Source organism: Macrotis lagotis, chromosome 1 (genome assembly GCF_037893015.1).
Source record: "Macrotis lagotis isolate mMagLag1 chromosome 1, bilby.v1.9.chrom.fasta, whole genome shotgun sequence".
Taxonomy (NCBI): domain Eukaryota; kingdom Metazoa; phylum Chordata; class Mammalia; order Peramelemorphia; family Peramelidae; genus Macrotis; species Macrotis lagotis.
The window spans coordinates 322970354-324050408 of NC_133658.1; the positions used below are offsets into that span (position 1 = coordinate 322970354).

Sequence of the window (1080055 nt, forward strand, 5' to 3'; positions counted from 1 at the left end):
TTTGACTATTTATGAAAACATTATTAGAAAGATGACCAATGACTAGCAAGAGAAGAAAGTAAGATAATCACATAGGACCAGAATGGTTTCATCAGGAATAGGACATGGCAATCCTTCAGGCTTCTCCTCATTTGTATCACTTATGCCACTTAATTCTCTAAAATGGATGACTATTGTTGGGAGTTCTGTCCTTGAGGAATTGTGAATGATTGTGGAAATAGTTCTTTCCAAGCAAAAATTTTGAGAATACTCCATTGGAGAGAGATAAAATGAAAGTGAGGGGGCATGACAGTTATCAATACCATATGATCCCATTTGGGGTTTTGTTTGAGAATCACCTCCACTCCAAACCACCAAACCTCCTTGTCATAATGAGTTTTAGCTGTGTAGGGAAAGGCAACACACATTTACTCAGCTTTTACTTTGTGCCACGTCCTGTGTTAGTGCTGTAAATGCAAACAAAAAGAAAGATGATTTCTACATTCAATTTAATGGGGGTAGAGACTATCAGACTCTGTACACTTCTTTTTTTTTAAAGTTTTTTTTGCAAGGCAAGGGGGTTAAGTGACTTGCCCAAGGTCATACAGCTAGGTAATTATACACTTCTGAAGGTAATGTAAGGGCTTTGTTTTGTCTTCTTTTCTTTTCTTTTTTTAAAAATTCATTGTTTTATTCTCATTTTGTACAAATGTTTTTTTACATTAATAAAATATTGTTGTTTACAAGTAAACAAAATACCCCTCCCCCCCTGAATATATATAGACTTGCTTGGGCGAAAAAAGTAAAGGGGAGAGAAAAAAATTAAAATTAAAAAAAATAATAGTAATAATTGTAGGTATGGCCAGGTGGCGCAATGGACGAAGCACCAGCCCTGGAGCCACGAGCACCCGAGTCCATATCCAGCCTCGTAAACCCAACAATCACCCAGCCGTGTGACATGCAAGCTACCCGATCCCCACTGCCCTGCAAAAACCAAAAAGAAGAAGAAAAAAAAAGACCCCAAATAAAATAAAATAGTAATAATAGTAGGGGTGGCTGGGTGGCAGACAGAGCATTGGCCCTTGAGCCAGGAGCACCTGGGTCCAAATCCGGCCCTAGACACCCAAAGATCACCCTGCTATGTGGCCCCAGGCAGGCCACCCAGCCCCACTTGCCCTGCACTCTCCCCAAAATAATAATAACAAAAAATGTGCTTCAGTCTTTGTTCCAACACCAACAACTCTGTCACGGGTGGATCACATTCTTTATGATAAGTCCATCACAAAAGTTACTTCCATATTTTTCCAACATTGCCATTGCTGATTGCAACTCCCTCCTTTCTTATTTCTCCACTACGATGTACTATATTTTCTCTCTCCTTTCACTCTGACTCTGCTGTAGGGTAGCTGAGTGGCGCAGCAGACAGATCTCTGGTCCTGGGGCCAAGAAGCCCTGAGCCCCCATACCACCCCTTAGGCCCAGAATCCACCTGGCCCTATGGTCCTGGACAGGCCTTCCAATCCCAGACCCTTGCAAGAAGTAAAAAAGAAAATGTGTTATATCTGACCACTCTCCCCCCATGGTCCATCCTCTCCTCTTTTATTCACATCCCCACCCCTTTCCCCTGCTCCCCGCTCCTTCTTACTCCAGATGTCTATACCCCATTGAGTATATCTGCTGTTTCCTCTCCTAGCCATCTCTGATGAGAGCAAAGGTTCCCTCATTCCCCCTTGCCTCCCCCCTTCCATATCATTGCAATAGCTCATTGTAATAAAAAAATCTTATTATGTGAAATATCTTGGACTATTCCCCCTCTCCTTTTTCTTTCTCCCATTCCATTTCCCTTTTTTCTATTGACTCCATTTTTACACCATATATTATTTTTGAATTCAGCTTTCTCCTGTGCTTCAACTATAAAAGCTCCCTCTACCTGCTCTATTAATTGAGAAGGTTAATATGAGTATTATCAGTGTCATTTTTCTATGCAGGAATACATGCAGTTCATCCTCATTAAGTCCCTCATATTTCCCCCCTCTCCTCCAATCTCCATGCTTCACCCTGAGTCCTGTATCTGAAGATCAAACCTTCTGTTCAGCTCTGGCCTTTCCACAAGGAACATTTGAAATTTCCCTGGTTCATTGAAAGTCCATCTTTTTCCCTGGAAGAGGACATTCAGCCTTGCTGGGTAGTTGATTTTTGGCTGCATTCTAAGCTCTCTTGGCTTCCGGTATATTGTATTCCAAGCCCTACGAGCTTCCAATGTAGTTGCTGCTAAGTCCTGTGTGATCCTGACCGCAGCTCCACGATATTTGAACTGTGTCCTTCTGGCTGCTTGTAATATTTTCTCTTTTGACTTGGGAGTTCTGGAACTTGGCTATAATATTCCTAGGGGTTGGTTTTTTTGGGATCTCTTTCTTGAGGGGATTGGTGGATTCTCTCCATTTCTATTTTGCCCTCTTCTTCTAGAATATCAGGGCAATTTTCCTGTAGTAATTCTTTGAAAATGATGTTAAGGCTCTTTTCCTGATCATGACTTTCAGGTATTCCAATAATTTTTAAATTATCTTTCCTAAGTCTGTTTTCCATATCAGTTGTTTTTTCAATGAGGTATTTCACATTTTCTTCTAATTTTTCATTTTTTTGGTTTTGAAGTATTGATTCCTGATTTCTGGTAAATTCATCAATTTCCCTGAATTCTATTCTTTGTCTGAAGGATTTGTTCTCCTCAGAGAGTTTTCTTATCTCTTTTTCCATCTGGCCAATTTTGCTTTTTAAAGCATTCTTCTCCTCAATAACTTTTTGAACTGTTTTATCCATTTGACCTAAGCTGGTTTTTAGCATGCTATTTTCTTCAGCATTTTTTTGGATTTCCTTGACTAAGCTGCTGACTTCATTTTCATGTTTTTCCTGCATCTCTCTCCTTTCTTTTCCCAGTTTTTCTTCCAACTCCCCTCATTTGATTTTCAAAGTCTTTTTTGAGCTCTGTCATAGCCTGAGTCCAATTTCTGTTTTTCTTGGAGTCTTTAGATGCAGGAGCTTGTGCTTCCTCATCTTCAGACTGAGTATTTTGATCCTTCTTGGGCTCATTTGCAAAATATTTCTCAATAGTCTTCCTCTTATTTCTCTGCTTGCTCATTTTCCCAGCCTGGGCCTGGTTTTGGGGTGCTTCCTGAGCTTTTGGGACACTCCCACAAGGGTTTCAGTGTATGAGGCTCTGTCCTCCCTCCTGGTCTGTGAATGACCATAAGCACCCCCCTCTGCCATGGGGCCAAGGTGGGGGGGGGCTGTTGTTCTATTGGGGGGCCTAGACTGCGATCAGGATCTGAATGTGTTCAGAGCCCCAGAGTCCTGTTCCAGGGGCAGAGGGCAGAGCTGGGCGGTCTCTTTCTCTCTTCACTCCCCTCCCTCAGCTCAATGGGCTCATGCCCTGGAGGCTCCTGCTTACCAGCTCAGCTTGCTTCTATTCCTGGATCTGGGTTGCAGAAAGACCAAGCTGCTAGCTGTGTGCCCTGAGGGCTGGGCTCCATGTGCTCACTCTGGCAGAGGTCCCCAGCTGTTCCCCCACTTTGCGCCTCTGGGAGGCTGAAGTTCTTTCCCTCTGGCCGGCCACCCCTCTGGCGGGCGCCCCTCTGACCCCGGGGAGCCGAGCCTTTCTGCTCTTTTCCAGGTTATCTTGAGTAGAAGAATTGCCTCACTGGGTCCTTTTGTGGGTTCTGTCTCTCGAAAGTTTAGTTAGAGTCCTTAGCTTATGAGTTTTATCAGAGAGCTCCTAAGACTTGATCCCTTCTTGTTGCCATCTTGGCTCCGCCCCCCTTATTTTATATTCTTTTGGGTTCTTTTGATGCTTATCTACTTAGTGAGGGCTGTGTTCTTCTAGGATATCAGGGGAAACTTAGGCAAGGGACCTATAAATCTTCATTGTACTCTAGGGTGAGGTCTAGACATCACCCTCCTGATCTAAGATTTGAAAACTCCTGATACCAATTTGGGTTTGGGTAACATAAATGCAGGCTTGTCTCTGGTTGGAGTTCCAATAGATTGATTCTTGTTTCTCTCCAACATACCTCCTTGTACTTTCTCCTACTTACACATTCAACTTTCTAGAAGGTTCTGCAGGTTCAGAGCAATAGAACTTACTGACTCCATCTTGGTCTGAATTCTCTGCCCCAATTATGCACTGTAGGCCTGACTCTATTGGGACCTGAATCTGTGACCTTTCTTAGGGTTCAGTGCTACACAACTTGCTCCTTGTCCAATCCATAGGTTCAGGCCAGGTCTCAATTGCATCTGTTGGAACCCAGATTCCTGCTTGTCTGGAAACACATGCACAGTTCAGCTCCTCCTCGGTCAAAGCAGGGTTAACAACCCAACTCTTAGGTGAGAGCAATATTCACTTTGGACTGCCTCTTGTTCTAACCTCTCTTACTGGTTAGATTCTACCCACCTCCTGGGCCTAGGAGACAGCTATAGCTCTCCTCCTAAATCCAAGTCCTGTTCCTGCTCCCTGAACTGAAAAGTTGTGCTTCTGTATTGAATGTCCCAATCATAACTCTGTTTGGAGATCTTCCTAGATTTTTCTTGTAGTAGTTGTGATGGTTGGAGAGTCCTGGGTTGTACTCTTTTCTCCAGTCTTTTCTTTCTGTTACTCTCAAAATATGAATGTTCCTGAAGGGTCTAGCCTTGGATTCTTTCTTTTCCCCCTTTTCTTCTTTTCTTTTTTTTTTTTAGATTTTCTTTCTCTTTTTCTTCTTTTCTCTCTTTCCTTTTTTCTTTCTTCCCTCCCTCTTTTTCCCCTTATCTTTTCTTTGTCACTTAAAGATCTTTGCAATTCAATCTTTTTTATCTTTTTTTCACATGACTCTCCATCTTGATGCATTTTAGGCTCCAGTTGTATTGTCCTACTTTTGGTTCCTCACATATACTACTACATCCCCCTTCTTTGTGCCTTTGAACTGAGTGGACCCCAAGCCTGAAATGCTCTTTCTCCTTATCTCCTATTAGAATTCCTGGGTTCCTTCAAGACTCAACTCAGAAGCCATCTTGGTAGGAAACCCTTCTTGGTGCCCACAAATCTACTAAAGACTTTCATTCTAAGGTTAACATTTTTTTACTTTGTCTGAATTATGTATATCCATATTTTTATGTCTGTATCTATGATTGTATTTATATCTATATGTATTTCTATAGCTATATATGTGTGACTCCTGTATTAGAATGTAAGTTTCTTGAAGGCAGGAACTGTTTTTGTTTTCCTTTGTGTTTCCAGAGTTTACCACAGTGCTTGGTTCATAGCAAGGACTTAAGAAATGTTTACTGATTTTTTTTATTTTTTAATTTTTTTGTAAGGCAAACAGGGTTAAGTGGCTTGCCTAAGGCCACACAGCTAGGTAATTATTAAGTGTCTGAGACTGGATTTGAACCCAGGTACTCCTGACTCCAGGGCCAGTGCTTTATCCACTGCGCCACCTAGCCGCCCCTACTGATTTTTTTTCTATTTTATTCCTTGGGGTTACCATCTGCCTCCATTGTTGTAACTATCACCTATATATAAATATATATATATATATATATATTTATATATATGCATATATATGTGTATATATATATGTGTATATATATATATGTATATATATATATATATATATGGAGAGAGAGAGAGAGAGAGAGAGAGAGAGAGAGAGAGAGAGAGAGAGAGAGAGAGAGAGATATTCTAAATCTATGTATCCAGCCCTCAACTCTCTCCTGAACTTCAGCCTTTCTCTTTGGACACCTCCATCGAGATCTCCTATAGGCATTTTAGTTCAACATGCCTAAAATAGAACATGTTATATTCCTGCTCAAACCTATCTTTTCTCCAACCTTTCCTACTCCTGCAACATCTCTGCTATCTATTTCTTTCTTTACACCCACACCCTATTCTGGTTCAGGTCTAATCTGGCAATTCTTGTCTAGATTAATGAAATAGCTTAATTAGTCTTCCAACTTTCAATTTCTCTGCTTTCCAAACAACTATCATACTGATATCTTAAAGTGTAGATTTCACTACTAGATTTCCTGATTACAAGGAGAAAATACAAAATCTTCAATCTGGCACTGAGCGTTCTCAACAATCTGGCTCCCATCTAACCTTCCAGCCTTATTATAATTTACTCTCTTTTACATGATCTACATTCCTGTGAAACTGGTGTACTTACATTTGACATTCCATTATATGTCTTGGTATTTTTCCATAACTGGTCCCCAGTATCTAGAATGTTCTTTCTCCTTAATTCCTTTTCAAAGAATGTTTAGCTTCTTTCAAAGCCTAGCTAGGATGTCACCTCCTACTTGAGATCTTTCCTTATATTCACACTATTACTAACACTCTCTTTCTTGGTTATAACTTATATACAAAATTATGCATGTGTTTTAGGTCCCCAGGAGAATGCCAGTTACTTGAAGGCAGTCTATTACTTTTGAACAATATTCCTTACACATAGAATTTTTTTGAATTGAATTGTTTTCTTATCTCTAGCCCAGACCACCTAAACTTCAATTCCTCATTTTAAATTGACTGCTGGACATTTCCATTTGACCATTACTTTGTATGTTGAAGTTAATATATGTCAAACTAATTACCCTTTCACCCTAAACCTCCTTTTCCTTTTGACTTTTCTTTTCCTGGTTCCCTTTAATGCCTGTGTATTTTCTCTGAGATCACCTATAAGTTGTACTATTTATATCTTGCTTGTAAGTCATTATTTTCATGTTGACTTCTCCATTAGAATTTGAGCTTCTTAAAGGGGGGGAACTGTTTTCATCTTTCACTGTATCCTATAATTTATCATAGTACACTGTAGTCACTCAGTATGCTTCTTGACTTATAATAGCTAGCATTTATATAGAGCCAACTTTGTGACAGTTACTGTGCTAAGTGCTTTTCAAATATTGTCTAGTCCCCACAACAACCATTTGAGGTAGGTGCTATAATTATTTACATTTTGTAGATAAGAAAACTGAGACAGACAAAATTTAAATGACTTCTTCAAGGTCACATAGCTAGTAAGTGTCTGAGACTAGATTTGAATTTAGGTCTTCCAGACTCCATCCACTATGCCTATTCCAGCATTATTTCATGCTGTTAAACTTTTTTTTTAAATCCTGAACTTTAATCAAATAAACCAATCAAATAAAATGGTCATTTCCACATATAAAACAGACCAGGAAAGGAGATTGTACAAGAAACTATGGAACTCTTTTATCTTAGATTGTTTTTTCTTTTAAAATGTAAAATATATTTAACATATAATCTTCAGAATTGTCCTGCTTGACTGTGAATCTTTCTGACCTCTCTGTGTTCTATTCTGTGCATTAAATTTTTTAAATGATTTTTTCCTCTTGCTTTTTTTTTGTCCCTACTATCACTAGTTCCTCTCTTCCTTTCACCCACTGAATCATACTATTATTTTTATCCCAAATGTTTTCTAGATACAATTATTGTTGGCTATTCCTTGAACATTTTTCAGACTTTTTGATCTCTCTGTACCTTTACCAATATGTTCCCTTAGTATCAAATATCCTTCTTCCAAACTAACCTATTAAAATTCTTTGCAAAAAAAGAAAAAAAAAAGAACGGAAAAAACCCTCCACATTCTCCAAAGCTTCTTAAATAAGACCTGTTCCTTAAAGCCATCACTGATGCCCTAGGCATAAATGATCTTTTCCTCTTCTCTTCATATTGGAAAAGAATTTTAGAGGTTATTTAATTCTCATAAATCAGCAGGGATCTTTTCTACAATATCCAGTGTATGTGCTCATTCAACTATTACTTGCTGTGTGCAACTCACTACCTCATGAGGCACATCATTCTACTGTTAGATATCTTTGATCTAATAATTGGCCAAAATCTCAGTCTCTGCATTTTCCACTTATGCAGAGGTACACTGGTAAATGTTTAACAACTGCCCCCCCCCCCGCCCCGCCGCCAAAGTACGGTATTCTGGACACACTTTTAAGTTTAATCTTTATTGTTCACATGTTCTCTAGCACTTTCTTAAGTTTAGACAATTAACCAAAAATATATATCAAGCCCTGATTTGTGGCTTGCTGATTTTAAAGTGTAAATGCTCACACTGAAAATTTAACAACTGTCAGTTGAAGCTGACTCTAGCAGTATCCCTGAATGCTCCCTTTTCTGCCCTCTGGGGCTAAGCAGAAAGACTCAATTCCTCTTCTCCAAGACAACCCTATGAATATTTGAGGTCAGTGACCAAGTCTTCCTTTAATCTTAATTTCTTCAATTAAACCTTCCCAGATCCTTCCCTGTAGTCCTTGAGTGATGTTTTGAATCTCTTGGAAAGCATTCATTTACATTTTGAGCTGTTGTAGTTATTTGAGTCTTTGTCCTACCTTTTCTACAAATCTAGAAACTTCCCAAGGGCAGGAACTGTATCTTACTCATCTTCTCAGCTAGAGGCAGTCAGGTGGCTCCATGGAATTGGGAAAACTTGATTCAGACAGTTGTTAAACTATGTGACTCTGAGTGAATCCCTTAACTTTGCCTCAGTTTCCTTAACTAAAATGAGGATAATAACAGTACCTATCTCATAGGATTGTTGTGATGATCAAAGGACATACTATTTTGTAAAGTATTTAACACTGTCCTTTACAAATCCTTGTCCTCTCTTCCCTCTGCATCACCCTAGTCTACACACATAATAATGCTATTGTTGAATGAATAATGTAGGGTCATGCTATGTTGAAGTATCATAGGAAAGTGGAGGGCAATGTTAATAAATTCAGTAACTCTCAGGAGAAAACATCAAATTCCAAGACAAAGGCTTTTTTTATACATTAAAGTATTTAATTAGTGGAACAATCATTATCAATGTAACAAGCTGAAAAAATACAGCAACTTGAATACAAGACTGAGGTAACAAAATACTTCACCAAAATCAAAAGATGTCTCCCACACAGGGTTAAAGTTCAGAGGTTATTATGGGTAAGACAGTTCACAAGGGTTGTAGAAAGGCATTCCACCAATGGCATGCAGTGATCTGCTGGAAAAGACAGTCCCAAACAGTGCAACCATTTTCACAAGAAACCAATTAAAATATAGAAACTAATTTACAACTTACTATAAGGAGTAGGTAGGAACATGAAAAATACCATCTACATGATGCTTGTAGGCTAAGTGGAAAACCATGCATTTTGGCACTAAATTCATAGAAGATTATGCAACATGAATACACATATAAACCATTTCTTCTCTGGTACAGTCATAAATCATTTGAAAAAAGTCATTTTTGAGAATGGATAACAAGGTGAGCCTTGACAAAACTGACCTAGAATACATTATGGTCATACTCCTAACTTAGCTGCGGAACACTTTTATTTTATCCATAGGCCTGATATGCAATACCATTTGCATAGAGGCTGTGAATTCACAGTAGAAGTGCCAGATGCTTGACACTGAAGAAAGCAGCCACTGCTACCATACTCCCTCGCATTTGACTTGTACTTAACAGTATGGGATTCTTTTAGAAATGATGAGATAAGTACTAATAATGTTCCTATCCTGCTAGGTCTTGGATTCCCTTCGCATTGCTGATACTGCTAGTCTTGGCAGATTTCACTACTGCAGAGAACTCCAATGTGCTGTTTCTCAAACTAATCTTAGCTTGGGTCAAGAAACAATTATTTAAGACCCTGATTCAAAAATTATTAAGGTACCAATACCTCATCCATTGAGGGGTGTGAATTGGAGTAGGCTACTAAAATTGGAATTGGGAAAATTTGGTTTATATCATGACTCTTACTTTCTAAATTTGTCCCTTTGGGTAAACTATGTAACCTCTATAAGTCTCAGTTTACTCATCTGTAAATATGTAATACAGAACAGACTAGAGGATCTCCAAGTTTCTTTCAAGGCTGGACATTCTATGCATCTAAGAGGATGCTTAGTTCTCTTGTGAGGACATGCACAGAATTTCTAACATTATTGGTAGGAAGGATACATGTTATTTGTCATGACAGATAAACAAACCCATGATAAATTATAGATGTCAGAGCTAGAAAGGGTCTTAGAATATAGTCTCAGAACAACGGGAGCTAGAAGGGAGATCAGAGATTATCTAACCAAAGCTCCATACTTTACAGATGAAGACACCTAGGCCAAGAGGGCTGAAATGAATTGTTCAAGATTCCATAAGAATTTAATGGGAGAGTCAGAACTGAATCTTATTGACTCCCAGTCTAGTTTTTTTTATTTTTGTAAGGCAATGGGATTAAGTGACTTGCCCAAGGTCACACAGTTAAATAAGTATTAAGTGTCTGAGGCTGGATCTTCCTGACTCCAGGGTCACTGCTCTATCCACTGTATCTACTAGCTGCCCCTAACCTAATTTTCTATATCAAAATCATTTGATTTCGGAACATTCTTTCAAAGGGAATCACACTGTATGTGAAGTCTTAGGAGTGGCTACAAGATTTTAAAGACCCAAAATAATGTTTCTGGTGTTTTTAATAGTCACCTACTGGTAACAGGGCTTCAGGAATTTGGAATACACTTTTAGTAGGCTTTTGTAAATCACTTTATTCTTTCATGTCCACTTTTTAACCCATCTGTAAAATGGTTCCATAATAGCCCCTCATGACTGTGAGAATTGGTAGAAATGGAAGGAAGCCGCAGAAATGTGGAAGGGAGATGATAAAATGCTTTGTAGCCCTACTATGAAAGTAGTTATACAAATGTAATTGGAGAAAATAATGGGCTTCTGGAAGCATAAAAAGACCATTTCCCAAACAAAATGCCTTCATGGATTGTGGATCCTTTGGTCCTTCAGTCTGCCAGTCCACACAGTTGGGAGTCCTGCCATCCAGACAGGTCCTGTGCTATTGACAATTTAGGACTTGGAATCCTTCAGAGTTGACTGGGGCAAACAGCTCAGCTAGATTCAGGACGACCAATATCAAATTACAGAATCTCTTTCTCATAAAGAGTTCAGACTTACTTTTCAGACATAAAAATCATGCAACGATTTCTCATCCTAGTGTTTATACTTGTGGCATCTACAGAATGTATTTGGGAGAATATACACATGTCTGTACATGGCAGGAATGCTAGCTTCAAGATTTTATAAGCACTGACAAACCAGAGATATGTTAAAATAGAAGAATATTCCACAATATGTTAGTTTTAGTACCTTTTTTCCCCAGTTACATACAGTCAAATTCTGATTATCTCATTGGTGTATTGTCCATGACCAATATTACATTTCCAGACTTGTTTTCTTCAATCCATCCAGCACACTCTGTTTTGCCTCCCCTAATGCTCAAGGGAAAGTAAATGGACAATACTGAGGTGAAGGACATAACAGAATCTTCAAGTTGGAAAGGACTTTAGAATACAGACTGTTAAAACATAGAGTGTTCAAGCTGGAAGGGTTCTTAGAACATAGAATGTTAGAACATAGAATGTTACAGTTGAAAGGGACCTTAGAGGTCATTTAGTTCATCTAATTATATTTGCCTAAGAAAATCATTTTTATTGTTGACCCAGACCTGTATATGGAAACTACCTCCACAATTACAGATCAGTAACTTTTCTGTAATTTATAATCTTAAGACAGTTTCCTGGGATACTGGGTAGTCACATGACTTGTTTAGGGTCACAAAGATTATATGTGTAAGGGACAATATTTGGACTTGGGTCTTCTTGACTCCAAGGCTGGTTGTCTACCCACTATCCTGTACTCTGTCCCAAGAAAATTATTAGGACTCATGTCCATGTCAACATTCCTTCCCTGTCACTGCTGAGAATGGAATGGGACATCATAATCATAACATACCAGCAAACTTTAGTTCACAACTATAGAATATTTTTTAAATTTTTGAAAGATTTTTCTTTCCCCACAATAACCCTTTCAGGTAGGCAGAATCTGACTTTTCTCTAGAGCTCTCCATGATAATGTTAATTAACATTTGTAGAAGGGTTTCTCAGTTGTAAAGCATTTCCATAGCCATTATTTCATTTGTTCCTCACAGCTACAGTGTGAGGTAGACAAAGCACATTTTTTTTTGTTCTCACTTTGTAGATGAGGAAAGTGAGGCAGAGAGGGGAAGCTAAATTGCTTATAGTCATTCAGCTAGTAAGTAGAACCCAGACCCTCAGAGTCTGCTGTCCCTCATGTTCCAGGTGAATTTATTCAAAATCTTACCCTTTCTAAAAGGTCATCTGTGAGTTTCACAGAATTTTTGAGCTAGAAGGAATCTTAGAACACAAAATGGTAGAGTAGAACATAGAATTTTAGGACTGCAAAAGGATCTTAGAACAAATAATGTTGGCACTCAGATTTTTAAGGTAGAAAAGGAAATGATCTTAAGGATCATTTGATCCAAACTGCTCATTTTATAGATGAAGATACTGCAACCTTGGAGGATCATTTGACTTGTCCAATGCCGAGTTAGTGGCTGAGTTGGAGTCACAATCCAGGTTTCCTGACTTTCAAGTCAATATTCTTGACACCACATTTTAGCTGCTTTTCTATTTGGATACAGAACAGTGGAGATTGAGACTTTCCCAAGTTTCCTTTTCTTAGAGAAAAGATGGAGTTTTATAAACTTTACAGATCATATAGTAATGCAAAGGAGGTTTTTAAAAAACTGCTAAGAAGGAGAGAGGACTAGAGAGGACTGATAAGAAAGATTTGTAATTAGCCTATTCCTGGTATGCAAATGGCCACTTCTAAAATGTTTGGGGATGTTAAAGGAGGTTTATTCCTTCAAATAGTTCAAGCTTTATTTCTGTAATCTTCATAAATTAAGAAAAGCTTTGCTTAGCATAGGAAATTTTTGGCACAACTCCCAGTGCTCATGGGAACTTTGATTAATTTGGAATGAGAGGAATCTGAATTTCTGAGCTTTGGCTGTCTTATCTTTTCAGATCAGTAGAAAGGAAGCTCTAGGAATTCATGAAAAAGTAACAAGATTTCCTCTCACAAAGGCATCAGAAGTACTAACTTTAGTTAGTTTTTCTTTTTTAAGAGCTGGAAGGGACTTTAGAAGTTATTGAGGCCAGACCCTCCAATTTACAGACCAGGAAACTAAATCATAGAGAAAATGATTTGTCCAAGGTCATACAAATAGCTAAAATCTGAGGAGAGACCTAAATATAGACCTCTCTGACTTCAAGTATGGTACCTTATCCTTTACAACTTGCTACCTCTCATGATATACCATTACTGTCATCAGGTATTCATCAATTGAGGCAGCTAGGTGGTATAGTCCACAGAGTACAAGGCTTGGAGTCAGGAAGATCTGAGATCTCAGTTTCTTAGTTGTGTGACCCTGGAAAAGTCACTTAACCCTATTTGTCTCAATTTCCTCATCTATAAAATGAGTTGGAGAAGAAGATGGCAAATTAATCCAAGAAGTTGCCAAGAAAACTTCAAATGTGGTCACAAAGAGTTGGATACAACTGAAAATGACTAAACAACAAATTCATAGTTGACTTTTCATGTAGGTATGTCTGACTTCCACAGAGTCTCCTCAGAGAGAGAGACTGCTAACTCTTAATGGGTATATTTTAATGCCTGTCACAGTACCTGGATAAATGAGGGAAGTAGAGATTCCAGGCCATTCAAAAACTGGTTGAAGGAATAAGAAGTAAAGTTTAGCTTGGAGAAGAGAAAATTTAGGGGAATATAATCACTGACATCAAACATTTAAAACTGTTGTCATGGGATCATAAATTTAGAGCTGGAAGGGACCTTATAAATCATTGATTCCAACCTTTTCCTTTAATAGCTGAGGTAACTGAGGCTCATGGTCCCATAGAGACAATGAGTTGAAGGTCCAGCATTGGGAGCCAGCATCTTTTAACTCCAGATCTTATGCTCTTCCCACTCTATCCCATTTCCTCCATGTTGAAAGGTAGGTTTAGGTTAGTTTGTCTTGACTTAAAAGTTCAGAAGTTAGAGCAATGGGTGGACAGTACAGAGAGGCAGATTTCAGTTCAATATAAAAAATTGAACAATTCAAGGGAAAACTTCTTAATAAATAGAACTGGTCAGAAGTGGACTGATTGCTCCTGAGGGTGGTAAGCCCTTGTTACTAGTATGCTTAAGCAGAGGCTAGATGACTACTGGCAGAGGTTGCTATCAGGTGCTTTCTGGTGAGCTGTCAATTGGAGCCAGATATCTCTAAATTCTCTTTTAATTCTGAGATTCCATTACTGTCTCAAAAAAAAATTTAGAAATGATATTTAGTAATAATTGGTTCACAAGTGTAGAGTGATTATTTCCTACATGCCAGCCCATGTTAGAACCCCAGGTTAGGGATTTCAATTAGCAAAATTAAATTCTTTTGTAAAAAAAATCTCTATTAGATCTAAGTATGATGCTTTTATTTGTTATTTATACATGTCTGGATGCTTTATTTTGTATTTATTTTATATGTATATATATATACGTATATATGTATACATATATATACATATATACGTATATATATATATATGTATATATATATATATATATATATAGGTTGTCATCCCAATATAATATAAACTCCTTAAGTACCAGGGTTGATTGATTTTTGTCTTTGTAGTTCTAGGGTCTAACAAACTGTGAAGTGAATAGTGGCATTTAAAAATATTTATTTATTGATTAACTGATTGATTCCTTTTGGAATTTTTATAACCATATCCCAATTCATTTACACTCATTGTTTTAAATAAAAAAGTAACTTGTCTAAAACACTGTAAATAGATTGAATAAATTGAAAATGTGTAGGGCATAATTTCTGTGAGTTCAGAAGTCTTTCTTCCTCTACTCATCTACTTCATGATTTCTTCTAGCCCTTTCTACTTCAAGCAGAGCTAATGAGCCCCTATATGGTCTCTAAGAACCTACAAACTAGGATGAAGCACTGAATTGAGACTTTCAAAGAGTAGATTGTGCTTGCATTTAAGGAGAAGTTGAGCTAAGAGGCTTGCCTAGGGTGGTTGACTACCAAGTAATGAAATGGCAACCCATGAAACCAACCCATGAAACCAAAAAAAAAATACAACCAATGGGTCTTTGGTTCTATATGATCTTCTTCCATTTCTGTAATGATGATGATAGAATAGTGCAAAAATATCAAGTTTAGACCATTTTGAAACATTAATTTGACTACTGGTATCCTAAGTAAGAGATACTTAATGTGAAATAACAAAAGTAAAGCCATTTACAAATTGTACAGTGCCATGTAAGTGCTAACTATTAAACAATATCAACATTTATACTCTTACTATAAATAAAAACTGAAGAGATATGAAATTAACTACTTAACAGGGGAAAGGCCCAGAGGCTGTCCTTGGATGAGCAAATAAAAAAGTTGGAAATGGTTTCATTATATGTCCAAAGGCAATGAACAGTGCCATTTCTCAGAACCTTGGTTATCTCATCTTGAAGTACTTGTGATGAGCAGAGGCAAAAAGACCATCATGAAGAAAATCTCAGGGTAACATCATTACCTGATGCAAATGATAAAATTGTAGAAAAGTTCCATGAAGAATACAACAAAATCCTTCAAATCAAGCTAACTGATATACTAGTACTTGGTGAATTCAGATGGTCACAGTGCAGGTCAATGAATAAATATTGGGCAATATGGTTTAGGATTGTTAAACAAATGGGGATAAAAGCATATAAAAGTCTTGCAACTGTGTAACATGAATTTTTTCCCTTAAGAGTCCCCAAAATGAAATATCTATATTTAAGACTATATCATAATAGACAGAAAAAATGGTTTCTTGTGGGATTGTTTTTGTGCCATTAACATCAAATTAGAGAAAAAGAAAAAGGTGAGAAGAGATATATTATGCAAATAACTCGACTTCAACTTGATCTATTAAAAAAAACTATTGAGGCTAAAGAAAAGGGAAAAAAGAAAAGATATTGCTAATTATCCTTTTTTATAAAAGTTTTTTCTTTTGCTTATGTTCCTTATGCTAAGTAATTTTCATAATGAGGAAGTCAAGAGAGTCTAGAAATATTAGTCAGCAAATGTGTTATCTCATTGCAAAGTAGACAGACATTGTGAACAAAGACAATATTAGAATATAAGATCATTTGTGCAAGTCTTTGGAGGAGGAGAATGGAAGAACATAAGCAGCAACTCCTTATAAAACAATATAGATAAATGGAGGGGAAAACCTGTCTAAAGAAAGTTTGGCATAAGATCTAGTGTAATGTAAGCTTCCTAATAGTAGGGCCATTTCATTTTTGTTTTTGTATTTCTAATGCCTAGCACACTGTTTTGCACATAATTCTTTGTAAATGTTTATTGAAGTAAGCTGAATTAAAAGGACTTTTAAAGATGAAATTACAAGGAAGAAAATGGATTAAAAAGTGAACCAGATCTGTTATAACAATCTAAAAAAAAGTTACTTTGGAGTCATTAGATTTTGACTCTATTATCCTAATCCCTGATAGGCTATATAAGGAAGAAGAATGGCCCTAAAGAAGATAAAGATGGAACAAACAACTATAGGAGACTAAACACACATTGAAGAAATCCATGCTGGAGGCAGCACAATTGTGTTGTAAACACTCAGTGGCTGATTTTAAAAATAACTGAGAAAAGAGACTTGCCAAATAATTGGGAAAAATTATGGACAGTGTTTTTACTGACAAAGACCACTAAACTACTGATCCTTATATATTCAATTTCAGAGTTCTTTCTAAAACTTCATGAAATTATCTTATACATGTATCAAAAATATCTTTGATGGGAAAATGAGAAGGTAAAAGGCAGGTTTTTTCAAATGATTTTCTATAGCAAATTTCATCTTCATGGCCACATAATTGAATGAAAATAGAGAGAATATAGGCTCACACTGTATTTATTGATGATAAAAACAACATTTGATTTGGTAGACTAAAATAGCCTTAAGAGTTCTTCTGCCAAAATATATCTCCATTGGATATATTAAAATCACACAAAATTCATTAATAGGTCTCACCTTCTGCAGGAAATCTTTTCCAATCTCTCTGAATTTTAGTCTTCCCTCTGTTAATTATTTCTTATTTATCCTGTATATAGTTTGTTCATTGTTTTACCCATCATATTGTAAGCTTAAGAGCAGGGACTGGATTGAAAGTGGATCTTTGAATGAGGAGAATATGTGCTTGAGTCCTGCATCTGGAACATCTAATTATGAGATCCTGAGCAAGTCACTTCTTAGCATTCTTGGTAGCTCTTTAAGACTATGAATGACTGGGGGGAAGGTATTTTTCTCCTAAGAAATTCTCCATGCCAGGCCATCCTTGTCCCCTGCGTGTGCCAGGTGCTATCCTAGTTGCTGGGGATTTAAAAACAAAACAAAAGTGGTCCCTGGGCTCAGGGAGTTTACAGGAGAAAGCACAACTGGATTTTAACCTGTACCATTAGAAGTATACCTGCACTGATGACATCACAGATTCAATTCAATAAATATTTATCAAATAAGGATTAAAGGAGATAGTTTTTGTAAATCACTTAGCATCACACCTGGCTTAATAAAAGCTTATTCCCTTCCCTTGTAAATGTCTTCTATCTACCAGGTCCTCAGCTAGAGAGAAGCAACATAAGACAAGAAATGGATCTACCAAAACTTTCAATATTTTCATGGATAACATTTCATTAATGTACACTTTCCCTTCATTGAATATGGATGTCAGCTCTTCAATTCTTAATAAAAACAATATCTAGCATTTATATGGGGCTTTAAGGTTTGTAAAGTCCTTTACATTGTAAACATATAATAAAGATCAGTTTTATCAAAGTGCGGTCCTTACACTAATTAGTTGGTATCCTAGTCTTTCTGCACATGGAATCATGGAAATCTCAAAACTAGAAGGTACTTCAGAGGTTATGCAGTCTAACCTAAACCTGAAGCAAGAACCTGATCAATAACATTTTCTGAAGGGGGCATCCTACCTCTGTATAAAGACCTCCAATGGTCTGGAATTCATAGCTTCCTGAGGTGACTTATTCCATTTCTAGAAAATTTTCATTTTGTGGGAAATATGTATCTCTCTGCAACTGACACTCATTGCTCTCAGCTCTGTCTTCTGGGTCTGAGAAAAAGTGTGTTACTTTTCTCATCCATACAGCAGCTCACATGAAGACAGTAATTGTGTATGTGCTATGGACCCCAAAGTCCTTCACCCAGTCCTTGCTTGGCCTGCATTCTATTCCCCTCTTTACTCTGGTCACTCTCCCCTGTGCACTCCAAGAGGATCACCAATGCTCACACTCTGTTGACAGTCTTATACTTCAAACCTTCTAAACTCTACCTCTTTATATTTTTAAAGCTGTTTAAGGTTTCATTAATAAGATTGACATAGACATTTAGAAAACTATCCTTTCAAAAACTCACCATAAAAACAATAAACTATTTAGATTTTAAATAAAATAATCATTTATCAAATTAAAGCATATTTCAACACACCTACTAAACTGTATGTTCCTGGTGGACAGGAAATATATCTCATTCAGTTTGCATGTTCCTAGAACTTTATAAAGGGCCTCTCATGTAGTAAGGTCAGCATATATTCAATGGATGAATAAAAAAATTAAATTGGATTAAAGGAGACATATAGAAAAAAAGGGCTGTCCTGTGAAGGGAATAGTTCCCCTAACAGAGGGCTTGTTTTATCATTCCATGACCTAGTGGAGGCTTCAGGGCCTCAGCTGTCTCCCTTCTGGGCTCACTGCCTCAAGGGTCCTCAGGATGGTAAGTCTGCTGATTTGTCAGAGCTGCTTGGACTATTTGGTAGGAAGGATTCCGGGAGATCCCAGTTAGGTCTCAGTGTCATTCAGCAGCCCTGACTAATCAAACCCCAAACACATCAACTTTGGCAGTGGAGATGGGTGAGCAAGATGTGCCTAAGATGGCCCTGCTGGAAAAAAAAAAGCTCACCACTGTTGTTACCCTGAAGGCCTCTGCTTTGACTCTCTCTTCTCAGCCTCTCCACAATTGCCTTTCATCACTCCAAAGCCTCAGCAAACCTGGACACTTGGAGAATAGCTTTTTTAATCTCCTTTTCTAGCACAAAGGGCAAAGTCAAGGTGAGTCCCAAAATGCTCCAGGACCCTTCACAGGAAGAAGAATGGGTCAAAAGACAGCTCATCTTCTGGGGTTGGGCCCTGACTTGGAAGACCTGACAATGATAAGGCTCCATGGACACCAAGTCAGAGGGCATTTGAGATGCCCCAGGGAGCAGGCTTTGCAGAGGAATAGCACCCATAGTCAAAGAAAACAATATGCGATTTAAGGCATTGATTGTGTATAGTTAGAGAACCCAAGGGGAATTTTAAACCAAAATAAATTTGAAACCTCAATGATCAAAGAATCACAGAACCTCAGAGTTGGAAGGGACCTCAGGGGGTATCTTGCCCAACTCAGTACCCGAATAAGAATCCCCTCTTTACAATGCAACAGCTTAAAGACCTCCAGTGGTGAACTCTTACCTTACCTGGACAGTGGTGTAATACAAGTCTAAAAAGCAGCTCCTTCCAAATAAATGAAGTGAGTTAGGTTGCAAATCTGGTGCCAAAATACATGTTTCCCAAATAGCTCACGTACGGTGGAAATGTCTGGGTAGTGTGTGTGTGTGTGTGTGTGTGTGTGTGTGTGTGTGTGTGTGTGGTGTTATACAAAATCAGAGGCAGCCACATTGCTAAGCAACTCAGTGCACTTAGGTTATAAAAATGTTGTTCCATGACGTCTACTCTAATGGACACTTTGCAGCAAGTGAACACTGCCTGTTATCTTTGTGCATTAGAAAGAATTGAAAACCCAACATGGGCTAAATGTTCTTCAGTCACAGAAAGCAGCTTCACCATAAAAAGGACTGTTTATAAAAGGACAGGCAAAGGATGGGATGCCCAGTTTATGGTCCAACAATTGTCCAGAGTTATTGGTGGCCACAAGTTAGCCCAGGATCTGTGGGTCCTGTAGCGGAGTTCAATGGTTTCTTTTAGCCAGTAGGAATGAGGAAGTTGCTGCATGGGACACTCATGCGCTCATCAGAATCATCTTGAAGTTGCACAGCTGAGTGTGGGTAGGATGCTATCTGGCAGCTGGAGTCCAAAGAATGATCTCATCTAACCGTGTATATGGGAAATTTTCCTCCATCCTTCAGTTTGGCACTTTAGTGTCACATCAAGCATTGTGCAGCTGCTTATTCAAATGACATAAGGTTAGTAGGTACCTGAAAAAAAAAGTATATCATTGTACAAGTCTTGGTCTATTGCAGAAAGGATGATGAGGCTTAAAATCTCAGAGCTAGAACGAGTCTCAGAAGACATTTCGTCAACCCTTGAATGAGCTAGAATCCCCTTTATATGCCAGAAGTGAAGTGGTCATTCATTTTTCAGTTCAAAATCTTCAAATGTAAGAGAATCACTATCTTACAGGCCATAAGTTTTAAAAAAGAACCAAAAAACCAAATTGATAAATGTATAACCATGTAATAGCTTTTGGTAATCTAATGTATTTTATTCTATTCATTTAAAACATTATTCTAAAAGGCTTCATCAGTTTGCCAAAGGGATATTTGTTTAAAAAATGAAAAAAATTAAGGACTCTTGCAGAGGCAGTGCATTTTCCTTTTGGAAAATACTGATTATTAGGGAAATGTTTTCCATATTAAGTCAAAATTTGTCTTTCTAAAACTTGAAAACTTGAAACTATTATAGATTTTCTGTCCTCCAAGGTCAAACAAATAAAATATTTCTTCCAAATGACAGTGCTTCAAATAGAATACATAAGCAGGGTAGCAGAGTAGCATTCTATATTAAGAAGATGTAGCCATGTGGGGAAACATAGAAGCTGAAGGAAGTAGGATGGATAATCTTTGGATGAAGATCTATTAGGGAAAGGATAGAAGTGATATTATCAAGAGAGTGTATACCACATATCATCTGTACAGAAGAAGGATATGGATAAATAATTCTGCCACAAACCTGGCATGGGGTTATGAAATAGTAGTGATGGGACTTTTACTAGTCAGTCAGTGAGTTTGCAGTAAGTGACAAAGAAAAGCAAAATCTTGAGTCTTATTTTTAAGAGGCCCATATTCCAATGAGGGAGACATCATGCAAATAAATGTATATAGAAGATGTATAGAATGTAAATGGAGATAATCTTAGAGAGAAAATACTGGGGGTGGGTGAAGGAGAAGGCTTCTTGCAGAAGGTGGAATTTCAGCTGAGTCTTGAAGGAAGCCAGGAGGAGGAGATGAGGAAGAATATAAAAAGCATGAGGATACAGTCAAGTGAAAGGTTCAGATTCTGGAGATAGAGTGCTATGTTAAAAAATTAGCAAGAAGATGGATCCTAGAAAATCACTTTGACACTTCTATGGATATGAATTGGAGTGGGGAAAGACTGGAGATAGGGGGAAAAAAACCAGAGGCTATGAGAGACTGAACAGGATGGCAGCTGAGTATGTGAAGATAAAGGGGCATATATGTAGATATTGCTATAAATACATACATAATATATTTATAGATGTGTATAAATATGTGTGTAACCACATTTATATATCTACATATGTGTATGTATGCATGCATTTATTAAATACCTATTATGTGTCAGATAAAAAAAAGACAAAAACCAGGCCCTGCCTTCAAAGAGCTTACAATCTAATGGGAGAGATTAACAGGCAAATATATACACCAAATAACATATATAGGAAAAACAGGAGTTAACAGAGGGAAGGCAGTGGAATTAAGAGGAGTTGAGGAAGGCATTTAGTAGAAGATGGAATTTTAATTAGAGCTGAAAGGAAGCCAAAGAAGTCAGTAAAGACAGCATTACAGGCATGAGGGGCAGCTAGAAACACACACACACACACTTATGTATATGTTGTGAAAATAGAAATAATAAGATGACAATAACTGGATATATGGAGTTAGTGTAAGAGAGTGAGCAAGAGTGACTGGGAAGATGGTAGGACCCAGTAATAGAAGAGTTCAGATTGGGAAAGGACAATCAGCACTATTCATAATCTTTTGTCAAAAGCAAAGAATTTATATTCACAAGTTGTCTTAATGATGACTTCATTCTTCAAAGTCGGACTGTATAACACAGAGAGTTATTCTGGGCATGATTTGACCAACAGGGATGGATGATCATTAGAGTATAAATAATAGGAAACTTGAAAGGAAGTGACTGCAAGAGATAGAGAGGGTCACAGAAGATAAAATGGACAATTCTAATTTCATGAAATTAAAAACTTTTTGCAAAAACAAATCCAATATAACTAAGATTAGTTAATTGGAGTTGAAAATTTTACATCAAGTTTCCCTCACAGAAGTCTCATTTCATATACATATATATGCATATATATATATATATATATATATATATATATCTGATTCCATTTTATGACTAAGAGTCATTCCTCAATTGGTAAATGGTTAAAGGATATGAACAAGAAGTTCTTAATGGAAGTAATCAAGACTACTTTTAAGCAATATGAAAAAGTGTTCTAAATCATCATTTTCTGGTTAAATAGGTACTATTGTCATCCTCATTATATAGGCGAAGAAACAGACTTGCCTGGGGTCACACAGTTAGTAAGGATTTAAGCAGGATTCAAATTCAGGTCTTCCCAAGTCCAAGTCCAGTAATCTATCAATATTCCACTCTCAATATTGGGAACCTTAAAAATCAACAAGTGGATGATACTACTAATAGAGTCAGAGGAAACCCTACCTGGCTTGGTAAGTAAAAAATTTTGAACATAGACTCTCAGACTTAGAAGGGACCTCAGACAGAGACTGGTGGTAATGGTAGAATAAACATTGTTTATTAGATGAATTTCTCAAATGAGAAAAAGCCAGGATGGAAACTCTATTTCTGGAGATCATTCAAAATAAGATTTAAAAAGAAAAAGATCTCTCTTGTTTTCTTAAGTCTTCTGATAGGAGTCTGAGGGCTGGGACCATCTCACTTCTGAATTCTTTTTCAACTGTTATTTTCTACATTATCTAAGAAACTGGATTGGGAAGATTTCAAAGTTGGCTGATAGGCAGAGTATGTAGTTGAGCATCTCTGAAGATAATTAGAAAGACTATTTTCTCTATCTCCACCCTAGCTGTGCCTAGTTGTATGACCTTGGACAAGTCATTTTACCCTATCGTCTTAAATAAATTAAATTTGAAAAAAAGATTCTTTGAAAGTCTTAGCTATAAATCCCATCAAAACTTTATATGCATTTGGGAAGAAGGAGGTTGTAGCTTCATCCCTATGCAGTATCACATCCTGCTAATCATCTATTTATTTAACCATAAAAGGACAGAGACATTGAGAGCCTTAGTTTGGCAAAGATAAGGATTCTGATTTTGACCTGCAACCAACCACTTCTCATCATAGGCCTTCCTTTTTTGGAAAGAGTAAATGATTGTTGTATCAAAGGATTTATAATTATTGGGGATTTCAACACCAATTAGCCCAATTATCTCATTTTAAGGAAGATAAAAGAGGACCAAGGACCCAGGAAATAAAATATTCTGTCATTGTTTAAGTGACAAATAGTACAGTTAGAATTCAAAGCCAGGTATGCAGATTCTATATTTAGACTTGTCTGGGCTTTAGCTTAGTTCTGTAAAGTGTTACATGGAAAGAGGCATTTACTATGACCAGGAAAGAATCCTGAATCTGGGTATAAATCCCTCCAATTTACTATTTCTGTGATCAGGAGTAAGTCTGCTTGAACTTCAATTTTCTCTTCTGTAAAATAATGGGGTTGAATTGTGTAGATGATCCCAAAAATTCCTTGCCTGTGTTCTACATTCTATCATCCTAAAGTCTAGAATTCTAAGTTCGATGGTTCCCTTCTTTAATTTTTTAAATTCCAATGTTCTAAACATCCTATGGGTTTTTTCCTTTTTTTGTAAGGCAATGGGGTTAAGTGACTTGCCCAAGGTCACACAGCTAGGTAATTAAGTGTCTGAGGCTGGATTTGAACTCAGGTCCTCCTGACTCCAGAGCCGGTGCTCCACTGTGGCACTTAGCTGCCCCCATCCTATGTTTTAAAGTTCTTTCTAGCTTTAAAATTCTTCGTTCTAAGGTACCTTTCAGTTTCCCATTCTGTGGAGAGCTCTCAGTATCATGGCAAGTGTGTTAGTGTGTTCAGGGAACATGATAATGACTGACTCCCAAAGCTTGTTCTCATCTACAATCTGAGGGAAGCCAAAGAGGTTCCAAAGAAAATCCTGTTGTCCTTACCGGAGGCCTGTTGCTTTTACATGCGTCGTCCAGGTGCTTGTGCCACAGTATTGCATGCAATCTGGAGCCAGTCTGAAACTTGTAAACATTGCCTATCATGTTAAAGAAGTCTTCAGGTTAGGAAAAGATCAAACATTAAGGTTTCAAAGTTAAAATTAATATAAAGTTACAGGTGGAACTAGATAACCTAAGGGACCAGAAAGAATAATGAAGTGATTTAATTTGGCAGACAATCAATAAATATTTAATTTATTAAGTACTTACTATATGTCAGTGCTGCTATGTATTAGTGCTAAGGATACAAAGAAAGCCAAAAGAACATCCTTGCTCTAAAGAAACTCATGGTCTAGTAAAGGAAATAATATGCAGACAACCATGTACTAACAAGCTATAGAATGGATAAATTGGGAGCAGAGGGAAGATAACTTTAGAACTAAGAGGAAAGGCTTCCTATAGAAGACAGGATTTTTGCTGGGACTTGAAAGAAATCAAAGAATCTAGTGATTATGTAAAAATAGAGGCAGGATCACAGACCTTCCTTGCCCACCCCCCCTTCTAGTTTGAGTATAAGAGTGATTCCTTCCTTCCAGGGTGTAGTACTGATGGGAGTCCTCAGAAACATTCTTTTTGACCTGAGTCAAACATGCCCCATTAGGGTCCAGTTTTCATTTACTGTGATTCTCCTTCCTAATCTCACTAAATGAGATCAGCTTTCAGTTCATGTTATCCACTGATATAAACAGTCTATCAGGGATTCCTGCTCTCTATGCATACACCTCTCTAGATCTTTCCCTGATTGGATCTGTTCTGTGGGAGACAGATACATAAGTAGGCAATAGGGGAAGACTGTAGGTGCTGCAGGCCAGAAGGTCCCTGGTTTCCATGGTCTCAATAGAGCATGCAGAGAGGCAGGTGACTGGGACAGATTTCTATCCTTAAGCTTTGTCTGCTATGAATATTCAGGGTACTACCATGATGAAAGAGGGGTGATTCGGCTGATAATAATGCTTTTCAGCTGCATAACTTTCACTGCTCATTTGCACTTTGTTCCAATCTGTTGACAACTCTTTCCCTGGTGTGCCCTTTGTGGCAAAGGACTCAGTTTCCTCCAGATGCAAGAAATGGCATATACTGCAGATATCTTTATGGACTCATCCAATTAATATGACCAACCAGGTGTAATGGATAGAGTGCTGGGCCTGGAAAACTTATTTTCCTGCATTCAAATTTAGTCCCAGACACTAACCTGCCATATGACCCTGAGAAAGTCACTGTTTGCCTCAGTTTCCTTATCTGTAAAGTAAGTTGGGAAAGGACATGGCAAACCACTCCAGTATGTCTGCCAAGATGGGGTTACAAAAAATCAGACACTAGTGAAAATAACTGAACTATAACTCCTTAACATAATCCTTTAGCTTCTGTTAGTTCCAACAGCAAACATTTCTTATAGCTAATCAGCCCCTTTGTAAAATTTTATTCCTCTATTCTGAGGCTACTCTATACTTGCCTTGATGGCTCCATGGCTCTGAATCTCTTTTCAGGAATCAACATTTCTAGAAACAGCAACACTAAACTTCAAAAGCCTAGTTAGGCTGGTTTTGACTGTATTATATAGTTGCTGCCAAAATGTCCCTGTGATATTCCTTCTACCCTTCCCAAAAGACCAAAGTTGTAGATGAAAATCAAGTCAACAAGACTCTGTTTTCATTGAGTTGCCATCATATATCCATATATGAAGAATAATAGCAGCATTATATAACAGGCACCATCCATGTTACATGTCCAGAAAAGAGATCTCAAATGTGAATATTTGTTTTAAATTCATAGTTTTCATATATTTGCATTATTATTAATGTTTTTGACTAATGAAGACTTTACATTTTTATTAATATTATAATATTACATATATTAATTTTATATATTAAAATATCTACTTAATTTGTTTATCATTCATCTGAACACTGACTCTCAGGCCTGCGTTCCTAGGGCTATGTAACAATTGCAAAAGACTGGAATTATGTAGCCAATTTTTCTTTGCACCAGCTTTTTTACAGGAAAGCAACTAAAATATGCAAGATGTACAATAATCCACTTGTATAAGAATGGGAAAATAACAGTGTTTTGGGGGTTTTTCATTTAATTTTCTGTAAAATAAGTAAATTGTATTAGGTGATCTTTAATGTTCCTTCTGGCTCAAACAGAACATTCCTGGTACCTCATTTTTCCCTTATGGAATAAAGTTTATGACCTTTCTGTTAATTAAGAAACAATCAACCTCCTTGCCCAGAGGAGAAGGTAGATTGAGACAGATATTGTGGAAAGAACATTGGTTCTGTAATGGGAGGAATTGGGTTCAATTCAAGTCTCCCAGGGCCTCCATTTCCTCATATGTATAATTAGACTAGATAGTTTCTGAGGCTCCTTCTAGCTCTATGATCCTATAAGTGATTTATATCTATAAATTTAGTTCCTGTATGACACTCGAGGAATTCTACTGATTGTTGTATTTAACCTTAACTAATCTATTCAGGATCAAAAAGCACACAAGTCTATGTGGTAATCAGGCTCTTGTCTAAATAGATCCAGGTTCATTTTCCAAGGCTAGAAAAGATGGGAATGGAGTAGTTGGCAATGAAGACATATACATGCATGTATTCTTAGCTTTTACCATATGAATATATCTAGAATTTTATATATCCTTTAATCAACCCTATAGTTAGATCAACTTTATCTATATCCTTTTTATTTAAACTTGACTACTTTATCTTATTGTTTTTTTTAATCCAATGCACCTTTTACATAGTAGGTTGACTGAATGCTTTTGGATGACAAAATATTGGCTGACCATCACTGTTGAACAAAATGGGGACCATTCACAGAAAAAAAGCATTTTTCAATATTCATACCTTTATCAGGGTTATTCAATTGGAAAATATCAGGATGCTCAGGATCATCAGGTAACTGTACCATCCATCCAACAATGGAGACTTTTTTCCCAGGTGTAGATTTATACTGGGGGATACAAAACACAGAATGGAACCAGAGTCAAACATACATCTCATTAATTGTCAAAGTCTACATAATTTATTTATAATTTATCCTCCCATCTTTGTTGCCATTATTTATCAATTGCTAGATCACTCTCCCAACTTCTTCAGTGACCTTTGAACCTAGTTCTTTATCAGGATGAATATACTATCAATAACTGCTGAGTTTCTCCTAGGTTCATGATGCCTTTGTGAGAAAGAGAGGTACCTAAGATATATCCTGTAATCTCACGGATCTAATTAGTGAGGAGGCATATACACAGGAAAAGAGATCCAACAATACTAGTAATTTATGGGAAAAGAGAGAGCACAGTATCGAGAGAATGAAAGGATGCATTTGGATAGAGGACTGGGTTCAAACCCTGCTCTGTGAGATCATTTAACTTTGACAGACCTCAGTTTTGTTTTCTTTAAAATGAAGGGATTAGACTAGATCACTTTAACAGTTTCCTTTAGCTCAAAATATATATTCCTAAAAGTATTCTCAGGAATTTTAAGATTCATGTTGCTAATTCTTTTAAAGTGTTATCCTTCTAACATTTCAGTTTCAGAGACTTGATTTTCAGCTTTATACTTCCATGGTTTTCTATATTACTACTGAGCTTCTGCCATGTTCAAGATGCTGTGAATGATATAGAGTTATTTAAGATGCATTCTGCACCCTCAGGGAGTTTAAAGATCAATTAGGGAGGCAACATATACATATGAAAAGAGAAGTAACAATACCAAGAAGCATTTGAGATGAAATTTATCTCTGAGACTAAAGCACTTGGGAGGTGTTCACTTTTGAAAGTTCTCACCATATCCTTCTATCCCTTCTACTCTCCCATGGCCTCATTCACACAGAACTGAAAGCATTTTAAATTTATATTTCATTGGTATTAATTATGACTAAAGGTCCTTTGATTCAATACCAATAATGTGTTTTCCTGGACCGCCATAGCTCCAGTCTGGTGTGCCACTTTAATAATTCATTAGTACCCTTAGAAACCTCAGTGTCTGAATCTTCAGACGTTCCCAGTTTTGGAATCTTTAGCTTTTAGACATCTTTAAAATGAATCTCATTGGTTACTTACATGTTTTCTGTCAGTACCCCGTAAGGACTTCGCTCCAAAGTATAGCAGAGTTGATCCTGATAGTGTTACCCAGTACCTGGACCACGAGGAAAGCTGGAAGGAGAAAATGAGCAAAGATGAAAAAATAATTCATCATTAGTAATTAATTTAGTTTACATAGTAACAGCAAGAATAACTCATATGCAAAAAGTGGTTTAAGTAGGCTTAGGTCAAATCCTATCTTCTATAGGAGATCTTTATTGGTCACTTCCACTACTAATGCCTTTCCTCTGAGATAGTTCCAAATATTCTTGTGTTTGCGTGTTGTCTCTATCATTAGTATGTGAGCTCCTTGGGGGCAGGGTATTGCCCTTCTTTGAATCTCCAGTAATCAGCAGTGCCATATATATATATATATATATATATATATATATATATATATATATATATATAGCAGGTATTTAATAAATATCATCTTGTAAGAAAACTGTATTTGACTGTGATAACTGGTAGAAACCCTTAATGCATTGTTCCTCACCCTGTGAGGTAGGGAAGCCAGGCCAATCCTACCTCCTATGGGGGGATGTGGATCACCTCTTTGTCTGATTTCAGGAAATTGTACCTGTTTATTCTGCCTCTCTCAACTCAGAAAATGACTAATCTTTCATCCAACTGGAAATTAGATTATGTAACAGGGCCTCTCTCAACTTAGTCTCATCTAACTTGGACCTACTGTCTACTTGACCTTCTTTCTTTCTTTTCCCTTCTATTCAATTTTGATCTGTTTTTAGCCCATTTTCTTCTTTTTGTGCCCATACTCATATTCATGCTAGTTCTCCAAAGATGCTTGACCACCTTTTTCTTTCTGAGATCACTTGATTATATTTATGTGTATATATTTATTTAAGCACACATCTACCTATATAAAATCATGTATAGATATGTACATACAGAATTATTCACATATATACTCATACATATATGTATGTGTATACATATATTTGTAAAAATATTTATGTATATTAATAACCCATACATATTAACACAAACATATGTGAAAATAAAAGAGAAGGAACACAACTATAGTAACACAATGGCAATAATATATCCCAAAATTATTCCTTATTTTGAAATCAGATTTATACAATTATACATATATGTATAAATTTAACTATAACATATACATTTAAATACATGTAAATATATGTATAAATGTATATCAGTACATATGTCTAAATAAATAGATATGTGTATTTTATACACTTTGTTCATATATGTGTAAATCTAATTGGAAAAATAGGGAATGATATTGGTTATATTACTATAATTATACACACATATGTATGTATACATGTATATATATATGAATATATATAGATATTTTTCTTTTCTCTTTGCTACTAGAAAGAGTTTTTCTATGTCTACACTTTTTTCTTTTAGGATTTTTAAAAAACAGGTTTGAATGGTTTGTTTTGATGAAAATTTTCTTGTTTATTGATATATTTCATCTTTGATGCATACTGTCACTGTATGAGTCTAGGCAAATGATTGAACTTCTCAGGGTCTCAGGCAACTAAGAAGATAAATTACAGAGCAGTTGCTGATCTGTACTGGTAGAGGGAATCCCTCAAATTAATAAAATTATTAACTTCCCAGTTGAATAACTATACTAATTGTTTTGCTGATGTTCCTTATATTCCAAGGATACTCTAATTTGAAAATAGGAAATAATCTTTTGGAGATATTACCGTAGCTGTTTAATTAAGATTTTATAGGAATGTTTTACATCAACAGAATAACCTTATTAATAAGATTGATCTGAAGTTTTCTTTCTGTTTTATCCTTCTTTGGTTTGGGTATCAGGATCATATTTATCTCTTTAAAAGGAGTTAAGTTGAATGCCTTCTCTTTCAGAATAATAATTATAAGCATAAATATTAAATGCTTATTAAGAATCTACTTTTATATCCTGGAGTTTAATCCTTTGATAGTGACCTTGTAAGATTATTTGATTTTTATATTCAATACTGATTCATTTAAAGTCTTTTCATTCTTTTGTTAATTTTATATTTTATCTGAGCCCAGTCTTTAAGAGCATTCCCAGATTGATACTGATATATTTCTCTATAAAGAAGCTTGAGACCATAGGGAAACTCATGATGGAATATAATACAAGTGACCCAGTGACATTCAGGAATAGATTCTAGTCTGTTAACCATGTGGTATTTTTTTGAGTGTCTTTGGGGAATGTTCAGAAAACACTGACTGTTTATTTCTCTTGGTTTGACCTTTTCTCTTCATGTGATTTCTCCCTGATTAATAATATCTGGTGAGATTTCAGGGAGAGGTCCAGGGAGAAGACTCAAGTCTTCCCTATGTAAGACTGATATTTGCTCCTATGAAAATGCACTTTGGTTGTTTGCCTTAGTGTTTGTTTTTTAATTTTAGCTAAAGAAGATTAATCTGAAAGATATGACCATGTGAATTTTGAAAACTCAAGTCTAGGAGTTCAGGGGTCAAGAATTGAATTTATGCTGGGTTCTGCAGACAGAATAACTTTGAAGCCCAAGGAGCAAGAGGTGGTTTTAGGGATGCAACTCAGTGTTAGCTGAGATGAGGACTCATTCAAAAGAAACCTTTTGTTTAGATATAAATTTGTTGGGAGCAATACTATCTGGATGCTACAATGAGTCTGAGCTCACTCTCTCAGGGACCATGACGATATAAGGGAAAATTTGCCACTCCAGCTGTTTTGGGGGGGTGAGATTTATATCTGCCATATCTTTGAAGGAAACATTAATTGATATTGATTAGTTAAATAGAATTGGGATCTTAATCATTGATAACTAACAGCGGTGCTGAGGAAAGGAACCAACATACTGGAATGGGAAGGGGGGTTCAAAAAGATACAGAAGAGGAGATATCCTAACTTCACAGGGATACCATGAAACATAGTATCCAAAAACACAGTACCTAGTACAGTCAGAAACAATTACCTCTAAGTAAAGACATTTATCAAGATAGCATGGGTATGAATAATAGCCAAACAACAAGACCTCCACAAAACTTGGGCTCACTCTTCCATAAACATAGAAAATTAGGGAGAAAAGTAAATACACAACTAGAATAACTTAGTAGTGAGACACACACAAAGGAAATACATGTGATCAAAACAACTCCTCTCCAGTACTACAGAGCCTTCATATCCTTCTTTCCTTATAAAGTCCTCATGCTGTTTCACTCTGATTAAAATGTCTCTGCTGGTTGAGTTACTCAGTGAGCTCCCTTGGAAGTGTTCTTTCCCACAGTTCAGTTCTCAGTTTGTCCAATCATTTTTCAGTTGTATCTGACTCTTCATGACCCTTTTGGGTCTTAGTAATGACACAATAGTACTTTGCCATTTCCTTCTCTAGCTCATATTAAAAATGAGGAAACCAAGGCAGAGTTAAATGTCTTGTTTGGGGTAACATGGTGTAAATGTCTGAGGCCAAATTTGAACTTAGGAAAATGAGTCTTCCTAACTCCAGACCTGGCACCTTACCTACCGCACTACCTAACTGGCCCAGTGAAATACCAGAGTTATTTTTTTCTGTTTATTTTTAAGGTTTTTTTTTGCAAGGGTTAAGTGGCTTGCCCAAGGCCACACAGCTAGGTAATTATTAAGTGTCTGAGGCCAGATTTGAACTCAGGCCCTCCTGATTCCAGGACCAGTGCTCTATCCACTGTGACATCTTAACTTCCCCATTATTTTTTTCTGAAAGCCATAGCTCTTTTCTTTGCTGTCAGAAGTCTTGCTGCTTGAAGCAGTTTCCTGCTTTGGATACTGCTTGCATCTATCTTTCTGAAGAGTGACTGCTTTAACTCTTGAATTCTATGACTCTATAAATTGCTCCCTGTTCAATGTGGGAATCACCCACTAGTTAGATAATTGTTATACAGCATGACTGATATCAAGGAGGAGAGAAAATCTGCTCCCCCACTGGCTTTTTGTAGTGTCATAGGGAGCACACTCTACATAAGTGATTCCCATTTTCAATAACTTGAAGTCGCTAACACTTAAACTATTTGACTACATCCAGAACTTACAAGAGTTAATTTTTTTTAGTTTTTTTTTTTTGCAAGGTAAATGGGGTTAAGTGGCTTGCCCAAGGCCACACAGCTAGGTAATTATTAAGTGTCTGAGATCGGATTTGAACCTAGGTACTCCTGACTCCAAGGCTGGTGCTTTATCCACTATGCTACCTAGCCGCCGCAAGAGTTAATTTTTTTAAAGGTCTCCAAGGGCATGGCCAATCTTCACATAGCTAATTAATCAGCTGCTCTTCCAATTCAATCAGAGTATCTTGTAAAGGAATGACTTAGAAATAATTGTTGTTCTTTGCTGTGTGTGTGTTTGTGTGTGTGTGTGTGTGTGTTTGTATGTATCTGCTATTTTGCTTTTTGCTTTTGTAATAATCTAAACTAGCTGGAGAGAAAAACCTCTCCTTTCTCCATTACAAGCTCCCATAACCAATTAATTTAATAAATGGGGTGGAATACTGATGGTTAATGTCTGTTGGTGGAAAGAAGTCCTTTAATATCTTCTTCCCTGACCCCTTGAAGCTGTGACTTCCTGAAAAGACAGTCTCTATCCCATCCTAATGAAGTTAGAAAGTTGAAACCTTGAAAAAGGGGAGATGTAAGCAAGTGTTAAAGATCTGTGATACTGCAATCAGAGTCAGCTTGAACAAAAATAGTGATGAATTCATAGCCACAAAAGAGTTTGACACACTATTTCCCCTCAAATTTTTCATTATTAACTTAAAAGCTGTATTTATATCCCTGGGCAGAGGGAAAAGTTACCTAGTTTGATGGGTAACCTGTTAGGTATTTGCCTTTCACAGATGCAAGTTCTGGGTTCCCAAGCTTCAGAGGGTAGCCAAGGGGATTAGCTTAGAGACAGATCTTGATAAAAACAAACTGGAGAGGAAATGAAAAATTCATTCAATTCATGTAATATGATCTTGATGGAGATTAAGGGAGATAGGGGAGGATATGTTCTGCTAGTCATCAGTGCCAGGAAGATAACATAAATGGAGAAAAGGAAATGGACTCAAAGATGAACAACTGCCTGGATAAGTTTAGGTAGTGTCTGTGTCACTGTGATTAAGAAGGACTTTGTTCTGTCCTGCTGGGGGATGGACAGGCCTTCAGGCAGGTTCTTTGTTATGGTCAGAGCAGGAAATAAGCAAGGCAGATTCTGAGATTTTAGATGAGCCTTCAGCTTGCCTGAAGGTTGGTGGGAAGAAGCTCATAGCCAGGTGAAAGAAATTGAAATCAAGCAAGTAACAAGTATGTGGCTGTTATGTGATAGGTTCTGGGGGTAGGATAAAAAGACAAAAATGGATCAGTTTTTTTTTTTAGGTTTTAGTAAGACAATGGGGTTAAGTGGCTTACCCAAGGCCATGCAGCTGGGTAATTATTAAGTGTCTGAGACTGGATTTGAACTCAGGTACTCTTGACTCCAGGGTTGGTGCTCTATCCATTGCACCATCTAGCTGCCCTGGATCAGGTCTTTACTCTGAAGTCTATATTCTATTGGTGGAAACAATGCACATGTAAGTAAATACCAAATATATACAAGGTAAAGTCAAAATTATATTCTAGTGGTACTAGTAGGTGGAGTGAAAGAACTAGAAAAGTCCTCATGGAGGAGGTAGCAATTCAGCTGAACATTAGGGATTCTAAGAGCCAGAGGTATGGCATGAGTGGGTGTACAAAGGCATGGCCATGGGAGATGGAATGTTAAGTAGAAGGAATGATGGTAGAATTGAATAAGATGAAATGGAATAAAGAGAAATTCAATTAACAAAGAAATTCAATGATCATGAATGATGAAAAGTAGCATGGGATAGTGGATAGAGAGAAGGGCTCAGAATCAAGACAAGCTAGTTTAAGTTCCACTTCAGACAGATCTGGCTATGTGACTCTGGGCAAGTCAACTTGTCTCAGACCTCTTTAAGACTGGGTGGGCATTTCGTTTTTTTTTTTTTTTTTTAGGATTTTGCAAGGCAATGGGGTTAAGTGACTTGCCCAAGGCCACACAGCAAGGTAATTATTAAGTGTTTGAGGCTAGATTTGAACTCAGGTACTCCTGACTCCAGGGCTGGTGCTCTATCCACTGTGTCACCTAGCTACCTATGGGTGGGCATTTCAAAGAAAGTGTGAATCTTTAATGCTAGAGGAAGTTACCGACATAAAATCATAGTAATAAAAAAACAATTAAACACTTCTATGTATAGGAACTGTTTTAGGTACTGGTGATGACACCCCTCACCCTCCAATAAGGAAAACTAATTTCTGCCCTGGAGAAACTAAATTGTACCAAGGGGAGTCAATAAGTACACATATTGTTGATATAGTTCTGTAGTTGTAGAAACTAATCCAGATAGGACTCCCAGGAATGGCTATACAGCCTACTCAGAGTGATCAGATGTATTGCTTATACTGACTGCTCTGCATTTTTATATTTGTTCCAGTCTCTGGGCAATGGTGGCCAGGGAGCAAGTGTTGTCAATATTCCCCTGGCATCTTATTATTTGAACGTGCTATGTTACTACCCCTGCACCTACCACTTTGGGAGTGATTTGTGGTGATTCCTGCCTCAAGTTCAATGAACTCCTTGTATAATTTGGGATTGCTTACTGCCCTGTCCCTAGGAGGTTGCCATCTGGGAATTTAGGGAATCTTGCTTATTTTCTTCCATAATTTTGGACAGGTTGTATGGAAACAAAAAAAAGTAAATGTAAGACTTATAAGTAGTTGTAGCTTGGAAGAAGAATAGCCTATAGAAGTCATGCTGTAATCTTCCACAATTCCCACTTCAACAGTCCTGAGTTTTACGTGACCTTTATAGTGCTAGTAATTGACATTTATGTAGCACTTTAATGTTTTCTATGTGCTTATCTGGCCTCCATAACAACTCTGTGATACAGGTCTAGACAGTATTATTTTCATTTTGCAAATTAGAAAACCAAGACACAAGAAGAGTATGACTTGCTTGGAGTTACACAGTAAATAATTTTCTGAGATAGGATTTTAATCCAAGTCTTCTGCTTTTAAGACTAATTCCCTATCTACTATACATGTCTCCCCATTATTATTTCAATCACCCCACTGATCTCACTAATGCTTGCAATACTATGGAAGTATTTAAGCACTAATGACTTATGGTGTAGATTTAGATCCTCTGAACTTCTGGGAAAGTCAGAAATTGAAGAAGGTAGATATTGTTTGGCAGTCACTGCTTTCAGCTTCTGATAATCTTTGAAGGGCCACAACTCGCCCTCTTTTTTTAGGAAATGGACAATAGCAATAACAACAACAAAAATAACAACAACAACAAAAGTCATGCTCCTGCCCATGCTCTATGCTTGTCCATGTAGGTTCTTTGTTACTATAGCAGTTAATGGAAGATGGGAGCAGCAGCTGAAGGAGCTGGAAGGGATAGAATAGCTACACACAGTTGGGCCTGAAATCCTTGTATATGCCTGGACATACAGTATGTTGGTATTCTCTATGTCCCTCTTAATAAAGCTCATTGACTATTGAACCCATGATCATTGAACCTCTGACCATGCCCAAGTTATGCAACTGAATGTGTGATCTTAGCTTTGATCAGGTCTCTCCTTTGGACATATTATTGTCTATAGTGTTATGGGAAGCATATAAAATAATCTGTGAATGGTTCTATAAGCCTTAATATGCTATAAAGTCTCAATTATCATCTTGTAATTATTTCCTTGAAATAAAGACTGAAACTTTATTATGACATGGTGGTGACTACAGGTTTTTTATGGCTAAAGCAGCAGAAAACAAATTCTGGCAGGCCTCACTGAGCTGGGGTCATCCAAGTAGGGTAATGGAAGGGATAAAAACCCTGATTCAGACGCTTTTCAGATGACTGGCCAGCAGGGGGTGTTTGTTTCTGTGCACATCTGCTCTACTGATTAAGGGAAGGGCCTTCATAGCTGGAGGGAGTGTTCTTGCCAATAAACTCATGGACCTTTGAATTATTCTTTTGAAAAGTCTTTTTCAGTGTTGCTGGTTTTTATTTCTTATTTTCATAATTTCAGGTCTATCAATGTTGGACTGACTGATCTATTTCCTAAATTTTTACTTTATCTTGCATTTCATTATAAGAGCACTAGACTTATCTTCATAATTACTAGTTGATATAAATTAGTTAGAAAGGAGTATTTATATATATAGTAACAGAAAGAGGGTGGCTGAAAAGAATCATTGATTTTAAAGATACAGGCAGTCAATCAAAGGAGGCTGCACCTATCCATGTGGTAGGGAACAAAGAGACCTATATTTTAGTTTATCTGCCTATACTACAAAGGCCTATCAAGGGTACTTCCATTTGTCAAATTAGATATGTCCACATAAGCCTGGATTATATACAAAATTCAGGGGAAAGTAGGTTCAAGATTAGAGAGCACATGGTGAAGGAGTAATTCATAGCTCCTGGTAGCTAGAAGTCCTTTTCTCCTCCTCCTCCTCCTAATAGATAATATTTATATAATACCTACTATGTGTTGGAAATTTTGCTAAGTAATTTACTATTATTGTCTCATTTGATCCTTACAACAACCCTGAGAGGTAGGTGATTCCTATTTTTCAGGTGAGAAAACTGAGGAAAATAGAGATGAAGTGACTTACGCAAGGTCACACAGCTAGTAAGTATCTGAAGTGAGATCAGAACTTAGGTCTTTCTGACTTTAAGCCCAGAATTCTATTTATCATGCCATGTATCCCCTTTCTGGTATACTCAGTAGTTTTCTTAAGACATGGCGAAAGTCAGTGCTTCTTAAACTTTCAGAACTCCTTTGTGATCTTAAAAATTATATTTAAGGCTTTCCCCTGGAGCTTTTGTTTATGTTGGTCATGTCAATAATTATTTAATATATTAGAAATTAAGATGTCTTAACATTATTATGAAAATAGTTTTGATTTTATGGATTCTCAAAAGGGTGTCAAGAACCCCCAGAAGTCCCTGGACCACACTTTCAGAAATTCTGGTATAGTTTTTTTCTACTCTCCTTTTAGAGCCTTGCAATGTCTAGTCTGTCCTTGTCTCTTGATGGAGATGGAGACACTGCCACAAATCACTGCAGTTCTGGATTGTTTTAATAAAATAATAATGACAAAGTCCAAATATTTTGACCTTCTATTGTTAACAAGGTTTTTCTCTAGTCAAGGGTGAGAGGGAAAGGAAACTAAGGCCAGAGACCTTCTTTCCCTTTATCCCATCCCTAGTGATTCTTTCTCAGGGTCTTGGCTGAAGTGGTTCCATCCTTTCTGCTACTAGACAAAGGATCCCTCAGTTCTGCACTAGTTCACTGGTTTTATTAAAGTTCCAGAAACTGGGACAAGTCCTTCAACCAATCTGAATTGATTTCCTGCTTCAGCTAGTTGAAGTTTTGATTGATTAATTGATCCAAAGGAGGAACCTATATCTTTCTTACAATTCTGATTGCCTCTTTTGAGATGTGTGTTCATTTGATAAGTTATCAGTGTTAGTGGAACAGAATGTAGTGAGAAGATTGATTTGATTACCCAATTAAATAATTCATGATTTTTTTCTCATGTTTATATAGTACTACAAAGTTTTCTAAACCATATCATTTAAACCTCACAATCATCCTGTGGAGGGTATTAAAGGTTTTATTTTACCTAATTTAAAGATAATTAAACTGAGGTTTGAAGGAGGGAGTTCATAGAGTTTGTATCAGAGATGTTCTTGACTTTGAGTTCAATATCCTATTTTCTTTTTCATTAATTTCACTATAGAAAGGAATATATCAAATGTCAATAGAAACTCAAAAGGATACAGTGTTGTTAATTGGTTAAATAAATATTCATGATCTTTTAAAAAAATTAATCAGGGGCAGGTAGGTGGCACAGGGTATAGAACAGTAGTCCTGGAATCAGGGGACCTGAGTTCAGATCCGACCTCAGATAATTAATAATTACTTAGCTGAGTGACCTTGGGCAAGCCACCTAGCCCCATTGCCTTGCAAACGAAAAACTAAAACCAAAACCAAAGCCAAAACCAAAACCAGAAAAACAAAAAATGAATCAGTAAATAGGAGAAGGATAGTTGTATGTATAACCATCCCTTCCACCCTCTTATGTAGTTTTGCTTAATGGTTTACAGGGTCTTGCTTGCTGTGTTTATTTAACTGGTCTTATTTGGAAGGTTGCTATTTTGTTGATGTTGTTTTTGGCCATGAATTTGCTTGTATCTTTCTTTAGCTTCTTATCCATATGATTGAATACATATATCTGTTGATAATTAAAACTAAATTCATCAATCCCCTCAGCTACTATATGCACACAAAATTAGATATATTAAAACATATAGTGGGTTGCCACGTGATACAATTTGTTCCCCATTCACTCAAGATCTAGCAAGGCTGGAAGAAAGCTTTCTAGTTATAGCTGTACTGGAAATTTTCATTCAGATATAGCTTGGAGAGGATCACTTTCAGATTCCCTTTCAAATATGAGGATCCATGATCCTGAATTTCATTCAGTAAAATATGGAATAAACAACAAACATAAATGTTATTATGGATATGATTCATAGGATCATAGATTTAGAGATGGGGTAAAGTAGCCTTTAAGATCATTTTATAATTGAAGAAACTTGAGATCTATAGAGGTTAAGTGACTTGCCAAGGGCACATGGGAAAATTTTGAACCCATATCTGAGGTCTTCAAAATCTACACTCTTTCCAATACTTTCTTCATTTCTACCAGCATCATAAATTCTATATTACTTTACAGTTTCATAAAATATTTTGACTTTTTTTTGTTTTTTGGTTGTTGTTGCTATGCTCAAATTTTCCTTATATTCTACTCTATAAGTTCTCTCTAGCCTCAAATCCTTCAGTCTTCCTTGCATTCTCTCTCTGATACTATCATAATCTGCATTTCTTCAGTAATTTTGTTCTTTGCTTTACTACAGAATTCTGTAACTTTCAAGTCAAACTTTTTCTTTAATTTATTCATTGTTATGTAAGTTTTAATTTTTCTTGCTATTGTGTTTGATATTTTGTTTTGTTTGATTTTATTCTTTTCTCTTAGCATTTCTGGAACTTTGTAATAGTGTACCTGAATCCCCTTTTCACTTGAACTTCTGCCCAAAAATATCTTGAGTTGGAAATTTCAGAAATGTTCCTTTCCTCCCTGGTGTAACTGTAAGGAAGGGGTTGGGACAAGGTTTTTTCCCTTTTTACCCTGCCAAATGAAGTGGCTTAACTTGGCTGAGTTACTACTGTTCTTCTTCAGTGATTGCTGCTTTTTGTGCCAGGGCAAGCCTTGTGTAGGGGTCTTTGTTGCTGCTCCAAGGCAAACCCAATGAAGAAGTCATCATTACTAGTTCTGGACAAACTTCACATGAATAAAAAAAGAGAATAGGGATTATAAGAGACTTCAAAAAATCAATTTCATGAGTGAAAGATGGGAAAGTTATGACTAGATAGTAAGTTCATCTCAAAAAGATCTGGGGTTTTTAAGGATCTACAAGTTCAACAAGAGCCAGAAATTTGAAATTGTAGTCAAAGAACTAATTCAATTTTAGATTGAATCGAGGGAGGCACAGAGTTCAAGAAAAATGAAATGTTCCCATTGCTCTCTAGTCTGGTCAGATCTCACTTGTAGACTTAGGAAGAGTTCTGGGTACATAAAGAGATTGATATTCTGGAAAGTATCCAGAGAAAGATAACCTCCTCCAGGATAGTAAAGGTCCTCAAGATCATGCAGTACGAAAATTGGCTTAAGGAATTAAGAAATATTGAACCTGAAGATGACAGAATTTATGGGGAACATGATAGCTATATTCAAGTATTTGATGAACTAGAAGATAGAAATAGAGGTATTAAGTAAAGTTTTCAGAGAGGGATAATGTAAGGAAAAACTCCTTAATGATTACTGCAATCCAAATAGAATGAGTCAGCTCAGGGAAGGTGGTAAGTTTCCTCTCACTAGTAGTCTTCCAGTAAAGACTGGATGACAATTTGTTGGAGATATTTAGAGGAGGTACTTGACTGAATGAGATGATATCTGAGTTTGTTTCTGCCTTTTAGAGACTGAAATTCTGAGGTGGTAAAGCAAATTCTTGTTGGTGGTAGTATGAGAAAGAGAATAATACAGTTAAAAATTGAATCACTTCTCCTTTTCCTTCCCCAGTCCCTAGAGGTTTAATAATAGTAATGGCTATTTCTGAGATCAAGGCATAAAAGGAGGGAGGAGTGAGCCATTAGAGAAAGATTTAGGCTATTTTCCAATCCCAATAGGGATTCCTGGAGAGTGGGCATTGAGGCTGAAGGAAGCATTCAGGCTTTGACAGGATGCCTTCCCAAAATGTATGAAATCAAGAATTCAGCAACCAAGCTCCATAATAGGGAGAACAGTGCAGCTACCTCTTCTTGGGTTCTTAGCCACTGCAACTGATCCACTGGTAAACTTATGAGTACCAGTCAACCTTCAAATTTCTTGATTATCTTGTGCTTTTTGATCTCAGGGAACTTTGTGGATTTAGCTCTACATCATAGGAAACAGATACTGGGGCAACACTGAACCATGGCAAAGGTGTTAGAAAGCTTTGATGAGTATCCCCTCTGGTCAGTTTTAATAACTCATGAACTGTGTCCCTTATAGGATCAGTGGACAGTCTTGTTCTTAGAATTTGAAAATTTATGTTGCATGATTTCAAGGTCTTATGGAATGTACAGGTAGCCATGTTTTGGCTGACTTTATCATGTCTAGGGCTGCCTAGAGATACTTCATATAGATACCTTTCCTGACTCCATAGGCAGATCATCTCCCTCTCCTCAAATTTTTCCTGGCCTTTGCCTACAGAGCCTTGCTCTGATTTCAGTCTTCTCTTTGAAGGGGAGCTAAGTGGTGCACTGGATAGAGTTCTGGGCCTAGTGTCAGAAAGACTCATCTTCTTGAGTTCAAATCTGGCCTCAGACAATTCCTTAGATGTTGGATGCTGGACAAATCACTTAACCTTGTTTGCCTTTGTTTCTTCATTTGAATTAGATTGTTAGCTTATAGAATCACTGAACCTCAGAGTAGGAAGAAGCCTTAATACTTACCTAATCCCACACAGCCCTTAGTATAGGAAGTGCCTCTATAAAACGCCTGCCAAGTGGTCATCCAAGCTCCACTTGAAGATTTCCTTTAGTGATTAGTAAATAATAACCTTCCAAGGGAGATGATTCTATTTTGGGGCAACTCTAATTCTTGAGAAGTATTTTTTCATATTGAACCAAAATCTATTTTGGAGATCATCTACTCCAAGCTCTTCATTTTATAGATTAAAAAAAAAACAACTGAATTCTAAAACTAGTAATAGTGGAACCAACACTAGAACTCAACTACTCTTGACTCCAAATTAACACTCCTTCCACTGAATGTCTGATGAGGACACATAGAAATCAGTTAAAGGCCGTTGGGATTTTATTTTTTTCCTTAGGAAATTTCACCTTGGATTAGCCTATATATCAAGTCTATCAAGATCTTTATGGAAATTCATTATGTAAAATGGTATATAAGTTACCACTCCCAACTTCTTTTTACTATATTATCTTCAAAGTTGCTGAATAAGCACAAAAACAGGGTCAATGACACAACCTTGCATTATGCCACTAGAGACCTCTTCCAGAGTTTTTATTAATCAACCCAATATCACTTTGACTCTGGTTATTCAATCAACCACTCATTCATCTAATTGTACTATTGTCTAACCCACCTTTCTTTGTCTTTTCCATAAGGTTTTTATGATAGACTTTGTACAATGCTTCAATGAAATCCAGGTATGCTATGCCTTCTACTAGTCTAAGAACCCTATCAGAAAAGGAAATGATGTTAATCTGACATAACCTGTTCTCAGGGGACATGTAATGATGACTCATAGTGATCACTACTTTCCTTTCTTAATACTGACAAACTATCCTCTTAAACAGTAATGCAGAGGGGGTGGCTAGGTGTCACAGTGGATAGAGAACCAGCCCTGGAGTCAGGAGTACCTGAGTTCAAATCTGGTCTCAGACACTTAATAATTACCCAGCTGTGTGGCCTTGGCCAAGCCACTTAATCCATTTGCCTTGCAAAAACCTTAAAAAAAAAGTAATGCAGAATCTACCCTTTTTAAATCAGAATTTTCTAGTCCTGTGAAACCTTTTCTGTTTTTAAATCAGTAACAGTGGTGACCATACTGACAAATTCTTTCAGGACTCCAAGTTAAATATTATCCAAATGTTAGCTAATTACTGTCAGAGAAGAGAGTAAAGAGAAATATTGGAAGCTACAAGGGTGCAGATTGCATCTCTATTCAGGAACTTTCCTAGTAGTCAGAAATTATGCAAGTTAAAAGAATCTACTTTAAGCTGTAGTGAATGCTGTAAAGTCACCAAAAAAAAAAAAAAGACTTTTTGATCAACAACTAGGAGGATATGGTAGAGAAAATTCCTTTACTGTATGGTTTGACCATGTGACCAATGAGACCCCTTCCAATTTTAGGACTTTAAGATGTCTTATATTCCTTATTCTGTTTTAACCTAGAAGATGGGCTTTACTTTAAAAATTGTTAATATATTTTATTTTAGATCATTTAAATTTAAATTTTTCTCTCCTACAAATGTGATTTCTATTAACAAGAATAAAAAAAGAAAGGAAAAACAAAACAGTTCAGCCACACATTGTCTGACAATATGCAGTTACATTAATCATCTCCCACTTCGTGGAAGAATGAAATTATACATTCTCTTCTCTTTTCTGAGGCCATGCTTAATTTTTATAATTAATTACACAAATCAGAGGAGTTTTATGTTTCTCTTTCCATTTATAATATTTTAGTCATGAGGTGCATTACTTTCCTGGTTCTATTCATTTTACTTTGTCTCAGTTCATATGACTTCCCACACTTCTTCAAATTCTTCATAACCATTATTTCTTAGAAAATAGTGATATTTCATTATAACAGACCACAATTTATTATCTATTCTTTAAATTATGGATATCCACTTTGTTTCTAGTTCTTTGCTTAAACAAAAAAAATAGTTTTATGAATATTTTGATGCCTTTCTTTTTGTCATTGACCTTCTTAGGGATATATTGGTCTTCACTTTTTATTGTTTATAGCTTTGATCTTTTACAATTTAACTATTTTGAAAGTTTATTTTAACTTACTAGATTTTATTTATTCAAATTTATTTAGACATATTTTCCTCATTTAAAGGCCTCCAGTGTTTCACTGTAGTGTGGAGGTTACTCCGGCTTCTCAAATGCCTGTTTAGAGTAAATGCTAATTGGTTCAGATAAATTGGAAATGTTTTGAGGACAGGTTTTTAGGACACTGTCATCTGGGGACTGGAAAAGATGACTTTAGAGGTAGTCATTACTAAAATGATGGTTACAAAGTCTTTGGCTTTAGCAGTTGATAAATACCAACTAATAAGAGGTGGCAGATTTGAGACCTGCATCAAAGGAGGGACCACACATAGTGATGAAATCATATAGCCTTGAGTATTGCAATTAGGTATTTATTTTTTATTGGGACATCCCAGTGTTCCAGTAGAAGACATATATGCCAAATACAACAACTGAAATGCTTCCCCCCCCCTCTAGTTAGAGCTCAGCACCCGCAAAGAAACTGCTATTTCCTGACTCTGATGATTCCTGTTTATTAAAAGGATATATGTGTGTGTGTGTGTGTGTATGTGTGTGTGTGTGTGTGTGTGTATGTATACCTGTATCTGTGAATACAGTGGGAATATAAGAGAGTAGAGAGGATATAGAAAGAAATAATGGAAAATTTGTCATTGTTAACATTAAAGGAGTTATAAATAATTGTAGCTATTGTTTCATATTGGTTTGACAAAATTGAGGGAAAAAGAAACAAGGCTAGGTTTGTAGTATAGTTCACTAAAGCATATTTGCCCCAGGGCATAACTAAAATACAGAACATCTGCAATAAATAATAGTAGCAAACACTGCAATACTAGTAATTAAGGAGGAAAAAAAGTAAAATTAAATTAAAGAAAAAAGGTCTATGGCAACTGACATACAGAAAATCTGATGGTCCTAGTCTAAAACACATGGCTCTTAGAAATCTTATAGAACTTCAGGATGAAGTTTACTCCAGATAAGGCTAAATATACACCTAAGTATAGTTGGACTTCTACTGTTTGTACATCCAGGCCTAGCCTATAACACCCAAGGATTAAAAACAATTTATATCTTCTGATATTATCAAAGACTCCACTGACAGGAGAGGGAGCAAGAGAGCCAGGTGACACCTTGTGGCAGAATCAACCATCCTGGCAGGGGATAATTACTTGAATGATTTTTTTCTTTCCTGTATTTTGCTCCTCTGGGCCATGTATCCCAGAATATCTTTTGCATTGAGCAAATTACCTGAAATCTTAGATACAAATTCTGGTAAAATATGACAACCTTTGCTCACCCCCCCCCCCTTATTTTGTTAAGAAACCAATGTTTATTTTCCATCCACATTTTTCCAACACTATTAGAGCATCTGGGTAAAACTTAGGACCACTCTGTCGTAGTTCCTACCCATTCAGTGGCCTGAGCAGTAGGAGCTGCAGACCAGTCCTCAGTAGCCGGCTGAGCATTCCAATCATCAGTAGGGAACTGCTGAATGGGCACAGATGGCACCTGGACACCCTCAGACCAATCAGCCACCTCTGGCTGAGCAGCAGTGAATTCTGGGGTAGGTGCAGTCCATTCACCCTGAAATTCCTCCTTTGTCACTGCCTTCTCAGCTGCGATCTGCTCTTCCTTTTCAATCTCCTCTGGATCTCTGTAGAAGTAAAGATCAGGCATGACCTCCCATGGGTGCTCGCGGGAGATGGTACCACGCATCCGCAGGACTTCTCGGGCCAGCATCCACCACATCAGACGCACTGAGTGAGCTCCCTTGTTGTTACATGGGATGGCAATGTCCACATAGTGAAGTGGGGAGTCTGTGTTGCACAGTGTAATGGTTGGAAGGTTAACATATGATGCTTCAGTCAAAGGCTGATGATCTGCACGAGGATCAGTGACCACCAAGAGGCGAGGCTCCCTGAAAGCTGCCTGGATCTGGTTAGTGAAGGTGCCCGGGGTGAAGCGTCCAGCAATAGGTGTGGCGCAAGTGGCAGCAGCAAATTTCAGAACAGCTCTCTGGCCAGTGTTCCTGGATGAGATGACACTAACATCAGCTGGATTTTCAATGGCAACAATGGCACGAGCTGCCAGCAGAAGCTTTTCCCAAGTTCTCTTCAAATTAATAATATAGATGCCATCACTCTTTCTTTTGTAGATATACTGTTCCATCTGGAAGTCCAAATTGGTGCCACCCAAATGGGTGCCTGCAGCGAGGAATTTGAGGACATCATCCTCCTTCATCTTCAAGACATCCAGGGCTCCGGACATTGTGAAAGTTTCCCTTGAAAGTTACGATGGAAACCGTGAACAACACTGTATGGACCCCTCTTCTGGGCAGCGTGGAAAGCTGCTCACTCCTTTTTACCCATCATTCATGTATACTTGGGATTGCAGAACTCTGATAGTGGTGGTCCTCCTAGACCATTATGCTCTAAGTACTGATTAGAATCAGGGCAGAATTTGGAAGGGATGCCTTGATGCCCATTTCTGAAAGAAGGTGATAAGGTAGGGTACTATCAAATCAGCTAAATCTGCACCCACCAAGTTTCAGAAGAAAAATGAAACACTGCCTGGACCCCAAAAGGTCATTCTATCCATTAATTAATATTTTATTTTTGTTGTTTAGTCATTTTTGACAGTTTGTGAAGCCATTAGGGGTTTTCTTGGCAATGATGCTGAAATGGTTTGCCATTTCCTTCTCAGATGAGGAAAATGAGACAAATGATTAGTCTAGGGTTACTCAGTTAGTAGTTGTTTGAGACTAGATTTGAACTTAGGAAGATGAGTCTTTCTGACTCCAGGCTTGATGCTCTATCTACTGCACCACCTAATTACTCTACTAATATACCTAGTTGTCTTGTATTTGTGGAATACAATAATATTACAGATATAAGTTCTCTACAAAGTAATTAAAGATGAAGTAAGCACTATCAATTGGTGATACCAAGGAACGCTTCATGGAAGATGTAGTACCTGGACTGAGAAAAGGAGGGAATGTATTCTAGCCAAGAGGAATGGCTTGATCAAATATTATCATTCTTTTGTTTAGTTATCCCTTCCCAAAAGGCAATTTTTCACAACCTACTGAAACAAGTCAATCAACAAACAATCAATAAGCATTTATGAAGCACCTACTATCTACACAAATACCATATTGAGCTTTGGAATAACAAAAGCCCAATTTGGATCCTATAAACACTTCACATGAGGAGTAGAAAACCCACAATGTTCTATGGCCACCAAACAGGTAAAAAATTCATAGAATTCACAGAACTGGAAGTGATCTTAGGGATAACCTAGAAAACCCCTCTATTTAAAGGCCCAGAGAGGGAAAATGATCTGCCCATTGTTATACAAAGAGGAAGGAACAGAGATAAGACTCAAACCTTGGGATCCAAGGTCTACCTATCATTCTTTCCACTTTGCCACATTTTCTCATTTGTATTTTTGTAATGATGATGATAATTACTAGCATCTAAATCAAGGGCAAGGAACCTCCAGCCTGTGGGCTGTTTTGGACAAACTGTCAAGGCAATTGCAAGTAGGGACTTGAAATTCAACAAATCTAGTAGCTTTTTAAGGGTGAATTGTTTAAATGTTTGATCAGATATAGCCTGTGAATGGTATTATAAATGTTCAAATGATCTTTGGCAGAAAAATGTTTCCCATCTTTTTTTGGGGGGTGGGGGTAAAGCAATGGGGTTAGGGCAACTTGCCCAAGGTCACACAACTAGGTAATTATTAAGTGTCTGAGGTCCGATTTGAACTCAAGTCCTGACTCCAGTGCTCTATCCACTGTGCCACCTAGTTGCCCCCTACTGGGCCACCTAGCTGTCTCAGTTTCCCACCTTTTTGGATATACGTTTTTGGGACAGCTAGGTGGTACAGTAACTAGATCTCTGGGACTGGAATCAGGAAGACCTGAGTTCAAAGACATTTGCTAACTCTTTGACCCTGGGCAAGCCACATGACCCTGTTTGCTTCAGTTTCCTCATGTATAAAATGAGCTGGAGAAGGAAATGGCAAACCACTCCAGTATCTTTGCCAAAAACCTCCCAAATGGGGTCATGAGGAGTCAGGCATGACCCAAACTACTTAGCAACAACAAATATAGTGCTATAAGATTTGCTTAATACTTTTTTATGTATGTTATCTCACTTTTTTCTCATAACAATTCAGAGAGATAAATGCTATTATTATTCTCATTTTACAGATGAAGAAATGGACACATTTTCCACACACATCTACAAACAAATAAGAGGCCATTCTGGCTAGTTTTGTCATATTTTAAATCAAACTGACCAGTTTGTATAGAGCCAGGCCCATAACACCCATCTTCTCCCTCTGGAGCCTTGGCAAATAACATTGCTGCCTTTCAAAAATCCAATTGATTAGTGACCCCATTGGGGGTTTACAGTTTTTTTTGGGTGACTTCTGGTCAAGTTGGCAGAGGCAAGCCAGGCACTGTTTTAAGCTCTCCAAGTTTTCCCTCAGAACTAACACGAACCAAGCCTCTTAACAGATTTTGGATCTGCAGAATCCAGTGAAGAACCTAGGAGAATATCACGTAGCAAGGTCTGTCACAGAGGAGCATTGGTGAACCAGAGGAGAGAGCAGAGACGAAGGGCAAAGGTGGCAGAAGCATTCGCTGTGTGTGTGTGGTTGGCAGAAGAGCTCCAGCTTGGAGGACCAGACATTGATCTGGTCAGCTCAGCTGGTCTGATAGCTGAGTCCCAGTGTTTCCAGCTGAATCCCCTCTCCCCATTCCTGTGAGAGAAGAGACTTTCTCCAGAGCAAACAACCCTCCTGGTGTTTACACCTTGCCCTGAGGTTCAGATGAGGCCACCATATCTCCCCCAATGCTGATTTCGGATTAAGTAGATTAATTACCAGTCCATATTGTTCAAGAACAGCCTAATAAACCCTGCTCTCCCTCCCCCAAGGACTAAGGAGGGGACCACTAATCATAGAGAAACCAGAGAAAGCTTCTGGCATCCCCTATAAGCCAACCCATTGAATAACCCCTGAAGTGGTCAAAGCCTCTAGGGATCTCAATACTAAAGATCTGTGAACCAGCCCCTTCCCCAGCACAAGTCCTGAGGGAAAGGACCCAAAATGAAGAAAGGCCAGCATAATAACTGAATGTTACCTTGAAGACAAGGATCCTAATTCAGAAAGGAATAAAGCTTCAAAGGAGAATATGGATTGGTCCAGCCCAGAAACACTTCTTAGAAGAGGTCAGAAAGAAGTTTAAAAATCAAATAGAAAAAGTTGGAAAAGAAATGCAAGAGAAAATTAACATCTTACAATAAGAAAAAAATCCTTTGAATTTGGATAAGTGTGAAAAGAAAATAATTCTTTCAAAAACACAATTGGGGAAATGGAAAACTCCTTCAAAAATAGAATTGACTAATTGGAAAAGAAGATACAAAAAGTAAATTAAGAAAACTCTTCTCAAAAAAAAGATTGAATCTGTGAAAATTAATGACTTCATGTGATATCAAGAATCTGTTAAACAATTAAAAAAAAGAAAAAATAGAAGAAAACGTAAAATACCTCATCAGCAAAACAGCAGACCTGGAAAATAGATCCAGAAGAGACAATTTAAGAATTATAAGACTTCCTTATAGGACTTCCTGAGAACTTGGAAGATAAAAAAAAGGCTAAATCCATACTTCAGGATATAGTGAAGAAGAACTGCCCTGATATCCTGGAACCAGAGGGCAAAATAATCATTGAAAGAATATATCGATTCTCTCCTGAAAGGGATCTCAAAATGAAAATACCAAGGAATATTGTGGCCACTTCCAGAACTAGCAGATCAAGGAGAAAATTTTACAAGCAGCCAAAAAGAAACAATTTAAATTCCAAGGAGCTACAGTCAGGATTACACAGGACCTGGCTGCATCAACATTAAGGGATTGAAGGGCCTGGAATATGATATTCCAGAGAGCAAGGGAGCTTGTAATGCAGCCAAGAATTCACAATCCAGCAAAACTGAGGCTTCTCATCTAGGCAAAAAGATGGACATTGAATGGAATATGAGACTTTCAACTTTTCCTGATAAAAAGACCAGAGCTAAACAGAAAATATGGTCTTCAAATGAGAGACTCAAGAGATACATGAAAAGGTAGAGGGGGGAAAAGAAAAAAATGTTATTCAATAAGATGAAACAAACTATATTCCCTCCTGGGAGAAAGATTCTCATAACTCTTGAGAATTGTAACTCTCTTAGAGAATATACTTAGCCAGAAGTAATGGACACTCACGACTTGTCTGTGACTCTGATGGAATGAGTGAAAAAGAATATGTCCTTAAAAAGGCGGGGGGGAGACAGTAAAGGGATGGGTGGAAGGAAGAGATTAAATGGTTTAAAAATTATGTTACATGAAGAGGTTTCAAAGGACATATTGCAATAGAGGGGAAGGAGGGAGGAGGTGAGAATTGTTTGAATCTTACATCAGATTTGACTCAAAGAGGACTAACACACACTCCTTTGAGTTTAGAAACTTGTCTTATCTTTTAAATATTAAGGGGGAAAGGTGGGACTGACAGAAAGAAAGGAAGGAATATGGGGCAAAGGGAAAGGGGAAAGAAAAGGAGGGAGTTGGATAGAGAGGGACAAACACACAGAAGGACATGGTATTCAGAAGCAAAATACTGGAGAATAGGGAAAAGGGGAAAATACAAATGGAGGGAAGATAGCATGGAAGTCAATACTCGGTAATAACTTTGAATGTGAATGGGATGAATTCTCCCATAAAATGGCAGCAGATAGCAGAGTAGATTGAAAAGCAGAATCCTACAATATGCTGCTTATAAGAAATGCATTTGGAGCAGAAAGAGATACCTACAGAGTAAAGATAAAAAGCCGGAGCAGAATATATTATGCTTTAGCTGAAGTGAAAAAGGCAGGGGTAGCAATCCTTATCTCAGACAAAGAAGCTACAAAAATAGATCTCATTAAAATAAATAAGGAAATTATATTCTCCTAAAAGGTACCATAAACAATGAAGCAATTTCAATACTAAATATATATACACCAAGTGATATAGCATCCAAATTCTTAAAGGAGAAGCTGATTGAGGTACAGGAAGACATAGGCAGCGAAGCTACTGGTGGGAGGCCTCAACCTCCCTTTCTCAGAATTAGATAAATCTAACCATAAAATAAATAAGAAGGAGGTTAAGGAGGTAAATAGAATGTTAGAAAACAGACATGATTAGACCATGGAGAAAACTGAATAGGGATAGAAAGGAATATACCTTTATCTGTAGTACATGGAACCTATACAAAAACTGACCATGTATTACAGGGCATAAAAACCTTACAATAAAATGCAGAAAGGCAGAAATATTGAATGTATCCTTTTCTGGCCATGATGGGATAAAAATCACTTGCAATAATGGACTATGGAGATATAAACCTAAAGCTAATTGGAAACCAAATAATCTCATTTTAAAGAATGAATGGATCAAACAACAAATTATAGAAAAATATAGTGATTTCATCCAAGACAATGACAATAATGAGACAATGTAACAAAACTAATGGGAGATAGCCAAAATAGTCTTTAGAGGATATATTATATCCCTAAATGGTTACATGAATAAATTAGAGAAAAAGGAAATCAATGAACTGAGCATGCACTTAAAAAAGTTAAAGAACAAATTAAAAATCCCCAATTAAATACCAAATTAGAAATTCTAAAAATTAAAGGAGAAATTAATAAAATCAAAATCAAGAAAAGTATTGAATTAATAAACAAAAGCAAGAGTTGGTTTATGAAAAAAACAATAAAATAGATAAACTTTTGGTTAATTTGATTTAAAAAAGGAAAGAAGAAAATGATATTACTAGTTTCAAAAATGAAAAAGGTGAACTCACCACCAATGAAGAGGAAATTAAAGTAATAATTCAGAACTATTTTGCCCACCATATGCCAATAAATTTGATAATCTAGGTGAAATGGATGAATATTTACAAAAATATAAATTGCCCAGGTTAAATGAAGAGGAAATTAAATACCTAAATAACCTTATGTCAGAAAAAGAAATTCAACAAACCCTCAATGAATTCCCTAAGAAAAAAATCTCCAGAGTCAGATGGATTCACTAGTGATTGCTATCAAACATTCAAGAAACAATTGATTCCAAATTTATATAAACTATTTGGAAAAATAGGTGAAGAGGGAACTCTCCATAATTCATTCTATGACACCAATATGGTGCTGATACCTAAACCAGGAAGACTCAAAAACAGAGAAAGAAAGTTAGAGACCAATTTCCCTAATGAATGAGGATGCAAAAATCTTACATAAAATATTAGCAAAGCTATTGCAACAAGTTATCACTAGGATAATACACTATAACTAAGCAGGATTTATTCCAAGAATGCAGGGCTGGTTCAATATTAGGAACATTGTCAGCATAATTGACTTTATTAATAACAAACCTAACAGAAATCATATGATTATCTCAATAGATGCCAAAAAAAGCCTTTGACAAAACACAACATCCATTCCTACTAAAAATACTAGAGAGAGTAGGAATAGAAGGACTGTTCCTTAAAATGGTTAGCAGTATCTATCTGAAACCATCAGCAAACATTATATGCATTAGGGATAAACTAGAAGCATTCCTAGTAAGATCAGAGATGAAATGAGGATGCCTGTTATCACTACTACTATTCAATATTCCACTAGAAATGTTAGCTTCAGCAACAAGAGAAGAAAAAGAAATTGAAGGAATTAGAGCTGGGAAGAAAGAAGCAAAACTTTCACCCTTTGCAGATGACATGATGGTATACCTAGAGAATTCTAAAAAAAATCATTTAAAAAAACCACTGGAAAAATTGGCAAATTTAGCAAAGTCACAGGATATAAAATAAACCCACATACATCCTCAGCATTTCTATACATTGGCAACAAGATACAGCAGCAAGAGGTAGAAAAAGAAATGCCATTTAAAATAACATCAGGGTGTATAAAATACTTGGGAGTCTACCTGCCAAGGCAGAATCAGAAACTCTATGAAAACAACTATAAAACACTTTTCACACAAAATCAAACATATAAAATATAAATAATTGGGCAAATTTCAATTGCTCATGGATTATCTGAACCAATATAATGAAAATGACAATTCTGCCTAAATCAAACTACTTATTTAGTGCCATACCAATCAAACTTCCAAAAAATTTCTTTAGTGAGCTAGAAAAAATTATAACTAAATTCATATGGAGAAAAAGTCAAGACTATTAAGGGATTTAATGACAAAATGCAAAAGAAGTAAACTTAGTCTTGCTAGATCTAAAATTATATTATAAAGCATTTAGTCATCAAAGCTGTCTGGTACTGGCTAAGAAATAGAGTGGTGTATCAGTGGAATAGACTAGGTGCAAAAGAGACGGCAAGAAATTATTTTAGTAATCTGCTGTTTGATAAACCCATAAAGTCCAGCTTCTTAAGAACTCACTTCAATTAAAAACTGCTGGGAAAACTGGAAGATAGTATGTCAGAAATTAGGATTAAACCAACATTTTATACTCCATATCAAGATAAGATCAGAATTTAGACATAAAAGATAATATAAGAAAATTAGGAGAACAAAGGAAAAGTTTACCTGTCAGATTTATGGAAAGGGGAGCAGTTTATGACCAAGGAAGAGATAGAGAACATTATAAAAAACAAATTGGATAATTTTGATTACATTAAATTAAAAAGATTTTGTATAAACAAAACCACTCTAACCAAGATCAAAAGAAATGTAGTAAATTGGAAAACAATTTTTACAACTAGTATTTCTGACTACATAAAATATATAGAGAACTGATTCAAATTTATAAAAAAAACAAGCCATTCTCCAATTGGCAGATGGTCAAAGGATATATACAAAGGCACTTTTCAGATGAGGAAATCAAAGCTATCCATAGTCATATGAAAAATTGCTCTAAATCATTACAGATTAAAGAAATACAAATTAAAGCATCTCTGAGGTACCACCTCATACCTCTCAGACTGGCCAATATGACCAGAAAGGACAATTATCAATGTTGGAAGGGATGTGGGAAATCTGGGATATTAATGCATTGATGGTGGAGTTACGAACTGATCCAAAGTTTCTGGAGAACAATTTGGAATTATGCCAAAAGGATCATAAAACTGTACATACCCTTTGGTCCAGCAATGCCATTACTGGATCTGTGTCCTGAAGAGGTCATGAAAAAGGGGGAAAGACCCACATGCACAAAAATATTCATGGCAGCTCTGTTTGTGGTGGCAAAGAACTGGAAATTGAGGGGATAATCAATAGGGGAATGACTGAACAAACTGTATATGTATGTGATAGAACACTATTGTTTTATTAGAAACTAGGAGGGATGGGCTTTCAGAGAAGCCTAGAAGGATTTGCATGAATTGATGCTGAGATGAGCAGAACCAGAAGAACATTATACATCAATGTGGGTTGATGATTAACCTTAAATGGACTTGCTCATTCCATCAGTGCAGTAATCAGGGACAATTTTAGGGGATCTGTGTTGGAGAATACCATCTGTATCCAGGGAAGGAGCTGTGGAGTTTAAATGAAGACCAAAGACTATTGTCTTCAATTCTTTAAAAAATGTCATTTTAAGGAAGAAAGTATCATGGAAACAAATGTAAAGATTATCAGATTGCCTTTCTGTTGGGGAAAGGGGGATGGGGAGGAAAGGAGGGGGGAAAATTGTAAAATTCAAAACCTTGCAAAAATAATTGGTAGAAATTACTATTGTATATAATTGAAAATCAAAATATTTACATTTAAAAAACAAAGATCCAATTGATTAGTGCCTTCATTTGGGGTTTCCTTTTTTTTTTTGCGAGGCAATGGGGTTAAGTGACTTGCTGAAGATCACAAAGCTATTAAGTATCAAATGTCTGAGGTCATATTTGAACTCTGGACTTCCTGACTCGATGCTCTATCCACTGTTCCACCTAGCTGTCCCTGCATTTGGGGTTTCCTTAGCAAACAGTGTTAAGTAATTTGCTCAGGGTCACACAACTAGGAAGTGTCTGAGGCTGGATTTGAATTAAGATCTTCCTGACTCCAGGGCCATCACTCTATCCACTGGACCACCTAGCTGCTCAATGGGTTAGTATATTTTCTCAACTCTAAATGGACTCAGATCTTGGCACTTATCAGACAATCATACTAATTATCCTTTACTTTTGAATAATTTCTCTGAAAGTTTCTCCCCAAGGAGTCGGTAAAAGATACTAGAGGAGATACAAATTTTAGGTCTTAGAAGAGGAATAAAATGCAGAATTGATGATGAAAATACACCAAAATCCACTAGAAGTTCTTCAGAGAGAGGCAAGCAAAAGTACAGGGTATGTATGTGAAGGCTAAGGGGGAAGGTTATGTTCACAGATGAGCAAGAAAAACTTCGAACTATGATTCAAAAACAATGAATAGAAAGTCAAAATCAAGGGTGAAGATAAGGAGGGTAGATATTTCAGATATAGTTAACAGTATGCAGAAGAACAAAGGCAGGAAAGAATTGGGTGTGGTTGGGGTAAGAGAGAACAGTTCATTGTGGCCACAATTCTGAATTCATGGAGAGAAAAAGTATAAAAATTTATTATCTTTATATAGTTATAGTCAGTAACCATTTTGTTATATTATTTGTCTAGAATTACTATCTGTAACTGAAACCAGCATAAGTGAGCAGAACAAGATAATTCCAAATGATGAATCATGCAAAAAACAGTTACAGTCATTAACCTATTTTAATAAATTGGCATTTCTTTCTGATATTTAGGGATTTTACTAAAAAAAAGATGGTATTACTTTGTGATGTTATAACTCAGGATGCTGGTCATTTTTGTCATACTAATTCTTGTTCAACACTCTCTACTTCATGTGGCTATTATAATGATATAAGAGTCGCTCCTGTATAAATCTACTCCTAAGTGATGTTAAGTGTCAGGGTTTCAGATTTTTTTCTTAGAGCAAGGAAAAAAAAAGGATTTCATTAAAGGTCATAGTCATTAATAATTGCTTAATTAGTATCTGCCATATGTAGAACAGAGACCTGAAAGTCCTTATAGTTTAATTGTGGAGTCAGGATAGATAAATACTAAGATTAATTATAATCTAATATAATGAATATTACATAATATACAGGGTGTCATAGTAAAGCTGTACTGTACATATATTTTGAACTTAAGAAGTTTGTTAGATAGTAAGTGCCAGAGGGTTTATAGAGGGTTGAAAGGATCAGGGAAGGCTTCATGGTGGACATCTGCATAGAGGGAATGGTAGGACAAGTAGAAATATTGATCACCAGGTTTTGTTTGGTTTGGTGTTTGCTCCAGCAATTTAGTTGTGAAGTCATGGTGAGATAGATATTTGTAGCTAACAAAATCACAGAGCTTTGTGAACTCCAAGTCAGGGATTCCTTCATATTTGTTCTCATATCCTTAGCAGCTAGTATAGTGTCTAGAACATAGTGTAGGCTTAAAAAGTACCTTAAAATTATATAATACATACATGTAAGTCTATTATATATGAGACATGTAGTAGTAGGCAGGCTTCTTAGCAAGAAAAATAGAAGGTGTGTGCAGTGACAATTAAGGTAATACACAACTGTGTATAGACACAAACCTAACTATACCTTCCTGAACTGGAGAAAACATTGGGAACTGCTCACTACATTAAAATAACCTTGCCCTCTTGCTTGGTAAAGCCTGTTATAGCTCATAATCCTTTGGCCTACTCTTAGAGATACTATTTCCTTGACATGTTGAGGACCTGGTGGATAGTTCTATTAAAGACAAGGAAGAACATAAGATAGGATTATAGATTTTGAGATTGAAGCAACTTTACCAACCATCAAGTCTAACTTCATTTTATAGCTGAAGAAATTGAGGCACAGTTTGGTTCAGTGACTTGATTAGTGTCACACAGCTAGGACATGTTTGAGATGGGGTTTGAATAACCAACTGAGAATGAGCTGTGCCTGCTGATGAATCTCCAGGCAGGGGAGAGGATAGAAGAGATATGCATGTTCTCCAGGTCTCTGCCTAAAGCTAAGAAGCCATTCCTTTATCTGATGCCCAAAGAAATGGTCACAGGTGTTTTTCCACTAGGGATACCCTGGTATTTCCACTAGGGTCACCACAGTGAAGAGAAAACCACAATCAAGCATTCTTTTGTACATCAACAGTTGTAGAAGTTCTTGAACTCTAGGCTGTGAATTCTCTCACTTTGTTTGAGCTTAATTACAACTAACTTTTTTAGATGAATACTTTCATCTGCCCATTAGCTTGTTTAATTCAGGGAACTATATTTATAGATAATCTCTGATGGTTCTAAGCACACAAGACTGAAGGGGCAGGTTCACCAAACTGGGAGAGAGCACTTGTATATGATCACATACATTTTATACTTTCTCAAATTTGTTCACCTTCAGTTGATATGAAGTTGTCTCCATTTCCTTCATAGTCAGTCCTCATTAGAGTAAAGAAACATTGACTGACTGGTCTCAGTGATTTAAGTAATGGTTATAGGTGGAAAAGAAAGTTCCCCTGAAGGCAAGAGACCCCTTGGTCATAAATACATGAGAATACTGGTGGAGTCTAAGCCAGAAGAGAACCCAGGACAAGAGAATATAGGGACCCTGAAGCAGATGGTAAATCAATGGTACTCATATTTTAGTGACTAACATTTATTCCCACAGTAGGTCTTCACTTACCGCAGGCTTTCGTCCTTCCTTGAGTAATGTTTTCCTTTTCAAAGGTCCCTCCATGGTAATGACCCCTGCTGAGTTTCCCCCCACTGCACAGCTGCATGGCCCTGTGGGACTGATGAGAGGAAATCATCATCAAGATTTCTCCACAGAGAGGATGAGAGACAGTCCAGTCTTGTAGGAATCTCTGGGCATCTCCCTGTCTGATAGATAGGCAGAGTCACTACCCTAACTCCCTTCTACAATATGAATGTCTTAAGAATTTAAGCAATTCCAGTCATATCTATGTAGACAATGATGTCCACCCTTGAACTTTTGTTAGCAAGAAGAAAAATAATAACTACCATTTATGTAGTCCTTTAAAGATTGCAAAACACTTTACATCTCTTCTCTCACTGGATCTTCACAACAACCCTGCGGGGTAGGTGCTTTTGTTCATGGGAAGATGTAACCCAAGCAAGGAGTTTTAGTGGGATTTTGTAAACCTGAAGCAATGGAGCAGTAACTCCTAGAAGGTGGTCTTTGGTTGATCTTCATGATATTTCCAGCTCAAGAGATGAGAAGTTTGGGGTTGACTTATCAGACTCTCTGGACTAGACTATTTGAAGCTCATAGTGCCCTGGGATAGTGATGTGACCACAGGGATGGTGAGACTATGAATTCTTAGCTCAAACTCAACCCTTTCTCCAACTGTAAACATTCACATCATCCTATCCCAATTGTTAGGCTGCCATCCCAGACCACTCTGGAAACTTCTGGGTTGCCTACTCTTGGATCCTTCTTAGTTAACCAGTCTGGAAAGAACAGAGGCTTCAGAGTTCATTTTGGAAAGCATGGAGGGGGGCAGGAAAAAAATCAAAGGTTAAAAAAAGTGGGGAAATGAGACCAGAGAGGAAGGGTCATACTATGGACTTCCAGGATGGGTTAACAATATTTTTCCTATGCAATAGCTCATCTGAAGTCTTACATTACCTCAATAGGTCCATTGAATCACAGGATTTGGAAGTTCAGGGATATGAATCCAGTCAAAAATTAAGTTGTGAAGTTCATTACTTTGTCCAATATCATCTAGATTATCATCAGGATCTCAATCTAAATCTTCTCATTCTAAATCTTGGGTTCTTTTCTCTACAACATGAAAACACTTTCATCTGTATCTCCCACTTAGTGCTGGACAGATGGGTTTCTGAGACTGTTAGCTCTAGAGACTGACCAGAGCACTGGGCTGTAAGCAAACAGGCATGGGACCTGAGGAGTCAAGGAGCTCTCACTGTTTCCCCTAAACACATCAGTACTTGTGCTCATGGTAAAATACTAAAGCCCAGAACAGGGGAGGCCTCAAGTGAATGATGGACACATAAGACAGAATGGCCATAAAGAGAATGTGCCATCCCCTTTACCTGTAGACACAGCTCCGGGTCCTGGGAGAATTCCGAACTGGAACCCGCCAATTGGGTCCCAAGGTAGCGTATAGTCGACCCCTGTTGACAAATGGAAATAGATTTGGTTTTAAAATCCTACTATTACAATTCTAAGGACAAAAATCAGGGGGAAAGACCCTGGACTGAATACATCAGAAAGTCACTAGCCTCCCCTTTCAACTACTTTGTGGTTCTGTTAAATAAGCCACACATTGGGGAAGCCAGTTTCCCTCTTAGGGCTCTAGGAGCAGCAAATTCAATTTAGTTTTATTTATTTATTTTAACTTTTTATCAATACTTTTCCCAATTATTTTCCCCACTTTCTGCTTCCATTCAGAAAACCACATTTTATAAGAAAAAGGAGGGAAAAAAGACCCTTTTTACAAAACTAACCAGCATCAACCAAATTAGAAACCAATTGTTTTCAGTATTGCACACCTACAGTCCTGCACAACAAAAAAAGAAAGGAATGTACCTTCTCATATCTCTTCTTTGAAGAGATCCATTACATTTTAAAATTTACCCATAGAAATTATCTCAGTTGAGCCTAATAATGATGGTGATGATGACAATGATGATGATAATAGCTGACATTCATATAAAGGCTATCTTTTGTACCTGATATTTAGTATCTATTTTGATCCTAATAGCCCTGTGAAGTATGATAATGTTCACCTTTTACAGATGAAGAAACTGAGGCTCAGAGGGGCTGTTGATTATGTAGGGTTATACAGGGATATTCTAATAAATGTTTAATAACCAATTTTCAGGAAAAAATGTACATCTAACACTCATTACATGTGAGGGAGCAGGAATTATCTTTTGCCTCTTTGTATTCCTACTGCTTACTGTAATGTCTGGTACTAATTTGTAATATGAATAGTTTCTCCAATACTATCTTAAATCAAACCCTGATTTGTATCATTTGCTGATTTTTGAGGTGTAAATATTTATATAGAAAATTTAATAGTTGGCTCTTGGGAGTTATTACAAGATGATTCCAGCATTCCTGACATCAGTAAATTAGAAGCCAGATTTGAGCATAGACCTTTCATGACTCCCAAACCAGAACCCTATCCACTATAGCAGAGGTTGGACCGGCAGTCTTTTATAGTAGTATACAATAAATTGCTAGACCATTTGGAGATACTTCCAATTCCCATGCTGGAATAGGATTAATTCTGTTGCTTTCAGTTTCATAGTATATTAGAACTGAAGAGGGCACAGGATCAATATCTAGTGCCATTAGCCCTGCTAGTTTTACAGAGGAAGACACTGAACCTTGTCTACAGTGCTAACACAAAGAATTCTTTCAATTAGTTTACATCTAATACCCTTTATATACTATGTCATATTAGTGCTTATCATTGAAACCTTTTGTCCTATCTTAAATATCTACCCTTCCATCTCAGGAGTAAAACTGAGATGTTATCTATCTAAGTTGACCTGTAGACCTGTATGGTACCTGAAATGTTTATGTCAGGGACTAGGGGTAATGTACATGTTCTAAAGTGTGAGGTTTTAAAAAGATTTTTATTATAATAATCTTATGAAATAGGAAGTAGTACAAATAGCATCATCCTCATTTTTCATATGAGGAAACTGAGACTCAGAGAAGGATACTGACTTCCTTATGGTTCACATACACCTAGCAAGTCATAGAGCCAGGACTTGAAATCTGATAAACTGCCTCAAGGTATAGGGTTCTTTCTACTGATCTTCAAAATAATCCCATGAGGTAGGGAGTATAAGTATGTTTATGCACAATTTATAGAGAAGAAAAACAGAGGTTTAGAGACGCTGTGACTTATCCAAAGTTATATAGCTAGCAATTTTTAAAACCATATTTGAACCACTCAGGAATCTTGACTCCAAGTCCAGATCCTTTTTCACTGTACTATTCTGATCCTAGATAAAATATCTTCATTTCAGAGAATTTTCTGCCCCTATTTTCTCTTTTTTATTTCTTCCCTTCCTCTTCTTTTCACTTTTCTTCTCTTTATTGCTTTCCTAGTTTCCCTCAAATCCCTCTCTTCCTTTTTTCTCTCCCCATATCTCTTCTTTCTGCCCCACTCTCCAGTGTTTACAAAAAAATAAAACACTTGAATCTTTCCTACATGCAAAAGACAGTGTTATGTGTTGAAAGGGATAAATTTTAGAAGACATTTTTTTCTGGTCTGGAGCTTTTAGTCAAGTAGGAAGCTAAGACACTAGCACAGATCACTGTTATGCATCAAATAGATGGAAAATCAAGTGCATTAGAGGATTACAAAAGAACAAATGGTAAGGGGAAAGGCTGCTAGGGAAGGAGGAGGCTGGAAATCAAGGAAAACCTCCTGGAAGACATATCATTTATTTTGTGATGGATGGAATTTATAATCCAATGGAAGGCTCCAGATATAAAGAATAATCTCTCTGGGGAGAAAATTTATTTCATGTCATGGGAAGGGGAAGCCTGGGAGGATGGGAAGACAGAAAGGAATCCAGTTTGTCTGGACCCCAGAATGTGTGGAGAAGACCACTCTGAGTCAAGACTTAAAATGTAGGTTATGAAAAATCTTAAAAACCAGTTAGAGGATTCTTTCCTTGGAGCCAGGAGCCCCTGGAGAATTTTAAGCAGGACAGGGACATGTCCATATTTCTACAGAGAAAAGATTATTCTTCTAGCAGTCTAGATTAGAAAAGAGGGAGTCAAGGCAGAATGACCTAAAAGAAGGCTATTACAATAATCCATATAAGTGGAATCAGGGTTAGTTTGGAATAGAGAATAAGAATTAGATTGGAGATATATTTCAGGGATGTTTCAACAGAACTGGGTAGGGAGAGAACAATTCAAGATTACAAATGTGAAGACTGGTCATGAACATGAACAGAATGGAGGTGCCATTAAGTAGAAAAAATAAAGGTGGAGAAAACCAATTTAGGGGAGAAGATAAAGAGTTTGGATTCTTATATATATCAACTTGATATTACTGATGGGACATCTAGGTAGAGCTGTCCCATAGACAGAATTGGAAATAGGAATTTGCAAGTCTTCTGCATAGAGGTAATAGTTGAGGTCAGTGGAATTGAATGAGATTACCAAGGGAGAGGATGAGATCAAGGGCAAATAACTAAGGAACACCAAGATTAAAGGTTTGGGAAGAGTATAAGAGGACAATGAAGCAGGGAAAGGAGGACTAGTCAGGAAGAAGAACTAGGAGAGTGCAAAATCTCTAGGGCCAAGAGAGAAGAGAGCATATAGAGAATGAGTTGGCAATAATGTAAAAAGCTAAAGAGAAGTCAATAACTGTTTATCTTTATAAAATGTTTTAAGGTTTGCAAAGTGTTTTTGAAAATATCTAATTTGATCCCCCAAACCCTGGGAAGTAGGTGTTATTATTATCACCATTTTACAGATGAGGCTGCGAGAGGTTAAGTGACTTGCCCAAGGTCACAAAGCTAGTACATGTCTGCAACCATAAACTCAGGTCTTCCTTACTCCAGGTCGAGTATTCTACCCACTGAGCCACAAAGAAGGATAAGAACTAAAAAGAGGTCATTGTATTTGGAAGTTGTTTGAGAGAGCAATTTGAATAATGGTACAGGCTAAAATTATTTTTCAAGGAGTTGAGTAGAAAGTTGGTAGTGAGGCAGTAGAGGCATTGTTAGAGATGTTTCCCCCACAGAATGTAAGCAGTGAAAGGGAGATTAGAAATGGGATGATTAGAGGGATGGGAGAGAGATTCATGTAATTTCTGAATTTAGAGTTGGAAGGACCTCAATGGTCATCTAGTCCACTCATAATTTGCCATTATGGCTCTGCTTGAGGACCTCTAGTGAGGGGAAACCCACCATTTCCCAGAGTAGTCCATTCTGTTTTGAGATAACTCTGATTATTAGGGCATTTTTTTCTTTACATCAAGCATAGACTTGTCTCTTTGTAACTCCCTCCCATTGCTCCTGGTTCTGCTTTCTGGAGCCAAAGAGAATATTCCCTCTTCCACATGAAAGTCCTTCAAGTTCTTGAACATACTTATCATATTCTCCTTTTACTTCTTCCACCTTCACAGCCTTTCTACTATAGATTAAACGTCCATAGTTCTTTAACTGATCTTAATATGACATCAAATGAAAGATTTTTGGTGGTCCTTTCTTAGGACACAATTTCCAACTTATCAATGTTCTCTTTAAACTCTGTTACCCAGAACTGAGCACAATATTCCCAAGAGTCTGTCCAGAGCAAACTAAAGAAGTAATAATGCATCCAATTATACTTCTTAATGTAAACCAAGATCACATTAGCTTTTTTGGCTGCCACATTACACTAATGATTCATAATGGGTTTGTAGTTCCTTAAAATTACCAGGCCTTTTTTATACAAACTGTTGTTTAACTATGCCTCCTCCATCTTATACTTATAAAGTTCATTAAAAGAAAATTTAAAAACCATTTATTATCCCTCTTTCATTGATTTCAAAGTAAATGGAAAATAATAAAAGCCCTTGAAAAAATAAAACCTTCAAAATAAATATGCATAGTCCAGCAAAAAAAAAATTTCCACATTGGCTATGTCTAAAAATTCATGTTACATTCTTCATTTAAGTAAATCACCCTTGGGCAGGAGGGTGTGTTTCATTATCAGTCTTTTGGACTCATTATTTAATCATTGTAGTGATGAGAGTTTTAAAGTCTTGCAAAGTGATTTTTCTCTAGAAAGTTGTAATTGTATGAATAGTTCTACTTTTGCTCACTTCATTCTGTATTAGTTCATAGTAGTTTTTCCAGTTTCCTCTGAAACTGTCCATGTTATGATTTCTTATAGTAGAATAATATTATATTACATTAATATACCATCTCTTGCTGTTCATTCCTCAATAGACTCCAGTTTTGTGTTACTATGAAGAGAGCAGCTATCTATCTATCTATCTATCTATCTATCTATCTATCTATCTATCTATCTATATTGTGCACAGATAGGTTCTTTTCCATTTTTTTGGAGCATAGGACAAATATAACTGGGTCAAAGGCTATAGTTCCAAATTGTTTTCTAGCCTGATTATTCATAGCCACCAACAATATATTAGTGTGCCTATTTTCCTATAGTCCCTTTGTCATGTGTCATTTTTTTTATTTGTCATCTTTGTCAGCCTACAGAATAGAAAATAGAATCTCAAAGATATTTAAATATTAAATTCTCTAAATATTAGTGATTTGAAGCATTCTCCTCCATAAGGTTATTAATAACTTGATTTCTTCCTTTGAAAATGACCTCTTTATAGCTTTTTTTTTTAGTTTTTTTCCAAGGCAATGGGGTTAAGTGGCTTGCCCAAGGCCACATAGCTAGGTAATTATTAAGTGTCTCAGGTCTGATTTGAACTCAGGTACTCCTGACTCCAGGGCCAGTGCTCTATCCATTGCACCACCTAGCCGTCCCCTCTTTATATGTTTTGATCACTTCTCTACTGTGAAATTTCTGCTCTTAATCTTATAAACTTATATCAATTTCTTATGTATTTCAACGTGAGATTTTTATCAGAGAAACCTGCTGTCAAGCTGCTTTTTTGAAGCAAGTGTGAAACTTGATATTTATTTCATTAAATTTTCTTTTTTTTAGCTGAATGCTCTAGCCAGTTTTTTAGCTATCCCGTTCAGATGTGTGTCATCTGAGAATTTGATGAGCATGCCATCTATATAAAACATTTCTCATCTGTTTCCTTTTCACTTTCTCATCTTAAAATTCCCAAGTTCCTTCAAGACTTAAAGAGTTCAACTAACCACCTTCCCTATGATCCTGCTAGCTATTGGTGTTTGTCCATCATCTTGCATCTATTATATAAACGTATATATTAATATATACATGTGAAAATATGCAATATGTATGTAAACACATTTATTGTATAGATGTGTGTATATCTTTCTTATACACATGGTGTCCCCTAATAGAATTTAAATTCCTTGAGCTCAACATCCATTTTACTTTGCATTCTCAGCATTTTGCATTATGGCCAGCAATATGAGTAGCATGTGCTTAATAAATGTTTGTTGATTGATCTATGATTCTACCCAAGTTATTGTTACAAATGTTAGTGTATACTCCTGGAGGGTTCCTATCAAGTTGACATAAAATCATTAAGCCTGAGCTCTCTTAGAATCTGGCCAACCAATCACTTCTGAATCTGTGTAATTGTATTGTTGCTTAGTCCATGTCTGCTCTTCTTTCCCCCAAGAAGAGTATAAAATGCTTTTCAAATGTGTCCCAAAAATCTAGCTAAACTATGTAATATCAACTATTTTTATGATGTTGTCAAAAAAAGGATATAAAATAAGACCCATTGACCTGTTGTTGGAAAAAGTCATTACAGATTTTTATACTCATCATTCTCATTTTAGGTGTTTACTAACCATTTCTTCTTATATTCTAAAAATTTTCCAGGAATCAGATGCAGCTGGCAGATTATGTATTCATCTCCCAATTAAAAAAAAATTGGGAGGATTTTGTTCAAGAAGAATCAGAGGAAGGCTTATTAGAACTGGAGTAATATGAACATAATTGTAGATAGATGGGAAGGAATAAACGACAAAGGAGAGGTTTAAGATGTGTGAGGAAAAGAGAATGACAGATGGAGCAAGATCTTGGAGGAAATGGAATGAAGGAGGGATTGATTTTCATCAGGAGTAGAGGAAGATTCTACCTCTTAACCTAGAAGGAAGAGGAGGAAGAAGGAATGGTGGGGAGGAGCTGAAGGGAGTCCATGTCACATAGCCACCACATCTTGGTGAAGTAGAAGCCTCAGGCATTTGATTTATGGATGTGTGAAGGGAAGAAGTATGAACCTCATACCTCTCAGAGGACAGAGTGGGCCTGCCTCACCCCAGTATTTGTCTATTTCTTAAATTTTTTACTGTCAAAGAGAACATTTTCAGGATTATGTATTGTTTCTCATAAACAACTGTGGTCAACCTTATCCTTATATTGCCAGATGACCTTAGTTTGTGGAATGAGGGTGTTTTAGAAATCACATAGGAAAGGGGTATTTTTTTCCCTAATGAGGGAAAATGGCAGCTCAACTTCCAGGTCATTCATTGTTAGAGAGTTTTGTTTTATAACTGGGGCTGTAAAGATAGGATGTTTCACAACTACCTTTGTAAGTGTTGAATCACTATCAATTTGAGCATATATTGACTTCACAGATATAAATCCAGATTACATTTCTCATTGTGCATAATTCTTGCCAATCTCTTTATATAATCTTCCATAGAATTTCTACCCTATATTCCTTCAATTAATATCTCAGAAGAACCAATATTCTACCTAAGTTATCAAAATTTCTTTTCCAGGAATATTCTTAATGATATCCTTTTGATTCCTGTACTATAAGTGGGAATCAACAAGAAAGCAACTGAGTTTTAGGGAGAGAGGCTCCTGAATGAAAGAGGTAACAGTTTGAGTTAATATCTTAGAAAATAACCTGGACTTTATTGGGTCCAGTCAATGATATCTAGAATATTAAATGCAGAGGGTATGAGGTAGGAGGTGAGAAACAGAGTTTAAGATCTCACTTCTAAAGCCAAGCACAATAGGATGAAAGGTGGTAATTACCTCTCATGAGATCCCCTGCATTATGTAATATTTTTACGGCTATAGATAGCCAGTCCCTTACACTACCATGTTGTCATTGACAGGGACAAACACATATCACTTGTCAAGGGCAAGTTTCATTGGTAACATGCTTCAGCCTGCTTCTACCCACCATGTATCCTCCCATTATCACTTGGGTTTTCATTTTGATTCATTGGTACTTCAAGATTTGAAGCCATGCATCAGCATCTGGAAAATACTGCTCAGGTATTAATGATGGTTTAGAGTTTTACTTATCTCTCATCAGATCTTTTGATAGTTAAAACCGGTTGCTACAATTTTTACCCATTTTTTAATTTCCGTCTTGTAAGACAGGAAGAACAAAAAGACTTTCTTTTTCATGTGAATGTCTTTCATAATAAAGACAATTTATGTGTTCTCCAACACTCCTCCTTAAATCTTCTTTCATCCAGGTGAACATCCTCAGTTCCTTCATCTGGTCCTGGTATGGCCTAGACTCTAGGTCTTTATGCTATTCTAATTTCTTTTCTCTGGATATTTTCCAGATAGAACAGGATCATAGATTTAGAGCAGAAAGGAACCTGGAGTTAATTGAATCCATCCCCATCATTTTACAGATGAATAAATTGAGGTTTGGTGAGATCCTCTGATTGCAGAGTCAGCATTCCCATCACCACCACCACATTGCCAGAGTTATTCCTAAAATGTAGCATCCAGAACTGAGCATGATATTGACGTAGGTTCTGACCAGAGCAGGGGTGAGTGGGACATTGAACTGAAGGAAACAGAATCACCAGAGAGTAATATAGTGGTTTTAGGAAAAATTTCCATTTTTTAGAAGCTTCTGTTATTAATGCAACCAAGACTTAGGCCAAGTTTTCTCCTGAAGTCTCCTCCTGGCTATGTTACCAGCATGCTGTATCTAACCTGCAAAGATTTCAATACTTATCTTGGGAGGCTTCTGCACTGGGAACTTTGTGTATTTTTGACACAGGAAGGAGAAACCATAAAGACTAAGCTGATAAAGTAGAACTGGGCTCCCCAGGGAAGGACAGGTGGCCTTTGAAGCCTAGGAGTTGTGATTAATTCCCTAGAGTAATCCAAGACACTCTGGGATATGCTGCTACCAACAGATCTGGGGATGCCAACTAAGCCTTAATCCAAAAGAGATGAAGTTTCTTGTTTTCATCTCCCCTTCCCTTGAACAGTCTTGGAAATCCTTTCCTCCATTTTCTCCCTCATTGACTTCCTAGAAATCTGGCTTCTGGAAGTTTACATAGGTAGTAAATGTTAGAAGCAGGAGGAAGCCCTCTGACTCCAGAATACATTCTCTGTTCACTGTACCAAATATCTCCTTTTCACTTCCCAAGAATATCATCTCTGGCCCCAAGAAAAGACTCCTGGGGAGAACACACTCATATAGACTAGACCCTGGATGATTTTCTGAAGTCCTTTTAATGGATCTTGCACCATTCTTCAATCACTGAGAGCTAATCCATAGTATACTTCACACCCACCAGCTGTTCCATGCTGGTCCTAAAGGCAGGTCAAGGAGAAAGGGAGGTCCCTGCTGCTGGGAACTGAGGGAAGCTCAGGGTGTTCAACCCACACTCACCTTTCCAGCCCTGAAGACAGCTCTTCACTAAACTCTGAGCTTTCACTACTGCCTAGAAAAGGAACATAGGTAAATGAACATTTCACATCATAGCGGGTGATAATGCTCTGACCCTGGGGATTCTAAAGGAAGGAGCTCCAGGCAGGCCAGAAAAAGCTTCAGAGTTCTAGATCCATTCTGTTAAATTCTAGAGAAGTGGTTTAAAAGTCCCATACTTTGGGGGGGGGGTCTGATAGTGAGGGTAGGAATGAGGAATGGTGGTTTTAATTTCTTTTTCTGTTTTTTCCTGTTGCCTTTCCCTCAAAATCTCCCTCTGTTCCTGCAAGGCAGATGGGGTGATGCCTAGGTCATACATTTTCATTTATTTCCCTTCAGTATTTACAATATTGGGGGCACTAGATTTGTCCAGAGATCTGCCAATGGTGACTACCAATACACTCTTGGCTCCTTCTTGGCATTCATCTGCCCATCAGTATGGTTTGGGGACATGTATTGGACTTTTTAATTTCCTGATGACCACAGAGCAGATAAAACTGAGGGCTGAATGTGAGGGAACCTTTGGATTGCCACAATCAAAGATATAGGGTATTTTTGTTATGGGAACAAAGGCAAAAGCTACTGGCAATAATTTTTCTGAGAATACTAACCTTTATTTTGCCTTGAGGTTGCCTATTGTAAACATATAAAAGTAGAGACTATCTCAGATCTTTGTGAATGTATTTAATGAACTAGATCTCATACTGTGGTTATAGAGTGATTTGACTGGAAAGGGAGACAGGATAGCAAGAGACCTTGGCAATTTCATATCAAAAAAGGTGGTTCTAAGAATAATATTTACCTCATAGAACCTAGGAAAAAGTCTTGGGCATTAGACTATGCACCGGACTGTCTGAGGTCTTATAGCAAAGGAATGGAAAACAATGACTTTGTCTGCAAAGTCAACAACATCTGTATCCTTGACAAAAATATTTGAATCCTTCCTCATTCTCTTAAACAAAGCTTAGTCAGAGGTTATAGGAAATTAATACTTCAGATGAAGAAGAGCCTCACCTGGATTGGTAAGGACAGAGTAAGGGCTTAAATACATCTGTGTCTCTGGACAATATGATATTTCCTTGACCTGGTCTAACCTGTTTGCTATGTAAGATAGTAGGTTCTAGCAGCCACAAAGGGAGATCATTAAGCTAAGACAATAGGGTTAGAGGAAACAGTACAGGGGAACATGAACATCATCTGTAGTGTTTGCAGTGGCAAATCTTCTGGGTAGAGGGCACTGTGACACAGGGTCTGACCTGGGACTTCATTTCCTGTACTAGGAGCTTAAGGCTTTTCAAGATGAAAATTGATCTTTGCCTTTTCAGCTCTTCGTCATGCCTTTATGATGAACACACTCCTCATTTTTGGCTGTGCCTCTTCTAGGGATTTTACCAATGCTGATGAGGAGTAGGAGTGGAGGGAGGCCTTTGGACACGATTCTTAGGGCAGACTGGTAAAGATGATGTCTCCAGAAAGGATTACAAGACATTGTTGTTTGGCTCAAAATTCTTGTCTTTTCTCTCATCCCATAGGACTGCTGGGGATCCTGGGCAGGTCTAAAGCTTAGGTGTTAGGGAGAGGGAAGAAAGGGAGGGGAAAAATAGCAGAAGAGGATAAGAAGAGGAGGGGAGAGAGAAATAAGACAGGGAAGGAGAGAGGGAGAGAAAGAGGGAGAAAGAGAGAGAAATAGATGGAGGGGAGGCAGAAGGGGAGAGAGAAGAAGAGGAAGGTCAGAGGGAGAGGGAGAAGAACACAGTGTAGAGATTGGAAGAGAGATTTCCACAATGGGTCTCAGAGGCATAGGTCCAAGGAATCAGAGACAGGCTAAAACACCATGTAACTTTTCTCTGGGTGGGGATATGGGGCGGGAGGATGATGGTATAAGCAGACTAGAAATAGCACTTAAGATAAATAGGATATTTTATCTTTACAATGAAAATCACTTAAAAGATTCCTTCAGAAAAATGGATAGGGGAAATAATGTAGTTAATGTAATGTACTCCATATCTTTTCCTTTAGACTTCTACTTTCTCTACTTTAATAGCAAGTCTAGGCCTTTGATTCAACTTAATTCCTTTTGGGAAAGTCTTATTTATTTCTAATTTAGAATCTACTGCCTTTTTTAGGATTTGCTCACCCACTTCTGAGGGTCCCCTGTGACAAAGTACCAACACTCACCCCCATTCTCTGTCTGTGCTTAGACTTTCCGAAACTCAAGTCTAGGTTTTGAATATTTTCTATTTCAATCATTCCAATATGATCATGGTCAACCAAAAGGGTCTGTTTCTAATCCTATTTAAAATCCTAAATCTTGTTTGAGAACAGGACTCAGAGGTAGAGGCACACAAGAGAAAAGCATGACCTCTAAATCTCATTCCTCTTCATACTCCCTTTGAGTATCTAGAAGGGAAAGGTTGTTAAAAAAAACATTTTGTCCTCCTTTGATGTCTGATGGCAGCATTATTAAATAATTTTTAGTTGGGTTCTCAAAGGATTAGGCTAGTTAGAACAAATTCTGGTAGGTCCTATTCCTATCAATCTAGAAAAATATCCCATGAGAGACTGTGTCTGCCATTTGAGGACCAGTCTTCCAAGGACTTATCAGAAGGTTTGACAGCTACTGAAGATAGTTCTCTATGGCAGGGTGGGTTGGGGTCTAAAAGCAATGAGGAGGTATTTATATCAAGTTAATCAAATCATAAATTGCAGAAATATTGAAGCAAAAAAGATAAAATATTTTATATCAATTAATTGGATTTTTTAAAAATGGCAACTCATTCTTTTTTCAGTTCAATACCAATATATAGAATACCTAAGTGGGGCTTTTTTGACTTAGATTAGAGAGCCTCACTGTGATGATATGCAGATCATAGAGCATATATTATGTTTGTAGCAGTGATATTTTAGCTCCCATGTGCCTGATTTTTTCTGTGAATAGACTTTTACCCCTTGGATATGACATAAGAGCACCTGCACCCTGCTAATGGGATGAATTTCTCTCTGTAAAGAAGTTTTTAGGGCAAACAAAATTATGTAATGTGGCAACTTGGGGTGCTCACAAATATGATTCCCACTACACAGTAAACAGTACTCCTTAAACTGTCATCCCTTGAGCTCCTGGGTCTGCTGCCAACCAAATTCAAATTGCCTGTCCTGGGGGAGAAGTTATTTAACAGAAGGCTGCATCACTGAGGGAGGGTAGCAGGCAGCACAGACAGATACAGACAGACAGGCGGGCATGTACACAGATTATAGAAGCAGCAAGGACAAGGAAGGAAAAAAACAGCTAAAAGATGGTCACTTGTTTAAAGCAAATGATGCTTCAGTTATGATCCATCTAATTCACATTCCTTTGGCAGGATATGAATGAAAGGTTCTGTCATCAGAATCAAAACACCTCTGCCTAGGCATCTGGCCCCTGGCCCGAATCTGGAACCCACACAGTCCTCATCCAGTTCTTAGGCCACAGACTCTAGTCAACTACCATCTAGACATCCTTTCCACTCTCAGGTTTGATCCCTACCCTCTCAATATGTAGCTGGGCACAGTGACCAGGAGTGGGTTCAGATAAAGTTCATTTGACTTGAAAACTTTCTCTAAATTAGATCATTGCATTATCAGCCCTGAGGACAGGGACAATTTTTGCTTTTCTTTGCATTCCCAATGTTTAGCACAATGTCTCTTACTTAATAAAAACTTGTTGACTTCATTGGGAAAACTCAAACAGAGAACCTCTAGGGACTTCGAAGTACCCAGGGATGTTTCCCTCCCTGTCTTTGCAGAGGACACATCTGAGATTTTTGCCAGCACAGATTTTGTACTCTGGGGTCTCAGATAGCTTCTTGAACTTAGAATTTTGAGTCTGGTAAGTAAGGTAGCCTCTGCTGTTGACACTTCTAAGAAGGATAACCATTGCCTGCATTCCTGGTGAGGGACAGGAGCTAGAATAAGGTGCCCAAAGAATGGGCCAAGGCTGGTCCGCTGGGCTTTACCAATGGCTGAGTCTGTGATCTGAACCTAGAGCTTTCTCCAGAGTCTGGCCATCTCCTCTCAGAGGTGGGTACTTCAAGACCATCAATGACTCCTGCTTAGGGTAACCAGCCCTCTGGCACCTGGGCAGTCGCTTGTTAACTAGGTGTTGGCTTATGGCCAGGACTTTAATAGTTTTGATTTTTGGCAATATAACTTTGGCTCCAATTAAATCACAGCTGTATCTAGCCTGGGTCCAGATGCACACACCTGGCAGGAGGAGAAAGATTGAGGAAGGAGGTCATAGTGCTATCCAGGGTAAGGGGAGAGAGGTGAAAGGGGTGCCAGAATGCTCCCTAAGGAAAACATCTTTGGGGTCAGGAGACTGAGCTGGCTGAAGGCATGGGCATCATTGTGCTTTCCACAGCGACACACAGAGACAGACACGGAGCAAACAGTTTGCGCCCGCCTGTCCCCAGGCCGGGGGAATCTTACCTAAGGAGAGTCCATTGGTGACAGCAGAGGAGGTGAGGGGCAGGCCCCGGCCCTGGCCCCTGCCTGGACTGTGGGGCTCTAGAACACTGTCATCCAGCAGGTGACGAAGTCTCTCCGATGGAAACGTTGCACTTTTACTCTCAACTACACTGAACTGACACATCATACTGGAAAGGGAGAAAAAAGGCAGAAGCCCTTAGCCATCTACATGATCATCATCCAGTCCTCTCTATGGTCTCCAATGCAGATTTGTCCAGGCGAACCTTTGAAAGAACCTGGTCAAAAGGCTTGGGTTTTAACCTCAAACTGTTCCTTACTACTTGTAGGATCTTGAGCAGGTCATATCTCTTCCTGGGCCTCGGTTTCCTTCTGCATAAAATGAGATCAGACTAGATCATCTCTAAGGTACCTATGATTTGGAGTGAGAAGTCATGGGGTTGAACCCTATCTTTGCTGTTTAACTCATATGTGATTTAAGGGAAATCAGTTCTTCTTGCTGGGCCTCAATCTACTGCTCTGTAAAATAAGGGATTTAAACTAGGTCACTTTTTTAGGTACCCTTCCTCTAGCTCCATAGATTTATGATTTGGGATTAGAGGGCAAAGGTTTGAATTCTGGAGATTAGATTAAACTACTCTTACAAAATAGCTAGGTTCCAATTAGTACTGATAAGAAATTTCCCCTGAAGTGGCCCTTTGGTCCCAAATTTGCATTATTTGAAGTTATGATTATGTGAAACATGGTAATTGGTTCCAGTCCAAAGGTAATATGAAATGTGGATTCTAATAGTACAACTACTTTAGAGGATTCTCTATTTGCATTAATTAGAACCTAGTTGCACCTTCTAGCTCTAATTGGTATGATTTGGAGTTAGAGGACATAGGCTTGCATCCTAGTTTTCACAGATGTGTGACTTTGTGTAAGTCAGAGGTAGCAAGGTGATACAGTGAAGGAGGCTGAATTTGAGATCGGAAAGACCTGAGTTCAAATCCTGCCTCAGACATAAGCTATGTAATCCTGGGCAAAACACCACACCTAATTTCTCTCAACCTCAGTTTCCTTATTTGTAAAATGGGAATAATAGCACTTACACTTTAAGTTTGTGAGGATCAGTTGAGATAAGATATGCAAAACACTTTGCAAACATTGAAGTGCCATATACATCCTAGCTATTAAGTCACATTTCACCTATCCAGGTTTTTGTTTTTTTCATTTTCAAAATGATGAAGTTGGATTAGAGATTTTTGCTAACTTGGACTTTGAGACAGTGGAAAGAGCACTGGATTTGAAACCAGAGGGCCTGGGTTCAAGTTTCAACATTATTAAAAAATTCTCCTACATTACTTGGACAGGTCACTGATCCTTTTGGGTCTCAGTTTCCTTATTTGTAAAATGAGGGGTGTGGATTAGATGATCCTTAAGGTTCCTTATATCCTATGATCATATGGATGAAGGAGTTTCCCATCACAGGATGATTAGCATCCTTCTGCTGATAAAGGTCTACTGAGAACATTTTCTGGTCTAGATAGTGGTTGTAGGTCCTACAGATGAAGGCCACTAGGACTTCTTAAATACTATTCCCTGGTCCCATAGTTTATGGCAGATTATTTAATATAAGAAAAGGCAAGTGGGCTGGCTTTGAGTTCTGGTCTTCAGTGATACTTTCCTAGCATGTTGTATTCTCCCTGGCAGTGAGTCAGCTCCCTAAGATCGAGGACTGTTTTTGCCTTTGTGCATCTCCAGTACAGAGTATAGGACCTTCCCCATGGTATTTAATCCAAGTTTATTAAATGAATGAATAAATGATCTGTTGAAGAATTCAGATAGGCTAAAATTTTGATGGATCTAATATGATGGTTTGGCAACAGGTAGACTAACTTCAGGTAACTCATATGGGTCATCAATGTTAATATTTTACAAGGTGTAGGGAGTCTAGGTGACCTGTTTCAAATTTCTGAACTAGATTATTTTTCCTAAGCCAGGAAGGGAGCTTGCTAATACCAGAAGTTACAGTTAAGCCTAGGAGTTACCCTTCTTTTATGGCTAAACATTCTCCAATTCCTCCTTGCAAGGAACTCATAGCAGGGAAAAGTGTGAGAGTGTCAGAGGAATTCTCAAGGGGAGACTCCAGGCTCCTCAGAATGGTTAATGAATATTAGTGTCATGGTATTCATTACAAACATATCCAAAACCAGAGATCTACATTCTGCACATGTCCAGGCTCTTGTTATAAAAAAGTCCAGGATGTAGGTAGATTCAGATAATCTTGATACAAATACCAGCTCAGTTTACTTAATACTTCTTCCTTTCTCTTTCTTGCCTCAGTTTCCTCATCTTTAAAATAAGGGAACAAGATGACTGCTGTGGTCCCTTATAGTTCTAAATCCTATGGTCGATTTTCCTGGCCTGTGTTGAGAACATATATGAGCCTCTGAGGAGTAAGGAACTGTCAGGAAATCCCAGAGTATGACTTCTTAGTCTGTGTCATGGACTCCTCTGGCAATCTTGCAAAATCTATGGACCCCTTCTCAGAATGATGCTTTTCAATGAATAAAAAAATACATATTGAAAAAATAAATAAAATATTAATCAAGAAATTTTAGAACATATGAGAATAAATATTAAATTACAAAAATAAAAAAATAAAATAAAGCACATTATAAACCTTAAAAAAACAAACATATTTACAGACCCCCAACTTAAGAACCTTTATAAAAATCACTAATAGTCAATGGGAAAAGAGTGGAAAAGGATAATATTCGACAGGTACAAGCTGTTTAATCCAAGGTGTACTGCAATTAACTTCAAGGACCAGTTTGAAGCAATCACCCACTTGTTTCCCAGGGCTGTGGCTCTTCCCTGTGACGTGGGACAGGGGGTGTGGGGAGGCTGGCAGCAATTGAAGTATCAGGACAGGTTGGTCTCCGGTTGAACCTCATGGCACCTGACACAGCTGAAGGACCTAAGGATAGAGTAGAGATGGTTAGCAATAACATCCTTATAGGCAGATAAGGCATCTTATAAGTTGGAGCAGATAAAAGGGAAATAATCCTGTGACTCTAAATAGTTTCTGCTTTCTAGGATATTCTTAGGGTCAGGGTGTTGTTACCTGAGCCCAGAGCATTCCAGATACTGAAACTCTTAGTGGGTAGAGGGACAGCTATGGAAATATTAATTTCTTTCCCATGCTGAATGAGAAATAGTGTGGCTAGAGGAGAGAAAGCAGAACCCTGGTGTCTGAATAGATTTAGATTTAAGTTCTATGACACAAAGTGATTATGCATTGTCTGGGAAAGTAATTTAACCTTCTAGGGTCCCAGGAAGTTTTCTAAGACTATATAACTGGTTGACTGGATAATGGTCTCTATTAGTGAAATATATTTCCTCAATATTCAGTATTCTCAAAAGTAAGGCAACTACAAGTCTTGACAGGAAAATCAAAACCAAAAACAATTTTTGACAGATCATAAGGTAGGCTCAGCCCTGATTGACACCAGGAAATATTTACTAAAATCCATTATTTCACAGAATAGGTGGTAAGGTATCAGTTCCCAACAATGCCCAAACTTCTTCCATATATTCTTTGAAAAATTCCCACAGGACTGGCTATTTAGAGTAGATGGATTTGCCAGAGTACAACACTGGAAGACATAATCAGCTTTTAGGACGGCTGACAGGGGTAGTATTCAAACAAACATATGTTCACAACTGGTTGGGCAAGTCCATTGCAATATAAACACTTTGCTAAATATTAATGTTGGTCCAAGAAAAACAAAATCTCTACATATGCATTAATGATACAAAAAACATTTTGTCATTAAATCTCTGGCCCCAGAAGTTGATTCAATTTCCCAATGGCTTCTCTGTTAGTAATATCTTCCAACTCTTGAGTAGCCTTAATCAAATACTCCTTCCTTTAGGGCAAGGCCTGTGTCTTATTTAAATTTTATATCTTTCTCAGGGCCAAATATATATGCTTAGTAAAGTTGGGTGCTACCTATCTGAGGTAGCAGATAGGCCATAATGATTCTCTTTGAAGATCTACTGTATTATGGGGAATGGAGAGAGATCAATTTGTTTTGTTTAGACTCAGAAGGTAGAACTAGGAACAGAGGATGGAAACTGCTGAGAAAGATTTTTTGACTCAAGGAAAATAGATGTACCTTGAAGTGGAATAGATTGCCTCAGGAAGTATTGAGTCCCCACTGTTCAGAGGAATTTAAGTAAAGGGTGTTTGAGCGTTCTGGGGATGGCATAGAAGAGATTCTTAGTGAGGCATGAATTGAACTAGATATCTTCTGAGATCCATTTTAACTCTGAGATTCTGAGAATGAATGAATGAATGAATGAATGAATGAATCTTCCTTCCTATCCTTGTCTCTGCTAGAAAGTCAGTTAGGGGTCAGCAATGCTGAAGAACAGAATGGATGCAATTCTCATTTAGCAGTTCCTTTTGCCCCCTAAATTAGAAAGTTATTTCATGGATTTTCTATAGTTTTTGTTCTTAGGGGTTAACTTGCAGGCATACTGTTGCCTGCCTTTTCTAGATTTTGTAGGGAATACTGTAGGAAAGGGAGTGCTTCTGGTAGCACAAAACCACATGGAACAAACTCTTCCCCTTTACTCTCCTTTCTCCTCCTACCCCCCCCCCCCCCGCCATCTACTGATCCTAAGAAGTGTGGTAATGGAAGGAGCATTGGCTCTGGAGTAGGGAATTTAGGCTCAAATCCTATTTCTGATTCTTACTACCTGTCTGGTCTTGATCAAATTACTTAATCTCTTGGTCCTCTGTATTTGTTTTCATCTGTAAAATGAAATGGCTGGACTAGATGGTTTCTTAGGTCCCTTCTAAATTTCAGTCTGTGATTTTGGAGAAGTAATCCCTCTTCAGGAAAAGATCTAGACTCGGATGCAAATTTTCTTCCTTGAAGAGAGAAAGTACTTTATACTCAGCCTGCAAATATCTATTAAAATTGGTTATTTTGTGGAGAAGGTAGTAGATCAGCAGGGTTAAAGAAGTCATTTCCCAATCTTCATCACAATTTTCTGACAAAATCCCACCCAAAACACTAATTCCATCACAATAGGGAGCATAGATGCTTAAAAAAATATGAGAACATAACTTGGGTGTACAATCTTGTAACAACCCAGCTCATTTATGCTCTCACAAAGTACCCTGTCCACAGATCACTATAGAGAGATCCTGTCTTTTTTCTGGCTCAATGAATAAAACACAAAGATGAGTTCTGGGTTAAGGTATGGATCTGGACAAAGGATTGTCAGCTTCATTTCAGATAACTTGAATGTTACTCATTTTTGGCACTCAAACTGGGAAGTGGAAAATGGCTCCAGGTCTTGTTCTTGGTTCTTGGGAAAATAGAAATTTATGAGAAGCTCAATGGATTTGGAGTTAGAGATTGTAGAATGGAATTCTAGCCCTGCTACTTTTCACTTGCAGAATCTTGGGTAAGTCAGGGCAGCCAGATGGTGCAACGGATAGAACACTGACCCTGGAATCAGGTGATCTGAGTTCATATCCAACCTCAGACACTTAATAATTGCCTATCTATGTGACTTTGGGCAAGTTATTTAACCCCATTGCCTTAAATAAATAAAATTAAAAAAAAGAATTTTGGGTAAGTCACTTCACGTTTCTAAGACTTAGTTTTCTCATCTGCAAAATGAGCAGGTTGAACTAGATTATCTCTAAAGTCTTTTCCATATCCAGATGCCATAGTCTTAAGGCAGAAATTCCTGTTTATTGACAGATTCTCAAAGGGCATATTACCTATTATAAAAGCACATAGGAAGTCCATGGGGTTTCCTGTGATTGCTGGTGAATCTGAATTCTGTGGACAAACTTGGTACATAGAGAGTGAGAACTGTGTGTGGGCTTCTCCATCTGCTTCAAGAATGTCATTCTCTGAACAAAGTTATAGAAGAGATGGACCTAGGATGAAGAGGAAGCAGGGAGAGAGAACACAGTGTTGTGATCCCTGCTATAAAGATGTTCACTATTAGGCAAACTGTTCCTATTATGAGGGATTGATCTTAGTGATAAAAGAGAAAACAGGTGACTCAGGCTCAATATTTCTAAGGTATCTTATTATCAAAGTTCATTTGTACACTGTTTTAACATTTACAAAGTGCTTTCCATCAAACAACTTTGTAAGGTAAATAGTTCAATTATTTATTTTGCCCATTTTTACAATGGAGAAAGTATGACTTATGATCATTCCCTTTTGTCCTTGCTCTTAAGGCAGCATAAGAGAACTTAGCTATGAAATATTTAAAAGACCATGAGATAGAGGCAGTGGGGTATAGTGGAATGAATGCTTTATATCAAGGACCCAAGTTCAAATCCTAGTTTTGACACATTGCTTATTTGATCTTGGATAAGTCATTTGATTTCTATGGGCTTCAGTTTCCTCATCAGCAAAATGAGTTGGTCAGACTAAAAAGACCTCTAAAGTCCCTTAGAGCTCCAAGTCTACAACATAGGATCATCATTGCCTTTCCTAATCGTATGGCAACTAGGGACAGATACAACACCAATAAAGATGGGGAAATAGAAATCACTATATTTGAGTGTAATCTATGTAATCTATGGTCCCCATGGCTAGAATATACTTTTGGTTATTCAGAAAGACTGTGAAGCATACTACACAGAGTGCTGGTTGTGCAATCTAGAAGTTCTGGGTTCAAATCTCAACTCAGACACTTACTTGTTGTGTGACTATGGATAAGCCACTTGATGTCTTTAGGCTTAAATGTGTTCAACTATAAAATAAGCATAATAATAATTGATAATAGTATCAATTTACATGGATGATGTGAAGACCAAATGAGCTGATGTCTGTAAAATACTTGACAAACCTTAAAGGACTATAGACATGCAAATTGTAATAATTCCTTTTTTTTCCATCTTTTTTATGGAGTTCAGATAGCAATAGTACTGCGATAAGTAGCTTTCCTGCTGTCATTGTTTTAGATTTAATGTTCCATATACTATTATTACAGAAGGATATAAAACAACTGATTTTTTGTCAGTGAATGAAAGTGTTGGGATGTAAGTTCATTTTCTGTAGGTTCAATGAAGACCTCTTAGGGACAACTCTAGGAGCAGCAGGACAATAGGGAGGATATCTACCTCATCCTGCTCCCACATGGTTTTGATTTCTTCCACTAGGTCTCTATATTTTGAAATCTTTTCATTCCACATAGATTAAAGATGATGAATATTTGGCACAATGACATCAAGTAAAAATGTTCTTAAATTCTTAAAGATTCATGTTATGTGCAGGCAATTGAGGATAACAGTTTGGCTGCAATCCTGCTATCATTCCAGTATGGTTTATTTGTTGAATCCTCAAAGATATCCTAAGGTCTGTATTTTTTATCCTCAGATTTATTGCATATAAGTTTATGAAAGATAGTAAACAGCTGATTCTAGTCACTTATATCTTACAAGTTTTTCACTAGGTTTCAAAATATTGCAATCTATTACTCTCCCACATACTGTACTTCCTGTGTAAGGGCTATACCTTACAAAAATTAGGCAAGTCTATTAGGAGTACACTAATACTAAACAATGTTTATAGGTCAGTCTAAATAGGGGGAGCCCCTGAACTTAACTTTCTTGTATGGCTCAGATGTGTTCCTCTATCTCCATATACATGGCTAACACTTACTTTGAAATTGCAACTTTCCAGTATTGGAGCATGGAGAATGAAGAAGTAACTCTTACTCTGTAATGGAAGCTGGGCACATACTTTTTCTTACCCTCTTACCCTATATCTTTGGGAGATTTAATTGTTCCACACTCCAGGAAGAATGAGGAGAATGAATAGAGGCTGCTAACATGGCTCCCAAACTGAGGTCTTAAAGGAAGGTCATTTATTAGCCCAAAGAAAAGTTATTGTAGGTCAGGAAGTCACATTCCTGCCATTTCCAAAATGAAAAAAAAAAGAACAGAATTTAAAAGGTTTGGAGTTTGTTTTTGTTTTCCACAAAGTTTTTAATAAGCGAACCAACCATATGGGCTGTGTTACTTGATTTGTTTATCACGTCTACAACAACGCGTGAGGCTGGCGCTTAGGACTCCTGCAGAATGAGTCACTCTGGCATGTTGGGCTCAGTGAAAGCCTTTTCTTAAAGGTCAACATGCATTTTTGCTCCCAGATGATCCTGAACTGAAACAGCTCACACTGAGAACAGATGCTTCCTCAGAGGTGTCAGGAACAAGGGAGGATTTTGTCTTTTTTAAATGTAAACAGAAGGGGGGAGCCCCTTCCACATTTTATGGCCTTTCTTGGTCAGTGATTCCTTCCTGTTACTGTGGGACCCATGGTAAAACTCTGAGAGTAGCAAATGCTTCCCCTTGGAGCAGGAAAACTTGGGTTTGAATCCTAGCTCGATCACTAGCTATCTGTATGACCCCCAGGCAATCACCCGACATTTCTGAGCCTCTGTTTCTTCATGTTTATAATGAAGGGAGTTGGACTGGTCTGATTTCTGAAATGGCATCAAACTCTAAATTCCATGACTTAAAATGAGTAATCCCAGAATCACTGAATGTTAGAGCTAGTAAGGTTCATTTGATTTGGAAATGGAACATCATCTAGTCAAATTCTGCTTTTTTACAAATAAGGAAACTGAGGCTCATAAAGAGATAAAATAATTTGCCCCAGGTCATGTAGGAAGTTAGTGGTATATCAGTGCCCAGATGCATATCTCCTTGACTGCCCTGGTCCAGTAGCTCTTTACTATTCCACATTGCCTAGAGAGAACAACTCTTGGCATGCCATTCAATCATTTGAGGGGTCATTTCTCAAGGGGAGAAGTGTGGCCACCAGCTACTTCAAAAGTCCTCTAAAAATAGGGAGTACACTTGAGAAGTATCACATCCTAGCAGGAATAACATTAGATATGGAAACAGATAATCTGAATTCTAACTCTAAATTCTACCTATGAATTCCCTGCTTGAACCTGATGATAGTCATTTAATTTCCCTCAGGCCTCTTTTGTAACAGGAAAGGGTTCACACACAACCTGTAAAGTTCTTTCCTCCTTTGGCTTTCCATGATTCCAAACTCAGCAAACATATTAATTTTAAGTCTGGTGCTTATTACAGTATATTGTTTAGGCATTTAATAAATGTTTGTTGAATGAATATTGAATGAAGGAGTTAATACCTTAAGATTTAATTGAAAGCCATTAGAAAGCAATAACGGAGGCATTAGGAATTGGAGTGGAGATGCTATAGAGTTTATCCCTTTTATAACTCCAGGGAGTGAAGAGAATTTTGGGTATTTTTGGGTCTCTCTGTCTCATCCAGAAAACAGGTCCTTGTACTTCTTTACCAATTAGGGAAAGACAATTAGGATGGGATTTAGAAGAGGATATGGGTGCTCCAAAAATACTTGTAAAGAACATATTACAGAGTAACAGCAATATTGTGATGATGATCAACTTGGATCAAGACAGTGATCCAAGACACAGTGATCAAAGGACCCATGATGAAAAATGCTATCCATATTTAAAAAGAGAATTAATTAACTCTGAATACAGATTAAAGCATACTTTAAAAAATCCCTTTATTTTTATGTGTTTTACAACATGGCTGATGTGGAAATATGATGTCACATTTGTAATTTATATCAAGTTGCTTGCCTTCTCAAGAAAGGGGAATGGCAAAGGGAGTAGAACCAAGAGAACAATGTACATGTCAACAACAACATTGTGAGATGAACAACCTTGATGGAAGCAGCTCCTCTCAGCAGGCCAGAGAGCTAGAACAACTGTATTAGACTGGCTATGGACTACATCATCCCCATCCAGAGGAAGAGAAACAAAACAAAGCAAAACTCACCAAAAAACCCAACCCTTCAGAATCTGATGAACATTTTATGAAAAGTATCTCTTATGCATCTCTTTCCCTTAATCCTAATTCCTCCTACCAAAACTGACTAATCTGTAAACATGTTTATAAAAAATATGTATGGACAGTGTTAACCTGAATGTTGTTGAGGGGAGGAGGTGAGGAAGGGAGGGTGGAGGGAAATTTTGTAACTTAAAAATATACATGTGCATAAAATAAATAATTAAATTTAAAAAATTTAAAGAAAGAAGGGAAATGGATATAAGAGAGAAAATATGGAACTCAAAGTTTTAAAAAAATGGTTATTAAAGCTTTTTTATACATAACAAAAGTATTTACTGAAATAAAAACAATTTAAAGGAAAAGTCTAGAAGGAAAATTGGGGAGAAGTGCAACATGATACAAGGGCAATATTGGTTTCTTCAAACAAATTCACAAAATTATCTCAGAGTTAGTCTTTCATTAATTAAGAATCTGTTCCTTCTATTAACATTATTTTTAATTCTATTCTCAATACCAGTGCTTCATTGTTCAGGTTTTTTTCCCTTGCATTGAATGTAGTTAATGCCTTCCTTACATTTTCTCAAGTTCTTGTCCATTGATTTACAGATTCATAAGTAATTCTTTGTTTTGTTTGTTTTTTACAAGGCAATGGGATTAAGTGACTTGCCTAAGGTCACACAGCTAGGTAATTATTAAGTGCCTCAGACTGGATTTGTTCTCAGAACCTCCTGACTCTAGGGTCAGTGCCACTTAGTTCCCTCAATTCATAAGTAATTCTATCAACAATCTAATCAACAATTTATATATTTTCTGAATCCAGTTTCTTTTATGGCTTTGTAATTTTTCTATGCTCTAGAAAATAAAAATAATTATATTTCTTTTTATATATCAGTCTAAAAAAAGGCTGTAAAGAAAATAATGGAATAGGGGCAGTTAGGTGGTACAGTGGATAGAGCACTGGCCTTGAAGTCAGGAGGACTTGAGTTCAAATCTGCTCTCAGATACATAATACTTATCTAATTGTGTGACCTTGGGCAAGTCACTTAACCCCATTGCCTTAAATAAATAACATTAAAAAGGGAAAATAATAGAATAAGTCTGTATTCCATTTTAAAAATTCTATTTTTAATATAATAAAGTAGTACATTTATAACATAAAAATGATGTAGTCATAAAGAGCACTGATCAGTTATTCCATCTCATTTCAAGTAAGTGATAAGATGCTATACCCTGACTTTTTAAGTTATTTTAGATTATGTTTAAAAAATCCTTGAAAGTCATTGGAAAAATTGAAATAATAAAAGAAGAAGTATTAAGTGAATGGTTAGACAGGCAGACATCTTCTGCCCAGTCCTAGAGAAGGAATTGCTTGGAATTGGGAGAATGCCTCGGTTTCCAACTTGGTGTCATGCCTCCCTTACCTCCATCCCTCTCAGTCAGAAGGGGACCTCATGTACTTTGGAGAACCAGAGTATTTAGACTTTTTAACCTATATTCTGGGAAGCATCCCTAGGAAAATAGTGGCAGTTAAGAACTTCATTAATATCCCATGAAGGAAAAGAAAGGACTTCCAGTAATCAGGACCTCTCTCTTTGCTACATGTGTTTCTGAGATTCAGCCTCCTTTTTCCCCCGTCTATATATTTACTTGTGGGAGAGCATTTCAGAGTCTTTCTGAAGGTTGTTTTTAACCCAACTATTTCATCATTGTAAATAACATAAAACAATTAGTTCTGGCTGATTGATCATATCACTGATAAACAGTGGGGAAAACACACCAATAGATTCTTGGGAGCTATGGCAAAAGAAAACCATCACCTCAAACTCTCTTAGACTCCTAAGAGATGAAGAAGCTGCCTCTTGGGACTCAACCTATCAATGTGCAGCTCCAGAGGTAGCTCCAGAGTTGCCCCAGAGTCTGTATCATGCTTTTAAAACAGTGATAATAACTTCTATCTATTAGATGTTTAGGGGCCAGGCAGAGAATGGCAACATGGCAGACTGGCTCTAAAACTGGCTAGGAAAGATCCCACCCATACTTATATATGACCATGGACAGATCACTTAAATCCTGTCTCTACCACCTTGGGCAAGGTCTATATGACTTGGGGAAATCACCTGACCTTCTTGAGTCTCTGTTTCTTCATGTATAAAATGAAGGGAATTGGACTAGAATATAACTGAAATGTCATCAAACTCCAAATCTCTTAACTTAATCACTTAATCATATGACTTAAATCACTGAATATTAAAGCTAGAAGAGATCACTGGAATTAGAATATCATCTAGTTAAACTCCTCTTTTTACAAATAAGGAAACTGAGGCTCACAGACAGGCAAAACAACTTGCCCTAGGTCATTTAGGAAATTAGTTTTAGGTATCCTGAGAACTTCAGTGTTTTAGGTAACTCTTAAAAACTAAGCTGTAGAGAAAGTGCTAAAATGCATTGGTAGAGCAGATTTATGGATTTGGAGTTATATATATCAATGAATCACAGATCAAGTACCTATCTCTATATTAAAAATGCACACATTTTAAAATAAATTCATGGTATCATCACTCTAAGAATCCCATAATATGACTCCCCTTATCTCCCAGTTCTCCAAATCTTGGTGTTCATGGTGGCTCCTGATAGTCTTGATATGATAGTGTAGTCAGGGAAAGTCTGATTGGAGGGGATAGAATTTGACTAGAATTTTGAAGGTAGAAAATAGACAGATCGTACAGTCTCTGGTTCCACAAGTTTCTTATGATCCTTTCCTCTTTTTCAAAAGGTCTTTTCATGATCAACTCCCCAAAGTCTCAGAGGAGTTAACCAATTAAGATAACTAAGCATCACCTTCCTTGGTCTAATTTCAAAATTGAGCTTTTGGTCCATATTCTTCACAGAACTAATGAGATTTATAATTGGAAAGAATCTTCATCTTTTCTGTTCTTCTATCTAGTACAATTCATTCATTCTTACAGTTGAGGAAACTGAGGTTCAGAAAGGGAAAGAATCTTAATCAAAGTTACATGGCAGGGGCAGTTAGGTGGTGCAATGGATAGAGCATCGACCCTGAGTCAGGAGGACCTTAGTTCAAATTTGACCTCAGACACTTAATAATTGCCTAGCTGTGTGACCTTGGGCAAGTAACTTAATCCTTTTGTCTTAAATGAATAAAATAAAAATAAAATAATATACAAAAGTTACATAGAGAGGAAGCAACAGAAACAGGATTTTTAGACATATTAGACAGTCTTCTAGTTTCAAATCCAGTGTTTTGTTTTGTTTTTTTTACTAAACTATTTAAATATCTTAGAGAACAACAGCTGGGGTTTGACCTTCTTTCTTCCCCTCCATCTTAAGAACCTCCATTTAACTGAGAGCCAAAGTGCCATTTACATTCCTGCCAGCAGGCTCTGCTCCAGAAAGTCATTGTCCCTCCCCTGTCCTCCCAGTGGATCCCCACTGGGACTCCAGGAGCTCTAAATTCTGTAGATTTTTCTCTTTTCTAGAAGACACACTCTCACTCATACCCATTTCAATTTAAATCATTTGGATAGCCTGGATTTTGTTATTTCTCAATGTGTGTTTGATAATAATGAGGTTCCAATGAGATACTGATGACACAGCCCACACTGCCCAGGGGCACAGGCCTTTGGAAAAATTGACCATGGATTAGGACCATCCCCAAGGAGTGTACTCATTTTTCCATGAATAATGGCTAAATGAATGCTACTTTAGCTGTTTTTATTGGATCACATGAGCTCCTCAGATCTCTGGAGGGGGAAAAGATATGCTGAGGAAAAGAGCTGGGTTCATTACATTTCTCTCTAGTAACCAGCACATGATACAGAACAAGAAAAGAGTATTGGCTCTCTAGAAAGTAAGAAAATGATTTTGGAGCCTCCAACAGTCTCTGCCCATGAATGATTAAAGATGAAAAGTTTCTGATGCAAAGGATTGCTGTCAAAACCATATTCCCTAAGGAAATAAAAATACATTTATTAATACCTTTTGTCTTTATGTCATAAGCATTTTTTGGAAGAAATATCAACTCTGAATTCCCATGTGACAAAGAAAAACAATTTAGCAAAACCACCTGATATAGTGATCACTTTATTCACTATATACTGAAAAGAAGTGTATTTTATTCTCTGGCCTCAAGAATCATTATTGGTTATTGTTGATGATGTTTGTCCTTCATTCTCAAAGAAGACTATGACATTAGGAGAGGTGATGCCATGACAAGCACATGAATTAGATTTCAGTGAAGGGGTGCTTTGCTAAGTCACCTTCAGAGTCTTCTGGGTCCAGTGACCAGATATGGATCAGGATGACTAGAGCTGGCCCTGGATGGGAGTAAGTCAGGGTTAGGTGACTTGCCCAAGGTCATACAGCTAGTAAATGTTAAAAGTCTGAGGCTAGATTTGAATGCCCATCATCCTGACTGCAAGGCTAGTGTTCCATCTACTAAACAACCTAGCTGCCCTATTGATTATTAAGTTTTTAAGAACTGGTTATTTGTTAAATGTCCATCTTTTTCCCTGGAAGAGGAGGCTCAGCTTTTGCGGGAAAGTAGATTCTTGGCTGCATTCCAAGCTCCTTTGCTCTTCGAAACATCTCATTCCAGGCCCTTCAATCCCTTAATGTTGATGCAGCCAGGTCCTGTGTGATCCTTACTGTGGCTCCTTGATATTTAAATTGTTTCTGTCTGGCTGCTTGCAGGATTTTCTCTTTTATCTGATAGTTCTGGAGTTTGGCCACAACATTACTTGGTGTTTTCATTTTAGGATCTTTTTCTGGTGGGGATCAATGTACTCTTTCAATAACTACTTTGTCCTCTGATTCCATGATATCAGGGCAGTTTTCCATCACTAGATCCTGTAATATTAAGTCTAGGCTTTTTTCTCTTCAATATTTTCATAAAGTCCTATAATTTTCAGGTTGCCCCTTCTTGATCTATTCCCAAGGTCAGTGGTTTTGTTGATGAGGTATTTTACATTTGCTTCTATTTTTTCTATTTTTTGATTTTGTTTAACTGACTCTTGCTGTCTCATGGAGTTATTAGTTTCTGTAGACTCCATTGTTTTTTTTGGGGGGGAGGAGTTTTCTTCATTAACCTTTTGCAACTCTTTTTCCAATTGGTCAGTTCTACTTTTGAAAGAGCTTTCCATTTCACAAATTGAGGTTTTGAAAGAATTAATTTCTTTTTGCATTTGCCCATTTGAAGATCTGAGAGATTTATTCTCATTTTGTATTTGTCCAATTGTACTTTCTAAGGTTTTGTTTTCTTGTTGCAAGCTATTGTCTCCCCAAATTTTACAGTTGATTTTTAAACTCCTTCCTTATTTCTTCAAGGAAGTCTTTCTGTGCTGAAGACCAGATTGTATTCTCCTCAGAGGTTCCAGGTCTCTCTGAGTTAGGGTCTTTCCCTTCCAAGAATTTTTCTATGGATCTACCTTTCCACTGACCCTTCTTCATTTTGCTAAGACCTGAGTTGGGGAGGGACTGGTTCACAGGGGCTTGGGATCTCTAAAGGCTTTACTCACTGAGTGCAGTTTCTCTGGCTGGCCAGTAGGAGGTGCTGGTTGCTTTCTCTGGAGTGTCTGTGACCTTGGCTGAGGCCTTCTCCCTTTCCTTGAAGGGAGGGGTTGGAGATATTGAATTATTTTGCCTTCAATCAATGGTGGGCTTTACCCTGTCTTGAGGTCATTCCTCAGCTGGGCTGGTTCTGCTCACACACCTGAGCCTGAGGCATAAGTAGTTTGCATTTGTTTGTTAGGGAAGAAGTCTGAGTTGTAATGGGACTCAGACCAGAGGAGCCCAGGGATGGTGTCCACAGCTCTCCTGCTCCAGAACTCTCTCCCCAGCCCTGTCCGGGATCTCCCGGGGGACAGCTCCAACACCAGCGCCCCCGATAGACTCATGCCCCTGAGGTCCAGCCCCACCTCTGATCCAGCAGGTCCGGCTCTCGGGCTCTCAGACTCCCGGTTCCAATTCAGCTGTTGATCTGGCTGATCTGGTGCTGATCCTCCCTCTGAGCCCAGACTCACCCGCCCGAATTCGGCCAAAGCTGCTGCCGGAGACAAATCCTGAGGTAGATGTTCTTTCTCCTGGCTTTTCTTTCTGGGTTTTGTGGGTTGGATTTCTTTTAAAAGGTCTGTTTCATGTGATAGATGGGGAAGAGATCAGGAGACTTTAGAACTGTGCCTGTCTTCTCTCCACCATCTTGGCTGGAAGTAAGAACTGGTTATTTGAAGCAAAGAGATACACACACAGTGTAAAGGTAAAAGGTTGGAGCAAAATATATTATGCCTCAGCTGAAGTAAAAAAAAAAATCTTGGGTAGTGATACTAAATTCAGATAAAGTAAAAGCAAAAATCAATCTCATTTAAAGGGATAAGGAAGGAAACTGCATCTTCTCAAAAGGCACCATTGGTAATGAAGCTAAATCCTTTCTAAACATGTATGCACCTAGTGGTAAAGCAAAAAAATTAAAAAACATAACTGGTTATATTTTTAGTGATCTATTCATTCACACAGTTATAGTCATTAAGCATATTATTCTCTTGATGCTAGCATATCATTCCACAAACTTCTTTCAATCCTTTATATTCACCATCCTTACTACATAATACTATTTCATTATATTTAAATTGGACAAGCATTTGAAAAATTCTCATCCTGTGTAGATGGTCAAAAGAAACAATGATGCCTTTGATTTTTTTATCCCAAAGGGAAAAGTCTGAGAATTGGATATTGACCTTATCACCCATCTGTCTTGATATAGCTTTCTTGACTCTATTCATTCTGCTACCCACTAGACTCACCTATTTTGGGGAAGAATTCAGCCTTAATGTGACTCTTTTCCAAGTAGCCAATTCTCACCTCCAAGAACAAGAACAAGATCAGTCTCCATATTCCATACAACAAGTCATATACTTTATCTTATTCAAATTCAGCTCCCAATTTCAGGGGCCAGGATTACATCCCCATCTTGGACATTAGTGTCAATCCAAGAGTATCATCTTTTTGTAAGTTCAGGTCCTAATCTGTTGTCCATTACAAGTCTTCTTGGGTTGTTCCTTTGCCTTTTCCTACCCATAAGTGTGATGGATATTAAGGGCCTACTATTAAAACACAGACCAGCATAACAGAGAAGATTCTTGAATTTAGTAAGCCAGAGATTAGAGACCATGAACGAAGCTACGAGGTTCAGTGGAAAGATTGCTAGACCCAAAGTCAGGAAGATTTGAATTAGAATCCAGAATAGATATTTACTAGTTGCTTGATCCTGGGCAAATCATTTAACCTCTCTCTGCCTCAGTTTCTTAATCTATAAAACAAGGAAAATGATGGTATCTATCTCACAGCCTTGTTATGTTATGAGATAATATTTGTAAAGTTCTGCACAGGACTTGGCAAACATCTAGGACTTCATAAATCCTTAGCCTCCGTGGGACTTAGTTCTCTCAAATGTAAAACAAGACTAAATAACCTCTGCAGTAAGTACTAATTGACAAATTTATATACCCAGGGTCCTAGATCTCCCTCTCCTTGTATATACAAGTAATACATAGTTGAATTAAAATAAAAAATACATAGTTGAATTAATTCTTCAATAACAAATTCTAAAAGGTGATACAATGGGTGCATTTTTGATATAATGGTTGTATTTTCTATGGAAGATTCATAGAGAGCTTGGACAAGAATGATGATGATGTTTGTCTTTCATCCTTGAAGAAGATCATGACATCAGGGACATGATGCCATGATGAGCACATGAATTGGATTTGAGTAAGGAGGAGCTGGGCTAAGGCACCAGTCTCACTTTCTCCTTCAGTGCCATCTGACTCCAAAGGCCATATAGGGATCAAGATGGCTGGAGATGGCCCTAGATGTTAGGTAATCAGGGTTATGTGATTCGCCCAAAGTCACATAGTAAGAGTTAAGTTTCTGAGGTTGGATTGGAATTCAGGTCCTCCTGACTCCAAGGTCAGTGTTATATCTGCTTTACACCTAGATGAGGAATATGGAAGGGCTAGAATCTGAATTTGTTAAGGGAGTATTCATGTGGAGGAAATCACTGATCTATCCATATACTATTAGTATCTGGTCAATGAATTCTCTTTTGTTTTTTTATCCCTCCAACCTATATACCAAAAGGACATGCTATGAATGGCCCCTCCTCAAAGCAATCCTCATTTATCTTAACTGGATGCTCTTTCTGTTTATCAACACTAAGACATAGGGTGTAGAAAAAACACACAAACATTGTATTGGGAGTTAAGAGCCTTGAGTTCAGGTTCTGGCTTTGTACTTAGCAGTCATGTAGCCCTGAACAAGTCATGCCCCTCTCTTAGTTTTCCCATCTGTTCAATGAGAAGGTTGGACAAGATGATCTTTAAGGTCTTCAAACTCAAGCATCCTATGATTCTGAATGCTGCTCATCAATCTTGTGCTGGAAATATTCTATTCCTCTTTACTTCAGAAACTTGAAGACTAATTCTGAGAGTAGTTCTGGTCTATTAGGATATTGATCTTGAAAACAGAGGCCAGACCTCTGAGGGGTCATCATATGACCCACAAAACTATATAAGCAACCAATTGGATAGTGGGAACATGGTTTGGGTTCATTGTATCTGCAAAAGTCAGTAATAGGGTTTTTCTTCAACATGGATTTATCTACTACTATCTAATACCTCCAATACATCTGCCTTCCACCCTCTCTGCTTCTAATTTTTTTCCTTCTGAGTCATGTATCTGTTCTTTAGTAAAATTATAACCTAACTCCATCTCTATGAAGGTAAAGGGAATGGGGGGTATTTCTCTTTTAGTCATTGCTGGTAAGATTCTTGCCAGTCCTTCTCAGTAGGCTGATCCTTTACTTGGAAGATGGTCACCTCCCTGAGAGCCAATGTGGCTTCAGAAAGGATTGAGGAACAGTTGTTATGGTGTTTGCTGCCTGACAACTCCAGGAAAAGTGCCAGGAACAGGACAGAGATCTGTATACAACATTTGTGGATCTGACCAAGGTCTTTGATACCGTCAGTTATGAGGGTTTATGGAAAAATATTTCAAAATTTTCATGATGGTGTGCATACCCAAGTTCTGGATAGTGGACAATGCTCTTGAGATTTCCCCGTTACTAATGAAATGAAACAAGGATATGTCCTTTTTCTCATACTTTTTTAGCATAATGTTCTCAGCCATGTTATCAAACACCTTCACTGAGGATGAAAATGGCCTCAAGGTCAGCTAGTTCTCTGATGGAAAATTCTTCAACTTGAAAACTAAGACCAAAATGGAAGGAGTGTTTATTCATGATCTTCTGTTTATAGATGATTGTGACCTCAATGTAGCCTCTGAAGCTGAGATGCAATGAAGAATGGATCGATTCTCTGCTTTTTGTACTAATTTTGTTCTAACAATCAACACCAAGAAAATACAGGTGTTCCATCAGCCAACACCACACCATCCAGATGTGGAACAACCATTGATTACAGTAAATGGAGAAGTTTTTAGTACTGTGGACAAGTTCACTTACCTTGGCAGTGTCCTTTTCACACATTGACAATGAGGTTGACACTCACATTGTCAGAGCTAGTTCAGTATATGACAGATTCCATAAGAAAGTGAGGGAGAGAAGAGGTATTAGACTAACTATCAAACTGAGGGTCTACAGAGCCATTGTTCTGACCTCATTGCTATATGCCTGTGAAACCTAGACAGTCTACCAGCACCATGCCAGGAAACTGAATCGCTTCCATTTAAATTGTCTTAGGAAGATTCTGAAGATGACCCTGGCAAGAGAAGATACCAGACACTGAGATCTTTTCTTGAGCTAAACTGTCTAGCATTCCAACATTACTACAGAGAGTGCAACTATGATGGGCTGGACATGTTGTTAGAATATCAGATGTATGCTTGCCCAAAAACCTATTTTATAGAGACCTCACACAGGGCAAGCACTCACAAGGGGCTCAGAAGAAGTGATACTGAGACACCCTGAAGTCTTGTTGCAGAACTTTAGAATTGATTGTATGTCATGGGAGACACTGGCACAGGACCACCCAGCATGGCATGCCCTTGTCATTGAGGGCGCTGAGCTCTATGACAAGGGAAGAATTGAAGCATGTCAGAAGAAACGAGATCTTCATAAGTTTAAAGTACCTACCCCCACATGTTCACATGGACTACTTGTGCCCAAACTATGGTAGAGATCCCGAGTTCATATTGGTCTAATCAGCTAGTCAAACACACTGAAATTCATCTCAAAATAATGATGTCACTTTGGTCTTCTTCGATAATGAAGGACAAGAATCAACCAATCCAACTCCCTGTTGGGCACCCAAAGTAGCAACAATTGTGCAGATATTGATGGGAAAATCCATTACCCCAGAAAATAAATTCTGATGGGGCGCATGATTTTAAAAGTTAGAAGAACATTATTCTACGGTAGGAAACTTAGATAAAAGGTATAGGTTTTTCACTTATCCTTGTCTGCTGGGGGCAGGGGAAGACTTTCTAGAAAGAATGCTGGTTATAGCTAAATGATGTGGACATAGCTTTTACACTATTTGGCTGTGGTTTCCATCATTCCAAAGCACCTTCATCATTGCTAATTGAGAGAAAATACTGATCTTGCTGGGGTCAATTTTCTTTATGCTATTTGCTCTCAAGGAAAATATGATTTCATTTGTATAAACTAAACATTACATACAGGGAAAAAACTAAACCAATGACATTCCTTAAGATGTTTTTTTTTTCTTCACACATGGTAACTGAGTTTTCTAGATTTCATGTCTTATGAGCTGTTCTCTGGTTTGTTTATTCTTACATAAAAGACATCCCCTGCTTAGACACAGTTACCCAGCTTAGGGGTTCCATCCATATTTTTTAGAATCATGAAAGCTCTTTCGGAAGGAGCTGTGAAGCTCAAGGCAGTCTCTGTTTCAGAATAGGAATCAGAACAGGAATATGGTGAATCAGGACTGGATCTAGAGTCTAAAGACCCTGATCAAATCTTAGCTCTGTCACCCAATATCTGTGTGACCTGGAACAAGTCACTTCTTTTTTGGGCATCAGTTTTCTTCATCAGTAAAATGAGGAAGGGTGTATTGGACTAGATGATCCTTAGTGCTTCAAGCTGTAAAATCCCTTGAGATCTATTTGACTCAAAAGGAAGACTGGATTTGTTGAAAGTAGACAAAACCTGTACAAAGTCCAATCACTCACACAGGCCAAATGATGAAGCTAATCGATTGAATATTTCTGACTTTTGAGGAGCCAGAGACAGGAAAATTGTATGTAACTTTTTGAATTTTCATGTTTTCCTCTTGTTGAGACGTTAGTAAAGTTAGATGTCAGGTGTAACTTTTTCTTTTTAGTGCTCCTTTTCCTTGGGCAGTGGAGAAGGTGAGAATGAACTTGCCACTTCAGTACTGTAGGTTGACTCATTAGAGCCAAGACAAAACAAAAAGAGCTGAAGAAACAGAGCAGGAAGTGTCTAAGCATGGGGAGGTAAAGGAAGAGATAGAAGAATGGTAGGCATGGTCCCTCTCCCTCACATATGAGCCTGCCCTTAAGCTCACACCACAGCTCTACCAGGGATGTCTGGGAAGTTACCAGTGAAATAGTCCTGGGAAGCTATTGGTGGACAAGCCCTTATCACCTCCAATGTGTGCTTTTAGGGAGATGCAATAGGGAAGGCAATAAGGAACAAGTGTGTATTAATCACTTATCTTGTATCAGGACCCTGTGCTAAGTGTTTTACAAATATTATCTATTATCTCCCTATTTCACTCTACTCTCTACTTAGCTGCCAAAGTGATCTACCTAAAGCCCTAGGCTGAGCATATCACCTTTCCCCTCCTCAATTTCTCACCTCCAGGATTAAATGTAAAATACTTCATTTGGCCTTCATAACTTGCTCTGACTTTTCTGGTTTTCTTTTTTTTTTTTTTTTGCAAGGCAAATGGGGTTAAGTGGCTTGCCCAAGGCCACACAGCTAAGTAATTATTAAATGTCTGAGACGGGATTTGAACCCAGGTACTCCTGACTCCAGGGCCAGTGCTTTATCCACTAGAGCACCTAGCCGCCCTTGATCTAGTTTCAATGGTTTCCTTGTTGTTCCTCAAAGGAGATACTCCATCTTTCCAGTGTAGGCCATTTTTCACAGACTATCCTCCAATCCTGGAACATGCCTCCTTTTTTCATCTCTGCCTCCTTCAAGTCCCAGCTAAAATTTCCAACCTCTATAGGAAATCTTCAATCTCTATATTGAGTATAAAAGCAGAAGGGAACTGTTGCTAGTTCCTGTGAAATACTTGTCCTGGAGGATTGATTCTTGCATCAAGGCTCTTGCAACTCCTTGCAATCTCCTGAGTTTAGGAGGTTGCCATCTGGGAATTTAGGGAATCTTGCTTATTTTCTTCCATAATTTTGGACAGGTTGTATGGAAACAAAAAAAAGTAAATGTAAGACTTATAAGTAGTTGTAGCTTGGAAGAAGAATAGCCTATAGAAGTCATGCTGTAATCTTCCACAATTCCCACTTCAACAGTCCTGAGTTTTACGTGACCTTTATAGTGCTAGTAATTGACATTTATGTAGCACTTTAATGTTTTCTATGTGCTTATCTGGCCTCCATAACAACTCTGTGATACAGGTCTAGACAGTATTATTTTCATTTTGCAAATTAGAAAACCAAGACACAAGAAGAGTATGACTTGCTTGGAGTTACACAGTAAATAATTTTCTGAGATAGGATTTTAATCCAAGTCTTCTGCTTTTAAGACTAATTCCCTATCTACTATACATGTCTCCCCATTATTATTTCAGTCACCCCACTGATCTCACTAATGCTTGCAATACTATGGAAGTATTTAAGCACTAATGACTTATGGTGTAGATTTAGATCCTCTGAACTTCTGGGAAAGTCAGAAATTGAAGAAGGTAGATATTGTTTGGCAGTCACTGCTTTCAGCTTCTGATAATCTTTGAAGGGCCACAACTCGCCCTCTTTTTTTAGGAAATGGACAATAGCAATAACAACAACAACAATAACAACAACAACAAAAGTCATGCTCCTGCCCATGCTCTATGCTTGTCCATGTAGGTTCTTTGTTACTATAGCAGTTAATGGAAGATGGGAGCAGCAGCTGAAGGAGCTGGAAGGGATAGAATAGCTACACACAGTTGGGCCTGAAATCCTTGTATATGCCTGGACATACAGTATGTTGGTATTCTCTATGTCCCTCTTAATAAAGCTCATTGACTATTGAACCCATGATCATTGAACCTCTGACCATGCCCAAGTTATGCAACTGAATGTGTGATCTTAGCTTTGATCAGGTCTCTCCTTTGGACATATTATTGTCTATAGTGTTATGGGAAGCATATAAAATAATCTGTGAATGGTTCTATAAGCCTTAATATGCTATAAAGTCTCAATTATCATCTTGTAATTATTTCCTTGAAATAAAGACTGAAACTTTATTATGACATGGTGGTGACTACAGGTTTTTTATGGCTAAAGCAGCAGAAAACAAATTCTGGCAGGCCTCACTGAGCTGGGGTCATCCAAGTAGGGTAATGGAAGGGATAAAAACCCTGATTCAGACGCTTTTCAGATGACTGGCCAGCAGGGGGTGTTTGTTTCTGTGCACATCTGCTCTACTGATTAAGGGAAGGGCCTTCATAGCTGGAGGGAGTGTTCTTGCCAATAAACTCATGGACCTTTGAATTATTCTTTTGAAAAGTCTTTTTCAGTGTTGCTGGTTTTTATTTCTTATTTTCATAATTTCAGGTCTATCAATGTTGGACTGACTGATCTATTTCCTAAATTTTTATTTTATCTTGCATTTCATTATAAGAGCACTAGACTTATCTTCATAATTACTAGTTGATATAAATTAGTTAGAAAGGAGTATTTATATATATAGTAACAGAAAGAGGGTGGCTGAAAAGAATCATTGATTTTAAAGATACAGGCAGTCAATCAAAGGAGGCTGCACCTATCCATGTGGTAGGGAACAAAGAGACCTATATTTTAGTTTATCTGCCTATACTACAAAGGCCTATCAAGGGTACTTCCATTTGTCAAATTAGATATGTCCACATAAGCCTGGATTATATACAAAATTCAGGGGAAAGTAGGTTCAAGATTAGAGAGCACATGGTGAAGGAGTAATTCATAGCTCCTGGTAGCTAGAAGTCCTTTTCTCCTCCTCCTCCTCCTAATAGATAATATTTATATAATACCTACTATGTGTTGGAAATTTTGCTAAGTAATTTACTATTATTGTCTCATTTGATCCTTACAACAACCCTGAGAGGTAGGTGATTCCTATTTTTCAGGTGAGAAAACTGAGGAAAATAGAGATGAAGTGACTTACGCAAGGTCACACAGCTAGTAAGTATCTGAAGTGAGATCAGAACTTAGGTCTTTCTGACTTTAAGCCCAGAATTCTATTTATCATGCCATGTATCCCCTTTCTGGTATACTCAGTAGTTTTCTTAAGACATGGCGAAAGTCAGTGCTTCTTAAACTTTCAGAACTCCTTTGTGATCTTAAAAATTATATTTAAGGCTTTCCCCTGGAGCTTTTGTTTATGTTGGTCATGTCAATAATTATTTAATATATTAGAAATTAAGATGTCTTAACATTATTATGAAAATAGTTTTGATTTTATGGATTCTCAAAAGGGTGTCAAGAACCCCCAGAAGTCCCTGGACCACACTTTCAGAAATTCTGGTATAGTTTTTTTCTACTCTCCTTTTAGAGCCTTGCAATGTCTAGTCTGTCCTTGTCTCTTGATGGAGATGGAGACACTGCCACAAATCACTGCAGTTCTGGATTGTTTTAATAAAATAATAATGACAAAGTCCAAATATTTTGACCTTCTATTGTTTACAAGGTTTTTCTCTAGTCAAGGGTGAGAGGGAAAGGAAACTGAGGCCAGAGACCTTCTTTCCCTTTATCCCATCCCTAGTGATTCTTTCTCAGGGTCTTGGCTGAAGTGGTTCCATCCTTTCTGCTACTAGACAAAGGATCCCTCAGTTCTGCACTAGTTCACTGGTTTTATTAAAGTTCCAGAAACTGGGACAAGTCCTTCAACCAATCTGAATTGATTTCCTGCTTCAGCTAGTTGAAGTTTTGATTGATTAATTGATCCAAAGGAGGAACCTATATCTTTCTTACAATTCTGATTGCCTCTTTTGAGATGTGTGTTCATTTGATAAGTTATCAGTGTTAGTGGAACAGAATGTAGTGAGAAGATTGATTTGATTACCCAATTAAATAATTCATGATTTTTTTCTCATGTTTATATAGTACTACAAAGTTTTCTAAACCATATCATTTAAACCTCACAATCATCCTGTGGAGGGTATTAAAGGTTTTATTTTACCTAATTTAAAGATAATTAAACTGAGGTTTGAAGGAGGGAGTTCATAGAGTTTGTATCAGAGATGTTCTTGACTTTGAGTTCAATATCCTATTTTCTTTTTCATTAATTTCACTATAGAAAGGAATATATCAAATGTCAATAGAAACTCAAAAGGATACAGTGTTGTTAATTGGTTAAATAAATATTCATGATCTTTTAAAAAAATTAATCAGGGGCAGGTAGGTGGCACAGGGTATAGAACAGTAGTCCTGGAATCAGGGGACCTGAGTTCAGATCCGACCTCAGATAATTAATAATTACTTAGCTGAGTGACCTTGGGCAAGCCACCTAGCCCCATTGCCTTGCAAACGAAAAACTAAAACCAAAACCAAAGCCAAAACCAAAACCAGAAAAACAAAAAATGAATCAGTAAATAGGAGAAGGATAGTTGTATGTATAACCATCCCTTCCACCCTCTTATGTAGTTTTGCTTAATGGTTTACAGGGTCTTGCTTGCTGTGTTTATTTAACTGGTCTTATTTGGAAGGTTGCTATTTTGTTGATGTTGTTTTTGGCCATGAATTTGCTTGTATCTTTCTTTAGCTTCTTATCCATATGATTGAATACATATATCTGTTGATAATTAAAACTAAATTCATCAATCCCCTCAGCTACTATATGCACACAAAATTAGATATATTAAAACATATAGTGGGTTGCCACGTGATACAATTTGTTCCCCATTCACTCAAGATCTAGCAAGGCTGGAAGAAAGCTTTCTAGTTATAGCTGTACTGGAAATTTTCATTCAGATATAGCTTGGAGAGGATCACTTTGAGATTCCCTTTCAAATATGAGGATCCATGATCCTGAATTTCATTCAGTAAAATATGGAATAAACAACAAACATAAATGTTATTATGGATATGATTCATAGGATCATAGATTTAGAGATGGGGTAAAGTAGCCTTTAAGATCATTTTATAATTGAAGAAACTTGAGATCTATAGAGGTTAAGTGACTTGCCAAGGGCACATGGGAAAATTTTGAACCCATATCTGAGGTCTTCAAAATCTACACTCTTTCCAATACTTTCTTCATTTCTACCAGCATCATAAATTCTATATTACTTTACAGTTTCATAAAATATTTTGACTTTTTTTTGTTTTTTGGTTGTTGTTGCTATGCTCAAATTTTCCTTATATTCTACTCTATAAGTTCTCTCTAGCCTCAAATCCTTCAGTCTTCCTTGCATTCTCTCTCTGATACTATCATAATCTGCATTTCTTCAGTAATTTTGTTCTTTGCTTTACTACAGAATTCTGTAACTTCCAAGTCAAACTTTTTCTTTAATTTATTCATTGTTATGTAAGTTTTAATTTTTCTTGCTATTGTGTTTGATATTTTGTTTTGTTTGATTTTATTCTTTTCTCTTAGCATTTCTGGAACTTTGTAATAGTGTACCTGAATCCCCCTTTTCACTTGAACTTCTGCCCAAAAATATCTTGAGTTGGAAATTTCAGAAATGTTCCTTTCCTCCCTGGTGTAACTGTAAGGAAGGGGTTGGGACAAGGTTTTTTCCCTTTTTACCCTGCCAAATGAAGTGGCTTAACTTGGCTGAGTTACTACTGTTCTTCTTCAGTGATTGCTGCTTTTTGTGCCAGGGCAAGCCTTGTGTAGGGGTCTTTGTTGCTGCTCCAAGGCAAACCCAATGAAGAAGTCATCATTACTAGTTCTGGACAAACTTCACATGAATAAAAAAAGAGAATAGGGATTATAAGAGACTTCAAAAAATCAATTTCATGAGTGAAAGATGGGAAAGTTATGACTAGATAGTAAGTTCATCTCAAAAAGATCTGGGGTTTTTAAGGATCTACAAGTTCAACAAGAGCCAGAAATTTGAAATTGTAGTCAAAGAACTAATTCAATTTTAGATTGAATCGAGGGAGGCACAGAGTTCAAGAAAAATGAAATGTTCCCATTGCTCTCTAGTCTGGTCAGATCTCACTTGTAGACTTAGGAAGAGTTCTGGGTACATAAAGAGATTGATATTCTGGAAAGTATCCAGAGAAAGATAACCTCCTCCAGGATAGTAAAGGTCCTCAAGATCATGCAGTACGAAAATTGGCTTAAGGAATTAAGAAATATTGAACCTGAAGATGACAGAATTTATGGGGAACATGATAGCTATATTCAAGTATTTGATGAACTAGAAGATAGAAATAGAGGTATTAAGTAAAGTTTTCAGAGAGGGATAATGTAAGGAAAAACTCCTTAATGATTACTGCAATCCAAATAGAATGAGTCAGCTCAGGGAAGGTGGTAAGTTTCCTCTCACTAGTAGTCTTCCAGTAAAGACTGGATGACAATTTGTTGGAGATATTTAGAGGAGGTACTTGACTGAATGAGATGATATCTGAGTTTGTTTCTGCCTTTTAGAGACTGAAATTCTGAGGTGGTAAAGCAAATTCTTGTTGGTGGTAGTATGAGAAAGAGAATAATACAGTTAAAAATTGAATCACTTCTCCTTTTCCTTCCCCAGTCCCTAGAGGTTTAATAATAGTAATGGCTATTTCTGAGATCAAGGCATAAAAGGAGGGAGGAGTGAGCCATTAGAGAAAGATTTAGGCTATTTTCCAATCCCAATAGGGATTCCTGGAGAGTGGGCATTGAGGCTGAAGGAAGCATTCAGGCTTTGACAGGATGCCTTCCCAAAATATATGAAATCAAGAATTCAGCAACCAAGCTCCATAATAGGGAGAACAGTGCAGCTACCTCTTCTTGGGTTCTTAGCCACTGCAACTGATCCACTGGTAAACTTATGAGTACCAGTCAACCTTCAAATTTCTTGATTATCTTGTGCTTTTTGATCTCAGGGAACTTTGTGGATTTAGCTCTACATCATAGGAAACAGATACTGGGGCAACACTGAACCATGGCAAAGGTGTTAGAAAGCTTTGATGAGTATCCCCTCTGGTCAGTTTTAATAACTCATGAACTGTGTCCCTTATAGGATCAGTGGACAGTCTTGTTCTTAGAATTTGAAAATTTATGTTGCATGATTTCAAGGTCTTATGGAATGTACAGGTAGCCATGTTTTGGCTGACTTTATCATGTCTAGGGCTGCCTAGAGATACTTCATATAGATACCTTTCCTGACTCCATAGGCAGATCATCTCCCTCTCCTCAAATTTTTCCTGGCCTTTGCCTACAGAGCCTTGCTCTGATTTCAGTCTTCTCTTTGAAGGGGAGCTAAGTGGTGCACTGGATAGAGTTCTGGGCCTAGTGTCAGAAAGACTCATCTTCTTGAGTTCAAATCTGGCCTCAGACAATTCCTTAGATGTTGGATGCTGGACAAATCACTTAACCTTGTTTGCCTTTGTTTCTTCATTTGAATTAGATTGTTAGCTTATAGAATCACTGGACCTCAGAGTAGGAAGAAGCCTTAATACTTACCTAATCCCACATAGCCCTTAGTATAGGAAGTGCCTCTATAAAACGCCTGCCAAGTGGTCATCCAAGCTCCACTTGAAGATTTCCTTTAGTGATTAGTAAATAATAACCTTCCAAGGGAGATGATTCTATTTTGGGGCAACTCTAATTCTTGAGAAGTATTTTTTCATATTGAACCAAAATCTATTTTGGAGATCATCTACTCCAAGCTCTTCATTTTATAGATTAAAAAAAAAACAACTGAATTCTAAAACTAGTAATAGTGGAACCAACACTAGAACTCAACTACTCTTGACTCCAAATTAACACTCCTTCCACTGAATGTCTGATGAGGACACATAGAAATCAGTTAAAGGCCGTTGGGATTTTATTTTTTTCCTTAGGAAATTTCACCTTGGATTAGCCTATATATCAAGTCTATCAAGATCTTTATGGAAATTCATTATGTAAAATGGTATATAAGTTACCACTCCCAACTTCTTTTTACTATATTATCTTCAAAGTTGCTGAATAAGCACAAAAACAGGGTCAATGACACAACCTTGCATTATGCCACTAGAGACCTCTTCCAGAGTTTTTATTAATCAACCCAATATCACTTTGACTCTGGTTATTCAATCAACCACTCATTCATCTAATTGTACTATTGTCTAACCCACCTTTCTTTGTCTTTTCCATAAGGTTTTTATGATAGACTTTGTACAATGCTTCAATGAAATCCAGGTATGCTATGCCTTCTACTAGTCTAAGAACCCTATCAGAAAAGGAAATGATGTTAATCTGACATAACCTGTTCTCAGGGGACATGTAATGATGACTCATAGTGATCACTACTTTCCTTTCTTAATACTGACAAACTATCCTCTTAAACAGTAATGCAGAGGGGGTGGCTAGGTGTCACAGTGGATAGAGAACCAGCCCTGGAGTCAGGAGTACCTGAGTTCAAATCTGGTCTCAGACACTTAATAATTACCCAGCTGTGTGGCCTTGGCCAAGCCACTTAATCCATTTGCCTTGCAAAAACCTTAAAAAAAAAGTAATGCAGAATCTACCCTTTTTAAATCAGAATTTTCTAGTCCTGTGAAACCTTTTCTGTTTTTAAATCAGTAACAGTGGTGACCATACTGACAAATTCTTTCAGGACTCCAAGTTAAATATTATCCAAATGTTAGCTAATTACTGTCAGAGAAGAGAGTAAAGAGAAATATTGGAAGCTACAAGGGTGCAGATTGCATCTCTATTCAGGAACTTTCCTAGTAGTCAGAAATTATGCAAGTTAAAAGAATCTACGTTAAGCTGTAGTGAATGCTGTAAAGTCACCAAAAAAAAAAAAAAAGACTTTTTGATCAACAACTAGGAGGATATGGTAGAGAAAATTCCTTTACTGTATGGTTTGACCATGTGACCAATGAGACCCCTTCCAATTTTAGGACTTTAAGATGTCTTATATTCCTTATTCTGTTTTAACCTAGAAGATGGGCTTTACTTTAAAAATTGTTAATATATTTTATTTTAGATCATTTAAATTTAAATTTTTCTCTCCTACAAATGTGATTTCTATTAACAAGAATAAAAAAAGAAAGGAAAAACAAAACAGTTCAGCCACACATTGTCTGACAATATGCAGTTACATTAATCATCTCCCACTTCGTGGAAGAATGAAATTATACATTCTCTTCTCTTTTCTGAGGCCATGCTTAATTTTTATAATTAATTACACAAATCAGAGGAGTTTTATGTTTCTCTTTCCATTTATAATATTTTAGTCATGAGGTGCATTACTTTCCTGGTTCTATTCATTTTACTTTGTCTCAGTTCATATGACTTCCCACACTTCTTCAAATTCTTCATAACCATTATTTCTTAGAAAATAGTGATATTTCATTATAACAGACCACAATTTATTATCTATTCTTTAAATTATGGATATCCACTTTGTTTCTAGTTCTTTGCTTAAACAAAAAAATAGTTTTATGAATATTTTGATGCCTTTCTTTTTGTCATTGACCTTCTTAGGGATATATTGGTCTTCACTTTTTATTGTTTATAGCTTTGATCTTTTACAATTTAACTATTTTGAAAGTTTATTTTAACTTACTAGATTTTATTTATTCAAATTTATTTAGACATATTTTCCTCATTTAAAGGCCTCCAGTGTTTCACTGTAGTGTGGAGGTTACTCCGGCTTCTCAAATGCCTGTTTAGAGTAAATGCTAATTGGTTCAGATAAATTGGAAATGTTTTGAGGACAGGTTTTTAGGACACTGTCATCTGGGGACTGGAAAAGATGACTTTAGAGGTAGTCATTACTAAAATGATGGTTACAAAGTCTTTGGCTTTAGCAATTGATAAATACCAACTAATAAGAGGTGGCAGATTTGAGACCTGCATCAAAGGAGGGACCACACATAGTGATGAAATCATATAGCCTTGAGTATTGCAATTAGGTATTTATTTTTTATTGGGACATCCCAGTGTTCCAGTAGAAGACATATATGCCAAATACAACAACTGAAATGCTTCCCCCCCCTCTAGTTAGAGCTCAGCACCCGCAAAGAAACTGCTATTTCCTGACTCTGATGACTCCTGTTTATTAAAAGGATATATGTGTGTGTATGTGTGTGTGTGTGTGTGTGTGTGTGTGTGTATGTATACCTGTATCTGTGAATACAGTGGGAATATAAGAGAGTAGAGAGGATATAGAAAGAAATAATGGAAAATTTGTCATTGTTAACATTAAAGGAGTTATAAATAATTGTAGCTATTGTTTCATATTGGTTTGACAAAATTGAGGGAAAAAGAAACAAGGCTAGGTTTGTAGTATAGTTCACTAAAGCATATTTGCCCCAGGGCATAACTAAAATACAGAACATCTGCAATAAATAATAGTAGCAAACACTGCAATACTAGTAATTAAGGAGGAAAAAAAGTAAAATTAAATTAAAGAAAAAAGGTCTATGGCAACTGACATACAGAAAATCTGATGGTCCTAGTCTAAAACACATGGCTCTTAGAAATCTTATAGAACTTCAGGATGAAGTTTACTCCAGATAAGGCTAAATATACACCTAAGTATAGTTGGACTTCTACTGTTTGTACATCCAGGCCTAGCCTATAACACCCAAGGATTAAAAACAATTTATATCCTCTGATATTATCAAAGACTCCACTGACAGGAGAGGGAGCAAGAGAGCCAGGTGACACCTTGTGGCAGAATCAACCATCCTGGCAGGGGATAATTACTTGAATGATTTTTTTCTTTCCTGTATTTTTGCTCCTCTGGGCCATGTATCCCAGAATATCTTTTGCATTGAGCAAATTACCTGAAATCTTAGATACAAATTCTGGTAAAATATGACAACCTTTGCTCACCCCCCCTCCCTTATTTTGTTAAGAAACCAATGTTTATTTTCCATCCACATTTTTCCAACACTATTAGAGCATCTGGGTAAAACTTAGGACCACTCTGTCGTAGTTCCTACCCATTCAGTGGCCTGAGCAGTAGGAGCTGCAGACCAGTCCTCAGTAGCCGGCTGAGCATTCCAATCATCAGTAGGGAACTGCTGAATGGGCACAGATGGCACCTGGACACCCTCAGACCAATCAGCCACCTCTGGCTGAGCAGCAGTGAATTCTGGGGTAGGTGCAGTCCATTCACCCTGAAATTCCTCCTTTGTCACTGCCTTCAGCTGCGATCTGCTCTTCCTTTTCAATCTCCTCTGGATCTCTGTAGAAGTAAAGATCAGGCATGACCTCCCATGGGTGCTCGCGGGAGATGGTACCACGCATCCGCAGGACTTCTCGGGCCAGCATCCACCACATCAGACGCACTGAGTGAGCTCCCTTGTTGTTACATGGGATGGCAATGTCCACATAGTGAAGTGGGGAGTCTGTGTTGCACAGTGTAATGGTTGGAAGGTTAACATATGATGCTTCAGTCAAAGGCTGATGATCTGCACGAGGATCAGTGACCACCAAGAGGCGAGGCTCCCTGAAAGCTGCCTGGATCTGGTTAGTGAAGGTGCCCGGGGTGAAGCGTCCAGCAATAGGTGTGGCGCAAGTGGCAGCAGCAAATTTCAGAACAGCTCTCTGGCCAGTGTTCCTGGATGAGATGACACTAACATCAGCTGGATTTTCAATGGCAACAATGGCACGAGCTGCCAGCAGAAGCTTTTCCCAAGTTCTCTTCAAATTAATAATATAGATGCCATCACTCTTTCTTTTGTAGATATACTGTTCCATCTGGAAGTCCAAATTGGTGCCACCCAAATGGGTGCCTGCAGCGAGGAATTTGAGGACATCATCCTCCTTCATCTTCAAGACATCCAGGGCTCCGGACATTGTGAAAGTTTCCCTTGAAAGTTACGATGGAAACCGTGAACAACACTGTATGGACCCCTCTTCTGGGCAGCGTGGAAAGCTGCTCACTCCTTTTTACCCATCATTCATGTATACTTGGGATTGCAGAACTCTGATAGTGGTGGTCCTCCTAGACCATTATGCTCTAAGTACTGATTAGAATCAGGGCAGAATTTGGAAGGGATGCCTTGATGCCCATTTCTGAAAGAAGGTGATAAGGTAGGGTACTATCAAATCAGCTAAATCTGCACCCACCAAGTTTCAGAAGAAAAATGAAACACTGCCTGGACCCCAAAAGGTCATTCTATCCATTAATTAATATTTTATTTTTGTTGTTTAGTCATTTTTGACAGTTTGTGAAGCCATTAGGGGTTTTCTTGGCAATGATGCTGAAATGGTTTGCCATTTCCTTCTCAGATGAGGAAAATGAGACAAATGATTAGTCTAGGGTTACTCAGTTAGTAGTTGTTTGAGACTAGATTTGAACTTAGGAAGATGAGTCTTTCTGACTCCAGGCTTGATGCTCTATCTACTGCACCACCTAATTACTCTACTAATATACCTAGTTGTCTTGTATTTGTGGAATACAATAATATTACAGATATAAGTTCTCTACAAAGTAATTAAAGATGAAGTAAGCACTATCAATTGGTGATACCAAGGAACGCTTCATGGAAGATGTAGTACCTGGACTGAGAAAAGGAGGGAATGTATTCTAGCCAAGAGGAATGGCTTGATCAAATATTATCATTCTTTTGTTTAGTTATCCCTTCCCAAAAGGCAATTTTTCACAACCTACTGAAACAAGTCAATCAACAAACAATCAATAAGCATTTATGAAGCACCTACTATCTACACAAATACCATATTGAGCTTTGGAATAACAAAAGCCCAATTTGGATCCTATAAACACTTCACATGAGGAGTAGAAAACCCACAATGTTCTATGGCCACCAAACAGGTAAAAAATTCATAGAATTCACAGAACTGGAAGTGATCTTAGGGATAACCTAGAAAACCCCTCTATTTAAAGGCCCAGAGAGGGAAAATGATCTGCCCATTGTTATACAAAGAGGAAGGAACAGAGATAAGACTCAAACCTTGGGATCCAAGGTCTACCTATCATTCTTTCCACTTTGCCACATTTTCTCATTTGTATTTTTGTAATGATGATGATAATTACTAGCATCTAAATCAAGGGCAAGGAACCTCCAGCCTGTGGGCTGTTTTGGACAAACTGTCAAGGCAATTGCAAGTAGGGACTTGAAATTCAACAAATCTAGTAGCTTTTTAAGGGTGAATTGTTTAAATGTTTGATCAGATATAGCCTGTGAATGGTATTATAAATGTTCAAATGATCTTTGGCAGAAAAATGTTTCCCATCTTTTTTGGGGGGGTGGGGGTAAAGCAATGGGGTTAGGGCAACTTGCCCAAGGTCACACAACTAGGTAATTATTAAGTGTCTGAGGTCCGATTTGAACTCAAGTCCTGACTCCAGTGCTCTATCCACTGTGCCACCTAGTTGCCCCCTACTGGGCCACCTAGCTGTCTCAGTTTCCCACCTTTTTGGATATACGTTTTTGGGACAGCTAGGTGGTACAGTAACTAGATCTCTGGGACTGGAATCAGGAAGACCTGAGTTCAAAGACATTTGCTAACTCTTTGACCCTGGGCAAGCCACATGACCCTGTTTGCTTCAGTTTCCTCATGTATAAAATGAGCTGGAGAAGGAAATGGCAAACCACTCCAGTATCTTTGCCAAAAACCTCCCAAATGGGGTCATGAGGAGTCAGGCATGACCCAAACTACTTAGCAACAACAAATATAGTGCTATAAGATTTGCTTAATACTTTTTTATGTATGTTATCTCACTTTTTTCTCATAACAATTCAGAGAGATAAATGCTATTATTATTCTCATTTTACAGATGAAGAAATGGACACATTTTCCACACACATCTACAAACAAATAAGAGGCCATTCTGGCTAGTTTTGTCATATTTTAAATCAAACTGACCAGTTTGTATAGAGCCAGGCCCATAACACCCATCTTCTCCCTCTGGAGCCTTGGCAAATAACATTGCTGCCTTTCAAAAATCCAATTGATTAGTGACCCCATTGGGGGTTTACAGTTTTTTTTGGGTGACTTCTGGTCAAGTTGGCAGAGGCAAGCCAGGCACTGTTTTAAGCTCTCCAAGTTTTCCCTCAGAACTAACACGAACCAAGCCTCTTAACAGATTTTGGATCTGCAGAATCCAGTGAAGAACCTAGGAGAATATCACGTAGCAAGGTCTGTCACAGAGGAGCATTGGTGAACCAGAGGAGAGAGCAGAGATGAAGGGCAAAGGTGGCAGAAGCATTCGCTGTGTGTGTGTGGTTGGCAGAAGAGCTCCAGCTTGGAGGACCAGACATTGATCTGGTCAGCTCAGCTGGTCTGATAGCTGAGTCCCAGTGTTTCCAGCTGAATCCCCTCTCCCCATTCCTGTGAGAGAAGAGACTTTCTCCAGAGCAAACAACCCTCCTGGTGTTTACACCTTGCCCTGAGGTTCAGATGAGGCCACCATATCTCCCCCAATGCTGATTTCGGATTAAGTAGATTAATTACCAGTCCATATTGTTCAAGAACAGCCTAATAAACCCTGCTCTCCCTCCCCCAAGGACTAAGGAGGGGACCACTAATCATAGAGAAACCAGAGAAAGCTTCTGGCATCCCCTATAAGCCAACCCATTGAATAACCCCTGAAGTGGTCAAAGCCTCTAGGGATCTCAATACTAAAGATCTGTGAACCAGCCCCTTCCCCAGCACAAGTCCTGAGGGAAAGGACCCAAAATGAAGAAAGGCCAGCATAATAACTGAATGTTACCTTGAAGACAAGGATCCTAATTCAGAAAGGAATAAAGCTTCAAAGGAGAATATGGATTGGTCCAGCCCAGAAACACTTCTTAGAAGAGGTCAGAAAGAAGTTTAAAAATCAAATAGAAAAAGTTGGAAAAGAAATGCAAGAGAAAATTAACATCTTACAATAAGAAAAAAATCCTTTGAATTTGGATAAGTGTGAAAAGAAAATAATTCTTTCAAAAACACAATTGGGGAAATGGAAAACTCCTTCAAAAATAGAATTGACTAATTGGAAAAGAAGATACAAAAAGTAAATTAAGAAAACTCTTCTCAAAAAAAAGATTGAATCTGTGAAAATTAATGACTTCATGTGATATCAAGAATCTGTTAAACAATTAAAAAAAAGAAAAAATAGAAGAAAACGTAAAATACCTCATCAGCAAAACAGCAGACCTGGAAAATAGATCCAGAAGAGACAATTTAAGAATTATAAGACTTCCTTATAGGACTTCCTGAGAACTTGGAAGATAAAAAAAAGGCTAAATCCATACTTCAGGATATAGTGAAGAAGAACTGCCCTGATATCCTGGAACCAGAGGGCAAAATAATCATTGAAAGAATATATCGATTCTCTCCTGAAAGGGATCTCAAAATGAAAATACCAAGGAATATTGTGGCCACTTCCAGAACTAGCAGATCAAGGAGAAAATTTTACAAGCAGCCAAAAAGAAACAATTTAAATTCCAAGGAGCTACAGTCAGGATTACACAGGACCTGGCTGCATCAACATTAAGGGATTGAAGGGCCTGGAATATGATATTCCAGAGAGCAAGGGAGCTTGTAATGCAGCCAAGAATTCACAATCCAGCAAAACTGAGGCTTCTCATCTAGGCAAAAAGATGGACATTGAATGGAATATGAGACTTTCAACTTTTCCTGATAAAAAGACCAGAGCTAAACAGAAAATATGGTCTTCAAATGAGAGACTCAAGAGATACATGAAAAGGTAGAGGGGGGAAAAGAAAAAAATGTTATTCAATAAGATGAAACAAACTATATTCCCTCCTGGGAGAAAGATTCTCATAACTCTTGAGAATTGTAACTCTCTTAGAGAATATACTTAGCCAGAAGTAATGGACACTCACGACTTGTCTGTGACTCTGATGGAATGAGTGAAAAAGAATATGTCCTTAAAAAGGCGGGGGGGAGACAGTAAAGGGATGGGTGGAAGGAAGAGATTAAATGGTTTAAAAATTATGTTACATGAAGAGGTTTCAAAGGACATATTGCAATAGAGGGGAAGGAGGGAGGAGGTGAGAATTGTTTGAATCTTACATCAGATTTGACTCAAAGAGGACTAACACACACTCCTTTGAGTTTAGAAACTTGTCTTATCTTTTAAATATTAAGGGGGAAAGGTGGGACTGACAGAAAGAAAGGAAGGAATATGGGGCAAAGGGAAAGGGGAAAGAAAAGGAGGGAGTTGGATAGAGAGGGACAAACACACAGAAGGACATGGTATTCAGAAGCAAAATACTGGAGAATAGGGAAAAGGGGAAAATACAAATGGAGGGAAGATAGCATGGAAGTCAATACTCGGTAATAACTTTGAATGTGAATGGGATGAATTCTCCCATAAAATGGCAGCAGATAGCAGAGTAGATTGAAAAGCAGAATCCTACAATATGCTGCTTATAAGAAATGCATTTGGAGCAGAAAGAGATACCTACAGAGTAAAGATAAAAAGCCGGAGCAGAATATATTATGCTTTAGCTGAAGTGAAAAAGGCAGGGGTAGCAATCCTTATCTCAGACAAAGAAGCTACAAAAATAGATCTCATTAAAATAAATAAGGAAATTATATTCTCCTAAAAGGTACCATAAACAATGAAGCAATTTCAATACTAAATATATATACACCAAGTGATATAGCATCCAAATTCTTAAAGGAGAAGCTGATTGAGGTACAGGAAGACATAGGCAGCGAAGCTACTGGTGGGAGGCCTCAACCTCCCTTTCTCAGAATTAGATAAATCTAACCATAAAATAAATAAGAAGGAGGTTAAGGAGGTAAATAGAATGTTAGAAAACAGACATGATTAGACCATGGAGAAAACTGAATAGGGATAGAAAGGAATATACCTTTTTCTGTAGTACATGGAACCTATACAAAAACTGACCATGTATTACAGGGCATAAAAACCTTACAATAAAATGCAGAAAGGCAGAAATATTGAATGTATCCTTTTCTGGCCATGATGGGATAAAAATCACTTGCAATAATGGACTATGGAGATATAAACCTAAAGCTAATTGGAAACCAAATAATCTCATTTTAAAGAATGAATGGATCAAACAACAAATTATAGAAAAATATAGTGATTTCATCCAAGACAATGACAATAATGAGACAATGTAACAAAACTAATGGGAGATAGCCAAAATAGTCTTTAGAGGATATATTATATCCCTAAATGGTTACATGAATAAATTAGAGAAAAAGGAAATCAATGAACTGAGCATGCACTTAAAAAAGTTAAAGAACAAATTAAAAATCCCCAATTAAATACCAAATTAGAAATTCTAAAAATTAAAGGAGAAATTAATAAAATCAAAATCAAGAAAAGTATTGAATTAATAAACAAAAGCAAGAGTTGGTTTATGAAAAAAACAATAAAATAGATAAACTTTTGGTTAATTTGATTTAAAAAAGGAAAGAAGAAAATGATATTACTAGTTTCAAAAATGAAAAAGGTGAACTCACCACCAATGAAGAGGAAATTAAAGTAATAATTCAGAACTATTTTGCCCACCATATGCCAATAAATTTGATAATCTAGGTGAAATGGATGAATATTTACAAAAATATAAATTGCCCAGGTTAAATGAAGAGGAAATTAAATACCTAAATAACCTTATGTCAGAAAAAGAAATTCAACAAACCCTCAATGAATTCCCTAAGAAAAAAATCTCCAGAGTCAGATGGATTCACTAGTGATTGCTATCAAACATTCAAGAAACAATTGATTCCAAATTTATATAAACTATTTGGAAAAATAGGTGAAGAGGGAACTCTCCATAATTCATTCTATGACACCAATATGGTGCTGATACCTAAACCAGGAAGACTCAAAAACAGAGAAAGAAAGTTAGAGACCAATTTCCCTAATGAATGAGGATGCAAAAATCTTACATAAAATATTAGCAAAGCTATTGCAACAAGTTATCACTAGGATAATACACTATAACTAAGCAGGATTTATTCCAAGAATGCAGGGCTGGTTCAATATTAGGAACATTGTCAGCATAATTGACTTTATTAATAACAAACCTAACAGAAATCATATGATTATCTCAATAGATGCCAAAAAAAGCCTTTGACAAAACACAACATCCATTCCTACTAAAAATACTAGAGAGAGTAGGAATAGAAGGACTGTTCCTTAAAATGGTTAGCAGTATCTATCTGAAACCATCAGCAAACATTATATGCATTAGGGATAAACTAGAAGCATTCCTAGTAAGATCAGAGATGAAATGAGGATGCCTGTTATCACTACTACTATTCAATATTCCACTAGAAATGTTAGCTTCAGCAACAAGAGAAGAAAAAGAAATTGAAGGAATTAGAGCTGGGAAGAAAGAAGCAAAACTTTCACCCTTTGCAGATGACATGATGGTATACCTAGAGAATTCTAAAAAAAATCATTTAAAAAAACCACTGGAAAAATTGGCAAATTTAGCAAAGTCACAGGATATAAAATAAACCCACATACATCCTCAGCATTTCTATACATTGGCAACAAGATACAGCAGCAAGAGGTAGAAAAAGAAATGCCATTTAAAATAACATCAGGGTGTATAAAATACTTGGGAGTCTACCTGCCAAGGCAGAATCAGAAACTCTATGAAAACAACTATAAAACACTTTTCACACAAAATCAAACATATAAAATATAAATAATTGGGCAAATTTCAATTGCTCATGGATTATCTGAACCAATATAATGAAAATGACAATTCTGCCTAAATCAAACTACTTATTTAGTGCCATACCAATCAAACTTCCAAAAAATTTCTTTAGTGAGCTAGAAAAAATTATAACTAAATTCATATGGAGAAAAAGTCAAGACTATTAAGGGATTTAATGACAAAATGCAAAAGAAGTAAACTTAGTCTTGCTAGATCTAAAATTATATTATAAAGCATTTAGTCATCAAAGCTGTCTGGTACTGGCTAAGAAATAGAGTGGTGTATCAGTGGAATAGACTAGGTGCAAAAGAGACGGCAAGAAATTATTTTAGTAATCTGCTGTTTGATAAACCCATAAAGTCCAGCTTCTTAAGAACTCACTTCAATTAAAAACTGCTGGGAAAACTGGAAGATAGTATGTCAGAAATTAGGATTAAACCAACATTTTATACTCCATATCAAGATAAGATCAGAATTTAGACATAAAAGATAATATAAGAAAATTAGGAGAACAAAGGAAAAGTTTACCTGTCAGATTTATGGAAAGGGGAGCAGTTTATGACCAAGGAAGAGATAGAGAACATTATAAAAAACAAATTGGATAATTTTGATTACATTAAATTAAAAAGATTTTGTATAAACAAAACCACTCTAACCAAGATCAAAAGAAATGTAGTAAATTGGAAAACAATTTTTACAACTAGTATTTCTGACTACATAAAATATATAGAGAACTGATTCAAATTTATAAAAAAAACAAGCCATTCTCCAATTGGCAGATGGTCAAAGGATATATACAAAGGCACTTTTCAGATGAGGAAATCAAAGCTATCCATAGTCATATGAAAAATTGCTCTAAATCATTACAGATTAAAGAAATACAAATTAAAGCATCTCTGAGGTACCACCTCATACCTCTCAGACTGGCCAATATGACCAGAAAGGACAATTATCAATGTTGGAAGGGATGTGGGAAATCTGGGATATTAATGCATTGATGGTGGAGTTACGAACTGATCCAAAGTTTCTGGAGAACAATTTGGAATTATGCCAAAAGGGTCATAAAACTGTACATACCCTTTGGTCCAGCAATGCCATTACTGGATCTGTGTCCTGAAGAGGTCATGAAAAAGGGGGAAAGACCCACATGCACAAAAATATTCATGGCAGCTCTGTTTGTGGTGGCAAAGAACTGGAAATTGAGGGGATAATCAATAGGGGAATGACTGAACAAACTGTATATGTATGTGATAGAACACTATTGTTTTATTAGAAACTAGGAGGGATGGGCTTTCAGAGAAGCCTAGAAGGATTTGCATGAATTGATGCTGAGATGAGCAGAACCAGAAGAACATTATACATCAATGTGGGTTGATGATTAACCTTAAATGGACTTGCTCATTCCATCAGTGCAGTAATCAGGGACAATTTTAGGGGATCTGTGTTGGAGAATACCATCTGTATCCAGGGAAGGAGCTGTGGAGTTTAAATGAAGACCAAAGACTATTGTCTTCAATTCTTTAAAAAATGTCATTTTAAGGAAGAAAGTATCATGGAAACAAATGTAAAGATTATCAGATTGCCTTTCTGTTGGGGAAAGGGGGATGGGGAGGAAAGGAGGGGGGAAAATTGTAAAATTCAAAACCTTGCAAAAATAATTGGTAGAAATTACTATTGTATATAATTGAAAATCAAAATATTTACATTTAAAAAACAAAGATCCAATTGATTAGTGCCTTCATTTGGGGTTTCCTTTTTTTTTTGCGAGGCAATGGGGTTAAGTGATTTGCTGAAGATCACAAAGCTATTAAGTATCAAATGTCTGAGGTCATATTTGAACTCTGGACTTCCTGACTCGATGCTCTATCCACTGTTCCACCTAGCTGTCCCTGCATTTGGGGTTTCCTTAGCAAACAGTGTTAAGTAATTTGCCCAGGGTCACACAACTAGGAAGTGTCTGAGGCTGGATTTGAATTAAGATCTTACTGACTCCAGGGCCATCACTCTATCCACTGGACCACCTAGCTGCTCAATGGGTTAGTATATTTTCTCAACTCTAAATGGACTCAGATCTTGGCACTTATCAGACAATCATACTAATTATCCTTTACTTTTGAATAATTTCTCTGAAAGTTTCTCCCCAAGGAGTCGGTAAAAGATACTAGAGGAGATACAAATTTTAGGTCTTAGAAGAGGAATAAAATGCAGAATTGATGATGAAAATACACCAAAATCCACTAGAAGTTCTTCAGAGAGAGGCAAGCAAAAGTACAGGGTATGTATGTGAAGGCTAAGGGGGAAGGTTATGTTCACAGATGAGCAAGAAAAACTTCGAACTATGATTCAAAAACAATGAATAGAAAGTCAAAATCAAGGGTGAAGATAAGGAGGGTAGATATTTCAGATATAGTTAACAGTATGCAGAAGAACAAAGGCAGGAAAGAATTGGGTGTGGTTGGGGTAAGAGAGAACAGTTCATTGTGGCCACAATTCTGAATTCATGGAGAGAAAAAGTATAAAAATTTATTATCTTTATATAGTTATAGTCAGTAACCATTTTGTTATATTATTTGTCTAGAATTACTATCTGTAACTGAAACCAGCATAAGTGAGCAGAACAAGATAATTCCAAATGATGAATCGTGCAAAAAACAGTTACAGTCATTAACCTATTTTAATAAATTGGCATTTCTTTCTGATATTTAGGGATTTTACTAAAAAAAAGATGGTATTACTTTGTGATGTTATAACTCAGGATGCTGGTCATTTTTGTCATACTAATTCTTGTTCAACACTCTCTACTTCATGTGGCTATTATAATGATATAAGAGTCGCTCTTGTATAAATCTACTCCTAAGTGATGTTAAGTGTCAGGGTTTCAGATTTTTTTCTTAGAGCAAGGAAAAAAAAGGATTTCATTAAAGGTCATAGTCATTAATAATTGCTTAATTAGTATCTGCCATATGTAGAACAGAGACCTGAAAGTCCTTATAGTTTAATTGTGGAGTCAGGATAGATAAATACTAAGATTAATTATAATCTAATATAATGAATATTACATAATATACAGGGTGTCATAGTAAAGCTGTACTGTACATATATTTTGAACTTAAGAAGTTTTTTAGATAGTAAGTGCCAGAGGGTTTATAGAGGGTTGAGAGGATCAGGGAAGGCTTCATGGTGGACATCTGCATAGAGGGAATGGTAGGACAAGTAGAAATATTGATCACCAGGTTTTGTTTGGTTTGGTGTTTGCTCCAGCAATTTAGTTGTGAAGTCATGGTGAGATAGATATTTGTAGCTAACAAAATCACAGAGCTTTGTGAACTCCAAGTCAGGGATTCCTTCATATTTGTTCTCATATCCTTAGCAGCTAGTATAGTGTCTAGAACATAGTGTAGGCTTAAAAAGTACCTTAAAATTATATAATACATACATGTAAGTCTATTATATATGAGACATGTAGTAGTAGGCAGGCTTCTTAGCAAGAAAAATAGAAGGTGTGTGCAGTGACAATTAAGGTAATACACAACTGTGTATAGACACAAACCTAACTATACCTTCCTGAACTGGAGAAAACATTGGGAACTGCTCACTACATTAAAATAACCTTGCCCTCTTGCTTGGTAAAGCCTGTTATAGCTCATAATCCTTTGGCCTACTCTTAGAGATACTATTTCCTTGACATGTTGAGGACCTGGTGGATAGTTCTATTAAAGACAAGGAAGAACATAAGATAGGATTATAGATTTTGAGATTGAAGCAACTTTACCAACCATCAAGTCTAACTTCATTTTATAGCTGAAGAAATGAGGCACAGTTTGGTTCAGTGACTTGATTAGTGTCACACAGCTAGGACATGTTTGAGATGGGGTTTGAATAACCAACTGAGAATGAGCTGTGCCTGCTGATGAATCTCCAGGCAGGGGAGAGGATAGAAGAGATATGCATGTTCTCCAAGTCTCTGCCTAAAGCTAAGAAGCCATTCCTTTATCTGATGCCCAAAGAAATGGTCACAGGTGTTTTTCCACTAGGGATACCCTGGTATTTCCACTAGGGTCACCACAGTGAAGAGAAAACCACAATCAAGCATTCTTTTGTACATCAACAGTTGTAGAAGTTCTTGAACTCTAGGCTGTGAATTCTCTCACTTTGTTTGAGCTTAATTACAACTAACTTTTTTAGATGAATACTTTCATCTGCCCATTAGCTTGTTTAATTCAGGGAACTATATTTATAGATAATCTCTGATGGTTCTAAGCACACAAGACTGAAGGGGCAGGTTCACCAAACTGGGAGAGAGCACTTGTATATGATCACATACATTTTATACTTTCTCAAATTTGTTCACCTTCAGTTGATATGAAGTTGTCTCCATTTCCTTCATAGTCAGTCCTCATTAGAGTAAAGAAACATTGACTGACTGGTCTCAGTGATTTAAGTAATGGTTATAGGTGGAAAAGAAAGTTCCCCTGAAGGCAAGAGACCCCTTGGTCATAAATACATGAGAATACTGGTGGAGTCTAAGCCAGAAGAGAACCCAGGACAAGAGAATACAGGGACCCTGAAGCAGATGGTAAATCAATGGTACTCATATTTTAGTGACTAACATTTATTCCCATAGTAGGTCTTCACTTACCGCAGGCTTTCGTCCTTCCTTGAGTAATGTTTTCCTTTTCAAAGGTCCCTCCATGGTAATGACCCCTGCTGAGTTTCCCCCCACTGCACAGCTGCATGGCCCTGTGGGACTGATGAGAGGAAATCATCATCAAGATTTCTCCACAGAGAGGATGAGAGACAGTCCAGTCTTGTAGGAATCTCTGGGCATCTCCCTGTCTGATAGATAGGTAGAGTCACTCACTACCCTAACTCCCTTCTACAATATGAATGTCTTAAGAATTTAAGCAATTCTAGTCATATCTATGTAGACAATGATGTCCACCCTTGAACTTTTGTTAGCAAGAAGAAAAATAATAACTACCATTTATGTAGTCCTTTAAAGACTGCAAAACACTTTACATCTCTTCTCTCACTGGATCTTCACAACAACCCTGCGGGGTAGGTGCTTTTGTTCATGGGAAGATGTAACCCAAGCAAGGAGTTTTAGTGGGATTTTGTAAACCTGAAGCAATGGAGCAGTAACTCCTAGAAGGTGGTCTTTGGTTGATCTTCATGATATTTCCAGCTCAAGAGATGAGAAGTTTGGGGTTGACTTATCAGACTCTCTGGACTAGACTATTTGAAGCTCATAGTGCCCTGGGATAGTGATGTGACCACAGGGATGGTGAGACTATGAATTCTTAGCTCAAACTCAACCCTTCCTCCAACTGTAAACATTCACATCATCCTATCCCAATTGTTAGGCTGCCATCCCAGACCACTCTGGAAACTTCTGGGTTGCCTACTCTTGGATCCTTCTTAGTTAACCAGTCTGGAAAGAACAGAGGCTTCAGAGTTCATTTTGGAAAGCATGGAGGGGGGCAGGAAAAAAATCAAAGGTTAAAAAAAGTGGGGAAATGAGACCAGAGAGGAAGGGTCATACTATGGACTTCCAGGATGGGTTAACAATATTTTTCCTATGCAATAGCTCATCTGAAGTCTTACATTACCTCAATAGGTCCATTGAATCACAGGATTTGGAAGTTCAGGGATATGAATCCAGTCAAAAATTAAGTTGTGAAGTTCATTACTTTGTCCAATATCATCTAGATTATCATCAGGATCTCAATCTAAATCTTCTCATTCTAAATCTTGGGTTCTTTTCTCTACAACATGAAAACACTTTCATCTGTATCTCCCACTTAGTGCTGGACAGATGGGTTTCTGAGACTGTTAGCTCTAGAGACTGACCAGAGCACTGGGCTGTAAGCAAACAGGCATGGGACCTGAGGAGTCAAGGAGCTCTCACTGTTTCCCCTAAACACATCAGTACTTGTGCTCATGGTAAAATACTAAAGCCCAGAACAGGGGAGGCCTCAAGTGAATGATGGACACATAAGACAGAATGGCCATAAAGAGAATGTGCCATCCCCTTTACCTGTAGACACAGCTCCGGGTCCTGGGAGAATTCCGAACTGGAACCCGCCAATTGGGTCCCAAGGTAGCGTATAGTCGACCCCTGTTGACAAATGGAAATAGATTTGGTTTTAAAATCCTACTATTACAATTCTAAGGACAAAAATCAGGGGGAAAGACCCTGGACTGAATACATCAGAAAGTCACTAACCTCCCCTTTCAACTACTTTGTGGTTCTGTTAAATAAGCCACACATTGGGGAAGCCAGTTTCCCTCTTAGGGCTCTAGGAGCAGCAAATTCAATTTAGTTTTATTTATTTATTTTAACTTTTTATCAATACTTTTCCCAATTATTTTCCCCACTTTCTGCTTCCATTCAGAAAACCACATTTTATAAGAAAAAGGAGGGAAAAAAGACCCTTTTTACAAAACTAACCAGCATCAACCAAATTAGAAACCAATTGTTTTCAGTATTGCACACCTACAGTCCTGCACAACAAAAAAAGAAAGGAATGTACCTTCTCATATCTCTTCTTTGAAGAGATCCATTACATTTTAAAATTTACCCATAGAAATTATCTCAGTTGAGCCTAATAATGATGGTGATGATGACAATGATGATGATAATAGCTGACATTCATATAAGGGCTATCTTTTGCACCTGATATTTAGTATCTACTTTGATCCTAATAGCCCTGTGAAGTATGATAATGTTCACCTTTTACGGATGAAGAAACTGAGGCTCAGAGGGGCTGTTGATTATGTAGGGTTATACAGGGATATTCTAATAAATGTTTAATAACCAATTTTCAGGAAAAAATGTACATCTAACACTCATTACATGTGAGGGAGCAGGAATTATCTTTTGCCTCTTTGTATTCCTACTGCTTAGTGTAATGTCTGGTACTAATTTGTAATATGAATAGTTTCTCCAATACTATCTTAAATCAAACCCTGATTTGTATCATTTGCTGATTTTTGAGGTGTAAATATTTATATAGAAAATTTAATAGTTGGCTCTTGGGAGTTATTACAAGATGATTCCAGCATTCCTGACATCAGTAAATTAGAAGCCAGATTTGAGCATAGACCTCTCATGACTCCCAAACCAGAACCCTATCCACTATAGCAGAGGTTGGACCGGCAGTCTTTTATAGTAGTATACAATAAATTGCTAGACCATTTGGAGATACTTCCAATTCCCATGCTGGAATAGGATTAATTCTGTTGCTTTCAGTTTCATAGTATATTAGAACTGAAGAGGGCACAGGATCAATATCTAGTGCCATTAGCCCTGCTAGTTTTACAGAGGAAGACACTGAACCTTGTCTACAGTGCTAACACAAAGAATTCTTTCAATTAGTTTACATCTAATTCCCTTTATATACTATGTCATATTAGTGCTTATCATTGAAACCTTTTGTCCTATCTTAAATATCTACCCTTCCATCTCAGGAGTAAAACTGAGATGTTATCTATCTAAGTTGACCTGTAGACCTGTATGGTACCTGAAATGTTTATGTCAGGGACTAGGGGTAATGTACATGTTCTAAAGTGTGAGGTTTTAAAAAGATTTTTATTATAATAATCTTATGAAATAGGAAGTAGTACAAGTAGCATCATCCTCATTTTTCATATGAGGAAACTGAGACTCAGAGAAGGATACTGACTTCCTTATGGTTCACATACACCTAGCAAGTCATAGAGCCAGGACTTGAAATCTGATAAACTGCCTCAAGGTATAGGGTTCTTTCTACTGATCTTCAAAATAATCCCATGAGGTAGGGAGTATAAGTATGTTTATGCACAATTTATAGAGAAGAAAAACAGAGGTTTAGAGACGCTGTGACTTATCCAAAGTTATATAGCTAGCAATTTTTAAAACCATATTTGAACCACTCAGGAATCTTGACTCCAAGTCCAGATCCTTTTTCACTGTACTATTCTGATCCTGGATAAAATATCTTCATTTCAGAGAATTTTCTGCCCCTATTTTCTCTTTTTTATTTCTCCCCTTCCTCTTCTTTTCACTTTTCTTCTCTTTATTGCTTTCCTAGTTTCCCTCAAATCCCTCTCTTCCTTTTTTCTCTCTCCATATCTCTTCTTTCTGCCCCACTCTCCAGTGTTTACAAAAAAATAAAACACTTGAATCTTTCCTACATGCAGAAGACAGTGTTATGTGTTGAAAGGGATAAATTTTAGAAGACATTTTTTTCTGGTCTGGAGCTTTTAGTCAAGTAGGAAGCTAAGACACTAGCACAGATCACTGTTATGCATCAAATAGATGGAAAATCAAGTGCATTAGAGGATTACAAAAGAAAGAACAAATGGTAAGGGGAAAGGCTGCTAGGGAAGGAGGAGGCTGGAAATCAAGGAAAACCTCCTGGAAGACATATCATTTATTTTGTGATGGATGGAATTTATAATCCAATGGAAGGCTCCAGATATAAAGAATAATCTCTCTGGGGAGAAAATTTATTTCATGTCATGGGAAGGGGAAGCCTGGGAGGATGGGAAGACAGAAAGGAATCCAGTTTGTCTGGACCCCAGAATGTGTGGAGAAGACCACTCTGAGTCAAGACTTAAAATGTAGGTTATGAAAAATCTTAAAAACCAGTTAGAGGATTCTTTCCTTGGAGCCAGGAGCCCCTGGAGAATTTTAAGCAGGACAGGGACATGTCCATATTTCTACAGAGAAAAGATTATTCTTCTAGCAGTCTAGATTAGAAAAGAGGGAGTCAAGGCAGAATGACCTAAAAGAAGGCTATTACAATAATCCATATAAGTGGAATCAGGGTTAGTTTGGAATAGAGAATAAGAATTAGATTGGAGATATATTTCAGGGATGTTTCAACAGAACTGGGTAGAGGGAGAACAATTCAAGATTACAAATGTGAAGACTGGTCATGAACATGAACAGAATGGAGGTGCCATTAAGTAGAAAAAATAAAGGTGGAGAAAACCAATTTAGGGGAGAAGATAAAGAGTTTGGATTCTTATATATATCAACTTGATATTACTGATGGGACATCTAGGTAGAGCTGTCCCATAGACAGAATTGGAAATAGGAATTTGCAAGTCTTCTGCATAGAGGTAATAGTTGAGGTCAGTGGAATTGAATGAGATTACCAAGGGAGAGGATGAGATCAAGGGCAAATAACTAAGGAACACCAAGATTAAAGGTTTGGGAAGAGTATAAGAGGACAATGAAGCAGGGAAAGGAGGACTAGTCAGGAAGAAGAACTAGGAGAGTGCAAAATCTCTAGGGCCAAGAGAGAAGAGAGCATATAGAGAATGAGTTGGCAATAATGTAAAAAGCTAAAGAGAAGTCAATAACTGTTTATCTTTATACAATGTTTTAAGGTTTGCAAAGTGTTTTTGAAAATATCTAATTTGATCCCCCAAACCCTGGGAAGTAGGTGTTATTATTATCACCATTTTACAGATGAGGCTGCGAGAGGTTAAGTGACTTGCCCAAGGTCACAAAGCTAGTACATGTCTGCAACCATAAACTCAGGTCTTCCTTACTCCAGGTCGAGTATTCTACCCACTGAGCCACAAAGAAGGATAAGAACTAAAAAGAGGTCATTGTATTTGGAAGTTGTTTGAGAGAGCAATTTGAATAATGGTACAGGGTAAAATTATTTTTCAAGGAGTTGAGTAGAAAGTTGGTAGTGAGGCAGTAGAGGCATTGTTAGAGATGTTTCCCCCACAGAATGTAAGCAGTGAAAGGGAGATTAGAAATGGGATGATTAGAGGGATGGGAGAGAGATTCATGTAATTTCTGAATTTAGAGTTGGAAGGACCTCAATGGTCATCTAGTCCACTCATAATTTGCCATTATGGCTCTGCTTGAGGACCTCTAGTGAGGGGAAACCCACCATTTCCCAGAGTAGTCCATTCTGTTTTGAGATAACTCTGATTATTAGGGCATTTTTTTCTTTACATCAAGCATAGACTTGTCTCTTTGTAACTCCCTCCCATTGCTCCTGGTTCTGCTTTCTGGAGCCAAAGAGAATATTCCCTCTTCCACATGAAAGTCCTTCAAGTTCTTGAACATACTTATCATATTCTCCTTTTACTTCTTCCACCTTCACAGCCTTTCTACTATAGATTAAACGTCCATAGTTCTTTAACTGATCTTAATATGACATCAAATGAAAGATTTTTGGTGGTCCTTTCTTAGGACACAATTTCCAACTTATCAATGTTCTCTTTAAACTCTGTTACCCAGAACTGAGCACAATATTCCCAAGAGTCTGTCCAGAGCAAACTAAAGAAGTAATAATGCATCCAATTATACTTCTTAATGTAAACCAAGATCACATTAGCTTTTTTGGCTGCCACATTACACTAATGATTCATAATGGGTTTGTAGTTCCTTAAAATTACCAGGCCTTTTTTATACAAACTGTTGTTTAACTATGCCTCCTCCATCTTATACTTATAAAGTTCATTAAAAGAAAATTTAAAAACCATTTATTATCCCTCTTTCATTGATTTCAAAGTAAATGGAAAATAATAAAAGCCCTTGAAAAAATAAAACCTTCAAAATAAATATGCATAGTCCAGCAAAAAAAAAATTTCCACATTGGCTATGTCTAAAAATTCATGTTACATTCTTCATTTAAGTAAATCACCCTTGGGCAGGAGGGTGTGTTTCATTATCAGTCTTTTGGACTCATTATTTAATCATTGTAGTGATGAGAGTTTTAAAGTCTTGCAAAGTGATTTTTCTCTAGAAAGTTGTAATTGTATGAATAGTTCTACTTTTGCTCACTTCATTCTGTATTAGTTCATAGTAGTTTTTCCAGTTTCCTCTGAAACTGTCCATGTTATGATTTCTTATAGTAGAATAATATTATATTACATTAATATACCATCTCTTGCTGTTCATTCCTCAATAGACTCCAGTTTTGTGTTACTATGAAGAGAGCAGCTATCTATCTATCTATCTATCTATCTATCTATCTATCTATCTATCTATATTGTGCACAGATAGGTTCTTTTCCATTTTTTTGGAGCATAGGACAAATATAACTGGGTCAAAGGCTATAGTTCCAAATTGTTTTCTAGCCTGATTATTCATAGCCACCAACAATATATTAGTGTGCCTATTTTCCTATAGTCCCTTTGTCATGTGTCATTTTTTTTATTTGTCATCTTTGTCAGCCTACAGAATAGAAAATAGAATCTCAAAGATATTTAAATATTAAATTCTCTAAATATTAGTGATTTGAAGCATTCTCCTCCATAAGGTTATTAATAACTTGATTTCTTCCTTTGAAAATGACCTCTTTATAGCTTTTTTTTTTAGTTTTTTTCCAAGGCAATGGGGGTTAAGTGGCTTGCCCAAGGCCACATAGCTAGGTAATTATTAAGTGTCTCAGGTCTGATTTGAACTCAGGTACTCCTGACTCCAGGGCCAGTGCTCTATCCATTGCACCACCTAGCCGTCCCCTCTTTATATGTTTTGATCACTTCTCTACTGTGAAATTTCTGCTCTTAATCTTATAAACTTATATCAATTTCTTATGTATTTCAACGTGAGATTTTTATCAGAGAAACCTGCTGTCAAGCTGCTTTTTTGAAGCAAGTGTGAAACTTGATATTTATTTCATTAAATTTTCTTTTTTTTAGCTGAATGCTCTAGCCAGTTTTTTAGCTATCCCATTCAGATGTGTGTCATCTGAGAATTTGATGAGCATGCCATCTATATAAAACATTTCTCATCTGTTTCCTTTTCACTTTCTCATCTTAAAATTCCCAAGTTCCTTCAAGACTTAAAGAGTTCAACTAACCACCTTCCCTATGATCCTGCTAGCTATTGGTGTTTGTCCATCATCTTGCATCTATTATATAAACGTATATATTAATATATACATGTGAAAATATGCAATATGTATGTAAACACATTTATTGTATAGATGTGTGTATATCTTTCTTATACACATGGTGTCTCCCCTAATAGAATTTAAATTCCTTGAGCTCAACATCCATTTTACTTTGCATTCTCAGCATTTTGCATTATGGCCAGCAATATGAGTAGCATGTGCTTAATAAATGTTTGTTGATTGATCTATGATTCTACCCAAGTTATTGTTACAAATGTTAGTGTATACTCCTGGAGGGTTCCTATCAAGTTGACATAAAATCATTAAGCCTGAGCTCTCTTAGAATCTGGCCAACCAATCACTTCTGAATCTGTGTAATTGTATTGTTGCTTAGTCCATGTCTGCTCTTCTTTCCCCCAAGAAGAGTATAAAATGCTTTTCAAATGTGTCCCAAAAATCTAGCTAAACTATGTAATATCAACTATTTTTATGATGTTGTCAAAAAAAGGATATAAAATAAGACCCATTGACCTGTTGTTGGAAAAAGTCATTACAGATTTTTATACTCATCATTCTCATTTTAGGTGTTTACTAACCATTTCTTCTTATATTCTAAAAATTTTCCAGGAATCAGATGCAGCTGGCAGATTATGTATTCATCTCCCAATTAAAAAAAAATTGGGAGGATTTTGTTCAAGAAGAATCAGAGGAAGGCTTATTAGAACTGGAGTAATATGAACATAATTGTAGATAGATGGGAAGGAATAAACGACAAAGGAGAGGTTTAAGATGTGTGAGGAAAAGAGAATGACAGATGGAGCAAGATCTTGGAGGAAATGGAATGAAGGAGGGATTGATTTTCATCAGGAGTAGAGGAAGATTCTACCTCTTAACCTAGAAGGAAGAGGAGGAAGAAGGAATGGTGGGGAGGAGCTGAAGGGAGTCCATGTCACATAGCCACCACATCTTGGTGAAGTAGAAGCCTCAGGCATTTGATTTATGGATGTGTGAAGGGAAGAAGTATGAACCTCATACCTCTCAGAGGACAGAGTGGGCCTGCCTCACCCCAGTATTTGTCTATTTCTTAAATTTTTTACTGTCAAAGAGAACATTTTCAGGATTATGTATTGTTTCTCATAAACAACTGTGGTCAACCTTATCCTTATATTGCCAGATGACCTTAGTTTGTGGAATGAGGGTGTTTTAGAAATCACATAGGAAAGGGGTATTTTTTTCCCTAATGAGGGAAAATGGCAGCTCAACTTCCAGGTCATTCATTGTTAGAGAGTTTTGTTTTATAACTGGGGCTGTAAAGATAGGATGTTTCACAACTACCTTTGTAAGTGTTGAATCACTATCAATTTGAGCATATATTGACTTCACAGATATAAATCCAGATTACATTTCTCATTGTGCATAATTCTTGCCAATCTCTTTATATAATCTTCCATAGAATTTCTACCCTATATTCCTTCAATTAATATCTCAGAAGAACCAATATTCTACCTAAGTTATCAAAATTTCTTTTCCAGGAATATTCTTAATGATATCCTTTTGATTCCTGTACTATAAGTGGGAATCAACAAGAAAGCAACTGAGTTTTAGGGAGAGAGGCTCCTGAATGAAAGAGGTAACAGTTTGAGTTAATATCTTAGAAAATAACCTGGACTTTATTGGGTCCAGTCAATGATATCTAGAATATTAAATGCAGAGGGTATGAGGTAGGAGGTGAGAAACAGAGTTTAAGATCTCACTTCTAAAGCCAAGCACAATAGGATGAAAGGTGGTAATTACCTCTCATGAGATCCCCTGCATTATGTAATATTTTTACGGCTATAGATAGCCAGTCCCTTACACTACCATGTTGTCATTGACAGGGACAAACACATATCACTTGTCAAGGGCAAGTTTCATTGGTAACATGCTTCAGCCTGCTTCTACCCACCATGTATCCTCCCATTATCACTTGGGTTTTCATTTTGATTCATTGGTACTTCAAGATTTGAAGCCATGCATCAGCATCTGGAAAATACTGCTCAGGTATTAATGATGGTTTAGAGTTTTACTTATCTCTCATCAGATCTTTTGATAGTTAAAACCGGTTGCTACAATTTTTACCCATTTTTTAATTTCCGTCTTGTAAGACAGGAAGAACAAAAAGACTTTCTTTTTCATGTGAATGTCTTTCATAATAAAGACAATTTATGTGTTCTCCAACACTCCTCCTTAAATCTTCTTTCATCCAGGTGAACATCCTCAGTTCCTTCATCTGGTCCTGGTATGGCCTAGACTCTAGGTCTTTATGCTATTCTAATTTCTTTTCTCTGGATATTTTCCAGATAGAACAGGATCATAGATTTAGAGCAGAAAGGAACCTGGAGTTAATTGAATCCATCCCCATCATTTTACAGATGAATAAATTGAGGTTTGGTGAGATCCTCTGATTGCAGAGTCAGCATTCCCATCACCACCACCACATTGCCAGAGTTATTCCTAAAATGTAGCATCCAGAACTGAGCATGATATTGACGTAGGTTCTGACCAGAGCAGGGGTGAGTGGGACATTGAACTGAAGGAAACAGAATCACCAGAGAGTAATATAGTGGTTTTAGGAAAAATTTCCATTTTTTAGAAGCTTCTGTTATTAATGCAACCAAGACTTAGGCCAAGTTTTCTCCTGAAGTCTCCTCCTGGCTATGTTACCAGCATGCTGTATCTAACCTGCAAAGATTTCAATACTTATCTTGGGAGGCTTCTGCACTGGGAACTTTGTGTATTTTTGACACAGGAAGGAGAAACCATAAAGACTAAGCTGATAAAGTAGAACTGGGCTCCCCAGGGAAGGACAGGTGGCCTTTGAAGCCTAGGAGTTGTGATTAATTCCCTAGAGTAATCCAAGACACTCTGGGATATGCTGCTACCAACAGATCTGGGGATGCCAACTAAGCCTTAATCCAAAAGAGATGAAGTTTCTTGTTTTCATCTCCCCTTCCCTTGAACAGTCTTGGAAATCCTTTCCTCCATTTTCTCCCTCATTGACTTCCTAGAAATCTGGCTTCTGGAAGTTTACATAGGTAGTAAATGTTAGAAGCAGGAGGAAGCCCTCTGACTCCAGAATACATTCTCTGTTCACTGTACCAAATATCTCCTTTTCACTTCCCAAGAATATCATCTCTGGCCCCAAGAAAAGACTCCTGGGGAGAACACACTCATATAGACTAGACCCTGGATGATTTTCTGAAGTCCTTTTAATGGATCTTGCACCATTCTTCAATCACTGAGAGCTAATCCATAGTATACTTCACACCCACCAGCTGTTCCATGCTGGTCCTAAAGGCAGGTCAAGGAGAAAGGGAGGTCCCTGCTGCTGGGAACTGAGGGAAGCTCAGGGTGTTCAACCCACACTCACCTTTCCAGCCCTGAAGACAGCTCTTCACTAAACTCTGAGCTTTCACTACTGCCTAGAAAAGGAACATAGGTAAATGAACATTTCACATCATAGCGGGTGATAATGCTCTGACCCTGGGGATTCTAAAGGAAGGAGCTCCAGGCAGGCCAGAAAAAGCTTCAGAGTTCTAGATCCATTCTGTTAAATTCTAGAGAAGTGGTTTAAAAGTCCCATACTTTGGGGGGGGGTCTGATAGTGAGGGTAGGAATGAGGAATGGTGGTTTTAATTTCTTTTTCTGTTTTTTCCTGTTGCCTTTCCCTCAAAATCTCCCTCTGTTCCTGCAAGGCAGATGGGGTGATGCCTAGGTCATACATTTTCATTTATTTCCCTTCAGTATTTACAATATTGGGGGCACTAGATTTGTCCAGAGATCTGCCAATGGTGACTACCAATACACTCTTGGCTCCTTCTTGGCATTCATCTGCCCATCAGTATGGTTTGGGGACATGTATTGGACTTTTTAATTTCCTGATGACCACAGAGCAGATAAAACTGAGGGCTGAATGTGAGGGAACCTTTGGATTGCCACAATCAAAGATATAGGGTATTTTTGTTATGGGAACAAAGGCAAAAGCTACTGGCAATAATTTTTCTGAGAATACTAACCTTTATTTTGCCTTGAGGTTGCCTATTGTAAACATATAAAAGTAGAGACTATCTCAGATCTTTGTGAATGTATTTAATGAACTAGATCTCATACTGTGGTTATAGAGTGATTTGACTGGAAAGGGAGACAGGATAGCAAGAGACCTTGGCAATTTCATATCAAAAAAGGTGGTTCTAAGAATAATATTTACCTCATAGAACCTAGGAAAAAGTCTTGGGCATTAGACTATGCACCGGACTGTCTGAGGTCTTATAGCAAAGGAATGGAAAACAATGACTTTGTCTGCAAAGTCAACAACATCTGTATCCTTGACAAAAATATTTGAATCCTTCCTCATTCTCTTAAACAAAGCTTAGTCAGAGGTTATAGGAAATTAATACTTCAGATGAAGAAGAGCCTCACCTGGATTGGTAAGGACAGAGTAAGGGCTTAAATACATCTGTGTCTCTGGACAATATGATATTTCCTTGACCTGGTCTAACCTGTTTGCTATGTAAGATAGTAGGTTCTAGCAGCCACAAAGGGAGATCATTAAGCTAAGACAATAGGGTTAGAGGAAACAGTACAGGGGAACATGAACATCATCTGTAGTGTTTGCAGTGGCAAATCTTCTGGGTAGAGGGCACTGTGACACAGGGTCTGACCTGGGACTTCATTTCCTGTACTAGGAGCTTAAGGCTTTTCAAGATGAAAATTGATCTTTGCCTTTTCAGCTCTTCGTCATGCCTTTATGATGAACACACTCCTCATTTTTGGCTGTGCCTCTTCTAGGGATTTTACCAATGCTGATGAGGAGTAGGAGTGGAGGGAGGCCTTTGGACACGATTCTTAGGGCAGACTGGTAAAGATGATGTCTCCAGAAAGGATTACAAGACATTGTTGTTTGGCTCAAAATTCTTGTCTTTTCTCTCATCCCATAGGACTGCTGGGGATCCTGGGCAGGTCTAAAGCTTAGGTGTTAGGGAGAGGGAAGAAAGGGAGGGGAAAAATAGCAGAAGAGGATAAGAAGAGGAGGGGAGAGAGAAATAAGACAGGGAAGGAGAGAGGGAGAGAAAGAGGGAGAAAGAGAGAGAAATAGATGGAGGGGAGGCAGAAGGGGAGAGAGAAGAAGAGGAAGGTCAGAGGGAGAGGGAGAAGAACACAGTGTAGAGATTGGAAGAGAGATTTCCACAATGGGTCTCAGAGGCATAGGTCCAAGGAATCAGAGACAGGCTAAAACACCATGTAACTTTTCTCTGGGTGGGAATATGGGGCGGGAGGATGATGGTATAAGCAGACTAGAAATAGCACTTAAGATAAATAGGATATTTTATCTTTACAATGAAAATCACTTAAAAGATTCCTTCAGAAAAATGGATAGGGGAAATAATGTAGTTAATGTAATGTACTCCATATCTTTTCCTTTAGACTTCTACTTTCTCTACTTTAATAGCAAGTCTAGGCCTTTGATTCAACTTAATTCCTTTTGGGAAAGTCTTATTTATTTCTAATTTAGAATCTACTGCCTTTTTTAGGATTTGCTCACCCACTTCTGAGGGTCCCCTGTGACAAAGTACCAACACTCACCCCCATTCTCTGTCTGTGCTTAGACTTTCCGAAACTCAAGTCTAGGTTTTGAATATTTTCTATTTCAATCATTCCAATATGATCATGGTCAACCAAAAGGGTCTGTTTCTAATCCTATTTAAAATCCTAAATCTTGTTTGAGAACAGGACTCAGAGGTAGAGGCACACAAGAGAAAAGCATGACCTCTAAATCTCATTCCTCTTCATACTCCCTTTGAGTATCTAGAAGGGAAAGGTTGTTAAAAAAAACATTTTGTCCTCCTTTGATGTCTGATGGCAGCATTATTAAATAATTTTTAGTTGGGTTCTCAAAGGATTAGGCTAGTTAGAACAAATTCTGGTAGGTCCTATTCCTATCAATCTAGAAAAATATCCCATGAGAGACTGTGTCTGCCATTTGAGGACCAGTCTTCCAAGGACTTATCAGAAGGTTTGACAGCTACTGAAGATAGTTCTCTATGGCAGGGTGGGTTGGGGTCTAAAAGCAATGAGGAGGTATTTATATCAAGTTAATCAAATCATAAATTGCAGAAATATTGAAGCAAAAAAGATAAAATATTTTATATCAATTAATTGGATTTTTTAAAAATGGCAACTCATTCTTTTTTCAGTTCAATACCAATATATAGAATACCTAAGTGGGGCTTTTTTGACTTAGATTAGAGAGCCTCACTGTGATGATATGCAGATCATAGAGCATATATTATGTTTGTAGCAGTGATATTTTAGCTCCCATGTGCCTGATTTTTTCTGTGAATAGACTTTTACCCCTTGGATATGACATAAGAGCACCTGCACCCTGCTAATGGGATGAATTTCTCTCTGTAAAGAAGTTTTTAGGGCAAACAAAATTATGTAATGTGGCAACTTGGGGTGCTCACAAATATGATTCCCACTACACAGTAAACAGTACTCCTTAAACTGTCATCCCTTGAGCTCCTGGGTCTGCTGCCAACCAAATTCAAATTGCCTGTCCTGGGGGAGAAGTTATTTAACAGAAGGCTGCATCACTGAGGGAGGGTAGCAGGCAGCACAGACAGATACAGACAGACAGGCGGGCATGTACACAGATTATAGAAGCAGCAAGGACAAGGAAGGAAAAAAACAGCTAAAAGATGGTCACTTGTTTAAAGCAAATGATGCTTCAGTTATGATCCATCTAATTCACATTCCTTTGGCAGGATATGAATGAAAGGTTCTGTCATCAGAATCAAAACACCTCTGCCTAGGCATCTGGCCCCTGGCCCGAATCTGGAACCCACACAGTCCTCATCCAGTTCTTAGGCCACAGACTCTAGTCAACTACCATCTAGACATCCTTTCCACTCTCAGGTTTGATCCCTACCCTCTCAATATGTAGCTGGGCACAGTGACCAGGAGTGGGTTCAGATAAAGTTCATTTGACTTGAAAACTTTCTCTAAATTAGATCATTGCATTATCAGCCCTGAGGACAGGGACAATTTTTGCTTTTCTTTGCATTCCCAATGTTTAGCACAATGTCTCTTACTTAATAAAAACTTGTTGACTTCATTGGGAAAACTCAAACAGAGAACCTCTAGGGACTTCGAAGTACCCAGGGATGTTTCCCTCCCTGTCTTTGCAGAGGACACATCTGAGATTTTTGCCAGCACAGATTTTGTACTCTGGGGTCTCAGATAGCTTCTTGAACTTAGAATTTTGAGTCTGGTAAGTAAGGTAGCCTCTGCTGTTGACACTTCTAAGAAGGATAACCATTGCCTGCATTCCTGGTGAGGGACAGGAGCTAGAATAAGGTGCCCAAAGAATGGGCCAAGGCTGGTCCGCTGGGCTTTACCAATGGCTGAGTCTGTGATCTGAACCTAGAGCTTTCTCCAGAGTCTGGCCATCTCCTCTCAGAGGTGGGTACTTCAAGACCATCAATGACTCCTGCTTAGGGTAACCAGCCCTCTGGCACCTGGGCAGTCGCTTGTTAACTAGGTGTTGGCTTATGGCCAGGACTTTAATAGTTTTGATTTTTGGCAATATAACTTTGGCTCCAATTAAATCACAGCTGTATCTAGCCTGGGTCCAGATGCACACACCTGGCAGGAGGAGAAAGATTGAGGAAGGAGGTCACAGTGCTATCCAGGGTAAGGGGAGAGAGGTGAAAGGGGTGCCAGAATGCTCCCTAAGGAAAACATCTTTGGGGTCAGGAGACTGAGCTGGCTGAAGGCATGGGCATCATTGTGCTTTCCACAGCGACACACAGAGACAGACACGGAGCAAACAGTTTGCGCCCGCCTGTCCCCAGGCCGGGGGAATCTTACCTAAGGAGAGTCCATTGGTGACAGCAGAGGAGGTGAGGGGCAGGCCCCGGCCCTGGCCCCTGCCTGGACTGTGGGGCTCTAGAACACTGTCATCCAGCAGGTGACGAAGTCTCTCCGATGGAAACGTTGCACTTTTACTCTCAACTACACTGAACTGACACATCATACTGGAAAGGGAGAAAAAAGGCAGAAGCCCTTAGCCATCTACATGATCATCATCCAGTCCTCTCTATGGTCTCCAATGCAGATTTGTCCAGGCGAACCTTTGAAAGAACCTGGTCAAAAGGCTTGGGTTTTAACCTCAAACTGTTCCTTACTACTTGTAGGATCTTGAGCAGGTCATATCTCTTCCTGGGCCTCGGTTTCCTTCTGCATAAAATGAGATCAGACTAGATCATCTCTAAGGTACCTATGATTTGGAGTGAGAAGTCATGGGGTTGAACCCTATCTTTGCTGTTTAACTCATATGTGATTTAAGGGAAATCAGTTCTTCTTGCTGGGCCTCAATCTACTGCTCTGTAAAATAAGGGATTTAAACTAGGTCACTTTTTTAGGTACCTCCTCTAGCTCCATAGATTTATGATTTGGGATTAGAGGGCAAAGGTTTGAATTCTGGAGATTAGATTAAACTACTCTTACAAAATAGCTAGGTTCCAATTAGTACTGATAAGAAATTTCCCCTGAAGTGGCCCTTTGGTCCCAAATTTGCATTATTTGAAGTTATGATTATGTGAAACATGGTAATTGGTTCCAGTCCAAAGGTAATATGAAATGTGGATTCTAATAGTACAACTACTTTAGAGGATTCTCTATTTGCATTAATTAGAACCTAGTTGCACCTTCTAGCTCTAATTGGTATGATTTGGAGTTAGAGGACATAGGCTTGCATCCTAGTTTTCACAGATGTGTGACTTTGTGTAAGTCAGAGGTAGCAAGGTGATACAGTGAAGGAGGCTGAATTTGAGAACGGAAAGACCTGAGTTCAAATCCTGCCTCAGACATAAGCTATGTAATCCTGGGCAAAACACCACACCTAATTTCTCTCAACCTCAGTTTCCTTATTTGTAAAATGGGAATAATAGCACTTACACTTTAAGTTTGTGAGGATCAGTTGAGATAAGATGTGCAAAACACTTTGCAAACATTAAAGTGCCATATACATCCTAGCTATTAAGTCACATTTCACCTATCCAGGTTTTTGTTTTTTTCATTTTCAAAATGATGAAGTTGGATTAGAGATTTTTGCTAACTTGGACTTTGAGACAGTGGAAAGAGCACTGGATTTGAAACCAGAGGGCCTGGGTTCAAGTTTCAACATTATTAAAAAATTCTCCTACATTACTTGGACAGGTCACTGATCCTTTTGGGTCTCAGTTTCCTTATTTGTAAAATGAGGGGTGTGGATTAGATGATCCTTAAGGTTCCTTATATCCTATGATCATATGGATGAAGGAGTTTCCCATCACAGGATGATTAGCATCCTTCTGCTGATAAAGGTCTACTGAGAACATTTTCTGGTCTAGATAGTGGTTGTAGGTCCTACAGATGAAGGCCACTAGGACTTCTTAAATACTATTCCCTGGTCCCATAGTTTATGGCAGATTATTTAATATAAGAAAAGGCAAGTGGGCTGGCTTTGAGTTCTGGTCTTCAGTGATACTTTCCTAGCATGTTGTATTCTCCCTGGCAGTGAGTCAGCTCCCTAAGATCGAGGACTGTTTTTGCCTTTGTGCATCTCCAGTACAGAGTATAGGACCTTCCCCATGGTATTTAATCCAAGTTTATTAAATGAATGAATAAATGATCTGTTGAAGAATTCAGATAGGCTAAAATTTTGATGGATCTAATATGATGGTTTGGCAACAGGTAGACTAACTTCAGGTAACTCATATGGGTCATCAATGTTAATATTTTACAAGGTGTAGGGAGTCTAGGTGACCTGTTTCAAATTTCTGAACTAGATTATTTTTCCTAAGCCAGGAAGGGAGCTTGCTAATACCAGAAGTTACAGTTAAGCCTAGGAGTTACCCTTCTTTTATGGCTAAACATTCTCCAATTCCTCCTTGCAAGGAACTCATAGCAGGGAAAAGTGTGAGAGTGTCAGAGGAATTCTCAAGGGGAGACTCCAGGCTCCTCAGAATGGTTAATGAATATTAGTGTCATGGTATTCATTACAAACATATCCAAACCAGAGATCTACATTCTGCACATGTCCAGGCTCTTGTTATAAAAAAGTCCAGGATGTAGGTAGATTCAGATAATCTTGATACAAATACCAGCTCAGTTACTTAATACTTCTTCCTTTCTCTTTCTTGCCTCAGTTTCCTCATCTTTAAAATAAGGGAACAAGATGACTGCTGTGGTCCCTTATAGTTCTAAATCCTATGGTCGATTTTCCTGGCCTGTGTTGAGAACATATATGAGCCTCTGAGGAGTAAGGAACTGTCAGGAAATCCCAGAGTATGACTTCTTAGTCTGTGTCATGGACTCCTCTGGCAATCTTGCAAAATCTATGGACCCCTTCTCAGAATGATGCTTTTCAATGAATAAAAAAATACATATTGAAAAAATAAATAAAATATTAATCAAGAAATTTTAGAACATATGAGAATAAATATTAAATTACAAAAATAAAAAAATAAAATAAAGCACATTATAAACCTTAAAAAAACAAACATATTTACAGACCCCAACTTAAGAACCTTTATAAAAATCACTAATAGTCAATGGGAAAAGAGTGGAAAAGGATAATATTCGACAGGTACAAGCTGTTTAATCCAAGGTGTACTGCAATTAACTTCAAGGACCAGTTTGAAGCAATCACCCACTTGTTTCCCAGGCTGTGGCTCTTCCTGTGACGTGGGACAGGGGGTGTGGGGAGGCTGGCAGCAATTGAAGTATCAGGACAGGTTGGTCTCCGGTTGAACCTCATGGCACCTGACACAGCTGAAGGACCTAAGGATAGAGTAGAGATGGTTAGCAATAACATCCTTATAGGCAGATAAGGCATCTTATAAGTTGGAGCAGATAAAAGGGAAATAATCCTGTGACTCTAAATAGTTTCTGCTTTCTAGGATATTCTTAGGGTCAGGGTGTTGTTACCTGAGCCCAGAGCATTCCAGATACTGAAACTCTTAGTGGGTAGAGGGACAGCTATGGAAATATTAATTTCTTTCCCATGCTGAATGAGAAATAGTGTGGCTAGAGGAGAGAAAGCAGACCCTGGTGTCTGAATAGATTTAGATTTAAGTTCTATGACACAAAGTGATTATGCATTGTCTGGGAAAGTAATTTAACCTTCTAGGGTCCCAGGAAGTTTTCTAAGACTATATAACTGGTTGACTGGATAATGGTCTCTATTAGTGAAATATATTTCCTCAATATTCAGTATTCTCAAAAGTAAGGCAACTACAAGTCTTGACAGGAAAATCAAAACCAAAAACAATTTTTGACAGATCATAAGGTAGGCTCAGCCCTGATTGACACCAGGAAATATTTACTAAAATCCATTATTTCACAGAATAGGTGGTAAGGTATCAGTTCCCAACAATGCCCAAACTTCTTCCATATATTCTTTGAAAAATTCCCACAGGACTGGCTATTTAGAGTAGATGGATTTGCCAGAGTACAACACTGGAAGACATAATCAGCTTTTAGGACGGCTGACAGGGGTAGTATTCAAACAAACATATGTTCACAACTGGTTGGGCAAGTCCATTGCAATATAAACACTTTGCTAAATATTAATGTTGGTCCAAGAAAAACAAAATCTCTACATATGCATTAATGATACAAAAAACATTTTGTCATTAAATCTCTGGCCCCAGAAGTTGATTCAATTTCCCAATGGCTTCTCTGTTAGTAATATCTTCCAACTCTTGAGTAGCCTTAATCAAATACTCCTTCCTTTAGGGCAAGGCCTGTGTCTTATTTAAATTTTATATCTTTCTCAGGGCCAAATATATATGCTTAGTAAAGTTGGGTGCTACCTATCTGAGGTAGCAGATAGGCCATAATGATTCTCTTTGAAGATCTACTGTATTATGGGGAATGGAGAGAGATCAATTTGTTTTGTTTAGACTCAGAAGGTAGAACTAGGAACAGAGGATGGAAACTGCTGAGAAAGATTTTTTGACTCAAGGAAAATAGATGTACCTTGAAGTGGAATAGATTGCCTCAGGAAGTATTGAGTCCCCACTGTTCAGAGGAATTTAAGTAAAGGGTGTTTGAGTGTTCTGGGGATGGCATAGAAGAGATTCTTAGTGAGGCATGAATTGAACTAGATATCTTCTGAGATCCATTTTAACTCTGAGATTCTGAGAATGAATGAATGAATGAATGAATCTTCCTTCCTATCCTTGTCTCTGCTAGAAAGTCAGTTAGGGGTCAGCAATGCTGAAGAACAGAATGGATGCAATTCTCATTTAGCAGTTCCTTTTGCCCCCTAAATTAGAAAGTTATTTCATGGATTTTCTATAGTTTTTGTTCTTAGGGGTTAACTTGCAGGCATACTGTTGCCTGCCTTTTCTAGATTTTGTAGGGAATACTGTAGGAAAGGGAGTGCTTCTGGTAGCACAAAACCACATGGAACAAACTCTTCCCCTTTACTCTCCTTTCTCCTCCTACCCCCCCCCCCCCCCCCCCCCCCCCGCCATCTACTGATCCTAAGAAGTGTGGTAATGGAAGGAGCATTGGCTCTGGAGTAGGGAATTTAGGCTCAAATCCTATTTCTGATTCTTACTACCTGTCTGGTCTTGATCAAATTACTTAATCTCTTGGTCCTCTGTATTTGTTTTCATCTGTAAAATGAAATGGCTGGACTAGATGGTTTCTTAGGTCCCTTCTAAATTTCAGTCTGTGATTTTGGAGAAGTAATCCCTCTTCAGGAAAAGATCTAGACTCGGATGCAAATTTTCTTCCTTGAAGAGAGAAAGTACTTTATACTCAGCCTGCAAATATCTATTAAAATTGGTTATTTTGTGGAGAAGGTAGTAGATCAGCAGGGTTAAAGAAGTCATTTCCCAATCTTCATCACAATTTTCTGACAAAATCCCACCCAAAACACTAATTCCATCACAATAGGGAGCATAGATGCTTAAAAAAATATGAGAACATAACTTGGGTGTACAATCTTGTAACAACCCAGCTCATTTATGCTCTCACAAAGTACCCTGTCCACAGATCACTATAGAGAGATCCTGTCTTTTTTTCTGGCTCAATGAATAAAACACAAAGATGAGTTCTGGGTTAAGGTATGGATCTGGACAAAGGATTGTCAGCTTCATTTCAGATAACTTGAATGTTACTCATTTTTGGCACTCAAACTGGGAAGTGGAAAATGGCTCCAGGTCTTGTTCTTGGTTCTTGGGAAAATAGAAATTTATGAGAAGCTCAATGGATTTGGAGTTAGAGATTGTAGAATGGAATTCTAGCCCTGCTACTTTTCACTTGCAGAATCTTGGGTAAGTCAGGGCAGCCAGATGGTGCAACGGATAGAACACTGACCCTGGAATCAGGTGATCTGAGTTCATATCCAACCTCAGACACTTAATAATTGCCTATCTATGTGACTTTGGGCAAGTTATTTAACCCCATTGCCTTAAATAAATAAAATTAAAAAAAAGAATTTTGGGTAAGTCACTTCACGTTTCTAAGACTTAGTTTTCTCATCTGCAAAATGAGCAGGTTGAACTAGATTATCTCTAAAGTCTTTTCCATATCCAGATGCCATAGTCTTAAGGCAGAAATTCCTGTTTATTGACAGATTCTCAAAGGGCATATTACCTATTATAAAAGCACATAGGAAGTCCATGGGGTTTCCTGTGATTGCTGGTGAATCTGAATTCTGTGGACAAACTTGGTACATAGAGAGTGAGAACTGTGTGTGGGCTTCTCCATCTGCTTCAAGAATGTCATTCTCTGAACAAAGTTATAGAAGAGATGGACCTAGGATGAAGAGGAAGCAGGGAGAGAGAACACAGTGTTGTGATCCCTGCTATAAAGATGCTCACTATTAGGCAAACTGTTCCTATTATGAGGGATTGATCTTAGTGATAAAAGAGAAAACAGGTGACTCAGGCTCAATATTTCTAAGGTATCTTATTATCAAAGTTCATTTGTACACTGTTTTAACATTTACAAAGTGCTTTCCATCAAACAACTTTGTAAGGTAAATAGTTCAATTATTTATTTTGCCCATTTTACAATGGAGAAAGTATGACTTATGATCATTCCCTTTTGTCCTTGCTCTTAAGGCAGCATAAGAGAACTTAGCTATGAAATATTTAAAAGACCATGAGATAGAGGCAGTGGGGTATAGTGGAATGAATGCTTTATATCAAGGACCCAAGTTCAAATCCTAGTTTTGACACATTGCTTATTTGATCTTGGATAAGTCATTTGATTTCTATGGGCTTCAGTTTCCTCATCAGCAAAATGAGTTGGTCAGACTAAAAAGACCTCTAAAGTCCCTTAGAGCTCCAAGTCTACAACATAGGATCATCATTGCCTTTCCTAATCGTATGGCAACTAGGGACAGATACAACACCAATAAAGATGGGGAAATAGAAATCACTATATTTGAGTGTAATCTATGTAATCTATGGTCCCCATGGCTAGAATATACTTTTGGTTATTCAGAAAGACTGTGAAGCATACTACACAGAGTGCTGGTTGTGCAATCTAGAAGTTCTGGGTTCAAATCTCAACTCAGACACTTACTTGTTGTGTGACTATGGATAAGCCACTTGATGTCTTTAGGCTTAAATGTGTTCAACTATAAAATAAGCATAATAATAATTGATAATAGTATCAATTTACATGGATGATGTGAAGACCAAATGAGATGATGTCTGTAAAATACTTGACAAACCTTAAAGGACTATAGACATGCAAATTGTAATAATTCCTTTTTTTTTTCCATCTTTTTTATGGAGTTCAGATAGCAATAGTACTGCAATAAGTAGCTTTCCTGCTGTCATTGTTTTAGATTTAATGTTCCATATACTATTATTACAGAAGGATATAAAACAACTGATTTTTTGTCAGTGAATGAAAGTGTTGGGATGTAAGTTCATTTTCTGTAGGTTCAATGAAGACCTCTTAGGGACAACTCTAGGAGCAGCAGGACAATAGGGAGGATATCTACCTCATCCTGCTCCCACATGGTTTTGATTTCTTCCACTAGGTCTCTATATTTTGAAATCTTTTCATTCCACATAGATTAAAGATGATGAATATTTGGCACAATGACATCAAGTAAAAATGTTCTTAAATTCTTAAAGATTCATGTTATGTGCAGGCAATTGAGGATAACAGTTTGGCTGCAATCCTGCTATCATTCCAGTATGGTTTATTTGTTGAATCCTCAAAGATATCCTAAGGTCTGTATTTTTTATCCTCAGATTTATTGCATATAAGTTTATGAAAGATAGTAAACAGCTGATTCTAGTCACTTATATCTTACAAGTTTTTCACTAGGTTTCAAAATATTGCAATCTATTACTCTCCCACATACTGTACTTCCTGTGTAAGGGCTATACCTTACAAAAATTAGGCAAGTCTATTAGGAGTACACTAATACTAAACAATGTTTATAGGTCAGTCTAAATAGGGGGAGCCCCTGAACTTAACTTTCTTGTATGGCTCAGATGTGTTCCTCTATCTCCATATACATGGCTAACACTTACTTTGAAATTGCAACTTTCCAGTATTGGAGCATGGAGAATGAAGAAGTAACTCTTACTCTGTAATGGAAGCTGGGCACATACTTTTTCTTACCCTCTCACCCTATATCTTTGGGAGATTTAATTGTTCCACACTCCAGGAAGAATGAGGAGAATGAATAGAGGCTGCTAACATGGCTCCCAAACTGAGGTCTTAAAGGAAGGTCATTTATTAGCCCAAAGAAAAGTTATTGTAGGTCAGGAAGTCACATTCCTGCCATTTCCAAAATGAAAAAAAAAAGAACAGAATTTAAAAGGTTTGGAGTTTGTTTTTGTTTTCCACAAAGTTTTTAATAAGCGAACCAACCATATGGGCTGTGTTACTTGATTTGTTTATCACGTCTACAACAACGCGTGAGGCTGGCGCTTAGGACTCCTGCAGAATGAGTCACTCTGGCATGTTGGGCTCAGTGAAAGCCTTTTCTTAAAGGTCAACATGCATTTTTGCTCCCAGATGATCCTGAACTGAAACAGCTCACACTGAGAACAGATGCTTCCTCAGAGGTGTCAGGAACAAGGGAGGATTTTGTCTTTTTTTAAATGTAAACAGAAGGGGGGAGCCCCTTCCACATTTTATGGCCTTTCTTGGTCAGTGATTCCTTCCTGTTACTGTGGGACCCATGGTAAAACTCTGAGAGTAGCAAATGCTTCCCCTTGGAGCAGGAAAACTTGGGTTTGAATCCTAGCTCGATCACTAGCTATCTGTATGACCCCCAGGCAATCACCCGACATTTCTGAGCCTCTGTTTCTTCATGTTTATAATGAAGGGAGTTGGACTGGTCTGATTTCTGAAATGGCATCAAACTCTAAATTCCATGACTTAAAATGAGTAATCCCAGAATCACTGAATGTTAGAGCTAGTAAGGTTCATTTGATTTGGAAATGGAACATCATCTAGTCAAATTCTGCTTTTTTACAAATAAGGAAACTGAGGCTCATAAAGAGATAAAATAATTTGCCCCAGGTCATGTAGGAAGTTAGTGGTATATCAGTGCCCAGATGCATATCTCCTTGACTGCCCTGGTCCAGTAGCTCTTTACTATTCCACATTGCCTAGAGAGAACAACTCTTGGCATGCCATTCAATCATTTGAGGGGTCATTTCTCAAGGGGAGAAGTGTGGCCACCAGCTACTTCAAAAGTCCTCTAAAAATAGGGAGTACACTTGAGAAGTATCACATCCTAGCAGGAATAACATTAGATATGGAAACAGATAATCTGAATTCTAACTCTAAATTCTACCTATGAATTCCCTGCTTGAACCTGATGATAGTCATTTAATTTCCCTCAGGCCTCTTTTGTAACAGGAAAGGGTTCACACACAACCTGTAAAGTTCTTTCCTCCTTTGGCTTTCCATGATTCCAAACTCAGCAAACATCTTAATTTTAAGTCTGGTGCTTATTACAGTATATTGTTTAGGCATTTAATAAATGTTTGTTGAATGAATATTGAATGAAGGAGTTAATACCTTAAGATTTAATTGAAAGCCATTAGAAAGCAATAACGGAGGCATTAGGAATTGGAGTGGAGATGCTATAGAGTTTATCCCTTTTATAACTCCAGGGAGTGAAGAGAATTTTGGGTATTTTTGGGTCTCTCTGTCTCATCCAGAAAACAGGTCCTTGTACTTCTTTACCAATTAGGGAAAGACAATTAGGATGGGATTTAGAAGAGGATATGGGTGCTCCAAAAATACTTGTAAAGAACATATTACAGAGTAACAGCAATATTGTGATGATGATCAACTTGGATCAAGACAGTGATCCAAGACACAGTGATCAAAGGACCCATGATGAAAAATGCTATCCATATTTAAAAAGAGAATTAATTAACTCTGAATACAGATTAAAGCATACTTTAAAAAATCCCTTTATTTTTATGTGTTTTACAACATGGCTGATGTGGAAATATGATGTCACATTTGTAATTTATATCAAGTTGCTTGCCTTCTCAAGAAAGGGGAATGGCAAAGGGAGTAGAACCAAGAGAACAATGTACATGTCAACAACAACATTGTGAGATGAACAACCTTGATGGAAGCAGCTCCTCTCAGCAGGCCAGAGAGCTAGAACAACTGTATTAGACTGGCTATGGACTACATCATCCCCATCCAGAGGAAGAGAAACAAAAACAAAGCAAAACTCACCAAAAAAACCCAACCCTTCAGAATCTGATGAACATTTTATGAAAAGTATCTCTTATGCATCTCTTTCCCTTAATCCTAATTCCTCCTACCAAAACTGACTAATCTGTAAACATGTTTATAAAAAATATGTATGGACAGTGTTAACCTGAATGTTGTTGAGGGGAGGAGGTGAGGAAGGGAGGGTGGAGGGAAATTTTGTAACTTAAAAATATACATGTGCATAAAATAAATAATTAAATTTAAAAAATTTAAAAAAAGAAGGGAAATGGATATAAGAGAGAAAATATGGAACTCAAAGTTTTAAAAAATGGTTATTAAAGCTTTTTTATACATAACAAAAGTATTTACTGAAATAAAAACAATTTAAAGGAAAAGTCTAGAAGGAAAATTGGGGAGAAGTGCAACATGATACAAGGGCAATATTGGTTTCTTCAAACAAATTCACAAAATTATCTCAGAGTTAGTCTTTCATTAATTAAGAATCTGTTCCTTCTATTAACATTATTTTTAATTCTATTCTCAATACCAGTGCTTCATTGTTCAGGTTTTTTTCCCTTGCATTGAATGTAGTTAATGCCTTCCTTACATTTTCTCAAGTTCTTGTCCATTGATTTACAGATTCATAAGTAATTCTTTGTTTTGTTTGTTTTTTACAAGGCAATGGGATTAAGTGACTTGCCTAAGGTCACACAGCTAGGTAATTATTAAGTGCCTCAGACTGGATTTGTTCTCAGAACCTCCTGACTCTAGGGTCAGTGCCACTTAGTTCCCTCAATTCATAAGTAATTCTATCAACAATCTAATCAACAATTTATATATTTTCTGAATCCAGTTTCTTTTATGGCTTTGTAATTTTTCTATGCTCTAGAAAATAAAAATAATTATATTTCTTTTTATATATCAGTCTAAAAAAAGGCTGTAAAGAAAATAATGGAATAGGGGCAGTTAGGTGGTACAGTGGATAGAGCACTGGCCTTGAAGTCAGGAGGACTTGAGTTCAAATCTGCTCTCAGATACATAATACTTATCTAATTGTGTGACCTTGGGCAAGTCACTTAACCCCATTGCCTTAAATAAATAACATTAAAAAGGGAAAATAATAGAATAAGTCTGTATTCCATTTTAAAAATTCTATTTTTAATATAATAAAGTAGTACATTTATAACATAAAAATGATGTAGTCATAAAGAGCACTGATCAGTTATTCCATCTCATTTCAAGTAAGTGATAAGATGCTATACCCTGACTTTTTAAGTTATTTTAGATTATGTTTAAAAAATCCTTGAAAGTCATTGGAAAAATTGAAATAATAAAAGAAGAAGTATTAAGTGAATGGTTAGACAGGCAGACATCTTCTGCCCAGTCCTAGAGAAGGAATTGCTTGGAATTGGGAGAATGCCTCGGTTTCCAACTTGGTGTCATGCCTCCCTTACCTCCATCCCTCTCAGTCAGAAGGGGACCTCATGTACTTTGGAGAACCAGAGTATTTAGACTTTTTAACCTATATTCTGGGAAGCATCCCTAGGAAAATAGTGGCAGTTAAGAACTTCATTAATATCCCATGAAGGAAAAGAAAGGACTTCCAGTAATCAGGACCTCTCTCTTTGCTACATGTGTTTCTGAGATTCAGCCTCCTTTTTCCCCGTCTATATATTTACTTGTGGGAGAGCATTTCAGAGTCTTTCTGAAGGTTGTTTTAACCCAACTATTTCATCATTGTAAATAACATAAAACAATTAGTTCTGGCTGATTGATCATATCACTGATAAACAGTGGGGAAAACACACCAATAGATTCTTGGGAGCTATGGCAAAAGAAAACCATCACCTCAAACTCTCTTAGACTCCTAAGAGATGAAGAAGCTGCCTCTTGGGACTCAACCTATCAATGTGCAGCTCCAGAGGTAGCTCCAGAGTTGCCCCAGAGTCTGTATCATGCTTTTAAAACAGTGATAATAACTTCTATCTATTAGATGTTTAGGGGCCAGGCAGAGAATGGCAACATGGCAGACTGGCTCTAAAACTGGCTAGGAAAGATCCCACCCATACTTATATATGACCATGGACAGATCACTTAAATCCTGTCTCTACCACCTTGGGCAAGGTCTATATGACTTGGGGAAATCACCTGACCTTCTTGAGTCTCTGTTTCTTCATGTATAAAATGAAGGGAATTGGACTAGAATATAACTGAAATGTCATCAAACTCCAAATCTCTTAACTTAATCACTTAATCATACGACTTAAATCACTGAATATTAAAGCTAGAAGAGATCACTGGAATTAGAATATCATCTAGTTAAACTCCTCTTTTTACAAATAAGGAAACTGAGGCTCACAGACAGGCAAAACAACTTGCCCTAGGTCATTTAGGAAATTAGTTTTAGGTATCCTGAGAACTTCAGTGTTTTAGGTAACTCTTAAAAACTAAGCTGTAGAGAAAGTGCTAAAATGCATTGGTAGAGCAGATTTATGGATTTGGAGTTATATATATCAATGAATCACAGATCAAGTACCTATCTCTATATTAAAAATGCACACATTTTAAAATAAATTCATGGTATCATCACTCTAAGAATCCCATAATATGACTCCCCTTATCTCCCAGTTCTCCAAATCTTGGTGTTCATGGTGGCTCCTGATAGTCTTGATATGATAGTGTAGTCAGGGAAAGTCTGATTGGAGGGGATAGAATTTGACTAGGATTTTGAAGGTAGAAAATAGACAGATCGTACAGTCTCTGGTTCCACAAGTTTCTTATGATCCTTTCCTCTTTTTCAAAAGGTCTTTTCATGATCAACTCCCCAAAGTCTCAGAGGAGTTAACCAATTAAGATAACTAAGCATCACCTTCCTTGGTCTAATTTCAAAATTGAGCTTTTGGTCCATATTCTTCACAGAACTAATGAGATTTATAATTGGAAAGAATCTTCATCTTTTCTGTTCTTCTATCTAGTACAATTCATTCATTCTTACAGTTGAGGAAACTGAGGTTCAGAAAGGGAAAGAATCTTAATCAAAGTTACATGGCAGGGGCAGTTAGGTGGTGCAATGGATAGAGCATCGACCCTGAGTCAGGAGGACCTTAGTTCAAATTTGACCTCAGACACTTAATAATTGCCTAGCTGTGTGACCTTGGGCAAGTCACTTAATCCTTTTGTCTTAAATGAATAAAATAAAAATAAAATAATATACAAAAGTTACATAGAGAGGAAGCAACAGAAACAGGATTTTTAGACATATTAGACAGTCTTCTAGTTTCAAATCCAGTGTTTTGTTTTGTTTTTTTTACTAAACTATTTAAATATCTTAGAGAACAACAGCTGGGGTTTGACCTTCTTTCTTCCCCTCCATCTTAAGAACCTCCATTTAACTGAGAGCCAAAGTGCCATTTACATTCCTGCCAGCAGGCTCTGCTCCAGAAAGTCATTGTCCCTCCCCTGTCCTCCCAGTGGATCCCCCCTGGGACTCCAGGAGCTCTAAATTCTGTAGATTTTTCTCTTTTCTAGAAGACACACTCTCACTCATACCCATTTCAATTTAAATCATTTGGATAGCCTGGCTTTTGTTATTTCTCAATGTGTGTTTGATAATAATGAGGTTCCAATGAGATACTGATGACACAGCCCACACTGCCCAGGGGCACAGGCCTTTGGAAAAATTGACCATGGATTAGGACCATCCCCAAGGAGTGTACTCATTTTTCCATGAATAATGGCTAAATGAATGCTACTTTAGCTGTTTTTATTGGATCACATGAGCTCCTCAGATCTCTGGAGGGGGAAAAGATATGCTGAGGAAAAGAGCTGGGTTCATTACATTTCTCTCTAGTAACCAGCACATGATACAGAACAAGAAAAGAGTATTGGCTCTCTAGAAAGTAAGAAAATGATTTTGGAGCCTCCAACAGTCTCTGCCCATGAATGATTAAAGATGAAAAGTTTCTGATGCAAAGGATTGCTGTCAAAACCATATTCCCTAAGGAAATAAAAATACATTTATTAATACCTTTTGTCTTTATGTCATAAGCATTTTTTGGAAGAAATATCAACTCTGAATTCCCATGTGACAAAGAAAAACAATTTAGCAAAACCACCTGATATAGTGATCACTTTATTCACTATATACTGAAAAGAAGTGTATTTTATTCTCTGGCCTCAAGAATCATTATTGGTTATTGTTGATGATGTTTGTCCTTCATTCTCAAAGAAGACTATGACATTAGGAGAGGTGATGCCATGACAAGCACATGAATTAGATTTCAGTGAAGGGGTGCTTTGCTAAGTCACCTTCAGAGTCTTCTGGGTCCAGTGACCAGATATGGATCAGGATGACTAGAGCTGGCCCTGGATGGGAGTAAGTCAGGGTTAGGTGACTTGCCCAAGGTCATACAGCTAGTAAATGTTAAAAGTCTGAGGCTAGATTTGAATGCCCATCATCCTGACTGCAAGGCTAGTGTTCCATCTACTAAACAACCTAGCTGCCCTATTGATTATTAAGTTTTTAAGAACTGGTTATTTGTTAAATGTCCATCTTTTTCCCTGGAAGAGGAGGCTCAGCTTTTGCGGGAAAGTAGATTCTTGGCTGCATTCCAAGCTCCTTTGCTCTTCGAAACATCTCATTCCAGGCCCTTCAATCCCTTAATGTTGATGCAGCCAGGTCCTGTGTGATCCTTACTGTGGCTCCTTGATATTTAAATTGTTTCTGTCTGGCTGCTTGCAGGATTTTCTCTTTTATCTGATAGTTCTGGAGTTTGGCCACAACATTACTTGGTGTTTTCATTTTAGGATCTTTTTCTGGTGGGGATCAATGTACTCTTTCAATAACTACTTTGCCCTCTGATTCCATGATATCAGGGCAGTTTTCCATCACTAGATCCTGTAATATTAAGTCTAGGCTTTTTTTCTCTTCAATATTTTCATAAAGTCCTATAATTTTCAGGTTGCCCCTTCTTGATCTATTCCCAAGGTCAGTGGTTTTGTTGATGAGGTATTTTACATTTGCTTCTATTTTTTCTATTTTTTGATTTTGTTTAACTGACTCTTGCTGTCTCATGGAGTTATTAGTTTCTGTAGACTCCATTGTTTTTTTGGGGGGAGGAGTTTTCTTCATTAACCTTTTGCAACTCTTTTTCCAATTGGTCAGTTCTACTTTTGAAAGAGCTTTCCATTTCACAAATTGAGGTTTTGAAAGAATTAATTTCTTTTTGCATTTGCCCATTTGAAGATCTGAGAGATTTATTCTCATTTTGTATTTGTCCAATTGTACTTTCTAAGGTTTTGTTTTCTTGTTGCAAGCTATTGTCTCCCCAAATTTTACAGTTGATTTTTAAACTCCTTCCTTATTTCTTCAAGGAAGTCTTTCTGTGCTGAAGACCAGATTGTATTCTCCTCAGAGGTTCCAGGTCTCTCTGAGTTAGGGTCTTTCCCTTCCAAGAATTTTTCTATGGATCTACCTTTCCACTGACCCTTCTTCATTTTGCTAAGACCTGAGTTGGGGAGGGACTGGTTCACAGGGGCTTGGGATCTCTAAAGGCTTTACTCACTGAGTGCAGTTTCTCTGGCTGGCCAGTAGGAGGTGCTGGTTGCTTTCTCTGGAGTGTCTGTGACCTTGGCTGAGGCCTTCTCCCTTTCCTTGAAGGGAGGGGTTGGAGATATTGAATTATTTTGCCTTCAATCAATGGTGGGCTTTACCCTGTCTTGAGGTCATTCCTCAGCTGGGCTGGTTCTGCTCACACACCTGAGCCTGAGGCATAAGTAGTTTGCATTTGTTTGTTAGGGAAGAAGTCTGAGTTGTAATGGGACTCAGACCAGAGGAGCCCAGGGATGGTGTCCACAGCTCTCCTGCTCCAGAACTCTCTCCCCAGCCCTGTCCGGGATCTCCCGGGGGACAGCTCCAACACCAGCGCCCCCGATAGACTCATGCCCCTGAGGTCCAGCCCCACCTCTGATCCAGCAGGTCCGGCTCTCGGGCTCTCAGACTCCCGGTTCCAATTCAGCTGTTGATCTGGCTGATCTGGTGCTGATCCTCCCTCTGAGCCCAGACTCACCCGCCCGAATTCGGCCAAAGCTGCTGCCGGAGACAAATCCTGAGGTAGATGTTCTTCTCCTGGCTTTTCTTTCTGGGTTTTGTGGGTTGGATTTCTTTTAAAAGGTCTGTTTCATGTGATAGATGGGGAAGAGATCAGGAGACTTTAGAACTGTGCCTGTCTTCTCTCCACCATCTTGGCTGGAAGTAAGAACTGGTTATTTGAAGCAAAGAGATACACACACAGTGTAAAGGTAAAAGGTTGGAGCAAAATATATTATGCCTCAGCTGAAGTAAAAAAAAAATCTTGGGTAGTGATACTAAATTCAGATAAAGTAAAAGCAAAAATCAATCTCATTTAAAGGGATAAGGAAGGAAACTGCATCTTCTCAAAAGGCACCATTGGTAATGAAGCTAAATCCTTTCTAAACATGTATGCACCTAGTGGTAAAGCAAAAAAATTAAAAAACATAACTGGTTATATTTTTAGTGATCTATTCATTCACACAGTTATAGTCATTAAGCATATTATTCTCTTGATGCTAGCATATCATTCCACAAACTTCTTTCAATCCTTTATATTCACCATCCTTACTACATAATACTATTTCATTATATTTAAATTGGACAAGCATTTGAAAAATTCTCATCCTGTGTAGATGGTCAAAAGAAACAATGATGCCTTTGATTTTTTTATCCCAAAGGGAAAAGTCTGAGAATTGGATATTGACCTTATCACCCATCTGTCTTGATATAGCTTTCTTGACTCTATTCATTCTGCTACCCACTAGACTCACCTATTTTGGGGAAGAATTCAGCCTTAATGTGACTCTTTTCCAAGTAGCCAATTCTCACCTCCAAGAACAAGAACAAGATCAGTCTCCATATTCCATACAACAAGTCATATACTTTATCTTATTCAAATTCAGCTCCCAATTTCAGGGGCCAGGATTACATCCCCATCTTGGACATTAGTGTCAATCCAAGAGTATCATCTTTTTGTAAGTTCAGGTCCTAATCTGTTGTCCATTACAAGTCTTCTTGGGTTGTTCCTTTGCCTTTTCCTACCCATAAGTGTGATGGATATTAAGGGCCTACTATTAAAACACAGACCAGCATAACAGAGAAGATTCTTGAATTTAGTAAGCCAGAGATTAGAGACCATGAACGAAGCTACGAGGTTCAGTGGAAAGATTGCTAGACCCAAAGTCAGGAAGATTTGAATTAGAATCCAGAATAGATATTTACTAGTTGCTTGATCCTGGGCAAATCATTTAACCTCTCTCTGCCTCAGTTTCTTAATCTATAAAACAAGGAAAATGATGGTATCTATCTCACAGCCTTGTTATGTTATGAGATAATATTTGTAAAGTTCTGCACAGGACTTGGCAAACATCTAGGACTTCATAAATCCTTAGCCTCCGTGGGACTTAGTTCTCTCAAATGTAAAACAAGACTAAATAACCTCTGCAGTAAGTACTAATTGACAAATTTATATACCCAGGGTCCTAGATCTCCCTCTCCTTGTATATACAAGTAATACATAGTTGAATTAAAATAAAAAATACATAGTTGAATTAATTCTTCAATAACAAATTCTAAAAGGTGATACAATGGGTGCATTTTTGATATAATGGTTGTATTTTCTATGGAAGATTCATAGAGAGCTTGGACAAGAATGATGATGATGTTTGTCTTTCATCCTTGAAGAAGATCATGACATCAGGGACATGATGCCATGATGAGCACATGAATTGGATTTGAGTAAGGAGGAGCTGGGCTAAGGCACCAGTCTCGCTTTCTCCTTCAGTGCCATCTGACTCCAAAGGCCATATAGGGATCAAGATGGCTGGAGATGGCCCTAGATGTTAGGTAATCAGGGTTATGTGATTCGCCCAAAGTCACATAGTAAGAGTTAAGTTTCTGAGGTTGGATTGGAATTCAGGTCCTCCTGACTCCAAGGTCAGTGTTATATCTGCTTTACACCTAGATGAGGAATATGGAAGGGCTAGAATCTGAATTTGTTAAGGGAGTATTCATGTGGAGGAAATCACTGATCTATCCATATACTATTAGTATCTGGTCAATGAATTCTCTTTTGTTTTTTTATCCCTCCAACCTATATACCAAAAGGACATGCTATGAATGGCCCCTCCTCAAAGCAATCCTCATTTATCTTAACTGGATGCTCTTTCTGTTTATCAACACTAAGACATAGGGTGTAGAAAAAACACACAAACATTGTATTGGGAGTTAAGAGCCTTGAGTTCAGGTTCTGGCTTTGTACTTAGCAGTCATGTAGCCCTGAACAAGTCATGCCCCTCTCTTAGTTTTCCCATCTGTTCAATGAGAAGGTTGGACAAGATGATCTTTAAGGTCTTCAAACTCAAGCATCCTATGATTCTGAATGCTGCTCATCAATCTTGTGCTGGAAATATTCTATTCCTCTTTACTTCAGAAACTTGAAGACTAATTCTGAGAGTAGTTCTGGTCTATTAGGATATTGATCTTGAAAACAGAGGCCAGACCTCTGAGGGGTCATCATATGACCCACAAAACTATATAAGCAACCAATTGGATAGTGGGAACATGGTTTGGGTTCATTGTATCTGCAAAAGTCAGTAATAGGGTTTTTCTTCAACATGGATTTATCTACTACTATCTAATACCTCCAATACATCTGCCTTCCACCCTCTCTGCTTCTAATTTTTTTCCTTCTGAGTCATGTATCTGTTCTTTAGTAAAATTATAACCTAACTCCATCTCTATGAAGGTAAAGGGAATGGGGGTATTTCTCTTTTAGTCATTGCTGGTAAGATTCTTGCCAGTCCTTCTCAGTAGGCTGATCCTTTACTTGGAAGATGGTCACCTCCCTGAGAGCCAATGTGGCTTCAGAAAGGATTGAGGAACAGTTGTTATGGTGTTTGCTGCCTGACAACTCCAGGAAAAGTGCCAGGAACGGGACAGAGATCTGTATACAACATTTGTGGATCTGACCAAGGTCTTTGATACCGTCAGTTATGAGGGTTTATGGAAAAATATTTCAAAATTTTCATGATGGTGTGCATACCCAAGTTCTGGATAGTGGACAATGCTCTTGAGATTTCCCCGTTACTAATGAAATGAAACAAGGATATGTCCTTTTTCTCATACTTTTTAGCATAATGTTCTCAGCCATGTTATCAAACACCTTCACTGAGGATGAAAATGGCCTCAAGGTCAGCTAGTTCTCTGATGGAAAATTCTTCAACTTGAAAACTAAGACCAAAATGGAAGGAGTGTTTATTCATGATCTTCTGTTTATAGATGATTGTGACCTCAATGTAGCCTCTGAAGCTGAGATGCAATGAAGAATGGATCGATTCTCTGTTTTTTGTACTAATTTTGTTCTAACAATCAACACCAAGAAAATACAGGTGTTCCATCAGCCAACACCACACCATCCAGATGTGGAACAACCATTGATTACAGTAAATGGAGAAGTTTTTAGTACTGTGGACAAGTTCACTTACCTTGGCAGTGTCCTTTTCACACATTGACAATGAGGTTGACACTCACATTGTCAGAGCTAGTTCAGTATATGACAGATTCCATAAGAAAGTGAGGGAGAGAAGAGGTATTAGACTAACTATCAAACTGAGGGTCTACAGAGCCATTGTTCTGACCTCATTGCTATATGCCTGTGAAACCTAGACAGTCTACCAGCACCATGCCAGGAAACTGAATCGCTTCCATTTAAATTGTCTTAGGAAGATTCTGAAGATGACCCTGGCAAGAGAAGATACCAGACACTGAGATCTTTTCTTGAGCTAAACTGTCTAGCATTCCAACATTACTACAGAGAGTGCAACTATGATGGGCTGGACATGTTGTTAGAATATCAGATGTATGCTTGCCCAAAAACCTATTTTATAGAGAACTCACACAGGGCAAGCACTCACAAGGGGCTCAGAAGAAGTGATACTGAGACACCCTGAAGTCTTGTTGCAGAACTTTAGAATTGATTGTATGTCATGGGAGACACTGGCACAGGACCACCCAGCATGGCATGCCCTTGTCATTGAGGGCGCTGAGCTCTATGACAAGGGAAGAATTGAAGCATGTCAGAAGAAACGAGATCTTCATAAGTTTAAAGTACCTACCCCCACATGTTCACATGGACTACTTGTGCCCAAACTATGGTAGAGATCCCGAGTTCATATTGGTCTAATCAGCTAGTCAAACACACTGAAATTCATCTCAAAATAATGATGTCACTTTGGTCTTCTTCGATAATGAAGGACAAGAATCAACCAATCCAACTCCCTGTTGGGCACCCAAAGTAGCAACAATTGTGCAGATATTGATGGGAAAATCCATTACCCCAGAAAATAAATTCTGATGGGGCGCATGATTTTAAAAGTTAGAAGAACATTATTCTACGGTAGGAAACTTAGATAAAAGGTATAGGTTTTTCACTTATCCTTGTCTTCTGGGGGCAGGGGAAGACTTTCTAGAAAGAATGCTGGTTATAGCTAAATGATGTGGACATAGCTTTTACACTATTTGGCTGTGGTTTCCATCATTCCAAAGCACCTTCATCATTGCTAATTGAGAGAAAATACTGATCTTGCTGGGGTCAATTTTCTTTATGCTATTTGCTCTCAAGGAAAATATGATTTCATTTGTATAAACTAAACATTACATACAGGGAAAAAATTAAACCAATGACATTCCTTAAGGTGTTTTTTTTTTTTCTTCACACATGGTAACTGAGTTTTCTAGATTTCATGTCTTATGAGCTGTTCTCTGGTTTGTTTATTCTTACATAAAAGACATCCCCCGCTTAGACACAGTTACCCAGCTTAGGGGTTCCATCCATATTTTTTAGAATCATGAAAGCTCTTTTGGAAGGAGCTGTGAAGCTCAAGGCAGTCTCTGTTTCAGAATAGGAATCAGAACAGGAATATGGTGAATCAGGACTGGATCTAGAGTCTAAAGACCCTGATCAAATCTTAGCTCTGTCACCCAATATCTGTGTGACCTGGAACAAGTCACTTCTTTTTTGGGCATCAGTTTTCTTCATCAGTAAAATGAGGAAGGGTGTATTGGACTAGATGATCCTTAGTGCTTCAAGCTGTAAAATCCCTTGAGATCTATTTGACTCAAAAGGAAGACTGGATTTGTTGAAAGTAGACAAAACCTGTACGAAGTCCAATCACTCACACAGGCCAAATGATGAAGCTAATCGATTGAATATTTCTGACTTTTGAGGAGCCAGAGACAGGAAAATTGTATGTAACTTTTTGAATTTTCATGTTTTCCTCTTGTTGAGACGTTAGTAAAGTTAGATGTCAGGTGTAACTTTTTCTTTTTAGTGCTCCTTTTCCTTGGGCAGTGGAGAAGGTGAGAATGAACTTGCCACTTCAGTACTGTAGGTTGACTCATTAGAGCCAAGACAAAACAAAAAGAGCTGAAGAAACAGAGCAGGAAGTGTCTAAGCATGGGGAGGTAAAGGAAGAGATAGAAGAATGGTAGGCATGGTCCCTCTCCCTCACATATGAGCCTGCCCTTAAGCTCACACCACAGCTCTACCAGGGATGTCTGGGAAGTTACCAGTGAAATAGTCCTGGGACAAGCCCTTATCACCTCCAATGTGTGCTTTTAGGGAGATGCAATAGGGAAGGCAATAAGGAACAAGTGTGTATTAATCACTTATCTTGTATCAGACCCTGTGCTAAGTGTTTTACAAATATTATCTATTATCTCCCTATTTCACTCTACTCTCTACTTAGCTGCCAAAGTGATCTACCTAAAGCCCTAGGCTGAGCATATCACCTTTCCCCTCCTCAATTTCTCACCTCCAGGATTAAATGTAAAATACTTCATTTGGCCTTCATAACTTGCTCTGACTTTTCTGGTTTTCTTTTTTTTTTTTTTGCAAGGCAAATGGGGTTAAGTGGCTTGCCCAAGGCCACACAGCTAAGTAATTATTAAATGTCTGAGACGGGATTTGAACCCAGGTACTCCTGACTCCAGGGCCAGTGCTTTATCCACTACAGCACCTAGCCGCCCTTGATCTAGTTTCAATGGTTTCCTTGTTGTTCCTCAAAGGAGATACTCCATCTTTCCAGTGTAGGCCATTTTCACAGACTATCCTCCAATCCTGGAACATGCTCCTTTTTTCATCTCTGCCTCCTTCAAGTCCCAGCTAAAATTTCCAACCTCTATAGGAAATCTTCAATCTCTATATTGAGTATAAAAGCAGAAGGGAACTGTTGCTAGTTCCTGTGAAACACTTGTCCTGGAGGATTGATTCTTGCATCAAGGCTCTTGCAACTCCTGAGTTTGTAGTATGTCTATAGATCAGTTTTGGAAAGACCTGTGAGTATGGTTATTTTAATATCTTGATTGTTTATCCAGTGGTGTGTAGGAGAAAATGCAAACAGCTTAGAAGAGCTGATTATTAAATTTCACTGTGAGTGTTCACAACTCAGAAATTGGTGAATGCCACAAATTAGGACTTGATTGATTATTTTGTATGTTGTCTAGACTTAAGGAAGTGATGGAGAAAATGATAATAAGGCAGATTAAACTTAAAAGTGTGTTGTGCAGATTTTTTAGGGTATTTTTTGGGGGGGGAAGAGCTGATAGTTAAGCATTTATCAGAACTTCACTAAGTTTATATTCCCCAAATTTGGCACAGTCTAAAAGGGTCATACTCTTACACTTAATTTTCTTTTCCTTCTATGTATTTAATAAGTGAAGAACTGTATGCAGTTGAACCATGCTTATATGATTGAATACATTATGCTATAATTCACGTGATTTCCTTGAAATTCAGTAGGTAGGGAAAAGGGTGGGGTTGTTTTTTCCCCTTGGGAAGGAGCCAAGAGGAGTTTCTTTTGGATAAAGTCACACAGAGCAAGCAATCCCTAGACTAACAAGATGAGCACTGCCAATCTCAAAAAGATCAGGGCTCAGGGCTAGTAGTAATCAATTCTGAAAATTTTATTTTTTTAAGGTTTTTTTTTTTTTTTAACAAGGCAGTGGAGTTATGGTTTGCACAAGGCCACACAGTTAAGTAATTATTAAGTGTCTGAGGTCTGATTTGAACTCAGGTACTCCTGACTCCAGGACCAGTGCACTATTCACTGTGCCACCTAGCCACTCCAAACTCTGAAAACTTTAAAGAAAGTACACATTGCCTGACCCATACATAGGCACCTAATAAAGACTGGTATTTCTGCCAAGCGTCTTCTAATGCTCTATGGAATGCAGGACCCTTGGGGAGAACATGAGGTTGCCATTGCCTGGTCCTTAGTGTTGCAAAGGACCAGGCAAGTAGCCAACCCCACATCCCCCTGCCTTGTTAAAGGTTTATGTCCTAATATGAGTGGCACATTCCAAACTCATTATATAATCTGAAGATGTCCTGATTGGTTGAAGGGAAACCTGGGATTATATAATTGACTAATAAGGACTCAGTTTCTATGGAAGTCTGTGAGGAATGTATGATGCTGGTTCCTTAAGAAATAGATGCTCTAAGATAAGTTGATATTTTAATAGACCAAACAAGTTAAGGGAGGCTAGCAAGCAGAATTTAGAAAGTTTAAATACTGTTCAATTTGGGATTATTAAAATTTCTTTTTGTGGTTGTTAAGTCATTTGTTAAGTCATGTCTAACTCTCTGTGACCTCATTTTTTTGGGTAAATATACTGGAGTGTTTTTTATTGTTTTTTTTTTTAATTTTACATTTATTCCCCCAATTTCACTTCCCTCTCCCCACCCCCCACAGAAGGCAGTCTGACAGTCTTTGCATTGTTTTCATGCTATACATTGATCAAAACTGAATGTGTTGAGAGAGAAATCATATTCTTAAGGAAAAAATTAAATATAAGAGATGGCAAAATTACATAATAAGATACCTTTTATTAAAAATTAAAGGTGGGGTGACTAGGTGGCACAATGGATAGAGTACCGGCCCTGTAGTCAGGAGTACCTGAGTTCAAATCCGGCCTCAGACACTTAATAATTACCTAGCTGTGTGGCTTTGGGCAAGACACTTAACCCCATTTGCCTTACAAAAACCTAATAAAAAAATTAAAGGTAATAGTCTTTGTTTAAACTCCACAAGTTCTCCACAAGTTGGTATTCTCCATCGCAGATACCCTAAAATTGTCTCTGATTGTTGCACTGATGAAATAAGCAAGTCTATTAAAGTTGATCATCACCCCCATGTTGTGGTTAGGGTGTACAATGTTCTTTTGGGTCTACTCATGTTGCTCAGCATCAGTTCATGCAAATCCTTCTAGCCTTCTCTGAATTTCCATACCTACTGGTTTCTAATAGAACAATAGTGTTCTGATACTGTAGTGTTTTGCCATTCCCTTCTCCTTATTTTACAGATGAGGAACTAAGGTAGTAGTAAATATCTGTGAACTCAGGAAGATGTTTTCCTCATTCTCTACCCATTATAACATGTAGCTGCTCCTAGATTTATTTAACATTCCATTACTCTAGTTTGTTAACTTTAAAAATTTATCTTTATTTTCCTTCTAAATGAATACTAAGACCCCACTGTGAATATCAGAAATAAAAAGGAAAGAGGTTGGACATGGGGACACTTACTAGTGGTCTTTGCTGCTGGAGAGGCTCAATCTTTGAGTTCAGGAATTCTAAGTTGCAGTAGAGTAAAAAAAAAGTAGATAAACCAACCAACCAATCAAATATCTGTATTATTGAGCACCAATATTATGAGTCCTGGGGAAATAGAAAGACCTACTGGGGGGTTGAACCCCCCAAGTCAGAAAAATGAAGCAGACTAAAGCTTCAATAGTGGGCATTGCACTTCCAAGTCTCAGACCCAGTCTCAAAAAAGGGGGGGGAAGAGGATGTGAGTGTCAAAATTTCATTTTCAATTATAATGGTAATATCAGAAGAAGTGGGGCAGGTAATTAAGAATCAAGGATGTCAGATTATCTGGGATATTATGGAGAAGATTTCTGTCTAAGTAGGTATAGTATTTCTAAGGTTTCATCTAATGTTTCAATTCTTTGTTCTTACTACCCAAGAAACAAAACTGACTGAAAGGAAAGAAACTCAGTCCCTGAGATAGAGGGCTTCAGTGATCAAGGAAGGCATAGAAAATAATGAAATGTTAAGTCCTTTTTTTTGAAAGGGCTCAAGCATCCCTTCCAAGGAGAAGCTACTTCCCTGGGTCTCTGATGATGCTCAGGAAGACCCAATATCCAGAACTGGATTCTTTATAAGGCATGGCTAAAAAGTATTATGCCTGATGATAATTTTTTTTAAAAATCACACCACACACACACACACACACACACACACACACCCTAGGATTTATACATCAAAAGGAGTGTTATTTCTCATAGTTTTCTGCTAAGGAAACCAGATGGCTTTCCCAATGAGGTTGTCTCAGAATAATTCAGTCTTTTGGGAGAGGGAGGCCCTTAGAGTCTGTTTATGAATTGTTCAAAGAAATAATTCTAATAGATTTGTAGTCCCACTTCATCTCTGACTCCAAATCATATGACTTGGGTTGATTACAATCCTGATCCCTCAAACTTGTCTCCAAATGATTTTTTTTAGGTTTTTGCGAGGCAAATGGGGTTAAGTGGCTTGCCCAAGGCCACACAGCTAGGTAATTATTAAGTGTCTGAGGTCAGATTTAAACTCAGGTACTCCTGACTCCAGGGCCGGTGCTCTATCTACTGCGCCACCTAGCTGCCCCCCAAATGATTTTTCACTGGTTTTCAAAATCAAATTCATTCATAAAGGAAAAAGATCTGCAATCACAGAGGATACTAAAGAGAATGCTCTGTAGATTCAGAAGGCCAGTTCCTAGAAATAGGAACAATGGTAAATGCAATGGAACAGGCATCCTTCTTCCCAATGTGATCATTTTAAAGGGGAAGTCTGTAATTTTGTTGAAGCACTTACTGCACTGAAAAACAATTTCCATATTCATTGTATTTTAAGAAGTAAATTTTGTTAGGAGAGCTAGGTTTGAATTTCTGGTTCTTCCAGTTACCACTTGTATGATTTCAAGTAAATCCACTTTTTCTCTCAGACTCAGGTTAATCTATAAGTATAATTACTGGAAAATTTTAGTTGAGGGCAGAGAGAGAGAGATAGAGATAGAGAGAGAGAGAGAGAGAGAGACAGACAGACAGACAGACAGACAGACTCTGAAGTTATTCATGAGGAGGCCAGATTGTGCTACCATTGCTGTCTTTTTTATAACTGTAATCATTGGTATCCATCATAAGCAAACCATATTATAATATATATTTCCTGGTATTGTAATGCAGGAATAAGCCCACTAAGAGAGGTCCCAGATAATAAGTATGACAATGTCAAGATCCTTGGTGGTACTTGGAATGGATTAGGGGACCAGAATCTAGACCAGAGGGAAAGACTATATTGGAAACTGCAGGGTCAGTAAAAAGTTTTCAGATGGAACAGCCTAAAGCTTTTGTGATGATCAATAATGGTCTTTGTACTTACAATTTAGGTGAAATAGGGGACAGATCCAGTCTCAAAAAAAAGAGGAAGAAGAAGTAGGCTTCAAAATTTCATGTTCAATTATAGTGGCAATTGGTGAAGAAGGGGGCAGGTAATTAAAAATCAAGGATGTCAGATTGTCTGAAATATTATAGTGGAGATTCCTGTCTAAATAAGTGTAATATTTCTGTGATCTCCATGGAATCAAACTGGCTCAAAGAAAAGAAAGGCCAGGGTAACTCAAGGCCTGAGATTCAGGGCTTCATTGATCAAATCACTTAGCTGCCAGTCTGCAGTGGTGGAGGGTGTTTCCTCATTTAGATATTTCCTCTCCCAGTAAAATCAAGTCACAATCCTTACTTCTTTCCCCAATTAGCATTTAAAGTCTTTTGCAACCTTATCCCAAACCTCCTTCCTTGCCTCATTGAATATTACATTCCTGCCTTCACTCTCAAGATCCAGTCACATATTCTTCTTTCTGTTGCTCATTATTTTTGTGCCTTTGCACTGGTCATCCCACATCTCTGGAATGCACCTTCTCCTCACCTCCACTTCAATCATCTAACGTACACAAAATTCTTCTCTTTATATTTATTTGGCATGCATTTTTTCCTTCACTAGAATGTAAGCTCCTTGAAAGTAGGAATGATTTTATTCTTCATCTTTGAATTTTCACCTCATAGCAAGGTACCTGACACATGACATAGCTTTAATAATTGATAGATTATGGAATAGAGATTTTCCAATTCAGTGACCCTCATTTTACAGATGGAAAAAACTGAGATTCAAAGAAAGGAAATTAATTTCTTAAAGATCCCATAGTTTGTAACTGGCAAAAGTCTCCTGTCTCCAAATACAAAAATCTTTCCAATTCCACTTTACCATATTCTTTACATGAGGCAGCTAGGTGGTGCAGTGAATAGAGCACTAGCCTTGGAGTCAGGAGGACCGAGTTCAAATGTAACCTCAGATACTTGACATTCACAAGCTGGGTCACCTTGGACAAGTCTTTTAATCCTAACTGCCTCACATCCAGGGCCATCTCCGATCACTGAATGTAGATGGCTCCAGAGGAAAAAGTGAGGTGGGAGACTTAACATAACATCCCTCACTCAAATCCATTTCCCTTGGCATCACTTACTTGATGTCATGGTATTCTTAGAGTGTGAAGGGGGAAAAACCCATCATCATCATCATCATCATCACATTAGGTAAGTCCCCCAAATGGACTAAGTAATCAGAGTTCCTACATCAGTTTAAGATGTACAGAATACTTTATTCACAACTCCTCTTTGAGGCTGGATAGAGTATGAATTGCAGTGTATGTATTATTCCCATTTTATCTATGGAACAACTGAGGCTCAGGGATACCAAATGAATGGTCCAGGAGCACTTGGCTCCTATGTGTCTGAAATCTCACAAGATGGTTTTAAGCTCCAGGTACATTTATAAAGAATAACAGAAAAAAAGAATAACAGAAAAAAGGTGAAAATAGCTGTCAGAATACCACAGAGCACAGTTGCCTGCTCCTGGGAAGCCTCAGAACCCTGACACAAAGAGCTTCTCACTATTGTCCTCCTCATAAGCCTGGCAGAAGCATCATCAGGATGGCAGGTTGAAACAAAATGAAGCTGCTCCTATTATTCCTCATCTCTGGGTCCACTGCTGCTGCTGCCCCAGGCTGTAAACATCTGCAGCAAGAGCTCTTTGCTTGTTGCCTAGACAACCTTAAAACAAACTGCACATCCGTCTGTCCACAGGGCAGGCCTAGTGTTTACATGGAAAATTTTCTTCTGAAAAAGTCAAAGAGCCATGAAGATGACATCACTCCATGGCAGAGAAACGATTCCCAGAGGGATCTAAACTTACCTATTCATTCTCCCTGACATCCTGCTGGTACAGAATGGGGTAGGGCAGACCCACACCCTTCCTCTCCTCACACAGTACCCTTCTTTTTCCTCTCCCTCATTCCAGTGCACTGGGGAGGGTTTGGCTACAATAATTAATGGGGGGGGATGGAGACAGCTCTTACCTGCTCCATCTGGAGCCAAACATAGCGTCTGCCCAGTAAAATGATCATAAATATGGAAAACAGTAAAAACTCACTTGGCACACAGTCTGGGGGAGGGAGAGGACCAGCTTTTCTTTTTGTCTACCTTTCTCCCATCTCCACTATTCCTTAGGCAGTGAAGGAGCTACATGGGGTGAATTTAGTCAGAGGGTCTCAGCATCACATTTTTGGGTGATGCAGACAAGTGGCAGGGGAGACAGATGTAGGTTAGTGAGAGGACTGGAGAACATATTAGGGAGGGATCTGTTGAAGGAGGTTGGGGATATTTAGCCTGGAGAAGAGAAGATTCAGGAGGAGACATGGTAGCTGTTTTCAGGAATTTGGATGACCTTAATATGGAACAGTAGATTTGTTCTGATTAATCTGAGAAAGGGAAGTTAAAACTTGAGTAGGGAAAAGAAGTAGTGGAAAGCCCAACTGAGGTTTAACATGAGGAAAGACTTCCTAACCATCAGCACCATCCCCAAGGTAGATCAGGTTGTAAGAAGGTGGCTCCTCTCCACTGGAAGGCTTCAAACAAGGGTTAGATAAACTTTAGTTGGTTATTGGTCAGATATGGGTTGTATGTACTAAGGGTCTCTTAAATCCCTTCCTGCTCTCCAATACTTAGAACCTAGAACCTGGATTTAAATTCTGGCTATGCAGCTTATTGTCTCTGGGACCTTGGTCATGTCACTGTCCTCAATCTATAAAACAAAGGAGTGTTAGATGATTTCTGAGGTCTTAATCTTATGATTCTATTGTGGTAGAAATGTTTCAACCCCTAAGCCACAGTGGTTCAAAGAATAACAAATTTTAGAAGAAATGAGGCCTCTAGAGGCAAAGTAACATGTCTGGAGTAATGAGGTTAATAAATTTAAGTTAGGATTGTAACCAAAGACTTCTGACTCCAAGTACAGTGGAGTCCTCCTCCTCCCAGCCTCTTTCCCTCCACTACTACACTGTCTAAAATGGCTAAACTGGAAAGGTGAGTTGTAAAAGTGAGAGTAGATTTAGATGGGATTTTCTTTACTTGCTCCCCATTCCAGACAGTCTGTTGAGAGGAACTATTTGGCAAACTCCTGATGAATACAACAATTACTCCTGCTAGGGGAAATAGGACCTGTGAACAAAAAGGCTAATTTGGACTTTTTGTAGAAAATAGTCTGTGCCCATCAATTGGGGAATGGCCAAACAAGTTATGGTACATGAATACTATGGAATACTATTGTTCTATAAGAAAGCAGAAATGGTGGGACTCTAGAGAAGCTTGGAATGATTAATGGGATCTGATGCTGAGCGAAGGGAGTAGAACCAAGAGAACAACATCCACATCCACAACAACATAGTGAGATGGACAACTTGACGGAAGCAACTCCTCTCAGCAGTTCAGAGAGCTAGGACAATTGTATTAGACTTGCTATGGACTATATTATCCCCATCCAGGGGAAGAAAAACAAAACCAAACAACACACACACACACACACACACACACACACACACACACACACACACACACACACAGAATCTGATGAACACTTTATAAAAATTATCTATTTCCCTTAATCCTAATTCCTCATACTGAAAATTACTAATCTGTAAACATGTTTATCAAAATATGTATGTACAGTGCTAACCTGACTATTCATTGCTGTGGCGAGGGGGAAGGGAGGGTGGAAGGAAATTTTGTAACTTAAAATATACATGTGCATATGGATGAAAATGAATTAAATAAATTTAAATTAAAAAAGAAGAAAATAGTCTGGATTAAGTCTACCAAAGAAATTTCAGGCTTCTTTTCTTAACATTCAAGGCCCTCTCCAACCTGGTTCCACTCTAACTTTTTTTGTCACATTTCATCCTTCTCCCTTATAAAGACACACACACATCCACACCCCCACACAACACACACAGTTCTTTAAATTTAAACAGCTTGCCACTCCTCCTGCCCCCCCATCCATGCCCTTTGCTGTTCCACTGTTTCCTTTACCTACTCCAGAGTTGAGAATTCCTGCTCTAAGATGTCAATATTTAGATAGATTTGTCAGTTTATCAATGGAGGTCCTCCCTAAATGAGAATTTTTCCATGCCCCATGATGCCCCATCCTTTGGGAAACTTGTCCACGATTTCCCCTAATCCTCAACAGGGATTCCCTTAATATACTAGGGGCTTTCTTAAGATTTTTTGAAATTATGTAATATCCTATGGAATACATTGGTTATGCAGTGATAAGCCCTAACCCTTGCTACACAGTTAACTACCGCTAACCATTTCCAGGTCCTATATTTCATTGATATTCCTTCACACTTTTAAAAACTCAATTCTAAAGCCACCTTTTCCAGGGAGCCTTCCCTGAACCTTCAGGCCAGTAATGATTTCCCCCTTCACCTCATATAACTCCTTGTACTTTGTTAATGCTTTTTATCATGCCTCATTGTGGATTACAGTTATCTTTATGTTTGACTTATCCTTCACTAGGCTATAATTAGGATGTTGGCAGGAATGAAAGCTTATCTAAAGGCTGTATCTATTTCCTCCAGGAACCTAGGATGGGCCTCGGCACATAGCAGGCACTAATTATCTGAACTGAATTATAAAAGCAGACTAAGCCAAGAGATCAATAGGTAGAAGAAAGTCAACTCCAGAGAAATGAAGAGGGGTCCACCAGTCCCTATATTGCATATTATTCAGGTAAGCAAAACCCAGGGCAGAGTAGCTCAGGTTTGGAAAGGTCAAAGCTAGACCCCCACTAATAATAGTTCCTGTTTCTATGTGTAATGGGGTTGGTGAGCAGATTTAAGGTTTGACTGATGCAAATTCCTACAAGGTAACTGGATCTGGTCTGCTAGTTATGTGGTGAAGTGGAGTCTCTTTGCCTGGCTGTGTGGCCAAAGCTGGAGTACATTTAGCAGTCATTAGCCGTGAGGGCCAGTCCTTTTCGCTCCATTTGACTTTCTGCTTGACTGCCTTCTAGTGAGGGAAGAGAGCAAAGGTCTGTAAGGGGAGAAACATTAGGCCCTCCCCATCCTGGGCCAACATATCATCTGCTGATACAAGCTCCCTGTTCTTTGCCTCCTTGTACTGTTCTTCCTAATTTTAGATAAAAGAGCATTGGGATTGCTTTCCTGGAGTCCATACTGAGTTTTGCCGCCAGCCAGTGCCCTAGGGAGTTAGGAGTAACCTTTAGGAAATAGTCCAATGAAAATTGAATCTTACTGGGTGATGTTGCATTTGAACATGAGGTTGGTGGGAGTGATACTATGTTGACTCTGCATTAAGCTCGAGCTGATTCTATCCAGGGACTGAGGTGGTATAGGGGAGTGTATGCCTCCTGGGCACTGGGAGAAATGTTTATATATATATTATTGCTATATCTTCATTTTAATAAGTTAATTGATTAATTGATTTATTCTTTTACTTTCTATATCTTCAAAGTAAATTCTCCTTTGTAAAGCTAATTGATATTCACAGGTTAAATAGATTTGGGAACCACTTAGCCTCTGTTAGCCAACAGAGGGTATTGGGGAGGAACTGGAGGCTCAAGTTAATACCACTAGAGAAAGATCCTTTAGCATCTCAGGGGTACCATTAGAACCCTAAAAGGGGAATATAACCGGTCTTGCTCTGGAAGAGTGACAGTGAGATCAGAGTCAGTCACTAGGTAGAGAACTTTATGGTTTAAAGTCTCTTTCCTTACAACAGAGAAGCATTCTCTCCTTTTGATATTATTTAACATTGTTAGCTGCTAGGTAGTGCAGTAGATAGAGTACTGGGCTTAAAGTTCATGAGAACTGATTTCAAATCTGTACTCAGACTAAATTTAGCTGTAAGATCCTGAGCAAGTCACTTTGCCTCAGTTTCCTTATCTTTGAAATGAAGATAAAAATAGGATCTCCCTCCTAGGATTATTGTAAGGATAAAATAATATTTGCAAAGCTCTTTGCAAATTTTAAAGTGCTACTTACATATATATTATATATGTGTGTGTGTGTATATGTATGCTAGCTATCGTTATAACTTTTTGCTTTTATGCACATTTTTCCTCCCCTGGCCTCCTCCCCCCATCCTCATGGGAAGTATGGTAGTGTTGTTAGTGTGGATAGAGAGAGCGGGCCTTAGAGTCAGGAAGGCCTGGGTTTGAGTCCAGCTCCTACCCTCTACTAGGTGATTGTCTAGGTGACCAGTCACTTCATCTCTCCAATGCTCTTACAACTCTCAGATTATAGGCTGAAGAGAAGACTCTGCTACCCTGCACTGGTAGAGGAGTTCCCTGTATGAATGAAGCCCATAGGTCCAGTGCCAGTTCTCATCTCTTCTCTATGTAGCAGGTGCAGAATTAGTATAAGGATCATGCTTCTGCTAGTGATAAAGAAACTGATGCCCAAATAGCTGGAGTATTTTTGCCTAGGGTCACATATCTAGTCACCAATTAGTCAACAAATGTTTATTAATAGACTAATACCTGAGGATCTGTGCTAAGCACTGGAGATAGACAAAAATAAAATAGTCCCTGCCCTAGAGAAGTTGGTATTTCAGTGGGGAAGACAATATGTACATATATGCTAATATATGCAAAATGAATATAAGGCGGGCAGCTAGGTGGCACAGTGGATAGAGGACTGGCCCTGGAGTCAGAAGTACCTGAGTTCAAATCCGACCTCAGACACTTAATAATTACCTAGCTGTGTGGCTTTGGGCAAGCCACTTAACCCCATTGCCTTGCAAAAACCTAAAAAAAAATAAAATAAAATGAATATAAGGTAAATCTGAAATCTGGCATCTAATTAAGGAGTGTGTGTGTGTGTGTGTGTGTGTGTGTGTGTGTGTGTGTGTTTTAAGGCTAATCTTGAAGGGGAACTAGGGATTTCAAGGCAGAGGAGAGGAGGAAGAACATCCCAGGTTTGAAGGATGCCAACAGAAAGACACAGAGAGACAAAGGAACAGCAAATAAGTTGCTAGGACCAGATCACAGAGGGTGTGAAGATCACAGTTGGGAATCAGATCCACATCTTCTGACACCAAGGCCAGCACTCTACAGCCTCTGCCTCTACTGGGTCCTATCTAGAGGGTAAAGAATGGTGACTGCCAGGGCTGGGCCTAAAGAAGGGACCTATTACCTGGGAGGAAAGTGATGATGACAAGGGTCAACTAAATGGATTTGTTTATTCTTGTAAGCCAGTGATAAATGATGGGAAAGTCAGCCTGAGGACTGGTAGTGACTCTCAACTACATATCTTTGTATAGTAGCGAGAACACTACTGGAGCACTGGTGGTGGTGGTGTCGGCGAGGCTGGGGTTTGTCACACAGCAGTGCATTGAGAGGTATGCTAGGGCAGTAAAATCAGGAAAAGTCTAGAACTGTAGGAGTATAGGGCATCTCTTATTTTCTTGATAAGTCAGAATATGTTAGAGTTTGAAAGCCCTGGAAGATAAAATAATGCAAGTTTCTCATTTTAAAATAGAAGAAACCAAGGCCTAAAGTTATATAGAGAATTAGTGTAAAAGAAAGTCCTCAATCAGATTTTTCTCTGGCCTGGTCTCCTTCCACTAGAGTGTTGGCAAAGGCATGGGAGCCTCTGTTTGGCAGCTACCTTGGGGATACAATAAAACAGAATTCCTGTCAAAAGCCTTTCCTATGTGTCTGATCCTTGAGAGTCCTATGCAGAGCACAGCAATGGGTGAGAGAAGCCTTCTCAAATTCTCCCTGGGAGGAGCTTCAAGGTTTTCTCTGTTTTAAGGCAGGGTGAACAAACTTTTAGCTCTTCTGGGTCTCATTGCCCAACAAAAACTTGTCAAGGGTCGCATATAGAATTTAATAATTTTGAATAACCCTGCTTTAACGATTCATTGGCCATTTTGCTCCTGCCACGTAGCATGTCCCGTGAGTCAAGGTCTTGGTGAAAATCTTTCCCAGAGCGCTCACCCTTTTCCCCTCTCCCCAGCTACAGCTGCTGGATACCTCAGAGCTGACCTGGCAAGAACACTGGGAAGGTCTGTCATTTGAAGTTCCTTGCTGGAAGCTGGGATGATGGGTTAATGTGTCTGAAACTGTCCAGACATATACTCATAGTCTCTCTCTAGTGATCAATGAAAAAAAAAGATCACATCCTGCTTCTAAGACAGAAATCAGGGATTTGGAACACTGGGGAAACACACAAGTGAGTTACTGGGCCAACAGATCCAGACTAATTTCCAAATAGGGGAGCTAAGTATGTGCTTAGGAGACATCCAGTTCCTTAAATACACACCACCTTAGGGCTTCCAATGTTAGCACTCAATATTTAGGGTTCCCAAAGTTTTGATCATATCTAGGGGTATCCAAGGAGAACAAGTAATAGAATGTAAGCTCCTCATGGACACAAATTATTTCACTTTTATATGTGTATCCCCCAGCACCTAGATCATAGTAGGCTAAGATTGACAGAAGCTTAGCAGTATGATGGGAAAAGGTTAGCAGTATGGATCTAGTAACACCAAAGGTAAGCAGTGGGACCTCTATGTAACTAGAAGCCCCTAAAGTTAGTATCTAAATGCCAAGCTAACCCAAGAGTAGCACATAACTAGATGTCCTGAAGTTAGCATGTATCTAATGGAGCAGCTCAGAAATGGCTATCAGGGGATGAGTATGTTTAAATCATTAAGACTCATCTCCTAAGGGGTAGAAGATTAATGAGCAAGGATATATAATATATATATATATATATATATATATATATATATAATAAATATATAAATATATAAATAAATATATAATAAACTCAAAAAATCCCTGAAAGTCTTTCCCAGTTTGAATAGTCTATAAGTCTATGAATCCACTACTGTGAGTCTGTCCTCTGGTTTCAACCAGGCTAGCAGGACTGAATCTATCCAGCTGTCAGCATTGACTAGAAAGCCTCAGCACTCATACTGATTCACAAGGAGGTGGTGTAGAATGAGCCAGAAGCTCCATCACAGTCTGATTTTGAGAGGCTCATTCCAGGAATAACACGATGTCTTCATGGGACATATGTTGGGGAGGATGGCTCCACACATATCTCTAAGACCAAATGACATGGACTCATGGGATTTAAAAGACCAATCCCTCTAGTAGTGAAGCTACTGCATGCCTTCCTTTACTGCCTTAGAGATTTCATTCATTGGGTCTTTCATGGATGTTTAATAAATGTTTATTCAATTGAAATTCATTCATTCACTCACTCACTCACTCATTCATTCATTCATTCATTCAAGAAATTCACTTAGTTTTTCCTATAAATTAAGTTTACATAGAGTAGTAACATTCCAAAGGGGAAAGAGTATAGGAATTGAGTCAGAAGACTGGAGTTTGAGTGTTAGAATCTTCAGTAATAATTAGTTGTATCACTTGGAGGAAGTGACCTTCAGGTTTCAGTTTCATCATCTAATGGAGATATCATTCCTTGTCCTACCTCCTCCACAAAGAAAGAGTTGTGTAAACTATATCTTTACAAGGAAAGAGCTGTGTAAACTATATCTTTAACAAGAGTAAATCTTTACAAGACACATACAGAACTCTGTAATGTTGGTGGGAGATTGTGTCTCCCACAGAGACAATGAAACATGGGAACATTGGTACACAGGTATTTTCTAGTTTCCTAATTTTTTTAGGTCTTGTTTATTTGTTGTTGTTTTGTTTTATCTTGAAAGTACTAGGTTAGGGGATATGATCCTTTTTTGATTCAGAGGTCTTTTTGGCAGTCAGCTGAGATCCATGAACCTTGTCTAGAATCAGCTAGATGGTCCAGAAGACCTGAGTTCAAATCCAGCCTCAGATACTTACTAGCTATGTGACCTTGAATGAATCATAATCTTTGTCTGTCTTGGTTTGTTCAACTGTAAAATTGAGATAATAATTAACTCTTAACTCCCATGGTTGTAGTAAGGATCAATTACAATAATATTTGAAAAATACTTAGTATAGTGCCTGAGACATAAATGCTTGTTCCCTCTTCTTTTGTTTCTTAGAACAAATTTTAAATGCATAAAATAAAAGTCAGCTAGGTAGAGCAAAGGATAGAGCACTAACCCTAGAATGAGATCCAGAAGATCTGAGGTCAAATCCCAGCTTTCAGATACTTGATACTTACTAGCTGTGTGATCTTGTGTAAGTTACTCAACCTCAATCACCTCGCCCAAAAATGCTTAAACGCAATATATAAAAAAAGATTACGAAGGAAACCAATTATAAAGAAATACTGTTATCAAAATAGTAAAAATAATGCATGAACTCCAAGTTAAGAATCCCTGTTCTAGGAAGAAGCCCTTTAGATAATTAGATAAGGATGAAGTGTGGCCATATCTGTGTGCATTCAGGCTCAGCAGGAAGACTAGGACAGGCATGTTGGCCCTGGTTCTCCTGCAAAGGGAAGATGAGAATAGCAGAGGAAAGACCGGAGTTGAAAAAGGTGATGACTAAAGTGCCAGAGGAGCAGAAGGCTAACCAGGAATCAGCAGCCCTGGCCATTGGTAAGAGTGAAGTCCAACTCCAGCCCATAGTTCGATTCTCTCTCTTGGTCTCACTGTACCCCTGGAGCCTTGCTTAGGGCAGCTCCTATTTGATCATTTTTCCCCTCATTTTTCTCACTGACTTGTGAGAAGGAAGGGTGGGGTTGGGATGAAGTGGGGAAGAGAGCATTGGCCTAATCCACTGGCTTCAAGTCATACTATAATCTGAAGGTCAAAGGAAAAGGGGATGGTAGAGGCTGAGAATGGATGGAAGCAAAGAACATGAGCTCTATGCTAGTTGCCACTAATACTAATGCCACTAAAGTAAATGAGCATTTATTGATTTCTATTCAAACCTGCAAATTCACAATTTTAGATTGCAAGAGCAAAAACTTACCCTGCCTCCCCAATCTCAAATTTAGAATGGGGGTGAGCAAATTGGAAAGGTTTCTATATTTTGGGTATATTCATATCCACTATGTTGCTTCTGACCATGGAAAGAAATTGAACAAAGAAACAAGCCTATAAAGAAGGAATTAGGAAGGCTGTACTCAGGCGTGACTTTGAACCTTGTCTGGTATTAGAGGACTCTTAGGACCATATAACCTATGCCCACCCACAATTTGCACTAGACACTGGGACCTCTGCTTCTAGCTTTAATAGAAGGAAGAGTATAACATCAGCCACCAGAGTAGCATAGAGAGAGGAATGGATACTTCTGGTTGAGGGAATTCTGACTTAATTGAGGAGACACCTTCATTTGAGATGGACATTGAAGTCTTAGAAGCAAATGGATAGGTGGAGATGTGGGGGTAGAGGGTGGGGAGGTAGGGCATTCTAGGCAGAGGGGAAAAGGTGACCAAAGACTTAGGAACTTAGTTTGTCTTATTTCAGAAGCAGCTAATAATATTTGACCTTCAGTATGGAAGAAGACTATGATATCAGGAAGGTGAAGTCATACTTACACAGATTATTGATTAAAGTGAGTGGACATTCTGCAAAGAGGCCATTCTCATTCTTCCATGTGAAATCAGCTGCCTGACATGGTTAGATCAGGATGGTTGGTGACCAGTGGGAGACTTGACCTTTAGAGTCAGATCTTTTCAGGCAGCTAGTGACTCAGTGAATAGAACACTGAACCTGGCGTCAGTAAGATGTGAGTTCAAATGTCTGCCTGTGAGATCGTGGACAAGTCATTAATCACTGTCTGCTTTTGCTTCCTCAACTGGAAAAGGGGGGTTTGTTGTGAGGCTCAAATAAGATACTATTTGCAAAAAGTACCTATCCCATAGTAGGGACTATGGAAGTATTTATTATCATTCTTCCTTTCTCTTTTCTTTCCCTTTCTGTACTGGGGTGCCTCCTCAAAATATGAAAATGACTGGTCCTCAAAGACTACATCAGCTCAGCAAGAAGTGGTTACTATTAAGCTGGCAAAGTTGTAAGAATGGGTCTGGCAATGACTAGGTTGTGCAGCTACATTGTTTAGGGACCATCTGTGAGGGTAGAGGTTCATTGCTTGCAAAGAATTGTTAGCATGACATCAATACACACTCAATCTTCTTGAGAGCTTATACAGAGGGCTAACATTGGCACCGACTCCCTAGGAGTTAGGTCCTGGGCCCTCTCTAGCTCACAGCCTCATTGAAACAAGCCACACAAAGACAGAACAGGGAGGTGATTTAAGCACCAATGGGAGGGATTATTAGGACTGGGCAATCACAAATGGGTAAGATTAATTCCAAGAACCAATTATGATGCTTAGTTGGATAAATTGGTTGAAAGAACTGGAGTCAGGTGAAGAGAGGGATAGATAGGGATAGATAAAATTTAAGCACCTATGATATATTCTAGGTAATGTATTATCTACTGGGGACACAAAGATAGAAATAAAACAAACCCTGCCATCAAAGAACCTGGTTTGTTGATAATTGCTTGCTGAACTTGTCTCAGGTCACAGTTGGATCTAAGAAGTGAACTTTAGATTTTCTGATCCTAAATTTAGGAGAATAGTATAGCTGCCTTTAAGTAGCCAAGGGACTAGAAGAAAGACTTGTTTGCCTTAATATCAGTAAAAAGAATTGGTACTGATGGATAAAATGTACATAGAGACAGACTTTTTAGTATAGAAAGAGCCTCTTCCCCATTACTGCTATCCAAGAGTAGAAGGAGATTTTTATGGAAATTTCCATGCAAAAGAAACATTTTTTCCCCATGAACCAGTACGATTAGATGCAAGACATAGAGATTTTGACCTAGAAGGGACCTTAGAACTCACTCATACAAATCCCTTTGTTTTGTGTAAAAGGAGGTGAGATGACCTTTTCCACTTCTGAGAGTTTAAGAATATGAATAAATCTGTGTGTTCTAGTCAACTGACAGCACTGAATTCTTTTGCCTGGCTCTCTGAGAAATCTGGAACATCCTTCGGCCTCCTGGGCTAAGATGAGTTTACTCCTCTGGCTACTCACACCCTCTTTAGAGTCCAAGTCACTTCTGTCCAGAATTCTTTCCAAATTTCCTCCTTCCCTTTCCCCCCGCCCTGGCTTAGACTTCAGCTCATATTGCATCTTGTTCTTCTCTAATGCCAGAGATCTTTAGTCACAGGATTATAAAATTTAGAACTAAGAGAAAAATGTTAAGAGAGATATCTTGCTTAACCTGCCCCTCTCATTTTACAGACTCAATGTCCTGAGGCCCAGAGAGACTAAGTGATTTGAGTACCAGTGGCAGGATTCAAACTCAGGATCTCTGAATTCAAACCTTGTGCTCTTTTCTGAGGGAAAGAACATTCAAACTCATATTCGCAAGTGGGGAAAGACAGAAAAGCCTGTGATTTACCTGTAGTTATTGCAACACTCATTAACCACAGATTCATGAAAGTAGGGGGAAAATGACTCTGCATTTCCCTACCCGTATCTTTAATCTAGAGGAATAACCATGATTTTGTTGTTGCTATGTTCTTTGAAGGCTACAGAAGTGTTACCTAAGTCCCTGGAAAGGTTTGAGCTGATTGCAATGGGTTTGGGGTGCAGGATAGGGCTAACAGAGGAAGCAGATTGGACCAGACCCCACCTCTAGCTCAAAGGTCTGACCAGGGTGAACTTATCTTGAGAAAGGTGACAAAGACAGCTGACTATGTGACTCACTGCACTGATGGCACAGAGATGCTTCCCTGGTATATGACAGACAGGTGTTGTGCTGTCATATTAGAAGGCCTGGGTCCAAGTTCTGATTTGGACACATTCACTGAATGACTATGAACAAGTCACAGTCTCGGAGTCTCAGTCTCCTCCTCATCTCATCTGTAAAATGAGGATAATAACTGTATTATTTCTCCCACGGGACTTTCATGCTTTGCATAAGTGCTTTAGAGAAATAAAAGCTTCCTCTGCTCTGAGGCCTATTTGGGGAGAGGAACAGAGTGGGGAATGACAGCTTCATAGAGAAGAAAAGATATTTTGAGGATACAAAATCAGGCCACAGCATCCTGAGAATTCTTCCAAGTTCCAATGAAAACTGATCTATTCCAAAGTCGTAATCCCAGGTTATGATGCTGGGCTGGGTTGGCCTGAAAGTTTGTTGGCAGCTATTATGGAACTGCTCTTCTGAAAGGGAAGGATATAGAGACCCAGAGATCAAATCATCATCCCTGTCACCAACATTCTTTTGTGTACCCTGGCAAAAAGGTCATCCATTAACTCTGGCTGGTCACATTCTCTACCCCTTTTGGCTAATATATACTTTCTAACATGAGTTTACTTTCTCATTTTAACCTGCTTCCTACCTAATATGACATTTTCTGAATTCCTCTCTTCTAGAATCAATACCTGATAATCTATGTCTCACTTTTTCTAATTTATTCTATCTTTTCTTCTTTATCCAATTACCCCAGTCTTTCTAGGTTCCAATTATCCTTTGAGCCCTAATACCCTATCTGAAGATTCCTTTAGTACCTTCTGCTTTTATAAACAAAATCTTAGGTCCCTGGCTTATTCCTTAAACAATCTCTTTTTATCTTTCAGCAATACTTATGCCCCAAAGTGAGGAGGGAGAGTGGTTTTGCATGCTGACACAATAGAAATATAACAGCTTCAACAGGAAGACAGCTGGCAAGTTCTTGTTCTGGCTGCCATATTGAATAACTTATCCTTTGAGGTTTGAAGTTCATGTTATCAGATTATGCCAACTCTCACCATCTTTCTCAGCCTAACCTATTGACGTTGAGGACACTCCTTCCTCAATGGTTTCAGTATCTGGCTCCCAGTTTTTGTCTCCATTCAGTTTCTGCTTGTCATTCAATTCCACAAGTGTTTGTTAAGTACATGCCATTCATTGTGCTACATGATGACTCTGAGGATGAATTCTACACAATTCCTGTTTTCAAGGAGCTTGAATGAAATTGGGAGGCAGGGGGATTCAACATGTAGAAAAATAAGTATGATACAAGGTAGAGTGTGAAGGGAGAAAGAAGAAATACAGACAAAGTGAGAAAATTTGAGGAAGGAACAAACACTTTCAGTTGAATGGGTAAGGCAAGGCTTCTTGCAGGAGGTGAAACCTGGAAGAAGATAGAGTTCAATAGGTAGAGATGAATGAATAAAAGTAAAAGCATTTCTTAAATACCAGGTGGCAAACACAGTGCTACATGCTGAGGATTATAAATAGAAACAATAACACAGTCCCTGTCCTATGACTGAGGAGATAATACATAGAAAGAACATACAGCTATAGTGGAATAGAAAGATGAGGAAGTCCTAAGAGTGGACAGATAGAAATACCCAGGGTTTTAGGATATATCAGTAGATCAGGTGACAGTGCTGAGGGTCTGGAGGGCATAATAGTAGATGTGAATAACTTAGAATGAAGTGATAGAGTATATGGTAAAGTTGATAGTTTTCTATCTTACCAGGAAGACTGTAATTAGTGACTCCTGGGTCTCATCTAATTGGTGAGAGCAAACATATATACTTTGAACAATTATTGGAAATAGGGGAATAGACTCAAGAGAACCAGAAGAGTAGAGATTCTGGAATACCTGCTGTATGGGGGAGATGGGAGTGTGTGGTGGAGATCAGTGTCCAGTCAGTAATGGGAAGGAGAGAGTGGCAGTATGGTTGGGGTAGTGCACTTGCCTGCTCTTTCTCCCCACTAGCCCCATGAGATCTGGGCAGCCTGTGGTGGAGAGAGAGAGATGAAGGGAAGAAGGAAGAGCCCCTGCCAGTGGCTTTTCCATCCTTAACAGGTAGATAGGAGTTGTGGGAGAGAGGGTAGGAAAGGAGCAAAGGAAGGAGTTTAGAATGTGCAATTGTAAGGAACCTGGAAAGAATAAGACAAAAATGAGAATTGGCTTGAATTGAGGATAAAACTGGTATGTTGGGTAAAGTCCAGATTGTGGAAGAATTTAAATAGCAGATTAAAGGACTTACATTTTAGATACTGAAGGTCTTTGAGCAAGGTAGTTGCTAGGGCAGATAGTGGACAGTCAGACCTGGTGTCAGAAAAACCTTAAAGGCCAAATCTGGCTTCAGACACTCACTACCTGTATGACTCTAGTTAGTCACTTAACCCTTTTTACCTCAGTTTCCTCATATGTATAATGAGCTGAAGGAGGAAACAGCCACTCCATTGTCTTTGTCAATAAAACCTCAACTGGGGTTACACAGAGTCTTAAATGACTGAACACAACAACAACAACAACAACAGCAACATTAATATGGCAATGTGTGGAGAAATAATCAGAGAAGTCAAGAACTAGGGGAAGAGAGATCTGTTAGGAGATTATTATAGTTGTCCAAGAGAGATGATAAAGACATGAACTAAAGTAGTGGCAGCATGGAAATGCAGGGAAGAATGGAGAAAATATCACAGAGGGAGATGATACAATTGAGCAATTGATTAGATGTTGGTGCTGAGACATCCTGACTACTTTAATTTCCATGCTGATGTCCTTTCTGTGGCCTCACAAACTGTCAGCTCCATTAACTTCAATTGCCATTCTATTTTATCCATCCAATGGCATATCCATGCCTTTGGTATCATCACTTGAAATGATTCCATGCCTAGGATTTTGAATTTTAAAATTCCTCTTTCAAATTACAACTTCAGTTTCTATGGATCCACAGTTCATCATGTATCATTCATCATTCACTGAAGGATAAAGTAACTACTTTATTCTTTGTCGGTTTGGCTATCTTCTCTTTGAAACTGAGAAGAGCCTCCTATCTGTTTAGAAGAAGGAAACCAGCCTGAAGTTTGAACATAGACAGCTGTTTTACTATGATAAAAAGACAAATGTCATATAATCTCTTTAGAGCACACCAAAATTCTCCAAGCTTGCCAGAGTATCTGGAAAACAAGATATTCAATCAATTGTCATTCTTATTAGCAGCTCTTGTGACCAAATTCCTGACCTCCCTTGTTTTCCCAGAATTACTGAACCTGTTCCCAATCATCATCGTTTTGTCTAGTCTATGGATCCTTTCATATTTTCTTGCTCCATTGCCCCTTCTCTGCTTTCTTGTGCCTTCCTGCCCAGCCAGGACCAATGGTTTGACATTTTATTTATGTGCTTCCCCTTATATCTTTTCTAGAATCCCTTTTATCTATAACCTTTCATAATTCTTGTCCTGCTAATCTTCAACCCCAGGTAGCCCATACCATATGTTCTCTTTGCTTTAGCCCCTTAATCACTGAACATTGTTGGAGAATGTCATGAAATCATAGTGATTTCATGCAACACAGATGCATCTTGCTTAACCTCATCTGGGTCCACGTTACTGCCATACCACAATTGTTTTATCTATCATTTATTCATTTATTTGTTTATTTATTTATTCAATTTGACAGGCAGAATGTCACAGTGGGTAGAAAGATAGCCTCAGAGTCATGAAGTACAAAAGTATATGAAGGTTCAAGTCCTGTCTTTGACATTCTGGATGAGTAAGCCTGGCCCAGTCATTTAACTTTTCAATGTCCCAGGCAGTTCTAGTAAGTTGGGGAAGAGCTGCCTATTTGCTTTGGTGGAGGTGGTTTTCTTTATCAGGAATTGTCATACCAATGAAATATAGGACCGAAAGAAAATTTGTTCCTTTCAGATCCTCTCTCCTCAGTCTCCCAACCTTTTACTCCAAACCAAGGTCCTCAAGATCTCTTAAGAGGACCTCACTCCCTACTAATGGCACCTAAGCCCCAGAGTTGTTGGGAAGATTAAACAAGATCATATTTGGAAGGCATTAGAACTATTACTGGACTTAATAGGTGCTGAATAAGTCCTTCCTCCCCTCCCTATCTTCCTTCCCTCTTCCCTCCCTCCCCTTCCTTCCCCTCCTCTCCTTTCGTTTCCTTCTTTCCTTTCCTCCTTCCTTCCTTCCTATTCCTTCTCACCTCTTCCCTTCCCTTCCTCCTTTTCTCCCTCCCTATTCCCTTTCTATCTCACTTCCTGATTACTTTCTTGTCTTCCTTCTTTTCTTCCTTCTTTACTAATGTGATCACAGGACCCTAGGTTATAGAACTAAAGGGACTTCAGAGATTATCTAGTTCTGTCTCCCCAAGGGAGACCATTCACAGAACCATGGAATAATAGAAGTTGAGAAGTGGAAAGGATCTCAGTGGCTATCTCATTCAACTCATGCACTGGAACATAAAATTCAAGCTTAACTCCCTTAACTACTCCTCTCCCAACATATCAAAATCACTTTGTGACTTCACCAGTTGGAGTCTGTAGTAGTTCCTGGGTAAGGATCCAAAGTCCACAGGGTCTGAGCCCAAATCCCTGCCAAAGGGTGTTAGGGTTTTGTCACCTCTCCTAAAAATATGTCCTAAAAGGGAGGGAATGACTCAGAGAGTATACACTATTGAGGACATAGCTATTACTGGATTTTTGAGACTGATTCATCACAGACAAGTTTGATGAGTATTTACTCAATCCTAAACCTTCAGATGTGGTAACTAAGTGGTTCAGTGGAGAGAATACCAACTCTGGAGTCAGAAATTTCAGAGTTCAAATCTGGACTCAGAAGCTTCCTTAATTGTATGACCCTGGACAAGTCACTTAAGTCTGTTTACCTCAGTTCCTCATCTGAAAATTAGCTTAAGAAGGAAATTGGCAAACCACTCCAGTATCTTTGCCAAGAAAACCCCCAAATGGGGTTATAAGAGGTAGAAATACAACTGAAAAGAACAACAATAAAATTTCAGATACCTTGACAATATAACCCATAACACAAAACCCACATGAGAGAAATACATCTACAAAATAAAAAGGTAGTCAGGAACTCATCACTCCTTTATTCTCATTATTTTGCTGCAACAAATGTTTTTACCAACTTTCTTTCTTCAAGAACTGTATGGTTCTACTGTTTCCCAAAGGAAGACCTCCAGAATAGAAGCTCAACTACTACTTTCCTAGTTAAACTCCAACTTCACTGCCCTTCTTGCTGTGCTAACAAAATGCTTCAAGTGACTCAAGCAAAAGTGACTCTAATACAAGTGCAATATAAACAACTGGTCAATGCAGGTGCTGTAAGGAGAGCAACCAAACATCAGTCTGAAAACCAACAAGAAACTCTGAAATGTGCCTTTTGAATCCAGGTCAATAAATAGGCCTGAGATTTCATGTAAATAGGATCATTCAACAGGGTTAAGGCAAGGATCAATGAAACTTCCATTGCAGAGTAGATGGAATTGATTTACTTGAGGATGCACTGTCATATAGTGGGAAGATCAATGCTTTTGGAATTGAAAGACCTGGATTCCACTCCTGGTTCTTTCTGTTTGCTTTGGGAGACCTAGATAAGCTACTCTGTTTATGAGTCACAGTTTTCTCAACGGTAAAATGAGTGATTTGAACTAGATGATTTCTAACACCTCTTCATCAATTCAACTTGACAAACACTTTATTAAGCAGCAGGTTTATTATATGTTGGGTACCGTGCTAGATACTGGGAATAAAAAAGACGAAACCAAAAGAGTCCTTTCTGTCTCAAAGAGTTTGTTTTACTAGTAGAGAATATGCACATAGATAAATAAGCACAAAATGAATACAAAATAATGTTGCTGTGCAGGAAGAACTAAGAACTGAAATATCAAGTAATAGTGGATGTTGATTTAAGCATTGTGGAAGCTAAGTCTCAAGTAGAGAGTCAGAGGGAGAGAGAGCACTCTATGTATGCAGATAGCTAGTCTTTTCAAAGATACCAAGGCAGGGGATAGAATGTTCAATCAGTTTGATTGAAATAGAGAAGAGAATAATATGAAATTTATCTGGAAAGATGTGTTGGAGTCAGACTGCAAAGGGTTTGAAATGCTAAACAGAGGAGTTTGTATTCATCCTTAGAAGCAACAAGGGATACAGAAGCTTTTTGATCAGGGAAGGTATTTGATAAGAAATGAACTTTAGGAATAATAATTTGGCAGCTGGAAAAAGAAAGACAGGGACTGAAGGGAGTCTGAGAAATGATAGCAATAGTCTAGTTGCCCCTAGCATGGTATATTTTTATCAGTGCCTTGGATGAAGACTTAGATGATGTACTCATCAAATTTGCAAATGATACCAAGGGAAGAGAAATAGTTAAACAATGGATCAGATTCAGGATCTAAAAGCAACTAAAAAGACTTTAATAGCAACAATAACAATAACAAGTCATATTATTTTAAGCTTAAGATTTACAAGATGAGATAGATGTGCTGGTATTTCTTCATCTTAAAAATGAGAACACTGAGTTTCAGATAGGTGATGTGAATTATGCACGATCACATAGTAAGTATCAGAGCTAAGACTGGAATTCAGAAGATCTAACTCCTAGGGCCAAGGCTGCTGTGTTTACATTAAGAAAAGTACCCAAATATAATAAGATAAGCTGACAGTTCTGTAAAAGGCTATTCATGTGAAAAAGATCTAGGGATTTTAATTGACCACAATCTCAATATAACCCAATTATGTGATGTGGTTGCTAAAGAAACTGAAGGTCAAAGTACTGAGACAGGGATCTAATGATAATTGGGAGTGTCAGTATAGTGAACAGAGGAAGCTAGTGGAGTGTAAATCAGAGGAGACAAGACAAAGGAAATCTGTTGCCAAGGTAGATATAGGCTGGTCACTTGTCCAAAGTAACCAAAAAGGAAGACAGGCAGGAAAATAGAATCATGGCAGAGATGGGGAAGGAGATGAAAGAAAGAAGGCAGTCTCAGGACTAACAAGGACTCTGTACGCAATGCTAAGATTAGGTAAACTCTCATAGATGTCAGAAGCATGTATAAATAATAGGTAGAAGACCATATAAATGTATTTGAGGCTCCACAAAAGTCCTAGTCTGATTTCTCATCACAGCATAGAGATGACTCTCTGGGTTCTTAAAAGCTATGCCACTATAGAACAATTTCTATCAAATTTTAGATGTTTGGAAATACTTTGAGCATGTTTCTAGTGACATGCTGCATTTGTTGACTGAGAATCAGGGAACACAGGAAGGTTCTTCATAAGGACATTGGTTGGTTACCGGATGATGAATTCTTTAACCATGGCAAATCATGGAACAAACTAAAATATAAAGTGGAACATATTTGGATGTGTTCTTTCCCTTGCCTCTACCTTCTGTTTGCAGAGTGACAAAATGGGGGATAGAGGGCACAAAGAAATATAGTTTTTACATGATTTAAAAATTTTAGCCATTGCATTATTTATGTGAGATCTCTGTTGTAGGACCAAGGAGTCAACATGTTACTAGAGGAATTGAAATGCATCAAAACTTTTTTTGCAGGTTAATGGGATTAAATGACCTACCCAAAGTCACATAGCTAAATATATCAAAACACTCTTGTAGCCAAAAAAAGGGGATTTCAGCTAAAAAAAGGATAGTTTCTTAGTCCTTCTTGGAAAGATTTAGGAGTTGATTTTATCATGCACTCAAAGGTAGTCAAGGAACTAATTTCCAGGGATATTTTTGATAAAGTAGTTAATACTATTCCTAGGAGAAGATGGAGAGAAGTGAACTAGACAGCAATATCATTAAATGGATTCAAAAACAACTAGATGGCCAGATCCAAAAACTGATTTAAAGTCAATATGGTAAGAAGTTATAGTGGTTATTCCAGGGATCTATGCTTGGCAATGCACTGGATGTGTTTATATGTGACTTAAATAAAGAAATAGATAATACAGTCATCAGATTTGCAGATGACACAAAGCTAGGAGTGATAATAACACACTGGAATGAGGATCCAAAGATGATGCTGTTCAGTCATTTTTCCAATCATGTCCAATTCCTTGTGACCCCATTAGGCAAAGATATTAGAGTGGTTTTCCATTTCCTTTTCAAGCTCATTTTACAAATGAGCTGAGGCAGACAGGATTAAGTAAGTTATCTAGAATCATACAGTTAGAAGCAACTGAGGATTGAATTGAAGTCAGGTCCTCCTAACTCCAGGCCTGGTGTTCTATCTACTGTGCCACCTAGCTGTCCATAAAAGGACATTGACAGGATAGCAAAGATTATTGGTTAATATTTGTCTTAAAAAAGATTTTGATATCTGTATTCTATTATAATCCTGGGTAACACTTACACTTACACACACACACACATACACACACATGCACATATACACATATACATATATGTACACTTTTTTTTGCAAAGCAGTAGGGTCAAGTGAGTTGCCCAAGGTTACACAGCTAGGTAATTATTAAATGTCTAAGGTTGGATTTGAACTCAGGTCCTCCTGACTCCAGGGTAGGTGCTTTATCCATTGTTCCACCTAGCTACCCGATATATGTACAATTTTATGTATTAAAAACATTACTCTAAGAAGGGATCCATATGCTTCAGAAGCCTGCCAAGGGATCAGTTGAAGGGACCGGGCAGGTTTATCCTGGAAAACAGAAGATTTAGGGAGAACATGATAATTGTCTTCAAGGATTTAAAGAGCTTTCCTATTTAGCTCCAAATGGCACAATCAAATACAATGAGTAGAACTGTGATGATGCAACTATAAACTTGATGCCTGGAAATACTAGTGAGAACTGTATAAAAGTGGAATGAGCTACTTTGAGAAAGAGATTAGTTTCTATTTCTTGGAGGTTTGGGTGACCACTTGTCAGGTATTTTATAAGAGAAATTCCTGTTGCACCTGAGATGGACTTAAATGACTGCCGAGATCACTTTCAATGCTCAGGTCTTGTGATTTTGTGACACTTTATTTTTTTCCTTTCAGTTCTTATGATATGCATAAGCAAAAAAAAAAAGTCACTATGGAGATAATTGTAGATTATGTGTCAACATCTGCCTCAGAACTGAAAAGAGATAGGGAAATTCCTTTTTTTTAATTTTTTTAAGGCAATTGGGTTAAGTGATTTGCCCAAAGTCACACAGCTAGGTAATTATTAAGTGTCTGAGGTTGGATTTGAACTCGGTCCTTATGACTCCAGGATAGTGTTCTATCCACTGCCCCACTTAGCTGCCCCCTAAGATAGAGAAATTCTATGAAGAATTTGACAGTATCCTACAAACCATATTAATGTATACAAGATATGAGCATTATGGAAAAAAATCAAGTGCTATGTGAGATTGATCAAAGACAACATAATCTCTAAAAAGGACACAGTAAGAGGAATTTGATCATATATTTAAAAATGAAAGGAAGACATGACCAACAAGATGGAAGACTAGACATTTTTTCCAGGTCTCATATACTCAAAATTCCAACAAATAAGAATTAGGTGCAACGGGATAAAGGAATTGTAGTTATTCTATAAGAAACCAAGAAGTCCAACAAGGTAACAGTAAGATAAATTAACACCAAGGAAGGCTCATACTTAATCCTAAACACACTCAACACCTCCTCCTCTACCAACTCCCACTATCTGGAAGGCAGCTTATTCCCACATCTGAGTCTGTGGAATTCTGGCATTGCCTTGTACTCTTGAATCCCCTCAGTAATTTCTTTCCTGTTTCTAGTTTCTGCCTGGATACTTTGCTTCTGCTCCCACCTCACAACCTGGGAGTTATCCCGCATTCCTCACTATCCTTCATCCCCCATATCCAAGCTATTGCCAACTCCTGATGATTTCATTTTTTGCAACATCTCTTGAATATGCTTTCTTCTGTACTGCCTCTGACACTGCCACCACTCTGGTAGAGGTCTTTATTACCTCACACTTGGATGATCACAATAACTTAATGGTGAGTCAGCCTGCCTCAAGATTTTCCCTACTCTAATCCATCCTCCAATCTGGTCTGATATATCACCCACCTACTCAATAGACTATAGTGGCTCCCTATTTCCTCCAGGAACAATTATAAATCTAGTTGGCATTTAAAGCCCTTCATATCCTATCTCCCTCCTTCCTTTCCAGTAATCTTATACCTTGCAACTCAATATATACTCTTCAAAAGTCTCCTGGCTGTTCCATGAGTAAGATATTCCATCTGTCCCCTATTCCAATAATGCTCTCTCCCCCTTCCTGCCCTCCTCACTTCCTTCATTTCATCCTTTGACCTCCCTCTCTTTCCTAAATCCCAACTAAAATCTCTTCTTTTACTGGAAGCCTTGTATGTTAGGAGGTTTGCTTTCAGATTCTGGAGTCAGACAGACCAAAGAAATGCTGGAAAACCTGGGAGAGGATATTGATACCCATTTATTGTATAGTATCCAGGATGGGAAAGCTACAGGGAGCAAGGGGACCTTGAGTCCACACCTACATATGCCCATTTATCAATCAACATATCTGGAAGTCAATCAGCTAATCCTCTAGGTATACCCTCAAGGCAGGGCTTTAATAGGGGCATAGAACAAAGCTGGCAAGATTTATCTGAGATCAATTATGGCAGTGACTAAAGGAAATTCACATCTGGACTCATATGGCTTGCTTTACACCCCCTCTTAATTCCAGTGTCTCCCCTCTGTTAATTGCTTCCTATTTTATCCTGTATATAACTTGCCTTGTGTGTGTGTGTGTGTGTGTGTGTGTGTGTGTGTGTGTGTATTAATGTTATCTACCCTATTAGATTGTGAATTCCTTGAAGACAGAGATTATCATTTTCTTTTTGTGTGTGTCCTCAGCACAGTACCTGATATATAGAAGATACTCAGTGTTTTTTTTTTAATTAAATCCATGGTAATAACATAAGATCTCAATTCTAATCCTCCCATCCCTTCCCAACCAGCAGAGGATGTAGGGTATAGGAAAACAAAAGAGTGTTCTGCTTGGGAGGTCAGTGTACTATGGCATTACTCACCAAAAGTACTAAAGAACAGAATTAAAGGGGGCAAGAAAGCAGCATGTGTGGGGACTAGCACAAGATCTGGAGAAAAATGGAACCAGCATCCATCTAAAGCTATTTCTAATAATCTAGAACTCACATGAAACAGAGATTAAGCCTGATGAAAAGTAAATTTCCCAGTGTTGGAGGTGACTGAGTTAGCTTTGAAGTTCAGCCCTTAGAGAATCCATCATTAAAGGGGAAGGAGTAAGAAGTGAATGATAGGAAGATCTAAGGGAAAAATACTGAAATGACCAAATACCTCAAAAATAAGAAAACTGTTAAAAACTTTGAGCAGACAAACCAACAAGGAATATATTAAAACAGAAGAAAGATAACTAATAGGATATATAAATAAATACTGCAAGGCAAAGGAAATTGAATCAATACTTGAGGAGATGGAAGACAGAATTTGCAAGAGAACATGAAAATATAATAAGAAGTAGCTGAATGGTTTAAAAGTGAATAAAGGTACAAGAGACCTCACAAGTCATCTAGTCTCCTTATTTCATTTTGAAAATGAGGAACTTGAGACTCAGAAAAATTGATTTACTCAAGATAATAAATGAATTTGAGTCCATGTCAGTCTGTAAACATTCATTAAAATGCCTACAATGTGCCAGACCTTGGGCTAGTAATACAAAAGAAAAAGAAAGACAGCCTTTGACCTTAAAGAGATTATAATCTAATAGAGAAAAACGATACACAAAAGAACTGAAAATGGAGGAGAGAATACTAGCATGGGGCATGATGATAAAGTCCAGAAGTGTGCAGCTGGATGGACAATGAAGAATTGGCTGACTTGGATCTCCTCCTTAAATGGAGGTTTAAGAGGAGATCCAAGTCAGCCAATCCTTCACTGTCTATCCAGTGGAGGTCTTCAATCAGAGGAAGGAGACATAGGGGTAAATATTACTAATGAGGTGTGAGTTCTAGGGTTGAGGTAATATTGAAGGAAATTAAAGTTTCTGGGACATGATGGCCAACTAGATAGGAAATAAAAAGATGACTGTTCTGGATGCCCTTCTTAAATAGAGGTTTGGGGAAAAATCCTCCAACTCCTCTCACCCAAATCCAGTAGTCCTTCCACTGTATCAAATTTCTTGAGGTTATGAGTTAAACTTTATGAAAGTTCTAAAAAACAACTAGGGGCAGCAAAGATCAATATTAAACATGGCCAAAACTTGAATCAGTAACCATGAAAATCAACTGGAACATTAAAACCCAAAGACAAATAGATAGATCTTAACTATGTATAATGCTCTGTAGAGAGAGGAACTTAGACAATGAATAATAATGATTATTAAACTCAATTCTTAATAAATGACTATTTAATAATAGATGGATTAGTTGATAAATGGATAGCTGGATAGTTAACTAGATTATCGATTTTAAGAGATAGATGATAATTCCCTCCTCTGAGATCTTTCTAAAAGGGTTCTACCACTATGGATATCCTGTATCCACATATCTTTATATCCATCCAAGCAAGTCATGCCATAACAAAATATATTCTGGCAGAACTCATCAAGCAAGTACAACTTTTGAGTACAGGCCTAGTTACAAATTATGCATTATACAAATTATGTCTGAGGACAGGCTTGAGGGGAAAAGCAGCATGGGGGGAAAAACTGAATTTGGAGTCAGAGGACCAGAGTTCCAATTCAAGATTTGCTATGGTATTTAGTTTCAACAATGGAAAATGAAGAGATCAGACAAGATGGCCTCTAAAGCTTCCTTCCTGATGGAAATCTATGACCCAATGAATAAGTTTATCAGTAAGTGATAAAGGTTTAAGTCAAAGTTACTCATGAAACATGGTAAGAGTTGCAATCTGTATAACCAGAGAGAATCCACATTAATAAAATCACAGGACTTTTGCATTATCAGAGCATTAGAACTGATTTTTTCATTAAAAGTGAGAAATAGTATCCTGCTACTTCTGCTTCTAGTTGGAAGAAAATTTATAATAGTTAGACTTGAATTTTGAATTAATAATTCTTGTCTAAGGATTGTTTTTTAGTGTTACTAATTGCTTTAGTAAATTGAGAGTTGAGTACATTCTATTGTTTCTCTTTCTTTCTTTTTTTTTGGCAAGGCAATGAGGTTAAGTGACTTGCCCAAGGTCACACAGCTAGGCAATTATTAAGTGTCTGAGGCCGGATTTGAACTAAGGTCCTCCTGACTCCAGGGTAGTGCTCTATCCACTGTGTCACCTAGCTGCTCCCATTCTATTGTTTCTCAACAAATTATGGTATTCTGCCAAATTCTTTCCATGAGGCAAATATAGCAATGATTTAAAAAAACTTGACAAGCACAATAATAAAAAAGAATATTATAGATTAACTTTACTTTTTAATATAGGTTCAAAAATAATAAATACAATTATAACCAATATATGACACCCATGGATCAAAGGAATTATTGGCAATATTGATTTATCCAGAGAAAACAAGGATTTAATAGAAGGAAAATGATTAATATAATTCATGATATTAACAGAAAACTAATACAAAATCACATGATCCTATCAATAGATGCCAACAAATTTTATAGCAATTAATTTTAGCAAATTGTAACCTATGGTGAGGATCATTTTTCAACTTTATATCACCAAAATTATAACATAGTGCTTTGGAAAGTGTAAAGACTTAACTATTCATTGAATTGAATTAGAGTCACATTCACAAAATATTTTCTTCACAATGATCCTTTGAGGTAAGAGGTTCAAGTATTATTATCCTTATTTTTACAGATTAAGAAACTAAGACAAAGGGAGAATATAAATGACTTACTCAGATATACAGTTAGTATACCTGAACCCAAGTATGTTTCCCTCATGAGAATGTAAACTCATCAAGATTAAGGATTGCTTCATTCTTTGTACTAATATTGCTAGTATCTAGAACAAAGCCTGATACATAGTAGGAATGTAATAGTTGTTTATGATCTTGATTCCCAGTCTGGCACTACTTCCACTAGGACATATCTTTAATTTAGGATTAAAATAAACACCTTAACAATTAAGAGCAGTCTTTTCCCTTACATAATAGAGAGTATTTACTCAAAACTAAGAACAAACATCATTCTCAATGATCAGACTCATTATAGATGTCTAGTGTATGGTGGACAAAAGGATTAAAAATGATTGGAGAGTTAAGAGTGAAAGGGCAGGTATGGATCAGAACAAATACAGGCTAAGGATATGCTTTTGGAGAAATGTCAGATTCTCAGGTTGCCCTGGGATTCCTTTTACTTCAACAAGACTGGCTGACAAAGGGCTAGACACTGGATAGATTGCCAGGATCTTTTCCTTGAAGGGAAAAAAGAACACTTTTATCTTCTAGTTAAAAGGGACCTTAGAATGCTTGTCTTTGAGCCACATTTTAATTAATAGGTAGAGAAAGTTTAAAGAGTGGGATAGAAGAAAGGGATAAACAGGAGCTAGATGGGAAGAGGTTTATGTACATCCTTGGGAAGAAAGGGTTAACGAGGAATTATAAATTCAGTGTTTGCTATTCAGCTGCTAATGCTTCAATAGGCTTGCTAGCCAAGTGAGGCCCACCAGTTGTGGCCCTGGATTGTTTGAGAATGACAAGTAAGAAATGAAACATATGACTTGAGTTTGCTAATCCATTCCGGATTCAAACAATGGCTGGCATAGTCCCACTCATATTACAGTCTGAGTAGATGTGTCTTATGAGTTGTAACATCCATCATCACTAGTTCTATTCAAATTAGTGTTGGGAATACTAATGTAAAGGGGAATCATATAAAGGAATTAGCAAGAAGAGGCATGGCAGAGGGGAAAGATTATTGTATTGGGGGGGGTCTGAATATTTTGAGTTCTAATCTTGGCTCTGTGATCTTGGGCAATTTATTTTACCTTTTTGGGCCTCAGCTTATTCTTCTGTAAAATAAAGGGCTAGATTACATTAATGATACCTAATCTTTTAAGTATGGAGACCTCTTTTAAAAAAACCAAACCAAACCAGAGATTCTCATGATTGTAGGTCAACTGATGAATCAACAAGCATTTATTAAAAGGTCTACCATGTATCAATCGCTGTGACATAAATGAAACAGTCTCTGGCTTTAGGGACTTATATTTTGTTGAGGGAGATAATATTTAATATGTACAAAGCATGTATAAAATGAGATTAAAATTTTTTGTTAGTTTTTTTTGTGGAAGGCACTAATAGTGGAAGGGCAGGATCAGGGACTTGTAATGGTTGTTATGATATGGGAAAATTCAGAATGACAAAAAGTTACCATGACTTCAGTAATATATTGAAATGAATTTATATGGGACCAATTACAATTGCATCCACACACATTTAAAATGAATGTTGTTTCTCTTCCCCCTTCTGGGGAGAATAAACTTCTTTAAGGTCTAAATACATATATGTGTGACATCAGTTATTTGGCTCAAAGATCTACTTCTTTAGACTTAGTCACATGGTATATTTTATTAGAGATAAAGAACAAAATGACTGTACTGGGTGTATATAAGAATTTATGTAATCTTCAGAATCATTATGAGGCATTTATCATGAACAATGTGATCAAATTTAAATTGGGAATGACTGGACTAGATAATCAATAAGGTGTCTTCTAGCTCTAACATGGTTCTATGATATTGTTATTTATTAGAAATAAATGAAGGGGGGCATCTAGGTGGCGTAGTGGATAAAGCACCGGCCCTGGAGTCAGGAGTACCTGGGTTCAAATCCAGTCTCAGACACTTAATGATTACCTAGCTGTGTGGCCTTGGGCAAGCCACTTAACCCTGTTTGCCTTGCAAAAAAAACCCTAAAAAAAAAACAACAAAAAAAAAAGAAATAAATGAAGGGCAGATATCAGAAATTACAGAATTACACTTTACTCCCAGAGACAGTGCCCTGGAGGATTTGACTCTTGAAACCTTGAAAATCCTGCACTACAGTTCTGCTACTCTGATCAGTGAGTGCCTCATGTAGTTTACTATATATAATATATATATATATATTATATATAGTCTTCATTCATCCTTCTTTTTATTTCCCAGTCATTTTTTTTAGCAGTGGCCTTGTTCTTCTCCTTTTACTCAGCCATTCTACTAACCTTTATCCTACCTCATTTTCCAATTTTGGAACAATTAAATTAAATCATTCATTACTACATGAAGTGTAGCTTGCCATCCCAGGAACTATGCAATCCAATATGCTACATACACCCTGACTACCACTCCTCAATGTATTGTTTCCCTCTATTAAAATGTAAGTTCTTTTAGGGCAAAGACTGATTTTTCTACTGTGTTTTTATTACCAGAACTAAACAAAATGCTTGAAACATAAGAAATGCTTAATGAATGCTTTTACCTTCACTCATCATGAACAAAATGATCAAATTATTTGAAAATTAAGAAGGAGGGTGGAGTCAAGATCACAGAGTAAATGATTCTACTGAGCTCTCCTCAAACCCCTCCAAATGCCTTTCTAGAGTGGCAGAACCCATCAAAAGATGGAGTAAAACAATTTTCCAACTCAAGATTACTTAGAAGGTTTGCAAGAAAGGTCTTTTGCACCATGGTGAAAGAGGAGCACTTAATTCTTGAAACCTTGAAAATCCTGCACTATGGTTCTGCTACTCTGATCAGTGAGAGCTTCATATAGTTTACTACATATGTGGGTCCAGGAGAGTCCTAGTCCCAGAAAGCAAGGTCAAGTCTTGAGAGTCCCTGAATCAGTAGAGGCAGTGTCAACTTCTAGAGCTTTCTATTCACAGATAGTAAGGAGCTCAAACAACTGGTCAAAAAGAGATTATAGGAGTCCCTTTGCTAGTACTAAGGCAGAACTGTGTTACCTTGCCCATACTTGGATCTGGGTCATAGTCCTGGGTGGTAGTCCACCTAGGAGGAGCACTAGCACATCTGAATTTGTAGCCACACTGGAACAGGGCAGAAAAGAGTGCTTGCAGTCACTCACAGACCAGACATAGGCCAAGAGAGTAGATCATACCATCTTGGAAGAACTGAAAATTTTCAGGTTTCTATGAGTATCTCTAAAAAGACCTGCATAAAAACTCTGAAGCTTTGGACAGTGTGCCCTCCACTCTGGAAGCAGAACCCTTTAATAGAGTTAAAAGTCAAGTAATAGACTGGGAAAATGAGCAAACAGAAAAAAAATCTGAACATAGAAAGTCATTGTGATGACAAGGAAGATCAAAACACATTCTCAGAACATAACAAAGTCAAAGTTCCTCTAGCCAAAGCCTCCAAGAAAAATATGAATTGGTCTCAGATCATGTATGATCTCAAAAACGATTGAGACAATGAAGTAAGAGAGGAAGAAGAAAATTTGAGAAGAGAAATGGCAATGATGCAAGAAAATCGTGAAAAATGAGTCATCATCTTACCAAAAAGTTTGAAAATAACACCTTAAAAAACAATCTAGGCCAAATGGTAAAAGAGACACAAAAAGTAAACAAGTAGAAAAATGTCCTAAAAAGAAGAATTGGTCAAATGAAAAAAGGTGGTACAAAAGCTCAGTTAAGAAAATAATTCCTTAAAAATTAGAATTGAAGAAATGGAAAGAAACTAATGACTTTATGAGAAAATAAGAAATCAAAGAATGAAAAAATTAGAAGATAATGTGAAATATCTCTTTGGAAAAATAACTGCCCTGGAAAATAGATCCTTAAGAGATAAATTAAAAATTAATGGATTACCTGAAAGCCATGATCAAACTCTGATAGTCTAGAAGTAGAGGGCAAAATAGAAATGGAATGAATCCATCAATCACTTCCTGAACGAGATCTCAAAATAGAATCCTCATGAATATTATAGCCAAATAAATTCTCGAGCTCCCAGGTCAAGGAGAAAATAATGTAGGCAGCTAAAAGAAACAATTCAAGTGCCATGGAGCCATGATGAAGATAACATAAGATTTAGCAACTTCTACAATGAAGGATCACAGGACTTGGGATATGATATTCCAGAGGTCAAAGGAATTATGATTACAATCAAGAATCACCAGTTCAGCAAAACTGAGTATAATGATTAAGGAAAAGTTGAATATTCAATGAAATAGAGGACTTTCAAGTATTCTCAATGAAAAGATCAGAGCTGAATAGAAAATCTGACTTTCAAATACAGGACTCAAGAGAAGCATAAAAAAGGTAAACAGAAAAGGGAAATCATAAATCATAAGGTGAAATTATTTAATTCCTACATAGTAAGATGATACTAGTAACTCATAAGAACTTTTTCATTATAAGGGTAGGTAGGAGGAGAATATATAGATAGAAGGCACAGGTGTGAGTTTAATATGAAGGGATGATATGGAAAGATAAAATTAAGGAGAGAGAGAAGAATGTACAGGGAGAAAAGGAAAGGGATAGATGGAAGTGGTAAATTATGTCATATAAAAGAGGCAAGTAAAAAACCTTTACAGTAAAAGATAATAGGGGTAGATGTGGGAGGGTGAGTGAAATGTACGCTCATCAGAATTGACTCAAAGAGAGAATAACATACATACTTAATTTGGCATAGAATTCTATCTTACTCTACAGAAAAGTAGAAGGGCATGGGAATAAGAGAAGAGAGGTGTGATAGAAGGGAGGGTAGATTCAGGAACGGGGGGAGGAAGGGGGTAGTTAGGCAGTAGTCAGAAACAAAACACTTAAGGAGGGACAGGTTAAAGGAGAGAGAGAGAGAAGAAGAAGCAGGGGGAAATAGGCTGGAGAAAAATGCAGTTAGCAACAATAACTGAAAAAACTTTGGGGGCAGATTTCTATGATAAAAACCTCATTTCTCAAACATAGAAAATTGAGTCAAATTTATTAAAAGTCATTCCCCAAATGACAAATGATCAAAAAGTATGAACAGTTTTTGAATGAAGTAATCAATACTATTAGTAATGAAACAATGCTTTCACTATTGATAGAAGAAATGCAAATTAAAACAATTCTGAGGTACTACCTCAAGCCTATTAGATTGGCTAATAGGACAGAAAAGGAAAATGACAAATGTTTAAGGTGATGTGGAAAAAAATGAGACATTGAGGAACTCTTAGTGGAGTTGTAAACTGATTTAACTATGCTATAGAACAGTTTAGAACTATGTTCAAAGGGCTGGGAGATCATGCAAATCCTTTTTGACCTAACAATGCCTAGGTCTGTATACCAAAAGAGATAAAAAAAACAAAAAGGATAAGGACATGTACAAAAATATTTATAGTTGTTTTCTGGTGTCAGGGAGTTGGAAATTGAAGGAATGCCTATCCATTGTGGAATGACTGAACAAACTGTCACATGTGATTGTGATAGAATACTGTTCTGCTGTGGGAAATGATGATCAGAATGTTCTCAGAAAAACCTGGAAAGACTTACATGAGCTAATGCAAAGTGAAATGTATTATGTACACAGTAACAGCAATATTGTATCAGTTTTGAATGTCTTAGCTATTCTCAGCAAAATAATGATCCAAGACAACTCTGAGGGATTTATGATGAAAAATGCTAGCCTTCCCTAGAGGAAGAATTGCTGGTGTCTAAATACTTTCTTTTTTTTACTTTCTTTCTTTTTCTTTTTTCCTAATCTATGTTTTCTTTCACAACATGACTATTATGGAAATGTTTTGCTTGACTCCACATATAGAGCCTGTATCAAATTGCTATCCTTCCCAATATGGGGTATGGGGGGGGTGGGGAGGAGATGAAGGGAGAGAATTTGGAACTCAAAGTTTTAAAAACAAATGTTAAAAATTGCTTATACATGTAACTGGGGAAAAATAAAATACTAAATAAAAGATGGAATGCAACAAAAAAAGAAAATTCAAGCAGAATACAAATAAATAATGAAAAAAGAACTCTCATTTGCAACAATAAGAGCTGGGTACTGATCTAATATGTAACACACAATGCTTATATATTTATTTAAATTATTAAAGATCTGGGATTTTATCTCTGTGCTCTCTCTATATAGATGAAGATGATCTCTGTCTGTCTTAGAGTCATCTTTGAAGGCTTTTGTGACACCCAAATTCATCCCCTGATAGAAAACATTCTAAAGTTGAACCTCTGAACTTGCTTCAGGCAAAAAACAACTCAATTGCAAACCTTATTATATACATTTTATGGATGAGGATACTGAGACTTCCTTTACCGTAAGGTAATGGAAAATCACTCAGTTAAGAAAAAACAATCAAAGAAAAAAATAATCACAAGACTCCTAGAAGAGTCACCTTCCAGTCAAATTCTTAGATTAAATCAAATAAGATAAAATTTAATAAAAATATATGGGCTAACACAGGCTCAAAACCTCACTTCAAAGGTGTAAGATTGGGATGGTATAGCTACGAGTTCTTTGAAAAAGTTCTTATGTTTTTAGAATATAAGATAATCAGTATGAGTCAACAAAAACTAATATGTGCTAATGTGATCTTTAATTACATAAAAAAGGTATAACAACTAGGACTAGGGAGGTAATGATCTTATTGTACTCCACTAGGTGGATGTTACAAAGATATTACAAAGAAGCAAATTTAGATATGATATTAAGAAAATATTCTTTTTTATTTTGTATTATATCCCTTCAAATTATTCTTTAAAATATTTTTGATTTATTTCATTTATTTCATTTATTTATTTATTTATTTTTTAGGTTTTTGCTAGGCAGTGGGGTTAAGTGGCTTGCCCAAGGCCACACAGCTAGGTAATTATTAAGTGTGTGAGACCGGATTTGAGCCCAGGTATTCCTGACTCCAGGGCTGGTGCTCTATCCACTGCACCACCTAACCGCCCTATTTTGTTTATTCTTAATAATTAGAGTTGCTCAGGTGATACAGGGAATAGAGCACTGGCCCGGAATCAGGATGTCCTGAGTTCAAATCCAGCTTCAGACACTTAATAATTACCTAGCTGTGTGACCTTGGGCAAATCATTTAACCCCATTGCCTTACAAAAAATACCTAAAAAAATAGAGTTGTTCAAAAGTAAAAATAAGTTGCCATGAGAAGTTGAGTGGCTCCCTTTGTCTGCCATATTATAAAGAGAATTCTAGTCAAAATCAATTTTGAATTTGAAGGCTTCTTTAATTCCTTACATCTCTGAGATTTTGTGATTCTACAAAAGCTACAAAATAGCAACAACTGTACATACTTTGTAGAAAGAATAAAACAGAAATTTTGCAATGTACAATCCTATTTTTTCAAATGCATATAGATTCTGTGAAAAATAAGGCAAATTTGTTTAAAATTACTGAATTTATAATATTTTCCCACCATGTACTAATTTAAAGGATAGCAATAATTCTATCAGGTGAACTTCTTTGATGTACTGCCTGTGAAAAAGTTTAATGTTGCCTCCACTTTCTCAGATCATAATCACTTCTCATCATCATAGACATTACCTCCTGTCCTCACCACTCAACAAGGGTTGCTTTGTGTCAGGGTCACCTTTTTTTTTTTCGGAATCCATTGACTATTTTCCCCTTCAAATGTTAAACATTTATTAAGCACCTCCCCTATTATTGTAGACACTGAATCCATTGACTTTTGACCTTACCACCTCTTCCTTCTGTCCTTTATGTGTGTACCTATGTTTGTGTATGTGTGACTCTGTGTGTGTTGTGTGTGTGTTGTGTGTGTGTGTTCTGTTGTAGTTCTTTCCAAGCTATAGGACTCATACTTCTTTTCAGTATTATTCAAGGTAGTATCATCCATGTTCTCCCAAACCTTCACCCTCCACAAGACAACCCCCAGATCTATCTATCCAGTCACCACCTATTTCCCAGGATCTGTTCTTGCATCTCTAACAGCCTACTGTCCATTTCTACCTGATATGCCCAAGGCATGCCAGAAGCAACATGTCCAATGCATAACACATTATCTTTCCTCCTAAACACATTTCTCTTCCTGGAAGTCACCCATAACTCTTCACTCTAATTTCCCACTCCCTATTTTATATCCATGTATGTATATCCAATCAATTTTCAAAAACTTTTAAGGAAGTTTTTGTCATGATGCCACCTTTATTTCCAAATAATTCCTTGCTCCACCTCTTCCTGGAAAGCCAGTCATTTCTTGTATCAAAAAATTAAAAAATAGCAATTCATCAAAACTAATCTACATATCAACTGAAAAAGTCACGATATACATTGTTCCACCTTCAAAGATACCTCTTCCCTCCCTCAATCTTTACATCCATTCTTTGAACATTTGCCTATTCAATTGTATCTTTTAGGAGGTACAGTGGATAGAAAGACAGACAGGAAGACCTGAATTCAAATTGTGTGACCCTGAATAAGTCACGCAATTGGGAGCTTGACTTTTGTTTACTTCCATTTTCTCAGATTTTTTTGAGGACCAAATGAGAAAATAATTTTAAAATGCTTAGCACAGAGTAAATGACATAAAAATGCTAGATATTATTTTCTCTACTAATAGGTGTGAATGTAAGACTTAGCATTTTAAGATCATAGATTCAAAGTTGGAAGGAATGTTACAGATTCTCGAGACAAACCCTTTCTTTTAACAAATGAAGAAATTGAAACTCAGAAAGGTTAAGTTCCTATAGTAAGATGACTATGAAATGACAGATCCTCATGTCCCAACTCTCCAAATTCAACATAAGTTCAGTGTTTTTATCACTTCTCACCTGCCTCTCTAACCAACTCTAGCTGAACTGGGTCTTGGTAATGACCTGGTCCTGTGCTATCCTCTCTTTTCTGATTTGGGTCTTGGCAGCTTAACCAGTTCAGATATATAGCTCCATCCCCACAATCTTTGACCTCTTCCTGATGACCCAGGTTGAGTTCCATGGCCTCCCATCTTGAATTTCTGGTTTCACAGTACATCCATGTCATTTTTCATTGTCCCCTGAATTCTAGAGCACCTGTCAGGTCTTTGATCCTCTCTATTCTTAATAGATAGAAAGGAAAAGTTCATAACCATAGGATCAAATATATTTGACTTTTAAATCCCTTCATAGCCTGACCTCAATTAACCTTTGCCAAAATATCTCTCTTACTACAAGGCAATCAAACTGGCTATCTTTCTGTTCCTCATGAACAAAGCTCCATTACCTGTCTCCAAGACTTTGCCCTCTTCACTTTGCCAGCTTAGTTTCCTTCAAAACTGATCAGGTGTTGCTTCTAAGTGAAGATGCTTTTGTCTTCCTTGCTGGTCACTTTCCTCACCCCCTGAGTTTACCTTATATATATTTATTTATATACATGCTTTCTCCTCTGAAAGAAAAAGGACAGGATTTGTCTCATATCTGTCTTTGTACCACGAGGGTTTGGCACAGTGACTGGAATATAATATCTGTTGGTTGACTGACATTTGTAGAAGTCATGTTCAAATCCTAGAATAATGATGTCATCATGAGTGGTTCGGTAAGGAAAAAAATATTCTGAGGGATCTTCCAGGACTTAAACTCACCTACATTTATAAAGGCATCATTTCATCCCTGATCTTCCACTAAATTAAGACTATAAATTCTGGTAGGGTTTTGAAATGAGGTGAGTCCAACACTTACTTACCTTATGACAAATGTATCACAATAGGGTGTGCCCTGCAGGTGAGATCAAAGTAATCTATAGTCATGAAAATTGTTCTAAATCATTACTTATTAGAGTAATGCAAATTAAAGCTTCTCTGAGGTACCACCTCACACCTCTCAGACTGGCCAATATGACCAGAAAGGATAATGATCATTGTTGGAAGGGTTGTGGGAAATCTGGGACACTGTTACACTGTTGGTGGATCTGTGAACTAATCTAACCCTTCTGGAGAGCTATTTGGAACTACACCCAAAGGGCAACAAAAAATGTGCATACCCTTTGACCCAGCAATACCACTACTGGGTCTATATCCTGAAGAGATCATGAAAAAGGGTAAAAACATCACTTGCACAAAAATATTCATAGCAGCCCTGTTTGTGGTGGCAAAGAATTGGAAATCAAATAAATGTCCTTCAATTGGGGAATGGTTTAGCAAACTGTGGGGTGTGTGTGTGTGTGTGTGTGTGTGTGTGTGTGTGTGTGTGTGTGTGTGTGTGTGTATGTCATGGAACATTATTGTTCTATTAGAAACCAGGAGAGATGGGAATTCAGGGAAGCCTGGAGGGATTTGCATGAACTGATGCTGAGTGAGATGAGCAGAATCAGAAAAACAGCAGCATGGGGGCGACGATTAACCTTGATGGACCCCCCCATTCCATCTGTACAACAATCAGGGACAATTTGGGACTGTCTGCAATGGAGAATACCATTTGTATCCAGAGAAAGAACTGTGGAGTTTGAAGAAAGACCAAGGACTATTACCTTTAATTTAGGAAAAAAACCTGATATCTTATTATCTGATCTTGCTATTTTTTTTTAGTTTTTTTTTTTTTTTGCAAGGCAAATGGGGTTAAGTGGCTTGCCCAAGGCCACAGAGCTAGGTAATTATTGTCTGAGACCAGATTTGAACCCCGGTACTCCTGACTCCAAGGCCGGTGCTTTATCACCATGCCACCTAGCCGTCCCCGGATCTTGCTATTTCTTATACTTTATGTTTCTTCCTTAAGAATATGATTTCTCTCTCATCACATTCAATTTGGATCAATGTATACCATGGAAACAATGTAAAGACTGGCAAATTGCCTTCTGTGGGGGGTGGGGGGCGGGAAGTAAGATTAGGGGAAAAATTGTAAAACTCAAAATAAATAAAATCTTAAAAAAAATAGGGTATCCGGTGGCTAGGTGGCGCAGTGGATAGAGCACCGACCCTGGAGTCAGGAGTACCTGAGTTCAAATCTGGCCTCAGACACTTAATAATTACCTAGCCATGTGGCCTTGGGCAAGCCACTTAACCCCATTGCCTTGCAAAAAAAAAATAGGGTATGCCCTGGATCACCTTTAAAAGATAGACCCATGTTGCCCTATAGGCACATCTATTCTCCTCTATATCTAGTCTTTTTTTGTTTTTTAGGTTTTTGCAAGGCAAATGGGGTTAAGTGGCTTGCCCAAGGCCACACTCCTAGGTAATTATTAAGTGTCTGAGGCCAGATTTGAACTCAGGTACTCCTGACTCCAGGGTCGGTGCTCTATCCACTGTGCCACCTAGCCGCCCCTCTAGATCTATTCTTGAGCCTCCCATTCTAGCCAGATTCTGGATTCCTTTGCTGCTTACCTTCCCTCTCAGGTCTCCAATGGCATTCTGTCTTCACTGGCAACTTTATTTATCTTCTCAATCTGGATTCTATTTAGGTAGCAACTCCTCACTTTCATCTTTGAGATTTGACTTCCTTCCAGCCCTGTCTCTGGACCTCCTTGCTACTCATTCATGGTGACTTTGACTCTGCCCTTGTCCAGATTAGTGTTCTTGGCCATAGTCCCTGTTGCCATAGAACAGGAAAAATGGGGACTATGGCCAATAACACTAATTAACATTTTCTGATTTATGTGATCATAGAATGGGGCAAGAAATTAACAGTGTTTCTTTAAAAGGCAAAGAGCGTTTTGAAAACTAGTTTTAAAAGTAGTGCAATTTGTAATTTTGGGATTTGTAATGATTTCATCCTGGGCATAGAAGTAGAATGATGGAACTAACTCTGGGTGCCTTGAAGTTGATTCCAGGGTTAGGGTTTTAAAGATCATACAGTCCTACCAATGAATTGCTATTTTTTTTAAAAGTTAATAATTTATTTTGAATTTTACAATTTTTCACCTAATCTTGTTTCCCCTCCCCCCACAGAAGGCAGTCTGTCAGTCTTTACATTTGTATACATTGATTTAAGTTGAATGTGATGAGAAATCATATCCTTAAGTAAAAAATAAAGAGATAGCAAAGCTACATAATAATATAGCAGCTTTTTTTGAAGTCAGAAGACCTGGGGGATGAATTCCAACACTTTTTAACCATGCAACCCTGGACCTTCCATTTTATGGTCCTTAGTTTTCTCATTTACAAAATAAAGAAGTTGGATGAAAAATGATCCCTAAGTTTCTTCTAGATCTAAATCTATTCTCCTGTATCTTATAGGATGAAGTCTGTGATCCAAGGCTTCAAATTTTGGTTATATGTGAACAAGTCCAATTTTGGGAATGACCTCTTCATCTTTGACTCATTTTTACACTTATTTTGAGTTCACTCTGAGATATCATAGAATTTTTCAAAATTGGAAGGGACTAATGTCTAGCATGTTTCAACCTATATCTAAAAGGAACAAACCTTACAAGCAGACATCCAGCCTTTGCTTAAAGACCTTTATCATGGGAGAACTTATTAGTTCTCAAGGCAATCTATTCCATTTTGGGCTAGATAAAATTGTTAGAATGCTGGAGAGCAATCTGGAATTATGCCCAAAAGGCAATAAAAATGTGCATACCCTTTGATCCAGCAACACCACTACTGGGTCTATACCCTGAAGAAATCATGCAAAAGGGTAAAAACATCACTTGTACAAAAAATATTCATAGCAGTTCTGTTTGTGGTAGCAAAGAATTGGAAATTAAGTGAATGTCCATCATTTGGGGAATGGCTGAACAAATTGTGGTATATGTATGTTATAGAACACTAGTGTTCTGTTAGAAAGTAGGAGGGATTGGAATTCAGGGAAGCTTGGAAGGATTTGCATGAACTGATGCTGAATGAGATGAGCAGAACCAGAAGAACACTGTACACCCTAACAGCAATATGGGGGTGATGATCAACCTTGATGCACTTGCTCATTCCATCAATGTAATAATCAGGGATAATTTTAGAGTACCGGCAACAGAGAATATTGTCTGTACCCAGAGTAAAAACTGGAGCTTAAACAAAGATCAAAGTCTATTACCCTCAGTTTTTAAACAAAAGTATCTTAAGTACTATATAATTTTACTATTTCTAATACTTTATTTTTTCCTCAAGGATATGATTTTTCTCTCTCAACACATTAAATTTTGATCAATGTATAGCATGGAAACAATGTAAAGATTATCAGACTGCCTTCTGTGTTGGGAAGGGAGGGTGAAGGAAAAATTGTAAACTTCAAAACCTTACAGAAAATGATAGGCAGAAAGTACTATTGTATATGATTGGAAAACAAATAAAATATTAATAAAAAAATTTTTAATTGTTAGAAAGCCTAAATTTTCTTTTTGTAGGCAAATTTCTGCTACTGAATTTGGTTCTGCCCTCTGAGGTTAAAAACAAAACAAAACAAAACTAATCCCTTTTCCACATGACAAGCCTTCAAAAAACCTGAGCTCAGCTATCATGTCCCTTTTAAGTCTTCTCTTCTTATTCTTATAACTGTCCTTAACCCCTTTTACTTATCATATGACAAAAACTCATGACCTGTTGCTATCCTGCTTTCTTCCTTTACAATTTCTAATTTATCAATGTCCTTCCTAAAGTATGGCAACCCAGAACTCAGTACTTTAGAAATTACCAGATCAGAGTACAACATCAGGATCTTTCACCTCTTTATTCCACTCTTAAGGCAGACCAAGATCAATTGGCTTTTTTGGTGGGTGCTACACCACACTGCTAAATAATATGGAGTTTGTAATTCTTTAAAATACCAAGATCTTGCTTACATAAATTGCTATCTAACCATGCTTCCCCATAAGCACAGTAGATTTTTTTGAACCCAAACTGTCCTTATTAAATTTCATTTTATTAGATTCAATGTAATGTAATACCCTGTCAAGATCCTTTTTTTATCCATCTGTCATCCATTGTATTAACATTATCCCCTCCCTGAGCCCAAGTTTTATACCATCTGCAGATCTGATAAGCTCAAGGCTTTCATCCCTGAAGCACTCCACTGGAAACTTCCTGACAAGTAGAAATTGAACCATTAACAACTACTCTTTGAATGTACTCATTCATCCAATTATGAATCCATCTAATTGTATTATTGTCTGATTCCCATGTCTCTCCATTTTTACACAAGAATAATATGAGATTTAAAAAAAAACTAGTCTTTTCTAAAATCTAAGTAAGTCATCTCTATAGTTAGCTCACCAGAACCACTAATTTATTAATCTGGGGGGGGGGAGTAGCAAGTTTAATCTCATAGGATTTATTCCTGTTGACATCATGATGTCTCCCTATATCACCACTTTTTTAGATGATCACTAACCACTTTGATGATCTACTCTGGAATGTTCCCAGAATAAAAGTTAAATTCACTGACCTATAACCCTATAGTTTTCTCTTCTTTGTTTTGAAAAGTGGGACATTTGCTTTTGTCCAGGTCTACGATATGATGCTCCATTCTCATTTATCTTTCATATAAGGCAGGCTGTGGGTCATAAATCATATCTACAAGTTTTCTCAAAAGCTCATCCAGGTGAGGGGATTTGAATTTATAAAGGACAACTAGATGCTATCTTAATATCTCTTGTTATCAACTCTGTGTTCCCATTCTATATTCCTTTTATCCCAACTTAAAGTGTCATTCTCCTTTGGCAGAGAAAATAAAAGTAAAATCATAAAAAAGTAGCTATGCATCCTCTGTTATCAATTCCATTGTCTTATACATTCTGGTTAATATTATCTCTTTTTTGATCTCTTTCACTTGATGTGTGTATGAGTGTGTTATAAATATACATATGTGTGTGTTTGTGCATCTATATACATGCATGACTAGGTCTAGCAGTCTCATCCATTGTAGAGGCTAGTCATAGGCCCAATCCTACTATGGATCCACACAAGAGCTTAATTCTACTCCATTTCCATTCTGGTTTGTTTATATAACCTTGTAGTTCCCTGAGTTCTTCAAAGATCACCATATTGATGATGAACCTCAGGTTGACACCCAATCTGCATAAGCCATTGTAGCTTAGAGATCCTGAGCTCAAGTTGTCTGCCAGCTTCAGGTAGTTGATATTTGGCAGGTGGATTTACAGGTATGTGTCACAATACTTGGATTTCAATTAACGTTAAAAAAAACCCCAACTTTTTTGTTATTGTTGCCCTTAGGTTTTGTGACTAGCCTGAACTTATTTTGAGTTTTAGGCTATGAGTTTCAATATAGTTCAGAGGTAGTTAGGATGCCCCTAATAGTACCCTGGAAACCAGGAGGACCAAAGTTAAAATTAAATCTCTGACATTTTCAAGTTGTGTGACTCTGGGCAACTCAATTTATTTGCCTTGGTTTCCTCACTTGTAAAATGAGGATATAAGAGCACCCACCTTGCAGGGTTGTTGGGAGGATCAAATGAGACGATTGCAAAGCAGTGAGCATGGTGTTTGAGCAGATTGTAAGTGCTAAATACATGTTAACTATTATTATTAATCAAATATAACTTTGAATATATTATTCAAATATATGTATGTAAATCCCCATTGATGAACAGGAAAAAAGGGAACTTAGTAGGCAAACATTCAAGGAAAAATCTATATCTACATACCTGTCATATACATATACATACACACATATGTGTATGTATGTATGTATATGTATATGTTCAGGTATATAATAGCTTTTATTTCATCTTGCAGGAAATATAGAAAATATATAAAGGACTCAGTGACCCATAAACAATTTTGCTTCTCAGAAAATAGTGGTTACATAAAAGACTCATAATAGCCCATAAACAATTCTTTTCTCTTCCTGATGATTCCCAGATTTTTCCAGGTCCCTATTTAATCACCAAGCTTCATAGTGCCACTGAGTTTTAGACTTTCCTTGGAGTGGAAATAAATTTGGGATTGACAGGCAGCATTATGACATCCTAGTGAGTCCCAGTTTCACTCTAGACATAGACTCTCCCCAGAAGGAAAATCAACCTGGGGGTTACTAGCAAGGTAACCCCTTTCCCATTAGACCTTCATTGCCCAATTAAATCAAGGCAGTAAGGGAGGGAAAGTCTTTTTGTTTCTCTATTTCATGATTATAGTCCCTTGATGGTCTTCTAGCTTTAGAGTCACATGTGAAAGCTTATGGCCAGAGATTTAGAGTTTTAAGTAACTGGGGACCATCAATCTAGAATGACACTGGACCTGAGAGGTCATCTAGACCAAATTGCTCATTTTACAGGTGAAGAAAGTGAGGCCCAGGAAAGTCAAGATACTTGATCAAGGTCACAGAGGTAGGAAGTATCCCCCTTTTTTACTAAATGTTGGATTTATTCAGAATTTTCCTCTTTCCTCATTAGAAGGCTCTGACTAGAATCCCATTCATGATATATGATGCACTCCCAGCTCTCTGGTTTGCATGATGATAACATTAGATTCCAAACAGAAAGGAAATGATAAAGTTGGGAATCATCCAGGATGGATCCTTTGAGGCCATGGAGGATCCTAAAAGAATACAATCTTGTATTCTCTACATCTTTTAGTCAACTGCTTAATGGTAAAGATATGGTTTATTGTGGAATACTGTTAGTAAAAGTATACTTACTTTCTTCAAATCAAAGATGCCCTCCATGTTTGTATAAGTTATTTCCATAAAAGTTTAATTTGCATGAGAATTGTAAGCATATGGCCTGATAGTTACTATGTTCTTTCAGTTACCTTTCCCCCATAATAATAAAGTTTAAGACTTTTCTACATTTTTTAGTCTCTTCTTTTGCTTTAGAAAGTTTGAGATTTGCATCCTTAATTTCTCAAAAAAAAAACTCAAATAAACAAAACCCAGATCCTTTCACTTCCATAATTGAAAACTTTTTATATATACTTGACCTAGTCCAGAAATGTTTCCCAATCCTTCAATATCATTTCCACTTACAAAAAACACATCTAGGATTGGGATTTTAGAGTCCAAATATGGTGGCTTCACTATCCTCAATGGTTTAAAGAATCTGTTATAAAAATTCTTACAGATCGTTTTCATCTTTTATCAGGTTTTTATTCCCCTTCCTGTTTCATCCTTAAATGCCCTCATTATGTCTTTATTTAATTATGTCTTTTGGAAAGCTTTCTTTAAACTTTTTTTCCTTCCACTAATTTCTTAATATTTTACAAGATAAAATTCCTCATAATCTCCCTCTATCCTTCATTTTAAGATTTTTACAAGTGAATTTATATTATAAACCTGTGTTGCCCTTGGATGAAATATCTCTTTTCTTGGCAAAAAGATCCAGTGTTTGCTACAAAAATGTAGTTTTTAGACTTTTTTTGGTCTTCTTGTTCTTGCAATTGACTTGGTTAAACTTCTGTATGGAATGCTAAAATCAGTTTAGGTATCCTTTCCTCAATCTATTTCTTATCTTTTTTTTTCAGATCATGGTTAACTATATATTATATTTCTTTTTCATTTTAATTTTGTGTTAAGCTTAATTTTTTGTCTTAGCAAGTTGTTGATCACACAGCTAATTCAAGAAATGAATTCTACATTCTAATCAAGAGACAGTTATAATCTAGGGGTGGGAATAGAGATAGATAGAAAACTATGAAATCCAAAAGCTTACAAAAAGACGAATGTTGAAAACTATCTTTACCTGTAATTGAAAAAAATACAATATATAACATTAAAAATGATGAGCAGGATGGTTTCAGAAAAAAGTGGGAAGACATATAAACATACAAATTTGAAGTATACAGAACCAGGAGTACATTGTACACAGTAATAGCAATAATATAAAGATGATCAGCTGAAAGTTTTAATTACTCTGTTCAAGAAATTATTACAAGACAATTTAAAAAGACCTATGATAAAAGATTCTGTGCACCTCCAAGAGACAGAAGTGATGAAAAATGAAATATCCTTTTAAAAAGCTTTATTTTTTTTGTTTGTGTTTCCTTTTACAACATGGCTAAAAGGAAATATATTTTGCATGATTTCACATGTATGATCAATATCAAATTGTTTGTCTTCTCATAGAGGAGGGAAGGGAAGGAGGAAGAAAAGAATTTTGGAATTCAATCTTTAAATGAGTATCAGTTTTATTTGTTATTGTGAAATATTTAATAAAGTAAATAAAAGTAATGAAAAAATGTAAGGTAAAAGTAAAAGAAATACATAAAAAGAGACATTTATTAAGTCTCTTTATATATACATATATACATACATATATGTGTGTGTATATATATATATATATATATATATATATATATATATTATATATATATGGTCCCTGGAGAAGGAAATGGCAAGCCACTCCAGGATTTCTGCCAAAAAAACCCCAAATGAATTCATGAAGAAATGAGCACAAATGAAATGACTGAACAACAATAAATTCTATGCTCTAGGCTCTGTTCTTTGCACTGAAGAAACAAAGAGAAAATGAAAATAGTCCTATCTTCAAAGAGTTTATATTCTGACATAATTCATGAGCAATGAGTAATTTCCTTTCTGTTTAAATGTAACCTATTTCATTGTTTGTCATATTTGGTGTTTGCCATATTCAGTGTCTCCTGATACTTGAAGAAAGCATTAATGATATAAGGACGTGAAGCTTTATTGGCTTCTACAAGTTTCTGATTTCTCTTATTCCTTATTCCTAAACCATATTTTCCTTCATGTTTTTAAGTAACTCTCAACCTAGTCTCAATTTTACACTGAAAGCATCAGTTATTGAAATAAAGGTTGTTTTAATTCTCCCTAGAATACTTTATCTCTTCATTCTCTAAAACAGATTTTTGGGGCATATGCTGTGATCATTTTAGGGATGCTCTTCCCCAAATATTTATCCTGGCCATTCCAGTGAATAAAAGTGAACAACTTGAGATGCACAGGTTGGATTGTCTTTGGGACACTGAAATGTTCTTTTGTTGAACCCCCATCTTCTCCCTGAATTAAAACCCCATATTTTAAAAAATAAAAAAAAATATGCTTCTAGTGCTACTGTATGTCTGCCAGTTGTGGAAAGTCTAGAGATTGGAGAGCTAAAATTGAGATTCATCTACAGAGGAATGGAGAGACATTAGCTGAAAGAAGAGGGCCACAAGACAGTACAATACAAAGGATTATGTAGGAGGAGTGGAATAAAGGATGCCATCAGAGAAAATATCAGCTAAATGATGGGTCTATCATGTAATAAGAATGAGGTTTAACTGATGGATAGTTCATGTGTTCCACTGGTATCTTCACGATGGCACTAAAATTCAAGGAAGATGGTTGAATGGATCTCTAGTGCCAAGCTTTTGGGAAACCTAGAGAATTTCATAGGATGGATATTATGAGTAGGTTTCAATCTGCACCACTGAAGAGAATACTTCCATCAGTAGATTCAAAGGTTCATTCCAGTATTGTTGTATTAGAGGGTATTGCCTCTGGCAGGTGGACTCCTATATTCAATATCCCCATTTTGACAAGGCCTCACTGTGAGTCCAATTTCTTGTAGGTTTTTTCTTGTAGGTTTTCATGTGTTGACTCATGACTCCACAACTCCCTACTCCTAGTCTTTTCAGATGTGCTTATTTGGAAAAGCTCCTCAATAGTTTCTCTCAGAAGAGATTTACCTTTACCCAGAGGTACTCTCTGTTGCCTTTTTCTTAGTCTTAGAATCTCTAGTCTCTTTCAAAACTGAACTTAAATGTTAATTGCAGATCCTACTGCCTTCTCCTGAATTCAGTTTATATTTATTTTGCCTAAACTTATATATTTTCATTTTCTCCACTGAAAGAATGCTAGTTCCTTGAGGGCAGAGACTATTTCCTTTTTGTTTTTAATCTCCTGCATTTGCCATAGTGCCTGATACTTAGTGGATATTCACTAGAAGAATCAGAATTTTAGGATATCTTGAAGGATCAACCAGATTTTTGTGTCAATAGATTGAGATAGTCCTCATGTTAAAGATCTGTTTTCTTGATATGTTACTTGTCTGGCCTAATAGTTTTTGTCAACCCCAACAACCTTTAGTTCCTTTAAATTATTACAGGCATGACTGCTCCTATAGGTGAAGATTTTGTTGCTACTTGGTACATCTTACACCCAGGATTATTTTTTTTCCTTCAATGAAGTTTCAGGGAATTTTTTAGAATATTGGAAAGAAAACTGGTTTCTTATCCTTCATTTATTACCAACTTACAATGAACATGCATGGCTGTTGACAAATCACTCAAACTCCCTAAGCCTCAATTTTCTTCTATAAAAGAGAGACATGATACTTGAACTAGATGCCTCAATGTAAGTAAATACTTTTTAAACTCTAGAGCTCTATGTCATTATGAACTAGTGATATTATTAATAGAGAGGTGGAGCAGCAATGTGGGTAGAAATATTGGAGTCTGGATAAACTGGGTTGAAGTCTTGCCTCTGACTTGTACTAGCCATAGGTGAATCATTTAACCTCTAATGGCCTAACCACTTCTCTAATACTTTTTAGATGAGTTGCTGATCTGCACAGTCCTAGAGAGTTTCCACACTTAGAATTTATGTCAGTTATGAAAGTGCAAGTCTACAACTCCCTTAACCCCACTCCAACTCAATCCAAAATATTTTTATTAATATTGTGGGTGTCATATTACTCCTTCCTTGTTTTTGGCTTTATCTCTTAGTTTGCAATATAGTGGGTTTTTTTTTTCCATTTCTTAGTTAAAAAAAACTGACACTCTTTTTCTCTTTTGTGAAATCATGGACTCCTCTTGATTCACTTCCCCAATTCCTGTTCTTATTTATCAACCATAAAAAGCTCCTACCTCAAGATCACCTAAGCTCAAGGCCAACTGACTGCTGAAAGAGTGGGGATGTCACTCCCAATTGAATTACGGCATTTTTACAAAATATTATCTTAAGACATGTTGAAATCAATACATAATTCATTTTCAGCAAAGGTAGAAGTTTTGTATCTTCTTTGAAATTTCTTATAGGTATTTGAATTTTAAAAGAGGACCATTGTTTGCCCAAATGAATCTCTAATTGGTACAAATTTATCCTAGTGGCTAAATGAAAACATTTAAACAATGTGAAGGAAATAGCAGTGGGTTAAGGGTAAATGTGGCAAATGTGAAGACTCAGTTAACTGGCAGCACTGTGGGCTTGAGGGCATTAAGAGGTCCCTGAGAAGTTCCTTGGCTTTCAATGTTCTTTCCCTCTGCCTAGAGTTCACCTCAGAAATGCTTCACACTGGGCTTCTACAGCCCTTTCCTCATCCCCTTCATAGAAACAGTCCTATTCTGTGCCTCTTTTCTCTAGGATACTGATCATGGACCCTCTGGATGATCTTAGGCCTTTGGTTCTTCCAGGTCTTTGTCCAAGAAAGCCATTCTGTCCACTTCCAATCAGGATGAGACCCATTTGATCATGGTGCTGCCTCCTGGAGTTGGCTTTTGATTGTGAGTGACTGTGTGTTTGTGTGTGTGTGTGTGTGTGTGTGTGTGTGTGTGTGAGTGACTCTGTGTGTGTGTGTGTGTGTGTGTGTGTGTGTGTGTGTGTGTGTACCAGGCTGTGATTTTGGGGAAACTGGGCTAATGGCCTTTTCTCCATTATTAAGGCTTTTGTTGTTGTTGTTGTTGTTGTCGTTGTTCTACTTTTGTGTTCAGGTTACTTGGTTGATTGCTTATTCAACTATCTAGTAAGTATAATTTTGTCATTTACTCATGGATTCAAGAGACCTCAGATCTGTCCACAACTTAACAATAAGTAACATTAAGATACCTGCAAGGTCCTCCTTTGAAGACACCAGTCGGGGAGAACAGCTTCCTGGTTCAATTCTCAGAGACAACCTGAAAAACAGGATTTTCGCTAGATCAATGTGGGCTCTACTAAGTTCAGAAAAGAACGTGAAGCTAAATTCAGAGTTGAAAAAAGTCCCTGGATAGAAAGACTTAGAACTGGTCACAGTTTTGAAGAGTATATAAACCAGCAGCAACTACTTGTACAATATCCCTGACAATAAGTCATTCACTTCCCCTTGAATACCTCCAGTGATGGATAACTCATTGCTTATGTGGCAGCTCACTCCAAATTGAGACAGCTGGTTCACTCACCTTTTCAGAAAGAAGCTTCATGTCTGTTCACAAGTAAAGGTGGGCAAATGAATGTGCCCAGAAGTCCTATTAGCTTTGAATGAGGGTCTTATTTAACATTTTTTGTTAAAGTTTGATTGATTTCTGTTATACAAACATCATTAAAGTCTTTTACTGAAGTTTATCAGTTGATGCACCATATCATAAGAAATTTTTGATCATAATTGCTCATGAAATTTAGCTGATAAGTAAAGGAGAGGTCAAGATCTCTATCAGTGGACTACACATGAAATTGCAAGTCCTTGAAGTATTGATATCTTAAACCTGAACATCCCTAGAAACCTTTTTCAAAAATTTATTTATTTTCATCGATATGGACATGCTTATTTTTATTTTATTTTGTTTTTTATTATTTATTTAAGGCAATAGGGTTAAGTGACTTGCCCAAGGCAAGTTATTAATTAATAATTGCTAGGCAATTATTAAGTGTTTGAGGTTGAATTTGAATTCAGGTCCTCCTGACTCCAGGGCTGGTGTTCTATCCACCTTGCCACCTAGCTGTCCCTACATGTTTATTTTTAAGTTACAAAATTTCCTTCCACCCTCCCTTCTCACCCCCTTGCCTTTCCTCAGTGATGAACAGTCAGGTTAGCATTGCACATACGTATTTTGATAAACATATTTACAAATTAGTAATTTTTGGCATGTGGAATTAGGATTAAGGGAAAGAGATACGTAAGAGATCATTTTTATAAAGTGCTCATCAGATTCTGAAAGGTTGTCTTTTTTGTGTTTGTATTTTGTTTTCTTTTGTTTTTCTTCCTCTGGATGGGAATAATATAGTCCATAGCCAGTTTATTATAGTTGTCCTAGCTCCCTAAACTGCTGAGAGGAGCTGCTTCCATCACGGTTGTTTATCTCACAATGTTGTTGATGTGTACATTGTTCTCTTGGTTCTACTCCTTTTGCTCAGCATCGGACCTGTAAGTCATTCCATGCTTCTCTAGAGTCCTACAATAGAACAATAATATTCCAAAATATCCATGTATAACTTGTTTAACCATTCTCCAATTGATGGGCATCCCCCTCAATTTCCAATTCTTTGCCACTACGAATATTTTGGAACACATAAGCCTTCCCCCCCTTTTTTTATAATTTCTTCTGGATATAGACCTAGAAGTGAAATTGCTGGGTCGAAGGGTATGAACAGTTTTATTGCTCTTTGGGCACAGTTCCATATTGCTCTCCAGAAAGGTTGGATCCATTTACAACTCCACCAGCAATGCATCAATGTCCCAATGCTCTCACAACCTCTTCCACATTGATCCTTTTCCCTTTTTCTCATCTTGAGCAATCTGATAGGTATGAGATAAAACCTTATTGTTTTAATTTTCATTTCTCTAATCAATAATGATTTTGAGCATTTTTCACATGATTATATATAGCTTTAATTTCTTCATTTGAAACTTTCTGTTCATATCCTTTGACTATTTATCAATTGAGGAATAACTTGTGACCTTATAAATTTGATGTAATTCTCTATATATTTTAGAAATGAGACCTTAATCAATACTCCCAGTTGTGAAGATTGTTTCCCAGCTTTCTGCTTTCCTTCTAATTTTGGCAGTATTGATTTTATTAGTATAAAACATTTTTAATTTAATATAGACAAAAAAGATTCATTTTGCAGTTTATAATGTGCTCTAATTCTTGTTTGGTCATAAATTTGTCCCCTTTCCACAGATCTGATAGATAATTTCTTGGTCTATAAATTTATCTATGATATTGCTCTTTATGTCTAAATCCGGTTCCCATTTTGATCTTATTTTGGTATAGGGTGTGAGATGTGGATCTATGCCTAGGTTTTGCCACTCTATTTTCTAGTTTTCCCAACAATTTTTATCAAATAGTTCTTATCCCAGAAGCTGATATCTTTAGGTTTGTCAAATAGTAGGTTGCTGTAGTCATTTACTGTGACTTCCTTTGAACCTCTCCTAATCCACTGATCTATAACTCTTTTTCTTAACCAGTACCAGGCAGTTTGAATGACTGCCACTTTAAAATATAGTTTTAGATCTGGTAGAGCTAGGCCACCTTTCTTTACATTTTTTTCATCACTTCCCTTGTTATTCTTGCCCTTTTGTTGCTCTAGATGAATTTTGTTTCTAAATTTTCTAGCTCAGTAAAGTAGTTATCTGGCAGTTTGAATAGTATGACAATGAATAAGTAATTTAATTTGGGTACAATTCTCTTTTTTAGTATATCAGCTTGACCTACATGAGCATTTGACATTTTTCCAATTATTTAGATCTAGCTTTATTTGGGTGAGAAGTGCCTTTTAATTGTGTTCATACAGTTCTGGGCTTTTCTTGGTGGTGGATTCCCAAGTAGAAACCTTTCAAACACCATAGGAACCTTCCAGAGGAACAGAGAAATGAAATACATACATATACATGCACATACATATATAATAACATACACACATGTATATATACAATAGATCCATGAATGTATGCACACATATAACATACATATGCATGTGTATTATTATTTGCATATTATAAAATATACTTCTTTATCTAACAGCGCTCTCTGTATTTTGTGTTTGTATTCTCGTAATACCTTGTATCTAATAGGCATTTAATAAATGTTGAACTACAACTATTAATGGGTAGCATTAATATAGCACTTGTAAGTCTACAAAGTTCTTTACCAATGGCATCCCATTTGATTCTCACAACCTTTGGAGGTAGGTGTTTAGATTATTTTTTTTATAATTTTTTTTACCCTTTTTACCATTGAGGAAACTGAATCAGATAAAGGTTAAGTCCACTTGCCTAGTTTAACCAGTAAGTATATGTAAGAATCTTCTAGTGAGTATCTGAGACTAGATTTGAACACAGGTCTTCTTGATTCTTGGTCTAGTGTTCTATCCACTGGACCAATTGGCTTCCTAAAGTGCAAATCTGACCAAGTCACTCCCTTATTCAATAAGTTCCAACAATTCCCTATTGCCTCTGTGATCAAATATAAACTTCCACATAATACCTTCAAAACCTGGGCCCAAATGACTTTTACAAACCATCCCATTACTGCCCTTCCAAATTCTATGGCTTGGGACAAACTGACTTCCATGTTGTTCCTCTATGATCCAGCTATCTTCATGACTTTGCACTGGGTGTACCCCGGACCTGGAATATCTCCTCCTCACCTGTGCTTCTCAGTCTTCCTGGCTTCCTCTAAAACCTAATACTTCATAGCTGTGTGACCTTGGGCAAGTCACTTAACCTTGATTGCCTCACATTCAGAGACAACTCCAGTCACCCTGATTCATGTATACCTGGCCACTGGATCCAGATGACTCTGGAGGAGAAAGTGATTTTGGTGTCTCAGCATAGCACCCTCCCCCCACCCCCACTCAAATCCAATTCATGTTCCTGACATCATAGTCTTCTTTGAGATCAAAGGACCAAAAAAAAAAATCAAATACATCCTCTAAGACTTAGCTCAAATCTATTCTTTCTGCAAGATGCTATCCCCAGTCCCTCCAGCTGCTGGCACTTTCCCCTCTGAGATTGCTTTCCAAGTTCTATACATATATATGAACCTAGTATCTATGCAAAATTCTCCATTAAAGTGTGAACTCCCCTCAAATGGGAATTGTTTTTTACCTTTTTTTGTACCTCCTCACTATTTGGCATAGTGATTGGCACAAAGTAAGTGCTTAAAAGATACTTGCTGACTGACTGATCACCTGGCCGCAAACAAATACATGATTCTCCTTCATGGACTCTAAGGTCAGGCTACATTGACCTTGTTGTTTCTCACCCACAACTTGCCATCCCCCATCTTTATACATCTGCCTGCCTTTTATATTTTATATTTTTATATTTCCAATATACTTCCAATGACTTCCAATGACTCCCTCCTTACTTCCACTTGCAAGAATCTTTAATTTTATTCATAATATTAAGCTCAAGCTACATCTGCTACACAAAGCTTCTTTTGATTACTATAACTGCTTGTGTTTTCCTTATGATCCAAATGATCTCACATTTAAAGTATTTTTTTGTGTGTATTTTCTCTCTTCCAATAGAATGAAATCTTCTTGAACACAGGAGCTGTTTTCTTTTTGTCTTTGTATTGCAAGAAGCCAGCCCAAAGGTTGGTACACAGTTGGCACTTAATATGTGTTGATTGATTAAAGGACTTTTAGTAAATATTTTGAGATAGACTGTGTCCATCCTGACAGGGTGGGTCACCATATGTTTACTTTTTCTGGCCAAACCAGAGCTTGTTTACTAATGTGTGGGAGGCCTCAGGGTCTGAATAGATAGAGAAAGCCTTCAAGTGAAGGAAACTGTGGAGTCTTTTTTTTTAGTCTTTTTTTTTAATTAAAGATTTTATTTATGTTGAATTTTACAATCCCCCACCCCGAAAGCAATTTGTCAGTCTTTACATTGTTTCTATGTTGTACATTGATCCAAATTGAGTGTGATGAGAGAGAAATCATATCCTTAAAGAAGAAACATAAAGTATAAGAGATAACAAGATCAGACAATAAGATAGCAGGTTTTTTTTCCTAAATTAAAGGGAATAGTCCTTGGTCTTTGTCCAAACTCCATGGTTCTTTCTCTGGATACAGATGGTTTTCTCCATTGCAAATAGCCCCAAATTGTTCCTGATTGTTGCACTGATGAAATAAGCATGTCCATCAAGGTTATTCATCACCCCCATGTTGCTGTTAGGGTGTACAGTGTTTTTCTGGTTCTGCTCATCTCACTCAGCATCAGTTCATGCAAATCTCTCCAAGCTTCCCTGAATTCCCCATCCCTCCTGGTTTCTAATAGAACAATAGTGTTCCATGGCATACATATACCAGTTTGCTAAGCCATTCCCCAATTGAAGGACATTTACTTGATTTCCAATTCTTTGCCACCACAAATAGGGCTGCTATGAATATTTTTGTACAAGTGATGTTTTTACCCTTTTTCATCATCTCTTCAGGGTATAGACCCAGTAGTGGTATTGCTGGGTCAAAGTGTATGCACATTTTTGTTGCCCTTTGGGCGTAGTTCTGAACAGCTCCACCAACAATGTAATAGTGTCCCAGATTTCCCACAACCCTTCCAACAATGATCATTATCCTTTCTGGTCATATTGGCCAGTCTGAGAGGTGTGAGGTGGTACCTCAAAGAAGCTTTAATTTGCATTTCTCTAATAAGTAATGATTTAGAGCAATTTTTCAGATGGCTATGGATTGCTTTGATCTCCTCATCTGTAAATTGCCTTTGCATGTCCTTTGACCATTTGTCAATTGGGGAATGGCTTTTTTTAAAATATGACTCAGTTCTCTGTATATTTTAGAAATGAGTCCTTTGTCAGAAACATTAGTTGTAAAGATTGTTTCCCAGTTTACTACATTTCTTTTGATCTTGGCTGTGTGTTTTTATCTGAGCAAAAGCTTTTTTAATTTAATGTAATCAAAATCATCTAGTTTGTTTTTAGTGATGTTCTCTATCTCTTCTTTAGTCATAAACTGCTCCCCTTTCCATAAATTCGACAGGTAAACTAGTCCTTGATCTTCTAATTTGCTTATAGTATTGCTTTTTATGCCTAAATTCTGTATCCATTTGGATCTTATCTTGCCAAAGGGTGTGAGGTGTTGGTCTAATCTAAGTTTCTTTCATACTAACTTCCAATTTTCCCAGCAGAAACTGTGGAGTCTTAAAATGCTAAAGTACACAAAATAATGAAGAATTCTATGAGAAGCATCAAGAGAAAGCTGTCTACATTAAAGGCAAGGTTATTTTAAGAATGACTTTGAATGACAATCATTTTGACTAATGTAAATACCCAAACTAACTACAAAGGACCTATGAAAGAAGATCTCATCTGCATTCAGAGAAGGAACTGATAAGTAGAAGTATGTATAGCATAGTTTTACCTGATATGCATATAGAAGTATATATACACATAAATGTGTGTATATTATGCATACATACCTAGTCATGTGTGTATATGTATGTATGTATATATACATATGTGTATACACACACACACACACACACACATATATATATATATACACACACACATGTTGTATCTAATTGTAGTCTTCCCTAGGGCAGGGGAGAATGGAGAAGAAGAGGGGGAAAAGGGAAAAAGGGTGGGGGAAGGAAAAAAAGAAATTTACATGATAACTTTATCAATATTTAACAGGAATAACAACTTATACTTATAGATTTGTAGTTTCATGTGCAACCATTTTTTCTATTCTACTATATTATGGAAATTTTTGTTTTATTTCACAAATTAAAAATCAAATAATTTTTTTTAAAGTAAGTAAAAGTAAGACTTAACTTACTGTGAATTCCCAAAGTGAAGAAATAAAGAAGATAATCCAGATGAACAACAGGGAAAGGAGGCTATCTATCAAGTCTGCTTTAGTTCAAAGGCAGTAACATGTTAGTTCCAAAAAGAACTAGCAGCTTGGATATGAAAACCAAGTTACCAGACTGGGACAAGAAATATGAAGGTCAAGATCAAAACAGGGAAGGTAAAACACTAGAGAAAGTCTTGTTGAATTGGAGAGAAAGAGGTTTAGCATACAGTCTCTAAATTTTTGAAAATTATATTTCTTTTTAATTGGTTTCATTTTTAATCCTATATATTTTATGTATTTAAAAATATTATTTTGAGAATGGATCCAGATTCCTCAAGGGGTCCATGAGACCAAAAATGCTAAGAATCTCAGAGGTAAAGACTGGGTTAAAATGCTGGGTTAAAATGAAAGAGCCAGTGCATTTAACCATGAAGCTGATGGTGAGAAAGGGAAAACAAGACATGGTGGGGATTCCCTGAGAGGGGAATTAATTTGCTCAAGATCAAATAGTCAGTAAATTGTGGAGCTGGGGTAATCTCCCTTTTCTAATGATGATTTTTTTTCTTCTCTAGCAATGTATAATATGTTGTCTTAGGGTGCTTTTAAGTTTTAATAGCCTAAAATTACATGGGGAAGGGTGTTAAAGTCACAGCTGCTAAAGAATTCCTATAGGTAACGTTTTTTCCTACTATTTAGAGTTTCTTCAATCTAAAAAAGGGACTTGGGCTGAGCAATGACATCCTGAAAGAAAGCTAATCTGTGAGATATCATAGTAATCTAAAAGAAATCAAGATGGGGACTCAATAACAAATGAACAAATCAAGTGTGTGAAAGATACATCAGAACACAAACTACTGGAGGAAGAACTCCCTATTAGGAAAACTAGATAGCAGATGAAAATGGAGATATTTTATATCAAATACCACAATAAATTCAGCAAACAAATACAAATCTTTTAACAAAAAGTTTTTCCCATGTGACAAAGTATAGTCAACAAGTGCCTCCTGAATGTTAGGCTGTAAGCTTACACTGTAGTGATTATACAAGGGATGCAATAATAATAGAGGGCAGGGATCATGATGAGAAAACAAAATATTTGTGCAGAACTCTCTGGAAAACCCCACAATACATAACTGAGTGCTCTAACTGGGGCCTAGATTATAAACATTCAGGAAGAGAAAAGTTGCGTGGAATTGTATCAGAGAGAGGGCAAAACTCAAATAAGGTTTCATAGAAATAGGACTTGACACTGTACTTAGAGTTAGACCTGAACTTGAATGTTGTCTTTACCATTTACCAGGAAGACCTTCAATAAGTCACTCCTTTTCATGATGCCTCAGTATTCTCACTATAAAAATGAGGGGATTAGATTAAATGATTTCTAAAGTCCTTTTTTCATGGGTAAAAGATGAGATGACTGAGAAGACAAAAGGTTTGAGCTTCCAACCATATGAATTTATTAAGCAATGCATACCAATTGCTCAACAAATTGGGATTGGGACCCTATGCTTTGTCACCAGACCCTGAATATGGTGGGAGACAGACTTTTATACATTAAAAACAGTTAATTAAATAAGTTCAATTAATGAAAAGAAAACTGGGATAAAAAATTAGGCAATCTGATTTCTAATTGGAGGAAAGATTGGGGACTTTTCAATTTGGGGACAGAGAAAACAGGCACAATTCCCTGAAATCAGAAAAAGAAGTGTCCTATTCCCTCCAAGTATATATATTTAATCAAAAGAACATGGGGACAATAATGGGTTCCCCAGTATGGAGTCAGTTCTCAGATAAGACATATGGGTTAATTGAGATGTGTAATTGTGAGAAAATTCTTTGTATGTCTTCAGATCTGATTGAATTTTAGGTCAGCATAACCTAGGTCCTTAGTTAAAGTACTGTAAGCAGAAAGTAGAGGTGGTTCAGATTCCTAACAATGTAGGGTTAGGTTCAAGAAATGCTAAAGGGTTTTCCCACAATTGATTCAAGTTTTCTCATAAGACAGAAATTGGACTAGGCCTATAATTGGATAGACAATGAACTAGCTCTGGAATTGAGTTACAAGATGGAGTCAGTGTAGTTTACTCAATTCTCAATATCTTTGCTATATTAATCCTCTCACTTTTCACCTTTGGCAATTCTATGAATGATTACAGAGCCATAGATGATTAGAGAGATATAGATTACTACAGCATTAATGTACTATAGGGATAGTGAGGAGAAAATCTGCTTGATGTAAGGAGTTCATGCTCAGAGGTAATAGAGCAGGCTAGGGAAGGTGGGAAAAGGCAAAAAAAAATTTTAAATGTCAGGCTGAGGAGTTTAGACTTGAATTTGGTTCTTGTCCTTCATTATTGAAGAAGACCAAAATGACATTACAATGTTTGAGGAAAAATTATAGTGTCCGACTGTGGTTGATCAGACTTTTATGAGCTCAGAATGCTCTACCACAGTTTGGGCACAAATTGTTCATGTGGACACCTGGGATGGGTACTCTGAACTTACAGATGTCATGTTTCCTCTGAGCTTCAATTCTGCCTTCCTCATAGAGAGAAGCACCCTCACTGATGAAGGCATGCCATGCTGGGCAGTCCTGTGCCAATGTCTCCCAAGCTGTATAATCAAATCTAAAGTTAAGAGAGACCTTTAGGATGTCCCAGTATTGCTTCTTCTGACCCTCTTGTGAGTGCTTTCCCTGTGTGAGTTCTCCATAAAATAGTTTTTTTTTGGTCAGCATACATTTGTCATTCTATCAATATATCCAGCCCATCATAGTTGCACACTTTGTAGTAACATTTGAATGTTTGACAGTTTAGCTCGAGAAAGAACCTCAGCATCTAGTATCTTCTCCTGACAGGTGGTCTTCAGAATCTCCCTAAGACAATTTAAATGGAAGTGATTCAGTTTCCTGACATTGCATTGGTAGACTGGTTTCACAGACATATAGCAATGTGGTCAGCACAACAGCTCTATAGACCTTCTGTTTGGTAGGCAGTCTAATATTTCTTTTCTCCCATACTTTCTTTCGGAGTCTCCCATACTGAACTAGCTCTAGCAATACATGTATCAACCTCATTATCAATGTGTACCTCCTTGGAAAGAACACCGCTAAGGTCAGTGAACTTGTCCATAGTATTCAAAACTTCTCCATTTTCTGTAATCAATGATTGTTCCACATCCGAATGGTGGGGTGCTGGCTGATGGAGCACTTGTGTTTTCTTGGTGTTAATTGCTAGATCAAATTTTGCACAAGCAGCAGAGAATTGATCCATACTTTGTTGCATCTCAGCTTCAGAGGCTGAGGTCTTAATCATCTGCACACAGAAGATCATGCACCAACACTACTTCCACTTTGGTCTTGACTTGTAGCTTTTCAAGTTGAAAAGTTTGCCAGCAGTGCGGTAGCTGATCTTGAGGTATGTTCATCCTCAGTGAAGGCATTTGATAAAATGGTTGAAAACATCATGCTAAAAAGCATGGGAGCAAGGACACATCATTGTTTCACTCCACTGGTGACTGGGAAATCTTGAGAGCATCATCCACTATGTAGAACCCAGGCATGCATGCTGTCATGAAGCTGATGTATAATTCTGATGAACTTCTCCAGGCAAGCAAATTTTGACATAATTTTTCATAAACCTCATGATTGATGGTATCAAAGGCCTAGGTCAGATCCACAAATGTTGCATATAGACCTCTGCTCTGTCCCAAAGTCATCTTGTGCAGTTAGGTGGTTCAGTAAGTAGATCATTTGGCTTGGAATTAGGAAGGCCTAAGTTCAAATTCTGATCCAGACACTTACTCGTTTATAACCCTAGGTAATTTGCTTAACCCTTTTGCCTCAGACTTGTGCCTACAAATGACATAAAACCAGTGTTGTTTCTTGTGCCTCAGAATGCAAGTAATGGGAGACAATAAGATCAATGTGGAAGCATATGTCAACTGGATTGGAGAGAAGACCAAAGGTGCTCTAGTCTTAGCTGAGAAATTGAGAAGGATGGCCACAAAGGCAAAAGTGGCTTTGCAGAGGTAAATAGAGACTGAGTAATGCTGAGCAGACCAAGGCCCCAAAGTCCAAGACAGAAGGTAGGCAGTAGGTAGCATATAGTCATATAGAAGACATCAACGAAGATCAAAACACTAAGGAAACAAGCAAACCAGTGTGTACTGGTGAAGGTCCAAGATCAGGAAATCACAAGCCCATTTGGATAGCTCTGTGTAACTCTGAAGGGCTTTTATTTGGGGGATTTTTTGTTTATTTTGTTGTTGTTTTACCTCTAGCAGTCAAGTATATGCCTTCAGGTAAATAAGATCATAGCTCATAGGATTTAAATCAGTAAGGAGACTTACTTAGCTTGGATATTCTTAGTCTTTTTTGAGTTATGGATCCCTTTGGTAATCTGATGAAGCTTTTAATCCTTTTTAGAATAATATTTTTAAATATATAGAATATATAGGATTGCAAAGGAAACCAAAAGGTTAGTAGAAATAAAGTTTTTGTTATTCAAGTTCACAACCCCTAAAAATAAGTGTTTCTGATCTAATCTAACCTCTTTTTTTAGTTGCTCTTAAAACAAAGTTTATTTGCTTTTAATAATTCTTTTCTTTTTAAATTTTGAGTTCCAGATCTTCTCTCTCATACTTTCACTCCTTATCCACTGGGAAGGCAAACAAAATGATAATAATTAAACTTATGAAATCATACAAACCATTTTCATATACATTATCATAAAAAAGCAGCAATAACCAAAAAAAAGAAAATGAGTAAGCTATACTTTAATTTTCATTCAGAGAAGGGCAGCTAGGTGGTGCAGTGGATAGAGCACTGGCCCTGGAGTCAAGAGGACCTGAGTTCAAATTTGACCTCAGAAACTTAATAATTACCTAGCTGTGTGACCATGGGCAAGTCACTTAACCCCATTGCCTTGCAAAAACAAAGAAAAACTTTTTCACTCAGAGTTCATCAATTCTCCCTTTGGATATGGATAACATTTTTTTTTAATCATGAGTCCTTTGGAATTGTCTTAAATCAATGTATTGATCAGAGTAGCCATGTCTTTTACAGTTGTTCATCATTACAGCATTGCTGATACCATGCACAATGACCTCCTGGTTCTTCTCACTTTGCATCAATTCACATAGGTTTTCCCATTATTTTTGAAACTACCCCCTTATCATTTCTTATAGCACAATAGTAATCCATCATAATCATAAACTACAACTTGTTTAGCCATTCTCCAACTGATGAGCATTCCTTCAATTCATAATTCTTTATCAACACAAAAAGAGCTGCTATAAATATTTCTGTTCATGTACGTCCTTTTCCTTTGATCTCTTTAACAGACTTAGTAGCGTTATTGCTAAGTCAAAGGGAATACGGTTTTACAGACTTTTGGGCCTAGTTCCAAATTGTTCCCCAGAATAATTGGACTACTTCATAGCTCTAGCAACAATTTTTTAGTATACCTATTTTACTTCAACTCTTTCAGTATCTGTCATTTCTGATAGGTGTAAGGTGTTGCTCCGGAGTTATAATTTGCATTTCTTCAATCAATAGTGATTTAGAGCATTTTTATATGACCATAGAGAGCTTCGATTCCTTCTTAAGGCTGCTTTTTATATCCCTTGATCATTTATCAACCTCATTTTTATAAATTTGACTCAGTTCCCTATATATGTGAGCAAAAAGGTGGTTATTATATTTCTAAGAGTTCTCATTTGGGGTTCTCTTTCAGGAAGTGACATATTTTAACTTCTTTTTTATTCTCTGGATCTAAGGTATCAAGGTAGTTTTTCCTTACAATTTCTTAAAATGTTATGTCTATGCTCTTTTAAAAAATTATGACTTTAAGGTAATAAAATGATTCTCTTGATCTATATTCCAAGTCAATTGTCTTTCTGATGATTTTATATATATATATATATATATATATATATATATATATTATATAATCCACTATTTTTTCATACTTTTGGTTTTATTTTATTGTTTATTGAAATCTCCTGGAGTCATTAGCTTCCACATAACAAATTATAATTTTTAAGAAATTATTTTCTTCAATGAGCTTTTATACCTTTTTCCATTTGGCCAATTCTACTCTTTAAGGAATTTTTTTTCTTTAATGAATTTTTTTGTTCCATTAGACCAATTATATTTTTTGAGATTTTTTCAGTATTTTCTTGTGCCTCTTTTACCAAAATTTTAATTCTCTTTTCATAATTTTCTTGCATTGTTGTCATTTCTTTCCCCAGTTTTTACTCTAACACTCTTAGCTCTTTAATTCTTCTAGAATTTTTTGTTGAGTTTGGATCTCTTTGAGGTTTTGGTTTGTGACTGTTTTCACACTGTTGTCTTCTGAGTTTGTTAGATTTCCCTACTATAGTAACTTTTAATAGTCAAGGTTTTTTTTGGTGGTTGTTCATTCATTTTCCCAGACTATTTCTTGATTTTGAACTTTATATTAAATTTGAACCTTTATCATCAGGGAAGAAAAAAAGCACTGTTTCAAACTTTAGACTTTTTCCTGTGGTTGTTTTCAGATGTAGTTCTGGGAGTATGCAAGTTTTTGGTGCTTCTAAGTGCTATGATGTGGGGAGAAGTGTAGCCACTATTCTCCTGGTCTTTACCAGGAAGGGTCCTTGCTCCCCTTTGCCTTGGAACTTCAACTAGTGTCCCTGCTCCTTAGTGATTGGCCATAATCACTCTTCTCAACCCTGGAAATGCAACCCTGAACTGCAAATGGGCAATAAAACTGCCAATTAGTGCCAGTTAGCCAGTTAAATTAGTACTAGCAGAAAGTCCCTTGTAGTATCTTTTTGACAGTTGTCTGACCCCTTATGGTCTTGGGTTGAGAGCTCCCAAACCTGCTGCTGCTACTGCTCTCTAACCCTTCATTTTATAGATGAGGAAACTTCATTCTACCAGGTCTTGGTTTTCTTATCCATAACAATAAAGTGGGGAAATGTTTGATCTGAATGCCTCCTAAGATCCCTTCCAGTTCTAAATCTAGGATCCTATAAGACCTAAGAAGGGAAAGTGACTTGTCCAAAGAGCAAGAAAGATCATTAGATCATATATTTAGAGAAGGAAGAGACCTTCAGGGAAATCTTTTCTAGGTCTCTCATAAAAATAGAGATCTAGGAATATTAAGAGATTTACCCAAGGTCACATAAGTAGTAGACAGTACAGGCAAATGTTGAATACACATTGAATCCAAATCTAGCATTTTCCTACTGCTTCATGATACTATCTCTCAGAGTTGGGATTTAAATCCTTATTTGTGGGACCCAATAAGAAGTCTCTCTTCCAGTGAGAGATGATTAAAGAGTATAAGATAATATGGGTTCAGGCTTAGATTTGCAGCAGAGGGAATGGAGAGGAAGGAGGTAAATTCAGGAGAGTCAAAGAAAGAAATGATAGCATTTATTGATTGGTTGTTTGGAGGTTTAAGACAGAGATTGTTATTATATAATTACAAATTCTCAGTTAGAAAGGACCTCAGAGATCATTTAGTTTGACCCATACCCTTACAGAATTCCCTTTTCTTGCAGGCCTCAAGGGAAGAGGAAGTCCACTATATCTTGAGGCTGTCTGTTCTACTTTAGGACAGTTGTAATCACTACAATAAGCATAAATATGTCCCTTCAACTTTCAACTTTCCCATTTTTTTAGGGTTTTTTTTTTTTTTTGCAAGGCAATGGAGTTGCCATAAATGGCTTGCCCAAGGCCACACAGATAGGTAATTATTAAGTGTCTGAGGCTGGATTTGAACTCAGGTACTCCTGACTCCAGGGCCGGTGCTCTATCCACTATGCAACCTAGCTGCCCCCATATTTTCCCATTGTTAATGAAGCAAAAAAAATCTAATCTCTCTTTTGTATGACAGCCTTTAAAATGTTTGAAGACAGCTACCATCTCCCCTCTTCTTCAGGCTAAATGTACCAAGTTCCTTCAAACGATGTTCACATGACATACTATGGCTTCCAGTCTTCTTGCTCTCCTAGACATCCTTTAGATCAAGAGTTCTTTTCCTTTCTTTTTTGATATATTTTTAAAATATTAAACAAATACAAAATAAGAAAAAAACATTGTCATGTGTTTAGCAGAACATAAGAGAGGATTCATAATATAAAGCAATGAATTTCCAATTCAAGAAAATCTATATAATAAATACTGAATATTTTGTTCAAAATTATCCATCTTTTCTTTCTTTGCTTCATTGTAGGTTTTCTTCTTAGAATGGAAAAGCCTTCTTAGAATATTTTAAATGTATAAAATATAATGCATAGAATTCTAAAAGGAAACCAATGATAATGCAATAGTTATATTATTTTTTAAAACAATTTTCTTGAGAATCAGGTTAATATATTCTAGTGTATCAGGGTCTTTCCTAAATACATTCTTTTTTTGAATATCAAAAATTTATTCTTTTTATAAAATCTTACCCTTTTTGTTCTTTTCTCTCCATAGAAAGTTAATTTAAGATATATATATATATATATATACACATATATATATATATATATATTTAAGAAGTATAAATCACAAAATGCCTGAAATGAAACTATTGTACTGTTTACAGTTGAGTTAAAGAATAACAGTTTTTGGCACATGCAAGAGATAAGTTTTTAGTTTTCAGGATATTAATTTGTATAATTAAATCCTTAAAATTTTAAATTTAATATTAATAAGTTACTAAATGCATTACCTGGACAGGACTTTAAAATATGGTAGAATTTGTAGGACATTTTTTGTATATTTATAATTGAGGAATATCACAGTTTTTTAAATTTAAGGAATAAAAAAATCTTGCTTTAGATTTGAAGACTTGTAAAAATTTTTTAAACTTTTGAAAATATTTTTTTAATTTTTAAACTTGTTTTTTAATTTATTTTTTATCATTTTGTACAAATGTTTTTTTACATTAATAAAATATTATTGTTTACAAGTAAACAATATTGTCTGTCATGTAACTCTCTTAACTTATTCCAAGTTTGCAGTCCACCAAAATTCCTGAACATCTTCAAACAATGATTTTTATTCATAATGAGATTCTAAACTACTTGTTATATGTATTCTTATTCAGGTTGACCTTGATGGCTTCTGAAATCCCTTCTGACTCTGAAATTCTATGATAAAATAGAAACTAAATGGGAAGGGATATGAGCAAGTAGGTGCAAACTCAGAGGAAGGTTTGTAACTACTGAAAAATGTTGACTAAAAACCAGCAGGAGTTCCCCATCTGTTACTGTCCATCCCTCCCTTCCTTAAGGCTCAACATAGGAGAGCGTTCTCCATGAAGCCTTCTTTTAACCGCACCCTTTCCCCAGGAGAAATTAGTCTCTTCCTCCAAAAACTTCTTATAGTAACCCTGTATGGTCTTCTTCATACTCTTATTATATTTGTTTTATTATATATACTTCTTTATACTTATTGTATAATTATTTGTGCAACTGAATTCCTTGACTGAGAGCAAAGTCTATATAGTATTTATTTCTATCTCCCTGGTTTTCTGCATAGCAGACAAATAGTAAATGCTCATTGGATTACTAAATTGAATCAAATGAAAAGTACGCCAAAGTCATAATGTTTCTTGATTTCATCAAACTATCTGACCAAGTCTTTGCCTGTGTTCTTTTGTATAAGATAATGAAACTCAAGAGGGATTATAATATATAGTTAGATTATAGGACTCAGGTCTGATTGAACAAGCTGATCTAAAGAGCATTGTTTAATAGAGTGCAGCAGGGTTCTGTATTTGGTCCTGTTCTCTTTACTATTGGTATGAATCCCTTGGAAACAAAATTTTAAGTACTGTTTCCTCACTCCATGGTCATTCCTCCAATCTGAGAAATGGAAGGGGTTCAGAAAATATTCTCAGGGATGTGTTAGTCATCAAAACCTGTAGGTACATATTATCATAGACAATTCCTTTAGTGAGTTAAATCAATCTTGGAATTACCTTGGTCATATGTTAAAGTCACTTTTACAATCCATAGCCTAGTGGAAATTCCTGGGAGATCTCTACTCTCTCAAAAGATTCACAGAGAGATCCAGGTACTAGTAGGTCAAACCCCATTGGGTAAATTCAGAATAAATTATACAAAACTCAAATGAAAAGCAAGAAAGAATATATGGAGCTGATACTATTGCCAATGTACTCTGAGACTTAAAATCCTAGTTTGGCATCTCTGAAATGTAACAAAAGTACTTTTGATTCTCTTTCAATAATGAAAGAACTGAGAGAGGAATGTGATTTCTGAACCTCTGTCAATGCTTTCAGAAAAGGAGAGGTGCTATAGGAAATGATAAGGGCTAATATCTCAGTATTCTCCCAAAGGGAAGAAAATAGAGCCTTTAAAACAATAGGTTTAATTAATGCTGATTTCTGGAAAAATTCTAGAATGAATTATTAAGGGAATGGCTAGTATTATTATCCTAAAAGATTGTGAAAAGAATTGCAAAATAAACAGCAGGGGGCCACTAGACCTTCTTGAGCAGGGAATATAGCAATATTAATTTAACAGTCTCATGAAAAATGAACTAGAGAAGGGGAAGACTTGGGGCAGGAAGCTCCATGAGGAGTGATGAGGTTCTGAGTGAATGTCGTATTCATGTGATTGGATAGAAAAGGATGAATGTAAAAGGTGGATGCAGAATTAATAAGATTTGGCAACTTACTGGATATGGATAGTGAGGGGAAACATAATAGTTAATGATGATTCATTAATTATGAACCTAGGTGGTGAGAATTCCCTTAAAAATAGGGAATTTAAGGAAAAGAGGTTCTGAAGGGAGTCTAATGAGTTATCTTTTAGATATTTTGAGATATCCGTGGTATGGTCAGAAGAACATATCTATTAGGCAGCTACTGATATGTAACTGGGATCAGTAGAGGCAATAGGACCATCTGTATAGAATTGGGAATCCTTTATATAAAGATGATCACTGATAAAGTTTAGAGAGAAGAAGAATCAGGAAAGAATCCTGAATACAATCATAAATAAGGGTCAAGATATGGATGATGATCCAGCAAAAATACTAGGAAGGAATGGACAAACAGAGAGGAGAACCAAGAGAGAACAACGTCATGAAAGCCCAGGGAGGAGAGAGTCATTGGGAAGAAAGGATGATCAATCAATAGGGTCAAATACTATAGAGAAGCCAAGAAGAAAAGGCTTTTGATATTTGATATTTGGCAATTAAAAATTCAGAGATTAAAATAATTAATTTTTAAAAATCAATGGGCAAAGACTATGTATAAGCAATTTTCAAAAGAAGAAATACAAACTATCAATAACTATATGAAAATACTCAAAATCATTAATAATAAGAGAAGTTAAAAATAAAGTAACTGCAAAGTTTTACCTTATACTCACTAGATTGTGCCAAAACATTAAATATATAAATATTGGAAGGATTTTCTATGGGAGGAGAACAAACTAATGTGCTATTGATGGGATTGTGAATTGATCCAATCATTGGTTTGAAAAAATCAATAAACTGTTCCAACCTTTTGTCCAGTGATACCACAATTAGGCAGTTAGTCCAAGGAAGTCTAATGATAATAATAATAATAATGATGATGATAGTAATAATAATAATAATAAAACAACTTTTATACAACACCTATTATGTGCACTGGACTGAGTGATTAACAAATATTATTTATTTGATTCTTATATCAACCTTGGGAGAGAGGTGATATTATTATACTTATTTTACAAGTGAGAAAGGTGAGGCAAACAGAAATTAAATGACTCACCCAAGGTCATACAGGAACATTTTGTTAGAGAGCACAAGACAGGAGGAAAGAATCAAGAAATATATCAAGAGGTTTATGAAATGTAGAATAAAGGGGAAGTAGGAATTGGTGCATTGTCTCTTTTTCTATGAGTAAATTAAGAGGCATAATTGTTTAAGTTAGGATATAGCATAGGAGGCTGGAAAAAAAAAGTTTTAGAATAGCCACTGTAGGAAATGTGACAGAAACAATTGTGGGAAAAGATTATCTTGTGGTATTAAGGATTCAGTTGAAATTAGATAGCATGAATTTCTAGTGGATTCAGTTAGCATAGTTGTATGTCTTTCTTCGGCACTGTTTAGTATTGTATGAGAATAATGGAGAAAATGGATAGTGGGGAATAATCCAGGGTTGGGATTTGGCAAGATATGCACTATGACAAGACAAGAAGTCAAGAAATTCAAGAGTAGAGGACAGAGCACAATTGAATCTAACTTCAGAGGCAAGATTGGGAAGGGAAGAAAGTTAAGCCAGGTAAAGGAAAGGGTCTGGCATAGATATCGTGCTTTTCATTTTGCTGATGACATGCTGCATATGAGAATCAAAATCTACAATGATTAGTTGAATTGAATAAAATGAAATTTAATAGGTATCTATACTTGGGTTCAAATAATCAACTCTATATATACGAAGTATGACATAAATTTATTTGAAAATAATCTGGAAGTTTTAGTGGATTACAAATTCAGTGAATTTGTATGATGAGGCAGTCAAAAATGTTGCCTCAGTAGAGGAAATGTATTCAGGCAGTTGGGGCAGCTAGGCGGCACAGTAGATAGAGCACCAGGCCTGAAGTCTGAAAGGCTCTTCTTCCAGAGTTCAAATTCCTCTGACACTTATTAGCTGGGCAACCTTTGTCACTTAACCTTCATCTGTAAAATGAGCTAGAGAAGGAAATGACAAACTACTCCATTACCCTGGCCAAAAAAACCCAAACAACCAAAACAGCCTCACATAGATTTGGACATAACTGAAACAAATGAAAAACATTCAGCAGCAAGTGAATTAGTATTTATTAAGTACTTACCATACATGCACAATACAAGTAGGGAAAAAAAAGAGTCCCTGCTAAACATGTAAGAGGAAATTGAAAAGCAAGTATTTAGTACATACAGGCATCATTCAAGGAGAAGGAAAAAAGTCCTGACTGAACCTATAAAAGGAAACTGAAAAGTAGGGGTCTGGTGTGAGAATGGGAGAATGCAGTGAGGACTATTGGAGATGATCTCATTCTACATTGCCCCAGGCAGACTACTTTAGGAATATCATCTTCAGTTTGAGGCACAATGTGTTCTGAAGAATATCAGTAATAAAATCTAGAGAAGATTGCCAAGATGGAGAAGAACATCAGGATTATACCATATGAGAATTACTTGAAGACATTTAGAGGAAAAGATTTGAGTAAAGGGGCATTCAGAGATATTATGAAGGTTGAATTGACAGAACTGGCAAAAAGAAAGAAGTACTCAGATATGTAGGAGGAAAAATCAAGAGGCAGTTAGGTAGCACAGTGGATATAGTATTGGAGTTGAGAAGACAGAGCTCAAATCTGATGTAGATGACCTTGGACAAGTCATTTAACCTCTGGTTGCATCAGTTTTCCCCATTTAAAAAATAGGAATCATAACAGCCATTTTTATTTTTAAAAGGGATTTTATGACAATCAAATATAAAAATATTTGTGAAGTGCTTAGCAAAGTTCCTGGCATGTAGAAGATACTTAATAAATATTTATTTCTTTTTCCTACCTAAAAGAAAACTCTGTTGTGGAAGACGGTGTTAAGTAAAAGTACCCCCACAAAATCTGTACTTATTTCAAATCCAGCTTGTCAGATCTGGACAAGTTATATCAGGAATGTTAAAAGAGCTGAAGTATGTGATTGCTGAACTACTGTTGCTGTTTTTTGTAAAATCATGGTAATGAGAGAAGTGTTACATGGCAGGAAATGGGCAAATGCTTCCCTGCTTTTGAAGACAAGGATGAAGTTTTTTTTTTAGGTTTTTTGCAAGGCAAATGGGGTTAAGTGGCTTGCCCAAGGCCACACAGCTAGGTAATTATTAAGTGTCTGACATCAGATTTGAACTCAGCCATGACTCCAGGGCTGGTGCTCTATCCACTGTGCCACCTAGTTGCCCTGAGGATGAATTTTCTAACTTACAGATTTTCATTTTTTCTTTTGGTGTTTGACAAAATTCTAGATTTTATTAATTAAATGGATAATTTGTAAGCATTTATAAAGTGAAGCACTGGTAACTAAGAAGCAGCATAGATTCATCAAGAATAGGTCTTACTGAATCAACTTCATTTCCTTTTTTGATAGGCTTACTAGAGAGTAAGGTCATAGAAAAGGTATAGGCATAGCACACTTTGATTTCAGGTAGGCATTTTGACAAAGGTATCATCATATCCATATGGACAAGTTGGAGAGATGTGGGATAAAAGGTGGTAGTATAATTTTATGGATTCATAATTGACTGAATTCCTGGGACAAAATTGAGGCTATTAAAGTATTATTGCCAATTGGGAGAGACATAGATGAACTCAGGACTTTGAGATTCTCAAAACTAATTTTACCCCTTTCTGTTTCTCTGTTACTGTCAAGGATCTGTATGGAATTGAGGCCCATTTTCTACTTTCATTTAATGGGGGGATAGGGTTCAAAAATGAATTATCTAATAGCCAATAGCCTGGCAATGGGTTACTTTCTAGTTAGTAGATACAACTCAATTGCTGAGATTATACATAAAGCTGCTCCTACTTTCAGAACCTTACAGGGTTTGGGGTGCACTGGCAAAGTCTTTAAGAATCCCAAGGGCACAAGATGGTAGAGGGAGAGTTAGCATTTTTATCCAGTTTACCCAAATACCTCCTTGATAGCAATCTAGAATGCATGTATATGAATTCAAATTGGGAAAAATCAAGAAAACCACACAGTGAGTCATTTTTCCAGCTCAGGGCAGCTTAAGAAGCTAAATAGAATGGTCTGTGGACCCTGGATTGTAGATTAACCAGGAACACAATATAGGAGCAATTAAAGGGGGGAACATTCTCACACCCAGGGAATATAAGGAGAAGAAAGACTGAACACCAGATTTAGAAGCACCGGGGTGGGGGGAAGGTTCCAGTAGACCACTAAACTAGCACTGGGAACAGAAATGGTACTATTTGGCACTCTGCTATCCATGACCCAGTTTTGGTTTACAATTCCAGGGTAGAATGGAGCAGTTGCAGTTAAAAAATGACAAAGTTTATAAGGTACCTTTTTGACCTAGATCTATGATCCTTGTAGCCTATAATTTTCTGGAAAAAAAAATGAAGCAGGTATGGCTAGATGATGAAAAAAATTCTGGATGTTTGAGCAGACTGTAAACTTGATGCAAATCAACAATCAGAAATATTAGCCAAGGAAGCTAATGCAATCTTCTATGTTAATAGAAACAATGTCTACAAAGATAATTCCACTATGTTCTATCCAGGTAAGAACATCTCTGGAATCTTGTGTTCAACTCCTGGTGCCCGATTTTAGGAGGAACAATGATAAACTCAAGTGAATCCAAAGGATGTCAGAGGAAGTCTTGACCCCATGAAGTTGATTTTAAGGCTAAAAACATCCATTTCAGGATCACTCTTCAATAACCTATACACAAAATAGGAAAAGAGAGCCCAGTCTGGGTCCTCTTCTAAGCATCTGTTGCCACCTTCATGTAGCCACCAACAACTGCCACCAGAAAGGGAAAGGAGAATTTTCTCACACCTTCTTCTGCCTCATAATTCCAAGAAAGAATGATTAGAGTCCTAAGTCACACATTTGAGAGAAGAAAAGAGAAAGATAAATATGGGGAGGAAAGAGTTACTCCAAAGATGATTGAATGGGAGTCTCTTCCTACCTCAGTGGGCACAGCTATTTGTCACTGCTCTCCATATATCATGGCAATCATGGATCAAGAGATCAAGGGGTCTTTGCCCTTCAGTAAGATGGTCACAGGCTCATCTCCCTATATGCTCTACCTACAGGATGAATCCCACAGACCCCATTCTATGCATGTTTCATGGAGTATGCCCCAATTCAATTCCTCACTTTACTTAGTTCCATTTTTATGGGTCCCAGAATACCAATTTTGAAATACTACTATTCTCTTACTTTAAGGTTCTGTACTTGGGAAGGGAAAGATGTTTGTGTTGATTATAGAAATGGTGAAGCCATTCAGAAGTTGGAGCCAACCTGTGGGAAATTATGAATTTTTGTTGTAAGAGTTTTATACAAGAATCCAGAGTCTGCTGTCTGCAGTCTGTCTGGATATGCTTCTGTGGGCAAATAGAAGTCAATACATCAGAAAACTCCAAGGTTACTCTGGAAGCACATTCTAAGCTTGTGCAGTTGTTAGTACTAGAAGTTAATTTGGGTTGGGGATATGATGATGTCTTTTGTCCTTCATCCTTGAAGAAGATCATGACATCAGGGCGGTGATGCCATGACAAGTCAGTGAATTGGACTTGGAGTGAGAGGGATGCTGTGCTAAGTGACCAGCCTCACTTTCTCCTCCAGTCATCTAGGTCTGGGGACCAAATATGAATCAGGATGACAGGAGATAGTCCTGGATGCAAAACAATCAGGGTTAAGTGACTTTCCCAAGGTCTCAAAGCTGGTAAATGTCAAGTGTCTGAGGCTGGATTTGAACTCCCAACTTTCTGAGACCAAGGCCAGTGCTTTATTCACTGTACCATCTAGATGCGCTTGGGTTGGTAGTAGAAGGTGGAGGAAGGGGAAGCAGGGAAGTTATTTCCAATGGTTCAATTCAACCTCAGATTATGTTCCAAGGAGTCAATAGGCCTTTCTTAGATAATTCTGTCAACTGTGTGGGGATGAGGCTGTCAACAACAACCTTGTAGGATTTCTCAAGCAGACACCGCAATCATTTCCCCTTAACACACTGAGCCAGAGGAGCAGAGGCAGCTATCCAAGGCTCCATAGGATGGAAGAAGAAATTTTCCTTTGGCCTGGGACACCAAACCACACCCTTCCCTCCAGTTGAGCTTTAACAGCTACAAGGGCTGTCAAGACCTTGCATGCACCTCACTTCTGTGTTTTCAGCTTACAGGATCAAGGTGACAGCATGTCCAGGTTTGGATCAAGCAACTTTAAATACAAATTATAGAGGACAGGGAGAAACAGGAGTCTGGAGAGCTCCCACACTGTAGTAAGCAAACTTTAGATCAGCTGTAGTATCTGTAGTATAGGAAAAGGTTGCCTGCCTGCCTTCCTTTATCTGGCTTTAACTTTCAGTTTTTATTTCACTTCCTTCCACTCCCTCCATGTGCCAGTCAAACAGTTCTATCTATTCCCTAAATTTTTTCCTGCTATTACCCAAACTTGTGCCCCTTGACCAGAATTCCCTTTCCTGGCAGACTCTCCCTCCTTCTTCATTTTTGCCTGTTGAGGTTCTATCTACTCCACCAAACAAGTTCCCTCCCTTGGTACATTTCCCTTGAGTAATCTGCATCTCTCCTTTTACTCCTCTCTTGAATTAAAACATATCTGAATAAATGTCATGTTTGCCTTTTAAAGTGAAGTTCCTTGTGGTCAGGGGTTAAATCATTTTTCACTTTTGTATTAGCTAACACCAAACCCAGGGTATAAAGTAGTGGCATAATAAATATATATTGAATTAAAGGTGGAAATCATGAGTAAAAAGGATTTGGAGGTAATTTTTATCTTAGGACACTAAAATTTAGAACTGAAAGGGACCTGAGGGATCATCTCCTCTACCTTCCCTTATTTTATATTTCTCTAAACCAGGTAAAGTAGTTGATAAAATTAGAAAATTTGACAGCATCACTTAGCCATTATTGGGAAGAAATAGGGTTGCAAAGGAAAGATACCTCACAATTTTTATTCTCAGGTGTTCCCCTATCTTCAGAGCCCTCCCGTCTGTGACTTTTTCTATGACAAGGCTAGGATGCATACACATGGTTTTTTTTGTGTGCAAAGGAGATACAACAACTACAGCTGAAACTACTGGAACTTTTTTCATACTCTGAGACTTGGCAGTATTGGTCCCATGCAAGCTTCTTACATTTCCCATCCTTTCTTAGTTGCAGTGATAATGCCAGAAGCAATACATGATCTTCAACTGCATTAACAAAATGAGGCACAGGGGTGAAAGGAATTCACAAGTCCATTTCTATTGCCTATTCTATAACCCTGAGGGACTAGGTCACAAAGTATTATCAGCCCCATTTTAAAAATAAGGAAACTGAGGCATAAAGTAGAAAGGAAGTATTTGGCCAGGATCATCTAGCAGTAAGAATTAGGAGCTGAGAGGAATTAAGATCCCTGTGGGTTGTCCCCAACCCCCCCCCCCCAAAGCCTTGGAAGTGCAATAAATCTGTCATAGGCTGAGGAAATGAGTAAACAACAGAAAAGGTAAAAAATTATTTTGGTTCCATGGAGGACCAAAATGTATACTCAGATGATGACAAAATCAAAGCTTCTGTATCTAAAACCTCCAAGAGAAATAGAAAATGAGCTCAGGCTATGGATGAGCTCAACAAAGACTTTGAAAAGCAATTAAAGAAGGTAGAGGAAAAATTGGGAGGAGAAATGAGAGAGATGCAGATAAATCATGAAAACCAAGTCAGCAACTTGGTGAAAGAAATACAAAAAGTACTGAAGAAAACATTAAAAACCAGTTTAAACCAAATGGAAAAAGCAACATAAAAGACAAATTAGGAGAAGAATGCCTTAAAAACCAGGAGGGATGGGAATTCCAGGAGGCATGGGAATTCAGGGAATCCTGAAAGGATTTGCAGGAACTGATGCTGAGTGAGATGAGCAGTACCAGTAAAACACTGTACACCCTAACAGCAACATCAGGGTGATGATCAATCTTTATGGACTTGCTCATTCCATCAGGGACAATTTTGGGCTATCTGCAATGTAAAATACCATCTGTATCCAGAGAAAGATTTGTGGAGTTTGAACAAAGACCAAAGATTATTACCTCTAATTTATAAAAAAAACTCTGTTATCTTATTATGTAATTTTGCTATCTCTAATACTTTATTTTTCTTCCTTAAGGATATTATTTCTCTCTCATCACATTCAGCTTAGATCAATGTATACCATGGAAATAAAGACTAACAGACTTCCTTCTGTGTGGGGTGCGGTGGGGAGGGAAGCAAGTTTAGAGGAAAATTGTAAAATTCAAAATAAATAAACTATATTTTTTTAGGTTTTTTTGTAAGGCAAACAGGGTTAAGTGGTTTGCCCAAGGCCACACAGCTAGGTAATTATTAAGTGTCTGAGACTGGATTTGAACCCAGGTACTCCTGACTCCAGGGCCGGAGCTTTATCCACTATGCCACCTAGCCGCCCAAACTATTTCTTTAAAAAAAAAAGAATGCCTTAAAAAGCAGAATTGGCTAGCTGGAAAAAGAGATAAAAAAGTTCTCTGAAGAAAATAATTCCGTCAAATGCAGAATGAAACTAAAGGAAGCCAATGATTTTGCAAGAAATCAGGAAGAAATAAAGCTATGCCAAAAAAAAAATTAGAAGAAAATGTGAAATGTCTCATTGGAAAAACAACTGACCTTGAAAACAGATCCAGAAGAGATAATTTGAAAATTATTGGGGTACCTGGAAGTCATGACCAGGAAAAGAGCCTAGGCTTCATTTTTCAAGAAATAATATAGCAAAATTGCCCAAGATCCTAGAAGCAGAGGACGAAATAGAAATAGAGGGAATTCACTGATCACCTCCTGAAGGAGATCCCAAAAGAAAAACTTCCAGGAATATTATAGCCAAACTCCCAAACTCCCAAGACAGAGAAAATACTAAGAAACTAAGAGAAAATACCAGAAACAAGCAATTAAACTACTGTGGCTCTATAGTCAGGATTACACAAGATCTGGCAGTATCTACTTTAAGGGCTTGTAGGGCTTGGAATATGATATTCTGGAAGGCAAAAGATCTTGGTTTACAACCGAGAATCAACTACCCAGCAAAACTAACCATCTTCTTTCAGGGGAAAAGATGGACTTCCAATGAAACAAGGGACTTTCAAAATTTCCTATTGAAATAACCAGAGCTGAATAGAAAGTTAGATCTCCAAGTACATGACTCAGGTGAACCATAGAGGGGGTGGACAAGAAGGACTCATTATGAGGAACTTAATGATATTGAACTGTGTGTATTCCTGCATGGGAAGAAGATAGTGATAACTCATATGAACTTTCTCATTCATAAGAACAGTTAGAAGGAGCATATATAGACAAGGCACATGGAGGAGTTGAATATAATGGCATAATATAGTAAAAAGATGGAGTCAGTGGGTGATAAAGGAAAGTACTGGGAGGAAGAGAAAGGAGAGGAAGAAGGGGCTAAGATATTTCACATAAGAGTCAAGAAAAAGATTTGACAATGGAGTGGAATGGGGAAGGCGAGGGGGAGTAAGTGAGCCTTCATTCTCATCAGAAATGGCTCAGAGAGGAATTAACATGCACAATTAATAGGACATAGAAATCTATTTTGTCCTAGAGAAAAATGAGAGGAAAGGGATGAGAGCAGGTGGAATGGGAGTAGGGAAGGGGGGAAATAGGTGATAGAAGAGAGGGAAGATTGTGGGAGAGGGCACTCAGATACAACACGCTTCTGAACAGGGACAGGATGAAAGGAGAAAGAGAATGGAATAGATAAGAGGGAGAGGAATAGAGTGGAGGGAAATACAATACAGCTAGAGATAGCAACTGTGGGGAAAAATACTGAAGCAACTTCTCTGGTGGCTATGATGGGGAAAGTAACTCATGCCAGAGACAGAACCATTGGAATCTGTCTGAAGTACAGTTTTCTTTTTCTTTCTCTCTCTCTATCTATTCTTGATTTTTCTCATCTTTTTTGGGGGGGAGGGGAGTTTATGATTACTTTCACAACAAGATAATTGTAATAATATAAAATAAATAACAAAATTGGGACTTTGATGGCACTTACCTCAGGATGTTGTGAAGTTCAAATGAGATAATAATTATAAAGTGCTTTACAAACTTTAAAGCACTAAGTAATAGCTATTATTGTGACTACCCTTATCATTTCTATCAGTTTCCTTGACTGACATGTCATACTATATACTCATTTGAATTTGTGGTTAACTAGAAATCTATATCTTTTTAAACATATTTCCATATTAGTCTTGTCTGAAAGAAGAATTAGAATAAAAAAGTAAAAAGTCATGAGAAAGAAAAAAATCTTAAAAAATGAAATAGTATGCTTTAGTCTGCATTCAGATTCCATATCTCTCTCTGGTTGTGGTTGTTTTTTTCCATCACAACTCTTTTAGAATTGTTTTTGATTCCTGAACTACTGAGAAGAGCCAGGTCTTCCATAGTTGATCATTACACAATATTGCTGTTAATGTGTATAATGTTCTCCTGGTTTTTCTCACTTTACTCAGCTTTAGTTCATGTGACTCTTTCTAGGTTTTTCTGAAATCCACCTGCTCATGATTTATTAAAGAATAATAGTATTCCATCATAAAAAAAAGAATTAGGAGCTGAGATTTGAAGCAAGGTCACCTGGCTTCACAACCAGGGATCTTTTTTACTACTTACATGGTCTTATGCTAGAGTGACCTTAAACTATAGATTCAAATCTAGACTCCTATGTATAATTTCTAGGGTTCTGAATAATCAGATCCTATGACAAACTCATCTCCCACTGTTCCTGGAGGTGGACCCTCCCCGCCTCTTCATTAAGTGTCCTCCTTATTGTCCTAAAGGGTAGGTGGTATAGTGGACAGAGCACCAGTCCTAGAGTCAAGAGGACCCAAGTTCGAATCCAGCCTCAGATACTAGATACTTACTAGCTGTGTGACCTTAGGTAAGTCATTTAACCTTGATTGTCTCACATCCAGTCCATCTCCAATAATCCTGATTCATGTCTGGTCACTGGATCCAGATGGCTCTGGAGGAGAAAGTGAGGCTGGTAATTTAGCACAGCACCCCCTCACTCAAATCCAATTCATGTGCTTGTCATGACATCACCTCCCTGATATGGTCTTCTTTGAAAATGAAGGACAAACATTATTGTCCCGAAAATCCACTGCACTCTTCTGGGTCCTCCTTCTCCTTCAGCCCATTTCTTAGAAGGCTAATAAAGCATATCTGTTTGAATGCCCTAAAGAAAAGTTCCTTGAACATAGCAGACCTAGTAGATGTTGAATGAATAAATGAACAGGAGTCAATGTCTTGCCCTTCTCTTTGTCATCTAGTAAAATCCTTCAAAGACCATCTCAAGTCACTTCTCCAGCCTATATCTTTCCTTTCTCTAAGTAATACTAACATTAATAATAGGTGGCCAGTCAGTAAACATATTATATCATCTACTATGTGCTAGGGACTGTGCTAAGCACTGGGGATACAAAGAGAGGTAAAAGGCAATTTTTTTTGCCCTTGTGGATCTTATAATCTAATGGGGAGGAAAGCAAGGAAATAGTAGATCAGCAGAAGGGAAGGCATTAGAATTAAGAGGAACTAATTGGGGAATGGCTGAACAAGTTGTGATATATGAACATGATGGCATACTTACTATTGTACTATAAGAAATGATGAGCTCAATTATTTTGGAAAAGCTTGGATGGATTTTTCCATGAAGTGATGAATAGAAAAATGAGCAGAACCAGTAACAGTGATATTGTTTTAAGATCAACTTTGAGCAACTAAGTAATTTTTGACTACTATAAATATCCAAATTAACTACAAAGGGTCTATGAAGAAAGATGATGATGTTCCTCAAACAAGATATTCTATCTTTCACCTCCAGAGAAGGATGATGATGATGATGATGATGATGATGATGTTTGCTCTTCATTGTCAAAGAAGGCCAGGATATCAGGGAGGTGATACCAAGATAAGCATGTGAATTGGAATTGAATGAGGGGTTGCTGTGCTAATCACCAGCCTCTCTTTCTTCTCTGGAGTCATCTGGGTTCAGTGGCCAGATATGAATTAGGATGATTGGAGATGGTCCAGGAGGCAAGGCAATAATAGGGGGTTAAGTGACTTGCTCAAGGTCACACAGCAAGTAAATGCCTGAGGGTAGATTTGAACTCAAGTCCTCCTGACTTCAGGATCTACACTCTACTCACTGAATCAGAGAAACAACTGGTAAGTAGAAGAATGTATAGAATGATTTTACATATATGTATGTAAGCACACACATAGATTTGTGTGTATATATGCACACACATATTTGTGTCTGATGATAGCCTCTTTAGGATGGGGGAAAAAGAAAGCTATGTGATAAATTTATTATATGCTTAAAAGTAACAGCAAGTTACACATAAAAGATTTGCAGTTTCATATACAATCTTTTTTTTCCCTATTCTACCATGTTATGGAAATTCCTGTTTTGTCTCAAGTTCAGAATAAAATAACTTTTAAAAAAGGATTGGGAAAGGCTCCTTGTAGAAGGAAGAGTAGTGATAGGGAGCAGTCAGTGAAAAGGCCTGCAGGTGGAAGATAGAATATCATGTTTGAGGAATAGCAAGGAGACCAATGTCTCTGGATTGCAGAGACATGGAAAGGAAGAAAAGAGTAAGAAAATGGGAAAGTGGGGAGGGCAGATGATAAAGGGCTTTGAAGACCAAACAGAACATTTTGTATTTGATCCTGAAGACAATAGAGAGCCACTGGAGTATGTTGAGTGTGTGCTTGTGTGTGTGTGTGTGAGAGAGAGAGAGAGAGAGAGAGAGAGAGAGAGAGAGAGAGAGAGAGAGAGACAGACAGACAGACAGACAGAGACAGAGAGACAGAGAGACAGACAGAGACAGAACAGAGAGACAGACAGACATAGTTAGATACTTACTTCAGGAAAATTATTTTGACAGCTAAATGGTAGATAGGTGGCAGTGGGGAGAAATTTGAGGTGGCGAAACCAATCAGCAGACTATTACAGGTTGGGTGTGAGGAGCTGAAGGCCTGCACAGGGTGGTAGCAGTATTAGAGGCCACTACAGTGGATCCATTTGGGATAGCTGCATGATTTTCTACTACTTCGTTCAGCTTCATGTGTGTAGGAGTAAAGGAACAGATGGTTGGAGTGATCCAAGACTTGGCAGAGCAAGACTGGCCATATGGTATGGGCACAAGTGACATGAGAGAAAGGAGACAACTCTATACTCAAGAGAAGAATAGAGTTGAACTAGTTTCCCCAAGGGGACAAGATAGGAAGGGGAAGAGAGTGTAGTGTAGCCAGTGCAGGGATGATGGTCTTTGAGACTGCCAAGGGGCTGAGGGTTTGGAGGTCATCAAATTGATAAAGAATTGGAGTTGGAGTTAACAGGCAAAGGTAGAGCTGGAATAATATTATATATAATATGCTACAATTTTCAAAGCACCTTTCCTGAAACAACTTTAGGTTAGGTGTTTGTTATTATATGTTATGCCCCATTTGCTAATGAAGCTCAGAGAGACTAAGAGATTTGCTGAAAACTATAAACTAAGTTGACAATTAGAAGAATTGAGATGGCACAGTGGAGAGCATGGGGGGCCTGGAGTCAGGAAGATCTGATTTCAAGTTCAGCTTTAAATACTTACTAGCTTTGTGACCCTGAATAAGCCATTTGATCTCTGACTGCCTCAGTTTCCTGAACTCTAAAATGGAGATGATAATAGTAATTACCTCCAAAAATTTGTGAGGATCAAATGAGTTCATATTTTAAAGTGCTTAGTACAGTGTCTGAGACATAGAAGGGGTTTAATAAATGCTTATTTCCTTCTCTTTACCTTCCCACCAGCCCTGAAGTCAAGAGGATCTGAGTTTAAAGCCACCCTCAGACACTTATTAGCTGTGTGACCTTGGGCAAGTCACTTAACCCTGATTGCCTGTCATCCAGGGCTATTTCCAGTCATGCTGATTCATATCTGGCCACTGGACCTAGGCCTCTGGAGGAGAATGTTAGGTTGTTGACTTTGCAGAGCACCCCCTCACTCAAATTGATTTCACATGCTTGTTATGGCATCACCTCCCTGAAGTCATGGTCTTCTTTGAGAATGAAGGGCAACCATCATCATCATTATCATTTACCATAAATGGTAAAAGGGTTTGGACTTAGTCCTTGTTCTGTCTACAATCCTGAATAAGGAATTCTTACAATTCTAACAACTGGTTGCTGCCCTTCATTATCAAAATGTCATCATTGGTGGTTTCTTTATCAGCATAGCTGCCCAGCCAACATAACTATAGCCTGACAACTTACAAAGTCCTTAGGATGACTTATACTGCTCATATTACCCCTTAGTCTTATGCTATTTTACATTGCTACTTGTATATATATCCTTCATGTATTCATCTTCCTTTTTCTTGTATGTCTTTAAGTATACTCCTTGTCCCTCACTTCCAAGTCCATACAGTTCTTTTGCCACCATCGCTCAGGAAGCCCTCCCCCCTTGAGGTTCATTCTATCAGCCTTTACAACTGATCCAAATTCTCATCCCAATCATCTACTAGCTTCATCTACTTCCCTCCAACATTCTTAATGAATTCAACATTGGTATGGCAATCTTCCTTTTTACCCCCCAAACAGTCCTCATACTTATAGATGCAAATATAAACATTGAAGTGCCCTTGAACATCTTGTCTCCCAGCTCATTAAACTCAATTTCCATGACCTCTATCTTTTTTGTATTTATTTTCTAATTACATGCAAAGATAATTTTTGTAAGCATTTGAGTTACCCATTTTTCCATCACCCTCCCTTCATACCCTCCTTCCCATGGCAGAAAGCAAAAGGTTGTACATGTAAAATTGCATTTAATGTATTTCCATATTAGTTAATTTATGAAAGAAGAACTAGAACTAAGAGGGAAAACATGAGAAAGAAGGAAAAAACATAAAAGAAGTTTTAAAAAGTGAAAGTATGCTTTCCTTCACATTCAGACTCCATAGTTTTTTCTCTGGATATGGGTGGCATTTTCCTTAACAGAACTCTCAGGATGGTTTGATCACTGAACCACTGAGAGGAGCTGTGGGCCATCATAGTTGATCATCTTACAGTGCTGATGTTAACGTATACAATGTTCTTTTGGTTCAGCACACTTCCTTCAGACTCAATTAAGACCAATATCCAAAATTTATACACAGGGTCATCATTCTTGTTCTAATCATTACCAGTAATAATACTAATAAACTAATATTTATATAGACCCTTAAGATTTGCAAAACATTTTTATTATCTCATTTTATCCTCACAGCAACTATGGATGTAGGTCCTACTATCATCCCTATTTTACAGATGAAGAAACTGATGAAAATAGAGGTTAAATGACTTGTTCAGGATCATACAACTAGTGATGTGTTGAAGATAGCATTTGAATCCAGATTTTCCTAATTCTATGGCCAGAGAGACAAACTATAAGATAGGAAAGAGAGATGGTATGAAAGTAGAATGAATAATTCAGGATATGAAAGTGGTGATGGAGGGGACAGGAAAGGAGGGGCCAGAAAGAGGGAAGATTCTCTGAGTATTTGAACGTTGTCATCTGGAAGAATTGGATTTAGTCTACCTGGCACCAGGAGAACAAATTTCTGCCATAGAGAGACAAATAGGAACTGAAAAATCAGAGCTATCCAAAAATGGAATGAGTTTTCTTGGAATATAGTAAGCTGCCTGTCACTGGTAGTCTTCAAAAAAGAAAGACTTTCTCTATTTGCTAAGTGTTTTACAAAGGGTTTTCCTTTTCATATATGATCAGACTATATGGTCACTGAGGTCCCTTTTTTCCAACTGTGAAATCTCATGATTCTGCCTCTTCCAACTATGAGATGCTATTGGTATTCATTCTGCTTTATCTTAACAGGTTCCACATGAAGGATACTCAGAGCCAGGGCAACTCCCAATTCTATAGCACTTTAGGGAATATTCAATGTTTTCTCACCATAGGTAAGGGAGCTAAACATGACATTATTCCCATTTGAAAGAAAACTGTAGTCCAGAAAAGTTGTGATTTACTTATTATAGTCACCCCTCTATAAAATATCAGTGGTAAGCCTAGACTGAAGGTCAGCAGATTTTTCACTTTACCTTTTATTGCCTAGAGATCTTCTAATATTCTATTGTGGTGACTCCTGATCTCCCCACCCCTCCCCACTCCTCCAACCCCCCCCCCCACAAGCTATCCCCATTCTGGGGAAGGAGCCAGGGACTAAGTCTGCTCTGTCATCTACATAAATGCCCCTTTGGAGGAAGCACTAGTACTTGGAGCAAAATATGAGGCCAGGGGCTTTCTTTGGGGCAAGCCACAAGAAGCTGCCTCTGTTCTGTTCACCAGAAAGCCCCACCCTGTTCTTTCCACATGGAGCTTTGATTTTTTTCCCCTTTCCTTGCAATCAAACTCCCCAAAACACAGACTCAGTAAGCTGTGGGGAAGAAAATTAATGTGTCCTCAGTGGGTGGGTTTCCCACATTAAACAAAACAAAAATCCTTCATGAAAATACAGGCAAACATTACAGTTCAGAATCAATGCTTGGGATTTTTAAACATCCTTCAAAATTTAAATACTAGTGACTCATGGTTTGCAATATATCCAAGGATTAGCTCATGGTAAAAAGTATTTATAGATCATTTTCCTTCTTTTCTTTGAAAGGATATTAGTGCTAATGAAAAACTACTGTCCGTGGAACCTTAACATTGTCACATGAACGGAATATCTTGTCCAAGAATGTAAGTGGGGAACATTTGCACAGTGGGGTGCCCTTTCCAGGAACAATAGATGCCTTTTTTTGTCAGACTGAATGGCAATTATGACTTCTGTAATAAACCAAGTCTGTCTAGGGTTTATTGTATGTGAAATTCTCTCTCTAAGGGGAAATAATCACCAGGTACACACCTGGCCAGTAGTTGTCCTCATATCAACTGCATGGAGTCCCAGAACATTAAAGAGTTGATTTAATGTAATCTATAATCACTCATGAGAAATTAACCTAGCTATTCCCTTATTGCCCATAGAGCAACTGTTTTCTGTTCTGGCTAAAATCTCTGAGAGACTTTTCCTCCCAGACTGATTCTCTTGTGATGGCAAACCAGGTCTTCTTTTGTCTCAATTCTTACCTCAATCACTGAATGATAATGACTTTTGACAAACTGAGACCTGGGAAAGATGTTAGGTTAAAAAGGCTAATGTCGCCTACTGCATCCTAGGTCATTGATAATAGTCATCTTGACTTTTGTCTTGCCACTAGACTGATGAGTCTGGAGTGGAGAGTGAGATGACTTTGTGCAGTTCTGCCTCACTTAAATCCAGCTCACAAGTGAGACAAAATATTTTCTTTGTGATGTTTTTGGTCCTCTTCAAGAGAGGAGGATGGACAACAATAATCACAAGTAGTACATTGTGTAACTAGAAGAACAATCCATTGAGTCAGTTCAGTGATGAAATGGTAGATGATAAACTGGTCTTAAAATCACAAATGACAACAACAACAACAACAATAAAAGCTGATGCTAATATAATGCAGCATTTTGTTTTGTCCTCATAAATACCATATATGATAGATATAATAGATATTGTACCCATTTTGCAGATAAGGAAAATAAAGTTCAGAGTTGTTAAATGACTCCTCCTCAGTAACACTGCATGTAACTGTCAGAATTGTGATTTGGACTCAGATCTCTTTGATTTTGAATGCAGCATTATACCACATGGCTTGGGTATCCTCTAGTTCTAAGTCCTATAGGATTCTTTGAAGAGAAATCAGGGGTTCAGGGAGGGGAGATAGAGAAAGCAGTTCATAAACATTTTCTATATTTGAACATTATAAGGGATTAGATTTGTTCTTCTTGGCCCCAGAAGACAGGAATAGGAGCAATGAAAAGAAATTACAGGGTTATAGATTTTGGCTCAGCAGAAGGAAAAAAAAAACCTCCCGATAAGAGATGTCTGCAAGTACAATGGGCCCCTTAAAAGAGTCCAGTAGAGGTTTTCAGGCAAAGGATGGAAGCTGTCAGGGATATTGTAAAGGGGATTTATGTTCAGGTTCATGTTAGACTCTATGAGCTCCAAGAGCTCTTCCAACCAATACTGAGGTTTCGCACCTTAGAGATCTAGTTTAATACCTCATTTTTATGGATGAAGACACAGAGCCCAAGAGGTGAATCCAAGGTCTTGGCCATTTATTATTTAGGTGTGTCTGACCTTGAGGAAGTCACTTTCCCATTTAAGATTTCAGTTTTAACATTTGTAAAATTAAAAAGTTGAACTTGATGATATTCAAGGCTCTTTCTAGCACCAACACACTACATGTGGCTCAGTTGCATTCCACTGGAAATCAAATTGGGCCCATGAACAACCCACTTACCCCAATGACCTGAACTGGAAACACAAAGGGAGTAATCCTGGATGTAAAATCACAGATTTAAAGCTATAAGGTACCCTGGAAGTCATCCAAGCTACCCTCCTAATTTTATAGATTAAGCAACTGAGACCCAGAGAGGTTAAGCAACTTGTTCAAGGTCATACCAATAATAAGTAGCAAAGCTGGGATTTGAACTCAGGCCCCTTGACTCCAAATCCAAATCTTTCCCCTTGCTCTCTTAGCTCAGAAACATGCAAACTTGAGCCTTCTTCTTCAGGATTCCCTCAGGCAAAATTCTTACCCAAAAGTATTTTTGCTTTAGAGGTGAGAATGTAGGAATTATCTATTAAGAAGAATTAATCTGGAGCCTCCTGTGATAATTTGGGCTCTTAAGTGTCTGCTCGCCTCAGATATCCAGTCTGAGACACTAGTACAGAGGAAGAAGGGTCTTCAGGGACATCAGTTTCATTTCCTAGACCTCAGTTTCCTTTTCTGGACTCTAAGCATATGGACTTGATTATCTTCTAGTGCCCTTTTATCTTTAATTTTCTTTGTTTTCAGATCTGCTGTAGCTCTAATGCCTTTTTAGTCTCCTTCCATGATTCTATCACAAAGAGCAAGAAGCAACCCTTGCCTATAATCAAACTGACCAAAGGCCATTTGGATTCCAACCAATCCAACTTGGGGCAAAGATCACACATGGAAAATTTCATGTGAAAAGGAAAGCTCTTATAAGAGTTCAGAGGACTAAAAATTGGGAGCTACCACAAAACTATTTTGCAAACCAATTTGCAACCTCAGTTTGTGACCACAAGTATCTCATATGCACTCTACACATGTTTATTCATGTGCATACACATATGCTTGCATGCTCTCACACATACATAATCCTCAATCTCTGACACATATGCCCCTTCACACTCTCACATGCATCCTCACATTCTCATAACACACATGTATATACTCTAATGTTTTCTGATACATATCCTCACATTCTGACTGTGAGGATACACATACTTATACATATACCCCACATAATTATAGACCTATACCTTAATACTCTCATACATATACAAACTCACAGTCATATATATATATATATATATATATATATATATATATATATATATATATATATATCTCCTCACACTAACACTACATGAATCCTGTTTTTTTTGTTACCATGTGGATTTTGTGCACAAAAATGTTCCAACAAGCTTCCCAACTCAAGTTCAGAAGCCAGGAAAATAGATTAACTAGGATTTGGAATGAAATAATGTCTCTATGGCCCTGTCAGATATGCCAGATAATGATTAAGGAGCAATTATAATTTAAGCCAACCAACATTTTTAAATACCTAAAATATATAATTCATTGAGTTAAGTACATAAATATAGTCCTAGTTTCCATAAATATATCTAATTTAAAAAATCTACAAGGGAAGAAGATCAAGTATGTATGCAAATGACTTTCACTTAAGAAAAATTGAGATAAGCACCAAGGAGAGGTCCAGGCAAAGTGCTGGTATAAGTTAGAGATTTCAATTACCTGAGGAAGTTGTAGTTGGAATTTTAGGGAAGGTTTCCTGAAGGGAGAGGCACTATGTGTAGCCATCCAGGAAGCAAAATAATTCAATGGATGGACATGTGTAGGAGTTCAGCTCAGACATGGGGGAGGTATATGGCTAGAACAAAGGTGTGGAGATAAGAGAAGGAAGAACAAGGGTGACAGTCAGAGTGACACAAAACTTGACAAAATACAGAATAGATGAAGGGAAAGTGTATGAGATAAGGCTGGATAGATAGATTGAGTTACATTGTGGAAGACCTTGAATGCCAGAGTCAGGAGTTTATGCTTGATTCAGTAGGCACTAGATATCTGTGCACTTAGAAGGAGGGAGTTAGACCAATGATAAAAGGTTAAATTGGGGATCTTCCTGTTCACAAATAAACTTTTCAGAAAATATTCTTGTCACTGATGTATTATAAAATGCAAAGTATGACAAAGTTTGTTTTTCTTTTTTGTGGTAGTTTGGAAATTAGTCTGATTAGTTTATAATCACATCTTGCAAAGAGATTGCAGACCCTGTATCAGGGCTATTTGAATGATACTTATTTTGATGGAATGAGGAAGAGGTTCCAATGGTCAGGAACTGTTTCTCTCCTGGAAGCAACCTTGTTAGGAAAGGTAGATTGAGGAATTTTTAAGTTGTAGTAGAAAGAACAGTTGTCCTAGAGTCAGAAAATGTGATTTCAAATTCTAGTTTTGGCACCATTTAGTTATATGATCTTGAGCAAATCACTTTATGAACTCTTAGCTTTTAAAAAAATCTATAAAATGGGTTAATGATACTTATGGAGGGGGTAAGACAATTTTGGTTACTAGGGAAAGTAGAGTAAAAGTGACCAGCGATTCTAACTATATCCAGTCTTGGTCCCCATATTGATTTCAACAGCAAATGGGAATATTATAAGGATTGAAAAGGATTTCCCAATTCTAGCCCCACTCAGCTCCTTTTTTAGTTTTGGTGAGTGAAATTCCTAAAGTGATGTGAAGGAGAGCTGCTCTATCAAATTATTGGGCATTTCTTGTTCTTATTCTCCCATAATCCTTTCCAGGGGATGTAACCTAAATGCCAATGGAATTGTATTATATTTAAGATTACATGGACTCCATTAGCACAAACAAATTGCTGTAATAAGATGGAAAGAGTACTGACTGAAAAGTCAGAGAATCCAGGGTCAAATCCCATCTTTGACATTTATTGCCTGTGTGACTTTTGACAAATCCATTAACCTCCCTGGGCTTTAGCTTCCTCTCTCTAAATGAGGGGATTGGAATAGATGATCTCCAAAGTCCCTTCCAGCTCTAGAGCTGAGATATAATCATCTTCTTCTCATGCTTTTGTTACATGACCAGCCCTCCTCCTGTTTCTTTTTGATCATATATCTTCTGGTACCCAGATTCTTTGCTGGTAATATGCTATCCCTCCCATGCATCTCTCCATTGCTTTGGAGTAATGATCTGCAGCTGTAACTCTTTGGAGACAGTAATTCCATGATTCACAGTCATACTGCATCATGGGAGGAGAAAAGTAGTATTAAGTAGCTGGTCCTTCCATTCAGGAAGAAGCTTGAGCTATTTAATAAAAGTGTGCATGATTTCTCAAATGCAATCTGGCATAATTTCTTCTTCCTATTCAATTCTAGGTGCAGTTCATCATCCATTTTCAATATCAACCAAGATATAGCAGCTTTATGGACTATCCATTCAACTGTGTACCATAGTTCATTACTATAGTTTTTTGAGACTTAATAGACTTTGGCAAAAAAGTCAGACGGGCCTGTGAATGTTGAAAGCATGAAACCTTTGTGGGGGGGGGAGTGGGGAGAGGGTGAGGAGAGTACATTTTAACTCCCACAAAGAAAGGCAATCATAGAGAGAGACAGATTCCTTATTAATAACTCATGTTTGCAAACCCCTGGCTTACAACTTTGTGAGACAGGATTACAAATAACATTATTCTCATTTAATATATAAGCAAACTGAGGCTCAGAAAGGGTAAGTGACTCAGCCTCACATGACATCAGCAAGAACTCTGAGTTTCTTTTCCTTTTATGAAGCTAAGCAAAATTTAATTTGAGAAGACCTACCTTTTTTTCTCCTTGTTTTTTAATCTGACTCCTTTTTCCTTTTTTTATTCCTCTTTTGCTCTCATTCCTGTTCTGCTTTGCTTTTCTTTCCCTCACTCTATCTCTTTGTTAACTTTAACATTTACTTTTCAACTTCAACTTCAACATTTACTTCCCCCAAAATACACTACTACTAATGCTTCATTAAAGCACATACAGTTCACTCGGTTAGCAATCCTATCATTGTAAACACTAGACAGCAGAGACTCCTTGAAATGTCATCCATTAAGACGTCTCAAAATATCTCAGCCAATGAGAAGACCATATATATATATATATATATATATACATATATATGTATATATACATATATATCATATATATGTATATATACATATATATCACAAAATGATAAAAATTAAGATTTGTTAGCAAATGAGACATCTTGTACTGTGTCAATCAATGTAGGGACTTGAGGTATGTCACACAATGAGACAGTCCAAGGTAGAGAATAGATGTATAGTTTCACAATATTAGATGATCTACTTGATGGCCTGCTAGTCAACAAAATATCTCAAACATATCACTCAATGAGAAATTACAAAGTGACATCCAAGGGGATATTCTGAAATTTAACAATATTCAAGATTTACATCTTAAGTCATATCACTCAATGAAACAAATCAAGATATGTCTGTCACCCAAGGAGCTATCCCAAGTTGTGTTACACAATTAGACATTTTGAAGTGGGTCTCTAAATCCTGAACATTATCACAGAGTGAGATCAGTATAGTAAATTCTCCCCCTACCTTAAATCTCAAGATCATGAAAAAAAAATTTTGATTAAAAAATCAACCAAATGGGGTGGTTCAGGGTATCTGTTCTCTGTCTTTTCAGACTTGCTAGACCATAAATATGGTTGCTTATTTGGGGGACCCTTGGCTTGATGCTACCCCAGTATAAGAACTGGGAGACAGATTTGGATTACAATCTTGGATAGCCATTACCCTGACACAAATATCCAGACTGGTCATCTCTTATCAGAGTCTGACTTACTTGTAATTGTCATCTTCAACAAACTTCTGAAGCTCCTCAATATAGCGAACAGACTTCAAATACTTTTGCACATGTGGTAATGTTATGAGGTGATCTGTAAAAATCAGAAAAATTAACTCATTCATTTCAAAGTCAAAAATTGACTCAATTACTCAACAGGTAGTGTCTCTTATTAACAAGGCTCTACGAAAGCTGCTGTAGAGACCCAAAGAAAAAGAATGACACAGACTCTGTTCTCAAGGAGATTACTAGCTAATTAAATAAAGAGACTATTTTCACATGGGAGGCAGGAGAATAAAGAGGAAGGTTGGTTTCATATAGAGGTAGTATCTGAGTAGGAACTTGAAGAAAGGGAAGGACCTGGAAAGGAAAAGATTTATAGTATAGGTGGGTATTGGAAGTAGTAATAATAGTGAAAGACATTATAGGTTAGAGAAGAAAAAGGACAGAATAATTATATAAGATGCCATGTAATCTATTTGTTTGACCCTAATTGGACTTTCTGCCTCTTGTCTATTCCCTCTATGGTCTATTATGGAGCAGATTGTGAATAGCATTGAAAACCAGTATCAGAATCTTAAACTTTATTTGGAAGAGAATAGGGAAACACTTAAAATTTCTTGTGAGAGGAAGGACATATACAATTACTCTGGAAGAAGTATGGAGAATAAACTATGGGGATAGACTGAAGAAATGAAATCCAATTAGGACGTTCTTATAATAGTCCAGGAAGAAGAGATGAGGACCTGAACTAGTGTGGTAGCAAAAGGAGTGGGAAATAGGTGAAGAATAAAGAGATGTAAACAATGGAATTTGGTAACTAATTTATTAGGGATGAGAAGAGGAAGAGGAAAGAGTAAAAGATGATAGAATGTCTGGAAGGTTGGAATGTCATCACCCAAACCAGAAAATATTGCAGATGGAATGGGGAGGGGGAAGATGAGAGATGAGGAGTTCATGTGCAGCAATGTTAAATCTCAGGGAGCAGCTTTAGGTATTTACCTGTCATCAATCCTTAGCTTTCTTCCCTTCCATTTTTTGGAACTTTTGGTACCAGAACTTTTGGTACCAGAAGGAGAGCTGTAAAAAATCCCCATTTTAGGGAAAAAGTATCTCTTATTAACCCAAGACTTCTCCCCTACAGGGTTGATTCCACTGGACACAGATACTCTATCTTCAGGCAATTAATATCACTTATCCCTACATTGCAGGTAGGTTACAGAACGTCATGTTCTGGATGAATTGAGCTCCATATTTTTCAACAGGATCAAGAGGTCAGGACTGGAGTATACACCAATGGGTCAACCACAGAAGAATCAGGAGATTTTTCTACCTATGACATCATCTTGATGTGGTGCTCCGGATACTGCCAGTGCATTTAAGACCAAGGCCCCTGCAGCAATCCACAGAATCTCGGGCTTAAAGTGTCCTCAGAGGATATGTAATCCAATTCACATCTAAACAGGGATCTCTGTTCTAATATCCCCAATAAGTACAGTCTGCTTGAAGATCCCCAGTGATGGGGAATCTGTTACTTCCTGAGTTAGTTAATGCCACTTTGGGATGGTTTTTATTGCTAAGAAATTTTTCCTTAATGAAATTAAAATCTGTATCTCTATATTTATTCACAATTCTGTTCTCTTTGGCCTAGAAGAGTAACTCTGATCATTCTTCCACATGACAAGATTCAAATACTTAAAAGATAGTGATTATATCAACTCTATGCTTTCCTTCAGTGAATAGTGACTGAATAGGCAATTTCATTGTTAAAGGGAACTCCTGGGCAAGGAAATTTCTTTTTCTAGTATAGGCCAATACCTTCTCTACAACTTAGTCTTAGAATATTTATTACAAGGACTTTCTTTTTGGTAGCAGAATTTGGGTGGATGAGAGAGAAAAGAAATAATTATGAATTTAAAAAATAAATTTAATTTTAGTGATTACCTTGTAATTTTAAAAAAAGATAAACTTAGAGAGAAGTCTGGAACATATAGAAGATAAGTGACTTGTTCTGAGAATCACACTGCCAGGAGGTGTCAGACAGAGCTGGGACTTGAACCCAGATCTTCCAGCTTTCGAGGTCAGTTCTTTATCCTCTAAACTAGGGGTGTTAAACTCAAGACCACACCCCTAAGACTGAAGTGGATTAAAATATGATTGGAAAATGTTTAACAAAATGTAACAAAATATACAAAAATGCAATATACCATAGATAATATTAACTTGTGGTTTTCTAAGTTACTGTGTGGCAGGCAAGGATCCATTTCTAATTGAGTTTGATACCATAATAATATACCATACTCATTTTCATTTTTTCTAACCTAAGTCAAAAATTCATAGGTTCACTGGATTTATCTGGAAGGTCTTTGAGAAGTCATTAGTATAGCCTCTAATTTCATAGTTGAGGAAATTGAAGCTCAAAAAGGGTGGGTGACTTGTGCTAGGTCCCACAGATGACAGAGCTCTTGAGTTTTCAGCCTGGTCCTCTAGGTCTTCCATATGTTTTGGACTCTAGTTCTCTCTTTAACCAGATTACCTCTTCTAGATGAGCTCTAGCTCATCCATGTTTTTCCAAAGACATGATACAGAGAGTTGACCATGATGTTCAGCAAGAAGATCAAAGGGGAAAAAGGCAATTGTCAGGGTAATTCTTTTAAATAGTAGCTATTAATATTAGTATTATCTTACAGCTCATTCAGATCTCCATCTCTCCTTAACATCACATGTTCCTTGTTTAGGCACATTTCTGTCATTCTGAACATGTGAACTGTATGCACAGATACCTCTTCTTTGGGGATATGCCCTTGAAAAGAGGTCTGAGGAGGGACTGAGGCCCAATGTCTCATGCATATTTGCATTTTGAGAAACAGGAAAGATAATTTAGGGTACACTGCTGATTCATTAAAATACTCTTTAATAAATTATTAAATGAAAAAGCCAATGCTGTATAACAAGTTATAATCATTTACTTTTAAAAATCCAACATATCAACTCAACAATGAAAAAATCTTTATGTTTATGCTATTTAATAGCAAGCAGAGAGACCTTTAGGGCAGCTAGGTGGTAGAGTGGATAGAGTACTGGGACTAGAGTCCTCTTTGTAAGTTCAAATCCAGTCTCACACACTTAACGATTGAATGACCTTGGATAAATCATTTAACCCTGTTTGTCCCAGTTCCTCTTGTATGAATTCAGCTGGAGAAGGAAATGGCAAACCATTCCAATATCTTTGCCAAGAAAACCTCAAATGGAGTCAGACTGAAATGACTCATCTGAGACACCTTAGCAATTAACACAAATACGTCACCAAAACTGCAGACTTGGATTAAGGGCAGTATATGGCATGGAAAGGATTTCATAAGTAAACCCCTCAAGGGCAGAGACTATCTTTGGTTTGTCTTGATAGCCCCAGAACTTATAGCAAGCCAGATACATAGTAGGCATAGAATAAACATTTATTAACTAACTCAGGAGACCTGTGTTCAGACCCACCAATGATTGGTTATAAGAAAATAGTCTTAGATCTGAATTTCACTTTGATATAGTGTCTTGAATGTTTGAGCCTAGAGTCAGGAAGACCTGAGTTCACATTTGACCTCAGATATTTAGTCCTTTTGTGACCTTGGGTAAATTATTTAATTTACATTTAATTAAAAAATTTCAAATTAAGTAAGTTTTAATTTTTATTATTGCAATTTTAATTTAAAATTTAAATCATTTAGTTTCATCATCTGCAAAATAGAAACAATAATAGTGCCACTCAGGATTTTTTTTTATTTTTGTAAAGTATTCAACACAGCACACAATAGGCTGTTTCTTTCCCTCTTCCCTAACTCTATCAAATGGGAGCAATGGGATTTGATATACTTATTTTACAGGATTGTCAAGAGAGAATCAAATAAGAAAATGGGTATAAATGTTTTGATATTTGATTAAAAAGTATTATTTTTAGAGATCTCAATAACAACTCCATTATTGGACAGCTTATTTAATTAAAAAAAAAAAAACAAAATAGAACTTGACCCCAAAGTCCCAGCATTGCAAATGCTGCTGTTTAGAATATTTGCCTCAAAGGATTAAGGGTTTTGTATTTGCTTGCTGGCACAGGTTGTGCTGAATCTATTTCTCAATGATCCTCTGAATTTAAGAGTAAACATGAGCTGCATAACTTAAGTTTAAGTGACCAATTTGATGACCTTCAGAGGGAAGGCACAACCATTCTTATGGACTCTACTTATTGTATAGTCTAGAACTTCCCCTCCTTGATACTTATTAATATATTGGATTTAAATATCATACACATTATATTTTTCTTTGGAATAGAACAGGTGTCAATCATCATTGGGGAAAGGGGTTTCCCCATCAGGAGCTCCTTCTGATAATGAAAGTACTGACTAGGGCCCCCTATTAGGAGTGTGTGTTACTTGAAAAAGGTCAAGAGACCTGATTGTTAAACTTTGGTGTGAGTATTGGAAACATTGGAGATGAACAAACTTTTCAAATCAGGGCATGATTTATTGTTTTATTGACTGACTAGACATAAGAAAGGGATGATAAAAAGATAAACAAAGATCAAACTTAAATAATCTAGTGTGTATATTTTTTGCAAAGAGCTACATACCATCATACCCCTGCCTCAGCTCAATCTTGATGCTTTCTCACATCCAATTTTAAAAGCTCACAACCTTAACTGATTTTTAAAATTAGAGATTCTTCCAAAAACCATTCTGGCACTAACTAAAAACAAATAACCAAATAAAGAGGTTATGAGGCTTAGCAGTAGGTGGTAAATAAAGTTATTATATAAATCCAAATTAATTACTATCATTATTCTTGGGTTTTGTTAGGAATATATAATGTTTTGCAGCAAAATGAAGTTATCAAGGAGATTTCTGTGCAGGGAGAGATTGGAATAGATGACTTTCAAAAACCATTTTGATTCAAAATTCTGGAATTCTGAAATCCTGTCCACTCTAGGGTTTTAAGGCCTTTTCTAATTCTCATCTTATATGTGTCATGTTTTAACCCTCTAATGTTCTAGGGTTCTCTCAACTCTCACATTCTATGATCCCATGAGGCAGAGCAGGTTCCATTTATCAAAAAAAAGGTAGGATTCTATTAATAAGTTTTAAAATAGGAAAGTTGCATGGGAAATGAAACTATGAGTAAGTTTCTTGAAGGAAAACAAATGCTGGGCTTCTACTGTACCAAAGTGATCATGGAATTATAGACTCTTAAAGGCATAAGGAATCTGAGAGGACAGAATCCAACCATTACTTTTATGGAAATCCCCTCAGTAAAATCCCTCAAAAGTATTCATCTGGCTTTCACTTGAAATCCTCCAGTAATAGGCAATTCTATCTTCCCCAGGGTATTTCAGTCTACTTTTGAGGATTCTAATTGTTAAGAAGACTTTTCTAATAATTATAATTAATGGAAATCTACCTTTCAAAAATTTCCACTCAAAGGTCTGTTCTCCTTTGAATTGAGCAAACCAAGTTCCAATTTCCATTAATGTTATTCAAATCTGAAGAAAGACATGTCTCTCCTAAGTCTTTTTTCCTCCAGACCAATCAATTGGATTAACCATCATTTTAACCAGTTTACCTATGGCAAGGTTTTTGGTCATTTTGCTACACTGAATTAATTCCAGTTTGTCAATACTCATTCTAAAATGTGGCACCCAGAGCTGACCACAATACTCTAGGTGAATGATTAGGGAGAAGGTCAGAAAAATTGGTGTCTTTCTTGCCAATTTCCCAAAGCAATGTTCCCAAGATGGGTCACTTTGGTTCCTAAATCTTAAATGATGTTTGGAGATCCCAGGATGGTTCTTAATATGGGTAAAAACAACTCTTTTCCTTCATTATTTACTTGTAGATACATAGTCTTAGATTATTTTGTGTTTAACTAAAATCTTCTAGAAGGGATATCAAGAATAACATCTGGGATGTTGGGGAAATAGATATGCTGGTTCACTCATTAAGCTTGGGTCTAAACACTTCCTAGTAGTTGCTATGGTGAGGTGAGAAGGGAGAGGCAAACCAAATTGTGCTATTTGTGAGATTATCACTTCCCACATACTTCACCTCTGGGTTAAACTTTAGTTTAGCTAACTCCTTCACTTTCATGTAGGGAAACAGAGGCCTAGAGAACAAAAGGTCATGTATCTAGTAAGTGGTGAGCCAAGATTCCAATCTGGGTTTTCTGTCTCCAAATCAAGTTCTCTTTCCATTAAACTGTAATGTCTTTATGTTCCATGATGTCATGGCCATAACCATGGAAGGAAGCAGAGGAGTAAAATTGGCAGCAGTAACTTCTTCTTGGCTTTACTATGAATTCGTACAGCATTTGTTTCCACTATTAAAATGAAGATTTATATTGGGTGGGGAAATGTGGAGAGATGTATATTTGACTTGGATTCAGGAGACCTGCCTGAGTTCAAATCCCAGCTGTGCTGTTTATGATGGATATGATGCTAGTGCCTCAGTTCTCTCACCTGTAAAATGGGGCTACTCCCTCCCTCAGAGAGTTGTTGTAGGGAAAGTGATTTGTAAACCTTAGAGCTCTATAGAAATATGAGTGGTGATGCTGTTGATGATGATGATGATGATGATGATGATGATGATGATGAAAGTAGTGATGGTAAAACCTAAAGATTTCTGGTGGAGAAGGCACTAAAAGTACACACTTTTTGCTGAACTGTTTTAGAGAAAAGAGGCTACTGTTTTGATATATGAAAATACTAACCATAGCTACAGGAGACTTGTAAATCAGCTATTATTCGCAGAATATTGTTCATCTGATTAGATCTTTGTTCATTTTCCATGATGCTCCCTGAAGCTGGGTATGCAGAATCAATGTAGATTAAATCCAGAAGATAAATTCCTGAAATAAAAGCCAATATAAGAACAGAAGTGAGCTACCTTCAATGCAAAAGAGTGACATCACAGGCAGAAATAGAGGCAAACAAATTTCCCTTGCCTGTCTTCCCCTCCCTCCTTCACCTCTCTATGACCCACCCTTCTACCCCCTTCTCCCCACTCTCTGTTCAACAGTTTTAAAAGGCATGAATAACATGGTTCAAATGTTATGGGAGGGTTGGGAATTAAGTTCTAATGACCAGTTCTCATTTTGTCCATAAACTACAAGAGAAGTATCTAGACAGCACTAAAAAATTACACCTGCTAAAATTTTAAATTCATTAAGTTTGAAGTGAAAAAAATTGAGGGAGCTGAACTCAACTGTGAAATATTAGGAAATTTCATCAACCTATGAAAATTGATATATTGCCTAGACTGCTAAATTTATATAAAAATACAGAATTTTTGTAGAGTTTGAATGTCAGAATTACTCATTGATTCATTCACTTGTTTGCTCATTCAGTAGGTATCTACTGAATACCTAAAATATGCAAAACTCTGTGTTGGATAGAGTGGAGCATATGTATAAATATGGACATGACAGCTCATTCCCTCAGGTTGCTGATAAACTGATACCATAAAAACTCCTTTGATAGTTCAATGGATTTGCAATTCCAGAAGTGTGTGAGTTCCTTCTCATACCTTTTAGTAGAATGTGATTCTTGTCTATGACATTCCATAAAATCTTCCATGGTGGAGCTATCCAACATGCTGGATATACCTTCAATTACATCCTTTATTTTATTTCATAGATACCAGTAAGACACTTATGACATCTATTTCTTATCCCTCATACTTGGTCCATGACCAGCTTATGTACTTTTTAAATCATACATGATACCTTGATGATAACTTTTTTATTGAATTATTGTATACTTATCATCCATAACAAATCCTGGCAATCAAATTAAACATAAGGCAAGTCTCCAAATAAAACAATAAAATGTGAAATATTGCCATTTTGGTTAAAAATAGCAGAGGCTTAAAATAAAAATAAATTTATGAATAAAATGAGACAATACATATAAAATGCTTTGTAAATGCTAAAACACTAAATAAATGTCAGCTATTACTACCATCATTCCTGTACCACCTATATCCTAATAAAACGCTACTGCCATTTATTTTACTTTTTTAAACAATATAGTGTATATTGTCCTTACTTAGCATCATTATATAAGATCATAGACTCATAAAGCCAGAAGCAATCTCTGAGGTCATTTGATCCAGTCCCTTCATCAGAGATGGTATTTGAACTGAAGTACTCTGACTCTTGACTCAGCACATTCTCTTCTGTATTATGCTGCCTCTCCTAAGGCACTGTTTCACATGATTCTTTTCATATATTTTTGGATTCTTCATATGTGTCTTTGTGTCATAATTCTCTATTATATTAATATATAATAATTTACTCAATACCCAATTATTACTTATTTCACCATTTTCATTTTTGTAAATAAAACAAACATGTATTTCAGAGGAATCTAGGTAGCACAGTGAATAGAATGTAAGTACGACTGGAGTCAGAAATTACTGAGTTCAAATCTTGTCTCAAATACTTACTAGCTGTGTGATGCAGACAAATCACTAAACTCTGTTTGCATCAGATTCCTCCTCTGTAAAATGAATTAGAGAAGGAAATGGCAAACTACTTTAGTATCTTTGCCAAGAAAATCCCAAATGAAGTAACAAAGAGTCAGATATTCCTGAACAACAAAAGTCATCATCAATCTCTCTGAGAGTAACCTACAGTAGATAAAAATACCAAGCCTGAAGTCAGGAGGACTCTTTTCTGAGTTCAAACTTTGTTTCAAGTCACTTTCTTGCTGTGTGACCCTGGACAAGTAAATTAACTCTGCTTGCCTCATTTTCTCATCCCTTAAAATGAGCTGAAGAAGGAAATGGCAAACCACTCCAGTATCTACCAAGCATATCTAATGCTAAAATGGGGTCACAAAGAATTCGACATGACTGAAATGACTGAATAAAAATGTATTTTGCAAAAGTAGACTCTCTAGGTTTTTTAAAATTATTTTTAAATGAACAAAACCTATATTTTCTTTCTTCCATTTCCCATCATTTAAAAAAAAAACTTTTGTAACAAATACACATAGCCAAGCAATACAAATTCCCATATTGGTCATGTCTAGAAAAATATGTCTCAGTTTGCACCAATTCCATCATCTCTCTGACAGGAGGTAAGTAGCATGTGTCATCCTGAGTTTTCTGGAATTGTGGTTGATTATTGCATATGTCAAAATGCTAAGGTCTTTTAAAATTGTTTATCTTTAAAATTTTATATTTGAATGGATTATTTTCCTTATTTAGCTCACTTGACTCTATGATATTTTATCCATGTTTTCCTAAGTTTCACTGAAATCATCTCCTTTATCATTTCTTACAACACAACTGTATTTCATTTTACTGAACAAAACTAATTTGATAAGCCATTCTCCACCTAATGGTCATCCCCTTATTTTCTAGTTCTTTGCTACCACAAAAAGAGCTGCTATAAATATATTTGTATAAATCTATCCTTTTCCTCTCTTTGATTATTTGGGATCCTTTTTTGTTTTAGCAAAATATTTAGAATATAGTCCAAGTAATAAGATCATCAGTTATACGACTCCTACTTATATATTACCAACTTGTTCTCCAAAAAATTATATTTGCTTAGAGTTCCATCAAGAATGTAGGAGAATACCTATATTTTTGTAGTTCTGTTAACACTGGATTTTTATTTTTTGTCATTTATGTCAATTTAAGGGGTGCAAGGAGGTACTTTAAATATTGTCTTGATGTATGTTTCATAGTTTATTAAGAAATTTGAATAGTTTCTTACACTGACAATAAAAATTCCAATTTTTTCCTTTGAGGTGTCATGCTACCATATTGTTTGAGTGATGCCACAATCTCAACAGAATCCTCACTATTGTATAGGGAAACTTCTTCTTTGACTGACTCTATTCCACTCTTAAGTACTATTATAAACTTTCTCTTCTTTAATTCTTCCTTCCTGCCACCCTCCTTGTAGAAGTCCTTGATTCCTATTTTACTTGGAAAATAGAGGCCACATGCCATCATTTCCATGCCATACTTCATAATTCATCTGTCTTATCATAAATCCATCAGAGAAGTTACTTCATATTTTTTCCACAGTTGCTGTTGCTGATTGTAATTTCCTCCATCCATTCCTCCCCACTACTATCTATTATATTTTTCTCTTTCCTTTTACTCTGTCCCTCTTCAAAAACATACTGTGGGGCAGCTGAGTGGCACAGAGAACAGAGAACCGGCCCTGGAGTCAAGAGGTCCCAAGCCCATCTAATCCTAAATGTTCAAAAAGAGAGACTAGTGATATAAGACTAGAGGTTAGGAGAGAGTTTAAGGCTAGATGTATAGTTTTATTATAGCCTTATCCCTATTTAAACCTGAACACATTCTGTAATATTTCTGAAAAGTGATTTTCTAGTGACTTTCTAGAGACCCAGCAACCACCTGGCCCCATGGTCCCAGACAGGCCACCCAATCCCACCACATTGCAAAAAGTAAAAAAGAAAATGTGCTATATCTGACTATCCTCTCCTATGATCTACCCTCTCCTCTATCACCCACATCCCCCCTCCCTCCCCCTTCTCTTCTTTTTCTTCTAGATGTCTTTATTGATAGTGTGTATGCTGTGCAAACACAATCTTTGCTTTCACATGAACACTCCTATCCTATTCTAATGAGATGGAAAATATGGAAATAGTTACAAGGAAATTACAGGCATGGGGTACAGCCAGTACAGAAGTCCAGAGATGGGAAATGGCATGTTGTATGAGAGAAATAGTAAGTAGCAGGACAGTTTAACTTAATGATGGAGTGTGTAGAAGTGGAATAAAACTGAATAAGTGGTTGTTTGAAGGCCTTTTTAATGCCAAACAGGGGGACTTTACATTTGATCATGGAGGTTACAGGAAGCCTATGGAGTTGTATTGAGTAGAAAAGAATGATATGATGCTAACTATGATTTATGAAAATCATTTTGGCAACTGAGTAGAGAATGATTTGGAGTAGAAAAGGAAGAAGGAAGAAAAGGAAGACAAATGAGAAGGTTATTGAATAATACTGGTGTGAACTCATGAGGGCCCAAATGAAGATAATAGTTATGTGAGGTGAGAGGATATGTATGTGGAATGTTGTACAGGTAAAAATGACAATATTTAGCAATGGGTTAGATACGTGGAGTGAGTAGAAATATACAATTGAGGATAACACCAAGATTGTGAGCCTAAGTTACTGAGAGAGTGGTTGAGTCTTTGATAGTAAAAGGGAAATTGGGAAGATGTAGATTGTTTGAAAGGAAGTTATATTTTGGACAGTTGAGTGTGAGGAGAGTAATGGAATCTAATCCTCAATGTTCAAAAAGAGTGACTAGTGATATAAGACTAGAGATTAGGAGAGAGTTTAAGGCTAGATGTATAGTTTTATTATAGTCTTATCCCTATTTGAACCTGAACACATTCTGTAATATTTCTGAAAAGTGATTTTCTAATGACTTTCTATTTTCTAGTTTCTATATATAAGCAATATGGGAACTTAGGACCCATCAATTCACCCATTTACACTTTAGGAAGTTTTCCCTTATATTGAAATGATATAGGGCCCATTGGCTATAATTCTGGGGCCAAGAAAAAGAAGATACCTGATTCTACATAATGCCTTTCAAGCATTTAAAGTCAGACATCGTTTATCTCTTTAAAGGTTTTTTCTTTTCCAAGCTACAATTCCTTCAGGTCTTCTTTGGATGGTATGGTCTTCAGCACCCATTCTATCCTGGTTCCCTTCTCTGGGATATGTTCAAACTTGTCAATGGTGCTGGCAATGTTGGGTCATGACTTTTTCCACAAGTCAGGTTGATTTGGGGTTCCCCTAGGGAAGGTGCAAGGACTCATTTCACTATAGGGAAAGACTGCTAGGACATAGTACAATCTGGGGGGTACTTTCTGTCTCTCAGAAAAACATCCAGAATTCCAGGTTACAAAACAAGAAGCTGAAAAGTTCCCAGCAGCTGAATCTAAAAGTGGATGGGAGTGAATGAGTCCACATTTTCCCTCCTTTTGCATTATTTTGCTTCTCATCAAATATTGAGGATTTCAACCGTTGAACCTCAAATTCCTGTCTCACTTCTCCCCTTCATAAAAAACACACAGATTCTCATGCATAACTGTAATTTCCCAAGGATATTTAAATTTCTGTGAATGATGAGGTTTCTCAGTTGAGATGCTACTAATCATTTTTGGTGGTACCCTGGGTTTCTTAAGGCTAGACCAAAAGAAACAACATAGACTGTTTGTTCCTACCAAGCTGGAAAGGATTTGAGTATAGGCCTGGCAACAGACTGCATCTGTCATCCAACAACCAGACAAACTAAATGGGGAGAGGATAAACACCAGAGGGTTGGCCATTGGATGATGAATTCTTTTGGCTGCGGTAACTCATGAAGACAGCCTACTAAGAGGCTGTGAGCTGCCTCTGTGAAGGGAGTACCTACCCAAACAGATCAAATCACAGATCTTCCAAGTATTGAAGTGAATACAAATAGGCTAACCCAAATTTTAGGTCTATTTCTCTGATAAGTAATCAAATACTCAAGAAGACCATCTAGGTTCTTAAATGACTGGAGTAATTCATTATTCTTTACTGCTCTGTTCCAAGGCTACAACCTAAATCCTCAAATATAATCTCTCCCCCAAATATGGACTTGAAGTTCTAAAGGTGTTTTCCCATAGAGTTGGGATTTATCAACATAAATGAATCACTATTGATAGAAAAATGAAAAGTATAGTCTCTATTGATGATCGGCCAGTAGCATGATTTTTAATGTAACTATTCATAGGATCATAATAATGGCAACTGACATTTTTATTGTACTTTAATTTTGTAAAGTTCTACATATACCTCATTGCAGCTGAAAAGGGATCTTTGAAAGGGAATTTGCCTTATATATTACATAAAGCAAATAAATTCATTAAGAGAGCACTGAGAGCTTAGAACCAGGACACTCTTAGATATGGCTTTACACTTGATTCCTTTTCAGTTTATGGTATAGATAGATTAGAAGTCTGACAAAAAAATTAGAATAATGATTATGACTTTCAGTTCAAGGATGCCATTGTATAAGGACAGGCTGTCTCTAATATATACACTCAATACATACATACATACAAGACATATATATATATATATATATATATATATATATATATATATATATTTCCCTTACATATAGCAGTCACCTAGGACCAGCTCATAACCACAGGACCATTTTTTACCTCACTGCTATTACTCCTTTGGATTTCCCTCCCTTCTGTTCTGTACCTTTTCTTTTCCCACTGATTGGATGATGTAGCCTTGAATCACCTCAAACTGGTTGTCTCATAGGCAACTCAAACTCAACATTTCCATAGAGATCATTATTCATTCTACCCTCTTTTCTACTTCCCTATTAGCAATGAAGGCATTATCATCCTCCCAGTTACCCAGCCTGACAACTGTCATTTTATTATACTTATCAAATATATACAATCCATTACTAAATTTCATAGTTTCTATCTTTACAACATCTCTCATTAATGTCCCCAACTCCCATTTTACTTAGCCACCATCCTAGTTTAGATCCTCATTTGATCCTCTCCTAATTTAGATCTCAACTGGACTATTGCAATAATCTTCTCATTCCCGCCCCCCCTTTTGCAAGTCTCTTCCTGCTGCAATTTATCTTCTGCTCAGCTGTCAAAGTGCTTTTCCTAAAGCATAGGTATAATCTAGTCACTTCTTTTCCCCCCACCTTAAGAAATATAAGTCATTCCCTATTGTCTCTAGTGTAAGTGAAAGTTCTCTTTTTAGCATGTAAAACTTCAAAACCTGGTTTCTTCCTATTTTTTCAGGATTCTTACACTTCACTCTCTTTCTCCCATGTTTAATTATCCAGCTGCAGTGTCCTAAATACTTACAAGGTCTTTACACGTGATACTCCATTTGTCATCTCTGACTCTTTGTACTAGCTGTTCCCTCATACTTGCAATGCTTTTCCCTTCTACCTTTTTCTCTCTGACTTCCTCTGCAACTCACCTTGAATGCTACTTTTTACAGGAGGCCTTTCCTTGTCCCCCACTATTGCTAATAATGCTCTGAGACTGCCTTTGTGACTTTTCTTTGTGTCTCATTTAGATCTAATAATTTGCATATTGTCTCTTCACATTAGGACTATTTTTGCCTTTCTTTTTATCTTCAATGTTTAGCAAATGTCTGGCATATAGTACTTATTTGCTTTTTTTGATGACTGAATGATCATATTTTTCCAACCTTACCTAATCCCTAGTTTCTGGTGCCCTGGGGAATTGTGCAGAGCTGGAGCTGTCTCTATGGTAGTAGGACAAGGTGGGTGACAAGGAGTGGGAGAAAAGAACAGAAAATTCATATGGCCACTCATCTTCATCCTCCTTTGGCTGAGGGTTTAAGTAGAGAAGCTTATGGGTTTTTCAAATTCCATCCATTTCCCGTGAGTTCTGATTTGCTCACTCCCTAGTCAAAAGCCCCCTCCTCTAACTTATGCCATGTCCCCTGCCCAGTTTCTGTGTATGTATTCCCAGGATAACCCAGTTCTTGTTTTTCTTTCAAATGTTAAGTATATGCTGTTCCTTTATCTTATTTTAAATGCAGATTAAATGACTTTTTGAATATCTGAAGAATCATTTGCCTATATTCACTTTATAGTTGAAGCGTATGGGTGGATAAGGAGAATTTTTGTTCTACTTATTTCTCCTTTAATATGAGTAGGAGAAAACTTCATAATCTTATGTTTGTTTCGGGGCAGAAGATTAAAGGAGAAGTTGGGAGATGGCATTCTCATCTGTAGCGGGTCATGGGAGGATAGAAACTCTGAGCAAAAAGCAACAGGTGGTGGCTACAAAAGGAAGGCAGCTGGCCTCCTCCAGGGGCCCCTGGGGAAATAGAAAATGGAGGTTTATGCAAAGAGGGGTCTCCAATTTGAGTCACCCCAGTGTTGTTTTTAGAAGACATGGGGTCTTAAGTTTGGAATCTTTTTAATTTGAAAACTATCAAATAAAAAATAAAAATAGGAAAGCAGTATATGCTGATTATCTGAGAACTGATTGTTTATAGAAACCTAATCTTAAGATTCCTAGGTAGGGAGTAGTTCCTGAATAGTTGAAAATACTACTTCATGAAGAACTGAATCTTAAGATTATACAGTGTGATCTGAATAGATATCCAATGGGGCCCAAGGTTTAAAAGGGAAAGGAGATGGGACCAATGCTCAGGGGGAAAGCTTTAGTACCATTCATTAAGTTTTCCACTATCAAAGATGAGGAAAATATGGGATAGTTGTATATGTGCAGAAGATAACAGACCATATAGAAATGGGAAAGATAGGTGAATAAGGGATGGATCATTGGAATAGAAAGAGACAAGTATCTGCATAGTGGTAGATTATGGGTGGTACTTAGTAGTATATGGCAATTTAGGTGGTATTATCATTCAGTTGGCTAGCATTTATTAAAGTACTTATTATGTTGCTAACATGTTCCCTATGGAAATTATGCCCTAATTACTTTGACTACATTTTGTATTTTCTAATATGAGTCCATGTCTTCCCTCAAATACAGTATATGACTTAAGGGTAGGTATTGTTTTGTTTTTTGTCATATGACAAGCATCCAGCAAAGTGTGTGGTACATAATATAAATGCTTAACAAAATCTAAGGTATGATCTTTAGTTTGGAAGTTCAATGAAAAAGATGTTTTAACAGGGAATTGAAAGTTAAAGGAAGTGAGGACCCAGTAAGCTATCTTCCCTTAATTCCTATCAGTTAACCTGAACTAATTATATCCTAGGGTGCTCAAAAAATTTATAAATGTAACTGTTGAACCATTGTCAGTGTTCTATGAGAAAGGAAGACTTTTGGGGGAGATCTTGTGAAACTGGACACAGGCAAACATTGTCATCTTTTGCAAAGAGGAGAAAGTGGCAAAAACTGTGAACCATTAGCTGGTGAGCTTAATGTCAATTCTTGGCAAGATTCTGGAATAGATTATTAAGCAGATGGTTTATGAGCACATGTAAAGAAAAGCTGTGATTGTTATGAGCCAGCATGGGTTCATTAAGAACAAAACACGCCAGACTAACCTAATTTCCTTATGTGATACAATTAATAGACTGATAGAACAGGGGGATGTTAACAACATGGTACATTTCTATTTCAGAAAGACTTTTTTCAGGGATTCTCATGATATCCCTGTGGAAAAGATGGAGAGATATAGTTGAAATGCAATAAATATAGTTAGGCAGATTCAAAACCAAATGAACGAACTCAGAGTGTTTTGGTTAATAATTAATATCGTATAATTACAATAATTCTATCCCAAATGGTTTTCTCCTAGCCTTGAACTGTTCAACATTTTTTATCAATCCTGAGTTAAGACTTATGTGGTTTCCCATGTCTGGAATATATTCCATCTTTTCATCCATCTCTTAGAATCTCTGGCTCCCTTTACAGTACAGCCTAGGTGCTACCTCCTACATGATGCCTTGCTTCATCTTCCCAGTTAGCATTCTTATCCTCTTGAAATTACTCTGAATGATTTTGCATAGGTTTTATATTTGCTTATCTTTGTATGTGCTGCATCTGACCAATATAACATAAGCTCTTTGAGGACATGGTTTGGTTTTTGTTTTTGGTCTTATGTCTCCAGAATTTAGTATAGTACGCATCAACTCCCAGAGTGGAAATTTCCTCCACCAATACAGATCAGAAACTCACCTGTAACTCAAGGGTCTAAGAGAATTGCTTGTAGCTTATAGAGGTTAAATGATCTGCCCATGCTCACCCAACTAGTTTGTATCATTCAGGACTTGAAACAAAGAACTCCTTATTCCAAAACTAGCCCTTTATCCACTATGCCATACTGTCTTTCATCAATATGATATGGTACTCAAAGAGATACAAATTTTATCCCTGGCTGAATAAGTAACAATTTGGAGAATAAGGGCAGTGACAATTCTCTTTACTCTTTCTCAAGCTTACTTAAAAAATTTGACTTACTCTTACTCAAAGCTTGACAGACCTATTTAAATTGTTGTTTGATTGAGGAAGAATATTGAAAAGCTTTAGCCCATCCAGGGAAAGTGACAAGGACGGTGAGAGAATGAAAAACATTGGGGTTAGAATGGTTAAAGGAACTAGAAGTGTACAGCCTAGAAAGTTGGAGACTTTAGAAGGAATGACATCTGCTTTCAAATTTCAAAGGTTGTCCTTAAAGTGATTAGATTTAATCTTTTGAGAATGGAAAAAAAAGCATAGGGCACATGGATTGAAAGTGTTGCTGAGGCAAATTCTGGTTTAATATAGGGAGAAACTTTATAACAATTAGGATTTTAAAATTGTAATGATCTACCTTGAAAGGTAGGCTTCCCTGACATTGAAGGTCTTTAAAGTCAAAATTAGCTGACTAGTTCTTTTTAATTTGTGAAGCATTGTGAGAAAGGCAGTCTGGTAGAAAATAAGTTGGATTTAGGTTCAGTAGACCCGGTCCTAAACCTGATTCTGATGTTGAATTGGGTGATTCTGGGCAAGTCAATTCATGTCTAAGTCTGTTTCCTCTTCAGTAAAAGAGGGATACTTGTGCTCCTTAGTCTGTGCTATGATATTACTAAAGAAGTCCAGGACTATTTTTATGAGTTGATAGGATAATGAAATTACTTTCTTTTGGTATTATATAGTTGAGAAGTATTGCCAACTGCCATTTTCCTAGTCTATAAAGGTCCATGCAAATGACATGTCATAATGGCACAAAGTCACAAATGTGCTTTTCTGTTGCTATCTATTTTTTTAAATTTATTTAGGTACTAGATAGGATACCTAGAAAATCCAAGAAAAATCATTCGTTCTGCCAGGACCTCTGTGCCCAGAAAACTCCAATGACCACACAACTTCTTGCCTAATTACATATGAAGATATCATGGTCAGAGCCCACATATGCCTTCCTTCTGCAGTAAAAAACAGTATAGGTGATGTTTTAATGACATCAATTAGGACAGAATACAAATAAAAGTAACAGACTTCAAAGAAATCAGATTCATCTAATGTGAACCAGACAGAAGAGACTGAAAACCGGTAACTACTTTTGGCAGAAATTAAAGCATAATCCAATTTGGAAACACTGAGTGGAAAGAATTCATTGTGCAGGGCTTTGGGGAATTTCAACATGGTCAGTTCTCATTATCTTACAAACTCTATATCCATGAATATACCAGAAAAGTACCCATGCTGGCCACCTCCTCTGTGACTCCATTGTAGCATGAAGATAAGCTTGTTTTGTGAAGCACTTTGGGAAGTAGAAGTTCTGGGCAGTTCCTATCAAGGGACTTCAAGATGATAGGTTGTGTCTGTCACCTGAAGACCAACCTAGTTTCATTTTGCCCTCTGGAGACACACAGTCCCTCATTCAGGCGATATTTTTGCTTTTGGCCCTCCCTCCTCACAATCAAAGTCTGCTGTGCTATCTGTGATACAGGGAAGGAATCACTAAACTCACACTAAGGAGTGAAGGACTGATAATGATTTAATAAGTTGTCCCTTTAGGAAGACCTGTGTTTAATAAGGAACAATAGTACAATTATATGGAGAAGATATATATACCTATATAATATATATATGGAGAAGATACACAAACACAGACACAGGCAGAATTGGAGATGGGATAAAGAAGCCCTTCAAAGACAGAATCTCTGTTAAAACATCCAAATCTGTACAGTAAAATAGCATTAGAGAGTAGAGATAACATTTGATTTCTAATTTGGAGATGGAGATTTTTATTTTGGTTCCACTACGTAATAACTGTTTGATCAGAGTCAAATCTCTCAGTTTCTCTGGGTTCCCTCAACTTTTTCATTTAATTTCTTTCTGTTGATGGGTATATCCCTTCATCTCTTGGAGTCCCAGTCCACACATCTATAAAGTGGGTTTAATAATACCTATAGCACTTACCTTATGGGGCTATTGGGAATATCCAATGAAATTAATTTATATATTTATATATAAATTTTAACATTATACATAAAATTTGTGTCTAAATACATAAACATATAATATTGATTTAGTATTTTAACATATGTAAAGCCATATATAAAGTGCTTTAAAGTATACGAAATCCAGCTATGTATACAGACACACATATGAATGTATATATCTACATCTATATAAAATGCTTTGTACGTTTTAAAGCACTAAATCAATGTGCTATCATATAATGAAGGTAACAATACCTGCATTCCCTATCTAATAAAGTTGTGAGAGAGCCTGCCTGAAAACATTAAGGGGCTGCAGAAATGTGACATCTTCTTAATAACTCTGACAAATGGTTGGTCATTCAGTCTACCCTTAATGGCTCCCAGAAGTGGTGAATTTATGGTCTACTAAGGCAGCCCATTCCATTTTTAGACAAATGAAATTGTTTGGATGTTTTTCCTCATTTTGAACTGAAAGCTGCTTGTCTGCAATTTCTACCCCTTGCTTCTAGTTCTGTCCTCCGGGGGCCAAGGAGAACAAGTTAAAGAATCCTTCTTCTACATAATAGCCTTAGGTTTTTCCTATAACTTTTCTTCAGGCTAGAACTGAAGATAAGTTTCTTGAACCAGTCCTCATATGATATATCACCCCTCTCATCATTCTGGCCTTCCTCGATACATTCCAACTTGTCAAGGTTGTGCCAAAAATGTGTTTCTCCAGAAGTGAATGAAATACTCCAGATGGGGCTGGACCACATCATAAGACAGTAGGATGATTACCTCCATTTTCCTGGACATTATCATTTTTTTTAATACAGTCTGGTAGGGCATTCATGTTTTTTTGACTGAAAGGTTATACTGCTGACTCCTGTTGAGTTTTTTTTAAATCTCTGGTGTAAGATGACATTTATTTCTTTAAAATTTGATCTTAGCATTCATTGAACACCCATTTTCTGAATAAAAACCTGTACTCAGCTGTCTGGTGTGGGGGTGCAGAGACAATTACACCACTCAGGAAATATATAGTGCAGAAGTCAGCCTCAGGGAGAGGAGGTGAGGAGAGAAACAGAGACTCAAAAAAAGAGCTCAGTGGGTGGTAGCAACTAGGAGTGGGCAGGGGAATAAATCCATGAGACTAAAGAGACAATCTGGCTGGAATTCTTTTCATCCAGATAATTTGAGTCCAGGTATTTTATCCTACTGGTCTTTAATGTTGCCATTTTGACATATGTCACCTATGGAATCTAGTGGCTCCTGGGAAGAAGGTAGTCATGGGAAATAGGTAGGAACTTAGGTCTGGAAGGTTTAAAAATATTTGCACAGGTAAAGGTTAGGGAAATATAATTGATTTAAAACACTGACAAATGACGATAGTAATTCTTTCAAAGATCTTCCCTTTCTATTCCTGCCTTTGCAGTTCTATCAATCTTCTAATTTGATGCCTCTCTAATCTCTCCTGTCAGAGTCATATTTCTGAATCAGAGATATGATCACATAAGCCTTCTAAGCAAAGATGTTGAATGGCTCCTACTGTCAGGTGAGTCTATGAGATAAAGTCCAAACTCCACCTATTATTCCAGGCTCTCTTCAATGTGATCCTAATCTAGCCTATCTTTTCTCACACTATGCCCCTTCATGTACATCTGTCTGATTCACTGTTCCTCATAATCCTTATTCTTACATAAATAAGGGTCTTTAATCATATTGTTCCCTGTGTCTTGGATGCCCTTGTTTTCATCTTCACTATTCAAACTTCTACTTATCTTTCAAGGCACAGATTAGATGTCCACGAAGAACTCTCTGGACCTTTCTTACTTTATATCTTCATAGCAAAGAGTAATTCTTCTTTCTTCTGAACTCCTGTAACATTTGGCTTATACCTCTCCCATAACAATTAACACAAACTACTTTGTATTGTGTTTCAGGTAAAGAACTCTGTACCTAAACAGATTCAATGAATATTTAATAAAATAGTGAACATTCAATGGTGAAAAGATGACTCTGGTTTACCCAATTGTTGGAATACAGTGTTGTCTTGGGGTTAAGGCTTCCAACACCAAAGTGACTGCCAAAAGGACTAGAACCAAACACCAGGTCTGACAGAGAGCCAAGTACATACCCTATCTATGTGATATTGGGATATATCTCATTCTCTATCATTGTGTGATATAGCTCTAAGACTAGAACCATGGGTACATGATCACTGGGGTCTTAGATCTCTGTTTAGAAATTCCTATCAGTATCATCTCCCAGATCCCACAGACACTGAGTGAGTCTTCCTTCTCTTCAGCCCATTTTTCTCAATTGCCAGAGAGGGTAATAAAAGAACATTATCTCATATGTTTATTGGGAAGATCACATGAGATGATATTTGTAAAAAAATAGCTATTAGCCTCGCACAATATAAACACTTGTTCTTTTCTCTTCCCTTGCCCCTATTTGGAAAAGGAACATCAGAATCAGTGCCCTTATCCAACAGCCTAACCATGGTCATGATATGACCTCAGTCCCTCAAGTCTGACTCACCCACAGAATTCACCTTCTCCCTTTAACCCCTGAGCAGCTGAAGGAAGTCATACCAACTTGCCAGCTGGTCCACTACAAATTTATATGATCAGGTTTCAACAGCTATGTGGCAATGCTTTTATTCCTTCCTAATTGACTCTATCACATTCCCCACTGCACCTGTGGTAAATCTTTTCTTTATCCTCAAGCTCCCAAAGCTAGCTTCCAATTTCTCTGTGAGGTGATTAAGCAGATGTGCTAATCTACTTTTCTGAGAGAACTGAGGCCATTGATTTCAAGTTCTCTTATCTCCTACATTTGGACCTCAAAATTCCTCTACATCTTCACACTTATTCTCTCTTCCTCCATTGCTGCCTTTGAGGAAGAGATGGTTCTTCTCTCTGGCTAAGTCATCTTGACTTCCTGAGCTTCAATCCTTCCCATTGTTGCCCACTTCATTCTCTGTTTATTGGTTCTTTCCTTATTGCCTATAAATAACATCAAACAGATTTTTCTACCCCATAAAATGAATGTCTTCATTTTATCTTCAAGCTAGGCTTATTTTGTTTGCCTAAACTCAGAAAAGATTCAAAGCTTTTTGGTTTAAATATGATTTAGAATTGCTTAGGGATTTTTTCAATCTCTTAATTTTATAAATTAGAAATTAAAGGCCATAAAGGGAAAATGACTTAGCTAAGGTCACAACAATCACATAGCAGAATTGAGATTTGAACCCATACCTCTAACTCAAAACTACATTGTGCTGCCTTCCTTATGAAACTTGCTGCCACTGTCATTTTTTTTTCAGAATATGACCAACTAACTACACGACCACCTTTTCTCCAGACAAGTATCAGACACCATTTGCTTCCACAAATGTTCATAGAGCACTTTGTCTGGATCTTTCTTTTACTCCTGTCACATTTTCCCATGTACCATTCTTATGAGGTCAAATCCTTTCTAACATACCACTCTTTTAGTTTAGTTTATGACAAATCTCCCCTATTAAACTAAAAGAGTGGTATGTTAGAAAGGATTTGACCTCAGGAGGCCTGGAATCAACTGTCACCTCTGACACTTAATTGATATATGACAATGGGGGAAACTATTCTCTTTGATCCTTATGGTTCTTATCTATAAAATGGAAATCATAATACTAATAACCATTCCTCTCATAGGTTCCTTGTGAGAAAGCACTTAGTGAAGCTTAGAATACTATAAAATGAGTATTATACAAGACTGGAGTCTTACAAATCTAAAAAAGTATTATCAACTGAAAAACAGACTGGGGAAGTCTGCCTATACATCTACCAATATTATGGTAGTTAAAATGTAGGAAGAAGAATAGCAATGTCAATAAGTTTACAAAAGTTTAATAACAAAAAAGGAGGCAGTTAAATCTCATTGCTTCAGATTTCTTTACACAAATACTCTAATTATGGATGACATGCAAGATGAGCTAGAGACACTAACTCTAGGAAGAGCTATATTTATGTGAAGTCATATAGGAATTAAGGGGGCAGGGAACAGGATGGAGAGCATTTGGGTGAAGGTCAATAGGCTTCTTTGGGGGGAACATTACTCATTAGAGATTTTCAAGCAAAGTTTGGCTACTGAATTTATTTCATCAAATATTTATTAAATATCAACTATATTCAAGGAATTAGATTTGCCAGAGCAAAATGAAATAGTCACTGCTCTCAAGAAGCTTATATCCTACTAAGGAATGCAACATACAGGTGAGTAAATACAAATAAATAAAAGTAAATAAAATAATAATAGTAAATAAATAAAGTAAATACAAAATACTTCTCAAGAAGTAGAGAGATTCAGCTGGGGATGGGAGAGAGGAATGCCTTTTGATCTGCGCTTTGAAGTAAACTATGACTTCTGTGAGAGTGAAATAAGGGATGAGTATATTTCAGATAAGGGAGACAATCTGGAAAAGTACAGAGGTGCGAAAATGCCATGTCTAGGGAACAGTTATTAGTCCAGTTTGACTGGAACACAGAATGTACAAAGGGAGCCAAAATGAAAAGAGACTGGGAAAGTGTGAGGGAGAACCAGGTGATAAGGTTTGAATGCTAGGTTAGGGATTTTGTACTTTATCCTAGAGATAAGAGGGAGTCATGGGAAGACTTTTCATTAGAGGAACGTGTAATCATTCTTGTGTTTTAGGAATTCACATTTGGTGCCTTTGTAGAGTGTTGATTGGTGAAGGAGAGAATGGAAGCTGGGAAAATAATTAGGAGGTTATTACAGCAATCCAATCAAGAGGTAATGAAGATTTGGATTAAGGAAGGGTATATGTAATGGGACAGAATTAATCAGATGCAAAAGATTGAGGGTGCCAGGAATGGAGTCAGGAAGATTCGGTTTCTTGAATTCAAATGTAGCCTCAAAGACTTACTATCTGTGTGACCCTAAATAAATCTCTTAACCCTGTTTGCCTCCATTTCTTCATCTGTAAAATGAGTGGGAGAAGAAAAGCAAGCAGGAGTCACACAATGGGATCATGAAAAGTGAAATAACTGAACAACTGAAATGATTGAACAAAAACAGCAACAACTGAGGGGGAATACTATCATGGTAGTAGAACAGAGAGGATCTGGGTTAAAATCCCAGTTTTACCACCGCTGCCTTTGTGACCATGGGCAAGTCATTTTTTTCTTGAGACCTTAGTTCTTCATCTGTAAAAATTTAACAACTGAATGAATATGGACTTCAAATGGTGAACCTCTATGACCAGAAAGGTGGTTGTATTAATGAAAAAGTTGTGGAACCCAGATGATTTGGGAGTTGCATTTTAGAAATGTGAAATTTGAGATGTTTATGGGAAATTCAAGTAAAGATGTCCAGGCAGGAGGAGCTAATGCAGGAAAGAACTGGAGATATATATTTGGAATCCATCTGTACAGAGATGATAATTGATAATATGATGAAAACTAATGAGATCATCAAGGGAACAAAGACTGAGAGGAAAAAGGTTATAGTACAGAACCTGGAAGATAGTACTCATTAGATAGAAGAAGAATGATGATCAAACAGAGGAGATTGAGAAGAAGCAGACATGTAAGAGGATAACATTGGTTAAATATGTGTTTAAAGGATATCAATTTGGTACCTGTAGGGAGGATAAAACAGGTGCAAGGAGAAACTTGAGACAAAGAGGCATATTATGTAGCCATTGAAATTATAATCTAGGAGAGAGAGTGATGAGGGCCTTCATTAGGCTATGAGATGGTGGCTTAAGAGATCAGGTATTATGACAGAAATGACAAAATTTTGACAACTGACTGGATATTTGGGTTGAAAAAGAATTAGAGTTGATTTCCTTTGTTATTCAGTCATTTCAGTCATGTCCAGCTTTTCATAAACCCATTTGGAGTTTCTTGGTAAAGTACTAGAATGGTTTGCCATTGCCTTCTCCAATTCATTTTATAGATGAGGAAACTGAGGCTTGTCCAGGGTCACACAGTCAGTAAGTGTCTGAGAATAGTTTTAAACTCATGAAAATGAATCTTCCTCATTCTAAGCTCAGATCTCTATCCATTTATCACTTACTTGTAGAGTTGAAGATACCATTAAGGTTATAAACCTGAGAATCTGGAAAAATTGTAATACATTTGAAAGAAATATAGCAGTTTGGTGGAAGAGTGGGTTTGGGAGTAAAGAATATGAATTCTATTTTGAACATACTAAGTTTGAGATGTCTTCAGGACATTGACTTTGAAATATCCAATAGGTGGTTGGTGATGGGAACTGAAGTTCAGATGGGGACAAGATAAATAGATCCATCAGTCACTGTATAGAGATAATAATTAAACTTTTTTTTTTCAGGAAGGTAGGAGTTGTGATAATTCATTGATAAGGAAATGGAGGAAGGAGGTGGTATAGTTCTTATGGAGAAGAGAAGTGATTTAAAAAACCCAATAAGTCCTTAGGGGGCTTTGAGGAGATGCCTAGTTGGACAAGCTAACTCTCTTTTGTCTCTTGTCTTTCTTCTCTTTTTCCCCTCTTTCCCACCTCTTTTTCTTTGTGTCTCTCCCTTATCCCCATCTCATTCTTCTCTTTATTTCTTTCTGTGCCCACCTTGTGTACAGATAAAGGTCAGGCTAGATGATATTGGAGATCCTTTTCTTTTTCTTCTCCTCCCTTCCTTTTCTTCCTCTTCCTCTTTCTCCTCCGCTTCCTCCTTTTTCATTTTCTTCACTTCTACCAACTTCTCTTTGTTTTCCTCCTCCTCATTCTCTTTTCCACCGTCTCTTTCTCTTCCTCCACTAATACCATCAACTTCTACTCCTCCTCTTCCTCTTCCTTCTCTTCCCTCTTTTCTTCCTCCTCCTTCTCCTCTACTACCATCACTTATTTCTCCTCCTCAATCCAACTCTCTTAGTCCTGCACAGGCTAGAATCAAATATCATTAAGATTTTTTAACTACCTCTAACAAGACTCCCCCTTCCCCGAATACTGTCCTCACTGTCTACCTCTAATTGGTGGGAAGATGATGATCCTACAAATCTATGAGTCATTCATCTGCTTTTAAATGAGCTGACCACAGTAATGGGAAACCGTTAAATTAGAGAAGCATATGTTAGCACTTGTCATCCAAGCAGCCCCAACTTCCTTTCCTTCTGGTGCTGCCAAACTTCTCCATTTTTCAGGATTAGAAATGTTTTCTCTAGAGTAGAAGCTCCATTTTTGAGACATTTAAGTTGAAAGATTTACACCTTCTCTTCGCTGTCTTTTCCTTTCATCTTGCAGCCAACAGCTCAACTACCTACTGGTGCCATCTGGAAAGGCTATCTTGCACATCCCACAGCTGGCAAAAAAAGGAGGCAGAGTGGTTCAGAGGAAAATGCAAAGTACTTGGATGCAGAAGATATGGGTTCAAATTCTGGCTCCCCCCCCCTCCCAAGCTGTATGATCCTGGGCAATTTGAAGCTACCATAATGGTAGTAGAACAGAGAAGATCTGGGTTAGAATTCCAGTTTTACCACTTGCTGCCTTTGTGACCATGGGCAAGTCATTTTTCTTGAGACCTTAGTTCTTCATCTACAAATGAGTGATTCTTCAATGTTGTCTTCCTAGAGAAATCTGACATGAAAAGCTGTCATTGTCATGAATGGCGACCCTCTTTTCTCTAGTATCTGAAGCCTTTAAACCTCATTGCCTTGGAATTCCCCCTTTCCAGGAAAGGTTACAGCAAACTGAGGCAACAAGATGAGTGGGGATGAGTGGGTACTCAATAGATGTTTCTAGAATTTTCTGTTTAAAAACTTGATCCTCCCAACCTCCTCCATATAGTTGCTTCAGTTTGATGTAACCTCCTAGTCTCATATCAAATTCTGAGGCAAAAAGGTCTAAAGTACTAGGTATATGCTAAATATTCAACTGAGCTGGGTGCTAGTCATTACAAAGATGAAAATGACTATTATGATCCAAAGGAGTATTACAGTTGAATATTTAGCATATTTTTGCTATAATTTTGCCTTAGAATATGATGTGAGATTAGAATGTGGCACAGTAGGTAGAATGCCAAGCCTGGAATTAGGAAGACTCATCTGTTAAAGTTCAAATCTGTGAGACCCTGGACAAGTCAATTAATGCTGTTTGCCTCAGTTCCACATCTATGAAATGAGCTGGAAAAGAAATGGCAAACCAGTTCAATGTCTTTGACAAAAAAAAACACCCAAATGGGGTCACATTGAGTTGAAAGTCAAGACTAGGATGAGGGCAAAAGAGAGATTCAGATGAAGATTTCAGAAAAAGTACTTTCACTGCTCAGGGAAGGCTTACTTGGATGAAAGTAATGATTGGAACAGGCAGAGATATGGACATAATATGTAGTAGGTCTATGCAAAAACATGCAGAAGTGGTCCATGAAAAAGCCCAGAAGTGGATGTGTATCTCATTTAGAAGCATAGAGATTAGCCATTGAGGATCTGCAATATTAATCTCTCAATGATCAGCTCATGAGCAAAAATCAGTAGAGATGCCAGATGCCAAGTTGTGATGTTGCTATATCCTCTATAGGCTTCAAATATGATACTCTAGAAAAGAGCTCTTGTATCAAATGGCTCTCAGTGTTTTAGAAAAATGTATGCTTTATCAATATAAAGACTCCACAATTTTTTAATTTTTTAAAAATTTTTTAGGTTTTTGCAATGGGGTTAAGTGGCTTGCCCAAGACCACACAACTAGATAATTATTAAGTGTCTGAGGTCAGATTTGAAATCAGGTACTTCTGACTCCAGGGCTGGTGCTCTATCCACTGAGCCACCTAGGCACTCCAAGACTCCATAATTTTGAACACAACCCTTCCCAAGCCCAAATTTTGTTAGATGGTCTCCTAAGTTATTGTAGGCAAAAATTTTCACCATTTTGAGTGTCTGGAGTTATGTTCCTTGACCTTGGCAAAACACAAACCTATCACACTTCCTTTGGATCAACTGGAAAACTTTGTTTTGACCTCCAGGCTTGCTTGAAGTGACATCCTCAGGACCTGGCATTCTTGTGCCACACTAACTGGCACAGCAAGCTCCTTGTTTGCCACAGTTTACCCTTCTAGGTGGTAATGGGCTTTGTCTCACTATAACTAGCTTGTTCAGCTGTCCTCAATTGTTGTCATTGGGACAGTCTTGAATAGAATTCTAATTTCCAGCCAATTCTTGCCATATCCTACTTAGTTCATGTTTTTGCCCATCAGATTACAGATACTTCTTGTCATATTGCCCTAATCTTTACTTCTAAGTTTCCTATTCCCTTTGACTGCCCTGAGAGTTTTTTTTTTTTAATCCTAGGCCTAAAATGATATCTCTTTTAAAGGAAAAACAGCTATAAGGGTACAATGAAACACAATATCCATACTACTCCAAGTTTGTTTTATATGAGTCAGGGTAATTTTGGTTCTATTTTTTGTTTGTTTGTTTGCTTAGAGAGGACAGTGGGGATATAATACAGTATTCAGTTCAATATGCATAGTCATACTGTCAGTAAAATTAATAGTATTAATAGGAAGAAAACCAAGTCAACCAAAGGGAAAAATCTATAAATTATCAGTCTTAAACAGTACTTCAAAGCTGGCAAAAAAGAGAGAGAACATAGAGGAAACTTTCTCTACAGATGAAATATAGATTTGCCATCTGTTAGTACAGACTTTAAAATGAAATTCAGCCCATGAATCACTGAGATGCTTGTTTGGTTTTTCGGCAGAAGTCCACATCTCTCTGGCAGTGGCAATTAGTAACCAGGGCAGACTAAAGTCAAGAACTGTACCATTTTGTTCACATGCAAAGGACAAAGTGAGGACAGAGTGATAGAACACATCTGGGGCTGGGAAATATGGCTGAGATTGGAGTCTCCATTTGCACCTGATTTAAAGAAAAGTATTTCTTTGACTTAGGTCTGGGCTACATTTGGTGATGATGTCCAGTTGTCAGAATGGCCTATTTTTTGTTAGGTTCATGGTGTCAGAGTAACAGAGGTTGGGATGCATGAGAAAGAAACATTTGGTTGCCCCTTATCCAGGATGATCTCTTTCCTTAATTTTTCTTCATGAAGAAGACAGGTGGTACATTGGATAGAGTGTTAAGTTTGCAGTCATTTAATTGGTACAGTGGATAGAGAGCCAATCTTGAGATCATAAAGACCTGAGTTCAAAAGTGACCTCAGATATCTGGTACTTCAAAACTGTGTGACCTTGGGCATATCCCTTAACTCTGACTGATTCAAATCCAGGGTTATCTCCAGTTATCCTGATTCATATCTGGTTACTGGACCCAGATGGCTCTGGAGGAGAAAGTGAGGCTGGGCACTTAACACAGCATCCTCTCACTCAAATCTAATTCACATGCTCATTAGGACACGGTCTTCATCAAAGAAGGACAAACATGATCAGGCTTGAAATCAAGGCTATCTGAATTAACATCTAGTTTTCAATATGTACTATATCTGTGACCCTGGGCAAATCATGGAACCTCCCTGCCTTGGTTTCCCCCAGCTATAAAATAGTGATCATAATAGCACCTACCTCACAATTGCTGTGAAGATCAAATGAGATATTTGTAAAGTACTTATCACATTAAATACTTAATAAATTCTTCCCTTCTTTCTGTGGATGGTGCTTAGAAGGTGAATGTGATCAAAATACCAGCTGCATTGACACTTAGGGGCATCCTGAAATATTCAGGCTGCCAGAAAATGGATAAAGAGGATAGTTGGAAGCTGCCCTGATAGAGCTGTAGTATGAAAGGAAAGGGAACATTTCCCTGAGTGTGTGTATCAGAGCAGAATGAGTTCAAGTGGAGGCAAGGCGATTCCTGGGCCAGAGTCCCTTGGGGGATGAATTTTTAACTCTTTTATATCTTTGATATACTAGACCTCTCAGAATAATGCTTTTACATAATTGAAAGCAATGTTACATTATTGAAAATAAAGATGTGACATATTTTTTCTGTTTCAAAGTTACAAATTCCCCTGAAGTCTATGTGAGCACACTTGAGGGGTGCATTGCACCAAACACAGTATTTTACACACTAAGTAAATGCTTCATAAGAGATAGTAAAGCAATTAAAGGGCTGGAGATATATAGAATTGGGAAGACCTGAGATTTAATGCCCCTCTGTTTGTCTTAATCCACTGAAAAAGGAAATGGCAAACTTTGGCAGTATCTTTGTAAAGAAAACCCAGTATGATCCACGGGCTCATTAAAAGTTGGACACAATTGAAGGACAACAACAAATTATGATTGATAAATGTTTTTTGCCTAATATTGGACCCTCAAATTGTTTTTTCTCTTTTTTTTTTTTTTGGAGCTTCAGCTCAATAATTTTTTGGTCATGACTAACTGTTTGTGACCCTAATTTGGGGTTTTCTTGACAAAGATACCTGGGATAGTTTTCCATTTCCTTCTCCAGTTCATTTATAGATGAAAAAACTGAGGAAAATGGAATTAAGTTACTTGCCCAAGGTCACACAGCCAGTAAGTATCTGAGGTCATACTGAAATCAGGAAGATGAGTCTTTCTGACCCCAGCACGGTATTCTATCCACTGCACCAACACTTAGTTCCCCTTTTATGGAGCTATAATGGTGAAATTTTAGGTACTATGAAAAGTAGGCAAGAGATACATTTGGTATTCTAAATTGATCCCACCCAAGTGACTGTCTCTAGTGAGCCCTAGTGGCTGTAGCTTGGCTCCAGAAGTCTGCTTTGACAAAACAGAGGAGGAAAGTGGCACCAGATGCTGTTTTTTTTGATTGCCATTGTACTTGGGTGGGCCTATTGCATCAGGCATGGTAATACGATTGGCAGTCACCCTGTGCATTGGTAAAGGCCAGGAGATATTTTGGGGTTTGTTTTTCTGTTTACAGAAATGTCCCTTAGCCAGATGGCATCCTTCTGTTGACTTTGCTGAGACAGATGAGAAGAGAGCAATCCCTTCTATGCTTCCAGGAACTCTGCAGCTCCTGTTCCTTTTCCCTCAATAAATCCCTTTTAATGTCTTCTTCCTTCCCCAAGGCCATACTGGGCCTTGGAGGTAAATTACTCCTCCCTCACAGGTTTGTGTGTTCACTAAGGGCAGCTTCTTTTTATACAGTCTTTCAAACATGCTGTGAAGAATTCTATTGATTAATTTCATTTTTCATCAGATTTGATCATAAAAGGATAAGTCTACATAAGTCTAATTAAACAAATATTTATTAACCCCCCAGTTATACCCTAGGCCCCATGCTGGATGAAGTGGAAAATGGAACAGTCCAGGAGCTTAATAACTTTTGGGTAGGTTGCATGGAATGGGGTTGAGGTATCCAAATATAATAGAAAATAGAAAATAAATGGCAAAAGAGAAATTCAAAATAAACTATATGTATACATGCACAATAGAACCTTGTTTTATGAGTAACCTGGTTTATATATGCTTCTCTGGAAGAGGAAAAAAATTTCACAAAATTTGTCTTGCAGGATGAACAAAAATTCACAGTATGAACATCATGTTTGGACTCAAACAGCTTGCAAAGGGATGATGCTCAACTAGGGCAATGTTTTGGGTTTTTTGCTTTCATGTTAAACAAAGGAACCTCAGGTTGGTATATTGCCTAATCAACCTCATTCAGCATTGGCCCTTTGTGATGACAGCATCCTTCACTCTTAATAGTACCAATACAAATGTGTTCATGTGTGTTTGTGTATGTATGGTAGTATTTTGTGGAAAAAGTGTATGGCAGTAAGAGCTGGTGGAGGAACATAGCCAGGAGCTAATGATAGAAGAACTGATGGATTTGCAGGAGGAGCACCAGCAAGAAGTTGTGGAGGATATTTCATCTGAGGAGAAGGGGTCAGAGGAATCCCTTACATCGAGTGAGATTAGGGAGATTTAGCAGATGTGGGAAAAAGTGCAAAATTTTGTTGAAAAACATCACCCAAATAAGGTTGTAGAATGAGAGCCATGAGTATTTTTAATGATAATGCAATGTCACATTTCCATGACATTCTGAAAAAAAGTAAAAAAAACTAGTGTCATTAGATAGATTCCTAGTCAGAAATGAATATAAAAAAAAGAAATCAGTGAGTTAATATATTAAAGTGATTCTAAAAAATGAAAAATAAGTGTGGCATAAGAGAACACTCCCATGTTCTCAGCAATAACCTTTCCTCCTCCTCCTTCTTGTCTCCCTCACACCAACCATCACACTTCTCAAAGGTAAAGTGCAGGTTAATTTGTTTTATTTTCAGTTTATATTAGGTACTAATCATTGGTATTGTATTTCAGGTGCATTAGGGTCAAAAACTTACTTAAAATTATAAATAATTAGGGAACAGCTAGCTGGCACAGTGGATAGAGCACTAACCCTGGAGTTAGGAGGACCTGAGTTCAAATTTGATCTCATATACTTAATAATTACCTAGTTGTGTGACTTTGGGCAAGTTGCGTAGCCCCATTACCTTGCAAAAACCCCCCCTAAAATATAATTATTTTTTGTATGAATACTTTTGGGGAAAAGGTACTGATCATCTGACTTTACATTATTTTCTATGGGAAAATTTACCTTGCAATGTGAACAAATTGCAAGATGAACAGAATCTTGGAACAAATTAAATCTATAAGCCAAGCTTCTACTGTATATATGTATGTGTATACATATATATGTATGTATATATATTTATATACCTATATATATTCATACATATATATTTATACACCTATATATGTATATGTGTGTATACATACACACACACACACACATCTCATCTGATTTGGTCTCTTTTTTTCCCATTTTTAAAGTTTTATTAAGGTTGATGACCAGAGTACAAGGTGTGTGGTTTAGAATGGTGATTGGAACAAATGGAAAATCTTTAACAGGACAATATATGGTGGGAATACATTCATTCTGGGCATGGAGGACAATTGATAAGATTCTTTTCCCTGACCTGGGGGGGGAGGGGGTGGTGAGCCCCCAGTGACTTTTGATCTAGGCTCTACCAGTTCTATCAGGTACAGCATTTGACTAGGGAGGTACATCTGTCAAACCATGAGACAGATGTACTCAGGTGAGATCAGAGAGAAAGAAACCTCCCATGGAACAGAAGGGCAAAAGCTCATTTGATCTTGATTTTCAGTATGAATACAGACCATGCAAATCAGACCTCATAATCATAAGCAGGAGATATTAGTCTTGTAGCAGTCAAGCATTCATAACAACGTTGTTTTCTGATCCTTCAAAGTCGGCTCTTCCTATCATTGTGAAGAAGACTTCACCAAGTGCTGGATTGCTCACTCATTAATAGGGAATATGAACAGGGTTTAGGCCATGAGACAGTTAGTTTTCCCCTTTCCAAGGTGCAGGCCCCTCTCTCAGGATACCATTCCAGGGTGTGCTTCACAAAGAAAAAGAAATCTCCCCGGGGCTTCCATTGGTCCTTGCCTGGCATTGGTAGTACACCATAGTGCCTTGATATTGAGGGAAGCGAAACTAATTTAAGGCCAGGAAATTCCCACTGTAGCCAGACCAACTCTAATAGTCCCATTTCCTATAAATCAGGGCATGGGGTGGAACAATTCTGGATGCCTTGCATAGCAGATCCCTCACTATAATAAACATAATTGTGCAAATTCATGCCACCAATAACTTGGCTGGTCAATTTCAATACCAAAGAACTCATGGTGGTGGTGGTGGTGGTGGTGGTAGTAGTAGTAGTAGTAGTAGTAGTAGTAGTAGTTAGTAATAGTAGTAGTAGTAGTAGTGGTGGTTATAGTAGTAGTATAGTAGTAGTAGTTAGTAATAGTAGTAAGTAGTAGTAGTAGTTATTACTAGTAGTAATTACTAGTAGTAGTAGTAGTCGTGGTGGTTACAGTAGTAGTATAGTAGTAGTAGTTATTACTAGTAGTAAGTAGTAGTAGTAGTTATTACTACTAGTAGTAGTGTAGTAGTTCAATTTAGCTGGAATACCAAGTATTGAATGGAATTGCTATGGAGGTAAGAATGAACAGAGGCTGGAACTGAGTTGTGAAAGGTCTTCAATGCTGCACTTAGGAATTTGCCAAATACTTTTTGTTTTAAATTGTTTATACTTTATTGTAAATCTTCTATCACTCAGAACCATTGAATTGTGTCAATTAAGCAAAATGTTTCTATATGAGAAGCAAAATTTCATCCACATAAATGTAAAGCTATGAATATTTATATGTCTTTTTTTCCTTCCCTTTGTCCTTGTCAATCTTCCATTCTGGTTGCTTTTTATCTTGTAGGGAATAAATTGACCCTGAAGATTTATGAGCAAGGGAGTGGCCCTTACTGAACTGCATGCTAAGAAGATGACTCAAGCAATTTTCAAAAGATGAATTTGAGAGAAGAGAACCTGGAGGCAGATTCTGACTAGAAAGCTTTATAATAATCTAGGAGAGAGGTAAAGAGGAGAGAGGTAAGTGAGATTAGAAAGGGGTGAAAGAATAAGAGGGAAATTGAATGGAGGAGAGAGATGATTGATGACACAGAGTTGTAGAACCTGGATGAATGAAAAGATGATAGTACTCTAAACAGAAATAGGGAAGTTGGGTGAAAGGCAGGTATAAAAAGGAGGATGAAGAATCCCACTTTTTTTTTTAACATTACAACAATAGTTATATTGTAAAAGCAAGCATAATCTTCCCTCCCCAAAAGAGAAACTTCAATAAAAATGAAGTAAAAAAAATGCTTCAATTTGTATTCAAACACCATTAGCTCTATCTTTCTCTGCCCCGCCCCCCGAGATATAATGAAAGTAATTGCAGACATGAGACTATTGGTCAGAGAAAACTTTGTGCTGAGTGCGAGCATAGAATTTGAGATGAGAATAACATCATTATAATGACTCTTTCCTATAAAATTTCAAACAAACAACACCTTAAAATAAATATTATTGTGTGGGATCAGAACCATATGTTACACTGTTGATTCTCCTTAAACAGACTAATCAGAAGACTGGACCTGAGATCAAAAAGGAGTTTATTTGCTTTTCTCAAGAAGAGGGCACAACTTTCCAGTTACAGCTCAAGGAAGAGTGCAAAGTGCTGAGGCATGCAAGCTCCTTTTATCCTAGTCCCAACACCCTGGCCTGCTACCTATTGGCTAGATAGCTGGGCTCACAATCTTTCCACAAGTATCTAGCCAATCAATGCAAAGCATTTTCAAGTCCTATTTGCCTAATTATTTGGATTCAGTTTTACCATATCAAAGAGAGATAATTGGTTTTATGCTACCAAAGTCATAACTCTGTATCCTTCCATGTATGGGGTTAATCAGCATAGTGCTGTATAATCTTTGTTGCCACCTGACCTTGGGGAAGTAGAAATTTAGCAACTCTTGCTGACATGGTTTTGGGAAAAAGAAAGACTCATTGAAACTATGAGGGAGGCTTCACTCAGATATAGTCCCACTCATTGTGAAGAACAGAATCTCTAGCTCAGAGATCTGGGCTTTCTGCTCATCCGACTACCGCACAGCATGAAGCTCAAATTTCTGCCACACTTTTACTGTGGACCCCAAATCTAGGTCTCTATTCCTAAGCATCTGCTCCCTTTCTTTCCTTTCTCCATCACACTTTTCTACAGGGTTAAGCATAATGTTAATATAGTTTATCCACTAGAAGAGGGGGAATGAATCCCTATCTAACCAGAGTTTCACAGAGAAATGAACTCTATTTGCTTTCAACTGACCACATGTGTTTTGGGAATTGAGAAAAACCTCCTTATTAGTCCCCCAGCAGGAAGAGATGATGAGTCAGTAAGCATTTAAAGAGAGTGTGAATTGGACCCCTAGTCCTTTTCTTTTGACTTTCTAGATGGCATCATATATCCCTGGACTTTCTTTTACAGATTGGGGGTGGGGGACCGACGGTTTGCTCACTGTTGTGAGAGCATATATCAGCTAAAGCATAAATCTAGGATCTGAGTCCTGGATGCTTCTTCTATTTTGTGCCTCTTTCCTGAACATAGGTGACTAAACATTGTTGTACATATCTATGTTTGTGAATTCAAGAGAATCTCTTGGTTAGAGTTGACTGGTGGTAGGGAGAAATCCAAGAGTAAAAATAACCACTGACAAGAAGAATAACCCAAGATCTAACTTGACTGACCTAAGAAGTAGATTTTTGAGGAGATTGTACAGAAGTGAGGAGAAATGAATAATTCCTAATCAGTACTTCTGAAAAATACTTTATGTACTGATAAGGTTTAAGAATCAAACTCCCAACTTAACAGTAAGCAAAGTCACTGAATCCAGTTTTAAGTCTGTCAATGCATATATTTGTGAATGGCTTATGTTTAGCATTTCTTTTGTCTATAGGAAATAAATATCTGCCCAGTATCTGATTCGTATTGTACACTGAATTTCTTTCTATTGCCCATTGGGAGGAGATCTTAAATAAGAATTAGACCTAAATTCTAAGTAATATTTTCTCCAGGGCTATTGGGCTGCGATTATAATGAGTCAAAGGGTATGTGAAAATGAGTGTGACCCCTATATTAGAGGTCAGGCTCTCCCTGGAATGAATCCATGCCAGAACTAATGGGCAACTTAAGCAGAAAAAGAGTGGGCACACAGCCCCAGCCCCTTGGGTCCAGCAGTGCAGTTTAAAAAATAATTTTATTGATATTTTTGTTTTCATTCAGTTGATAATTCTCCCCGAATCCCTCTCCATCAGAGATCTATCTTTCATAACAGATACTTTTTTAAAAAAAGAAGAAAAAGAGAAAAAATAAGCAAAACCAGTCAATACATTGGCAAAAATCTGACAATAGACACAAAGCCCCACATTTGTAGGAAACCTCACACCCCCTTCTCCAGCAAGGTTTTGAATTGTTAGATATCTAATACACATGGAACTCAGGGACACAGGTGATGACAATACGTCAAAGGAAATTTATTTAGTCCCAATTTGGTAGTTTCCGAGCTTACTGGATATACCTACATATATACCTACCTATTGTGTTTCTTTTATAGCAATCTGGAGTTTGAACCTCTGTATTCAGAAAGAGTCGATTGTGATTCTCCTTACTTGTCTTTCCTCCACCAGTCTTATCTCCCCCCCCCCCCCCACCATTTCTCAGCCCCAATGACACATAGCATTTCTTCTCTTCCATGTTGGAAAGATTCAAGCTTTGGAATCAGAAGACTTGAGTTTAAGTTCTTCTGACACTGAGAAAGACACTTTACCCCACCCCCTCATCTATTATAAAATAAAGGAGCTGTAACTAGATGATCTCTCTAAAGTCCCTTTTAGCTCAACAACCCCGTGATCCTCTGACTCCAGACTATGATTGGTTCAGTTAGCTGGCAGGTGGCAGTCCCATGTGCAGGAAGCAAGAGGGAGATGGGAGCAGCCAGCATGGGGGAATGAGTGTGAAGCTCCTGCTTCGTTCAGTTAAGAAAAACCTTCCCAGACCGACTGGCAACAGAGAGAGAGAGAAAGAAACATTGTGCCAAACCCAAACCAACAGTGAAATAAATACAGGGAGGGTCCCCACACCACTGCATATCCACAAACCACTCCAACAAACTCCCTGGTTGGAGAATTATGTATCTCTGGGCTGGCAAAGGAGGTGGCCATCATTTAGACACAATATCTCCTCCTTGATCCTTGCACTGTGGTATGCTAGGAGAAGAGGACAGTATCTCTTTTCAGCTAAAGCTCCTGGGCTTTGCAGAACAAACCCCCAAGTCCCATGTCTGGCATTGTACATTTTGCCACAGGCCCTGAGAGTCACGCATGACTGTTCTTGCCACATCCTCTCCTGTCTCATTTAGCTCCATGGTCTGGTTTTGGTTTTTCTCACACAGTTATCTATTTAATAAGGAAAATTCTGCTGTGTAGAGAGGAAAAAAAAACTTGCACAGAATAATTTTTTGCCACATTTCCATGTTAAACTTTCCATTCTTTCCATTTCTCTGCCTCTTTGTCTACTCTTTCTATCTTTCTCTGTTTTTCTCTGTTTCCCTGTCTCTCATTTTCTTTTTCTTTTCCTTTGCCCTGCAACAGCAATCCATTTCTAATTATTGAAATGAAGGCTGCTGGCTTGGAGAGTTACAGTTGGGTGGGTTTCTCACACAGACTACCCTGATCTATTCTAAAATAACATGAGAGAATTACCAACAGAAGTGGTTATTTTCTTTTTTTATTTAACATTTTATTTGTTTTCCAAACATATACAATAATAATATGTACCCATCATTTTTACAAGGCTCTGAAATTCTACAATTCCCCCCTTCCTTCCCCCACCCCGAGAAGCTGTCTGATAATCTTTATATTGTTTCCATGCCATACATTGATGTAAATTGAATACATTATACGAGTAAATGTAAGAGTAAACATAAGCCCCCCCCAGAAGATGAGAAACCTCAAGAACAGAGACAGAGAGAGAGAGAGAGAGAGAGAGAGAGAGAGAGAGAATTGTACTTCAGTCTGTGTTCAGATTTCAGTGGCTTTGTCTGTGGGGTGAGTTGCTTTCTTTATCATAAGTCCACCAAAGAAGTTGCTTCAATATTTTTCCCACAGTTGCTATTAGTAGCTGTATTTCCCTCCACTCCATTCCTCCCCACTCTGATTTATTCTATTCTCTCTCTCCTTTCATCCTGGTCCTGTCCAAAGGTGTGTTGTATCTGAGTACCCACTCCCTCAATCTTCTGTCACCTATTCCCCCCCTTCTCCCATCCCTTTCTTCTCATTTTTCTCTAGAGTAAGATAGATTTCCTCACTCTATTAAGTGTGCATGTTATTTCCTCTCTGAGCCATTTCCAATGAGAATGAAGGCTCACTCATTCCCCCTTTTTAAGAAGTGGTTATTTTCAAAAGAGGGGAAATCAGTCCCTATTTACTCTAGTACATACTTAGCAATAGGAGGGCCAATAAGGGTTAAACTTCTTGCTAGTGCAGTATCTCAGAACTAGAAAGGTCCTATCTCAAAGGCATCAAATCCCATCTGTACTTGACTAGGAACTTCTTCAGTAACATACCATATAAATGATCAACTAGCCTCTGGAAAAAAGTTTTTTTTTTAGATTTTTGCAAGGCAAATGAGGTTAAGTGGCTTGCCCAAGGCCACACAGCTAGGTAATCATTAAGTGTCTGAGGTCGGATTTGAACTCAGGTACTCCTGACTTCAGGGCCGGTGCTCTATCCACTGTACCACTTAGCCACCCCAAGAGTTTCTTTTGATGGGTTACCACCTCCCTTCCAAACTAGCCCATTTTACTTGGGAATAGCTCCAGTTATTGGAAAGAGTTCCCTTACAGTGAGCCCAAGCTGCCTCTTCAACTTCCATCTAGGGATACTAGTTCTTTCCTCTAAGGTCAAGGAACAGAAAAAGCCAAATCCCACTTCTCTATGATAGTCTGGCAAGGTTCTGGTGAAGAAACAACCCTGAGCCTGGAATAGAAAACCTAGGCTGGATTTCATATTTGCTACTCACTAGTAGTAAGACCTTGGTCAAGAAACATGGGCCTCAATTTCTTCATCTTTAAAATGTGGGGTTGGAGTAGATGTTGTCTTCATTTCCTTTTAGCTGTCTATCACTCTATGGAATGATGAAAGCAGTCCTCCTAGAGGCTAATTGGGATAGTGGAAAGCCAACTGAATTTGGGGTCAGAGTGACTTGTTACCTATGCCATCTTAGACAAATCACAACTACTCTGGGACTCATATTCCTTAACTGTCAAACAAGAAGTTTGGAAAAGATGATGTTTCAGCTTTAAATTTACAATCCTAAATCTGTCCTAGGTCTTTCCTTTGTTGTTGCAGTTGTTCAGTTATGTCCAACTCTCCCTGATCCTAAATGGGGTCTTCTTGGCAGAGATAGTGGAGTAGTTTGTCATTTCCTTCTCCAGCTCATTTTATAGATGAGGAAAATGAGGTAAACAGGGTTCCATGTCTTGCTCAGGGTCATGCAGCTACTAGGAATTTGAGGGAGATTTAAACTCAGGAAGGTAAGCCTTTTTGACTCTAGGAATAGCACTCTATTCACTATGTCACCTAACTGCTAGATCTTTCCTACTTTAGGCTAAAATCAACAGTTCCTTCAACCCATTCTCAAATGATATGACCTCTAGCCCCCTTTCCATTCTGGACATTTTTGTCTAGACAGACTCTAGTTCAACATTTAGCTTCCTAAAATATGGAATACATGATACTCCAGATATGGTCTAATTATTTCCAGAGCTACTCCTTCATTTTTTTTTTGTTTTCTTTTGTTGTTTTGGCAAGGCAATGGGGTTAAGTGACTCCCCAAAATCACACAGCTAGGTAATTAATAAGTGTATGAGATCAGATTTGAACTCAGGTCCTCCTGACTCCAGGGCCAATACTCTATCCACTGTGCCACCTAGCTGCCCCGCTTCTTCATTTTTTTATTGCATTTTGAGCACACAGGAGATATGTTATGAGTATCATGAATATTTCCATTTCTTTATTTCTTTAAGGTATAGAAAGAACCTCATAGTAACCTCATAATAACTCACAATCATCTTGTCAAGTGAATAGCACACATGATAGTAACACCATTTTACAGAGAGAGAATAGATTTGGAAATGGATTCTTCAGACTTTATTTTGCTTTCATCAATGGAAGACATGGATCCAGAAGACTGGGTTTAACTTTGGGATCTGATTAGGCTGTGTGACCTTGGGCAAACCAATTCCCTTCTTTAGGTCTTAGCTTCTCCATTGATTTATTGCCAGATAATTTTTCTTCTTGCTTTGTTCTGACAATACTAAAAGGAGCCTCAAACCCCAAATCCAGTATTTTCTTTCTTGTTTCATTTTATCTCATGTGTGATGTGGAACATTAATGCTGAGCATATACTCAATTCTGAGGCTCCAAACCTGGAGGTCTATCTGTGTTCTCAGAAATCAGGATTAGTGACAAACCCAGTGGGAAGAAAAGTTTCAAAGTACTGGCAATTTAACATTACATTAATGAAGGAAGATTTTTAAGGAGCTAATTTGAGTCATTTCCCTAACCTGACATAGAAGAGTCATTCTTTGACTCTTTCAAGAGACATTATGATGTAGGGGAAAGAGCACTGCATTACAGGAGATCAGGAGAACTGGGTTCAAGTCCTGACCCAGAATCATAAGGGTTTCAAGGGAAGATGGGCCCTCAAAGGTCAGTTGGTTTACCTTACTTGAACATTCTTTTTAGAACATCCTCAATAGGACTCAGCACAAAGGAGGTGCTTATTAAATGCTGAACTGTTTATCTAATTTCTATCTGAAGAACTGCAAAGTCAAGAAACTTACTGGCTCCTAAGGTAGTCCCTATGATCTTTAATAGCCAGCATTTATAAAACTCTTCTAGGTTTGTAAAACATTTTACATCTATATACTATCTTATTTGATTTATACCTTAGGATGCCTTGCCCAGCATATCCCACACTATAATAGACATATTTGTACAACTCATGCTTCCAATCATTTGGTTGTTTGATGTGATCCTCTTTGATTCCAAAGAACTAATAGTAGCAGTAGTAGATTTATACAACATTGGGAGATAGTTGCTGTTATTATCATCTCCATTTTACAGATGAGATAGCAGGCTGATCAGTTAAGTGAGCTGTCTATGGCTAAACAGCTAGTAAATAGCTGAGACAGGATTCAAATTCAGGACTTCCTGATTACAAGTTCAACTCTATCCAGTGTATCTAATTATTTTGGGGACAGGTTTTATTAGGAACTTTTTCTTGAATTGAACAAAAGCCTGCCTCTCTGCAATTCCCTCTCCCTCCATCCCTGCCCCTACTAACCTTCTAGAGCTAAGTAGAACACACTTAATCTGTCTTCACATGATCACCCTTTGAAGATTTGAAGTCATAAATCATGTTAGAACCAAGTTTTCTCTTCCTAAATTAAATATCCCAAGTTCTCCACATGTGCCTAGATTTCTTTAAGGGGGAGGGAAGAGGAGATATGGACAAAATGTTTGCTAATGATTCCTTACAGCCTGAATATTTTATAATGTTACATTCTGTAGTCTAAGGACCCTTTTACCTCTATTATTCTATCTTCTAAAGTCCCTGATCCATGATTCTTAAAGTGATGGAATTCTCCTGCCCAGTTTTTAAAAATTGTGGAATCCAAGAAACACTCCCATTTTCCACTCAACAGCTCTTGGATTAGTGACATGCTTGATGTTCTTCTGTCTCAGAGCTAAATACATATATCAGAGTGAGTGGCATAACTGACTTCCAAAGGATCTGTTAACATCACCAAGAGGAAATGCAAAATGATTCCCCTAACAGAGCCTTAGGAACCTACGTAGCCTGGGGTAGAAGAAGCAAGTCTGCCTGAGTGCCAAAGCAAACATTCTCAGAGTCGGTCTTGGAGTTGGGCTTTCCAATTCTGGCTCATATATGTGCTACTGTGCAAAAAAAAAAAAAGACTCCCCCAACATCTGAGGCTACCAGGAGGCTGGCCAAGGAGTGAGCTCATGGGTAGCTGCTTCAATAGCCTTTTCCATTAGTACTAACACTCTCAGATTTTCTTCCAACCACACTGAGTCCAGTCTTTCAGCAAGCAAATGGACAGCAATAAGACAGTGTTCTTTGTATTCATTACCCATAGGAGACAATGTAATACACTATGAGATAATAAGCTTTAGCAATTAGGGGTCAACTATAAGTATGGAAAACTTGCCTCAGCTTTTCAGAAGACTACCCACATCGAAAGGGCTGTATTGTTGAAAGGAAAATACAGCCAAGGGGCTTTGACCCCTTGGAGGGAGGGGCTGCGATAGTTAGATAGTTAGCTCTAGGCTGCAGCATCCTGCTCCATGGCACCCAGATGCTTGGGGTCCTGATTCCTAGCATACTTTCTGGTAGTCCTCCCTAGAATCCCAAACAGTGCGCCCCCTGAGAAAATGAACTTGAAATATTGTATGTAATAGCAATAACTTGCACTTTAAAAAAAAAGTATTCTCCCCAACTGCTATATGAGATAGGGAATGAAAAGATAATTATTTCTATTTGACAAATGAGGAAACCAAGGTTCAGAGACAGGTACAATTAGTCACACAACTAGTAAGTTTCAAAGAAGGATTTTAAGCCAGGTCTCTTGATGCCACATCTAACATTCTTTCCTCTACAATAGGTGTTATTAATGTTTTGTTGTATCATGGACCCCCACCCCACCCCAGCAGTCTGGGGAAGTCTGTTGATCTCTTCATGAAAAAAAATTGTTTTTAAATAATTGAAAGAAATGCTAAATTTCAGTTCAAGGTTAGTGAAAATAAAAATGTAATTTTTTTTCCTCATCCAAATTCATGTACCACATTGAATACTGAATTTGAACTGTCCAAAAGTGGAATAAAGTACCAAAGAGGCAGTAGGTTGCCCCTCCCTTGAGTTATTCAGGTGTAACATAGAAAAAAAAATATTTGTTCAGAATGACTTAGATTAGATATACCCTGAGATTTCTTATTATTCTAAAATTCTATAATTCTATAGGTGGAAGTTGAGAGAAAGTCAACGTGGGTAGTCTTCTGAAAAGCTGAGGCAAGTTTTCCACACTTATAGCTGACCCCCTAATTGCTAAAGATTATTAATCTCATAGTGTATTACATTGTCTCCTATGGGTAATGAATACAACGAACACTGTCTTATTGCTGTTATTTGCCTTGCTGAAAGACTAGATTCAGAGTGGTTGGAAGATAATCTGAGAGTCTAAGTGGGAATGAAAAAGACCATTGAAGAGAAGTCTTTTTAGAAGTTTGGTAGTAAAAGGGAAGAATGATAAAAAGCAATGGTTTAGGGGCGGCTAGGTGGCATAGTGGATAAAGCACTGGCCTTGGAGTCAGGAGTACCTGGGTTCAAATCCAGTCTCAGACACTTAATAATTACCTAGTTGTGTGGCCTTGGGCAAGCCACTTAACCCCATTTGCCTTGCCAAAAAAAAAGTAATGGTTTGAGTAGACAGCAGGGAAAAGAGAGGATTTTTTTTTAATATACAGGGTAGACCTGAACAAGATTGATGTTTGAAGGTACCGGGGAAAGAAGAGAAAGATACAGAATGAAGATTAAAGAAAGAGAGAATCAATGAAGCAAGCTCCTGTAGAAAATGATGTCACCAAGGCCACAATGACTTGGCCTCACCAAGACAAAGGGTCACCTATTCCAAAGAGTTAAGAACAAAAAAGGAGATGACAGATGAAACTATTGTGGGATTTTAAGATAGTGGAATAGAGGAAATCAAAATGGGTGATTTATTGTAATGGACAAGGCAAGGATGTACAAAATTGTGTGTAAAAGAGGCAAGGAATACATAGCACTTGAGGTCTGAGTAGAGAAAGCTTGGAATAATTATTGAGGGAATAGAATAGATATTAAGTTTTGTTATTCAGAAGTAAAGTTTCAGTTAAGATTACACGACATGAATTTATAGTGCATACAATTAGCACAATAGTGTGATTGTCTCCAGGTCTACACCTTATCAGTGTGGGTTGAGAAAATTGATGGAGGATTCTGTCCTGGGCATGAATGGAAGGACAAGGGGTGGAGGGTAATGTATGATTAAAGTGGTTAATTTTAGGATCAAGACCATGAAAGAAGGAAAAAAGAGACCAGAGCAAGAATGATAAACAGGGAAAACTGGGAAGATTCGATAGCCTAGAAGTGACAGTGAGAATTAAATATAGTTTAGGAGACCCAAGTGAAGAGAGAGAGAGAAGGATAGGTAACTATGATCAGAGGTCAAAATCATAAAGGTGGCATAGTTATTGGTAATTTTAGCTGAAAATGCAGTGAAATTGGAGAATATGATGAATTGGACAACTTGATGAATTAGGACTATTTTGTAGAAGGGGATGATGGAGATATCAGGGTTTACATTAAAGTCTCCATAGCACCATGTGGCTTTTAAACAGAAATACTCAAGTTTAATCATAGAGTAAACCTCAAGATGAATGCAAACTATGCTCAAAGTGGAGATGTTTTTTGAATGACCTTTCATGAAGAAAGGGTATTCTGGACCCCCTATAGACTGACCCATAGACTATTCTAATCCCTGTTAAAACCCTAAAGAGAACAAACATATCTACAGTATGATGTCCATCTCTGACCACCGTAATTTAGGAAGGAGACTGCCAAGATGGAGCATATCCAAAGGATACTGGGAAAGCTGGTGACTATGCTTATATTAAAGATGTTTAGTCTGGAGAATGGGATAGAGATCACACAGGATCACATATCTAGGATTGAAAGAGACCTTGGAGACCTTCAACCCTTTATTTCACAACTAATGAAAGTATGGTGCTAGTTGTCTATGTGGCTTGCCCAAAGTCTTACAGGCAGTAAGCTTCAGAAATGGGATATGAATTCAGGTCCTCTGACCTGGGAGCTTAGGCTCTTTCTACCAACTCATGCTTCCTCTCCATGGATATGATAGTTTTAATTATTTGAAAGGCTTTGTACAAGAGGGATTAGACTAGATCTGTTGGCCCAAGAAAGCAAAACTAAAACCATGGATCAAAGTTTCAGAAAGGGGGGATTTAGAGTCCATATAAAAGGGGGGGAAAAGCCTTAATACTGAAAGTGTAAAGGGTTAATTCATGAGGTAATGAATTTTCTGTTACTTGAAAGCTTCAAGTCAAAGAGGAGCTTCACAAAATGCAGAAAATTTCTTTCCTGGGGCCTTTGCCACAAGTTGGTGATTTTTCTTTTTTTGGGAGGGGAAGGGGAATAGTAGTGAGAGGGTGGCCTAAATACAGGAACTCATTAAGCCATCTGCTAAGGCATGGAGGTAGTTATGTTCTGTGTCTGTGGAGGGAGTGCCCATGTGGGTGAAATCACATATCCTTGAACTCCAGAAGTGTAGAAGAATCCACATCAATATGTGAGTAAGAAAACCAGGAGAGACAAAAATATGGCTTAGATTTCCAGAAACTTTGGTTCATTAGCATTTTTTCCACATAAAATCTGTGAGGTTGTACCACTCTAGTTTAAACTGAGGAAGACAAGAGAAGTCAACTTAGCAATTTGCTATTAACCAGTAAAACCCACAAATTCTGTAGTCAGCAGTCTGTGAAACCCAAAACACTGTTCTTCGGAGATTAGCTCAGAGTCAGAAAATATTCACTTAGGTGGTTTTTGGGGTCTAGGGAAATCTAGATGATGTTTTTTGTGAATTCCAGGGATGAAAGCTTTCCTGTAGAGATTGTTGGAGAAGTTAGATTTTTAATGGATCTTAGACTTTATTAATATATTTTGTTAAGTTAAATTCAAGACGTGGCTTGAAGTACCATATTAACATCTTCATAAACACATAGTTCAAAGACAAAGTTAAAATGCAACCACAAAATCCCCCCGAAGTTATTATGCTCCTGTCTCTACCCCCCCCATCCTGAAGTGACAGAGTTATTGAATATGTAAAGTATGGATAAGAGCAACCACATAGAAATTATAGACAGCTCTGTCATAGCTCTTGAATGAAGGTCTTGCTCCAGGGTCTAACTGTGGAATGGAAGTAACCCCGGGGACTTACATGTGATACCAAGTGAGCAAAAGTTCTGGAGATATAGTCAAGATAGTGTAAGAGGTTCCCTTTGGGTTCCCTATTCCTTTTGGAACATATATAGACATTTTCTTCCTTTCTGGCTTCTAACAGTCTAATCTATTCTAAGATGAGTCTAATAGAGTTAAGTAGAGGAATGTAGAGTCCCTTACGTGGAGTCCCACTTCTGGGCTCCCTTATCTTCCCCAGGTGAGCATTGGAGGGCGGGAGACAAGGATTACAAAGTACTCCATCAAGTGCTCCATTTATTCACCAAAACAACAGTGTATAAATACCTTTCCAGTCTCTAATCCACTCCCACGGTATTTAGTAGAACAAGGCTCTAATGTTCAAAGACATCAGGTGATAATAATTTACAGTATTCCCAATACACAATGGTCCCTAACAAAGGAAGAAGTCTTATTCACTCCTTGGCCCTTTACAGCTGTGAACATACAGTTAACCTTGTACATCTCAACTTTCTCCATTGCAATTTCAATATATCTTAGGTTGGTATAAGAATTTAAATGGAAATATTTTGGAAGTTTTTCAGAAATCATAGATGGCACAGAAAAAAATTAGAAACTCAAAAATACATAAAATAATGTATATTACTGTTTAATATCAGTATAATTTATCTCTTAATTCTATCATTATTTAGATTTTTTCTCTGGTATGAAAGGATGGCCAAAACATTTTATGCAGATTTTTCAGATCAAAAGGATGCTATATCCCTAACCTCCATGATGTAGAAGGAATGCATTCCTCCTATGCAAGCCTGTGCTCAAATGGAGACACCTCTCTTTTTTTGTGCCTCCTTCCCTTACTAGGTAACTAAGCAGTCATCTCAAGATGGTTAAGTCCATGTGCTCTTGGGAATTATGAAGTTAATACGAGACAGTGGCTTCAAAGGCTAATGGAGTATTTAGGTTTAATTTCAGCAACAGCTGCAGGAGGGGAGAGAGAGAGAGAGAGAGAGAGAGAGAGAGAGAGAGAGAGAGAGAGAGAGAGAGAGAGAGAGAGAGACAGAGACAGAGACAGAGACAGAGACAGAGACAGAGACAGAGACAGACAGACAGACACAGGAGGGGGAGGGGGGAAGGGAAGGAGAGGTATGTTTGTCATTCAAGACTTAGCAGAAAGGCTTACCGCCTAGTACTTACCCTAAAGAACAAATAGCAGGTGCTTAAAATTATCTAAATTGTTGTGGAAGTTAGTTGAGTCACCAGAATGAAAATGGTTTGCTAAGGAGTGAGAGGGTTGGAGAAATGAAAGAGATCTTTACTTTAGAGGCAGGGGAGGGGTGAGGAACCAGAAGTAGCAGCCACAGTTGGGGTTATAAGGAAATATTTAAGAGAAGCTAGTTTTTTTTTTTTTATGAAGAGAAAATTTTATTTGTTACTTGAGGAAAGGACACCAATCAATCACAGAGACGAGGCAAAAGCAAAGACCCAAGAATCACATTTATCCTAAAGCAATCCTACCCCCGCCCAACTGACCTACCCTCATTAATGAGGAATGTGGTCTTCACAATCTAGTAAATTAATCTAAGGAAAAGAGCATATAATTCAAACTGAAACAGAATTATCCCCTCAGCCCCAGGAATTGAATGGACATCTGGACTTCAACAGGTAAGATGAGGTCAGTTGACTCTTCACCAATATCCCAGAAGTTGCTTTGTCAAGGGAGGAGGGGCACATAGTTCAACTATTTTCTTATCTATAATTTTCTACTGAAGAAATTTCATACTTTATCCCACTCAATCCCACCTCTTTTATTTTGATGAGATTTCTTCAAATTTTTGAGTAGGCCCTTAAAGTCTAGATAACAACTCCCTGATCACCTCCTTACTTCCAAGGGACCCTTTTAGATAAGCCCTATAATCACCATGACAATAGGTACATTTCCAAAGTTGTACCTCCTTCCACTGGCAAGTTTTTATACCAATATCTTTAGTAAGGTCTTCCTGGCTCCAAAATTGATCAAAATAAATTCCTGATTTTGTACTATTGGACCAACCTCAAGAATAGCTAATATACCTAGATATTTTTCTTGCAAATGGCCATTTCAGCAAGTCCATACTAACTCATAATCAGTTTCCTTAACAAGTCCTCCAGTTTGTGCATTTTTACAAGGGATCCAGGTACCATCATTAATCTCACATGAGTCTGAGGCCACCTATCTCTAAATTGTACAGTCCAGAATATATAAGAAAAGCTGGTTTGAAGTTGAGATGGCAATGGTAGACCCGGTGTCATAGGCAGAAACAAAGGCAAGTAGTGGATCAATTTCAGGGCAATTCTAAAAGGAATAAACTAAGGTGAGTAAAATAGGTGAATGGTAAACAAAACAACAAAGAATAGAGAAGGCAGAAACCAAGCTATGAAAAAAGTTAGAAGAAATCACTTGATTTCTATTCTAGAGACAGATTTTGAAGTGACAAAGAAACACTGGTCTATGTCCTCTTTTGGACAGGGAATCAGTACATGATGATCATACTTAAAATAATTAAAGTTCATATTTTTATCAGTGTTTAGATTTATAAAGAATAGTATCCCCATTTTACAGATCAGGAAACTGTGCCCAGGTTTACATAACTGATAAGCATCTGAGACAAGGATTCAAATCTAGATCTTTCCATTATAACATGTTGTCTTATCTAGTGTCTTAAAAGATACCACACCGGAAGTCAAAGTTCTGACACTTTTCTATGTGTTTTTGGTATTCGATAGGTTATCTCTAGAATGGTTTTTGGCCCTGAGATTCTGTCATTTTACAAAAGTATATTAGTATCAATATTTACTAATATTTTTTGTAGTTCTCATCAGTGAGTCCTACACAACCAGAGTTCATTGCCATGTTTATGAATAGGCAAGGCATGTTTGACATACGAAAAGACCTAAAGAGAGATACTTTTTAATATGACTTTCAAATACTACATATTTTAACATCAGAACACAAGAATGGCTTGTAGGAATGGATTCTAGGATATTGAGCAGTTTGAATTATTTGGGTACCACAGTGTATAAAGAGATGGCAAAGCATAGTGGGGAAAAAGCATTTGCCCTGGTATGAGTAGAGACCTGGGTCTCAATCTCAGCTTTAACATTTATTAGTATAAAACTCTGGGCAAGTCATTCAATCTCTGTGATACAAAATTTCCTCATCTATAAAGTGGGTTTGCAAATGTGACAAGGTTGTTTTAGAGAAGGGCTTTGTAAATTTTGGACAGCTGTGAAATACAAACTATTATTTGAGTCTCAAAGCTTTCAAGTGGAAAATAAAACACAGGCGTATACTGTTCAAAGTTTACCAAGGATATTCAAAATCCTGGAACTGTTTTGGACCTCTTGCTTATTTTTTTGGTTTCTGTGCTTCTGGAGAGGAGACATTAATATCTTTGGTTCCTAGAGTGCCATCTCCAGATTTTGAGGGTAACTTATGGTCTTCAAATTTAGAAGAAATACCTTCAATCCAGGGTCAGACTGCTCAATTGTTCGATTCTTGGAAGCCTGAGTAATAAATCCTAATTTTTTTGAAGATAGTGTTAAGGACTGCAACAGCCTAACTCAGAACTCCTGTTCTATAGTTCTCTTTTTAGTATACCAGACAAGTGGTCATCTAGTGCTTGAAGACCTCCCAGAATATGGAAATTCCCCAAGACAGCTCATTCCACTTTGGGATGGTAAAATTTTTCTTTATGTATTGTTAAAACCTGTAAGTCTAATTTTTACTCCAAATGATAACCCTTCAATTAATTAAAGAAAGCTAATATATTCCCCCTACAATATCTCAAGGTTAGACATTTTTAGTACCTTCACCTACCCCCCCCCTTTTTTAAAAGTTTCAAATTCCTTTACTATCCTGAGGTTCAGATAGATAAACTTGGTTCTCCATGAATCTTATGGTAAGTTATGATAAGTTGGTGAGATCAGATCTATACACATGAAAAATTAACTGATAACAAAAGACATTTCATGTTATTAGAGTGTTGAACTTAGGGATGAGAGAAACCTGGGTCAATCTTGGTTCTAATACATTCTAGTCAAATAAGCAGGCATTTTTTAAGTGTCCACTCAACTATACTAGTTAGACACTGTGTTAAGTTCTGGGGATACAAAATTACCCACCCCAAACCTCCCAAAACCAGTTTGTGCTCTCCTGAAACTTCTGCCTATGTGACCAGTTTTCTGGGCCTCAGTTTTTATCTATAATAAAGGATACTAATTTTTTTATATTACCTACTTCACAGGATTATTATTTTGTTAACTTGAGAATGCCAAATTATTTATATTAAAGCAGTAAAAGGATTGTTGTCATTAAGTAACCAGACTGATTTTATAAGACACAGCAAAATCTTATGGATATATACCTTATGGATATATCTTGGCTCCAATCTGGAACCAATGCAGGGTACAGTCACTGAGGACTGTAGAAGCCTGAAGGATGGAGAGATGTCTGTAAGGCTAGAATGATAAGGGAAAGCTTCCTGGCAGAAGAGGGATTGATCTAGTTAGATTGGGACAGGTTGTGGAGTGATTGAGGAAAGGATACTTTAGGGCAAGAGAAACAACCCGAGTAAAAGTGGAGAGGAAGGACCATACATTGCATATTCATGAGACAGTGGAGATGTTGGCCTCATTAGAAGAGGGGGGGGTGGGTTTGGTAGGGGTGGGAAGTAAGCTTGGCTAGGCAAGGTGAAGCTAGGCCAAGGTTTTTTAACTTTTTTTGTGTCATGGATTTCTCTGGCAGACAGGTGAGGTCTGTGAACCCTTCCTCAGAATGATGTTTTTAAATATATGAAATAAAATACATAGGGTTACAATGGAAAAGAACTTCATTAAAATAAAATAACCCAAACATTTTAAAGAAAGATTCGCAGATCCCAGGGTTAGGACCCTTGGCAAGATTATAAAGGGCTTTGGAAGCCAGATTAGATTTGATTAAAGACAGAACAGGGAGTCATTAAATGTTAGTGAGCAGGGGAATGCCATGTTGAAAGTGGTATTTAAGGAAAACTGACTTGGCAGTCTACATCAGATGGAATGGGGGTAGGGCTGGGGGAAACTGGAAGCAAGAAGTCCAGTTAGGAAGCTTCCTTGAGAAACAAATAGTGCAAAAATGATAATATCTATTTCAAAAACACTCAGTGATGGGGCGAAAGTGTGGGGGGAGGTAAATGTTTTGAAACTAGAGTGCTTTAAAAATAAGAGACTCAAGTACCTTTTTGAGTCTCAGTTTCTTCATCTATAAAATGGGTATAATGATCCTTATACTACCTACTTCACAGGAAAATGCTTTGTAAACATAATTAGCAATATGAGTTGTAAATTTTTGTTAGCTGTAACAGTATGCATTCCTTGCTTTGGAATTATGACATTCTCTTCCCAATTGCCATCCCATTGGCTCAGCTTCTTCCTTAACCAACAACAGGGTCAAGAAATACCCTGGACCAGACAGATAAGTGGAGGTTGTGCTGGAGTTGTTCCTGTGGCTACCACATTCTGAGAAGACAGCGGTCAGGCCCGTTTCCTCTGGTCCTGACTGACCCAGAGTTAGTACCACATAAGTCTCCCATCTGACTGAAGCAGTGGGAGGGTGATGACCTCTCCAATTGGACCCCAGAGTCAGAGGAAATGCTATTTTGCTCATTTTAAATGATGATAAACACATTTCTTTCCAGTATGGGACAGATTTGTTGCTCTCATTATCTGTTGCTGTTGCCATGGCTGCAAACTCATGTTGCCAAGGGATGGGGGCTGAGGGAGGATGTATTTTCCAGTAACTTTTCAAATGTAGCTTTGAATTAGGTTGGCCCCAGGACCTCTCAAGTACCAGCATGTGATTGCTCCCCCAGCTGTATGGATCTCTTGCTGTGTCTGCAGCTTTATCACTGATTACTTTCTCTTAGGCTCCCACCTCTATATTCTCACTGAAACCTGACTCCACCCTGACAGAACCCCATCTTTTACCACCCTGTCCAACACTGGTTCCTCCTCCTCTCAGGGTCCCAGACTCACAACATCCTCTTTTCCCTAGAGCCACTTATTGATTCTAGTTCTTCTATAATCAATCTCTTCTTATAAAAATCCATATCTTCTAGCTATTTTATCCTCTTCTGATTACTTTATCCTCTTGCTAACTACTTTCCTTCAGGAACTTCATTTAAGGAAGTTGGCACCTTTTTCATCCAAAACCTGCCATCACAGTAGTGAACACAGTGGTCATTTAATAAGTGTTTGTTGATTGGTTCATTCTGGGTTGACTGGTTCATCACTTTATTGATCTTGGCTTCTCAGTACCTCAACTTCCTCAGCTCTCATTGGTTTTATTTCCATTTTTCCTCAAATACTCACAAGGATGATCTGTCCCTTAGATTTCACTATCATTCCTAATTGTTTCAGCTTCACAGTCTTGAGCCCTGCCCTCATTCCTTCTCTAGGCAGATGACCTCAAACTCCGCTGTCTTCTCCTCTCTTTGGATCACAGGATGACACAGACCTTATCCTTAGCAATGCTCACCTCTTCTTGGTTCTATCATAGTCCTTCCCTTCAAGTTCTCCTTCTCTGTTAAACCACCACTTCCTCCTTCTTCCCCTCCCCCTCATTTTCTGGCTAATATCCTAAAACAAACAAAAATTCCCTTACTTACCTTCTTAAATTATCATCCTGTTTTTCTCTTTCCTTTTACTTATTTAGCTTTTAAAGGGAGTAATCTACATTCTCTACTTTGACCATCTCATTATCTACTCATTTTTCATTCCCTAAACCCTGAGAATTTGGCTTCTGGCCCTACTAATATTGCTGTTTCCAAGGTCACCAATGACCTCTCAATTGCAAAATCCATCATTATTTTTTTCTCAGTCCTCATATTTTGCCTTTGTACAGCAATAGAAACTGTTAGGCACACCCTCCTTTCTTCACTTTCTAAGCATCTTCTCACTCCTTAGCTTTCCCTGGTTTCCTTTCTAAGCCATCTGATCTCTCCTCAGTTTCCTCTGCTTGTTCATCTTCTTTCTGTCATCTAAGGATGAGAATTCCACAAGGGTCTTTGCTTGGTTCTTCTTCTTTCTCCTTGTTCTCACCCCTTCCTCCTCTTCTTCCTCCTCCTCCTCTTCTCCCCCTCTTCTTTCCCCCCCTCTTCTTTCCCCCCCCCTCTTCTTTCCCCTCCTTCCCCTTCCCCCTTTCTCTCCTGGCTCCATCATGCCTTGGAAGATAGCCACTCCCTTGTTCTCAATGATCACCTCAATGTAGATGTCAATAAATTCTCTATCTTCAGCCCTCACAGAAATTTCAGTCTTGCATCTACAAGGTGGCTGAAGGTACTTGTTAGAATATCCATCTGGATGTCCCTTCAGCATTTCAAATTCAACATGTTCATAACTGAATTAATTTTCTTCTTCCCTAAACAAGCACCCTCATTACTTTTGATTGCAAAATCAACTTCCCAATCAACCAAATTCAAAACCTTACTTCCATCTACTTCACCCCCCCCCATATCCAATCAGGTACACAGCATTTTTAATTTTTTGTCCCTTCTATAGCTAGAATCTCCCCATCTTACCATCCACACAGCTCAGTCTTGTATAAGTTCTTAGTACCTCTTACCTCTAGTACTGTTCCTGATTCCACTGATTCCTTCCTTCAGTCTGTTCTTCAGACAAATAATACAATGATTTTCTTTTTACACGAGGGCTATTCCTATCAGTCCTCTGCTCAAAGATCTTCAACAGTTCCTCATCAATTATATAATTTAAACTCCTTTTTTCTGGAACTTAGGACCCTCCACAATCTCAATCTAATCTACCTTTTCTATTTTATCTGCTATTATTCCCCTCAACATATTATACCCTAGCATAGCTCTCTGTCTTCTGAGCATTCTCTCTGCTTTCCCACTTCTTCACCTTTGTTAACACAGGTTCCCATGCCTAGAATGTGTTTCACTCTCTCCCTCTCCCTCCCTCTTTCCCTCCCTCTCTCCCCTTCTCCTTCCCTCCCTCTCTCCCTCCCTCTCCCCCTCTCTTTCTTCCCCTCTCTCCCCCCTTCCCCCTCCCTCTCTCTCTCTCTCTCTGACCAGCTATTATTATTTTCTTCCTTCCTTTCCTTCCTTCCTAATCCCTAAGTAATTCTTAAATACCAACAATACATCAAGGATTTCCTAGATTAGCCAACTTTCTCAATTCATAGAGATCACAATCTATTTGTAGTTTGAGTCCACATCATTTGCCCTTATATATCATTGTATATCCCCCACTAGACTTTAAACATGAGAACAGTGATTACGTCTTATGTTAATTTTGTATCTTCCCCTAATGTCCAGTATAGCATCTATAGAATGCAACTGTAAAACAAATGCACAGAACACAAAAGCTATAGATCTAAATCCATGTTAGTCCTAATCTTATGCTGGAGGCCAATATAGTTTCCTGGCCAATTGGTTGGCTTCAGAATATGAGAGGATCATAGCAGTTCAGGGTTGAAATGGACCACAATAGGCCACACAATTTGTTTACTTTTACCTGGGAATCTTCACTATATTTCAGTCAAATTGGACTCAACTGTGTCACCTATCTAATATACCCTGTATTGTCTCATCAATGTATCATTGTTAATGCTGCTCTCTCTTCCTAAAATCTTTTCTCTGGTCTTCTTTACAAATTCATTATCCATTAATCACTTAAATATCAAGCCAAATGGCATCTTTTCCCTTAATCCTTCCAATTCTACCTCACTGGTAATAATCTTCTCTCCCAGGTCTGAAGTAGAACTCTTCAATTTATGTCCTAAGTATTGGTCACCTATATATCACAGAATGATATATTGAGAGCTTTAGAAAGGGAAGGGATGTTAGAGTACTTTGATTTCTTCATTTTGTAAATGAAGAAACTGAGGATCCTGTACATTAAGTGACAGTGTCCTAAAGACAGTGAAAGGAGGATTCAAATTTAGGTTCTCTGACTCCAAATCATCATTTTTTCCTGCTGTACCACATGACTATCCCACATTTCCCTTCTCCTACTTGGCTTGAAATTTCATTAGAGAAGATAATGTATCTTATTTGAAGATTCTGTCTCTCTCAGTACCAAGTCCTATGGTCTATTTATTGAAGTAGCAGTAATAGCAACAGCAACATCCAAAATAGAACTTTGATGGATTAGTAGGAATCTTCCCTCTGCTATGGCAGATCACAACCTATCTTCTTATCCTTTAAATTTTTTCTGTGAAATACCCACACCCCTCATACTCCCTGAATATATATACACACATATACATATATATGTACGTACATATATGGTATCTCATATATATATATATTAGTATCAATATCCAGGCTCTCTCTGAAAACAGTTATAGCTACTTAATAAATATTTTTGGTTGGATTGAATCATCTTTAGCTAATACCTACAATCAAATAGGTATTTCATGATCAGTCAATTGATCTATGTGTATTAAGCTATACTATGAAGAGACAGAAGATATTTCCCTGGGGAAGTTATTATTTACTTGAGAGACCAACATGTATTCATAAAAAAAAAAAACAACACAAGAGATTTTGCAATGCAGGGCAAGATGGATCATCCAAAAATGGAACAGATAATAAGGACTACACAAATACAGAGAAATGAAGACCCACTGTGGACTGAGTCAAACAGGGGAAGGCTTCATGGAGGACTAAATCTACAGTTTAAATAATAAAAGGATAGGTAGGAAGGATAAAAGATGGCATCTCAGATAGAGGAGCAGCATAGATAAAAGTTAGGCACAGGATAATGTTTTCGGGGAGGAGGACTGGCATATATGTTTCAAGATGAAAAATAGTGTAAGATGAGAAGGTTCTTTGGAATCATATTTCAGAGAATCTTAAATGCCAGACTAAAGACTTTCAACTTGATCCTGTAGGTATTAAGGAATCAAGTTGTTGATTAGGGAGAGACCATAATTGTGTTTCTTGAAGGTTAATATGGTAGCCTTTTCAGGATACATTGTATGGGATCATATATTTACAGTTGGAAGAAGACTTTTTAAATTAATTTATTTTGAATTTTACAATTTTCCCCCAATCTTGCTTCCCTCCCCCTACCCCCCCACAGAAGGCAGTTTATTCGTCTTTACATTGTTTCCATGGTGTATATATTGATCTAAATTGAATGTGATGAGAGAGAAATCTTAAGAAAAAAAATAAAGTATAAGAGATAGAAAAATTACATAAGAAGATAATGTTTTTTTTTTTTAATAAAAGGTAATAGTCTTTGGTTTTTATTTAAACCCTACAATTCTTTCTCTGGATACAGATGGTATTCTCCATCATAGATCCCCCCCCCCCCCCAAATTGTGCCTGTGCCTGATTGTTTCACTGTGAAAGAGACTTTTTTTTTTAGTTTTTGCAAGGCAATTGGGGTTAAGTGGCTTGTCCAAGGCCACACAGCTAGGTAACTATTAAGTGTCTGAGACCGGATTTGAACCCAGTTACTCCTGACTCCAGGGCCGGTGCTTTTTATCCACTGCACCACCTAGCCACCCCAAAGAGACTTTTTTTAAAAGATAATTTGTTCTAACTTTCCCATCTTACAGATGAGGAAACTGAGGTGTAAAGAAATGAAGTGATTGTGTAAGTTCACATAAGATAGCACGTAACAGAGTCAGAAGTATAATCTAGGTCTTCTAGCCCCTAATATATATAGTGCTTTCTCTACTTTTCCTGGAGCAGGGAAAACCAATGAGACTATTAATCTAAATTAGGGATAATAAAGACATACTAGTGGTGTCAATGGGAGTGGAAGAGAAAGGAAAAAATAAAAAAAAGGCTTTAGGAAGATTCAGTGCATCTTGGCAACTGAGTGAGGAACATAGGACCCCCTCTCAAGTCTTGAATGTCCTGGCACCAAAGGAGTTAAAGAGTTATAATGGACAATAACTGCCATGCCAGTCTTTTCTATTGCTCCTTCCCACATATGTGCCTCACCATGGTGTCAATTAGGGTGGAGCTAGCTTGAAATAAAGGAAGCTGGGTAGATAAGTCATGAAGGCCATTGATGTTCAGGGATCCAAGCAGGAACAGCAAGCAATCCCTAGGAATGCACATATTGTTCAGCTCCTTCCCCATCCACCCCAACCCCACTCCACTGGATACTGGTAGTGGCATAATGGCATAGTGGCAGGCCAGCTAAAATGAATGGAATGCCCACTCTATCCTCCATCCACTATGGCAAATTATGACAGTGTATATAGTCATGTGCATGTGGTGGGGTGGGGTATGAGGGTGGGGTGGGGTATGAGGGTGGGGTGGGGTATGAGGGTGGGGGTGGAGAGAAGGGTAGGCAGAGCTTCCTTTGCTGCTCTCCCTACAATTTGAAGAACATGTCCACCAGAGTATTCTAAGGGTCTTCCCAAGAGTAAGAAAACAGCTAGAGTCTAGGAAGTTTGATGGTAGATACAGACCAATCAAGACTAACTATAAAGTCATACTTAGTGTTTGAGAAAGCATGCTAGAAGATACTGGAGTACATTCAGGGAAAGACTAGTAGAGGGCTGATGTAGGACTAATATACATGATGCATTTGTTGTCTATCATATTTCCTCTACTGTGTTATTGTGTTATGTATGTGAATGTTCACAGGATTTGTGTCAGTCCAGATTATCCCCCTATTACTTGCATCAGAATAGAATGAGCTAAGCCTGGTTCTGGTTCTTGTACCTAGACTAGGGTATTTGAGGCTCACCAGACATTTGTAATATCTTCTAATAGCTGCCTCTGCTACATTACAAGGAAGGGCTTCTCTCTGTTAGTCTCTAGGCCACATCTTTCCCATTGGACATTTCACAGAACCCTGTCCCTGATGGCAATTACTTACAAATGCAGTTAAACCTCCAGTGTCCAAAATCCCAAGTATGTGAGCAAATTTTCTCAAGGGTTCAAAAACTATATTATCAGTCAGACCCAGGCTATGGGCTTTTCACGTTATAACTCTCTAGTAGTTCTCCTGTGGCTCTCAATTCCAGGATCAGCCCAGATTGTGGAATGATAGATTTTGGCATTGAAACAATTTTATTTTGTTTTTAAAAATTCCTTCAAACATGTTTGCTATTTGACTCTGATTGCATTTAATCTCATTGTAAAATATTTTCACAGTAAATGTGGTGCTGGTTTTGATAAAGGATACTCTATGAGAAAGTAAGCAATGGTGATTGAGATGCTTTTGTTTATAGCTCATATTCCATGTTACAGATGAGATGCTGACCTTGAAAAAAAATTTTTTTGGGGGGGGAGGCAAGGGGCTCTTTCTTAGTCTTAGCTTCTTCTAGTCCATGGCAGGAGTGTCAATATGGCTGAGTTTAAGAGTCATACCACCCACAACCAATCACAAAAATGGCCCAGAAATGGCATTAACAAATAAATCTAGGGGGGGTGGCTAGGTGGCGCAGTGGATAGAGCACTGGCTGTGGAGTCAGGAGTATGTGACTTCAAATCTGGCCTCAGATACTTAATTGCCTAGCTGTGTGGCCCTGGGCAGGCCACTTAACCCCATTGCCTTGCAAAAACCTAAAAAAAAAAAAAAAAAAGGAAATTAATAGAGGCAGATTTCTGTTCATTACAAGGAGAAAATTCCTAATAATTAATACTGTCCATACATGGAATGGCTTGCCTCAAAAAGTAGTGGGTTCTCTCTCACTGGAAATCTTGATGCAGAAACTGGACAACTACTTGTTGTGAAGCTTTGCAGCACCACTGACCCCAAGCCTGACAAGCCCACCAACCTCAAGGCTGCCAAGCACAACTAATCCTAAATCTAACCAAGGTAAATAAATCTAATCCCAAGGCCACCAAATCTGACATCAAGTTCTCTAAAGTCACGAAGTCTGACTCTAAGGCCCCAAGTCTGAACCTAAGGTCACAAAATTTTGTGATTCCAAGCTGCTGAGTTTACTGACCTCAAGCCTGCCAGATCCACCAATCCTAAAGGCACCAAACCCAAAGATTCTAGGGCTAAAGCTACTAATCCCAAGACTTCAATAGATGCTTCAGGACAGAAGGACTTGTTTAAGCACTAAACTACCATTTTGTTTTCTCAGTCAGGCTTTGATTAGTCACTATTCTGCACAAATGAGGGAAATGGTGAGTCACTAAAAAAGGAAAGGAAAGGAAAAGAAAAATCCTAGGGAGAACATGATTTAGCCAGTTCAGGGGATGTACACCCATAGGGAAGGATTAGATATGTTTGGTTTGGTGCAGAGGACAGAATTAAAATCCATGAGTGCCCTCCAAGGCTCTGTCCTGCCCCGCACCTTTTCCCTCTAAATTCCATCTTGGTGATCTCATCAGCTCCCATGGGTTCAATTATTTGCTCTATTTAGATAATTTACAGTTCTACTTATTCATCCTTAGTCCCTCTCCTGCAATACTAAGTTCCTTTTGGCCATCTTAAATTAGATATCCTATGGGTATCTCAAGCTCAGTGTTTCTGAAAACTTTCTTCCCAACTCACCTATTATTTAGGTTTAGGGCACCACAATCCTCTCAGTCATCAAGGCCTTGGGATTAGACTTATTTACCTTGGTTAGATTTAGGATTAGTTGTGCTTGGCAGCTTTGGAGTTGGTGGGCTTGTCAGGCTTGGGGTCAGTGGTTCTGGCAACCCTAGAATTGGGCTTTATGATCCTGGGGCTTGGGCATCTGGTGCCAACCCAAGGGCCTGTATACTTAATGACTATCTTGGGCCTGGTGTGCCAGGCATTGACTTTGGGTGTTCTGGACCTGAGGAACTTGACCTTGGAGGTATTGGTGCTCAGGATCTTGATGGCCTCTGCTCAGACCTTGGTGGTTTTGGCATTGCATTTTCAGACCCTTTTTGTTGTGTTTCTTGGCAAAGTTAATGTTTCTCAGAGACTTGTATCTCTGTGACCTAGATTTATTTATTTATTTGTTTGTTTGTTTATTTATTTATTTTTTAGTTTAGGTTCTCTGCTATGGTGTCATCCTTAAATTCTCACTCAATGCACATATCCAATTAGTTGTCAAATCTTGCCAAATCTTCCTTTACATCTCTTCACAATAAATATCCTCTTCTCCTTAGTTGTACAATCCTCATCCTATCTCAGGTCCACATCACAACTCACTTAAATTATTGCAATCACCTTCTTACCTGGATCCATAGCTCATCCCCCCCCCCCCATTGTAATTTATCCTCCATCCATCTCCCAATGTGATTTGTTTAAAGCATAGGTCTGACCACATTCCTAATATATCTAGGAACAAATCTTGGACCTTCCCACCTTTATGGTCTTCTCATACTTTATTCTCCTTCTCACATTCTACAAATCCAGCTATTCTGGCCTATCTGCTATGTCATTCTATCTCTTTGCTTTTGCAATGGATGTTGTCTGTACCAAAAGGTCTCTCTTTTTTTTTTAAGGTTTTTGCAAGGCAATGGGGTTAAGTGGCTTGCCCAAGGCCACACAGCTAACTCAGGCACCCCTGACTCCAGGGCTGGTGCTCTATCCACTGCGCCACCTAGCCATCCCATCAAAAAGGTCTCTTTCATCCTCTGTGCCTCTGAGTTTCCTTTAAGAATCAGCTCCAATGACATCTTCTCCTGGAGACTTTTTCTGATCCTTTGAGTTGTCAGAGCTTCCCCATCTAAGGTTAATTACCTTTCATAGTTATTTATGTGTTACAAATACATTCTTTTATATCTGCCTAATCAATTCACCATTCCACTCACCACAATAGCTTTCCAAATCTTTTCCTTCCTCCTGAAACTTCTCAAGGAACCTCTTACTACCATCTTCTTAGCTAGAACTTTGCTTCATATTTCACTGAAAAGAATGATACCATTTGCTAAGAGCTCCTTTTTCTCCCCTTGTTTTCATTTTATATCAATTACATACCTTCTTTTATTATTTCCTCCTTCACTCCCATTTCAATCATGGGAGTCAAAGTCTGGCTGACCATTTGCTATTATGTTATAGAGAGATTGTAGGTTCAAGTGTGATTTCTTGGCCTTTGAGATTACTGCTAACTTTTACATTTGTAACCATACCATTGTCTACAATCATATTAACTCAGCTGTTTCTCAAAACAGGGAGAGCCCATAGTAGACAGAAGCTGTCTGTAGCTAAAGCTCATGCAGAAGATAAAGGGGGTACAAGGTTAGCTCCAAATAATCGGGCACAAAAGATTGCTGAGAGGCTCCCTGTAAAGAGACAATTACATCGGAAAATAATCTTATGATAATTTATAATCTTATATGAGTTTATAATATAACTTTAATAATCTTATATGAGTTTAATTTAGATATATATTTGCCTTAACTCTTGCCTGACAGATCCTGTTTACATTACCCATTTGAACCCTCAAGCTTCCACATAGCCAACCTACTTTCCTGGACCTCTATTATGACCCCTGCCTTTGCCTGATCTTACTATTTGATAAACAGCTCTTTTGCTTCATTATAATATCCTCTTGTCTTTGGCCTTTCATCACACATCTCAACTGTATGGCCATTTACTATCATGGTACAGAGGGTATTGCAGTTTCAGGCATGGTTTGGGCTTCTTGTCCTTTGAAGTTCCTTCTAACTTTAACAATTTGTAAATATATCACTGTCTTAGCTATTTCTCAAAGCAGGGAAAGCCAGTAGAAGGTAGGAGCTATCACTTATAACAGAATTATAGCCAAAAGAAGGATCAGGGAAAACCTGGGTTGGGGGGCACATTTGTCCTAAGACAGGAAATTTTAAGAGCTGCAGTAAAATACTTGTATTTTTCTATGGAAGAAGGCAGTATAATTCCCAAGGCACATATCCTAAGATCAAACAGAAAGAAATGTCCCATATAAACTAAAACATTAATAGAAAAACTTTTGTGGTAGCAAAGAAATGGAAACAAAGTGGATTGGGGAAATGACTGAATAAATTGTGGTATATGAATGTAATGAAATAGTACTATGTTACAAGGAATAATGAATATGAAAAATTCAGAAGTAAGCATGACTTACAGGAACTCATGAGTGCAGTAAATGAAACCAGGAAAACAAATGATACAATGACAACATCAAAAAAAAGAAATTCCAGATAGGTACAGTGAAAAGAGCACTCACTGCCTCTGGAGTTAGAGGACCTGGAGTTCAGTATCATCTTTGATATTTACTACTTATGTGATTTGCCTCAACCTCTGTTATCTCAACTGAAAAAAAAGGAGGATTGGACTAGATTGCCTCTGAGAGCCTTTCCAGCCCTGTCTCTATGGTACTATAAAGCTAAATGCTATATAATTAAAACCTAATAGCAAGTTTAGCCCTAGAGAAGAGATAAGAAAATCAGGAGTAGAGGGAAGTCTACAGATGAACATTATGTTTGACTTAGGTTATGTTTTAGTTTTCTTGAGTTCTCCACCCCATCCCCTGCTTTCATTTTTACCCTTTGTTAAAATTTTTGGTTGTCAGATGGAGTGGGGATGGATATATTTGAAAATAAAGAAAATATGGAAATAAAAGGCATCAAAATATGTTTAAAGGGAGAAGGGATTAGCAAGGAAACTGTAGTGAGCGTGCCTGGTAAGAAAGCTGAGGTGCAAATGGGGCCAAAAACAGGTGACTAAATGGCGAGGGTGGAAGCAGAGACAGGCTTCCCAAAGGGGGAACAATCTGATTGCCTCACAGGGTTTCTTGGGTAGCTTCTGAGCTTCAAGTGGGGGCATTTAGGCAGCACAATGGATACAACACAAGCCCTGAAGTCAGGACTACTTGAGTTCAAATCTGATTTCAGATACTAAGTGATTACCTAGCTGTGTAAACTTGGGCAAGTCACTTAACTCCATTGCCTTGCAAAAACAAAACAAACAAAACAAACAAAAAGAGATTAGAGAGTCAAAAATTTGAGACATTCATTGTAAGAAAGAAAGAAAGAAAGATATGAGTGCTGACCCATTACAATTGCAGTGGCTCCTTATAGCAAATCCTACTACCTGGGGATAGGATGCAGCTGGGGACAAGAAGCTTAGAATTTCTCTCTGGGCAAGTTCTCCCTTCCTGCCATCCACAATAGGTCTACCAGAGGTGGAATCCTTCAGAAAAGAGGGAAAGTAAAGAAAGGGAAACAGCACCTCTGAGAACCTCTGCTGGCACACTGTATGTTCCTGAAAATACTGTCTCATACAAGGAAGAGATAGAGAACATCATTAAAAACAAACTAGATAATTTTGATTACATTAAATTAAAAAGGTTTGGCACAGACAAAACCACTGTAACCAAGATCAAAAGAAATGTAGTAAATTGGGAAACAATTTTTACAGCTAGTATTTCTGACAAAGGACTCATTTCTAAAATATACAGAGAACTGAGTCAATTTTCAAAAAAAAAGCCATTCCCCAATTGACAAATGGTCAAAGGATATGCAAAGGCAATTTACAGATAAGGAGATCAAAGCTATCCCTAGTTATATGAAAAATTTCTCTAAATCATTACTTATTAGAGAAATGCAAATTAAAGTATCTCTGAGGTACCATCTCACACCTCTCAGACTGGTCAATATGACCAGAAAGGACAATGATCAATGTTGGAAGGGATGTGGGAAATCTGGGAAACTAATACATTGTTGGTGGAGCTGTGAACTCATCCAATCTTTCTGGAGAGCAATTTGGAATTATGCCCAAAGGGTAACAAAAATGTGCATACCCTTTGATCCAGCATTACCACTACTGGTCTATACCCTGAAGAGATTATGAAAAAGGGTAAAACACCACTTGTACAAAAATATTCATAGCAGCCCTGTTTGGGGTGGCAAAGAATTAGAATTAAGTGAATGTCCTTCAATTGGGGAATGGCTTAACAAACTGTGGTATATCTATGTGATGGAACACTATTTTTCTATTAGAAACCAGGAGGGATGGGAATTCTGGGAAGCATGAAAGGATTTGCATGAACTGATGCTGAGTGTGATGAGCAGAACCAGAAAACCTTTGTACACCCTAACATCAATGTGGGAGTGATTGATGATCAGCTTTGATGAACTTGCTCATTCCATCAGTGCAACAATCAGGGACAATTTTGGGCTATCTACAATGGAGAATACCATTTGTATCTGGAGAAAGAATTGTGGAGTTTGAATAAAGACCAGACTATTACCTTCAATTTGGGGGGGAACCTTATCTTATTATGTAATTTTGCTATTTCTTATGGATATAATTTCTCTCTCGTCACATTCAACTTAGATCTATGTATACCATGTAAAGACTAGCAGACTGCCTTCTGTGGGGGGGGGGGAGCAAGAATAGGGGAAAAATTGTAAAACTCAAAATAAATAAAATCTTTCCTAAAAAAAAAAAAGAAAATACCGTCTCATAAACCGAAACACCTTTTTTCCTCTCCTCAATTTTCTAAATTTTCCCATAGTCTAGAAACTGAGGGCTGGACACTTTAAAGATTAACTGCTCAGATCCAGGAGTTCTCAGGCTATGGGACAATAGTGAGTAGAGCATTTGAGGCTATGCAAGGGAGAAAATGTCTTAGTCTCTGGAGGAGAGTTGTGGCTTCCCATGAACTCCTCCATATCATCCCATCCTTGGGCCTTTTCCTTCTCTGGAAGTTTTGCCCTCCTGTTTTTCCAGAGGTGGTAGAGTGATAGTGACCTTGGGATCTGACACTACCTTGAAATATAGAAGCTATATTGCATAGATGAAACCAGGAAAGCCTTGGTCCACTCTTTTCCCTCCTCTCTTCACCCACTAATCCTACTAGGGAAGTTCTGGTACCTATTCTGATCCTAATTCCCCGTCTCTTGTTTCCTTCTCCATAAAATGATGCCATTTGAACAAGATGATATCTAAGGTCTGTTCCATATCTGATGGTCCATAAGTCTATAAGATTTAGTTTCCATTAGATTCCCTTCAGTTCAGTCTCTATTTGAGTAAGAATGTAACTCACTTATGTAACTCACTCTGCATTTTTGGGCCCTCAGTTTCCTCTGTAAAATCAAATATTTGGATTAGATGATTCCCAAGGTTTCTTTCAGCTCTGAAAATAATACTTAGAAGGTTGTCGTGGTAGTGATGATAACCTCAAGTCCTCGTTCAGGTCCCTCCCTCCCAGCATCTATATCTGCTTGCTTTCAAAGCTATCACTCTCACTCTTCAAGTCATCAGATTTCTTGATGCCAGGTGAGAAGAAACAACTAATTACTCTTGAGATCTAGGTGGTAAGGTCAGTTTAACTAGGCAACTCTCAAATGATTCTTTCTCTTTGGATGAGGATGGGATGTGAGAGTGAAGGTGGTCATGTCTCCCCCACCTCCCAGAAGCAGCTACTTTATCTTCTGGTCTCCATCTCCTTCCCACAGGTCATGTACCTGAGAAAAGTCTTCCATGCTACAGGCCTAGGCATAAAGTCATCATGACCCTGCACAGAGAATAAAGTCCTCAGAGTAGTTTCAGCTTCAGATAACTTTAAGATGTAAAATCAGACACAAACTTAATTGGTATAAAACCTGCAGTCTTTGCTGCAACCTCTCTGGACAAAATTAGGCTAACTGCCAAGTCTATTTATAGAAGTTCTGAGTCTCTGTTTTTTTCCTCTTCTGAAACCCTTTAAGTAAAATAAAATGTCTTTCTAATGACTGAGATTTAGTTTCAGGCTTTACATTTGATACTTACCATTTCTTTCCCAGTAACAGGGAAAGAAAATCAGCAAACCTTCAAAGGCATAGCAATTTCCCACAGTGTCTCCCCCACCCTCACTATACCCTACATTCCCAGCACACACACATAAACTAGATTGGAGCATCTTGGGGGACTTTTATCTTCATCCTCTTTCTCAATCCTTTATTTACTTCTCCCTTTATATACTTCACTAACTCAAGAAAGAAGTCATTCTAAGCATCAAGATGAATATAATAAAAATGTCATAAATCACACTACTGGCTACCAGCCAGGCTGCAGAAAGAGACCTATGGATTAGGGTTCCAATCTTGGCTCAGCCACTGACCAGCTGTGGGCAATGTAGTTAAAATATTACAGTTTAGAGTGGAAATGGACCTTAGGGATCATCTCATTGAACATCCCCATTTTAACACTTGAGAAAATTGTGGCCCAAAGAGGTTAAATACAATAATACATTTAGTATTACAGTTAAGTTTTAAATATAGGTCCTTAAACTCCAAATCTTGCATTCTGTTCACTATACTACTCAGTCAATTTGACAAATGGTTTTTGTTTTTATTGTTGTAGTTCAGACATTTCAGTCATGTCTTAATCTTCATGACCTCATTTGGATTTTCTTGGCAAAGATACTAGTGTGGTTTGCCATTTTATAGACAAAGAAACTGAGGAAAACAGGGTTCAGTGACTTGCTTAGGATCACACAACTAGTAAGCTCTGAGCTCATATGTGAACTCAGGAAGATGCATCTTCCTGACTTCAGACTTCATCCACTGTACCACCTAGGGTTGACATCATGGAATCTCATAGTGACATCAGAAATTGCTAGTTGTCTTAATGTATTGTCAGCTTCTCAGTGAGTTCACTAGCCTTATTCACCAGCAACCTAATTGCAGGTAAAGAAGAAGAGTTTGATGGATGAACATTAATGAAGGATTTCCTTTTTGGGAAGTGCTAAAGAGTTCCACCATTAATTGTAATGTGGTAGAAAGAAGTTTGGATTTATATAGGAAGATTAGATATATGTGAAAACTTCAGGGCTTCAATTTCCTCCCTGCAAAATGGGAGTGATAAACTATCTTCTCCCTCTCTCTCTGAGTAGTTGCAAAGCTCAAATGAGAGCATGATGCACAAATGCTTTGTAAATTTAAAAACATTTTCCATGTAACTGATGAGGGAGGGAAGAGAACAGTGGCAAAGCAAGGAAATACCAACCAATATAAGAACAAGTTATAAGGTGCTACCAAAAGCCACACTAACAGCTACTTCATCTATGAAATCTTTCACCAATGAAATAAAAATATCATTTGAATTTAATAGAAGTAACATCCTTAATGTATATTCAATACTCAAATCCCATATTCTTTCTATCTCAGTACATTAAGCTTGGAACTTTTTGGAATGTCCCAAAAGGAAAGGAAATGCTCCATTAGTACTCACATAGAGCCTGAATGCTGGGAGCTTGAATTTAGAGGTCTCATTAAACCAAAGGATGAAGGAAATAGCTACAAATAACCTTCTCCAGGAAAGACTCATAAGGCATCTAAGAAAACCAAGAGAAGATGGTGACTGAATATATTAAAAGAGTTAATGGCATCCTCATATCAAAGCTTAATAGGAAGAATGCATTTAAAGCAATTAACACTGAGGAAATATAAGTCTTAATGAAAATTTTTGAAACTTTAAAATTGATCATAACAAATTTGGGAAGTATCCTAATTAAACCTGCATAAGGAAATAGGATCCATTGACCTAAGACAGCTATAGAAAGACTAACATTTCCTTGTTAAAAAAAAAGACGTAGATTGATAGACATTGTAAAGACATGATACATATACATTTATTTTTTTAATTTATTGTTTTGTAACAAGCAGATATCACTTGACAGAGCAATAATCAAAGTTGATAAATAGATTGGCTGAATATAATCCAAAATGGCTTATCTCTAGATGAAGTCAATGAAATACCAAGCCCAAGAATGGAACCAAAAGGCCTATCAAGGAAACATCTGCATGATTTTGACCAACAAGATGTCAACTATATCATAAGCAAAATGAATGCTTGTTGATTTAGAGTCATGGACTCCTAAAAGGAAACTTAGAAACTCTAGTTCAATATGATAATGATGATGATGCTTGTCTTTTCTCCAAGAAGATCATGTCATCAGGGGATGTGATGCCATGATAAGCACATGAATTGGATCTGAGTGTGTGTGGGGGGGTGCTGTGCTAAGTCACCAGTCTCACTTTCTCTTCCAGAGCCATCTGGGTCCAGTGGCCAGATCTAAATTAGTATGAATGGAGATGGCCCTGGAAATGAGGCAATCAGGGTTAAATGACTTGCCCATGTACACAGCTAGTAAGTGTTAGAGGCTGTATTTGAATTCCTGTTCTACTGATTCTGATATGAGTGCTCTATCCACTGTGGAATCTAGTTGTCCTCACAGTTTGTAGATTAGTAAATAACTAAAATATAAAGTAGACTATGAAAGTATAATAACAGATTATAAATAATGTATGTATGACTGAGAAGATAATTCTCTAATATTTAATGATCCATCATGCTTGGAGCTCAGAGAGCCTTACTCATTGTGAAAAATCTTCAGAACTCCATTACCAAAGAGGTGGTTTATTTGGAGATAGAACAGTTTTATCATGAGGCAAGATTTCTGATTGCATGAGAGTCTTCTGAGAGATAGGAGGTTTGAAAAAACAAAATGATCAATTTGCAGAGGTCACCAGAGACAAGAAAACAAATGAAGATATGTTTGAAACAAGGGAAAAAATGACCCATGGGGAGAAAGATTTTATGGAGCCAATGAATCCAGACATTACAGCTGAATGATGACAGCCTTGAAGCTGGCAGAGAAGACAAGTTTGCCCTGAGATGTTCCCTCAAATTACCTGTTTCTGGGGTTAAAGTGACAGGCAGAGACATGACCAAAGCAGATGTCACTGAAACTTAAGTTCCCCTTATCCCCAGACTAATGCATGAGTCAAAAGCATTCCCATGATAAACTGTGGCATTAGGGAATATTAAATTAAAATTCTTTTTATTTGAAAGGCAAATGGGGTTAAGTGGCTTGCCCAAGGCCACACAGCTAGGTAGTTATTAAGTGTCTGAGACCAGATTTGAACCTAGGTACTCCTGACTCCAGGGCTGGTGCTTTATCCACTGTGAAATTAAAATTCTTTAAGAACTTAAAGGAGTTTCACCAATTTGTGTAAAGAGAACTGAAAACAATTCCACTGCTTGTTTTTCTCATGTTAGTTATCTTGCAATATGTTCTTTCTCAATAAAATACTTTGCTGTTTCATTTAAGATATGGTCTAGTTGGTATTCCCTGAAATGAGGACTTAGATCCTACATAGTTCCATAGTTTTGGTTACTCCAAATATTCCATCACCACCAAACACAAATAGTGAAAGCTTCCATGGAGAAGGAGTAATATCTTGCTGAATCAGAGAAGACTGCATAGAGTAGGTGATGGAAGGATAGAATTTAGACAGGTAGAATTAGTGGGTAGAATCTCAGGTAGGGAGAAGAATTCTTCAAAAAATTATGTAGGTAGAAAAAGCATAGAATGCATTCAGGGAATAGGTAGTTGTCCTTTCTTGCTATATAAAATTTCATGTGAAAGTGGAAGAAAAGGATGAAGAGATAGATTGGAGTCAGATAATAATTAAAATAGGATTATTATTTTATAAAAACAATGAAAAATTTATTCTGGAATGTGGACAGGATGGAAAAAGGAAATATGCATTATTAAGCATTTGTTATTTACCAAGTACTAATATTATTTCATTTGATTCCTGCAACAAGAGATAGATGCTATTATTATCTTCATTTTGCATTTGAGGACCTCTAGAGGTTAAAGGACTTGCCCAACATCTAGTTAAAGTCTGATTCCAGGTTTTCCTGATTCCAGCTCTAGCATTCTACCATTGGGCCACCTAGTTATCTCTAAGCCTTGGGGGAAAAATGTAGCTCAAATCAATTTAAAGAATGGATCAAATACTGCATTATCCAAAGAGTTGTCCAGACCCATTTATTAACTCTTTAGGGAAAAGGTGATAATCCTGTGGATGCAGAGAGGAAGCTATTAAACCTAGAGTGTTGTGACCCTGTTTCAGTCTTTTCTTTTTACCCCCAGGGATGATGATGAGCACTTTTTCCCCTATGTACAGAGAGAGTGAAGCATGCTATCTCAGAAAGGAGGATGGACCTGTCTTAAGAGTATCCAAAGACAGAATCTTAGAGCCTATCTCAGATGTGCCTAAAGATAGGATGATATATAAGTTTATCTCATTTATCTCAATTTCCTCTTAGGCATGTTCAGGGAGAGGATGAGAAGCAAGCTTCAGGTATATCCAAGGAAAGAAAAATGATAAATCCTTTCTTCAGCATGTTGTTGGTTTGGGGTAGATGCTTCTTTCTAGTTTCCCTTCTTCAACCCCTCCCCAAAAGCATCTGAGCCTTCTATTGACCTGAAAGAGCTGGAGTTGCCAATACATGGATAAACAATATCTGTTAGTCCTGTTGAAAATGGGAAAGGCAGTAGGAGGATTAAGAAAGAATTCAAACTCATTGGCCCTAAAAGGAGTTGAGATTGAGTTCAGTTCAAGTTATCTAATAAAGGCCAATGAAAGGATTAATTGTTTTCCAAGGAACAGGGTGTGGCATAGAACTCTTCATCATAAATGATGTTGAAAGAAAGCAAGGACAGTGACTGAAGGGTTGGGGGAAAACTAATTATTCCCTGATGATTGACTTTCCAAAGACATGCATGAATGGCCACTCAATCAGCCCTGATCCCAAGAAGAGGGACAGCTGACAATTCTTTCTCTCCCATATTTTTGCCATATAGACATAGTCATATCACAAATCATCCACTACTTTTTCCACGCAGGTATATTTCATGTCAGCACAAAAACAGGGTGACCCACCTCTGGGCTAAGCCCTGCTTTAGGGAGGGACAAGCCTAGGCAAAACAATTTTTGGAAGTAGGGTTGGTACTTGCCTTGGATAGAAGTCACCCATGTAATATCTTACAGCATTCTCCTTGATGTTGCAACCAAATACAATGATCAAAATAAAGGAGGGGGGAGAATAGAAGAATTCTATAGTATCTAGTTAATAAAGGAGTAGGAGGGGTCAAAGTATTTAGAATTTAGGGAATGCCCTTGAGGGGATTGGACAAGATGATCTTTAAAATCTCTTCCAGTTTCAAATTCTATGCACCAATGATCCCAAGTGTGGGTCATTGGAATAACACTAACTGTGAGTAAATGAAACACCTGCCATCACTTTATAACTTCAAGTTTTCTTGCATAGTACTTAAGTATTTTTCTTCTCTATGCATTCCTTTAGGTAATTTTCTTGTATTTATGGCATATTATTCTACTCATGCTCTAGTCTCACACCTCCTTATGACATGAAGGTGATCCTGGACCCCTAGGTGGTACAGTGGATAGAACACTGGCCTTGGAGTCAGGAGGATGGAAGTTCAAATATAGCCTCAGACACTTGCCACTTGACCTTGGGCAAGTCACTTAACTCTGATTTCTCCCATCCTGGGTCATCTTCGGTTGTCCTGATTCATATCTGGTCACTGGCTCTGGATGGAGAAAGTGAGGCTGGTGACTTGGTACAGTATCCCCTCACTCATGCTTGCCATGGTATCACCTCCTTGATGTCATGGTCTTCTTCCAGAATGAAGGACAAATATCAGTGGGGTACAAACTCTAGCAGGTTTACCAAGTTGCAAAGCTTTGAGGAAAGACTGAAACAACAAATTGCTCATATGTTGTTTGAGAACCTCTTGGTTAAGAGAAAGAGGCAGAATCATTTCTTGGCAAGTTTGACACATAAGCTCATGAAGTTGATTCATTATTAAGAAGAGAGAAGCTGCATTCCAAATAATTATCTCTATACAGATGATCCCCAAATCAATACATTTATCTGTAATCTTGTTTTTTTCTGAATTCTAGTCAAATATCATCAACTTTCTACTGAACTTTCCACCTGAATTTTTCAATGACATCAATATATTCAAAAATAGAATTCACCATCTTTTCCTTAACACTTGTTACCTTCCACCAAACTTCCTTATCTCTGGTTGAAACTACCACTATTATTTCATTGTCAACTCTGACATCATCCTTGAGTATTCTTTCTCCTGAAGTTTTTATCCATGTTACCAGTTTGCTCAAAAATCTTCACTGTCTCTAAGATGAAATAGAAACTCCTGCTTGGTATTTCAAGTTCTCCACAGTCTACCTCCCATCTACCTTTCCAGACATATCATATTATTACATTTCACATATTTTCTGTTCTAGCCCAACTAGTCAAAGAGCTATTCCTAAAATGCAATTCCCAACCTAGTATTTTTGGACAGGCTATCTCAGGGGTCATCTCATATATCAAATGGTAATTTTTGTTCTTGTTTTCTCTCTCTCTCTCTCTCTCTCTCTCTCTCTCTCTCTCTCTCCTCAAACTAGCCTGTATTTACTTATTTGTACATATGTGTCATCTCAACCCTCTCCCCCTGATATAATCTAAACTTCTCAAAGGCAAGATTTGCTCTTGTCACTGTATTTCCAGATTCTAATTCTGTGCTTTGCACATGGTAGGTGATCAGTAAATGTAGGTTGAATTGAATGGCATCAATGAATGGAATACTTACACTGAGAACATTGGAGATTTGAAATGCAGGGAATGCTGCCACCATGTGCTTTGATTTACATGGGCTCAATGACCAGATTTAAGTGAAAATGTATGGGTATCTATATATTTTCTCATCTTTTATGTGTTTAAAAAAGAAACTTATTGAAATAACTAATCATAGTAAACATAAAAAAAATTTTAAAGAACAAATCTCAAAATAAACACCTAGGTACAGTTTGGGACCTTTCTCACTTTATTATCTATCAATCTCACACTAAACTTTAATTAGAATGCAATTTTCTAACTCACCTGGAATCCTAGTTTGGAGTCAGATCCCTATTGGGAATAGAACATGGCTTTAGGACTTCAGACCAAGTTGGCTCCAGAAGCCTTCCCAGTGACTCAAAGCTGCCAGTTGTGGTAACCTAAGAAATCTTCCTGTAACTACCTTCTTTCACTGTCTGCTACTGAAGTCATCCCATAGGACTCAGCTCCCTTAGGAGGTTTTAAGGCAGGATAAAGAAAGACTAAGAAACAGTCACGTAGCAGCATAATGATGCTGACAGGTCATTCATCTCTGTAGAAAGCTCTCTAATCATATGAACATAACTTTTCATTTTGTTCTTTTTTAGAAAACAGCAAGAGACCCTTCTAGTGCTATTTTTTCCCACATTTATTTTAGCAAGCAGACACTAAATTCCCTAATGAGATCAAAACAGCAAGCCTGGACAGTCTAGATCACAGGGTAATAAAGAATTGGAGGATGGAATTGCAGGAAAGTAGTTATTGAAACACCAAAGGGGTGAGGGATCTGAAAAAATTGTTTCAATTTTTAAAAATTGTAAATATCTTTGGGCTTTACATCACCTTTATGTCCAGCTCCTTTTTGCTTCTGAATTCACCCCTTGAAAGGAAGGTCTTAAAAAAGGATAAGGGGAAAAAAAGCTATTCAGTAAAATCAACACAGCAATAGTCTGACAATCTAAGCAATACTTTCAATCCACAGTCCCCACCTTTGCAGAGAAGGGAGAAGGAGGTCCATTTTCTCATCTCTCCTTGAATTTTAAAAAATGCATCTAATTACCACACCTATCTTGGGCAACAACTTGGGTCCACAAACTGCCTTTGACATGGGTCTTCCCAGAAATAATTTACTCAGAGGGCCTATATCTCTTCCCACAGAACATTTCTAAACCGCATTTGATCAGGGCTTTGTGAACATAGGTTTTTAATTGGTTTCACTGCCATAACCAAAAGAAGCTGAGGCATCTTCTCCTCTTTGGAGTTTTAGAAATAGGAGAGAGCCTGTCTGTGCAGAGTGGTTTGGGTGTAGACTGTCTCAGGATGACCCCCCTCACCCCCCAGCCCCACCGGCATCCCTGTCTTTCTCTAACCTAAAGGCAGGCAGGAGCCAAGACTCCCTTTTCATGGACCCCATAAACTGACTGTACTGAATGCATTCTTTCTTGTATGCTGTGCCTGTGCTTATTTACTGAATCACATCATTCACATAGGAAAGTTAGGGTCTTAGAATACATGACAACAGACACTGACACACTGTCTGTCTCTTCCATGAAAAGTAGAAAGGGTGTAGGCAGAGACAACAAACATTATCAGGAACAAAATTTTATTCTGTGATTATATGTGCATAAATATATATATATATATGTATATGTGTGTATATGCATATACATATGGAACCACACAGAATGGTATAGCTGTTAAATTTTGTGATAAACATATGTGAGCATATATTATGTATATGACTTTTTAACCTTCTCATTTTATAGTCAAGGAAACTGAGGTCATGGGAAGTTAAATGATGTGCTCAAGATCACAGAGGGAACATCAAAAGCAAAATTTGAACTCAATTCCCTTGACTCTGGAGTCAGTTATTTTTCCAAAATGAGGAATCAGACTACTACAATGTAGTATGGCAGAAAGAATTCTAATCCTATATATGTAGGTATATTACAACCACACACACATACACACATAATATATATGTATACACACACACACATATATCTGCATGTTTATTATATACTTTCACTTCTTTCACAAGTTTTATAAAAGAAATCTATTAAAACAACTAAACATAGCAAACATCAAACAACAAATATCGAAAAACAAGTTTTATTTATATATGATTGCATATAATCCTATATACATGTTTATACATGTATGCATATAGTACTGTGCATGTGTGCAAATACATATATTGTGTGGGATGTGTATATGCACATAGATTCATGAGTGTAGGTGTGTATGTGTGTCTATATGCATGCGTGTATATACTACACATGAGCATGTGTGTTTGTGCATGTAGGCATGAGTGCATATATATTATATATCTGTAATGACAGAATATTGCAGTTGGAAGGGATCTTAGACAATAGATTGTTAGAGCTAGAAGAAAGAAAAGAACATAAGTTGTCACAACCAGAAGGTGATCTTAGAATAGAAAATGTTAGTAATGAAAAGGGTCTTAGATCATAGAATATAAGAATTAGGAGAACTTAGCAGACAGAATGTTTCAAACTGGAAGAAATATTAGAATATAGAATGATTGTAAAAACACACATTGATAGAAAAAAAGAACATAGACTAGCAGGACTGAATGGGATCTTAGTTAATATCTAGCCTGGTCCCCTCGCTATAAAAGAGAAAAAAGTCATGCTCAGTGAGCGGAAGGTCACAGAACTAATCAGGGTAAGAGCCAGACCTAGAACTCAGGTCAGAATCCCAGGACAGTGCTCTTTTTATCTTGAAAGCAACATAGAATCACACCCGGGACTGTACATGGGACTCAGAATACACTCCCTACAAACCTACAGGGAAGAAAAAAAAATAACAGGACTAAAATAGAAATGTCTGGTTTGTCAGCTGGGATTCTCCCTTTACCAGCATGTCTCTGCTGAAGCATTCTGTTTACAAAACGCTTCTACAGACAGGGAGATGGAGATGGACTGAATTTTGGTTAAGAAATGAACAGGGAGGTTTTGTTTTGTTTTGTTTTGTTTTGTAACAGAGAAGGGTAGAGTTGTAACCTATGTTGTTAAAATGTTCTCTGGAAATGAAAATGAAGAAGGTCCAAACTCATGGTTCTCTGGGAAGGGAGAGGACTGGAAGATGAGTAAGGAAAAAGTCAGATCTCTGATTTTTTTTCCTTTTGGGGGAACTGAGGGTTATGGGTTAGAGCCAGAGGTTGGGGGGGGGGATGGTTATCACATGTAGACTGACTTTCCCCTACATCAGAGTACTCCATCAAGAATCTTTTTCCAAGTATGATGAATTTCATTTTGGCTAAATTTGTCTTATTATAGCAAGACCTGGCAAAGAGGGGTGGAAACAAGACTGTCCTCATGGTGACATAAAGCTGACCCATGATTTTAAATTCATAAGGAAGACCAAAAGTCTGGGATACTATTTGATTTTTAATCCTCTGTTTCTGTTTAAGAACAAAAGAGATTTTTTCCAAGGAGAGATTGGTAGTTTTTTTCCTTACTTCCCTAGCAGAACAGTGTTAAAGTTAAAGATAGGTATTGTGTGAATTTGTGTATTTGTTCCCCACAGAGAATTGTATAACCACTTCAGTGAGTCTACTGCATAAAGATATGTTAGATCAAAGAATCATAGGATAAGGGATTTAGACCCAGAAGAAATTTCAGACTATATCTTATTCAACCCATTCATTTTATAGTCAAGGAAACAGAGGTCCCAGAAGATTAAATGATTTATTCAAGCTCACACAGGGAGTATAGGAAGCAGAATTTGAACTCAGGTCCTTTGACTCTGGAGTTAGGGCTCTTTCCAAAAGGCCAAAATAAAGAATAAAGCTGCTCTGGAAAGTGCTTTCTATTTGCATAGATTATTCATAAAATATTCAGTGTGGTATGGAGAAAAGAACCCTGAATTTTGAGACAGAAAATTTGGGTTTGAATCCTAGCTCTAGAGCCATAATTAGCAATTGTTGAGCTAAGAGTAAGCAGCACAAACCAGCTCAGGAAAAGCAGTCTTAAAATGCTTCTTAAATCAACTATGAAATTCATCAAGTGAAAAAATATGAGAGATTAGACAAATTAGTTCATTGGGAGGGAAGATTTCTGAAAATTGGTCCCATGAAGAAAAAGATCTTAGTATGAGGACTCTTAATGGATTGGGAAGGCTGCCAACTTAGAGGTCAGGGTGGAATCAGGTAGGGAGTAACTCATCTGGGATATAGCAATAGGGAGAAGAGTAGAGGGGAGCTGTGACACCTGGAAGCTTCTTAACCTCAACTTTGTAGCTAAGTGGGTGCAAACATCAATTATTTCTACCCTGCTGCAGAAGTGTGTCATCAAAAATATGTAAAACTAACATCTAAGTCCTCTATAGACCCCAAGGCCCACAATCCCAATTCTTCTGGATTGACAAAATAATTAATTAATTCACAGAATTCTAGGATTAAGAGGAAGCTCCAGCAAAACTGTAAAAAGAGAACAATTCATATTGCTTAAGAAACCCAAAGAGGAACTATAGTTATCACTCTCCCTGGCACAGTACAGAAGGAAATCCAGGAGCCTTTTGACAACCAGAAAAGAGTCCCAAATAAAAAGTCAAGAAGAGTGCAGGTTAACAAACTAGAAGTTTATGAGGATGGATTAGAGATTTTCCAGGGATATCTGAAGCCTGCTGTATTAGTGACAAGAAGATTCAAGTGCTCAGACAAAAATACTCCAAGGTGATTGGAAACCTAAGTTCTCTCCCCTGAGATGGGCTTTGAATTCTGCAATGCTACAAACCAGGATGATCCATGAGGGCCTAAAAATAATTAGTGTTCTAAACACAAATATATTAACCAGTTAGGCCCAAATCACAACATATGTGCAGGAAGACACTAGTATACAGTCTCAAATCAGGAGATATATAGAAGAAGACACTAAACACTCTGAAAAGATGCTCAAGTGATAAACCCAGAAGAATAAAATAACTTCATAACAACTATAAGTAGAAGTTCAGAGAAAAAAACAATATCTTGGCTACAAGGAATACAAGACTATCTAGAAGAAATGAAGAGTTAGGGGCGGCTAGGTGCTGTAGTAGATAAAGCACCAGCCCTGGAGTCAGGAGTACCTGGGTTCAAATCTGGTCTGAGACACTTAATAATTACCTAGCTGTGTGGCCTTGGACAAGCCACTTAACCCCATTTGGCTTGCAAAAACCTAAAAAACAAAACAAAACAAAACAAAAATGAAGAGTTAAAAAAATCCTGAAAGTAAACTATAGTCTAGAGAAAAGAATTAGGAGAATTAAATTTAGAGTGGAAAGAATTAGGAGAATTAAAACAAAGTTTAGAGCAGAGTGGAAAATCCTATCTAGAAAGTTAGAATGGACAAAACAGAAATCAATGACCCCCATGGGACAAGAAATATCAACATAAAATCAAAAGACTGACAAAGTAGGAGAAAATGTAAGTCACCTACCATTAAAAGTGACAGATTTGGAAAAGAGGCCAAGAAGAGACAATTTAAAAGTCATCATATTCTCAGAAAATCATTATCAAAAAACTCTTTATTACCATATTTCACAAAATCAGAAATGTAGATTGCCCATATCTATTAAAATTAAAAGTCAGTATAAAAATAGAACAAATTCAACAGGTTCTTTATAAAGAAATACCAAAATGAAAATTCCTAGGAATGTCATAGCCAAAATTCAGTTTTAAAGGAAAAAATATAGTAAAGCAACCTTTGGTTGATTTCAAATACAAAGAAATTATAGTCCAGATCATGGAAATCCTGGTAGCTACTGCTATAAAAGAGAATAAATCTTAGAATTTGAAATTCCATAAGGCAAAAAAAGGCTTACAATTAAGAATAACAACCTGTGGGAGAGGGGGAGTTTTTTAATGGAATAAAGGAGTTTTGAGCATTTCTGATGAAAAGCCCAGAGCTGAGCAGAAACTTTGGAATGAAAATACTGAAGTCAAGAAAAATCTAGAAATGCAAATACATTTGATACTTAGAAAGAACATTATGATGTTGATGATGAAGATGATGATGATTAATGATGAAGTGCTTACATTCTAATGTAATTCTAATATTTTTTTTCTTCAGAACTCTAAAATGTTCAATAGCTAAGAGGGAATTAAACAAGACACAGAGAAAGGGAGTGTATTTTTTCTTTTGTTTTGATGATTTTGAAAGAAAAGGAAAAGAAAAAATAATATATAGACTAATGAAACAAAAACTGCTATTTCTCATAACTGAGGTATGCAAAAAGAGGAGCAGAATGATGTAGAAAAAGGGTGGGTGCAGAGTGAAGTCTCATTAATCTCTATATGAACTTAACAGATACTGTTCGTACACACACACACACACACACACACACACATACACACATAGAGTTTGGTGTGTAGAAATATATTAAACTCAATATGAAGGGGCAGCTAGGTGGTGCAGTGGGTAGAGCACTGGCCCTGGAGTCAGGAGCACTTGAGTTCAAATATGACCTCAGACACAATAATTACCTAGCTGTGTGGCTTTGGGCAAGTCACTTAACCCCATTTGCCTTGTAAAAAAAAACTTAAAAAAATAAACTCAATATGAAAACAAATAATTACAGGGAGAAATTACTGAGAGGGAAGAGTTCAGGAATAATACTCACATGACAAACTAAGAAGGTAGATAACAGAATGGTAATTAAAAGGACATAAAGAAAGGTCAATAACCAATGACTGCTGTTTGGGTGAGGGCAAGAGATGAGGGGCAGTGCAATGGAAGAAGAACACTTCAGTTATATATTACTAGTGTCTACTGCATTCCTTCTTTTTTATTACCTTTTTCTTTGTAAAGAAAGAGATAGGGAGCAAGAGAGGAAAAAGTTGGCTGATACAATGAAGCAAAATACACAATTAAAAACCATATGCCACAAACACAAATGGAATGAACTCGCCTGTAAAGGATTATCCAATAGATAAAACAAAGTAGAATCCAATGATATGTAGTTGATCAGAAACTTATTTAAGCCTAAAGGTTGACTTATTTAAAATAAGGTGCTGCGGTAGATTTTTTTATGCTTCAGGCATAAAAATTTGGGTATCAATCATTATCTTAGTCAGTACTAAGAATAGGCATAGCTAAAACATAGTTTTAGATGTAGTTAAAACAGAAAAATAGGGAAATGACATACTTTCAGGTACCACAGGTAATAACATAATATCAATACTTAACATATATAGATTGAATAGAATAGAAAATAGATTATTTAAAGGAAAATGAGTGTAGAGATGAATCAGAATATAGACAAAACTATAATAATTGGGGACTCATGACTTTCTTTTATACCTTAATATAAATATGAAAAATAAATAAGACATTAAGAATATGAATATAATTTTAGAAAAATAAGTGATATGTCTGTCATGATTGCTGAATGGGAATGGAAAGGAATGAGTATGTACATTTCTTAGCTGTGTTATGGTATCTTTACAAAAATTGACTGTATGCAAGAGCATAGAAGCCTCAAAAAATGCATCAAAACAGAAATTTAAATAAAGGTGAAGGAAGGAGTCTCTAGAGGGAAAAAGTGGTATTCAAAGTCTCACACCTAAATAGTGGTAGAGGAGATATCCTGATGCCAAGATCAATTCAATTTAAATTCATCTCAATAAACATTAAGTAATTAATAAGTGTAAGGTAAAATGCTAGAAGGGATTTAAAGCTAGAAAAGAACCTTAAATATAATTTAATAAAACTCTCAAGTTTTTCACATGAGGAAACTGAGGCTCATGGAAGTGAAATAATTTGCCCAAGGTCACAATCGAGTAGGGATTCAGACTCAGGTCTTCTGACTCCAAATTCATGTCCACAAATAATTAATAAAAGAGAGAATGACAGAAATAAACAAAAGAACAGGCAGAGTTCTCTGAGAATTTTGTGAAAGAAAATACTACACTTTTCAATTGAGGAGAGGAAAAAGGGCCTTCTTACAGGGACCGATATTTGAGGTAAGTCTTGAAGAAAGGGAGAAATTTCTGGGAAAGTCCAGTGAAGACATGACTATTAGTGGGAGCAAAGGCATGGCAACATGAGAAGGCAGGATAAAAAGAGGAAAAGAGTTTAAGATTATTTCCATTACACTAAGAATAAATTCATAATCTCCCTTCCAAGGGCCACTCGGGACTTCTGTGTAATGGAACTGATTCCTTTCCATAATAATGTAAAATGTTATATAAACACAAATAAGAAGAGAACTTGGGTGAGAGCATTAGACTCAGTGTTATAAGAGTTGAGTTCAGGTGCCAGGCCTGATATTCCCTAGCTTTGTAGAAATATGCTTGTATAAATCATTTTCCCCATCCAAGGACTACTTTCCTCATCTATAAAAATGGATATGAAACTGCTTCTGTTGCTTCCACAGAGTTGCCTGGAGGAGCAAAGTGCTTTGTAAACCTTAAAGCTATAAAAATATGAGAGGTTGATTGTGGTTGTTATTGTTATTGTTATTATTATCACTACCAACATTTTCATCTTACCCTCTAACCACTTTATGCCTTCACAGACTGGGTATTTGGTTACAACCACGGAGACCAACAAGTATTACTTGGTTTTCATATGACCAAATACATTGCATAGTTAGTACTGCCCTGGACTTTACCCAAATACCCAAAGATGAACATTTTGCTTGCTGGATCACACCATCATTACTAATGGCCTATGAAGCAGATCCAGACTGAGCAGATAATAAAATAAGATATATGTCATCAAGAGAAGAGAGCTGTCTTGCAAAGGCAAACACTTGGAAATATTTTCTAGTCAGTTCTAGGTCTAAGCACTCAGGCTGAAATTGGGTTACTGAAAAATTTCTGAATAAACAGAAAACAGAGACATTGCAGAGGATGGAGAAACTCAGCCAAGCAGTAGATGAGCTGAATTTGATTTTCAACTTTGTCATTTAACTAGTTTTTTTGAATACTGACTTTTTCTAAGTCTATTTTGTCATTCATAAACTATACATCATAATACATGTTGAGGTGATCAGGAGATATAAACTGTTGTCTCCTTCATTCCTTGAAAAAAAAGTCTGTACTTGAAGCCACTAAAAATTTCCTGAAACTGCCTTCTCAAGAGTCACTGATAATATCCCAATGTTCAATGGTCTTTTTTTTAGGTCTCCGTTCTCTTTGAGATCTCTTAAGCACCTGACACTATTGAAAATTCCTCTTGTGTATATTTTTCTTCTTTGGGTTCTGCAACCACACACATTTTTATTACCTCTCTGTTCTTTTTTGGTCTCTTTTTCCCAATCCTCAAATGATAGAACTCTCTAATGATCTTTTCTTGACCTTCTTCTATTCATTCTCTATATTCACCTATGGCTCCAGTCCTGTATTTTCAACTAGCTGATGAGTATCTCTACCTGTATGCCTCCTCAGTACCTCATTTTAATGCATCAAAAATAAATATACTTTCCCTCCAAACCTGCTCTTTCTTCTGATTTTCATGACTCATATTTGAAGTCTTGTGTAAGACTTTTTTTCCCCTTTTTTCCCCTTGTTGTAAGGTTTTAACCTCTGTTTTATCCTTCTACATCTAGGCAGTTATCAAATTCATTTGATTATAACTATACCCTGATAATTGTCATCTGTTATTTCAGGTAAAAATGGCACAGACCCTGAGTATTCACTCTGTGGGAACCAAACAGGAACTTCACCCTTGGTTCATTCCTTAAGTTGATTTAGTAAAGAAACAGAAAAGTTAGGAAGTATGATTAGATTTGTTGACAAGGAATGAGACAGGGGACTAGAAAGGACTGACAAAAGATCACAGTGAACAAAAGAGAGACTTTGATTGAAAGGAGATGCTTGGCAGGAGGCTGAAGAAGAGGAAAGAATCACAGACTAAGAACAGCATGCCAGAAGACTTTGGTTGTGTATTTAATAAGTTCAAGTCACCAATTCCAGACAAACAACTTCCCAAGATGTCATTATATCCCAAGCTGATGGAATTGGTGAGCTGTTGTCAGTGACCTTTGAAAACAAGAGAACAAGAGAAGTGTCACAGAACCTGAGATGGGTAAACATTTTAATTCTTTAAAAATGGGAGAAAATGGAGTCTATATGATGGCAGGTAAGCTTGACTGATTCATGGCATAATTCTAGTTTAGTTTGTGAGCATTTACAAATGGAAATAATGATTACCAAGAGCCAGCTTGGTTTCTTCAGGAACAGGCCATGTCAGGCTAGTTTCCTTTCCATTTCTGATAGAGCTACTTCACTGGCAGTTTAAAATAATTGTAGACAAAGCATACATGAATTCAATAAGGTATGTGACAGGCTTTCATGCTGCTTATGGATAACACATGGGTTAGATAGCAAAATAATTAAACACTATGTGATTGAGGAGAAAAGCAGAATGGTCAAGGGAGGAGATAAACATTTTGTGAACTTCATTCATTAGGAGAAAGAAAAGTTATGACCTTTAAAAAAACATCCTGGAGAACTTTTTTTACTTTGAGAAGCAATGCAGAAGTGGTGGTAAGAGACTAAACTTTAAGTTGTCAGAGCTGATTTTGAGACTTATCAGTCACATAACTTTGAGAAAATCACTTGTGCATAAGGAAAACTATTTAGACAGAGAATGATGTACTAGAAAGGGGAGAGACTTATTAAACTATCAACTATAGAGCAAAAGGACTGTTTATATCCTCTATAGCTACCATTTAGTAAATGTCTGCCCAATCCAAATCAGCAACTGCCTTCTGGACATCTCCATCTAGATATGATATATATATATATATATATATATATATATATATATCTCAAGTAGTGTACATTTTAAGTCCCTACTGGTTTCTATATGTCCAAAATGAATCTCATCATATTTTCTCCAAAACTCATCCTACAAATTTTTCTCTATTAAGGTTGTTTTATCCTATATTTATCCTACATACTTCCCTCTATTGAGGTTGTTTTCAAATGAAATAACCATATTTCTAGTTACACTGCTTTACAACTTTGGAGTCATCCTTTTCCTTAACTTGCAAACAACCAGGTACTGAGTCTTATCAATTCTATTACATCTTCTCTATTCCCTTTCTCCTCTCCATAGCCTCTTCCCCAAATAAACCCTCATCACTTCTCACCTGAATTATTGTAATAGTTTTCTAACTGGTTTTCTCACTTCCAACCTCTCCCATCTCCAGTCCATTCTCTATATATGTGCCAAACTGATATTTTAAAAACAGATTTGACTATGTCACCCATGACTCAAAAGTTTTCAATGACTTCTTGTTGCTTTTAGGATAAAATCTAAAATCTTAGCCTGGCATTTAAAGCTTTCCATAATCTTGCTTCTATCTATTTTTCTACTCATTTCAAATTACTCTCATTTGTATACTCTGATCCAGTCAAACTAGTCTGCTACCTGTTATCTATGTATATGACATTCCATCTCCTGCCTCTGAGACTGCATAAATACTTCCTCTACTCTCAATATCTGAAATCCACTCCCTCCTTATCCCTGTATCTTAGAATCCCTAGCTTTCTTCAAAAAAAGCACATCTCAGGGGTTACCTCATACACAAAACATTTTCAGATCCCCTGGAAATTAGTACTCTCCCTCTGGAAATTATTTGACATTATTTTACTTGACCTTTTTTTAATTAACTCATTATAAGCAGATTGTATTCCTGACATGGTAGAATGTAAATTTCTTGCCAGTAAAAATGATTTCATTTTTGTCTTCATGTCCCTAGTAAGTGTTTAATATGTTTGCTGAATTGATATGACTGAAAATGAAAAAGAAAATACACTAAACTGAACTACTGGGTGAGAGAGCAAGAGCGAGAGAGAATGAGAACCAAGAAAAGGAACCAAGAACAGATCATCATATCATTTCCTCCAAGGGAAGGCAGTCTTCTTCCTATTAAGGGAATAGATCTGGCTACCATTCTAGAACTACTAAACCCATCCCCAACTTGACCAATACTATATTCCAGAATAATGGAATAATCAATGACTTTGATATAATTACATTCTTTTAACTCTTCTCAATTTGGTGCCATCTCCCCATAAACCTCATCTAGAAGTGTTCTTTCTTTACTCAAGCCAGACTGTTAACCTCTTCACTGTTTTGTGATATTGTGGAGGAAAAAGTGATTAAGAGTTAGAGGATTCGAGTTTGAATAAACTCTTACTCAGTTGCTTTATTTCTTGAACAAATAATTCTATTACTCTATACTGCTGTTTTCACATCTTCAAAATAAGGGAGTGGATTAAATGGTCTCTAAGCTCTTTTAATACTTCCCTCCTTTACCCCCCCCCCATTATTCCATGATATCTAGTGGCTGTTGGATGATCTCATTGTCAAACACCTGTGAAACCTAGACAGCTTAACAGCATCATGCCAGTAAACTGGGCTGCTTCCATTTGATAATGTTGGGAAGATTTTGAAAATCACCTGACAAGATAAGGCAATGGACACTGAATTCCTTTTTCAAGTTGAACTGTCAAGCTTTCAAATTCTTTTTTTTTTAGGTGTTTGCAAGGCAAACAGGTTTAAGTGGCTTTCCCAAGGCCATACAGCTAGGTAATTATTAAGTTTCTGAGACCATATTTGAACCCAGGTACTCCTGACTCCAAGGCCGGTGCTTTATCCACTATGCCACCTAGCCGCCCCAAGCTTTCAAATTCTAATGCAGAGATCACAACTCCAATGAGCTGGTCGTGTTGTTTAAATGCCAACTGCACATTTGCTTAAAAGACTATCTTCTAGAGAACTCACATAGGTCAAGCATTCCCATGGAGGTCAGAAGATGTATTATAAAGACATTCTCAAAGTCTCTGAAAAACTGCAATTACTTGAAAGACATGGAAAACACCAGCACAGGACCACCCAGCGTAGTGAGCTCACATCAAAGAAAGCACTGTACTCTAAAGAGCAAAGCAGAATTTCTGTTATGCTCAAAAGAAACATGAGATCTACAAATTTAGAGATATCTCCACTTCAAAAGTTCACAAGGACTATTTGTACCCCAATCTATGGTAGAATATTCCAATCTTATATTGCTCAGATACATTGTATCTTGATCCCAACATAGTAATTATCATTTTGCTCCTCTTCCAGAATAAAGAACAGTACCCAATTATGATATTTAATATAACCTAATACTAATGTGTCAAACACACAGGAGTACAACAGTTTTGGATGGGGTTAAACCAGATAAAAATGTACTTGGGAAAATATTTAACAAAATAAATAAAAATACAATAGAATATGGATAATGTTATCATGTGATTTTGTAAATCAATATGCTGCTCACAGGAATCTTGATGTATGGTTTGGTGGTCTCTGGTTCTATTTGAGTTTGACATCACTGATTCAATATATTCCATTTCTATAGCATTTTAAACTTCTAAAGAGAAATCTCTTCCACACAACATTGTGAAATAGTTTTTTTTTTAAAAAAAAGGATTAGATTATATTTTTTACAGGTGAGGGAACTGAGATTCAGAATGCTGAAGTGACTACATATAGTTAGAATTGAGATTTGAACTCAAATTTCCTGACTTTAAGATCATTGTACTTTACATTATATCACCTCTGTTATTTCAGGATTCAAACTATGTACAAACAGGTACACAGTGAAGTCACAGTTCTTCTTTGTCTATTTTCAGAGATAAGTCTTTCTAGGGATTTCCTTGACACTTAATTCATTCTATTCCTTGAACTCATTCATTTTAAGTACAGTTTATTTCTCTCTCCTGGCTCCCCTTGTTAGTTCAGTGCTACTTAAAGTTACCAATAGTCTGTCTTTAGTGTCTTCCCTCCCAAGTCCCATCACTGAGGAAGCTAAGTTTTTCATCTGCTTTCTTCCAGGTTTTACTTACCCTGCCCCTCAGCTTAGTTCTGGAAATATCCCTGAGTTTTGTTCTCATCAGGCTTCCATCATTTAAAAAAAAAACTCTTAATTTCCATACTCCTTCTCCTAACTCCTGGACCAAACTCACCAATATCTGGTTTCTTTCCCTGTTTTCTGACTCATCCCTTCCTTTTCCATATGGGTGTACAATTTGTCTTTCATTTATTCTATTTTCTATCCCTTTGTTTCTAGGCTAATGATCCAACCATTGTAGATACTCTCTCTCTCTCTCTCTTTCTCCCTCCCCCCCTTTATGTAGGGAGCCTTAGTACCCAAGAAGGTCCAAGAGAATGATCCAGAGTGTCTACAGTAAACTCTCTGAGGGAAGGCTTCCTGCCAGCAAGTTTCCTTTCTCCTTAGCAGAGTCAAGCAGAAATTGGATACAGAAGAGGGATGTACAGATTTATGGATAGACAGGTAGAAAAGCCCCCCTTCCTATACTTGACTTCCTTAGTGATGTAAAAATGTACCAAATTTCTTTTACAAAAATACACATTGTCTCTCAGAGTTCAGGGATATCATTTTTTGAAATCACTGAGGTATCATCTTGAATTTTGGATTAACTAAGAGCTCTTCTTTCTCCTTCTGCCTCTCTCCTAATGGCTGCCATCATCATGGAAGTTGGCTAGTTGAGCTGTGAGAATAGTAAGGCAGCAGTTGCCATCAAGAGATTTGACATAGGCTCTAAGAAAAAAAGTTTTTAACCTGGGGTTCACGGACTCCCAAGGGATCTATGAATAAATTTTAGGAGAACCCTTGAACTTGGATGGGAAGAGTTATATCTTTATTTTCACTAACCTCTAAATGAAATTGAGTATTTCCTTCAATTACTTAAAAACATGATTCTGAGAATGGTCCCCACATTTCAGCAGATTGTCAAAGGGACCATGAGACAAAAAGAGGTTAATGGATTTCTTAGTACTGGAAGACTGTCTATGGACAGCATCTAGAAGCAGGAAGAGCCTAGGTCTCTGGACTGCAATTCTTAAATTGACTATTCTTCAATTGAAGCAATAAAGTTGATTGTATTTGAGTGAGAGTAAGAAAGACAGATAAAAGTTCCTTATGTCAAAGCAGTGATGCTCTGAGGCAGCTGTTTGGTATGTGTTTGTAATGGGATTCCCTTTATGTAGTATGCATCACTAGGAAAGTCTTATGCATTTGAGTGCCTGAAGTCTTGAATAAACAAAAGGGATGGACAAGCATGCTAGTATGAAAGGGTCTAGGGCTTACATTCACAGGGTGGGGAAGACTTGCTTTAAGTATTCTCTTCAGAAGTCCCTTCAGGGGAATAGTAATCATCTTTGTTTGGTACATGATAATTACATTTCATTTTCTTTTGAAAAATTATATAAATATTTTATTTGTTTTCCAATTATATACAATTGTAGTTTCAACCAATCATTTTTGCAAGGTTTTGAATTTTATAATTTTTTCCCCTTCCCTCCCCACTTCCTCCCAACAGAAAGGCAATCTGATATAGTCTTTACATTTGTTTCCATGATATGTATAGATCAAAATTGAATGTGCTGAGAGAAAAAAACATATCCATAAGAAAGAAAATATTACAGATAGCAAAATTATGTAATACATAAGACAACTTTTTAAAAATTGAATATAATAATTTTTGGTCTTTGTTTAAACTCCATAGTTCCTTTTCTGGAAACAGATAGTATTCTTTATCATGGATCCCCTAATATTGTCCCTGATCATTGTACTGATGTAGTGAGCATGTCCATCAAGGTTGATCATCATCCCATTTTGTTGTTAAGGTGAACAATGTTCTAGTTCCGCTAATCTCACTCAGCATCAATTTGTGCAAGTTTTTCCAGCCTTCTTTGAAATCCCATCCCTCCTGATTTCTAATAGAACAACAGTGCTCTATTACATACACACACACACACACACACACACACACACACACACACACACACACCACAATTTGTTCAGCCATTCTCCCAAATGATGGACATCCCCTTGATTTCCAACACTTTGTCACAACAAACAGAGCTGCTATGAATATTTTTGTACATGTGGAGTTTTTACCATTTTTCATGAACTCTTTAGGATATAGACCCAGTAGTGGTATTGCTGGATCAAAGGGTATGCACATTTTTATTGCTCTTTGGCCAAAATTCCAAATTGATCTCCAAAAAGGTTGGATTGGTTCACAGCTCCACCAACAATGCATTAGTGTTCCAGATTTCCCACATCCCTTGCAACATTGATCATTATCCTTTCTGGTCATATTGGCCAATCTGAGAGGTGTGAGGCAGTACTACAGAAATCTTTAATTTTCTCTTCTCTAATCAGTAATGATTTAGAGCAATTTTTTCATAAGACTATAGGTAGCTTTGATTTCTTCATCTGAAAATTGCCTTTGCATATCCTTTGACCATTTGTCAATTGGGGTATGGCTCATTTTTTCATAAATTTGATTCAGTTCTCTATATATTTTAGAAATGAATCCTTTGAAAGGAATACTAATTGTAAAATTTGTTTCCCAATTCACTACATTTCTTTTGATCTTGGTTAGAATGATTTTGTTTGTGCAGAAGCTTTTTAATTTAATGAAATCAAGATTATCCAGCTTATTTTTTAATATATTCTCTTTCTCTTTCTTGGTCATAAACTGCTCCCCTTTCCATAAATCTGACAGGTAAACTATTCCTTGCTCTCCTAATTTGCTTATTTTTGTCTTTTATCCTGCACCTATTTTGATCTTATCTTGGGATAGAGTATGAGATATTAGTCTAATCCTAGTTTGTGCCATATTATCTTCCAGTTTTCCTGGCATTTTTTATTGAAGAGTAAGTTCTTAACCCAGAAGTTGGAGGGTTTAACAAGTAGCAGATTATTATTATAATCATTTACTGCTATCTCTTTTACACCTAGTAGACTAGGTGGATCCACTGATCCACCACTCTATTTCTTAGCCAGTACCAGACAGTTTTTATGACTGATGCTTTATAATCTAATTTTAGATCTAGTAAGGCTAAGCTTTCTTCTTTTGCATTATTTTTCATTAAATCCCTTAATATTCTTGACTTAGTTTTCTCCATATGAATTTAGTTACAATTTTTTCTAGCTCACTAAAGCAATTTTTTGGAAGTTTGAGATGGCACTAAATAGTTTAATTTAGGTAGAATTGTCATTTTTATTATATTAGCTCAGTCTGTCCATGAGTATTTGATATTTGCCCAGTTATTTAGATCTGATTTTATTTGTGTGAAAAGTGTTTTATAGTTGTTTTCCTAGAGTTTCTAAATCTGACTTGGCAAGTAGAATCCCAAGTATTTTATATTGTCTGATATTATTTCAAATGGGATTTCTCTTTGTAACTCTTGCTGCTTTATCTTTTTAGTAATATATAGAAATGCTGAGGATTTATGTGGGTTTATGTTATATCCTGCAACTTTGCTAAAGTTGCTAATTGTTTCCAGTAGTTTTTTAGATGATTAGGGTTCTCTAGGTATACCATCTGCAGAGTGAGAGTTTTGTTTCTTCCCAATTCTAATTCCTTCAATGTCTTTTTCTTCTCTTATTGCTGAAGTCAACATTTCTAATACAATATTGAATAGTAGTGATGATAATAACGGATAGGCTTGTTTCAACTCTGATCTAATTGGGAATGCCTCTAACTTATCCCCATTGCATATAATGTTGATAGTTTCAGACAGATACTGCTTATCATTTTAAGGAACAATCCATTTATTCCTAGGCTCTCTAGTATTTTTAGAAGGAATGGGTGCTGTATTTTTTCAAAGGCTTTTTTTTTAGCATCTATTGAGATAATCATATGATTTCTGTTAGATTTGTTATTGATATGGCCAGATTATGTTGACAGTATTCCTAATATTGAACCAACTCTGCATTCCTGGAATAAATCCTACCTAGTCATAGTATATTATCCTAGAGTTAACTTGCATGATTGCTTTGCTAATATTTTATTTAAGATTTTTGCATACATAGTCATTAGGAAAATTGGTCTATAATTTTCTTTCTCTGTTTTGACTCTTCCTGGTTTAGGTATCAGTACCATTTTGGTGTCATAAGAGAAATTAGTCAGAGTTTCCTCTTCACTCATTTTTCCAAATAGTTTATATAGAATTGGAACCAATTGTTCATTTAATGTTTGAGAGAATTCACTTATGAATCTATGTGGTCATGAACATTTTTCCTTAGGGAGTTTATTGATGGCTTTTTGAATTTCTTTTTCTGACTCGGGTTATTTAGGTATTTAATTTCCTATTCATTTAACCAGACAATTTTTTTTTTGTAAATATTTATCCATTTCACTCAATTATCAAGCTTATTGGCATAGAGTTAGGCAAAATAGGTCCAAATTATTACTTTAATTTCATCCTCATATTAATTCAATAGTATTCTTGCTTTTAGTTTTATTAACTTCTTTAATTTTTAGAATTTCTAATTTGGTATTTAATTGGGGGGGGGTTTAATTTGTTCTTTCTCTAACTTTTTTAGTTGCATGTTCAGTTTATTGATTTCCTCTTTCTCTATTTTATTCATGTAAGCATTTAGAGATATAATATATCCTCAAATAACTGCTTTGGCTGTATCCCATAAGTTTTGGTATGTTTTCTTATTATTGTCATTGTCTTGGATGAAATAATTCTTTCTATGATTTGTTGTTTGATACACTCATTCTTTAAAATGAGGTTATTTAGGGGCAGCTAAGTGGCGCAGTGGATAGAATACTGGCTCTATAGTTAGGAGGACTTGAGTTTAAATAAAGCCTCAGACACTTAATAATAACCTAGCTGTGTGACCTTGGGCAAGTCACTTAACTCCATGGCCTTAAATGAAAAATTTTTAAAATGAGTTATTTAGTTTCCAATTAATTTTAGGTCTATCTCTCCATGGCCCATTATTGTATGTGATTTTTATTGCATTATGGTCTGAAAAGTATGTATTCCACATTTTTGCCTTCTGCAGAAATTAGTACATGGTCAATTAATATATAAGTACCATGTACTGCAGAATAAAAAGAAATATTCCTTTCTATGCCTATTCACTTTTCTCCAAAGGTCTATCATGTCTAAGTTTTCTAACATTCTGTTTATCTCCTTAACTTCCTTCTTTATTTTCTGGTTAGATTTATCTAATTATGAGAGAGGGAGGTTGAGGTCTCTTACCATTAGAGTTTTGCTGTCTGTATCTTCCTGTAACTCAATCAGCTTTTCTTCTAAGAATCTGGATGTTATACTGCCTGATGCATACATATTTAGTATTGAAATTACTTCATTGTCTATGGTACCTTTTAGGAAGATAGTTTTCTTTCTTATCTGTTTTAATGAGATCTATTTTTGCAGCTACTTTGTCTGAGATAAGGATTGCTAACTCTGCCTTTTTTCATTTCAGCTGAAGCAGAATATATTCTGCTCTAGTCTTTTACCTTTACTCCATATTATCTCTCTACTTCAAATGTATTTCTTGTAAGCAGCATATTATAGGATTCTGTTTTTTGATTTACTCTATCTGCTTAAATTTTATGGAAGAGTTCATCCCATGTACATTAAAAGTTATAATTACTAAATCTATATGGCCTTCCAAGTTATCTTCCTTCTGTTTGTATTTCCCCCCCCTTTTTTATCTTATCATTATTCCCCAGTATTTTGTGTCCTTCAGTGTGGTTGCCACCCTTCTGTCCAACTCCCTCCCCTTTATTTCCCCTTTCTCTTTGCCCCTTTTCCCTTCCCTTCCTTCTGTCAGTTCCTCTTTTCCTCTCTCCTCCCCCTTTCCCCTCTTAAAAATTGAAAAGTAAGATACATTTCTAAACTTAACTGAGTGTGTTAATCTCTCTTTGAGCAATCTGAAGAGAGTAAGATTCAGGCAGTTCTTACCTCCTCCCTTCTTCCTCGCTATTGTAAAAGGTCCTTTGCACCTCTTCATGTGATATAATTTACCCCATTCAATCTCACCCTACCTCCCAACTTGTTACTGCTCCCCCTTTTTAAGGAGATATTTTTAAATCATTCCATCAGAGTCATGGACAAGTTATGCACATCCATTATTTCTGGCTAAGTATATTCCCTCTAATAGAATTACAATTCTCAAGAGTTATAAGAATCTTCTTCTCAGGTGGGGATATAGTCAATTTCTTCTTATTGGATAGCAATTTTATTCTTTTCACCTGGTTATCTTTCCATGTAATCTCCTGAGTCTCCTGTTTGAAGACCACATTTTCTGTTTAGCTCTGGTCTTTTCATTAGGAAGAGTTGAAAGTGTCCAATTTTGCAAATGTTCATCCTTATCCCCTGGAAGAGAAGGCTCAGTTTTGCTGGATAGTGAATTCTTGGCTGCATATCAAGCTCCTTTGCTCTCCAAAATGTTGTGTTCCAAGCCCTTTGATCCCTTAATGTTGATGCAGCCAAGTTTTTTGCAATCTTGACTATGGCTCCTTGATATTTGAATTGTTTCTTTCTGGATGCTTGTAGGATTTTCTCCTTGATCTGATAGTTCTGGAGTTCAGTCATAATATTCCTTGGTGTTGTCATCCTGGGATCCCTTTCAGAAGGGATTGATGTATTCTTTAAATGACTATTTTGTCCTCTGGTTCCAGGATAACAGGGCAGTTCTCCTAAACTATATCCTGAATTATGGAGTCCATGCTTTTCTTCTCTTCAAGGTTTTCAAGAGGCCCTTAGATTCTTAAATTATCTCTCCTGGATCTATTTTCCAGGTCTGTTGTTCTGTGGATGAGGGATTTTACATTTTCTTCTTTTTTTTCATTTTTTAAATTGTAATGGATTCTTGGTATCTCATTAGTTTCCACAGATTACAATCTTTTTTTAAGAGAAGAGTTTTTTTATTTACTTTTGGTCCTCCTTTTCCAATTGGACATTTCTATTTTTGAAGGAGTTGTGTTTTTCCATTTGCCCAACTGTGTTTTTTAGACAATTATTTTCTTTTTGCACTCATCCAATGGTATTTTCAAAGGATTTGTTTTCTTGTTGTTTTCTTGTTTCTGGCATTTCTTTCCTCCATTTTTCCATTTGATTTTTAAACTCCTTTCTGGGCTGGAGACCAATTCATATTCTCCTCTAAGTTAGGATCTTTGTCTTTAAGATAACATTCAATGGATCCTACTTTGTGCTGACCTTTCTTCATTTTGGGCCCTTTCCCTTTCTTGTGTTGGGACAGGGGCTGGTTCACAGACCTTCTGTGCTGAGATTCCTAGAGGCCTTGTCTACCCCAAGGGGTTACTTAAGGGGTCAGCCTGTAAGGGATGCCAGAAGCTTTCTCTGGATTATCTGTGATATTAATTAGTGGTCCACTCCCTATGCCTGGGGTGGACCCTAGGGATAGATAGTTAATAAGATTAATCTGCAAACTGGGTAGGGAAGGGATCTGCTACCTACACCTGAGCCTTAGGGCAAGGTGCAAATACCTGAGAGCTGTTACTGTGTTTGTCCTGGAGAAAGTCACTTTCTCCCACAGGAATGGGTGGGGGTAACAACTAGAAAAATGGGAGCTCAGAGTGGTCTTCCAGACCAGCTGAGTTGACCAGATAGATGTCCATCCTCCAGACTGGAGCTCTCCTGTCTGCCATGCACATAGCAAACACTTCCACTGCTGTTCTCAGGTCAGTCCCCAGCCTCACCCTGCTGCCTCTGCACTAGGTCTCTACTCTTTGCCCCAGGTCTCTGCTCTCTGCCCCCAGCATACCAAAGCTTCCCTGTGACAGACTTTGCTGCAGGATGTTCTTCTCTGGGTTCTGTGATCCAAAATCTGTTAGGATTCATGTTAGTTCTGAGGGAAAGCCAGGAGAGCTTAAAACAGTGCCTGGCTTCTCTCCGCCATCTTGGCTGGAAGTCCAGGATGTGACTTTCTGTGCTTCACTTTCTATTCATGGCCTATTTGAATGAGTTTCCCCAGTAGTCTGTATCCTCTTGAGGGTGTCTGCCTGACTTTATAAGACCATAATTTTAAATGATAGCCCTTCTTCCATTTTATTCTTCACATAGCTGCCATAATAATCTAATGGACTGGATCTCCCCAGTGAATCCCCCTGCTAATAAATCTTTAGTGCTTTCCTATTTCCTACAATAGTGTTTCCCAACCTTTTAAATATTAACAAAAAACAACTTGTACCTTTTTTTGTTGCATGATTAAAATCTATTGATTGAGAAAATGAATGTTGAAAAAAGGGTATTATTCATTTAGTAACATTTTAAATAGAATTGCACTTTGTTAATCATAACAGCTTTGGACATACTTAACACCTTCCCAATGCTATCAGCCTTGTCTCCCCTCTGAATGGTGGACCAGAGAGTAGAACACTAAATACCACCCCAAATTTCTTTTATAGAGAACAAAACCAGATGCCTTACCACCGGATACTCCCTAGTGTTCTCCCCAATTCCACTCTGCTTTCCAGCTTCCTTTTGTGGGTTGTCTTCTTCCTGTTTTGGTTGATAAGCTCCTTGACAGCAGAGACTGTCTTTTCTTTTCTTATCTGTATCTTCCCCAATTTAGCCCTGGCATACATGTGTTTAATAAATGTTTACTGAATTGAAATTAAACTGATTCTAAGGTCAAAGGTTAGGAATTTCTGGCCTACAGGAAAAATACTCACTCCTTAACTAGGTATTTTAAAACCTCCATAATCTGAATCCAAACTATTTTTCCTTCCTTGTTTCATGTACTTTTATTTTAACACTATTGTGATTTAACCCTTCATTCCAGGGTCTCATCCTATTTGCCCCATTTCTGTTCATTTGCACAGTTCCTTTCTCATATCTGCTATGCATTCTCTCCATATCCTTGACCCTTGAACTCCTTTACTTCCCTTAAGAGCCTCTTCCATGAAACCCTTGATATAACTTAGTAATTTTTCCCTTCTCATATGGGAAATCTGAGATACTAACACATTGTTGATGGAACTGTGAACTCATCCAAACTTTCTGGAGAGCAATTTGGAATTACACCCAAAGGGCAATAAAAATGTGCATACCCTTTGATCCAGCAATACCACTACTGGGTCTATACCCTGAAGAGATCATGAAAAAAGAGTAAAAATATTCATAGCAGTGAAGAACATTGTACACCCTAACAGCAACATGGGATTGATGATCAGTCTTAATGGACTTACTCATTTCATCAGTGCAACAATTAGGGACAATTTTAGGGTAACTGAGATGGAGAATACCAACCTATATCCAAAGAAAGAATTGTGGAGCTTAAAGAAAGACCAAACATTATTATTATTACCTTTAATTTAAAAAAAAGTTATCTTAGGGACAGAGCCAAAATGGCAGCATGAAGGCAAGAATTCCTGGAAACTCATTCCCCACAAAACTCCAAAAGCCATCAATTTAGCCAAAATTTAGAGGGGCAGAGACCACAGAAAGACTGAGTGATGCAATTTCCCAGGCCAAGACAACTTAGAAGTTCTGTGGGATAGGACTTTTTCACCAGGACTGGGGGTTCAGAAAAAATTGCAGTGAGCATAGTGGCAGCGATAGCCTAAGCCTCAAAGCAGTGCAGCTGAGGCAAGTACATAGATCCCTGGGGACACCTGGGTCTGTGGCAGAAGGGGTGATTTCCAGACTTCCTGGTCCCAGGATCCAGTCTGCACCTCCAGAGAGCTGCCTACAGATGGTAAGGGGGTCAGGGGAGACCATAGAGGTCCCTCTACTCTCCCTGGGGCAGGACTCAGCTGTTTGCCCATACCCAGGGACAGGGTAAAAGGAGAGAGAGAATAGAATAAATGAGAGTGGGAAGGAATAGAGTGAAGGGGAGGTGAGAGAACTCTGTTACACCAGAGTGAGTGTGGAGGGAGCACTGGCCTCAGAGCAACCCTAGGGTGAGAACTTGCAGCAGGAATTGGGAAAGCTAGTTTGCACCTCCAGAGAGCAGCCGACAGGTGGTAAGAGGGTCAGGGGAAACTGTAGAGGTCCCTCTGCTCTCCCTGGGGCAAGACTCAGATGTTTTCACACACCCAAATCCAGGTTGCAGTTTGGGCTTCCATACTACCATAGCCATTCAGGGACTCCAGAGGGGAAGGCCTGTGGTCATCCACATACCAAAGCACAGGCTTGAAAGCAGTCAGAGCCTCTCATAAGACCTTGGAGGAATTAAAGTCCCAATGGGGTGTCCCAAAACTCCCCAAAACCTTGTAAATATGATAAATCAGTCAAAGGCTGAGGAAATGAGCAAAGAAAAGAAAAAGAAGAATCAGACCATAGAAAATTACTTTGGTCCCATGGAAGATTCAGAAGATGACAAAATTGAAGCTCCTGTATCCCAAACCTCCAAGAGAAATAGAAATGGGCTAAGGCTATGGGTGAGCTCAAAAAAGATTTTGAAAAGCAATTAAGGGAGGTAGAGGGAGGAGAAATGAGAGCAATGCAGATAAATCATGAAAACCAAATCAGCAGCTTGGTGAAAAACAAACAAAAATACTGAAGAAAATAATATGTTAAAAACCAGTTTAGGCCAAATGGAAAAAAGCAACAGAAAAGACAAATGATGAGAAGTATGCCTTAAAAAGCAGAATTGGTCAGCTGGAAAAGGAGATAAAAAAGCTCTCTGAAGAAAATAACTCCTTCAAATGCAGAATGGAACTAAAGGAAGCCAATGACTTCACAAGAAATCAGGAAGAAATAAAACTATTCCAAAAAATCCCCCAAATTAGAAGAAAATGTGAAATATCTTATTGGAAAAACAATTGACCTCAAAAACAGATCCAAGATAGATAATTTAAAAATTACTGGGCTATCTGAAAGTCATGACTAGGAAAAGAGTCTAGACTTCATTTTTCAAGAAGTAATACAGCAAAATTGCCCTGAAATCCTAGAAGCAGAAGGTAAAAAAAGAAATTGAGGGAATTCACTGATCACCTCCTGAAAGAGATCCCAAAAGAAAAACTTCCAGGAATATTATAGCCAAATTCCAAAACTCCCAAGTCAAAGAGAAAATACTAAAAGCTGCCAGAAACAAACAATTTGATTACTGTGGCTCTGTAGTCAGGATTACACAGAATCTAGCAGCACCTACCTTAAGAGCTTGTAGGGTTTGGAATATGGTATTCCAGAAGGCAAAAGTTCTTGGTTTACAACTGAGAATCAACTACCCAGCAAAACTGAGCATCCTCTTTCAGGGGAAAAGATGGACACTTTCAGTGAAACAGGGGACTTTTTAAACTTTCCTACTGAAACAACCAGAGCTGAACAGAAAGTTTGATTTCCAAGTACTGGGCTTGGGGCACCATAGGGAGGGTGGATGAGAAAGACTAACTATGAGGAACTTAATGATGTTTAACTGTATTCCTGCATGGGAAGAAGATAGTGATAACTCATATGAACTTTCTCATTTATAAGAGCAGTTAGAAGGAGCATATATAGACAAGGCACAGGAAAGGGCTCAATATAATGGTATAATATAGTAAAAAGATGGAATCAATTGGTGATAAAGGAAAGTACTGGGAGGAACAGAAAGGAGAGAAAGAAGGGCCTAAGATATTTTACCTAAGAGTTAAAAAAAAACCCTTTTTCAATGGAGTGGAATGGGAGAAGTTGAGGGGGAATGAATGAGCCTTCATTCTTATCAGAAATGGCTCAGAGATGAAATAAAATACAAACCTAATAGGTTACAGAACTCTATCTTACCCTAGAGAAAAATGAGAAGGGATGGGATAAGGGGGGATAGGTGGAGGGAAGGGGGAAGTAGGTGATAGAAGAGAGGGAAGACTGTGGGAGAGGGTACTTAGAGATAATATAATTCTGAGTAGGGACAGCATGAAAGGAAAGAGAGAATAGAATAAATGAGAGTGGGAAGGAATAGAATAGAGAGTGGGAGGGGAAATATAGCTAGTAATAGAAACTGTGGGATAAATATTGAAGCAACTTCTTTGGTGGACTTATGATAAAGAAGGCAATTCATCCCAGAGACAAAGCCATAGGAATATGAACATAGATTGAAGTATATTTTTCCCCCTCTCATTATTCTTGAGGTTTCTCATCTTCTGGGGGGGGGGGTATGTTTAATCTCATAACAAGATTGTTGTAATAATATAAAATAGACCAAAAAATCATGAAAACAAGAAATTCAAAAAAGTTATCTTATTATATAATTTTGCTATCTCTTATATTTTATTTTTTCCTGAAGGATATGATATCTCTCCCAACACATTCAATGTTGACCAATGTATAGCATGAAAACAATGTAAAAACTGCTTTCTGTGGGCTGGGGGTGGGGAAAGGGAAGCTAGAATGGGGAAAAATTTTTAAATTCAAAATTCAAGAATTTTTCCCTTCTCCCTAAAATATTAAAGATCTCTGAAACTAAAATTAAAAGATCTAGGTTCATATCTTAATCCTAATGCTCATGATCTATATGACTTAGAGTTATCACCTCTCTGAGCTTCAGCTTCCTCATCTATAAAATGAGAAGGTTGGACCAGTTGAGTGATTATGTCCCCTCCAGCTCTTAATATACTAGGATTCTGAGTTGGTTACTCTTAGAGGGGTGACTAGTTCTCTCTTTATTCATATCCTCTAGAACTGAGAAAATAATTTATTCTCAACCTCCTCCTCTATTAGACCATGAGCACCAGGAGTTCAGGGACTGTCAGTTTTCATCTTTGTGGACAGGCTTTCATCATGCAAAAGTGAAAAACATTTCTAGGTCACTTGGAGGTTTATAAATTCTTTCTTCACAAAAAAATCTCTTTCATTCATTCATTTACTCAATAAATATTATTAAGCATCTACTATGTTTCAGACTCTGAGCTAAGCTTTGGGAATACAAAAAGGAGCAAAAGACAATTCCTATCCTCAAGAAGTATACAATCTAATAAAGTAGAAAGTATCTACAAAATGATCTTGATTTTATTGTTGGAAAAACTGAGACCCAGGGACTTGGTGAAATATATCCCGTCAATGTCAGATTGAACTTGAACTCAGATGACCCCCAAGTCCAGCATGATGCTTCTCAACAAGACACAAAGGTAGTGGAAGGGAAGTTTTGAATCCATGATACAAAGTAATAAGGGAGTTAAAAATGAGAAAGTATGTTTGCCTCAGTTTCCTCATCTGTAAAATAAGGGGTTGGGCTAGATGATTTTTGAGGTCCCTTCCATTTCTTAACTTAGAAACTTTCATCATGGGAATGGAGGATGTTTTAACAACATCTCCCAAGAAAATGCTGAAGAAATATTGACAAATATTTGCTCACCAGCTGTGATAAACAAAGTTGACCCCAACTCCTTATTTCCAAATTTTCTTATTTCTGTCTCATTTAGCACTTTCATTTCATGCTTATAACCATGAACATCTTACTTAGGGGCACAACCATGATGTCTTTAATGGTCACCAAAGACAAAAATGTCCAAGAGAGGTTGAGTCTTGGCTATGTGACCTTAGACAGGTAATTTAATTGTTCTGGGCCTCAGTTTTCTCATCTGTTTAGTGGAGATTATAATACTTGTACTCATTTCCTCAAAGGACTTGTTATGATGAAAGTGTTCAGAAGAAATGGAAGTTGTTACAATGACTTCATTTGGAATGATCTCTTCTCCTAGAGTCTTTAGTCCCGTGACTCTAGCTAATGTTTGGTCTTGGAGGGGTAGGGATGGTTTTATTTATTTCTGAGTCATATTCACACATGTTTCTTTGACTTTTGGTTGTAAATTGTACAGAGACAAGACTCTGAGGAATACCTGGCACAAAATTGTTGTGGAATGTTCATTAAATATCATTGCCAGGACTCAGGAAGCCAGCAACTTGGATCCCACAGCATGGGACCTGCCCACTGGATGTCCTGTTGCTCTTTGGATATGTGGATTCAAACTGGTTTAATTCCAAATCCATTTTTTCTCATACTTTGCAATTTAAGTTAATGAGATTTTGCCATCACTCACATATTGTTTAAAAACAAAACAAATATTATTCATCTATGGTACTCAGCTTAAAGAGGGAATAAGAGGCAGTATGGTTGTTAAGTGAAAAGAAAGCTGGCCTAGGAAGCAGAGAAACTGGATTCCAGTTCTGGTTTTGACATTCACCAGCTACATGATTGCAAAAAAAGTCACTTTATTTCTCTGAGTTTCAATTTCCTCAACCATAAAACGAGAATAACATTTATACTACCTTCCTCAGAGAAGAAGGAAAATGCTTTGAAAATACAGAGCATTCTATCAATGCTATTCAATACTATCACTAGTGTATTTTCTGTGTTCCCCAAAATCTTACTCCAATGTCTCATAGTGGCATTAATGTTTATTAAGGGCTTGCTATTTGCCAAGAGCAGTAATGCTGTGAACACAAATAAGAAAGCAAAACAATCATGCCCTTTAAAGAGCTTATTTTCTATTGGAGAAAGACAAAGAATAAAGGGGGAGATGGAAGGAGGGAGCTGGGAAAGAGGGTGTGCTATGCAAAGTGAAAAGGAGATACAGGTAAGATAAAATGAGATCTTATCTGCCAATGTCCATGGCAAGCACAGATTAATATAAGAAACTATGAAGCTGATTATATTTTAACAGACAGGAAATTACTGATTGCCACTTGTCAATAAACGATTATGGGGATTGTTTCTCAATCACCTATCTTATGTACAATCAGATCTGGGACTTTATAGAGCAAAAATTTAAATTAGACAAATAAAAAAATAAAAATGGAAAAAAGATATGGCACACAATCTTCTGAAAAAATGGAATATACAAACATACATATATGTGATATGAAATACTATAATATGCAGTTAATTAATATAAGTTAACTGTTATAACAAGGAGACAAAAATAACAAAACACTTTCATGAACTCTTGACATTTGCCAGGTGAAAAGAATTTGAAGTCAATGACAATACTGATTTAGAATATAAATTTATTTGTAAAATCTTATAATATAGAAAGAAGGATCTATTCAGAGAGATATAATTGGAATATCAGAGTCTTTTGATTCCAAGACCTGTGTTATTTACACTACTACAATTTGTTCATATTCAGGATATAGGTGGACTTCAAATTTCTGAAGTTATCTGGAAATCTTTACATCTTCACTGAAACTGATTGGACCCACAAGAAACTGCCAAAACACCTTTAAAGTATTTTAAGGACTTCTGTAAGTTGATCCCCTCGATAAAAGTGACAGGAAGACCTGCTGTCTTGTCCTACTGTCCTGTGGAGTCTACTATATTTTGAATTACAAAGTATCTCCTGGAAAGATATGGCTGAGTCTTTAGAGAGAGATGGAAAGCCAACCTCACTTTGTAATAATGTATCTGGGTCATATGATCATGGATTTAGAGTTGGAAGAAACCTTAGAAATCATCAAGTCTAATCTCCCATTTAATGGATGAGGTATTAAGGCCCAGAGGGGCAGTAAGTAACAAAACTAGGATTTGAACCAGGTCTTCTGACTCCAAATCCAATGCACTTTTTGGGAATCAGCCTGGTTCCCATGTTCCATTAGCTCTGGGAAGCAAATTTACACAATACTTAGACAGGAACAACTGAAGTGCTATTCAGTATTCCAGTTTTAACTCAAAACATATTACAACCTTGGTTTGGTTTTATTTGAAAGCATGATGTTTTTCATGACTCTAATGAAGCCTCTGAAGGCTTTGGGCCTGTCACAGGTGGACTAACCCCCTATAGGTGATGTACACTTTTGGCTTCCCTCTTCTAGATTACCACTCATTTTCACAGAGAGGTAGATTTGGTATTTTGAAGAGCTATAAATGGGTAATGCTAGGCTGACAGCCCTCTCTGAGAAGACAAACTGATTCTGTTACTCTTTGGTTCCACAATCCCCTTTGAAATTAGCTCCTGGCCAGGGTCATTGGTGTAGAGCAGTGGACTACCAACTTTTTTGATTAGTTAACCATTAACAAAAGAATTTTTGAATATACAGTCCTAAAATATGAACTTTTTATTTGCAAATAATATATAGCTATTACTATGATACTATCCATCCCAAAACAAAATAAGGGAAGGGGAAAGAGAGGCAAAGCTCTTACTTGGTGTCCACTGCCCTACCCCCACTCCCACTACAAAGCCCTCCTTCCAAGGTGTATTAGGAATGAGGTATAGATTTTTCCCAGTAGAAGTTGCTGTTCTGGGAACCCAGATGATTAACTGAGTTGTAAACTGCTCTTAGTGTCAATGCAAAGGCAGAAAAGAGTGATTAGGAGAGTGGGAGAGTGTTAGAGAAGAGTGGATGAAAAATAATAGGTGTGGCTGAAAGACAGACAAGTTTCATAATTGGCTATGGCAAGTGGGGGGGGGGGTTAGATCTATGATCTCACTCTTGGATTGGTTGATCACATACCTCCTGAGATCAACCAGAATATATCCCGGTCCCCACTTGAGGAAGTACTGGCCTAGAGAACAGAACATTGATTATTTCCTATATAAGTTTATCAGATAAGCACCTAGAAAAAAGAAGTAGGTATCTGTTCTCTGACCAGAAAGTTCAAGAATACAGGAAACCCTAATAAAATTCAGTTCTCAGTATCCAGCCTGTTCAGAGTTTTCTGAAATACAACATCATCACAGATGCGATAATCCTAAACAATTAAATCCTCATTTCACAAACCAAGAATGGCAAGAGCACCAACCACATAGGGGATAGACTTTGTGAGGAAAGGAGAAAAGGGCATTCAAGTTTGCTCAACTCTGATGAAGAGTCATTCAGGAAATAGAAAAAAATTAACATACTTTGGAAAACAGATTGAGAATCCTGAAAGATCTCAATGGGATAGTCCAATTCATTTAAAATGAAATTTACCATGGGGTTTAAAATCAAACAGGCACTTAGATATCATCTAGTTCAACTCCTTTATTTTATGAATAAGGAGGCTGTGCTGAGAGAAAAGGATTTGCTCAAAGTCAGAGAGAATGATAACAAAGACAAAATGAAAAGCCAGATCCTCTGTTCCAAATGGAAACAGAATCTCAATCTGAAAGGGAATCAAAAAAGAACTGTAAGTAGATCAGGATAAATAGGACTTTTACCCAGGAACTGTAATTTAAAGGGGATTGAGAGCACTCCTTTTTCTTTAGCAGATAGAAAGAACTGATGGATCAGATGGGGAATTATTAACTAGCAAACATTCTAGCTTCTTCCTGGTCTCCCATTTTAGGGAGAACATAGCTAAGTTAGATTGGGTAAACAGCACAATGACTAGCATGATGAAGTTGGACCAATGGCTTCTAATGGCTTTATGGAGCAAGATGCTGAAAAATTCATTTTAATAACAACAAAATGTTAGTTAATAGAAAAAGAAAATATCATATATGATACAAACTGCTTCCTGGAAAGATCTGGGGCTTTGAATATCAGCTTGCTAATCAGTCCTAAATGTGAGTCATAAACAGGTGACTTGGAACAGTTTTTTTGCCAACTACATGACCAGTGGAAATAAAATGTATCTTCCACACTGAAAAATCATCACGTGTCACCATGGAGCTCTCCATGTGAATCTGTTACTGAAGTTCTATGCCTGTAAGTACACTGATCCTGGCCATGTCGGATTGACAGTCACCTAAGTTCCTTCCCATCTAGATGAAAGAATAATACTTCAATGGATCTGTGATCTTACTAATGTGAGCACTTCCTCCACCAGTACACATTGCAACCCCTCCCATGCTCTCTTGTCCTATGTCCTCTTCTTGTTGGTATGTTTCCAAAAATCCTCAGTAAAAGATCAGCTTAGTGTAATTAGGTGGCAGGATGATACAGCACCTGGCTTAGAGACAGAAAGACTCCTCTTCCTGTGTTCAAATCCAGCCTCAGACACTCACTTAGCTCTGTGGCCCTGGGAAAGTCACTTTATCCTTTTTCTCCTCATCTGTATAATGATTTGGAGGACATGACAAACCATTCCAGTATCTTCGCCAAGAAAACCCCAATTGGGATCATGAAGAGTTGGGTATAACTGAAATAATTGAACAACAACAAAAGATTCATCCAATCCTACCCACATCCTGGAGGCCTTTCTCTGTTTTTTGTTTTTAAGTTGATTTGTGTGCAACAGATAGTGAGGTATAGTGGAAAGAGTGCTGGAGGTACAGAGGACAGGAATCATCCTACCATAACTGCTACTGCACACAGAAAATTGGGAGCCCTGCTCCACAGAGATGTGCTTGTGTCTTTACAGGGATTCATTTAGAAATGGGGGGGGGGTGTTGGCACAGAGGACAGTTCCATGTTGGGGGAAGATGGCAATGGTAGTACATGGTTTATTTAACCAGGGTGCTGTTACATGAAGCAAGTATGGAGCCCTATTCCACAGAGACCTACTTGTGCTTCTACAAGAAATAATGGGGATTCATGGAGAGAAGATTGTTGGGAGGGGGTTACTACTACAATAAGATCCTAGAGGTGGAAGCTGGATTTTGTTACAAACTTCAGGCTAAGAAGTAATGGAAGGCTGTGATCTCTAGATTGCTGTGAAGAGTAAACAGCATTTGGGGAAGAAGTAGTATATCTCCCTGGATGCCAGTGACCTGGGGCAAAGTCTTGGGGGATTGGATTGGTACTTCTTTTAGAGACCTAAATGTTAAGTTTTCTTATCCCAAGTTCAGTACTCTTTTTCATGCTGCTCTAATTCTCTTTTAATAAATAATTGTTGAATGAATAAACACATATGAGCCTGAGAAGAAAGCACTGGATACAATCTGTATTATGCCCAAGAGGAAAGAAAGATGGCATCTGGCAGCTGTTCATTAATTCTTAAGCAAGGATATGGAATGCTTTATGACACAATCAGCAGGGACCTTCCAAGTCATTCTGGCTGCTGAAACAACTGTCTTCTCCTTTTCATGGTCTCTACAGAAAGCTAAACTCCCCTAACCCTCTGGCTTTGTTTGGTTCCTTGGTGACCAGCTGTAGTCACTAACACTGATCTTTAGTCCAGATTCTTTAGCTGCTGAAGTCAATGGAGTTTGTTACACACCAAACACAGGATCAGGCAGATTAGAGACAGGAATGTGTTCCCATCTTAGGCAAAAGTTATCCCCCTTATTTTGCCCACAACCTTCAGCCTAGAGCTCAAGGGAAATTCATTCCAGGGGACTAAGTCACACACTAAAGTCACTTTCATGAGAAAATAAAAAGGAAGGCAAACAAATATTAAAAGAATAAACTGCTGTGTCCAGTAGGGGGGAAAACCCTGAATTTGGATTCAGAAGACCCAGGTTTGAATTCATCTCTGCTAGTAATTATCTTAGTCATTTTTACTTCTTAGGGCCCTGGTTTATGCCCAATAAAACAAAGGAGAGGAACTAGATAATGTATAAATGAATGAAAAAGCATCTCTTGAGTACTTACTGTGGTCTAAGTACTGTGCTAAATGTTGGAGATTAAAAACAAACAAACAAAAGTGAAGATAGTCTCTGCCCTCAAAGAGCTTACATGCTACTGAGGGGAAAAGCATATCCTGCTCAGTAAATTTAATACATATATGTGTGTGTGTGTGTGTGTGTGTGTGTGTGCATGTGCGTGCACGCAAGAGTCTGGCACATGGTAATGACTTTAATAAATGATTATTGACTGAATAACAGCTATCTTTGAAGAATTCTGATCACTTGGTATACACACACACACACATATATACACACATACACAAAGGAAATGATTGTAATTTTGGGGGGGAGAATACTAACAATGGGAGGAACAGGGAAAGAGCTTATGCAAGAGGTGGAATCTAAATTAATTTTTCAAGGGAGCAACTAATACCAAAGGGCAAAAATGAAAAGGCAGAATATTCTCCAGGAATAGCCTTTGCAAAAGCACAGAGGCAGGAGAAGATACATTAGGTTTGGGGAGCAGCAAGCACAGCAATATAGAATATAAAGTGTGTTAGGGAGAGTAAAGTGAAATTAGTCTGGAAAGATATAGTAGAATGCTACAGTTTGTATTTCATTCTAGGGGCAATGGGGAGCTACTGCAGTCATAGCAAATCCAACAGTCTGTGTTCTGAATCTGAGTCTAGTCCTACCTGTTTCTGAACAACAATCTCTTTCATAAGAAACCTCTGATAGGAAGGTTTTTTTTTTTGTTTGTTTGTTTTGAGTCAAGACAATATATTAAGATATTTATCCTCCATAATGGACTCCCTTTTGAGATAACTGATTCCATTCTTAGACAGTTCTCTCTATAAATATAATCATTTCTTTTCACTCTCCTTTGTAGGCTCATTATTCATATCCTATTCCCCACCAGTAGTTGTAACACATGGTTCTGTTCTGTTCTTTTCTTTTTTTCTTTTTGTCTTTTCTTTTTTCTTTCTCCCTTGTTCCCTTCCTTCTTGCTTCTCCCCCTCACACACATACATACATACACACAATTTGACTCTCTCCCCTCCTCCTGCCCAATCTCATCAGTTCTCATGTATACAACTCTCATTTCTTTGTAGATAGAAGCTTTGATATTCAAGGAATGATTTGGCAAATACATTCACCAATTATCTTAGCATGCTGGAATATATTAGACTAGACCAAGTGATAAGAATTCTTCAAAGATAGCTGTTATTCAGTCATTAATCATTTATTAAAGTCATTACCTCCTTATGCCCGACTCTTGTAAATATCGGGAATGCAAATCCAAGAAAAAAAGATAGTCTCTTTCCTCAAGAAACTTAAATCTAATGGGAGAACATGACCCAAGAAAAAGAAGATGAAAAGGAGGGAACTAGAAGGTACTGGATCTAGAGCATGGTAAAGTCTGGAGTGCAGTCTGAAGAAGAATGAGATTTGTTGGCTTGAATGTGTTCCTTAAATAGGGGTTCTCAAAGGACCCAAGATGGGGTGGGGGGAAGGGGGCTGGTGGGTAGAACATCCTTGCAGTGTATTAATTCCAAGGTTGGAGTGAGCTTCAGAATGAAGAGATTCCTGGGGCATGATGGAGGAAGGCTGGTGAGTAGTAACTTCTTTTACCATTTCCTTATTTATCTTGCTTTCAATTATCCATTAATCATCTATTTTATTGGCTGTTCCCCATGCCTGGAATATGCTCCCTCCCAGCCTTTGACTCTCAGAATCTCTCCTTTTCTTCAAAATTCTAGTCACTCAAAACTTTTTACCTAAAATCTTTCCTGATTCCAAAAGTTCTCAATATCCACTCACCAAAATTTTACCTCCCACTGATTTTTATACACAGTTCTGCATGTGATTTCCTCAGATAGAAATGAAAGTTTCTTGAGCACAAAGATTGCTTCATTTTTGTCTATAGCCCAAGAGCCTAGCAGGGTGTCTGGCACATAGCAGACACTTAATAAATCCTTGTTGCTATTTCTAATTGAAAGAGAGGTCTTCTTGGCAGAAAAAAAACAAGTACAATGTAAGTCGAGTGATTTTGCCTTCTCTCTATTGTTCATCATTTTTATCCTGTACAGTCTGAATAGTGGGGCTTAGCTTTCTTTTATACTATTTTTTCCCAAATACAATTAAAATCCTCTTTTGAAGAGGAATTCATTTTCTTCAGCATTCTCAGCTCAAGTTTGATACTTCATGACACTTAAAAAAGTATTTTGTCTTTGTCTTCATCATCTATTACCTTCACTTCCTTTTAATCTGTATATGTCTCTTGAAAATGGTATCCCTCCATATAAGATGCTAGCCATTATTGTTGATGTTTCATGATCATGAGTTTGGCTCAACTATTCACATAGGAAAAAAGGTGGAGAAGACTATTTAAAGAATAGACTAGTGGTCTCCAAGCCTCTTGATCTCTTACCTACCAGTTAAAAAAATGTGCCTTTGCCCTTTATGTCAATATCTATATCATATATATATATATATATATATATATATATATATGCTGTGTGTTTGTGTATGTATATATAATTTAAATATGTATTACTATACTCACATATTTTATAACTAAAAGCTGACAAATACAAATTAAAATGATGCAGTAAAAATAAAATACTGTTTTAACAAAAAAGAAAATGGAATATCCCCATCCATCTCAAAACTGCCTAAATGTGAAATTCCTAAAGCACAGGTCTGACAATGTGACTTTACTATTCATAAATTCCAGGATCTCCTTATTACATCTAGGATCAAATTCCTCTGGCATTTTATGTGCTTTATGAAAGGCCTCCAACTCGCCCTTCCAGACTTTTTATATATGTTACTTCCCTTCGTGTACTCTATTGCCCAACCAAAGTGGATTTTTGCTGTTCTTCACATGACTCTCATTTGATATCACTGAGTCCTTGAAGTGTCTGTTGTTCTTGCCTGAAATATACTTTTTCCTCACTGACACCTTTTAGAATCCCTAATTTCCTTAAAATCACTACTTCAAACAATCCTTTTTACATAAAGCACTTCCTGATTCCAACCAGATGCTCCCAATTTCCTCCTCCTCTCAAAAATTTTTCTCATTTATTTTTCATACATTATACATGTATGATATAGCTTTTTAGATTTTATATAAATTGTATATAGATTTCATAGATTATATACAGAATATATAATATAATGTATATATAAATAATATATTATATAATACATATTATATACATATATAAGTATGCATGCATATATAAATATATTTGTATTAATATAAATGTACATTTTGTCTCCCCCTACTGACTGCTCTGTTTCATTGTCTATCTTTGTATTCCAAAATTTAGTACTTAGTAGGTCTGACACATATCAGAGTAGCAAGGTGGTACAGGGGGTCAGACAGCTGGAGTCAGGAAGACCTAAGATTAAATCTAAATTAAATCTAATCTCAGGGACTTACTAGTTGTGTAACCCCTGGCCCATTGTAGGCACTATATAAATGGTAGTTATTTTTATTTACTTTAAAAATATTTTCTAGCTAATGGTTAAATTCCCTTTGCAGTTACACAGTTTTCCTCAGCAGCATGAATTTCCTCACCATGAAATAATAGGATTGCTAAAAGAAGCAAAGAAAAAGTTTCAAGTACCTGGAGAGCATAAACTACAAGGATTTTTCTGCAGTTTCACACCTAGTTGTGGAAAGAGCACCAGACTTAGACTGAGATTAGCTGTATAACCATAGGCAAATCATTTCATCTTTCCCATTTGTAAAATAGAGATTCTAATACATAAGTTATTTCCCTGGGCCATGAAGGGCCGTGAAAATGTAAGTGATTGTGGAATCTCAGAATTACAGACTCTAGGAGTGGCATTGAAAAGTGAGAACAAAGTGATTCTTTGTAATGGCATTATGGCAGGAGATTCATTCCTGCCAGTGAGTTGTGGGTAAAGCCAGAACTGGGTTCTTTTCCCTCTCCTAAGTCACTTTTTGGTATAAGCATGTTCCCTCTGTTTCTATTTGATAATTTTTTTTTATCATTGACAGGTTTTTTTTTAGTTGGAAAGTCAATTTAATTAAATTCAACTCAATAAAAATTTACTAAATATCTGTGTAGAAAAGCACTGTACTATTCAGTGGCTCCCTATTGCCCAGGGGATAAAATACAAACACTTCTGTATGGCTGGAAAGGACTTTCAAAAGCCAGGTTTTCCTTCGATCTCTAAAATAACTCTCTACTTTTCTTCTCCCCAATTATTTCTTCATTTCCTCATTTAAATATAATTTCTTGATAATGTCAATTTCTCTCATACATTCTCCTATTATAAATCTTTGGAATGACATGCATCTTCCTATAGTCATATTTAAGTTGAATTCCTGTTCTATGGATGGCAGACCTTTGAATACTTGAAGACAGCCATAATGATCAATTAGCAAAGCCAAACCAGATTCTCATAAATTGGAAAAGGTCAAAATTTAAGAGAATTTAATGGTTTTACTGATTGTTTTCATTGAGTCTGAAAGGTTTAGGACAGACAATAGAGAGAATTAATGATTTTTAGGAATTGTTTCCTTTGTACCACTATCTCATTTAGTTTATCAAAATCCCATCTTTTCTGTTAGAAGGTCAGCTATGCAAAAGAAAACAAAAACATGCCTATCTACCAATATTTTTTTTGCTATCCCCTTAAGTTCTTACTCCAAGGTACCTGGTGTATTTTAGTATTTTTTAAACATTTAAAAAAAATTTTCTAAATTATTCTCATTATTTATTAGGTGGAATATTAACAAATCATTACAAATCTTGAGTTCATAGGTAGGTGAATAATTAAAAAGACTGGTAGTTATTCTATAATTTAGATGGCAAATATCAGGGTTTCTTAGATATAACACACTTGTGTAGAATCTGTGGCCTACATTTTTGTTTTTTAACTTATAAAGTCTTTTTTTTTTTAAAGCAGTTTGGGATAACAATGGCATCCTTAGGCACTCTGCATATAAATTGAAATTTCAGGTTCTCATGATGAAAACTTAAAGGACAGAGTTCAAATATTCTAACATTGGAAGTTAAAGTCCTTCCCAAGAAAACATTACAAACTTTATAATCAATTATTTATTTTGAAAATGACATTTAAAAAAACACTTTTAGAATACTTTGTTTTTGTTTCTGAGCTATAAACAGAATTTTGTGACCTCTATTTACAGAATAAAATTGTGTATTGCATCTTATTTTTTAATCTTCTCCTCTTAAATAGTAAAATGTTTAATTGGTCTTTGGTATCAACTACTGTAAGAAATTGTAAGAAAATTAGTAACACAGAAATTGGAAAAATAGGATACAGCTATTCCTTTTTCTTCCAAAATACCAATTCAGATTTATTAGGAAGGTTCTTAGATCCTCTAATCTAAATTTTATATTGTGATTTCTCACTCCAGTAGCCTTGGAACCATGATCAGCTTTTGTGTAAAATAATTAAATATTTTTAAAATAATCAAATATTGAAAATAATCTAAGAGACATTCAGTGTCTGTATGCTCATCCCCAATGTAATATGGACCAAAGAGAAGATTTGCTTTTAGCTATTTTTGAAGTCTGAACAAATGTGAAGCTCTGCTTCTTTTTAGTACTGAGATACATGGGGTAATGCATTATGAAGTAGGTGAATTGGCTATAGTAAGAATCTAATTATTTTCTAGGCCCATAAAGAAATACTGTCATTTTCCATTTAGATATTCAGCTCTTTGAAAGTGCTGATTCAACTTCTAAGATCATAGCCATAGATCTCCTACTAGATGTTTCTAATAGAAATGCTTTCCAAATACAGATTGGCAGGATCTTTAAAATTCTCAGATGCTAATAGTAGTCAATCCCTCAAACTAACCCTCTTCTTCTCTCCAAGTATAATTGTGATTACTTCATGTCTTATTTACTGTTAGCAAAGAAATAAAAAAGCAATACTATATTTGGAAGCCACTAGTGGTATTTCAGGAGACTGGACAGGTGGGAAGACAATGCATTTTCTTTAACTTTAACATGAGACCCATATGAGGTACTCTCAATCTTTGCTTATCCATTGAAGAGGAACTTGGTGGCACAGTAGATAGAGCATTGGCCTTGGAGTCAGGATAGGAGTTAGAATCCAACCTCAGATATTTGACAATTACTATCTAACCTTGGACAAGTCACTTAATCCTGATTACCTCTCCTCCAGAGCATCTCCAGCCTTGATTCTTATCTGGTCACAGGATCAAGATGGCTCTGGAGGAAAAAATGAGTTTGGTGACTTAGTACAGCACCTCCTCACTTAAATCCAATTCATGTGCTTATGGAACCATCTTCCTGTCATGGTCTTCTTCAAGAATGAAGGACAGAGGCTAGGTGGCACAGTGGATAGAGCACTGGCCTTGAAGTCAGTAGTAACCTGAGCTCAAATCCAATCTCAGACACTTAATAATTACCTAGCTGTGTGGCCTTGGGCAAGCCACTTAACCCCATTTGCCTTGCCAAAAAAAAAAAAGAATGAAGGACAAACATCAGTTCTCTTCCTCAAGCCAATATTTCTATTTCCTTCAACCAATCCTCACATGATTTCTTGTACTCTCATTGTTATGATCTTCCTCTTTTGCTAAAAATGCTCTAATTAGTTAATACTCTACTCAGAATGTAATATTTATCATTAGACATATAGTATTAAAGTAATATTTGCTGAAAGATTAAATTGACCCTTGGATAGGGGATTATCTTTAATTCACATTCAAAGCTTCAGTTTTCTAGAAACTTGCCACCTCATTTCTACTGTTTTCATTGCACAAATAGAGAGGGAAAAAGGTATGGGCTCAAATATTCTCTTCACAGTCAGGGATAATTCCAAAAACCTGATTCTACCAAATGAAGAAGAAGGCATAGAGACATAGCTAGTAATAGCTAAAAGGATTTAGGTTAGGAATCAGGAGATTAGATTTTCAGTAATCTAAAGCCAACTGTTACTATATTTCTTCCATGACCTTAAGTATGTCATTAATTCATTAAGTCAATATTTATTAATCACCCCCTATGTGCTAAACACTATGTTAAGCACAACATGAGATACAAAATTTAAGTAACACAAAATCCTAAGCTTATGGTCTAGTTGAAGGATACAACAGAGTCATGAATGAAAAAGATAATAACAATATTATTTAAAAAATATTTTTAGAGTGTTGTAAGGTTGGCAATACATATATAACCTCTCTTGCTCTTTACAACAACCTTGTGAAGTAAAAAGCTATTGTTATCCATATTTTACAGATGAGGAAACTAAGACTGTACAGTCATGTAGTTAGTACGAGTTGGGATTTGGACTCAAGTTTTCTTGACTTCAATTTCCAAATATACAGTATAAGAAGGTGCATATATATATATATATATATATATATATGTATATATATATACATATATATATATATATCAGAGAGGTTAAATAAAGCATGATATGAGGCTTAAGGGAAAGGCAAAAGTCATAGCTAACTGGGAGAGATAAGGAATGGTTTTTCTGGAGGAAGTGGCATGTGAGTTAGGCTATAAAGGATGGGAATTCAACATCCCTTGAGGGAAAGGGAGACATTTCTAGGCATGGTACAGGGGTTTGAGAGCACAGGCTCTATTCAGTGGACAGAGCCAAACAAATAAAAGCATAGATTACAGAGGAGACAATTTGAGATATGATTAGCAATTTTGGCCAATGACAGATTATGGAAAGTTCTAAAAGCTGAAAAAGGTTAAATTTTACTTGACAGGTATTAGGGAGCAATTGTAGATTGTCTTAAGCACATATATGCATAAGAAAATATATTTTGACAGAGATATGAAGAATAGATTGAAGTAGGAGAGAGTAAAAATGGGAAAGACTGACTAGGATACAATTATATTAGTTAATTTAAGTCCATATAATCTCCCAAGGATATGAACATTTGAGATAAACAATGTTGGTATTACAAATAGCAATAGTAATGTTAGGTGGATCAGGGTTAGGTTTGGTTTTGAATATACTAATTTTAAGGGGGGGGAGAGGAAAGGAAATGAGGAGGGAGGGAAATTGAGGGGAAGGGATAGGAAAAGAGAGAGATAGGAAAAGAGAGGGATTGGAAGGGGAGTGGCAAAAGAGAAGAAAGGGGAGGAGAGGAAAGAAGAGTAGAGGAGGGAAAGAAGGCCGAGGCAGCATCCTTAAAAGGCCTCTGTGTTAAAGGGTCAGATGAAGAAGTTGATTTCTTTCTCATAAGAATGTATAGTCCTTGAGGGGCAGGGGTGGTTCTTTACTTCCTTTTATCCCCAGTGTTAAGCACTTAATAAATATCTTTGACAGACTGATCTCTGAGATCCCTTCTATCTCTGTAACTTATGATCCTTTGATATTCAGCTCTTGAGTGAGATTTTTTCCCTCATAAAAAGAATCTCCATCCCAATCCTGCCTTTAGATGCCAATATTTTACTACATTCAAAGCCTCCCCCTACTGTCAGAATAGGAAAAGATCTGACATGATCATTTACATGTTTATCAAAATCAGTTCATATTATTCAATGTTATCTCTCCCAGTTTGCATTTTAGGACTTTTATAAGTCCCATTTAATGAAAAAAATTAATCCTCTGAAGTAGTTGCATATATTCAAATTTGTATGATTTAAAGTAAAATTGTATAAAATCTGGAAATTGGTTCTAGTTTAATACAGTATGGATTAGAATAATACCACTACTTCATGGGCTTTCATTATCTGCACTAATTGGGACCTCACAGTATCTCTAAATATGAAGTGAAATCACAAAAGATTCAGAAGATTCATTTTAGGTATTCCCCACAATCATGTAAATCACAACCATTTGTGCTAGTCCATGCCAGAGTTGTCCAAAGGGCATTTAAGGGACTTAAAGATGACAAGCACTTTCAAACAAGATTTAAGTTACAATGATGATAATGATGATTATCTTTAAGTCATATGACAGGAGAATAAAACTTTTTCCTGGATCCTAGAGAGAATAAGGCATCCCTCTAATAAGGAAGGTATTGTTTCAGTGGATAGAAATTAATAGAAGAGGGCAGCTAGGTGGCACAGTGGATAAAGCACCGGCCCTGGAGTCAGGAGTACCTGGGTTCAAATCCGATCTCAGACACTTAATAATTACCTAGCTGTGTGGCCTTGGGCAAGCCACTTAACCCCATTTGCCTTGAAAAAAGCTAAAAAAAAAATTAATAGAGAGATGGGGGTGGCTAGGTGGTACAGTGGATAAAGCACTGGCCCTGGAGTCAGGAGTGCCTGAGTTCAACTATGCCCTCAGACACTTAATAATTACCTATCTGTGTGGCCTTGCGCAAGCCACTTAACCCTATCTGCCTTGCAAAAACCTAAAAAATTAAAGGATTAATAGAGGCAGATTTCTGTTCATTACAAGGAGGAAAATTCCTAAAAATTATTACTGTCCATACATGGAAGGGCTTGCCTCAAAAAGTAGTGGGTTCTCTCTCACTGGAAATCTTGATGCAGAAACTGGACAACTACTTGTTGTGAAGCTTTAGAGAGGATATTTAATCAGGTAAGTAGGTGTGCAGCTGGCTGCCAAAGGAAGGAAGTGTGTTAAGTTTCATTGTTTCTACATTGCTGAAGGACTGCAAATGCTTTCAGTACCCTTAAAAATTCATCACCCTGAGGAAAAGCTCTAGCTACCCCACCCTGCTTATGGCTGTGATCCCAGTCTTGCCACTGATTAGCTGTGTGAACCTGAGCAAGTCACTTCCCTCCTCTGGAACTTCAGTTTTCCCCTCTAAATGATGATAGACAAGATGAATTCTAGGGTTTCTTGCACTGCTAACATTCTACATTTCTAAGGCTCCTTGAAGTTCTAACATTTTGCCAGCTTGGCAGCTGGAAGAACTCTGCTAAGAAGAAAACTCCTATGAACTGGTTGCAAGTTTACTAAATTACTATCTGTCATTATCAGGATGTAAAAAGTCTTGAGTTACTTTTCTTGGTGTCTTGGTCAGAATGGGCCAGGTGCCACCTTATTCACCTCATTGCCTTCCAGTGGGGGAGGAAGGAGGTCTGAACAAATTGCATGCTTAGTGGCAGCACCATTGTTCACAGCCTTCGAGATTTTGCCAAACTGAGGTAAGCGTGACTGCTCCAGCCTGACCAATGTTGGCCTGGAAAGCATTTTTGTGTTCTACATGAGAGCTCCATCATTTGTCTGAGGTGAGACAAAGTTAAATGCGGTTTCTAGGAAAAAAGGCGCAAGGAAAAAAGAGAGTATACTCTCACTTCCCAACTTCTCAGTAACCTTGTCCAGTACCAAAGCAGCCATGCTTACCCCATGGTTCAGGCCATACCTTCCCAGACTGTTTCTTGACTTCCTCTCACCCCACCCCAGGTGCCTCCTCTTCTCTACTTTTTTCTCTATTTTATGTGTTGTCTTTCTCTATTTGAATGTAAGCCTTGAAGGCACAGGCTCTTTCCTTTCCTTTGAATTTGTATTCTAAGCTCATAGACCTTAGTGCCTATCATACAATAAACACTTAATAAAAGTTTTATCTATCTTTCTTGGTATCTCTTTAACATGGTGAATAAAGTTCCATGCTTGGAGTCAGAAAGACCTAAATTTTAATATGGCATCACTTACTTATTAGCTGCATGACCCTGGGTAAATTCCTTAAAGTCTGTTTGCCTCAGTTTCCTCATCTGTAAAATGGGGATAATAGTCCTACCTCATGGTTGTTGTGAGGATCAAATGTAATAATAATTGTAAAACACTTAGCACACTGCCTGGGATAGTAGTTATTTAATACTTTCTTCCTTTCCTCCTTTCTTCCTCCTTGCTTCTCTCCATCCCATCTTCCCTTGTTCTTTCCCTCCTTCCTTCTAACCCTCTCTTCTTTACATTCCCTCTCTCCTTCCTTCCTCCTTTTCTTCCTTAACCTTTTTCTTGGTGCTTAGAAGTCTATGTCATCTCCTTAAATATGGGAAAGAGGCTTAAAGAGTCCATGTTGCAACACATAGTGGAAACAATACTGATTTTGATGTCAAAGGGTCTTGGTTTGCATACTAGCTTGTCTACCTAGGTGATGTGGATCCAGTCTTTCCCCCTCTCTGGGTCTCAGCAGCAGAGATTTAAAGCTGGATGGATCTGGATGGATCTTAGAGGTTACTGAAACTGAAGCTCTCATTTTAAATATGAAGAAGGTAAAGGTCAATCACTTGCCTAGAAAGACAGGCTTGTGCCACTATATGGAAAGAGAGTCAAGTGGTTATGGAGTAGAATAACCTACATTTGAACACTGATCCTCTGACTTTAGATACAGTCTTCTTCCTATTACTCCTCACTCCCTCATTTTCTTTATCTATAAAATGAGAAAACTAGATCTCCAAGGTCCCATATCACCTGCGTGTGATATTAAGCACATTGTTTTCAACATGACAGACACTGAATTAATGTTTTTTGAATTGAATTTCCAGCTCTAAATGCCTTGATAGAAAGTCCACACCTAACATTTTTCAATTCACAAGAAAGTCCTTGAACCCTGGATAGAAAAATAATTCCACTCTGGCCAAAGCCAAGTTCCTGTCTTCCAAGAGATTTTTCATTTTGATTTTTAAAACAGAAAGCCCTCCAAAAAGGTAAGAGTGCTTTCATCATTTTTTAGCAATAGTCCTATGTAGTTGGAAATATAAAGATTATTCTCCATTTCTGCAGATGCAGAAACAAACTCAGAGAGGCTGAGGCCACACAGGTACTAAGGAGCAGAGTTTAAATTAGAAACCTACTGAGAATTTTTTTTGAATTCCTAATCTATGTGAAAGATGTCAAGATGTAGCCTAATATAATCCCAAATGAACTACCCAGATAACCATATATATATATATATATATATATATATATATATATATATATATATATATGTATATGTATATGTATATGTCTGACCATATAACCTTCCCCCCACTTCAAAGCCTCCAGTTTCATAAAATAAAACACAAATTCCTTATCCTGTCATTTATGGCCTCTAAAACTTGACTTCAACCTGCCTTCCCAGATTTATTTCAGAGTAATCCCTTTCACACACTTTATATTCTAGCCAAGCTGAGTTACTTGGTCTTGAATTTGATAATCTCTCTCCCACTTCCTCTATGAATTTGTGAAGGCTCTGCTCTCATGTCCGGCAAGAACTCCCCTTCTCTGCTTCTCAGTTGTTTTCTTCCTTCAAGGTACAGTTCAGATACAACCTTTTTTTGTGAAGTCTTCCCTCATTCTCTCTCCTTCAAATGTTCTCTCTCTCTCTCTCTCTCTCTCTCTCTCTCTCTCTCTCTCTCTCTGCAAATTTTCTGGATATTTTATGGGGTCTCTCCTTTGCTACATCATAAATGTAGGAATTACACTTCTCTCTGTAATTATCTTTAACTGTCCACAAAGAATTTAAGCTCCTTGAGATTAGGAACTGCCTCTTTTATTTTTTAATTTATGCATCCCCTGTGGTTAGTATAGTTTCTTGCTCATAGTTGATGATTAATAAATGTTTACTGTTGAATATAACTACTGAGGTGGAAAAATAAAGCTGTACTGGTAATATATTGTCACACAGTAGCATTGTTCCATGTTTTTGTGGTTTTGCTTTTCTTTGTATCTCCAAAGTTTAGTGTCTGGTAGAGAATATGTGCATGGTCAGTTCTTGTTAATTGATAGATGACTTTCCTCTCAAGGTAACTACCATCTGCTCCCCTCATGTTCATTCACAGGTCTTGAGATGATAAAAAGAGGATTTGTGTAAAAGCCAGTAACTATCTCACAAGTCCTTAGCACAGAGGCAGAGATCATTCCCTGCTGTTTTCCAGAGTCACCTGTATAGTCTTCCTGTGACTTTTCTGTGGAGGTAACACCTCCTCCCTTCCCCGCCAAGTTGTTGAAATTTGGGCCAGGGAACAATATGCTTAGGAGGGTTTATTCCAAAATGGAAAAGCTTAGAAGATGGCTTGATGATGGGTCATGTTGACTGAGAACCAGCTAAGAATGGAGATGTTCATCACTAGAATGTGGGGAACCAAGGATTATTATTTTATTTTGTTGTGTTAAATCACTAAACTTTATACTGTTCTATTTTCTTGGCACTCAGCATGTAAAAAATAGGAAACTACATGAAATTGGGAAAAAATATTCTCTTGAGGATACAGCAGTGATGCCCTACTAAGTCTTACCTGCAATTCATATGGTCATAGCATTTTTTTAGTTAAGTTTTTTTCAGCTAACAAGTATTTAGTTCATCATCCTTCACCATTTTCTCCTCATTTGGGAAAAAGAATAAAAACAAATTCTTACACAGGCCATACTCAAAAATGTGAAACTCAGAATTTTTAGCTTGAAAGGGACCTTAGAGACCATCTAGTCCAATTACCTGATTTTACGAAGGAGCAAATGGAAATCTAGACAGGGTAGGTGATTTGCCTAAGGTCACACAGTGCCAGAATCAGGGTCTGAATACAGACTGTTCAACTCCAAATCCATTGACCATAAATTACTACTGTACATTACCTTACCTATTAACCTTTTCAGCACTACTGAGGAATACTAACCAGCTACCACTATTGCTACAACACAGCCCCTATTTGCTTCATATGATTGAAGGTTCTCCTGCTGGCTTCCAACTTCTTCATTCTGGGTAACACCAAGGTAGGATGTATATCCTGCCCCTAATCCTTTTCCTGGATACTGGATTTACCAGTTCCCTAGCTTTATGGCTCATGCCACCTAATATTATAGTTATTTGTGACCATGATTTTCTTCTAGAAAATTTTGAATCCTTAAAGTTCCGGTGGGTCCAGTCAAGCTGGAGAGAATTGGAACATGATCCATGGATGGCCTGTATGACTGTCTTTCGAGATCTAGCTAAGTGTGGGCATTGGCCAGCCAGTCGATGAACTCCTTAGCATAGCAAGCCTTGAAATCATCTAGGGAAGGATTTGTTAACCTTGGGTCTATGAGCTGTTTTTGTTTGCCTTTTATTCTTAACATCTTAATACTTGTATTTCAATATAATTGTTTTCTTGAAAATCCTATGCTTACTACATATTTAAATACATTATTCTGAGAAAAGGGTCGACAAAACTTCACCTTATTGCCAAAGAAGTACATGTTAACAAAAATAGTTAAGAATTTTGATCTCCAGAGTCATGGAAGAGTTGATAATTTTCTCTGGTGGCCTTGCTGAGGAGGACCTATGCCATTTAAATCATAAATACACTGAAGTATTTGGAAAATGAGATCCTAAGGCAACAAATTCTTACCACCACTGCCTACAAGTAAGTTGTAAAAAAATTTTTTTTAAAGTGGGTTGTGTCTATTTCTCTGAGTCATAGTTACAGGATAGTAACACTTTCTCTACAACTCTGGAAGACAGAGCAAATATTACCATCCCCATTTTTCAGGAGAGGATACTGAGACTTAGAGAGGTGAAATGATTTGCCCAGGATCACACAGTTGGTAAGTGGAGTGGAAAGCTATTCTTACTCCCTCCCGTCCCAGATCTTTCCTCTATTCTGAGTTAGATGACAAAGAAATAATGCTCGGTATTATTTCTAAGGATCAGCTCAGACCTGGTCTCAGATTTCCAGCTTGCTCTCGAAAAGGAGAGCACCCTGGCCCAAAGCACCATTAACACACAGAACCGTTGCAAAAACAGCTGGAGAAAAATGAAGCAAAATCCAAACACATTACATAAGACAAAGGGTAACCCCCAGCTCTGACCCCAACTCCTGCCCTTTACTGAAGTGAGCTTATTATGAACTAGCTGGTAGGAGCTTTGTGAGCCATTTGTCCCTTTTGCTATCCAGGAGAGAGTATTGCTAAAGCTGCTGCCAAGCATGGGGGCTGGGCTGGGGGGGGGGGGCGGGAGGCCGGGTGCGGTGTAATGCTGTCTGCCAAGAAGCTGGGGGAAGGCAGGAAAGGGAGAGGGGGAGCAGCTGGGAGCTTGAGAAGAAGGGAGGGGAGGAGGGGGTAAGGAAGGAGTCGGAGAGGAGCGAGCTAGAGGCTAGCAGGGGATGAGGGGTGGGGGAAGCGGGGCTGGGATGGTGCTTTCAGTCCCAGCCCGGCCAGGAGGCGGTCTCCTGCAGGCCAGAGTCTTTGGGAAAGCTTGTAGGGAGCTGTGACATCACCCAGTTAAACTTCTGCCCAAGCCGGCAGTCTCCAGGTCTGTGGCTAAGGGGACGCCCTCAGCCCCACTTTCTGGCTCCTCTTTCTTGCATGGGTGGGTGGAGAAATGTGACTTGAACCAACCAGGAGCAGCCTGCTTGCCGCATGCTTTACCAAACGGTTTTTTTTTCCTCTCTCCTCCGGCATGTAAATCCTCCACAAAGGAGCTGAAGTTCAAATGAGGCTGCTTTAGCCTAGCCCCAAGGATGGATTCAAAGCCTTAGTCCAGAAGTGCAGAGTCTGGCCCCAGGGCAGCCCCACTACCCCCCAGGCCCAGAGCATGGGGCCGAAGGCTTTCAGTCCACTGCAACACGGGACATTTCTGGAATAAAGGACGGCCACCTGAGCAAGGAGACTCCAAATTTGGGTTTTAAAAAATCCTTTCTCGGACCCTCCCGCCCTGACTCTAGCTCCAAGATTTCTAGGTGGTTGCAAAGAACTCCTTTCTGGGGCACCAGTCTGATCCAGCATTCCAGGAAGGTCCTAGGGACCATGGGGAAAGCCCTCCCATAAGAAAACCCTTGGAGAAAAAGCATGTGAAAAGTTTGAAGTGGCATAAGACAGCCAAGCAGAGGGAAAGTAGGTAAGTAGCAGCAAGGCTGGCCAGAGGGGTTTGGGGCTCCTAGGACACTAAGTGAAGCAGGGTGGGGGACCCTGGGAGGATTTTGCTGAACTCTATCGGACCACAGCTAGGCAAGACTGACTTCAGTCAACATTCTGAGGAGGGAAGGAGGAAGGGAAGGAGGGAAAGAAAGAAGAGGGAGGGAAACACAAAACTCTTATCAGATACGGAGACAGTGGAGTACAACCTTAGGAGCTTACTTATTGTATATACTTATTGTATATACCTATTGTATTCAAGTCCCTTCTCTTTGAACCTCAATTTCTTCATCTGTAAAATGAAGGGATAAACTTGAGGAAGTATAAGGTCCCTTCCAGCTCTAATAGTTCATGGTTCTGTGAAGACACTTCAGCAAATTAAGAATGTGGAATAACTCTCTAAAATGGCAAAGTCATCTTGAAACTAATGAATCCCCTCTAAAATGTTAAGGTATAGTTGTGCAAAGAAAATGCTGGTGGAGGGGGTGATGGGGATAACTTCTGAAGCCTTTTTGAATCCAGAACACATGACAAAAAAAATTAAGTACACAGTAGGTGCTTAATAATTGCTCTTAGAAATTAAAATGTGAATTGACCACTGTGGGTGATTTCTAGTATTCCCTAATAAACCCTCAACTCTGCTTTGTCTGCTAAAGAATATTCTGGCATAAACTTCAATTCCAGGTACAGAACTGGCTACTTCAGAGAGGCTGGGACATGTGTGGGGTGGGGATGGGGGAGAGGGGGAGGTGAGAATAAGGTGGGGGTGAGGCGCAAGACTAGACAAAGACTGGAAGAAGGGTTCTGCTTATCCTCAGTATCAAACTTAGCCTTTTAAAAGCAAATCCCCAGACAAGCCCTGAATTCTTGCAAACAAAACCCACTTGGGAAAGCTGAGCAAACTCTTTCCACATTCTCTTCCAAGGTGATTGGCTTCAAAGAAGGGGCCACTAGTAAGGGCTTCCCTAGAATGGAGTACTTGGAGAAAACATGGTGTTTTTGCCCACTGACTCATTGGTCAAACTCTGCTGACTAAATATTTCAAGAAAGCCTAGCCCAAAGATGCTATCTGGGAAATGTCCTTATGTCCCCATCTAGAAGCTACTGTTTATGAACAGTATACAGGGGAGGTCTCCTATTCCACTGCTCAACAAGCCTGAAAATGAGAAAACAGAACAAACTGGAGCCAGAAAAGCTTTTGAAATCTCCCAGCACCAGATACCATTTCAAAACAGAACATCTCCAAAGATCTCTTCACTTCCACCCCCCCCCCCCCCCCCCGCTGTAAGTTGAAAGGGTTAGATGTTCTCTAGAAATCCTTCAAGCTCTTGATTCTAAAATCAATGATTGCTAAGGCCTCTTCACTTCCAACAATCTCTTTGTGGTCTGATAAGTGGTGGTGGAGTGGAATGCTACAAAAGTCCCAGTTCAAGTCAGCTCTGTCACTTACTAGCTTTGGCATCTTGGTCAATCTACTTCCCCTTTCTGGCCCTCAGTTTTGTTATCTGTATAATAGGGCAGTTTTAAGTCATGATATCTCTAACAAAAATTTAATTTCTAATATGGTTCACATTTATGATTCTATAAGGTCCCCTTCCAGCTTTAATGTTTTGTGAAGCTGTCATTCCCTCTGTTTCTCCCTATCTTCTCTCTGTATCTTCTTTTTGTCATCTACCATATATTAACCTATCCCCTCTTACAAACAGTTGGGATTTGCATACTTCCCAGAGTCTAAGAACAACTCCCTGCCTCTGCCAATTCAGCTATTCAGGGAAGGAAAAAAGAATCCATTTTTATAAGCTTTCCTAATATATTCAGTCACTTTGTTTTAGGAAGCAGTCCAATCAATGGTCATCCCCACAGAATTCCAGTAACAAAATTACAGCCAACACCCTGATTCATAGCAGGAAGTAGTACTAGATACACTTCTAAGCTCTTTTCCATCTCAAATACATCTTCTCAAAGTGTACAGCACTTTCAACCAATGATTAGCCAACACAGCAGATAATACTCATGGAGCATCCACTTCCAGGACAGTCTTTTCTAGAAGGTCCTTTCAAGAAGAGGACTTCATACTTGTGGTTCATTTCAACAAATATTTAAACAATGAATCAACAGAAGACACATAACATTCAGTTACTCAAGTCCACTTTGCATCATAGGATGTGGAATCAGAAGAGACTTCAGAATACAGAGCATTAGAGCTGAAAGGGATCTTGGAAGATAGAATGTTAAAAGGAGACAATGTCAGGGTCTGATGTGACCTTAGAATGTTGCAGATGCAATGGACCCTAGAGATCCAGCTCAGCCCCCTCCCCCATTTTGCAGGTGAGGAAACTGAGTCTCTCAGAGGTGAAATGACTTGCTTAGAGTTATACAGTATCTCAATGACTGAGCTTGTATTTGAATGCAGGTTGCCTAACTTGATTTAGATCAAGTTTCACCAGAAAAAAAGAGAAACATTTCCTAGGGGATCAGTTGTTGAACCTATTCTGAAGAATTCATCAAGTTCATCCAAGGAAAAATCCCTAGCATTCTATACTCATACACTTTTATATGGGCAACTCTCTTGTTTGTCTTTCTACTCACAATGAATGGTTTTTAAGAAATAAGCTACTTTAATTAAGAAAAAAATTAGAAACTGCAAGGATGGGGTGGGGGGGGAAGCCAGAGACTGTGTCATCTGGGGTTATTCTGGGAAGTGCAATTTCAGAAACTCTCATTACCACATTAATGTGGTGCTGTGGAAAGAGCCCTGGATTTTCAGTTAGTGGACCTGGGCTTAAGTCCCGGCTCAACTATTTATTAGTTGCAAGATCTAGGGCAAACACCTTTCTGACTTTAAACCTCAGTTTCTTTATTGGTAGAAAGGGAATAAAAACTCAAATGCTACCTATCTCTTAGGGGGTAATGGTAAGAAAGTGTTTTGTAAAGACCCATAGAAATGTATATTGTTAATATTATTTTTAACAAGAGATAAAGGGGAAAGTACAAAAGCAAGGAGCTGGCAGGGAAAAAGCAGGTTAGTGTGATAGGAAGAATGCTAGATTTTCAGTCAAAGGACTTGATTTCAACTCTCTAGGATGATACTTCATAGCTGAAAGAATCTGCCTAGGCTGGAGTTTCCCCCTCTATAAAGGAGGCTTTAAACTAGATGATCTTTAATGGCCCTCCCAGTTCTAACTTGCTAATTACTGAATGAGTCCATAAAAGTCAGAGACAATCATAGGATCATAGGATTGGAAGCTGGAAAAAAATCTTAGAAATCATCTAGTCTAAGACCTTCCTTTGGTAGATGAGGAAACTGGGGCATAGAGAAGAATTTGTTTGGTCACATAGGTATCACATGTGAACCATTTAGTGGTAGGGAATCCTATAATCATACATATGAAATGGCCTGATGGAATGCACGTACATTTTGTATGTTGTTTGTGTATTGGTATGTGTACAGAGAGAACTCTTAGTGTGGAAATTTTCTTTACTAATACAGATCACAAACTAATCTCTGATTTCTAGATTTAGAGAGTTGTCTATGGATGATGAAATTTTCAATAATTTGTCTACAGTCACACAGCTAGTATGTGTCAGAGGCAAGACCTAAAACTGAGTATTCTCGATTCCAAGGCTGGCCCTCTATCCACAATACCACTCTGCCTCTCAGGAGAGAATAATTATAGGACTTAAAGGGAATTTTAGAAGATATAAAGCATTTAATTTTAAAAACCTACTTTAACATTTTGGAATCCTCCAGACATAGAGCAGAGTCTGTTTCTTTAATAGAAATTTCTGCCTGGGGCTCCTTCCTATTCTGTGTTAGGTGGACTGGATTTCCCCCTAAAAGACTATGAATTTCATGACAACATGGAATACCCTAATCTTTGTGTCTACCTCAGGACCTTGCACATAACTCTCAAACACACACAATAGCTCTTTAATATATAAATGCTTTTAGGAGAAATGAATGAATCAGTCAATCAATCAGAGCTATCCAAAAGCATAATAAACTGCTCATGAGGTGGTGAGTTCTATATCAAGCAGATCCACTTGTCAGGAATGATTCAGAAGGAATACTTGGTTAGGTACAGTTTGGACTAAATGACACCTTTCCAACTCTGTGATTCTATGAATGAATGAATGTTTAGTAGAACCACTTGGATTTCTTCTTAAGCAATGAAAATCTGATTTTCTGAATGGACATTATGGAGATCATAGTATCTTGGAAGAAAGAGAACTTTTTAATATATTCAATAGGAAAGAAAATGGTGTCTTTTCAGAGAGATACAATTCTGTCATTAAAGCAAAATTTGTTCATTTTTATTCATTCATTCATATGCACTAAAGATTACATTTTGTCTGAGATTTGTAAACAAAGCTTTATAATTCATATCATCCTCTGCTTGAATGATTCTGTAGAAAACTCCTCAAGGCATAATTAGTAATATAATCAGACCAAATATATCAGGAAACCAGAGATCAGATATGACATCATAAATTTTATTCAGCCAAAAACTAGGTCTTCACTTTCTTCACAGAATTTGGACCTTTAGAAACTTTAGAGATCATTTTGTTTAAAACCCTTATTGTAATGATATGAAAAGTGAGATTCCTAGTGGTTAAAGGCATTGCTCTAAAAGATGATGCCCAGATGATGACTGACTACCTTTGGGCCACAAACAAATGTTCTTCCCTAGTTCAATTTGTATCTTGAAGACTTCATTCTTACATACTTTCAAAAGGTTTGTTATTTCCCTGGAGTGGGTACTATTTCTACTAGTACAGATCAAAGATCCTTCCTTCATGCCTCAGCCAACTGCTCTAGCAAATTGGTTATGGCCAAAATTCTACTCCCTGATGGTCATCTTTCTGGAGATGAACCCCTATTCTATTCAAACTCTTCCCAAGCTGATAGGCACAAAGGTTATCACTGGGCTTATACTCAAAGTTGCTCATTTGAGTAGAACTTGATGATTCTAGGAGGCAACAGTTTCTCCCCATCCCAACGATGGGAATGCAAGGATGAGGAGTTGTTTAGAAAATAATAGCTCCCTATTGATATGTAGGTTTCCTTAGGAAAGGGAAATTTTTCAAAAATAAATGTTTTATTAAAAATATTTAGGGGCAGCTAGGTGGTACAGTGGATAGAGCACCGGTCCTGGAGTCAAGAGTACCTGAGTTCAAATCTGGCCTCAGACACTTAATAATTACCTAGCTGTGTGGCCTTGGGCAAGCCACTTAACCCCATTGCCTTGCAAAAAAACTAAAAAAATTAATAGAAATAATTATACATGAATAACAACCTTGAACATTTATATTTATTCACTTTTTTCACTCCTTTAATCACACACACACAATTTATCTTCATTCACTTTCCTTCCTACAATTATAATTAGGATATATTCATTCTTCTGATTTTACTTTTCTTGACTTGGCATTATTTCACAAAAGTCTTTCCAGATTTCTTTGTTTAGCTCACACTGGACCATCTTAATGACTTTTTAACATTTCATTATATGAGCATCTCATGGTTTATTTATCTATTGGGAGAGGGGAACATCTTAAATTTTATCATTTATCACAGGTACTCCTCAATCAACTAAGTAAGACCCATCCTGGATTCACAGTAGACACATGGAAAAAAGGTTGGAGGCTAAGATTGATGGGAGCTCTTTTCTTCCCACTTAGAATAAAATTATTGGCATGAACTCAGAGAGACTAAATATTCTTAGATGGCATCACCAAAAAAACACAGTCAAACCAGCACCTTCAAATTACTCCTTACTCACTGATTAATCATTAGGATTCAACTGCTGTCACACAGGGAATGTTAGGGCAAAATGGTAAAATATATCCCTCCATGTCTCATGTTTGCCCCCCTGTGCCTGCTTCATAGCACAAAGCTCCAAGTAGCACTGGTATTATAGATAGAGGCAATGTTGTTTTTTCCTAAGCCTGGAATGTCCTTCTTCCTCTCTTTTGCTTATTTCATTTTTATTCAATTATTCAAATAAATTCAAATCAATTTTTTTAAAAGTCCATTCACTTCTTGAAACCTTCTGTCATCTCATTCAGGAAAGACCTCCTTGAACTTCTCATAACACTTTGTTTACACCTCTCTATAACACTTAGGGTACATAATTGTACATAATAACACCTCCATGAGTACATAGATCACATCTTACCTATAATCTACGACTCTCCCAGGACAAGGTACATATGAGGGGTTTAACAAATCCCATTGTAAACTGTAAAGTGTTATCAAATTGTGTCATTATTTAAGTTCTCAAGAAAAGAAAGTTTCACTCCTTGCATTACTTTCTCAATTATGTCCCAACAAAGTTCTGATGATCCCCTTAGTCCAAATTCTTGGCAAGCTATGACCTCCAAATCTTCTGTATTGAATACTCATCCTTTTTTCAACATCTTGTCAATTTGGGGGACTACTACCTTGCACTGGACTCAACAACATAACAATGTATTGTTTTAGAAGACCTTTTGCCACACTTAGACCCCTGATGTCTAAGTGCCCATTGCTGATCTCTGAGTTCTCACGACAGTATTAAATAACCCTTAGTGTTCATGTACCATCAACCCCATTCACTGGTTTATGAGGTTTGCGAATGAAAGGGAACCTTATAGATCATCAAATCTAATTTCCTTATTTCTGGGTCCAGAGGTAAAGGGACTTGTACAGTGTTACACAGCTTAAAAATAGAAGAACAAGGATTCAAACTTAGGTCCTTTATCCACTGGTCCCTCCTCTATACAATTATAAACCAAGTAATATCTGGACAAGGAAATGTCAAATTATTGCCATTGTCTTTGCCAAGAGAAACAGACATGACTAAACAACAACAACAATCTTAAAAGTATATGGACTGGGGGAGGCTAGGTGGTGCAGTGGATAGAGCACTGGCCCTGGAGTCAGGAGGACCTGAGTTCAAATGTGGCCTCAGACACATAATAATTACCTAGCTGTGTGACCTTGGGCAAGCCACTTTACTCCATTGCCTTGCAAAAAAAAAAGCTAAACTAAAAAAAAAAGTATATGGACTGTATATGTCAGGGGTGCCCTCTCTTTTCCAATGTCATATCTTTAATGACTAGTTTCTCTATAACCTTTTGAAGTAGGTACCATAAGAATTGGTGTGTCCATTTTAAAAATGAGCAAACTGAAACTCAGAGAAGTAGAATCAATTAATTGATAAATATCAATTAAGTACCTCCTGGGGGTTAAGTACTGACCTGAAGATTCAAAGGAGGCTAAAGATAACTCTCTCAAAGAGATTATGATTTAATGGGGAGATAACATGTAGACAAATATATATCAAACAAGTCATATACAGGATAAAATAGGAAAAAATTAACAGAGGTAAGACCTTGGAATTAACAAGGATTGGGAAAGGCTTCCTATAGAAGATGAGTTTTTAGTTGGAACCTAATGGAAGCCAGGGAAGGCAGAGAAATTAACTTGCCCAAGGTCACACAGTGAGGAGCTGATAATGCTAGGTCTACCTTTTTTTGTTTCATACTCTTACTACCTGATTCTGCCAGGATCTTGGAGGATATACTACCCAGGAGCCTCTTTTTCTCTCTGATAAGTCATTTCAAAGCCTTTTTCCATGTTCCTACAAATATGGATCATAGGATCAAAAATTTGGAGTTGGATGTAACATTAGAAATCATTTTACAGAGGAGGAAATTAAGACTTAGAGAGGTGAGATGATTTACCCAGGGTATCAAAACTTCTGAGCTGAGGCTTGACCCTAGATCTCCCAAGTCTATTACTTTGTCCATATTGCCAACTGTTACTGGACCGCTAGTGGTTTAGATTAGAGATTTAAAGAAACGATACAGTTATATTCCATCTAACAGTTATCAAAAAGAAATTTGCTTTACCAGAGCAGAGGAAAGGTTACTCAACAATGATACTCATTGAGTGCACCATATTGATTAAGTTTATTGATTAAGATTATTAGCTCCTCTGAGTTGCCTATATTGGTCCACTGGTAAAGCATCATGAAGCTGGAACTCTTAGTGACTTTTGGAGTTGATCAGTTTCTTGAAGGTTGACTATGAAAGCTCAAGAGGCAGAGCTACACTGGACTGAGAAAATTCTGCCCCAATATTCAAAATGCCAAAACAGAGAAGGCTTGAAAATCCTGAATGTAAAGGAAGTTCTTCCTTTGTCTAGCCTAAATTCCCTGTGCTTTTCTATCATTACATGAACATTGGCTTCAGTAACTTTGGTTTTTGGACATCACTCACTGCTAAGCTTTGGAATGAGGGCTGAATTAGAACAGGGTTCAACATATATGGTTTACAGAATTTAAAGTCCAAATCCCTCATTTAGACTCTCCTTAGTCTGGTGTGTGAGTATTTTCTTCCCACCTCAGCCCCAACATGGCCTTTTTCCTTCCAAATTATTAAAGGTCTTTCACACAGTGTTGCCTGCAACATGATCCTTCAAGGGAATGTAAAGACCCACAAAATATGGCAACATCCCCCTGCAATGAGGTCATGTCACAGGCCCAATCCATGAGCTCAGAGACATTCCATGTGGGGCTGTATGATGCCTCAGACCTATGGAAATCTCATTTAAGTGCTTAAATACAGACATGAGAATTTGTCAAAATGAACTTGATTTTGAGGAAGCAAACAAAGAAAGTTTGTGTAGAATGGAAATTTCTAACAGTGCAATGTGGAAAAGCAATTTAAGACTCTATTGCTACAATATTAAGAGCCAAGGAAAATATTTTGATTTGTTTCATTTAACTTTTTTTGGGGGGGGGTAGAAATCAGAAAAACCCTTACATCTTTTCTATGGAAGTTGACTTTTTCTCCACTCATAAAATTATAAGGATGTTACTAAATTATTTCCTTTGGGACACAATTCCCAGAATAAATGTTCAGAGGATAAAAGTAAACACATTCATTATTAGTCACTGAAAACAGCCAGCTTTGGAAGACAAGAATCAACCAGGATGATTAACTTGACAGTTATTGAACAACCAGAATTCTTCAACACATATACCTGAAATCTTGACCAATATTAAATCACATTCTTTGAAATACACCCATCTGACGCCTCTAATCAATTCCTCATTTATGACTCTGGGACCCAGGACTCTTTTGTCCATGGAAGACAATCTCTGGCATGTTCTAGTAAGTAGAAGAATTTTGGGGAGTGGGTCTGTATATGGATCATGTGTGTTCAGTCTGAGGACTAGCTGGGCCAGCATGGCCTTAGCACAGAGAAGGTGTTTATCCCCAGAGAGATGACCAGAGCAGTAACTCATTAAATCATTCACTGAGGTATGGAGGAGTTGCCATCTTCACTGGTGGAAGGAGCACCTGCAGAAGTCAAGGATCTTGAAGTATTGAAGGAATTGAAAACACAAATGCCCACTACATGTTTCTGCTCTAAGAGAGCTTCTGTACTGCAATAAAAGGTATACTGGTAATATCATAGGTGACTCTCAATCAAGTATAGTCTCCTAGGACCAAAAAAAAAGGCTATTTCTTAACAATTCCAATAGATCTGGGGAAATAGTTCTACCAGATTTCCCTCTGGGTGCTCACCAGGCAAAATGTTTAGCCTGTTTCATCCACTAAGAGATGGCACTCAAGAAAGCCTGGGGCTACTACTGGAGCAGGTAGGAAAAATAAGCCAAGCCTGTACAGCAGACGACTCTCCTGCCAGTCTGAAACATTGCCCAGCTTTGGCTTTCTGGGATGGCAAGAAATTGCACCAGGTGAAGACAGGCTTTAAGACCAGGAGAACAATTAAAAGAATTGCTCCTCAAACAGAGTCACTTTCAGAGAAAAGAGAAGTGCAGAGTGTGAAGAAAAAAATTTTCAAATGAGGTTCAGTAGGTGCTGCTGTGTTTTAGTCTATTTTATTTCAACTATTATGCTAAAATGGACAATGAGAAAAAGTCAATGGTAATTTTCAATACTGAAAGCATAGAAATATTTGACCCATTTGACCTTGTGATGATGATATAAAACCAGTGGGTGAAGGGTGGCTAGGGTGGAACAGTAGATAGAGCACTGGCCCTGGAGTCAGGAGTACTTGAGTTCAAATCCAGCCTCAGACACTTAATAATTACCTAGCTGTGTGGCCTTGGGCAAGCCACTTAACCTCACTGCCTTGCAAAAACAAAAAACAAAAAAAAACAAAAAACAAACCAGTGAGTGAGAGTAAGAGTCTGATTTTGGATCAGTGTTCAGAAAAACTTTCTAATCATCAGTAGTCATTGGATTACAGGTTTAGAGCTGAAAGGGATCAGAGAAGCTATTCAGTTCAACTTCCACATTTTAAAAATGAGGATCTAAGGTAGAGAGGATTAGTGACTTGACTAGAATCATGCATCCTGAGGCAGAATTTGAACCCAGGTCTCCTTGACTCTAAGTCTAGAACTCTATACACCATGCTATGTTACCTTTCCAAAGTGGAATGAGGTATTTCAAGAGATGGTGAGTTTCCCATCACTGGAGAATTTTAGGCAGAAGCTAGTTGGCAATATTTCAGAGAAATTGTGGAAAATGTATTAGACAGGTGTTGAGACTAGATAGATTTAGAGCTAGAAGGTCCCTTCTTGTCTCTTATTCCTAGCTTCTTCTTATGCCATCTATTTCAAGTTTATTATTTTATAGAAAAGGAAATTGAGGCCCAACTAAGTCCAAGATTACACTCAGGCAGTATTTGAATCCAAGTCCTTTGACTCTAAAGCCAAATATCTTCCCATTATATTATATAGACTCTGAGATCCTATAGTTTTATTAAATGTAAGCCCCAAAAAGTTAAGCATTAGACAAGTTATACCTATTTATGGAGGTAAAATCTTGCAATAGCTATTTCACGAGGCACCAGAAGCTATGTAAAGATGTGTGAGGAAGAGTAATGACTCCCTAAGGATGGACAGTGAGTTAGAAAAGCAGAGAAAGAAGGATGTAATTAAAGATTATGTTTCAGAAAAGATTCTGTGAGGGCATGGAAGCACACATCCTCTAAAACTGAGGAGTTCTGAGATCCAGTAGAACTAAAAGCCAATTTGGTTGTATTCACTGGATCTGGCACCAGCAGGGTAAAACCTTGGGATCAGAATGCTCTCAGATTGACTATCTAAGGAGAATCAACATGGCCCAGACTGGAAAAGCATAGACATAATCTTCTATAGTTAACACAGCAGTAGCACAGGACTGGTAAATGGCTGTTGAACTTCCAGTGTAGGTGTGAAAGGAGATCCAGTCTCAAAAACAACAACAAAAAAATTCAGTAATGAATCTTTAGCTGCTCAATTTGCAAACTGCAGGAGGATGATTAAATAGTTGTCAATATAGACTTGTTAGAAAACACAGAAGCAATCTCTCTGGAACTGTGTCAGCCTGGGTTTATATTGGGTGTGGGAAGGGATATGAGGAAGAGCTCAGTCTCTTGTTGGTGAGCATCAGATAAAATTCAGTGTAGGAAAATCTCAAAGTTGGAAGGTATGTTTGTAGTATTTAGTCCAATTCAACACCTGCAGAGAAGATCCTTATGACATCCTCAGGCTTCTGTGAAGCAATCTCTATGGAAAGACTTCCTGCTGAAGCAACCCATTCCATTTTGGGGCACATCTGATTCTGAGGAAAGTTTTCCCTACATTGAGCCAAACTCTGCTTCTATGAAATTTCCACATGTAACTATTAGCCCTCTGGAGCTAAGCAGAGCAAGTCTAATTCTTTTTTTAAATGACATCCCTTCAAACATTTGAGAACAATGATCATACTATGTGGTGCCCCCCTCCAAAAAGAAAGTCTTCTCCAGGTAAAATATTCTCAGATTCTTCAACTTATTTTCATATGACATGGTCTAGACATGGTCAAACTTGTCAGAATCCTTTCGAAAACATGGTATCTAGAATTGCATTTCCTCTAAAACTTCTGACTTTGTAGAAAATTAGCAGGAGATATAGTTATCTTGAAGAAGTCTTTCTATCCTATTACAATAAAGATCATTAAAAATAAATAAAGATTAATGGATAGAACAGAGATAATGTAAATGTGTGCTTTTCTAAGTCACTATGTGGCTCATTTAGTGGCCCAATTTATATTACTTTGTCAAACCTGGTCTAGTGGATGGAGTAGGGACCTGAATCTTAATTCAGATACTTATCATCTGTGTGATCATAAGTAAATCACTTCTCCCTTGAGACTTAATTTTCTAATCTATAAGAATGGGAAAGTGTTTTAGTAGTCACCTCACAGGCTTACTGTCTAATGCAATATTGGGTTGCAGTTATAGAAGTATAATGTCCATAATGAGGAAGACGATACTGCTACCTTCTGCCCTGGCCATAGTACAGTTGGAGTACTGTGTTTGGTTTTAGTCTCCAAATTTAAGAAATTATTGTGATAAACTGTAGCCTTTCCAGAGAGTAACAACCAAAATGGGGAGAGAAATAGAAACTGTGTAATATCAGAATCAGTCAAAAGAACTGAGAATATTAAGCTTGAAGAAGAAAAGAGATGAATAGGATATAAGTGTTTAAAGCTGGTCATGCAGAAAAGGGAATTACAATTTTGCTGCCTGACCATAGTTAGTGGAATTAGTAATAGTGGGGAGATGTGGCAGGAAACTAGATACCAGAATCATTCAAAAGTGGGAAGAGATTATTGTTTCAGGAGTGACTATAGTGGTAGCTGGAGTCACCTGTTGTGGATCTAATATAGGAAAAACCAGAGGAATAGGATGGAGAGAGAAGGGAAGAAACACATATAGTTTTTCTATAGTTAATACAGCAGTAGTATAGGGCTGATAAATGATTGTTGAACTTCCAGTGTAGGTGCCAAAGGAGACCCAGTCTCAAAAACAACAACAAAATTTATGTGTTTACAAATATCTCATTTGATAACTTCTCAAGTAGGGGGAAGACTGTAAGTCCTCAGAAGTTCCTTCTCTCTGAAATCCTCTGATTGTATATGAAATATTCATAGAAATATGCTAACATGTGAAGCTCCTCAACAAGCAGATGAGAATACAATCTAGGAAAGTGATGGTAGTAAGACTAAGTATTATTATTAGAGGAAAAATGGGGACTGTGGGCATAGAAGCCAAAGAGGACATGGGCAGTGATTCGTGCAGTACGGTAAGGTATTTCCCAAGGATATTGCCAATTCTTTGAGACTGCTATGACTGCATGGTACTTCTACCAGTGTATTTGGGGGAACTGAAAATTAGAAGGGATTTTGTGTACAGACACTGGGGGAAGAGACACAGAGAGAGAACTAACCTATTCATGATGGTGAAATTAAATGGAATATAAAGGACTAAAGCAGAATCTAATATATTTCATCTGAAGTGAAAAAGGCAGGAGTAGCAATCATGATCTCTGACAAAGGAAGAGCAAAAAATAAATCTAATTAAAAGAGATAAACAGGGAAACAACATTATGCTAAAAGATACCATGAACATAATGTAATATCAATTTTGTAGCAAGTTTCTCTGACAATGAAATCATTTTTCAAATATATAAGTAGAGGAGTCAAATTTATAAAAATAAGAGTCATTTTCCAATTGACTAAGAGTCAAAGGATATAAATGCACAGTTTTCAGAAGAAAAATAATCAAAACTATTTATAGTCTTTTGAAAAAATGCTCTAAATAACTATTGATTAGAGAAAGACAAATTAAAGCAACTCTTAAGTAACTCCTCATACCTATTAAAAATGGCAGATACTAGAGGGAATGAGGCACACTAATGAACTACTGGTGGAATAATGAACTGGTCCAAACAGTTTGAACTAGGACTATAGGGTTATAAAACTGCATATGCCCTTTGACCAAGCAATACCATTATTAGATCTGTATATCAGAATTTTTTTAAAAGGAAAAAGACCTATGTGTTCAAAAATATTTATAGCAGCTCTTTTTTGGTGGCAAAGAAATAGAAATTGAGGGGATGCTCATCTGTTAAAGAAGTTTGAACAAGCTGAGACATATGATTGTGATGGAATTCTATTGTGGTATAAAAAATGACAAGGAGGTAGTTTCAGATAAACATGGTAAGACCTATATGAACTGATGCAAAGGGAGATATAACACACAGTAATAGCAATGTTTTAATGATGATCAACCATAAAAGGACTGGCTACTTTGATCAATACAGGACAAATAGACTCATATCCACCTCCTGAAAGAGAACTGATGAATGCTGAGTGAGAATTGAAGTGTATTTTTCTTATTTTCTTTAGTTTTCTTGCTTTCTTAAAAATGTGACTGATATAGAAATATATTTTTGCATGATTTATATATATATATATATAATTGATATATTGCTTGCCTTGTTAATGGTGTAGAAGGAGTTAAAGGGAGAGAAAATTTGAAACTTAAAATTTTAAAAAGAAATAAAATTTAAAATAAATAAAAAATTAAAACGTTAAAAAATTAAATAAACAGAATTAGTTGAGGCTGGGAAGAATGGTTTAGCTTAGATGTTGTTTCTAAGTTTTTGCCTACCTAACATGTTTATAGCACATGTGGATCATCAAAGAATCTCTGCTGCTCAGGCCTTGTGACTTTTGTAGCAGAATTAAAAGAGGAAGAGCTGAAGAAAGCCGGACAGATCACCTGGAGCTCTGAATAGCACTCCAAATTATCCTAACAGAACTTATCCCAAATTTCCTGATTCTGGAGAACATATTGGCCCAGTATTGGTCATCAGCAACATTACAATGAGAATGGAGATTCAGCAATAGTGTAATCACTAGCATCACTGTAAATAAAAAAGCCAGTGCCATTGAAGATGGATAAGAAGATCCTCTGAAGGGTATCCCAAGAGCCTTAGAGTAGTTTCATTCCCTGATAGTTTAGGACACACTAATCCTAACCCTAGAGTGAGTAGGGGAAAAGAAAAACAAAAGACATCTTATAATTGGGGATTGCCCCTTGGTAAAAAAAAAAACAAAAAAAAACACCCTTTAGATAATTAGGAAAAGTACCTAAGGGGAGCTGAAAAAAATATTTTTTTAAAAAATCATTCTGGACTTCAAAAGCTTCTTGGGATATACAAGCTGGAGCTCAGGATATGAGTGTAAACTCCAGTTCTACGATTTTGAAGCTGTGGGAACGATATCCTGGTGTATTTTTCTTATTGGATATAACAAAAGTAAGTTTGGAAATCAGCCCTTCCCTTAGGTAAATGATGACTACCAGTGGGCGAGGCACACAGGCTGATGGGGAAGAAAGGTTTCTCCTGGCTAGCAACAGAGCTCAGTTGCCCTGTGTAATGAGCTGCGTGTCACCCTTTGCCTGGGGGTAAGTTCTCAAAAATGAAACACCAGTTAGGAGATCTCTGAGCCTCAGCCTGAGATTGATTCTGGGTTCTGATTTTTTTTATAAGACAGCTTAAGGCAATGGAAGGAATACTGGATTTGGGGTCAGCATACACCTGAGCTCAAATCCTCTGCCTGGCATTTGCTAGCTATGTGACTGTGGCAAGTTCCTAACTTCTCTGAGCCTCAGTTTTCTGATCCGTAAAATGGAAATAATACATGTAGTATCTGCCTCATAGGATGATTATGAGGATCAAATGACAATGAATATAAGTAGTACTATATAAACTCTATCTGGTACTCCATCCAGTACATCACATTATGATATGATGATGTTTATCCTTTGCTCTCAAAGGACACCATGTCATCAGGGTCATGAGGTCATGACAAGCACATGAATTGGATTTGAGAGAGGGGAGGCTGTGCTAAGTCACCAGCCTCATGTTCTCCTCCAAAACCATCTAGGTCCAGTGGTCAGATATGAATCAAGATGACTGAGGATGGTCCTGGATATGAGACATCCAATGAGTGGATTGTCCAAGCTCAGAGAGCTAGTAAGAGTCAAATGTCCAAGGCTGGATTTAAACTCCTCTCCTTCTGACTCCAAGACCAGTGCTCTATCTGCTGCTTCACCTAGCTGGCCTCATCATATTATATTCTTATGAGGAAATCATTTCATATACCTTAAAATGCTATAAATGTGAATTTATATTGTCATTATTCACAGCAAATGGTGCTAAGGAAAGTGCTAGACTTGCGAATCAGGAAATATGGGTATTAATCCTACTCTTCTTCCTAGTTACATGACCTAGAACAAGGCATTAAGCTTCCTTGAAACACAGCTGCCTCATCTCAAAGGTGGTTCTGTGAAAATGTTTTGTGTAGGGGCAGCTAGGTGGTGCACCCGCCCTGGAGTCAGGAATACCTGGGTTCAAATCCGGTCTCAGACACTTACTAATTACCTAGCTGTGTGGCCTTAGGCAAGCCACTTAACCCTGTTTGCCTTGCAAAAAACCAAAAAGAAAAAAAAAAAGAAAATGTCTTGTGTACCTGAAAGTGTCTTAGAAATGGGGATCACTGCTATTTTTATTTAGGCCCAAGACAACCTTTGCAAGAAAAAAATGCTAAATATGGGAAAAGATGATTATTTTAGAATTTAAACTCTAAAATGTGAAAATGACTATTTCCAAAGAATCATTTCTTTTATACTTTCAGCACATGGGTGCCAGCCTTGGAGTCTTCCCTCCCCCTACCAAGGTGGGAAGAGTAGATTAAAATACCAAAATCTAGAATGTATAAAAGTCTTTTCTCTCTTACTTTACATAGCCTTTCAATCTATCCTTCTCTGAGGCAATGCATATTATAACTAACTGTGTTTATGGTTTATCCTTCTATGAAAGGATCAACCCCATTAGGGCAATGATTAGACCTTGACTGAAATAAATATGTATTTCTTCCCATAGCACAGTGTTTCGAAACTGCAGTGAGAGAGTGATGGAAATAGGCCCAGCTTTGTAGTGCAAAACCTGGGTTCAAACCCTTACTCTTGTCCTTACTATGTGCATAATCTTGGTCAAATCATTTAACCTCTCTGGGCTTCAGTTTCCTCATCTATAAATTAGAGATAATAATATAGTTATAGTTATCCTCATTTTACAGTTGAAAAAATAAAGCAAAGGAAACTATCTCAAAGGATTTAATATAAATGCATTGCAAACATTTTATGTTTCTATTTTAATATAGATATTATTGGTCATTATTATTAACAACTCACCTCATTTTGGTTACTATAAGAATTATGATGCACTTTCTTTATTACATGGTGTGCAGTGCAACTATTTTTGTCCCATTTTAAAAATGAGGAAACTGAGGTTTACAGAAAGAGTAAGTGTCATGAAAAGGATATAATATGAACCATTATAATCTATTAATTTGATTTTTAAGATAAGTAGACTTGAACCCAGGTCTCCTGGTTCTAGGTCCAAATGCTTTCTATTACCACAATTAAAGAGTGCTTTCAATTCTACTGAATTAAGAACAATGTATGTATAATCTTTTATCTCTGCTCACTTCCAGGTTTTCTCGGATTTCATTAACAGGAGCTAAACATTTCTAAAGGACCATGAGCACAATGAGACTGGCCTGCCTAGTCCTGGCTACTTTAGTAGGAATTGCTGCTAGTAAATCTGATGATTTAGGAAGCAGTGAAGACAGAAGGGAACAAGAATTTGTTTATCTGAACAGGTATAAGAGAGCCAGTGACTCTCAGGACAAGTGCACTTACACATTTATTGTGCCACAGCAGAGAGTCACTGGGGCCATTTGTGTCAATTCTAAGGAACCTGAGATTCAGCTTGAAAACCGTGTACACAAGCAAGAACTAGAGTTACTGAACAATGAACTTCTAAAGCAAAAGAGACAGATCGAGAGTTTGCAACAACTGGTGGAAGTGGATGGCGGGATAGTCAATGAAGTCAAGCTTTTACGGAAGGAGAGCCGCAACATGAACTCTCGGGTTACACAGCTCTACATGCAGCTATTGCATGAAATCATTCGCAAACGGGACAATGCATTAGAGCTCTCCCAGCTTGAGAATAAGATACTCAACCAGACGGCAGACATGCTGCAGCTTGCCAACAAATATAAAGATCTAGAGCACAAGTACCAGCATTTGGCCACTCTGGCCAACAACCAGTCCACCATCATTGCTCAGCTGGAAGAACACTGTCAGAGGATGCCTGTTGCTAGGCCCATCCCACAGCCGCCTCCTCCACCACCACCAAACCGGGTCTATCAGCCTCCCACCTACAATAGAATCATCAACCAGATTTCCACCAATGAGATTCAGAGTGATCAGAACTTGAAGGTGCTTCCCCCGACCCTTCCCACAATGCCTACAGTCACTGGCATCCCAACCTCAACTGATAAACCATCTGGTAAGTCACTGCCATTATAGTTAACCAAAGAGATTTCTTTGGGAATATCTATTCTACAATCAGAAGGATCTGTAGATCTTTATACTGACACTGACAATCATTTAACATAGTAAAGTATGGTATAGGTAGCACTGAATTTGAATTAAGAAGACCTCAGTATAATTTCTGGCCCTCCTCCCTCCTACTTTTTCACTTGGATACCCTTGGAAACTTTTTGGGTTTCAATTTCCTCATTTCCATCTTCCTGAAGGAATGAGATCAGATAAGTGATTCTCAAATTTTTTGGTCTCAGGTCTCCTTTACACTCAAAAAAATCATTGAGAACCCCAAAGAACTTTTGTTCCTGTGTATTAAATCTACTCATATCATATTTGAAATCAAAACTAAATGTTTAAAACAATCATTTTTCATTTAAAACAATAATAAAAAAACCCTTACATGTTAAAGTAAATTTTTTTTAAAAGTCTGTAATTTCTAAAATAAAAGAAATTTAGTGAGAAGAGAGGCATTGTTTTATATAGTTTTGCAAATCTCTTTAATACTGGTTCAGTAGAAGATACCTGACTTTTCACATCTACTTATGCATTCAATTTGTTGAAATATGTTGTTTGTTGAAATACATGAAGAAAATCTGGCCTCAGATAAAGGCAGAATTATTTTAATTGACAAAAAAACCTTAGTATTATTATGAAGATAGTTTTGACCTTGTAGACCCCCAGCAGGATCTTGCCACTCTGAAAATTGCTGGATTAGATAATCCCTAAAATTTACTCTTATTCTAAATTCTTTAATTTGGTACCCAAAAAATGAATGATAACTCATATTTCCATGGCACTTAAAAGTTTAGTAACTGTTTTCCCCATAAGTTACATAAGGTAAAGAGTACAAGAATTACACTTAATTTTCCATATGTCTCAGAAGCGTTAAGTGACTTACTCAAAGTGACTGGACTAGTAAGTGAAGGAGTAGTGCTAAAAACCTAATTCTTTTAATTCCATATCTCTTAATCTTTCTACTATACCATTCTATCACATAAATTTCATGAGAAAGAGACATTTTAGGTAAAATATTGAAAAATGTCAAACCAGTGAAGAGAAATTTTAAAAAAAAACAATCAAACCTGATTTCAATCTACAGGCTTATAATGTCTATTTTCCAATAAATTTGCCAATAAATGTCACTTTAAAACTAAATCAAATTCATTTCTTCTGGGCATTTTAAAATGCTAATTCATTTTTAGCAATGTTTAATGTTCAATATTCAGTTTTGAAATGCATAATTTTTCTGGAAACAGAAATATTTGATCTAATGTTATTCTAGTTCCATAAAAGACATTAGATAAAGCAATAATTTGGGGCAGTGAGTTTCATGGAAGCAATTTGAGAAGGGAGGGAAGGGAGAGCAGGGAAGGAGAAAGGTGGTGATAAGGAGAGGAGAGAAGGTAAGGAAAAAAGGAGAAGGTATGTATTTGAAGAAGAAAGGAAGAAAAGTGAGGAGGAAGAAAAGAAAAGGAAAGAAGAAAGAGGAACAAAACATTGAAACCTTATTTTTTCTTCCTTCCTAATGGTTTTATTATAAAAAGTTAGACTAAGACTATCAGAGAGACTGTATAGCTTTTGGGTAGCCTATTGTTTCTAGGTAAGAAGGTAAATAAGCAAAAATATTTTCCCACATTATGTTTGAGTTAGAATATACTTCAGAACAAAGAATGTTGCAATGAGACTGTTTAGCATATAGAATCTCAGAAACAGCCCCAAACACAGAATGTTAGGGCTGGAAGAGAATTAATCCATAGGATGTTGAAAAATAGAACATGAGCTATTAAAGTTAGAAGGTGCATTAGAGATCATATAATATAGTACTATCCTTCCCACCATCACTGCCTCCTCTAACCCCTACCATGAGGCAGAGGAGTTACCTAGAGTTACCCAGAAAGTGTAAAAACTAGGAATCTTCTGTCCTTGATCCAGCACTTAATTCCCTGCATTATTTTGCCCTTCTGTGTAAGCACCAAATAATTTGTTTTAAGAAAATGCATTTTATAAATCACATAAGTAGTTTCTCACATCAGTAAACATCATAAAGTAATAATGGAATGCACCTGGATTCAAATATATTTTGATGGAGGTATTACATTTCATGCATAGAGATTACATAAAGCAAGCCAATAAATACATGGGAAATTTGGACTATGTAGATATTTTCTGATTTTTTTTTTTAAGAAGAAAAAGCAAAGATGCTAGGTTATTGCTAGGGTTTAACCTGAAAAGAACAGTAGTAGAATTATTGGAGAAAAGAAGAAAAATGAATAGGGAAAAGGTACTACCAAAAACAGCAGGAGCTATGTTCAAAAGCACAATTGCCACGTTGTTGCAATTCACACTGTCAAAAGACTGTCTTTGTGCCAGGAGCAGCATCTCCTAAGTTATTCCACAGAGGAAATCTGTAGGCTGGAGGTGGCGTGGGAACATTCAAGGCTCACTTTGATCTTACTGACCAGGTTTCCATATCTCTGGATCGCTTTACCTTTCTTAAAATATGCATTTTGTCTTTGTTTCAAAGTGGTCACAGTGAAATCGCAATTATACTGAACAATAGCAATTCACATGTCTACATGTTAAGATTTACAGAGTGCTTTCTTGACAACAACCCCATCAGGTGGATCATACAGGTATTTTTATTGCCGTCTAATAGGTCAATAAACTGAAGATCTGAGACTTGTTCAGGGTCATGCAGTTAGTAAGTATCTGAACTGGGATTCCTGATCAAAGGCCAGCATACTTTCAACTATGCCAGTGAATTTCAGATTTGAACTGAAATAACCAGTGTCATGGAGCACCAAATTGATCTTTCTACTTCTAGGTTATCTTTATTCTTTACAATCAGCAAGATAATCTTAATGCAGAGCTCTGATCACACTTATCCCTTCCTCAAGACTCTTCCAGGGCTCCTCATTGTCTAATGGATAAAACGTAAACTCCTTAATCTGACATTCACAAAAAGATTTTAATTTTTATGAATGCAAGAGACCATTGAGGGAGTCAAATATAAATGCTTCATTTTATAATATGAGAAAACTCTGGACTAGAGAGATTAAGTAAGTGACTTCCCCCAATGTCACACAGCTAGAATTTGAACCCAGTTGTTCTGAATTTATGTTCAGAGACCTTCTACAACTTAGCTCCAGTCAGTTCCAATTTGATTTCATTCTGTTTCCCTTCACACATTCTACATTTCCAGTCACTGGGGAAACTGCCACCTTAAGCTGGCCTACTCTTTCCTGCCTTTCTATAACTGCATAGGTCATCCTTTGTACCTGTGTCCTTTCCTCCAGGTCCTCTACCACACTTCCCATGCATTTCACTAATCTCTGCAACAGTAAGTGATCTTTCCCTCCCCAAATTTTCCTAGAATGCTTGGTCTGAATTTCTCTTCTGCTTCATCACACAATACCTTCTCTTATAGTTATATCTCTATATAGTTATAATCTCCCATCCTAGGACAATGTCAGCTTCTTAAGAGAGTTCCCACTGGCCCTGGAGTCAGGAGTACCTGGGTTCAGGTCCGGTCTCAGACACTTAATAATTGCCTAGCTGTGTGGCCTTGGGCAAGCCACTTAACCACTTTTGCCTTGCAAAATCCTAAAAAAAAAAAGAGTTCCCCACACTTAGCACAAGGCCTAATTAAATGGGGACAAATAGCACAATAGCATCTCCTTCCCAGGTTGTGAAGATAAAATGAGGTAATATTTGTAAAGTGTTCTTCAAACTTTAAAGCATTGTTTAAATGCTATTATTAGGGTAGTGGTAGTTGGAGGAGGAGGAAAAAGCGGAAGATGAGAAGAGAGGAGGAAGAAGAGGATAAGGAGCAGGAGGAGAAAGAGGAATGGTAGTAGGTGTTTAATAAAAATTTGCTAGACTAAATTGAATTGAATAGGAATAAAAGTCAGTGTGCATAGTAGAAAGGGGCACAGGGCTCACTTACCAGCAGTGTGTGACTGGGTAAATTACTTATCTTCTCTGTATCTCATTTTTTTCTTCTCTTTGATGGCCCATAAGGTCCTTTCCAGTTCTAAATCTATAATCCTAGGATTTCCTCAGTTAAATGAACTAATGTATGAAGAATAAAAGAGAATTGAAGGCTACAAGGAACACCATTCCTAAGTGAGGAGTGAGGAAGCTAACTAATACATACATAGCTTAACATAAGGTCCCATTTTTATTTTATATCCAACTGGCCCAAGTCAAACAATGGAGTAGCCTCATAGAAAGATGAGTCAAAAATACCACTGTATGAAAATTCTCTTGCTCACTTTTTTTCATCCTGAAGTGTGAACCTTCCTGCTCCTTTATTCAAAGTGTGGCTGCACATTTCTCAACAGTCACTCTTAGAATGTTAGAGCTAGAAGAGATCAATCTAATTGTGGGTTTCTTGGTCTGGGGTTCATGAGAACAGTCTGTGAAGAGATTTCAGGGATCTGTGAGCTTGGATGGAAAAAGAATAATTTTCACCAACTTCTAACTGAAATTTAGAATTTCCTTTAATTATTTAAAAGCATGCTTCTGAGAAGTTTCACTGGGCTGCTGCCAAGAGGGTTGAAGTCACAGAAAAGATGAAGAACTAGTCTAGTCTGAACCCTTCATTTTTTACAGAGAAAGAATGAAAAGTGAGTTGCCAAAGTCTCACAGCTAGAGACTTAAACCTGGGCCTCCATCCTTTCCTTTTCTAATATACTAGAGAGTTTTAAGTTCTAGTTATTGGATTTATTCTCCCCACTCCAACCCCAAATCTCACCCCCCCCCCACCCCTGCTGCCAGGAAGCCAAAGCACAGCAGCTCTGTCAGTTCTAATGTCCTTCAAAACTATTAGCAGGATCTTCCTCTTCTTTTCCTCCCCCAGCATTGTTTGATCCTTCTTTTTCTCTTCCTTTGCCTTATAAACAGCTCAGAGCCATAGAAACACAACAGACAAAAGGCAAGAAAGCCCTCATGCCTAAGGAACGCAGCAACAGACAAAGGCTGACTTTCCTTTGGTGGTATCAGGATTAGCCAACAGGAATGAGGGGATCATCTTTCAGTTAGAGGCAGCAATTGCCCCAGAGGCACAAGATCCACTGTTTCTCTCCAGAGCCAAGAAAATACAAAACTCTTATCAAACTTGTTCCTGATAACTCTCAATTGGCACTTGCCTCCCTTTGTCTGGGTCTGCCCCTAAGCCAGAATCACCATCATGCTTTCCATTCCCTACCAGCCCTTTTTTCCTCCCAACATGTACAGTCAGAATCTCCTGTGTGTGTGGAGAGTTTGTTCACTTTCATCAGAGTAAAACAAAAGCAAGATCCTCTTGGATATTTGCTTTTATTTATAAACTGTCATGAGACCCTGGAATGGAAACCAGTAGGCCTCAATTTTGAATCCCAATTCTTGTCATTTATTAATTATGTGATCTGAGTTGAGTCACTTAACTTCATTTTAAAATGAGGAATTTACATAAGAAAACTCATAAAACCGCTTCCAGCCCTGATGTCTATGATTCCAGCCCTGATATCTGTGATTCTATGCTCTTAGCTTGTGGATTTGTCAGATTTCTTCCCCAGAGAGTCTTCAATATAATTAGACAAATATTTCTTAAAACCCGATGTGTACACTATGCTTGGTTCTAGGGGCATCAGGGAAGTGATTCAAAGGTAAGAATTAATTTGACACTCCAGTTCTGCTACTTTCTACCTATGTGGTCTTAGATAAGCTATTTTTCCTTTTATTTTTCCTTTATTTTTCCTTCAATGGGGTTATTTTAAATAAAGATAAAACAGGATGTCCCAAAAGTTTTAGTGTGTTTTTTATTTTTGGTCATTCAAGCTTAAAGCTACACTAAGACTTTTGGGACACTATTTTTAAAATTTCTCCCAATCTAAACTCTCCAAACATCTGTCTTCATGCAGCACACAATCTGTTGTATCTGTTGTTCAGTTACCATAGTAGCATTTCCACTCAAGTAGTGAAAAAGCCTCTTTGAAGGAACAAAAGGAACAATTCTTCATCTAAGAAATAGTCACAAGAACTTCAGAGATGGAAGAGACATTTGAGGGCACCCTGCCCATCACCCTTCTCAGAGTAGGAATTTCTTCAGAGGATTCTTAACAACTTCAAGTATCATGGAACTCAACACTTTATGGGGTATTTCTTTTATTTTGGGTCACTTTTTCTAGCTCCCATTCAAATAGGTCCACTTTCAAAAACATATCACATTCAGGATAAAGTCGATATAGGAGCACTATTTGAGCTGATAAAAAAAATATTACAACAGAAAAGCTGTGAGGTTTAATAGAAAATGCAAGTTACCTGAATCTGGATTTACACCCCTATTCTACCACACATTAACAGCCATTAGCAATTCATCAGCCTCAGTTTCCATATATCTATAAAATGAGTTTGGATTAGGATCATTTCTGATCTAAGGTTTTTTCCAGCTCTAAAGTCCTATGAGCTTCTCAGTGCAGACTTGTAACACTAACCCTCTAAAGATCAAATACCCCTCAGTCTAGTCCAAAGGGGGAGGGAGAAAAAGGTGAAAACGGAATCACATACCAGCAAGGGTTGGTGCTAGGATCAAGGAAGACAAATAACACACAAATATTCCATTATCAGAAAATCAAGACCAGTAGCAATTGTTCCAAACAGAACCAGAAGGTGGAAAAAAGTAAAAAAATAAAAACCAAAACAACAGGATACTTTTCCATTTATAATCTTTGCAAACTAGGGAAAGTAATTTCTTCTCATTTGACCACATTTTTCCCATCTATATATATTGGGGGTCGGGGCAAGGTGTTGCAAAATCCTGTCCATATCTAACATTCCTTGATCTTAAATCATCTAGGCATTATAGACATAAAGCAGTCAACCAAACTTGGCTTCTGTTAAATTTAAGTCAGGCAAATTAATTAAAAGCAAAATGAATTGGTTAACTTTGAGCAGCGGCCAGATCTGTGGGTAGGGGCTAATGGTTCCCTGCAGGAAGAGAATCTAGCCAATACAACCTGGGAAAAATTAGAAGAAAAGGTTTAGTGTTGTTGCAAGGTTACAATGTGTTCCTAATTTCATTTTAATAGGCAGAGTTAATGACTTTCTCCTCAACAAAGCCCATGAGTTCCTGGTGGAACTTCAGTTTAATGCCAGACATAGGAATCAGTTTCGGTTTCTGTCTTTTCCCATAACTAAGGTGAAGAGCATGAGCTGGTAAGCCACTACCTGGTGGACAGACTAGCCACAAGGCCAACAGAGACTCACCTGCTATCAGTGAAGAAAGGGAGACTTTTCCTATTTCTGTAAACTCTGTCCCTGCTTTCTTGATGCACATGTTAGTTCCTATCCCATCACTTGCCTCACCCTCACAATCCCTACCTCAGGACATGTGTTACTCAATTTCCATGTAAGTCAACTAGTTAATAAACAAGTTGCTTACTAATTCAGACAGTCCCTGGCTCATGAACATCTGCCACACTTTTCCATGAATAAAATGTTAGGGAGGAGGACCTTTAAGAGATCATAGAATCCAATAAGCCCCTTATTTTACCAATAAGGAAATTGAGATCTGTGATGAAGCATTTATTATGTACCTGATATGTGGTAGACACTGGGTTAATATATTACAAATATCATCTCAATTTGTCTTGACAATAACTCTGGGAGATAGGCACTATGATATTCTCATTTTATAGTTGAGGAAACTGAGCCAGATAGAAGTTAAGCTACATACCCAAGGTTATACAACTAGGAAATGTCTGAGACCTAATTTGAATTCAGATCTTCCTATCTCCAGATGCAGCATTCTATCACTTAGTGCCTACTTATAGAGAGGAAGAGAATCTTCAAAGAACACACAGCTAATACAAGAGATTCAAACTTAGCTCTTCTGACTCTAAATTCAGATTTCTATCAAATTCAATGCCATTAGGTAGGTGAGGAGGAATATTGCCCTTTATTTTCCACCAAGCAAATTTAGACCATTTAAATTTAGACTTCGTTGTAGTATTGTTAGAAATAATATCATATTTGGAATCATGATATTTGGGTTGAATTCTGACTAACACTTAGTAGCTGTGCATTATTAGCCTCTCTGGGCTTGAGTTGACTTCTCTGTAAAATGGAGATAGCAATAAAAGTACTTCCAACCCCACAGGGGTTGCTGATTTAAAAACCTCTGTGAATCTTAAAACATCATAGAAATGTAAGGTACTATCATTTTCTGAGATAAATGTAGAGAACTGACTTCCCTTATATAGATATAAAGAATGCTAACATATAATAAAGTGTAAATTACATTCATTCTCTAGGATAAATGTAGTTATCATTCCTTATTCAAGTGTAGAGAATTAACAAGGGACTGATGCTTGAATCTCTTCACTAATTGAGATAGCTGGGATATAAACTGGAGTATAAGATAGTATGTTTGTGACATTATAAATTGGAATCCAAAATTTCTTTTCCCATTAAAAAGAGGTCTTTATATTGCAAAGAAGTATAATTGAAGATATTAAGACTCTCAGATACTTAATGGGTTATGTTGTCTAATGTTGGCCTGACAAATAAGTCATCCATATCTAGATCCAGAAGCCTATAGAAAATAGAATCCAAGTTTCAAAAAAGGACTTGTAACCCAGCTTTGCAACTGAATCTCATCATAAATAGAGTATGACCTGAACTTTGATGAAAAGGAAATCATTGCTATAGAAGAAACATTTGATTTTACAAAAGGTAAACCACAGCTTCAAGGAAGGTTAGCATTGGAAAGGACTTTGAAACATAGACTATCAAGGTTGAAATGGATATTAGAGAACTGTATTAGGACAGATGGTGACATCTGATCATAAATGAATAAATGTCAGAACCAGAAAGGACCTTAGGGAAAAAAACCCACTGGAGAAGAAGAGAGGTAACAAAGCACAGAATAATACAGTAGACATGAGAGGGACCATGGAACATAAAAGAGCTGAAAAGAATCTAAAGACTTAAGGAAACTGGGGTTCTGAAAAATGACATTTTCAATGTCACACAGTTTGCCAACACCAGAACTGGCCCTTGAACTCAGGGTTTCTCATCCTTTTATCAACTATAATATGTTGATACTGCCTTTTTCTTTTTTTGCAGGGCAATGGGATTAAGTGACTTGCCCAAGGTCATAGAACTAGGCAATTATTAAGTGTCTGAGGTTGGATTTGAACTCAGATCCTCCTGACTCCAAGGAAGGTGCTCTATTCACTGTGCCACCTAACTGCCCCTGATATTGCCTTTTAAACAAAGAGATTTCTACTTGGAGCCCTATAAATGTTGTATAGATAGAAAGATGGATAGATGATGGATGGATAGATAGAGCAAGCAACAGACAGATGGAGGGATGGATGGATGGATGGATGGATGGATGGATGGATGGATGGAGCTGTAGGACTCTAAATAAGTCATTTAACTTTTAGGATTTCAGGTAAATATCTAAGACTGTAACTGAGGGGAAGATGACTGTTTGCAATGGTAGAATTAAGTTTCTCCCTGGAAGTTCCTTGCATTAATAAAATCATAGTTTTGTTCCATACACAAACAGATACATAAACACACATGTATAAAGAGTCTTCTAGTCTTTCTACAATTCCACTGGTCTAAACAGCCAACAAAGTAATGCATAATACTGAATTATCCTGGGACAAAGAAAAAAAATCCCATAAATGGTCCACAGGAAAGGTAGAAAACAGAAGGTTCAAAGTTTACAAATTCACCCACTCTTTAGAAAGTCCAGGGAAATACTTCAGATGATTCATGTAATATATTTCCATTAGAAAAGGATACCTCCAAACTCCAATGTAAAAGGCCTATCTCCATCCAGTCTGGATGGACTGGAGCAAAGGGCCATTTCAAGCACTCTCATGTAGACTGAAGGCCCAAACTCTAGGTCAAGAGTTTCCCAAAAAGGTTGCCTCATAGCCAGGAGAGCAAAACCATACTGTATGAATGATTCCTCATGACAATGAAATTAATTTTTTTTATGAGATGCAGTACAATAAAGACCATAAAGGGGCAGGAAGATCTGGGTTCAAGTCCTTGATAATATTCAAATCCTGGACACATCGCTTAACTTCTCAGTCTCTTTAATAATTCTGACAGTCAGCTCAGTGAAAGAAGTTTCCACTTAAAAGAATTTTCCCAGACTGATAAAACAATAACAAAACACTATGATTTATAATTAAAAAGTACTTCACATGTTATCTCATTTGAACTGGTGCTTTGGGTATGATCACTACTCAACCCACACAATTTCACAGGTAAGATAATTGAGTGTCAGAGAAGTTAAATGACTCGCATAAGGTCATAGAATTTTAATTTAGTTTTTTCTGACTCTCAAGTACAAGTCTGGGCTAAAATTAAAAAAATAAAAAACAGTAAAATAATACAACTGATTTCTTCATGGGTGTGACCTATGAATCACTCGCTCTTTTGAAGTCATATCTGCCATGCTTCCTTTATACTTTTTCCCCAAACGAGGCTGTGTTGTTCCAAGAACTGTCATAATTTTACAGCACTAGCACCCAAAGAAGAGGAAAGTAAACTCAGATCACCTGATTCTTATCCCTTTATGCCAGAGATAAAGGAGCTGAGAGAGAGACATAAGCTAGTTTCAATAATGTACACAAATGTCATTCAGATGAGTCAGCCAGGAAATGAACATATATTATGCACCAACCATTTGTCAGGGGATTCTGGGGCTACGAAGTAAGACAAAAAACAATCCACTCTCTCAAGAACCTCACCATTTAATGTGGGAGATAAAATGTAAGCAACTATGTATAAAACTAGACTTGTATAGGAAGCATAAAGCTCAGCTACAGAGGGAAGGTGCTGGTGTTAAAGGTGGCAGAGGAGGGACCAGAAATTGGGACTCCAGGCTCCCAGGGCTCTTTCTGCGATACTAGGCTGCCTCTCAAATATGTAACACTCAGAAATGTTCACTTACTTTTGACCATGAGTCTCTGCACAAATCCTCAATAATGACAGCAGGAGTCATACAGCTGTGTATATAACTATTAAAAAAAAGACCCAAACAAAACAAAACAAAACAAGAAACCACCCAGTGGAATAAAGATAGTTTCTTTTTCTTTTTTTTCTTTTTTAATAAGTCCAGCTGCTTCAGGCAAAGGCAGGAAGCCAATTGTTATCTCATATATTTATTTTGCTACTCAGTTACATAAAAAGCAAACTCAATTCCTTCATCATTCTTACATTGGTCTGCCTGCCAAAGGGTTTGGAGTTCAAGGTGCTAACCTAAGGTTACATAGTCCTGTCATACTCTGGCCAACAAGAGTTGTCATGAGGAGATCACAGGATCATTGTACAAATTATGTTCTTGTTTAAAATTTTAAAATACGTAAATTGAATGATTTACTGAGATAGGAAAGAATAGCAGTTTTGTAACATTAAAAAAGTTTCTGATCTCTTCATCTTAAGATATCTCCCCTCTCACATACAAACACACACACATACACACACAACACACACACACACACACACACACACACACACATACACACAAAGGGTGTAGTGGAACAAGCACTAGATTATGAGGCAGAGAACCTAGACTCAAACCCCAGTGTGAACTTGGACAACTAACTTTAATGTGCCTCAGTTTCTTCATCAATAAAATAATAGTTTTATTATATAGTACTGATTTTCTAGGTCTCTTATAGTTCCATGGCAAATAGTCCTATTATTCATTCTACTTCAACAAATATAGAGCACAGGTGGACAAAGTGAATCTGACACAGCCAGGCTTGACATCAAAGGGAGCTAGGTTTCAAGCCTACATACAATGGCTCTGTGCCCTGGGCAAGTTACTTACCTTCTCAGTCCTTGCTACATTTCTCAAAGTAACAAGGTGGCAAGCCATATTATTGGTAGAGTTAGTTTCCTCACCTGAAAATTCTCTTTACATGTGAAACAAAGTTTTCTGGTCGCCTGGTTCCTGCCTAAATGGAGTTTACATTCTAGCTGTTCTAGCAGATAATCTTCATGAGTTACTGTAACCAAAAGAATTTGTAGCCTAGAAGCCAACCTTCTAGCAATAAACCGCTATATTGAACTGGGCTGGTTCTCAAAGGTGAGGCACAAAGTCCATCTCTGTCCCCATCTCAACTTCTTTTCAGCTTGGTAGACCCTGCCAGACTTTGAGAATCTAAGGTCACCCCCATGGCAAAGGAAGCAGAAGAGGATGTCAGAGGAAGCCACAAACTCTACTTTCTGGAGAAAATGTTTGCTTTGGTAGATCAACAGAATTGATGGGATCCTATTACTGAGTTTATCCAGCCATGAAATAAGTACCATGATACCCAGTAAGAGAGAAGGCAGACCTGTAGGAGGAAAAAACTTTTATGTGTGTTATGGCAGTTCCATCAGGGTAGGTCCCCAATGACATGTGGAAACAGTCCCAGTTGTAAATCATCTTGCCTCCTAACCATAAGCAAGCTGGTACCTCTCCCTTTCTCCCTCTATGTTGGAATACTCAATTCTCTCAAGTAAATATTCTAGGGACAGCTAGACGGCCCAGTGGATGGAGTGCCAGACCTGAAATCAGGAAGGATACTTTTCATGAATTCAAATCTGGTTTCAGATACTTGTGTGCAACCCTGAGCAAGTTACTTAACCCTCCCTGTTTGCCTCTCAGTTCCTCATCTGTAAAATGATCTGGAGAAGAAAATGGCAAACCACTTCAGTACATTTGCTGATAAAACCCCAAATGGGGTCACAAAGTTGAACATGATTGAAGCAACTAAAAAACAAATATTCTAATGCAAGGTGGGAAGATGATAGGATCCTATATGGAATCAGACATCCTACTGAATGGAGATCTCTTTCAAGATACTTACCAAGAGGTAATTTTCCCCAATGATAGGAGATTACTGTCCCTTGTAGAAAACTAGACCCATGCCTCTTCAGAAGAATCTTCAGGACACAGTTATTAATTCTGACCCCTCACATGTGTCCTGAGTTCAGACTTCAGGGTAGAAGGTGACCTCATCACAGAACACCCTCCTCCCCAATGTAGATAACCCAGGGAAACACAGAAAAGCCCCAGTTACCTTCCTCACTAACTCAGTTTAGGTCACATAAAACGGAAACTCCAATGAATAGAAATGAATTGCTATAGACTGTGCCATCTGAAAATCTGATAAGCATGTTACCTTTGCCTTCACAAAAATTACAAGATCATAGATTTGGAGCTGCAAAGTCTTAAAAGTGTTCCAATCTCCCCCTATTTTTCCCTTAGTTGAGGAACCTGAGCCCAGAGAAGTCTAATAGAATGTAAGCTTCTTGAAGACAGGCACTATTAAAAAAATATCCCCATCACCTAACACAGTCTCTGAAACATAGTAGGCAGTTAATAAGTGTTTTTTTCTATTCAATGTTAATTGACTGTGTCTAAGGTCACACAGGTAGCAAATTTAGGTTGGGATTCAAAAAAGGACTGAAAGTTTAATCAAAGTCCTCTAATTCCAAATCTAGAATAGTTCCACTTGCCTCAGTCACTGATCAGTAGAATAGTTAGCATAGCCATAAATAACTATTGTACTCTATTATAAACAACAGTTTACACTGACAGAGATCAATTAAAGATGACTTTTTGAGTCTGAATCTCACAACGTTATATTCATAATGCTAAACAGAAACAATGCATACAATATTGGAATTTCTATGGATTAATAAACCATGGATATGGAAACCATACAACTCCCAGAAACAAAATCTCAAATTAAGAGAATATGAATTTAAACAGGTTTTCTGTCTCCACTCTCTTCTCCTTCCAACATCCTTTCATACTGCCATACTATGCATAGATCAGGTCATATCCCTTTTCTGATAAAAAGTCTTCAGAATCATTCTCTATGGTTTCCTCAGTTTTCAGTCTCATTCAAAGTCTTTCACAGTTTGGTATTACCTTCCTTTCCTATCCTTCTCTTACTGTTCAATATACTCTGTACACCAACAGATAAGAATATTCTCCTTCCTCAAGTTGGAGCCTGCATGCTCCTGCCTCTGTGCTTTTGATCCAGTCTTTTGATACACAAAACACTCTGATCTTTCCATTATATCTCATTGTCCACTACTACTTTACCTGATAAGAAAAAGAGGAAAAAATTGATAAAATGGGTTGGAAATGTTGGGAGTCAGTCTTTGAGGAAAGGGACTTTCCCATCTTAAGAGTTTGTGACAGAAAAGAATAGCCTGACATGTGTCCTAGATTTTTGGAAAGTATATCATAAGATTCAGAAAAAGGATTTAAATTATATGTGGAAAATCAATCCAGGGACAGCTAGGTGGCACAATGGACAGAGCACCAGCCCTGGAGTCAGGAGGACCTGAGTTCAAATATGACTTCAGACATTTAATAATTACCTAGCTATGTGACTTTGGGCAAACTTAACCTCATTGCCTTGCAAAAACTAAGGGAAAAAAAGAAAAAGAAAAGAAAATCAATCCAAGAGGAATGGGAATCTCTCAAGAATGAAATTCTGGAGTAATCTCTACAACAGTGTAGGTATCAACCCAATCATGTCCTTCTTCTCTGCTGCCTCTTCTTTAGGTCTCCTAAAAACAGCTTTTTAAAATTGTTTTTGCCAGTACACCTACAGGATGCTTTTTGTATTTGTCATCCATTTCCATTGTGCATATATACATACATTAATCTTTTTAAAAACTTCTTATTTTTCTCCTCATGGAAATTGTTTCTTTTTGTCTTCATAATTTCATTCTTAGGAACCTTTTGTTCCATGTGGGTGGACTTCCTTTGTAGAATTTTAGTCGGAGATTCTACCTATTGTTTTCTGGAATTCTTTGAAAAAATATACACTCCAAAAGTCTGTTCTGTAAATCAAACTATGACTGTCTTTCTTCTCCTGCTTTATCACAAATTATAAGATGCAGTGGTCTTTTCCCACATGGTTCACATCATTTCTACTCAACCACACGTTCTTCCTTGTTGATGAGAATCAGATATAGAAAAGAAGTTTGCTTCAATGCTTCCTCTTTCTTTTGAAAGATGAAACTGTCTTTAAGACAAGAAATTATTAGCTTCTCTGCTTTTAGCAGAGTGAAAGAGCTCCCACAGAAGCCTATATAATCAAAATCCCGCATAACTATTATATTATGCCTCTGTGAAGGAATTGTAACTTTTCCCCAAACTTGTCTGTTTCCTCTTTCTGTCCAAGAGATCTGAAATACATTCCAATGAAAATATTGCTTGTTTTTACCTCTATTGATCTTCTCCCAATTACTTACTACTATCCTTTCCCCCTCTGGTTCTTAGATTTCCACATATATCATTTTAATATTCAATACTACTTTGCATCATTCCACAACACATACACACATACAAATATAATGTTTACACACACACACACACACACACACACACACACCTGTTTGTTCTATTTATCCTGTCTCTTTTGAAACTGTTTTATTTTCATCCTATCAAATTTCAATATTAACTATTAAGTTAAATTTTCTTCCTTACATTAGGATCTTATTATTTGTAAGTTATCTGTATGTGAACAAACATTTGACCTTTTGGATTTTTATTGTACTAGTTCCTTTCATGTATTTTGTCTCCTCTGACTTTTTGGGCATCACTTAATTTTTTCCCTACCATCTAACTACTTTCTATGGTATGGTATGGTATTAGTTTTCTCCTTAATTTGTTTTTCAATTTCAAACCCACCTTATCCTCTTCAGTAAGACTACAATCAAAACCTTTTTGCTAAACCCTTTTAGGTATATTCCATTCCCAGATTTAAATACAAAGAGAGGAGTTTGCATTTAATTCTAGAGGCACCACTATAACCACTAGGAACCACTGGGAACTTTTTGAGCAGTGAAATACATTAGGAATATCACTTAACAACAATGTGGAGGCAGATGGAAAGGGGAAAGATGAAGCCCAGAGGGTAATTAGGATTAACTAATTGCATTAATTCCTATAAAAGGTGATAAACACCTGAACTAGAATAGTGGCCACCTGAGTAAAAGAAAAGTAATATAAGAAGTGGAGGTAGAATAATTTATACTTAGCAACTGATTGGATTTGGGAAATAAAGAATGACGAATTATGAATGAATTCTAACTACTGAGAGGATGGCGGTACTTTTAACACAGAGAAAAAGAGTTTAGCAAAGGAATAGATTTGTGGAGGAGGGGGAAGGAAGATATTTAGTTGTATCTTGGAGTACAGCATCTATACTTGTGGTTTTGCCTATTCTAGATTTTTTTGAGACAGTTTTACTCATGTTCTTTTGAAATCTAAAATGGTTTTTAACATCATTTGACTTAAGTCCTAGATGATTCTTTTTCACATAATGGATACATGTTTGAACATAGCAGACCGTCTACTGTCTCTTTTGTTATCATACTGACAAATAGTTGCTTTGATATCTTGAGCAGAGAGTCACCAGTGGTTTCTACTCATCTTTTTTTTTTCTTCTGGCTTTTTATCTTGGGGGGCTGTTATATTTCACCTCATTGCACCCATGTATCCACTTCATCATTTCTTGGAGGTAAAGCAATTGATTCTTCCTTGGTAAATCCACCTCCCTTCTTTTTTGGAAAGAGCCTTGAGTCTATTATTTCCAGGTGTTCAAGCTTCTTTATTCATTTCTCATCTGTATCACATTCTTCTAGTCTCTAACCTCAAGGCAAAGGTCAGAATTCCCCTTTCAGGCTCCTTTTATTCTTTTTTTTTCATATTGAAGAACAAATATTTTTGAAAGGAACACCTCATCCTACCTTATAACCTGGAGATCTGCTTTCTGAAGAGAATCTCCAAAAGTTAATACTTTCTGTGCTCACATTGTAAAACTTTCCTAAAAACAGAGACTTGACTAGCTGCTGAAACCAGACCTGGAATTTCCTATTGAAATACATCTTGTGCCTCTGTGATTCATAGCTTTAAGTGTTTCCTTTCACACTGGCCATGGGTTACAAGGGAAATGGAAGAGATTTGGAGATGGAGGAGCAGAGATAGGTCATTTGAAAAGAAAAAAATATATAAGGTAGGAGGAATCATTTCTAAATGTCCTATTTTAGAAAGAACAACAACAACCCTAAGCACATTTGGATAAGGTCAGCCGAGATGGTGAGGGGATTGGAACCCAGGCCATATAAGAATTGGTTGAATGGAGACTATTTATCCTGAAGAAGATAATAAAAAGAAGTTTGTGGGGAGAAAAAGGAGGAAGAAATACAATGATCATTAGTTTTGATTATTTTAACTATTGTCATATGGAAAAAAGGATTGGAAGATTTATTCTCCTTAGTCCTAAAGGCCAGAACTAAGAGCAATGGATTAAAAATTGAAAAAAAATACAAATTTTAGCTAAATATAAGGAAAAGAAAATAATCCCTAAATAGTTATATTTGGCTAAAAGTGGGATGGGCTTTGTTAAGACATAAAAACTATGCCAAAAATGCAAAATTCTTTCCTCACTGGAGATTTTCATCTAATGTCTGGATGAACATTTATCAAGTATCTTTTTGAAGGAGCTCTCATTCAGTTCTGGGTTGTGGAAAGTCAATTCCCTTTTAACTCTGAGATTCTGTGATTTAATGAAGTTGAAGCTTTTGCTCAGTTTGCTTTGATACTTGGGGTGATATGTGATTTCTGTAGTGTGGATACCCTTTTGCGGATCTATAATTGGGCACACCTCATTCTATGACATCTTTATTAATTTTCCCTATAAATCATACAGAGAGAATCTACCCCACTCCCTAGAGGCTTATCCTTCCCCCCTTTTTTTAAATTCTGGAAGGTATTAGTGTTACCAGTTGGATTGACTATTGATTCTTCATTCTCATCATCTTGTTCAGTGAACCTTTTCTTCTGGTCAGATGCCTGTAGTTTTCTAGCTTCCATCAATCCATCCATCCATTAAATCAATCCCAATTTCATAAGTGGGAATCGACTTCATTCCCTCATATGGTGAAAAAATTGTATTGTAAATTTAAATATGAGAAAGGTCAAAGAGTTGGATTTTATTCTAGCAATAAGCAATTTATTTTTATAATTTCATATTTGTTTTCCAGTTTTTTTTAGCCTGAAATTCCTCTTTTTTAATTTAAAAATGTCTTTCACTACAGCTTAGATTAAAACATCTTGCTTTAATGGAAAGATAATATAGGAATTCAAGTATCTACCCATAAGCCTGACTCTATCATTTAGGATCTTGGGTGCATCATTTTGACTTTCTACCACTTATTTCCTTCCATTGTAAAATATGAGAGCTGGACTAAATGATATTGGATGTCTAGCTCTAAATCCCATAATCCTGAGATTCAGAAAATTGTTACTATTGGGATTGGTTGGACATATACCACAGGCTTTACCAAGAGCTCTTTTCTTTCTAAGAACAAATAGAATTCTAATGAATCTGTGAAATCAAAACATATCAAAGACCTTAAAATACCTTAGTTTTTCAAAAAGTATAATGTGAATGCCAGCAAACAAAGAATTATCAATGTATATGAAATTATATATGGATATATACAATATATGTACACATACATATGCATATTATTTAAAAGACTTGTAATTTCATTGTTATCAGGGACTCATAATGAAGAAACCTTCTCTATCAATGTAATTTGGCATCTTGAGAGTTTCCTAGATCATCGAGAAATGAAATGACTTGCCCAAAGTCACTTAGCCAGTAGGAATCAAAAGAACTAGATTGTAGTCCAGTTCTCTATTCACTATTCCATTATGCTCCGCTCCCCCTTCTTGCTCCTCCACTACATACATGCACACATATTCACAAACAGACACATACTAATGAAGAATAATTGTACTATATGTGATGGATCTGTGTATCACATCTAATTATCTATCTCAGAGTTGGAAGAGACCTTAAGAATTATTTAGCACAGGGAGTCTGTAAATAGTTTGCAGTATGGGGATGTTGTGAACTTAGATGGAGAGAAGTGGGGGGGGCAAGAGTGGGGAAAGGTAAATCACCTTTATTTCAATAAATTGGTTTCCTTTATAGTGCTACATATTTTATTTTTTTCATTTAAGACATCATTCTAAGAAGGGATTCATAGGTTTCACCAGGCTGACAAAGGAGTCCATGACATAAAAAAGCTCAACCTCCTTTCATAAATGAGGTCTAAATTGAGATCCAAAGATGGAATATGATTTGCTCGTGATTACCAGTTGGGAAGTGAAGGACCTGAGAAACTCGATCCAAGTTTTCTACCTTCATGCTGTGTGTGCCTTCTTCCATACAATTAAGTCTCTCTCCTGCCTCCTGTAGATTTTTGGAGGTCTGGGTTCTTCATTAGTTTTTGTGGCCAAAATGTATTTTTTCATACAGAAGCTAAAATAAACCCTGAAACTCCAGATCATAAATTTAGAGCTAGAAGGAACTCCAAAGACCATCTAGTTCAACTACTTCATTTTACAGATGAGGAAATTGAGTTTCAGAAAGGCTAAGTAACTTGCCCAGGGTTACACTATTAGTATGTGTTAGAGGCAGGGTTTGAACCCAGGTTGTTCTGGCTACTGCTACTACCAACATCACTACCATTACCACCACAACCACCACCACCACCACTACCATTACCACACCACACCATAGCACTGCAGCTGCTGCTGCTGCTGCTACTACTACTACTACTACTACTCAACCCACCATACCACATTTCCTTGCTTCACCAATACCAACTTAGAAGGTGTGAGTTTCTGTGATCAAAAATATCAGTCATGCCCCGGTGATTGATCTGGTAGTGATAGGTCTCTCCCAACATAGCTTGGTCTTTGGATAAAATAGATAATGTTGTCTATTTATGGGCTCATACTTTCAACTCGGTGGAACTAGAAGGGTTTATATCATTTAGCCTGGCCCCTGAGTCCAGGGTACCACCACACCATACTGAAGCATTAAGGGAGGCCAGGATTAGAGGGAGCAGTAATTGCCATAATAAAAATAAAATCCATAAGCAACAGAAATCCTCTCAAAGCCAATATGCTAAAGCTGTAGAAGGCTCACTCAAAAGCCTGTGGATGTCTAGACCATTAACATTTTTAAGTTGGTCATCCACATTTACATTTTACACGGTTGTAAAAATCCCACAGGGCTAGAGCAGGAATCAGAAAGACCAAAGGAGTCTTGTTTAGCAAATTTTTTCACTTACTTTCCTACCCTTCAGAAGCCCAAATAAAAACCAAGTTTAACTGAAGAGCTCAAAGCACATCTTGTGGTCTGAGCAGTAACAGTAAGAGGGAGCTGAGGACTCAGAAGGGACATGCTTTTCTTTCCCCTAGGCCTGGCAGTATTTTTGCTAAAGCAAAGTAAATATGATTGAATTGAGTGTTGAGGGGCTCAGAAAGGAAGAAGAGGCCAACTCTCTCCTTGCTTAACATATTATAATAAATGGAAAAGAAAGAGGGCTCTATCATCAGGATTTGGGCACAACAAGACCAGGGGGCTACCCAGAGAAGGAGAAATTGGCCTCTCTGGGGGCCAGGACTCACTCAGAGTCTGGCACTAGGGGGTGGAAAACAAGCAAGTTCACTTTTTCTCCCCCTCTGAACTGAAGGAATGGATGGTTTGGAGGGAGACAGTTTTCAGGGAGGATGTAGAATGTAGAAATATTTGGACCAAGAAGATACAGTTTTTCATATATTACCTTTAAGGTTCCTAAGATCCTAATCATTTTTGTCAAGAGGGCAGGTGCTTCCCCTCCCCCATGCCCAAATACTGCTCTCCCCCTAGATTAACCTGAGGTCCAAAGATAGATTTCAGAGTATTTGTTAACCATGCTGAAATTTAGTATTTCCTACAATTATTTAAAAACATTTTGCTGAGAAGAGGTCCATGGACTTCAATAGACTGCCAAAGGAGTTCATGACACAAAGGAGGTTAAAAACTCTTGCTCTAGAAACCCCCAAAACAACCCTGTGGATACCAAGGGAATACTCCCTTGAGACCTCTGTCCAATTCCCATGGGCTCTTGTTAAAGAGGTTTGTTTTTTTTCCCCCTTCAGATTCTACACTAGATGCTTCATAAGTAAATCTAAAAGGGGTAGGTAAAACTCAAAGATTTGCCTACCAAATCAGTCATCACCAGAATTAGAGATTTGAGTTTAGCACTAGACAGGATCTCAAGAACAGTGCTGTCTAAGGGAAACAATCCCAGATATGGAGTTAGGAGTCCTGAGTTTGACATCAGTCTCTGATTCTTAACTGGCTGTTTGACAGTGGATAAATCACTTTATGCCTCTGGGCCTTAATTTCTTCATCAATGAAATGAGCATGATAATACTTACGTTGCTTGTGCCTCCCCAGGCTCCTGGGATCACAGAGTTAGGACTAGAAAACATTTCTGTTCCTCACCCTCATTTTCCAGATACTGAAACTGAGTTATTCTAAGGAAAGTGTTTGTGTAATCCTTAAACAGTAAATACATGGTAAACCATTTCTCTCATGTAGTTCAACTCATTCAGTTTACAGATTAAGAGAATGAAGTCTAAAGAAGTAAAATAATGTGACAACCCTCACCCCATACCTTTTAAAAAAATGAAACTCAATTGTTCAATCAGGTTTTTATTTATGAGGACTGAATTCTTGCCCAACTTAAATTCCACACCCTCTAGGAAGCTTTCCCTGATCTCTCCTTAATTACTACCTAGGAATAACCTTTCCCTTTTGGAGTTCATACAAAACTTTGTTTTGCCCTTGATATATTCTTTAAAAAAATACAAAACAATACAAAGCTAAACAAACAAAGCCAACTAGATAAATGATTACATTTATGTGGGAAATTTGTAATGAGGAACTTATTCTACCAATATTGATATGTAACAGTTCAAATTAAGAGTCATAGGAAGTTGCCTGGGGACATTGAGAGGTTAGATGACTTGCCCAGGTCTCACAACCTGTACATATCAGAACATTAGAAAAACATTTTCATATCTCCTAAGGCCATTTCTTTATCTCCTACTCCACAAGGCTTTTCATGGGGAATGGTGAATGAGTGTCTAGACAATATGAGCAATTTGCTAGGTAAATCTAATTCACTTATATAATTTTGCATACCATAGTATAAATATCTCTCAATTTGTAATGTAGTATACAATGGGTTGTAAAGAAGCCAGACTGGTCATGTGGAAACAATGAGAGTTAAATGACTGGCAGTCTGTATTATAGTGGTATCATCATGAGCTTAGGAGAAGAAAGAAGACCTTTAGTACACTGAATAGATCTTTTGGCAAACTAATAGGAACTGATTGGCAAGAGTTGCAGAGGCTGATCAGGAATGGCTGGGTGGATCTTGATACAGATCATCGATCCATTTGAGTCCTGAGTATGAGGTGCATATTCTTGTGGCCAAAAATATTTCAATTTTTAAAAATTTCCCTTCTAAACTTCAAGACAGTGAGAAGTTCTTCTTATAAAACCTTTGTATCTTTCCTGGTATCTAGTCAAAGAGCCTTGTAAACTACATACATTTAAATTAATTCCTTATTTTACCAATCCTCTAAAAGTTCCAAACTAACTATAAAGGACATATGAAGATACTATTTACATGCAGAGAACTGATAAATTCAAGTGTATATACATATATATGTGTGTGTATAATGGTTTTATGGATATAGCATTATCCATACACATATATCTATTTGGTCTAATAGTAGTTATCTCTAAGGAAGGGGGTAGAGAAGAAAGGAAAAAAAGATATGTACATGATAATTTTGTTGTATATTTTAAATGAATTGCAAATTGTGCATAGTTGATTTACAATTTCATGTCTAATCATCTTTGTTACTCTATATTATGGAAATGCTTGTTTTCTTCCATAAATTAAAAATTAATATTAATTAGGGAAGATGAAGGGGATACAAATGATCAAGGACACTTTCAGAATTGCAAATAAGAACTCAATTAAGTTGCTAATTGACCAGGATCACCTTTAATAAATCCCACTATATCATGACATTTTAATCCAACCTGTGACTGGAGAATATAACCAAGTGCCTGCATTCAAAGCCCCCATAGTTAGTAATGTCAGGGAAAGTTCCATTATATTCAGAGTCAAGCCTATGTCCCATCTAGCAATGGTGGATACATTTCCTTTCAGGTTATATCATAATTGTCCTTAGAATCTAAATATAGTCTTAATACAGCTAGCCTTCAAATATCCGTGTGAAAAAGCAAATGTCTGGGCTGTCGGCTTAGGCTTCTCCTTCCATTATCATTCTGTATGCCAGTGTTATTGTTGGCAAAAGACTCAGTTCTAAATTACCCTCTAGAAGGCAAGCCAAAGTCAGCGCTGGCGGGGCTATTTGGAGTTTTCCAAAGGAAAAGGTTTGCCTACTGCACATTTTAAATTCTGCTTCATTAACAAAATTTGACTGCAGGTTTTTTAAAAATTATTTCAACATTTCTTCATGATCTTAAAAACTCCACTGAATTTCTGTTCAATTAATATACTTTCAAGTAAACACCTCTTACTAATCTAGCCTTATGCCTGCCTGCAATTCCATGGCAAATATTCCAGCAACTTCAAATATGTTATATCCTTTTTTTTGAAAAACAAAAACAAAAACAAGGTGCTTTTTCACCGAATCACAGATACTCAGTGATCGAGTATTATGTTCCCCAAAACAGAAATCCCCTCCAGAACGTTGCTGGCAAGTGGCCATCCAATCTTTTCCTAAAGACTTCTAGAGATAAGACCCTGTAATCTTCTGGAGCAAACCATTTCACTTTTGGACAACTGTTGATGTTAGGAATCTTTGTGTTTTATCAAAACAGCTTTCATCCATGACTCCTAGTTCTGACCTTGGGAGCCAACCAGATCATGTCTGGTTTGTCTACATGACAGTCCTCCAGATACTTAAAAACAATTACCATCCCTTCCCCTTAAATTTTCTTTTCTCTAGGTTAAACATAACAAAAATAATAATGTTTATAAAACATTAAAGTTTGTAAAACACTTTATGAATAAATATTATGTCATTTTTATCTTCAAAACAGCCCAGGGAAATAGGTGCTTTTTATATGTCCACTTTATAGATGAGGAAAATGAAGCAGGCAGAGGTTAAGTCACATGCCCAGAGTTAGTAACTAAAGACAGATTTGAACTTAAATCTTCCGGACTTCAGGCCATCCAGATGCCAGTCCCTCCAGTTCTTGTAGGGCACATTTTCAGCCTTCTGCCCATCTTGGCTACTTTCTTCAAAATAAGTTTTGGTTTGTCAATGTCATTTATAAAACATGGTATTCGAAACCAAAAATAGCTCTCCAGATAAGGTCTTATAGGAGCAGAGTAGGAACTATCACATTTGTTTTATCAAGCATGCTATTTCTATTAATGTAGACTAACAGATCATAATAACTTTTGTTGGCTGTGATGAAATGGAAGTGTGTCATTAGTCAGAATCAAAGAATTCAATTCAGCAGAGCATTGGGCTAGGCACTAGAAAATGACATTTAGGTAAGGCATTGCTCTTACCCACAGGGAGCAAGTTTAGTAGTGAGGAATAAGACAACAACATTAACAATTCATAGTAGGCTTTAAATAAATATTTTCTTCCCTTCCCCAAGACCCAAAGACATCAGTGAATTACAAACCAAAGTGCTATGTGAGTGTTAGATGAGATCCAATGGAAAGATTGCAGCACCATTTCAGCTTTGGTGTATTCCATAAATGGGAGATTTATTATTCATGGGGGTAATATTCAAGAAGGGCTCTCTAAAAGAGATGTCATTTGAGTTGGACTTTAAAGGATGGGCAGTAATTCAACAGAGAATGAGGGGGAAGGCATTCCATGCCTAGGGAATAATGTGAGCTAAGGCAGGAAGATAGAAACACACAGGGAATGTTTGGGAATCAGGACAGTCCAGTGGGTTTAGAGGGGAGCAACATGAAAAAAATCTGGAGAAATGTGTGTATGGAGTAGGGTGATTGCCTGATTGTAGTGGGGGTTGAATGTTAAAAAAAGGAGACTTAACTTTACTCAGTAGGAAATTGAGAGTCATTGAAGTTTTTGAGCTAAAGATAAACATTACCAGATCTCTATGTAAGGACATTTATTATAGCAAAATGGATTGAAAAAGGAGAGGAAACAGAAACAGCTATTTTAAGAAATATTAAAATATTTCAGATCTTTAATAATGATGATCTGTACCTGCGTAGAAGCAACATTTGTGGATTAGATACAATAGGAAGAAAACAACCAGGAAGAAGGGAGTGGCACATGAAGAAAACAACCAGGAGAGAGGAAATGAGTGGGGAAGCAGTAGTGTATGAATAGTCTGTGCAGTTGCAGTTGGGTCTAGAGAGGGGGACAGCCTGTTGCCACTCCAGATTCCCTCTCCTCTGTCCACTTGTGACCTCATTTTGCCCAACTCTCATTGCTAGGGGGTGGAAGATCCAGTGGACCACAAGACAGAGAGAATGGACTCTGGACTGCCATTAGAAGGAAATGCATAATCCTCATCATGCTGGAACATGGGGAAGACCTAGCTGCCTGGTTCTAGTTATAATTATGGATTTTAACAGTGGAATTTGAGAGAAGTGGATGGGTATATGAGATGTTGTGTAAGTAGAAGAGATAGGAGAAGGTGGGGAAAGGAAGAGTCAAAAATAACTGTGAAGTGGAGAACATGAAGGACTGAATGAATAGGGTGCCATGGACAGGAAAAAATGGCATCATAAAGAAGAGTTCTTTTGGAGCAGAACTGGCTTTATTTTTGTCTTTACCCAATACCTGGAACATAGTAGATGCTTAATGAATTGAACTGAGCAAACAAAAATAATAAACTTAGTTTTGGAAAAATTGAGATCATATTTATAATAATTGATTTTCTGAAGGGAAAACCACAAATCTTTTCATTTAACAAAAATTTCTCCAATATAAAACTATTTGTATGGGGATGACTTGCAGTTTTTTTGGAGGAGGGTTTTTGAAATCATTTTCTCCATAGTATTTTTGACATCATAATACTAACATCTTCTGCCTGGTATACCTGCAACACCTAGTTTCACTTGCCTTTAGTGCCATAAAATGGTAGTGGAGTCATCCCACATTTATACTTTTAAACTTATGCCACATCCTCACCACTAACTTCTATTTCCTATGGCAGAACTCATTGGATTCTCTCCCACAATGAGCACAAAATGGGAAGATTCTTCTCTTGACAGTAACTCATTTAAGATATCTTCTGTTATCCATTTCTTAGAATTTATTATAAGGAAGATAGAAAACAAGAATTGGGATCATGGGACAGAAAAGTCAATATTGTCTGCTGACATTTTGTAAGGAAATGACAACCTCCTTGCCATGTTTCCTATACCATTAGATCCTGGGAAGGCAGCCAGAGTCAGCCAATGAAGTGCATTAAAGTACAGGCCATGAGAAGTGCCAAATAAGTAAACAGATGAAGAGATTGGGGGTATGAAATAAGACTAAAACCAAAGGGAACTTCTGGAGAGAATTTTACTAGGAATAATAATAGCATTTATAGAGCTCTATAATGTGTACAAAATGTTTCATTAGGACAATGACTATGTATACTATGAAAGGTAGAAAAACTAATGAGTGAGTGGAAAATGAATGAAAAAGCACAGATACTATGCAAAGTGCTAGGGATACAAATATAAATATGAAATAATTCCTCAAGATTAAATTCTAGTTGGGAATTGGAGGGTGGGAGGAAGGAGACAAGTAACAAATAAATGGGAGTAACAGCTAAGGAAGGGAGTGTCTGGGGAATTACAAGGATGATAGGTAGAGCCGTGGGACAGGAATAATATTAATATGACTTTTAAGCCTGGAGTAGAAGGTGGACATCAAGGAAGAGGGTGCCTTCATGGTGGCAAGGTGAATGGCAGTATGGAATGTAAAGCACAGTCTTTTCTGTGATCTGAGGTCAAATAAATTGGTTGAATTAGTATTCATTTAGTGAACAATCAAGACAGCTTGATCAGGGTAGAAGTTCCAGGATAGGATTAACTCAAGTAACTTAAGGCATTTTTTCAGGTGGCTGAGTCTAGAGGTATTGCTCTAGGTTCTACTTATAGAATATATACCTGATTTCTCTGAAGCTACGCACTCTGGCCTGTTTTATAGATCAGCACAAACTAGGTAGCTCCAGGGAGAGTTTCTGTCGGGACTGTCAAGTTAGTGGCAGTTATGATCCTCGGTCACTCTGTGATAGACCAGCATATTTGTGTTCATACAGGTCCATGGAGAGACTGTCTTCAAGCACTGGAGGATGGCCATGACACCAGTTCCATCTACCTTGTGAAGCCTGAAAATACAAATCGGCTCATGCAGGTTTGGTGTGACCAGAGACATGACCCTGGGGGCTGGACCGTTATACAGAGAAGACTTGATGGATCTGTCAACTTTTTCCGAAATTGGGAGACTTATAAGGTAAGAGCCAGTGACATTCATCTTTTTTGTCTCACTGTCATCTTCAACATCAAATATGAGATCATAAAAAAGCCCTTCACATCCCTGGCCCTTTTAGTACTTTCCCAGTTTTCTTAAACTTTTCTCCCATAACAGTGCATCTACTGACTGTGCCTTTTCATTGGCTATTCTCTATACTCAGAATGTTCTCTCTCTAATTGTCTCTGTCTCCTGGCTTCTCTAACTTCCTTCAAGACTGAGCTCAAATTCCACCTGATATAAGAGACCTGCCCTGGTCTCTTCTCCAATCACATACACTAATTAGCTCCTTTTTAATTTCTCTGTATCCTGGAAATAGCTTATATTTCCTAGTCATTTACATGTCTTCCTCCATTATATGGTGAACTCTTTGGAATAGGGATTATTTACACTTTTCCTTGTATCCTCAAAGTGCTTTAAAAATGCTTTTGACTTAACTTGATAAAAACCCCATTAAGTCTACTGATTTTGGAGGAAGAACTTTTCATTGAAAGAAGTACATTATCTGTTTAGAAAAAAAAAAACAACTTGCTTTGTTAAATGTTACCTGCAGAAATATTCTCAAAATAACTAAGATATAGATCTGAGGAGGCTTATGATAGTATTATTTCTAAAAACACTTTCCACTAGGAACTATCTTATTCTTATTGAACCTCTTGAATCATTCATGGAAGGTCAGAGTCACTAAGTCTTTGTCCTTATAAGTCTCATAGAATTTATTCTTATTTATAGGAAATATCTTTACCCCCAATATTGGAATTGAGAAAAATTTCACTCCCAGCCCAACTTATGGAAGATATTCTCACTTCTATCTTGGGTGTGGAAAATGCCCTTGATCCCTCTCTGGGCATGGAAAAATATCTTCATTTCCATCCCTGTGTGTGAGAAATACGTTCCTTTCTATCCTGGGGTATGGAAAAATATCCTTACTACCAACCTGGGGCATGGAAAATACCCCTTTGATCAACCCTGGCTAGACCAAAAATGCCAGACCTTGTACTTCCATTTCTGAGCTTAGTGAATACTTTTACTTCTAATCCTAGATAATAGTTCACATCTAACCACATGTGTTGGAAACCCCCTTGTTCCTTTCTTGAGTGTGTGAAAGTCCTTTATTCTAAGGTCTCTAGGTAAAGATACACATATAACAACTTCTACCAGAGAAGTTCATACTTTTACCATCTATTCTAGTTACTGAGATTCCCAAGATGCTCCTTCACATACCAGGTTAATCAGATTTGTCACCAGTCAGAGGCTTCTCTCCTCTCTATCACCTCTACTTTCTCAGGTTCACCTAAAGTACTTCTTCTATCTTCCTCCCTTTCTTCTGGAAAATAACTCAGAAACTGACTATAGATGATTATATTCTATTGTCATGATTTCTATAACATTATTTCTTTGTTATAACATAGTATTTTTTTTGCTTAGTACATCAGTTCAGAAGTCTCCCCTATCTTGAAGGGGAAAAAAGTTTTCATTTGATCATGCAGCCCCTCCCTTACCTCCTGATTCCCATCTTTATTTTTCTTTCCATCACCAAAGTTTTTCATCAATGCATATTCCTACTACCTTTAAAGCATGCCACTCTGTCCCTTCATTCTCTTCAATCTGGCTTCCAGAAATTGCTTTCTTGAAGGTTGGCAATGATCCTCACCAAATTCAATGGTCATGCTGCTCTCTTTCTTCTCAATCACTTTCCAAGATTTGGCAGTTGACCATATCCTCCTATTTGAAATTCTCTCTTCCCTCTTGGCTTCTCTTTTATTATGCTAGACTAGTTCTCTTTCAACCTCTTTGACAGTTTCTTCTCCTTTTCCTTTGCTGGCTCTGCTTCTTTCTACTTAACTCTAGGCATCTGTCACAGCTTAGTCATTGACACCCTGCTCCTACATTCTGCCTTCTGCATATTTCTTGTTATCATCTCAAACTCAGCATGTCTAAAGCCAGACTAGTTATCCTGTCCTCCAAATATGCTTCCCTCCCAAATACCCTATCTCACAGAATCATAGGATTATAGTTAGAACCAGAAGGGACCTCATAGAAACCTAAGCTCTTCATTCTCCAGATGAAGAAACTGGGGCAACAAATGTTCTAAATATGGGATTTGAATCTAAATCGTCCATATCTTCTCAGTGCCCCTATCCACTATACTATGATGCCTATCATCTCTATTAGTAAGTATCTTCTTCCCAGTTGCCCAAGACTAAATTAAAATTACAGACTTTAGACAGTCAATTGGAAACCATCTAGTTTAATCCCCTCAATTTACAGAAGAAGAAACCAAGGACACCAAATTTAAGAAGACTTTCCCAGGGATCTGTCACTAGTAAGTTCCAGTAAGCTCGACCTCTTCTAGGCCTCTTTAAACCATGCACGCCTCCTTAGAGTCATACTTATCTCTTCCTTCATCCCTCGTACTCTATATTGCTACCATAACCATCTTACTGCTAGTCTCTCTTCTCCTGACACAACTCCTGGTAGATTCAACTCCCATCCATCATACCATCTGAGTGACTTTGGACAAGTCACTTAATCTCACCTCAGTTTTCTTATTTGTAAAATGAAGAGGTTAGACTTAGATGTTTTCTGAGATTTCTTTCCACTCTAGAGATAGGGATTAATGAGCCACTAGTCAATAAGTATCTAAATAATTACTACCTGTGAGCTCTGACCTTGACAAGGGGGAGGGACACAGAAAGAGGCAACAAAAAAGTCTCTCTGTTCCCCCTTTCTTCCCTAAAAGGAGTTTGTATTCGAATAGAAGATAATATATAAATAAGAGGGTATATATACAATATATGTAGGGAACAGACAGAGGGTAAACCTCTGGGAATCTGTGAAGCACTTGAGCTGAGTACAGAAGGAATCCAGAGAAACCTGGAGGCAGAGGTGAGAATACAGAACATTCCAGGCATGGGACATAGCCAGGGTAGGAGGCATGGAGATAGGAGATGGAATATTGTATCTGAGGATCTGCCAATAGGCCAATGAAGCTGAATTGTAAAATATATGGAGAGGAGGAAAGTATAAGAAGACCACAGGAAGAGGCTATGTTATGAACAGATTTAAATGTCCAAGAGAAGTTTATATTAAATCCTTGAGGTATTAGAGAGCCACTGAAGCTGGTTGAGTAGGGAAGATTACATGGCCAGACCTATTTAAAAAAATTATTCTGGGGGCTGCTAGATGGCACAGTAGATAGAGCACCAGCCCTGGAGTCAGGACTTGAGTTCAAATCCAGCCTCAGAGACTTAATAATATCCTATCTGTGTGACCTTAGACAAGTAACTTAACCCCATTACCTTAAATAAAAATTAAGAAAAAGAAAAACTATAAAAAATTATTCTTGGAGCTAAGAGGAGATAAATTGTTGTGAAAAGAGACCTGAAGCAGAGAGAAAAGTCAAAAGTACAACAGTACAGGCAAGAAGTGATGAGTATCTGGTCTAGGACTATGACTGTGTGGGTAGGGAGAACAGAACATAGATGCTGGAAAGCTAGAAATGAAAAGATCTGTGGGGTCAGTAAGAGTGAGGAATCAGGAGCACTGAGATTACAGGTTGGTGACTGTGAAGATGACAATCAGAACAATCTTTCAAGGAAATTTGTAGTGGAGGGGAACAAGGGAGGGGGCAAATAAAGGGTCTTGGCAAGGAGAAAAGCTACCCTTCTATCTGCATCTTTGACCCCAAGTTCTGTCTTCATTATTTCATTCTCCTGCTTACAAACCCTATTTTTACTATTGGAAGTTAAAAGTCCTCTGCCTACTTATTAATGTCCTATGGGCAGAAGAGCAATAGTCTTGGAGTAAAAAGGTTAAATTTCTATATCGGCTCCTACGCACTGTGGTAATAAGCAAGTCATTTCCCAATGTGCATCTTATTTACCCCATCTGTGAAATGGGGATAATACTCGATACTATCTATCTTACAGATTGTTGAGGGAATATTAAAATGTTTCAAAAGTCTTAGTGCTGTTTTAAGTTATTAAAACTTAAGTTAAATCATTTAAGATTTTTTAGTCTTGAACATGAGCCCTTTGTAGTTTGTTTTCTGTTGTGTTTTCTATTTTGTTTAGCTCTGTTGAATAAAATAAGGTCTCTTTGACAATCCAAAAATAATTTTAAAATTAATCTTAAATGTTGAGTCTTTAATAGCTTAAAATAACATGAAGACTTTTAAGTACTTTGTAAAGCAGAAAGTGCTGCCGAAATAGAATAGTATTCATTATTACCTCTATAATCTTATTGCCCAATTCAAACTTTTAGTTGATGAATCTTCTCATTGTCCCATGAGCAGAATTTCTCTATGCTTTCTATTATGCCTGCTCACTTGCCTAGAATTCCCAGCAAACTCCTTTTGAGCCCATCTCAGAGCCCCACTCTTCCATTAAGCTTTCCCTATTAACTCTAGCACACAATGATTTTCCTCCATCACTGAATGCCAACTCTTTGTAAAGTTGATCCCACAGACAATTTCAAATTTAAAGAACTCATTTTAAGTGATAAAACTGATCTACCCAATTATGATGATATTACACAACATAATTACATTATATATTATATTATTTTACATATAATATATTAACATAACTAAGAATCATTTAAAACTTTAAATTCAAATTTTACTTTGGTGTTTAAAGCACTTCATGTGCATTATCTCATTTGATCCTCAAGGTAATCCTTTAACCCTATTTTAAAAATGAGAAAAATTTTATAGTTGAGTCTGAATTTGGACCCAGGGCTTCCAATCTTCAACTCGAGTGTTCTATTCAGCATAGCACAATGACTCCACCTTAAATTATGGTCTCCTGGAGGGCACGAATGAAGTCATCTATTTTTGTATTTCTTATCCTTGGATGAACATTTTGAGTGTATTCCACATATCATAGATCTCAGAATTGGACACAACCTTGGAGGTCATTTGATCCAACTCTTCCCCAAGTAGGAATCCCTTCCACAATATCCCCAAGAAGTCAGATTCCCTTTAAAGATATTCCAGCAAAGGTGAACTCACTATATCCTAAGTCAGCCTCATTTGACTATAGTTTTAGTGATCCAAAAGACCATATAAGTTACCTAGTCCTACCTTCTCATTACACTGATGATGCAACAGAAACTCAGGATGGTCAAATAACTTTCTCAAAAGCCACACAGGAACAGATTCAGGCTCAGATCCTCTGATTCCAAGTTAGTACTCTACCAGAGCCAGATCTAACAGAAAAACTGATTGTTGAAATTTCAGTGTGAGTATTTACATCTTGAAAACAAGCAAAAACTACAAATCAATGCTTAATTGTTTTGATGACTAAGCTCAAGAAAATAATGAAATGATGATAATGAGGCAAATTAAATTTACAAGTGTGTTATGTGAATGTCCCCTCTCCTATCCCAAGAAAGCTGATTGTTAAACATTCTTCAGCACATCCCTACTTCAGACTCAGGACTTTTTTGATGTATCATGGCATTTCTCCTCCTTTCACTTTTGGGCAGCTCTACTGATCTTCTCTGGATTTGGGAAGTAAATAAATAATTCTCTTTTCCTGGGTATAGAATTACAGTTATCTGAATCTGTCTGAGGGCTAACCTTGAGGCTCCAAGGATTACCATGGAGGGGCAAATGTTGGGTACAAGAGAACTAACTACAGGATCTGGATCCAGTCAGGAAGACCTGAATGTCTGAGTGTGTAATCCTAGGCAAATTATTTAACTCTGTTTGCCTCAGTTTCCTCATCATAAAATAAGCTGGGGAAGGAGCCAGCAAACTACTCAAGTATTTTTGTCAAGAAAACCCCAAATGAAGTCATGAAAAGTTGGAAAAGACTGAGACAATTGAACAATAATAACAAAGTGGGTTATCAGACCTGAGAGTGCCAAGACTAGATTTGACTTTGAAAGTTAAAGTATTAGCAAAGAATGAGGGTGATGACGGAGAGAGGGAAGGGAGAGACTATGTGGGAAAGGAGAGTGGGAAAAGAATAATACATATTCCATTAGTCTTCTTGGCTAAACCTTCTTCAGGCTGCCTGTATGAACTTAACCTATGGTGACAGCTTCAGGGAATTACCTTCAAAAGCAGGAAATCTACTAATTTATTGAAGAGGAAATAAGTCTAAAGTATAAAGACTTTTTTTTTTAACAACAAGCATTGCCAAAGGGCAGGTCAGCCATTTTACCAGATGTGATAGGTCCCCGTGACTACATATGGTAACACTGTCTCTTTCTTTACAGCAAGGATTTGGTAATATTGATGGAGAATATTGGCTGGGTCTAGAGAACATTTATTGGCTCACAAACCAAGCCAACTACAAATTGCTTGTAACAATGGAAGACTGGTCTGGCCGAAAAGTCTTTGCAGAATATGCAAGTTTCCGTCTAGAGCCAGAGAGTGAATACTACAAGTTGAGACTGGGGCGCTATAATGGTAATGCCGGTGACTCCTTCACTTGGCACAACGGGAAGCAGTTCACCACCCTGGATAGAGACCATGACGTCTATGCAGGTATGAGGGTCCTCACAGACAGTACTTCACAACAGCCTTTGGTGGAACCATTTATTTCCATACACAGCTGAACAGTCAATTGTAAAGCCATTAGTCTATCAGTTCAATTTCCTCCTCCACAAAATTAAGAGGTTGGGTTAGGCAAACTATAAGGTTCTTTCCAGCTCTACATTTGCTGATTCCATGATCCTCCTGACTGGGATTATTTTTAGATGCCAGGAAGAGGTAAAGGAACCAGTGCAAGATCATGTTCAGGTAGACATTTATATGAGGGCATGCAGTAGGTACTTGCTGGTGGGTTCCTCTTTTTGAAGAAGGGAAACTATAGAAATACCTCTTCATAAGCAAAGGTGATTAAGGTTACAGTAGCAATGGGAAGAGGAAAACTTGAAATAAATTGCTTTATTTCAGAAACCCTTAAAGACCATAGAGTTTAGGGCATTGTGAAGAAAAGATTTAGAAGGACAACGGGGGGAGGGAAGGGGAGCAAGTGCAAATATGGTCCCTGACTTCAAATAGCAGAATGACTGATATAAGGAAGTTGTGTGGTTTCAAAAAAGGAGATTTAGAACTAAAGAATAAAAGTTACACAAAAATAGATATTAGCTCAATACAAGGAAATGCTTTTTAACAATCTAAATTTTTGTAACACAGAATGGGTTACCTCATGAAATAGTAAGCCCCACCCCCACAACGAAAATGTTCAGAGGTTGAAAAATCATTTCTCAGATCTTTCTCAGGAATTCTGTAGAACAGAAGTATCAAACTTACTTCCAACAGGCTGCAGAACTCTTCAATGTGGAAATGAAACCAAAATGTTCTTCTGTTCTGGTTATTTCTATTAATAGCACCATTTCCCTTCCAAGTTTGTGATTTTAGGGCTACTTTGAGCCTTTATCTTTTTCTTATTCCCTTCTTCCAATCAGTTACCAAGTCCTGTTGATTCCAATCATACAATATGCCATTTATTCCCTTCTTTCTATTCCCATTGACATTTCCCTGGTAAGAACCATCATTTGTATTTGCTTGGGCTACTGCTAGAGCCTTCACCAGGACATTCTGCATTCACTCTTTCCCTAGTCCAATCCATTCATCATACCAGTGCCAGAATGATCTTACTTATGTATAGAATTGATCATACCAGTCCTGCTTCAAAATCTGCTGTGACTCATTCCTAATTGAGTAAAGTTCAAACTTTTCCTGATATTCTAGAATACCTTTCCTATCTATTGTCCCCTACCTTTCCCTACCTTACTTCATGTTATTTCCCTCTTGTTCTCTATATCAATGGTGTCAAATTCATATAGAAATAGTTCCCTATGGGTTTTATATTGACTTAGAAAGCCACAAATTAACATTATTTATGTTGTATGGTTATATTTGGGAATTTTTTGTGACTTTTGAGTGATACCCTAGCCAAACTTGACTCTGCTTTCTCCTTCTATATTCTCATGAAATTTCCTACCTCCGTGTCTAAAATATCTTTCCCCACTTCCTCTTCCTTTACTGAATTTCTGCCCATTCATTAAAACTGATTCAAATGCCACTTTCTCCACAAAGCATCTCCTGATTTCCCCACTCATTGATCTGAAAAACATCCTTCCCCCTTAAAACTTTTCCTCATAGTACTTTATTTTATAAATTTCAAATGTATTCTAGTTATTTGATTCATTGTATTTTGTCCCTCAGTTAAGCTCCATGAGAGTCAGGGTCCACATTTGATCTAACTTTGTACTTTTCCCAGAACTAAACTCCACATAGAGTATAACATCAATGATGTTTGCTAAATGATAGTAATCATTTTATTTCTCCCTTTTAGACATTCCATAACAGCTAATGAATCAATAATAATTTATTAAATACTGAACACAGTCATTGTACAAGACATTAGTAATACAAACTATGTTTCCACCCGTGAAAGAGCTTATATCTCCTTGATTCTAGCAGAAGTAGGTTATTAATTTCCCCCCTTCTTGACCTGTCCTCTCATACCTGCAAACACCCAAACTCTTCTCCAAGTCAGGATCAGCACCATAGTACAGTGAGACTAGGACCAGATTCTGAGAACTGAGTTCTAAGCCCAGGTCTGCTGCTTAATACCAGTTAATCTTGGATAAGGCACTAAAATTGTCTGAACATAAGTTCTCCATCTGTAAAATGAAGGAATTGGACCAGAAGGCTTCCAAGGCCACACTGAGTTAGAAATTTATGATTTTATATTCTATGAACACACTCCCTCCTCAACTCTGCCTGTTTAAATCCTCACCCCTTTTCTGTAAACACTTACCTGACTCTCTCCAGATGGAATTTCCTTTGATTCCATGGATCACTTTGTTTGGATTTCCCTTTTGCTCCATCACATTCTCCTTCATGGTTCACTTCCTCATACACATGACATATCCTGCTACTGGACTATAATCTCCTTGCATTATTATTCATCTTTATATTCCTAAATAATTTCTGGGGACTTTCCCATTTCCATGTTAAGCTGGGAAGACTATCCCATGTTTATGTGAGGGTAGGAGAATCTGACCTTTTTCTTTTTAATTTAATTTATTTCAAGAGTCTACCTCATTACACATAGAAAAGAGCAACTAGTTTAAATATACTGTTCTTTGTGCATACATCTCTCATTTTTTTTTGCTTTTCCACCAGGAAATTGTGCTCATTACCAGAAAGGAGGTTGGTGGTACAATGCCTGTGCCCATTCAAATCTCAATGGGGTTTGGTACCGAGGAGGACATTACCGCAGTCGCTATCAGGATGGAGTTTATTGGGCTGAATTCCGAGGAGGGTCTTATTCTCTTAAGAAAGTGGTGATGATGATTAGACCAAATCCCAACACGTTCCACTAAAAAAACAACCTCCTCGCTTTCAGTCTTGGACTCCCATCTGCCACCACTCAGCCTGAGCAAAAGCTGAACAAACTCTCCAGAAATCATCTCTTCTGTAGCCTGGAATGCCATGATGCCATGTCTTTGAGATTTGTTACAAGGAAGCAAGGACTTGTTGCTGCATCCAATTTTCATAAATCATTGCTACAGATAACTGAATTCAAAAGATGCAGTATTCTCTGCCCGTGAGACCTTTCTTCATGCCAGGAAGCAACTAATATAGCCCACTCTTATAGACAGAAGAGGAAAAGGGTAAGACTACAGATAGCTTTTCTAATGAATTAGCTCTCAATCCTGGGAATACAACAGTAGAATATTTTTTATTTTACCTGAGTGTATATTTTAACATATACTATTACACACGTGTATATGTAAATCTACATACACATATGGTTTCAGTTCTCAGGTGTTTGGGCTACTACAAACTGATCAATTATTCTCATCACAAGAAACTATCTCCTTTGAAACAATGTACAGCATTGGTCAAACCAACAATCACCTACTAGTGAGATTAAACTCAATTTATGCTTCATTATCTCAAATTGAGAAAGGATGCACTTGAATAGTCCAACAAGTGAATGTGTGTCTATCATTCAAAGACACTCATTGTACTAGATGACCTCTGAAGTTCCTTCCAACTCTGAGATGCTATGTTTTAATGGTTCTTAGTATTAATGTCTCAGTTACAACAGGTTCTCAGCTTTCTCTATCAAGGCATCCTGTTGGTATTCAACCAAGCTTCAGGGACTTTCTTTCCATTTCTAAACTTAATTTTTCTGTTTTCCTTGTTGCATCCTCATCATCTTTCTTTTCTTTCAGCATGATAAGGCGCAGATCTTTTTCCCTTCTCAATAATTGCTACTGTTCTTTAACTACATTTCTCCATTTCTTATAACCATACAGGCTCCATACTTCTCTTAGCAGTGCTTTCTGGTCAAGGAATTCTTTCAGAATGAAGTCTTAGGACTCCTAAACACTTGAACAGGAAGTGGGCTAGGGCCCAGGCTTCTGGTCAGGAAAGAAGTCAGTGCTATAATCTTAACCACCTACTCCATGGCTCAAGAGTGAATTTTCATTCATAGTTTGGCCGATGCATCATTTCATCCTTCACACAAATAATAGCCTACACCTTCCATCATGTCTTGTATCTAAGTTCAGTCAGTCTTATCTTGGTTTAAATGCCAAAAAATGGCTCCAGACAAAAAACAAAAACAAACTACCAGGTCTTGAACACCAGTGGATAATACCAACAAAACACTGATGCCTGATCTCTAGATACAAGATTACTTTACTCTGAGAAAGCTATGTCATCAGGAATAAGACTATTCAGTTAATTTGCCTGCCCTATCCAATACGGAATTTGCCAATTTGTTTATAAAGAGCACAACTGCGTTATAGAAACTTGACCCTATCAATCTTGCCAGCTGATGTAATTTTCTAGCTAAATGTTATCTTAGGACATGTTGCAAAACAAAATAATATGATGGGCTAACAATTAGTGAAGCTCTTGGCAATTCACCATATCATATAATAAATCTGTGAGTTCCCCATGCCTTATTATATACTGTACATACATGTGTGTGTGCCTGTTCCCCTTATTACCTCAGTATTTCTTTAAAAAAATGTATGATGTGTATTAAAGTGATGTCTGATGTAGCATGTGTTGTGTATATATAAAAAGTAGGGTTTTAATATATTATCAAATTATCCTTGTAATGACACAAATCTGCAATAAAAATCCACAAATGCTATTTTGATGTATTCATATGGTGTCTTATTATTTTAAAAGTCATTTCAAATACTTAACCTATAAGATCTTTTTCAAATAAAAACAGGAAATGAGATAGAAATGTAGAGGAGGTCTTTTGGCATTAATTCAGATGGGTCATTAAAAGAAGCAAGATGTGTGAATTTTTCAATAAAATTATCTGAAAAATTTCTCTAGATTTACAGTATTATGGCACCTTTATTCGAGTCTAGGTGCCCTAGGATTTTAGATGCTTCTTCATAGAATCGTAGCAATTCAGAGTCAAAAGGAACCAGAGTTCTTCCAGTCCAGTCTCAACTTGGACAAGAATCTTCACTATAACATACTCTACAAGTGTGACGTCATGTGGGGACCTCTGTCAAGGGGGAGCCCATTATCTACCAAGGTAACCTTTCCAATTTTGGAGAAGTTTTAATTGCTAGGAAATGTTTGCTTACTTTACATCTAAATATAACTCTCCTTATTCATCCACTTCACAGAGTTCTGTCTATTCTAGCAAAATAAATAGCTCTTTAAATACTTTTAAAGCTATCATGCTGATCCCCTCCAAATTCTGTCTTCTCTGGCTAAAATCCCTCATTCCTTCAACTTATCCTTAGATGTCAAAGTTTCCAGTCCTTTTATCATGGTAATCACTTTTCTCTTAACATACTCCAGATAGTAATACCATTCTTAAGATGTGATACCCACTTTTAAACATAGTGCTCCAGATAATGTCTTGATAAGGGTGGATTATAATGGAACTATTCTTTCCCTTTACTGGATACTATACCATTTTAAACAGAGTCCAAGACTAAATTCGTTTTTGTAGCCTTATCTCACTTTTGGCTCATATCAAGTTTGTAATCTACTCAGACTACTCCCTCATCCCATGCCCCTGAAGAACTGGAGGTAGGAAGGGCTTTTTTTTCTGAAAAGTTACTCTTAGAGGACCTCCAGCTCTGGCTCAGACATGTATGTATGATACTCAAGATCTAAGAATGAAATCTACTAGATAGCTGTACAGGTGACAGGGATAATTGTTTTTCTCCTTTCTTTTAAAGGAATAATAGAAATCAATTCCTTTTGCCAATTAAAAATGGCCTTTTAGCCTGGAGATTCTGGGATGGGACTCTCTAATCAGGCTGCTGAAATGCCCCATGCTGAAAACAGACCTACAGATGGCAGTAAAGAGAGATCTCTTGGTAGAAGGCAGTTGGAAGAAGCTTCTGCTCTGATTCCAGAGAATAGAAAGGTCATGAAAGTGGAGGAATAGAATTATAAAGATCTTTCAAATTTCAAATTCAGAGAAGTCCTTGTTACAGACATTCTTGTGGCAAAAAGGATCCCTTCTGACTCATCCTTTAACAATAAGACTGCCCTTGTATAAAGATGTTTTAGTCCTAAAAACACCAGCACCAATGAAATTGCCAGGACTTTCTAAATCTATTATAGCTAGGGTAAGCACTACAAATATAACATAAGAAAGTGACTCATACAATGGTAGAACTTCTGAGTACAAGTATATTCATAAGTCATATGTCCTAACTCAGCAGTACAAGAATTGTTACCCTGCTAATGGGTTTGGGTCAGCTCAAAAGCTAACTCCTCCATGAATTATGTGCAATATGAAACATGGAAAGAATATTACACTGGAACTTAGGATCTGGGTTCCAGAACAGGATACAATACTTACCATGGGTTCATATAGCCTTTCTCAGGCTCAGTTGCCTAATTGTAAAATGAGGAACTTACATCACCTATTTCAAAGGACTGATGTGAGGAAAGTATTCCATCTTAAAGCATTAAATTAACATAGGTTACTATAAAGGTTATCTATTATTTTATATTTCCCCTAGATTCTATCACAGTGCACTTAAAAATAGTCTCATAATAAATGCTTATACAAGTAAATTATCTACATGTCAAATACCTCCACTAGACTATTAACTCCAAGAGGAGTGTCTTATAAAAATGTAAATTCTCCAGCACCTAGCATAGCATAAATACTTTTTTTAAAGTTTTTTGCAAGGCAAATGGGGTTAAGTGGCTTGCCCAAGGCCACACAGCTAGGTAATTATTAAGTGTCTGAGACCAGATTTGAACCCAGGTACTTCTGACTCCAAGGCCGGTGCTTTATCCACTGCGCCACCTAGCCGCCCCAAGCATAAATATTTAATGTATCATCTCCTAACATAAGGAATGAGAGCTACATCTACTTTTCCAAAAGTATAATAGGGGAGTCAGTCTGTCATAGGATCTCAGGAACCTTTTACTATTGGATTATAGCATTTCAGGTCATCAGTCTAATGCCTTCACTTTAAAGAGGTAGAAATGGGCCCAGAGAGGAAAAGGACCCTGTCCATGGTTAGCAAGTGGAAATACCCAGAATTCATATGTAGTTCCTCAGTCAGTCAGTCAATCAATAAACAGCTGTTTATTATCTACCATGTACCAGGCATTCTGTTAAAACACTGAGGATATGAATACAATTAAAATTAAAAAGATAGCCCCTGTCCTTAAGGGAAGGTGATGGAGACATTCATAAAAGTTCAAAAACATGGTAACTGGTAGGAAATGGGGACTAGTCTGTGCTGCAACCATTTCAGAAAGAGAAGCCCAGGGGCTTCAGGGTCTTTAGGGTCATAGGGACAGGTATAGGCTCCAAGCAAAGAGTTCAAGAAGAGTCATATCCAGGCCAAATCAGACATGATTTAGACAGGTCATGGTGGTACATGAGGAAGAATGAGTACCATTTGTTTCAAATGGTCCACAGTTCTGATGGGCTTTCATTGACTATCTCAGGTAGGGTAGACTAGCCTGGTGAACCTGGGATCTAAGGTAGGTGAGGCATATAAGTCTGCCCACAGAGCATAAAGAAACATTTCAATCTGTGGTACTGATAAATATGAACCCTGGGCAGGAGTTTTAGTCTTTAATATTAGTTCTTACAAGTTTGCCAGGTCATAATAAGATCCAGGAACTTGCAGTGAAAACTAAGTCTGCAGGGTCATGGTTATAGTGAAGCATGTCCAGGCCTGTGGAATTTCTATCACTCCCAGGCAGAGTATAAGGGAATGGTTCAAGGGAAGGAATGCCCTACCTTGACTGGCAAGGAACAGACAAAAGCCCAAACCTATAGATTCCATCTTGAAATCTTTCTCTTCCTTCATGGCCCAGTTGAGGTATTACCTCTACAATTAAGCCTTCTTTGATCCTCTCAGAGCAAGTTCCTATATTATAGTAAGGGAACCCTTGAGGGCCCTCAAGACCCCTTCAGGGTATCTGTAAAGTAAAAATTATTTTCCTAATAATTCAAAAATATTTTTATTTCTAATAACAATACATAATGATAGATAATACATACATAAACAAAAACTCTTTCAAGTGAGGAAGGGGTGTCCCTCCATAATCTTTTAAGAGTGAAAAGGAATATTGAGACCAAAAAAATTTCTTAACTGTTATCCCAGAGGAGAGTGAGTTCTTTCTATTCAAATTTTCTTGAAGCCCTTTGTCTTAATCTCACCTTTGTCCCTATTATAGTCCCTACTAAAGTATACTTAAGGGCATACTTTACTATATGCCTATTAGACTCTAATCTCTCTGAGGAAAAAGGATGCATATTTTCATCTTTTTATTCCTTATATTGAACATACAGAAGTTATTTATAAAGATTTTTAAAATTTACTTCACCAGAAGTCTTTCTGGACATTTGGGACCTGGATTATCAATTACTAATTACTTCCCTATCATAACATGAACCTTGGGGATGAGAAAATCCTGAAGACTGCAATATTTTTGCCACAATTCATAAAAAAAACCCTTATAGCTACAGCATATCCAGAATGAGGATTCTTTCTTTCAATCTCGAAGACCATGACATCAGAGGTGATGTCATGACATGCACACAAACTGGACTTGAGTGAGAGGGATGCTATGCAAAGTCACCAGCCTCAGTTTCTCCTCCAGAGCCATGTGGATCCAATGGCCAGCTATGGATCAGGATGACTGGAGATGGCAAGATGTAAGACAATTAGGGTTAAATGACTTGCCCAAGGCCCCAGAACTAGTAAGGGTTAAGTTTCTGAACATTTTGAACACAGTTTGTCCTGACACCAGGGCTAGTCTCTATCCACCATGCCACCTCCTTCCGGTAACTGAGCTGGGGCCATTTTATCATATTTCTCAGTGTTTATCAATGGCATCGTCATATTCTCCTCCTTAGTAACCAAGAATCCAATCTCAGAGGTATTCTTCTTTTCATTTGTCTCAAACCTACCTGTTGTGATTATCTCCTATATCTGACCCCTTTTCTCTATTCTTCTATGCTCCTACATTCTTTCATAAGCTCATTATCTCTTGCCTAGAACTATAGCAAAAACTTTCTAATAGATCTCCTTGCCTCCCATCTTTCCCATTTGACCCTATTCTAAAATATTGTCAGAGTAATAATCTTCCAATTCACTGCTCTGATCATGTCATTCCTCTACTCAAAAACATTCAATTCAATTCAATTCAACTCCCCATTATTTCTTGAATAAAATCCAGTCTCTAAAGCCTGGACTTTAGGGTCTTCCATATTGGGGTTCCATTTCATTATTCCATTATTCCATTTCATATTTTCATCTCAATCATTAGCTTTTCCAGTCTCTAGAATCTAGTCAAATGTTTCTATTAATTACTCCCTATCTTTGGATTTTGAATCAGAATCTGGGTCTGAATCCAAGCTCTTCTGTTTATAACCTTTATGACCTCAAGTAAGTCAGATAATATCTTTGGGTCTCAGTTTTCTTATCTATAAAAGGAAGGGGCCAGACCATATGATTATAAGGCCCCCTACTACTCTAAATCCTATGAGTTTCTAATAATTTTCTTTTTGGGGTTCCAGGGTACTCTCTGTCTTTAAGATTTTTCTTCCACAAAGTCTTCTTTGAACCTCCCAGGTGGAAGGAAGTAAATTCTCCAACATGGACACTGAAAGCACTTTTTACTCTTCTTCTTCACCTATAAAACTATAATTTACACTCTATTCCTTCTTGTCAGTTCCCCTGACAGACTAAAAGCTTCTTGAAGATTGAAATTGTTTCATCCCCCATAATGCCTTCTATTCAGGATGTACTACATGCACCCCTGCTGAATGAAGAAACCAGTCAGTAATGATCAAAACATTCTTTTGCAGGGACTCCAGTGTTTTGAAGCAACTTGGAAGATACATCAATTGCAAAAGGAGATTAAAAAAAAAACACACGTGCCCACACTACCATGTTTTTCAAGCCATGTTGCAAGAGACTGTCAGCACGTGGACTGCACACAAGAGCATGGAGCCAACAGGCTCTGGAGCATGTGGAAAAATGAACTGAGCCTTTTGCTTCCTGGGCTAGGAACACCCTCCCAACTGCACAACATCGGAAAGCTTCCTTACGGCAAGAAAGGACACATTCCCTTTGGAAAGTTTGCTACTTGAGCACTTTCCATGAAATTGTTGTTTTTTTTTAAATTGTGACCAAAACACAAGCCCTAGAAATATACAGCTTAAGCAGCTTTTGAACTCTGCTGGTGAGGCTGACCAACCCAGCATGAAAAATCTAAATGAGGCCAGTTGCTGCTCCCCAAATATAATTTAAGAGAAAATGAAGAGCGGCAGAGGGAACTCTGCCAAGGAAAAAAGGAATGGTCAAGTTTCAGGCATTTTTTCCTATAATGTGCTTTTCCAGGAATTATGTAACTTCTCCTCTTTAGATAAACACATCCTTTCAAGGGAGGTGGGGTGGGAGGGTAAAACATTCTTTCAAGAGGAAAAGTTTATTGAAACCACTCTCCCAAGTTGGACAGGTTGGTCAAGCAGAGGAAGCCCTACTTCTTCAAGGGGTAGTGTACCAAGAATGTTTCTCCCCATCTACATCATTTTACCGAAATTTGAAGCACTGACCAGAAAGAGGTATTTGAGTTATCATGCTTGGACTTAAGAGGGCAACATTACGAGTAATGGGTACAAGTTGAAGAAAGACAGATTTTGGCTTACTGTTAAGGAAAAACTTCTTAACAATGAGAGTTGTCCAATAGGCTGCCTCTAGGGGTGGTAACCTCTTCTTCCCTAGAGTTTCTCAAGCAAAGGATAGCTGATCCAGCAAGTCAGGAAAACTAAAGAGGGAGAGGATTTCTTAGATGAGTTGAGCTCTAAAATCAAGTTCATCTAAAATTCTGTGCTTCAAGACAGTACTGATCATGGTTCTAGAACTGGAAAGGACTTCTGAGTCCATCTGCCCCCAGATCCATTCTATTTCAGAGATGAGAAACTGAGCCCTGAATAGATTACACAAATAGTGCTAAAGGTGAAGTTTGAGCCCAATTACCCTTCTGACTATTGAGCTAGGGCTCCTTCTATTCATTATACCACAAGGATCTCCCACACCCCCATGATATTAAAAGGCCAGAGGATGATCATCTATCATGTTGAATGTATTCTCTCTCAATGAAAGATCTGTAGGAAGACACAGACAATAACAGCAGAGGATAGAAACACAAGTTGGGGGTGTGGGTGGGGGAGGGGGCTTTCATCTGAACTATTTGAAAAAGCATTTACTCTTAATGGGCTTTTGAAGCCACTGAAGCATCTACCCCAAAGGCACCCCAGAAGGAGAAAACATAAAAATATTCTCATTTCACAGTCCCTGTTTGTCCTGCTCTCATTCTTTCTTATCTAGTTGTCTCTGCTTCACTAGTCAGTGTGAAGCTAAACAATTGTACCTTATACGAGCTCATGGAAAACTTGGCTTCACCTCCTGATGAAACCACAGAATGAATGATTTTACCTGTGGTCACCAGATCCTATTGCTTCTACCAATATAAGTAAAAATTCTTAAAACAGAAGAAGACAGAAACTAAAGAGGCCTTTCAGCTGTAAGCACATTAGCAGATGTGACAGTGCCGATGCCAAGGAGCATTTTATAGGCCAGAGGAGATGCTACTGTTTGTTATTTCAGGTTATTAGGATTCAGGGATATTTAATTTTCTCAAAATATACAAAATGAAATCATTGAAAAAGAAGGAATTCTAAGGAAAGGCAAATCATGGGATTTGAGTAATAAGTCTCTTTAGAGATGCTACCTTCCAGGCTTGTATATTATTAGAAAATTGTTATAGAAATGTGATCTTATAATCTATATCTATCTAGAGAGGAATGTGAGTTACTATTACTAATAACAGTGGTAATAATGGCATTAGAGTTAGAAAGGCCTTAAAATTGCTTGATCCAATAATAATAATAATAATAATTAATGTTAATGATGGTATTATACAGCACTTTAATGTTCATGAAGTGCCCCACATATATTATCTGATTTGACCCTTGAAACAACCTTGTGCAACCTATTACCCCCAATTTATAGATTAGGACTCTGAGGTTTTAAAAAAAAATAAATAACTTGCCTGGGGATGCACAGTTAGTCAGTGCTTTTGGCAGGATTTGAACTCAAGTCTAAGCCAACACTTTATCCACTGTACCACCCAGTTCAAGCTTCTCAATTTACTGAGAAGGAAACTGAGCCCTAGAGTAAATTGTTTAAAGTCACATAGATGGGACTAGTAGAATCTGAATTGGAAGCCAGATCCTATGACCTCAAGTTCAATGTTCTTTCCATCATACTACTTCTTTTTTTATTGTTTTTTGGCAGTTGGAAACTGTGTGCTGAGACCTTTTCCCCTGAAACTCTGTTCAGGCACCCCTCTCCTCTTTCTCTGACCCATTCTCTGACCAGAAGCCCTGGCAATAAGAGCCTCAGAAAGTACAAATGAGAAAGACTTAGCTTAGACCTTCAGCTATAAACAAAGGTACAAAAGGATAGATCTCCCCTAGACTTTCTTCTCTTCTTTCCACAAATCTCATAGGTTCAATGATCATCCCTATGTAGAAGACTCTCAAATCCATCTCTAGACTCTCTATGTAACTTCAGTCCATGTTGCCAACTGCTCTATGGACATCTATTTCTGTGTGAACTGGAAGAATCTCAAAATCAATTGATTCAAGGCAGTAATCATTGTATTTCCTCCTTCACAAAATCTGATTTCTGTTAAAACCACCACAATTATTCCAGTCACCTGAATTCACAACCTTGGAGTCATCATTTATTTTTCCCCATCCCTTGATTCCAACTCCCCCATTTCCCTAATCAAGCAGCTGCAAGTTCTTGTTGATGCTTCATGACATCTATGGCACTTGTGCTCTTCTCTCCACTCACAAAGTCTTTGCCTTAATTCAAGTCTCATCACTTCTCACCAGGATCATTGCAATTCTTAATTGGTTTCTGTCTCCAGCCCTTCCACCTCTAATTCATTATGCAAATAACTGCCAAACTGATCACCCTAAAACACTGATTATGACTATGTCATCTTACTATTCAGAAATCTTCTCTAGCTCTCTTTCTTGGAGGATAAAATGCAAAATCCTTAGCCTGACATTTAAAGCCCTTTACAGTCTTGTTTTCACCAACCTCTCCAGTTTCCTTTCATATTGCTCCCCTGTACACATTCACTGCTTCAGACAAAATGTCCTCATAACTTCTCCCTTGTTCATGATATTCTACCTCCATCTCTGGGCCCTTTCACAAGTGTTCTGAAAACACTCCTTTCCTCTGCCTTGTACCTTCCTTCAAAGCACAGTTCAAGAAGCTATCACACAAAGAATTGGAAATTAAGTCAATGTCCTCCAATTGAGAAATGGCTTAACACTGTAGTATATGCATGTCATGGAACACTATTGTTCTATGAGAAACCAGGAGGGATGGGAATTCAGGGAAGCCTGGAAGGATTTGCATGAACTGATGCTGAGTGAGATGAGCAGAACCAGAAAAACACTGTACACCCTAACAGCAACATGGGGGTGATGATCAACCTTGTTGGACTTGCTCATTCCATCAGTGCAACAATCAGGCACAATTTTGGGATATCTGCGATGGAGAATACCATTTATGTTCAGAGAAAGAATTGTGGAGTTTGAACAAAGACCAAAGACTATTACTTTTGATTTTTTAAAAATTATCTTATTATGTAATTTTGCTATCTCCTATACTTAATTTTTTCCCTTAAGCATATGATTTCTCTTTCATCACATTCAACTTAGATCAATGTATATTATGGAAACAATGTAAAGACTAACAGACTACCTTCTGTGGGAGGTGGGGGGAGGGAAGCAAGATTAGGGAAAAAACTGTAAAACTCAAAATAAATAAAATCTTTCTTAAAAAAAAGTGAAGCTGCCACAACAGACCTTTTCTGGTCTTCAGTCATTAGCATATTTCCCTTAAAATAGTCTACATTTATCCATTTGTGTGTATATGCTCTATCTGCAGTAGACTTTCATTTTTGTCTCAGTAACCAAACATATGTGTGTAACTTTATGCACATATATGTATATCCATATATTGACAAAGTATCTTGCAAAAAGTAGATGCTTGATAATTATTTGCTAAATTAATCTGAACAACAAAGTTTCTTTGTTCAAGTGATGATAAAAAGTCTAACTTCTCAGGAGCTCTGGGAAGTAGGAATCCATATTATAGAATGACAGAATGAAAACACTAGAAAAGACTTTAGAGATTATGAGCCCAAACTCATCACTTGATAGTTGAAAAACCATGGATATTGTGATTTGCTCAGAGTTGCACTGTTGGAATGTGACAAAGCCATAATTCAAACCTGGGTCATTCTTTTCCCATTGCACTTTACACAGAAAGCATTTTATTTTCAGGTGCAATACAACAAACAGAACTCCCTTCCCAAAGGCTATTCCCAGCAAGACTACCACTTGAATCATATCTGCAACCTCTCTTTCCCCAAAGAAGTTCAGTTAGTCCATGGTCTTATTCACCTGGCACAATCATAATAGAGTGCTTGACAATTTGAGAATCAGAAACTTCAAGACATTTCATAGAAATCTGAATGTGTTTCTCCAATCAGGAAGAGTCTATTCCTAGCCACTTACCTAAATAGGGAATACTGGGAACCATCTTCAGGCTTCGGATGTATTCCCGAGTCCTCTTATAATTATCTTCCTTAGACATCAAGTAATCCAGCTTCTCAAAAGTGGTCTTGTCTTTTCGATTCAAAAGCTGGAGCAAAGAAAGAGAGAATAAACTTGTGAGGAGAGCAATACCATGACTGGAAGGCAAAAAGAAATACTTTTTCAAGATAACAAGAACAACAATAAATACCACCATGAATACAGGAAGTTTTTCTTTTATAGAATAATACCTTGCTCAGAAATGGGACACTTGGTAACTTGACTTGCACTATCTCTTTCTTGGATACAGGTAGATCTCAAATAGTGTGAATAAGGAATGATATGAAATGGTTGTAATATTTGAATTTGCAAGGTAGATCTGGAACAGAGTACCATATTTTACGAAATTACAACTTTGAATAGTACTGTGAATTCCAAAATAGGTGACCACTCCAGAAGATTTGTTATTCACACTAATTGGGGCCTAGCTATACTGTGACACAGAAATGGGCTCTGATTCAGAAGATCTGGGTTTGGCTCCTGCCTGGAGCCAAACTGTGTGACCTTCAGAAAACCACCTCACCCCTCTGAGCCTCTCAAAAAATAAATAAACATTTGCTCTTAATAAAATGAGGAGACTGGACTAAATTATCTCTAAGTTTCCTTCCAGCTCTCAGAGCTCAAAAATCAATTCCCAAATAGCATCATTTATTTTTAAAATCATTTTTATTACAAAATTAATAAACCTCAACACCAAAGCAATAAAGAAAATAAAAAATAAATTCATGCATGGAATCATAAACTTTGAACTATTTGAAATTTGCTAAAATGAAAATAAACATCTAAACTTAAGCAGAATAATATCAATATGGAACAGCTAGGTGGCCCAGTGGATACAGCATCAGCCCTGGAGTCAGGAATAACTGAGTTCAAATCTAGCCTCAGACATTTAATAATTACCTAGCTGTGTGGCCTTGGGCAAGCCACTTAACCCCATTTCCTTAAATAAAATTTTTTTTTAAATAATATTGACTTCCAGCCAAGATGGCAGAGAGAAGACAGGTACAGTGCTAGTCTCCTGATCTTCTCTCCTGATCTTCCCTCATATATAATATGAAACAAACCTAACAGAAATCTGATCTACAAAACCCAGAAAGAGAAACTATGAGAAGATCTACCTCAAGGTTTGTCCTCTGGCATCATGGGTGACTCTGTTTGCAGAGGGCAAACTCTGCTGGGAGCACAAGGACAGGGTCAGAGACTGAGAGCTCCACTAGCCTGATAGGTGGCGTGGACTAGAGCCTGGAAGCCTAAAAGCAGGGCAAGCCTGATTGGCCACAGGGGCAACTAGGGAGCAGAGACATTGGATGTGGCACTGACAGTCTGGAGCTTGTCTACAGAGCTGGAGGGTGAGTTCCAGTGCAGGAGAGCTGCAGCCATATCTTCATTTCAGCTGAAGCCTCTTACCAGCAGAAACACAATTACAGCCCACCTCTGCCCCAGGGTAGGAGCAGCAGACCTCCCCCATCTGTGAATTGGGAGAGCAATTACCTTGTCCTAATGCAAAACCCACCATTGGACAAAGATAAAAGTACTCAACAGCTTCATCCACCCCCTCTAGGCTTAGGGAGAGGGTCTCAAATTAAGGTCACAGACACTCCAGAGAAAGCAACCAACACACCTACTGGTCAGCCCACTAGATGTTACTAAACCCAGTCAGTAAAGCCTCAGGGGATCTCAACAGCAAACCTCTGTGAACAGGCCCCTAGGCAACACAAAATCTTAGGAAAATGAAGAAAGGTCAGAGAAAAGGAGGGTCCATAGAGAAATTCCTAGAAGGAAAAGACCCTAACTCAGAGAGACCTAGAACCTCAGAGGAGAATATGATCTAGTCTCCAGCACAGAAAGACTTCCAACTGGACAAATGCAAAAAAGAAAATAATTCTCTCCAAACCTCAAATGGTCAAATGGAAAACTCAAAAATAGAACTGAATGATTGGAAAAGGAGATGCAAAAGGTAAATGAAGAAAATTCTTCTCTAAAAAAAAGAATGGAGTCTGTGGAAACTAATGACTTCATGAGACAGCAAGAGTCTGTTAAACAAAACCAAAAAATAAAAAAAAATTAAGAAAATATAAAACCCCTTATCAGCAAAACCACTGACCTTGAGAACAGAATGAGAAGAGACAACCTGAGAATTATAGTTCTTCCTGAAAACACCAAAGAGAAAAAAAAAGCCTGGACTTAATATTACAGGATACAGGATTTAGTGATGAAACTGCCCTGATATCATGGAACCAGAAGACAAAATCTTTATTGAAAGAATATATCAATCCCCTCCAGAAAGAGATCCTAAAATGAAAACACCAAGGAATGTTGTGGCCAAATTCCAGAACTATCAGATAAAAAAGAGAAAATCCTGCAAGCAGCCAGAAAGAAACAATTTATAGAGCAAAGAGACACAGTAAGGATTATAGAGGAACTGGCTGCATCAACATTAAGGGACAGGAGGGCCTGGAATGAGATATTCAAAAGAGGAAGGGAGATTGGAATGCAGTCAAGAATCCATTACCCAGCAAAGCTGAGCCTTCTCTTCCAGGGAAAAAGAAGGACATTCAACAAATGGAAGATTTCCAACATTTCCTGATGAAAAAAACAGAGCTTAGTAGAAAATTTGGACATCAAACAGAAGGCTCAAGAGACACATGAAAAGACATATCTAATAAGATGAAACTGGCTTTATCCCCACCTAAGAGAAAGATTGTCATAACTCTTGTGAACTGTAATTCTATTAGAGAGAATATACTTAGCCAGGAGTGATGGACACTCATGACTTTTCTGTGACTCAGATAGAATGATTTAGAAACAATATCTCCTTAAAAGGGGGGACAGTAAGGAAACAGGAGGATGGAGGAGATTGAATAGGGTAAAACTCATTACATTGAGGGGCACAAAAGACCTATTGTAATAGAGGGGAAGAAGGGAGTAGCTGAGAAACAGCTAAATCTTCCTCTCATAAGACTTGGTTTAAAGTTAATTTACACAAACACTCAGTTCAGTTAAGAAACTTATCTTACCTTTCAAGTATTAAAAGGGGAAAAGGGGAGGGAGGGGATGTGGAGGGAGAGAAAAAGGGGAACTAACAGAAGGAAGTGAGGGAAGAAGGGGAAAAGGGGAAAGTGGAAAGAAAGTGGAGGGGGGTTGATATAGGAGGGAAAACACATTGAAGGGGGTGATATCCAGAAACAAAATACTGGGGAATATGGATATAGGGAAAAAAGGGGAAAATACAAACAGAAGTAAGCTAGCATGGAGGGTAATAAAGAGTTAATAATTATAATTTTGAATGTGAATGGGATGAACTCTCCCTTAAAAATGCAAATGAATAACAGAGTGGATTAAAAATTAGAATCTTACGATACACTGCTTACAAGAAACTCATTTGAAGCAGAGAGATACATAGAGTACAGGTAAAAGGTTGGAACAAAATATATTTTGCTTCAGTTGAAGTGAAAAAAGAGGGGTAGCAATCCTTATCTCAGACAAAGCAGCTTCAAAAACAGATAGTGTTAGAAGAGATAAGGAAGGAAACTATATCCTCCTAAAAGGTACCATAGACAATAAAGTAATTTCAATACTAACTACGTATGCACCCAATGACATATCATCCAAATTCTTAGAGGAGAAGTTGAAAGGCTACAGGAAGTCATGGACAGCAAAACTCTACTAGTGGGACACCTCAATCTCCCACTCTCAGATTTAGGAAAATATAACCATAAAATAAACGAGAAGGAAGTTAAGGAGATAAATAGATTGCTTAAAAAAACCTAGATATGATAGACTTATGGAGGAAACTGAAGGGGATAGAAAGGAATGTACTTTTTTTTCCTGTAGTACATGGCACTTACACAAAAAGTGACCATGTACTAGGGCATAAAAACATAATATAAATATAAGAACATAATCAACTGCAGAAAGGCAGAAATAGTGAATACATCTTTCTCAGATCATAATGCAATAAAAATCATATACAATACTGGACCAGGGAGATACATATCCAAAACTAAATGGAAATTAAATAACTTCATTTCAAAAAATGAGTTGATCAAACAACAAATTATAGAAAGAATTAATTATTTCATACTAGTTAATGACAATACTGAAACAACAGATATATTTAAATGCATGAATAATATGCATGCAATAATATGCATGAAATACATGAATAAATTGGAGAAAGAGGAAATCAATGAACTAAATATGCAACTAAAAAAATTAGAGAAGGAACAAATTAAAACCCTCCCCAATTAAATAACAAATTAGAAATTCTAAAAATTAAAGGAGAAATTAATAAAATCGAAAGCAAGAAAACTACTGAACTAATAAATAAAACCAAGAGTTGGTTTTATAAAAAAACAATAAAAGTGATAAACCTCTGGTCAATTTGATTTAAAAAAAAGAAAGAAGAAAACCAAATTACTAGTATCATAAATGAAAAAGGTGAACTCACCACCAATGAGGAGGAAATTAAAGTAATAATTTGGAATTATTTTGCCCAACTCTATGACAATCTAAGTGAAATGGATGAATATTTACAAAAATATAATTTGCCTAGGTTAAGTGAAGAGGAAATCAAAAACCTAAACAACCCTAATTCAGAAAAAGAAATTCAACAAGCCATTATTGAACTCCATAAGAAAAAATCTCCAGGGCTAAATGGATTCAAAAGTGAATTCTAACAAACATTTAAGGAATAATTGGTTCGAATTCTATATAAACTCTGGAAAAATAAGTGAAGAGAACTCTGTCTAACTCTTTCTATGACACCAATATGGTGCTTATACCTAAACCAGGAAGTTATCACTAGGATAATATGCTATGACCAAGTAGGATTTATTCCATGGATGCAGGTTTGGTTCAATATTACAAAAACTGTTAGTATAATTAATTATATCAACAAAAAACCTATCAGAAATCATATGATTATATCAATAGATGCTGAAAAACCTTTTGAGAAAATACAGCATGCATTCCTACTAAAAACACTAGAAAGTGTAGGAATAAATGATTTGTTCCTTAGAGTAATAAGCAATATCTATCTGAAACCATCATCAAGCATTACATGCAATGGGGATAGGCTTGAGGCATTCTCAATAAAAGCAAGAGTGAAACAAGGCTGCTCATTATCATCACTACTATTCAATATTGTATTAGAAATGTTAGCTTCAGCAATTAGAGAAGAAAAAGAAATTGAAGGAATTAGAATTGGGAAGGAAGAGACAAAACTTTCACTCTTTGCAGATGACATGATGGTATACCTAGAGAATCCCCCCCCAAATCATCAAAAAACTACTAGAAAGAATTAGCAACTTTAGCAAAGTCACATGATATAAAATAAACCCTCAAAAATTCTCAACTTTTCTATATGACTAGCAAGATACAGCAGAAAGACCTAGAAAGAGAAATCCCATTCAAAGTAACCTCAGACAATATAAAATACCAGGGAGTCTGTCTGCCAAGGCAGATTCAAGAACTTTTTGAAAACAATTACAAAACACTTCTCACACAAATAAAATCAGATTTAAATAACTGGGCAAACATCAAGTGGTCATGGATAGGACGAGTTAACATAATAAAAATGACAATTCTACCAAAACTAAATTACCCGTTTAGTGCCCTACTGATCAGAATTCCAAAAAATTACTTTAATGAGTTAGAAAAAGTTGTAAGTACATTCATATGGATAAATAAAAAGGTCAAGAATTTTCAGGGATCCAATGGAAAAAAGTACAAAATAAGGTGGCTTAGCCTTATCAGATCTAATTATAAAACATCAGTCATCAAAACTGTCTAGTATTGGCTGAGAAATAGAATGGTAGATCAATGGAATATAAGTGCAATAGTAGTAAATGATTATAGTAATCTGCTGCTTGATAAACCCAAAGAGTCCAGCTATTGGGATAAAACTCTTTCTTCAATAAAAACCATTGGGAAAATTGGAAGTTAGTATGTCAGAATCTTAGATTAGATCAACACCTCACACCCTATACCAAGGTAAGATCAAAATGGATATAGGATTTAGACATAAAAACATTATTATAAGCATTTTGAAGATCAAGTAGTTACCTGTCAGATTTTTGGAAAGGGAAGCAGTTTATGACCTAGGAAGAGATCATTAAAAACAAACTAGATAATTTTGATTACATTAAATTAAAAAGCTTTTGCACAGATAAAACCACTGTAACCAAGATCAAAAGAAATGTAGTAAACTGGGAAACAATTTTTACAACTAGTATTTATGACAAAGGACTCATTTCTAAAATATACAGAGAACTGAGTCAAATTTAAAAAAAACAAAAGCTATTCCCCAATTGACAAATGGTCAAGGGATAGCAAAGGCAATTTACAGTTGAGTAAATCAAAGTGACCCATAGTCATATGAAAAATTGCTCTAAATCATTACTGATAGAAATGCAAATTAAAGCATCTCTGAGGTACTACCTCCTACCTCTCAGATTGGCCAATATGACCAGAAAGGACAATGATCAAAGTTGGAAGGGATGTGGGAAATCTGGGACATTAATACATTGTTGGTGGAGCTGTAAACTCATCCAACATTTCTGGAGAGCAGTTTGGAATTGTGCCCAAAGGGCAACAAAAATGTGCATATCCTTTGATCCAGCAATACTGCTACTACAGGGTCTGTACCCTGAAGAGATGATGAAAATGGGTAAAAACATCACTTATACAAAAAACATTCATAGCAGCCCTGTTTGTGTTGGCAAAGAATTGGAACTTAATTAAATGTCCTTCAATTGGGGAATGGCTTAACAAACTGTGGTCTATGTATGTCATGGAACACTATTGTTCTATTAGAAACCAGGAGGGTTGGGAATTCAGGGAAGCCTGGAAGGATTTACGTGAACTGATGCTGAGGGAGATGAGCAGAACCAGAAAAACATTGTACACCCTAACAACAACATGGGGGTTATGATCAACCTTGTTGGACTTGCTCATTCCATCAGTGCAACAACCAGGGACAATTTTGGGCTGTCTGCAATGGAGAATACCATCTGTATCCAGAGAAAGAATTGTGGAGTTTGAATAAAGACCAAAGACTAGTACCTTCAATTTGTGGGGGAAAAAATTATCTTATTATGTGATTTTGCTATTTCTTATACTTTATTTTTCTTCCTTAAGGATATGATTTCTTTCTTATCACATTCAACTGAGATCAATGTATACCATGGAAACAACGCAAAGACTAAAAGAATGCCTTCTGTGGGGGGAGGAAGGAAGCAAGAATGGGGGGTAAATTGTAAAACACAAAATTAATAAAATCTTTCTAAAGGAAAACAATAATAATAATATCAATATAGCCTTTGTTTCTAGGAGTTCTCTAATCTTTTTTGTCCATGTAATCGGCAACTTCAGTTGTCATTACTTAAGTGCTGTACCTGGTTCTGCTATTTAGCAGCTAGGACTTTGGAAAAGCCACTTCTCTCTAGTCCTCTGTTCCCTTCTCATAATTTCATCAAGCTGTCCCAAAGATGCATTCAGAGAGCCTATCAAAGTTGTACTATGTTCCAATATTTTTACTTACTTACAGAAAGCAGTTATTTTTTCCACTTATGTAACAATCCACCGAACATTAAATATAAAAGAATGATCGTAGTATAGCAATTTGCCCTAGGAATATTTCCTTTAAAAATGGTTTTATTAGCTGTTTGGTATTGGCTAAGAAATAGAGTGGTGAACCAGTGGAATAGACTAGGTGCAAAAGCAGGAAATGATTATAGTAATCTGCTGTTTGATAAACCCAAAGAGTCCAGCTATTGGAATAAAAACTTTCTCTTTTGATAAAAACTGCTGGGAAAATGGGAAGTTAGTATGGAATGAACTTAGGTTAGACCAACACTTTACACCCTTTACCAAAATAAGATCCAAATGGTTACAGGATTTAGAAATAAAAAACAATACTATAAGCAAATTGGAAGATCAACGACTAGTTTACCTGTCAGATCTATGGAAAGGGGAGCAGTTTATGATTAAAGAAGAGATGGAGAATATCACCAAAAACAAACTAGATGATTTCGATTACATTAAATTCAAAAGCTTTTTCACAGATAAAACCACTGTAACCAAGATCAAAAGAAATGTAGTAAATCAGGAAACAATCTTTACAACTAATAATGCTGACAAAGGACTCGTTTCTAAAATATACAGAGAACTGAGTAATATTTTTTTTAAAAAAGCCATTCCCCAATTGACAAATGGTCAAAGGATATGCAAAGGCAATTTACAGATGAGATCAAAGCAATCCATAGTCATATGAAAAATTGCTCTGAATCATTAATTATTAAAGAAATGTAAATACAAGCTTCTCTGAGGTACCACCTCACACCTCTTAGACCAGCCAATATGACCAGAAAGGATAATGATCATTGTTGGAAGGGTTGTGGGAAATCTGGGACACTATTACGCTGTTGGTGGAGTTGTGAATTCATCCAACCTTTCTGGAGAAAAATTTGCAACTATGCCCAAAGGGCAACAAAAATGAGCATACCCTTTGATCCAGCAATACCACTACTATGTCTTTACCCTGAAGAGATGATAAAAAAGTGTAAAAACATCACTTTTTACAAAAATATTCATAGCAGCCCTGATTGTGGTGGCAAAGAATTGGAAATCAAGTAAATATCCTTGAATTGGGGAATGGCTTAGCAAACTGTGGTATATGTATGTCATGGAACACTATTATTCTATTAGAAACAAGGAGGGATGTGAATTCAGGGAAGCCTGGAGGGATTTGCATGAACTAATGCTGAGTGAGATGAGCAGAACCAGAAAAACATTGTATACCCTATCAGCAACATGGGGGTGATGTTCAACTTTGATGGATTTGCTCATTCCATCAGTACAACAACCAGGGAAAATTTTGGGCTGTTTGCAATGGAGAATACCATCTGTATTCAGATAAAGAGCTGTGGACTTTGAACAAATTTCAAGGACTATTCCCTTTAATTTTGGTAAAAAAAAAACAGATATCTTATTGTCTGAGGTTGTTATCTCTTTTACTTTTTGTTTCTTCCTTAAGGATTTGATTTCTCTCTCATTACACTCAATTTGGATCAATGTACAAAATGGAAATAAAATAAAGACTGACAAATTCCATGGGGTGGTGGGGGGAGAGGGAAGTAAGATTGGGAGAAAAATTGTAAAACTCAAAACTCAAATAAAATCTTTAAAAAATGGTTTTATTGATGACTTTTAGTTGTTATTATATCATCATAATTTTCCCAATGTCCCTGGCCTTCCCCTTCCTAGAGAGCCATTCCTTATAACAAATAGTATTTTTAAATACAAAATCCAGCAATAACATTGCTTGCTCTGTATCCCAAAAATCATTAAAAAGGGGGAGGGAAGGAGTTATTTATATGAAAACATTTATAGTGGTGGCTAAAAATTAGAAATTGAGGGGGGTGTCAATTAGGAATGACTGAACAAGTTGTGGTATATGATTACGTTGGAATATTATTATGCTATAAGAAATGACAAGGATGATTTCAGAAAAACTTGGAAAGACCTACATGAACTGATGCAAAATGAAGTGAGCAGAAGCAGAACATTGTACATAGTAATAGCAATATTTTATGATGAAGAATTGTGAATTCTATTCTCCACAATATAATGATCTGAGACAATCCCAAAGGACTGATGATGAAGCTTGAGATCCACCTCTTGAGAAAGAACTGATACTGCCTGAATATAGACTGAAGTCTGAATTCCTTCCTTCCTCTTTCTGTCTGTGTGTCTGTCTCTGTCTCTGTCTCTCTCTGTCTCTGTCTCTGTCTCTCCCCACCCCACACACACCAGCCTAAGGAAATGATTCCCATGATGGCAATATATAAATTGAATTAGATTTTTGGCCATATCAGAGATGAGGGAAGGGTCGAAGAAAGGAAGGGATTGAATTTAGAACACAAAATTTTTTTAAAAGTACTTTGAAAATTATTTTAATTCATAGTTGGAGAAAATAAAATGTTGCATTAAAATGTTAAGAAAAAATAAGAATGTATTAAAAATCCAAAAAAGTATCTCTATAATAATAAAAGACAATAAAGGGATTAAAATCAGAATACTGATTGATACATTAAAAACATCTGAAAAATATATGGTATATACCACACTTGTGGACATCCCACATCTGTAGAGGGGTAGGGATGTAGGTGTCTTTTCATTTATTTTCTTTTGTTTTTATGTTGTTTTCAGTGATTTTATAATTTTTAATTTATAATTTTATAATATTCACTATTTTTTATAGTTGCAATTTCCATTTACTTTGTTGTAATTATGGCGCATTTGCTTATCCTGGTTCTTCAACTATGCATCAGTTTATGTAAATTTCTCCATGCTTCTCTGTAATCATTACATTTATTTTTTTATATTACAGCAATATTCTATGCATGAAAATTTGTTTAGCCATGTCTCAATTGATGGACATTTACTATATTTCCAATTTATTCCTGTCACAACAGTACTAATGGAATCTCTGAGTCAAAGGTTATAGATGTTTGGGTCACTTTATTTACTTAATTCCAACTGCTTTCTAAATTGGCTATACTTCTTCATAGCCATACCAACAAAGCACTAATATGCCTATCTTCCCAGAGTCTCTCCAATAATGACCATTGCCTTCTTCTATTATCTCTCTCAATTTACAAGGTGTGTGGTTGAAACCTCAGTGTGATTCTCTTATTAATGATTTGGGACATTCTTCAATATGTTAACTAAAAGTTTGGCATTCTTCTTTTGATAAATTATATATATATATATATATATATATGTACTTATATATAAACATATACATACATATCTATATATGTATGTGCTAATTATTTATCTTGGAATCCAAAACTTTGTCAGAGAAACATGATAGAAATACTTTTCTTAATTGACTACTTCCCTTCTAACTTACATGTATTAATATACATTAATAAGAAAAAGTTATTGATTTTATCTTTTTCAATTGCCCCTATTCCTTGTTTGTTTTTTATAGGTTTTTGCAAGGCAAATGGGATTAAGTGGCTTGCCCAAGGCCACACAGCTAGGTAATTATTAAGTGTCTGAGGTCAGATTTGAACTCAGGTACTCCTGACTCCACGGCTGGTGCTCTATCCACTGCGCCACCTAGTCACCCCTATTCCTTGTTTTAAAATATATCTCCTCCCCATAACTGGGAAGATATATAAGCTTTCCTTCTATTTTTTTCATAGCATGATCTTAAATATTAAGGTCATATGTTCATTTAGAATATGTCATGGAATGTAGAATAAGGTATTGATCCAAGCCTAATTTCTTCCAGTCTGCTTTCTAATTCTTAAGTTTTTATGAATGGGGAGTCTTCCTTTTCCTTCTCTTTTGTCTCCAGTTATTTTAGATAAATCCACTCTATCACCCCTATTCCCACTGGCTCTTTTCCCTTCATCTTCAATTCTCCCACTCATGCTTGATACTGCAAAGTTTATTGAAAGTAATATATTTGGGGATGGCTAGGTGGTGCAGTGAATAGAGCACCAGCCCTGGAGTCAGGAGTACCTGAGTTCAAATATGACCCCAGATACTTAATAATTACCTAGCTGTGCGGCCTTGGGCAAGCCACTTAACCCTATTTGCCTTGCAAAAAAAACTAAAAAAAAACCTAAGAAAAAGAAAGTAATAAATTTTGTTTAACTTTTTAATTCCTTTTAATTTCTTCATTAACATAGCTAATTTTCCCTCTCTTTGTTCTTAAACAATCAAGGAAAATTCCTCTTCCTCTCATCCTATTCATTTTGCTTAATTTTCACATTTTATTTTCTACAATTTTAAAAAAAGATTTCTTTCCTTTATTCTTTTTTATAATTCATTTTCTGTATATTAAAGACTCTGATTCTTTGATTTATAGCCCTTATGCATATTTATTACTTCTTTAATCTTTGTATTCCTCATTGAATTAGTTTCTAAGATACCCTCTTTTAAAAAGTTTCTATGTTATTGCTATGAATTTTTTAAATGAATAGGACTGAAACGAGTGTGTTTGCAGGAAGTAAAGAAGAAATCAATAGATATGGAAATATTGAAGATAAGAGAAGTTAGGAATGGTAATGTTGTCAGTCTTCTAAGGAAACTGGAGGAAATGGGATCAAGAGTGAATGCAGAGAAGAGGAGGGTTACCTTCCCTTGCCAGAGACTATAGTGAAGGATTAGATGGGGGAGATGTATAAATGTGAGTTGAGGGGGAAAAGGGAGAGTTCTCAGCAAAAGGCCTTAATTTTGGTCTATTATGAGAGCAGGTTTTGTCAAAGAAGGTGGTGGAAGGGTGTTATAGGAGATTTAAAGAGAGACAAGAAGGTTTAGAAGGGCCACTGTAGGAAAAAAAGGATGTTTGTCTTGATTCTGTGAGAGCCTGACTGAAATTAGCTCCACATATAAGTTTGTTGTAGACCCATGCATCATGGTTTCTTGATCTTCTCTGGGTCTGTTCAGAAGTATGTAAAAAGTTAGGCAATGTCCTAAAGTCTAACTTCCCATCTCATTTAGTTACCAGAAAGTACTCTTTCCAGAGTTATCAATTATCTCTTAATTGATCTGTTTGATGAACTTTTCTGTCTCCATTCTTCTTAATCTCTGAACAGCATTTGACACTGTTGATTACCTTCTTCTGGATCATTTCTCTGTAGGTTTTATGTCCCTGCTCTTTCCTGATACTCTTCCAACCAGTCTCATCCCTCTTTCTGAATTCATCTTTGCTACTTCATTATCCATGTCATGTCATGAATGTTTCTGAAGGTTATGTCCTGGGTCTCCCTTTTTTGTCTCTATATTATTTCATTTGGGATTTTACCAGCTCCTGTGAATTCAATTATTATCTCTATTTATAAAATTTTCAAGTCTAGATATTCAAGCTGGTAGGAGAACTCTTGGGGATTAGGATTTGGCAAGGTGTGATCAGCATAGAAAAGGCAAGGAAAAGGGAAAGAGATTTTAGAATGGAATACAGTACAGAATTAAGAAATCAAAATATGGAAGGAAAGAGTATATAGTCAACGTAAGTGATATCTTGGGAAAGAACTTAGGATACAGCAACATATAGCATAATGTAGACAAAGAGCATCGTTATAGCTCATAAAACATAAGGAAAGATTGGAAGATAAAAGATTATCAACATTTTCAGGTGATCAGATTGTTTTTGTCTTCCTGTGGGATTCAACTGAATGACAGGTGGTGATACTTAGTCCTATAAGGACCCAGGAGGCTTGTTTCAGAGTATTCAGGAGAAAGATGATATGAAAAAGTCCAATCAGGAAGTTAGTATATCTTGCTTGTGCCAAAGAAAATCCAGGCTTAGAATTAGGGAGTGGCAAAGAAAGAATGGATCTGGGTCCCAGAGATTATAATGGCATTGGAGATTATCCTGGGTCAAGTGGAATATAGAGATTACCTAAGAATGGAGTCTTAGGGACTCTTTTAGGGATAGCACTGGCAAATTAGCAGGAGATGGCCACAGTATAATGGAAAGAACATTGTACTTGTACAACCAAAGAAGTTTGGGGTTCAAATGCTGATTCTTCTATTTTCTAGCCAACTCCATGACTTTGAATAGCAAGTAACTTCAATGAATCAACCAACATTATTCAAGTGCCTACTTTGTGCAAGGTATTTTGCTAAGCCTCTAGGGTCCTGGTTTCTTCATCTGTAGAATGGAGATAATATTTGCCTTCCAGACTTGTTGGGAGGAAAACATCTTATAAAACCTTAAACAATAGCTACATAAATAAGAATTACCACTATGACAGGACAGAGGTTAAAGCACAAGTTTTGAACATAATATTTTTTCATAGACAAAATTGCATTTATATTATAAGTACTTAGCATTCCATACAATGTGTCCCAAAAGGCTCTATGAAGAGGAATGCTTTGTACTGTATATTATAAGTGCTGCATTCCCTATTTATTTTTAAGCTCCAAGAGGGCAGAGACCCTACTATCTAAATTCTACATCTCCTTTAGGATAAAGTAGCTACTTATTCAAGTTGTTGAACTGAATGAAATAATGACTAATTTAGTATGCACCCTTCTGATCTATCTTGCCTTTATATATGTGAAAATCATTGGTTTTTTGTTTATCTGAGATTGATTTTTGTTTTTATTCCACATGTGAAGTCATAAAGGAAATCGTTGGTGAGTCATCTGTCCAAAAAAAAGGACAAATACTGTATTGAAAGTGAGGGATGAAAGATGGCTAGTCCACATGTTTGTTTCATCTAGTACCCAAGAAATATGAAGAGATTTATTTTTAAATTTATCTCTACCCTTCCCATCCTAGCAGCATCACCCCACCTTACCCCCAGCAGGTAGGGTGGAGCCCCTGTGTAAGATTTGCAAGGGGAATTTGGATGAGAATTATATAGCCATATACAACAGCCAAATAGATATATACAAGGTGAGAAGGCATAGACAGTAATAATTTGCACTGTTGTAACTTCAAATTAGTGAGTTAACATAGCCTTCAAAATATCAATTTATTTATAGTCAGACCTGTGAATTGTTCTTAAGTAATGAGCTTTCCTCAACTACGATGGATGCAACTCCTCTCAGCAGTTCAGGGAACAAAGACAGTCTTGAGAGACCTGTTAAGGAAAATGCTATCCACATCCAGACAACTGTAGATTCTGAATATAGAACAAAGCATACTATGTTCACTTTTTTAAAGCAACTTCTTTTATAATTTTCCTTTCATTCTTATGTTTTTTCTCCCTTAATTCTAATTGTTCTTTCACAATATAACTGATTAGGAATTATGTTAAACACTATAGTACATGTACAACTTTTGCTAATTTGTGGAGGGAGGGTGGTAGAAAAAAATAAGGCGCTCATAAACTTGCAAATGAATGAATGGTGAAAACTAGCTTTGTATGTGATTGGAAAAATTAAATAAAATTTCAGTAAAGGTAAAAACAAATAATAAAGTAATGAGTTTTCCTTTCTTTTCATCACTTCTTAGGTTTTTTCTATATATACAGGAGATAGTATCTGAAAAACCAAGATCCACTCATAAGTTGGGGGGGGCAATAAGGAGATATTAAGCTAATTGTAAAAATTGGAACCAGTTCAATTTTTTATGAAGTGTGAAGAAATTCTTTGCTTGATTTAGAAAGATCTGTTGACCAAGACATGACTGGTCATATGTCTGGATAACTCTAAAATGATAGAAAAGGTAGAAAGGGATACTGGAGAACACAGATTCCATGATGCTAGAACTCCACTAGATTGCAGAGCCTAAGGCAGGGATTCTAAATTTCCAGTCTCTCTTTGGACTCTCCTGAATCCTTACTCATTAGCCAAGAAGTTGAGATAGAGGATAAAGAGGGTAGTGAAAGGAGTTTTGTTTACCTTTCTTCATTTCAAGTGTTTCTTTTCTCTATAAATAGTGTTAACCACAGGCAAATACAATGGAGGAAATGATTGAGGGGAAAATATCCCAAGGGAAAAGGGAGAGTTAACTGTGGAATTTTTCCAGAATATTCTCTTTGACTGTGGGTTTGGGTTTTATAAGGGAGATCCTTTTATTATAGCTTCCCAGAGGAGAAAGAAAATGCTTATGCAAGGGATCTTATTTAGGTAATTAATGAATGAATGAATGAATGAGAGTATGTGTGTGTATATGTATATGTAGAGGATGGAATAATACACATGGTGTGAGTGCTCTTCTCTCATTAGGGGACATAAAGAGCAATCTATTACAATTATTCAGATTATTGAACCCTAGATTTTTGCAAACAAGATATTAGGTCAGGACCTGGGTTCCAGATAAAGAAGCTTTAATTTGACAAAAGATGTATAGGAATGGGCAACTATTAACAAGTAAGTGGGTCTTTGACATCGGGGTGTTCTAGCATAAGGCAACAGTAATTCAACCTTATGGATCAAGCCTCAGACTAGAGTAGGCCTCTGTTTCCCTTTTTACTTAATATTGAACCTTTAATGCACTTATTCAGTTTTTCCTTAACTGTGAATGAGGCATGTTCCTCTATTTGACTAAAATTTCAAGAGGACAGGAATTTTCTCTTCTTTTTTCTAATGCCCGGTATTAGATTTTGCACCCAATAGGTACCTACTACATTTTGGTTGTTTGAATTAGGGGAGGCAGAACCAAGGGGCAACTAGATGGTATAGTGGAGAAAGTACCATCCCTGGAGTCAACAGGACCTGAGTTCAAATCTGATCTCACACACTTAATAATTGCCTAGCTGTGTGACCTTGTACAAGTCACTTAACCCCATTGCCTTGCAAAAAAAAGAACTGAAGGACAGGTCCATGGCATGTAGACAATTATAATATTTAAGACCAAAAGCAATTTCCCAATAGATAAATGGTTAAAGGATGGAAAGACAATAGTTCTCAAAAGGAGAATTGCATATCATTAACAACATATGAAAAAATGCTCCAAATCACTAATAATAAAATAAATGAAAATTAGAACAACCCTAATGTTTCAACACACATTCTGCAAACTGATAAAGATGATAAAAGATTAGAACAATATATGTTGGAGAGGTAGGAAAGACAGACACAGTAATATATTGTTGGTGGAGCTATGCATTCGTCAAATAACATTTTTTAGATTTTTTTTATGTGTTAGTACTATGTTAAGTACTTAGGATAGAAAGAAACTCAAAAGACAGTCTCTGTCCTCCAGTTTAATAGGGGGAGACAACAGGTAAACAACTTTGTACAAACAAGATATACACAGGATAAATTAGACTTAATCTTGTGGGAAAGAGGGAATATTAAGAAGTACTAGTAAAAGCTTCTTGAAATCAGAAGTACCAGTAAAAACTTCTGGAAAACAGTGGAATTTTAGATGTGACTCAACAGAAATAAGAAGGGAGAGTAATTCTGCCATGGAGAACAATTGGTATAAACTCACAAAATCTGGGGATGGAGTATCTTATGTGAATAATGGCAAGGAAACTAGAATCTATGAAGGAAGGCTGACAGGGTAGGGGTGGGGAGTACATAGAAATGGGGGGGGTCAGGATGTGAAGGTCTCAGAATGTCAAAAAGAGGATTTGACATTTGATTCTGGAAGTGATTAAGAGTGCCACTGGAGTTTATTGAGTAGAAGGGTGATATGGTCAGGTTTATGCTTTAGAAAGATTAGTTTGACAGCTACTGTATTTCCCCCATGTATAAGAGACTCCAATATGTATAAAACACATCTTAATTTTGGGGTCTGAAATTTGAAAAACAATGTATTACCTAAAGTTACTGAATTCAGGTTTAATTCATCATAAAATTCATACAACTCCTCAACACTGTCAAAACTCCCATCCATTAGCTTGTCCTCATCTCTGATGATGAATCACTGTCTTCAAATATTGCCTCATCCTCAGTTCCATCTGTGGCATTTGAAATGACTTCTTAAATGACTTGGACAACGATCTCAATCTTGATATTATCCTAGCGATCTTTTCATCCAGGTATAAACTTCTCCTATAGTTGGTTTTTTTTACCCTTCCTGCGGGTGTCAATTTGTCCCCAGAAGACTTCATTAGCATGATTTCTATTCATTTTGCAAACTGGATCACTTTTAACTTGGAATTCAGCACAATACAAAAATCTTTTCTGAGCCATTTCTGAGCTGAACGTGGCAAAACATAACCTAATATACCGGTAACAAATGTGAAACAGTGAGCACAAAATCAACAAGCATGAAAAAGCAGGAGATGCAAGTAATAAAATCTACAACACTGTATAAGATGCTCTCAGTTTTTTAGACCCCAAAATTTTTGGAAAAGGGTACATCATATACATGGGGAAATATGTAAATGATGACACCTTGCATTCTGCTATCATAGACTCTGAGAGGCCAGTGTCTTCTCCAAGTCAGGAAGAAGTATTAGAATAGAAACTCACTATTCATTCCATCATACTGATAATCAGTAAAGATGCATATGGTTAGTAATCATGGATTTCTAATCATGTGGGGTAAACTTAGATGCTAGACAATTATTAGCTTGGGGAAACCCTGCTACCAGGACACTCAATTTACCCTATTCATCCAAAATAGGACTACCACTTCCATTAATCCACACCAGGCTTCTCAAGAGGTCATGGAAGACTTCAAGGAGTCCATGAACTTGGTGAAAATAAAATATAGTCTTTATTTCTACTGATCTCTAATTGAAATTAAGCATTTTCTTCAATTATTTTAAAATGTTATTCCAAGGAGGGTTCCATAGGTTTCAACAGACTGCCAAGTTGGTCTATGTCCTAAAAAAGAGTCCCTGTTCTGAACTCCACATCTGTTAATAGATACCTATTACAACACCTATCAGAAACACATATTAGAATACCTATCAGAAAACTGAGAATGTATACTTGTAAATGCTCAGAATGCAATCCTTCATATTTTCTTACAACAGCATCATTATAACATTATAAAGTAACCCACATTTTACTGAGGATAAAATTAAAATAATGAAGTTTAAAGAATTAGCATTACATAATGTAAAACATGTTCTACTGAGCAACCTAAGATTAGGATTCTATTCCTATCTCTATGGCTATATGATTTTTTTTAGGTTTTTGCAAGGCAAATGGGGTTAAGTGGCTTGCCCAAGGCCACACAGCTAGGTAATTATTAAGTGTCTGAGACCAGATTTGAACCCAGGTACTCCTGACTCCAGGGCTGGTGCTTTATCCACTACACCACCTAGCCACCCCCAATGATCTTAAACAAATCCCTTCACCCCCATGAACTTCAGTTTTCTCATCTGTAAAATGGAGTGGCATATGGGGTAAAGATGGATCTTACTAGATCATCCTGAAGGTACATTTGAATAGTGGTTGTCCATTTGTTAGCCATTTGAAGCTTACAGAGCTTCCCATTCTGTGTGTGCTCTTCTCAGAAATTCTTATTGATTAACCTTGAATTTTATGGTGGAATATGGTTCCTCAGTGGCCCAGTGGCATAATTTCTGACACATAGTTAATACTTAATAAATGTTTGCTGACTTAAGGCATCATCAATAAATAGACAAAGCACCCTACAACAAAAGAGACCCCAGATTGGTCTCCCTTCTGCATGCTTTGGGTAACTTTCCACTGTCAACAACTAGGGAAGAAGGTAGTCTGGGAGGGAAGGAGAAAGGGGCTATTCTTCTCCAAGGAGCTAGCCCTTTCCTTCTTTCTCCCTCCTTGGCAATCTCCCCAACATATCACTGCAGGACAGCCTGCCATAGTAAATGGGTCTGTTGGGTCCTAGTTAACTTAAGGTAAAAAAAAAATATGAGTTAATGGGTTCACATTACTTAATGAACTTGGCACAGCCTTGATAGCTGACAAGGACCCTTACAGTTATTGTACTATCATCCCTTTTCAAGTCAGCAGGCTCTTTCTTCCATATGACCATCATCCAAGCTCCCATACTTAGGTATATTTTGATAACAAGATCAAACAGTTAAAAATTCCATAACCAACGGACATGCTTTATAGACATCATTGCATGTCTTGAAAGAAGTCTTAGCTCAGCACTAGGAGACCCAGTTCCCTTCAAACTAGACGCCAGTGAATGAGTTGAGTTTAGAAGCTACAACCACAAAACAGCAGCCATTGGTGAGCTGCCAAGCCCAGCCTAACACTGATTTGAGAGTTTCCTAAATGAAGCAGGAACTTTGGATCAAATGACTGTCATTGAGTTTAAAAGAGTTAACAAGAACATATTTCAATAAGCACATGCAGAGCACTGAAGCAGGATGCAGTGAGGCGTCAGCCTTAACCAAAAACCCTGGTGCATGTGCAGCAAAGACTTTTCCATGAGAGACCAAGAGTTGCTCAGAATGTGCTCCTCTCATTTCAGTTAGAGACCCTCCCAAATGGGCTTCTTCCAGCTGCTGAACTCAGCTGCTTTCTTGCCAAAAGTTTTTCCATAAAGAAAGCACAATATCAATGGATTAGCTATATGTTCTTTCAAATGAGGAGATGAAATTTGATCCATGTATATTTTAAGAAAATCTCTATCAGTATTCACAAATAAAAATATTTATATAGCTCAGCTAGCAGATGATAAATCACCTTGAAATCTTCATTGCAGCAGAGGGATTTCAGTGGTGGTTGGCCAGTCAGAGACCACTGGTCATTTGTTCAGCAGGCATGGCAAAAATGCTACAAATATAAGCATGTGGATTCATCTTCAGTGACCATTCAATTCATTGAATTCTGGGTCTCATTTTGTTCATTTGTAAAAATGGTTTTCATTGCTGTGAAGGAAAAAAACCCTCATCAAAATAAAATGAAACCACACTGTATAACTTTGAAAAATGTTACATTCTATTCAAATGTTTTTGTTAAGAACAATATGGGAGCTCAGAGCTCTAAGAAAGAAGTAACTTCTGCCAGGGGCATGTGGCTGGCTATAAAAACATCTCAAATTTTTTTGAAAAGAAAAAGAGTTATTTTTATGATATGGAGTGTATATGTGGATATATGTGATGGAAAGCACAATGGGATTGGAGTCAAAAGAGCTGAGTTTGAATCTTCATTCTTCCATTTACTAGTTATGTAACCTTTTTTTTCAAGTCTCTTCCATTCTCTGGGTCTTGGTTTCTTCATGGACTTGAACTTAGCCATTTCTTTCTCCAGTTCATTTTACAAATGAAGTGTCAAGTCATACTGCATGTAATCTGGACCTGATTAAAATATAGTTCTTATCTGGTTTTGATGTGTAGATATATTCATTTAAAAGAAAATATATGAACATTCATGGCTTTCTAAGTCAATATGCAGCCTATGGGGATTCTTATTCAAGATTTAATGGTCCCCATTTCTATTTGAGTTTGGTATTACTGGACTAGAACTTTTCAAGAGACAAACCTCAAGTCCTCTGTGAGCCCCTTTCTGCTTCTGCAGCAATGAGAACAGATGAGTGGGGAAAAAGACCTGCAGATGCCAAGAACCATAGGTTAGAAAACTGTCAGGCATGAATTTAAATTCTGGTCCTCTAAATGCAAGATCCTTGTCCAATGTCCAGTGAATCAACATACTACTGGAAGAAGTAAATCATATCATTACTGACATCTTGCTACAAATGAAACTAGAAGATATAAATAAGGAAGTTATAGTTAAAGAGAAGAATGACTCATGGATTCTCCTTAGAGAGACAAATAAAGGAGTCAGTGGAGTTGCTTTTTTTGTGCATCCAACGACAATAAGAAACATCCCTTCATGGAATGTACAATCATCCTATGACCAATTTTTAAGCTGCAGTACTTAAGATGAGCACAAGCAAAAAAAAAAAAAAAAAGACCACCCAGAATATCACTTAAGTGCCAATATGTATTGCAAAGAATAAGGAGTTAGAGAAATTCTAGATCCTCCAAATTAAATTCTTATGCATTATTCCTCTATAAGTACTCTACAAATTGGTCATTCTGGACTACTTGTTATTCTACATATTCCTTTTCCCATCTCCATGCCTTTGAGTGGGTTGTCCATGCCTAGAATACACTACTTCTTCAGATGCACTTCTCCAAATATCTGGTTTGTTTCAGACTCAGATGCTGCCACCTTCAAATGAAGCTTTTTTCTCATTCTCCTTCCCACAGCTCCTTTATTTTCTCCTTTCCTTAACTTCCTTTTATGTTATTGGTCAGTTCTATCAGTCATGTCTGACTCTGTGATCTCATTTGGGATTTTCTTAGCAGAGATACTAGAGTGAGTTGCCATTTCTTTCTTTAGTTCACTTTACAAATGAGAAAATTGAGACAAACAGAATTAAGTTATTTGTCCAGAGTCACACAGCACATTTTTTTAACCATTTGAACTCAGGAAGATGAATCTTCCTGACTTCAAGCCTAGAGTTGAATTCTCTGTACCACCTAACTTATATATACCATGTATATACTTATATAAGTATATAAATAGATAGGCATTTAACCAGGATCGGCCTGAGGGAAGAGGCTATTTCATTTTTTTTTCTTTGCATCCCCAATACATAACACAGGTTCTGGAACATAGACCACTGATAAATCTTTATTGACCAATTGGTCAATTGGCTGCTGCATTCATTTTGAATTTCTTTGACTTCTCTATCATGTCCCCAACAAACTCCACAGGGGAAATCTCATCATCTTGCAAGATCCAATCAATCTTGTAATTCATACATGTTCAGTGGCCTCTGCCCCACTGATTGGAGGACATATCCATAAACCCCATTTAACAGGGCATTAGATATCTCCTTTCCCATCTTATTGTGTTTATTTTGGACTTCTTTGCCTCCTTGATAAGTACATAAAACCTCTTCCCTTTTCATTATTTTTCTGTTTTCTTCTGTGCATTGTCTTTCCATAGTAAATGTTTTTTGAGACCAAGGATTGCCTTTATTTTTTTTTATTTGTATCTCCAGTACTAGCATACAATAAACACCTAATAAATCTTTGTTGACAGACTAACTTCGAGACAAAAGTGAGCATGAGGAAGGACAGTGAAACACATCAAGAAAAATATGGCTCAGGAGCAACAATCATTGGATCATAAATTTGATGTTGGAAGGGAACTTATAAGTCTTTGAGGAAGCCCCTTCCCCAGTTTTGCAGATGAGAAAACTAAGGTATAGAGAGGTTGGGTGACTTCCCCAGGTTTGCTCAGGTTGCACAACTAGTAATGACTGAGGCAGGATTTGATTTAGATTCTAATCCTCATGACTCTGAGTCCTGTTTTCTAGTTATTATGTAATATTATTTTTCACAATCAAAAGAGATCAAAGCCTTTAGTCAGTCAGTCAATAAACATTTTGCTGGCATTTAGTCATTTTTCAACTGTAACTTTTCATGACTCCTTTTTGAAGTTTTCTTGGCAAAGAAGTGACAAATCGCTCCATTCTCCATATGAAGAAACTGCGACAAACAGAATTAAATGAGTTGCCAAAGGTCACAGAACTGGTGTCTTAGGCTAGTGCTGAATTCACATCTCCTTGATTCCAGGCTTGGTATTCTATTCACTGCACCACCTAGCTACCCAATAAACATTTATGTAGCACCTATTATGTGCCAGGCAATGTGCAATATGCTGGCTTATCAAATTCATAGATTCTTTATATTTATGTATCATTTTTCCTCAGAAAGAAAAATTAGGGAGTACTGGGCATGACAAATGAAAAGTAATATAATTGAAAAATTAAAGTGACTATATATTAACAGATTTGCAAGCATCTATTTACCAAATGGGGATTATTTCTAAATTAGATTTCTATGACAACTGGACTACTGGAATATCAAATTGTTAAAGAATAAAAGAAAAGGGGGTGGAGGTGGGGTGGAGCTAAGATGGTAACAGGAGAAGAGCCTCTCCTAGGTGTTCTTTCCATAATATTTCGAAAATCTTAAAATTATGACTCTAACTAAATTTTTGAGAGACAGAATCCACAGAATGATCCAGTGAGGCAATTCTCCAGACAAAGGTAACTTGGAAAATAGTGGAAAGGCTCTGCTCCATGGGGTTAGGGGGCAACCTGCCAGAGTGAAGAAATTTAAGCCTCCCTGAGGCAGCCCCAGGCTTCCTGGGAGCCACAGCTCATGGCAGAGGGGGCAGTTTCCTGAACTATACCCCGGGGGAGCACCAGGCACAAATTGGAGGAACAACAGAGGGGACCTCTGCCAGAGTGAGCACAGGAAGCCTAGGCCCTCAGGGCAGTTGCAGCAGTCAGCTTGGTCAATTCAGCAGCAGCTGCTGCATGGCAGCCCAGATACAGGAAACAGAAGCAGGTGTGTAGCCAGTAAGCAGGAGCCCCCGGGCAACTGAGCTTTGAGTGCTCAGCCTACCAAAGGTAGGGGAGTAGAGAGAAACTTCAGAGGTCTATGCTCTGTGCCTCCCCCATAGAACAGCCCCCCCCCACATCAGTCCCATGGCAGAGGGGTATGCTTGTGGTCATTCACAGACCAGGAGGAAAGTCAGAGATTTACACACTGAGATCCTTGTGGGGGATGTCCCAATAATGCTCAAAAGCTCAAGAAGCACTCCAAAACCAGGCACAGGTTGGGGAAATGAGTAAACAGAGAAAAAGAGGAACACCATTGAGAAATACACTGTCTATGATCCCAAGAAGGATCAGAATACTCAATCTAAAGATGAGGAAGTACAAGCTTCTGCATCTACAGACTCCAAGAAAAACAGAAATTTGGCTCAGCATATGACAGAGCTCAAAAAAGATTTTAAAAATCAAGTAAGGGAAATAGAAGAGAAATTGGGAAAAGAAATGAGAGAGATGCAGGAAAAACATGAAAAAGAAGTCAGCAGCTTAGTCAAGGAGATCCAGAAAAATGCTGAAGAAAATAACATGTTTAAAATCAGCCTAAATCAAATGGATAAAACAGTTCAAAAAGTTATTGAGGAGAAGAATGCTTTAAAAAGCAGAGTTGGCCAGATGGAAAAGGAGATAAGAAAGCTCTCTGAGGAAAACAAATCCTGCAGATGTAGAATGGAGCTAAAAGAAGCTGATGACTTTACAAGAAGTGAAGACACAATACTTCAACATCAAAAGAATGAAAAATGTGAAACATCTCATTGAAAAAAAACAACTGATCTGGAAAACAAATTCAGGAAGGATAATTTAAAAATTATTGGGATTTGGGCAGCTAGGTGGCACAGTGGATAGATCACTGGCCCTGGAGTCAGGAGTACCTGAGTTCAAATCCAGCCTCAAACACTTAATAATTACCTAGCTGTGTGGCCTTGGGCAAGCCACTTAACCCCATTTACCTTGCAAAAACTAAAAAAAAGTTATTGGGATACCTGAAAGTCATGATAAGGAAAAGAGCCTTGACCTCATTTTTAAAGAATTCCTATAGGAAAATTGCCTAGATATCCTAGAAGCAGAGGGCAAAAAAAGAAATTGAGAGAATCTACTGATTTCCCCTGGAAAGAGATCCAAAAAAACCAACCCTCAGGAATATTATAGCCAAGTTCCAGAACTCCCAAGTCAAAGAGAAAATATTACAAGCAGCCAGAAGAAGAAAATTCAAATATCATGGAGCTGCAGTGAGGATCATAGAGGACTTAGCAGTAACTACATTAAGGGCTTGTAGGGATTGGAATATAATATTCTGTAAGGCAAAAGACCTCAGAATGCAACCCAGAATCAACTACTCAGAAAAACTGAACATCCTCTTCCAGGAGGAAATATGAACTTTCAATGAACCAGGGGAATTTCAATTGTTCCTGTTGAAACAACCAGAGCTGAAAAGAAAGTTTGATCTTCAAATACAGGACTCAGGTGAAGCATTAGAGAATGGAGTAGAAGGGTAAAATATGAGGCACTTAATGATGATGAACTGCATGTATTCCTGCACAGAAAAATGATATTGATAATACTCATACGAACCTTCTCATTTAATAGAGCAGGTAGAAGGAGCTTTTATAGATGAAGCACAAGAGAGAGCTGAATTTGAAGATATATTGTAAAATGGAATCAATAGTTAAAAGGGAAATGTAATGGGAGTAAGAGAAATGAGAGGTAGAATATGCTAAGATATTTCATATAATAATATTTTTTATTGCAATGAACTATTCCAATGATATGGAAGGGGGGGGAAGGCAAGGAGGAATGAGAGAACCTTCCCTCTCATCAGAGGTGGCTCAGAGAGGAAACAGCATACACAATCAATGGGGTATACATTAAAAAGGAGAGAAGGGGGACAGGGGAATGGGGGGGATTTGAGTGATGGAGGAGAGGGTGGATCATGGGGGAGAGTGGTCATATATAACAGATTTTCTTTTTTACTTCTTGCAAGGGGCTGGGATTGGGTGGCCTGTCCGGGATCATAGGGCCGGGTCGTTGCTGGGTCTTAGGGGTGGTATGTGGGCTCCGGGCCTCTTAGCCCCAGGGTCGGTGATCAATCTGCTGTACCACTCAGCTACCCTACAGCACATTTTAGAAGAGGGACAGAGTGAAAGGATAGAGAAAATATAGTATATGGTAATGGGGAGATATGAATTGAGGGAGTCGCAATCAGCAATGACAATGGTGGAAAAATATGGAAGTAGCTTTTGTGATGGACTTATCATAAAGAATGTGATCCAGCCAAGACAGAGCTAATGGTGTTGGAACAGACTGAAGCACATTTTTTTCTCCTTCCTTTCCTTTATTTCTCATGAGGGTCTATATTTTTTGGGGGGGGGAGGGAGTATTATGTTTATTCTTAAACAAGAATATTTTAGTTATATAAAAAAATCATTTGCACAAAAATAAAAAATATATTAAAAAAGAATTAAAAGAAGCACTAATTAGGAATGAACAAAAATGGGGAAAAGATACAGTACAGAAACTTTAGCCTAAACTCTTCAACTGACCTATCACTATAGAGCAAAAGGAAATGAATTTTTAAAAAACAACAGATATCATGTTTGCCCTACCATCAAAATTCCAAAAAATTACTTTAATGAGTTACAAAAAATTGTAAGTAAATTCATATGGAGAAATAAAAAGTCAAGAACTGTCAGGAGCTTAATGAAAAAAAGTGCAAAAGAAGGTGGCTTAGCCCTACCTGATCTAAAATTATATTATAAAGCATCAGTCATCAAAACTGTTTGGTATTGGCTAAGAAATAGAGTGGTGGACCAGAGGAATAGACTAGGTGTAAAAGCAGGAGATGATTATAGTAATGTGCTGTTTGATAAACCCAAAGGGTCCAGCCATTGAGATAAAAACTCCCTCCTTGATAAAAAAAAAAAAACTGCTGGGATAATTGGAAGTTAGTATGGAAGAAACTTAGAATAGACCAACACCTCCCACCCTTTACCAAGATAAGATCCAAATGGTTACAGGACTTAGACATAAAAAACAATACTATAAACAAATTAGAAGATCAAGGACTAGTTTACCTGTCAGATCTATGGAAAGGGGAGCAGTTTATGACTAAGGAAGAGTTGGAGAACATCACCAAAAACCAATTAGATGATTTTGATTACATTAAATTAAAAGGCTTTTGCACAGATAAAACCAATGTAACCAAGATCAAAAGAAATGTAGTAAATTGGGAAACAATCTTCACAACCAATGATTCTGACAAAGGACTCATTTCTAAAATATACAGAGAACTGAGTCACATTTTTAAAACAAAAAGCCATTCCCCAATTGACAAATGGCCAAAGGATATGAAAAGGCAATTTACAGATGAAATCAAAGCAATCCATAGCCATATGAAAAAAATGCTCTAAATCATTAATTATTAGAGAAATGCAAATTAAAGCTTCTCTGAGGTACCACCTCACACCTCTCAGATTGGCCAATATCATCAGGAAGGATAATAATCAAAGTTGGAAGCGGTGTGGGAAATCTGGGACACTAATACATTGTTGGTGGAGCTGTAAACTCATCCAACATTTCTGGAGAACTATTTGTAACTATGCCCAAAGGGTAACAAAAATGTGCACACCCTTTGACCCAGCAATACCTCTACTGGGTCTATACCTTGAAGAGATGATGAAAAAGGGTAAAAACATTACTTGTACAAAAATATTTATAGCAACCCTGTTTGTGGTGGCAAAGAATTGGAATGGCTTAGCAAACTGTGGTATATGTATGTCATGGAACACTATTGTTCTATTAGAAACCAGGAGGGATGGGATTTCAGGGAAGCCTGGAGGGATCTGCATGAACTGATGCTGAGTGAGATGAGCAGAACCAGAAAAACACTGTACACCCTAACAGCAACATGGGAGTGATGTTCAACCTTGAAGGACTCACTCATTCCATCAGTGCAACAATCAGGAACAATTGTGGGCTGTCTGCAAAGGAGAGTGCCATCTGTATCCAGATAAGGAGCTGTGGAGTTTGAACAAAGTTCAAGGACTATTCCATTTAATTTAGAAAAAAACAGATATTTTATTGGCTGATCTTGTTACCTCTTAGACTTCTCTCTTCTTTAAGGATATGATTTCTCTCTCATCAAACCCAATTTGGATCAAGGTACAACATGTAAACAAAGTAAAGACTGACAGAGTGCTTTCCATTGGGGGTGGGGGTGGGGGAAGGAAGCAAGATTGGGGGAAAATTGTAAAACTCAAAGAATATCTTTAATAAAAATAAATTTAAAAAAGGAAACAAAACATATCAACATCAATTAACACAATTTCCCACAAAAGTTTAACCCATGCAAAGCAATTGGTCACAATCAAGAGACCTAAAGGGACCAGAAATTGCCTAAGTAAATAACTGATTTCCTCACCAAGCTAAGAGATAAGACAATCAAGGTCAACAACAGTTTAGAATATGGACCAACATAAAGTTTTATAGATTGTAAGTGATATTGGTTAATGAAACAGTGAGGAGTGGCAGAAGAAAAAGAGCTTACAGAAATCTTGGCAAGAACACCAATTAAGCCAGGTCATTTCCAAAGTATTTGAGGATGATATCTAATTAAGTCACATTACACTGACAGCACTTAGGAATGAAACTGAAAGGAAAACAGAATAAATAAAATATGGAAACTATTTGTCAAGATTTTTAAAACAAAAATATCTTTGATGTAGAACAGATCATATTTGTACTTAAGTTTACAGTCCCTATTTAGCTATATAAAGAAGGAGAAATAACTTAGGAAAGATGGGAAGAGTAGCTGAAGCAAACAACATATTTATGGAAGAGGTTTGTGCCAAGTTGACACAATTTTAAAGATATCAAATAATCAATTCTCATAATATTTTAAAGAGTTAAAGACACTGAATGATTGGAAAAATTATAGGTGCTATTACCACTAAAGAGACAATCAAGAAGATATCAATCACAACTGATCCATATGCTTACTTCTTCATTTCTAAGGCTATGAGAAGAATTTATTCTTGCATTGAGGTCATCCTTGACAAAAGACATTAAAAAGGACCAGGTACGCTTGGGTCAATAATTACCTACAGTATACCACATCTTTATATTCATACAATTGACTGAAAGATGCAGAAAATGCAAAATCAAAGTCCACTGATTTTTTATTGATTAAAGAAAGCATCTGATTTAAAAGAAGATTTAAAGGTTTTCTTCTAACAAGGAGTCTCCAAAGCATCTGTTAAGGATCATATAAAGTCCCCCAACAGATACAATACCAGAGATGCCTCTGAAACTTTTTAAATAATTACTAACTTATTTGATTCTTAATGTCAAATAAGGTATAAAAAGAGAAAGATGATTAATCTGGACAGAGGTAATTGTTATTGTCACGGGAAGAGTTTAATACAGAAATTATGCTAATTGTACAAACTTTAGAACATTTCAAATCTTCCAAATGAGATCCAAAATCACTTAAGGATTCACCCAGGGGAAAAGTGGATGAAGAATATGTGTTTTCCAGATCATCATATATAGTGATAATATGCAATTAGAATTGGTGCATATTACATTACAGGGCCCAGAACTAAATAAGATCACATCATCAATTGGACCATCAGATTATTGAACTGAAATTAGAAGGGTCTTCAGAGACTATCAATCCTCTTACTTCAGAGATGAGGCAACTGAGAGTCAGGAAGCTTAAGCAACTTACTCAGGGCCATAGCATGAGGAAAATAATTGTTTCATATGGGAAACTGTTTGACACTTTCAATGTTTTTAACCCTCTCCCTGAAACAAAATTCCATGTTTTTTAACCATTAGTGTTCTTAAAGTGATATTATATGGCTTCAAATCATAAAATATGCTAATCTCCAAGGAATCAAAATTATAGACTAACCATAAGAGCACAAGTGAAACACAGATTAGGAGTAAATAGGCTGAAGACTTTACAGTTCATAACAAATTGTATTCATGAAGTGAAGAAAAAAAATCATCAGAGAATTTTATGTCCAGCATAGGCAATGGGTTACTCAGGAAGAGAGAGAAAGTCCACATTCTGCAATGATATCCAAATAATGCCAAGAGATGAAAAGGAAGGCCCTTAGCATGTAGGTAGAAATTCTATGGAGGATTTATTTACATGTCATGAATGAAAGCTTAAACATGATGAAAAGATATTTCTGGATTGTGATTTGTACCAATGGAGAGAATACATATTGATGGCATTTTAAGTCAGTGAAACATTGAGTAATAATTATATATTGATGATGATGATGATGATGATTACAGAGACATAAAATGGTAGAATGGTAGTCACTTTTGTGTGTGTGAGAAAGTTGTGAAGGGACTTTGTATGAAATAGACTAGAAAGTTGAGATCATGTTACAGAAGCCACAAATGCCAAACTAAACTTGAATTTAATTCAATAGACAACCTGAGTAAAGCTATATAATAGGTGATATTTGTATAGTACACTTTATGGTTTTTCAAAGAATCTTTACATTTATTATGATTCTATAATCTCAGCAGTTACTCAAAACAACTCTTTTAAATCAGTTGAACAGAAAACATTATCTCTATTTTATAAATGAGGAGTCTTAGGAAGATGAACTGCACTGTCAAGGTCATATAATTAATAAAAGGCAGACTTGGAATTCAAATCCAAGTTCTGGATTAGTAGAAAGAATATGGGCTCTGGAGTTAGAGGTCCTGGGTTAAAAGGTTCTCTGACACTTATATGTCTGACCTTGGAAAAGTCACTTCACTCTCTGAATCTCAGTTTCCTTATTCATAAAACAAGGTGGGTAAGAATAAAGGACTTTCCAGTTCTGTGATCCTTTCATTTCAGATCTAATGTTCTTCCTACCTACCCCTATCACATTGCTTCATAGTCTTAGAAAAATTATATAACTTAATCTTTTCCTTTATTTATTGTTTCTTATTTGGATAGGAAAAAATAAATAGATTTTTGATCAGGTAAAAGTGATTGATTTTTAAGGCCTCTGCTGAGATTAGAAAAAAAGTCACTGGGAACAGAAAGCCAAATTCCTCCTCATAAAATGAATTGGGTAGTTAAAACATTCCAGCAGCTAATTAGGAGGATTAAGAAGGCAAATTAATACCTTCTTTTGGAGAAGCTACAAGCTGCCAGAAATAGGGGATAGGCCAAGACTCCTTCTGTAAACCAGGGTAGGCAAGAGAAAGGAAATGACTCAAAAGGACAAGCCTTCCCTGACCTTATGACTGCAATTCATCACAGCCAAGTCCCTTTGGTATATTCTCTATTCCCAAGATTTCAGGCAGCTGGGACCTTCGGCCTGGCACACAAACCCTTCTAGGTCATAGTCCTCTAAAGTGTGGGACATAGCACTCCAGAGGAGGGAGAACAAGGAGCAATGGCTATAATAACTGAATGGTTTTGAGTGTAATTCCCAGATAAATAAATCCTTCCCCCCACTGATAAAAACAAAGTTCAAATCAAAGTCAACAAAAGTGAGACTAACACTGCAAATTAACTCCAACTAACAGTGAAAAAAACCACAGCAATTATTTAATACAGTTTTTGCCAACAAGGTTAAATTTGATTCCTTGTTGCTGGATCTCAATAAAGGCACCATCTGCCACTGTCACCAATGGGTACAGCATCATGATATGTTTCACACTGCTCACTGAATTTAAATGAAAAGTGAGAAAATCAGAAGTAAAATAATCTTTGTATAGAAATTACTATATCATGATATCTGATATATTTTACAATGATATTTTGATAAACACAATATAATAATCTGGCTTATAAAAACAATTATAAACATTGTTCATACATTGTTAAAAGAAGTAACCCAAGAATAGTTACAAGAAATCATTTGACACTTTTAGCAGATAAATTTGTTTCATTATCTTAAATTACTTATCATCTCTAATTTTTTAAAGTAAAATAATATCCCTCTGGGATGAATATGTATATAATTGTTTTGAAGAGAAAAATCTCCCTGAACAGTTCAAATGAGAACAAATAAGTGTAGCAAAGACTGTTTACATAGTTGTTGTTTGTTAATTCTTTGTTTCTTAAGAAGATATGTCATCAAAGGGTAATAACCTCCGCTTGGAAATGTGAATTGGCCATAAGTAAGGCAGGGTTGCACAAAGTTGTCAGCCTTATTCTCTCTTCCAGTCATCAAAGTCTAGTTGCAGGACAAAGGTCAAGATGACTGACAATGGTCTGGGATGCAATGGGTGACCTTGACCTTTGTGTCATCAATTATGTTAATCATGATATCAATAAAAAGAATCCTTATTGAGCTAAGATTTATCTAAATATGCTAAAAAGAGTTCAAATTCAAAGTCCATATTTATCACTGGGATTCGCAATTACTGGTATTGATGAAGAGGAAATGTTGACATATTTGTTTTATAAGAATATTTACCGGTGGAATAGAAAACCTGACAAAGTGAAATACCTTGAAAGTGTTCTTGCTGAATATGTGGGCAAGGCAAAAACGATTTTCTAAAAACCAAAATGCTCTTATTTTTTAAAAAAAGGAAACTTTTAAAAACTCTGTTATATAATAGAACTGCTTACATATTATATAAGATTACTTTTTAGAATTACTAGACAAAAATTACTCAAAAGAAAAATATTAATGATACTTAAAGTTGCATATGTTTAAAATGATATCTGGTGAAACAGTTTTAAAGTTTCTCTTTGCAAGAAATATAGCAAAAAGGGGAAATAGGCATATATCTGAGGACCTTTGTTATCAATTAGTTGGGAAACTAAAATTTTCTTGTATTGTGCAAGTGAATGAAGCAATGGATGTGGTTAAACACATTCATCTGATCAAATGTGTGATAAGTGGTAGAAACTAATTAGGGAAGATGTTATTTTGAAAATCTACTTAAACTAAAGCCATATCAAGAGAAATTTTCAATGAAATTAGTGACTTTTTTATTGAAAATAATCTAATGTAGTAGAACCTTTAGACTACAATGATAGAGTTCAATTTTAAATCATAATGAAGACAAACATTCATTAAAAGACAGGCCTTCTATTTGGCAAGCATTTGGAGGGATGGCTTGGGTAGTAATATTGATGAAAAAAAAGGAAGAAAAAAGCACCAGAGAAATGCCAGAAAAATAAAGATGAAAGTTCAGAAGAAAATATAACTAACAAGTAAGTTTTGTTACTATCAGGTTAATTTAATGTACACTTAAAAAGGAAACTATGTAATAGAACTTCACATTTTAATATACAATTACTTTTTATTCTTTGTATATTGAGTATATTAAGTGTAGTGAAACAGTTGATACTCTAAATAAATTAATTCAAATTCTTAAATTCACACTGCATTCTTGAAAGATAAAAATGATTTTTGGCCTCAGGTGAGTAGTAATAATAATGTTCATCATAATAATAAAAGCTAGTGTTCACCTGTCATTTTAAGGTTTACAAAGTACTTTAAAAATATTACATCAGTCTTGTAACAACTCAAACAGGTAGGTGTTATGATTTTCCCCATTATACAGGTAAAGAAAGTGAGGCAACCAGAGGTTAAATTAATTGTCCAAGGTCACACAACCTGAAAATGTTTGAGGCCACATTTGAACTCAAACCTTCCTATCTCCAGGTATAGCCTCTATCAAAATTATAAACTTTAATGTGAAATAGGTGTTTCTGCTCCATTATACACATATCTATTAAGCTATAATAAAAGCTATCTGTCAGAAGTTGAAAAAGCAATGTAATCAATATTTCCTATTTAGAGAAACTATATCAAAAGAGAAACTTCTAAACTGATCTATCACAATGATATTAATGGTTATTATTAACAAGTTATAGGGGCAGCTAGGTGGCGCAATGAATAGAGCACTGGCCCTAGAGTCAGGAGTACCTGAGTTCAAATGTGGCCTCAGACACTTAATAATTACCTAGCTGTGTGGCCTCAGGCAAGCCACTTCACCCCAATGCCTTGCAAAAAAAAACCTAAAAAAAACACAAAACAAGTTATAAATATAAAAATTAGAAAGGTTTTTCAATCAATAAACCATCTGTAACTGTTATTTTTATAGTAAGTTTAACAACTGCTATTGTTAAAAAATGCAGCAGGAGATAGATTAGAGCACTTTCCATGGAGCTGAACATGTATATTTTGACTCCAAGGGGAGGTGCTCTAATTTAGTTCTCTACTCTGTAAAATAAGAGCCAAGCAATTTTTTTCATAGATAATTTTATGAAAATGTGGTGGCAATTATTTTTTAATATTATAAAGAACTGAGGCATTGCTACATAAAGTAAGGAAACCACTGCCTTAGTGGAAATAAAGGGGAAAAAAAGCCAAAAATGAAATAAAATAAGGAAATCTAAATTCCTTATCCTACTACATCCTCTCTCTTCTTTCTTTTCTCCTAAGAGTATTAAAGTTGTACAACAACAGTTTGATTAAGATGCCTCCAAATATGCCTCCTTTCCACTCCTTATGTATATGGGAGCTTCATGGAAGAAATGCAGGCATTCTCCTCCAGGTTATTGACTGTAGCTGCTGAGTAAGCTCCCAAGTTTGCTTTTAGTACTGTTTTAACTCTGCCAATCATGTCCTTTAGGGCAGAGGTGTCAAATACGTAGTACAGCAAGCACATGCAGCCCACAAATCTCCCAAGTGTAGTCTGAACCAGACTAAAATGTAGCTCATATCTGGTTTTAATATGTTGATGTAATAATAATAAAAAAATAAATGCATAAACTTGTGTGGTTTTCTAAGTCAATATGCAGCCCACAAGGATCCTTACATATGGTTTATTGGCCCCCTTTTCTATTTGTGTTTGACACCACTGCTTGAAGGCACAGTAAACTCCATGAATGTTAATGACCAGAACAGGCATGAAATGTGGAAGGTGAAATTTCACACTTGAGTTATATCAGTTGTCTTCCTACAAAAGGCTCTGAAGAACTTGATTCTGTTTAATTCCTATCTCTGGAACTCAGTTTTCTCATTGCTAAATGAGAAAAATTGAACTTGCTGATTTCTGCTGTCCCAGTCTACTCACCCCACAAAATATTTTAAGGCTCCTCCAACCCTGACATTTTAGGATTCTATGATTTCCCTGCCTAGAATTTTTCTCTTTCCATGTACTCTTCCAAACCATTATAGACATGACCACCAAATTAATCTTAAAGTACTGCCCTGAGAGTATACTCTATCTGTTCAAAAATTTTCATTTATTCTTCATTGACTCATGAATCCTTCAGCCTCTCCTGAAGGCCCCTCTACCCTGACCAAACAAGCCCTCACTGATTCCTTCCTCCTCTGACCTCCCTACAGTTGTTACTGTTTGCCCTTTGTTGAGAGAGTATAAGTAGAAGAAAAAGAACCAGTTTTGGAGTTATAGGATGGGGGTTATTATTTGTGTAACCTTGGGCATGTAATAGAATCATAGAATATGAAAGCAACTAGTAACCATCTTGTCCTACTCATATTCCAAAAATATTCCTATTATTGATCCCCCCCAAAATGGTCATTTTACTTCACTTTTAAGACCTCCAAGTTAGGCTAACCCATCACTTCTCAAGACAAACCATTCCATTTTTTGGACAACTCTGATTGCTAGAAAGTTTCCCACATAGAGAGAGAACAAGTGTAATCTCTTATCCAAAAATAATTGAAGGCACTTACCATGTTTTCCTCGCCCCTTCCCCCAACCCTGCCCCCAGTTCCTACCATCTTTTCTTCTCCAGGTTAAATATACCATTTGCATTAATTGATTCTTATGTTATATACTCAAGGTTCTTTGCCATTATAGTTGTCCTCTTTTAGATCCCCTCTAGCCAGGGGTATCAAATTCAAGTAGGAGTGGATTCCTGCCTGCCCTAGACTAATTTAGGAAACTACAAATTTACATTATTTGTATTGTATTATATTTTTATTTATTTTTGTTAAATATTTTCCAATTACATTTTTTAAGGCAATGAGGTTAAGTGGTTTGCCCAAGGCCACACAGCTAGGTAATTATTAAATGTCTGAGACCTGATTTGACCTCAGGTATTCCTGATTCCAGGGCCAGTGCTCTATCCACTGCACCACCTAGCCACCCCTTCCAATTACATTTTAATCTGGTTCTAGATGTATTTGGGCCACAAGTTTGACTCCTATCCTTCCTAAACTGTGGTTCCCTGAACTGCACACAATATTCCAAATTTGGCCTGATTACCACCAAATACAATGAGGATACCATCTCCCTCTTCCTAAAAGTTGTGTTCCTAAAAGCAATCCAAAAACTACATTACATTATTTAGACTGGATTATGAATATTAATTTTGTGGTCCATTACAAACCTCAGATCTTTTTCAGGACAAAGTGAAGTTGACTTTTCTTGTACCCAAATGCAAGACTTTTCTTCTATTTTGACAAGAACTTCTTAGATCCTTCTTCCATGACTTTATCCAAGTCATTGATAAAAATGATAAAAACACAGAGGCAAAGTACTACATCTCTCTGGGTCTCAGATAATCATCTATAAAATTAGGGATTTGGAGGCAATAATTTCTAAGATTTTTTATGTATGGTAGTCTTGCCATTTCAATGAAACTATGAACTCTTAAAGTTCAAGAATCCATGCTTTCTTTTTACAAACCTCAGAAAGCTAATATATATATATATGAAGCGTGCAATAATTATATGTTCGCCCACAATAGGAAAGTCATTTCACATCTTTGAGACTCAATTTCCCCAAATCTAAAACAAGAGAGAGCTAGACCAAAAGATGTGTAAGAACAATTGTAGCTATGAATTTTAAAATCATAAATTAATTGCTAAATGTCCCAGTCAACACTATGCTCTTAAACTTGAAGGCAATGGGCTATTTAAATGAATCTTCTCTCCTTGCCTCAATTATAGGATTTTTGAAATTCAGTCTAACAACAACAGCAACAATAGATAACATAAATATATAGCATCTTATGGTTTGAGAAACACTTTGCATATGTTATCTCATTAAATTTTTATGCTACCTCTATTATTCCCATTTTTTAAAATGTGAAAACTAAGGCTGAAAAAGGTTATATGATTTGGAATTGTCTGTGAAAGTAATTGAACTCATTCTTCATTATTTGAAACACTCTATTCTATCCATTATACATATACTTATAGTATAGAGCTAGAAGGAGCTACAAGACCATGTTAGTCATTTTTCTCATTTTATAGATAAGGAAATTGTATCTCAAGAAGTTGTTTGTCCAAAGGATCACAGGATAAGTAGGAGCTAGGAACCTAAGACTATTGACTCCAAAATGCTCATCCTCTTTACTAATAGATATCTGTCACGTTGTTGTTTACTCTTTCAGTCATGTACAACTCTTCATAACTCAAAGGACCATAGTATGTCAGACCCTTCTATACTCCAGTAGCTCCCAAAGCCTATCCAAACTCATGTTTATTGCTTGCATGACACTATCTATCCATCTCATCCTCTGTCATCCCCTTCTCCTTTTGCCTTCAATCTTTCCCAACATCAATGTTTTTTTTCCAATGAGTGTCACATTTTCATTACATGACCAAGCTATTTAATATTTAGCTCCACTATTTGTTCTTCCAGTGAATAGTCTCACACATAGTAGTTGCTTAATAAACAGCTATTGATGTATTGTTTGATTTGAAAAAGGATTTTCAAGTAGAGATGTCTATAATAGCACAGAACCAGAGGAAAAATCAGGACTAGAGATATTGAATTATGAGTCATCTACAAAGGAGATCAAGTGAAGTCATGATAATGGATGGTATTACCAAGAAAAAGAATGTAGGAAAGGAAGAGAAGGTAAAGGACAAAGCCTTGAAAGACAACTATACTAGGTACAGAAGGAAGAAAATGAATCAATGAAGGAAACCCGAAAAAAGCAGGAAAGTATGACAGATTCAGTTCCAATTAATTAAACAATGCTTTATTGAGCATCAACTATGTACAAGGTACTGAGAGATCCTGATATTAAAAGACTAAAAAAAACATCAATGCCTTCAAGAACCTGTCATTTTACTGAGGGAAGGGGGTGAGGAGAAAGAGGATGAGGAGAAGAAGAAAAGGAGGAGGAGGAGGAGAGAAGGAAAAGGAGGAGAAGAAGAAAAAAGATGAGGAAGAAAAAAGAGGAGGAGAGAGGAGAAAAAAGGGATGAAGAGGAGGAGGAGAGGAAGAGGAGAACAGGAAAGGAGGAGGAAGGGGAGGAGGAGGGAGAGGAGGAGGGAGAGCAGAACAAGAAAAAAAGAAGAACAAAAACCAGAGGAAAATTTCAGAAGGGGAAGAATACAATCAATCCTCAACTTTTTATTCCTAACAAACAACATGAAAGTAAAAACCACAAATGTTTATACATTAAATTTTTGAGAAATAAGGGGTTAAGTTCTCATGTCCACTGAAAACTGTAATCTTTCACTAAGCATTCCAAAAAATACACTTTTCTGTATAAAATTATTTATAACAAAACATCAATTCTGATAATATGTACTTTCCCTAACATCATAATCATGAAATAACCCATAAAATAAAAGTGGCAAAACATTTTTCTCATTGGTAATTCCCTAGAATTCTGAGAACTTTTATGCTAATGTGTCAATAAAAAATGATTCCAGATTTTTCACTTTTCACATTTCATAAAATAAAATTCTTAAAACTATAATTGTTTTTAATTTTTTAACTTTCCACTGTGTCAGATGGTGGTATGCAGGTATGGTACTATATACTTCACTGCTGTAAACTTCTCTGTCTTGGCTGCCCTCTGAAAACCAAAAAGAGATTGCTGGAATTTTAGTCACTATTGACTAAATGTCCCATACAACACTGTGTTCTTAAACTTAAAGATAGTGGGCTATTTAAATGAATTCTATCTTCTTGCCTTGATTATAGGATTTTTGAAAGACACCAAGAGTGGTGAGGTCTCAATATCATCTCTATTATTCTGTTCTTCCTGGCTGATGAATGGCATGGGAAATCCTGAAGGATATAACAGCTTGAAATGATATATCTGCTTTTTGTGCTGTTTAAGAACCTTAATACTCTTTACATGTGGGAGCATGGCAGAGGCAACTTAACATTTAATTTAAAGGCTGTCATCAAAAAATGGGACCAACTAACTAGCTGGTCAATTATGCCAAATCACCCTAGTAGAATACCAGCAGCTTGACAAACTTGTGCACATTGAATCTCATTTTTTTTCTCTCCTGTAAATAACAACAAATGTACATGGTTACCAATGCAAAAATGAAAATGAGGTTATTAATAAAAATCTTTTAAATGTTTGAATTAATGTTAAACATTCAAATTTGAGGGATGGTGGTAAGGATGAGAGATCAGGAAGGGTTTCAGAGTATCCCAAGTATAGGTCAACTATCAAATGCTAAACCTGAAATTGAAAACTGAGAAGAGGTCACTAGATGTGGGTATTTAAATGGTTTGTTGGTGAACTTAGGGAGGGAAATTTCAGTAGCAGCCATATTGTGCTGCTAAGGGACCTAAGGACAGGGAGTGAATAGATATTGAGAAAGTAGAGACAGTAACTATCATCTAGGAGTATTGTGGAAAAGATGGGTTGATTTTTTGAGGAGATAAGGAGTTCAAGAATTGGAATATTTCCATATGTTTTAAATGCAATAAACAAAGGAGCCACAAAAGACAGAAAGGACTGATGAAGCAAGATATCAGAGAAGGTGGCAATATATGGTACAAAAAGCAAAATGTGGATGGTTGGTAACTTTAGCAAGGAAGAACCCTGACAGATCATCTTCTGAAACTTGAGAGAAAGAAGAGAGGAGCAGCTGTGAGGTGAAAAGATTTAGGAGGTCACATTTGCATAGTAAGGGGCTTATAGATGGAATTTGGGACTTGGAAAAAACCAGAAGATGGTTAAGAATAGCTGCTTAAAAGAGAGTCAGAAATAATTAAAAAATACTTATGCAGTTTTGAGGACTAAGCTGAAGATGGAGAGTAAATTTGCAGTGGTCCTAGTACAAGTAATTTTATGACTTCCTTCAGCAATATTCCATCACTTGGAAGTAGTATATAGGTTTGGGACAACCATCAGAGAAGAAATTTAATTAATTTCTGAAATTATATATTCTTTCAGGAAAAATTATATAATTTATCCTTCTAAAACATTTGCCATTAATACTTCTAAGCAAAGAAAACTATTTCCACTGCTATATAAACATATCATATTTAATGGGTAGAAGAATGTTCCAATATTCTCTCCAAATACTGTAATAGCTGGATAAAAATCAACTATGTAAATAAAAATACACTTCTACAATAATATCTCTACATCCTATTTTAGTTATTTTCTACATTAAGTCTATTTTGCTTGATGATATTTTTGTACTTTCAGAACAGGGTGGAAACTCAACCCTTACACAGAATTATGGGAACTTGAAAAAGTCATTTCATTTTTCTAAGCTTCAAGCTTCAAAATCTATGAAATGTAGTTAATACCAAATGGATGTGAAAGCACTTGGTCAGTAAAAAGAATAGTAAGTGGAACAACAGATAGAACACAGGATTTGGGAAGACTTAAGTTCAGATCCTGACTGAATTACTTAATGTATGCACCTGGGTAAAGTCATTTAGTCTTTATCAGGCTCATTTTCTTCCTTTACAAAAAATGGGGATAATAAATAGCACCTACTTTCCAAAGTCAGAAGTGGAGAGGAGAAGGGGGATAATATTTTTGAAGTGCTTTGCAAATCTCTAAGCACAACTGAATTTAATTCTGGGTGCCACTTTTTAGGGAAGAAATCAGCAGATTGGAGCATACTCTGATAAGGGTGACCAGACTGAAGACGGATCAAAAGAAGATCAGCTGAAAGGACTCGACACTTAGCCTGGAGAACGTATGATATAAACAGTGTCTTCAAGTATCTGAAAGTCTGTCTTGTTGAAAAAAGAATCAGACTTCTTTTATTTGGTCCTAGATGGCAACTAGGAGAAATGGAGGAAATTCACATTAACAATTTCATGGATCAAAAAAAAATCTTCCTTACAATTAAAACTTCCCAAAGGGTTCTGGGTTACATGAACAGACAGAATGCTATTGGTTGCCAGAAGCAAAAATAACTGAGTGATTTGTCCTTCTCTAGCTCATTTTACAGATGAAGAACTAAAACAAACAGGCTTAAATGACTTGCCCAGGGTCACAGTTAGTGTCTGGGTCACTCAGGTCTTCCTAACTCCAGCCTGGGCACTCTATCCTACAGTGCCATCTAACTGTCCTGGTAATATAGAAAGGATTCCTGTTTTACACTGGAGTTGGATTAAATGACCTCTGAGATCCTTTGCAAATCTAGGCTTCCAGGTTTGTGCAATGATAATGAGAACATCCAAATTCATAAGACATCAACTGCAAACCTCGTATTTTACAGATGAGGAAACAGGTTCAGAAAGATTTTGACAAGTCAGCATCATATTGTAAGAATGTTATGAATAGTAAATCCATATTTTCCCTTTATTTTGCATTTTGACTATCCATAAAGCATTTTAAATCTGCTATCTCATGTTCTCCTCATGACAACCCCAGGAGGTAGGAACAGTAAGTACGATTGCATCCATTTTACCAATAATGAAAGTGAGGTCCTGAGAGGTCAAGCATGATCAGCAAAGCTAGGACTTCCAGCTAAGTACTATGGCTTCATTAAGCAGTGACAGATCTCAGAAACAAGAGTAGCAAAAACTGTATCCAGAACTGGAAGCTAGAGAACTGTGTTTAACTTTAACCCTTAACTCTTCCCAACCATTAGTCATTAATACATTTGCAATATGTGGATTTTCTAGCTGTGATGCCAGATGAAAACAAGAATGTATTAAATAGGTGAGGCCACTCAGTCATTAGATTCTAAATGCACTCATGGAATTTGAGAGATAGATTTAAGTCAAATCACTTTCTAAAGCAGTTAAATAAATGTGCACATAAAAGGAACAGGCTCTAGGACCCAGTGAAGAATCCTTGTTATATAGACATTAGGCCCCTGACAGGATAGGATGTTTAGACAAAGAAGAAAGACAGATAATCAGTCAATGGACATTTTCTCTTCTCTTTCTTTCTTCTCCCCTTCCTTCTTTCCTTTCTCTCTTCTCTTCTCTTCTCTTCTCTTCTCTTCTCTTCTCTTCTCTTCTCTTCTCTTCTCTTCTCTTCTCTTCTCTTCTCCTCTCCTCTCCTCTCCTCTCCTCTCCTCTCCTCTCCCCTCCCCTCCCCTCCCCTCCCCTCCCCTCCCCTCCCCCTCCCCTCCCCTCTCCTCCCCTCCCCCTCCCCTCCCCTCTCCTCTCCTCTCCTCTCTTCCTCCTTCCTTCCTTCCTTCTTTCTTGGCAATTGGATTTGCTGAGGGTCACACAGCTAGTAAGTATCAAGTGTCTGAAGCTGGATATTAATTAAGGTCCTCCTGATTCCAGGGCTGGTGCTCTAACCACTGTACACCTAGCTTCCCCAGTAAACAGACATTTAAGTGCTTCCTATATGCAGGCTCTGAACTAGTACTGGAGTCAATAATGTGAAGCCCCTCTGTGTTAGGATTGGGAAGAGCACCCAAACAGAAGGCTTTGGAAGCAATGCCTTGGATACTTTCCTCTCCCTCAAGGTTCCCTCACCATCCAATCAGCTGACTTTTACCTCCATATCATCCACATCTCTACATTTTCTCCATTCTCATTGCCACCACTCTTATTTAATAAGGCTTCTTGACCTCTCTCATGCCTGGACTAGTCATTCAATCTTCCTCTGATATTTCCTCTCTGCAATCTTATTTTGTAAATGCCAGAATAATCTTCCTATCCCATGGCACTCCTTTGCTCAGAAACATTTAAAGGTTTCCCTGTAGTATATAGGATAAAATGCAATTCCTTTCCCATCCTGGAATTCATTCTGCCATTTCTGGTTTTGTGTCACATCCCCCCTTCATGTACTTCACATTGTAGTCAATCTAGGCTACTAATTATTCCCTAAACTCAATATTGTTGTCCTCTAATGAAGTATCTCATTTCCCCAGTTTCTATTGATACTTAGTTCAGGTATAATCTCCTCTGTGATGCCTCCCCCAATTTGGCAACTAGAGGAGATAGTCTTCCAGTTTTTCCTGCCCTTATCCAACTGACATAACAGCAATAACAACATTAACATGTCTGAATTGTTTTAAGGTTTGCAAAGTGATTTAAAAATATTTTCTCATTTAATCCTCAAAAAAAACCCTATGGAAAGCAGATGCTATTATTCTCCCTATTTTACATTATTATTCCTATCCTCATATTATCCCCATTATACCCTAGGTTTCAAAAAGTTTAAGTGATTTTCTTGATGAAAGGTAATACGTATCTGAAACAGTATTCAAATTCAGATTTCCCTAATTGCAAGTCCAGTGCTCCATCTACTTTTCCAAGCTGCCTTTTTTAATATAAAGAAATATTGGGCTGAAATTGAACTGAATCCTAAAGAAGAGAAAGGAGGAGATACTTTTATCCAGGGATATAGTAGAACTATCTCTAACCAGCTTGAGAGTCTATTGTTAAATTTTCACTGTGAGCATTTACAACTTGGAAATCTGCAAAGCTATAAATCAGAGCATGATCTTGACACCATTTTACAGATGAAGAAAATGATGCTTAGGGGTCATTAGGAGATTTTACAACTGAGACAAAGAAACTGAGATGCAGAGAGAAGAATTAACTTGCCCAAAGTCATCTAGTTAATGAATGGTAAAATTGGGATCTAAACCCCAGGTCTTCTGACTTCAAGGTCTTTCCATTTTGCCATCTCAACTCATCAAGTGACCTCTGAGGTTCTTCCAGTTCTGTGCTAGAAATTTTTTTTTAAATCTTAAGTAGTAACTCAATGTGAATGATCCCTACCCCAAACCTTATTCATATTGAAAATGCCAGTAAAGAGGCTAAAATATAAGTCATTAACTGATATTGAACCAGAGCCCAAAATGTGAAATGTTGGCCCTGGGAAGGGAAGAAGTCTCTAAATTCCTGCAATTTCTTTTATGACATTTAAATCTCCAACTCTAAAAAGTCTTGCTGTGAACACACTTCCAGCCAAGATGGCAGAGAGAAGACAGGCACAGTTCTAAAGTCTCCTGATCTCTTCCCCATCTATCACATGAAACAAACCTCTTAAAAGAAATCTGACCCACAAAAACCCGAAAAGAAAAGCCAGGAGAAAGAACATCTACCTCAGGGTTTGTCTCCTGCAGCAGCTTTGGCTGAGTTTGGGCAGGTGAGTCTGGGCTCAGAGGGAAGATCAGCCCCAGATCAGCCAGATTGACAGCTGAATTGAAACTGCAAGTCTGAGGACAGGAGAGCCAGACCAGCTGGATCAGAGGTGGCGCTGGACAAAGGGTGCTTGGGTCCACGGGGAAGCAGAGGCGCTGGCGTTGGTACTGTCCCTCTGGAGCTTGGGGATCAGGCTGGGGGTAGAGTTCTGGTGCAGGATAGCTGTGGACACCATCCCTGGGCTCCTCGGGTCTGAGAAACTCTGAGTGCATGCCTCCACTGCACTGAGGCCTCTTCCAAACAAACAAATGCAAACTACTTCTGCCTCAGGCCCAGGTGTGTGAGCAGAACCAGACCAGCTGAGGAATGACCTGAGGCCAGGGTAAAGCCCACCATTGATTGAAGGCAAAAGAATTCAATAGTTCCAACTCCTCCCTTCTGGCAAAGGGAGAAGGCCTCTCAACCAAGGTCACAGACACTCCAGAGAGGGCAACCAGCACCTCCTACTGGCCAGCCAGAGAAACTGCACTCAGTACAGCCATTAGCAATCCCAAGCCCAGGTGAACCAGCCCCCACCCCAAATCAAGGTCTTAGCAAAATGAAGAAGGGTCAGCAGAAAGGTGGATCCATAGAAAAATTCCTGGAAGGGAAAGACCCCAACTCAGAGAGACCTGGAACCTCTGAGGAGAATACAATCTGGTCTCCAGCACAGAAAGACTTCCTTGAAGAAATAAGGAAGGAGCTTAAAAATTTGGGAGAGACAATTAATACCTTGCAACAAGAAAACAAAATGTTAGAAAGTACAATTGGACAAACACAAAAGGAGAATAAATCTCTCAGATCATCAATTGGACAATTACAAAATGAGAATAATTCTCTCAAATCCTCAAATGAGCAAATGCAAAAAGAAAATAATTCTCTCAAAACCTCAATTGGTCAAATGGAAAGCTCTTTCAAAAGCAGAATTGACCAATTGGAAAAGGAGTTGCAAAAGGTTAATAAAGAAAACTCCTCCCCCCAAAAAAGAATGGAGTCTCCAGAAACTAATGACTCCATGAGACAGCAAGAGTCAGTTAAACAAAATCAAAAAATAGAAAAAAATAGAAGCAAATGTAAAATACCTCATCAACAAAACCACTGACCTTGAGAATAAATCAAGGAGGGGCAACCTGAAAATTATAGGACTTCCTGAAAACATTGAAGAAAAAAAAAGCCTGGACTTAATATTGCAGGATCTAGTGATGGAAAACTGCCCTGATATCATGGAATCAAGGGCAAAGTAGTTATTGAAAGAGTACATCAATCCCCACCAGAAAAAAGAGCCTAAAATGAAAACACCAAGGAATGTTGTGGCCAAACTGCAGAACTATCAGATAAAAGAGAAAATCCTGCAAGCAGCCAGAAAGAAACAATTTAAATATCCAGGAGCCACAGTAAAGATCATGCAGGACCTGGCTGCATCAACTTTAAGGGATCAAAGGGCCTGGAATGAGATATTTCAAAGAGCACGGGAGCTTGGAATGCAACCAAGATCTATTTTCCTGCAAAGCTGAGCCTTCTCTTCCAGGGAAAAAGATGGACATTTAACGAAATGGAAGAATTCCAAAAATTTCTGATGAAAAGACCAGAGCTAAACAGAAAATTTGAACATCAAACAGGAGGTTCAAGAGACACATGAAAAAGTTAAAAAAAAGGGGGGGTGAAAGAAAAAAAAATGCAATCCAGTAAGTTGAAACTGGCTCTATCCCAGCACGGGGGGGGGGGGGGGGGGGGGGGGGGGAAGATTCTCATAAACCTTGAGAAATGTAACTCTAACAGAGAGAATACACCTAGCCAGAAATGATGGACATTCATGACCTATCCATGAGACTATCTAATGGGATGTAACTGGCTTTAACCCCACTTGGGAGAAAGACTCTAATAACTCTCAGGAATTTTTACTCTATTCAATAGAATATACAGAACTAGAAGGGACAGACGCTCAGAATTTTCTATGACTTAGAGCGAATGATCTAAAAAAACACTACCTCCCTAAAAAGGGGGACAGGAAAGAGACAGGAGGAGGGAGGGGACTGAATGGGGTAAATCTCATTACATTAAGAGGTACCAAAAAACCTATGGTAATAGTGGGGAAGAAGGGAGCAGAGGAGAAACACCTGAATCTTCTTCTCATCAAACTTGGCTTAAAGTCAACCTACACATACTCAGTTAACTTATAAAACAGCTAACCTTTCAAGTATTAAAAGGGGAAAAGGGGAGGGGGGATGGAGAAAGGGAAGGGGAGTGGGGGAAATAAGGGGAAATGACAAGAGGAAGAGAAGGGAAAAGGGAAAAAGGGAAAGGGGAAAGAAAGGGGAGGGTGTGATATACGAGGGCAAACACACTGAAGGGGCTGAAGGGGCTGGTTTTCAGAAACAAAAGACTGGGGAATATGGATAAAAGGGGGGAAGGGGGAAAATAAAAACAGAGGGAAGATAACATGGAGGGCAATAAAGAATTAGTAATCATAACCTTGAATGTGAATGGGATGAACTCTCCCTTAAAATGTAAGCAAACAGCAAAGTGGATTAAAAACCAGAATCCTACAATATGCTGCTTACAAGAAACTCATCTGAAGCAGAGAGATACATATAGAGTAAATGTAAAAGGTTGGAACGAAATATATTTTGCTTCAGCTGAAGTACAAAAAGCAGGGGTAGCAATACTTATCTCAGACAAAGTAGCAGCAAAAATAGATAGCGTTAAAAGAGATGAAGAAAGAAACTTCATCCTCCTAAAAGGTACCATAGACAATAAAGTCATTTCAATATTAAATATATATGCACCCAGTGGGACAGCACCCAAATTCTTAGAGGAGAAGCTGAAAGAACTACAGGAAGACATAGACACAAAACTCTACTAGTGGGAAACCTCAACCTCCCACTATCAGATCTAGAAAAATTGAATCATAAAATAAACAAGAAAGAAATTAGGGAGGTAAATAGATTGTTAGAAAAACTAGATATGGGAGACTTATGGAGGAAACCGAATGGGGATAGAAAGGAATATACCTTTTTCTCTGCAGTACATGGAACTTATACAAAATTGACCATGTACTAGGACATAAAAACCTAATGATCAACTGCAGAAAGACAGAAATAGTGAATACATATTTCTCAGATCACAATGCAATAAAAGTCATATGCAATACTAGGCCAAGGAGATATAGACCCAGAACAAATTGGAAACTGAATCACCTCATTTTAAAAAATGAGTGGACCAAAAAACAAATTATAGAAAGAATTAACCATTTTATTCTAGATAATGATAATAATGAAACAACATACCAAAACCTATGGGATTCATTCAAAGTAACTCTCAGGGGGTATATTATAGCTCTAAATGCTTATATGAATAAATTGGAGAAAGAGGAAATCAATGAACTAAACATGCAACTAAAAAATTAGAGAAAGAACAAATCAAAAATCTCCAATTAAATACCAAATTAGAAATTCTAAAAATTAAAGGAGAAATGAATAAAATTAAAAGCAAAAAAACTATTGAATTAATAAATAAAACCAAAAGTTGGTGTTATGAACAAACCAATAAAATTGATAAACCTCTGGTCAATTTGATTACAAAAAAGAAAGAAGAAAACCAAATTGCTAGTATTATAAATGAAAAAGGTGAACTCACCACCAATGAGGAGGAAATTAAAGTAATAATTCAAAATTATTTTGCCCAACTCTATGCCAATAAATTTGATAATCTAAGTGAAATGGATGAATATTTACAAAAATAAGTTGCCCAGGTTAAATGAAGAAGAGATTAAATACCTAAACAACCCTATCTCAGAAAAAGAAATTCAACAAGCCATTACTGAACTCCCTAAAAAAAAAAAACTCCAGGGCCTGATGGATTCACAAGTGAATTCTACCAAACATTTAAGGAACAATTGGTTCCAATCCTATATAACCTCTTTGGAAAAATAGGGAAAGATGGAACTCTGCCTAACTCTTTCTATGAAACCAATATGGTATTGTTACCTACACCAGGAAGAGTTAAAACAGAGAAAGAAAATTATAGACCTATTTCCCTGATGAATATAGATGCAAAAATCCTAAATAAAATCTTAGCAAAACGATTACAACAAGTCATCACTAGGATAATACATTATGATCAAGTAGGATTTATTCCAGAAATGCAAGGTTGGTTCAATATTAGGAAAACTGTTAGTATACTCAATTATATCAACAATAAACCTATCAGAAATCATATGATCATATCAATAGATGCTGAAAAACCTTTTGACAAAATACAGCATCTATTCATATTAAAAACACTAGAGAGTGTAGGAATAAATGGACTGTTCCTTGAAATAATTAGCAGTATCTATCTGAAACCATCAACAAGAATTATATTCAATGGGGAGAGGCTAGAGGCATTCCCAATAAGATCAGGGGTGAAACAAGGGTGTCCATTATCACCATTAGTATTCAATATTTTATTAGAAATGTTAGCATTAGCAATTAGAGAAGAAAAAGAAATTAAAGGAATTAGAATTGGGAAGGAAGAGACAAAACTCTCACTTTTTGCAGAAAACATGATGGTCTACCTAGAGAATCCCAAGAAATCATCTAAAAAACTACTGGAAACAATTACCAATTTTAGCAAAGTTGCAGGTTATAAAATAAACCCTCATAAATCCTCAACTTTTCTATATATGTCTAGCAAGAAACAGCAGGAAGAGCTAGAAAGAGAAATCCCATTCAAAGTAAGCTCAGACAATATAAAATATTTGGGAATCTATTTGCCAAGAAAGACTCAGAATCTTTTTGAAAACAATTATAAAACACTTCTCACACAAATCAAATTAGATTTAAATAACTGGGCAAATATCAAGTGCTCATGGATAGGTAGAGCCAATATAATAAAAATGACAATTCTACCAAAACTAAACTATGTTTAGTGCCCTACCAATCAAAATTCCAAAAAATTACTTTAATGAGTTAGAAAAAATTGTAAGTAAATTCATATGGAGAAATAAAAAAGTTAAGAATTGCCAGGAGTTTAATGAAAAAAAGTGCAAAAGAAGGTGGCTTAGCCCTACCTGATCTAAAATTATATTATAAAGCATCAGTCATCAAAACTGTTTGGTATTGGCTAAGAAATAGAGTGGTGGACCAGTGGAATAGACTAGGTGTAAAAGCAGGAGATGATTATAGTAATCTGCTGTTTGATAAACCCAGAGTCTGGCCATTGGGATAAAAGCTCCCTCTTTGATAAAAATTGCTGGGATAATTGGAAGTTAGTACGGAAGAAACTTAGATTAGACCGACACCTCACACCCTTTACCAAGATAATATCCAAATGGTTACAGGACTTAGACATAAAAAACAATACTATAAGCAAATTAGAAGATCAAGGACTAGTCTACCTGTCAGATCTATGGAAAGGGGAACAGTTTATGACTAAGGAAGAGTTGGAGAACATCACCAAAAACCAATTAGATGATTTCAATTACATTAAATTAAAAAGCTTTTGCACAGATAAAACCAATGTAACCAAGATCAAAAGACATGTAGTAAATTGGGAAACAATCTTTACAACTAATGATTCTGACAAAGGATTCATTTCTAAAATAGACAGAGAACTGAGTCATATTTTTAAAACAAAAAGCCATTCCCCAATTTACAAATGGTCAAAGGATATGCAACGGCAATTTACAGATAAGGAGATCAAATTAATCAATAGCCATATGAAAAAATGCTCTAAATCATTAATTATTAGAGAAATGCAAATTAAAGCTTCTCTGAGGTACCACCTCACACCTCTCAAATTGGCCAGTATGACCAGGAAGGATAATGATCATTGTTGGAATGGATGTGGGAAATCTGGGACACTATTACACTGTTGGTGCAACTGTGAACTCATCCAACCCTTCTGGAGAGCTATTTGGAACTATGCCCAAAGGGCAACAAAAATGTGCACACCCTTTGACCCAGCAGTACAACTACTGGGTCTATACCCTGAAGAGATGAGGAAAAAGGGTAAAAACATTACTTGTACAAAAATATTTATAGCAGCCCTGTTTGTGGTGGCAAAGAATTGGAAATCCAGTAAATGTCCTTCAGTTGGGGAATGGTTTAACAAACTGTGGTATATGTATGTCATGGAACACTATTGTTCTATTAGAAACCAGGAGGGATGGGATTTCAGGGAAGCCTGGAGGGATTTGCATGAACTGATGCTGAGTGAGATGAGCAGAACCAGAAAAACACTGTACACCCTAACAGCAACATGGGAGTGATGTTCAACCTTGAAGGACTTGCTCATTCCATCAGTGCAACAATCGGGAACAATTTTGGGCTGTCTACAAAGGAGAGTACCATCTGTATCCAGATAAGGAGCTGTGGAGTTTGAACAAAGTGCAAGGACTACTCCCTTTAATTTAGGGGAAAAAAAGATAGCTTATTGTCTGATCTTGTTACCTCTTAGACTTCTCTTCTCTTTAAGGATATGATTTCTCTCTCATCACACCCAATTTGGATCAAGGTACAACATGGAAACAAAGTAAAGACTGACAGAGTGCTTTTGGTGGGGGGGGGGATGTGGGAGGGAAGCAAGATTGGGGGAAAACTGTAAAACTCAAATAATATCTTTAATAAAAATAAATTTAAAAAAAGAAAAGGAAAACTAAAAAACAGAAATCTGAAAAAAAGTCTTGCTAACTATTATCTTTGATATCATATACTTGGAACAACCTTTGCATCTCACATAGGCTTAAAATTAATCAGAGAGAAAAAAAAACTTTCTTTTGGTTTTAGCTAGCAATTGGTTTAATTTTATTACATCGCTGGTATTTCATTTTAAATTACAGTTTTAAAAAGTTATATCCATATTAAGAAAATATTTTAATTTTTAACAAGTTCTTTTGCCATCCACTAAATAACACTGATTTTGAAAAGGAGTATATTTCAAAATAGATGTGCAGGTTCCTTATGATATCACATACCTCAGTTTATTTCTCTTTCTAGAATCATAGCATCTCAGAAGCAGAACAACCCTTAAACATCTTCAAGTCCAATGCTTGATGATTAGGGATCTCTATCTCAGAAATCTCTGATAAGTTGGCAATTGATTGGATATAAGGGTATGTGAGAGCATTTGTAGGCTGAGAATGATACCTGTGTTGTGAATCAACATTAATAGAAAAGTTAAGAAGAGGGAAAGATTTAGGGAAAAGATAAAGAGTTTTATTTGGAAAATGATGAATTTAATATGCCCCTCAGACATCTTGTTCAAGATGACTAAAAGATCTTGGAGACAGGAGACTTAAAGCTGAGACAAAGGTTAGGGCTTTCAAATTCATTGAGAAATCATCTGTAGAAAAATAGTATTTGAAAGACAGCTCATTGTTTCTGAAATGTGCTTATTGAGACTTTATTTTTCAATGATGTGGCAACTCTAACATTTTCAGAAGAGGGATAACATGAGGCAGTGGAGCATATGAGAAGAGGGAAATAACAAGAGGGGGAAATAGAGGTATCCACTGAAGAAATAAGCTTGAAACACATTGGCTTCAAATGCAAAAAAATTGTACATGACCTAAATTGGCCTGCTTACAGTAATAAATAATGCAGAAGGCACTCAATAGCTGTATTCATTTCTATATTAGTAATTATACCCTGAACTCCAGAGGGTAATAAACACTCCACCATCTAACACTGAGGAGGCGGAACCCTGCCCGGCATGTAAATTCCAGAAGCAGGATACAACTGATGGGCCCTTTACAGCTGTGGGGCTCTTTGTTATACTTTTGTCCTTGCTAGAAAATATGACTTTGGATTCCTTCCAAATACTCTATATTTCATTTCTTTGCAAATGAGTCAGATTGACAGGGTACTTATCACAGTGACAAAAACAATTCAACATCAGCATGGATGCTTTATAGGGAAAGATCATGGAGACTTGGTTATAGAGTGACTCTAAAGTGTTAATACTAAGTGTTAATTACTAAGCACTCTAGAGTGCTAATGTCACCTTTCTTTTTTCAACTAAGCTGATCAAAGAACCAAGATGACTGGCAGGAATACTGATTTCCTCAAAGTAAAAAGAAAAATGTTGAGACATAACTGCCATGTGGGGTTTCATGAATTCTGCTGATCTCAATATCCTCATTTCTTCACATCTTCTATAAGTAATTAAAACCTACACTGTGGCTGTGATTGTAACCACTTCATAGAATCTTAGAGTTGGAAGGGACTTCTGAAATCAACCCATACCTGAGCAGGAACCTTCTCCACAACATGTATGACAAATAGTCTTCTAGCTTCCCCTTGAAGACCTTTAGGGACAGGAAACTCCCTATTTCCCTCAGCCATTCCAATTATGGACATTTTTGAATCTTAAATAGTTTTTCCTTACATTGAGTCTAAAATTCTCTCCCTTATATTGCTCCTAGTTTTGCATGTTAAAAAATTAATTAATCCTTCTTTCCCAGGATAACCCGTCAAATAAGAAAGAAAAAAATAGCAATCTTCTTTTTATCCTTAAGTTGACTATAATATTGACTACAAACCTATTCTTATTCTGCTCAGTCTTCTGAATAAGATCCAGTTTGACAGTGTTCATCCTAACTTTTTGTTTCTATATTTATCTGTATAACCCACACAATAACTTAACTTACTTCAATACCCATTTACTAAGCATAGCATATGTCCAGAACCCTCTATAGATGTAAAGGGCAACACAAAATTTAGATAAAATGTGATTCCTGCCTTCTCAAAGCTTGGAGTCTCTGTATTCTCTTCTTACTTATCCTCAGAAAGTCCTTCTCTTCCTTAAAAATGCAACTCAAAGGTCATCTTATATATAAAGTCTTTCTTGCTTAGTGTTGTCCCTCTCAAACTATCCTATCTTTAGCTACTATAATATGTAGATGCATGAATATACATATATACACATACATATATATATATATACATACACAAATATATGGCATATATATATATATATATATATATATATATACACCTATATACTTGTATTTATTACCTCTATATTTATGCTATATTTTTCATTTCCTCCCCATAGGGAGGAAATGCCTGTAAAAGTTGTTTCATTCATTCAACTTGTATTCCCAGGACCTACTAAAGTGTCTGACACATAGTAGGCCCTTCATAAATGCTTGCACATTGATAGACATTTGTACTAATATATGATAAGCACACATGAAAGAGTTGAGAGCAAAGTGCTCTGTGAGAAAGTTCATATTTAACACTATATTCTTTTTTTTAGGTTTTTGCAAGGCAAATGGGGTTAAGTGGCTTGCCCAAGGCCACACAACTTGGTAATTATTACGAGTGAGACCGGATTTGAACCCAGGTACTCCTGACTCTAGGGTTGGTGCTTTATCCACTGCACCACCTAGCCGCCCCTTTAACCCTATATTCTAAAGTGCCTTCCAATATTGAGACTCAACATTTATTGCATAAAAGAAACACATTTAAAAGTAAAATCAGAATTCATGTTAAAGAGGCGTAGGGGTAGCTAGGTGGCACAGTGGATAGAGCACCGGTTGTGGAGGCAAGAATGTGAGGTGTATAGATCTCTACTGAAACTGTTGTATTACTACTATCTATGTCTTCTTAAAGTATAGTTAATTTTCCTTTATGAATTTGGCTGCTTAGGATTCGGAAGACTTAAGTTTAATATTGATATTGGTTTGTAATCCGTAATTCCTTTCAGCATAATGTACTTTCCTTGCTTATCTCTTTTTTTGCTGTGAATATTTATTTTTGTTTTATCCTGTAGCATGATTACAAGTCTCAACTTTTTTCTGGATTCCCTTTATGTATATAGAGTGAGGCATCATTTGCTTCTATTTGCATATCCAGAACTTAGCACAGCAATTGCTTAGAGCAGGCATTTCATAAATGTTTATTGATTGATTCTAATGTCCTTTCAATTCTACCATTCTGTGCTTAAACGTTCCCTTTAAATTCTAACATTCTGTATTCTAGGGTCTCTTCCACAGAGATTATAATCTTTTATGATTCTAGAATTCTGTGGATTTTAGCAAGGAGAAACAATGAATTTTTATCTTGTTTAAGATAATTTGCTGGATTCTCCTTTAAAGATTTTGACAATAAATAGATTCACCAATCATTCCAATCCTAGAATGAGTAAGGCAAATATTTCATTGAAGAATTCAATTCTTCTTCATGATTTTCAATGAGATTGCCTCACATGTAAGATCTACTATCATGCTCTAGTGTCTGCGATTGAATAATGTGGATGTTCTCTCCAGTGATACCAAATCAAAGAATCAGAATTTTAAAATTGGAAAGGTTTTTTTTAAGTCACTATCTAGTTCAATCAATACCTGAATGAGAAGTCCATTTTTAATATTCCTAACAAACATTTAGACTCTGCTTGAAGACCTTTCCTGAAGGGGAGTACTCCATCTCCCAAAATACTTTCAGACAGCTATAATTACTAGAAAGATTTTCCTTATATCAAGCTTTTTTTTTTACTCTTGTACCTTTACCCAGTTTCATTCCTCTTAGGTAAAGCATGGTCTAATACCTCTTTCTCATGACAACACTTTCAATACTTGAAAATAGCTACCTTGAGTTTTGTTTTCTTCGATTAAACATCTCCAGTACCTTTAAATGATCCAATTACAACACAGACACTCCAGTTTATCAGTATAACCCCTTTCATAACCAGGAAACTCACAGTGAATTCTCAGAAGTTCCTTGCCTGAACACTGATCCTTTGAGGAAAATGAAGCTCTGGCTGCTTCGAGGTGATCATGACAGTAAAGTGGAAGGGTATTTGGGGACAAATGATTTGGGTGACCTTACTAGTCACCAGGAGGAAATTCAGGTGACTAAATGGATCTTTAAAAGGGAATGATTTGTTCACAATATACTCTTCTGCTTTCTGGCTGCAAGGTGTACAGTTACCCTTTGAACCTCTCCTTAGAGGCATGAGGGAGAAGACTGGTCGCTATTACTCCATCTTAGCTATAGGACAATTACAAAAGTACTCAACAGAACAGCCTGAATATCTGGCTGCCTTTTATTTTTATATTTCTTGGTTGAGAAGAGCTGACCAAACATCATTGTCAAAATGGGTACATTTTGGTTTGTAGGAGACATTGAGTTAGAGAATGGATCCACTGGGTGCAACTGCATCAGAGAAGATGACCACAGACAAAAGAAAGAGTGCAAGCCTGACCTACCTAGCCAGTGGAAAGAGACTTCAAGGGGAAAATGCAAAGCAAGGTGAAATGCTACAATTTCCATTCAGCAGTCTCAACTGCTACATTTCCTGATGAGGTTTAAATCTCAACCTCCTGGGAGAATATAACAGTAGTTTTAAGTTACTGAATCCTACTTTAAGACTTTCCGTTCATAGAAATTTGTGAGAGCCTTCTGTGTTTAGCATTTCTTTTATGTGGATAAGAAATAAAAACCTTTCCTACACCTGATTTACAATATAGATTGAGTCACTTAATATGAGCCAAAGCTTAGATTTAAGAATTTTTCTCCTCTAGAGAACAATAGTAGGGTGTAATAGACTGAAGAATTTGAGAAAAGGAAATTAACTCCTCTTATTAGAAGTTAGAATTCTTCAGGATTGAACTCCATGCACAGAGTGGAGAAAAGCCCCTTGGTGGCAAAGGAAAGGCACAGCACTCTGGGACATGAACCCAGCAATAGCTGTTAACTGTTAGACTAAACCATGGCATCTACAATTAAATACAATATCACAGATGTATCCTGACCAACCTACAATGAAAAAGGACTATTTCCTTTTCCTGGAATATTTTTATGGTTTTATTTCCAGTTGTGTCCAACTCTTTGTAGGATTTTCTTGGCAAAGATACTGGAGTGATTTACCTTCTTCAGTTCATTTTACAGATGAGGAAACCGAGGCAAACAGAGTTAAGAGACAGCCCAGGGTGCATAGCTAATGTCTGAGGCTATGTTTGAACTCATCTTCCAGAATCTGGACCCAACAAACTTTATCCACTGTATCATCTAGCTGCCCCTCCTGAAATTTAACTTTTAATGCAGTCTAAGATCACTAGTATTTTTCCTTAAGATATTACACTGTGGACTCATAAGCTTTCAGATATTAAACCCCTCAAATTTTTTTTCAGACCAATAGCTATCTAAATGTGCCTCTCCTGTAGTATACTTGTAAGAGTGATTTTTATCCATGTGCTCAAATTTATATTTATCTCTCTAGAATACATATTTTTATTTGTACCGAACATTCTAGCTTGCTAAGATGCTTTTTGCATGTTGATTCTGTCATGTGGCATTAGCTATTCCTGCCAGTCATGTCATCTATAAACTTGATAGACATGTCACTTCTGCCTTTTAAGTAATTGATTTTTTTTAAATGTTAAACAAAATAGGATAATTATAACTCTATAGGGGACTAGAAAGGAGACTTCTTTCCTAATAATGACAAATTCTTAATGAATTCTCCTTAAGTACAACCTGTTAACCGGTTCTGAATTCATCTAATTCTTCTATCATCCAGACCATATCTCAATATTTTCCACAAGAAACACTTTGTAACTTTCACAGATCTTAAAATGGAAAGAAGCTCAGAGACTACCTAGTCTAATCTCATTTATGAACAAAGAAAACAAGGCCCAGGAAATTTAAGCAATCTTTTTTTTATGTAACTTTCATTTTGTTTTACTTTTTTTCAACTAATTAGTATTTATTTTCTTTTTTCCACTGTTACTCAATTTAAAAAAAAAGAAAAGAAAAAGAAAACCCCTGTAAAAAAATGGACAGCCAAACAAAACAAATTCCCACACTGGTCAGGCCCAATGGAACATTACATTCATGTACCATAATTTATTCAGAATCCTCCACAAATGATGAACACTCTAATTTATAATTCTTTGCTATAACTAAAAAGAACTACCATAAACATTTTTGCATGTATTTTTAAAAGAAATTTTAAAATCTCATTGGGATATAGGCTTAGGATTGTTACAGTTAGGTCAAAGGGTATACACAGAGTAATGATATGCAAAATTCCAAATGCATTTTCCAGAACAACTAGACCAATTCACAGTGCCCATTTTAAATGCAGTAACTCCAACATTTGTCACTTTCCTTTTTTGTCAGCTTTTCCAATCTGGTAGATATAAGGTAGAACTTCAGAATTGCTTTAATTTGCACTTCTTTTATTAATGATTGGTCTGTTATTTCACATGATTGTTAATAGCTTGGATTGTTTTCTTAGAAAACTATCTGTAGATATATTTTAGCTATTTATCAATTAGGAAATGACTCATCCCTATAAATTTGAGTCAATTCCTTATTGATCTCAGAAAACTGGTCTATTATCCAGGAAATTTACTACAAATATTTCTTTTTGTCAGTTAACTGTTTTTGCTTCTGATTTTAACTGCATTAGTTTTGTTTGTACAAAAATTTTTAAATTGTATATAATCAAAATTATCCATTTTGGACTTTGCTACTATCCTTAGCCCTTCTGATGATCTGTAGAGAAGATGTACCACAGAATATATCCTCAATGAGGAAAGGTCTACTATTCCTAGACCTCATGATCATGACCTATGGGCTCCAGAAAGGTAATCTGTTCAATATCCCATTGGATACTAAGCATCTTAAAGTTAAGCCCAGTTCAAAAGATGATCTTCAAAGAGGCAGCTGAGTGGCACAGTGGATACAGCACTGATCCTGGAGTCAAGAGGACCTGAGTTCAAATCCAATCTCAGACACTTAATACTTACTTAGCAATGTGATCACTTAATCCCTTTGACTTGCAATAATAAAAAAAAATTGTCTTTATCAATAGTGCACAGTAAACATCCATCTTGCAGTACATGAGGACACTTCCTATGTGTACAATTTCAAATATAACCATGATGAAATGATGTCTCTAATCTGAAAAGCATATGTCTCTGTTCTGGATGGGCCCAAGCTGATACTTTGTGATCATTGATTCCATTCTAAATGTTTACAAATGTATCTCTTTTTAATAATTTATTCTAGAATTATCCCTGTTATTGAAATAAAACAACTAGCCTATAATTTGCAGACCCAGTTCTCTTTTGTACCTTTCTCCAGTCCCATAAATCCCTCTCCCATTCCTTGCAATCTTTCAGATTACACTGATTATGCTTCTATGACTCAGCAATCCCATATGCCAGGTATCTTAAAGGTCTCCTGATACTGTGTGGATATATTATATTATTTTTTTCTGGACCAAGTAACCTGGAATTCATCACCATCAGCTAAATACTCTCTTATTTCTACTAGATACCAGTCCTCTATTAGCCACTTTCATTTTTGTCCTTTCTAGTTCAAATATCATTCTCCTTGGAATAAAAAACAAAAATAAAATAATAATTGGGCAGCTGTGCTTTTTCTCTCGTCAATTATCATCCACTCTAAATAGCAATTCTGCTTCTTCTTTGATCTTTTCCTTTACTAATGTAGTTTTAACAAAAAACAACCTTCAGTTATCCTTCACTTGCTTTGCCAGCTTAAGCTCATACTGGGCTTTAGTACTTCTGATGTATTTTTTATAGAATCATGAATTCATCTTTTGTTACTTTCCTTTATTACATATATTTTTTAAAAAATTATTAGGCAGTTAATGAAATATCTACATGAGTCTTTTCAGAGAACTTCCATTTCTTCTTTTCTTTGGAAATATTTCCTTTGATGTTTTCAAAATTTTATTCTTGAAATTTCCCTATCCCTCGAGGGCTGAACCCACTTCTCTTGTATATTAGGTCCATGGAATCTGATCTATTCTTTTCTGAACCCTTTTAAATCTATTCTTCTCAAATAGAAGATTTATTTTAGACTATGCCCATATTTCTTAACTTTTCTCACAAACTATAAGAGGTAATATTCACTTCCCTCAAAAGTTCACATCATTTCTTCTCCACTAATTAGCTCCCCACTGTGAAAAATTTATTATTAGAGATGTTGATGTGGCTTTTGCTGTTTTCATTGGTTCACAAATCACTTGACAAAAATGATCTCACTTGTTCCTCATAACAAATAAAGCAGGTAATATTATGATCCTTTTTTCCATATGAAGAAACAGAAGATGACAGTGATAAAGTAACTTACCCAGAATCACACAGTAGTTAACTAGCATTAAAATGCCTACCAGGAGCCAGGCAATGTTATATCACTCTGTTGGAGACAGAGTATGAATTTAGGTATTCTTGAGTTTTGTACCATTCCTCTTATAATTCCGGTGACTTTAATGCGAGAGGAGGCTCAGATTATCAGACATGGCAGGGAGTTCTTGGGAGGAATGGAGTTGGAAAAAGCAATAGCAATTGCTACATACTGTAATTGAAGACTTGTGCATCCCATGACCTTATCACAAACACTGTCTTTCATTTACTTAAATGCAATAAAACTTCCCTCATAGAAAATATTGACATCTATTAGTCTATGTGGTTGTAAGGAGAAGAGACAAAGAGGATATGAGTGTTACAAAGGCAATGTGAGGTGAAGAATGATGAACCAATCACAGACTCATCCTCTCTAAGCTAAATATTCATATTCAAAGTGGAAGCCCCAAGGCAAAATGAATACTAGAAGAATTCATGTCAAGAGATTAGAGTGTGTCTCTCTGAGTGGAAACAGTTGGTTGCTAACTTGGAGGGAAAACTGAGCCAACACACAGTTGGCAATAGTGGAGCAAAAAAAAAGAGTAGGCAGCTTTCAAAGATCTGGTGTATAGCAGACTGGTTTGATGGAAAATATGGGGAAATACAGAAGCTGCTAAATGAAAAAGTGAGAATTCCACAGGGTTTACCAGCAGAATAGTTTATCCATTTCAAAGAAGGCAGCATTTAATTCCATTAAAAGTAAAATACAAGTGAAGCTTAGAGATTTACAGGACTCTTGGTTCAGTAAGAAAGCAGATGAATTCAATTTTATGCAGACAGTAACAAATCAAAAAGCATTTATGATGCCCTGAAGGCTATTTATGGGCCAAAGATATCTCAACTACTCAGTACTGATAGAACCACATTGATTAATGATAGGGACATGATCCTAGAGAGATGGGTTGAAACTTCCATAGTGTTCTTAACAGACAATCATCAATCAATACAGAAGCCATTGACAGCTTACCTCAAGTTGAAGTCAATGAGTCCTTGGCTGAAGTTCAAACTGAAGAAGAGGTTTTGAATACCATTGGGTTCCTTTCAAATGGCAAAGCACTTGATGCTGATTCTATTCCAGCTGAGATCTACAAGGTGGAGGGTCCATTGTTCATCCAAAAACTGACTGAAATTTTATAGGTTATATGACATGAAGAGGTTATTCCCCAAGAATTCAAATATGCCTCCATGTCTGTTTCTATAAAGGCAAAGGGAATAGATTGTCCTGTGACAATCACAGGAGTATTTCTCTTTTAGTCATTGCTGGTAAGATTTTTGCCAGAGTCCTTCTCAATAGGCTGATCTTTCACCTGGAAGATGGTCACCTCCCTGAAGTCCAGTATGGCTTCAGAAAGGATAGAGAAACAATCTACATGGGGTTTGTTGCCCGACAACTCCAGGAAAAATGCCAGTAACAGAACAAAGATCTATAATACAACATTTGAAGATGGGATCAAGGTCTATGATACTGTCAGTTGTGAGGGTTTATGGAAAATTATGTCCAAATCTGGTTGCCCGGAGATGATCATCAATATAGTATGTCAATTTCATGATGGTGTGAATGCCTGGGTTCTGGATAGTGCACAATGCTCTCAAGATTGGTATGAAAAAGGATATGTCCTTGTACCCATATTTTTAGCATGATGTTTTCAGACATGTTACAAATGCCCTCATTGAGGATGAAGATGGCCTCAAGGTCAGCCACTATGCTGATGGCAAATTCTTCAACTTGCAAAGGCCAACTTGCAAAGCCAAGACCAAGGAGGAGGGAGTGCTGGTGCATGATCTTCTGTTTGCAGATAACTGTGACCTCAAACCAGCCTCTGAAGATGAGATGCAACAAAGTATGGATTGATTCTCTGCTGCTTGTGCTAATTTTGGTCTAATAATTAACACCAAAAAACACAGCTGCTCCATCAGTCAGAACCACACTATCCATATGTGAAACCATACATTATAGCAAATGGAGAAGTTCTGAGTACTGTGGACAACTTCACTTATCTTGGAAGTATCCTTTCATGGAAGTACACAATGACAATGGGGCACTCACATTGCCAGCTAGTTCAGTAGTTGGGAGAGGCTTCAAAAGAAAGTATTATCTGACCTCATTGCTATATGCCTATGAAACCTGGACAGTCTTCTAGTGTCATGTTAGGAAACTGAATTGCTTCCATTTAAATTGTCTTAGGAAGATTCTGAAGATCACCTGGCAGGATAGCATGCCAGACACTGAGGTCTTTACTCAAACTAAACTGCCTAGTATTCCAAGATTACCTCAGAGAATGCAACTGTGATGGGTTGGACATGTTAGAATTCCATATGTAAGCTTGCCCAAAAAACTATTTTATGGAGAACTTTCATAGGGCAAGTGCTCACAAGGGGGTCAGAAGAAGAAATACAGAGACACCCTGAAGGTCCCATTGAATATGGTGCTCCCTCATCAGTGCTGTGCTCTATAAGGAAGACAGAATTGAGGCAGCACAAATGAAATATGATATATTTAAGTCTAGAGTACATACCCCAGGTATTCACATAGACTATTTGTGCCCAACCTATGGTAGAGCATTCCAAGCTCATATTGGTCTAATCAGTCACAGTCAGACATACTGTAATTTGTTTCAAACATAGTGATGTCATTTTGATCTTCTTCCATAAAGAAGGATAAGAACCACAACCATACCACTCCTCCAGTGATGGTGTCATCTCTTATTTATTGCTCCACAATAAGGAAAGTCAAGAAATCATGAGAGGTTCTGCCTTTGGCAATGCAATCCCCAGCAACTATCCAGGGAACTGAAATCCTTTATGACTATGATATCATGTCTCATCAGTAATATATCATATGCCAGGGATCTTAAAATTCTACTGATACTGTGTGACTACCAACAAAGCATATGAACTAACTTTGGATATCCTGTCAACTCGACTGCACCCAGCTTCATACCTTATAACTCAACTGCAAGCAATCTCTCCAAAGTTATCAATTATTTCTTAATTTAAAAAACGTATGGCCTTTTCTTTCTTCTTTATTTTTCTGCAACATTGACATTTTCTTCTTTGGATTTTTGTGACATGCTCCTTCCTAGTTCTCCTTCTTACCTGATCACTCCTTAGTCCCCACTGCTGGATCTTCTTACATTTTGAACATACCCCAAATCTCTATTCTGGGTCCTCATCCTGGGTCCTCATCTCTTTTCTCTTTCTTTTTTCATTCCATAATCCTGAATCACCAAATGCCTACAAACTATCTCTCTCCTTTGGACCTTTGGTCATATTAAGTTTAAGATGTCTATGGGACACCTAGTTTTAGATGTTTAATTGCTATCTCCTAAGCAAAAACCTTTCTGATGATCAGTCATTAATGCTTTCCCTTCCTGTAATTAATTTATTTTGCAAAGACATTTCATTTACTTATCTATGTACTTATCAGTGCACATACTCTATTCTCCTCCTAAAGCTCATTAATGGCAAAGACTGTAACACCTTTATCTTTTTTATCCCTAGACTTAGAGTCCCCTACCCAAAGTCAAGCATGAATTAGAGGGTAGACAGAGCACTGGACTTGTATTCAGGAAGACATGAATTCAAATTCAGTTTCAGATACTTACTAAGTGTGTGACCCTAGGCAAGTCATTTAAAAATGACTGTATTGGATCCCAAATCCATAAAATGAAGATAATGATAGCCCCTACTTCCCAGGGTTGATATGGGAATAAAATGAGATGATGTGTTTAATGAGCTTTGACAAGCTTAAAGTAGAATATATAAATGCTAGAAGTTATTACTGTTACTATTATATTTTTGTTAAATTGAATTTAATCAAAATGAATTATACAAACATTTATTTTGATGGAAAAAGCATCTGTTGTGAACAGGATAAAGGCACAAATCACAATTATGCTACTTACTAGTTATGTGACCTGAAACAAATCACTTTCCTTCTCTGGTTGTCAGTTTAAGGCATCTGTGAAATTAGAAGTTTAGACTAGATGATCTTTAATGTTCCTTCCTATGATCCCATGAATACATGCCTAATAACAGTTCCAAAGTACCATGTGCTACCCATCTCCTGACAACAGATAGATGGTGGAATCCAGATGTGGAACAAGACATAAACTTTTTGATATGGTCAATATATGAATTTATTCTGCTTTAATATGCATATTTGATACAATGGTTTTTTTTCTTTTTTTTCTAGTTGGGTGAGAGATAGCGATAAAGCTATTCCCCCCCCTTTCAACAAATAGAGAAAAGATGGTCACTTTTAAGATGGTTACTTTTACTGTACAGAAAAACATAAAAGGAAGGTTGAAAGAAAGACAAACAGAACATTTCTGATAATCACATGTTAAATTTTTCATATCCTCAAAAGGAACAACAACCTTGTAGATAATAGCGATTTATGCTTCAGATACAATTCTCTTTTTCTGTCCTATATTTTGCATGAAATACTAATTTTAATTTGTGTTGGTTAAGTTCAGAATCAAAACATAGTAAGGCTGCAGAGCTGTGGGCAAGATTATATCTTGGAAGATGAAATTGACCATTAAAATGGCAAAAATTGTTTTTCCCTATTCCTAGTGTTAAGTTAAATTGTGTGGGAGAATGAAAAATTTAAGTACTTTAAAATCAGTAGAGGTAGAGGTAGAGATATATATATAGATATAGATACAGATACAGATATAGAGATATAGATATAGATATAGATGCAGAACACTAACTGTAGTTTCAATAATATAACCACGAATGAGGTTCTAATTCCAATGTCTTGTCCTTCTGCCTCTCCAATAAAGTCATTTCTCCCCAACATGCTCCTTTCCTTCATTATGACCTGGTATAGGAATCACCTTTGATTCCCCTCTTTCCAATAATGTGCAAAACTCTTGGCAGAATATCTCTTGTTGACATCATTTTTCCTACTCCTACATCCTAGGTCATGCATCCATCACTTCTCCCCTGGACTATTTTAACAGCCTTGTATTTACTCTCCCTTTTTTCATTCTACAATCCATTATTCATATAGCTGCCAAAGAAAGAAGTCTAATGTGTGTGTGTGTATGTACACACATATATACATACATGTATATATGTATATATATATATATATATATATTATATGCATATAATATATATATATATATATCTGATGATTATGGTAACCTTCTTCCCCAAGACAATCAGCAGTTTTTTGTTGTCTGTATCAGAACACAAAAGTTTCTGGTCATGTCACATTCCAAGTTTATTCAACCTTTTCTTAGTATTCTCTGTACCCTGCTAAGTTCTCACCTCCAAGAATTCATATGGGTCATCTGCTATGACTGGAACATAGTCCATCTTTATTTCTTTCTGTTAATATCTATATTTTAATTCAAAGTCATGGTTAGCTGTCATTTCCTTATTAAAGCTTTCCCAGATGTTTTTGCAAGGCAAATGGGGTTAAGTGGCTTGCCCAAGGCCACACAACTAGGTAATTATTAAGTGTCTGAGGCTGGATTTGAACCCAGGTACTCCTGACTCCAGGGCTGGTGCTCTATCCACTGCACCACCTAGCTGCCCTTCTTCTATCTCTTTTTGACAATGTCTCTATTTCTTAGCATTCTACCTAATATCATAGTCAATTATGACTATGTCATAATAGCATAGTCAATATGACAAGACTGTAAGCTTCCTGAAGGAATGGCATGAATTGATTTTCATCTTTATATTCCTTTCCTAGTCCTTACTCCAGGATCTTGAACATAGTAAACATTTAATAAATATTAGTGGAATTAAGTTATCCATTTGAAGCTGGCAATCTTTAGTGCCACATACAAAATTTAACCACTGCTAAACTTGCCATTTCTCTATGTCAATCTCATAGATTTCTTTGAGAATAGTCTTGGAAACAAATAGGGCCCCTCATGAAGTTGCTGACCATCAGCATTCCAGACTTTAGAAAAGTTAACTCCATCCTCTGACCTCCTTGATTTACATAAATTATAGGGGGAATGGTATCCCTGTTGATAGGAAAGTAATCAATAATCAGCTTTTGATTTCCTATAACATCACAAAGCACAGAATACTAAAGCAAAAAACCATAATGTGAAGAGTTCTTAAAACATTGAATGCAAAAGCAAGAGGAAAACAAGATAGGATCTTAGGATCCAGACTTAGAACTGGAAAGAACATTGGAACAAAAAATGTTAGAGCTGAAAGGTCCAAATAAGTTAATTGACTTGTTCATGGTCATAAAGAAAGTTATTTCATACTTTGTGATTATTAAACAAAAAGTAGTCACTTTTCCCGTCCCCCCCATAAAAAGAAATGGAATAAGAGCATTAACTTACAGCCCATGTTTTTGTCAGTCTGAAAATGGGTGCACTCTGTAATGCTGATACCACAGACATGAGAGAATGAAGATTGTTGAGTTCCAGAAGTTTCTGAAAAAGTAACATAAAATAGGGTTTTCTTTTTTGCTAAAGCAATGTAACTAAAAATATTAAATATCCTAAAATCCAATATTTCCAAATGTCCTTTTTCCAAAATTCAGTTAAAATGAACAAAAAACTATTTTAGGAAATCCATAGAAAACATCACTACCCCAAAATTATTGCAAAGTAAATTTGTATTCCCACATTTTTAGAATGTCATAAGCTAATGGTTCAAAGTACTAGATAGGATTCTGTTTTTCCTATGAAGAATACAGCTAGATTCTTATATTACCCTTTTGCTTTCCTTTTAAACAAGTTTGAACAGTGTGATACTAGAATTTTGAAAACATAATCTCATTAGGCCAAAAATACTAACATGAGTTGTCTCTAGTTACCAAAACATCCAGTAAATGATAGGAATGCCTAAGGAAACATTTTATTAAAATATAGTAATACATTTCAGCTGACAACACAATATTTCATTTCACTAATCATTTTACCCTATTCCTATAAGCCATGTCGCAGGCTATAGAAAATATTTTCAATTCATTTCAATGCTAGCTAATTTTTTTAACTCTGATAATCAAACTGAATTGGTGAGGGAAGAGCAGGTAGCAAGGGAGGGGTAGTAAAACACAACATCAGAGTAGGACAGAATCTTTCTAATTATCAAAATCTTTAAACTAAATTATCAAGAATACATGATTTTATGGTTATAGATATTTCTTTCATTGTCATGGATTGAAATTCATCTTAGAGAGGTGCTATTGCTGAAAAATAAAAATCCTCCCTTGGTGGCTAGTAGTCTCTCTATGCATTTAGTTGGACTGGGATATTATAAAGCAGAGATGGGGAGAAAGTACATTTCACAAGTAAGGGGTAGCCTGAGTAAAAAAAGAGAGGTTGGAGACAAAATGTTAACTTTGGGAGCAAATAGGTCAGTTTAATGAGATATAGGGTCTATCATGAGAAGTAATAATGTTTAGTAAATCTGGAGACTTGGGTTGGACCCAGATCATGAAGGACTTTCAAAGGGAAGCTGATAAAAATGTGCCTTGTCCAAGGAGCAATACCAAGTTATGTATAAAAATTTATATGCATATGTATATATGCATTTTATATATATATATATACATACATATAACTAAAGTTTCTTGATCAAGGGACTGATATGGTTAGACTAATGCTTTAAGGAAAACAATTTTGGCAGCAAGATGGAAGATGAGTTAAAGACAGAGATTTTTTTGTTTACATATTTCAGGATGATATACCCAGAAATTCCTTGGAAAGGTTGCATGTTAGTAAAATGGAATTAGATATGGTTGCCTACAACAAGTCAGAATGTATGTTGGTCTAGGGCCAGCACTGTCTACCAGAATCCCACTAACACTTTTGGATATAATACATGAATGCCTTACCCAATGCTCTTCACTCATCCAAATCCTTACTCCTATTTAGGGGCTCAACTCAAGTCCTGATTATTGATCTCTCACATTTGACCTCTCACATTTCTGAATTCCTGAAGTACTTCATAATTTAAGTAGTGTTTTTCCAGTCACATTTGATTCTCTGTGATCCCATTTGGAGTTTTCTTTTTTTTTTTAGATTTTTTTTTCAAGGCAATGGGTTTAAGTGGCTTGCCCAAGGCCACACAGCTAGGTAATTATTAAGTGTCTGAGGTCGGATTTGAACCCAGGTATTCCTGACTCCAAGACCAGTGCTCTATTCACTGCACCACCGAGCCACCCCCATTTGGAGTTTTCTTGACAGAGATACTGGAGAGGTTTGCTGTTTTCTTCTCCAGCTCATTTTACAGAGGAGTAAATTGTGATAAACTGGGCTGGGTGACTTGCTCACAGTCACAGAGTTAGTAAGTGTCTGAGACTGGATTTAAACTCAAGAAGATAAGTCTTCTTACTCCAATCCTAGTATCTATCCACTGTGCCATCTAGCTGCCCCAAAGTAACTATACCACATAGCATTTCTTTGTATCATAGTTTTTTTATTGTTCTCTAATTGTTTCTTCAACATAAGCCTTAATGAATGTTTATTAAACGAACAAGTTTCAGGTGGCAAATTGGATACCTGTAGTATGGATTTGAACAATGTTGACTTTTACAGAACTTTTATCTGAGTATCTTCTAGCTTATAATTGTCATTGAAATTACATCAATCCTTCCATTAACAGTTTCCCAGAGATATGAAAATGCTTTGTAAATCTTAAAGCCCATAGAAATAGGAGCCATTGTTTTCTTATTTATCTCATTTTGTGCAGTGGATTTCAGAGAGGAATTAATCCAAGGCAAATAATTTTCTTATCATTCTTTCAATATTTTTACCATTATTACTGCTATATCTCTATTATTATTATCTTGTTTTCATTTTTTGTCAGAGCTCAGATAAAAATGTAACAAGATCCAGTTACTATCCTGTCATTATTTACTTATATTAAATTTTTTGTGGACTATTGTTTCAGGTGAATTAAATTTGTAAAAAAATGAGTATTCCTGAAGACTCACAGAAAATACTTTTGTGACAACTTTAGTAATAAACCAGGTGCTAAGGATGGCACATACTTCATCCTCTTCCCATATGGTTTCAATTTTTCCTACTAGATCTCTCTGTTTTGAAAGTTTTTTATTACATGCAGTTTGGAGATAATAGGGATTTGGTAAAGTGAAATTTATTTTTTAATTAATATTTTGTTTTTTTTCAATTATGTACAATAGTAGTTTCTACTTATTTTCTGTAAGGTTTTGAATTTTACAATTTTTCCTCCCCCTCCCTTCCCCCCCCCCACAGAAGGTTGTCTGATAATCTTAACATTATTTCCATACTATACATTGCTAAAAACTTGAATGTGTTGGGAGAGAAATCACATCCTTGAGGAGAAAATAAAATATTAGAAATAGCAAAATTATGTAGTATATAAGACTTTTTTTTAGGATATTTTTTTCTTTTTGCAAGGCAAATGGGGTTAAGTGGCTTGCCGAAGGCCACACAACTAGGTAATTATTAAGTGTCTGAGGCTGGATTTGAACTCAGGTACTCCTGACTCCAGGGCCAGTGCTTTATCCACTGTACCACCTAGCTGCCCCTACATAAGGCTTTTTAAAAAAAAAAAATTAAGGTAATAGACTTTGGGCTTTGTTTAAACTCCACAGTTCTTTCTCTGGGTATAGATGATATTCTCCATCACAGGTACTCTAAAATGTGACATTTATTTTTTAAAAATTGTACTTAAATTTGAATGAATAAATGTTATGTTGAAGCAGCTGAAGGCTGTTGAAGGTTCTGCCTTCAATGATGTAATTACTAGTTCTAGTACAATTATCTGTTGACAAAACTATTTTATGGATTTGTATTTATAGTATGGAGATTTAGTATCTTAGTGTATACAGATTATAAAGATTACTTTCATTGTGAGTTACAAATGTATAATTTTAGTTGAATTCATGTAATGCTTATGAATTAATTGCAGTGCTTGTTGATTCCATTCTTGGATCCCAGCTCTTTCCAGAGAAACCAATTTTGGTTAATTCTAATAGATTCATTTTTTAATAAACATTGTCAGTCAAATGCAGTTTTATAAATTTTAACCTATTTGTCATGTACTTTGAGAACATCTATAATTATTCTTCTTACTTTATATTGAGGAAGTGATAGATAATCATAGGATAATGAACTCTTGTGTTTCAAAAAACATTGTATAGGATTTTGGTTGGACACCCTTCTATATCAGGGATTCTTAACCTAGGTTCCTAGAATTTTAAATATAGATATAGATAGATAGATAGAGAATTTATTACTATATGATTGATTTCTGTCATAATCTTATTGATTCTATTTTATGTATTTCAAAACATTATTCTAAGAAGGAATCCATAGGCTTCACCAGCATTCCAAAAGATTAATAACTACTATTCTAGAGTCAATTTTATCTATCCTATGCTACCAGAAGTATATGGTAAAAATAGTATAACTTAGATATTGGCTCAACATGGATTCCTCCCTTAAGTTTTGACTTCTGGATACCAAGCAGTCTCTTAAAAAATATAGTTTTGGGGGACAGCTAGGTGGTGCAGTGAATAGAGCACTGGCCCTGGAGTCAGGAGGACCTGAGTTGAAATCCAGCTTCAGACACTTAATAATTGCCTAGCTCTGTGACCTTGGACAAGTCACTCTTAACCCCATTGCCTTAAATAAAATTTTAAATATGTATATATAGTTTCAACTTTCTATTTTATAGTTGTATGCTTTATAAGTCTTAGCTGGGAAGGATCAAAGTATCTACAAAAATTGATCCCATCCATTACTTTAATTTGACTTCCAAATTCAAGCTCAAACCTTTCATTTCTATTCTTCCTCAGCACACATTAAGAATTACATGCTTGGGGGGCGGCTAGGTGGTGCAGAGGGGGCGGCTAGGTGGCGTGGGGGGGGGCGGCTAGGGGGCGCAGTGGATAAAGCACCAGCCCTAGAGTCAGGAGTACCTGGGTTCAAATCTGGTCTCAGTCACTTAATAATTACCTAGCTGTGTGGCCTTGGGCAAGCCACTTCACCCCATTTGCCTTGCAAAAAAAAAAAAAGAATTACATGCTTGGAGCAGCTAGGCACAGGGCATAGAGCACTGGGCCTAGAGTCAGGAGGATCTGGGTTCAAATCCAGAATCTTCCTAAGACAATTTAAATGGAAGCAATTCAGTTTCCTGATATGGTGCTGGTAGGCTGTCCAGATTTCATAGGTATTCAACAATGAGGTCAACATAACAGCTCTATGAACCTTCAGTTGACAGTCAGTCTAATACCTCTTCTCTCCCACATTTTCTTTTGAGTCTCCTAAATACTGAGTTAGCTCTGGTAATGTATCAACCCCATTGTCAATGTACCTTCCTGGAAAGGATACTGCCAAAGTAAGTGAATTTGTCCACAATATTCAAAACTCCTCAATGTGCTGTATTCCACATATGGATGGTGTGGCGCTGACTGATGGAGCACCTAAGTTTTCCTTGGTGTTGATTATTAGACCAAAATTAGCATAAGCAGCAGAGAATGGATCTATACATCAGAGGCTGCATTGAGTGAACAGTCATCTGTAAACAGAAGATCATGTACCAACACTCTCTCCACTTTGGTTTTGTCTTGTAGCCTTTTCAAGGTCAATAATTTATGAATCCATGTTCATCCTCAGTGAAGGTATTTGATACATGACTGAAAAAATCATGCTAAAAAGTATAGGAGCAAGGATATATCCTTGTTTTTACTCCATTGGTGACTGGGAAATCTTTTTTAAGTTTTTTTTTTTTGCAAGGCAATGGGGTTAAGTGACATGCTCAAGGTCATACAGCTAGGTAATTATTAAATGTCTGAGACCAGATTTGAACTCAGGTCCTCCAGACTCCAGGGTCAGTGCTCTATTCACTGGGCCAATTAGCTACCCCCATGACTGGGAAATCTTAAAAGCATTGTCCACTATCCAGAACCCAGGTATGCTCACTGATGTGAAATGAATATACAATAGTAATGAAATTCTTTGGTCAACCAAACCTACTAAAACTTCTGCTCAACTTCAGTGCATGGAACTTGTGCACACTCACCATAGACTCATCCTCTCTAAGCTAAATATTCACATAAACTATAAAGGTGACTCCAAGGCAAACTGACTGACTACCAGAAGGATTAATGTCTAGAGATTAGAGTGTCTCTCTGAGCAGGAATAGTTTGTTTCTAATTGGAGGGAAAACTGAACCAACACACAATTGGCAACAGTGGAGCAGAAAATGAGTAGGCAGGTTCTAGAGCTCTGGTGTACAGCTCTACATTTTGTTTTGTTTTGTTTTGTTTTTGCAAGGCAAACGGGGTTAAGGGCTTGCCCAAGGCCACACAGCTAGGTAATTATTAAGTGTCTGAGACCAGGTACTCCTGACTCCAGGGCCGGTGCTTTATCCACTATGCCACCTAGCTGCCCCTATGTACAGCTCTACATTTGCTGATCTGGGCCAGAACACTCACAAACACCAAGACTAGTCTGATGAAATACAGGGAAATACCAAAGATACTAAATGAAAAAAAGCGAGAACTCCATAGAGTTTACCAGCAGGATAGTTCATCCACTTCTAAGAAGGCAGCATTTAATTCCATTAAAAGTTCAGTCCAAGTGAAGCTTATAGAGATTCAGGACTCTTGGTTCAATAAGAAGGCAGATGAATTCAATTTTATGCAGACAGTAACAAATCAAAATGCTTTTATGATGCCCTGAAGGCTATTTATGGGCCAAAGATATCTCAACTACTCAGTGCTGATGGATCCACATTGATTAATGACAGGGACATGATCCTAGAGAGATGGGTTGAATACTTCCATAGTGTTCTTAACAATGATCAATCAATGCAGAAGCCATTGACAGCTTACCTCAAGTTGAAGTCAATTAGTCTTTGGCTAAAGTTCAAACTGAAGAAGAGGTTTTGAATGCCATTGGGTTCCTTTCAAGTGGCAAAGAACCTGGTGCTGATTCTATTCCAGCTGAGATCTACAAGGTGGAGGGTCCATTGCTCATCCAAAAACTGACTGAAATTTTATAGGTAATATGGCGTGAAGAGGTTATTCCCCAAGAATTCAAGTATGACTCCACTGTCCATCTCTATAAAGGTAAAGGGAACAGATTGTCCTGTGTCAATCACAGGAGTATTTCTCTTTTATTCATTGCTGGTAAGATTTTTGCCAGAGTCCTTCTCAATAGGCTGATCTTTCACCTGGAAGATGGTCATCTCCCTGAAATCCAGTGTGGCTTCAGAAAGAATAGAGAAACAATCGACATGGGGTTTGTTACCCAAGAACTCCAGGAAAAATGCCAGGAGCAGAACAGAGGTCTGTATAAAACATTTGAAGATGTGATCAAGATCTTCGATACTGTCAGTCATGAGGGTTTATGAAAAATTGTGTCAAAAATATGTATTGCCTACTAAGAAGAAGAAGGCATTAGGGCTGCTAGATGATGCAGTGAATAGAGCACCAAACCTGAGTTCAAATCTGATCTCAATTAGTACTTACTAGCTGTGTGACCTTAGGCAAGTTACTAAACCCCACTGTCTTGTAAAAATAAAAATTAAAAAAACAAAGAGGTCATTGAGCTCACATCAAAGTGGAAACTAGTAAACTGCCTTGAGAATCACAATTCTGAGGCATTTAAGTCAATAATTATGTCAAATATTACCAAGTCAAATATTACCAAGACCATTACTTTTATGTTTTGAAGAGAAGCTAGAGTTTTAGTTACAGCCCTTGATGTAACCATTATATAATTGTTATGTAGTTAATTACAATAATGAAATGTGAACTTTCTATTTAGCATTTGATATAAATTTTGTTTTTGGTATGTTGAAAAATTGAAGCCAGATAGCCAGTCATATTTTTTCCACTTCCTTCTTCTTCAGAAGTTCTCCCAATTTCTTTGTGATATTTGCTTCTAAAGTTTAATTTTTATTTGTGTGTTTTGACTACTTAGGCAGCAACTTTTTAGATTTATACTTTCAATTGTTGATTAAAAGGAGAATTTCTTAAATACTTTCATTTTTTAGATGCCATTCTAAAAGTTTCTTTTGTTGCCTTCCATTGGGTGATGCAGTATTCAAGTTTTCATTTTACATACCTACTAGATACTGTGTTCTTCTACAGTTACACAATACTTTTCTCAAGTCATTTCTGCAGGGTGATATTTGATGCCCATCCTTAGGAGGATTCCAAGATATTTCTACTTTGTGTCATTTTCTGACTCTTCATCCAAGTCATACCTAATAACCACGGGCATCCCTCAGGGTTGTGTCCTTCAACTTCTTTTCTTCCCCCGATATTCAATCTTGCATGATAATCTCTTCAGTTCTCATGAGTTAAGTTTATCATTGCTATACAAAAGATTCTCAGACCTATTTATGGAGCTCTAATCTCCCTTCTGACTTCCAATGTCACATCACCAACTGCCTCTTAGACAATTCCAGCTACATGATATATAGATATCTTAGATATTTTTCTCTTTTCCTGTTTTGCTAACTTTCCTATCCTCTCAGTCACTCAGGTTCACTTACCACACAGATTAATCTCCCCCTCATTCAAACACACACACACACACACACACACACACACACACACACACACACACACAGAATAATAAGCTTGCATCATTTTACACTATCTTCTAGAGAAGTCTTCTGGCTGGTTTCCTTGCCCCAAATCTCTTGCCATGTAATTCCCTTTCATTCAACTCCCAAAATAATTTTCCTATAGAGCAAGTTTGACTATGATATTCCCTTCTGTTTCAATAAAATCTAGTGACTGTCACACTCAGGATCCAATAAATATGAAATTCTCTTTCTATATTTTAAAGGCATTCACAAGTTGACCCCTTTTTATCTTTTCAGTGTTCTTAAACTTTACCACATAATCTATGACACAGTAATACTGGTCTTCTCACTTTTCCTATCACACAACACTCCATTTTTCTGACTCCAGGCCTTTTTATTAATTTCCTTACCTCTACCTCCTTACTTCCCTGGCTTCCTTCAAAACTCTTCAAATTTCTCCTTCTGCAGAAGACCTTTCTTGATCCTTACATTAGTGTCTTCCCTCTAAGATTACTTCTGTATAAATATTGTATGTAAATATTTGATAGCACATTGTCTCCTTTACTAGAAAGTGAGCTCACTGAGGCATGGGTTGTGGTTTTTCCTTTCTTTGTATTCTCAGCCCTTAGCAGAACGAATACTACTTAGTCAGTGCTTAATAAATGTTAATTGCTTTAAACAAGGATTTTTCCTCTTGAGACCTGATTTTGAGATACTAGCAAGTCTCTTAACGTAAAATCACAGCTTTTTCCTTGTCTTCTTTATACTGAATGTGTCTTGTCTAGAGGACCTGAAGATATTTGAACATATTGTGTTTATTCAGTGATTTAGTCTGACTTTTCTAGAAGCCCAAAGCCTTCATTGTCTATCTTTCCTTGGCTTACATTCAGAATTATATCCTTGTCACACTCAAATGACATTTTATATCAGAGAAAGAGTACATAAGATGAACATGTTATTTCAAGTGTTCTTCTGTGGATCTAGCTAACTCAATTTCATCCATATAAATAAAGTACTAATAAAATGTTTTGGTCCAAATCTATCTCTAACATGGAAGTCACACTTTGTTTCTTGGAAAGATATTAGTCTAAGGCTAGATAGATCCAGAATGAATTTTTCTGATCATATTTCTTTCTGAGAAATGGCACATTTTATATCAATTGTTCTTGATATTAATTTATTGGTGGTGTTTTTAAAATAAGGAAGTTTTCCATGTGGAAATAAATACTATAGTATTTTTTTACTAGATTTGGGTCTATTGTTAAAGAAATAAACTGTGGCAGAAGAATATATTGTAATAACAATGAGCTGTAAGAAACATTAGACATGATAAATTAACAGATGTATGGAAAGAGTTGCATGAATAGATGCAAAATGAAGTAAACAGCCAGGAAAATGATGGATAGAAAGATAGACAGACAAACAGATATACTGTTCTAAATGTTCAAGAATACTTAGCCCAGAGTGACTAAAATGATTTTTATTAAAATATCTTAACAAAATGGCACACCTCTCTCATGGTGGGAGAGAGGAGCAGGGAAATCCCAAATAGAAGCTCTTTTAGGCAATTGAAAAACTTACTTCTGGCCCCTTCATGACAATCAAAGGCTGGGGTCACAAATTTAATTGATATATTAGTTCCTATAAATTTCCCCTGCCCTGCTTATTATAATAATGAGCAAGAATGGCTAGATCTCCTTGAGCATGGCAAAGGAGGTCAAGACTAGGTTAATTTAAACACAGGTGGGGCAGTTTTTGAACAAATGGAGGCTAAATCTTTTATTTTAACTCAATATCTGCCCATAGGCACCAATATAGACAGACCTTAATCTTTGTAATGTAAACTATGAATCCTCCCTTCACATTCTTGTGGAACCCAAACACCCACATTTTCCTCACATATACATACAACACACATGTAAACAGGAAAATATACCCATACCAAGATATCAACACTGAACAATATAAAATTCTAATTATAAAGAATGAGGCTAAATCCCAAAGAAGAGATCCTTTACAGAGATTAGAGGCCACAGCCAAGGAATGTAATATGGAGCATACAATAGCAGATTTTTTTCCATTTGTTAATTTGTTTTGCTGATTCCCCCTTTCTTCCTATAATAAAAATAATTTAATATAAGGAAGAGGAGAAGAAAAAGGTTTATCTAGATGATATAAAAAAGATGATTAAAATCTATTTAAAATAAACTTTTTAATGGTATCAAAGGTTTTATTATAATCAATAAAGAAGAATAAATGTTATAGTGCGTTCATGTGGTTGTTCAGTAATTACTGAATTAATGATAAATTTCTCCTTGTATCTCTAGGAATTTTTGGCACATATAGTTTTCTTCTTGACCAATATATTGCTTTCTTCTAAGCTTTTATGGATTTTTAAAAAAATTGTACAAAAAGTGAATGTCTTATATAAAAGACATTAACACCAGATTGGCCTACATTAAAAGGGGTCACCAGTATTCTCATCTTTTGGTAATAAATCTATTGGTAATACATCTATTACAAAAGTTCCTGCTTGCCTCATAAAGGAAACTAGTACAATGTTTTTCTAGTAATTTGTGTGTCATTGTGAAGTGTTAATCCAGATCCAATATTTTACAGTTGCAGAATAGCTAGAATTTTAGTCATCCCATTGCTCAAAGCGTTCCATAGTTCATTACATAAATGGCATTTCAGCTTTCTCTTTTTCATTTGATCCAATTGGCTTTTCTACTCTGTTGGATTCCTTGCTAACACATATTTTGTGCTTTGCACACTGTTTTGACTCCTTGTGCTACCTTAATCTTGACTTTGCTTTCAGTGACTAATTATTCTTAAATCTAGAATTTCTGATATCCTGTTATTTTTCTGGATTCTGTTCTACAAGTTACATTTGTGTTAACTTTAATTGAGTGATATGCCTTTCAAGTTTCCCACTGTACCAGTTAGATATTGATGTCATTTTCAAATGATTTTCTGTAGATTTTTAGTAAGTCTCTAAATTTGTGTCTGCCACAGCGAATGATGCCTGTCATTCCTATGGAGTATATTCACTGACAATTTCACCTATTTTCCTATGACTTTTACCATGGAAAGACTTTTATATATGTTCTCATGCACACATCCTGAAATGTTTTCATATTCTCCTTCAAATACTGAAGAAGAATGAATCAGTTCATGATGGTTATAGCAAATGTCAATTTTGTGAAATATTCTGTTTTGGCATAGTTGGTTTGCTAATTGATGTGCTGTCAAATTCAAAAATGGTGATTTAAAATTCCAGTCAAAGTATGTCCATCTCATTTTATTTTTGAAAAAAATTTTCCCCAGCTACATACAAAAGCAAGTTTCAACATTTACTTCCAAAATCCTGAGTTCCAAATTCTCTCCCTTTTCCCACCCTACTCCCTCCAAAGAGAAATAAAGTTACTTGGTGAAGGTTAAAAATGAGTAGCTATGAAAAACATTGCTACAATAGTCATGCTGTAAAAGTAAACATAATACCCCCCCTTTCAAAAAAAAAAAGAGAACCTCAATAAAAATAAAGTGAGGGGGAAAATATGCTTCAATCTGTATTCAAAAACCATCAGCTCTGTCTTTGGGATGGATAGCATTTTTTATCAGAAGTACATCAAAGAAATTGCTTCAACACTTTCCCCCACAGTTATTATCGCTAGCTGTATCCCCCTCAATCCTATTTCCTCTACCTCCCATTTATTCTACTCTCTCTCCTTTCATCCTTTCCCTTCTCAAAAATGTGTTGTATCTGACTACCCTCTCCCATCATCTTCCCTCTCTTCTATCACCTATACCCCTCTTCCCTTCCCCTATCCCCTTTCTCCCATCCCTTTCCTCTCCTATTTTCCTCTAGGATAAGATAGATTTCTATACCCAATTGAGTATACATAATTTCCTCTCTGACCCACTTCTGAAGAGTAAGGTTCACTCACATCCCCTCACTTTCCCTGTCTTCCACTCCACTACAAAATGTTTTTCTTTGCTCTTTTACATGAAGTATCTTAGTTCATTCTACCTCTCCTTTCCCTTTCTCCCAATACATTCCTTTCTCCCCCATTAACTTCATCTTTTTAATATCTTATTCCTTCAAATTAAATTCCCTCCTGTGCTTGTCTATATATGTTCCTTCTAACTGCCCTAAAAAATGAGAAGCTTCATATGAGTTCCTAGTATCATCTTCCCATGCAGGAATACAAACAGTTCAACATAATTAAGTCAGCATGACTAAGGAACATAATATGGAGCATACAATAACAGATAATGGTTCCCATACATTTCCCTGCCCTGCTCATTATACCAATGAGCAAGAACAGCAAGATCTCCTTGAGCATGGCAAAGGAGAAGGTCAATATTAGGTTAACTTAAACACAGGTGAGGCAGTTTTTTGATCAAATGGAGGCTTAATCTTTTATCTTAGTTCATTCTACCTCTCCTTTCCCCTTCTCCCAGTAAATTCCTTTCTCCTCCATTGCCCTTCCTGTATATGCTTTTACTTGAGTCCTGTACTTGAAGAGCAAACTTTCTATTCAGCTCTGGCCCTTTCCACAGGAACATTTGAAATTCCCTTATTTCATTGAATATCCATCTTTTCCCCTGAAAGAGTATGTGCAACTTGTTGGATAGATGATTCTCAGTTGCAATCCAAGTACTTTTACCTCTTGGAATATCATATTCCAAGTCCTACTGTTATGTTCCTGTTAGACTAGCTGCTCAGGAAGTGCTAGGTTCCTGCTGGCCAGCTTATCTTTACCCAGGCATTGAAGGGGCGGGAGACAAGGAAGACAAGTTCTCATGGTTCTCTAAGAACTCCAAGATTTCCACTTATTAAATCAAATACAAGTGCTTACATATCCTCTCCAGTCCCTGGTCTACTCCCATTCCTGTGGCACTCTACAATCCACCAGTAAAATAAAGCTCTGGTGCTTGAGGACACCAGGTGATGAAAATTTACAGTACTCCCAAACACAATAGTCCCTTACATGCTAGGAATCCTTAATGTAGATGCTGCTAAAACCTGTGTTTTCCTAACTGTAGCTCTACCATATTTGAATTGTTTCTTGCTGACTGCTTGTAATATTTTCTCCTTGACTTGGGAGTTTTGAAATTTGGCTATAATATTCCTGGCAGTTTTCATTTTGGGATCTCTTTCAGGAGATGATTGATAGATTCTTTCAGTTTCTATTTTACTCTGTTTCTAGGATATCAGGGCAATTTTCCTTTAGAAAGTCTTTAAAAATGAGGTCAAGAATCTTTTCCAGATCATAACTTTCAGGTAGCCCAATAGATCTAGATCTGTTTTTCCAGGTCAGGTGTGTTTCCAATGAGATATTTCACATTTTCTTCCAGTCTTTCATTCTTTTGGTTTTGTTTTATTATTTTTTGATTTCTTACAAAGTCATAAGCTTCCCTTAGATCCATTCTACATTTGAAGGAATTATTTTCTTCTGAAATCTTTTGTATCTCCTTTTCCATCTGTCCACTTCTGTTTTTTAAGGCATTCTTCTCCTCATTGACCTTTTGAACAGCTTTTTCCATTTGACCCAAACTGGTTTTTAAGATGTTATTTTCTTCAGTATTTTTTTGTATCTCCTTCACTAGCTGTTGACTTGGTTTTCATGATTTTCCTACATTTTTCTCATTCCTTTTCCTGCTGGCCAGCTTATCCTTACCCAATTTTTCCTCTACCTCCCTTATTTGATTTTCAAAATCTTTTATGAGCTCTTCCATAGCCTGAGATCAATTATTATTTTTCTCATAGACTTTGGATAGAGTCTTTGACTTTGTCATCTTCTGAGTGTTTATTTTGATCCTCCATGGAACCAAAGTAATTGTCTATGGTCAGATTCTTTTTCTTCTGTTGTTTGCTCCTTTCCCCAGCCTATGACTTGATTTTAACTCTTTGTTAATGGGGGCTCTGCTTCCATAGTAGAGGACACACTATAAATAAGTATGGGCAAAGCCAGAATCCTGCTTTAGGCAGAGCAAAAAGAACTCTGCAATCTCCCCCAATTCCCTTACTGTCCATGGGCCCAGTGCTCTGGAAGTAGGTACAGGGTGATTCCCCAGGCCTGCTCCTGATTTCCTGAGGCCTGGTCTGTACTGAGGTCTGGCTGTCTGGACTTTGCTCTCACTCTGGTGCAGTTTTCCTGCTGACCTTCCAAATTGTCCTTGGTAATCTCTAGGCTGAGAGGGCTGGAAACCACCACTGCTGCCATGAACCCAGGCACTCTGCAGTCTGTTCCTGGATGGCTAGAGTCGGTTTGCTCCAGTGCAGCCTAGGTGGTGCCAAGGGCTCTTTCTAACCCCAGTGTAACAGACCCTTCCTGTAGATCTTCCAAGTTGTCTTGGACTGGAAAATAGTTTCACTCAATCTTTTTGTGGGTTCTGCCACTCCAGAATTTGGTTAGAGTCATTATTTAAAGATATTTTGGAGTGGTTTAGGGGAAAGTTCATGGGAGTCTTTGCCTTTACTCTTTCATCTTGGCTCTACTCCCGAGTCCATCTCATTTTCAAAAATCATTTAAGAGAATGTTATTTTTAAATCATTTGTTTCATTATTAGTTATAATTTTGCAATTTACATATTTAAATATTTTCAGTCAACTCACGTTCTTCCAACTTTTCCCTTCTCAGATTATAGTAGCTCCTTAAGATCTATTTCATCTAATATAGAATTGGGAAGAGTTTTTCTTATCATTGTCCTGTACTGATCAGTAATACATTATTATATAGTTTGACATTGAGGATTCTATGGGCAAAAATTTGACTGAAGCCTTTGCCTGTAACTGGTAGAATCTGCTTCCAATTTTGCTAGAAAAACAAATCAGGTGCATATCAAAAGTATTCATATAATCAGTCCATTTTTATACGTACTTGTGACTTGTTCACTATAGTAGATGCCGCCCATCCTACACAATTTATTGTTCTATTATATTTCTGATTTGTTCTAATACACCTTGACATCTTATGGTACCAGTAAATGAATGAGCACTGCTTCCAGAACTATTGCTATGTTCTCAGAGTATATTAAGTCCCTTCTGACTAAGAAGCTTGGTTGGTATTCTTCTACTGTTAACACTGCCCCCCATGATCTTGTGAGGGAAGTCTTCTGTAATGATATTAGATTTTAATTAATTGTTATCATTACTTTCACACATTTTACAAAGAAGAAAATTAAGACCTCAGAGAGATAAAATGTTTTGCGTGGAGTTGACACAGCTTGTAAATGATGAGGTCAGAACTCAATTCAGTTTTTCTAAATTCAAAACCCTACTCTTTCTACTTTATCCCATGATCACTAATGAATATTTCTTGAATTTTACTTAAGTAGAAGAGAAGCACAGGATGATAGAGGCAGAGGAAGAGAAAAAGAAACAAAAGCAAAAGTAGTATTTTAAAGTTATTAGGGAACCAATCAGGAGATCATGCTGACCATAAACAGTCCTCATAACTGAATATGACAAACTTCCTTTGTAAAAGAACTGCTGAAACAGTGTCTGTTTTCCATGGATACAGGGAACAACAGACTCAGACATGTAATCTGAGGCTCAATCATCAAGGACTGCAGGTCACTTGAAGAGGTCAGACACCAAAGAAACTCACAACCACAAGCCATTCTTCAAACTAAAAATCAATACAAACAACCTTAAGTCTGAGTGAAGAGATGATAATAATGCAAAAGAAAGTACTAACTTACCTTTGCTATCTTCACAAAATGGCTCAGAATTTCTGCTCTTATTTTTAAAGTCTGTGCTGTCAGAATCTCCCGCACGACCCAAAAACTGACCTGGAGAGTCAAAGAAACACATAGCATTCCATTAGGATTCACAGCAAGAGGGCATTCATCACAGAAGACTTTCCAAATGAATATCCAGAGGGATATTATGAATGGCCGGGCTGAGAACATCCTTCCTTCCATTTTGGTTCGCCTTATTACAGAGGGAATTTCTCCTTGAGGTAGAAGTAGAACTACAAAGCCCACTGGTCCGTTTGGACTCTGAGATCTTGTGCTTCCATTGTGTATTAAGGTTAAACAGTGAAAAGCAGTATGATCCTGGACCAGGGAGACACAAACAGTATTTGTACTGGATTAGCATAATAATGGTAGCACACACACCTCTTCAAATGAATGATTTTTCAGGTGGTTAAAATCAAGATCAGCAAAACTGAATGTCTTATACATACATGTGAAATTTATCATATAGACTATGGAAAATGAGTATATATATATATATATAGACTCTATAAACATCACACTGATGACATACAGAGAAAAAGCAACAGGCACAGCATTATTGTGTGCATCCAATCCAGTTTGTGAGGGATTGTGCAATCTGAGGTGACAGCTCATGGCTGCCTTACCTTACATCTTTCCCTTATTTTAGACTAAAATACACAAATTCAGCTGGCTTTGTCTATGAAAATGACTGGAGTCATATAGAAATTACACATAGATCAGTGAGTGAGTATTTATACTTATTCTATTTTATCATTATCATTTTTTTAACTTTTCATGAAGTCAAGGGAGCTTCTGCCTCCTTTACCTCTCTAACTGTACATCCCTGGGGTTAAAAGAGAACAAAGACTGTAGAATGTGAGAGATAGAACAGACCAGAATGCAGAATGTGAGAGCTAAATGGAACTTTAGAATCAAGATTGTTTGATTTAGAAGGAACCTTAGAACAGGGAATGTTAGAACATAATGCACAGAATTTAAAAAATGGAAGTGTTCTTAGAAAATAGAATATTAGGGAAGGGAGAGAAGTTGGAACAATATCTAGATAGTGAAAAAAGTCAAAGATAGATAAATGTCTATTTTTTAAAAAGAAAATAGAATATTAAAATTGGAAGTACCCTAGAGATTATATAGACTAGTTTTCTCATTCAATAGATGAGGAAACCAGGTGAGCTAAATCATACATTCATTATCACAAAGCTAATAAGAAGCAGAGGCAGAGTTTAAAAGAAAGGCTTAATCTATCCAAATTCTGATCTTCTCTCCAAAGATTTTCTCTGTATTTAGCTTAAAATATTTCCCTGTAACTTACTGTCATAGTCTGGTTTTAGTTCTGCCCTCTAAGGAGTAACAGAACAGATTTAATCTTTCTTTCACATGACAATTTAAGACAGAGACTATGCCTCTAATTTTTCCCCACCTCCAATGTATTCCCCATGTGCTGTCATAGTAATAATCTTTCTAACTCACTACACTAATCACATCGCTCTTCTGCTCAGAAATCCTCAGGGGTTCCCCACTGCCTAAAGAATAAAATCTAATTATTTTAGTCAAATATTCTAAGCCCTTTACAATCTAGCTACCTTATATCCTACTATCTCATTCACCATAAAATGAGGCTAGTAAAGGGACACAAACAGGAACCACACACTGAATCTCACTTGATAAAAATCATACCATGTTAAAACTTAGAACAAAAATAGAATTTTAGAGTGATGAGAGATTTCAAAATCTAAAAAGATTGAGGAGGGAAGTTGATTCATTCAACTCTGGTAAACTGCCCTGGAGCTAAGCTATTTGTGGGTGAATAAATAAAACCTTACCTAAACTACTGGAGGGAGGGAAAGGGAATAAGCATTTAATCCAGCTCAAGAAGCTTTAAATAAAGTCTGAAAAATTTATTAATCTAAACCATAACTCTGAGAGCACATTGAAAGCCAGCTAGCAGCAAGGAACAATAGAGAAACTACTAGTCTTAGATTCAGAAAAACTAGGTTTTATTAAATGTGTGAACTTGAATAATAGCTTAACTTCACTTAGCCTTAGTTTACCCCTCTGTAAAATGGAAATATTATTTGTCCTGTCTACCTCATAGTATTAATGTGAAATCCAAGTAAAATAATATTGTATGAAATGCATTATAAGCACAAAACAGTTATACAAATGTGAATGGTTGATGTTACTATGATTGAAGATGAAGTTCAGGTTTAACTGTCATTGAAGTGCAAGTGGGGTAAAGGGGAAGAAATGTAATTTTTCCTCAGTTCAGTTAATGTAATCAGTGTAAGGTCTTGATGAAGTTTTAAATGTGTGAACAAGCTGGTTTGCACCCTGTGATCTCTTTATGAAGTGTGAAATCCTCTTTAATTAAATCAGTAAGGGAACAATATGATTGGCTAACCAAACAAGCTAAACATGTCTCCTGGGAACTTAAAATAGGAGAAGAATTTCAGTGGTTGGTTCTGTCCAGCAACAAATTAGTCAAATGGGGGAGAACACCTGAAAAGTATTTCAGAGGTCAGTGGGGGGAAAATGAAGCTAAAGGGAGTGTCATATTCCCCCTCCCCCTCATTAATCTTATCAGAGAAAATAGATCACTAACAGAAAATATTCATTTTTAAGCAGAGAAAGAGAGGATGAGGGCAGACTGTCACAGATAGATGAAGGAAAAAAAACATCTCAAAGAAGGAAATAGCTAAAGGAAATGCGACTCCTTAGGTAAAGAGAATCCAGATAAGGATTGTAGATGGCACAGATCTTTGGATCTCTCATTTTCTCTGTTTTTTTAATAAAAGAAAGATTTTATTTATTTTGAATTTTACAATTTTTCCCCAACCCCCACAGAAGACAGTCTGTTAGTCTTTACATTGTCTCCATGTTATACATTGTGGATCTCATTCTCTTAAGAGAAACTTCATAAGAGTTCTTCAAAGGGCGAAAGATCCCCCAGAACCAGGACTTAGGATGTACTCTTCTGTTTTCCATGTTTTGACATGTGGGCCTCACTACCACTGTATTTGAATTCATATGTAGAGTACAGGTTGGAAGAATCAAAAAAAGCCAGAATTAAGGTTGCTGGGAGAATTATTAACAATCTCAGATATGCAAATGATACTATTCTGATGACAGAAAGAGGAGATGAATTAAGAAGCCTGTGAATGACAGTAAAAGAACAAAGTGTAAAAGCTGGTTTTAAATTTAACAACAAAAAAAAAATCTAAGATTTTGGCAATTTGTTCAATCACTTCCTGGAAAACAGGAGAAGAAATTGAAGTCATGCCAGATTTTATATTCCTGGGCTCAAAGATCACTGCAGAGGGTGACTGCAGCCATGAAACTGAAAGATGCACGTTTTTGGGAATTAAAGTTATGATAAATCTGGACAGCATACTAAAAAGTGGAGATTTCATATTGCCAACAAGTCAATATAATCAAAGCTATGGTTTTTCTAGTATTAATGCATGACTGTGATCATTGGACTATAGGGAAAGCTGAGTGCCACAGAATTGATGCTTTTGAATTATGAGGCTGGAAAAGACTTTTGATAGTCCCTTAGATAGTAAGGAGATCAAATCAGTCAATACTTAAAGAAATTAATTCAGACTATTCACTGGAAGGGCAACTAGTAAAGTTGAAGTTTAAATACTTTGGATACATAATAAGATCAGGACTTATTGGAAAAGTCCCTGATGTTGGAAAAGTTGGAAGGCAAAACATTCACATCCAATGGAAAAAACTTTGGAGTAAGTATATTTTGCTCACTTTTTAAAATTTCTTTTACTATCTTTCTTTCTTTCTCATAGTTCTTTCCCCTTTTATTCTAATTCTTTTCTCACAACATGACTATTATAGAAATGTGTTAAACATGATTATATATGTACAGCCTATATCATATTGTTCATCATAGGGGTAGAGGGGAGGGAAAGAAGGGTGGTGGAAAAATAATAGAACTCAAAAACTTGCAAAAGGATTAATGTTGAAACCTATCTTTGTATTTAATTAAAAAAAGAAAAAGAATTAGACAAGTAATGTAAGGCATACATAAATTATGAACTACCTGAGGTCACACAGCTATTAAATATCAAGAGGAGAGAAAAAAAGATTGAGGACAAAAGAAGGGAAAGACAGAAGATAAGATGGAATGACAGTGTCAAGGAAACAATTAACATGAGTGTGGACAGACTGCAACAGACAAGGAAGGATAGAAAAGTCTGGTGTGCTATAGTCCATGGGGTCATGAAGGGTTGGACACAACTGAACAAGAACAAGACCAACTTTCTCCAGAGACCATGTGTGGTAGGTGTGTAAAGGATGTACTCTAACTTATGGAGACCTTTTTTTTATAATGCCTTAGTAAAAGAACCTTCTGAAAAAGCTAGTTTAAATCTGACTAACTGGGAATGGAAAGCATACTGGTGAAGACTTTTGAGTAAGATTATTGGAAACAGTGCCCATCAGGTTTACCCTAGAACCATGAAGAGGAACAGTAAGTCATTATCTGGGGATACCCAATCTGAATATGTACAAGTGTCCAATTGAGAAACTACACATACATGAGAGAGTATTACATGAGATTTATGTTTAAAATATTGGTCCCCTCTCTACTAGGCATGATGACCAGAGTAGGAACAATGAGTAAAGATGAGTAAGATATTTGTGAATGAATGGATAAATAAGATATTTATTAAGCACTCTCTATGTATAAGGTACTAGTCTAAGCATTAGCATAATCAAAGAGAAAAGTAAGATAGTCCCTGCTTTCAAGGAATTCACATTCTAATTATATTTCTCCTTCATTTTCTAAGACTATGACATCAGGGAGGTGATGCTATGACAAATGGGGTGACAACATACATGCCATTTAAAATTCTGGACAGCTCTAATTGTTAAGTTGTTCTTTATCTTGAACTAAGCTTGACCTCTCTACAAAATTCTATTCATTGCTTCTAATTGTGCCTACTAGAGTGACACTAAATAAGCTTAATCAATCTTCTGCATGAGACAGAGTCAATCAGATCTTTTGCTCTATAGGGTATATACTCCCAGGTACTGTCTTTGGATGATACAGTCTCCAATCCTATTAATATCCTGATGGTCCTTCTTCCTTCTCTGGTTGCCCTAGTTTCTTGTCTTCCCCATTAGAATACAAATTCCTTGAGAACAGGACTAGATTCACTCTTAGCATTGACATCCCCTGCACAATACCAGCCATGTAATAGGGATACTGATTGATTCAGTTTGTCAATATTAGAAGGACCCCCATACAAACACAACATTTCAGAGATTAACTGTGAGATTACAGCCGAGTTAATGCCTCCTTTGTTGTCATTTTTGCCTCTTTCTGTACAGCCCAAGTGCCAATTAGTGATACTCAATGACATTCTTGACTTATTCTGAGCTTGTAGTAACTGGCCCTTGTCTCAAAGTGTTTTTTTCACATAAATTACTGTCTATTCATGCCTCTTCATTTTATACAAAGGATTTTTTTAATCCTTGTGTAGGACTTCATACTTAAATATTAAATATCATTCTAGAGTCATCTCATTGTTTAAACCAGTTAAAATCTTTTGTCAATTATTGACATGTCAATTAACATGTCCAATTTTTTTAGGTTTTTGCAAGGCAAATGGGGTTAAGTGGCTTGCCCAAGGCCACACAGCTAGGTAATTATTAAGTGTCTGAGACTGGATTTGAACCCAGGTACTCCTGACTCCAGGGCTGGTGCTTTATCCACTACGCCACCTAGCCACCCCTACATGTCAATTATTCCTCCCAGATTTTATTCAAATTTACCATATATAAAATGAATATTTCATTTTTTAAAGAAATGAATATATGTCACAACTGGACTGTATTTTGATATGTTTTAAAAGCAGTTTCTGGAACAAAATTATTGATGCTATAAAGAGGGATCATGATATCTTAAATGGAGTCAAAATTGTTATACTAAAGATGCCACTGTTCTCACTGAGGGTTTCCTGACTTCCAAGGCTGAGACTTCCTATCTCTTACCTGGTCTTTGGATTGGGTTATCCTTTAAACTCTGGCTTGACTCAACAATGTAACCTGTTTATTCTCTCAGATCACTCTTGGACCAGAGTTACTCTCTTCTAGGATCCTGTTGACTGGGGTATAGAATAGTCACTGACACCATTTCCTATGCCATTCATGCTCAATTATAGAATGAATACTAGTGATAGCACTATAGATTTATTCAAAAAAGAAGCTCTGTCATTGACTTTCCCAAAGTAAGCTGGCATCTTGGGACAATGTTTATTGCAGCACAATCTGTGACTGCTCTTCCTATATGGAGCTGTGCAGCTGGCCAGAGGTGGTGAGTGTTTGGCATTCGGACAAATATTTTTCTTAATAATAATGCAAATCCCCTTAGAATTTGAAGTAATTTTGCACATCTGTTTGTTGCTTTTAAAGCCAGACTTGGTGAAAGAGAAGAAAAAGTATTTCAAAAGAAGAAAAAGACATCTGACTACACTAGACAGATTTCTTTTGAAAACAGGTCTAATTGTAGTTTTTTGAAACTAATCTAGCCCTTCTCTCTCCATCACATTAAGGATAGAGTGCAGTTTTAATCTATGGAGGACCAGTACATGCTAATTAATTGGATACATGGATCACGTACAGTATCCTTAAAGCTGGAGGACAAAAAGGAGGGACTGAGCAAGAATGATCTTCAGGGTTAGGCATTTCCTATGGTTAATGAGCAGCTGGAGAGACTGAGGACCCTAGGGATAGCTAACACTTAGGACTTCAGCTGGTTGGTCATACAGAACATCTAATGGTAAGGTCATCACCCTGTTATAAACTGTGAAAATAAAAGGAAAGAAATGCAATAATACTAACAATGGCAAACATTCAAATTCAAAGTATTTTTCACATATTAACTCATTTGAGCTTCACAGCCTAGGAGTGTCATTGTTACCCTTATTTTAAGGATGAAACTACCAAGGCTCAAAGAGCCTGTCCATGGTTACAAAGCCAGTAAGAGACTAAGGCAAGATTTGACCCTACCTTTTCGAGGCTACATGTCCAATACTCTCTATCTACCAGTTTGCCAGCCAAAGATCTAAAAAACAGCAACTTGAATGGGCTTATTAAGTTTACATGATATCAGGTATGGGCCATTTTACTACAGAGTCACCCCCCAGAAGTTGACTTGGTTCAAGGATCCACTGTTTTCATTCATGTTTTCAACCATCCCTTTGTTGACATCAAATGCAGCCTTGATAGATAGCTTCATGAATTGCTATAGCCAATAAAATGCATCTTCAGAGGACCAGTCTTCTCTCTAAAGAGCTAGCCCAGTCCTCAGATGCCATCATGTGGTATATCTTTATCCTAACTTGAAGCCTTTCTACTTCAAGAGTCTTACAGAATTTTCATTCTTATAGGCAGAGCTCTAGGATCATTTTTGTGCTATCAGGAAGCATCAGAGCAGGATATTAATGGAGGTTCCTCAAAGATAAAGGGAAGAAAGGCTACATGACCTTAATAATCTATTTCCCATCATATCAAGATCAGAATCTATTTATCTAGCAGCACTGGAATGAAGTACCTTGGTAGGAAGTTAACACTTCATTTGAGATTGGTGTTAGTGAAAGAAGGTAAAGATGGTAGTTTTCCTAAATCTTTTAAAAGGTTTCAAAAAGAAGCTACAAATGAGGACAGATATGAGCCAGAAAATACTCTAAGCAGGCAGGAAATCACATTTTAATCCTTACCTGATTAAACCTCCTAGTAAAGGCCACAATATTAGGGGCGAGGCTATGTTTCTCTTTCTTGCTCCATCCACAGCTGGCTAATTCCTAGAAAACAAAGAGATAAGTTCATCAACTAAATTCATTCATATAACTCAAAATTTACAAGAATCATTTAAACTTTAATCTAGGTTTGGTTACTGAGTGTCTCAATCGATGATTTCAGACATGGGATAGACACCTTTCTGAAGAAGGTTAAGTTTTGAAAATTGCTAAGTCTTTAAAATTGAATGAGAAAGAAGAAGTAATCCACTTTTTTGGAGAGCAAAGTGGAGCAGATCATCAGAAGTCACTCCTTTCAGAAGCCACTTTCAATTCAACTAATATTTATATGATGCCTAAGATGTGTTAGATCCTATCCCTGACATTGGAAAATTATGTAATGAGATCTACAATGAAGATATAAAACCAATGCCTATTTTTCTGGTGGAAGTCACTGTTCCTTCTAAAACAAAAAGGGGACAAGCAGGGCTATCACTCATTGCTCACTGCTCCAGAGTCCCCAACCTTTGAAGGGATTCTGTCCCAGCTTTGAGATGAGCAATGGACTTGGTGTTGGATGAGGCATTTTCCCAGCAACACGTATACAGCTATGACTGTGAATGTTCAAGCAACAATTATATTATTGTCTTTGTCAAGACCCAACTCATAAGAGAAGAGACTGAGAACTTGCACAGTGAAATAAGAGAAGAAAAGGGAATCATGTTTGCAGAGAGATAAGAATATGTAAAAATATACTGATGATAAGCCTTACTATTGACTTTTGTGAGGAAGATGGAGTATCATCTCTCCTTCCAGTCAAACACACACACACACACACACACACAATATACACACATACACACATACATGTGCACACATGCAAACCCCTCTGAAAAACAGTGCTCCATGATATCAATCTTGGGAGAGTTGTGTTAGCAACTTCCTTTTTTCTTCTTTTCAGATTAAATCCCTTTTAATTAGATTTGAAAAACTTCAGACAAATATAGTTTTGTTTGCTCTTGGAATATGACGTTGGAAAGATGCTTCATTCAAAAGGAAGAGAGGATAGTTACATAGTGGGGAGTATTGTAAATTAAGAAGACATATTTATGTGAAGAAATTGAGGAGTTCAATGAGGGAAACATGGTGAAGAGTGTTCAGATAAAGGACAACAGAAGCGGATACAGCAGGAACTTTGTCAACATAGTGCAGTACAAGTAATGAGGACAGAAAAAAGAAATAGAGGAACACAATAAATGGAACTATTTTTCAGGATCTGATTCTCACCAAATAAGGAAGAATTTGGCTTCTGAAATAGAAATAATAGAAACCTTGGTAGGAAGTGAACAATTAGATTGTATTAGTGAAAGAAAGTAAAGATGGTAGGTACTCTAAATCTTTTGAAAGATTTCAAAAAGCTCAGAGAAAGAATAGATAGGATTCCATGGATTAATTGCTAATAAGGAAAAGAAAACAATTCAATTGAAAAGTGTGTGTGGGGGGGGGTTTAAAAAGATCAATGTGGATACAAAAGGAACTCATTGATTTGATTTTTAACATACACATGTTATCAATCACAATCACATTATTAGATAACTTGGCTTTTAACTATTTTCAAAGAATGTACTTTGTAAGGGATTTATTTGGATGTTTCCTGGCAACTGGCTGATGTGCAAAAAACAAAATCACCAACCACCAATAAATCAAAAAGAAATAAAAACAAAGGTATAAAGGAAAGAAAGAGAAAAAAGAGGAGAAAGAAAAATGAAGGAAGAGAAAAAAGATGTATAGAAAGTAGAAGTAAGGCTAACTAATAGGGAGATTACAAATGGATACAATATCACAGTCTTGAAAGAATAATTACATATATTTTAGAATAAAATTGTACAAGAATAATGCCAAGGAAATATTCTGAATAAGATAAAGCTAGCAATGAATGCTAAGGACACTAACCAAAAAAAGTTAAAGCTACACTGGGGAACAGAAGCAGATCAGATAAAAGACAGGATCATAGCTCAGGGAATACATAACAATAATAATGGACTTCACAGAGAGAATTTGGCTTATTTGACTTTCTCCCCCTCTGCCACAGAGGATCCTATTTGAATCAGAAATTCAAAATTGTTCAAAGGGGAGTTGAAATTCAAGAGAAGCATATTAGCTGTCCTTGATAAATTCATGTCATCAAGCACAGAAAAACTGTATTTATTCCAGAGTACTGAAACAATTGATGTACATGATTGATAAACACTGTCAGTGATCTTTGAAAGATCATAGGGAGCAAATGAGATGCTATAGAGAAAATTTGAATTCATCAAGGAATGATTTTGCCAGACAAACCTTAAATTCTTTTCTGACAAGGTAATTAGACTGGAAGATGTGTGTGTGTGTGTGTGTGTGTGTATACATATACATATATATGTATATACATATATATATGTATATATTACCTGGATTTTAGTAAGACATTTGACAGTCTATCATATACTTTTTATGGATAAGAAATATGTGGACTAGGCAATTAAAGGGTCTCTGAGTGGGTTTAATAATTGGATCCAAAGAGGAGTCATTTATGGCTCAATGTCAACTTGGAAAATAGTCTCCAGCAGAGTGCCTCAAGAAGTCATACTTGACCCCACACTGTTTAACATGTTTTTCAATAAATTTGAATAAAGACATAAATGGGAGGTTTATCAAATTTTTAGATCACAGAGGGATAGCTAGCACATAAAGACAAAATCCTGATCCAAAAAGATCTCAACAGGTTAAAACATTTGAACAAATACTATGAGATGACATTTAATAGGGATAAATATAAAGTTTTAAACTTGAATTCATTAAGCCAGTTTCACAAACAAGAACAAAATGAGTGAGGTGTGGTTTGATAACAGATCATCTGAAAAGAATCTGGGAGATTCAGTGGACTGCAAACTCAGAATAAATAAACAATATGATACAGCAACTGAAAAGCTAATGGTATTTTGTTCAGTCATTTTCCAATAATATCCAATTCTTCATGACCCATTTGAGACTTTCTTGGCAAAGATATTGAAGTGGTTTGGAGTTTCCTTCTTCAGCTCATTTCACAGAGGAAACTGAGGCAAACATTGACTTGCCCAGAGTCACACAGTAAGGTCAGATTTTAAGACTTTTAGGCCCAAAGTCTACCCATGGTGCCACCTAACTGCTATCTAATGTTATCTTAGGCTACATAATATATATGGATAGTGTGAAAGACTAGGAAGGTAATAATTCCACTGTATTTACTGTACTGGTCAAATCACACATGGAATCATGAGTTTAGCTGTGGGCCTCTCATTTTAGGAAGGATAGTAATGGATGGAAACCACGGAGCAAAAAATTTAGGCTTGGAAAAAGGAAAAACTTCCAAAGACCACTATCTGAATACAAAATGGACAGCCTTGGAAGGAAATGGGTGCCCCTTCCCTAGAAGTCTTTTATTTTCATAGGGGCTGAATGACCCCAGATTTGCAATATTGTTGGTGGTATTCTTGGTATGATATGAGTTGGACTGAATTATATTTTATATTATTTTTCCAATTACATGTTATGAAAGTTTTCCAACATTCATTCACATGCATATGCATATTTATAAGTTACATAATTTCCTTCCACCCTCCCCTCCCAACCCCTCCCCTCAGCAGCAGACAGTCTGGTGAACAATATACATATACATTTGTGTTTATCATGTTTACAGATTAGTCATTTTCTGTATGAGGAATTAGGACTAAGGGAAAAGAAAGAAAATCATAAGATAGGAAGAACAAAAGAGAAATTTCTAAAATTGAACAAAGTATTCATTCAGATTCTGTAGGGGTTTTGGAGGGGATTATTTTATTTTGTTTCCTCTAGATGTGGATAGCATTGTCCATAATAGATTTCTCAGGGTTGTCCTAGCTCACTGAACTGCTGAGAGGAACTGAATTCATCAAGGTTGATCAACTCACAAAATTATTGTTAATGTGTAGTGTCGTTTGATTCTATTCCCTTTGCTCAGCATTCATTCCATGTTTCTCTACAGTCTAACCATTCATGGTTTCTTATAGAACAATAAGATTCTATAACATTCATATACCATAACTTGTTTAGTCATTCCCCAATTGATAGGCACGCCCATTCAATTTCCAGTTCTTTGTCACTATGAAGAGGGCTGCAATGAATATTTTGGAATATGTAGGACTTGTTCCATTTTTTATGATTTCTTCTGGATATAGGCCTAGAATTGGTATTGCTGAGTCAAAGAAAATTGTTCTTTGGGCATAGTTCCATATTGCTTTCCAGAATGCTTGAATTAGTTCAAAACTCCACCAACAGTACATTAACATCCCAATCTTCCCACAACCTCTCTAACATTGTTCATTTTTCCTTTTTGTCATCTTAGCCAATCTGATAGGGTGAGGTGGTATGGTATCTCATAGTTATATTAATTTGCATTTCTCTAATCAGTAACGATTTGGAGCATTTTTTCATATGATTTTATATAAAAATGTATGTATGTATATATATATATATGTATGTATATATATATAAACATATATCTTTATTTTCTTCATTTGAAAACTGCCTGCTCATTCCTTTGACCATATATCAGTTGGGTAAGATCATGTAACCTTATAAATTTGATTCAATTATCTATAGATTTGAGAAATGAGACCTTTATCAGAACCACTGTGAAAATTGTTTCCTAGCTTTCTGTTTTCCTTCTAATCTTGACTGCAGTGGTTTTATTAGTGCATGAACTTTTTAATTTAATATAGCCAAAATTATCTATTTTGCAATTTATAATGTATTCTATTTCTTGTTTGGCCATAAATTTCTCCTCTTTCCATGATCTGACAAAGTATTTCTTATGTTAATTGGTCTAGGGAATAGCTCTTTATGTCTAAATCCTGTACCCATTTTTACTTTATTTTAATATAGGGTATGAGATGTGGGCCTATACCTAGTTTTTGCCATAGTATTTTCCAGCTATCCCAACAATTTTTGTCAAATAGGGAGTTCTTATTCCAGAAGCTAATGTCTTTGGATTTGTCAAACAGTAGATTACTATAGCCATTTACTACTGTTTCTTTTGAACCTATCCTAATCCACTAGTACATTACTCTATCTCTTAACTACTACTTTATAGTATAGTTTTAGATCTGGTAGAGCACGGACACCTTCCATTACACTTATCTTTTCATCTGTTCCTTGATGTTTTGTTCCTCCAGATGAATTTTGTTACTATTTTACCTAGCTTGGTAAAACAGTTATTTGGTAGTTTGATTGGCATGGCACTGAATAAGTAATTTAATTTGTGAAGGACTGTCATTTTTATTATATTAACTCTACCTAAACATGAGCAATCAACATTTTTCCAACTGTTTAAATCTGAATTTGTGTAAAAAGTACTTTATAATTGTGTTCATACAGTTTCTGGATTTATCTTGGGAGGTACATTCCCAAGTATTTAATGTTGTCGGCGGTTACTTTAACTGGAATTTCTCTTTCGATCTCTTGCCCTTAGGCTTTGGTATTCAAATATTAAAATACAGATGGTTTATGTGGATTTATTTTATATCCTGCTATTTTGCTGAAGTTGTTAATTGCTTCAGGTAATTTTTTGATAATTTTCTCAAATTCTCTAAGTACACCATCATTTTATCTGTAAAGAGTGAAAGTTTTGCTTCCTCATTGCCAATTCTAATTCCTTCTATTTCTTTTTCTTCTCTTATTGCTAAAGCTAATATTTCTAATTCTATCTTGAATAGTAATGGTGATAACAGGCATCCTTGTTTTGCCCCTGATCTTATTGAAAAGGCTCCTAGTTTATCCTCATTTCATATAATATTTTGTGACGATTTTAGATAGCTACTGCTCATTATTTTATTTTATTTTTATTTTTTTTAGTTTTTTGCAAGGCAAATGGGGTTAAGTGGCTTGCCCAAGGCCACACAGCTAGGTAATCATTAAGTGTCTGAGACCAGATTTGAACCCAGTACTCCTGACTCCAAGGCCAGTGCTTTATCCATTACTCCACCTAGCTGCCCCTCGTTATCTTAAGGAAAACTTCATTCATTTATTCCTATATTCTCAAGTGTTTTTAATAGGAATGTTGCTATATTTTGTCAAAGGTTTTTTTAGCATCTATTAAGATAATCTTATGATTTCTGTTCATTTTATTATTGATATGTTCAAATATGTTGAGTATTTCCTAATATTGAACCATTCCTGCCTACCTAGTATAAATCCTATCATGGTACATTATCCTAGTAATTATTTTCTGTAATCTCTTTGCTAAAATTTTATTTAAGATTTTTGCATAAATGTTCATTAGGGAGATTAACATTAATTTTCTTTGTCTGTTTTGGTTCCTCCTGGATTAGGCATCAGAACTATATTGTTTGGGGCAGCTAGATGGTGCAGTGGATACAGCACCGGCCCTGGAGTCAGGAGGACCTGAGTTCAAATCCGGCCTCAGACACAATAATTACCTAGCTGTGTGGCCTTGGGCAAACCACTTAACCCTATTACCTTGAAAAAAAAAAGAATTATATTAGTGTCATAAAAGGAATTTGGCAGAACTCCTTATTCTACTATTTTTTAAAATAGTTCATTAGAATTGGAATTAATTGTTCCTTAAATGTTTGGTAGAATTCACTTATAAATCTATCTGGACCTGGAGACTTTTTCTTAGCGAGTTTATTGATGTTTCATCAATTTCTTTTTCTGAAATGGGATTAAGTATTTTATTTCCTCTTCTGTTAATCTGGGCAGTTATTATTTTTGTAAATATTCTTCCATTTCATTCAGGTTATCAAATTTATTGGCATACAGTTGGATAAAATAGCTCTGAAGTATCTGTAATTTTCTCCTTGTTCGTAGTGAGTTCACCCTTTTCATTTTTGAAATTGGTAATTTGGTTTTCTTTTTCTAATCAGATTAATCAAAAAGTTTATCTATAATATATTGAGTTTTTCCCATAAAACCTTCTCTTAATTTTATTTATCAGGTCAATGGTTTTCTTGTTTTCAATTTTATTAATCTCTCATTTGATTTTTAGAATTTCTAATTTGGTATTTAATTGGGGATCTTTAATTTGTTCTTTTGTTAAGTTTTTTTAGTTGTGTACCCAATTCATTGATCTCCTCTTTCTTTATTTTATTCACAGAAGCATTTAAAGATATAAAATCACCCCTAAAATGTTTTGGCATTTCATAATTTTGGTATGATGTCTCATTGTTATCATTTTCTTGGATGAAATGATTGATTATTTCTATGATTTGTTGCTTGATCATTCTTTAAAATTAAGTTACTTTATTTTCTAATTAATTTTTGGTTTAATCTTTCCATAGTCTTTTATTACACATAATTTTTATTGCATCATCATCTGAAAACCATACATTTATTATTTCTATCTCTCTACATTTTATGCCTTAGTACATGGTCAGTTTTGGAATAGGTACCTTGTACTGCAGAGAATGAGGCATATTTTTTTCCTATCCCCATTCAAATTTTCTCCGAAGTTCTACCATACTTAAGTTTTCTAAGATTTTATATACCTTCTTAGCTTCTTTCTTGTCTATTCTGTGGTTAGATTTATCTAGTTCTGAGAGAGGGATGTTGAGGTCCCCCATTCTTATAATTATGTTGTCTATGTCTTTTTGTAATTCACTCGGCTTCTCCTCTAAGAATTTGGATGTTATACCATTAGGTGCATATATGCTTAATAATGATACAACTTTACTGTCTATTGTGTTTTTTAAGAAAATGTAGTTTCCTTCCTTATCCCTTTTAAGGAGATCTATTTTTGCTTTAACTTTGTCTGAGATCAGGATCTCTACCCATGATTTTTTTACTTCCACTGAAGCATAATATATTTTGCTCCAGCCTTTTACAATTACCCTGTGTGTATCTCTTTGCTTCAAAGGTGGTTCTTGTAAACAACATATTATAAAATTCACATTTATAGTTAAGATTACTAATTTTATATGTTCCTCCATTTCTATCTTCCCCCATTTGAACTTTTCTCTTTCCTTTCCTCTTTTTCCTCCTCACCAATGTTTTTTTCTCCCTCTCCCCTTTAACTTTTCTTTTAAATTTTGACTTTCAGTTTACTTTCACTTAAACCTTAACCTTTCCTTTTATCAGTCCCTTCTTCCCTTTTCTTTCCCTTTCTCCTCCTTCTTCACTGTAGAGTAGAATATACTTCTAAACCCAGTTGGGAATGTATGTTATTTCCTCTCTGGGTCAAATCTACTGAATAGGATTTATTCAGTGTTCACAATGTCCCTTCATTCCCTTTACTATAATAGATCTTTGTGCCTTTTTACCTGAACTTATTTATCCACTTATGCCTAGCCTTTGCCTTCTTTTTATGTTTTTATTATTTTATGTACTTACATCCCTTTTGTCAGATTATACTTTTATTTGACCTGATAGAAGTACTATTAATCAAAGTACAATCAATCAAAGGTTGATTGACTGATTACTTGATTGATTGATAAGTTCGAAGTGCTATCAATCATGAGCCAAAGCATCATGCAAAGTTAAATCATTTCATGAACCATTTGTAACCCCCACAACCACACATACTCTCTCCAATTGCAGCCAAAGCTTCAAGCTAAGTAAAATCTTTTCATGATGTTTTCATGTTCAGTCCCTTTAAGTATACTCTCTCCCTCCATCTCTTTAGTACTCCAAACCTAAAGCTTTCCCCCACCAAAGTATCAGGTCCCATACTCCCCCCTTACCTCTTCAGATTTGGCACTTAAACCCTCTTTAACTAAAGTATGGATTAAGATAAGTTTCCTTCCTAATTCTTTCTGTGTAACCCTTCTAGAAGGTTCCTACCCTCTGCCCCTATGGTACTACAAATCTCTAAGTATCTAGCAGAGTTACTTCTGATTTTATATAGTATAGAACCTCTAAGTTCTCTAAGTACTGGGACACCCTAAAGGTATCTCTTAAGAACTTTACAATTGATTGTAAGGTATGGGAGATACCAGCACAGGACTTCCCAGCAGAGGTTGCCCTCATCAGAGAAAGTGCAGAGCAATATGAATAAGGCAGAATTAAAGTAGGTCAAAAGAAAAATGAGACACAGAAGTTTAGCATAAACATCCCAGCTTTTCATCTGGACTATTTGTGCCTGACCTGAGGGAGAGCATTCTGAGCTCATATTAGTCTGATTGTCCACAGTCAGATGCCCTGTAATTTGTCTCAAACATAGTAATATCATTTTGGTCTTCTTCAAAAGAAAGGAAAGAAAGAGAAAGAAAAGGGAAGAAAGGACTGATAAAAGGAAAGGTTAAGGTTTAAGTGAAAGTAAACTGAAAGTCAAAATTTAAAAGAAGAGTTAAAGGGGAAAGGGAGCAAAGGGAATCAACCATGCCCATATATTCTAAATACAATCTCTTCAACTATATTCAAACTTTTAACTATCCTAACAAAAAACAATTCTCAAAATTTACAAGTGTTATCCTCCCTTGTAGAACTGTATACAATTTAATGTTCTTGACTAACATTTTTACCCCTTTTCTGTATATTTTTTATGCATCTCTTGAGTCTTCCATTTGAAGATTGAATTCTCTGTTCACTTTTGGTCTTTTTAATTGGGAAATTTTGGAAGTCCTCTATTTCACTGAACATCCATTTTATCCTCCTAATAGAATATGCTAAATTTTGCAGGGTAGTAAATTTTTTATTGTAGTAACGAAATACTGAATTCTAGGCCCTCATATCCTTCAATGTTGAAGCTGATAAAGTCTTGTGTAATTCTGATTGTGCTTGCTTTGTATTTAAATTGTTTCTTTTTAGTTGCTTGCAGTACTTTCTCCTTTATTTGAGAATACTGTAACTTGGATATAATAATCCTTGGAGGTTTTAATTTGGGGTTCTCTTTCTAGAGTTCTATAAATTCTTTCAATAGCTATTTTGTCTTGATCTAGCAGATTTGTACAGTTTTCCCTGACAATTTCCTAAAAAAATATTTTCCAGGCTCTTTTTCCATCTGAGCTTTCTGATAGATCAACAATTCATAAATTATCTTTCCTGGAACTACTTTCCAAGTTGTTTGTTTTTTCTGAAAGTTACTATACATTTTCTTCAATTTTTTTCAGCCTTTTCTAATTCTAATTTTCAGGATTTTATTTTCTTCAGTTGGCTTTTGTGTTTCCTTTTCCAGCTGGTTAATTTTACTTTTTGCTGAGTTGTCTTCCCTTTTCAGTTGGTCAATTTGGGTTTTAGATGAGCTGTATTCCTTTTCCAGTTAGCTGATTTTAGTTAGTTGAAAAGTTACATTCTGACTTCAAGATAGCAGCAGGAGGGCAAGAATTCCCAGAAACTTGTCCCCAAAAAGACTCCAAAAGTCATCAAATTATGAATCTAGCAAAAATTTAGAGGGGCAGAATCCACAGAAAGACTGAGTGATACAATAGAAGATCCACAAGAAAGATGTGTTTCTCCAAGACTGGGGGTTGGAAATAGCTGCAGCACAGCAAGGCCAGAGCAAAACAACTCTAGCCTTCCAGGAACAGCCCACAGGGCATCTGGGTTCATGGCAGAGGAGGCAGTTTCCAGACCTTTTGGCCCAGGGATTGCCAGGGACAGCTTGAAGGAGCGATGAGAGAACTCTGCGGCACCAGAGTGAGCATGGAGCCCTGGCCAGCACTGACCTCAGAGAAACCTTGTGGTGGGAACCTGTGGCAGTAACCTGCAGAGTCACCCAGTAATTCCACAGAGCTCAGCCCACAGACAGTAAGGTGGTAGGGAGAAACTGCAGAGGTCTCTCTGCTATCCCTTGGGCAGGAATCTGCTGTTTGCCCACACTAAGATCCAGGTTGAAGTCTGGGCCCCGCTACTACCAGAGAGGAGCAGGAAACATCTTCACAACTCCAGGGTGGAGGGGAGGGCCTGTGGTCATCCATGGATCAGAGCACAGGCCAGAGAGCAGTCAGAGCCTCTCATAAGACCTTGGATGAATTATGGTCCCTATGGAGTGTCTCAAAAACCCTCAAAAGGGGCATCTAGGTGGCACAGTGATAAAGCACTGGCCCTGAAGTCAGGAGTACCTGAGTTCAAATCTGGTCTTAGACACTTAATAATTACCTAGCTGTGTGGTCTTAGGCAAGCTACTTAACCCCAATTGCCTTGCAAAAAAACCCTAAAAAACCCTGAAAGCCTTGAAAGTGTGGTATATCAGTCATAGATTGAGGAAATGAGCAAACAGTAGAAAAAGAAGAACCTGATCATAGAAAATCACTTTGGTTCCATGGAAAATCAAAATATACTCTCAAAAGATGACAAAGTCAAAGCTACTGTATCCAAAGCCTCCAAGAGAAATAGGAAATGGACTCAGGCTATCGTCAAGCTCAGAAAAGGCTTTGAAAAACAAATAAGGGAGGTAGAGGAAAAACTGGGAAGAGAAATGAGAGTGGTTCAGATAAATCATGAAAACCAAGTCAGCAGTTTAGTGAAAGAAATACAAAAAATACTGAAGAAAATAACATGCTAAAAACCAGTTTAGCCCAATTGGAAAAAGCAATCCAAAAGGTAAATGAGGAGAAGAATGCCTTAAAAAGCAGAATTGGCCAGCTGGAAAAGGAGATTAAAAAAACTCTTTAAAGAAAATAATTCCTTCAAATGTAGAATGGAGCTAAAGGAAGGTGATGTGAGAAATCAAGAAACAATAAAACAATACTAAAAAATGAAAAATTAGAAGAAAGTGTGAAATATCTCATTTGAAAAACTGACCTAGAAAACAGATCCAGAAGAGGTAATTTAAAAATTATTGGGCTACCAGCAAGTCATGATCAGAAAAAGAGTCTAGGCTTCATTTTTCAAGAAATAATACAGCAAAATTACCCTGAAATCCTAGAAGCAGAGGGTAAAATAGAAATTGCCTTCTGAAAGAGATCTCAAAAGAAAAACTCCCAGAAATATTATAGCCAAATTCTAAAACTCCCATGTCAAAGAGAAAATACTACAAGCTGCTAGAAACAAACAATCCAACTACCATGACTCTACAGTCAGAATTACATAGAATTTGGCAGCATCTATATTAAGAGCTCATAGGGCTTGGAATATGATATTCCAGAAGGCAAAATAACTTGGCTTACAACTGAGAATCAACTACCCAGCAAAACTGAACATCCTCTTTCATGGGAAAAGCTGGACATTCAATGAAACACTGGACTTTCAAACTTTCCTGTTGAAATGACCAGGGCTGAACAGAATGTTTGATCTCAAAGGAAAGGACTCATCTGAAACATAGAGAGGGTGGATGGGAAGGGCAAATTATGAGGAATTTAATGATGTTGAATTGTGTGTATTCCTGTATGGGAAGAAGATAATGAAAATCATATGCAGCTTCTCATTTATAAGAGCAGTTAGAAGGAGCATATATAGATAAGGCACAGGAGGGAGTTGAATGTAATGGTATTTTACAGCATAAAGATGGAGTCAGTGGGTGATAAAGGAAAGTCCTGGGAAGAAGGGAAAGGAGAGGTAGAATGGGCTAAGATATTTCACATTAAAGAGTCAAGAAAAAGCTTTTGCAATGGAGTGGAAGGAGGGGAAGGTGGGGGGGATGAGTGAGCTTTCAATCTCATTAGAAATGGCTTAGTGGCAATTCTTCAATGTTTTCTACCTCATTTAATCTCTCCTGCCTGTCTGAGAAGTGGGTAGGTCAAATAATAAATTTGAGTAGGATGAGATGAGTTAGGGAAGACTTTTTTGAAGAGGGAGTGTTTTTAGCTTCATTTCCCTCCACTATTTCCTTTCATCAAACTTCACTACCCCTTTATCTGAATCATCCTACTATGTCCAAAATCACCTTGTTACCACCCAGATCATTTTCTCTTCTTTTTAGTTTATTAGTTTAGATTTCTTGACTTCTGACTCATCTTAGTTTTTTTGTTTGATATTTTTCTCTCTCTCTGATTTTGTCCTGTAATCACTTAAGCTTTGTGCATTTTCCCAGGCCTTCTTCATGGACTCCATACACATCTCCATTTATTGAAAACCTTCTTTCTCTAGGGCCTAGTTCAGGTGCTACCTCTTACAGGAAACATTCTACCATTGCCTACCAACTGAAAATTTTCTTCCTTATATCTTTTAGAACATTTTGCCTGATCTCTTTTGCTCTTTTCCCATCCTACAGGCACTAAATTTAGAGTCACAGAAGCTTGGTTTCAGGCTCTTGATGGCTGTATGGCCTTGATCAAGTCATCTTTTATTTACATGAAAAGAATCTAACTCGACAGTCTTAATATTCTCTTCCAGCTCTAAATCTTACAGTTCTACCTTGTATCATACTCATTTGTGTTTTTCTTGGCCCTGCTGTTAGATTGTAAGCTTCTTGAGGGTAGAGATTGTGACATTTTTCCATCTTTGTTTGAATTAGGTGGTACATCTATTTTTTTAAACAAGGTTTCTCATTGTCTTCAGATTCGATTCTCTATCCTTTTCTTTACCTGCTACTCTTTGACTGGGGCCAGGGCTATTGATAGTCCCATGGAGTTTAGAGGAACTTCCACCCTCCTGTATCAATTGAGGAGTTATTCTATGATCTTGCCAAAGGGGCTGGTATGGTTGCTATTATTACTCTCTTCATCTACTCCTCGTAATAATGAGATAAAAGATAACACTTTTTACATGTAGTTTTTGACTCAACAATAATTGTGTTATAACTACAAACTATGTTCAAAATGACTTTTGGAGTCAATATTTTAATATTTCAAATGATCTGTGCTTTTGTCAATTATTGTCCACTGATGCAGATCATAACTTTCCATGCTTTTGTGTGGGTTTAGTGAATTTACTGTACTTAAAAGAAAAAGTCATCATCTAAAGGCTGACCTTCTGGTGATAGACCCCTCTCAATCATAAAACCAAGCTGGTGCTTACCTTGGACAGTAAAAAACAAAATTCATTCATGTCTGGACCTTCTCATAAAGGCTTTACAGTGTGGAACTTGACAGGAGTATCCAGAACTTGGGCTTTGACTCTTCTGAGGTGATTGTGAAATCTCTTGTTTGGAACAGAAGACAAGGAAGAAGCTCAATTGATCAACACACATCTCAGGTGTGTTTAAAGAATCATATCCTACCGATTGAATGTATATATCCTTTGGGAGTGAAACATTCTCAGAACCCCAGGGCTATTATTAGAAAACTTTTAGAGAGTCAGATAGCAGAACCCCTTGGTTGTGAGAGATCATTTTTAGTCTTTCTTATTTCTCTTCTTATCAGTTACCTCTTTCTATATTTCTGTCCTCAATTCAATTTAGCTATTATGGAATCATCACCTTATCATCTCTGCTGGGCATCCATCTTCTTTGATGATTCTTTGCAGTATCTGCTCATCTGATGGGATGCTTTGAGAGAATTAATATTCTGTTACATAATCAAGCTTAATATTTCCAGTACCTGGATTTTCCTTTTCCTCTGTTGCAGTCTTTTTCTTTGTTAATCATCCTTTTAGGGAGGGAAGTTAATATTCAGCAACATGAAAATACTTCAAACTTCTATGCAGCATAAATATTCTGTTTGAAGCAATCCTATTGAAAAGCATTGGATATTCAATGGTGTTCATAATATTATTCAGCTCATAAACTAATTCATTTAAATCACAATAATGTCAAAGACATCAGGGATATTAATGTCCCTCAAACCATCAACCCTGCTCTCTGCCGGGCCCACATCCATCATATAGGAAAACAAATTCTTTGGAAAAATGAGTTTGTCATCCTCTCCTACTAATCACCAAACAACTTCCACCTACAAGGCAGACAAGCCTGCCTAGCCAAATAGAAGACAGGAGGCACCATGTTTCAGGGGGATTCCATTTTGGTGGAAATAGCCCAGGACCCAGAATCCAAAAATCCAGTTCTTCCAGCCTGGTTATAACAGACTGAAAATTAATTGCATTATTACCACAATAGCCAATATTCCTGGGCCTCTCTTTCATTTTTATAATTCCCTTGTCCTGAGTGCATTATCAAACACGTCATACATGTAGATTTCTACTCTTCCTTTCTAGCCCCACTACATCTTTTCCCCTGGACTCTAGCTAGGCAGGTTTCCTATCGTCATCTAAAAAAAAAAGCAAATATTAATTGTCTGCTTGGGTTGGGGAGGGGGCAGGAGGAGAATACTTCAGTTTATCTAAGGCACATCCACATACTGTGACTCCTTTAAAACATTAAAGTTTCCACACAAGACCTCTTACATAGCACCATAGGGTCTTCAGAGGTCCCTTTGCAATAGTAACTTCCAAGAAGGGTTTCTAATATGTCCCCTTTGGTACTTTGGGCACCAGAGCATCATCAGAATTTCACCTCTGATAGCTATTTGATGTAAATTCTGCTCATCTTCTGCTCATGAGGACTTCACAATGGTTTTCAAAATACTACAAAAAGGAAGTAGCCTTAGCTTCTGCACCATGCCAGTGCGGGTAACTGGCAGCAGAAACATCCCCTGGAAATGTTGATGTTGAATTAGGTTATGAGGAAAAATTAAATAATGAGCCTTAAAAAAAAGAAAAAGAAATGGCTCAGTGAAGAAATAACATATACACTTAATATGGTATAGAAATCTTACCCTAGAGAAAAATTAGAGGAAAGGGATAGTCTAAGAGGGATAGGGGAGAGAGATCATAGGAGATGGTAATCAGGTACAACGTATTTCTGAGCAGGGATAGGGTGAAAGGAGAGTGAGAATAGAATAAATGGGAGTAGTAAGAAATAGAATGGAGGGAAAGAGTAGAAGCTGTTTCACAGTAAGGTGGAACCCACTTAGCAGGGTTTTACTTTCCCTTTTCTTTCTATGAGACAGACCTTCCATGAAGATCCTCCACTAGATCTCCAGTTGAAAAATATTTCAATCTTTTCTTTTTTTTGGTGGAATCTGTGTAGAGGTTCCACTTAATGTTGTGTAGGGAAAAGTTCTGGGAGCATGCTAACTTCATGCTGATATTATGGCTCTGCCCCAGAAATCTACTTTATTTATGTTTGTTTGTTTGTTTGTTTATTTTTTTTGCAAGGCGATAGGGTTAAGTGGCTTGCCCAAGGCCACACAGCTAGGTAATTATTAAGTGTCTGAGGCCGGGTTTAAACTCAGGTACTCCTGACTCCAGGACCGGTGCTCTATCCACTGTGTCACCTATCCACCTCTGCCCCAGGAATCTAAATGGCTTTTTTAGTCTTTTTCAACAATGTGATTATTTGAGCCTGATGTTGGGGATTTGGTTTACCATTGAAGCACCTTTAAGCCAATGTCTTTTCCTATTCAAATCACTAAAATGAGGAAGCTATCAGTCAGAAGTTATTTATATAAGATTTCATAGGCTAAAAAAATGAATCCAGGTACCTGAATCCTGGAACTTTGGATTATACTAATATATTAATATAGTAAATAAATTTATTGATTATTTTGCTTTTCTATCCATCAGTTCCAAATATTCCATAAATATCTCAGCAGTGAGCCCAATTTCATAATTAAAGAAACATGATTAAACAAAGCCAACCAATACAATGCTCACATCCAAAAGTATACACAAAATTCTCTACCTACAGTTCCTCATGTTTCTGATGAGAGAGAAGGTATCCACTTGTCCAGTCCTAATTTCTTTCCTAAAATTCAGTATCCTTCCCCCTCCCTACCTATTATACATATTAAATTGAATGACCTTTAGATATCTTAAACTCAACATGCCCCAAGCTAAACTAATTATCTTTTCCCTCTAACTTTTCTCTTCTTGATTTGCATATTACTGTCAAGGTGCCACCATCTTCCCAGTTACCCAGGCTTCTTTTATTCTCTCTCTTTTTAACCTCCCTTATTCAATCAGTTATCAAGTCTTGTTATTTCTACTTTTGTAGCATTTCTCATATTCTATGTACTTGCTCATGGTTTTCCCCCCTCTTAATTCCCTCCATGTACTCTTTGATATAATGACACTGGGATCCTTACTCTTGCTTGCACATGATGCTCCATCTCCTAACTCCAAATAACCTCTGAGGAATGATAGCAGAGAAAGAAAAATGGGGAACAACAGAACAACCAACACAGAATGTCAGAGTTGGAAGGGACCTTTTAGAATAGAGAACACAGAATGTTGGTCCTATAGGAAAAACCAAGAGGTTTTAGTGGATTACAAGTTAAATAGTAATCAACAGTGTGATATGGCAACTAAAAAAGCTAAACCCATCTTATTCTACATTAATATAAGTATAGCATCCCGACAAAGATGGTAGAAGACATGCAGTTCTCTATTTTGGTCAGTTCAGTAACCACATCTGCGTTAGTTCAGTAACCACATCATATAAGAACCAACAAGACAGAAGGTGTCTAAGAAATCATCATACAAGGATTAGTTGAAAGAACTAGGGATGTTTAGCTAATCAATAAATCAATAAATATTGATTATAAACATTAATAATCAATAAACACTTAATTCAATTAAGTGCCCATATTGTCAGCATAATACTGCAAAGCACTGAAGAATAAAGAGGGAAAAGCTCTTTCCACAGGAAGCTTACAGTTTAATGTATTTTAATGTTTACTCTAGAGAAGAGTAATTTGATAGCACAGTGTATAGAGCACATGGAATTAGTAAAACCCATCTTCTTGAGTTCAAATCAGGTCTCAGACAATTGCTATCTGTGTGACCTGGGCAAGTCACTTAACCCTGATTGCCTTAGTTTTCTCATCTGTAAAATGAGTTGAATGAAATGGCAAATCAAACTAGTTTCTTGGTCAAGAAAATCCTAGACAGGGTCCTGAAGGATCAGATACAAGTGAAATGACCAAACAACTGGAAAAGAGAATAATTAGAGACGATGATTGTTGTCTTCAAATATTTGACAGGCTAACATTAGACATGTTTTACTTAGGGGATAGGATGAAAAGAATTGGGTAGAAGGTACAGAGAGGCAAATAATGGCTCAACATAAATTAATAAGTCCAACAAAGCTGTTCAAAAGTAGAATGGATTACTCTGAAAGAAAATTAATTCCCTATCACTGAAAGTATTGTTATTGAAAATTTTTATTCAATTTTTCCAATTACATGTAAAAGTAGTTTTCAACATTCATTCATTTCCAAATTTATGAGCTCCACATTTTTCTACCAACATCCCTTTCCTCCCTCCTCCTCATGGTGATGAATAATCTGGCAAATGTTATTACACATACAATTGTGTTTAACCTATTTTCATATCAGTAATGATGTGAAAGATTAGAATTAAGAGGGGGAAAACTGTGAGCAAGAAAGAAAAAAATATAAAAGAAGTACTTTTAAAAAATGAACTTTTTTTTGCTTTGCTCTGCATTCAGAATCCATGATCTTTTTTTCTGGATGTGAATAGCATTTTCCTTAATAAGGTCTCTCAGGATTATACTTGATTACTGAACTGCTGAGAGAAGCTATATGCATCATAGTTATTTCACAACGTTGTAGTTAAAGTGTACAATATTTTCTTGGTTCTACTCACTTCACACAACATCAATTCGTTCAAGTCTTTCCATGCTTTTCTAAAGTCCAGTCACTTATGATTTCTTACATAATGATAATACACCATAAGAGTAATATAGCATAACTTGTTCAGCCATTCTCCAATTGATGGGCATTCCCTCAATTTCCAATTCTTTGCTACTACATAAAGAATTGCTAAAAATATTTTTAACATGCAAGACTTTTCCCAATTTTTATGTTCTACTTGGGATATAGACCTAGTGGGATATTGCTAGATCATTGGGTATGTGTGGTTTTATTGCCTTTTGGGCAAGGTTCCAAATTGCTCTCCAAAATGTTTAGATCAGTTCACAACTCCACCAACATATCACTTAAAGTTTTAAAGCAATGTCCTTTAGTCAGGGTCATTCTAGAGAAGAGTCCCATTCAAGTAAGGCTTGAACTAGATCATAACTGAGGTCCTTTTCTGATATTCTATAAACATAAAATATTATCAATCAGAATATAAAACATATATAATAACAAATGGTATGGTTAGTGGAGCTCTGGACTTGTCAGGAAGATCTGAATTAAAATCCTACCTCAGTTACTAACTATATGACTTTAAATCTTTTAACTTCAGTTTCCTTTTCTGAAAAATGGGACCAGTAATAATAATAACCCTGGGAGGGTTGGTTTATGCAAATCTGAAACCATGAAGGCTACTATTAGCATAGTAGAGCTGAAAAGGGACCTTCGAAATCAAGTTCAAACCACAAAAATTCTTTTCCTAGAAGACTGTGAGCTCCTTGTATCCAGGGTCTATGTGATATCCATCTAACAATGTGACTTCCATACACTGGGCACTTGACTAATGTTTGCTAAATTGAATTGGATCGACTCTCCTGGTTGTACCATTCCCTGAAATATTCCCAACTGTAACAGAACTAGAAAAGAAATGATTATAGAATAAGATGACTTAAAGAGCAAATGCAACCCAATGCTGGCTTCTAACATAAATCTGCAGTAGCAACAGATCCCTGCATTCATTTTATTACAAAGAATTGCTTTGGTTCTCACTTTTCTTGACCACCCCAGTGCCTGAGAAGGGCAATTCCTGGGGTAACAAGCTCAGTTCCAGCAGGATGTCCTCAAGAATATTGCTCCATTTTTTTCCCAGTGAGTGGGAAGAAAAGAGCACCCAGGAGACTTCCCATCTGGAAAGGAAATATTTTTCAATGTGTTCTTTGCTGAGAGTTTTCCCTGATGAACAATACATGGAAGGAATAGGTGGACTGAAGACTGATTTGGGGAAGCTGTATAAAAGCCCCAGGAAGTGAACAGGCTGTGGCATTAGGTATGAATCTTGGCATTATTCTACCAAGTAAGGGAAACAGTAAATAGGTTTCATTTGGGTCTTGAAGGATGAGTGGGCTGTATTCTAATGAATGGTAAGAAGTCGTGTGCTGGGGGCCAGAATCTTTTAGATCCCAGGGGAAAGAACTTGTATAGATAGAGAAAGCAAACAGATAAATGGTCAGGACTCTATACAAAGCAGTGGGAGAAATGAAAGTAGATGAAAGTAAAAGATGTCCTAGTGCCCACGTTGGAGAAGTTACAGATCATGGAATCAGAGGTTTTAAATTTGAGAGTAATTAAGAGATCTTTAAATCTAAATTCTTCTTTTCACATATGAGTAAACTGAAGAGAACTAATCTAAGATCTGAAGATTCAGAGCTGAAAGTAACCTTAGAGATAACCTAGTCAAACTCTTTCATTTTACAGTTAAAGAGACTGAAACTCAAAGGTTTACAGGACAAAGTAGCATAGTTACTAAGTGCATCAGAAGTTAAAGCTAGGGTCTCTGATGCTAGACCTATTATTGGGTTGATGAGAGATAATTTAGAAGAGGATGTATATCTATAACTTGCAAGGCTTTGAGGAAGAAAGGAGGAAGTCATTACAGATGATGAGGAAGGTGACTTTAACAAAGATAATTTGAAAGAGGTTATAATTCATGTTAGGTCATGGGCTCATTTGTCAGACTGATTAAAATGTTCTTAGAATAATGTTTTTAAATGGATAAAATGAAATATATGGGATTACAAAGAAACACAGCTATATGGAAATAGCTATAAAAATAAATTTTAAAAACAAGTTCAGAACAGAAACCTTGGACTAAAAAACTCTGGAATAGACAGAAGGAAGAAACAGAGACAGAAGAAAAAAACATATAAAAAGAAGCCAGAAATGAGAAGTATCCATTCAAGAAAATAAACAATAGGTGAAATATCAGAGAAAAAATTCTTCATTCCTCAATCCATTCAGCAAATATTTACCGAGCTTCTCCTAGGACTACTAAATAACTCCCATTTCCATAGTATACTTAACAATAATAGCGAGCATGCATATAGCACTTTAAGTTTTTCAAAGCACTTTATAAATATTATCTCATTTGATCCTCATCTTTTGAATGTAAGTGATGATGATGATGATGATATGATGCCACCTCTGACAAGTATGACAATGATGAGTTCTTCACTGACCAAGTGACCTTTTCCCAACTATAAAGTATGGGGATTGAACTAAATCAGTGATTCTCAGACTTTTTGGTCTCAGAACCCCTTTAAAATCATAAAAATTATTAAGGCTATTTTGTTTTTGTCATATCTATGATGTACCTTTCCTTGAATAATATTTAAGTGTATCAAATGAAATACATAGAATTACAGAGATATGCAGTTATTTGGAAATAGTTACAAAATTATTTTAAAAACAGGTTTACAGGCCTAACAAATACTTCCCATTTTATAAATTAAATCATATCAGCATTATCATTAAAATAGTTTTGACCTTGTGAACACCTTGAAAAGGTCTCAGGGACCACCAAAGAACCCTGGACTACTTTTTGAGAACCTGTGCACTGGATAGTTACTAAGATGCCCTCCAAGGGGCAGTTAGGTGGCATAGTGTATAGAGCACCCACCCTGGAGTCAAGAGGATCTGAATTTAAAATCTGGTCTCAGACACTTAATAATTACCTAGTTGTGTTACCTTGAGCATGTCACTTAACCCCATTGTCTTGCAAAAAAAATTTCCTCCAGATACTGGCTGATGTGTGGGATAGAGGATTTCTGCTCAGGTTTGGGTTAATGAAGAAACCCTTCCATCTCTAAGATTCTGTGATTCTGGTACTAGCCATGGAGAGCTGATCAAGTGTTAGCTGTAGTCATCCTAGCAGAAAATAATGATGTCTGGTGCTATAGGAGTCTGAGAAGAGTACTTTCCATTGTCTAGAGAAGTCAGGGTAGGTCTCAAGAAGTTGCAATATTGGTACCACTGCCCTTTTTAAGGGGTGGAGGGTAAGAGTCATACTGGGTCTTGATAGAAGAAGATTAACTAAACATTTGAAGAAAAAAATGTCAGTTTAGCATCCAAGCATTCCAGCTTGAGAGAAATACTGTGAGGAAAGATTATGAGCAGCAAACAATGAGGATGATAAAGGCTGAAACATATTTATGGTACTTTAAAGTTACAAATAATTTTATACTCATCCTTACCTTTGGAGCACACAATGATCTCTATGCCTTACAGGTATATAAGGCAACTAGGTGGTACAGTGGCCTTGGAATTAGGAGGACCAGAGTTCAAATGTGGCTTCAGACACTTAATAGTTTTGTGACAGTGGGCAAGTCAATTAACCCTGACTGCTTCTAAAGACAAAAACAAACAAAAAGCCAACAAAATTACTATAGGCATCTTTAGCCTTTCTTTATTCTCCCAAACACTAGTACCTCCCTTACAAGTGTTCTTTTATTTTACCACTTTATTTATATTTTATTCTCTTTATACTTATGTTTTTCTTGTCTCTCCAACCTCATCTGTAGTGATAATTCCACTCTTTGTACTTGTATGTATTCCTCATACTTGGCTCATTTCTTGGTAATACTTATTGAATGATTATTTTCCCTATTTCACAGATGAGGAAATAAAAAGTCATGGAAGTGAAGTATTTGTCCCTAGTCACACAGTCAATGCATTTTGGAGTCAGGATTCAAACACAATTCAGCTGACAGTAAATGAGTAAAAGACTAAGGAAGGAGACACAGAAAGTGGGAGGCTGCTTCAATAGTTCAAGGATCATAGGATAAGAGTTTGGAAAAAAAAGCTGTGGAACTGTAAATAGGAAGAAAGAAATAAAGGTAAGGAGAAGATATTTTGAAAGAAGGATCCTTAGGAGCTGGTGACAGACAATGGTATGGAGAGGGAACCACATTGTGTGGCTGAAGAAGTAGAACAAAGTCTTTAACAAACGAAAACATACATCTAAACCATGTTTTCCAATTCAAAATAGTCTCTTTGGGAAGTCATATAGTCAATCAATAAGTTTTTATTAAGCATGTGTGCAAGACCTATGCTAAGTGTATTATATTTTAAAAAAGACAAAAAAAATCCCTGCTAACAAGGAACTCACAATCTAAGTGGAGAGAGACCATGCAAACCACTAATGTGCAAAAAAAACTACAGAGAAGATAAAATGGAAGATAATCAAGGGAGGCACTAAATTGAGATTAAGATGGATTGAGAAAAACTCAAGGTGATTCTTCTGTAATTACTAACAAATCCTGCAACACTTTCTTTGAAAAGTTCTCCCTGTTCACAATTCTGTTCTGTTTTTGGAGATGGGGAAGAGTGGAGGATCATATGATTCTTGAATTAATTTTTTAAGTCATTTGGAGTCAAATCTTGGGAATCAGGAAGATAGTCTGGACAACATTTTGGAAGCCCCAAACTGAAGCCCACTATGCTTTTTTTCTTCCTTCTTTTCTTTTTTTTCTTCCTCTCTTTCATTTTTTATTAGAGTCTTCTTGTACAAAATGACAAAGGTGGAAATGTTTTACATGATTGCATATGTATAACTTATATTGAATTGCTACTATATTAGAGAGAGCGGAGGGATAGAATTTGGAACACAAAACTTTAAAAAAATATAAAAATTATTTTAACATGGGAGAAAAACATTCTAAAAGAGAACTATTTCTCACTGATTTGTTTCAAAAAGTCTTGTTGTAGGGGCGGCTAGGTGGCATAGTGGTTAAAGCACAGCCCTGGAGTCAGGAGTACCTGGGTTCAAATCCAGTCTCAGACACTTAATAATTACCTAGCTGTGTGGCCTTGGGCAAGCCACTTAACCCCGTTTGCCTTGCAAAAACCTAAAAAAAAAGTCTTGTTGTTTTTGATGACATTGCTTTCAAAAAGTCTTGTTTTTGATGACATTACTCAGGTATTGTATGGCTTTCAGTATTCATTCTCTCTTCCTTCCCTCTAGTTTGAGTGGAAGCAACAAACAGTCTTCTTTCAAAATTAACTCCCTTTCTTGTCCTAGATCCTACCTGCTATCAATACCCTTCTTCTGCATACCCTTTTGCTTTATAGCTTTCTCTTTTGAGAAAATCCCTCGTTCCTATTCTATTTCCCTCCTTTCTTTCATAGTCAAAGTTCTCCAATAACTTATTCTCCAACAACTTACTTCCTCTCAGTTTTTTCCCCTCACAGAATTTAGAAATGGAAACAGACCTTGGTGATCCTCTAGTCCAATCTCCTCATTTTTTAAAAAAGGAAACAGAATAAGAGATGTCATATAATTGGACCAAGATTATGCAGGATATAAAACTTTTCCATTACACACCACGGTCCAAACCTAGGTCTTCTGAATCCAAAGTTATTGTCCTTCTACATTTCTCATTCATCAATAACCCTTTGCTATCTGCTTTCTAACTCCACCCTCTCTACTAAAACTATACTTTCAAAGATGCCAAAGACCTGCTTTTGACTTATAGAATCCAGTTCTCTCTAGAGAGAACCCAGTCTCTCTGCACCCATCCAAGTGCTGCCTACCTCCCTCACAGAATTTTCCTCCTCTGGTTTCCTTGTTCTCAACACTTTATCTGATTTATCTCCTATCTTTCTCAAACTCTTCACTCTCCTCTTCACTCCATTTCTCTATCTAATCACAGATATATTCCCCTAAGGCTAAGACATGCTAAATCAATAATAAACAAGAGGACAAACATGGCTGTGGATGATATGCAGCTCACAGAGGTAATTTAAATGATGTATGTCAGAATCTAGGGCAGCTGGTTAGTACAGTGCATAAAGTCCTGGGCCTGAAGTCAGGAAGACTGAGTTCAAAACCAGCCTCAGATATTTTCTAGTTGTGTGACCCTGGGCAAGTTACTTACTTACCCCATTTGACTCAGTTTCCTCATCTCTAAAGAGAGCTAAAAAATAAATGGCAAATCACTCTCAAGTATCCCTGCTGAAAAAAACTCCAATTGGGGTTATGCAGAGTTAGACATGACTGAAATATCTAAACAACAGAAAAATAACACCATTGAGACATTCTTATTTCAGGTTCATTTGGAATGAGGCATTCTGGAACAGAGTCTTTGAAGGTAGGGGGTTTGCTTTGCCCTAACATAGCAAAGGTGTGCAACAAGGAAACAACAGAACTTTGCTCCTCTGACCCTTAGATGACCAGAAAATTGCATCAGAGAAGTCAGGGCCAACCACAACCTGGAGTGGCACTGTCTTCTTAAAAAACTTCTCCATGTGGTGGGGAAAGAAGCTAGGTAAGAGAAATGCTACTCCTATTTCACTACCACTGAGAGGAGGAATTTAATGGAAGAAGGTAATCTTGGGCTGCTAACAGCAATCAGTTATCCAGAAGGAGGGAGATGATATAACATTATAATCTACCCATTTACTACATCTGGAGTTATGTTCAGTTACAGAATTGAAGTGTTGCTTTATAAGGGATAAATGGGAACATATCAGAGAAGAGCAACCAGGATTTTGAGGAAATTAGAAATTGTCATATGACTAACAGTTGAAAGAATAGTTCAGAATGGAGAAAAGAAGTTGGAACATGACAGTACTCTCCAGATATTTAGTGGGCTGAACTGGTTGGTGAGGACATAAAAGTAGATGAAATCTAAGGTTCCCTTATATAGTAATAAACCATTACAGGGAGATAGATTTTGGCTTAAGATAATGAATAACTTCCAAATAATTAGTGCTATCAGTTGCTGAATTGCTGAAATTGTTGAAAGCTAATGATTCCACGAGACATCAAGAATCAATAAAATAAGGTCCAAAAATGGGGAAAAAAGAAAAAAATGTTGGAATTTCTGGGGCAGAGTCAAGCTAACAGACTCCTGGAGCTTTTGCCTACCAAAGCTAAATGAAGCCTCTGCACAGATATTAAAGCTACAGATCCCACCAAAAAAAAGAGAAGATTCAAAGAAGTTTTCAACAGGACACATCATGGAGTATCTTCAGTGAAAGTCTGTCTCTTTGAGGGAAAAGGGGAAATAAAGCCCAGCTAGGAAATAAAGCCATTGGGAGACTTTTAGCCACAGTGCAGTCCAGGTCCTGACAGTTCGAGAACAAAATAGGTTTTGGAAGCTAGATAACAAGCCAGAGGGAGGGTCCTAACCCCTAAAAAAGTCTGAACCCTGGGAACTCTAGGGCAAAAGACTGAACTGGGTTGGGAACAAACCACTGCAAAGACAGAACCTGGACATAAAGGAGGAAACAAACCTCTGCAAGGGCAAGGCCTGGACTGCATAGGCAACAGCTTGGCCAACAATAAGCCAGGGATCAGAGCCCAGACCCAGCATTAAAAGCTTGGATCTATTCCCTATACCCCATGAGTAGAGCTCAAACAACGAAGATGAACAAAAAAGCTAAGAGTACTTGCTATAGAAAGCTACTTTGCAGTCTAACCCTGATTGCAACTCTTGAGAATTGTATTTCTCTTAAGATACATAAAGGGTTGAATATAATTGAAAACACTGGACTTAGGATATGGGAATGGTTGGGACTTGTCTCTCCATTGAAGAGGACCAAGACGACTTCACTATATTTGAGACAAAAGCCCTGATGAAAAGCAGGGGTGTTCACTCTAAACTTTAAGTGTCTTAGTTTCCTTTGACCTACATTAATTCTGCTTTGCTCACAAAACTTAGCACTTTCTTTAATGAGGGTATCATAAACTAGGCAGTCCTGACTCAGTGTTTCTCAAATCTTACAATTAATTGGAAAGTTCTTAAGAGAGAACTTCAGAGCTTCCCAATACTTAGAACACTCTGAGACTCTTTAGTTAATTAAATCAGGGTTAGACTTAATCCATACTTTGCTTTAACAAGGGGTTAAATACCCTGGATGGGGAGTGTGGGAGAAAGTATGCTTTGGGGAGGGGTGCAAATGGTTCATGAAATTATTTACCTTTGGATGATTACTTTGGCTCATGAGGGATGTGTGTCCTTGGAGGGTACTTGAAAAGGGATAGGCAAGGCAAAAAGATGATTATAATTTGCTGTAATTCAAGACTCTTGAGAAGTATACTTCTAATGAGACAGAAGACAGAGTACTTGGTGACTTTGAGGTAATGCTGCTTATAAAATAATCAAATCAAACAACCAAGCTTATTAAGCAATCAATTAATCAAGCTGTTATTGGTGGTACCTGATTAATAGTACTTGATTAATGAATAACACCAGGTTAAAAGGCATAAAGATTTGCAATTTTGGAGGGAAAGAAGGGAGGTGTGTGAACACTGATTTGATAGATTTGGCCCAGAGAGGGAATAAGATATATTCTCACTTGGGTTTAAAACTCTGCCCTACTCTATGAGGGAAAAATAAGGGAAGAAGGGATTGATAAAAGGGAAGGTGAAGATATAAGTGAAAATAAACTGAAATTTAAATTTTAAAAGAAAAGTTAAAGGGGAAAGGGAGCAAAACTTTGCAAGGAGGAATAAGAGGAAAGGAAAGAAAAATAGAAATGGGGAAAGATAGTATGGAGGTAAATACAGAATTAGTAATCTTTTTAAAATTTATTTTCATCCATATATTATATATATAATATATATTATATATATATAATATATATATAATATATATATATAGGTGTGTGTATATATTGGTTTTTGAAAGGCAGTGGGGTTAAGTGACTTTCCCAAGGTCACACAGCTAGGTAATTATTAAGTGTCTGAGGCCAGATTTGAACTCAGATCCTCCTGACCCCAGGGCTGTACTCTATCCACTGCGCTACTAGGTGCCCCTCTACATTCACTTTTAAAAATTTCTCTTATGCATTCTTTCCCTGAATCCTAATTTCTCATACCAAAAATGACTAATCTGTAAACATATTTAATACAAATGTACATGTACAGTATTAACCAGACTGGTCACTGCTGAGGGGAAGGGGGTTAGAAGGGAGGGTGGAAGGAAATTTTAAACATTAAAAATATACATATGCATATGGATGAATGTTGAAAAATTTTCATGACATATATTTGGAAAAATAAAATATTAAAAAAAGAAAAAAATGTCAGTTATCTCATTGGAGGAAAGAATCAAACTGGAAAAATAGATTGAGAAATAATTTAAGAATTACTGGAAGGGTGGCTAGGTGGCATAGTGGATAAAACACCAGCCTTGGAGTCAGGAGTACCTGGGTTCAAATCCAGTCTCAGACACTTAATAATTACCTAGCTGTGTGGCCTTGGGCAAGCCACTTAACCCCATTTGCCTTGCAAAAACAAAAAAAAAAAGAATTACTGGAGTACTTGAAAGTCATGACAAAAATGGGGGAACATAGATATCATATTTCAAGAAGTCATAAAGGAAAGCTACCCTGATATCTTAGATTCAGAGATTCATATACAAATTGAAGAATCCAATTACCACTTCCTAAAAGAGATACCCATAATGAAAATTCTCAAGAATATTATAGTCAAATTCCAGAGATCCCAAGTCAAGGAGAAAATATTGAAAGCAGTAATAAATAAACAATTCAAATATTGTGGTGCCATAGTCAGGATTATATAAGATTTAGCAGTTTCCATGTTAAAGAGCCAGAGGGCTTAGAAAAATGATAATTCTGGAAAACAAAAGAGCTAGGATTATAACCAAGAATAACCTTCCCAACAAAACTGAATATAATCCTTTAAGAGAAAAAATGAATGTTTAATGAAATGGAAATTTTTCAAATATTCCAGATGAAAATACCAGAATAAAATAGAAAATTTGGCAATGAAATATAAGATTCAAGAGAAGCATAAAAAGACAAGCATAGCAGAAAAATTATAAGGGACTCAAAAAAGTTAAATTGTTTAAATTCCTATATGGAAAGATGATATATATGTAACTCCTAAGAACTTTATCGTTATTAATGGAGTTAGAAGATGTTTACATAAATAGAGGGCAAGGGTATGAATAGATTATGTTGGGATGATATTTAAAAAATGAAGTAGTGAGAAAGAGGGATTACTGGGAGAAGGGGAAAGGGAGAAGGAGAATAGGAGAAAATATCTCACATAAAAGAAGTATGCAAGGAAGAGCTTTGACAGTGGAGTGGGAAATGGGGGTTATGGTAGGCGATATACACACACAATTGGATATAGAAATCTATCTTACTGGGGCAGCCAGGTGACACAGTGGTTAGAGCACTGACCCTGGAGTCAAGAGGATCCGAGTTCCAATACAACCTCAGACACTTAATAATTTGCCTGGCTGTGTGACCTTGGGCAAGTCACTTAACCCCATTGCCTTAAATATAAGTCACTTAACTCCATTGTCTTAAAAAAACAAAAAAAAAAGAAAGAAAATCTATCTTACCCAATAGGGAAATAAGATGGGAAGGGAATAAGAGAACAGAATAATAATAACAGTGACTGTGAATGGAATGACCTCACCCATAAAATGGAAGCAGCAGAATGAATGAGAAATCAGCATCCAACAATATGTTGTTTATGAGACACACTTGAAACAGATACATATAAAAGTTAAAATAATGGCTGAAGGAGACTCTATTATGTTTCAACTGAAGTAAAAAAAAAAGCTGCAATAGCAATCATGATCTCAGACAAAGCAGAAGCAAAAATAGACTTAATGAAAGGTGATCAGGGAAACTTAACAGCAAACTTCTCTGATATTGGTCTCATTTCTCAATTATATATGGAACTGGGTAAAACTTATAAAATTAAGAGCTATTCTCCAATTGATAAATGATATATAAACGAACAGTCCTTAGAAGAAATAACTATCTACACTTATGTGAAATTATGCTCTAAATCACTATTAATTAAAGAAATGCAAATGATAACTCTGAGTAGAATGTATATGATGGGTTATGTGTGCTTATGGTTCTTTTGTGTTTTCAATATTTTCAGTCAAGGATAAATAAAAATTAATGGAGTTGTGAACAAGTTCAACTATTCTGGAGAACAATTTGAAATAAGGAGAGACCTTTCCCCATAGAGTTATAAAATTGTGCATAGTCTTTGACCCAACAATTTCACTATTTTGTCTGTATTACAGAGATCAAAAAAGGGAAAGGAGTATATGGACAAAAATATTTATAACAGCTCTTTTTGTGGTGGCAAAGAATTGGACAATGAAGGGAAGTCCATCAAATTGGTGAATTGCTAAGCAACTTGTGACTATACCTGACGCCCATCTTTTATATAGACTGCTTTATTTATATAAAAGAGTCTATTATCAAAGTTGGTGAAAGAGACTAGAAATGAAGATAATTAAACTTTCTTTTAAATATTTCCCTTGGACTTCTCTTGGTTAAAAGTAATGAGCCACACAGTGGGGGGTGGTGGAACCAAGATGGTGGCATGAAGGCAGCATTTCCCAGAACTCCTTCCCTCCAAAACTTCCATAGCCAACAAAATTTAGAGGGGCAAAATCCACAGAAAGACTGAGTGATACATTTTACCAGTCTAAGATAATTTCAAAGTTCCGCGGGAAAGGTGTGTTTCACCAGGACCAGGAGTTGGAAAAAGTCCCGGTCACAGCACAGTCCTGGAACAGCTTGAAGGGGTTAGGAGAAGATTCTGCTACATCAGAATGAGTATGGAGTTGTGGAGTGAGGGAGCACTGGCCACAGAACCTGCAGTGAGAATCTGAAGAAAGCAGCCTACACCCCCAGAGCAAAGCTCACAGACAGTAAGGGGGTCAGGGAAGACTGCAGAAATTCCTCTGCTCTCCCTTGGGGTAGGACTCTGCTGGTGGCTTACACTCAGATCCAGGTTGTGGTTTGGGCTTCCATACTAAGATAGCCAAGCAGGACTTCTTCTTATAGCTCCAGGGCAGAGGGAAGTGAGGTGGTCATCTACATATCAAAGCACAGGCAAGAGAGCATAAGACATTGGAGTGGGGTGTCCCCCCCAAAAAACCCCAAAGACTTGGAAGTGCTGTCTTGGGCTGAGGAAATGAGTAAACAACAGAAAAAAAAAGAGAATCTGACCATAGGGAATTATTTTAGTCCTGTGGAAGATCAAAACACATACTCAGATGATAACAAAATTGAAGCTTCCATATCCAAAACCCCCAAGAGAAATAGAAAATGGGCTCAGACTATGGATGAGCTCAAAAAAGACCTTGAAAAACAATTAAGGGAGGTGGAGGAAAAATTGGGAGGAGAAATGAGAGCGATGCAGATAAATCATGAAAACCAAATCACCAGCTTAATGAAAGACATACAAAACAATACTGAAGAAAATATATGTTAAAAACCAGTTTAGGGTTAATGGAAAAAGCAAAACAAAAGGCAAATGAGAAGAATACCTTAAAAAGCAGAACTGGCCACTGGAAAAAGGAGATAAAAAAGCTCTCTGAAGAAAATAATTTCAAATGCAGAATGGAACTAAATGAAGCTGATGACTTGCAAGAAAGCAGGAAGAAATAAAACTCTTCCAAAAAAGCCAAAAATTAGAAGAAAATGTGAAATATTTCATTGGAAAAACAACCCAACCTCGAAAACAGATCCAGAAGAAATAATTTAAAAATTATTGGGATATCTGAAAGCCATGATCAGAAAAAGAGCCTAAGCTTCAGTTTTTTGAGAAATAATACAGCAAAATTGCCCTGAGATCCTAGAAGCAGAGGGTAAAATAGAAATCGAGAGAATTCACCGGTCACCCCCTGAAAGAGATCCCAAAAGAATATTATAGCCAAATTCCAAAACTCCCAAATCAAAGAAAAAATTCTAAAAACTGCCAGAAACAAGTCAACTACCAAGGCTCCATAGTCAGGATTACACAGGATCTGGCAGCATCTACATTAAGGGCTTGTAAGGATTGGAATATGATATTCCAGAAGGCAAAAGATCTTGGTTTACAAGTGAGAATCAACTACCAAGCAAAACTGAACATCTTCTTTCAGGGGAAAAGATGGACTTTCCAATGAAACAGGGGACTTTCAAACTTTCCTATTGAAACAACCAGAGGTGAACAAAAAGTCTGATCTCCAAGTACAGACTCTGGTGAACCATAGAGGGGGTAGAAGTGAAGGACTAACTATGAGGGACTTAATGATATTGAACTGTTTGTATTCCTGCATGGGAAGAATATATTGATAACTCATATGAACTTTCTCATTTATAAGAGCTGTTAGAAGGGATATATATATATATATATGTATATGTATATATACATATATATATAACACAGGAAGGATTATAATGGTATAATATAGTAAAAAAGATGAAGTCAATGGTTGATAAAGGAAAGTCCTGGGAGGAAGGGAAAGGAGATGAAGAAGAAGCTAAGAAATTTCATATAAGAGTCAAGAAAAAGCTTTTTCAATGGAGTGGTGAGGGGGAATGAGTGAGCCTTCATTCTCATCAGAAATAGTTCAGAGAGGAAATAACATACACACTTAATAGGGTGAGGAAATATATCTTACCCTAGAGAAAAATGAGAAGAAAGGGATGGACTAAGGGTGAATGGGGGGAGGGAAGGGGGGAATAGGTGATAGAAGAGAAGGAAGATTGAGGCAGAGATTGCTCAGATACAACACACTTTTGGAGAGGGCTGAGATGAAAAGAGAGAGAATAGAATAAATGAGAGTGGGGAGGAATAGACAGGAGGTACAGCTAGTAATAGAAATTGTGGGAAAAATATTGAAGCAACTTGTCTGGTGGACTTATGATAAAGAAAGCAACTCACCCCAGAGAAAGAGTCATTGTAATATGAACACAGATTGAAGTACATTTTTATTCTATTTCTCACCATTCTTGAGGTGTTTCATCTTCTTGGGGGGGTTATATTTACTCTTAACAAAATTATTGCAATAATAGTAATAATAAATTAAAGTTCACTTGCAAAAAAAAGTAATGAGCCAGAAAGACATAGAACCTAATCTTCCTTCTGCCCTCAACCCCCTGCTTTCACTTTCCTTAGGATATACCTGGTGCATGGGGTCTCACAGCTAATGTCCTTTGTGAAAGGGGGGGGGGTTCATTGAGTCATAGGTAACATCTTAGGAACTATTCTGGAATCTGAACCCAGGACTTTTTACATTAAGCAAGATTACTATGGCAACATACAAATGAAAAGCATCAATAAAATTAAAAAAATAGCTCAGGAGGACTCAGGAATGAAAGGCTTTATATGATATGGTATCAAAGCTGATATTAGAAATTGAAGGAAGTGAAGTAAGCTGAATCAGGAAAATATATTGTTCTGTACAATGATTCCAACACAGTAAGTGGAATAAACTTCAACAAAAATAATTAAAACTGTACACTAGAAAAGCTCCACTCTTATAGAGATAAATGAGAAGGTTCTTTCCTTCTTTGTTACAGAGACAGGAACTCTAGATGCAGAACACAACAACTTACCCTATAATCTTTCGCTATGTTAATTTCTTTTGATGAATTATTTTTTTTCTCTTTTATTGCCAGGTATTGCTCTCCTGGGAAGGGATGAGAAGAAGGTTCCATTGGACATGTAGGTGCTATAAAAGATATATAAACAAAAGTACTAAAAAATAAAAACTGAAGGAACCTCTGATCAGACTCAGAAATGACTTGATGAAGGCAGGAATCAGAGACCATATTACAAAACTAGATCCTCCATGGCAGAGAGATCAAAGACTCCCCCAGGAAGCACCTCTTCACAGTCATCTAGCAAAACAAGCTCTGAAACTGGAAGCCAAGAAGCCAGAGGCATCAGTACTTAGAAGTCAAAGCTGTTGAGGAGAGTCTGGAACTGGAAGTCCAGGTGGGGAAGTTGCTGCAGCAACAAGAGGAAAGAAAATAAACAGCTCTTTGGAAGGGGGTGCCTGAGCCTTCTGGGCAAAATAGCATTCCAGAAATGGAAACAAAAGAAAAACAACCTTCAAGAACAAGCTGTTGCCCAACCTGTAGAGAGGGCTTGGGTAAACATGCACACAACAGTACCCTTCTGAAACCAGGAGAGGAGATCCATGAGGAGAAACTGATGTAAATAAAATTCCAGATCATCTTGTCATGTGAAATTCCCCTACTTGTCAGGTTCAGTCCACAGAATGTTTGTTTGGAAACATAGCAATAATTTCTGTCAAGATTCAATTTACCTTTATTATTTATGTCAGACACTATACTATGTGATGGTAATAAAAAAGCAGAAATGAAATAGTCCCTGTCCTCAAGGAGTTTACTTTCTCTCAAAAGGAGATGCAAACTGTACATGAGTAAATGTGAAATAATTGCAAGAGGAAGAGAGTACTAATTGGGGTAATTAGGAAAGTAGTATCTGAGCTGTGTGATCTGAAGGAATTTAGGAAGTCTACTCAGATTAAAATCTGAGTCAAATGCAACCTCAGACACTAGCTGTATGACCCTGAATAAATCACTTAGCCCCTATTTGCCTCTATTTCTCATATGTAAAATGAGGGCACACTGGAGAGGAAAAGGCAAACTGTTCCATGGACAAAAGTCAGTCTATAGAGTCAAAAACAAATGAATGTCTAAACAACAACATGATGGATTCTACAAAGATATGAGAAATGAGAGAGATAAGAGGTGGGGGGTCATATAAAGGCAGAGAATTAGGAAATGGAATGTGGTATGTGAGTGACAGTTCAGTTTGCTGATAACAAACAGTATGTGAAAAGGAATGTATGGAAATATAACTGGAAAAATTATCCCCCCCCCAATCTGGGAAGATGTAAAAACTGGCTCAAGGAACATGCCTAGAGGCAATAGGGAGACATGGAAGATTTTTTAAAAAAAGGGAGGAACTTGATTTTACACTCTTACCTTCCACAGTTCACACAGTTCTGTTAAAACCTTCTTCATAGCAACCTTTCTTTTCTTTTTTTTATTAATGATTTTATTTGAGTTTTACAATTTTTCCCCTAATATTACTTCCCTTCCCCCACCCCCACAGAAAGCAATCTGTCAGTCTTTATTTTGTTTCCATGTTGTACATTGATCCAAATTGAGTGTGATAGGAGAGAAATCATATCCTTAAGGAAGAAATAAAAAGTATAAGAAATAACAAGATCAGACAATAAGATATCTGTTTTTTTTTCTAAATTAAAGGGAATAGTCCTTGAACTTTCTTCAAATTCCACCATTCTTTATCTGGATACAGATGGTATTCTCCATTGCAGACAGCCCAAAATTGCCCCTGATTGTTGCACTGATGGAACGAGCAAGTCCATCAACCTTTATTTTCAATGAAAATAATTCCCACTTATAAACTGTTAATAATAATTTTGTTTTGGGGCAGCTAGGTGGCACAGAAGATAGAGCACTGGCCTTGGAGTCAGGAAGACTGAGTTCAAGTCTGGTCTTAGGCATTTAATGATTACCTAGCTGTATGATCTTGGACAAGTCATTTAATTCCATTGCCTTAAATAAAAATTTAAAAAAATTAAATTGCATTTTCCTTTTGTACAGTTTATTTCTTCACAATTTGTTTCATCATATAGAGTTCTGGAATATGTTCTACACTAAGTTTAATCAATTTTTTTATATCTTGTTACAGGAAACTGGCTTGAAGAATGGAAGAAAAGAATCAACATTGCTTAAGTTTTCCTTTACTGTATTCAAAATAAATTTTCTGATGCTCATTTTAAATAGAAATTATATTAAGCTCTACTGGGAGATGTTTGAGAGTTGGGGTGGATCTACTAACAAAGTATCTTTTTCTCTTTACTGTGGTATAATATAATGATTGTTGTTGAATCCCCTGTTTGAACTACAACAGTCTTGTTTAAAATCCACTTGAGATAAATGAACTGAGACAGACAATATAACAAGCTATAATACTATAAACTTATATTTATCTGTTTTAAAAATCAAAATATATTACATGAGTTTTGGCAATTTGGTTGTTTTCCCAACCACTGTTTGGCAACTCTTTGAATGCATATTGTTTTTCAGTCTGCAGCTTTCTATTATTAATGTTTTTAGTCAATACAGTTGTTTATCCAAAAAAGAAGCATCTGAAGTAAAATGTACACCTATAATTAATATTATGGAATCATACTTCCAAAAACTTTTTGTTTCTGATATCCCCTCCCCTAGAAGAATTTTCCCCCCTCAAATTCTGTGTATTTGAGAAAGCAAGTTAACTTACATGATAAAACAACTGTTTTAATTGCTATGATTTTTTTATTCTATTATATGCAAACCCACCTCCAATGTGAGGTGCTGGGAAGATTCAAAGGTTATTAAAATCCCTGTCATAATGTATTTCACAATCTAGTGGGAAGAGTAAAGATAAGATGTGAACTCAATAATCAGTATGTATTATATGAGAAAATTAGAGTGGTAAAACAAACAGCTAAGTGGGATCTAAGAGTGAAATTTATTACCAATCAAATGAATTCTGGAAAGGTTCCTGAAGGAGGCATCACTCTTCTGTGAGGTTTGCTGATACTCTGTGGGTTTGAGTTTCCAAACCAAGCATGAATGAAGTCATTTATTTCCTCAAATTACTAGACATGGAATTTAGGTATCAACCACTTGGTAAATAGCAAGTCTTGTGTTAAAGTAATAAAATAATGATAATATTGATAGTTCACTTTTCTGTAGCATTCTAAGGTTTAGAAAGTACTCTCCTCACAATTTTGGGAGGAAAGTAGCTAAGTATTTTTATTCCCTTTTCACAAATTAAAAAAACTGAGTTTCAAAGAAGTTAAGAACTTGCCTGGTACAACACAACTAATAAGTTTCAGAATTCAAATCTTCTGACCCCAACTACTTTCCCTTACTGCTGGATCTCATTTCTGAAGCTCATAGTTTGGCCAGGAACTCTTAGATAGTCCCCAATACTCCCCAGTCACTTCTATCCACTCCCATTCCTGGGACTGTATACATTCTTTCTTTATATTTCATATACTTCATATACACTTCATATATTTCATTCCCAAGAGAACACGGTGCCTGTTAGGACCTCATGGATGGAAGATTCCTTCCAGCGAGGCCTGTGAGTATCTGACATTCAACTGTAGTTTTATCTCTTTCTATCCCCTTTGACTCAATTCTACCTAATAAAGGCAGAATCCAAGGCAAATGAACTGTCTAAAAATCATTCAATCATTCTTGATGTGATATTACTGAGGTGGCCCTGGATAAGGAAAGGAATCTGTACCTTATCAAAGAGATATCATCAATGCCTGAACTAAATTTTCATCACATAAAGGCAATGAAACTTTAACATTTTTAGGAAGATACCACTAATGCTTGAACAATATCCTAGTTGGGGGGAGGGAAGAAGAGGGGCAGTAAAGAAATAACCATAGTGAATGCACTCAACACATTGCAATAAGCAATATTAGCATGAAGAGCAGTAAAATATCAGTTTTTTCAATGTGTTGATCAATTTTACCAATTTTTTTCCCTATTTTAAAAATTATTTATCCTAAAGGCCATCTCTGGGAAGGGGGAGAGAAAAAGTTACATCGGGATAACTATGTGATGAAAGAAACAAAAACAAAATCTATTTTAAAAGAGGTACAATTTGAATCAATATTTTTAAAATTACATACACACAATAAGCCTTTATCTATTTAGTACTTGAGGGAGAGTGAATATTTTAAATAACTGCATTTCCTTTAGCCCACAGGCAACCTCTACAATCTACTCCATCTGGCAGGAACTGGGCCTAGAAACACCTAAGGACACCATGTTCTTAACAATCCCAGAAGGATTTCTGAGGAGGTTGCTCCTTCACCCAATTTTCTATCGCCAGGAAAAGACAGAGGTTGGCATACTCGTTTTCTCTTACCATTTTTAAACCATTGTTCTTCACCCAACATGGACCAACTTTTCCTCTTCTGAAGTTGATTCCAAGAGATCAGAGCAACCATTCTTTATCTCTGTCCCAATCATCTACTGAGCTCCTGGCCACTCCCCTCTCCACAATAATTCAACATTTGACTCACAGTCTCTTCAATACTATTCACCATCTACATCCTTTACAATGTTAATGTCCACTCAAATGCCTTTCTAATTCCCTAACCTCATAGTCTGTCTCCTCAACCTCAATGATTTACATACTCATTAAAATTCAGTCACTCAAGAGCTTATCTTAGACCTCACTCCCCATCAAGAGGATATTATTCTATCCCATGTGAAAGAGATTTTTAGTGAGATAATATTTAATTATTTAATATAGCAGCCAAAGTAAAAACAAATGTAGTTTGACTTTCTTAATAGAAGCACATTATTCACAAGGTGCAGGGAGGGGGATCATTCTGCCATAGTCTTCCCTGGTAGTATCAAAGCTAGATATAACAAACAAAAATTAGTTGAAGGAACTGGGGTTACTTAGCATGTAGAAGATTTAAGAGATATAATGATCTTCAATATTTTAAAGTCTAAAATGTGAGAAAGATAATACTCCTATTTTTTCTTTGTTCCAGAAAACAGTGGGTAAAAGGTACAAAGGGATAAAAGTCATAAAGAAAACAATGACTGAATTCCAAAAGTAGTTTGCCTTTATAGGCTATGAGTTTCCCATCATTCAAGACCTTCAAACAGAAGTCTGGTGACCATTCACCTGACAGATGTTGTAGAAGGGATTCCCACTCAATGATGCATTAGACAAATTTTAAAATTAATTGCAACTTGAGATTCCATAATTCAATGATATCAGATCTGAAATTCTTCTTTCTTGCATCTAATCCCTGCCTCACTCTTCTTGAGCCTGTCATTAATCATTATAATCTCTGGTTCCGTGATTCCTTCCCTACTCTTCCAATACAATTACTTTTCTCTGACTTCTCTTTATTCAAACACCATCTAGACTCCAGGGATAGCTATTTCAATCTATTCACCAAAGTCCTAGAATCTCTCACTCCCTTGACCTTCTTCACTTGCTCCCACCTGGATAATCCAATCTTTAATACTTGGAATCCTCAAAGGATCATAGATGGAGCTAGATGCTGAGAAGTATGAATAGTGAATTAATTAATATATTCACACTATTCAGGTTTGTACTGCATATTTCCATTGGAATTGAACCATTTAATAAATTTTACATATTTAAAACTTTAATAGCACAAATATGAATGCTTAGGACCATTTCATGGAATTATTCACACCAATAAAGACCAATCTATAGAATTGAAAGGAACCTCAGGGATCAAGTTCAATCTTCTCCCCCACCCCTATTTTGCAGATGAGGAAACTGAGACCCAGAGATATTCTACTCAAAGGTTGCTGGAAAATGTTACGAAAAGTTGCAAAACCACACTACTTTTTGATTGTTATCAATCCACATTGCTTCCCTCAGTTGTCTTTCATCCCTCATCATCCGCACATCTCATTTCTAAAAGCACCAATTGGAGTTACTAAAAACCAGGATTTTTAACCTGAATCCTAATTCAGATGCTTATTAAGTGTGCAGCCCTGGGCAATTTACTTTACCCCTTCTAGTCTTAGTTTCTTCATTATTTATTCCTCAGGCTTGTAGTAAGGCAGGTACTTTGTAAATCTTAAAATACTAGAAAATTGTCAATTAGTAGCAGCACTACTCTCTGGTGCCTCCTTGTGGTGTCGATTGACTCTGGGCAATGCTTGAGTTCAAATATATTCTCAATCACTAAATGTGTGACCTTGGACAAGGCACTTACCTTCCGTCATACCTGAAGCACATTTTAGTTAATAACGGGTGAGCAACAGGTAGGTAATTTTAATTAGACAATAGAATCTATAAAAGGAAATGATGTCTATAAGTCTAAAAATGTAAGAGGAAGCCATATGATAAAGGATTTTTATGCTCAAAAGAGAAGTTTAGATATTCTAGATTTTCCACTTTTGTTAGAAATTTTAAAACCTAGAAATAACCTAGAAATTCTAATTTTATTCTATTATTAAAGAGAACCACTTAAGCATGTGAGTGACAGGGGCAGACAAAAGATAAAGTAAACATCAACTATGGCAGTGACCATGTGAATGAAGAATGGAGGAGATGGATGTAAGAGATATTGAAAACAGTATCTATGAACAAATTAGATAGTGGAAACAAAATGAAGAGGACAAGTTAAAACAGGCTTTGAGGTTCTGATTCTTTATGAAATGGGCTGTCATTTACAGAGATAAATAGTTGGGTATAAGGATTGAGACTTTTTTTTGAGGGGAAACTAAAGATGAGTTTGTTTCCAGACTTTTTGAATTTCAGGTGCTAGCAAAAAATTCATGGGAAAACTTTTTATTCTTATATATTTTATGTTTTATAATATAATATAAATATAATATATATTTTAACCTGAGTATAAACCTTAATATTTATCTCTGTTAGATTTGTTCCACCGTTCTGGCTTATTGAGATCTTTTTGGATTGTCAGTCCATTATCCAAAATCTATTAGCTATTTCTCCCACTACCATATTAACTGCCACCTGGTCATGTGTTCTTGGACAAATCATTTCCCCTCTCTGAACCTCAGTTTCATCTGAAAAATTCTGTATAATCATATATGTTAAATAAATTCAATATAATGTTGAGTAAGAAGGGATCTCAGTGGCCATGTAGTCTAACCACATACAAAAGGAATCTCCACTCTAACAAGTGACTGTCTGTTAAAATTCAATAAATATTTGTTCAAATGAAGAGATTATACTAACTATATTATTTCTAAAGTTCCTTCCAGCTCTAAATCCTATGATCTTAGGAGATCTCTTATGATTTGTAAACCTAGCTTGAAGATACCTCAGTCTATCTCCAATTTTCTCTTGGGGAATATTGCAAAATTTTTGAACAAAATTAATTCTAATTCATTTTAACTTAAAAAAGATAAATATACAGCATAGCCTTTTGGAGAGGGGGGAAGGATGGGGAAATTTATGTGTCACAATAGTGAGTTACAGCTCCACAAAGGCTGTGAATCACTTGTCCAGACAGAGAGCAATGTTTCAGGACAACTGCTTTGAGTCAAATGTCTGGAAATACTCACCTCATGTGAAGTCAGCCCTAATGTGGGCCTCATGAAAGATAATGCTGAGTGCATCAACACAATTCATCTTCCATTGCTATTAGTCAAATTAGTTTCTATAGAAAAACAAGACATCCAAAGATGCTACTGTTTTAACAAATCCTCCAATTATCAGCTGCTCTCAGAAGTTTTAGATTTAGAGTTCTTGTAGATGATGCAATTCTCCCTGAGTATTACTCCCCCAATCCAAAATGCTTTTTCAGCTATGCACATATTAGAAACAGCTGTCACCGTGCAACAAAAGCCAATTGAAAAAAAAATCTACTAGTGGCCAGCAGTGCCCCTGTGTGAAGTAATCCTTCTCTGTTACAGAAAATTGTGATAAAGCTAAGATAAAAAAGACATGCCCAGACCTCTTTCTCAAAGCAATGTGCTTCCTGTGCAAGAAGCACAAACTTCACCATGTACACCCTCTCTCAGGATCTGGAATTGGAACAGAGACCTTAGAGAGATCATCTAGTCCAATCATGTTATTTTATAGAGGAGGAAACTGAGTCCTAGAGAGAGGATACCCAAGGTCCTAGGAACAATAAATAACTGCAGAGCAGGGATCTGAACCTAAGGCTTCTTATTATGCTAGGCTACTTACACTCTGGGGTAGGAGGAGATTTTAAAATGCTTCTTCAGCACAAAGTCTAATCGGCAAAAAGTGTAGTCTAGTGGCAAATATTCTGGCCTTGGAATCAGGCACCCTAATTTGAGAGCTGGTCTGGCCAATTACTGGCTATTCCATCTTGAGCAAATGATCTTAATAAAATTATAGGATTAGGAACTGGAAGGGACCTTTGAGATAATCTAGACCAGGTGTTCTTAATCTAAGGTCCTTAGGTTCTATGGATTTAAGGATGGATTAAAGGGGATTCAAGAATTTTTTAAACATTTTGATAAATATATTTCAATATTGTTTCCTTTTGTCTACTATGATATAAAACCAAATGACATTATTAAGACTTTTCTTAAAAAATGAACCCTTAAATGACTTTTTTTGGGAGACCTAATCAGTGCTTTCAAATCAAAATGCTGAATGAATCCATTCAACAAACTTCAATAAACAATACAAATGCCTATAGTGAGAAGGTATTGTTTTTCTGTATGTACAGGTAATATAGAGACACTTATCAGGGAGCTTTCAATTAAACAGAAGAGAAAATAAACAAATTGCTTCTAGTTTGTACTAAATATAAACTAAAATCTACCCATCCTGCCCCTCTATCTTGTATGATAAATTGTAAACGATCTATAATCCCTTGTGGGGGTGAGGGGTGTAATGAATATTTAAGTAGTAATCTCTGGCCCAGAATATAAATTCTGGAGTTACATGAATTGAATCGAATCTTTAAAGTTTCTCATAAATCACTTTTTTGCCCCTACCTCATCAAGGGTTAAAGGAATCTCAACATTTACCTTGTTTTACACCTCCCCACTCCAAATCATAAATGGTATCTAATATCTAGAGATGTGAATAAAAAAGGTTCCCCTGCAAACACTTGAGTTAGCATATATCAGAAATAGGACAGCCTTTATTTCAAACCACAGAAAATGCCCAACACACCCATGAAGGACTTACAAAGGACTATGAAGAGTCAAGATAGCTCTTTTTCTTTCTCTCTTAAATCCCACTTTCCTCCAAGGAAGAGGTCTCTAGAGACATAAAAACCACCCTGTGGTAGAGATTAATCTAGAAAGGAAATGTACTGTGAGACTGATAAAAGATATGACTCTTTAATTTTCAGTAAACCCCATCTCCTCTAGGAACTAAGAAAGTCCTCCAGACTTTGCCCTAAGGTTTGCAGCTCCCCTGGAAAGACTTTTTCACTTAGGATCGCTAGTGAGCTAATACCTCCCTGGGTTGCTTGAGTGAGTCAATACTGCATTTTCATCAGACCTGTAAAATCTGCTTATTTCATGTCAGTAGTGAAATACAAAGGCCAGGTTTGCTCCCCCACACCATGAATCAGTCCTTTGATTCTTATACAGCTTAAGGGGCATACGCTTGGTCCTTAAATTTGATCTTCTCTCCAGAAGACTGGGACCAGGATCTCAGTGTTGCCTGGAGCAAATTCTTTCTCCTCTCTCTAGGAGTTTGGACCCAGGAAGCCACTGTTCTCTCACCACCTCTATTCACTGCCACAGCTAATATGGAGCAGTTCCCTGAAGGATAAATGTTTGGACAAGCAGGCTTCCACTCTGCTAGATGCAACTCCACTCTGGTCTGTTTGCACTCAGCTCTCTATGGATCTTGAATATTTGGAAGATCTGTCTTCTCTTTTATAGGTCCTAATCCAGTGGCTCAGATCTATCACAGCCCTGGCTCAAGCAAATAATTATCAAGGTCAATAGGATAAAAAACATCTTAATCAAGAGTACCCTAGATCCTACATCAAAGAGAAGTCTCATTTTAATGAAGTAGATTCATAGATAGATCAAAGAATTCTTCCTTTAAGATCATTAATTCAAATCAAGCCTTATCTGATTATATCCTCTACACACACATATATGTGTGTATACATTATATATATTTATATATGTATATATATATATATGTAAAATCTCATTGAAGAGTCTGCAACCTCTATTTAGATCAATGTAACAAAGTGCAAAAATGAAGAAAGAAGAGCCAACAAAGTACTATATGAAATTTAAGGAGGAGAGAAAGCATTTCTAAAAAGGTAATTCAAAGATGGCTTCATAGAAGAGAAGGCACCTCAACCAAGCCTTGAAGTAGGAGATTTCAGCAGGTGAAGATTGATAGGGGGAAAAATAGTCCATTTTGGGCAAAGTGGACAATAAGTGAGGAGACAGGGTGACTTTCAGGTTTGAAGGTTTTGTCCTTTTTTTACCCAAGGGAGGTATAACTGAAATCTAGAAATTTCATAAAGTAATAAAGAATGTTAAGAATGGGGATGGAACAGCTTTTCTATATATGACTAGCAAAGATACAGCAGAAAGAGCTAGAAAGAGAAATCCCATTCAAAGTAACCTCAGACAATATAAAATATCTGAGAGTCTATTTGCCAAGGCAGACTCAGAAAATTTTTGAAAACAATTATAAAATCTTCTCACACAAATTAAATCAGATTTAAATAACTGAGCAAACATCAACTGCTCATGGATAGGTCCAGCTAATATAATAAAAATGACAATTCTACCAAAACTAGACTACCTGTTTAGTGACCTACCAATCAAAATTCCAAAAAATGACTTCAATGAGTTAGAAAAAGTTGTAAGTAAATTCATATGGAGAAATAAAAAGTCAAGAATTTCCAGGGATTTAATGAAAAAAAAGTGCAAAAGAAGGTGACTTAGCCCTACCTGATCTAAAATTGTATTATAAAGCATCAGTCATCAAAACTGTCTGGTATTAGCTAAGAAATAGAGTGGTAGACCAGTGGAATAGACTAGGTGCAATAGCAGGAAATGATTATAGTGATCTGCTGTTTGATAAACCCAAAGAGTCCAGCTATTGGAATAAAAAATCTCTCTGACAAAAACTTCTGGGAAAATTGGAAGTTAGTATGAAGGAAACTTAGATTAGACCAACATCCACACCCATTACCAAGATAAGATCCAAATGGTTACAGGATTTAGACATAAAAAACAATACTATAAGCAAACTAGTTTACCTGTCAGATCTATGGAAAGGAAAGCAGTTTATGACTAAGGAAGAGATGGAGAACATCACTAAAAACAAACTAGATGATTTCGATTACATTAAATTAAAAAAACTTTTGCACAGATAAAACCACTGTAACCAAGATCAAAAGAAATGTAGTAAACTGGGAAAAAATCTTTACAACTAATGTTTCTGACAAAGGACTCATTTCTAAAATATACAGAGAATTGAGTCAAATTTAAAAAAAAATAAATAAGCCATTCCCCAATTGACAAATGGTCAAAGGATATGCAATGGCAATTTACAAATGAGGACATCAAAGCAATCCATAGTCATATGAAAAATTTCTCTAAATCATTACTTATTAAGGAAATGCAAATTAAAGCTTCTCTGAGGTGCCACCTCACACCTCTCAGACTGACCAATATGACCAGAAAGGACAATGATCATTGTTGGAAGGGTTGTGGGAAATCTTGGACACTATTACATTGTTGGTGGAGCTGTGAACTCATTCAACCTTTCTGGAGAGTGCATACCCTTTGATCCAGCAATACCACTACTGGCTCCTTACCCTGAAGAGATGTTGAAAAGAGGTAAAAACATCACTTGTACAAAAATATTCATAGCAACCCTGTTTGTGGTGGTAAAGAATTGGAATTCAAGCAAATGTCCTTCAAGTGGGGAATGGCTTAACACACTGTGCTATATGTATGTCATGGAACACTACTGTTCTATTAGAAACCAGGAGGGATGGGAATTCAAGGAAGCCTGGAGGGATTTGCATGAACTGATGCTGAGTGAGATGAGCAGAACCAGAAAAACACTGTACACCCTAACAGCAACATGGGGGTGATGTTCAACCTTGATGGACTTGCTCATTCCATCAGTGCAACAATCAGGGACAATTTGGGGCTGTCTGCAATGGAGAATACCATCTGCAACCAGAGAAAGAATTGTGGAGTTTGAACAAAGACCAAGGACTCTTACTTTTAATTTAGGAAAAAGACTGATATCTTATTGTCTGATCTTGCTGTCTTGTATACTTTGTTTCTTCCTTAAGGATAGGATTTCTTTCTCATCACATTTAAATTGGATCAATGTATACCATGGAAACAATGTAAAGACTGGCAAATTGCTTTCTGGGGGGGGGGGAAGGAAGTAAGATTAAGGGAAAAAATTGTAAAACTCACAATAAATAAAACCTTTAAAAAAGTGGGGAGGGAAGACAGGCTACCTGAACCCTTCCTCCAACAGGAGTAACAGGAATTGTAGGTCAAAACAGGATTTTGAAGTATCCCCATACAAAGTTGAAAGTAATTCTAAGGATTTATAGAGATCTTTAGGGCCAATTGCTGCTCAGTCAATGATTTCTAGTCTTCCCCACCCCCACCCCATACACACACACACACACACACACACACACACACACACACACACACACACACACACAAACACACACCCTTTGTTCTTACATTTTAAGAAAACTTTATTTTATAATATTGTGACTGATGGTGATATATGTCCTTTATTCTTGAAGAAGATCATGACATCAGGGAGGTGATACTATCCTAAGCAACAGAATTGGAATTGAGTGAGGAGGTGCTGTGCTAAGTGAACAGTCTTACTTTCTCCTCAGACATCATCTGAGTCCAGTGGTGAGATATGAATCAGGATGACTGAGATGGCCCTGGATGCAAGGCAATCAGGGTTAAGTGTTGCCCAGGGTCACACAGCTGGTAAGTATCTGAGGCTGAATTTGACCCTGGGTCTCCTGATTTCAGGGCCAGCCCTCTACCCACTAGCTACTCACCCACTATGCTGCCCATAGGTAGCTAGAAGTGAACTGATTGATGACTCTATCGTAGCATACTAACATGGAAGGAGTGGGCAGCAATCAAGTATCAAGATTATAATTCCCCAGATTTTCTGTCTAGGAATTATAAACTAAAAGAGAAGAAATTTCCTTTAAGTGTACCAGAGCTTTTAATGCAATGAAAATTTCTGGTATATGGGTTATATTAACGATACATAGCATATCTTGAGAATGGAAAAATAGGTTTACCTTTTCTCTGTTTTGCTCCAAAATGTCTCTGGCTCCCATTAATTTCAAAACTTCCTCCTCCCACCTTCACCTTGCCAAGAGCAACACTGATGAGTTCCTTCAATACATTTTCAAGACACAATGTGTTCTCTGGTTAAATTAATTCAGTAAATGCTGACCTAGACACATAGGACCCCAGTTCATTAAAAAAAAAGGCATGCAAGGCATGGGAGTGGCCTTGACCCCCCAATATTACCCCTCCTTTTTTAATTGAAATAGAGAAGGATCTTGCTGCTATTCCCTAGAATGATAGTATTGGGGGAGGACATTTTTATTGAATTAAATCTTTTCTTTGGTGGTTTGATCTTTTCTTGACAATCTGTGGCATCTAATTCCCTGAGAAAGATCTAAATAAAATCCTAATTCCATTTGGATTCACCAAACACTTTAGAAATCCCAAATACTTAAACAGAGATTAGTGAACTCTTAGTACTGAATGTTTTCTTTCTGAGAACACTATAGCACTTTATTACCTTGTTACTGATATGAGCCATCTGTCTCTAGGACTTTGGATAAAGTCCATTCCAAGGGAAGATGCTGCTTTATACAAGACAATGACCTGTACTTATCCACAAGCTCCATAAGGGCAGGGAATGGAACTTAGCTAAACATTAAAAAAAATCTTCCCCAGCTTTGCACACAGTAGGTTTTAGTGTTTTGCTTTTTGTTGTTGTTGTTGTTGTTGATCTGGGTTTTTTTTTTAATTTGTTGAATCAAATTTACAATTGAGAAACTACTCATTAATATAACTCATTTGGTGGTAGCAACATTCACTTCATCTTCTCCCTGTTTTGTAACTTTTCTTTCCCATACACCTTCCTTTAATTCCATAATTAATTGTGAAGTCTTCCATGGATATTCATGGAGATTGTACTTAACAGAAGGCAGGAAATCCCTAAGAAATCAAAGAATCTAAGAAATTGAATGTCATCCACCCAACCCAAGCTTTCTACAATATCCTTGATAAGTAATAGACCATCAACTATCTAGACAACTTATTCCTTGTTTATATAGTTCTAATTATATTTTTCTTTATATTGAGTGAGTCTGAAGGTGTCAAAACTGTCCACCTAACTCAATCTCTAGTGGCTTCCTAAAAGCTTTCAGGATTAAAGATAAAACCCTCTGTTTGGCCTTCAAGGTCCCTGATTACTTGTTTCCCCTTACTTTTTCAGTCTTTTTTACACCTTCCTTTATACAACATACTCTTTGATTCAGTGATACTGACCTCTTTCCTTTTGGATCCAGGAATTTTCTCTGGCTATTCCCCCATGCTTGGAATGTTCTCCCTCCTCATCTCTGCCAACTGGTGTCCCTAACTTCCTTGTAGGCCCAACTAAAATCCCATCTTCTAGAGGAGGTGTAACCAACCTGGGACCCTCAAAACCCATTCTTGAGGCCCAAGTTGCTTTAGAAAAACTAGGGTGTTAAATGAGCTTTAGTTCAATTTCTCCTAATAATCAGTTAAGATCAAAATCTGAGCCTCTGGAATGGGATTTTTTAAGAGATTGGATACCCATGTTCTAGAGGAGAAAGCCTTTTCCAACTCAGATTCATTCTAACTAATAATTGCTTCTCTATCCTGTATATAACTTATTTGCAAACATTTATTTGCTTATGGTCTCCCACATTAGATTGTGAACCCCTTGAAGGCAGAGACTCTCTTTTGACTCTTTTTGTATTCCCAGAACTTATTATAGTGCCTGTAAGGTCATGGTCAAGTTACTTTTAACATTTATCAGTCTCAGTTTACTCAATTGTAAAACAAGAATAACAATAGAACCTCCCTCAGAGAGTTCTTAGGATAAAATAAGGTAATACAGATAAGAAACTTAGTTAAACTTAAACTTTGTAAATTGGAAACTTTCTTTCAATACAGCTTAATATCACAGTAGGTTTGTTTTGGCTATCATATCACATTATTGTCCCATATTGAGATACATAATAAGCACTTATTGGCACATAATAAGCACTTATTTTATTCATTCATGATCATCAATAGTGGAAGCAGGACAAATTGACTGAAAGTCCCATGCTTTTTTGATATGAAATGTTAATCTCTAGTTCATCTCTGCTCATCTATATTTGTGTAGCTGATTTTTTAACTTAAGCAAGGGTCTTTATATTTATCCCCATAAAAATGTCATCTTAATAAATTCACTTCATCCTTCTGTCCTCCAGAGCTATAGATCATCCTTGGATGAAGCCTCTTAAGTGACCCCAGAGGTAGGGAGTCAACAAGCTTTCTTCAGTCTCTGGCAGAAGGTCCCCGAAGGACCTCCTCAGAACTGTCAGACACGTGGCTACTAGGAAAGTTCCTCTAAGATATATTTTATATAACTACATTTCCCATCTTCATCCCTATCACTCATCTCACTACCCCAGGAAAAAGTTTATTCTGGATGATATGAAGGGATTGGGGAAAGAAGATCAGTTCTAATCAATTCCTCTCCCTACTCATACTATTTCTCAGGATCTCTTTGAATTCTGAAAGGTGGGAGTCTGGGAACAAAAAAATGCCTTTTCGCAAGGGCAGGGTCTCTACCCGGTCCCATTCTTGCAAGTATATGGAGCTAACTACATGCTCTTTTCCTTTCTGGAAAACAGAATTTTCTCAATAAAAGTGAAATCTCTCTCAGTAAAATCTGTTTGATGATTTTTTTCTTTTCTTAAGTCAATGTTGAAGTTATCTGGAAATGAATCCATCCTTTGAAAACTTGTAAAAATATTTTTAAAAGAAAAAATTGGATTTTGTAGTATTCCTTTTTTGAAAGAAGTATACTCACCCTAACTCCTACTTCCCTGTCAGCTGATCTTTCCTGATTCATGATTCAATACTCAGCCTTTTCACTCAAGCTATCTTCAGTCTGGGAGTCTGCAGGTCATACTTCATCTACCTGATCTCCCAGTAGCCAAGTTCATACCTTTAGGGGACTCACACAAGACCAAAGGTTCACTTCAGAGCTGTAGTTCTGTTTTATATTCTAACTAGGGCAAGTCACTTAATGAAGGCCAATCTCCAGTCGTCTTGATTCATCTCTGGCCACAGGAGCCAGATGGTTCTGGATGAGAAAGTGAGAATGGTGACATAGCACAGCACCCCTTCACTCAAATCCAATTCATGCACTTGTTATGGCATCACCTACCTCCCTGATTTCATGGTCTTCTTCAAAAATGGACAAACATTATTATTATTCTGTATTCTTTGTCCTAACTACTACTATGTTCTAAGTTCTCTTTTATCTCTGACAGTCTGTGTTTTAAGATCCCTTACAATTCTTAACCATTTAGGCTTTATTTGCCAACATTCTATGTTCTAATCATCCTTCACTCTCTAATATTCTATGTTCTATGCAAGTCAATTAATAATAAGTTATTAAATGTCTGCTGTGTGTTAAGTCTTGTGCTAGGTGCTGTGCACAAAAAAGAAAAAAGTAAATGAGACTTTCTGCTTGAGGAGTTTACATGTTATTATAATATTGTGACATTTCTTGTTTTGAGGTACATTCCAGCTTTAACATTCTAAGATTCTGAGCTACCATGACTGACAGTCCTTGCTCTGTGGCAGAGAAGCATGGAGATTCTTGGAACAGAAAGCAATAAGACTGCTTGACCTGTTTATTGACTGATGTAAATAGATATAAGCAGGGACACAAAAGAAAATTCGTCCAGCTTCTGCTATTGATGATGATGAGTGAATAAAATAAGTGCTTATTATGTGCCAAGCACTGTTGACATAAATAGAGGAAAGGGGAAAAAAGTCCCAAAAGTTAGGGCAGGTTTAAGCTTTAGTTTTAACTATATTAAAGAGAGATGGAGGGAGAGAAAGAAGGGGAGAGGGAGAGAGAGGGGAGAAAGAGGGGGAGGAAAAAAGGTATGTGAAATGTCTGTGTGTGTATGTGCGTGTTTATGTATGTGTGTATGTATGTGTGTATGTCTGTGTGTGTATATATATAGATAGATAGATATGTTTCAAAATAGGTGTAAAGGCCCAGAAATCCTAAGTATATTGCAGTAAATGTGTGGCAAAACCTGAGTCCATTCCTCATATTGCAATGACTGACCTGGTTGTCTGTCTCCCCATCCTTGCCTTCATTCTTCTCACAGATGTAGGACTGTTGCAGGTTCTTGTCCCAATCTGGCTACTGAGTAGGAAAGCTATAAGGACCTATAGACTCACCATAGCTCAGAAGGCTCAATATTAAGTCAGTTCTATTGATTACTAGTTATGCTATTACTTTTTTCTGTTTTATTATCCCTAAATCCCTTACCCACCTCAAACCATCAACTAGCCCATACCTTACACTTACACACACACACACACACACACACACACACACACACACACACACAGACACACATACACATACACATTGTTTTATCTCTTACTCCAACCTTAGGTATTCATTTCCCCCAAATCTCCTTGGAGACTAGAATGTTGTTTTGGGGGGGAAGGCAATGGGATTAAGTAATGTGCCCAAGATCATACAGCTAAATAAGTATTAAGTGTCTGAAGTTTGACTTGAACTCAGTCCTCCTGACTCCAGGATCAGTGTTCTATCCACTGTGTACCTAACCATCCCTGGGACTAGAATCTTGACTCTGACTTCTGTTCCCCAAAGATGGCTCCCCATATAAAATCAAGCTTACTTAACTATAGCATGCCTTCTTATTGTCATATTAATAAATTTCATTTCTATAGAACTTTCTTGTCATACAAGAAAGATTTTATCTATTTTGAGTTTCACAATCTTCCCCCAATCTTGCTTCCCTCCCCCCACCCCCACAGAAGGCAGTCTGTTAGTTTTTACATTGTTTCCATGGTATGCATTGACCTAAGTTGAATGTGATAAAAGAAAAGAAATATAAAGTATAAGAGATAGCAAAATTACATAAAGAGATAACAGGGTTTTTTTCCTAAGTTAAAGGTAATAGTCTTTGGTCTTTGTTTAAACTCCACCATTCTTTCTCTGGATACAGATGGTATTCTCCATCGCAGATAGCCCCAAATTGTCCCTGACTGTTGCACTGATGGAATGAGCAAATCCATCAAGGTTGACCATCACCCCCATGTTGCTGTTAGGGTATACAATGCTTTTCTGGTTCTGCTCATCTTGATCAGTGTCAGTTCATGCAAATCCCTCCAGGCTTCCCTGAAATTCCATCCCTCCTGGTTTCTAATAGAACAATTGTGTTCCATGACATACATATACCACAGTGTGTTAAGCCATTCCCCAAGTGAAGGACAATTTCCAATTCTTTGCCACCACAAACAGGGCTGCTATGAATATTTTTGTACAAGTGATGTTTTTATCCTTTTTCATAATCTCTTTAGGGTAAAGACCCAGTCATGGTATTGCTGGATCAAAGGGTATGCACATTTTTGTTGTCCTTTGGGCGCAATTCCAAACTGCTCTCCAGAAAGGTTGAATGAGTTCACAGCTCCACCAACAGTGTAATAGTGTCCCAGATTTCCCACATCCCTTCTGACATTGATCATTGTCCATTTTGGTCATATTGGCCAGTCTGAGAGGTGTGAGGTGGTACCTCAGAGATGTTTTAATTTGCATTTCCCTAATAAGTAATGATTTAGGGCAATTTTTCGTATGACTATGGATTGCTTTGATCTCATCTGTAAACTGCCTTTGCATATCCTTTGACCATTTGTCAATTGGGGAATGTCTTATTGTTTTTGAAAATTTGACTCAGTTTTCTGTATATTTTAGAAATGAGTCCTTTGTCAGAAACAGCTATAAAAATTGTTTCCTAATTTACTACACTTCTTTTGATCTTCATTACAGTGGTTTTGTCTGTGCAAAAGCTTTTTAATTTAATGTAATCAAAATTATCTAGTTTGTTTTTAATGATGTTCTCCACCTCTTCCTTGATCATAAACTGCTTACCTTTCCATAGATCTGACAGGTAAACTAGTCCTTGATCTTCGAGTTTGCTTATAATATTGTTTTTATGTATAAATCCTGTGTCCATTTGGATCTTATTGTGGCATAGGGTGTGAGGTGTTGGTCTAATCCAAGTTTCTTCCATACTAACTTCCAATTTTCCCAACAATTTTTATCAAAGAGAGAGTTTTTATCCCAATAGCTGGACTCTTTGGGTTTATCAAACAGCAGATTACTATAATCATTTCCTGCTATTGCACCTAGTCTATTCCACAGATCCACAAATCTATTTCTTAGCCAATACCAGACAGTTTTGATGACTGATGCTTTATAATATTTTAGATCTGGTAAGGCTAAGCCACCTTCTTTTGCACTTTTGTTCACTGAATCCCTGGAAATTCTTGACTTTTTATTTCTCCATATGAATTTACTTACAACTTTTTCTAACTCATTAAAGTAATTTTTTGGAATTTTGATTGGTAGGTCACTAAATAGGTAGTTTAATTTTGGTAGAATTGTCATTTTTATTATATTAGCTGGACCTATCCATGAGTAGTTGATGTTTGCCCAGTTATTTAAATCTGATTTTATTTGTGTGAGAAGTGCTTTGTAATTGTTTTCAAAAAGTTTTTGTATCTGCCTTGGCAGATAGACTCCCAGGTATTTTATATTGTCTGAGGTTACTTTGAATGGGATTTCTCTTTCTATCTCTTCCTGCTGTATCTTGCTAGTCATATATAGAAATGTTGAGGGTTTATTTTATATCCTGAGACTTCACTAAAGTTGCTAATTATTTCTAGTAGTTTTTTAGATGATTTTTTGGGATTCTCTAGGTATACCAGCATGTCATCTGCAAAGAGTGAGAGTTTTGTCTTCCCAATTCTAATTCCTTCAATTTCTTTTTCTTCTCTTATTGCTGAGGCTAACATTTCTTTCTTGGTTTTTTTTGTTTGTTTGTTTTTTGCAAGGCAATGGGGTTAAGTGGCTTGCCCAAGGCCACACAGCTAGGTAATTATAAAGTGTCTGAGGCGGGATTTGCACTCAGGTACTCCATGACTCCAGGGCTGGTGCTCTATCCACTGTGCCACCTAGCCACCCCTGAGGCTAACAATTCTAATACAATATTGAGTAGTAGTGGTGATAATGGGCATCCTTGTTTCACCCCAATCTTATTGGGGGATGCCTCAAGCCTGTCCCCATTGCATATAATGCTTGTTGGTGGTTTCATATAGATATTGCTTATTATTCTAAGGAACGATCCATTTATTCCTACACTCTCTAGTGTTTTTAGTAGGAATGGGTGCTGTATTTTGTCAAAAGCTTTTTCAGCATGTATTGATATAATCATATGATTTCTGATGTGTTTGTTATTAATATAATTAATTATACTAACAGTTTTCCTAATATTGAACCAACCCTGCATTCCTAGGATAAATCCTACACTTAGTCATAGTGTATTATCCTAATGATAACTTGTAATCGTTTTGCTAAGATTTTAGTTGAGATTTTTCTATAGAGCTTTAAGCTCAACAAAATGAATGTCTTCCTCAGAACATGAAAAGTAGGGAGTGTAAGGATTTTTGTCTCTATTTGATAGGTTGGGAAACTGAGAGTGCTTCATAAATATTAACTCATTTAGTCCTCATAAAAACACTGGGAAGTAGGTGTTGTTATCCCTAGTTTGCATATGGGGAAACTGAGGTAAATGGGTTAAATGACTTGTCCAGGGGCATAAAGATAATAAATGTCTGAAACTGGATTTGAAGTCAAGTTTTTCTGATTTCAGATACAAAGTTCTATCTACTGCACCAATTGACTTTCTATGTGACTCATTACATTATTTTTATTTTTGTTTCCCTTTTATGTTGTCTATATATTTTTCAGAGTATAAAAAGCTATTCAGCGTGTCTATTGTTCTTCTGATTCTGCTTTCTTTGCTTCACATTATTTCTTAAAATTATTTCCAGTTTCCTTATATATCACATAATTGTTCTCCTTAATTGTATTAGAAGATTCCATTGAATTGATACACCATACATTTATTCAGTCATTCCCTGAATTTTTGGCATTAATGGTTTTCACAACTTTTTTTTTCATGTAATAGAAAGAATGCTGGTATGATCATCTTAGAACAGGTGTTTTACTTTTTTTTACTTGAAAATGTTCTTTGAATATAATGGGCTTATTGGAACATGCTTATTTTTACAACTCTTGCATATACTATCATATTTCTCCCTGAAAAAAAAGATTCTACCAACTTACATTTCTATTAACATTGTATAAGTTAAGCCTCTTTTCCATAACACTTCCAGCATTAAGGTTTTATTTTTCTTCATTTTTTTGCCCTCTTGGGTATGAAATAATTCTTCAGAGTTTTCTTATTTGCATTTCCTTGATTCCCCCCCCCCTTCAACACTGACTTTTTATCTTTTTATCACATTTGTGAATTTGATGGCTATGAAGTGAAACCACATTTGTTTTCATTTACATTTTTCCTATTATTAGTGATTCAGTGCAATCTTTCATATGTCCCTGGATAGCTTACAATTCTTTGGATAACTGTTCCTATTCTCTGACTGCTTCTATTTTGAGAATGACTGTATTGTATGTTTTAAATGCCAAGTTTTTGTTGGCTACATTTTCTATAAATATTTTTGCAGTCTGTTGATTTTTTAATCTAAATATATATATATATGCAAATATATGTATTTTTTCTACACATTTATTTTTGCTTTATGTAATGCATTCCACTTTGTCTCCTATAATTTCTTCAATAGACATAAATGCATATCTTCCCCAAAGTAAAGAAAAATAAAATTATTTTTTCTTCTGCCTCTTTTATGATTTTTTTAATGTTTGTTCATTGATCTAGTTGGATGTGTTAGATCATTTCTAAATGGCATTTAAAATTCTAAATTCTCTCATTCTCCTTATAAAAATCAGGCTCAGAGGTTAATTGACTATTTCAGAGGCACATGGTTTGGATGTCACAGTGTTATGGGAAAGAATGCTGGACTTGAAGTTAGAAGATGTGAGTTCAGATCTCAGCTCAGACAAATTCTTACAATGTGACTGTGCTCATTGTTTTTGAATCTCAGTTTCCCAACCTATCAAATAGAGACAAAAATCCTTATACTCCCTACTTCTCAGGTTTGTTCTGAGGAAGACATTTATTTGTTGAGCTTAAAGCTCTAAAGAAAAAATCTTAAATAAAATCTTAGCAAAACGATTACAACAAGTTATCACTAGGATAATACACTATGACCAAGTAGGATTTATCCCAGGAATGCAAGTTCAATTAGATTGTATATATTATATACATAGTAGGTGTTATAAATCTTAGCTATTTTTATTATTACTATTATTACATAAATAAAAAATAACCCAATAATGTGATAAGTATTTGTATGTTAAAGTTTAATTGTTAAAGGATCCACTGTTATTAGTGAAAGTTCAATACACTAGTTTACTAAGAATTCTGAGAAAAATAATGATTTTTTTTTAAGACTGGAAAACTTGAAAAGTTATTCCATTTGTGAGTTGGCAGTCAGTGCATTCCTTTGATAGTGTGGAAACAACTTTGCTTAGCACCTAGTTAGCAAGAACAATTAGTTAAAACAGGAAGTTCCCAGATGGTGCACATTGTTAAAAGCCATCTGGAAGCTACTATAGCAACTAATTCTCTCTCAACCAAAGTTGTCTTCATCACTACTTGCATTTTTTTTCTCTTTTTTTTCTTCATGAATTACAAAGTTTATTTTAAGGAAACATTTCATTCTTTTTACCCTGATGTCAAAACTTCCAGTTAAGGCTTTGGTATAATAGAATAAGAAAATGAGCTAGAATTCTGATTCTGGAGTTTATTAGCCATATAATCTCGAGAAAGTCAGTTAACTGCTTAGGACATCAATTTCCCCTCCTGCAAAATTATAGAAAGGCCTCCTGTTCTAACATTCTACATTTTGTTTTTTTCACATTCCAATTTAACATTCCAGCATTCTATATTTTAAGGTCCCTTTTCTGATAAACTGTATTGTTTGTCCTAACAATCTATGTTCATCCACTTCTGGCATTTCATCGATTCTACAACTCTATTACAATTTAATTTCATAATAAATAATTTTAAAATTACAAAAGAAAATTAGATTCTTCAGCTTTATGATGACACTCAATATCATTACCCTAAGAATGCAACACCCTGTGGATTCCCATTTTGTTAGATAGAAAGATTTACTCTAAGCCCAGCCTCTGAGAACAGGAAGGGACTCTATTCACTTTTGGGGGGCTGTATCCCACTGAACACATTTAACCATTTTCTCATCTACACTGGGCTTCCATTTCTACTTTATGTTAGTTGTTCTAGTCTCTCAAATTTCAAGATTATACTCTGTTATAGAAAACAGAAACAAAATAGGAATTGAGTAGTTAGTTCTACCTTCACCCTGTCATCTGTTCATGTAACATCTTCTCTGAGCAGTGACCCAACTCCATTCCTGTTATCCTTGTTCCAAACATAGTTTGAAAAGTCCTTTCATTCTTTAATGTCTGAGGTCTTTTAGACTTTACCTTTCTTGAGGTCTTTTTAATTTTATAATTAATTTATTGGAAACTTAACATGAATCACAGAGGAGAAATTATGTTTATAACTAAAAGCCTTTTTTAAAAAGACTTTTAACATTTGGCTATCTAAAATAACTTGTATATTATTCCCTCCCTCTTTCAACTCAATAAGTATTTCCTAAGCTTGTAATATATGCAAGACATTGAGGATAAAAATGGCAAAATGAAAAAGAGTCTCTGTTTTCAAGAACCTTAAATCCTACTGGGGTGATGCAATGTGTACTCAAACAAGTAAATAAAAGACAATTTGAGAAATGAGAGTAGTAGCCACAAGAGGAATCAATAAAAGCTTCCCAGAATAAGTAGCAAATACCTAAGACTTCATGGAAACAAGAGACTCTAAGAGGCAGGAGTGAGAAGGCAGTGAATTCTAGGCATGAGCGGACTCTATGAAAAAGGTACAGAAGATAGGATTATGAACTTGTGGAATGGTTAGTAGGTCAGAAATCAATTAGTTAAGGGATAGGGACATTAGGATATGAATGAAATATGGAGATTGGGAACTGTTAAATCAAGGAATCCAAAGGATAAGAACATATGAGCTATTAACCAAGTTGCAAATAGCATCTTTGATCCCATATGAATTTAATAGTGGTAGAGCAGATCAGGAAACTGAGTGGGCAGGAATTTTATTTGGGAGTCCATGTAACAGTTAACTAGAAATTTCAGCCACAAGGTAAACAATACAAGATATAAACTCTGCTAATGAATGGTTAAAGGAGGACCAATGAAATGAAAGACTCAGAGTCAAATGGTCTGTTATTAAATCCTAGTTCTGGGGGTGGCTAGGTGGCATAGTGGATAGAGCACCGGCCCTGCAGTCAGGAGTACCTGGGTTCAAATCCGGTCTCAGACACTTAGTAATTACCTAGCTGTGTGGCCTTGGGCAAGCCACTTAACCCCATTTGCCTTGCAAAAAGTCTAAAAAAAATCCTAGTTCTGACACTCATTAACTATTGATATAAGGCATTCCTTCCTATAGATAAGCCTCAGATCTTTACTACCATATAAAATATGGACTTGAGAGTAAATGATCTCTAAAGTCCTTTACAACTCTTTTTTTTTAATTTTGCAAGGCAATGTGGGTTAAGTGGCTTGCCCAAGGCCACACAGCTAGATAATTACTAAGTGTCTGAGACCGGATTTGAACCCAGGTACTCCTGACTCCAGGGCCGGTGCTCTATCCACTGCGCCACCTAGCCACCCCTAAGTCCTTTACAACCCCAACATTTTATGAGTCTATGAAGTGACAGGGATAATTCTATCCATATCACCCCACCCTAACTAAACTGCCCAACCTTCCCCCCACATACCTGACTAAGGAAAGGATTCTTCCAAGACTATGGCATTCCTGAGTCCATAGGTTATGATTTTGGAGGTCAGGCACCAGGCATTGGAAGGACCCAGACTAGTTAACATAGCTCACTAGTTCTTAACTTGGGATCTATAGACTTGTATGTAAGTGTGGGGGGGGAAGGAGTGTATGTGTGAGTGTGTGGGGGGTGTTGAGACTGGGTCTGACCTTGGTTGGAATTGCAATGACCACTGCAAGATCCAACCCCATTGCTGATGAGCATGGAAGTTTTGATCTGCTTCATTTCCAGCCAGCCCTTTCTTAGACAATTTCTACCACTCAGGCTCACCATATTGGTGTCAGACCCAGTACTGACACCCAATTGACTTTAATGTTATCACAATTTAGAACTCCCAGAGTAAAGTGAATGAAATTTGTTTTATTTCATGATTTTAAAACTGCATTTCAATATAATCGGTTTTCTTTATAATCCTATATTTTTTCTTTTATGCACTTAAAAGCATTATTCTAAGAAGGGGGTCCCTAGATTCCATTCCAAACCTCCCTCCGTCAGAGGGGTTATACAAAAGAGGTAAAGAATTCCTGTTATAGATAGAGTGAAACTCCAAAGAAATCCAGAGGCAAACATACTGTGGCTCTGACTTGTACAGGAGATGCTTTGTAGGCTTTCATACCAAAGGCTATGGAAATAGAACACAAACATCTGACTCTCTATAAAAGTTCTATTAAGTAAGACTTTCCCCTTCAGCTTTTCAGCCACTTTAACAGCTTTCCTTCTCAAGGTGTTTTGGCGGTTTATAAAGAAAGAGACAGAGTTGGGTTGAGGAAGGCTGAACGATATAAGAAAATCTATTAGAAGTCTTCCAGATGTTCGTGACAGAAATCTCTCCCTCCACAGAATCCCAGAGTCCATCTAGTTCATCTCATACCTAAAGCACACATCCTTGCTACAATATCTTCAGCAACTAGCCATCCAGCTTCCCCTTGAATACTTCTAGAAATGAAGAATTCATCATCTCTTGAGGAAATTTATTCCAATTTCATACAACTCCAACTGTGAGAAAAATGTTATTATAAGGAACATAATAACCGAAAACTTGTTTCTACAATTTCTACTTATTGTCCCTTAGGTCCACCATCTTTAGTCAAGCAGAACAAGTCTAGCCCCGTTAATATGGTAAGGTCATCAGACTGCCTTCCGTGGGGGTGGGGGGGAGGGAAGCAAGATTAGGGGAAAAATTGTAAAATTAAAAAAAATAAATAATATGTTAAAATCCCCAAAGTCTTCTTTCTTCAGGTTAAATATTTCACATATCCTACAAACTTCTATTAAGTGTCTATATCTTAAAGGCATTGGACTGGATACTAGGGATACCAAGTTAAAAAGAAAATAATCACTCTTGAAAAATTTACCTTCTATGGGAGAGGAGGGGAGGGTGTGCTGGACTATGGAGAGGAAGTGTAACATCTGAGCTGGTCTTGAACTCATGTCTCTTGCATCTCTGGTCTATGTTCTTTCCCCTACCCCAAACAATCTCTTATAATACCCAACATTATCTCAGTCCATGAAAGATAATTGGGGTGGGGTTGAGAGAGGGAAGAGAGTTATCCAAGACTATGTGCTCCATAAACATTATAGGGAGTTTGCTATAGCTAGAAAGTAGCTGAGAACACTAAATAATGTAGGAAGGAAAAAAAACATAGAAATTATCTAGTGCTGCTCCTTTATTTTATTGAAGTTCAGAAAGTTTAAGAGAAATTTCCCTATTTCTCCATAACTAGTGAATACCAATTTATAAATATATTAGTGAAATTCAATATTGATAAATATAAAGTCCTACAATTTAATAACAAAACTTAATCAGAACAAAATGGGAGTTGACTAGATAGCAGTTTGTTTGAAGGGTCTCTATGGGTCAGAGACTTTTCAAACAAACTGCTTTGTAGCCAACTCTCCCCATTTTGTTCTTGTGAAATTAAGTTTTGGAATTAAGTTGTAGGACCTTATGGTTCAGAAGGGCAGCTAGGTGGTATTGTGAATGGAACACTAGCCTTAGAGTCAAGAGGACTGGAGTTCAAATCTGACCTCAGACACTTGACACTTATTGGCTGTTTGACCGTGAGCAAGTCATTGAACACTCATTGCCTCATATCCAGGACCATCTCCAGTCATCCTGATTCATATCTGATTATTGGACCTAGATGACTCTGGAGGAGAAAGTGAGGCTGGTGATACAGCACAACACCCCCTCACTCAAATCCAATTCATAACCTCCCTGATGTCATGGTCTTCTTCAAAAATGAAGGACAAACATTATTATTATTTGAGAATATCACAGCCTTCCTGGATCTCAGTTTCATCTTCAAATTGCAAGAAATGGACTTGATGGCCTCTGAGGTAATTTTTTGGATTTAGATCAAAGATTCTAGAGCTCCCAACAGATCAAGGACTCCCAATCTTGAGACTTTCTAGGTTTAAGAGTTGGGCATCAACCTTCCAAAGAGAAAAATAAGAAGCACTGAACTCTGCCAAATTCAAAACTAAAATTTTGTCTCAAAGTTTAATTCTGATTCTGCTCTTAAGTTATAGCAAGAGGAATCTATGTGATTGCAGTGTCTTTCCAGTTTGATTTTTCTATTTTCAGGAGATAACTCAAATTTTTTTCAGCTTTTACAATTCATTCTTCACACTGTTACATAACTAATATGCCTAATACATGAACTGAACTAAGCCTGCTCCTGTTTTAAAATGTTTGGTGATTTCCTATTGCCTCTAAAATAAAATACAAACCTGTGATCTTGAATTCCTTCTATGATCTGGTTCATGCCTGCCTTTCCAGACTTGTTTCATTCACTTCAATACACTCTATCTTCCAATCAGATTTGACTTCCACCTATTCCTAGATCTTCCCTCCCCTCCATATATTTGCATAAAATATTTCCTCTGTTTGAAATGGAATACCTCCATGGCTACCTGTTAAAATTCTTCTCCTCATTCAAAAACAATTTCTCTGCAAAATATTCCCTAATACCTGAACTCAGCTAAAAGTGATTTCCTTTCCCTCTCAAATTTTCTCAGAAAACTTCTTCTGAATTGCTCATTATTTCATATTCACTTGTATACAAGGTATCTCCCATGCCCAGACAACATATCATCATCATCATCATCATGGGTCAGAAGTTTAATATAAGTCAAGTAAATCATGGTGGATCATGAGTCTATTAAGTCAATAATGTTACATGACAGCTAAAAACAAACAAACAAAACTAATAGTCTTGAACTGCAATCCTGTCATATTCTACCCTAATTTGATTCCATCTAGAATACTGGTTTGAAGAGTAAGGAGAAGGATATTTTTAAATTCCTCTCCCAGGTTAGAAGCATAGTGACTACTCATGGTCTCATTCCCCCTCCACTGTGGTACAGGAACTTTGATCTACTTCATTTCTAATTTTGAATGGTTCTCTCTCCCCACTCCTTAGATTTGTTGATATTCACCCCCTCCTCTTGCTTCCCCACTCCAGAGGCCTGCAATATATCAACTTAATAGGAACATCAGCATAGCCCACTGCAGTTCCAAACTTTACTTAGTTCAAGAGATCAGTCAACCTCAGTCTCTCCAAGAGGTAGATTTACAAGTATGCACCAGCTAACCTGGCTGGAATATTGTTTTCAGGTCTGGATGTCCCAAAGAAGAGCCAATGGTAAGTACTGTAGGAGAGGGATTAGACTTTGTCTTTGTGTCTCTAGAAAGCAGAATGAATTCCAAAGTGGTAAATGTAGGTTCAATATAAAGAATAACTTCTTAATTAGAGTTCTCTGAAAGTAGAATGGGCTGCTTAGAAAGGCAGTAGGTTCTCCCTCATTTAAGGTTTCAGGTAAAGATTGGAAGAGACCATGGGTATGTTGCATAGTCTTCCTCATGTACAGGTAGAAATGGGTGGATGGGCCCTGGGGTCTCTCCCCGATCAGAAATCCTATGAGTCTGTTTCTTAACACTTTGTCTAGGGTTCTTTTCATTCACTTTACCAGTTGCTTCCTAAATGCAATCACATCAAGGAATAATCACTCAGTCATTTAGTATTTATTGTGCATCTGTGGTATTCCAGGCACTGTATATTTGAAGAGTAACCCTGAAATTTCCTATAATTGTCCTCATTCCTAAAAATGAAGGAATTGACAGTGTTCTTATCTATTCATGTGTGTGTGTGTGTGTGTGTGTGTGTGTGTGTGTGTGTGTGTATGTATGATATAAGGGGAGGAAACAATGAGAAGTAGCAGGTAACTTGGATAGAGAGCTGTCCCTAAGCAGGAAGACTTAGGTTTAAGTCCATCTCTGACACATTTGCTAAACACAGTATTTTTGATGTGATAAGATTAGTATAGGTATACCTATGAATAGAATAGGTATACCTATAAATAAGAATTTATTAAGCACTTATTATGTACCAAACATTGAGTTAGTATTCAAAGAAAGACAATTATATGGTCCCTCCCCTCAAGGAATTCATGTTCTAAAAGAGGAAGGAAAATTGGACAAACTGAATAATGGAAATTAATATTAGAGGGAAGGTCCTGGTTGGTGGGTAAGGGGGCTAGTAGTCTTTCTCCTAATACACTTAAAGATCCTATTACTATTTTGGATGTCATATAATACTGTTGACTCCTATTCAGCTTAGGAATGGGGAGAAAATGTACTTGTGATTTCATTAGTACAAAGAACTTCAGGCTGGAGAAAAGTCCTCTGCCAAAGAAGGTTGGTATTTTCTCTGCAACTTATAGACTTAGAGAGCTGCCTGGAACCCTGAGAGCTGGCCAAGGTCACACGGTAAGTGTGTGCCAGAGGGGAACTTGAACCAAGTGTTCTGGCTTTGTGGCCAACTCTCCATCCAACACAAGGCACTGCCTCCAGTTATGCTGCTTTGGGGCTATTCAATCATGCTAGTAACTCACAGTCAACTAAGACCTTTTTTCAAACAATGTATTCTTTGGACAACTATTGTCTAACTATGCCTCTCCCTTTTTTTCACTTGGTGGAAGAAAGAACCATTCAAGAAAGAGAGGGAAGAATGGAAGGAAAGAAGGAAGGAAAGAATTATTAAGAGTCTACTATACATCGAATACTGTACTAAACACTTTATAAAGATTATCTCATTTGATCCTCACAACAACCATGGAAGGTAGGTATTATTATTATTCACCTTTTACAGTTGAGGAAATTGTGAAGTGACCTACCCAGGATCACTCAAGTACTCTTTGATTTTTCAACTAGGCTTTCAACTCCATGTCATGTAATACCAATAGTTGTAGAGAAAGGACCAATTCCTGTGGCCTCAGCTGGCATTCCCTTTTTTAATTTAAAGCAATTTTGCCTAGATTTAGAAGTTTCCATACAAATACACTTTCACCAGCCCTTGTTAAGTACAACCGTATTTCTGGCCAATCAATCCATCAATAAGAACTGATTAAATATCTATCCTAAGATCTCGGGATACAAAGAAAAACAAAAACAGTTCCTGCCCTCAAGAACTTTACTTTCTAATATCCAGAAGCACACATTCTTATATTTGAAACTTTGATTCAAAAATGCAAATCCTATTCTCAGAAACTCTTAATCTTCTTAATTTATTAATCTTAAATTATTCATCTCAATCTTCCTTTCTTCTTTAAAGCCTTTGCCTCCAGTCAGTCACAGCAAGAAAATATTATTTGCCCAAGACTTCATCATCATTAGCATCTGTAGATAATTCTTTCTGGCACTATCATCTATAACCATTTGAATTATGAAAAGTGGATAAAAGTCATTTGATCTGACAGATTTGATAAATTTTTTCTAACATCCCCCCATATGACCTGGGCAGACATTTCCATTGTTGTTCTCATCTCAGTCCCTTAGTATTCTTCATTGAGGAGTCAGTAACGATCCCTACCCCCTGATTCTTCCTCTGACCTTTACTGCAGGATCCCTCTCGACTGTGTCACATAGTTCCTTAGATGAAAAGCAGCTGCTTCTACCCCAGAGGGTCCAGTCCCTGCCTCTTATGGAAGAGCCTGTTGCTTAGCACCAAATGTGTGTTCTTATTTCTTCTCTTTCTCCTCACATTCTTGCAGTCCGCAGTCTCCTGTCACAGGTCAGGATATATTTCAGCTTCTTCAGACAGACAGACAGACAGACAGACAGACAGACAGACACACACACACACACACACACACACACGCGCGCGCGCAGACACATTTTATTTTTTTAAAAGGAATACAACATTCTTCCTGATAACCAAGACGTGGAGAAGAGAGCTTTCTCTTCTAAAAAAGAGATTCATTGAAAGCATCATGACAGGTACCAAATGGTCATTCATATACTTGTGGATTGATTACATGAAACCAAAGGTTTCGTATTGTTTTGTAGTAATTTAACCACCAATTCTGTCACTGTTTGCTATGTCTTAGACAAAATCAGACTTGGGGCCAATCTATGAAGGGGAGGCTGAGAACTAGATTCTCACTTCTAAATCAAGGAAGCCCATAGAATCTATAATAAAAAGTGGGATGATTTAACAAGCAAAACTGGATTGTAAGTTCCAAGAGAGAAGAGATGATTTCTTAAATTTGTTTTGCATCCTACTATATTGCTCTAACAATACTCATTGAATTGAGTCATTTATCAATATTAGTATTCAACATTTTATAATGAAAAAAATCCTCCTCTTCCCTGTTCCCTCTAGTAATTTGCTTTCTGATAACGAGCTGCTAGTCCCTAGATTTAATAAATTCTTTCAAAAGTAAAGCCAACTTTCGATACATTCCAGGGATTGTTGCACAGTGGAACAGATGACATGAGTTGTTTTTACATTCTAACCATCTGATAATGGTTGCAGATGTCCTGTGGGAAAGTAAGCTATCACAAATGCATTTTTCAAATACATTCTTTCTTGTTTTATAAGAAAAAAACCTAACTTTAGGTAACCTGGTTTGGTCAGTTTGTGTAGGGCTGTTATAAATGAAAGAAAGACAATGTAAAGAGTCAGGTTAATAGTTGATTGTAGTTTTCTTTTGTTTTGCTTTAATGGTATCAAAATCATCATTTGAAGATATCAAATATTTTAAATGCCAACAGTGTGCAGGGCTTATTGCCAAGGCCTGTATAGATGCAAAGTTTAGATAAGTCTGGGTCCTCAGAGAATTTTATAGTTTAGCAGTAGGGAATTAGATCCAAACATAGATAATACCACTAATACACAGCATTTTATGGTTAAGTGCACAAAAGAGACACAAAAAAGTCTGCTCTGTGAGGCAATAGTTATGACTACTATGATGCTAAGACTAGGAAGCAGTGATGAGAGATATAAGAATTGTAGCTATGTCTGATTAGACTAACCTAAGAAGGTTCTAAGGGTCTATCTACTCTGGGCAGGTCTCCAAGCAGGTCAAAGCATTTCAGAAAGATTTCATAATAAGTTATTATGTTGCTGTCCAGTCATCTTCAAATGTGTCTGATTTTTAATGATCCCATTTGGGGATTTATCATTCCCTTCTCTAGTTTATTTTTTAGATGGGGAAACTGAGACAAAGGGGGTGAAATGATTTTCCCAGGCTCATGTAGTCAGTAGGTGTCTGAGGCCATATTTGATCAGAAAGATGAGTCTTTCTTACTCCGGGGTTGGAACTCTATCTACCCTGTTCTTATATTATTTGCTTAAAGAACTTTCCTCACAATTCTTTCGAGTCAGTATTAGTCTCATATCACAGAAGAGGAAGTAGAATAAAGGAAGTAAGTGACTTGCCCAAGGTCAGATGGCTATTAAGTTATAGAGATCTTAGATCCCAATCTAAGACCCCTCACCTCATTCCACTAGAATAAGCTGCTTCCTTTGCCAAAATGAGTTGCAAAGATGATTATATACAAAGATCATTTTGAAGACTTTACTTATCATTAAAATAAATTAAAAATCACTATCAATAATAAGCTGTATTTCCTTGGACAAGTTATTTACCACTTCCAGGCCTGTTATACCACTATATGGCAAAACTATTCAGATAGCAACTATCTCAATCATGCAAAATGAAATGTATTCATATGCTCTTGACTTCAACAGCAACCACAGCAGCAGCTAGATGACACAATGGATAGAGAGCAACAGCCCTGGAGTCAGGAAGACTTGAGTTCAAATTTAACCTAATTCATGTAATACTAGCTGTGTGACCTTGGGCAAGTCACTTAACCCCATTGCCTCACAGGAAAAAAATAGCAACCAGGACAGGACTGAAACTCTAGGCAAGACAAAGCTAAATATATCATAAAGTTACCCAGTTTTATTACTTGGACAATGCATGTGTGTGGTAGAACTAAGAACTGATGAGATGAGGAAGCAGGCTTTCTTCTAAAGGTGAGAATGTCATTACAGTCAGGGGACAGAAAAAAACTTGAATTATGGTAGCAGAAAGGTAGAACTTACTGTCAATAGCTCTGAGAGGGGCATCAATCTCTTTTCTTCCTGTAAATGCCTTTAGGCAACATACAATAGCAAAGAAAAATAAATACTCTCTGGTCTAGTCTTCCAAAACCTATTCTTATGTCAAATTGAATGTTTTGACAAAAATGCAGAACTATATAGGATCCAGTGATTCTGGGGAGGAGAGTTCTGCTATATGTTTGCCATATTTATGATACCCTGTGTTGAATGTATCCCCCCAAATTTTGTTTGCCTTATCATTTTTGCCTGGAGAAGGATGCCAAAAGATTGGTCAATTAGGACTCTATGTAATAAAGTCATCAACTGTTACAACCTTGAGAATCTGGAGTCATACTTTGATTCTTAACAGTCTGCAAACTAGCTTTTTCACATTATTTGCCTTCACAAACTTTTCTCCTAAGGTTTGGTGTGTTTGTAAAATTTTTAACAACTGGCTCTTTGAGGGGGGGAAAAACATGATACACTTTTAAGTTTAACCTTTATTATTAACATTTTCCCCATTACTTTCTTAAGTCTAAACAATCAAGAAAACATAAATCCTGTCCTGATTTGCAACATCTGCTGACTTCGGATAATTTCACTGAAAGTATAACTAACAATCACTCTCCCAAACTGGTTTGGGGTAACTCCAGCACACTCCCATTGTCTAGCCCTTCATGCATTCATTCAGGGGATCCTCCATACCAGGAATGAACTCCTACTTCATCTCTGCCTGTTTTTCTCTAAGAACAAGCTAAAGGGTCAGTTCATTGACTAAAACTTTCCTGATTAACCCCCAGTTTAAAATGTTTCCCCTTTCTCAACTTTTCCTGGAATAGTTGGCCTGAATGTATTCTTTTGCTTCTATTGCATTCTACCCTGTTTCAGATTAATTTGTGATGTATTAGTCATTTGAGAGCAGACTGATTGTATCTATCTTTGCTTCATAGTTTGTAAATAATCATTTTTGCAACTCATATTAGCAAAGGAAAGCAGACTATTTTAGTGGAATGAGGCAAGGAGCCTTGGGCTGGAATCTAGGATCTACAACTTAATAGCCATATGACCTTGGGCAAATCCCTTAATTCCTGTATTCTATTTCCTCTTCTGTGAAATGGGACTAATGTTGACCCAACAGAATTGTGAGGAAAGTTCTTTAAGCAAGGGATGTAAGAACAGGATAAAGTTGGGAACTTCAGTTTAAATTGTCAACACTTCCTGAATTCTAATGACCCTGACAAAGGAAGAAACTCTGTATGGGGCAGAGAAAAAATGAAATGGTTCCAGAGTCTATTTCATTAGTATGTCTTCCCCAAACTGTCACAAAACAATGCTAAACAACTGATATAAAAAGTAAAAGATTTTACTGTTCTTTTGCCAGTTTTATCCAAGAAACCATTTTTTCCACTAAAGAAAGAACTGTTCCACATATGAAAATTCAAATGTTCTAAACCAATACGTGAGAAATGCACAAATGATCTCCAGCAATAAATGGCAAGTTTACTTTGAACCATTATTTACAGAATTCTTTATAATTTCTAAGTCCATATGCCTTAAATTTATCATTGAATTTCTAATACCTTGCTGAGTTTTAGTCTAGTCAGAAGGCAAACAAATGGGAACATTTGTAATTACAAAAGAATATCAGTGAATTTCTGACCACGTTGGGGCTTATATTGCATGAATCATAAAACTATCTGGTTTTTCCTTACATTTGGATCTAATACTTTGATCAAGCAAACCCAAGTATTTACACAAAGGAGGTGTTTGCCAATGTCCTCTGAGGTACATAGAGGGCTGTGAACCTTTCCATTACATAAAACAAAATTTTATAACCAGACATTCAGTCTAAATCTTGGCATACAAAATCTCATAAAAAAGAAAACTATTTATTTTTCAAACATTTGGGGCGGGGAAAATTTGTTCATCTGTCAAATTTCAAAGTGGCAAGAAACTAAGTCAGGAACTACCAGCCTGAATGCAAATATCAATAAGATCTATGTATTTACTTAAATACTTCAAAGATTTATATTCTTCCTCTATTAATACAGGATGTATTAATCTTAGTAGGTGGTTTAATGAATTACTATGGTTGAAAAAATGTTAGCCTACTGGTCAACCCTCTGGAGATGAATCTTTGTAGACTTAGCCAAATGGGTCTTTGGATCATAGAACTATAGTTCATCTCTGACTTTGTTCTTGGAAACTACTCTACTTGGAAAGACTTGCCTGTTAGTCAAGTCAAGTCAAGTCAAGAAATATTTATTGAGTATTTGCCATATTCTAGGCATTGTGTAAAATCCTAGGGATATAAAGTAATACTCCCATCTTCCCTCTTCCAATGGTGATCACAAGGTCATGGTCTAATGGAGGAGACAAAATATAAATAATATATTCAATGTAGAATATTCAATGTAGAAATGTAGAAGGAACTGAAAAACTTTTTTGCAAATGATGAGATTTTAACTGAGAAATAAAAGAAATCAAAGGAAGCCAGGAGATAGAGAAATGGAAAGAGATAATTCTAGGCAAAGGGACAGCAAGTGAAAATACACAGACTTGGAGTATTTTTTTACAAGGAACAGAAAGGAGGCCCATTTCACTGAGTACATGGAGGAGATTAAGATATAAAAGAAATGGAGAGAGAGAGAGGAGAGGACCAGGTGGTGAAAAGCTCAAAAAGCCAAAGAAAGGCTGTTAGAGATAAAAGGGAACCACTGACTCCACTTGTAGGTAAAATCTTTGATAACCCAAGGTCACTTCTGTTTCTTAGTGAAGCATCCATTGTAGAAAAAGACAGAAATTATTCAACATTTAATTCCTCTAATGACTTTTTTAAAAAAAATGTAAGAAAAGCAGATTTTTATGGGGAAAGGTATTCAATTGCTCTTGGAAGAAAATGGATACAGTAACAGGAAATACTTATAACCTCTGGGGTAAATAATTTTATTCCCAACAGAGCATAGACTACATGTTGCTTTATATATAGGGTATTCACAGGTAAAGTGTTCATATCTCAAAATATTCATAGAACAGAAAAACCAAAAGAAATGCAAGAGTTTCTCTGGTAAAATCCTCAATTTACATTTGAGAAACTAGAGGTCTAGCAAAGGTAAGTTACTTGGCCAAGATCATATAATAACTTAGCAGCAAAGTCTAGGCCCCCCTGACTATAGTACTATATTCTTTGCACTATAGAAAGAATTAATAAAGCTCAATAAAAATGTACAAATATTACAATAACAAGCATCTATATATAGCATTTTTAAGTTGGCAGAATACTTTACAAATATCTCATTTACCTCCTAATAATGACTTTGTAAAGCAAGTACTACAGGTTTCATTATCCCCATTTTATTGATGGGGATGGGGAGAGTGAGGCTCAGAGAGATCAAATGATTGACCCACAGTTGTAAATCAAGTAAGTATGAGAGATGGAATCTGAACCTAGGGCTTTATGATTCCAAGTCTAGCTTTCTACCCATTACACCATAAGGTCTTTCTATAGAAGAGAAGCAAGATAAGACTTTAAACAAATCGATATTGGAAAAGAAAGAACACAGACTCTAAGTGTCAGACCCAGGAAAGATTTTAGAGTCCATCACTTCCAGATCACTCTTTTTAGTGGTAAGAAAACTAAACGGTGAGCAGGATTAAAGGATCTGCCCCAAAGTCACAAAGGATAGCAAACAAAAGAGCAAAGACTGACATCCAGGCCCTCCAACTCCAAATCCAATACTAGATCCCCTACAACATATTGTTTCTCTATAGTCATTTAGAAAGGTCCTTAACTGCTTGTCTCCCATGACTCTACCCTCACCTCCACCCACATGGGCTCCTTTATTTTCTTCAAGACTTAGTTCAGGTATCACCTTCTCCATGAAGACTTTGCTGAATCCTTCCATCTGTTGGTGTTCCTCCGCCTAAATTTCCTTGTGTTTATTTTATATTTCTTCCACATAAATTTATATATATATACATATATATATATATATATATATATACATATATATGTATATATATATATGTTGTCTCATCCCTAATAGATTGTGAAGTCCTTGAGAGCAAAGATTGTGTCACTGTCTTTTCACCTGAAGTGCCAGCATCATTTTTGGCACAGAAAAGTACCTAATAAGAGCTTACTGATTGATTTGTTCTCTGGGGGCAAGTCTTCCAAATAGGTCCTTTATAAAAGCACTGGAAATAGCTATGTCAGGTTGTGAACATAGAGAGTGATGAAGTGGTTGGTGTAGAAAAAGATTAGACATCCCACCTACTGCAGAAAAGGCTTACTATCTCTTTTACCAGCCTCATAATCTTCCTAGTTTTAGGCATCCACCCAAAGACCCAGAGTTCACCACACCTCCAGCTGCAGAGAATGCTAAATGATAGTGATGATGATAACCCATATTTGTAAAGCATTGTAAGATTTTCAAAGTGCTTTACAAATATTATCTTATTTTATCCTCAAAACAGCCCTGGGAGGTAGGTATTTTATTATCTTCATTCTATAGATAAGGATAGAGGCTGGAAAACAATAAGAGACTTGCCCATGGTCACACAGCTAGTAAGTATCTAAGGTTGGATTTGAACTCAGGTCTTCTTTACTCTGAGTCCAGCGGCCTATCCACACCACCTAGTTATCCAATCATTTTATGGTCACCTTAGTATCTTTTAAGCCATGAGGGAATGCTGTGCTGGCTGGGTTACCTTGTCACCTTAGTATCTTTTAAGCCATGAGGGAATGCTGTGCTGGCTGGGTTACCTTGAAGTATTGCGGAAGAAGATAGTCTAGATACTAGCACCTGATTAATAACTGAAGTTTAGCACTTTGCACCAAAATGTTCTGCTTTCAATTTTTTAATGTATGTTAAGTTTTCTTTCCATGATTACTTATTTCCCTGTATTCTTAAACCATTCTTCCGAGAAGGAAGAGTCTCACTGCACTCTTCCCTGGCTAGACCGCTTTCGTAGCACTTTGTTTGGTTTTAGTAATATATTTTTAGGAATCCTAAAGAATTCTGTCAGTGATTCAAAGTAAACTTGCCATCTATTGCTGGGGAACATTTGTGCATTCTTCATGTATTTTTGATAAACATTTAAATTTTCATATGTGGAACTGGTTTTCCTTTAGAGGAAAAAAAATGGCTTCTTGAATGCAACTGACAAAAGAGCAGTAAAATCTTTGACTTGTATATGAATTGTTTAGCATTGCTTTGCAAAAGTCTGGAGGAGAAATACTAATCAAATACACTTTGGACTTATTTCATTTTTCTCCATCCAGAAAGAGTGTCCTGATCTTCCTCTGTCAGGATCACTAGAACTCAGGAAGTGTTGACAATTCAGTTCAACAGCCATTTTAAATAAGTATGCTCCCCCATGCTTTGGGTTGGGAATATTTTCCAAAATGACAGTAACAAATTATGGGAATGTCTGGAGGAAGGTGATCAGTATGCTGAGTATGTATGAGGTTCAGTGGAAGGAAGTAGGGGATGTTCAGCCTAGAGAAGAAAAGACATAAGGGATTCTGTAATCACTGTCTTTGTATACCTGAAAGATTTCTATGTAGAATAGGTAACAAACTTATTTCAGTTTGTCCTCATGGGATAAAAAAGAGTAATGGATGAAAGTTATTGGGAGTCAAATTTCAACTTAATATAAGGAAAACTAATCATCAGAACTGTTCAAAATTGGAATGGGCTTGAAGAGGAAATGCATTCTCTACAATTGAATATCTTCAACAGATGGTAGATGTCCACTTCCTGAACACCTTGTAGAGGGAATTCTTGTTCAGATATGAGTTAGATTAGATGGCTCTTTAAAAAACATCTCTGACATTCTGTGATTATATAATTTTATCTTTTATTAAAGATCAATAATGACTTTGTTGTAAAATGCTTCTTATATGTCTTCTCTCTTTTCTGTTCTACTTTGGAAAAAACCTGTGTTTTTTTAGCCTAGTCTTTTTTTCCATCAGACTGCCTACTAAAAAACATAGTATCACAACTCCCTCTTACAGCCATGACCTAAAGACCATCAAACCCAAAGTTCCCTGCACTACATTTCTTCTCTGCCCTTTCTCAGTTCCACTTTGAAGAAACTAGGAAATCCCAGATCCCAGTGGAGAGAGATGGATGGTTGTCCTAATTTGGAAGTATTGTTACCAGTTTCTAGACTTAGTATCATACCTCTTTACAACTTGACAGGTGAATAGATAGTAAATGTTGATGAAACATTTACTGTCGGGAAAAATACAAACTTTGTTGATATTTTGTGCATGTGTTTCTAAAACAAACTGTACATGAGAAGCAGAACCTAGATGGCAGAGTGAAAGCAGGATATGTCAGGAGTTCTCACCCAGATCACTCCAAATATCTTTAAATAATGAGTCTAACCAAAATCTAGAGTGGCAGAACCCACAGAAAGACTGAGTGAAATAATTTTCCAGCCCAAGACAACTTAGAATATCCATGGGAAGTATCAATTACACCAGATCCAAGTCACATTGGCCATAAGAACAAATAGATTCCAGTCAACCAGGAACAATCCAAGGGGGTACCTGGGTGGGTGGGTGGAGTGCACTTGGGTCTGTGGCAGAGGCAGTGGTTTCCAGACCTCTCAGCCCAGGGATGACCAAGGACAACTTGGAAGATAAGCAGGAAAACTCTGTTGTACCAGCCAGCACAGGACTCAATGCAGACCCAGCCCTGGGGGCCAGGAACACTGCTGGGGAGCCACAAGGCAGGGAGCCACCCAGTAGCTGCTCTCAGAATGTTCAGCCCATGGAAAGTAAGGGGTTAGTGGAGAATGTAGAGGTCTCTTTACTATCTCTGAGGCAGAGCTCTGTTGCTTTGCCAATACACAGATCCAAGTTGCAGACTGGGCCCCAGTCTCAGGAAAAGGAGCTTTACTGTCGTAGTGGAGGAAGGACCCTCCTCACAGTTCCAGGGCAGAGTGGAGTGCTTATGGTTAATCACTGACCAGAGCACAGCAGTCAGAACCTCTCATAAGACCTTGAAGGAATTGAGGTTCCCAGGGGAGCATCCCTAAAAACATTCGCAAAAGCCCTCAGAAACTTGGGAAAGTGCACCCTCCACCCTTGAAACAGAGCCCCACCTTAACAGAGAGTTAACATCAAGTCATAGGCTGGGAAAATGAGCAGACAACAGAAGAAAAAAAATCCAACCATAGACAATTATTTTGGTCCTGTGGAAGATCAAAATACACATGCAGAAGATGACAAAGTCAAAGTTGCTATATTCAAAGCCTACAAGAAAAGTATGAAATGGTCTCAAGCTATGAATGAGCTCAAAAAAGATTTTGAAAATTAAGTAAGGGAGGTAGACAGAAAAACAGGAAGCAAAATGAAGCAATGCAGGAAAATCATGAAAACTAAGTCAGCAGTTTGGTGAAAGAGATAGGGAAAAATACTGAAGAAAATAACATCTTAAAACCAGTTTAGGCCAAATGGAAAAAGCAATCCAAAAGGTCAATGAAGAGAAGAATGCCTTAAAAAGCAGAACTGACCAGATGGAAAAGGAGATACAAAAGCTCTCTGAAGAACATAATTACTCTAAATGTAGAAATGGAGTTAAAGGAAGTTGATGACTTTGTGAGAAATCAAGAAACAATAAAACAAAACCAAAAGAATAAAAAAACTAGAAGAAAATGTGAAATATTTCATTAGAAAACTGACCTGGAAAACAGATCCAGAAGAGATAATTTTAAAATTACTGGGCTACCTGGAAGTCATGACCTAGAAAAGAGCCTAGACTTCATATTTCAAGAAATAATCCAGTAAAATTGCCCTAATATCCTAGAAGCATAGGGTAAAATAGAAATTGAGGGAATTCACTGGTCATCTCCTGAAAGGGATCCCAAAATGAAAACTTCCAAGAATATTATAGTCAAGAACTCCCAAGTCAAGAAGTAAATATTACAAGCAGCCAGAGAGAAACGATTCAAATATTATGAAGCTGCATTCAGGATAAAACAGGATTTAGTAGCATACTCATTAATGGATCATAGGACACAGAATATGATATTCCAGAAGGTAAAAGAATTTGGATTACAACTGAGAATCAACTACTCAGCAAAACTGAATGTATTATTTCATGGGAAAAGAGCACACTCAATGAAATAGAAGACTTTAAAACTTTCCTGGTCAAATGACCAGAGGCAAACAGAAAGTCTGATCTTCCAATATAGGACTCAGGTGAAGCAGAGAGGGTGGACAAGAAGGGCAAATTATGAAGGGTTTAATGATGTTGAACTGTTTGTATTCCTGTATGAGAAGATGTTACTGATAACACATACAAACCTTCTCATTTATTCGAATTAGAAGGAGTAAATATGGACAACATACAAGAGGGAGTTAAATATATCTTACCCTAGAGGAAACTAGGAGAGAAAAGGGGACAAGGGAAGGGAGGGAATAGAAGAGAGGGAAGATCATAGGAGAGGGGTGTCAGATACAGCACACTTTTGGGAGGGACATGGAGAAAGGAGAAAGAGAATAGAATAAATGGGGGGATAGGATGGAGGGAAATACAGCTAGTAATAGCAATTCCTCTGATGAACTTATGACATGGTATGCTATCCATCCCAAAGACAGAACTGATAGTATCTGAATAAACTGAAGCACATCTTTTTGGTTCACTCACTTTATTTTTCATGAAGTTTCTCTTTCCTTGTGTTTGTGTGTGTGTGGGGGGGGTTATGTTTACTTTTATAACATGATTATTATAGTAATAGGAAAAAATAAAATTTACAAGAAAAGTCAAACTATGCATAAGAGAAACAATTTCTTAAACAAATTCCTCTTGTTTTTTGTGTAATGAAATTTTCGTGTGTTGAAGATTAAGTTCACAATAAAAATGAAAGTATATGCACTCTACAGCATTTACAACATTTTACACAACAGTCCTGCATACATTTCTCCTTCCTAATGACCACTGTTGCTATTCCCATCACTTTATCACTTACTTTATGGCAACAAATCTACTCATATACAACAACATTTCTACCATCTGACACTCTATTCTTCCCAGATTTTTTCTTCTTTCTTCTGTCTTCTTTTCCTGTCATTTTCCCCCAGAATTCTCCTTTTCTTGATGAGTTGTTAAGCTTAAACCAATCAATAAGTGTACGTAATCCTTCAAGTTAAAAAAAAACAATCACTCATTCACAGTGTATAAAGTATAATCTTTATCCCATTAAATTGACTGTTCATAAGCTATGTACTGGTAAAAGTTTAACAGCTAGTTCAGAGCAAAAAAAGAGATTCAGAATACATTTTTAAAAGTTATTTATATGCATTATTAATCTATTTTTCCAAAACTTTCTTACATTTAGACAAACAAAAACAAATAACAAATCAAGCTCTGATTTGTAGTATGTATCAATTTCTTTGGTATCGATAATCACATTAAAATTTAATAATCAGCTCTCCTAAATTGGTCCAACATTTGCTTCACTCTTTAAAAAGTAAAAAGCTTTTGTCTGAGCTTAGGACCATTCTGGATTAATAAGACTGGAGACAACAGGGTTTAGTAGAAAGAGCACAAGTCCTGGAATCAGGACATCAGCATTTAAGTTCAGACTCTAATGCCTGCAAACAATATGGGAATTGCTTCACCTTTCTAAGGCTTAGTTTCCTCTTCTGTATATGGGGACAATAATACTTGTATTTCCTACCTTACACAATCATTGAGAAAAGAGTATTTTATAAATATTAAAATAATATAGAAATGAGAAATAAAAAGTGAAAGGAATATAACACGTGCTACTGACTTTTTAAATACTATGTGTGTTTGTGTGTGTGTGTGTGTGTGTGTGTGTGTGTGCGCGCGCGTGCATGTGTGCAGTTAGGAAGCATAGTGGTTACAGTTCCAGGTCTGCAGTCTGAAAGACAGACTTCTTTTCTTGTGTACCAATCTTGCCTCAGATACTTGTTTTGTGATCCTGGACAAGCCACTTAATTCTTTTAATCTCGGTTTCCTCAACACCAAAATAAGCTGAAGAAAGAAATGACAAACCATTCAAGTATCTTTACTAAGAAAATCTCATATGGGCTTACAAAGCATTTAACATAACTAAAAAATGACTCTACAATAACAATGAATATCAAAAATGATTATATATAAATGTATAGAGATATATATTTATAAATAATCTATACACATATAAAATTGTATATATGCTCCTTTAAAACAAACTGTATATAACAAAAAGCTCACAATTTCTTATGCAAAACCCTCTCATTATTTTTTGTAAATTAAAATATTTGTTTGTTGAAGATTACCTTCATAATAATAAATATAATAAATAATAAAATTTTAACTTTATTATATTAATAAATATAATAAAATTTTAAATAGAAATTGTCAGAATTATTAATTTTATAATATTAGCAAATCATAATTCAATAGCCCTTTAAGGTGCCATAAAGTAATTTCCTCACAAAAATCTTGCATCTGTAGTGCAGTTGTTATCACTGAATTTTACAGAGAGAAAACTGTAGTTCAAAGAAGTTAAGAAATTATCCAACATCATGAGGTTTTTTGGCAGCAAACCCACTCTTCCTTCTTCATGACCACTTAGATGCTTGAGGTATTAATGGTTCATTGTCATACCTAGCTATTTTTGTCTTCATAACTCTGGTTCTTGCTGTTTGTAAAAACCAAGCATTGGGATTGTATGAAAAATCCCCAGCCAAAGTTGCTCTCATTGCAAATGAAATCACATTCAAGCCTAGAATATCTAAAGATAAAAAAAACCTGCTGTAGAGTTTTTCCCTTAATTCATCAATAGGAAATTCCATCAGTCAGTTATGTGGGATTTGGCTTGCATAATGGACCATAGTCAAACAGAGGATAAAACAAATCCATCTTTAGGTGCAAACTATGGTTTTCAGGGTTCCATTACAAAAAGCAGACTGTGGTAATTCCCCTTCTATTGGAAGGAAGGACCCAAATGGGAAAACAGGTCAGAGCTTGAGGGCCCCTCCTATGAGTCTGATTCTCCCCAGTCCATTTGCAGCTAGTCTCCAGAGAGCAATGACAGGTTAAGAGCTTTTATGGCTCCCCTCCGAAAACATGACTCATTGTTATAAGTTATGGGGTTATTTTTAAAAGAAGGACAAATTTTCATATCATTTTATAACATTGAAAGTATAATCTCCCAGATCATCATCTAACTCAATCTCCTATTCAATACTGATGGAGAGGGTAAACCAGGGGAAAATATTAGACATGGAGTAAGGGAAAAGGAGTTTGAATCTTGACTCTGACCTGTATTCACTCTATGATCATGGGCAAATTGCTTATGCACTGAGGCTCAGTTTCCTCATCCACAAAATGTTGATAATACAACTTTACTACCTAGCTCCTCAAGCTTTCCTGAAGTAAGAAAGCAGTTTGTAAGCTTTAAGGAAATACAGAAATGCGAGTTAATAATAGTCTGTTGAGGGAGCTGCTGTGCTAAGTCACCAGCCTCACTTTCTCCTCCAGAGTTATCTGAGTCCAGTGGCCAGATATGATTCAGGACAACTGGAGATGGACCTGGATGCAAGGCAATAAGGGTTAAATGACTTGCCCAAGTAAGTGTCAAATGCCTTAGGCCGCATTGGAATTCCCATCCTCCTGACTCCAAGACCATTGATCTATCCTCTGTACCACCTAGCTGCCCCTAGCTAATAGTAATTCCTGATCTGGCTCACTGTCTATCAGTGTCTATATAATACACATGAACAGATCATTCCTTCCCCCACAACAAACTGGACTAATTCAATGAACTGACCATTACCCAGAGCCCTTTCTTTCTCTGCTTTTTAATTCTTTGAATTCCTTCTACCTTAATTAAATATTGTTTTGCTTATGACTAATAATCCCTTCCTTAAATCTACTCTTTCTCTTATACTCCCCTTTTCCATCTATTTTCCTGTTGGGTGAAATATATTTCTGTATCCAATTATATTGTGTTTTCTTACCTTCTTTGAGGAAGATGAGTTTAGATGAAATTAAGATTAAACTGTTGTCTGTTCCTCCACAACTCCTTCTCCACGTTTATATAGATCTCTACTTACATATTCTAATGACAAACAATAATTTCTCCAGTCTTCCTCCCCCTTTGTATTCCTCTTCCCTTTTCTTTCTATTCTTCTTTTAATATCGTCAAATCATAACAAAACCATTCCTAAATCCTGTAATTAGATACCGTCTATGATCCCTGATACTGATAAAGGAGATACATCATTGTCCTATAGTAGAACAAAAATAGTTAATGTTGCATAGAGTCATGTCTATACTTCAGTGTTTCTAATCAACTCTGGTGTTTTCATCAAGGATGCTTGGAAGTCTTTTATTTCATAAAAGATCCATTTCCTCCCCATAGGACTATTCTCAGCTTTACTGGATATAAGAATAAAGGACTCTTGGTTGTAATGCTATATCTTTGTATTCCTTTACAGAGGTGACTTTTAATCTTGTGTGATCTTCCCTGTGGTTCCTTAGTTCTTTGAACTCTATTTTTTCCTAGATACTAGTAGTATTTTTTTCCTTTGATCTGGAAGCTCTGGAATTTGGCTATGATATTTCTGGGAGTTTTCACTATATGAATTTATTTCAGGAGAAGATCAATAGATTCTTTCTCTTCTGCCTTGCCATTTTGTTCCAAGGCAGTTTTTTTTATGATTTCACATAGATTTCACATAATCCAATCATTTCTTAAATTACATATCCTCTGTATGTTTACCAGACCAATTGTTTTCACAGTAAAATAACTTAGACTTTCTTCTATTTTTTAAGTCAATTGACATTTTTAATATTTCCTTTTGTCAAAGAATTATTGGAGTTTTTATTATTCTAATTTTACAGAAAAGGAAATTGAGACAAAGGTTAAGTGACTTGCCCAAAGTCATGTAGCTAGCAAGAAACTGAGGTCACATTTGAATCCTGATCCAGTGCTCTGTCCACTGAGTCACCCAACTAACCTAATTCAATATAGTAAAGGATGTATGTTTGCATAAATTTATATTTATATATTTTGTTTATATTTACGTGTATAATGTTTGTCTATAAAAACTTTCTCTCTATACATATATGTATATTTGGATAATTATTCATATGCTCCTTTTTAAAAGTGAAAAATCCAAGAAATTTTGATTCTTAATATTCATTAGAGAGTTCAGTTTTCATCATTTGCTTGAATATAGAATATAAGGACTCTTTTGAACATCAAGGTACAGGAAGCAGAAGTCACTCCCTCCACTGATACCTACATTTATCTGCTAGAAGTAAAAATTAGTCAAGTTAAAATGATTGGCAAATACTAATTTTTTTCTTTCTCTGAATATACACAATATAACAAGAGTGACAGACATGAAATTGCAATGAGCAAAATCAAACCCAAGAGACTTGTTAACTTTCATTGACAAATACAGCACAAAAGATGTTGTCTGTGAATTGGGATGTCATCCAAAAGGAGGTGGAAAGGCACATTTCCTTTAAAATTTAGAGTTGTTAAAGCAATACCTAAAGGTATAATAACCACAGAGCCAAAAGCACCAAAATTTCATTTCCTTTAAAATTTAGAATTGTTAAAGCACTACCTAAAGGTATAATATCCACAGAGGCAAAAGCACCAAAATTTTGCACTCTCCTCTCCACCCCACACCATTTATCCTCATCCTTCATGCAGCAGTGGAAAGTAGAAGCTCTTAGATTAAAAAAAAATTCCCTTGCCATTGATTGATGGCAAAAAAAGTTGAGGATTCTGTATAGTTTGCTGATAATTTTCTGTATTTAATATATTGATTGAAGCTGTTGCTGGTGTATTTGTAGTGGTGATGCTGGTTGTATTAGTGCACCTGTTTGCATTATACATCTGTCACTGCCACTTAAGTATGTTGTTCTAGCTGCAGCTGCAGATGTTGTAACTGAGAAACTGAGGGGTCAGAGGAATTGAATTGTCCTCCTGCACAGCATCTCACTCCTGATAACTGAGGAAAAAAATTCAGCTTTAGGATCCATGGGTTTCTTATTGCTTGGATATGTCAATACTGTCAAAAGAAATCTCAACACTAGAACTACTAGTAAAATGCATGTTTGCTCTATAGCCTAATCCTTATCCAGAATGAAACATTCCAAATAAATGCCAAATTGTACTTGATTAATCTCAGTCTCTATAGCTGGCTCTGAGACGAATGACTTCAAATGTGATTAGCACTACATAGTGCTGCATAGATTGGACAAATCATTTCTGTTGATGTTTCTGCATGTTCAGAGGTAACACGTTCTTGAAGAGATGTTTCCATAAAATCTTTTCTTTTGCGTGATTTGGCTCCTTTGCTAAGAAAGTTTCTCCATAATAATAATACAAATCAAAATCTACCCTTGTTAGATGTGTATGTCTTGTTGCCTCATCACTTTCATAACAAGATGCACAAAGCTCATAATTATAGCAAGTTAAGCACTTTTATCTTCAACCAAAAAAAATTCTTTTTAAACGTGCGTCACAAATGGTACTGTCATGTCAAAACATCCTAGGTCAGATAATGGTTGCAGAGCCCAGGCTGGGCTCCAGTTGCATGCAGAATCCCTACAGGTGGTCCATGTTGCCTTGCCAGAGAGCAGTTCTGCTTGTAAGCATTTTGGAGTCATTCTCTCTGGATTTGTGCCTAAAGTGACCCTGTCACAACGATAGCATCTTTTGGTGAGATTCTGTTTTGTTGGCTCATTCTTCCAGTCTACTTACTGATTTAAGACATTTTGTTAGGGTTGTGCTCTTGGCACTTCTTAGGGGAATGTGTGAGATGAGCAGCTGTCCTCTTGGGACTTTCTGTGGATTTACTGGTGGGATGAGCAGGAGAATTGAGTTTAATATTATTCTAGGTTCTCATGGTCAGGAACCTTCAAATTTACAGTGCATTGAAAGTGGCTTGATTTGGAGGAATCTGATCCCTGCCCTTCTGGTCCATACTCTGCTACTTCCTGTCCTAAGTTTGCATCTGCAAAGCAGCCTGTAGACTTGTCCATGGTTAGAAGTTCCAATACACCACCGTTGGACTCAGCCACCAGCAATTACCTGGAAAGCTCTGCAGATTCAGTGTGATAGGAATTGTAAGCCTGAATTAGAAAATGAAAATGCTATCTCTATTTTATAGATAAGAAAACTTAAAAGAAAAAAAGTCAAAGAGTTAAGAGACAAGTCCTGAGGTTGAGCTTTAAACTTGTCTCTACTAAATCCAAGTCCTTGGAATGTTGGCTGGCATCTAAGGTCACATGGATCTTTTTGCTCCTCTTTAGGGGAATAGAAGTCATTTCTTAATATTCTACTCCTCCAAAAAATACTGAAAGTAAGATGGTCCTGAAGTCAGGAAAGCTAAGTCTTATATTTATTGACCATGTGTCTGAGGTCCTTATGGCACTTTTCCTTTCTGAGTCTATTTCCTCATCTTGAAAAAAGAGGGAGGGATTAGTTTGTCCCTAAAGTTCCTTCCAGTCCTTAACTCTTATAATATTATTCCTTAAACTTTCCTCCAACTCAGTTTCCTTTCCTGTGAGGTGGGTAAAATAATACTTATACAACCTAGCCCATAGAATTGTTGTAAAAACAATACCTTATAAGCATTAAGATGGGTGTTATTGGGTAGTTGATCAAATGACTGAGAAAATAGCATAAGTCTGGGGCAGCTAGGTGGTACAGTAGTTAGAGCATCAGCCCTAGAGTCAGGAGGACCTGAATTCAAACTCAGCCTCAGATATTTGATACTAGCTGTGTGACTTTGGGAAAGTCACGTAATACCATTGCCTTCCAAAAACCCAAAAAAAAAAAAAATCAAGAGTCTAATGGAAAAAGCCTGGAGGTGGGAATAAGATGACCTATATTAAGGTCCTGGCTCTGCCTCTTACCAGGTATATGTCCTTAGGTAAATCACTATAGATCTTTTGGATCAAAGTTTCTTGGACTGGACAATTAAACTGTTAATATCTTTGCTACAGAGAGAGAGAGAGAGAGAGAGAGAGAGAGAGAGATGAATCTTCAATGGGATAAAAGAAATAAAGACTGGATCACCTACAAAGGTAGTGAGGGAGGAATTAAAAGGATAGCAGTACCTTCTTTATTGTATTAGATGTTGAGAAAATAATGAGAGATAATACAGATCAATCTCTCAAAGTACTTATGTTTTAGTGGGGAGATGGACAAGTTTACAAACTATGATGGAAAGGTGAATAGGAATACAGGAAGTTTATACAAAGTTCCGCAGTATAAAAATTTTATTAAAATATAAAATAGAAATGTAGAAATAAAAAATCACTTTTTTAGCTGAGAAAACTGGAAAGACATCATGGAGAAAATGGACCATAATTTGAAATTTAAAAGAATAGCAGAAACTCAGATAGATACAGGAGTGGAAGGAGCAATGTGAGATCTCTTTCCAGAAACTTCAGATAACAAAAAAGCAAAGGAAAAGAGAGGTTAGGAAGTGAACAGGGAATGGAGAATAATTCAGTTTGGCAGGAATATAGATTACATGTCAGAAGTAGTATAAGACTGGACAGGTATGCTGGAGCCAAGAAGAATTTGGAATATCAGGGTCAAGAGTTTATATTTTGTTCAGCAGGTAATTACTGGTTATTTTTGAAGGTTTTTGAGAAGGAGAATATCATTAGAATAGAGTGTTGGGGAAACTGGTGAAGCATTCAGGGCAAACTAAAAAGGGGGTCTAAGGAGAGCAGTAGAGGGAGGAAAAGACCAATTAAAAAAATTAAAATATCCTAGCAGTGAAGAGATGAGGTGCTAAATGAGGTGCTAAATTAGGGTAGAGGCAGTTTTTACCTAAGATTAAAATGGATGGCTTATTTTTCATAATTTTGTGGATAAGAAGTCATTGGGGCATAATAACTTGACAGTCTCATCCATGACTTTTAGTCCTTTTGTATTTCATATTTTCGGGTAATAGCTATAAGGAAGAACTGGTTTGTGGTTTGTTTTTCTTTCTTTATTATTTATTATTCTGTTTAAATTTTTTTTTTGGTTTTTACAAGACAGTGGGCTTAAGTGACTTGCCCAAGGTCACACAGCAAAATAAGTATTAAGTGTTTGAGTCAGGATTTGAACTCGGGTCCTCCTCACTCCAGGGCTGGGCTCTATCCACTGTGCCACCTAGCTGCCTCTATTCTTTATTATTCTTCTGGGTATTCTTTGGGAGAAAAAAACTTAAAACAGTGGGGTTTTCAATTGATTGAGGTAAAAATCATAGAACATTAGAAGAGATTTTAGGAAATCATTTAGTATAATTCTCATTTTACCCATGGGGAAACTAGTGAGGGAAAGCCTAGTGAGGAAGGAAAACTTGTCCAAGATCACACAGCAGATTGCTAACAAAGCCAAAATTGAAACTCATATCTACTGACTCCAAGGTCAAGTTCTTTCACATTCACCATGCTATTCATGTCTTCATTGCAGAAGGCTTCAAATGCCAAACCTGGAACTACGTGTGTGTGTGTGTGTGTGTGTGTGTGTGTGTGTGTGTGTGTGTGTTATAATATATGAGAGATGAGCTATTTGCAAGACTACATTAAAAAAGGAAAAATATATACATTCATACACACATATACATATATTATATATACACTACTTCTAGGCCTTGTATACTTGTATATATAATTATATATATATATATGTATATATATATACATATATATATATATATATATATATATATATATATCCAAGGCCTAGAAGTGGGATCACACTATACTCTACCCTGATAAGACCACATCTGAAAGACATCTAGATAAGGCCATCAGGATGGTGAAGACTCTTGGAGTCCTGACTTATGAGGATCAATGGAAGTCACATGGAATATTTAGCCTAGAAAAGAGAAGATAGTGGGGCCATTCCCTTTGTCTTCATACTATCATGAAGATTATCACAGGGAAGAATTCGGCTTGATTTGGTTGCCTCCATAGGGTAGAAGTGGGAGATGAGATCATGACTAGTTAAACCTCCAGGACTGTTTCAAATCTGGGCCAATGAGAGATCTGTTGAAGAAGCCACTTATATACATATACACTTACCATCACTTATCCCAACATCAGATGTACAACCTGGGGACTCCTAAATGGTCACATACTCTGGGTCTATACAAACAATCCTGGGATCCTAATACATTCCCTCCTCTGGGCATATTATTTAGTTGAACAATAGCATATATCCACCACATCAGAGTAAGTTCCTCATTAGCCTCCCTACTCAGCTAAATGAAGAAGCTAAGGAAATCCCCTGAGATGTCTTCCAAAGAAAGGTCTGCAGGCCAAGCATCCCTTTTCCCAATTGCAAGGAATTTGAATAGCAATCTAATTCCAAAGGCATAATGTTTCACTTACCCTCTCCTCCCTCAGTACCTCCTAATCCTAATCAATTGATCTCATTCAAGATACATTAAAACTCAGTTACCCCTCAAGAATTCTCAAATCATGATTGACAAGTCCAGGGAAACTGTGATCAGGGAGAAAAAGTGTGGAAGGACTTCTGGAACTTCTGGTCCTAGAGATCAGAGACCTGATCTTTATGAATTGTATGATCGTGGGCTATGATCTTTCCCAAGTCCACTTGCTTCTCAATAATAGTGCTACTGAGTTAGTGTGAAGAAAGTATTTGTATCTCTTAATAAACTTAAGAATTGAGTTATTTATTACTTTGGCTATTGTTAAATTTTTTTAAACCCAAGACTAAGCAAACAAAACAGGTTTGTGCCTAGGAAAATGTTTTATTTTCAAAAGATAATGTCACAGAAACTAAGATTTTCTTCACAAATTAATTCCTACAGGCAAATTTTTCTCTGCTTCTCCCAGGGCCAAGATCTTAGACTCCTGGGAGAATCAGAGATAAACAGGATCTGTGAAGCATCTCCAGAACTGATCTCCGTTCTCGGGAATGCCTGCTCTGTCAGCAGAGTTACACAGCAACTATACAAAAGGTCAAAGGGGCAGAAGATTCAATAATATCAGAACCAGAAGGGACCTTATAACTTAGAATGTTAGAGCTGGAGAGGCTACTAGAGATCACGGAACCCAACCTCTGTGGAAACTGAGGCTTGGGGAACATGACTCACTTTGTGAAATTCCCTTAATTCCAAAGTGTGTGAACTTCACTGGACAAGATGAGGTCAGGTTTTTTTTTTTGGGGGGGGGGGGAGTGGTAGCTTCAGGTTCCTAAAGTACAGAGGCAGGCAGGCTATAGAAATTCAAAGGTGAAAACTTTACTGAATATGCGAATGAAGCATTTTAATTTCGAACCAAATCTCTTAGAGGAGATTTAAAAAGTTAATCCCTAAGAGAACATGGCAAAGCAAAAAATATACTAGATTTGAGATAGAAGACTAAGTTTGCTACTTTCCAGTCATGCAACCTTTGGTAAGTCTCTTCTCCTTTACTCTTTTAGAAAGGTTGGGCAGGATGATCTCTTAAAGATCTTCCCCTAATATGAACTAAATACATGAATTACTAGTAAACAGCAATCAACCAAAAGGGCAAGAAGGAAAGGAGGCAAGGTATGGTGGTGAACAGGATTAAACTAAAGGATACCAAGGAAGAGAGTCTTACCAAGAAGAAATGTTATGGTGCAAGTTAACATCAATCAATCAACAAATATTTGTCAAGCATTTTCTATGTGTCTGATACACACTACCTTATGTGCGGTAATAGAGATATAAATACTAATATGAAGCTATCAAAATAAATATAAAAGACATATAGTAGATACACTTCCTACAAGGAATATACATTCTATCAACATGCACATACATAATTATACCTAGATAATGCTAGACAAGCAATGGAATGCTGCATGGGGTCTAACTAGAATTATGAGGGAACCAAATCCAAGAGAAAGGCAGGACTGTAAAAATAAACTCATGGCAAGCTTCTAAAAAGGGAGAAGCCATTACAGGTTAAAGAGAACATGCCGCAAAGTGGAGCATGAGGTACCAGTAAAAGGACAGTTTGTCTGGCTCCATTTCCCTGCCCATAACACTGTTCTTTCTTAGGAGCAACATGTTCCCCATCCTCTCTCTGTTGTGTCAACAAAGCCTAGACTATTACTTCCCTTAAGCCAAATCACTCTTCTGAAAGCTTGCCAAATAACTTTTAAGCACCAGCCCCTTTAAGCATTAGAGTAATAATATATTCTGGTTACCCATTTTATCTCATTTGGTTTTAACAACACTCCCCTTTCCTACCTTACGTGGCAGATAGTGCAATTATTCTTTCCCATTTTTTCAGATGAGGTAACTGAGGTCCATAACAGTCAATGATAATAAAAATGTAATATATCATATATAAGTATGTTACTGCAATAATGATGGTAATAATAAGTAATATTTTCCTATCACCAATATTGAGCCAAGAACTATGATAAATACTTTATATTATCCCATTTAATCCTTACAACAATCCTGGGATTGTGTTATTGTTATCTCCATTTTACAGTTGAGGAAACTGAGGCAAACAAAGATTAAATGACTTGCCTAGAATCACACTGCTAGTAAGTATCTATGACTGGATTTAACCTCAAGTCTTCACTTCTAGGGATAGTGCTCTATCCACAGCATCACCTGGCTGCCTTAAATGACTTGCCCACTACACATAATGAATTAATGGCAGAAACTGGTTTCAAACCCAAGACACTCAATAATAGGTAGCCTGATTTTTCCACAGTGATATATGACATTTTTAAGCTCCAGCAGCCAGGATGGAGAAGATTGTTGCCTCACCAGCAACAAGATCATTTCAGTATTTTCTTTGTCTGTTGCTAGAGCCAGCCCTGCCTGAAGAGCAGGCTGCTTGTATGGTGGACTCTAAGATAGTCCAGGACAAAGTTTCCTAGGACATATTGAGGTCTCTTGCTATGGAAACCTGAGGATGTACTAAGAATAGGGCATTAGCACTGTAAACATCACTTACATAAAAAGGCAAAGTCAAAATTTCTTTTTTTTTTTTTTTAACTCATCAGTCTAAGTTAAATGCTCAGAACATTCAAACAAAGGCCAACTGTCCTTGGGTCAGAGCTATAATGAAGGATTAAAATAGAAATTCCTCAGAAGCTTTTGGGAAACTCTTGAATTTTTGCCAAACACTTTTTCAACTTAGTCTTTTTCTCTAAACATAGATCCTCCCTTGCTTGCCTATCCTGTAGAGCTTGGCAAGGTTCAGGGACAGATGGGGTGATTACCATTCAAAAGGAGTATTTCTGGTCCTTACTGGGACTGCCATGTCATTAATTGTTTCTGTGGAAGCATGATAGTACTGGGGCAGCAAGTGCCATAGGAACATTCTAATAAATTAAGATATCTTTCTGAGCCTGGGGTAGTGCCAGAGTTGATGTAAGCTAAAGGAAGTAGAGTCAGCTGGAGTGGGAAACTAATGTTGGTGAGAACTGAGTTGGCTTTAGTCACATGGTCCAAATGATGTTACTGTGGAGTGTTTGTCATTTGTCTTCAATGCTACAGGAAGGTTAGGTAATGATCTGAATCAATGTAATTATGAAATGGTAAAAGTCCAGGGTATGGTTATGTGTTGCAAATATATTGAAACAGACTCTCTCAGAGCTAGAAGCAGATATCTTTGACTCATATCGTTCAACCCTCTCCTAAGCAAGAATCACTTCTACAATATCCTTGACAAATAGCTACCCAACCTCCACTTGAAGGCCTTCAGTAATTAGGAACTATCACTAACCAAAGAAACCCATGCCACTTTTGAACAGCTGCTATTTAAAGGGATTGTTTTTTGTATTTCCCTTCTCTGAAACATCCCTCCATTGCTCCTTATTCTGCCCTTCAGGGCCAATTAAAATGAATGTGTCCATCTTCCATATGAAAGACCTTCATATACTTCAAAAGATTTTCATTCAGTTTCAGTCTCCTACATTCTGTTCCACCCTCCACTGGACACAAAGTTTGTCACAGTTCTTCCTAAAATGTGGCTCTCAGAATGGGCCACTGAACTCTAGATTAATGAGGGCATTCTTACTATTGCTTCCTTTGCCATCAGTGCAGGAGATGGGGTAGTGTGGACTTTCAACACCATTTATCTTGCTTCTTATCCTATTGGTCTAACCCTTTCTTTTTTATATCCTTTGGTCTCCTTTCCTAACAGACAATTGTGATTTATGGAAAATGATTTCTGGGTCTGAAGACATAGAAAAGAAAGTTCTTGCTACCTAAGTATATAGCAAAGAGTTGACTATTCCACTCCTCTACTCAAAAATCTCTAGTACTTCTCTAATTATCTTCTGAATAAAATCAAACTGTTGTCTGTTTATTACATCCCTACCTTTTCAGCTATGGAGTCTACATCCCAGATAACTTAAGTTGTCATCCTGTGTACACATCCTTTTCTCCATTTTTAAAATGTCCTTTTCCTTCTATATCTTTACCCTTTAATATTCATTTCAAATGTTATCTTTTACAAGAAGATTTCTTGATGATCCTGGTCAGTAATAACATTTCCCTTCAGATCTCACATATGCACAAGAGCTCCACAATGACATGTACACTCTCTAGGACTTTTATCTGTAATCAATGATGAAAATAGGTACCATTTCCCCTTACTAAGCTGTAAGCTCCATGGACTCTATCTCAACTACTCTTTATATCTCTCTTTGTACGTAGGCCAGATTCTTGAATTCAACAATATTTAATAAATGCTTGTTGAATTTGAACCCACAAAGATCAACTGGATATCTACTGTGACTACACCATTGAATTTTCAATTCAGCAAATATTCTTTAGAAGTAACTTGTTAGTTCATCCACCTTTTGACCACTGGTTTCCATATCTCTTCTCATTCTGAGAATGCCAGGCACCAGAAGCATCTGAAATCACCATGTTCTTTTTGTAAAGACTTTAGGAAGTTTGGCTACAGAGAGACAGTGAAGGTCAGTATGCTGCCGAGTGCTGTGCACTCAAGGATCCCCTGCCAGGAAATGAGCAGACACTACTGTCTGACTTTAAGCCTGTTGTAAGAACAGATTCTCTTGAAGTGATTCAACAATCTCGACATTAATGATACAAACAGTTTTGACATTCTAAACTCAACTCTGGAACATGAAGGATTTAATTCCAAACCCTGGGAATTCTATGTCATTTTGAATTTATTTGAAGGTTAATGTTCCAGGGAAAAGGAAAGACATGACATCAAAAGGGATAAATCTTACCCCCTTCCTAACACTGCCCCAAAAGACTTTACTATTAAATTTTCTCTGAACTTCATTAAACTGAAGTCATCATCCAGCTCTCTAATAGCCAAAAAATATTCAAGCAGAACAATGACATGGAAAGAATACATGGCCTTGGGTTCAAATCCTCAAAACTACTATTAACTTCATGAGCTGGGTTAAAACTCTTCAACCCTCTCAACTTTAGCCTCCTCTACTATAAAGTGGGGATAATAATACTAATATCACCGACTTCATAGATCTGCTGTGTGGAAATCACTTTGGGGAGCTTAAATTACCACAGAAAAAGAATTATTATTATCATTCTCCATGACTTCTCCTGCTATCCATCCTCTCCTCTGTTTCCAGACACCTCTATGTTATTACAGCTTTCATTTTCACTTGCCTGGCCCACTGCAATCAGGTCTTCTTACCTTTGTTCCTTGCTCCCTTCTAGGCCACCCTTAACATGAAGTGAGACCCTGATAGGCTAGTAGTGACCGAGGCTCCTCAGAGCCCATGCCATCAGGAATTTTGCACATCAGCATGGAAATTAAACACAGCTGTGAGCAATTACACTGCCTCTGTATCTGTGTGAACCTGCCAAGTCCCGATAAAATTAGTCACTTGTTTTAATCACCAGAGAATTGGGCAGCTACAGCGTGGTGTTTGCATACTTGCATTTTCCTTACTCTCCGCCAACCCTGAACTCATCGTCTGCATGGCTTCCTCCAAGTCTTGTGTTTTTTTCTTATAGCTCCTGAAGTGGGGCAGGCTCCCCAGCACATCAAAATGAGCCACCATCATGTCAGACCACATTTCCATTCTCAGGTAGTGATGAGTGTCATAAATTTTCATCTTTAAAGGTTGGTGCTGACCAGCTGAACCTAGTTGCTGGCAGGAACCTGGCTGAGTAGAAAAACAGATCCTCTCAACAATTTTCACTCCATCAAAATCACATCCTAGAAACCCTGCTTTAACTATATAGTCCATTAACCATCCTCAGTTGTGCTTCCTGCCTTGGGTCAGGGCCCTTCCAAGCTAGGTGAAACACTCCCTTCCTAATATATACTGGTAGAAAATAACTGATAAAGCACACCTGGGTGGTAGGAAGAGGCAGTAGAGAAGACATGTGCAGAAAGGGAACCAATTAATCATCCTAGCAGAAAGTGGGGCTTAAAAAGCCTCAATTTAGGATTAGTTGATGATAATGTTACAGCAAATTGTGGAAGTTGCAAAAGAGGAGTCAGTTATCCTTTGAGGAAGGAGATGAAGAAAGTAGTTCTAAACATTAAAGCATAAAATTTTAAAATCGGAAGGGACTTCATTGGTTATAGATTTATTGGCCATTGGAACTTTAGCTAATGCTAAAGACAGTTGCTTTGAGGGGGGAGATAGAGAAAAGCAATGGAAAGGATTTGGAGTGAGAGGACTTCAATTCAACTTCTGATTTAACCTTTGTTAAGTGCAAGTCACTTAAACCTTCAGAATCAGTTTCCCTATGTGTTCTTATATGGGGTCCATAAAATTGTTTTTATTTGAACATATTCATAATTATTTTCATATAATTGGTTTCTTTTGTGATCCTGTATATTTTATTTTTACATTTAAAAATGTTATTCTGAGCAAGGTTTCATAGACATTATCAGACTGCCAAAATGAGTCTAGGATACACAAAATGGGTAAAGAACCTCTGGATCAGATGACTTCTAAGGTCCTTTCTGGATATAAATCTATGATCTTATAATTATCTATTTCAGCCCCTTCAGTGAGTTGTTGGGGAAGCTGAGATTTAGAATGGGCATATCACTGTACCAAGGTTACTCACTAATAGGATGATGGGATGAAGAGCTAGAAAGAACATGAGACATCATTTTGTTCAAACTCCTCTTTAACAAGAGAAAGAAACTGAAGACTCATCTGTAAAGTTATTTGTCCAGGGTCACACAGGTGACTGAGGTGGGATTCAATTACCAGTCTTCTGGTGAGCTTTCCATCTTGTCCAATCCATAGAAGAACTGGAGAACACTATAACAAATATCCTTGACAACTGGACAACAGTTTACTATTTAACATAACAGTATCACTTTGTAAACATAAGCCTAGTCAACAAATTTATTAAGTCTACTAAATACTCAGCACTAAAACCCAATGGCTATCCAGATAAATAGGAGAGGGCTACTTAAGTAACTGATAAAACTTGTAGTTGTGTCTTGTATCACTATTACCGATGTACCTAGCTTTTTCTTGGCTGGATCTTATGCTGCCACACCCTCCAGCTTCTAGAAATAATGAAAAAGGCTAAAGTCTGATCTCATGAGGTGAGAATTCCTAGAAAGTACCTCCATTGTCTGCTCTCAAAAGAAGAGCTAATGAGAAACCATTAGCTAAGGCAACAGCCGGAACTGGGTCAGACCAGCACTCAACAAGAAAATGATGGATGAGAATATACTAAGGAAATTATAAAAAGAATTCTAGAGTCTGGACTATGATAGTTTCTGACAAGGGACAGGCTAGTTGCTAACATTTTGGAATCTGTAGCTCTCAGTTTGGTAGGAAAAAAACTAATGCAAAACTAACCCTCACATAAAAGAAAGGAGGTTTTTCATTAATGGGCTAGCATTGGGAGACTCTGGAGGAGAATGAGGAGGAGAGAGGGGCCAGCCAACCTATGGCTATAGTGTAATGATGGCAAGGGCAATGCTTCCTTCATCTGCAGCTTGCCTCTTCAAAGTTATGAGAAATGACAATGACTTCTAAATAGACAAATTCAGAGATGTGCCATTGTGTGTCATCCTAAGTGCTCACTCCAGTAGCAGGAATTCTGAAAGAAATAAACTTGGTCTCCACTCCACCCCTGCCTTATTTTCACTTCATTGTGAATATATTTTTATCCTGTTAAAGAACACAACTGATGGATTTAATATAATTTCTCATAAACATCTGTGGTTAATCCTGTCCTTATATAGCTTGGTGTCCCTTTGTTAGGGCATTTGGGTACAATCAGGAACTACACTGTAAAGAGAAATCTTGCCCAGAGCAAGGCTGGGAGTTCAATGATCAACCCATTGTTAGAGAATTTTGCTCTCCAACTGTGAGCATAAGAACAAGCCATTTCATAACTACACTTTGAATTGAGTGGACATTGAACATAAAAACAAATAAAATTTTCCCATATACTTAAGCCTAAGATAATAGGGAGCCATATGAATGTTATATTCCGAAAATAAATCTATGGGAGATTGGGCTAGATAATTTCCAAGACACTGCCCCTTAACCTCTTCAAACCTTGGTTTTCTAATCTGTAAAATAGAATAATAATCCTTTAATGACCCTACCTCATGGGGTTGTTTGGAGGGGAAATGATTTGAATTTCTTTAAATGCCAAATAAATATGTATTATTAATAATAATTATAAGAACAATAGCAGGAAATTTATTTATTAGTCTGTAATGGGCTGTAGGAGATTGCTATGTAGGATCATATATTTAGAACCAGAATTTAGAAGTCATTGAATCTAAACCCCTCATTTTACAGAGACAGAAATTAAAGTCCAGATATGCTAGGATTTTTCCCTAGGTCATACAGGTCATAAGAATGGAAATGAGATTTTGAACCCAGGCCTCCTGACTTTAGAACCTATACTCTTTTCACTGTTTCAAGCTTATTCATAAGAAAAACAAATGAATTACCAACTCATAGACTATCAGAATACTTGGTCTAACATTATGTTAAAATATAATCCTATCTTTCCAAATTTTTTGAATCATCAGTTTGCTTGAAAAAAATAACCAAAAATGTAAGCTCTAAACTCAAAAATCATTACTATACATAACAAAGAATTACTATACATTACATAAAAGTACTATATATTACATACAATTATTATACATCACATAGAATCACAGTTATGGAACTTCAAAGCTAGAAAGAATCTCAGAGACTATCTAGTCCTACCCCTTAGTGAGACAGAATCCCATATTTACTTTCACACTTTTTAGAAAACCAATGCTTATCCAGACTTTGCAAGAAGACTTCCAGAGACAGTGAGCTCACAAATTAACCTACTTCACAAATTAGCCATCTGTTTCTAAACAACTAATGATATTAGGATATGTCTCCCTATGCTGAACCCCAAATTGATTTCTCTAAGACTTCTGGTTATCTTGAGCCAAAAAAAATAAGCCTAATCCTATTGTATGTACCCATTCTAAAAAGATGCTCATTGAATTTTTTAAGATCACTAAATTTATTTTTTAAATGATAAATCATTTCTCACTAAAGAGTATTACGACCTGCACTCTACTGTGAATAGATGAAGAACTATTGACAATTTTTCTCCCCTGTTCCACCCCCCCCCAAAAAAATTACAGAGACCACAAAGCAAGTTGTTTATAATAATAACGGGAGAGGTAAAAAAAATAACAGGAGAGGTAAATAACAGGAGAGAGTAAAAATAACAGGAGGGGTAAAATTTGGGGATTTTTTTAGCAACCGACAAAGAAGAAAAATAAAATTCACAGTAAGGGTTTGCCCATCAATTGAGGAATGGCTGAACAAATTATGGTATTTTTCTGAAAGAAATCGTGAGAGGGTAAATTTCAGAAAAACCTGGAAAAACTTAAATGAACTGATGCTGAGTGAAGTGAGCAGAACCAAGAGAATATTGTACACAGCAACTGTAACATTGTGTGATGATCAAAACTATGATAGAATTAGCCCTTCTCAAAACAGTGAACAAAGACAATTTCAAAACACTTGTGATGGTTCTAAATCTATGATCCTACATAGCAATCTCCTTCAGCCCTTTACAGACTAAGAAAGAAATTTCCTGCTATTGTGATTATAATTATTATTAATACATATTTATTTGGCTTTTAAAGGAATACAAATCATTTTTCCCCAAACAACCCCAAGAGGTAGTAGGGTCATTAAAAGACATCTAGAGAAAAATCTTTGGAGTCTGAATGCAGACCAAAGCATACTATTTTCACTTCTTCAAATTTGTTTTTTGTTTTTTTGTTTTTCATTGTTTTTCCTTTTTTCTCTGATTCTTCCTTCATAACAAGACTAATATGAAAATACATTTAACATGATGCCCATGTATATTCTATATCAGATTTATTAGGAGGAAAAAGGAAAAAGAAAAATGTGGAATTTAAAAATTCTATAAAAGTAAATGTTAAAAATGATCTTTACATGTAACTGGAAAAAATAAAAGAAAACAATAAAATTCACTCTTTGCTGCTGTTTTAAAATTGCAATGTCAATTTTGTCTTTCCTTCACCCCTTCCCCTCCCTCTATCCTCTCCTTCAACTTTTTTGAAGAACTAAAACATTAAATCTGGTAATCAATGCTTAATGAATTTAATTGAATTGGAGATAGTACAATATATAGGGTAAACACATTGGATCAGGAATGAGGATTTTTGCTGAACACCAAGCTCTGTTATCTGATACCTTTGTAACCCTGGGTAAGTCCAGAACATTTCTAAGTCTTAGTTGTTCTAACTATAAAATTAAACAAAAGGCTAAGGTTTATTCTACTATTTCTGTCATCTTTCCCATAATCTCCCTTTAGATATTCAGGGGAAATTGTCATGTTGTCTTCCTAAAATTGCTTTTTCAATTTAAACATCCTATCCTCATCTCACATCATCTACTTACTCTTACCATCCTTATTGCCCTATTCTGGATGCATTTCAGTTTCTTAATGTCCTTTGGAGAATATGTGAAGCAGAGTTGAATAGAATATTATAAAAGTGGTCTAATTGGCATCTAGAACAGCAGATCTAACACTTCCTTAAGTCTGGCCCTTAATACTTCTCTTAATATAGCATGAAATCACAGTTGTTTTTCTGGCTGCTATGTCATGTAGTGACTTACTGATTTTGAGTCTACTCACATCCCCAGATCTTTCAAAACACACACACACACACACACACACACACACACACACACCCTCTAGCATTACCACCTGCTTCTCCTATACTTGTAGAGCTGATTTCATTAATTCATCTATACATGTATTTCTAGGAATGTTTTAAAGAGACTTGGAAGAGAATGAGTGTTGTCTTTTGAAGAACCTTCATATTTGATGAAGCATCAACCTTATTTTGTGAACTTGTGAAATTTTGATAATAAGTGAAACCAAAAGTTCCCAAAGTGGATATTTTGGGTGAACTATGAGAGAACTTTTTCTTTACTTTTAAATTTTTTTAAATTTTAAAACTTAAATACAAAATAAGAAAAAAATCATCAAGGAGAGAACTTCTCCCAAAATCTGTCCCATAATTACAATGATTACCCCTACTAATAAAGAATGAGGAATGAATTTTAGTAAGTAAAACTATAGAAAAGTGGTGGCAATGTGCAGGTGCCAGGTCAAATACCCTTAATTATACTGGATTCCTCTTGTATTGTCTAGCAAAACAAGTAAACCTAGTAAAATGCTTCCAAGAACCTCTTCTCTCTTATTGACAAGAATACCATCCTTCTATTCACCTGGGTTCCCAACTTAAGGGTCTCCAGAAAGATGAGATCCCATATAAGAGTTCCCTTCCTCATAGAGTTTAGCACAACACATATCCGGGGCCCCAGTTAGAACATGGCAATGCTTGTCCTCCCTCAACTCCCTCACCCAGCCCAGTCTTAAATGGCCTGGTATTCATGCCATGTCAAAGAAGACTTTGAGACCACATTAGCACATTTTCCATGACTTCCTCTTTAGATATCTCCTTGTGGTAAGGAAGATAGAGTGAGTTCTCCCAGGCTAAGGTACAAGTTCTAGGAATTCTGAGCAAGATCAAAAGGACTGAAATATAGACTCAGAGACAAACTATTGTTTGGGATGCATTACACTTTCATGCCTGCAGGTTAGGTCAAGTTTTACAAAGACACCAAAACAGCCGATTCCAAATGCTTCTGACCTGTCCAGTCCAGCCAAATGAAGACCAATTCACTCACCAGGGGATGCACTCCTTTCCAGTCATAATTGATCAACAAATATTTATTTAAAACCCTATTAAGCACTGAACTGAATGCTAGGAATGCTGAGACAAAAGGGAAGTCATTCCTGCTTTCTAGGTGCTTGCAATATGGTTGAGGGAGATAACACATATGAATGTATACAGACAGCTACAAAATTATACAGGATAACTCATAATGGTCACCTCCCAACATGTGAAAGGGATGCAGATGGGAATATATATTCACTGGTAAAATTGTAGCATTTTGAAGTACAAGGCTTTTAGTTAATAATATGAAGAGCAAAAGTAAAGTTTCCCTGTGAAAACCTCAAAACATATGAATATTACTGTTAACATGAAGAACATACCTCTGGTTGGATAGCTTTGAATACTGGGATATCCATGAGCGTAATCTGGCTCTGTAACCAAAAAAAGAGCAGGTTAGCAAATCCTCTGTGCTCCAAGAAATCATGTACATAGCCAAGCCTATTGTATAAAGCCCTAGCTATGAGGGTCAAGAAGATCTGTGTTCAAAGCTGACATTCATTCTCTGGGTGTGACTAGAAACAAATTCCTGAATTTCTATGAACCTCAGTTTCCTTATCTGTAAAATAGAGATAATACAATAATACTAACCTCATAGAGCTGCTTAGGTTCAAATTTGCTAGTATATGTAAAGTACTTTAGCAAACCTTAAAGTGCTACTTAGATGTCGGCTGTTATGATTATTATAAAGGGTAATATAGATGTAAGCTATTATTAGTGTTGTTATTATGACTGAATGCCAAAGAAAAGATTTATTGAAGCGGAACATGTTACTGACCACCCAGAGAGAGCTCCAAAATCTACATTTTCCAAGCTATGGCTGCCAATACATATTCTTGCTATCACAGAAAATGACATTCTTCAGAGAAATATAAACACAGTTCCATACAGTGGGGTGTCAGTTTCTCCAGGAGCACCCTGCTATCTAAGCACTAGGTTCTTGGAGGAATCCAAAGGCCTCACATTGATGCCATATAAGATGTTGCTAAGAGCAGAGGAAACAATCTGCAGGCATCAGAGTTTCAGGGTCAGGGGAAATGGAGAAAGGATGGAAAGAGGAAGAAACAAGGACTTCGACAATGAGTCATTTCTCAAAAGGGCCAAAGGGGCAGGAGAAGTGCTGACATGAATAGCTCAGAGCAATGATAGTCCAGGGAATAGAAAAGAATCTGAGGAAGATTAATCTGAAGAAAGGCATTCTGTAAGGTCAGAAGCATTTGGAATTGACTGTTTTGGTGTCTTTGTAAAACCTGACCTAACCTGCAGGCAGGGAGGTGTAATGCACCCCAGAACCACAATCTTTGAATCTGAGACCTGAATAAGGCAAGCAATAGTTCCCATTTATATACATAGTTTTTGATTGTGGCTCCCATGTTTAATGGCCTTCTGACCTTAGCCAAGCCACTTTCTTTCTGTCTCTGTCTCTGTTTCCATATCTACAACCAAAGGATAATGATACTTGCATCACCTACTACTCTGATTATGGAGAGAAAATAATTTTTTAAAACCTTAAAGAAACAGAAAAATTGGAACTCTTAATATTTTGTTAAAGCTCTTTGAATGTAATGGGGATCTAGTGCCTGCCTAGACCACTTGAAGTGGTGTCATCCATGTAGAACACACTGGGACTACCTGAAGGGTTGGAGCATTTAGGGATATTCTGTATTGTCCTAATGGTTGAAAGCAGTTTTTTCCATTGATTCTGTAGCCTGAATTTTAGATACCTTTAAAAGAAACTCATCACCTATAGTATCTTTTAATACATTCTTTTTTGAGGGTAAAGGGCTGTTTCATTCACACCGTACAGTAAGGGTAGAGGGTCTGAAGGTCAACTCTTTCCCTGCATTCCTTGTGGCCCTGAAAAACAGTTCTGAACCTTTGCTCTTTTCACTTGCTCATTTTCACTCGTTACAGGGAGTGGAAGCTACTGACTGGTTTAGGAGCCCAAGCCATGAGGATCCATGAGTCCAGGAATCCTGGTAGAACAAGGAAGTCAACCCAAAGGAGAACAGAACCAGGCCTTCAGGCTAGCAGAAGTCATCATTTGGCTTTGGACTTAAGCTAGACTAATGTGCTTTTTTCACCATCACAAGTTGAAGTTGGGAGTGCAAAGTTTAACATTCCATTTTACAGGTGAGTCACTGAGACTCAGAGAATAGAATGACTCACATAAACTCACAAAAGCTAGTAAATCGCACAGTTAGGACTGAGAGTCAGATATTTTCACTCCACAATCAGCATTCTTTTCAATACACCATCCTCTTTTTAAAAAAAATCTGTACTCTTCTTATCCATCTGCATCCTCCTACAGCCCCATATTAATAATTACCTGAAATTCTGGAGAATGATTATATATTAATATGATAATGTTAATAATATTTCCATAGTGCTTTAAGTTTCACAAAATGTTTTACAACTATTATCTCTTTTGATTCTCATAACAGCCATGGGAATTAGATGTTATTATTTTCCTTCTCTTACAAATAAGAGACATAGAGAAGTTAAGTGACTTGCCCAAGGTTATAATAGCTCTTATAAGTTTGAGGTTGGATTTAAATTCACTTTTTCTTAACTCCTAATCCACCATACTGACTTCCTACATTTATGTAATGCTTGCCAAAACCACTCATTTCATAGAATCACATTCTCTCAGAACTTAAAGGGGTCTTTAAGATGATCTAGCCCAACCCCTTTATTTTTACCGATGAGGAAACAAAGACTTATAGAGATGAAGGGACTTTCTTCAAGGTCATCCAGATGTCTTGGGCAAATGTGAGTCTTCTAACTCCAAATTCCTAACATCACATTATAACCTGATCATCATAATCTGATGAAGGTTGTATATGTATGTATTATTATCTCTAGTGTTCAGATATGTAATAACTCACATATATATGTACATATGTGTATATATGTGTGTATATATATATATATATATATATATATATATATATATATATATATAAAATGCTTGAAGGTTTACCCAATACTTTCCTCATAACAACCCTGGGAAATATTGTTAAGCCCATTTTACAATTGAAAAAATAAGTTGAGAAGGGTGGAGCCAAGATGGCAGCATAAAGGCAGCATTTCCTGGGAATTCCTTCCCTCCCAAACTCCAAAAGCCAACAAATTATGGCTCTAGACAAAATTTAGAGGGGGCAGAAAGACTGAGTGATACATTTTCTCAGTCCAAGATAATTTAGAAGTGTGGAAAAGGTATATTTCACCAGGACCAGGGCTTGGATAAAAGCTGCAGCCACAGCACAGCACAGCACAGCCCAGAGATCACCAGCAACAGCTTAAAGGGACAGTGAGAGAACTCTGCTACACCAGAATGAGTGTGAAGTGAGGAGCACCAGCCACAGAACCTGCAATGAGAATCTGGAGAAAGCAGCCTGCACCCCCAGAGATGGTAAGGGAAGTCTGCAGAGACTTCTCTGTAGGACTCTGCTGCTAGCCTACACTCAGATCCAGGTTGTAGTCTGGGCTTCCATACTAAGTAGCCAAGCTGGATCCCTCCTTATAGCTCCAGGGAAGAGGGAAGTACCGGGGGATCTACATATCAAAGCACAGGCAAGAGAGCATAAGACCTTAGAAGAATAAAGGTCCCAGTGAGGTGTCCCAAAAAAAACCCCAACCCCAAAGACTTGGAAGTGCTGTAAATTAGCCTTGGGCTGGGGAAATAAGTAAACAACAGAAAAAGAATCTGACCATACAGCATTACTTTAGTCCCATGGAAGATCAAAACACATACTAAGATGACAACAAAATCAAAGCTTCCATATCTAAAACCTCCAAGAGAAATAGAAAATGGGCTCATACTATGGATGAGCTCAAAAAAGACTTTGAAAAGCAATTAAGGGAGATAGAGGAAAAATTGGGAGGAGAAATGAGAGCAATGCAGAAAAATCATGAAAACCAAACGAACAGCTTGGTGAAAGATATATTAAAAAATACTGAAGAAAATAATATGTTAAAAACCAGTATAGGCCTAATGGAAAAAGCCAAACAAGGCAAATGAGGAGAAGAATGCCTTAAAAAGCAAAATTGGTCAGCTGGAAAAGGAGATTAAAAAAAGCTGTCTGGGGGTGACTAGATGGCACAGTGGATAGAGCACAGGCCCTGGAGTCAGGAGTACCTGAGTTCAAATCCTCAGACACTTAATTGCCTAGCTGTGTAGCCTTGGGCAAGCCACTTAACCCCATTTGCCTTGCAAAAACTAAAAAAATTTTAAAAATTTTAAAAAAAGCTCTCTGAAGAAAATAACTCCTTCAAATGCAGAATGGAACTAAAGGAAGCTGATGACTTTGCAAGAAATCAGGAGGAAATAAAACTCTTCCAAAAAAGCCAAAAATTAGAATAAAATGTTAAATATCTCTTTGGAAAAACTACTGACCTCAATAACAGATCCAGAAGAAATAATTTAAAGATTATTGGGATATCTGAAAGCCATGATCAGGAGAGGAGACGAGACTTCATTTGTCAAGAAATAATACAGCAAAATTGCCCTGAGATCCTAGAAGCAGAGGGTAAAATAGAAATCGAGAGAATTCACTGGTCATCTCCTGAAAGAGATTCCAAAATAAAAACTTCCAGGAATATTATAGCCAAATTCCAAAACTTACAAATCAAAGAGAAAATTCTAAAAGCTGCCAGAAACAAACAATTCAAATACCAAGGCTCCATAGTCAGGATTACACAGGATCTGGCAGCATCTACATTAAGGGCCTGTAAGGATGGGAATATGATATTCTAGAAGGCAAAAGATCTTGGTTTACAACTGAGAATCAACTACCCAGCAAAAATGAACATCTTTCAGGGGAAAAAATGAACTTTCAATGAAACAGGGGACTCTCAAACTCTCAAACTCTCAAACCAGAACTGAACAAAAAATTTGATCTCCAAGTACAGGACTCTGGTGAACCATAGAGGGAGTGGAAGAGATGGACTAAGTATGAGGAACTTAATGATATTGAACTGTTTGTATTACTGAATGGGAAGAAGATATTTATAACTCATTTATAACTCATAAGAACTTTCTCATTTATAAGAGCTGTTAGATGAAACATATATAGACAGGACATAGGAAGGAGCGGAATATAATGGTATAATATAGTAAAAAGATGGAGTCAATGGGTGATAAAGGAAAGTACTTGGAGGAAGGGAAAGGAGATGAAGAAGAAATTTCACATAAGAGTCAAGAAAAAGCTTTTTCAATGGAGTGGAAAGGGGGAAGGCGAGGGGGAATAAGTGAGCCTTCATTCTCATCAGAAATAGGTCAAAGAGGAAATAACATACACACTTAATAGGGTAAAGAAATCTATCTTACCCTAGAGAAAAATGAGAAGAAAGGGTTGGAATAAGGGGGAATGGGGCAGGGAAGGGGGGGAATAAGTGATAGAAGAGAGGGAAGATCGAGGGAGAGGGTACTCAGATTCAACACACTTTTGGACAGGGCCAGGATGAAAGGAGAAAGAGAATAGAATAAATGAGAGTGGGGAGAAATAGAGTGGAGGTACAGCTAGTAATAGCAACTGTGGAAAAAATGTTGAAGCAACTTCTCTGGTGGACTTTTGATAAAGAAAGCAACTCACCCCAGAGACAGAGCCATTGGAATCTGAACACAGACTGAAGCACATTTTTTTCTCTCTCTCTCTATTCTTGAGATTTCTCATCTTCTTACAGGGGGAGGGGCTTTATGTTTACTCTTATAACACATTTAATTTACATCAATGTATAGCATGGAATCAATGTAAAGACTATCAGACAGCTGTGGGGGGAATTGTAAAATTCAAAACCTTACAAAAAATGATAGGTAGATACTACCATTGTATATATTTGGAAAACAAATAAAATGTTAATTAAACTAAAAAAAAGAAAAAGAAAATAACTCAGAGATTTGAATCTAGAACTTCCTAAGGCAAAGTTCAGTGGTCTTTCAAATGCACAGTGTCACACAGATGAAGTAGAATACAGGACTTCAAATTAGAATAAAGTCATCTCAGAAATACTTTTCATCACTTTTGTCATTATTTCCCCTTCTCTGGACATGGACATGGGCTATGTGCATCCTCAGAGAAAAAGAACCAATGGTCTACCAGAGTGAAGAAAGAAGCTTTCATTTTTGTCATGAGCTCTCTGCTTCTGTCTTTCTATCTCTGTCTCCCTGACTCTGTCTCTGTCTCTGTCTATCTTTCTGTTTTTGTCTCTCCCCATCTCTCTGACTCTGACTCTGTCTCTTTGTCTTTGTATTTGTCTCTCTGTCTGTCTCTGTCTCTGTCTCTTTCTCTCTCCTTTGTTCCTGAGTCTACTTCCAGTGGTCAACAAATGATTGATTATCTGGCCCAAGACCACAGACTGAGAGCTGGTAGAAACTACTATTTGTGCCTATCCTTGGAATTCAGACAGGAAATAAACCAGGAATTTGATATCAGAAACCACAAAGGAGACCTTTCCTTATATATCTCTCCCTTCACCCTTGCCTCTCCCCCTACACATCCCCAAAAAAGGAATAGGTAAAAACATCACAGTGGAGCAAAAATCATTAGGAATTATTTTTGCCTCAACATTTCAGAGTGAAGCCAAAAGATATAGGGTGACAGTTACTGGGGAGAAAGGTATGAACTTTTAAGAAAATCAATGATTTTAATAAAGGCATAGTAGACATGCTTAGCAAATTTGCAGATGGAGCAAAGCAGGGAAAGATAGCTAATATGATATTGTTAGGATCCAGACAGTCTCAACAGCCTAGGGAATAGACTGAATCTAATTAGATGTATTATAATTTTAAAGTATAATAGTTGGGTTAAAAAAATCAATAGCCCAAGTACAGAATGTCAGCATATACTTGTCCATTCATCTTCCATATATATTGTCAGAGCCAAAATATCTGATCTAGGCCTCTTGTTTTACACAGACAAACTATGGTTCAGAGAAGTTAGGTAACCTGTTCATAATCCCCTATTGGGTCAAGGTTCAGTTACAAAGCCAGCAGGTAGCTAGACATGGTGGCACATAGGTATAATCCCACTGAAGTTGGTGGATCTCTTGAGTTCAGGAATTCTAAGCTAAATTAAGATGAAGAATAAAAACTCTGGCACAGGCACCAATGCCCCTGGGAACGTTAAGTAACTAAAGAGAAAAATCATTTTCTAGACCCAAGGTCAAATCTACTGGCTTTGGGGTTGGAATCTACCATTAACTCAATCTGTCTCCAGGATGGATCCTAATACAATAGAAAGAATTAGTTTGCTTATCTGTGAAAGGAGAGGGTTGGACCTCAGGTTCCTTTCAGTTCTAGATGTAAGCTCCTATGCCATTCATCAGTAGATAGACTCTAGGGTATGTCTTTCTTTCTCTCTCTTTCATTTTTTCTTCCTTCCTTCCTTCTTCCGTGCTTGTGAGCAGTCTATCCAAAATCTGGTAAGATTTCTTAGGTTTTAACAGGTCAATAGCAAAGGGTCTAAGGCTAAGCTCGCTTGATCATTATTTGGACCCTGATTGGTTCAGAGTGAATGTAAATAGCAATTGTTTCTTCTTTGTCCATAAATCCTAAAGTTCTTCCCTTCCCAAATTGATTTCTTTCTTTCTTTGTTTCTTTTTTGATGATGGAAAAAGAGATTCTTTTTGCTTCTTTTCCTTCCTACTTGCCTTATTCACTGAGAAACCCCCTGGGGATTTTATCCCCCCAGCTCAATTTTTTTTGGAGGGAATTGGTCATTCTTGGCCTCTTCCTCAACTCTCTCACCTAAATTCAATCATTAAATGTTTGTGGTTCAATCAAACTGCCCTGAGAAAGTCCCAGCTTTAAAAGGACAAGGTTTCTACTGGATCCAGGGCCATCTCCAGTCATACTGATCTATATCTGGCCATGGGATTCAGATGGCTCTAGAGGGAAAACAATGAGCACCCCCCGCCATTTAAGAATCAATTTACTTGAATGCCATGGCATCACCTCCCTGATGTCATGGTCTTTTTCAAGAATGAAGGACTAACATCATCAACACATATGTGTCTAAATGAGTGTATTCATGGAAAGGCAAAAGACTAACCATAAGCACAAGAAAACTGATTAGGCATGTATGGAAAGGAATATAGGGCAGCTAAGAGGCACAGGGAATAAAGTACCAACCCTGGAGTCAAGAGGACCCGAATTCAAATCCAGTCTCAGACACTGGATGCTTACTAATTCTGTGATTTTGAGCAAGTCACTTAACCCCATTGCCCCACAAAAAAAACCCACAGGAAAAAAAACACAGGAATATACTTGTACTTATATACACTTCAACAAGCACTTGTGCAGCATAATAGTCTGAATTGATCCCACAAATCACTGAGATGAGAAATATGCCAGTAACAGCTCATACAACCTCATGAAAGATGATTGTGAAATTTTCAGTGTAAAAACTTACAACTTGGACCTCAGCAAATACCACGAATCAAGACTGATTGTTGTTTTTGTTTAGTGTCTCTAAACTTAAGTAAGTGATAGAGAAAATATTGATAATGCAGATTAAACTTAAAATTTTACCAGCATATTGCTGACTGAGACCCATTATTTTCAAGCTCTGACCAACAATAACATTACCCCCCCACCCTCCCCCAGAGTAAAACCTGGCCAACAATAGCATTACCCCATCCCCACCCCCCACCCCCCAGAGTCAAGAGTAGAACTACTTCTGGATTAAGAGGCCTGCTAGGGCTAATCTGTCTCATACTGTTGATACTTGAGTCTGTTCTATGGACTGAGAATATGTTTAATAGAGTTTTCAACCCATTACGTTTTATGCCATAGAAGCATTCACTGAAAGAAATCCAGGAACCAGAAAGAAGCACAGTAGAGAATATCTGGGTAGGGATCCAATGAAGACAAAACCAGAAGGAATCTTTTTATAAGAATAGATTATAGGACACCTGGACAAAGGGGAAAAATAAACAGATCATGAATTTGGCACAAAGAAATGATACCACACTGATGGAAGATGTCAGCCAGCCAGATATTTGTTGGCACTTCTAGCCAATCCCCTGACTCATTTAAATGATAATTTCATTCTTCAAAAAATGCAGGAAATGATTGAGGGAATTGCTATTTTGAATAGGATTCTGGCCAGTAAGAAAGAAGTCATCACTATAGTAGAAACAATGAAACCTTCCAAGGACGTAATCATTCAATCTTAGATGATAGAAGAGCAGAAAATTAGGCATAGGCAGATAGATGCCTTAGATCTCAAGAGAGTAGATTGCAAACACTTTCCTCCAAAAAAAGCAGAGATAGAATTCTCTAGGCTAAAACTCTACTTGGGGGACAGCACAAGAATAATGAAAAGTTCTTAAAAAGGAAAATTTAATACCACAAACACAAATGAAAAAGAAAAGGTGGAACTGTCTAAGGGAACCAATGAGAAAACATAGGGAACTCAACAACTAATTTAGATTTTGTAAGATATGTATAGAAAATAAACATGCACACACAAACAAAAAGGCAAATAAGATGTAGTTAAATAGCATAGAGTATAAGGAACAACTCTTGAAGATAATAGAATCTAAATTTGAATACAAACTCAAACATTTCTTAGCTGAGTGATTCAGTCAAGTCTCAATCTCTTAGATTCAATTTACTCATTTGTATATTATCATAAGGTTTTTATGAAGATTGAGTCAAATGACATATATATAATGCTTTGCAAACTTTCTATAAATGTTAATTATTGTTATAGAAGAGTGGTACAGTCTTATAAGAACAATGACAGTCAGGCAAAGTGATACACACTTATAATCCTAGCTTTTGGGGAGGCTAAGCATGATGGATCTCTTAACCTCAAGGGTTCTGAGATGCAATGAACTATGCTGATTGGTGTCCTAATTAAGTTAGGTATTAATATAGTGAGGTTCCAGGAGAAAGATCACCTAAGGAAGGGTGAATGAGACCAGATTTGAAACAGAGCAAGTCAAAATTTCTGTGCTGATCAGAAGTAAGATAAAACTCACTGGGTTGGGGAGAGAGAGAGGTGGGGTGGGGGAGAATGGGGGGGAAGGGAGTGGGTGGAAAGAGGGAAAAAGAAAGGAGGAGAGAGAGAGAGAGAGAGAGAGAGAGAGAGAGAGAGAGAGAGAGAGAGAGAAGGAGAGAGGAAGAGAGGGAAAAAGAGAGAGGGAGAAGGAAAAAGAGGGGGGGTGGAGGGAGAGGGGGACACAGAGAGAAAGAGAGAAGGAAGGAACCTAGGTTCACCATTAATGTTAAGGACCATGAAAAGGTCCTTAAAAATTATTACATTAAAGATAAGAGGATAAAGAAAGATAAAGATAAGAAGGATTTCATTAATCCTTGGAAGGGTAGGTAGACAACATGATGCAAATGGATGGTGGAAACTAGGGAAAATTACTTTTATTTTGCTTCTATTTTTTTCTATCAAGGAGAATGATATTTGTACAAGGAATTAAACAAAAATGATGACTAGAAACATAAGATGGTAATTGTCATCACATCAGTGAATTTCAAAATGATAAAGCTGGGCAATGTGATCACGGAGGCATCAGTAAGTAGAAAGTAGTTTTATTCACTAATATATAGTTCAGTGAGTTTGATTTCAATTCTTTGCAAAATTCTAGATAATATTTGTTAAAGAGATGATTCATGAGCATTTGCAGCAGAAGCAGAACTGGTGATCATTAATAAACAATGTGTCTCTACCAAGTAGAGGTTATAGGTTTGAAGACTCCTCTAGAGTTCAAAGTTAACTTAGAGTTCATTCAATTCAATCCTTTCATTTTTACATATAAAGAAAATGAAGACCAAGTTAATTAGCTAACTTTGCCAAAGTCGTACAAGTATGGAGATGGAATTGGGATTCAAATGCAGATCTTCTTGCTCCAAATGCATCTCTTCCTGCACCACACTGCCTGACTGATCTCATTTCCTTTTTTGACAGAGTTGTTGGATAGGTAGCTGAGGGGTATTATACATTGATGAAGCCTCTCAAGCTATTCATGGACAAGATGATAATAATGATTGGAAAACCCAAATGAGAAAATAAAGCATAATGAAAATTTATAGCATTTCTAGAAATGCTAGTTATTATTCTTATTTGGAATTTGATGGACTAGATAAAAAATTGTTATTAGAAGGGATGATATCTGGTCTCAGACACTTAATAATTACCTAGCTGTGTGGCCTTGGGCAAGCCACTTAACCCCATTTGCCTTGCAAAAAAAAAAACCTAAAAAAAAAGGGACGATATCATCTTGCTAATCTCGTGTGGAACATACTAATGTTCTTTCCTTGGCCTTATACTAGTCAACAATTTCATCAAATGACTTGAATAAAGGCATAGATGACACTGTCATGATCACCATCATCATAATAGTAGTAATAATAAGTAGTATTGTTATAACATTTTAAGTTTTTCAAAGTGCTTTATATGTGTGCTTTTCAAATGATGTAATACACGAGACTACGTGGAGCAGCTAATATTTGGATGACAGACTAGATTGTTGTGATGAATCTAATATAAAATAAAATTTAATAACTTTTTAAAATGTAGTCTTATTCTTAGGTTCTAAAATTAATCATCAAATACAAGATGTGCAAAAAAAGAAACAAAATATTCTATGCAAAATACCTTGGTATTTTAGTGATCTACAGTCTCAGTATGCGCTGAGTGGGACATGGCAATCTTGAATTACATTAGGAAAGGCATAATATGAAGAGGTAGCAATGTGGGGTGGTGCTGATATCCTCTGCTCTGGTCAGAGTACAAATGGAATATTGTGTATGAAGTTCTGAAAAGACCACTGTTTTGGGACACTAGGAGAAGGACTCTGGTGGAAGGAGACTGACACAAGTTGATATCAATGGGAAACCAGCCAACATGGTGAAAGGACCAGATAACACATATCATAGGTGGATCTATTAAAGGAAGTAGGGATGTTTATCCTGAGAAAAAAAAAAAGAAAATCTTCATGTATTTGAAGGAATTCTACATGGGTGAAGTTGCAGAAAAGTAAGAGTTGGATGTAAAAAAAAAGAAAAACTTTACAATTAAGAGCTGTTCAAAACTATAATGAACAGGCTTCCTTTAAATGCCTAGGGTGTCACTGAAGGGATTCCTTTTCAGATCTAGGATGAATTAAATGCCCTTTTGGATCCATTACAGCTCTGAAGTTATGTGATTTTATGATACTGTTGGTACCTTACCTGCAGAGAAAGGGGTGATGTATTTTTTTAATTACATCTTTTAAAAATGTAATTCCTAATTAATGTTATCAAGAACTAGATATAGTAACTCATTAACACAGAGAAGAGAATATAGGGTGGGGGCTCAGAGAGCACTGGACCTGAAAATTGGGCTACCTAGAATTCCATTTCTGACACTATGAGTTCATGGCTAAGTTAAGCAATCTCTCTGAGTTTTTTCCTATGTAAGATGGGGATATTAATATCAGGGCAATCTATCTCATGAAATGGTTTTGAGAAAAGTGCTTTGTAAATCTATTTAAAAGTGCTATAGAAATATGTATTTTTCTAAATAATATGGCACCACTATCCTAACTATCCATCCCCATATCCGCCCCCATATGTCTTACATCCTCTAGAATGAGTTATATTCTACTTACAGCAAACTCTTCAGGAGTTACTTTCAATACATCAAACACAACAGCATCATAGCTCTTACTGGCGTAGTCACAGCTCCGTCCTTCCAGAGAGTCTGAGCTGCTGCTGCCCTGCAGAAAGGCAAGAAATAAGATGGAAATGTCTTGGTATGGAAGGTACCCCCAAACCAGTGACTTTTGAATTCTCCTAGCCTGGAGCTGCTCAAGGGAGGAAATATTGTATTTGATGCCCACATTAATAGAGAGTATTCATTTCAAATGTCAAAAAAACCTGGGTTTGAATCCCAGTTTTGTCCCTTACTCACTGCATGACTTCAAGGGAATCATTTCATCTCTCCGGGTCTCTATTTCCCCATCTTTAAAAGATACTGGTTGGACTGGATACCCTCTAAAGTCCCTCTCAGATCTAATATCTTATATTCTCAGATCCTTTCCCACTGTAATATTCTATAGTTCATGCTTTTAACATTCTATTGTCTAAAATCCCTTCCCACTCTAACATGGTATTCTAACATTTTAGTGGAATTAAGAGAATATGGAAAGCTTATCATGCAGTCTAACACCCTTGTTTCACAACTGAGAAAAAAGAAGGCTTGCCTAAGGTCACAGAGGTTCCAAAAAAGTGTAGTCAAGATTCTCAAGGCAGATCCACTGAATCCACATCCTGTGTTGTTGTGTTGCTTCTTTTTATGTCTTCAACCTTTCCAGTTCTAACATTTTATGATGCTGAGACTCAACTGATACAAGTGGCTCCTTTCTATTCTCTAAAAAGGGGGAGACTGTCTGGTGGTCTTGGGAAAGGATTAATAACTTTATCTCTGTCAAACATGGCCTGGCTTAAATCTCTCTCTCTCTCTCTCTCTCTCTCTCTCTCTCTCTCTCTCTCTCTCTCTCTCTCTCTCTCTCATTCTCTCTCTCTCTCTTTGTGTGTGTGTGTGTGTGTGTGTGTGTGTGTGTGTGTTTGTGTGTTATATTTAAACTTGAAATCAGTCTGGAAAATGTAACACAAAACACAAGGCAAGTTACTGTTAGAAAAAGCATTTATGTGGCAAGCAAAAACTCTCTTGAAATTAAAAGCCTGTTTGTTGGCAAAAGGAGGTACATACAGCACATGGGTTAGGTAGCCCTGAGTGAAAGCTATCTTTATTAGAATAGCCTAGATTAATAGGAGTACTGTGAATACTGAATTTTAAAGGAGATTCAAATAAACAGAATTTCCTATAAAATATTGGGTTAAAATCTCAAATGTTGCCTGCCCAGAATCCGCAGTTGTGGGGATCTTGGGGCATTACTCATACCATCCTGGGGAGTAGCCTTTTTCTATCTCTCCTCCCCCAAAGGGGGAGGCTCCAATTAATAAATGGTTTTATTCCTCCTAACTCAGAGGGTGGCTTTGGTGAGGTTTCCATTAACCTCACCGGTCTGGACTGGGACTTAGGGAATTTGCTTGCAGTTATTCCTTCTTGCTTCACTCTTTCCAAAATGGCAGCATCTGGGGGTGGGGGAGCATGCAGGCTTACTGGAGACTAGAGTGTATTCAGGCTAGCAAGGAAACCCCATAGTCAACAACTGAGAAATGTGAGGTTAGAGATGTGGACAGCAGTGAATTTCAATAGTCTCGTATCACAAAAAAAAATGAGCCCACTGTTTAAAAAGAATGCTTACCACTGAGGCAGCAAAGACTTTAATGACTAGGGCACTAAGACAAGTAATTTTTTTCTATCAATGGGGGAAGGGAGTTGTTTGTACTGAGGTCCCATCTATGTTCTATGTTCTAACATTCTATGGTCCAAAGTCCTCTTTCATTTCTAACATTCTACATTCTAATGTCCCATATAACTCAGAAAATCTGTGCTTATCCTTTAAAATTATTAAATTTATTATACAATATATAATATTATTTATTTGATAGTCTATAATTTAATCTGTTAAATGTATATAATAATTTACTATCCATATTATATTCTATGGTCTAACATTTTTCATTATAAGGTCTTTCCCACCTCTGATTTCCTATATTATATGATCCTTCCAACTTGAATATTCTATGTTATAAGATCCCTTCTAGCACTAACACTGTATTCTAAGAATTTTCCATCAACTCTGTGGTCCTTGTTTAAGGTTTTTGCATTATTCTCAGACAACCTCTGTAACTAGTGATTTTCTAAGCAGATTAATCTTTCAGTTCTTTCCTAGCTATTCATCTCTTCAAATCTCACTGCAACTACCACCACAGAACAGATTGGCAACCTCCAAATTCTAACTATTGCTAAATATTTTTCTGCGGTGTCTCAATTGTCTGAGCTATAGCCCCAGTCTATGGAAATGGCTTCTTCAACCAACTACCTTGGTTTCAGTCTCAAGGTCTTTCAATAATTAACTTGTGTCAACTTGGAAAGTCAAATAACATCACTGAAGCTCAGTTTTCTCATCTATAAAATGAATGTGGTGGTTATATTCAATTTTATCACTAAAACTTCTGAAAACTCCATCATTTTATTCTCAGAAACCAGATTCACAAAGTGAGAAGATTTCAGAAGTCAGCTAGTTGACTCAGGGGGATAGAGTGCTGGATCTGGAACCATCACTACCTGAATTCAAATCTATCTTCAGATGGTTTCTAGTTATGTGACTCTGGACAAATCATTTAACTCATGTCAGCTTCAGTTTCCTCATCAGTAAAATTGGAATGATAATAAAATATCACTTACCTCTGAGACTTTTTGTGAGGGTAAAATGATATAATATTTGTAAGTGTTTTGTAAACCTTATAATGCTACATAAATGCCAGCATTTTCTATTATTGTTATCGATTATTTTTACAAGTCATCTAGTTAGCTCCATATCTGAAAATGAATACTGTCTACAGAATTCCTACAATGAGTTTACAAGAAAAATATCTAGTTAATGCTTTATTGTCTCTCATCTCATCTCAAAGTTGGATCTTATGAATGGTACAGAAAAGGTAAGATGATATGGTGAAAAGAATAGAGTCAGAAATATGGGTTTAAACCCTGGTTTTTATACTTAACTATGAAATTTTAGCCAGGTCCCTTAATCTCTCAGCTTTGTTTCTCTATTCCACAAAAAAGATACAATAACACATTTAGTCCTTGCCTCATTGGGCTTTTGTGGTAAAGCACTTTGTAAACTTTGAAATATTACAGAATTGTGATCAATATATCTGGCTGAACCTCAGTCCATATTTTTTGGGGGGGGGTTAGAAAGTGTTAAAAAGATCTGGTTATTTAGGGCTCATTAAATTCATACAATTCAGTTGTTAATCTGATCTTAAGAAATCTGTCTACCAGGTTAAGCATGGACAGTATGAGAAATAGTTTCAATTCATAATGGGCTTGCAGAATTAGACTCTAAGCAGTTTATTCATTTCCCAAAATACTGCTCCTACAATTCTGGTACACTGCCACCAGGTGGCAGTAGTGTGCCATGGCAATATTGCCTTTATACACTTATATTCATAGGATTCTCAAATTGGAAAAGACTTAGAGATAAACACTCCGTCCAAAACCATAACTGTAATTTTGTTGTTTCTGTTGTTTGTCCTTCATTCTAGAAGAAGACCACAACATCAGGGAGTTGATGCCATGACACACTTGTGAATTGGATTTGAGTGAGGAGGGGCTGGGCTAAGTCACCAGCCTCACTTTCTCTTACAGAGTTATCTGGGTCCAGTGGCCAGATATGGATCAGGGCAATTGGAGATGGCCCTGGACATGAGGCAATCAGGGTAAAGTGACTTGACCAAGGTCACACGGCTAGTAAATGTCAGCCTCATTACTGTACAGAGATGGAGACAGGAGACCCAACAGTTTAACTTGCTGAAGGGATACAGAGGTAGTAAATAGCAAAACTCAGGCTTGATCCCACATCTTTGACTCTTTATGAAGTGTCCTTTTCCACTACACCAGGACATTTCCTTTATTTTGTTGTTGTTGAGTCATTTTCAGCAATGCCCAACTCTTCACAACTCCATTTGGGGTTTTCTTCCCAAAGATCCTGGAGTGGTCGCCCATTTCATTCTTCAGGTCATTTTACAAATGATGAAACTGAGAAAACAGGGTTAAATAATTTGCTCAGGATCACACAGCCAGTAAGTGTCTGTGGCTGACTTTGAACTCATGAAAATAAGTCTTCCTGACTCCAGGTCCCACACTCCATCTGCTTAACTGCTGATTTTAACACTATTAAGAAAACTCAAACAGAATATAAAAATTAACTTCTTGAAATATCATTTCCACACTAAATTTAAAATGGTACTGAAATGTGTTTTAAATTTATGACCCAGGAATTTTTAGAGAAATAAATTCTAAACTCTCCTTTAGTATTTAAACTCTAACACAATATCAGAAAGCCTTAATAGCTAGTTTAAGACACAGTTTTAATTGGAAAGCCTATTTTTATATGGATCCCTGAGTCTCAAAATTAGAAGAGATGTAGGTCATCTATTTTAACCCACATCTCAGCAATACTCCCCTCTATAGTATCTTCAACAAGTGTTTATCTTCTCTACATATTGCTTCAAATCCTCTTATGAAGGGAATCAACTACCTCCTGAAGCAATCCATTCCCCTTTTAGGGTTATCTCAAATCCTTTCCAGTTTCACATTGGCTTGACTACAAAAGTCTCTAGAATGCTTCCTGATTCATTGTCTTCTTCTTCTTGCCTTATGCTTGTTGTTGGTTTTCTTTCGAGCAGTACTTTCTAAACATTTTTTCCTATAAAATCCTAGAATGTAGAACAGTAGGTGAGGAAAAAATAGAATGTTGAAGCTAAAAAGAATCTTGGAACACCAAATGGTAGAGATGGGAGGGACCTTAGCACACAAAATAGAATATTACAATTAGAAGGATCCTTACATATCAACTCCTCCCACTCCTTCATTTTTCAAATGAAAAACTTGAGTGAATATGGGACTTGCATGTTAAAATGATTTTAAATTCTCATGGATTCCCTATAACAATATTAAGAATTAGCAGTATGTCAACCCTTCAGCTAAATAAAGGAGAATGTGCCCAAAATGTCATTCAACTTGAGAAATATGAAACCCTGATCCTTCCATTTTTTCCAATCCTAAAAAGTTTTTATACCATTCTGCTTCTAACTTTTTTCACTTCCCCTCACCTCTGCTTTTTAAAGGCCTTATTTCACCCTTCTATTTTTAATCATTAGTTTGTTCAAGAGCCTGGGTTTAAATCCAACCTCTGCAAATCTATGACATATAATTCCTTTTAAATAGATAATAAAACTATTATACAACTTTCTTTCCCCCCCTTCCTCCCATCCTAGAGATGACTACCATTAGATACAAATATGTATGTGCACATGTACATATATATATATATACATATATTTGCATTTATATATATATGTAAACCATTCTATATCATACTTCTATTTATCAGTTCTTTCTCTGGATATAGTTTCATGTTCAATCATCATTTTTCTGTTCTACTATGTTACAGAAATGCTTGTTTTATTTCTTAAGTTCAGAACAAAATTAAATTTAAAATATCATCTTAAAAAATCCCATGTCTGCTATTTGCTACCTATGTGATCTTGAGCAAGTTGCTTGATCTCTCTGAGACTCAGTTTCCCTTTCTGTAAGACAAAGGAAATCAGTTTTTTGACTTCTAAATCCCTTTCAATTCTACTATGTTCAGGGTTGTTTTTAGACTACAAATCTAACCTGCATGCAGTATTTAAAGTTACTTAAATTGAGTTTTATTGATTTATATTAGTAATGGATGTTTTTGAAACTTGGCTCCAAATTTGGATGTCTTAAACTGAACTCCAAAAGTTAAGGTTATTCTAAACAAAACAAAACAAAAAAAAAACAACCTGATTTGACTGCAGATGTATTTTGGATAACTGATGTGAAAGAGAATCCTGAGCTGACAAACTGTAACCTAAAGGGAGTCAGTTCCTTGGAAGGAATCAAATTCCAGTTGTAAATAAACTTGTGTACCTGCAGTCCACCATCCTAGAGATACCAGGTTACAAGACAAACAAATGGCAGGCAGGGTAAGAAAGGTTAGGCATGTTGAGGTTGATGACCTCTTAGAATCACTACTACTCCTTACCAACTCCAAATAACATACAGTCATAGAAAATGAAACCCCAAGAGGGCAGGTGGTTTCTCCCACAATCACACAGCAAAGTCTGTAGCAGAGCCAAGACTTTGAACTGAAGATTCCTGGAACCTAGTCCAAAACTTGCGCTATAACTGCCTCCTCTTAATCATTCCAAAACTATTGAAACAGGATCCTATAAGGACTGAGATCAAGAAAGATTGAGATCTGCTCGAGGTGACAACAATGAGATTACAGCAATCCTAGTAGAACCAAAATGCCCTTGCTAGGTTTCCTGTGTAAAAGCTAAGGACCATGCTCAGATATTGATAGATGGAAGATGCAGGGGGTGGGGAAGAGAGAATGGGAAACAACATGAAGTAGGCTTTTTAAATTGCTAGTTTTTTGAGAAACTGGTTCACCTAGATTTTTACTTGATTATTTCAAGTGATCATGTATAAGCAACCAGAAATAATTGTTGTTTGTCCTTTGTTCCTGAAGAAGACCACAACTTCAGGGAGTTGATGTCATGACAAGCACATGAAATGGATTTGAGTGAGGGGGAAGGTGTGCTAAGTCACCAGCCTCACTTTCTCCTCCAGAGCCTTCTGGGTCCAGTGGCCAGATATGAAATCAGAATGACTAGAGATGGCCCTGAATTTGAGGCAATGGGGTTAAGAGACTAGTCCAAAGTCATTTGGCTAGGAAGTGTCAAGTGTCTAAGACTGGATTCGAACTCCTGTCCTCTTGACTCCAAGGCCAGTGTTCTATCCACTGAACCACCTAGCTGAAACAACCAAAAAAAGCTAGAAAGGAAGGAAGGTGACAGTCCCACTTCCAGACCACAACTGGAATACCATATGTAGCCTTGGAAACATTTTAGCAAAGACAATGACAAGTTGTCATGTATCCAAAGAAGAATGATTAGGACAGCAAAGGGAACCAAAGGATTATTTTATGGGAACTGTGACTATTTAGCCTAAAACAGAGTAGAAGCATTTAACCTGGGGGTTTGTGAACTTTTTTAAAAATTATTTTATAAAAATTCTTCATTATAATCAGTTTCTTTTGTAATCCTAAATATTTTATATATTTTAAAAAATTATTCTGAGAAGGGGTCCAAGGGAGTTACCAGATTGCTAAAGGGGCTCCAACACACAAAAAAATTGAGAAAACACATAGTTTTTCTGACAATTATCTTTAAATATCTGAATAGATGTCTTAAAGAGGTAATAGAACTGTTCTGCATTTATTAAGCAAGCACCAAGTTAAATATTGGGATTACAAAAACAAGCAAAAAAGAAAGACAGTCCCTGCTCTCAAGAAGTTTACAATCTAATGGGGAAGAAAACAAAATAAAGGTGAAAAGGGGGTTTGGGGTGAAGGAGGAAGTGAGGGGGCATGACAGAGAAGTCTAGAAGACAGAGCATGGTGGGAAATGAAGAGATGACTAGCTTGGGAGCTTTGCATAAATGAAGATTCTGGGAAAAGCCCTCTACCTCCAGTCAGAAAGAAGAGCTCTAGGTGCAGAGGAAAAGACCCAGATATATTGTCCCAGGACTGAAGGATGAATATGATGCTGCAGAGATAGAATTAGAGGAATGTATGGAAGAGGAAAGGGTTTGGATTCTATAATTCTAATTAGAAAAATCAGACTACTTACTGCTCAATATATGTGACCACAATACCTCTTGAGTTTTTCTGGTCAATATTTGGACTGTACAGATGTACCCAGACTGAGGCTATTATGTAGGCAAGGAATTCACTTTCTATTGAGAACTTTAAGGATCAAGAAAGGGAAATCAGCAGATGAAACCAGTTGAAATCACAACCTATTTTGGTATATGTTACTTATTTACAATCAGTAGTGTGTTCTGAAATGTCCAGGGCCTTTGCAGACTTTCTTTAGGTAAGTGCCAATCATTTCTTACCATCTCAATGAAACATGGCATTCGTGACATTGGACAAGTTGTGAATATTTATTTTAATTTGAAATGAGCAACTTCAAAAAATATACTGAAAGTCAAGGCTTGATTTATTTAAGACTGTCCCCCAAATATAACAACTCGGCAGCAGCTGGCTCCTGTGGGGGTAGGAGGAAGTCTGAGCACTTAGAATGACAGCATTCATTGGAGCCTGCAGTCAAACACAACTCTGTTCAGGAGGTAGCAGCCGAGCATGCCCCCTGGCAGCAGGGAGTCCCTCCCAGGCCAAAGTAAGCTGGCATTGCTCAGCAGGTATGGCTACCCCACTGCCTCCCCCAACCTGTCACCTCCCCCAGTCGGCATCTTACCTGGGGAGTCGCAGAGGTGACCAGAACATTGGCCATCAGGCCATTCCGTTTATACATGCTCTCACCAGGCCTTGGTGGGGTGGGGTGGGGTGTCAGGGCCACCTCAGTCGATGACACAAAATGCAGGGAGGATTCCTGGAAGACAAACAAGTTCATGAAAATTAGCTTTCAAGGACACACACACACACACACACACACACACACACACACACACACACACACACAAACAGCTTCACCAAAGCTGTAGTATTGAAATTTGTCTCTGAAGAAGAAATCTGTAGATAAAGCAGTAACAGTGAATAGTCATTCTCTAGTGACTTGAGTCAATCAATCAGCAAGCACTTATTAAGTGTCTCTTGTGTACCAGACACCCCTCTCCCCCACCAGTCTTGGTGTTAGGTTAAAAACACAAATAAAACAACAATCTCTGGTGACATAGAGCTTAACTTCTAATGGGGGAGAGAAGAAGTCCATACATACATTTATCTTGAATAAAGGGAATAAATACTAGGTACTTAAATATGCTAGTTTGGAAAGGAGGATATAAGCAATTGAGAGGGGACAACAGGAAAAACTTCACATAGAAGGTAGCACCTGAGAAGCATCTTGAAGGAAGAGAGGGACTTTGTGAAGCAAAGATGAAGATGAGCATTGCATAGAAGGGAATGGGCAGTATAAAAGTGAGAAAAGTAATGGATTCCTGCCAATGAAGATCAGAGACTGACCATTTAGGGGGAATCACAGAGCAGAGTTGGAGTGGTGGGTAGTATAATATTCAAAGAGATCCAGAAAAATAGACTGAAAACAAGTTGTGAAGGATTTTAAAAGCTAAACAGAGGAATTTCTGTTTTATCCTGGAGACAAGAGTCATGGGTGTGTAGAGGAGTGACATTATCATATTTGTATTAAAAGAAAATTCCTTTGGCAGCAAGGTGAGAGATAGGTCAGAATAGGAGGAGTCTTGAGGCAGGGAGACCAGTTAGGAAGCTGTTGCAATAATATAAGTGAGAGATTTATTACCTCTGAAGTGGCTGTGGAAGTAGAAAGCAGTAAAATATGAGAGAAGCAGAAATAGAGGGAGAAATGACCAGATCTGGCAACTAATCAAGATACATGGGGTGAAAGAAAGTTAAAAAACTGAAGATAATACTGAGATTATGAACCTGGGAAAATGGAAGTATGGTAGTACTTTGAACAGAAATAAGGAAATTATAAATTTGGGAGGGGTGGAGAAAAAGACAAGTTTAGCTTTTGGTATATTAAGTTTGAGATGTTTCTAGAACTGATGATGCAGGTCTGGAATTCAAGGCAGACATCCAAGCTGGATTTGTAGATATCAGATGAATCTACATGGCAATGATATTTAAGTTAATTGGAGTTGTGAAATTTCCGAAAAAGAGTGGAGAGAGGGAGAGAGAGAGAAAGAAGAAAAGGATCCATGGGTGATGAGAAATCAGAAGAAGAGAAAGAATAATCAGACAAGTAGGAGAAGAACCAGGAGAGAGTAATGTCATGAAAAGGAGAGAGTATCTAAGAGATGATGGTCAACAGACCAGTTAAGAAAGTAGAGGATTAAGAAAAGATTATTGGATTTGATAATTAAAGTATCATAGATGACTTAGATAGAGCCAAGATGGTGGAGTGGATGGAGCTAAACTCTTATTAATATTCTTTTCCAAATAATTTTAAAACGATGCTTCAAATTAAATTTTGGAGCTACAGGGTCAACAAAAGTTTGGACTCAGACTTTTTTTTTCATCTTAAAACTTGAGAAGACTGCAAGAAAGGGCTGTGATGCTGGGGTAGAAGCAGTAGCAGAGTTCACTTGGTAACAGGGAGGCCATGGACCTTGGCAGCAGCTTCATGATCTCTCAGCTCAGAAATGGGAAGAGATGACAAGCAATAAGAAAGACATTAGAGAGGACTCTTTAATGGCACTGATTGGCATTTCTATGGCCCATATGCATTTCTGAGTCACAGAGTTTCCAACTCTCTAAGTTGGAGAAAAGAGCTTATAACCAGTCACAAGGGAGCAGGAGCCTTGGGCACAGTTCCAAGGCTGAGCAGAGCACCATTGCTTGCAGCTTCAGAAAAGCAGAAGACCTGGTCACAGTTCAAGGACCAATGGGAATGCTAGTGCTTGCAGCTCTAGGAGAGCAGGGGCCCTTCCTGGGTAAAGACCAGAGCACAGACCAGGAGATTTGACTACACCTCTCCCCAGATCACACCATGTTGAAAGCACTGAAAACTTGTAAACTCCCCAGAAGTAGCTCTAAAAAGAGTAGTATGAAAAAGCTTAAAGCTTCGGACAATGCCTCCCCAACTCCTGTTAAACAAAGTCCAATTTTAACATAAATTTCAAAGTCAAGAAATAGTCTGGAGGGATGGCTAGGTAGTACAGTGCATAGAGCAATGGCCCTGGAGTCAGGAGTACCTGAGTTCAAACACTTAATAATTACCTAGCTGTGTGGCCTTGGGCAAGCCACTTAACCCCATAGCCTTGCAAAAACCTTAAAAAAAAAGAAAAAAGAAAAAGAAAGAAATAGTCTGGGAAAATAATCAAACAACAACAACAACAACAAAAGAACTTGACCATAAAAAGTTACAACAATGGTAGGGAAGACTGAGACATAAACTCACAAGAAGACAGCAATGTAAAAATAGCTATAAGCAAAATCTCAAAGGAAAAATGCTAATTGAAAACAATCCCAACAAGAATTCTTAGAAGATTAAAGAAGGAGATGATGAGTAAAGAAAAAAATGAGGAAAGAAATGAAAGTGATGCAAGAAAATTTTGAAAAGAAAATTAATAGCTTGATAAAAAGAAAAATTGAAAAATACTAAAAAAATCCTTAAAAGCCAGAATTAGCCAAATGGAAAAAGAGTTACAAAAGTTCAATGATGAAAATAATTCCTTAAAAATTAGAATTTGAAAAAATAAAAAAAATTTAAAAAATTAGAATTTGACACTGGAAGCTAATGGTCCCATGAGGCATCAAGAAACAATAAAATAAAGTCAAACTATGAAAAATAGAAGTAAATATGAAATAATTCCCTTTGAGAAATTGAATCAGAAAACAGACTGAGGAGAGAAAATTTAGGAATTATTGGACTACCTAAAAATTATTATCAGAAAAAGAACTGAGAGATCATATTTCAAGAAATTATTTAGGGAAAACTCCTCAATATCTTAGATCTAGAAGGTAAAATAGACATTCAAAGAATCTTCTAATCACTTCCTGAAAGATACCAAAATGAAAATTATGGTCAAATTCCAGAGCTTCCAAATCAAGGGGAAACTATTGCAAGTAGCCAGAAAGAAACAAACATTGTAGAGTCACAATGATATAAGAGTTAGTAGCTACCACATTAAAAAAGCAATGACTTGGGATATAACATTCTGAAAGGCAAAGGAGTTAGGATCACAGTCAAGAATAACTCATGCAAGAACACTGAGTATAACCCTTCAGGGAAAATGTATATTCAATGAAATAAAGGATTTTCAAGCATTCCTGATGAAAATACCACAGCTGAAAAAAAAACTTGACATTTACAAGACTCAAGAAAAGCATAAAAAGGTAATCATGAAAGAGAAATAATAAGGGACTCAAGTTTAAACTGTTCATATTCTTATAAGGAAAGATTTTACATGTAACTCCTAAAAACTTCATCAGTTAGGGCAGTTAGAATGAGAGCATAGGGGCAGCTAGGTGGCGCAGTGGATAAAGCACTGGCCCTGGAGTCAGGAGTACCTGCATTCAAATCATCTCAAACGCTTAATTACCTGGCTCTGTGGCCTTGGGCAAGCCACTTAACCCCATTTGCCTTGCAAAAACCTAAAAAAAAAAAAAAAAAAAAAAAAAAAGGAGAGCATAAACAGAGAACATGAGTGTGAGTAGATTATGTTGGGATGATCTAAAAATTGAAGTGGTGAGGAAAAGCGGTATACTAGAAAAAAGAGGAAATAATAAAAATGGGGGGGCGGAATTTATCACACAAAAGAGGCACACAAGAAAGTCACAAACTTTTACAGTGGAGGGGGAAAGAGAGGGTAGTGGCAGGCAATGCTTGAACCTCACTCTCATTAAAATTCATTCAAAGAGAAAAGAACATACATACACATTCTGCTGTGTAGAGAGCTTGATCTTACCCAACAAGGAGGTGAAGGAAATAAGAGAAAGGAGGAGGATAATAAAAGGGAGAATGGATTAAGGGAAGCATGGATCAGAAGCAAAATAAAAAGATTTTTGAGAAGAGAGAGGATAAAAAGAAAGAGATAAAAAATAAACAAAAAAGGGATGGAAGAAAATACAGTTAGTAATCATAACTAGGAATGTGAATGGGATGAGTTTATCCATAAAAGGGAAATAACTTAGAGAGTGGATTAGAAACTAGAATCCAACAACATGTTGTTTATATGAGATACATTTGAAACAGAAAGACACAGATATAAAATAAGGGGTTTAGAACTATGCCCAAAGGATTATAAAACTGTTCATGCCCTTCAACTAAGCAACACCACTTCTAGATCTGTTACAAAGAAAAAGCAAAAGGACCTAATTGTACAGCAATATTTATATCAGATCTTTTTGCAGTGGCAAAAAAAATTAACCATTGAGGAAATACTCATCACTTACAAGATGTGGCATATGATTGTGCTGGAGTACTATTATGATAAAAGAAATGATGATTTCAGAAAACACGGAAAGACCTCTATAAACTGATGCAAAGAGAATTGAGTAGAATCAGATCATTGTGAACTGTAACTGCAAAATTGTAATGCTGTTCAATTGTGAAAGACTTAGTTGCTTTGATTAATATAATGATTCAAGGCAATTTCAAAGGACTCATGTTGAAAAAATGCTATCCACCTCCAGAGAGAACTGATGAATTCTGAATGTATACTGAAGTATAATTTTTCACCTTATTTTCTTGCTTTTTTGTGTTATGGCTAATACAGAAATAATATTTTTACATGAATTCACAAAGATAATGGATATATTGCTTGCCTTCTCAGTAGATGTGGAGGGGCTAGAAAGGGGAGAGAATTTAGAACTCGATATTTTTTAAATTAAAAATCACAAAATAAATTTGAAGAATTTTTTTTTAAAAAAAGACTACATTGGTAACTTTGAAGAGAAGTTTCAATGGAGTAATGAGGTCAGAAGACAGATTATAAAGGGCTGAAGACTGAGTGGGAGGGGAAGAAGTGACAGCAATGAATATAAACTGCTTTTTCTGAAAATCTACCTGAGAAATAGATGAGAGAAACTTCTTTCTACCCTTAATTTTAATACCTTCTATCTGTTGATTATCTCCAATTTATCCTGTATATGTCACATTTGCTTGTTGTCTTCTCAATTAGAATTTATGTCCACAATGACTAGTTTGTAATAGGTGCTTCATAAATGTTTACTGACTGAGAGATATAAAATTATATCCTGAATAAATCTTTTCATTTATGTGCAGGACTGCATTCATATATACTTGTGTGTATAGAAGCACCTGTTTTTGTAACTATATAAATAACTGTGTTCATATATACTTGTGTATATAGAAGCACCTATTTTTGTAACTATATAAATAACTATTCTTAAGATTCCCCTCCCTGAGAAAGGCTTTAAAAGCAGCTTCAGGCAAAACTACCCTGTTCCCATCCCAAACATATCCACTGAAGCCTGAAAGGTCAGATAATCTAGAGTTTCAACCACTTCCCCACTTTTCTATATGCTCTCCTTCTATACCATATTTATCCACCCAACCCTTCCTTAAAAAGTAATGGGGCGGGGGTGAGGTCTTACTGACAGATGTTAAACTCTTAACAGAGCTCCAGACAGGTTAAGGACATTTTCACAATCACAACAGAGCCCCAGACAGGTTAAGGACATTTTCACAATCAATCAACAAGCATTTACTTATAAAGTTATTATTTACTATTTTCCAAATACTATGTTAAATGCTAAGAATAGGGAAAATCAAAAACAGTCCTGGCTCACCAGAATCTTCTAATGAAACAGGCACATTTACATATATGGGTAGCTAGGTAGTGCAGTGGATAGAGCACTGGCCTTAGAGTCAGGAGGACAGGAGTTCAAATCCTGCCTCAGACACTTGACATATATTAGCTGTGTGACCTAGGGAAACCTTGACTGACTCAGATCCAGGACCATCTCTAGTAATCCTGATTCAGATTTGGCCACTGGACCCAGAAGAAAATGAGCCTGAGTAAGCACAGTATGCCCTCACTCAAATCTAACTCATGTACTTGTCATGGCAACACCTCCCTAATGTCATAGTCTTCATCAAGAATGAAGGACAGGGGGCGGCTAGGTGGCGTAGTGGATAAAGCACTGGCCTTGGAGTCAGGAGTACCTGGATTCAAATCCGGTCTCAGACACTTAATAATTACCTAGCTGTGTGGCCTTGGGCAAGCCACTTAACCCCATTGCCTTGAAAAACTAAAAAAAAAAAAAAAAAATGAAGGACAAACATAAAAATTGTCATCATAAAAAGATATTTATGTATGTGTATGTGTATGTGTATGTGTATGTGTATGTGTATGTGTATGTGTGTGTGTATGTGTATGTGTATGTGTATGTGTATAGCTTGAGGAGGACCAAAAAAAGATCTAAAGAAGATGCTGCTTATGCTAAAGAATTCTAACAGTTGAAGGTGAGGAAGTGGTGTGTTTGAACACAGGTGGTAGATGACCTTTGCAAAAGCATTAAGATTGGGAGTTGCAAGTCTGGTGTCCTGAGAGAAAGTAAAAAGATAAAAATGACTAGAACATAGAGTATACAGAGAAGAATTAAATAAAAAAAACTGGAGAGACAAAAAGGAGCCAGGTTGTAAAGATCTTTAAAAGCCAAACAGGAATTTATATTTGGTCTTAGAGGTAATAGGAAGCCACTGAAGTTTATGGAGTGGGCAAGGAGAGGGAAGAGGTAGGAGGAGACATGGGTAGGCCCATATTTTAGCACCTCTGATCTTTACCAAGTTCACTCCTCTCTTTGACTCTTCTTGATTCTCAGTCTCATTGGACCACTCTGCCCCATAAATGCCCTCTCCTTCACCCTCAAACTATACAAAAATACATTCATAAGCCTTGAAGCTGTGACAATGTCAAACATGAATGACTCATTCTGATCCCTCACTATAATTTGTAATGGTGACAACACACTAGACTATTCTCTAAAATCTTAGAAAGTCAATATAAAATTGACTAGGGAAACTTCTCCACCAGGACTACTGCTCATCTGTGCAATGACCTAATACAAAAGTCGACATACCCATCTGCCAATGTCTGCAAACACTCTGGGACTCCTGGACTCAAATCAATGGAAGGGAAGAAAAAGCCTGCAATTAACATGATGGCTAAATAATTGACTTTTATTTGACTGCCACAGTAAATCCTGGCACATATGCCTTCTAACTTACACAAGCTAAAAAAGTCAATTAAAACCCACTGTTTGGTAAAATTTCACATGATTTTACGTTATTCCATGAACAGTGATGATGATGATGATGATAATTAGTAGTAGTAGTAGTAGTAGCAGCAGCAGCAGCAGCAGTATTAAACATTCACTTATATAATAAATTTGTATAAATCATTAGCAGGTCTCCTAGAGGGACCTTCTAATTCAAAAATATTTATATGCCACTATAAAAACATTTATTTTTAATACTCTTGGGCAGCTAGGTGGTGCAGTGGAAAGAGCACCAGCCCTGGAGTCAGGAGTACCTGAGTTCAAATCTGACCTCAGACACTTAATAATTGCCTAGCTGTGTGGCCTTGGGCAAGCCACTTAACCCCATTGCCTTGCAAAAAAAAACCCTAAAAAAGAAAACTCTAAAACATTCTTCAAACTACTTTTGCATAGAGAGAACACTCCTTGGGACTAAGGAAAGTAAAAAATTTCAATAAGGCATGACCCCTGCCCTCATGGAGCTCACAGTCTAGTAGTGCAATATGACTAAAACATGGGAAATAATTGCAATATATGACAAAACACTGTGAAAAGCAGCATGTCATATGAAGAGGTACATTTTATTAAATGCCTTCTGTATTCAGAAAAGCAGAGAAAAAATAGCTATTACACAGTCCTCATAAAGATTATGCTTCGGAATGGAAATAGAACAAACAAAGATGACCACTATAAACAATAATGGACAGGTCATAGCTTTGGAGTTGAAAGGAGCCTCAGAAATCAGCCAGTCTTGCTACCTCATTTTACAGAGAAGATACCCAGAAAGAATGGACTTGTTCAATGACTTTTAGGTATGACAAAATGGCAAAAAAGTATTGGCCTTGAAGTTAGCGGACTAGGGTCAAATTCTGCCTCTGACACTACCTCTAAGACCTTGGGAAAGTCACTCAGGTCTCAGTTTCTTCACTTTAATATGAGAGTATTCAACTAGATAGCTTCTGAGTCTATAGCTCTAAGTCTATGACCAATTCAAACCCCAGGCAGACAACCCATTATGCCAGCTTACTCTTCATGATAAAGGGCGTACAAGAAAAGTATTATTCCAGGATCAACTGGGGAAAAATTACTTAAGATAGAGAAAGACCTTGTCATGTTAAGCCCTTGAACTGCAGGAGTACTGAACTGGGTTTACCTTATCACTGTGATTGGGGCAACTAGATAGCAGAGTGGATAGAGCACTGGCCTTGGAGTCAGGAGAACTGGAGTTCAGACACTTAACTAGCTATGTAACCTTGGGCAAGTTACTTACTCTGATTTCCAGGGTCATCTCCAGTCATCCTGAATTATATCTGTCCTATGGACCCAGATGGCTCTGGAGAAGAAAGTGAGGCTGATGACTTAGCACAGCACCCCCTCACCAAATTTATTAATTCATGTGTTTGTCTTGGCAGCATCTCCCTGATATCATGGTCTTCTTCCATAACAAAGGACAAATATCATCATCATTGTGATTACAAAGATCAAATACCAATAATTGGAAGGATGCCAGGTGAGAACCCTAACTCAACCAATTCAATTCACTAAACATTGATTAAACCCCTGTGTAGCAAGGATTTAATGTAGCTTGAATTTAATGTAGCTTGAAATGAAGGGGAGGGGAAAGAAAAAAAAGGAGAGGGAGGAGAAAGAGACAGACAGACAGACAAAGAGACAGAGAGAGAAGAAGAAGAAGAAGAGGGGAGAGGGGGAGGGGGGAGAGAGAGAGAGAGAGAGAGAGAGAGAGAGAGAGAGAGAAGATGAGAAGGAATAAAGAGGGGATTAGACAAGAGAAAAAGAGAGGGATTCCTCTCTGAGAAAGTTCAAATATTTTCCTCCATCAGATTTCATAAAAGAGAACCACAGCTACAAGTAGAGTACCAGTACTACCACTTTTGTCCATCAAATTGTTAACTTTCCGGAGCTCAATTGCAGTTTAGCATGGTCTATTATGGGAGTCTCTCCCATATCATCCCACCCTATTATTACAACTACCACTACCCACTACTCTTACTATTACTACACCATCCTAGTTTTGCAATTTCCTAGCAGTACAATTTTGGGTAAATAGTCTTACTCTCTGGACTTCAATGTCCTCATATGTAAAATGGGAATAATGTGTGCTACCTACCCTCATACAGTAGTTGTAAAGTGATAATTTCATAAATTTAATAAATTTAATTCACTCAAGAAATGTAATTAACATTTTCATCCCATTAGACTATTTTGATTTAAGAGTTACATATTTTGAATAGCAATAATAACAAAAACAATAATCACTCAAATCACAACATAAGACTAAGGATTTCCGAAAGCTTAACAGAGAGAATTCAATATAAAAATAGCTAACCTGGAACTTATTTATAAATCTTAGAATATGTGCCATATAAATGATAATGTAAATGGAAAGAATGGAATGGAATCTCAGAAAAGAACCAGAGTAACAATGTGTCAATGTTTCCTCAGCATGGCCCAAGAAGAAGGAGTTTGGAGTCTAGACAACCTATTATGGCTCTTTAGACAAAAATATCCCTAGAATGGAAAAAGGAAATTAAGCAGGCTACCATGATTTTATGGAAATATCCCTTAGGAATATCCAATTCTCTTTCAATTCTACATTCACCAAGAAATCTTTTGATTTAGTGATTTTGTCTTCGGAGTGAACATACCTTTGGGAAAAAGTCATGAATTACATGAAACTAATCTTGTGATTAGTGTCACATGTCACCACAGGATCATGTTCCTTGGATCTAGAATTGACCTTAAAAAAATACCTAGCCCTAACTCATTTAACAAAGGAGGAAACTGAGGTCTAGAGAAGGGAAATTATACAATTCGCCAAGATTCAAATTCAGTGCTTCTAAAACTCTAAATCTAGTGCTATTTATACTACACCATGGTACCAGAAAATTTTGAATTGCTATTATTGTTGTTTTTGCCAGTCATATCTTTCCCATTGTTGTTGGCCCATTTCACTCATGTCCAACTCTACCTGAATCCATTTGGGGTTTTCTTGGTAAAGATTCTAGAATGATTTGCTGTTTACTTTTTATAGCTTAGGAAACTAAGGCAAACATGGTTAAGGAACTTGACCAAGGTCACAGAGCTGTGTATCTCTGATTCAGGCCCAGCATTTCTTCACTGTGCCACCTAGATGCCTCTGACAAACTAGCACTTTGGTTTATCAATCAGCCTTTTGGCAATTAGGTGGCATTGTAGATAGAAGGTTGGTCTTGGAATCAGGAAGAATTGAGTTGAAATCCTATCTGAAATATTTGTGTGACATGAGGCAAGTCACAATCTCTCAGTCTCAGTTTCCTCATGTGTAAAATGGGAATAATCATAGCACCTACCTCTCAGGATAGCTGTATTAAATGAAATAATAAATTTAAAATATTTAACAAATCTTAAAACATCATATAAATGTTAACTATTATTAGCATTCATTATAACCTGTTGAAATTTGTGTACCATTCCAAAATCCTGAAAGAAAGGTAATGTAAATATTATAGTCAGTATTTTAATAGTGATGAAAAGAAACTCAGAGACCTCTAACCTGCCCTCTGTTACATAGCTAGTAAGTATCAGGCTATCTTACTAGTTTGACCAGTAAATAAAGATTCTCAGAGGTCTTATAATTCTGTGGTAAACTGAATGGATCCAAAACAAAGAAGATGATAATTCTACTATCTGGCGTGGCCTATATTCACAGAAGCACATTTTAAAAAGAGCATTAATTGACTGGAATGTGTTGGGTCAAGGAGGACAGAAAGAGATGAGAGAGGAGACCATATGAAGGCCAGTTGAAAGGCATGAGAATATATAGGTTGGAGAAGAGATCTGTGGAATTGGATCACATAATCATTATCATTAGGTATTTTAAGGATTGTCAAATGAAAAAAGAATGAGAACACTACTCTTGCTTGGCAAAGAAGTCAGACTTGGGAGCAATGCTGTTAAGCTCAATATGGTTCAATCCATAGCCCAGGACCTCTAAGCTTTGTACTTAACAGGCCATGTTCAATCATGAGGTAGTTCTTCAAATCATATATCTTTGGGCTGATTTTGTCTTTCCTTTGGAAAAAAATTATGGCTTGAATATCATGGGTGAGACTCTACATCTCCACAGATATGGAGGAAAGGGTTCCTAGATCCTATGTCAGTACTCAAAAACATAATGCTATATAAAGTATAAAATATAGAAAATACATAAAGTAATCCCTCAACAATCAGTATAGTTCTCCTTCTACAGGGGGATCCTATATTTTTCCCTGGTGCTTTGTAGTACCCCAACTCATAGTGTTATGTGGCTTGAATTTCCTTCAAAAAGAAAAATCAAATTTGAGCGTTATAATGGCAACTCCAAATACTCTGGTAAAGTTTCATATAGACATTCAAACTTATGATAATATCCAAAAGAAGGGATTCTAGAAAGACAAAACCCTTCCCATTTCTCTTCCTCTGTCCAGATAACTCATGATGATAGTGAAAGGCAAAAACTAGGTCCTAAGCTATTCCCAAATCATGTCTCTGCCTCTTAGTATTCCCAGGATTATCTCTTGCCAAGAGGTTGTTGGTATGTAAGGTACCCCCACTTTACTCTCTAAAAAGGGTCTCAGAACATTCAAACTAAGGTTACTAGAGAGGCAATCCTGAAGCTGACATGGGTCAAGAATTCTTCTTTCTCTACAATCCCCATTCAGAAACTCCCACTACATGCTGGGGTAGTTCTTTTATCCTAGGACCATGTAATTGAAAGCATGTGCAACTACAACATGCCTCTACCACTAGTTATTCAGGACTAGTTCCAGGTCCTCAAAGAATAGAAACTTGTGGTCTAAGAACTTTCTCTTCAAACTCCACCCTTGCTTCCAGTTATTGACATTCCTTGGGAAATAAAAGAGTTAGTTTTTGGTGGAACATACCAAAACTCCAGTATCCTACCCCCAAAGTATTCAAAAAAATTTTCTCTCAGGTCTTTGGTTTCTTACTTATGCTCAGTTTCCTTAAAAAATGGGATTTCCAGGGCGGCTAGGTGGCGCCGTGGATAGAACACTGACCCTGGAGTCAGGAGTACCTGAGTTCAAATCAGGCCTCAGACACTTAACAATTACCTAGCCATGTGGCCTTGGGCAAGCCACTTAGCCCCAATGCCTTGTAAAAAAACTAAAAGGGGGGATTTCCAAATCCAAAATGAAGGTTCACTAATAGAGAAACATAAGGTAAAACACCTTTAAGGTAACATCTCACACTCATTAGATGGGTAAAGATGACAAAAAGGGAAAATGACAAATGCTATGAGGCTGTGGGAAAACAGGTACATTTTCAAACTGTAGGTGGAGTAATGAATTGATCCAGTCTTTCTGGAAAGCAGTTTAGAATTATGCCCCAAAAGCTATTAAACTGAGCTTGCCCTTTGAACCAGTGATGATGCTATTAGGTCCATATCCCCAAAGAAATCAAAGAAAGATGGAAAGAACCCATATGTACAAAAATATTTATAGAAGCTCTGATGGGGTTTTTTTTTACCTTTATTCTTGAAGAAGATCATGACATCAGGAAAGTGATGTCATGACAAGCATATTAATTGGATTTGAGTGAGGAGGTGCTATGCTAAATCACCAGATTCACTTTCTCCTCTGGAGTCATCTGGGTCCAGTGGTCAGATATGAATCAGGACAACTGGAGATAGCCCTGCATGGGAAGTAATCTGGGTTAAGTGATTTGCCCAGTGTCCCACAGCTAATATTTGGCAAGTGTCTGACGATGAATTCAAACTCCCACCCTCCTGACTCCATAAAATAGTGCTCTATCCACTGCACCATCTTGCTGCCCCATATATGGATATATCAGCTCTAAATGGTATGGCAAAGAATTTGTAAATTGAGGGACTGTCCATCATTTAAGAGATAGTTGAACATATGGTAAATGAATGTAATAGAATACTACTTTGCTATAAGAAATGATGAAGAAAAAAGTTTCAGAAAAACCTGGGAAGACTTATATAAGCTGATGCAAGGTGAAGTGAGCCAAACTAGAGGAACAATGTACACAATAAGAACAATATCACAAAGACAAAAACTTTGAAAGGCTTAGTAATACTGTTATACAAAATAACCAAACACAATTCCAGAAGACTTGTATTTGAAAATGATGCCTGCCTACAAATAGACAGTTGATGGACTCAGAGTACAGGTTGAAGCTTGTACTATTTTTGGTTTTCAATAGTGAAGGAGGGGGTTGGGGGAAGTTTATTTTCTTGACTCGACATTTGTAATGGGTTTATGTTTCAAGATTTCTCAATGGCAGGGGTGGGGGATAGAATTTGGCCCTGAAAATAAAATAAAATAAAACATAATTTTAAAAAACTAGAAGATGGGTGACCACTTGGGGCTGTTATAGAAAGGATTTTTATCCAACTCTAAGATTATGAGATTATGTTTCCTAGTTCTCCATGATCTTTTGAATGGGCATCAGGCCACCATCACTTTTTGCAGGTACACAAAAAAATATTATCTTCATTTATTAATTGTTTAATATCTCAAGAATCTGATTGTCACTAATATAGAGACATTTTCCACTTAAGTAAGTCATATCCCTCTCTCTGCACCTTAGTGGATGAATCTACATGAGTTTTTGTGGTTAGAAGAATATATCCCCTGGTGATGAATTCTCTAGCAATAAGCCCCTCTCACTTAGCTTGGTTGGTTTTTGGACAACAGATAAGCATGATCCAGGTCCATCCTGGAAACTTTCCCAGGTTGATGGTACTTTCTAAAGCTTGGAGTATGAGGTAAAGTGACCTCAAAATATTTATAGTGAAGTACTGGAGGATTTTAGTTGTGAAGGGCTATGACTACTTCATTTCTACCTTGATTTACATTTTACAAGGTACTTGTCCTACCACAATCCTGCGAAGGCAATCATACAACTGTAACCATTTGATAAATTAGGAAATTGAAGCCTAGAAAAAAATGAAGTAACTTATCCAGGATCACAAGTTAGGTCTCACACCCCCAGGTCCTCTGACTTCGAGACCAGAGTTCATTCCACCTACAAACAGGTCCCAAAAGTCCATCTGTATGACCACCCCCTTCTACTGATCTCCAAAAACCCTATTTGGAATCAGGCACAGATCTAAGCAAAATTTATAAGGGTTTTTGGTGTCCATTCTAAGATTTTGTCAATGGCAGGAGAAACACATGCTGATAATTAGAAAGGCCCCAGACAGAAGGGAATTAAATCCCTGCCTAGGGTGTGGGAGATAGAGGCCAAGGGAAGTGAGCAGAAGGAAAGTCCATATGGGTATAGTGAGTCTGCAGAGCCAAAAATCTGAGGTCAAAGACAGAAGTGAAAAGCATATGATAGATGGAAATTCAGAACCAGGAAAATTTTGAACAAATCAGGGAGCCAAAAGGCAGAGTTCCAGGGAGATAACTCCGATTGAACTTGATTCTTCCTAAAGCATCAGACTCTTAACTGTGGTTGCTTCCAGGTCCCAGATTAATATTGATGTGTGGCATGTTGATGAGTGGGCCCACAAGATCCACCCACCTTCCTATCTATAGCCCTTGCCTAGAGGAAGCAAGGCATAGTAGATAAACCATTTAAGGAACCTGAACTCTAGATGTCACTATAACTATAACTTTAATGGAGAGAGAGAGAGAGAGAGAGAGAGAGAGAGAGAGAGATTAAATAAATAGACAGAGAGATAGCATAGATGAATAAATAATAAATCACTGCACTTGGAGTCAAAATTATTAGCTTCAATATTATTAGCTTCATAACTTGGTCACTGGCTATTTGACCTTGGGAAAGCCATTTCTGTTCCTGGGTTTCAGTTTCTTTATTTGCAATGAGAGAGAGCTAAGCTGTCCTTTGAGAGCTTTATGAAATCTAAGGTTCCAAGATTCTATAATTTCCTGGATATATCACTTTGACACTACTCTGAACCTCAGTTTTCTCATCTGTAAAATGAGGACAATAATACTTGCACAGTTGTCAGAAGAGTACATTGTAAACTTTAAATTACTAAGGATATTTGAGCTGGTCTTATTGTAATTCCTTTGCTCCCCCCTTGTGGTATAGAACTGACACTGAGTTTTTAATGGACAGATAAGATAGAAAAGATTTCTTAAAAACAGGTTTCACAATGAATAGATCCATCATCTGATAGTTAAGCATCTCAGTATGGAGGGGCTCATCCATCAGAATGTTTATCTCTGGGGCATGGATGGATGGATTTGCTAGTTACTAATGAAAATCTTTGAGGAATGAAGGGAATGGGAAGTGGGTCAATGAAGAAAGCATCCACTGCAGTGAAACCATGGATCTCAAAGTATAGAAATAAAGTTCTCCTAAGCTCTGCTGTTCTGTCTTTTCTCAGTAGAAGGTTGTTCTGTATCACAAGACCTGCCCATTATAGTCTATGCTCTCTCAACTTGACCTTGGTCTTGTTTTCAAAGTAAATCTCATTTCTCTTATGCTGAATACTTAGCTCAGTCCCAAGAACCATATATTTCATTAATGGAATAGATAGCATATGTGCTATATAGATGTTTACTGATTGACTTATTCTGTCTTCTTTTTATGTTTTCTTTTACTTTCTTTTCTCTCTTCTTTCTTTCCTTCCTCTCTCTTTCTTCCTTCTCTCCTTTCTTTCTTTCTTTCCTTCCTTTTCTTTTTCTTTAAAAATGGGTCTCCTCATCAAGCTACTTATAAGCTTGATCCTAGTATTGACCAGCACAGAAAGTTTGACTTGCTCCATTTCTAACCTGGATTGGTTTGGCCTTCTCTAGACAACCTGTCCCACATCCACCTACCCCTGCCCCATCCCCCAAGGGACTCTACATATTGATAGTTAACTTAGTGCAGATACCTTATCAGCATAGCCCATTGGGTCTAAGAACTAACAACCTCAAAAGATCTATTAGCCTCGGCCTTCTGGATAGCTGGGATTGCTGGTATGCACCAACATACCTGAAATTGCTTTTTGTTTTCAATCACTTAATCTACATACTTAAAAAATCGAGGGGCAGCTAGGTGGCACAGTGGATAAAGCACCAGTCCTGGAGTCAGGAGTCCCTGCCAAATCTAACCTCAGACACTTAATAATTGCCTAGCTGTGTGGCCTTGGGCAAGCCACTTAACCCCATTTGCCTTGCAAAAAAACCCTAAAAAAATCGACTCATCTAATTTAAATGTTCCTTTTCAAGTTAATTAAATGAATTTAATAATGGCAATAATGAAAAATAAAATAAAAAAATAATAATGGCAATAATGACAGGTGATTCCAATATAATATTCCATCTGGTTCCTCATCTCAATAACTTCTATTTCTGCCCTTTATTTCAAATCAATCACTCAACATACTCTGCCATTAAATCTTCTATTGTAACAAAATTATATTTGAGTAAATCCAACTGACAAAATGATTCAATCTTGCAGAATATGCAATAAAGTATTCTAAACTCCTAACTCTCTCTCACTCTACCTGGAGGAGGTAGGTATGTTTCTTCTCAAAGTCATTACAGTCAATTTGAATCAGTAGCATTTTAGTGCTTCTATCCCACCCATCTGCTTTCCAGGGTCTAACTCTCCCTTCAGTCTCAGAAGACATTGCCCTTCTTTTTAAATTTAGCCTATCTCCTTAATCCCATGTTCTCATCTTCCAGAGGACCAAGTTCTATTAATCAAGTACCTCCAAAAATAGCCCCCCAGACTCTTTTACAATATCAATTTCCTCCTAACGATAGTTTGAGGAGGAAGAAAACATTTATAACTTGGGGAATTATGAAATGCCTACAGATAGCAAAAGACCTAAACTTTGAATGAAATTAGGTCCTCTAAGAAGCAAAGGTAAGGAGGTATAATTCTAGGCAAGGTAAAAAGGTCATGCCAAGGTACAAGCAGGAAACCAAATGCTGACTTCAGGAAAGTAAGTTATTTTGGTTGGAAAATATAGTATGGGGTATAGGGTGTGTTCAAGGAAGACTAGTACCACTGGTGCGAGGGCTGCCTTTTCAGGGCTACTTTCCACCTTTGAATTCTATCTGAGCCATCTAACTCTCACCTATGGATCCAGGAAGTTGTAGCATGCACAATGGCCATACCAGTCAGTTGGGGGAGGTGGGGCACAGGTGAAGTCTTTCACTGGTGTAATGGTGGATGAGAACACTTCATTCCAACAGCCATTAAGGTAGCTGAAGCAGGTGCTGTGGAGTGCTTAGATCTTGCTTGGACATCGAAGATGCCAAGGTCTATATCTAGAGTCATCACCAAATGCTTTTGACTCTGTCTTGCCACTGGACATGATGACTTTGGGACAGAGAGTGAGGCCAATAACTTCATGCAGTTGTGCCTGACTTAAATCCAATTTACACACACATCAAAAGACATCATCCATACACTTTACCATTCCTCTCTTAAATTCCTGTGGCAACAGGTAAATGATGAAGCAGCCAGTGCGGATACACTGGCAGTTATAGTTACAACCCTACACACAGGCAGCCCAGGTCATAGGGTCATTTCCCCATTGAAAGCAGCAGTGGGATTCAACAGTCCCCTGGATGTCAGAGCCCTTTCACTGATCACCTCCTGATGTGAGGAAGGGGCCAGAAAAGATGCTCTAAAAATTGTCTGCTTATCCAAACTTAGCCTGATCCCATACTATGGTCAAGATACAAAAAAAATTTTCAAAAACTTCTTCAAAGAAGATTTCACTCACCATTATAGCATGGAATGTATGTACACTCATAGACAGCACAAGATCCAATAGACCTGAAAGATGAACAGCTCTTGCTGCAAGAGAACTCAGCAGGTATCATATCCAAATAGCATCCCTGAGTGAAATAAGGCTGGAAAATGAAGTCCAGCTTACAGAAGTCAGAACTGGATACACATTGTTCTGGAGGGACCACAGTAAAGGGGAGTGCTGTGAATCTGGGGTAGGTTTTACAATTGAAACTAATATGGGGGGGGTGGCTAGGTGGTGCAGTGGATAGAGCACTGGCCCTGGAGTCAGGAGTACTTGAGTTCAAATCCAGCCTCAGACACTTACTAATTACCTAGCTGTGTGGCCTTGGGCAAGCCACTTAACCCCATTGCCTTGCAAAAACCTAAAAAAGAAAAAAAAAAGAAAAAGAAACTAATATGGTCAGGGCAACTGAGTGGCACTGTGGATAGAGCACCAGCACTGGAGTCAGGAGAACCTGAGTTCAAATCCGACCTCAGACACTTAATAATTGACTAGCTATGTGACCTTAGGCAAGTCACTTAATCCCATTGCCTTAAATAAATAAAAAAATTAAAAAAAAACTAATATAGTCAACAAACTTGGATGTTACCAAAAGGAGTAAACAACAGGGGAATGTCACTTCCATGAAAATGCCATTCCACCATCATTAGTTGCTTAAGTTCCCACCATGACAAACCCTGATGAAGTCAAAGAAAAATTTTATGAAGACCTGGAGACATTTAAATCAATGTACCAAAAGAGGATAATTTTATAATTCTGGGTGACTTTAATGCTAGAGTAGGTTCAGACTACAGACATGGCAGGGAGTCTTTGGGAGGAATGGAATTGGAAACAGCAACAGCAATGTCCATGTACTACTGAAGATTTCTACATCTTATAACCTTCTCATCACAAACACTATCCTTCCATTTACCTAAATGCAATAAAACTTCCTGGATGCATCCTTGTAACAAACATTGGCATCTAATAGACTATATGATTGTTAGGACAAGAGACAGACAGGATATGAGAGTAACAAAGGCAATGTGTGGTGTTCATACTCTCCAAGCTAATATTCACATTCAATGGAAGTGGAGGTCCCAAGGCAAAAAGACTACCAGAGGAATTAATGTCAAGATATTAGAGTGTCTCTCTGAGTGGGAACAGTTTGTTGCTAACTTAGAGAGAAAACTGAGCTAATACAAACCTGGCAACAGTGGATCAGAAAAAGAGTGAGCAGCTTTCTGAGATCTGTTGAACAGCATTGCATTTGTTCATCTGGGTCAGAACACTTGCAAACATTAAGAATGGTTTGATGAAAATGATGGGGAAATACAGAAGCTATTGAATGAAAAAAGAGAACTTCAGAGGATTTATAGCAAGATAGCATATCTTGGAAGCCTTTAATTCCATCAGAAGTCAAGTACAAGCAAAGCCTAGAGAGATTCAGGACTCTTGGCTCAGTAAGAAGGCAGATGAAATTCAGTTTCATAAGATAGTAGGAAGCCAAAGTGCTTTTATGATGCCCTGAAGGCTATTTATGGGCCAAAGAGCTATGGTGCATTTCAGCTGCTCTGTGGTGATGGATCCACATTGATCAATGATAGGGACATGATCCTAGAGAGATGTACTGAACACTTTCATGGTGTTTTTGATAGACCATCATCAATCAATATAGAAGCCATTGACCATTTAACTCAAATTGAAGTCAATCAGTCCCTAGCTGAAGTTTCAACTGAAGAAGTTTTGAATGCCAATAGATTCCTATCAAGTGGCAAAGCACCTGGTGCTGATTCTATTCCAGCTGAGATCTACAAGGTGGGGGGTCCATTGCTCATTCAAAAGTTGAATGAAATTTTCCAGGTTATATGGCATAAAGAGTTCTTCGCCAAGAATTCAAAGATGCCTCCATCATCCAACTCTATAAAGGCAAAGGGAATAGACTGTTCTATAATGACAAGAGTATTTCTCTTTTGGTCATTGCTGGTAAGATTTTTGCCAGAGTTCTTCTCAATAGGTTGATTCTTCACCTGGAAGATGTTCACCTACCTAAGAGCCTTGGAAAGGGTCGAGAAATGTCAATATGTTGTTTACTTCCCAACAACTCTAGGAAAAATACCAGGAACAGAACAGAGATCTCTATACAATGATTGCAGATTTGACCAAGGTCTTTGATAGTATCAACTGTGAGGTTTTATGGAAAATTATGTCAAAATTTGGTTGCCCAGAGAAGTTCATCATTATTGTATGTCAGTTCCATGGCCAAATGCATGCCCAGGTTCTGAATAGTGGATGATGGTATTGAGATTTTCCAGTCACCAATGGAGTGAAACAAGGATGATTTTTAAATCATGATGTTTTCTGCCATTTTATCAAATGCATTCATTGATTTACACATCATCAAGGTCAGCTACCACATTCATGGTAATTCTTTAACTTGACAAGGCTACAAACCAAGGCCAAAGTGAAGGGAATGTTGGGGCATGATCTTCTGTTTACAGATGATTGTGCACTCAATGCAGCTTCTAAAGCTGAGATGCAATAAAATATGAATCAATTCTTTACTACTTGTGCTAATTTTGGCCTAAGAATTAACCAAGAAAACACAGGTGCTTTATCAGTCAGCACCACACCATCCATATGTGGAACTATTGGTACAACAAATGGAGTTTTGAGTACTGTGGACAAGTTCACTTACTTTGGCAGTGTCCTTTCACAGGGAGATATACATTGACAATGAGGTTGACACACGCATTGCCAGAGTTAGCTCACTTTTTGTCACCTCCTAAAGAAAGTATGGGAGAGAAGAGGTATTGGACTAAAAACCAAACTGAAGGGCTACAGAGCTGTTATGCTGACCTCATTGCTATATGACTGTGAAACCTGGACAGTCTACTAGTGCCATGTCAGGAAACTGAATAACTTCCAATTAAATTGTGTTAGCAAGATTCTGAATATCACCTGGCAGGAGAAGATACTAGACACTGAGTTCCTTTCTGCCAAGCATTCCAACAACTACAATGGGCTGGACATGTTGTTAAAATGCCAGAAGTAAGCTTGCCAAAAATACTATTTTCTGGACAACTCACACAGGGCAAGTGCCCACAAAGGGAGTTAGAAGAAGCAATCCCAGGACACCCTAAAGGTCTCTCTTAAGAATTTTGAAACTGATTGCACAGCATGGGAGACACTGGCACAGGACTGCCCAGCATGGCATGCCCTCATCCTATTGCACTCTATGAGGAAGGAAGAATTAGAGCAGCTCAAAGGAAACAAAATATGCATAAGTTTAAAGTAAGCACCCCAGGGGTTCACATGGATTATATGGGCCCAATTTGTAGCAGAGCATTCCTAGCTTCTATTGATCTGATCAGCCGCAGTCAGACACACTGTAATTTGTCTCAAACTTAGTGACGACATTTTTATCTTCTTTGATAATGAAGGACAAGAACCATTAAAGGGTACTGAGCAAAGTAGAAACATGATCAGACATGCTTTAGGAAGAAGGTTTTGGCAGCTACTTGGAGGATGGATTAGAGAAGGATTGAACCAGAAACTAGGAGTTCAATTAAGAAGCTCTTGCAATAATGTCTTAACTAGGATAGCTGTGTGAATGGAGAGAAGGGGCAGATGCAATATATGTTGTAGAAGTAGAACTGACAAAATTTGGTAACTAAATGAACATTGGTGAGGACAGCAGTAAAGAAAAGGAAAGAAGTTGGGTGACTGGATGACTATATTTTAACAAAAACAGGGAACTTTGGAAAAAGGATCTATTGTGGGTTTGAAGAATTAATTCTATTTTAAACATCTTCAGTTTGAGGTGCCTATGAGACATTGAGGAGGTGTTGTTCAATGGGCAATTGGTGATGTGAGGCTGAAGCATAGGAGGAAAATTAATTGAAACTGCTGAAAAGGCTAAAAATCACCAAGAGAAATACTAGAGATAGAAGAGATAAGAGTACAAACCATAGTTCTCAGGGACTACCAGCTAAGTGGCAGAAAATGGATGATGATCCAGCAAAGAAGACTGACCAGGAGCAGTTAAGATGGTAGTTGGAAAACCAGGAGAAAATAGCATAAAGTCTCAAGAGAATAAAACATACAAGAAAGAATAGTCACTTGTGTCAAATGCTTCAGAGAAATCAAGAAAGATAAGGTTTAAGAAAATGCATGTTATAAGAGGGAAAACACTGGATTTGATAGAAGACCTGTGGTCTAAACCTATAATTGGATGTCTGACAATCAGTCCTTTTTCCATTTCTGGGATTCAATTTCAGTTTGCTTTGCTTAAAAGAGATGATTCTAGAGGGGAAGAGGGTCGTTTCAACAAAGGATTCAATCAGAGCAAAGGAAGATAATAGGAAATAATACTCAAAAGGTTCTGTAATTTTACTAATTGGAGAGTTCTCTCCAGTAAGGCAGCATCCATGTCTACCCAAATCACATGACTTATTCTATTTTCACCACAAGGGGTCTATCTCAAGGATGGACTAGTGAAATACTCTAGTTATCCACCTATCATCTATCACTCTTGACACATGACCAGTTCAACTATTCTTCTTGTAATGCCATTTTCTTGATGACATACTTTACTCTTATTCTTTAGAGTTTCTCATTGGTACTTTATTGAATCCTATCATGAGCCTCTCCATTGCTTTCTGTGTGATACTAATCTTTAGTGCTTTGGAGGTAGTGATGTCTTTTTTTTTTAAGGTTTTTTTTTGGCAAGGCAATGAGGTTAAATGGCTTGCCCAAGGCCACACAGCTAGGTAATTATTAAGTGTCTGTGGTCAGATTTGAACTCAGGTACTCCTGACTCTAGGACTGGTGCTCTATCCACTGCGCCACCTAGCTGCTCCTAGTGATGTCTTAATTCCTGCTGTCATATAGCAATCTGAAATGTATTTTTTTAAATGGGTCTTTGCTGAGAAGCTTGGGGTCAATAAAATAGCTATGCAGTTTCTCAAAAGCAATTCTGGATCCCATTCAATATTCACCTGTACCAATGTCCTAGATATCCATAATACTAGACAAACTCTATAAAGGGATCATCCAAATTCATGCTTAAACCTGGCAATAGACATTCTTCACCCACTTAGACTTTGCTATATGGATGGGTAAAACATATTCCTTTGAGTAATCTCTTCCAGGATGCTGGAATACACAATGCCATCTGAAAACAGAAGCATGTGAAAGACCTTACCATCTACTTGATGTCTCTTTTTGATCTAGATTTTGAACTAGCTTTCTTCTATCACAATAATGAATATCTCCCTCTTTTAGTCCTCACCTAATGTTTATTATCAGTCAGTCACTGGATAGGTTATTTCTATTGTTCCATACTTTAAGGAATCATAAATTATCTTGATGTATGCATGGAAGAAACTTGTTAAAAAAAACTTGTAATATGATGCTTTGTTCTACTAAATCAAATGCTTTTCATAATAACAAACAACAAACACATTCTCTAAATCATTCGGTCAATTCAGTTGAAGATGTGGTATATTATTGAATCTCATTTGGGAAAGACTGCTCATTTCCTACTGCAGAAGTTTAGGACTGACAAGGACAGACTGATGTCTAAAGTCAAAGACTGAAATGAAATATGATCCTTAATACTAAGAGTTAACAAAAAAAAAAGAGATTTACTTAACCAGAGCAGGGGAAAGACACAGAGAAAAAATATTAACCCAAGAATAAAGCATTAATTCAACTGAGTGAAGCTTTCTCGACTATGTGGGATCTCTGGTGAAACCTCAGGACTGTACAGGTCTGTACAGCTCAGTTATCTGAGCTTCAGTTCCCTGTGCCAATAAAATCTCAAGAACAATTTCAGTATCTTTTAAGGGAAATAAATATTTAACTTATAACTTACTTAATTTCTAAGTACTTAAGCTAAGCCCCATGTGTTGGATATTTCTCCTATCACATATACTAATAACTTCATCAAGTGGGCCTTTAATTCTTATGTAGAAGACTCTTGAAGATTTTTGTATAAAATGAAGAATAGGTAGTTATTGGTGGTAATAGTTTTTAGTGTTCTCTTGGTTAACTTTGTAAGTATCAATAAAGCCCCTTTAGGAGTAGCTAGGTAGCACAGTGGATAGAGCATAAAACCTAAGTCAGGAGGACCTGAGTTCAAATTTGAACACAGATACTTAATAATTGACTAGCTGTGTGACCTTGGGCAAGTCACTTAACCCCATTGCCTTAAATAAAAATAATTTTTTTTAAAGTCACTTTGTACTTATTTCCCTTAGAAACTTTTTATATTGATCTTTGGATACCATCAGAAGCATATTGTCTCTGGCATGAATCTTCTCTGCATATCCTTGGTCAAATTTGACTTATTTTCCCAATCTTTGTTCTCTTTAGTAACATTTCTACCTCTGAGATTAATGTTAGGATCCAATACAGTGATTAGGAAATAATAACATTTTTTAGACATTAACAAAACACTCAAAAATCAAAAAGAATTACTGGTCATTTTCCACATCACATGAATCATGAGAGATCTTCAGTGGACATCTGTTTGGTCAGTGTCCATCCTTAAATGTGGCACAATATTTCAGCTGTCTTTTAATCAGGGAAAAGACAAAAGGATTGTCACTTCCCTAGTCCTGGATCCTAACTCTCTCTTAGTGAAGCCTAAGATATCATTCCTTTTTTTAAAATGCCCTATCACACCTTTGGGTCATCAGGTGCCCAATAAAAACATTCTAGAGAGCCAGCTGGGGGAAAAGACTTGACCAATATCACAGAGCTAGTAAGTATCAGAGCCAAGACTCACACCCAGTCTCCTAACTCCAAGTTCAATGGTATTTCCAACACAACATTCTGGCTTTTGGCTCAATCTCTACCTTGTAGTTAATGGCCCCTCCAGGGATAAAGCAGCTGTTTGCCAGTGACTAAGAGCAATATATGTAGGGCAGAAACAGAATATTTGGGGGAGGATTATGGGGAGTTTGAACCCAAAGAGTTACTAGTATAAAGTACCAAAAGAGTCCTGGAAGAACAGCGAAAGAATTTACTATCAACAAATTCATCAGGCTATGCAAGAATTCTGAAATTTAGTAGAGCAGTTGAAGCAGACCCTAGGATAGGGGAAGAAAAAATTGGGAAGGTAATAAATACTAAGGAGGGAACAATAGTGGATAATTGGGCGTGATGACTTGCTCCTCAGAGATGGCATCTATTATGTAGGGCAAGTGTGTTTCTGGACAACTGGAACTACACCAAATCTAAGATCAACACACATACACACACATACACACACACACACACACACACACACACACACACACACACACACAAACACACACTTTCATTTGCATATACCTCTATGCACTCTAATATGAGAGTTTATTTACAATGTTTCTAAGCAACTTACATACCAAGGGGGAAGTTTGGCAAGGCATGAGCAGAGAAAGGACAAAGTGGCAAATGATTCAAGAGTAAAAGACTCTGTAACAATGAACTAACTAGATAACAATAGGACAAAGACTAGAAAGGACTCACTCTCTGTTCTTGGAAGCACATATGAACATATGTGAACACATATCCTCACACTTACCAATTTTACCTCTTCATTCACACATGCTCCCATAGTTTTATATATATAGTGACACACAAACACATACATCCAACCATACACACACATGCATATTCATAATGGGCAAAGGATCTCTTCCTACAGGATGATTCTCCAAAGAATCTCCAGAGCACACAGGCGAAGGAGTCTGATCTTTAACAGAGCGGGTTCCCTCAGCATTAGTAACTTCCTTAACTAATGATTCATGAAATCAAGCTCATGTATGTGGGTAAAAGGTTACCAGGAGTCTATTTTCTGGTTGTGTCTGATCACAGAGGCTGGCATTAAAACAAGCTTTCTCACATTGTTGTGAGGCCATGAAGGGGTAGGGAACCAAACCACACAGACTTTTCTCTTTCTGCTGGTTTTTATTTGTTTTGTTTTGTTTTGTTTTGTTTTGTTTTGTTTTGTTTTGTTTTGTTTTGTTTTGTTTTACCCAGAGTTGGGGTAGAGATGGGAGAAAAAGAGTGGAACACAATAACAGTCTGGGACTTGAAAAATCTGACTTTTAGCCAACAAGGATTCATTAAATGCTCACTATATATCAATTACTATTCTAAGCCCTGAAGATACAAAGAAAAGGCAAAAACAGCTTCTGCCCTCAAGGAGCATGTGCAAGCATGTGTATTACACACATACACACACACACACACACACACACACACGGAAAATTAATTCATCTTTGGATCTCAGTTTCAACATCCATAAAAAGGGGATAAGCCTGTGACCCTTAGCCTTCCTCACATCAAGAGTTGTTACCAGGATCAGATTACAAAATCGCTGAGATGTCCCAGTGCTAAGGAATGCTTAATTCTTCAGATGACTCTTACTAGCTCCACTGTGTATTTCTAAAGAAGGTATCAGAAGAGGCAGCATTGGCATAGTGCCCAGAAGTTCTGGCACTAGCACTAGGACCTTAGATAACTAAGTCTTTTGGAGCCCCAGCCTCATCTGTTGCAATGGCAACAATAACATGATAGGGAACTCTCTGAGGCTGTAGGCTGCCCGGCTGGTGCCAATGGACATTCCAGGAGAGAGGGAATTCCTCTCTGGGAATTCTAGCCTGCTATCATAGATCTGGTAGAATCACAATACTAACAAAAAACACAAATATGGCATTTCTCTCACAATGACCTCAAGAGGGAAGTAGTGCAAGTATTATTTTTACCATTTTCTAATAGAGGAAACTGAGGCTCTACTTGGAGCAGGATTTTAACCCAGGTGACCTGGCTCCCAATCCAGTATAACTTCTCCTACATCAATTAATCTAGGTGATCTCTAAAAGCTTCTCAACTCCAAGTCATCCTGGAAAGTCTTATGCCTCAAAGTCAGTACAACAGGGCCTCTCTAATACCTGAAAATAGCATTTAGAAAAGCTGAATCCAGGTCATGTCTTCTTTTCTTTCCTTTCCTCAGGGACAAGACATGGAACTTCTCATTCTCTTCTGGCCTGGCCTGACCTAGTCCCCCCCATCTCCAGGCACAGACCACAGGATGCAGCTGATGACAGACAACTCCAGTGTGTTACTGGTTAACTGTACTACAGATGGCCCAATCTGAGAGGAAAAAGCATTTGTTTCTCATCCGACTCCTGCATGTCTAGCCAAAGACCAAAAAAAAATGTCTAATTTATGGATAGAAATGCTCAGACAAATGGTATTTCACATGCTAAACATTATCAGGCCAAAAAAAGGCAGAAACATGCTTTCCATGTGCCTCAGTATTTTCCTTCTTATTTTCTAAGGGGCCCCTCACCTGGGTTAATCCATATACCTGAGTAACTACCTGCCACCAAGCAGTAATGTTTCCTTAAATAAATCACTCCCCTCATTGGGCTTCACTTCCCTCAGTTGTAAATTTCAAAGACTGTTCTAAATCTGAGATTCTTAACTTGGGATGCATGGACTTCAGGAAATTTATGAGCTTGAATAGGAAAAAAAATTATATATCTTTATTTTCAGTAACCACTAACTGAAATATAACATTTCCTTCAATTATTTAAAATATTATTCTGAGGTGTCCATAGACATTAGGAAATAGCCTAGGGACCCATAACAAAAAATAAAGTTAAGAATTCCTGGCTGAGATGACCCCTATGGTCTCCTCATTGAATTGTTCCTTTCTAGTGGTGACATTCTTTGTCCTAAGATTATTTGTGGCTTTTATTCCATCCAACCCTATTGTCTTCTGGTTTTTTTCCAGTCAGAAACACTAATGATCAAGTCAAGGATTTTGAATTATCTCCTTAACATGAAATCCATATTAGGAGCACAAAAGGTAACCCTGGGGATATAAGAGGTGACCTTGAATAAGTATAAAGACATTCATCCCTACATAGTCTCTATGTTTTGGTAAGCTACGACCTAAGACAGTCACATATGGGACTTATAGACATCCCCATATATATATGAATAGAAATGCTTAGAACTTTGAAAAATGAATCATATTTCACATTTATTTTGATCACTCAAAAATTGATACCTGAAAAGAACTATGAAGGAAGAGCCACAGAACCCTGGAAACCATAGAAGGGGAGGAGGGAAATATCACACTAGCTCTTGAAACATCCCTCCACCCCCGACATAGGTATACAAACACACACACACACACACACACACACACACACACACACACACGGAGTGAGAACGCATTCATAATTCTGCTCTCAGTCCAGAGTTGGCCTGCATCTTTTGGATATGAGTTGAAGAATCTTAAGAATTGTTATACTTTCTGCCTAGATAATTTCTATGAAAACAGAAATCAGCGGTTACAATTAAATTCAATATTTCAATTCAAAATACATTTATTAAATACCTGTTACATGCAACAGCTCATGGACTATCAGATATACAAAGAAAGACAGAATATAGAAGCTTACAGTTTAATGTATATGTATGTGTGGGAAGGGCGGTCAGAGAACCATAAAACACAAAATATGAAAGTCTGAAAGGATCTTAGAGCCCTAGAGATCCTCTAATGACCCAATATTTTCATTTTACAAAAGTGGAAAGTGAGGTCCAGAGAGGGGAAGCCACATACCCAAAGTCACACAGAGAACAAAGAACAGAGCTAAATGATTGGAATTCAGATCCTCTGACTCTAAATACAATATGCTTTAAACAACCTTTAAACAACAAGGGAGAGTGAGATAACCCTGAAGGGAAGTTCTAGACATTGTGCCTAAAACAAGGAGGAAGAGATCACTTTGGGGGGGGGATGCCATAGAAAGCTTTATAGAAGATATGGCATCTGAGTTGGGTGCTAAAAAAAAATAAAGAGATTTTAGCCAACAGAGGCTAAATAGAAGAAATCATTTCAGGGATGGAAGCAGAAAAATTTAGATTGAGAGAAGAGTCTAGTTTGACCAGGGTTAAATATATATGGAAGGGAATAACAGTATAAAGAGCTCATCTTCCTTGCTGAAAATATAAACTGAAAACAAATAGTACCTCCCATCCCAGAGAAGTATTGGCTTGAGTTCCCCAGAAAGGGACCATGGAAGAATATAAACTGCTAAAAGACAGGTATAGTACCTCCCTCCCACTCAATATATAAACATATGTATGTATATATACACACGTGCATATACCTATATATATATATATATACATATATTTATCTATACACAAGTGAGATATATGTATGTAGAGTCATACTTATGTATGTATATATGCATGTATGGGTGTATAGCATCTATCTATCTCACTTAATGTCTCTGGCATTCTTCCAGTTCCATTCATGTGTTAGCTGCTTTCAGTATTCAGATGCAATATACAAATATCAAGATGAGTAAGATGCAGCACCTGAGAGAAAATAGTATTTGCTTGTAATACTACACACTTCAGAATGGGAGACAGAGAGACAGAATCAGAGACAGATATAAAGAGAGAGACTATGAACAAACAAAAAAAGCATTGAAGTGTTTGTTAAGCTTTCATTGATCTCTCTGATAAGTAATAGCCTTTCCTCTTGGATTTCTCAAGATTTTGTTCCATACTTCTGAGATACACACACACACACACACACACACACACACACACACACATACACACACACACACACACACCATAGTGGATGCACAGTGATTAGAGCACCAGTCCTGGAGTCTAAAAGATCTGAGTTCAAATTCTGCCTCAGACACTTGAGAATTATCAGCTATTACTTAATCCTGATTGTCTCACATTCACATCTCCAAACGTCTTGATTCATATCTGGTCACTGGACCCATATGACTCCAGAGGAAAAAGTAAGGCTGGTGACTTAGCACAGCATCCCCTCCCTCAAGTTCAATTCGCTTGCTTGTCATGGTATCATCATGTCATAATCTTCTTTAGGAATGAAAGACAACATCATCACTATTGTATATCAAAATGACTTGCTATGTGTTATATCTTTCTACAATATGAGAACCCAACAATAAGGACTGTGCCCTCCTGAAACTTTATCTGTCCTTCAATAACAAGTACAACACTCTGCACTAATGCATTAACATTTGAAAGGAATTAATAGAGAAATGAAGGAGAATGAAGAGGAGGGGGAGCAGAAGAGGAAGGAAGAGAAGGTGGTGGAGGAGGAGGAGGAAGATGACAGTGATGATAGCAATTAGAAAGCATTTCTAGAGCATTTCCTCTATGCCAGACATTGTGCTAATAATCCTTTGACAAACTCCTATTTGCAGATTCCAAAGCTCATTTTTTCTCTTCTTATTGAAGGACACTATCTCATTGAATCCTAGAAAAAAAGATGAGGAAAATGAGGTTCAGAAAGGTTAAGTGCCTTCCTAGTTGTGTGACCCTAAGGAAGTGTCTAAGGCAGGATGTGAACCTAGGTCTTCTTGAATCCAGATCTGTCAACCATCTGCTCCACCATGATATTTTGTAATGAGTGAAGCCAAATCTTATGCAGTGAGGTGGATGTAGTGCTGGACCTGAATTCAAATCCAGCCTCAGATTTGTACTATCTTTGTGATCCTGAGCAAACATCTGTTTGCCTCCATTTTGTCAACTGCAAAACAGTGGTGTTAATAATGGCACTGACCTTGAAGATGAGGATCAAATGAAATAATATTTGTAAAGTGCTTAGCACAGGGTCTGGCATATAGTAGGTGTTTAATAAATTCTTGTTCCCTTCCTTGCCCTTTCTCCTATTGGAAGATCTTTTGGATAATCCTACATCAGCCCAAATTTAAGACACATACTTGGAGTCCTGAATCATTTATTTTTAGAGATGATGCTCTGAGTAGTTATTTGATGTTTGTTTAATACTCACTATGAATAAGAATTAGTATCCAATATAGAAAACATATGTCCTGAAATACAGGACTTCATATTTTAATTTTAAAGACTGTTCAATCTTAAAGTAGCTGTTGTTGCTGTCTTTGCTGTTATCACTATCATTCTCATCATCATCCTCTACCTTCTTCTCTTCCTTCCCCTTCTCCTCCCTCCTTTTCCTTCTCTTTTATTTTAATACATTTTAAAAATCAGTGCATTGTAAAGCCCTTTAGCTTTTTCTTTCAAATCTAAAAATTCCTACCAAAAATGGGGGAGAGGGAGCACCTAGGTGATAAAGTGGTTAGCCCTGGACCAAGAAGAATCTGAGTTCAAATTCTGCTCTAGATGCTAACTAGCTCTATAGTCTTGGGCAAGTCATTTAACCCTGACTGCTTCTCAAAAAATAATGAATGAAAGAATGAGTGAATAAAGATGGAAGAAGCTAGGTTGTGCAGTGGTTAGAGAACTAGTCCTGAAATCAGGAGTACCTGAATTCAAATCTGACCTCAGACACTTAGAAGTTACTAGTTGTGTGACCCTGGGCAAGTCATTTTTCCTTGATTGCCTCATTCATGAATGAAGAAGAAGCTCTGCTCTGAATGTGTCCTTATTTCATACCTGATGATGCTACTTTGGAAGTTCTCTGACTTTTCCCCTTTGCTCCATTACCAGTACCTTTCTCCTCATTCTAATTTTTAGTTTTTTATTGTGTTGTCTTCCCCCATTAAATTGAAAACCCCTTAAAGTTAGAGAATTTCTTTTCTTCTTCTTTTTCTTCTTCTTTCTTCTTCTCCTTCTCCTTCTTCTTCTTCTTCTTCTTCTTCTTCTTCTTCTTCTTCTTCTTCTTCTCTCTCTCTCTCTCTCTCTCTCCTTTTCTAATATAGTAGACACTTAATAAATATTCACTGTTTCCTTCAATTACTCTTTATATGGATCTCTAGATCCCCTCATCATGCTAGTCACCCTCCTCTGAATGTTCTACAGCTTGTGAACATCTCTCCTAAACTGAGGTAGCCACACCTGAGCACAAAACTTCAGTCAGGCTCTGATCAGGGAAGAGTAGAAGAGTCTCACTTTCCCTGATTCTGGAGACCCTGTAATTTCACCAGCACAGCCCATGATCACATTAGCTCCACTGCTATTCTAAACCCTGTAAAGACCTCCTTTGTATCCATCATATCAGAAACTATTAACTGTAGGGACCCCCCATCCATGTACTACGACTACTCTAAAAGGCCATATTCCTCTGAAGTATTTTGGAAATCACAGCACCCCAGTAATAGCCTCCAGGTTCCACGTCCCACATTCCACTGCTCAGGCTGCATGGCTTAGGAGGGAGAGCTCAAGACTTGGAATCAGTAGCTCTGGGTCCAAATCCCATTCTGACATTTACTAGCTGTATAAGCCTTGGCAAGTCATTCACTTCACATTATCAAGCCTCAGTTTCCTCACCTTTAAGACTGTATAACCTGACTTCTCAGATTTGGTTTGAGGAGAGCACTTTTGTAAACTTTTAAAAGAATATAGAAATGTGAGTTATTATTGTTTTCCCTTACTCTGGAGGAAAGGGCTTTGATGTTGAACATCTGGAAATAAGGTTTAAAAGGAGCTAGGGAAAGGGGTAAATACAGCAGTAAGTGATGGCATTTTATCCCTGAAATGTGCTTACGTGTCCAGGCCCTCCCTGTGAAAGCAGTCAGACTGTGATACATGCCAGGAAAACAGGAGTGGATGCTGGAGGTTGTTCGAGAGCAGAGAGAGTCTATAGAGATAATAGATCATTTGTATGTCAGAAGAAAAGCATTCCCAAAGTCACTACTAGATTGGCAAGCATTGGAATGAATATTTACCCCTTTAGCAATCTTGTGTCTTTCACTTCAAGACATAAGATTCAATAGCAAACAAAAACCTACTCAATATTAATCAACTAGTTTGGTTGACTTATCCTCTTGGCTCCAGGGAGCAAAACTAGAATGACAGGTAAAACTGGCCTACAGGCATATTTCATGCCACTATTAACAGAGCTCTATGTTCAGCCATGTCAAAGGGAATAAGGAAGGGTTCCTAAGTGCTGTCAAGGATTTAATCATCATTGCCCATGTGCCAAAGAATTCTCACTGCCCAGGCCTTCGGTGTTCTCTTGTCTAAGGCCTCAAGTACTAGAGGCGATATAGCCTAATGCCTAAGACTTTTCACAAATAAACTGATGCCCAGATACATAAGGAAAGCCTGTCAGGAAAATAAGATGCTTCAATACAGCACAGTTCTGCCACAAAGAACTCTCTCCTGTCTTCCTTATTAACACCCTCAATTTTGTAGTCACAACATACAAGTCCATATAGTAAACACTGGCCAAGAAGCCTGGATCATGAATTTATTTTTTAAAAACCTGGTTCAGAGCAAAAAGAAAAGTTTATGCCCTGCTCTCTAACCCCCCCTTCCTCACTGGTAGCAGTTGCTCCTTTTCTAGTTCATATAATCAATTATCCTAGTTTCTTAATTATAATAACTTATATGGAATAATTTCCTAACCAAGCTATCAAACAAAATAAAGGATTATCTTGAGAGTTTCCATCAATTAAAATGTACAATGACACTGGTCAATTATTAGTGTTTGCTGTAGATGGTATCCATATCCAGGTGTCAGCTCAAAATAACCTATAAGATGGGACAGTGGATAGAGCACCAGCCCTGGAGTCAGGAGGACCTGAGTTCAAATCAGGTCTCAGACACTTAATAATTACCTAGCCATGTGAGCTTAGACAAATCACTTAAACCCCCATTGCCTTGCAAAAACTAGAACAAAGCAAAACCTATCAGAGATGGTAAAGAAGTACCCTGTAGCAGGAATCCTCTTTATGGTCCCCTTAATCATATTTACTGCTCTTCTGTGATTCAATGGGCACAAAACATTGTTGAGAGTAAAAGGAAATTTGAAGATCATCTCATCAAATAACATCATTTTTCACATAGGAAACAAACCTAAAGATAAAAGGTGACTTACTTAAGGTCATAAAGGACTGGAAGGACTGGAAACCAAAGTCTCTGATTCTAAGCCCAATGTTCTTTCCACTACACAATCCTACCTCCCAGAATTGAACAGAAATGTGAAAGGGGCCAGTGAAAAATGAGCCTGTTGAGAACAGTCTTACTGTTCATGTGTGTATAATCCACTTCCCTCTTTGTCTGAAACTCTTGTCTGAATTCTCTGTCTTGGCAATGAATATCAGTAGATTGGAGGATTTTCCTTGAAACAATATGTGCAAGGGTAGGAAAAAGTGATTCTGCCACCTCTCACACTGTTGTCTACAGCCACATGTATCCCATTATTTTATTTTATATTACTGAACATTACTAGTTTGAAGTAAAACCTCTGCAGGTCTGAACAGGAACCAGAGTCACATATGTGATTTCCTTATGTCCTGCTGAAGCCCACCCACACAAGAGTAAATTCTCTCAGGGAGATACAGGAAAGAGATGTGGGATCATTTTGTGGTTCGGGTACTGCTGCCACATTTTTAAGAACTTATGTCATGAGAATTACTTTTCCACTACATTCTTTTTTCCCAATTGGGCATTAACTCTATGTGTATATGTTTGAAGTTGGGATGGGGAACAGGAGTGAAGAGATAACGAGAAGCAATCAAAGCTAAGCAAATGTATCTTGGGTTGCCCCAGAAGATAAAGAATTCCTAGTTCCTAGAAGTCTTGAAGAAGAGGTAGGATGTCACTTCTTGAGAATGCTGTAGTAGAGATTGTTGCTTAGGTGAAGGTTGAAATAAATGCATTCTAAGATCCCTTCTGACTCTGATATTTTGTAATTTTATAAGCCTTAAAAGTCCTGGAAGAAATGCTACTTTTAATCAACCAGTCTTTGTGATGGTAGGAACTGGGGAAGGAACTTTGTCTGTACCAAGGGTCCCCTCAGCTTCCCAGTCCTGTAGCCCATCAGATTCCTACCACTAGGGATGGAATGGAAATGGGACTTGATTAATCTAGGAGGGTATACTGTATCTACTCTAGAGAGACATCATGGTAGAGTAGGAACCAGACTGTATTTGAAATTAAAAGATCTAGGTCTAAGTCTCAGCTCCAACAGTTGTGTGAATAGAGTTGTTGTGTGAACAAATCACTTTCCCTCTCTTGATCTAGATTTCCTCATCTAGAAAATGAGGAGGTGGTATATGTATAGGAGTAGAAGATCTCAAAGGTCTCTTCCATCTCTGATATCCGATATTTTGAGAAAATCAAGATAAGATGAAACCACCTCTCCAGACAGATAACACAAGAGAACTTGCCATTAGCAGGAGGAAGATATGCAAAACTGAAAACCAGAGCTGGGCATAAGTTGTCAGGAGCAAATCCTCAGACCGTGTATCCCAGAATTATACAATCTCAGAGTTAGGAAGGACCACCCTGATGCTGGCTCAGCTCACAAACTTCCATCTAACCCAAGTCTAACCCAGTATGTGATTCTAAGCCAGACCCTGAGTTTGGAGTCTTATGATTGTTGACAATGCAATCAGTTTGAACTCTAAAAGACTGACTTCCAGAACTCTTCCAGAGTTCTCTTTTTAAGTATTACTGCCAACTTCCCACCCAACACAGAAATCCCTCCCAAAGCAATATTTCACAGGTAGTCATTCCACCTCCTTTCAAATACCACCTGATGAAAGCAAACTCCCTGCATTCAGATATCTGCTTTTTTTAACAGCCCTAGGGATAGATTTTGTGATTTAGGGAACTCTTGATGAGAAACTCTCTTCAAATGAGGGTCAGCACATTTTCTACAGCTTGCCTTGAACACCAAGAAGTTAAAGGACTTGCTCAGGGTCAGACAGAGAGAACATATGAGGGACAGAACTTAAACCAGGTCTTTCTAACTCCAAAGTTCAGTGGTCTATCTATTTTGTCACACTGTCTCTTCTTATAGTACTTGTAGCTGTTAGAAAATTCTTCATTGTGTTGAAACAAAACTTCCTTCACTACAATTTCTGCCCATTCTTCTAAGTTCTGATCTATGGAACTACACAGAATAGCCCTATCTCTTATTCTATACAATAACCCTTAAAATATTTTTAAACAGTTATAAACATATATAAAAATTAACAGTTTTATAACTTCTATAGTCCTTTCCAGGAGCTTGTTAAGTTTTGTTCCTAAAAAGTGACATCAGAACTACACATAATATGCCAGAGCAGAGAACCAAACAGAGAAGAGAAGGATGGTCACCCTCCTGATTATGAACAGTACTTCAATTATGCCAGCATAAAATTTTATTAGTTTTTTTAAATGTCTTTATCTTACTCATGGCTCATAGGAATCTCATTTCTCTAAAATCCCTATATTCTTTTCATATGGTACAATACTTCTTCTATCCCATGCATTTTATTTTTTTAATCCAGTATAAGTAGTCTGTGTACACAAGGAGAGGGCAGTGAATTCGCAATGACAATGAATGGGAAGGAAGAAGAGGAAAGGGGAGGGAAGTTAGGGAATGATAAGGGCAAGAAAGAAGCTCATCCCATCAAAATGATTATGAAGAGGTATGCGATGGGGTATAGAAACAGGATACAATGTATGTCTGTCTTCTCTTGTTCTTTGGATATTCTCAACTATGCAAGAAAACATCACCACTGAAACAAAGTCACCAAATGAGAGGTCTTTGCAAGGCATGGAAACCCAAGTAGGGAATTTCTGCACCAAGCCAGGTGTGATGCCTGTGTCTGCCCACTGGTATCTTGTGCAGCAGCACCACCTAGTGTCCATCTCTTTGAGCAGGGATACTATTGAAATTTCAAATCAACAGTCTTAAGAGTATTCTTTAACACAGAACAGAGAACTCCACTAAGGTGATGACAGCACACTATTTGGAGTCAGAATATTTGCATTCAAACCCCCACTATATAGCTGACTAGTTGTGTGACCTTGAATACTTCACTTGCTGTCTCTAGGCTTCAATTTCCTCCTCTGTAAAAGGTATTGTAAAAGGTATGAATTTTTGGTGAGCTAAAGTTGCAAATGTAATGATCCTTCAATCAACTTATGGGGATTTTTAAAAAAGAATAAGGCAGCTAGATGGCACAGTAGACAATGTTGGAATTGGAATTAAGAAGACCTGAGTTCAAATCTTGGTTCAAACACTCACTAGATGTATGACCGTGAGGAAGTCACTTAACTTTTCAACCTCAGCTTCCCCATAATAGTGGAAATAATAATATTAGTACCCTCCTCCCAGGGTTATTGTGAGGATTAAATGAGATACTACCTATATATATATATATATATATATAGAGAGAGAGAGAGAGAGAGAGAGAGAGAGAGAGAGAGAACACTTGGAAGATCTAAAAGTGCTAAACAAATTACTATTTATTTATAAATGACTTCCCACAAGGCTGTGAAATAGGTAGCATAATGATTATTTTCTCAGTTTATATATGGGGAAACAGGTTCAAAGAGATAATATGACATATCCATGGCTACATAATTAGTGAGCAGAGTCAGAACTCAAAAAGATCTGACTTTGTGTCCATGGTTTCTTCCACTCCACTATCTTGCCTCTACCACAAGGCCTCTCTGATATTCTAATAAAGTTTCTAATATTGTAAAGAGTTCTTTCATATAAAATCTGAGGTTGGTGTGGATTTTTGATGTTGGCATTGGTCTCTTCTGTTATCCCAGATTTCTTGGGACACTGAAATTGTGTCATTCTTCTAGTTAATAATGATCACAGATGTGTTCTCAAGTCCCAGATACATAAGAATCTTTAGTGTGGAAAGGACATGACAGAGGGTTGGCAATAGCATCTCAGTAAATTTTCGTAGTCAGGAGATGAAAGAATGAAAAGCAAGAGGAACTGGAAAAGGAAAAAGGGACAATTAGAGGGGAAAGGAAAGAAAAGATAATATAGCATCACAGAAATCAAGACAGGAAAAGGTTCTAGGATGAAGGACAATCAACAATGTCAAAAACAGCAAAACAATACTAGGTCTATATCCCAGAGATCACAAAAAAAGATAAAAACCCCACACATACAAAAGTGCTCATTTCAGTTCTTCTTGTGGTAGCAAAAAATCGGAAATTGAGGAGATGCCCATCAATTTGGGAATGACTGAACAAATTGTAGTATAAGAATGTGATGGGACACTATTGTTCTATAAGAAATCATGAGGGATGAGATTTCAGAAAAGATAGGAAGGACTTAAAATGAATTGATACTGAGTGAAATGAGCAGAACCAGAAGAACACTGTACATACTAACAACTACATTGAGTGGTGATTCACATTTGATGGACTTGTTCATTTCAGTTGTACAATAATCAAAGGCAATTCTAAAAGACTTGTGATGGAAAATACTATCCATATCCAGAGAGGGAAATGTGGAGTTTTAAATGCAGACCAAAGGTGACTGTCTTCGATTTTTTTAAGTTGTCTTATATAATTATATCATTTTTTTCTCTCTAATGTTTTTTCCTTCTGTTTGGATTTGATTCTTCTTCCACACCAAAATTAATATGAATCTATGTTTAGTATAATTACACATGTATAGCCTATATTAGATTGTTCTCTGTCAGAGGAAGGCGGGAGGGAGAAAAATGTAAAACTCAAAATCTTGCAAAAGATGATTGGTGAAAAATACTGTTGCATGCTTTTGGAAAAACAAATAAATAAAAATATTTAAAATGAGAATAATACAATATTCTATATGATATCACAACAGGACCAGCCCAGACCTTCCTTGACTAATCCAGAACTCAACTCCAACAACAAATCTGAAGTTAATAAGTAAGCTGAAAAAAATGAGCAAACAAAAAAAAGAATCCCACCATAAAAAAACTATTATGGTGATAGCTATGCTCAAGACACAAACTTAGAGGAAGAGTGAATCCAAAACATCTATAAACAAAGCCTCAAAGAGACACATAGCTTAGGCACAAATTCAACTAGAATTCCTAGAAATATGAAGCAAAAGTTTTTTAAAGAGTTTATTTTTTAGGGGTGACTAGGTGGCATAGTGGATAAAGCACCGGCCTTGGAGTCAGGAGTACCTGAGTTCAAATCCGGTCTCAGACACTTAATAATTACCTAGCTGTGTGGCCTTGGGCAAGCCACTTAACCCCATTTGCCTTGCAAAAATCTAAAAAAAAAGAATTTATTTTTTAAATAAATAGAATGAGAGCTATAGAGAAAAAGTTGGAAATGAAATAAGAACTAGGGAAGAAAGAAATGGAAAGGAAATTAACATCTTGGCTCAAAAGGTACAAAATCTTCAAGTGGTACAAATTTTCAAGCAACTTCCTGAAAATGAGAATGGACCAATAAGCCAATGACTCCAAAGTATTAAGAAATACTAAAAACAAATGCAATTGATTTGTAAAACGGGGAAAACAATTGAAACATTATCAGGTTATCTAAAAGTCACAAATAAATAAGAGTTTAAATATCCTCTTTCAAGAACTTTTAAAAGAAATGGTAAAAAGAATTTCAATACTAAGGAGACAAAATCAAAATCATATATGAGTTAGCAGGAACCATTATAAAACAATGGAGAACTTGGAATTTGATATTCCATAAGGCAAAGAACATAGACTTACAACCAAGAATATCTTACCCAGATAAAATTGAGAATATTACACTAGGGGAAAAAATGGTCCTTTCATGAAACAGAAGACTTCCAAACACTCCTGATGAAAAGATAAGAACTGCCTATAAACTGAGAAGTTCAATCATAAATTAAGAGAAAGAAATAAATAAACAATGAGTAGGCAAATTTTAAGTAACCAAAGAAAGATAAATCATTTGCAGTCTAATTTGGAAAGATAATAAGGTATGTCTACTTTGAACCCAATCCTCTTCAGATGTCATAAAAGTGGTCTAAATAGACAGAAGGCTTTGGAGTGGCTTTGTTATGCCTTAATGATCTTTTGAAAAGCATGGAGAAGAAAAGAGGAAAAGGTAAAGGGAAGGGAAAATTAGGGGAGACATATAATCATGGTGTGCCAGTTAAAGTCCATGTGAACAAGGAGGAAGAATGGTGGGAGTGGGGGGAGGGAGTGAGGAGTTGATAATTCAACTCCAATTTCATTTTAACAGGTCATAGAAAGAAAGAATATTTTCACACACAGTTGGATACAGAAATACATTTTACTCAACAGGGAAATAGGATGGAAAGAAGAGAAAACAGGCATTTATTAAGTGTCTACTATATGTCAGCACTGTAATTAGCATATTTGAGCCTAACAACAAACTCATAAGATAGGTGCTATTATTATCCCATTTATAGAATAGGGAGGGGGTGGTGGAATTAGAAGAAAAGCAGCATTAAATAAGAATATAAAAAAATTATAGCTTTTTTTGAGGTGGCAAAAATGAGAATCTGATGGGTGTCCATCAATTAGGGAATAACTGAATAAGTTGTGATGTAAATGTGATAGAATCTTATTGTACTATAAGAAATGAAGAAGGCACTACTATAAGATAAATTTGGGAAGGCTTGTATGAACTGATTCAGAGTAAAGTGAACAGAACCAAAACAACAATTTCTATACTGACTTAAGAACTCTGGATTGGATAATAATTAGCCATGATTTCAGGAAAACTAAAGACGAAACATGCCACCTCTTGATTGAGATGTGAAAGCCCAAAGTGAAGAATAAGATAGAGTCTATAAATGGAGAGATTTTCTTTTGCTTAATTATACATGTTTGTAACTGGAATTATTTTGTTTTTCATCTTTACTTGGAGGGTAGAAGAATAGAAGATGAATTTTTGCTGATTACAAAAATAAAATACAATTTTTAAAAAAGGGAGGAGAGAAAGAAGTATTGAGTCTTGGAAGAAATTAATGAAGAATTATAACTATTAGCTAGAGAAAAAGGAATAGTGAGCTTACTTCATAAATTACAGTTACTAGTAAGAGAGGGAAAAAATGTTGGGCTTACTTCATGGAAGACATTATTTAACTGAAGAATCACATGCACATACATGTACACATACATATATACACAGTTTGTGATGGAGAGACAAACAGAAAATAAACACAAACATGAAGATTTGAAGATATCCAGAACAATACAACAGGTATTATCATGAATTTCATCCTTCAGTGTGTCCTTGACCAGCATGTGATCATCTGTTCAAAGAGCAGCCCAACTTGAGGCTAGATAAGTTGCTACAGACCCACACTATCTCTGGAACAACTAGATGCCTATTGTCAGAGAAAGAGTAGCTAAGGAACCTCTCTATGTACTTTGTGCATAGGCTATACTTTGGCTTACAAGTTGTAGGTTCTTGGAAAGGGCTCTGGAAATAGAGCAATAGCAACCTGATTCAACAGTAGAGTTTCAGGAGAGAACTATCCAAATGAGAAGGTGTAAGAGAGGAAAGGAAGGGAACAAGAATTATAAACTCTGGGGTCAAGGTCTAGTAAGGAGTTGCACAGCACAGAGCCCTCAACAGGAAAGGAAGGCAGCAAAAAGTCATTCTGAGGCAATATCTAATGACAGAATGCTTTGGGGACAAGGACAGGAAGAGTCAGAGATGCTTTGGCTTAATAGAGCATCATTGAATTCTAGAAAATGCCTCCAATAGAAATAAACCCCTTTTAGGACTGACCTAGTTGTCTGCATGAGGTTGCAAATGTAGGCTCTGATCCTAACAAGTTTATACCAAGCAATACTGATCACCTTGGTCAGGGGGATGAGGAAAGACTGCATTAGGAAACCCCTGTGGTCAGTATGAATCATCCTTTGAGGCCATGCAGAGTCTAGAAGGCCCCCCTCAAAATTCCTACAAATGCTTCATGAATGAGATCTTCTAGGATTCCATTTCCTAGAATGTGACCCTTTCAATGGTGTGTGTGTACACACACACACACACACACACACACACACACACACACACACACAACAGCCAGGGCATCCCCAGCCTATATCAGAAAACAGATGCTAGATGCTAGATCAGGGAAAGCATTATGTCCTTGTCTCAGGAAAGACTCCTCAATCACTCCATTTCCATTTAAAGTATCTTAATGGAGTCACCAAAGATTCTGATATGGATAATTGTAATCCCATTTTGGGACATAATCCCATTGATCAAAGTCCTTCCTAAAATGTGATACCCAGAATTGAAAATTTGAAATTGAATTTTCACAGAGACAGCAATTGCATTATCATCTCCTCTTTCTGGATGTTGTGCTTCTAGATGCAGCCCAAGGTCATGCTAAATTTTTTTTTGCTGTTTTGCATTATTGTTTCATGTTGAATTTGTAGTACACTAAACTCCCCAGGTCTTTTTTCAAATGACCTTTTATCTAGCTGAAACTCTCCTCCTATACTTTGGGTCCAAAAAAAATCCAGTCACTTACATAAGAACAGGAATGTACATTTTTTCCATATTAAGCTTCATTTTATTATATTCAACTCAACACTCTACCTTGTAAAGATCCTTTTATCGTCCCCAGTTTCTTCTTGATCATATCAAGATTCCATGGACAACATGGTCTGAAAGTGCAGAATAGAAAAACTTCACTTCTAAAAATCAAATCTTTCAGGCTGTGATTACAATATGAGTTAGCAACAACAACAAAAAAAAAGAAATGAAAGTTCAACTAATCTCTACTTTCTAAATGATCTGTGCATACTAAGAACTTAAGACAGTCTTACCATGGTAGGTGATTAAATTAACATTTGAATTGTTGAGTTTAAAATAGTCTTCAATGTGCCCCTGATTGATTCCTGTTCTCTAAGATACTCTGCACCTGTTGTCACAACACTTTGAGGGTTCCATTTGGAAGATAATGGCATTATTTAAAAAGAATTCAGTGTTGATTCTTTGGTTTCCTGTTTCTGTTGAACTGTTTACATCCCAAGGCCAACCTCAACACACAAAAAAAAGGCTAGGATAGGATCCTCAGCCTGACAGGAAGATGAAGGGTTTTAAGTAAATATGGACTATTAAGGTCAAAATGTCCAACCATAATGACAACCTTCCCACTGCCATGATTACCATGGCTGAGCATGTAATAGTTTGGTAAACTCCCTAGTCTGCCATTTAGTTTTCTCAACTGTAAAATGAGATATTTGGTCTAAATGACCTCAAAGGTCCTTCTTTTTCTAAATCTATGATCTTTTGACAAGTAACTCTACCTAAAGGCCTCCATGATCTAGATTCAACCTGCCTTCCAACCTGCCTTCCTAGCTTTCTTTCCACTCCTGGCTTCCCTATCTTGATTGGTGAGCTTTTTGCCTTTCCTTGCCAGAGTGCAGACTTCCACATTACATTCTGCTCTCTCTTCACCATGTGACATTACTCTTTAATGATCTCTTATATTGCTAAACATTTCCCAATCACATGTTAATCTGGTACCACTAACTCTAAGGAGTTACTTAATGATCAAAATAAATTTTCATCCCAGGTCACTGACCCCAAAAAAGGTCCCAGTTGTATTTAGCTCCCACCAGCACAAGAGATCAGTGGGGTCCCAGAGAAAGACAGTATCTTTGCTGTGATACAAAAGACAGGACACTCCTGCCTTGGTGTGATCATATATTACCTTAAGAGATAAAGTCCATCTCAGACCATGATGCAACAAAAATTACGTGTAATAAAGGATCAGAGAAAGATAAACCAAGGACTAATTGGAAATTAAATAACTATCTTAAGTAATGAGTGGATCAAACAGCAAATAATAGAAATAATCAGTGATTATATCCAAGAAAATGATAATAATGAGACATCATACCAAAATTTATGGGATGCAGCCAGGGCAGTTTTGAGGGGAAACTTTATATCTCTAAATGCCTATTTGAATAAAATAGAGAAGAGCAGATTGGGTATACAACTAAAAAAGCTAGAGAAAGAAAAAATTAAACATTCCCAATTAAATACCAAATTAGAAATTCTGAAAATCAAGGGAGAGATTAATAAAATGGAAAGCAAGAAAACCATTGATCTCATAAATAAAACTGAGAGTTGGTTTTATGAAAAAGTCAATAAAATAGGCAAACCTTTGGTTAATCTGATTTAAAAAAAAGGAAGAAGATAACCAAATTACAAGTAAAAAAAATAAAAGGGTGAACTAACCACCAATGAGAAGGAAATTAAAGAGATAATTCAGAGCTACTTTGCCAAAATGTATGCCAATAAATTGGATAACTTGAATAAAATGGATGAGCATTTACAAAAATATAAACTGCCCAGATTAACAGAAAAGGAAATAAATTGCTTAAATAACCCCATTTCAGAAAAAGAAATTGAAGAAACCATCCATAAACTCCCAAACAAAAAGTCTCTAGGTCTACATGGATTTACAAGTGAATTCTACCAAAAATTTAAGGAACAATTAATTCCTATTCTACATAAATTATTTTTAAAAAATAGGAGAGGAAGGAGTTCTGCCAAACTCCTTTTATGACACCAACATGGTGCTGATACCTAAACCAGGAAGAACCAAAACAAAGAAAATTATAGACCAATCTCACTAATGAATATTGATGTAAAAATCTTAAATAAAATTTTGGCTATGAGACTACAGCAAGTTATTACTAGGTTAATACACCATGATCAGGTTGGATTTATACCAGGTAGGCAGGGATGGTTCAACATTAAGAAAACTATAGCAAAAGCAACAGAAGTCATATGATTATCTCAATAGATGCTTTAAAAGCCTTTGATAAAATACAACATCCATTCCACTAGAAAGTAGACCTATCTCCCTGATGAATATAGATGCAAAAATCTTAAATAAAATCTTGGAAAATGATTACAACAAGTTATCACTGGGGTAATACATTATGATAAAGTAGGATTTATCCCAGGAATGCAGGGTTGGTTCAATATAGGAAAACTATTAGTACGATCAATTATATCAACAACAAACCTATCAGAAATTATATGATCATATCAATAGATGCTGAAAAAGTTTTGACAAAATACAGCACCCATTCCTACTAAAAACACTAGAGAATGTAGGAATAAATGGACTTTTCCTTAGAATAATTAGCAGTATCTATCTGAAACCATCAACAAGCATTATATTCAATGGGGACAGGCTAGAGGCATTCCTAATAAGATCAGGGGTGAAACAAGGATGCCCATTATCACCACGACTATTCAATATCATATTATAAATGTTACCTTCAGCAATTAGAGAAGAAAAAGAAATTGAAAGAATTAGAATTGGGAAGGAAGAAACAAAACTCTCACTCTTTGCAGAAGACATGATGGTCTACCTAGAGAATCCCAAGAAATCATCCAAAAAGCTACTGGAAACAATTAGCAATTTTAGCAAAGTTGCAGTTTATAAAAATAAACCCTCATAAATCCTCAACTTTTCTATATATGTCTAGCAACATACAACAGGAATAGCTAGAAAGAAAAATCCCATTAAAAGTAACTTCAGACAATATAAAATACCTGGGAATCTATTTGCCAAGACAGACTCAGAAACTTTTTGAAAACAATTATAAAACACTTCTCACACAAATTAAATCAGAAAAAGTTATAAGTAAATTCATATGGAGAAATAAAAAGTCAAGAATTTCCAGGGATTTAATGAAAAAAAAGTGCAAAAAGTAGGGTTTAGCCCTACCTGATCTAAAATTATATTATAAAGCATCAGTCTTCAAAACTGTTTGGTACTGGCTAAGAAATAGAGTGGTGGACCAGTGGAATAAACTAGATTATAGTAATCTGCTGTTTGACAAACCCAAAGAGTTCAGTTATTGGGATAAAAACTCCCTCTTCGATAAAAACTGCTGGGAAAATTAGAATTTAGTATGGAAGATTAGATTAGATTAGACCAACACCTCACACCCTTTACCAAGATAAGATCCAAATGGATACAGGATTTAGACATAAAAAAATACTATAAGCAAAGTAGAAGATCAAGGGCTAGTTTGCCTGTCAGATCTATGGAAAGGGGAGCAGTTCATGACTAAGGAAGAGATGGAGAACATCACCATAAACAAACTAGATTATTTTGATTACATTAAATTAAAAAGCTTTTGCACAGATAAAACCATTGTAACCAAGATCAAAAGAAATGTAGTAAACTGGTAAACAATCTTTACAACTAATGTTTATGACAAAGGACTCATTTCTAAAATATACAGAGAACTGAGTCATATTTTAAAAAAAAGTCATTCCCCAATTGACAAATGGTCAAAGGATATGTAAAGGCAATTTATAGATGACTATATCAAAGCAATCTATAGCCTTATGAAAAATTGCTCTAAATCATTAATTATAAGAGAAATGTAAATTAAAGCTTCTCTGAGGTACCACCTCATACCTCTTAGACTAGCCAATATGACCAGAAAGGATGATGATCATTGTTGGAAGGATTGTGGGAAATCTGGGACACCATTACACTGTTGGTGGAGCTGTGAACCCATCCAACCTTTCTGGAGAGAAATTTGGAACTATGTCCAAAGGACAATAAAAATGTGCATACCCCTTGACCCAGAAATACCACTACTAGGTCTATGCCCTGAAGAGATTTTGAAAAAAAGGTGAAAACATCACTTGTACAAAAATATTCATAGCAGCCCTGTTTGTGGTGGCAAAGAATTGGAAATCAAATTGTGGTATATGTATATGTATATCATTGTCCTATTAGAAACCAGGAGGGAGGCACGGCTAGGTGGCACACGGGATAGGGCACTGGCCCTGGAGTCAGGAGTACCTGAGTTCAAATCCGGCCTCAGACACTTAATAAATACCTAGCTGTGTGGCCTTGGGCAAGCCACTTAACCCCATTGTCCTGCAAAAACTAAAAACTAAGAAAGAAAGAAAGAAAGAAAGAAAGAAAGAAAGAAAGAAAGAAAGAAAGAAAGAAAGAAAGAAAGAAAGAAAAAGAAAGCAACCAGCTGGGATGGGAATTCAGGGAAGCCTGGAGGGATTTGCATGAACTGATGCTAAACAAGATGAGAAGAACCAGAAGAACACTGTATACCCTAACAACAACATGGGGGTGATGATCAACCCTGATAGACTCACTCCATCAGTGCAACAATCAGGGACAATTTTGGGGCCATCTGCAATGGAGAATACCATCTGTATCCAGATAAAGAACTGTGGAGTTTGAACAAAGTTCAAGGACTATTCCTTTTAATTTAGAAAAAAACAGATATCTTATTGTCTGATCTTGTTATCTCTTATACTTTTTGTTTCTTCCTTAAGGATATGATTTCTCTCTCATCACATTCAATTTGGATCAATGTACAACATGTAAACAAAGAAAGACTGACAAATTGCTTTCTGGGGGGGGAGTAAGATTGGGGGGAAAATTGTAAAACTGAAAATAAATAAAATCCTTAATAAAAAAAAACACTAGAAAGTTTAGGAATAAATGGACTGTTCCTTAAAATAATAAATAGTATTGATCCAAAACTATCAACAAATATTATATTTAATGGAAATAAACTCAGAGCATTTCCAATAAATAAATTCAGGGGTGAAACAAGGATGCCCATTATCACCATTACTACTTAAAATAGTATTAGAAATGCTAGCAGTAGCAATAAGAGAAGAAAAAGAAATTAAAGGAATCAGAATTGGCAATGGGGAAGCAAAACTTTCACTCTTTGCAGATGATATGATAGTATACCTAGAGAACCCGAGAAATTTATTTAAAAAACTCCTTGAAACAATTAACAAATTCAACAAAGTAGCAGGATATAAAATAAATCCACATAAATCATCAGCACTTCTCTATGAACAACAAAGCCCAAAAGCAAGAGATAGAATGAGAAATTCCATTTAAAATAACTGTAGACAACATTAAATACTTGAGAATCTGCCTCCCAAGACAAACCCAGAAACTGTATAACTATAAAACTTTCCTCACCCAAATAAAGTCAGATCTATATAATTGGAAAAATGTCAAATGCTCATGGTTAGGTTGAGTTAATAAAATAAAAATGACAATTCTACCCAAATTAAATGACTTATTCAGTGCCTTACCAATAAAACTCTCAAATCACTACTTTACTGAGCTGAAAAAAATAGTAACAAAATTCATCTGGAGCTGTAACAAAAAGGGCAAGAATAGCAAGGGAAGTGATGAAAAATAAATAAATAAATAAAGGAAGGAAAGAAGTTGGCCTAGCTCTACCAAATCTAAAACTATGCTATAAAGTAGCAGTCATCAAAACTGACTGATACTGGTTAAGAAATAGAGGAATGGATCAGTGGATTAGGAGAGGTAAATAACTTCAGCAATCTACTATTTGACAAACCCAACGACATCAGCATCTGGGATAAGAACTCATTATTTGACAAAAATTGTTGGGAAAACTGGAAAATAGTGTATGGCAAAAACTAAGCATAGATCCACATCTCATACCCTATACCAAAATAAGTTCAAAATGGGTACAGGTTTTAGACATAAAGAGCAATACCATAGATAAATTAATAGACCAAGAAATAGTCTATCTATCTGACCTTTGGGAAAGGAATAAATTTATGACCAAATAAGAATTAGAACACATAAACTGCAAAATGAATGATTTTGACTATTAATAATTTAAAAAGTTTTGCACTAATAAAATAAATGCTGCCAAAATTAGAAGGAAAGCAGAAAGCTGGGATATAATCTTCACAGCCAGGATTTGTGATAAAGATTTCATTTCATATATATATATATATATATATATATATATATATATATATACATATATATATATGTATATATATATATATGTAGAGAGAGAGAGAGAGAGAGAGAGAGAGAGAGAGAGAATTGCATCAAATTTATAAGAGCACAAGTCATTCCCCAATTGATAAATGGTCAAAGGATATTAACAGACAGTTTTCAAATGAAGAAATTAAAGCTATATATAATCATATGAAAAATGCTCCAAATAACTATTGGCTAGAGAAATTCAAATTAAAACAACAATGAGGTATCATCTCATACCTATTAAATTAGCCAAGATGAGAAAAAGGAAAGATGATCAATGTTGGAGAGGTTGTGGGAGGATTGATGCATTGATGGTGGAGTTGTGAACGGATCCAACCATTCTGGAGAGCAATATGCAACTATGCCCAAAAAGCAATAAAAGACTTCATACCCTTTGACCCAGTAATTCTAATTCTAGGTCTATATCCAGAAGAAATTGTAAAAAATGGAAAAAGTCCTACATGTTCCAAAATATTCATAGCAGCTCTTTTTTCTGGTGGCAAAGAATTGGAAATTGAGAGGATGCCCATCAATTGGGGAATGGCTAAACAAGTTATGGTACATGAATAGTATAGAATATTATTGTTCAATAAGAAACCATAAATTGTTGGACTCTAGGGAAGCATGGAATGACTTATAGGATCTGATGCTGAATGAAGGTAGTAGAACCAAGAGAACAATGTACACCTCAATATCATCATTATGAGATGAATAATCTTGATGGAAACAGCTCCTCTCAGCTGTCCAGAGAGTTAAGACAACTGTATTTGACTGCTTATAAACTATATTATCCACAACCAGAGGAAGAAAAACAAAACAAAACAAAACACAGAAAAAAACAGCAACCCTTCTGAATCTGATGAACACTTTATAAAAATTATCTCATCTATCACTTTCCTTTAATCCTAATTCCTCATGCCAAAATTACTAATTTGTAAACATGTTTAACAAAATATGTATGTAAAACTGCTAACTTGACTGTTCCCTGCTGAGGGGATGGGGATGGGAAGGGAGGATGTAGGGAAATTTTGTAACTTGGGAATATGCATGTAAATATGGATGAAAATAAATAATTTTTTAAAAAGACCGGCTTGAGTTGATGGAGAAATTCAGAAGTTGCTAAATGAAAAATGAGAACTCCATAGAGTTTATTAGTGGGATAGTTAATAAAGAGAGAGAAAGAGAGAGAGAGAGAGAGAGAGAGAGAGAGAGAGAGAGAGAGATAAAGTCCATAGAATAAAGTCCATAGGTGAAAGTTCCCTATATGCTTTTCTGGGGAAATCTACTTCTGAAATATTATGTTCAAACATTTTTAAGAATAATGAGAAACTAGGGGCAGCAATCTGGAGCAGTAGATAGATAGAGCACCAGTCCTGAAGTCAGGAGGACCTGAGTTCAAATCCGGTCTCAGACACTTAATACTTATTTAGCTGTGTGATCTTGGGCAAGTTTCTTAACCCTATTGTCTTACCAAAAAAAAAAAGGATAATAACAAACTGATGTATGTTCAGAAAAGGGTGATCAGGTATGGTAGGGAAGGTGGTAACCATCCTATGAGATGTGGTCTATTCAAGGAAATGAGAAGGCTTAGTCTATAGAAGATATGACCTGTGTGAAGGACTGAGGGCAGGAAAGAGGAGAAAGAAGACACTTCAAGGATTGTCATTTGAAAAAAGAATGTCCCCTTTTCAGGGATATTATAGAAGGAATTCTTGCTCATTTGTGAATTAGAATAGATGACTACTAAGTCTCTCTTCCAGCTCAAAGGTTATGCCATTTGGTGATTGAGTAGCATCTGCCACTTCTTCAAGGTGGGCCTCAGCACAAGCAGAACTCAAGAAACCATCAATGGAAGGTTCAGTCAAGGGGCCGCTAGGTGGTGTAGTGGATAAAGCACCGGCCCTGGAGTCAGGAGTAACTGGGTTCAAATCTGGTCTCAGACGCTTAATAATTACCTAGCTTTGTGGCCTTGGGCAAGCCACTTAACCCTTGCAAAAAAACTAAAAAACAAAAAACAAAACAAAAACCTAAAAAAAAAAAAGGTTCAGTCAGTGGGCACTGAAAGGAGAGAGTGCCTCAAGACACTAAGGGCTATTCTTAAAATGATCACTAAGAAACACAAAGTGACCCTGAGGGGGATAAGTCAGCGCTTCTCTGTTGCAGTTACCAGTTTGCTTTTGTCTATATAGGTAGTTTGGGGAACAACAGGGTACCGTGGAAAGCAAAGTGACTCTGAAGTCAGAGGATATGAGTCCAAATTCCATCTCTTCCATTTTCTACCTGTATGAGCAAATCACTTAACATTCTTTAATCTGTTTTCTTTTCCATAAAATAAAGGTATTAGACTAGAAGGTCTCTGAGGTCCCTTTTTTCATTTATGATCCTACAATCCTTTGAGATTTATCTCTTTCCTAAATTAAGGTCTATATGAGCAGAGGTTGAATCTTAGAGTTTCTCTCTCCAACGTAGAATATTAATAGTCTGCAGGAGAAAATTATAATCCATAATTTTCTAAATTCTTAATTGACTAGGAAAATCTAAAAATTTTACTAATAATACATTTGCAAACTGCATGAATTGTTTTTAACTTTCCCAAATGTTCATACAGAGTTTTTTCAAAGTCACTGATTTTATTGGGTTTAAAAAAAAAAACATTCTTTACAATGATAGTCTGCCAAAAAGTTATACAAATGGCATAAAATAAACCGGAAGTGGGAACCTAACAGAGAGCCACCCAGAAAAGCTGATAACCATCATCACTGGAATTTAAGGGACAGAAGGAATATGAGGCATTCTGAGGGAACAGAGATGCTGAAATAAACAAACATAATGATAAGAGATCAATTCTCAGAGGAAAGGAAAAAAGCACAGGGATGGACAACAGAAATCATTCCTTGGTGACAGTGGGGAGGAAGATTCAAAGGAAGAAGGCTCAAGATTTCCTACTTGAGGGTGCTAACTCTGAAGACTTCATACCATTTTTGAGGGCAACAAAGCTTGGCATTATCTCATTGGCTGACTTTGAACTATTTCTCAAAGAGGTCTTAATTTTTTTTCTGCACCAGAAACTAGCCAAGGCCACAAAAATTCACTGTGGCTTTGGTTCTGCCTAAGTAAAGGCCCCCTCTCCTTCCCTTTGACTGTTCCCAATATTATATCAATTCAGTATCTCTCAATTGTATCTTTAATTTTCACTGCCTCCTGGGGTAAAGTTTATCTACATGTCAAAAAAACACAAAACTTCCTTTTATTTCAAAACATATAGGCTAAGTAAAGCATCACTACTTTGATTCTCTTTTGGCATGAATTGCAGGTTCCTATCTTGGTTACCCTTCTTTGAAAATTTCCTTCAATCTGTTACAATGGAATTGAACACAATATCCTGAATATGAACCAGCCTTGATAGAGAAGAGCAGGAAAATCACTAAGCCTCTCAAGGTGGTCTAGGATATTCATTTGGGGTTGCTATAACTTATGTTAACTCACATGGAGCCTGCATTTCACTAAATCCCCCCAGACCAGTTTCACACAAGCTATTTTGTAGCCACACAATTCCCATCCTATCCAGTTAATTTTCTGAACCCAAGTGTCAGATGTAAACTTTATCCCAACTAAATTTCATCTTATTAGATTTGGGTCATATTTCTAGCCTGGATACAGACTTTATTAACTAATATGTTAGCTATCTCTCCTAGCTTTATGCAATTTTCAATTTTGCTATGATGAGTATGCTTTCTTAAAATGCTGCTGACCAACATAGCAACAAGACATATCTTTGGAATATTCCACTTGAAATCTCCTGCTAAAATTACATAGAAATTCCTAAGAAAATGAGCTTGAAATTCATTAACTCAGAAATTCGTAAGAACAATATTGTTGAGGAGTAATTTTTCAGTTATGTCTAACTCTTTGTGCCCCTACTTGGATTTGTTTTAGGGTTTTCTTTTTTTAGCAAATTTTCTTTTCCAACTCATTTTACAGATGAGGGAGTAAGAAAGAAGCTAAGAGCAGGTTTAAATGACATGCTCAGGGTCAAAAAATGAGTAAGAGTCTATGGCCAGATATGAATTCACAAAGATGAATCTTCCTGACTCTAGGTCCATCACTCTGTCTATCCACTCTACCACCTAGTTGCCTCAGAAGACCAAGAGCTTAGTAATAAGAGTTTACATTTTTATAATTCTTTAAGGTTTAAAATGCATATTTCATATATATTATATGTGTGTATGTATATAGGTATATATACATATCTGAGGCAAGTCAAATAAATAATATTGTCCTCATAAGGAAACAAGAAAAGTCAGTTCAATTTTCTGAACTCCAAATTCTTAGAAAGTGCTTTACGTATCTCATGGTATTCTAAAATCACAGAATTAGAATTAGAAAAGACCTTAGAAATCATTTAGTGAAACCCTTTCATTTAGGCCAGATGGGTTAAATTATTTGCCCAAGGTCACACAGGCAGTAATTAGCAGAACTATTTGTGAGGTAGACAATATATTGCTGTCCACATTTAATAGGTAGGTAGACTGAGGTTTGGAGCAAATTGACAGCTAGTTAAGTATAAGAAATGTTGCTCTCAGTCAGGAATTCTTTTCAGAGCGCTATGTTAAACCATTCTTCCTGGCCTCATCAGGTTAATTTCTTTTTCTATTCACACAGCATAAATCTGGCCAAGTATTTGTACCTGGCCAACTGACCTAAATAATCATCCTCAGTCCCAGTGTGAATGCTGAGTCCTACTAAGTAAAACTGGTACAAGCATGCTGACATTTCCTAAAGTACATCCATGGGGAATTAAATGAAACAACCTACTTTCCACTGATGACCATTTGTAGAGTTTCCCATTTTTTCCAGTCTGCTAAATCCAAATTTACTGAACTTCGAATTATGGTGCAAGAATTTTCTTAAATATGACATTTTCTAAGAAGTAATTTCCTTAATCTTTGCTTTGGTATTTCAAGAATCCATAGTTTTATTTGCATCCATGCTCCTACCAGCATAGATCACAAGAACCCCATAAAAATATTAAGCTGTAGGGGGTGGCTAGGTGGTACAGTGGATAGAGAACTGGCCCTAGAGTCAGGAATACCTGAGTTCAAATCATTGGCTTGAGCCAATGAAAACAGAGAAAAAAAGACAACTTCTCCAAATACCTCAAAGGAATCTGAAGATCTTCAGGGGGAAATGTGACCCATCTGGCCCTAAGAAGGTAGGTCAGAGCATACATGTTACATTTCAAACAGCTCTCATCATTAGAAGGTTCCCCCCTTTTTTAAATAGTCTTTTTTTTGCAAGGCAATAGGATTAAGTGGCTTGCCCAAGGCCACACAGCTAGGTAACTATTAAGTGTCTGAGGTCAGATTTGAACTCAGGTACTCCTGACTCCAGGGCAAGCCACTTAACCCCATTGCCTAGCAAAAACCTAAAGAAAAAGAAAAATATTAAGCTGTAAGACATCTTGAAGAGGGTGGTTTCAGAAAAACCTGGAAAGATTTATATGACTGACAAAGAGTCGTGAGAAGCATCAAGGGAAGAATACATAGGAAAAGCAATATTGTAAAGAAATTCTACTTTGAAGATTTAATAATTGATATCTACTATGATGCATTACTGCTCCAAAGGCTTATAATGAACCATGCTATACACCTTCAGAGAGAGACCTGGTGGACTCTGAGTGAGAATTGAAGCATATTTTTTCTATTTCTTTTTTAACATGACCAATGTGGAAGTTTGTTTCTCATGATTTCATATTTTTTCCTTCTCAATGGGTGGAAGAGGAGAGAATCTAGAACTAAAAATCAAATAAAATTGAATTTAAAAAGGACAGCTAGTGGTGTGGTGAACAAAGCACTGTCCCCAGAGTCAGGAGGATCTGAGTTCAAATCCATCCTCAGACACTTGATACTTACTAGCTGTGTGATCTCAGGCAAGTTACTTAACTTCATTGCCTAATTTTTTAAAAATTGAATGAAAAAAATCACAGAATTTGAAAGCTTGAAGGACCATCTCATCTTGGTTTGAACCTGTTAGAGCTTGTGTTCCAATGATAAATCCTCAAAGAGTACAGGGTCTTCCCTATATTACAGTGAAGTGTCAAAGGACATCAGCAAGAAATTTTTTTATTATGTACAATTTAATTTGCTATTATTTGTGATACCTCTAAACTGTATAATCTTGCATAAAATCACTTTACCTCCTTAAGCCTGGATTTCTTCAACTGTTAGAAAAAAATTCAGTAAACTTTCTGCTTCATTATTGCCATTAATTTTGTACTTTAAATCTGAGGTACTATATTTGGATTATGATTATTAAAATGGAATACACTGGCATATTAATATATTACTGGTAGAAATATGAACTAGTACAGTCATTCTGAAGAGTAATATAGAATTTTGCAAATAATATAACTATGATGCCCATACCCTTTGACCCAGATTCCATTTTTGGTCATTTACAAAAAGAAAATCTCCATAAATATCAAAATGTTTACAGCATCCATTCAACCTTTCTAGAGAACAGTCTGGAACTATGCCCAAAGGGCAACAAAAATGTGCATGCCCTTTGACCCTGCAATACCACTACTGGGCCTATACCCTGAAGTGATGATGAAAAAGGGTAAAAACATCACTTGTACAAAAAATATTCATAGCAGCCCTATTTGTGGTGGCAAAGAATTGTAAATCAAGTAAATGTCCTTCAATTGGGGAATGGCTTAGCAAACTGTGGTATATGTATGTCACAGAACACTATTGTTCTGTTAGAAACCAGGAGGGATGGGAATTCAGGGAAGCCTGGAGGGCTTTGCATGAACTGATGCTGAGCGAGATGAGCAGAACCAGAAAAACATTGTACACCCTAACAGCAACATGGGGGTGATGAGCAACCTTGATGGACTTGCTCATTCCATTAGTGCAACTATCAGGGACAATTTGGGGGCTGTCTGCAATGGAGAATACCATCTGTGTCTGGAGAAAGAACTGAGGAGTTTGAACAAAGACCAAGGACTATTACTTTTAATTTAGAAAAAAAACTGATACCTTATTGTCTGATCTTTCCATCTCTTTTACTTTATGTTTCTTCCTTAAGGATATGATTTCTCTTTCATCACATTCAATTTGGATCAATGTATACCATGAAAACAAGGTAAGGACTGGAAAACTGCCTTCTGTGGGGGGTTGGGGAGAGGGAAGTAAGATTAGGGGGAAAATTGTAAAATTCAAAATAAATAAAAGATTTAAAATTTAAAAAAATGTTTATAGCATCCTTCTTTGTTGTAATCAAAAAACTAAGGGAGAAAGTATTTGTTCCTTGATTGGGGAGAAAGCTAAATAATTGAGGTACATAAATATAATTGAATTTTACTGTGTGTTAAGAAATGAATATGATTAACGCAGTGAAACATGGAAAGACTTCTACAAATGACTGCAAAGTGAAATAAGCAGAACCAGGAGAACATTAAGTACAATAACTACAATAACATAAACAGAAAGAGCAACAATCATAAAGCAATGGAAAATTAAAAAGAACAAGTTTGATCCCAAAGAAGAAATTTGATATAATATCCCCTATAATATTCCCCAATTCATTCACAAAGATTCATGTGTATGGAATATTTAAAAGATGTCAGAATTTTTTTGATGCATTGGTTTTGCTGAACTTTTTTCTTTTCTTCCTCTTCATCTTGCAGAAAGCAGAACTTTGAAGAAGAGTGGCTAGGGATGAGGATGCCTGACCTGGAAAAGTTGCCAAAGAAATTACTCAGTACAATTCCCATCCCAACAGTCCCCATCTATCTTCTTCCCCATTCTCAAATCATGATAATAAACTCCCATTTATATCATCCCTAAAAAAAACTTACCCAGAAACATTCTTCTGTGGTAAACAGTATAGATTTTAAAAAAATCTCCAATTTAAAGATGAAGAATTTGAGGTAGAGATAGGTGACACAATTAATTCAAGGTCATGCAGCTAGGATGTGATAGAGTCAAGTACTTGAAACTAAGTCTACCATTAAAATGTGATCTTTCCCTGGTCTTGTCTAGTGAATATAAAACCTAGAGAAGATTCCCCTTCCCAACTTCCTTCTCTTGCTTCTGGGCACCCCATGCAGCTTCAGGACTGAGGATTCAGAGAATTATAGAAACACAATACACAAATGGTATATGTATTTTGCTTAAACTATTCCAATACACTTATCACGTCATACTGTATATGATAAACTGATTCTCCAGTCACTCATGTTGCATCTATCTTTAATTGGGGAGATAAATAGTTGAGTTGAAAATAAAAGTGAGTAAAAAAGTAAGAGAATATAAAAGATAGGGGGGAAAACAATGTTTCCCCTTCTCTGAGTTGTATCTTATGTCCTCCCCATGCACCTGACTTGTCCCACTTTTACTTCTTGATCTAGATTCAGTCTGTGACTGAATAGGAGTACACCCAGGTATATTCACACATACTCACACACATACACATCCCACATCCCACATACACATATACACACACATACCCCACACACATACTCACAACCCCCCCACACTCTCCCACAAATAATGAAGTAGAGACCAGTCAGATTTTTCTGCTCAAATACTCCCTGAGGTAATGCATTAAAAAGGATAAGGCCAAATGAAGCAACTAGCAATAAGAAGATTATCACTGGCATGATGGAGAGATGGAACGAGGAAGGGATGGAGAACTCCTGCTATTACAAAATTAAATCCAAAATATGTGTCTATTGATTAGTGAGATTTGTTGCTTTTATTTTAGCTGCATCCCTAGGTCAGTGCTTTGCACATAGCAGATGCTTATTGAATTCAACTGAATGTGAAGGGAAAGGGGACAAGGAAATTAAAGATGAAATTGCAAGGAAGTATTTAACTTTGATTCACTTTGTAGCTTTTCAAGAATTAATAGAAGAAAAAATGAATTTGAATTGACTGTTTAAAAGGATTACTTAATCACAGTCACTTATTTGAACCATTACTCAGTTAAGTTGAGTTTCCAGGTAGTCCAATAATGAACACATACATCCTAAATATTTTAATTTCAAGAACCTAATGTTTCATCTATGCAGGTTATCCCTCTCCCCTGGCTAATGTAGATTTGAACTATTCTAAGACTTTGGAGATGGTTTCAGGAATTGTCATGGCAAAAAAATAATCATCATGCCATGGTGATTAATCTTCTGGTAATGAGCCTTTCCAAACAAAACTAGCCTGGTCCTTTGCCTATTTGCACCCACACTCAATGCCTTTTCTCCTTGGTAGAATCCACTAGGGCTTATAATCTGCTGTTACTGTTTATGAGAGTTGAGGGGTTCCCTTTATGCCAGATGCAGTATCAGAAGATGGCATTAAATATATCAAATAAATTTATGATGTCCCCAAAGTTGAACTGGATCATAATAGTAATTTCTGGTCACAGATGCTCAGCTTTCAGTTTATTGCTCACATGGTTACCTCTTCATGACAGAAGCAAAACTAAAGAAAATGATCAGATTTCAAATTCAGAATAAGTGAGCTTACCTGTCATCTACATTGCTGTGCATATTGATAATTCACCCGGCACAGGATTAGGGTACGTTTCTTTCAAAAGAGCAAGTTCTATAAAAGAAAGAGAAATAATTTCATTGATCCTAATGTTGCACATGTTGGATTGTTTGTTTTTCAGACAATTTACAGCCCCAGCAAGTTTGGAATTTAAAACATGGCACACTTTTACCTACTGAACTAATGTTCTATATATGCTAGTCAGTTTCTCAAAGGGTCCATTAGTCTATTCTATATATAAAAGATAGGAAATTAATTTATATTCTCATTTAATCCTCTTTTTAGTAAGGGAGTTGGGTAGATCAATTTCTAAGGTCTCTTCCAGGTCTAATAGTCTATGATCTGACATCCTGTGGTCTCTAAGTTTTCTTCCTACCCTGACATGCTATGATCTTCCCAGAGCTGAGGAGAGTTAAAGAGTTTGGGAGAGTGGCTATTAGGAAAAGAAGCCTGGAGGCAGCATGACAAGGAGGAAAGAACACTTTGCCTTGAATAAGGTAGCTTAGATTCAAATATGAGATCTGACTCTTACTACTTATCGTAGGTAAGTTGCTTTTCTTCTCTGGGTCTGAATGTCTTCCCATATGAAGTAGGGATCATTATAGTTATACTGCCTATCTCACAGAACTTTTACAAATATAAAATAAGGTAATACATATAAATCCTTTGGAAGGCCTTGGCCGAGTCACTTCACCCAGAGGTGAGACTTAAATTCAGAACTTTCTTCTTTGAAGATGGCTCTCTACCCTCTATATACTGCTTCTTTATGTTGTCAATAATGTACAAAATATGCTATTCATTCACTGCCATGAAAATTTCTTTCTTATATAACAGATCTCAATCACACTATGCATCTGCTAATCAGGGGATATGATGGTTTCATTAGAATCAAGATTTCAAGTGAATAAACCTGTCAAAAGATAGAAAAGACACAAAGGGCATATCTAACCAGAAAAAGAGGTAGGACAATCAACAGTGACAAGAAAGGAAAGGAGAGGAAAAAACCCAAGTGTTACACTGTTATTCATGATATATATAATAAGGATCTTGAGGACTTTTGTGGAAGGAAATGGATAAGAATCCTATAGGATGAGGTGTGGATAGGTGTGACTGCACCAGAAGAAGGAGAACCAATGCCAGTGGTGTGATGGGTTCCTCAAAGGAAAATGGAATAGTAAAACATAAGTGTTTATTATTTGTGAAGCACTATGCTAAGTACTGGGGACATCAAAACTCCTGCTTCAAGAAGTCCACATTCTAATTGGGTAGGACAATATTTAAAGCAGAGTTCATGACAGGTAGCTAGTCCAGGTGGTGCTTGGGCAGCAAAAGTGATGGGGCAAATGGCAAGGCCCTTCCTGAAGACTTTGTGAAGTAAAAGCAGGGAAAATGGCATGCTACCACAAGGATAATAGATCAAGGGCTAGAATAGAATGGAGGTCCTATGAGATTGGACAATATGACTAAAAAAGAAGAGGATGTAGAAAAATTGGTATATTAATGAATTGTTGGTGAAGTTGTGAATTGATCCAACCTTTCTGGAGAGCAATGTTGCCCAAAGAGCAATAAAATTGTACACACCCTTTCACGAGCAATTCCACTACTAGGTCTGTATCCCAAAGAGATCACAAAAAAAGGATAAAAAACCCACACGTACAAAAAATATTTATAGCAACTCTTCATAGTGGCAAAGAATTGGAAATTGAGAGGGGTGTCCATCAACTGGGGAATGGCTGAACAAATTGTGGTATATGTATGTGCTGGAACACTATTGTTCTATAAGAAATCATGAGGGGGACAGCTAGGTGGCGCAGTGAGTAGAGCACTAACCCTGGAGTCAGGAGGACCTGAGTTCAAATCCAGCCTCAGACACTTAATAATTACCTAGCTGTGTGGCCTTGGGCAAGCCACTTAACCCCATTGCCTTGCAAAAAACTAAATTAAAAAAATCATGAGGGATGGGATTTCAGAATAGCCTGGAAAGACTTGTATGGATTGATGCTGTGTGAAATGAGCAGAGCCAGAAGAACATTGCACATACTAACAACATTGAGTGATGATCAACTATGATGGACTTGTTCATTTCAGCAGTACAATAATGAAAGATGATTCTAAATGATTTGTAATGGAAAATACCATTTATATTCAGAGAGTGAAATGGAGTTTAAATGCAGGTCAACACTATCTTCAATTTTTAAAAGTTGTCTTATGTATTATGTCTTTTTTTCTCTCTCTAATATTTTTTCCATTTTGATTTAATTCCTCTCTCCACCAATATGCATCTAATGTGTATATTTATAGGCTATATTAGAAGTTGGGGGAAAGGGGAGAGAAAGGAGAAAAATGTGAAACTCAAACTCAAAACCTTGCAAAATATTATTGTTGGAAACTCATTTTGCATGAAGTTGGAAAAATAAACATAATATTAAGGGGAAAAAAGAATAGGACAGAGTTTTAGAATACTTCAGGTAAAGGGAGGGAGGGGTAAGTATCCAATGGACACAATGAGCATCTTGGTGGGAACTGGACACAGAAGATTGATTGGGAAAGGTAGAGTTAATTAATTCCCCTCAGTGGTAGCAGATGGTGCTGGTCTGACTTCCTGGGGCCCACGGGCCATTTTCTTTAGCAGAATAGGTAGAGAGAAGGGAAGGCCCTGGGCTCCTTGACTTGGAGCTGACAGAGGTTAATGATTCTGGTATAGTCACCATTTATATTGGATATATTTCATTTCATATTTGCAAAACAAATTTTATCACAATCCTGTAAGTTAGTAAAAGGATTATTATATCCATTTTAGAGATAGCAAATAAACTGAAAAAAGATCAGTATGGTCCCTTAGGGAAAATGCAGTATAATAAAGCACTAGATCGAAGTCAGTAGGCCTGGATTCAAGTTTCAACTCTGCCTTTTAACTCTGGACCTCAGTTAACTAATCTGCCTTTTGCAGCTCTAGAGTTTAATGATCCAGTGGTTAGATGATTTGTCCAGGATCATAAAATTTGAGTGCTCAAATAAAGATCTTTTTTTAGGGTTTTTTTTTTTTGCAAGGCAATGGGGAAGTGGTTTACCCAAGGCCACCCAGCTAGGTAATTATTAAGTGTCTGAGGTCGGATTTGAACTCAGGTACTCCTGACTCCAGGGCTGGTGCTCTATCCACTGTGACACCTAGCTGCCCCCAACAAATAAAGGTCTTTTGACAAAGCTTAGTATTTCATGATACCATTTCTCAATAGTCATATTGTTTACCTTCTAATTGACAAAAGACATTGCAAAAGAAGATAATCACATGCCCACCAACAGCAACTGAGTCTGAGATATCCAAAAGCATAAGGTAGTTTGCAAAATATTTGTATGAATTAAGTATTCCTGAAAACAGTGTGTTAAATTGAGAGACATAGATAAGGAGAAAGCTTTCCTCATTCATTCATTTAGCAAACAGTTGGGAATAATCAAAGCTTAAATTGAACACAGTCCCTATCTCCATGGAGCTTACAATGTAGACAAGGGTTAAGATATAAATATATACAACAGCTATAAAGGGATCCTAAAGCAGAATAGGCTAAGACAGGAACATACTGCTTTGGGTACAAGAACAACCAGAGGAAACAAAGAAAAGTGCTATGAGAAAGGAGCATTTATCTTAGAAATCTGATATTTGGGTCATATGAGACTTTGGATGTCATTCTAATCCAATTTCTAACTTCACAAATGAAGACAGAGACTCAGGGAAAGTAAATGACTTGCCCTAGGTCACATCTGTAGAATAGGCATCTGAATCCAAACTTTTGCTTCAGATCAGAATTCTTCCTATTACACCACACTAATAATTAAGCTGGTCCTTGGAGGCTACAGTAGGATTTCCACAGGCACTCAAAGTTTTGTTTTTGGAGCAGAATAAAATAATCATTCTGAACTCTTCTCCCCGTGGTTTCTCCTCTTTCATTCACTGGTCTCTTTCCAATGATCTCTAGTCCAGGCAGTGATGCTATAAGAGTTCAGCCCTGTGTCACGAATAAGGATGAGCCTTTTTTTTTGAGAGAGAGATAGGATTCCCCCCCCCCCTCATTTTTCTACTGAACAAATATTCTGCTGTACAGTCTAATCAAGGTTTGGAGGTAACCCTGAGTTCCTGAATATGATGCCAATAGAATATGGCCTCTGGCACACCCTCCAACTGGAAATGCTTCAAATATGTGGCTGGCAAGGGACTGTGAGTCTCTCCTCCTCAGGTCAGTCTGGCTAAGTACAGAGAAACTTATCACCAGAAGGTTTGCCACTAGGGGATAAATGTTTTTTGGCCACAACAAACTCCTGAAATCGTATAATGAGCCTTGGAAAGGTTAGGATCTGAGTCAGTAGAGGGAACATTCACACCAATGAGATCATAGAACCTTCTGAAGCTGAAGAAAAAAACTTGTTTTGACCTCAACAGAGCAGTATTCATATAGTGCTTTAAAGTTTTCAATCCTCCTACTAACCAACAAGCATTTATTAATGCTATTTGCCAAATACTGTATTAAGTTAGAGATACAAATACAAGTTAGTAAGCCAGTCCCTGACCACAAGGAATTTACATTTTAAAGAAGGCGAAATCATGTGCATAAATAGGCATATGCTAGATACAAGCATAAGGAAGACATACAAGGTGGTCTTAACAGAGAAAGCATTAGTAGTTTGGGGAATGAGGAAAAGACTGCTAGAGAAGGAGTGGTATTTAACCTTTGTCTTGAAAGAAGCCAGGGATTCTAGGAGATGAAAGTAAGGAGGCAGAGCCTTCTAAGAGTAGAAGATTTTGCTGCTGTTGTCATTTTAGTCATATCTGACTTTTCAAGACCCCGGGGTGGGGGGGGTTGTTGGCAAAGACACCTGAGTGGTTTCCCATTTTCTTTTCCAGCTCGCAGCTAGTAAGTGTCTGAGGACAGATTTGAACTCAGGTAATCCTGACTCTAGGTGTGGTGTTCCATCCACTGTGCCACTGCCCTTAAGAACAGGAGATAGCTATAAGAAGAATGATTCATCTACCTGGGGATAAGTGTGGAGAAGAGTGCGAGTGGGGAGAGGAGGACATGAAAATTGCCTTCAAGTGTTAGAAAGGCTGTGAAGAAGAATGATCCAACTTAGGCTGCTTGGCCCCAGAGGGTGGAACTAGGAACAATGGTAGATTAGGTCCAAGAAAGTAGATTTTAGCTCAAGAGAAGGAAAAACTGCCTAAGTGAAACTGTCTGAAAATAAAATGTTGCCTCAGAAGATTGCAGGTTCCCTTTGATTAGAGGCAGAACAGCTGCCTGTTACAAATCTAGAGTAGTGGGTGTCAGATTCAAATAGAAACTGGGCCTATTATTCTGTACAAAAGGATCTATGAACAAAAGTTCATACTGACTTAGTTTTAAAATGTGATGTTATCTATGTTTATTGTATTTTTATTTATTTTGTTAAATATCTCTCAATTATATTTTAGGTTATACATGCATATTCATGTTAAATATATTTCCATATTAATCATGTTGTGAAAGAAGAATCAGAACAAAAGGAAAAAACCATGAGAAGGAAAAAACAAAAAAACAAATAGTATGCTTTGATCTGCACTCAGAATTCATAGTTCTTTCTCAATTATATTTTAATCTGGTTCAGACTACACAGGAGTACTGTGAATGATAGACAGCATATCTGACAGTTCTCTTGCAGAGGATAATCCTGCTTAGCCACTGACTGGATGAGGCAACTTTCCTTCCCTTTGAAACTTTGAGGTTTCAAAAAAATATGAGAAAATCATGTGAGTCAAGGCAAGAAGCCCAAAGCTTTTGGAGGATACAGGAACTAGTCTCATGGCATCAGGCACCTGACTGCCAATGAATGAGGTTAACTGAACCATTTCTAGAACAAATGACCTGAATCACTAGATATTGATATGGGTTAAAGATCTGGTCCAAATTCCAACACACTTCCTCCTTAGCTATACTACTAAATTTATATAAAATCCTCAGTCTCTCTGGGATTCTATTTTCATAGTTGTAAAGTTCAGTTAAAAAGTCTCTTCAGTTCTGGCACTGAATAAGTCTATGAAATATAGGGATTATTCTTTAGAAGAATATACAGAAAGCACAAGAGGTATAATTGTGTCTGTGCTTGGATATTCAGCCAAAAAATTTTTTCAGTGACCTTCTTTGATAAAGGTTTCATTTCCAAAATAGATAAGGAAATAATTTAAATTTAAATTATTCCTAAATTGATAAATGGAAAAATTCAGTTTTGAAAGGAAAAGAAAACAAGCTATAAGTACATACATGAAAAAAACTCTTCAAATCATTAATAATTAGAGTAAATGAAAGTGATAACTACTCTGAAGGTCCATCTCACATTCATCAGATTGATAAAGAGCAATGCACCTACTAGCTTTGGAAGTCATACCCTAATTCAATATTAGCCAAAGGGGGAAAAAATCAATCCAGGAAATCTGCCATTTAGAACTACCTCTTTGTGATCTCATGAAAATAAGTGATATCATGAATTTTTTAAAATAAATAAAAACTTCTCATATCAAGTTAGGGTAGGGAGAAACAGATCACAATGAGGTGCTACAGTTCTAGGGCACCTGGTTAATCTAAAAGTTAAAAACATATGGCCACATTGCTTTACTACCTTGTAACAACGTGATTCTTCTCTGTTACTGGCAGCTCTCAAAGAAACTTTTTCCTCATCCATGAGGAAAATTTTTTAAAGGTTAACTCAGTCAACCCATCATTAAACATTTTTAAGGACCCACTGTGTGCTGGCTGCTGTGACAAGCTCTGGCAAAATACAACCCTTTGTTTTCATGGAGCTCATGGTTTAATGGGAAAGACAACATGCAAACAGCTGTGTACCCATGTGCTAAATAGAAAATAAATTGGGGGGCGTGGCTAGGTGGTACAATGTATCGATACAGCACCAGTCCTGGAGTCAGGAGTACCTGAGTTCAAATCCAGGCTCAGACACTTAATAATTACCTAGCTGTGTGGCCTTGGGCAAGCCACTTAACCCAATTTGCCTTGCAAAAAAACCTAAAAAAATAAAATATGAAAATATGAAATTATTATTAAAAAATAAAATAAAATAGGAAAAGTCAACAGAGAGAAGGCATTAGAATGAGGTGAGATCAGGAAAGACTACTTCTGGAAGGCCAGATTTTAACTGAGACTTGAAGGAAACCAGAAGGCAGAGATGTAAAGGAAGAGCATACCATGGCATAGCACAGTCAATGAAAATACCCAGAATCAGGAGATATTTCTTGTTTGAGAACTCACAAGGAGGCTAGCATCACTATATTGCAGAGTACATAGAAGTGATTAAAATGAATGGATAGATAGGAAAAGACCAGATAATAAAAGTCTGAATGCCAGTGAGGATTTTACATTTAATACTGGAAGTGATAGAGAGATATTGGAGTCTACTGATTGGGATGGCAGGGGTGTGACATACTCAGAAATGTACTTTATGAAGATCACCTTGACATCTTAGTTTAGGATGGGCTAGAGAGGATAGAGATTTGAGTGAGGTACATAGACCAATCAGGAGGCAGGCTACTGCAAGTCAAGGCAAGATGTGATGAGGATCTGCCCCAAGGTTGAGGCAGTGTCAGAGGAGATAAGGGGGTATATGAAGACATATGAAGGAGAAATCAAAAGACCCTTGCAACAGATTGTATATTGGAGGGATGAAAGAGAATAAAGAGTCAAGTCTAGATGACTGGGAAGATGGTGGAACCTTCCCAATACTAGAAAAGTTATCAAGAAAGTACAGTTTTGGGGAAAAGATAATGAGTTCAGTTTTGCCCATGTTGAGATTTAAATGCCTATAGGACATCCAGTCTGAGATATATGAAAGGCATTTGAATATGCATAACTAAAGGGCAGCCTGGATAAGAAGATTTGAGACTCTCTAGCATAGAGATGATAATTGAATACATGGGAGCTAATGAGATAACAAATGAAAAAATAAGCAGAGAGAAGAGAAAAGTTTCCAGGACAGAGTCCAGGAGGACACCTAAGTGGATAAAGATCTAGCAAAGAAAGTTGAGAGGGAACAATCAAATAAGTAGAAAGAGAACCATGTGGGAACATATTAAAACCTAGAGAGAAGAGATTATCAAGGAGAAATGAGTGATTTTTAATATCAAAGGCTGCAGACCTAGAAGCAAAGATGAGACCTAAAAATTATTTCATTCAGGCACATTTTTTTAACAGAGAAAGAAACTTTATTTTACAGACTGGAGAAATGACTTATTCAAGGACAGCTATATAGAGTCTAAATTCAATATAGAGTCTAAATTCAATGTACTTTCCACTATTTGCAATTACCTGATTCATATGAATAATATGATTGATTTGCTCTTCAGTAGATTTATGATGTTATTAATGTGTACTCCATCCAGGAGAGCATCACTGCCAATCTAAACCTTCTCATCTTATCCATTTCTTCCATAAAAGGGAGAAAAAGGTGGAAGGTCCACCAATTACACTGATTTATTCATATTAAATAAGTATCCATGCAGCAAGCTGTCTCATATCCCTCCCTCTTACTGCATGATCAGCTCACCTTCTTTTCCTTTATATTATCTTCAATCAGTATGCTTATTAGTAGTACTGCAAGAGTTCAGCACTCTCCTCTCTCATCCTAGTATACCTCTTGGTAGGTTTGAGGTCAGCTTTCAGTCAAGTATGATCCATCACCAAGGGACCACTTTGCTTCCTTTGTGTTTGTTCTTTCTTGATCTTAGGAAAATGAGTATCTGGAGAACCTTTAAATTTTGAAATGCCTGGAGGTTTTTCCATCTGCTCAAGGTTAAAAGACAGTAGGGAATGAGGCCCCAGTTACTAGATCAGCACTCTTGGAGATTCTTAATTATCAATCTTGTAAATTGTTTTATGGTCTGAAGGGGTTTAGATATCAGCCTCTTAGCATATTTTACCAGTAATAGATTAAGTTACTGAATCCTGTTCTATTAAAACATGCCTGTGAAGTGTCTTTTTCTTTTTAATATTTAGATTTTCTTGTGTAACTAGAAATAAGGTACTTGTCACAGATCTGATTGATATTACATCCTGAAATATTTTTGTTAACCTAATCATTGGAAGATTCTAAGTAAAATTGTTCCCCAGAGATATCAGGGCAGAGGATTTCATGAGCTAGTGTGAGAAAAGTGGTTCCTTCTTACAAGAGGCAGGCTTCCTGGCAGCAATTCCTGTTCAAACCATACAGTTAGATACAAGACACAGAAAGGCAAGTGATCCTTCAATGCTAAACTAGTAATATGCTGCAGTCTCTTTATGTTTGTCACACATCTCCTTTGCCAATAGAATGACCCACAATTTTCATTTTTTGAGGTTATGAAAAAAGTAGCTTAGTGTTATAGACAACCTTGCTCAATCTAAAGTCAAGAAGATCCAAGTTCAATTGTGCCTCTGACAATTATTGGCTTTGTGATGTTGGGCAAATCATGTGATTTTTTAAGCCTTGATTTCTTCATATGTAAAATTAGAATAACAGATTACCCATCTCATAGAATTGTTTGGAAGAGGGTGTCAAATGAGATAATATATGTAACTTTGCAAATCTGTGTGTCTGTTTCTTGAACTAGACTTGTGTTGTTATCTGTGTAAGGAATTTTAATTGTGGCATCTCCCCTCTAGTGATGCAGATAAGCATCAAAACTTACCTAGGGCACTGAGAGGTTAAGAGACTTGCCTACAGTCATACAAACAGTATAAGTTAGAGGCAGAAATTTTATGGAGGTCCCTGACTCTAGGGTTAGTCCTCTCCTGTCGACTCCATCATACTGTCTTCAAAAGAATTCACTAAAGCACTATAGAAATTTTTTTTTTATTACAGGTTTACTTGGCTATGGCTAAGCATGTACTGTCTCCAATTTTTTTGGCATTTTATGCCTTAAATAAAATTTAATCTTAGGTAGGTATTTTAGTTTAGTTCATTAACTTAATTTCATTGTTTTAGATCCTTTTGTTTTTTTTCTGAATTGTGATTTAGTATAGTATTCAATAAATATTAACTGTAAAATATTTTTATTAATATTTTGCTTTCCAGTTATATGCAATAGTAGTTTTTTGTAAGGTTGTTTATTTTACAATTTTTCCTCTTCCCTTCCCTTCCCCATCCCCCCACAGAAGGCAGTCTGATAATCTTTACATTGTTTCCATGCTATACATTGATCAAAATTGAATGTATTGAGAAAGGAATCATATCCTTGAGGAGAAAGTAAAATATTAGAGATAGCAAAATTATGTAGTATATAAGACACTTTTTAAAAAAAGTTGTATTCTCTGTCACAGGTACTCTCAAATTGTCCCTGATTATTGCATTGATGGAATGAACAAGTCCATTGAGGTTGATCATTACCCCCATGTTACTGTTAGGGTGTACAGTGTTCTTCTGGTTCTGCTCATCTTGTTCAACATCAGTTCATGCAAATCTTTCCAGGCTTCTCTGAAATCCCATTTCTCTTGGTTTCTAACAGAACAATAGTGTTCCATAATAAATATATACCACAATTTGTTCAGCCTTTCCCCAATTGATGGATTTTTACTCAATTTCCAAATCTTTGCTACCACAAACAGGGCTATTATGAATATTTTTGTACAAGTGATGTTTTTACTCTTTTTTTTAATAAACTCTTCAGGATAAAGACCCAGTAGTGGTATTGCTGTATCAAAGGGTATGCACATTTTTATTGCCTTTTGGGCATAATTCCTGATTGCTCTCCACTTTACAGGTCCACCAACAATGCATTAATGTCCCAGATTTCCCACATCCCTTGCAACAGTGAATATTGTCCTTTCTGGAAATATTGACCAATCTGGTAGGTATGAGATGGGTCCCTCAGAGATGCTTTAATTTGCATTTCCCTAATCAGTAATGAATTAGAGCAATTTTTCATATGACTATGGATAGCTTTGATTTGATCATGTGTAAATTACCTTTGAATATTCTTTGACCATTTGTCAGTTGAGGAATGGCTTTTTTAAATAAAATTGACTCAGTTCTCTATATATTTTAGAAATGAGTCCCTTGTCAGAAACACTAGTTGTAAAAATTATTTCCCAATTTACTACATTTCTTTTGATCTTGGTTACAGTGGTTTTATTTGTACAAAAGCTTTTTAATTTAATGTAATCAAAACTATCTAATTTGTTTTTAATGATGTTCTCCATCTCTTCCTTGGTCATAAAATGCTTCACTTTCTATAGATCTGATAAGTAAACTATTCCTTGATCTTCTAGTTTGCTTATAATATTGTCTTTTATGTCTAAATCCTATACCCATTGTGAGATGCTGGTCTAATCCAAGTTTCTGTCATACTAACTTCCAATTTTCCCAACAGTTTTTATTGGAGAGTTCTTATCCCAGGAGCTGGATTCTTTGGGTTTAATCTAACAGCAGATTACTTTAATTGTTTCCTGCTGTCCCTTTTGCACCTAGTCTATTCCACTGATCCACCAGTCTATTTCTTAGCCAATCGCAGACAGTTTTGATGACTGATTCTTTATAATATACTTTTAAATCTAGCTAGGCTAAGCCACCTTCTTTTGCACTTTTTTCCATAAAATCTCTGGATATTCTTGACTTTTTGTTTCTCCATATGAATTGTTATAATTTTTTTTCTAGCTCATTAAAATAATTTTTTAGAAGTTTGATTGGTAAAGCACTAAATAAGTAGTTTAATTTAGCTAGGATTGTCATTTTTATTCTATTAGCTCAGTCTATCCATGAATAGTTGATATTTGCCCAGTTATTTAAATCTGATTTTATTTGTGTGAGAACTGTTTTATAGTTGTTTTCAAAGAGTTTCTGAATCTTCCTTGGCAGGTAGACTCCCAGGTATTTTATATTGTCTAAAGTTACTTTAAATGGAATTTCTCAGGGCAGCTAGGTGATGCAGTGGATAGAGCACCTGCCCTGGAGTCAGGAGTACCTGAGTTCCTATCTGGCCTCAGACACTTAATAACTACCTAGCTGTGTGGCCTTGGGCAAACCACTTAACCCCTTTGCCTTACAAAAACCATAAATAGATAGATAGATAGATAGATAGATAGATAGATAGATAGATAGATAGATAGATAGTTAAATGAATAGATAAATAGATAAATAAATAAATGAATAAACAAATGAATGAATGAATAAACAAATAAATAAATGAATGAATGGATAAATAAATAGATGGAATTTCTCTTTCTAGCTCTTGCTGCTCTATGTTGCTAGTAATATAAAGAAATGCTGAGGATTTATGAGGGTTTATTGTATATCTTATGACTTTGCTAAAGTTGATAATTGTTTCTAGTAGTTGTTTTGGATGACTTTTTTAGGTATACCATCATGTCAAGAGTTTTGTTTCTTCTTCCCAATTCTAATTCCTTTAATTTCTTTTCTTCTCTTTTTGCTGAAGCCAACATTTTTAATACAATATTGAATAGTAGTGGTGATAACAAGCACCCTTGTTTCACCCCTGATCTTATTATTAGAATGCCTCTAGCTTTTTCCCATTGCATATAATGCTTGATGATGTTTCAGATAGATACTACTTATCATTCTAAGGAACAAGCCATTTATTCCTATGCTCTCTAGTGTTTTTAATAGGAATAGGTATTGCATTTCATCAAAGTTTTTCTCAGCATCTATTGAGATAATCATATAATTTCTGTTAGGTTTGTTGTTGATATAGTCAATTATGCTAACAGTTTTCCTAATACTGAACTAACCCTGCAACCCTTAATGCCTGAGATAAACCCTGCTTGGTCACAGTATATAACATGTAATTTTTTTGCTAAGATTTTATTTAAGATTTTTGCATCCATATTCATTAGGGAAATTGGTCTATAATTTTCTTTCTCTGTTTTTGACTCTTCCTAGTTTATGTATCAGCACCATAATGGTGTCATAGGAGTTAGGCAGAGTTCCATCTTCATCTGTTTTTCCAAAGAGTTTATATGGAATTGCAACCAATTGTTCTGTAAATGTTTGATAGAATTCAATTTTGAATCCATCTGGCCCTGGAGATTTTTTCTTAGGGAGTTCAATGATAGCTTGTTGAATTTCTTCTTCAGAGATAGGGTTATTTAGGTATTTAAATTCCTCTTCATTTAACCTAGGGAACTTATATTTTTGTAAATATTCATCCATTTCACTTAGATTATCAAATTTATTGGCATACAGTTGGGTAAAATAATTCTGAATTATTACTTTATTTTTATTTTTATTTAATTTCCTCCTCGTTGGTGGTGAGTTCATTTATGAGTTTCATTTATGATACTAGTAATTTTGTTTTCTTCTTCTTTCTTTTTTAACCAAATTAACCAAAAGCTTGTCAATTTTATTGTTTTTTTCATAAACCAAGTCTTGGTTTTATTTATCAGTTCAATAGTTTTCTTGCTTTCAATTTTATTAATTTCTCCTTTAATTTTTAGAATGTCTAATCTGGTATTTAATTAGGGGTTTTAGATTTGTTCTCTAATTTTTTGTATCATGCTTAGTCCATTGATTTCTTCTTTCTCTATTTTATTCATGTAAGCAGTTAAAGATATATAATAGCTTCTAATAAGTGCCTTGGCTGTATCCTGTAAGTTTTGGTATGTTGTTTTATTATTGTCATTATCTAGAATGAAATCATTAATTATATCTATAATTTGTGGTTTGATACATTCATTGTTTTAAAATGAGGTTATTTAGTTTCCAATTAGTTTTAGGTCTGTCTCTCCAGGGCCCATTATTACATGTGATTTTTATTGAATTATGATCTGAGTTTCTACATTTGATTATAACATTTTTATGCTCAGTACATGGTCAATTTTGTGTAAGTGCCATGTACTGCAGAAAAAAAGTATATTCCTTTCTATCTGCATTCAATTTTCTCTAAAAGTCTATCATGTCTACGTTTTCTAACATTCTATTTACCTCCTTAACTTCCTTCTTGTTTATTTTATGGTTAGATTTATCCAAATCTGAGAGAGGGAGTTGAGTTCTCCCACCAGTAGAGTTTTGCTTTCTATGTCTTCCTGTAACTCATTCAACTTCTCTTCTAAGAATCTGGATGCTATACCAATTGGTGCATATGTATATTTAGTATTGAAATTGCTTCATGGTCTATGGAATCTTTTTTTAGAAGACATAGTTTCCTTATCTCTTTTGATATCTTTTTGTAGCTGCTTTATCTGAGATAAGGATTGCTACCCCTACCTTTTTCACTTCAGCTGAAGCATAATATCTTCTGCTCCAACCTTTTACCTTTACTCTGTATGTATTTCTCTGCTCCAAATGAGTTTCTGTAAGCAGAATTTTGTAGGATTCTGATTTTTAATCTACTCTGCTATTTGCTTACATTTTATGGGTGATTTTATCCCATACACATTAAAAGTTATAATTACTCTTTATTGCCCTCCATGCTATCTTTCCTCTGCTTTTATTTTTCCCCTTTTTTCACTTTATCCATATTCCCCAGTATTTTACTTCTGAATACTACTTCCTTCAGTGTGTTTGCCCCCTTATATCCAACCTCTTTCCCATCTTTCCCCTTTCCCTTTGCCCTTTCTTCCTTCCCTTCCTTCTAGTAGTTCCCCTTTTCTTCCCCACTCCCCCTTTCCCCATTTAATATTTGAAAGGTAAGATAAATTTCTTAACTGAGTGTGTGTATGTTAATCCTTCTTTGAGTCAAATCTGATGAGATTAAGATTCAGGCAATTCTCACCACCTCCCTTCTTCCCCTCTATTACAATAGATCCTTGTACCTCTTCATGTGATTTACCCCCCATTCAATCTCCTCCATCCTCCCATCTCTTTACTGCCCCCTTCTTTAAGGAGATATTGTTTTTAAAGCATTCTATCAGAGTCACAGACAAGTCATGAGTGTCCATTACTTCTGGCTAAGTGTATCCTCTCTAATAGAGTTACAATTCTCAAGAGTTATGAGAATCTTTCTTCCATGCAGGGAAATAGCCAGTTTCATCTTACTGGATAACAATTTTTTCTTTTCCCTTTTTTTACCTTTTAATGTGTCTCTTGAGTCTCCTATTTGAAGTCCAAATTTTCTATTTAGCGCTGGTCTTTACATCAGGAAAAGTTGGAAGTATCCTATTTCATTAAATGTCTGTCTTTTCCCCTGGAAGAAGAAGGCTCAATCTTGCAGGATAGTGAATTCTTGGCTGCATTCCAAGCTCCCTTGCTCTTTAGAATATCATATTCCAGGTCTTTTGCTCCCTTAATGTTGATTCAGCCAGGTCCTAGGTAATCCTTACTGTGGATCCTTTGTATCTAAATTGTTTCTTTCTGGATGCATGTAAGATTTTCTCTTTTATCTGATAGTTCCGGAATTTGGCCACAATATTCCTTGATGTTTTCATTTTGGAATCCCTTTCTGCAGGGGGTCGATATATTCTTTCAATAACTATTTGGCCTCTGGTTCCAGGATATCCTCTAGGGCAATTTTCCTTCAAAAGATCCTGAAATATTGAATCCAGGCTTTTTTATCCTCAGTGTGTTCAGAGAGACCAATGATTATTAAGTTATTTCTCCTGGATCTTTTCTCTAGGTCAGCAGTTTTGCTAATGAGGGTATTTTACATTTTCTTCTATTTTTTTAATTTTTTTTTGTTTTGTTTAACAGATTCTTGCTGTCTCATGAAGTCATTAGTTTTCAAGGAATTCACTCTATTTTTAGAGAAGAATTTTCTTCATTTACCCAATTGTAGTTTTAAGAGAATTGTTTTCTTTTTGCACTTGTCCAATTGTATTTTCCAAGGATTTGTTTTCTTATTGCAAGGTGCTAATTTTCTCTTGCAAAGTGTTAATTTTCTCATGGGTTTCCTTTCCCAATTTTTCCAAATGATTTTCAAACTCCTTTATTTCTTCTAAGTAGTCTTTCTGGGATGGAAACCAAATCACATTTTCCTCAGAAGTTCTAGGTTTCTCTGAGTTAAGGTCTTTGCCTTCAAAATAGCTTTCAATGAACCCCTCCCCTTCCTCTGGATTTTCTTCATTTTCCTAGGATCTTGTGTTGGGGGAAGGACTGGTTCAAAGACCTTTGGTTTTGAAAAACTTAGAGGCTTTGCTCACTGGACCTAGTAACACCAAGTGGGCTGGTCAATAGTGGGGTATTCTCTGGAGTATCTGTAATGTTGATTTGTGGCCCACTCCCTAGGTCTGATGGGGTAGGGAGAGCAGCAGGGTATGAATTATCCTTGAACAATGTGTGCTGGACCCTTGGGCTATATAGCTAATCTTATTATTCACTCAGTACTGAGAGAAATCTGATCACACCTGGGGGGGGGGGGGGGAGTTTGTGTTTGTTCAGAGAAGAATCCCTTTCCTCCACAGGGATGGGGGGGGGGTAGTAAACTGGAAAATACAGGGCTCGTGGCCCTGATCTTCCAGCAGAGCTGACTAAATTGATATCTAATCACTGTGTTGGAGTTCTCCTGCCCATTGTGCCGGAACTCTTCTTTCAATCTTGTTGGAGTTCTCCTGCCCGTTCACAAAGCCAAAGCTTCCAAGGTTGTTCTAGGTTAGATCCAAGTCTCACCCTGCCACCCCTGTGTTGTGTCTCTGCTTTCTGTCCCCAACTTACCCACATTTCCCTGAAGCAGACCATGTTGGTAGATGTTCTTCTCGTTTGCTCTTTCTGGATTTTGTGGATCTGAATTCTGATAATTAATTCTGAGAGAAAGCCAGGAGATCTTAGGGTAGTGCCTGGGTTCTCTCTGCCATCTTGGTCAGAAGTCTCTGTATAAAATCCCCCCTACAAGTCCCCTATAAAATCTTTTTTTAAAAACTTCCTTGAGTACCTGTTGTTATTGTATCATTACAAGTAAAAGTGCATCACCAGAGAATATTAAAGTTAAAAAAATTTTGGCTTCATTTTACAGAGAAGCTTAATGTCACTAAAAGAGCTATACAGTTACTCAAAACATAATTCAGGCTCCTATTTAGTCCAAGACACTTACAACTGCAGTATATGTCCAAGAGATATGTACTTATGGACCAATACAAAAGGCTGTTTACCTAACTGTAAAATGATCTGAACACTAGTCATTCAACCACTTGATTTTTCCTGTGTAAAAGGAAATTATTTTTAGTCACTAATATTATTTTAAGAAGTTATATAATGTTCTAGAACTTAATACAATACAATACAATGTCATCTTTAAAGAATAACATCTGCAAAATCTCATCATCTATAATGAATCACTCTTCTATTTGAGCTGTGTACTGAGCAACCTCCATAACAATGAAGGCATACATTTCCCTATTTTCTTACTCACTTGATAGAGGTCATCTTATAAAGGTCTCTTGTTGAGTCTATTGAAGAATCTTTAAAAAATCATGCTATATGGACAGAAGATGCCCTTTTAGAAGGCAGGGATACATTTGATTTTTATGGATTCATCATTCATTTTTTATAGTTTTTCAATGCAACTTTAAAGATATAATCTACAGAACAATATAATTTGGTTAAAGTCTAACTGTTCTTTTCTCATTTTTTCATCAGGAATAACCTTGATAGTTACTGAAAATCAAATACTGCCATTATATCTATGATATTTGAAATTATCTTTTCTTCTTTTATATGTCTTATAAATTAATCCCTTCAAGTGGCCTCAAAATTGTGTAATTTCTAATACGTAGCTCTTCTGATGCAGTTCTTGTGGTATATTTGTTTTGGGATTTGGGGGGGGTTAGGTTTTTGCAAGGCAAATGGGGTTAAGTGGCTTGCCCAAGGCCACACAGCTAGGTAATTATTAAGTCTTTGAGACCTGGCTTGAACCCAGGTACTCCTCATTCCAGGGCCAGTGCTCTATCCACTGTGCCACCTAACTACCCCAAGAAAATAGTTTTTTAATAATTTTTTTCATTTCTTAATCTCTTCACTATCCTAGTTAGAATTTCACTTTTAAATGCCTTTAGGATGATCTATAATAATAATTGAATGTCATGCCAGCTTCACTGCAAGTTCATTTATTCCTTTATAACTCCTCACTTTATGAAACAAAAATTGCTCATGATCTTCCACCATCTTCCTTTGAAAATAAATTTATATTCTAGACAGGTGCTGCTCTTCATTCTGAGACTTCTCTTTTTGGTAAAGAAATCAACTGCCTGCTAACTAAGGTAGTTTTAAAATTCTTTTGACCAACTTATTGTGGCCATAACTTTATATTGGTTAAACTTCCATAGGAAATAATGACAGCTCATGCTTTTCAGTTTTCAGTTTTCTAGATTGCACTTAACATCTTTTCTCAGCTTTATTCATTCTTTTAAAATAGCATTGATGTTTTATCTTTGCATTGACAAGTAATTTCGTAGATCTGGAAATTATTCCCATATCAGAAGTTAAACATTTTCAGTCTGCCAAGTCAAGTTCACTTTTTTATAAAAAAAAGCATCAGAGGGGCAGCTAGGTGGCACAGTGGATAGAGCACTGGCCCTGGAGTCAGGAGAACCTGAGTTCAAATCCAGTCTTAGACACTTAATAATTACCTAGCTGTGTGACCTTGGGCAAGCCACTTAACCCCATTGCCTTGCAAAAAAAAAACCTTAAAAAAACCCTACAAACAAACAAACAAACTAAATAAATAAATAAATAAATAAATAGGCATTAGAGTATGAGGGGTTTAGCATAACATCATCTAGACTCTTTTATTAAAATATTGATGATTTATAGGTGTAAGGCTTGTATATGAACAACAAAACTTTATCTTCTTTTATCTCTTGATCCTGAGCCACATCTTCCAACATTCTTTACCAGCTATCCCTATGACTACATTTGCATAGAAGTCAGAAAATATGAAAATGCTTATTAGAGGATCTATTTATTATGATGATTATCTTTTAAATTGTATTTATTTAAGGCAATGGGGTTAATTGACTTGTCTATCACATTGCCTTAAATAAATTATTTAAGTGTCTGAGGTCAAATTTGAACTCGGGTCCTCCTGACTCCAGCACCGGTGCTCTATCCACTGTACCACCTGGCTGCCCCCAAATGTAAAAAATTTTTAACATTTTTTGCTTTTTTTAGAATTTTTGAGTTCCACAAGGTAAGATAACCAACTATATCATGAAATAAGGTTTCTTAATGCCTTTGGATGTATAACAAAGACCAACTCTACCAGTTCTTTATTTATGTCTCCAAAGAGAGTCTATAATCTGTTCTGTTTATTTGTTTGTTTGTTGCAATTTCTTATGCCTTCTGGTTTCACTTATAATGAGAATATCAGTATATTACTTAGCTCTTCTGGCAATATGTCAGTTTGTTAATTCTTGAACAAGGACTTCACATTTGAGTTGTCAACAAACTAAATAATGCTCATAAATTGTCTAGGAATTTTGTGATTCTTATTAAAGGGACTTCTTTATTTATCAATCTGCCACTGTAAATACAAGAGTGGGACTACCCTAGGACCATTTTTTGTTTTTCTTTGATTTGTGGGTTACCATTACAAAGAATTAATTAGCAACCAGCCTACAGCACACACTGTCTGCTCCCATCTGCACTCATGATCTTTCTACCATGACAGAACTTGCATTCCATGGAAGTTGAAAATCCAGGATTATCTCATATAATATCATGATAAGATGGTACAATTTGACATTTTAAATTTGTGCTGATCCATTTAAGGATTCTTATATGAGTCTGTATGTTTTCTTCTTTGGAAGTCCCTCTCTTGTCCTGGGACTATTACGAGGTTACTTCAAATTCACAGGATCTAATCATTCTGACTTCACTTTATCAGTAAAGTGGTCATCCAGGTTTTTCAGCTATATGATCAATTTCAATAGCAAACCATTATCATAACTATCAATTTCTACAGTGATTTAAAGTTTAAAAAATATTTCTGCCCCCGAACTTTGGTCATCCCCATCTTTTTTTCAAACAGAATCTTGACTCTATCCCTGAGACCCTAAACATGACATAGGTATCTTGCCCAGAATGGGTCTCTATATCACTTCACCTGCACTTCTAAACTATAATACCACTTCTAATTTCCCATTTATACACTATCTTCTATTATAACATGAACTCTTTGAAAAAAAAGATTGTCTTGCCTGCTTGCATTTGTATTGCTGGATCTTAGAAGAATGCCTGGTAAATGGTAGGTACTTAATTAATGCTTCAAACATTTATTCATTCTCTGTACTCCTTACCTCCCAAGACTGTGTAAATGTAAATAAGATAAGCCCTACTTTTTAGACAAGAAACCCAGTGGAAGTAATTTAACAATTCAATGATATATAGGTAGACTCTGAGCTCTGAAGCCCCCACCAGCAGTACTCAAATTCTAGTAGTTCTTATCAATCAGAGCCTGTCTCTTCTTTGATTGGAGTCTAAGCAAAGAAGTTCCTCCCTAAAAAGATGGACATCAAGGATTACAATTTTTTGGCCACAGAAACTCACAAAACCATCTACAACAATGTGGGAGAGTTATATGATTTGTTATAGTAGAAGAAGCATTAATTCTGAATTATACATTCTTGCATTTCTATAATATGAGAAAGCTGAGGTCTAGAAATGATAATTGACTGTGATCACCCAAATCATAAATTAGTGTTTAGATTTCAACTCAGTTCTGGCTCAGATTCAAGGACTCTCCTCACCATAATCATTTTAAGGAGGTCTTGCCAAAAAATATACTTTGCCATAACACAAAAAGTGACAATTTTTAATTTGAGTCATTATTCCAATGTAACTTTTAAATCAGTAACTCATATTATACAAGAATACCTGGGTACACTCAGGAAACTCCTCACTTTTCCGTCTCATCCCTCCCAACTAATATCACTTGTTGACTTCTCACCAACTCTCCCTGCAAGTACCTAGCTCATAAAACTCAAGAAAGTAGAGAAAGGTTTATTTGGGTCAAAGAAACCAAATGAGGTTCACAACAGAACTCATGGAGAATGATAACTACATATAAATCATCATGCCCCATCACACCCATAGAGCCTCAATGATTTGTGGTCATGTCTTGGTGAGGCCTGCCATCTGGTACTGTCTCACCTATGTATCTCCCTTAGCTATCTCCTATAGAGGCATTCTTCAGCCAAGCTGGGGAGGTGTATACCTCCTTGGAGGTGTTATGCATGATGTTTCTGTTCATCTGATCTCCACAGTAAACTATAGCTCTTCCTTGTAGAGGGCAGCTGTCACCACTCGTCAGAGCTGTGTTTCCTTTGCCATATCACACAATATTATTCTACCTGCCACTCTCCAACAGATAGACATAGTCATCCCTGGCAATTGCCACTTCCAAATCTGGCACTGATTCAGAAGTCTATCTCAGCAGTGGCTAGAAGGGAGAAATGCTCCAAGACCCTTCTTTTCTTAGATGAGCACACTTGGTCTCCCTAGATTCTACTCTAACACCTCTCAAAAGTTTCTGTGGGTTTCCAGCCAAGATGGTGGAGAGAAGACAGTCACAGTTCTAAAGTCTCCTGATCTTTCCCCATCTATGATATGAAACAAACCTCTTAACAGAAATTTGACCCACAAAACCCAGAAAGAAAAGCCAGGAGAAAGAACATCTACCTTGGGATTTTTCTTCTGCAGCCTTGGGTGAGTCCAGGTGGATGAGTCCAGGTGCAGAGGGCGGATCAGCCCCAGATCAGCCAGATTAGTGACTAAATTGGAGCTGGGGAGCCTGAGGGTCCAAGATCTGGACCTGCTTGATCAGTAGTGGGGCTAGGCCACAGGGGCTTGAGTCAACTAGGGAGCAGAGGCACTGGTGTTGGAGCTGACCCTCTGGAGCTTGCCAACAGGGCTGGAGGGAGAGTTCTGATGCAGGTGGCTGAGGCCTCTTCCAAGAACAAACACAATCAAAGATGACTTCTGCCTCAGACACAGGTGTTTGAGCAGAAGAACCAGCCCAGATGACAATAGGGAGAAGGATGACCTCACACCAGGGTAAAGCCCACTATTGATTGAAGGCAAAAGTATTCAATAGCTTCAATTGCTCCCTTCAAGCTAAGGGAGAAGGCTTCAATCAAGGTCACAAACACTCCAGAGAAAGCAACCAGCACCTCCTACTGGCCATCCAGAGAAATTGCACTCAGTGAGTAAAGCCTCTAGGGATCCCACCACCAAACCCCTGTAGAACCAGACCCTTCCCAATTCAAGGTCTTAGCAAAATGAAGAAAGGTCAGCAGAAATATGGATCCATAGAAAAATTCTTGGAAGGAAAAGACCCTAACTCAGAGAGACATAGAACCTCTGAGGAGAATATGATCTGGTCTCCAGCACAGAAAGAATTCCTTGAAAAAATAAGGAAGGAGTTTAAAAATCAACTGGAAATTTGGGAGAGACAATATCTTTCTTTTATTTAATATTTATTTATTCTCATTTTGTACAAATAATGTTTTTATACATTAATAAAATATTCTTGTTTAGGAGTAAACAAAATACCCCCTTTCCCCCAAAAAAATATAGACTCGCTTGAGTGATAAAGTAAAGAGGAGAGAAAAAAATTTAAATTTAAATTTAAAAATTATAGTAATAATTGTAGGTATGGCCAGGTGGCGCAGAGGATGGAGCACCAGCCCTGGATCCAGGAGCACCTAAGCCCACATCCAGCCCTGTACACACAACAATCACCCAGCTGTGTGATATGCAAGCCACCCCAACCCCACTTTCCTGCAAAAAACAAAAAAAGAAAAAAAAAGACCCAAAGTAAAATAAAACAGTAATAATAGTAGGGGCTGCTGGGTGGCAGACAGAGCACTGGCCCTTGAGCCAGGAGCACCCAGGTCCAAATCCGGCTTCAGACACACAACAATCACCCTGCTATGTGGCCCCAGGCAGGCCACCCAGCCTCATTTGCCCTGCACTCCTCCCACAAAAATAATAATAATAAAAAACGTGCTTCAGTCTGTGTTCCAACACCACCAATTCTGTCGTGGGTGGATCACATTCTTTATGATAAGTCAATCACAAAAGTTACTTCCATAACTTTCCACCATTGCCATTGCTGATCGCAACTCCCTCCTTTCGTATTTCTCTACTACCATGTACTATATTTTCTCTCTCCTTTCATTCTGACTCTGCTGTAGGGTAGCTGAATGGCACAGCAGACAGATCCCTGGCCCTGGGGACAAGAGGTCCTGAGCCCACATACCACTCCTTAGGCCCAGCAACCACCTGGCCCTATGGTCCTGGACAGGCCATCCAATCCCAGCCCCTTGCAAGAAGTAAAGAAGAGAATGTGTTATATCTGACCACTCTTCCCCCAATGGTCCATCCTCTCCTCCTTCATTCACATCCCCACCTCTTCCCCCTGTCCCCCCCCACTTCTTGCTCCAGATGTCTATACCCCATTGAGTATATATATATATATATATATATATATATATATATATATATATGCTGTTTCCTCTCCTAGCCACCTCTGCTGAGAGCAAAGATTCCCTCATTCCCCTTGCCTCCTCCCCTTCTATTTCATTGAAATAGCTCATTGTAATAAAGAAAAATCTTATTATATGAAATATCTTGGCCTATTCCCCCTCTCCTTTTTCTTTCTCCCATTACATTTCTCTTTTCTCTATTGACTCCATTTTTACACCATATTTTATCTTCAAATTCAGCTTTCTCCTGTGCTTCATCTATAAAAGCTCCTTCTACCTGCTCTGTTAATTGGGAAAGTTCATATGAGTATTATCAGTGTCATTTTTCTATACAGGAATACATGCAGTTCATCATCATTAAGTCCCTCATATTTTCCCCTTCTCCTCCAATCTCTGTACTTTCACCTGACTCTTGTATTTGAAGATCAAACCTTCTGTTCAGCTCTGGCCATTCTAACAGTAACATTTGAAATTCCCCTGGTTCATTGAAAGTCCATCTTTTTCCCTGGAAGAGGACATTCAGTTTTTCTGGGTAGTTGATTCTCAGTTGCACTCTAAGCTCTTTTGCCTTCCGGTATATTATATTCCAAGCCCTACGAGCTTTGAATGTAGTTGCTGCTAAGTCCTGTGAGATCCTGATTGCAGCACAATGGTATTCAAATTGTGTCCTTCTGGCTGCTTGTAATATTTTCTCTTTGACTTGGGAGTTCTGGAACTTGACTATAATATTCCTGTGGGTTTGTTTTTGGGGATCTCTTTCTCAGGGGGATCAGTGGATTCTCTCCATTTCTATTTTGCCCTCTGCTTCTAGAATATCAGGGCAATTTTCCTGTAGTAATTCTTTGAAAATGATGTCAAGGCTCTTTTCGTGATCATGACTTTCAGGTATTCCAATAATTTTTAAATTATCTTTCCTAAATCTGTTTTCCATATCAGTTGTTTTTTCAATGAGAAGTTTCACATTTTCTTATAATTTTTCATTGTTTTGGTTTTGAAGTATTGAGTCCTGATTTCTCATAAATTCATCAATCTCCCTGAGTTCTACTCTTTGCGGAAGGATTTGTTTTCCTCAGAGAGCTTTCTTATATCCTTTTCCATCTGGCCAATTCTGCTTTTTAAAGCATTCTTCTCCTCAATAACTTTTTGAACTGTTTTATCCATTTGACCTAAGCTGGTTTTTAGCATGCTATTTTCTTCAGCATTTTTTTTAAGTTTTTGCAAGGCAAATAGGGTTAAGTGGCTTGCCCAAGGCCACACAGCTAGGTAATTATTAAGTGTCTGAGACCTGATTTGAACCCAGGCACTCCTGACTCCAAGGCCTGTGCTTTATCCACTACACCACCTAGCGCCCCTTTCTTCAGCATTTTTTTTGGGATTTCCTTGACTAAACTGCTGACTTCATTTTCATGTTTTTTCCTGCATCTCTCTCCTTTTCCCAGTTTTTCTTCTAACTCCCTCATTTGATTTTCAAAGTCTTTTTTGAGCTCTGTCATAGCCTGACCCCAATTTCTGTTTTTCTTGGAGTCTTTAGATGCAGGAGCTTGTGCTTCCTCATCTTCAGACTGAGTATTTTGATCCTTCTTGGGCTCATAGGCAAAATGCTTGCTCATTTTTTCAGCCTAATTCTGGTTTGGGGGTGCACTGAGCTTTTGGGACACTCCCACAAGGATCTCAGTGTGTGAGGCTCTGTCCTCCCTCCTGATCTGTGAATGACCATGAGCACCCCCCTCTGCCATGGGGCTGAGGTGGGGGGGGCCTGCGGTTCTATGGGGGTCCTAGACTGCGATCAGGATCTGAATGTGGTCAGAACACCAATGTTATGTTCCAGGGGCAGAGGATAGAGCTCGGCAGTCTCTCTTCACTCCTCTCCCTTGGCTCAATGGGCTCATGCCCTGGGGGCTCCTGCTTACCGGCTCCCCCTGCTTCTGTTTCCTTGATCTGGACTGCAGTGGCCATGCTGTTCACTGTGTGCCCTGAGGGCTGGACTTCATGTGCTTGCTCTGGTAGAGGTCCCCTGTTCCCCCAATTTATGCCTGGTGCTACCCGGGGCTTAAGTCAGGAAACTCCCCTGCTGCTGTGAGCCATGGCTCCCAGCCCCCTGGGGCTGCCTCTGATAGGCTAGTTCTTTCGCTCTGGCAGGCCCACCCTTCAACCCCGGGGAGCAGAGCCTTTCTACTCTTTTCCAGGTTACCTTGAGTAGGAGAACTGCCTCACTGAGTCCCTGTTGGTTCTGTCTCTCAAAAATTTAGAGTCCTTAGTTTATAAGTTTTATGACAGAGCGCCTAAGACAAGATCCTCTCTTGTCACTATCTTGGCTCCACCCCCCAACAATTAATATCTTGCAACAAGAAAACAAATCCTTAGAAAATGCAATTGGTAACTACAAAATGAGAATAAATCAGATCCTCAATTGGACAAACACAAAATGAGAATAATTCTCTCATATCCTCAATTGGGCAAATCCAAAAAGAAAATAATTCTCTCAAAACCTCAATGGGTCAAATGGAAAGCTCTTTCAAAAGTAGAATTCACCAATTGGAAAAGAAGTTGCAAAAGGTTAATGAAGAAAACTCCTCCTTAAAAAAAAATGGAGTCTGCAGAAACTAATGACTTCATGAGACAGCAAGAGCCAGTTAAACAAAATCAAAAAATAGAAAAAATAGAAGAAAATGTAAAATACTTCATCAATAAAACCAATGTCCTTGAAAATAGGTCGAGGAGGGGCAACCCAAAAATTATTGGACTTCCTGAAAACATTGAAGAGAAAATAAAAAGCCTAGATTTAATATTACAGGATCTAGTGATGGAAAATTGCCCTGATATCATGGAACCAGAGGGCAAAGTAGTTATTGAAAGAATACATCAATCCCCTCCAGAAAAAGATCCTAAAATGAAAACACCAAGGAATGTTGTAGCCAAATTCCAGAACTATCAGATAAAATAGAAAATCCTCCAAGTAACCGGAAAGAAACCATTTAAATATCAAAGAACCACAGTAAGGATTACACATGACCTGGTTGCATCAACATTAAAGGATTGAAGGGCCTGGAATGAGATATTTCAAAGAGCAAGGGATTTTGGAATGCATCCAAGAATACACTATCCCACAAAGCTGAGCCTTCTCTTCCAGGGAAAAAGATGGACATTTAATGAAATGGAAGAATTCCAAAAATTCCTGATGAAAAGACCAGAGCTAAATAGAAAATTTGGACATCAAACCAGAGGTTCAAGAGACACATGAAAAGGTAAAAAAGGGGGTGGTGGTAAAAAACAACTGCTATCCAATAAGTTGAAACTGGCTATATCCTAGCATGGGGAAAAAGATTCTCATAAATCTTGAGTATGGTCATTCTAACGGAGAGAACATACCTAGCCAGAAGTGATGGACATTCATGACCTATCTATGAAACTGCTATCCAATGGGATGAAACTGGCTATAACCCCACTTGGGAGAAATACTAATAACTCTCAAGAATTTTAACTCTATTAAATAGAATGCACTTACCTAGAAGTGACAGATACTGAGAAATTTCTATTACTCAGATAGAATGATTTTAAAAAACAATACCTCCTTAAAAAGGGTGACAGGAAGGAGACAGGAGGAGAGAGGGGATTGAATGGGGTAAATCTCATTACACTAACAGGTACAAAATACCTATGGTAATAGAGGGGAAGAAGGGAGGAGATGAGAAACACCTGAATCTTCTTCTCATTAGACTTGACTTAAAGTCAACTCAGACATATTAAATTAACTTAAAAAACATCTAACCTTTCCAGTATTAAAAGGGGGAAAGGGGAGGGGGTGGAGAAAGGGAGGGGAAGGGGAGAAAAGGGGGAATTAACAAAAGGAAGGGGAGAAGGGAAAAACGGAAAGGGGAAAGAAAGGGGAGGGGTGATATAGGAGGGCAAACACACTGAAGGGGGTGGTATTCAGAAACAAAATACTGGGGAATACAGATAAGGGGAGAAAGGGGGAAAATACAGAGGGAAGATAGCATGGAGGGCTATTAGTAATTATACTAATTATTAGTAAGAATTAGTAATCATAACTTTGAATGTGAATGGAATGAACTCTCCCTTAAAATGTAAGTGGATAGCAGGGCGGATTGTAAAACAGAATCCTAAGATATGCTGCTTACAAGAAACTCATTTGAAGCAAAGAGATACATATAGAGTAAAGGTAAAAGGTTGGAGCAAAATATATTTTGCTTCAGCTGCAGTGAAAAAAGCAGGGTTAACAATCATTATCTCAGACAAAACAGCTGCAAAAATAGCATTAAAAGAGATAAGAAAGGAAACTTTATCTTCCTAAAAGGTACCATAGACAATTAAGTTATTTCAATACTGAATATATGCACCCAATGGGATAGCATCCAAACTTGTAGAGGAGAAGCTGAAAGAACTACAGGAATATATAGACATCAAAACTCTACTAGTGGGAGACCTCAACCTCCCACTCTCAGATCTAGATAAATTGAATCATAAAATAAACTAGAAAGAAGTTAAGGAGGTAAATAGATTGTTAGAAAAACTAGTTATGGTAGACTTATGGAGGAAATTGAATGGGGATAGAAAGGAATATACATTTTTCTCTGCAGTACTGGAACTTATACAAAAATTGACCATGTACTAGGACATAAAAATCTAATGATCAACTACAGAAAGGCAGAAATAGTGAGTATATCTTTCTTAGATCACAATGCAATAAAAGTCATATGAAATATTGGGCCAAGGAAATATAGACCCAGAACCAATTGGAAACTGAATAACCTCATTTTAAAGAAGGAGTGGACCACAAAACAAATTATAGAAAGAATTAACCATTTTATGCTAGATAATGATAATAACGAAACAACATACCAAAACCTATGGGATTCACTCAAAGCAGCTCTCAGGGGATATATTATATATCTTTAAATGCTTACATTAATAAATTAGAGAAAGAAGAAATCAATGAACTAAACATGCAACTAAAAAATTAGAGAAATAACAAATTAAAAATCCCCAATTAAATACCAATTTACAAATTCTAAAAAATTAAAGGAGAAATTAATAAAAGTAAAAGCAAAAAAACCTATTCAATTAATAAATAAAACCAAAAGTTGGTTTTATGAAAAAAATAAAATTGACAAACCTCTGGTCAATTTGACTTAAAAAAAGAAAGAAGAAAACCAAATTGCTAGTATCATAAATGAAAAAGGTGAACTCACCACCAATGAGGAGGAAATTAAAGTAAAAATTCAAAATTATTTTGCCCAACTCTATGCCAATAAATTTGATAATCTAAGTGAAATGGATTAATATTTACAAATTAATAAATTGCCCAGTTTAAATGAAGAGGAGATTAAATACCCAAACAATCCTATCTCAGAAAAAGAAATTCAACAAGCCATCATTGAACTGCTTAAGAAAAAATCTCCAGGACCTGATGGATTCACAAGAGAATTTTACCAAACATTTAAGGAACAATTGGTTCCAATTCTATATAAACTCATTGGAAAAATAGGGAAAGATGGAACTCTGCCTAACTCTTTCTATGAAACCAATATGGTGCTGATAGAGTCACAACACAGAAAGAAAATTATAGAGTTATCTCCCTAATGAATATAGATGCAAAAATCTTAAATAAAATCTTAGTAAAATGATTATAACAAGTCATCGCTGGGATAATACATTACGATCAAGTAGGATTTACCCCAGTAATGCAGGGTTGGTTCAATATTAGGAAAACTGTTAGCATACTCAGTTATATCAACAACAAACCTATCAGAAATCATATGATCACATCAGCAGATGCTGAAAAAGTTTTTGACAAAATACAGCACCCATTCCTATTAAAAACACTAGAGAGTGTAGGAATAAATGGACTGTTCCTTAGAATAATAAGCAGTATCAGTAAGATCAGGGGTAAAACAAGGGTGCCCATTTTCACCACTACTATTCAGTATTGTATTAGAAATGTTAGCTTCAGCAATTAGAGAAGAAAAAGAAATTGAAGGGAATTGGGAAGGAAGAGACAAAACTCTCACTCTTTACAGATGACATGATGGTCTACCTAGAGAATACCAAGAAATCATCCAAAAAACTACTGAAAACAATTAGCAATTTTAGCAAAGTTGCAGGTTATAAAATAAACCTTCATAAAGCCTCAACTTTTCTATATATGTCTAGCAAGATACAGCAGGAAGAGCTAGAAAGAGAAATCCCATTCAAAGTAAACTCAGACAATATAAAATATCTGGGAGTCTATTTGCCAAGACAGATTCAGAAAGTTTTTGAAAATAATTATAAAACACTTCTCACACAAATTAAATCAGATTTAAATAACTGGGCAAATATCAATTGCTCATGGATAGGTATAGCCAATATAATAAGAAATGACAATTCTACCAAAACTAAACTACCTGTTTAGTGCCCTACCAATCAAAATTCCAAAAAAGTACTTTAATGAGTTAGAAAAAGTTGTAAGTAAATTCATATGGAGAAATAAAAAGTCAAGAATTTCCAGGAATTTCATGAAAAAAAACTGCAAAAGAAGGGGGTTTAGCCCTACCCGATCTAAAATTATATTTAAAGCATCAGTCATCAAAACTGTTTGGTATTGGCTAAGACATAGAGTGGATGACCAGTGGAATAGACTAGTTGCAATAGCAGGAAATGATTATAGTAATCTGCTGTTTGATAAACACAAAGAGTCCAGCTATTAGGATAAAAACTCTCTTTTTGATAAAAACTGCTGGGAAAATTGGAAGTTAGTATGGAAGAAACTTAGATTAGACCAACACCCACACCCATTACCAAGATAAGATCCAAATGGTTACAGGATTTAGACATAAAAAAACAACACTATAAGCAAATTAGAAGATCAAGGACTAGTTTACCTGTCAGATCTATGGAAAGGGGAGCAGTTTATGACTAAGGAAGAGATGGAGAACATCACCAAAAACAAACTAGATGATTTCAATTACATTAAATTAAAAAGCTTTGACATAGATAAAATCACTGTAACCAAGATCAAAAGAAATGTAGTAAATTGGGAAACAATCTTTACAATTAATGATTCTGACAAAGGACTCATTTCTAAAATATACAGAGAACTGTGTCATATTTTTAAAACAAAGCCATTCCCCAATTGACAAATGGTCAAAGGATATGCAAAGGCAATTTACAGATGAGATCAAAGTAATCCATAGTAATATGAAAAATGCTCTAAATCATTAATTATTAGAGAAATGCAAATTAAAGCTTCTCTGAGGTACCACCTCACACCTCAGACTGGCCAATATGACCAGAAGGGATAATGATCATTGTTGAAAGGGTTGTGGGAAATCTGGGACACTTATTATACTGTTGGTGGAGCAGTGAACCCATCTAACCTTTCAGGAGATAAATTTGGAACTACACCCAAAGGGCAACAAAAATGAGCCTACCCTTTGACCCAGTAATACCACTACTGGGTCTATACCCTGAAGAGATGAGGGAAAAGGGTAAAACCATAACTTGTAGAAAAATATTCATAGCAGTCCTGTTTGTGGTGGCAAAGAATTGGAAATCAAGTAAAATGTCCTTCAGTTGGGGAATGGCTTAACAAACTGTGGTATATGTATGTCATGGATCACTATTGTTCCATTAGAAACCAGGAAGGATGGGAATTCAGGGAAGCCTGGAGGGCTTTGCATGAACTGATGCTGAGTGAGATGAGCAGAACCAGAAAAACACTGTATACCCCAACAGCAACATGGGGGTGATGTTCAACCTTGATGGACTTGCTCGTTCCATCAGTGCAACAATCAGGTACAATTTGGGGCTGTCTGCAATGGAGAATACCATCTGGATCCAGATGAAGAGCTGTGGAGTTTGAACAAAGTTCAAGGACTATTCCCTTTAATTTAGGGGAAAAAACCTGCTATCTTATTGTCTGATCTTGTCATCTCGCATACTTTTGGTTTCTTCCTTAAGGATATGATTGCTCTCTCATCATCACACTCAATTTGGATCAATGTACAACATGGAAACATAGTAAATACTGATAGATTGCTTTCCGTGGGGTGTGGGGAGAGGTAAGTAAGATTGGGCAAAAATTGTAAAACTCAAATAAAATCTTTAATTAAAAAAATGTTTCTAGAATTCAGGGACCCACTCTTATTCTCTAGCCAACTTTGGGTCAGAGTGAACTTGACCCCGGGGGCATTTGTTCATGCAGTGCTCCAATGAATATTCCTCTTCACATTATCAAATGACCCCCTAGAGCCTTTAGTTCCAACTCACCCAGTGATCCTTCAGGAACCAAATAAGTAATTATTCATATTTCCCTAAGGCTAAATATATCATATATACTAAAGGAGAAAGGGGAGATATTTATTAAGTGCCTACTATATATCAGGCACTGTGTTAAATGCTTTTCAGTCATTAGCTCAGTTGATTTTCACCTCCACTTTACAATGTGAAAAACTGAAGTAAACAGGAGAAGAAATGATTTGCCTAAGTTCACACAACTAGTAGTATCTAAGACCAGATTCAAACTCAGATCTTCCTGATTCTAAGCCTAGCACTCTAAACCTTGGGGAGGAGGGTGAAAAGAAGGAAGAAAAAGGAAGAGTGAAGAGGAGAGAAATGTATGCAAATAATAGATAAATAGAATGAAAGAGAAAGAGGTGAAACACAGCAAGAGAAAGATAAGCAATATTGTGAGATAAAGAGTTGAAATATAATAGTGAGAGAAAGAGAAAAGAGATATAGCAAGAGATAAGATAAAGAGAAACAAGATATATTATAGATAGATAGATAGATAGATAGATAGATAGATAGGAGCTAAAGAAAAGTAGACATAAAGCATATCATGATAGTGATGAGAGACAGAGATTGAAATAAGAGACAGATTGAGATAGACACAAGGATTTCCCAGCACTAGGAAAGTGTTGCCTTTGTTCCCCAGGATTTTAAGGATCAAATGAGATAATAAAATACTCTATAAACTATAAAGTTCACTATAAATGTGAGTAATAAAGCATTTGGAATTAGAAAGGGCCTTTGAGATGATCTAGTCCAATTCTCTTATTGGATAGAGAGGGAAACTGAGGTTTAGAGAATTAAAGAGCTATGTACAAGGGGCAGCTAAGTGGCGTAGTGGATGAAGCACCGGACCTGGAGTCAGGAGTACCTGGGTTCAAATCTGGTCTCAGACACTTAATAATTACCTAGCTGTGTGGCCTTGGGCAAGCCACTTAATCCCGTTTGCCTTGCAAAAACCTAAAAAAAAAAAGAGCTATGTACAATATCATATGGCCAACAGAGAAGCCTAGACTTGAACTCAGGACATCAAATTTCAAATCCATTCCTTTTCCCCCATCTTCCTGGGAGGATGTCATTTTTCGTTTGGTAAGACATCTGGCAGTTTTGTTCTGTGCTAGAAATGGAAAGGGATGAGAGTTATTTAAATTGTGATGGTTGCTTGCTGAAGGGGAAAAAGAAAGGGAGAAGAGCTCTGCCCCACTCAGTTCTCTCCTGAGTCTGTCACTGATAATTACCTAGAGAGAAAGAACTATGAACAACAATAGATCTTCACCACCACCCCCCACCTCGTGGAGAGAATACTGGACTTCGAGGCAAAATCCAATCCAGGCTGTCACTAATTCTCTCTGTGTGATCTGAAACCAGTCAGTGCTTTTCTTAGGACCTTTGTTCCTTTTCCTGCAAAATGAGGTTAAACAAAACAATCTCTAACTCTGTATTTCTGAGTTTTCTGCAATAGGGGTAAGGCTATCAATATAGATGGGGATTTGAGAAAACATTAACTGAATGAGATTATTCTTTGCAGAGAATTTGACAAGCAGGTCAGCAAAACATCATTATTTTATACTTTGGTGGAGATGTATCAGCTCATGGAAATAGAGGTCACATTAATCTTCCTTAAACATAGATTTAGTTATATCTCTCCTCTGCTCAAATCCCTCTCCAGGATAAAAGTTCAGATATTTCTACTTGACATGAAAGATCCTCCACAATCTGGCACTCCTCCACCTTCCCAAATTTTTCTCTTACTACTCTCCTCCTGTAGCATATATACTGTAGCAAGATCTCACAAGAGTCTCCCCCTGACCATGCCAATGCTTTCCTACTTCCTTGATTTTGTTTAAATTATTTATTCCCTGTGCCTGAAATGTTCTCTTTTACCTGTTAAATTCCTAGCCTACCTTTAAAACCCAACTAATTACAACTCTCCCTATCAGTAATGAACTTTCTTCCCTTGATTTTACATAATATCTCTCCAGCTACCAGCATTCTGCATCCTCATCCCATTTCCCACCATGTACAACACAATGTTTTGTAAACACTGAGTACTAAATAACAGAATGAATTAATGAACAATATTCTCTTTAGGGTTTCTAGAATTCAATTCGTTGTCTTCCTTCCTGTGGAAAACAATAGTTCAAAATAAAAAAATCAACAAACATACTAACTAATTACTTCTTTCCAGTGATTTAGTATTAGTTGTACAGATATTGCGAAATTGACTTGGTTACCCAATAAGTGAACTATAAACTGGGAAAAACAAATCATTTCCGTGTGCAATAACTTTGGAGTCTGGTCACAGAAATTTTGATTCAAGATAAGGGATAGGAATAGGGCACAGTGAAGAATGCTATGCTTTGAGCCAATGGAAACCTGATTTCAAATTCTATTCCCTACATTTACTAGTTTTGTGACCATGGAGATACCACTTAACCCTCAGCAACTTCAACCACTTAACCCTCAGCAACTTCAGTCTCCTCAATTGTGCTGTTGTTGTTTAGTCATTTTTGGTCAGATCCTGACTCTTTGTGACCCCTTTTGGAGTTTTATGGCAAAGATACTGGAGTGATTTGACATTTCCTTCTCCAACTCATTTTATAGATGAGGAAATTGAGGCAAATCAGGATAATTGACTTAACCAGAGTCACACAGCTAGTGAGTGTCTAAGGCTGGATTTGAATTCAGACCTAGGATCCTGACTCCAGGCCCTGCACTCTATTCCCTGAACCACCCAGATGCCCTAGCTGTCCTCAACTGAAAAATGTTAAAAATAAATATAGTCATTATGTCATAGGGATATGAGGCCAAGAACATTTTTCAAACTACTTTGATTTCTGTTTTTAATAAAAGATTTAAGAGTATTAGGGTGATTATATTCAAAGACATTAGCCCAAATGCATGCATATGAATATGACTTGGAAACACTAAATCAGAACTCAGACCCAGAATTTTTAAAAATATTTTTTTTCAGTCATATGACTATTTATGTCCCCATTTGGAGTTTTCCTTTTGGAGTAGTGTATCATTTTCTCCTCCAGCTCATTTGACAGATGAGAAAACTGAGGCAAACAGGGTAAAATGACTTGTCCAGGGTAATATAGCTAATCAGTAGTTGAAATTGCATTTGAACTCAGGTCTTCCTAATTCCAGTCTCAGGATTCTAGCTACTATGACACTTAGCTGCCTCCAAAAAGATATTGTTCAAAAAGCATTCAGAAAATAAAATAACCTGTCTAAGTTAGCAAATAAATGGCTGAATCAGGAATCAGTCCTATGGACTCAGTCTCCAAATTTAGTACCTTTCCCACTGTACCACATGGCTTCTCTGTTAGCACTTGTTGCTTCTTAGACCTCTACTAATCTGTAATTTTGCACTGCCCCAGGACTGCATACACCAAGTCATTAATTTGAATCTGGAATTGTATAGCACTCCCACCAGGAACTTATCTGTAAAGTGGGTATAAGATTTGTCCATCTATCTCTTGGCATTACCATGGAGGAAAAAAATTTCATAAATCTCAAAGTACTATAGAAATAAGTAATTTATTTACTTGTACAAGAATCTCTTCCTCCTGCAGACTCTGAATTGACCAGTTACTTTAGAAATTTGTTATTTACCAAATATTAATATTATTTTATTAAGGACAAATTTTTTCTACAATGAGAATTTCTTAACTGAAAGAATATATATATACATATATGTATGTATATAGATAGATATATATATATATATATATATATATATACATATATATATATGTGTGTGTGTGTGGATGGATGGATATGGATGTAGGGGCTCTTTCCCTCTATCACATAGAGCAGCTGAGACATAATGGAAGATTTTTCTGGGTGGCTATTGAACTAAAACTGAGTATGCAAATAAAAGGTTGGACTCCACAAATTCTAACTCTTTTCTTTGGCCCCTTTCAAGTAAGGAAGGAGAAGAAATGCTGTGGGCCTTCAGACGGAGGACAAGGTGGTAGCAACAAAATTGCCCCTCTCTCCCCACTTAGCAGTCATATGGCCATGAAAACATGGTGCTTACCCTTCTCTCTCTCTCTCTCTCTCTCTCTCTCTCTCTGAATGGATACCAGAAAGAGAATATTAATCAGATCATGATCTTGTGAGCTTAAAAAGTCTGAAAAGAGCCAAAAATCCCCTCATCAAAAAGAAATGGGGTCACCAAGCTTTCATATGAACTGGCAACAGGCAGAGACTTCATCGACCAGTTTCCCCATTATACAAGTAGGTTAATCACAAATACATATGATAGATATAGAGAAATTGAGTGAAATAAAACAGAGTTCATTAGATTTGTTATCTATCTATTAATCATTGTTCTATCTGTACAATTACTCAGGATCAAATTAACCCAAGTATACTTACATCTAGGCTACATCTCTCTAATTTGTCCACAAGGACAGCAGGACAGTTTTGTTAAATGCTTTGCTAAAATCCAGATCTAATATGTGTTAAGCACTCCCCTGAAGTACCAATTAAATAATTCCATTAAAAAATAGGGAACAAACAATCCACAAGTATTTATTAAGCACGAAGTACCAATTAAATAATTCCATCAAAAACTAGGGAACAGGGGCGGCTAGGTGGTGTAGTGGATAAAGCACCGGCCCTGGAGTCAGGAGTACCTGGGTTCAAATCTGGTCTCAGACACTTAATAATTACCTAGCTGTGTGACCTTGGGCAAGCCACTTAACCCCATTTGCCTTGCAAAAACCTAAAAAAAATTATAAAAAAACTAGGGAACAAACAATCCACAAGTATTTATTAAGCATGAACAATGTGCTATGTCAAGTAACGGAGTCACGGACAAAGTGGACCTGTCCCAGCTCTCCATGCAATTGGGTTAGTCTGGTATGAGTTGTTATTCTTAATGAACTGGCATAGTGTTTATCATTTAACTTTCTAAAAACTCATAAGTAATCACTATCCTGCAAGAAATGTTCTTGACATATTAAAAATGAAGGGAGCTAGCTGGCCAACTAACTTCTAAACCAAAATGAAGAGAGTCCATTTCTAGAAGAGGATAGGCAATTTAGACAATAAGCCTAGGCTAAGGATTATTGGACCCAGAAAGACTCTCAAGAGGTCAGTTAGTCCAACCCTCTTATTTTACAGGAATGGAAATTGAAGAGGAAGAGGACTGATTTTCCGCAAGGTCACAACATGAGTTAGTAGGCAGGCTGGAACTAATGCTCAAATCACCCAAACCCCAATCCAAGGTCCCATGCACTCTACCAAATTAGCTACAATTAGGTTGTTTTTTGAAGTGTTAAGAAAATAGATGTTCCAGAAATATAAATATAAACAAGAAGATAGAAAAGGAGGATATATCTGTTCATTTGTATTAACTATATTACATTAAATATTTACATATTTAACTACATTTATATTAATATGTTTATTAAAAATATATAATCTGTCTCATTTCCTGATGTTGCAACCCCTGTCAATTTCCCTGAGGGAAGGGATCAAACTTCTGATGGTTCACTGGTAGAGGGAGTGAGCACTTCAAAGCATTACCTAGAGCATAAAACAGCTAAATGAGTTGCCCATGATCACATGGCCGATAATTGTTAAGGATGGGTTTGAAAACTGAAACAGGGAGAGTTCAAATGACATAGTTCATTAATGATAGATAGGTATTCAAATCAGGCTTCCCCCATTCCTAGTCCTTCTGCTGTTACATGAAGATTTTTTTTTTTGCCCTTATCTGAATTCAGACTTTAAATATTTTGTAATGTCCCTGAAGGAACCTGAAGAAAGGAAAAAGGATTAGAAGAGAATGGATGGCATGAGCCAGTGTCTCGTGATTGGAAATGCTTAATAAAGCCTTGATGACTTGAGCCCCTTGGGTTGGCCTGGTTTCATCTTGATTTTGAGATCTTCTTCTTAGGCTCTTCTATTAGTCAGATATTGCTTACCTCCACAGAACCAGAATTTCAGAGGGCATCCATATATGAACATGAAATCCTCTATTACTACACTAACACATTAATAATCATATAGCCTCTGACTGAAAAGCTTCAGTGATGGGGGAGGGCCTCATTCAGTGCCACCAGTTCCACTGTTAAACAAAAAGAACTGTCTTCAGTATTTTCTAGCATTCCATTTTCTAGCATTGCTCCTAATTCCATCCTCTTTCTTGAACAAGTTTAATCCTTTATAAAAAAAAAATAGCAGCTCTTCAGATATTTATTTAAGCTAAACAAACTTTCCAGTTCTTTCAACTGATATTTAAGGTCTCCAATCCTGTAGCCATCCTGGTCTGGATATTCTCAGATTTGTTTAGCTCAACTAATAATCCACCTCACTAGTAACTTGTCAACCAAACTAGTTGTCCTTAGTAGTTTGTCTCCCAGCTAATGTTCCTGCCTGCCCTCTGAAGTCAGTTCCTTATTCCCAAATTCTCCACTGCTACTAGAATTCTCAGCAAGATAAGTATTTGTAAATGACTGATTCAAAATCTGATAAGCATTCCACAGCTGCTCCACAAGTTTTCTCAACTACTCAGATGGACGGCTACTCTCCCAGCTCAAGGAGAAGCTACTCACCTGAATGGGCTCAAGGAATCAACAAACTCTGATTTAAGTCTAGATTCCCAGTGTGTCCCTCAGAATATGAAGAATGTTAGAATCATAATGATTGTGCAAAAATAATAAATAAAATAATTCCCCAAAACATGTAAAGAATTATAAGAACTTACACAAAGGCAAGTAAGTAGAATCAAAATGATCATAATAACAAGTTAAAATCACTAAATTTAAAAAATGTTTACTTTAAAATAATATATGCAATGCAATATTGGTTTAAGAGGAATGATGCAAAAAAAAAATAATTCCTACCTCTTCAGAGAAGTGGTAGACTATAGGTACATCATTTTACAAATGTTGTCATATACCACTGCTGTGATGGTTTGTTTTGCTTAACTATTTTTCTTTGTGACAAGTGAAGGCTTAATTTGGGAACTGGGAACCATGGAAAATAACTGAAAAAATGGTAGTTATCTAAAAAAAATCAATAAAACATCACAATCCTGCAGAGGGAAAGGAACTTAGTTGTATACAGTACAAACTCCTACTTTAATATATGAATCAGCTCCACAACTTCCGCAACAAGGAGAAACCAGTCTCTGTTTGAAAGCTTGAGATGATAGGGAGCTACCTCCAGAAGATGCCCTTTTGACAGCTTTAGGTAGAAAGTTTTTTCCTTATGTTGAGCCTCCCTGACTGCCTTAGAAATCTGCCTCCCTGCAACTCTCCCCTTCATCCTTCTCCTAATATCCTTGGAGGGCCAAGCAAAACAAACGAAATCCTTCTTCCAAACCTTTAAGTATTTAAAGATTACCATCATGTCCTCTCTTCTCTTGACTAAACCTTAACAGGATCTTTGAAATTATTCTTTCCACTAGACCTTGAGATGCACTTTGAAATTTTAGTACATGTCAAACTACTGGAAGGACCAGCGCTTTTGCACATAGTTCTCATATATAATGCATTTAATATAGTCTATAGTATAGGGAAAGGCTTACTAAATACTTTATTGATCAAATTATGCAAATTACCTGTCCCTCTGGAATTCTAACTCCTTCCCTTGAAAGGAAGCAGGAACTAGCATGCTGATTAGAAGAAACCTGGGCAGAATCAATGTCTTTTGTAACCAGGACAAAGAAAAGCTCAAGGACTTAGAGGGACAGACATGGCAAGAAACCAATGAGGGAAGACAGCATGTCCCTCTATATGTGGTTTCCCTCTACCTACACCCCAGAAATCCACTAAGGATGGACAACCAAGAGGCTAGCTGGAATCAGGGCTATTAATAAATGAGGGAGGAAGCATTCTGAGATAAGGTGGAAAATTTCTGCCTATGACCAAACTACATACATATACATATATATATGTATATGTATGTATGTATGTATGTATGTATATAGTGGCATTGAAAGTTATTTCCAGCTCCTTATCTCCCTAAGCCCTTGATTTGGACATTAATCCCCAATAGAGACCATACACTGAACAGAGTTTGGGGAGTGTTGTATATATCCCTTCACTCCTTTTACCACTACTGGAGAAAAAGCAGCTGAATTGTATCTTTGCTAGAACTCCTGAGCTCAGAGCATGCTTATTATATATTGCCTAAGGTCAGCCTGGGTCTAGAAGCTATAGGAAGGCAGCCTTAAGTATGGTAATTATTATTATATACTGTTTATTCCTTTTATTGAATTTGTGCAAAAAATAGATACTCTATATAGAAGATCAGACTTTCTTTATGGGTGGTCAACTCCATGAAATAAGGTCACATAATTAATAATTAAGGTTCAGTGAAACATAGTTGACTAAGAAGAAGGCAGGATTGCTTTTTTAGATAAGAGCTCAAAGGTCATTTTACCTGGGTAAATCCATTCGAATTAAACTAATGAGACAAGTATGGCTATCCCAAAGAGTTAGTGCTGGGAAATGGAAAGTCACCCATCCTCTAAGAACCATAGAGGACCTGGAACTTTAAAAAAAATTATTCAATTTGAACTTAAATGCAAAAAAAAAAGACAAAAAATATACAAATATATACAAAAAATGTATATAGCACAACATAAAAAGAGGGTTCGATCCAAAACCATTAATTTCTATTTTAAACTGTTTGTTTATGCTTTTTTGAAAACTATATAATAAATACTACACATCATTTTCAGAGCTAACCTGCTTTTCTGTGCTTTCCTCTGAGTTTTCTTTTATTTTTCACTATGCACTTTTTTCTCCCTGCCTCCCCACCCTGCACTAAAAAAGGCTACCATTAGACACAAATATATATATATATATATATATATGTGTGTGTGTGTGTGTGTGTGTGTTTTTATGTAAAACTATGATATACATATTTCTATTTATTAGTTCTTTCTCTAGAGATGGAAAGCATCTTTGTTCATAGATGATTTGAATATATATGATACTCAAAACTTAGTTATTCTATGTTGTTCTTAGAACAATATTGTTACTTTGTACAACATTCTCTTGGTTCTGCCCATTGGACTGGAACGTCTGAAAGATTCTCCTTTCAAAAAGATGGAAAGTGGGGTGGCTAAGTGGTGCAGTGGAGGGGTGGCTAGGTGGCCAAGTGGATAGAGCACAGGCCCTGGAGTCAGGAATACCTGAGTTAAAATCCAGTCTCAGACACTTAATAATTACCTAGCCACTTAACCCCATTGCCTTGCAAAAACCTAAAAACAAACAAACAAACAAACAAAACAACAACAAAAATGGAAAGGAATTATCCGGGGGGTATGGAGCTTCCCAGAGCCACTCCTTGTTGGTGATGAGGATTTGTTTAGTAACTGGCAACTTATTTAATGCCATTTCACATATCCATGAGCTATAAAAGTACAGCTTTTACATATATATATATATATATATATATATATATATATATATATATATATAAAACTATGTATATATGTGTGTGTGTGTGTGTGTGTGTGTGTATGTGTATGTATTTATAAAGCTCTGATTCTACATCCTAGAATGGAGGTGAAATTGGTTTCTTAAAAGCAATCTCAGCAAGTGTACAAGTTCTAGAAGTTCCTACCAAGATGGAAAAAAAATCTAGCAAAGGAATTGTGGAGTATCTGCTTAGTTAGATTAGAAGACACTTGTAACTATAAAGTTGGCCATTGGATGATAATAGCCTTGTTTTCCTCCTTGGTCACAACAGTTCATAAATACTATGTGAAAAGGCATGAAGGAGGTGTAATTTTCATAGAGGGATGATTATAAAGGGGTTTTTTAGATATGGTAATAAAAAACTTAACATTCATATATATATATATATATATATATATATATATGTACATGCAAATATATAATGTGTATGAATGTGTGTATACACATACAGAAACACATGCATATATGTATTATAAATCCTTTGATCCTCAGAGAAAGGCAGATGTTATCACCCCCATTTTTAGATGAGAAAAAAGAAGTTCAAGAGCCATCATATCCCAGGAAATCCTCATATAAACTTAAATTCCTCCTAATCAATGACATTGGCTTGGATAGGGAAAAAAAAACCTCATTTCTTTTTTTTGTCTGTTTTTTTTTTTAGGTTTTTGCTAAGCAGTGTGGTTAAGTGACTTGTCCAAGATCACACAGCTAGGTAATTATTAAGTGTCTGAGGCTGGATTTGAACTCATTTCCTCCTGACTACAGGGTCAGTGCTCTATTCATTGTGCCATCTAGCTGCCCCAAAACCTCATTTCTCAAAGAGAAACTTTTTTTTAATTACAAAACCATCCTTGCCCAAACACATTGAGATCTTAGACTAAGAACTGAAATGGCCATAGGAGGGCATTCTATCCAACTCCTTCTTTTTACAGATGATGAAATTGAGGCTTAGTTGGGAAAGTGACTTACTTGAGATTATACATCAAATATGTAATTTGAATATCAGAACCAATATTCTTTCCACTGGATCAAGTAAGTCCTTATGTCCCATTCTGCCACAAATATGGAGTTTTTATTCTACTTTAAACAGTATTGTTCTTCAACAGTTCCTTCATTGCTAATCTCTATTTTCAGCTACTAAATTCTACTCCTGAGGAGTTCTTCTAACTGAGCTTTATGTCTTCTAGGGGAAAAAGCAATTAAAAACTATTCAAAACAAAAAAAAGCTTTGGATTTGTGTGTTTGTTTACTAAATATCTGTAGTGTCATCCTATTAGGCTGCAGTCACCTCATCCATAGAATTAGGCTAGAATAACTGTTTGGTTCAATCCATAGTCATATGAAAATTGCTCTAAATCATTAATGATTAGAGAAATGCAAATTAAAACATCTCTGAGGTACCACTTCACACCTCTCAGATTGGTCAATATGACCAGAAAGGACAATGATAAATTTTGGAAGGGATGTGGGAATCTGGGATACTAATGCAATATTGGTAGAGTTGTGAACTCATCCAATCTTCCTGGAGAGAAATTTGGAATTACACCCAAAGGGCAATTAAAAATGTGCATACCCTTTGATTCAGCAGTACCTCTGCTGGGTCTATACCCTGAAGAGATCATGAAAAGGGTAAAAACATCACTTGTATAAAAATAATCATAACAGCTCTGTGGTGGCAAGGAATTGGAAATTGAGTGAATGTCCATCAATTGGGAAATGGCTGAACAAATTGTGTTATGTGTATGTTATGGAACACTACTTTTCTATTAGAAACCAGGAAGGATGGGAATTCAAAGAAGCCTGGAATGAACTGATGTTGAACAAGATGAGCAGAACCAGAAAAAACATTGTACACCATAACAGCAACATGGGGTTGGTGATCAAACTTAATGGATTTGCTCATTTCATCAGTGCAACTATCAGCGACAATTTTAGGGTATCTGCAATGGAAAATACCATCTGTATCCAAAGAAAGAATTGTGTAGTTTAAACAGAGATGAAAGACTATTACCTTTAATTTTGTTTAAAAAACTTATCTAATTATGTAATTTTGTTATCTTTTATATTTTATTTTTTCCTTTAGGAAATAATTTTTCTCTCAACACATTCAATTTTGATCAATGTATATAGCATGGAAACAATGTAAAGGCTATTAGATTGCCTTCTGTGGGGTGGGGGAGGGAAGCGAGATTAGGTGGAAAATTGCAAAATTCAATAAAAATAATAAAAAAACTTTAAAAAAAATAATAGCTGCCTGATTCATCTTGAAGGTCCTTTCCTATTCCAAGTATCTAACATACTTCTAACTCTATCACTGTATGTTCTAAGATCACTTTCACATTCTCCATTTCTTTTGCTGACTCTTCTTCTGTCCTTAAAATGAATGTTCCTCAAGGTTCTGTCCTTCCTTGGCCCTCTGAACTTCTATATAATATTGGTTTCAACAATTTCCACACTGAATTATCCATATTGACTCTTTAACAAGTGCCTTGATCAACAAGAGCCAACAGTTCCAGAATGAGGATCATCTCCTAAATTGAATCTGATCTACATTGAAAAATTTCAGTTTAGAAGCTGCTTGTTTTTGAACTTTCTAAATTGTTGGGAAATATTGCTTTATAACAAAACAAAATATGTTCCTCTTCAACTACCACCCATTTCCTCTTATTCTGTCTTCTGTCTAGAAGAAATCAATGTCAATAAATTCATCCATAGGAGAATCATTTCTCCAGAGCTACAGTAAATTCTATTGTCCATGTGCCCAGAATGTAACAAGAGAAGTCAGACTGGATCATAATTGGAAAATCGCCTACCTTGAAATCACAAGGTTCTTTTACTGATCTCAAACTGCCACTCCTACAGACCATGTCTTTAAGGTCATTGTGATCCTAAAATGTTGCATTTCTGCCATTATGTAAAACAACTTTACCTCTGAGATTCTATGAATCTCAAAAAAATGAAGTAATAAATAACTCATAGAGCAAAGAAAAGATGATAGTTATCTTCATTTCATTGCATTTCACTCAAACTATTGGAAGTCTAAATCAGTTATTTCAAGATTTTAGATAGTAACAATGTACAGCTTGGTCTATCTCTCTTAAGTCTCATTTTTGATGTATGACCAGCCCATCTCCTTTTCTAGCATAAACTGTAAAAAATTCATAGACATAGATGAAAAACAATATTTTTCCTAGTCATTTTTATATTTTATGTCTAAAAACATAATATTTCTAATTAGATGTATATGTGTATATAAATATGTATATATTCATATATTAATGTATATGTACATATATATATATATATATATATATATATATATATTTCTAGAAAAGGTTAGTGGTTCAGTTCTGTTACTAGAATGAATGAAAGGTAACAATTAAACAAGCCAAGTAATACATTAGTGCCCCTGATATATTAAAAGGACAAGAAAGAGGACTGAGACTGATTCAGCAATTTGGATCAATCTTCTCTCATGAGATTTCTACAATGGGTCTACAAAGGACCCATAAAAGTTGCACAGGGTAAAAAATTGTTGAGAGGCTGCAATCTGCATCTGTGGAAGGAGTACTGGCATTAATAAAATTGCAGATCTCTCAAAGTATCAAAGTAATTTGAACAAAAAAACTTTGCAATATAAATAAAAACATGCCAATGATATTATGAAATGCCTTGATAGCTAAAGGATTAGATAAATATATAGAAGAAAATTTTGTTCAATTATATCATCAAAGAATTTACTTGGAGAAAATGAAAGTGCTCCACGTACTTGTTAGCAGATTATATTATATTTTTTGCATCAAATCCTAGAATACTATTAGGGTCTCTATAATGAGGTCTCTGTTACTGTTTTAAAAAAAAGTCTAGTTTTCTATCTACATATGAAAAGTAAAATGGATAAAAATGTGTATAGAATAAATTTTAGTATGTAGCTAGGCTAGCAGTCCACTGAGTTAATCAATCAGAATCTTAGACAGGTCTCTCAGGTAAACAATAGCTAAACTAATCTAAGCTCAGAATTATATAAATGGAGAAGAACAAATTGAATCACAGTGGGAAAATTGTACAGTTCTTTCAATGATCCCAAGCAACTCCCTCCCAAAGATCCCATGTTTCTATATTATATGACTAGAAATCATGAAACCCCATTGATCAATCTTATTGGGTGACCAAAAGGGCAACAGTGCAGATCATATTATCAACAGTGTATCATGTACATGGGATTGAATAAAAGATATGAAGAATATTTATATAATACACATAATACATATGGATATAATATGCATATTTATGAACATACATATATACAAATATATAACTGGAAAAGGAAATGGCCTTGTCTTATAGTAAGAATGAGGTATAGTAAATAGACAACCTTAGAATTATAAAAAGATCCAAAGGAAGACCTCAAGTATGTTGGGTGGTGGCTTTCAAACAAGTGTTATAGAGAGGATCTCTGTTTAGATATGGCTTAGATTAAATGGCCTTGCAGGGACTTCCAGTCCTATGATTCTGAATTTTAATTGCATGTAGTAACACTCTGATAAGGAAACTGCCACATGCAACAATATATTTGTGAGGTTTAAGAAATGGTAGGCCAATGCCTTAAGATATCTACATGTTGCTATTTCACAGGTTCAACTGGCTACACATTCTTCACAATTAAAAATTCATCCTCTTCATTTGAATCTCAAAGACAAAAACTCAGAGAAATGAATCCATTTTTCAAAAGCCTTTCCCCAATGAAAACTGACTTCCATACCCACCCATTATGCCAATAAGTAATGGCTCAGTAGCAGGCAACTACGGGGACATGTGTACTACTGCACTCCAATGACCTATTTTGGAAAAATGAGCATTGGGAGGAAAAAACAAAAGCATCTTAGAAACAAGAACCTAGTATTTTCCAGTTAAATTTGTTACTCCTAAAAAGGAATTGGAACTATAAGAATTTAAACCAAGTTCTGATGCACTTTGCCAAGTACTTTCTATTTGTTTTTCTTTTTTACAACTTACTTATTTACGGCAATAACAAAAAAAATCATTCCATAGATTCAGAAGTGTAGAGAAAGCTCAGATTCGCTTGACCTAGTTATCAGGCTCAAATAAGAGCAAATGAGAATTAATGTGGTTCTACCAAATTAGAATTTAATCAAATTCATTATACTTTCCTCATCCTTAATAAGAGCATTTTCAAAGAATCTCTTGATCACTAAGGTTACAGGAATTTTAATTTTGTTTTGAATACCCAAGTAATTAATTGTCTTAACTGTGTAATAAAAAAAAGGCTTAAGAAGAGAATAACATATTTGATTGATGATTGCTCTCATTTGAATTCAATAATTAGGTCAAGGGAATATGAGCTTTCTATACTTTCCAAAAGAAGTAAAAGTTTATTTCTTAAATATTTAGAAGGATCTGTGGTTTCATGGTTTGGAGCACTCCTTCCCAGTGAAACTGGCATACAGTCTTGGAAAATTGTTAAGGAAAAAAAAATCATCACCCTGTGGACAACCTGGTGCCAAGCCAAGCCTCTCCAAAACAGGCTAGTTTGTTGTTCAGAGGCCAAAGTCCATTATCAGTCCCATACTTTGCCATCTTGGTAGAACATGATAGAGACTAAATTATGCTAACACAGACTATAAAAACTCAAGGTCACCCCCCCACACAAGTTACAAAGAAGTCATCAGAAGATGCCTTAATGGAGAGGGGGGAAGAGTTTGTTTAGCTGTAGAAATAATACTCTCACATTTCAATAACACTATATGGTTTATGAAATGCTTTCCTCATAGCAATCCTATGAAGTACAAAGGTCAAAGATCACTATTTCCTATGTTAAAAATTGAGTAATTGAGTCTTAGAGAACTGAAATGAGTTACTCATACAAAGAATATTGAAATTGAAAGGTCCTTAAGAACTGGTTTCTAAAATATATAGAACTGAGTCAAATTCATAAAAAAAATAAGCCATTCCCCAATTGACATATGGTCAAAGGATATGTAAAGGCAATTTACAGATGAAGAAGTCAAAGCTATCTATAGTCATATGAAAAATTGCTCTAAATCATTACTGATTAGAGAAATGCAAATTAAAGCATCTCTGAGGTACCATCTCACACCTCTCAGATTGGCCAGTATGACCAAAAAAGACAATGATCAATGTTGGAAGGGATATGGAAAATCTGGGACACTAATGCATTGTTATTGGACCTGTGAACTCATCCAACCTTTCTGGAGAGCAATTTGGAATTATACCCAAAGGGTAATAAAAATGTGCATAATCCTTGTTCCAGCAATACCACTACTATGTCTGTACCCTGAAGAGATCATGAAAAAAGGTTAAAAACATCACTTGTACAAAAATATTCCTAGCAGCTATGTTTGTAGTGGCAAAGAATTGGAAATTGAGTGAATGTCCATCAACTGGGGAATGGCTGAACAAATTGTGATACATGTACGTTATGGAACACTATTGTTCTATTAGAAACCAGTAGGGATGGGAATGCAGAGAAGCCTGGAAAGACTTGCATGAACTGATACTGAGTGAGAACAGAGCCAGAAGAACATTATACACCCCAACATGGGGGTGATGGATCAACCATGATGGACTTGCTCATTCCATCAATGCAATTTAGGGTATCTGTGATGGAGAATACCATCTGTATCCAAAGAAAGAACTGTGGAGTTTAAACAAAAACCAAAAATGTCTTATGTAATTATGTCTTGTGTACTACATAATTTTCCTATCTCTAATATTTTATTTCTTCCTCAAGGATATGTTTTTTTCCCCTCCCAACACATTCAATTTTGATCAATGCATAGCATGAAAACAATGTAAAGATTATCAGACTGCCTTCTGTGGGGGTAGAGGGGAGGGAAAAGGAGGGTGGGGTAAAATTGTAAAATTCAAAACCATACAAAAAAAGATAGGTAGGGGGCAGTTAGGTGGCGCAGCCCTGGAGTCAGGAGTACCTGAGTTCAAATCTGACCTCAGACACTTAATAATTACCTAGCTGTGTGGCCTTGGGCAAGCCACTTAACCCTATTTGCCTTGCAAAAACCTAAAAAATTAAAAAAAAATAAAAATATAGATAGAAACTACTACTGTATATAATTGGAAAACAAATAAAATATTTATTTTTTAAAATCTCATTTCCTTAACTCCAGGGAGACTGCAACTAAACAATTTTGGAAAGAAGAAGCTAAAACACAGTAAGTAAGAGTTGGAAGCAACTTTAATGATATATGAGGAGGGCATAATTAATATAGTCCACCTTCCCATGGTAGAGGGAACTTTATATTGGTACACTCTAAATGTATTTCTCTTAGCAGAAACTTGTTAATTGCATTCACATTAACTACATATTTTTACCTGCCTCCCACTACCTATCCCTCATGTGGAATAAGGGTTGAGAACCCCAGTTTAAACTATTAAGCTGCCAAAGTTAGTTTAGCATCTTTATAGAATAAATTTCAGAAAATTGCTACAGACATATGAAGTCATGGAAATAGTTAATCATTCTCCTGCCCCTAAAAATACTGTGCTCTCCAAAGGGACAATGCCTTCAAGGTTTAAAAACATAACCTATGAAAGCCAAATAAAGAAAGTATATCTGATTGAGGTTGGGGGGAAGGGAGATAGAAGGGGTAGGGAAGGGATATGGAAATAATACTTCAAAGTTCTTTAGAAATAACTTTTTATTATCTGATGTTTTCAATTATTTTGATGGTACTGTATTCTCATTTGGAAGGAAGAACATATTATCAGAGCTGTGTATGACTGATATATGAAAGAAGGAAAGATATTGAATTTTTTAAAATCACAGATATTGCTGCTGAAAAAGCCATATTGAGAAAATAGCAACAACTAACAACCCATATGCCCACTTTTTCTTCTCTATTATATCTTTTTGGAATAATTTATACATTTATCTAGGGCATCTTTTATGAAAATACAAAAAGAAAATAAGCAGGTTTTTGTAAGCAACATTAAATCACAAGATCTGGGTGGATTTGTTTTTTGCTGATCATAAGAAAATACTCAATTTGGTTATCCTCCAAAAAGGTGTTGCCCACTTTATATTACTATCATAAAAGATTCCTCAATAGAGATAACCTCATTTCACAATCCTCTGATTGCTTTATGATTGGATCTTAATAGGTCACATGCTTCCTAAAGGTGTTTATCCCTGCCATGGAAGATGTTCAGCCCAGTGTCCAAATGGAAGAGGATTCCCTATGGGCAGTGAGGTCTTCCAGAAGCTCCTTTTTAGAGTTTACATTGTACTGATTGCACAAAACACCATATGAAGTCCACAATCAACCCAAGAGTTCAACTTAAAAATCCACACAGGATAAAGACTGTCAACTGACCAGACTATGATACACAGTTGGATAGATAGTCCATAGTGTTTGATCATTAGCATATATATACATATATATATATATATAGACACTATGGGTAGGCACTAAACTGTACCTAGAAATTAGGAAGCAAGCTAAACAGTATTTGGGAATGGTACAGCATTTTCAATGACTTCATACTTCTCCCTGAAACAAAAACCCATCTTTTTAAGCATCAACATTCTGATTGTCATAATGAATCATAGAATACAATCTTTGAGGAATCAAAATTGTGGGTCATCCAAAGGGCAATGAATAGACACAGTGATTTAAAATAGTCTGCAACAGTAATGGTTACATATAAAAATAATCTGCAACAGTAATGGTTGCATATAAGCTACCAAAGAGAAGTATACTAGTAAAAGAAAATGGATTGGTTGTTAGTAAGAGTTAGGAAAGAGACAGGGACTGTGCATCCTCAGTTCCAGAAGAAATTTCAGAAGAAAGACCTATCGTATTTAATTGGTTTTTGTAAGGAATTCATAGTGGGACCTGGACAAGAATCTCAAATGAAAAAGCTGTGGTAAAATTTATAAGATCATAAATCTCTTGAGACTGAAGTAATAATAATTTGCCTAAGAAGATGAGGTGATACTGGACTGAGTATGAGAAATAAAAAGAAAGAGTTCAAGCGCTAAACTGGTAGCCACAGGACATTAAAAGAGTCAGAGAAAGTCATCTTGTATGTTGGGTGGATCTTCCATAGAGGGTTTGTGAGAAAAATGTAAAAAAAAAGGATTACACAGTTGAACATGGTGGCACATACCTATAATTCTTACCACTAGAAAAGCTAAGATTGGTGGATTGTCTGAGTTCAAAAGTTCTGAGCAACAGAGGGCTAAGCTAATCAGTTATCCAAATTAAATTTGGCATTGGGATGAGATCTTGGGAATGTGAGTGGAGAGGGGGATCCAACATAAGGTTGCATAAAAACTGGTGAACAAGTCTGGATGAGAAAGGAAGATCAGAATTCTCATGTTAACTGAAGTGAGACCAAGCCCATGAGTGACCCCTATATGTCTAACCTGGATAAGTTAAGGAGACCCAACCATGGAAGGGGAACGAAAAGGATTAGTAAACTATAAAGTAACATAGATAATTTGTGGTCTATACTTGTGGAAGGAGTATACATATACTACATTAATTCACATGACAATTCACATTATCATAAGTTAACTATTTAGTTAGTCTCTAACCACAGCCTTGTTTATATTTGCAAATGACAGCAAAGCCAATTGATCCAGTTAATATATTGGAGGGTAGAATTAGAAACCAAGATATACTCGAACAATAAGTCAAAGCTAATAAGTTCAAATTTAGTATACACTTGAACTTTTTTAAAAACCACCTGAACATGTATAGGATGGGTGAGATACGACTACAGTGAGTGAAAAACAACAGCCAAAAAACCATATAGTAATCTTAGATTATATTAACAAAGGCAAAATAACATCAAGAGAAAGAAAATATTTGTGCTCTTCCCTCATTAGACAGCATCTGTAGGACTAAAATAAATATTGTATGTCACATTTTACAAAATACACTGAAAAAAAATTCAAGTCTGAATGAGGGCAAGCAGGCTCAGGATACTATATTAAAATCAGTTCAAATCATTGGTATATTTGCTTGTATATGTTAAGGCCTTAGGGACTCATGATAATTGTTTTCAAATATTTGAAAAGCTTCAACTGGAAAAGGGATTACACTTTTTTGCACAAAGTGAAAAGGTAAAATTGGACCACTAGATGAAAGTAGTAGAGAGGCAGATTTTAGCTTGATATATGGAAAACATTCCTTAAACTGTTCATAATCAAATAGTCTAAAAAAAGGAAAGATATAGATAGATATATATATATATATATATATATATATATATATATATCTTCAAATGGAGGCAAGATCATGACTTTTCATAGATGCTAGGAAAATTGGTATTCTTTAATTGAGTACAGGATGAACAAGATATCTTATGTGAATCCTCTCTTCTACCAAGTCCTCTTCTGATGCCTCATAATAGTATAGTTTTGATTCTGGGGGTCTCAAAAGCTATGCCAATGGAGAAGCTTTATACGTCTTATACCAACTAGATGGCTTAGTGGATAGAGCACTGGACCTGAAGGCAGGAGAAGCTGAGTTCAAAGCCAGACTCAGACATTTACTAGCTGTGCGACCCTGAGCAAATCACTTAACCTCTGTTTGCCTTAACTCACAGGAGAAGGAAATGGGAAAAAGACTCCACTATCTTTGCCAAAAAACAAAACAAAACACAAATACTCATATGGGGTCATGAAAAGTTGAACATGACTGAATGACTCAACAACTGCAACAATGCCAATGAAATCATAGATCCAATCCATATATATATATATATATATATATATATATATATATATATATATATACATATACATATACATATACATATATATGTATATATATATATATTGCATTTTACAGTCAGGAGAACAAAAGGAAAATATATTAAAATTTGTAATGTTTAAATGGAAAGGCCTATGATATACAAACCATACCTTCAATGCAGACTCTTCCAAAGAAGTATTGTAATGTGACATTAACTATTATAAAAAGAACTCTGAATGACTGTGTTAAATAAAGAAGGATGACTATAAACATTCTGATCAAAAATGAATTCACAAAGAAGAGGGGGCAGGAGGTCTCAACTTGAAGCTTAGAACTGCCATTTATTAACTGTAGGACCTTAGGAAAATAATTTCATCCTCCAGCTCTGAATTTCATCATTTTCAAAACACAACTACAATATATGTTATAATATGCCTTATAATTATAATTATTATTTATTATATAATAAGATAATATAAGCAGTATAATATCCTTGCCATTATCCCATTCTTGATCCAGTCCAGTTGGCTCCTGACCTTTCTTTCCACCCCACAAGGACTCTCTGGTTTTGGCTACAGAATGAACACATTTATTTCTTGTTGAGCAACCATAAAATACTCAAGTATGTCTCATCATATACTAGATATATATTTGAGGTCATGATGATAAAAACCATATCTTATCTAAACTTTATATCTGGCCCCAGTATCTAAAACAATCCTCTACAGTAGAGATATCAAAGATTCAACCCATAGGCAGAAAGGCTGTCATAACCAAATTAAAATGTAACTGGGAATGAATTTTAAAAAGAAAATAAATTAATAAAAAGAAAATAAAGAAAATAATAAAAAATGAAATTGGAAATATTTAACAAAATAAAGCTACAAGAAAACATAGATAATATTAATATATTATTTTCTAGGTCAATATGCAGCCTCATGTATGCTTTAGTGGCATTCATTTGTATTTGTTTGACATCTACTCTATATACAATAAGGTCAATAAATGTTTTCCAGATTCAATTACATTTCAACATAGTCTCATGTCAGTTACCTTTTAAATGAAATAGGAAAAAAACAGTACTCTAGGCAAGAACAGATCAGAACAGCTTAAAAACTTCAGAACCAGCATCTGACTTAAGGCCCAAAGGCAGTAGAAGAAAAATTTCAAAGGAATTCTAGGAGGCCTATTTTGGTTTTGTCCAGGACCTTGGTGATGGTTAAATATAAATGTGTCTTTATTCACCTTCTTCCACCCCTATCCCCACCCAATCTCCCTTCTCATTTGTTCTGTCCCATCAGGTTTCTCTTAGGCTGAGCCCCAGACTACTAAAAAATCTTCCTTAAATCAAGTCACTGTTACTTTGTGGACCTCAGTTTCTTCCTCCATAAGATTAAGAAAATGCTCGCAGGCTTGTGACAAAATTGGTTCAACCAACCTCTCAATGCCTCCAAACAAGTCTATAGGAATAAGTTGCAAATAGTTGCTGATATGCTTTGGTAGAGGCAATTTACTTGCAGGGAATTCCCTACCCAGACAGAATCCCTGGTTGGTAATGATAATACAGCTGTTCTAAAGAAACCCTTTATAAAATTTAAAACTCCATATTTGGACTATTATCTTTAAGGGTTCTTTTAGATCTAAAGTATAATTAACTTCAGGGTATCATCTCGGATGGAAAATAATAAGCATCTGACTGAATTCATTCACAATGAAGCAAGACTGAGTGCTAGGTTTTTACTGCCTAAGTGAAGCTCATAGATTTAGAACTAAAAAATGCTGCAGACAACCTTGAATCCAACCCTCCACCCCCTCATTTTACTGAATAGCAAACTAGGACCCAGAAAGGTTAATTGACTTGCTCAAAGTTAGACAGGCAGCTAAGTGGTACACCTAGAATTCAAAGTCATATCCTCAGACTCCAAATTCCATGCCCTTTTCATTGTACCATGCATTTATACTGAATTTATATTATAAAAGAAAAGCTTGTTGGCACAAATCTCAAGTTGTTTTTTTAAAGGAGCTAAAAGTTGTGGAAGAGCAGGATACAGATTGTTGTGAGAAAAAACTTTATAAGAATTAAAGCAGTCCCCATCATTTTTACTATCTCCAATCATACCAAAATCACTGTAGTTCAGTTTCTAATCACCTCTGGCCTGGATTATTGAAACAGCCTCTTAATTAGTCTCCTACCTGGTCTCTCCTCTGTCCAATCCTTTCTCCCCACAACTGCCAAAATCTCTCCCCAGATCAAAAAGGTCTAGTAGTTTTTCCTTTATTGTTTCTAGCATAGAATACAAATTCCTCTTTTTTGAGAAAGGGACCCATTTAAAGTCCTTTGAAATCTGGATTCAATCTACCTTTACAGGGTTATTGAATATTATGTTCCTTCATGTACACTTCATTTCATGCCCTGGGATGCATTCCCTTTTTCACAACATCCTCAAGATCTCTACCTTGAAGAATCTCTGGCTTCTTTCAATCTCATATATAACTTGTTTCTCAATTTTTTGTTTTCCCAAATTACTCTGTATATAATTGTACTTAATATGTGTATATATATATTTTACCTAAAGAATATGAATTATATTTTTCTTGATCTCATTAGCTTACATGGATTTAGTAATCATCTCTATATAGAAAATTCCCAGATGTTTATCCAGGTGTAACCCCTCTCCTGACCTCCAGTGTCCTGTTACCAATTGCCTATTAGACATCTCTAATTGTATATCCCATACACATCTTAAACTCAACATGTCCAAGACTGAACTCATTATCTTTCCATTGAAAACCCTCTGCTCTTCCTAACTTCCCTATTACAGATAGGACAGTATTATTCTCCCAGCCACTGAGGCTGGCAATCTAGGTGTCATCTTCTCTTCATGCATTTACCCCTTCCTTGTCCAATCTGTTGCCAAATCTCTATGCTACCTTTGCAACATATTCTATTTATGCTTCCCTTCTCTTCTCCAACATTGCCCCAAATCTGGTTTAGGTCCTTGTCACCTCAAACCTGTACTACTGAAACAGTCTGCCAGTTAGTCTCACCACTTCAAATTACTACAATCCAGCACTATCCGCCATATCATATTAAAGTTCAAATCTGATGGTCATTCCCCTATTCAATAAACTTCAGGGGCTCCCTATTGCCTCCAGGAACAAATTTAAATCATGTTTGGCTTTTAAGGCCTGTCTTTACATGACTTCCTCTTACCTTTGCAGGCTTCTTACTCGTAATGAATCTTTTTTTTGGCAAGGCAGCAGGTTAAGTGACATGGCCAAGATCACATAACTAGACAATTAAGTGTCTGAGGCCACATTTGAACTGAGGTCCTCCTGACTCCAGGGTTGGTGCTCTGTCCAAAATGTCACCTAGCTACCCCTGGGCTTCTTACAAGAAGGAAAGAAGGAAGGAAGGAAGGAAGGAAGGAAGGAAGGAAGGAAGGAAGGAAGGAAGGAAGAAAAGGAGAAGAAACTTTTTTGGTCTATTGGAAGAACAAATCAGTAAGTGACATTTGACTTCCTAGTATTAGTTGTTAATAGTCCTTCCAGGTATCAAAACCAGTTTTGAATAGATGAAATTCCCTGTCACCTAGATAAAGTTTCTAAAGTCTTTCCAGTTTCAACTAGCTCCTGATCCCAATCCAGGTTGACCTGTGTACTTATGTAGGTGCTCCTGGTTATTCTGATAACCAGGCTGATTCTCTCAACATTATCATCACCATCATAAGCATTATCAGAGATATCATAAAACTCCTCAAAAATGATATAGTCACTGAGATTTACCATCACATGAATAATTAAAATGCCTGGAGATCTAGTATTGTCAGATGCAAATTGACCTGAAATTCTATGACAGTTCCTGGGTAGATAGATAAACAATCAAATACTGTTTACCACTATCATAGCAGTTGACCTTTGGGAATACACATCAGCAGGAGAACTTTGGGAATAGGAAAGTTATTTAGGTTATTTGTGTTAGCTTATTTAGGACACCAAGTTCTCTCCAACTCTGTGTCACCTGCAGTCAGTAGACAGATAAAAGGGAGACCCAGAATCCCAATACTGATATTCCTCAACTAGCCCTCACACCATAGCTGACAGTGCTAAAAAGAATAGCAAGGGAACTAAGTGAATCCTTTTCATGGCAAAGTAGGATAGCCTAAAATGGCCCTTGAGAAGGCTTTCTGTGTGTGTCATCTTCCCTTGTATTCCTAGGACCATTATCTGTAGGAGTGCATCATTAGGTGAATGAAGTCTTACATCTCCAGAATATCTTTATTATACTGGTCACAAAATCAGAGTCAATCCAAGCAACCTTAGAAAAACATAGCCAAAATATATCATTTAACAACTGAAAGGATCAAACATCTAGCTTCTTTTAATATGAAAACTCCAAAAGGAAGGTACTTCCCAAGGTCACACAGGCATATGAGAGGACAGGGAAGCTAGAATTAGACTACAAGTTTCCTAATGCCCAGGCGGGTGCTTTCTTTACTCTCAGACTATTACTTCTGTCTTTTTAGATTAAGAAAGGATATCAGCAGTTAGTTTGTAATAAATACCTGGTGTGAGAAAACATCAAACCAGTTTACTCTGCTCAGTGTAGTTACTCCTCAAATGCACAAATACTTCTCTCGTGTAACAATTGCTCTGTTCAAAAGCCAACATTTATGTACTTTAGTGTCATAAGGAACCTTAGCTTTCAACTAGTGTGATGACCTCACTTACAGATGAAAAATTAAATCTCCCTACTTTTTGCTGTCTCTTCAGGTGTTCAACTCCTTCCCTTGATTAGGCTCTTAACTATTCAGGCAGTAGTCAATAAAGAGGAAAGAGTCGCAAACAGGAGCTACTTTCCATTTACATGGAATCCATCTTTCCAAATACAGGCTACCCTAGATAGTAACTGGTAAAAATTGTAGCAAAAAGCTATACTACCTCAACCAGAAGCCAAGGGTACCTAGAATACTAAAGGACAGCCTTATAAGAGTATTAATACCTGAGAACCAAAGTCTGGTTCCCTTGAAGAAGTGCTCAAGAAGCAATTCACAAATGACATTCTAAAAAAGGTAGGGCATAAAGATACAAGAACGATCAGTGATATTTCTGATGCTTTGCACTAGAACTACCCCTGCATGGACATCCACCCACCACTTGTTGGTCCTTTCTTTCTAAGTCCTATACCCTGACCCTACAGATGCTTCCTCTGTCTTCTGAACATACCAGCTGAGCTTACCTTTGTTATGTCTCTATGACTATAATACTTAGAAATGGAAGCAACCTTAGAAATCTAGTCAACTCCTCCTTTTTACACATGAGAAAGGGTTCCAAAAAAGTTGAGTAACTTGTCCAGGGTTCCCAGATAATAAGTAACAGAATCCAAATACTAATGTTAAATCTAGTAATCTTTCTGCTATATTAAAACCTAATTGGAATCCTATATCTCCTGGTTCTCAGAGCCTGAACCCCAAGACTGTCCCATAGAAAATATGGGTCTCTTTGAGGTGCTTCCCTCTCCATCCCCTAGACCCATAGGAGATCATTCCTTTTCCACGCTTTGCCCTCACAACTTCATCTGTATAAGTTGGATAGCCCCTCCTTTCATCCACATGTCCACTCTTTACCTCCTCTACTATAAGGTTCTCTTATCCTCACTTTAGCCCTTGCAGGCCCTCTACACCTTTAGGCAGCCTGCCCCCTTCTCCTGTTGGGGGCTGTCTGCACTTCTAGCTACTCCTCTCCCTCACCTGTAGCACCCCTCTCTTCCTAGCCCATACCCATAGGGCCTCCCGTTAGAACAGGCACCAACCCCTGCACATTTAGTGTCTGGTACCTCTAGCTACAGTGCCCAGTACACCTGTAAGTCCCTCCCATTCCTACAGCTACCCTGCCCCTTACACCTGCAGGTCCCTCCTGCTCATATTCCCAATGTGCCCCTTACACCTGCAGGTCCCTCCTGATCCTATTTCCATCCTGGAACTTACACCTGGAGGACCCTCCTGCTCCTATTCCCATACTGGTCCATACACCTGAAGGGCCTGTTTGCTCTTATTTCCATCCTGGTCATTACACCTGTAGGACCCTCCTGCTCCTATTACCACCCTGCCCATTACACCTGTAGGGCCCGCCTGCTCCTATTCTCAGCCTGGTCCTTACACCTGCAGGGCCCTGCTGCTCCTAGTCTCCTCCTGGTCCTTACACCTGTAGGGCCCTCCTGCTCCTATTCTCATCCTGGTCCTTACACCTGTAGGGCCCGCCTGCTCCTGTTCCCATCCTGCTCCTTACACCTGTAGGGCCCGCCTGCTCCTGTTCCCATCCTGGTCCTTACAACTGTACGGCTCGCCTGATCCTGTTCCCATCCTGGTCCTTACACCTGTAGGGCCCGCCTGCTCCTGTTCCCATCCTGGTCCTTACACCTGTAGGGCCCTCCTGCTCCTGTTCCCATCCTGGTCCTTACACCTGTAGGGCACGCCTTCTCCTACTCATCCTGGTCCTTACACCTATAGGGCCCTCCTGCTCCTATTCACATCCTGTTCCTTACACCTGTAGGGCCCTCGTTCTCCTGTTCCCATCCTGGTCCTTACACCTGTAGGGCCCTCCTGCTCCTATTCTCATCCTGGTCCTTATACCTGTAGGGCCCGCCTGCTCCTATTCCCATCCTGGTCCTTACACCTGTAGTGGCCGCCTGATCCTATTCTCCTCCTGGTCCTTACACCTGTAGGGCCCTCCTGATCCTATTCCCATCCTGGTCGTTACACCTCTAGGGCCCGCCTGCTCCTGTTCCCATCCTGGTCCTTACACCTGTAGGGCCCGCCTGCTCCTGTTCCCATCCTGGTCCTTACACCTGTAGGGCCCGCCTGCTCCTGTTCCCATCCTGGTCCTTACAACTGTACGGCTTGCCTGATCCTGTTCCCATCCTGGTCCTTACACCTGTAGGGCCCGCCTGCTCCTAATCTCATCCTGGTCCTTACACCTTTAGGGCCCTCCTGCCCCTATTCTTATCCTGGTCCTTACACCTGGAGGGCCCGCCTGCTCCTGTTCCCATCCTGGTCCTTACACCTGTAGGGCCCGCCTGCTCCTGTTCCCATCCTGGTCCTTACACCTGTAGGGCCTGCCTGCTCCTGTTCCCATCCTGGTCCTTACAACTGTAGGGCCCGCCTGCTCCTAATCTCATCCTGGTCCTTAGACCTTTAGGGCCCTCCTGCTCCTATTCTTATCCTGGTCCTTACACCTGGAGGGCCCGCCTGCTCCTGTTCCCATCCTGGTCCTTACACCTGTAGGGCGCTCCTGCTCCTGTTCCCATCCTGGTCCTTACACCTGTAGGGCCCGCCTGCTCCTGTTCCCATCCTGGTCCTTACAACTGTAGGGCTCTCCTGCTCCTAGTCTCCTCCTGGTCCTTACACCTGTAGGGCCCTCCTGCTCCTATTCTCATCCTGGTCCTTACACCTGGAGGGCCCGCCTGCTCCTGTTCCCATCCTGGTCCTTACACCTGTAGGGCCCTCCTGCTCCTGTTCCCATCCTGGTCCTTACACCTGGAGGGCCCGCCTGCTCCTGTTCCCATCCTGGTCCTTACACCTGTAGGGCCTGCCTGCTCCTGTTCCCATCCTGGTCCTTACACCTGTAGGGCCTGCCTGCTCCTGTTCCCATCCTGGTCCTTACAACTGTAGGGCCCTCCTGCTCCTAGTCTCCTCCTGGTCCTTACACCTGTAGGGCCCTCCTGCTCCTATTCTCATCCTGGTCCTTACACCTGTAGGGCCCGCCTGCTCCTGTTCCCATCCTGGTCCTTACACCTGTAGGGCCCGCCTGCTCCTGTTCCCATCCTGGTCCTTACAACTGTAGGGCCCTCCTGCTCCTAGTCTCCTCCTGGTCCTTACACCTGTAGGGCCCTCCTGCTCCTATTCTCCTCCTGGTCCTTACACCTGTAGGGCCCTCCTGCTCCTGTTCCCATCCTGGTCCTTACACCTGTAGGGCCCACCTGCTCCTGTTCCCATCCTGGTCCTTACACCTGTAGGGCCCTCCTGCTCCTGTTCCCATCCTGGTCCTTACACCTGTAGGGCCCTCCTGCTCCTGTTCCCATCCTGGTCCTTACACCTGTAGGGCCCTCCTGCTCCTAGTCTCCTCCTGGTCCTTACACCTGTAGGGCCTGCCTGCTCCTGTTCCCATCCTGGTCCTTACACCTGTAGGGCCTGCCTGCTCCTGTTCCCATCCTGGTCCTTACACCTGTAGGGCCCGCCTGCTCCTGTTCCCATCCTGGTCCTTACAACTGTAGGGCCCTCCTGCTCCTAGTCTCCTCCTGGTCCTTACACCTGTAGGGCCCTCCTGCTCCTGTTCCCATCCTGGTCCTTACACCTGTAGGGCCCTCCTGCTCCTGTTCCCATCCTGGTCCTTACACCTGTAGGGCCCGCCTGCTCCTGTTCCCATCCTGGTCCTTACAACTGTACGGCTCGCCTGATCCTGTTCCCATCCTGGTCCTTACACCTGTAGGGCCCGCCTGCTCCTGTTCCCATCCTGGTCCTTACACCTGTAGGGCCTGCCTGCTCCTGTTCCCATCCTGGTCCTTACACCTGTAGGGCCCGCCTGCTCCTGTTCCCATCCTGGTCCTTACAACTGTAGGGCCCTCCTGCTCCTAGTCTCCTCCTGGTCTGGTCCTTATACCTGTAGGGCCCGCCTGCTCCTGTTCCCATCCTGGTCCTTACACCTGTAGGGCCCTCCTGCTCCTGTTCCCATCCTGGTCCTTACACCTGTAGGGCCCTCCTGCTCCTGTTCCCATCCTGGTCCTTACACCTGTAGGGCCCTCCTGCTCCTAGTCTCCTCCTGGTCCTTACACCTGTAGGGCCCTCCTGCTCCTAGTCTCCTCCTGGTCCTTACACCTGTAGGGCCCTCCTGCTCCTAGTCTCCTCCTGGTCCTTACACCTGTAGGGCCCTCCTGCTCCTGTTCCCATCCTGGTCCTTACACCTGTAGGGCCCACCTGCTCCTGTTCCCATCCTGGTCCTTACACCTGTAGGGCCCTCCTGCTCCTGTTCCCATCCTGGTCCTTACACCTGTAGGGCCCTCCTGCTCCTGTTCCCATCCTGGTCCTTACACCTGTAGGGCCCGCCTGCTCCTGTTCCCATCCTGGTCCTTACACCTGTAGGGCCCTCCTGCTCCTGTTCCCATCCTGGTCCTTACACCTGTAGGGCCCGCCTGCTCCTGTTCCCATCCTGGTCCTTACAACTGTAGGGCCCTCCTGCTCCTAGTCTCCTCCTGGTCCTTACACCTGTAGGGCCCTCCTGCTCCTGTTCCCATCCTGGTCCTTACACCTGTAGGGCCCTCCTGCTCCTGTTCCCATCCTGGTCCTTACACCTGTAGGGCCCGCCTGCTCCTATTCTCCTCCTGGTCCTTACACCTGGAGGGCCCGCCTGCTCTCTCTGAGATCCCCCCACCCCCTGCACCTCCAGGGCACCCCCGTTGCGCGTGCAGAGCAGCCTGCGCTCCCCCAGCCGCCCCGCCCCCTGCACCTGCGGTCCGGCCTCGCTCAGTGGCGGGCCCCGCCCCCTGCGCCGCTGGGGCCCGGGCCCGGCCCCACCCTGCCCCGCCCCGGCTTGGGCCCGGACCGAGTCTCACCTCCCTGCTCTCCCGCCCTGGGCCCGGGGCCGCTGTCAGTGTCGGGGCCGCCGTCGTGGTCGGGGCCGCCACAGTCCCGGCCGGTCACCTTGACACAGGCCGCAGCGGCGGCCGCCGCCTCCTCATGGCCGCGCCGGGAGCAGCGGGTTAGCCGCGGCAGCGCCTGCCGCCAGGGATGGCCGGAGCCCGGCCAGAGCCCGAGTCGGAGCCGCAGGAGCCGCGGGAGCAGAGCCGAAGCCCGAGCCCAGCCGCAGCGGGAAACGTCCGCTCCGGGGCCCGAGCGACAAGATGATCAGCCAATCGTTGTCCGAAGCTAGACACTTTCCCCAACCACCTTAGAGAAGGGGCGGGAATAGGCAAATAAACCCTGCCGAGCCCCCAGTGCGCAATAGCAAGAGCTGCAAGGGCCCAGGGTGAGTAAGTGGGGCCAAGCGCTCCCCTCCTAGTACATCTCCATGCCAGCCTTCGCTTGGTACAGCTTGGAGGCTGACCTGCCCTCCCTCCCCCAGTCGCTCTTCCCCCCAAACATCTCTGCACTGATCCTTAGATCCCTAGCAAAGGCCTTGCACCCCTTACACCACTTGGCCTGTCTGATTTAAATCAAATCGTTTTCCTCCCTACTTGGTATCAACTGAAATCATAGCATGACAGAGTTGTAAGGAAGCTTAGAGCATAAAATATTAGAACCGGAAGATCGTTTAGAAATTATTTAGACCAGGTTGGCATGGAGGAGGTTGGGAGAGACTTGTCAAAGGTCACACAGTTCATGGAATGATTGAAACTCCAACTGGTCTCAATTCTTAGAAGAGTACTGTGGTGCAGGCTACTGAGTTCTAGACTTGGAGTCAGGAGAGAGAGTAGGTTTTCAATTCTGCTTCTGACACTTCCGAGCTGTGTGACTAGGAGCAAATCACAACTTCTCTGAGTCTCGATTTTCTCTTTCGTAATAGGAAGATAATATCTTTAGAACCTCATAAGATTGTCCTTAAGATCAAGTGAGATAGTGAGGGCTGGGGTGCAGAGGGAAGAGGGGCTGCAAACCTTAAAGTGCCATATAAGTTGCCATATGTCATAATCATTGTTATTATTATATCATTCTACCTTGCTTCCTTTTGCTTCTTAATGCATTTTGTGTGACACACTCATGATATATTTGTCTTCACAGCTCAGAGTTAAATTGTAGGTTCTGAAGAATGAGGTTAGTTAGAAGGGCCCTTTAAAAACTGATCTCTTGCCTTGCAAAAACAAAAACAAAACCTTTTCCTCTAATTTCTGTATTTCTATTGATGGCATCATCAGCACTCAGACTCATAACCTTAAAGTCATCTTTGATTCTTCCCTCTTCACGATCATTTGTCAACTCCTTTTGATTCTGCCTCCCAAATCTCTTGATTTGGGTTATCATTATCTCTCATCTGTACTATTTTAATAGCTTCTCTTACATCCTAGCTCTCCCTTCTCCAATCCTTTTAAAAATTTAACCCCTCCTTTTATCATATGAAAATAAGGCAATAATCTAACTTTATATATAAAAAGGATGTTTATGGAATAAGTTTCATTAAAAATCTAATCACAGAGGACTGAAAATCTTTACAATGAGTATTTTCTGCAAAAGACAGTTTTGATGGGCAGCTAGGTGGCACAATGGATAGAGTACCGGGCCTGGAGTCAGAAGGACCTGAGTTCAAATTCAACCTCAGACACTTAATAATTACTTAAGCTGTGTGACCTTGGGCAAATCATTTAACCCCGATGCCTTGTTTTAAAAAAAAAGCCAAACAAGAGACAGTTTTAACAGCAATTAATATTTCTGACTTGGTATCTACTGATTTAAAATGTGTTTTTATTCAAATACCAGATTTTTTAAATCTTTAGAATACAGTGAATTTTTACTTAAGCTTGTATACTCTAATGAATGGAATAAAGCAGTGATTTGATTAGGAGTTATGCCACCCATGTCTTGAGGTCAACTATACACAAGTTTTTCTGCAGCAATCTTTACATAAATGATCAAAAGTAAGAAGCACTGAACCCTACCAAATTCAAAACTAAAATGTTGTCCCAAAGTTTAATTCTGATCCTGCTCTTAAGTTATAGCAAAAGGAATCATGTGAGTGCAGGGTCTTTCCGGTTTGATTTTTCTAATTTTCAAGAGATAATTCAATTTTTTTTCAGCTTTTACAATTCATTTTTCACACTGTTACATAACTGATATGCCAATACATGAATTGAACCAATTGAACCGAAGCTAGACACTTTCACCAACCACCTTAGAGAAGGGGCGGGAATAGGCAAATAAACCCTGCCGAGCCCCCAGTGCACAATAGAAAGAGCTGCAAGGGCCCAGGGTGAGTGAGTGGGGCCAAGCGCTCCCCTCCTAGTACATCTCCATGCCAGCCTTCGCTTGGTACAGCTTGGAGGCTGACCTGCCCTGTTCCTGTTCCTCTTAAAAAAATGTTTGGTGATTCCCTATTGCCTCTAACAAAATACAAACCCCATGGTCTTGAAAGTCCTCTATGATCTGGCTCCAACCTGCCTTTCCAGACTTGTTTCATTCTATTTAATATACCTTATCTTCCAACCAGACTTGACTTCCACGTATTCCTAGATTTTGCCCTGTTCTCCCTCCCCTCCATGTATTTTTATAAAGTATCTCTCCTGTTTGAAATGGAATACCTCCTGGGCTACCGTTGAAATTTTTCTCCTCCTTCAAAACTAATTTCTCTGCAAAATATTCCCTAACACCTGGACACAGCTAAAAGTGATTTCCTTTCCCCTCAAATTTTCTCAGAAAACTTCTTCCAGATTGCTCCTTATTTCATATTCATTTGTATACATGGCATCTCCCATACCCAGATAATATAATGAATATTTCTTAAGAGACTATGTGACCATTTATTCCACCTCTGCTTTTTAAGAGCTTAGTGCAGTGCTATCCCTACAGTGTAGGCACTTTTAAATGTTCAATGAGTGTGGAATGAATCAATCGAGTCAATACCATTAATTGTATAGATGAGAAAATTAAGTTCCAGAAAGAAGTGATTTGACTTTAGTCATACTGTGATTGACAGCCAGTAGTAGCTTTCTGATTCCCAATATTTTACCGTACGTACTTATTTCATTTTTAGAACTGATGTATTTAAAGCTGCATTTTTAAAGCAGACATTTATTTTGATCTGTTAGGAGTTTGGAGGTCAATTGTACAATCAGAAATTTGATGTTCATAACCCAGGTCTTGCACATAGCAAGTACATGTGCACCTGCTCAATAAATGTTTGTTATTTGTTTGTTTTATAAACCATGAAATTCATTAAAAATGAATTATCTCCAAAAATGTTATTCGTGGATATTTTAGGGATATTTTTGCTATAATGAATTAGTTGATCACTATATCCTACATTTAACAGCATAGATATTTAAATTTATTTAACTAAAACTAGCTTAATTATTTCTGATATTTCTCTTCTATAGAATGCTTTTAATTTTAGCAAATAAATTTCTGTAATTTTGGATATTACCATGAATATGAAATTGGGGCAAATAGTTGAATCAATTTGAAATCATGTTAAAATAAGATATTTGCAATGCAGACTAAGATGGGAAATTTGCACAGGTGAGGAAAAATTTATTTTCATGATTTTTAGTTCCTGCATTATTTCTTAATTAGGAAAAGCAACAATAATAATTTCCATTTTTGTAGCACTTTAAAGTTTACAAAATACTTTCCACCTGTGTAGTATATGATTCAATTATAATTTGGACAGATAGGAAAATTAAGTCAGAGATATTAAGTGATTTATCCATGAAGATCACACAAATAATAAATATAAAAGCAGATATTCATGCTCAGTTCTCCTTCCTCCAGATTTAGTCCTCTTTTTACCATCATAATACTTCCAAAGAAAGATATTTTTACAGATCTTCCAAAGCAATTAAAATATTACTCTCTTCCATAGTATTTGGAATATATATATATATATATATATATATATATATATAATGGTACTTTCCATATTCAGTATTGTATTATATTTATTTCTATGCTTGCATTATCTCCCCCTCCCTGTTAAATTGAAAATTCCTAATAAGAGGAACCAGGTTTTGTTCTTCACTGTTTCTCCCAAAATGGGACTGCCAAGTTTTTGAAGACAATTAGCTCTTTGAGGGAAGGGAATGCACTGTTTTTGTCTCCACAGCACTTTCCACAGCTCCAGGCACATAGTAGATGCTTAATAAATATTGATCAGTGGATTTTTTTATTGTAGGTGTTTCAGTAAATGTTTGATGAATGAATATTATTCAGTATTAAATCTAGATGCTTGTGAATTCTGTCATTTCAGTGATATGACATTTATTATAGTTACCCTAATGATAAAATGTTAAGTTCAGCAGGTAAATATCAGACTCAGGACGTAAGTGGAATTTTTTTCATGAATTGGTACAACTCAAGAATTTATCACCTACTAAACAAACTTACTGGTAATGAGCTTCTCCCAGCTATGGTAGTCCTCAGAAATCTGTCTCTGTCTGTCACCAATACTGAATTTAAAGCATAGTCCTCAAGAACTTAGCATCATCTCTCCATCATGAAGAAACATCAGAATAGGATTTGATGGAGGAGAAATAATAAATATTGACAAGAAAATGATACAAAATAATATGTAGCCCAGTAAATTCAAAAATAAAACTTTTGTAAAAGTTCATATAAATCTGTGTTCCCAAACACAATATAATTAGGGATTATAATATGTGTTCCATGATATATTTAAGCTTTATATATTCATAGAATGTTATAACTGAAAAGTATTAACTGTATTCTTAGGTAAGCACCATGGATAGCACTTATGGAAAATCAGAGTACTGTAAGTCTCCTGTTTCAGCACTGGGGTGGTGGATAGCAGCACAGTAGGTTTATGCCTGCAGGGTATCTATCATTCCTAGAAATGTTTAAAACCATTTTAAAGTATGGAACCTTAGAAGTCTTTTAGTTCTACTCCATTTTACATATTATGAATAAAAATTTAAGTGACTTGCCAGAGGACACAAGATAGTAAGGCCCCAAGTTGGAATGAGAGCTCAATTGCTTTAACAACTAGTTCAGTTTTTTCTCTGTTCCACAATCCTCAGGATTGAGGATCCTGGAAGCTTTAATTAGGCTGTTCAACTTGTCCCTGGATGGAGCTCTAGTAGAAAGTTGCTGTCAGTTAGAGCTCCATCCAGGGACAAGTCTACAGTTGTGTTGCCCAGACCCAAACTAAGATCTTGGAAAATCCAGGAGGGCAGCAACCAGATAATCTTTCTAGATCAAACAAATTAGGATCTGCTGACAACTTTCAGTTGTCTAGTTTGAAGTGCCTTTGTGACTTTTGAAGAAAACAGCATTCAACTCCCAGAGAATACAGAATCAGGGTCTCAGATAATACAGACCAGTACTATACAAGGTCCTGATATTCCTTCCAGATGTTCACATAGCCAGCCTCTAACTTTGAATTCAGGAAGAAAAGTTTGAAGGATAATTTAACAAAAAAGATTCCTCAAATAAAGAGATATGATGCTAGGGATTCTCAAGACAGAAAATTTAAAAAGATAATCCCAGACCACCTACAAGCATGTTGAAAAATATGACTTGATTATATTAAATTTAAAAGTCTTTGGCACAAGCAAAATCAATGCAACCTAGAGTAGAAAAAAAAAGACAAAAAGTTTGGAAATTATTTGTGTAGCCAGTGTTTCTGGTAAAAGTCTCATTTCTAAAATATATAGAGCACAATCAAATATATAAGAATACAAGTCATTCCCAAGTTTTATAAATGGTCAAAAGATATGAAGAATAAGTTTTCAGATGAAGAAATTAAAGCTATCTAAATATGTGGAAAAAATGCTTAAATCCCTGTTGATTAGAGGAAATGAAAATTAAAACATTTGTGAGGTACCACTTCACACAGATTAGATAATATGACAAAAAGGGAACATTATAAATGTCACAGGAGATGTGGGGAAACCAGGACACTGATTCACTGTTGGTGCAGTTGTGAACTGATCCAACTATTTTGGAGAGAAATTTGGAACTATGCCCAGCAGTACCTTTGATTCAACAATACCACTACTATTCCAAAGAGATCATAGAAAAGAAGATTTAGGGGGCAGAGCCAAGATAGTGACAAGAAAGGATTGAGTCTTAGGAGCTCTCTGATAAAACTTCTAAACTAAGGACTCTAACTAAACTTTCGAGAGACAGAACCCACAGAGGGACCCAGTGAGGCAGTTCTCCTACTCAAGGTAACGTGGAAAAGAGCAGAAAGGCTCTGCTCCCTGGGGTTGGAGGGGCAGCCCACCAGAGTGAAAGAACTTCAGCCTCCTAGAGGCAGCCCCAGGGTGCTGGGAGCCCCAGCTCACAGAAGTGGAGGAGTCTCCTGAGCTACACCCCGGGAAGCACCGGGAACAAAGTAGGGGAACAGTGGGGGACCTCTGGCCGAGCAAGCACGTGGAGTCCTGCCCTCAGGGCACACAGCCAGCAGCATGGTCTTTCAGCAGCCCAGATCCAGGAACAGAAGCAGGCGGAGCCAGTAAGCAGGAACTTCAAGGGCATGAGCCCATTGAGCTGAGGGAAGGGAGTGAAGAGAGACTGCAGAGCTCTGTCCTCTGCCCCTGGAATAGGACTCTGGGGCTCTGAGCACATTCAGATACTGATTGCAGTCTAGGCCCCCCACACAGAACAGCAGCAGCCCCCTCCACCTCAGGCCCGTGGCAGGGGTGGGGCATATGGTTATTCACAGACCAGGAGGGAGGACAGAGCCTCACACACTGAGACCCTTCTGGGAGTGCCCCAAAAGCTCAGGAAGCACCCCCAAGATAGGCTTAGGCTGGGAAAATGAGCAAGCAGAGAAAAAAGAGGAACACCACTGAGAAATACATTATCTATGATCCCAAGAAGGATCAATATACTCAGTCTGAAGATGAGGAAACACAAGCTCCTGCATCTAAAGACTCCCAGAAAAACAGAAACTGAGATCAGGCTATGACAGAGCTCAAAAAAGACTTTGAAAATCAAATGAGGGAGTTAGAAGAAAAACTGGGAAAAGGAAAGAGAGAGATGCAGGAAAAAACATGAAAATGAAGTCAGCAGTTTAGTCAAGGAAATCCCCAAAAAAATGCTGAAGAAAACAGCATGCTAAAAAACCAGCTTAGGTCAAATGAATAAAACAGTTCAAAAAGTTATTGAAGAGAAGAATGCTTTAAAAAGCAAAATTGGCCAGATGGAGAAAGAGATAAGAAAACTCTCTGAGGAGAACAAATCCTTCAGACAAAGAATAGAATTCACCAGAATAGAATTTACCAGAAATCAGGAATCAATACTTAAAAACCAAATAAATGAAAAATTAGAAGAAAATGTGGAATATCTCATTGAAAAAACAACTGATATGGAAAACAGACTTAGGAAAGATAATTTAAAAATTATTGGAATACCTGAAAGTCATGATCAGGAAAAGAGCCTTGACATCATTTTCAAAGAATTACTACAGGAAAATTGCCCTGATATTCTAGAAGCAGAGGGCAAAATAGAAATGGAGAGAATCCACCAATCCCCCCAAGAAAGAGATCCCAAAAAACCAACCCCTGGGAATATTATAGCCAAGTTCCAGAACTCCCAAGTCAAAGAGAAAATATTACAAGCAGCCAGAAGGACACAGTTCAAATATTGTGGAGCTGAAGTCAGGATCACACAGGACTTAGCAGCAACTACATTGGAAGCTCATAGGGCTTGGAATATAATATACCAGAAGGCAAAAGAGCTTAGAATGCAGCCAAGAATGAACTACCCAGCAAGGCTGAATGTCCTCTTCCAGGTAAAAAGATGGACTTTCAGTGAACCAGGGGAATTTCAAATGTTCCTTTTGGAATGGCCAGAGCTGAACAGAAGGTTTGATCTTCAGATACAGGACTCAGGTGAAGCATGGAGATTGGAGGAGAGGGGGAAAATATGAGGGACTTGATGATGAACTGCATGTATTCCTGCATAGAAAAATGATGCTGATAATACTCATATGAACCTTCTCAGTTAATGGAGCATGTAGAGGAAGCTTTTATAGTTGAAGTACAGGAGAAAGCTGAATTCGAATATAAAATATGGTGTAAAATGGAGTCAATAGAAAAAAGGAAATGTAATGGGAGAAAGAAAAAGGAGAGGGGGAATAGGCCAAGATATTTCATATAATAAGATTTTTCTTTATTACAATGAGCTATTGCAATGATATGGAAGGGGAGAGGCAAGGGGGAATGAGGGAACCTTTGCTCTCATCAGAGGTGGCTAGGAGAGGAAACAGCATATATATGTTCAATGGGATATAGACATCTGGAGTAAGAAGGAGGGGAGAGCAGGGAGAAGGGGTGGGGGTGTGAATAAAGGAGGAGAAGATGGACCATGGGGGGAGAGTGGTCAGATATAATACATTTTCTTTTTTACTTCTTGCAAGGGGCTGGGATTGGAAGGCCTGTCCAGGACCATAGGACCAGGTGGATTCTGGGCCTAAGGGGTAGTATGGGGGCTCAGGGCCTCTTGGCCCCAGGACCAGGGATCTGTCTGCTGCGCCACTCAGCTACCCTACAGCAGAGTCAGAGTGAAAGGAGAGAGAAAATATAGTACTTGGTAGTGGAGAAATAAGAAAGGAGGGAGTTGCGATCAGCAATGGCAATGTTGGAAAAATATGGAAGTAACTTTTGCAATGGACTTACCATAAAGAATGTGATCCACCTGTGACAGAATTGTTGGTGTTGGAACAAAGACTGAAGCACATTTTTTATTATTATTATTTGGGTGAGGGTGCAGGGCAAATGGGGCTGGGTGGCCTGCCTGGGGCCACATAGCAGGGTGATCTTTGGGTGTCTGAGGCTGGATTTGGACCCCAGTGCTCCTGGCTCAAGGGCCAATGCTCTGTCTGCCACCCAGACACCCCTACTATTATTACTATTGTATTTTATTTTGGGTCTTTTTTTTTCTTCTTTTTGGTTTTTGCAGGGCAATGGGGAACAGGTGGCTTGCGTGTTACATGGCTGGGTGATTGTTGGGTCTACGGGGCTGGATGTGGGCTCGGGTGTTCATGGCTCCAGGGCTGGTGCTTTGTCCATTGCACCACCTGGCCATACCTACAATTATTACTATTTTTTTATTTTAATTTTTTTTCTCTCAACTTTATCGCTCAAGCAAGTCTATATTCATGGGGGGAAGGGGTATTTTGTTTACTCTTAAACAAGAATATTTTATTAATGTAAAAAAATTTGTACAAAATGAGAATAAAAAAACCAATAAATTTAAAAAAATATCAAAAAAAGAAAAGAAAAAAGAAAAGAAGATTTAAAAATATTTATAGCAGCTCTTTTTGCAGTGACAAAGAATTGGAAATTGAAGGGATACCCCTCAACTGGGGTATATCTGGACATATTTTGGTGTATGAGTGTAATAGAATAATATTGTTATATATAAGAAATGATGAGCAGGATGCTTTCAGAAAAACTTGAAAACATTTATATGAACTGATGTTAAGTGAAGCAAGCAGAACTAGGAGAGCATTGTGTGTGTGTGTGTGTGTGTGTGTGTGTGTGTGTGTGTGTGTGTATATATATATATATATGTATGTATATATATGGATTAATAGCAACACTATATAATGACCAACTGACAAATTTAGCTATTCTTAGCAATACAGTGATCAAAAACAATTCCAAAAGATTCGTGATGGAAAATGCCATCCGCATCCAAAGGAAAAAGCTACAGAGTCTGAAAGCCGACTAAAGGGGAAAAAATTTCATTTTTTAAAATTTATTTTTCATTTTTTCTTTCTTGTGATTTTTACCTTTTGTTCTGCTTCTTCTTTCACAACATGATTTATGAGGAAATATGTTTACTGTGACTGTACATGTATAACTTATATTAGTTTATTTAGTCTTGGATGGTGGGAGGGAAAACAGGGAGAAAAATCTGGAATTCAAAATCTTACAAAATGAATGTTGAAAACCATTTTTACATGTAATTGGAAAAAAATAAAATACTATTAAAATGAAGTTTGCTTTTTTTCCTAATTTGGTTAGATAAATTTTTGGTAATTTAATTGGAATGCATTGGATATATAAATCAGTTTAGGTAAAATTATAATTTTTATTATATAGGTCTTACCTACCCATGAAATATTAATATTTCTCCAATTATGTAAATCTGATTTTATTTCTATAAAATTGTTTTATAATTTTGTTTATATGATTCCTGGACTTGTGGATGTGGATAAGTAATGAGGGATACCAGATTGTAAGCCCGGTGCTTCAATGGCACTTGCAAATCTTTGTGCCCATAGGAAGGACACCCTGAAGCGAAGCTTTAATTTCTTCATTATTTTTACCAATATGATGATATTGATTTTTAAAACATGATCTCACTTCTTGATGATTCTCCTCCCTCAAAATAAATAAACACCCAAAAAGTCCACCTATATAACAAAAGTATGGGGTTTAGCAAAATAATGCATTCACCACATCTCTTTGTGTTACCATCTAGCTTAACTAGAAGATACAAGCATTAGTCACAATTAGTCACAAGCATCAATGGGTTGGTGTTTTAATGGAAAAGGATTTTAGAAATGTCTCCAGGATTTGTCTGTGGCCCTGTGCTAGTTTTAAAATATGCTTATAATAGTATATTTAAAGGCACATATCAATCAATCAGTAGCTTTCATTAATTGACATGAGTTTGCCTGGTAGTATTATACTACGAAAGAGAATAAAACAAAACTTCTTATTCTAATGGGGGGGGAGATAACAAGAACATGTATGTGCATATATGCAAGTGGTCTGCCCAAAGGAATGTAAATTTTGATCTCTGAAACCTGGCAAGATATCTTGGGGATTACCACTCCAAATCAGATTTCTTTCATAAAGATCACATGCTAAATTCAAATTATTCTGTCTCATTGATTGGCCTTTGACCTGATTTGCTCAGAGTGAATATAATTAGTAATTGCTTTTGTTTTATCCAAAAACAGAAGGTCTTCCCTTCTTGGATTGATATTTTTTTATTAGGTTTAAAGAGATCATTCTTTGCCTCATTTCTTTCTTACCTAGCCTTAACCACTGAGACCTGCTAAAGACTATAGTTTAAAAAGGCCAAGATCTCCTGCCTGCTATATCCAGGGCCATCTCCAGTTGTCGTGATCCATATCTTGCCTCTGATCTAGATGACTCAGAGGAGAATGTAAGGTTGGTGACTTTGCACAGCCTCCCCTCACTTAAATCCTCACTTCCATGTCATGGCCATCAATCTCCTTGAGGTCATTGTCCTCTGCAGGAGCAACAGCAGCAGCCACATTCAATTCAATTGAACAGATCTTTATTGGGTTCCTACTATATATATATCCCCCCAGTCCCTCCAAATCAGGAGTTCAACAAATTACTCATTCTGTGACTATATTGCATATCACCTTTCAACTAGAAAGAAGGAGGTCTATGTTACTAAGTGCCCTAGAACCAAGACTGGTCACTGTATTGATTTGAACTCTTATGTCTTTCAGTGTTCTTTTTCTTTGCATCATTTAGATCAACAGTCAAATTGTTCTCTTAGGTCCACCTCATTTATCAAAGTGTTCCCAGTTTTCTCTGGTCTTCATATTTGACATTCCTAACATTACAATAATGTCCCACTGCATTTATATAACATGTTTCAGTCATTCCACAATGGAAAAGACACTCTCCTTTGTTTCTGGGCTTGTTTTGTTGTAGTTGTTGCTGTTACCACAAAAAGCACAGCTACAGCTTTGTAGATATGGTGACATCTCCCTCTGTCTTGAATACCCTTGGGGCTATATTCCTAGTAGTGGTGTTGTGATATATACAATTTAGTGTTTTTCATTAAACTACTAAAAATAATTCCAAATTACCTTCCAGAATTGTTGGACTAAATCACACCTCCATCAACAATGTATTATTATGGCCTATCTTCCCATAGACACTCTAATATTTATCATATTCATCTTTTATTATCTTTATCTGGTAGGTATGAACAGAAACTTCAGAGATGTCTTGATTAGCATTTAATTAGTGATTTGGAACATTATTTCATATGGTTGAGCTCTTAAAAATTGTCTATATCTTTTGACTACTTATCTAATGAGGCATTTGTTCTTATAGACATATCAATTCCTTATATAGCTTAGATATAGGGCCTTTATCAGAAATATTGGTGTGAGGTGTTTTTACCCTATTTAACAGGGTTTTTTTCATTGTGACATCCTTGACTATGTTTATGAAAGAACTTTTAAATGTTCTATAACCAAAACTATCTTTTATCTTTTACAAAGACCTCAAGATATTCATTTCCAACCAAAATTATGAAAACTATTTCTTAATATTATTGTTTGTACTACACTTTACCTTAACAAGTCCTCAAGATGAATCTCTAAGGGATCCCTATAAAGGACTGATTCAAAAGGGGTCATTTTTTTGTTTTTTTAATGTCTCCATATGAATTCTTCCAGGAAACTCTCTAAAGCAAAATTTGTGTCATAAGATCAATAATTTAGAACTGTGAGAGACCTAGGAGGCCATCTATTCCAAACAGAATACAGATAACATCTAGTAATTTTATAGATAGGGATACAGATAACTCTTAAGTGACTTGCCCAAGAAATAGAGTTAGAAGTGAGAACTGAATTTAAGTACTCTGACACAAGAGCCAAAACACTTTCCACTATTTATTATTTATTCAGAATTTTCCTAAAACTTGGTAAAAAAAAAAAAGGTTTCTTTCCACAAGCATGGTAAAATGTATAATAGAGACATTGGTATGGGATACCTTTTATTTCCTTTATAATAGAAATTACATTAAAACACAAAGGATGCAAAAGCACAAATGAAAAATACAGGATACATTTGGAAAGCCCATAAGACATAATATATTGTTCTCAGAAGGTAAATATCTTTGTGTGACTACTGAACAGTTCATATTCAACTCAGATCTGCAATGAGACATTCCTAACAACTGCCATGGAGATGGGAAAATTCCAGATGTCCTTAGCCCTTATTTCACAATTTCACTCCTCCAGGTTTGGAGTGATCCTACCAACCATAATCTTTGCAACTTTCCTTTGAAATTCTTCCTCTGGAGAGCTAGCATTCAGCTCTGTATCTCTCCAATTACAGATTATCCATGAGGTAACTCTCAAGACATAAATGTCCACCTTGAACTATACTAATTTTTTTGTAATTTATGCTTAGGAAAGGAAACAGAAAGGCAAAAGATGTCAGGAACTCAATGTACAAGAAACTAGAATCTCAAGTTCCTCAGTGATTGCTAAATGTTTCTGACTTTAGTCATCATTGCTGGTAGACAGATGGAGGTGAGAGTATAAGAAATATCCTCTCTTCCATCTTTACTGGAAGCATAAAGATAGAAAGAATGTAAAAATGATTCCAAAAGGAAACCAAGATGTTTCCTATACTCACTCTTATAGAACTCAGAGTGGGAAGATTCCTCTGACTCTCAGTGGCCAATTACCACCAAGACAGTCTTCCCTGGAACCAACCAGATATTCACTGTTTATTTCTTCTGATCACTCTTGCTATAGATATCACCTTTTATATTTAGGTCATATATCCATTTTGAGATTATTATAATGTATGGAAAATGTGCAGAACTAAAACTAATTTCTGCCAGACTTCTCTCCAGTTTTCCCAACAGTTCTTGTCAAATGAGGTCTTTTCCCAGTAATTTGTATCTATTCATGGGTTTATTGAACATAATATTTGAATGTTTCTAAGTCTTTCTGGATTTGTTCCTTTGAACAGTTCTATTTTTAACAGATAACAAATACTTTTGGTAATTACCTAATAATATTGTTTGAGATATGGTGATAATATTTTTCATTTGTTCATGCTTTTTAATTATATCACTTGAGCTCCTTGGTTTTTTTCATCTTGATGAATTTTATTCTTTATCTTATAATATTATAGCAATAAAATATTCCCTTGAAAGTATAATTGGTGTGGTACAAATGCATAAGTTAATTTAGGTAATATCATCATCTTTATTATATTGGCATGACCCAGTCAAGAAGTAAATCTACTCTAGATTATTTGTGGAAGGACATGAAATAGAATTGCACAGGAAGAGAAGGCATGGGTGGGTTGTGATGTGCATCAGTAGAGGAAAATTGTGGGAAGATAGTGGTATGTTAAGACCTAGAGGAGATAAAACCACCTACAAACACCCCCAGAAAAGCTCTAAAAATGCACCAGAAGGAATAATGATAAAGAAAAACAGCTGTAAGTCCCTTCTTCCATTACAGAACTACACACAAAGAGAAGAGGAAAAACCTGAGTAGCCAGAAGACCAAGCATGAATCATAACCAGGAAACAAGGCTAGACCAGAGCCCAGGTAACATAGAACATAGCACCCAGGCAGCTCAGTACCTAGGCAACCTGATAAAGATACTGAAGGAGACAAGGCTATCCTAGCATTCAAGCATCTCAGGACCCATGGACAGCCCCAGTGGAGGCAAAGCAAAAGGACATTCTTGACCAGAACCCAAGCAGCACATTCACTGGCTTTGCCATTAAAATAAGAGATGCAAAATGCAACATAAAAGAAAGGAAGCAACAGAAGTGTAAGAAACTTTAGAAGTCATTGAATACATTTCCCTCATTTTTGTAAATGAGGAAGCTGAGGCATAGAGAGGTAAAATGACTTGCTGATAACTCACAGCTTAGAGTCTGAAGCAAGATTCAAACTCAAGTTTTCTTGACTCTATGTCCAGCTCTCTCTCCACTGTGCCCTCTAAGTATCAATGTCTTGTACCTCTCACTCTGGAAAAACCAGCTTTATATTTTGTGTTGGTTACCCTAGAGAATAACTATTCTAGATCTAAGGTACTCTGTGTGTTTGCACTGTTAGAACTATAACTTGTGAGCCCCCATTATTGAATTCTCCTTTAATAGTCACTTAGTTGACCCAATTTGCTAAAAAAACAAAAACAACCTATCTATTAAAATGCATTGCTTGAACAGTAGTAACAAAACATACCCCATAAGTCATACTCCATCAGAACAACACTGGGGGGCAGCTATGTGGTGTGGTGGATAAAGCACCAGCCCTTGGAGTCAGGAGTACCTGAGTTTAAATCCAGCCTTAGACACTTAAAAATTACTTAGCTGTGTGACCTTGGGCAAGCCTTGCAAAAAAAACAAAATTAGTGGGGAAAAAACTACACACAGCATCAATAGAAAAATTAGGTATGCACATGGACCACATTCATATAGGTATACATTTGGGAACATATAATCATGGTGATTCATTGAGTAGAGCATTTATTTAGTTCTACATGTTGGTCTACTGCAGGATACTACTGCTCATAGCAGGATACTACTGCTTATTCCCAAGAATAGGGACCAGAAATCTCATTTTCCACTGGAATCTAGAAAAGGAGCAAGGGAAAAAGTGAAGGGCAATTCCCTTTTTAAAAAGTGGGTTCTTCCAGTAGAATATTGTACACAGTAATAGCAACATTGTGCAATGATCAATTATGTTTGACTCAGCTCTTCTCAGCAACACAATGATCCAAGACAATTCCAAAAAGACTCATGATGGAAAATGTTCTTCATATCCAGAGAAAGAACTGATGGAGCCTGAAGACAGATTGAAGCATATTATTTTCACATTATTTTTTTCATAGTTTTCCTTTTATTCTGTTTTCTTCACATGACTAATATGGAAATGTTTTACATAATTACATACATATAATCTATATCAAATTGTTTACTGTCTTAGGAAGAAGGGGAGGTAAGGATTTTGAAAAATTTTGAGACTCAAAATTTTATTTTAAAAGTGTTCAGGTGCAGCTAGGTGGCATAGTGGATAAAGCACCGGCCTTGAAGTCAGGAGTACCTGGGTTCAAATCCAGTCTCAGACACTTAATTACCTAGCTGTGTGGCCTTGGGCAAGCCACTTAACCCCATTTGCCTTGCAAAAACCTAAAAAAAATCATGTTGTGTAAGAAAGCAGATAAAAAAAACACCAAAAAATATGAAAAATAGGGGTATCTATGTGATGCAGTGGATAGAGCACCAGTCAGGAGGATCTGAGTTCAAATGTGACCTCAGACACCTAATAATTACCCAACTGTGTGACCTTGGGCAAGTTACTTAATCCCATTGCTTTGCAAAAAAAAAAAAACACCTCCCCCAAAATGTGAAAAATAGTATGCTTTGATCTGCATTCAGATTCCATGAGTTTTTCTCTGGGGGTGGATAGCATTTTTTATTACCAGTCCTTTGGATCATTGTATTGCTGGGAATAGCTAAGTTATTCACAGTCCATCACACAATATTGCTTTTAACTGTAAACATTGTTCTATGCACTTCGCCTTGCATCAATTCATGCAAGTCTATCTAGGTTTTCTGAAAGCATCCTGTTCATCATTTTTTAAAAAAATACTATTTTTTAAATTTATTTTGTTTTACAATTTTTCCCTATTCTTGCTTTCCCCCGCCCCGACAGAAGACACTCTGTCAGTCTTTGTATTGGTTCCATGCTATACATTTATCCCGGCTGAATGTGATGACAGAGAAATCATATTCTTAAGGAAGAAAAATAAAGTATGAGATAGTAAAATTACATAATAAGATAGTTTTTTTAATTTGAAGGTCTTTGGTCTTTGTTAAAAGTCCATAATTCTTTCTCTAGATACAGATGGTATTCTCCATTGCAGATAGCCCAAAATTGTCCCTGGTTGTTGCACTGATGGAATGAGCAAGTCCATCAAGGTTGATCATCACATCTATGTTGCTGATACGGTGTACAATGTTTTTCTGGTTCTGCTAATCTCACTCAGCATCAGTTCATGCAAATCTTTCCAGACTACTCTGAATTCCCTTCCCTCCTGGTTTCTAACAATAGTGTTTCATGACATGCATATACCACAATTTGCTAAGCCATTCCCCAATTGAAGGACATTCACTTTATTTCCAATTTTTTGCCACCACAAACAGAGCTGCTATAAATATTTTTGTACATGTTTTTACCCTTTTTCATCATCTCTTCAGGGTATAGACCCAGTAGTGGTATTGCTGGATCAAAGGGTATGCACATTTTTGTTGCCCTTTGGGTATAATTCCAAATTGCTCTCCAGAAAGGTTGGATAAATTCACAGCTCCAACAACAATGCATTAGTGTCCCAGATTTCCCATATCCCTTGCAACAGTGAATATTGTACTTTCTGGAAATATTGGACAATCTAATAGGTATGAGATGGTCCCTCAGGGCTGCTTTAATTTGCATTTCTCTAATAAGTAATGGTTTGGAGCAATTTTTCATATGACTATGGATTGCTTTGATTTCCTCATCTGTAAATTGCCTTTGCATATCCTTTGACCATATGTCAACCGGGGAATGACTTGCTTTTTTGAAAATTTGACTCAGTTCTTTGTATATTTTAGAAATGAGTCTTTTGTCAGAAATAGTAGTTGCAAAAATTGTTTCCCAATTTACTACATTTCTTTTGATCTTGGTTACAGTGGTTTAATCTGTGCAAAAGCTTTTTTAGTTTAATGTAATCAAAATTATCTAGTTTGTTTTTAATGATGTTCTCTATCTCTTCCTTAGTCATAAACTGTTTCCCTTTCCATAGATCTGACAGGCAAACTACTCTTTGATCTTCTAGTTTGCTTATAGTATTGTTTTTTATGTCTAAATCCTGTATCCATTTATATCTTATCTTGGTATAGGGTGTGAAGTGTTGGTCTAATCTAAGTTTCTTCCATACAAACTTCCAATTTTCCCAACAGTTTTTATTGAAGAGAGAGTTTTTATCCCAATAGCTGGACTCTTTGTATTTATCAAACAACAGATTACTATAAATCATTTCCTGCTATTGCACCTATTCTATTCCACTGATCCACCACTCTGTTTCTTAGCCAATACCAGACAGTTTTGATGACTGATGCTTTATAATATAATTTTAGATCTGGTAAGGCTAAGCCATCATCTTTTGCACTTTTTTTTCATTGAATCCCTGGAAATTCTTGACTTTTTATTTCTCCATATCAATTTGCTTACAACTTTTTCTAACTCATTAAAGTAATTTTTTGGAATTTTGATTGGTAGGATGCTAAACAAGTAGTTTAGTTTTGGTAGAATTGTCATTTTTATTATATTAGCTTGAGCTATCCATGAACAGTTGATGTTTGCCCAGCTATTTAAATCTGATTTTATTTGTGTGAGAAGTGTTTTGTAATTGTTTTCAAAAAGTTTTTGAGTCTGCCTTGGAAGGTGGACTCCCAGGTATTTTATTTTGTCTGAGGTTACTTTGAATGAGATTTCTCTATTTAGCTCTTTCTGATGTATCTTGCTAGTCATATATAGAAATGCTGAGGATTTATGAGGGTTTATTTTATATCCTGCTACTTTTCTAAAGTTGCTAATTATTTCTAGTAGTTGTTTAGATGACTTTGTGGGATTCTCTAGTATACCATCATGTTATCTGCAAAGAGAGAGAGTTTTGTCTCCTTCCCTATTTTAATTCCTTCAATTTCTTTTTCGTCTCTTATTGCAGAAGTTAACATTTCTAATATGATATTGAATAGTACTGTTGACAGTGGGCATCCTTGTTTCACCTCTGATCTTATTGGGAATGCCTCTAGTTTATCTCCATTACATATAATACTTGTTGATGGTTTCAGATAAATACTGCTCATTATTCTGAGGAACGATCCATTTATTCCTACACTCTACTGTTTTTATAAGGAATGGGTACTTATTGGGAATGGGTACTTTATTAGGAATGGGCATTTTGTCAAAAGCTTTTTCAGCATCTATTGATATGATCAGATTATTTCTGATAGGTGTGTTATTGATATAATTAATTATACTAATAGTTTTGCTAACATTGAACCAACCCTGCATTCCTGGGATAACTCCTACTTGATCATAATGTATTATCCTAGTAATAACTTGTAATAGTTTTGCTAAGATTTTATTTAAGATTTTTGCATCTATAGTCATCAGGGAGACAGGTCTATAATTTTCTTTCTCTGTTTTAACTCTTCCTGGTTTAGGTATCAGCACCATATTGATATCATAGAAAGAGTTAGGCAGAGTTACATCTTAATCTATTTTTCCAAATATAGAATTGGAATCAATTGTTCCTTAAATGTTTGATAGAATTCACTTGTGAATCCATTTAGCCCTGGAGATTTTTTCTTAGGGAGTTCAATAATGGCTTGTTGAATTTCTTTTTCTGAGATACAGTTATTTAGGTTTTTAATGTCCGCTTCGTTTAATCTGGGCAATTTATATTTTTGTAAATATTCATCAATTTCACTTAGATTGTCAAATTTATTGGCATTTAGTTGGGCAAAATAATTTTGAATTATTACTTTGATTTCCTCCTCATTGGTGGTGAGTTCACCTTTTTTCATTTATGATACTAGCAATTTGGTTTTCTTCTTTCTTTTTTTAAATCAAATTGAACAGAGGTTTATCAATTTTATTTTTTTTTCATAAAAACAATCTCTTGGTTGTATTTATTAGTTCAATAGTTTTCTTGCTTTTGATTTTATTAATTTTTCCTTTAATTTTTAGAATTTCTAATTTGGTATTTAATTAGGGGGGTTAGTTTGTTCTTTCTCTATTGTTTTAGTTGCATATTTAGTTGATTGATTTCTTCTTTCTCTAATTTATTCATGTAAGCATTTAAAGATATAATATATCCCCTGACAGCCTCCTTGAGTGTATCCCATAGGTTTTAGTTTGTTGTTTCATTATTGTTACTATCTAGGATGAAATAATTAATTCTTTCTATAATTTGTTGTTTGATCCACTCATTCTTTAAGATGAGGTTATTTAGTTTCCAATTAGTTCTGGGTCTATATCTCCCTGGCCCAGTATTGCATATGATTTTTACTGCATTATGATCTGAGAAAGATGTATTTACTATTTCTGCCTTTCTGCAGTTGATCATTAGTTTTTTATGCCCTAGTATATGGTCAATTTTTGTGTAAGTGCCATTTACTGCAGAAAAAAAAAGTATATTCCTTTCTATCCCCATTCTATTTCCTTCATAGGTCTATCATATCTAGGTTTTCTAACAATCTATTTACTACCTTAACTTCCTTCTTGTTTATTTTATGATTCAATTTATCTAAATCTGAGAGCAGGGTAGAGTTTTGCTGTCTAGATCTTCCTGTAGCTCTTTCAACTTCTCCTCTAAGAATTTGGATGCTGTCCCATTGGGTGCATACATATTTAGTACTGAAATTACTTTATTGTCTATTGGTACCTTTTAGGAGGATATAACTTCCTTCCTTATCTCTTTTAGCACTATCTTTTTGCAGCTGCTTTGTCTGAGATAAGGATTGCTAACTGCTTTTTTCACTTCAGCTGAAGCAAAATATATTTTGCTCCAACCTTTTACCTTTTTACCACCATAAAAAGGTCTGTTATAAATATTTTTGTACAAATAGGTTCTTTTCCCTTTAAAAAAAAAACTCTGAGATATAGACTTGTTTTAGTTTTTTCAGTCCTTTGGGCATAGTTCCAAAGTGCTCTCCAGAATGGTTGGAATAGTTCAGCTAGGTGGCACAGTGAATAGAACATCGGTCCTGGAGTCAGGAGGAGCTGAGTTCAAATCTGACCTCAGACACTTATCATTACATAGCTCCATGGCCATGGGCAAGCTGCTTAACCCCACTGCCTTGTAAAAAAATAATAAGTTTCAGAATGGTTGAAGTAGTTCATAATTCCAACAATAGCACATTAACATTCCAATTTTCCCATATCCTCTCCAACACTTATCATTTTTTTCATCATATTAGGCAATCTGATAGGGGTGAGATGATATCTCAAGAGTTAACTTAATTTGTATTTCTCCAATCAATAGTAATTTAAGGCATTTTTTGAGTTCTTCATCTGAAAACTTCATGGATATTCATATCCTTTGACCATTTAATAACTGGGTAATAACTTGTATTTTTACTGAGTCTTTTTTTTAAATTTTTATTTATTTAAGGCTGGGGGGTTAAGTGACTTGCCCAACATCACACAGGTAGGCAATTATTAAGTGTCTGAGGACGGATTTGAACTCAGGTCCTCCTGACTCCAGGGCTGGTGTTCTATCCACTGCATTACCTAGCTGCCCCATAATTTGTATTCTTATAAATTTGACTCAGCTTTCTATATATTTTAAAAATTAGCCCTTTAATGTAGACACTTGTAAAAATTCTTTCCCAGCTTTCTGCTGTCCTAGTATTGCTTACATTGGCTTTGTTTATGAATAAAACCTTTTAATTAAATATATTCAAAATTATCCATTTTACATCTTGCAATGTTCTCTTGTTTGGTCAAAAATTCATAGATCTGACAGGTAAACTCTTCCATGCTCCCCTAATCTGCTTATGGTACCACTTTTTGTATCTAAATACCCATTTTGATCTTATCTTGGTATAGTTTGTGAGATTTTTAGCCTACTTACTTTCTGACCCAAAAGCTTGGTTTTTGGATTTATCAAGCACTAGGTTTCTGTGGTCATTTACTACTCTGTATTTTATACCTAATCTATCCCACTGATCCACCACCCTATAGTTTATGCAGTACCAAATTGTTTTAAAGATCACTTCTTTATATTACAATCTAAAATTTGGTATGACTAAGTCATCTTCCTTCACTTTTTTTTTCATTAATTCCCTTTTTATTCTTGACCTCTTGTTCTCCTAGATTAATTGTTATTAGTTTTTCCTGTTCTATAAAATGTTTTCATAATTTGATTGGAATGGCACTGAATAATTTAATTTAGGTAGAATTGCCTTTTTTTGTTATATTGGCTTAACTAATCCATGAACAATCAATAGTATTCAATTGTTCAAATCTGACTTTATTTCTGTGAAAATTGTTTTGAATTGTGTTCATATAGTTTTTGGACTTTTTCTTGCCATGTAGATTCCCAAGTATTTTATATTTATAGTTATTTTAAATGGAAAGTCTCTTCCTATTTCTTGCTGTTGGGTTTTGTAATATATAGAAATACTTATGACTTAGAAGGGTTTGTTTTATCTCCTGTAATTTTTGCTAAAGTTGTTAATAATTTCAAATAATTTTTAAGCTGATTTTCTAGGATATTCTAAGTATACCATCACATTATCTGCAAAAAAAGTGATCTTTGGTTGCTCATTGACTATTCCAATTCCTTCAATTCTTGTTCTTATTGCTATAGATAACATTTCTAGAACAATATTGACTAAAAGTAGTGATAATGGGCATTCTTGCTTCACCCCTTATCTTATGGGGAAGGTTTCTAGCTTGTCCTCATTACAGAAGAAGTTTGCTAATGGTTTTAGATAAATACTACTTATTTTAAGGAAAGCTTCCTTTATTCCTATGCTTTCTAGTGTTTTTAATAGAAATGATTGTTGTATAATAAGGTTTTTCTGCATCTATTGAGATAATTTGATTTCTGTGGATTTTGTTATTAAATGCTCAATTATGCTGATAGTTTACCTAATATTGAACCAGTATTCTTGGCATAAATCCCACCCGGTTATAATGTATGATCTTTGTGATATGTTGCCTTAATCTAACATCAATTTAAGATTTTGTGCATTAATATTCATTAGTGAAATTGGTGTATAGTTTTCTTTCTATTTTTGCTTTTCCTGGTTTACCTACCTCATTTAGTACCTCATTTGTGATGTAAAGAGAATTTGGAAGGAATACTCCTTTGCCTATTTTCCCAAATAATTTATATATTATTGAAAGTAGTTCTTTAAATGTTTGATAGAATTCACTTGTGACTCCATCTGGTCCTGAGAATTTTTCCTAAAGGGGCCCATTGATGACTTATTCAATTTCATTTTTTAAAGATAGGGTTATTTAAAATATTCTGTTTCCTTTTTTGTTAATCTGAGTAATTTATATTTTTGTAATTATTCATCTATCCCACTTAGTTTGTTAGATTTATTAGCATTTTACTAGACAAAATACCTTCTAATGATTGCTTAAATTTCATCTTCATTGGTGGTACATGCATCCTTTTAATTTTTGATACTGATTATTTGATTTTCTTCTTTCTTTTTTAAATCAAATTAATGTTTTATCTATTTTACTGGGTTTTTTATTAAATATTTCCTATAGTTCAATATTTTTCTTACTTTCTATTTTATCAATCTCTCCTTTGATTTTTTCAGGATTTCCAATATGTTGTTTAACTGAGGATTTTAAATTTGTTTTTTTTCTAGTTTTTTTAATTGTATGCTCAATTCATTGATTTGCTCTTTCTCTCTTGTATTGCTTTAATTGTTTAACAATATACATTTTCCCCTAAGTACAGCCTTGGCTGCATCCTGTAAATTTTGGTATGTTTATCCCATTGTTGTCATTCTCTTTAATGAAATTATTGCTTTTAAAATTTGTTCTTTGACCCACTCATTCTTTTGGACAATTATTTAGTTTCCATTTAATTTTTAATCTATGTTTCCATGGTCCTTTGTTGAAGATATTTTTATTATCATCTGAAAAGAATACATTTAATATTTTTCCTTTTCTGCATTTGGTTGTGAGAATTTATGCCCTAATACATAGTGAATTTTTGTGTAGATTCCTAATACCACTGAGGGAAAAGTATATTCCTTTCTATTGCCATTCAATTTAATTTACCTCATTCTAACTCTCATCTTCTCCTAATGCATTCTTTCTTCTCATCCCTTCACATTCCATAATATTCAGCTCACACCCCGTGTCCTCTGTCTATGCATATTCCTTCTAACTGCCTTAATAATGAGAAAGTTCTTGGAAATTACAAGTATCATCTTCTCATGTAGGATGTAAATAGTTTGATCTTATCAAATTCCTTACAATTTCTCTTTCCTGTTTACTATTCCATGCTTCTCTTAAATCTTATATTTGAATGTCAAATCTTCTATACCACTCTGACCTTTTCATCAGGAATGTTTGAAAATCCTCTATTTTTATCAAATATCTATTTCCCCCCTCAAGGATTATACTCAGTTTTGGGTAGTTATTTTTTGCCCTCCAGAATAGTATATTTCATATCCTCTGATTCTTTAATGTAGAAGTTACTAAATCTGGTATTAATCTACTATAGCTATACAGTATTTGAACTGATTCTTTCTCATTCCTTGCAAATGGGGTTAAGTGGCTTGCCCAAGGCCACACAACTAGGTAATTATTAAATGTCTGAGACTGGATTTGAACCCAGATACTCCTGACTCCAGGGCCGGTGCTTTATCCACTATGCCACCTAGCCACCCCTCAATTCTACTTTTAAGGAGTTATTTTCCTCCGTGAATTTTTGTACTTCTTTTTCTATTTGGTCAATTTTGCTTTTTAAGGAATTCTTCTTCTCAATGGATTTTTGTGTCTCTATATGGCCTATTTCATTTTTAAAGGTGTTATTTCAGTATTTTTTGTGCCTCCTTTACTGAAATTGTTAACTCTTTCATTTGTTTTTCCTGTTTTTTTCTCTGCCTTTTTTATTTGATTTTTAAAGTCATTTTTGACCATGTCCTGAGATCAATTAATACTTTCCTTTGAGCTTTGATGTCATTTTCTTCTGAGTTTGTGTTGTGATCTTCCCTATAACTAGAATAACTTTCTATAGTCAGGTTCTTTCTTTTATGTTTGCTCATTTTTCCAGGCTTTTCATTGACTTTTAGCTTTATATTAAAATTGGGCTCTGCTCTTTGGGTTGAGGGAATATTGTCTCAAGTTTTAGGATTTTTCATCTTACTGTGTTCAAAGCTACTTCTTGAAATCTTTAACTTTCATACAAGGAGATATGATCTAAAAAGAGTTGTCATCGCTGCTCTCCCTTGACCTGTGCTCTGGTCTTGGAACAATCACTAGCTCCTTTCCACCTTGGAACTGTGACCAGCATCCTGCTCCTTCTAGTCTTCTTCCTGGCCCTAAACAATGACCCAGAACCGTGTAGAGGCAATGCAACTGTGTCCTGTACCTGGTAGCAGCAAAGGATCTGTTGTAATTTCCTTCTGCCCAATTTTCCAATTCCTTTACCATCTGTGAACTGAGAGCTCCAAAAGCTGATTCAGTTGCCCCCCTGCCACTACTGACTCAGTTGCCCCACCCAGACTGTGATGAACTGCATTCTACTGTCAGTGAGTCCCAAACTTTCTTGTTAGCCTTCTAAATTATCTTGGACTGGAAAATTGTTTCACTCCTTTCCTGTATTGGTGCTTCTCCCCTGGAATTCTTTTTGAGCATTATTTTAATGTTGTTTGAAGGGAATTTGGAAGAGCTCAGAAAGTTCCTACCTTTTTTCTGTCATTTTAGTTTCATTCCCTTCCTAGAATAAGTTCTAAAGGGAAACAGACGTTACTGGATGTCATATGCTGGATCACTATAAGATAGTACAGCAGATAGAGCACTGACCCTGGAGTCAGGAAATCTGAGTTCAGGTCTGAACCTAGACACCTAATAATTCCCTAGCTGTGTGTCCTTGGGTAAGTCACTTAACCTCACTGCCTTGCAAAAATAAAAATAAAAGAATAAATAGATTTTTTTATTCTTTCAAATAGAAGGGCCTCTTCCAACTCCATCTATCAGAGACTCTCAGAGTCAAAAGTTCTGAATCTGAATTGAGCCAGTGTGTGTGTGTGTGTGTGTGTGTGTGTGTGTGTGTGTGTGTACACATATATATCTGACAAGTGGTTACTTGATCTATTCAACATCTAGAGAGAGGAAATGATTACTCCCTAAGGCACTCTACTTCATTTGTAGACAACTTTTCCTGAGGAATATAGAAGTGGTTGTTCCCTTTGCTAAAACTGGTATTATTCTTAAAAAGACTTGGGATCACTCAATAAGCATTTATTAAGCAATTACTACATGCCAGATACTACACTAAGCATCAGTAATATACATTTGAAAGTAAAAATCTGCTCTCAAGGAGCTCACATTCTAATCAGTTAAACATGTATATCTGAATATGCAAGATGCACAGAGGGTAGACACAAGGGAGCCTTCAAACAGAAAGCACTAGTTACTGGAGGGATCAAGAAAGTTCTCCTAAAGAAAGTATTATTTGATTTGAATCTTAAAAGAATCTAGAGATTCTAGGAGACAGAATTGAAGAGGGAAAGCATTCCTATATTGGGGGAAAGCCAATATGTTTGACCTCCTTACTGTTTGTGGATGGAGAACTCCAGAAACTACCACCACTGAGTATTCAATTGCCCCCAAGGCCTGCTGCCCATTTGTTGGGACTTATATTTGCATTACAATCTCTGCCATTCAATAATTCATTTTGAGGCATTATTTTAGTGGTATATGGAGGAGAATTTGGAAGAGCTCAGAAGATTCCCTACCTTTACTTTGCCAACTTGGTTCTATCCCAAGAGTATCACTTTAATACTATTGTGTAATATGTAACTTGAGGAGGCAAAAGGTGTGGGATTTGTTGGTTCTATTTCCAAATATGGGGTGCTGTTCTAGGAGCAGGAAGGGCAGGGAAAGACACATTGAGAACCTGGGCAAGGTAAAATCAAAAGTTATTGACACAATCCATTTTAAAACATCACCTACTCTTTGATTCCAGCTCTCCAACCTCTTCTGAATAGATCTCATTGAATTTTAGGAAAGAATCAAGTGATTTGTTTCCATAAGAATATGAAGGATATTACAAGAATCTCACAGATGTCTGTGAGGATAATACATTACAAAAGTCAGGATGTCTGGTCTTTGTGGAAATCAATAGATGCCAGTTGGTTTCCAGAAAGGGGAGAGTTGGACAAAAGGAAAGGTGATTAAGGGAATAACTTTGCAACTAGTCAGGGGTTGGCCAAAGGTCTGTATTATTGTCATTTGCACCTGCTCAAGCAAGTTACTGTATCAATTAGATTGTGACCCTGGCTAATGATTGGCACAAAGTGAGTAGGAATAAACCTTCAAATTTCATGTAAGACTCAGAATTGCTGTGATTTGGGGCCCTTTTCCTTAAGAGAGGTTGTCCTTTTATTAAGATGTTTTAATAAAAGCCATTTTAATGACTCTGGACTAAGTGTTTATAATGATGAGCCATTGATGATAATATTAGTATCTAGTCTGTGTTTCTCTATATTCTTCACAAGAATAATAAAAGATAGTTTGTCAAAATTTTTGCTAAAATCTAAGGAAAGTATAGCTGTAGCATTCCCTTCATCAATTAGTTTAGTAATCTTTCAAAAGAGGAAAAGAGGTTGGTCTAGCATGACCTGTTCTTGATGAAGGGTGGGGAAGGGGGAGATAGCAATCATTTATTAAGCACTTTTTATAGGGATTATGCAAAGGACTTTACATATGCAATGTCATTTGATCTTCACAACAATCCAGTAAAACTCAATTGTTTGGGGGGTTTTTAAATCCTCATTTTGCAGTTGAGGAATTTGAAGCAAACAAAAGTTAAGAACTTCCCTCAAAGCATAAATTTGTGTGACTAAAGTGAGATTTGAACATGTATCTTTCTGATCATACCAACTCCTATTATTATGGCTTCCTCTCTGGATGTTCACTAAACATCTTTTTTAATGATCCATTCTAGATTTTCCCCCAAGAATTAAAGTCAAGATCACTGATTTTCCCCCAAGAATTAAAGTCAAGATCACTGACCTATGGTTTGAAGACCATTTTCTTCCCTTTTTTGAGATTTGAAATATTTTCTCTTCTTAGAGTACATCTTGAATTTTTTTTATTAACTATCAAATATCACCTATATTATCTCAGGAATTAAATTTGCCAATTCTTTCAGTACTCAGATCTTTACCATCCCCTTAGTTACTAATGTACTAATTGGTATAATGCTGTGCCTTCATCTCTCCTAAGTAGTTCTCTCTTTCTGTCACAGAGTAAATACCTAAAATAATGCTTGCTGACTAACTCACTGGCCTATGGAGTGTAGATTCCATTCTGTTCTCCCTCACCCTACCTTTTTTTTTCTATATAAGAACAACATTCACTCTTGTCCAGGCTTGCTCTTTCTCTCCTGATCTCTGTGGGCTTTTAAACAGCAATGCTGATGATTCATTAAGGGCAGCTAGGTGCTTATTATCTCCTTACTTATCCTGGGTATCAATCCCCTATTAGTCATTTTTGTTTGGTCTTCTTCAGGGCAAAAGTCATTATCCTTGGCTGAAGAAACAGAAACTAAATAAGAATTAAGCAATTCCGAGGTCTTTCTGTCATTGGTTATCAAAATTGCTACTATATATGTATATTACATAATAAATATTTTATTATGAATATTATAAAATTATTATTTATAAAATTATAATTTATAAAATTAGAAATATTATGCATAATATATTATACATAATATAATTCATAATGCATTACTGTGATATATTTCTATCTTTTCATTGACTTCATCTCCCTCAATTAACTTCAAATCATTGTGATTTTTAGCACTACTAACATTTTAATTTTTTCCATTTTTGTTTTAATTTTCAATTAACAAAGATTTGTTTTTTCTCTTACAATTAAAAATTTAAAAATAAAAATAAATTATTGTAACAAATATGTAATAGTGAAGCAAAAAAATAATTATGTTGACCATGTACAAATATATATGTTTCATCCTGCATCCTCAATACACCATATCTCTATTAGGAGGTGGGTACCATGGGTACCAATTCTCTGGAATGAAGTTGATTCCACTAATACTATTTTTACAGGAATCTACAATATTCTTATATTCATGCCTTGTTTATATAATTTTATGCTTCTTTTAAAAATATGTTGATTGGTGATTACTCCATACATTCATATTGGTCTGTTCTGATAAATCCCATTTTTCCCCTCTATCATGATAATTGTTTCTTTTCAGATCTTTAGAATTTTTTCTTGAGTATCTTCCATAGTGTCTGAACTAGTACTGTACTCCATGGAATTCTAGCTTTCTTTGCTCTGAAATCTCTGAAATCTGTTTGACTGAAATCCATTTTACAATGATAGACTCTACCTAGGTTTCCTGTTACTCCAATGGTATCAAACTCTGATAAAAACCAAGTGCTACTAAAACCTATATAAGGATCCCTGCAGGCTTCATATTGAATTAGAAAATCACATTTTAACATTGCTTATGCTTTATTATATTTTTATATATTTTGTTAAATATTTCCCAATTATATTTTAATCTAGTTCAAAGGAGTGTATCTCATGTGTTCCCACTGGCTCATTTGAAAACTGGAGACTGATTCCAAAGGGTCACAATTTCTCTATATAACTCTTGTCCTGAACTAGGAAAGCATTGAGAAATTTCATGAATTAAGCCTAAGATTTCTCCTGGTATAGTTGGCAAGAGTCCTTAAGTCCCACAAAGGTATTTAATGCATAAAATGGGCTAGGGAACAACCTTCATTTCATCCATCCCAGAAAATTCTTAAGATACAAAGGACTCCCAGGATCCTATATATAAACAGATTCAGATTGCTATCTCATTAAATTCTGACAGAAGGTGATGACATAATGAACAAAGACTCTTCTTTTATCCAGGATTTTCCCTGTATAAACAATTTACAGCAATAGCAAAATTGCCAAAGTTCACATATCTCACTTCCACCCCAATCTCCTTCCCCCAAGCTTTAGTTCTCCAGTTACAGGATAGCTCCCTTCCTTCTCTAAGAAGCAAGATGTTCAGGAAATCTTTTCTTTTTGGAACGTTGATGCCTAACTCTTAAACCTAGAAAGTCTCAAGCTTAGGAGTCCTTAATCTTTTGGAGCCCTAGAATCTTCGATCTAAATCCAAAAAGTACCATCAAGTCCAATTCTTGCCATTTGAAGATGAAACTGAGATCCAAGGAGGTTGTGATATTCTCAAGTAATAATAATGTTTTTCTTTCAGTTTCAAAGAAGACCATGACATCAGGGAGGTGATGCCATGACAAGCACATGAATTGGATTTGTGTGAGGGGAGCTGTGTTAAGTCACCAGCTTCACTTTCTCCTCCCAAGCCATCTGGGTCCAGTGGCCAGCTATGAATCAGGATGACTAGAGATGATCCTGGATGTGAGGCAATCAGGGTTAAGTGACTTACCCAAGGTAACACAACTAGTAAGAGTCAAGTGCCTGAGGCTGGATTTGAAGTCCTGTCCTTACTCCAAGGTTAGTGATCTATCTACTGCACTACCCAGCTGCCCTTATTCCCAAGTAAATGTAGTAGTAAATGTCAAAGACAAGATTTGAATATGAACTTCAACAGTGCTCTTTCTATTGTACCAAACACATGCCCTAAAATTTGCCAGTCACAGCTTGGGAAAGCCAGTCTTTGACCTGTGCTTAGAAAATGGAAAGAGAGGCAGAAAGTAGCCAGAAAGTCAATGTCCATGGATGTCCTCTCAGTTTCACCAGGTAAATCACTTACACTCTCAGTTGACGGTTTCTACTCCTGGGATGGAGGTGATAATGGAAGAAATTCCATATCCTTTGCTATATTTTACCTGGAAGTCCAAGGAAGAGTAGGGGAGGAGGAAAAAAAGAACTTTTTTACAGATCATTTATAGATCATGTAAAGGGCATCATTTCTTACAAATCTGTCTTCCTTAATTCTCACTTTCCAAACACCTTGGAAGCAGTCTAAGTCACTGAGAACTAATTAGAGAACTTCCTTGTGTCCTAACAGCAAGAGATTAGAAAACAATTTTAATTTCATGGGAATAGCCCTTCTGATAAAAGTCCATGCCTTGTAATCTCATTGAGTGTATGGGGACGTGGACACATAAAGTTGAGCCAGGACTTCCTTGCTTGTAAAGGACAGGAATTCTTACATAGGAATGAGTTAGATCAAATGGCCTTGGAGGTCCCTTCCAATTTTGAGATTTTATATACTTCAATTTACCTCCAGGTGAGGATTGAATGACTATGCTAAATTCAAATTAAAATAATAATACTTTGCACATAGCTATAATGTTTTAGATAATTAGTAGGTGACAGATCATAAAGAGATAGAGCAAGAATCTATTAAGAGCTTAGCATGTCTCAAGCATTGTGTTGGGAAAGGAAAGCAAGACTGATTCCATATTGAACAAGGAGCTGTATTAACAAAAGACCTAGTGACTTCAGCTACCAAAATTGTTTATAAAGCATTATGTACCAGGAACTGTTGCTACTCTCTGATCCAGCATAAAACCAAACCCAGAAAAACGTTCTAATCATTGTTGATATTTTCCTTGTTGACAGGGTAATACTCATCCAGTATATGTAAAAGTATATGACTGTGCTTTGTACAATTGAAACAGTGCTCAGAGTAATCTGACTCCATCTTCCCTTCTTGTCAAGTAAAATGTCTGATTTATGAGGCTGAACTGGTTCTGATTCATTGTCATTGTTTAGTGCTGGGAATACAAATAGAAACAAGGCTGTAGGTCCCTATCCTCAAGGTTTCTAATATTCTAATAGTAGAACACTACACATAAAAGAGATCTGGAAATTGGGGGGGAGGAAGGAAATTGTGGCAGCCAAACAGCATGGTGTGCTGATGGCTGGGACTGGTGTTATTCAGTCATATTCAGTCATATCTGACTCTTTGTGACCCCATTTGGGGTTTTCTAGGCCAAGATACTAAAGTGGTTTGCCATTTTCTTCTCCATGTCATTTTACAAATGCGGAAAATGAGGAAAATGAGGCAAATAGGGTTATGCAACTTGCCCAGGGTCACTCAACTAGTAAACATCTGAGATCAAATTTGACCTGAGGTCTTCTGGACTCCAGGTCTGGTGTTTTCTCCACTAAGCCACCAACATGCCAGCTATAAAGTACTTTTCTCACAACAACCTAAATTGAGGCCCATGAAGTCACTTAATTTAGACATAACTGAATTAAAGATGAAATGATCCTGTTTTGTAAAACTCAAGTTTTCAAGGAAGCAGGGACTTGGGGGCAATGGGAAGTTAATTTTTGAGAGCTGTCCCCTACATATAGCATGGGAATTTGTGTGACTCAAAGAGAATCAGAACAAATATTTCTAGTCCCTTCCCTTCCTATTTTTTTCAAGTGAGTTTTTATTTCCTGCAAGGAGGAAAAGCAGGAGATTGGGGTCAGAAGTTTGACCACTCTGTTCTCCTCCTGGGCTAGAATTCTACCTAGCTGCTCCCTCAGATAGTACTAGTCTAGGGAATATGATTTTCAGGTTTGTCTAACTTCTGATTGCTATTTCATTATTGGGCAAAGAAAGACCACTAGCTTTAAATCTAAGGCTTGGGTACTTTCTTACCAAATACCAGTTCCACAATTAACATACACAACACATCCATAAAACACATTTCTCCAAATTGGTAACAAAACAGAAATCAAGAGAAAGTACACATAAGGGCAAGCATACTAGACAATACATAGTGAGGGAACTTTCCCACTGGGAGTGAGGTAATTCACTTCAACCAAGACAATCCTAGATCTCACTCAAGGAGAAGTTCCCCAAATCTCTAATGTATCAAGCTTCTCACATATTGGCTTCTTTCCAGAGAGTCTTTTCTTTTGGAAAATTGAAATGGGGTTGGCATTGTCTCTCAAAGTTGAAGCACCCAAAGCACCCAGAGAGAAGTCCAACAGGACTCAGTCAGGTCAATCAAAGATTTAGAGAGACCTGGAGAAACTAGAAACTTCTGTTCTGGACAACTCCACCCTGCCACACCCCACCCATTGCCCATCTCCCCACTCAATTGTACCCTCCATGCCAAAAACACTCACAACAAAGGACACCAGGCAAGGTATTTATCTCCCCTGGTGAAGAGAGAATCTCATAACAATGGGCTTGGGAATAAACTTATATTAGCATATAAATGTTTCCTATTAAGAAGTTTCTTTTCTTAGGGAAGGCACTCAGGCCTTGATTCAATTTTGACAAGGACAGAAATCCCCTTCTCTTGTCTCTTCTGTATTGCTAGAGAAAGCTATTGGTGCTTACTGAAGGAAAAGACCAGTGATCATATGTGCTTTGAAGGATTTTGAAGCTGGATTGGCTCCAAACAAGAGGAAAAATCATCCCAAATTTAAATTGAAGAATTGTAGAATATAAGAGCTGGAGAGTACCTTAGAGGTTATATAATGCAACCCTCTGATTTGATAAAGAATGAAACTGGGTTAAGAAAATGGGAGTGATTGTCAATGGAAAATCTCTCACTTAAAAAACTGGAAGGAAAGTGGTATAGCAAACATAAATAAGAGAGTTGGAAAGAGTAGTTTTTACATTTTTGTAAGACTGGGTCTCCCCATCTTGCCTAGTTTGAAAGCTCAGTGACTACTGAAAGACCCAATCCCTCTGCTGACCGATCTTGAAATTTTGACTTGCTCCATTTCTAACCTGGGCCAGGGATCACCATATTGTTGCCAGACTTAGTGTTGTTAGCCATAATTTCCCTTTGGCTAAAACAAAACAACAAAGTTAGTTTTATAGTGAAGTTTAATTCTCTAGGATCTTACCAAAATCCACGGGTGGAAGACATCCTTACAAATGCCAACAAAAACAGAAAATCTGGGGAAGAATTTATATAGAATGAACACAGAATCATAAACTTTTGGAGCCTAACAATCAGGTTATACATTTGTTTGTCACTGATTACTTTGATGATTATCCAACCCAACCATAGGTCTGTTCCTGTGTCAAACCAGCTTCTCCAGAATTGCTGTCTCTACCAAAATGTAGAGAACCAGAGTTGTTTTCTTGTCTTCCCAGAAATGGCCCTTCATCTAATACACAACTTGAAAGTCATTCTTTGAGGTGCACATTTGAAAAGGTCTATACAGACAAAGTAGAACTATCATAAAGGACAGACCCTGTGGGGGGACAGAGATAAACATCCTGTCCTCAATTAGAGCTGATAGAAAGATCATTTTTTAAAAATCAGAATTATAAAGATCAAGAAATGTTAATAAACTATTAAAGGATATTAGGTTAGACAGTGTGGACACCAAGCTCCTGAGCTCAAATAATCTTCCAGCATCATGAGTTAGAAGAGTATGGAGGTATAACACTACTATGTGCCACTCACCAAGTGAACTAAACATAGAAACTATTTCTTCTTTAGTGTGAAAGCTCAAATTAAGCCATGCACTCTTGCCCAGTCTATAACTAAACTTAGATCTTAGGATTAGAGTTAGAAGAGGTTCCAGAGATGATCTACTCAGAGATTAATAAACTCATAGAATTTTAGAGTTGGAAGGGACCTAACAGACAACTAGTACAAATCATAAACAAAAGGAATCCCCATTACAATATAGTAAGGAAGAGAAGGAAATAAACATTTATATGGTACCAGGTCCTTTATAAATACTATGTTATTTGATCCTCACAACAACTTATAATTATCTCCATTTACCCTTGAAGATGGAGGGGTGGAGCCAAGGTGGTAACGAAAAAAGCAGGGACTTGCCTGAGTTCTCCCTAAAACCTCTCCAAACAACTTTGTATAATACCACCAAACAAATTCTGGAAAAGCAGAACCCACAAAAGGACAGAGTGAATTTCCAAGGAAATTTAAAAGAGTAGTTTAAAAAAAAAGGCCCATTGCATCAGGTTGAAGTAGGAGCAAAGTAGGAGCAAAGTTTACCCCAGTAAACCAGCAATAGCCCTTGGTGATGACAGCAGTGGTAGTTTCTGAGACAACTGGTCAGAAGGAGATAACAGGAGTCCCTTTGCTGGCATCAGGGGTAGGGCTCTGCTGCATTGCACTTGGATCTAGATTTCAGTCCTGAGTCTCAGACCAGGGGAAGGAAAAGCATTAGCATACCAAAGCTTGCAGTCACAGAGAAGCAGGAACCCTGATAGCTCCACAAAAACCTGTAGTTGAGGTGGTGCTACCTCCACTCCAGGAGTTAAAAGTCAAGAAACAGGTTGAAAATGTGAGTAAAGAGCAGAAAAAGATCCCAACTATAGAAAGCGATTGTGGTAACAGGAAAAAACAAAACACAAACTCAGAAAAAGACATGGTCAAAACTGCTACATCCAAAGTCTTCAAGAAAAAAATGAAGTGGTCCAAGGACAATGAAAATGATTTTATAAATTTTACAAAAATTGATTTTAAAAATCAAATAAGAGAGACAGAGGAGGGGCGAAACCAAGATGGCAGAGTAAAGGAAGGAAATCTCAGAAGCTCACCTACAGAACACTCCAAATGTCTTAAAATTATGACTAAACAAATGACTCTAAACAATCTGTAGGGCACCCTGGGTCCTGGGGGCACATGAGTCCATGGAAACAGATTTGGTTTCCAGACCTCTTGGCCCAGGGATTGCCAAGGACAAATTGGAAACTTAGTGGTAAAACTCTGCCACACTAGAGTGAGAGTGAAGCCCAGTCCAGCACAGGTCTCAGTGCAGCCCCTGTCCCAGGAACCTGTGGAGTCATCCAGCACCTGCTTCCCAAGTGCTCAGCCCACAGACTGTAAGGAGGTCAGAGGAAACTGCAGAGACACTCTGTTCACCCTGGGGCAGGACTCTGTTGCTTTGTCCATACTCAGATCCAGGTCACAGGAGAAATTAAGGTCCCTGGGGGAGGTAGGGTGTTCCAAAAACTCTCAAAAGCTTGGGATAGTGGGTCTTATAGTCTGGAAGCAGAGCCCCACCTTAATAAAGACTTAAAATCAAGTCATAGGTTGGAGAAATGAGCAAACAACAGAAGAAAAAGAATCTGACCATAAACAATTTCTTTGATCCCATGGAGGATAAAAACACACACTCAGAAGATCACAAAGTCAAAGGTTCTGTATCCAAAGCCACCAAGAAAAATATGATAGGGTTTCAGGCTATGGAAGAACTCAAAAAAGATTTTGAAAATCCAGTAAAGGAGATAGAGGAAACATTGGGAAGAGAAATGAAAGCGATGCGAGAAAATAGTGAAAACCAAGTCAGCAGCTTGGTGAAGGAGATACTAAAAAAAAAAAAACAATTAAAGAAAATAATATCTTAAAAATCAATTTAGGCAGATAGATGGCACAGTGGATAGAACACAGACCCTGGAGTCAGGAGGACCTGAGTTCAAATCTAATCTCAGACACTTAATAATTATCTAGCTATGTGGCCTTAGGCAAGTCACTTAACCCCATTGTCTTGCCAAAAAAATTTTTTTAAAAGAAAAAAGTTTAGGTGAAATGGAAAAAGGAGCCCAAAAGATCAATGAGGAGAACAATACTTTTAAAAAGAATAATTGGTCAGATGGAAAAGGAGATTTAAAAAGTTCTCTGAAGAAAATAATTCTTTCAAATATAGAATGGAGCTAAGGAAAGCTGATGACTTTGTGAGAAATCAAGAAACAATAAAACAAAACCAAAAGAATGAAAAACTAGAAGAAAATGTGAAATATCTCATTGGAAAAAATAACTGACTTGAAAAACAGATCCAGGGAAAGATAATTTAACAATTATTGAACTATCTGAAAGTTATGACCTAGAAAAGAGCCACATCCATTTTTAAATGATTTCTCCAGGAAAATTGTCTTGATATCCTAGAAGCAGAGTCAAGTAGAAAATATTACAAGCAGGCAGAAAGAAACAATTCAAATATCATAGAGCTAAAGTCAGTATTACACAAGATTTAGCAGCTTAGAATATGATATTCCAGAAGGCAAAAGAGCTTGGATTACAACCAAGGATCAAATAGCTAGCAAAACTGATCATCTTCTTTCCGGGGAAAATATAGATATTAAATGAAATAGAAGACTTTCAAACTTTCCTTTGAAACAACCAGAGCTGAACAGAAAGTTCGAGCTTCAAGTACAGGACTCAGGTGAAGCATAGAGGATGGATGGGAAGGCTAAATTCTGAGGGATGTTTGTATTCCTGCATGGGAAGATGATACTGATAATACTCATATACTCATTTATAAGGCAGTTAGAAGGAGCTTATATAGACAAAGCACAGGCGGGAGTTGAATATGAAAGTATAATATATTTTAAAGATGGAGTTAATGGGCAAGAAAGGAATGTACTGGGAGAAAGGGAAAGGAAAGGTTGATTGGGCTAAGGCATTTCATGTAAAAAAGTCAAGAAAAAAGCTTTTGCAATGGAGTGGGGAAAGGGGGGCGGTGAATGAGCCTTCATTCTCATCAGAAGTGAACTCAGAGAGGAAACAACATACATACTCAATAGGGTATAGGAAAGAGAAAGGAAAAAGGGAACAAGGGGAGGGGAGGGGAGGTACAGGTAATAGACTAGAGGGAAGACTGTGGGAGAGAGAAGATTGAGGAAAGACAGGGTGAAAGGAGAGATAATTGAATAAATGGGGTGGGGAGGAATAGGATGGAGGGAAATAAATCTAGCAATAGGAACTGTGGGGAAAAAATATTGAAGCAAATTCTCTTATGAATTTATGATAAGGAATACAACCCATCCTCTGACAGAGCTAATAGTATCTGAATACAGACTGAAGTACACTTTTTTCCTCTCGTTTTATTTTTTTGAGATTTCTCTATCTTTTGGGGAGGAGGGGAGATTATGTTTACCTATACAACAAGCCTATTGTAGCAATGTGAAAATAAATAAGATTAAGAAAAAAGAGTGACAGAGGAAAAGGGGGAAATGAAATGAAACTGATAAAAGAGTCAACAACTAATAAAGGAGGAACAAAAATTACTCAACTAACACCTTTAAAAATGGAATAGGCAAAATGGAGACACAAAAATTCACTGAAGAGAATTCCTTAAAAAATATAATTGACCAAATGAAAAAAGAGGTACATTGAAGAAAGTAATGCCTTAAAAAATTACACTGGACAAGTAGAAGCTAATTTCTTAGGAGGGGCAGCTAGGTGGTACAGTGTATGGAGCACTGGCACTGGAGTCAGGAAGACATAAGTTCAAATCTGACCTCAGATACTTAATAATTACCTAGTTGTGTGACCTTGGACAAGTCACTTAACCACATTGCCTTGCAACCCCTCCCCCAAAAAGAAGCTAATGTTCTTACAGAAGATCAAGGAACAATAAAACAAAATCAAAAGAATAAAAAAATTGAAAAATATGTGAAATATCTCATTGATAAAACAATTGACCTAGAAAATAGATCCATGAGAGATTATAACTAAAAGTCATCTATTTATCAAAGCTGAATGTAATCCTTAAGAGGAAAAAATGAATATTCAGTGAAATAGAGGATTTTCAAACTTCCTAATCAAAAGAAAGGATCTGAATAGAAAATCTGACTTTCAAATACAAATCTCAAGAGAAGCATAAAAAGGTAAATAGGAATGAGAAATCATAAGAGATTCAATAAGGTTTAAACTATTTTCATTTCTACATGGGAAAATGATATTTTTAACCCCTGAAAACTTTATCATTATTAAGGGCAGTTAGAAGGAATATACATAGACAGAGGTCATAGGTATGAATTGAATGTGATGGTATAATTATCTAAAATAATTAAGAGGTAAGAAAGAGAAATGCACTGAGAAAAGGAGAAGGGGAGCATTTAAAATGGGATAAATTATCTAACATAAAAGAGGCAAGAATGAGCTTTTACAGTGAAGAGGAAGATGGAGAAAGTGGTATGATCTAGGGAAAGGGGTTACTATTTTCCTGATCTGTGTTCTTGTCTTGAGCGATTTTTCCTGGAACTGTGATCAGGCTTCCTGCTTCCCTGTGACTGCAAGCTTTAGTATGCTAGTGCTCTTCCTTACCCTAGGTCTGAGACCCAGGATTGCAACACAGATCTAAGTGCAACGAAGAAGAGCCCTACTCCTGGTGCCAGCAAAGGGACTCCCGTTATCTCCTTCTGACCAATTGTCTCAGAAACTACCACTGCTGTCATCCCCAAGGGCTACTGTTGGTTTACTGGGGTAAACTTTGCTCCTACTTTTGCTCCTACTTCACCATGGTGTAATGGGACTTTTTTTAACTACCCTTTTAAATTTCCTTGGGCTAGAAAATTGTTTCACCCTGTCCTTTTGTGGGTTCTGCTTTTCCAGAATTTGTTTGGTGTTATTATACAAAGTTGTTTGGAGGGGTTTTAGGGAGAGCTCAGGCAAGTCCCTGCCTTTTCTTTACCACCTTGGCTCCACCCTTCTATCTTCAAGAGTAAATGGTGATAATTATAGGTTGATGTGAGATTCAAATAACAGTATTTGTAAAGGACCTGGTACCATATAAATGTTTATTCCCTTCTCTTCCTTACTATATTGTGATGGGGATTTCTTTTGGTTATGATTTGTACTAGTTGATTGCTAGGGCCCTTCCAACTCTAAAATTCTATGCATTTTACCTCCCCCAATCATTGGAATTGACTCAAAGATGGAATAACATACAAATCAGTTAGGTGTAGAAATCTATCTTGCCATACAGGAAAGTAGGAGGGAAGGAATAAAGGTGATGCTGATAGAAAGGAGGGCAGATTGGGGGAGTTAAAAGTCAGAAACAAAACATTTTTGAGAATAGACAGGGTAAAAGAAGAAAGCAAATAGGATAGACAGGTGGGAAACAATAAGGAGGGATATACATAGTTTGCAATCATAACTGAAAATAATATACAAGTTTCTATGATAAAGACCTACCTCACTTCTCAACTATATAGAGAACTGAGTCAAATTTATAAAAATAAAGAGCCATTCCTCAACTGATAAATGGTCAAAGAATTTGAAGTCAATTTTCAGATTAGGTAATCTAAGTGATCAATAGTTGTATGAAAAAATGCTCTAAATCAATATAGATTAGAGAAATGCACATTAAAATAACTCTGAGCTACCATTCCACACCTACTAGATTGATTCATATGACAGAAAAGGAAAATAACAAATGTTAGAGATGTGGGAAAATTGGAACACTAATACATGGTATGATGGCTGCTGCGACCTTTTCAGGGCTACTTTCCACCTTTGATGTCTACCTGAGACACCTAACACTCACCTGTGGCTCCAAGAAACTATAACATTGCACAGTGGCCACACCCTTGTAAACTGTTTCCACAGGCAAGTTAAACCAGGTTGAGTATAACAGAGGGAATCTCAAACTTATCAGTGAATTGTGTGGGGTATGGGAGCATGTGAAGCCTTCCATTGGAATGAGCAGATGAGAACACTTTGTTTCAAAGGCCATGAAGGCAATGGTGCTATGGAGTTCTTAGAGTTTGGTTAGATATCAAAGATACCAAGGTTATTAAGTGACTCTATCACCAATTATCTTGACTCTGTCTTGCCAAGTTGGATCATGATGACTTTGGGAGAGAGTGAGGCAGATGACTTCATGCAGTTCTACCTCACATAAATTCAATTTACACATGCATCAAAAGACATCACCCATGGGGCAGCTAGGTGACACAGTGGATAGAGCACAGACCCTGGAGTCAGGAGGACCTGAGTTCAAATTCAACCTCAGACACTTAATAATTACTTAGCTCTGTGACCTTGAGCAAGCCATTTAGCCCCATTGCCTTGCAAAAAATAAAAGACAGAACCTATATCACTTTACCATTCCTCAGAGTCCTGTGTCAACAGGCAACTACCAGCATCATGTCAGGAAACTGAATCACTTCCATTTAAATTGTCTTAGGAAGATTCTGAAGATCACCAGGTAGGAAAAGATACCAGACTTTAAGATCCTTTCTTGGGATAAACTGCCTAGCATTCCAACATTACTACAGAGAGTTCAACTACAATGGGCTGGCAATGTTACAATGCCTGAGTTACACTTGCCAAAAAGACTATTTTATGGGGAACTCACATATAGAACAAGCACTCCCAAGGGTGTAGAAGAAGAAGAGATATCAGGACACCCTTAAGGTCTCTCTTAAAAACTTTAGAATTGATTGTACGCATGGGAGACACAGGCACAAGACAGCCCAGCAGGGTGTGCCCTCATCAATGAGGGTGCTACACTCTATGAGGAAGGCAGAATCAAAGCAGCTCAAAATAAATGTGACATATATAAGTTTAGAGAACGAACCCCAGGTGTTGACATGGACCATTTGTACCTGGTTTGTGGTAGAGCATTCTAAGCTCATATTGGTCTGATCAGTCACAGCCAGAAACACTGTAATTTGTCTCAAATATAGTGATGCAATTTTGGTCTTCTTCAATAATGAAGAACAAGAACTAACCATTGTTGGTCATTTATAGAAATACTCCTGATTTATGTGGATTTATTTTATATCCTGCTACTTTGCTAAAGTTTTAATTATTTTGAGTAGTTTTTCAGTTGATTTTCTAAGGTTCTCTAAGTATACCATCATATCATCTGCAAAGAGTGAGAATTTTGTTTTCTTATTGCCAATTTTATTCCTTCAATTTCTTTTCTTATTGCTAAAGTTAACATTTATAATACAATATGTAATAATAGTGATGATAATGAGCATCCTTGTTTCATCTCATTGGTGCCGGGTTTTTATTTACAACGCCGGCTTCTTTATGCTAGTCCGTCCTCTTACTCACCAGTCCAACGCGTGATGAGTCTTCGGGGTACCCCCGGCCCCCACTCTTTGATGGGGGAAGAACCAGACAGAGCGCCTGAGGTGGGTAATCAGTCTTTATTCTTCTGTGATCACATTCCCGCTCTCCCCCACCTCTCAGCAGACACTTTTATCCCCTCTGTCCTCCCTCCCATGAACTCTTACCCAATGAGGGGCCGAGTTCTGTAACATTCCCTTATAAGGTGATTATGTTTCCCCCTCTAAGCGACCGCCAAGCCTCTTCCCCCCGCCCCCAACATCTCCCCCTTTCTGTTTTACAAGGTTATCACTTGGTGTGACCTTAAGCGGTGCTGAGGTTAGCCTTAAGCGGTGTCATTTCTACTGGCCTCTGATAGCCGGGGGCGAGGAACCCTGTCTTAGGTCATCTCCTTCAACCCAGGACCTTGCCCGTCCTAGGCGCCCGACACCCTCAGGGCCTGTCTTAGGTGGCTGGGTCAGGAGAAGTTGCCCGTCTTGGGGTTTACCTCGTCTTACCCCTAGGTGTCACATGTCATGCATGGCGGCTAGCCAGACTTGGGGATCCGCCGGGGGCGAGGAACCCTGTCTTAGGTCATCTCCTTCAACCCAGGACCTTGCCCGTCTTAGGTGGCTGGGTCAGGAGAAGTTGCCCGTCTTGGGGTTTACCTCGTCTTACCCCTAGGTGTCACATGTCATGCATGGCGGCTAGCCAGACTTGGGGATCCTCCCCCGTCTCCATGGCCATGAAGGCTTTCTGAGTAAGAAGCATATAGCCCCTCTGTCGCCTAGCTAGGCAGCAGAAACAGACAACAAGTAGGGTGATTCCCAGAATCAGCATCCTTGTTCACCCTCAAGGGGGTATCCTCCCGCCATCTGGCAATCCCTCCATGGTATGGGATCCTCGATGTCTTCCCCTGTGGCCACACATGAGGGGCCCCACCGAGGCAGAAGGGAGCCCCATCGATGTATTGGTCACTAGCAGGCGAGGGTAGATCGGGGAGTTCCGTGCTACCGGAAGGGGAGAGGGAATAACTCGGAGTATTCCCCATGTCGGATTTCCTTCAGATGGAGCACCTCCAAGGATCCCTACGATGATCAGAAGGCCTGAAAAAGAAAGAAATTCCTCTCACCCCGTAGGGTTGGGCATTAATCAAGGTCTCTTATCTTGTAAACTGGGAGCCATCTTTCTGGCTCTTCTATCTTATCCTCGGGATGAAATGACAGGTGGCCCTGTCTTCTGTTCTTTACCGTTACAGGGCCATGCCAACCTCCCTCTTCATCTCTCCACATGACTTTAGAGCCTGGTAGGGCCTTGGTGGGAGAGGGCAGGAGCGTTGGTTCTTTCTTAGCATGTCCTTTTGGGGAGAAAAATCTCTGGGCGGCTGTAGTGCCGTCATCCCTGACTTGTAGGAAATTCATGGTAAATAGTACCTGAGACAGGTCTGAATGGGTCAGTGACCTGCCAACTCCCCCTTTCTGTTTAAAAAGATAGGATGTAGCAGAGTATCCATGTAAAGCTGGCACAGGGTGGGGCTATTGGCCATTCCCTGAGGTAGGACGGTAAACTGATAACGTTTACTGGGGGCTTGGAAATTGATCGCGGGGAGGGAAAAGGCAAATTTTTCTTTGTCCTCCGGGTGGAGGGGAATGCTATAGAAGCAGTCTTTAACATCAATCACTATAATAGTCCACCCTTGCGGGACTGCAGTGGGCATAGGGAGACCAGGTTGGAGGGTCCCCATGGGTACCATGTTGGCATTTACTGCCCGAAGATCAATCAACATTCTCCAACTCCCCCCTTTCTTTTTTATGACAAAGACGGGGGAGTTATACGGGCTAAGGGACGGTTCCACTTTGTTCTCGTGCAGGAGGGTCATTACTATGTCTGTGAGGGCGATGAGCTTTTCTTTTGTCAGGGGCCACTGCTCAACCCAAATAGGTTTCTTATTAATCCATGTTATTCTGGGGGAAAAGCTCATCTCTAGAGTGGCCCCAATTAATTTCCCCGCAGGCTATCAGGGGTGGCAAGTGTCAGGTTAAGCTGGCTCAAGATATCTCTACCCCATAATGCATAAGGGAGGTCGGGTAGGCACAGTGGGGTGAAGAGTCCAGATTCTTCCAAAGCTGACCACCGTAGGGCGTGTGCTGCTTTCATGGCAGATCTATTGCCCCCCACCCCCGTCACTGCTTGAGGGCTCTGTAGGAGTGGCCACTCGCGCCTCCACTGTCCCCTATTTATGACAGAGCAATCGGCTCCAGTGTCAATTATCCCTTCGAGCTTCTGATTTTCCACCGTGACGGTTAACAGTGGTCGCCCAGAGCTGACCGGGTGGACCCAGTTCACATGAGCGGGAGGGGCCCGCAAGGGCAGCGCCTTTCCTACCTCTTGGCCCTGTTTTACCAAGGTGGGAAAGGGGTGGGGGTTTGTGACCCTTACGGATGTGGGACTTCCGGGACCAAAAATGACCTGGGTATGGGTGACTAAGTCCACACATCTCTCAGCCCCTGTGATGAGCGCTGGGAAAATATTTAGCTCAATGGGAATCATCGAGGTTTCCCAAGGCCCGATCTCTCTCTGCTGTGTCCCTTCTCTATAGTCAACCCTCACGGGGATAGTCACAGTAATGGGGCCGCTGTCTTCGAGCACGGGGGGGGGGCCCCGCGGCCGGGCCCCTCCCTTTCCCTTTTCCCGACTTCCCTTTGGATCGGCAGAACCTGGCTATGTGACCTGGCTTTCCACAGGAATAACAGGTCGGAACTGAAGTGGAGGGGGGCCGCTGCCTGCACTGTGCTTTGAGGTGCCCTGGCTTTCCGCACCCAAAACAGGTGGGTCTCACCTGCATACCGTGAAGGGCGGTCAGGAGGCTATCCTCCCGGTTCTCCATGGCAGTCACTAAGGCTTGAATTGAATCCTCGCTGGGCATGTCCAGCAATTTGTCAACAATTCCTTCTAATGAAGCGTCGGGGGGAAGGCTGCTAATGGCTGCGATCCCTTTGGGGCGAAGACCCTCTTTAATCAATTGTCTCATAAGTAGATCAGATCCCGGGGTGTCTCCCATTATACGAGTCACTGTCTCTTTAACCTCGTTCACAAATGAGAGGGGTGTCTGATCTGCTCTCTGCTTCAGCCCAACCAACTTCTGTGTGGCTCTCCCCCCTTTCATGGCTCCAATCTTATCCCAAGCTGCAACATGTGTTTCTTTAACAGTCTCTAGCTCAAACTGGCCATACTGGGCCTGAACAGCAGGGTCAGTATAGGCTCCAGTTCCACACAGGAGGTCAATGGCTAAATCCAGGGGAGTATAACCCCGGGATTTTGCCAGCTTAGAGGCCTCTCTGCGGGCCTGAGCCTTAAAAGCTAAATATAAGGAGGCATCTAGGCACGCGGCTGCAATTTCGTCAAAGTCAGCAGGGGTCCAAGGGTGCGTAGCAAAGAGGTTTTGCATCAGTCTTTTTACATAAGGGGAGCTTGGGCCGTATTTAGTCACGGCCTCCTTAAGTTCCTTAAGCATCTTAAAAGGGACAGGGCGGTAGTCTCGGGCTCCGGTAAGGGGGTCCGTAAATACCGGGTAGAGGCCCCAGTCATCCCAGTCCACCTCCTCCCCTTTCTCTATTGCTATGGAGGCACTGGTGGCAAGTAGGCCGGATGGGCGGAGCCCTTGAGGGGATCTCTGAAGGGCGGACAAGGAACATGGGGGATTTTTTGCCTCTGTTTCCTGGCTGGGCCGCCAAGCCTGGGGTGCAGCAGCTGTCCAATCAGCGCGGACTTCTCCCTCCTCGTCAGCAGCCTCCCGGTCCCACCTACTCACGCTCCTCTTCCTGCCACCCCTGAGGGCTGTTTGCACCCCTCCCTTCCCGCGCTCGGAAACTTCCGGCCCTGAATCTTCTCCCTGGGGGCCCCTTGTTCCCCCATTGTTTCTTCTAAGTTCCTCCCACGGATACAGGGGAGGGGGTGGCCTTCCCTCTTCCTCTGAGCTCTCTGAATCCGATCCCGCCAACGAGCTACCCACCTGAGTGCTGATTGTTCGTGCCAAAGTCACCTTCTGGGGATGCAGGGCTGCATCCACTATCTTATACACTGTAAAATCCTTGGGGGTCAGTTTTCCCGGGCAGGTGTCATTATAGGAGGCCATCTGCTGCCCTACCACCTTCCATTTATCTGGTTGGATCCCACTATGTTGCACCCAAGGGCAGATGTTCCAGATATTCTCAACAAAAGCACGGCACGTCTTGATAGGTAATTTACGGCCATGCTTAGCGCAGAGTTTATAAAGCTGCGCTGCAACGGCCTCTTTTTCCTCCGGCTCAAAGGCGGGAATACTATTCCGGCCCCCCATGCTGTCTACTAGCCGAGGCTGCAATCCTAACAGGTGGCAGAACTGGAAAGTTCCCGTTCGGCAAAAGAGAAGGAGGCAGCAGGGCACAATCAGACAGGCCAGCACGGCAAGGAGCGTGATTAGAGTAGAAGGAGAAAGGGGAGAGAAAGAAAGCATAGTCAACACAATAGGGATATGTCCCTCAGGCAATATCTGAGAGTAAACGCCCTCTCCTTCCTCCCGGTCAGAAACGACCGAGGCTGTCTGGAGAATCCGACCAGCGGATTCAGACGTTCCCTAGGAAAATCAGGTCCCTGTTCCGGGGGCCACTTGCCGGGTTTTTATTTACAACGCCGGCTTCTTTATGCTAGTCCGTCCTCTTACTCACCAGTCCAACGCGTGATGAGTCTTCGGGGTACCCCTGGCCCCCACTCTTTGATGGGGGAAGAACCAGACAGAGCGCCTGAGGTGGGTAATCAGTCTTTATTCTTCTGTGATCACATTCCCGCTCTCCCCCACCTCTCAGCAGACACTTTTATCCCCTCTGTCCTCCCTCCCATGAACTCTTACCCAATGAGGGGCCGAGTTCTGTAACATTCCCTTATAAGGTGATTATGTTTCCCCCTCTAAGCGACCGCCAAGCCTCTTCCCCCCGCCCCCAACAATTGGAATCCCTATTACATATAATGTTTGTTGATGGGTTTAGAAAGATACCATATTTCCCCATGTATAAAATGCACCTTAATTTTGAAGCCAAAAATTTGAAAAAAAATGTATTACATAAAGTTATTGAACTCAAGTTTTATTCATCATGAAATTCAAGGACCTTCTGCTCATAGCTTTCAGGCCTCTTTTGGGCAAGTCTGGTGCATGGATGCATGTTTAGTCCATTGTTTCATGAACCTGAAGTAACAATTGTGTCCTCCTTTGAAATCAGTAACTTGTTTTTCATCCTCTTCTTGCCTCATGTTGAACCATCTTTGTGGACACAGGAATTCCAATTGCCCTTTACTCTTCAATCTATATCTTCAATTCCATCTCTAAATCAGGTCATTTTGCTGACTTGCCTCTCCTGGCCTTCTTCTGCCATGGTGTTTTTCAGTAGGGTTTCTTCTTCCATGAGTCAGTCTCAGATTGTTTTCTCAGTTGTAGAAGGACCAAACTTACATTCAGTAGCATGATTTTCATTCACTTTTGCAAGCTGGATCACTTTTAACTTGAATTCAACACTACAAAAATCTTTTCTGAGACGTTTATGGGCAGAACATGACAAAACATAACCTAATATACCAATAACAAATGTGAAACAATGAATGCCAAGAAAACAAGGGCCAAAAAGTGGAAAAGTAAAAAATTCTACAACAATGAGAGCAAAAATGAGCAAAAAGTGTAAAATGCAAGTAAAAATTCTACAACTACTGTATAAGATGCTTCCAGTTTTTAGATCCCAAATTTTTTGAAAAGGGGAGCATATTATACATGGGGTACTAAGATCACCAGACATGGGAGGGAATCCTTGGGAGGAATGGAGTTGCAAATGGCCTAGTCACCCCCAGTTCATCCATTTTCAAGAAGGTAGCATTTAATTCTATCAAAAAAAACTACAAACGAAGCTTAGAGAAATAGATACTGCTTTTCAGTTTAAGGAAAACTTCATTTGTTCCTATATTCTCTAGTTTTTTTTTAAATAGGAACAGTGCTATATTTTGTTAAAGGTTTTTTCAGCATCTCTTGAGGTAATCATATGATTTGTTAATTTTGTTATTAATATGGTCAATTATGCTGATTGTTTTCCTAATACTGAACCATACCAACAAATAATAACATAATCTCTTTGTTAAATTTTATTTAAAATTTTTACATCAATATTCATTTGGGAGATTGATCTATAATTTTCTTTGTCTTGGCTCTTCCTAGTATAGGTATCAGTACTATATTGGTGTCATGAAAAGAATTTGGCAGAACTCCACCTGTTTTTTCAACTAGTTTATATGGAATTGGAATTAATTGTTCCTTAAATGTTTGGTAGAATTCACTTGTAAATCCATCTGGACCTATAAATTTTTTCTTATGGAGTCTATTGATGTTTCTTCAATTTCTGTTTTGGAAATGGGGACATTTAAATATTTTATTTCCTCTTCTGTTAATCTGGACATTTATGTTATCAGAACTGTTGGCATACAGTTAGGCAAAATAATTCTGAATTATTACTTTAATTTATTCCTCTTTGGAGGTGAATTCACCCTTTTCATTTTTGACACTTGTAATTTGATTTTCTTCTTTCTTTTTTTGAATCTGATTAACCAAAGGCTTTACTATTTCATTGGTTTTTTTTTCATAAAATGAACTCTTCATTTTATTTATTAGTTCATTAGTTTTCTTGCTTTCAATTTTATTACTTTCTCCCTGATTTTCAGAATTTCTAATATGGTAATTTATTAGGGATTTTTAATTTGTTCTTTTTCTAGTTTTCTACCTTATACATTTTAATTAGATCTATTTTTTTAGTTTTGTCTGAGATCAGGATTCCTATCCCCATGTTTTTTTTTTACTTCATCTGAAGTATAATATATTCTGCTCTAGTCTTTTACCTTTATCCTGTATCTCTCTACTTCAAATGTGTTTCTTGTTTAAAAAAAATAGTAGAATTCTGTTTTTTAAATCACTCTGCTATCCACTTCCAATTTATGGGAGAGGTCATCCCATTCACATTTACAGTTATTATTACTAACTCTGTATTTTCCTCCATGTTATCTTCCCTCTGCTTCTACTTTTTTTCTTTCTTTTTCCCTTATCCTTCTTCATTGCTGCCTCTAGATCAGCCCTTCTTTCTATCAACTTTTTTCCTTTTTTCCTCCCTTTCCCTTTTACTTTTTTAACTTTTACTTTAACTTTAACTTTGCCTTTACTTGTACTTCCCCCCCCCACTCTTCTTCCATTTTCTTTCCCCTTCCCTCCCCCCACCCATTTACATATAGGGTAGGATAAATTTCTAACCTAAATGAGAATATATGTTATTCTCTTTTTGGACCAAGTTGGTTGAGAATAAAATTTACTCAATACTCACACCCTCTCTTCTTTCCCTGTACTATTAATAGATCCTTTGTACTTTATTTAATGTGATATTATTTATCTACTAATGCCTCATCTTCTCCTAGTATAATCCTTCTTTTGATGTCTTAATTGTTTTATACCTATCTTACACCCACAGCCTCTCTTAATGTATACTCCTTTTATCTGTCCTGATAGAAATATAATTCTCAAAGTTTAGTGATTGATTTATAAGCATCATTATCACATAATCACTTCATGTCCCCAACCTCTGTCCAAGTACATACCCTTTAATTGTACCATCAGAAATACAATTCTCAAGGACCATAAGTGTTGTTCAATCATAATCAATTTATACTCACATCATCTTTGCAAGTACAGTCCCTTCAACTATCCCTATATAAGTATAACCCTCACAAGTTAAAGTATCATGTAAAACAAAATTACTTCATAATCCATTTATATCCACAGCTTCTAAGTACACTCCCACCAACTGCCCCAGTAGAAATATGACCTTCATGAGTAAAAGTATCTGCGAATGTATCATCACTTTCATGAGCAAACTATACTCACACCCATTAAGTAAGTTTCTCTTAACTATTCTAAGACAAATAAAATTCTCAAGAGTTACAAGTATTTTCTTCATGTAGGGATATATATAATTTATATTATTGACTAACATTTTTTAGCCTTTTCATTTACCTTTTAATGCACTTCTTGAGTTTTGTATTTGAAGATCAAATTTTCTTTTCAGTTCTGGTCTTTTTTTATCACCTAAGGTTAAAGTTCTTTATTTCATTGAAAATGCATCTTTTTGGGGCAGCTAAGTGGCATAGTGGATAAAGCACCGGCCTTGGAGTCAGGAGTACCTGGGTTCAAATCCAGTCTCACACACTTAATAATTACCTAGCTGTGTGGCCTTGGGCAAGCCACTTAACCCCATTTGCCTTGCAAAAAAAAAAACCTAAAAAAAAGAAAATGCATCTTTTTGGGGCATCCAGGTGGTGCAGTGGATAGAGCACTGGCCCTGGAGTCAGGAGTACCTGAGTTCAAATCTGGCCTCAGACACTTAATAATTACCTAGCTGTGTGGCCTTGGGCAAGCCACTTAATCCCATTGTCTAGCAAAAAAAAAAAACCCTAAAAAAATGCATCTTTCCCCCTAAATTTACAGGGTACTTGACTCTTAGTTATAATCCAAGTTCCTTTGCTTTCCAGCAATATTGAAGCTGATAAGTACTGTGTAATCCTGACTGTGACCCCCCTAGTATTTAAGTTGCTTTTTATTTGGCTTTCATGCTTACAGCAACTTTTCTTTTAACTGAGAATTCTGAAATTTGGCTACAATATTTGCTGAAGTTTTTGTTTGGGGATCTCTTTCTAGGAATGATAGATGGATTCTTTCAAGTACACTTTTATCTTCTTGATCTAGGATACTAGGGAAGTTTTCCATCATAATTTCCTGAAAGATATTGTCCATACTCTTTCATGGCTTTTGGGTAGACCAATAATTTGTAAATGATCTCTTCTAGATCTATTTTCTAGGTTGGTTGTTGGTACTTCACATTTTCTTCTATTTTTTTCAGCCTTTTGGTTTTATTTAATGGAATCTTAGTGTCTCATAGAGTCATTAGTTTCCATTTGTTCAATTCTAGTTTTTATGGTTTTCTTCAGGTAGATTTTCTGTTTCCTTTCTAGTTGGTTAATTTTACTTTAAGATATTTTTTTCTAGTTGGTTAATTTTATTTTTTATTAGTTATAATCCTTTTCCAGCTGGTCATTTTTATTTTTAAAGGAGCACTTTACCTTTTCCATTTGATCAATTTTACTTTTTAAGGAATTGATTTTTTTCCATTTAGCCAACTTTAACAGTATTTTTTCTTTAGTCATTTTTTCATAATTCTTTTTCATGACTCATTTCTTTTCTCTATTTTTCTTTCTCCTCTCTTCTTTGGTTTTTAAAAATGCTTTTTGAGATTTTGAAATTTGAGACCAGTTCATAAACCCCTTTGATATTTCATATTTGGCATTTTGTCACTGTTTTCCTCTTCTGATATTCATTTTTTACTACCTTTATCAGAATAGTAGCTATCTATGATTACCACTCTTTTTGATTTCTTGCTCATTTTGATAGTTGAACTCTGAACCTGGGGCAGAGGCAGGTAGTCTTAAGCTTCTTGGACTGAGGTCAGGGGTCTGATCCCTGGCTTACCATTTGCCTAAGGCATTACCTATAGTGTTTCTAGTGTTTGTAGTTTGTTCCCTGCAATAGAGTTGCTGGACCCAATTCTGCCTATTTCACTAGAATTTTTAAGCTTCAGCATTGCCTTGTATTATTCATTGTTTGTGTTCTGAGTTGGGGTTGAGACCCTTGGTACTGACCTGCTGTTCTACTGGTTTGCTAACTAGGGCCTGAGCTGTGCTATGGTGAAGAGTCTCTCACTGGCTTCCTAGTTCTCCCAACTACTCTAAGCTATACTCCCTATTTACCCACTTGAGACTGATCTTTTCTGAAGTTCTCCATAGTATCTCGAGTTGAAAATTTGTTTCACTCTGATTTTTTGTGGGTTCTGTTGCTTTGGGGTTTGTTTGGAAGCTTCATTAAAAGTTGTTTTTGGAAGAGTTTCAGGAGTTGTGCCACCATCTTGACCCCACCCAGGTGGTGTCTTTTCTGTTTTAGCAGAAGGAACTTTGTTGGTCAGAACTTCTCCCCAAGCAAATGTTTATATGTTTATCAAATTATCTCTTCAAATTCAAATATTTTATCAAATTATACATTTATCAAACAACTCTGACAGATTTGGCTAAAATGCAAGAGCAATTTTTTGTTTTGTTTTGTTTCTTCTCCCATGCTTTCATGGCAGCTCATTTCATATTTGGACTGCTCTAATTGTTAGGAAGTTTTTCCTGATAGTATTTGCATAAAATTGTTTGCAAGTTATCTTCCTCATTAGAATGTGAGCTTCTAATACATAATACATTATAAATGTTTGTTAACTAGGTAACTGACCTTAAGTCTAAAATTCCCTCTTTGTAACTTCTATTGCTTCTGATGGAAGCCATCTGAAGGATAATTCTCTCCTACATGACAACCCCATAGACACTTGCAGATAGTTATTGGTCAGTCAGTCAACTTACATTTACTAAGTACTCTCATCTCACGCTTTATGAAGTTGAGTTTTTTTAATCCAAGTATATAACATTGCATTGATCTCTGTCGAATCACATTTTACTAACTACCTTCCTAGTCTGTCAAATTCCTTTTTTTCTTGTTCCAGGCTCTGTCATAGTATATTAGCTATTCCTCCCAGCTTTGGAGTCATTTCAGAATTTGATCAGTAAACCGTCTATACCTTTACTCAAATCATCAATTAATAAAAATGTTAAATAATGCAGGACCACAATCAGAATCCTGCAGACTCTACTAGAGGCCTCCTTTCAAATTGACATCAAATTACTAATGGCTGTTTTTTGAAAAGTACATATAACCAAGTCCCAAATTCATCTAATTGAATCAGTGTTTAGGCCATATGAGATAGTTTATCAAACATTATATAAAAAAATTCTAGTTAAATTATTCCTATAATATTCTCCCAGCCTACTAGTTCAGAAACCTTATAAAAAGGAAACAAAATTAGCCTGACATGTTTTTTAAAAAACAACTGTGCCTTTATTGTATATATCATAAAGTGATTTCTCAATTTCCTCTTTCACAGAAAACAGTTAAATACATTGAATTTAGCATGTCATACATTGTGAATCTGCATACTGAGTAGAAAAGGGGAAATAAATTCTTTCCTATACCACCACTTATCCAGGAGGCCATTTCATTTTAAGGCCTCCAAGTACATGGAGATGAATGTGAGAGATCGTTTGTCCCCCATTTGCACCTTCATTGATCAGCATCTGGTACCCCTTCTTCAGGCCCAGAGTATTGGCACAATTCTTGCCAACAATTATTAAGTGTCCAAGAAGACTTTCATCATCATCCTCTGCTACAGATAAATGGGTAATGGGTTTCTTTGGTATCACCAGGAAATGAGTTGGACCTTGAGGGCAAATGCCATGGAAAGCAAAACACTGGTCATCCTCAAAAATTATCTTGACTGGGATTTCCTTGCGAATTATTTTCCCCAAAATTGAGTCTCCTTTCCAATGGCTGATGTGAGCTTTGCCAACCCCTGCCATTGTTGAAGAGTCTCTATTGACCAGTTCCAGGAGGCAGAGAATTGGGAAGAAATAGCTGGAGCAAGAGTGGAAACAAATAGCAGCCACACAGGTAACAGAGAATATATCTGTTTTTGATGATGTCATAATGGTTCTTTGTGATCAATACTTACTTTTCTAGACATTCTATAAATACCACCTCTAATACAACCTAGAATTTCAAAAGAAAATTTAGAAAATCAAAATCAATCTCAATGACCTAGTTTTTAAGATCTGCTTTCTTTCGTTTTTAAAGGCCTAGACAACAATGACCCTTCACTAATTCTACAGTCCTTCTCCATGATATCTTTCAAATATCATTGCCTATGCATCCATAGATTTTTCAGGTCTTTTTTGGAAATGTCATACTCCAGATCAAATACATCCAGGTACCAATATGGTCCTCGATTCCCTCTTTTCCTCTTACCATAGCCCCTGTACTCTTACTTAGGGATGATCTGAAAGAGCAAACCCCAAACACTATGGACCTGGAGTCTATCCAAGCAGCCTCCCTCTAAAATGAACTCTTATTTGAAAGAGTACCCCCATCCCTCTTCCCTGAAGTCCCATTCGTCTTCCATATGATTTGGCAACACATGATATAAAGCTGACCCTGGGCTAAGTCAAAATTTAGGTCGTTTCTTCCAAGCCTCTTCTGTCAGATTTCTGTCTCAGGCCAGATGGGGACCTAAATCTCCCACCACATATCAAAGTGCCATGGAAATTCTTACCTGAAAGCAGCAAGGTCCTCTGGGAGATGTGATCTGTTCTTTGAGAAGCCTCCTCCAGGATGGACCCAACCTGGACTAACTATATGAGGTACTACAAATGTTCTGCCAAGTCTTAAGTCCTGTCGTCCCAAGATATGAATACACACAGAGAGAGAGAGAGAGAGAGAGACAGACAGACAGACACACACACACACACACACACACACACACACACACACACACACACCCTTCCCCCTTTCAAGACAATTAATCAGGGCATGAACACAAGGATCTCTGCAGCCCACAGCAACCCTTCAAAGAATGTGGCCTGGGTTTGGTCTCAAAGAACCAGGGTATCAGATTACTCTTTGTCAAGCGGAGTGGGAAAGAAGGGAGGGAAGGAGAAAAATGTAGAACTCAAAATCTTACCAAAAAAATGAATGTTGAAAATTATTTTTGCTTGTAGTTGGAAAAATAAATCAATAAATGTATTTTTTTTAAAGATGAAGAAGAAAAGAAGAAGAATCAGTACATATATCAAGACTTGCCCAGAACAGAGAGCACTATGCTCCTGGGTTGTGAGCAACATAAGACTGGACTTCAAACATGGATGAGGGATCACTAGTGGCCTCTAAATGTGCTGCAAATGGTTTTAAGGTTAATAGGCACCTATTATATGGAAGAATTCTTGCCTCAGGCCAGGGACTAGTGACCCAACTAATTTCTTCTTTTCTAGAGAACAGAGGGACCAGCCTAACAATCATCCTTTCCTTTCTCCTCCTTTGATATGACAGGGCCTCTGCTTCTCTTGGACCAGACTCATATACCCATAGCATCACTGCCCTCACTTCTCTTGCTCAAAAAGCACAGTCCTCTCCATTTAAGGATCCCAAGACTTTTGGAGCCAGAAGGGAAGGGAGAAATCATTTAGTCCAGACAGAATTTGAAATAAGACTCTCTCCTAACAACTTCCCTGACATGTGAGCATGAAGCCTTTGCTTGAACATGCCAATACTGGTAAGCCCACTGTCTCCTGAGCTTCCTTTTCTACTTCTCTGTGGTCTTGTTATATGTGTCACAATTTGAGGACTGGCCTTTACTACCACTGATATCCTGGTTGTGCAGCATGGGTGAGGAGGTGTGGATAGGAGGGAATTTAATTCCTCAGTGCTCTTTAAAACTCCCTGCATTGGTAAAGGAAGCTTACTCAGTGAAAGTTCTACCAATGATATCATATTTTCCATCCAAAAACATTTTAAAGTGTTGAGAAGTTTTTCCTCATGATGAACCGCTGCAGCATCCACCAAATGCTTCTAGTTTTGCCTTTTGGCACCCAGTAAAACAAGTTTAACACCTTTTTGACCATGACAGACTTTTTAAAATGTTCATAAATTCACAAAATGCCATAGTTCTAAGAGATTCACTTCACAAAACATCTTGTTCAGTTTGTAAAAACAACAATAATGAGGCAGCTAGGTTGCACAGTGGTTAGAGTGCTGGTCCTGGTAATGATGAATATGAGTTCAAATCCAGACTCAGACACTTAATAATTACTTAGCTGTGTGACCCTGAGCAAGTCACTTAACCCTATTACATTGCAACAATAAAAAAATAAAAAAATAAAAACAGGAGGTGGAGCCAAGATGGGGCATGAAGGCAGCATTCCCCAAAAACTTCAATCCCCCAAACCCCCCAAAACAAAGGATGGTTCTAGTCAAAATTTAGTGAGTCAGAACCCACAGAAAGACTGAGTGATACACAGTGATACTCAGTCCAAGACAACTTAGAATTTCTGTGGGAAAGGTGTGCTTCACCAGGACTGGGGTTGGAAAAAAAGCCTTAGCACAGCCCAGCCCAATGATCACCAGCAACAGCTTGAAAGGGTGGTGAGAGAACTCTGCTTCACCTGGATGAGTGTGGAGTAAGGAGCATGGCTGAAGAATCTACAGCAAGAATCAGGAGAAAGCAGCTTGCACCCCCAGAGACAGTAAGGGAAGTCTGCAGAGACTTCTCTGCTCTCCCTGGGGTAGAACCCTGCTGTTTGCTTACACTCACATATTACAGTTTGGGCTTCCATACTAAGATAGAAGGATCCCTCCCTATAGCCCTGGGGCAGAGGGAAGTGAGGGGGTGTATCTACATATCAAAGCACAGGCAAGAGAGGATAAAACCTTGGAGGAATAAAGGTCCCAGTGGGGTGTTCCCCCAAAAAAACAACCCCAAAGCCTTGGGAGTGCTGTAAATTAGTCTTGGGCTGAGGAAATGAGTAAACAGAAAAAGAAGAATCTGAAATAGAGAATTACTTTAATCCCGATGGAAGATCAATCATACTCAGATGATGACAAAATCGTAGCTTCTGTATCCAAAAACCTCCAAGAGAAATAGAAAATGGGATCAGACTATGGATGAGCTCAAAAAAGACTTTTGAAAAGCAATTAAGGGAGGTGGAGGAAAAATTGGGAGGGGAAAATGAGAGCAATGTAGAAAAATCATGAAAACTAAATCAAAAGTTTGGTGAAAGATATACAAAAAAATACTGTTAAAAATATGTTAAAAACCAGTTTAGGCCTAATGAAAAAGCAAAACAAAAGGCAAATGAGAAGAATACCTTAAAAAGTAGAATTGACCAGCTGGAAAAGGAGATAAAAAAGTTCTCTGAAGAAAATAATTCTTTCAAATGTATAATAGAACTAAAGGAAGCTGATGACTTTGCAAGAAATCAAGAAGAAATAAAACTTCCAAAAAAAAAAAGCCAAAAGTTAAAAGAAAATGTGAAATATCTCACTGGAAAAACAACCGACCTCAAAAACAGGAGAAATAATTCAAATAATAATTCCAGAAGAAATAATTTAAAAATTATTGGACTATCTGAAAGCCACAAGCAGGAGAAGAGCCTAGACTTCATTTTTCAAGAAATAATACAGCAAAATTGCCCAGAGATCCTAGAAGCTGAAGGTAAAATAGAAATCAAGAGAATTCACTCATCCCCTCCTGAAAGAGATCCCAAAAGAAAAACTTCCAGGAATATTATAGCCAAATTCCAAAGCTCTCAAATCAAAGAGAAAATTCTAAAAGCTGCCAGAAACAGACAATTCAACTACTGAGGCTCCATAGTCGGGATTACACAGAATCTGACAGCATTTACATTAAGGGCTTGGAATATGTAGGGATTGGAATATGATATTCCAGAAGGCAAAAGATTTTGGTTTACAACTGAGAATCAACTACCCAGCAAACCTGAACATCCTCTTTCAGGGGAAAAGATGGACTTTCAATGAAACAGGGGACTTTCAAACTTTCCTATCGAGACAACCAGAGCTGAACAAAGTTTGATCTACAAGTACAGGACTCTGGTGAACTATAGAGGGAGTGGAAGAGAGGAACTATGAAGAACTTGATGATGTTGAACTGTTTGTATTCCTGCACGGGAAGAAGATATTGATAAGTCATATGAACTTTCTCATTTATAAGAGCTGTTGGAAGGAGCTTATATAGACAGGACATAGGAAGGAGTGGAATATAATGGTATGATGTGGTAAAGGGTTGGAGTCAGTGGGCGATGGGGAAAAGTACTGGGAGGAAGGAAAAAGAGATGAAGAAGAAGCTGAGAGATTTCACATAAGAGTTAAGAAAAAGTTTTTCAATGGGGGGAGAGGGGAAGGCAAGGGGGGATGAATGAGCCTTCATTCTCATAAGAAATAGCTCAGGGAGTAAATGACATATATACTTAATAGGGTGAGGAAGTCTGTCTTGCCCTGGAGAAGGATGGGAGGAAAGGGACAGGATGAGGGGGAATGGGGGGAGGGAAGGGGGCAATAGGTGATAGAAGAGAGGGAAGATCGAGGGAGAGGGTACTCAAATACAACACACTTTTGGACAGGGCCAGAATGAAAGGAGAGAGAGAATAGAATAAATGAGAGTGGGGAGAAATAGAGTGGAGGTACAGCTAGTAATAGCAACTGAGGGAAAAATATTGAAGCAACTTCTCTAGTGGACTTAATGATAAAGAAAGCAACTCACTCCAGAGACAGAGCCATTGAAATCTGAACACAGACTAAAGTCTCTCTCTCTCTCTCTCTCTCTCTCTCTCTCTCTCTCTCTCTCTCTCTCTCTCTCTCTCTCTCTCTTCTTGAGGTTTCCCATCTTCTGGAGGGGGGAGGTTTATGTTTACTCTTATAACATTCAATTTACAGCAATATGGCATAGAAACAGTGTAGAGATTGTCAGACAGCCTTCTGGAGGGGGGAAAGGAAGGTGAGGGGATTGTAGAATTCAGAACCTTGCAAAAAAACGATGGGTACATATTACTACTTTATATAATTGGAAATCAAATGAAATATTAAAATTTAAATTTAAAACAAATTTTAAAAAATAAATAGCTCTTTTCCTCAAAGAGCATACATTTCAAAAAAACCCCCACAAAAACAAGACAAAGCTGAAAGGGACCCCTGAAGGCTTTGAGTCCCACCTTCATCTCCAACATTCTAAAGTTAAGGAAATTAAGGCCTGGAAAAGCTGTGACTTGTCCAGGATTATCCAGTTTATAAGTATTTAAGGCAGGACTCATCTCTTGACTCCAAGTCCAGGACTCTGTCAACCATACTTCATTGATTCTACAAATCCCTGTAACATTTTAAACAATATCTCCAGTCACTGTGGTTAAATGCCTCCTGTGAAAATCTACTAAATAAATTCATCCCCTTCTCCATTCCTCAGGTGCATATACACACAGGGCCATTCATTTCTCCTTTGTCCATTCTCCCCTTGATCAAATAGATCAAGTTTCATACATATTTACAATGATAATGACCTTTATATAGTGCTTTAATGTTTTTAACCTTAAATATTTCATTTCATTCAATGGCAAAAATTTCATTTTTATTCTCATAACAAACCTGGTACAATAATTGTCTCCATTTTACAGATAAGGAAACTGAGGCAGACAAAAGTTAGAGCTAGTAAGAGTCTAAGGCTGGATTTGAAATCAGATCTTCATGTCTGAAGGCTCAGTTCTCTATACACTATGCAATTTTGTTCTCCAAGATCTGTCTGACCAAAAGAAAAAAGATTCTCTGCCCACTGATCACTTCATCCCACCACAGACCTGAGATGGTTCATATTGTGCCAGTTCCTTCCCGAGGCTCCTCCTCCGAGGAGCTCAGGAGAGGGTTCAGGAGAGATCCCCTTAAGTTTTTCAAGGACACTTTGCATTCACCTCTACCACCATCATTCTCTATGACAGAATCACAGAATTTGAGAGAGAGTTCAACAGCTCCAGCTCTGAGATTCCACCCATATTTGAGGAAGAATCTCTATTGCTAATTCCTGAGAAGTGGTTAGCCAGTCTTGGGTTGAAGCCCTCTTGTGAGGGATCTCCAATTCAGAACTGAAAGGTACCCCCAGAGGCTGGTCCCCTCATTATGGATGAGGAAGCTTATACAAGGTGATTTACTTCCCCAAGATCCCAAAGCTATTAAGTACCTGAGGAGTTATTTGAACCAAGGTCTTCCTTATTCCAAGTTTGGCCTCCTATTTAATTTTTTTAATTTAATATTTATTATCATTTTGTACATTGTTTTTTTAAACATAAATAAAATATTCTTGTTTAAGAGTAAACAAAATACCCCCTTCCCCAAAAAATATAGACTCACTTGAGCGATAAAGTAAAGGGGAGAGAAAAAAATGAAAATGAAAATGAAAAAAATAATAGTAATAATTGAAGGTATGGCCAGGTGGCACTGTGGACGGGAGCACCAACTGGAGCCAGGAGCACCCAAGCCCATATCCAGCCCCATACACCCAACAATCACCCAGCTGTGTGACATGCAAGCCACCCCAACCCCACTGCCCTGCAAAAACCAAAAAAAGAAAAAAAAAGACCCAAAATAAAAAAAATAGTAATAATAGTAGGGATGGCTGGGTGGCGGACAGAGCACTGACCCTTGAGCCAGGAGCACCCAGGTCCAAATCTGGCCTCAGACACTCACCGATCACCCTGCTATGCAGTCCCAGGCAGGCCACCCAGCCCCATTTGCCCTGCACCCCCCCCAAAATAATAATAATAAAAAATGTGCTTCAGTCTGTGTTCCAACACCACCGACTCTGTCATGGGTGGATCACATTCTTTACAATAAATCATCACAAAAGTTACTTCCAGGGCAGCTAGGTGGCGCAGTGAATAGAGCACCAGCCCTGGAGTCAGGAGTACCTGGGTTCAAATCCAGTCTCAGACACTTAATAATTGCCTAGCTGTGTAGCCTTGGGCAGGCCACTTAACCCCATTTGCCTTGCAAAAACCTAAAAAAAAAACCCCCAAATTTAAAAATAAAAAAAAAGTTAAACAAAAGTTACTTCCATATTTTTCCACCATTGCTATTGCTGATTGCAACTCCCTCTTTTTGTATTTCTCCACTACCATGTACTATATTTTCTCTCTCTTTTCACTGACTCTGCTGTAAGGTAGCTGAGTGACGCAGCAGACAAATCCCTGGCTCTGGAGCGAAGAGGCCCCAAGCCCCTATACTAACCCTTAGGCCCAGCATCCACCTGGCCCTATGGTGCCAGACAGGCCATCCAATCCCAGCCCCTTGCAAGAAGTAAAAAAGAAAATGTATTATATCTGACCACTCTCCCCTCCATGGTTCATCCTCTCCTCCTTCATTCACATCCCACCCTTCCCCCTGACCCACCCCCTTCTTACTCCAAATGTCTATACCCCATTGAGTATATATGTTGTTTCCTCTCCTAGCCACCTCTGATGAGAGCTAAGATTCCCTCATTCCCCCTTGCCTTCCCCCTTCCATATCATTGCAATAGCTCGTTATAATAAAGAAAAATCTTATTATATGAAATATCTTGGCCTATTCCCCCTCTCCTTTTTCTTTTTCCCATTACATTTCCCTTTTTTTCTATTGACTCCATTTCTACACCATATTTTATCTTCAAATTCAGCTTTCTCCTGTGCTGCATCTATAAAAGCTCCTTCTACCTGCTCTGTTAATTGAGAAGGTTCATATGAGTATTATCAGTGTCATTTTTTTCTATACAGGAATACATGCAATTCATCATCATTAAGTCCCTCATATTTTCCCCTTCTCCTCCAGTCTCTATGTTTCACCTGAGTCCTGTATTTGAAGATCAAATCTTCTGTTCAGCTCTGGACATTCCAACAGGAACATTTGAAATTCCCCTGGTTCATAGTTTTCCCTGGAAGAGGACATTCAGTTTTGCTGGGTAGTTGATTCTCGGTTGCATTCTAAGCTCTTTTGCCATCCGGTATATTATATTCCAAGCCCTATGAGCTTCCAATGTAGTTGCTGCTAACTCCTGTGAGATCCTGATTGCAGCTCCACAGTATTTGAATGGTGTCCTTCTGGCTGCTTGTAATATTTCCTCTTTGACTTGGGAGTTCTGGAACTTGGCTATAATATTCCTGGGGGTTAGTTTTTTGGGATCTCTTTCTTGGGGGGATTGGTGGATTCTCTCCATTTCTATTTTGCCCTCTGCTTCTAGAATATCAGGGCAATTTTCCTGTAGTAATTCTTTGAAAATGATGTCAAGGCTCTTTTCCTGATCATGACTTACAGGTATTCCAATGATTTTTTAATTATCTTTCCTAAATCTGTTTTCCATATCAGTTGTTTTTTCAATGAGATGTTTCACATTTTCTTCTAATTTTTCATTGTTTTGGTTTTGAAGTACTGAGTCCTGATTTCTCGTAAATTCATCAATCTCCCTGAGTTCTATTCTTTGTCTGAAGGATTTGTTTTCCTCGGAGTTTTCTTATCTCTTTTTCTATCTGGCCAATTCTGCTTTTTAAAGCATTCTTCTCCTCAATAACTTTTTGAACTGTTTTATCCATTTGACCTAAGCTGGTTTTTAGCATGCTATTTTCTTCAGCATTTTTTTGGATTGCCTTGACTAAGCTTCTGACTTCATTTTTATGTTTTTCCTAAATCTCTCTCTCATTTCTTTTCCTAGTTTTTCTTCTAACCCCCTCATTTGTTTTTCAAAGTCTTTTTTTGAGCTCTGTCATAGCCTGAGCCCAATTTCTGTTTTTCTTCGAGTCTTTAGATGCAGGAGCTTGTGCTTCCTCATCTTCAGACTGAGTGTTTTGATCCTTCTTGGGCTCACAAGCAAAATATTTCTCAATGGTGTTCCTCTTGTTTCTCTGCTTGCTCATTTTCCCAGACTGAGCCTGTTTTGGGGGTGCTTCCTGAGCTTTTGGGACACTCCCGCATGGTCTCAGTGTGTCAGGCTCTGTCCTCCCTCCTGGTCTGTGAATGATCATATGTGCTCCCCCCTCTGCTACAGGGGGGGTGGGATGGGGGCCTAGACTGCAATCAGGATCTGAATGTCCTCAGAACCCCAGAGTCCTGTTCCTGGGGCAAAGCTCAGCAGTCTCTCTCTTCACTCCCCTCCCTAGGTTCAATGGGCTCATGCCCTGGGGGCTCCTGCTTACTGGCTCCGCCTGCTTCTGTTTCCTGGATCTGGACTGCCTTGGCCATGCTGCTTGCTGTGTGCCCTGAGGACTGGGCTTCATGTGCTCTCTCTGGCAGAGGTCCACCACTGTTCCCCCAATTTGTGCCTGGTGCTCCTTGGGGTATAGATCAGGAAACTCCCTCACTGCTATGAGCCATGGCTCCCAGAGCCCTGGGACTGCCTCCCCGGGAGGCTGAAGTTCTTTCGCTCTGGTGGGCCACCCCTCCATCCCTGGGAAGCAGAGCCTTTCTGCTCTTTTCCAGGTTACCTTGAGTAGGAGAACTGCCTCATGGGGTCCCTCTGTGGGTTCTGTCTCTTGAAAATTTAGTTAGAGTCCTTAGTTTAGAAGTTTTATGAGAGAGTGCCCAAGACACAATTGCTCTTGTCATCATCTTGGCTGTGCCCTGGCCTCCTATTTACTACACCAGTTGTGTCAACAGGATCTCACTCAAATCTAAGGATTTATATGAGTCACATGTAAACTCCATGTGTAGTTTAGTAAACTGCAATTACCATTACCTATGTTTTATTGTGCTTTTTACTTATTTTGTTAAATATTTCAAATTGCATTTTAATCTAGTTCTAAAAGAACTTGAGATGTTGGGCGGGGGGGAGTCTCATTGACCACACATTTGACATCCACCTCTGTTCTATATCATGTTACCATTCCCACTACTTCGTGAGTCAACCATTCATTCCATTTTTGTTTTTTTAAATAGTTTCTTTTTTTAAATTTTTTTTAGGGTTTTTTTTTTGCAAGTCAATGGGGTTAAGTGCCTTGCCCAAGGTCACACAGCTAGGTGGTTATTAAGTGTCTGAGGCCAGATTTGAACTCAGGTACTCCTGACTCCAGGGTCGGTGCTCTATCCACTGCACCACCTAGCCACCCCATTCATTCCTTTTTTGAAAAGTGCCAATCATTAGGGAGTTTTTTCCTCACAGTAAATTAAGCCTAAATTTGCTTCTTTTCTGTCCCAGGAGACCAGACAGAATATGTCTAATCCCTCTCTCATGTGATCTCCTTGAAGACAATGATCCCATCCCTTTGAGATTTCCCCCTTTTTCCATCAACCATCCCCATGTCTTTCACATATGACTTGAATCCTAGGTCACATCCTAGATTCCCTGCATTTTAACACTGTCTTTTCTAAACTGTGGTGTCTAGAACTGAACATATCTCTCAAGATACTCTCTGTCAGGAATACTAGTTTAGCAGCTCTGTGAAAGATGGGTTGGAAAATGAAGACTTGATTGAGAGCTTACATAAGACACTGTTTCACAAAATTTGTGATCTAAAAGGGATTTTTAGGTCACAAAATTTTAGAGAAAAAGGTACTTTAGGCCATAGAACATACAAGAAGAGACATTAGAGATCATCTACTCCAAAAAGAAAAGTTTGTAGATTAAAGATAACTAGGGGGTTTAGTGGATATGCCAGCTCTGGATTTAGGAAGACTTCCTGAGTTCAAATCTGGTCTCAAATACTTATTTAGCTCAATTTCCTCATCTACAAAATGAATTTGAGAAGGAAATGGCAAACTACTCCAGTATCTCTGCCAAGAAAACTCCAAAAGGGGTTAGAGTCAGTCATGATTGAAAAATAACTAAACACCAACAAGATAAAGACACTGTGGTCCACATGAATAAATTGTACACTAGCTTTCTAGAAGTCACAGAACAAATTGAGTAATAAGAACCTAATTTTGCAAAATCACTGTCACAGAACTGCAAACCTTCAAAAGTTGTCAAGTCCAACCAACACCTGATCAAGACCCTTCTTTACAATACTAGGAGAATCTCTTTCATTTTTTATTTTATTTACATAACTAGGAAATTCAGAATCTGATATCTTCAGCTTTCAAACATTGCTCTCAGATCAGACTGTGGGCGTCATAGAGATGGATGATAAGCTGCTTAAGGGGTCTGGGGTCTGAGATAGAATGAACACCATACACTGAAGAGGTGGGAATTGAAATCTACTGTGAGAATGACCAAAGGCAACAATAAAATATGGAAATCTTTCTTTTTTTAATTTTATTTAACATTTTTCCCAATTACATGAAAAAATAATTTTAAATTTTTTCAAAATGTGAGTCCTAAATCTGTTCCCTCCTCTCTCAGGCAAGAAATTTGACATAGATTATATATGTTTTGTCATGTAATACACATTTCCATGAACGTCATTCTGTGAATGTAATCATAAACAAAAAAAATTACAAGAAAAATAGTGAAAGTGAAGGAAAAGTATCCCATCTTCATTCAGTTCTTTCTCTGAAGATGGACAGCACCTTTCATCGAAAGTCCTACAGAATTGTCTTGGATGAGAATAGCTAAGTTATTCATAGTAGATCATCATACAATATTGCCATTGCTATGTTCAGATTTATCCTGGTTCTACTCATTGCATCAGTTTATTTAAGTCCTTCCATGTTTTCCATGAGTAACCTGCTCTTCATTTCTAAAAACACAATAGTATTCCAACACAATCACATCCAACTTATTCAGTCATTTCCCAAATGATGGACCTCCCCTCAATTTCCAAATCTTTGCCACTACTAAAAGTTGCTATAAATATTTTTATATCCAGAGGTCTGAGATAGAATGAACACCATAAATTTTTCCCAATTACATGGAAAAATAATTACTTTTTTTTATGGCTTTGGGATACAGACCTAGTAGTGGTAATGCTTGGTCAAAAGGAATGCATGGTTTTATAATCCTATGGACCTAGTTCTAAATTATTCTCCAAAAAAAAAAGTTGAATCAGTATATAATTTTATCCATAAATATATTAGTGTTTTAATTTTCCCACATCATTTCCAACATTCATCATTTTTTCTTTTCAATCATCTTAGCCAATCTGACAGGTATGAGGTAGTAGCTCAGAATTATTTTAATTTGCATTTCTCACACCAGTAGTGATTCAGAGCATGACAATACTATATAACTTTTATTACTTTGTCTGAAAACTTTGACCATTTATCTATTGAGGAATGGCTCTTATTTGTGTAAATTTCACTCAGTTTTCTCTATGTTTGAGAATGAAGACTTTTATCAGAGAAATTCACTGTAAAAAAAATTTCTTTCCAGAGTAATGATTATCAACAATACTATTTCCCTTATTTATCCTAGTCTCTCTTTCCTTTTATCTTGTTCATTCTCAGAAATGTTTTTTTCTGATTTACATCCCCTAAATTGTTCTCCCTTCCCTCAGTTCTGCCCCTTTCATCCCCTTCCCTTCCTACATTCCTGTATTGTAACATAGATTTCTATAACCCTCTAAGTGTATACAGTATTACTTCTTTGCGTCAATTCTATTGAGAGTGGGGTTCATATGCTCCCTTTCCCACTTCTCCCATTTTCCCCTCCACTATAAAATGTCTTTCAGGACTCTTTTATGACAGATAATTTATTCCATTCTACCTCTCCATTTTCCCTCCTCCCAGTGCATTCTTCTTTCTCACCTTTTATTTTTTTAGATAATCATACCATCACATTCAACTCACACTTCTGCTTTCTATGTATACTTCTTCTAACTGTCCTAATAATGAGAATTTTTCAGAGTTTAAATATCATTTTCCCATCTAGAAATATAAACCATTTAACCCTATTCAATCCCTTATGATTTCTCTTTCCTAATTATCTTTTTATCCTTCTTTTGTACCTTGAATTTGAAAGTCTTTTCAGCTCTGGTCTTTCATTCAGAAATGCTTCAAAATCCTCTATTTTGTTGAATTTCCATTTTTTCCCCTTGAAGGATTATATTCAGTTTTGTTGGGTAGGTGACTTTTGGTTGTAATTCTATCTTTTGCTCTCTGAAATATCATATTCTAAAGCCTTTGATCCTTTAATGTAGAAGCTACTAAATCTTGTATTATTCTGTCTATGGCTCCATGATATTTGAACTGTTCCTGATCTGGAAGATCTGGAACTTGGGTATATTATTCTTGGGAGTTTTCATTTTGGAATCTCTTTCAGGAGGTGTTAGGTAGATTCTTTCAATTTCTATATTGCTTTCTGGTTCTAACATATCAGATTAGTTTTCCAAAATAATTTTTTGAAAGATGAGGTCTAGGTTCTTTTTTTTAATCATGTCTTTCAGGTAGTCCAATAATTCTTAAATTTTTTCTCCTGGATCTATTTTCCAGATCAGTTGTTTTTTCAATGGGATATTTTAACATTCTCTTCTATTTTTTTCATTCTTTTTATTTTGTTTGTTTTTTTCCTGATGTCTCATAAAGTCATTACCTTCCAATTTTCCACTTTTAACTTTTTAAGGAATTATTTTCTTTAGTGAGTTTTATACCACCTTTTTCCATTTAGTCAATTTAATGTTTAAGGAGTTTTTTCTATTCAATGAATTTTTATATATATTTTTCCATTTGGCCAATTACGCTTTTTTTAAGGAATTCTCTTTTTTTAGTTTTTTTTGGCAAGGCAAATGGGGTTAAGTGATTTGCCTAAGGTCACACAGCCAGGTAATTATTAAGTGTCTGAGACTGGATTTGAACCCAGGGCTGGTGCTTTATCCACTACACCACCTAGCCACCCCTTTTAAGGAATTCTTAATTGGATTTGTGTGTCTATTCTGGTTTTTAAGGTGTTCTTTCTTCAGTATTTTTGTGTCTTCTTTACCAAGCTGTTGATTCTTTTTTCATTATTTTCTTACATCATTATTATTTCTCTTCCCAAATTTTCCTCTACATCACTTATTTGATTTTTTTAAATACTTTTTGAACTTTTAAATGCCTGTTTCCATATTTTTCTTAAAGACTTTGATGCAGGAATTTTGAGTTTGTTAAAGTCTTCTGGGTGTGTGTTTTGATCTTCCTTATCAACATAGTAATTTTCTATGGTCAGAATTTTTTGTTGTTTGATCATTTTCCAGCCTATTCCTTGATTCTATGCTAAAGGGTTCTGCTTCTCAAAGGATGGAGCTTCAGGTTTTTTATGCAGTGACTTTCAAAGGTAATTCTGAGGACTTGTAAGTTTTTGGCTATTCCAAGATGGTATACTCTAGGGAGAGGTGTGTTTATTACCCTCCTGTACCATGCATTAGTTTGTGAAGGATCACAAGCACTCTTTTCTACCCTGTAACTGTGACCAGGGGCCCCTGCTCCCCTGTGACTGCAAGCTCTACAGTCCCTTGCACCAGGACTAAGACTCAGGATTACAACACAGATTCAAGTATAGGCACTGCAACAGAGTTCTGCCCCAGGTACCAATAAAGGGACTTCTCTAAATCTCTTTCTGACCTATTGTCTGATTCCCTTACCATCTGGGGGCTGAGAAGTCTGAAAACCACCATTGTTGTACCATTCAGTTGTCCTGATCAGTTCCTGGTGTGTTGCGACTGAGTATCCATTGACACGGCTGTGCAAGACTTCCCTCCTACTCATCCTGATGCAACAGACCTTTCCTGCCAACCTTCTAAGTTGTTTTGGACTGGAAAATTGTTTCACTCCAACTTTTTGTAGGTTTTTTCTTAAGAATCCTTATTTAAAGGGATTTGGATGGATTTGGCAGAGAGCTCAGGTGAGTCCCTGCCTTTATTCTGCCATCTTAGCTCCACCTCTGAAAGTCTCTTTAGACACATGGTCTGGGTGTTACTAGACTATGTCAGAGTATGGTGTGAGGAGTCCTGGGGAGGCCCTGTAAGCACTTCCTCTGCTCAAAGTCATTGTGTCTAAAATTCAACTCCTTCCTTTTAGAGTTTCAGAATCACAGAATTTCAAAATTGGATTTCCTCTCTGTCAGGAGTACCACTGGATGACTAGATGATAGAAAAGAGATCAAAGAATTGAAAAATGTGTAGAATGTACAAAAAATAGTTAAAATATCTAAACTATTCCTAGCTTTGCCTAGAAATGGTCATTGCTCAGGAACTGGGAAGGATCAAGATGGCAATAACTGGCAGGAGAAGAAGGAAGGATTCTCTCCTATTCTCAAAACATACTGAGAAGATGGAATAACTATTTGAAAGCAAACAGCGGATGTGCAATACAGGTTGCTTCATAACCACATAGATCTGTGCAAATAAACAAAAGGCTTTGAAGAGCAGCCTTGGAGGGAAGACAGGGATCCAAGAAGACTTGTGCTCCTCAGAGTGTTTGACCACTTATTTGACTCCTCAGCACACCTCCTCCAATCCACTCACTCACTTCCAATAATGTGCTATTAGGTCGATGTTAAAATGGCTTTACTATAACCCAAACTGGCAGAACTTGATTCTGTCAAAGGATTATCTTGATCCTTCTTTGTATATTTATTTGTTTCTGCTGATGATTATCAAATTTTACCCTCCCACATATATACACACATATGTATACATGTATGTATGTAATGAGGAGAATGGACAATGAAGGTACAATCCTTGTAGCACATAGAAAGTGCTCTGTGTGGTACCAGCCCAAGGCTTTGTGGTTTTATGAATCTGCTTCCAAAAGTACAAGACTAAGGCTAAGTCTTTTAACTCTCTGATTCAAAGCATCAAAACTCTTTGCTTCCTGTTGGCTTACTGTATGATGATGAAAAGTCTTTTGAGTACTGGGAACACATACAAAATCAAGAACAGATGAAATTGAGCTCTCTCTTTTCTTTGTAAACCTTTTCAATAATTATCTCTTTGTAAAAAAATTTGACATTAATTTGTCAAAATTATATTGGGGTGTTAATCACTGGTTGAGTGATTGATATTGATATTGATATATGATGAATATTAAGGAAACAACCCTGGGTGGAGGAGGCTCAGATAATGTGAAAGCATCAGAGAAACTTCTAGTCCCTCAGAGACTATACCCCTAAAACCTTCCTTACTCTGGGGGCTCAACCTGCCAGAGGAGTTAGGTCAGAGAAAGTGAGCCCAGAGTCAAAATATGCTTCAAAGATTTAAAAGATGAATTTGCTTCTTAAATTCACAGAGCAAGCAATAGAGAGGGTCAAGCAAAGACAAGTCTAGATCCAAATTGCTATGAATAGACATAATAGAAGATTGAGAATAGCAGTATCTGTAAAGTTAAGTTATGGTGTGGAGCCTAGAAATTTGGCAACAGAATAGGGTTGGCAAAGAAGTAGGCAGTGAGGAAGGAGACAGAAGCAATGAAGAGTGTAAGGGTGGGGGTGGGGTTAGGGAGGGGGCAAGCCACATATGTTGTAAGGATTCAAAGGAAGTGGTGTAAAACCAGCAAATCCACTTGAGCCTCTTCCAGCTGCAAGAGTGACAGAGCAGGCAGGCAGGGATGAAAGTAGTTCATGGGATATCTCAGCTCTTGGTGAGAACTCCCAAGTGGGATGGAGAGATTAAGGAGAGGAGTCTGTGAAGGAGGATGAAGGTGGGATTGCAAGATGTGAACATTAATAGAAACAAAGAGCAAAAGAGAATGAAGCCTTCCTCCCAATATCTATAATCATATAGAGACAGCAAAGTGACTCAGTGGATAGAGCACTGACCTTGGAGTCAAGAAGATAAGAGTTTGAATCCAGTCTCAGATACTTGTATGATTCTGGGCAAGTCACTTAACCCTGATTGCCTGGCATCCAGGGCCATCTTGAGTTGTCCGGATTCATATCTGGTCACTGGATCCAGATGGCTGTGGAGGAGAAAGTAAGGCTGGTGACTGAGCACAGCACCCACCCCCTGATTCAAATCCAGTACATGTGTTGTCATGGCATCACCTACCTGATATCATGGTCTTCTTTGAGAATGAAGGTTAAAAAAAACAACAAAAATAATCATAATCATACAAAAAGAATAAAGGGAGCTCTTGAGTCAATGTAACTTTTCAATAAATATGCACTAAAAGTCTACTATATGCAAAGGGAGGGCTCAGCTCTGGGAGATTATAAATTTTTGCTATCAACAGAGAATCCCTCTTCTTTAGGGATTTAGATATAAGGTATTCTGCCCCCCCCCCCAAGTCTAATAGAGCTCTCTAGACTAGTAGTCATAGTCTAGGAGGAGGATGTGATAAATACACAACTAATTTCTTTTTTTTTTTTTTGCAAGGCAAATGGGGTTAAGTGGCTTGCCCAAGGCCACACAGAACTAATTTCAATATATGATAGGACTGTGGCTCTAAGGGGGGAAATTATTATTGGTTGGGGGGGGGGAAGCTTCTGGAGAAAGTGCTATTTGAATTGAGCTTTTTAAAAAATGAGTAGGAATTCAGTAGGTAAAGAGGGGGAGTAGGGTCATTCTAGATAAAGGATAAAAGCACAAGTATTTGATTTGAACTAGATCATAGGCTGCGAGCAGAAGAGTAGTAAGACTAGACAGGTAAAAAAGCAGTCAGTGCCAACTGTGGAAAGTCTTAAATACCTAACAGAAAGGTTGACTTTTTACCAGTAGATTATGCAATCCTCAAGGGTAGGCTCTGTCTTTTGCTCTTCTTTGTGTCCCCAGTACTTAATACATAGTGGGTGCTTAATCACTGAGTATTTTTAAGAAGCTTTGTGAAAGGACTAGATATATACTGGCCTTGGATTCAGGAGGACACTAGTTCGAGTCCGGCCTCAGACAATTGTCACTAGCTGTGATACCTTGGGCAAGTCACTTCACCCTGATTACCTCATATCTAGGACCATCTCCAGTCATTCTGATTCATATTTGGCCACTGGACTCAGATGGCTCTGGAGGAGAAAGTGAGGCTGGGGACTTAGCACAGCAACCTCCCACTCAAATACAATTGTGCTTGTCATGGCATCAACTCCCTGATGTTGTGGTCTTCTTTGAAAATGAAGGACAAACAGTATTAGATATATGCTTGATAAAGATGATTCCAAACACATGAGAAAGATGAATTAGAAAGGGACCCATACTGTCTAAGATAAAAGTTGGAATTTATTATAATGGTCTGAAGGAAGTAAGTGGAGACAGTGAGGTCCTGTGCAGAATGTACAGATGTGAGACATGTTTAGAGGCAATGCTAATCCTTTAATCCTGTCTCCATGAAGAAAAAATGAAACTTTAATAATGGAGAAGGAAAAAGGAAAGGAGTAAGGGAGCAGAGGAAGGCCTACCTCAGAACTGTTCCAGGAATCAAAAGTTGGAAGCAAGCAACTTGAAAAAGAAAAGGACCGGTTAAAATATCAATCATAATCAATTTTCCCAATGAAATCAATGGATGATCTTTTTTCTTGTCCTTATTTCTGAGTGTGCCTCACCTGGGACTCCCAAAAAACAAAAGGCAATTTGCAGTAACTAATTTTATAGAAGTAATTTTGTTTAGAGTCTACTGAGTATCACCATGAAGCAAGTCATAAAACAAAAAGCAGATCCTCACCCAAAGTGTTTGCTGGTACCATAGCAGGCTTCAAGAAAATCCCCAAAGAGTAGTTCTGTATTGATGGCCAGATTCTTCAGATACCATGTCCTCAGATGAAACTGAGCTGATTACATCCATCCCTGAAACACCCATGCGATCTTCTCAATGAAATGAGCACTTTATCCCATAAGGAGCTTCTCTGAAAATAGTTGTTTGCTAGTTGCCTCCCCCATTAGCCTGGCTGCTCTTTGATGGCAAGGACTTTTTTCATTCTTTCTATCTGCAGTGCCTTGGCACAGTGGCTTAAAAATGTTTACTGACTGATTATTGATGAAATTTACCTATTAAACCATGGAGGAAAAGGAAAAAAAACCCAAAGTACATGAAGGAAACGTATTGCTCAGACTAGCATGTGAAAAATTCAAGATGATAGGATTTAAAGTAGGAAGGCACTGTACAGCTAATTCAAGCTAGGATTTCACCATTTGGGAATGGACCCCTTTGGCAATCTAGTGAAGTCTAAGCACCCTTCTCAGGTTGATGCTTGTTGCCTACATTCATAATTGAAGGAAAATCTGAATTTTAGTTCGAGATGAGTGAAAATAAAGATGTAATTCTTTTCTTGTCCAATTTCATGGACTCCCTAAAACCTATGGTCTAAGATTCTAGGTGAATTCCTAATCTAGTCCATTCCTCTCACTTTGCAGATAAGGAGAGGTTAAGAAAATTGCTTGAGGCAGCTAAGGGACTCAGTGGATAGTCTTGGACTTGGCCTGAGATCAAATCCTAACTCAAAAACACTAATTCTGAGTGTTTCCGAGTTATTTGGGACCCTGAGCAAGTCACTTAACCTCCTTCAGCCTTGGTTTCTACATCTGTAAAATTGGATATTAATAGCTCCTAACAAAGTTATTGTGAAGATGAAATAAGATTTTATATATATATATATATATATATATATATATATATATATATATATATATAGTGCTTGGAAGACTATATATATATATATATATATATATATATATATATATATAGTGCTTAGAAGACTTTTAAACAATGCAGAGATGCTATTATCATTGTTCAGGGTCACACAGGCAGTGGAGTCAAAATTTGAACTCATGTCAAGTGACTCTGAATCAATAGTCTTTCCATTATACTGTACAGGATGTCAAACCAATTTAGCAGTACATTTCTCAGATAAATGCTATCAATAATTAATAAGTTGGGTTCAGAACTGAGTAAGAAGAAAATATTGGACTGAAAACATTTAGAAAATCATGAAGCTTTTTCAATGATTCCAAGCAACTTGCTACCAACAGAACCCTTTCTCTTGAATACTAGTGCTATAATCCTGGCAAATTGGAGCAAGGCCTCTAGTACACTGGGTAGACCAAACATGTCAAACTTATGGGAAGCCATGTACAAGAATGGAAGAAGAATAAACATAGATGGGTTCTGGGGTGGCTAGGTGGCACAGTGGATAGAGCACCAGCTCTGGAGTCAGGAGGACCCGAGTTCAAATAGGACTTCAGACACTTAATAATTACCTAGCTGTGTGTGGCCTCGAGCAAGCCACTTAACCCCATTTGCCTTGCAAAAACCTAAAAACAAACAAAAACATAGATGGGTTCTCATCTGCATTTTTAAAGATCTTGACTTGATTCTGATAAAATAACTCATAATAAGATGCCCATTGAGTATCTGAGTGATTATTTCCTTAATGGGACAGTAAAATGGGGGGGGGGACCCAAAAATATATCACTTACCCCATAAGGTTGTTGTGAGTTAACATGCCATACATTTTGCAAATCTTAAAGCACTACATAAATGCTAGCTATTCTGTATGTCTACAAATAATGAAGCATCAAAATCTCTTTAGAATCACTATTATAGGTGACCCCAAAACCAAGAATGTATGGTGGCTTTCAGTAGACCATTCTTTGAATCTTAGAGTATGGAATACTTAAGGATGAATGTTAGAACATAGATTGTCAGGGTTATAATATAGAATTATAGAGCTAGTTCATCCTCTAATTTTACAGAGTTAAAAATCAGAGGCCCATGGAGATTAGATGACTTGCCCAGTCACTTATAGGTAGTGTCAGAAACAGAAGTTGAACCCAGGTCTTCACTCTACTACGTTAGGAAGGCATCTTAGAAAATAGAGCATCAGAGCTGAAAAGGGTCTCAGGGTCTTCTATTTTAATATCATTTTACAAAGAGAGAGAATGAGACCCTTAGGGGGGAAATGATCTAAGGTCATTCAGTCATTGACTAGCAGAGTTCCAAGTTTCTTGGTTATCTTCTGCCCAATTACCCCATAATGCTTCTTTCAGAGGTTCTCTATAACTTTAATCAAGGAACTACACTCATTCTGAGGACTTCAAAGTTTGGTGTATTACTCACTCAACTCCCTTAAAAATATTTGATAGGGATGGCTATGTGGCACAGTGGATGGAGCACTGGCCTTGGAGTCAGGAGTACCTGAGTTCAAAACTGGTCTCACTTAATGATTACCTAGCTGTGTGGCTTTGGGCAAGCCACTTAACCCCATTGCCTTGCAAAAACCTAAAAAAAAAAAATTGATAGATTTACAATCAACAAAACTTATTTTATTTATAGGTGGGATGCAAGGTATCGTGTGGTTTCTGTGAAGCATTTAACATAGCTTGGTTTCCCCATCCCACTTGGTCAAATTTCAAGGAATATAAACTAATTTTATTTTTTTAAAATTAAGTCAATGGAGTAAAGTGACTTGCCGAAGGTCACACAGCTAGGCAATTGAGTTGAGGCTGGATTTGAACCCAGGTCCTCCTGACTTCAGGACTAGTGCTCTAGTCACCTAGCTGCCCCTTTAAACTAATTTTAATATTTAGTCCAGGAAATAATTAAGTTCAACCTGAAAGTTCCACACAAACTATTCACCTGCAGTTTTGTTTCCATTCAGTCCTAGAGAGCTCCAGCAATGCCTTTCAGTGATGCGAAAATGATGAACAGTGTTTTTGAGTGCTTTATCAGAATACATTGAACTGTGCTTTGGTGGGGCTGCCATGTTCCTATCTAAGCAAACTCTTTTTATCCTTGGTCCCAGGCTGGGTACTGGTTGATCAGTCCACCAAGCTGGGTAAATAAAATGGATTGTCCTCTAAAGAAAAGCTGAGCTGATGGGAGAGGTCTTTCACAAGGTGAGCCATTATTATTATGGTCACACCCAACACACAAAGATTAAGTGTAATGGGGCTTCTAGTTTTGTTGATAGTAACTACCCTAGGAAATCCTGGATCCTTACATGTATTGATTCATTCACAAATTTCTCTCAAATAATATACAAATGTTTGCATATATGTGTGTGTGTGTGTGTATGTGTGTGTGTGTGTGTGTGTGTATGCATGACTCTGGGCCCTCATTAAACATAAAAAAAAATGAAATGCATACAGGGGGTGAGAATGTTGTTAGACATGAATGACAGCAGGGGAGAATAGAACCTTGAAATAAGGAGTCTCCATTGGGGAAAAATATTGTTCTGTCTTTAGAGGATTTGACACTGAGACGGGGATGAACTGGTTGTCCTCTTGAGGCCCATATTCCAACTGTTCCAATATGCATGCCAAAGTAAAGTTTAGACCCTTGGCAACCAGTAAGCTTTACAAAACACTAAGGTCACTGGACCTAGAATAAGAAGAAATAGCTTAATATTCTCATTTTACACAAGGAAACTGGGGCCCAGAAAGGGGAAATATTTGGTTAAACAATTGGTACGTTGAAAGAGCAAAGATCCAAACTATTCTGATTTCATAACCAGTGCTCCTTTCTACCACATCATGGCATGACAAATAGTAAAGTCATGCTCCTCTTCTGTGCCCTACACAATAGTTTAACCTTTAGACAATTAAAGACTTTCAAAGTGTCAGTGCCAGTAGATGTAGCTTGTTGAATGCTTCTCTAAACATTCTTATGTAATGCTTTACTAGTAGCTGTTTCTATAGCACTGCTTAAAATTGCTTTCCTTCAAGACAAACTTATTTAGTATAAACAGCAACATTACTTCCCCTTTGCAGACAATCATGGAGTGGAAGACATATCCAGGATCAAGACTGGTATTAAGAGTCAGATGTGAATAGTGGTGGAATAGTGGAGAGCATTGAGCCTGAACTCAAGAAGACCAGAGTTTAAATCTGGCCTCAGATCACACTAGCTGTGTGATCCAGGGCTTGTCATCTAGACTCTATTTCCATAACAGTAAAATGAAGCTAAGAAAAGCACCCTGGGCTGTAAGGAACAAATAATGTATATGTAAAGCACCCTGCACAGTATTTTTTGTAAGGTCCATATAAATGCCTGTTCCTTCCCCTTCCCTTTACATTATACCAGGGAATACCCAACAAATCCCAAATGCTGCCTGAATGGCTTTTTTTTTTTTACATTTTAAAAATTTTATTGTATTTTAAACTGTAAAAACCATCCTTAGCTCAATTTGTCCCCTGTTCATCCTTCTACCAGAGTGTAAGCTCCATAACGACAGGGACCATGTTTTTTCAAAACTTTTTTTCTTCTGACTTTTCAGGAAGCACCCAGATAAGGTTTGTTGAATGAATGGATATCAGAATAAAAAGTCAGCCCATGCTACTTTTGCTCTATAAGCATTTTTATTTACAAACAGCAATTTCCATTGACTTTATTGATACCATTAAAAAAAAGCCATTTACAAGCAAGAACTAATAATTCATCCAAACAAAATTAAGCAGCACTGAAGTATCCGTGTCACAAATCTAAAACCCAATGGGTACAAGAGTAAAATAGCTTTGAATAAATAGTTTAAATTCATGCTTATAAAAGAATCCTTATGGCAAGTTACTGTCCTGACAGCATCAGCTTAGCTAGCTTCATTACTTCACGTGGTGATGAAGTGGGGACTTGTGAGGTTACCAGTTTATATTGCAAGATAATGACACTGAGAGTTAAATCATTCTGATTGTTCCACCATTTATAATGGAGAATGTTAGCCCTACCAAGAAAAGTGGCCAGAGATGATTTTCACATTAATAAATGCTTATTCTCATAACAAACCAACTTAATTCACCTCTTACTTATATAGTCAGGGCAAAAACAAGGACTTGGACATGAGTCCAAAGATTGAATTCACAGCATACTTGTTGAGGAGGTTTGTTTACTGTGGCTGCCACAAGGGCAGATGCTTAGGGGGTCCTAAGCAAGGCTCATTGCTCCACTTGATCAAAATACTGGGACAGTGTGGGGTGTCCCAAACTCCCTTTCAGCTAGGCCGAGCAGTCTTCACACAGATTCAAGAATCCTGAGAAAGCAGGTCATTGCCTGGCCTGGGGAGTCCCATATTGGGTAGAGGCAGCTAAACCATACTGGCACTTTTTGAACAAGATATGTAAGAAATGCACAATAGCCATTATAAACTTGGAACAAGGTGAATGACTTTCCTGAATGTCTAGTTCAGTTGCACTGAGCAATTATGAAATCTATGATTTATGAACTAGATTTATATAAAGAATTTACACAATTCCCAAATACTTTTCATATATAAAATTTAATAAATAACCCTGACCAGTCTAGAAGCACCATCCAAGGGGAATACTCCCTTGGAAAATAGATTCGGTGTTGCATATTTGAGTCCCTTTCAGGAGGCTTCACAGGAAACCCTTTCAGAATACCGTAATAAAAGAATCACAGTAACTAATATAAAAAAGCTATTCAAATAAAATACACTGATTTCTTTAAAGTAAAGCTCATTCACATAAATTCTCACCCTCCCTACCCAGCCCTTATTTTGTTTTTTCTGCAAGTTCTTCCCATGCTTTGGGCTTTTTTAATTTTTTAATTATAACACAGGCCTTACCATTTGGGCTAATAGCAAAGTGAAGACTTGGTTATGTTTTTGGAAAACATGAGTTTCTTACTCATTCCTGGGAAGAATACTAGAAATCAATTTAGTTCTACAGTATATTTTGCTTAACAGTGAACTGACAGTATCCTTTATGCTAACAAAAATTAAAGGCAGAATCCAATCATGAGTCTATCTACTCTCTAAAATAAATGAAATATATAATATGTTGTATTTACAAATATAACTTCTAAATGTATATACAGGTTTCATAGAAATGATACGGTATAGAACAGATTAGAAGAACCAAAGTAACTGTTTAAAACCACAAACATTAGCAAAGTATAAAATTCTTTGTTTCACAGTTTGTAATAACAGGTTAAATATCTATAGAAAAGGACGCCGTCACTGTCTTCACATTGTCTATTTATTGAAAAAGGTAGCTCAAGAAGAGACTCAATTATGAACAAGCCTATATGAATTCAGGATATATTTCACTGTTAAAAGATTTCACATATCACTTGTATTTTATTGACTTCTGCATCTGTTATAAATGAAATGTAAAACAGTACTGTGTTAACCCCAAACTGTACAGAAATAGGTACTGTACTTCTTTAAAAAGTTGCTTTAAGCAGTTACTACTCAGCATATTTCTTCTTTGAGGAGACATGAAATGAACTTCAGGTAGATAATGTTTCTAGGTTGTGATCATAACAACCCCCCTGGCATTATCCTCATGTGACAAGGCACAATTTAACTGCTTCTGCCAGACTGGAAGTTCAACTTCTTTCAGACTTCACACTAGGTAGTGTGACCCTAGGAATGCTCCAAGAGATGAGGAAGCCCTATGCTGGCCTAGATATCTGTATTCTCCAAAGCACTGCTGAGTGGTTACAGTACTGTGTTATGGCTTGAGAATTCATTCTTAACACTGCTAGCAGTGGAAAGGGTAAAGTGTTAGCAACATGAATGGGAGGCAAGTGGAACTTGCAAAAATGTTGAATCATGATTATTATCGAGAAAATGAATCAATTTCCTGCCCCTTAACAGTCCCATTACAATGTTTCAAACCTGAACTGTACAATCAAAGCAATGTATATATTTTTTTTTTGTCAGAGACAATTTTGGATAAGTCACTCTTTGGTAAACTCAAACCAGTTTAATAGATTTACAAATACAAAGAACTCCATTTAAATAAGGTTAAGACTGTGACACAATGACAAGAGCCAGGACGTACAAGGTGCCGCCCAAACGTCCCTTCTCCTAACTTGCCCAAGTTCACACAAAATGCTAAACCCACCCAAGGGTTCCAAGTCTGAAAAGAGAAGGGGGTTCCCTGAGCCTAACCTCCTGTGTCCTTGATTTGGCCATTTCTTGTCACATACTTAGTTGTATCAAAACACAATTTTTTTGCATTTAATTTCTTTAAAAAACAAACAAAACAAAACAAAAAATTCATTCATGTAAGAAAAAACACCACAAACATTTACCTGAAACCCCAGAATGTATTTAATTGGGTAAACACTTAAGAGTCCAGTCTCCCCATGAGGCACAAGGCTTTAATAGGAGTTACACAAGTGCTTCAGGGAGAGAACAAACCCCTTATTTAGGCAGTTTTAAGAGGAAAAAAGGCATATTATATACCCGATTTAGCTAAAAACTGCTCCTCTGGAGCAGCTGGATTTATAGTGTAATCTGTATGTAGTAACACTGATCCATAGTGCAGCTGGTTACAAGGTTAGCAGACACTGTGTTTTAAAGAAAAGCAGCTACCACACAGCCACACCCCACAGGGGGTCATTATGGACGAGGGCTTGAATTTCTTTTTCTTAAAAACAAAAACAAAAAACCCACTTTTTAAGTTATAAGAGCCACAAAAGCATTGCAAACCAGCAAACATATATGTATATATACCTTTTGCACATATATATATACATATTTTTTATTTTTTTGGTAATCCTGTAAACTAAATCACAGTTCATTTAAAAAAATTTGTTTTACTCTTCTTCAGCTGAGTTTTTTTCTACAGCAAGTCTGCAGAGCTAAGTTACTACTCCAGAAGGGAGCTTATGGAAGGCTGGCCATCCTCATGGCAACCTCTACAGCACCTGCTTATGACCTATGACTCACTCTTTAACAACCAGAATATATAATACCAAATCAAATTAACTTTTTTATATAAAGCATCTTTTGGTACACTATAAGAACATATGAGCACTCTGTTGAGAACTAAAAACATTTCCTAATGAATAAAAAAAAATCTTCAAATAGGAATCACATCTGTTCTTATACAGTATTGTGTTTGCCAGCACAAGATTTTGAGGTCTCTTTTTCAAGCAAACTAAAGAGAGATTAAAAAGAAAAACCTGTTGTAATTCACTATCACCATTAGGTTTCACATTTTCTATATTATACTGACCTAACTGATATTAAACATAAAAGTAGCACCACATAAAACAAAAATAGGTGACACACAAATATTGGGTGACACACACAAAGTATCTTAAAAGAGGGTTTCTTATGGTTGGTTTCTTTAAGCAGGAAACACTGATTAGTCACTGAAAGAATGGGGAAGCCACTGTGGCTTTGTGTAGCACACAAGATAGACATATTGCTTGCGATTCCCATAGAATATATTTTTACAAAAAAGTACAAATTTCCAAGTTTCGCAGTTTCACAAGGAACCGCAATATAGAAAGTTACTATGCACCTGAACTGGCTGTTTGGAGAAAACAACAATAACAAAAAATATATCAACACTGTGTGGAGATATAGTCAGAGTTACAACCCCCTCTTCCTTTATTGAGAGTAGCAACTCACCATGTAGAGTGATTTGATTTAGTTACCTGGTATTTAGGTTTCTACAGTACGAAATGAAGGTAGATTCTTAGGCCAGTAAAAACATTTAAAACCATTGTTACTTTAGGGTTGGATAATTACATTACAGTTGTGTAAAAAAGGGCAGCACCACATGTCATCCAGTTTACCTACTGGACAACAAACAAAAATTCCAAACAATTCTAACTAGAGTTGAATAGATTTTATGGCATTTGGTTTATGTGTTTGTTATGAATTGGAATTATAAAAAACAGTATCATTTGCTTTGCTGACTTTTGAATGCTATGATTAATATATAAGAAAACCAAATAATTCTTCAAGGAATAAAAGAGCAAGGTCTTAAAATATATTAGGTAGAGATGAAATTAAGAGTCAAAAGCCCTATACACACTATATTAACTTACATATGTCTCTTACATTCACCTCAACCAGAATAAAAGCAAATTTAAGAATGTATATATTTAATATATATAATAAATGTTTTATTATATATATGTATAAATTTTCTAACTACCAAAAAAAGTAATTTTCAATTCTAAAACATAATCATCAGATCAACTGGACACATGCTATTCTCTCTCCATGCACATGAATAGAAATCTTACATGCACACTGAGAGAGAATAAGTGCCCCTGGGTAGTGAAGGTAGGGTGAACCCAGTTGGTTTAGCTAGGCTACTGCCAGAACTGGGATTGAAATAATTCATCTAGAGGAAGCATTAGCCCATGTTTTCCCTGTATTTTCGGCCCTTCGGATTCTAAGCTCTTTGAACACACATGTACCCAAGTCTCCTTGGAAGCAAAGAACAAAAATGGCAAAGTGTGCTATCTAGAAACCTTGGGAAAATTTACTGTGCACCTACTAGGTTTCAAGGTGGTCAGGTCAGTAACTGGGCTAAGAGTTACCCACAGCAAAAAAATTTTAAATGCATTAATGATGTGCTTTGTTTGGGTTGCACTTATTTAATATCTTAATCAGGGGCATTAGACACTGTGTGAATTTCCATACTAGACTCCAGCCCCACCTCTGAGTTGGAGGTATCATTCTCAATTTTCTGTTCTGCATATGCATCTGTTCTTTCTGGGGACTCCATTCGACTGCGGACTTCGGCCACACCTGGGTGATTTTTCCGCAGGTGCTGGTTGAGTGTTCCCTGGAAGGGAAAGCACTTTCCACAGATCTCACAACGGAAAGGCTTATCGTCAGTATGGCCACGGATGTGGTATTCCAACTGATCCTTTCGAGTGTACTTCTTACCACAGAACTTGCATACGAAAGGGGTGATCCCCATATGAAGTCGCATATGGCGATCCAGGCTCCCCTTTTGGTTAAAAGATTTCCCACAGTAAATGCAGATCAACCTTTCATTGTATGGATACCAATGGCCTCTCACACTCCTCTCCCGGGGGCTATTCTCATACCCAGGATTATTCACAAGAGCTTCACCATCTGACCCTTGTACCAAACTCTGCAGATCACTGTGCAGATGGACAGAGGAGGGGCGCTTTTGGCGGGCCCGGCCCCCTCGGAAGCAACTAAGCATGGACCTGGATGGGCTAGAGTTGCTTACATTCCCAAAAGTTTCTGATATACTTGATGGCTGAGAGGCTACTTGGGAAAAGGAGTATGCATGCTGTAATACAGAGCCATAGGAGCCTACATTCACTGCCACTACTTGTTCACCATCTACCATCTCGGTGTGGTAGCCATCATCACCCAAGGAAGAACTGTCTGAACAGCTGGGTCGGTCTGATTTCTCAATTTTCACTTTCACTTCAGTGATCTGGCTTTCCCTTACAATCAGGTCCCCTTGCTCATGGTCACCTTCTATCTGAATCTCATACTCAGAGACACTCCCACTGCTTCCTCTGTCAGAGTGGCCTTCTTCTTGCATGCGGCCATGCAGTGATTTGCTTGGAGTTGCCTCCATACGTAAATCATTGCCAGAAGTTGATTGACGCACCTGAGAGCAATATGGAGGTGAGATCTCTACTGGGTTGGCAAAGAAGCTGCTCTCTTTAACTCCATTGCGGTTTTCTGAGTTCTCATCAGCACCAATGGTAACAGAATCAACATCCCCAATGCTGATTTTTGAATGGATGCTCTCCAGGATCTGTGTGCACTTGTCAATGACGCATTGCATCTGAAGAAAGCTAGCAGCAGTGAGAAAACTGACAACATCCTTCAGTTGTAAAGACATTCTTCCAGTGTAACAGAATGAGAGCAACTGTTCAAAGACATTAGGATTTTTAATCACTGAGATGGATAAGCCACTCATGGTACTTAATGCTGAATGGTCACGAAAATAGGGAGAACTGGCAGCAAGGACGGCTTTGTGGGCTCGGAATGGCTGGCCCTGAATATGCACAATGATGTCACACAGTTTTCCTTGAAGGCGGAGTTCATTTAACTGGCTCAGAACTGTGTTGCTATATTCGGGGACGTCAAACTGAATAAAACTGCTGCTGTCCATTTCTACTGACATGAAGCTTAATCTAGAGAGAAAAGAAGGAGGAAAAGTGGGGGGTGGGGGTGGGAAGAGAGAGACAGGTTTATAATCCATTTATATTCTACATGGTAAATTTTTGAGTATGTAACATGTAGCTATCAAAGTTTCTAACATCAACCATATTTGAATATGCTTCTGTTCATAGGATCTTAAGATTTAAGAACTAGAAGAGAATCATGGAAGATTCAGATTTAGAATTGTAACTATTATTTAAGTTTTAAAAATTCTGAACTTAAAATACCAAAAATTAGTAATTTCTATACATTCAAAATAAATTGTGACTTTCATATTACCATATACACACACATATAGTTTCATATACACACACACACACATATATATGTAAATATACACACATATATTCCACACATTATTTTCAAAATTGTCCTGTTTGTGTTTTTTCCCTGTGGCCTTTTTTGTAGCATCACTACTGCTGACCTTTCTGCCCCATACCCCCCCCACTGAAAACCAAGAGGAAAAAAACGGTATAACAATCTCAAGCAAAACAAATCAACATAATAGTCATGTCCAAAAAGTTATTTATCTGTCTGCACCTTAAGTTCATCATCTCTTTGTCAGAAGGTTGGTATTATGCTTCATCATAAGTCCCTTGGAGGGAGGATCATTGCACTGATCAAGGTTCTGGAGTCTTTAAAGTTGCTTTCCTATACAATGTTCTTATTGCATGAATGTTTTGCTGGCTCTGTAAATTTCATATTTAAGTATAAGCTCATACTATGAGTTTTTTTTTTTATTGGCAAAGCAATGAGTTAAGTAACTTGCCTAAGGTCACACAGTTTTAAGTATCTGAGGCTGGATTGGAACTCAGGTCCTCCTGACTCCAGGGCCAGTGCTCTATTCACTGTGCTACCTAGCTGCCCCTTCTTTTGAGTTTGATAAAGTTAACACCAAACCACACTGTGTGGCTATTGTGTTCATCCAATGTCACTGGATCAAAAAGTATGTGACAAGGAGTAATGTGCTGATTATGAAGGACTTTGAATACCAAAAAAGAGAATTTTGTATTTGATCCTGGGGATAATAGGAGACCACAGCAGTTTATTTAGTAGGGAGCAAATGGTTAGAGATCTTCATTTTAGGAAAATAACTCTGATGGCTAAATGAAGGAAAGACTGGAGAAGGAAAAGAACTGCAGCAGGCAAATTTACCAACAGGCTATTGCAATGGTCTGCACCAACATTATGACAGTGAAAAGAGAAGGGGTCATATTCTAGAGGTATTACAAATGTGAAACTGCTAGGTTTTGGCAAAAGACTGGATATGCGGAATGATAGAGTGAAAGAAGATAAATGACACCTAAGATTATGCTACCTTCCACATTAACAGAGCTGGAGAAAATATGTGTCATATTTTAGACATATTGGGTTTAAGATATTTCCTGGAATCCAGTATTTTGGTAAATTATGTTTTTACTTTAACAAGGAAATGGGGTTAAGTGAATTTCCCAAGGCCACACAGCTAGGTAATTATTAAGTGTCTGAGATGGATTTGAACTCAGGTCCTCCTAACTCCAGGGCCAGTGCTCTATTTACTGTGCCACCTAGATGCCCCTGGAATCCAGTTTAAGATGTCTGAGAGGCAGTTAGAAATATGAGACTAGAAATTAGGAGAAAGGCTATAATTGGGCGTAGAGATGGTCAATAAATCCATGGGAGCTGATAAGATCACCAAGTGAAGTAGTCTAGAGGGAGAAAAAGAGGTCCCATGACAGAACTCTTGGGCCATCCATAGAGGATGAGACTTGGATGAAGATCCAACAAAGAAGATTGAGAGATCTGATAGAACCAGGAAAGAATGGTATCCCCCCCAAACAAAGAGAATATCAAAGAAAAGAGGGAGATTAAGCATGTCAAATGCTACAGAAAGGTTGAGGAAAATAGCCATTGAGAAAAGGCTAGATTTGGCAACTAAGATATCACCAGTAACTTTAAAGAGAACAATTTTGGTGGAATGATAAGGATGGAAATAATAAGGGTTAAAAAGAGTGAGAGGAGAAAAAATGGAGGTACTCTTTTTTAACCCTTACTATCTATATCTCTTCTGCCACTGTAGCTAAATTCCTTGAAAGGACTGGGAGAAGAGATATAGTATAACAGGATGATGAAAGATCAAGTATTTTTTCATATGGGAGATATGGACATGTTTATATGGAAGCAGTAGGGAAGAAGTCAATAGACAAGAAGAAATAAAAAATAAAAACAACAGAACAACAGAAGAGATTGTCTGTTAGAGGAGATGGCATGTAATGAGACTGCTTGTTAGCCTTGGTAAGGAATAAGGCAACCTTATCATGTGAGGCAAGGATCAAAGAGATAGTGGCAGAAGGCATTAGTTACATGATATGGGAAATAGGAAGTTCATAATGAATGACTCAATTTTTTTTTCTTTAAAATGTGGCAAGATTCTTAACTGAGAGAATGGGGGAGAGAAGACAAGGATAGTTTAAGGAGGGATGAAAAAGGTCTGGAGGAATTTCCATGGAGAGTGGGAGAGAGTGTATTGAAAAGAGAGAAAAATAGTATTGTCTAATAGTAATGAGAAGTTAGTTGAAATTGTACTATGTAAATTTGAACTGAACCCACTCAGAAGAGTTGCATTATTTTTTCCTCCATCATATAGCAGAATATGAGAGAGGCAAACAATGAAATAATACCATGGGAAAAGGATAGATTCAAGAGAGAAGAGTAGTGTAAAGTCGAATAATTGGTTCAACAAGGGGACAAAATGCAGAGAATGTTAATGCAAGTAATGCCCTCAAAGAGGTCAAAGAAATAGAGGTCACATTATAGATAAAGAATAGGCTTTCTGCAAAGAAAGGTGGAGAGGTGAAAAGCCAACATGTTATGTCAGATAATGTTAGGTTATATTAGGGGATTTCAGAATTCTGGAACAAGGGTATACATTTGGGGAAATGTTAAGACCAAGAGGATGACCATATTTTTGTGTGACTAATGTGAAGTAAAAGTCACGGGAAATGAACAGGTTGAGGAACTGAGTGGTTAAGGAATTTGAGGGAAAATCAATGTGTATGTCAAAGCTCCTTTAGTATGAGGGTAGGTGTTAGGAAGGGCAGAAAAGTTATGAATCACATACTAAAGTTATTGAGGAGCAAAGGAGAGTTGGAGATCTATAAGTTACAGATTTTAATTGAGGGGTAGAGAGTAATAGTATGAATTTCAAAGAAGGATATGTTACCTAGTAATGAAGGTAGGAAGAGAACCTGAAAATGATAATGGGGAGCTCAAAAAGTATTGTTAACTCATCGGCTTTGGCTAGTCAGCTGAGAAGAATGAGGGAAGGTGTGTAAACAGAACCAGAAAGCGTGGCCAGGGAAATTGTGTTAGTAGGAGAGAGCTAGATGTCAATAATAAGCTAGTGGATGAAGTAAGGAAGGAAAAGTTTTAAAACAAAAAAGTTTTGTTAACTACAGAAGAGGCATTCCAAGAGGTTATATTGGAAAGAGTGTGTGGGTTTTTCCCCCCTTAACTTTGGAGTGGGAAGGTAGAAGGGAATGGGAATAAAGAAGTGAGAAGTGGGAGATGGGAAATATGGTTTAGATGATGATCTATGGAAGTTCAGAATTAATGGAATATGTGAGGTATGACAAGGTGTGAGAATGTTCATCATTAAGTCAAAGATAATCTTCTTCAGATTGGGCTGAAGACAAAAACAGTATGAGACGTAAGACATACAGTCATATGGAAGGTCACATTTCATTATTCCTCTTCCCCCAAAGGCTGGAGATTAGGCAAGATTAGGCAGAAGAAAGAAGTCCCAATACCCACTGATTTTCTTCTCTGTTTTCTTAAAGGAACAGGTACAACAGAAGAGGGAAAGTCTGATGGTCAAAGGAAGATTGTGACTCTCTAAATTGGAGGTTCTCTGCATCAGTTTGTGATATAAGGCTAGTAGAGGGTAGAAAGTGCCTTGAACTTGCACAGATGGAAGGTAGCCAAATCCTCAGGCAGTACAGAAGCAAGCAGTAGACTCTAAGTTGAGGTGACCCGTTCTTCTAGGTATTCATGTAATTCTTGTGGAAAATCTTTTTTTTTTTTGAGTCTACTTAGAATTGTTACATAGGTACTTTTTCCTCCTGGAAAGGATTTTTGTGGACCTCCAGATCCACAACTTTAGTTCCTGAATTGGGGCTTTGAGTCAGGGCCAGATTCCACTTCCTGCTGGATTTATGAATGAGTGATCAGTCTTGCCTGGTCTCCCTTGAGTCATCTGAGTTTCTGTGCTGGCTTTCTCTACTTTCTGGGACCTCCAGTGACTTTTTGAGATTCAGAATGCTGGCTCTTTGCGGCACTTTATGGTCTCAGGACAAAATATTAGTAATTCCAAAGCCTAGACTATCTAGACTGGGCACCGTCACACCATGGCAGTTGCTGCCATTCCTGGTAGCTTCCCAATCACCCTGGGAATTTCTCTTTCCCTTCTTGTTATCTCTGGACTCAGAGACTTGTAGACTGTACTTCCTTTGGCTTTACTGGGAGAAAAGTGACTTGTTTGCCAGTATTGGCAATTTACTTTGCTACTGGTTTAGTCTTATGGTTGGCATTTCTATGTAGTTCTGAAGTGGAAAAAAAATCACTTATAGTTTCTCATTGGATTTCTCAATCATTACTTGGTCCAGCATGAATTTCCAGTTTTTGCTGCCATAGAAGATAGGAGCTGAGAAGTTCCCTGGAAGGAACTTCATACATAATTTAGTCCAATATATTATTTTTTTTAGTTTCTTTTCTTTCCTGCAAGGCAATGGGGTTAAGTGGCTTGCCCAAGGCCACAAAGCTAGGTAATTATTTCTGAGGACAAATTTGAACTCAGGTCCTCCTGAGTCCAACCCTATTATTTTAACAATAAAGTCTAGTAAAAAGAACTGATATTTGAAATCTGTTTTTTTTTCAATACAAGTAGAAATATGATAGTCAATATAATAATTCATGGCTATTAAGTTATTCTACTGCTTTGATCCTGAAGTCTATGGAATTGTCAACCTGTGCAATCCCTTTGGAGTACAATGAAAACACCCCATATGGCTGGTGTCTCTAGCTTCACACAACGTTTCCATATCCAAATTTAGCAGATGTTTCTTCTTAACTCTAATGGCCAAATTTATGTCTCTTTGATCACACAGAAAGAGACTCAATCAAAGACAGAATCGAACAGTCACATAAAATTTCTGGGCTAAAAGGGCCTTCAGAAGTTTAGTTCCAATATGTATAAGCAATAAAATCATGGCAAATTTACTTCCCTGCAGCCTCAGTTTTCTGCATCATAAAATGGGGATAATTATAATTAACAATATTTTATAGGGTTGTTTATGGGAAAAGCACTTTGTAAAAGAAAGCACCATAGAAAAATTGTTAATATTTCCTAATTCTGGGGGCAGCTAGGTGGCGCAGTGGATAGAGAACTGGCCCTGGCATCAGGAGTACCTGAGTTCAAATCCACCCTCAGACACTTAATAATTACCTAGCTGTATAGCCTTGGGTAAGCTACTTAACTCCATTTGCCTTGCAAAAAATTTCCTAATTCACAGGGTTCTTGTGAGAAAAGTCTTTGTAAATAGAGGTTGTCTCCTTAAAGTTAAGGTTCTCTTCTCCTGAAAGGTTCTAAGGAAGAGTGCTTCCTTGGAGTCCTATTTTATAGTATCCAAGTCAAAGCTTAAGGAGGTTAATGTGAACATCTGCACTCATGCTGGTTATCACCAAGGAGTCAAATTACTTCCCACACCAAAGATAACAATACTATACTAACTATCCAATAAAGACAGAGCTATCCAATAAAGACAGAGCTGGCCAAGAAAGACAAGGCTAGAGGTTGCCATCCTATATAAAATTCTGATTATGAGACTCCCAAATTATAAGACAATACGAGTGTCATGACAAATAAGTTAATCAGCATTGATGGACCTTAAACTCCTCACCTGTAAAGTGGATACCCACCTATGTCATAGGGTTATTAGGGTTAATATTAGTTATTTATTAGTTATTAGTTAAAATGAAAATATGAAAGAAACAATATTTTGCTAAATAAAAAGTACTATAGAACACAAAATTTTATTATATTTATTTGTAAAAAGCAGTTAAGAAAATTCTATGTAATTACCAATTTTATGGGGCTTAATTTCCTTCTCTGTAAAATGGAGAGTGACTAGATGACTTCTAAGGTCCCTTTCAGCTATTTTAAGCTATATCTACTATTTTTAATACCTTTTAGGGGGACTTGGGGGGTGGGGGGAGATAAAGCTGTAGTTGTATCAATGTTAGAAAATTCCCTATACCAAGGCAGCTAGCTCCTCAATTCAACTTTAACTTGCAGTCTTAGAGAATTTCCTGGGAACCTGAGAGGGTAAATGATTTAACCAGAGCAGCAAAACTAGTAGATACCAAAGGTCTGTTCCTGATTTCAAGACTGTGCTTCCTTCTACATGATTTTGCTTCACTTATAGTTGTCATTGTTACCAAAGATAGGAAGTTAATATTCTAAATTTTTTTCCAACACATATATCTTTAACAAAACAAACATTTCAATTATGAATGGAACCTTAAGAACAAACAAACACTTCAAGATAGAGGTAAAAATGAAAAACTAAAAATACTTGGTTTCAGAACTGCACCCTCAACTTCTTCCTCTGTATCAACATGAAAGAAAAGAAAGTATGATGTTTGAGTCCCAAATGTCTTCTCAAATAAGAATTATGAGAAATGGATGAATACATTATTGTATATGATATAATAGAATACTTGAATCATAAGAAATGATGAAATTGTCAGAGAAAGTTGGGAAGACTAGTATGTATGTATGAACTGGTACAGAATAATAATAAGCAGAACCAGGAAAAAAATTACACAATTAAAAAAACAATGAAATCAAATACTTAGAAAAACTTAAGAACTCTCAACACAATATAACGAACCATGATTTCAGAAAACCAAAAAAATCAAGCATATTACTCACCTCCTAACAGAGGTGATGCAGAATGCAGATGCAGAATGAAATATTTATTTTTTGGACATGGACAATGAGGGAATTTGATTTGCTTGACTATTATTTTGCTTGATGTATTTGTTACACGAGTCTTTTTTTTTCATTAGAGAAAGAAAAAAAGATTTTTGTTAATTGAAAAAATTTTAAAGAAAAAAATGTATTAGTTTGGGAAGAAAAAATTTCTGCACCTATACAAACTCCTGTTAAAAAAAACCCAAACACAACAGACTAGAATCTAGATGTTTATTTTCAACTGATGTGATTTTCTTTAAAACTTTGTAAGCAAATATAGTTTCTAAAATATTTCACATTCTGCCCTAAAATATATTTTGGTTACTATAATAAAAGTATGATTATTGTATGTTCATATCATAGCTAATTTTTTTTCCTTTAGGAGTTCAAGGAGTAACATTGTACTTAAGTCATCTCACCTGTGAAATTAAAGGGCTGAACTAGATGACTACTGTAAGGTCCCTTCTCCAACTCTCATATTCTTAAATCTATAGTCCCAAAATGTGTCTATTTTAGTCATGAATTAGAAAATAAAAAATAAAAAACTTACTCCTAAAGAAAAGGTCTACATTAAAAATTAAAAAATTTGACTTCTTGTTATTTCCTTTTTATTAATGCAACAAAGTTCCCCGTTCTCTTCAGTTCCCAAATTGAAAATTCCCATTTATCTTGCGTCTAAAGTGAAAAATTTGAGTACTCAGAAATTTTCTTAGAAGAGAATTCTGAAAGATTAACACTGCTCAAGATATGAGGTTCAAATGAAGATTGTATTACTGATTATCACAGTAACAAAAGGTAACAATGGCCAGAAAGAAAATGATTAAGGGGCTGCTAAGTGGCTCAATGAATAAAGCACCAATCCTGGAGTCAGGAGGACCTGAGTTCAAATGTGACTCTGACATGTACTAGCTGTGTGACCCTGGGCAAGTCACTTAACACCAATTTCCTCAAAAAAAGAGAGAAATAAAGAAAATGATTATTACATTACCTGATGCTAACTCAGCTTCATGAAGATGAGCTGGAGAATTGTCTGCTAACCTCAAGTAAACTTAGGCTTCTAAAACATTCTTTAACTGTAAATACAAAGAGAGAATGACACAAATTAAAGAAAAAAATTATTTATAATCACCCTTAGACTTTTTAAACCTTAAATGTTTTAAGTTTAATTTTTGACCATTTATATTTATGATCTCCAGTTCAGTGGAGTTTTGATTTTATGAGCAACCAAACCATTAGACCTCATAGATTTTGCTTAACTAATAACAGTGAATTACTAAAACCAACAGAAAATGATATAGTTTCAAGAGCCAATATTGTCTGTGACCAAATTGTTTCAGGGATAGACATTGTTGGCTACCATAATTAACAAAATTATTTTGTTCCATTTTGGTTCCATTGCTTGTGGGGGAAAGGAGAAGGCTGGCTATAAATTATAATAATAAGAAATTATTATCATTCACATTCACACTGTTTTACAGTTTACCAAATTACTGTAAGTTAGGTCAAGTATTATCACCCGTATATTTTAGAAAAATGAACTGAGGCTTAACCTTGTGAGACTGCAGCTAGGAAATGGCAAAGTCTAACTCAAAGGCAGGTCTTTTACTTCCAAGTCCAATAATCTTTCTGTTTTTATAAAGCTTACAAATTGCTTTTTTCACAACAACCCTGAGACAGAGTGTAGTACATGGTTTAAGTAAGAGTACTGCTCCTAAAAACTTGCTGCTATATTAGGATGGTCTGTTTTGGGGCTACTTAAGAGCATGTAGATGTTCAATTGCTTTCTTTCAATCCAAATTAGGAAGAATTTGGTCACATGTTCTTTCTGAGTCTTTGATATCATAATACAAATAAGAATGTATGATCTCTGACCCCTAACAGTTTTGTGCCCATAACTCTACTCTCACCTCAATATATTTCTCTTCTTGATCATTTCAAACTGTATAAGATGTGCACAAAGATATTACTATCACCGATAATTCTTAGTTTGGCATAATTTTAAGCTCTGATTCCTTTGTTTTTCATAACAGATATTCTGAGAGTCAGATACAAATATACAACCATATACATATCTCCATGTATGTGTGTGTGTATATATATATATATATATATATATACACAAATGTGCATATATGAATATATTTATGTATATGAAGAGATAATATATAAGTATTACTATCATTTACAGGAAAATTTAACTTTATCTCTTATGCTGCTACTTTCTTTCACCTCCTCTGTATTTTACTTCTATTTTCCTCTTAATTAGTAACTATATTGATAATAATTTATGTGGCTCTTGCATTCCATGGATCTGTGATCAGGAAACTGACAATTCGGTATGGGGTAAATGTGAAGTCAAGTTAAGACTTCATGAAAATAGTCACCAGAGGTTTTGGTTATAAGGCTTGTTATACCAGGTCTAGTGCCCATAAAGACAAAAGATTTACTTATGATTATGTCATAGACAAGGCTGCTCCCACCTTGATTTCAACAGCATCCATAGCATCAATCCATTTGGTTGACCCAGTCAGTCTCATATACATATATATATATATATATATATATATATTATTGACTTCTCTTGCCTCCTTTCAATTTCCCTCTTCTCCTTTATTTACCTCATATGGCTGTTTACCTGCTCTCCTCCCTTGCCACTTTCCTTCTTCTCCCTTCATCAAATCACATCCTTTTCCCCATTCTCTCCACATTGGCACTAGCAGCATCATTGGCCTTTGGCCTGTTCAAAAGAAAAAAAAAAAAACACAAGCACTCATTAACTTTTAGTGCTCCTTAGGAAGGTCTCTCAGTTTATACCCATTGATAAAATTAGGATGTTTACAACTTTCCCACTGTTTTGATTTCAGATTAACCACACTGATTCTTTAAAATAAAATGGTGCAGGCATCATATCATCTTTATTTAGTTGACATTCTTCATGTAAAATGTTGCTATTCAATATGATCTTGTACAGTAAGCACAATGAGTCAACAGAAGAATATAATAGTCAAAAAGTTAACATGATCTTAGGTTATGTTCCAGTTCAGAGGCAGTTTCCAAAACAAAAGGTGGTATACTCCATACTCTCTGGTCAAAATACATTTAGAGTACCATATTCTGTTCTGAGTAATACATTTTATTAAGCAAATTCATAAGTTTGAATACATAAAAAAGGAAGGCATCCGGGATAGTGACAATACTGGCAGACAATGCCACAAAAACATCAGTGAAGCACTTGGGAATATTTGACTGGAGAAGAAAAGATTCAGAGAGGAACTGATGGACAGTCCTATTGAAGAAGAACTAAATTTGTTTTAACTGGCCCCAAAAGGCAGACCCAGGACATAATAGATTATAGGATCATGGGATTGTGAGCTGAAAAGAACATAAGAGATCATCTAGCCCAATCCTCTCATTTTACAGGTAAGGAAAATGAGACTTAGGTTAAATAATTTGTCTGAGGTCAAATAATTGGTAAGTGAATGATCTATGAACAATGTGTGAAAATTGAAGCAGGAGGTTTTACCTTGACAATAGGAAAAAATTTTGCAATAACGAAAGTTTTTAAAAAGTAGAAAGATTTGCCTTGGGAGGTGGTGAATTTCTTATCAATGAAGGTCTATAAGAAGCAGTTGTATGATCATTTGTCGGGGTGGTGTCTCAGAAAGGGATTAAAGCAGATGATCTCTATGGTCCTTTCCACCTCTGAGAATTTGTAAAATCCACTTCTGAAAATGTCATGTTTCATTAAATAGAAACATTGCGAGAGCAACTTAGATGTATGCAGGTTGCAGTTCAGAGCTCGACAATCCTGAGAGATCTGCCATAGAAAATGCCAACCACATTCAGAAAAAAAAAAAACTATGGGGGCGGCTAGGTGGCACAGTGGATAAAGCACTGGCCCTGGAGTCAGGAGGACCTGGGTTCAAATCTGGTCTCAGACACTTAATAATTACCTAGATGTGTGGCCTTGGGCAAGCCACTTAACCCCACTTGCCTTGCAAAAACCTAAAAAACAAACAAAACAAACAAACAAAAAAACTATGGAGGCTGAATGCAGAATAAAACATACTATGTTCTTTTAAAACTTCTTTTACGTTTTTTTCTTTCTTTCTCATGGTTCCCCCCCCCCCCCAGTTTTAATTCCTCTTTCACAACATGACTAATATGAAAATATGTTAAACAACCTGTATCAGATTGCTCAGTGCCATGGAACAGGGGAGGGAAGGAAGGATGGTAAAAAAATATGTAACTCAAAAGCTTGTAAAAGAATAAATGTTGAAAATTATCTTTTCACATAATTGGAAAAAATTAATTTTTAAAAAAGGAAAATACCATGTTTAAGGGGAGGCATTCAGATTAAACATGTTTCAAATTCCTAAGTTTTTTTTTAAAGGACTGTCCTGTTAGCCTATTTCCAAAAACTAATGGTGAAGTAAAAGAGAAAATGTATTCAATTCAAATAAATATTGAACACACATAGGCACAAAACTCTCCAGGAACTTACATATAGGTAGGAACAACAGTGTGGCAAATAAAACATGGACACACTATACAATAATAAACTCTTTAAAGTAGATAGGACAGGAATGATTATTCCTAGTTTAGATATGGGGAAGGTTAGCTTTAAAAACACACCTTGTGCACACACATCCCCAGTTTCTAGGGACTAAGGTATGGACTCGAGTTCTGCATCTAAATTTCATGCCCTTTCCACTATATTCTACTAATAATAGTACTATTATTAAAAGTTATTATACCTTACATTTATGTAGTATCCCAATGTACTTTCTTTATACAGTGCTGCAAACAGTCCAAATAATCTTATTTCCATTTTACAATTAAGGAAATAGGTCCAAACAAGCAATGAGATTCATTCAGGTAAGACAGTGTTAGCAAGAGAGCTCAAATATGGGTCTCCTGACTCCAAATCCAGTATTTTTTTCCTTCGTACTGGACTGGGTGAAATACCACGATCAGTTTTTTACCCATAATTGGAGAGTCATTGAAAGTTTCTGAATAGAGGATTAACATGTTCAAAGCTGATTGTTAGAAAGACAATCTGAAATCCCGTGCAGTATAGATGGAATGAAGAATATTGAAAGCAGGTAATGAAATGAAAACTCACCTTTCCCTATCTTCTCAGAGGAATGGCACCCTTAGCAAAAAACCAAACACTACCATTTACACCTAGTGGAGGTATTCCATTTTTCGGTAAAAATGAGAAAGGAAAGTCACAATTCTCTTCTCTATTGCTTACATTACCACTTTTCTTTCAGAGTGAAAATTAGATACAAAAACTTTTTTCTCTTAAAACTGCTAGCAAGTAACACTCTTTAATAAGAAGATTCCAAAATCCCAATGTAGTGAACTTACATTTAATATTTTATATTCTAAGCATATTATCAAACTAATAGGTCCAAGAGGCACAATTTGTCACAAATTTTTATACCTAACAACTAGATATCATAGGTCTATAGGATCACAAGATTTATAGCTATGTTGTTTATAGTATGCTGTTTTCAGCTGTATCTGACTCTGTATGATCCCATTTGGGGAGTTCTATTGGCAAAAATCCTGGAGGGATTTGCCATTTCCTTATCTAGCTCATTTCACAGATGAAGAAACAGAGGCAAACAGGGTCACAGAATTACTAAGCTATCTGAGACCAGATTTGAACTCAGTAAGAATCTTCTTTACTCCAAGTCTGGCACTCTATCCTAGCTAACCATAGTGTCCCACAGGCACTTCAAACTCAACATGTCTAACTTTCCTCTAAATCCTACCTCTTCCAAACTTGCCTATTAACTGTTAAATTCACCACTGATTCAGATATAAAATTTCAATATCAGCCCTCACCTACTCTCACTAATCTCTCATATAAAATCCACTGGAAAAAATTTGTAATTTTTTACCATCACATCTTTCACAAAATCTTCCCCTTTCTCTATAAACTTAGTCCCAATCATAGTCCAGACCCTCAACATTTCTTTCTGGACTGCTGGAATGCTTCTTTCTCCAATTCAGTCTCTTTGCCTCAAGCCTCTCTCTAATCCAATCACTCTACACACAGCTGTCAAATTATTTTTTCTATAGTGTAGGTCTGATCATGCCACCATCTAGCTCAATAAATTCCCATGATTTACCACTACCTCAAGGATCAAACATAAACTCCACTGTTTTTAAGACTCTTCAAGACAAGGTCCCTTCCTTCTTTTTCAGTCTCCTTAAATATCACTCCTGTCCCTAAACTCTTTGACACCCCATCCCCAGCTGCCTCATCCAGCATATTGCCCCCTCTTTTGAGACCTCATTTCTTTCCAATACAATTACATCCCCCCTGACTCCTCCCGTTTCCCCTCTTGACCCTAAGGTTAACTAGTTCAACATCTCTTTACTTGTCCTCTTCTCTCGAGTTCTTTGCCCCTTTTATTGTATCACTGATCTTTCCCTGCAAAGTCTCTGCCTTGGATGAATCCCATCTGTTGCCTTTGCTTCAAACTGATATGCTGTTGAATGAAGCTAGGAAAAAAATTAGGAAACTGAGCTGACTGGGTCCACTACAAATTTGTCATATAGTTTCAGCCAGGCCCTCACTATGGCAAGTTCTCTATTAACTCACTCTTCCTCCACTCACTACCACCAAGAGTTTGCTTCCAAACTCTCATCCCTCTTCAAACTACCATGATGTCCCCTCTTGGTTCTTATTTCACTGAAAAAACTGATGCCATTAACAGAGAATTTTTTCTCCCCTCTTTATCTCACCATCTGTCCTCCCCCATTCATGTCTCACATGAAGAGATAGACCTTCTCCTACCCAAGGGAAACCTCTGAACATAGACATGCACAAGTTTTCCTATTCTATCCATTCTTTGCCGACAGATTACCCCCTAATTCTTTACTCTTCAATTTCTCCCTGTCTATTGGCTGATTCCCTACTACCTCCAAAAATGTCCATGCTTTCCCTATCCTCAAAAAAAAAATACTCACAGGGCAACTAGGTAGCACAGTGAATAGAGCACTGGCCCTGTAGTCAGGAGGACCTGAGTTCAAATCCGGGTTCAGATACTTAATTACCTAGCTATGTGACCATAGGCAAGTCACTTAACCCCATGACCTTAAATAAATAAAATTAAAAAAAATATTCACTTGATCCATCTATCCTCATTAGTTATTAATTCCATCTCCATCTCCCCTTTTGTGACTAAACTCATAATAGATGCCTCCATTTCCTTTCATAAATCTTTACAGACTGGCTTCTAATATCATCATTCAGACAACAACAGTCTCTCTAAAGGTACTGACTTCTTAATTTCATCTAAGAACCTTTTCTCAATCCTAATCCTTCTTGATCTCTCTGCAGCTTCTGACATTATTGATCACCCTCTTCTCCTTTATATTTCTACTCTCTAAATTTCTTTGACACTACTCTATTCTAGTTCTCCTCCTACCTGTCTGATCTCTACTCAGTCTCCTTTGCTGAATGTTTATCCAGGTCACACCTGCTTAAAGGTGGGTTTCACCCAGGGCCTGTCCTGGGCCTTTTTTTCTTTGCCCTCTGTAGTATACTATTTCATTATATTATTAAATATGGGCAGCTTGGTGGTACAGTGGATAGAGCACTGGTCATGGAATCAGGAGGTTAGGAGTTCAAATCCAGCCTCAGAAACTTGACTCTTACTAGATGTGTGACCTTGGGCAAGTCACTAAGCCCTGACTGCCTTGCATCCAGAGACATCTCCAGTTGTCCTGTTTCATATCTGGCCACTGGACCCACATGGCTCTGAAGAAGAAGAAAGTAAGGCTAGTGACTTAGCACAACCCTCCCCACTCAAATCTAATTCACATACTTGTCATGGCATCATGACCTCTCTGATGTGATCTTCAAAAATGAAGAACATTATTATTATTAAATATTTACTATCTCATCAGCTCTCAAATTTTCAATTATAATCTCTATGTTGATGATTTATCTTGGATATACTTATTTATGTCTAATCCTCCAAACTTATTTCAACTATTTCAAACTAGATGTCCTTTAGACAGCTTACACTCAATAACTTAATTCATCTTCCTCCCAAAATCTGCCCCTCTTCTAATTTCATTAATAGTGTTCAAAGTGTTATCTACCCAAGGACCCAGGCAGCCAGTCAACTCCTCATTTACTCTTACTCTATTGTCAAGGCTTGACAATTTTACCTTAAAACTCTCCAATATACCATCTTTTTCCCCTGATACTGCCACAACCTTGGTGCAGGTCTTCATCATGTGACCCAAAATAGTTTCTGGTTGATCTCCCTGTCTCAAGTTCTCTCCCTCCCCACTACTATCTTGCCTTCTCTAACAGTCTAATTCAGGCTCTCACTACCTCTGGCATGCAATTTTTGGATTCTTTTGGATTCTCTGCCTCTTCCCATTCCACCCTAACATCCACAACTTTGGAGTACTTTCCTAAAGTACTCCAAACCATTGCTCTGCCCCCCACACCTTCAACAAACTCCACTGGATCCCTATTACCTTGAGGATCAAATTTAAACTTTTTTGTTGGGCATTTAAAGCTTTTTACAACCTGACCTTCCTATCTCTCCAGTCTTGGACACATCTGCTCATCCCCATACTATCTGATCCAGATGCAATGGTCTATTTGCTCTTCTGATTACATGTCCTTTCATTTACCATCTTTGTGCACACTGGCTTTCTCCCATGATTCCCTCCTCACTTTCAAGAAGTAGACTCTTGAAATCCCTGGTTTCCTTCAAGACTCAACCCACCTTCTACTTGAAGCCTTTTCAGAACTTCCTCCCCAACTAGGGCCCTTGAATTCATTTTGTAAAATACACTCAGGCAGATACATGCTTTCTCATCAATTAAAATGTAAGCTCCTTGAGAGCAAAGATCATTTTCAATTTGTTTGCTTTCTGTCTTTCTATTCCCAGGCTTTAGCACAGTACTTGACACAAAGAAAACACTTAATATTAGTTATGTGATTATTATGGAGGAATTTCAGAAATGGAAAGAACTATAGAGACATCACTACTTGATCATGAATTTCCTCAAGACCACCCCTAAAAAGTGGTCACCTAGTCTCTACCTTAAGTCTCTCAGTGATAAGGAACTCATAAGACAACTTATACTAATTTTGAACACTTTTTAACTGTTATAATCTATCTATATGAAATTTTGCCCTACCTAATCCTGGTTTTTTCTTCTAGATCCAAGCAAAGCAAGCCTCATTCCTCTCTATATGTCAGAATTTCAAATAACTTTAAATAAAAAGATCCAGAATTGACAAAAAAAATCAATTATGCTCCAATATATGCTATAATAAGGCAAGACAACATACATGCTCTCAATCCTAATCCTTCTTGACTTCTCCAAGGAATTTTGATATGGGTTTAAACAAAAAAGATGATGTTATTTGCTTAACTAGATATTATATTAGCCATATTCCCTAAGCATCCTAATGAATTGAACATTTTCTATATAAGGTCTGGGTTGTGGAATTTTTAAATTTCAATTCATTTTTCTGATTTTTAAAAACACTGTTTTTCCATCAATTCCTACACATAAACTAGTAAAAAGTAGGTTGTATTTATGACCTTTAGGGACAGGAGTGAAATCTTCCTTTGGGGTTAAGGAAAGAAATATGATGTTCCAATATATTGGAACTCATTTCTGTGGTATTTAGGAGTGAAGTCTTCCTTTGGGGTTAAGGAAAGCAATATGATGTTCCAATATATTGGAACTCATTTCTGTGGTATTTTAAGGATTATAAAGCACTTTTCTTACAGTATCTCTATGAGGTAGGTAGAAGAAAAGAAAAGTGAGGCTCTAAGTTTAAAACTTTCCCCAGATTAAAGAGTTATTAGTATTAGAGATAGAACTCAAATCTAGTTTTCTAAGACCAATGAACACTTCATCGATATGCTACTCTGCCTTTCTAAGCTTATGATTCAGGTGAGAGCAGAATACTGAGAAGCTTCTATTGGCTCATGTACAGAATGACTATTTAGATCATATGAGAAGAAAAAGGTCAATTTGGCTCCTGTTGAGTGTGTGAAAGGGAGTAATAGTAATATGGTTGCTTATCAACTCTACTCTCAGTTCTATCCATGTCCCAAAGACAATATTTTTGAGCTCTTAATACAAAGACAAGTCTGGCTTATTCCCAACTAGTTACTCCATTCCTTACCCGACAAAACCAGAGTCCAAATGTCTCTTCAGTCAAGAATATCTCCAAGTTTCAAGAATTTACAATTTCATCAATGTGAGTCTTCCTTCCTCTCACTAATGCAGCTCATGAACTTGGTTGAATTTCATGAATTGCTGATACTGAAAAACTTCAACTACTATTAGTTAACTATCCAATAATGTGCTTTTCTGCATTCAGTTAGGTTAGTCCCCCCCAATGAAAGATGCATTTTGCCACTTGGTTCATACTCAAAGACTTTCTAGTGAGAAAGAAGCTACCAGATTCAAAGCCTTACTGAAGTTCATCTTTCAAGACTCACTTTCATGCCACAAAAGAATTTTAGTGGAAGTTAGTCAAAATTAATTCTTCATCAAAATCTTCCCTTCTGCCACTTTTAAATTTAGAAAACTACAGCCATTATGGGTTTAGAGTTGGTAAGGAACCTTAGAGAACATGTCCTTTTAGAAATTCATATCAATAAACATCTATTAAATATTTGTAAGGAACAGAAAAAATTGAAGTATGGATAAAAGTGGTTATAGAAATAACATATAGTAAATTGATCTATTGATCTATAATCTATTGATCTCAAATTCAATGTTTTGAGTCTTACCATGCATCCCTGCTATTCCTGGATTAGCTGTGGTCCATGTAACTGAGCAGCTCCTCCCTCCATTCTCACCAAGCCCCTGCAAATTCATCACTCCTCATCATTCCCTTCTTTCTAAGACATGTACTTGTAAGTAAACATTCTTAAGCATCTTCTGAGAAAGGTAGAAAATATATAAAATGAAAGTTTTGAGCCCAGGCCTGAGATCAAATAAACTGTTATCAAAAAAAAAACCACCACCACCTCAGAATAGGTAACTCAAAGATACCTTGCCTAGCTTTTTAAAATATTCCTCATTTTCAATGCTACCTATATAGATAAGATATTGCAATTACAACTGTCTTCTCACCAGTAAGTAGGATACAAGGGGGTTTAAGTCATTTTATAGGCCCTTAAAAGCTCCAATCCATGCCAAGAAAATACGGTACTTCATTAAAAAATTTCCAATTAAACTTACATGAAAAGTAGTATTATATATTTGGTAGCTCATTTTTTTTGCAAGACAATGGAGTTAAGTGACTTGTCCAAGGTCACACAGCTAGATAATTATTAAGTGCCTGAGGTTGAATTTGAACTCGGGTCCTCCTGACTCCGGGCCAGTGCTCTATCCACCACATCACCTAACTGCCCCTTGGCAACTCATTTTTAAGATACAAGGAAGTATTCATTATATGTAATCTCTCTATTCTTCAGGTCTATTTTCTGATCCATAATATCTATTTCTTGACTTCCATTCATTTGCTGATACAAACTTAGTAGTTCAAAATATTCTGCTCAAAGGATCATTCTTCATATTTGTATCAACTCAATCAAAGGGTCTTTGTGAAGATCAAATGAGATAATGGATTTTACAGCACTTTATAAACACTTAAGTACTATCAAACTGTCAGCTGCTATGATTTCTGTACATAAAACTTGAGAACATCAAAGCTTCATTCCTTCACATAATGCTTATTTACAAAAAAAAAAAAGGCCCCAGCCAGAAGGGTCCAAGAGGTTAGACATGCATATAGCTAACAAATAAAGTAACTTTTCTAGATATTTCTGCTTAGGTCTAGCTCAAAATTAAAAGAGTGGTCACAAATCACAACCAAACACTTTTATAGTTAAAAAGAAGGAGCAATTTGTCACTAGGGCTGCACACAACAATCTGATTCGACCCAACCCAAAATGCAGCAAAAAATAAATAAAATGGCATGCTGTAATGGATATTCATGAAGAGCTTATCCTAATTTAAAAGAAAACAAATCTAGAGTTCTTACTGCATTAATTCATGTGCGCCTGAAAGAACATTTTTATCCAAACTGTTATATTTTCTACTAAGGTGTTAACATTTTTCAGGTCTGTTCAGAAATACTGGAAATTTAGAGAGGGAGCATTTCTCAAATTAATTTGGAGCTTAAAAGTCATATTATAAAACTCCTGACTATAAGAAAGACCAGTAACTGTAACTGTCTTGGGAAGGTAAGGAATATCACAGTAATGTAGTGCTCTGGGATTTTTCACACACAGGATTTTTTAAAAATCAGATTTCCTAGGTTGGGTGGCTTTCCTATTAAGAATATATTTCATTGCATCCCCTGGACAAAGAGAAGACTTCTATTGACAAAGTCCTAAAATTAAGGGTGTTTAAATAATACAGTTCAAATGATTTGCTACCACTTCTCCCTACCCCCTTTCCCCAGCCCCCAGTGTTTATTATAAAGATAAGATGGATAATCATCAAAGTGATTTTACAATTTGCAAATCTATTTTATTAAAGAATGATACCTGCTTTCATGGTTTTTTTTTAAAAAAAGGTCTTTCTTAAATGATCATCAACTCAGTGCTCAAAATAAAAGTGTTAAGAGGGTTTTTTTTTTCCCTTCCCTATGACAGCTGGCATTTTAGGAGACATTATATTTAACAAATATAGCAAGGCACTCATTCCTCTGATGACAAAAAAGACTAGAAAGGCTCCTTCACTGGCTGTTCACCTACTAAGAATATGAACCCCTAGAAATCCATGTGGACTTCTAATAAAGGTGACTTTTATTAAGCTAAAATCAGTTTCTAAGGGTTCTGGACTAGATAATCTGGACGGTGACTTCTAGTATCATAGTGTTTGTATAAAGAGCACTGACTTTGAAGTCAGTAGACCTGGGTTCAAATTCTACTAGTATCTGTATAACCTTAGTCAATTTACTTTACCTTTCTAGGTTTCAGTCTTCCTCAATAAAATGAGATTGAATTAAATGGACCTCTAAGGATTCATTTCAGATCTCAATCCTATGAATTATTACTACTATAAAATATTAAAGGGGAACAAATAGGAGTTTCTGAACATCTCAAAATTCTCTAGCTTATATCAGCTTTGGCAAAGATAAAAGTGATAAAAATTATATAAAATAATATACCAGTTTGTGGAACTGAATGTTTCTGTCAGGTTGCTTGAAACCTAACACACTTACCGAAAATGGCACTTTAAAGGACAAGCAGAGGCCCTGGTATTCCAAGAGTCAATCTACTCTAGAGCACGGTAGGCATACATTAATAACTCATTAAAAACTCATCATATATTAGCTAGAATTATAAGGAAAAGGAAAAAATGAGGAATATTTCCCCAAAGTCACCTGTTTTTAAAAAAAAATCATTTCTAGTATAAAGTGGACCTATATTCTCATTTTATTAAATTAAAGAATTTCAGAAGCTGAAAGGGACCTGCAAAGTATTTTAGTTCAACTGCTACCTGAGCAGAACTCCTCCCTCCATTCCCCCACAACAGTCCCGATTTGGAGTCATCTAATCTCTGCTTCAAGATATCTAAAGAGGAGGATATTCCCAGGTAACTCAATCCATTTTTACACAGCTGTGATTTTCTGGAATTTTTTCTTTATACAGAGCTGAAAATGAATGAATAAACATCCTCCTGTAGCCAACTTCAATTGCTCCCAGAAAAAAAAAATAGATAATCCTTAGACATTTAAAACCTTCCACAATCAATCTTCTACCTATCCTTCCAGTCTTACTGCTCTCCTTCAGTCAAAATGGAATGCTAGTGGTTCTTGTCCATAGCATTCCACATTCTATTTCTGTGCCTTGGACCAATGGTTCCTCAAGACTGGAATGAAGTCTTTTTACCTCTCTCTCAAAGCACAGCTCTACAACCCCTCCCTGATTTTTCTCATCACTCTCTCCCTCAGAAAATTCTTTGGTATTATTTCCATATCCTTTGTATTTACTGATATGTATACAAGTATCCTCCTACAACAGAGTTCCTTGAAGGCAAAAGTTCTTTTTGTTTCTATATCCTTCCTTGCATAGGAGGAACTTAGTGGGCATTTGTTGAAGTGACAGACCATCCTTCAAAAGCCTAGTCTACACTGTGAATAACAATGATTTACTTAGCCAACTCAAGCACTTAATTTTAACATTCACTGTGCCATAAAGTGTGAAAGCTAGAAGAAATAGCCTCATGATCTTTGATGAAGAATTAACCCTGGCAATACCAGGCAAGAGAGATCTAATGCTAGTGGCAGTTTTTCTTTTAAATGCTTGCCAAAAAAAATCAATAGGTATTTTCAAAGCTCCAAATCTGTGTCCATCTCTGGACAGAAGATTTCCAAACTAGTTCAGACAAGAACACATGAAACAATCAGAAAATAGTGTCACACAAAAATTTTTAACATTTAAAATGAGTGGTACCGGTAGGATGGTGCTCTTAATCAGAAAAGGGAGTTAGTTTAGTTGAATTTAATAAAGTACTTAAGTAAGAATACATGGATTAAAAGAACTCTGAAGAAGAAAAAAAGGAATTCCAGAAGGGAATTCTTATTAAAAGGGTAGTACAAAGGACTGTGATTTCCATTTTACAGAAGACTAAACTGAGGCCCAATTAACGAAATGACTTAACTAGCTAGAAAGTGTCAGAACCAGGACTTAACTCAGGTAATGATGATTCCAGGTCCATCACTCTTTCCACTACACTTACAATGTCATTCATTTGATTAGCTCATTCAGTTCCTTTAATAAACTTGCACAGTATAATAGGGGTACTTCACTGACTGGGAATTAAATTAGCTTTAATAGACTCTGAAAGAATAGCTCTTAGTTTATATTATCCTTTTGCATGAATATCTCATCTTTTAATCAGACTGTAAACTTCTTGAAGGCAGAATACCACAATACAGATGCTGATTATAGGTAAATGTTTTAAATGCATTATTATTTCATTTGATTCTCACAATTCTGTGAAGTAGGTGAGATGATCATACCCATTAGACAGAGGAGAAATCTCAGGTAGCACAGAGCTTTCATTCATTTATTCACTCATTCAATAAGCATGAATTAAAGTACCTAATGACATTTTTCTGTTCTTTACATATAGAAATGTGAATTTTTATTGATGTTTCTCAAGTTCACAATGTAAAAAAATGTTTTTAAGAAAAGATCTTAGCACAGATAGAAAACTAACTCTACAACTATGGGCAAGTCATTTAACCTCTGTCTGACTCAGTTTCCTCCTTTATATCTAACTTCCTTTCCAGGGTTAGGAAGATCAATTAGATAATATTTGTAAAGTTCTTACATACCTTAAAGTGCTCTTTAAATGCTAGGTGTTATTTTTATTATTGCATACAGAAAACTGTACCAGGCTTTGAAGGAAAACAATGGTTTTTGATGACCAGAGTAGGATTTTGACAAATACTTACTAATTAATTATAGAAAATCTGGCATTGTATAAAGTCAGATTAAGGAGTAGGTTATATACACAAAGTAGGTCAGATTAAGTAGGTTGTATACATAAAAACTTCTAAGAAGATGTTACAATAATTCAGATGTGAAAGGACTGAACTTGGACTAAAGCTTATGGCAAGAACTAAACAGGAAGAGTTTATTTCCCCTTTCAAAAATGATCTGACAGGACACACTAAGAAATATAGATGATGATTGGAAGGGATATATTACAAGGTGAGACCAAGGTATAAAACAAAATTTCTAATAGTTTCTACAGTTTGTTTCAGAGCTGTTCTAGAACAAAGTACAAAAAGGAAGTAAAAATACCAAACTCAAGCAATCTGTAATTCTCTGGTCTCAGGGAATTTTTCTGTAATTACTGCAAGGGTCCACAGTACAACTGTCTTCAGTAAAATTACACAATTTTTCTTAGCTGTACTGTTAACCTCTATTAAACTGCATCTAGAACACCATTACAATTTTGTGTGTGTATTTATGTCCAAAGGGTAGGCCTCATAATAAAATGACAGACTGATAATTAGGAGAAAAGTGATTATAAAAAGTTGTGACAAGACACACCCAATCCTGGACAGATTTTACTAAGAGAAAGAATATAATCACCCTTACTTAGTAAAAAGTATCAAGTTGTAATGATTTCCTGTACAATTTGCTAAAAAGTACAACATACTGACCTTCAGCATAGGCTCTCTGCAGGAATTAATATGTAATTAAAATGGGTCTTCTAGCCTTTCAAAACAAAGAATTATACCTCTGCAAAAACAGAGAGTTAGATGAGCCAGGATGATTTACATCTCTGGGAAATATGCCTTATCTGTGACCCGGGTCTGGAGTAAACAACATCTCCGCTAGCCGGAGAGGTGTGAATTCTAATAACCAATAAATCATCCTTAATATGTGTATAAGTGGTGGGGAGGAGCAGGAGGGCTGGGAGAGGGAAAGAAGAAAGAAGGGGGGGAAAGTAGTTGTTAATGGATTACAAGCACTGGTTTTTTTATAAAGGATTTTGGCAGAACCTAAAAATATAACCACAAAAACTGTCTCCTTTAGAGGGCTCCTGACCAGGAAATAGTAGGAACAACCAACTTGGGGAAGAGAAGGGTACAATGTTAAAAAAAACAAAACAAAACAAAACACTGGACTTCCAGTCCGAAGCCCAACTCTGACACAGTCCTCTCTCTGGGCCTCAGTTTCCTCACCTGTAACATTATGGGCTGGGGCCAGCTCTCAAATATCAAGGCTGGTGATTCTACGGGTCGATTCCCCACAGGAAGGCCAAAAGGGGAAGGAGAGGAGCGCCTCGAGGCAGCTTGGGCAGGCGGGCGGGCAGCGCCGGCCCAGCTCCCCGGCCCGCGCCCCGCGGAGGTCCGCGCCCCGCGGAGGTCCGCGCCCCGCGGAGGTCCGCGCCCCGCGGAGGTCCGCGCCCCGCGGAGGTCCGCGCCCCGCGGAGGTCCGCGCCCCGCGGCCGGCTGTCAGCAGCTTCGGACCCTCACCCCGGGGCCCTTCCCTCCGCTCGGGGGGCTCCCGGCCCCCCCAAGGTGACAGCCCTCCGGGAGGTCCCAGCAGGCTGCGGGTGAGCCCCTGAGGCTCCCGACCAGCCGGCCCAGGCCGCCCTCCCGCCCGCGCCCGCTCCCCGAGCCGCTCGGCTCCGGCTTCCGCGCCCCTGGCCCGCCGGGACCGGCCCCGTCCCGGCTGCGGCTCCCGGCACCTGCCCCTTCCCCGGGCGCAGCTCCGGCGCCGCCCCCCGGGGACCTGCCCTCCCCTCCGGCTCCGCTCGGCTCTCCGGCCCCGGGCACCCGCTCTGCCTCGTCCCTCCCCGCCCCGCGGACGGCTGCGGCGGGCCGGCGTGCGGGGCAGCCCGGGGAGCGGCTCGCGCCGCGGCTCCGCAGCCTCCCTCTGCCGCGGACCGGCGGAGCCGGGGACCCCGGCCCGGGGCGCACTTCCACGGGGGCGGACCCGGAACCCCCGCCAGCCAGGTCGGAGCCCGCGGAGGTCCCCGCCGGCTCGGGCAAGCCCGGCCGGGCTGGCGGCGCGGCCCGGGGCCGCCCCGTCTGCCCGGGCTCACGGGGCTCACCTGGGCGCTGGCCTCTCACATCGCTCCCTCGGTGTCCACCTCCGCCAGGCCCCGGGCCCGTCCCGGCCGCTCCCGCCGCCGCCGCCGCCGCCGCCGCCGCCGCCGCCGCCACCGCCGCCACCGCCGCCGCCTCAGCCCCTCGTCCACCCGGAAGCGCTTCCCTGGAGCCCCGCCCCCTCGGGCGCCACCGCTTCCGGCCGGAGGGAGGGGCGGGGCGGGGCGCGGAGGAGCCGCCGGGGGCCCGGGACAGCGGGGCCGGGCTTTGGCCTCGGGGCCGCTCAGAACCCACGCCGGGGCGGGACCGGCTGCGAACCCAACCGCGGCGGCGGCCACTCTGGAGCCCGAGGACGGCCGCTCCGCGCGCGGGACTTCCCGGGACGCCCCGAGACGCGGGTCGAGCCTTCCGACTGGGCTCCGATCCCGCCGCCCCGTCGCGCCCCGGGCCGAGCCCGGACTTCTCCGGGGGGCCTCCTGGCCCGGGCCGCCCCGCCCCACGGGCAGAGCCGCCGGGCCCGCGCTCCCGGGGCCCTTCTCCTGGTCCCCGGCTCCCCCCCAGCGGCGGGCCTCCCGGAGTGGGCGAGGCCCAGGCAGCGGCGGCTCCGCGGCGGGCGCAGCGGGCACCCCGGCGCCGCTCGCTCTCTGCCCCCTCGCCCAGGCACTCCCCACCTCAGTTTCCTCTTCTGTGAAGGTGGAAGCCACGGTAGCGCCTGCTCCCCCAAGTTGTTCTGAGGAGCAGATGGGCACAGCCTGTGCGGAGTGCGGGCTGCCCACCTGATAGCTGGCATCGTCCTTTCTGCGACTTGGGGAAGGGGAAGCAGCCTAAGCTGAGCCCTGAAGAGAACAAATGCAACGGGCTGCTCAAGTTCAAATTCTTTATCTAAATCCTTCCACAATAAGGATCATTTTTTTTAAATTTTACAAAATTAGATGATCTTATCATTTAGCTACCACTGCCCTCATTAGCAAATTAGCTTTCTCTTCCTAGTTGTATGCCATACTACTCGTGCCTCTTGTCAAACTGCAGAATCGGCCGATGTGTTTCACTGTTCAGGGAATGACTTGTCCCTACACATCATTTAAAGCATACGGCCCCCTGATCTCTTCAGTTGATAAACCTTTCTCTAACTTTGGTTTCACATGGCTAGCTGCATTTCTAATACACAAATATTATTGTGTAACATAGTTATCTGTATTTGTCTCTTATCTTCTTACTAAACCCTAAGTTCCATAAAGAGTGGGCCTATGTCTTATCTAAATTTTGCAATAACACAGAACTCTGTACAGAGCAGATGCTTAATAAATTTGAGTTAAATAAGTTCCTTGGTCAGTAAGGTTGCTCACATTAATACCTCACATCCTCCTACTTGGGGACACTATGTCTCTCAGCTTTCTTTACCAGTACAGAAATGACAGGCATCCACAAGGTAGAGAAAGCTAATTTGCTAATGAGGGCAGTGATACCTAAATAATAAGTAAAATCATCTAATTTTGTAAAATTAAAAAAATTATTCTTCATCCCTCAAAAGACTCTCTGTGGCCAGTGACTCCAGTAACTTTGGGAATATTGAATATTTCTGAAAATAGATGTCTCATTATGTCCATCATATCTCCATCAAGAGGTAGGAACCAATCTTCATCATTGGTCCTTTACAGTTGTGCTAATCAGAATTCTTCAATTTTTTCAAAACTGTTCTACTTTACATTATAGTCCTTGTACAAGTTGTGCTTTTGGTTTTGATCATGACACTCTGCCTTCATAAAGTCTTCTCAAGTTTCTCTGGATCCATCCCCTTTATTATTTTTTATGGCATAATAATATTCTATTACATTCTCATGCCATTCCCCAACTGATTGGGCTTCTCCTTTGTCTGCAAATAAGGTTTTACACAATTATTTCCTTCTTTCATTTATTTATTTGGAGCATATGAAGGACTAGTAGTGAGTAAGATAATATATCTTGGTAGACAGGATTTGATGACACTGAAGAACTGGATTTGGAGTCAAGAGAACATAAGTTTGAATTCTAGCTCTCCTGTGTGACAGTAAGCAAGTCCCTTTCTCTCTAGACCTGTTTTCTCCTCTATAAAAGAAATGATAGAACCAGATTGATTTGATAGGTACCTTGTAGATCTAAATTCTATAACTGAATTTTCCATACTTGAAATCTTAACACCCATCATCAGAGAAGATGCAGTAGGTGGCATCTGGAACATCCCCAATATATGGTAACCCAGAAAACTTCTAGGGTTGTAAAGAACTTACTATCTTTTGATAGTATATTCTTATCTCACACAGCAGTAATTTAGTTTCCTTCACATTAAACCTAAATCTGCCTCTCCTCCTTTCATCTTCTACCTGCTGAACTTAGTTGTGCTCTTTGAGATCAAGCCAAACCAGTTCTATCCCTATTCACAAAATGGCTTCTCAATACCTGAAGACAGTCATCATGGTTGATTATGGGAATTCTTTAAATTAAACCTTCCAAATTCCTTTAACCAATCCTTTTATGTCCCAGTCTCTGGTGCTTTCACCTCTCCTGGAAATGCTTTAGTATTCCTAAAATGGAGTACCAAGAACTTCATATAATACTCTAGACACCACTTCTGGACCAAAGATGCAGAGCTAGAAGTGACCATTGGTGTTATTTAATAATTCCAACCCTCTAATTTTACAGCTAGAGAAAATAAATTTCAAAAAGTTAAAGGGACTTGCCCATGGTTGCATAAGTAACAATTGTTCAGATTCAGCCTTGAGTACTAGGACATTAAGTTTGGCACCCTTTTCACAATATCAGATTGTAACTTAAGACTGAATTAACTTTTTTGGCTATCCACATCACACTGTTGATTTATCTTGGGATGAGGCTATGGCCTTGCCCAAGTATGAATTCCATTTACTCTAGATAATAGGGCCAGAACTTCCTACTACTCTGAATTCTCAGCATCTGAAGCTATAGAAGCTACAGAAGCCTTCACCTTTAAACAAAGGCCATAAACTTCAATCTTTCTTTATCCATCCTGTGATTAGCAAACCTTACTGCTTCACCTATAAGGTAACCTTGAGTCTAACCTCTATATAACTTGAATATACAAATGTAGATATTCTCCCCTACCAGATTGTGAGCTTTGTGAAAAACTGATGGATGGGAGGAAATCTGGATGCAGAGATCATTCATGATTTTAAACTGTGAAATTCCCTTTTTTAATTCTAATCTTCTCTACTTCTATCTCTCCTTTCAGCTCTCTTCTAACCTATTCATCATCACTGCAATATGCAGTCACTTTTTATCCTCTATTCTCCTAATCTATTGTTGTTTTTCCTTTGTTCTCAAAGAGGACTTAGATATTAGGAAGGAGATGTCATGACTTGTAAGTGAATTGGATTTAAGTGAGTGAGGGCTGTGCAGAGTTAACAGCCTTACTGCCATCAGGTCCATTGGCAAGATAAAGATCAGAACAATTGGAGATGGGCGACCTTAAGCTTTTTGAATTAAGGTCTTTTCCAGGTTTCTGTGAGGCAATGCTCATTCAGTGATTAAGGCTAGATTTGAAAAGAGGTAAAGAATGGCCTCTTTTACCTAGTCAAAAAAAAAGAAAATTAAACTGGGAGAGGTTAACCTTACCGTTTCTGGCCAAAACAGAAACGATTGCTATTTATACTCACTCTGAACCATTAGAATCCAAATCACGACTAAGTGAGGCTTGAGCTGACACTACATATTAACTCTATAGCTTTTAATTAAACATTGTCCTCCAGTCTTGACTATCCCTTTTTGGATAATTGTCAATCTTCTTCCCTAGGTAACCCCTATGATTCACCTCTTTTAGTTCCTACTTATGTTCTACTAAGCATCACCAAAGGAAGATACACAGCTTTACAGTTAATTATAAATTCATATTATAAAAATTCAGTTGAACCCTCACTACTGTACAGTTATCCTTTTTCTTTCTTAACTCTCTACACTAATCCCTCAGAAGCAGTTCCAGGTCTCTCCTAAAGCCCATGAATATTTCTTCCCTTCCCCTCAAGTAGGATCTCTTACCTTCTAAGTTACTGAGGAAATAGAAGTCATTTGCTGTGACCTCTCTCATCATTTGATTTCAATGACCCACTCTTCCCTGATTCTCCAACCTACCCGACTGACCCTTTTCAATTTTTCATACTTGTTTACTACCTATTTTTTCCTTCACTTATCATGGGTTCCTTCAAGGTCATCCTGGACCATTTATTCACACTTCACACTCTTTAAGGATCTCATCAATTCTTCTAAATTCAATTATCATCTACACACAAATGACTACTAAATCTATGCACCCTTCCTTAATTTCCTTCCTGAATTCCAGTCCCATATAGCAAACTATACTGGTATCTCTACCTGGATGTATTCACAGGTTCAAAACTGAAATTATAATTTTTCCCATATCCTACCACCCCCCAAAACAATTCCCTATTTCTGCTGTGTATACTACCATCCTCCCAGTCATTCAGGTTCATAACTGCAGTTAACATTGACTACTTCTACCTCACTCACCACATTTACTTATGTAAAACCTGCCTTTATTCTCCTTAATGCTTTTTTACCGTTCCTCATTATTTCATAGTTAACACACAAATTTCCCTTTGCAAGCTCTATGAAGTTAAGGAACATTTTGTTTTTAAGGTTTTATACACAGAATTTTGGAAAAGGCAGATACTAAATAAATGTGTTTAACTGTTGAATGAAATCAAAGGTAGGCTTCCTTTAATAAGTTCAAGTTTAAAAAAAAATAAGGGTTCTGGGATAAATTATTTCAAAAGACATTTTGCATTCTAATGAGTTCAAAAGACATTCTGTGTTCTAAGAAGATTTTAAGGCTTTGCAAATCTTAAGGCAAAGGTTAACTAGTATTATATTATTAAAAGTCTTTATTTCAATTTTCTATATTTTAAAAATCCTTTTTCTCCAGCTCTAAATACCCTGTTCTAATTTTCTAAGTTAGGAATGTAGGAAGGGAAGTCCTGTGCAAAGAAGACCATTAAAGGTAGGAAGGGGAAAGGCAGAAAGTTTTAAATGCCAAATACAGAAGGAGTCTGTATTTGCTCCTAGAGGTAACAAAGCCATTAGTATTTATTACATAGGAGGTGACATAGACCTGTATTTTTAAGAAAATTGCTCGTGAATGTGAGAAAAATGGACTAGAATAGGAAAAAGACTTGTGGGGGGGGGGGGGGAGACCAAACAGGTAGCTATTGAAATAATTCAAATAAGAGATGACAAGCTCATGGACTAGAGAACTGACCACGTGAGTGAAGAGAAAGGAACATATGTGAGAGGAGTTATGGAGAAAAAAAAAAGTTAAGATTTGGTCAATGATTGAATATCTCTAGTGAGTAAGAGTGAGGAATCAAATGTGACACTAAAGTTGCTAATTAGGGCAACTGAGAAGATGGTGGTAAACTTGACAATGACAGAGGAATTTGGAAAAGGGATGGGTTGGGAAGGAAAAATGAGAATTCTGTTTTAGACATGATGAATTTATGGTGCCTATAGGAAATCCACTTCAAAAGGTCCCAGAGGCAGTTTGTACTCAGCCTTGAAGCTCAGGAAAGAGATTAGGACTGGATATATAGATCTGTGTAATCATCTGCTTAAAGGTAAGTGAACCCATTAAAATTGATTAGATTACTCAGTGAGAGAGAAATGCAAATAAGGTAGAATTTGGGGGTAGGGGTGCATCAAAGTGGGTATAACATGAATGAAGATCCTGTGAAGCCTAAGTAGGTCAGACAGATATTCAACTAGCATTTATGGTCTAGGTCTATAGATCAAAAGTAGTCCATACTCTAAGATATTCACAACCTAATGGGGAAGACAACATATAAACAATCATGTACAAACAAGATATGTCCAAGATAAATTAGAGGTAGTCTTGGAGGAAAGGCATTAATATTTAGAAGGATTTCTTTAAGAACATGTTATTTAGCTGAGAATTGAAGTAAAGTCAGGCAAGCCAGAAGGTAGAGATGAGGTAAGAGTATTAAACAAGGGATAGCTTGGTGGCACAATGGATAGAGCACCAGCCCTGGAGTCAGGAGGAGCTGAGTTCAAATTCAGCCTCAGAAACCTAATAATTACTTAGCTGTGTGATCTTGGGCAAGTCACTTAACCCCACTGCTTTGCAAAAAAACAAAAATACTAGACAATTGTCAGTGAAAATGTCAGAAATTTGGTAATGGGTTGGATTGCAAAGTATAATGAAGCAAGGTATAAGAAAACTGGAAAAGGGGGTAAGAAGTCATGTTATAAAAGCCAAATAGAGGAGTTTCTATTTGATCTTGGAATTACTAGAGAGCCACTGGAGTTTATCAAATGGTTGTACTGAGAGCTGGGGAGGGGGTAGTGTTAGGAAGAAAACCAGGAGAGAAAAATGCCATAAACTCAGAGAAGAAAGAGCATATTTAGGAGAAGAGTGGTCAATAGTATCAGATTCTGAATAGCAATTAAGAATGAAGACAGGAAAGAAAACCCCATTATATTTAACACTTGAGAGAACTTTTAACTTGAGAGAACAATTTTTGTTGAATATTGAGGTTAGAAGATAGAATGCAGTTTTTAAGAAGAGTAGACAAAGGGAAGCCACTGAAATTTTCTTTAAAGCACTGTTTTATAATTTATTTCACTAATTACAGAAAATATATAGCTCTTTACCATATGCTTCAATTTTTTTCAAGAGGGCAAGGAAGAAGTATGAAGCATAAAACCAGGGTTTCTGTGGGCGTGAGTATTGATTTTCCCATGGAGCTACTGATGAGTGACCTATTATACACTAAAGCAGGTCTATACTTTGTTTTGAAAGCAAACATTCGGCTCTTTATCTTAAATTTGCAGATGTCAGTTATGACAGTTCGTATGAAGGCCAATAGATTGGGTCTGACTTGTTGATGTGTTTTCAAATGAGCTTTACAAATGCTAAAACCATTATTGAACAAAAATACAGGTTCTAGAGCAAGGAGACCTGGATACATATCCTGCCTGAGTAAGTCCCGACTAAATGCAAATCAAAAAATAATAGCTAACGACAGCTAATATTTCTTTACAGTGCTGACCATGTACTGTGTATGTACTGGGTAAGAGCTCTGCAATTGTTATCTCTTTGAGGGAGGGCCCCATTTTACAAGTGAGGAAACTGGGGCAAACAGGTTAAGTGATTTACCCAGGGTAACACAGCTAGTGTCTGAGGCTGGATTTGAACAGAGGTTTTCCTGACTCCAGGCCTGATGCACTAAATGCTGTACCACCAAACTGCCTAATAATGGTTTGAGTCTCAGAATAATGGAATTTCAGAATCAGAAGGTACCAGAGATCACTTTTATCTCTTTCAGCATTAGTTTCAGTATCTGTAAAATAGTCAGTATAAAATTTAGACCATTTGCCTCACCAAGTTTGTTGTAGAGAAATCCACCTAATAAACCTTAACTATTGTTATAATATCAGAGGGAAATGGGAATGGTGAATGGGATATGAGAATAGGGAGTGTTGGACCACAGAACTATACCATGGTATGACTTTCATTTTCAGGAAGGTGCAGTATGCATCAACAGTATAACCTAAGAGTTTATAGGGAGAGGAAAATCCCACTATCTTCTACCCTGGTCAAAACATATTGTAGTACAGACAAACTAGAGTTCATTAAAAAAAAAACAGGATGATAAGAGAACTGGAGACCATGCTACAAAAAGAATAGCTAAAGGAAACAAATGGAACATGGTATAGGAATTCAAAGATGTAAACAGCTATAACATGGAAGAAAGATTAGGTTTGTTCTGCTTGGTCCCAGAAGTTAAAACTACATATCACTGACAGAAGTTGCTAGAAGAAAGATTTCAATTCCATATAAGGAATCCTAACAAAGATAGCTGTCCAAAAGGCAAATGGGTTACATCAGGACAGACTAAGTCCCTGTTGCTGGAGGTAAAGGCTGCTGAAGATTATTGCTGCTCAGAATGGGGTTGCACAAGGTTGTCTCTGAGGTCCATTTCAATTCAGAGATGGAATTCTGTGATTTTTAAGATCATAAATATAGTGCTGTAAGAGGTCATTCAGACCATCCCACTTATTTTACAAAGAAGGAAATTGAGACCCAGAGAAATTAAGGAACTTTCTCAAGTACTCAAAAACAGCAAATGGCAATCAAGATATGAAGTCAGGTCCTAACTACACATGTAGCATACTCTTTCTAAGACATCAAAATGCATTGCTCTGGCTCTGCTGCTAATTGCCTAAGGGATAAGAAGAAATTAATTCCCCAAGTAAATATGTAGGAATTCTTATTCAAAGAAGAATGTTCTTCTCTACTTCATGGAGTAACATTTCAGTTACAAAACACACACACACACACACACAAACACACAGTCTTTCTCCTTCAATTTTGGATTTCTAATTTTGTTTCTTTCATAACTTAGGAAGGCTATGCTGAAACCAAAATAAACAAGACCTTATCTGATTAGAACAACAATAAATGACTTACATTTTTATAAGACAAATGAGCTATGAGTTAGGTCATGCAAGGATTATTGTCTCAATTTTATATAAGAAAATATTGAGGTTCCAGAGAATAGTAACCAACTGAAGGTTGCTCTGCTAGTATGTAAACTGAGGTTTTCTGATTCTGAATTCAGAATTTCCCCACAACTGATTAACTTTTTCTTAGCCCAAATTTCCTCATGTGAAAAATGTGGGGGTTGCACTAGATCAAGGGTCCTTAACCTTTTTGGGTCATCGACCCCTTGTGCAGTCTGGTAGACCCCTTGTGCAGTCTGGTGAAACCCTTGGACATCCCCTTTTAGGAAAATGTTTTCAAATGTATAATATAAAATACATGGAATTACAAAGTAAACTAATCATATTAAAATAGTTTTATATTATATAATATATATTCATATAGAAATACTTTTTAAGTTCACACACCCAAGGTTAATAATATCTGGATTAGAAGATCTCCCAAGTCTCTTTAGATGATCCCTCCAGCTTTCTTCTTGCTCTGGCATTCTGTGAATCAGTTATTCAGATTGTAGGTGTGGAAATCCATGAATCTTTCCACTTATCATAATTATTCAATATTTGCAGAGCATTCATTGTGTAAGTAGTGATTATAAAGTAGGCAAACACCATATAACATAACATGAAGTTTAATGATTATTTTCCTTTTCCTTTGGTTATTCAACTATTAAGGCACTCACCCATGATGATTTTGATATTGATTTTATAGAATTAGAAAATGCAAAGGTCAGAAGGGGAATTAGATATGAAGTCCAGCCCTCTCATATTACAGAGCCTGAGATACAGAGAAATGCAGTGATTTGTCCAAGATCACACAGTTAATAGTAGGGGGTCTGATACTCTGAAGAAACTGATTTCATTTTCTTCAAGGATAGTTCCTAGAGCAGTGGGGGTTTCTTTGATTGGCACTTAATCTCTAGGTAAAAACTCAAGAAATCCAAAGTATAGTAAGTACACTTGTAGTTCAGAGTACTGCAGAACAGGGACTAACAAAAATATACCCCTTATTAAAAAAGTAAGCAAAGATTGAAGGACAAGATTGAAAAATACTATTTATGGAATAGAAGTAAATGAATGTTTCTAGACAAGTCATTTAACTTCTTAAGAGTCTATTTCTTCATCTACAAAATAGGGACTATAACACTTGTACTACCTTCCAACATTATTTTTAAGAACAGTGCTTTGTAAAATATAAGATGTTACATAAAGATGAGCTATCATCATCATCATCATTATTACTACTACCTAAAGCTCTCCTCCAATGTTTTACTATGGCATGGAGATAGATGATTTTGCATTCTCAAAGGATATATGAGCAGAATTTAAGTTATGACAGGTCTTACTACCAAACTGGATAGGTTTTAGTATGAATCTATTGACAGATTCCCTTCCTTTGAAATATAGCCCATCTAGGTGCAGAGAAACTCTTCATTAGATGAGCTTGCTCATAAAATCCTAAATTTTTTTGAAGTTTTTAAAATGTTTAGGCAAAATTTAGCTATATATTTGAACTACATGGAATAGGTAGAGTAGAAGTTGTAGTCAGAGAACATGAGAAAATAATAAATGATCAGGACCCAAGAGCATGGTTTTTGAGAGAATTATTTTCATGTTTTGACTATGGCAACAAAAAGTTCACCCAAATACTAGCAAGCAATAAATGGGGGGAATCTTAAAACCTTCAGTTAAGCTGAATGCATATTGATTATTAGAGAAATCAACAACTTAACCAGCAAAGAGGAAATTTGTGGCTAAAAACTCTGTTCTTCACATATCATTGCATTTGGTTTCAAAGTCTCTTTGAAAGTTGGTGGTTAAACATTGTCTATGGTATTTTATTCAAAGCTTTATCTAACCTGTGAAAACAGCAACAATTACTGAGAAGGCAAAATCATATGATTCCTGTGCACTTCAGGCACTGGTAGAACTTTCCCAGTATTTTCATTAATGTCTTTAAGTAGAATTTCTTAAGTTGAGGTCTATGAACTTGTGTTTGGTTTTTTTTTAACATTTTATTAACTATTTCAATATAACTGATTCCTTTGTAAATTGAAATTTTTCATAAATGGAAATTGTTTTTTTCTTTATTGCATGGATTAGGCAGACTGAAGGATGAAGATAAGAGACAGAAAGATTGAGAAAGCAGAGTTGAGGGTGATCTGGACCACTGGAGGAAGATCCTATATGTATGAAACCAAAAAGCAATTAAATATTAAAGTATATATATATATATATGTGATTTTATACTCTAGCTAATCAGTTTTAGAGCATGTGGAAAATCTCATAGTTTGAGCAAAACCTTATTGGTGAATAAGTCTTTTTTAAAAATTTATTGAATTTTAACATGATTGTGCATATATAACCTATATCAGATGGCTTGCTGTCTTGGGAAATGGGGGAGGGAATGGAGGGAGAAAATTTTACAAAAATGAATATAGAGGGGCAGCTAGGTGGTGTAGTGGATAAAACACTGGCCCTGGAGTCAGGAGTACCTGGGTTCAAATCCAGTCTCAAACACTTAATAATTACCTAGCTGTGTGGCTTTGGGCAAGCCACTTAACCCCATTTGCCTTGCAAAAACCTAAAAAAAAAAATGAATATAGAAAACTATCTCTACATGTCAGAGGAAAAAAAAACTTTAATAAGATTTTTAAAAATGTAATGGAAAAAGCCATGCATTTAAGTCAGGAAAGCCTTGGCTTGGATACATGTGTCATTTGTGTGATCTTGGGCAAATGAATTCTGTAAACATTTATTAAGTGAAAATTATATCCAAAGCACTTAGCTAGTTACTAGGGATGGAAAGATTAAAATAAAATTACTCGGGGCAGCTAGGTGGTGTAGTGGATAAAGCACCGGCCCTGGAGTCAGGAGTAACTGGGTTCAAATCCAGTCTCAGATACTTAATAATTACCTAGCTGTGTGGCCTTGGGCAAGCCACTTAACCCCGTTTGCCTTGCAAAAACCTTAAATAAATAAATAAATAAATAAATAAAATTACTAGGAGAATAGATTCACTATCATATACAGGAAACAGATAAGAGTAGAAAGCAATGGGAGCAAAGGAGAAATCATGAAAAGGACTATAAGAATATCTGTAGAGTGATGGAGCACTAACAGGTGGCAAAGATAAAGTACAATGAACAGAAAGGAGCTTATAAAATCCAGGACAATTGAGTTGAGACTTGAAGAAATAAGAGGGATCTTAAAGATGGCAGTGAGGAAGAAATTCATTCTAGGTATGAGGTTTATATGAATGAATATAGACAAAAGATAGCATTGAGACTGAGATTAGGGAATAGTTGATAATAAGGGTGAAAAGGTAGATTGGAGCCTGATTGTGGAGAGTTTTAAATAAACTAAGGAGTTAGTATTTTATTCCAGAGGCAACAAGGAGCCATTGAAGGTTTCTGAGCAGGGGCATGACATGGTTGATGCTAAATTATTTGGGCAGCTATGTGAAAATTGGATTGGAAAGGGGGAAAAAAAACCTGAAGGTGGAGAGAAAAAGGAGGGTTATTCCAAAAAGCTAAATGAGTAGTGATGAAGGCTTTCACTAGGGTGATTGGCAACAAAAATACCAAGAAACGAGACATAAAAGATACTGTGAAAGTAGAATTGACAGGTCCATGGTACCCTTGATAGAAATAGGGAAACATAAAAGAGGGATGGCGTTAGAGAAAAGATAATGAATTCAGTTTGGTAGAAATTGAGTTTGAGGTATTAATAGGATAACCACCTGAAGATATTCAACAAGCTGGTATATTCTAGTTGAGAATGGAGTTTAGGAGGGAGACTAGGGCTACTTATAAAGTTATGAGTCATTTATGTAGAGGTAATAATTAAAATTACTCTCACTGGAGCCAAAGAAATCAATAAGGAAGAAAATGTAGAAATGTGAAGGTTTCAAGATAGAGACCTGAAGAACATTCATACTTAGGAGAAAAGAAATGGATAGTAGTCTAGCAAAAGAGAATGAGAACAAATAGGAAGACTTGGGAGAACCAAAAGAAAGCTGCGACAAGGATACCAAGGGATGAGAACATATCTAGGAGATGATGCTGGGTAGGTGTTGAAAACTACAGAAAGGCCAAGGAGGATAAACGACAAGCTTTGAAAATCAAATTGTAAGAGGTCTGAAAATGAATAGATAGGGAGAAAATGGAGGTAAGGACTTTCTAGGAGTTTAGCAATGAAAGAAAGGACATGAAATGACAACTTGAGATAGCAAGGTCAAGTGAAGGATTTCTTTTTTGTTTGTTTTTTTGTTAAATAAAGGAGACTAGGGCATATGCATAGGCAAGAAACTAGAAGATAAGAGTATGAAGCAAATGTCTTTCTCTTACTTTATTTCCTCATCTATAAAATGAGGGTGTTGAGATTAGATCAGGTGACTGGCAAACTATAATTTGGGGGCCAAATTTGGCCAGCTGTCTATTTTTGTTCAGCCCAGGAGTTAAGAATAGTTTTTATATTTTTAAATATTGGTGACAGGCTAGTCCTGGATTAGATGATTCTATCTCTAAAATCTGTGACTAAGTTTCAATTTTGCCACTTTACTAGTTTAATTATTTGAAACTGTTTCCCTGTAATTAAAATAAGGATAATAATATTTCCATACACTATATACTTGCCAGGGTTGTTTTAAAGAAAACACTTTATAAACCTTTAAGTACTATAGGAATGCAAATTATTCTTATGTTTTTCTGTGAGATTTATTCAATTTGTAATTTTACAACTGAAATTATTCTGCTGCCTCTTAAATTTTGGCTGAAATACTTGCAAGGTGAATACTAAATTGTGTTCTGCTTACATAGGTAACTTTTAATTCAGTACTTCAAAAGACTCATAATTTCATCAGGGTGAAAGTAAACACTATTGCAACCAATTTCTGAACTTAATAGAGCCCAAAGAATATTATGTCCAAGAAAATTTACCCCTTGGATGGACAATCTCCTGGTGATGAACCTCTCCATTTAGTATGGTTAAGTTACCAGTGATCTCTAAATTGCCAAATCCAGTGGCCTTTTCTGAACCCTCAGATTGCCAATCCATCACCCTCTTCCTGGTTCTCCTAGCTATCTGATAGCTTCTTAGTCTCCTTTACTAGATCTTCATCCAGATCTTGTCGACTAACCCTGGGTATTCCCCTCTTCTGAGTTCTCTTCTCCCTATTATCTAACTCCACTTGGTGATCTCATCAGTTCCCATAGATTTATTCATGATCTTTATGCTGATGATTCTCAAATCTATTTCTCTAGTCCTAACCTCTCTGATGATTTCTAGACTTGCATCTCCAATTAGAATCTCAAACCGGATGTCCTGTAGACATCTTAAATTCAACATGTCCAAAACTGAATTTATTACCTTTCTTTCTAAACTCTCTTTCCCACCATTTTTCAAATTTGACAAGGGTACCACCATCCTACCAGTTCCCCAGGCTTGCAACCCAGGCATCATCCTCAATTCCTCACTATGTCTTAACCCTATATCCAATCTGTTGCTAAGAACTGTTGATTTCACTTTTCCAATATCTGTAGAATATACTTCCTCCTACTCTGAGGGTACAGACCCTGATCTCCTCAAGCCTGACATACAGCAATAGCCTATTGCTGGTTGGTCTGCCTACCTCAAGTTTCTCTCCCAGTCCATCCTCTATTCAGTCACATAATGATTTTCCTAAAGTCCAGTTCCAACCATATCACACCTCCCTACTTAATAAATTCCAAAGGCTCCCTTTGCCTTCACAAAATCCTCTGACATTCAAAGCCCTTCAGTACCTCCCACATCCACACCCACACCTTTCCAATCTTCTTATACCTTACCTAACCTCCCTTCCCCATAGCACATACTATTCAATCCAGTGACATTGATTTCTTCTCTGTTCCTCAAACAACATACTACATCTCCTGGTTCTGGGCATTTTCACATGCTGCCCTCATGCCTGTGGAATGATCTCATTCCTCATTGATACCTCCTGGCTTCCTTCAAGTCCTAGCTAAAATCTCATGTTCTATAGGAAGCTTTTCCCAGTCTCTCAATTCTGGGCTTTCCTTTTCTAATTTTTATCTTGTTTATAGCTTATTTGTACATAATTGACTACATATTATTTCCCCATTAGATTAGGAGCTTCTCAAAGGCAGGGTCTGTCTTTTGTATTTCTTTGTATTCCCAGTGCTTAGCACAGTGCCTGGCACATTGTGTTATTGTTCTTCAGTTGTGTTCAACTTTTGTATCCTTAGACATCATGTTGTCCGTGGGATTTTCTTGGCAAAGATTCAGGAATGGTTTGCCATTTCCTTCTCCAGTGGATTTAGGCAGACAGATGTTAAGTGATTTGCTTGGGGCAGTTAAGAGTCTGAGGTAGAATTTGAACCCAGGTCTTCCTGACTCTAGACCCAGTGCACTATCAAATTGACTGACTGATTGGTCCTTGCATCTCTGGCCTAATATGTGAAGCCCCTCTAATTTGGTGGGATCTGCCTGAATTTGTTCTCTGCTGGCATAATTTTTAAGAACTTGGGGACATCCCCAATTCTGAGGAAAATTTCATTGTAAACCATTACCCAACCTTAATCCCAGCTATACGCTGTATTTGAAAATACATTTTAGTCCTTTTTAGGCAAGATAACTCATTCTTATCTCATTGTTGTTAACTTTTACAGTACAAGTGATCACATTCTTCTGGAAGGCAGAATTTTATAAAACTGATAGAACCCAAAACAAGTCACACTCACTGATCATGGCCTATACCCTTCAATATATATTTTTCAAAAGCAATGTGAATTAGAAGAGGAAGGCTTAAGTAAATATCACTAACCTTCCAGTTCTCACTGTGACGTGGAAAACACCTTGGGTTCTAGAGAAGGTAGCCAGTGGTACAAAATCTAGCAAGTCCATCTGAGCTGGAGATGCTCTGAATGTGAGCTTCCAAAACTAAAGGAAGGTTTCAAGTGCTTAGTTCCATGAACTAAGAAAGATTATGAACATAAATTGCAAAGGTGGGGATTTGTAGCAGCAGCAGAGCAAATATCTGTACTAATGAGATATGGATCTATCATAGATTTTTATTTAAACTTCACTTGGCCATAGTAACTTTTATTTATATACTGATTTAAGGTTTGCAGCAAAACTCTTCTTTGTAGGTGGTGCAGCTCTTATTTTCTGTTGTAGAAACTGAGGTTTAAAAAAGTCAAGTGATTTCTAAGTGTCACAGCTAATAACCACTAAAGCTTGGATAATTTAGATTTGATTCCAGACTCAGAACTCTCTCCTTAAACACTGCCTCCCTACTATGTTTAAGTAATTTAGATAAATTCAATATTAAAATCTTAAATTTTAATACTGAAGAGCCTAGAATTTCTATATCCTTCAATTTAAATTCTGGTAGGATTTCCTAATTTTTTTCATCTATTTATGGTGAATACAAATTGATGCAAGATTCTGCCTTACCCTCTTCTCTCTTGGTCATCTCATTCCTTCCAATGACTTCAATTACCACTCCCAGACAGAAGGGTCCCATGTCTGTTTTGCCACCCCTGATTTCTAAGGCAGGTCCTAAATAAGCCAAGTGGGTGCTTCAAAAATCTGAGGAAATAATGAAATATATTCGACAATTCTCCATTACAAAAACTCATCTCACATTTACAACTGCTCACCAAGGCAATCTCTACTAGAACAACCAAGTTCAAGCTCAGTATGCTCCAAATGGAGATTATTTTCCCAAATGTGCTGCTCCCCCCCCCCAATTTTCTCATAATTGGCCCTGTCATTTACTCAAGACTCCCATCAAATTCTCTTGATTCTATCTCTTCAATATTGTTCCCATTTGTCTCCCCAACTCAAGCTTCACTTTAAATCCAAGCTTTCCTTCACAGGGTCAGAACCATTGGGAAACTTTCTTTAAATAATCTTATCTCCAGTCTCATCATTCCAATCCATCCCTTGATGCATTATTTGAATTAAAGCATACATCTGGCCAAATCCCTCTACTCCTACAAAATCAAATTGTTTAACTTCAAACTCTTTAACCTGGCATTCAAAGTCCTCTACAATTTGATACTAGCTTACGTTTTCAGTTTTGTCGCAAATTACACTGAGTTCTGATGTCCTATGATGTCCATGCCTTTGTTCTTTATGCCTACAAAGCCATCTCTTTGCCTCACCTGGTGAATCAATAAATATTCATTGAGTGCCTCCTCTTTGTCTTTTCCTCTTGATAACTTTCCTAAACTTGCCAAGAACAATTCTGTTCCTTGTAACTCACAAATGATGCTTTGAATTAGATCTCACTCATATATTATAGTCATCTGTATGCATCTTATTCTCTTATTTGATAAACTTCAGGTCAGAGAACCATGATTTAACTTTGTATGCCCCCCATTAGCTAGCACATTACTCTGTACACTGAGGTGTTTGTTGAACTGGAAGATTTGGGACATAAAATTAGAGTATCTTAGAGTTGAAAAGGACCATGGAGGGGGGGCTAGGTGGTGCAGTGGATAGAGCACCAGCCCTGGAGTCAGGAGGACCTGAGTTCAAATCCAGCCCAGACACTTAATAATTACCTAGCTGTGTGGCCTTGGGCAAGCCACTTAACCCCATTGCCTAGCAAAAACCTAAAAAAAAAAATAAAATAAAATAAAAAGGAACCATGGAAAGTCATCTAATTCAAGCCCTTGCTTAAAGATGCAGCCCTGATCAAAGTGGTCATCTAGCCTGTGCTTGAACACAATTTAGTGACTACTTTGGACCATTGTTACAAATATGTAATTCTGAAATTTTCCAAGGCTCTGAAAGGCAAAGAGCTAACTCAATTTATTAATATTATTCAATGTAACAAAAACTGTATAATGATCTAGATTATTAAAAAATAAGCATTGCTTAATGCATATATTATAAAAACATTACCATTCTAACCTAGTTTTATGGAAATATTCTATTTTCTTCATTTCTTAAATTTTCTGTTTTAGAAATTGGGCACAAAGGTACCTTCACATAAAATTTAACTTGTTAAAAGGTTCTACCATTGCTGCTTACAAATTAGCCATATTGGGTCACTTCTAAAAGGAAGGGCTCTCCCCCTGAGGCCATGGCCTCAATTAATGGTAGTTTAGTTATAAAATTTAGGCAAGCCTCAGCCTAGCATGCCCTAGAGGGTGACTAATATCTTATTAAGTTATAAATACACTTAATAGTTTCAATATTTGCTTCTCAGTTTGGAATATTACAAGGGGAAAAAATAGTATTCAACCACTATAGTAGAAATGAACTGCCATTAATTTCAAAAACACTATTCACATAAAATTCTCCCTTTGAATTCTCAAATATTCATACCATCTATGTCCTCCCTTCAAAGGGTAGTTGTAACTCTTCTTCATCATTCAAGACTTTATTTGCAGTACATGGCTGGCTTATCCATTTTACATGGAATTAAATACAAGTGACTAATTAATGGTTAAGAAAAGTTTGAATGGTCAGATGATAAAAACTAATATTGCATCTCAGCTTCAGTTTTCTTCAAATCTCTCAAATCAATAAATTTGTAGAATAGTTTGTATTTTATTCTTATTTACCAAAATCCAAAGTCCAAGAATGCCAACTTTCCCAATCCAGAGGTAATTTGTTAGAAAAAGTTTTGGGAAAAATTTGTCTCCATGCTTTTAGATGGAACCTCTGAAAATGTTTATTAATAAAAATTAAGTTAAACACTAAATTTTAAATGATATATTCTGAGTAACTATTTTAGGAGTTAGTTAGAAAAGGCCTCAGAAAGCTAATCCAATTCCCTCATTTTAAAGCAAATGAAACCTAGGCCTAGAAAGGGAATCTAAAGTATTCCCAATGTAAACCCAATTCTTCTGAACTCAGATCTAATATGCCCTTCTCATTATAGTGTATTCCAAGCACTGGTTGTTTATTAGACAACTATGTATAAGTTTTACAGTTATAATGCCCATGGCATGGTATATCATGAAAAATATTGGTTCTAAAGTCATAAAATTTAAGTTCAAATCCTAACTCTATGTAAGTTATACAGTTTAGAAAAATCGGATTATTTCTCAGGACCTTAGTTTCCCCATCTTTTATATGAAATTATCTTTAGGATTTCCTCTGATTCAAGTCCTTAACCTCTGAGAGGGTCTTACCTTTCCACTCTGTAAAGAGAAGTATTAGATGATTCTCTAAGAACTTCTGCTGCCTTTTACTGAAGTTTGCCTCTAGGGAGTTTTATGATGGTAAGCAATTAGGTTATTTTTAAAAAAGTGATCACTTCAAGATCCTTGAGGATATTTTCTTCTGCACCCAATATTCCCATTTTTCCACTGTTTATTGGGAATATGTAGACTTTCAAACCAGGTATTTACTGGGAATTTATAGACTTTCACACCAGATAGTGCTCTTTGCTTATGTTTTTCTAATATAACTATCCTGCAGTTTTATGTTATTTGTGCTGGGTAATATTTTATTCCAACACTATTCATCCCAGCCTAGAGGACAGTACTAAATATGGGTAGTTAATACAAATTTGTTCCTGTTACCATATTAAAGTTCTATGATGGATCTACACATATACTCCCCCTACAAACCTTCTAAAAATGAACTAGGCTTTAGTAAGATTGTTATATATCATCCTCTCCCAGTCTTTCCCTCTCCAAAATCCATCTTCTGGTGACCAACCTTCTTGTGATAAATCTGTGCTTAATTTAAGGTGTAGTCCTGTCCTTGGATGACAGAACCATTGACCCCCACCAGGAAGCATCTGAAGTCTCTCTAGATTTGATGGGGCTGTCAGAGCATGCCCTCTGCTAGGCAGTTAAACTTTCAAGTCCATGGGATCATGTTCATAATAGGATGGAGATTAGTGGGTGGGATTTCCATAACCTGGAAAAGGCAGGTTTCTCACCTACCTTTCTAGTGTTATTTTTCATTAAGCCCCTTCATGGTCACTCCACAAACTGCAAAATTGTCTTGCTGGGGGCTCTGTACCCAAGATTCTACCTCATGGCTCTATCCATTAAGGGGGGGAAGGGGCAGCTATGTGGCGCAGTGGATAGAGCACCAGCCCTGGAGTCAGGAGTACCTGGGTTCAAATCCAGTCTCAGACACTTAATAATTACCTAGCTGTGTGGCCTTGGGCAAGCCACTTAACCCCATTTGCCTTACAAAAACCTTAAAAAGGGGGGGGGGGTGTCAGTCCTGCATACTCTGAATGTCCTTCATTTTCATCTCTCAAATCCATAGCTTCTTCTACCACAGCACAGCTCAAATGTTGCCTTTCTACATAAAGTAGTTCTTAATATTAATACCCCAGTTCTAGGTAATCCTCTGAATTTATTTTACACTTAGTACTTACTACACCTTGGTACACACAATTCCTACTAGAATGTAAACTCCTTAAGGTCTTTTAAACAGATCTCAGTTTGATTGAGGCAAGGCCTATTCAAAGATTAAGGCTAGGTAAGAAATAAATGAGGGAAAGAAGTCTCTTTTACCTAGTCATTTAAAAAAAAACCTAATCAATCTGGGAGGGGAAGATCCCTCCCCTCAGGGTTTCTGATCAAAATAGAAATGTTACTATTTACATTTACTCTGAACCAAAGACCAAATGGGGTTTGGTCTAGGACCTATGGTTGGCTAAAATCACCTTCCTGATATGGGGTCCTCTCCAAGAACAAAGAAAACTCCTTAAGGATAGGAACCATTTTTTTTTTTTTGCTTTTCTATCTCCTGGGCCTAGCAGAGTGCCATACATAAAGGAGGCACTTGATGTCTATGGATTTGAAGTATGTACATATTCAAGTGACCAGAAGCTTCCTTCCACTTTTTACAAGGAGTCAATCCTATTATGTTATTTTGTAAAGGAATGCATAAAAAGACAAAGACAGGGGTGACTAGGTGGAGTAGTGGATAGAACACTGGCCCTGGAGTCAGGAGTACCTAAGTTCAAATCCAGCCTCAGACAATGATTACCTAGCTGTGTGGCCTTGGGCAAACCACTTAACCCAACTGCCTTGCAAAAAGAAAAAAAAAGATAAAGAAAATGGCAAAGAGTACAAGTTGGAGAGAGGAAGGTTGCACTCATTAGAAATCGCAATTTATTGACTAGAGAGCAAAGATGAAATATACCCAGATTCCATCTTTTACCATCCACAGCAGCACTGCTAGCCCAGGCAATCTAGAGCCCACTTAAAATTCGGGGGGTGGGGTGGGGAGAGGTTTATAACAAACAACAGTGATAACAGAAGGTTTGTGTGGGATGATGATAAGTTTAGGTCTAAAATGAGCAGTGTCTCTTGTAATGAGCTGTTGCTGGGAAGTAGGACTCTCTCACTGCTATAATTTAGTTCACCAGTCTGAAACTACATTTAAAGAACAGTCCTTTTGTCCATAAGAGGTGAGGAGGGAGGGATGAAATAAATGGAGAAGTATAGAGTCCAGTGCTAAAAGGGAAGGAAATAAACATTTATATAGTACCCACTATATGCCAGGCATTGTGCTAAGCAATTTTTTAATTATCCCATTTGATCTTCACAACAACCCTGAAAGGAAGGAATTATTATCCTCATTTCACAAAGGGTCTGAGGTTTGTTTTGAACTCAGGACTTCCTGACTTCAGATCCAGCATTCTATGCAATATGCTACCAACTGCATCTAAGGAGGGCAAACAGGGTTCAGAAACATTATGTGGAGGGGAAAGGGATATTTGGGGGATAGGACTATGAAAGGTGCCATGGGCAGGACTGAAAGGGATCAGATGGAATTTTAGCAGAAAGATTGGGGGAGGGGAAAGGAGATGGAAGGAATAACTGAAAGAGGCAACAGGACAGAAGCAAATGTAGTCTTCAAGAATGGAAGAGGAGATTGGCCTTTATAACTTTATCAACTTGGTACATGGAAAAAAATAAAGGCACACCAGATCAAAGATAATCAATCCAAAGTGAAAACAAAGCTTTTACGAAGTTGACAGATAACATTTATTAAAACATGTCATACAAAAGGGCATGGTCTCTTCTATAAGAAGAAAATATTAAACAGTAACATTAAATTAAGTAAAACCATGCTGTACAATGAAGACAGCAATATTATATAAAGACAAAACTATTCAACCTTTGCAATACAGGCATAACATTTCACAAAATATCAATAAGATATGCAACCTTAAATGACAATTTCCTTAGAATAAAACTATGTTTGTAGTTCAAGGAAGATTCACCTGACTTGCATAAATAAAAGTAAATTTCTGGAAGAAATATTGGAAACCCCATAAAAAAGGAAACAAAGCAGCAACAACTGACATATGACACAAGCTTCAAGCAAGGAAAAAAAAAATCACATTTTAAGAAATGTGTTCCAGCATTTTCCCTCAGGGCACTGTTTAGTAAAGTTATTCTAAATTAAAAAGATTCATTGAAATAATTAAGTGGCAAATATTTTACCATTTCAGAGAAAAACTCTGGTTTCACTGAATAAAGATGGAACCTTCTGAGTTAGAAACCCAATAAAATATCTTCAATAAATATTAGTGGCACAAGTCAAACAAAAATTCACTTAAGATTATATTGGAGGAGATTCTGCATGGGTTTAGTCTCATTCCTTACTACTTCCAAGTCATCAAAATGAGGACCTTATGAAACTAAGACCCTGATTTGGCAGTATCTGAACTCTATTCAATCTTTATACACATATATAGTCTGTAGTACCTCTTGCCCTGGGGGAATAAAAGGTATCAATGTTGTTCTTGTGTACACATATTCCAATTTCACTTCCAAAGTACCTGGCAATGTATACCACACAATTAAGAGAAAAACTGGGCCATAAAGTTTTGGGGAGTACCCTAATGGGCTCTTCAAGAATAATAGACTTAAAACATGGTCATTACCCCTAAATAGGGGGTGGGGTGGAGGAGAGGATGGGGGGGGTCATTAGTTATAAATTATTTTCTTTTCAATCTAAACTGATAACCATAAGAAGGAAACTGAGAAAGGTCTGGTCTAGTAGTCAGAATCAAAGGGCTGGGACACAAGAACTCCTGAGGTTAATCCCATATGATCCCAGGGTAGCCTTGGGAAAAGGCACTTAACCTTTGTCTCAGTTCCTTTCTTGTAAAATGGTGATGTCTACCTTATGAAATAGATGATATTCATGTCCTGTCAGTGCTTCTAAAATTAAAAGCATGATTTAAGTGCTAGCATTAATAATCATGTAACATTCACAGTCCACATTAAGTAGAGCCTTTTTAAAAAAGTCAAGATGAGGGAAGAGCTCTAGCTAAGAGGAACAAAAACTGTCAACACTGGAGGGGATGATATCACTACCATATCTACAGAAGGCTTTGTAAGTGTGACCTCTCCCACTCCCTTCTCCACAATAATTTTGAAAAAAAAAAAAAAAAATTTGTACACCAGTGCTAACTAAGGCTGGAGAAAAAAAGAAAAAGAAAATAATCATCCCCAATACAAAGGGGGACAATGGAGTAAGGATTCCAAAGGGGATAAAATTAATTTATCTTGAAAAGGTAGTTTCCAAAATTTCTCTCTCCTCATATAGCAAGCATTCTTCTGCAAGCCTCTCCCTGCCTCCCAATCCCATCTCCCTCCACCAGTCCAACTCCTGCTAGGTGAAGATTTTGTGCTATCTGAATGTGATCAGCATTAGAGTGGCTTCACTAAGAGTGTCTGGGGGTTGATTTTCTTACCCATACCATTTTTTAAAAAAAACGAAACCCAATATACTGTATAACAGAAAAGGACAACAGAAGAGTTGAGCATGGATTTCAAAAGTAAAGAATTATAAATTAGCAGTTGATATACACACACCAGGATTCCTATAAAAGTTACCAATCTATTTGAATAAGGTAAAATTGCAGTTAACATATTAAATCATTGCAAAACTGATGTCAGGATAAGGGTTTGAAGATTAAGTAAGAAAGTAGTGGAATAAACTAAAAATAATCTTCAAATTACTCATGACAAGATTGTTTCATTGAATTGAACAGAACTGAAAGACAGGCATTTCCTATATTTGTATTTTGAGTTCAAACTCTTACAAAATTTTGCTAATACCTCAGTAGAGGGTGAAGCTATTTGGCAGGATTGTTTCACAACATCATTAATAATATTAATAGGAGTCATAGAGCAATTTTTCATCACAGAAGGACTAGAACAACTTCAAAGAATAAGAAAAAATCGCGTTGGATTGTATAGTCACCTCTACACAATTCCAGTCATGTAAACAAAGAAAAAGACTGGCAACCGGCAGATGTTTCAATATTAAGGAAACAGTATTAATGTGGCAATCAATCAGGAGGTAATACATAGTTTCTAGGTTAAAAAACAATATATGTATAAAGATAATTAAATACAAAGTGCTTTTCTATATTGAGAAGGATACAGTGTCAGTGAGTAGATCCCTGTTAATTATGTTGATTACAAAAATGAGCTACTTTCCCTTTGTCCACATACAGTGTTCAGAACTTGACTTTCCTAGGAATTAGCAGTTTGAGTAAGTCCATTGCCAGCAATGGCAACCATATTTGTGCAAAGCCAAATTTTTAAAACCAAAACTCAGAGTTCAAGGAAGAGCTTTTTTCCGATAAAATGAAAATATACTTAAAATTTGGAAGCAATCAACCACTAAGTTAATAGAAGGTAGTATAATTATAGCACCCTGTCCCACCCCAGAGCTTCCAAGTATTTGGAATAAGATTTACTTCTTTTCTAAAAAAGTATTCACTCCAATACATCAGACTGATGGGGGGAAAAAATCTCAGAATTGCCACTTTCTCGTTTTCTATATGTACAGATGTGAGGACCTGTTAATTTATGCAGCAATATAATTTAGGAGCTTGGCTCTGCTAAAATCAGAACTTCCCCCCTCTCTTTCCATTGTGAAATTCTTTTCAGCCCCCTAAAAAGACTTACATTAAAATTATGGGCTCATGTGGAACTATTTGCTTTCAAGAGTTACCAGCTCCTTTTATACAGGTATCAATCACCCAAAATAATTTGTTACCAGCTCTTTTCTGCCTCACTCACACTGCATTCTGTTTCTAGTCTTGTGGTTTCATAGCTTACAGGGCTATACTAAACACAACTCCTGAAACGCAACAAATCCTAACTATAAGCTTTATTTGTAATTTTTTTCTTCTCAGTTACCTATGAGTGACAGATTTTCATTAGTAAGATTAACTATTTGCAATAGGTCCACAACTCTAAACAGTAGCAGGCTGGACTTGTAATCTGGGTCACAGCAGGTCCAATATGAAAGAGCTCATCTACAGACTCTGCTAGAGTGGTGGCTTCCAGTCACTCATAGAAACTGGAACATCAAGCCAATTAGAAATACTAATTTCTGGCAACTAGTTCTACACCTAGTGAATTGCAACTAGATAGAATTTTTAAAATATTATTTACTAAAATAAAAAATATTGTGTGGGTTATATCAAGAAATTGATGCACATCACAAAAAAAAAAAGAAGCTTGTACCATGTTGAACCAAGTTAGAATGTTACCTACTTTGCATCCTCCTTCATGGCTTTAATTAAAATATCCTTTAAAAAGATAAAACTTAGACCAAAAGAATTCTATTTCATTTCTCCTTCTAGGAGCCATATAATTTTGAGCTTTTTACACAGTAGAGAATTTGTTTGATAAGATAGCTATTTAACCTAAACAAATTCAAACTGTTTACTCCAAGTTTTATTAATAAAGGCAAAATAACATTTCAACAGGACCAAGTTATGAGTGACCCAAAATTGTTACTAGATGGGGGGGGGGAACCCAACATTTTCAGCCCAGTTCTAAATGCAGGTGGCTACATCAAAAACAAAATAAAACAAAAATAGCCCACCTATCTCACAACTGACCTGAAGGTTGAAAAGTCAGCTGAGAGGTGGATTAGCAGAGGTTGAACTCTCAGGGAAGGACTGAAATACACTGACTTGAGAAATTAGACTTTAAAAATTGGCCTACTTACATACAGTCTTTCAGAAATATCCTCCAATTTTTAAGCTAGTCTCATAATAGCAAGTACCACACATCATCTGTGCACACAATTTGCATAATTATAATAGTTTATTTTTGTGCACACCACTAAAAAAATCCACATCCTATTTTTAATTAACATCAGTAGTATTTTGCTCAGCCTTTGCAGCTTCATATGACTTGGTACAAGAAGTCACATGCCGGTGAAAACTGTCCCGCCACATAAATCGTTTCCCACAGATATTACACTCATACGGCTTTATGCCTGTGTGAATTTTCATGTGGCCAACAAGGTGATGTTTCATTTTGAATTTCTTACCACAGACACCACAGCCATAAGGCCGAAGACCAAGATGCATGCTCATATGCCGATCTCTCTGACTCTTGTGAGTGAAGCTTTTCCCACACTGACAAGGGTACAGCTTGTCAGCAGCTGAAAATCCCAAGTGGGAAGCTTCTTCTTTAATTCCTGTCACCATTTCAATGCTATCACTATAGCCCGCTGCTATAATAGTATCCTGTCTGTGGCTACTAAGATTCCCATCTGCTCTTTCTCCAGAAAACTCTTCCATAGAAGAGCCATAGAAATCAACTTGCTCATCGTAATTACTTTCATCAGCTTGTTCATCAAACTCAGCTTCAACTTTTTTTTCACCAATGTGAAAGTCCTCATCCACCCCTGAAGACTGGATAGAATGATCTGTCTGAATAGTATTGATGGATTCAGTGACCTGGTGCTCATCATAAGCAGCATGCACATCAACACCTTCACAGTCCTGTTCAAATCTTTCTGGCTTCACATGGATCCAACGTTTATGAGACATGATGCTGGGCTTACTATATATAGGCCTTGTATAATGATATTCGGCACTATCGCTGGCCCCTTCTTCACCATCCTGACTGGTCATTTCAGTACTTAGTCTATCATGTTCTGTTGAGGAGTTGCTGGGAAGATATTCGTGTTCAGTTAGCTGAGATGACAATTCATCTTTGGAACTCTCTTCTTCATTCTCTCCATCTCTCAGTTCTTGGGTTTTAGGGAAATCTGCATGTCCACTAGAACCAAGCTCAAAGTTTTCAACAAGGCCATTGTAGCTACTGCTGCTTGGTGACTGATGATCACTGCCATGATTTAGCTTTTGACAAAGGACTGTAGGATTTCCTTCTAAAACCTCAGTGCATTTGTCTACCACATGCCACATCTGGAGGAAACTGGCTGCTGTCAGATAACTGACAATTTCTAAAGCAGGCATTACTAGTCGTCCTGTATAAGTTGAGAGAAGAATGTTCTCAAAAACCCTTGGATTCATAACATCAGGCAAAACTATTCTTCTGCTGTTTTTCAGTAGCACCTGGTCACAAAAGTAAGGTGAACTGGCAGCAAGAACAGCCTTGTGAGCCCTGAAAAGATGTCCTTGGACTACAATAGAAACATCACATAATTGTCCTTGCTGTCTCTGTTGGTTTAGTTTCTGCAAAATGGTGCTAGAAAAATCAGGAAATTCCACTCGAAAAGAACTTGTTCCAGACTCCATTTCATTACAAATCTAGTTCAGTACTGCAAGAGAAAGAAAAATTATTACCAATTTCAAGCTAATGAGAAATCTACTCTATCTCCTTTTCACTCATCATCTTTAATTCCCACAAATAAGAGAATTTTTTCACTAAAACCACCACCCTTCCTCCAAGTACCACTAAAGTAAATTGCTTATTTCTGTCTTTTCCCTTATTGATATATGAATATGGTACAATAGATTTTGACACATGGTCTAGTAAGTCCTGTCACTGTGAGCAAAAAATAAATATCACTCTTCTGGAATAGTTTAAGACATCTAGTGTTATTTCCCAGGATCTTCTGTTTACCAAAAACTACTGGGAAAGAGGGAAGATATTGAGAACTAAGAAAGTCTTATCCTCTAACAAATAGTAGGAAATAACCCAAAAAGGAATCAGCCCTCTGATAAGAATAAGACAGAGTTTAGAGAGTAAGTTGGAAAAAATTTAGGAAGCCCTTGTATGGAAAGGTTACCTGGAGCCCATTTAGCAAAATTTAGTAGAACCTGATTTAATACCTACTAAAGTTTCTTTACTAAGGAATAAATATTCATTGACAGATGTAGAGGTTGAACTAAGTAAGTTGTAACTCTAATATTCTGGATCCTGAAAGGAAAAGAACAGAAAGTCAGTGAAAAGCAAAGGGAACAGGGCTGGCTCTTTTACAACCTCATCTGCTTCTTTATTGTAAAAAAAATTATTGATGCCTTTTGTTTTTACATCAGTCATTTCTATACACTTTACTCCACTCCTCCTTCAAAATCAAACTCTCCCCTGTAACAAAGAAAAACAGTTAATGAAAAAACAATTGATATGATGATCTCATCTGACACTTTACAAGGCAGCCTAAGTCCTCTTAGGAGGGTTTCATTATTGGTCTCAGGGGGCCAAGAATGGAACTTCCATTTAACTTCCAATTAGTATTCTTTTCATTTACATCACTGTGGTTGCTGGGTTAAGTGTTCTGGTTTTACTTCATTTTGCATCAGTTCAAATAAATATTCCCATGTTTCTGAATCTTTATTCTTTCAACTGAATAAAAATATTCCACTTTATTCATAAACTACAGTTTGTTCACCCATTTCCCAATATCATGAGTACCCACTTTGCTTTCAGTTCTTTACACAACACGTAATACTATGACTGTATTACTATATACTGGTCATGTCTACAACTTTCTTGGGGTATGTAACTACTAGTGAGATTACTGTATCAAAGAGTAAGAAAATTAGTCATTTCTTTCATAAATTCCATATAGTTTTCCAAAATGGTGGGATCAATTCACAGCTCCAAATATAGACTATTAATGTGCCTGTCTTCCTTTAATCTCTTCAACACAATTTCCATTTTTTGGTCACCTTTACTGATTTGTTGTATGCAAAATAAAATAACAGAGTTGATAAATTTCTCAGTTATTTTGGAGTATGAATACAAACTGCAACAGGTCTGTCATTCTTCTTTTGAAAACCATTCATATCCTTTGAACAGTTTCCTGTAAAGGAGCTCTTAGCCTTATACATTTGTGTTAATTCCCTATAAATCTAATTTTATCTACTCCTAAACCATTTTGGTTTATTTAGTAAATAAGTCTTAATGTATGACTCATGGGTAACTGTACTTAGGCAATTTAGCTCTAAAAACAATTTAAAAAGAAAACATTAAATATTTCACATAACACAATTACAGTTCATAGCAAGTAATAAACAAAAAAAAAAAGCCTAAAACCTGATACTAATAATCTCTCAGGCAAGTCACTTTACCTCTCTGGGCCCTAGTTTCCTCTATTAAATGAAGGGGGTTAAACTGGATGATATCTGAAGTATCTACCAGGTATAAATTCTATGATCTTAGGTATCACCAAACAAAAAAGTGTTAGTTTTAAAAGAGCTTTCTAGATCACTTTTTTCTTATTTAGACTGAAGTAACTTTTCCAACCTTCATTTTAAATGTTTCAAATAAAGTCATATTTGCAACAAATCTGTAAAATATAGGAGTTGAACTAGTTATCTCTTAAGAGAGATGATTCTAAGTCTATATATACAAAAATCCAATTATTTTGTTATATTTTTTTTCCTGTGGCTGTCCTACATCAAATTGTAAGACACTAACAAAATTTTGTTGTTCTTCCAAAGAATCAAACCAGAAGGTAACACTAGTAACTATTTAATCCAGAGATCTCAAAGACACCCCTGAATACAGTCAGAAACAAATTAAAATGTAATTGGGAAATATTTCACAAAATAAATAATGCAACAGAATACAATACTAATATGCTGTTTTCTGGAACAATATGATGCTGTAGGAATCCTTATGTACAATTTAGTGTCCCCCCCACCTTTTTTTAGGTTTTTGCAAGGCAAATTGGGGTTAAGTGGTTTGCCCAAGGCCACACAGCTAGGTAATTATTAAGTGTCTCAGGCTGGATTTGAACTCAGTTACTCCTGACTCCAGGGCTGGTGCTCTATCCACTGCGCCACCTAGCCCCCCCCCTTGTTTCTTTTTAACTTTGTCACTCATGACTGATCTAGTTCATATGGTTTCTCCATTCTACAGTGAAAGAAAATGAGCCTAGAAACTAAGGAAATGGAAGTTCTTTGCTCAAAGTTATAAAGCAAATTAGTGCCAGAACTAGTAAAGAATACTCCTTATTAGTCCAATGTTTTTTCATAACATCACAACTGCCCCTTACTAAAGGAATTCAATTCTTAGACAAGTTATTAAGAATTGATATTAAATACTAAGTCTATACTATACAAAGGATAGATGAATAAAAATAACTATTGATCTCTAGATTTTATTGTCTACAACTTAAAAGGAACTTTTATTGGGAACCACATTGTCAATAATTGAAAACTTAAGAGTAAGTGGAAATTGCCAAAGACAGTATTTTGGGCATGTCACAGAATTCCTTAAGAACTGCAAATGCTCTTATTTCTATTGCACATGCTTCCACTGGAAAATCAAAACTCTAATGATTCAGAATAATACTATGAAAGAAAATATATACTAGAAACATCTGACAGACAAAACCTGAAATAAATTTCACATTATTAAATGAACCAAAATACTTATTAAATTATTGCTGATTGTTATTATAGGAAAATCTAACATTTGAACCTATCAAGCTACAGTTTTATCCATCTTAACATAAATGGTTCTTTACTACTTCTACAGATTCTTGATTTCATAAACTGATATGGGTATCTACTGACACGGGGCACAATGCTTACAACCCCTTTCAAAAATGGTTCCTGAATTTCAGTTCATTGCCAGGAACATTCTCAAACTCTTCAGTTTAGTAGGGCTTTGCCAAAGTTTGGGCTTGGTCTAGCAATTTATGCAATAACCCAGGATCCCTCCATGGCAAGTGAGGCAGTGCAAAAAGATTTTAGTTCTTTAGGTAGTAGTTGAATTGTTTCAGTATTAATTTCAGAAAGAGAAGTTGGCATATGAATTCAAAGTTGATGAATGTAGGTTTTTTTTAAACTTTAAGACAACATCAGGAATGAAAAGATTCTTTTCCAGACCTCTCATTATTTTACATCAGAGAATATCTGGTAACCAGATTAACAAGTTCAAATGTTAAACACTACATGTTCTTCATAGTAACACTGCCAATGTGGCAGCTAGCAGATTAAGTCAGAGTATTTTATCAAGCAGCTTAATTTTTCTTCTAAACTAGATAGGTGGGATTTTTATGTAGTTTGTACATTTAGCAACATCCAATCCTTGACCTCTCCCCTATGGTTCATTCTGACAACCCAGAAAAATAATGCTACTCACCAAACCAACACCCACACACTCCTGAACCAAGTCAAATGGCAAATATTAATTCATTTGTTAAAGAGACAGAAGTCTATTTTATATAATCTAAAGTCTCTTTTTCTATTATCCATTCAATCATTCAACAACTTATTAAGTACCTACTATGTACAAGGCATTAAAAAGTTACAAAGATCAATATAATAAAGCTTTTCTTCAGAAGCACAAGGAAGTACACCAAGTGATCCTTATGTGCAACTCCCTTTTCTTATAGATGAGGAAGAAAAATGTTAAGTTCCCAGCCAAGGACAGAAGGCATCTAACAAGAGCTAGTTAAAATATATTTGACTGTAATCTTGCAAATATAGTCAAAAATACCTTAAAACATAAAGGAAATGAATTGTCTACATTTATCCAACAAGCTAGGTATAGGCAGTACAATTTGTGGGAGGAATAGTCTATTTTTCCAGATTCTTATGCCAAAATACTATATTTTAGCCAAATAGACCTATCCAACTGATCCCTAGACAGTGCATCTCATCTCCACTCCCCCTGACCTGCAGGTTTCCTTTACTTCCAACTCCTAGAATCCCTAGCTTCCTTTGTGGCTCAGCTTAAATGCCATCTCTATCTTTCATTTTTTTTTTTTGCAAGGCAATGAAGTTAAGTGACTTGCCCAAGCTAGGTAATTATTAGATGTCTGAGGTCAAATTTGAACCTGGGCCCTCCTCCATAGTCAGTGCTTTATCCACTGTGCCAACTAGCTGCCCCATTAAATGTCATTTCCAACACTAATCCTCAGTTGCTGTTGCCCTATTCCTTGGAATTCATTTTTTTGTTTATTTTGTATTGACTTTTATAATTGCTGCTCCCTAAAAGAATATAGGTCCTTTAAGATCAGGGACAATTTCCTTTTGCTGCTTTATCCACAGTGCTCTGACTGGGTTGACTACATATTTTTGTTCATCTCAAATGGGCTCTTACTACATAATGTAAGACAATTGTTTACATTCATTTCCTCAATGGATTCCCTATCACACACATTACAGCAACTATTTCAAACTTTTTCATTCCTTCCTTTCATTCTTTCATTCCTTCCTCCCCATAGCACCTCTTCTCTTCACCCTCTCTGCTACAGACTTTACCTCATACTTTACAGAAAAAATTTGAGACCATTTTTCAAGAGCTCTCTCTTTTCTTTTCTTCATCTCACATCAGTTGGACATCTTCCCCCACTATATTCCCCTTCACCTGACTCTCACAAAGAAATTTTTTGCCAAGGCAAATCTTCTGCCACGCATCCCTGATCCCACTCTCTAGGTGATCACTCCCTATCATCCTAACTACAATTTTTGATCCCACTCTCTGGCTGATCATTCCCTATCATCCTAACTACAATTTCTACCACCTACCAACTGCTTCCCTAATGAACCCTTTCTACCACCCATTCTTTTTCTTTTCTTTTTTTAGGTTTTTGCAAGGCAAATAGGGTTAAGTGGCTTGCCCAAAGCCACACAGCTAGGTAATTATTAAGTGTCTGAGACCGGATTTGAACCCAGGTACTCCTGACTCCAAGGCCAGTGCTTTATCCACTACGCCACCTAGCTGCCCCACTACCACCCATTCTTAAAAACCTTCACATGATTCCAACATCCCCACTAACCACTATCCTAATATTGCTCTTCTCCTCCCTTGAACTCTATATTCTGTGTTTTTGATGCCATTTGGGGCACCAATGATGAGCTAGGGTTTGAATAGTGAAAGAATTTCATGACTCATAATTCAGGGTGATAAGGGACAGATATGTTTTATCTCACAGGTGCAAGGTTATTTATTGCATGTGGGCTTTCTCCCTAATGGATAAGCAACTAAACTAGCAGAGGGAAAAGCTAGGATTTATTTAGGAGTTCAGAGGATGACCTATGTGCTAGATAAGATGTAGGGGTCAGAGCAGTCATAACAAAGAGGATTATGTCAGAGTATTCAGGGGTAACAAAGACTCAATTTGGGAAATAAAGAGCTAATGATTTGTTATCATGTTGGGCTCCTGCCTCTGTTTCCCTGTCCTTGTAGAATCTTCCTACTGTTGGCTGGCTGAGAGAAAAAGTACACAAGTAACTGTTATCAATTCAAGGTCTGGTAAATGGGAGAACTTTTCTCAGGACTGCTTCTCAGAGAGAGAGAGAGGAATATTACAAAAACATTTTTTTAATAAGCATAATAAAGTCTACTGTAGAAAGGCACAAAATTTAACTATTTGCTTTCTGCCAAGCATTTCCATGTCAACACTTCTTTCTCTCTTAATTCACCTCTGAATTCTCTGCAAGCTGGAACTCATTATTCCACTAAATCTACTCTTTCAGCCTTTTCTTGATCTACATCTTTCTTGACACTACTGGGTCACCTGCTTCTCCTTGACATGCTCTTCTCTATAGACCTTCTTCACATTGAACTCTCTTCTGGTTTCCCCTCCTACCTTGTTAATTGTTCCTTCCAGACTTCATCCAGATCACTAAATGCTGGGTGTGCCCTAACAGATTGGCCAATATTACCAGAAAGGACAATGTTCAATGTTGGAAGGGATGTGGGAAATCTGAGACACTAATACATTGTTGGTGGAGCTGTGAACTTATCCAACCTTTCTGGAGAGCAATCTGGAATTATGCCCAAAGGACAATAAAAACGTGCATATCCTTTGATCCAGAAATACCACTACTGGGTCTATACCCTGAAGAGATCATGAAAAAGGGTAAAAACATCACTTGTACAAAAATATTCATAGCAGTCTTGTTTGTGGTAACAAAGATTTGGAAATCGAGTGAATGTCCATCAATTGGGAATGGTTAGACAAATTGTGGTATATGTATGTTATGGAACACTACTGTTTTATTAAAAACCAAGAAGGATGGGATTTCAGAGAAGCCTGGAAGGACTTGTATGATCTGATGCTGAGTGAGATGAGCAGAGCCAGAAGAACATTGTACACCCTAAAAGCAACATGGGGATGATGATCAACCTTAATGGACTTGCTCATTCCATCAATGCAATAATCCAGGACAATTTTACAGTACTTTCAACAGAGAATACATCTGTATCCAGAGAAAGAATTGTGTGGAGTTTAAACAAAGCCCAAAATCCTTCAATTAAAAAAAAAAATTGTCTTATGTATTACATAATTTTGCTATCTCTAATATTTATTTTATTAATATTTTATTTTCTCCTCAAGGATATGATTTCTCTCAATACATTCAATTTTGATCAATGTATAGCATGGAAACAATGTAAAGATTATCAGACTGCCTTCTGTGGGGGGATGGGGAAGGAAGGGAAGGTGGGGGAAAATTGTAAAATTCAAAACCTTACAAAAAAATGTTAGGTAGAAACTACTATTGTATATAACTGGAAAACAAATAAAAATATTAATTAAAAAAGAAAATAAATAAATGCTAGGTGTGCCCCAAGACTGATGCTGGGCCCTCCCTAAATCTCACTTGATGAGCTCACACTGAATCAAATTATCATCTCATATTTATATATAAAGTCTTAATTTCTTTGCTGAACTCCAAATCCACCTACCTTTTGGACATCCTGAAATCGATGTCCAGTAGGCATGTCAAACTCATCATGACAAAAACAAGACTCATCATCTCCCTCCTCACCTCAAATCAAAACATTTTACTCTTCCCAACTTTCCTATTAAAGAGAAGGAGACTCATCCAGGTTCACAATCATTGTGTCATCAATATCTGATTCACCCAATATTTGCATTCTGTTGTTAAGAGGCAACTAGAAGGCTCAGTGAATAGAACAGTAGGGCCTGAAATAAGGAAAATGTGAGTTCAAATCCAGCCTCAAATAATTTACTAGCTGTTTAACAAGTCATTTAACTTCTATTTGCCTTAGTATCTTCATCTATAAAATGAAGAAAATAATAATACTTCCCAGGAATGTTGTAAGGATACATAACTGTAAAGCACTTAGCACACAATGCCTTGCATCCAATATAAATGTTAATATTTTATTAATATTGCATTCATAATTAATGTTATTATTAATAATAATATTATTTTCTTATCTTCCTGTCTCCTATATATGTCTCCTCTTCCCACACAACTAAAACCCTGGAGTAGGCCTCATCACCTGAGACCAAGACTATTACAATAGGCTCCTAGTTGATCTTCCTGCCTCAAGTATCTCCCCATTCCAGCCTATTCTCCCCTCAGTAATCAAGGTAATTTTCCAAAAGCACATGCCTGACCATATCCTATACCACTCTCCCCACTCAAACTGCAGTGACTCCCTATAAAATCCTATCTGGAATTTAAAGCCTTCAAAATTAGTCCCTTTTCTACTTTTATACTTTACTCCCCCTTTCATGTATTCTACTATCTAGAATCATTGGCCTACTTTCTATTCTATACACAGAATCCTCTATCTCCCAATTTTGTGCCTTTTGCTGATTCTCCCTCATTCCTGGAAAGCTCTCCTTCCATAACTTCAGCCTCCTTCAAGAGGTAACTCAAAGTCTCCCTCTACAAGAACGCCTTCCCAGTTTTCCCTACTCCTTCCTAGTGCCTTCCATCTGGAGATTACCTTCCCTTTACTCAATATTTATCTTGTATAGAGTTATTTAAATTTCCTCTCTCCCCCAATAGAATGTGACAATTTTGAGGGCAAGGACTGTGTTTTTGCCTTTCTTTGTAGTCCCAATGCTTAAGACAGTGCCCAATACAAATTAACATTAGATAAATGCTAGTTGACTTAACACAGCAGGTGCTGAATAAATATTTGAAATTAATGGAAAAAATAACAGAACTATCAAGAAATAGGTAAGACAACAAGAAAGGAGAAAATAATAAAATTTCATGGCCTCAGATGTCAGTACACCAAAGAACAATGTATGAGTAATGAGCAAGTTGAACTAGAAATTCTAATGTGAGATGAAAAGACTTGGTAGGGATGAGACCCACACCTAGAATGGTTTTTGGAAAATTGTGCCTTGTTCAAAGACAAAAGGATAAACAAAAGGGGCAAAGGTCAAGTACCACTGTATGTTTATTAAGAAGCTTATTATATAAAGTTATGTGAGGAAATCCTCAAAAGGTATGGGAGGTGGGAAGAGGATGCTGGAAAGCATTTTGATTGAGCATCAATGGAGACAGAACATCACAAACTTATATTCTATCCAGAAAGAGGAAAGAGATGAGAAATGCAAGAAAAAAATACAAGCCTGGCACTGAGACATAATAAAATAATGATGTAGACTTCAATTTTCCAGTATAATTCTGTCAAAAAAGTAGAGCAATTAAAAATTCTTGATTTGACTTTTTTTAATAATTTCATGCTTCAAATGACAGAGGAGCCAATAAAGAGAACTTGTATTCTGAATTTGATTTTCATCAAGAAGTTTTGAATAACCAGATACTCAGGTTAGAAATGACAATCATAACTTTTGAGATAAGTAACCATTCCATCACAGAATTGATGACTGAGGAAAAGTCAGGCAAAATATGTGTTCTAGATTTTCCCCCCTTATTTAAAAAAAAATTTAAATCACTTTCATTTCTAAATATAACTTCTACATTCTAGGAGAACAAATTTTAAAGTGTACAGAGAAAGAATAGGTGGAATCTCAATGAAACTCTCAATGAAATTTCAAAAACAAAAGAGGAAAAAATTCTGATGAAGACATCAGGGGTAATGTCTAAAAAGAATCAAAATGAATGTACAGGTAATTCAAACAACTTAAAATTTTTGAAAGATAAGAGAAGTTAGATGCAAGGACAGATAACAGAATAAATACATAAATGGCATGGTCCTTTAGGAATGGTTAGAGGGCTACCACAATATGTTTATGTTGGCAAGGAAAAAGAAGGATAATACAAATGGGAAGAGAAGACAGTAAAGGAAGACATTAGACCCTCTCTTCTGGGTGATTGGACAAAAAAATGGAAAGAGTTTCTGTTCCCTCTGGCAAAGGATAAGAAAAGAGAACAGAAATGGCTAACAAGGAGCTCATGACAGTAATCACCTACCCTTAATGAGATCCAGTCCCAGGCAGAGATGAACTACATTCTTGGGGAACTCAACTGTTAAGTGCTTACACAGTTCCAGGAACTAAGCTTGGCACTGAGAATAAAAAAAGGAAATTATCCTAATACTCAGCAAAACACCTGATACAGGAAACAATAAATGCTTTATCTATTTAGGTAAAAATCTCTGCCCTCACAAGTGCTTACTTTCTAACACTAATCAGAGAATTAAAACATACAATTGTGCCATAATTGGAAAGTTTCTAAAGACTGTACAAAGACAGCTAAAGAAGAAATAACAAATAGTAAATCAACTTTCAAAAAAGTATGAGAATGGGGTGGCTAGGTGGCGCAGTGGATAAAGCACTGGCCTTGGAGTCAAGAGTACCTGGGTTCAAATCCGGTCTCAGATACTTAATAATTACCTAGCTGTATGGCCCTGAGAAAGCCACTTAATCCCATTTGCCTTGCAAAAAAAAAAACAAAAAAACTATGAGAATAGAATCTACAACCACAGGTCAGTGAGTTGATGATGTCAAAGTATGATTAATAAGAAAAGAAACAACAGACATAAAGAACAACTATGGCTTCATCAAGAAAAGGCCATGTCTAACTTCAATTCCTTTTTCTAACAGGTTTATTAGGTTGGTAGAAGAGAGGAATGCTATAAATATATTTTATCTAGATTTTGGCAAAATAATTAGCCAAGTCTGTTATGATTCTTTTTTAATTTTATGCATTTTTAAAATTTTTGCAAGGCAAAAGTGACTTGCCCAAGGTCACATAGCTGGGTAATTATTAAATGTCTGAAGCCAAATTTGAACTCAGTCCTCTTGACTCCTGGGTCAGTGTTCTATCCACTGTACCACCTAGCTCCCCCATATATAAATCTGGAGAAAAATATAAGTAGACATAAGGATGACATAATTGGGAGAATTCAGAACCAGGTGAGCACCTGAGTCCAAAGAGTTTTCTATCAGTAATATGATGCCAACTTGGGAGTTCTCCAATGGAGAGTTCTGATGACCTATGTATACACTTGATCTTCCATTATTTTAAATTCAGTCTTAAAGTGACACAAAGCTGAGAGGGACAGCTAATGTACAATGTGATAGTGCCAAGATTCAAAAAGATCACTGAGTCAAATATACTAAGATGAAACTTACTAACAAGAAAGGGGTTTTATTAGACTGCAAGCAACTGAGTTAATAGTGTAATATAGCAATCGGATCTTAGTTTTCAAGGAAATCTTGTCTTGGTGAGACAGTAGCTGAAATACTATGTTCAATTCAGTTTACTATATTTTAAGGGGAAAATTTAAGAGGACATTCATGATTGAGAAGAACCTTCAGATGAAAGCAATACTACAGAAATAAAACCCTTAAGTCCCAAGGAAGGAATTAAAAGGGACATAACTATCTATGAGCCTTGTAGAACCACTGAGTCAGGAAGATAGAACTGAAAGAATGAGAGGGAGAGTATGGTACTCAGCTGCCATCAATCAGCAGAGATCACTACCCTGCTTAGACCCAGTCTTTAAAACTCTTATTCATCCTTATTTCTCCCAATCCAAATGACAATGAATATCTAACTGCCCTAAACTCTATCTCACACATAGTCCACTAAAACTTCCTGATCTCTCAACCCCAATGCATAACAGGACATCTTCAATGCCTCACTTCAGCTCTAGAATTCCTGTTCTATTACTAATTGTTCACTCTCCTTTTGTGGCATTTTTTCCTCTTGTGCTAATCCTATTAACTTCTGGTTGACACTGCATCCCTGGTCATTCTCTGCAGTACAGGATGCACTTTCTTTCATATTTTACAATATAATGAAACAGAAGTCACGGACACTTCCAAATACTGTGCCAAAGTCACCCAGCAAACTCTCCTTCTTTGAGGTTCACCCAATCAAAATCCAGATGTTTGTTATTTACTGTCTTCAAAAGCATTCTCCTTCCTTTCTCAACAAGCCATTATGTTAAGGATACTGGTGATCTCTCACATCCTAATCGTCCTTTTCTCAATCCACTCAGTTTATTCCTCCACTTTCAGTTACTTTCATCACTTTCAGAAATGATGACAACTTTGATCTTGAACAAGTGTTCAACTTTCATGATTAATAACTCTATAATGCCTTTAACCCAGCATAATCTGCTATCATCCCATCTCTCCTATGACTCCTAAACTTATTCCCCTCACTTCCACCTTTCAGAATCTTTGTATTCTTTGAAGACATGGCTCAAATGACACTTTCTACATTAAGTCCAACTTCCCAGTTTTTCTTCCCTGAAAAAAACTCCATAGGTAATTTGCATTTATGTTTATGTACATGATGCCTTTCCCAAAAGCATTCTTGTAAGATTCCTGAGATCAGGGAATATCTAATATAGTGCCTGGAACATCATGATGATAATAATGTTCCTCTCTGTCCTTCATTCTCGAAGAAGACCATGACATCAAGGAGGTGATGTCATGACAAGCACGTGAATTGGATTTAAGTAAGGGGTGCTATGTCACCAGTCTCACTTTCTCCACTAGGGTTATCTGGATTCAGTGGATATAACCCTGGATAAGAAACAATAAGAAACAATCAGGATTAAGGGACTTACCCAAGGTCACACAGCTAGTGAGTGTCAAGTGACTGAAAGCTGGATTTGAACTGAGATTCTCCTGACTCCAGGGCCAGTGCTCTATCCACTGCATCACTTAGTTGCCCCTGTCTGGAACATACTTCAAAGGCAGTCTATTTCACTTCTGGGTAGCTCTAACTGGTAGGAAGTTTTTCCTAACATCAAATCTATCTGTTCTCAAGATATTCTATAATCTGGATCTAGTCGTCCCCTCCCTTTTTTTATACACAATACTTTCCAATCAAACTAAACTAACTGTTTGCACCATTTCATCTTGCCTTTCTAATCTCTATGGATCTTACCAATTCTCTATGCCTGGAAGATTTCTTCTACATCCCTGCCAGTTGAAACCATGATCTTCTTTCAAAGTCAAGTTCAGTTGTTATATCTTCCCCCAACATCTTCATCTTCCTCAATTCCCTAACTAGAAGTGATCCTACCCCATCCTCAAATCTTTCATCTCCCCATTGAAACTCTCCTATGAACTCATTCTAATTTGCACAAGAACTATTTGTGTATATGCTTTCTTTCTGCCCTGGCTATAGATTAGCTAATATTACAAAAAGAGTTGCCACATGACAGTTTTCCATAACCCCCATAAAAAGATCCTTAAAGATATGATAAGTACTGAATGGTTTTTCATCTTTGTATCCCTATAATAAAATAGTGCCATTCACAAAACAGTTGCTTAATTCATGCATAGCATATAGAATTGATAAGTTAACAGGTCAGTAAGTGAGCAGAGTATAATGAAAAGAGTGCTCAACTTAAAGCCCCAAGTTCAGGAATGGTATGCTGACTTTGTCTCATATTTCTATCTCTGGACCTCAGTTTTGTCTTCTGCAAAATGAAAAAAACAAATTGAGATAATTCCTAAGGTTCCTTCCAGAGTTTATATAAAAAGATTATATAGAAGAAATGAAGGTGTTGGCTGTAGGATTAGAAAGGAAAGAGGCCAATGGAAGTAAGTTACTGCAGAGACAAAGCCAAAAACACTAGGTATCTGATTCAATGTTGGGGTAGAGGAAGGAGTCTAAAAGACTAGTTCAGTAAACGAGAAATTCAGAATGAGGAAAACCTGACATTTGAGAAAGTGAGAAGGGGTAAACAGAATGGAAAGGGTAGAGGGGAACCTGCTGAGTTCAATTTCAGAATTATCTATACCTATATGCACTACTTTGGAATAGTACTTCCAAGACAAGTGGTTCACCACTGTCAAATTTTAAAAGACCATTAAGGTACAATATATGCCATGTAGTAGTCTCTCTCTACCATAAAACTGATCCACCCATACTTAAAATATGCACAGTTCCTCCTCCCTACTGCATTATCACTAGGTTGAGGAAACACAGGCACATATCTGAAGCTATGTACTCAGAATTTACCCACAAACATAACTTTCTATCAGACCTCTTAAAGAAAGCAACAATGTAATAGTTGAGAGGAACAGGCAAATTTTTTTGCCTTTATTTCAACAGATGATAATTTTGTGTGGTCAAAGGCCATATTTTCAAAGATATGTTTATTGGTATCAGTTCTCTAGAGATTGGTAGAAATTATAAAAAATAAGGCCAATATTAGTCTATAGAACACATATACTGGGCAATGTTAGCTACTTCATGGCTTAGTTAAACCACCAGTTAAACAAATGGTTTCATTTCAATTTAATTGTCCAATTTAGTTGTCCAATTTAATTCAAAGTACAAAAAAACTATCAAGCATTCAACACTTCAAGGTCCTGTAATTTCATGATTGTGGGTACTTGCCTCCTTCTACCAATGCAGACCACAATCTTCCCAAAACCTAGCAGTCCATCTTTGAGAAATGCTAGGGGAAAACAAAAACAAAACATCAACCTACAACTAAACTAGTAATGAATCTCCCTGAATTTGGTAAGGCTAGTCCTTGAACAACAGAAATGCAGTTCATTATTGGGCCCAAATATATATTTTTTTCCAGCTTAGTAAAACCTGCCAGACACAACTGGCACAAGGAATTGTGAATCCTAGGTCACCAATACACAGAATCATCAAAATATCACAATGAAACATATTGATAGAACTTCAGTAAAGGATCTATTACCAATTAAGATCAGTCTAAGTGTCTACCACACACCCAATTAGCTTTAAATGAAGAATTTTAGAAGAGGCCCTCTTGACTAGGGCTGAAACCAAAAACTGAACAAACTTTGATAGCTATTTTTAATGCCTTAAAGAGAAAAGAGGAGCCCTTTTACATAAATAACAGAAAAATATGGATATACCTTGGCATATTTTTACCTTATATTATGTAAAGTTCTATCCCTGAGATAGTGATTCTCATAATTAATACTTCAATAATTCATGGAAATGTGTTTCTTGAAATCCCAGGGGGCATAATGAGAAGCAATGTGTGAAATTTTCAGTGATTTCAACTCCACATAAGCGAAAATTTTCTGAACAATGAGAGTTGTCCAAAAGAGGAATGAACTGGTTTTGCAGGTGACAGGTTTCTCATCACTTGAAGTCAAAGTGATTGGATTACTCATTGAATATGTATTGGAGGAATTTACTGGTTGGACTAAATGACTTGTGGTCCTTTGGAATTCTGAGATTTTATATGATTACACTAATATGAACACACATAACAGCACAGATCACAGGCCCTTCCTTATATACTACTAATAACATAGCGAATATAGTTTATTGAAATAAGACAATGGTATTATCTATCATATGTTTATTACCAATAAAAATACTAGAGATGCAAAAAGTAGTCAAGGAAAGAATTCAGAAGTACCCTAGTGCTGTTTATGTCACTAGGTTCAGAAACATAAACTACATCCTTTTTAAAAAATTGCTTTCAAGTCTCCAGCTATTGTCAGGATATATAAAACTCATTCCTGGTTATAAAATTTTTATCCAGTGAACAAAATGAATAGCCCCATTCTTTTTCTTAATCTTTTTCTGGTTAGCTGAATGTAAATAGTAAACAGTAAAAAATGTAAATTGTTATTTTAGAAGTATTTGTCTTTAAAAGCCTTCTGCTACCAATACTTCAAGATTTAGGGAAAAGTGCCCTATATTTTTAAGTGTCAAATTAAAAATTAATGTGTGTGTGTGTCTGCAAATAAGGGAGTTACACTAGGTTCTGGCTCTCAGATTGGATTTAATGTCAGTGATGTAAGAAAATTTGATTTATTTTTAGGATACATATATATATATATATACATATATATGCATATACACACTTTCCTTGAAAACATGAATTTCAAATCAACATCAAAATATTTTGCTTATAAAGTATACTTAAAGGATTAACAAATAATACTATTTGTAAATCTCAAGTGGCACCTTTGTTCTTAGGACCACATCCTTGTTAATGTTTCTTATCCGAATTCATCATGAGAAAACTAATGAAACTTTTTAATTATAAAGATGATGATTAACATTCTTATAGTTCTTTAATAACAAAATACTTTATAAATACCTTATTTTACTTTTACTTCACAAATACGTGCTATTATTATTATCATTATTATTTTACAGATGAAGAAAATTGAGGTAGACAAGTCAAAAGTTACTTGTCCAAGCTCACATAGCTAGCTATCACCTGAGAATTTAAATTCAGGTCTTACTGAAAGATATAGTACTCCATCCACTGTGCCACCTAGCTACCTCATATAAACATAACATAAAACATAACTTAGAAATATCAATTTTAAAAATAAAAATAGAGAAAACAATATCTCTAACCCCATACAAAGTATATAAAGTAAAATTAGGATGAAATTTTTCACTGTTTCATAAGACTCAGACACTATCATAAAAATCTCCATTTGTAAACATAATTAAGATTCAAAAAGAAAAGTTTGTGATAATGATATAATACTATAGTTTCTGTATCTGAAATGAAGACTCAATTTGAATGGCTCCCTCAAAGCATCTACGAGTTTAAATTAAAAAACATAAAACAAAGTCCTTATTCCCTACCACAGTATGCATAGAAGGAAGTTAATAAATCATTCTGAATGTCAGTATGGTAATAAAAAGGTCCATTTTTCAACCTAAAAGTTTCCTTCACAGGGAAAACAAAGTCTCACTGAAATTCTAGAGAAAAGCCTAACATTGAATCCCAAAAGACAGTGTGGGGGGGGGGGGGCGGTTATAGACAGAATTTGACATTGTTTTAATTGCATTAAGTCCACTGGGGTCTTTATTGATAGTGCTTTGAAAATACATCTTACAAAGGTACTTAATGTTTATAATCCTGATTATATACAAATATGCAGTTGTAGCTTACTTATTTAACATAATACCTAAAACTGTAAAATAAATTTTTATTTCACATTTTAAATGTAACATGTGAAATGAAGAATCACCCAATAATTGTTTTATAATCTAGTTTTGTACACACCATGCTTTTTCAAATTAAAATTGTCTATATAAAATATTCCACATGAGTTTGAAGCCAAGTCTCTCCAAAACACACTAATATGAAATGGCATTCATTATCTTTTGAACTACACCTGTGACTTTTCCAGAAGCTCTGCCTGATTCATCACTTTATATATAGCTTCTATTTTAAAGTCCCATGGTTAAGTGGGGGTGGCTAGGTGGCACAGTGGATAGAGCACTAGCCCTGGAGTCAGGAGGACCTGAGTTCAAATGCAGCCTCAGACACTTAATAATTACCTAGCTGTATGGCCATGTGCAAGCCACTTAACCCCATTGCCTTGCAAAAACCTAAAAAAAAAAAAAGTGCTATGGTTAATCTAAGTAACACAAGGAGTTTACTGAGTAAGGGATAGGGGAAAAAAATAAGTGCTATGGTTAATCTAAGTAACACAAGGAGTTTACTAAGTAAGGGATAGGGAAGTAAATATTTAGAAATGAATATGATATTCAAAAAAGGTATCAACAAAATCTATAGCAAGTCTATAAAAGGTACAGCTGCAGATTTTTACTACCCTTGGAGGTGATTAAAAAAATTTTCAAACTAGGGAGGTTACAGTCCTGAAATATCAATTCCTTGTTTTACCACACAGGGAGGGAACATGCTCAGTTCTACCACCATATTTTATGAACACAAAGTTAAGGATTTCTAGAAAAGTAATCACATGGTGAGAGTTCTGAAAATCAGGCCAAGAGGATAAGTTGACAGACTGATAAAATAATGGTCTTCAAGCATTTTATATTTCAAAAAGGGATTGCTCTGTTACACTGAATAAGGAAATCGCAGGAAGATCTAGGTCTGAAGCAAGGAAAAGACTTCCTAATGATTAGAAATGTTCACAAATAAAATGGAATCCTTCACTAGGGAATGGGCTTCTTATTGGAAGTCTTAAGGAAAGATTGGATGATCAATCACTTTTAGATAAAAAAAGAATTCCTGTTCAGGTACAAATTAAGAGTTACCCTTGAGGTCCCTTTCAATTTTGAAATTCCATGATTCTTTAACACTTTAAAATTTCCATTTAAAAATACTTGTAAAGTAATTGGATCTTTTTGCAGTTTGCCCTTCATTCTTGATGAGGCCCAATGACATCAGGAAAGTGATATCTTGCAAGTAAACTGAATGGGAGGCAAAGTCTCCCACTCTCCTCCAGAGCCATCTAGGTCTAGAGACAAGCTATAGATCATGATGACTGGGGATGAATCCAGATTACATGTGTCATTAGAAATGGAAAGTCAGTGAATTCCAAAAAGTTATTTTTAAGAATATGCAAAGTTATTATAGTTTTTATCAATAATAAGATGATTTCTTTTTTATATAATTTCAGATCTGGAAAGGACCTTGGAAGTAAGACAATCAAACATATACTTAACAAGGATTCCTTCTATAACATTCCTACAAGTTATTTAGGAGCCACCTTACAGTGATAGGGAACACACTGTATCCTGAACACCTTCCACTTTTAGACAGATCTGAGTTCACACAAGTAGTAAAGATCTACATGTAGTATGATATCATTTGCAAAGCACTTTCCCATAATGAAGTTAATGATTCAAGTAGTTATTCCAATGTCACAGAAGGAAACTAGGATTGGGGGTGAGAGGTCAATACTGAGGACTAAGGACTAAAGTCATTTAAGGTTCCCTTTGTTATTTATTGCACCCAATGACATTTGTCAAAAAGTTGAACATTAATGTCTACAAAGTCATTAGAAAAGTCAGAGTCTGGGGGAAAGTGTTGGATTTGAAGTCAGAAGACATAGCATTAAATCTTGGCTCCAACATTTAATAGTTGAAGCAAGCAGCTGAATCTCTCTGACCTTCATTTTCCTTACTTATTAAATAAGGATTATAAAATTTGCCCTACCTATCTCACAAGCTGTTGTGAAGACAAAACTTGTAAGACTTTAAAGCATTATAGAAATAGGGTTTTGAGAATAACCTATGAGGACAGAGTGAGTTTCTTCATCTGCACCACGAATATAGGAATACTTGATATGACCAATCTCACAACAGCACTTGGTAAGCCTTACTTATAAAAACTATTGAAGTTATTATTATTATTATTATTATACAAACTATTTACAAATGGTTGGATGTTAAAATGATCTCTTCATAAAAACTTTTTTTCCTTTAGACTTTGCTTTTTAATATTCTTACACACCACTGTGTATTATAGTCACTTGCATTTGGGTTGTATCTGCCTCTTAAAAGCTCCATCTGGGCTGAGACCAAATCGAACTTATTTTTTGCATACTTCCCAGCAGAAACACAGTGTTAAGCCAGCAATAGGAATTTAGTATATGTATGCTAAATGAAAATTAATGTTTGGAAATAGTAAAACCATCTAATGTCAATACAACAAGCACTAAATTCAATAAAATTTCTATACATGACTGTGTAGAAAAAAAGTATTGTTTCTATAAGGTTTTAAGATTTACAAAATTCTTGCTTTTTTCTCAATATTCCTTGTGAAATAGTTTAGTACAGCCATTCATTTTACCATTTTATTAAGATGAGAAAAGTTTCAGGGCTGAAATGTCTTGATTCTAGGTTAAACTATTAGTAAGCTGGAGAGCTGGGTTACGAGATCAGATCTCCTGATTCCAAATCCAGAGTTGATTGGTTGATTCTCACTAAACGCAGGCTGTACATAATATTTCACGTAAGAATGTTAGTCTTTTTTTCAACCCCTATCTTCTTTACTACCCTAAACCACATGCCAGGTAGGAAAACTTATCATTCCAGGTCTGTCTGAAAGATTTCTTTTTTATAACTTCTACAATGCTCTTTCTCCAGGGCAGCTCTTTGACTCGGCTTTAGATCAAAGTTTATGATCCTCTGTATCTATATGAGCTACAATGTGTATCAAAATGAACCCTCCCTAGTCAGAAGTTCTGAACTGGTCCTTTCCTTTTATGAGTTTCGTTAGAGCAAAACATGGGCCTTCGAGAACACCTGGCCAATCTCTCTCTCTTCTTACAGATGAGGGAAATGACACCCCAAGCGAGTAAAAGAACTGATTCGCCCAAGATCAGACATGGAGCCATAAGCGGAGGTGAGGGACCCCAACTTGGGTCTTCTGATTCTAAATTCACCCTACAAACCATGCACGCACACAGGTACCGACACTACATGTTGTCAGGGAAGTGCGCTTTAGGTAATGCACAAACATGCCTTCGTACCACTCACAGAATGACCGAACACGAAGGCTATGAGAAACCCCGGAGACGACCTTATTTTACTTTGTAAATGAAAGTGACTTGCACAAGGCCACACGCCGAAGCCCAGAACTCTGGCCTCCTCCGTGGACGGAGGCCGCGCCGGGGCGGAGGCGCCCGTGAGTCAGGGCCGCCGAGTCAAGCTCTCGGGCCCCCGGGAGCCCCGGCCTGGGCGGGTCGCCGCTTCAGCGGAGGGCGGCAGTCCGGCCGGGCCGGGCCAGGCGCCGCCAGACCCCGGGCTTGGCGTCCTCGGCGCGGCCGCGGCCACAAAGGCCGGAGCAGGGACAAAGCCCCCACCCCCGCCCCCGGCCGGGACTCGAGCCAAACTCCGACCGACTCCTGCCGGGCCAGGCCTCGGAGAGGCTGGGCTCCCGTCCCCCGACCCGACCAACGGGCCTCACCTGGGCGGCGGCCTCTCACATCGCTCCCTCGCCCCGCGGCGGCCTTCCCCTCGCCCTCCTCCGCCTCAGCCGTAGGCGACCGGCCCCAGTGCGGCCCCACCGGCCCCCTTCCCCCGCCCAGCAGCAGCCGCCGCCGCCGCAGCCTCAGACCCGCGCCCACCCGGAAGCTCTTGCAGGCACTTCCGGTAGGAAAGAAGGAGGGAGGCCGGGAAGCCGAGAGAAGCCAGGCGGGGGTGGGCGGGAGGGGCGGGGCCGGGCGCGGGGCCGGGAGGGCGTTACCCGAAAGAAGGCGGGGCAGACGCGCCGCTTCGCACGTCCGCCCAGACCCCACTCACGGGCACCGCCCCCCGGCACGTACGCAGCGGGGCGGGGCGGGGCGGGAGCGCTCGGGCGCGCACGTTCCGGGCGGGGGTCGGAGGCCACCTCGCGGCTCCCGGCTCGCGGAGCGGAGCCCCTCGGCGCGGGCGGGAAGCGCGGCCGCCGCGGCCCGGGCGCCCTCCGCGGAGTGGGGACCGGGCCGGCCGCGGGGCGAGGGGCCGGGCCGGGCCGCGCAACTGCTACTCGAGCACGGACGCGGCTCACTGGCGCCCGTCATACACCACACGCACACGCACACACGCACACAGCACACGCACACAGCACACGCACACACACACATACGCACACAGCACACGCACACACACACATACGCACACAGCACACGCACACACACACATACGCGCACTCACGCACACAGCGCACACACGTACGCACACAGCACACACGCACAAGCACACACACACATGCACACAGCACACACATACGCACACAACACACACACATACGCACGCAGCACACACACACACTAACACAAAACACGACTCTTTCCCCTTCAGTCCTGCCCAAGTTCTGCCCTTGTCCAACGAATGCTGCTTTCCAATCTACAGCAAGTCGGAGCGGGCACAGCCCTGTCAGCCTTGGGTCAGCCGGCCTGGTTCAAAGGCGGCCTTGGGCAAGGCACGACCTCCTGGCCTCAGTTTCCCCGCATGTAAAATGAAGGGCGGCCTCTGAGGCAGTGCATTCCCCCGAGGAACAGCTTTTACTGTGGGGGAATCCACAATCTCAGGTCCACCCCACCGCTGCCTGCTTTTTCTTCTTCTCCTGGTCCACTCCAGTCGGTGCCCCCCCCCAACACTGGCGCAGCTGTTACTTGTTACTTCTTTTTTGTTTTTAGATTTTTTTGCAAGGCAATGGGGTTGAGTGGCTTGTCCAAGTTCACACAGCCAGGTGTGCCTGAGGTCGGATTTGAACTCAGGTCCTCCGGTGCTCTATCCATTGTGCCACCCAGCCACCCGTTACTTCTTCCCAAACTCCCCAAGCTTCAGACGGATCCTCATTCAAACCTGCATTGAAGGCTCTCCCCAGCCCTCCCCATTCTTATTGCCCTTGCACGGGGATACTACGGTTTCATCAAGTTAGGCTGTGGAGCCCAGAACTGAACTCAGTACTCTAGACATCAAAAGCAGAATACAGACTAAATGGGGTCCAAGATAAAAATAGCTTTTATGGCTGCTGTATAACTGTGATAAGTGATGGTGATAGAAAGACAAAAAACGGTTCCTGCTCTCAGGTTCACAGTCTAATGGAAAGACTACCCCCAAGCAACGATGTGTAGAGACATAGAAGACAAACTGGGAGCAATCTCAGAAGGAAAGTACCATAGCAAAAACTGAGGAAGGCTTTTTGCAGAAACTGAGACTTGAAGGAGGCCAGGGAACTCATAGAGATGAGGAGGAAGATCATTCCAGGTATATAGGTGATAGCAATGAGATCAAAGGGTCATGTGCAAGAAATAGCAAGCAGATTAATGGCCCTGGTTTGTAGAGTAAGTGAAGGGGGAGGGGTGTAAAGGATAGGACAACAGGAAAGATAGGAAAAAAATGAGGTTATGAAGGCCTTAGCCAAATACAGGATTTCACAACAATCCTGGAGGTAATAAGGATGCCCTGAGGTTTATTGAATAAAGTGCTAATTTGTTGAATTTGCACTCCACTAAATCCTCTAGATCTTTTTCAGGCAAACTGCTGTCTAATAGTGCCTCCTCTGTCCTTAATTTGTGAAGATGCTTTTTTTTTAATCCAAGAATAATTCTTTTGTATATAGGTATCACCATTTAAGACTAAGAATTGGTGAAAGTGAATGAATTTACATTTTAGCCCAAGAGTTTGTTATTTGCTTTTATTAAATTTCATCTTAAATTTCTAGCCAACATTTTAGAGTGTCTTTCAGGATTCTTTAGGGTCTGATTCTGATCTCTAGTGTTATCACTTTTGTAAAATATATGCAAAAATAACCCTGTATAAAGAGAACTTCCAAACAATCTTAATCTATGCTTTCATCCAAATCATTTTTAATAAAAAAATATTCAATGGGCACAGGGCCAGATTGCTGAGCCATTCAAGACCTTCCAAGTTAACAATGAATCATTAATGACTACTCTATGAATCCTACCATTCATCAAGTTCCAAATCCCTTTTATCTAACCCCATGTCTTAACTATCTTGTCCATAAGAATAACATGAAATGCTTTATCAAATGCTTTGCTAATCTCCAAGTAAACTATATAACATCTTCCTATTCTACTAGTCTAGAAATTTTGTCAAAAAAAAGAAGTAAGGTTGTTCTGTCCTGACTTGTTCTGAATTAAATCACAGTTTCTTTGTCATCACAACCTACATTACTAAATATTCATTAAGTTTGTTTGATAACTTATTCTAGAATATTTTTAAGAATTGAAGTCAAACTCTCTGATCTATAGTTTGCAAACTTTTTTTTTAAGGAATCACAACATTTGCCATTCTCCAGCTCAGAGGTACCTCTCCTGGCTCTCCATGATCTTTTTCCATATCACTGATAGTTGCTCAGCAATTTCTGCCTCTTTGATTTCCCTAGAGAAAATCACCTGGCCCATGTGACCTGAATTTGAGGACAGCTCTTTTTCTATCTCTTTTCTTGCATTGTGTATTAAATCTCTATTAGCCATTTTATTTTGTCCGTTCTAGTTAGTCTACAGGTTATAATTCTTAGCAGACAAAACAGAAGCAAGATAGAATTGAGATGCTATTCTCTTTCTGTTTTCAGTTATTATATTGCACCAACCCTGACCAGCAGTCCTATATCTTCTAAGGGAAATGAAATAACATTTTTTTCTCCTTTCCTTTCTTGACTAGCCTCAGTTCATTCTGAATCTTAACAACCCTAACACTATTCTTAACAACCCTGACACCATTCTTAAACCACCATTCCATTATTTTGTTTCTAGCTCTATTTCTGTCTATGCTTCCATCTTCTATATGTATATATTTTAAATATAAATTGTTATCCCTGTTCCCTTCTTCACTTTTTATTGCTTAAACCATCTTTGGTGCTATTAGAAAAAAATTAGTAAAAAATGAGAGAAATATGACTGTATTTGTTTTCTCTGACATTTAGCCAAAATCTATTTCTACAACTTCCACCCATTGCTCTTAATTCTGCCTTGTGGGACCAAGGACATGCTTAATTCCTTTCCACTATGAAGTGCCTACAAGTATTTGAATATGGCATTCATGTCTTCTTTTCTTCCTTTTTGTCTTGAATGTCCTGCCCTCCACCTCCCATCAAGTCATTTCCAAGCTGAAAAACAAACAAAAAACCATAAATAATTACTTCCAACCATTCTTCTAGAGAACGGTGTCCAGTTCCTTCATCATTCTGGCCAGCTTCCTCTGACCTACTTAAGCTTATTATTAGTGTCCTAGTGTAGTGGAAAGCACTGAATTTGGAGTCAGATGGCCTGGGTTTGATCTTGGTTTTGTCAAGTAAGTAGCTATATGACCTTGAACAAGTTACCTTGCTTTGGGAATATTGGTATCGCCATTTAAGAGTGAGAGTTGGTTAAAGTGAATGAATTCACATTTTAGCCTTAGAGTTTAAAAACCACTCAGTATTTATTATACAAACCCGACAAATTTACTGATTAAAACTTTTCCGGAGAGTCAGTAAGCTGCTTGAAGACAGGTTGAATAACAAAGGATTAGGCAAGGTGCCTGAGGGAGAGAGAGTAAAAAGGGAAGCAGGGGGTAGACCTGGCTGAGCTAACTGTCAGAAGGAAAGGAGAAATAGCCCTAACATCTGGCTTAAACTCAAGCCAGTAGGGCTATGTGGCCTGGAGGTCCATGGTTCTCCAGTGGTCCTAGTCTGGGAACACATGGAACTAGCTTAGAAAGAGAAAGGGAGAATTCACCAACCTTGCAGGATGAAAATAGGAAGAGGGCTTCTCTTCCAGGTCCCTGACTTAAATACACTTCTGTAATGGGTTTGTACAAGGATGTCACTTGGGGGGTGTTCCAGCACCCGGCTCTAGGTATTCTCCAGTAGACAAGCTACATGCTGGTCTTCCCTGTCCCAAAGTGAGTGACCTTTAAGTCCCACATGTCATTACCTGTGGAGGATGATTGCCACACCAGTTGACCCATCAATGACTGCATAGTCGAGGTCAGGTAAAGACCAGAAGCTGGAGGAGGAGGAACAAACTGAGACTGCTCCCATCTAGACGAATCTACATTTAACAACCAAGCCACTTTGAACAATAGGAGTCAATTCACATCCCACCAGGGTCCATGCAGGGGAGGGAGCCCTCAGATAGGCACAGATAACATTTTGCATTAGACAGATACTTCTCCTACATAGAGATATTTTATCCTTCTACATATTCCCCACTCAGACAGAATGTAACAGTGTAAAAGATTACAGAATTTGATTTCAATTACAATGTTTCCTATGCCCATGCTTCCCTGCATCAACCTCACCTCTTAAATACTTGGTTTCCTTGTGAAAGGGGAATAGTTATAGTTACACTACCTGCCACAAGGGTTGTTTTGAGGAAGGTACTTTATGAACTTCAAAGTACCATAGAAATGTATATTATGAGGAAAATCCCTGATCTTACGTAGGGTGAGGGAGGTAGTTTTAGGTGGTTTTCTATTCCAGTCTCCCTTGACCTCTGTACTCTGAACCAGAAACCTAGGTTCGGCTTAGTTCTTTAGGTGCTAAATCCTAGAATGGGATTCAGCAATCCACAAGGCTGCTTCTTATAAGGCATCCTCTAACATAAGATTACTTGCAGTCATCTTGTTGTTCAGTCTTGGCTGACTCTTCATGACCAGGTAGACCATGCTGCCCATGGGATAATTTTGGCAAAGAAACTGGAATGGTTTGCCATTTCCTTTTCCAGTGGAGAAAGGCAAACAATGGTCAAGTGATTTGCCCATGGTTACATGGCTTATAAGTGTCTTGGGACTGGATTTGAACTGAGATCTTTCTGGAACCAGGCCCAGCACTCTAACCACTGAACCATCTACCTGCTCCCAATTAAACACCTAGTGTTTGTCAAACCCTGTGCTAGGCACTGAAGATTCAGAACAAAAAGTGAAATATACCTTCCCTTAAGTAGCTTACATTCACTTAGGAGAGCAAATGTTTAAAAACTAATACATTGGGGGGGGGGGGGCTAGGTGGCTCAGTGGATAGAGCACTGGCCCTGGAGTCAGGAGTACCTCAATTCAAATCTGACCTCAGATACTTAATAATTACCTAGCTGTGTGGTCTTGGGCAAGCCACTTAACCCCATTGCCTAGCAAAAAAGAAAAAACTAATACATCATAAAGTGAAACCAAGATAATGGGGCTGGGGGGTGGGGTGGGGCAGAGATCAAGGAAAGCCTTATGTAGAAGGTACTGCTTGAACTGAACTCCAATGGAAGTCAGAGATTCTCCTAACCAGTAGAGGTGAGACAGGAGTGCATTCTAGGCCTATACAAATTCTCAGAGAAGAGAGATGAAATATAGTGCTTAAGGAAACTGAAAAGCCATTTTGACTGGACCATAAAGGGAAGTAATATATAATAAACTACCTTTTCAACTTCAGTATACATTACTCCCCTTCATGTACAATTTGGTCCAGCCAAACTGTTTCCTGCTGTTCTTCATAGAAATTGCTCCATTTTCTATTTTCATGCTTCTGTCTAGTTGTCCCCCATTCCTGACATGTACCCCTTCCTCACTTATTAGGAACTCAAGTTTCTTTTACAACTCAACTCAAGCACCAACTTTTACATGAACCTTTCCTGACCCCTCTGGCTGCTCACCTTTTCCCATCATCCTCCAGTTCACCTTGCATCTCTTTCTATATATATATATATATATATATATATATATATATATATATATGAACATATTGTCTTCCTAGAGAGAAGCTAGCTCTCTGGGAGCAGGAACCATTTCTTTCACTTTTGTCTTTGGATCTCCAATGTCCAGTACAGAGCATGTCAAATATTGGCACAATACATATTTTTGATTGATTAAATAAGCCTAAAAAGTCAGTACCCTTCAGCAACCAAAAGTAAGGCTAGGTTACCAGAAAGAAGCTTTTGTTCCTTTTCTTTGAGTAATAGAAGACATGTTTGACTGGAGGGATCAGGGAGAATGAGCTATCTCTAAAACCTTTTGTTTCCAAACCCACTGGATCCTGATACATCTAGTGTAAGACTTTCTGCTGCATATTTAAAAGTTTAACCTTTATACAGAACTTTATACATAAGAGATGATTAATAAGTATTTATTGGATTGAATTTGGTTGTCTAGATTGTTCATCTTTAGAGCAGAGGCAATAGATTAGAGCAGACAAGAAAAATGAGGTTATACTCATGATTTTCTTCATTTCATCCTTCTGTATAGGTATAATTATTTCACTAAAAAGCTTGCATTTATCTCCATTTCCTCTAAAATTGATTTCCAAAATTTTTTGATCATATACCTCATTTGTTAAGAAAAAATTGGTTACTTCTCAATATATACTTGTTTTTTTACTTAAAGTTATATTTGCATTAGTGTATAGATATATTATGTACATTATGAAACGAGCAAAAATAGAAATTTAAAAAATGAAACAAAGATGAGATAAGCAATACTTAAAAATAACTTTAGTAATGGCAAAAAAATTTGCCTATATTAAATTATAAATTAGTCAATAATATTTTATTGAGAACAATATTAATAATACACTTCATAACTTTTAGGAAAGAAACCCTATCTCTTGAGGCACAGGGTGGATCTTAAAATAATAATTATTCAGTTGATTTGATCAATATAGCAAGTCAAGTAGGTGATTTTCTTTCTTTTTTTTTGGATACTTATACAGGAATTTTTTAGGGTCCTTGCTAAGGCACTGTATGAATAATACAGCACTGCAGCTATTTGTCTCCTCAAGAATATGACATACTCCTTCAGTAGTAATGGATATGAATGTCTCACAATAGCACAGATGACACATGCATATATGTATACATATATACACAAAGTATAGTATATATAATATATATATATATATATATATATATATATATATATATACTGTATTTATATGTATGTGTATTTGTCATTGTGCCTGTGTGTGTAACTCGAAGAATTTGGGCAAGATCCAAGAGGGCAAGAAGGCAAGCTTCCAAAATAGTTTTGGGTAAATCAAGGCTAGATCAGGAAAAGGGTAAGCAGGAAAAGCTGGCTTTTTAGGAAAGGAGAATGCTTAAGCTTACAAAGCTTAACAATTTGCACCGGGCCAAAGAAAACTATCTTCTTTATCAGTCAGTTAGCATTTGTTAAACTGCTTCTACTTGTTGAATTTTAGGTAGGATAAAGAGGAGCAGATGAGTTCCCCTAAATATTCAAAGTCTAATGAGTCTCCTTTTGTAATTCTTAAGTGATTGTGGAAGAGAATTGTGAAAGAGATTATCTGTCCTCTCTGTGTACAGAAAAAAAGAAATACAACAATTGTAGATAAAGCACAAAATAGAGTCAGTTGCTTTCTCCCAAAATTCCATTTTCAATAAAAGATATGTGTTACATCATAAGTGTATTGACTGATTGAGTCAATCAATTACTCCACTGGACAACTAGGTAGTATAGAGAATAAAATGTACTTGGGAGTTAAAATCTTTGTTCAAATTCTGCCTAATGACTCTTAGTTTCTTCATCTGTAAAATGGGGATAATTATAGCTATTTCATAGGATTATTGTGAAGATTATATGAGGTAATATGTGTAAAACTTAAAGGTCTATTTCCTATTAGCTTTTATTAAATAATTAACAAGATACTATGCTGGGATACCTTTGACAGTTAAGTATATATATATATATATATATATATATATATATATATATATACCATATCTATGTAATCATAGGCTGTAGAGTAAGTGTAATGAAGTCTTTGATCAATTTAGATATCTCTGAAAATTATTAAACTGAAGTGACATCAAAGACCTCTCTGCTGTTGGCAATCCTATTCTGCCTCCCTAATCAATTCATTATCCCATTCTCCACAGTGAATATTCCAAACCTTTTCATCTCCTCTCAAATCTCCCATGGCACTCCCCTCTCCCACTGTATTTGCTGAGAACCTTATCTCATATTTTACAGAAAAATTAAGAACATTTGCAGTGAGTTGCCCCTCTTCCCTTCCACTGAGAGGGCCTTCTTCTATTATCTCCTCCTTCATCTTGTCTTACACAAGCTTTACTAAAGCTAACCTCTATTTTTTCTAGTGATCCCATTCTATTCTGACCCCTCCAACAGATTGACTGCCCTGTTGTCCCCACTCTTTAACTTGTTTTTAATCTCTCCCTATCTACTGGTTTCTCCTCTTTCTTCCATTACTAAAATAGTCCTATATCTCTTTTGCCTTTTGTAGCTAAACTTGAAAAGTCACTTGCCCAGGGTCATAGATTTGAAGTCAGGTCCTCCTAATCTCTCTATTAACACCTCCAATTTCACATCTACAACTTCAAGGACTCCAGCAGAAAAGTTATACATATTGAAAATTCCAACAAAAGGACTTCAAGAAGCTGTGAATTACTCTTTTGTTATATATGCCCTTCTATTTTCCTCTATACTTATAGATGAGTATGTTACATACTTAATGGGAAGATTATGCTTTATACAAATGTTCTTACTATACCAGCTTAGTGAATATTATTTTCCAAAAGCTAATTAGGCTTGATTGACTAATTTATATCAATGAAGTATCATTAGAGGAAACACATTGGTGGGGACAAATGGATGTAATAATTTGAGCTTTAGGGACCCAAGTGATAGTGAAGATATGAAGAGGAGCTCCAGAGTCTTTTTCTTCACAATTAATACATTTTGATGGTCAGTGAAGATAATAACTTCTGTCAGAAATCATAATTCTTTATATGTATATATTCACAAATTATACTGTAAAGAAAAATAAGCAAAAATGAAATTATCTCTTTTCAACTCAGCAGCAAGTATCAACTCTTCTTTATGGGGTTCTTAGTGAATAGTAACATATCTTAATTTCTTTTTAATGTTTGGATATTTTGTTTATATCTTTGAATAAGCCATATTGTAGAGTCCCACTTCTGGACTCCCTTATCTTCCCCAGGTGAGTGTTGGGGGGGGGGGGGGGGGACAAGTACTCCATCAAGATCTCCAAGGTCTCCATTTATTGAACCAAATACCAGTGCTTAAATACCTTTCCAGTCTCTAATCCACTCCCACTCCCATGGCACTTAGCAAAATAAGGCTCTGATGCTCAAAGGCACCAGGTGATAATAATTTACAATGCTCCAATACACAATGGTTCCCAATACCATATAAACATTTTTCTAGATTATAGAGAACAAAATGGGGAAAAAATAATGCATAAGTGTGGAAAAGTATATTGGGACCAGGTTATAAAAATTTATGTGTGGCAAACAAAAGTTGATATTTGAATCAATAAATATCCCCTAGAGTTTAATGAGTAGAGGAGCAACACATTTAGGAAAGGTTTAAGAAAGGTAATTTGCAGCTATGTGGTCATGTGGACAGTAAGTTAGAGAGGGGAAGGAGACCAATTAGGAGATTTAAAAAAAAATTTTTTTCAAAGTCACACAGCTAAGCAAGTATTAAGTGTCTGAGATTGGATTTGAACTGAGGTTCTCCTGATTCCAGGACCAGTACTTTATCCATTGTGCCACCTAGTTACCTTCACTTAGGAGATTACTGAAGTAGTTCAATAGGGTGGTGGTTGTATGTGTAGAAAAAAGATAGAGAAACTTTATGAAGATTGAAATTATAAGATTTGTCAAAGACTGATTATATAGCAAGAGAGAGAATGATAAATCAAACTTATTGTGAAAAGCCAAGTCTGTGAATCTGGGTAGAAGGATAATAGTACCCGGGACAAAAATTGGGAAGTTTGGATTAAATGAGTTTGCAGAAAAAACTTTGTTTTTGTTTAGAACTAATCCCTCCCTTAGACCTTCCCTGTAATTCTTCCTTCCTTCCTTTCCCCATTCTACCCTATTTTCTTGTAGGGTGAAATGTGTTTCTATGCCCACCTGTGATTCAATGTTTTGACCTTCGTGATTAGTTCAAATGAAAATGAGTTTCAAGTATCAGTCATTCCTCTCCATTCTCTCCTCTCTATTTATTTAGATATCTACTTATACACCTTTATTAATCTTCCTTTCCTTTCCTTTCCTTCCATTGTATTCCTACTCTTCTCTCTTTCCATTCTTTTCTCAAGCTCATCAAAGCATAACAGAACCATTTCTAGGCTTTGTCCAATTAGACTACCTCTATGACCCCTGGTGATGATAGGGTTCAGAGGCAATACATGTATCATCACCACACATTGGAATATAGATAGTTCATCTTAATTTGGTCCTTTATCTTTACTTATTAATATTTATCTTTATGTTCTCTTTATGCCTGTGGTTTTGAATTTCAGAAATTTCTTCACAACTTTGGTCTTTTTATCAGGAATGCCTGGAAATTCTCTTTCATTAAAGATCTATTTCTTCTCCTGTAACATTATACTCAGTTTTTCTGGGTAATTTACTCTTGATTTTAAGTCCCTATTTTTCTTTTTGGGGTAGAGCATATTCCATGTTATCTGCTCTTTTATTGTGATGGCTGCTAAATCATGTGTGATCCTAACTGTGGTTCCTTGAGACTTGTTTTTTCTCTGTCTCCTTGAAATTTTTTTTTCTTTCTGGAAGTTCTAGATTTTGGTGTTGATTTTCCAGAAGATTTTCATTTGGGGGTTTCTTTCGGGAGGTGATCAGAAGATTCTTTCTATTTCTACTTTGCCCTCTGGTTCTAAGAGATCTAAGAAGTTTTCTTTTAAGATTTCATGAAATATGTTCCCTAGGTCTTTTGGATCATAGTATTCATACAGTTGAAAGATGTTTAATTTTTTCTCTGATCTATTCTCCAGGCAAGTTGTTTTTACTATGAGATAGTTATATTCTTCTAGTTTTTTAGCCTTTTGAATTTGTTTTGCTATTTCTTATTGCCTCATGAAGTAATTGGCTTAAATTTTAACCATTCTAATTTTCAGAGAGTTTGTTGCTTGGGCAAATATTGTACCTCTTATGAAAAACTATTCATTTCCTTTTTCAATTCTTCCTTACATAGCTCTCATTTAGTTTCCTTTTTCTCAAGTGTTTTCATTTCATTTATAAAATGCTTGTAAAACTTTTTTAAAGCTCTTTTTAAGTCTGTTCTAGGAATTCTTGTTGAGTTTGTACTCAAGCTATATTTTTATCTGAGGTATTACTTACAGATGCTTGGAATTAATCTTTTGTTTTTATGTCTTTATGTTTTATGATGGAGTTCTTTTTTGTTTTCTTTTTCTTCCTTTCTTCCTTGTAGTGGGGGGACTCTGGACACAGAGTTGTTTTCCACTATTGCTCCTTTGGAGCAAGAGAAGGCTTAGTCCTAGTACATAGTCCATCAAACATCATGATCCATGTGCAAAGAATACTGTCTTAGTCACCCATTAGTCACAGAGACAGCCCCTGTGGCATACCCATTGGAGAATACCTGTTGCCAGGTGTTAAATCACTCTCAAGCCCCATCTTTGTCCTGCCCACTGAAAAGGTACTTTCTCTTCTCTCTTCTGGACCCTCAGTGAGTTTGGCTTGCTCTCTCTAAGCTAGTCTTCATGGTCTGGCCATGTGGCTGGATCAATATGGCCCCAGCTCCATGTGGCTGGATCTATGTTGATCTAAACTTTTCTCCTCTTCTTTTTTTCTTCTTCTGGGTTCTCTGCCCTGCCATCTCTTCCACCCTTCCCTCATCTAAGGTTCTTTTCTTTTTCCTTTTCCTTTTCAACTTGACTGCTCCTTTCCCAGCTTGTTACTCCAATATGACACCAGATTCATGTGACTGGGTCTATGTTTTCCTTTGTTCCTTATAATCAGTCTGTCCTGGGGAGGCTAGGTGGTGCAGTGGATAAAGCACCAGACCTGGAGTCAGGAATACCTGGGTTCAAATCCGGTCTCAGACACTTAATAATTACCTAGCTGTGTGGCCTTGGGCAAGCCACTTAACCCCATTTGCCTTGCAAAAAAAAAAACCTAAAAAAAAATAATCAGTCTGTCCTTTAAGTAGCTCACTATGTTATTGCTACATCAAAGAACTTAACCTGTGAATTGTGCACAACCAGTGAATTAAAATTTAAGCCTTTCTTACCTCCATGGTGAGTTTTTCCCTTAGAATGAACCAATTACTCTTTATTGAGCTGACTTAAGACTTTATGTTAGGACTGGGTTCTGCCACACCTCTGGAGGGAAAATCTGTACTGCCCCCAATGTTGCCTTCTTGGGATATTGAATGTTATGTCATTTTAGGATCTCAGGGACAGATGGAAGACCTGAAAATTTTCAGTTCTCCCAAAGTTGTCTGATCTGAGCCAAAGTCTAAATACTGACCCATTCGCCTTTTTTCCACCTCCTCCCACCTGGGTTTGGGTCTGTGTTGGAGCTGACTGCTGCAGGACTCAACAACTATTGGTTCAAAGTGACAGAACTTCAGGCTCCACTCTGGTCTTGTGTTCCTGTCTTGGTTATTCTTCTGTAGGTTGGTCTAGAGTTCAATTAAAATCCCACCTTCTCCAGGAAACCTTCCCTATCCCCTCTTAATTCTTGTGCTTTTCACTTTTTTTTCCACTTTATTTTTTATTTTTATTGAAGATACTATTTGAGTTTTACAATTTTCCCCCAATCTTGCTTCCCTCTGCTTTTCACTTTTTAATTATTTTCTTTGTAACCTATATGGAGGTTAATCAACCTAAGGAAACATGGAATAGTCCTGAGGAAAAGTTGTTTTGGAGTCAGGAAGAATTTTTTCTATAGGAAGATCATGCTTTTTCCCCATCTCCTGCCTGGAGATGTAGCTCTCAAAGTCGAGACTAAAAGGTAGAAACTTCAACCAATCCTAAAAGAAGTCTTGCCTTAGCTGAAAGATCCTAGGAGTTGAAAAGAACACGGTAACAATCCAAATGAAGAGGGTGTAATACCATCCAGTCAAACCTGTGGCTAAAAGTGGAAAAAGACTGCAATGGGAAAAAATTCCCATGGAATCTATCTATCTATCTATCTATCTATCTATCTATCTATCTATCTATCTATCTATCTATCTATCAGGCTGCTCTACCTGGGGCATTTATTATTTCTTCTGGTTTTTATACCATATTTCCATCTTTTGCCTTATCAATCTTCAAAATCAAGTTCAAATGTTTTTGCATTAAGCCCTCTCTGATCCTCCAGCCAGAAATCTTCTCTCCCTCTTTGAAACTCCTATAACATTTAGTTTGCACCACTCTTGTGGCATTTAGAGATTTTTCCTTGTTTTGCAGGCATTTGTGGAAATATTACCACCTCTACTAAAATGTCATTTATTTTTATAATAATAATAGCATTATTATAACAATTTTAACAATAGTAATAATTCACATGTATATGGCATTGTATAATTTAAGTAGTGCTTTCTTCATGCCAATATGGTATAGTATGAGGAAAGCACTTTGTATTATTTCCAAGTTCTCAAACTATAGATGAGGAAAGGGTGACCTAGAGATTCCAAACCATCTCTTATTTCCAATAGACCATGTTGCTTCACTGTTCCCTGCAGTATTGTATTCACTCTCTAGCAGAGAACTTTGTGAATAATGGGTACAAAACAAATGTTTTTTTGTATTAACGAATTCCAAATGACCAGTGCATCTATTTTTCTGATCCTTTAATTTGATTTTATTGTGTTATTGTGTTTTTATTTTATTTTAACATTGTTTACTATCTCACATTTTTTTATTTTTATTGTTTTTATTGATGTTTTATGTTCCTTATATCATAGTTATCCCTAGTATCCTATTTCTCCCCTTTTAAAGAGTCATTCTATGCCACATATTGCATTTTTAAGGAGCAAAAAAATCATCACAACAGACTGATACATTTCAAAAGTCCTAAAATATGTGCAGTGTGAAACATCTGAGGACCTCACACTTATATGAAGGGGTGAAGTAGGATTGTCCTCTCCTAGATCTTCATTAAAGTCAGGCTTGATTTTTATAATTTTTTTCTTTCTATTCACACTATAATAGTCATTGTATTTATTGTTTTCTTGGCTTTGCTTCAGTTCATGTAGATCTTTCCATGCTTCTCTATATTTATTTCATCACATACATCATTTTTTATAGTACATTAAGATTCCATTACATTTAAGTATAATAATTATTTTAGCCATTCCTCAATCTGATTATCTACTTTATTTCTAATTCTTTCTTACCACAAAATGTTCTATAAGTATTTTAGTGTATAGGGGAAACAATTATTTCCTTGGAGCATAAACTCAGTAATCTCTTTGAATCAGGAGTCTCTAATTCAAAGGGTTTGGATATTGTAGTCACTTTATTTGCATAATTCAGAATTGCTTTCCAGACTGACTGTACCATTTCACAGCTATAGCAATAATATATTAATGTACTTTCCATTCCACATCTCCTCTAACATTGAGTATTACTATTTTGGGTCATCTTTGCCAATTTGTAGGGTGTGAGGTGAAGCCTTAGAGTTGTTTTACTTTTTCATTTCTCTTATTATTAGTGATTTAAAGAATTATTTGATTTGGCTGTGGATACCTTTTTTTTTAGTTTTTTTAGTTTTTGAAAGGCAAATTGGGGTTAAGTGGCTTGCCCAAGGCCACACAGCTAGGTAATTATTAAGTGTCTGAGGCCGGATTTGAATTTAGGTACTCCTGACTCCAGGGCTGGTGCTCTAATCCAGTGTGCCACCTAACTGCCCCTTGCAATTCTTTTGAGAACTCTATTAGGGAATGGATATTAGTCATACACACACACACACACACACACACACACACACACATGTATATTGTTTATATCTTGTATAACTAAGCAATTTGATATAAAGATCCACCCCCATCCCCATTTTAGGGGCATCAATTTTGTCTGTGCACAAGTTTATCAGTTGCATGTATTCGAAGCTATAGCTATTATCTTTTGTAATTGCCTTGATCTCTTGTTTTGTTAAGAATACATCTCCTACCCATTGCAGTATACAATCAAATTTTCTTCTAATTTTTTCATATTATGATCTGTAACTAAAGGTTGCATGTCCATTTAGAAAATGTTGTGGAATATGATTAAAGGTAGTGGCCTAAGCCTTATTTTTGGCAAATTGCTTTCCAATTTTCCCAGTAGTTTTTTTTTTAACAAATAAGGAGGTTTTTCCCTCCATAATTTACATTTTTTTAAACAAATACTGAGTTATTGAGTTCCATTGTTTCTTACCACAAAATGTTCTATAAATATTTTAGTGTATGAGGGAAACAATTACTTCCTTGGAGCATAAGCGCAGTAATCTCTTTGAATCAGGAGTCTTTAATTCAAAGGGTTTGGATATTGTAGTCATTTTATTTGCATAATTCAGAATTGCTTTCCAAACTGACTATACCATTTCACAGCTGCAGCAATAATATATTAATGTACTTTCCATTCCACATCTCCTCTAACATTGAGTATTACTATTTTTGGTCATCTTTGCCAATTTGTAGGGTGTGAGGTTCCACTGATTTATTTCTCTGTGGTTGTTTTGGGGTTTTTTGCAGGACATTAGGGTTAAGTGACTTTCCCAAAGTCATATAGATAAATAAGCATTAAGAGTCTGGGGTCACATTTGAACTCAGGGCCTCTTGAGTCCAGGGCTGATGCTTTATCCACTGTGCCACCTAACTGCCCCTTTTTCTCTAGTTTTAAAAATATTATTAGTTTTTGATAGTAGCTGCTTTCTAATTTAGTTTGAGGTTTGGAAGTGTTAATTACTCTTTGTTCCTCTTTCCTTTCATCATATTACTTGATATTCTAGATTTTTTTTAACAAATTTTGTTATTAACTTACCAAGTTCTATAAAGTATCTCCTTCATAACCTGATTAACATAGCATTAAAGTATAAATTAATTTTGGAAGTATTGTCAATTTTATCAAATTATTATACAAGTTAGATAGCTCAGTAGATAGAATGCCAGACCTGGAATGAGGAAGAACTGAGTTCAAATCCAGTCTCAGACACTAGCTCTGTGACTCTGGGATGTGCCTCAGTTTTCTCTTCTGTAAAATGAGCTGGAGTATTGTATTCACAAATGTCACTCCAATATCTTGCCAGGAAAACCCCCCAAAAAAACTGTCACAAAGAGTTGAAAAAGAGTGAACAAGACTAATAAACAACAGCAAAACTGTCATGAATACCAAATATACTGCTATTTATTCTTTATCTCTTTAAAGAGCAATCTGAAGTGGAGTTGAAACCATATAATCTCTCTTGAACTTGAAAGGCTGAAGCATCCAAAGCAATTACAGAGCCTGAAGAGATTCCTAAAAGAGCAAAGAAGGTCAAAAAGATTTGAAAATACTCTAGAGCTCAAAGAAAGTGAACTTCTCCCCTCTCTTAATCTCACAAACTCCACTCAGGTTTTCATGTAGGCTTAGGGGCATTGATCTCCACCAATGAGAGGACAATCTCCTAACAATGGAACTTGGAACTGGGTTATAGTATGATTTTTTAAAAAATATTTTTCATTATTTTTCCAACTACATGCAAAGATAGTTTTCAACCATCATTTTTTGTTAAAGTTTTGAGTTTCACATTTTTCTTCCTCCCTTTTTTCTCACTTTGCTCTGACAGAAAACAATCTAGGTATTTAATTGTGTTAAATATATTCATATTAATCATGTGAAAGAAAAATCAAATCAAAAAAGGAGGAAAAACCATAATACATAAAACAAATTTTAAAACTTGAAAATAGTATGTATTATTTTACATTTAGACTCTGTAGTTGCTTCTCTGGTTAGATGGTATTTTCCATCACAAGTTCTTTAGAATTTTCTTTGATTACTGAATTGTTGAGATGAGAAAATCCATCATAGTTGATCATCATACAATGTTGCTGTTAATGTGTAAAATTATCTCCTTTTTCTACTCAGTTCATGCAAGTCTTTCCAGGCTTTTCTGAAGTTTGGCTGTTCATGGTTTCTTACAAAACAATAATATTCCAAAGTATTCATGTATTATAACTTGTTTAGCTATTCCCCAATTGATGGACATCCCCTCAATTTCCAGTTCTTTGCCACTACAAAAAGAACTGATATAAACATTTTTGTACATGTGAGTTTTTTAGCCTTTTTTGTGATCTCTTTGGGATACAGACCTATAGTGCTATTTCTTGGATCAGAGGATATTCACAGTTCTATTGCCCTTTGGGCATAATTCCAAACTGCTTTCCAGAAAGGTTGAATCAGTTCACAATTCCACCAACAATGCATTAGTGACCCAGATTTTCCACATCCCCTCCAACATTGATCATTTTCCTTTTTTATCATATAGGCCAATCTGATGGGTGTGAGGTGGTTCCTCAGAGTTGCTTCAATTTGCATTTCTCTAATCAATAATGATTTAGCATTTTTTCATATAACTATATACAACTTTAATTTCTTCATCTGAGAACTGCCTGTTCATATCCCTTGATCACAGGGGGATGACTTGTATTCTTATAAATTTGATTCAGGTATTTCTATATTTTAGAAATGAGTCCTTTATCAAAAACCCCAGCTATAAAAGTTGTTTTCTATCTTACTGCATTCCTTTTGATCTTGGTTGCGTGGGTTTTATTTGTGTGAAAACTTTTCAATTTAATGTAATCAAAATGATCCATTTTGCATTTTATAATGTTCTCTATCTCTTCTTTGGTCATAAATTGTTCCCCTTTCCATAGATATGACAGATAAACTATTCCTTGTTCTCCTAATTGACTTATGGTCTCACCTTTATCCTGTAAGGATTTTGATCTTATCTTGGTATAGGGTGTGAGGTATTGGCCTATACCTAGTTTCTGCTCTACTATCTCCCAGTTTTCCCTAGAGTTTTTTGTTGAATAGTGAGATCTTATCCCAGAAGCTAGAGTCTTTCAGTTATCAAACAGTAGATTACTATAATCATTTACTACTGTTTCTTTTGTACCCAATCTATTTCACTGATCCACCACTCTATTTCTTAGCCAGTGCCAAACAGTTTTGATGACTGTTTAATTTTGGATCTGGTATGACTAGGCCACCTTCCTTTGCATTTTTCTTTCATTAATTCCTTTGATAGTTTTAATCTTTTGTCCTCTTTGAATTTTTTCCACTATTTTTTCTAGCTTAGTAAAGTCATTTTTTGGTGATTTGGTTGGTATGGCACTGAATAAGTAATTTAATTTAGGTAGAATTATTTAGATCTGATTTTATTTGTGTGAAAAGTATTTTATAATTATTTTCATATAGTTTTTCAATTTTTATGCAAGTAGACTCCCAAGTTTTTTTATGTTGTCTGGAATTTTTCTTTCTAACTCTTGCTGCTGGACTTTGTTGGCAATATATATAGAAATGCTGATGATTTATGAAAGTTTATTTTAAATTCTGCCACTTTGCTAAAGTTGCCAAGTGTTTCAAGTAATTATCTAGGATTTTCTAAGTATAAGTATACTTTCTAAGTTCATTACCTATTCTAATTCCTTCAGTTTCTTTTTTTCTAATACAATATTGAATAATAGTGGTGATAACAGGAATCCTTGTTTCACCCCTGATCTTATTGGGAATGCTTCTAGCTTCTCTTTATTACTTATAATATTTGAATGATGGTTTTAGATATACACTGCTTATTGTTTTAAGGAAAACTTCTTTTATTCCTATGTTCTCTAGTGTTTTTAATAGGAATGGGTGCCATATTTTGTCAAAAACTTTTTAGCGTCTATTGAAATAATCAAATGATTTCTGCTAGTTTTTTTTTCTGATATGGTTAGCTTTCCTAATATTGAACCAGTCCTGCATTCCTGGAATAAATCTTACCTGATCATAGTGAATCATCCTAGTGATAGTTACATTGCTAATTTTCTTTGTAACTTTTGCAACAATATTCATAAGGGAAATTGTCTATAACTTTTTCTCTACAATATAATTATTTATATTGATTGTTGTAGAATGATCCTTGCACTCCTAGTATAAATTCTACATGATCATAATGAATTATTTCTTTGAGAAATCTCACTAATGTGTTTGATAAGATTTTGTGTAAATTTTTTGAGTTAATATTTATTAATAATATTAGTTTATAATTTTCTTTCTGTATTTTGTCTTTCTTTGGCTTAGATATTGAGGCTAATATTTCATAAAAAGCTTCTGGTAGGGTGCCTTTGTTCTCAGTTTTTGAGAATAATTTGTGAATAATTGGGACTAATTGTTCTTTTAAAGTTTGCTTGGATTTTCCTGTAATCAATTAAGACCAGGAGTTTTTTTTCCCTCCAATAGTTCCTTTAAAGCTAGATCTGTTTCCTTTTCTGAGAGTGGATTATTTAAGATTTCTATCTAATTGTTGAGTATTTTATATTTTTGAAGATATTCCTCTGTTTCTTTTGTGTTCTCAGTTTTGTTAGCATATAATTGTGCATAATCTGTTCTGATTTTTCTTTTGCTTCTGCTATTTTATTGGGTTTTTTTTTCCTTCCCTCTTTTAAAAATAAGGTTACCTGGAGCACAGTGGATAGAACACCGGACCTGAGTTCAAATCAGATCTCAGACACTTAATACTTACTTGACTGTGTGACCTCGGACAAGTCATTTAACCCCATTGCCTTGCTAAAATAAAAACAATAAGATTAAATAAAGGTTTATTAATTTATTAGTATTTTCAAAGTACAAACTTTTAGTTTTATTTATCATTTCTATTGGTACCCCCTCCCCAATTTATCTATTTCTCTCTAATCATTAAGATGTTCCCTTCTTTTTTGGGGTGGGTTTGTTTACTTTTTTAATTTTTGAAAATTCATAATCAGTTTATGAGTCTCTGTTTTTCTATCTAGGAGAAACAGTATTTTTCCCCTTGAGGACTTTTTTAGTTGCATCATAGAAATTTTGGTATGTTGTTTCATCATCATTAAAATACTTTTCTTTCACATAATTATTAATTATTTCTATGAGTTGTTCTTTAACTCAATCATTGCTAAGTATTTCATTGTTAAATCTTTATTTAGTTGTCTTTGTTTGTGGTCCCCAAATTGTTTTTATATGTTTTGGTCTATAAAAGATATAAAGTTATTTTTTAACAATAGCTCTGTGCCCTAATACAGTCACTTTTTATATAAATGCCATGTGGTACTGAGAAATATGTGTATTCTTAAGCAGTCCCATTTAGAAGTTCTATTTTTTTATCTTTAGTTCTTCAGTAATTTGTTTAGTTCCACATTTTCCTTTTTCTTCATCTTTCTTTTGGACTTATCCAAAACTGCGAGGGGACATTGAAGTCTCCCATTACTATTGTATAACTGTCTTCTTATAGTTCAGTTAATATTTTCTTCATTAATTTGGATGATAAGACATTTTGAGTATATGCTTCTTATTGCTATTAGTTTTTTTGTCTAATTAGAAAGCATTTATTCTTCTTTAATTTTTTTTTAGAAAGCATTTATTAAGTACCCACTATGTACTAGACATTATATTAGACATTAGGGGTATAAAAACTAAAATAAAATAATTCCTATCTATATTCTAATTAATTGCAAAATGAATGCAAAGTATTTTGGGGTGAAGGGGCACTACTCTGAGCCTGAGGAATCAGGAAAGACTTTATATAAGTGGTAGCATTTGAGCTGAAATTTTAAGGAATTTAGGAAATCTAAGGATGAAAGTGAATTCCAAGAACTGGGGACAACTTGTGCAAAGGCATGGAAATAGATTATCCTTTATAAGTCTAACTTTTAGGAATTCCTGCTGGGTATAAGAGGGAGAGCCCTCTCTGTTCTGAACTCAGATATGCAGTTTGAATTAGGTTCTGACCTGGGGGAGCCTGGTCTCTGATTTAGAGGGATCAGGTATTCTTTTGTCAAATTATTTGGCTCATTAAATCCCTACTCTGACACTGAAAGGATGTATTTACTTATAGCTTAGGTTATGGCTCACATCTTGATTTCCCCCCAAAATTTACTTATAGCTTTACTTATAGCTCACATCTTGGTTTTCCCCCAAATGTGGATGCAAGGATACTCAGAGTACAATATAAATTAGATCTAAGTTTAAAAGACAATGCACACTAACAGAACAACTTAAAATTTTCAGTAATGCAACTCATAACCATCATTATCATCTGTTCACAGACTGACGTCTAACTTCAACAGAACATAAAGCAGTTTGCAGTGCTACTGAGTGGACATTTTACATTTCATCTCAGTTTTGTGTTGTCTAAGTAGCTATTTTACTGGTAAAACAGCCTGGTTTGGGCTAATCCTCTTGTTGCTGGTTGTCCTCTTAAAAGGCTTTGGAACAGTTTCCAGGGACTCTCTACTCACTGCCCCTCCTGCTGTGGCACAACTGGATTTTTCAGAATACTCACTCACTTTCCTAAATTCAGGGAAGAAAAAGCACAAAAACGACTGCCAAAGCCAGGCTCAGCTGTATCTAGGCAGGGAATACATTGTAGACTCCATGTGCTCATAGTTACATAGTATAATAATAAAACACATAGTATAATAGGGATTAGGAAAATTGCTCTTTTCTCTATGCCCATCTTGGGAAGCACTTTGAAACAGTTCTCACAAGGTTCCTATAGCAAATACAAGAGAAACTCAGGTGACTATTGCTCCCTTTTGTACATCTCCTGAATCATCAATTTTTCCAGTTCAAAAGCCAGTAAAAAGAGTATTTCTTATCTCAAAGTGCAAAGGCTTTAGTTCTGAGTCAGCCTGGCCATAAACAAGTCTCCCAACTGCTCTGAAACCAGGAACTGTCCCCTCAGAGTTCACTCCAAGCATGATCTATTAGTCAGCTCTACTTTACTACCAAAGGAACAGAAAACAGGATAATCTAGTAGAACTCTAGAGGAGTGTATGTAGACTGAAGCCAGATTGGAATGGATTTTCAATGTCAAACAGAAGACTTTGAATTTCAACCTAAAGAAAATAGGTTTTTGGCCAGGGCAATGACATGGTTAGACTTGTGTGTTGAAAATATCACTTTGACAACTGTGGAAGATGCATTAAAAAAGAGTGGAATGACTTCTGAGGGCCAAGATAACTGAGTAAGCAGGAAATCATCTTACTTCTCCCATATTCATATTCAAACAACTAAAATAGTTCCTCAAAATGAATTTTGGAATGAGAACCAACAAAAAGATGGAGTGAAACAATTTCCTAGCCCAACCTTAGGTTATCTTAGGTCTGCATTAAAATAAAATAATTATTCGAGGGCAGCACTCAAAAAAAAAACAGTCTGTGTTCAGTGGACATAGCACTATGTGAGCACTCTGGGGTCAAGCTTCTTAGATATAAAAGGTTGCCTCATAACTTCCTAGAAAGTGGGGAAACAGGTGTCATCAATATAACAGATGAAGGTTGAAGGACAAAAGCAAACACAACACAGTGTAAACTAGGTGCATATTGACTTGTCTGCATCATACAGACAGAATGCATCCCACAGATTGATTGAAAATTCTGTGCAATATGTTCCATCTGTAATACTGCTTAAAAACACCAAAAAAATTGCATTGAGATTATTTATTAGTGATAGAAATAAAAAATCTAATATGCATTCCCTGCAAATTATTATTTTATTTTTTTCGCTGGTGAAAATTAAAACCAACAGGCAAGTCACATAAAATCACACTGCAGGACCATATGCCACCCATGGTCTGTATTTTGGACAGCCCTGTTCTAGCCCAACACAACCTGGGAGGTTGGCAGGAAAGATCTGTCTCATTTGAGTGAAAGGCACCCCAGTCCAGGGCAGGCACCATCCCAGAAAGCCAGCAGAACACCCTGCTTCATCAAGCCAGTGAGAGGCCTTCAGGCTCCAGCAGAGGGAAATGACCAAGGTCCCTTTTGGAGCAAGGGACAGCTAAGACCCCCTCCCAGACAGCAATCAATAGGTCTTTCATGTCTCTTCATGTGAAATAATTTATTTCAATCTACGTCTTCTTTCTGTTCCCTCTCCAGTCCTCTTTCTCACCTGTATTTTTTTTTATTCCATCCCCTCTCTAGTCATGCTACAACTATATCTTCTCTCTATGTGTATTTTTCTTACTGTACCAATACAGTTATTAAGAATTACAATTATGATATATTCCTATGGAGGGATATAAACCATTTAACATTATTGAATAACTTTTAGTTTTTTTCTTTACTGTTTACCTTTTTATGTTTCTTTTGATTCTTGTATTTGAACATTTTTCATCAGAAACGTTTGAAAGTCCCCTATTTCACTTAATGACCACTTTCCCCCCTAAAGGACTATGCTCAATTTCACCAGGTAAGTGATTCTTGGTTGTGGTCCTAACTCCTTGCCTTCTGTAATGTCATATTTAAAACATATTTAATATTAAAGCTGCTAATTATAGTGTTATTCTAACAATGACTTCCTAATATTTGAAATGCTTATTTCTGGCTGCTTGAAATATTACCTGACAGATCTATGGAGAAGGGAAGAATTTTTGATGAAACAAGACATAGAAAGCATTATGAAATGTAAAATGGACATTTTTATATATTAAATTTTTAAAATTATTGCACAGAGTCAATGCAACAAAGATTAGAAAGAAATAAGAAAACTGGGAAATAATCTTCACAGAAAGTACTTCTAATAAGCCTCATTTTTAAATATAAAGGGAATTGATTAAAATTTTTTTAAGAATACAATCTATTCACCAGTTCATAAATGGTCAAAGGATATAGACAGGTCATTTTCAAATGAAAAAGTCAAAGATATCTATAGTCATATGAAGAAATGCTCTAAATCACTATTGATTAGAGAACTGCAAATGAAAACAATTGTGTTACCACTTTACATCTATTTGGTTACTATGACAGAAAAGGAAAATAATGTTGGAGACCTGTTATACTAATATCACAGGTTTAGATTTGTGAACTGTTCCAACCATTCTGTAACATGCTCCAAGATCTATAAAACTGTGCATTACCACTTCTTGGTCTGTATCTCAAAGAAATCATAAAAATGGGAAAAAGACCTACATATAAAAAAAAATTAATAGTAGCCATTTTTGTGGTGGCAAAGAATTGGAAATTGAGGGGATGTCCATTAGTTGGGGAATGACTAAACAAGTTGTGATATATGATTTTAATGGAATACTTTTATGCCATAAGAAATGATGAGTAGGTAGATTTCAGAAAAACCTGAAAAGGTTTTTATGAACTGATGCGAAGTGGAATAGAACAGAAGAACATTATACATAATATCAAGTGACATTGTGTAATGATCAACTATGAATGACTTAACTCTTCTCAGCAATACAACAATCCAACACAATTCCTAAGGATTTATGTTGGAAAGTGCTATCCTCATCCAGAGAAAGAACTGGTAGAATCTGAATATAGATCTTGGCATACTATTTTTTTCTTTTGACCTATCTTTTCTTTCACAACAGGACTAATATGGATACATGTTTTACATGATTGCACATACATAAGCTATGTCAAATTGCTTACCATATTGGGGAGGGAGTGCTGAGGGAGGGAGGGAGGGAGATAATTTGGAACTTAAAATTCTTTTAAATGACTGTTAAAAATTATCTTTATATATAATTAAAAAAAATAAATACTATTAAAAACAAAGCAAGAAAAGACTGGAAAACAAACTAGGAGGTTACTGAAATTCTACAAACTAGAGATAATAAAGACCTAAATTAGAATGGTTTGTGGTATGAATGGAATAGAAAAGAGGCAATGGATGCAAAAGACAATGTGGAAGTAGAATCAAAAAGACTTTGCTAATGATTTTAAAGAAGAGAGTGACTAAAAGTAGTTGATTACCTGCAATAATGAAGGTATTAGCAAAAGTTACTATATTAATATAGTAATAACAAGGTCAAATATAAGGGGAAAGGAGTCATATGTAGGAAAATATTTATAGGAGCACTTTTTAGCAAAGATCTGAAGTCCAAAGATATGAGTATAAGATTACACAAATTTTGAACTAAATTTTGGTATATGAATGTATTAGAATGATGTTACACTATAAAAAATGATAAAAAAAAAAAAGAAACAATTGAGAAAAAACCTGGGAACATTTGAAATAACTGGCTTTAGGTGAGGTGAATAGGACTGGGGGAACTATAATAATTTAAAGGAAAGTGATTTTAAAAGATTTAAGAAATAAATGATATGAACTATAAGAACATGATTTCATAAGACTGATGATAAAACATGCTATATATATATGCTGGCAGAGAAATGATGGGCTTATATGAGCATGTATGGATTAACTATCCTTAAATATTAGAAGATAGAACTTTGGGGAAGGCATTGATAGGCATTGATTATGATAGAAAAAAAGAAAAAAGAACCAATAAAAATTTAAAATATACAAAAAAGTTAGAAGAATTCATAAAAGAATGCAGAAAAACAACTGGGTCTTTTTTACTATCATGTTAAATTTAATATACATTTAAATCATTCAGTACATAGTTTCATATGTAATTGTTTTGTTATGTTAATGTATTAAATATTCATATTTAAAGTAATATTTAGGTTCATAAAAAGAATTTTTTTAAAAAAATAAAGGGGTAAGAACCATATAATCTCAAAGATTCCTTCTATTTCCAACATCCTAGATTCTGAGGTCTCTAACTCAATGATCCCATGATTTTGGAAAAGAGAAGACTGTGGGAAATGAACATATGACTATATGGAAGACTCTGAAGGTTTGTTTGAATTTCTAGACTGTGGATCAAGATACTGGCTTGTGAATACTGGAAGGAAATACTTGATTTGAGACATATTGAGCTGATCAAGAGACCCTTAAAATGATGTTTAAGGGGAAGAGAAAATTTCAGATAAACATTCAGATCAGGAAATATTTGAAAAAACTGAGGATTTTAACTTGGAGAAAACTTCAGATTTTGGGGAATGGGGAGATGGCATGATTGTTGTAACAGAACCACAGCATCTTAAAATTAGAACCCCTTCTATGCCATTCTAGAAATTTGACCATCCAACCTGCTAGAATATTTCCAATAAGGCGCCTTCCTGAAGCAACTCATTCCATTTTGAGATAATTTCAAGTATTAGGGGAAAAAAATTTCCCGATATCAACCTTAAATCTCTAACTTCTACCCATTTCCTTCTATTTCTGTCTAGGAATGAAAGGTAGGGAAATAGAGTAAACTTAGGCCTTCTTCCACATGACAGTTCTAATCATGAAGATAGGTCTTTCCCTTTCTCTTCAGTCTTCTCTTCCCTAGGCTAAACATTTTAAGTTTCTTCAACAAATGCTTCAATCCTCTAAAGCAGAGTGCATGTGTGACCTTGGACAAATCTCTAAATCTGTCTGGAGCTCAGTGTCTTCACCTCTAAAATGAAGATATTGGGCTCTAGATTTATGATTTTATAAGTAGCTTGGGTTTGAGTGTTCCCACCAACCCTTTCATTTTTCTCTGGATATATTCCTAGCTACCAATGTCCTAATTAAATGTGACTTCTAGCTCTGAACTTGTGCTCTACCTCTGGCATGACCAGAGCAAAAAGTAGCAAGACAATCACTTCCCTTTTGGATATTATACTTCTCTTAATGTAACATAAGATCAAGTTAGCTTTGTTTTGGCCACCACATCCATTTGTTGACTCATTTCATCAAAGAACCCACACTGTTGAAATCACACATCCCTGAGGAATTAAAGCAGATATCCATTTCTTATGCAGCTCTTAATTTTGGAGAGTTGACAATTTGATTAATAATAGTGCAAAAATATATTTCTGGCTGGATGAATAGGTTATATCGTTCTGTTGATAGTAAAATTGAACTTGCTACTGTGAAGCAGCTAGAGGACAGGACAATGAATAGAGCACTCAAACTAGGGTCTGGAAGACCAGAGTTCAAATCCAGCCTCAGACACTTATCAGGTAGGTGACCCTGGGTGTCACTTAATCCCATTTGTCTTAGTTTCCTCATCTGTGAAATGAGCTGGAGAAGAAAATGACAAACCTCTCCAGTGTCTTTTCCAAGAAGACCCCAAGTGGGGTCATGAAGTGTCAGTCACAACTGAACAACTATGAAGGGCCCTGACAATTTATTGTCTTGTGGGTTCACTCAAGAGTCCTTATGATTTTGAATCATTCACTACTTAATTTGAAAGTTCTTTTCTTGGTCACAACTTCATATTCCTTTATAGACATTCATCACACCCTGATCCCTCCCCTAATTCTATCTCAGTAGTCTGCTTTTCCATTGGCCCTTTGGAAATCCTTTTCCATTGTTTGCCCACTGCTCCTAATATATGACCTATGCCTCTCCTCAGAAATTAGTATCTTGGGGCGGCTAGGTGGCACAGTGGATAGAGCACTGGCCCTGGAGTCAGAAGTACCTGAGTTCAAATCTGTCCTCAGACACTTAATAATTACCTAACTGTGTGGCCTTGGCCAAGTCACTTAACCCCATTGCCTTGCAAAAACCTTTTAAAAAAAGAAATTAGTATCTATTTTGTATTTGATTTTCTATATACGTATCAGCTCTCTCATTCCACTCTGGTTTGAATGTAAACTTCAAAGACAGGATCAGTGAGTCATAAGGCAACTGATTGTCATAATAGCATTAAAATGATTGTTTTTCCCAAAGCTCCAATAAGAAGAGGAAGGGGCTAGAGATAAAAAGGGGAAAGATAGAAGTGTGACATATGTAGTGGCAGTCCAGAGGCAAGGTCTTACTGCTGGGTAGGCCCTCGTTTCCTGGTGAGTGACTGGATGGAATATAAAATGTGTCCTTGGGCCAGCTAGATACAATTTATACAACTTGTACAAATAGTACAAGTATATAGGACCTATGAAAAATTCATAGAATTGTGGAATTTTGGAACTGGAAGGGTCCTTAGTGATCTTCTAGAATACTTCTTCCTGAATCTACTTATTAGGAAAAAAAATCCAAAGAAGTCAATTGAATTTTCCAAGATCACATAGATAGTTAATAACAAACTTGCAAATATAACTTTTCTTCACCAGGACTAATCCCTGCTTTCACAGTGTTTGGAATACAATCATGGGGGGTAGGGTATGTTCAGGGAAGACTAGTACCCTTAGTGTGAGGGCTGATGAGCAATTTTCAGGGCTGTTTCTCACCTTTGTTGTCTGCTTGATCGACCCAATTCTCAACTGTGGTTTCAGGAAACTATAGCATGCTCAAGGCCACATACTAGTTAACCATTTCAGGAGACAGAGTAAATCAGATTGAAGGTAACCAAAAGAATCTCAAATCTTTCTATTCATTAATGGCTGTCTACTTCAACCATGTGAAGACTTCTCTGGGAGAATGGACAGATAAAAACAATCTATTCCAATGATCATGAAAATAGCTGAAGCAAGCATTGTGGGATACTTAAAGCTTGGGTGCACATTGTAGATGCCAAGGTCATCTACGACATCCCAAGTCACTGCCAGTCATCTTGCCACTTCATCTTGCCACTGGACTGTGATGACTCTGGAAGGGAGAGTGAGACTGATTGTTTTGCAGTTCTGTTTCACTTAAATCTAATTTATGCATGAATCAAAATATTTCGCCCATACATTTGGCCATTTTTAATTATCACAAAGATCTGTGACAACAAGCAAGTGATGAAGCTGCAGGTGCCAATACACTGAGAACTGTAGTCACAACCCTGCACATAGGCCATAAGGTCATTTTCTCACTGAAAGTAGCAGTGCAGAGGCAGCTAGATGGTGCAGTGGATAGAGCACTGGCCCTGGAATCAGGAGGACCTGAGTTCAAATCCAGCCTTAGACACTTAATAATTACCTAACTGTGTGATCTTGGGCAAGTCAACCCCACTACCTTACCCTCCCCGCCAAAAAAAGGAAGAAAGAAAGGAGCAGTGTGATTTAATAGTTTAAACACAAAATGTACAAAAACTTTTGCAAAGATTATTTCACTCACCAAAGGTACATGAAATGTGTGCACACTTGTAGACTGCATGAAATCCAGTAGACCTGCAAAAGAACTAAGCAGATATCATATCCAAATAGCAGCCATGAGTGAAACAAGGCTGGCAAATGAAAGCCAGTTTACCAAAGGTGGAAGCAGATACACCTTTTTTCCTAGCATGGCAGTGAAGAGGAGTGCCATGAAGCTGGCATAGATTTTGCTATCAAAACTAACCTAGTCAACAAGCCTACCAAAAGGAATAAACAACAGGCTCAGGACAGTGCAATTGTCACTTCAATCATTAGTCTATATGCTCTCATGATGGACCTTGATAATGTGAAGGAAAAATTTTATGAATATCTAGAGATCCTCATCAATGTATTGAAAGAGGACAAGCTTATAATTCTGAGTGACTTTAATACCTACTCTTGTATTAAAGACTACCAGATATGGCAAAGAGTCCTTTGAAGAAATGGAGTGGAAAACAACATTAGCAATGATCACTTACAATTGAAGACTTATACATCTCATGACTTTCTCATCACCAACTCTGTCTTCTGATTACCTAAACGAAATGAAACTTTGTGGTTATTCCTCACAGTAAATGTTGGCATCTATTAGATTATGTGATTGTAAGGAAAAAAAACAGACAGGTTTTGAGAGTGATGAAGGTGATGTATAGTGCAGAATGCTGAATTGATCATAGACTTATCCTCTCTAAGCTAAATGTTCACTTTGAACATAAGCAGCAAACCCAAAGCAGACTTCATGTTTTTTTAATTGAATGACTTTTTTTTTAATTAATTAACATTCCTGCAGGAACGGGCAATTCCCCTAGGGGGGGAAGTCCCAAATTGTGACAATTATATAGGGAAGCTTTTGCTCTCCTCCCTTTGAGTCTTGATAGGTTCTTGTCATTGGAGGTACAATCTAAAAGATATACCCACTATGACATCCCTTTAATATATTTGTCCTTCCCTAGTCATATGGTGCATGTTATGGTAGCAGACTTAATGTTAACAGATTAGAGCACTAACAGTATTTTGCTAACTTGGAAGGAAAGCTGAGCCAACACAGTTGGCAACAGGGAAGCAGAAAAAGAATAGGCAGTTTTCCAAGATTTGGTGTACAGCACCACATTTAGTCATTTGGGTCAGAATACTCACAAGCATCAAGATTGGTTTGAATAAAATGATAGGTAAATTCAGAAACTGTTAAATGAAAAGTGAAATCTCACAGGGTTCACCAAAAGAATAGTTCATCCATCTCTAAGAAGGTTGCATCAAAAGTAAAGTCAAGCAGAGCTTAGTGGATTCTTGGCTCAGTAAGAAGGCAGATAAAATTCAATTTTATGCTGATAATAGCAATCCAAGGCACTTTCATGATACCCTGAAGGCTATTTATGTGCCAAAGATCTATAGTTCATCTCAACTACTCATTATTGACAGAACCACATTGATCAACAATAAGGAAATAATCCCAAAGAGATGGGATGAACACTTTCATAATGTTCATAATGAGTCAACAGACTCATCATCAATTAATGCTGAAAACTTTGGCTGTACACCCTAGGTGGAAGTCAATCTCTCAAGCTGAGTTTCCAACTGAAAGAGAGCTTTTGAATGCTAGTCATGTGGCAAAGAGCCTCAGACTGATTCTATGCAAGCTGAGATTTACAAGGCAACAGCTCCATTTTCATATAAAAATTGACCAAAATTTTCCAGGTTATATGACAAGAAGTTAATCCTCAGGAGTTAAGGATGCCTCTATTGTCTATCTCTCTAAAGGTCGATTGTTCTGTGACAGTTCTTTGCCATCATAAAAAGAGCTGCTATAATATTTTTGTACCTATGGTCTTTTCCTTCTATTTTGGGGACATAGAGCTAGTCATGGTATGACTGGGTTAAAGGATATGCATAGTTTAATTACTTTTTAGGCAAATTGATTTCAAAAAATAGTGGGATAGTTCATGGTTTTACCAATGGTACATTGTATACCTATTTTTTCATATCCCTTCTAACATTTGTCATTTTCTTTTTTTGTCATCTCAGCCAATCTGATGTAAGATTGTACTTTAGAGTTTAGGTTTGCATTTCTCTAATTATTAATGATTTAGAGCATTTTTCCTCTGAAAACAATCTATTCATATCATTTGACCATTTTTCCATTTAAGAAATAGCTCTAGAAATTCTTGTAAATTTCATTTATTCCCCTATATATTTTGGAGATCAGACCTTTAATTAGGGAAATATGCACAAATTTTCCTCACTTTCCTATTTTTCTTCTAATTTTGACTGCATTTGGTTGCAAAGGTTTGCAAAACTTTTAAAATTTTATATAATCAAAATCATCCATTTTATCATGTATATCTTGTTTCAATATGAATTCTTTCCGTAAATACAAATATGATAGGCTATTACTTTCATGTTCCATTAATTAATTTATGTTCAAATCATGTACTCATTTTGAACTTATCTTGGTTTACAATATTAGATGTTGGTCTATGCCTAGTTTCTTCCAGTCTATATTCTAGTTTTTCCCAGCAGTTTTTTTTTTTCTGAATAGCCCCAGATATGGGATCTTTTGGATTATCCAAAGCAAAACAAAAAACACCCTAAATTGCTATACTCATTTCCTTCTGTATATTGGATACCTAATCTGTCCCATTTATCAAGCTCTCTATTTCTTGTGTTTATATGTTCATAATTCTTCAATTATTTAGTTTTGTCTTTATTCATGTGAAGAGTATTTTGTAATTGTATTCATATAATTCTTGAATATCTTGGCAAGTAGTCTCCAAAGTATTTCTACCATCTGTAATTATTTTAAATTGAAATTTTCTTCCTATCTCTTCTTTTTACATTTTGTTGACAATATATTGAAATGCTAATGATTTGCTGTTTTATATTCTGAAATTTTGCTGCAATTGTTAGTGGTTTCAATTAGTTTTTTATTTGATTCTCTAGGGCTCTCTAAATATACTAATATATCTTTTTGCAAAAAGTGAAAGTTTTATTTCCTCATTGCCCCTGCTGATTCCTTCAACTTCTTTTTTCTTGCCTTGTTATTTTAGCTAGAATAATTCAAATCTGATCCTATTGGAAAAACATCCAGTTGATCCCTATTATAGATCATGCTTGCTCTTGGTTTTAAATAAATACTCCTTATCTTTGTAAGAAAAGCTCTGTTTATCCCTATGTTTTTTTTAATCTCCAATTAAATTTTAACCTATGCTTCCAAGGTCTTTCCACAATGCAATTTTTTAAATTGCATTGTGGTAAAAAAAATTAATATTTCTGATTTTCTGTAATAGTTTATGAGAATTTTGTCATAATCAATTTTGCTGAAGGTTTCATGCACAGTTGAGAAATAGGTCTATTCTTTTCTATCCCCAATCAATATCTCCATGTCATGGCTAACTTTTCTAAAATGTTATTCATCTCTTAACTTCATTTTTATTTATTTGTTGGTTAGATTTATCTAGATTTAAGAAGAAATAAACTGATGCCCTTCCCCCCTTCCCATTATAGTTTCAGAGTCTATTCTTTTTAAAATTCATTTAACGTTTCCTTTAAGAATTTAGGTTCTGGGGGCAGCTCTGGCACAGTCAGTAGAGCACCGGTCTTGGAGTCAGGAGGACTTGAATTCAAATCTGCCCTCAGACACTTAATAATTACCTAGATGTGTGACCTTGGGCAAGTCACTTTACTCCATTGTCTTGCAAATCCCCCCAAAAAAACATCAAAAAAAGAATTTAGATCCTGTGCATTTGGGGGTATATATGTTCAGTATTGATATTAATTATCTAGGGACCTTTTCATAAAATAGTTTCTCTGCTTATGTCTCTTAATTAGGTCTATTTTTGCTTTTCCTTTATCTGAGATCATGATTTCTGCCACTGTCTTTTTCACTTTAGCTGATCCATATTAGATTCCACTTGAGTCTTTTGTTTAACTTTGTGATTTTCTTTCTATTTCAAATGTGTTTCTTTTAAACAAAGTATTATTGGATTCTGATTTCTAATTCATTCTTCTAACTTCTTTCATTTTATGAGTCAGTTTGGCCCATTCACATTCATTTTAATGATTGTTAGCTATGTATTTTCCTTCATTGCATTCTCTTTTATTTGTTCTTTTTTTTCTCTTATCCTTTCCTTAAGAGTTTTGTTTGCTTCTGACCACTGCCTCCCTTAATCTACCCATCCTCTTATCCCCACCAATCCTCCTTTGTCTTAACCATTTCTCCTCCTGCTTCCTTGTTGGGAAAGATGAATTCTTATATCCAACTGTGTGCTTTTAAGTATTCTTTCATCCATGAACCACTTCAGGTGAGAGTAAGGTTTAAGCACTGCCTGCTTCCCTCTTCATTATCTTTTCTATTGTAGATATTCATCTTTGTATTCTTTTTTAATATGAAAAAATTTTCCTAATTATTTCTCTCTCTTTCCTCTTTATTCCAGTGCATTCCTTTCTCACTCTTCCAGTCTTCTTTTGATATTATTCCAAAATGATAGACTATGCTCTTGGTCTTGATAGACTCCCTCTATCTGGCCTGGGTACTGATAAAATTCTTAACAATTACATGTATGATCATCCTAAAGGAGTATAAACAGTCTAAATGTAAGTCCCTTATGTTTTCTCACTCATGTTTACCTTTTTATACTTCTCTTGAATATTATGTTTGAATGTCGAATTGGCTATTCAGTGCTGGTATTTTTATCAGGGATGCTTGAAAATCTTCTATTTCATTAAATATCCTTTTGTTTCCTGCATGATTATACTCAACTTTGTTGAGTTGGCTATTTTTGTATCCCTAGATGCTTTGCCTTGCATAATATCATATTCTAAGCTCTCTGCTCCTTTATAGTGATAGCTTCCTAATCTTGTGTGATCCTGACTGTGATCTCATAGTATTTGAATTCATTCTTTATGGTGCTTACAGTATTTCATTCTTAATCTATGAAATATTCCTTGAGATTTTCATTTTAGTATTTCTTTCATGAGGTGATCAGTGGATCCTTTTTTATTTTTACTTTTCTCTCTAGTTCTAAAATATATGGGTATTTTCCTTTATAATTTCTTGAAATGTGGGTTTTTTTGAAATGTGACTTTTTTTGTTCATAACTTTCAAGTAGTCCAATAATTCTTAAATTCTCTCTTCTCCAAATTTTTTTGCAGGGCACTTGTTTTTCCATTGAGATCTTTTATGTTTTCTTTTATTAAAAATCTTTTCTTTTGTTTTTCATTATTGTGGTTTCAGGAAGTCATTAGCTTCCCTTTGACCAATGTTGATTTTTGAATAGTTATCTTCTTCAGGATGTTGGTTACCTTTGTATTTTTTCTGGCATAGCTCTCATTTCTTTTTCCAACTTTTTCCTCTATCACTCATTTTGATTTTTAAAATTTTCTTTATTTAGCTCTTTTAGGAATTCCTATTGAGCTTGTGTCCAATCTGTATTTTTCTTTGAGACTGTTTATAAGGTCTTCAAGTCATCATCTTCTTAGTTTGATTCTTGAGCTTTCTTGTCATCAGAGTAGATTTTATTTCTATGGTTAGTTTTTTATTACTGTTTGCTCATTTTTCTAAGCTACTTCAAGACTTGGGACTTTATATTAGAGTTGGCATCTTCTCACCCTTTGGGAGATGTTTGTGTGTATGTGTGTGTGGGCGGAGGGGGGAGGGGTGATTTGATTAACTTGAGCTTCTGTCTTTTATGCTCTTCTGCTGCTTTCTTAGCTCTGTAAATTTTCAGTGCTTCCAACAAAGTGTTGTCCATGAAAAGATCTGTTTACTGTCCTCCTGGTCTGTGTTCTGCTCCTTACTGAGGTAGGGCCCCCTACTCCTTTGCCACAAAGACTTGCCCTGCCCTGGAACTGTGGCCCAGAACTGGGTAATAGGCCACAGAGTTGCTAGAGAGCACCCAATCTCACTTCCAGTGCTAATATAAAGGTCTTCTGGAATCTCTTTCTGAGCAGGTGTTTGGATCTTCCTGTCCCTAACTACTGGGCTACTCCCTTCTACTATGTCTCCCAAAGCCTGGCTCTGTGTCCACTGTTGTTCTGTGTTCCTCATAGGCCCCTACTTCAGTGTCTGCTGCACTTTGACTGTCTTCTTGAACTGCCCTAGACTGGAAAAAATGATTAATTATGACTTTTTTTCTATTTTTCCACTCAGAATTAGTCTGGTAAACTTTGTAGTTTGTGGAAGCAGTTTGAGGAAAATTGTAGTTGCTACCTTTCCATTCTGCTACCTTGACTCTGCCTACCCCGCCTAAGAGTTTCACTCAAGCTCATATAATTGTAGCATTTTAGAGCTGAAAAGGATCCTAGAACATAAAATGTTAGAACAAAGAGTATTGAAACTAAAAGAGATCTTAGAACTTATAGAATGTCAGAACTGAACTCCTTACTGATAATTTAAACCAAATTTCTCAATTTACTGAGCAGGAAACTGAGTCCTAAAAAAAAGGGAAAATACCTTGCCTAAGATCTCACCTTAAATTAATGACAGATCAGAACCAGGTTTCCTACTTTTTTTCATAGCTTGGAAAGTATGACTCACCTCAGGTCTTCCTAGAAACACAGGGCAACTTTTCCCAAAATAATTTAAGTACATTTTATAATATAAAATTCTCCAAATTATAGTAGTAAAAACTCATATTAATATAGCACTTTTGGGTTTACAAAGTATCATTCTTACTATGAAAAGAGGGCCCTTTTCATCACATTGTGTGATGGGAAGGAAAATTATGGGGTAATGTGGGTGGTGAAAAGGTCCCTAGGGAGAGAACTGTGTAATACTGGTTCCTGTAACAAGATGCTGTGAATAGAGCAGATGATTCTAAGAATGTTTATTTGGCTGCCACATGATAGAGATCTGGAATCTGTAGTCTTGCCATGCCTGCCTGGTCTTCTCTGTCTAATGAGAATGTCAGCAGAAAGTAAATTAAATCAGCCAGACTATAATTTGCAAACTAAACATTTTGTGGCATTAACTAAACAGAGCATTATATTTTAATCAGATTTTTAAAATGCTGTTTTAAAAATCATTTTATCTTGTAGAAGCTGGTTCTGGAAGAGCTATCATTCCTTAACTAACAGGATGTTAATGAAATACCCTCTAGATCTACTTAACAAGCCAGAACATTTTTCTATATGTTCTCTAAATCTATATGTCTTCAAGAGGAAAACCAACACTGCTTTCCAACCTTACAAACTAGAGAAGCTGTCTCACTCAAGTTAGCAAGAAGTTAGAATGACTTTAAGGCAGGATCAGAAATTGTGGACCAATCTTCTATGAGTGCCCTTTTCTTAAATACATGACCTTTGTCCTTTGTTTCTTTAGTTACTCTATTCATACTTTCCTGATATTTTACACTTGTGTAAGAAAGGTTACAGAAATAACGAATCTGGGTTTGAATTCTGTCGCTGCTACTTACCAATTATATGACCATATGGACGCTTTTATTCCTTTTTATATAAAATTATAATATATATAATATATAATATTTTTATATAAAATTATATTATAAATTTATATAAAATTAACTCATTTTTTTCTAATTCCCTTCCAGTTTGAGTATCCCATATTCTATGGTCCCATCTAGTTCAACCAACCTATATGCCATGGTCCCTTCTAACTCTAATAATTCTTCTTTCCTTAGACTACTAGATAGACTAGAGGGGAAAGGGTTAACATATTTGGATCTCCAACAACACCCAGCACTGACATTACAGTATCCTTTTCAACCCATCCCTCACCCCAAAGAGAGAGTAAAGAGATTACATGCTTCTTGTTTAAATTGAGCCAAGAATCACTCAGCAACTTCTCCATTTTTAGAAAGACAGCAGAATGTGAATAGGGAGTAAATTCTCTGGAATGCGATCAATGTGCAATTGAAAACATACTTCAAGTTTTACAAAAGAAATCATCATGACCCCCAGCCCAGCACAGTGAATCTTAAAACCCTAGCCCTTTATTCTTGACAAATATTTTTTAAAAATTGAAAAAAACTCTTTCTATTTGTTTGACTCACTCTGATGGGCATTATTGTTCTTCTGTTGTATTCAATATGAAAAAAGATAATTAAAGATTTTTTTAAATCTTAGGATACTTAGGAGTGAAATTGAAAAAAATTATTCATAGGGATTCATGGAATTGTTCAAGGTGGAAAGAACCTAAAAATATAGAGTGTTAGAATATAGTATACAGAATGTCAGAAATGGAAGGAAGTTTAGAAGAATGCTAGGACATATAATGTTTAGTGTTAGAAAGTACCTGAAAACCTAGAATGTCTGAGTTGGAAGAGGTCTTTGAAAATAGAGTGTTAAGGGTGGCTAGGTGGTGCAGTGGATAAAGCACCAGACCTGGAGTCAGGAGTACCTGGGTTCAAATCCGGTCTCAGACACTTAATAATTACCTAGCTGTGTGGCCTTGGGCAAGCCACTTAACCCTGTTTGCCTTGCAAAAAAAAAAACCCGAAAAGAAAAGAAAATAGAATGTTAAAACATAAAATAAAATCATTTTATTTTATTTTAGGTTTTTGTAAGGCAAATGGGGTTAAGTGGCTTGCCCAAGGTCACACAGCTAGGTAATTATTAAGTGTCTGAGACCGGATTTGAACCCAGGTACTCCTGACTCCAGGGCTGGTGCTTTATCCACTGCACCACCTAGCCACCCTAAAATAAAATTATTTTAATCCAAACCTTCTGATTCATGAGACATGTATTGCTAACTGATCTGGGAACATACATCATAAGGGATTAGACATTGGATAACCAGGTTTTGTTCCAAAGGACAATTAAAGTCATCATGGGACCCAGGATCATAGGGCATCCTATACTTTATTCTCTTACTCAAATGTGGAAGTTTAAAATGAATCATGATCAGAAATTCACATGAGCATGAGTACATCAATTGTTTTATAAGGAAGATGTAGTCAGCTTAGAAAGTAGTCCAGTAGTCCAAAATCCAGTTTAATTATCCTAGTTAGTAGTTACTGATCAATTGATTGTCACTGAGAACAGAGGTATTTAACAGACTCAAGTATTCTTTTATTAAAATAAAAATTCACGGAGCAGCTAGGTGGTGCAGCGGATAGAGCACCAGGCCTGGAGTCAGGAGTACCTGAGTTCAAATTCGGCCTCAGACACTTAATAATTACCTAGCTGTGTGGCTTTGGGCAAGCCACTTAATCCCATTGCCTTGAAAAAACTAAAACTAAAATAAACTAAAATAAAAAAATAATAAAAATTCACTCATATAGACACTGTTCCAAAGTCTTAATGTAGATTTAAGCTATTAAAGTTATTAATATCATCTACACTTTACATTGTATCCCCTTCCACAATTTTCAGAGTTATACCTTATAAAAAAGAATTTTTCAAAAGCAAGAAAAATATTCAGCAAAACTAATTAACAGATTGAGACAGTATGTTATTATTGCCAGTGCTTGCATACTCAATTCTGCAAAGAAGCAAGGGGAGATGTTTTTCCATATCTTTTCTTTGTGGCAAACTTATTTGTTATTATTTTGTTATCTTCAGTTTCTATAATTCTATTATTATTCTTTTTCACCTACATTGTTGTAGATTGAACCAATTTTGAGAAATTTGACATTAAGTTTCCAAAGCTTTGATTTCTGGTATATGTATGTCATGGAACACTATTGTTCTATTAGAAACAAGGAGGGATGGGATTTCAGGGAAGCCTGTAGGGATTTGCATGAATTGATGCTGAGTGAGATGAGCAGAACCAGAAAAACACTGTATACCCTAACAGCAACATGGGAGTGATGATCAACCTTGAAGTACCCACTCATTCCATCAGTGCAACAATCGGGAACAATTTTGGACTGTCTGCAAAGGAGAGTGCCATCTGGATCCAGATAAGGAGCTGCAGAGTTTGAACAAAGTTCATGGACTATTCCCTTTAATTTAGAAAAAAACAGATATCTTATTGTCTGATCTTGTTACCTCTTAGACTTCTTGTCTCTTCTTTAAGGATATGATTTCTTTCTCATCACACTCAATTTGGATCAATGTACAACACGGAAACAAAGTAAAGACTGACAGATTGTTTTCCACGGGGTGGGGGGGAAGTAAGACTGGGGGGAAAATTGTAAAACTCAAATAATATCTTTAAAAACATAAATTTTAAAAAAGCTTTGATTTCAATAATTTCATTAAAGAGAGAATACTTTAATAGATTTAGGTGGATCCAAACATTACTTAAAGTGCTATCATTTAGCAAGAGATGCTAGGTAACTGAGACCTTGTTGTATCCAGGTGAAATAGTGGTTTGAGGGCTAGGCCTGTAGTCAGGAAGAATCCTGTCTCAGACATTTACTAGCTGTATGATCTTGGACAAGTCAATTAACCTCTGCCTGGTTTAGATGGCAAAATGGGCAGAGCACCAGCCCTAGAGTTAGGAGGACCTGAGTTCAAACTTGACACCAGACACTTGATACTTACTAGCTGTGTGACCTTAGGCAAGTCACTTAACTCCCATTGCCTTGCAGAAACCTAAAAAAAAAAATAAGAATAGTGGAGGGGAAAAAAGTGGGGGGAAAATGAGGGAAAGAAATGAGAACTAATAAAGAAACTTATGAAAGAGAATTACAGGAGTTACAAAACCTTACTAAAGAAAATAACTCTTGGGGCGGCTAGGTGGCGCAGTGGATAAAGCACCGGCCCTGGAGTCAGGAGTACCTGGATTCAAGTCAGGTCTCAGACACTTAATAATTACCTAGCTGTGTGGCCTTAGGCAAGCCACTTAACCCCATTTGCCTTACAAAAACTTAAAAAAAACCCAAATAACTCCTTAAAAAGTCTAATTGGTCAAATGAAAGTTAATGATTAGATGACACATCAAGAAATAATAAAATCAATTCAGCATACTAAAAATTAGAAGTAAATATGAATTAGCTGGCAGGAAAAAGAATTGACCTTAAAGTAAATTGAGGAGAAATAGTTTAATAATCATTGATCTACCTAAAATCTACCTAAAATAATTTCTAGATATCCTATTTCAAGAAATTATAAAGGAAAAAATTAGATGATTTTCAGGAAGAAATAATCAATAAAGCTTTAATAGTGGGAGATCGCAACTTACCCCTCTTAGATATAAATAAAACTTATCATAAATTAAACAAGAGGGTAAGAAGATGAATAGAATTTTGGGAAACTTAGATATGATAGCTCTCTGGGAAAAAAAGTGAATGGTAATAGAAAAAATATACTCATATTTCTACTGTACATGGCACCTTTACAAAAAAAATGACCATATAGTAGGGCATAAAAATATCACAAATACATGAAGCAAAAAAAAATTAAATTCATCTTTTTTGGCAATATTGCAATAAAATTATATTCAATAAAGGTCTTTTGAAGTATAAATTAAAAATCAATTGGAGACTAAATAACTTAATCTTACAGAATGGGTGAATTAAAGAACAAATCATAAAAACAGTTATTTCATTAAAGGTAATAGTCATGACAGAACATACCAAAATTTGTAGGATATGCTCAAAGCAGTACTCAGAAGAAAATTAATAATTTTAAATGCTTCTATTAGAGAAAGAGTAGATCAAGAAATTGGATAAAAAATTTTAAATAAATTAACCCCCCCATTTTATTTTATTTTAAGGTTTTTACAAGGTGAATGGGTTTAAGTGGCTTGCCCAAGACCACACAGCTAGGTAATTATTAAGTGTCTGAGACCGGATTTGAACCCAGGTACTCCTGACTCCAGGGCCAGTGCTTTATCCACTATGCCACCTAGCCGCGCCCCCCCCATTTTTAACCAAAATAATAAAAAATGCACAAAATGATTAAAATACTACCCTAATTAACTTATTTATTCAGTGTCATACCAATCAATTTACTACATAATTACTTTATAAAACTAGGGGAAAAAACAGAAAATTTTATCTGGAGGAACAAAAAGTCAAGAATGTCTAGGATATCAATGAAAAAATAATTTGAAGGAAGGTAATTCAACATTATTAGACCGCAAACTATACAGTAAAACTGTAAACAATTTGATACTGGGTAAGAAATAAAGAGATTTATCAGTGGGACAAATTAAGTACATATACAGAAAGAAGCAAAAGAGCCCAGTAACCCAGTGTTTGATAAATCCAAAGACTCCAACTTTTCAATCAAGAACTTTCTATTTGACAAATACTGTTGGGAAAACTGGAAAGTAGTCTGCCAGAAACTAGGCATAATTCAATATTTCACACCATATATCAAGAGAAGTTCAAAATGAATGCATTAGTTAGATTTAAGTGATGAAATAAAAAGAAAAAAATTAGTGGAGCATGAATTATCTGTCAGATCCTTGCATATAGGAAGAGTTCCTGACCAAACAAGTATAAAGTTTCCTAAGAGATAAAATAGATAATTTTGATTACCTAAAATTAAAAAGGCTTCACATAATCAAACTCAATGATGTCAAAATTAGAAGAAAACAGGAAACTGGAGAAAATTTTTGCAGCAGGTTTCTCTGATAAATGTCTCATTTCTAAAATATATAAGGAACTGAGACAAATTTGCAAAAGAAAAGAGCCATTCCCCAATTGAAAAGTGATCAATGGATATAATTAAATTGTTTTCAAAGAAAGAAATTAAAACTCTCAATGGTCATATGAAAAAATTCTTTCCCTAATAATTAACTATTAAAATGAAAACAACACTAAAGTACCACCTCATACCTATTAGATTGTCCAAGATGACAAAAAAGGAAAATGACAAATACTAGATAAAACAGATTAAAGGAGCTGATTGTTAATTTTTCAGGGTATTAACACTTCACAAATCATAAACGGCTAAAACCTAGGGCTTGGTTTATTGTATTGTTAATTGACAAGACTCAAGAAAGTGCTAATAATGCAGATTAAATTTAAAGTATATGTACATTTTTTTTCTGGAAAGTTCAATAGTTAAATATTTACCTGCACACTGCTGCAATGCTCTGATGATTATAGACTAACAACAATAACAATAATTTATATAGCACTTTAAGATCTGCAAAGTGTTCTATATCCATTGTGAGACTCACAGTGACCCTTGGCTGGACTTCTTTCTGCTACTTCACCATTTTAGCCCTGCCCTCATGATACAAATTTTTCAATCCCATTCATCAATTATGCAAAGAAATTTTGCTACTAAATTTCTTTCCTCCTTAATGTCAATCAATCAATCAGTTACAAATTATTCTAAAGATGAGTCACTCTTTTAAATTAGCTAACAACACCAAAGACTTCTGAAACTCTTCATTGGACAATTTTTTCAACAGGTTAAAAGAAATCCATTACCAAGTTTACATGCAAGTGGGACAGTTTTTAATGGTTGAAATTCATTGTTCTCAACAGCAAAATCACATAACAATAGAAACAACTCCTATCATACATTTTCAGAATGTTCTCTCCATAGCAATTTCTTTTTTTTAAAAAAAAGCAATTACTTTTTTGCTCCTTTGTCTCACTCATTATATGTCCTCTTTGTTTGATATCCAAGACATGAGGAAATTTACTCAATATATAAAACCTAAAGCCATTCCCCAAAGGATAAGTGATTAAAAGATATGAAGAAATGGTTTTTGAAAGAATTGAAAGTTATTTTCAACCACATTATGTATGATTGATATAAATAATTAAGAATTAAGGAAACATAAATAAAACAACACTGAGGTTCTAATTTACACTTTGCAAAACCTCAAAGATGATAAATAGTGGAAAGAGTTTTAAAGAAACATGGGTGCTAATGGTAAAATCATGAATTTGTTCACCTGTTTTGGAAAGCAGTTTAGAATGCTGCTGAGAGTGACTAGTATATTTATACTTTTGATCCAGAGATCCTATTCCTAGTCATATATCCCAAGGAGATCAGAGAAAGTTCCAAGATATCGAAAAATATTGATGATAGCACATCTTTAATAGCAAAGATTGGAAACAAAGTGGGTTATCTTTTGGCAAAACAGATGAATTTGATGGAACTCTACTCTCTTGTAAGAAATGTTAACTATCTGAAGAATACAAAGAGGCAGAGAAAGACCTGTATGAGCTGAGACAAAGTCAAGAAAGTAGAACCAGGAAAACAATTTATGTAATGACTTCAACACTGTAAACAGATCAGCAGCAGCAACAAAAATAATAGAATCTTGTGAAATCATAATGCTTGCCACAAAGAATAGATATGACTATCTCTCCCCCTTTTTTGGAGAAGTGGGTGACTTTTGGATGCGAATAAGGCATGTACTGTGGAACTTACTATTTATTAGTTAGTTTTGCATAAGTTTTATTTCCTCTTTATTTATTCTTTGTTTTATTTTTATTTTTGTAAATACAAGGGAGAATGGAAAAAGTTATATTGAGAAATGAAGGTGATATAAGAAAAAAAGGCATTTTTTCAAAATTTTTATCTTCACCTTAAAGAAGGCAGATTGAGTATGTGTGAAATATTTTCTGTGTGGTATATGCTGAAATTACATTTCATCATAACAGAAAAGATAAGCAAATTTTGGGCATTTTTTGGTAAAAAAATGTGTAATACCTCTCAATTTGATGATTCTTTGCCAGAAACAATGGGTAAATCTCTTTGTGAAGAAAATGTTGCTATTTATAATGGGGGGACAAAAGTTTTTGGAAGTAGCACTTGTTACATAAATACATCGTGGTGAAATATTTTCATTTTTTCCAATGATTGAATCTGGAACTCTGCAAATGTTTTTGGATTATCTCTCTCTCTCTCTCTCTGTATCTTTTTTTATTAACACATATGTTATCTTCTTGTGACTTTTTTCATTAATTTGGGGACTCAATTTAATGAATATTGAAAGCAAAAGAATGAATCTCTCATACTCAATATCCAATATCTCATCAATTTGAAAATTCTTTTTAATGATTAATCATTGCTGTTATTTATTATTACAATCCCAACTTTAGAGACTCTAGCAAACACTTGATATTCCATCTTCTGTAGCACTCTTCATACCATTGACAAGTCATAATGCAAACAATATTTCCCATTTCTAGAGTGCTTTAGAGTTTACAAATTGTTTTCCGATGAGTACTACCACGTTTCTGTGTTAGGCACTGGAGATGACCCCTATCTTCAAAGAGCTTACATTCTGTGCAAGGAGATTAAATGTACATACATAAATACATGCAGAGTAAATGCAAGGTAATTTTTGGAGAGAGTAGTTGAATGAACTAGGAGAGGGAATGCTTGAGCTGAATCTTGAAAAAAGAGCTTCTAAGAGACAAAGGGAAGAGAGTATTTTTGAGACAAGAGGACAGATTACAAAGTCACTAAGATGGGAGATTTTGTATGTAGAAAAAGACCAAGAAGTTCAGATTGGCTGGACTATAGAATGTAGGAAAGGGATTAATGTAAAATATGCAATAATATATAATAATAATACTGGAAAGGTAGATTAGGACCAGGTTTTAAAAGACAAACAGAAGACTTCATATTTGATTCTAGAGTTAGTAGGATAGCACCAGAATTTATTGAGTAGGAGAGTGATATGGTTAGAACTGTGCTTTAGGAAAATCATTTTGGCAGCTGTTTTGAACAGTGGTGAAGGGGGATCACTATTCTATATATAAGAATCCCTGTAGACTGCATGTTGACTTAGTTTTAAAATGTAATATTATCTATGTTTTATTGTATTTTTATTTACTTAGTTAAATATTTCCCAATGACTTTTCAATCTGGTTGTGACTGTAATCAGGAATATGACATGCCTGCTGTGGTTTTGACATGCAGAGAATAGATAAGAGAGGGAGAGAGACTTGAGGTAAGGAGGCCAGTTAAAGAGTATGTGGGAAAATTGTGAGAGGGGCTGAGTACTGAAATGAGGATGGTAGCTCTGTGAGTAGATGGAGAGGACAAAAGGAAGGGACATTGTGGTGGTAGAAATGACAGGATTTGACTATTCATTGACTGTATAGTATGACTGAGCATAAGGGCATGGTAAATTAGGAGAATGATCATGACCTCAATGGAAATAAGGAAGTTTGGAAAAAAGATGGATTTGGCAAAAACATAATGAGTTCTGTGCTTGAGGTCACAATGCTTTCATGCCACCATATGTTCTATAATTTGTTCTGTCCTGTCAGAAACAAACAGGAAGGGTAGGCATTTATCACAGAGCCCAGAGCTCTGTGCCAGCAAAGCATTAGTGAGACTAGAGGTGATTTAGGGACAGAGTGTGGTATCTTTAGGAAGAGAGGAGTTTTCCCCAGTGGTAGCTGGTGGGCTTCTCAGATTTAGTTTATAAATTGCCCCAAGAACTGGGGGCTTTAGATTTCTCAAAAACTTCACATTGATTATTAGATTATATGTGTTCTGATCAGTTTCAATGAGAGAAATTAGTCAGAGGTGGAGTTAGGAGGAAGAGAGAAATTTTCAGCCAGATATATTTTAGTTTCAAATAAGGAAAAATTTTCTATCAGTGGAAGTTGCTCAAAAATGGAATCAGGTGATAAATTTTCTGCTACTAGAGTTCTTCAAGGAGAGATGAAATGTGATATTGTATCTCCTACTCAGGTAGGGATTAGACTAGTTGCCTTCAAGGGCAGGGACTGTCTTTTGCCTCTCTTTTTATTCTCATTGCTTAGCACATTGACTGCTATGCTTATTAAATGCTTTTTGGATATGATGAATCAACATGTCAACCACAATTTTATTGTATTAGATGGCTACAAGGAAGCATAGAATGTGGGGCAATCTTTCAGAGAATTTGTCATCTAGTTGTAGAGACAAAACATATGCAGGGCAAAGGTGGGGAAGCTAGCAGCATAAGACTTCATGTGAGTAATACAAAATGAATGTTGTTTTTGTTGTTCAGTTATTTCAGTCATGTTCAACTCCTTGTGACCTCATTTGGGGTTTTCTTGGCAAAGATAGTGGAGCAGGTTGCCATTGCTACTCTAGTTCATTTTACAGATAAGGAAACTGAGGGAGACAGGATTAAGCAGTTTACTCAAAGTCATATAGCTATTAAGTTTGACCCTGAACTCAGATCTTCCTGACTCCAAGCCTGGCATTCTATCCACTGTGCTACTCAACTGCCCATATAAAATGAGTAGTAATGGCCAAGTTCCCACAATCTCTAACCCAAGAATATCTAAACAGATAGGGAAGATGGTATTGTCAGAGTTATAATTCTTACTCCTCTTTGTAACTCAAAGTCATAACCATCCAACCCAAGAATTCAGATTGTTTGCAGCAGTTTGGCACAAGAGACTTCCTTTCCCCCTACTTCCACCACACCTCACAATCAAGAAAGAACATTCAGGAACATTAGACTTTTCTCACACATTGGTCCACAACAGAAACAACATACTTCACACATTCTCTTTTCCTTCTTCATGGACAATTCATTTTTCTTTTCTTTTTTTAATAGTAAATAGCATTTTTTATTCTTTCCAATTATATTTAAAGATAGATTTCAACATTCACTTTTTATAAGATTTTGAGTTTCAAATTTTTTTCTCCCTCCCTTCTTCCCATCCCCCCTCCCCAAGATGGCAAGCAATCTGATAGAGATTATACATATGCATTCATTTAAACATATTTAAACATTATTTATGGACATCTCATTTTCAAGAAGGTTAATAATAGAGCAACCTGGAACATCAGATTTTGGTTCTCCTTACTTTTGTCTACTACCCATAGAGAACCTCAGCATGAGGGAGAGTTTAATATAGTCTTCAGAACTACTGTCTTTTTTTTTTTTAGGAAGAACTACTGTCTTTTGATAGACCTTTACTACCCCACCTCCCAGCTCAACTGTCACATCACAGGAATAAGGTCATAGAAATTCAGAAGACAGAGGGATCATTGATTGCTGAGGTGGTCAGGGGAAGTTTCAAAGAAGTGATGATGCAGCTAGGTTTTTGAAAGATGCATAAGCTTAATTTATAAAGAGGAGTGTGCAAGGTCTTCAAGGTGGAAACATATAATAAACATTCTAGGAACAATCTAGACTGAAAGACACATAGAATATATGCTAGAGAGTAGGCTGAATTTGGTAAATTGGCACCAATTGGAAGTGAGGTAGTGGTGCCTAAAGAGTTTGTCTCTGCAGGCAACAGAAGTTATTGATTAGGGTGTAATATGATCAGAATTGTGCTTCCACATGATTAACCTATCAGTGTGTACAGTATGCTTTGAAGGTAGGGGGATCATTTAGAAAGCTTCTGGAATAGACCTAGCAGGTGGCAATAGTAGGACAAACTAATAGCTAGCATTTATATAGCTCTCTAAGGTTTGCATAGTGCTTTACATATGTTATCTCATTTGATCCTCCCAACAAACTAGGATAGTTGCAGTGGGAATAAAAAGAAGAGATATTGCAGAGATCAACAAGGCTTCAGAATATTTGAAGGCCTTCCTCAGAAGGAAATTTTAATTTAATTTTAAAAATAATTTTAAAATATATTTTGTTTTTATATCACCTAAATTTCCCCCTGTATCTCACCCTATATCTGGGAACATAAGAAGAATTTTTTAAAAGAAAAAGAGATAGGAGAGGAAAAACTAATCAACAAAAAAATACATTAAAAATCTGAAAATATAGGCACTATCCTACCTCTGCAAAGGAGCCAAGGAAAGTGTCTTCTCATATCACTGAAAGGTGCTTTTTAAATCTTAGAACAGTTTAGAAATGTGAGTTATTATTATTCTATCCTATTTTAAAATTCCTCCATGGATGCCCTCTGTCAATTCATTTCATGGCATACAGAGTATGCTATGTTTTCTAGAGTTCTGTCAGTCGAGTGGGTCCTAGCAAGATGTGGTGGGTCCTAACAATCTGAGAGGGCCTTGAATTCAGATCCAGTAATCCACAGAAGTACTGTCTAAGGATCAATGTCATTATTCCTAAAATGTAGGAAGTTAGAGGGGAGTAACTGCACTTCAGCATTTGAGTCTTAAATTGTCAGAGCCCAAGTGAACTCTTTTCTATCTTTCCCATCAACCTCATTGTCTCATGCTTATTCCAGTGGAATTTGATTTTTAAAAGGTGTTCTGAGGTCACATTTCTTACTGCTTACCTCAGGTAGGGAAAATGCTAGTTATGAGTCAAGTAGAGCACTGTTGCCATGATGGCTACAAAGAATCCAAATTTTTGACCTCTGTAACTCCTAGATACTATCTAAAATGGCATCTAGATGGCTCTGTGCATAGAACACTAGGGCTTGAAGGCAGGAAATTCCTGAATTCAAATGAGTTTCAGACAGTATGAGCCTGAGCAAGTCATTTATAATCCTATTTGCTTCAGTTTCCTTACCATCCCAGCACTTTTGAATAATTTATTATATTTTTAAAAATTCTTTTAATTATATGTTGAGATAGTTTTCAACATTCATTTTTGTAAAATTTTTCCCCTCTTTCCTCTATCTCCTCCCTAAGACAATAAGCAATTTGATGTAGATTAATTATGTGCAATCATATAAAACATATTTACATTTTAGTCATATGAAAGAAGAAACAGAACAAAATGAGGAAAACTATGAAAAAAAAAAAGAATGTGAAAATAGTATGCTACTGTCTGCATTTAGGCTCCATCATTCTTTCTCTGGATGTGGATAACATTTGTCATCAGGAGTTTTTTGGAATTGTCCCAGATCATTGTATTATGGTGAAAAGCTGAATTAATCATAGCTGATCATCATGCAATATTGCTTTTGCTGTTTTCCCCTGGCTCTGCTCATTTCACTTTACACCAGTTCATGTAAGTCTTTCTATGTTTTTTTGAGAGCATCCTGCTCATCATTTTGTACAGGACAATAGTATTCTATCACAAACAATGTGTTCAGTCATTCCTTAATTAATGGGATCCCTCAATTTTCAATTCTTTGCCAACACCAAAAGAACTGCTATAAATATTTTTGGTATATGTCTACTCCAGTATTGTCAAGAAAACCCCATGGATATTTATTGGCAATACTGTGATCCATGGGTTCACAGAGTTAGACATGAATAATAGCAACAACAAGGGTGGAGCCAAGGTGGCAGGTGAAGGCAGGAATTCCCAGAAACTCGTTCCCTCCAAAACTCCAAAAGTGGTCAGATTATGACTCTAGCCAAAATTTAGAGGGGCAGAACCCACAGAAAGACTGAATTATACACTTTCCCAGTCCAAGACAACTTAGAATTTCTGCAGGAAAAGTCTGTTCCACTGGGACCAGAGGTTGGAATAAGCTGCAGTGCAGCCCAGCCAGGCCAGGCACCTGGGTCTGTGGCAGAGGGGGCTGTTTCCAGATCTCTTGGCCCAGGAATCATCAGGGACAGCCAGAAGGGGTAGTAAGCAATCTCTGCCACACCAGAGTGAGAGCAGAGAGTAGCTCTGGCCTCAGAACAGCCCTGTGGTGAGAACCTGCAGCGGGAGTCCACAGAGCCACCCAGCATGTCCAGAGCTCTCAGCCCATAGAAGGTAAGGGGGTTGGGGGAGACTGCAGAGATCTCTGCTCTCCCTGTGGCAGGACTCAGTTGTTTGCCCACACTCAGATCCAGGTTGCAGTCTGGGCTCCCAATCACTATTGCCGAACAGGGACCATCCTCACAGCTCCAGGGCAGGGGGAGGGCCTGAACATAGACAAGAGAGCCATCAGAGCCTCTCATAAGACTTTGGTGGAATTAAGGTCCCTGTGGGTTGTCCCCAGCCCCCCCTCCCCCAAAGCCTTGGAAGTGTGGTAAATCAATCATAGGCTGAGGAAATGAGCAAACAACAGAAAAAGAAGAATCAAACCAGAAAAAATTACTTTAGTACCATGGAGGATCAAAATACATACTCAGATGATGAACTGAAGCTTCTGTATTCAAAACCTCCAAGAGAAATAGAAAAGTGGCTCAGGCTATGGATGAACTCAAAAAAGACTTTGAAAAACACTTAAGGGAGGTAGAGGAAAAGTTTGGAGGAGAAATGAGAGCAATGCAGATAAATCATGAAAACCAAGTCATCAACTTGGTGAAAGAAATACAAAAAATACTGAAGAAAATAACATATTAAACACCAGTTTAAGCCAAATGGAAATCGTAAAACAAAAGGTAAATGAGGAGAAGAATGCCTTAAACAGCAGAACTGGCTTTTTAGAAAAGGAGATAAAAAAATCTCTGAAGAAAATAACTCCTTTAAATGCAGAATGGAACTAAAGGAAGCAGATGACTTTGTGAGAACTAGGGAAGAAATGAAACCATATCAAAAAAATTAGAAGAAAATGTGAAATATGTCATTGGAAAAACAATTGACCTTGAAAAGAGATCCAGAAGAGATAATTTAAAAACTATTGGACTACCTGAAAGTCATGACCAGGAAAAGAGCCTAGACTTCATTTTCCAAGAAATAATACAGCAAAATTGCCTTGAGATCTTAGAAACAGAGGATAAAATAGAAATTGAGGGAATTCATTGATCACCACCTGAAAGAGATCCCAAAAGAAAAACTTCCAGGAATATTATAGCCAAACTCCAAAACTCCCAAGTCAAAGAGAAAATACTAAAAACTGCCAGAAACAAACAATTCAACTACTGAGCTCCATAGTCAGGATTACACAGGATCTGGTTCATCAGATTTGGAATATGATATTCTGGAAGGCAAAAGATCTTGGTTTACAACTGAGAATCAACTGCCCAGCAAAATTGAACATTCTCTTTCAGGGGAAAAGATGGACTTTTAATGAAACAAGGGACTTTCAAACTTTCCTATTGAAACAACCAGAGCTGAATAGAAAGTTTGATCTCCAAGTTTGAAAGTTTGATCTCCAGGATTCAGGGGAACCATAAAGAGTGTGGATGAGAAGGACTAATTATGAGGTACTTAATGATGTTGAACTGTGTGTGTTCCTGCATGGGAAGAAGATACTGATAACTCATATGAACTTTCTCATTTATAAGAGCAGTTAGAAGGAGCATATATAGGCAAGGCACAGGAAGGAACTGAATATAATGATATAATATAGTAAAAAGATGGAATCAATGGGTGATAAAGGAAAGTACTGGGAGGAAGGGAAAGGAAAGGAAGAAGGGGCTAATATATTTAACATAAGAGTCAAGAAAAAGCTTTCACAATGGAGTGGAGTGGGGGAAGGTGAGGGGGGAAATGAGAGAATCATCAGAAATGTCTCAGAGAGGTAATAACATGCACACTTAATAGGGTATCGAAACCTATCTTGCCCTAGAGAAAAATGAGAGGAAAGGTATGGGATAAGGGGGAATAGGTTGAGGGAAGGGGGGAATGGGTGATAGAAGAGAGGGAAGATTGTGGGAGAGGATACTAGGATACAACATACTTTCTGAACAGGGACAGGATAAAAGGAGAGAGAGAGAGAGAATGGAATAGATGAGTGGGGAGGAATAGAGTAGAGGAAAATACAGCTAGTAATAGCAACTGTGGGAAAAATATTGAAGCAACTTCTCTGGTGGCTTTGATGGGGAAGGCAACTCATCCAAGAGTCAGATCCATTGGAATCTGAACACAGATAGGAGTGCACTCTTTTTTCTCTCACTATTCTTGAGGTTTCTCATCTTTTACCTTTTATCTCACAAGATTATTGTAATAATATAAAATAAACTAAAGCAACAAAAATAATAGCAACAACAACAGTAAGAATTTAAGATTTCCATCAATGGAACACCCAAAGGGATGAAAGCATGGATCCTCAAGGATTTAAAGTGTGAATATTTGAATTATTTGTGTATGTCTTATCCATCTCCACACCTTTGCAAGCCTAAGTTTACTAAGAGCAGGAACCATGTCTTCAATTGTTTAATGTAAGACATTTTACATAGCAAGAGCTTAACAAATACTTTTTGAATTAATATGTTTATTTTTAGATTGTGATGAGCACATCCTACTCCTACCCACCTTTTCAGGGAATATTATTAAAAAGATGGCTACCATGAACCATCCTGGCATCATCAAAAATGTATCATGCTAGACCAACTTCTTTCCTATTTTGACAAGAATACTAGACTGGTATATCAGGGGAATACCATAGATATAGAATAAATGAATTTCAGGAAAACCTTTGATAGACTCGTTCATAATATCATTGTCGATGAAATGGAGGGTGTTAGGTAGATTTGGAAGTGGTTGAAGGACTAAACGCAGAGATTAGTTTTTAATTGTTGATTGATATTAACTTCGAGGGAGATGTATAGAGAACTTTGGGATTTATCTTTGGCCTTGCATTTTAATCAATTACTTATATGAAGGGATAGATAGATGGATGATGGCTGGCTGGCTGGCTGACTGACAGGTTGGCTGACTGAATAGGTAGATAAGTAGATGGATGGATAGATAGGTAGATAGCTGGATAGCTAGCTAGCTAGCTACATGATAGATAGATAGATAGATAGATAGATAGATAGATAGATAGATAGATAGATAGATAGATGATAGGTAAACAGATGGATAGATAAATGGATGGGGTGGACATTTATTAAGCAAATATCCATAAGGAGCTTATATTGTAATGGGGGATTTTTGTTGTTAAGTCATTTCAGTCATATCAAATATTTTGTGACCTCATTTGAGTTTTTACTGGCAGAGATATTGGAGTGGTGTGCCATTTTCTTCTCCAACTCATTTTACAGAAGAGGAATCTGAGGCAAGTAGGGTTAGGTGACTTGTCCAGGTCACACAACCAGTAAATGTATGAGACCAGATTTAAAGATGAGTCTTTCTGAGTCTAGACCTGACTTTCTATCCCTCTGGACCACCTAACTGCCTTCTATGGGGGAAAACATAAAAAGGAGCTGAAAAGTATAGACTTAGGGGAAAAATGCACGCCTCATTTGACCATGTCCAGTCATGCCTCTATGTATTCCTCTCCTTCTTCCACTCCTAAACTCCTTCCTACTCCATTATATTTATCTTCTTCCCCCTTATGAGAGATTCCTTAAGATAAGGGACTGTCAGGAGCAGCTAGGTGGCACAGTGGATAAAGCACTGGCCCTGGAGTCAGGAGTACCTGAGTTCAAATCCAGTCTCAGACACTTAATAATTACCTAGCTGTGTGGCCTTGGGCAAGCTACTTAACCCCATTTGCCTTGCAAAAACCTAAAAAAAAAAAAAGATAAGGGACTGTCTGGGATTCTTTTATTTGTATTTCTATCACTTTAGCAGAGGGCCTGGCACATAGTGATAAGCATGTTATGAATGTTATATCTATCTATGTGTCTATCCATCCATCTATTCATCCATCTTTCTATCTTTCCCTCTATCTATCCTCTTTCTTTCTTTCATCTATCTATCTATCCATCTGCTTCATCCATCTATCCATCTCTGTCTATCTTCTTTCTATCTATCTATCTATCTTCTATTTATCCTCTAATTCTCTCTATTTTTTCCATCTAACTATCTATATCTCTCTCATCCATCCATTCAACCATCCATCCATTTGTCAACCATCTATCTGTCAATCATCTGGCCATCTGTCTATCCATCCATCTTTACCATTTAATAGCTGTGTGACCAAGGGCAAAGCACTTAACTGTTTGACCCTCAGTTTCCTCACCTATAAAACTAATTATAAGATTAATAAAACCTGTGGCCCTTTCCTTGAATGGTTGCTGTAAGTAAAAATGAAAAATGAAAAATGTCCTCAGTTGATTGACTGCAACAAATTGGAGTTCTTTATCTGATTCAACATTCTGTTATTCACCGTATCTATCCCCTGATTCCTAAACCACTGAACTGGAAATAATTTAGCTTGGAGAAGAAAAAAGGAGACAAAGGGAGAGATTATGTGACTTGCCCAGGGAGATATAGCTAGTAAGAATCTGATGCTGCATTTGAACTCAAGTCTTTCTTACTACTAGCTCAGATTTTTATCCATTGTACCACCTTGCTGTTATGTAAATCTAAGCAATTATTACTATTATTAGCAACTCTATACTGTCCACACCCTTTGAATAAGAGATCAAAAGGGAGATGTGATAGCTGCCTTAAAGTATTTGAAGGACTGTCACATAAATCACAGGATAACAGCTAGAGCTGGAAGTGATATCAGAGGCCTTCTCACCCAAACCCTTTCATTTTAAATATTGGAAAATTGAAGTAGAGAGAAGAAGTTAAGTCACATACCTAGTGTCACATAAGGATTAAGTGGCAGAACCATATTTTGGACACAGATTCTCTGACTACAGACTACATCATTGTTGATGATGATGATGATGGTTGTCCTTCATTCTTGAAGAAAGCCATAATATCAGAGGTGATACCAAGACAAGCAAATGAATTGGATTTGAGTGAGGGGAAGCTATGCTAAATCACAAGCCTCACTGGAGGAGAGGTAATCAGGGTTAAGAGACTTGCCCAGAGTCACACAGCTAGTGAATGTCTAGTATCTGAAATCTGGATTTGAACTCAGATCCTCCTGACTCCAGGGTTGATGCTCTATCCACTGTCACCTAGCTGTACCACTATACTGGGCTCTAGAAGACAGAGTAGGAGCAGTGGGTGGGAGTTGAAATTTCTTGATGATAATAGTTGTATAAAAGTGGAATGTAGTGGGGCCCTTCCCTGCCCCATCTATTAGAGGCCTTCACGCAAACACCAAGTAATGATTAGTTAGGGAGGGGCATGGGATGCTGAGTGCCCTCCTAACTCTGAGACTCTGATTTCCTGAACTCCCCTCTGGTGTTTCCTCCATCCCAACTGCTTGGGCTCCTGGTTTTGAAACAACCTTTTTTTAAGTATTGTTAACTGACCATTGAGTTTCACAATCAGTCATCATGTCTCCTGGTTTTATCCCATTTCAGACATGGTTACCTGACCATATCCCTAGCCACTGACCTCTCCTTTTGCTCGGAGTACAATACTATCTCATTCCCTTCCTCCTTTGTCCAGTTGGCTGTACCAGAATGTGTGGGCTATCCCTTTACCTGCTCAGGTCTGGCAATGTACAAAGGCTTCAGTAAGTACTGAAGAGTCTGCCTGCTATTGCCACTGTTTGCTATGTAGAGAGGGACTGGAAGGTCTAAGACATTCAACACAATTTTGGAATTCTTCCTTTTTATTCTGCTTTGTGATTTAGTGTTTATCCTTGTATTTTCACAACATCAAATTTGTCTTGTCAAGGTGTTCCTCTGAAGAAGGAGATCTCTGGGTACAGTAACCACTAATCTGCTTTCATCTGTTGTCAGAGGGAAGGAATGTGATGACTGGTCTGGGCTGAATGAGATTAGGAAGGTTGGGGCCACATTTCATGATGAAATTTCATTTTATCAAATGTGGCCCCAGACTTCACTAGGTAAAGAGGATTTAATAGTATGCCTCTGAGGTCCTTTTTCTACACTCTTATGTTTCATTTCCCTTAAGTATGACATGATTTAGAGTCCCAACCCTCCTCATCCTATTTGCCCTCTTTTCCCTGGAAGGGATCCAGTTTATCAATTTCTCTTCTAAAAAGGGTGATCCAAACTTTGGACAATCTCAGAATCCCAGAGTAAAAGGGGGGGCTTGGACGTTATCTAGTTCAGTGGTCACTGGATGTGGATCTGGTTAGGAAACACCTCAAAAATATTCTCTTCAAGGGATTATTTTGCCTTCTCATGAGGACTTCAGCTGAATGGGGAACTCATTGTCTCCAAATGGTTCTTCTGAAAAACCATAAAGAGTTGAAGAAGTGTGAGCTGCCATCATCATCATCATCATCATCATCATCATTACTACAACTGCAATGACAAGAATGATGACTACTACTATCATTACTATCTCTACTACCACCACCACTATCACTACCACTATCGCTCTACTACCTTTACTAACACTACCATCACTATCACCACCACCGCCACCACCACCACCACCACCACTACTACTACTACTACTACTACTACTACTACTACTACTACTACTACTACTACTACTACCACTATCACCACCAGCACTACTACTATTACTACTGTTGACTTCCAACCATTTAAATCAACTCTGCTTCCAGTATTTGTCAGTTGGCCTGCTTTTGAGGAGCTTCTGCTGACTTATTTTGTAACCTTAGAGAGATCGTTTTCCTCTCTGAACTTCTCAGTCTCCTAATCTGTAAAATGAAGGAAATGGAACTAGAAAAATTTAAAAATTCTTTCCAATTCTAAATTCTGAAATGCAATACTTGACTGGAATTGCAGTTCCGTAGAAGAACAGCAGATGGTAGTGGAAGCTAAGCTAAAGTCTATAGTCCTTTCCTCCTGACCCCTTTCATTGGGACTGTCCAACCTGGGCCTGTCCAGCTTCTTGCTGAGTTTCGGCATTAGTAACTGTTCCTAGGACCTTTGCAAGGTTAGAGGTTGTATGAAGAAGGGGAAGGAAAAACCAGGTCCCTTCTCCAATGGGTGGAGGAGGGACCTGGGGCGGCTCAGCAGGTTTCATTGCTTCCCAAGACCAAGCCTCTGGGAATTTTACTCCTGTTCTTTCCAGTAAAACATTTTTATAAAGATGGAAACCCCAGCCAATTGTGGCACTGGAATGGGGGCTATGTTTTCTCAGAAGAGACGCTTTATTTGTGAACAAGGGAGCCATGAAACCTTTTAGAACAACAGTCTGACCTTTTTATAAGTCATGTGTAGAATATGAAATAGGAGTTTTAATTACCAAGCTTGGAATCAGTCCTACATGTTTAATATTTAATACTTCAAATGTCTGAGGGAGGCACTGTGTTGTACTGGAAAGAAAACAAGCCTATGAAGTTAGTTAACCAGGGTTCAAGTCTCAGTTTGACCACTAACTGGATTTATAACTTTAAGTTCCTTTTGGTTTGGGGGCCTCAGTTTCCTTAACAATAGGATGAAGGTTGCCCTAGATTTAGCAGTTCTCAAGCTTTTTGTTCTCAGGAACATTTGATATTCTTTGTTTGTTTTGGGTTTTGGGGGGGGCAAGGTGAGGAAGTTAAGTGACTTGCCCAAGGTCACTAGGGAATTAAGTGTCTGAAGTCAGGTAATACTTGTTATTCTTAAAGATTATTGATAATCCCCAAAAATTCTTGTCTTATATCTACTGATAATTTATTCAGTCATGTCCAGCTATTTGGGGTTTTCTTGGCAAAGATAATGGAACAGCTTCTCTAACTCATTGTCCAGATGTGGAACTGAGGAAGACAGGGTGAAATGACTTGATCAGGGTCACACAGTTAGTGTTTGAGACCAGATTTGAATTCAGAAAGATGAATCTCCTGACTCCAGGCCCAGCACTCTCTCCACTGTGCTACCTGACTGTCTTCTATTGATGTTTAAATGTTGTGTCATATGTATTCCAGGCTAAGAGCTATGAAGGGTTAACACAGAAATAGTTATGTGCTTTAACCCTTCATAGCTCTTAGCCTGGAATACATATGACACAACATTTAAAACTTAAAATGTCAGTGTGATTATAAAAATTGTTTTGACCTTATGAACCCTCTAAGCAGTTCCAACAGTCCAGGATCACACCTTGAGAACAGCTGGCCTAGATGAACTCTAAGGTTCTTTCCTTCTCTAACCTTCCATGGTCTAGGAATCAGCCTCCTAAAGTCCCCTTAACAATCTATATACCTGTATTTTGGATACTATTCAATGTAATATAGAGTTTCTTTGCTGTCTTTTCAGATAATAATCAAATACTGCATGAGGAAAGATTTCTATTATCTTCCCCTATGCCTAGGAATTGCTGTGAAACCATTAATTTGACTTTCTCTGTTCAGAAATGGACCTAGGGTCTCAGAAGAGTTGTGCCCAAATTTAGATCTTCCCACACCTGATATGCAACTTAGAGCTCTTTGCCAGTAGGCATAATTCTCCATTTTCAGCCTCATAAGGCAGAAGATAGGATAAAATGGAGGCCAAATGGGAACCTGGAAAAATTAGAACACAAATGGAAGATGGCATTGCTGTTACTTAACAGTACTTCATATGAAAAGAACCTGGGAAATCTTAATGAACTTTAAACTTAATATTAATTCATAGACTGATGTGGTAGCCCGAAAGTTAAGGTAACTTTAGGCTCTGATGTCTAGAAAGGAAGAAGGGAGATGATGGTTCCATTGTCCTCCATCCTGGTCAGATTATATCTTGAATTTTGTGTTCGATTTTGAGTGCCCTTGTTTTCAAAGGAAATTAATAAACTAGAATGAATTTACTAGAGGGTGACCAGAATATTATATGAACTGGAGAACTTGTCATAGGATGACATAGTGGAGGCATTGGGAAGGTTTAGCCGAAGAAGTGAAGATTTAGCAGGGATGTTATAGAGATCTCTAAGTTGTTGAAGGGCTGTCATGAATGAAGGATTGGGTTTGCTATACTTGAAATCAAGGAGTAGTACTTGAAACAACAGGTAAAAGTGGAAGACAGGCAAACTGAGGCTTGATTTATCTGAAGGCATTAGATTATGACTCTTCCAGACCTGGGGCCCTTATGCTTTGTTGCATCATCAACCCTTTTAGCAGTCTGGTGAAACATAGGAACATTCTTAGAATGTTTTTAAATGCATAACATTAAATACACAGAACTCCAAAGGAAATCAATTATATTGAAATAGTTATCAAAATTTATATATTTAAAAAAAACCAAGTTTACAGATCCTAGGTGAAGAACCTCTGCTCTAGCAATAATAATATTTAATTGTTCAGTCATCTACATAATCATGTAGATGGGGTTTTCTTTGCCAAAATTCTGGAATGATTTGTCATTTGCTTTTCCAGTGTGTTCTTATTTTGCAGATGAAGAACTGAGGGAAATAGCAGTTAAGGAACTTTCCAGGGTCACATAGCTAGTGAATGTCTGAGAATGTATTTAAATTCAGATCTTCCTGACTGCAAGACTAGTACTCTATCCACCTAACTGTCCCTAATAATAATAATATTCATATGTAACTTTTTTGGTAGCAAAGCATTTTACTTATATTATTTCATAATTAAACAACAATCTTTTGAGATAGGCATATCAAGTAATATAGCAGATTATAAAATGAAGAAGAGATATAAAGTATCTTGATAACAGTTCTAACTTGGTAAACACAAGAGCCAGGACTGAAATGCAGTTTCTCTGGCTTCAAAATCCAGGGCTCTTTTTACCAAATAAGTGTTGTTGAATAGTGAGTCCTCTTTCACTGGAGGTACTCAAGCAAAAATGAGATAACTTATTAGGCAACAGAATCATAGAATCCAAAGGTAGGAAGGAACCTCACTTCATCCATGCAGGGTCAGAGATAGAACCCCTTTTTACCACATCCCAAATACACCCAGATCATCCAGCCTCTTCTTGAAGAAGTTCAGTGATAGGGAAGTGAGTACATGTGAAGGTAGCCATTCTAATGTTTGTTGTTGTTCAGTTGTTTCATTTATGTCTGATTCTTCATGCTCTCATTTAGAATTTTCTTGGCAAAAATACTGGAGTAGTTTGACATTTCTTTTTTCATTTTACAGATGAGGAAACTGAGGCAAGCAGTGTAAAGTTGTTTTCACAGGGTCACACAGCAAGAAAGTATCTGAAGTTAGATTTGAACTCATAAAGATGAGCCTTCCTGACTCCAGATCTGATATACTCTAGTCATTATACCAACTAGCTGTCCCTAATTCTAATATTAGACACCTTTATCATTAGGAAGTTTTTCTATACATCAAAAGTTTAAATCAACCTCTGCAAATCTCATTCATTGCTCTTCATTCTGTCCTCTAGTAGATGGCAGAATCAGTTCTCAATGTCCTGTGACTCTAATTCCTTTTCCACATTGAGTGTTATTCAAAGACTTGGACTGTGATCATATTCTACCTACCATTCTTCCCAAGTCTTCCCTTCCTAGGCTAAATGTTCCCAGTTCCTTTAACCAATCCACACATAGTTTGTCCTCCAGAACCCTCACCATCCTTTATTTCTATGTTTTGATCTGTTTTTGTTTATATTTTTCCTTGTTTAACAAATTATTTTCCAATTAATGAAACTCTGGCTTCTCTCATTTCTACATCCCCTTCCCTATTGCAAAAAGGGAAAGAAAACCTTTGTAACAATTATGTATAGTCAAGCAAAATAAATTTCCTCATGTTTATATGTATATGTTTCAATCTGCATCCTGAGTCCATCCCCTCCCTTTCAGGAGGTTAGTAGCATGCATCAGTTCTCTAAAATTGTGATTAGTCAACACATTTCTCAGAGTGCCTAAGTCTTTCAAAATTATTTGCCTTTACAATGTTGTTGCTATTTTATAAATGACTCTGCTGGGTTTTTTTTTTCATTTTATTCTGTGTCAATTCATACAGGTCTTCCCAGGTTTCTCAGGAGCCATCCTTTATCATTTTTAATAGTACAATTTGTCTATGTATTTCCAAAAGTGTGTTATCTATAACTGAACACAGAATTCCAGGTTTGACCTTCCCTTCCTTATTCTGATACTATGCTTCTCCTAGGCAGCCTGGCATATAACATTAGCTTTTTGAACAGTTATGTCCCAAAGTTGACTCATATTCAGTTTGCAATTCAGCAAACTCCCTAGATGTATTAAAGAAGATTCCTGATCAGCTACAGATTATGGTGGATGCCCTCTGTCCCTTTCAGCTGTGAAATTTTATGACTATGATTCTATAAAAGAAAAAAAAGCCCAATTTTTCCTAAGTGCTGAACCTCCCATTTCTTTAACATAGTTTGGATGTAAGAAGGCTGAAGTATTTATTCTTGCCAAGAATTATTAAACTTTGAGCTCCCTGAATACTAGGATAGTGTCTTATCTAAACATTTCTTCCCCAGTGCTTGGCAATGTGCTGTGCACACAAGGAGATAGAGCATAAGTGTTGAATGAATGAATGAAAGGTGTTGAATGAATGAATAGACTGGAAAGCCAGGGATCAAATCCACCAAGGAAAGCTCATGGGTGGATCATCCTTGAGTATTCCCTTGAGCATCTAATTGGCCAAAAAGAAACAGCTGTTGTTAATATTTTGCTGCCTTTCAACTGCTTCAAGATGCCCAAGGTAGGGACTAAGGAGGCCTCTCCCAACTTCGAGACAACATGGAAAGAGCAACAAAGAAGAAAAATAGTCCTAGGAGAGAATGCTTACAGTTGAATGAACAATCAAAAGAGACAGAGCCAATTGTTGAGAGTGAAGCAGGATGCCACTGACCTTTGAGAGGGTGGTGGCCACACTAAAATATTATGGTCTGCAGATGTGACAAAATAAAGTGTAAAATGCAGAAGAAGTAGTAAAAATGCAAGTCCATCTCCTGCCTTTCCTTTTAGGTTTCAGTCTTTTGAAGATGAAGCTGGCTAGACAACAAAGAAAATGAAAAGGAATTCATGCTTAGCAAGTAATAGAAATAAAAAATAATAACCTAGTGTTTTAAGTCTCACTAATCATATTCCTCTCAATAATTATAAAGGGTAGTAAGTGTGAATATTATGATCACCGTTTTCTGGATCTGGCTATTAAAACTGAGAATGGAAGGCTCTTACTTTCCCATTCTCACATAGCTAGAAAGGGTCAGAGACAGAATCTGAACTCAAATTTCCTCAAAGTTCTAAGATTCACTCTCTCATATTGTTCTGCCTATTAATCCATTCAATTCAAATCCAAGAAATCCGTTAAAATTCATCCACTGGTTTTCTTTTCCTTATGTTGGAGAATGGATGGCTATAGAGAGGATGTATCTTTCATATGGTAACATCAGAAGCCAGGAAGGTGGGAATCTTTGATTCAGAGGTTTCACTGGAAAAAATTAGTGGGAAGTTAGCAACCTTTACTGGAAGAAATAAAGAAAGTAGATGTGGGATTTTCTGGAGCAGGGTCTAAGAGCAAGATACATAGCTCATAGAACTGGAGTCCTTTATTTAATAACTGCATAATGACTTTCCCCAAAATAGAAAGTTGTGGGCTTCCCATTGTTGAATTTCTTCATGAAGAAAGTGGATAACTAACGAGCATGTTTTAAAGATGATTTCTGCTCTCGTAATGACTTGAGAAGGAGTATAGCATAGTGGCTTGCCTACCAGAAAAGGAATCAAGAAGATTTGGGTTCAAGGACTACCTCTGACTCATGCTACCTGAGTGAGCCTAGACACATCATTTTGCCACAAAGGAAATGGTCTAAAACTTTGAACTACAACCGGGTTGCCAATCTGCATCAGCAAAAGGAGTTTATAGACTAGGAATGTCCTAAATAGAGGAAACAATAGATTCAAATTTCTGTTACCCCCTCCTCCCAAACATAGTTTGGTTTAAATCACTGCAAAGATCCTTTTCCACTCAGAGATTCTGAATCTATGATCCTATGACTTGAGAATGCTTGACACTTTGGTTGCTTTGCTTGAGGCTGTGGTATTCTATGTGGTAAGCTCTTTGTCCTGACTGCGCTGATCTGGTGGCTGGCTAAGTTCTTCACAGGTCATATGACCTAATTTCCATCATGAATCTGGAAAGACATCATTTATCTCCTCTATTTTGTCTACTTCCTATATATGCTCTTTGGACAAATGGTGCTTTTCCATATGTAAAATTTCCTATGAAAATAAATTACTTCTGAGCATTTTAGTTAGCAAGCTAAAAATTTCCCCAAACCCTTATCTCAGTACTCTCATCACTGTGAGCCCTCCCTCCAACAATGCAAATAATAATTCTTCCATAGCAAAAAAATTCTTTCCATAGAAAGCTAAGTGGTGCAAAGGATAGAATGCCAATCTGAAGACAGGAAGACTCATCTTCCTGAGTTCAAATCTGGCCTCAGACACTTACCAGCTATTAAGCCTATTTGCTTCAGTTTCTTTCTCTGTAAAATGAACTGGGAAAAGAAATAGCAAACCACACCAGTATCTGCCAAGAAAACCCCACATGAGATCACAAAGAGTTAGACATAACTGAAAACAGCTAAATGACCAAAAATCTCTTTACTTTCATAAAGAGCTAAAATTATGATAAAATTGTGATAAACTGTGATAAAAGTGTGAAATTATTATTTAAAAAAATCATCTCTTGATGGTTAACCAGTCTGGTCTGAGGTTACAGCTAGATGGCTCTCTTCTTGAGGTTACAGTTAGATGGTGTTGTGGATAGAGCACTGAACTTGGAGTCAGAAGAATAAGAATTTGAATCCCACTTCAGACACTTAATACTTACTTGCTGTGTGACCTTGGGCATATCACTTCACCCTGATTGCCTCACCTCCAGGACCATCTCCAGTCATCCTGATTCATATCTGGTCCTCAGACCCAGATGGCTCAGGAGGAGAAGGTGAGGCTGGTGACTTAGCACAGCACCCTCCCACTCAAATCCAATTCATGTGCTTGTCATAGAATCACCTCTCCTGATGTCTTAGTCTTCTTTAAGAACAAAGGACAAGCATCATCATCTCTACTTTCTAGCTTGACACAACCTACAGAACTTGTGTTCCACTTGAAGCTTCCTGAACAGTGAAGCATTCATTAAAGGAGGACTTGAAAGACAGATACAATATAAACAGTGTATATTTTAACCCTGCATTATCGATCAATGTGCATCCCCACTATTTAAAAGGTGAAATTTGTGTTCATGTGTGAGTTGTTATTGGGTGCTATCTGCTTAGAGGCATTAAAATCAAAGATTTTAAAAAATGTTTATAAGAGATTAGTTAATCCAGATCAGGCAGGGCTTCTGATTAGGCATAGCCTCCATCAAGTGTTGGGATCTGGGTGACTTTGGGAGCATCTGGATTAACCTGACTCTGCTTCTGTCAAAAGATAAGGCTCAAGCATGTGTCTATTCTAGTATAAACTACAGCATAAGGAGCCACCGTTTAAGGCCAGGAAATAAACCTTCAACATTGGAAGAAACAACAAGGGGAAATTATATTCTGGATCTCATTGTCACTAAAAGGGAAGAACTGGTTGCTGGTAGAGAATGAAGAATCAGAACCCAATGGAAGACAGAAACCCTTGTTGGAGTTTATAATATATATGACCAAAAATATCTGGACATAATCTCATATATACCCTCATATGTGGGAAAAAAGATTTCAAAATGTTCTGAGGAAAGATAATTAGTTTCACATGGACTAAAATTCTACAAGGGAAGTCAGTTCAGGAAGGATAGGAGATGCAGAAGAATAAAATTCTGAGGAAACAAAGCAAAACAATTCCAATTAAAAGGAAAAATGTGAGATGTCTAAGGAGTCTTATTTGCTGTGAATACTCAGCAAATTCAGCAAAAAGACTTTAAAAAGCAATGTACAGATGGTGAAAGTGTTATGAATGATCTGAGGCTAGCTGTGGATAAACAGAAAAATGATAGTAGTGTATTGTGTTTTGTTCTCAAAGTTACATTGGGGAAAAAAGGATCATGAAAAGGACAGGACCTCTGCTCATGAAAGATGGAATGATGATACAGACAGCTAGCTGGTATGCTGCTATGATATCAAGCCCAAATAGAAATGGAGGCCATACATAATATAATATAATATAATATAATATAATATAATATAATATAATATAATAATCCATATATAAGGATCATTACATGTTGCATATTGACTTAGTTTTGAAATGTAATATCTTTGTTTTATTATATTTTATTTATTTTTATTAAATTTATCCCTATTGCATTTTAATTTGTTTTGGTCAGCAGTTTGGGACACTTGAAGCTATGGGGTATTTTGTTTGGAATATCTCATGCAAAGGATAGTGAACAGAACTTGGAATCAGGAAGACCTGAATTTGAATCTTACTTCAGTAACTCAATAGCTGTGTGATCCTGGTCAAGTTACGTAATCTCCCTTTGTTTCATTTTCAACATCTTTAAAATTAGGGGTTGGATTAAATTTTTAAGGTCTGTTCTAAAGTTAAGGTCCTATAACTGACTGATGCAGAGTTGTTTAATCCACATTTTGCTTCTATTTTTCTACACAAGGTTGGAGAAAGATCTTTGCACTGAAAATGATGGAACAAAAATGGATCATAGCAAGTGAATATCCAACAAAAGTAAGGAAATTGCAAGAGAGCATCTAGTTGCCCTTGATGAATTCAAATCACCTGGCCCAGATGAACTAAATCCTCTTGTACTGAAAGAATTGGCTTATGTTATTTGTGAGCCACTCTCAGTGATATTTGAAAGGTCATGGAAAATGGGAGACATACCATAGGATTGGCAAAGGGCAAATATTGTCCTGATTTTTTTTAAAGGTAAAAGAACAGAGTTTGCAATTGAAAAGTGAATAAGTTTGATTTTTATTCCTGGAAAAATTATAGAAGGGATCCTAAACAAGATGGTTAGTGAATGTCTAGTAAAGGAAGCAGTGACTTTAAAAGGGCCAGTATCCAAAACAGATCATGCCAGAGTAACCGAATTTCCTTTTTTGACAATATTACCAAGCAGGTAGACAGTATTACCAAATATGATAGATATATATTTATATTTTTAACAAAATATTTAATAAGGGGGCGGCTAGGTGGCATAGTGGATAAAGCACGGGCCCTGGAGTCAGGAGTACCTGGGTTCAAATCTGGATACTTAATAATTACCTAGCTGTGTGGCCTTGGGCAAGCCACTTAACCCCGTTTGCCTTACAAAAAAACCTAAAAAAAAATTAAAAAAAATATTTAATAAGGCATTTCATGTAATTCTTGTGAAGAAGAGGAACTGATGTGGACTAGACAATAATACAATTAGATTAGATAATTACAATTAGATTCAGAAATGATTAAAAGAACAGATATGGAGAGTGCTTTTTAGTGACCCAGTGTCAGTATAGTAGGTATGCAGTGGAGTATTACAGGGGCTTGGCCCTATTAGGCCTAACATTTTTGCCAATGACTTGGGTAAAGACATAGATGACATGCTTATCAAATTTACAAAACACATCAAAACTGGAAGGATATTGAACACATTGGATAATAATAATAATAGTAAGCATCGATATATTATTTACTGTGTGCTAAGCACTCTTCTAAGCAGTTTATAAATACTATCTCATTTGATCCTCACAACAACCCTGGGAGGCTATTATTATCATTATCATTTTATAGTTGTACAAATAGAGCCAGAAGTATGACTTGCCCAGAGCTAGTAAGCGCCTGAGGCCAGATTTGAACAGAACCAGGCTACTCTAGACTGAACTACCTAGCTTCCAGGATCAAAGAGGCAGGATCCAAAAAAAGATATTGAAAGGTTAGAGCATTGTGATAAACTTTTTAAAAGATAATATTTTAATAGAGAGAAATGTAATATCTTTCATTTTGGTTCAAAAAATCAACTTCAAAAATGTAGGATGGGAGAGTCATTGTCACACAGCAATTTGGCTTGAAAGATCTGGAATATGCTTTCAGATTGGGTGCAAGTCAGCAATGTAATGTGGTAGTTAAGAAGTTAATGTCATCTTGGGCTACATTAAGAAGCAAAACTAAGCAGAAACATCGTGTAGTTCCTCTGTATTCTGTTCTGATTAGAACAGAATCTGTAATGTATTCAATTCAGTCCATCATAGTTTAAAGATACAGAGAAATTGACAATCAGCCACAAAATGGTTATCAATATGAAGGAAGCCCTTGCACCTATGTCATATGAGAATCATTTGGAAAAATTGGGAGTATTTCATCTGAAGAAGAGAATACTGAGGGGGTACATGATAGTTGTCTTCAAATATATGGAGAACTTAGAGGTAGAAGAGAGATTAGACTTGTTCTGTTTGGAATAGGGGACAGAACAAGAATGAGATGAAAGTCACAAAATTGTGATTTGATGTCAAAAAAAGCTTCCACATGAGAGTTATCCAAGATATGGTCTCTCTCTTTCTCCCAATGAGGCGAATGTCTCTCATTAGAAGTTGGGTGAACTCTAATTGCAATGTTCTTTGAGATATGGTTTGGACTACTGAAGTACAATCCAATTCAAACATTGTAATTCTGCTGGGGGTTCTGTGACCACTAAGTGCAAGTATTCCAAAACCTCTTGACCCAAGCACACCCATGAGAGGCAGCAAAGGCTTAAGGTTGTCAAGATATAGCTGTTGCTTACCTTGCAATGCAGAGTCATCAATGCTTAGTCCTTGGGGGGTACTATATGTCTAAAACCTCAAGAATATTGCAGCACAGCCCAATTTATGAGACTTTCCTCAGGGACACATCCAATACAAGGGAATACAAACATAGACACACATGGAAAGTCACCAAGGCAACTAGATTCCCCAGAGCAACACTGCTTTTCCATTAAAAGGTCTCACCTAGAGTGTTTGCCCTATCTCTTGTCAACACATTCAGCTCTATAGCCACCATATAAGAGCCAATTTAAAAGATACTAGCCCAGAATCTTGGTTATTTCTGCTTTTACAGGATTCAAGGTAATATCAAAGAGGGGAAGAAATTGAGTCTTCCTTAGGTTTAATAGCTATTCTCACACCTCAATTGTCCTATTACCCTGATTATTTTAAGTCAGACAATGAACAATTACATGTCTATCATATGCCAGACAATAAACTAATTTTTGTGTATGCAAAGAAAGGCAAAAATGTGTAGTCCCTGTCTTCAAGGAGTTCACAATCTAATGGAAGAGATAAGATGTAAACAATTAGGTACAAACCACATACAGTACAGATAAGAAATAATAAAATGAAGGAAGGCTCTAACCTTCCACAATACTGGGCCCCAAAAACATCCTCTTCAGCAGTTTATATGTTCATAGATTTTTTAAGTTTCTTCCTCAAATATTACAAAGTCCATAGAATGTGGATTATGGAACATCAGAACTGGAAAGGCTCCTAGAAATCACCTAATTCAACCCTTCATTTTACAGAAGAAACTGAGATTCATAGAGAAGTGATTTATGAAAAGTCTCTCAGCTAGTGACAGAGAGATAGGCAGGCAGACAGAATGTGTATTAATTATTTATTATTTGACAAATACTGTGACAAGTGTTGAGGATACAAATACAAGTCAGTAAGATAGTGCCTGTCTCCAAAGAGATTACATTCTAATAGGGGAAGATACCACATAAAGGAAAAATGGAAAGGGGAGGGGAGAGAATGTACCTTTTGTCGGGACAATGTGATAGGTCCTTATCTCCTCTTCAGAATAAGAATAGCACATGTAAGCAAGGTGAAACTTGACTGGATGGCAAAATGTAAGTTTAATCTCCTACAGAATCACCAATGAGGAGAGAAAGGGCCAGGGTGGAGGTTTTTCATTGTGATAATGCAGCAGACAGGGAGAGGGAAGATTTCAGAGAGTTGGTACATGAGAGAACTGGAACTCAAACTCCAGTATCTTGTCATTTGGACTCAACACCTTATTACTCTATTTGCTATATGAGCATGAGAAAATCATATTTAAAGTGATACACTTTAGGTTACATGACTTATGAAAACCTAATCTACCCTTAATGTAGAAGCAGACTAGGACAAAGAACTTCAAGGCATAAAGTATACTACCCTCAACCAAATTGATATATGACCATATATTCATATATCCTATATGTTCACAGAAAGTCAGTGGTAAAGGACCTCAGATGACATCTAGTCTAACTCATTTGGGGCAGGGGAGAAGGGGTGTTGTTCCTCTTTTTAAATTTTTATAAGGAATTCAGGGTATTAACATTCCCTTGACTGGTATAAGTAGCCAAAAAGATGATAAAGTCAGAAAAATTGATTAGATCTCAAGAAAACTGTTTAGGGGGCAGCTAGGTGGCACAGCAGATAGAGCACTGGTCCTGGAGTCAGGAGTACCTGAGTTCAAATCCAGCCTAGACACTTAATAATTACCTAGCTGTGTGGTCTTGGGCAAGCCACTTAATCCCATTTGCCTTGCAAAAAAAAAAGAAAACTGTTCAAAAGAAATCTATGATGTCAATGATATAGTTTCATAGCACTTGAGAATTTATTTTAGTTATCTTAGACAGTAATTATTTTAAGATTACAAAAGACTATGGATAGTATTATCCCAAATAGAAACCAACCCATTAGTAATTTGTAACCAGAAAATTACTTTTTCCATCTCTGTAAAGTTCTTTTTGTATATGGTCTTTTCAAAGATATCCTTTATTAAATATGAGAAGAGGATAGGTCTACCTTTGTAGTTATTTTTAACACTGGATCATCTTCAGTCATAAAATAGACTGGTAGTTGAACAGGGGTCCATTTTATTTATTATTTGGCAGTTTTAAGAAGAAAGCATCTTGGGGTGGCTAGGTGGTACAGTGGATAGAACACCGGCTCTGGAATCAGGAGTACCTGAGTTCAAATCCAGCCTAGACACATAATAATTACCTAGCTGTGTGGCCTTGGGCAAGCCACTTAACCCCATTTGCCTTGTAAAAAAAAAAAACTAAAAAAAGAAGAAAGCATCTTATGGAATTGATAAAGGACTAATCTTAGGATCAGGAATATCTGGGTTCAAGAGAGTTCACTGAGAGCTTAAATAACTTGCCGAGGGTCATAATTCAGTATGTGTTCAGTTAGTGCCAGGATTGAAACAATATTTCTTGTTCCATGTTACTGCAAGATATTTCAGATGTTCCCATTTTTAGATGACTGTGGACTGATTTTATTGAGTCCTTAAAAATACTTATAGGATCTCTTTAATAAGATGATAGTCTCTTAATAATAATAAGGCAAGCATTTCACACAAGAACTACATAAATAAATACATAATAACTACACAAATAAAAATACATATTGCCTTGATAATGATGTGTGGATGGGTGAGCCTTCCATTGAGTTAGAATGTAAGTACACATATCTTGGAAAGACCGCTCATATAGAGAGAGCAAGATATAGAAATGGGCAACTAGAGTGCTTCACAGCTATCCTCTCATTCCAGGTCACCAGATCAGTGCATGACTGCCCCCCTCTTAATGTCATATAAAGAAAAGCAAAATACTGTAAGGAAATGCCCCTTTTTTGTACACACAAAAGGTAGATTGGATATGGGAAGTAAAGGAGAGAGAAGAGTCTAGAACATGAACTTTGTTGACTATGAAGATGGTGGTGTCCTCATGAGAACAGGAAAGCTTGGTAGTCAGGTGAGTTTATCAGGGTGTGGTGGAGAGATAATGAGTTCATTGTGAGTGTGTGTGTGTGTGGGGGGGTTGATTGACTTTGAAATGATATCAAAATTACTGTCTTGCTTAAACAGCCACAGCTATGGTGTGGAAAATTTTTGATTTTCTATGGTATCAGGTGTTGAAATGAATGAAATCAGCACCATGGCTAGAGATCTCTCAGGAGTTTCGAATGCTGGTTCTTACACTTCAGCCTCCCATATACTCTACACTCTAACTTCACTGACCTATTTGTTTCTTACCTGCTTCTTACCAGTTTCTGACCTAAAACACATTTCCTTTGCCCCTTGGGTCACCTGCCTTTGCACTGATTGTTTCCTGTTCGTAGAATTATCTTCCTTTTCACCTTCCTGTCTTAGTTCTGACTTCCTTCAAGACTCAGCTCAAATTCCATCTTTTACAGTAGAATACACCACCCCCAACACCCCTCCCCTCTCCAAGCTTCTAAAGTTCTGAGATTACTTTCCATCTACTTAGTTACTGACATGTCTCTTCCATTTAAAATGTGAGTTCAATGAGGGCAAGGACTATTTTTATCCTTTTTTCTATCTCCATTTCTTAGCATAGGGTCTTTTACTAAATAAATGTTTGTTGACTTATTGACCCAGGTCTTCTTTTATTTGAGGTTGGTTTTGTAAATGATTTACAAAATTACTTATTACGATTTTATATCCATCCTTATTATCCTCTATTATTATGTCCTATTATATTTTATCCTATTAGATTTGCCAAAATATTCTTTTTGTATCCTCACACTGTCACTGAATGTGTTAGCTAATTCTCTAGGCTCTGTGTCACCTGAAAATTTTGTAGGCATGCCATCTGTGCCAATATTTAAGTCATTGATACAACTCTTAAAAAGCATGGAGTCAAATATAGGTCTAAAGTATACTTACAAGTTAAAATAAAAGATTTGATGATTAATCTTTGGATTCAAGCCTGAATCCAAGTACAGCTAACTTCCGTACTATTGTTTCACCCACGTCTCCATATTATTCACATGAATAGTATGAGATACCTTGTCTCTCTATTGTTGAAATCCAAGTATTCTATGTGTTAAAGGTTAGAACTTGTAACAGTCTGACTCAGACAAGATGCAAATTACTGAACAACCAGAAGCAAGGAGTAAGAAAAATGGATTTCCTTAGCTCTCAAGGTAGAGTTGTAACACACAGGGCAAGGATATATGTTGATGGTTCTGGTTCAGGTTTGTGTCCTATTCATTTGAGTGCCAAGACTTTCCTATGTCTCCCTTTTTCAATAAGGGAATTACTCCAATGGTAGCAAATGTGGCCCTCATAGAGTGGAAAATCTTCCAGATCTGAGAAGGTGGGAGGCTACCTAATTGAGTACTTTTATAAGCCAACATGGATGCCAGGGACCATGCCAGAGCCTTCTAATAATTATGAAACAAAGAAACTTGTGTTCTCTAGCTACCTATGTGGCAGGGACTACTGTCTAAGAGCATCTCCCAATTTCCAAGTGGTTGTAATCCTACTTGCCCTAAAGCCTAGAGAATTCTCCATTGAAATTCTTTCTATAACCATGGCATCCTGTTAATCTGTGAATTTTGGCATTTAGTAGTTTCTAAGTTCCATGCTCCCATTTTTTAAAATTAGGACTATATTTACCTACTTTTTCCTTTATTACCTTTTCTTATCTTCATAATCTTTCAAATATCACTGACCATGTCTCAGCTATGCATTCTTTATCCTGGAATGTAGTTCAGCAGTGACATTCTTTAGATTGGGATGTAGCTCATGTGGACTGGTTATTTGAACTCATTAAAAGAACTTTCTTGGGGCCAGCTAGGTGGCACAGTGGATAGAGTATTGGCCCTGGAGTCAGGAGTACCTGAGTTCAAATCCGGCCTCAGACACTTAATAATTACCTAGCTGTGTGGCCTTGGGCAAGCCACTTAACCCCATTGCCCTGCAAAAAAAAAAAAAAAAAAGAACTTTCTTACTGCCCTCCCCCCCTATTTATCTAGGGTCTCAGCTTCCTATTAAAAACCATTTTGTTATGTCTTTTTTAAATTCAAAGTTTATTCTTCTTTTGCAGATAAAATAGAGGGGAAATAAGAATTTAAAATTCTTTTTTTTCCTGAATCATTAGCTCATTAGTAACAATATCCTGTTCACCCTGAACAATCATTATTTCTTAATATATAACTCCCACCTTTGATGTCCTTGACATTTCTTTCTAGTTTCAGCACCTTTAATTCTTTGGAAACTATTCTTACAAGACTACCACCCATTTGTATCCGTTTTGTGTTCCTGTCATTATACATGTCTTTAAAAAAAAATCTAAGTTTGCCAACAAGTCCCTAGTACCACAGTTAATTAGTAAACATTTATTAACTTCCTATTGCATTGTGCTAAGCTCTGGGGATACAAATACAAAGTCCCTGCCCTCATGGAATTTACAGTCTAATGCAGGAAGACAATACAAAAAAGGAAGCTGGAAAGTGAAGAAGAAAATTTTATTTATTACCAAGAAGGCTATATTAGAGGGAGGTAATTGTATAACTTGAAAGTATTGTTTTGTAAAACAAAATAAAAAGCATAATAAAACTTTGTTAAAGGAAATTTCCAATGACACAAAGAGAAACAATTCCAATTAGAAGCAAAAAAAAAAGTTGTCTAAATGTATTGATGTTTATTTAAGGAAGGAAATTATTCCAAATTTTCTCTCTCAACTGCATGCTATTTCTTCTTCTTTGAGACGTTCAAAATTTCAAAGAAGTCTAAATAGAGATGTAGATGGTTGGAAATGAGGAGGAAAAACTGTTCTGAGTCTCCTCCTTAAATAGAAGTTCCAGACCCCATGGCCCTGTCTTCCAGTTAGAGGATCCAGGTAAGCAAAAAGTACTGATAACCTGTAAGTATCAGGCAGATCAAATATTTCAGGGTAATGAGATTTTTCTGGGATAGGCCAGTGAGTAGAGCACTGGACCTAGAGTCAGGAAGACTCATCTTCCTCAATTCAGATACTCACAAGCTGTGTGACCCTGAGCATGTCACTTAACCCTATTAGCCTCAGTTTCCTCATCTGTAAAATGAGCTGGAAAAGAAAATGGGAAACCAGTTCAGTGTCTTTGTCAAAAAAAACCCAAATGAGGTCATGATGAGTCAGACATGAGTGAACCAACATAACAGTAAAAATAAGATTTTCTATTGATATGTTCCCTGGGGAAGAAATGCATTATGCAAAGTCTCAAAGAAGAAAAATGTCATGTATTTGAGAGAGAAAATAACTAATTCTCTTCCTAAAATAAACATCAGTACATTTAGAGAACTCTTTTTTTCTTCTAATTGGAATTGTTTTTCTGTGTCATTGGAAATTTCCTTTAACAAAGTTTTATTATGCTTTTTGTTTTGTTTTACAAAACAATACTTTCCAGTTATATATCACCTCCCTCTAATATAGTCTTCTATAAATAAATAAATAAATAAATAAATAAAAGGAATCAAGTCAACACTGAAGGACATAACATTCTCCACCATCCACTTATGGAACATAAGGCATCCCTAGACACCAATCCCTACCAAGTTTCACCTATTCTCTGGAAGCAGTATTCAGTGAATTTAATCTAAGCTCACATTCAGTGTTATTTTTATTAATATTTTTGTAGTCATTTTACAGATCTTTCTCCTGGTTCTACTTTCTTTGCTCTGTATCACTTCATATAAATCTTCTTATTTGTAAATGGTTTATTAGTTCCCTGATTTGATGTGCTTATCAGGAAGTGAGCTTTTGTTTGGGACTTTGATTTTTATCTTCCACTGGAAGGATATTGTCATGTTATTTAGTGACAGCTGGAGGAAGAACTTCACTTATTGGAGATAAATTGATTGATTCTGTATGGGACAGAAATTCCAGGAAGAGCCATCCCTTTGCCCTAGCCAAAAAAAAAAAAGTGAGACAGCAGACCTCTTTTGTTTGTTTCCCTTTCAAAAGGGCCAAAAGAGATACTCCCCAGGGACCATTAATGACCTCCTTAGGGATAGGGTACATGGAAGCCATATCATCAGCCACATAGAGTATGGACAAGTCAAGCACATGGACAAATGCCCCAAGAGTCAGCAGCAATCAGAGTAGTGGTGGAATATAAAGTGTCTGGATCTAGGACTAGAGAGGACATGGAAAAGCATGAGTTAGCCAATCAGACCAGGATGAGAAATGCATGACCTGAGTGTTAAAGAAAATTTCTGAAACCTAAATTACTGGATGTGATGAGAGTTCCACTCAGGTATTTCGTCTGTCAATCTTCAAAACAGAAAATTCAAGAATCCAGTCTTCTATTAGAGAAGGTAGAGATCCTGATAATTCCTGGATATATCTAATCCTGTAATTTAGATTTCTTTCAGAAGAAGTGGTTTTCTGGTTACTGCTAACCTCAGGAGTTACTTCTTTAGCAGTCCTAAGTTTGATAGTCTAAGAATTTATCCTTTCTTGAGAAATAGGAGATCTTAAACAAAAGTATTCTATTGGGGAAAAAAAGAATTTTGCACATGATCATAGAAACTGTAAGAGCAGTAAGGAACTAATATCAAGATGTAGGACCTGGACTTTGTACTCTGATATTACTGTGAATTATTTAGATAGCATAGGTCTTATGGAAAAGGGACCTGATGGCAGTTTTACAGCCTTAGATATGTTTCCATTCCAGAGGACTCTGGATTATAGGTTGGATTCATTTAGAGGTCTCTGTATGGTGAAATGAGACTCATCAATCTAGAAATCCCAAATTCAGTTCCCTTACTAGTGGAGCCTAACCACAGAATGACACTGAATCTGGAAGACTTTCAGATCTTCTGGGAAGTGGGATTCATCAGAAAAGGAAACTATTGTTGGTTGTTTATGGATTATCATGGGTTCTCTGAATGTCTAATTGCTTTATAGTATCTAGTTATGAATCATTATATGATCTGGATTTCCTGTGGGGGTGTGTTTCACTTAAGCTGAATACTTCAACACTTGAATATTTGCATGAAATCAGGGAAATATTGCCTACATTCATCAAGACCCAGATGTCTCATTGCCTATGGCACAGGTAGGTGGCTCGGTGGATAGAATACTATGCCTGGAGTCAGGAAAACTCAATCTTCATGAGTTCAAATCTGGATTTAAACATTTACTTGGCTAGGTGACCCTGGGCAAGTCACTTAACCTTCTTTGCCTCAGTTTCCTTATCTGTAAAATGAGTTGAAGATAGAAGTAGTGAACCATTTTAGATTCTTTGGTAAGAAAACCCCAACTGGACTCACAAATTTTCCAGCTATATATCACAAATTGAAAAACAACAGATAAGCTATATTTGGAGATTTTTCCCAAAATAAACTCTGAGAGTAGGAATGTCAAGCCAAAGAGAGTGTAATATCTGTAAGGTTATCCCAAGGATTGAACCTATGATCTGCAAGCTCAAAGCTCAGGGCGCTGAGAGAATTACTCATGTTTCTCTGAATTGCTCATATTTTCCCTTTTATACTTCACAATTATTTCATCATTAAAACACCACAATTCATTCAAATTCTATTGCTCTAGCTTACAAACCTCCATCACTGTCTTGTAATTAATAATAAATAAGCAAAATTAGCTCTTAGCAAAGGCATTTACTAGGATGGCAGCTACAAAAGAGCAGCTACAAAATATCCCACTACCCCTTAAAAAAACTCTCTCAAAAATGCACACATTATCTGCAGGAAGAATAGACACTTGGGTTATGATGATGGTGAGGCATTAAAGAGTAGAAAACAAGTGACAAGATAACTCACAATTCTACAATTGCAGGACCTGAAAGTCCTTTTTTTTCTTCATGAAGTCATTTCTAAAATACAACTCTTAGGGAGAGCTTTCTCTTGAGTCCATAGTTTACTCTCTTCTTTTGCCAGGATATCATGCTCCTTGAAACTACTTCATTCAAGAGTGAAGGTTTCCCTGTATTTATGCCTAAATCTGTGTGATTACCCCTCAATGTGCAGACTCTTTCTTTACTCTTGGCTGGAACTAATATGCTTTTGATCTGCAGTATCATGACCAATGTGACAAAGTGAGGAAAGAGGAATCCCTGTCCCCTCTTCTTCTCCTTCAGTTCTTTTCTACAAAGTGTTCCTAAATCTTCACTCCTATGAACTTACAAACTGACTGTCTTTTAAAGGCCACCTAGAGGCCTGCCCAATGAAATTACAATCCTTTTGATTCACTCAGAGAAAGGTGTTTTTATCTTATAAAAGGATCAGAACATAGAGAAATTTTGCAGTTAAACATCTTGTTAACACCTTATGATTCCATTTTGACTTTTCTGGACCAGGGGCTTGGTCAAAGATCAAATTCCCTACATTTCCTACTGCAAACATCATGCTATGAGTAATTTGAAATATATGGCATATTTTTTTCAATTCTTTGGTTTTGGGGGATGGGATGGGATTATTCCATTCTTGAGATCTTCTCAAAACCCTGACTTCTTACCTATCCTTTCTTTGGACTCCTTGAAATCTATTTTCCCATAAAAATTAGGGTATATCCCACAGTATTCCTAGTTTTCCTTTTCTTTACTATCACAAATCCTAAAATGGAAAGTATTCTCCCCTCCCCTGCAGATTTCTATCATTCTTCTTATTGGTAAGAATTGGAACCAAAGGGTTTTCCCCTTATTGCTTCTTTCACCTTTTGAAGGATAATATTGTCATTAAGGCAATTCAAAGAAGTATTAGCTGCTCTAATTTTAGCTCAGTTTTTTTGGCAAGGGTTGGGTAATTAATGATTGATTATTTGTTGAATTTAATTTTATTGACAAGGATATACACAACTAACCTCCTCTCCCTAAAATTCAAGGCTGATCTCTCAGATTCCAAAGAGGCAATTTCCCTCAACAGTTCTAGTCCTGTCAATATATCCTCATGAGCAGCTCACTCAGAGGAATATAGGTGCAAAAACTCTTTTCTTTCCATGCTCACTTCATCTGAAAGAACTACTTAAGAAGTTAATGATGAGGGAACTCCTTCTTTGAGACTTGAGGAAGGGTTAAAATAGGTAAAAATGTGCATGGAGAACATTAAAGCAAGAACATCTGAAAATCCAGGGAAATGTGAAGGAACCAAATACAGTTGGGTTACAACAAAAATTCTGTGAAGATGAGTGTAAAATAAGACTGGCATTGTAAATGGGAATTAGATAACTGAGAGCTTTAATATTCAATGTTTACACTTACCCTATGGCAAAGGATTACTAGAGATTTTTGAATAGAGAGTGACATGATCAAGTGAGTACTTTAGAAAGATCATTTGGGCAACTAATGTACAGGATAGATTGGATGCGGAGCATCTTACACAAAAACTTGACTTTCTTTGCCCTTATCTAAATTGATATATATATATACTTTCCCTTGTGAATGAATCTACTCCATTAGTCAACAAACATTTAGTAGGCATGTATGGTATCAGCCACTTTGCTAGCCACTGAGGATACAAGGAATTCCTACTTTCAAAGAGCTTACAGTATAGAAAAATCAATTGAACAGGTATTGTGTTGACTGAGGAGTAAAATGGAGAGAGGGACTGAGATGTCAAGTCAGGGACCCTAGAATAATAGCAGCAAATGAAGCAATAATAATCATAGGAGCAGCAGATGGGACCAGGATGATTAGAAATCAAAGTATAGTAGAGCTCCAAAGTCAGAGAGCTCAATAACCTAGAAAGTCAGAAGTTCTAGGATTGTGGAAGTTTCTTTTTTTTTTTTAGGTTTTTTTTTTTGCAAGGCAAATGGGGTTAAGTGGCTTGCCCAAGGCCATACAGCTAGGTAATTAGTAAGTGTCTGAGGATGCATTTGAACTCAGGTACTCCTGAGTCCAGGGCTGGTGCTCTATCCACTGTGCTACCTAGCCACCCCAATGTGGAAGTTTCTTAAGAGAAGACTAGGGATGGAGTGGGGCACATGATCTTTACATCTTGTTGCAATAGGTAGGTACCATGGATAGCAAAATCAATTTGAATTTATAAACACTTAGGCTCTGATTTCACTTTTAATCATCTAATATTTGTGTGACTATAAGGCAAGTCTCTTAGTTTCATGGAAATTCCTAAAACGGAGATAATATCTACAGGATCTATTTCATAGGGTCATTCTCAGGCTCATAAGAGATAATGTGTCAGGGGAAAATAGATGGCACAGTGTCTAGAGCACCGGCCCTGGAATCAAGAAGACCTGAGTTCAAACCTGACCTCAGAAACTTAATGATTACCTAGCTGTGTGACCTTGAGCAAGTCACTTAACCCTGTTGTCTTACACAAAAAAGAAAATGTGTCAAGTACTTTGCTGTCTTTAAATCATTTAACATATGAGTTATTATTAATAAAATGGCCCATTTTGTCCCATGTTAGGGGATGCCATGGTAGTTTACACTATAGGTTTGCACACAAGACAATAGGTCTAGGTACCAGGATTTTTTTAGGCATTTAAGTGCCAGTCACTATGCTGATCACTAGAGAAAAGAAAGGAAAAATAAAAGAAGTCAAAATATCCAGTCCCTGCTCTTAAGTTCACAGTCTAAAGTGAGAAATCACACAAATTATATGTAAGTATGTGCAAATCTAGAATTTGTATGTACATATGGATATAATAGGCACATATATCCATATTATATATGTGTGTACCACATGTATATGCACATGCCTATCACATGTATCCATGTATCATGAGTATACATATATAAATGATATATTCATATGAAGATGAGATTGATGAAGGAGATGGAGATGAGGAAGATGGAGATGAGGAAGGGGAGAATTCCAGAGAGGATAGCCAGCTATTACTGGGTGGTCCTGAAATACATGGATGGAAACATTCAGTCACACTTTTGAATAGTACCTCAGCTGCCATTTCACCATTCATTCATTTATTTATTCCTTTTACTTTCCATAGTGACTATATTAAGAATTTTCAGTGATGTAACTATCCCCCTCACCAGTGAAGATCATTGCCTCTAATGAAATCATCTTAGATAATCTTATGAATTACTATACTTAAAAATAAACAAACAAACCTCTCCTAGTTAATACCTCTCTGCTTTGCTAGGTTGGTCCTTAGACAATGTGTACATAGTCCATTGCTGGACCTGTATCTAAAAACCACTACAGCTTAGTGGAACCTGGCAGACCTTGTGTTCCATTAGCAGGGCCTTCAAGATCTCAGATGCACTTCTATACCACAAGCAAATGTCATAAAATTTAATGAAATAAGAAACAATACAAATTAGAATGATAATAATTATTATATTAATTACAAATCTAGCAATGATAAAATTCATGGGATAGCCTAACTGAACCAGATCTCAAACTGTATTATAAAGCAGTAACCATCAAAACTATTACTGGCTAAGAAATAGAAGGGTGGATTAATGGAATAGATTAAGTATACAAAACTCAGTAGTAAATGACCATAGTAATCTCGTGTTTGATAAACCCAAAGACCCCAGATTTTGGGACAAAAAGTCACTATTTGACAGAAACTATTGGGAAAACTAGAAAATAGTTTTGCAGAAACTAGGTAGAGAACAACATCTTACACCATATGACAAGATCAAAATGGGTGCATGATTTGAACAAAAAGGGTGATACTGTATGCAAATTAGGAGAGCAAGGAATAGTTCACCTGTCAGATCTATGAAGAAAGGAATTTATGACCAAACAATAGAAAAGAAGCATTATGACATGTAAAATGGACAGCTTTCATAATATTAAATCTAAAAGTTTTGTCACAAATAAAACCAATGCATCCAAGATCAGAAGGAAAGCAGAAAGCTTGAGAAGCAATTTTTTTTTAGGTTTTTGCAAGGCAAATGGGGTTAAGTGGCTTGCCCAAGGCCACACAGCTAGGTAATTATTAAGTGTCTGAGACCGGATTTGAACCCAGGTACCCCTGACTCCAGAGCCTTTATCCTCTACGCCACCTAGCCACCCCTTGAAACAATTTTTTACAACAAGTATCTCTGATGAAAGTCTCATTTTTCAAATATATGGAGAACTGAATTGAGTTTATAATATTAAAAGTCATCCCCCATTTGGCAAATGGTTAAAAATATGAATAGACATTTTTTTCAGATGCTCAAAGCTATCTATAGCCATATTTAAAAATGCTCTAAATCACTATTGATTAGAGAAATGTAATAAAACAACTCTGAAGTACCACGTCACACCTATAAAATTGGCTAATATGACAGAAAAGGAAAACAAACTTTGAAGAGTATGTGGAAAAATTGAGACACATATACAATTGTGAACTCATCCAACCATTCTGAAGAACAATTTGGAACTATATTCAAAGGGTTATAAAACTGTGCATACCCTTTGATCCTGTAATACCACTCCTAGGTCCATTTCCCAAAGAAATTTAAAAAAGGGGGGGAGGACTGACCTATTTGAACAAAAATATAGAGCAGCTCCTTTAGTGATGGCAAAGAATTAGAAATGGAAGGAATGCTTGCTGATTAAGGAATGGCTGAACAACTCGTGGTATATGATTATAATGGAATATCATGCTATAAGAAATGGTAAGCAGACAAATTTCAGAAAAACCTGGAAAAACTTATATACTGATGCAAAGTGAAATGAACAGAATCAGGAGAATACTATACACAGTAACTATAATGATTGACTGTGAATGACTTGGCTGTTCTTAGCAATACAATGATCCAAGACAATTCCAAAAGACTCATAATGAAAAATACTTTCTACTTTCAAAGAAAGAGCTCATGGAATCTGAATGTAGATCAATGTATACTAATTTTCACTTTCTGTATTTTTATGTTTTTTTCTTTGAATTTATGTCTTCTTTCACAACTTAGGGCAATATGTTATATATGATTGAACATGCAAAACCTGTATCAAATTGCTTACTGTCTCAGAGAGCAAGGAAATGGAGTGAGGCAGGAGAGAAAAAAATTTGGAACTCAATTTAAAACATTTAAAACATTTAAAAATAAATGTTAAAATTGTTTTTATATATACCTGGAGAAAAATTGAATATTATTAAAAATAATAAAATTCATAAGAGTTATGCTGGGGCCTAAATGCATAAGCTAAAGGAGATCTCTTCCCTTCAACAGATTGTTTTTTCTCAAATAAAATTGGAAGAAACAATCAATGAATCCAAGATGGGCTTTGGGTAGCTGGAAATGGGAAAAATCAAGGCCAGACTATCTATCATGATGCTTATCTTTTTTATGTGTTTGGGCTACAGAAGTTCAGAGGAAGGAAAGATCTTTGTCTTTCAGTCTGGGAGCATGGGAGCTCAATGGAGGGGTATAGAACAAATATTTAATGTAGCTCTTTCACCTATATAAGGATTCCAAAGCAAATCCCAAACAATATCTCATTCAATTCTCATAACAACCTGGGAGGTAGGTTCAATTATTTCCTCCATTTTATAGATGAGGAAACTGAGGCAAATTGTTTAAGTAATTTGTTTAGGTCACACAGCTAGTAAATATCTGAGGCCAAATTTGTACTTGTGTCACTTTGATCTTAGGTTTGGTGTTTTATCCATTCTGTCATCTAGCTAAATATAGAGATGCGGTATCCATCTGCATAGAGATAGATGCTAATTCAACTCATGGGAACTGGGGAGTTCACAGAGAGTTTTGTGAGAGAAGAAAAATGTTGCCAGAACAGATCCTTGGAGGATACTCACCTTGGGATATGGCAACCAAAAAAGCAACCTAAAGTAATTAATATAACAATTCCTGTTTTCCAGGATTGGGAAGGCTATCATCATGCTGCACTCTAGCCTGGGCAGGACACATCTGGAATACTCTTTTCAGTTCTGGGCACATTTTAGAAAAAAATAGATTTTTGTCTAAAAGAGGGAAATGATGATGAGAGGACTGGAGAACATGTCACAAAAGGATTAATTAAAGAAATTGGGGATATTAACCTTAAAGGAAAAAAAAAGAATTTTTTTGAAGTGGGGAGGGAAAGGACATGATAAACTATCTTTAAACAATAAATCTATTCAGCTTAACTCAATAGGGGAAATCTAGGAACAAAGAAGGAAACTTTCAGAAAGACAGATTTAGGCTTAATCCAAAGGAAAAACTTCCCAACAATTAGAGCAAACCCTAAGTGTTGCTGCTATTGTTATTGTAATAGTTGTTGCTGCTGCTGCTGTTGTAGTAGTTATTAGTGTAGCTTGTGCTCTGCTATTGTTGTCATTGTTGGTGGTGGTGGTGGTTATAGTGGTGGTGGTTGGGTAGGCATTAGAGAGAATTCTTAGGTTAGGATTGACCTTGGAAATCTCAACTCAGATTCTTCACATGAAAAGGAGTGAGAATGCATGTATATAACAATTGTATGTGTTATGTTAATGTGTGTGAAAGTGTGTGAGGGTATGTAATAAAGATTAAACTACACTTGTCATTAGCAGATACTGGAGAACATTCAAAGCAAGAAAGGAAGTTTTGTAAAACCTTTGTTGAACTGTGACAGTCATGATGATTATAGTCACTGTCAAGAGGAACTGTCTCCAGTTATACCCAATTCCCAAGCAGCCTAAGGAGGATTCTTTGAATTATGAAATATGTCAGATTCACTTTGCTGCAGATTGTACTGGATTAGTCTCCAAACTGTGTGTGTTGAGGTGAGGGATGGGGGAGGGAGATGGAGAGAATGATGGGCCAGGGTGCTGAATTCTCAGGTCATCTGCTCACAGCTCCAAAGAGTGGGATGGAATTCAGTCAAACAGGTCTCTTTTGGCCTCAGGCCTCAGTTTCTAATGAACTAAATTTACTATCTATCCTGCTCTCTTTTCTGTTTCCATAAGAGCCTCACCTCTCTGTCCCTCCCCCAATCTTCTCTGAGGATGGGAATGAATGTATATAGGTATGTAGGTATGTATGCATGTATGTGTGTATGCATGTAAGTATGAATGAATAAATGAAGTAAGTATTTGTTAGGTGTTCCTAAGGAAGAGACCTATTTCCTTTTCTTCTGGGGGATCTTAGGAGACAGATTGAGGCCAAAGCAGTTGAAGAACCAAGGGTTCTGAAGGGCACAGAGACTGAGGTCATGAAGTAGCGAAGTGGCTGAGTGTCTGAGGGGCTAAGGAAGGTGAGGGAATGATGGGTTAAGGGAGTTGAGAGACCTGAGAGAAGTGAGGAGGCTGAGGGGCTGAGGATGAGGATGTTAGGGGTTCTGAGTAGCTAAGGGTCCTTCTAAAGGGTTAAGTGACTCAGAGATAGAATCAAGGACAGAGGACAATCACTTGGGCCTCATTGGGCAGAACTAATTTTTACCAAGAAAGATGATAGGAAGATTGTCTTGATAGCTCTTCCTGTACCAAATCTTCTCATACCCTCCCCACAAAAGCCCTAGAACTTCTCAGTTTCTTCCCCAGTTCCTTGTCCTAGCTTTAGTACCTAGTCCCAGCCTTAGTTCAAGAAGGAATCTCAACTCAGGCCAGAGGGGACAAAAAATTAAGGACAGCCCTTCCACCACCCCCCCAAGTTGCTTTTCATTGGGAGGCTAAGGTTGGGCAATCCTCTTGTCTCAGCCACCTGGACTGCTTGTCAGCTTAGTGGGGGGGATGGGATTGGGAAGGGGGCAGCTGGAGATGAACCATTGTCACTGGGACAATGAGGAGGCCTGGACTGGGAGCTCAGCCCTCCTGGGGGAGAGTAGCTCAGTCAGGTCAGATAAAAGCCTGCAGCTGATGATGCCTGTCCTGGGGGTCCAGCCAGCCTGCAGGTGGCTCCTTATCTTATCTGAGTACAGGGAATATGACTGGACATTGTCTTAACTGAGAGCTTGGCTGGTGTTGGGAAAGGAAAGGTCCAGAGATGGTCCTGGCTGTCACTCATTTCCTTCCCTTCGTCTTTTCTTCCAGAAGGCTGACAAGAACAGAATCCCTGGAGGGGTGAAGCGAGCTAGGCTGGGGCACACTATACAGATCTGATCCACCAGGAACAAGTAGGAGAAATGGATAAATTACAGTGGGAGGGATTCAGGTAAAACTGAAAAAAAAAAATCCCGACAGTCTATGTGTGACAGTGGAACAAGAGACAGCTAGAAAAAGAAGGCACTTTGAAAGGCAGTATGGGACACTGGATTTTGGGTCAGAGAACCTGGGGTAGACTCCCACCTCTGTTGCCTGTGTGGACAAGTCACTTAACCTGCTGGGGTTCAGTCTCCTCATTTGTAAAATGAGAATGTTGGACTAGATGACTTCTAAGATACTTTCCTAGTTTTACAATCTGTGATTATGGAAAATTTGGGCTTGTCACCCCTCTGTTGGGACAAAAAAAAATAAAAGATCAAACACTTAGTTTTTTTCTTTAATTTTGATATCTCAGTGTTTTGGGAAACTAGATAACCCAGTTTGGATAGAGAAGTAGTCCTGAAGTCAGGAATACTCATTTTGCTGAATACAAAACTTACTTGCTATGTGAACCTGGGCAAAGTCACTTAGTTTCCTGATCAACAAACCTTAGTTTCCTCATCAAGAAAACAAGCTAGTGGGGGCAGCTAGGTGGCGCAGTGAATAGAGCATAACCCTGGATTCAGGAGGACCTGAATTCAAATCCAACCTCAGACACTTAATAATTGCCTAGCTATGTGACCTTGGCCAAGTCTCTTAATCCCGATGCCTTAAATAAATGAATTTTTTTTAAAAAATGAGCTAGACAGAGACTGAAGTACATTTTTTTCTCTCTCATTTTTGAGCTTTCTAAAATGCTTACTCTCACAAGATTGTTGTAATAATATAAAAAAAAATAAACCAAAAAAATAAGATAGAGAAGGAAATTTGATGCTCATTTCAATTGAGGAAAGACCTGACAAGGGTATTCAAGACCTTCCAACACTATTTCAACTTCTCTAGTATTGTTGTTCAGTTGTTTCAGTCATGTCCGATTTTGGAGTCCCATTTGGGGTTGTCTTGGCAGAGATACTGGAGTGGTTTGCCATTTCCTTCTCCAGTTTATTTTACAGATGAAGAACTGAGGCAAACAGGGTTAAATTATGTGCTAAGGGTCCCATAGCTAGTAAGTGCCTGAGGCCAGATTTAAACTTAGACTCATCTGATCTATCTATTGTGCCACATAATTGTCCTTTATCTGGCATCACTCTATTCTAAATGTTCTATCTAGCTAGACAAATGTCCTTTGCAGCCATGGTTTTTGCTCACCTACCTCCATACCTTCACCCCTATTGTGTGTTCCCTGTGTCTGAAATCCCTTCCTTCCCTTTGTTTGCCTACCCAATTCCTTCCAATTCTTTAAAAATCAATTCAAAAACCACTTCCTCCAGGAAGCCTTCCCTGATCCCCTCAGTCAGTAATCATCTTCCTCCTAGGACCTGACCTAACCTTTGAATCCCTCTAATGAGTTTTCATGTAATATTGTAAAATATCTGTGCATTTTGCCTTGTGGTCCCACTAGAATATATCCATGAGAGAGGAAAGATTGTATGTGATATAATCTGAATACCATGCTTCACACATAGTAGGACTTTTATGTGTTTTTTTTTTTCATTTGAATTAAAAAAAACTACAGATCTAAGAGAGTCCCTAGGCACTAAGAATTGGGATTGGTGTTGTGGATAGTAGGGACAGCCTTTTTTTTTTGCAAATGACTTGGTTCCTCTACCAGTGACTAGAAGCTCAACTCTGAATATATTGGATGATTTTGTTCATTTAATGTATTGCACATACTAGTTTTGAATTCGGGCTTGGCTATTCACTACCTGGGCACCCCTTGGCAAATCATGTAACTTCCATGAACCTCATTTTCATATATGAAAAATGTTCAGAGAAGGATCATATAATCCTTAAGGTCCATTCCAGGACTAACTTTCTATTTTATAAGGTCCCTTCTAGTTCTAATATTTTTTGTTTTAAGGTCCTTTCTAACTTTCACAGTCTAAGTTCTAAGATTCTGGTTTTCTCACATTCTGTGTTCTGATTTCCCTTCTTACCTCTAACATTTTAGGTTCTAAGATTCTTTCTGGCTTTCTCACATTCTGTGTTCTGATTTCCCTTATATCTAACATTCTAAGTTCTAAGATTCCTTCTAGTTCTCCTAGTCTATGTTGGAGATTGTCACATTCTATCTTCTAAAGTCCTTTCTAGGTCCAACATTCTAGGTTCTAATATCCTTTCTAGCTCTCACAGTCTAAGTTTTAAGGTCCTTTCTAGTTATCATAGTCTATGTTCTAAGATCCTTTCTAGTTTTAACATTCTATGTTCTAAGATTTCTTCTAGATCTCACAATCTGTGTTCTAAGGTCCTTTCTGGTTATCACATCTGTTTTCTAAGGTCCTTTCTAATTATCGCAGTCAATGTTCTAAGGTCCTTTCTAGTTCTCACATTCTTTTTCTAAGATTCTTTCTAGTTCTCATATTTTATGTTTTAAGGTCTCTTCTGGCTACTGCCTTCTAGGTTCTTTTCTCCCTTCTAGCTCCACCATTACATAATATTAAATGGATGGATAGGGGATGTCTCATCTAGGTTTGGGTGAACCCTTTGGGAGCAGGGTAATTCAGGACTTTGTGTTTCCAAGCCATTTCCAAGAATTGGGCAAGACTGGAATGTCTCAAAGTGGGAAAGCTTGGCTTGCCCCTTCATCCTGGTGAAGGGGAAAATGTGAGGAGTTTTACTCCCTCCCTATTAGATATTGATAGTTTGCTTATAAAAAGAAAAGTCACAGTGATAAGATAGAAAAGTTTTTACAGGGTAACAAAAACACATATAAAATTTTATAGTGCAAATCAAGAGCAAGGAAGTATTGAGTTCCGCCAACACCTTTAAATTTTAAACAGTCCCCACTGCAAGGTCCCTGGAGTCAAACTTAAATAATGAATCAGAAAAGGGATAAATCTCATTGTCACTCCCCAGAGTGTGTGACATGGTGGTGGTGGGGGGAGGCCTGATCGACATAGTCCCTGTCCTGTCTTGCTCTACCCTACCCTACCCTGAACATAGGGGGCAGGAAACAGAGGGGGAAACCCCAGGATTGGGCTAGGAGGGGTACACTCAGAGGATGGGAATAGGAAAACATGGGGGAAACAAAGGGGGAGGGCAAGAGGGAGGAAAGGGAAGGGGAACAGAATGGGGAAAGGGGGTTGGGGGGGGCAAACAAACATTTACGAGGCAGCCACAGACTTGTCTTTATTGTGCTTATAAAATATACATGGCTTTTTATTGAATTGCCTGCTGTCGAAATCTGCAAGAACCTTATTGCTTTTTACTGTCCTGGAGAGGAGCGGAGGGAGCCGAACAGCAACATCTGGGTAATTTCATAAGATGCAGGAGCAATAAATCTAATTGTGCTGGATATGAGATCGATCGTAAAAATCCCGCATGAAAGGGGAATCAGTGATCATGGGACAGCCCCGGGGCAATAGCTGGGTCAGGCATCCCCCTCCTTGCGAGCCTCCCCCCCCATCCTTCATCTCCTGCCCTAGAGCAGGGGTCAGTCAAGACTGGGTACAGGGCAGGGGAGGATGAGGGACCTTCCTACCTGGGACTGGGACTAGTCAGAACAGAAAGAGCTCAGAACCCACCCTATGGACAACCAAGATAACTCTCTGTGGGATCAAAGGATCCTTGAACTCAGGGACCTTTCTGTGGGGTCAGGGTCTCTTAGTGTGAACATGGTCCTAGCTCTAAAATCACAGACACAGAATTTTGTGTCTTTGCAAGCCTTCCCTCACTTAAATCCAATTCACTTGCAAGTCATGGCATCACCTTCCTGATGTCATGCTCCTCTTCAGGAAGGAAGGACAAACAACAAATCTCAGAGTTTAAAAAAATCTCAGAGGGCATCTCATCCAACTCATATGTGTAGGTATCCAGCATTCTTTTGAAGACTTCTAGTGAGAGACAACCCACTATCTTCTGAGGAAACCTATTTCATTTTGGATTAGCTCTAATGGTTAGAAGATTCCTTTCTGTTGAGTCAAAATCTGCTTCTCTAACTTCCATTCCCTGATTCTAGTTCTGCTTTGTTTGGACAAGTAGGATAAATTTTTCTCCCAACATGACAATGATCACCCCTCACCTTCTTCACAGGGTTGAACAGCCCTTGTTCATTTATAGGTGATCCTATTCTAGGTCTTTAATTATCCTGGTTTCCTTTCTCTCCACCTTGTCAATGTCCTCCCTAAAATTTGGTACTTCAAACTAAATGCAATGTTACAAGTGTGGTCTGACCAATGATTGCTACTTTATTCTACATACTATACCTCTCTTTAATTCAGCTCAAGATTTTAAGGAGTTTCTTTGAAGTGAGAATTCTCTTTTTGGGTCAAAGTTTCTCTGTGTGGAAAAAGAGTGGGAATGAAGATGGAAACAGATGGGCAAGAGAGCAGTGAGACTTGGGGACCATGCCTTCATAGATATAACTTGACCTCACAGAGATACTTTGACCTTACAAAGAGGCTCTGATCTACCTGAGAGTTCTCAACCTCACAAAGAGACTTTGACCTCACAGAGAGACCTTGACCCCCCAGAAAGGAATCCTGATGCTATGGAAACTCTCTGTTTCTGTCTCTGTCTCTGTCACTCCCTCACTTTCTGTCTCTGTCTCTCTGTCTTTGTCTCTCTCTCTCTCTCTCTCTCTCTCTCTCTCTCTCTCTCTCTCTCTCTCCCTCTCTCCCCCCATCTCTTAGTGTCCCCTTATCCTTCCCCTCACCTAGACCTGTTCAGATTGAGCTTCTTAGGCTCTCAGTTGAATTTCTCATTCCTCAAGAAAGAAAGAGACAGAGACAAAGTCAGAGACAGACATAGAGACAGAGACCACACAAAGAAGACCTGATCCAATAAAGAGGATCTTCAACCTCATAGAGAAAGGCCTATGTTTACTTCCCACAGTGACTTGGAGTGTCTTTGACTAGTCTCTTTGGGAATGTGATTCTCTGGGAAAGGTAATCTCTGAGCAAGGAAGTTCAGCTGTTGTTTGTCACAAAAGTTTAAATGTTTCTTCTAAATAATTCTAGCAGCTCTTGTCCATATCCTGACTGTCCCAAGACATAAGTAGACCCTAGATCCTTGATGTATGCTTTGAATCAATATTGAGGAAGCTGTTCTTGAAAATACCATATGTTTGTTTGGGTCAGAGCTGATAGTCATCCTGGTCCAGCCTCTTCTCCATCCTACTTCACTATGTCCTGTATGTCCTGTCCTGTCCTCTAAAGGAATTTCCTCTGGTTTCAATACCATTGTGTAGAAAGCAAAATGGTGATGCTCAAAGGGATACAGTGATTCACAAAGGGGGAGACATATTTACAGAGAGAAGAGAAGAGAGAGAGAGACAGACAGACAGACAGAGAGACAGACAGACAGAGAAGAGAAAGAGGGAGAGGGAGAGGGAGAGGGAGAGGGAGAGGGAGAGGGAGAGGGAGAGAGAGGGGAGGGGAGGGGAGGGGAAGGGAGGGGAGGGGAGTGAGGGGGAGTGAGGGGGAGTGAGGGGGGAGAGAGGAAAAAGGGAGAGAGAGGAGAGAAAGAGGAGAGAGGGAGAGAGTGAGCAGCTGAACTGGGAGGAGGGGAGTCTGCTTGTTCACCTAAGACAGACAGATGGGGTTGCTCAGGACCACCCTCTCCCTTCCCCCTCTGGGCTAGGACTCTCACTCTGTCATCGGGGTGCCCCTCTTTCCCCTCTCCTGACCTAGGCCTGGGGGATTGAGCTTCTTAGACTCTCAATTCCATTTCTGATTCCTCAAGGAACTTGGGGGTGGGGTGGAAGGGCTGAAAAGCTCCACTGTTGGGCAACCGGGTGGGGAGCCCTGGGCGGGCTAGGGTCAGATTGGTTCTTATCTGCAGCCTCCAGCGCTGACAGACAGGCAGGCAAATGACAGAAAATTGGCCGTTTTGTCAATGTGTTCTCGGCAGCTTTGCAGCAGCGCGGGGTCCAGTTTCAGGCAGTTAAGGGGGCTCAGGGAGCCCCACAGTGACTGACAGACCTGCTATTATCGCCCATATTTTAGAGCATTGCCCCGAGCTGGTGCTAAATGATGGGGGCAGTGGCTGTGACATGTGAGATAATCCCGGCAAAGTTTCCCTTCTCCCCACCCCAATGATGCAGGAAGGGCCAGCTGCAATTCTACTCTCCCCCCCTCCTTCTCCTCCCATCTACCATTCTTACTTCCCCGCCTCTTGATCCCCCAGATCTCCTTCCCCAATCCTTGCTTTGCTTCAGGACACTTGGATATATTGTTTCTCCAAATTGAACTTCTCCTTCTCCCCAGCCCTCTAGTAGGGATAGAAAGGGTTGGGGACAGGAGAGGTGTAAGGTAGTGTGGGAGTAGTGCAGAATGCTGGTTCAAAACCACCTGAACACTTGCTACTTGTGTGAGCTTGGCTATGACAGCTAATCTACTTAGAACTCATTTTCTTTATCAATAAAGGGAGGGGGGTGGCATTACTTGACTTCCTCACTAGATGTATATTGACTTCAGGCATGTCACTTAATCCTGGCTGAGTCTCAGTTTCCACATCTGTTAAATGAGGGAATTGGATTAAAAGCTCTCTAAGGTGTCTAAAAGCTCCATTTTAACATTCTTGTATCTAAGGCATTGCTCTGAGGGCCTGGAGTGGGGTCTATGTCTCAGAAGGAAACTCTGTCCTTTCCCTACATTGGTCCCTTCATCAAAACTCAAACTTCTAGGAAGATACCTGGTTCAGGATATCCCAGAACCCTTAGGAAATCAGTATGTTGGATTGTGCTAGGGACTTCTGACTTAAGGCTACTACTCCCTACTCAGAACCTCCAGAGTGAGCTGTACCTGGAACGAGGGATTTCCCTTTGTTTCAATTCCTACCCTTTCTTCCACACTACTGGCCCTAGACATGAGCTAATTTGTCCTTTAGTCATATCTAACTCTTCCTGATCCCATTTGGGATTTTCTTGGCAAAGATACTGGAGTACTTCTCCTGTTCATTTTACAGAAGAGGAAACTGAGGCAAACAAGGTTATGTGACTTACCCAGGCTCACACAGCTAGTAAATGGATTTGAACTCAGGATATGAGTCCTGATTCCATTTTGGCATTCTATTCATGAAGTCACCTAGTTGCTGTAGGTGGTCTCATACACAGGGCCAGTACTCAGTCTGGAAGTATGAGAGGAGGATCTGGTCCCATATGACCACCAGATAGTCAACCGTTCCCCAGCCTCTATAAGAAGAGAGAGCACAGAACATGGGAGTTCAAATTCTGCCTCAAATGCCTACTAGTTTCTTGAATCAGGACAAATTACTTGATCTCTCAAACTCAGTTTCCTCATCTATAAAGTTAGGATAATATTAAGGTTGTTGTTTGAATCAAAAGAGGTAAAATATTTTAAATGCTTTGCATTTGCTGTTTAATGTTTAAATTGCTTTGCTTAAAGCATTACATAAATACTAGCTGTTGCTGTTGCTATTATTATTGTTGTTATTCTATCCCGTCCTTTATATAGTCTACAATAACTGGGGCAGTGCTTTGGGAAATATGGAATTTAGAGGGCTATTTTATATAATGCAGCTCCTGCTCCTCCTGCCCCCCCCCCCCATCCTAATGCTCATAAATGACTCTAGACTTTCTTCCAAGACACTCTTCTGGCTGGGCTCACTCAGTCCATGATTATCTGACACTATCACCATCTCTAAGAGAATTCTCCGAGCCCTCCCTTCCCTTTATTCTTCCCCAACTACCTCTTCTGGAAAGAATTGTTTCATTAGATATTCTCTGGGACATTCACTTGTTTTTCAGTTACTCAACATTCATTTTAGTGATCTTTTCACTGACATGGCTGTAATTATTGCTCTCTTGTTGTTTTTGCTCTATAATTTAGCCTTTTGCCAAATGATGGACATGTTCTATCCAGTTCTTTCTTGTCACTAAGAGGAATTCATTGAATATTTTGATATGTTATATCTTTGCTCATGTATTTCTTAGGGCATGTGACCAGTAGAGGGATTGCTCAGACAACTCTGATATTATAAAGTTAGTGATGGACTGCATTCCAGAAGAGGTTTCCACACTAAGAGTTCCTCACATAGAAGAATTCCCAACAACGTAGAAATGGAAGTTTTGGAAGGGGTAGATGATATCAATGGTTATGGCCCCAGTGAATAATTATCCAAACTGATGCTTATGAAAAGGATGTTACCATTAGTGCCCACTGATCTTTAGGCTGGTCCATGGTGTCCAGAAGGTCTGGAACTTGCTCCTGGACTAATCTTAGGGAGCCACCTTGAATTGCCCTTACTCATGCCTTAGTTTCTCTCATTGGAAAGGGACTTCTCCATTTCCACATCCTAAATGTAGAACCTGGAGATTGTAAAATAAGTAGATATGTTTAGTGCCCAGATCTCTCTTGCAACATATTACTCAGTAGCTACCACCATCATCATTATTACTACTAGCATTATTAATAGCAACTCATATAAAGTTACAACTTTAATGTTTAAAGAGTACTTTCTTCACAGTACTCCACATGAAGTTGTCACTATGTTGCTTTGTCCATTTTACAAAAGAGAAAACCAAGGTAAGGTAACTTGCTGAAGGTCACATAGTTAGTTGAATGTTCCTTTTGAGTCCAAAAGGATGAAAAGCCTCAGTAGAGTCTATAAAGGATTCTGGCGAGACGCAGTATGGTGTGGGGGTCAGAGAACTGGCTTTTACTTCAAGAGCCCTGAGATTTGATTCCCTACTTTGTTCCTAGGTTGCTGAGTGACCTTGGGCAAGTCTCCTCACCTTTAAATGTGAGGGATTGGATTAAATGATCCCTAAGGTCCCTTTCAGCCCTAAAATTCCAATTACTAACATTTTATATTCTAAAGTCTCTTTTAAATTTCACATTCTATGGTTCAAGGGTGTACAAGGAGGACCTTAATCAATTAATTAATAAGTATTTTTAAAATATCAACTATGTACCCAGTCTGTGCTGGTCTCAGTAGAGGCAAGTGTGTGTGTGTGTGTGTGGGGGGGGATCTTAGGACTAATAGGCTCACAATCTTGGGGGGGGGTGAGAAAAGTCCTATACATCAAACCAAATAATAGGTAGATGTAAAAAGCAACATTAAAATCTGAAGCAGGGGGAAAAGGGAGAGATCAAGGTAGGTGGGAGTAACCAGAGAAGTGTTCCTAGAAGAGAGGAACCTTGAGATGGGCTTCAAAAATTCGATAATCAGAAAGGAATGGGAACTTGTCTTATTCTTTCTTGTCTACAATTAATCTCTAGTAATGTATATTTGTGAATAGGCTGTAATCTCCCTGCTAGACCTAATGAGGTAATTTTAATTCGGGACCCCTGAAATTTCAGAATTCTGACTCTGAAGCTCTTTCCTACTTTGCCCAGGTTTACTGTGGATGTTTTAAGTAATCAATAATTCAAATCATAGGCTTAGCCTTGATGAAATTCAGCTCTATTACCTGACCATACAATACTCATAAATTAATAACTAGCATTTAATTTACCCAAGAATATAAATAACAAAAGGAAATGAATTAATGGATTTAGTCTCTACCCTAAAGAATCTCCTATGCTTCTCCAGATCAGAGATAGGATCGAAACATAAGGGGAAAATATACCTGGGTTCTTCAGTTGATAAGTACGTAATCTAAGAACACTCTCAGAGGCCAGCATGGAGATCTATCACGTCTTGGGGGAAGCTTGGCAGATCCTCATCTTGACTTTAGGGTCATTAGAATTCTATCCCATCCTCCCTTCTCCTTTCTCCCTTCTCTACCTATAGTCCTCAATTTGCCATTATTATTTTTCTTCTCTTGCAGGTGCTTCCATCAGCCCTACCTCAATTTCCCCTCCCTATACTCTGGGTTATTGAGAAACAGCATGGAATCCTCAGATACTGAACTCAGTCACTTCTCCATGTTTCAAAGGATCATAGTTTTAGACCTGGAAGGGACCTTAAAGATCATTTAGTCTATACAGATAAGGAAACTAATACCAATTAAAGTTAAGTGATTTGTCCAAAATCCCACAGTTGAATAAGCGGCAGAATTGGAATTCAAACCCAGGGCTTTCTGATTCCAAATCCATTGCTCTTTCAAAGAGTTTTTCTTTCACCTTTTCTCTTGTTCCTTTTCCAAGTCCTCACCCTTCATATGTATCACTTATCTAGGCACAAATTTCCTGCTTAGATACACAGGAGTTGGGCATACTGGAATTTTCTTTGATGAATAAAAGTGGTTCCTTTGCCTCATTATTGTAGACTATAGAAATTACATTGGAGAGCTTCTGTTGAGGGGGCACTCCCTGATCACCATAACAACAGCAAATATTTCCAACGATAGCTCATTTTTAAGGTTCACAAAGTATTTTCCTCACATCAACCTCAGAAAGCCTCTGCCCTCAACAGAAGCCCTCCAATGTAATTTCTATAGCCCACAATAATGAGGCAAAGGAACTAATGAAAAATTTAAGACCCCCCCTTCCCCATGGGGAGGGGAAATGACTTGTCCAAAAACATACAGTTAGCAAATCTGAAGATCTTTCCCTCCCAGACTGATTCTTCTGAGAAGGCGAACTAGGTCTTTTTTTGATTCAATTCTTTCCTAATCTTTAACTACTGAATGGGTGTTGCCTCAGATAAACTGAGACCTGGGAAAGACCTTAGTTTAAAAAGTCCAAGATTGTCTGCTGCATCCAGGGTCATCTCCAGTTGTCATGTCTTGCCACTGCACCACAAGGACCCTGGAAGAGTGAATGGGACTGATGACTTTACACAGCTCTACCTCACATAAATCCAAATTGACTTGCAAGGTATCGCCTTCTTGATATTGTGGTTCTCTTTGAAAACAAAGGATGGACAACAAGAATATCTAGTAAGTATGAGAGGCATGTATCCCCTACACTGTTTTTCTTACTTCACACCATTGCTCCATGAAAGTCTAAATTATTCTGTTCTTCAGTGGATACCCCAGACTTTCTTGGGATTGAAAACAAATGAGAAAACATGTATGGGAGAAAGGGAAAATGTCCCTCGATTGATGAGTAGTCTGTCTCCCATCCTTCTAAGCATACTCTGAGTGGCCAACATGGATATCTGTAAACCTCTTTGTGAAAACCTGGCATTCTCGTCTTGGCACTAGGGTCATCAGGATTCCTCTCTGTCCTTTGCCCCCACTCCTACTTGCTCCCCTCTCTGACTGTATTCCTCAGTTTAAACTAAATTTTTTTTTCTTTTGCTCCAACAGCACCAGACTCCCAGGATCTGGGCTCACTATAGATTTCAGAATCTTATTACTGGAAGGTGCTTCAGAGGTCATCAAGTCTAATCCTTACATAGATAAGATGATCCCCTACCTTAATCTTGGTAAATCCAACTCCTTTTGAGGACTTTCAAGGATGGGAGGTTCACTACCATTTAAGGAAGCCAATTCCACTTTTGGAAAGCTCTGAGAGATAGGAAGATTTTTTTTTTTTACATTAAACCAAATCTGCCTCTTGACAGTTTTCTACAATTGCTCCTAGTTTTGCCCTCTGGGACCAAGTCTAACCCCTCTTTCACATGACAATCCTCTAAATATGAATACAGTGACTATCGCCCTCTTTTTTCATCCTTTTCTCAGTCTTTTCTCTAGGTCATTGATTCTCAAACATTTTGATCTCAGAATCCCTTCACACTCTTAAAACTTATTAAAGATCCCAAAGAACTTTTGCTTATATGGTTAAATCTGTTGATTTTTATGATATTAGAAATTAAAATTAAGTTTTTAAAATATTCATTAATTCATTTAAAAATAACTAATAAACTCATATGTTAATATAGTAACATTTTTATGAAAAAAACAACTACACTTTTCAAAACAAAAAAATTAGATAGAAGAGTGGCATTGTTTCATATTTTTTCCACTCTCTTTTATATCTTGCTTAATAGAAGACAGCTGGATTCTCATATCTGCTTCTGCATTCAATCTGTTGTGATATGTTGTTTTGGTTGAAGTATATGAAGAAAATCTGGCCTGAACGTGAAATGTAGTTGGGAAAGAGAAAGAGTATTTTGATAGCATTTTCAGATAACTGTGGATATTCTTCTCTGATGCATCACCAAAACTAGACAAGTGTTAATTTTTTAAAGGTTAGCTGCAATGTGAATTTGAAATACTATCAATGAACTTTTTTGTTACATTAAAATCCATTGGTCTATTTTGTAATTTGAATGAATCTTATACCCAAGTATGAATTTTCATAACATTATGCATTGGTCACTTGGAAAATATTGAGTCACTGAATACAAATCTTCCAAATGTTAGTATATTTCATTATATGATATAAAAAATCACACTCATTAATATCACTCCTGATTTTATCAGAAGTCTTTTTTGGGAAGCTGTCAAACTCACAGTGGCAGATACATGTCTTCCAAAATTCTAATTTTCACTTGAAAGATCAAATTTTTTTCCATTGGCAACAAATACTGTCAGTTGTTTTCTTTGGAATGACAGTCTCACTTCGTTCATTTTTGAGAAAATGCCTGCCGGATACCCTAGTCTAAGTAACCATAGTTTGTCACTTGTTCCTTCAACTAAAAACAAAGTAATATGAAAAAAGTGGCTAATTAGTTCACAACTCAATTGCCAGAGTACTTTCCTTTAGACAACTAAAGTTATCCTCTACTCTTAGCATGCAATAGAACTCATTTATGTATCCTTCCTATTTTGTCCCACAGAATATTAAAAAGACATATACTCAAGAATCAGAATTTAATAAAATTAATAATTTTTATCATTTCATCAAGGACATTTGTGAGTAAAATTGGAACATTTCTTTCTTTTTTCTTTTTTACTAAAAATGCAAAGCAGTGAAGACTATAAAGACCAAAAGTACAGTTAGTACTACTAGATCACTGTCTTGATCTATGCTAAGATATTATTTTTTTGCATTATCAGAGTAACTGTCAACATAGCTGTTTCAGCATAAATTGCAAGATTCCAAAAAGTTATTCATCACTATTTCAACACCACTTGTGGTTGTTGCCAAACATTCACTTAAAAGATATTCAATGATTTATCGGGGACTGGTACTGGACAAATGCGAGCAAAATAGCAAGTCCAGTCATGGCTATAGATTCATTCATTCATAAAGTAGAAATATTCTCTAGGCAAGATATTAACTTAGCCTTCATTTTTTTCTAGTCAGATCTTTAATTTACAAGTCATGTAGCTTCTAAAAAGTTCCTCCATGCACTATGAAAGGGAAGAAAATAAATAAAATCTTAGTATTATAATGAAAACAGTTTTGACCATGCAGACCCTGAAAAGTGTCTTAGGGTCCCCCATATTTTGCTAACCACTGTTCTGAGCTAAAGAGATTTAATCCTTTATTGAGAGGCCATGTATTTGATAGAATGCAGAATGTAAAGTGAGGAAGACTTATCATAGAATCTTCCTTCAAACCCTTGCAAATTGTGTCATCCAGAGAAAATTACTTCACCTCTCTGAACCTCAGTTTCTCTTGATAATGGGATTACTGTGCAAATCAAATGTGATAGTGTATAGAAAGTTCTGTGTGGGCTTAAAAGTGCCATATAAATTAAATTAAAATTAACATTATCCAGCAGATAGATTAGATAGATAGCTAGATAGATAAAGATAGATGAATGGGTAGATGGATGGATAGACAGAGAGAGATAAATAGAGAGAAAAGCACACCATTGGTGTGGAATAGAATGGAAGGTAGTTCCTGAGAGATTAGATTGATCAAAAGTATGGAGGAGTGTTCAATTCACGAAGGATTTCTAAAGCCAGTAGAATATACACTTGTCATAGTAAACAATGTGATCAGATCAAAATTGTATTTTGGAGTCTGCTCTGGAAGAGTGTGCAGAATGGATTGGATAGGGAAAGACAATTTAAAAGAACATTACAATAGTCCAAGAACAACTGAAAGACAGATGGCAATTATTTGGAAGTTAAATTATGGGAGTAAAAGAACTTTTGGCTATAGTGGGGCCATATCAAAAACACCCTCTGGGGGCAGCTAGGTGGTACAGTGGATAGAGCACTGGCTCTGGAGTCAGGAGTATCTGAGTTCAAATTCGGCCTCAGACACTTAATAATTAACTAACTGTATGGCCTTGGGCAAGCCACTTAACCCCATTTACCTTGCCAAAAAAACCTGAAAAAAAATACCAAAAACACCCTCTCCAAACTATTGTGCATTGTGTTATCATCCCCTGTTTTCCTGTACACAAAGGTCCTCCAAGCTTCAATGTATTAATGTGGTTGTATAATCTCCAAGGGCTTTGCAATTCATCCAATGTGACTTTCATTCACTAATGACTTCATATTAATCCAGGGGAGATATGGAGGGGGAACCATCCAGCATAATATGGACCTTCCTCTGGATCTCTTGACCAACAGAGTAGTAGTTCAACTGTTATCCCTCACTCTAGACACCATGATTGGTTTATCTCTCCAATTCCACATGCTTCATACTTAGAATTGAAGGAACTTTGAAGGTCATTTAGTTCAAATACTACTTTTATTTATTTGTTTGTTCATTCATTCATTTCTTTATTTTGTATTTGAAGAAACAAATATGCAAGCAGGTTAAGTGATTTGCCTAAGGTCACACAATTGACATGAAGCAGAATCTTCTGACTCCAGGTCCTATGTTCTTTCTACTTCACAGTGTGGCTGCTATGCTGTTGCCCCATCACCTTTTCTATTTTTTTCTTTTTCTGAGTCCAGGGCTGTATTTTCTCAAATAATATCTTTTATGCCACTTCTCCTATATACTCCTTTGTTGGTAATTTGCAATTGACTCACATCCACCATGTGTCTCCCTATTGCCTTTTGGATGACCTGCAATTTTAATTCTGTGGACACTGTGACCTTCCATGTTTTTCAGCAACTGGAAGAAAACGAGTGTGGAAAAAAGATGGGTTTCTGTTTCAAGGAGAAGCTTGGGGTCATTGAAAGTGCTACACAATTTCCCAAACATGATCCAACCCATTTGTTTCCTCCTATTCAATTCCTGGCCTAGTTTATCGTCTGCCCAAGATACATGTATAAAAGAACCAGTCCTATGAGTTCTCCATAGAACTATATAGTACCATTTGAACAATAGGCATACTTCATCCACTTGTTCTTTTCTGTGTGGATTAGTGGACCATGAATTTAGAAATAAAAGTTATGTCATCTAGCTCAACCCCTTCTTTTTATAGGTAAAAAAAATTGTGACCTAAAGTCAGAGAGAGAGAGGTAGGATTTGAACCTGTTACTTTTTTTACTTTTAATCTTACTTTTAATCCATTGCTCTTTTTACTGCATTATGCTAATTATGCCAAATTCTATTGAGTTATTAGGAGGCTTTGTAATTTTGGCAGGTATGCTGCAACCAGCACAATGTTATTAATGAATGGGGGCATCTAGAAGTCCCTCCCACTACAAGTAATCCCTTTTCCATTTGGACTCTTCTAGAATCCTTTATAATGCCAAATAGCTTTGTCAAGTGCCTCTCTCCCTATTTTAGGCCCCCCAAATCATAATCAGATAGTTACTGAATGGTTTCCTTTGTTATCACATAACTTTTAAAGGATGTTGTATGATTTTAACATATACATGGAAGACACTTAATGTTTCACTCCCCTAAATTACTTTTGGGAAACAATCAATGTGGTAAGACAATATTTGTTTTACACTTTTACATTTTTGTCATTGCCTGCATTGCTGCTACTTTCAGTGACCATGATAGACATGTGGGCTCTGATGGGGTACTAAGTTTTTAAGAAGGGTGACTAGTCCTCCAAGTTTTGGGAGAAACATACCTACTACACTTCAGTGACCAGAGCCACCTCCTCCTCCTGCTGCTTTCAACCTTCCCCAATCCTTCCCCTTTCTACTTGGCAAACAAGTCTGACATCTTATTCACACTGAGTGCCATATTTAGCAATTATGTTCTGATCTGATCCTTTAAGAGGACAGGAGGTCTTTAGGCTTCCTTGCAAAAAAATATAAAAGATCCAGTTTAGCAGGGGAGAATTGTCAGGAGTTTTATGAGAAATACTACTGCATCCTTTTTAAAAAAATTTTTTATTTTCAATTCCAAATTCCTTCCTGTCCTACTTATTTGAGAAGGTAAGAAACATGATAACCCATTATGATACCCTGTGAATTCATACAAAACATATTAAGGAATACTTTCTTGATCCAGTATGGATGGTTGCTTTAGTAGATATAGAATTGGAGAAGAATCATTTGTATCATTTTAACTTTTAGAAATTAATTATTTAAATTTCTTGTTATTAAGCAAGTTGTTGAATCCTTGGCAAGGATATTAAGCCTTTGCTATCTAGGGTAGATTTTAGACTTTTGTGATCTATCCATTGTGGCAATTACAGGATATCGGTTAAATTTCCCTAGGAAATTATAATTACGTTAATAACTTTTTTTCATTTCCCAATTTTTCATTTTCTATATATCTCCTTGAATTCTGTAATTTAGAGATGTTTTCATTATACTTCCACACTGGTAATAAATCTCTACCTCCACCACCACTACCCCTAACAGTGCAGGAAATTATGTAAGAATTTAAAAATTATTGATGCAGGGGCAGCTAGGTGGTGCAGTGAATAGAGCACTGTCTTCTGGAGTCAGGAGGATCTGGGTTCAAATCCAGCCTCAGACACTTAATAATTACCTAGCTGTGTGTCCTCGGGCAAATCACTTAACTCCATTGCTTTGCAAAAAAAAAAAAAAACCTAAAAAAATTATTGATGCAGGTTGTATCAAAAAGAGAGTAAATCAAGTAATGATAGTAAACTGGCAGAGAAGCCATGTAGGGGGATTCCTCCAGGCAGAGAGAAAGGAGTCTATCTTATATTGTATAACCCCTGAGTTGAAACTGAGTGACTTAGAATCTGAGACCAATTTTGGTGTGGAATGATAGGCTGGGCCCAGGAAGAAGATCTCCAAGAATGAAGCTCTTAAGTTTTTCTCACTGAAGCACTGGAGAGAAGGGTGTTCAATGAATACATGGGACAAAGTAGGCAACCACCCAAGTGATTCAACTTGAGGATAATGGCAATGAATATTATATGATGATCAACTGTGAATGACCTATTATTTCCAGCAAGATAAAGATCCAAGACAAGTTCTGAAGGACTAATGATAAAATGCATGGTGATGAAAAAAAATGATAAAAAGTACACTCCCATCTCCAGAGAGAACTGATAGAGTTTGAGTGCAGGTAAAGGATACTCTTTTTTTTTTTTTACTTTATTTTGTGTGGGTGTTTTTTTCTCCATGTTTTCTTTCACAATATGACTAATATGGAAATATGTCTTGCATTACTGCACATGTATAACCTATATCAAATTGTTTGCTTTTTCAAGGACAGGAGAAGGGAAAAAGTGAAAAAATTTAGAACTCAAATTTTTTTCTCTTTTTTTTTTTTTTGCAAGGCAATGGGGTTAAGTGGCTTGCCCGAGGCCACACAGGTAGGTAATTACTAAGTGTCTGAGGCCATATTTGAACTCAGGTCCTCCTGACTCCAGGGCTGTTGCCCCATCCATGCACCACCTAGCTTCCCCCACTCAATTTTTTTTAAGAATGATAAAAATTGTTTTTATATATGCCTGGAAAAAATAAAATATTATGTTTTGAAATAATGTTTTTGTCCTTCATTTTCAAAGAAGGCCATATCAGGGAGATGATGCCATGACAAGCACATGAATTGGATTTGAATGAGGGGGTGCTGTGCTAAGTCACACTTTATCCTCCAATGACCAGATATGAATCAGGATGACTGGAGATGGTGCTAGATGCAAGGTAATCATAAAATATTATTTTAAAAAAGAGAATAATTGTAAGGTCTTCTGTCTGAAAAACATTGAAAATTCCTACCATTAAACTCACAAACATCATCTCACAGCATAGTGTCTTTCACATTTACATAAATGGACTGGTTTGACTGAAAGAGACTGGAACCTCTGAAGTTTTAATTTGATAATTTGGAGGGACTAAAATACCCTCTCCAGACAAACCCTGTCCATCAATAGGAGCCTGAAGACCCGCGTATTTTGCAATTCAAATTATATATGGGGCTACTTCTGAAGTTTGTCCTTGGATTTATACAGCCATGAAAATAATCTTTCTTAAGTAAAAGTCTGAAAATAACACTCCTCTGCTCAACAAAATGCAGGGGAACACCATTGCCAAAAAGTAAAGGATGAACTTCTTAAACTGGCATTCAAAATCCTCCCCAATTGGAATGCAACTTACCTCTCCAAGCCTATCTCATTTTACTCCCCTCCACAGTGTACATTCTGTCCTAATTAGAACATTAGCCATTCCTTGATCTTATCTTATATGCTTATAGGCTCATAACTTTAGGAGGCCAAAGAATCTAATTTCGTCACTTTGTTGATGAGGAAACTGAGGCACAGAGAGGTCAAATGATTTGCCAAGAATAATATTACCAGTACATGGTGCAAGGTAGGATTTGAACCTAGTTCTTCCTGACCACCAATCCAGCATTCTATCAACTACTCCATGCTACTGTCTCCCACCACTGCATTTTGGCACACAAGCCTATATTACTGGAATGCAACCTCTCCTCATCTTCCTCTGTAAAAAATCCTTCTCTTTCTTCAAGACCTAGCTCAACTTTCCCATCTTGTACAAAGTATTCCCTTATTCTCTCAACACTCACCCTAATTCCCTATCTGAAATTATTCCCTTCCTTCTCAAATTTTCTTTAGGTCCTTTGTCTTGCTCTCTCCTTTTGGGAATCCCTTCCTGTCACATTCTACTTTGTCATTCAGTCATTTTTCAATTATTTCATGAACCCATTTGAGGTTTTCTTTGGAAAGTTAATAGAGTGATTTTCCATTTCCTTCTCCAGCTCAATTTACTGATGACAAAACTGAAGCAAACAGGGTTAAGTGACTTGCCCAGAGTCACAAAGCTAGTAAATATCTGATTCTACTTTATATTGTAACTTGTATAACATACAAATTTGTGTACATGTCTTATCCACCTATTAGATTGAAAGTTCCTTCAATTAGTGTCAATTTTATCTTTAAATTTCCATTTTTGGTCTCAAAGTTTTGCCCAGAGTAGATACTTAATAAAATATTCTAAATACTTCTAAAATATTGCTATTTTTGACATTTTTATTTAGAAGTATACTCTCTGGGGCAGCTAGATGGTGAAGTGGATTGAGCACTAACCCTGGAGTCAGGAGAACCTGAGTTCAAATCCTACCTCAGACACTTAATAATTATCTAGCTGTGTGACCTTAGAAAAGTCACTTAACTCTATTGCCTTGCCAAAAAAACCCAAACCCAAAAGTATGCCTTCTTCCTCATCCACTATTTACCAACCCATCCCTTATTACAAAAAAAAAAATAGAAAAGACCAGTTAAAAGTAATTCTATATTTTTTTATCTTTTGGAATCCAGGCAAACGGGATATCTTGGTCAAAGAGTATGGACATTTGAGTCTCTTTTAACATAATTCTAAAAATTGCTTTCCAAAATGGTTGGACCAACTGAATATGGGTGAATCTGTATTTCTGAAATCCTTCCAACACTGACTATTCCTACTCTTTGCTATCTTTGTCAATTTATTGAATTTGAAGTGAATCCTTAGAGTTATTTTGGTGTGCATTTCTCTTATTAGTAATGTCTTTGAGCAATCTTTCAAATAATGCTTATCCATTTATAGTCCTTTTGAGAGTGGTTTGACTACATCCTTGGGGCAGCTGGTTGGCACAGTGGATAGAGTGTTAAGTCTGAAGCTAGGAAGACTCATCTTCCTAAGTTCAAATCTGAACTCGGATCTGGGCATGTTACAAATTGTATAAACCTGGGGAAGTTACAAATTCCTGTTTGTCTCAGTTTCCTCATCAGTAAAAATATGCTAGGGAAGGAAATGACAAGTCACTTCAGAATCTTTGCCAAGAAAACCCCACACAGGGTCATGAAGAGTTGAATATGACTGGGAAAAAATGAACAACAAAAGATTGCCTCTTTGGACTACTTTTCCAATGGGGAAATGACATTCCATCTTATGTAGCTTTGCTAATTCCCCATATATCTTGGATATCACACTCTAATAAGAAATATTTGATGCAAAGATTTTCCCAGTAGATACTTTCCCTGCTCATCTTAGTTGCCTTGATTCCATGCATGCAAAATTTTTCAATTTCATGTAAACAAAATGATATATTTTCTTCTGAATTTCCTCTCTTTGCTTTTTAGATAAGAATTCTCATCTCTTTCCCCTAGCTGTGGTTATGAAAGACACCTGATCTTGTTCCCAGGTAATTTTTTTTCCAAGTGTGATCATTTATGTTCAGGTCACATATACTGTCTGAGTGCTTGTTGAATTTAATGAAATTGAGGTAGGGGTCCAGAAATTCTAGCCCAGATTACTAAGCTTTATTTTGGAAGAATTTACCAACCCTGCTCTGCTCTTAAATAAAATTTGTAAAAAGGATTTCCAGTTCTTGCAACCATAGAGCTATATAAATTATCCCTAGAGAGTTCATCATAGGGAAACATTAGTCCAGACAGCAGGTTCCAAGTCATCAGAAATAGTTTATAGAATATAGTTTAACCAAGAGTCCCATAGACTTTCTTTTCCTTTTCTTCTCTTGACTATCTTGCCCTTCTATTTCTTACTTCTTTCCCTCTTCTTTGTCCCTTCCATCTTAATTTTCTTCTATTCTCTTCCCCATTCAGAAGATTTCAAAATCTCTGGGGTGGAACAAACCTCAGCAGGAATATACTGTGACTGTATCTTTGCAGAAATCTCTTCTAAAACATCCCTCTCAAAAATGTAGCTTCTGCTTGAACACATCCAGTTCTCTTTGTTTCCCTTTCTCTTCTTCCTCTTTCATTTTTTTCTCTTCCATTTTTTTTCTTTCCCTTTCTTTTCCTCCTTATCTTAAAGATAGTGAGATTGCTCGGTGGATAGAGCACAGTCTAGAATCAGGAAGCCTTGAATTCAAATGTGTTACTCTCTGTGTGACTTTGGCAAATCATTTAACTTCTGTCTGCCTTAGTTTCCTCAACTGTAAATGGGGGTCATAATAGCCCTCACCTCCTAGGGTTGTGATAAAGTTCAAATTTTTATAAATGTGCTTAGTGCAGTGCCTCACATAGTAGATACCTAGTAAATGCTTGTCTCCTTCCTTTCATCCTCTTCTCCATCTCACCCTCCTTCCCATTTCTTTCATACTTCCCTACCCCTTCACTCTTTTTTTAACCCTTTCAGAGTCTGGACAACCACTTGTCAGGGATGTTGGAGAGAGGATTTCTGGGAAGGGGATGGTTGTCTCTTAAACCTGACCTACTGCACCCTTCAAAATGGAGCAAAGGAGGAATGGGAAGTGGGAAGAGAAAGTGTGATTGTTTTCCATTGTAGTTTCCATCAATCAGAACTATCCAAATATAGAATGGACTGTTTCAGGAGACAGAAATCTCTATTTATAGCAGTTTTTCTAGAGTCCTTCCAGAATTTGTAGCTTTCTATTTTTGACAACTTTGTCTAATGGCAACAGAGTTGCTTTAATTTGCGCTTATCTAATTATTAGTGTGGCTATATGATTTTAAGTTATGGATGGATTTAGGGTCAGGGACTGAAGTAATTGAGGATGATATTAAAGTTTTCATGCCCTTATTTAATCCTTCTATAAAACTCTTTTTGAATGTAATTGAGTATATTCTAAATGATAATTTTTAAAATTCTGTAGTGTTATTTGTTTTTTATGTCTTTTGGTGGGAAGACATGGCAGAGATCTTTCTACAGGAATCCTGAGGCCCCAAAACTTCCATACTTCAACTTGATTTTTCCCAGAGACTGGTTGGGGATGGGTGAAGGTAAAGGAGAAGATGAGACGAGATATGTTGCCTTCTTATTCAAGGAGAAAAATACATGTCATCATGATATAGTTGAAAAAAAGAATGACATTCAGAGGATCTGGCTTCAAATCCTGGCCTTATTACTTATTCTAAGTGTAAACTTGAGTGAAACATCATCTTTGTGACCTTATTCCAATATCCTCATCCACAAAATGATATCTAAGGTTCCCCTGAGTTTCAAGGATCTTCCACCAAGAAAGGGCAGGATAATTCATCAGTTTGGAAATGATTGAATAAATTGTGTTTTAAGAATATGATAGAATTCTAATGTGGTGAAAGAAATGAGAAAGCAGATCATTCAAAGAGACTTGGAAAGACTTATATGAACTGATGTAGAATAAATTGAGCAGAATCATAAATAGAATTTATATTAGAATATTGATATTTTAAACAACAGTTTTGAAGATTTTGGCAAACTGATGAAAAATTAAATACACAGAACCAGTAGGACAATTTATACAACAGCAACTACATTGTAATGACAAACAACTTGGAAAGCTAAAGGAACTTTGAGTAGTGTAGTGACCATCCATTATTCTTTTTTTTTTTTTTAAGATTTTGCAAGGCATATGGGGTTAAGTGGCTCGCCCAAGACCACACAGCTAGGTAATTATTAAGTGTCTGAGACCGGATTTGAACCCAGGTACTCCTGACTCCAAGGCCAGTGCTTTATCCACTATGCCACTTAGCTATCCATTATTCTTGAAGACGATGATGAAATGTGCTGGCCACCCCTAATGGAGAGTTACAGCCAATGAGAAAATGCTTTGCTTGACTATGCATATTTATAACTAGAAATTTGTTCATTCCTTCCCACTTCCAGACATCCCTAGCATGGAGTGGGGAATGGGAAGGAGAGAAATAGATTTATCTTAGTTTAAAAAATAAAATTTAATTTTAAAAATACAATAAATAGAACTAAGAGAAAATTGGTCTGAAATAGGTAAGGAGATAGAGACCACCTAGTAATTTAAATGAATATTTGTTTTTTGGACTATATGAGTTGTACCTCAGAGTATAGACTGAATCAGTAAATGTAGCTGCTGCTTCCACCAGTGATATTTGAAATATTATATAAAATGGGAGAGGTGTCAGAATAGGAGAAATATATGGTTTATCTTTTTTTTAAGGGAAAAGGATGATCCTTCAATTACAGGCCAGTGAGCCTTTAATTCCTGGAAAAATTCAAGAATGTATTATTAAGGAGATGGCTTGTGAACATTTATAAATGGAAGAAGTGGTGATCACTAAGAGCCATAATGGCTTCATAAAATGGCTTCATATGGCAATATTACCTAAATTAATCTACACTTTAACACAAATCCAATTAAAATAGCAATGGGATACTTCACAGAATTTGCTTGAATAATAACAACTTATATGGAAAAATAAATGAACAAAAACATAAGGAAAAATAATTCCAGGTCTTAAATTATATTATAAAGCAGTAATTATCAAACTATCTAGTGTGCAATAAAAAACAGAAAAATAGCTCAATAGAAGAGATAGATAATCCAGAATTGGAACCAAGGGCATGTAATAAACAAGTATTTGATAAATTTAATAGTATAAAATACTGCAGAAAGAATATATTATCTAATAAAGGTATGGGAAAAATTGGATAGTAAGATGACAAACTAGGGGTTAGAGCCATATCTCACATCATATGGTAAAATAAATTCTAAATATATAATTGATTTAAATACTCACAAATCATTAAAATGAGATGAATATGGAATGTTACATATATAACAGATAGAAGCATCAAATTTTTAGTTACCCAGGAAATAGAAGAAATCATAGACAAAATAGATTAATTTTGCTATGTAAAGAAGAAAAGAAGAAATTGTGTTTTTGTACAACAAAAAATAATCCACTTAAAATAAAAAGGAAATAGATGGATTGGAGAAAAATCTTGGAGATAAGTATCTTCATTAAAAGTTTGATAATCAAAATCTATTAGAAATTGGGTCTATATTTAGGAGAGTAAAACCCATGCTCTAGTCAAAGGATAATAAATCAAAGAATAAGAACAGGTAGTTTTCAAAAGAAGAGATTGTAATTATAAGTAATTGCATGAGAAAGTATTTGAATTCTTTAATAATTAAATAAAAGCAAATCAAAACATCTTTTAAACACATTAGCCCCATTAAAATGACAAAGATCCTTTTAAAAATTCAATGTTGGTTTGCTGTGGGAAAACAGGCATGCAAATCCACAGAAATTGGAGTAAGTACTTTGGGAAAGTATATAATGTTATAAATCTGAGTTGTATAATCTCTTCATATGATTTAATCTAGTTAACTATATCTTAATAATTTTAGGATAATTTAATGGAAAAATTAGTTGCACAAAAATATTCCTGTCAGCAATGTAATAGAAAATTGGTAGTAACCCATTTGTCCAGTGGTTAAACAAATTATCATATGAATGTAATTAAATAAGAATTTAATGTAAGGACAATTTGGAAACAGAAAACACAGGTGAATTCATTCAGAATGAAGAAAGTAGAATAATAATAATAATATATACAGTATTTATAGGTAAGTACATGATAGAAAAAACTGGGAAAATATACATACAGAAAAAAAAAGAGGAAGGGGGGAACATGTAAAAATAGGATGAGTTTAATAATGCCTTGGCAAAAGTTGTTTTGCATACTTTTGTGTAGTACCTGAGAGCCTCCTGGTGTACACACACACACCATGTTCTAGGCATTCTCTAGATAAACACATATACCAAATAATAGCTCAAAATTGATATATGAACTTTTATTATCCAAATAGAAAAATATATTAGTTTAAGGGGGGAAATCAAGTATCAAAGAAAATAAGAATATAAGAAAAGATTTCTCCCTGGGGAGTCTTTGGGATTTCCCATAGATTCCAATACTATCAGTGGCATTAAATATACAAAGTTCACATGGAGAGAACATTTGTGACCAAGAAACATAAATTCTGGGAATGCATGCAGCCAGGACACATAACTAAAAAAATCTTCACGTATGGATGGGTGTGGTCATAGTGAAAGCACATGTGCTAAGTTGGGCACAGATGCTGAGAACACATGTGGCCAGAAAATATATATGAAGGGCATCCATAGAGGAAACACATGGTAAGAGAATATTCAAAGAGATTCCTGCAAGTAACCCATGTGGCCAGGAAATGTTATGGAGGATATACCTATAGGAGCCTGTGTTTGTTAAGCCATATGGTCTAACCTCCAACACTGCAGAGATGCTTAAGGCATGCTGATGTTTTCTGCTGGGCTTCAGGGTCTCCCAATTCACCTTTTCTACAGGGCTATCTTTCCATCTCTACTGTTCTCATGGTTGTTCTCATGAACTGCTCTCATCTGCTAGGCTTCAGTTACTTAGCTTTTTCAAGTCTATGTAGCCTCCTCTCTGATACTTCCTATGGTGTATGTGAGTTAGAAGATCTTGATAGCGGAGTAGATGAATGTGATCACTTTAAATTGTTTGAAGCATTGTTGTAACTAGGAGTAACAATTAAACTTGTTTTGCTTAGTTCTAGAGGAAAGAAGCAGTGGTAAATGGAAGGTGCAGAGATGGGTTTGGCTTGATGTATGGAAATCCTTCCCAAATAATCAGAGCTTTGCAAAATTGGAATAGACTGCCCCTCGAGGGAGAGAATTTCCCATTACTAGGAATCTTCAAGTGGATGGTCCATTTGAAATAATGATGATATTTCATTCAGATATAATTTAAACTACATGAATACTAACATAACCTCCAGTACTGAGATTCTTTGAATCTAAGATGAAAAGATAGGGACTGGACCATATTATATTAAGTAGATTCTGAGCAGGTTGATCTATAAGCTCTTGAAGTCCCTTCCAGTTCTAAATTCTTTCATCCTATGACTCCCAATGTGGCAATTAATAGATAGATTAATAAAATAATAGATAAACAGCAGTCTCCAGTCCTATTCAACAAAATAGTAATATTTATGCATTTCTCATAAATCAAACTACTGAATACAAGATAATGGAAATTTTTTTTAACATGGCTACTCTTTCAAAATATGCCTAAGGTCAAGAGAAACTTATAACCAGAGAGAAACTGTATCTACTTTATCTTTCTTTCAGGATCACCCTGGGTGGAGGAGAAAGTTCAAACTAAAGAATAGAATAGGGATGGACATGAAATCTGGAAGAAAAAGCTCATTGAATGGTCAACAAGTATTGGACTATATGGGAAATGTAAGGCATTTGGAATGAAGTGAAAGAAGACAAGAGCAGAAATGACTTGAGTGACTGAGGAAATTTAGTGAGAGAATTTAGACAGACAGATGAAACAATACTAAGAAGTCCCTCTCACTGATGACATGGACCCTCCCATCCTCACAAGTAACCTTGACCCCTTCCCTAACAGAGAACACAGATCTCTTCTTCTTCACAGGTAAAACAAATCTCTCCCTTTCCCACAAATGACTTAATTCTTGCCTATAAGTAATAATGGAACCCTCTCTTTCACAGAAGTGACAAATCACTCCCTCATAGTTGACACTTCCTCACAGGTGAAAAGAGTACCCCTCATTCAATTCAATTTAGCACCTAACATTTTAGACACTGCATCATAGGTGACATACTTCCTTCCTTTGTAGAAAGTTATATCTACTGCTATGCCAAAAGGTCCCTTTTTTTCCTTCACAGGTACCAAGGCCCTTCTCTTATAGATGAAATATAATTCATTCCCATGGGTAATACAGACACCTCCCCTCACAAGAGATACAAATTATTCCTTAAAAGTGATCTTCTCGGGGCAGCTAGGTGTCACAGTGGATAGAGCACCAGCCCTGGAGTCAGGAGTACCTGAGTTTAAATCCGACCTCAGACACTTAATTACTTAGCTGTATGGCCTTGGGCAAATCACTTAACCCTATTTGCCTTGCAAAAACCCTAAAAAAAAATAAAGTGATCTTCTCAATGTCTCCTTTGCATGAGAAAGGGCCTCTTTCTCCTTCCCTTCATCCCCATACTCCCTCTCACCCTCTGGTAGACTTCCTTGAATACTGAACTAAGTAAAAAATCAAACAAGGATAATTTTTTGGTGCAAATATTTCTCTTTCAAAGGAGCCCCTTTAATGCATTCTAAACAGGCTTGCTAACCCCAGCTTGCTCTTCATATTATTAATTTTTTTATTACAGATCTTGTTATTTTCAGAGCTCCCAAGGGACCCATTAGCAGGGGAATTTTATGAGGAAGACCAGGACTAGAGTGGTGGGAATCCCTACACACCAAGCAAGTCTTCTGCCCTCAACAGAGGCTTCAGCAAGCATTCAGCTTTATTTTAATTTCTAGCCTAGCCACAGTTCAGACAGTTCATTGCATTTTTATGACTTTTCCCCAAAAAACTTGCTCTGTATAAATTCAGCTGCCAGCTAACAGCTTCTCAGTCACTGAGACTAGATGAAGGTCTCTGTTCCAGGAGAAAGGGATGGCAATCACTGTGTCTCTCTGTCTGCCTCTCCAGTTCAACTTATTTCCCATCTTAAAATTCTATCCTGTCCCCTGCCCTTATCTCTCTCAGGATGCCCTTCCTTGTCTCTTTCCTTCCTCTAAAAAAATCAGAGTGACAAAATATCTTTAGCAGGATTTAGAAGTACACCAAACAGAAATTCAAGAAGGATCTATGAACATAATTTGTTAGAATCAGAGGATATGTTAAAACATAAGGTGCATGAGCTGGGATGGCTCTTAGAATCTAGAAGACTAGAACATAGAGAGTTAGAGCTGAAGAAATTATGAGAATAGATAATGTTAGAACTTAGCAGCATGTCTGAGTCAGAAAGAATCTAGAATTTTAGAGCTAGAGGAAACCTTTCAACATAGATTGCTGGTTGGCATATAAAAAAAGTTGAAAGAGGTTTTACAAAAGAATTATGGAAGATAATAGAATTTGAAAGAATCTCATGACATAGAATTTTGTAGCTGGAATGATTCTTAGATGATAGCATATCAGAACTGGAAGCTACCACAGACCACCTGGAGGGAACTTTAAGGCAAAGAATCTTATAACCAGAAGGGATCCTAGAATATAGAATGTTAGAAGATGGTATAGCTGGAAAAAGCACCATTTATTTCACAGAGGAAAAAGCCAATTTCCAGAGAGAGTCTAGGATGTATTAAGCAATGACATAACTAGTAATTATAAAGTTTGGATTTGATTCTTGCTCTGCAGACTTGAAATCTGGGGCTTTTTTCCCACAGCACAACAAACTACTGCCTCTATTGCCTCCTCCTTCTCTTATCTTCCCCATTATGTTCCCCATTCTCTTTACCCAGAGTTTTCCGAGTCCAAGAGCAAAAGACACCCAACTCTTCTAGGAGTCACAAGTCAAGGGAGAAATGTTTTAGGGTGCAGTTTTGGAGAACTCGAAGATCAAGAATGGAATCTCCGAAAAGACAATGGACCCTCTGCTGTCTAGGGAAGGAAGAAAAGACTATGGGTAAGCCTAAGGAGAAAGCTGTTTAAAACAGCTTAACAACTGTTAAGACAGTTGAAACTATGCCTAAAGGTCTATAAAACTCACATACCTTTGATCTAGCAATATTACTGCTAGGTCTATATCCCAAAGACATTATAAAAGAGGTAAAGGACTTATATATACAAAAACGTAACAGTTCTTTTTGTGGTGGCTAAGAATTGGAAATTGAAGGGATGTCCAACAAACTAGGGAATGGTACATGATTGTAATGGAATTACATGGGATAGGACCTTAAGATGGGGAAATAAGTTGAACTGGAGAGGTAGGCAGACACAGTGATTGCCATCCCTTTCTCCTGGAGCAGAGACCTTCATCTAGTCTCAGTGACTGAGAAGTGGTTAGCATTTATATATTGCTGGCAGCTGAATTTATACAGAGCAATTCCAACCAATTCCAACAAGTCATGGTATTGTGATTGTAATGGAATATTTTTGTGCTAATAAGAAATGACAAGCAGGATGATTTCATAAAAATCTGAAGAAACATACATTAACTGATGCAAAGTTAAACAAACAGAACCAGGAGATTATTGTACACAGTCACAACAATATTGTTCAATGAATAACTGTAAATGATTTAGCTATTCTCAACAATACAGTGATCCAAGAAAATCCCAAAGGTCTAATGATGCAGCTTCCAAAGAACTGATATTGTTTGAATATAGACTGAAGCATGTTATTTTTGACTTTCTTGCTTTCATATAGTTCTTTTATTTGAGTGTTCTTATGCAAAACAACTTTTATATGATTGCACATGAATACAGAATGAGGAAGTTTAGAATTTGTAACTCAAAACCAAAAAAATCAAAATATTAAAGTTTGTTTTAACATGTAATTGAGGGGAAAATAAAACATATATTTTTAAAAAACCTATCCTAATGAACTACCAAGGAAGCAGAGGCCTAAGCCCCCAGAAGCTCTTCTCTATGTCCTGGCCTCCTGAAGAGAGTATCTGACTATGGACACAGACCTGGGCCTTAAATAGGGCAGGGAAGTCAGAATATATCTCTTAATATATCTCTTATACTTAAAGGTTTGTGGAATATTTTCCTTATAGGAGTCCTGTGAGGGGCAGCTAGGTGGCACAGTGAATAAAGCACCGGCCCTGGAGTCAGGAGGTCCTGAGTTCAAATTCGACCTCAGACACTTACAAATTACCTACCTGGGTGAACTTGGGCAAGTAGCTTAACCCCATTACCTTGCAAAAACCTTAAATATATAATAGAAAAAAAAGAAGTTCTGAAAATGAGTTATTATTTTAAGTGTTGCTATCTCCATTTTACAGATGAGGAAACAGGTTCAGAAAGATAATGCCCAAGGAAGCTCAACTTATAACTGTGGCCATCAGATCTCAAACTCAGAGCCCAAAACCAGTTTGTGTTCTCTCCACTAACACTCTCTCTTTACTTAGTCTAGCATGAGACAGAACTCAAGGATGAGCAGCTCTAAAAGAGGCCCAGAGAAATCAAAAGAGGATTTAGAAATAGAAGAGATTTTTTAATCAAGAGATGATAGACAGTCATGGACCTTTCTTTTTCAGGACTTTTTGATTCATTAGAGATGGAGGCTGGAAGGGATCTTTGAGAACATCCAGCTAATCTCAACACTTTCATTTTACAGTCAGGAAACTGAGGTTTAAAGAGAAGAAGGACTTATTTCCCAACCCGTTCCCAGATTTCCCAAATCTGTGCTACAGGAGCTAAAGGGGAGAGTCTAAAATCCAACTGAGGTTTATTTCCCACTCATTTCTCTCCCTTTAAAAACTAGGGAATCTCAGAATGGGAAAGAATGCCAGAGATCATCTAATCCAACCTACACCTTCATGAGATTCCTCTCTATAACACACCTGCTAAGTAGCCATGTAGCCTTTTACTGAAGGCTTACAGTGAGGAGGAATCCACCATATCCCAAGGCAGCCCAGCCCACTTGAGCATTCCTCTAATTGTTTGGCAGTCTTTTCTTTACATTAAGCTTACCCTACTTCCAAACCATATTTTATTAGTTCCTAGGTCTAACCTCTAAAACAAAGCAGAACAGATCTAACCCTGTTTAATATGATAATCCTTCAAATATGTGAAGACAATTAGTCTATTTCTCTGAAACCAAACTACCTTATGCCTATTGGCAATGTGATGATTCAGTAAATAGGGCACTACATTTGGAGTAAGGAACACTGAATTCAAACCCAACTTCAGACACATACTAGCTGTGTGACCCAAGACAAGTCAATTAGTCTCCATCTATCTCAGTTTCCTCAACTGTAAAATGGGGATAATAATAGCAGCTGCCTCCCAGGGTTGATAAGCAGATGAAATAAAATAATATTTGTAAAATACTTTAAAGACCTTAAACACTACATCACTGCTGGTTATTGAGTCATCTCTTGTCCAGACTACACCTTACTAGTTCCTTCAACCTACCATCTTAATTGCTTTTCTTTGAACATTCTTCCAGCTTTATCGATGTCATCACAGTTCAAGAAAAATATCAACAAATCTGAGAACACCCCAAGGTGGGTAACTAAGATGGTGGAGGGTGATGAGTCCATGCCATATGAGAATTGGATGAAATAATTGGGAGTATTTAGAATGAAGAACAGATTCAAGTGCAGTGGTAGCTTCTTAATGAGTAATTGAAGGACTGCCATGTGTAGGAGTGATTTGATTTTTCCTGATTTGCTTCCGAGGGCAGAAGCAGATGCAATGAGTAAGAACTGTAAAAAGATGGGGATATTAGGTGGTACAGTGGATAGAACAGCAGTTCTGGAATCAGAAGGACCTGAATTCAAATTTGACCTAAGATGTTTACTAACTGTGTGATCTTGGACAAATCACTTAACACTGCCTCCCAAAAGAAAATTTTAAAAAGACAAATTTATACTTGATAATTAGGAGATACATCCTAATGGCTAGAGTTACTTAAATGTGAAAGAGCTGTCTAATGGGATGGGGTGAGGAGCATTCCACTCTTTGGAGATCTTTAGTCAGAGTCTGTATTACCACTTAGCATAACATGGGCAACATAACAAGTCGGACCAAATGACTATTGAGGTCTCTTTCAAATTCTCACTTCTCCTTTCTAAAATGTAGTACCAGAACTGACCTCAGCAATGCAGATGTAGCTTGATTAGGATAGACTAAGGTAGGACTGTCACCTCCTTGGTTCTAAAAGCTGTGCTTCAATTGCATGATTGCATAAACCTTCTTGATTGCCATCACAATGTTGATTCATATTGAACTTGTAATCTACTAAAACCCTAAGATTTTCTTTGCAGATGAATTGTCTTCTAGCTAAGTCTCTCCTACAAAGATAAGTCTTTAAGATATTACATATGTAATATATCATTATAGATGATAAAATATGGATAAGCATCTAATGAAGTTGATTTTTTCATTTAATTTTTTTCTTTTTTTATATTATGAGCTTAACAAATATGAAGATTTCCAAAGAAGAACAGAAAAAGAGTTGTATATGAAAATGTAGACATGTTAACAAATAGTTTTTTATTAAAAAGTATATATAGTGATGATTCTGGCCTCTTCCCCAGAGCAAGGTCAGATATATCTTTCCCTCAGGATTCTAGAGTACCAATAAAGGGGCTGGGTTGGTTTTTCCAATGTTATCATTTCAAAAACTCCATTCAGCTGTATTATTCTTACTAAACTGCCAGTGGGTAGCTCCCCAATTTCATTTAACTAATTAATATTGAATAGTTTTTTTGTTGTTGAGATGTTTCAGTCATGTCCTATTCTTCATGAGCCTATTTGGGGCTTTCTTGGCAGAGATAGAGTGGTTTGCCCTTTCCTTCTCCAGGTCATTTTTACAAATGAGGAACTGGGTTAAGTGACTTGCCCAGGGTCATATAGCTAGTAAGTGTTTGAAGTTAAATTTGAACTCAAGTCCTCCTAACTCCAGGACTGGTGTTCTTTCTTTCTTTTTTTTTTATTTTATTTAAGGCAATGGGATTATGTGACTTGTTCAAATTTGAACTCAGGTCCTCCTGACTCCAGGGCCAGTGCTCTCTCCACTGTGCCACCTAACTGTCCCATGGTGCTCTTTCTACTGAGAAGTGTTCTGTTGCTGAGAAGAGTGGGCTCAGATTTAATGAAATTTCTATATATCTTTGATCTCACTATCAGATGAGTCCACATCTCATTAATTACTTCTCAAGAAGCTAGACTGGATGTCTGAAAAACTGGGTTTGGATTCTGCTCCCAGGTTTCTTGATGATTTACTCTCCTGCCCTTTTGAAACTCACAAGGCCATTTTTGCCTCCAATCTCCTTCAGCTAAAATGGAGGAAAAAAAGAAAAGAACTGAGACTGATGTCCACAGGTTGCCTGCTGGTCTTGGATGAGAAAGACACAAACTTTGACTCCTGCTAACATGTCTCTCTTTTCTTACCAAAACACAACTAGGAAGGAAGACGATAGCCAAAAAGACCTGGCTCTGGTTGACTAGTGGTTTTTTAATGCACCCCCAGTTCTGACTCTGAAGCCAGTTAAAAAGACACTTCTTCATTATGTGTCTAGCAGCCTGGAACCAGTTTTAGAATATCTGCACATGCTCCACAAATCTCCAAAGCATTTCTATTACACGTCATCACGCTTCTGCAGACTCCCCAGCCTCTTCCATGTGGGGGGATTGCATCAGCCAAGCATGCCTGCTCACCAGTCCCTCATTTCATATATTAAATTAAAAATATATATTCTGTCTAATATATTACATAATGTTATAATAACACATCATCATTAAATTAAATATGGCATATTGGTGTGATATTATATAGTATAATTATATTATAATAATAGTATATACCATATAAATTACATAATAATTAAGCAAGTACCAGCACTGTCCTGCTTGTCTGTATCTCCTTTGTAATGAAGTTGATTCTTTGGATCGGGAACTCTCAACTTAGACTACATGAGCTGAGAGGTATCCTGGATATTCTGAAAAGGATTCTATTCAGAGGATCAGAAGCTTTGGGTCTATCAGTCAGGAAACATTTGTTAAGTGCCTACTATATAATAGACAAAATGTTAAGTACTTGTGATAAAGTCAAAAGCGAATAGGCTCTGCCCTCAAGAAATTTACATTTTGAGGGGGATACAATTCATACAGTATATGAATGATAAACATAAAATGAATATAAGTTGACTTAGAGGGAATTCACTAGCAACTGGGAAGGACAGGGAAGGAATAAGGAAAGATTTCTTGTTGGAAGATGGTAAGTGAGCTTTGTCTTGAAGAAAACCAAGAATTCTATTTTTTTTAGGTTTTTGCAAGGCAGATGGGGTTAAGTGACTTGCCCAAGGCCACACAGCTAGGTACTTATTAAGTGTCTGTGGTCAGGATTCAAGAGGGCGGAAAAAAGAAGAATCAAGAAAGCAATATACATAATAAAGACAAAGTGGAAAGCACAACCACACACCAAAAACATAAAATGAATTTAACAGCTCCATTTTAGGGCTTATACCCCAAGGAAATTATCAATAAGTAGTCCTCATATACACTAAAATATTTATAGCAGCAAAGATTGCAAAGAATTGTGATAAAGAATTGGAACCAAAGTATATTCCCATTAGTTGGGAAGTGGTTAAACAAATAGTGATGCATGAAGTGTAACAGAATATTACTGTGCTTTAAGAAATTATGTGTGATGAACACAGAAGAATGGAAAGATCTATATGAACTGATGCAGAGTAAACAGTTAAGAAAATAGTATCCATAGTAACTACAATATTGTAAATGAAAAAATCACCAATATATTGGAGATAATAATGATCATGTAAGGAATGGAAAACATGATTAAAAATAAAAAATAAAAAGAAAGATATCAATAAATTTTTTAAAATAATGACTAGAGATTGTGAAGATAGGAGTACCAAGAGAATGCAATGTCATGAAAACTCTAAAAAATTTTGTCATTTAATAATAATGACTCATATTTGTATTTTTAAAGTTCACAAAGTACCTTACCTGTATATTCTGTCAGTCATCATTTTGTTATAATGCATCATCTCATTTGAGAATCACAACAAACCTGTGAATACAGGTATTATGTTCCTAGCTTTTTCCTAGGGGCAGGGGTAGAAAATAGCCAGCTGCTCTCAGGGCAATAGGATCACTTAGCCCCATTTTTCAGATGGGGAAATTGAAGCTTGGAGAGGTTAAGTGACTTGGTCAAGTTCACATAGCTAGAAAGTCTCAGAAGTGGAATTGAACCCAGCCAGATCTTCTTAACTCTCATTATATCATCTTGCCTCACCTAACTATGTAATCAACTCATTCCTTCTCCTTAGGCTTATTTACTCACCTGTAAAAGGAAGATGTGGGTGGATTTCTTTTCCAGATATAGCATTCTATGTTCTGACATTCTATACCCTAAGGTCTTTTTTTAGTACTAACATTCTATGTTGTGACATTCCAAGTTACGAAGTCTAACATTTTATATTAGAAAGTCTCTTATGGTTCTGATATTCTATGATCTAATATTTTATTATCTAAGGTTGCTTCTAGTCCCAACATTTTATTTTCTAAGGTCCCTTCTAGCTCTGTCACTGTATGACTCTGGGAGGCCTGAGTTGAAGCTTATGACCTCAGAGCACTTGGGAGGCCATATATCCCACCATCAATCAATGGGGGTGGCTGGGAGCTCAGAGCGGATATCATAGCATCACCCCAGCGCCCTGATCTTATCCTCTTCATTTCCTCCCCTTCCCAGAGATGTGCCTGCTCCCTGATGACTCCATCCATCATCCCTGCGCCGTCGGGGGCGGGGGGGGGGGGGGGGGGGGGAGAAAGAAAATGGACAGTGGGGGAAGGGTGAGCCTTCTTCGAAGGATGTGAAGGACCAGAGGGGGCGGATGTGGGGGCTTTTGGGTCCTGAAAGTACCTTTGAAAGGAGAGAAGGGCAGAAAAGCTGATTCCTGGGTTTCCCACTTGCCTCTTTGGAGGATGGGTCAGGTTTCTGCTACTGGGCGATGACTGGGGGGCGATGGGGAAAGAAGGCGGGGTCCTCGGCTTTCTGAGTCCTCTGCCTTCCCCTTTGGGTCTCACTCAGACTGTGGCAGGGGAGGTACGCGGGGGGCAGGGAGGAGGGTGGTGCCCAGAAGGGAAGCCTTATATCATTTCTCTGCAATGCTAGTTTGCTCTGGGAAGTTTCTCTCGCACGTCTTTAAATTTTACGGCCCTTGGCCGGCGGCCTGCGCCCGCCTCCTCCGCCAGGAAGCCCCGGGCAGGGCAGGGCTGGGTTCAGAAGACTTGCAGGACTGGGAGAGGGAGGGAGGAAGACTCTAAGTACCCTCTGGCGGGAAGCCTTGGACCCTAGACTGTTTTCCCCCGAGGGGCACTGCTCTTTTGGGTGATTGGAAGGTGAAGACCGCTAAGTTCTCGCTGGGGTCTGAATTGTACTGTCTTCTTAGCCTCAGCCCAGGTCACATCCTTTCCCCTGGCCCAGGCCTCCTCCATGGCCCTCATTTCTTCTCACTTCTTTTGAACTATCGAGCCTCTCACAAGTCACTCTCTTCTTTCCCGTTCACCTTTTTTCAGACCACTCCCCTCTCTCTTTGTCAATCTTCCTTCTCCTCCAACCCAGATTACTACTATTCTCCTATATCATCTATGGAGATATGTAGAGATAGATGTCACCCAAACTCCATTTCATTCCGGTCCTAGGTCAAGTCACATTGCCCTTACAGGAGGGAACTCTCCTGGACTTACCTCCACACCTCCCATCTTCCTCCATTCCGTAGTGATTAAAGGAGTGATATCAACCTGGATAAAGGTTTCTTTTAGAGTGACACAAGTGTGTTTTTGACCCTGAATGTTAGAGTCAATATTCACTTTTTCTGTTTGGTTGAAGAGGACATCACCTGGAGCAATGGGCAGAAGTTAGAGGCACATTTCATATCCTTAGTAGAGGCTGATTTGGATCTTAATGAATGACTGAAGGTCTTCAAATAGTTATGGGTATTGTAAATGAGTTTCTTGTTCAGATAGGAAGGTGTACCAGATTACTTTGTGTTGAAAAGAATAAAGGACTATCAAATGTATATTTCAAAAAAGTCAAAGAAAGAGGGGGAAAAACCCACATGTACAAAAATATTTGTAGCATTATTTCCTGTTGTAACAAAGAGTTGGAAACAAATGGATACCCATCAATTGGGAAATGGATGAACAAACTGTGATATGTGAGTCAAACAGAATATTATTATGTCCTAGATACAATAGCGTCAGTTGGTGGCAAAATGAATAAAATGCTAGACCTGAAGTCAGGAAAATCAAAGTTCAAATCTTATCTCAGATACTTACTATCTGTGACTCCCAAAGTCATTAAGTTACTTTAGTCATTAGTTCCTAAAAACTTTAGTTCCCACAATTAGATACCAATATTGTTTTGCTTACCCAGTAGTTAATTCAGTCATTAGCTCACAACTGTCTCCTACAGCTTCTATGTCATTACCTATCATATAATGGTTCCCATGTTCTTATTACCCCACCAAGAAAAGACTAGGTATATATGAACAGAGACTAGGGACACTATAATCTCAGCCTAACATAGAGTAACTAACACCAAGGAATATCATAGAGTATACCAACAAATTACAGAATTACAGAATCCAAACATCAGAAAAGACCTCAGAGGTCCTACAGTTCAATCTAGACCTGATTTAAAATGCCTTCAATAGTGTTTCTAAGTTCCAGGTGGGCCAGCCAAGCCTAAATCTAATATTACTTTAGAGTTGATATGTCCAAGTTCACAGTCTCTATTATGTCACAGTCAATATTCTAACTAAGTCCTCCCAATTAAATTAGTTCTAGATTCTAGAATTAGCTAGAAAGATTATAGCCTTTGACATAGAATATAGGATCTTAGAATTGAAAGGAACTTAGAAGACATCCAACCTGTCAACTAGTGAAGAAATCTTTTTAATATCACCAAGTCATCCAGTCCTGGAAAAGACAACACTAGTGAAGGGGTTTTCAAGGCAGCTTATCTCAGTGATGGACAGTTCTAATTTGTAGGAAGTTTTGACTACATTAAGTAAAAAAAAAAAATCAATATCCCTGTAATCCCACTCTACCCCTACTCCTGGGCTTGCTGTGCCCACTGCTTCAACAAAATCCTCAAAAATCCTCAGGAAAACCATTGACCTTTGCCTCTAATATCTTCATCCACAGTTTTCTATTTTTAATGTTAAATTTGATTTATTTAAATGCACCCCATTGTTCAAGTCTGCTAAGATCTACTTGGATTTAAATTCTGATGTCCTGTATAATTAATTTCCTTTCCAGGTCAATGTCATATGTAAATTTGACAAATATGCATTTTCTGCACAGTTTTTGTTACTTCATGTGATAGAATATAAAGAGCATTTGACTCAAAGTCAGAAAATTGAAGTTCCTTTCCTAACTTTGACACTAAATATGTGACTTGGAAAAACTGCTTTCTCTCCCTGAACCTCAGTTTCCTCATTTGTAAAATGTCAATGTAATAATACTTGCACTATTCCTTTCACAACATCATTGTAAGAAAAGTAGAAAGATTATTATTCCTATAAAGAATAGACTTACTGATGATCCTTTCAGACATCAAATTGCCCACATCACTCCTAGCTTCTGGGATCACATAAGCCCTATATCCCATAAAGGGATCATCTTATGATCATTATCATAGTGTTATAAATTTAGAGTTCAAAGGAACCTGAGAAGCTCATCTAGACCAGCCTCTTCATGTTTTAAATGAAGACCCAAGACCCAGAATAAACCAAGAATAATTAGCATTTATATAATGCTTTAAAGTCTTTAATAATTATTATCACATTTAATCCTTATAATAATCCTAAGAGGGCAGGTGCTATTATTATTTACATTTTACAGATGAAGAAACTGAGGCAAACAGAGGTTAAGTGACTTGCCAAGGATCATGCAGTTAGTGGCTGAGGCTGGATTAAAATTTAGCATTTCCTCATTTTGGACCTACACTAGCCACTTTACCACCTATCTTGCTCAAGGATTCAAGGATGGATAGAATCTGAGTTTGTCTTGAGAGTCAATACTCTTTCAGTTACCTTAAGATGATTCCTCTGAGATAAGAAAATGAGGATTACCTTCATTCTAGTTCCTTTTTTTCTCTCCAGTAACTTCATAGCAACCTCTTTAGGGACTGTGGGGTGGGGAGGAGTCTGGATCAGTGACTTGACTAGTGTAGAGACCTTGAGTGATGAGATTTCCTCTATAAATGCAGATTAGTATCTACCTCCAAGAGTACTGAAAGGTTAAGTGACTTCTGCCAAATCTTGAAACCAGTGTGAGTCAGAGGCATGACTTGAATCAAGATCTGCTGGATTCCATCCATCCCTTACTTCCTGTGCCTCAAAGGGAGGCAAAATTTCAACATCCTGGCTGAAAGAGTTTTGACCTGGAGTCAAGAGCACAAGAGTTTGGATACACACTTTAGCCCTTGATTCATCCTCTATAAAAATGTTGGGTATGAGAATATTGAGGGTGGTTTTTAAGGACCTTTTCAACTCTAACATTCTGTGAGCCTAGGACTTTTGGGCTCTACCTCAGCTCAGCCTTTGTTTCGGTAAGAGCTGAATAAATCTTCCTTTGTGATCTATGGGGGTGGGGGGGATGGGGGGCATCAGTTTCTTTGTAAAATTATGAATTTATAATAGATGATTCCTAATATCATTTCCAGTTCTCACGTCATCATGAGATTTCAAGCTCTTTCTTACCTCCTTCCATCAAAAGATCCATCTGTTTTCTGTAGGGATTACCAAGTCACTTCCAACTCCCCAGTAATCATGTCAAGTGTGAAGGAACAACTAAAAATTATTTTTGGAAGCTAAATGATAAAGTCAGTTTAAATGAAAAGTTACCTAGAGCCCCTCTTCCTCTGACTAGGGTGTGAAGAACCAATTCATATTAGTTCTAGAAAGTGAAACTTCTCAATAGAACCCTTCTCCCTAGAGACATTGATATACACTCTTCTTTAAGTACTAGCATCTGATAGAGGATATAGGAGAGTTCACACCCTCAAGGGTACTTGAGGTCACAGATTGGGGAAATGTAATGCAAGTTACCAAAACAGCTGTGAGGAGGGGGCCAGGCACTAAACAACTGCCAAGAAGCCATGCCAGCCAAAACAGTTCAATGCTCAATCACCCTCTAACACATCAGTGATCTGTGCTGGGAAATATATTTTGGAGGTGGTTCCTACAGGATCATGAGATTCCATTCTTAAATTGTCAGTGTGAGCATTTACACTTGGAAATTTATAAACACTACAAATCGAAGCTTGACTTATTATTTTATTCATTGTCTAGATTTAAGAAAGTGATGAAGAAAAATTTAACAGCAGATTTAACTTAAAAGTTTGTTCTTTACCAGTTACAGTATGCCATTGAATACAGGCTAATTATTAGATTCCTGCTGATGTCTTTGTCTTCCTCAGTTGATGTGGTGTTGGCCCTGGCACTTAAAATCTTCAAGTCCTGAGCTGGGCAAAGGGGAAAACAGGAATAAAATAAGACAGTTCCTAATATCACAAGGAACTTACATTATGAAAAGGGTATGACATGTAGATAAATGACTGTGAGATGAAACAGAATATGGTGAGTGCAAAGGGGAGTCATGGCAAAAAAACAAACCACCAAAAATCAAAAAATGAAAATTCGAAGAGAAAAAGATCTCTTTCATAATGGGGTAAGACTGGGGGAACATTGTAGGATACATTATGTGCCAAGAAATACCTCCTAGAGGAGGAAGTAAGGCTTAAAGAAAGGGAGGAACTTGGGAAAAGGGGTAAAGATTGAAGACAGGTCTGAAGATCAGAGAAAGCTTCCTGGGGGGAGGAAGCACCTATATTAGGTTTTAAAGGAAGAAAAGGATTTTCATTTTTTAAAAGTGATTAATTTGTGCTTGGTCCTTAGTCCTGAGACTTTCAAAGAGAAGTCACATTGATAGGGTGAGGAAATCATTAGATTGGAGCAAAAAACTTTGTTCAATAAAAAACTTTTGTTGACTATGGGTCAGTCACTTACTTTTTCTGTGACTGTCTCCTCCTTTGCCAAAGGAAGTTCATTGGATAAGATCTCCCCTTTTGACCTTTACAAACATTATCTCATTTGAGCTTCATAATGCTGAGGCATAGGTGATATTATGGTACCTGAGGTTCAGAGAGAATAAACGACTTAGCCATGGTCACAATGCTAACTAAACTGGATTCAAATCCAGTTGTCTCTGGATTCCAAGTCTAGTTCTCTTTCCTCTATACCATACTACCTCTTCTAAGAGGCAGAATGGTGATGGTGAGGGTGAAAACAATGATGATGATGATGATGGTGAAGACAATGATGATGATGGTGATGGTAATAGTGTGGTAGTGATGATGATGGTGATGATATGATGATGATGGTGGTAGTGGTAGTGGTGATGGTGGTAGTGATAATCACTCTGATATCTTACTTGGCAAGGAGGGCTACCCTTCATTCCCAAAGGGTATGTCACCCAAAATTTGGTAAGTACTATTAAGCTGAAAAACTGGCAAAAGAAAAGGCAAACCAATACATTATCTTTGCCAAGAAAACCCTATGAACAAGATTGGCATGACCATGGGCTTATGAAGAATTGGCCACAACTGAACAGCTGGAGGGACTCAGAGCAGAGGTTCTCCAGATGGGGTCCCTAAGACCTTTCAGGAGGTTCAAAAGTTCAAAATAATTTTTTAAAATTCACATTAACAATATTATTATAAATACCAAAGCACAAAGGTAATAGGGTGATTATTTATATATTACTCTATTAATACATTTTCTTTATGTATTTCAACCAAAATAACATTATCTCTAAAGACTGAATACAGAAGTAGTTATGAGAGTCTAATTGTATTCTATTGAGTTAAAGAGATTTGCAAAAATATGTTAAACATTGTCATTCTATTCAATAATTTTTTATGTTGGAAAATATAGTTATTTTTCCTAAAATAATTATTTATGTTTAGATGTAATGGGTTTGTTGTTAGTTTTAATGAATTTGTTAATATATTTAAACTGTTTTAATTTATAATATAATATGGGGAAACTGGGTGGCCCAGTGGATAGACTCCTGGAGCCAGAAGTTCAAATCTAGCCTCTGACACTTTAATAATTCCTAGCTGTGTGACCTTGGGCAAATCACTTACGCCCATTGCCCTACAAAAAACAAACATATATGTGTGTGTGTGATTTATAATATAGTAAATAATAGATATAAACAAAAACTCTTTGAAATCTTCAAAAATGTTTGTAAAGGACTCTGAAACCAAAACATTTGAGATTCCTTACTTAAGATAAGACCTCTGCATCTGTTATCTGAGGACCAGCCTAGCTAAGGTCAGTGATGCTCTTCTTCTGACCTCCAGGGCCTTTTTTTTTTTTTGCCACTTTGCAACTTTTAGAGAAGCATCTGTAAAGCACCAAGAAACTCATGCACATTTTGTTCAATATTCAGTTCAGTGTCCAGAGCAAAGAAAAAGAGAGTTCTTTTATCCTCTGCCCTTGTTTGATCACATCTGGAAAACAAAGTCCAGCTCTGCCTGCTACATTTTAATAGGAGCTGACATTTATGCAGCACTTGAAATTTTGCAATTTCTCACTTGAAACTTCAACATTGCTCCCCCAACAACTGTGGTTATTAGCCTCATTTTATGAGTGAGGAAACTGTGCTAAAGGTGAAGTGATGAACCTCAGATCCCATAATTACTAAGGGTCAGAGATGGTATTCCAATCCAACCCTTGCTGACTCCAATCCCTGCATATCTGTTACCTCCTCTCTTTAAGAGGGATACAAACTGTAGGCCCTATTTAGGGGACCAAGGAGACACAGTGGATAGAGAGGGCTGGACCTGGAGTTAGGAAGCCTCATCTTACTGTGATATCTGTGGATATCTTGGGCAAGTCACTTAACCCTATTTGCCTCAGTTTCCTCATCTGTAAAATGAGTTGGAGAAGAAAATGGTAACCCTTTTCAATATCTTTGCTAATAAAACCCCAAACAGATTCATGAAGAGTAAGACATGACTAAAAACAACTGAGCAAAACAAATGACAAACTCTAGAATGTATAGAGGAAGGGGATCAGTATGCTTAAGCAATTACTTAGTCTGCAGAAGACAAGAGTCAAGGGTAACAAGGTCATCATCTTTAAGCATCTGAAAAACTTATATAGAATGAGTTTGAGACTTACTTTGCTTGGTCTCATAGGGAGAAATAGAAGCAAATTTCAGGTTCACTTAGAAAAGGTGGTTCTAAATGGTGACTCAGAACACTGGACTGGGAATCAAGAAGAGTCATTTTCAAGAGTTCAAATCTGGTCCTAGCTGTGGACCCTGAGCAAGTCATTTAACCTGTTTCACTCAGTTTTTTCATCTGTAAAATGAATTGGAAAAGGAAATGGCAAACCACCCCAGCATATTTACCAAAAAATGCCCAAATTGTCTCATGAAGAATTGGACATTACTAAATAACAACAACAATAACAAAACAATTAGGACTATTTCAAAAATGGAATGGGCTGCTTTGGGACGGATTGATGCACCACTTTTGGAAGTCTTTAAGAAAAGACAAATTGGTCATTTATCAGAGATGCTTAAGACAGGATTCCTTTTTAGAGAGAGAATGACCTACATTCTGTGATTCTATGGTCCTGGGAGACATCACGCAGGGAGAAAATAGCCTTTGACTTTGCCATCCTGGGTCTCCATCATGTCAGAGTTTAGGTCAATCAGGATCATGAAGACAAGACTAAGGAAGAAAACTCCTTGCCCCAGTCACAGGCTAGAACCCAGGAATCTCTGCCATCTCCTGTAGTCTCTTCCTTCTATACTCCTCCCCATTTCCTACCTCAGCAATTGTGTGTTCCCGGCAGAGGGAGAGGATGAGTGTGTGGGATGAGGATTTAAGGTTCTGAAAATTATTCAAAGACATAGAATAAAAATTCAAGAACATTTGACTTAGCTCCTTCCTGTGACCTGAGGTTTGATTTGTTGTCATGGAAACCAACTTGCTTGAAATAGTGACAGTACAAAGAAGCCAGGATTATTTATTTATTTATTTTTGCACTCACAGATTTCTCTATATTTGGATCAGAATCTGTTCACAGGTTTTCTCATAAAACCCATGCACATTTTTGGGAACTGTGATGTTAATGTAACACATAAAGACCCTGTAGCTTCCCCTGCTTCTATCCTCCTACTCCATAGTCACTTATGTCTTTCTCTTTAGGACCACTCTGTTCTCTTATCATGAGAAAGAGTGTAGAACAATGGAAAAAAATCCTACTGACTTGGAGTCTGAACACCCATGATGGGACATTTTGTAAGCTAGGAGACCTTGATCTATTCTAGAGGTTTCCTATTGCTTCTATGGGGTAAAATATAAACTCTACAGTTTAGTTTTTCAAATTTTTTTTTCACATTTTCTTTTTTTCTCAATTATTTATAAACAAAAATGTTTAACTTTTTTTAACTTGGAGTTTCATAGTCTCTCCCTCCTAACTTCCTTGGGAAGACAAAGCAATTTGATATTTGATATAGATTTGACATATGCAGTCAAGTAAAATAATTCCATGTTAGCTATGTGGCAAAAGAAAATGCAGATCAAAAACAAAGTAAAAAAACAAAGAATAGTGAAGATTTTTAAAAGTATGCTTCAATCTGAATTCAGATTCCATCCCTTCTTTCTCTGGAAGTGAATAGCCTCAGTTTAGATTTTAAAGCTTCATATAACCCTGGCCCAATCTTTCTTTTCAGCTACACTATACATTACTCCTCTTCTTACTCTGCCATCCAGCCAAACTGACCTCTCTTTGTCTCACTCCAGTTCTCCTCTCTATGCCTTTGTACTATTTCATTTCTCATGCCTGGAATGTTCTTCCTCCTTTCTCCAACCACATGGAATCTCCCTCTTCCTCTAAGATTTAGTACAAGTGGGGTAGCTAGATGGCGCAATGGACAGAGCACTGGCCCTGGAGTCAGGAGTACCTGAGTTCAAATTCAGCCTCAGACATTTAACAATTACCTAGCTGTGTGGCATTGGACAAGTCACTTAAACCCATTGCCTTGCAAAAACTAAAATTAAAAAAAAAAGATTTGGTATAAGCACATTCTTCTATAGGAAGTCTTTCCTGATTTCCCATCTGCTAGAACCATCCTTTCCAAATTATCTTTTGACTGCTTTTTATTTATTAACTCTATACTTATGTTGTGTGTGTATGTGTATATATATATATATATATATATATATATATATATGTATATATATATTTGTTGTCTCACTGACATATGCTTAGTTGTCTCAATGGTCTTGCTAGAAGATGAACTTACTTAAAGGAGGGATTGTTCCATTCTTGGTACTTGAATCCCCAGTGCCTAAAACAGTGGTTGGTGCATAGTAGGCTCTAAATAAATTCTTATTGATTGATTGTTGATTGAATACTTAGATCACATATTTACAGCTGGAAAGGGACCTTAGATTACTTAGTCTTGCCTCATCATTGGTTGGTCATTTTGGTCTTCTTGCCTCATCATTAAAGATATTAGGAGTGGAAAGATTCTTAAAAGATTCTTAATTTTATAGATGAAGAAAACAAGTCTCAGAGGTGAAAAAACAAAACAAAAACAATTTGCCATTTTAAAGGGAAGAACCCTGGATCCCAGGCAGTCTGAGTGATTTGGCCAAGGTCAGTAGGTAGTGATTGAATTCAGACCTTGGTTTGGTCTCCAAACTGTACTTTATCTGTTATAGCATGACTATTGGAAAATCTAACATAACTAGTAAGGGTAAGGAAACCTGAGGTCTTTGACTCCAAGTTCTGAGCTCTTCCTCTTTCATCAGATTGCTTATCTGAATCTCCATTTCTCCATCTGTGAAAATGGTATAATGATAATTCTGCCATACACCTCATATGGTTGTTGTAAAGGAAATGTTTCATAAAAACTAAAGAGGGTGAATGATTGCTACCACTGTTGTTGTTGTTATATAAGCATAGGCCAAAACTCTTGCCAGCCCTGGTTTTCACCACCACTTTCCCCAGAGATCAGGACTATATATTGTTTGGGTTACATTTGCAAGAAAATTCTTTCAAGTGCTTCCACCCCAGCAACCATATCCCAGTCCCTGACTCCCTCTTCACAGAGCACTGACAGTTTAACAAAATCCTGCCGAATAATCTTGCTTATCCAGGAACATTCCTTGGAGCCCCAACTTGGAACAGTTGTCCTTTTTCTAGGGAACCTAGTATGTTTATCATATTAGCAGATGGGGCAAAGCTGTCAGGGATAATTAACATGTTGGATAATGAAACTGAGATGCAAAAAGATCTGGTCAGGATAGGATGATAAACCAAACTTAATAAGCTGAAATTTAATTAGGATAAATGTAAAGGCCTACCCTTGGGTTCAAAATATTACTGTATTGCTGTACAATTATAGAATGACAATGATGTAGCTGGACAAAAGAAATTTACATGTGGTGGGTAGGTAATGCACTCAAATCAATATGATTCAACAGTGCAACGTGGCTGTCAAAAATGCTAATTATATCTTGTACTTCATTAATAGAGAAATAGTGTGCAGTATAATGTAGACAGCTAGGGAGTATAATGGATAGAGTATAGGGCCTGAAATGAGGAACACCTGAGTTCAGATCTGGCCTCAGACACTTACTAACTTTGCGATCCTGGGCAAGTCACTTAACCCTGTTTGCCTCAGTTTATTCATCTATAAAATGAATTAGAGAAGGAAATGGCAAGCCACTCCAATATTTCTTCCAAGAAAACCTCAAATGGGGTCAGGTAGAGTCAGACATAACTCAAACAACTGAACAACAACAACAACAACAAAAGTACAAAATGAGGGAAGTTATCATGTGGTTCTCTGCCATGATCAGACCAGATTTGTACTATTATACTTTTAGCACATTTTAATAAGGTACTGTATTTAATAAGGATGTTGGAAGCTGGAATCCAAAGGAGGAAGAGCAGTTAATGAGAGGATTGAAGTCATAAAAGAATTGGTTGAAGGCATAGTTCATCTTCATACTCATTGTGGTCCAGTCAAACTGACCTCTGTTTCTCATGCATAGCTCTCTATCACCTATCTCTGTGACAGGCCCTGTTTCTCATATCTGTTAAGCCCTCCTCATCTCCATCAATTAGAATCTATAGTTCTTTTTCAAGACTCAGCTCAAATATCATCTTCAATGTGAATTTTCAAACTTTTAGGGCCTCTCCTTGCAAATTATCTTTTTATCTTTTTTTGCACATTCCTATATTGGTATGTGTTGGCTCTCCTAGATTGTTAACAACTAAAGGGAAGTTACTATTTCATTTTTTGCTGTCTCAGAATTTGGCACATGGGGATGCTTAATAAAAAATACTTGTTAATTAATTGCTGACCGCTTGGTTGGTTGGTGTTTATCTTGAAGAGAAGACTTGGGAGGGGACACAATTGTTTCAAGTTTAGAGCTATTCTATTCTTCCTTTCCTGGCTGTCCTAGGCTTGTCTCTCCTTATTCCATGTTATCAAAGGCTCATGAGGCAGAGCCTCCAAGCAGTTCTTATGTGGCCTTCAGTTACAGGAGACTGGATTTCTGCCTCAGCAACCACACACTCCCCATACAATGTCCCCAAGTACACACAGCTCTGCCACTTCCAAAAATGATAAAAAAGAGGAAAGAGAAATAAAGAACTTTGACTCCAAGTTGAAAAAGGGTCAGAGAAAAATAAACACTAAGTAATCAATTTCTCAGCCACATGATGTAGACTATGGAAAATGATGGAGTCTTTCCTCCTTTTACTTGATGAAAGAGGCCCAGATATGAGATCTTCATATTGGATGTACATGCTGCTGCTTCACAGTGTGGAGTGAGATACGTGCCAAAATTTCAGTTCTATAAAAATGCATAAAAGGTGGGTGAATTTCCTTGAGCCAGTAAGGAAAAGCATGAATCCACCATTAATGACTTGCAGTTATTCTGGGTCCTATGAACAGTGTGAACAACCATCAGCTGTCAAAAGAAGAGTTTCTAAGTTTTTCTATTTTCCCCCAAAGATCAAGTATAATAAGAGTATGTATCCAAATATCATCTGACTGTAAGTGGCTATAAAATGTAAATTCTATCCTTTTGGAGGGAAAAACAGTTTAGAGCTGTCCAAAGTTGAATGGGTTTCTTCATGAGATTGTATATGCTTATTCACTCTAAATGCTCATACTGAGACTGAAGGGACACTTGTCAAGGCTGCTGTAAGAGGAGATTCCTATTTAGTTCATTTTTGGAATCAATTCCCAACATCTCTTCTATTGCTAACATTCTCTGCTGCTGTCATGATCCTACCCCCAATATGGGGTATGGGGTTGTGGGGGGGGGTTGGAAAGATTAGTTTGTAACATATAATGTAGCATCCTATTGTTACTTTTTTTATGAAGCCTAGAGTATAGAAAACATTAACTTCATTCCTCTAATCAATTCTCTTTTTGTAATTGAAATTTTATTTTATTTTTCCAATTACATGCTATGGTAGTTTTTCAACATTCATTTGTAAATTTATTAGTTATATTATTTTACCACCCTCCTTTCCCTTCCCCTCCCCATGGTAGCAAATAGTCTGGCAAAAGTTATATATATACATTTCTGTTTAACATATTTACATATTAGTCATTTTGTGTACCACTAATCAATTCTCTCCCTTAGGGGAGGGGCTAAAGTCATGTCACAATCATCTAAGTTTTAGCAGTTAATGGAGGAAAAATCATGAACCTAGAAAATGTTCTCATCATCTACTGGGATAATGTTACAATAGCACTGCCAGGGAACTTGAGTAAAAGACACCCAGGAAAATGAATCTGCTGGAAGCTCCACCGCTATTCCCTGTTACTGAGCAAGAATGTCAGGTGAATGAGTTTGAAAAAGGAAGAGAAGAATCCATTCATTCTTAGTGTAGTGAGATGGGGCTTAAAGTTCTAATGGGGAGGAGGGTTGATGTGAGCTACAGTCACCTGTCCTTCAGGAAGGAATCATAATAGCTCTACAAAGAGCTAGCTGTATGACCTTGACCAAGTTGTTCTATTTCTCTAGGACTCAAATTTTAGCCCTCTATAAAATAAGAATATTGAGCTTAGATGATACTGAGGTTCTTCTCAACTTTAAAATCCTGTGATACTAAGAGGGTTCCCAACTGTCAGCTTGGGTGGGGGGAAGATAGAGAAAACAACTTTATGGATAAAGGCAGGGTCAGCCATCGCAAGCAGCTATAGCATTCTACCAAGCCAGGCTGGAGTTGGGCCAGAGGTGAGAGGGTCTCCAAGGCCAGGATTCAAATCTCTGAAGGAAAAGCCAGAGAAGCAGAGTGTACATCTTTCCTGCTTAAAACTAGGGTGGGGTGAGGGGATAGACATTTTCAGAAGGTCAAAGAAGGGAAAGTCTTTCTCCTCCAAGGAGCCAGGACATAGGAACAAGGATGATTTTAGATTCCTTGGGGAGAAAGTGGAGTATCACTCTGGAGAAGGAATAAGAAAAAGATATAAAAGGGGGATTTCTGCCAGGTACTGGGTTCTCATAGTTTGGGCTAAAGTTGGGGTACAATTTATTCTAGAAGGTTAAAAAAGCTACAGATTTCTGCTGAGCAAATTCATGGACTTAAAACTAAGATGAATAAGCTCTAGAGTCCAGCAGGATTTACTTAACTCACTCTGTGGATAAAACCTTGTATAAGTAGGACATTAGACATCTTAAAGGAAGAAGCACTTGAAAACTGAATTCAAAAACTGTTCCTCACACATTATATTACCTGTGTGATTCTACAAGTCACTTAACCTCATGATGGCTCTAGATAATTCCCTAGATCAGGGCTTCTGAACTTGGGATCCATTAATTTAAAAAAAATTTAGATACCTATTTCAGTCTAATTAGTTTTTTTGTCATTTTATGTATTTTATTTTATGCAATTAAAACCATTATTCTGATAATGAGTCCATAAGATTTAAGAGTGCCAAAGGGGTACCTGATGAGAGAGAGACAGAGACAGAGACAGAGACAGAGACAGAGACAGAGACAGACAGGGACAAAGAAAGAAAAGAGAAGAGAGAGAGAGAGAGAGAGAGAGAGAGAGAGAGACAGAGAGACAGAGAGACAGAGAGACAGAGACAGAGACAGAGAGAAGAAAAGGGAGAGAAGAAAAGAGGGAGAGGAGGGGAAAGAGAACCCATCTATCATCATAAAGTCCCAGAAAACTACAAACAGTGCACTAAACTGATTTGATGTAATTTCTGAGTCACCAACAGAGAATTTTTTTTTAATCTTAGAGAATTTTACAGTATTGGGAGAAGGATGAATGACCTGGTTTTCAAAAAAAGAGATGAAACCTTCAAAACAAGGACCTGAAATACTGATTTAACAGGCAAAACATCTAAAATCTATTATTCAAAGAACATTTGTGAGCATTTGGAATCCAGTATGATTTCAGCAAGAGCTGGTTACTTCAAACAAAATTCTTTACCTGTTTCTAAAGTATTGTTAGAATGGGACATCAGGTGCATTCCATAAACAAAATTAATTTAGATTTTTGAAAAAATCTCTAACACTATCCTTCTAGAGGAGATGGAGACATGTAAGGTAGACAAAAATGCAGTTAGGCATATGGAAAACTGATTGAATGACCAAATTCAAAGAATAGTCATTGAGTCAATGTCAGCTTCCAGGGAGTTTTCTAGTGGAGGGCTCCATTGAACTCTTTCAGGCCCTGTGTTATTCAACATTTTAATCAATGACTCCAATGAGGACAGGGATGGTTTGCTTGTAAAATTTACAGATGACCTGAAGCTAGGAAGGATTAGGCATCTTCCAACACACAGTATGACATAGTCAGGATTAAAAAGGATCTCTAGAGGCTAGATCAGTGGGTTGAATCTAATCAGATTAAGTTTAATAGAAATAAATATAAAACCTACACCAAGGTTTAAAAAACTGCACAAATACAAGTTGGGGTAAATATCTTGCTATTTGTCTTGTCTTACTGGAAAGGGCATGATAATTGACTGCCCTGTAACTCTGCTCACAATCCCTCTACTTCTTCAGAACAAAACCTACTTCCCTGGCTAACATTTCCTTATAAGTATTGTTTCCTCCAATTAGAATATACATATATATATATATATATATTAGATTATTCGAATTAGAATATATATATAGTCACCTTAAGAGAAAAACCCTCAAAAAAACCCTATTTTCATTTGACATGTGCATTTCTAGCACCTTAGTATAATGTCTGACATATAGTAAAGGTTTAAATGCTTCTTTCATTCATTTCTTTGTGATTTTTTGGCTAAGGATAAGGTGCAATTCCCTATGTAATAACTATGTGATTTATCATCACTGGCTTGAACATCACAAGCCTGTCATCTGATATGTGGATATCTACTCACTCTCTGGGCTGACTTGCCCTTACACTGTCAGAAAAGAACCATTATCACACAATTAAACTGAAATTCTCCAAGTCTTAGGGGATAGCACCTATTCACTACTTTAAGGAGAGAGGCTAGTTATTCACAATAATGCTACATTCAGACCCTAAACATAACCTTTTAGTTAGTAAAAAAAAAAAGGCAAAAATAATAATAGCATCACAAATCCTCCTATATTAATGCGAATGCAAAAATAATAAATCATCACAATCTATACCAATCTTAGTCAGATTTTCTCCCACCAATACACTCAGTATCTTTGGAAGAAAGGTGGACACACACAAAACATCTGACATAGCAGTTTTTGTGTGAAGAAAATTCATGCTCAGAGTAGCTTAAAACTCAGGAGTTATAAATCTCAGCAACTTCTTTCTGTTTCAGGAACTGTCCATAAAAATTACTTTATCAGATGTTTTGCTGCTAAGATGAATCGATCATTCTCATTGATCATAATGCCCCAGTCCAACTGAGTAACTGTGCTGATTCTCTCTTCTAAGTAGTTCCTCCACTCAGCCAAACTTATTCTTCAATAGCAACTATTGTATTGATCATTCTCTGATTCAAACTTAGATTATGAAATTCTGAAATCTGTCTTTTCACTTCTCTCTCTTCTTTTATCTTTCTGGATTCTGATTCTGTGTTCTCTCTTTGAATTATCTCAGCTTAATTTAAGATTAATAACCAAATCCTCACTTTTTGTTTGCAGTCAAGGTAAATTCTGGTGCCTGTATTGCTTCGATCTGCTACAGTTATTCACATTCAAAAAGAGCAATGGCTATCTCAGAACTTCAAGTTAAAGTGCTTACTTCGGTAACTATTCTCTTGGAACTATAAAAAAAAATTTCACTGAGACAAGAGATCTGTGAGAATAGACTTAATTCAGCATTAACTTGTGTCTCTTAAAAGGACAATATTTTAAAACAAAATGAATTTACACTTTTCAGTATATCCATGAATGAATGTTATTGTCCATTAAATCTATATGGCATTGAAGGAGTCTAATCATCCCTACAGAAAAACAAAGTGGATGAAAAAAACACATAAAGCATATTCTCTATCATGTCCCTGAACTAAAAAACCCTTCTATTACAGATGACCAGTGAGCTAAATTAAAATAAATAGGGGGATGGAGTAGATTGGATTGATTTGGGGAAACTGCATGTGTTTCCAATGATTCCAAACTGCTTGATTTTTATAAGAGCCAATTTTCTCCCCCTCTAACACCTAGATGCTTCCAATTTGGTTACAAATTCCATTTAGAAGCATGCCATATATTCCCTATGAGGCTTTAGAATGGAATCTGCAAATGAAAGATCTGGGAATATGGCTAAGCCAGGAGAAAAGAAAATGACATTGACCTTGAAGTTTGACTTATCTCTATGCCCTTTCTTGCCTAAACATCTTTATAGGAGATTGAAAGATTTGGAGTTTAGAATCCTATTTGATAATGATTTCATATACAACCTGTTTGTCTCTGTTTATTTAACAGTTTGTATGTGTTGGTAATTAAATTTATAATAAAAAATTTTCTTTAAAATGAAAAAGAAATGGCACTAAACTGGGAATAAGAAAACTCCACTTTACATCTGGATTGATGACTCCAATGCCAGTGTTACCTTTTCTGAGTTTCAGTGTACCCATCTATAAAATATGACTATTTCTGTGGTAAGATTTAGCCAAAAAAAGCCTTGAAGGCATTAGCAAGCATAGAGGACCTCAAATTGAAGTCCACATTAGTTCAGACTCTTGTTACCCTTGCCTAAATGATCTCTTAATTGGTGCACCTGCCTCAAGTCTCTTCTACATTCTAGATAATCTTCCATATAACTGGCAAACCTACTTTCCTTGATTGTAGATCTAACCCTGTCATACCTCTACTTAAAAATTTCTAGTGCCTCTCTATTACTTTTAGGATACTACAAAAACTACCTTGTTTGGCTTTTAAAGTCCTTCACAACCTGGACCAAATTTCTCTTTCCATTTTAATTATCTATTTTTCGTCTTCCTCTACCCCATGAGCCATCCAAACTGGCCTTCTCTCTGCTCTCCAAGTTGGACACATTTTCACTCCTTTCTGTAACATTGCATAAAATGCCCCATACATGTATTGTCCTATTTTTCCATTACCAACTCATAAAATATTTTTCTTCTTTCAAAATATAATTCCAGCAACATCTTCTATATAAATATTTCCTGATGCCTTCAAACTCTAATGTCCTCTCTTCCAAACTACCTTGCATTCATTCTGTATATGATTATGTGTTTATATGTTGTCTCCTCCCAAAGAATATTAAAGTCCTTATGAATTAGTTTTATTTCCTTCTTTGTACTTATGTGCTTTGTACATTTATCTCCAAGGGATATGTGATATTCAGGCAGGACTAGCACTTATGAAGTGAAGGTTTGCCAAGCGTTTTGAGGACTGCACATTCATTTTTGATGTCCACCTTTCACCCAACTCTCACTCGTGACTCCAAGAAGCTGTAACATAAGATCATATTCTGGTCAATCATCTCGGAAGATGGACTAAAGCAGGTTGAGGGTAACCAATAGGTCTCAAACCCTTCAGTGAAGTAGGGAGATGTCTACCCCAAGGATGTGAAGACTTCCTCCAACAAAATGAACAGATAAGAACAATTTGTTCCAATGACCATTTAAGGCTGTTGAAGATGCCCAAATCATCTATTGTATCCTGGGTCATCTGGTCTTTTTGTCTTGCTATTGAATTTTTAAGACTCTGGAAGAGACAGCAAAGATGATAACTCTGACTCCCTTACCTAAATCCAACATGAGGAAGTCAAGACATCACTCTTATATCATTTGTCCTCTTTGAAAATGAAGGATGAACAACAACTTAACTTTCCAATGCCTTGCACAATTATTGGCACATTCCAGATGTTTAATAAATACTTGTTGATTGGTTGTTAATTTAAAATAACAAAAATTTTCCCACACAGTAGCATATTGTACTCCTTTTTATCTCCCCTCTCAAGTTAAAAGTAATTTAATTACTCAGGGCATTCATTTCCTTATCTATAAATTGAGGGTGTTGGCCTAAATGGCAACTTTAAAACTATTAATCTATAATCCTAAGAAAGTACAAGATGATTTCCTTCCTCTAGGGCAGAGGGGCTTTTATAGAAAGGATCCACATTTCAGATGATTGAAATCCATTCAAAGTTGTGAGAGGTCAATCTCAACCCATACCCATGGTAAATGATTCTCTACATTACTTAAAAGATACCATTCATTTATCCATTCAACTTCCCATGCAAACACTTTCTGAGTCAAGGGTCTCTATAAAAAGTAATTGATAATCATTTCTCCTCATTAGGAAGATGGGTCTTGAACTGGGTTATCTCTGAGGTCTTTTCTAGCTCCTGGATGCTATGACACTGTGATTCATAATCACTTGAATCATATACTATTATTGTGAAGTACCATGCTACAGTGGAATGGACTTTGGAAAGGCATGATGATGATGATGCTAGCTAACATTTAAATAGCATTTTGCTATTCAAATGTTTGCAAAGCCCTTTACAAGTAATATTTCACTTGATCCTTACCACAACCTTGAGAGACAGGTACTATTATGACTATTTTATAAATGAGGAAACTGAGATTAAGTGATTTGCCCAGGATCATACAACTAGTAAGTGTCTTAAATCTAGAACTGGACTCAGGTTTTTCAACTCAGATGATGAAGTATGTTTCCACAACTTGGCAGACAGGTGATGGACTAGATGAACAGAATAAGACACATGGGTTGACCTGTTTTGCTTGATAATTTTTTTAATAAAGGAAAGCTTCTTATTGGAATGAGGGAATGTAGAGGTAACAAAAATAACAAAAAAGAAAAAAAGAACATCAACAAAATATTCTAAAATATATAGAACTAAACAAGTTCAGAAAGACACACAAATAGAGCAATCTTATTATTACTTTGCAAAATTTAACATGAGATGGGAGAGATTGCACCTGTAATTTCATTAGCAAAAGAACTATATGGTGAAAACCTTACTCTCCCAATGTTGACTGGTACCTTCTCCACAAATAAGAGTCTTGGAGAGTTTCCTGGGAAGAGGGAGAAGGAAATTGATTTTTCTAGGGTCACAAAGTCATTATGTGTCAGGATCAAGATTTAAACCCAGACCTTTCCATGGTAGAAAGGCAACTTTCTATCCTCTATGCTATACCCTCTCTAATTATGTAATATACATTAAAAAAACAAATTTTGCATAATAAAAGTCCATGATTTCATATACAACTTGTTCATCTTTGTATATTGGAAAATTTGTGTTTGTTAGTATTAAATATATAATTTAAATGTTCTTAAAAATGAAAAAGAAATGACACTAAACTGGAAATAAGATGACTCCATTTCACATTTGAATTAATGGCTCCAACATTTATAAGTCTTATGACTGTTTCTAAGTTTCAGTGTACTCTTTTGTAAAATGAGGAGAAATGTTTCAGAGGGCTGTTGTGAGCAAATCACTTTCTACACTGTGGAGCACTATAGAAACATGAGGTGTGAATGGCACATAAGGTCATAGATCTAGAACTCAAAGGAACCTCAGAGATCATCTAATCTACCTCCTTCATTTCAGAGATGATAAAATGGCAACTAGAGAAAGAAGGATGGAATATGAATGCAGACTAAAGCATATTATTTTCACTTTTTTGTTTTTGTTTTTCTGCCTCATGGTTTTTCCCTTTTGTTCTGATTCTTCTTTCATAACATGATTAATATGGAAATATATTTAATGTGACTTAAAAAGTATAACCCTTATCAGATTACTTATTGTTTTTTGGGTGAAGAAAAAGAAGGGAGGAAGAAAAGAGGGAGAAAAATCTGGAACTCAAAATCTTACAAAAATTATCTTGAAAACTATCTTTACATGTAAATACAAATGCAAACACACACACACACACACACACACACACACACAGACCCCTGCATCTAAAGAAGGTGAGATGACTTGTCCAAAACCATGTAGTTAATAAATGGCAGAGCATGGATTCAAATCCAAATCCTTTGACTTAAGTGCCTGCATTCTACCCTCCATGTTCTAAAATTCCATTACAGAAAGTCTTTGGAAGATGGGGCTACCAGCCTCCTTTAAGCAAGTCAGTGCCTGGGTCCAGAAAGAGAACAAGCAAAGGTTCTCAGGGAACCAAAGATTCATGATAAGGAGAAAAAGTCTGGCTTTCTGATATTTAGATTCAGACATAGAACTGGAAGGGAACCCATGGAAACAACAAGTTTAACCCTCTTCCTTGGCATATTAAAAAAATGAAGCTCAGAGATGTCAAGGGACTTGCCCAAAGTCACATATCTAGTGAGTGTCATTATGCACTGACCTCTGATTTTTTCAGATTCCAATGTGCAGCAAATAAGAGTAGTTTGGATTTTAAAATAAGTTATTTGAGGAAACTAATACTTCTTGAGCTTAGATGCTTCAGGTGATCCCTTCCTCCCAAATATTTACATTTTACTTCTTAATTTTGTTGGCATTTTCCATTCCTAACCCAACCCATATCTCCAAATCATAGTTTCATAATCTTGGGTGCATGATCTTGTTTTTAATATAGATAGATAAACTTTGTCAATATACTTGATTTCTTAAATAATCTTACAATTTTGATTTATATATTTTAAACACTCTTTTTCTGATAAATGATCTATTGACTTCACCAGACTGCCAAAGGATCCATAACTATATACACAAAAAGTTAAGAACAACTGCTCTAAATAATCTAAATATCTGAATAGTAAGTCATTTGACTTATTGGTACATATTTGCCATCTGGTGGTCATTATGGGTAGCTGCAGGTTTATACTCCACCAAAATTGCTCCTAAAGGTTTACTTGGAAGAAACCTTAGATGATCTAGTCCAGGCCCCTCAATGTTTAGAGATGGGAAATGATGGTAGTGAAAGTGACACTCCCAAGGTCCTGGAACTAGTTAGTGGAAAATTCAGGCCATGTCAATATGACCTGAGGTTTAGGATCTTTTCCCTAACTCAAAGAGGTCTCCCGCTTTGCTCTGAAGTTTCCAGGAACTAGTTGTAGTGAATTTGATGATTTGATTCAATTCTATTATATTCAATAAAATTGATTAAGGGCTTGATATATGCAGGGCTTTGTGAGGTTAATAGAAATACAAAGATAGTAGCAACACAATTTCTGCCTTCAAAGAACTTGAAGTCTAATAAAGATTAAAAGAGAGAGAGAGAGAGAGAGAGAGAGAGAGAGAGAGAGAGAGAGATGCCCTCAAATAACTAAGATACAAACCAGAAAATAATAAGTGCCCAAGAAATCAAACAGAAAAACTTAAGAAATTTGAGAAGGGAGAGATAACTTCTAGACAAAAGCATCAAGTAAGGCTGTTTTTTTTTGAAGAAGGTGGTACCTCTGGAAGGTACTTCTTAAAGGAAGAAGATTTCAATAGAAGCTGAGGAAGAAGGAATGTGTTCCAGACAGAAGGGATGGGACTAGTCACTGAGAAACCATGAGTAGTCCAGTTTGGCTAGAAATTAGAGGGTAGAAAGGGAAATAGAATTGAAATAAAGATGCAAAGGTAGATTGGATTCAGATTATGGATAGATTGGAGAGGGAGGAAGAATGAAATCTGGAAGACCAATTAGAAAGACAATTACAAAAAAAGTCCAGATAAGAGATCTAGGTTCTCAACTATAAGGTGGCTGCTGTAAAAGGTAAGAGATATTATAGGATTAAAATTGACAGAATTTAGCAGCAAGCTTGGCCAATGAGAATGAAGGAAAAAAGGAAAAATCAGAAATAGATAAGGTTCTCTGCCTGAACAACTGTGAGGGAAGATGGTAATTTCCTCATCACAGGATCCTGAATGACAGCTCTTGAGCAGGAAGACCTTTGAGGTCAAAGAGGAGATGGGATTTGCTCAAGGTTAAATCTTAGAGTCAGAGGTAAAGAAGGTTGGAAGAGAAGCAGGATTTGGGTAAAGAAGGCTAGGTGTCCAGTTTGGGGCTTTTGACTTTGAGGTTAAGAGTCAGGAATAACATACTACTAGCATCTGGAGATGTAAGACTGGATCTCTGGGGGGAGATTGAGACTGGAAATATAAAATCATACTGGGACAACCTGTGTGGTCTTCCAGTGGCTAAAGTTATTTATGATGACTAAGAGAAAAGTTAAAATATGGCTCTTGGAATCAAAAAGACTTGGATTCAAGACTGACACATGTGCAGACTACATGACCCTAGGTAAGTCACTCAAGGTCTCAGCACCTTTGAGCGGCAATTCTCTGAGACTGTAAGCTTTAGATAATTATAGATATGCTTTGGTAGAGGAAGGTCCCTCATGAGCAATTCTCTAAGCTCATGAATTCACAAGTAGGACTCAGAGAAGATACAAGGGAAGTAGTTGTACTGGAAGAACAGTATTTGGCTCTGCAGTTTACATCCGTTGTGGACTCGGGCAAAATCACTTGACCTCTCAGGGTCACATTTTCCCAACTGTAAAGTAAGGGGACTGAATTGGATGATTTCTCAGTTCTTTTCCAGCTGTAAATCCTGTTATCAGAGGTGTGAGGAGATTTTGTAAGATTGGGGAGTCATCTCCAGGATTAACTGAGTTCTTCTAAAAGGAAAAAAAAAACAATGGAGAATAGAGCAATCCTCATAGCCTAGAAACAGGAGAGAGGTGGGGAGTTGTCATGATCACCAGTAGACAGGGCTGAGGATTGGTTGGCAGAATTGGAGGGGGGGACCAGGGAAGAAGGAGAAGATGGGGCCCACAGGAGATGGGAATTGGGGCTCTGGGGATTATCTATTGAAGCCTCTGTCTCAGCTCCACCCCTGGGACCAAAGTTCCAGAGTTTTTGGTCTCAGTTGGTCTAGAGCTACAAGTTATCGAGAGGGGGCGCCCAGATCCTGGGAATAACAAGCAGTCCCAAGGGTATGAAGGAGAGCTGCTTATTTCTTATTCTGAAAACACTTTTGCAGTCTTAGAGCTTAGGGTCTTAGAATGTCAGAGCTAGGAGGGTCAAACTATGTCCATAGATTGGTACATGCCACACATACTGTAGATATGTACCAATATACACACAAAAGATACATACATGCTATTTGTCCACATGCAGACATGCAAGTGCAAGAAAATAGATCTGTACCGCCACATTAAATTATACATGGACATATCTGTACAAAAACACACATGCATCATAGTATGGAAGAAAATTGCACTGGTTTTGAAGTCAGAGGATTTGGGTTCAAATTCTCCCATTTTGTTACTTCCTGCATATATGACCTTGGGTAAGTCACTTTGGCAATTGGAACCTCAATTTCCTCACCTACAAAATGTTCTGGTTGATGTAGATTTATCTCTAAGGTCTTGTCTAGCTTTGAATCTTGTCCCGCAAATAATTCAACCCCTAGAAGTGAGGTACACTGGTTATTCTTGATCTGAGGGATATCAGAATTCCAGCAATGAGTATAGTTAAAGGACAACCTCCTAAATTTATGTGTGTGGGATAATATAGTATATAGTATTTCTTAAGTTCCTAATGTGTATGTGTATATATATATATATATACATATATATATATATATATATACCACAGGCATTTGGCTAGATGCCAAGGATATGAAGGAAAAGGGAGATAGTAATTAACCTCAAGGAACATCTTTTCTCCTGGGGAGATTTGTGTTCACAAATAAATATGAGCTATACATACAAATATACATATATACATGTGTGTATATGATGATTTGTGTCAAGGGATGGGCATGAAGATCTGGAAAATCATGAAAGAGGGGGGCAACTAGGTGGCGTAGTGAATAGAGCACTGGCCTTGGAGTCAGGGTACCTGGGTTCAAATCTGACCTCAGACATTTAATAATTACCTAGCCGTGTGGCCCTGGGCAAACCACTTAACCCCATTGCCTTGAAAAATCTTTTTAAAAAATCATGAAAGAGACTTGAGGGAAGGATTCATTGCAGGTGTGAAGAGTTCAAAGGCACCAAGGACATTTTCCAGTGATGGAGTTGGTCTAAGAAAGGTGAAGGAGGGAATTTGTATTTCTGTTCTTGATATGTCTTGATATGTTCATTTGTTAAAAAAAAAAATTGTTGCTTTTTTAAGACATGGAGGCAGGAAATAGAATGCCAGGTATAGGAAATAGCATATAGGGTAGTTTGTATGGAATACAGAGCCTGTAAGGGGAAGTGATATGGAAAAGACCTGGAAAGATTTCTAGATAGTCGAGAATTTTAAATGCCAAACTGTAAAGTTTGAATTTTAATCCTAGGGGGCAATAAGGAGCCAATGCAAGTTTTTGAGCAGGGAAATGGCATGGTTAGACCTGTGTTTTAGGAATACCAAATTGGACACTAGGTGAAGAATGAACAGGTGGTGGTGAGACTTGGGACAAACAAGACAATTTGTAGTCTATTGAAAAAAATCTAGTTGTGAAGTGATGAGGGCTTGAATTAGGGTTCTGAGTGGAGAAAAAAGAATGGATTTAAGGATACAAGGAATATCCTCTAGAAAAAAGATACACCTGACAAGGTTTGACACTTGATTTCATCTGATGTGATGGTGAATAAGGTTGAATATATGAAGAAGCCTCTGAGATTGAAAATCTTGGTGACTGAGAAAAATGGTACCGCCCTTAAAAAAAAACAAAAGGAATTAGGAGGGTGTGGGTTTAGGGGGAAATAGTGAGTTCTAGTTTGGATATGCTGAGTTTGAGGAAGTTAGAAATATTGAAATATTCATCAAGTCGTTGGAGTCCAATAGGACCTATAATTCAGAAAGAAGATAAAAGATAGCTTTATAAATTTGAGGATCATCTACATAGAGAAGGTTGTTCAATCCACTAAATCCACAAAGTGCTAATGAGACCACCAAGAAGCAAATTGTAGACCAAGAAGAGGAGTTGGGAAAAAGTTCACCCTACCCCCACCCTGTGTATTGATGGTTGGCTTAAATAATGATCTTGCTCCCTTTCAAGGTCACAGTCTTTTTTATAACTCAATCTAATGTACTTTTGTCAATCTTATCTTCTGTGAACTCTCTGCAGCATTTGACACTGATAACCATTCTCCTGCTCTTTCTGGATATTCTGTCTTTCTGAATTTCCATGGTGCTCTCTTTCCTGGGTTTCTTCCTACCTGTAGGACTAATTTTTTAGGCTTCTTTTTAGCAAGATATGGCAACTGAATTCAGATTGCAAGTGAATGGGAGGTAAGAAAGAAGCCTAGCAGCATAGGTTGGTTTTGCAAGGTATTTGAGGAAAGACATAGGATATTGGCTTGAGAGAATCCTTCAGTTTGAGGGTCAACTGAAATTTGGTGGAGTTTTTTTTAAGGATGGAGAGAAATGGGCATTCCCCCCCCCCCAGACAATAGGGAGGAAGAAAGACTTAAGGATATGTTGGAAATTAGGGAAATAAAGGGGACAACTGAAGGAGCAAGCTCCTCAATCCAGGAGGGATTGAGATACAGGGAATAAGTAAAGTGGTTGGTATTCTCAAGAGATAGGTCAATTGATTCTCAGACATAAAAAGAAAAGGATGAGAGAATGGAGGTGGTGGTGGTGGTGATGATGGTGGTGGTAGTAGGTGATAGGTGATATTGAGGAGATTTTGAAGTGTGGAATAAGAGAAGGAACTTGACTGATGATTCAATTTATTAAGAAAAATATGTAGTAAGGTCCTTTGTTGCAAGGAAGGGTGATGTGGGTAGTGTGATATAGAGGAAACTGATGTAGTAGAAAAAGCACTGTCAGGGATTTAAGCTGATCAGGGTACTAATCCCAACTCCACCAGTTCACAAATTTATGGGAAGCTAGGTGGTGCAGTGGATAGAGCACTGGTCCTTGGGTCAGGAGGACCTCAATTGAAATCCAGCCTCAGATACTTACTAGTTTTGTGACCCTAATGCCTCACAAAAAACCCCCACAAAACATCAATAACCAAAAAAACCAAACAAATTTATATTTCTGTTCTTAACTTTGATTCTAAATTCTAACCCCATAGCCTCAGCTCTCCTAGAGCAGAGGCATTACACACATGAAACAGGTCTGGACAACCCAGTCTGAACTAGATTAAAATGTAGGAAATATTTAACAAAATAAATAAAATGCAATAGAGTATAGATAATATTACATTTTAAAATGAAGTCAATTTGCTGTCCATAAGGATCCTTAAGTACAGATTAGTGGACCCATTTTTGAGTCTGACAACACTAAAGGACATCTCTAGCCTCAAACTCATCTATATGAACTTTAGAAAATAATTATTTGTGTGAATTACAGCAAATCACTCGCTCCCTAAATCATACCTTCTTAATCTGAAAAAATAAGGTTATTAGATTAGATGGTTTCTATCTTCCAAGGTTTCTGCTAACTCTAACATTCTTCAAGCTAAATTCTTTTCCAGCTTGGAGATTTTATTTACTGAGGTCTTAGAAAGTTCTGTAACTGCTCAGACACCAGCCAAACATTCTACTGTATCTCTGGCTTAAAGACTTGTCTCCAGAAGATCTGGGTAAAAGGCAAGCAGATATTTCATAGGAGAGGAGGAATTTAATTTGGTTTCTAAGTCCATCAGGCCAGATTTAAGCTAACACAGTTTTTTTTTTTTTACATCAGCTCAAAATGTCTCTCTACTGCTTCAGGATCATAGGTCATAGATTTGGATGTGGACAATACTTTAGAGACCACCTAGGCTAATCTTGTTGTACAGATGAGGAAGCTAAGGACCAGAGAGAGGTAGAGACTTGCCCATTGTTAGTAAATTGCCAGTATTCAAATCTAGGTCCTAAAACAGATTACAAATACAGCACTTTTTCTACTCCACCACATTATTTTTCTCTATCTCTTCTCCCTACCCCCACCCTCTTTCTTCCTACCTCTCCCTCTCTCTGGTCCTCTATCACTGTTTCTCCTCTGGTTGTATTTATCCCTGTCTAACTGTGTCTCTGTCTGTCTCAGTCTCTGTCTGTCTCTCTCTGTCTCTGTCCCTCTCTGTCTGTCTCTGTCTCTCTCTCTGTCTCCCTCCCTCTCTGTCTGTCTGTCTCTCTCTCTCTGTCTGTCCCTCCCTCTCTCTGTCTCTGTCTCTGTCTGTCTCTGTCTCTGTCTCTTTCTTTCTCCCTCCTCTCTGTCTCTGTCTCTATCTCCTCTCTGTCTGTCTGTCTGTCTCTGTTTATCTCTCTGTCTCTCTGTCTGTCTCTGTCTCATCCCCCCTCCTCCGGATCCCTTCTTCCCTTCCCATCCCCCTAGAGTGGCTCCTTCGGGGCCGGCTAAGGAGAACCTGGAGGCCCGGCCCGGCCCCGGCCCCAGCCCCGGCTGTCCGCAGGGGCTCCGGGACAACGTCTCCCGGGTGAGGCGAGGTCAGGCCGGGTCTCGCCTCCTGACCCCGCGGAGAGCCGCGGAGCCGCCGCCGGTCCGTCTGGTGGGCCGCGGGGTCAGGAGCCGCCGCCGGCGCAGCGCCCGGCCCGGCTCGGCGCGGGGTCCGGACGCCTCGCAGGCAGCCCGGGCGCTGCCGGGAGCCTGGCCCGGAGGACCCCCGGCCTCCCCGGGGCCGCGGGGGTCATCGCGGGATGAGGGCCCGGAGTGGCTGGAGGAGAAGCCGCATCGGGGCTGGAGAAGGTCCGGGAAGGCCCGGTTTATGAGAATAAAACTGCGCTCGGAACGTGGCTGGGCTTCGGGCAGACGGCCGGGTCGGGGGAGGCGGCCGGCGGCTCAGTGTTTAGTGGGGTCCAGCTCGAGGTGCCCGAGCCCGGGGATTGCACTGTCCTTGGACTCTGCGCAGTGGTTTGCCTTTTCCTACTCCAGTGAGGCAAAGGTTTGAAGTTGGGCGGGGATGGAGTGGGGCTAGATACCTGTGTGGCCAGGCGAAGAGAACTGTTGATTAAGACTAATTGTTAAGGTTTTATTAGGAGGAGGCAACCAACTCCCCTGCGTGGGCTGCCCTCATCGGCCTCGCTCCCTACACAGACCCAGGTACCCACACAGTCCCGGCTCCCCACCCTGCCCGAGGTTCCCGAGAGCAGCGCTCTTTGAAGCCGCATCTCAAGAAGCACCAGCCTCAACCAAGACAACTCAGGACAAAGACCCACAAGGTAGACTTCCACTGGGACTGTTATCTAGGCCTCTCTTCTTTCTCTGCATTCTCTCCCTTGCCAATCGCATTTCCTCCTAATATGTTCAGCTACCATCTCTATGGAAACAATTGCCAAATTTATATCTCTAGTCCTCACCTCACTTTTAAGCTCTAGCCCTGCAGCTCCAACTGTCTTTGGGAGGTCTCTAGGCTCAAACTCGGCTATCCGGAGTTCAAAAAGTTATTTTCAGGTTCAGGTGTGGGGAAGGTGAAGGGCAGAGGAAAGGTCACATTCAACTCATCATTATTATTTTGCCCCCAGAACTAGTCATTTTCCCTACCCTTAGGCATGCAGGTGGAATAGTTGTTTCTGAAGAGATAAGAACTCTTCTGAGAGAGGCCTCTGCAGCTGACCCTGAGAAATACTAAGAGGGGAAATCTGCTACCCAGAGAGACCTTGCAAAAGGAGAAAGTTTGGAAGCATCTCAGAAAAGCTGAACTGGGCTGATATCTTCACTGTATTCTCAGCCAGCAGCATATATTATTAATAATCGCTGATGTTTATCTATTCCTTTAAAATTTACAAAGCACTTAACATTATCTCATTTCATCCTTATAATAAATAATAAGTAAATTTCATTTTGATAAAAGAAACACCTTTCTAAAAATTAGAGCTGTACAGAAGTGAAAGTGAACTACTTCAGTAGAGAGTTCTCCATAACTAGATGTACTCAAATCCAGGCAGCATGACTAGAGGAGATCCTCATTCACATTGAGATAAGAGGGGGCTGCCTCAGACACTTAATAATTACCTAGCTGTGTGACCTTGGACAAGTCACTTAGCCACACTGCCTTGCCATCCCCCCCAAAATAAGAGGGGGCAACTAGTTGACTTGGGAGAGAGAGCACCAGCCCTGGAGTCAGGAGGAGCTGAGTTCAAAGCCAGCCTCAGACAATAATTATTTAGCTGTGTGACCTTGGGCAAGTCACATAACCCCATTGCCTTGCAAAATAGCAAGCCCCCCCAAATACATTGAGATAAGAACATAGAATTTTTAGAGTTGAAGTTTCAACTCTAAAGTAGAATTCTAAGATAGATGGTATAAATATTATTTCTATTTTTCAGATGAGGTAACTGAGGTTCAGAAAGATTACTTGAATGGTTCCCAAATTACACAGCTATAAAGCTAAAGATTAGGAAACATATTTCGCGACTCTTAAACTAGATCTCTTTCCATTCCCAAGCTGCATTACTAAGAACCCCAGGCCTAGCAGAGGTTGACCTCAGAACTAGTTTCCTTCTCTAGAAACAGCCAAGGAGTCAGCTGACAAATCCAAACCTCTTTCTTAGAACTCCTTCCTGCTCTTTAGTCCTCTCAGTTGCAATACCCAATCTTTGCTAATTATAGGGACCTTGACATTGAAAGGCATCTAGCTATTGATGGAGTAGACTTGTAGTCAGCAGGACTGCATCTTAGCTTTGTGATAGCTCTGTGTCTCAGTTTTCTCATCTGTAAAGTAAAAATATTGATAACCATCCTTTTTACAACCAAGGATTGAGAGGAGAGAACTTGAACAGTTGTTAGATCAATGATCCTGAGCAGAATCTAGTCCAATTCTCTCAGGCATAGATGAGGAAACTGAAACTCTTAAAGATTAGATAATTTGCCCAAGATCACTCAGGTACTCTACATCGGAGAGAGAGAATGTGAACTCAATTTCTCGGACTCCAGAGTCAGTGCTAGTCCCACTACCTCTCTTTGCACTTGCTATAGAAATGAGTATTATTAGTATTGCTGCAAATGAAAGCTAACAGTTCCCCTACTCCCCTGGGCAAGGCTGGGCTGATCCAGGAAGTTAGCTGAGCCTTAGTCAGCAGGAACCAACACCCCCCCTGCAACTTGGCCTGATACCCAGCTGGGGAAAGGGCTCTAATTTTAGTTCAATTTTTCCTTTTCCCTTGACCAGGTGAAGTAGGAGCCTGCTGACCCCTTGGCAGGATTTATCCCCTCAAATGTTTGTCTTTTAACTTAGTCTACTCTGCAGCTGGGGCAGCATGACTAGGCAGAGCCCAGGCCCTGGAGGTAAGGCAATGTCTTCCATGGCTGTGGCTGGAGATGCAGCCTTGGTGGTCTGGCAGAGGTCACTGGTTGGCTGACTGGAGGAGCCTGGGCTCAGGGCTGAGCTGTTCCCTGGAATGGCTGCAGTAATGAAGCAGGATAAGCAACAAAGTCTTAATGAATCTCTAGGAGTCAATTGCTGGAGGCCTGGGAGGAACAATTACTAGGAAGGAGTCCAGAGCGATAACCATTTAGAAGTTTGAAGGCATTTTTGAAGCTAATCTTTATGAAAGAATTAGTCAGGGATGAAAAGAGGCAGGGGAAATGATTTTGGCAGAAGCTTTACTCTGCCAAGAGTGTCCCTAGGGTTGCTCTCTTGGGGAAGATGGACACTTCTACTGCTGTGAGAGAGAAATGAATGGGGTTGGGGAGGGTTAAAAGGAAGTTATAGGAAGCATGTTTGTAATGTATTGTTCTTCTTTCTGCCCTGAGGAAAGGAGTAAGCATAAGTTTCTTGAGGACAGGGACTGTTTACTTTTTCTTTCTCCTTGTTTTCCCAGTACCTAGAAGGATGGCTTGTTTTGGTTCTGTCATTGCGGTCAAGTCTGACTCTCTGTAACCCCATTTTGGGATTTTGTGGGCAATTTTGTTTGCCATTTCCTTCTCCAGTCCATTTTATAGATGAGGAAACCACAACTAGTAAGCATCTAAGGCTGGATTTGAACTCTGAAAGATAAGTCTTCCTGATTCCAGACCTGTTGTATCCACAGTGCCACCTAGCTGCCCAAGAAGTTGCTTAAAATATAATTATTGAGTGAATGAATAAGTAATGATTCAGTTTACAAGTGCTCAGGTAGGATAGTAAGGGAAGAAATCAAAAGTCAGCTTGGCAGAGTGGAAAGGCTACTGTAATTAGTATCCTGAGATCTTACTGTATTTCCCCCAAAATAAAACTAGGTCTTATATTAATTTTTACTCCCCAAAGCTCACACAATTAGGCTTATTTTCGGGAGATATCTTGAGAACAGTCATTCCTGTGGGAATTATTGTTTGATCTATTCTCTCTGCAAGGAAGTTCTACATGTTTTTACCAGAGAGTCCTGACTGAATTCCACCCCCCCCCAAACAAGTGGCAGCATTAGAGCAACCCACTTCCTTCTAACTGCTTGTGAATACCAGGTTTTTTCAGTTTCAAGAACATAAATGCCTGAAACACATTCAATTGTATCTTTCTGGACCTTAGTGATGATTAGAGGTGTGGCTTTCTTTGCATTTGGATATTATTCAGATGTTCTAACTATGCTCTGATTGGCCATTCAGTAATATGTTTTGAGCTCATCTGTTTACATAGGCATTTACCTCTCCACTAAAGGCACCTGCTTGAGTATTTACAAATTATATTTTATATTTATAATTTATATTTATATTATCATTTTTGAGTGCTAATGTCAAATATCCTGAAAAATATTATGCTATGACTTATTTTTCTGGTTAGGTCTTATTTTGGGGAAAATACAGTAGTTTGAGCATAAGATAAATATTGAATATTAATAACAACAATAATAATTCTTCTATTTAGTTTGGAAAATGCTATTCATGCTAATTCATTTGATTCTCATAATAATCCTGAGAAATAGATGTTATTATCCACATTTTATAGATCAGGAGACTGAGGTAGGCAGGAGCTATAAGGTTTACACAAAGTGTCTGAGGCTAGAATTTAATAATAATAATAATGATTACTGATATTTTATAGCAATATAAGTTTTACAAAGCACATTACATGTAATATATTGAGATAGTGGTAACAAATATCTCTTCGTTTTACAAATAAGGCAGGTTAAGTGACTTGCCTGTGGGTACAAAGCTATATGACAAGCAAAGGACTTGAAATTAGGTCTTTCTGTCTCCATAGGCAGTTAAGTAGCATAGCTGATAGAGTGCTGGGCCTGGAGTCAGGAAGACCTGAGTTCAAATGTGACCTCACACACTTAATAACTAAATAACCCTGTTTGCCTCAGTTTCCTGATCTTTAAAATGAGCTGAAGGAGGAAAAGGCAATCCATTCAGGTATCTTTGCCAAGAAATCTCCAATTGGGTCATAGAGACTCAGACGCAACCAAGAAATGACTGAATTTGGATCTCCCTGACTCCATTTTATCCATTATATCACAATTCTAGCTCAGCACATTGTGAATCAAGTTCCTTGTCTTTCTCCTAAATCTGCTTGTCTCATTCACTCACTCTTCCATTGTGGGAATGTTGGCACCATATTTGCTTCTTCCCTGTCATCCCACATATTCTTTTTTTCTCTTTTAATATTTTATTTTTTCCACTTACATGTTAAAGCAATTTTAATATTCTTTTATCAAATTTTGAACTCCAAATTCTCTCCCTTTCTCCCTCCCTCCTTATTGAGAAAGCAAGCAATTTGACATATCATTTCTATATTCAATCATTTACCAAGTCCTATCCATTCTATCTGCAGTATCCTTCACATTCATTCCTCTCTCTTTTTCCATTGCTATGATCCTAGAACAAGTCCTCCTTACAACTCTCCTATACTCTTGCAAAACCTCCTTACAGGTTTTCTTGCTAACTGCAATTTCCTTCATCAAGTCTGGTCTTCATACTGCTCCTAGAATAATATATTTTGGCTCAGGGTAAGGTGCTTTGGGTTTAAATCTTCCTTCTGACCCTGTTGTGCTCTTGGATAAGTCACAACCTTTCTTGGACTTAGGAATTGGACAGTTCTTTGTCTTACTTCATTCACTGCCCTTTGCCTACTTCCTGAGTTGGTTAAGGTGGTTTCTGAGGGACCTTCCAGCTTGATCCTATGATTTCTTTCATGCATGGATCTGGTCATGTCACTCTTCTGCTTAAACATTTCAGTGGCTCCTTATTGCTTATTGAATCAAGGTCAGACACCTCTACCTGGCATTCAAGGCTTTCCACAATCTGGTACCACTCTACTTCTCCAGCCTTATCTAACATGGCTCTCCTCTGAGCACTCAATGTTCAAACCAAACTGAGCACTCTTTTGGTTTGCCTTCCAGCATTCACTGCCTTTTTGCCCACTTCTGGCTTTTTCTGATCTAGTTTTCTTCCCCCAGAATGTTCTCCCTATCTTAGATGCACGTGAGAACTGAACTAAATGATTTATAGTTTCTTTCCAATTCATATTATGAAACTTCTGTGAAATGGTGCCTCTACTAGGAAGCATTCTCCAATTTCTTCCATTTGCCTCTTCTTACCTGGCTCTTCTGGATCTCATATAACATTTTATTTCCATTTCTCCAATGCCCTGATTATGAAAGCAATCACATCAAGTATCTATGAGAGACCAAGTAATATAATGGTTAGGAAGCTGGTATCAGATTCAGGAAGATCTGGGTTCAGATCTCTCTGACACATACTTTTTATGGGACACTAAGCAAATCTTTTTAAGTAAATTCATAACTGGGCAAGTGTCATAACCTCTCTCTACCTCAGTCTCTTCATTTGTAAATGAGAATAGCAATAGCCCTTACCTCTCAGAGATTTTGTGAGGATAAAATGCAATATTTGTAAAGTGCTTTACCCTGACAACTCTTTGAGATTTGAAGGTATTGATTTAGGAACTTGGAGTGCTTTACAATTACAAAATTCCAAATCTGACATAAACAAACAAATAAATAAATAAATCTGTTGGTCCTTACAGGAAGGAAACTTCTTAAGTGCAAGACCATTTCAACAATACCTTGTATGTCCCCTGGCATCAAGCACAGGACCCTACATTTAATAAATGTTACAGTAGAGCAGGTGAGATAATTGTATTCTGTCTCCTTAGTTCCTTGAGGAATGCCTCTCAGAGCTAATGGCCATCCATCTGGTAAGGACTGTGATTCTGTGGCTCTGGCCTGAAAGCAAAGGAGGAATCATCCTTTAGGCATCAAGTCAGAGGATGGCCCCCTAGAAGGGCCAATTTTGTCCAAGATTCCAACATCCCTGACTTGTTGAAAGCCAGACCTGTGGGGTTCTCTGTAAACTGTCAGACTGGGGAGGTCTCTACCTGGGAGATCACAGAACATGATAACTGTGGAGGAGACCTCAAGAACAGCAATGCTGAAGCTGAAAGAAACTCTAGGGAAATTGGGAGCTAAAGTGATGAAGGGGGTGTGGGAGTTTCTGGACTGTGGGTTATATGCCTATCTAAAGCAACTTTGACTAATGAGCATAAACTAGCCACCCCAGAGGATACAATCTGAAGTTGACCTCCTTCAACCTTAGTAACAGTCCTGTCTGTTCACCTTTGAAACCACATTTCCTTTCATGAGAGTGGAGCATCCACCAAAATCAGAAAACCCAGAGGAGTTTGGGGGGAGGGAGAGAGTGGAGAAGGATAAGGAGGCTAGGAGCATAAAAGAGAGAGAGAGTAACAGGCCACTGTGGGAGAGGCTGAGACTTGGGAGAAACCAAAGTGAAGGTGGAGCCTGGGCAGTGGCCCTGAAGGGGTGAGGTGGGGAGGGAGAAGGACCCAAAGGAGTTGGGGGGGGGAGGTCAGAGCTGGGGGTTGGGAGTTGGGGGATGTTCCAGCCTCCCTCCCAGCGGCAGAGCTGAGCTGTTTATAGAAAACACACCCTAATCCAACCGATTTCCTTGCCGCGAATGGAGGAAGGGTTTGGAGCAGCCTACAGAGCCTGGAAAGGGGAAGGGGCTGGGATGGAGGAAAAAGCACAGGGTGTGCTCGGGGTTGTGGGTTGGGACTGAGGCTGGGACAAGGGGTGAGGGGCGGGGGGTGGGGTGTTGAAGGAGACCTGTAGTGGTTTATACTAATTCATTGAACTGAGATCGGATAGGATTGACCCGCCTTCCCCACACTTAGGCCTGACGCGGAGGAGCGAGGAGTCCCGGGGAGCAAATCTCTAACAAAGCTTGAAGGAGAAAAGGTGGGCACGGAGAGCCGGGTGGTGCCTTTCCGCACCACCAGCTGCTAACACAGCTGAGCAGGTGGACGCCCCAAGCCGGGCGCTGCCCGACCGCCTCCCGGTCCTCTAACCCAGCCTGCAAAGGTGCGCCCTCTCCCTGGTTTTGCCCTAGCCCGAGGCTCCGGGGCAGGACTCTCCAGTCTCCCACCTCCAAAGGCCAGGCTCTGACCCCATCCGGCAGTTACCCCGAGGCTCAGGGTCTGGCGGTGGTGGTATAGCGGGGAAATTGGCTGAAACGGTGTCTATTCTCCCCGCTCTCCATCAAAGGAAGCTCCTGAGGCACAGACGAGGATGTGTCCAGAGAGTCCCCTCGGAACTGCAGGCAGATACCAGGCCCTCCGCCTTCTCAGTTCAGGGACCAGGAGGACCTCCATCACACACACACACACACACACACACACACACACACACACCCGCATGAGAGTGGACCCCCTTAGGGTGGGATGGAGGAGGAGGCGGGGAAGGCTTCCCTTCCTTAGCAAAGTGGTCAGCCTGGTCAGTGAAACAGAGACAAGTCCGAACCCAAGGCAGCCGGAGTCACCATAGCAATGGTACAATTTATTGGCTGCTTTCTTCGATCCCAGGTAGTTTCCTACTAATCCTCATTTAGGAGGCTTGCTTTAAAAAAAATTAAAACGAACATTTTTCCCGGAATCATTCACCAAACATTTATTTAGTCTGATCTAAAGGAAAGGGCAAAGAACTTGGGAGTCAGGAGACCTAGGTGAATGTTGAGATTCCAGTTCACTTCCATACTAGCTGTGTAGTCACGTATACATCATTTAATCTCTGAAGCGCAATTGCGTTATCTCTAAAATGGGAATACTCTTTGTATGGCCTGTCCCTCAGGTTTTTGAGGGTAGGCTTAGAATGATAGATATTAACTCCTACAGTGATAAATGATAACCCACAGTATAGAAGAAATGAATCGGAGAAACAGAGAATAAGGTCCAAGACTTCGGCTAGAGTCTTAGCATGGGTCAAGTTCCCTCGTACTGGGGTCATTCCCTGCCCCCTGGCAGGAGGGGGAAGCCAAGCCTCTAGCAGGTGGGCAGCCGAGCAACCTGCCTGCAAGGCTTCCTCAAAGATGGTAAAACCCTCGCAGGCCACTGGGGATTAGCTGCTTGCTATCGTCCCTTTTCCAAGGCTGGAGAAGAGCTGGGGAAGGACTATGGAAGCTTGGTCTGAGTCCCCAGTCTCAGAGAGGCCCTTAGGATCTCTATTCACAACACCCGCGGGGTTCAATCTAGGACAAGGGCAGCAGAGGGGGACTAAAACTCAGGCACGTGTGCTGGCGAGAGGGGTGAGTCAAACTTAATCTGAGGTTTGGCAAAAGATTTAGAAGGGTGAGAAAAGGATTAACATTCCCCCCTCCCCCCCCAACCACCACCACCACAACTCCAAGAAAGCCGGTACCTGTTCCCCTCCCCCACCTCGGGGCAGACACGAGAGAACTTGTCCCTTCAAAGGATTGTGGGGAAGGGGGGGAGTGTTTAAGCCTCCTCAACTGGGAGTCCAAGCTTGAACATGCTAGGTGGGACCAGGGAGCTCTGCTCTGGACAGGGAGGAGTGCCCCCCCTTCTTCATGGGGCTCCCTAATAATACTAAAGGGACAACATACTGCTTAGGGTGCTAAAGCATACATAGGATCTAGATTTTATCGATGAGGAACTGAAACCCAAGGCAGTTAGGTGACTTGCCCAAGGACACACAAGTAGTAAGCGTTGATCAGTCATTAAACCTCAGATCTTCAAACTCTTCATCTGTAAAATGAAAGAAAAGAATTCTTTCACTCCCTGACATGGCTGTGAGGAAAGTGTGTTGTCGCTAATCCTAACAGGCTATAAAAATGAATTATTATTATTATTATGCTGGGCAAGCAAATCATTTATCTCATTTCATCCTCAAGAGACTCCTACTCCTGTACAATTGGTAGGGCAAGGATAACCACAGTCATTTTCCTGGGAAACTGAGACCAACAGAGGATGAACTACTCGCCCAAGATCAAACTTGTAGATCAAAATTGTAGAAAACCCAGTCAGCGTTTTTCTTTTTTTTTCTTTTTAAGGTTTTTTTTTTTATGCAAGGCAATGGGGTTAAGTGGCTTGCCCAAGGCCACACAGCTAGGTAATTATTAAGTGTCTGAAGCTGGATTTGAACTCAGGTACTCCTGACTCCAGGGCCAGCGATCTATCCACTGTGCCACCTAGCTGCCCCTAGTCAGGGTTTTTCTGAGACCACCTGAGGCCAACTGAGACCAATAGAGGACGAGCTACTTGCCCAAGATCAAGTCAGGACCAGGCAGATATGGCAGAAACAGAGGTCACCAGAAGGGCTGAGACCCAACAAGCTCACTCCATGCAAGTTCCAGCTTAAACCAGGACCAAATGCCAAAGGACTGGCCAGAATTTGCTCATCAGTGGCTATTTCCTACCACCTCCTGCCGAATTCAGTCTCCCCTCTTTGAGGTCTCTGAAGAAGCAATATGAGAATCTTCCCAAGAGTACCCACAGAGCTCCAGAACTGGTTATCCAGGATGCTGTGGAAGCCTTTTCCACTGAACTCTCTTGAGGCTTATCTGACTCCTTCAGACAGAGGCACAGTAGCTCTGAAAATTGGTCAGACTCACAGTCTTGGCTAAAAGAGGTTTCAGAAGGAACCACAAACCACCCCTACAGTGGGCCAGAGGGGTCACCCAGTCTTTGCTGAGACAACACTCCTTTTCCTTTCATCTCACCCCCCCCCCCCCACGGAATCCTGATTTCTACTCCAGTTCTCCAACAATGGGGAGAATGTCCCTTCTCTGGTTCCAAACATTCATTCTCTCCTCCTGGGCAAGACTTTTCCCTGGTCAGTGACACTTCCCTCCCCGTTTCCTTACTCACCCCCCCCCCCCCCGCTGCCACATTTTTCAGTGACGGGATCTCAAACCCTTTTCCTGTCAGAAGCGGCGCCCCCGGCCCCCCAGCTGCTCCAGTCCCTCTGGCCCGGGCGAGGCAAGCCAGGAACATGGCTCAGGAATGTAGGGAGCGCTTTGAAGCAGGACTGGTTGGGGGGGAGGGAGATGGAGGTGGGTAGGAACTGGGTCCACAGCCTAAACACTGAGAACAAGACCTCTGGCCCAGGATTCAAGAAGAGTCCTTGTTTACTAAGGTGCTGAGTCCCAGGGTTCTTCAGTAGTCTCCATGTCACATCCAGTGGGAATCGGAAATGCAGAATCTATGTTGGATACTTAAATGTTTATACTGGATTCTTGGATCTGTCTACATCAGGCACCAGGGTATCTAAACTGGTTCCCAGATCTGTCTACCATGTTCAGCCAAATAAGTCTATATTGTTTAATAGGCAGCTGGATCTGTCTTTATTGAACACTGGGATTTGTTTAGATTAGGCACTTCAGGAGGACCTGCTAAGTCCCTATGACTAGAGTCCAAAACTGTCCAATAGAAGGAGTTTTCATCCTTTCCAAAGTCTTAGAAGAATCTTCCGCTTCCATCCCACCCCTGCCAGACCACAGAAGGAACCCCCATTCCCAAGACCACAGAAAGATTCCTTTATCTCCTCAGGTACTAAGAACACAACAGAGTCAAAGAAGCACCTTCCAGTCTCCCAAGGGCACAGAAAGTGGGTATACCAGAGCACTCTAGTCCTAGAACTTTCTCCCCATCTCTAGCTCCCTTGGAGAGAGTAGTATGTGGAACTGGGAGGATGATAGTGACTTCTGCTCCAGGATTTGAATGTGGTTCTGCTGTTTGGCAACTGACTTGTAATCCTAGGCAAATAGCAATCTCTCTGAGTCCCAGTTCCCCCAAACTTGATAGGAGTGTGGAGTTGTGGTTGTGTGCTCCCACATCTGCATGAGATTGGTTGAAAGGGACTGGGGACACTTACAGCTCCAAAAGCTGCACTGACTATAACCCAATTTACTCCCTCCATTCAGTTGTCAGTCTAATAATTACTTTCATGTGGTCAAAAAGAAAAAAATACTCACAACCAAATCATTAGTGATGAAAATTTCCACATCAGCTAGAGTGAATCTCAAAAAGTAGACAATTTGTTGCCAGGTCTGATTAGAAGTCTTTCCAGGTTGGTTGGATGATCCACTGCCTAGATGTAGACTTTTATTAGCCCAGAGTCTTCCCCATATCATGATAAAGCATCAAAAAGAACCATAGACACAATCAACATAATCAAAAACCCAACACCAATTCCTCTGGAGCTGAAAAGCATAAAATGAAACAGCAATTTAAATAGCTAAGAAACCCTAAGGGTTCAAAGACAGGCTTGGACTTAACTATTTTGAGTTTGAAGATAACAAGTGGGGTGTTTGTCTTTGAATATTTTGGAAACTTCTAAGGAGAAAAGAAAGCCTTTTATACCAGAGGAGGTCAGGAGATAGTGATTTCCTAGGAAGGTATTTTCAACTGGTTGAGAGTTAGGACTAGTTTGTACAATGGACCTATGGCTTACAGACCCCCAACCCCCCCCCCCCCCCCCCCCGCTGTGTTCCAGAAACTAGGAAAGATATTCTAGGAATCATAGGAGTTTACACCATAGAATATATGAAAGATGTTAAAATGATTTGAACTCAGCAGAATGAGTCTTTCTGATTGCAAGTCCAGCATTCTATCCGTAATGCCACACAGCTGCCCCAAGGGTGTAAATGCTGAAATATTAAAATGTCTCTATGACCTCATTGATTTTTTTCAGTTTACCCCAACTCACCCCTGCTCAAAAGGAACAAAATATGTAAAGGAACTTTGGAGAATCATTACTTATTAAGAAGCTCTGACTATTTAAGTAAACTCAGCAACAGTATGAGAGGTGAAGAGTATATAAGTAAGAATCAACAGAAGGAAAAACATTAGTGATATTGTTTTCATAGTAGATCATTGTTATTATGGTGATCAGAGATGTCAGAGTTACATGCTGCTGGCAACACTCTCCAGTACAGTAGAACCCCAAACCAGATTAAAATATAATTGAAACATTTAACAAACAAATTAAAATACAATAGAACATAGATACTGTCAATATGTGGTTTTGTATAGTTTAGTGGCTTCCATTTCTATTCAATTTGACATCACTGATCCAGATCACCTGAATGAAAGAAAGTATTATTAGACAAAGTTAGGAAAAGAGATCTCCAAATTAGAATGGAGGGATGAGAAACTTCAAATATCCAAACAGAGACTTCCCAAAATAAATTAATTGATAAATTCTTGATTTGTGTAAAAGTAGAATTCCACACCTATTCCTTTTAATTGAAGGGCCAAATAACTCATTTGAATCAATCAGAAGAACAAATTACCTATGAATGAATCTTTAATCAATGTGAGAAGACTAATGTACTCAGAAGGTCATTGAATCAAGACAAATGAGATGACACAAGAAATATCTTAAGATCTGCTAAAATAATAATAAAAAAAACACAAACCCCATCCCAGCAAACTAGACTGGGGCTAGTCAATTAAGTGATGGTGAATATAGCAGTAAAAAGCTAAGAGAGAACTGGGTCTTGGAAAAGAGGAAGAGAGAAATTAGTTTTTCTCTGCCCCACTTCCCCAACCCTCATTGACAAGTTGTTGGGCTAATGAACTTTGAAAGGTCAGAAGAAGTAGGAGCTCCCTTTATATTGGTAGTGGTGTCCACTAGAGCCAGTAGCAGAGTTCTTAGAGTAGCAGTGGCTAATGGCAGTATTTGTATCATTAGCTGAGAGACACTGAGGACAATCAGACACAACAAGGAAAGGCAGTTTCAATACTCTATAAAGACTCAGAGACTTGAAGACCATTAGGGAGCTATAACTAAGATGAATGTCCAGCACACTCTACAAAGGAAGAAGAAGACTTCAGGAACCAGAAGATGCAAGTTACAGTTGATTCTCCTTAATCACAGATTCGGTATTTTTTTAATTCACATACCCACTAAAATTTATTTGTAACCCCCCAAATCAATACTTGAG

The 1080055-nt window shown here is 37.2% G+C and overlaps 4 protein-coding genes, 3 long non-coding RNA genes and 3 pseudogenes across 16 annotated transcripts; 4 read left to right on the plus strand and 6 right to left on the minus strand.

Moving 5' to 3' along the window:
- Nucleotides 1-14482: 14482 nt before the first annotated feature.
- Nucleotides 14483-764206, minus strand: RALGPS1 (Ral GEF with PH domain and SH3 binding motif 1). Of its 6 annotated transcripts, XM_074211544.1 has the most exons (20): nt 686920-688206; nt 644192-644326; nt 635812-635919; nt 623523-623573; nt 526201-526284; nt 518423-518512; nt 502513-502605; nt 436896-437022; nt 254997-255134; nt 248247-248340; nt 207714-207781; nt 134867-134993; nt 132039-132205; nt 127540-127591; nt 118319-118399; nt 116921-117029; nt 28349-28441; nt 27132-27237; nt 24226-24317; nt 14483-20201 (listed from the first exon to the last, which is right to left on the minus strand). In XM_074211544.1, the coding sequence occupies exons 1-20, from the start codon at nt 686920-686922 to the stop codon at nt 20172-20174; spliced, it is 1848 nt and encodes a 615-aa protein (XP_074067645.1). In that variant the 5' UTR covers nt 686923-688206; the 3' UTR covers nt 14483-20171. The 6 variants fall into 6 exon arrangements, with proteins under 6 accessions (XP_074067645.1, XP_074067642.1, XP_074067641.1 ...); XM_074211541.1 differs by lacking the exons at nt 14483-20201; nt 24226-24317; nt 27132-27237; nt 28349-28441; nt 686920-688206 and adding exons at nt 686690-686757; nt 702467-702544; nt 763980-764065 and having other exon boundaries at nt 116105-117029; XM_074211540.1 differs by lacking the exons at nt 14483-20201; nt 24226-24317; nt 27132-27237; nt 28349-28441; nt 686920-688206 and adding exons at nt 702467-702544; nt 764068-764206 and having other exon boundaries at nt 116105-117029.
- Nucleotides 44905-45820, minus strand: LOC141517389 (small ribosomal subunit protein uS2 pseudogene; annotated as a pseudogene).
- On the minus strand, nt 104539-105454 carry LOC141505597 (small ribosomal subunit protein uS2 pseudogene; annotated as a pseudogene).
- On the plus strand, nt 162961-213906 carry LOC141505598 (uncharacterized). The gene is made up of 3 exons (XR_012473634.1): nt 162961-163182; nt 212121-212188; nt 213739-213906. It is a non-coding gene; the product is annotated as an uncharacterized LOC141505598 (long non-coding RNA).
- Nucleotides 369340-426938, plus strand: ANGPTL2 (angiopoietin like 2). Its single transcript, XM_074211538.1, has 6 exons — nt 369340-369440; nt 369607-370025; nt 387434-388293; nt 415565-415758; nt 422005-422275; nt 424931-426938. The coding sequence occupies exons 3-6, from the start codon at nt 387480-387482 to the stop codon at nt 425128-425130; spliced, it is 1479 nt and encodes a 492-aa protein (XP_074067639.1). The 5' UTR covers nt 369340-369440; nt 369607-370025; nt 387434-387479; the 3' UTR covers nt 425131-426938.
- Nucleotides 764207-816388: 52182 nt separating the features above from the next.
- On the minus strand, nt 816389-817256 carry LOC141517397 (adenosine 5'-monophosphoramidase HINT1 pseudogene; annotated as a pseudogene).
- A 19442-nt stretch (nt 817257-836698) lies between these two features.
- Nucleotides 836699-871290, minus strand: ZBTB34 (zinc finger and BTB domain containing 34). 4 transcript variants are annotated; one of them, XM_074211545.1, is made up of 4 exons: nt 871213-871290; nt 856241-856342; nt 854594-854678; nt 836699-846565 (listed from the first exon to the last, which is right to left on the minus strand). In XM_074211545.1, exon 4 carries the CDS (start codon nt 846553-846555, stop codon nt 845041-845043), a length of 1515 nt encoding a protein of 504 aa, XP_074067646.1. In that variant the 5' UTR covers nt 846556-846565; nt 854594-854678; nt 856241-856342; nt 871213-871290; the 3' UTR covers nt 836699-845040. The 4 variants fall into 4 exon arrangements, with proteins under 4 accessions (XP_074067646.1, XP_074067650.1, XP_074067649.1 ...); XM_074211549.1 differs by having other exon boundaries at nt 856224-856342; XM_074211548.1 differs by lacking the exon at nt 871213-871290 and adding an exon at nt 870338-870438.
- Nucleotides 871291-888691: 17401 nt separating this feature from the next.
- ZBTB43 (zinc finger and BTB domain containing 43) lies at nt 888692-918862 on the minus strand. The gene is made up of 2 exons (XM_074211550.1): nt 918775-918862; nt 888692-898294 (listed from the first exon to the last, which is right to left on the minus strand). Exon 2 carries the CDS (start codon nt 898269-898271, stop codon nt 896868-896870), a length of 1404 nt encoding a protein of 467 aa, XP_074067651.1. The 5' UTR covers nt 898272-898294; nt 918775-918862; the 3' UTR covers nt 888692-896867.
- Nucleotides 918863-924509: 5647 nt separating this feature from the next.
- LOC141517407 (uncharacterized) lies at nt 924510-1003035 on the plus strand. 2 transcript variants are annotated; one of them, XR_012476844.1, is made up of 4 exons: nt 924510-924581; nt 944804-944893; nt 983954-984024; nt 1002971-1003035. It is a non-coding gene; the product is annotated as an uncharacterized LOC141517407 (long non-coding RNA). The 2 variants fall into 2 exon arrangements; XR_012476843.1 differs by lacking the exon at nt 1002971-1003035 and having other exon boundaries at nt 983954-984038.
- A 26268-nt stretch (nt 1003036-1029303) lies between these two features.
- On the plus strand, nt 1029304-1033979 carry LOC141517414 (uncharacterized). Its single transcript, XR_012476845.1, has 3 exons — nt 1029304-1029377; nt 1031265-1031428; nt 1033921-1033979. It is a non-coding gene; the product is annotated as an uncharacterized LOC141517414 (long non-coding RNA).
- Nucleotides 1033980-1080055: the final 46076 nt, after the last annotated feature.

Bases quoted from the DNA above. Each gene is read 5' to 3' on its own strand.
- ANGPTL2 (XM_074211538.1), top strand. From the start codon at position 387,480: ATGAGCACAATGAGACTGGCCTGCCTAGTCCTGGCTACTTTAGTAGGA. The intron at 388,294-415,564 runs GTAAGTCACTGC...GTGTTCATACAG, and splicing joins CTCAACTGATAAACCATCTG to GTCCATGGAGAGACTGTCTT. The intron at 415,759-422,004 runs GTAAGAGCCAGT...CTTTCTTTACAG, and splicing joins GAAATTGGGAGACTTATAAG to CAAGGATTTGGTAATATTGA.
- RALGPS1 (XM_074211544.1), bottom strand. The intron at 132,206-134,866 runs GTGGGTGATTGC...CTCCCTTTCCAG, and splicing joins AGCCACAGCCTGGGAAACAA to TATGATGTGTCAGTTCAGTG. The intron at 27,238-28,348 runs GTAAGTAACCAA...TGTATCCCCCAG, and splicing joins GGGGTACTGACAGAAAACAT to TATAAATCTACACCTGGGAA.
- ZBTB34 (XM_074211545.1), bottom strand. From the start codon at position 846,555: ATGTCAGTAGAAATGGACAGCAGCAGTTTTATTCAGTTTGACGTCCCC.
- ZBTB43 (XM_074211550.1), bottom strand. From the start codon at position 898,271: ATGGAGTCTGGAACAAGTTCTTTTCGAGTGGAATTTCCTGATTTTTCT.